Source organism: Choloepus didactylus, chromosome 12, assembly GCF_015220235.1.
Source record: "Choloepus didactylus isolate mChoDid1 chromosome 12, mChoDid1.pri, whole genome shotgun sequence".
In the NCBI taxonomy this organism is placed as follows: domain Eukaryota; kingdom Metazoa; phylum Chordata; class Mammalia; order Pilosa; family Megalonychidae; genus Choloepus; species Choloepus didactylus.
The window spans coordinates 63,134,598-64,288,030 of NC_051318.1; the positions used below are offsets into that span (position 1 = coordinate 63,134,598).

Here is a 1,153,433-nt window from a genome sequence, read left to right on the forward strand (position 1 = left end):
ATCTCTGTTTATTTCAGTCCTTTTTAATAACTCCCATTAAAGTTTTGTTGTGTTCGGTGCAGAAGCCTTGGTGTTATTTGATGCCACTATAAATAGTATGATTTGGAAATTTTATTTTCTATTTGTTACTGATATATAAAAATAAATTGACTTTTTATATTGACCTTGTATCCAGCAACCTTGCTAAATTATAAAGTTTGCATGTAAGTTCTTTTGAATTTTCTGTGTGCAAAATTACTTTGTCTGTTGAAGAAAAAAGAGACAGTCAGGGCATTATGTCTTGATTATTATGCCTTGGGGTTTTTGGTGACTTGCTTGTTTGTTTTTTACTTATTCCACTGGTTAAAACCTCCAGCACAATATAATAGTGGTTATCTTTGTTCTTAATCTGAGGGAAATGACTTTGAGGGGTAGTTTTTCTTAAATAAAAACTATATTACTTAATCCAATGAATGTTTATCTTCAAAGTGGTTTGGGAGGTAACATGTTAAATTCCTCACTCAAAATATTTTGGCCCTTTCTTTGGGGCTTGCCACCAGAATTTTTTTAATTATATTAAAAAATTGACACCATTGCAATAAACTTAATGCCTTGTTTTGAACCTCAGAATGAAAATGACTTCCTTTTTAAACCCTTATACGTCCCATAATTTCTCCCTAACAATTCTTTAGTTATTTCTCAATAAATATGTATTAGAAATCAATTCTGAATCCTCTTCTTCCTCTTTTCCAAAACCAAATTTGACACAATTATTTGAGTGTACTTTACTATAGTAAAGTACTATAGTACTTTTCTTTTTACTCTTTTAATGCTGAGATTCCAACATGAGACTCCCTCTTCTATATATAAAGTCCATCATCAGCTGTGAAAATTTTCTTCTTTGAAAATAAAAGATGTTGGTTTGACCCTTTGGCAAATATAACTCTTATCTCCCCCACACACACTCTCCACTGCCACCTTGTCTTTTGGAAGGTCTGGAGTTTCTGAGAAGTCTGGGGGCTTGGCTTGGTTACGTCTATCTACAATCTTTATTTGGTGAACTGTCAGTCTCACTCATGGTATTGTTACCTGCGGCAGAGTCTGCTAATTGTCCTTCAGTGTCCATTCCCTTTCTTGCTATTTGAAGTAGCATCCCCTCCTACCAGCTTTCATTAAATTAAGGATTATATTTCCCAGCCTCCTTTGCATCTAGGCATTTGGCTAAGTTCTGGCCATTGATATTTGAGAGGAAATGATGCTGGAACTTCTGAATCATGTCCTTTAAAAAGGAAGTTGTTTGCCTTTATGCTCCCTTTCCCACTTTCCACTGGCTGGGAAATGGTGATAGGTGAAATGGTCACCTTGGACCCAGAAATGCTTGCCAACTTGGGTCCCTTGATGGCCTGATTCTGTTCTGCCATGTAAACTATAATATGAAAGAGGAAGGAACTTCTGTTTTACTTAAGCTACCCTGGGTTTTCTTTGTTACAGAAGCTTAGCTTGTATTCTATATTTTATATTGTTGACTAGTCTAACCTGTTCTCCTCTCTCTTTCCCACACTTGTTAAGACATGGAACAGTTGCTATAACTTGATTTCACAAAAATGTCACTCAAACCAGGAAGTGGTAGAAGCTTATTAAAGATTTGAGGATAAGAGCAGGGATCTAGTAACACTCACCATAGAACAGCTCTGCAGAGAACCTAATACAGATTATTAGTAGAAGTTTCTCACTGGCCAACTCCTTTTTTCCTAAACTTCCCTAGTCTCCCACCAAGATGCCAGCTCTGTCTCTCCCAAAAATGTTCTCTCTCCCCAACTCCCCACATTTCTTATATTGCAACTGATAAAAAGAAGATTCAAGAATGCATTTCAGTTTGCGTAATTCTGAAAAAGAATTTCCAGAGTTTCATACTTATAAAAGTCTCCAACAACAACAATGAAAACATCAATTTTATCATAGCTGTGATTAAGAAAACATTTAGTTTCTCCAAAATATCCCACAGGAATTGGCCCAGTTTTTTTTGTTTGTTTGTTTTGTTTTGTTTTGTTTTTTTACTGGTAGTAAAATATTTTGCCAGTTTTTCCAAGTTCAAATGTGATATGTTTTCATACTCTAATGATGTAGTCATATACACATTTCATACTCTAAAATAAAACTAAGTTATTTTCAAAACCCAAGGTCTGGTTTGACTTTTGGCTTCCTAAGTAAATATGTTTCTTGAGTTGAATAGTGCTGAATTGGATTAATTGAATCTAATCGAATCAAATTGAATTGTGGAAGTATGCTGCGTTTATTTAGTGAAGGTTAGTTGTAGAATACAATAGAAAATGTAACTTTAAAAAACATTCTGTTTTTATCATGAGCACACTGATATTATTAAATGATCAATTCATTGCTAATTTGTTACTTTGTCATTTTTCTCTATTGGGTGTATCTTAGCTCCTGGATATAAATTTATGATTTTGTTCCTTGGTGATTGTTTTAGATTCCTAGCAGATACAATGAAATGGGCTGGGTTTTTTTATGATGGGAATTTATTAGCTTACAGTTTTAGGCTGAGAAAAATGTCCAAATCAAGGCAATCTTTGACATCTCCACCACATGGCAAGACACATGGCGGCATCTGTTGGCCTCTCCCTTCTCTTCCAGGTTTCATTGCTTTCAACTTCTTGCTTCTATGGCTTTCTCTCTGTGCATTCACCCTATTTAGGGAGAATTTCAGTGAGAGGATTAAGACCCATCCCAAATGAGTTGAGTCACACCTTAACAGAAGTAGCCTCATCAAAAATTTCTCCTTACAATGGGTCCATACCCACAGGAAAGGATTAATTTTAAAAATCTGCTTTTCCAGGGTACATACAGTTTCAAACCACCAAAGTGATTCCCTGAGTTAGATAATGAAATCAAAGTCAAGCAGGTTGCTCATTAGAATGAGGGTCAATGTCCTTAGATATTTTCTGATCCCCATTTTTGTTCATTTGAGCTAAAGTTATACAGCATCCCTGGGTTTTAAAGTGCTGATCGTGTCAAAGTCCTATCATCTTTGAACAAGTAAAACAAGAATATGGTAGATAGTTGTACTAGAAATGTATTTTAGTTATGCAAAGAACAAATGGATGCAATTTCTCCATACCAAAATGAATACTGGCAAAGCTGGGAGACTAACTTATCTTTTCTGTATTTCAGCTCCATTTTGATAGGTTTTTAAGGTAAATTCCTCTACTTGTAAACAAACATATGTAAATATATGTATATGTAAATTTAAATGTTGTTTACAATTCTCATGTCCCTGTTCCTATTTCTGATCATTCAAAATAACATTTTCTTATTTATAGAAAGATAACTGCCTTAGAGTAAAAAAATGCTACCAAAGTCATCCATAGACATAATTGCTCAGTAAAATAGATTAGTATTTTGCCCTCTCAGCTTCTTCTTTCCATATGTCCCTCTCCTTACCTATTTGTTCAAAACCATCTGCATTCCCTGTGACCACTCATTATCCCCAGGCTGCACTGATAACTCCACTCACCATCTTCCTTCATCACTTCACTTTCTCCCTGACAACTTATTTACTCCCTGCCCCATTTTCTTAGATTCTTAATTTTTAGCCTTCATACATTTTTCAAAAGTGTTGTCTATATGCACTTATATTTCCTGCATCTTCTACTAACACTCTAACCCCTTTCCAGTCTGATTGCCTCCCTGATCACTTTATCAGAATACCTTTTACTTCATTTATGACCTCCATTGCCAAGTATAAAGGACATTTTCAGTTCTTACCTTGGCTGACATCTTAGCCACATTCAACGTGATTGATTGTTCCCTCCTTCTTTCAGCAATCTCTTTCCTTGGCTTCCATGAACCAACTTGGCTTCCATGACCCCTGATTTTAGTGCCTCAGGTTCTTTTATTCTCAGTCTATACACTCTGCATGTGATCGTCCCACATGTGGCCTTCTGCTACATCTAAAATAATACATTCATATGATGAGAGGCTCCTTGATGGAAGGAACGTGCTATAGCTAGAGGCTGCTTGAGCAGAGGGGGTTGGGATTATAAAATCAGAAGTAGGGAATGGGACTCTAGGATGGTGAAAAATAAGAGTAAAAATTTTAGGGAATGATAAAGAATAGGAAGAACATCCAAGCTAGATAATGAGTAGGGAGACAGAAGAAGGGCTGAGAGGAAAAATTGCCAGGGAGGGTGGGCATAGGAATAGTGAGGTAGAAAAGTAGGACTTTATGTCATCTTTTCCCTCATCTTCTTGTTGCACCACAAACCTGACCACTAATGAGCTCTAAAAGGAAATGATAATTAGAAATGGGGCTCTAAACCAGAGGGGATAGATAAGAATAGAAAAGGAATTGGAAACTAAAGGAAAATGGTGTGAGCCAGGACCTATCACAAAAGAGAAGGAGCCAGAATTGCTATATGACAGCAGCATCAAGGATAAAAAAGGGAAATCTCTGTTGAGGGAACCAATCATATATAGGATAAATACATTGTATATTAATTAGGATAATGCTAGTAGTTGAAACAAATTAATCCTGAAAATGTGTAATGGCTTGTGCTCAATAAAAATGTATTTCTCACTTGTGCAAAGACCAAAACAAGAGTTTCTGATTAGTGGAAAGCTCCCTCCAAACAGACCCAGGCTTCTTTCATCTTTTTATTCCTCTGGCTTCCCAGTTCACTGTGCTCACATGCATCAAGCCAGCAGAAGGGTTAGAGCATGGAGGATCATTTGTGAGCTAGATCTGGGAATGGAACACATCCCTTCCACTGTCAGATATGAAGAATAAATCCGGAGTTGGCAAGGAGAGACTTTATTTGAAAGGATTATTGACTTTATTGGAAATGATTGTTGCAAAAGGAGGGAAAAGAACTATTGTAATAGGGTGAGAGGGACTACTGGAATAGGGAGAATGTTCTGACCATAAGATCTGCAGGTGACTCAAGGGTTAAGCAAAACGAGTTTTTCTTTATGAGAGGAGTAAACAAGACTAGAAAGAACTGGGTGTGAAGAAGTGGAGAAGTGGGAGAGTGTGATCAGAAATCAGATGAGAGAATGTTTTACCCAGAGGACAGCCTGTTCTCCAGAGGGGTTCCCCAAGGAGAAGCTGTATGCCTACTCGGGTTGAGGGTGGGCTGAAGTTCAGAGAACTGGAGGAAGGAGAGAAGTTTAACCAAAGTTTGGTTAACAAGCATTTTGTTGCAATTAATCAATTGATCGATGGGCACAAGCAGTTCAGCTCATCATTTACGAGATAAGAATGGGAATTTGGAAGGTCTGTGTCTGGCCTGGTCATAGATAAACAAGGGGAATATCCTCAAGTCTTATCTAAGTCATATGGGCAAGGGTGTTCCTTTACAATAAGCCATTTTCCCGAACACAAAGGGTAGGTAGGATTTCTTAACCTTCACTCTTCCAGGATCATGGGGCTTGATAAAGTTCAATGTTGTCACCACCCATATTTCATTTATCAAAACTCCATTACATGGCACACCTAACTGCAAGAGACACTGGGAAATATGTGTGCCCACTAGGGACAAGAAATAGGTTTATTGAACAGCTAGCAAGTTTCTGACGTCTATTGTAAAATGGAAATATATATGCCACTAAGAAAAGTGCAATTTAGGTATAATGTGTTCGTGTAATAGCTGGTCGTTTCTTTGTGACACAAGCACAATGTAAATCAAAGCAGTGGTAAGAAGGGATGTTGCAATGAAAATGAGCCGACTGAGCACATTGTATCTTCCTGAAATTGAGGCACCCCAGACTATTCTGTTTTATGCCTTGGTGCAAAACAGCATGTCAGGTTTGATATTTTCCTTATTACCCATCACACAGTCATTTTGTATACAGGAGTATTTGATAGTATGTTTTCCAATATGGAGCAAAAAAATAAAAGCTCTTTAACCTCTAAAAAACTGGTTTTCCATTCCCAAGACTCCCAAGACTCCTTTGACTCCTTTGACTCCCAAGACTCCTTTGCATCTCAGAGCCACATCGCCAATGGATTACTGAGAAACAAAGAAAGCACCAGGTATTCATTAAGGCTAGAAGGAAATTACCCTGCCACATCTGCAGTTGCAAATGCCATCATTCTCCTATGGTGATAGATGATCATTTGGAAACTAGTTTCTCACTAACTGAGATGACAATGAAAACGAGTTAGCTCTGCTGGCTAATTCTCTGTGTTATGTGTATTTTTGGCCAACAGGCATTTACCTCTCCCAGTAAACATGACTTTTACATCATTTTGAAAATATGTATGGTGAAAGCATAGAGCTATAGGAATGCACTTATGACAAGTGGCGTACATATGTTTTCAGAAAGAGCAATAGACTAATATTCCCTGCACGGAGAAGGTGCTGAAGAGCCATTAATTGAGTGGACTTGGATTTAGAGCAGTGCGGTATATCTTTCACTGGCCAGCAAATGGATTTTGAGGGTTTACTTTTCTGTATCTTTAAATGTAGTATGATTTATATGCAAACATATTTGATACCATTTTATATATGTATGAACTACATTAACTAAAATGAAGTTAATCTTAATATTAAAACATAGGAATAATGAAAGGAGGTAGGGAGTTCATCAAAGGCGCTAGGGAACCATGGCTTACACATTCCCAAAAAGGCATCCTCAGCTCTTAATTATTCAGTCAGTCGGTCAATAAACCTTTGGGGATCCCATAGGAATTTGTTACCCAAAGTACAGTTTGCAGAGCAGCAACGTGAGCATTGCTTGTACCTTGTTAGAAATGTGCCCTCTTAGGATCCAACTCAGATTCCCTGAGTCAGAATGTATTTTTCACAAGACCCCCAGGTGACTTGTATGTATATTAAAGTTCAAGAAGCCCTGCTACATGGAGTTTTTCACATCAACAATCGCTGGTCAAATAGCACCAAACAATTGGAACCTAAGCTGTAGAACCATATTTCTCAATTGGGGGTGATTTTGCTGCAACCCCTCCCCATGTTGGGAACATTTGGCAATATCTGGAGACATTTTTGATGGTTTCAAATGAGGGGATGCTACATCTAATGCGTAGAGGCGAGGGTTGCTGTTGAACATCCTATCGTGCACAGGACAGCCCCCCACAAAAATTATCCTGCCCAAAGGGTCAGTCGTGCCCCTGGTAGGAAGCCCTGCCATAGGACAGTGCTTCTCCAACTTGAGCATGCGTCAGAATTGCCTGGAGGGTTTGTTCAAACACAGCTTTTTGGGTTCCATCCATCCCTAGAGTTTCTGATCGTAGGCCTGGGGTGGGGCTTAGAATTTTCATTTCTATTAAATTCCTAGGTAATTCCTATGCTGTCAGTCCAGAAACCATACTCAGAATCACTGGTATAAAGTGACAGGAAATGCTAGTTAATCTATCGTGGCCTTGTGCTTTAGTTTCTTGAAGGCTTTGGAAACTCCCAGTCCCAGTTGCCTTGAACTTCCTATCCAGAGCCTCTCAGGTTAACTAGAACCTAAATGCCTTGGTGTTATGTGTTGATAAGGGAAGTTAAGCAGTGAAATCTTTTCCACCATTGCTAGGGTGGGGGTGGGGGGCACAGGCAGGGCTGAGTCAACAGAGAAGGTTCAGTGCCATTGTCATTTACAGATGATACCAGATGGCAGCTAAATTCAGAGTCCAGACTGCCCAAGGGGCTTGCTAATTATAAGAGCCTTCAGCTATAGGAAATACCCTAATCACTCCAGCGGCAGCTGGGCAGCCCCGGGGAGGGCCTTGTTGCCAGGAGAAATTTTTATTTGGTATAAAGTAGGACTTGAAGGGTAAAAATGACAAGTTCAGTTCGAACCATATTTAACATAGAGACCAAGGAAGATATTTATGATGGGAGTGGCAGGGGGTGATTAAGGGTGGACAGGTAGGTTTAGTGCCATGTGATCATAACAAGAATCAGAGCATGGAAAGTGATGATTAACTGGAGCCCACGCTGGTCCTGAGGGACCCTGGCTACCCCAGGCATCCCAGCAACCTGGGAGTGATGGTCGGCTTTACAAGGAAGACTTCAATGTGGAATTTGTGGTTTTCCTTACCACCTGCTGTCTGCCCTCTACTATTTGTTAGCCCGAAAATAAGGTATTGATTTAACACCTTTAGGAAGGAAGAAAGACATCTTCTGCTTTGTTTAATCAGCTAACTGCCTTTCTTTAGTTGGCAACCAGCGCTGAGATAATTTTGTTCTACGGGTGGCATTCAGCAAAACCCCAGGACCCTGTATAAGGGAAAAGCAGCAGGGAGGGGACCAACTTCCTGAGCAGCTGTTTCTAGGCTAAGCCCCAAGTCCAGGGATGTGAGCCAAATTCACAATATTTTCCTTTGCTGGAAATTTCATCAGAATTCCCTGCAAACTGGGAGTAAATCAGAAAAGCATCTAAGAGAAATTGCTTTTACAGTTTAATTTAGTGGGATGCAAGATTTTTTAAATGGATTTTCCCCTTTTGAAATTTCATTTTACCATGAAAAACTTAGTAGGAATGAAACCCCAAGTATGTTTACATTTCAAAATCATGTCAGACTTCATTTTGTTCCCCTCTGTTGTACCCTGTAATTTGGGGAAGGGTATAAAGGTACAATCCATTCCCAGAGAGAAAACATTTATTTATAGTCCTTCTCAAATGCACATTATTTTTCCTCTCTAGGTCTCTTTCACCAGATGTCTAATACACATATTTGGAAACCCCATTTTTCTTTCTCTTCCCCACCCCCCTTTTTTTTCTTACTTCCCTTTTCTACCTCTTTGCAATTGTGCCAAAATTCTGGCCACACCTTGGAAGGTGGAGAGCACTGTTCATCATCTAACAGATTCTTCACAAATTTTACTCTACCAACCAAGCTCATCTTTCTCTAGCTAACAGAGAGCAGTGAGTTCATAGCTCAGATAGACAAGTTTGTTCCTTTAATAAAAGTCCTCCTTCCCATCAGCATAAGGAGACATAATAGAGAAGGGACAGAGCTCCATTCTACCAGCATTTTATTTCATGATGCATTCTTTCATGACTTCCTCTCCCCGCTCTCCTCCCCTACTATGAATACACTGGGTGTTTTACTGAGTGTCCTGAAACTTTGAATTCATAATCTTTGGATCAATATTGAAGGGCGTTTTTTACAAGTACTTCAATGAATTTTTGCTTCTGTAAATCATTCCTATATACCCAGTTCTTCTATGGGAGCAAATTTTCTTCATTCAAGGTCAGACTTTGGTCATTGTCTGATGGAGAAAACAAAGTTCCCCCATCAAGCTCTTACAGGAAACTTAAGGGAGACCTCTGTTCAGTGTGCCAACAAACTCCATGTTCTTGCATTTTTTCACCTAAAAATCACACTATAGGTATGGAGAGCTTCCACCTCCTTGGGGGTACATGCATATTATGGGTATATACATTGTGGCTATGTCCAAGGAGCTGAAAAAACAGTAAGTACTGAATTTCAGCTGCTGCCATGCTCAACTTGCTTTGAAAGTTTAGTATTTTAAGATGAATACAGAGCTTCACGGTTATCCATGGTATTTAATTATAAACACATCACTCACACATATCAGTATAATAAACTTGGTACTTGAACTTAATTTTCCACTGATTGACAGTGCAATTTTTATGACAATTATAAAGACAATAAAGGGTAACTTCTGTGAGTTGCCACATCAACAATATAGTTAAAGAAAACTATTGGGCTGAGAGGCTACCAGTAAAGATGAAAATTTCAGGCTATGTATATGTTTCAATAAAGAGATCTGGAAGTAATATCTTGCCCTTGACTCTTATAAATTCCTTATTCCCTTTGCTAAAATGTTCACTTACCTGCAGCATGTTTAATGAGTCCTGGCTCTGTAGCATTCATATTTAAATATTTTATTATGAATCCATCTCTATATATTTTATCTCCCCACTAAATACTTCATACATCTCTCTCTAATAAGGGGGAAAACACATTAAGTTGTACGTAGTTCGAGGATGACATGGAAGGCATGATAGTGACTCTGAAGCAGCAGAAGGAAGTTATTAACAGGTGCCCAGCTGAGTGTAGAGTTCTAAGAATTTACTGTAGTTAAATAATGTTCAAGCACATGGGAACTTTTTTTTAGAATAAAACGTTTAAATCATTTTATAGTATCTCAAAAGATTGTGTCCTATTCATTCCCTTAAAATAGAAAAATTCTACCAGAAGACTAAAAGTCATAAAATGATTTCTATGAAAGAGAAACTTGTTTTAGAAACTATGGATGAAGAAAAAGTATTTATTGGAAGTATTGATGTCTCAATATTAACCAGTAACAGTTTGAAAGTATTTAAGAATTCTGAACAGTGGCACGGTACATAATCAAAATGAAAAATAATTTCTTAAGGCTAAGTGGGATAATGCAGAACCTCAGTATGCTAATTTTTCCCAGGAGGCTTAATTCTGGTGCCCTAGTGAATTCAAAAGTTTGTGGTAGTCCATATCCCTGGCTGTGTTTAATGTTTGAATCTTTGTGCCTAAGGATGATTGATCTTAAAAAAATGTAATAATTTTGTTGGTCATGCATGTGTGCACATGCACACTCACACACATACCCAACTTCTTAGCAACAGTGAGAAGTTATCAAAACTCTTTATATTGTCCATCAAGTTGTTAAGGGAAAAAAATAAATGAGGAGAGGTATGTTTTAAATTCAATTCACCCAACGGTAGTTCTAATTGTTTCTTTCCTAAGACATTCCTGTATTCCCTCAAAGGCCTCCTCTTACCTTCCTGCCCTGGAAGCAAGGTCAGTCTCACTTCTTCTCCTCAAATGGTTCCCTTTTCCCTGCTTTATTCTTTTGCCCTTGCCTTAAGCTCGGGTCATTTGTAATTTCATTCATATAGAGAAGGGGCACCGGGCAGAGGACAAATTGAATAGGAAGATGGCCAGGAGCTAGCTGGAGAGGGCTGGTCTTCAAGATTAGAGTCAATGCTATCTGAGCACTCAACATGTGCCAATCACTCCTGTAAGTTCTTTGTATTAGCTTATGCCCAGGGGGGTGGGTACTATTTGTATTCCTCTTTGACAGATGAGGAAACTGAGGCACAGGGGGTTTAAATTATGCTCAGTAACTAGAGGGTATGGCTAGGGATATCTGGAAGCTAGCAATAATAAGCTGAAAAGCAGTGAGATTTCTTTAACTGGGGCAAGAAAAATAAAGATTGGGGATTCACTAGTATAAATGAGTAAAAGGAGATGTAGCAAACAGAACATGTGTATTCCTTAAGGCAGGGCAAGAGTTTCAAACTCAGTTTAAGAACATCTGCCAAATAAATACAAAACAGGTGATTTTTATGACTGCTCATTTTTCTTCAGGATGTAGTTCAAATAAACCAATTACCTAATTCCCTGAAAAGCTATTGGTCAGTTAACTTAGGTTGCTTTCCACATCTATAAAATTAGCATACTGATAAATAATTCCTTCCTTGTATTTGTCTTAGAGTTGCTGGGAGAATCACATGAAATAAAGTGTGTAAAGCTCTGTGATCGCAGACAGTGTGGTATAAGCTACCCATCCACATTATTTATCATTTATTTATAGGAATTTCCGTATTCAGTATTTATACAGAGCACTAGCTGGATAAAATTCCTTAACTGAAATAATATAGCAAACAACTGTTGAACACTTGCTATACGTGATGGTTTGGAGGTTTTATGGACCCCAGAAAAGATGTTCTTAAAGCTAATCCATTCCTGTGGGTGTAGACCTATTGTGGGTGGGACCTTTTGATTAGGTTACTTCAGTTGAGGCATGCCCCAGGTGGGTCTTAACCCTCTTACTGGAGTCCTTTATATGAGGATGAAATTCAGAGAAACAGAAGAAATTGAGAGAGGACACAGAAGCTCAGAAGGAAGCCACAGATGGAGCAGCCAGAAGCTGAAAGCAATAAAACCCAGGCAAGAAGGACCAGCAGGTGCCGCCATGTGCCCTACCAAGTGACAGAGGAGTCCAGGATCCCCAGATACTTGTTGATACCTTGATTTGGACATTTTAACAGCCTCAGAATTGTAAGCTTGTAAACTAATAAATTCCCATTGTTAAAAGCCAGCCCATTTCTGATATATTGCATTTCAGCAGCTTTACCAAACTAAAACATCATATTTCAGTCACATTGATGTATATTAATTCATTTAAGGTCCCCAAATCCAATGAGGTAGGTGCTGTTGCATACCAACTTTATACATGGGAAAACTGAGACACAGAGAGGTTATTTTATCTAAGGTAAGTTTGCTAAGAAGAGTATGAGCTGGTATTTTAACACAGGAAGCATAGGAAATATAATCTCCAAGGATACCATCACAAAAGCATGATCAGAAGAAAAAAAATTGTATCTCTGTAAAAAGGGTTTCCAGTACAAGTAAATCATCCACATTCAAACATCGTAATCAAGATCTTGGCTGTGTGTAGTAATATTCAAAAGTCATTGATCGGCTTCTCACCAGCCCTGAATAATCATCAGACATTGATGGAGCACATACTATACATCCTGTGGAGGAAACAAAGAAATAGGACATGATTCCCCTAAGCAGTTAGAGTCTATCTGATAGAGATTTCTTGAATTCCTTAGTGCTTATTTAGTTTTTAAAAGTTACATTTCTACAACCTAGATTAGAAATGGAATAAAATGGGAATCTACTAAGCGAGAAACTGAGCTTCTAAGATTCTAGTGCTATTCAACAGACATTGTCCTATCTCTACCTAGGGCCAGGAATATAATTATGGGTTCCTGCCCTTGAGGAATTTAAAGTCTAGTGAGGATGATAGAATAATAAATAACTTATTTGAATAAAATATGACAACTTTATATGTAAGAACAAAGATGGAGTTATATACCTTGTGCTTAAGGAACACAAAAGAAATGTAAGCTCCTAAATTAGTTCTTAAAAGAATTAGGAACTCGCTTGTTTAACTAGAAGAATGTTGCTGGTGGAACTCTGAATAGAATACATCTGTGTATCTTTGAGGTTGGTATATGTAAAAAGATAAACTGATAGAGAGAGAGAGAGAATGTATAGACATAGACAGACCTTGAAGAAGAATAGTTTCTTTATCCAGGATCTTTTCCCCTACATATTAACCACCACACTAAAAATTCTTTCTTTTAATAAGAGCTCTATTGGGATATAATTTACATACCACAGAATTCACCCATTTAGAGTGTTCAAGTCAATGGTTTTAGTATATTCAGAGTTGTAAAACCATCATTATGATCAATCTTAGAACATTATCATCATCCCTAAATCAAAACTGTATTCATTAGCTCATTATGGACATTTCACCTAAGTGGAATCATATGTCAAGTGGTCTTTTGTAACTGACTTCTTTCACTTAGCATAATATTTAAAGATTTATCCCTGTGGTAGCATGTATCACTACTTCATTCCTTTTTATTGTTAAACATATTACCACAATTTGTTTCTCCAATCATCAGTTGTGATGTTGTTTCCATTTTTTAGCTATTATGAGCAATGCTGCTCTGAACTTTGGTGCACAGGTTTTTGTGTGGATGTCTGTTTTCAATTCTATTGGATATATACCTAGAGGGAAAATTGCTGAATCATATGGTAACTCAATGTGTAACATTTTTAGGAACTGCCAGGCTGTTTCCGAAGTGATTATGCTATTACATGCTGTCTGTATTTTTTTAATTTTAGCCATCCTAGTGAGTATAAAGTGGTATCTCATTGCAGTTTTGATTTGCATTTTCGTAAAAACCAATGATGTTGAACATCTTTTCACATGCTTATTGACCGTTTTATGATTCTTTGCAGAAATGTCTATTGAAAACCTTTGCCATATTTATAATTGGGTTATTTGCCTTTTTATTGTTGAGTTGTAAGAGTTCATTATATTTTCTGAATATCAAACCCTTATCAGATATATTTGCAAATATTTTCTCCCATTCCATGGGTTATCTAGTCATTTTCTTGGTGGTGCCCTTTGAAGCACAAAGGTTTTAATTTTAATTTCTTTAGAGAAAGTTTCATGTATCTATTTTTTCTTTTGTTGCTTGTGTTTTATCTAAGAAAACATTGTCTAATCCAAAGTCACAAAGATTTACCCCTATGTTTTCTTCTAAGAGTTTTATAGTTTTAGTTGTACGTTTAGGTGTTTTGATACATTTTTATTTAATTTTTGTGTATGGTGTGAGGGAGGGGTCTGAATTCATACTTTTGCATATGGATACTCAATTGTCGCAGTATCATTTGTTGAAAAGACTATTCTTTCCCCACTGAATTGTCTTGGTACCCTTTTTGAAAAACTATTGGCAATAAATGCAAGAGTTTATTTCTGGGCTCTCAATTGTATTCCACCTATCTATATGTCTATCCTTATGCTAGTACAACACTATCTTGATTACTGTGGCTTTGTAGTATTTTGAAATTGAGAAGTGTGCGTCTTCCAGCTTTGTTCTTCTTTTTCAATATTGTTTAGGTTATTCTGGGTTCCTTCGAATTCTATGTGAATTTTAAGATGTGCTTGTCAGTTTGCTCAAAGAAAATAGCTGAAATGTTGATAGGGATAGTAGTAAATCTATAGGTCAGTTTGGGTAGTATTGCCATCTTAACAATATTAAGTCTTCCAATACTTGGGTAGGAACAATTTGGGTGACTTTCCATTAACTTAGCTCCTCTTTAATTTCTTTCAGAAATGTTTTCTATGTTTCCATGTGCAAGACTTGTACTTCTTTTATTAATTTTCTTCTAAGTGTTTTATTGTTTTTGATGCTACTGTTAATGGCAATATTGTTTTCTTAATTTCATTTTGTGTGTGTTCATTGCTAGTGTGTAGAAATACAATTGATTTTTGTATATTGATCTTGTATCCTGCAACATTGCTGAATTGTTTATTAGCCCTAATAGTTTTTCTGTGAATTACTTAGGAATTTCTATACACAGGATCATTACATCTGCAAATAAAGGTAGGTTTGCTTCTTCATTTCCTATCTGGATGCCTTGTATTTCTTTTTCTTGCCTAATTGCCCTGGCCAGAAGCATCAGTACCATATTGAATCAAAGTGATGAGAATGAAAATTCTTTTCTTGTTCCTTATCATGGGAGAAGTATTTTCAGTCTTTCAATATTAACTATGATGCTAGGTATGGATTTTTCAAAGATGCTCTTTATCAGGTTGAGGAAGTTCCCTTCTGTTGCTACTTTTTGAGTGTTTTTATCATTAAAGCATATTGGGTTTTATAAAATTCTTTTTCTGCATCTATTGAGATGATCATGTGATTTTTGCCCTTTATTCTATTACTATGGTATATTACCTTAATTGATTTACGTATGTTGAACCAGCTTTGTATTCTTGAGATAAATCCCACTTGGTTGTAAAGTATAATTCTTTATATATGTTGCTGAATTAAGTGTGATAGAATTTTTTAAGAGGGCTCATTTATCATAACTGTTCCAAATTACAAAAATATACAGAAAATAATCACCCAACTCAAGTTCCCCACCCCTCCACCCCACCCCACCCCACCCCCCCCCATTTGATAGAATTTTGTTGAGGATTTTCATGTCTGTACACATATTGGTCTACAGTTTTCTTTTCATGTGGGCTTGCTTTGGTATCAGGGTAATATTGACTTCATAGAATGAGTTGGGAATTGTTCCCTTCTCTTCTATTCTTTGGGAGAATTTGTGAAGGATTGGTATTAATTCTGTTTTAAATACTTCGTAAAATTCACCAGTGAAACTATCTGGACCTGGGCTTTTCTTTGTTGTTTGTTCTTATTTTACTATTTTCTTAAGGTGGAAAGTTGGGTTATTGATTTATTTCTTCTTTTTTTAATATAGATGTTTATAGTAATAGAGTTCCCTCTAGACACTGCTTCAGTTACAATCCAGAAGTTTTGGTCTGTCATGTTTCTTTTTTTCTCATTCATATCAAAGTATTTTCTGATTTCCCTGTGATTTCTTCTTTGACCCATTGATCATTGAGCAGTGTGTTAATTTCCAAACATTTTTGTATTTCCCAAATTTCCTACTGTTATTGATTTCTAATTTCATTCCATTGGGTCTGGAGAACATACTTTGAATGATTTCAGTCCTTTTAAATTTATTATGGTTGTTTTACATTCTTAACATATGGATGATATTTTTTCAGCCCTTTTAATATGGCATTCCACCCTCTTCTGGCTTCCCTGCTTTCTGATGAGAAATTAACTGTTAATCTTATCTGGAATTCCTTATATATGAGACACTTCTTTCTTGCTGCTTTCAAGATTATTTTTTGTCCTAGTCTTTGGACAAGTTTAATTATGATTTGTCTCAAAGTGGATCTCTTTATTTATTCTACTTGGAGTTCACTGAGCCTTTTGGATGTGTAAATTAATATTTTTCATCAAATTTTGGAGGTCTTTGGCCAATATTTCTTCAAAAATTCTTCCTGCTTCTTTCTCTCTTTCCTTCTGGGACTCCCTTTATGTGTATTTTGGTATATACTTGATCATTTCCCACAGATCTCTGAAGTTCTGTTCATTTGTCTTCATTCTTCATTCTTTTCTGTTCCTCAGACTGGGTAATCTCAACTGACCAATATTCAAGTTCACTGATTCTTCTTCTTCCAGCTCATATCTACTATTGAACCTCTCTAGTGAAATTTTGATTCAGTTATTTATTGTACGTTCAAAACCAGAATTTCTGTTTAGTTCTTTTATATAATTTATATATAATTACTTATATTCTCTTTTTGATGAGATGTTATTTTGATAGTTTCCTTTATTTCTTTAAAATTGTTTCCTTTAGTTCTTTGACCATACTTATAATAGCTTATTTAAAATATTTGTCTAGTAAGTCAATGTTTAGACTTCCTCAGAAACAGTTTCTATTGATTGAGGCACTTTTTATTAATTGTTTTATTTTTTCTATGTATAGGCCATACTTTCCTGTTTCTTGGCATGTCTGTACATTTTTTGTTGAAAACTGGGCCTTTTGTTAACATAATGTAGAAACACTGGAAATGAGATTCTCCCTCTCCCCCCCAGGTTTTGTTGTTGTTACCATTTGTTGTTGTTTTTATTGTTGCTGTTTGTGTAGTTACTTTCCTGATTTAATTCTGTAACATTCATATTCTTTGACATGTGTGGCCACTGAAATCTCTGCTTGGTTATCTCAGTGGTCAGCTAATGTTTGGACAGAGTTCCCCAGCCTTTGCCAAGGCTTTGTGTGAATGTTGAGGCACGAGCATTCTAAAAATGCTCTCCCTACCTCCAATTCTGATAGTTTGATAACAGTACTTCCATTGAACCAATACTTAAGGAAGTACGTCTACACTGGAAGAATATGTTCCTGGGAATATAGAAGGGAGTAACCCCAGAAGCCTAGAAAGGATATGGGATGGGGCCTAGGCACCCAGTGAGTCAATATTGCCTAACCTTAAAGAGGGCATCTTATAGGAGCTACTCTCTATAAATTTGCTCATTTCTGTTTGGTACATTTACTCTTAGTTTCTAATAAAAGTTTATTGTTAATAATTTTTGTCTTATCTCTGTTAAATTAAGCAAAAAAGATATTTCTCTCCATCCCAGTCATAATAGTGAGGTGAGCAGTGGTCCAACACCAACCAAGTGCTGTAGTGATGGCCTGTAGGAAATTCCAGAAGCAATGGGGTACAGATGGACTATGGGAACCCAAGGAGGGCAGACGGGGCCAGCTGTGGGAGCTAGTTATTTGCTGTGTCCGTTTGTCACTACAGAATTTGTTGAAAGCATCCTCTCTTAGATGAGAAAAACAATCTATAACATTCCTAGAAATAAGTATAAAATGTTTTTCTCATAGAGGATATGAATTTCAATTCAAAACAGCAGATACTTTTCATTTTTTTCACAAGATCTGGAGTAAAAATATGAGAGGATTTTTGTTTTTAAATTTCTTTAAAGTTACCCATTGTACCTAAAATCAAAAATTTTAAATTTTCATAGGGGACACAGACTGTTTGAAGAGATTGGACACAGGAAAAGAAAAATAACAGTATGAGACACTATTCAAAAATAAATATAAGGTCAGAGGTCAGAAAGAGTTGTTTTAAAATGTTTATTAATCATCTTGCATGGGGTAAATCTTTGCTAGGTGCTTAAGATAGAAAGTTGAAAATGCCACAATTTTTCATTAAGGAGTTCACAGCCTAGCAGGGAAGTAAATTCATGAACAAATAATTAAAATACAATATGAATTGCTAACCGCAGTTGAATAAGCCTCTAGGGCAGCACAGAGGAGGAGGAAGGAGGTGCTCTGCTCATGGGCTTCGGGGAAGAACGCTTCGTAGAGACAAGCCTTCCCTTCTCTGTTTGGAGGACACAGTTTTCTTCACATGGATTTGCTGCTGGCACACAGGGCAAAATTTCAGTCTCTGTGGACCGTATCACTTTCAGAGAACTTCTTGAGGCTTCCACAGTACTTCTTTCTCAAGAAGAAAATTTGTATTAGAAGGGTTCAGATCAAAGTAAGATAGTCATTTAGTGTATTATAACCACCTTATCAGCCCTATTTCTTAGCAGTCCTGGCCATGTCTACTCCAGAAATATTTGGGTGATTGGCTATACACATGATTTTGAGAGGGAGAGAACACATCTCACTTCCCAAGAGAGGTATACAAAGGAGCATGCCCTCCATGTATGTCCCTTCTTCTAGGCCACCTATCAGATTTTCCAAAATAAAACATTAGGACTTTCAGGAACTTGAATATTACATTAATAGTTTCTTTACTTTGACCTTGTCCCGATGTGATTTTCTCACTTGGCCTTTAGGAAATGTTTTGATAATGATATGAGCACAATATGTTTTTCAATATTGAGTCATAAAATTATTTCATTCATTTAAAAATCTTTGTAGAACTCTAGTGTATGAATGCTATAGAATTTGCATAGTACCAACAACAAAGACTTTTGTCAGTTTTGTCTTTTGCTCTTGAACCCCATAATCTCCCCAGGATATTGAAATGTTTCACACACTGTGTCTTCATCACATGGTGGTGCTACCTCTCCATTCATCCAGTGTGCCTAAGGGGTGAGGTACACTCTAGCCCTGGGAGTGATAGACATGGTGTGCACAGGTGGAGCAGAGGCCCAGTTTGAGCCTAGGAACTCCTTTTTGGGAGTATGGAGGCTGTGGTAGTTTGAAGCTGTTCTGTACTCCAGAAAAGACCATGTTCTTTTAATCTACTGCTGTGGGTACAGACCTATTATAGGTGGCACCTTTTGATTAGGTTATTTCAGTTGACATGTGACCTACCCCATCCAAGGTGGGTATTAATCCCTTCCTGGAGTCCTTTATAAGATGATAAAGGACACACAGAAAAAGCCCAGAGAGTTTAGAGAAAAGCCCTGGAAAAGCTAAGAGGGGACCCAATAAGCTCAGAGAGGAAGTCCCTGGAACCAGAAGCTGAAAGCAACAAAACCCAGGAGCACAGGACCAGCAGACACTGGCCATGTGCCTTCCCATGTGACAGAGATGTCCCAGATGCCAGCAGCCTATCTTCAGAGTAGGTTTCATCTTTTTGATGCCTTATTGGGACATTTTCAAGGCCTTAGAACTGTATATTTGTAAGCTAATAAATCCCCATTAAAAAGCCAGTCCATTTCTGATAGATACATTGCATTCCGGCAACATTAGCAAACCAAAACAGAGGCAATTTTAGTAAAGTGGTCAAAGTTTTCTCTTGTCACTACAGAATTTGTTGAAAGCATCCTCTCTTTTTCCAGGTGTATAAATATGGGAAAGAATACAAGGCTTGTGGCTTATATTTTCCATTCCATTCTCAGTAGAGAGTATAAATTACATTCTGAGGAACAGGGATAACTTGAAAGTGGTATGGATCTCTAAGACAAGTAAATGGAGAGAGAATATCAGTGAAAATTGTTTTGGCCCAGAGTGTGAAAGGTGAGGAGGGGCAAGCCAAGTTCCATTGCCAAAAAAAGGGACATAGGATCTGAGTGAGGGGGACAAGAAAAGTAAATGTACAGAAGGAAATCCAGAAAAAAAGACACATAGAGCTTTGGATAATAGAGACACTTAAGTCTTTACCAGTTGTTTTTCTGAATCTGCCACATATAGCATGGATCTCTAAAGAGGTTTAAAATGTCCTCTGGCCCCCAACAATCAGCTAATGCCTACAAAGAAAGGTCAGCCTCCCTGTCTTGCTACTATTCCAGTGCTCATCAACAGTGGACCTGGCATTTTTCTTCTTGAATTCCTTAGGATTTTTTCTATAATTCTCTTATTTGAGTTTATCAATGGTAGTGTTTTAGTTTTTTTTCCCAAAGCTACTGAAAATTACTCTGGCTAAGGTACTCAAAATGTATTTATTGGAGGAATTTCAGAAAGCTCACAAATTCAAAAGGGAGGTTGGAGAACTAGGCTTTGAAAAAATGAAAGAAACCAGGGCAGCTTCAGGTGCCTTGTTTACCTGAATTAAGTGACAGTATCTTTAGGGCTCCACCACAGGAATAAATGAGCTCCAGTTACTTTTGTTCAGTTTTGTTTCTCTATCCTTGCCTCAGCCCACTTGTATTTAGAGTCCCAGAAGAGAGAGTGTAGGCAGCCTAGGTTAAAGGGTGATGCACATCCTTGCCCAGGGAAGGCAGGTAACCTTTAAAACCAACCTCACTAAGAGTGCACACAATGGGAAGAGGTCACCCCCTAAAGGAAATCATTACTAAAATAAGAGAATAGATGCTTGCAGACAAATGTCCACTGTAGAGCATAATAGCAACACTCTCTCAAATGGTGAATTAAATAGAGGATTATTCTGGCAGAGTCAGACTTACATGAGGGCAGTGGACAGTCAAGAATGAATTATTGATAACAGAACTATTGGAGTTAATGAAAGATGAGAATAAAATGTCAGGTTAGGTGAAATAGCCTGGAAAGCCAAGTGACATCCATATGGCCTCCAGTAGAGAAAGAGCAACATAACCTAAAGGAGGTAATAATTTGGCTGGAGGAGAGCTATTGGAGATAAAAGCTAATCCATATAAATAAACAGTGGAAGATGGATAACTCCTCCTTACAATAGTATTCCAATTAATAAAAATAGAAGAAGGATGGAAATAGAAAAATCACCATTTGGCAAATACCAACAAATTGTTGCAGACATATCACATCTATGAATGTGAAAATTAGTGGACAAAAGTAGGATGATGAACAGTAAACTTTCTTTCTGAAATTATCTTTCCACAAGGCACTTATTAATTACAAGAGGGAAAATGTAACCTCAGAGTGGATAAATCTAGCAGATACCACCTTAATCAAATTATCAAAGTTAATATCACTTTGGCAAAACATATCAAAAGCATAATTACTTCTGTGACATTCTTGCCCAAAATGCATAACTTCAATTCCAATCAAATTCTATGAAATAACTAGCCACTGCTCTTCAAAAGTGCCTGGTTTATGAAAGACAAAGACAAAGGAATTAACACAGACTGGAGAATAAGGAGACATGCCACCTAATGCAATGTGGCATCCGAGTTTGGGTCCTGAACCATGAAAGGGACACTAGTGGGACACTTGTTGAAATTCAAATAACGTCTGTAGATTATTTAGTAGTATTGTATCAATGTTAGTTTTTTCTTAAGTCTAAAATTATTTCAAAATAAAAAGTAAAAAGCAAAATTTCAGAAGAAAGAGAGAGCAAGCAAGCAAGAGAAAAAAAGGAAAGAAGGAAATGAAACTACACCAGCTTCATATCTCTTTGTTTTTTAGACCAATGTCCTTACTTTTCCCAGTTACACCCTGGGATTGTCCCTCAACAATCACCCCAGCTCTTAGTAATGCCCTGTTCCTATTTTTTAACTTCTGCCTTCCCAACCAGCTTAAGACAGACAAAACTGGTGGCAGGGCAAGATGGTGGCATGGAGAAGTGTGGAATTTAGTTAGTCCTCTAGAGCAACTAGTAAATAGCCAGGAACAACTAGTAAATAGTCTGGAAAAACTGTTGGGGGACATCCGTGACTAGACACACATCGTACACCAGCCTGGAAAGGGTGGAATGGCTGATATCACAGCATAGAACTGTAAGTAAACCCCCCCAAACTGCAGAGCATTGCCCCCCACCCACTGGCACAGCAGGCTGAGTTGTAACACTTCCCTGTGGAAAAAAGAAGTAGGCTACCTGGAGTGAGGCAAAGTAACTTAACCAAGCTCCAACTGCAGTTTTAATTAACAAATTTGGACTACTGAATATAAGCTACAAGCACAGATAAACCCAGAGCAAGCAGGAAAGGAACCCTGAGGTCTCTTTTGGTAGAGAGGAGGCAGGGCTGATGGAAAAAATGAAAACAGAGGCTTTTGGAGATGGCTGAGCTCAGAATACTGGAAAATGGCTGTGTCCCATGAGAACTGGGTACCAACACAGCTTGACTGGCAAAACTGGGGGGCTAGGGACTGGCTCTGAAAAGGGGCTTTCTCTCTTTTTCCTTTTCTTTTCTCTCATTCTAAGTAGCCTAATAGAGAAAGCCTCAGACATTTTCAATTGTCAGCACTAACCCAGGCAAGGGTGGAGTCAAGAGAGTCAAAGAGACAAAGGAGGAGTTCAAGTGTAGGAGATAACTCCCTGAAGGGTGTATCTTCCCTAAGAAAAGAGGGGCAGGACACAGATCAAGTAGCTGCTCTCCCTTAGGGAATTCAGACCCCAGGACCAAGGGTAGGGGACAAACAAACCAGAAACAACTTAAGCTTGGTTTCTGACACCCTTGGCCACTGGCCAGGACAGGATCCACTGAGAATTAAAGGGTCCACACCTCTTTACACCAGTGGGGAGCGATGGGCTGACAAGTGCTACCTGCTGGGCAGGATAGGAAAAGCACAGAATGCAGAGACCTCACAGTAAAGTCTGACAAATTTCTGGGTCTCATCATCAGGGAATATGATACTGATTACACCTTCCTCCTGAGACCTGGGCCCGTCTGGTCTGGGAAAATCTAATTGGGGTAATCAAGGAAACCAGATACCTAGTCAACAAAAAAATTACAAGTCACATTAGGAAAAATGAAGATATGGCCCAGTCAAAGGAACAAACTTACACTTCAAATGAGATACAGGAGTTGAAACAACTAATTAAAGCTCTTCAAACAAATATGCTGAATCAATTCAAAAATCAAATCAATGAGTTGAGGGAAGATATGGCAAAAGAGATGAAGGGTATAAAGAAGACATTGAGCAAACATAAGAAAGGACTCAAAAGTTTGAAAGAACAATTGGTATAACTTATGGGAATGAAAGGCACAATACAAGACATGAAAAACACAATGGAGACATACGACAGCAGATTTGAAGAGGCAGAAGAAAGGATTCATGAACTGGAGGACAGAACATCTGGAATCCTACACACAAAAGAACAGATAGGGAAAAGAATAGAAAAAAATATGAGCAGCATCACAGGGAATTGAGTGACAACATGAAGCACATGAATATACATGTCATGGGTGTCCCAGAAGGAGAAGAGAAGGGAAAGGGGGCAGAAACAATAATGGAGGAAATAATCATTGAAAATTTCCCATCTCTTAATGAAAGAAATAAAATTACAGATCCAAGAAATGCAGTGTACCCCAAAGAGAATAGATTCAAAGAAACCTATGCCAAGACACTTAATAATCAGATTATCAAATGTCAAGGACAAAGAGAGAATTCTAAAAGCAGCAAGGGAAAAGTGATCCATCACATACAATGGAAGCTTGAAAAGACTATGTGCAGATTTCTCAGTAGAAGCCATGGAGGCGAGAAGGCAGTGGTATGATATATTCAAGATACTGAAAGAGAAAAACTGCCAGCCAAGAATTCCATATCTGGCAAAACCATCCTTCAAAAATGAGGGAGAGTTTAAAATATTCTCAGAAAAACAGACACTGAGAGAGTTTGTGGACAAGATACTTGCTCTACAGGAAATACTAAAGAAAGCACTATAGGCAGATAGGAGAAGACAGGAGAGAGTTTTGGGGCACAATATTGGGTGATGGTAGCACAATATTGTAAGTACACTGAACAAAGATGAAAGAGGAAGGTTAGGGGCATGTAGGACACCCAAAGGAAAGATAGAAGATAGACTGGGACTGTATAACTTACTGAGACCTTGAGTGGTCAATGATTGTGATTAAAGTACAAATATAAGAATGTTTTTATATGAAGGAGAATAAATGAATGTCAGTTTTGCAAGGTGTTAAAAATGGAGTGGTATTGGGGAAAAACATTATCAATGCAAACTAGAGTCTATAGTTAACAGTAACATTGTAATATGCTTCCATTGATTGTAACAATGGCAATGTACCAAAGCTAAATGTCTATAAGGAAGGGAGGAGTATGTGATTCTTGGCATTGGTGTTGTTTTCTGACTTTTTATTGTATTTTATCTTAATTTTATTTTTTCTTTTGTTGATTTTTAGTTGTCATTTTTTTCTTTTTCTCTTTTCTTTTTTTGCCTCTTCCTCTTTCTTTGTGAAAGAAATAGAAATGTCCTTATATAGATAGTGGTGGTGAATGCATAACTATGTGATTATATAGGGAACCATTGATTGTTTACTTAGGATGGAATGTATGGTATGTGAATAAAACCATCTAAAAAATAAGCAGAGGTATACAGAGTCATAAATAATAAACTACGTACCAATCTCTATCTCGAGCACTTACATACAAGTGATGTCCCAGCACAATATGAAAATATACTGTATTTCTTTATGAAATCTTTCCCAAATATCACCTTCACAGGCACCATCAAAATATTATTAATTATATAATACACCAAAGCCAAGAGGAATGATTTTTTATTGCCCAAGAATTAAATGCAACACTTTTTCTTAACATGAACAACAAATCTGAATGGAAAGTTTTCAACAATATTTTGAATTTATTTTAGAAGTTTGATGAATTTGCTTTTGCTCAATGATTAAGTGTAAAACTATCGAATAGCACAGATAAGGGTAGAAGCTAGTGACAATTGTGGACTGATAGAAATTTGATGAGCTTTGAGCTTCAAAAACAAATTCCCAAGGCAATAAAATATCTTTGTTAATGCAGATCTGCATGTTAGGGCCTTACAGGTAGCAAGAACAAAGCCACCCTCTTATTACATCAAGGGATAGAGGTTTATTGTAAAGGATACATAAAGATGTAAGAGAGATTAGAAACAGCTGCATAGCCAGGCTTCCAAGAGACTACAGCTTTCACAATCCTTCCACAATCACAAAGTTTGTCCTAGTGGAGAAAAGATATGCCTTCAGCATATAGCATAGCTGTAAAGATCTTGCTATCATTTTATCCCCAAAGCAGCAGCAGGCTTCCTTTACACACTACTCCTCATGGTTATTCAGCTAGTCTCTGTCTCTACTTCCTGTGCTCTGGCTGCTACTGATGAAATAGTCTCTCCTTGACAATGTGCCGCATGATTTTTACTGGTTCACAACATCTGTTACCTCATAATTTCTACTGGATTATCACTTCACCTTGCTAGCTTCTTTCTGTGCATAGTTCCATTTCTGCATCACTCACAGGTTTATGTCACTTTCTGTGTGTTTCATAGTTCAAACTCTCTAAAGGAGAGGATCTTATCAGAATTCTACTTCATTTGGGTAGAAATGAATCATGGTGTATCCCCTCATTAAAGACACTGACCACTGAACAAGTGGTTGCATTGAAGTTGACATTCATTTCAGGTCTAGTTGAAGAATCTCAGTATTTGAGAGTAATGTGGTACACGCTATAACATCCTTTGTGCAGAAATCCCTAAGAAGGAGACAGTGGGCACAGCAGGTTCTCTATGGAATCTCAAAGAAGGGCTTTAAGCACACCATATGGTTTATCCATTAGAATTTTATTGGGTTTTACACCTTCTTGAATAAAATAAAGTAGCCTTAAGTTTTCCATGCCTACAGTTGGTTCAATTACTGGGATCATCAGTGGGGTATGAGACCACCATACAGAGTCTGACTCACAATCCATCAGCACTAAACAAAGCAGGAGACTACCTGGCCTTTAGAGCTAGAAAGCTTTTCCTGCTGCTCTAAATAGCACTGTGGCTAACCAGCTCAGCTAACCAGCCTATTGGTTATCATAAACACACCCTCATACCCAAACACAGCCGTCACCAGCCAAGTATTTCTATGATGAATGAGATTCAGTCAGCTTTCTGGCCTTCCAGGCTTAAGATAACATTTCTATATAACATCAATTTATAATTTAATTTCAGGACCTAGCTCTTAAGAGATAAGACTGTTTGCAGAGCTAAAATCTAATCCAGTAGGGGGTATCAGACAAAATTCCATAAATTCTGATGACCACAAGATAACATGATTTCCTTAGAATGCTGCTAGAATACATTTTATAAACCTGGATTTCTAAAAAGAGTGTTAATGAAAGAGATGTTACCAAATTTAACATTTGCTTATCCATTTACTCAGATATATACAAATTTACTAATCAGCCTGAATGGAATATTTGAAAAAAAGCAAGAAAGAACTCCTACATATGATATATTCAAAAGCACAGGCAAAACATGGTTTTCTTAGGGTATTCCTTGCAAATTGATCCCATATCCTTATGAGTATGTTTGCTTTTTATTTACAAAAGCAGCACATGCTTGTGAAAGTTGCAAACTACGCAGAATCGTAAACTGAGGTCATTTTATTAACGGTTATCTGGTTTCTGTTTTGAAGGTCTGCTTCCATCTCTTTATTTAAAAAGATCTGCCACTGTAAGTCTTTCCACCTTCACTCTCCTTGACCGCGGATGCCCCTTGCTGCTCCCTGATGGATGTAGGCATCCACTAAGTTATCAGGCAGCTCCTGACCCATCCAAGGAGGGTAATTTTACTGCGTGTCTGTTTAGCCTCGGTCTTGTGCTCTCTTGAAGGCATCAGTTCTCCCAGGTGAAGAACACAAAATTTAAGAAATTCTCCCTCAGGCTAAGAAGTTAGGAATCATGCCAAGATTTCTCTGAATGGAGTCACACTGCATACTTTCTCCCTCCCGCTCTGGCCGTCTCTCACAACCGCTCACACTGCTCTTTGATTAGAGACTTAAAGGCAACGTGCAGTCAGTTACCCAGGGGGTTGGTCACCAATTGTTTTCTTCCCTTCACCAGTTTCTGCTCTATGGGCTAATCTCAAAGTGATCTCCAGGTCCTCCCTTTCTTTGGCCATTTTTGCACATGTGTGTGTGTGTGTGTGCAGAAACCTGTGAAATAACAAGCAACCATAAACAATAAGCATCTCTTCTGTCATTCTTTTTACTGTACCACACCCACCTCCTCTCCTAACAAAGAACTTTTGAGAAACTGCCTTTTTCCCTTAGAGCAGAACAAAATCATTAAATAAAAATTATAGTGTGGTCTAGCCAATTTCTCCACTATACTGTGAATTCTTGAAAGCTGTTATCCCAAGAGGCTGCATGGATTCTTCTCCCTATTCTAAGCTTCTTCCGCTGAAGTATAAACAGTAGTGATTATATAAGAATCATCTCATCAAAATGGTCATCGTTACGGAATTTAGCCTTTGACATTCAGCCTCCATTCTCCCTTCTCAAGCCAAGTTTCATCTATATTAATCTTAAAGCATTATATTCTGAAATAATACAAATGTAAGCTCTTTGCAAAATAAATTTTACTTCTCTGAAAAACTGGGCAATGATTTTAAAAATGGAAACAATATCTATCCTATAAATGTAAATACTTTTAATATAATTCAGGAGTGTGTAAAGTAGTCATTATTAATTTTTAAACCCACTAAAATGATGGGGATTTAAAAAAAAACCTTTTACTAAGCCCAAACCTTGACTGTTTTTTTAAAGTTGCAGGTTCATTTTTTTCCCCGGATTGCTAAACTCTTTACAAAATATTATTGAGCTGACATTGAAGAAAATTGATCTCTAGTTCTAGCTTTGCTTCTACTTCATTGCGTGACCTTGGGCAATGTATTCCTCCTCTTTTTCTTTTCCATTAAATAAAAAGATTGGTGAGGTACCTCTAAGGCCCTTTCCCTGCCTTCATATCTCATGGGGTATTTAGGGCATAACATTCACCTCACCCTCTCTCATGTTTCCATATGAAAGAACTTCCAAAAAGGGTCACTCTGGGCATCTCTTTCACATCTCTTCTGATTAATGAATTTAGAAGCCCATTCCTTTTGGGGCATCAGCTTGACCCCAGGAAGAATACTTTTTCCACTCTTCCATGCCTTAAGTTTTCTGAGGCAGATGCCTATGGGGAAAGCCTGTGGTTTTTGAGCACAGACTATGACTGGGTGAGTAAATTTAATTGTGGAGCAGTATGAGCATATCTCAAGCCACATTCTTCCAAGAGCTTTATCAGTAATACAGTGGGTAACTTAATCCTCATTTGCCCAGCTACTCTGGTTATGTTGTCATTGGTTCTAATCTCAAGGAGGTATACATTATACATTTGACCCCCTAAAAACATCCCAAGAAGAGGAGCAAAGTCTTGATAGGAACAATTAGAATTGATGAAAGAGGAAATGAAGGGAAGAAGGAAGGAAAGTCAATAAATATTTTTTGGATGAGTGGCTAAATGGATCATCAAACAGATGAATGCCTGTTATTATTTGATAACAAGGCAATTATGTATAGATGCTGATTTAAGTGAAGCAGTCTAACATTTACTGGCCTGTTTCATGTGTGCGTGCTGTGTGCATACACGTGCACAAATAAACATGTTAGTCTGAGTAAATTCCATACATAAGGCACATTTTCAAATTATAGGTTGTGGTTGTACATCAAGGTTTATTTGGTGTTCCTTTTATTCACAGTAAACCCTAGATTGTAAATTCATGGAGTAGGAAACCTACTCCTTTTGGTTTTCTTGTCACTAAGATCTGGCTTAGCACTGTCTTTTATCTTTTGAAATACTCATGACAATGATTTGGAGCAGTATCCCCAAATCTCTCCTGATTGAGTGCTTCCTGGATGCAGGACACTGATAAAGCTGAAGTCTGAGTACTAATTCAATGCAACATTCAGGGAAGGAAGAAAACTTGTGCCCATTTGTGTTTGTTTATGAATGTCAATCATTTACTTACTGATTGAAATAACAAATACTGTACTTCTTTAAGGATTTATTTTTAGCTTTATTTTGAAAATTAAAAAACTTCTTTAAAGTAGAAATTGCTTTACACATTGGTGGTGGGAGTATAAATTGATACAACCATTTCTTAGGGTAATTTGGCAAGATTTATCAAAAACTTAAAAAATTCCCATCAACTCTCACTCCAAAACATCACTTTTATTTTCATCCTTACAAATCATCATATCTAGGCAAAAAAATTGTGTACAAAAATATTCTTTTAAGGACATTGTTTATAATAGTAAAAATTTAGAAAAATTTTAAATGCCTAAGAAGGATTTGTTATGGTAAATCTATTTTATGGAGTACTATATCCTAAAAAATTATGGAACAGAAATCACTCTTTAAAATAACCTTATTGTTAAGTTAAGGTTATATAGTAGTGTAGCTGAAAGTTTTCACTTTTTAAGTAAGTATATGTATATCTATATATATGCACCAATATATGAAATGTGTTTTTCTCTGGGGAGTTGGTTTATGTATGTTGGGAGACAATTTTCCATAGGTCTCTCACATTTCCGTTTGTCTTGTGAGCAGAGGCACTGACTTCTCTTTATTCCTATCTATCCAGAGATGTTTATATTGTGAACAGCCTTGGAAGATAGTGATGGTAACTCCATCCCCCTAGAGCAGAGGGTAGATTGCTTTACCATCCAGTATAATAGAGATAGTGTCTCTCTCCAAGTCAACAATCAGGTAGGCTTACTGCCCATTAGAAAAGATTTGGGTTCCCTGTAACATAACCCATTCCATGTGTAGGTGCCACCTGGCTGTCTTTGCATTATTCTGTGGGAACTGGGGCTCAGGAAACTCATGCAAAACATGTTGACATGTTTTGTCAGTAGCTCTGGCTACTGCTAACTCTGTAATAAAGTCATGTCTTCCACCAGTATCTATGAAGCTGGGGAAGGCTAACTTTTTATCTTGCTGTTCTTGACAATGGATATTTTTTCTTTGTGATCTTTTATGTATTTCTAATTTGCTACAATAAAATATGTATAGCTTTTATAGACCAGGTTTTTTAATGTTGTTTTTTAAAAGAATCTGAAATTCAGGTGCAGTGTCACAATAACATGCCAACATCAGTATCAGTGGATGCTGGTTCATCACAGCAAGATGACTAGAGATGGGTTAGCTAAAGATATTTTGTCTGTTGGCAAACTTGGGGCTTCCTGTGACTTCTTTTCACATATCAAGAGCTTTGTAGGGCTCTACTTTCAACTTAGAGCCTGATGAAATCTCAGGTAGCCCACTGACTATTCTTTATGTGGTTCATGGGGCAAGGAACTGTCCTAACAAAATGACCAGGTCACTTGGAAGAATGTCAGTGGCATTTTCTGACAGTGAACAGGTGTTTAGGGTGGAGCATTTGGAGTCAGGAGGCTGCTGCCTTTAAATATAGCTGTCAAGTGAACAGCGTCCGCTGGCAAATGGCACTGGGAACAGAGCCTTTCTTTATAGAACAGATGAGACTTTATAGTTGCTGGAGGTTATAAATGTTTGTGAATATGGCTGTGTGTACATATGTTCACTCATCAGCATCCACTGGAACATAGAAGCAAAGTGTTTATAAAAATGTACTTATCTGGTGGTAGTTTCATTTCTATAATTTGAAATGAGATGAAAAGAATGGAACGTAATTATCTAAAGATTTCTTTGGCGGTATCTCCGCTCTACCCTGGCACTCAGAGATGTGGTTTAAGACAAAGAAAACAAAGGAAAGGAAGGGAGATTCTTCCCTTGCCTCTGAGCCATTGTATTATATTCTGAGGAGCTGAAAGGAGAGGGCTGAGTCCATGTCTGATTGATTTCAGGGAATGCAGACTTAGAATAATTAAGTGGGGCCTGTCATTCATTCCTAAAAGAATTTTAAAGTAATTATTCCTATGTAAATCCAATCTATAAGAAGCCCTTTTAGGTAGAAGTTGACCCCCCAACAATTGTAAATGAATACAAATAGATCTATTCCATTCCCTAGCATATGGGTGCCTCCCATTTATTTTTTGCGTTTAGAGTAGATTTCCTAACCTGGGCTGGGATACCCAGTACTCTTTTTCAAGGTTTCCCACAAGTTTCTTTATGACACAGTGGCAGCAGCTAGTAGTTGTTTCCACTAACGTCTATTCTCAACTGTCCATCTTAGAAATTGAACTCCAGTTTTATTCATGAGGGCAAGGCATCCAGTTAAAAGACTCTGTTTCCCAGCATTCTTTGCAAGTAATGCAGCCATTAATTTCTGATCAATAAAAAAATCTGTGGATTTTCTAGGCAAGTTTTTTAAAAGGGGAGTACTCCATTTGTTTGTTTGTTTTATTTTTTTGTCCTTTTTTCTTGTCTTCCACCTTCTAGCACAGTGATGTAAATGGAACTCCAGCCATCTTACACAGTGAAGCTAATTTGCAGATTAGAATCAGATCAGAACAATTGAAGGTCCTGGGTCTCTGATGATTTTGTGCATTCCCCAGACTGTGTTGTCTGAAATCTTTGTAGTTGTTGTTTACGTAAAAGAATAAACCCTGTGTGTAGAATCTATTTAATAGATTATAAGTGAGGAACCTGGTTCCAGCTAATATAGATAGCCAGCCCTCCAATTAGATATTTTTCACAAACTGTCTTTGGATAATTTCTAAAATGAATTAGAAAATTTCAGGTTTTAAAAGAGTTGAAGAGATGATGGTGTAGGAGACACTAGAAAAAAAATCTGGGTACTAAATTAGTAGAGTAGACTAGATTATTTTCAAATAACAAAATTAAGAGGGATTTTGAATGTTCCGTATTAGAAACGAATGAATAAATACATAGTGTTCTAGTTTGCTAATGCTGCTGGGATGCAAACACCAGAAATTTTATAAAAGGGGGTTTATTTGGTTATACAGTTACAGTCTTAAGGCCATAAGGTGTCCAAGGTAACACATCAACAATCAGGTACCTTCAATGGAGGATGGCCAATGGCATCTGGAAAACTTCTGTTAGCTGGGAAGGCACGTGGCTGGCGTCTGCTCCAGAGTTCTGGTTTCAAAATGGCTTTCTCCCAAGACGTTCCTCTCTAGGCTTCAGTTTCTCTCCAAAATGTCACTCTCAGTTGCTCTTGGGGCATTTGTCCTCTCTTAACTTCTCCAGAGCAAAAGTGTGCCTCCAAAGGCCATCTCCAAAATGTCTCTGTAAACTGCAGCTCCTCTCTGAGCTCCTGTGCATTCTTCAAAGTGTCTGTCTCAGCTATAGCAAGCTTGCTCTTTCTGTCTGAGCTTATATAGTGCTCTGGTAAACACATCAAGGCCCATACTGAATGGCCGGAGCCACACCTCCATGGAAATTATCCAATCAGAGTCATCACCCACAGTTGGGTGGGGCGCATCTCCATGGAAACACTCAAAGAATTACAATCTAATCAACACTGATACATCTGCCCACACAAGATTACATCAAAGATAATGACATTTTGGGGGACATAATATATTCAGACCAGCACACATAGAAAAAGATTTTCTTCAATGCTTCCTTCAGTTTTTACTCGGCTCAGCTGTGATTTGAGGAAGATGCCTTGGGTTTGAAGTCTAGTCCCACCTCTTTCCAGTCATGTGATACTGGAAAAATTCCTTCTCCTCGTGTTTCTATTTTCTCATTTGAAAACAGCACCATCTTCACAGGTTGTTGTGAAAATTACATGATTTAAAACAGGTACATGGCCACAGACAGTGACTGACTAGTATTGTCACCTGTAATTATCTCTATATGTCCCCTATACTTTTACATATTTTTATAAAATTGTTAAAGTAATCTTTGTTTTGTGTCTAATCAAGTGATAAATCAGGCTCTATACCTCTGCAGAAAGAGAAAAATGAGATGTGTGGATTTGTGTGTGTTTATATGTATTGGAAGTGGGGAGATGAATATCAGAAATAGACTGATATTCATCATTCAAGGGCATGGAAAACACTCTTCTCACTTTCTCTTTGAACTTAACTATAACTTAGGTGCCACAAAATAAATGGTATTGTTATTCAAATACTGTTAAGAAATAGTCTACCTTAAGAGGCCCCAAAATTTTAATTCCTTTTCTGCATACAGATTCAAAATAATTGGATTTTATGTTCTACAGAAAATTTAATCTTATTTATCTTCTGCTACATTGTTTCAATTTAACGACAGACAGATTTAAATCTATAGTCTCAATCCTTAAGTATATATTGAAATTATCCCAGTTGTAAATAAACAAACTATGAATGCATTGCAAACAGCAGGATTAGATAGAGGTTCTAGAAAGCATTTTTTTTCACTTTATTAAAACATATGATTTTGACTGATATAATAAATTGATTCACTGTTACTAGAGATAGTACATAAAATATCCTTCCACCTTATTAAGAAATGTTTTTTCATTTTCTTTTTGGGAAAGTCTTACTCATTTCCAGTAATCTGTAGTTATATCACTCAAATCTTAAAAAAAGCAGTAAGTCATTTATTCATTGTATTTTGAAAACTGCTTGTCCACAGGAAATAAAATATTCTTTAGTATCTCTCAGTGTTCATATTGTCTTCATTGCTAACTTTTGTTCATATATGTTTTACTCAATGGGGACACATTTTTACGTCTCTTACTTATCTTTCCTTAGCTTTACTCATTCTTCCCCTTCCTGCTTTTATTATGTCACATTTCTTATTCTTCAATATTAATTTTTATTCTTGATTGCTTTATGGTATTTCTTATTCATCTACATTAGAGTTGTATGACCTCAGAATTTATTACTGGAATTTATCTACAGAAAGGAATTATCTCCTTATCACCCTTTTCATTAGTGCATAATTGAATATTACACAGTAATCCCTCTCTGGTCCTCATTATTATGAATGGCGATAATAACAATGATTATTTACCTTTTTACATTTCTTAATAAGGTGGAAGGATATTTTATGTACTATCTCTAGTAACAGTGAACCAATTTAGTATATCAGTCAAAATCGTATGTTTTAATAAAGTGACAAAAATGCTTTTTAGCACCTCTATCTAATCCTGCTATTTGAAATGCATTCACAGTTGATTTATTTGCAAATCCCCACCTAGTAACAGTCTTTGCATCATCATGTGACTGATGACCTTTAATCATGACTATTGGTCATATTGCTGATATAGCCAAAGACAACCCCAAACCTCTCAGTTTCAATAGATAATATCTTGGTAATGGAAAATCTTTTATCAGCCCTCAAAACCTGGGATATTTAAAATCCATCTTCTTATATATTATACCCAAATCAAACAAACAAGAATCATGTTCTGAAAGTGAAGAATCACTCAAAGAAGCATTTGAAATTATCCAAATAGTAGCCATCTCCCAATTATCCCCAGTCAGGCTAGACTAAAAATTTTGAGTTAGTGAACCCCAAAGGTGATTTCTTAACTTTCGGTTTCACTTGTATACCCCAATAAATATTTTAATACAATTGCTTATTTACAGCAGATCTGTATGTACCAAGCTTTACTAAATTTTGTTTTCTCTGCTTCCCTAATACCCTATTCTACTGTCCTAATTCTTCTCATAATTTTTATAATTGCCTCTGTTTCTCTCTCTCTGGACTGTACCATATTCACTGTAACCACACAATAGGAACAAAATAATGTTTCAGTAAATATTTATTCAAGGGAAGGAATGAATAACTAAAGCAGAAACTAATGAAAAAATGAGTATATTTTCAAGTAGATAAGTAGAAAGAAGAAGGGGAGAGATTATGATCATAAACAATTCCCTGCATAGTTGAGGTTATTAGGTAACTGCTGAATGCTTTATTTTTTTTTCTTCTTTTTTTTTAATTGAGATTTTTCAGATACCATACAACTATTCAGAGATCCAAAGTGTACAATCAATTGTCCATGGCACCACCATACAGCGTGCATCCATCAACAAAATTAATTTTTTTTTCAATTTTTAGAACATGTTCACTACTCCAGAAAAGAAATAAAGACAAAAAAAAAAGGAAGCTCAGATCCTCCCATACCCTAACCATGCCCCCCTCCATTACTGATTCATAGTTTTGGTATAGTATATTTGTTACTGTTGATGAAAGAATGTTAAAATACTACTAACTGTAGTATATAGTTTGCAATAGGTATATATTCTTTCCCTATATGCCTCTCTATTGTTAACTTCTAGTTATAGTGACATACATTTGTTCTAGACTGTGAGAGAGATTTCTAATATTTGTATAATAGACATTGTCCACCACAAGATTCACTATTTTATACATTCCCATCTTTAGCCTCCAACTTTCCTTTTGTTGACATGCATGACTCTGAACTTACTCCTTCCACCACATTCACACACCTTTCAGCACTGTTAGTTATTCTCATAACATTCTACCATCACCCCTGTCCATTTCCAAACATTTAAGTTCATCATAGTTGAACATTCTGCTCATAATAAGCAACCGCTCCCCATTCTTTAGCCTCATTTCTATATCTTGGTAACTTATATTTCATTTCTATGGGTTTACATATTATAATTAGATCATATCAGTGAGACCCTGCAATATTTGCCTTTATGTGTCTGTCTTATTTCACTCAATATAGCGCCCTCAAGGTTTCTTCATCAACCCATTTCTTTTAAGGTGGTTTTCTTCACACACTATACATTCCATCCTAAGTAAACAATCGTTGGTTCCCCATATAGTCACATATTTATGTATTGAGCACCATCGCCACTGTCTATATAAGGACATCTCCATTTCTTCCACAAAGATGGAGGAAAAGTCAAAGAAGGCAAAAGAAAAAGAAAAGAAAAAGAGAGAAAAACAAACAAAAAAAAGAACTTGATAGCTAGAAAGCAACAAAAGGAAAGATAGCATTAACCTAAAGTAGAATGAAGAGTCAGACAACAGCACCAATGCCAGGAGTCCCATACCCTTCCCCTATTCCCCACTCCCCATATGCATTTAGCTATGGTATGTTGCCTTTGTTACATTAAAGGAAGCATAATACAATGTTTCTGTTAATTCTAGCCTCTGGTTTGCATTGATTGTCTTTTCCCCCCAATCCCACCCTCTTTTGAACACCTTGCAATGTTGACATTCATTTGTTCTACCACATGTAAAAACACTATATTTGTACCTTTTATTACACTCCTTGAGCATCCTAGGTTTCCTTGAGTTACACTGTCCCAGTCTTATCATTTGTCTTTTGTTCTAGTGTCCCACATGGTCTCAGCCTTCCTCTTTCAACCATATTCACAGTCATCTTTGTTCAGTGTACTTACATTTCTGTGCTACTATCCCCCAAAATTGTTTTCCAAACCTCTCACTTCTGTGTTTTCCTTTCTGTCTATAGTGCTTCCTTTAGTGTTTCCTGTAGAGCACGTATCTTGTTCACAAACTGTCATTGTCTGTTTGTCAGAGAATATTTTAAGCTCTCCTTCATATCTGAAAGATGGTGTTGCCAGATACAGGATTCTTGGTTGGTGGTTTTTCTCTTTCAGTATCTTAAATATATCACACCACTTCCTTCTTGCCTCCATGGTTCCTATTGAGAAGTCTGCACATAGTCTTATCAAGCTTCTTTTGTATGTGATGAATTGCTTTTCTCTTGCTGCTTTCAGGATTCTCTCTTTATCTTTGACATTTGATAATGTGATTACTAAGTGTCTTGGCATGGGCCTATTCAGATCTATTCTGTTTGGAGTACACTGTGCTTCTTGGATCTGTAATTTTATGTCTTTCATAAGAGATGGGAAATTTTCATTCATTATTTCCTCTATTATTTCTTCTGCCCCTTTTCCCTTCTCTTCTCCTTCTGGGACACCAATGACACATAAATTCTTGCTTTTCATTTTGTCTTTAAGTTCCTGGAGACGTTGCTCATATTTTTCCATTCTTTTCTCTATCTGTTCTTTTGTGTGTAGGATTTCAGGTGCCTTGTTCTCCAGTTCCTGAGTGTTTTCTTCTGCTTCTTGAGATCTGCTGTTGTATGTTTCCATTGTGTTTTTCATCTCTTGTATAGTGCCTTTCATTTCCATAGTTTCTGCCAGTTTGTTTTTCGAACTTTCAATTTCTACCTTATGTATGTCCTGTGTTTTCATTATATGGTTCAGCTCTTTTGCCATGTCTTCCCTAAGCTTTTTGAATTGACTTATTATTAGTTGTTACAATTCCTGTATCACAGTTGAAGTGTAAGTCTGTTCCTTTGACTGGGCCATAATTTCATTTTTCTTAGTATAGGTTGTAAATTTCTGTTGTCTAGGCATGGTTTCCTGGGTTACCCCAATCAGGTTTTCCCAGACCAGAACAGGCTCAGGTCCCAGAGGGAAGAAATATTCAGTATCTGGTTTCCCTGAGGGTGTGTCTTAGGAAATTGGTACACCCTGTGATGCCTCAGGTTGCTGTGATTTTCTGCCCAGCAGGTGGTGCCTGTTAGCCTATAATTCTTGATGGTGTGAGGAGGTGTGGCTGTTTTTCCCCAGGCTCTGGGGTCTGGTTCTGAATGGAAGGTGGATAGTAGAGCTGGGCCCCACCTCTTTCCTCTTAGAGAAGATAGACCCCCTAGAGGGAGGTCATTAGCATTTCAATGATCCCTCTCTGCTTGTGCTATCTCCACCCTTCTCTGAGTCACAGCACTGGGAACTGAAAATGGATGAGGCTTTTTCCATTGAGCTGAAAAAGAAACAGATAGTCCCCTTCAGACCTAGTCCAAGGCGACCCTCTGGCTCTCCAAGGTCAGTTGTCACCCAAAGCCTCTGTCGGCTTTTTGGGGATTCGTACTTGTAGTGAGCAGTTCACACTCACTACTTAAAATCCCAGTTGGAGCTCAGCCGAGCTATAGTCACTTGCTGGGAGAGAGCTTCTCTCTGGCACCACGAGGCTTTGCAGCTCAGGCTATGGGGGAGAGAGGTCTTACGACTTGGATCTGCAGGTTTTACTTACAGATTTTATGCTGTGATCTCGGGCATTCCTCCCAATTCAGGTTGGTGTATGATGAATGGACAGTTTTGTTTGTCCCCTCACAGTTATTCTGGATTATTTACTAGTTGTTTCTGGTTTTTTTTTAGTTGTTCCAGGGGGACTATTAGCTTCCACTCCTCTCTATGCCGCCATCTTCCTGAATGCTTTATTTTAAAATAAAAATGAGGCACTGGTATCTGACTCTTGATAACTTTAAAGACGTTCTGCCATTCTTTGAGTACTTCCTGTGTCCTATTTTAATTGCTTAACATGTTAATTCTTGTCCCTGCCAAAGAAGTCATTTGAAATAGGAATATTAGTTCATCAGAGCAGAAGTAGTCAATATCACTCTAAAAGAAAAAGGCTATATTCCATAATTCCATATTCCACAATTTATATCCCCCCCCCACAAAGCCTCTATCATTTGGAGCATTTACTAGAATAACATTAAGGCTGCCAGTTTTTGAGGGCTTTCAGAGGTTCAGGCATATTTTAAATATATGATATTGTCCTTAGCCCTCACAACAACCGGGAGACAGCATTGCAAAGAAAAGATAAGACTGATGTCAAAGTAAGTGCAACAATATCTCTATTAGAAAATATACTTAATTAGGAGCAAATAGATCCACACTCTGGTTCCCATTCTACCACTAACTTCCTTGAAGAATTAATTCAAGTAACTCAATTCCTCTGGGATTTAATTTCTTCATCTATCAAATGAAGGACTTAGACTGCAAGGTTGAGCTCTAAAATCCTGCGCATATTTCAACAAAGAGAATACATTCTAGCCACTCATTTCAAATTCAGATTTCTTATGACCAGAGATAGAAATAACACGGGTGGCTTAAGGCATCATTCCAGAGGGATGAGCTATTTCCTCACTGCCTCTCAAAAGGACACTTCCCATTTTGCCCACACTTTGTGCCCAGGAAAAGTGCATTGTTTTTTAGCCCATTTTACTTTGGGAGCCTCTTGCTGCCTCCCTGCCCGTTTCCTAGGGTCTTGTAGTGCTAATGGCCAATACTTAACTTCCAGATAAGACACTGGAAAGGTACTGCCATGGAACCAACCTACAAAATGTAAAATTGAGGAAAGGGTGATAGAAAGTACAAAAGCTCTGGAAACTGGGAAGAGTGCCATGTAATACTAGAAACTTTGATACATTTGGGACTGGCTTAAAGGAGGCTCTGCTGGCTGATTAGCATGCCTGGAAAGGAAGTAGAGAAGACCCTGCAGAATATCCCTAAATCCTCTAAATCAGTGGAGTGAGGGCAGCCACCAGGCAGGTACAGAAAATACAAGCAGTTGAAGCTTCTCTCTGAGATCAAGGTCAGCAATACTGACAGTGGGGAAGGGTCTCCTCCAGAGAGGAATACTATCTAGAACCACTAGCACACCCAGCTTATTTGAAACTTGGGTAGAGCACTTTTTTTTTTTTAATTTTTATTGAGATCCTTCACATACCATACAATTATGCAAACATCCAAAGTGTATAATCAGTTGCCCCTGGTACCCTCATACAGCTGTGCATGCATCACCACACTTCATTTTTTGTTCAACTTTTAGAACGTTTTCATTACTCCAGACAAGAAATAAAGCAAAAGACGAAAGAAAAAAAAAAAAAAAGAAAGAAAGAAAGAAAGAAAAGGAAACTCGAATCCTCCTATATCCCTAAAACCAACCTCCTTCCATTGTTGACTTGTAGTATCGGTCTAGCACATTTGTTACTCTTTATGAAAGAACGTCGAAATACTACTAACTGTGGTATATAGTTTGCAATAGGTATATACTTTTTTCCCTATATGCCCCTCTATTATTAACTTCTAGTTGTATTGTCATACATTTGTTCTTGTTCATGGAAGAGATTTTTAATATTTGTACAGTTGATCATGGACATTGCCCACCATAGGATTCAGTTTTATACATTCCCATCTTTTGACCTCCAACTTTCCTTCTGGTGACATATGTGACTCTGAGCTTCCCCTTTCCACCACTTTCACTCACCATTCAGCACTGCTAGTTATTCTCACATCTTGCTACTGACACCTCTGTTCATTTCCAAACATTTAAGTTCATCCTAGTTGAACATTCTGCTTGTACTAAGCAACCTCTTCCCATTCTTTAGCCTTGTCCTATATCTTGGTACCTTATGTTTCATGTCTATGAGTTTACATATTATAATTAGTTCGTATCAGTAAGACCCTGCCATATTTGTCCTTATGTCTGACTTATTTCACTCAGTATGTTGCCCTCAAGGTTTCATCATCAACCCATTTTTTTTTAAGATAGTTTTGTTCACATGCCATACATTCCATCCTAAGTAAACAATCAGTGGTTCCCTGTAGAGTTGCATATTTATGAGTTTACCACCTTCACCACTATCTATATAATGGCATCTACATTTCTTCCACAAGGCAGGAGGGAGAGTCAAAAAAGATAGAGAGGCAAAAGAAAAAGAAAAAAGAAAGGGGGGGAAATGGCAGCTAGGAAGCAGCAAAAGGAAAGATAACTTAAATCAAAGTAGAATAAAGAGTCAGACAACACCACCAATGTCAAGGGTCTCACACCCCTCCCATGTCCCCCCCTCTTATCTGCATTTACCTTGGTATATCACCTTTGTTACATTAAAGGAAGCATAATGTAATGATTCTGTTAGTTACAGTCTCTAGTTTATGTTGATTGCATCTCTGCCCCAGTGCCTCCCCATTTTTAATACCTTGCAAGGTTGACAGTTGCTTGTTCTCCCTCATGAAAGAATGTATTTGTATGTTTTATCACAATTGTTGAACACTCTAGATTTCACCAAGTTACACAGTCCCAGTCTTTATCTTTACTCCTTTCTTCTGGTGTCTCACATGCTTCCAACCTTCCTCTCTCAACCATATTCATAGTTATCTTTGTTCAGTGTACTTACGCTGCTGTGCTACCATCTCCCAAAATTATGTTCCAAACCTCTCACTCCTGTCTTCTCCTACCACTCTGTAGTGCTCCCTTTAGTATTTCCTGTAGGGCAGGTGTCTTGTTCACAAAGTCTCTCATTGTCTGTTTGTTGGAAAATATTTTGAGCTCTCCCTCATATTTGAAGGACAGTTTTGCTGGATATAGGGTTCTTGATTGGTGGTTTTTCTCTTTCAGTACCTTAAATATATCATACCACTTCCTTCTTGCCTCCATGGTTTCTGCTGAGAGATTCGCACATAGTCTTACTAAGCTTCCTTTGTATGTGATGGATCATTTTTCTCTTGCTGCTTTCAGGATTCTCTCTTTGTCTTTGATGTTTGATAATCTGATTATTAAGTGTCTTGGTGTAGGCCTATTCAGATCTATTCTGTTTGGAGTACACTGTGCTTCTTGGATCTGTAATTTTATGTCTTTCATAAGAGATGGGGAATTTTCATTGATTATTTCCTCTATTGTTGCTTCTGCCCCTTTTCCCTTCTCTTCTCCTTCTGGGACACCAATAATACATACATTCTTGTATTTTGTTTCATCCTTAAGTTCCCAGAGATGTTGCTCATATTTTTTCATTCTTTTCTCCATCTGCTCCTTTGCATGTAGGCTTTCAGGTGTTTTGTTCTCCAGTTCCTGAGTGTCTTCTTCTGCCTCTTGAGATCTGCTGTTGTACATTTCCATTGTTTCTTTCGTCTCTTGTGTTGTGCCTTTCATTTCCATAGATTCTGCTAGTTGTTTTTTTTAACTTTCAATTTCTGCCTTATGTATGCCCAGTGTTTTCTTTATAGCCTTTATCTCTTTGGCCATATCTTCTCTAAACTTTTTGAATTGATTTAGCGTTAGTTGTTTAAATTCCTGTATCTCAGTTGAAGTGTAAGTTTGTTCTCCTGACTGGATCATAACTTTGTTTACCTTAGTGTAGGTTGTAGTTCTCAGTTGTCTAGGCATCTGACCTCCAAGGCCACCCCAATCAGGTTTTCCCAGACAAGAAGAGGCTCAGGTAACAGAAGGAGGAAATAGTCAGTATCCGGTTTCCCTGATGGTTTTTCTTAGAGGATTGACATACCCTGTGCTTTTCTGCCTGGCAGGTGTGCCTGTCAACCTGTCATGGGCTGGTGTAAGGGGGTGTGGCCCGCAGCTCTCCTCCCCCAGGCTCTGGGGTCTGGTTCTGAATGTAAGACAGGTAGTAGAAGAGCTGGGCCCCCCCTTTCCTCTTGGGAAGCTATGCCCCCTCCAGAGATGTCATTTGCATATCAATAAGTTCTTTGTTTCTCTGACTCTGCTGGTCAGAGTGCTGCGATTTTAAAATGGCTGAGGCTTTCTTTAATGCAAATCACTGTGGGCTGAAAATGTCTGAGGCTTTCTCCACTGAGCCACCCAGGTTGAGAGAGAGAGAGAGAAAGCCCCCAGATTCACTCCTCGGCCAGAGATTGCACCCGATCCTCTGGGCTCCCCGTCCTGAGACAGTTATGTCTCCTGACTGTCCCAAGGTCAGTTGTCACCAAAAGCCTCTGTCTGCTTGTTGTATTGAGCAGTTAACATTAAAACCCCAGTTGGATCTGGGCTGAGGTACACTCGATTGTTTGGAGAGTGCTGCTCTCTAGCTCCGTGAGGCTTCCATGAGGGAGGGGCTCTCGGCTCTCAGCGCAGGTCTGCAGTTTTTACTTACAGATTTTATGCTGCAATCTTGGGCAGTCCTCCCAATTTGGGCTGGTGTGTGATAAGTGGACAGTCACATTTGTCTCCCTGCAGTTATTCCAGGTTATTTACTAGTTTTTTGGGTTGTTCATGAGTTGTCCCAGTGGGACTAACAGTCTTCCACTCCTCTCTATGCCACCATCTTAGCTCCTCTCCCTAGAGCACTTTTTAACACCTCCTCTTCTAAGTGACAAAATTAATTTCAATAACAAACATTGCCTGAATCCAGGGATGACCACTCCTACTGCCCCACCCTTCCTAGCCCTCCACGTGCTGAAAGGCAACCCAGCCTCAGTAGTCAGCAGACACCAGTTCTGTTAGGGAAGGGGACCCTAGGGAACTTGGTATATGTTGCTCTTTCTTATCAAGGTGGCCCCAAGAAACAGGAAACAATTTTTCAAATATCTTGCTTGCAACAAAATTTTAAAAGGGTATTTCAGCTATATTGAGACACAAAGATGATGACAATAAAGATGTGACACCTTGAGGACCACTCTATGGAATAGAATGCAGACCCCAGGGCCTGACTTAGGAGATGTAAGAATTTAGTATATGATTAAAATGATACTGCAAGTTGTTGGGATGAGGAAGACTATTCAGTATGTGCTGGGGCAATTGGATAAATATATGTTAAAGAAACAAATTGATTCTTTCCTTATTCTACACACCAAAATAAATCTAGGTAGGCTAAAGAGTTAAGTGTGTAAAAATAACAACAACAAAAAAAAAACCACGTAAAACTAGAAGAAATATAGATGAAGTTTTATCTGCTTTTGAGTTAGGAGAGCAATTTCAAGGCATAAAATTAAATATGGAAACCATAAAGAAAAGGACTGACAGTTAATGGCATACAAATTAAGCTTCTGTACTTTAAAATAAGCCATAAACAAAATCAAAAGGCAAATGATCCTGGAAAAAGTACACTGTGTCATATATGACAGGTACAGAGATTTCCCAAATCAGAAAGAAAATAATAATAATCCTCAATGAAAAAGTGGTTGAAGAGCATGAAAAGGCAATTCATGAAAACAGAAATGTGAATATCCAATAAAACTTCAATATTATTTAAAATGGGAAAACTAGCAAATAAAATGAGAAAATTCTACTCCTCAGTTTGGAATTTGTTTTACTATTTATCCAATGCTGACAAGGGATCAATAAAATAAATACTATTACTTGAAATAGTGTAACATGTAAGTTGCCCTTTTGGTGTCGGAGGGATATATCTGCAGTAGGAATCAAAAGTTTCAAAAATGTAACTGATGGCTCTACTACTAGGAGTGTGAAAAGAGAAATAGAGATGCATCCAAGATTTATGTACAAAAATTTTCATTGCCCTGTTGCTTTAATATGAATATAGAAATAATCTAAATAACCAACAAGAGAGGAATAGTTAAATGATACCGTACCTGGTAACCAAATACCATGCAGTCATTTCAAAAAAATCATAGTCCACTGAAACACATTATCATGTTTCAAAATGTTCATAAATAATGTGAAATGGAAAAGGCAGGAAAACTGTTTTTACAAGATGATTTCAATTTTTAATAAAGAGGATGATTCAATTTTTAAATGTTAGTTATTTTAGGTAGTGGGATTATGGCTTTTTCCCCTCTCTTCCTCAATTCTCTTTATTTTCTGCATATTCTACAATGACCATATAGCACCTTCATAAACCAAAATAAGACAATCAGGTAATTAGAAAGAATATCAAGGACTAACCTTGGGATAACTCAGCTGCTGATGGTTTCCTTCCTCTCCCCACAGCTACAAGAACTTCTGCTTCTTTAGGAGAGGGAGGGGAGGTAGCTTCCCCCAGGTTCCCAAGCCAAGTGCACTAAAAGTTTGTCCCCTGGTGATTTGTCAATCAAGGCATTGTGTAAGATGACATGATTCACAGTCTCACCTCAAGTGGGTACTCCCAAGGATTTTTCACACTTTGACTAGGTGTCTCTTTCTCTGAAAATTGAAACCACATTGGCGGGCACTTATTTTTTGTTCAGGGGGGCAATCGCTTTATGATCTTTTAGCTTTGGCAAACGTAAAGCACAAATCCCACCCTGGCCCAAAATCAAGAAGCTAAAGCCCTCTGCAAAATAACATTAAGGTTGTCTTCACTATGAACCAAATTGTATATTTGTGGATATTTTTTACTGAGAGCAATGAATTTTCTCTTTGGAGGTTCAGTAATAGGATTTAAGGCCTATCCTAATTCAGTTGAGCCACACCTTAACTGAAGTAAAATCATCAAAATGTCATGTTTGCAGTGGGTTCACATCTACAGGAATGGGTTAAGATTAAGAACATGCTTTTCTGGGCTACAGAACTCCAAGCTCCACAGTTCTAGTCAAATTCATCATAATCTCTGATATAGAATCCCCACATCTTCTTTTATTCTCCTTCAATCCATTTTCCTTCCACCAGTTAAATTAACTAGAAATGTCATTTTAAGCTTGTAAAAGACTGTTTAAAATTCTTCAATAGAATCAAATTTGTCAGCCTGGCCTTGAAGACTTGGTGACCTTGTGCTGCCTGTATCTCCATCTGGTAAACCCCCAACCCTACCCCCTTAGCTTATTCCTAATTTTGCTTCAGGCCCTAAACTTAATATCACTTTATCAGAGAAGCCTTCACTTATCCTGAAATCCAAATCAACTACCTTGTAATTTCTCATCAGATTCTTTAATTTTCCTCAATTACAGCTTTGCATTCGCGCCTATTATTTCTCTAAGTTCTAATACAATTTTTGTTACATCATAGTTAATAAATACTTGTACAGTGTCTACTTGAAATTGAAGTTTCACAGAAACCTCAAATATCATCAATTATATTTTTTCAAACCCAAGATTTTTTTTTTAGCAGGAGATCTGTCTACATCCTTTAAAGAGACAAATAGAGCAGAACTACAATTTTTCACCTTCTCAGAAGCTAACCTGGCAATGCTTCTCAAGCCATCCACTATTTTGATGAACTAAGAATGCCTGGGAATCTTTTAATGGTGTACTTGACTGAAAGACACCAAGAATAGTTTTACTCTTCCACTGCTAACCCTCACTTGGACATGATTTCATAATTTGTGCTTCACAACTTGCTCTTGTATTTATTTTCTCCCTGAAAGAAAATATACTCTCTGGCCCTGGTTCTAACTGCAACTAGGTATATAACTTCAGGCCCCAGTTTTCTCATCTCACAATAGGAATAATACCTATTTCCTTACTGACTCAGAAGTTTTGAAGATCAAGTGATCAATTACTTTGAAAATGTCAAAACCGTTATCTCAAAACACACAGCACAATGTTAGGCACAAACTGTTCAATAAACACTCACTATTGATTTGCCTACCCAAAGGCTGCATTTCCAAATAGTTTCTCCAATGGTGTTTTACTGGTGTTTGTTCTTGTACACATATACCAGGAAGTTGCACAGTAAGATAATCACGTAGGAAGTCTGGGAATAAGGAAAAGAGGAAAAAGAAATCAACCCCAGTTTCATTAATAAAATAGAAGCATTAAATTTATTAAGGTACAAATAAATTACCAACTCTGGTTTTATGTATTTTTTCCTAAAGCTTATGCAAGTTCCCTTATAAACAGTCTTAGTTTTCAATTTTGACAATTTTATTAGTAATACTGAAAGATTTTAAACTATCACTACATTTAATCTTTTTCCTAAATCTCCTTCTTTCTTTGGCAGTAAAGATATAAATTGTCATTGCCTATTCCTATTGAACTTTGATGTATAAAATTCTTTTTGCTTAGCTAACCTAAATCAAGCATGTAATGTGGTCCCTTTGGGTAATAATTTTACCTGAATTATGCACCTGAGTAGAAGAAAGAAAAATATCTCAATTCCAGCTTCTTTTCATTTAATTTTATGTTAACTGATTTATGTATTTCTTGGGTCTCCTATAATTCAACAAGAATAAACCTCTCTACCTCCCAGGATATTTGCAAATATATGCCAATGAATTATCTAGCCCCCCCAATATGTTTTCTGATTTTTAATAAATTAATCTAAAGCACAAACTTCTTGTCACTGTTAATCACTAAATTTTTCTAATAAATCATAATAATTAATAAATCCACTTATAAAGAACAGTATTACTATTTAACAAACAATACTCTAAATGCTGTCAAGTGTTCTATATAAGCAATTTCACTTCATCAACTATGTCAAAAAAATTCTTTCTCTCAAAATATCAGTACTTGTTTTAATAAATTTTTCATATCAATAACCTAGAAAATTAATATTGATAAAGGCATTTTACACTTACTGGGAAAATAGTTCTCCACTGAGCCATAAAAAGAAACTAAGTCAGTTTCAAGGATCTTTTCCTTTTTTAATGAAAATATTAAAAGTATGAATCTTCTACAAAATGATGAAAAGATATTTTGTTTTTGCCCATAGATTTTATTTTTATCTTTTAATTTTTTTTCTAGGAAAAATTTCCCCTTTCAACCACATTCACATATTAATTCAGCACTATTAATTACACTCATGATAATGTGCCACCATCACCAGCATCCATATCCAAAACTTTACAATCAACCTAAATAGAAATTCTGTATAAATTCAGCATCAGCTCCTCATTCTCAACCCCCAGTCTATCCCCTGGTAACCTATATTCTAGATTCCAACTAACTCTATGAGTTTGCTTATTGTAATTAGTTCATATCAGTGAAATCATGCAATATTTGCCCTTTTGTGTGTGGCTTATTTCACTCAACATGATGTCTTCAAAGTTCATCCATGTTGTTCCTTGAAACAGAACTTCATTTCTTTTTAATGTTGAATAATATTCCAATGTGGGTATATACCATATTTTGTTTATCCATTTATCAGTTGCTGGACACTTGGGCATCTTCCATCTTTTGGAAATTGTGAATAATACCACTGTGAACATCAGTGTGCAAATATCTGTTTGACTCCCTGCTTTCAATTCTCCTGGGTGTACACCTAGTAGAGGGATTGCCAGATCATATGGTAATTCTATACTTAGTTTTCTGAGGAACTACCAAACTATCTTCCACAGTGGCTGTACCATTTTACATTCCCCACAACAATGAATGTTCCCATTTTTCCACATCCTCTTCAACACTTAGAATTTTGTTTTTCTAATAGTGATCTTTCTAGTGGCTATGAAAGGGCATTTCATTGTGGTTTTCATTTTCATTTCCCTAATAGCTAATGATGTGAGCATCTTTACATGTGATTTTTAGCCATTTGTATATCCCCTTTGGAGAAATGTCTATTCAAGTCTTTTGCCCATTTTTAAGGGTTATCTTTTTATTGTTGAGTTGTAGGATTTCTTTATATATTCTGGATATTAAACCCTTGTTGGATATGTTGTTTCCAAATATTTTCTCCCATTGAGTAAATTGTCTTTTCACTTTTTTTTAATAAAGTCAAAGGGCTTTGATGCACAAAAGTTTTTTTGTTCAGATGCGGTCCTATTTTTTTTTTCTTTTGTTGCTTGTGCTTTGGGGTAAAGTCTAAGAAACCACTGACTAACACAAGATACTGAAGATGTGTCCCTGTATTTTCTTCTAGGAGTTTTATAATCCTGGTTCTTATATTTAAGTCTTTGATCCATTTTGAGTTAATTTTTGTATATGGTGTGAGATAGAGGTCCTCCTTCATTCTTTTACATATGGATATCCAGTTCTCCTAGCACCATTTTTTAAAAAAAACTATTCTTTCCCAATTAATTGGACTTGACAGCCTCATGAAAAATCAATTGGTCATAGATGTGAGGGTCTATTTCTGAACTCTCAATTCAATTCCATTGGTTTATGTATCTATCCTTGTGCCAGTACCATGCTGTTTTGATCACAGTAACTTTATAATAAGCTAAAGTCAGAAAGTGTGACTCCTACAACTTCTTTTTCAAGATTGTTTTGGCTGTTTGGGGAACAAATTTGATAATTGGCTTTTCCATTTCTGCAAAGTAGGCTGATGGAATTTTGATTGGGATTACGTTGATTCTGTAAATCAATTTGGGTTGAATTCATATCTTAACAATATTTAGTCTTCCAATCCATGTGTATGAAATGTTCTTCCATTTATTAGGTCTTCTTTGTTTTTAGGAATGTTTTGTAGTTTTCTGTGTATAAGTCATTTGCATACTTATTCTTAGATATTTGATGGTTTTAGTTGCTGTTGCAAATGGATTTTTTTTCTTGATTTCCTCCTTAGATTGCTCATTACTAGTGTATAGAAACACTATTGATTTTTGCATGTTGATCTTGTACCCCACCACTTTGCTGAATTGGTTTATTAGCTAGTGGTTTTTTTTGTAGATTTTTTGAGACTCTCTCTATATAGGATCATGTCACCTGCAAATAATGAAAGTTTTACTTCTTCTTTTCCAATGTGGATGCCTTTTATTTCTTTTCCTTGCCTAACTGCTTTGGCTAGAACTTCCAGCACAATGGGGAATAACAGTGATGAAAATGAGTATCCTTGTCTTGTTTCACATCTTAGAAAGCTTTGTTTTTCACCATTCTGTATGATGTTGGCTGTGGGGTTTTCATATATGCCCTTTTTCTTGTTGAGGAAGTTTCCTTCTCTCCCCATTTTTCTGAGTGTTTTTATCAAGAAAGGATGCTGGATTTTGTCATGTGCCTTTTCTGCATCAATTGAAATGATCGTGTATTTTCCCAACGTTTTGTTACTGTGGTGTATTACATTAATTGATTTTCTTATGTTGAACCATCCTTGCATAAGTGAGATAAATCCCACTTGATCATGTTGTATAATTCTTCTAATGTGTTGTCGGATTTGATTTGCAAGACTTTTGTTAGGGATTTTTGCATCTATATTCATAAAAGAAATTGGTCTGTCATTTTCCTTCATTGTGGTATCTTTATCTGGCTTTGGCATTAGGTTGATGTTGGCTTCATAGAATGAGTTAGATAGTGTTCCCTCCTGTTCAACTTTTTGGAAGAGTTTGAGCAGGACTACTATTAATTCTTCTTGGAATGTTTGGTAGAATTCACCTTTAAAGCCATCTGGTTTAGGGATTTTCTTTGTTGGGAGGTTTTTGATGACTGATTCAATCTCTTTACATGTAATTCATCTATTGAGATCTTCTATTACTTCTAGAGGGTCAGTGTAGGTTGTCTGTGTTTCTAGGAATTTGTCTAATTTGTTGGCATGCAGTTGTTCATAGTATCTTCTGATATTTTTTATTGCTGGATCAGTAGTAAAGTTCTCCCTCTCATTTCTGATTTTATTTATTTGCAGCTTGTCTTTTTTTTAATTTGTCAGTCTAGCTAAGGGCTTGTCAAAGTATTGATCTTCTGAAATGATCAACTTTTGGTTTTGTTAATGCCCTCTAATGTTTTTTTTTTTACTTCTCTATTTCCTTTATTTCTGTTGTAATCTTTATTATTTCTTTCCTTCTGCTTGCTTTGGGTTTAGTTTGCTGTTCTTTTTCTAGTACCTCCAGGTGTGCAGTTATGTCTTTGATTTTAACTTTCTTCCATGATAGCAACAATGGTGAGGGTGGGGGTGGGGGTAGGAGGTGGGTGATCTTGTGTATTTGCCTATCAGGATCGTTGTGTTTTCTCTCTCTTTTTCTCTCCGCTTATTAATCAACTTGGATTACCTAACAGTCACAGTAATGAAAGTTTCTTTGCTATACCATAATTTCTTCCCCCATGTTGCTGGGCCGTGTGTGCACCCTGATTATTTCCATTATCCTTCTTGATTGCAAGAGACACCTTCGTGTGCACTCAAAGAAAGAGCAATGCTGTCCCTCGATGAAAGTCATCTGCTATGTATACAGACATGACCACAAATCTCTTTGTACCATCTGTGCACACTGTTTTTTTCTTTGCTTTAAAGCAAACCTAATACTTTTAGAACATGTCAGTGCTCATATTTATAATAGCTGTCCATTGTAAAAATTTATTGTGTAGCCCATTATACACAAAAGAGAGAATAGTCCCCTTAATCCTACTACCCAAAGACAAACAAATTTTGAAAATTTTCCTGATATATAGATGGTTAGTGCCAATATTCAGGATCCAAAGTCATTGCTTTGTTTTTTAGTGTTTTTTTTTTTTTTTTTAATCTCAAGATGCACATTTTATCTATTGGCAGGACCTTAATTTTATTTAATTCAGTATAAACTTATTCCAATCAGAATTTTTAGTCAAAGCAGTACTTTCTTAGACAAATTAGAATCTGTGTTAGGTGTTTCTGCCTCTCCTTTCTCACTGGAATCATATCCAGGTTTTGGTTCAGCTCATGCAGGACCACTACACTAAGCAGGATATGGGCCCTCGCCTGTATCATCTTTTCACCTTGCACTGTGATTCTTTGCATTTATTCTTGGTGATCCTTAGTGAGATCTCCTATATGCCATCTCATCGCCCTTCATTGGTCCATACACTTTACGTTCTTCTCTTTCCAATAACAAAGGCTTTTGATTCTCCAGCTTTTTCTCAGCTACATTCATATCCTATTGGAAGGATCTGGAAAACAATTGGCTATTCTCCTAAATCTTTGTGGGGCTGCCCTGAAACCTATCTGACTAGATACCTCATGTGTCTTTGCTACTCGACCTCTTTGGAATCATGCAGGCCATGGGACTTCTATAAACTCCCTAGTCACACCCTAAAACACAAGACACAGGTATCTTCTATATCCTGTACCTTTCTGCCCCAAGCTGATCCAAGGTTTTCTTAGGGAAATGACACTTTCTCATGGACTAAAGTAATTAAATTATAGTCACATTCTCTCCAGTTCATCTCCCCCAGCTTTAGCAACTCTTACCTAATCTTCAGGGATAAGCTACTATTGTATTTCCAAACTCTTATTTATAGCAGAAACTAGATGTCTTCGGTCTTAGCCTTTTGGAAATACAATATCCTGACCCTCACAGGTCAAAGCCCTGGTTTTCAAGAATATGTCACTGCTATGAGTCTCAAGAGCCTATTTTGGAACTCAAAAACCAAGGTATTGACACTTTGTCTTCTATATTCTATATAATCTTTCCCCAGAGACATTGCACATTAATGACTTAATAGGGGAAAGGTCACAGGCAACAAAGAGATAGATTGGATTGTGGAGAGAAGAACTTCAGTTAATATAATAGAATTCTATCTATCTATCTATCTATCTATCTATCTATCTATCTATCTATCATAGATCTATCCACCTGCTTACTTTACCTATCTTTCTTTCTATTGATTTATCCATCTATCCAGAAAGCTTTTCTTTTCTTTCTTTCTGCTCTAGAGAATGCAATAATAATAATAACAGTAATAATAATAAATAAAAGTCCATTGCTCTTGTTTCTCAGAATTCTACAATTTTTCCACTTTGCTTGAAACTCTTAATACATGTCCTCTACCCTCACTATTTGAAATCATTCCACTTTACCTGCCTTTCAGTTGCCTGGGTATCTTGTTTATTCCCCAAATCATAGAGGTCTACATTAAAGATCAGCATTGTTTCAAAGATAGTAAGTTATTATTTTCTAATAAATTAGAATATCAATGTAGATACTTTATTTTTCTTGCCAATAGTTTGGCAGTGCCTGTAGCTCACACTAGCCAAACTACTCAAAATATTAAATATAATATCTGAGGTAGATTTGGACATAAAAACCACCCAGACCTTTATCAGGAATCTGTAATAAAAACCCTTCCATGTCCTCCATAAACACTTCTTTCATTCTTACTGCTAACCCCTTAATTAGTCCTGGTCTCCATAATCATCATTTAGACCAGGGATACGCAGTCTTTTTTCTGTTACGTAAGCAAGGACAAGTGACCCACAGAAGTATGAAAGAAAAGCTTTTAGTACTCACAGGTCCTAGAATAGGGAGGAGCAGCAGGCCTCACAGGGTCACATGGGGAAACACATCAGGAGCACAGGCTCAACCAAGCTGGCAGGAAGCAGATGTTACAGTGCACCTGGGGACTTTACCCTTTATAGTGTTACATGGGTGGAGCTGCAGTGGTTGGTCAAGCAAGAGTGGGGATTGAGAGTTTGTATTTGACTTTCTTAGAGGCATGAACCCAGGTATGTTACTGGGAGGAGAGGTAGAAGCTGTTTATCTTGTATAAGCAGATGTCAGTGGTGGTCTCTGAGATGCTGAGGCAGCATGACGTATGAAAACCTCTGATTTAGATTAGCTGGTCCCACTCTAAAAATGTTTTCCCTTTCAATTCATTTTGCATTCTTTGCTCTGTTCATCTTTGGAAAGCGCAGCTTCCTCTTCCGACATGACACAGCTCAAGTATATACCTGTTCCTTGGCTTCGCATTTAAAGCCCTCTACAATGCAACCATTTGAAAAGGAAAGGAAACCAGGAGTAAGCAGAGGAGATTGTTGGGAAAACTGCCCTAAGCATGGGTGTTGGCATTGCTGAGGACAAGCAAACTGTCCAAGGAGCATTTTCAAAAGATACAGACAATTCAGAAATAAACCATATCAATATCAGTGCCCCTCACCCATATAGCAATACTGGACACCAGAGGAGCAGACCCAGATGGTTGTCAAACACTAGGTGGCCAGGCAGTCATCGTTCTTAATTTTTTCCATACATAAAAGGCCCTCCACCAGGATCTAGGGGGGGATGGAGGCACAGTCCATGAGACAGGCACTTGGCAGTTTATCTTCAACTTGCAGTCAAGCCAAAGCTTTGTTTCTAGTCATGTGGACACCATCCAGGTGGCCTGAGTTCATGGCAAACCAAGGGACTGGATACATAAGAAGCCAAGGAACTAGACTGAAGAGTTGGGAGCAAAGAGAAGTCCTATCCTATTTTAGAGCAGGCTGTAGAAATTTACTCTTAGGGATGAAATTTTATTGCAGCACCATAAAGGGAAGGTTGCTGGGCAAAGCATCCCTGGGAACTGCCTGAACCAAGTAAGCCCCTGCAGGTGATCTGCCTCTGTCAAAAAGATACAATCTTCCCTTCCTGCTAGTGGCCAGTGAAACAGTTAGGTGATGGAATGACCCTAACTAAAAGGCACCAAAGACTGGAGAAGACACGTAAATCCTGAAACTTGCGAATATTCAGTGAGAGGTATAACTGCCACATTGAGGAGAATGCTTTCAACAGCAAGTGTTCAGCTGCAGTCTGGCTTTAAGAGAAATCAAATAATATTGAAAGATCGCTTTATTAAGTCATCTTGAAAAATCACTGACACAGACACAAATGATTTTCATCATCTATGTGATGGTAAATGTTTGCCTGTAGAAAGAACTAAATAGAGAATCAAATCATAATTAGATAGTAACAAGGTAAACATGGAATCAATAACAGGGATGATCTGATATATAAACTGTTTAATGACAGTAGGTAAAGATGACATAAAACACATCCACTTCACCATAAAAATATTTTTGTTGTGAACAGATCCAGAAAACGCCATATTTATTGCCTACAATTCCTTGTATCTGTCTTCACAAGTGGGATAACTTCTGGGAAAGGGAGGCATTTAAGTTCCAAAGGGATACTTAGAGGTACACATTCCTTTGATGATTCTTGGATTAGCATTACCAACCATTTAGCTGCCTGCAATTCTCCTTTTTCTATATTTCTGTGACTGGCCAATGCTTATTTTGATGGATACAGTATTTATTTAAATGAATTAATATGGACAATTAAATTACAAACAAATTCTGTTAGTATGAAAACCATGCTCTGGTTAATTAACATTTTAACTCTCACAGGATATTCTATTTTATTTCATTTCCAAGATATTAAACATTTACATATCTTAACAGGGCATCCCAGAAAATGGAAATTATGTAGGCACACAAAGGTACACAGCAGATGCATTGATTCCTCACCTGGTTGGCAGAAATGGACACTTGGGGACCAGCTCTTGAGGGTTGGATCAGTAAATCTTGTTAAAGTAATTTAATTCCAAGGCTCTCCACACTGAAGTCTACTTCCTACTTCAATTAGTATTGTCAAGTAATGCACGTGGTACTAACCCTGTAGGGATAATTGGTGGGAAAGGGTAAGTAAGGATATGGGGTTGTAGGTCAAAAGATTCAGCTTCTGGGCAGTTGGTGAGAGGAGAGGTAGCAAGACACAGATGGTCAGTCATGAAGCGTAATAGAAGCTCCCACTGGGATGAAGGGGATGTGTAAAGGTTGGCCTGGATGAGGACAAGAGGAAATTAAATAACACTCTGGAGAGCTAAGAACTGGGAAATTGTGCTGAACACAGTTTGGAATATTATCTACATGGGGTGGAAAAACAGGAAAGGAGAATGGGAGTATGTAGCAATAAGTGCCTATGAACAGATTAGTTAGTACTCTGATGTCTTCAGTTTTGGATTGCTTAATCCTGGGCAAGTCACTGATGTTCACCATGTCATTTGGGAAAATGGGGACAATAAAACTTAATATACAAGGTTATTATAAAGATTAAATAATGTACATGTCAAGTATTTATAACATCTGAGACATGGAATATACTGATAAAAAGCTAGTTCCCTTTTCTCTAATGTAAGATTTCTTTATTTGGCATCCATGGCGGGAGGGGATCACAAATGGGTGAAAGAAAGTGTGAACCTCTTCAAATTGTTATAAAAATTTACGTGAGTGTATATGTGTGTGCTGTTTTTAAGAACACCATTTTATCTTTAATCCAAGTTTTAAAAATGTCTATGACTGGACGAAAAGTTGAGAAGCATTTTGCTGGTACACATTGGCAAGAGATGATTTCTAGATCCCACTTACTAATGGGGAAAATGTAATCCTAATATGTGAACAGGCCAGCTTTCCATTGATTTGGATTGGGTAGGATGAGGCCTCAGAAAGAGTCCTTTAATTCTGTCAGCTGGACATGGCCACGATGCCTGGGAATGACTAGTAACCACAGAACAAAGAATTCTTTGGAGGACTCAATTCCCCACTTAGACCTACCTAGTAATAGAATAACGTTTTCTCCCCCTTCTGCTTTTCCCTCCATCACTAACAAAATTGTCACCGTGAATTGAGCCTGTCATTCTATTCCAGGACAACAAAAACTACCATGTTTATTCTGACTCTAGCTGGTGAGAGACCACAAAGATGGTCATTGTTAGAAAAAAAGAGATTCCAGACAGCATTCTCCTCCTACTACTCAGATGATCCCTTTAGCCAATATCTATGAACTAGAACATATTTAGCACCTAAGTGTTGACAAAAGAATATGCTAATAAAATGGATGCTTTCATTTAGGATGGAAACAATGATGACAGAGAATATTCAATAAAATGGCAGTTACATCTGGATATACTTGACAGTGTGGAAGTAACATCTCAGTCTATTGAAGAAGAGATTTTGCATTAATATAAAATAAAGAGTAGATGTGGAAATAATAACCTGTCTACCATTTTTTGGAATGATAACATCATTAATTTTTCTGTATACACTGTGAAAATAGTAAGCTGAGACATAAAATATGACATTATAAAAATCTGTCAAATCACTATAAATTCTTTCCTTGTCAAAGTTAATCTTTCAAGATAAATAGGAAAACAATAAATTAATAAATATGCAAAGGCTTATAACTGTAGTATGCTTAACATATTCATGAGCCAATTAAGAAAATATGGCTGGCATTCCATTGTTGGTGGTTGAAGGGTTGGTTCAAAGAATAATAGGTCTGTTGGTGCATGAGATCATAGGCTGAATTCTTTCTCGTATATAACCTACAGATAATTAATGCCTATTTTACATCATTTAAAAAAAATAATTTTGGAGCCTATCTATAAAGCAGTAACAAAACACCTCTAAAGACAAAGGAGTATGTTCTTTATAGGTGATTCCCAGTCCATGAGTTAGTAGTGTATTTACAGAGCCACCAATTCCCTTCCAAAGTGGCTACCCTAATGTGGATTCAGGCATTTGCATTTACAATGGATTACGTGTCAATCAGTTTTATCCACTGAGCTTTAATGAAGCCAGACCAGGCACACAGACCAGAGGAAGGAAAGTGGCACTGATTCCCAGTGCATCCATATAGTGACTCAGAATGGTCTTGTTTTACCCAAAATGTTTATAAGTAACCTGTCCCGCTGCTAACTCTTTTTTCACCTTAAAAACTTTTTTTTTCAGATTTGATGTAAATATTATCAGTTTATAGATCTGTTATCAAAAGAAGGCCTGGTTAGGTTGGCAGCTGACAGTAATAGAAGGTAGATAAGATGAAAACTGATACCAAAAAGATAGATATTGGAGGGAGGTGAAATTTAGCATAATATAAAAAACTAGACTATAAAATCTACATGGCCAGAGACTGTGTATGTTTTATTCTCTGTTGTAGCTGCATTGCTTATGACTATGTGTGTCATATGCATATGACTATCAAGTAGGCGCTCGATAAAAATCACTTGAGGGAGTAAACTGGTGAATGCTACAACTCACTGATGATTGCTCACACTAACCCGTCACTGTAAGACTCCAGCAGAAATAAAACATGTTAGGGATGCTGTGTGGAGGACTCAAATTTCACTTAAGAACTTAGACTTAAGTGACCTTATTTATGGTTCTACTTAACTAAGAATGTCTGTGTCTTAACATGACGGAAGTGTGGTGAATAATAGCATTCCTTTCACCTCATTAAAAGAAAGCAAGTGTGTGTATTCATTTACAGAAGGTAAAAACTCAAATTTGTTTCTGAGCTCTTCTACAGAAGAGCCAGAATAAACTGGAAACACTTCCAAAACCAACTAACAAACAAGATGTCAGTTAAATAAACATTTTCCTACATATCAAATTTAATCACTAAAATTATTTTGACTGAGAATTTAAATAGGCTAAAACCAAATTGAAAGTAATTTTTCCAGTTTTTGGGTAAATTGGAGTACTTGGCACAATGTAATTAAGAGATGTCTAAGCTAGTTGTTATGGGTCAGTTGTCATTACTTATCAGAAACTCTAGAGTATATTTGTAGAATTTTTCTACCTCAGACTTGTATTGTGTTTCTTTCTCTTAAGAATAAAAATTGGGTTTTTTGTTGTTGTTGTTGTTGTTGTTCTTTGTTTGTTTGCAAAACAGTGTTTTTAACACCTCTTTAGATTTTCAAATAATTTGGGCTATGTTGTCAGTTTCAGTGATTGGCTTAAAGCAAGAATGTAAATATTCAACTTGACATCACAAAACATCTGCTCTTTGATTGCAAAATGCTACTTTTATGATTTTCTTTCAAGAACTCTGAGATTTATTTTCATGTACCAGATTACATCCTATAAAACTTGAAGTGACTGGTTAGCATTACAATTTACAAATAATAATAACAAGATATATGCTGATACATTTAGCTAATAGTTCCTCAGTAATTCCATAGAAAAGAGACAAGGACTCAGAGGCCTGGGAGTCCATTTCAAACCAGACTCAAATTTCATATGCATAAAAGGAGTTAATTATAATACAGTTTGTGGTTAAGGCCAAAATCAGGAAATATGCGGGGGGGGGTAGGGGGTGAGGGGTGGGGAGTGAGGGTGGAGAGAGATTTATCTCCTATGAATGTGGGGTGTCAACTCAAGAAAGATATATCACTCATTTGACTGACTTGAGTTGTCTTTATATAATAAGGATTAAATTATTTTCCACTTTTGTCTCTTTAATTTAGAGTTCACAGTTCCCTTGAGAAAAATGAGTCCGAGGTTTAACTTACAAAGTGCACTCTTCAAAGCTCTCAATTATTTGAAAAATCCCTGAATTCTCTAAATACTCCCCCAAATAGTACATTTATTTTAAAGGGATTTTGTGTGCACGCTTCATTCTTTACTCATAGATTGAGAAGTGCGTGAAAATATGAAATATTATTAGCTAAGATGATGTTTTAAGAACTTTACAACTGAGAAGGCTGAATAATAAAATCTGGATAAGTTGATAAAATAATGGAAGAGAAAAAGATAGTCACCATTTTTATCCATGGATGAAATTGGCTGTTCTCTTTACAAAACAGTTCTTGAAAATTGTGTTTTTTTATTTAGTCTGCTTGATGATGTTTCTAGTTCACTGGCATAACAAAGAAAATTACTGATATTTGAAAGCCTCTTGCAGGACAGGCTGGAAGCAGGAAGTGATGCCCAGCATTAGACCCAATAGATCACTCTGCCACCTCTGCCACTTCCAGGGTCAACCATCAAGTGTTGAGTTAGAAGTTCATAAATAAGACTCAAAGCCAGGAGATTTTTTTTTTTTTGTAGTCATTATTGAAATATTTTCGCATATCATATATTCCACCCAAAGTATACAATCAGTGTCTCACATTATCATCACCTAGCTGTGCAATCATCATCACACTCAATTTTAGACCATTTTCATTGCTCCAAAAAGGAAATTATCAGATAAACACACAAAAAAGAAAACCCCAAACACCCCATATCTCTTAGCTCCTCCTATTATTGACCCCTAGTATTGATGTGGTACACCACTTACCTTTGAAAGAATTTTAAGGTATTACTGTTAACTATACTGTATAGCTTGCAATAGGTATTTTTCCCCATTACCACTCTATTATTAACTCTTTGTACCAGTGTTGTACATCTTCATGCAAGAACTTATTTAAATTTGTAGTGTTAATCGGTGACATACATGACTCTAAACAACCCTTTCCAACCAAATTCACCTACAGTACAGCACTATTACTTACATACAAGGAGATATTTATAGGGCTATAGGCAGTTACAAATATTCTCCAAAGTTCTCCAAGTTTGCTTTTCTGACTGGTGGGAACACTGCTTCAGAGCTTATCCATACAATGGGTTGCCTGAGAATAGATCCAGGCTTTGGGGCCCGCCCTAACTGTTTCTGCGCATGCCTCATCCTGGGCAAGCACCTGTGGCCCTGGGAATTCCCCCATTTACAGGGTTACAAATGTCCCCTCTTCCCTGGGAAAGTTTCCTCCCAGTCGGGCACTGCACTGCATGTTTTATGCCCAGCAATCCCTTGCCCCAGGCAGCTAATTTGACTGCTCTCCCAGGGCGTTCTGTAGGCGAGTTCTGTGAGCCGCCTTCACACAGGGCAGGTTCTGGGATAGCTAGTCCCTCAGGCCACCACCAGACGATGCAGCCAGAGCTAGGTGTCCCCAGTGTGTGCCTGAGCGCCACTCGGACACTCTGGAACCAGGACCGGGGGCCCTCACTGGGAGCGCGTCCACTCGGCACCCAGGCAGGTGAGTGATGGGGGCGGGGGCAGCCAGGACACCGTGACGTCCCACTGCTCCTAAGTCTTTTTCTTGATTTGGCGCTTGCCCTGTTACTACAGTCCTTAAACTCTTTTCTGGAGTTTTGGGAGTTGTTTCTGCCAGTTCTTACTCCTTGTTTGAAGCTTCTGTGGGGGGATGGGGCCATGAAGTATCTCTATCCGCCATCTTGATCGAGGCACGGCCTTAACCAATCTTTTTAATTTCCAGAAGATATTAAGCAAAGAGACTCAACCAAGGCTGCTCTTAAAAACTGTTATTTTGAATATAATCTTAAATTGTTTTATAATCAGGGTTTCTTTTTCTATACCTGAAGTGAGATATTCCTCTTTCCGTCTTTGTAAAGGTGGTGTATCTTCTACAGTTCACTGGCACAGAGAGCTAACCTCATCAAATCACGGGAAAGATGAAATAAAACTATTACCACATGCCAAAATAATTTACCATCTCAGTTTTGGTATTTATCTTCATTGCCAGTTAAACCTGTTTTGGGGAAACATTAATTTGAGAATTTGTCTGTGCAGATAGTGTCGCCAGCGCTGGTTCCTCACCCGCATTCGTGCCCTGGGGAGCCGAGCATACTTCTCTTCCCCTTAACGTCAGAGGAAACCATCCCCTGATCACACTGCTAGGAACCTGATTCCAAGAAGCTTTGAGCTGTTTTACTTCAGTTTTTATCTGTCACTTCACCATTTCTTGTTCTTTCTCTTCCACCTGTGATCGGTGAGGTTGTGGCCCAGCTCTTCTGTTCCACTCCCTCCAGAAAACCTTTTTCCATCTGACTTCCTGAGGGCATTTCTCCTTGGGGTCATTCAACAGATTCAGGTTAAGTCTCCTGCTTCATGTCCATGCTTTCACTTGCTTCTGTAAACACCAGCCATTCACTCCATTCAAGGTCTTTTAAAGCTTTCTTCTAACTATGAAGGGAAAAAAAGAAAACAAAATATCATCTTCAGTTTGCTTTGAAATACATAAAATTCTATATAGCATAGAGAAGGACTGAAAGGAAGTAACAAGAAATGTCAATAGTTATTCTGATGGGTTTTTCCCTACTTTCCTGCATTCTTTATATTTTCTGTTAATGGGTATGTCCTACTTTCATAATGAAATATTATCATTATTTTAAAATAAAAAGAACTTCTTTAGAAAGTTTTTATAGTTTTCTTTTCAATTGATATGAGTAATATTTTAAAATAGAAAAACCAAGCCACTGATCACAAAATATGGCAATATTACATTTTCTATGACTTATATCAGTATTTCATTTAAAATACAGGTTGGAACCTATTATAAATACAAAAAATAAGGAGCACATGATAGACATTTTAAAAAATCTTTAATTAAAACCGTCTCATAAAATCAGTTTACTTTTTAAATGGAGGAAAAAAATGTATTTCTGATTTTAAAAGACAGAGATATATAATTATGAGTATGTACATATTTGTTTCTATGGGATATCAGTAAGATTTTGGTTCTTTCTGCTTGTATTCATACTTACTTTCCCAATATTTTGTCTCTCTCAATTTTTTCTGCTTTTATTATAAGATGCATTTGCTCTTTTTAAAAATGACTAGGCTTCCTTAGCCACAGCCAAGCAGAGAAGCAGAATCTAGCATATGTTAAAAGAGAATCTTAGTTCAGTCTATCCCCACATGAAAGATACCTCTGCCCAAAATAGCAGGGTTCTGGAGCTGTCTAAAAAATTCCCAAAGGTAGAATTATATATACTAGGAAGTTTCTATTCTTAGGCAGAAATTCGACCTTGTTATCCAAGTATTCATTCTAGGGGTGCCTTCTGTTGTGAAGTTACATAAGAAAGCAAAATTATCCTAACCTGAAAAAATTCACTAATGAACTGACTGCCTTCCTAACACCATTCTTCAGACGACTGTAATGTCTAGTGATTATCAGTAAGCATTGGTCTCTCTGTGATTTTGCGTCACTTGCAAAGGGAAATTGAAATTGGAAGATTGCTTGAAATAAAGCTTTTAACAAATTCATGTCTGGCAAAATTAGACTGGTCAACAACCAATCCAGAGGAAATGAATAGAATGATAAGGAAGAAGCAAGAATGTGATGACTAACAAAAGATTAAAATTAAAGGAGACATTTAGGACAATTGATCTTCAGGATAAATGGCTCTCATTATGGTTACCCTTCACAAACATGAAATAGAAGATAAGTTGTATGTTATTTTGTCTGAAAAATTACACCAATCAAAGTAATCCTTGATTCATTCTTGGTCATATTAAGATTCAGCATATAGATGGAATTATAGCTTAATGAGTAATATATAGCTTCATATTTTAAAGGCAGCATCACAATGAAACCTTTTTTGCCTGACCACCGTATGTTGGTCTGCTTTAAGAGGTCTTTTTGTTGAAGATAATTTTTCTTATTCTATTCAGACCAAGAGTTTCTTAGTTTACAATAGAAACCTTAACAAAAGATAAATTCCTCTTTTATGGAAGAGATTATGTGCTAAAAGTTCAAAATTTTATTTGGAAGAGAATTTGCTGTTATAATCACCTTGCACATATCTTCTGATCCCACTCACTCCCTATGAATGTAATGGGGTCAAGAACTTTTACAGTGGCAAGGCCATTAACACACCTAAAAATGCTTATTGGAGCTATACAGTTAAATAGTGGGAGAAGGAAAAAGATGGAAGTAAGACTCAAAGAGAAGAGGACTGATGGAAACAAGTGTGTGAAAGCTATATAAAACATGAATTATATAGACTGCCATTGAAATTATCTTAGCAGCCCCAGGACCACTACCTCTGAATTTGAAGCCAGTGAAAAAGACATAGCAAACCACCCACAGTGTATTTTGCTGTGCTCTGATCACGTTATATGTATCCTTTTTCTGCATTTTAATGTGTTCTAATCTTTCTTCCTCAAGTGGCCTCTGTCCTCCAACCTCCATTTATGCAAAGCCAACCCTTCCTGTAGAGTCTAAATTAAGCCTCACCTCCTCTGTGATTCCCATAGAGGATCAATAAATTTACAGTGGACTATTGCACTTATTTCTTAACTGTAGGTTCATATGGTCTTTTATTCTAGTTAAATGTTACGTTTTTGTGATTGTCCCCATAATTAGTCTGGGAGCTCCTTGTGGGCAGGGGCTGGGTCTCATTCATCTTTGCAACCAGAGTGACTTATATATACACTGTCTAACACATAAAAGGTAATAAATAAATGTTGGTTTTTGTTTTTGTTTTTGTTTTTAATGAATGAGCAGGATATAATTCAGAATCTGGAACACTGCTCTGCATTATTAGGTTGAAGGAATAGAGGAAGTCATTAATCAAATGATGCAACCTGAGGCACACTTGTGTTAAACCATCTATATTTGAATTTAGTAAATGTTTTTCAGAAGTCTTTATGTAGGGATTTGTTAAGTATAATTTTCTCTCTCTTAACTTTCCTTATTATTTTTCTCCTTTACTTATCACCAGGCAAACAAAAGAAAAAGGAAAAACTCAGAAGTGAATTTCTTCCACTCAATTTAGATGCACATGATTGGTCAGCTTTGCTGATTGCAAATCAACCCTTGAGCAGTCAGACTACTGGCAAGGTAATTATCAACTCTGAAGTAGTTTTACTTCTTTTTTTATTTCATCTTTATATAAATAATTTTTTGGAGTTGTAATGGAGTCAATATTGTTACCTAAATTAAATCTCTTATAAACTCCAAGAAAAGTCCACAAAACTCATAAGACAAAACTCATATTAAACACCAACTGTCAAGTCTTCCATAAAATTGTAACAGGAGAATATTTTCTTTACTAAAGATACTTATTTCTACGAATGTTTCTCTAATGATTAAATAAAATATTACTGAAATCCATTAAGATAAAGTATGTGGATGAATAAGCAAGGAATAATACAGAAAACTTTGTGGTTATATGGACTAGGATATATCATCTAAATCCAGTCCCCTGGATTGAAAAAGTGTTTTAGAGTTAAAGGCAGGGAGAACTTAGGTAGGAAATTTGACAGTATCTTAGGCCCATCCTCAAATCTGATTATCAAAGTTCCATTATATTTGAAAGTAAGTTATTTTTGTGATGTTTTTATAATGTAATACACCTCTTAATTTTGAACTCTTAAATTTTCCTTATGCAGTAAGTTTGTACAAACTGTGGTCATCTATGCAGCTGTGTCAAACAGACTTAGAAATATAATTCCCTCCTGTGCAAGCCATTAGGACAGTCTCCAGGGAAACAAATAGGGTAAATGTTTCAAGTCAATACTCAATTTTCCTCTAACTTGTAGACTAGTTATACTTTTTTTTTTAAATTTTTATTTTGAAATAATTTCAAATGTATAGGACAGTTGCAAATACAATACAAACCCCATACAGAGAACTTCAACACCCCTCCACCCCCAGATATCCATATCTACTAATTTTACATTTTGCTACCTTTGCAATACCTTTCTTTCTCTTTTCTTCCTTCCTTCCTTCCTTCCTTCCTCCCTCCCTCCCTCCCTCTCCCCCCCCTTTCTTTCAGCTATATCTATTATCTTTCTATTAATTAGCTGTCTACCCATTTATCATCTTCTGAACATTTGAGAGCAGGTTGCATATATCATATTCCTTGAACTCATAACACTTCCAAGTACATTTCCTATGAACAAGGATAATCACTTATGTCATTAACTTAACTGCAGTTAATTCAAGAAAATTAATATGGATATAAAGCTTAACTTCTTTGTTCCAATTTTTCGTTATGCCCCCTTTGAGCTTTTCTCCTCCATTCTTATATCCACTCCAGTATCATATATTACATTGATTGTCATTAACTCTTAATTAACTCTTTTTTTTTAAATTAACTATATCAAAAAAAATTTTTTTTAAAGATGTACAATAAAAAAACGTTTCAAACAAACCATAACAAGCGAGTAAGAAAAAGACAACTAACCTAAAATAACTACTTTACTTCCAACATATTCCTACTCTACCCCAAGAAAATAACCTAATATAGGAACATTTCTGTGAACTTGTTCCTACCATACCCGTCAGAAATTAACAAACCAAAGTCATTCCTGGGCATTCCCAGAACGTTAAATTTACCCATGATAGCTTATCTGTTCTTATTGGGTTATTGTTCCCCCTACATTAATTGCTCTCTATTGCTAGTTCCCCTACATTCTACATTATAAACCATTTATTTTAGGAGTGTATTGTTTAACCTCCCCGTGTTTGTGAATTTTCTAAGTCACTGATGGGTATTGACTTCTAAATGTATTCCATTGTTGTCAGAGAATGTGCTTTGAATAATTTGAATTTTTTAAATTTATTGAGGCTTGTTTTATGTCCCAGCATATGGTCTATTCTGGAAAAAGTTCCATGATCACTAGAGAAGAATGTGTATCCTGGTGATTTGGGATGTGATGTTCTATATATATCTGTTAAGTCAAATTCATTTATCAGATTGTTTAGGTTTTCAGTTTCCTTACTGGTCTTCCGTCTGGTTGATCTATCTATAGGAGAGAGTGATGTGTTGAAGTCTCCCACAATTATTGTGGAAACATTCATTGTATCCTTTAGTTTTGCCAGTGTTTGTCTCATGTATTTTGTGGCACCATGATTGGGTGCATAAACATTTATGACTGTTATTTCTTCTTGTTGAATTGCCCCTTTCATTAGTATGTAGTGGCCTTCTTTGTCTCTCATAACGTCCTTGCATTTAAAGTCTATTTTATCTGAGATTAATATTGCTACTCCTGCTTTCTTTTGGCTGTGTAGCTTGCGTGAAATATTTTTTCCATGCTTTCACTTTCAATTTCTTTGTGTCCCTGTGTCTAAGATGAGTCTCTTGTATGCAACATATTGATGGTTCATTTTTTTTGATCCATTCTGCCAATCTGTATCTTTTAATTGGGGAGTATAATCCATTTACATTCAACGTTATTACTGTGAAGGCATTTCTTGAATCAGCCATCCTATCCTTTGGTTTATGTTTGTCAGATATATTTTTTCCCTCTCTCTCTTAATGTCCTTTATTGAACCAATATCGAATCTCTTTAGTACTGAACCTTTCTCCATATCTCTCTCTCCCTTCTTTGTTTCTCTGTCTGTAGGGCTCCCTTAAGTATCTCAAGTAGGGCAGGTCTCCTGTTAGCAAAATCTCTCAGCATTTGTTTGTCTGTGAAAAATTCAAGCTCTCCCTCAAATTTGAAGGAGAGCTTTGCTGAATAAAGTATTCTTGGTTGGAAATTTTTCTCTCTCAGGATTTTAAATATGTCATGCCACTGCCTTCTTGCCTCCATGGTGGCCGCTTAGTAGTCACTACTTAGTCTTATGCTGTTTCCCTTGTATGTGGTGAGTTGCTTTTCTCTTGCTGCTTTCAGAACTTGCTCCTTCTCTTCAGTATTTGACAGTCTGATCAGGATATGTCTTGGAGTGGGTTTATTTGGATTTATTCTATTTGGAGTTCGTTGGGCATTTATGTTTTGTGCATTTATATTGTGTAGAAGGTTTGGGAAGTTTTCCCCAACAATTTCTTTGAATACTCTTTCTAGACCTTTACCCTTCTCTTCCCCTTCTGGGACACCAATGAGTCTTAAATTTGGATGTTTTATTTTATCTGTCATATCCCTGAGGGCCATTTCGATTTTTTCAATTCTTTCTTTTGTTCTTTCATTTTCTGTTCTGTGGCCCTTGAGGTTGCTGATTTGCTGTTCAGCTTCCTCTAGTCTTATGCTTCGAGTATCCAGAATCTGTTTAATTTGGTCAACAGTTTATTTTATTTCCATAAGATCATCTATTTTTTATTTACTCTTGCAATTTCTTCTTTATGCTCTTCTAGGGTCTTTTTCATGTCCTTTATATCCTGTGCCATGCTCTTGTTGATTGTCTTTAGTTCTTCGATTAATTGCTCCAAGTACTGTGTCTCCTCTGATCTTTTGATTTGGGTATTTGGGTTTGGGTTATCCATATCCTCTTGTTTTCTCATATGCTTTAAAATTTTCTGTTGTTTTTGGTCTCTTGGCATTTGCTTTACTTGATAGGGTTCTTTTAGGAGATGTAGGATTATCCAAAGATGAATCTCTAATTTGTCAGATCTACAGCTTGGTGGCATACACTTTCTCTAACTAAGCAGCAGATGGCGTCTGCTGCACCTATTCCCCTCAAGTCAGTTCTTCCCAACTTTGTCTTTCTGATGTGTGGGTGTCTGATTCTTGTGGAGTCCAATTGGTGCACCAAGTTTGGATGTGTTGTTGGTGCTGTCCGCCCTGAATGTGGGGTGTGTGTCTGAGCAGTTAGGGAGGGAAGGCAGCTTTAATAATCAAACCTCCCAGGTGTTCCTGGAGATTTAAGGCTGTTGCAAGAGTCTAAATCTTCATTTCAGTCTTGCCACAGATTGTCTCTGCTCCTGACCCACAAGTCTTTGGTACTGGCGTTTGGTCCCTGGGATTTCTGAGTGGGTACCTCTTCCAAGTCTTGCCCTTCTAGGGCCTCTGCTGAGGGAAGGTTGTGCTATGTCCCAAATGCACGCCATCCCTCAAGGGAAGTTCTGGGCCACTGGGCCTTGTAGGTGCGTTCCCAGCCTGCTGTAAGGATGACTGTATGGGGCGTGCCAATTTCCGCCTTTTCGCACAGCTCCACTTTCCCAGCTCCGGGACATATAGCTGTGGGTTCATGAAAGGCTATTGTCCACACCCAACACTGTGGCGTGTGCACATGCCACTGGAAACACCCCCCTCACACTGGGTTTCTTGGCACATCTCTGGGCTGAGGCCCTGGTGCTGGACAGGAGTGTTCCCAGCCCACTGGGAAGATGGCTGCAAGGGGTGTGGGTTTTTTTTCCCTTTAGGCTAACCTCTGCCTTCCGTACTCCATGACAATTAGCAGCGGGTGTGCTAAAGGCTATCTTCCATGCCAGATATTGTGTTATTTGCATAGTCTGTTCCTGCTGCACTTCACTGTGCGGTTCTCGCTGCCCTATCTGCAGCGACTTTTGGGTTTTTTTAAAAAAGAACTAGTTCGCCTCCAAACGCCACCCCTCAGTTTCCCCACACCGCAGCATGGCTGCTGTATATTCAGCGGCTTACTCACTCGTTTCAGAATGCAGACTCCTGGTTTCACCAAGTGCACGGTGCCTGTGGATTTAGCAGACCTTGTTAGCTGGTGCAGCACTGGAACTGGTGTTCTAGGTCACTTTCTGGCTTTTATCTAGTATTTTTCATGGAGGTATTTTTTTGCCCAGTCTCAGCTAGCTGCAATCTTAGGTCCAAAGTCCTGACTCGACTAGTTATGCTTTGAAAAAATAAAGAATATCAAGATTCTTTTTACTTTAAGCCAAATTTCGGTCTAACTAGGGTAATTATTTGATCAACCACAACATATAATTCCAATGGTATGATAAAAATAATAATAATCCTATATAGAGAAGTGTCGATAGTATTTTCAGACCTTACTTAATTATATTCCAAATCATGAGAATATGTTCCTATGAGTCTTTTGGTGTTATACTAGAAAGTATTTTAAACACAATTTTTAGATATGCCAGTGGGCATTAAATAATGCTTCCTATTTTTTTTCCATCAAAAGGGATTTTATTTTTAAGAAAGAATTCTTATATAAGCATAATATATTTTGACCTTTAGCTTATTCTGAACAATAACATCTGGCAATAATTAGCCATTCAAGTTATCAGCACAGAAAGGATTTTTAAATAAATTTGCTTAAATAAAAATATATTGAAAGACGCATACAAATTACATGTGTATCTACGCACTAAAAACACTTCTGTTCACAAAGGTCTGTTTTAGAAGTCAGTGTTTTAACTCTAAACCGGCATTTATCAAACATTTGGTTTCAAGACCCCTTTATGCACTTAAAAACAAGAAACAACTGAGGAATTCTTCCAAAGTGCAGGAGATCAGGGAGACATAATAACTAAATGTAATGTGGGATCTTGAAAAGGATCCCAGAACCAAAATACAAGATATTAGTGGAAGATCTTGTAAATTTTGGTTAATGGTATTTTACCAATGTTAATTTCCTGGTTCTGGTAATTGTACCATGGTTATATAAGATGTTCGTATTAGGGGAAGCTAGGTAAAGGATATTTGGAAATTTTGTACTATTTTTGTAACTTTTCCGTAAGTCCAAAAGATGTTCAATATAAAAAGATAATTGAAATTATAGAGTCTACCCAAGAGCTTTAGTTTATGTGGATTCCATCTGTCGATAGTATCATATTAGCAGTTAAAACTGAAATTATATTTTTCATTCATTTTTAAAACTATCCCATTACACTTTAACAAAAATAACTATCCCTTGACACTTTAACATAAATAACATTTTTATGAAAAATAATTATATTTTTGGCAATAAAAACATTTCTTGAGAGGGGTAACACTGTTTTACATTTTTGCAAGTCTCTTTAATGTCCAGCTTAATAATAGAAGGCGCTTGGATTCTCATGTCTATTTCTGCATTCAATTTTGTAGTAATTTTTTTGGTTGAAGTAAATGATAAAACAAAAACAAATATCCAGCCTCATACAGCTGTGTAGTTGGAAAAGGGAGGAGTCTTTTATTAGCCTTTTATGATAATTGTGGATATTCTTTCATACTGCACCAAAACTCAACAAGTGATGATTTCTTAAGGGTTAATTGTGGAATTTTAATGTGGAATCTGAAAGGTTAACATCCATTTGCATGTATTGCACTTTGAATGTATCTTTTACACACATATAATTTTGTAATATCATGTGTTGGAAATTTGGAAAATATTGATTCACTGAGTTATACAGCTCTTCTGAATGTTAAAACTTCTAATTAAATGTTATTTTAAAAAAGTTATATTTGTTAATATCAGCACCAATCTCATCAGAAGAATCTTTAGGTATTGGGAATCTTTCAAGTTTGTGGTGGCAAATACAAGTTTTTCAAAATTCTAATTTATACTTGGAAGGTTAAATTTTATTATTGGCCAGTTGTGTTCCTGGAAGTGACAGGTCCACTTCATTCATTTTCGAGAAAATATCTACCAGATAACCAAGTCTCATAAACCATAGTTTGTCAGACATTCTTTCAGATAAAAATAGTGTTCCATATAAAATCTGGTAATTCAGCTTCACAGCTCCAACAATGACAGAAATGCTTTCCTAGAGGCACCCATCATAATTCAATGTGCAGCAGAGGTGGTTTATGCACAGAATATCCAAAAAATATGTAGCATAGGGACAAGATTTAATTGAAGTAATACTTTTTACTGCTTTATCAAGGACATACTTAGGGAAAACTGGTTTGTTTTTTTGTACATGTGTGGGTCTGTGGCATTGAAAAACATGACTACTGCCACAGTTTGTGCCACTGCCTTTATCTGTGCTAGGGCATTGGTAGTTTTACTTACCATGGCTTTTGTACCATCAATGCAAATGACAACACAGTGAAAAAGGCAAATAATGTCTTCCTGTTATTAAAATAGTTTTTACTACACACACATCTAAAGGGTCTTAGGGACTCCCAGGCTTCCAGGACCACACTTTAGGAACCTCCACTCTAACAGAAAACCAAATTCCATTACAATAGCCAAATGTATTTTTCTACAAAATAATTTTGGAGAACCGTTTCACAGAGACAGATGTGAGTCCTTTTCCAAATAAGGAGAAACAGAGTATGTGGAGATGATTTCTAAATGAACACACACATCTTTCTGAGTTCTATAAACCACCTTCTGAGTAGCTAGTTTTAGAACACTAGACATTGCAAAGCCCACTCAGAATCAATAGGCAGATAAAAGAGCAGAATTCCGTTTTCTTTATTAAGCAGCAATAGGAAAGGTCAGTGATAGGGGAGGGAGAAACTAGAGCATGTGACCATTATTTTGTAATCAATAGAAAGATCATGGTCTTTGCTAAACTCTCTGCCTTGTTCACTATCCTAAGTGCTCCCTGAAAGCAGGAATTGCATTTTATTTTTTAATCCCTAGGCCAAATACAATGATTAGTATATAGTAGGGATTCAATAAGTGTTGAACAAATGAATGAGCAAATAACCCGCTCAATATTCTTGTGGCTACTGAACATTGTTTGACTTCAGGATAGGCCAGACAGGAATTGATAGTTAAATTGAAAAACAGAGTTGAGATCTAAAGAGACAGAAGTTTCAAGTAGGAAAATTCAGAGTCCTTGGGAATTTCCATTTTTCTTTTAATTCCTTTCTGCAAAACTTCTCAGCTTACCTTACAATTTTATGAAGAGCGCTTTGTAAAGATAAAGATAATAAGATTAATGATAAAATCCTAAAAAGACAAAGTATTTTTATTTTTGACTCTACCTAGTCGAGGGAAAATTTAGTTCACTGCTTGCAGGTGACAGAAGATAAAAGTCACACCTCCCTTCTACCTAGCTTAGGCAGAATAAAGATACCACAAACCTAAGCCCAGGGCTTTATTGCTGGTTTACTGCTGAGCTTTCTCTCTCCTACTCTGCTTGCCATCTTAGGCCAGAAATGCCATAAAAAGAATGCTATTAAAGAACTCAGACAAATCCCTCCACAAGAGGGAAGGATTTAGCAAAGGAGAGAGGATGGCATCTTACCCCACAAACCTCACCCTACTGCACACATATGCCCAGCCACCCACCCCCTTGTAGACCTTTCTCCAAAGGCTGAAGTGTTGGTGGCTGATGACTACTCTGCTTTTTTTTTTTTTTTTCTTTTACTGTGAGCAAAGGTAAGAATTGGTAGAGAGAAGAGGAATCTTTTTCCCCTGTACTCTTCATTCCATTTCATCTTATACAATGAATAGAAAACAAACATAGGAAGAGTGTACCTTAGAGAAATGGCATTTACCTCTTGCAAATACTGCCCAAATGTAAACATAATTAAAATGGTTATACACACTAATAGAGGGGACTACTCAGATCCCTTCCTAAGCTAGCTGTAAATAGCCTTAAACTATTGAATAATCAATCCCTAAATAAAAACTAATGAATTTAGAATGTTCGTCTTGGAATGAATAATAGAAAGGAGATTATTTTATAGCACACTAATATTTTCTTGAAAAAAATAAAAATAACTTCTAAAACTGTTGTGATACAATTGAACATAAAGTCATTTTATTTCTCTTCCTGATACCTGGCATTTAATCAAATAGCATAAATCCTCTTGATTTCTTACTCTTTCAAAAAACAAAAGTGTTAGGGATGATATTTGCTACTTGAAATGAAACATTTAACTAATTCATGCAAAAATGACATCTTAAATCCAACATTATAAAATTATGTAGATAAATATACTCTTTAGTATAAATTGGATGTGTGACCTAAACATTTTTTAACCATTAAAAATGTTTGTAGAGGTCCCATGATCTTATTTCTGAAACTGAAATCTTTTATTTGATACATAATACACAAAAGAGAGAAGATGGGGTGATACAAACTGGAAATCTGCCCCCAATCCCCAATACTTCATTTTCTACCAAAGACCTGCATTTCTGCTGGATATCAGTGCAAGAAGAGTGTCACCTCAATGGAAACTCGAAAGAAAAAAATAACTTAATTTCTGTCTGAGGTGATAGTAGCACATTGTGAGCTGCAATATTTTTATGAGTATTTATTGTAGTAGCTTTAAATATGCTACTGTTTGAATCCCTTTGACTTTTGTTTTCAAAGTTTAACATTGTCAATTACTCTTTCATTATCATAGAAGGCTTTAAATTCAATTCTTTTGGGGCTCAATAGTTAAACTTTACATCTCTTGCTAAAACTCAGATTTTCTATAGTAAAACATGAGTGCTATGGAGTTAGCAAACATTGATGTTCTGTACATGTGAGCTAGACATAGTACCACATTCTCAATGAAAGCCAAGGGCTTCTACTCCATTAGAAACAGTTCCCAAGAGACCAGTGCTCTCATTCTAACAACCAAAATGAGCCGAGAAGCTACAAAATCCATCTTGGAAAAAAAAAAAAAAAAACACAACTCATGAGAGAGTTGAGGACACAAAGAAACATGAATGAACTAAATTCCAGAAAGCAACAAACTTTTCATATGAGAGAAGACACCAGAGGCTGCTCTCATCCCTAGAAGAAAAGCAGAAGCAGGAGAAGGAGGCGATAACCAGCCAAACCTTTAATAATCATCTAATGGCAAAGTGTGGGCAAGACACAAAACAGGTCTACACCCACCTGAAAACTTTCCCAGAGGTCCTCCCTGAGTTTTACGCCAAAGGCTGGAGGCAGGCAGAGGAGCAGACAAAAATGACTACAAACCTCTGGAAAGAACAGGTGTAAGTCAGAAATAACAGAGCAACAGAGAATGCTGAAGGAAAACAGCCAGCAACCTAGATTTCTATATATAACAAAAATATCTTTTAAAAAAAAACGAAGGCAAAGACTTCATTTGATTAAGTGAGATTAACGTGAATATGAACAGCACAGGACCACGTTTTTTCAGGAGAGTAGAATGTTTCAGAGATTAGGTGACATTTGAGACTGCATTTTAACGAATGAGTAGGAATTAATAAAAGGGAGGCAGAGAAAGATAGTCCCAGAAAAGAGAATAGCAAATGGAAAGACAGTTTTAAAAGGCTCTGGTGTTCTGGTTAATTGTAAAAAAAAAAAAAAAAAAAAAAAAAAAAAATAGCAAAGCCATACATACATTTTTGGTGAATTGAATACTGAGGAAGAATGGTTAGAAATAAATCTGGAAAGGTAGTTGGAGGCAAATGGTTAAATGTATTTTAACAGTCTAGTAAGTATTTGGATTTTTTTAAACACAATTGTATTCACACATCATATAATCCATCCAAAGTGTACAGTCAGTGGCTCTCAGTATAATCAGAGAGCTGTGTTTTTATCACCACATTCAATTTTAGAACATTTTCATAGCTCCAGAAAGAAAAATCCCATGCCCTTCATCATCCCCTATTATTGACATTTAGCTTTGGTTTGGTACCTTTGTTACAACTGATGGAAGAATATTAAGGTATTACTATTACCTATAGTCCATAGTCTGCATTAGGTGCATGTTTTTCCATATACCATCCTATTATTAACACCTTGTGATTGTGATATACATTTGTTCTAATTCATGGAAGAACATTCTTGTATTTTTACTATCAACCACCATCATCATAACAGGTTTCCCTATGTTATGTAGTCCCTTGTTTCATCCTCCAGCTTTCCTTCTAGTGATATACAAGATCCTAAACTTGCCCTTTCAACCACAATCACACACACAATTCAGTGCTGTTATTTACACACACAATAATATGCCACCATCACCTCCATCCATTTCCAAACATTTACAATCTTATTTTTTAAAAATTCTGCACAAATTAAGCATGTCTTCCCAGTTCTCTGTCCTCATTCTGTCTTCTGGTAACCTATATACTAGATAATAACTCCATGAGTTTGCTCATTATATTTAGTTCACATTAGTGAGATCATACCGTATTTGTCCTTTTGTGTTTGGTTTATTTCACTCAGCGTAATGTCCTCCATGTTGTCACATGCATCAGGACTTCATTCCTTCTTATAGTTGAATAATATTCCATCATATGATATACAACATTTTATTTATCCATTCATCAGTTGGTGGAAATTTAGGTTGCCTACATCTTTTGGCAAATGTGAATAGTGCTGCTATGAACATTGGTGTGCAAATGCCTGTTTGTGTTTCTGCTTTCAGCTCTTCTGGATATATACCTAGTAGCAGGATTGCTGGATCATATTACACTTTTATACCTAGCTTCCTGAGCAACCATCAAAGTGTCCTCCACAGTGGCCATACCATTTTATATTCCCACCAGCAGTGAATGAGTGTTCTGTTTCTCTACATCCTCTCCGACACTTGTAGTTTTCTGTTTGTGTAATAGTGGCTATTCTAGTAGGTGTGAAATGATATCTCATTGTGGTTTTGGTTTCCATTTTCCTAATAGCTAGTGAAGCTGAGCATCTTTTCATGTATTTTTTAGCTATTTGTATTTCCTCTTTGGAAAAATGTCTATTCATGTCTTTTGCCCATTTTTAAAATTGGGTTGTTTGGCTTTTTATTGTTGAGTTGTAGGATTTCTTTATATCAGATATGGGATTTCCAAATATTTTCTCCCATTGAATAAGCTAAATTTTAACCTACTTGACAAAGTCCTTTGAAGCACAGAAGTATGCACTTTTGAGGAGGTCCCATTTATCTATGTTTAGGATTTTGATTTTGATCCTATAGTTTTGGCAATGGAAACCAACAGAGGTTTCTAGAGAAAGTGGCATGATCAGGTTTATAAGAGTCCAGTGATATGGAGCACATTGATTAGGGCAAAGGAAACCTAAAATAAGGCTGTAATAGTGAAGGGAAGATGAAGGGCCAGACCCAACGGAAAGATTTTTAGAGATGAAGGGAATTAAGGATGACAGGTTTATAGCTTTGGTAGCTTAAGTGGGCTGTGTTGCAATTTGATGGGTTTTCATACCTAAAGCAAGTGTTTTGGGAGGAAAAAAGAATGAATTCTACTCTATAGTTGTTGGTATCCCTGTGACAGTTATTAAAGGAAGTGGTGTTATTAGGATAGGATATAATCTAATCTGAGAAAAATGCCTGTGCCTGCTCACTCTAAGCCCAGCCAAAAACTGATAATGCGTGTTGATGTCATGTTGCATCAAAACTGCCTAAAATACTGCACATATGCATCTTGCTGAATAGGATTGGAAAGGTTTACTTAATTTTCCACAACTGTATTTTTCTTCATCATCCCTTGTACTTCCAAACTACTTTTTAAAGCATTTCTGAGAGTCGTTATCTTTTAATAGTGTAGGAAGAGTATAAACTATGTGTATTTATCGCAGTGACTGATACATATTTGCATATCTATATCTTGTTCTGTGCTACCCTTATTTATGTTTTCTTGTTATTTCCTTTATTTTTTCTTACTTGGACCAATGTGTACGGTATTTGCTTTTTTCTTCTCCAGTGATTTGAAATATATATATATATATATATATATATATATATATATATTTAATTTAATTCCCTGAATGGTAACCATTAAGTTTCTCCAGATCATTTTAGCTTGAATTTCTCTAATTATCAGAGTCACTAATGAATGAATTTTTCCAATATTCTGTATTAGGCTTCTCTGGAGAAAAAGAATCAACGAGATATTATACATACACATACACACACACACACAAGATTTATTATAGCAATTGACTCATGTGACCATGGGAATTGATAAGTCCAAATTCCATAGGGCAGGCTGCAGGCTGGAAGCTCCAATGTAGGTGATGATGAATCCCCAGAAGAAGCCAGATGGCTGAGGTAGAGGCAGAAATTCTTCTTTCTGACTTCTGAAATCCTCAGTTATGGCTTTTAAGACCTCCAATTGATTAGATAAGGAGGCTCCCCACATTCCTGAGGGCAATGGGATAGTCTTAGTTAATTGTAGATGTAGTTAGCCTTTGATGCAGTCAATTGATTAATGATTTAAATCCATCTGTGAAATACCCTCACAATAACAGTCAGGCTACTGCTTGCTTGACCAAGCAACTAGACACCATATCCTAATCAAGTTGACTTATCAACTTTACCATCACACTCCTTTATGTAAGAAAAGGATATGTCTTATGTTACGTAACTTCAGGTTTTAACTTCTCTATTGGACCAGCACAGTGCTTTTTATTCCAGTATTTAATAAAACATTTGATATATTGATACTCATTGGCAGGCAAATTGACATGAATACAAGAAAAAAGAGCTGTTTTGTTGTTAGGGGAACATTTGGGAGAAGTAAAAACCTGTTGCTTACAATAAAATCAGTTTAAATAATACTAAGTATTGCTTTTTGTGCCCTTTACTTTAACTAAGGGTATAGGGAAGCAGCGCTTTACTTTAATGGTAATATAAATTGAGGATACCAGTAGAGTGACTGCAGTTCAATATTCAGATAGCTGGGTTTTCCTGAAAAAAAGAAAAGGCTCAGGTTGTTTTAACAAATTCCATTTATTGAAGACACATTCCAAGCTTCATTTTCAGCTCAGACTCCAGAAACTGACTTAAATTAAATGAGACAATTAAGAATCATTGAGGGTATAATTGTCCCTTTCATTTGGCTTTTGGAGGAAAGAGTGATTTATCTCAGAAAACAAGAGCTGAAGGGCCAGCAAGGTAAGATAATGAGAATGTTTTGGTTAAAGAGGAATATGAGTGAAGATCTTTTGTAATCAACTCAATACAAGAGATGATAAAAAGCATTCAGCTTTTCTCTAGGACAATGGAAATTATAGAATGCCTGAAATCAGTTGTTCTAAAAAATCCCACAACCTAAGGTCTACTTTGGCAAAATGAAAAGATCTTGTCAGCCATCTACCCCAGTTGCTATTCTTGGTCAATGCTTAAAACGCACACACACATGCACACAAACACACACACTTTCATACATTCACCCACCAGAACAAATGGAAAAACTAGTGCTGGTTTTACTGCGATGACAATACTATTATCATTCAAATCAATAGTGTCTATAAAACTTCTAGACTCACAGACTATCTGGAGAACCTGCAGGATATTTTAAGCCACTGTTACAATCAGTTAACTGAACATATATCATGTATACAGATGACATTAATGTAATTTCATAGATCTAATAAAAAAAAGTCATGTTTGAATAATCTAGAGGCCTTGGCAATTGTGAATCAACAGCTTAATGTCATGATTCCATGGAGATATTTGAAAAGATGAACTTTAAATCCTTTATTTATGATTCTATTATTTGAACACATCATATATTGTTTATTTTTTAAAAATAGTTTTAGTCCCTTAAGTTTTCACAAGTGTGCTGACCTATAAATTCAGGAAAGATGAGGAATCCACTATAGAATCAGCCATCTTCTTTATTTGCTTTTTCTACCTGATACCAAAGGGCAAAATTTAGTCAGATGTTCCATTATTTTGTCTACACAAGGCCACCCAACTGGCTGTGGAGTCTGCCAGAATCACATTGTTCTTATTCTAAAGTGTTCTTGTTATAAAGAATATTTACCTGATTGAAATTAAAGATTATTTTCATCTTTCATTTTGAAAATATCTGAATCCCTTCTGGTCTTTCTGGGGGTATCAATTTCAATTTTATTTTAGAAAATCGTGAACCATAGGACTTAGGTTTGATACCATTTGACTGCTGGTTCATTTAACTAAATGAAAATTATTTAAATAAGAACCAAAAAGAAGTTTTCCTATGACTTTTCTGAGTATTCCATGCAAGTTATAAATTTGAAAACCCAGTATTAGCATTTAGGAAAAGCTACTATTTTGCATTTGATCAGAGCAGAAAAATGAGAGATGCCCTCTGTCAAAGTATGAAAAATGACCTGAGAAAGGAGCGAAAATTAGATCTATATTAACTATGAATTTTGAGGAAAGAAACGTGTGAAATTGGAAAAGGCAAAACTTCTGCAGGCCATCACTCCTGCCAAGTTTTATCTCCCAGGGAAAGGAGACCTTCCCGTGAACCCTTTGAGAGCCTACAGGCACATTTCTTAGTCTGTTCATGAGAGCCACTCATCTCCAGAGAAGGCCATACTTAAATTCCCAGATCGGTATTCAGTGAATGCTTGATGTGAAAAAATGAAAGTTTGCTGTTAAACTTTGGTCAGTTTGTCATAACTTTTCCTATAATTTAGACATCACTTGGAATTTAACAGGAACCAAAATTCTCAGCAAATTTGTTAGATATCCCTGTAGGCTCATGGCACTATGCCACAATTCTTTTACAAATGTTTCTTCCAAAAAATATTAATACAGACCCATTAGACTAACCAATTTGGTTCAACCTTTTCTCTTGCCAAAAAGGAATGCAGGGTTGATGATATAACCTATGGTTATGTAAAGTATGCAACTACCAGGAAGTGTAATTTGAGTGTCATTAAAAATCATAACTCTTGCAGAAGCTTAAAATGCTAGCCTTTTATGTTTTAGAAAACAATCATAGAGAAAATTTGTCTAAAAGCCTTAGCTAAAATACATGTATCACCAAAAAATCAGCTTTCTAGTCCTCACTCATTAACACTTCAGCTCAGCTTCATTTATCAGAAAATTGATTTGCATCTTGAACCCTGAATAAAAGAAGATGGAGAATGTGGCAGTTCCAGACTGATGGGAACTAAGTTCATTGGGGGAAAAGGATACACTGAGGGTGGTGGCTGAACAGGGCACATTTGGGATGACAGTGTGGTGGTTGAAAGAGGAGTGGGAAACAGTCAGGAAGAAGGGATTAAAACACCTACACCTCCTTCACAGGTTTGTCTATCATTTCCTAGCTCCAAATGGACCCCTCTCTCCCTAAAGTTCTAAAGGAACTTAAGGCAACCTGGAATGAAATTAAGTCCTCCATGCAGAGACTGCAGAATTTGGTTCTGCTTGTAGATTTAAAACAGCAGGCTCTTAATTACCTTTAAAGGCAAGATTTAGTGATGACTAAGTTTTTGAAAATAGCTTAGGCATGTATTCATGCCATTTCACTCAAGGTTTTGGAAAACCAACATGTTCCTAATTTTCATAAGAAAAATTAAACTTTGTGACAGCCTACCCTGATTTTAGTAGCTAGCTTTGAATTCTGCTAGGTTTTCAACTGCTTTTGAAGCATTAGTTACAAAGCAGCCTTAAAACTCATGTAGATTGTACATGTTAGCAGAGCTCCAAAATGAAGATATTGCCAAAGTTAAGTACTAAGCACCAAGTTAAGTCCTCTAAGAGTACTTAGACATGAACACTCTGCAGGAAAAATATTCCATTTTTAGCCTCCTGAAGAATAAAATAGCTTGTGCAAACACTGATTGTTATACCACAGGAGAGTGTAATCTTCCAGTGGTATATCGTCAGTTCCTAAGATCTCATTTTCTATTTCCACACAATTCTTCACTTATTCTTATCTACTGTTAAAGTTACTGTGATCTACAACAAAATTCTCTTTATTCTTCTGGTGAAAGATTAAGTTTTGCTTACCATAAAGACAAGTGTCTGCCTATCTGCGTTCACACAACATCTCAGAAATTCTCTAGACAATGAACTCATTGTATGATGTCATTTATACAAAATGAGGGAAATGGGGAGGATTTGTTGCATTAGATTATCTTGGTCTTTTATTTGAAGAAGAGTAACTTTTGCAAGCCCTTTAGTAACTGCAATTTCTGCACTATAGGATTTCAAACGATTTATTTTCAGTTGACATGCAACCGAAACTGACAGTTTGCAGCAGGAGTGGCCGTTAAAATTAAGTATATATCACAGAAGTTAAGTCCTCTTAAAGAAAGGGACCAACATTCTTGAATATCTGCTATGGGTCAAGTATTAAATTTGGCACTTTGCACATTCATCTTCATTAATCCTCACAACAGCCCTGTGAGATAGTATTAGCTTCCATTTTACAGGACAAGAAACTGAGGCTCAAAAGGTTTGAGGAGTTGGCTCAAGATCCTGCATCTAGTCAACAGTCATCAATAATATGGCGCGAGTTGTTTTGACCCTGAAGCCCTTGCTCTCTATATAACATAAGGATGTCTAAATAAATTGGATTAGGAACATGGGTTCTGATAAAGATAATATGTGATAGAATTTCTGAAGAGAAGAATCACATAGGAGATAAATTTTATCTAAATCATTTTAGTTGAATCTCTCTTAGGGCTTGTTTAGAAGTACTGTAACAACATAGGATGTTCAAAAGCTAAGACATGATATCAATTTATAGTTTTCTTTCTCCTGGGTCAAAATTTTAAACACTTTTCTATAAACATATATATATATATATATATATATATTATTTTAAATGTTCTGTTTTTAGTTGTGGAAAAATACTGGCTGGTTGTAGCTGAACCATTTCCCCTTTTCTACTAGGTGCTTAACTGGACTATAATTCGAAGCCACCCTTGTATTTAGATGTGGCCAAATGACTGTGTTCTTGCCAGTGGAATGTGGGTGGGCATGATTGCCTCATTTCCAGGCATGGTCCATAAATCTTGGGTAGCAACACCCAGGTTACTCTTAGAAGCCACATGTTGAAGATGAAAGAATCTCTGTAGCCTGGATCTGCATAAAATTGTGTGAGGCAGAGTTCAAAATGTACTACCCCACCAGCAAGCTCTTAATTTAAGTGAGAAATAGGCTTCTCTTGTATTCATTAGAGTGACTGTATGTCCCAGTAAGTCCAGAACACTTTACACTTCTTGTACCATGTATTCATTAAGAACCCCCCTTTCACTTTCAAAAGTGTGGATGATAAGTATGTTCTCTGTACTATTAGGCCACTGAAATTTATACATTTCTTATGCAATAGTATTACTTTAATTAAAACATTAGGTTTTGTTTGTTTTATACTGTATTTTCTTTAGCATATAATGGCTATGCAAGCCTATTTTCATTAAAAAAAAGTTTGGAAGGAAAGCAGAGGCATACAGTCTATTTGATTTATTATATATGTATTTAAGATTGCGGATCCATTTTGCTGATGTCTGTTTTAGTACACTCTCAATAAACAATGAATATACTTATGATGGAAAGGAAGCACATGTACAGCTAACCCCCAACAAATATAGGTGTAGGTTTAGTGCCTGTTGTATAGTAAGTACTCAGCTGTTTATTGTTAATGATATTAGTAGTAGTAGTAGCAGCAGCATTATTTCTATTATAGTTCTATTATTATTTCTCATGAACTGCTAATGAAAATATAAATTAATACAATTTTTTTAAAAGATTAAATTATTTAGTCAGGGTACATTACCTATGTCTAAGAAATCTAATTTCTAAGAATTTATCTTCTTAGACAAGTTGAAAATGAGACATCCACAATTCAAATTAATTTATGCAAAGAAGGAGGCATATTAGTCTAAGTAATTGAGAGTTCCAGAATACATCTGACTATGAACTACACAGCACAGGGGATCAACATTGTTTGTCTTTCTTTGCATCTGTTAGTCCTTCCTCCCTCTGTATGTTGACCTCATTCTGCGGAGATAGTCTATCCAGAAGGCCAGGGAGATGGCCACTAAGAATCTGGATTACATTCTCACAATTCATCAGTCTCAACAGAATAAAGCTATGTCCCCTGCTAGTTCTAGTAATGAAGTATCACAGAACCCTCCAAGTCAGTGGATTTGATCCATACCCATATCTTAATGCACTGAGTCGTTAGGATGGATGCTCAGGTTGGCTTTCTTCAATGGGTTTCCACTGTTGTGATGGTTAGGGTGACAGGTGGTAGTGCATTAGGCTGAATAGCCCCATCAGCATAATATGGAGTGGGGAAGAGGAGAAGCGTAGTTCCTGAGAGGAAACAAAGATGGACAGATGGACAACTCAACAACATCTCTACAAATGATAGTTTTATGTAATCAAACATATTTATACAAAGATGTTCATGATAATGTTATGCTGGTAAAAATTCACAACAGTTTAATATCCAGCAAAGGGATACTTTTAAATGATTAATGATACCTCCATAATACTTAAGATTATTCAGGCAATAAAATCATGGCTTTGATAAATATTTAATGATATGAGGAAATGTTCACAATCTACTGTTTTGTGAAAAACTCATAATTTAATAGGAACCTTTAAAAATACTTCACACATTTGTTTCATCCATTGTTTCAATAAGCTTAACTTACATAACTAAAAATAGTTATCTATTATATTCCTCTTTATGATGAAAAGTAAGATCCATATGCAATACTTGATTGAAAACTTTTAAAAGACAAAGTATTTTCTGGAGTTTGAGCAATACAAAGATAAATGAGAAATTGTGTACGTCTCCCAAACAGGAAATTAGAGCTGAGGTGTCCGTCTTTTTACCATACGAAAGTTCCATACACAAAATATTTGAGGTGAAAGGATAGAAATATAATAGGAGTGATGTTCAGTTTCAGTTTCCCCAATATTTACTGCATGCCTATCCTGTAGGAAGCACTGTGCTGGGCCTAAACATATGAGAATGATAATGGCATCGCCCCTGCACTTGAGGGACAGCCTTTGTCTACAGAGAAAATAAATACCTACAATAATAAGCCATGGTAAAGTTGATGAAAACGAGGTTTAAAGATGGTAAAGAAGCCCAGAGAGACTCATTGCTTAGGAAGGTTTGGGTATCCTTCCTGGAGGAGGGTATCTGAACTAAGTCTTGAGTACTAGGTGATGAAGAGGAGATAGCGAATAGAGAACATTTCAAGTGAGAAAAAGAGCATAAAGCCCCTGAAGAATAAAACAACCTATACTGTTTGAGGAGTTCATTCATTATCCTTGGACTTCAAATGTGAGCTAAAGTTGATGTAAACAGAAAAGCACAATCCAGGTAATTGCCTGCATTGTACAATTCACCAAGGAATTTGAGTGTTGTCCTATAAATTATGAAGAACTAATGAGATTCTGAGTACAGCAGCAGCTTGATTTAACATCACTTCTGACAGACCATCCTGGTAGCAGTAGGACGGGTGAATTCGAGAGGCAAACTTGGAGATGGGGATCTGGTTCGGAGTCTATTACCATATTCCAGGCGAAAGATCATGAGGGCATTACTACGTGGTGATAGCAGAGTTTGAGATTAGGTGACATAATCAAAGCACATTTGGTATATCAGTAGGATTTAGAGGTTGATTTTTAATAGAGGATGGGGGTGAGAGAAGGTAGAGAATGTTGAAAAACAAAGTATTTTAGGATGACTCCCAAGTTTCCATATTGATTGACTCAGTAGACAGTAATAATATTATATAGATTATTGGAGGAGCAAGATTGGGTTTGAGTATCAGGGTGTCTCTAAAGAAGGGAATGAGTTTAGTTTCAGGCATATCAAATCCAAGGGGACTACTGGTCTTCTAGTTGATTTGTGTGAAAGCTTCAAAACATATTTGAAGTTCTGAAGAGACTGGCTAGAGATGAAAATTTGTGAGCCGTCAGTGTAGAGATTTTAATTGAATCCGTAAGCATTCACATAGAGAGGACAGTATAGAGTGGAAATAGGAGGGCTCTGGCAAACAATAAATTGTGAGAGGAGGGACTAGAAAGAAGGTGCCACAAAGGCAATGCAGAAGAAATTGTCAGAGAAGAAGAAGAGAAGAAGAAGAAAAAAGCACTGTAAACATTGTGAATGTAATTAACAGAACTTAATTATATTGAATATATTGAATATAGTTAAAAGGGAAAATAATATAGGTTGTATATATGTTACTAGAATACTTTTTTTAAAAAACCATAGGGCTGTACAACACAAACAGGAAACCGTAATGTAAATCATGGACTATAGTTATAATAATATTCTTTAATCAGTTTTAACAAAGGTACCATACTAATGCAGGGTGTTAATAATAGATATTTGGGAACTCCATTGTTCTACATGATTCTTCTGTAAACCTACAACTTCTCTAATAAAAAAAAGTACTATAAAACAATCAAAAGGAGTAAACATTTTCAAGAACTAGATATTGGCAAGAATACTGTGACCAAACAGGTAATTTTCCATCAAAAATTTGTGTACCCCCTTCCTTAGTGGAAACCTGTCACTAGCTACCCAGCTAGGACTCTATTTCCCAGCCTCCTCTGCATCTTAATGGTGCCACATGACCAGTTTTCACCAAAGAATGTAAATGCCATGGAAATTAAAAAAGAATTTTCCTACTCCATCCTGTCATTCCACTTTCCATGAGCTGGAAGCAGAGGACTCCAGGGCCCTGGCTGATAGCAGAGCAACAAGGAAAAGAGCCAGGGTCCCTAAATTAGCACATGGAGGAAAGCCACCCCTGACAAAAAACACCCGCAACAGCTTATGATGTGAGCAAGAACTAAACTATTCCATTAAAGTACTGAAATGTGAGGGCCTTTTTGTTACTGTAGTTATTATAACTACATTAAGAACTGAAAAGTGTCCATTGAATTTAACCAACTATGAAATGATTGTAACACAAGAATGATTGGATAGTAGCTACACAGGAAGGTTTTGGTGCAGGGTTTGGATCAGAGGGAGATTTAATTGTTTTTATAACTGAGTAGAAGGATCTACCAGAGAGAGAGGATGAACCTATAGGACAGAGGGAAGCATTCATGGAGCAAGATTGTGGCAGAAAACCCAAGGCAGAAGGGGAGGAAGTGACTTTGACCACAAGGGTACACACCTCTTCCTCTGTAAAAGAAAGAAGGAAGTAAGAAAAGAGGGATTAATACAGAAGTAGGTAAGTTTTAAGGGACACGTAAGATTCTATTGAATGAATGTTATAACTTTAATATTTGCTGAACATCAATGTTTTATATATTTTGGCAATCATTGCTTCTTATAATACTTTAAAATATTCAAAACCCATAAGAAAACACACATATCTATATACTGTCATTTTCGACTTATTACTGAAAATGAGACCTTTCATATTTGGTTTTCTTCAACTTGCTCATTCTACTTAGTTCTCCTTTGAATGTGATATGCCAGATAAAGATCCCTTCCCCCAAAACAACATTATCGAAGTTCTAACATCAAATACTTTTCCTAGAAGAAAACTGCATATTAAGAGTAATTCTCTCTGTCTTTGAGATGCTTCTTTCCTTCTGAGGACAACATGACATGACAATCTGATTTTTAGTTTTGGTAGTTTTGTTGATATTCTGATTACAGATATATTTATCTCTACCCCAGGCTCTAATGCGAGACTGAATAGAAATAACCAAACTAAACTAAAAATGTCCCCAAGTGTGGGAATGATTGAATGAACAAGGAGACGGAGGACAGCGAGTGATGGGGGAGGGAAGGAGAAGGCAAGCAGTGCTTCTGTGTCTTTTTTAATCTGTATTTTCTTAAAGAAGTGGTCCCAGTTTAAAACTCCATTTTCATGCATTATTGCACAGTTTGCTTGTTCATTAAAATGCTTTTTGTAGCTTGTCATAGATACATTTGTGTGTGGTTTTTATGAAAATTGTGGTAAACGAACAAGATTCTTGATCATGAGGCAACTTTATCCTTTCTTCGGTGGTCCCTCTAAACCCTCTCTCTGGATTAGTTCTTTTGCCTCCTGGATAAAATCTCAGGCAGGTCCCACAGCTTTTCCATTCCTTCTTAGTCACTAGTAAAGTCTCATTTCAGATATGAAAATGTCCAGACCAATGAAATAAATACAGTTTTTAACATCCTGCAACTTAAAGCTTTCTCCTTTCCTCCAGCCCTAATTTGGGCATGGAAGCCTTCAGTAGCTGAGCATGATGTTTGCGTGTATACAGCTCACCCCTCTCCTGCCCCCAGCTCCCTTACCTTGGCCAGTCAGTATCAAACCAAGCAGGAAGGTGGCACTGAGGAAAGGCCATTAGAGGCAGATGGTCAGAACCTGCCATTGGTTCCTTCTAGATGGGTCTGCTGCTCTCTCTTCTGGGAGCACTCCTGCAGAGTGTTTTCTGAGTGGGGAGGGCCTCTGAGTACACCTCCCTGAGCAGGCTCTGCCACTCCTCCAACTGATTTTAGCTACCCTCCCTCAGCACTCTGGTATTCAATGGTCTACCTCACTCATTCCTTTTGCAGTCCCTTTGTAATTCAGGACATCCTCTTGGACTCCATTTCATATAGCGCTGGTCCCTCAGGGAAACTCAAGCTTCCTTATCTAGCACTTTAGCAGAAAGTGACCCTTCTCCCACTGCAGCCAATTTTCTCTTTGCTCTCAGAGAGGGGCACTCCATTTATAGTCTGTTGGCAGGGGTCAGACAGCAGTTTCCACCTCTAGGGCACATGTCAAACTCTCCACATGGTTCTCTTAAAGTCCCTGACAACCCTTTCCTTGGGAATTCCCACCTTCATTCTCCCATGTGCTCTCGCACTCTCCCACGTCTCCCTCCCTCCCCGTCTCTCTAATTCCCACTATTTAATAGGCTAGAGGTGGGTGGTATCTGGTACTGGCAGAAATGAGTTGTCCCTGGCATGTAATATTTTCTGCATGTGTGGTCTATCTCTTCCTTAAGAATAGGATATTACTTGGCTGTCATTGTGTCCTTCTTGCCTTTGAGAGCGGAAACATGGACACAAAGGGCCCCAATGAGCATCTGGATACGTTAGTTTACTATCCCCACTCCAGACTGGATGCTCCAAGGAAAGATAACTTGTCTATCTGTTCACTATTGTATTCCCAGCACCTGACAGAGTGATTAGGACATAGTAGGTGCTCCATAAATATTTGTTAGATGAATGAATTCTGTTCTATTCATTCATTTCTGAAAAAAAAAAAAATCCTCAAATTCCAGATAGTTCTCTTTACTCCCCCTTCTTAAAAAGACCACTCAAAGCCCAAATTAGCAACAGGAGAGTATGGTCTGGCCTTAAGAACAGAACATTTTATTTCTTTCTGCCACACGATAAACCTTTATATGGACTTGCACTGATTAGAGAAATCACCACTATCTTCATTATTAACATGTATATAAATAAAATTATATTAAATTACATAATTTAACTGACAAGGGAGGATTTATAGACAATCAGACTAGCCTTTCGATTTAAAGAAGAGAGACTGAGTGATTTGTGCAAGGTCTCAAGAACAGCTGGTTCTTGATAGGATTGCTCTCAGGCCATTATGGCAGCATGTTCCAATCATTAAACACTAGACGGCATCAATACTACCTTAAAGAGGATGTGCAAATGAGATCAAGTTAAGGTTTTTAGTTCGAAGATAATTAAAGGCTCTTTATTGACAGACATCTGAGACATCATTTTGTATTATTGGAATAGTGGAGATGTTTAAAAAAATTTTATTTTCTGCTACCACCTACAACCAGACTGGGCATATTGATTGTTTGACTAATCTGGCCTGAAACTTAAGAAAGGGATTTTTTTCTTTTACAATTTTTAAAGTAATTATTTAAGATATAAACCTGATCCTTGGAAACGATCTGATATTTCATTAACATTGCCACTGTTTGTTTCCTCAACAAAATTCATTTACTATAGATCTAATAGTATGGAGAGTTTCTCTTCTCCATTGAATTCCCATGGCAATTACTGCTGGCTTTAGAAACTTTCCAGTGATAGAACCTTTCTAGCAATAGGTTAGTATGAAGTTTTACATACTTTAGAACATAATTCTTATCCCCTCTATCAGTTTATAAGCAATGTGAGTACATTTCATAAAACTTTGTGTCTTCTTACAATATCTAGCACAGAATAGATTTTTGTTAATATGTTTATTGAATAAATACACCAAAATATAAAGTTTGTATAATTTCTCTCTTGGAACTGCTGCCTCATTTTCTTTAAGTATGTATCATCAGTATCTTAGAAAACCTAAATTTTTTTAAGTGACAGAACTCAAAATCTCTACTTCAGGATTTTTTTTATAAATAAATTATTTTATTCTCCTTCCAAACTTGACTTCTTTACCATTTGATGCTATTCCTAGTCTTACACTTGCGCCCACTAAAGGAATTGCTGTCCTTTTATTTTTACCTTTTTTTAAAATTTTGTGGAATATAACATATTTACATAGAAGTGATAACTTTCCAAGTACAATTTAACAGTTAGAGAGCAAATTTAAAAGAATGTTGCAGGTTACAGTTCCACCATTTCAGTTGTTTCCTTCTAGCTATTCTAATACCCTAGCCACTAAGAAAAAGATGATTATACAGGGATTCAGTATTCATAATCCTTTGTTAAAGTCTGTCTTGTCTGTTGCTACCAGTTCCTCTAGTTTAACCATTTCCCCAATCTTCAGGGATGTCTAGGCAGTGACCACCCTAACTAGTTCATGTTGAAAATGGGTGTCAGCATTATGGGAAAAGGGGACACATCTGGTTGATGTTCTTGAAGAGGCTGCTGCCTCAGGGTTTTGGGACTTAGCTGGCATAGGAGCCCTCTGGAGGATTTACGTTTCTGAAGAATGAACTTAGTGAGTGAAATGTTTATAGAGTCTCAAATAGGGATCTGGGTATTCTTTAGGGTTTGGGGGACTACTGTTGACTTGGGCTTATCGTACTGTGGCCATTTGGCATATCTAGCTGAAGCTTGCATAGGAGTAACCTCCAGGACAGCCTCTTGACTCTATTTGAAATCTCTTAGCCACTGAAACCTTATTTTGTTGCCTTTCTTTTCCCCCTCTTGGTCAAAAAGGTATTCTCAACCCATCAATGCCAGGGTCAGGCTCATTTCCAGAATCCATGTTCCCCAACACCAAGGAGACTCATTCATCTGGGGAGTCCTGTCCCACATCGAGGGGATGATGATGAATTTATTTGCAGAGATGGAATTAGAGAGAGAAAGTCCACATTTGAGCAACAGAAGAGGTTCTCTGGAGGTGACTCCTAGGCATGATTATAGGTGGCCTTAGTCTCCCTTTACATCCATAGGTTTTACCAGAGCAAGCCTCAATATCAAGGGCTTGACTTATAAAGTAGGGGGTTCCTAATTTCACATAGCATATGGTCTGTCCACGATAATCAATCAATATCTCACATTATCACCACTTAGTTGTACAATTCTCATCACTCTCCATTTTAAACAATTCTCGTGACCCAAAACACCCCCATAGCCCTTTTTTTTACTTGCAGTTTTATTGAGATACCATGCAGTCATCCAAAGTGTACAGTCACTTGTTCACAGTATCATCATATAGTTGTGCATTCATCACCAAAATCAATTTTTGAACATTTTCATTACTCCCCCCAAAAATAATAAAAATAAGAATAAAAATAAAAGTAAAAATAACACCCAAAACAACCCATCTCCCCCATCCCTTCCTCCTACTATTCATTTACTTTTTTGTCCCCATTTTTCTACTCATCTATCCATACACTGGATAATGGGAGTGTTAGTCCCAAGGTTTTCTACAATCACACAGTCACACCATATAAGCTATATACTTATGCACTCGTCTTCAAGAAGCAAGGCTACTGGGTTGCAGTTCAATAGTTTCAGTTATTTCCTTCTAGCTATTCTAATACACTAAAAACTAAAAAGGGATATCTATATAATGCATAGGAATAACCTCCAGAATGACCTCTTGACTCCATTTGAAATCTCTCAGACCCTGAAACTTTACTTTGTTTCATTTCTCTTTCCCACTTTGGTCAGGAAGGCTTTCTCAGTCCCATGATTCTGGGTCCAGGCTCATCCCTGGGAGTCATGTCCCATGTTGCCAGGAAGATTTATATCCCTGGGAGTCATGTCCCACGTAGGGGGGGAGGACAGCAAGTCCACCTGCCAAGTTGGCTTAGAGAGAGAGAGAGAGGCCACATCTGAGCAACAAAAGAAGTTCTCTGGGAGTAACTCTTAGGCACAGTTGTAAATAGGCTTAGCCTCTTCTTTGCAGTAACAGGCTTCATAAGGGCAAGCCCCAAGATCGAGGGCTTGTCCTACTAAATTGGTAGTCCCCAAAGTCTGCGAGAATATAAGGAATTCCCCAGGTGGATAAATTTAATATTTCCACATTTTCCCCAGTCCCTCGAGGGGGCTTTTCAAATGCTTCTTTTTTTTTTTTTTTTTTTTTCTGGTGCAAAATCTATATTTTCTTTTTTTTCTTTTTTTTTTTTATCTTCATTTTATTGAGATATATTCATATACCACGCAGTCATACAAAACAAATCGTACTTTCGATTGTTCACAGTACCATTACATAGTTGTACATTCATCACCCAAATCAATCCCTGACACCTTCATTAGCACACACACAAGAATAACAAGAATAATAATTAGAGTGAAAAAGAGCAATTGAAGTAAAAAAGAACACTGGGTACCTTTGTCTGTTTGTTTCCTTCCCCTATTTTTCTACTCATCCATCCATAAACTAGACAAAGTGGAGTGTGGTCCTTATGGCTTTCCCCATCCCCTTGTCACCCCTCATATGCTACGTTTTTATACAACTGTCTTTGAGATTCATGGGTTCTGGGTTGTAGTTTGATAGTTTCAGGTATCCACCACCAGCTACCCCAATTCTTTAGAACCTAAAAAGGGTTGTCTAAAGTGTGCGTAAGAGTGCCCACCAGAGTGACCTCTCGGCTCCTTTTGGATTCTCTCTGCCACTGAAGTTTATTTCATTTCCTTTCACATCCCGCTTTTGGTCAAGAAGATGTTCTCCGTCCCATGATGCCAGGTCTACATTCCTCCCTGGGAGTCATATTCCACGTTGCCAGGGAGATTCACTCCCCTGGGTGTCTGATCCCACGTATGTGGGAGGGCAGTGATTTCACCTTTCAAGTTGGCTTAGCTAGAGAGACAGGGCCACATCTGAGCAACAAAGAGGCATTCGGGAGGAGGCTCTTAGGCACAACCATAGGGAGGCCTAGCCTCTCCTTTGCAGCAACCGTCTTCCCAAGGGTAAAACCTGTGGTAGAGGGCCCAACCCATCAAACCACCAGTCCCCTATGTCTGTGGTCATGTTAGCAACCATGGAGGTGGGGTAGGCGAATACCCCTGCATTCTCCACAGTCTCCTCAAGGGGGCACTACATCTTTTTTTTTCCTTGTTTTTTTTTTTTTTTTTTAACTTTCCCTTCTTTTTAAAATCAACTGTATGAAAAAAAAGTTAAAAAGAAAACAAACATACAATAAAAGAACATTTCAAAGAGACCATAACAAGGGAGTAAGAAAAAGACAACTAACCTAAGATAACTGCTTAACTTCCAAAATGTTCCTACTTTACCCCAAGAAAGTTACCTAATATAGCAACATTTCTGTGAACTTGCTCCTACTATATCCATCAGAAATTAACAGACCATAGTCATTCCTGGCCATCCCCAGAACGTTAAATAGCTTATCTGTTCTTCTTGGATTATTGTTCCCCGTTCCTTAATTGCTCTCTATTGCTAGTTCCCCTACATTCTACATTATAAGCCATTTGTTTTACATTTTTCAAAGTTCACATTAGTGGTAGCATATAATATTTCTCTTTTTGTGCCTGGCTTATTTCGCTTAGCATTATGTCCTCAAGGTTCATCCATGTTGTCATATGTTTCACGAGATTGTTCCTTCTTACTGCCGCGTAGTATTCCATCGTGTGTATATACCACATTTTATTTATCCACTCATCTGTTGAAGGACATTTGGGTTCTTTCCATCTTTTGGCAATTGTGAATAATGCTGCTATGAACATTGGCGTGCAGATATCTGTTCGTGTCACTGCTTTCCGATCTTCCGGGTATATACCGAGAAGTGCAATCGCTGGGTCGAATGGTAACTCTATATCTAGTTTTCTAAGGAACTGCCAGACTGACTTCCAGAGTGGCGGAACCATTATACAGTCTCACCAACAGTGAATAAGAGCCCCAATTTCTCCACATCCCCTCCAGCATTTGTAGTTTCCTGTTTGTTTAATGGCAGCCATTCTAACCGGTGTTAGATGGTATCTCATTGTGGTCTTAATTTGCATCTCTCTAATAGCTAGTGAAGCTGAACATTTTTTCATGTGTTTCTTGGCCATTTGTATTTCCTCTTCAGAGAACTGTCTTTTCATATCTTTTTGCCCATTTTATAATTGGGCCGACTGTACTATTGTCATTGAGTTGTAGGATTTCTTTATATATGCAAGATATCAGTCTTTTGTCAGATACATGGTTTCCAAAAATTTTTTCCCATTGAGTTGGCTGCCTCTTTACCTTTTTGAGAAATTCCTTTGAGGTGCAGAAACTTCTAAGCTTGAGGAGTTCCCATTTATCTGTTTTCTCTTTTGTTGCTTGTGCTTTGGGTGTAAAGTCTAGGAAGTGCCGCCTAATACAAGGTCTTGAAGATGTTTTCCTACATTATCTTCTAGGAGTTTTATGGTACTTTCTTTTATATTGAGATCTTTGGTCCATTTTGAGTTAATTTTTGTGTAGGGGGTGAGGTAGGGGTCCTCTTTCATTCTTTTGGATATGGATATCCAACTCTCCCAGCCCCATTTGTTGAAAAGACCATTATGACTCAGTTCAGTGACTTTGGGGGCCTTATCAAAGATCAGTCGGCCATAGATCTGAGGGTCTGTCTCCGAATTCTCAATTCGATTCCATTGATCTATATGTCTATCTTTGTGCCAGTACCATGCTGTTTTGGCAACTGTGGCTTTATAATAAGCTTCAAAGTCAGGGAGTGTAAGTCCTCCCACTTCGTTTTTCTTTTTTAGAGTGTCTTTAGCAATTCGAGGCATCTTCCCTTTCCAAATAAATTTGATAACTAGCTTTTCCAAGTCTGCAAAGTAGGTTGTTGGAATTTTGATTGGGATTGCATTGAATCTGTAGATGAGTTTGGGTAGAATTGACATCTTAATGACATTTAGTCTTCCTATCCATGAACATGGAATATTTTTCCATCTTTTAAGGTCCCCTTCTATTTCTTTTAGTAGAGTTATGTAGTTTTCTTTGTATAGGTCTTTTACATCTTTGGTTAAGTTTATTCCTAGGTACTTGATTTTTTTTTAGTTGCTATTGAAAATGGTATCTTTTTCTTGAGTGTCTCTTCAGTTTGTTCATTTCTAGCATATAGAAACATTACTGACTTATGTGCATTAATCTTGTATCCCGCTACTTTTGCTAAATTTGTTTATTAGCTCTAGTAGCTGTATCGTCGATTTCTCAGGGTTTTCTAGATATAAGATCATATCATCTGCAAACAATGACAGTTTTACTTCTTCTTTTCCAATTTGGATGCCTTTTATTTCTTTGTCTTGCCGGATTGCCCTGGCTAGCACTTCCAGCACAATGTTGAATAACAGTGGTGATAGCGGACATCCTTGTCTTGTTCCTGATCTTAGAGGGAAGGCTTTCAGTCTCTCACCATTGAGTACTATGCTGGCTGTGGGTTTTTCATATATGCTCTTTATCATGTTGAGGAAGTTTCCTTCAATTCCTACCTTTTGAAGTGTTTTTATCAAAAAGGGATGTTGGATTTTGTCAAATGCTTTTTCAGCATCTATTGAGATGATCAATTGATTTTTCCCTTTTGACTTGTTAATGTGGTGTAATACATTGATTGATTTTCTTATGTTGAACCATCCTTGCATGCCTGGAATAAACCTCACTTGGTCATGGTGTATGATTTTTTTAATGTGTCTTTGGATTCGATTTGCAAGTATTTTGTTGAGGATTTTTGCATCTATATTCATTAGGGAGATTGGCCGGTAGTTTTCCTTTTTTCTAACATCTTTGCCTGGTTTTGGTATTAGATTGATGTTAGCTTCATAAAATGAGTTAGGTAGTGTTCCATTTTCTTCAATGTTTTGAAAGAGTTTGAGTAAGATTGGTGTCAGTTCTTTCTGGAAAGTTTGGTAGAATTCCCCTGTGAAGCCATCTGGCCCTGGGCATTTATTTGTGGGAAGATTTTTGATGACTGATTGGATCTCTTTGCTTGTGATGGGTTGGTTGAGGTCTTCTATTTCTTCTCTGGTCAGTCTAGGTTGTTCATATGTTTCCAGGAAATTGTCCATTTCTTCTACATTATCCAGTTTGTTGCCATACAGTTGTTCATAATATCCTCTTATAATTTTTTTAATTTCTTCAGGATCTGCAGTTATGTCACCTTTTTCATTCATTATTTTGTTTATATGGGTCTTCTCTCTTTTTTGATTTTGTCAGTCTAGCTAGGGGCTTGTCAATCTTGTTGATCTTCTCAAAGAACCAACTTTTGGTGATATTTATCCTTTCTATTGTTTTTTTGTTCTCTATGTCATTTATTTCTGCTTTAATCCTTGTTATTTCTTTTCTTGTACTTGGTTTAGGATTGGTTTTGCTGTTCATTTTCTAGCTTCTTCAGTTGATCCATTAGTTCTTTGATTTTGGCTCTTTCTTCGTTTTTAATATATGCGTTTAGTGCTATAAATTTCCCCCTTAGCACTGCTTTTGCTGCATCCCATAGGTTTTGGTATGTTGTGTTCTCATTTTCATTCGTCTCTATATATTTCGCAATTTCTCTTGCTATTTCTTCTTTAACCCACTGATTGTTTAGGAGTGTGTTGTTTAACCTCCAGGTATTTGTGAATTTTCTAAGTCTCTGATGGTTATTGACTTTTAATTGTATTCCATTGTGGTCAGAGAATGTGCTTTGAATAATTTCAATCTTTTTAAATTTATTGAGGCTTGTTTTATGTCCGAGCATATGATCTATTCTGGAGAAAGTTCCATGAGCACTAGAAAAGTATGTGTATCCTGGTGATTTGGGATGTAATGTCCTGTATATGTCTGTTAAATCTAATTCATTTATCAGATTGTTTAGGTTTTCAATTTCCTTATTGGTCTTCTGTCTGGTTGATCTATCTATAGGAGAGAGTGATGTGTTGAAGTCTCCCACAATTATTGTGGAAACATCAATTGCTTCCTTTAGTTTTGCCAGTGTTTCTCTCATGTATTTTGTGGCACCTTGGTTGGGTGCATAGACATTTACGATTGTTATTTCTTCTTGCTGAATTGCCCCTTTTATTAGTACGTAGTGGCCTTCTTTGTCTCTCAAAACATCCCTGCATTTGAAGTCTATTTTATCTGAGATTAATATTGCTACACCTGCTTTCTTTTGGCTGTAGCTTGCATGAAATATTTTTTTCCATCCTTTCACTTTCAGTTTCTTTGTGTCCCTGTGTCTAAGATGAGTCTCTTGTATGCAACATATTGATGGTTCATTTTTTTTTGATCCATTCTGCCAATCTATATCTTTTAATTGGGGAGTTTAATCCATTTACATTCAATGTTATAACCGTGAAGGCATTTCTTGAATCAGCCATCTTATCCTTTGGTTTATGTTTGTCGTATTTTTCCCCTCTGTCTGTTAATATCCTTTATTGTACCCATACAGAATCTCTTTAGTACTGAACCTTTCTCCAAGTCTCTCTGTCCTTTCTTTGTTTCTCTGTCTGTAGGGCTCCCTTGAGTATCTCCAGTAGGGCAGGTCTCTTGTTAGCAAATTCTCTCAGCATTTGTTTGTCTGTGAAAAATTTAAGCTCTCCCTCAAATTTGAAGGAGAGCTTTGCTGGATATAGTATTCTTGGCTGGAAATTTTTCTCACTCAGAATTTTAAATATATCGTGCCACTGCCTTCTTGCCTCCATGGTGGCTGCTGAGTAGTCACTACTTAGTCTTATGCTGTTTCCTTTGTATGTGGTGAATTGCTTTTCTCTTGCTGCTTTCAGAACTTGTTCCTTCTCTTCTGTGTTTGATAGTGTGATCAGCATATGTCTCGGAGTGGGTTTATTTGGATTTATTGTATTTGGAGTTCGCTGAGCATTTATGATTTGTGTATTTATGTTGTTTAGAAGATTTGGGAAGTTTTCCCCAACAATTTCTTTGAATACTCTTCCTAGACCTTTACCCTTTTCTTCCCCTTCTGGGACACCAATGAGTCTTATATTCGGACGTTTCATATTATCTATCATATCCCTGAGGTCCATTTCGATTTTTTCAATTTTTTTCCCCATTCTTTCTTTTATGCTTTCATTTTCCATTCTGTCATCTTCGAGGTCACTGATTCATTGTTCAACTTCCTCTAGTCTTGTACTATGAGTGTCCAGAATCTTTTTAATTTGGTCAACAGTTTCTTTAATTTCCATAAGATCATCCATTTTTTTATTTAGTCTTGCAATGTGTTCGTTATGCTCTTCTAGGGTCTTCTTGATTTCCTTTGTATCCCGTACTATGGTCTCATTGTTCATCTTTAGTTCTTTGAGTAGCTGCTCTAGGTGCTGTGTCTCTTCTGGTCTTTTGATTTGGGTGCTTGGGCTTGGGTTATCCATATCGTCTGGTTTTTTCATATGCTTTATAATTTTCTGTTGTTTTTGGCCTCGTGGCATTTGCTGAACTTGATAGGGTTCTTTTAGGATTTGTAGACCAGTTGAAGTCCTTATTTCTAATTTATCAGATCTACAGCTTCGTGGAGTAGACTTTCTCTAACTAACCAGCAGGTGGCGTCCACGAGCCACCTGTTCTCCACAAGCCAGTTCTCCCCTGCTTAGCCTTTTTAGTGAGTGGGGGAGTGAGTCTTGTGGGGTCCAGTTGGTGTACCAAGCTTGTGTGTGTAGTTGGTGTTGCCTGCCCTGTATATGGGGCATGTTTCTGGGAAGTCAGGGAGCGGGGGGTGGCTCTAACAATCAAATCTCCCTGGTGATCCTAGAGTTTTAAAGCTGCTGCAATAGTCTAATCCTTCAGTTCAGTCCTGCCACAGTTTGTCTCTGCCACTGACCCACAAGTCCTTGGTATTGGCGTATGGCTCCTGAGACTTGTAAGTGGGCCCCTCTTCCAGGCTGTGCACCCCGGGTCCTCTGTTGAGGGATGACTGTGCTATGTCACAGGTGAGTACCGTCCCCCCAGGGCAGTTCTGGGCTGCTGGGCTGTGTAGGGAGGCTCCCAGTCTGCTGAAATGATGGCTGAATGGGGCTTTGTTAATTCACACTGCTCTACCTTCCCAACTCTGGGACAAGCAGCTGAGGTTGCAGGGAAGGCTAATGTCCACGCCCAGTTTTGTGGTGTGTGGCTGTTATTTGAAGCACTTCCGTCACACTGGGTTGTCTGGGGCAGTTCTGGGCTATGGGGCTGGCGATGGGCAGGAGTGTTTCCTGTCCACCAGGATGATGGCTGTGAGCGGACATCCCCCTTTTCTTGGGAAGTTGTGGTGTTTAGTGAATTTTCTCAGCCACTGGATTATTGCGTTTTGTCTCAGAGCTCTCCTAGTTCTGCTCTTGACTTGACCTGCCCAAATAGCAAGTCTTTGAAGCATTCTGTATTGGGCTTCTTAGAGTAATTGTTTTAGAAAAAGAAAAAAGGATTAAAAAAAAAAAGAAAAAGCAAAAAACAAACAAACAAACAAAAAAAACGGGCCCTCCTCAGAGATCTAATGGTTTATTGAAATGCTAAGAGGCAAAGCAACCAGGGCCATTAAGGAAAGGTGCACAGGGCAGAGAGATCAGCTTTTTTTCAGGATTTGCATATGCGCCTCAGGGCCCTTCCCCTTTCTATGTTCACCAGAACTCCAAAAATCCTCCGCTTTTATTTTGGAGTTTTTCGTGTTGTTTTTTTTCTATGCCTGTCTCCTCTCTGCTGGGCTGGCTGCTCTCAGATTCTCTGGTGTCTGGTCTCAGTCTATCTATGGTTGGAGTTTGAATCAGTAGAATGAGTTTCCGATAAGGGCTGCCACTGCAGTTCTCCCTTCTCCTTCCCGGAGCTGACAGCCCCTCTTCCCCCGGGACTGAGCCTGGCAGGGAGGGGCGCGGGTCCCCTGGCCGCAAAAACTTACAGATTTCGCTGATCTCAGCAGTTCCACGTTTTCATGAGTGTTGTATGAAGTATGCCCAAAGTCAGATTGCTCTGTGGTGTCCAGTCCACAGAGTTCTTGGCTTTCTACCTACTTTCCTGGAGGAGTAACTAAAACATACAGCTCACCAGTCTGCCATCTTGCCCCGCCTCTTCAAATGCTTCTTTAACCTCTGCTCAGATTATTCTGGGATGTACTGGAGCTTCACACTAACCTGTACAAACAAACCAGATCTCACTTCCTATTCAGTGTTCCAAGTAAATATGGTATTTGAATAAACTGACCATACAAGTTAAATTATATAACATGCTACAGAAAATGAAGATATCCCACCAAATAAACATCTCTTCCTTTGGTCGTGCACAGAAGTTGAAGTTTTAAAATACAGTCAATATCATCTTCTACCCTTTAGTCTGATTTACCTTAGTCCTAACCAACCCATAGCTCTTTTCAGCCCTTAATTGTTAGTTCCTAGTATTTGTGTGGTGCTACTAAGGAATTCCTATTAATAATAGTCCCTAGTACGCAATAGGTAGATTTCTCCCATATATCACTCACTCTGTTGTCAACTCTCTTACCAGTGCCATACCTTAGAAGTATATCTAGCAAGCACCTATCTATATTTGTAGTGCTGGTCTGTGGGATACATGCCTATAAACAGCCCCTTTCAATCCTGTTCACCTTCGCTGCAGCTCTGATCTTTATAATCCTGTGATGGTTGGGTTCATGTGTCAACTTGGCTAGGTGGCCTAGCTGTCTGGTCAAGCGGGCACTGGCCTGACGATTGCTCTGAGGATATTTGAGGCTGATTAATAAACCAACAGGCTGGTTTGTCGAATCATCAGTCAATTGACTCCAGCTGACTGATGACTCATCAAGGGGCGTGCTTCCACAGTCAAAGAATGCAATTGGCTGGATTTGGTCTGGGTGATCAGCCGGTTTGTTGGATCATCAGTCAATTGACTGCGGCTGACTGATGACTCATCAAGGGGTGTGCCTTCCACAATGAGAGAATGCAATTGCCTGGATTTGGTCTGGGTGATCAGTTGGAGGCTTATAAGCTGGACGGTTAGAGAACCTTCACTTCTTCTTCGGCTGCTCAGTGAAGCATTTCCTGGGGAGCTCGTCGAAGTTGCTGGTTCGTTTCCTGAGGAGTTCGTCAAAGTTGTCGGTTCGTTTCCTGAGGAGTTCGTCGGACGTCTTCCTTGGAGTTGACAGCTTGTTGACGGCTCTGCAGAGTTTGGACTCGTGCACTCCCACAGTTGTGTGAGTCACTTTTACAATTTGATAATCAGAGACATCTCTCATTGATTCTGTTTCCAAGGAGAACCCTAACTAATACAAATCCCATTAACAAGCAATCATTGCCCCATTCATTTCCATAACTGTAAATTCACACTCATTAACAAATCTGAATACATTAGGTTATCATTCCCCCTCACCAGCTTCTGTCTATCACTAGGTCCCCAGTATTCCACATTAAAAGACATTGATTATACATTGTTCAGGGAGTTCATAGTAGTGGTAACATACAATATCTCTCCTTTTGTGTCTGACTTATTTCACTTATTTCACTCAGCATTATGTCTTTAGGGTTCATCCATGTTGCCATATGTTTCAGGACTTTGTTTCTTTTCTTCTTTTTTTTAATTGTGGAATATAACATATTTACATAGAATATGAAAGTGATGGCTTTCCAAGTACAATTTAACAAGTAGTTTGAGAGCAAATTTCAAAAAATGTTATGGGTTACACTAGTTCCGCAGTTTCAGTTATTTCCTTATTGTGAAATATAACATATGCAAAAAGGTGATACCCTTCAAAGTACAATTTAACAAGTAGTTATATAGGAAATTTCCAAGAATGTTATGGGTTACAGAGCCATAATTTCAGTTATTGTGACTGATATTCCCATTTATTAAAAGTGTCAATGCATGCAATTCTGATTTGTACTTTGAAACCCATACCAATTTATCAGCATATAATGACTTTCTGACCTCACACCACTTCTTGGAGTCTCTGAATCATTTAACATATTGTTGGAGGCATAGGTGTTTTTTCAGAAATAGCTAGGTTTGTGTTCCGGCTTTTCCTTTTACTATTTTATTGGTTAAATGGGGATAGCAGCAGAAACTTCCTCACAGGATTGTTATAAGGAATAATGATATGAGGCCCATAAAGTCTGACACCTACTAGGTGTTCAATAAATTTTGTTAAAATATTTGGTCTTGATGATCAAAATTTAAACATTTTTCATTGTACTAACTGTACCGTCTTGACCTAAAAGTCAACAAGTCACAAGAGATCATGTAAAAATAATTGCATAATGATTTTCTGAACACCATTGTATAGCAGAGATGATTTTAAGGGATATAGAGGTTACACAAGTATAGTTTCTTAAGAATGTGGAGTTTTGTAAGAAAACCCACATGTATAGTCCAAGTTCAGGAAGGACAGTTGTAGCAATAATTGTGAAAAATAGAAGTTCTTGGAAATGCTACTGCAGTTCAGAGGAGAAAGTGATCACTTCATAAGTATGAGATGTTTTAAAAGGGTTTTTAAAAGGGATGTTTTAAAAGGGCTTCAGTAAAGAGATAGTATAAGAGCTGGACCTTGAAGGGTAAGTAGGATTTAGGGAGGAAATAATAGGGAGAACATTGCCAACTGAGAGAATCATGCAAGGAGAGGCTTGAAGGAAGAAAAACAATGGGAGTTTGGAGTGTTCATGTAGTGGGGAATTTGAGAGTAGAAAGGTAGGTTGGTGGCAGTCAGAGTTCTGAATGTCTTACTAAAGGACCATGACCTTCATTCTGAGGGCAATAAGAATCTACTGTGGGTTTTAGAAGGATGATTTTAGTAGTAAAAGATAAATATGAGGAGAGAAAGAAAAATAATTTAGGCAAGGAAATGATAGAACTTATTGCAATAGTACAATTGAGGGGTTATGAGGGACTGAAGTAAGGTGTTGGCAGTGGAAATGGAGGGAAAGATTAGATGCAAACAGATTTGGCAACGCCCAAAAGTACAGATAACTGTGAGATATATGAGTAAGGTAAAAGAAATGTTATTGCTTAAATGATGAGTAAATTAATGGCAAAGCAAGAAATGAGGTAGGAAGCAGTAAAAGGAAAAAGGGTTTGGGTTTGGTGGGAGATGGTGGGGGTAAGAAGATGATATTGTTTTGGGGCATGCTGAGCTCAAAGTGCTTACAGAAAATTCAGCTGGAAATGTTCAGTTAACCGTTGGATATATATCAGTCTGGAATTCTAGAGTTAGTACAGGATTAGAGATGTAGATATTTAAGTCAGTGGTGTAGAGGTGACATCTGAAACCATGAGAGTGAATGAAATCATTTCAAAGGAGTATGGGGTTAAAAAGAGGCCTCAAATTGACTATTAGGAGATGGCAGCCTCTAGAGGCAAGTTTTTAAAAGAATAAGCAAAGAAAGCAAAATGACAACTGGGTGAGGCTGGTGTCATAAAATCAGAGATGAGAGAGTCTCAAAAATGAGCTGAAGAAAATCAATGTCTACAGTCACTACCATTGTTCAGTATCTCATATTTCTTGCATGAATTTCTGGTATGGCAGAGGGAATGCTATCATGAGCTTTTTTAAAAAATTTTTTTTGTCATATCGCTTCTTTGCTTAAAATTTTTAATAATTCTCTGTTACTTCAGGACACAGTATTTGAATACTAATAAAAATCCCTTTGAAATATGCTGCTTGCTTACAATTTTCATGTCATCTGCCACCATTCCTCTCTTTTGTATCCTGAGTTTTGCTTGGAGTTTTTAAAAATAGCTGCTCTCATTTGTGATTTGATCTTCAAACATCCTCCTTTGCCTGGAACATCCTTTCCTGACCCATCTCTTTAGGTGGATAAATCTACTCACTTTCAAGCCTTATTCAATGTCACTTTTTTTATCTAATCTTCTCCCAACTCCATTTCCATTCACTGTATCCAACACACACATATATACATATACACAGAGAGGATTAAGCATTCATTCTGTGTAGTCTCACAATACCCTTTAACATGTTTTTAGCATATTGAACTTAATTTTTATTATTGTAGCTGCTCTTACAATGTGAAGATATTGTATCAAACATTTTATGCAACTTAACATATTTCATGATCTCAATAAATCTGTAAGACACTATTTCTATCTCCATTTTTCAAAGAAGAAAGAAGTGCACTGGCAAAAATATAATGACATATACACAAGGCTATTCATTGTGACATATTTCCAATACCAAAAGATTGGAGAGAACCCAAACTTCCATTGATTGAAGGTTGGTTGAATAAATAATGTTTCATCCACACAATTAAATAGTATTCACTGTAAAAAGAAAAAGAGAAGAAGAAGAAAAAAGGAGAAATAAGGAAACTCTGTACACACTCATATGTGGTAATCTCTGAAATACATTATTAAGTGAAAAAAGGCTTTTGTGTACAGCAAGATTGCCTTTCAAAAATGAGGGAAGAGATTAAGACATTCCCAGGTAAACAATAGCTGAGGAAATTTGTTACCACTAAACTTGCCCTATGAGCAATGCTAAAAGGAGTTCCTCAGACAGAAAGGAAAGGACACTAGACAGTGGATCACAGCAGCAAAAGGAAATGAGGATCTCCAGTAAAGTACTATTGTATGGTATTTTTTTTTTTTTTTTTTTTTTGGTATGTAACTCCTTATTTCTTATAGGTGATAAAATTAAAATGCAAAAACATAAGGATAAATCTATGGTTTTAGACATCAAATGTACAAAGATATAATTTGGTAACAGTACAAAAAAGGTGGGGGAAGGAGGGTTTAGTAACAGTGTTGGTGCATGCTATTGAAGTTAAGTTGGTATCAAATTAAAAATGACTTATGTATTTAGGATGCTAAATTTTAGCCTCAAGGTAATGATGAAGAAAATGTGTGATAAATATATCCACAATGAAATGAGAAGGGACTCAATATGTTACAGTATAAAAAATCAAATAAATACCAAAATGGCAGAAGAAAGTCCTCCATTATCAGTAGTTACTTTAAATGTAAATGAATTAAACTCTCCACTTAAAATGCAGAGATTGGCAGAATGGATACAAGAGAGTAACCAAATCATATGCTGTATACAAGAGACTCACCTTAAATTCAAAGACAAAAGTAATTTGAAAGTGAGTAGTTTGAAAGGGGTAGTTATACTAATAGTAGATAAAATAGACTTTAACTCAAAAACTGTTAGACAAGGCAAGTTAGGAAACTATGCACTAATAAAGGGATCAATTCAATAAGAAGAAATAAAAATTATACATACATACACACCTAACAGTAGTACCCCAAAATAAAAGAGGAATTATTGACTAATTTGAAGGGAGATATAGACAGTTCTACATTAATAGTAGGAAACGTCAATACACAACTTTCAATAATGGATAGAACAGCTAGACAGAAGATCAATAAGGAAATAGATCTGAATGATACTATAAACCAACTAGCTCTAACGTACATGTATAGAACACCCCAACAGAAGCAGAATGTGTGTTTCTCTCTAGTGCATATGGGTCATTCTCCAGGATAGAACAAATGTCAGGACACAAAACAAGTGCCAATATTTTAAAATTTTGCAATCATACTATGTATCTTCCCCAAACACAATGAGATGAAACTAAAACCAATAAATAACAGAGGAAGAATTGAAAAATTTTTTAATATGAAGAAATTAAACAACAAACACTTGAACAACCCATGGGTCAAGAAGAAATCACAAGTAAAATTAGAAAATACCTTGAGGTGATTGGAAATGGAAAAAAAAAACACACTAAAATGTATGGGAGGCAGAAAAGGCAGTGCTGAGAGGGAAATGTATAGCTCTAAATGCTTACATTAAAAAGAAAAAAGATCTCAAATCAGAAACCTTACTTCACAATGAGATTATCTAGAAAACGAAGAGCAAACTAAACCCAAAGCGAAGAGAAGGAAATAAATAACGAAGAGTATAGTGGAGATAAGCGAAATAGAGGATAAAAACAATAGAGAGAATAAATGAAACCAAAAGCTGGTTCTTGGAAAAGATCAATAAAATCAACAAATTGTGAGCTAGACTAACAAAGAAAAAAAGAGAGATGACACAAATTACTAAAATCAGAAATGAAAAGGGGGACATTACTACCAATACCCAGAAATAAAAATGATTGTAATAGGATAGTATTAACAACCGTAAAACAACAAATTAGATAACCTAAATGACATAGACAAATTCCTAGAAACACACAAACTACCTACACTGACTTAGGAAGCAAAGAATAGCTGAGCAAAATAATAAAAAATAAAGAGATTGAATCAGTCACCAAAAACCTCCCAACATGTAAAAGCCCATAACTGAATGACTTCACAGGAGAATTTTACCAAAAATTAACACCAATCATGCTCAAAATCTTCCAAAAAATTGAAGAGTAAGGAACACTCCCTAAATCATTCTGTGAGGCCCCAACACCCTAATATCAGGGCCAGATAAATATACCACAAGAAAAGAAAACTACAGATTTTCTTTATGAATAAAGATGCCAAAATGCTCAACAAAATACTAGCAAACCAAATCCAATGGCACATTAAAAGAATTATATACCATGATCAAGTGTGTTTTATCCCAGGAATGCAAGAGTGGTTCAACAAAACAGCAACAACAACAACAACAAAAATCAATGTAATACATCACATTAGTAGAACAAAGGGAAAAAACACATGATCACTTCAATGGACACAGAAAAGTCATTTGCCAAAATGCAGCACCTCTTCTTGATTAAAACACTTAGAAAACTAGGAATAGAAGGAAACTTCCTCAACATGATAAAGGGCATATATGAAAAGCCCACAGCTAACATCCTACTTAATGGTGAGAGATGGAAAGTTTCCCCTCTGAGATGAGGAAGAAGAAAAGGATGCTCACCATCACTGTCATTCAACATTATATTGGAAGGTATAGCCAGAGAAATTAGGCAAAAAAAGAAATAAAAGGCATCCAAGTTGGAAAGGAAGAAGTAACACTTTCCCTATTTGCAGATGATATGATCCTATATACAGAAAATTCTAAAAAAAAAAAAAAAAAATCCACAACAAAGCTCCTAGAGCTAATAAATGAATTCAGCATATTGGCAGGGTACAAGATCAACACCCCAAAATTGGTAGCATTTCTATACACTAGTAATGAACAATCTAAAAAGGATATCAGGTAAAAAATTCCATTTACAATAGCAGCCAAAAGAATCAGATATCTAGGAATAAATTTAATCAAAAACATAAAGGACCTATATACAGAAAACTACAAAATATTGCTAAAAGAAATCAAGGAAGACCTAAATAAATAGAAGGACATACCATGTTCAGGGATTGGAAGAATAAATATAGTTAAGATGTCAATTCTACCCAAAATGAATTATAGATTCAGCACAAAACCAATCAAAATCCCAACATCTTACTTTGCAGAAATAGAAAAACCAATAATCAAATTTATTAGGAAGGTCAGGGTGCCCTTAATGGCCAAAAAAATCTTGAGAAAGAAAAATAAAGTAGGAGGTCTCATACTTCCTGACTTTAAAGCATATTACAAAACTACAGTGGTCAAAACAGCATGGTACTAGCATAGAGCTAGATATACCAACCAATAATGGAATTGAATTGAGAGTTCAGAAATAGACTATGGACAGTTGATTTTTGACAAGGTGGCCAAGTCCATTCAACTGGACAGAAAAGGCTCTGCAACAAATGGTTCTAGGAGAACTGGATATACATATCTAAAAGAATGAAAGAAGATCCCTATCTCACACCTTATACAAAAATTAACTCAAAATGGGTCAAAACCTAAATGTTAGAGCTAATACCATAAAACTCTTAGAAGAAAATGTAGGGAAATATCTTAAAGATCTTGTGGTAGGACTTGACTTCCTAGACTTTACACCCATAGTGCAAGCAATGAAAGAAGAAATAAATAACTGGAAGCTCCTCAAAACTGAATGCTTTTGGGGCGGGGCAAGATGGCAGACTGGTGAGCTGTATGTTTTAGTTACTCCTCCAGGAAAGTAGGCAAAAAGCCAGGAACTGCGTGGACTGGACACCACAGAGCAATCTGTCTTTGGGCATACTTCATACAACACTCATGAAAACGTGGAACTGCTGAGATCAGCGAAATCTGTAAGTTTTTGCGGCCAGGGGACCCGCGCCCCTCCCTGCCAGGCTCAGTCCCGGGGGAGGAGGGGCTGTCAGCTCCAGGAAGGAGAAGGGAGAATTGCAGTGGCTGCTCTTATCGGAAACTCATTCTACTGATTCAAACTCCAACCATAGATAGACTGAGACCAGACACCAGAGACTCTGAGAGCAGCCAGCCCAGCAGAGAGGAGACACGCATAGAAAAAAAACAACACGAAAAACTCCAAAATAAAAGCAGAGGATTTTTGGAGTTCTGGTGAACACAGAAAGGGGAAGGGCGGAGATCAGGCCTTGAGGCGCATATGCAAATCCCCAAGCAAGGCTGATCTCTCTGCCCTGTGCACCTTTCCTTAATGGCCCTGGTTGCTTTGTCTATTAGCATTTCAATAACCCATTAGATCTCTGAGGAGGGCCGTTTTTTTTTGTTTTTTTTTTTAAATCCTTTTTGCTTTTTCTAAAACAATTACTCTAAGAAGCTCAATACAGAAAGCTTCAAAGAATTAAAATTTGGGCACGTCAAGTCAAGAGCAGAACTAAGAGAGCTCTGAGACAAAAGGCAATAATCCAGTGGCTGAGAAAATTCACTAAACAACACAACTTCCCAAGAAAAGGGGGGTGTCCGCTCACAGCCACCATCCTGGTGGACAGGAAACACTCCTGCCCATCGCCAGCCCCATAGCCCAGAGCTGCCCCAGACAACCCAGTGTGACGGAAGTGCTTCAAATAACAGGCACACACCACAAAACTGGGCGTGGACATTAGCCTTCCCTGCAACCTCAGCTGAATGTCCCAGAGCTGGGAAGGGGGAGCAGTGTGAATTAACAGAGCCCCATTCAGCCATCATTTGAGCAGACTGGGAGCCTCCCAACACAGCCCAGCAGCCCAGAACTGCCCTGGGGGGACGGCACTCACCTGTGACATAGCACAGTCATCCCTCAACAGAGGACCCGGGGTGCACAGCCTGGAAGAGGGGCCCACTTGCAAGTCTCAGGAGCCATACGCCAATACCAAAGACTTGTGGGTCAGTAGCAGAGACAAACTGTGGCAGGACTGAACTGAAGGATTAGACTATTGCAGTAGCTTTAAAACTCTAGGATCATCAGGGAGATTTGATTGTTAGGGCCACCCCCCCTCCCCGACTGCCCAGAAACACGCCCCACATACAGGGCAGGCAACACCAACTACACACGAAAGCTTGGTACACCATATGGCCCCACAAGACTCACTCCCCCACTCACCAAAAAGGCTAAGCAGGGGAGATCTGGCTTGTGGAGAACAGGTGGCTCGTGGACGCCACCTGCTGGTTAGTTAGAGAAAGTGTACTCCACGAAGCTGTAGATCTGATAAATTAGAGATAAGGACTTCAACTGGTCTACAAACCCTAAAAGAACCCTATCAAGTTCAGCAAATGCCACGAGGCCAAAAACAACAGAAAATTATAAACCATATGAAAAAACCAGACGATATGGATAACCCAAGCCCAAGCACCCAAATCAAAAGACCAGAAGAGACACACCTAGAGCAGCTACTCAAAGAACTAAAGATGAACAATGAGACCATAGTATGGGATATGAAGGAAATCAAGAAGACCCTAGAAGAGCATAAAGAAGACATTGCAAGACTAAATAAAAAAATGGATGATCTTATGGAAATTAAAGAAACTGTTGACCAAATTAAAAAGATTCTGGACACTCATAGTACAAGACTAGACGAAGTTGAACAACGAATCAGTGACCTGGAAGATGACAGAATGGAAAATGAAAGCATAAAAGAAAGAATGGGGAAAAAAATTGAAAAACTCGAAATGGACCTCAGGGATATGATAGATAATATGAAACGTCCGAATATAAGACTCATTGGTGTCCCAGAAGGGGAAGAAAAGGGTAAAGGTCTAGGAAGAGTATTCAAAGAAATTGTTGGGGAAAACTTCCCAAATCTTCTAAACAACATAAATACACAAATCATAAATGCTCAGCGAACTCCAAATAGAATAAATCCAAAAAAACCCACTCCGAGACATATACTGATCACACTGTCAAACATAGAAGAGAAGGAGCAAGTTCTGAAAGCAGCAAGAGAAAAGCAATTCACCACATACAAAGGAAACAGCATAAGACTAAGTAGTGACTACTCAGCAGCCACCATGGAGGCGAGAAGGCAGTGGCACGATATATTTAAAATTCTGAGTGAGAGGAATTTCCAGCCAAGAATACTTTATCCAGCAAAGCTCTCCTTCAAATTTGAGGGAGAGCTTAAATTTTTCACAGACAAAGAAATGCTGAGAGAATTTGCTAACAAGAGACCTGCCCTACTGGAGATACTAAAGGGAGCCCTACAGACAGAGAAACAAAGACAGGACAGAGAGACTTGGAGAAAGGTTCAGTACTAAAGAGATTCGGTATGGGTACAATAAAGGATATTAATAGAGAGAGGGAAAAATATGGCAAACATAATCCAAAGGATAAGATGGCCGATTCAAGAAATGCCTTCACGGTTTTAACGTTGAATGTAAATGGATTAAACTCCCCAATTAAAAGACATAGATTCGCAGAATGGATCAAAAAAAATGAACCATCAATATGTTGCATACAAGAGACTCATCTTAGACACAGGGACACAAAGAAACTGAAAGTGAAAGGATGGAAAAAAATATTTCATGCAAGCTACAGCCAAAAGAAAGCAGGTGTAGCAATATTAATCTCAGATAAAATAGACTTCAAATGCAGGGATGTTTTGAGAGACAAAGAAGGCCACTACATACTAATAAAAGGGGCAATTCAGCAAGAAGAAATAACAATCGTAAATGTCTATGCACCCAATCAAGGTGCCACAGAATACATGAGAGAAACATTGGCAAAACTAAAGGAAGCAATTGATGTTTCCACAATAATTGTGGGAGACTTCAACACATCACTCTCTCCTATAGATAGATCAACCAGACAGAAGACCAATAAGGAAATTGAAAACCTAAACAATCTGATAAATGAATTAGATTTAACAGACATATACAGGACATTACATCCCAAATCACCAGGATACACATACTTTTCTAGTGCTCACGGAACTTTCTCCAGAATAGATCATATGCTGGGACATAAAACAAGCCTCAATAAATTTAAAAAGATTGAAATTATTCAAAGCACATTCTCTGACCACAATGGAATACAATTAGAAGTCAATAACCATCAGAGACTTAGAAAATTCACAAATACCTGGAGGTTAAACAACACACTCCTAAACAATCAGTGGGTTAAAGAAGAAATAGCAAGAGAAATTGCTAAATATATAGAGACGAATGAAAATGAGAACACAACATACCAAAACCTATGGGATGCAGCAAAAGCAGTGCTAAGGGGGAAATTTATAGCACTAAACGCATATATTAAAAACGAAGAAAGAGCCAAAATCAAAGAACTAATGGATCAACTGAAGAAGCTAGAAAATGAACAGCAAACCAATCCTAAACCAAGTACAAGAAAAGAAATAACAAGGATTAAAGCAGAAATAAATGACATAGAGAACAAAAAAACAATAGAAAGGATAAATATCACCAAAAGTTGGTTCTTTGAGAAGATCAACAAGATTGACAAGCCCCTAGCTAGACTGACAAAATCAAAAAGAGAGAAGACCCTTATAAACAAAATAATGAATGAAAAAGGTGACATAACTGCAGATCCTGAAGAAATTAAAAAAATTATAAGAGGATATTATGAACAACTGTATGGCAACAAACTGGATAATGTAGAAGAAATGGACAATTTCCTGGAAACATATGAACAACCTAGACTGACCAGAGAAGAAATAGAAGACCTCAACCAACCCATCACAAGCAAAGAGATCCAATCAGTCATCAAAAATCTTCCCACAAATAAATGCCCAGGGCCAGATGGCTTCACAGGGGAATTCTACCAAACTTTCCAGAAAGAACTGACACCAATCTTACTCAAACTCTTTCAAAACATTGAAAAAAATGGAACACTACCTAACTCATTTTATGAAGCTAACATCAATCTAATACCAAAACCAGGCAAAGATGCTACAAAAAAGGAAAACTACCGGCCAATCTCCCTAATGAATATAGATGCAAAAATCCTCAACAAAATACTTGCAAATCGAATCCAAAGACACATTAAAAAAATCATACACCATGACCAAGTGGGGTTCATTCCAGGCATGCAAGGATGGTTCAACATAAGAAAAACAATCAATGTATTACAACACATTAAAAAATCAAAAGGGAAAAATCAATTGATCATCTCAATAGATGCTGAAAAAGCATTTGACGAAATCCAACATCCCTTTTTGATAAAAACACTTCAAAAGGTAGGAATTGAAGGAAACTTCCTCAACATGATAAAGAGTATATATGAAAAACCCACAGCCAGCATAGTACTCAATGGTGAGAGACTGAAAGCCTTCCCTCTAAGATCAGGAACAAGACAAGGATGCCCGCTGTCACCACTGTTATTCAACATTGTGCTGGAAGTGCTAGCCAGGGCAATCCGGCAAGACAAAGAAATAAAAGGCATCCAAATTGGAAAAGAAGAAGTAAAACTGTCATTGTTTGCAGATGATATGATCTTATATCTAGAAAACCCTGAGAAATCAACGATACACCTACTAGAGCTAATAAACAAATTTAGCAAAGTAGCGGGATACAAGATTAATGCACATAAGTCAGTAATGTTTCTATATGCTAGAAATGAACAAACTGAAGAGACACTCAAGAAAAAGATACCATTTTCAATAGCAACTAAAAAAATCAAGTACCTAGGAATAAACTTAACCAAAGATGTAAAAGACCTATACAAAGAAAACTACATAACTCTACTAAAAGAAATAGAAGGGGACCTTAAAAGATGGAAAAATATTCCATGTTCATGGATAGGAAGGCTAAATGTCATTAAGATGTCAATTCTACCCAAACTCATCTACAGATTCAATGCAATCCCAATCAAAATTCCAACAACCTACTTTGCAGACTTGGAAAAGCTAGTTATCAAATTTATTTGGAAAGGGAAGATGCCTCGAATTGCTAAAGACACTCTAAAAAAGAAAAACGAAGTGGGAGGACTTACACTCCCTGACTTTGAAGCTTATTATAAAGCCACAGTTGCCAAAACAGTATGGTAGTGGCACAAAGATAGACATATAGATCAATGGAATCGAATTGAGAATTCAGAGATAGACCCTCAGATCTATGGCCGACTGATCTTTGATAAGGCCCCCAAAGTCACCGAACTGAGCCATAATGGTCTTTTCAACAAATGGGGCTGGGAGAGTTGGATATCCATATCCAAAAGAATGAAAGAGGACCCCTACCTCACCCCCTACACAAAAATTAACTCAAAATGGACCAAAGATCTCAATATAAAAGAAAGTACCATAAAACTCCTAGAAGATAATGTAGGAAAACATCTTCAAGACCTTGTATTAGGAGGCCACTTCCTAGACTTTACACCCAAAGCACAAGCAACAAAAGAGAAAATAGATAAATGGGAACTCCTCAAGCTTAGAAGTTTCTGCACCTCAAAGGAATTTCTCAAAAAGGTAAAGAGGCAGCCAACTCAATGGGAAAAAATTTTTGGAAACCATGTATCTGACAAAAGACTGATATCTTGCATATACAAAGAAATCCTACAACTCAATGACAATAGTACAGACAGCCCAATTATAAAATGGGCAAAAGATATGAAAAGACAGTTCTCTGAAGAGGAAATACAAATGGCCAAGAAACACATGAAAAAATGTTCAGCTTCACTAGCTATTAGAGAGATGCAAATTAAGACCACAATGAGATACCATCTAACACCGGTTAGAATGGCTGCCATTAAACAAACAGGAAACTAGAAATGCTGGAGGGGATGTGGAGAAATTGGAACTCTTATTCACTGTTGGTGGGACTGTATAATGGTTCAGCCACTCTGGAAGTCAGTCTGGCAGTTCCTTAGAAAACTAGATATAGAGCTACCATTCGATCCAGCGATTGCACTTCTCGGTATATACCCGGAAGATCGTAAAGCAGTGACACGAACAGATATCTGCACGCCAATGTTCATAGCAGCATTATTCACAATTGCCAAGAGATGGAAACAACCCAAATGTCCTTCAACAGATTAGTGGATAAATAAAATGTGGTATATACACACGATGGAATACTACGCGGCAGTAAGAAGGAACGATCTGGTGAAACATATGACAACATGGATGAACCTTGAAGACATAATGCTGAGCGAAATAAGCCATGCACAAAAAGAGAAATATTATATGCTACCACTAATGTGAACTTTGAAAAATGTAAAACAAATGGTTTATAATGTAGAATGTAGGGGAACTAGCAGTAGAGAGCAATTGAGGAAGGGGGAACAATAATCCAAGAAGAACAGATAAGCTATTTAACGTTCTGGGGATGCCCAGAAATGACTATGGTCTGTTAATTTCTGATGGATGTAGTAGGAACAAGTTCACTGAAATGTTGCTATATTATGTAACTTTCTTGGGGTAAAGTAGGAACATGTTGGAAGTTAAGCAGTTATCTTAGGTTAGTTGTCTTTTTCTTACTCCCTTGCTATGGTCTCTTTGAAATGTTCTTTTATTGTATGTTTGTTTTCTTTTTAACTTTTTTTTTTATACAGTTGATTTGAAAAAAGAAGGGAAAGTTAAAAAAAAAAAAAAAAAAAAAAAAGAAAAAAGACAAACAAGGAAAAAAAAAAAAGAAAAAAAGATGTAGTGCCCCCTTGAGGAGCCTGTGGAGAATGCAGGGGTATTCGCCTACCCCACCTCCATGGTTGCTAACATGACCACAGACATAGGGGACTGGTGGTTTGATGGGTTGAGCCCTCTACCATAAGTTTTACCCTTGGGAAGACGGTTGCTGCAAAGGAGAGGCTAGGCCTCCCTGTATTTGTGCCTAAGAGTCTCCTCCTGAATGCCTCTTTGTTGCTCAGATGTGGCCCTCTCTCTCTGGCTAAGCCAACTTGAAAGGTGAAATCACTGCCCTCCCCCCTACGTGGGATCAGACACCCAGGGAAGTGAATCTCCCTGGCAACGTGGAATATGACTCCCGGGGAGGAATGTAGACCCGGCATCGTGGGATGGAGAACATCTTCTTGACCAAAAGGGGGATGTGAAAGGAAATGAAATAAGCTTCAGTGGCAGAGAGATTCCAAAACGAGCCGAGAGATCACTCTGGTGGGCACTCTTACGCACACTTTAGACAACCTTTTTTAGGTTCTAAAGAATTGGGGTAGCTGATGGTGGATACCTGAAACTATTAAACTACAACCCAGAACCCATGAATCTCGAAGACAGTTGTATAAAAATGTAGCTTATGAGGGGTGACAGTGGGATTGGGAATGCCATAAGGACCAAACTCCACTTTGTCTAGTTTATGGATGGATGTGTAGAAAAGTAGGGGAAGCAAACAAACAGACAAAGGTACCTAGTGTTCTTTTTTACTTCAATTGCTCTTTTTCACTCTAATTATTATTCTTGTTATTTTTGTGTGTGTGCTAATGAAGGTGTCAGGGATTGATTTAGGTGATGAATGTACAACTATGTAATGGTACTGTAAACAATCGAAAGTACAATTTGTTTTGTATGACTGCGTGGTATGTGAATATATCTCAATAAAATGATGATTAAAAAAAAAAAAAAACTGAATTCTTTTATGCATTGAAGGACTTTGTCAAGAAAGTAAAAAGTTAGCTTATTCAATGGGGGAAAATATTTGGAAACCACATATCTGGTAAGGGTTTGATTTTTGACAAAGGTGCCAAGTCTACTCAATGGGGAAAGAATAGTCTTTTCAACAAATGGTGCTGGGAAAACTGAATATCCAAATGCAAAAGAATGAAGATGGAGCCCTACTTCACTCCTTATACAAAAATTGAGCTCAAATTGAATCAAAGACCTAAATATAAGAACCAAAATCATTAAACTCCTAGAGAAAACTTAGGGAAGCATCTTCAGGACCTTGTGTTCAGCACTGGTTTCTTAGACTTTACATCAAAAGCATGAACAACAAAAGAAAAATAGATAAATGGGACATCATCAAAATTAAATACTTGGCATCAAAAGACTTTATCATGAAAACAAAAGACTACCTACAGACTAGGAGAAAAAATTTGGAAAATACATGTCATATAATAGGTTAATATCCTTAATACTTAAAAAAAAACACCTATACCTCAACAACCAAAAGTCATATAATTCAATTTAAAAATGACTGAAAGATTTGTGTAGACATCACTCCAAAGAAAATATAAAAATGGACCAAAAAGGACATGAAAAGATGCTTAACATCATTAGCCATTAGGGAAATACAAAGCAAAACCATAATGAGATACCATTTCATACTCACTAGAATGACTACTATTAAAAAAAAAACCATAAAAAATGTTGGTAGGATGTGGAGAAATAGGAACACTATTGATGGTGGAAATGTAGCATGGTGCAGCTGCTGTGGAAAAGAGTTTTGCAGTTCCTTGGAAAGTTAAAATATGGAGTTACCATATGACCTGGCAATTCCATTTCTAGGAATATACCCAAAAGAATTTAAAGCATGTACTCAAAGAGGTATTTGCACACCAATGTTCATAGTGACATTATTCACAATTGACAAAAGGTGGAAGCATCCCAAGTGTCCATCAACAGATGACTGGATAAATAAGATGTAGTACACACATACAACTACATATTATTCAGCCACATAAAAGAGTTAAGTTCTGATACATGTTACAAGATTGTTGAACTTTGGAGATTCCATGTTGAGTGAAGTAAGCCAAACACAAAAAGACATATATTGTATGACCTCACTTATGTGAAATAATTAAAATTGAATCATATTCAGAAACTAGACTGCAGGTTACCAGAGGCCAGGGACGGGGTATGGAATGGGAGTTAATGCTTAGATTGGCAAAGAGTTTCTGTTTGGGGTGATGGAAAAGTTTTGGTAATGGATGATGTGCCAGTTTGGATGTATTATGTCCCCCAAAATGCCATGTTCTTTGGTGCAGTCTTGTGGGTGCAGACATATTAGTGTTGATTAGGTTGGAACCTTCTGATTGTTTCCATGGAAATGTGGCCCCACCCATTGAGGGTGGGTCTTAATTAGTTCATTGGAGTCCTATAAAAAGAGCTCACAAACACAGGAACCTCAGAGCACTGAGAGTGATATTTTGGAGAAGAGCTGCAGCTGAGAGACACATTTTGAAGAAGGTCGTTGAAAGCTGACATTTTGGAGAACACCATTTTGAAACGCAACCTGGGAGCAAGCAGATGCCAGCCACTTGCCTTCTCAGCTAACAAAGGTTTTCCGGATGCCAATGGCCTTTCTCCAGTGAAGGTACCCTTTATTGATGGACACTTTATGACCTAAAGACTGTAACTTTGTTAGCAGATAAAGTCCCTTTATAAAGGCCAATCCATTTCTGGTATTTTGCAAAACAGCAGCACTAGCAAACCGAAACAGATGGTGAGGATGGTATCACTGAATTGTATATTTGTAAGTGGTCAAAGTGGAAAATTTGAGGTTGTATGTATCTTACAGAATAAAAACTTTAAAAAATAGGATAGAACTGTACAACACAAACAGTGAACCCCAATGTAAATGATGGGCTACAGATAAAAATACAATTATAATAGTATTGTTTCATCTTTTGTAGCAAAAGTACCACAATAATGCAAAATGTTAATAATAGGGGAAACTGGGGATGAGTGGCAGGGTAGAGTAGATGGGAACTCTGTTCTTTCTGCATGAGTTTTCTTGGAAACCCATAATTTCTCTAATAAAAATAAAATCCATAAGTCCACACTGATATACATAAATGATTGAAAAAACATATAAACGGAGAATAGACAACCCTCCCATGCAGAAAAAAATCCAAATAATTTATGTGGATACTTCATTGTTAATTGTGGACTGCATATAATGACTTCTTTCCAAAAATACAGTATGAAGAGGTGGAAAAACAGTAATTTTCCTGTGGAGAAATATGACAAACGCTTCCTCAGTGAGATAATTGAAGTCAACATCAACAGCAATCAATCATGCTGGCTGTATGTACCCTCGATAAGATTATGAAAATGGCATTTTACATCTGTGTTCTTCCTCTCAAAATTCCATAACCTCTTTCTAATCATGAGGACTTCAGGTAAATCCCAAGTTGGGAAACATTCTACAAAATACCTGACCATTACTCCTCAATACTATCAAAGTCATGAAAAATTAGGAAAGTCTGAGAAATGGTCAAGACAAAAGGAATCTAAGGAAACATGAAAAACAACATGTGGTATCCTAGATGGGATCCTGGAACAGAAAAATAATATCAGATAAAAACTAAAGAAATATGAATAAAATATAGACTTCAATTTATAATTATAATCCTCTGTACTGCCAGAGGATGTTAGTAATAGGGCAAACTGGTGTGAGGTATATGGGAATTCTCTGTAGTATCTTCACAATTTTTCCATGAATTTGAAACCATTCTAGTATACCACTCCATTGTCAACTCTCTGTACCAGTGTCATACCTTAGAAGTATGTTGTACAAGCGTCTATCTATATTTGAAGTGCTGATCTATGGGATACATGCCTTTAAGCAACCCCTTTGAATCCTGTTCACCTTCACTGCAGCTCTGATATTTATAATCCCATTAACAAACAATCATCAACCCTATCCATTCCCATACCTTTGAATTCACTCTCAATTTGTGGTTGTAGTGGGAAGGCTAGTGGTATATAGGAGAAATCTACCTATTGCATACTAGGGACTATAATTAATAAGAATACCTTAGTAGTACCACACAAATACTTTGGCATACTAGGTTATCATTCCCCCTCACCAGTTTCTGTATCTCCAGGTCCCCAACTTTCTACATTATAAGACATTGATTTTACATTGTTCAGGGAGTTCATAGTAGTAGAAATATACAATATCTCTCCATTTTGTGTCTAACTTATTTCACTATGCCTTGTACCTTCAAGGTTCATCCATGTTGCCATATGTTTCAGGACCTTGTTCCTTCTTACTGCTGCATTGTATTCCATCATATGTATATATCACATTCTGTTAATCTACTCATCTGTTGAAGGACACTTGGATTATTCCCATCCCTTAGCAATTGTGAACAATGTTGCTATGAACATTGGTGTACAAATGTCTGTTCATATCACTGCTTTCAGATCATCTGGGTATATGCTGAGAAGTGGAATTGCCAGATCATAGGGTTATTCGATAACTAGCTTTCTGAGAAACCACCAAACTGTCTTCCACAGTGGCTGTACATTCCCACTGGCAATGAATAAGAGTTCCAATTTCTCTACATCCTCTCTAGTATTTGTTGTTTCTTGTTTGTTTAATGGGAGCCATTCTTATTGGTGTGAGATGGTCCTCATTGTGGTTTTGATTTTCATTTCCCTAATAGCTAGTGAACATGAACATTTTTTCATGTGTTTTTTAGCTGTTTGTATTTCCTCTTTGGAAAAATGCTTTTTCTTATCTTTTGCCCATTTTATAATTGGGCTGTCTGTACTATTGTTGTTGAGTTGTAGGATTCCTTTATATATGCAGGATATCAGTCTCTTATCATATATGTAGTTTCCAAATATTTTTTCCCATTGGCTTGGCTGCTTCTTCACCTTTTTGACAGTCTTTTGAGGCACAGAAGCTTTTGATTTTGAGGAGTTCCCATTTATTTATTTTTTCTTTCATTGCTTGTGCTTTGTGTGTAAGGTCTAAGAAGCTACATCCTATTACTAGGTCTTGAGGATGTTTCCCTATGTTATTTTCTAAGAGTTTTATTGTGCTGTGTCTTATATTGAAGTCTTTGATCCACTTTGAGTTAATTTTTGTATGGGGTGTGAGTTAGGGGTCCTCTTTCATTCTTTTGGATATGGATATCCAGTTCTCCCAGCCCCATTTGTTGAAGAGACTGTTGTTTCCCAGATCAGTGGATTTGGGGGCCTTATCAAGAATCAGTCAGCCATAGATCTGGGGTCAGTTTCCGAACTCTCAGTTTGATTCCATTGATCAATATGTCTACTTTGTGCCAATACCATGCTGTTGTGACCATTGTCGCTTTATTGTAGGCTTCAAAATCTGAAAGTGTAAGTTCTCCCACTTTGTTCTTCTTTTTTAGAATGTTTTTGGCAATTCAAGGCCCTTTCCCTTCCAAATAAATTTTATAGCTAGCTTTTCCAAGTCTGTAAAGTTGGTTGTTGGAATTTTGATTGGAATTGCATTGAATCTGTAGATCAGTTTGGGTAGAATTGGCATCTTAATGGCATTTAGCCTTCCTATCTATGAACATGGAATATCTTTCCATCTAAATAGGTCCCCTTTGATTTCTTGTGGTAACAATTTGTAATTTTCTGTGTAGAGGTCTTCTACATCCTTGGTTAACTAGATTCCTAGGTACTTGATTTTTTTAGTTGCTATTGCGAATAGAATTTTTTTTCTTGAGTGTCTCTTCAGTTAGGTCATTACTGGTGTATAGGATCATTACTTACTTATTTGCTTTAATCTTTTATCCTGCCACTCTGCTGAATTTATTAGCTCAAGTAACTTTCTCATTGATTTCTCAGGATTTGCCAAGTATAAGATCATATCATCTGCAAATAATGACAGTTTTACTTCTTCCTTTCCAATTTGGATACCTTTTATTTCTTTCTCTTGTGAATTAATCTGGCTAGAATGTCTAGCACAATGTTGAATAATGGTGGTAACACCGGGCTTCCTTGTCTCATTCCCAATCTATGCTAGCTGTGTATTTTTCATATATGGCCTTAATGATATTGAGGAAGTTTCCTTCAATTCCTACCTTTTGAAGTGTTTTTATCAAAAAGGGATGATAAATTTTGTGAAATGCTTTTTCAGCATCTGTTCTAGTTTGCTAATGCTGCTGGAATGCAAAACACCAGAAATGGATCAGCTTTTATAAAGGGGGTTTATTTGGTTACACAGTTACAGTCTTAAGGCCATAAAGTGTCCAAGGTAAGGCATCTACAGTCAGGTACCTTCACTGGAGGATGGCCAATGGTGTCTGGAAAACCTCTGTTAGCTGGGAAGGCATGTGGCTGGTGTCTGCTCCAGAGTTCTGGTTTCAAAATGGCTTTCTCCCAGGACATTCCTCTCTAGGAGTTCCTCAAAAATATTGCTCTTAGTTGCTCTTAGGGTGTTTGTCCTCTCTTAGCTTCTCTTGAGCAAGAGTCTGCTTTCAATGGCCATGTTCAAACTTTGTCTCATCTGTAGCTACTCTCTCAGCTTCTGTGCATTCTTCAAAGTGTCCCTCTTGGCTGTACCAGCTTTCTCCTTCTGTCTGATCTTATATAGTGCTCCAGTAATTTAATTCAGACCTGCCCTGAATGGGCGGGACAATACCTCCATGGAAAGTATCCAATCAGAGTCACCACCCACAGTTGGGTGGGGCGCATCTCCATGGAAACACTCAAAAAATTACAATCTAATTAATACTGATAGGTCTGCCCACACAAGATTACATCAAAGATAATGGCATTTGGGGGGACATAATACATTCAAACTGGCACAGAGTTTATTGAGATGATCATTTGATTTTTCTCTTTTGATTTGTTAATGTGTTGTGTTACATTTATTGCTTTTCTTATGTTGAACCACTCTTGCATAACAGGAATGAACCGTACTTGGTCGTGGTGTATAATTCTTTTAATGTGCCTTTGGATTTGATTTGCAATTATTTTATTGAGAACTTTTGCATCTATATTCATTAGGGAGATTGGCCCATAGTTTTCCCTTTTTTGTAGTATCTTTATCTGGTTTTGGTGTTAGAATGATATTCACTTCATAAAATGAATTAGGTAGTGTTCGTTTCTCTTCAATTTTTTGCAAGAGTTTGAGCAAGAATGATGTCAGTTCTTTTTTGGAAAGTTTGGTAAAATTCCCCTGTGAAGCCATCTGGCCCTGGACTTTTATTTGTAGGTAGATTTCTGATGATGGATTGGATCTCTTTGCTGTTATGCTTTTTCTGTACAAACTCTATTTCAGGGTAACCTTGTAGCCCTAAATGATATGAGAAAGTTACCTTTCATGATGATTTGTGGCTAACCCATATGGTAAAATAATGGAATTGGAAACCACCATTTTGCAATCCTTAATGAAATAATTTATTCAGGCTATAATCCCTTAGTGGATGAAACCATTAGATGAAAAGTAGATTGAAACTTTCCAGTGTAGGGTTCAGATTTTCCCACTAAAAGTAAAAAAAAAAAATGTTCACCCTCCTGATAGGATATAATATGAAGCCCACAACATCCTCTCTGGGCAACCTAGACAAAAAATATTGTACTTGAATCTATTCTAGCTTCGAGAGCTATTTTACATTTATAGAAATTATGGGAGCTAGAGGAACAGATTAAATGACTTCCAAAGTAAGCAAATAGAAAAATCCAAAATGTGAGAAATCCTACAATATAATGAATAAAATGAATCCAGTTTTTGCCAGAAGTCAACTGCATAAAAATGGGGTGGGGGGCTGGGGATGGGAAGGGGATCAAGGTAGGTTAAGAGGCAAAGAGAACTCACTGCCCTCCCCACTATGTGGGACATGACTCCCAGGGGTCTAAATCTCCCTGGAAAAACGGGACATGACTCCTAGGGATGAGCATGGACCCAGCATCATGGGATTGAAAAAATCTTGACCAAAAGGAAGAAGTGAAATGAAACAAAATAAAGTTTCAGTGGCTGAGAGATTTAAAATGGAGCCCAGAGGTCACTCTGAAGGGCATTCTTAAGCACTACGTAGATACCCCTTTTTAGTTCTTAGTGTATTGGAATAAATATAAGGAAATATCTGAAACTGTGGAAATGCAACCCAGTAGCCTTGATTCTTGGAGATGATTGCGTAATTGTGTCGCTTACATGGTGGGACTGTGTGATTGTGAAAACCTTGTGGCTCATACTCCCTTTATCCAGTGTATGGACAGATGAGTAGAAAAATGGGGACAAAAACTAAATGAAAAATAGGGTGGGATGTGGGGGAATAGAATGCTTTTGGTGTTCTTTTTTACTTTATTTTTATTCTTATTTTTATTCTTTTTGGAGTATGGAAAATGTTTAAAAATTGATTGGGGTGTTGAATGCACAACTATATGATGGTATTGTGAACAATTGATTGTACACTGTGAATGACTGTATGATATGTGAATATATCTCAGTAAAACTGGTTTTAATAAATAAATGAGACTAAGTGACCAGATGTGATTTGTGGACATTGTTTGGATACAAATTCAAGCAAATCCAATGCTAAAAGACATTTTTTGAGAAAGTCTAGGAAATTTGACTGTGGATTGTGTTCCAGTTTGCTAATGCTGCCGTTTTGCAAAACACCAGAAATGGATTGGCTTTTATAAAGGAGGTTTATTTAGTTACAAAGTTATGGTCTTAAGACTATTGAGTGTCCAAGGTAAGGCATCAACAATAGGGTACCTTCACTGGAGAATGCCCAATGGCGTCTGGAAACCTCTGTTAGCTGGGAAGGCATGTGACTGGCATCTGCTTCAGAGTTCTCTTTCAGAATGCCTTTCTCCCAGAACATTCTTCTCTAGGCATCTGGGGGTGTTCTCTTAGTTTCTCCCAGGCAAACTCCAGACTAGTAAGCATCTACTTTCAACAGCCATCTACAGAATGTCTGTCTCAGCTGCAGCTCTGAAGTCCTTCTGTTTGTGAGCCCCTTTATAAGATTCCAGTGAACTAATCAAGGCCCTTGCTGAATGGCGGGGGCACACTTCCATGGAAACATTCAATCAGAGGTTACACCGTAACCAAAGGTGTCACTCATAGTTGGGTGGTTCACATCTCCAGGGGAACAACCCAATGCCAGTTTCCCATGAGATTGGATTAAAAGATCATGGCTTTCAACTTGAAAGGTGAAATCACTGCCCTCCCTCCTACGTGGGATCAGACATCCAGGGGAGTGAATCTCCCTGGCAACGTGAAATATGACTCCCAGGGAGGAATGTAGACCCAGCATTGTGGGATGGAGAACATCTTCTTGACCAAAAGGGGGAAATGAAAGGAAATGAAATAAGTTTCAGTGGCAGAGAGATTCCAAAATGAGCTGAGAGTTCGCTCTGGTGGGCACTCTTACGCACAATATAGACAACCCTTTTTTAGGTTCTAATGAATTGGGGTAGCTGGTGGTAGATACCTGAAACTATCAAACTACAATCCAGAACCCATGAATCTTGAAGATGATTGTATAAAAATGTAGCTTATGAGGGGTGACAGTGGGATTGGGAAAGCCATAAGGACCACACTCCCCTTTGTCTAGTTTATGGATGGATGAGTAGAAAAATGGGGGAAGGGAACAAACAAACAAACAGACAAAGGCACCCAGTGTTCTTTTTTACTTTAATTGCTCTTTTTCACTTTAATTATTATTCTTGTTATTTTTGGGTGTGTAGTAATGAAGGTGTCAGGGATTGATTTTGGTGATAAATGCACAACTATGTAATGGTACTGTGAACAATCGAATGTATGATTTGTTTTGTATGACTGCAGGGTATGTGAATATATCTCAATAAAATGAATATATAAAACTAAGTAAAACGGAAAGAAAAAAAGATCATGGCTTTTTCTTGGGGGACATAATATATCCAAAGTGGCACAGATTGGTTATTACATGATACCAAGGAAGTTTATGTCTAAGTTCATTATAGGTGACAACAGGCACTTTGCATATATAAGAAAATGTTCACATTCTGTAGAAATGCATACTGAAGTATGTAGGTGTGAAATAGAGTGATATCTGGGATTTGCTTTAAAATCCTTCAGCAAAGGAAGAAAAGGAGGGAGGGAAGGAAGCTGGGAGGAAGAAAAGACAAAGGAAATCCAAATAGCAAAATCTCGATAATTTTGGAAACTGTTTGATGGCTATATTGAGGTTCATTGTATTTTCTTCTTTTGTGTATGTTTGACATTTTTTATATAAGAAGAACACACTTTTTGTTATGTTATAATTGGTACTTTAAGTTCCGTATCTAGACAAGCAGATGCTGATATTTTCATGGATCTTATTTTTCAGGATTTTTTCTCATTTTGGTGGTAGGTGGCACTCTATATTGAAATAATGTTTTAAGAAATGTTGCTTTAATGTTAGACAGATATGTCACTCAGCATATACAGACTCTCACTAAGGACAGAGAACTGTAGTAGAAATTATTAAAGCTAAGATAGAGGATACAAAAAATGTGTAAGTCTTAAAAATGTATCAGCATGGCTACTCCTATATTTACCAAATCCACATTGTATTGATTTTCATTTCATTAAAGCAAGAGATTTGGTTGTTACATTAGTAATGGATTTAGATACAAGAAAAAAATTACCAATTTTACTGCCTACATTTTAAAAACTACATTTGATTCCTCTGCTACTTGAGGTACTCAATCTATGGCCACAGTCTAGCATCTTTGAAATGATGGCAGGTTTTTTTGCTTTGATCTTGGCTAGTGTGTGTTTTTGATAAAGGACTGAAATGCTTTTTTTGGTATGTTCTCATTCATCTTAGTAATAAATATTCTCTCACAATTCACAAGTAGGAGATAACAGCTAAAGTACAAACTGGTTGTTTTTTCTTTAATATTAACATGAAATAAGCTGAAATTTCAAAGACAATGAATAAACCAAAAATTGAAATTTAAGTGTGAGACTTTAGCATAAGGTAGCATATGGCATCTCAGAGACAGTTTTCCCAAATGAATATTTTTTTTAAATGTATTCCAAATCAGGTACATGTAATTTTGAAAATACTTCTCAAATGCAAATTGCTAAATGCCCAAGGCAATGATGAAATTAGTCACTCACTCTGACATCAATCAATAAATCATTGTTGATTTATTAGTTTCATATTACCTTATAATTATGCGGCGCTTGACAGCTTACATAGCACTTATACATACATTAACTTGTTTTCATCTCACAACAAGTCTATGACAGCACTTGGATCATTGTGTTTGTTTTGCACATAAGGAAATGGTAGGAAGAAGGTGTAAGTGGATCTACTGCTATTGGGGAGGAGGGAGATTGGGGCCCAAATTTAGAACTTTCAACCTAAAGTTGGGTTAGTTGTTTTTTTACATTACCATGATGCTCAGTATAAGAAGCAGTCCTTGCACATCCTGGGCTATAACATAATCAGAGACATGGCCTTCCCATAATAGGCCTAATCTAATTTGTGGGTTACAGGCTAAACCAGTGAAATTCTTCATAATAATGCAAAATGATAATTAGAAGTTTGTCCCAAAACAGAGTATGATGCATTTTCACATTACTATGAGGAGAAATGCTTACTTACTTAACCTATTCTACTGTCAGTGTTCTTAACTCTACAACATGTCGTATGTGAAGTTGTTAAATTTCTGTACTTCTCATAAGATAAACTTTGAATTCCTAAGTGCTTTTAATAGTTACTATAATTGGAAATAAATGTACAAGTAATGAGCCATTCATTTTACATTATACTCATTGTATTCTCAAGGCAATCCTGAGAGTTAGTTGTTATTAATCCCATTTTACAGAGAAGGAAGCTGAGGTTTTGAGAAATTAAATATCTTTTCCATGCAAATGCAAGTAGTAAGTGGGACTGAAACCCAACACTGTTCCAAGAGTCCAAAGCCCACATTCAACACAAAATGATGTTCCTCCTCCCTTCTCCATCCCTCCCTAAATATAGCAGTAACAGCACCATTTCAAAAAGAATGCAATCCTTTTGTTTTTTGTAAATGGCAAAATTTTTCTTCAATTGGCATAACTCATTTATCTAATACATTCCTACTAAACCTCTTCCATGTGTATAGCAATGTAACACATGGTTTCTGCTGTAAAAGAATTAGCTCTCTATTTGATGAGACAATACATACACCACAGTACACTACAACTACTATTAACACTAATAATAATACTTGTTATTAGTCACTGAAATTCTAATATATTTCCAGCTGTTCTACAAGCATCCTTTGTGCTATTACATTTAATCCTCACATAAAGTATATTTTACATAGTTACATCATTCCATTGATCTGATTGAATATTATGTTGGCTTATGCTTCAGGTTAACACTAAGATCTTCTGATTTCTGAAGTGATATGAAAATAGCTCATTTTATAATAAATCTGAACCTTTAAATTGTAATTTTAAGAAGTCATTACAGATATTCTTATTTAAGTAATTCTCAACTCGTAGCTTTATCATTTCAATATTAAATAAGTCACTCATTCAATAAATGTTAATGAGTGTCCAAATGTTATTGAGTAGCCTTAGGCTAGATGCTATTAATGGGGAAGTGTGATAGACGCACCTTTGAGGAGTTCAGAATCTAGTGACATAAGGATATCACAATTTGTGTGTGAACCCTCGGAAATGATGCAATATGCCCTTCCCCACCTTGTTTCTACCTCTGCCTACCTCAGCTACTCACAGCTCTGTCAACTAACAACCCTACAAAGCAGATCTTGGCCTGTTCTGTTAACGAAAATAATCCTAACATAGATAAAATGACCAACCCATTTGGTGAATCTTGGTAATCATTTGCATCTTATATCTAAAATTTTGATGTCCATGTATAGATGTCTCTAGTATTTTGTTGAGCACCTGCTGTGGGCCAAGCCCAGTTCTAAGTCTTGGGAACATGGCATTGAATGAAACAACATCCCTGCTTTCCTGGAGTTTACATTCTTGTGGGGGGAAACAGAAAATGAACAAAGAAATACATAGTGTGTCAAGTATTAAAAAAAAAGTCTATGGAGATAAACAAAGACAGTGAGGGGAAAGAGAGTGAATCTTCTCCAGTCGGATGACATTTGAGCAGAGTCTTGAAGAAAGTGGGGGAAGTAGCAGGAAGAGCATTTCAGGCACAGATAATAAGTGCAAAACTCTTGATGTAAATATGTTTGGAGAGTTTCAAGCCTAGAGTTGGATGAGCAAGAGGGAGAGTGTTTGGATGAGAACAGGGCTGAGCAGGAGCAAGACTATACTTGGTATCTGATGTTTCCCCTTGCCCTCTAAAACCAAAGGACCCTGGATATGTATGCCAGGAAAGAACACTTGGTGCCCACATAGCCCCAAATGAATAATCACAAGATTTGGTTATGCCTGTTTGGATTTTACTTCTGCAGTTTGCCTGCTTTGCCTACTCATAATCCAGTCTCAGAATAATGACATGGACATGGGGAAGAGGCAGTTACATTCTTAAGGCATGCAAAAAAAAAAAAAAAAAAAAATCTGGTATTATTCTTAAACGGAGAACCTACTCTTCAAGTCTGCCTAGTTTCTTTGGGGCCCAAGTACCCTGCTAAGCTCTTGTCATTTCTCTTTTCCTGTCCCATAATCTCTAATAAAAAGTCTTGCTGTGTTGAATAAATCTCCCAGAAAAAGAACCCTTCTCCCCATTGTCTAGCTCCTGATTCCCATTTCCCATCCCCCACCCTTTTGGAGTCCCTATATTAATAAAATTTGAATTTAATTGTCAAAGTCTTGTTTCTCTGGGGCACTGAGTCTAGACTACCTGATTGCCCTCTGGGACTAATATTTGAAGTCAGTTTCATTTTGCCTCTGGCCCTAGGAGTAATTTTCCACTAGGTCCTGAGTCACTCCCCACTCTCCGTTGACCTTACAGTACCAAGGACTGAACATCCCCTTGCTGAGTCCTCCCATGTCAGGTAGAATAAGGCAAGTGGCAAATGGATGTAAACAAATTCTGTAAGTCATCACTCTAGCCTGGGTGATTGGTAAAGACTTTGTGGAGGAATTGGCATTAGAGCTGTCCTTGTGCCTTTACTATTTCCTCACTTTTGAGACAATTTATGCTCAGGCTTTCTCTCCTGACCTGTTAGATGAATCCTATTCGATTCCTGGTCCACAGTCAATCAAGGCAGGACACGAGTTAAAAGCCTCATAGCAAAATCCACTAATTGGTGGAATGAACCAATTAATCAATTAATCTCATCCCCTGAACTGGAATCTGAAGTCTTTTATTTTATCCCCATTCCCTCCACTCCTCACCCTCTGTCTCTAATCCCTAAAGGATTTTGCCAAACCATCCCATAAATTCAACAGAGGTATCAAACATTACCTAGACTGGAAATGTTTCTTTTTCTCTGTGTCCTCATTCTTACAATTTGTTAAATCAAGTTGCAAAAGGTAATAAAAAAGTAAAAATAGGTCAAGTAATTTTGTTCTACAGATGACATTAAAAAAAAAAATCTCTGCCTGATCAAGATGGTGGTGTGAGATGCTACAAGGCTTTGTCCCTGCACAGAAGCTTTGAATAATGAGCAAAAACTGGCAAAAATATCTTTCTCAGCACTCCAGAAAATTTAAAGGACTGGAGTACAGAATGTGAAACTAATCAAGATAAAAGCTACTGAAAAGCAGTAGGAGCTCCTGGTGCCCTGGTTGGCCCTCCCCCAACCTTTACACACTTGGTGCAGAGCCAGTCCATGCTTCTAGTGTAGGGCCCTGGTCCTGGTTCTGGAGAGAGCAGAGTAACCCTCATGTACATACTGGGAGCATGTATGTCTGGCCCAGTCTCTCTGGTGGTGGCCTGAAGGACTTACCATACCAGAGCTTGCCCTATTTATAGATGGCAGTTCAAAGAGCTCTCCTAAAGAACAGTGTGGGACAGCAGTCAAGTCACGTTGCTTGGGGTAGGCAATTGCTGGCTATATGATATACAGTACAGTGCCTAGGACCATGAGAAAATTGTTCCCTAGGGAAGAGGGGACATTCACACTATATAAATGGGTGAATTCCTGGGGCCATACAGGCATGGTCAAGATAAGATGCATGTGCAGAAAGGATAAGGCAGACCCCTACATTTTGACCTGGTGCTATTCTCTAAACTTATTGTATAGATAAGCACTTGAGCAGGTTAATCTACAAAGATTGGGAACAGTGTTTTCTTTTTTTTCTTCTTTCCCTTCTTTTATTTATTTGTTTTTTGTTTGCTCCTGGCAATGAAGGAAAATTTTGTCATAATATTAGATGGATACAAGCTTAAGGAACAGATGCTTCAGTCTAACTCCCAGTGATATTACATTAAAATATCAAAATGTCCAAATTTCAACAAAAGGTTGAAAAACATACAAAGAAACAGAAAGTAATATTCCAGACAAAGGGAAAGATAAAAGCGTTAGAAACCATCAATGAGGAGGACCAGACCTGGGAATACCAGACAAAGACTTTTAAAAAATGGTCCTAAATACGCTCAAAGATTTAAAGGAAAATGTGGACAAAGAACTAAAGGAAATAAGAAAAATGATAGATGAATACAAAGAGAGTATCAATAGAGAGATAGCAATTATGAGAAAAAGCTAAACAGACCTGAAGACCACAGTAATAGAAATTGAAAGTTCCCTAGAGTTGTTCAACAGATTGGAGTTGGTGGAAGAAAGAATCAGAGAACTTGAAGACAAGACCATTGAAACTATTTAGTCTGAGGAGCAGAAAGAGGAAAGAATAAAGAAAAATGAACAGACCCTGATGTACCTATGGGGCACCATCAAGCATGCAATATACACATTATGGGAGTTCCAAAAGGAGAAGAAAGAGAAAAAAGGGCAGAGAGAATATTCAAAGAAATAATGGCTGGAAACTTCCCAAATTTAATGAAAAATGTGAATATACACATTTAAGAAGTGTAAAACACTCCAAACAGGATAAACACAAATAGATCCACACCACACCAAGTTATAATCAAACTGTTGATGCCAAAGATAAAGAGAGAATTCTGAAAACTGTAAGAGAGAAGCAGCATGTTACGTACAGGGAACCTCAATAAGATTAAGTGATTATTTCTCATTGGAAACCATGGAGGCAAGAGGGCAATTTGATCAAATATTTAAAGTTCAGAAAGCAAAAAATTGCCAACCAAGACCTGGATTTATAAATAGAGATCAAGACAAAATGGCCAGAGGAATTACACAAAATAAATAATCATTAAAACCTTGACTTTGTAAAAATAATGACATCACTAACAAGAATAATTTTTTTCATAGCAGAGTCTGTTGAGATTTCTAAATTTGAAACATACAGATAAAAATGTCTCCAAACACTTTTTATATATATTTTAAATTTAGATATTTTAGAAAATAAAATCTCTGGTGATATAAAAACATGTTTCTAAAAGTTCAGCAATTCCTTCAGTTCCACTTAAGTTTCTTTTCCTTTTATCAAATTCAAATGGTTTTTAATTTAATAATTTTTTATTTAACAGTAGTGTGTGTTCTCATCTTAAATAAGATTGTGTATTTTATTTGAATAAATGCCTAAAAATAATAAAATAAAATAACATAAAATAAAATAAAATAAAATACCAACCAAGAATGCTATGTCTGGCAAACTGTCTTTCAAAAATGAGGGCGAGATTAAGAGATTCCCAGATATACAAAAGTTGAGGGAGTTCATCATCACTAAACTGGCCATACAAGAGATGATAAAGAAAGTTCTGCAGGTTGAAAGGAAAAGACAATAGACAGTAGAGCTAAACCTTGTGAAGAAAAAAAGCTCTCTACTGAGGGTAATGTCATGGGCAAATATAAATACCAGTACTATTGTATTTTGGCTTGTAACTCCACTTTTTATTTCTTACAGGATCTAAAAGGCAAATGCAGATAATGTAATGATGAATCAGTTGTTTGGATTCATAATGTATAAACATGTAATTTGTCATAAGAACTATATAAAAGTGAGGGGACAGTGGAGTATAAGGTTTGTGTACATTAGTGAAGTTAAGTTGGTATCAAAGCAAAAGAGATTGTTATAGATTTAGGATATTAAATTTAAACCCTATGGTAACTACAAAGAAAATATCAGCGAATATGCAAATTCATAGAGACAGAAATTAGAGCATAGATTGCCAGGGGCAAAGGGATGGGGAAATAGGGAGCTAATACCTATTGGTGTAGGATTTCTGTTTGGGGAGATGGGAAAGTTTTAGTAAAGGAAGGTGGTGAGGGTACCGCAGTATTGTGAATGACTAATCCCATTGAGTGGCATGTGTGGCGGTGTTTGAGATGCGAAAGTTTATGTCATGTATATATTCCCACAATTTAAAAAATAGAGGAATTAAAGAACAACTAAAGCAATGACAATTCAATGCAATACATGATCCTGGGTGGGATCTAGCAAGGGAGGAGAAAAGGCTAAAATGGACATTATTGGAACATATGAAGAAATTGGAATATCAACCATAAGCTTTATACCAATGTTAAATTTCTTGAACTTGCTAACTGCACTGAAGGTTGTTAGGAAAATGAATATCCTTGTTCTTAAGAAATGTGCAAGGCTACATTAAGTGTTCAAGGCACAAGATGTATACAACCTACAATCAAGTGTTCAGAAAATGTACTGATAGATAGATAGGTAGGTTGTAAGAAAGATAGATAGATAGACAGACAAAGAATCAGATGGGTAGATGTAGATGGATAGAAAATGATATGGTAAATGTGGCAAAATGTTAAAATTGGAGGATCTGGGTATCTAGAGTGGAAGGGGGTTAGATAGAAATATACTGGGAGTTCTCTGTTTGGGGTTTGTATTATTTGTGCAACTGTCCTGTAAATTTGAAAATATTTCAAAATAAAAAGTTAAAATTAGAGAAGAGGAGATTAGAAAGAGATTTCATCTTTTAGATGTGGCTGTCCAGATAGAGGTATAAAATAAGATAAGCTGTTTTGCTATTACTGTTTATTACTATTGTCTTACATCCTTAAGGTTTAGGAAAACCTGTGAGGAGTGAGAATATAATCCATAGAGATCCAAAATTGTTAGTCAGATAGTACCTTGGACTGGTGGCTTTTTATTTTTGGTTTTGTTTTGTTTTTTCATTAAAAAAAAATGGATCACTATCTGTGTATTAGTTTTCTATTGTTGTGTAAAAAATTACCACAATTTTAGCAACTTAAAACAAAACATACTTACTATCTCACAGCTTAGTTGGGTCTTCTGCAATCAAGGTGTTGACCTGGATATGTTTTCATCTGGAGGTTAGATTGGGGAAGAATTGTCTTCCAGGTTCATTCTGGTTGCTTGCAGAATTCATTTCCTTACAACTGTATGACTGAGGGCCCTGACATTTTACTGATTGCTGTCTAGAGACCACCTTCAGGTCCTAGAAGTCACCCTCATGTCCTAGAAGTCACCCTCACGTCCTAGAAGTCTTCCACAAGTCCTAGGCATCTAGGGGCTACCCTTAGGTTCCTGCCACGTGACTCTACATAGCAAACTTACGACAGGGCTGTTTCCTTCTTCAAGGCTTGCAGGAGAATCGTTCCCCAGAATCTGCTGATGAGGAGTCTAACATAATGTAACAAAATCATTAAAGTGACATCCCATCACCTTTGTCATATTCTGTGGGTTAAAGCAAGTCATCTTTTCCACCCCTGCTCAAGAGGAGGGGATTATGTAAGGGCATGACTCAGTAGTGGTCACCTTAGAGTATATCTGCCAAAATCAGAAATTATTTTGCACATTTTATTATCAATTATCTTATTTCTGCCCTAAAATATATGTCCCTTGAGATCAGGAACATTTTGTTAAAAAGATGTTGAAAAGAAAATCTCTTTCTTATGAATAAAATCTGGTACATAGAAACTTTTCAGATATTTGTTTTTAAAATTACTGATGAATAACTATAAAAGGGGATATTAGTTAATTTTGTATTTTATTAATTTGGCATATTTTTAGACCTATTAATTTCAATAACTTGCTCTTAGTTTTCTGATTTTATCAATTGTCTGGACCTTCTAATAACAAGTAGCAAAATAATTTATTTGATAATTGTATTAATTATAGTAAAAGCTAAGCAGATATAACAAAGAAGCAATAATAGAATAACTGAAGTAAGGCAGATGTTTATTTTTCTCTCACATAACAGATGGGCCAGTACAAGCTGTCAGGGCAGTTCTGTTCCATTAAAATCACTAGCAGACACACGTTCTTTCTATCTTCCTACAGTGTCATCCCTTAAGGTATTATCTTTGTCTGCTTGGACAAAACAGAGCCAATGTTATGTCTGTTTTCCAGAAAATGGAAAGAAGGAAAGAGCCACAATCCAGAGCAGTAACTTCTGCTCACACTTCATTGGCTCAGATGTAATCACAGGGTCGCACATAGTTGCAAGGAAGCAATACAGTCAAGTTTCTAATTGTACAGTCATGTGCCCACGAGGAAGGGAGAAACATTATGGTGACAACTTGCCATAACAGTAAAACAGTTTATCAAAGTTCCTGATTATGATGACAAATTCAACTTCTAATTACAGCAACTCTCTGATGACCTGGATCAATGTACACCACACCCAGGAAGCAACTGTGGGTTTCCTTTGATAGATTTAATATGGGTTTTCCTGTGTTTGCCTTACAAGGTTGTTGTGATGAATAATCAGAGAGTAGTGTTTTTTTGAATTTGCTCTCGAGTTTTGTAGCCTCTAATATGGTAGCACAAAGTCAATATAAAAATATAAATTTTTATTTTTGACAAATATGAGAATATTTTTCTTTAGAAAATAAAATTAAAATGTTAACAATCGTCACTTAATTATAAAACTGTAAGAAACTCTTTTTTGAATATTCATGACTTTTAATTTACAAATTCTTAATTTCCCAAATTGTACCTAATTATGATTTACCAAAGTACTATGCTGTTGCTTTTACAAATCTCATTTGGCCAAATTCTTTCTCTATTTGTAAAATGTTGTATGGAACAAATTGTCTCCTTTATACCACAAATTTTGGAAAGAACTAAACAACAGTACCCTTCAACCTACTCCAAACACAGAAAAATATTTTTGTTTTCAGCCTGAATATTTAACCTTCTGACATCACCTGTACATGTCTTACCTGATAATTATAATTGTAAAATATTGTCTATTCATGTAGTGTTTACATACCCTAAAGAATCCTGATTCTACATAAAGATTTTAAGGTATAAGAAGATGCAGAGTTACTAAGTTTATGATTATACATGAGGCATAGGTTACTGTACCTATACATTAACCACAAAAGGGCAAGTATGAGAAAGGAAAGAAAATTAAAATAGGAATCCCACCACATCAAACTTTAAACACTTTAAACATCAACACTAAACTGCTAATACATCTGCTCCCAATGTCCCCACCTGCCTATACTGTGCTGTTTCTCGTCTAGTTCTTTGCTCAAATGAGCTTCTCTACCTGGCTTGCCTTTGTGTTCCCTCTTTCCAAAACTGACTCCTACTCATTAACACTCAGTGCAGCTGTTTACTCTAGAAGTACTTTCCGAGCCCCTCAGAATGAGTTCGGTGCTCTTCCTTGCATATTCCTCAGACTATATGTCCATTAAGTGTTGTAATGATCTCATTTTGTATCTGCCTTCCCACTGGGCTGAGAACTCGAAGGCGGCAACATATTTTATTCCTCTTTGTATATAGATGCTTCACTCAGTGCCTGGTATGTAATGCATACCATGTGTTGAGTGAATAGCTATGTGTTGGGTGAATAAATTAGTGAATTAAAGAACATCAAAATATCTATGACAATATTAATGCCATACCACCAAATTGTAGGGGTACTAGTTTAGGGACCTGATTTATCCAGAATTATTGTCAACATTAATCAAAATAATTATTTCAATGTTTGTTTCATAAAAGGGGAAAGAGTACATTTCTCTGAGTTTAGCAGATGTTGTATGCAGACATTTTCCTGTCCAAAAATATGTTCTCTTCCATTCATTCATTCAACAACTATAAAGAGTATCTACTATGTGCCAGCAAAGGTTTTAGGCAGTAGAGATGCACAGTAAACAAAGCATGTAACAATTTCTGCCCTCCTAGAGTGGAGTAAACAAGACAGAAAGTAAAGAAGAAAAATATATTAAATGATGCTAATTGATAAGAAGATTATCACCAAAGATGGTCATAAATGTAGGAGTAGGGGGTTTAAATTTTAGATTCAATAGGTATAGAGGCTCTCACTGAGAAAATGAATTTGAGTACATACATAAATTGTGAAGATGATGGTCAGGTATCTATCTGGGGAATAAATGATAGGAATGGTAAGATAAGACCTGAGAAGGTGCTTTTAGATTTAGAAACAAGGAGGTCGTTGTGACCTTTCAGTAGAGTGCTGGAGGTGAAATCTGTTTGAAGTGGGTTCTAGAAAGAATGGGAGGATAGAATTTGGTAAAGGCAAGTCTAATTTATTCTTCTAAACAATCCTGTGTGGTAAGTAGTTTATTTCATTTATAGATAAAGAAACTGAAAATTAACCATTTTAAATAATTTAGTGCTCGTAAGGGGCAGAACTCGGATTCTAATCCAAGCCAAATCTGTACCCCCAGGAGCTTTCCAAATTAGCAAGTTGTTCTTCAGCTCTTTTGTCCACATTAATAACCTATTCCATGTCAGCTCTTCTGCACAGTAAGCAATTGTTTAATAATTGATATGTGACATCATTATGACAGCCAAAAATATGATTTAACTAGAAAGCTATAAAATGAGTGACTGCACGGAGATATGGTTACTGGTTCCAACACTTGGCAAGGCATATAATTTAAAACAGGATACATGTTCTCCACAGATGCTTACTCAACAAAACCAACAGATTAAAGGGTTTTCGTGCCCCCCCGCCCCTCCATGCAAAGCATTAAGCTAAGCTATATCCGCAAGATTAAAAGCTAGTAAGGCCCAGACCCTACTCCCTTTAGAGCTAATAGGTATTAGAAATGAGACTATTATATTTAGATGGTAGTGGGGATGTTTTTCATGTTCCCATTCATCAGAGGTATGTGAGTGTGTGTGTGCTTACTTTCCTGTAGAGTACTTTTCTGGTTTTATACACTTGTGGGGAGTCAAACAACAGTAGGAGAAATAGACCCCAATTGCACAAGGATGACAGATCATACACATAAAGCAGGAGGATGCTTTTTAAATTCTTTTATTATGGATAATTTCAAACATAAAAAATGTAGAGAGAATTGTATAATAAATTCCATATACCCACACCTTGACATCAACTCATGGCCAATTTTGTCTCATTTCTATACTCACCTACTCCCCTCTCTCACTTCCAGATTGTTTTGAAGCAAATACTAAGCATCATGTCATTTATATATATCTCAGTGTGAGGAGAATATTTAAAAGTAAGAAAGTCACCTGACCTGCTTACCTGATAAGTGGTTAAAAACATTTTAATTTCATCATCTTCACTTGGAAGTACCCAAGTTCCATAAGAATAATGGTATTTATTTTAGATGACCACATGTGCTAGGACAAATTGAATCTTGGAACATTCCTTGCTTCCTACTGCTTTTCAACTTGCATTTATAGGCCCTACAAATCCAAACTATTTTCACTGAGTCCTCTTGTCTGGTAAGTCCTCTCCTCACTGCCCTTTATTGGTACCAGTTCAAACCCTGTTTGTCTCTCTTATGTCTAAAATACTACCATCCTTCTCCTCCCACCATTCTTCTTCTCCTCCTATGCAACCTTTATGGTTCTGCTCAAATGCAGCCTCCTTCAAAAAGTCTTCCAGGGGTAGTATGAATCACGGAGACCTTTCCATTTCTTAAACCCTGTTGCTCTTAGAGTTTGACCTTCAACATGGAGCATTTTATTAATTACACTCTTACATCTTTGTTTTCCCAACTTGATTAAAAGCTCCTTCCTGTAGGGCAAGGAGTATAGTTTATAATGTATTTGTATTTTAAATTTCATAGCACCTGTCACAGAACTGGTTATGTAGCAACTGCTCATTAAATACATATTCATTTAAACATGAATTTAGTGGGGCCAAATATATACACAGGAATGGAAATGCTTTATTAATTACTATGTAATATATTTATTTTACATGGTAAATTGCTAAGCTTCTCTCAAAGAGAAATTTACTAATAACCTACAACCTCTTAGCTCATTTAAAAAATCAAGTCTCTAATTTTAACTCTTTAAGATTTGAGATTTACATAACCTGATAATAGTCCCAACATAGATTTTCTTTGGTATTTATTACTTGTGAAGTCCTTGAAAGCCATTTCCTTAAGAGTACCAGGAGTAATTGAATGAAGACTGAATGTTCTCTCTTGTTTCAAGAGTTCATCATAAATGCTGAGCAGGGGACAGCCTCGAAAATAGTACAACTCATTCTGTTTTCATTGATATTGTAAGCCATTTGAAAATTGAATATTTTTGTGTGCTGAACTGATTTGATTCTCTGTATGATTTACTATTCATATTTGTTTATTTTTCCACTCAAACTTGTGATTTTAATAGTGATTACATATAGTGACAAACATGTAAATGAAAATATGAATTTATGTCATTATTATTCTTGATAGAAACAGGATGCCACTATGAAAATTTGGTATTAAGAGTGACACCATAATAATATTAGGAAGAAAATAAGCCAGCTATCTTGACAATATTTATTAAAATATCTAGAGTAAGTGTTGACAACTTTTGGTGGTTATTTCCTAGACTAGATACCGCTATATTGCAAATTCACTTAGGATGTGTCAACTTTTGCTTAGCCGTGTATCCCCAGAAGGTAGCATAGTACCTGATGTGCTCCTTAAATACTTGTTGGAATGAATTATTGGAATTATGATGCTGATTGATGCTAATATCATGAAAGAGAAGGAAAGAAAGCATCTCTATAATGATATTTGGAAGAAAATATTACCCAAGTAAAGAGATCATACCCCAACCTTAATTTCAACCCCTAATTGGAGAATACCGATAGGAGAAAGAGGGAGTTGTAAGCTCCTCATTCTAAATCTCTTAAGAGACTGGAAGGTCTACGAACACTCAACAACCCATGTCTTAGCCAGGAGAAGAAGAAGAGAAATAGCTCTGTGGCTCAGAATCATTAAAATAAATGGTAATAGCTATAATGTATTGAGTGCTTAAAATGCATTAGTTTGCATGCACTATCTCATTTTAACTTTGTCACAAAACTATGAAATGGATACCACTTTATGTCCATTTTGCAGAAAAGGAGCTGAGACCTCATGGGCATTAACCAAGAGCCCTCTCACTTAGCTTTCCCTCATAGTGTCTCTATTGTGTTTTAAGTCTCTTCCCTAACATAATTCCTCTTGGTGGGACCTTAGCACTTATCCTCCATTGTACCTCATGTCCCAGATCCTAAACCCAGTGGCCAAGCTTTAAAAACATCTGCTACTGTAACTTATTGGCATATGCTTATTCATTTGCCCACAATCTTAATGCAACCAGGAGCTCTTTGTGTTACCCTTGCTAACTGCCTTCCCTTGTGCAACATTTATCTTTGGACAAATTCACATCACAGTGGCAATTACTTATAGCAGCTTCATGCTTTATCTTTCCTGAGGACAGCTATTTATTTAATGAGGACACTTGGAAAGCAAATGACATAAGCCTAAAGAATACATTTCTAGGGCTGGAGTCTCAGGAAATATGACAACAGATAAATTAGTTTAAGTATATTTTCCTTTTGCCTTTAAATAACATCAACTGAAAATAGACCTATTGTTGGCCTTGGAGTTATATTTCCAAATTCATATAAAGATACATCTGGTTTACGTAAGAGAAAATATTTCTTGAGAACTCACTCTATGCCTATATACAGTGAGTTTTGCATATACAATTTCATTGAAACACCATAATAGTTCCATGCAATAGGTATTATCTCACACTTTATAGTTAAGGAGATGGGGCCCAGCAAGATTAGATAACTCCTTAACTTCTTCTAGTTAAGTAATAGACCCAGGATTGGAACCCAGTAATGTCTACCTCCCAACCATGATCTTTAATCACACTGCTCAATTTAATATGGCCCATTGATGTATGTATTACCTACATGGTTGCTATGCATACCCACAGGTCTCTCAAGACCCTGGACTATCATGAATCTCCCAAAAATAAACCTCCGTGAGAGTAGGAACTTTGTATGCTTTTATATTCCTGTGCCCAGAATAAACTATAGGCAGTGTCATTATTCTGTAGACAGAATAATGGTCCCAAAGAGGTCCACACCATAATTCCCAGAACCTGTGAATATATTGCGTTACATGATAAAAGGACTTTGCAGAAATGATTAAGGTTAAGGATCTTGAGATGGGGAGACTCTCCTGGGTTATTTGGGTGAATCCAATCTCATCACATGAATCTTAAAAGTAGAGAACCTTCCCAGATTGTTGTAAGAGGAAAAGATTGGAAGGTGAAAGAAAGGTTAGGGAGAGATGCAGTGTTGCTGACTTTGAAGATAGAGGAAGAGACCACAAGCCAAATAATGTGGGTGGCCTTTAGAAGCTGGAAAAAGCAAACAGATTCTCCCATAGAGCCTCCAGAAAGGAATGCAGCCCTGCTGACTTCTTGATTTTACCCCAGTTGAGACCTGTTTTGATCTTCTGACCTCAAGAACTGTAAAATAATAAATTTATGTTGTTTTAAGTCACAAAGTTTGTGGTAATTTGTTACAGCAACAATAGAAAATGAATACAGTGGCTTAATAATATCTGTAGAAAAAAAAAAAAAACAACAAATGAATTAATCCACAGTTTCACCTTATTTCCATAAACTGGATACCCATGTCAAGGATCAAAAGTATAAAAATCTTACTTTTATTTGTGTTTTTGAGAGTAAACAGCCTTCCATTGATTCTGCTAAATCAGAATTTTATGACTCAATGAGATTTACATTTATTTAATTTAGGCCTATATTGTATATTTCAAACATTGCTTGAATACATTTGTCTTTGGATGCATCTAACAAAAGGCACCAAGACCCATGTACTTTGAACTTGATTATACTTGTGTTTGCTGTACATGATCTTAAGGCAAATTAAAATCAAGTGTCATATGAGGTCAATTACCTTTCTCCTAACAAGAGAAACACATATATTCTTTAATGACGTCTGAGGAGTCCAAACACTCATGAAGAGAATAAGCTTGAGAGATGTGAGTACTTAAGTTTCTAAATGGTATGCTCTAGTGAGAAAATGATCTTCAGATACAATAGACTAGTATATTACATGCCTTGCAAAAGAGAGCTCTTTCCTTACTGTAAAAGGGTAGTGTTTGCAGAACTTGGGAGACTCTAAGAAAACTTTATATTAGAGAGGTTGTAGGTTTAAGAAAAATCATATATAAAATGCATAGTTCCCATATACTACCTTATTATTAATACCTTACATTAGTGTGGCACATGCTATAATTGAGGAAAAAGCAATTTCCATAATTGTACTATTAACTATAGTCCATGGTTTCCTTTAGGGTTCACTGTTTTGTACAGTCCTATGGGGTTTTTTAAAAAATTTATTATGGTAACATATATATAACCTGAATTTTTTCCTTGTAATCACATTCAAACATTTAATTCAGTGGTGTTAATTACATTCAAAATGTTGTGCTCCCATCACCACTATCCATTACCAAAATATTGCCATCATCCCAAATAGAAACTCTGTATAATTTAAGCATCAATTGCCCTTTCCCTACATCCTCCCTGGCCCCTGGTAATCTATATTCTGGTTTTTGACTCTATGAATTGCATATTCTAATTATTTCATATTATTTTGATCATACAATATTTGACCTGTTATGTCAGGCGATGTCACTCAACGTGATGTCTTCAAGGTCCATCCAGGTTGTTGCATGTATCAGAACCTCATTCCTTTTTTACGGCTGAATATTCCATTGCGTATATATACCACATTTTGTTTATCCATTCATCAGTATGGGAATTTGGGTTGCTTCCATCTTTGGCAACAGTGAATAATGCCCCTATGAACATCAGTGTACAAAATATCTGTTCAAGTCCTTACTTAAATTTTTTGGGGGGTATATACCTAGAAGTGGGATTGCCGGTTCCTTTGGTAATTCTATATTTAACTTTTTGAGGAACCACTAAGCTGCCTGCAACAGTGGCTGGACCATTTTACATTCCTGCCAACAATGAAGAAGGGTTCCTATTTCTCCCTATCCTTTCCAACACTTGTAAATTTTCCATTTTTCTATTAGCATTCATTCAAGTGAGTGTGAAATGGTATCTCATTGTGGTTTTGATTTGTATTTCCCTTAATGGCTAATGAATAGTGAGTATCTTTTCATGTACTTTTTGTCCATTTGCATATCTTCTTTGGAGAAATTTCTATACAAGTCTTTTGCCTATTTTTTATTTGGGTTGTCTTTTTGTTGTTGAGCCGTAGGGTTTTTATATATATGCTAGATATTATATCGTTAACAGATACTTGGCTTCCAAATATTATCTCCAGTTCTTTAGGTTGTGTTTTTACTTTCACAATAAAGTCCTTTGATGAGCAAAAGTTTATAATTTTCATGAGGTCACCTTTATCTCTTTTTCTTTTGTTGCTTGTGCTTCATGTATAAACTCTAAATAACCATTACCTAAAATAAGGTCTTGAAAATGCTCCTGTATGTTTTCTTCTAGACGTTTAATGGTAGTGGTTCTCATGTTTAGGTCTTTGATCCATTTTGATTTTTGTGTATGGTATGAGGAAGGGGTCCACCTTCATTCTTTTGATTATGGATATCCAGTTTTCCCAGTGCCATTTGTTGAAGAGACTATTCTTTCCCAATTGAGAGGACTTGGTGACATTGTCAAAAATTAGTTAGGCAGAAATATGAGTGTTTATTTCTGAACCCTCAGTTTGATTCCATTGGGCTATATGTCTGTCCTTGTGCCAGGACCATGTTATTTTGATTACTGTGACTTTGTAATAAGGTTTAAGATCAGGAAGTGTGAATCCTCCAACTCTGTTCTTTTACAGGATTGTTTTATCTCATCAGGGCACCTTACCCTTCAATATAAATGTAATGTCTTGGTTTCCCATATCTGCAAAAAAAGCTTTTGGAATTTTGATTGTAATTGTGTTGAATCTGTATATTGCTTTGGGTAGAGTCAACATCTTAATGAGTATTCATCTTCCAATCCATGAACATGGAATATCCTTTCATTTATTTAGGTCTTCTTTAGTTTCTTGTAGTAATGTTTTGTAGTTTAATGTATACAATTCCTTTATATCCTTAGTTAGATTTATTTCTAGATATTTTATTCTTTTAGTTGCTATTGTAAATGGAAATTTTTCTTAATTTCTTCCTCAGATTGTACTTTAGTTGTGTATATAAACACTACTGATTTTTGGATGTTGATCTTGTACCCTGCCACTTTGCTGAATTCACATATTAGCTCTAGGAGCTTAGTTGTGGATTTTTTTTGTTTTTGTTTTTGTTTTTCGGGATTTTCTGTATATAGGATCATGTTTTCTGCAAATGGGAAAGTTTACTTCTTCCTTTCCAATTTTGATGCCTTTTTCTTTTCTTTTTTTGCCTAATTGCTTTGCCTAGAAATTTTAATACAATGTTGAATAACAGTGGTGACAGTGGGCCTCATTGTCTTGTTCCTGATCTTAGTGCAGAATCTTTCAGTCTTTTACCATTAAGTATGATGTTAGCAGTGGGTTTCTCATTTATACCCTTTATCATGTTGAGAAAGTTTCCTTCTATTCCTAATGTTCTAAGTGTTTATATCAAGAAGGGTGCAGGATTTTGTCAGGTGCTTTTTGCATCAATTAAAATGATCATGTGCTTTTTTTTATTCCTTCATTCTGTTAATTTGATGTATTACATTAATTGACTTTGTTTTGTTGAGCTACCCTTACACATCTGGGTTAAATCCCATTTGATCCTGTTGTATAATTCTTTTAATAGGCTGTTGGACTCAGTTTGCTAGTAATTTTTCAAAGAGTTTTACATCTATATTAATAAGGGATAAAGGTCTGTAATTTTCTTTTCTTGTGGTATTTTTGTCTGTTTTTGGTATGAGTGTGATATTTGCCTCATAGAATGACTTAATGAGTGGACTCTCTTCTCCAATTTTTTGGAAGAGTTTGAGCTGATTTGGTGTTAATTCTTTGTAGAATGTTCAAAAAAATTTCTCTGGGAAGCCATCTAGTCATGGGCTTTTTCTTTTGGGAAGTTTTTGATGAGTGATTCAATCTCTTTACTAGTGATTGGTTTGTTGAGATCTATTTCTTCTTGAGTCAATACAGGTAGTTTGTGTTTTCTGAGAACTTGTCCATTTCATCTAGTTTATCTAATTTGTTGGCCTATGCTTCTTCATAGTCTCCTTTTTTAATCATATTTTTATTGTAGAATATAACATATATACATAGTAAGTGATAACTTTCCAAGTACAATTTAATAAGTAGTTAGAAAATTTGAAAGAATGTTATGGGTTGCAGTTCCAGTTTCATTTATTTCCTTATTATGAAATATAACATATATGCAAAAAGGTGATATCTTTCAAAGTATGATTTAACAAGTAGTTATACATGAAATGTCCAAAAATGTTATGAGTTACAGTACCATAGTTTCAGTTATTTCCTTATTGTAAAATATAATGTATATACAAAAAGGTGATAACTTTCAAATTATAATTTAACAAGTAGCTATAGAACAAATTTCAAATGATGCTATGGGTTACAGTTCCACCATTTCAATTCTTTCCCTCTAGCTATTCTAAATACCCTAGCAACTAAGAAGAAGAAAGTTACATAGAGATTCAGTATTCATAATCTTTGTTAAATTCCATCTTGTCTGTTGCTACTCCTTCCTCTAGATTAATCCCTTTCCTGATCTTCAGAGATGTCTAGGCAGTGACCACCCTAACATGTTCATGTTGAAAAGGGATGTCGACATTATGGGTAAAGGGGACACATCTGGTTGATGTTCTTGAAGAGGCTATTGCCTCTGGAGTTTGGGACTTAGCTGGCATAGGAGCCCTCTGAAGGATTTAAGTTTCTGAAAAATAAGTTTAGTGAGTGAAACTTTTATGGAGTCTCAGATAGGGACCTGGGTATTCTTTATGGTTTTCAGGACTATTGACTTGGGCTTATCATACTGTGGTCATTTGGCATATCTAGGTGAAGCTTGCCTAGGAGTAACCTCCAGGATAGCCACTATTTGAATTCTCTTAGCCACTGAATCCTTATTTTGTTGCCTTTCTTTCCCCCTTTTGGTCAAAAAGGCATTCTCAACCCCTCAATGCCAGTGTCATGCTCATTCCCAGAATCTGTGTCCCGCATCCCCGGGGAGAATCATTAATCTCAGGGGTCCTGTTCCACATTGAAGGGAGGGTGATGAATTTATTTGCTGCATTAGGCTAGAGAGAGAAAGTCCACATTTGAGCAACAAAAGAGGTTCTCTGGAGGTGACTCCTAGGCATAATTATAGGTAGGCATGGCCTCAAACTGTGTTTTACTGTGGCTGCACCATTTTACATTGCCACTGGCAATGAATGAGTGTCCCTATTTCTCCATATCCTCTCCAATGCTTTTTATTTTTCAATTTTTTAATAGCAGCTACTCTAATGGGTGGAAATGGTATCAAATTGCAGTTTTGATTTGCTTTCCCTGATGGCTAATGACATTGGGCATCTTTTCATGTGCTTTCTGGCTATTTGGATATCTTCTTTGGAGACCTATTTATTTAAGTCTTTTATTGATTTTTTTAATTGTTCTGTTTGCCTTTTTGTTAAGTTGAAAGATTTCTTTATATATCCTGAATAATATACTTTTATCAGATATATGGTTTCCAAATATGTTCTTTCTTTGTGGGTTGTAGGTTGTCATTTTACTTTAAGGATAAGGTTCTTTGAGGCACAACAGTTTTTTTATTTTGATAAGGTCCCATTTATCTATTTTTTCTTTTGTTGCTTGTGTATTGTGTGTAAACACTAAGAAACCATTGTCTAACGCAAGGTGCTCAAGATGCTTCCCTATGTTTCTTCTAGTTTGATAGTTCTAGCTCTTATATTTAGGTCTTTGATCCATTTTGAGTTGATATTTGTATAAGGTTTGAGTAGGTTCCTCCTTTTTTTGTTTGCAAATGGAGATCCAGTTTTCCCAGAACCAGTTGTTAAATAGGCTATTCTTTCCCAATTTAGTGGTCTTTTCACACCTGTCAAAAATCAGTTGGCCAGAAATGTGAGGTTGATTTCTGAGCTCTCATTTCCACTCCATCGTCTAGATGTCTGTCCTTGTGCCAGTAACATACTATTTTGATTACTTGGCTTTGTTAAATGTTTTAAGATTGGGAAGTGTGTTATCCAACTTCATTCTTCTTTTTCAAATGGCTTTAGCTATTTGGGCCCCCTTAAGCTTCCATATAAATTTGATGATTGGCTTTTCCATTTCTACAAAGAAGGTTATTAGAACTTTGATTGGGATTGCATTGAAACTGTAAATCAGTTGGGTAGGACTGACATCTTAACGATATTAATCATCCTATCCAGGAATGCTGAATGTCCTTTTATTTGTTTAAGTCTTCTTTAATTTCTTTTGGCAATGTTTTGTAGGTTTTCTGTGTACAAGTCCTTGACATCTGCGGTTTGATTTACTCTGAGGTATTTGATTCTTTTAGTTGCTACTGTGAATGGAATTTTTTTTTTATTTCATCTTCTGATTGTTCATTGCTTGTGTATATAGATGCTACTGATTTTTGAGCATTGATCTTATACCCTGACACTTTGTTGAATTCATGTAATATCTCTAGGAGCTTTGTTGTGGGTTTTTCAGGATTTTCTGTATATAGAATCATGCCATCTGCAAATACAGAAAGTTTTACTTCTTCTTTTTCAATTTTCATGCCTTTTATTTCTTTTTCTTGCCTAATTTCTCTGCCAAGCACTTCCAGGACAATGTTGAATAAGAGCAGTGACAGCATATCTCTTTTCTTCCTGATTTGGGAGGATAGGCTTTTGATCTTTCACCATTGAGTACAATGTTAGCTGTGAGCTTTTCATATATGCCCTTTCTCAGGTTGGGGAACTGTCCTTCTGTTTCTTGTGTTCTTAGTATTTATATCAAGGAGTGCAGGATTTTGTCATATGCCTTTACTGCATCAATCGAGATGGTCATGTGTTTTTTTTTCCTTCATTCTGTTAATATAGTGTCTTACATTAGTTGATTTTCTTCTGTCAAACCAACCTTGCATACCAGGGATTTATTCCACTTGATCATGCTGTATAATTCTTTTAATAGGCTGTTGGATTCAGTTTGCTAGTATTTTGTTGAGAATTTTTGCATCTTGTATTCATAAGAGGTATTGGTATGTTGTTTTCTTTTCTTTTAGTATCTTTATGTGACTTTGGTAGGAGGGTGATGTTGGCTTTTGTTCTGGTTTGCTAATGCTGCTGGGATGCAAAATACCAGAAATGAATAGGCTTTTATAAAAGGGGGTTTATTTGGTTACACACTTACAGTCTTAAGGCCATAAAGTGTCCAAGGTAATGCATCAACAGTCTGGTACCTTCACTGGAGGATGGCCAATGTCATCTGGAAAACCTCTGTTAGATGGGAAGGCACATGGCTGGCATCTGCCCCAGAATTCTGGTTTTAAAATGGCTTTCTCCCATGGTGTTCCTCTCTAGGCTGCAGCTTCTCTTCAAAATGTCACTCTCAGTTGCTCTTGGAGTGTTTGTCCTCTCTATGCTTCTCTGTAGCAAAAGTCTGCTTTCAAAGGCCATCTCCAAAATGTCTCTGTAAATTGCAGCTCCTCTCTCAGCTTCTGTGCATTCTTCAAAGTGTCACTCCTGGCTGTAGAAAGCTTGCTCCTTCTGTCTGAGCTTATATAGTGCTCTGGTAAACTAATCAAGGCCCACACTGAATGGGCAGGGCCACATTCTATCACCTACAGTTGGGTGGGTTGCATCTCCATGGAAACAATCAAAGAATTGCAATCTAATCAACACTAATACATCTGCCCCCACAAGATTGCATCAAAGAACATGGCATTTTGGGGGACATAATACATCCAAACTGGCACATTCCACCCCCTGGACCCCAAAATGACATGATCTTTCCATATACAAAATACATTCATCCCAGTGGGAGGAACCTAAGATGGCGACTAGGTGAGACAGAGAAAAAAACACCTCCATGGAAAACAGTAGATAAAAAACCAGAAAGGACCCAGAACACAACTTCCAGAGTAGCACCAGCCAGACAAGTTCTGCTAAAGCCACAGGGAACGTGCATTTGATGAAACCAGGAGTCTGCATTCTGAAACGAGTGAGTGTGTCGGCTGAGTCCCTTGGCCATGCTGCGGTGTGGGGAAACAGTGGGTTGGCGTTTTTTTAAAAAAAAAGAAAAAAAGAAGCCCAGGAACAGCTGCAGATAAGATGGAAGCGGTCTGGACTAACGCCTCAGTGTCTGGGGTGGAGGATACCCCTTCCCACACCCACTGCTGATTGTCTCAGGTCCAGGGGAGCAAAGGGGAGATGCACAACTTGCAGCCGTGTCCCCAGCGGGCGGGGCTACTCCTGCCCCGGGCTGAACACACAGCACAGAACCGAGACAAGAAACCCAGCCTGACAGGGAGTCTATCCTGCAGCACTGCTCACACGACACAATATCAGCCATGGACAGTGGCCTTGAATACACCCATGGCTGGTTGTCCCAGAGCTGGGAGAGCAGAGCTGTGCGGAAAGGGGGAAGTTAACGCGTCCCATTCAACCATCTTTGAAGCAGGCTGGAAACGCTCCTACACAGCCCGGTGGCCCAGGGCTTCCCTGGAGGCCGGCGCTCACTTGTGACATGGCACGGCCCTACCCCCCTCAGCAGAGGTCCTGGAAAAGCACAGCAGGGAGGGGGGAACCACTTGGAAATCCCAGGGAACCTACGCCAATACCAAGGACTTTTGTGTCAGGGGCAGACAACAGCCTTAAATCTCCGGGAACACCTGGGAGGTTTGATTAACCTGCCCTTCCTCCCTAACCGCTCAGGCACACACCCCTCATTGAGGGCAGACAGCACCGACAACACACCCAAATTAAGTGCACCAATTGGATCCCAAAAGAATCAGATCCCCACACACCACAAAGTTGTTGTTGAGAACTGACTTGAGGGGTATAAGTGACTCACGGATGCCATCTGCTGGTTAGTTAGAGAAAGTGTATGTCACCAAGCTGCAATTCTAACAAATTAAATATCAAGTAAAGCAAATGCCAAGAGGCCAAAAACAACAGAAAATCTTAAAGCATATGATAAAACCAGACAACATGGAGAACCCAAACCCAAACACTCAAATCAAAAGATCCGAAGACACACAGTTCCTGGCAGAATTAATCAAAGAACTACAGACAGGCAATGAGAGCATGGCACAGGATATAAAAGACTTGAAGAAGAGCATGGCACAGAATATAAAAGACATAAAGAAGACCCTAGAAGAGCATAAAGAAGATATTGCAAGAGTAAATAAAAAAATAGAAGATCTTATGGAAATTAAAGAAACTGTAGGCCAAATTAAAAAGACTCTGGATACCCATAATACAAGATTAGAGGAAGGTGAACAACAACTCAACCTCCTCGAGGAGCACAGACAGAAAATGAAAGAACAAAAGAAAGAATGGGTAAAAAAATTGGAAAAATTGAAATGGATCTCAGGGATATGATAGATAAAATAAAACGTCCAAATTTAAGACTCATTGGTGTCCCAGAAAGGGAAGAGAAGGGTAAAGGTCTAGAAAGAGTATTCAAAGAAATTGTTGGGGAAAACTTCCCAAACCTTCTACACAATATAATTACACAAAGCATAAATGTCCAGCGAACTCCAAATAGAATAAATTCAAACAAACCCACTCCAAAACATATTCTGATCAGACTGTCAAATACTGAAGAGAAGGAGCAAGTTCTGAAAGCAGCAAGAGAAAAGCAATTCACCATGTACAAAGGAAACAACATAAGACTAAGTAATGACTTCTCAGCAGCCACCATGGAGGTGAGAAGGCAGTGGCATGACATATTTAAAATTCTGAGAGAGAAAAATTTCCAACCTAGAATACTTTATTCAGCAAAGCTCTCCTTCAAATTTGAGGGAGAGCTTGAATTTTTTACAGACAAACAAATGCTGAGAGATTTTGTTAACAGGAGACCTGCCCTACTTCAGATACTAAAGCAAGCCCTACCGACAGAGAAACAAAGAAATGAGAGAGAGATATAGAGACTTTTAACAGACATATATAGAATATTACATCCCAGGTCACTGGGACACACATTCTTCACTAGTGATCACGGATCTTTCTCCGGAATGGACTGTATGCTGGGACATAAAACAAGCCTCAATAAAATAAAAAATAAAAAAATGAATTTGTTCAAAGCACATTCTCTGACCACAATGGAATACAAATAGAAGTCAATAACCATCAAAGACGGAGAATTCACAAACACCTGAAGAATAAAAATGAGGGGGAGATTAAAACATTCCCGGATAATCAAAAGCTGAGGGACTTCTTCACCAGTAGATCAGTGCTAAGCAGGCTGAAAGGAAGGGACACTAAACAATTGACTGAAACCACATGAAGAAATAAAGATTTCTGGTAAAGATCACATGGTAAATATAAAGACCATTACTACTGTATTGTTGATTTATAACTCCACTATTTACTTCCTACAGGATCTAAAATACATAAACTGTAATGATAAATCGGTGGTTTTGGACTCAGTTTAAAATATGTAATTCTTGACAAGAACTACATAAAGGTGGGGGAATGGAGGAGTATAGGAACACAGCTTATGTGTCCTATTGAAGTTAAGTTGGTATCAAAGAAAAACAAGATTGTTATAGATTTAAGATGTTAAATTTAAGCCCCATGGTAAACCCAAAGAAAGTATCAGAGAATATGACCAAAGAGATGAAAAGTAGAGTAGGGGTTCCAAGAAGTGGGGGAAGGGGCAATGGGGAGTTAAGAAATGAGAGTAGGGTTTTTGTTTGGGGTGAAGGGAAACTTCTAGAAATGGATGGTCGGAAGGTGATAGCACTACAACATTCTAAATGTGATTAATCCCACTAATGGAATGCTTGGGAGGGGTGGAATAGGAAGATTTAGGCTATATATATATCTTTCCACAATTGAAAAAAATATATAAGACAGTCTAAATAGATAAAAATTAAATGCCAAGGATGATCCTGGATGGGATCTGAGGTCGGAGGAGAGGAGGCTCAAAGGGACACAGATGGGACACAAGGAAAAAAAAAAAAAAGGAAAGATAGAATGTAAGCTTTATATCAATGTTGAATTTCTTGAACTTCTTAGCTGTGTTTAATGAGATTGCATAAAATAATGTTCTTGCCCATGGGAAAGGTATATGTGAATTATATTGTTTGTTCAAAGATATGTGCAGCTTGCTCTCATGTTCAGAGGACAGAGCAATAGATGATGGGTGTTAGGGAGGGAGGGAGGGATGGAGAGAGGTAGGGAAAGAAAGAGACAGTGGTGTGATAGGATCTTAAAGGTGATGGATCAGGGTATCGGGGGAGGGGGGTTGGGGTATGATGGAGTTCTATGTATGGGGTTTGTACTGTTTTTACAACTGTTCCTGTAAGATTGAACTTATTTCAAAATAAAATTTATTATAAAAATACATTCATCCCATCACAATATCACAGAAACTTAACTCATTTGAGTTACAATAGTTAAGTACAAGATCCCATCAAAATCAGTTACAAACATGGTCTGTCCTAGGGCAAAATTCCCATCTAGCTGTGGACCTGTGAAACTCAGAACAAGTTATCTGCTTCCAATATACAAAGGAGGGACAGACATAGGAAAAACGTTCCCATTGCCATAAGGAGAAACTGAAAGGAAAACAGGGTTTAAGGGACCAAAACAGTGCCTAAAACCTGCACGGCAAACTCCATTAGATTCAAAGTCTGGGAGTCATTTATAGTCATTTATGATCCTTCCGCTTCATTTTTTTTGGAAAGAGTCTGAGGACAATTGGAGTTAAGTCTTCTTAGAATGTTTGGTAGAATTCCCCTGTGAAGCCATCTGGCCCTGGGCTTTTCTTTGTTGCAGGGTTTTTGATTACTGCTTCAATCTCTTTCCTAGTGGTTGGTTTGTTGAGATCTCCTATTTCTTCTTGAGTCAATATAGGTAGTTTGTGTGTTTCTAAGAACATATCTATTTCATCTAGGTTATCTAATTTATTGGCATACAGTTGTTCCTAGTAGCCTCTTATAATCCTTTTTCATTTCAGTGATGTCAGTATTAATGGCCCCCTTTCATTTCTGATTTTTGTTATTTGTATTCTCTCTCTTTTTGTCAGTCTAGTGAAAGGTTTGTCAATTTCATTGATCTTGTCAAAGAACCAGCTTTTGGTTTTCTTGATTCTCTATTGTTTTTTGTTTGTTTTCTGTTTCCTTTATCTCTGTTCTTATATTTGTTATTTCCTTCCTTCTGCTCACTTTAGGTTTACTTTGCTATTCTTTTCTATTTCTTCTAGTTTTGAGGTAGGTCTCTGATTTGAAATCTTCTGTTTAATGTAAGCATTTAGAGCTTTAAATTTCTCTCTCAGCACTGCCTTCCTGCATCCCATATTTTGGTATGTTGTATTTTCAATTTCATTAGTCTCAAGTATTTCCTAATTTCACTTGTGATTTCATCTTTAACGCATTGGCTGTTGAAGAATATGTTGCTTAATTTTCACATATTTGTGGATTTTCCATTTCCCCCTCTCTTATTGATTTCTAGTTTCAGTCCATTGTGGTACAAGCATATATATTGTATGATTTCAATATTTTTTAATTTATTGAGACTTGTTTTATGGTCTATCCTGGAGAATGATCCATGTACATTTGAGAAGAATGTGAATTTATTTTTGTTGCTTGAAGTGCTCTGTATATATATCTGTTAGATCTAGTTGGTTTACAGTATCGTTCAAGTCTTGTATTTCCTTAGTAGTCTTCTAACTAGACGTTCTATCTGGTATTGAAGTGGTATATAGAAGTCTCCTACTATTAATGTAGAATTGCCCATTCGTCCTTCAAAACTGTCATTATTTCCTTCATGTACTTTGTGACTTTGCTCTTAGGTGCATATATATTTATAATTCTTACATCTTCTTGTGGAATTGACCCCTTCATCTTTGTTCCTCCCAACTTTTTTTTTTTTTTACTTAAAGTCTATTTTATCTTCTATTAGTATAGTTACCACAGCTATCTTTTGGTTAGTACTTCATGGTTTATTTTTTTCCATTCTTTCACTTTCAGTCTACTTGTATTTTTAAGATGAGTCTTTTACAGTTGAACAGTGCTTTTCACTGATTTCACTGGTTCTTTTTCTGCTTTATGTACTCTTGAAACCTTTCTGGGAGTTTTTCATTTCAGTTACTGTGATCTTTAACCCCAATAGTTCTGTTTGGTTTCTTTTAAAAATTTCTATCTTTTTCCTTAGACTCTCATATTGCTCATTCATTGTCTTCGTGGTTCCTTTAGATTTTCTCAGTATTTTCCTTCATGTCCTTAAGCATTTTTAAGGTAATTTTTTTAAAGAGAAACAATGAAAGAAGAGAGAGATATGGAGAAAGGTTCAATACTAAAGAGATTCAATATGGGTACACTAAAGGACATTAAGAGAGAGAGGGAAAAAATATATCTGACAAACATAAACCAGAGGACAGGATGGCTGATTCAAGAAATGCCTTCACAGTAATAGTGTTGAATGTAAATGGATTAAACTCCCCAGTTAAAAGATATAGATTCGCAGAATGGATTAAAAAAATGAACCATCAATATGTTGCATGCAAGAGACTCATCTTAGACACAGGGACACAAAGAAATTGAAAGTGAAAGGATGGAAAAAAGTATTTCATGCAAGCTACAGCTGAAAGAAAGCGGGATTAGCAATATTAATCTCAGATAAAATAGACCTTAAATGCAAGGATGTTACGAGAGACAAAGAAAGCCACTACATACTAATAAAAGGGGCAATTCAGCAAGACGAAATAACAATCATAAATGTTTATGCACCCAATCAAGGTGCCACAAAATACATGAGAGAAACACTGGCAAAACTAAAGGAAACAATGGATTTTCCACAGTAATTGTGGGAGACTTCAACACATCACTCTCTCCTATAGATAGATCAACCAGACAGAAGACCAATGAGGAAACTGAAAACCTAAACAATCTGATAAATGAATTGGATTTAACAAACATATATAGAAAATTACATCCCAAATCACCAGGATACACATTCTTCACTAGTGCTCATGGAACCTTCCCCAGAATAGACCATATGCTGGGACATAAAACAAGCCTCAGTAAATTTTAAAAAATTGAAATTCTTCAGAGCACATTCTCTGACCACAACAGAATACAATTAGAAGCCAATAACTGTCAGAGGCTTAGAAAATTCACAAATACCTGGAGGTTAAACAACATGCTCCTAAACAATTAGTGGGTTAAAGAAGAAATAGCAAGAGAAATTGCTAAATATATAGAGATGAATGAAAATGAAAACACAACATATCAAAACCTATGGGACACAGCAAAAGTGATACTGAGGGGAAAATTTATAGCACTAAATGCATACATCAAAAAGGAAGAAAGACCAAAAATCAAAGAACTAATGGATCAACTGAAGAAGCTAGAAAACGAACGGCAAACCAATTCTAAACCAAGTAGAAGAAAATAAATAACAAGGATTAAAGCAGAAATGAATGACATGGAGAACAAAAAAACTATAGAATAACACCGAAAGTTGGTTCTTTGAGAAGATCACCCAGATTGACAAGCCCCTACCTCGCTGACAAATCAAAAAGAGAGAAGACCCATATAAACTAAATAATGAATGAGAAAGGTGACATTACTGTGGATCCTGAAGAAATTTAAAAAATTATAAGAGGATACTATGAACAACTGTATACCAACAAACTGGATAATGTAGAGGAAATGGACAATTTCCTGGAAACTTATGAACAACCTAGACTGACCAGAGAAGGAACAGAAGACCTCAACCAACCAATCACAAGCAAAGAGATCCAATCAGTCATCAAAAAGCTTCCCATAAATAAATGCCCAGGGCCTGATGGCTTCACAGGGGAATTCTACCAAACTTTCCAAAAAAGAAATGACACCAATCTTACTTAAACTCTTTCAAAACACTGAAGAAAATGGAACACTGTCTAACTCATTTTATGAAGATAACATCAACCTAATACCAAAACCAGGCAAAGCTGCTACAAAAAAGGAAAACTACAGGCCAATCTCCCTAATGAATATAAATGCAAAAATTCTCAATAAAATACTTGCAAATCGAATCCAAAGACAAATTAAAAAATCATACACCATGACCAAGTGGGGATCATTCCAGGCATGCAAGGATGGTTCAACATAAGAAAATCAATCAATGTATTACAACACATTAAAAACTCGAAAGGGAAAAATCAATTGATCATCTCAATAGATGCTGAAAAAGCATTTGACAAAATCCAACATCCCTTTTTGATAAAAACACTTCAAAAGGTAGGAATTGAAGGAAACTTCCTCAATATGATAAAAAGCATAAATGAAAAACCCACAGCCAGCATAGTATTCAATGGTGAGAGACTGAAAGCCTTCCCTCTAAGATCAGGACAAGACAAGGATCCCCCTGTCACCACTGTTATTCAACATTTTGCTAGAACTGCTAGCCAGCACAATCTGGCAAGACAAAGAAATAAAAGGAATCCAAATTGGAAAGGAAGAAGTAAAACTGTCATTATTTGCAGATGATATGATCTCATATCTGGAAAACCCTGATAAGTTGATGATACAGTTACTAGAGCTAATAAACAGATTTAGCAAATTAGTAGGATACAAGATTAATGCACATAAGTCAGTAATGTTTCTATATGCTAGAAATGAACAAACTGAAGGGACACTCCAAAAAAAAAAAAAAAAAAGATACCATTTTCAATAGCAACTAAAAAAATCAAGTACCTGGAATTAACTTAACTAAAGGTGTTAAAAACCTATACAAAGAAAACTGCATAACTCTACTAAAAGAAATAGAAGGGGACCTTAAAAGATGGAAAAATATTCCATGTTCATGGATAGGAAGACTAAATGTCATTAAGATGTCAATTCTACCCAAACTAATCTACAGATTCAATGCAATCCCAATCAAAATTCCAACAGCCTACTTTGCAGACTTGGAAAAGCCAGTTATGAAATTTATTTGGAAAGAGAAGATACCTCAGATTGCTAACAACACTCTAAAAGAAGAAAACTAAGTGGGAGGATTTATACTCCCTGACTTTGAAGCTTATTATAAAGCCACAGTAGTCAAAACAGCATGGTACTGGCACAAAGATACATATTGATCAGTGGAATCAAATTGAGAATTTGGAGATAGACCCCCAGATCTACAGCTGACTGATCTTTGATAAGGCCCCCAAAGCCACTGAACTGGGACACAACAGTCTTTTCAACAAATGGGGCTGGGAGATTTGGATATCCATATCCAAAAGAATGAAAGAGGACCCCTACCTCACACCCTACACAAAGATTAATTCAAAGTGAATCAAAGATCTCAATATAAAAGACAGTACCATAAAACTTCTAGAAGATAATGTAGGGAAATATCTTCAAGATCTTGTATTAGGTGGCCACTTCCAAGACCTTACACCCAAAGCAGAAGCAACAGAAGAAAAAACAGATAAATTGGAACTCCTCAAAGGAGTTTCTGTACCTCAAAGGAATTTGTCAAAAAGGTGAAGAGAGAGCCAACTCAATGGGAAAAAATTTTTGGAAATTGTGTATCTGACAAAAGACTGATAACTTGCATATATAAAGAAACCCTACAACTCAATGGCAATAGTACAGACAGCCCAATTATAAAATGGGCGAAAGATATGAAAAGACAGTTCTCTGAAGAGGATATACAAATGGCCAAGAAACACATGAAAAAATGTTCATCTTCACTAGCTATTAGAGAGATGCAAATTAAGACCACAATGAGATACCATCTCACACCAATTAGAATGGCTGCCATTAAACAAACAGGAAACTACAAATGCTGGAGAGGATGTGGAGAAATTGGAACTCTTATTCATTGTTGGTGGGACTGTATAATGGTTCAGCTACTCTGGAAGTCAATCTGGCAGTTCCTTAGAAAACCAGATATAGAATTACCCTTTGAGCCAGTGATTGCACTTCTCAGTATATTCCCAGAAGACCTGAAAGCAGTGGCACAAACAGATATCTGCACACCAGTGTTCATAGCAGCATTATGCAAAATTGCCAAGAGACAGAAACAACCCAAATGTCCTTCAACAGATGAGTGGATAAATAAAATGCGGTATATGTACATGATGGAATACTACACAGCAGTAAGAAGGAATGATGTTGTGAAACATATGACATCATGGATGAACCTTGAAGACATAATGCTGAGCGAAGTAAGCCAGGCACAAAAAGAGAGATATTATATGCTACCACTAATGTGAACATTGAAAAATGTAAAATAAATGGTTTATAATGTAGAATGTAGGGGAACTAGCAATAGAGAGCAATTAATGGAGGGGGAATGATAACCCAATAAGAACAGATAATCTATCGTGGGTAAATTTAACATTCTGGGAATGCCCAGAAATGACTATAGTTTGTTAATTTCTGATGGGTATGGTAGGAACAAGTTCACAGAAATATTGCTATATTAGGTTATTTTTGTGGGGTAGAGTAGGAACATGTTGGAAGTAGAGTAGCTATTTTAGGTTAGTTGTCTTTTTCTTACTCCCTTGTTATGTTTGTTTGAAATATTTTTTTAATGTATGTTTTTTGTTTTGTTTTGTTTTGCTTTTTTGATAGTTAATTTTAAAAAAAGAGTTAATTTAAAAAAATGAAAAAAAGAAAAAAAAATCTGTTCTGCCAATCTCTTCCCTTTAAGTGGAACATTTAATCCATTTATATTTAAGGTAACTAATGATAATTAGGACTTTCTTCTGCCATTTTGCTATTTAGTCTTTGTAAGTGTTATACCTTTTGTGATCCTCAATTCTTCCATTAATTCCTATTTTCATATTTATTCATTTTTTTTTTTTGTATTGTACTATATTGAGTCCCTTCTCATTTCTTTCTGGTTACTGTGGGGCTAAAATTCAGCATCCAAAACATATAACAATCATTTTTTATTTGATACAAATGTAACTTCATTTGCATACATTTATACTGTTCTTATACCCTTCCTTCCATCCAACCATGTTTCTGTGTACTTGTTCCAAATTATATCTTTGTATATTTGAGTTCACTCATTCTTTCTTCTGCCATCTCAAATTTCTGTTGAAACCCTCCTGGGAATTTTTCATTGCAGTTATTGTGGTCTTCCACTCCGGTAGTTCTGCTTGCTTCCTGTTTAAAATTTCTCTCTTTAATGAAATACTCATGTTGTTCATTCATCATTTTCCTGATATCCTTTAGTTCTTTCTCTATGTTTCATTCATCTCCTTGAGCATACTGAGTTACATTTTTTCAAGTCTTTGGTATGTCCATGGTGTGGTCTTCTTCACTGATGTTTTCTGGATTTTTATTCTCTTCCTTTGGATGGGCCATCATTTCCTATATCTTTGTTTGCCTTGTTATCTTTTGTTGCACACCGTAAATTTTAATATTTTAAAATGTTAACTCTTCATTTTAGTCTCTGAACTGCCTGTTTATTGAGTTTTTATCCAGCTAATATGATTGAGGATTTCTTGAATGCCAATAGCTAACAAAACCAAACCAATACAAATTGGCTTTGTGTTGGTTGGTGTTCTCCTTCAGAGTTCTACCCTGTTATCAAAAAGGTCAGCCCAAGGTGAATGCAAAGTGCAGGGTCCTTCCTGTCTTTTTTTGAGTCTGTCTTTTCCTGGGCTTTTGCTTGCTAGTGGCCTTATAAGTTCTTCTATTACAGGAATATGAATGAATGAATTCTCTACTTCTTAGGAAACAGACCTTCTGCCTCTTCTCCCAGAGGCTCCACCATGAGACTTCAAGTAGGTAATCCTTTGCCCCAGTCAGCCTTACTCAGTTCTTTCTTACACAGCTCTTGCTGTCCTAAGCTGAATTTATCTGGAGGGCAAATTCTAGGGGAGGGTGAGGTGACAGTGTGGGCAGCCAGGGTGGAGTTTAGATCAGTATTTCCCAGCCAGAAGGAGACCAGGAACCCACAAAGAGAATGCTATCTTTTTTCCACAATGCCCTGAGAGGAGATGAGGGAGGGTCCAGCAAGGGTGCCGGGAGCTTCTCTATGTCTCTTTGAAGCTGTTTTCTTGATTCAGCACTTGCCCAGTAAATGCAGCTCTTTAACTATTTTCCATAGTTTTGGGGAAGTGTGCTGTCTTTAAGGCTCCTCTGCTGCTTTTTCTCAAAGTGGGCTGTAACAACACCCACCCTCAGAGCTGGGTCCCCAGCAATTTGAAGTAGCTGATCCAAAGCAGTTATCAGCAGTTGGACTCCACATCCCCAGATCTTGGAGAACTAGGTCTTTATATCCTACCTTGGCACCAACAGGATGCACAAGGGGTTGGGGTTGAGGACTTCACTGCTTCCTGCCACAAGGCTAGGGGATAGGCAGTGGTAGCCAGTGCATGGAGGCCAAATTCAGTGTTATTTACCACAATTTATCAGCTCCTTCTTGTTGTTCTATTCTGGATGCTGCACAGTGTTCTACTAGATTCTGGAGTTTCAGAATATTTGATGCAGACAGCTCCTGCCTTCTTAACAGTTTTTCTGGTGGAGGGACTGATTCCTGGAGCTTCCCTCTCTGCCATCTTCCCATAGTCCCTTACCTCTATGGACACTTTGGCACATTTATTTCCATTTTAACCAGAACTTTTTTGAAGGGAAATTTTCATAAAATTTATTCCTGATATCTTTCTATAACTGAAAAAGTAAAAGCAAAACAAAAAGTCTCCGTTTTTTAAAGCAAAAGAAAACTTCATCTAGTGAGTGCAAAAGTAACTAAAAATGAAGGAGATGTTGTGTCAGTTCTCCAAGTCAGAGATCAGCAGAGAATAAGAATTCAAATAGAAGCCCTTAAAAGGTAAAGTAAAAACATCCAAGAGACATGTTAAGGGGTACTTCAAATCACTATATAACTGACAAAAGAGGTTCAAGAAAGTGTGTCTACTGGAATTCCAGGGTTGTAACGTTTGGAAAGAACAGAATGGAAGAAGGAAAGGAAGAAGAGTGGTAGAGGAAGGGAAGGGAAGAGAAGGGAAAGTAAGCAAAGGAATGGGAAGGGAAAGAAGGGAGGAAGAATTTGAATAGTTCTATCAAGTAAAGTGAATGATATTTACAATGTTCAAAAATATATCTTGGATGGTTTTCTTTGCAAGAATTGCTACAAAGCCTTTCAAGCCACTGTGCTACAGTGGATTTATTACTGGATATGAGTTTATTTTAAGGCCTAACACCTAAATTTTTGGTAATACTTTGGCAGTTGTTACTCTGTATCTGTGACACCCATGACAAAACTGTCTGTAACAATATTGGCTCCACTGAGGGGTGCTTTCCGTCTTTTGTCCCCAGGGTGTTGATGCCATGTATGAATTCTCTAAGGTGGTCAGAACAGAATGATTTAGGTCATTGAGGGTTCTTCTGATGGATATTGAAAGTTGTGCTGAATTTCAGGCTTAAGTTCATAAGTATAAAGTGGATATGTGAGGAAATGATTTATTTCTAGTTTATTTCCTTTTCTAGAAAAACCACTAAGATGTCAGGTTTTTTTTGTTGTTGCCACATAATAGCCTATTCTATCCCAATGAACAAGAATATTTAAGTTTACTTTTATTTTTTAACAATATATAGAAAAGGTAGACAATTTAAAGACTAATCCATGTTAAATAAATCACCTAAAATAAGTTTAACTTTATATTCATCCTACAAATTGTGATAAACTCTAAAACTACATTCAAATGTTACCTCCTAGAGCTGCATCATGTTTTATGTATGCCATATTTCATTAACTTAATTGAATGTAACCCATGCAAGTGACCATCTTAGGGAAAAAGTCATATTAACCAGCAACTACATATTTCTAAGTGAGAATAATAATATAATATCATAGAATAGTTGTTTTGTTAGCTCTTTAAGTTCCCTGAGATCATGAAAAGGCCTTTCTGCTTGAAAATGCAAATGAAGTTATAGGTCATGTTTATAAGCAGTCTCTGAATCAATCACATGCAGATAATTTTGGATCTTTCATTTCTTAATCAGAACAGATTCAGAATACAATATAAATACTATATAAATCTTGCCTGAACTCAGCTGAAAAAATAATGAAATTGACCATTTTTGGATGATCTTTTAAAGAAAATGGCAGCCAAAATCATTTACATTGAGGAAAAGGAAAACTTTTTCTTTCATCCTATGACAAATTTACTCTTACTTAATTGCGTCAAATGATACACATACACACATATCCTTATAAAAATTTAAATGGATTTTCTATCCCTAACAATTAAATTTTTGTGTTTATTTTTGTAGTGCTCTTTGACACTGTCTATAGCTTTTTTTAAAAAAAAATCATTTCTTGACTAGTTAGAAAACAGTTCCTTTTACCATTTTATCATCAGGATAGAGACAAACAGAATCAATGTTCAGTCATTACAACTCCTTTAGATTTTAAAAACAATTTCCATGTACAATATGAAGCTAGCAGAATCACACTGTAGGATTCTGTTTCTTTTTATAATTCCTATGGCCTTTGGCATGTCATAGTGTCTATTTGCAAATCTTTTGCTTTGTGCTAAGTTTCCCTGTACTTAGTCTATAGAAATTTTCCACTATGAAAACCGAAAGGCCACAAAGCCCCCATATTCTCTATGGGTGGGCAGCAATGTGAGCAGCAGACAGAGTGTGGAAGCTGAGTATGTTTTGAAAGGGAGCCACATAAAGAGACAGTTTTTCTCTATTTAGAGTTGCACTGTATTTATCTGTGATTGAATGATGTATAATTCAGGGACTCAGCAGAAGTGCTTGCAAACAGTAGTCACCTTGTAAAAATGAGTGATTCTATAGCTTTTATTTGGCATTGTTCTTATATAAGCATTATGACCAAACTCTGGTGAAAATACCAATTTAAAACACAGCTGTGAGACTTAATTTATGATCTTGGAAACATCACTGCATTGCTTATCTGACAAGTCACTTCCAAGATTTTTCTCTTTATTTTTCTTTCAAATTCCTCCTTCCTTTGTTTTGTCTTCTACCTTTAAAAATGGAGGTTTAATGGAGAGTAATAGTCTTCATTTCTCCCATGCATGAGATTATGTTTCTAAGTATATGAATGGTGATTATCATTATAATTACTATATTAATATAATATAGCAGATAGGAGCTTGAACTCTAGTGCCAAGGTGGTCTGTGATCCCATATTCTCCCCTACTCCCTAGTTGTGTGATGTTGCCAAGTATCTGCCTCATATCCTCATCTGTTCTTGTGAGGATAAAATTATTTAACATATGTAAAGATTTTAGAACAGTCTAGCACATAGTAACTTCTATTTATGTGTTTTCCATCATTACTCATAGAAAAAAAAAATAGCACCTTATTGTAGAGCATGTACTTCTAACACAGACATTTGCAAGAAAAGTTAATTATGGTGGCAAGGTTATACTGAGGATCCCCAAATTGTGCAGAATAAAAGACTCAGTTACAGACCACAAGCTGAGAAAGCCATCCTTCAACCAAAAAGCTAAACATCACTCCAGCCTTAGAAATCTTTCCCTATCTACCTAATAAATCCTGATATTTGATGCTCAGTTAAATTTTAACCAAAATCCTATGGAAGTTCATTGAAAGAAAGCCTCTATCTGCATAGCCCCATTTTGTAACAGTCCTCACAGAGTACGTGAAAGGAACATAATGACCATCTCTAAGAATCCATACACTCTTGGTAATGGAACAGCCCACAGAGTAAAATCAGCAGAGTCTCACTGAAGTAGAGTTACATGCAAAGTCATTAGTGCTGAGCCTCTGCAGTACAGTACAGTTAGAAGCAGAATAGTATTATCATCTTTTGTTCTGAAACTCACCTCATTTTATTTCATTCAATTATTCATTCATTAATATTCTTAACTATTACACTCCAAGAAATGATCTAATCAAAGACAAATTCCAAAACTTCCACTCTCAGTAATAAAGACTTAGTAGTAGTATCATCCCTCTCATTGAAGATAAGTAAAAATGGTGGCTAAATTTTTTTCTTTTAATTTCTTAAAAACAAAGGGCTAACAAGATACTGAAGAATTACTGAATCAAAAGCTAGAAAATGATAACCAAAAAGATGTCTGTCACTCAATACTTTTATAACCTAAGGACTTTTGTCAATTTGGGAAAAAAAAAATCATTAAACACTGCTGTGCATTTGCAGGCTACTGGAGCCACCAAAGTCCTGAATCCCAGATTTGGAACTCTGATAAACCAGCCTCCAATTTCAGCCCACAAAAACTGAAATTCATTACTCCTGGGTTAGATTTTACATAAGGCTAGACATAGCTGAAGAGAGAATTAGTAAACTGGAAAATAGATCAGAAAGAATTAACCAGAAAGCATCACGAATTGATAAAGAGGTGAACATATAGAATAAAAAGACATAGAGGTTATAGTGAGAAGAAGCATAGGTCAGAGATAATTAACTAGAAGCAACACTTAAAGATATCATTGTTTCCATAATTAAGGAGAAACATCAATTCACAGTTTCAAGGATATCGATGAATAACCAGCAGGATAAATAAAATGTAGTCCACAGCTAGACACATCATAGTAAAACTGAAGAAAAACAGATATTTAGCTTTGTCTTCTCACAAGAAGCTTACAATTTAAGGCTTTGTAGGTCAGAGCAAGGAAAAAAACAGACATGTACTGGACTTGTTTTGTTTTGTTTTTGTAATGTATTCAAATGATAAAGCTTTATGTACTCCTTCTCTGACTACTTAGGTACAAAAAAATCAGGTTAACTTTTTCCTTGCTCACCTGGTCTCCCTCAGGTCCACAAGGACACTTGCAGCAGCAATTGCAAATCAGAGAAATTTAAGGCCTATTCAGGTCTCAACAGTGCTAAAGTATTTCAGAACCCTATTTTCATATCAGCAGTCCTAGAGTTCTATAAAAATATATCCAACCATTTCTGAAAGTAAAACATAGTATTTATCTATTTAGCAGGTAACATCCAACACATTTTCCTTAACAGGACACATTCAACTTAACAAAAAGCACATTCAAAATGTTTTTAACATATTTCTATTTTCACCCCCAAATAGAAAACAAAAACTGTATCTCGTAATTCCTTATTCCTTAATATTCAGAAGAGTGTTTTACACACAGGAAGATCTCAAAATTTGGGGAGGATAATTGGGATATAATATACTTATCTCACCATAATATGAAGTTTATCATTATTCTTCCTCCCTTACTCTATGGAGTTCCCTCAGGTAATTAATGTTGTAGACTTTGGAGTAAGACTGCTTGGGTTAAAATCCTGGCTTTGAGACTTTCTATAGGATGGCGGGCATATTAGTTGAACTCTTTTTGCCTTAGTTTCCTCATCTATAAAGTCATGATAATTAACTTTTAGGGTTGTTGTAAAATTAAAAGGAGTAAATATGTGAAAAGTATTTAGAACAATCTTGGTATGTAGTAATCACTCAACTATTATTAATATTAGTTCCTATTATTAAATTAAATTATGAAAGTGACATTTTTGTACTAATCAAGTAGTGGCAATTTCATATAATTTGACCTAATTTTACATGATCCTGCCACAAGTCACAGTTTATTAGCCTACCTATGGGTACCTGGCCAAAACTGAGCCAATGATTCTCTTCCCAGAGATTTTTAGAGTTGGGACCAAGAGAATGGCAGTTGATGCCATTATCAGCAATGTTTTCAATTAATTAGAGAGAAACAGTGAGAAACAAGAAAGACAGAGAGAGTAAGTCCACAAACAGAGCAGAGATGAGAGTCAGTAACCTGGTGGCTTTTTGCAACTTCCATCCAGTTATCAGAAAGGCCTAACTGCTGTTTCAGAGCTTGGTTATTCTGAGATAACCCAGTATCTTTCAAAAAATTAAGCTTTTTGCTTAAACTTTTAAAAATTGGTTTTCTTTCTTTGGCAACCAAAAGAACTCCTACCAATATACTATATTTGTAAGATTAAAATAATCATACTAACCTTGAAGGATTACTGAGTATATTAAAGGAATGGATATATGATATATGAAACCTTTTTCAAAATATCTTACATCTAAGAGAAAACATGACTAAATGGTGACTCATTAATTCTACTATGGTCATCTAAGTGTTATCAGATATATATCTTGTATATCTGACAAAGAAAATATAGACAAAGAAGATATAGGGGTTAGATTGCATCATACCAGATTTAGGACAGTTGGGATAAAGCCTCAGGTTAGCCATTATTTGGCCTGACTTCCAAGAAAGCACATCTCCAAGTTCTGGATCTGGGGAAGCTTCCAAACTCCAACCACTCTTATATAGATTCATCAAGTCTTAATTATGAAATGAAATTTATCCAATCCCAAATCTGTCCTCACTTTTAGGTTTTTCCAACTTCTCTCATCTCCTTCCATTTTTTAAAAAAATATTTTTAATTTTTTTATTAACAAACTCTATATATCTACCAAGCAAAGACCCCCACTTCTTCCCATCCCTTTCCTCTGTTAACTTCTAATATACTTTCTGTCTGTCCAAATTTGCTAATCTTAGATATCTCATATGTGACATCATATTTGTCTTTATGTGCCTTGTTTATTTCACTCAGCATAATGTTTTCAAGGTTTGTCCAGGTTGCAGATGTCTCAGAACTTCATTCTTTCTTATGGCCGAATAATATTCCATTGTTTATAAGTGCCACATTTTGTTTGTCCATTTATTTGTTGATGGATGCTTGGATTGTTTCCATTTCTTGGCAATTGTGAATAATGCTGATATGTACAAGTATCTGTCTGGGACCCTACTTTCATGTTCTTTGGGTACATGCTTAGGAGTGGAATTGCTGGGACACATGGTAATTCTATATTTAACTTTTTGAGGACCCACCATATTCCTTTCTATAGTGGCTGCACGATATTACATTTCCACCAGAAATTCACTAGATGTTCAGTTTTTCTGCATCCTCTCCATATGTTATTTTCCTTTTTCTTTTTTTTTTAAAGTGATAGCCATCCTTGTGGAGTGTGAGGAAATCTCTGTGCTCTGCCCTCTGGTCTGTGAAGTGGTATCTCATTGTGATTTTGGTTTGTGTTTCCCTACTGATGAATGATGTTGAACATCTTTTCATATGCTTATGGGCTATTTGTAGATCCACTTTGGAAAAATGTCTATTAAAATCCTTTGCGTGTTTTTTAAGTGGGTTATCTTTTTGTTGTCACATTGTGAAAGCTTTTGATGTATTCTGGATATTAAGCCTTTATCCGACATATGGTTTGCGACTATTTTCTCCCATTCTGTAGGTTGATTTTTCACTCCTTTTTTAAGAGACTGCTTGAGACTCCTGATTAGTTTCTTACTTTTATTCTTTGTTCTCATATTTCAAGTTGGGCAGCCGTGTTTTAAGGCAGTGTTAAAAAACAACAAAAATGGAAGGTTATAGGGCTTACAATAAAGCTATAGTAATCAGTAGAATGTGGTATTGGTACAAGGATGGAGAAGGTCCAGAAGAGAAAGTCCAGAGACAGACCTATACATACAAGGACACTTGACTTAAAACAAAAATTGCAATGCAAAATAGTAGAAAAGGATAGATTTTTCAGTAACATTGCTGAGTCAATTGGATAATCATATGGAATAAAATGAATGTTGACTCCTAACTAACACCATGTAAAAAGCCAGTTTCAGATAGGCTATTGATCTAAATGTGAATGGTGAAAAATAAAGCTTCTAGAAAATAACACAAGAATATCTTCAAGACTTTGGAATACACAAGAATTTATTAAAGAGAACATAAAAAGCATTAATCTCAACTGAAAACTAAGAAATCTTATCAAAAGATGCCATAGAAATTTAAAAGATTAGCCTTAGACTGGGAGAAGATATCATCTGCAATGCTTTTAAACAACAAGTGACTCATGCCAAATATACTTTTAAAACTCTCCAATAGAAAAATGGGCAAAAACTTATGATACTTGATGAAAGAAACTGCCAATAAAGTAGGAGGATAGTCTATTCTCATTGCTCATCAAGGAAATGCAAATTAAAACTCAATGAGATAAATTACACACACAAAATTAAGAAGATTGACAAAACGAAGTGATAGCAAGGATATGGACGAACTGAACAGTCGGGAATGCAAATTGGAAAAAAAAAACATTTTGGGAAACATTTTGGCCATATCTACTAAAGTCAAACAGGCAGATACCTTATTACCCAGCAATTTACCTGAAACATAAACATGAATATATGTGTATATATATATATATATATATTTTTTTTTTAATTTTGAAGTCAATTTTATTGCAGCCAAGACAATGGAATAAACTGTACATTATACTACATACAAATACACACACTCACACTTTAAGTTATAGGGAATAAAATTTATCACGGCAGATAGTGTTAAACGAAATTAAAGTTGTATCCTTAACTTGGTATAAGTGTGAAACATTTTCTTGCTTTCAAAAGTCCTATGTTCTGCTAAACTACCATACCTAAATAGCTTTATGAAACTGATATGCTAAAATTTAACTTTACTGCTTTCATTTATGCTCTGATTTTAAACAAAACTTTTCATGGGTTTTCTTAACTTAATTTCTCAAAAAATTAAAAAAACAAACAATAAAAAAAAAAACAGTTCAAACAAAACCAAAACAAGGGAATAAGAAAAACAAATAACCTAAAGTAACTGTATTGCTTCCAATATGTTCCTACCCTACCCCAAGAAAGTAAACAAACTGTAACCAAACAAAGGAATAAGAAAAACAAATAACCTAAAATAACTACATTGCTTCCAACATGAGTTCCTACCATACTCCCCAACGTAAGTTTCTTCTATCTCTGGGACCAGTTTGTCTTCAATATCTTCCAAGTATTGATCATCAATCCCAATAAATCTTTTCCATTTTCTTCATAATCTGAAAAAAAGTCTTCTCTTTCAAGTAAATCTTGATATTTCTCTTGGTAATCTGGATCAGCTATAGTTAAAGGAACATCATCAGAGGTAGAAAATTTGGTTCATTCATAAAATTATTCCTAATACCTAAAAATTGTGGGGAAAGCAAAATATCCATCAACAGTACAATGAATGAGTTGTGTTATACTCATGTAATGAAATACTGTATACCAATGAAGTTGAGCAATGTATTGCTACATACAGAGCGCAACATCGATGATTCTCATTAACAAAACGTGGAGCAAAATAAGGCAGACAAAAAGGATACATTCTGCATGATTCTATTACATAAAGCTCAAAACTACAGCAAAAACTAAAACTAGAATTTTTTTTGGCAAGGGGATGGGGGAGGTGGAATACGGGAGAGTAGGTAGGAGGGGATTTTGAAGTGCTGGTTATGTTCTATTTGTTGGTCTATGTGTGATGGTTACTCATCAAGCTGTACCCTTATGATTGTGCAAGTATCAGTATGTATGTTATTGTTCAATTAGTAAGTTTTTTGCTTAGTTCTGTTTTTTACAAGCCAGGTTATTTTCATCTGTTGATTAGGTATTTGATGGTAAACTGATATGTTGATTTTCTTATTTTCAATGACAAAATAATTTCAGAGGTAGAAATTTTATCTTACATATTACTGCCAAATTAGAAAAACTACATATGCCAAATTTTAAAAATAGATAATGTTGCTGCCTTTTAGATTCAGAAATGCAATCATCCTCAGAAACCCACCTCTGCAGGAAACCTCTGGGTTTTTTGTTTGCTTGTTTGTTTGCTTTTGCTAGAAACCTCTGAAGGAAGGTAAAACAGGTTGACCAAACAAGCCCTTTGATCTCTACTAGTATATCAGTCAGTCAACAAATGTTTATCAGCCATTAACATTTATAAGAGGAGATACCATAGAGAGTTTTAAAAAGAATAGACATGATCTCTTCCCTTTAGGAGTTTAAAATCTGATGGGGGGGGGTCGAGGGAAGATGGCAGACTGGTGAGCTGTATGTTTTAGTTACTCCTCCAGGAAAGTAGGTAAAAAGCCAGGAACTGCGTGGACTGGACACCACAGAGCAATCTGTCTTTGGGCATACTTCATACAACACTCATGAAAACGTGGAACTGCTGAGATCAGCGAAATCTGTAAGTTTTTGCGGCCAGGGGACCCGCGCCCCTCCCTGCCAGGCTCAGTCCCGGGGGAGGAGGGGCTGTCAGCTCCAGGAAGGAGAAGGGAGAATTGCAGTGGCTGCTCTCATCGGAAACTCATTCTACTGATTCAAACTCCAACCATAGATAGACTGAGGCCAGACACCAGAGACTCTAAGAGCAGCCAGCCCAGCAGAGAGGAGACGGGCATAGAAGGAAAACAACACGAGAAGCTCCAAAGTAAAAGCAGAGGATTTTTGGAGTTCTGGTGAACACAGAAAGGGGAAGGGCGGAGATCAGGCCTTGAGGCGCATATGCAAATCCCGAAGCAAGGCTGATCTCTCTGCCCAGGGCACCTTTCCTTAATGGCCCTGGTTGCTTTGTCTATTAGCATTTCAATAACCCATTAGATCTCTGAGGAGGGCGGTTTTTTTTTTTTTTTTTTTTTAAATCCTTTTTGCTTTTTCTAAAACAATTACTCTAAGAAGCTCAATACAGAAAGCTTCAAAGAATTGAAATTTGGGCACGTCAAGTCAAGAGCAGAACTAAGAGAGCTCTGAGACAAAAGGCAATAATCCAGTGGCTGAGAAAATTCACTAAACAACACAACTTCCCAAGAAAAGGGGGGTGTCCGCTCACAGCCACCATCCTGGTGGACAGGAAACACTCCTGCCCATCGCCAGCCCCATAGCCCAGAGCTGCCCCAGACAACCCAGTGTGACGGAAGTGCTTCAAATAACAGGCACACACCACAAAACTGGGCGTGGACATTAGCCTTCCCTGCAACCTCAGCTGAATGTCCCAGAGCTGGGAAGGGGGAGCAGTGTGAATTAACAGAGCCCCATTCAGCCATCATTTGAGCAGACTGGGAGCCTCCCAACACAGCCCAGCAGCCCAGAACTGCCCTGGGGGGACGGCACTCACCTGTGACATAGCACAGTCATCCCTCAACAGAGGACCCGGGGTGCACAGCCTGGAAGAGGGGCCCACTTGCAAGTCTCAGGAGCCATACGCCAATACCAAAGACTTGTGGGTCAGTGGCAGAGACAAACTGTGGCAGGACTGAACTGAAGGATTAGACTATTGCAGTAGCTTTAAAACTCTAGGATCATCAGGGAGATTTGATTGTTAGGGCCACCCCCCCTCCCCGACTGCCCAGAAACACGCCCCACATACAGGGCAGGCAACACCAACTACACACGCAAGCTTGGTACACCAATTGGGCCCCACAAGACTCACTCCCCCACTCACCAAAAAGGCTAAGCAGGGGAGATCTGGCTTGTGGAGAACAGGTGGCTCGTGGACGCCACCTGCTGGTTAGTTAGAGAAAGTGTACTCCACGAAGCTGTAGATCTGATAAATTAGAGATAAGGACTTCAACTGGTCTACAAACCCTAAAAGAACCCTATCAAGGACAGCAAATGCCACGAGGCCAAAAACAACAGAAAATTATAAAGCATATGAAAAAACCAGACGATATGGATAACCCAAGCCCAAGCACCCAAATCAAAAGACCAGAAGAGACACACCTAGAGCAGCTACTCAAAGAACTAAAGATGAACAATGAGACCCTAGTACGGGATATGAAGGAAATCAAGAAGACCCTAGAAGAGCATAAAGAAGACATTGCAAGACTAAATAAAAAAATGGATGATCTTATGGAAATTAAAGAAACTGTTGACCAAATTAAAAAGATTCTGGACACTCATAGTACAAGACTAGAGGAAGTTGAACAACGAATCAGTGACCTGGAAGATGACAGAATGGAAAATGAAAGCATAAAAGAAAGAATGGGGAAAAAAATTGAAAAACTCGAAATGGACCTCAGGGATATGATAGATAATATGAAACGTCCGAATATAAGACTCATTGGTGTCCCAGAAGGGGAAGAAAAGGGTAAAGGTCTAGGAAGAGTATTCAAAGAAATTGTTGGGGAAAACTTCCCAAATCTTCTAAACAACATAAATACACAAATCATAAATGCTCAGCGAACTCCAAATAGAATAAATCCAAAAAAACCCACTCCGAGACATATACTGATCACACTGTCAAACATAGAAGAGAAGGAGCAAGTTCTGAAAGCAGCAAGAGAAAAGCAATTCACCACATACAAAGGAAACAGCATAAGACTAAGTAGTGACTACTCAGCAGCCACCATGGAGGCGAGAAGGCAATGGCACGATATATTTAAAATTCTGAGAGAGAGGAATTTCCAGCCAAGAATACTTTATCCAGCAAAGCTCTCCTTCAAATTTGAGGGAGAGCTTAAATTTTTCACAGACAAAGAAATGCTGAGAGAATTTGCTAACAAGAGACCTGCCCTACTGGAGATACTAAAGGGAGCCCTACAGACAGAGAAACAAAGACAGGACAGAGAGACTTGGAGAAAGGTTCAGTACTAAAGAGATTCGGTATGGGTACAATAAAGGATATTAATAGAGAGAGGGAAAAATATGGCAAACATAATCCAAAGGATAAGATGGCCGATTCAAGAAATGCCTTCACGGTTTTAACGTTGAATGTAAATGGATTAAACTCCCCAATTAAAAGATATAGATTCGCAGAATGGATCAAAAAAAATGAACCATCAATATGTTGCATACAAGAGACTCATCTTAGACACAGGGACACAAAGAAATTGAAAGTGAAAGGATGGAAAAAAATATTTCATGCAAGCTACAGCCAAAAGAAAGCAGGTGTAGCAATATTAATCTCAGATAAAATAGACTTCAAATGCAGGGATGTTTGAGAGACAAAGAAGGCCACTACATACTAATAAAAGGGGCAATTCAGCAAGAAGAAATAACAATCGTAAATGTCTATGCACCCAATCAAGGTGCCACAAAATACATGAGAGAAACATTGGCAAAACTAAAGGAAGCAATTGATGTTTCCACAATAATTGTGGGAGACTTCAACACATCACTCTCTCCTATAGATAGATCAACCAGACAGAAGACCAATAAGGAAACTGAAAACCTAAACAATCTGATAAATGAATTAGATTTAACAGACATCTACAGGACATTACATCCCAAATCACCAGGATACACATACTTTTCTAGTGCTCACGGAACTTTCTCCAGAATAGATCATATGCTGGGACATAAAACAAGCCTCAATAAATTTAAAAAGATTGAAATTATTCAAAGCACATTCTCTGACCACAATGGAATACAATTAGAAGTCAATAACCATCAGAGACTTAGAAAATTCACAAATACCTGGAGGTTAAACAACACACTCCTAAACAATCAGTGGGTTAAAGAAGAAATAGCAAGAGAAATTGCTAAACATATAGAGATGAATGAAAATGAGAACACAACATACCAAAACCTATGGGATGCATCAAAAGCAGTGCTAAAGGGGAAATTTATAGCACTAAATGCATATATTAAAAAGGAAGAAAGAGCCAAAATCAAAGAACTAATGGATCAACTGAAGAAGCTAGAAAATGAACAGCAAACCAATCCTAAACCAAGTAGAAGAAAAGAAATAACAAGGATTAAAGCAGAAATAAATGACATAGAGAACAAAAAAACAATAGAAAGGATAAATATCACCAAAAGTTGGTTCTTTGAGAAGATCAACAAGATTGACAAGCCCCTAGCTAGACTGACAAAATCAAAAAGAGAGAAGACCCATATAAACAAAATAATGAATGAAAAAGGTGACATAACTGCAGATCCTGAAGAAATTAAAAAAATTATAAGAGGATATTATGAACAACTGTATGGCAACAAACTGGATAATGTAGAAGAAATGGACAATTTCCTGGAAACATATGAACAACCTAGACTGACCAGAGAAGAAATAGAAGACCTCAACCAACCCATCACAAGCAAAGAGATCCAATCAGTCATCAAAAATCTTCCCACAAATAAATGCCCAGGGCCAGATGGCTTCACAGGGGAATTCTACCAAACTTTCCAGAAAGAACTGACACCAATCTTACTCAAACTCTTTCAAAACATTGAAAAAAATGGAACACTACCTAACTCATTTTATGAAGCTAACATCAATCTAATACCAAAACCAGGCAAAGATGCTACAAAAAAGGAAAACTACCGGCCAATCTCCCTAATGAATATAGATGCAAAAATCCTCAACAAAATACTTGCAAATCGAATCCAAAGACACATTAAAAAAATCATACACCATGACCAAGTGGGGTTCATTCCAGGCATGCAAGGATGGTTCAACATCAGAAAAACAATCAATGTATTACAACACATTAAAAACTCGAAAGGGAAAAATCAATTGATCATCTCAATAGATGCTGAAAAAGCATTTGACAAAATCCAACATCCCTTTTTGATAAAAACACTTCAAAAGGTAGGAATTGAAGGAAACTTCCTCAACATGATAAAGAGCATATATGAAAAACCCACAGCCAGCATAGTACTCAATGGTGAGAGACTGAAAGCCTTCCCTCTAAGATCAGGAACAAGACAAGGATGCCCGCTGTCACCACTGTTATTCAACATTGTGCTGGAAGTGCTAGCCAGGGCAATCCGGCAAGACAAAGAAATAAAAGGCATCCAAATTGGAAAAGAAGAAGTAAAACTGTCATTGTTTGCAGATGATATGATCTTATATCTAGAAAACCCTGAGAAATCAACGATACACCTACTAGAGCTAATAAACAAATTTAGCAAAGTAGCGGGATACAAGATTAATGCACATAAGTCAGTAATGTTTCTATATGCTAGAAATGAACAAACTGAAGAGACACTCAAGAAAAAGATACCATTTTCAATAGCAACTAAAAAAATCAAGTACCTAGGAATCAACTTAACCAAAGATGTAAAAGACCTATACAAAGAAAACTACATAACTCTACTAAAAGAAATAGAAGGGGACCTTAAAAGATGGAAAAATATTCCATGTTCATGGATAGGAAGGCTAAATGTCATTAAGATGTCAATTCTACCCAAACTCATCTACAGATTCAATGCAATCCCAATCAAAATTCCAACAACCTACTTTGCAGACTTGGAAAAGCTAGTTATCAAATTTATTTGGAAAGGGAAGATGCCTCGAATTGCTAAAGACACTCTAAAAAAGAAAAACGAAGTGGGAGGACTTACACTCCCTGACTTTGAAGCTTATTATAAAGCCACAGTTGCCAAGACAAGCATGGTACTGGCACAAAGATAGACATATAGATCAATGGAATCGAATTGAGAATTCAGAGATAGACCCTCAGATCTATGGCCGACTGATCTTTGATAAGGCCCCCAAAGTCACCGAACTGAGCCATAATGGTCTTTTCAACAAATGGGGCTGGGAGAGTTGGATATCCATATCCAAAAGAATGAAAGAGGACCCCTACCTCACCCCCTACACAAAAATTAACTCAAAATGGACCAAAGATCTCAATATAAAAGAAAGTACCATAAAACTCCTAGAAGATAATGTAGGAAAACATCTTCAAGACCTTGTATTAGGAGGCCACTTCCTAGACTTTACACCCAAAGCACAAGCAACAAAAGAGAAAATAGATAAATGGGAACTCCTCAAGCTTAGAAGTTTCTGCACCTCAAAGGAATTTCTCAAAAAGGTAAAGAGGCAGCCAACTCAATGGGAAAAAATTTTTGGAAACCATGTATCTGACAAAAGACTGATATCTTGCATATACAAAGAAATCCTACAACTCAATGACAATAGTACAGACAGCCCAATTATAAAATGGGCAAAAGATATGAAAAGACACTTCTCTGAAGAGGAAATACAAATGACCAAGAAACACATGAAAAAATGTTCAGCTTCACTAGCTATTAGAGAGATGCAAATTAAGACCACAATGAGATACCATCTAACACCGGTTAGAATGGCTGCCATTAAACAAACAGGAAACTACAAATGCTGGAGGGGATGTGGAGAAATTGGAACTCTTATTCATTGTTGGTGGGACTGTATAATGGTTCAGCCACTCTGGAAGTCAGTCTGGCAGTTCCTTAGAAAACTAGATATAGAGCTACCATTCGATCCAGCGATTGCACTCCTCGGTATATACCCGGAAGATCGGAAAGCAGTGACACGAACAGATATCTGCACGCCAATGTTCATAGCAGCATTATTCACAATTGCCAAGAGATGGAAACAACCCAAATGTCCTTCAACAGATTAGTGGATAAATAAAATGTGGTATATACACACGATGGAATACTACGCGGCAGTAAGAAGGAACGATCTGGTGAAACATATGACAACATGGATGAACCTTGAAGACATAATGCTGAGCGAAATAAGCCAGGCACAAAAAGAGAAATATTATATGCTACCACTAATGTGAACTTTGAAAAATGTAAAACAAATGGTTTATAATGTAGAATGTAGGGGAACTAGCAGTAGAGAGCAATTAAGGAAGGGGGAACAATAATCCAGGAAGAACAGATAAGCTATTTAACGTTCTGGGGATGCCCAGAAATGACTATGGTCTGTTAATTTCTGATGGTTGTAGTAGGAACAAGTTCACAGAAATGTTGCTATATTATGTAACTTTCTTGGGGTAAAGTAGGAACATGTTGGAAGTTAAGCAGTTATCTTAGGTTAGTTGTCTTTTTCTTACTCCCTTGCTATGGTCTCTTTGAAATGCTCTTTTATTGTATGTTTGTTTTCTTTTTAACTTTTTTTTTCATACAGGTGATTTGAAAAAAGAAGGGAAAGTTAAAAAAAAAAAAAAAAAAAAAAAAAAGAAAAAAGACAAACAAGGGGAAAAAAAAAAAAAAAAAAAAAAAAAAAAGATGTAGTGCCCCCTTGAGGAGCCTGTGGAGAATGCAGGGGTATTCGCCTACCCCACCTCCATGGTTGCTAACATGACCACAGACATAGGGGACTGGTGGTTTGATGGGTTGAGCCCTCTACCATAAGTTTTACCCTTGGGAAGACGGTTGCTGCAAAGGAGAGGCTAGGCCTCCCTGTATTTGTGCCTAAGAGTCTCCTCCTGAATGCCTCTTTGTTGCTCAGATGTGGCCCTCTCTCTCTGGCTAAGCCAACTTGAAAGGTGAAATCACTGCCCTCCCCCCTACGTGGGATCAGACACCCAGGGAAGTGAATCTCCCTGGCAACGTGGAATATGACTCCCAGGGAGGAATGTAGACCTGGCACCGTGGGACGGAGAACATCTTCTTGACCAAAAGGGGGATGTGAAAGGAAATGAAATAAGCTTCAGTGGCAGAGAGATTCCAAAAGGAGCCGAGAGGTCACTCTGGTGGGCACTCTTATGCACACTTTAGACAACCCTTTTTAGGTTCTAAAGAATTGGGGTAGCTGGTGGTGGATACCTGAAACTATCAAACTACAACCCAGAACCCATGAATCTCGAAGACAGTTGTATAAAAATGTAGCTTATGAGGGGTGACAATGGGATTGGGAAAGCCATAAGGACCAAACACCACTTTGTCTAGTTTATGGATGGATGTGTAGAAAAGTAGGGGAAGGAAACAAACAGACAAAGGTACCCAGTGTTCTTTTTTACTTCAATTGCTCTTTTTCACTCTAATTATTATTCTTGTTATTTTTGTGTGTGTGCTAATGAAGGTGTCAGGGATTGATTTAGGTGATGAATGTACAACTATGTAATGGTACTGTAAACAATCGAAAGTACAATTTGTTTTGTATGACTGCGTGGTATGTGAATATATCTCAATAAAATGATGATTAAAAAAAAAAAAAAAAAAAGAATACAAAAAAAAAAAAAAAAAAAAAAAATCTGATGGGGAGACTGCACTCTGGTACTCAAAAAAAGGGCATTTATCAATCCAGTGTAGCAAACAAAACTGAATTAATGGTGCAGATTGCAGAAGAGGCAGAGATGATCGTAGACAGGGTGTGGTCAAGACACACTTTCTGGAAACAAGATTATGAAGAATATATGTAGGGAACTTTGATCACTGAAGGTAATAGTTAAATAAGGTTGGAATGGTTAAAAATAGTTTACATCAAATAAATGACAGATTGTGTAAGGCTAAGAAGAGTGAAATCCACTGAAAGTTTTGAACAAAGAAATAATATGATTTTCTCCCTCAAGGAAAAATTAATCACCCTTTCCTCCCATAACATATAGCTTAATGCTAATTCTTGTTTCAATTCTCTTTTGTTCTTCATATGCTTGTCTGGTTAGTAACTAATATTCTTGATACCAGGCATCAGTTAACAGTTATCTCTATTTCTCCTACAACATCTAGATTAGAGCCTTACATGTGCTTAGCACTCAATACTTGCATGTTGAATGCGTGAATCAACAATCAGTGAGAAAAGATAGGTAAAAGACACAAAGATAGGTAAAAGACATTGACAACCATAAAATAAGTTGAGAGTTGAGGCAACAGGGAGATGATCACACTTCAATATATACATATTTATATTTTAGATAATTACATTTATGCTGTGTGTGGCTTTAATGAGTTAATTGTGAGATGATGAAACAGAAAAGAGAGGATTAGAAAAAACAGTACAGGTTCCTAGTAATCATGGGAAAAAAGAAGAACCTTAGTTGCTTGGGGATCTGCTGGAAAGTTTAGAGCTAGTAAAGAGAGAATATTTGAACAACTCCTGGCCTCTTAATTTATAATGGATATTAAATCCTTTGTATATCGAGGACTGGCTCCTTTAGGACCAAGTAACATGGCATTTATATACTCAGTTATAACTGTATTTACTTTCTTTTAGAAATTAATAGATAAATCTAGTACTGTAATTAGTTTGGGGAGTCATGAGATGAAACATACTCTGTAAGAAGCAAATTATGTATGTTCAACCCATTTAGCTATATTCAGCTTGTAATCATTACTACTGAAAATACTCAAAAATATGTAATAAAGAAGGAGGCATTCATTTTTCTTACAGCTTTTAACCAACTTAATGATCTTTAAAGTGGCTTTTGGTGTATTTTATTGAAGAGTAGTACAGTACAGATTTTATAAAACAATCCTAAGTAAATCCTGTCTTCTTGACCATAATCAAATTATATTTCTCCTTTACCTAACAATGTTGAGAAAGACATTAACTTCACTAAAGCACTGACACCACCCAGTATGAGATCCAACTCATATTAGCTATTCAATAAATATCCATTTTATTCTTTTCTTTCAGGTATACTAGACCAGGTAAAACATGTTAATATATTTATTATATAATACATTACCCAGCACATAAAGTTTTGTGATTTTCATACAAATGCTTTGTTTTAAAAGAACTCTGACCCTACTAAGCAAATATTATGTGCAATAATATTAAATTATTATAACTAAATTATATTTTATAAATAGATTAAATTATAATAATAATTAAATTATTGTGGTGATTCATTAAATTCCATAACTTGATATACAATCCTTCTCTCATCTTTATCATCTTCAACTACTTGTAATTCTGCACTTTATATATTCCAAACAGATATTCTCTTTTTAAGGGAATCAAATGCATAATCCCACATCACCATCATGAAAGCTACTACTGCAGAACTTTAATCATTCTGTAGAACTAAATTAGCAAGGAAGAACCATAGCTTTGTACCCTGGTTTAAAACTATGTTAAAGAGGAATCTCTATAAGAATACCTGGTATCTGTGTTACAACACAAGTATACACATATAGAATACTGAAGCAAATATGAAATTACTTATAGTGCAATAAAATCCCAGATGACTGGTTGTAGTTGTTAATTTCATGTGCCAACTTGGCTAGGTTATGGTGTCCAATTGTTTGGTCAAGCAATCACTGGCCTGATTGTTACTGTGATGATATTATACAAATTTGAATCATTAGTCAGTTGATTGCATCTATAGCTGATTACATCTACTATCAACCAAGGAGTCTGCCTTCAGCAATGAGAGATGTCTCATCTAATCAGTTAAAGGCCTTAAAGGGAGAATTGATGATTTCAGCAGTCAGAAGAAGCATTTCTATCTCTACTTCACCAGTCCACTTCTTTTAGGGAATTCGTTGAAACCTTCCTCAGTGTTCCCAACTTGTGTCCTACCCTACAGAATTCAGACCTGTCAATCCCCATGGTCATGTGAGCCAATTTCTATAATAAATCTCATAATATTTATACACATAGACACACACATATATATCATACTCTGTTTCTCTGGAAAACACTGACTAATACACTGAGTCACTGCTGCAACAAACATGTAACTACAATTATCAAAAAGGGAACTACAGAATACCTCTTGCATGAACACAAACCATATTTCCAGTTTTTGTGTGTGTGTTGGCTCTCATAGGATGCAGGGCGCTACCTATAGTCAGTAATCATAAAATAGTAATTGTCCTAGTTTCTGTATATTATAAGTCTAATCTTTTTCTCATCTAATTAGCCGTCATATTATAGCCATTTTTTTTTCCATTGGAGTTTTGGTATACATAAATAAGGAGTTATTAGGAAAATGAGCTAAATTCTGAGATACCTTATATGCTGTTTTTATTTCCAGGCCAAGCATTTTTAAACATAATTATTCATAATATTTTTAGCAAGAGCTCTGCTTCTTATGTTCAATAAACAAGGTGAGCCATAATTTACTTTAAAAAGTTTTAAATTATAGGTTATTTACATTATTAATAGGAATTCACAGTGTATGCACTACTCTTCCTGTCTGTTGTTGCTATAGTCCCTTCTAATACAACCATCTAAGGCAGGATGACCTTTGTCTGCATACTGTCATTTATGTGGCAGGTTTCTTTTCCCAACCCCTCTCTCATTCTTTCCTTGACTACTATTGTTTGATGGATGCTGTATGAGGAAGGCTGTGGTGTTTGGTGATGGGTAGTGGGTAAAGAAAGTACTGCATTCTCAAATAGATGATAAAAATTCCTTCCCAGTAGAAGAAGTGGACTTTAGAAGTGAACTCTCTGAATATAGTTGCAGTAGATAAACAGACCATAATTATCTAATTAATGCCTTGATTTCTCTATGACAAAAAGAGTCCATTAGACGCCAATGAGAGATAATCCCTTGGTAAGAACAAATCTCAATTTTATGTGCATCCCTGCTGCCACTCAAATTCAAACTGCAGAGGATATTTACCTCTCTCCCGGATGTTGGACCTGCAACTGAAAAATAAAATACATATATAGTTAACCATATCTGAAAGGCATAACTGGAACTTTATGTGGCAGAGTTGGGGAGGCAGGCAAGCTTTCTTGGAGAAAACCATGAATTCAGTTGGTGAAGAATAACTGCTTTGAAATTTTCACCCTAAAATTAAGCATCATAAAACTTTCTCTACAGAACATGAACACCAAGCCAGACTCACAGAGCAAATTTAAATTGCAGTGTTTTAAAGTCTTGAGTAATTTTGCATAATGCGTAGTGTGGAATTAATAACTTTATGCATTATATGACCCTGGAAAGGTTCAACAGTCATGCGTCTGATTCCAAGGTGAGGGAAAATTGCTGGAGAGATTGCAGAAGATAAGGAGCTGTTTGAAAATGAACTATGAAGGGTCTCAAGATCCAGCTTTCCCTGAATTCAATAGGAAAGCTCCTCATTCTCTCCTGCCCACCCCCACCCACAGATATTTCCCCAATTCATTCCACAGCAAATGAAACACTGTAAGAATTCAGTTATAGCCAATTTGGTGAATGATAATAATAATGATATTATTTAAATTTCCAAAATATGTTTTCTATTGGACAGGAATAGAAAAGTCAGGTAAGCACTCACTTTCACATATGCATACATGTGTAGGAAAGAAATGGAGGAAAGAATGGGTGGTGGCTGAAGAATTGGCATTCTATTCTTTGCTAGTCTGTGACCCTCGTTCAGAAGATACAATGGAAAGTAAAGTTGGCATACTCAATATCCAAAATCTTGAATGAGATTAATGACATTGAGAAAATCACTTTGCTTTTCAATAAAATTTTTTTGCAGCAAAGAGAGAAATATTTAAATTGATTTTTTAAACCCTAAGTCCTAAGGTTCTTTCTTTACTTTTTCCTAGATCCAGAATTTTAACTGAAATAGAATAAAGCTTCTAATTCTCTCTTATTGATTTACAATCTACCTTGTTTTGTTTTTTCCATTAAATAGAACTTGGTAATATGGATACCAACTTGAGTTGATATTTTTCTTCTTATTTTTTCCCATCTCTTTCTTTTAGGGCACTTAAGGCATCTATATACTTAGCTTAATGGAAAAGTTTGGGCTTAGAAATTGCCATAAACAGCATGCCTAAGAAATTATCTTTGAACTGCTCAATGTTAGTTATAGTTGGAGCCAAGAAACACTAATTACTAATGTGTTGTGAGTGTTTTACAATTTTTATAACCATGTTGCTTAGAATTTAGTTCAAAAATTTGAGGAGAACCTTATTTTTATATCATATTACCCTACTTCTGAGATACTGTCTAGTGATATGGTCTCCAACTTTGTTTGTTTATTCAAAGATCCTTTGGTATTTATTATATTTCAAACATCATTTTAATTTTTATAACTAAATTTTTCCTTCTGTTTTTACACAGTTAATGCTTCTACGACCTAAATTTTTCCACACTTAAAAAAATAGATTATTTTTGCCTGTTAGTTATTTCTCTTATTCTAATGAATTCTAATCACTTTTTAATTTTGGAAATAATTATTTGACTAATTAGTGTATTCTACTGCTTTCTCGTCTATGATATGTATGAATTACATAAAATACAATTAATTTTTTTTGAGAATTTTCACAATACCTTTTGTCTTACCCAGACATGCTCATACATAAAACCAGAATTACTACATCTAGTGCCAGCCATGCTGCATCATTGGTAGCATCTTCTGGAGTTAAGGATTAGAGTTGTATCAGAGTTGGCTCCCAAGTCATCCCTAGCATTCTTGGAAAGCAAAGATCATAAATGCACAGAAGTTTAGAGTGAGATGAGATTATCTGCACCAACCCCTCATGTTTCAGATGAGCTGACTGGGTCCTAGAAGTAAGCAGACTTGCCGAAGGTCTAGGTTTATAGGCCCAGGAACTAGTGATTTCTGTCAGAGTCCTTGCTCTTTTTCTCGGTTGAAGATGGACAAATTAGTTAGCTATATTGTACTACAGTCTCTTTAAAATGACAGCTTTGTGCCTCTTAGGGAAGATGTGTCTAATGATACAACTTTAAAACAACTTCATTTACTTAGTGAAAGAAACAATTAAATATGTGCCAACCTTAAAAGTACCAAAAAAAAAAATAGTAGCTAAACTCTTTCCTGCCAGTGTTTTGCTAATCTTTGGCTAATTATGTACTCCTCTTGTGCCTCAGTTTTCTATTCAGAGAAATAAGACTATCAGGTATTATCTGATTAAATTTCCTCTGGCATTTATAGGCTATAAAGATAAGTGCTGTATAAATGCATAGTAACACATCCTAAGCATGTATTGACCATTTAGAAAATTAAAATATTCTGTAGAAAAAATTTAGACTATTCCATGTGGATAAAAGACCATATTATGTGAATTTCTGTGAAATTTTCATGTTAGACTCTTCCATGGGAATTTCCATCTCAATTACATTTACCTACAAAAAACTTCTCAAGGGGCAAGAAAGAAAAACATTTTGTGTGTATAGACACATGCACATATGTATACACAGAAAAAGAGACTCTTCAACTTGACCTATAAACTGGGGAAAATATATTTTAATGTGAAATGCCTTAACTGAGCTTCATATAAGTTGCCAGTTTTATACTTAAATATAATTATACCACTCCTGGTGGCTGTCATTGTTCTATTAGTCTCATTTTGTAAATACAATGAAAACCCCACTGTAACATGACAAGTCCAAAATATTCAGTCACAAATAAGGGGGTTCACATTCTTGTGAGAGCAATAAATGCATATCCTAAACTCAGTAATCTTTACCCACTCTTTGTTTCAGCAATCTACTCTTCTGGCCACATTCTGCCATTTCAGGTATGACCTTTAAAACCCTAGAGTCCAAAATCTACTCTGATCACAGCAGCCTATCCTTCTAGCTCCCCACTTTTTACTCCCAACAACCTGCTCTTTAGCTCACTGAGATCTCCAATCCCTGAATCATTCAATTTCCTTCTCACATTAGTCTCTCTCTTCTGCTATCTCCAACTTATTCACGAAATATGTCAAATCAGTGGGAAGTTTATGTTTCTGCCAGATGATTGTTAGTATTATATGCCAGCATTAAATAAGTGTGGACCTGAAGACCCATCTCTTTTAAAAACTTCTTACTATTATCCTCAACTGATTACTCTGCTTAGTGTTTTACCCCATTTGCAACTGCCTTGCAAAACGCCACACCTGAATCAATACAACTATTTCATTTCCCAATTCTATAAGCTATTCCAAACACTGCTGGAGAAAATCAGACAAATTTAATTTGGTATCATCACAGATTCGTGTTGCCTGTGTTTCTGTTCAATTTCCTTTCCATTTCCCTCAATTTCAAGCATTCACTTCCTTTTTCAAACTCTGTACGCGTTATCACTGTCGTCCGGTTTCAGCAAATGACTTTGCCTCCTGCTTCACTGCAAAAATCCAGAGCTTCAGGAGACAGCTTCTTCCATTCCCTCTGCCTTTCCCGTCACGTTTGAAGGGGCAAACTGTTCTGTTCTTTCTTGCTTCCGAAGGTACATATTTCCAACAGTTATTCCCTCTGCCGTTTTGCTAACTTGATTGTATCCTGTCTCAAACAAGTTTTTTCCATTAACAAAACAAATAAACAACAAAACAACAATGACCCTTTATCCTGCGTCCGCTTCCAGCAACCATCCTAATTCTTTCCTTCCCTTCCAAGCCAGGTTTGCGGAGAACCTACACACTTGATCTTTTCACTTCTTCATCATGTATCACAACACCTTCCACTGTAACCTGGCATCAGCACTATCATTAGACCAACCAGGGGTCAGCAAACTTTTTCTGTAAAAGACCAGATAGTAAATATTTTAGAATTTGTGTGCCATACAGTCTCTGTTGCAACTAGTTAACTCTGCCATTGCAGCATGAAAATCATATGGACAAATGGTATTGGCTGTGTTCAAATGAAACTTTTTTAATGGATACTGACATTTGAGTTGCATATAATTTTAATATGTAGCAAAATATTGTTCTTTTGATATTTTCAACCATTTAAACATGTAAAAAATGTTAACTTGGCAGCCATACAAAAACAGAGAGCAGGCCAAATTTGACTGGTGGGCAGTTTCCTAACCCCTATACTAAATCTTTTCTTTCCAAAGTTACCAATGATCTCCATATGACATGCAAACTAATGGGTGTTTCTACTATCCTTACCTCACTTTACTTCTCTCCATATTGATCCTGTAGATCACTCCCTTCTTCTTGAAGCTCTTCTCTTCCTCATATTTTGTGACATTATTCTTCTCTATATTTCTTCTTCTTCTATCTCAATATTTATTCTCCATTTCCTTCCTGGGGCCCTCTACTTCAGCTGTCTCTTGAATGTCAATGTTTGGGCTCACACTTCAGCTCCCTTCTCATCACACTGTACATTCTCTTACTGGGTGATCTTATCCATATCCATGGTGTCAGCTACAATGTATGTGCTGATGTCTCCCAAATTTGCAGTCCTGTCTTTGATTCTTGTTTACTCTCTCGAGCTCTAGGCACAGATACAACTGGACATTTCTATCTAGATATTCAAAAACATTCAATATAACTCTTCCAAAATTGAACGTAGCATCTATCTACAAGCCCTTTTCTCCAATGAATGACACAACTCTTCATCTATTTGCCCAGGCTAAAAAACAACCCCCAAATTGTCCTAGATGGTTCCATTTTCTTCCATATTCTCCCCCTCTCCCTCCCTCCCCTCCCCCATACATACACACATGCACACACACACACACACAATCACCTGTACTGTTGAGTCTATTATCTTTAAAAATTCTCATATCGAAATTTGGGGGTGAGGAAAAGGAGGTTGCCTCCTGGGATATGGGAAGAACAGCAAGTGAGGAAATTTTGGACCTGATCTCTTTCTGCATGTCTTCAAGTTCATTTAACTTACCTTAATGCCTAGCTGTTCCAGAGAGCTAGTCTCTTGGCTATTCCAGCTTTCATTTTGTAACATTACTTGTAGCTGAATTACAATGGTTATCATCCCATTTGGCTGTCCCAACTTTCTACGTTGGTTTTTACATTCTAACCTATAAAAATAGCCTCCTTTTTATTATGAAAAATAATTTTATAAAATAAAGGAATAGTGGTAATTATGCTCAAAAAAAAAAAAAAAAAAAAAAAGTTTTCTCTTATCCATTCATTCTCCAGGCCCAGTGCTACTGCTTTAGATCAGGTCTTGTTTCTTTTCTGGATTACTGTACCATGGAGTACTGTGCTCGCCTGCTGTGCTGGTTATTCTTTATTTTCCATCATTTCCCCCACCTCCAGGTACATTCTTCATGTTCCTCTGCCCTTCTGTATGCCTCAAGGGGTTAACCTCTACTTATTTTAACACCACATTTCTTTCCTGGGGCTTTGTGTTTCTGGTAATAGGGTTAGGGTAGTAACGGTTTCCAACTGTTGTAAGTCCCTGGGTGCTTTCCCAAACTTTCTTGGTTCCCTTAACCCTGTTCACACCCCTGTAAATAGTCCTTTCATTAAACTCTCTGCAGTCAAACTCTTTGAAAGTGTCATCTGTTTCCTGAGAAAACTCTGAATTAGGCACAGCCTAACTAGTATCCCTGGTTCAAGTCTGTTCCCATCCATTCCACAATACAACTGGACTAATAAGTATTAGTCACAAATCTGATTATAGCCCCACAATGACCTCCAACAACTTTCAAGTTACAGTCCATATCCCTTGGCTTAGTCCATAAAACCCGTCCATGATTTGACCATATCTGTTGGTCTAGACTTATCTTCCACACCACTCTTTCTTTCGATAAACTAAAATTATTTGCCATTTCTCAAGCAAATCATGATATTCATTCCTCTTAATCTTTGTATTCTGTTTTCCCTTCATAGAATTCTTTACTTGCTGTCTCTTCAGCTAGCTAACCCTTACTTCTTCAAATGTCTCCCCTTCCAGGATCTTCCAGTCTCATTTAAATACCCACTAATACATATATATACACCTATCATATTTTTATCAGACTTGAATAATAATTATGGATCAATATCATCTCCTCCCCTAGTATGAAACATCTTGAGGGCAGGAAACTTGACATTTGACTTTGTAGATCCTAGCATGAAAGCAGAAAAATTTCCTTCCGGCTCTCTCAGTGGAGACAAAATGAGGAAGAGTTTGAAGAGTTTGAAGCGGCCAGTTTCCATCCCGTTTCTGATCAACTGTAGAAATCCTCCTGAATATCCTAGAACTCTAGTCTAGGACCCTGAATCTTCAGTATTACTTTACTTAGTGGAAAAGTGACCACTAGTTATTCTCCCCAGACCAGAATCTAAGAAACAGCAGTAACAGGTTTTCCCTGGAGGTCACATTCTCAGAGGCCACACCCTCTCTTCCACTGGATTGGCTTAGGCTGAGGAACTACAGGGTATTCACAACAGAGCTGAACGTGCACTAGACGTGATGCACAAGAAACATATTTCCCAATCTCGAGCCTTGGGAATTTTATAAGGTGTTTTAAGAGACTAAAGAGTCAAGTTCTTAGGAGAGAACAGGTACAGGGTACTTCAGAAGACACTGATTCAGTCACTCCCATCATCATCCTGGTCTTTCTCTGCATGCCTAAATTTAAGAGACAAAGAGAGAAAGATAGAGAGAGACACCATCACTAGTAATGTGGTATTATCATTTCCTGATTTGTCAATCTAATTGCTAAAATATTCTATTTTTTATGACACTGGCATTTTCTTCTGAGTTACATCAAGATGTTTTCTGCCCTTGGGGCAGTATAGATCGGTTCAGAGGCATGCAGAGCCTCTAACCACAGGCTCTGTCACTCTCACTTAGTCACCTATGTTAAAGCCCCTCATGCTCAAATTACACACATGGTAATGGTTTTGGTTTATAAATCGCCATGGTAATGAGCACTATATAAAAAACTTATAAAGTTCAATAGAAAAAAATCTAATAATAAAAATTAAAAATGAGGGAGTAAGGGCATTGTTTACTAGTTCTACTTAAACTGCTCAAAATAAATAAATACTCTTGTGCTTTCTTGAGTCTCCGAGTGTTGGTCCCATTTGCTGAGAGAGAATAAGGCTAGAATATGTAATGGAGAGTAAAGTAGATTTATGGATTCAAATATAGTTTAAAAATAAGAAAGATAGCCTGAAGGTTAACAAAGGAAGTAAGAGCCATTCACAAAGCAATACTATACTCCTTCAAGATAAACAAACTAAATGAAAAACAAATATTTTGTTAAACTTTTTTTTAAAGAAAAATTTCCCAACAGGTTAGAGTTAAAGATAACACTTGCGACTCAAGTCGAGAGAAGCATGCACAGTAAATGGTTAACAGTATTTTCTAGTTTAGGCATGAGAGTATTAAAGTAGGAAGAGTCTATCTTTCACTATTTTTCACTTAGCCTGATAAAGAACCTTCAGGGGTTTCCAAACAGCACCTTAAAAGCCTGTGTGATCCTTGGGGTTTCTGCAGCCAATGAAAGTTTGTCATGATGATGTAATGCTCCTGAGTTGTCTCAGCTCGGAGTATGTGGTCACCGGCTATCATGCCTGAGAGATAGGTAAGTTTTTGGATCAAATCTTTCTTTCCAGCCTGTTCTCCTGCTTAAACTAATTTCAGCAGAAAGGTCATTTGTTTCTAGTTTATTTTACTACCTCTGAACAGTTTTTTTTAATGTGGGCTAGGGTTATGATAGAATTGTGAAGACAGCTGGTAAACAAAATGATGAGATCTTAGAGTCAGTTTTCCTCTGTTATTAGTATAAAGGCTTTGGCTCCTGAGCAATTTATCATCACCTCAGAGGAAAAGACCAGCACACAGTGTTATGTGTTTGTTAAGGGAGCTCTAGGGATTTAACAGACAAGTTTTACTGCAAAGATATTTTCAGGATGATGGTAAAAAATTATTTTTATAGATTGACATGAATTTGACTGATATCATTAAATAAGCCCCCACTGTCCCATGGACAGTGGAATAAAGTTGCAATTGTTTATTATAAACAGAATTTATAGATCTTGCTCGAAAGCTATAGAGTTTAAAACATAAAAATATATGTATATAGAACACAATTTTTAAATTTTTTAATTAAGTTAAAAGCAATTAAAAAGAAAAAAGCTAAAGGTTTATTGACCTTCAGTAGCCTAATAGTTAAATGAAATTAAATGAAAGGGACAAAAGTTAAATATGAATGTAAAAGCCCATTCCAATAAAGGGATATGAAGACACTTTTATATGAAAACAATATTTTTAAATTTGGAGTATTATAAAAGTTTGAGGTAGTAACTAATACAATCAATGGAAATGTAGCTCTTTGCCCTCTACAATGGCCTCTGCAGATGTGGAAATTTTTAAAGAACATTTATTGATATCAGTCAACCTGTGTATAGTCAAGCAACATGAATTACAGAAAACAATTATCCAGGTAATTCAAGACTTTAAAAATTGCTATTAAGGAAAATGGAACGGGTATAGGGGGTTAATAGTTCACCTCTACTTCACTGATTGACTTATCCCCATGACTACCTGTTTGTACCTTAACTCAAATTGTATAGACACAGACCCTGAGAAGAGCACCTAAAATAAGAATGTGGAAAAGAAATATATTCAGCATGAGGAATGAACAGAAAATATTCAGTGCTTTAGAATTTCTAACAAGAAAAGTGTTTTTTCTTGTTTTGTAGAATGTTATATAGGTACCATTGCATGTTTTCTTTTATTTAAAAACTTCTCAACTTTCTGGCTTGAAAGCTCTTCCTCTCTATACTCAGCTGACTTTATCAATTTCATATCACTTGCCACAGCATTTTTATTCACTTTATATTCCAAATAACTAAGCCATCCTTCTACTATAACTTCTGAATGGTTAATAGACACTTAGCCTCTAACTTGAAATTCTCCTCTCTTTTTTTTCCATTGTTAACTCATTCTTCTCCCAAATTAATAACTGCAAAGACAAATAGTTTGTATTATAAAGTAAACCTTATTTAAACCAAAATTATTAGTCAACATAATGTAGACATGACTCATTATCCTTTTTTACCACCATTTTCCATTCATTGCTTTGATGCAATAATTGGTACTGAGGCTTAGTGCTCAGATAAAATTCCACATTTCAATAGCATCATATTCTGATGTTTCTGCACCATAAGTTCTGATTAGGGAGACAGGACAGTTACAGAAGAGGCATGAAGTCATGCTCTAGAATTGATTGAATGAGTGAGGAGTGCATTAGAATGACTGATGTAAAGAAAGAAAAAAAAAAAAAAAAAAACATTTCCAGGAAAGGGAAACAGTATGGATACAGGTGGAGAACACTGAGGAAGATGTGAGACTGGTTTCTTGTATGGAGTTTATTTTGCTTTGGGAAGTTGGTCTGTGTTGTAAGCCTGTGCCTTTATCACAGAGCTGTGCGACAGCCTGCTCCAGCTCATTAGGCTTGGGTTCCCAATTATCACAGCACCCAGCTGGAGGCAAAAAGGGCATCAGTGTGGAGTAAAGCATAACTCATTAGTCTGTGGAGTGGGCCTTTAGAGAGGCTAGGAGGAATCTGCTTGAGGTTCTGCTTGATCTGGGAAACCTCTTTGATCCTCACTCTGATATACAACTGTGCAGATAAATTCAGAAATTTTAAAACTCTGTATTATAAGAAGATAATGCTTAAATGAAGACCTTAAGACTTGAACTGCTTACTGACTGGGACCAATAACAATCTTGTGATTAATCCTGAGGACAGAGTGGGACTTGGAAAAGACAGTCTAGGTTAGATTTCTTTGTACTCATAAGGTTAGAAGGTTATAGTACAATTCCAGAATGCTTGAAACCAGGAGGATAAATCCCGAGAGGATTTGTAAGTTGAGAAAGTCTGTTAACCCAGAAAATAAGTTTTTTGGTTGGGAAAAATCTATTAGAGTACTCCACTATATATAATAAAATGGGTGTTCAGTAAAAGTCTTTCAATTTTAAGAACAATCCTTAAAAATACTTCACTTTCCATTTCTCAAAAAAAGTGTTTTTCATTCAGTAATGTCATCTTATTCAAGAAGAAATGCTCTAGGTTCATTAAGTTCTTTATCCTACCCATTTATATGATGGAGAGGTAGGCATGCTGGTGCCTCAGTTAGAGGGAGAGAATGATGGTGGGCCAGGATAAAAGGAGTTAACTATGTGTCCCCAACTTTTGAATACGGGGAGATAGTGTATTCCTAATTGCTTAGAGAATTTGAATGTGGGATGCATGTGAGGAGGGAGGATAGGAGTATAATAGTTATGCTTAATTATAATTCCATGGTGAAGGTTCATTTGGCACCTACCATATACCAGGCACTAGAGGAGATGCTGAGGATACAAAAGAAGAAGTAGCAGTTTCTATCCTCAAAGCGATTTCCATTTTCCTTGGTTGTTAAATCTTAAAGAATATGATAGGAATTTGTCAAGCATAGAAAGACAGAAGTGTGTAATAAAAGGACGATGGCCACACATCCCAGTTTGCCAAGGATGGTCCCAGTTTACGTTCGTCATCTTGGTATAATTATCAATAGCATTGAGGAGGCATTAAAAGTTTTAAAATTTGAGATAAGGGAGAAGGACCACTAGCCCAGGCAAAAAAATTATGAGAACCTGAACCAAACCAGTGGTCATGGTGATAGAAAATAGCAGACAGAGTTTGCTTTGCCTTTTTCTGGAGATAGCACCCCCACTCCTTTCAGATAATTTCTTTTTTTCTTTTGCAAGATGTGTCTGTAATTATGGGCCCTCTGCTTTCATCAAGGCAAGGGTTGGAGAAGTGACTAATGGACCAATGGGACACTCTCTCCTGGAGCTTTGCCCCTTAAGCAGAATGATAAGATGAGAGAAGAGGGGAGAGAAAATTCGGAGATCATTAGTCCACTGTAATTTATAAAGGGAGAGGAAGAACTACAGAAAAGTGAAGTGATACACTACTCAGCACTTCTTTTTTGCTCAGTATCTTAAACTATTGTTTTTGTAAGTGAACTTCACACTATAACCTCCCTTTATCACTCTTTATAATATAGTTCTTAAAATGCTGTATCTACTTCATTGCTTATTTTCCATTCGTCATGTATGATACATATGCACAGAAATAGGGTTGACTTTGTAAAAGGATAATTGTTGCTACTTAATGCGAAGGTCCTGCTTCTGCCGCCCAGAGTCCAATAGCCCAGGATTTGTGTTTCCTTACCTATTTTGATGGTTCTAGTGCTACGCTTGCGCTGCAAAAACAAACAGCTAAGATTTAATTTAAAACAAACAAAACGGAACAAAAACACAGGTAGACCTTTTCTGGGAGGTTATTTGTCAATGAAATTAATGTATGTAGGTGACCAGAACTAAGTTTTGATTTAGACATTGTTCTCCTTTAAACCAGTCAAGGCATAGAGCAATGCCTCAGCAGTTGTAATAAGGCTAAAGGGTTCTGAACAGTGAGCTCACACCAGCAGCACACTTGCTTCAGGTAGGGGAACAAATGAAAATTGGGGAGGGCAAGATTATACACCATGATTGGTTGAATTTTGATGCAGCCTCACTCCAGTGTCCTGAAATATGGTATGCAGAAAAGTCTCCACAGATGCACCCTGCTGCAGTTCTTGAAAGGCAGGAACAAATTTAAACTGGATTTTGTGAAAACAAATGACATCATTCCTGCATACTCTGAAAAGCTGCAGCCCCAATGGAACATTTTCCCATTTTCCCCCTGCTCTTTATGTGTCTGACTGCAGGGCTTCAGGTTTTTATACTGCACATTTAACTGGTTAAACCTTGCAAGGAATAACCTTTCATCACGTAACTCTAAAAATAACAAAATCCAAGGAGAAAATATAGAGGTATGCAAAAGTTCATTTAAAATCACATTTAATCTCCATGTAGCTGTTATCTGAAGACATGACAGCACATGGGAAGAATTCCAGTGATTTGAAGGAAACAATAACAAAATGCTGTATTGGGGACTGTCATCATGGAAATTATGGCACTGACTTATTTTTGGGTGGCCTTTATTGTACAGTGTGCAGTGCTTGTGATTGGGAGGATTAGGATTTCCATTTAGGGGTTTTTCTGAGTTCGCATTGTTAGCTGCAAAAGTAATCAAGGATCTGATATACTTAAGAAAGTCAGCTAAGGGCTGCATTGAGGTTCTGTTCTGGATGTACTGTTCCTTATTGTAAAATTCAACAGAAAAGAAAATTAAAAGATAGGTGAGTCAGAAATTTTTTTAAGACACAAGAGTTAGCTGACTTTCAGAACATTCTAGATACTGAGAAATGCAATAGTGAAACTTCAACCTACCAGGACCTGATGGAAATTTTTCCTTTAAGAAAACAGTTATTTAATCACTGTCTTAAGTCAATGAATATCCCAGGAAGTCACCAATTTGTCAACGTCATTCTTGTAGGAGCAACTAGATAAAGGGGCACCAAGAGAGGTGCTCCAAAGCCCACCTGGTTTTCTAAATCCCACCCCAGCAACCCAAGCCTAACTGTTCACCTTTCTGAAACCACTTTCCAGAGAAAATTCTGAAACTACTTTTCTTTACTGAAAATACTATTAAAATCTTTTTGGTTCAATTTCTTCATGAGTTTTACAGGACGATAAACAGCAAAATGAATTTCAAAGTACAGGGATTAATGTCATGTGAAAAACTACATGAGATGAATTCAAACTAAAGTATGGCTGAGCATGATACTGTATACTCCTTCAATTTCCAGTTATTCATATATGAACCAGAAGCAAGATGATGGTTGTCTTTCTCTCTAAAATAAAATAAGCCCAGGGAGAGTCTGAGAGAAGAATGAAGAAATAAATCCAAATGTCTACAACCCTGGCTTTGAAAATTAATTTTTTTGATTTTTGAGTCTATGTAGTCCTTTTGACTATTAAATCTTCGAGGTCATCTTTGCAAATCCCACTCTTGTTCTTGCCGTTTTAAATTAAACAATGGCTACCCTGTAGACCCAAAGCCATATACCAAAGAGAGAATAATCTAAATTAGAGATAATTTACTAATCAGGAAATGCAGTGGAGTGCTTGATTAAATAAACATTTCTTCATTTTCAAGGATGATAGTGTTTATTTTCATTACCCTCCTCTTAAAATTTCCTTTCCATGCTAAAAGAAAAAAAATTTTAATATTTTTGCTGCACAATTTTCCCCCTGCAATTACCTGAAATTATTTTCTATTTAAAAGAGGGCACCAAGTTATAGTTTTCTTATGGCACTAAAGCTGATTTCCCCTTGCTATAATCATTTTTTCTTTTCAATTAGGATTCCTTTTTACATCTAGAGGAATTCAACTTTATACTTCCCAGTTTAGGAAAAGGAGAAGTGAGAACTTTTCGTCATTTCTCTACTTCTTTCTGAACTTCTAGTAGCCTCTCTTCCTCTTTCTTATTTGACTGTCTTTTACTTCCCCTGAACTGTCAGCACAGAAGAAACAGAGCTGGAGCCTTGGAGCTGCAGTGTCTGTATCCCCCCCACCCTCCCCCTTGGCCCAGAGTTGTCTAAGCCTTAAAGTAAAAAGAAATTTAACAGACAAATAGGAACACTACCTGTCAATGTTTTAATGCAGTTTAATTGAGATATATTTACATACCATACAATCCATCCAAAGTGTACAATCAGTGACTCACAGTATTATCACATAGTTGTGCATTCATCATCATGATCAATTTTAAAGCATTTTCATCACTCCAAAAAATAAACAAAAAGAAAAAAGAAAATCCAAAACATCCCATGCCTATTATATTCCCCATTAGTGGCCCCAGTTATCAGTGTGGTACATTTGTTACTGTTGATGAATCAATATTAAGATATTACTGTTAACTATAGTCCATAGATTATAATTTTTTCCCATATACCACTCTATTATTAACTCCTTGTAATTGTGTAGGACCTTTATTATAGTTCATGAAAGAACATTTTTATATTTGTACAGTTAATCACAGTCATCATCTACCACAAGATTGACTGTATCATACATTCCCATGTTTTAACTTCCGACTTTCCTTCTGCTGAGATACATGACTCTAAACTTCCCCTTTCTACTGCATTCACCCACAATTCAGCACTGTTAATTATAAGCTCTAATTCCTCTGGTTTGAATTCATTCCCTGGCATGCTCATTTGAAGGTTTTACCTCAAAATTTTCTATGGCATTTTCTTTCAAGATATGTCGTATTAGCCGTTAAGACTGGTAGACTATGAAAAACAAGGGGGGGTGGTGGTGTTAGGACATGTAAGGAAACTTTAATTTGATTTTGCTGACAATCACTGTGTAACCTAGGACAAGTTGATGTTATTTAGAAAACACGCGAGGATTTCTACCCTTAATTAAATTTGCTCAAAATGTGATAGAAAAGAGCCCCTCGATACTGAGAAAATTCTGTGTATTCCCTCCAATTTAAGAGGCAAGGCAATCAAAAGGTGCTGTGAAAGGTACGTTTGGGATAGAAGGATAGAAAATCACCATCAAAAAGTTAGTAAGATCCCATTGCTTCTCTGATCAGAACACTCCAATGGTTTCCTGTCTCTTTCAAAGAAAGTCCGTTGCCCTCACCCTCCACTGCCTTCTGTGCTCATCTCCTCCTTCCTGTCTGACCACATTCTTATTCACTGAACTCCAGCCACACTAATCTCCTTGCTGTTTATCAGTATGTCCAAGCATGTGTCAGCCTCAGGACTTTTGCATAGAGTCATCTCCATGCCTAGAACAGTGTTCCTTCTGATAGCTCCATGCTAGCTCCCTCACTGCCTTCAGATCTCTGCTCAAATGCCATTTTGTCATCAAGGCCTTCCCTGGCCACGTTACATAAAATAGCAACTTTTGCTACTTGCTACTTCCAATATCCTCTTCCCCAGTAGCCGCCTTAATTTTCCCAGAGCACATATCACCATTGGATATTCTTTATCTTTGTAGATATTGTTGGTGTTGCCTGTCTTTCCCCACTATCAGGTAAGCTCCATGAGGGCCCAGTCTTGGCCTTGGACACTTCTATTATCACAGTATCTGCACCACCCAGCACAGAGAATGGACTCAGTAAATATTTGTTGAATAAGTGAATGAATGAATAAATGATGAAGAATGAATGAACTTGCAATTTTTAAATCCTAAGAAAATTTCATGTTTCTAAGATGTCTCTCTTATCTTCTCACAGAAAACTTTTTAAACTTTTTTTTGGATCTTAAATCAATGAAGTTGTCATCTGACACATTTAACAATAAAATATAAATCCATAGAGTTTTCTTCCTATTTATGATTATACATTGACACCATTTCAAATATGATACTTTTTTCTTCCTTAGCTGTCTTACAAACTACCTTTGCTCTTCTTTCCTTGCTTAGGAATTAAAGTAATGCTCACTCATCATTCAGAGAACTCTCACACAATAATTTCCTTGATTGGTTTTGATCTGTGTTTCATTTGGTTCCAGTACAGAAAGCTCTCCACCTTCTCTTCATTCTTAATGTTTTCCCCATTCCTGTTCATGACCCTGGAGCCCTTTAAACCATGGGCTGTTCTCTCTCAGTTGATTTCTCTACTTCGTGTTCCATGGGCCTACCTTACCCAGTACATTGCCTTCTCTTTCTCTGCTGGGAATTTTGCTCCTTGAGGTCACTCTAACTGTAATCTTTGGACAAATACAGCAGACTGGAGAGCCCTCATGGAAGTGAATTCTCATGGAAGCTGTTTGAGTACAGGAGTCCCTGGATTCAATGGATCATATGAAAGATGTACTTCAAAACAACTTACCTTGTTCCCTTCCTTAATAGAAGTAAGTTGAGAGGCAGAAATATGTTGAATACAGAGCTAAGGGTTAATCTATTTTTTCCCCTGTGTTTCTGCATTTTTTTCTATGTATTTTACCTGTATGTTAAAAACTATTTTTGTGGAGCTCTAAACTTGAAAAGGATTTTTAGGATACTATTCTTTTCCATCTCCTATAACTTCACTAACTGCCACTTGCTGATAAAATATTGTCACTTTGACTTCTCTTCTTTTTCTCTACTCCTAATTCCCACGAGTCTGAAATCTGCAGATAAAACACTACTGCAAAATAGAACTTTCTGCAGTGAGGAAGTTCTATATCTGTACTGTCCAGTACAGTAATCACTAGTCATATGTGACTGTTGAGCATTTGAAACATGGCTAGTGCAACTGAGGAGGTGAATTTTTAATTGTATTTAATTTTAATTAATTTAAATTTAAATGGCCACACATGACTAGTGGCTACCCTACTGTGTAGTACAGTCTATAATCTGTCAGTCTAGCAGCTTTGGACTTAAAATTCCAGAAGGGCATCTTTAATGGAGACAAATTTCCCCTACCAAATATGGAAAGAATAGGTGCCATCCAACCAATTCTGAAATTTATATCTCTATCCACATCCAAATTCATACCCTTTTCTTCTCTTGGTCACACAATTTGTTACTCCCAATGTTTTGCATGCAAGTTTCTTAGAAAATTATTTGGATACCTCAAAACTGCTTTGACAACCAATCCTCAAGTAGTTATAGTGAGACAGTACATGTTTATCAATAATAACATGAAACCAAGACTTCCTGACAATTTTTTGTTTATAATCTTCTACATTGACTCTGTTACTACCATAGTAAAATATCTTTAATTTCATCCTCTTGGTCACATTTTAGAGGTAGCTATAAGCCATGCTTTCCAGATGGTCAGCATCAGATGGGGAAGAGAAAGTGACCCAGAGACCTTGATAACTGACATCAGAAATACCACAAATGTTTGATTATATAAAAGTTAAAGTTCCTCACTTTTGTCAATGTATTATTATCAACTGTGATAATTTGACATTAGTTGAAAGTGAACAGTGTTCTTAGCAGTACCGTGGGGAAAAAATATAAAATTTCAAATGTGTCCAAATGAATTTCCTCAACTCAAAATGTATTTAAGATACAGTATCAGATTTATTTGACTCTTAAGTCTTCTATCTTTATAATTAGGGGTATTCCTTTATACCATGGATCATCCCAAATCTTTATCTATCTTTGCATTTCTAATAGCACTCTTTTTTTATGACTCTAGACATTGAGTATGCACAAAGTTGCTACAGTGTGGCACAGCAGTAAATGGGAAGGTTAGCCTACAACTAGACAAAATCTGTTGAAATCCCAGGAGGCAAAAAATGTTTGCCCACAGCTCGACAATGTCTATAGAAATGCTGCAGGTTCGTGATTCATGGTCTGCACATTACTATTTTTGAGACACTCCCTGAACAAAACAAACTGGAAAGACAGCAGCTGTACTGACCCAGGAGAGTCACAGTACGCATTGGCATATTAAAGGTTCTGAGAAGTCCAGTAACCAGGAAACCTGTTTATTTTTTTAACTCATTGTTTCTCAGTGCATTGGCTTCAAAGCACTTAAAGTTTTCACCTGACATCTCTTAATATCCCATGGAAGTAGCATTCCAGGGAGTATACTCTGAGAAAGCCTGTCTAGGTAATAAGCTAGTCCTAGGTGTCAATTCCCTGTTTCCATATATTCTGGTATATTTTAGACCTAAATACATTCATATACAGAAACCCTCAAGATCCAACAGAATCCCAGATAAGCCCAGGTTTGAGAGGTTTCCAAGAGATGGATAAGACATTTGCATGAATAAATGAATGAATGAATGACTTCCATTGTATATTCCTTGTCATAGTCCCCATTGAGAACTTTTCTAACAGCTTATAGTTGCTTTGTCAAGAAACTTCAAACATATTTAGGACTATAATTGCTCATCAAGCTACAAATTTGTCATTAATTGCATATGCAATTAGCTATATGTTTGTTCCTTCTATCAGAAGGCTCTTGTAGGCAGGATTTCCCTATTGAAAATACCTGGAGGATCTGTTCCAAATAGCAGTTCCCAGGAACTGAATAACACAGAGCAGTTTTCATTATTTGCCTCGGTTTCACCTTCATCTCTTTGAGACTACAGGAATGAGCTCTCCTATATGCTTTAGTTAAGGAAATTATCCGTGTAAGGATTGCCTATGAAACTGTGGTAAAAAATGGAAAGTATCTTTGAAAGTCAAAAAGGCACCACTAAAATGGTTCTCCCTCAGGAACAAGACTGCTTAATGGCTTCTTCAAAACAAATAATAAGTGACAATGAAAGGATTTACAAGATGTCCAGAATTTAGACTTTTACAGTTCTGAGTTACAGTTTATCTACCTAATAACTACTATCTACAAACCACTTACATATGTGCCTCTCATAGAGCCCCTTTATCTGCTTCACAGATTCTTCTCTAGTAAAGCTCTCTATCCATGCTTTTAATCTATATTTAAGAAGTTGTGAGAAGGCAATAAATGGAGCAGATTGCATTAGATACTACGACATGGAAGATAAATGTCAAGTCAGAAAGAAATAGGTTCATATCCCTACTCTAACAATTACGAATTATGTTAACCATGAGAGGCTATTTAACTTTTCTGAATGTCAGTTTCCCCTCTGTGAAATGGGTAGTATAGCCCCTACCACAAAGGATAGTCAAGAGAATCAGATGACATAGTATATGTAAAGCATTTAACATAGGGCCTGGAAAATAATAAAATGTGCTAAAAGATGGGGATTATTTCTCTTGGCTATTATTTTTGTCTAGGAAAACTTTCAGAATCATTTTTCTCTACATACATAGCTTCTAGAATATAATATTCAAGCATCCATTTATTGAATACCACATTCATTCCATTCCTTTTTTAAACAAATGCTTGAGCCACTAAGGATTAGGAGACTGACTGGTAAAAATCTCTGCTATTGAAGAGCTCACAGTCAAGTTGAGGAGACAGCCATGGTTGCATATCATAACAGCACATCATGGCCCGTGTACTACAAGAAAGGTGGGATCACAGTAGGGTGGGAAGAATAGAAGGGAGCAACAAATTCTGCCCAAGTTCTCAGTCTTCTTAGGGAAGAGAGTGAGGACCTATGGCTTGAAGGACCAGGGGTTTGTCAGTTGGAGGAAAGTGGAATGTACTGGGATGTGTTCAGCAAGTGTATTAGGAGATGAAATGGTCAGTGGGTCTGGAGAATGCATGTGTGTGGCTTGCAACGAGTGGAGGAAAGATAAGAAGAAAGAGATTCAAGATTGTCCATGTAAGAGGCTGGAAAAGAAAAGCAGAGGGGAAAGTAATTTAAATTCTTGAACGTGTTATATGGCTGGATTCTACTAGGTGCTTTACTACTCTCTTTGATCTAACTCTTATGAAAACACCATGGGATGAGAAAACACCATGAAAAGTGAGGAAAGTGTAGCTCTCGGAACTTAAATAGTTTGCCCAGAGTTACATAAAAAGAAATTGGACCCAGAAACCCTTCAATAGGTGAATGGTCAAACAAACTGGGATACATCCATATTATGGTCTACTACTTAGCAATGAAAAGCAACAATTTATTGTACATACAACAACTTGGATGCATATCTAGAGAATGATGCTGGGTGAAAAAAATGCAATCCCCAAAGTTTGCGTATTGTATGATTCCCTTTATATAATATTCTTGACATGAGAAAATTTTAGAAATAGAGAACAGATTAGTGGTTGCCAAGGCTTAAAAAGAGAGTGGGGACAAGAAGGAAGTAGATGTGACTGTAAAAGTGCAACATGAGGGATCCTTGTGGTGATGGAAATGTAAATCTTTACTGTATCAATGTCAGGATCCTGCTTGTAATACTGGATTCTAGTTTTGCAAAATGTTTTACCATTGGAGGAGACTGGGTAAAGGGAAGACAGAATCTCTCTGTATTATTTCTTAAAGCTGTATGTGAATTCACAGTTATCTCAATATAAAAAGTTTGCATTAATAATTTAAAAAAGAAAGAAATTAGAGGATTAGATTCTAGCCCAGGCTTATTGGATGACAGAGCCCTTGCTGACCTCTATTTTGAGCAAGGGGAACCAGTGGGGTCCTTAATCGGGGAAGTGACCTCATCAGAAGTCTCTTTTTTGTTTTTGAAAGGAAAATATGGTGACAAAATATAAGATGATGGATTGGAGGGAGGTAAGGCTGGGGATTGGGAAATAAGTTAAGAGGTTATTGCAGATTTGCAGGGAAAAGATGATGAAAGCCTTGGCCTAGACAGTTCCTGTGAGGATGGAAATGAGATGAGAGGAACATTTCTCAGACTCAAAAGGGCTTGGTTATGAACTGGATGTGATGTATCTCAGAATAAAATCTCTGAACTAGGTACAATAGACTGTGTGTGAGAGAGAATAGTAAACTACTTGATTTACTTTATGCTCATTGGAAACAGCGGAACCAAACTGGGACATTATGTCATCAAAGCCTTGATGCTCAAAGTATGGTCCAAAAACCAGCACATTGCTTTATTTGGGAGCTTATTGGAAGTGCAGAATCTTGTGTTCCACCCCAGACATTCTGATACAATCTGCATTTTAGCAAAATCCCTGGATGGTCGTATACGCATTAAAGTTTAGGAAGTACTGATCTAACAGAACCTAAACTGACTGTAGTGGAGTGGAGGAGGGAATCTAGTTTTGCAAAATGTTTTACCATTGGAGGAAACTGGGTAAAGGAAAGACAGAATCTCTCTGTATTACTTCTTATAGCTGTATGTGAATTCACAGTTATCTCAGTATAAAAAGTTTGCGTTAATAATTTAGGCAGTTCTCTTTAGAAGTGGGTTCCATGATCTGGGTGGAGGGTATGCTGGAGTTCTTGGTATGTGTTTTGTGTTATTTTTATAACTGTCCTATACCTTTATTTCAGAATTAAAAGTTTGAGAAAAAAATGGGCTCTACACCCTGAATTTGGACCATGAACTTATAAGCTTTCAAAAAAGCATTCTTGTGAGCAAAGATTTTTATTTTGCGTTACTTTTACCATGCTAAGAAATTTCTAGAACAAAAAGCGGCCAACAGGTGCTGACATAGCCAAGATATAAAAGGCAGATGCTCCTTCAAATTCAATAATTTATAAATGACTGCTAAATCCAAGCTGTAACTGAATGATTAGGAAGCATTTAAACTGCTCATTTGGAAAGTCAGCAGGGATAATGCTTACATAAGCTCTATGCCATTTCATATTGTCCTTCAGTTACTGGGAAAATAGAAACCTGAAAAAAAAGCAATTTTATCCTTATGATTGACTGAGAGAGTGACAGAGCATGGACACCATAGAATATTTTCTAAATGTTCAGTCAGTGGACTCAACACATGTGTATTAATATGTGCATATGTGTACAACATTGAGTACATCTTGAATGGCTTCTTGAATTTATTATTCTGCTCTCTATTGATAATTGTTATGGATCCATAAACCTTAAATTCTACCCAACAATCCATAATTGGAAGAGCTGGGAGGACAAAAAGAAAGTAGGCCCTCGGAAAGGTTAAAACAGCTAGAAATCCTCACACAGGACTTGTCCTGGGCCCCAGAGATTTGTACCGGCTTCCCTCCACCTCATCTTTCCTGATAAGCATTGGCATCCTTTGTGTAAGTGATACTGGGACTGTATGTTCTCATTGTCTTATAATTTGGATCTTTAGAGGTAATGGGAATATTGAAATATTTCCTCTTGGCTCAATATGAATCTTGTGTACACCTTAAACTTTGGTATGCACAGATGCCCTCTCGGGTCTCTGTGCACCCGCCTCCCTGTGGTGTTTGCTTGTCACTGCCGTCTTCATCATCGTCATCATTTGTTAACGGAGAGTTTGGGGAACTGGCTATGTCCAGACACTGCTGTCGGCTCTGGGACACAGAGGTTAACAAAGACCCTACTCACATGGCCCTGGCGATTCAAGTGAACAAAACAGAAAAAGAGCAAATTTTAAAAACACAGCTATAAAGTAATGTCTAGTATTGGTAAGTGGCAATGAAAAAACATAATGTGGTATAATGGGAAAGAGAGCAATAGGGATGCTGTTTTAGACATGGTGGTCAGCCAGATTTCTCCATGGGGTTGATATGTGAGACGAGACCTGAATAAAGTGAAGAAGCTAGATTTGAGGGGCCAAGAGGTCCAGGCATGGGAAAGTGCAAATGCAAAGTCCCTCAGGCAGAAGCACATTAGCCATGTTTGGGAAGCAGCAAGAAGTTCAGTATGACTGGGACAGAGTGACAGAAAAGAAGAGTGATACGAAATGGTTAGCCAGGGCAGATCATGCAGGTCCTTAAATGACCTTGAGGTTTATGGGAACAACAAAGCAAAAAACGTTCACTTACTAAGACAGCCACTATACTAATAATACAAGCATTCATTATTCAGTTTAATCCTCATGGTAATCCTAGACATGGTCATCATTATGATTCCAATTTTACAGTCAAGGAAACTGAGATTTAGAAAAGTTAATTAACCTCACTGCAGTCACACAGCCACTATGTATTGAAGCTGAGGTTTGAACCCAGGTCTGTCTGATGCCAAGGCCACATTCTTACTATAATATTGTTACTATAGACAGGTCTCTTCAATCAACATTTACATGCATCTTATTGCTAGAAAAACTGTGACATTCAAGTACAGTAGATATGGTCGTAGGTACTTTTAACTTTGATAGAAAGGGTAAGATTTTAATCTTTACTCCTTTCCAAAAATTTTATTTTGGTTCACATTTCTCATACTCTTAAGATAGTAAGATTTCCATTGAGTGTTCAAAGTCCATAAATAATTTTGTGCAAGTGTTTATTTAAGGTATAAAAATAATCAAATTTGGATAACGTAGCTAACCCACCACTGGGCTCTTCAGACAATAGCTCACGATGCACGGCTGTGAAGGCACTTTAATTTTTAAAATTATTTGATACTGGTTACTCAGTGTGAGATACAGATGTTCAAAATATTTGGAACTTTCTACTTCTTCCTAGTTTACATTGTCTTTGCTAATTTGTGCATCTGCTTTCCAAATTTATCTCATAATACATATATCTAGTAAGGGGTATCTATTCACTATGTTCTCATCCTTTTTTAGTCATTCTCCCCACCCTGTAAACCTTTACAGTCTCTCTCTCCCTTTTCAGATCTGGCTGTGGTTTTAATGCCCTGCCCTTCCATGCTTCTAGCTCTTCGCTGGAGCATTCAATATACTACTGCCTTGCCTATGTAATGGATTAACCTTCTCTGTTTATTCTGTGCTTCACCAAATGACTGTGGATGCCTTGATTTTGTTTTCTGTGCCTCTGAGAACGTTATTGCCCAGAGAGGCTATACCCAGGGCCTCACTAGCCACCATGAATTAAGAGACATTTTGAGCACCAACACTGATTTCTGACCTCCAAACCACACTTACTGCTCATGCTGACTAGAATATATCTTTGATTCTTCCAGTTGATTGAATAATTCCCACTCATCCACAACTGACTTATCTAACTCCCACCTTCATTATAAGGTAGTGTGGTTTTCAAACTTTTCACATGGGTTTCCTCAGGGAAGCCTTAAAATCTGTGTGACTTAAAGCACATGTTTTAATGACACAGGAACCTAATTGGTTTATAAATAAAACCTACTTAGTACAAAAATAAATCAGGGAGGTCTCCCTTCTGGCAGTGCCCTGTATCCTACAAATGAGTAAATTTTAGAGATTGTTCTTTCTAAAAAAGCCCTGTTCCATGGGGCAATAAATTGTTGTAGAATAAATGGAAAAATTTTATTTTCAGTTAGGCCAATGGTAACAATAGTAAGCTAAGCATGATCTTTCCTATGAACACTTGAATATAATTTCTGTTCAAGTGGATTTTTCTTGTCTTTCTTTTTTTTTTTTTTATAGAAGTCAGACTTTTCTTATGCTACTTTGCACTGTAAATGGATCTAGTATGAGAGGTCATGTAAATCAGGCATAAATTATAAAAGGCTTTTATTTGTTTTCAGGGCACCAGTGTTTAAAATATTCTGTATTCTCCAACAGTTAGTTGAAGTGCAGAAGCTGAAAAAAAAATCTAGGCTTGTGAAGAAACTGCAGTGCCTAAAACTCTCCAGAAGCATTTGGAAGGACAGGGCTCTTAACCAATAAAATGTGAGATTCAAGGAACACATTGTCACTACTCAGCAAATAACAAGAAGCAGGTGTAAGTATGACATCATTGAAAAACATTCTTATTGGCAGTTCTCTGTGTGGGGGTTTCTGTTCTATTTGTGGAAGCAGCAGCCTTATTCAAATTAACCTTTTCAGGCAGAGAGGAGGAGGGAGGTGGTGAGTAATATGCTGCAGTCTTTTCCCTAAAGGTGATGTGCTCTCAAATCGCTTTACATTGCATTTGAGCAGACAAAATAAAAATAAATTTAGCTGTAGCGGTGTTTCACAGGGATAATAGCTACTCCAATTAGATCAGATCAGTGAAAAAGGAATGGAAAAGAATTTCTGTTGCTAAGTTAAAATAAATTTCTGCATTTTCTTTTCTCTTTTCTTCTTTCCTCATTATTTCTCAGCGTCTCATTCCTGGTCCCAAATGGTGCAGAGACTAAACTTGATAAACCTCCAATCAGCCATTTGCAGGAGGAATTTCTTTGAATACTAATACCTCTAACCTGTGCTGTCTGGGGGGTCTAGCAAACAGGTCAGATTAACTGTTTTCTGGCATTGTAGGAATACTCAGGCGTATGAGGCTGATGAGATAATTTAATCACATTTACTGTAGTCTGAGGAACTGTCATTCTGTATCCTGTTACTGTTATATAATATAGGGCCTCCAGCTACATCAGTGATACATGGGGGAGCCCACTCAGTTTTTAACTCTTAATACTTTGCTTTAATTTATGGGTGCTCCTATGCAGAAAGCAGTCCTTTAATGATATATCTATTCCTCTTCTAGATTAGTTCCTAGTACTTTGCACAACTTTGTTTAAATAAAATGTGTTAGGTCTTTGGCCTTATTTTATTTTACCTCTTCAAACATCAGTTTCACTGTCACTTGTGATCTATGAAGATCATTGAGGATATGTCATGTAAACTTTTGAATCCCGCTTTTGAGTAAATTTGACCTAGTCGTTTCTTGTTTTCGACATTCATTTACATTTTTTCCTTTCTCTTTTCACTTCTTCTTTCCCATTTCAAAACTTCTCTACTTGTCAAAGATAATTTCTTTTTTAAATGTGAGTGACCAAAGTCTACAGAAAGTTGACCAAAAAAAAAAAAAAAAATGATTGCATTTCTGGTTAGGAGCGATTTATTACTTGAAAAGAACTTTCTTTGCTCCAAATTCAGGACTCCTTGCTGCACTATGGCATATCCTGAAAGAGGTGCTAACCTATGAAATCTTACTGCTGTCCTTACTACTCCATTAAGAGTGTTAAAAATCATGTCACCAAGCATTAATGACAGTGTCACCAGGATGACATTGCACATTACCATTTCATTCAGTCTCTCGATATTTCTTTTGCCTCTCTCCTTAGGTGTTGTAGCTATTGTTGGGTTCTGAACAAAACTATAAAGGTTCAGAAAATGGTAGCTTGTATGAGGATGGTTACAGCACCACATTTTCATCACTGCTATTTCTTTAAGTGAATAAATAATGCAAGAGCAGGTTGAGTACAGAGGAGCGCTGCAAAGCTGGAAGCTCGTTGGCCAGTGTGGAGCAGGTATTTACTGGGGAGATGTTCAGTACAGAGGCAGGAACGGATGAGGCACTGAATCTGTAAGTCACCGCCACTCTAGTGCAGCATGACTTGTCGTCCCTATCCCACCCTTCCAGACTTTGGTTGGAATCACCAAGAGCTGTTTGGCCCTTTCCTGGGTAGCTGCTGAAATCCCAAGATGTAGGTGTCTGGGACAGTTTTTTGCACAGCTCTCTGAATATTTCTGAAGCCCACTAGTCTTTACTGACCAGTTTCCATTTCTTAATGTTTTGCATCTCTCCCTGCCTAACCCCAGACTTTCCTTTGAAATCAGACTGTTTCATAGCCTACCTTGGCAAACCACCCTGTTGAGAGGCACTCAAAGGTTGCGGCTTTCACCCAGGGCACCACACATTTTCAGCTCATTATGCCTGAATGCTGCATTGTTCCTCTATTGAATGAAGTTTTGGAAAATGACTTTCAGATGTTAAAATGCCACTCTGGTCCTCTTTTACCCCCTTGCTTCTCTTTTCGTAGTTTATAATCCCATGAAATGGATCATTTTTGTTTGGCTCTGACCAAAACATGAAAGAGCCATAAATTGGCATTCTAGATGAGATGGACCGATATAAATTTGAAATGCTTCAGTTTAAGACCACTATCAAATAATTTGATTATTGGCCTTCCACTTTACTTATCTTTTTGTTTGTTTGTGTTCCTCTTGTGCTGTAACTCAAACCCATTGGGTTGTTTTAGTCAGTGCCCACAAATTACTGTAAACCTCTTTATCTGAATTCTAATCAGAAAGCCGTCTGGCTCTCCCCAGGTTTTTTTTTTTTTTTCCCTCACCCACCCCCCTCAAACCAGAAAAGTAGCTGCTGAAAGCTGAACAGTTGCCATGGCAACCTCTTGGCAGCTTCTTCAGCGAGTAACAGTGTTGATTTCCCGAGGCCTGGTGGGAGGGGATGGAGCTCTGCGGAGGTAAAGGAAGGTTACTGTGCACTTAGTTAATATGCAAAACCACTTACACAGTGCTTGGTGAGCGATGAATAAGTGCAAATAAAGCCATGCTTGATCAGCTAACATGGGCTTTACACACAAAGTTGGTCTGTCCGAAGATGCAGATGCTGGCTCAGAAAGAAATTTTGCAATTGGACAGTAAAGGACACAAGAGGTAATACTACAAGTGATTAAACACTATTTTTGTAATGGCTGGTGATTCTGGAAGAAATAAACAGAAGCTGGGGTGTAATTGCCTTGCTCTTCTTTACTTTGTTCAAAGAAAAACAGCTATCTAAATCACAGGGATGGTTTTCTCTGAAAATCTAACATACTGAAGTTCAAGTTTGCATCAATTAAACTCTATGTAAGATAAACCAATATGTTCAGATATAAGCAAGTATAACATAATTTGGTTTGTGCTTGAACAAAACATACGGCACAAGTAGCATCTTTCACCTCTGAGTTTTCAGACAAAGCAGCAACAGAATAACTTAGGTGGGGGTAGGGGTGTTGGCTCTCTCTCTCTCCCTACCACCCACCCCTCTCTTTTTCAACATTGACAGATCCCTGTTTGCTTCCTGGGGCCTGGATAGGTTGGAAATAAATCCCCAAGAGAATACTGGTGGGACTGGGGCACCGTTGTGCTGGTCGAGTTCCCCTACATGAAAAATGAGCAGACCCGCAGAGCTGAGAAGGTGGCAGGCAGCCCCTGACCACGTGGCCTGCAGCTTTGCATTTTAAAGTAGAGATAGGCTGTCGGAAAGCCAGTGAGCCAAGGTCTGCCCAGCAGGTGTCACTAGGGATTTAAAGCTTCCCAGACCTTTGGGACAAGGGCTAGGAAACAGCCATGTAATTACTAATGAATCTCCCCTTAAAATATTTTTGAGAGGCTGTATATGAAATAATTCTGAGGATTTTTCCTTCCAAGAGAAGTTAAAATGATAAATACAGCTCTTTTAAAATGATAACTGGACCATGCTCTCCAAGGTTCTATGTCCATTTCTGAGTCCCCATTCCTAAAATCAGACATGGACAAAAAAATTCACAGAAGGTACACTGTATCAAACAACAGTGGGAAAATACAGGACACAAAGCCAAAATGAGTATAGAAAATTATTATAATGATGGCAATTCCCATTTACAAAATCAACAGCTACATGTTAACATCCATCTTGATGTTGATTTTAAAAATAATCTCAAGATTAAGGTCAGAGTTCCAGGGGCCCCTGTATAAGTGAGGTAGGCTTGTATTTTATCATTTGTTAATATTTTAACAACATCATATGAAGACTACCTCTACTGTAAAAAATCTGCATGAAAGACATTGTCTTCTAATTAATACAGCTAGGAATATGCATATGATGATTTTTTTCTAAGAATTGGGTTATAGAAAATTTGTCTCCCCTGAATCCTTTATTAATGTTTCCCTTTTAGTCTTGTCTGCCTGGAAGCTCAATATTAAATTTCATCATGAATTTCAGTAGCTTCCGCAGCCTAGATTTTCTTGGATACTTTCCTCCTTCATCCATCTTATATTATTTGAATATTGGCTTCCTACCTTGATTTAATGATTTTATAGCTTTAAAATATCTGTACTTTTTTACTATGTATGTTTACTTACAACCTTTCTAGATGTGACATACCTGCTTAGAAGGAAGGGAAGGAAGAAAGGAAAGGAAAGGGAGAGAGAGAAAGAAGGGAGGGAGAGAGAAGGAAGATGTGGCATGACCTTGCTGTTAACATTCATCACCTTATGGTGTTTTAGTTTAGGACTTTATCTTCAGTTATCCTTTGGGTAGTAGAAAAAGGTACAGAGTGCCTACGAGGCCAACTTACTAAGTACTCTGGGTCTCTGAATGCTGTGGGAGCCACTGGTGGGAGAGGAGAAAGTGAGGGCCAAGCAATGACCACAACAAAGATCTGTACCTGCATCAGAGCTTGGCTGAGACTAGGTAGGGGAGTGCCCATGAAGCATCATTACATGCAGTTTCACCTTCCAGTCTCAACAAGAGTTCTGTCAAATATGATTCTTCCCATTTCACAGATGAAAGTAAGGCTCAGGGAAGTTGTCATTTGCCAATAGTCACACACTGATATTATACCAGAACCAGGCCTCCTGCTCACATTCCTGTTACTGATGCTAACTACAGTCTAAGAAGAATGAAAGAAAACCACAGGGGATATGGAGAAGTTATGTAAATAATCCTTTATTTTCTGTTCTTTCTCTTGGGGATGCCCCCTCACAAAATACCTCCATGGAAACTCTCCCACAAATGAAAACATCAGTCTGCAGTTACGCAAGTGTGGCATAATTTTAAGATCTTAGATGGTCATTTTGTCTGTAGGCCCATTTTCTAACAACAACTCTAACTATTTCTCTAATTCCTTAACGGATGTTGTTTTCATGAGAGCTATTATTATGCATTATTAATAAAGGACCACCATTACTATTAATATCACTTGAGAAAGATTCTGTAAAGAGCTTTGAGACTGCAAATGCAATTAACAAGAGGCCAAATTCTCCATGGTGTGAAAAAAAGCAGATAGGGCTAGGTACATGCATTTGATCATATAAAGCTGCATAAAGGGTCGTAAGTGGATTTCACATGCCCACAGGAAAAATACGAACCCATAAAGATTGATATGTGCAGTTACTTGTCCTCCTACACATATAGAGAAATTTGATGAGATGAGTTGAGAGACACTTTCAGAAGCCTCTGACCTTATGGCCATGACAACGGAATTCATTACTCACATTAAAGGGAACTCATGCTTACCCCAAAGGCCATATTCATAATGGGTGAAAACAAACATATTAACACTTTCAAGTAAGACACAAGATATTGAATAATTGGGTATGTTTTTGTAATTCTCATAGGTTTCATAGTATACTTGAGAGCTGAGAACTTGGGAAAGGGGCAGAGACCCCTTTTACATGTCCTGCCTCAATAATCATTCCCACTGAATGGATCTCTCCTCACCTCCAAAGCTGCCATTTCCTACCAAGCTTAGAGCCCTGGGATCACTTTGTCTCTTTATCCAGGAGGGATGAATTAGAAGCAGCTTGGGCACAGCCAGGAGGAACAGAGTCTTGGCTTCAGACTCTCCTACTCCATAAATGGCAAAGGAAGACTGGACTGTGTTCTCATTCCTTTCAAGGTGAGGATGAAGTTCTGCATTCTAGCAAAGGGATCCACCTTAGCAGAGTGGACCAATTACTCACCATCCTGGAGTGTCCTGTGTTCTACAAAAGCCATCATACAGCTTTGTATTTCTTTGAAAAAGGGGTCTTATTCTACAGAGCCTGATGCTTACATTTTGAATAACACTCTCAAATCCTTGTCCAAGACTTTTTTTTTTTTTCCCTGAGACTGTGTTAAGTATGTGTCTATTCATGATTTTTTACTTAAGTCCCCAGTAATAGTGGACTGGCATTTGGCCTCATTATAGGACAGAAAGGCATAGGTCAGTTGGATGACCTGAATGCATAAAGGGCAAATCCAACAGCTACATGAGCATGGGCATATCTGGAAATTGTTGAGAGCTTATAGAAACTTACAAGGCTTTTGCACACTTTTGAGGATGATATTTTTGCCAAAAGTCTCATAATAATCAGGTGTATTTTCTAGAAATGAATAAGCTACAGTAATTTTAAAGCCCTTAATTTTAATCTCACATTAGTAAGGTGAGTATCCTTAGCCCCATTATAATAGAAGTGGAAACAGAGGCACATAAATTAGAGTTGAGAAAATCATTGTGCTGCTTTGGAGCTGGAAAGCCATGTTCTTTGAATCCATTCTCATAGGTACAGACCTATTGTGGGTGGGACCTTTTGATGAGGTTGTTTCCATGGAGATGTGACCTAGCCTGTTTAAGGGGGGTTTTAATCCCCTTGCTGGAGTCCTTTATGGGAGGAGAAAAGACAGATGAAACTCAGAGAGCTCAGAGAAGCTAAGAGATAAAATCCAGAGAAAAGCCTCAGAAAGAGAGAGAGCGAGCCATTAAAACCAACTCAGGAGAGAAGGACCAGCAGACGTCCCCATGTGCCTTCCCATGTGACAGAGGAACCCCAGATGCCAGCAGCCTTTCCTCTGAGAAGGTAGCTTCCTCTTGATGCCTTAATGTGGACATTTTCATAGCCTTAGAACTGTTTTTGTAACCTAATAAATCCCCATTGAAAACTCATTCCTGGTATATTGCATTACAGCAGCTTTAGCAAACTGAAACAGTCATGGAGTATGAAATGGAAAAACCTGAAATAAAATCAGATTCCTCTGACTTACAGTCTAATGCTTGGTCTCCTCATTAATTTATGTTCTTATTGATTCATTAAGACTCAAAGAAACTGTGAAGGAATCTCTGCATGGATATATAGGATGACTCTTTAGTTCATGCCTTATCTGAATAGATTGATTTTTCTGTTTTATTAATGCAAAACTCTTAGGTTTTTCCATTGGACTTATTTGCATTTTTACTTGTTTTTCTCTTTTCCAAATTAAAGCTCAGCAGGTAATAACAATGAGGCTTTAACAGAGGTTTTGAATTAATCCAATAATATCTTCATAGTAGTATTAATAATAAAAGGAAAGCATCTTGTTTATATTATAATATTCATGAAGTAACCATTGAAAATATATAGTAATAATCAAAAACAATGTAGTCTTGAAATTTTGGAAAACATTTTCTAATTGGCTTAGGTGATTAGAGCAGAAAAGATTTTTTCTGTGCTGGTTGCAGTCTATGTTTCCTCTGGTATCTCCATTTGGAAGGGTTAAGAATTAATGTGCATATTGTTAGGTTTTTTTTTAATGGCTCAAGATTATTTTTTATTGCAAATTTGCTTACATGTTTGCTGCTTTTAGGTAGAGCTAAACATGAAACATTCAGTTAGTTGCTGCTATATTTCCATATTGTTAGTTTTTAAGAAAGAGGACTTTGTGAATTTTCGTTCAATCACTTTTTGATTAATATTCTTGCCAAATCATTATAGCATCAAGACACATTTGTGTTTGCTATAATAAAATCAATGAATAAATTGAAAATAAAAATGTTGAGTATAGAGAAAATAGAATACTAGGATGTTAGAATTATTTTTTTGGAAAACAAAACTTATGGAAAATTTAGACAAAATACTCCCAAGGGAGAAACTGAGGTGCAGAGAAGTTAAGTGGCTTACCCTTTGTCACACAGCATTCATTAGTAAAATTCAAAAAATAATGGAGATTCCTAACCTCTGACACCCATTCCTATTTTGTTATCTTCTCTATTCCTTCTTTCCACATTCTCCCTTTGGTTTGCTCTTTCCTCTCTCTGAAGTTATTATCCACATCTTTCCTTTTCTGCACATGCTTTTGCACAGCCACCCATGGATTTGAATTCCATCACACTGCCTCCCAGGAAGAGTGCCTCATCACACTAATGCCAGCTTGGTATGCAAAAATCTTAATGTCATCACCTTGTAGCCCTAGGGAACCTCAGACCATCCATACGTCACCCTCTCAGTTCCCATACCTGCAGAGTGAATCCCCGGAAAACACTGACCATAATGTGTGGTATTAAAATGGAGTGAATATATAGATCCAACTGCCAAGATTCATGAAGCATACATGTGGCAAAGAATTTAAAAGTCTTGTGACCGAGACCACATCTTAATCACATACTTCCTGCTGAAGTGTGCAGAATCTTAAGGCTGAATTTTCTACTAAGCTGTGAGCTCTGAGGACGAATATTAAAACAAGATTTGGGAAAGAAAAGCACTTTTATTTTAACATTATGAAGCTGCCCCATAAAGGAGCTTTGAGCTTGTTGCCATGAGAAACCGACTGATATTTGCTGGGGCTGTGGTCAAATTTTAGGTCCCTCCCCGACCTTCCTCCAACCTCCTCCAGTAATTGACTGACCTTACTAAGGTTGACTGAGCTGAACTTTGAGTTGGTCCCTGCTGTTCAGTGACTTAGCTGCATTTCTGAAGGTGTGTGCATAGAAAGGACATTGCTTTTTTAAGGTAGAAGGGAGCCCTTGCTGACAAGATTTTCCAGGAAATCTTTCAGATGCAGAAGCTAGCAATGATTAGTAGGAACAATTTTACCTCTACCTGAAGGAAATGTCAACAGAGATTCCATTTATTTCAACTCTTGTGAGAGATACTGAATTATTGTGTAGGAAAAAAATATTTTTACATACCCACCAAGAAGATTGCCAAATAGAGACTGTCTTGTAACCAAGCACATATATGAAAAATTGATTTATGTGAGCCATTGAGTTTGCACATATTTTGACACAATTCATTTTATAGCCTTATTCCGTTACCTTGACAGAGGAAAATCCCTGTCTGCTTCTAAACATAGACTCTGTAATTTTTGAAGTGTATTTAGAGTTTCTATAAATTTGAAAGCAATTAATGCTTTCACAATAAAATATAAATCCTAATGCTTATTTTATTCATCTTTATCCAAGACGAGAACTAATTCTCTTTGATTAAAGACTATATATCATATCCATGTTTTAAATTCCTTTCATCTCCAATTATCATGCCAAAATACTTTAACATTCTATAAGTCTTAATACTTTCGGAGTTGCCAGAGAAACTTTTTATTTTCTCCTCTAATGATAGTTGCTGAAAAACTACTTCAGTCTCCCAGCATGGAGGACAAATAGCATTCCTAGCAAGTGAAATTTCTACCAGAACATTTCATGAAATGTGGTGGCCACACAGTGTGTGGTCTTATCTTTTAAAAACAGAGAAGAACATATTAGAAATTGTCCTTGAAAAGTGGAAGTTTGAAAGAAAAAATAGCATAAACATAAAAGAAAATACAGTATGAACATTCAAGAGGAAATAGCAGTCAAGGAGAAGCATAGTGATCTCTTAGTAATGGATTACAGTAGATTTTACCTCACTGTAAGTTAGTAATGGGAATGTGGTATATGAAAACTAGTGGCTATCTGGCTGTGGTTTCAGAAAGAGCTAATGTATTTAATTTATTTTCACCTCTTCATCAGTTTATACAATACATGGTCAGAAAATGTGAGTGTGGTTTCTACCCACAGCTATATTTGTTTCAGAAGTCTATTAGGTTAAATAGTAGATAGAACAGTTTTTTCTCTGATTCTCATAAGGTGACTGTACACCAAAGGCTCTTTCACTGTCAGTTCCCATCCACTAGATCACTTTCTACCATCAGTTTGCAGAAAACTAGGGATTGTGACCAGAGAGCCCAATTTGATCCCACAGTACACTTCTCCACACATCTCTTTGCAGCCGTCTTCCCTCCCACGGCCGTGGTGGCTCAGTCACTTCACTACCACAGGATACAATCTGTGTACAGAATTGTAAACTTCCAGTGTGTATTTTTATATGGCTTAAATCAGGCAGTTATGCAAGCTCACTTCCATGACCATACCTTTTATCATAATCTATGAAACAGATTTAAGTTTAGCCTGTTTCCAACAGTTTCAAGATCTTCAGTACTGAGGGTAGCAGAGAGAAAGCTGGGCATCAGACTCTACCCAGAATGAACAGTAGACCACACCAGGTTGTGGTCATGGTTTGGAACCTCTTTAGCACCTATTGCCTCATCTATAAAGGAGTGGTATGACTGATAGAGTTGTTCTGAGGATTGTAATTATTTGTATGACCCATAGTAGGAATTCAATAAATGGTGACTATTATTCATAGGCTCACTGACATTCTGGAATAAATATAAAAAGGAAGACTTTCATCCCCATTTTCATCCTAAGGACATCCCTCAGTGACAGGTAATAAGAAACATTCCTGCTGGAATTCCTTCCTTGTCCCAATGTCCAGATTGAAGCCACTCAGCACTCCTCTTGATGTCCTGTGTTTGAGATAATATCCTTGTCCATCTCTCAGCTTTCAGAGATTTTCATCCACTCCCATATATTTGTCTAACCCTGCTTCCTCTTTACCCATGAGAATAGGTCCAAGCTTCTTAGCATGGAATTTAAAGGTCCTTAAAATCTCAGACCAAACTAGCTTAACAATACTTGGCAGTGTTCATTTTGTACTCTGCTCTTATTCTATTGAGCATACTGTAGAACAACCTCCTGATGTATTTTCATTTGCTACATGTTTTTGTTTCAGGTAAACTCTCAGATTGGAATGTCATCCACCCTTTTCTTCATTGGCAACAGACCCAATGCTCCCATCTCTGTGATTAACACTTTGATTATACTCCTAAAAGTCCACTTAAAACTAAATACAATGTCAACAAAATTTCCATTCGTTTCAGACTTTTGTGAGAGCTATTGTGTTATTGCATAGGAAAACATTTTTCTTACCTGACAAGAGTTAGACCATATTTTCCTAATATGAAGGGTTAGTTTGGGGGTGTTAATTACCATTTCTTTCATCCAGGCTTCTAGCCAAGAACAGGGTTCTTCCACTAAGAACACAGAAATGAGCTTGATGTATCACTTTAGATGGAGCTGTCTAGGATCAGCTAAACTAAAGTAATCACAGAACTTCATACCTTCATACTTTCATAAGGTCTAAGTTTGCAATCCTGGTGCTGTGATGAGAGAGATTCTTTCCCAGGGGATTTTAAGGACAGGTGTGTCCAGGTGGAAACGAGTGAATCTAGAACATATTTAGGTGGAATAACTTGACCCACTAGTGCACGGGGTGTGGTCCAAAGGATGTGGGTTTCCTTTAATTACACCAACCAGAATGGACACCACCAGAGCTCCTTGGGTAGGAGGGGGAAAATACATACTGCTCCTTCCTGGTGAGTGGAGCTGAAGTCATCTCCCAACCATGGAAATAAGTTGAGCTAGGTAATGAGCATTCCCCTTAACAATAACAATGTAGTATAATTATGTAATTGGATATCAAAACGAGGTTCTTCTGTCTCAGTTTAGGCTGAGGCATGAAAATTATAGATGCGGCATTTCAAAGAGAGATTTGCCAAAACAGAAAAAGATGGCAGAAAACGAATTTTTCACCCCGGGTTATGGATTGAATTGTGTCCCCCCAAAGGATATGTTCAAGTTCTAACCCCCAGTCTCATAAATGTGATTCTACTTGGAAATAGGATCATTAAAGATATCATTAACTGGATTACAGTGGGTGCCAATCCAACATGAGTTGTGTCCTGATAAGGAGAGAAAATTTGGACACAGAAGACAGCCATGTGATGGAGGCAGAGATTGAGTTATGCCACAAGCCACCTAGTTTGTGGCTCTAGGAAACTAAGACAACCCCTGAAATAAAATCATGCCTTTAAACAGGAAGTGGTAAGAAGAGTGAAAGTTGAGACTGAGGAAGGGTTTTTGAGGAGCTGTATTGGGAGGTGGGGGTGCTCACTGTCTGCCTCAAGCCAAAAGAGAGAGTTTTAAAGGACAACTAGGATTTAATATATGCCCTTGGTTATTTCGTGGGTACAGTCAACTGGTCCCTGATTCTTGCTGAGAAAAATCCAAAGTTTAAGAGGTGGGTTGGCATGTTTCTTTGTGGAGGAGTAAAAGAGAGTTGTTGCTGATTTGGGATCAGTATATACACCTAGAATTTGATAGGGTAGGGGGAGCAACACATGCATGAAAGCTTCCTATGGACCAGATGTAGCCAGATGAGTGAAAGCAATTGTTTGGGATCATCCGAGGTCCTGACCTAGAAAATTACCCAAAGTAGGCACAGACCCCAACAGAGAGAAACTGGTGGTATCACCAGAATCCTAGCGCTGAGGAAGCAGAAAATGACCAACCCAAATAGAGATTCTCAGCAATTGGTTGGGGCCTGGAAGGGATATTAGGAAGGCAGCCAAGTTGGAGGTGGGGAGAGGCTCCAAAGGACACACAAGTGCACCTTAATAGAAAGTGCCAACATTAAATATCTACCACAACCAGAGCACAGCACTACATGGCCACAAGAGTACCAAGGTGTAAGAAATATCTTGCCTGAACCTATCTCTCCTCCTATCCTTCCTGCCAGCTCTGAACCTGAAAGTAAAAGAAAATTCCATAAATAGGAGGAGGTGGAGGAGTGTATGTGCATGCCAAGGAAGGAGAAGGCTTCCAACCTGAGACAGCCTGATTGGGGGCAGGGAGAAGCCTCAACTTTGACAGCAAGAGTGAAGATGTGACATTCCATGGGACAGGGCATTCTCATTACGAAATTGAGAGAGTAGGTTGGGCACTAAGAGTGAATTTAAGAAGTCATAGGGCCTTTCTGAGTTTTTATCCAAGGGAATGGGAGGGAGTTAATTTTAAGGGACTCTGGGAGACAATATACAGTTATATGATTACTTACCCTGAAGCATGTTTCTTTGATTATAGTACTAACAGTTATTTTTACATGCTGGCCTCCTCACTTTGGTATCACTGATGGCAGCTTTGGTGTTTTTTTCATTTTTGTAACCCCAGTACCTACCTTAGTAAGTATCACATGGTTAGCATAAGTACTTCCTAGATAATACAAGGAAGAATACCACAACTTTCTGGGAAGAAGTAAACAGAATTACAAGAATGTGAATAAGGGAGGAACCATGTCATGTTGGATAGATTGAGAATGGCTTCACAGACATTGTCATCTCTAATATGGGCCATGTAAAAGTAGTGTCATTCCACCAGGTACAGATGTGGACAGTGGAACTCAGAAAAGGTGTAATCACAGGAGCAAAACAATAGAAGTAAAGAGATGTAGTTGGTGTCCAGAAATGAAAGAAGTGGCTGGACTGTGGATGGCAATGTGAAGACATGTATAATTATTTTATAGTACATGGGAATAGAAATCAAGAGGAGAACCATAATGAGATTCGAAAGGCTGATGCCATTAGGCCACTGCCAGTCCCTGAGACAAAAACGGATGACATTTATTGGAGGAGAGTAGGCTGGGAAACACACCAGAGGCCCATCAAGGGCATCATCCAGAGGGTGCTGCCAAATTAGGGTTCAGGTCCAGTGAGGAGAACAGTGTCTACAGACATTGTTAAGAGTGGGCTAATTTTCCAGACATAAAAGGGCTTTGCTTCTCCAATCATCAAATTTGCAAGCAAAAGAGAATTAGTTTATACAGATAGCAGGAGTTAAAGGTAAAATAGTAAAAACAAAAGACTAGTTATGGAGAAAGACCCAACTGAAAAAGAATGAAATGGAATAGCCTGACAGATGGGTTTTGGCTGCTTTAAGCCAACTGGGTTAAATAAGATTGATAGCTATCTATTCTGTAAATAGTTGATACTCCAAATTTTCTGACTCTGTTATGAATCTTGTTTTGTTCATTCAAGTGGTTGACTCTTTTACCTTACCAATGTGGATCCTACTTCAGATAACATGACAAAAGCAAGGCTGTTAATTCATGGGAGTGGAATCATTAGAGGAGAAATTTCCTCAGTTCTTCTAGTTAGTAGTAACAAAGTTATTTTGGTGAAATGAGGTGATAAGGAGCATTGGAATGCCTCTGTTTGGAGATTGCCTTCTGACACAGAAGGTTATTTCTCAGGATATTGCTTATTAACACTTTAGAATGATTTAGAGAGAATGAGTTTATATAAGCCTGAGAAAATGGAGAACAAAACGAAGACACAGGAGAGTCAAAAGATTTTAGGTACCAGGAAGGAACACCATCTACTTTTCATGTTGCACAGAATCTGCCATGGAAAGATTAAATATATACTGCAAGGTTAAGAGGAAAATATAAATTACTAGAAAGGTCAAGAAGTAAAAATGTATTAAAGACTATTTTCTGTATATCCTTCATAACTTACCTCATTTAATCTCCTTCAAAACCCCATGCAGGATTATTATAATTACGCAATTGAGAAAACTGAGACTCACACAGGATAAGTAAATTATTCAATGCAATATGTGTGGCAGAATCAAGATTCAAATCCAGATCAGTCAAAAATCAAAGACCTTGCTTTTTCCACAATTCCAAAGATATCTTTGTATATGAAGTACACACAGTAAAAAAAAAAAAAAAAAAAAAAAAAAAGAGAGAGAGAGAAACACACAGGCCATCCATAGGATGATTTATTAGGAAAAAAAATTACAGAATCAATACCATTTTATAACACTGAAATCAGGTTAAAATGACCACCAAGCTAAGTTAAAACTATGGAATTAACCAAACAAGAAATTTTCATGTGCTGAAGGTGTTAAATTACAAAACTTTACTAAAGGACTTTAAATAAACTTGAAATACTGGAAGACAGTATTTGTAAAGATTTCAATTTTTGCTCAAAATAATATAGTTTATTCAAACTACCGAAAGCCAATGAAATTTTTTAAAACTAGACCATAATATTAAAGCTTATATATAGGAAAAAATGCCCAAGAAGAAGCAAAAAATCTTTGAGAAAAAGAATCATTAAAAGGAACCTGTCCAACTATATTTTTTTTTAATCATCATTTTATTGAGATATATTCACATACCACGCAGTCATACAAAACAAATTGTACTTTCGATTGTTTACAGTACCATTACATAGTTGTACATTCATCACCTAAATCAATCCCTGACACCTTCATTAGCACACACACAAAAATAACAAGAATAATAATTAGAGTGAAAAAGAGCAATTGAAGTAAAAAAGAACACTGGGTACCTTTGTCTGTTTGTTTCCTTCCCCTACTTTTCTACACATCCATCCATAAACTAGACAAAGTGGAGTTTGGTCCTTATGGCATTCCCAATCCCACTGTCACCCCTCATAAGCTACATTTTTATACAACTGTCTTCGAGATTCATGGGTTCTGGGTTGTAGTTTAATAGTTTCAGGTATCCACCACCAGCTACCCCAATTCTTTAGAACCTAAAAAAGGTTGTCTAAAGTGTGCGTAAGAGTGCCCACCAGAGTGATCTCTCGGCTCGTTTTGGAATCTCTCTGCCACTGAAGCTTATTTCATTTCCTTTCACATCCCCCTTTTGGTCAAGAAGATGTTCTCCATCCCACGATGCCGGGTCTACATTCCTCCCCGGGACTCATATTCCGCGTTGCCAGGGAGATTCACTTCCTGGGTGTCTGATCCCACGTAGGGGGGAGGGCAGTGATTTCACCTTTCAAGTTGGCTTAGCCAGAGAGAGAGGGCCACATCTGAGCAACAAAGAGGCATTCAGGAGGAGACTCTTAGGCACAAATACAGGGAGGCCTAGCCTCTCCTTTGCAGCAACCGTCTTCCCAAGGGTAAAACCTGTGGTAGAGGGCTCAACCCATCAAACCACCAGTCCCCTATGTCTGTGGTCATGTTAGCAACCATGGAGGTGGGGTAGGCGAATACCCCTGCATTCTCCACAGGCTCCTCAAGGGGGCACTACATCTTTTTTTTTTTTTTCCTTGTTTGTCTTTTTTCTTTTTTTTTTTTTTAACTTTCCCTTCTTTTTTAAATCAACTGTATGAAAAAAAAAGTTAAAAAGAAAACAAACATACAATAAAAGAACATTTCAAAGAGACCATAACAAGGGAGTAAGAAAAAGACAACTAACCTAAGATAACTGCTTAACTTCCAACATGTTCCTACTTTACCCCAAGAAAGTTACATAATATAGCAACATTTCAGTGAACTTGTTCCTACTACATCCATCAGAAATTAACAGACCATAGTCATTTCTGGGCATCCCCAGAACGTTAAATAGCTTATCTGTTCTTCTTGGATTATTGTTCCCCCTTCCTTAATTGCTCTCTACTGCTAGTTCCCCTACATTCTACATTATAAACCATTTGTTTTACATTTTTCAAAGTTCACATTAGTGGTAGCATATAATATTTCTCTTTTTGTGCTTGGCTTATTTCGCTCAGCATTATGTCTTCAAGGTTCATCCATGTTGTCATATGTTTCACCAGATCGTTCCTTCTTACTGCCGCGTAGTATTCCATCGTGTGTATATACCACATTTTATTTATCCACTCATCTGTTGAAGGACATTTGGGTTGTTTCCATCTCTTGGCAATTGTGAATAATGCTGCTATGAACATTGGCGTGCAGATATCTGTTCGTGTCACTGCTTTCCGATCTTCCGGGTATATACCGAGAAGTGCAATCGCTGGATCGAATGGTAGCTCTATATCTAGTTTTCTAAGGAACTGCCAGACTGACTTCCAGAGTGGCTGAACCATTATACAGTCCCACCAACAATGAATAAGAGTTCCAATTTCTCCACATCCCCTCCAGCATTTGTAGTTTCCTGTTTGTTTAATGGCAGCCATTCTAACCGGTGTTAGATGGTATCTCATTGTGGTCTTAATTTGCATCTCTCTAATAGCTAGTGAAGCTGAACATTTTTTCATGTGTTTCTTGGCCATTTGTATTTCCTCTTCAGAGAACTGTCTTTTCATATCTTTTGCCCATTTTATAATTCGGCCGACTGTACTATTGTCATTGAGTTGTAGGATTTCTTTGTATATGCAAGATATCAGTTTTTTGTCAGATACATGGTTTCCAAAAATTTTTTCCCATTGAGTTGGCTGCCTCTTTACCTTTTTGAGAAATTCCTTTGAGGTGCAGAAACTTCTAAGCTTGAGGAGTTCCCATTTATCTATTTTCTCTTTTGTTGCTTGTGCTTTGGGTGTAAAGTCTAGGAAGTGGCCTCCTAATACAAGGTCTTGAAGATGTTTTCCTACATTATCTTCTAGGAATTTAATGGTACTTTCTTTTATATTGAGATCTTTGGTCCATTTTGAGTTAATTTTTGTGTAGGGGGTGAGGTAGGGGTCCTCTTTCATTCTTTTGGATATGGATATCCAACTCTCCCAGCCCCATTTGTTGAAAAGACCATTATGGCTCAGTTCGGTGACTTTGGGGGCCTTATCAAAGATCAGTCGGCCATAGATCTGAGGGTCTATCTCTGAATTCTCAATTCGATTCCATTGATCTATATGTCTATCTTTGTGCCAGTACCACGCTGTTTTGGCAACTGTGGCTTTATAATAAGCTTCAAAGTCAGGGAGTGTAAGTCCTCCCACTTCGTTTTTCTTTTTTAGAGTGTCTGTAGCAATTCGAGGCATCTTCCCTTTCCAAATAAATTTGATAACTAGCTTTTCCAAGTCTGCAAAGTAGGTTGTTGGAATTTTGATTGGGATTGCATTGAATCTGTAGATGAGTTTGGGTAGAATTGACATCTTAATGACATTTAGCCTTCCTATCCATGAACATGGAATATTTTTCCATCTTTTAAGGTCCCCTTCTATTTCTTTTAGTAGAGTTATGTAGTTTTCTTTGTATAGGTCTTTTACATCTTTGGTTAAGTTGATTCCTAGGTACTTGATTTTTTTAGTTGCTATTGAAAATGGTATCTTTTTCTTGAGTGTCTCTTCAGTTTGTTCATTTCTAGCATATAGAAACATTACTGACTTATGTGCATTAATCTTGTATCCCGCTACTTTGCTAAATTTGTTTATTAACTCTAGTAGGTGTATCGTTGATTTCTCAGGGTTTTCTAGATATAAGATCATATCATCTGCAAACAATGACAGTTTTACTTCTTCTTTTCCAATTTGGATGCCTTTTATTTCTTTGTCTTGCCGGATTGCCCTGGCTAGCACTTCCAGCACAATGTTGAATAACAGTGGTGACAGCGGGCATCCTTGTCTTGTTCCTGATCTTAGAGGGAAGGCTTTCAGTCTCTCACCATTGAGTACTATGCTGGCTGTGGGTTTTTCATATATGCTCTTTATGATGTTGAGGAAGTTTCCTTCAATTCCTACCTTTTGAAGTGTTTTTATCAAAAAGGGATGTTGGATTTTGTCAAATGCTCTTTCAGCATCTATTGAGATGATCAACTGATTTTTCCCTTTCGAGTTTTTAATGTGTTGTAATACATTGATTGTTTTTCTTATGTTGAACCATCCTTGCATGCCTGGAATGAACCCCACTTGGTCATGGTGTATGATTTTTTTAATGTGTCTTTGGATTCTATTTGCAAGTATTTTGTTGAGGATTTTTGCATCTATATTCATTAGGGAGATTGGCCAGTAGTTTTCCTTTTTTGTAGCATCTTTGCCTGGTTTTGGTATTAGATTGATGTCAGCTTCATAAAATGAGTTAGGTAGTGTTCCATTTTTTTCAGTGTTTTGAAAGAGTTTGAGTAAGATTGGTGTCAGTTCTTTCTGGAAAGTTTGGTAGAATTCCCCTGTGAAGCCATCTGGCCCTGGGCATTTATTTGTGGGAAGATTTTTGATGACTGATTGGATCTCTTTGCTTGTGATGGGTTGGTTGAGGTCTTCTATTTCTTCTCTGGTCAGTCTAGGTTGTTCATATGTTTCCAGGAAATTGTCCATTTCTTCTACATTATCCAGTTTGTTGCCATACAGTTGTTCATAATATCCTCTTATAATTTTTTTAATTTCTTCAGGATCTGCAGTTATGTCACCTTTTTCATTCATTATTTTGTTTATATGGGTCTTCTCTCTTTTTGATTTTGTCAGTCTAGCTAGGGGCTTGTCAATCTTGTTGATCTTCTCAAAGAACCAACTTTTGGTGATATTTATCCTTTCTATTGTTTTTTTGTTCTCTATGTCATTTATTTCTGCTTTAATCCTTGTTATTTCTTTTCTTCTACTTGGTTTAGGATTGGTTTGCTGTTCATTTTCTAGCTTCTTCAGTTGATCCATTAGTTCTTTGATTTTGGCTCTTTCTTCCTTTTTAATATATGCGTTTAGTGCTATAAATTTCCCCCTTAGCACTGCTTTTGCTGCATCCCATAGGTTTTGGTATGTTGTGTTCTCATTTTCATTCGTCTCTATATATTTAGCAATTTCTCTTGCTATTTCTTCTTTAACCCACTGATTGTTTAGGAGTGTGTTGTTTAACCTCCAGGTATTTGTGAATTTTCTAAGTCTCTGATGGTTATTGACTTCTAATTGTATTCCATTGTGGTCAGAGAATGTGCTTTGAATAATTTCAATCTTTTTAAATTTATTGAGGCTTGTTTTATGTCCCAGCATATGATCTATTCTGGAGAAAGTTCCGTGAGCAGTAGAAAAGTATGTGTATCCTGGTGATTTTGGATGTAATGTCCTGTATATGTCTGTTAAATCTAATTCATTTATCAGGTTGTTTAGGTTTTCAATTTCCTTATTGGTCTTCTGTCTGGTTGATCTATCTATAGGAGAGAGTGATGTGTTGAAGTCTCCCACAATTATTGTGGAAACATCAATTGCTTCCTTTAGTTTTGCCAGTGTTTCTCTCATGTATTTTGTGGCACCTTGGTTGGGTGCATAGACATTTACGATTGTTATTTCTTCTTGCTGAATTGCCCCTTTTATTAGTATGTAGTGGCCTTCTTTGTCTCTCAAAACATCCCTGCATTTGAAGTCTATTTTATCTGAGATTAATATTGCTACACCTGCTTTCTTTTGGCTGTAGCTTGCATGAAATATTTTTTTCCATCCTTTCACTTTCAGTTTCTTTGTGTCCCTGTGTCTAAGATGAGTCTCTTGTATGCAACATATTGATGGTTCATTTTTTTTGATCCATTCTGCGAATCTATATGTTTTAATTGGGGAGTTTAATCCATTTACATTCAACGTTAAAACCGTGAAGGCATTTCTTGAATCGGCCATCTTATCCTTTGGATTATGTTTGCCATATTTTTCCCTCTCTCTATTAATATCCTTTATTGTACCCATACCGAATCTCTTTAGTACTGAACCTTTCTCCAAGTCTCTCTGTCCTGTCTTTGTTTCTCTGTCTGTAGGGCTCCCTTTAGTATCTCCAGTAGGGCAGGTCTCTTGTTAGCAACTTCTCTCAGCATTTGTTTGTCTGTGAAAAATTTAAGCTCTCCCTCAAATTTGAAGGAGAGCTTTGCTGGATAAAGTATTCTTGGCTGGAAATTCCTCTCACTCCGAATTTTAAATATATCGTGCCACTGCCTTTTTGCCTCCATGGTGGCTGCTGAGTAGTCACTACTTAGTCTTATGCTGTTTCCTTTGTATGTGGTGAATTGCTTTTCTCTTGCTGCTTTCAGAACTTGCTCCTTCTCTTCTATGTTTGACAGTGTGATCAGTATATGTCTCGGAGTGGGTTTTTTTGGATTTATTCTATTTGGAGTTCGCTGAGCATTTATGATTTGTGTATTTATGTTGTTTAGAAGATTTGGGAAGTTTTCCCCAACAATTTGTTTGAATACTCTTCCTAGACCTTTACCCTTTTCTTCCCCTTCTGGGACACCAATGAGTCTTATATTCGGACGTTTCATATTATCTATCATATCCCTGAGGTCCATTTCGAGTTTTTCAATTTTTTTCCCCATTCTTTCTTTTATGCTTTCATTTTCCATTGTGTCATCTTCCAGGTCACTGATTCGTTGTTCAACTTCCTCTAGTCTTGTACTATGAGTGTCCAGAATCTTTTTAATTTGGTCAACAGTTTCTTTAATTTCCATAAGATCATCCATTTTTTTATTTAGTCTTGCAATGTCTTCTTTATGCTCTTCTAGGGTCTTCTTGATTTCCTTCATATCCCGTACTATGGTCTCATTGTTCATCTTTAGTTCTTTGAGTAGCTGCTCTAGGTGCTGTATCTCTTCTGGTCTTTTGATTTGGGTGCTTGGGCTTGGGTTATCCATATCGTCTGGTTTTTTCATATGCTATATAATTTTCTGTTGTTTTTGGCCTCGTGGCATTTGCTGAACTTGATAGGGTTCTTTTAGGGTTTGTAGACCTATTGAAGTCCTTATCTCTAATTTATCAGATCTACAGCTTCGTGGAGTACACTTTCTCTAACTAACCAGCAGGTGGCGTCCACGAGCCACCTGTTCTCCACAAGCCAGATCTCCCCTGCTTAGCCTTTTTGGTGAGTGGGGGAGTGAGTCTTGTGGGGCCCAATTGGTGTACCAAGCTTGCGTGTGTAGTTGGTGTTGCCTGCCCTGTATGTGGGGCGTGTTTCTGGGCAGTCGGGGAGGGGGGGTGGCCCTAACAATCAAATCTCCCTGATGATCCTAGAGTTTTAAAGCTGCTGCAATAGTCTACTCCTTCAGTTCAGTCCTGCCACAGTTTGTCTCTGCCACTGACCCACAAGTCTTTGGTATTGGCGTATGGCTCCTGAGACTTGCAAGTGGGCCCCTCTTCCAGGCTGTGCACCCCGGGTCCTCTGTTGAGGGATGACTGTGCTATGTCACAGGTGAGTGCCGTCCCCCCAGGGCAGTTCTGGGCTGCTGGGCTGTGTAGGGAGGCTCCCAGTCTGCTCAAATGATGGCTGAATGGGGCTTTGTTAATTCACACTGCTCCACCTTCCCAGCTCTGGGACATTCAGCTGAGGTTGCAGGGAAGGCTAATGTCCACGCCCAGTTTTGTGGTGTGTGCCTGTTATTTGAAGCACTTCCGTCACACTGGGTTGTCTGGGGCAGCTCTGGGCTATGGGGCTGGCGATGGGCAGGAGTGTTTCCTGTCCACCAGGATGGTGGCTGTGAGCGGACACCCCCCTTTTCTTGGGAAGTTGTGTTGTTTAGTGAATTTTCTCAGCCACTGGATTATTGCCTTTTGTCTCAGAGCTCTCTTAGTTCTGCTCTTGACTTGACGTGCCCAAATTGCAATTCTTTGAAGCTTTCTGTATTGAGCTTCTTAGAGTAATTGTTTTAGAAAAAGCAAAAAGGATTTAAAAAAAAAAAAAAAAAACGGCCCTCCTCAGAGATCTAATGGGTTATTGAAATGCTAATAGACAAAGCAACCAGGGCCATTAAGGAAAGGTGCACAAGGCAGAGAGATCAGCTTTGCTTCGGGATTTGCATATGCGCCTCAAGGCCTGAGCTCCGCCCTTCCCCTTTCTGTGTTCACCAGAACTCCAAAAATCCTCTGCTTTTATTTTGGAGTTTTTCGTGTTGTTTTTTTTCTATGCCTGTCTCCTCTCTGCTGGGCTGGCTGCTCTCAGAGTCTCTGGTGTCTGGTCTCAGTCTATCTATGGTTGGAGTTTGAATCAGTAGAATGAGTTTTCGATAAGAGCAGCCACTGCAGTTCTCCCTTCTCCTTCCTGGAGCTGACAGCCCCTCCTCCCCCGGGACTGAGCCTGGCAGGGAGGGGCGCGGGTCCCCTGGCCGCAAAAACTTACAGATTTCGCTGATCTCAGCAGTTCCACGTTTTCATGAGTGTTGTATGAAGTATGCCCAAAGACAGATTGCTCTGTGGTGTCCAGTCCACGCAGTTCCTGGCTTTTTACCCACTTTCCTGGAGGAGTAACTAAAACTTACAGCTCACCAGTCTGACATCTTGCCCCGCCTCCCCAACTATATTTTAAAGTGTACTTTTAAAGTACAATAATTAAAACAGTACAGCATTTATGCAAGAAAAATTCAAGAGTCTAAACAAAAAGAAATGAAATTAGAAGGGTATATTAAATCTAAGTATACAAGAGAATTTAATAATTTATACAAATTATATTAAAAACACTAGCTTCTATCTCTTGAAAAAAGTTATTCAATAAATAATTTGGAGGCAACTGATTAAACTATAAACAAATAGTGTTCCTGTTAAAATTGAAATAGGGTCACATGACTTCTTGCTTAAAACTTTCCAGTGGTTTCCCATCTTTCTGAGTCAAGGCCTTGAAATCCCCATAAAATGTGACCTATGTTTCTTCCCTGACTTCATTTCCTAATTCTCTTTCCTTCAATCACTGCTCCAAACACACTGGCCTCTTTCTGGTCCTCAAACAACACACAAAGCACAAATGCCCTTGGGATTCCTCTTCACTTCCTTCAGATCTTTACTCAAATGTCACCTTCTGTGTGATACCCTCCCCTGCTACCCTGAAATTATGAAAGTATTAGAAGAAAATATAGGTGAATGTTTACATAATCTTGGAGTATGAACAGACTTCTTAACCAAGACAGCAAAGCCAAATCCAGAAATTACTGACTAATAAATGGTACTACATAAATATTTAAAACAGCTGCTTCATCCAAACATGACAGAGTGAAAAAGCAAGGAAGTTGAAGAAGTATACTGACATGTGACAGGCAAAAGTTAACTTCTTTCCTACAGATTGCCAACATAAATGAAAAGTATTCAACCTCGTTGATAAGAAAATAAGTGAATTAAAAGAATGAGGCACTAGACTGGCAAAGATAAAACACAATATTGGCAAGAGAATAAATAAACTTTTCTTTCTATACAACCAGTAGATACCTAAGTAAGTACAATTTTTCTCAAGAGCAAGCTGGCAACATGAATAAAAAATATTTAAAATGTGCTTACCTTTTGACCCAGAGATTTTATTTCTTGAAATTGTTCATAAGGAAATAATTAGGAACAGGTGGAAAGATTTAACTACACAAATAAAATAAAATAGTAACATGCAACCTTCAAGTGAATAAGGAAGTAAGGATAGGCAATGCAATCTTTTTTTTTTTTTTTTTTTTTTGATGGGGATAGAGAAAGGGAATATATGGGCCAATTATATATAAATAAGCCTAAAGTCTATTTTTTTTTTAAGCACCACCTGGAAGTGGCAGCTGGAGTGCATCTTCACTAAGGCTAGAAGAGGAAGTAGTGAGTGTAATCTTCCACATAGTGATCTAGGTTAAATATGAGAATATACTTCCTTACAAGGAGATTTGTAAACATTGGTATTAGGTAAAGAGGAAGGTAATATAATCCCATTCCCTGGAGGACTTAATTGCAGAAATGGTTTTTTTATCAAATTAATATATTTGGTGCAAGCCTACAAGGAACAAGATATGCTGTCTGAAGTTCTTGTTCAGTCTTCTATTTTTCATTATTCTTTCAATGTTTGATCTCATGAAAATAATATTAGAATACTCTTTATAACCCAAATGAAATTGATTTCTCAGTAAAAACTGGGGACTCTCTCTTTGTTTGACTTGCCAGCTGTCATGCATCATATTACATAAATAACCAATAATATTGGAAATGTTTTGGGTGATCCTGGCTTTTCCCAGAAAATTCTGAGTCCGAAACTAATTTATCAATCCTCTGAAAGGCTAAAAATATTCCAGCTCTCCTTTTCAGTTACAATGGAGTAAGCTTTCTAGTTTGCATACCTCATTCAGGTTTATTATTGTTGTTACTGTTATAGTATTATTTACTGAGCAATGAAGGCTAAGATTATAATAAATTTTCGACATAATTCTACAGGAATATAACAGCACTGAACACAACTATAACCAAGTTCTGATCTAAAAGGAAAATTTCACAAATACGGAAAAAAAGATTTGTACATACTCAAGTAAAAAAGCTAGATATGAAAAATGTGTTACAGGAATATATTAAAACTAAGTCAATTCTAATCAGTTTTCAAGGTGGTGCAGATACACTTACCAAATGAAGAAAAATAAACTTGAGAAATGAATATAAATTGCTTATATGGAAGTAGAGGAGTATTCTGTATCATTTGCAGCTTAAAGAATCATTTTTTCATATTTAATAAACTTTAAATATTACTTATCAGACAAACAAAATCTGGCATACTTTTTCCAGTCACATCATAGCTATACACCACAAAATGAGGAATTCGGTAATGAGTACCTAGCGATTATTTCTGTCTGTAGGTTTTTCTAAGCATGAAAGAGAAAACTAAATAAGCACTACTTGAAGGAATATTAACAGTGCACAACCTTTCTGAAAAGAAGACTCTGCATTTGTCCTAATTTGCTTAATTTATTTTAGAGCAATATGTAGTTCCTCCTATTTTCCTTCTTTAAGTCCTAACTTTTATAGCTGGTCTGTCTTTTTAAAAATTCACTTTACTTTTTATTCCTTAGCTACAACCTGGTTTATCTTGCTCAGAAATCCGGGTGCCTGGCATATCAAGATCTTCTCTCTGTAAGTCACATCCATCTCTTGATTTCGGGGAAATTCACCTGAACTCCAAGCTAACAATATTCCTTGGATTCACTCACTCTCTCTTCTGGAAACATAGCCTAATTCTAAATATTTATGATTGTGTTTTTCAAAATATCCTCTAATGCTGGTTTCCAAGTGGATGAAGAATTCATTCTTGTTTCTTCCAATTCTTTACTCTCACCCTCTCTAATTGCTGTGAAGGAAGGGGAGCACACTCCATCCTCAGTGTTCATGCAAAAGAAAGTTTTATTCTACTCATTTCTACAGGTCTTTATAGCATACAAGATAGTTTCCTATGTGACTGTTTTCAGGTATCTCAGGGAGGGTACATTTTTCTAAAGCCATAAGGTGTATTTGCATATCTTTAGTCTCAAGGGACAATTTCTTTGGGGGCTAGACTGGAAACAGCAGGGGCAGGAGACAGGAGCACTGAAGGAGCCCAGCAGGAGCTCAGAGACTATTTATTCCCTTATCTAAATGGCAGTCCGCCTTCAGACATGCAAAGCTTTTGGCCTTTTCCTAGCCCAGTGCCTGCCTTCAGACATCTGGAGCTTGGGGAGGCCCTGCTGTATAGCTTGTTAAGCCAGGGGACCTTCTGTGTCTCCACAAATTGCTCCACAGCTTTCTACCTATATCCCTGCCTACACTGTCCCCCCAAATTTTTAAACTTTGTTCTCAAATGACAGTCCAGAAGAGTGACCAAAGGAACATAATGGAGAGTCTTAACATTATCCTTCACAAATATTTAGCCTTTATACTAATACTTACAAAATTTAGTATCCATTGATTATTCAGCTTTTAAATTGGTAGAAATATAAAATAAGCCCCAAATTGGACAGCACTTTAGTTGATAAGAGTTAGAAGTTTAAGAGAACACTGCATCAGCCTTCCTACACTGTATTTTTATTTGTGATGTCAATACATGCAGCAAAAATAAACTGTATTCCCAGACTCACTTGCAGCTAGGGCTGGTCAGGAAACACAGTGCTGGCCAAAAAGATATAAGTGAAAGTCACTGGAGAGACTTCCAGGAGTCCTTTTTGAAAAGGAGCTGACTCCACTGGCATGAGTTATTTTCCCCATTCCCTTCACCCTTCTTTCTGGCCAGAGTCTGGTTGTTGTGCCAACAGGAGCAGAAGCCATATGGCAATCATGGGGATGGGAGCCTCTATGCTGGGAGAAAGATAAAGGGAGCCTGGATCCCTGATGGCATTATGCACACATCCCTAACTAATATAGTTGATAAAAAGTTTGACGGGAAATTTTAAACAAAGATGTTTCAGGAAGTGGTATTCATCATTGGGAAAATGACTTTCCTTCTAAGAGTTAAATTATTATATGTGCTACTCATTAAGCTCTTCTACTTCTTGGGTAGCCATTCTCTACTATGTATGTCTACAAAATGATCCTGCTAATTTTTGCTCTTTTTATTGTATATATGTCATAAGTATGCTTAGGAAAGAAGAGAAAATGAGGTGATTAGAGACAGAGGATCAAAGCCCAAAGCTTACCCTCTGTTCCTACTGAAGATTTAGTATAGTTTCTAACTCTCCCTATACCAATCAGGGTGCTTGATAGCAAACAACACAAACTTACTCTAACTAGCCTAAGCAAAAATGAAATTTATTGGAATGGTATCAGCTGGCTCACAGAGTTGACAGGAAGGCTGGAGAACCAGGCTTAGAAAATTAGCAGGAACCAGAATCACAATCAAAGCCCCTGCACTGGAATAGTCTTATTAGGATCCAAATACCCTCGCTATAGACACCTGGAACTCCCTGCTGACATTGCCACACCCTTGTTAGGATCCAAATGTCCCCTCCATTGACCCCTAGAACTCCCTGCTGACATTGCACAGCCAGCACCATGCACCCTAGGCACCACAACAGCACTGATGCCACCCTCTACACCACTGGATATTGTCTAGCCTCTTTGCATCACTTGTTCTAGATTCAAAATTCCTGGGCATGGGCATCTCATTATCCAGATACTCATCATGTACACACACTCACACAGAGAAAGGGAAGTTTTATCATTTGTGAGCCTTTGAGGTAGAAGTCAAGATACTGCATTAAATAATGGAGGATTCCTCTAACATACAATCTTATGTCCCTATGAGGTAAAAACATAACAAAATATTCCTACACTATAGCTCTTTTACTAATTAAAATCCATATATACCTTTCTTGCCCCAAAAATCTGATTCTGCAAAATATGATACCATTTCTTATATAATTAAAATGGATGGTTCCACTCTTTCAACAGGGAGACTCCCCAAATTGCCATTATGTACAAATCCCACTACATATTTAGGATCTGTGGGTAATGTCCATTCCTTTCTAGTTTTGCCTCCATCTCAAATCAATATCATTCAGCCTCTGAACCAATATGGCCTCTATATAATAGTGGTATAAGTGAGCAGGGAATAAAAGGTAAATTGGCTATACACGTATACACGTGCAGATACAGAGCAAGTAAAATAATATAGTAGTGACCACATTATTTATTTATACAGCATCATGGAGACAAATATGCCTCCTTCTCCTCTCCCATTCCATGTTTTCTTTGCCATCAAGTAGCCCCAAAGCTGGTTGAGTCAGTTTACTCTATGGGATAATCCAAACCTTTATTCCTAAGAATTATGAGTCCTGGGTAGTCCCGCCGCATAGAACTGAAGTCTCAATTAATCAATTTATTATTATTGTTATTATTATTATTTACTATAAGACATGGCGAATGAAATGTCCACTCCCACCCTTGGGCTCACCCGGTTCTGTCCATTCTCCTTTCTTTCTCTAGTGAGAAGTGGCCCCTCCAGTTTTCCTTAAGTGTCAGGATTAATCACCCCAGAAAACATCATAATCACTCTTTTTAATATATTCAACCCTTGGTGAGTAGCCCAAAAGGCCAAGTGGCTGTCTCAGCTTCCAATTCAAAGGAACTTTGTTATGATGCCTGGTAGAAACATTCTTGCCTTGCTTACTCAATCCTCCAAGCCCCCAGAAAAGTGTGGAGTCAGCAAAACCTTCTAGAATACAGTATGAGATATAATCTTCAGAAGCACCAAACCCTCTATCATTTTTCTACCCCAGACTCATAGATTTTGTCTATGAGAGAAGTGGCTCCAAACATTGCTTTCCTGAATGTGCACTCCACTCTTACAGGGTGTGCCTCCTGACAAGGGCCATAAGTGATCCTCCAATATCATCCCAATACTCTGTAAGTGAGCAGCAGCACATTGCCAGACTTCACTCACTGAAAGCTAATTGCTTGGCCAGAGAAATGTGGTACAGAATATTTTGATGGAATAAAAGGCATCTGTTAAATCCGCAGTCAATGGTGCTTTCAGAAGAATAACAGACAGGAAAAGTAAATACATATCCTGAGTAGTTTTTTTTTATTCCCAGTCAGCCTAAATACTTGATGGAAGGCATTCAAAGTAATCAACCTATAACAAGTTCTGTCCAGGCCTTAGTGGGCCCAGAGTGGGCTAATTCTACTGGAAAATTGAGCTTTCAGCAATGGTGATAGCAAAATAAAGTCCTGATAGATAGATATATTAGTTTCCTGTGACTGCCATATAACTTACTACAAACTTGGTGACTTAAAACGTCAGAAATTTATTTTCTCAACAGTCTGGAGACCAGAGGTTGGGAATCAAAGTGTCAATAGGGTCATACTCCCTTTGAAAGTTCTAGGAGAGAATTCTTCCTTACTTCTAGCTTCTCGTGGCTCCAGGCATTCCTTAGCTTGTGTCTGCATAACTCCAATTTCTGCCTCTATTTTCACATGATCTTCTCTTCTGCGTGTATGTCTTCTCTTCTTCTGTCTTTTATAAGGACACTTGTCATTAGATTTAGACTTACCCGGATGATCCATGATGATCTCATCTTGAGATCTTTAATGTAATTACGTCTGCAAAGGCCCTTTCTCCAAATAAGGTCATATATACAGGTTCTTGGTGTTAGGAAGTGGATATATCTTTTGGGGAGACACCATCAAACTCACTACAGTAGCTTTCATCACTGTCATCATTGCCACATCATTAATAATACTTTCGAGCAAGCACTGAGACGATTGAGAGAGAAGGCTGACTGGTAACAGACAGTGGGTCATCTTATCTATCTTGACCATCATGAGCCTTTTGATAAGCATTTAAATAATACACTGATATTTACTCACTCTTGAGACTATTCCAAGAGGTTTATCCACATTCCTCTACCAAAATAGTCTTGTTACTTCCAAATTAACATGACCACATGCTCAAATTGTTAACCACTTACCCATTAATTTGTGTTATTGCTTAATTCAATCCATGACTTCCTCCAGGAAAATAGACAAGATATACCTCCCTTTCAGAACAACCACTGAGCTGAGTGGTACAGTAAGGTCGCATAAGTCCACCTAACACTGGAACCAAGAAATCAGGGGAAGCTTCTGTAAACTACACTTTATTTTTATTTATTTTTCTTTTTTGGCTTCTCAAGATACTATTTATGGAAGCCTCTCCATGAGACCATTCCTATGGTGTTGAAAGAAAACAGTGCAACAGGAATACACACATGGAGATGATTTGTATACCTCATTGTGCAGATGAATTTATGTCTTCAAGAGTGGCTTGGGCCCATTCCCATGTATACCACTTCCACTTGGTGATGGAGTACTGATGGGGAGGCCTCACATTGTGATTTTCTGGATGAGCTAATGATCAGCTCATACTGGGCAGCTAAAGTCACAAGGCCAGGCATTTAGTCTCTTCCAAAGTCCTGTAGCAATCCAAGAGCTGTTTCTCAAAAGAGCAATAGTATTTTCTGAATAGATCATAGCTTTTATTGCAAAAATAATATCAGGAGTCTTGACTGTGAATTTACTATTGGGGCTCCATAAAGCATCCCAATCTGCCACAAACTGTTTGAGCTTCATTAGATCTGCTGGATCATGTGGATTGCCTGGTAGGACTATGTTGATTTGAGTCAGTAAGGAGAAAACATCTGGAACAGCAGCTGCCCTTGGAGGAATCACCTAATTATGCTTATGATAATCCACCCTCCTTCTCCAAGACCCATCTGTCTTCCCCATCAGCTTATTTGGAGAGTGAAATGGAGCTGTGATAGAAATGAGCACCCCCTATCTTTCTGGGCATTTATGGTAGCACTAATCTCTTGGATTTCCTAGGATTGTGTTATTACTCTTGGTATACTCTTTTAGTAGAGAAGATGAGATTTAGAAACTTCCACCCAAAGTCCTTGCCATCATAATATCTCTTATTCATCAGTCAAGAAGCCAACATGAGCACTCTGCTAGTTGCCCAGGATATCTTTTCCCAGCATATACTCAAGAAGTTAAAGGGAAAAGGGGGGTGTGTCTTCTGATACCACTGTGTCTACTGTGAGATGGTCTTTGATTTAAAAAGTCCATTTATCATCTGCCCACCTCCCACTTCCACTGTGACCATTGGATGACTGTGCCATTCTTCTTTGCCAAGATAGGTTATTTTGGAACCATTACCACAAAGTAACTCAAATGTCTGTTTATATTCCTCTCCTAAGAATATATTTACCCCCAGAAAATGACTGCAGGTTTGGAAATAGGGATAACGACTGTCTTCCCTTTGGTGAGCTCTACTCCCAGACATGGAGGAACTTTGTAAGCTTCCCATAAATTTCAGACCTATATACAATATGAAGGACCTGAGTGTCTCTATTAGAGAAACCACAACCACATACCCTCTGGAGGTTAAGTGCCTTGCTTAGCTTATGCACCCTCCCTCTATACCATGGGGTCTTTCCATCTTCTCTGGAACCAATCAGACCATTTCAATATTAATGTCTCCCAACAATATCCCCAATATACAAAACAAAGTCCAATAGCACTTTAAGGTGTCAGTTTTTCCTTCTGAAATATTTCACATGGGCTTAGAAAGGAGAGGGTTTTCTGTGCCTATTTAGGTGACATGGTTAGGAAGAAGATGAGATTCCTATGATACAGTTTTTTTATTCCTTTCTGTAAATTATGATAAGTCATTTATAGCATCTTAACTGACTTTAGCATGACCATCATTCAATCTAGCTTCCTGTCAGCCAATCTAGCTATAAATTTAAACCACCCTGACTTTTCAGTGATTCCTAATAACTACACCTATGTTTAAAAAAAAAAACAAACTAATCTAAAACTATTTTTTCACTCTTTCATTGAACCTGTTCAGAACTGACTCCCACATATTTTCCCTACATATTTGATTATATAAATTAGTAAATATAGTTTAATTATTGTTACATAAATCTGTTACTGGGGTTCACATCATAATTTTTCAGAAATTCAACACTAGTGATAGATTTGAGATGAAGATGGGCAAAAGAGGTTAGGACCTGAAAATAACCAACTCAAGTAAGGGAGAGACAGCCCCTTAAGGCAAAGAAGAGGTGCTGCTCAAGCTACTTGGGATGCGTCACCTCACAAGGGAGGCATATGGATTTTGCTGTTTGTGGATATCCACTCTTCAATGTCCAGGGTCTCATTTCTGTCTATTTAGTACTTTAGTATTCACAGAAGAAACCTGGAGAGGGGATGTATTTTTAAAAGATGGTAACTAAATAACCCACCAACATTTTCATTTGTTTTTGGATATCTCAGTTTTACAGCTATAAGAGTCAAAGATTCTTTTAGCATCATCACATATTGTCCTATGGGGTTAGGTTAGTGACCTGAGTAGAGAATTTAGTATTTAACCTTGCCATTTTCTTTTTTAAGCCATATATTGTGACTTAAAGCAGACACTTCCACTTTCACTTGAATTCCTTCTTGGTGCTGTCCAATAGCAGCCAGTTTATTCCCCACAGCCTTATCTTCAATGTACACATGAATCCTAATGATTATAGGAAAATTAACAACCTATCATATTTCCATCTCTGACAACAGCTGCATTTTCACTACTTTTAGCCTCAATTAAGCCGTATTTTTCACTTTTCCCTGAGGTCTGGCAAGTATAATCTATACCTGGACCCAAGTTTCATATTAGTCAAGGCTTTTGGTTGCCCTAGTGAAAGACTCAGGCTATAAAGTGCAAAAAAAGCGTTAGTGGGAAGATACTGATCAGATATTCATGGACTCGGTAGAAGGGTTGAAGGACAGGTTCAGAAAATGGCCAAGAACCCATGGAGCATCACATAGATTGAGTTTAAGGTCATATGACCAGACCGGAGGTGATAGAACAGACGGATATCTGCCTGCCCATCCTCAACTCCCATCAGCTTTCTTAGAAGGAGGAGAGAGAATTAAACTCTGTGTTCCACAAGAAGTGTAGAGGAGGCTAGATACAAGTGAATATTTGTGTCAGAGCATTAGGTAGCACAGACTATATGCAACCTGACAAACGTTTATAAAGCAATGATTCCAAATCCAATTCTGTAAGCTCTTCCACATTTGAAATGTGTATTTACAGAGGTCAGGATGTATATCTTATAGTTTTTTAGTTGTCTTTTAATCTCTAATGCATATGGTAGCAACTTAAATGTGAAAAAAAAAACTCTTAAATTAATTTCTTTGGTTTCCCTGAGTTTTGTATGTGTTTGATCAAGTTACGTAAACTGTCACTGCTTTTACTCATGACTAGCCAGTAAAAAGATGTGTATGGAGGATTAATTTAATTTTTAAAGTAGCTTTATGAGTTATAAATGAAAACAATTTTAGTTATTAGCGTAAAGAACTTATTTTAGATGCCTATTCTCCTTCATAATTAAAAATGCCTTTGTCTTTTATAATCTTCATGAATTTTGTCCTTCCTTTCTCTTTATGTTGTGAACTATTGGATAGTCAATACTTAAAATTATTTGGGTCTTAGGCTGGTGTTTGGTATCTTTATACTGAATCTTATTTTATTTCCTGATTTTTTTAACCTTTAAAAATAATATAGTGATAGTAAAAATAATATGCATATTTGTCAACAATATTTGGGAGACTGTAGTGAAAATATTTTTTCAGACTGGATGCCTTCCTGGAATTGGGAATGTTAACTGAATCTTGATCATGCAATCTTTCTATGGAGATATTTCCTTAATATTTAAAATTGGCAGTTGCTCCTCTGTTCTCTTTAAATCCCGTGATGTTATGATGTGTCTCAGGCCCTAAGTTTCTCCAGCCACCATTCACACAATTTTGATTAATCCTCCTTAACTACAGCTACAATGATGTGAGTGATACCTTTCACAATGACAAGTACCAAAACCCTAATTGCCTATCCTTAGTTAAATTCTACTTCTTGATCATTTCTTTGAAGATATCTCATCAATATAAATTGCATTTCTGTGTCCACCATGATACTCTCACTGTACTTCCTTGCAACATGATTACTTGCACAGCTTATTTAAGCCACAATTGTCCAGAACTGTAGACCAAACCCCAAAATATATGCCCCAAAGAAAGACCCCAGTGCAGTGAGTAACACATACTGCAGAGTCCACTCAACTCAGAACAGCACAACAAAGTGTTCTCTCATGGTGAGAATTTGTAGCACAGTGGGGATTTTAAAAGTCTTCTGTGAGTTAATGATGTTTAAGCTAAATAGATAATAACTTCTTAATATTTAGCTGATAACTGGGAAGGGAATATGGACCAAAGGAACACTTAACTGGGTAGGAAAGACCATTAGGAAGATTAAAAACCCTAAGATGGTATGGAATTCAATCTAAAAAAAAATAATAAATAAATTAGCTATGTTCTATTTGAAATAGTTTGCATGCTAGATACGACATGGGTCACTGAAAATGACTGAGTAACATACTCCAACTGGAACTAAGTTAGCAAAGAATGGAAGGCACAATTATATGTGTGGATTGACTTGATCATAGAAGGGATGCTGCATTGATGAATAATGAGAAATGAAGTTGCACAGAGATGATCCAAGATGGTAGATCTAAGGAAGTAATGTTATAGAAGACAAATATAAAATGAGTAAGAGGAATTACATGCTAGAAGAGGAATTCTTGGAATGATACAAATATTATTGCCTGGGTCAGTTAGTGTGGCAGATGTTGGTGGTGCCTTGCCCATATCCCCTTGGCATACCCATTCCCACTTCATCCACACCACCTACCACAAGCACTTGTAACTCTCTGCACGAAGGTTTTCTCTAGCCATAGGTGCATGCTTGGCCTATGCAGGCACAGGCCAGAAGTTTGGGGAGTTAACACCCCTAACTAGTAAAGGATATAAATTAGTGTATTACTACCCCAGTCCCCTTGCCCCGGCAAAGGGGGACAGCTCTGGGGCATGTTCTACCCTGTCTTCTAGAGGTCCCTTGCAGGATAGAGCACATGTACCTTTATTAGCTTTCTTTCCTTCTCTGTACTACTTCTCTACTCCCTGTCAGTGAACCTGGGTTCACCTCCAAATAAACTGTTTATACCCAAATCCTTGTCTCAGGGTCTGCTTCTGGCAGAAACCAAACTGAGCAGCTAGTCACTGAGGAAATTAAGGAAGAATAAGGAGTACTTATGGATGGTGGTAAAAAGATATTCCTTTGTTAGGCATCCAACCTATGAATTAGCTGCCTGTCCCCCTAATATATAGCCAACTGTATTTTCCCCTGGTAACAAATACACATCTCCTAAATTATACTGTGACTATCTACTAAGTGTAGAGTTGTGGGCTGCCAATACTGACAGCGAGCAAGAGACATGACCTTACATTAACAAAAAGATAAGTTTTAATACTTTGCATTTTTGGGTCCCAAACACTAATCTTGGCCTGTTTTGGTTACCATCTCACAGTGAATGAGTATCTTTGGACTCAGGACGTCTCTGCATTAATAAGAACCTAAAAGATACCTAATCAGAACACTCGTTGTACAGGTAAGGTAAACTGAGGCTCAGGGAAAAGAAAAGACTTCAGCAAAGTCACATGGCTGGTGAAGGGAGGCTTGGAAATAAGATCTCGCTTCCCATCTCTCTGCCACATGTACCCTTCCCATGGTTACCTGTCAGCAGGCAAAAGAAAAAAAAATCTCTTCAAAAATAATAGGAAACTGTTGTTTTACCATATTTATGGTAATAGAGTAAACCCATTCTGAAGGCAGTTGACATTAGTTCCAAAAAAGAGCAGGTTTTAGACACAAAAATCATTGATTCATAAAATTCTAAAACTTGTCCTCTTGCCACATAGTTCATTTCTGGATTGAAAGATAATAGAAGTTAATGTGTAAGAGAAGCAGGTCAGAACCCTCTGGTAATGATAAGGTATGTATTTATGTGAACTTTGTTATTTAGTACAGACTAAACTATCCGACTAATACAGGGAATGGCTGTTAGTTATTTATCAGAAGACCATTCATCAGAATTCAGAAATGAAAAGACAAAAGGGAAAGAAGGGGTAGAGCTGAACACGTCTAGAAAAAGGCAACAAAGTTACCCATGGTTACCCCAGAATTTAGTGGCTGCAAATATAGTTGTGTAATGGAAACTAACTGTGATCCACAAAATCAGATTTTTGAATACATCCTTTTTATCAATCTATAGCTAAATTTAATTTCTGTATCAAGCTCACAGTCCCCCAGGTAGCAAGATTTAATCTCAGTCTAATCATGACTGTCCTTGAGGGTTGCCTCTAAGTTTCTGAGGCATCTTACAACATGTTGGAGCATCAGTGGAGGAGTGGGGAGGTGGGAAGATCTTGGTTATTAGTCCATACATTTCTCTCCCCCATTTGTCTCTCAGTGACCACCAGGCCACTTGCACTCTGTTGACTGGCTCTGCCACATTTGCCCCAGTCTTGGCAGCATGGAAAATGGTCTGCTTCTTTTTTTGCCAAGCTGGAAAGCGTGGAGATTCTGAGAAGCTGAGGCAGATCCACCTGCCTAGATACGACTCAGGACATTTCTTCTGCTGCTGTACCATGTAAAAACTCGGGGCTCTTGCTGCTTTCCCAAGCCCTACTCAGTAGCAGTCTCTACTATGTCTCAGATTTCAGATGGCCTCCAGATTCTGAGAGTCAGGCCACAGAGTGCAGGCTGAGGAGTTTCAGGGAACACCCAGCCCCTATCCTCTCCACCTCCCTGTGTACACTTAATCCAGACTCTATTATTGGGAAAACTAACCCTGACTGATTACAGATTCTTTCACATGATATCTTGTGTTTTGACCTTAATTTTTGAAAATCCAAAAGCCAAGGATTTTACTCTTTTAAATCTATGTTCTTTGATTCCTCATGATTAGCTTCCTAAATGGAGAAGGTGTCATGGAATAACAACTATTATCAACAAAAAAGCTGAAGATTAATCACTAATAACATATAAAAATATGTCACTTGGGTAACACAATACAAATTTTCATTATTATTCTGCCCTTTCATGTTTAACATAAGCCTAAAAATGTGATAAAAATTGAGACTGGTGAATGACAGTATATCTCTCACCAAACACCAGGCCATTTCTAAAACAGCTGGGAAACAGTTATGAAAATCTTGGAGAGAAGCACTACTCAGAATCTTCCACTGGTGAAAGAAAAACTTAATGTTGATGAACCCTCACCATTAATATCACCACTGTCATGAATGAGCTGAGGCTCCAGCACTACCTTGTCGATTCACTGGTAGGCTAAAAGCCTCAAGACCCCACCCCAGGGAATTTCCCTCTTGATATGAGTTTCTCTGCTGATCATTTCTTTATGATTGTTTGTATTGACCGGTCTTTAATACAGTCCTACCAGGATCCACATGGTACTCAACTTTGGATCTTCACAACAAAGGTGGGTGGGCAACTCTGTCTCTTGATTCATAATGTGCAGCAACCAGACACATGAAGCAAGACTGGCTGAGCTTGGCCTGCAATCAAGTTCTCTTTATTTAAGTCCTGTGTTTTTTTGTTTTTCTTCTTGATTTTACCCCCCAGGCCATGCTGATTCCGGTGTTAGCCATTATCAGACACATGAGCAAAGTGCACTTGAAACTTAGAGTAGTTCTTTCTTGACCTCTTCAAGAAAACTAAGTAACATTTCCATAGATGGTGGCATTAGATTGGAACCTAAAGAAACTTATTTGGATTTTATGGAAATACATTTCTCTCCTAGGTAAACAGCAGCAGTCAGTGGATAGAGCTAGTTTTCCTGTCTTGTTTAGCAAGAAATCATTTGTTAGAAAATAATTTCCAGGCTAGAGACACAATGTTAATTTAGTAGAAACCATTCAATGTAATAAGAGTTACATATAACTGTTTTTAGTTATCCTTTTCAGGTAAAAATATAATTTGGTAAAACACCTTCCTGAAATTATATCCATTTTAGGTCTCATTACATCAAGCAATTGAAAGCCCCAGTGAAATTCTGATTAGTAGCCTGCAGTTAAATGATACTACATAAAATGCTAAATGCCGTTTAATTGATAAGCAACTAAAAACTCAACTTAAGCAAACGAGAATACTTCAAAAACAATGATGGTATATCTCATCATTAAGCCCAAAATTAGACTCTGGAAGATGAAATAAACTGAGTGAAGTTTTAAAATTTATGCCCAAACACTCTTCCTTATCAACCAAGAGAGGGACTCCCTTGTTAATCCATATTTATTGATCACCTGCTTGGAATAAGTTGCCAGACTAGGCATTACGGGGCCTGAAGAGGGGTCATAAAAATTGCCCCTTCCCTTAGATAGTAGCTTACTAAATATCTGTTAAAGAAAATGTGTAAAAAAAACTGTCAAATTCCAGTCATTGGAAAGGGCATTGTGTTACAAGCTAAAGCAGCTTACTTTTGGAGGCACCAATCTTTTTGGCTATCATTCTCCTTCTCCTTGGCTGTCCTTGCATTCTGAGGATAGTCACTGCCATTCCGAATAAAGAAGAACTGTCCCTCCTTTAGCTCTGTGGTCCAGTAACAGGCACAGTATCTTTTCTTTAATTACTAACAGCACAACTGAGGCAAAACATGACTATTTAAACAGGGTTTATTAACAGCTAAAGGAACAAAATGGAAATAGCACACAAACACAAATATGACACAAAATAGTGTGGCTTACAACATATATTTATTCATCTTCAGCTTGGGGAGTTGACTCCCGGCTTAACTCCCAGTCTGATTCCACGTGGAAGAAGCCACCTTTTAATTTTACCACCTTGGGAGAAGACTTAAGGACTTCTAGATTGAAGGAGACAATGGAAAGAATGATTAAGATCATGAGCTTTGAGTTCAGATAGAAACAAGTTCAGATCCCATATTTGCTCCATATTATCTGTGTAGATTTAGGTCAATTAATATCTATAAACCTCTACAAAATAACATTAATACCTTCCTCATTGGGTTTTTTTCTGAATTAAAAAAAATAGCAAGTTCTTGGCACTCTAGAGAGCATGTAGTTAAGTGCACAATAAAGGATAATTAGTGTTATCATCATTATAACAATGATAATCTAAAAGCCATAAAAAATATCAAGAACCAAAGTGAATGGAGTTCCCTGTCTACTTATCTGGGGCGGGTTAGCTCAGTTTTCCTTTCCTGTCTCAGTACCTCCCTCTTCCTGATTGTCACCAGGAAAGTCCACTCCCATCCAGAGAAACCTATGCTCAGACTTAACAATAGTGTTACTAACAGACAAAGAACAATTTACTCAATAAAATAACACTAAACAAACAATCGTACATGACATATACATACACTAAGTGGAGATAATTTAGTTACAAATGCATAATGGTTTAATCAAGATATTTCAAGGTTTCACATGATTCTGATGACAAATTATATAGTCCAGGCTTAAGAGAGAGGGAGAAAGAGAGAGATGTTAAATGCAGTGCTTTTTTTTTTTTGAAATAAATTCCAACTTACAGGAACAGTTGCAAAAACAATACAAAACCTACACACAGAACTCCAGCATACCTCAACCCCCCTCCCCTGATACCCCGATCCACCAACTTTAACATCCTGTCACACCACCATTTCTTTCTTTCCCTCCATCCCTGCCTCCCTATCTATCATCCATCATCTATTGCTCTGTCTTCTGAACATATGAGAGCAAGCTGAAGTGCAGTGCTTTTAAAAGTCTCCGTAGTCAAATAAGTTTCAGAAATTCTGGTTTAAACAAAGCTTAAAAAATGGAAGATTCCTTGTAACCTTTAATAAGCTAATGTGCACTTTGGAGCTCAAATAGTGGGTACGTAGGTTGTAGTAAATCCCTAATTTATGTATGCTGGACTCCTGCGAATACTCCTTTGTGTGTGTGTGGTAAAGACTGCTCATGAACTATGTGAACTCTCAACATATTACACAAATGCTGATAAATTCAAAAAATGATTTTCATTGCAGAAGAGAGATAGTTCTATGGGTTCTAACAGGCTGGCAAGCTTCAATGATAAAGGGATTTGATCTCTGAAGAAATGGATGGGATAGAACATTCAAGGTAGGAAGTCAGAAGTAAATTAACATATGACTACTTAAAGATATTCTTACATATTCATTTATTTGTATCCTTCCATTTTTACTTCCTCATCATTTTTATATCCACAAGGGATTTGAGGTAGTTCCCAGTAGTATGCTTAACCCTGAGAACCACTTAGCTGCCATTTCAAAATAGTACTTTACATTCTTTGAGGCATCGTAGTTTTTCACATGCAGGGTTTTCTAAATCTAATGTGTATAACAATGATGGGGAGGAGTTCTTATAAATAATACTGCTTCACAGACCTGTACTCAGATTCCTGAACTTTTAGAAAGTTTCAGATGACTCCATGCAAGTAATGTGAGACTGCACTTTAAAAATATTGCTTTAGATTGATGTTATTTAGAAAAAATATCTAATCACAGACTTTAATATCACTTTACACTCTTGAAAGGTCAGATATTTCTCTAGATAGTCAGATGGACAGACAGATGATAGATCAGATAGATGAGGAGATAAGGAGATGGATCAATGGATGATGGATGGATAGATAGGTAGGTAGGTAGGTAGGTAGATAGATAGATAGATAGATAGATAGATAGATAGAAACAAAGAGTTTTAAAGACCTAAGTTATGAATAGAGATAATATAGATCAGGAATTTATAATTCTCTGCTGGAATATCTGTTCCAGCAAGGAGGTGACTCCAACTTCTAACATTTATTTCAAACCTAGAAATAAAGAAAGGAAGGGAAGAAGGGTAGTATTCCGGTTTGCTAATGCTACCATTATGCAAAATACTAGAAATGGATTGGCTTTTATAAAGGGGGTTTATTTGGTTACAGAGTTACAGTCTTAAGGCCATAATAGTGTCCAAGCTAAGTCATCAACAATAGGGTACATTCACTGAAGGATGGCCAATGGTGTCTGGAAAACCTCTGTTAGCTGTGAAGGCATGTGGCTGGCGTCTGCTTGCCCCCAGGTTGTGTTTCAAAATGGCATTCTCCAAAATGTCAGTGTCAGCTTTCAATGGCTGTCTTCAAAATGCCTCTGTAAGCTGCAGCTGCTCTGAAGTCCTTCTGTTTGTGAGCCCCTTTATAAGACTCCGGTGAACTAATCAAGGCCCACGCTGAATGGGCGGGGCCACACCTCCAGGGAAACATTCAATCAGAGGTTACACCCTAACCAAAGGTGTGGGTCACATCTCCATGGAAACAGCCTAATCCAAAGGTTCCAACCTAATCAAGACTAAATACATCTGCCTCCACAAGACTGCATCAAAGAACGTGGCATTTTGGGGGACATGATACATCCAAACCAGCACAGATAGGAAGTGAAGAAGTGAACCAGGAAGGGAGGGAGAAAGAGAACAGAGCTCGTAGTTGCTGTTAAATATTTCTGATCTTCATTGAGATGGTTTAAAAGGAAGAATTTTACCTTATATAATTATGGTTAATGATAATAAATCATTTGACTTAGACCCGCTGAATCTAATACCTGTAGATAGTACTAGTTGAATCCCAAAGAACCATGGATGCTTGGAAGGAACTTTAGGTATCCTTACTAGCCTCTCCCCCTCATTTTCCAAATGATGAAAATGGAAACCAGGTGCTGTGACATGCTGAAGGTTGGAGAGGCAGGTAATGGGGGTGATACAATCAGTCTTTCATTTTGACTGTTGTGTCCTGGCCAAAAGGTGCATGGGATGCTGAAACTAAGAACAATGGGGAAAGGGGATATGTCTGAAACAGAGCCAGGGGCAAGGCCTGCAGAGTGAGCCACAGCGCAAGCCACTACGATATCTAAAGAGCAGGAAAAATCAGCCAAGTGGGGCCGCAGCCCCATCGAAGGGGTCCACTGTATGGTGGAGCCCAGCAACAAGAACCATCCGGGGGTTGAGAAGGTTGGGTTAATATCTGTAAGTCTCTAGAAAATAGTATTAAGAATGCTGTTTTACAACATTATTTATGAACAGCTAAGGGACAACAAAGGGAAATTAACACACACAAACACAAACATGACACAGGATGGTGTCACTTGCAGGGTCCTTAGTGGGCAGGGTGAGGCTTCCTGGGTGCATCAGAACCACGGCTGGTGATTCCAGCTTGTCCCAGCCCCATTCCAACCTCCCTTAGCAATTACCTGCCATGTGTTCTCAGCCACACCCATCTGGGCACCAATGACTGACTCAGACTAACAGAATTAAAAGCTTTGTTCCCACCCACCTGTAAGTGGAAACTGTCCATAGTTGTCTTAAGTCAGAGAGCCTGGAGGTTGACAGAGTCCTCTGTGCCAGGAACATTTCAAGTTCCATAACCAGCCCTCACTGCCATGAGCAGTCTGCCAAAATGACCCCTGAGTTCTGGTTTGCTATAGTTGGTTTCTCTTGCCAGTGTCTTCCCCATGTTGAGGAAGCTGGAACCTAACACTGAATGGGGGAGCTGGACTTTTGTCATCAGGTGGGGAAGGGTAGGAAGATGGGAGATGATAGAATTCCAATTCTCAAGGAGAAGGAGGCTGCAAGGGAAAAGTAGTACATTGGGGATTTGGCCAAGCAGACTGCAGGTTAAGGCAAGGGCCAATCAAGATCTGGAAAGCAAAAGGCCATGCTGCAAAAGGAGGAAATTGGAAGAGCACAGATGAAGACTGTGGTGAAGGCCTGAGTTCAAGGAGCATATGATACCTGGATGATGTCAGACATCAGGCTCAGGGCTGGGATGATGAAGCTTTCATTAAACTTGTGGCCTAGGATCGAGTCAGATCAGGAACCAGATGTGGCTGAATTCAAGGGATGACAGTCCTGGGTACCCTTGAGAATAATTGGAGAAGACTGAGACTGACTTTCATTTATGGTTTTAAAACAGTAACACTTTTCATTAATTATTCTTTGAATGTTGAAATGTTTTCTCTACCACTTTTGACACGTCTGTCTTCTCAATGCTTTTGCAATGTGATGACTAAGGTGCATAATGGTTAGAAGAAAAAATAAAACTCTGCAAGGCTGGGTTCGTTTTTATGGCAGCCTGATATTTTTTGAAGTTAGATATGAAAAGACCATCAGTCACTGAAGTGTTAGACATAATGAGTGCCTGAGTGACACAGTACAGTAACTGAAGTGCCTAGTTTCTGTTCCCAGAAAAGGACTCAAAGCCTCTTCACCCAGAAGCCTGGTTCCTACCCCTTCCCTAAGGCTTCCTTCAGCATTTCCTCTAGCAGTCTCTTATGGTTCTAGTCTTTTTACTTGTCTACATCTGCTCCTTCTGTGTCCCTCCCTCCTCAGTTCTCCAGGGTTTGTTTTTCTACTCCTTCCTCCTTTCACTTGATGGTGATTCTTGTCAACATCCAATCTGCTTATGACCTCGCCGACTATCTCTGTGCCAACGACTTCAAGATCTCTTAGGAATAACTTGGCATTTCTATATCAAAATTTCTTACTACCTAAAGACTCAGCATAAAGAGAACAGATCCATTCCTTCTCCTGATCATTTAACTCTGTGTTTGTAGAACCCCATGTCTTCCAATGGACCAATCCGATCCTGAGCTCCTCAACATTCTCTCTCAAAGCATGACTTCTTTCACATACCCATCTTGATTTCCTATTTGGGCCTGACTATCTTTTGCTTTGGCTTGTATAATGACCTTTCATTCTTCTACCCTAACTGAACACCTCAGAGGTGTATCATAAATATGTCATTACTGAGTCCAAGATAGAGTGTATTCAGCAAGTCTATTGTGCTTATGGAGTTTGGAAACTGTGGAGTGACCTAATTACCAAAGAAAGAATTTGAAATTACAGCATGAGGGCAGAACAACCCCACCACCACCACCAACTTAACCCCACAATGCCATCCCCCAAACCCCTGTGCCAAGTGATGCATTCAGCCCCTGTGATCTTCCAGAAAATGTCTACTGACTCGATCTACCTAGCTGGTGAATAACTGAAGAAACTCTAGATTCTTTATGATTTTCATGTAAAAAAAAAAAAGAATTCTCCAAGGAACCCATAAAAGCATTTCCTAAATAAATACTGTTCAACCGAACAGCAGGGAATAAATTTTTTAAAGTATTACTTGTGTACTTTAAAAATCTGTTTATCAGAACTCTTAGATTCCATTTATTTTCCTCAACATAATTTTTGTTGATGAAAAACAAAATTAAGAAGGAAGAAAGCATGTTCTTCCCACATCTCACCTACTTTGTTCAAGCTCCTCCCACTACTCACCTAACCCCACCCAACCTAAATGCACCCCCAGTCCCAGCTGTTTGGGAAAATTCCTGAGAAGCTGCATGATTCAGACTCATTCACCTACACCCAATGAATCAGGACCCAGTTCTCTGCTCTCCTTCAGACAACGTTTATTGAATTGAACATGAACGTGTGAGGTTTGAGTGTGTATGTGTGTATGTGTGATGCTCTTGTTTTCAAGAAGTTCACTATGTAGTAGATATGCAGAAATTGGTATTTAGTGAAGTATCCAGTAGTTGCTATTCACTGTGCTAGGTCCTTTACATCCTTTACTGCACTTAAGCTTTACAGCTTTGCAATAAAGTAGGTATTATTATTCCCATGTTAGAAATAAAACAAACAAAAAGCAATAAAAAACTGAGGAACATCAACACTGTACTGCAAGTTCTAACCAGAGCAACTGGGCAAGAAAAATAAAAAATAAAAACATCCAAATTGGAAAGGAATAAGTAAAACTTTCCCTTTTTGTAGATGTGATCTTATATAGAGAGGAAATCTGAAAAATCCACAACAAAGCTACTAAAGCTAATAAATGAATTCAGCAAAGTGGCAGGGTACAGATCAACAGGCAAAAATCAGAATTGTTTCTATACATTAGTAATGAACAAGCTGAAGAGAAACTTTTTTTAAAATCCCGTTTACAATAGCAACTAAAAGAATCGAATATCTAGAAATAAATTTAACCAAGAATAGAAGGGACTTGTGCATGGAAAACTACAAAACATTGCTAAAAGAAATCAAATAAAAACTAAATAAGGAGAAGGACATTCCACTTTCATGGATTGGAAGACAAATACTAAGATGTCATTTCTACCCAAAGCAATTTATAGGTTCAACACAATCCCAATCAAAATTTCGATTGTCTCCTTTGAAGAAATGGAAGAGCCATTCATCAAATGTATATGGAAAGGTAAGGGGCCCTGAATAGCCAAAACCATCTTGAAAAAAGAAGAATGAAGTTGGAGGACTCAAACTTCCTGATTTTAAAACTTAATACAGTAATCAAAAAGCATGGACAGATATATAGACTGATGGACTCAAATGGAAAATTCAGAAATAAGCTTTCACTTCAATGGCCAATTGATTTTTTTGACAAGGGTGCCAAGTCCACTCAAAGGGGAAAGAATATTCTCTTCAGCAAATGGTTCTAGGAAAACTGGATGTCCATTTGCAAAAGAATGAAGGTGGCACCCTATCTCACACCATATTTAAAAATTAACTTAAAATGGATCAAAGACTTAAGTTTGAGAACCAGGACTATAAAGTTTCTAGAAGGAAATAAAGGACTTAGACTTCACACCCAAAGCATATGCTACAAAAGAAAAAAAAAAAAAAAAAAAAAAAAAAAACTAGACTCTGTTTTCTCCCATCTTAAAAAGCTTTCCCTAGAAATCACCCCACTCTTCCCACCAATTACTACCCCATTTCTTTGTTCCTCTTTGCAACAGATTTCCCCTAAATAGTGTGTCTGTTCTCTGCTACCAATCCCTCTCATCCCATTCTTTATTCAATCCATTCCAATTAGGCTTTTGTCTCTATAAATACAGTGAAACTGCTCACACTGGTGTCAAAGTCAACAACCACCACCTCCATTTTGCTAAATACAAGGTCCATTGCAGCATCACATGACTTGTTCTGTGTCCAGCATCTCTTGCTTTTACTGCAGGACATCAATATCTCCTGGTTTTCCCCCTTGCTCCTTGATTATATCTTCTCAGTCTCTTCACTGGATCCTCCTCTTGTCTCTGACCTCTTAGTAATGGAATGCCTAGGGACTTTTAGGGGCTCAACCTGAAACACCTTCTCTTCTCTTTTTCACATCCTGTCTGAGTAATCTCCTCCAATCTCATGGCTTTAAAGCATATCTATTTGCAGATGACTCCCAAATTTGTATCTCTACCATTGACTTCTTCTTTGATTTCCCATTTCATATGTTCAACTGCCTATTCCATACAGCCACTTGGATGTCTAATAGATATTTTAAACCATGTCCAAAATTAAACTCTTGATCTTCTCCCCAGAGCATGCTCTGCCTACGGTTTTCCCGTTGGTCTGTGTGCTCAGGTCAAAATATTTGAAGTCATTGTTGAAACCTCTCTTTTTCCCATATCGCAAATATTATTGGTTCTATAAAAATATATCCAAAAAAAAACCAGTCATTCTTACAGTGCCCATTACCTCTTGCTAAATTATTGCAATAGCTTCCTAATGGTTCTATCTGCTTCTACTCAAAATAAAGGATAATATCCTAAAATATCCAACTATCCTACAAAGATTTACATGATCTGGCCTTCTTTACTTCTGTGACCCCATCTTATATTACTTTTCTTCATATTCATTCAGCTTCACAACACTGGTCTTGTTTTACCCCAGGCACCCCATGAACTCTCCCATCTCTGAGCCTTCACCATTACTCCTTCTTTGCCTGAAACACTCTTCCTCCAAGGTCAGTGTAGCTGTTCTCTCACCCAATCCATGTCTTTGCTCATATGTTGTCTTCTCAGACTACCCCTGGCCATCCCTGATTAAGAGTGCCAATCTCCTTCCCTCCCTCCAGAACTCACCGTCCTCCCTTCTTGCTTTATTTTTCTCCATAGTACTTATAACCTTGTTATGTATTATTTAATTCATTTATTTATTTTGTTTATTCTCTTCTCTTCCCTCAGAATATAAATTCCATGAGAGCATGGTGTTATGTGTGCATCTGTGCGTCTCTGTTCCCAGCAACCAGGACCATGCCAGGCACATAGTAGGCAACTAATGCATATTTGCTGAATGAATCATTAAATGTTTTACTGCTGCTTTACAGCTATTTACTTACATATGTGATTATTGCAACATGTCTATAAAAAACTGACTATAACATAAAACAGAATTAAATAACTTTCCAAGTACTTTCCAAGTTAAAGTCTAGCTTATACATATGGATTACTAATCATTGGCTGAAATTGTATTCATACAAAACGACTGTTTCTCCTACATCTTTTTAAGCTCTCCTTGTTCTTTCTAGTAACATATGAACTTTACTTTTAGAACCAGTGTCTCACCTTTGCTGACAAAGAGAAAAATCAAGTGGTGTGAAGAATAGTCTTTATCTTGGTCATCAGTGATACATACAAGTGTCAGCAGAGGAAAAATAACTGGCTACCTTCAAGTATCCTCACAGCAATAACATTTTCACCCTAAGCCTCTCAGGCTCAAAAACCTAACTTTGTCAGGGCACCAAAAGCAAACACAAGCTCTCAGAATGAACTCATAGTGATCAAATTCACAAACAGGTATATAAAGCCAGAATGCCAGCTACAAACAGAACTATCATAAAGTCCCCAATATTTGAGTGGACATAATCGGTACATCCTCCCCTATGTGGTTAGCTAAATCATAAGCAGAAAGTTGACTGGTAAGCATATAAGAGAGGAAAAGAAATTACCTTAAATGAGTGTATAATGACATTAGTCTAAAGCAGCCTAAGGTATCCCGAGCCACAATAGGGATAGCCTTGCCAGGGGATCTGGAGGTCCAAAGTCTGTTGGTCCCCACTCTCTCTCCCTTACAGAATACTTGGATAAGCATTTGTGTATTGGCCTCTGTGATCCTCCTCACATAATATTAACAATATCTTTCTTTAACAGCATTGATTCATTCAATTTGGTTATTAAGTATGGTAGTCCTGAAAACCATTCTGTCTGCTTAAGATAACTTGACATACAGACTAATCGTATAATCATTGATTCCATAGGTAAATTCTCAGAGTGTAATTATATTCCATTTATTTACATATAGACATCACTGGGCATTTTAGAATAAGTATGAGAAAAGTGCAACCAGAGGTATCTTTCAGGAGAAAAGCAGAACTATGTAGGATTCTTACAGTACTTCATCTTCCTTCTTCATTTATGCACATGGCTGGTATATCTTGATATGTGTCAGAAAACTGATTACAGAGGAAAATTCAGTTAGTTGCAGCAAATATCCCCCAGACTGCCCATGCTTCTCTGGTACTTTTTCAATGAGTTATCATTACAGTGGTATGTTAGTATTTAATCCATGTCATCCCTGTGAACCATATAATATGTATCAACAAGGAAACAATTTTATATTATATTGTCTTTTTTGTTCTAAGCAATCTAAACTCATCTTCATCATCAAGAGCATTTGTGATGTTCATTTTACTGCACTACAAAGAGCAAGATATCAATAATATTGTTTTCTCTGCTCTTTTTTGCACCCTGAATTCATTTTCTTTGAAAGCTAGTCAAAAGATTGTAGCTTACTGCCTCTAAACTTATTATTTATACAATAAGATAATTTTCACAGAATGCAATAAGTATGGATGGAATTCAAACTACTGATGTCTATATTAAGATCATATTTTTCAACTAAAGTAGTCTCTTTTAAATTAATTGCAGAATACCAGTTAATTCTTTTGAGCCTTTAGATTTTATAGGATAAGCAATTAACTCCTCTGACCCTCCTTCATCTTTTTAACTCTGAGAACTACTGCTGTTAGTGTTCATTGTCAGATGGGCTTTCTCCTATTTGCCTCAGACAGATGCAGATCTCAGCCATGGTGCCCAAACTTCTAAACAGAGGTGAGCATTACCCTGCTGAGGCCCCTCCCATTGGAGGTGTCCTGCACGCGCACTCTGATGGAAACACCACCAAGGTGATCTTCCCCATCCGTTCAGCATTTCTTGGGAGGCACCGCAGATGGGGGAGTAAATGTTGGAGGGGGAATAGACTGTTTCCCCTCACATTGGTCTGTGCTAGATTTTCCACCCAAAAAGCCAGGAAGCTGCACAAATTCCTGGCAAGCGGCCACCTTCAGTTTTCTCAGGAGCAGATAGAGTGGTTCCCCTGTATTTTAAGGAGACAAATGCTGCCTTATTAAACCTAATCGTGACTTAGCGAATGATAGGAAAGAACTGAGCCTGAGAAATAAGGCTAGGGAGCATTCTAAATGCATCAACTTTTCTTTCCCAAAAGACAGAAAAATAGTTTACAAAATGTGCTCTTTTCAGGGGGAAGCCGCCCACCCTCTGACTCTGAGTACAAGAATATGCTATTTATATTTCATTCTGTAACTCCCAAACAGAATTTGATTAAACCCTAATACCAGGTGGCCCTCACATCAGTGCATTGAAAGGTACACAGTTGTCATCTATTTAAAGCAGCATGCAGCCACTTACAACAGAACCACGTCCAGAATTGCTGACCATTTCTTCTGATATCTGTAACTAGTGATCTAGGGGTGATATTGAAGTGTGAGCATCTGGAAAAGGCAAGCCTGGGAGTGGTGTTGAAGCAGGAGGCCTGAGGAACTGGCATGGAAGAAGGTTTGGGAAAGAGGCCTCTGGAAGTAAGAAAAAGAAGTTTCGGGGAGGTGAATGAATGCCAAAAAACACATTTCTACTTGGAAAGAGTGTCTCAGGAAAAGTTACTAAAAATTGCCTTTGCCATGCAACTTCGGTAATCAATTTATTTTTTCATTAATTCCCTAATATACAGTTGCTGTGACTTTTTAAATTCCACTATTTACATTTTAATTTGGTCTATTCAAAATAAAGTTGTTGTCCGCCTCTTTTTATTTCTAAGAGATAATTTGTTAGTTCATTTCTTTTTTAAAATATATATTGTTGAATATTCCTTGTGAAACACTTTGCAGTGTGCCACAGTGGATGTAAGATGAATAAAACCAAGAATTAGAAAAAGCAAGTTTCTCAGGGGAATCATTTGCTGTTTTTAAGCCTTGACTTCTTAATCTATTAAATGAGAAAATACGTTAGGAGAGCTCTAAATCTGTTTACAATGTTAACATTCCTTCATAGGTCTTACTTTATTCTTCCTTTCTAGTCTGCTTTCTTCAAGAACCTCTTTTTCTTTTATGTCACACTTTCTGATCCATATTACTTCCCTGGAAAATTTTATCTACTCCATGGCTTTAATTTCTATATATAAGTTTATAATTCCCAAATATAATGATGGTAGATAGATGAGAAATAGATAAGCAGATATAGATAGATTTATATCCTCATCTCCAAACCTCTATCCAACTTCCTTCTGACTATCTCCACCTTATGTCCCAAATTCATCTCAAGCTTTCATGTCCCAAATTTAAAACAAAACAAAATAAAACAAAAGCTTCTCTTGTTGTATCTTTCTCAATGTGCTTCTATCTAGTTGATTACCAAAACCAAGAACTGGGAATATTCCTCAGTAGCTTCTCTCACTAACCAACTGATAACGTAACCTGTTGATTCGTCCTCTTATATGCTTCCAGTAAATCCTCCAGGTCACCACCTGAATGGCTTGCCCAAATTACAATAATAGTATTTCATTACTTTTGTAATTTTGAAATAATTAAACATGTTTTTTGCTGCCACCAACTTCCTAAATTCCATCAGTGTTTCTCCATCACCCAGGTGTGCTTCTCAATCTGAAATACACTTTCCCCAGGAGTACTGGCGGTGTGCCAGGGGAATTGAAAACCCAGGATAACATCTAGGAAATTCAGTTTTTCTTGATGGCAAGCAATTTAAAGTATTATTTTAGCACTTGCACTAATGGGAAAATAACATGATAGATTGCAGAAATATGCAAGGTGAAATAAATTTTTCACTTGTGATAGCCCACATCAGGTTATGTCCCCTAAACCCACAGTGGTGGTGGTAATAGAGTTATTTGCTACCCTTTGGAGTACTTTGGACAAAATGTTGAGACATACTGTTAATGCAGAATAAAATCAAGATTTCTACTTTTTAGAACTGTCTTTAAAATCCTCCATCATCTGATCCATTCCTTTTCCTTGAGAGCCCCATCGTCTTGCCTGTCTTCCCTCTCACCTGATACTCCGATCATGGCAAGTCACCGGCATCTCTGAACATGCTATGTTGTTTCATGTATAAAGGCATGTGTTAGAAAAGGGTACAGAATAAGAGGGAACAGTGAGTAAGCTTAGAGGACCTAGTTGGAAGTAGAAAGAGTTGAGTTTGGGAAGAGGTGACAAAGGATTATTGGGGCTAGCTTATGAAGAACATCGTCTGCCACGGTAAGAAGGTTGGACTTAATTTTAGAGGCAGTGGGTAGTCCCTGAATGTTTTAAGTAGAAGAATGACAGGATCATTGGTCTTTTAGAAATAAATGCTCTAAGCTAAATTATGATACTTGTAAAGTGGCATGTGGATCAAAGGGAAAAGACTGGTGTGGAATCTCCAAACAGTGGTCCAAGTGAAAGATGAAATCCAGAACCATCACTGAAGAGTCAGCTCATGGAACTGTAAGTGACATTTTCACTATGGGTTTGAGGTTAAAAACAAAAAATTCAACCACTACAGGAACTGCAATAATGATTCATTTTGTAAACATCCTGTAGTAGATGTTTCAGGTACCCATTTTAGTGTAAGCACATTCAGTTTTACTAGTTGAAACCTCAATGTATATAAATGCAAAACAATGAGACAATTCACATATAAACTTCATGCCTCTTTGGTGTTGCATGTGCATTCTGTTCCCATTGCTTAGCATGCCCTTGTCACCCCAGACTCCATTCCGACTGTGGAACCCTTCACCATATTTCAAAACCAGGTAAAAGATACCTTCTTAGAGAATGCTCTGTTGCTGCAACCCATTGGTTGCCATCTGCATCAGGAGCTTCCATCCTTGTGTGCCCAGAAGCTCTGTGTACACATGGGTCTGATAACCTCATCTCACTGTAACCCATAGCTGTACCCTTAGGCCACCTCCATCCATTAGGAATCATGAATACTGCTGCCAGAAACATCGGTGTAGAAGTGTCTGTCCGAGCCCCTGCTTTCAGTTCCTCCGAGTATATACCTAGTAACAGGATTGTTTGGATCACATGGCAAACCTATACTTAGTTCCCGTGGAACTACCACACTGCCCTCCAGAGGGGCTGCACAATTCTACTTCCCTACCAACAGTGAATAGGTACATACCTCTTTCTCCATATCTTCTCCAGCACTTGTAATTTTCTGTTTAAAATAAACAGTTTCATTCACACACCATAGAATCCATCCTAAGTGTACATCCTAAGTTATTTTTAATTGAACATTGTCATGCTTTTCCAAACTAGAATACATAGTCAGAAAGAAGTGAATTGCATTTGATTATTACACATGATGAATCTGCATGGGTAAATATGCTTCTGAGAGAACTGGTAACAAAAAATACTTCTTTCCATTGCTTCCAAAACACTCATCCCAAAGCACTCTCATATTCTAGCTGTGGATACGTGGCCTATGCCTCTGCAGAGACTGTTGCCCACCACAGAAATGCTTTCCAGGGCATGCAGTAGATGGAGCAGGTCAGGGTGCTGGACTGTGTCAGAGAGTCCCTGCACAGGCTGTACTGTCTTGTGCACAAAGGTCTTGTCCCATTGCTGGCTGTAGCTATTCATGTAAAACCTGTGACTAGCAAAGGACTAGCTTCCTCAAGTGTAGAGCTTGTGGTTTATTTTGTTTGTTTAATGCAGGGCTCCCTTTTCGATAGCAAGGTTCACAGTGGTATCAGCAGGAATAGAGGAATCAGGGCTCCCTAATGCTAACCAAAGGAGCCCCATTGCCTTTGAAATGACCTTGGTGAGACTGTGTACTCCAGAAATAGGAAATGTGATTCTGTTCCGATTGTCATCTACCTATCTGGAATGGCACAAAGGAAAATTTCTGATGTCACACACAGGATGCTTATCACAAAAAAGAAGTTTGAAACTCTGTAAAATTGCTTTTGTTTATGTGGGTTCAATTTTCAGAGGCTAGAAACCCTTAAACCTAGACAAGGCACTCTAAGAATGTAAAGCACATTTCTCAAAAAATACTTATTGCTGACCTTTTTTAATTCAAAGAATTATTTAAGGGCTTGGAACCTTGAATGAGGATGAAGACAAAGTGAACAAGACAGTTTCTCATCACAGTCTAGTTGGAGAAGCAGGGCAAATACGAGAAGGAATAAACTTTCAAGGTCAAATTTATGTAAGAAACTGAGACTTCTAAGTGGATGAGTATTAGGGTCAATAACAAAGAATCATGAGTCTCCTTGGCCATGATTATCGGTTTGGAAAAGGAAAAGCCATCCCAAAACATAATTCTGTACCATAAGTAAACCTTCTGCTTTGTGTCTCCATATACTTTGGAAAGATAGAGTTTTCTTGTTATTCTTGTTACTTTTGTTTTTGTTATTTAATAATCAGTTGACTAGGAAGTACACAAAGAAATTAATGTTGACTCCTTCCCCCTTCTCAGACTTCCCCACAATCCCTTCCTCTTCTTAGCAATGTTCTGAAGGTGATTGTTCTAGTTTGCTAATGCTGCCAGAATGCAAAACACCAGAAATGGATTGGCTTTTATAAAAGGGGGTTTATTTGGTTACACAGTTACAGTCTTAAGGCCATAAGGTGTCCAAGGTAACGTATCAACAATTGGGTACCTTCACTGGAGGATGGCTACTGGAGTCCAGAATACCTCTGTTAGCTGGGAAGGCACGTGCTGGCGTCTGCTCCAAGTTCTGGTTTCAAAATAGCTTTCTCCCAGGACGTTCCTCTCTAGGCTTCAGCTCCTCAAATATGTCACTCTTAGTTGCTCTTGGGGCGTTTGTCCTCTCTTAGCTTCTCCGGAACAAAAGTCTGCTTTCAAAGGCCATCTCCAAAATGTCTCTGTAAGCTGAAGCTCCTCTCTCACTACCAGTGCCTTCTTCAGTGTCCCTTTTGGCTGTAGCTCCTCTTCAAAATGTCACTCTCAGCTGCACTCAGTTCCTTCTGTTGGTCAGCTCATTTATATGGCTCCAGTGATTTAATTTAGACCCACCCTAAATGGGTGGGGTAACACTTCCATGGAAATTATCCAATCGGAGTCATCACCCACAGTTGGGTGGGGTGCATCTCCATGGAAACACTCAAAGAATTACAGTCTAATCAACACTGATATGTCTGCCCACACAAGATTACATCAAAGAAAATGGCATTTTGGGGGACAGAATACATTCAAACCAGCACAATGATTATTCACATGGTAAGGCAAATTATTTTATAACACTCCCAGATATTGTAACAGCATTATTTCATCCAGTGAACACAGTTTTGGGGATTTTTTGATTCAATATTTCATATTGTCAATTCAGACAAAAATATTAAAGATATTTTGAATATTCAATTTTATAAAGTTGGATGCTTTCTGTCAATTTTTTTCCAGAGTGTACAGAGATCTGATGTAATAATGAAAACCAGTAAAAAATCAGATTTTTTAGATAGATTGTATTTCATTCCTGGATTTAAAAATTTTTGATTGAGACTTTGCTAATATATAGTAAAAATTCATGTTTTCAAGGTTCTGTATTGAATGATGCATACTCTGAAGCTGGTATATAGAAAAGAGGTTCTTAGGGGGATCCAACCTGGATGCCAAGCTTCTACATCCACTTTATGGATTTCTGTAATTTCAAATTTTGACCTTCATAGGAGATATTTCCAAAGAAGTATATATACTAAAGCCACACTTTGAGATAGACAAATCTGGAGAACCTCAAACTAGTATATAAAATATATCATAATAGGGAGAGCAAGCTATTTGAGGGAAGAAGGTTTAGTCCCAGCCCAAGCTTCTAATTTCACTGGCAATGTTACTTTGGGCATATCACTAACCTCTCTGCTCTAAGTTAACACATCTCCCCTATTGATAGTGGTTTTGTTCATGAAATAAAATGAACAAAATGTGAAGTTAAGAGCAAAATAAAGCATTGATAGAAATACTCAAGAGAGTATCATAGGATGCAGCAAGGGATTGGCATATTTCTTCTTTCTTATCCTCTTACCTTTTATTTGCTCAGCAAAATATTTATTAAGTGTGTGCCTGCTAAGTGTTGGTAAGCACTGGATAAACACAGATGAAAGTGACATGGACCCCCCTGACCTGAAGAAGCAATGAAATGACATGATCTGAATTAGGCTTTATAAGGATCATGCTAGCTGCCATGTTGAGAATGCACTAGAGGGTAGTAAAGGTAGAAGAAGAGATGCCTTATTTATAAACTATTGTATAATTTAGGTGAGAAATGAGGGTGGCTTAGTCAAGGAGAGTATTGTTGTAAGCAATGAGATGTCAACTATGGTGAGGACTGATGACTGAGTCTTGGATTTAGCATGGCAAAAAAAGAACTGGTGTCCTTGGTACAGAGGCAAAGCCCAATCAAAGCAAGGAGATGGAAAGAGGGTCCTATAAAGAGTCTGAATATGTGAGAGAGTTACTTATAAGATAATGAGAATTCCATGGGGCCTACTGGAAAGAGTTGGGATGTAGGTCAACAGTAGAGGGAAGAGTAAAAGGGGAAAAAGGACCAGGTTCAGAGAGGCTTACTTTGTGGGCAGTGGAAGAAGGCCTGAGTGCATGACTGCATGAATGTCCATGAGGTTGGAAAGACAGACAGAGGTGTGGTGCCTCAGCAGAGAACGCATCCTAAGTGTGTGGGGGAGAAAGTCGTCTGTCTCCACAGTTGTCCAATTCCATGCAAAATCAACTGTTATCTGTTTGGCTCAGGGACAAAGGTAAACATAGCAGAACTTAGTGCAGTGATAGAAGGCTAGCCCTTGAACAGATCGTTCATCAGGTACCTGTGGAGGAGTTGGATTACATATACTTATGCCAATTATATATATAATATATATATATATGTGTGTGTCTGCCACATATAATCCTCACAAAAAAAACCCGAAAAGTAGACATTACCATCACATTCTAAAGATGACAAAACTGAGGCTCTGAGAAGTTAAATAACTTACCCATCTTCACAGTCAGTAAGTGATAAAACAAGGATTCAGAGACTTCTATGGAATATGGCACAGTAGAGAGCTCCGGGACTCAATCCTCCCACCAGAACAACTATTAAACAGACAGGAACCATATGAAACAACTATACTGAAGCTCAAGAGGCCAGAGGAATACTGTACAACACCCTGAGAAAAGTGGGACGAAGAGGCAGACAAATCATAGTAAAGAACTGTTACTGGCATGCATCTTACACTCTTGCAGCAAGCCACTGTGGAGTCCAGTCACTGGCTAGCTGCTGGGGACAGAAAGGGAAGTAAAAACCCTCTTTCCCAAGAACAGGGGTGGGTACAGCCAATCGCTGATCATGGCTTTTGGTTGGCAAGTTCAGATCACTAGATCCTGGCTCTCGGGGCAGCTATTGTTTAAACCTGCCCTGGACAAAAGTGGCAGTGAATGTTTCAATTCCACCCTGACAAAAGCAGTGACAGACATTGTTTGTGCCCACCCAGACAAAAGTCCAGGAGAAGACAGAGACCCAGAGAGACATGGAAAGCCCTGCACACTGCCTTTGCCTTGGGCAGACCTTCCTGATAGCAGGGCTAAAGGTTAAAAAAAAAAAAAAAGAAAGAAAAAGAAAAGAAAAAAAAAAAAATCTCATCACTAGCTGGTTACCGAACCAAGAAACAGACTTCCCAGGGAATAAGTCTTAGAGATAACATTTAAATAAATGAAAATATATGGGTGCTCACTTCGGCAGCACATATACTAAAATTGGAATGACACAGAGAAGATTAGCATGGCCCCTGCGCAAAGGATGACACGCAATTCATGAAGTGTTCCATATTTTTCTTTGAGAAGATCAACAAGATTGACAAGCCCATAGCTAGACTAACAAAATCGAAAAGAGCGAAGACCCATATAAGCAAAATAATGAATCAGAAAGGTGACATTACTGTGGATCCAGAAGAAATTAAAAAAATTATAAGAGGATACTATGAACAATTGTATGGCAACAAACTGGATAATGTAGAGGAAATGGACAATTTCCTGGAAACATACGAACAACCTAGACTGACCAGAGAAGAAATAGAAGACCTCAACCAACCCATCACAAGCAAAGAGATCCAATCAGTGATAAAAAGCTTCCCACAAATAAATGCCCAAGGCCAGATGGCTTCACAGGGGAATTCTACCAAACTTTTCAAAAAGAACTGGCACCATTCTTACTTAAACTCTTTCAAAACATTGAAGAAAATGGAGTACTACCAAACTCATTTTATGAAGCTAACATCAATCTAATACCAAAACCAGGCAAAGATGCTACAAAAAAGGAAAACCACAGGCCTAGCTCCCTAATGAATATAGATGCAAAAATTCTCAACAAAATACTTGCAAATCGAATCCAAAGAGACATTTAAAAAATCATACACCATGACCAAGTGGGGTTCATTCCAGGCATGCAAGGATGGTTCAGCATAAGAAAATCAATCAATGTATTACAACATATTAACAAATTAAAAGAAAAAATCAAATGATCATCTCAATAGATGCTGAAAAAGCATTTGACAAAATCCAACTTCCCTTTTTGATAAAAACACTTCAAAAGGTAGGAATTGAAGGAAACTTCCTCAATATGATAAAAAGCATATATAAAAAATGCACAGCCAGCATAGCACTCAATGGTGAGAGACCAAAAGCCTTCCCTCTAAGATCAGGAACAAGACAAGGATGCCTGCTGTCACCACTGTTATTCAATATGTGCTAGAAGTGCTAGCCAGGGCAATCCAGCAAGACAAAGAAATAAAAGTCATCCAAATTGGAAAGGAAGAAGTAAAACTGTCATTGTTTGCAGATGATATGATCTTATATCTGGAAAACCCTGAGAAATCGATGATATAGCTACTAGAGCTAATAAACACATTTAGCAAAGTAGCGGGATACAAGATTAATGCACATAAGTCAGTCATGTTTCTATATGCTAGAAATGAACAAACTGAAGAGACACTCGAGAAAAACATACCATTTTCAATAGCAACTAAAAAAAACCAAGTACTTAGTAATAAACTTAACCAAAGATGTAAAAGACCTATACAAAGAAAGCTACATAACTCTACTAAAAGAAATAGAAGGGGACCTTAAAAGATGGAAAAATATTCCATGTACATGGATAGAAAGGCTAAATGTCATTAAGATGTCAATTCTACCCAAACTCATCTACAGATTCAATGCAATCCCAATCAAAATTCCAACAACCTAGTTTGCAGATTTGGAAAAGCTTGTTATCAAATTTATTTGGAAAGGGAAGATGCCTCGAATTGCTAAAGGCACTCTAAAAAAGAAAAACAAAGTGGGAGGACTTACACTCCCTGACTTTGAAGCTTATTATAAAGCCACAGTTGTCAAAACAGCATGGTACTGGCACAAAGATAGACATATTGATCAATGGAATCAAATTGATAATTCGGAGATAGACATTCAGATGTACAAACGACTGATCTTTGATAAGACCCCCAAGACCACTGAACTGGGACATAACAGTCTTTTCAACAAATGGGTCTGGGAGAGTTGGATATCCATATCGAAAAGAATGAAAGAGGAACCCTACCTCACAACCTACACAAAAATTAACTCAAAGTGTATCAAAGATCTCGATATAAAAGATGGTACCATAAAACTCCTAGAAGATAATGTAAGGAAACATCTTCAAGACCTTGCATTAGGTGGCCACTTCCTAGACTTTACACCCAAATCACAAGGAACAAAAGAAAAAATAGATAAATGGGAACTCCTCAATCTTAGAAGTTTCTGCACCTCAAAGGAATTTGTCAGAAAGGTGAAGAGGCAGCCAACTCAATGAGGAAAAATTTTTGGAAACCATGTATCTGACAAAAGACTGGTATCTTGCATATATGTAAAGGAATCCTACAACTCAATGACAAGAGTACAGACAGCCCAATTATAAAATGGGCAAAAGATATGAAAAGACAGTTCTCTGAAGAGGAAATACAAATGGACAAGAAACACAAGAAAAAATGTTCAGCTTCACTAGCTATTAGAGAGATGCAAATTAAGACCACAATGAGATACCATCTCATACCAATTAGAATGGCTGCCATTAAACAAACAGGAAACTACAAATGCTGGAAGGGATGTGGAGAAATTGGAACTCTTATTCATTGTTGGTGGGACTGTATAATGGTTCAGCCACTCTGGAAGTCAGTCTGGCAGTTCCTTAGAAAACTAGATATAAAGTTACCCTTTGATCCAGTGATTGCACTTCTCGATATATACCCGGAAGCTCTGAAAGCAGTGACACGAACAGATATCTGCACGCCAATGTTCATAGCAGCATTATTCACAATTGCCAAGGGATGGAAACAACCCAAATGTCCTTCAACAGATGAGTGGATAAATAAAATGTGGTATATACACACAATGGAATACTACGCAGGTGTAAGAAGGAACGATGTCGTGAAACATATGACAACATGGATGAAACTTGAAGACATAATGCTGTTAAACCATTAAAACAAATGGTTGATAATGTAGAATGCAGGGGAACTAGTGATAGAGAGCAGTTAAGGAAGGGGGAATGATAACCCAATAAGAGCAGATAAGCTATTGAGGGTAAATTTAACATTCTGGGATGCCCACGAACAACTATGGTCTGTTAATTCCTGATGGGTATGCTAGGAACAAGTTCACAGAAATGTTGCTATATTAGGTTACTTTCTTGGGGTAGAGTAGGAACATGTTGGAAGTCAAGTAGTTATTTTAGGTTAGTTGTCTTTTTCTTACTCCCTTGTTATGGTTTGTTTGAGATTTTTTTTATTGTATGTTTTTTTTAAATTTTTTTATATAGTTGATTTTAAAAAAAAGTTAATTAAAAAAAAAAAAAACAATGAAAAAAATATGCAGAGCCCCCTTGAGGAGCTGGTGGAGAATGCAGGGGTATTGGCCTGCCCCACCTTGATGGTTGCTGATATGCTCACAGACGTAGGGGACTGGTGGTTTGATGGGTTGAGCCCTCTAACACAGGACTTGCCCTTGGGAAGACTGTTGCTGCAATGGAAAGACTAGGCCTCCCTATAATTGTGCCTAAGAGCCTCCTCCCGAATGCCTCTTTGTTGCTCAGATGTGGCCCTCTCTCTCTAGCTAAGCCAACTTGGCAGGTGAAATCACTGCCCTCCCCCCTACATGGGATCAGACACCCAGGGGAATGAATCTCTCTGGCAAAATGGAATATGACTCCCGGGGAGGAATCTAGACCTGGCATCGTGGGATGGAGAACCTCTTCTTGACCAAAAAGGGGATGTGAAAGGAAATGAAATAAGCTTCAGTGGCAGAGAGATTCCAAAAGGAGCCAAGAGGTCACTCTGGTGGGCACTCTTATGCACAATATAGACAACCCTTTTTAGGTTCTAGTGAATTGGAGTAGCTAGCAGTAAATACCCAAAACTATCAAACTACAACCCAGAACCCATGAATCTTGAAGACGATTGTATAAAAATGTAGCTTATGAGGGGTGACAATGTGATTGGGAAAGCCATATGGACCACACTCCCCTTTGTCTAGTTTATGGATGGATGCGTAGAAAAATGGGGGAAGGAAAACAAACAAACAAAGGCACCCAGTGTTCTTTTTTACTTTAATTGTTCTTTTTCACTTAAATTTTTATTCTTGTTATTTTTGTGTGTGTGGTAATGAAGGTGTCAGGGATTGATTTTGGTGATGAATGCACAAGTATGTAATGGTACTGTGAACAATTGAATGTATGCTTTGTTTTGTATGACGGCATGGTATGTGAATATATCTTAATAAAATGAATTAAAAAAATTAATAAATGGCATGATTAGCCACAAAGAATCATGCAGAGACAAGAGACTAAGACAAGGGTTTTATAAGGACCCTGATATTATCTAACTTGTTAAAAAAAAGAAAAATATATATACGGCATGCAACAGAAGATTACAAGACAAAGAAACAGGAAATGATGGCCTATCCAAAGGAAGAGAATAAAAATACAGAAAACACAATGAAGAAGATGAGAATGTGGATACCAAAAAAAGTCTTTAAAAATGATCTTAAAAATGCTCAAGGATATGAGGGAAAGTACAGAGAAAGAACTACAGGTATCAGGAAAACAGTGAATGAACAACATGAGAGCCTGAGTAAACAGATAGAAATTTTGAAAAGGAACCAAACAGAACTACTAGAGTGAAAGACCACAATAACTGAAATGAAAACTGCCCTGCAAGATTTCAAGAGCAAATTGGAGCTGGCAGAAGAAAGAATCTGTGAACTCAAAGAGAAGACTCTTGAAATGAGTCAGGCTGAGGGGCAGAAAAAAAAAAGTATTAAAAGTGGAAATAGCCTAAGACAGCTATGAGACTTCATCAAGCGCACCAATATACACATTATAGGTATACCAGAAGGAGAAGAAAGAGAGAAAAGGGCAGAGGGAAGAATCAAAGAAATAATGACAGAGAACATCCCAAACTTAGCAAAAGGTGTGAATATGCACATCCAAGAGCTCAAAGAACACCAAACAGGATAAACATGAAGGAAAACACACCACATCATGTATTGTTTACATCATCAAATGCAAAGGACAAGGAGAGAGCTCTTAAAGCTCTAAGTGAAAAGCAATGTGGAATATACAAGGGAGTCAAAATTAGATTGTGGGCTGATTCCTCATAAGAAACCATGAAGCAGGAAGGCAGTGGGTTCAAATACTGTGTTGGAGGAAAACAAATGCCAGCCAAGAATTTTATATTCAGCAAGACTCTCTTTCAAAAATGAGGAAGATATTAAGACATTCTCAGATAAGCAAAAACTCAGGGAGTTCAACACCACTAGACCTGCCCTACAAGTAATGATAAAGGGAGTTCTTCAGACTGAGAGGAAAGGACACTAGATACTAGTTCAAAGCAGCATAAAGAAATAGAGGCCTGCGTTAAAGGTAACATTTGAATAATTACAAATTCCAGTACTCTTGTATTGCATTGGTTGGTATGTAGCTCCACTTCTTACTTCGCACAGGTGCTAAAATGCACATACCTAAAATGTAATAATAAATGTAAATTTTGGGACATACAATGTACAAAGATAAAAGTGGTAACAAGTACAACAAAAGGTCGGAGGACAGAGGGGTATAGAAAAAGTATATGTGCATGCTACCAAAGTTAAATTGTTATCAAACCAAATATAATTGTTATATATTTAGCCTGTTAAATTTTAATCCCATGATAAAACACAAGGAAAATTTATGAAAAAAAATATATCCAGATAAAGTGAAAAATCACTCAATATCATACAACACCCATAAGCAAATAAATATGCACCTAGGGCTTAACAGAATTGAGGGACCAAAAAAAGTTAAAACTTACAAAGGTTAAATAGGAAAACAGCAGAAGAAAGTCTGGTATTATCAGTAGTGACTTTAAATGTAATTGGATTAAACTCTCCAGTCAAATGGCAGAGATTGGCAGAATGGATAAAAAAGCATGGCCCAACTGTATTTTGTCTGCAAGAGACTCACCTTGAAGTCAAAGATACATGTAGGTTGAGGGTGAAAGGATGGAAAGAAATATACCATGCAAATAGTAACCAAAAGGGAGCTGGGGTGGCTACACTAATAGTGGATAAAATAAATTTTAAGTCAAAAGCCATTACAAGGGACATGTGGTTATTATATACTGATAAAGGGGACAATTCAAGAGGAAAATGTAACAATTATAAATATATATGCACCTAACAGCAGAGCCACAAAATTTGTAATAGAAATAATGACAGAATTGAAAGGAGAAATTGACAGCTCTTCATTAATAGTGGAGGACTTTAACACACTACTCTCAATAATGAATAGAACATCTAATCAGATCAATAAGGAAGTACAAGACTTGAGTGATATACTAAACCTACTAGACTTAACAGACATATATAGAACACTGCACCCAACAAAAACAGAATACACATTCTTCTTGAGTACAGATGGATCATTCTCCAAGATAGACCATATGTTGGTTCAGAAAACAAGTCTCAACAAATTCAAATATATTGAAATCGTATGATGTATATTCTCCAACCACAAGGGAACGAAGTTGGAAATCAATAACAAGGGAGAAATGGAAAATTCACAAATATGTGGAAATTAAACAACATACTCTTAGAAAACCAATGGGCTAAAGAGGAACTCAGAAGCAAAATTAAGGAAATATCTTGAGACAAATGAAAATGAAAATACAACATAACAAAACTTATGGAATGCAACAAAGGCAGTGCTGAGAGGGAAATTTATAGCTCTAAATGCTTATATTAAAGAAGAAGAAAGACTTCAAATCAGAGACCTAACCTCAAAAATGAAAGAACTACAAAACGAAGAGCACATTAAGCCCAAAGTAAGCAGAAGGAAGGAAATAAAAAAGATTAGAGTAGAAATAAATGAAATAGAAAAACAAAACAATAGGGAGAATCAACAAAACCAAATGTTGGTTCTTTGAAAAGATCAATAAAATCAATAGGTTTAGCTAGACTGACAAAGTAAAAGAGAGAGATACAAACAATGAAAATTAGAATTCGAAAAGTGGATATTACTACCAACCCTGCTGAAGGACTCTAAGAGAATACTATGAACAACTGTATGCCAATAAATTAGATAACCTCTATGAAATGGACAAATGCTTAGCAACACATAGACTACCTACATTGACTCAGGAAGAAATACAAGATCTCAACAAACCAATTACTAGTAAAGAGATGGAATCAGTAATCAAAAACCTCCCAACAAAGAAAAGCCCAGGACCAGATGGCTTCACAGGGGAATTCTACCTAACATTCCAAGAAGACTTAATTCCAGTTTTGCTCAAACTCTTCCAAAAAATTGAAGAGGAGGGAACACTCCCTAACTCATTCTACATCATCCCCGTACCAAAGCTGGATAAAGATACCACAAGAAAAGAAAACTAGAGACCAATATCTTTTATTAATATAGATTCAAAAATCCTCGACAAAATACTAGCAAACTGAATCCAACAACGTGTTAAAAGAATTATACACTATGATCAAGTGGGATTTATCCCTATCATGCAAGCTTGTTTCAACATCAGAAAATCAATTAATGTAATACAACACATTAACAGAATGGAGGAAAGAAGCCACATGATCATTTCAATTGATGCAGAAAAGGCATTTGATAAAATAGAGCAACTTTTTTTTGATAAAAACACTTAGAACACTAGGAATAGAAGGAAACTTTCTCAACATGATCAGGGGCGTATATGAAAGGCACATGCTAACATCATAACAGTGAAAGACAGAAAGCTTTCCCTGTGAGATCAGGAACAAGACAAGGATGCCCACTTTCACCACTGTTATTCAACATTATACTGGAAGTTCTTGCCAGAGCAGTTAAGTGAGAAAAAACCAAGGGCATTAAAATTGGAAAGAAAGAAGTAAAACTTTCCCTATTTGCAGATGATATGATTCTATATATCTGAAAAATCCACAACTAAACTCCTAGAACTAGTAAATTAATTCAGCAAAATGCTGGGGTACAAGATCAACAACCAAAAATTGGTAATGATTCTATACACAAAGCAGCGACCAAGTGGAAATAGAAATCAAGAAAAAAATACCATTCACAATAGCAACTAAAAGAATCAGATATCTAGAAATAAGTCTAACCAAGGATGTATAGAAAATTACAAAACATTGCTAAAAGAAATCTAAGATCTAAATAAATGGAATGCTATTTTGCGTTCATGAATTGGAAGACTAAATATTGTTTAGGTGTCAACCCTACCCAAAGCAATTTATAGATGCAATGCAATCCCAATCAAAATACCAACCACCTTCTTTGCAGAAATGGAAAGATCAATCATCAAATTTATATGGAAGGGTAAGGAGCCCCAAATAGCTAAAGCTGTCTTGAAAAAGAAGAATGAATTTGGAGGATTCATTCTTCCTGATCTTAAAATGTGTTACAAATCCACAATAATCTGAAAAGTTTGGTACTGGCACAACAACACACATAAACCAATGGAGTAGAATTGAGAGTTCAGAAATCAACTCATATTTATAGCCAACTGATTTGTGGATGGGGAGTTAATACATTTTTTATTGTGAAATCCAACATATATACATAACAGTGATGACTTTCGAAGTACAATTCAACAAGTAGCTAGAGAGCAAATTTCAAAGAATGCTATGGGTCACCGTTCCACAATTTCAGCTATTTCCCTGTTGTGAAATGTAACACATATGCAGAAAGGTGATAACTTTCAAAATGCAATCTAACAAGCAGTTATATAGGCAATCTCAAAAGAATCTTATGGGTTATAGTTACACAGCCTCAGTTCTTTCCTTACTGTGGATACAAGACGTATACAGAAAGGTGACAACTTTCAAAACCCAATCCAATGAGTAGCTATAGAGCAAATTCCAAAGAATGCCATGGGTTAGAGTTCCACCATTTCAGCCATCTGCCTCTAGCCATTCCTTTACCCCAGCATCCAAAAACAAATTTATATAAAGATTGAGTATTCGTAATCCTTTGTTAAATCCTATCTTGTCTTTTGCTACCCCTTCTTCTAGTTTAATCATTTTCTCAATCTTCAGGGTTGTCTAGACAGTGATCAGCCTAACTTGTTCATATTGAAAAGGGGTGTTGACATTATTGGGGAAGGGGGCTGCATCTGGTTGATGTTCTTAAAGAGGCTGTTGCCTCTGGGTTTTAGCACTTGTCTGGCATAGCAACACTCTGGTGCATTTAAGTTTCTGAGAGACAAACTTAGTGATTGAAACATTCATAGAATCTCGGATAGGGACCTATGTATTTTGGGACTACTGTTGGTTAGGGCATGATATACTGTGGCCTTTTGGGATATGTAGTTGGAGCTTGCATAAGAGTAATCTCCAGGATAGCCTCTTGACTATATTTGAAATCTCTTAGCCACTGTAACCTTATTTTGTTACCTTTCTTTTCCCCCTTTTGGTCAAAAAGGCAATTTCAATCCCTCAATGCCAGGTCCAGGCTCATTCCTAGGAGTTGGGTCCCATATTGCCAGGGTGATTCACTCCCCCTGGGAGTCATGTCCCACATGAGGGGAGGTTAATGAATTATTTGCCAAGTTGAGCTTAGAAGAGCAAGGCCATATCTGAGCAACAAAAGCGGTTCTCTGGAGGTGACTCTTAGGCATAATTATAGGTAGGCTTAGCCTCTCTTTACAGTCATATGTTTCACAAGAGTAAGCCTCAAGATCAAGAGCTTGACTTATTAAGTGGTGGGTTCCTAATTTCACATAGTATATATTCTAGAATATAGCCAAGTGATTTTTGACAAGGTGACAAAGACCATTAAATTGGGAAAGAATATTCTGTTCAACAAAAGGTGCTGGGAAAACTGGATCTCCATTTGCATAAAATAAAAAAGGAGGTCCCCTACCTCACACCATATACAAAAATCAATTCAAAATTGATCAAAGGCCTTAATATAAGAGATGTAAGAGCTAGAACTAATAAGCTCCTGGAAGAAAACATGGGGAAGCATCTTCAGCACCTTGTGGTAGGTAAAGGTTGCTTAGACTTTGCACCTAAATTATAAGCAACAAAAAGAAAAAATAGATAAATGAGACAGTAAATCATTATTACCAGAATATACAAATAAATCATTCAACTTAACAATAAAAAAGACAAACAACCCAATTTTAAAACGGGTCAAAGACTAAACAGAATCTCTCTAAAGCGCACATGAACTGATGCTTAAAATCAGTAGACCTAAGGGAAATGCAAATCAAAACCACCATGAGATACCATTTCGCACCCAGTAGAAGGGTTCCTATTAAAAATACAGAAATAACAAGTGTTGGAGAAGATGTGGCAAAATTGGAACACTTATTCATTACTGGTGGCAATGTGAAATGGTACAGTTGCTGTGGAAGACAGTTTGGCAGTTTCTCAGAAAGCTGAGTATAGAATTACCAAATGACCTGGCAATCCCAGTACTAGGTAAAAACTCAGAATAATTGAAAGCAGGGACTCAGACAGGTATTTCCACACTGATGTTCATAGTGGCATCAGTCACAATTGCTCAAAGATGGAAGAAACCCAAGTGTCCATTAACCAGTGAATGGATAAATAAAATGTAGTATATACATGCAATTGAATATTATTCAGCCATAAAAAGGAATGAAATCTCATATATGTGACAACATGGATGAACCTTGAATCTATCATGTTGAGTGAAATAAGTCAGACACAAAAGAACAAATATTGTATGATCTCACTGATTTGAAATTAGAATTAGTGTAACTCTAAGTAGAATTAGAATAAGCAAATTCATACATTCAGAATCTAGAATATAGGTTACCAGGAGACAGAGTGGAGATAGGGAATGGGAAGTTAAGGCTTAATACATACAGTGTCCTTGTTAGAGGATGGTGGTGATGGTTGCACAACATTATGAATGCAATTAACAGCACTGAAATATATATCTGAATAGATTAAAAGGGAAAATGTTAGATTGTATATATAACAGTAATTGTTTTAAAATCCACGGAACTACTGTATATGAACAGTGAACCCTAACTTAAACCTCGGACTTTAATTAATAGTACAATTATAAAAATGTGCTAACATCAATTGTAACAAATGTTCCACACCAATGTAAGTTTTTCTTGTTGGGGTGGTATATAAGAATCCTGTATTTTATGCATGATTGTTCTGTAAACCCACAAGTTATTAAATAGATAAATAAATAGAATTTTTAACCCCCCCCCCCCAAAAAAAAAACTGGGATTCAAATCCCATGTGCTTTCTATTATATTTTGAAGGGCCATGGAGACATCTCCATTTAGAGAATGAAGAGTAGGGATTAGCTTAAAAAACAATACTGAGGAGACAGAACTAAAATAGACCCATTAGGAGATGGAAGTGTATTGGGTTTAGCTTAGGTTTTAAATTTTCCAAACAATCCTTGCATCTTACCTACATTCAGCCAGTGATGGTTAGTGGCTCATAGGCTGTTGCCAGGGACTTATGAAAAATTGCAAAATAACAGATACCTTCTGAATTTTAGAATCTAAAAGAAGAAGTTATTATTGTAGATGCCTTTCCAAGTGTTAGTTTGAGTGAATAATTTTCTTTAATTAAGAATATCATCATAAGCTCTTACCTTTTCCAACTTCTCACCCTCTGAAGTCTGACAGGAATAAAAAATGTTACCACGCAGCACCTTCCGCCAGTACTTCCTCACTTTTACAAGCAGCTGTGCACACCATGGGGTTCAGGAAAGCACAGAATTCTTGCCAAGCACATTTTGGACCTGTGCACCTGAATATTCAAAGCCTGAATATGAATCCAGGAGTCAGAGGACTTTTTGTGTCCAGGATTTCACTCCTCAGAATGTAATTTTAAGAATGTTTAGATTATCTAGTGAATGGATAAACAAGATATGGCATGTCCTTACAAAGGGATATTATTCTGCCATAAATAGGAATGATTTACTAATGCATGCTGCTACTTGGTATCTTGGAAACATCATGTTATGTGAAAGAAACTAACTACAGAAGTCCACACATTGTAGGATTCCATTTATATGGCCTGTCCAGAATAGGCAAATCCATATCACTTAAAGCAGATCAGTAGCTGTCGGGCTGGGGAAAGTGTGACTGCTTGATGGGTAAAGGGTTCCTTTTGGGGGTTATGAAAGTGTTCTGTAATTAGATAGTGATGGTTGTACAACATTGAGAATATGCTGGAAGTCACTGAATTATACACTTTAAAATAGTTAAAATGGTGAATTTTACCTCAATAAAAAGAGGTTATTCTTAAAAAAAAAAATGTGTAGGGACATCAATGTATTGCATAGTATATATTCTTAGCTTGATTCAAAGCTTTTTGTTCCTAGAGGATACTACCCATATAATTTCACACAAAGATAATATAACTTTGATGATAAGTTCCAAGAATCCAAGAATCCAGAGAATATAGCCATTTTATTATTTTTGGTGAATACATAGCAATTATAAAGGGGTTTATTTGTTTCCTTGTTTGTTTTGTTTCGTAAGATGGTCTGCATTATTTTAGCATGTGAATCCTTTGAACATAATAGTCCATTATATTTAAGTTTGAATGGTCTCATCTGCTGAAGTTTCTTAATATTTGATGATGGATATGAAACAGTATTAGCAATTATTCACTAAGTGCAGAACACCAGCATTTGATTTCTTTTACTTTGCTGCTTTACCAATTTAAAGACCATAAAAATTGGTTAAACACTAGCATATACTGTCTACATTGCAAAAAATAACTATAGAGTGTTGTGTCTTAGTTACCAAATGTCTTAATTTGGGGGTCAGTTCTGATTTTAAATAATTTGTTCCATTATTTTCACTTAAGTAAAATCAGACTGTGGTAATATGCATCCTAGTTTTAAATTCAGACAATGTAAGAGCCATAGGATGAGTAAAAAGTGTTAGAGATTTGTAATCCTAGGAAAGTTTTCATTTAAGCTCTGTCACTAATTTCTGTGTGATCTTGGTCAGGGTAAATAACATTTCTATTTTATATTCCTTATCCATTAAGTGATACAAGTGGTCTAGTTCATCTCCAAATTTCTATACTATTCTCAAATCTTATGAACATGTAATATTTTATGGGATATAGCACATAAATACTATTTCCCACATTAAAGAAATGAACCCATTATTTTAGAACATCAGTCCAGCTTCTACTGGTTTGCTTTCCCAAATGATACTGTTTTCATTCCAGACCAATTTGTGACTCCTTTCCAGTTGAGTCTTGACTTGTTTCTGCTATATAACGTGGTTTCAAGTTTTTCAACATTTGGTACAAAAAGCATGACAAAATGATCTATAGCAAAATGTATAAGAGAAAGATAATATTCCTCAGACATGGATAGTTCTGAATCTTATCCAACGAGACAGGTAAAATAAACTTACAGAGAAGAAAACTGACATTTAAAATTGGTGGCGATACAAGTATTTTTGCAGAAATAACAGCTTATACTTCCACAGCAATCTGTTTCCTTTTCTTGCTTCCAAATACATGAAAAAGGCATTTTGAGTTACTGATTAACTTGAACATACTGATCTTTGGTTCTGTCTAAGGTCCATGAAAATTGACTAAAGATCTGTCTTCCAAAGAGAAAACTAAGAAATTGAACACCTTTTTACGTTCAGATTGAATCTTCTATTATACTGATATATCAATCCAGATCTCATTTGGTTGGACTATATTTTTATTTGTTCCTTTTCCCAAAGAAATCAGGAACTTTTAGAGGAGTTGATTATTTTCCTAAATATGAAACTATCTGTTCATTGTCAGAATAAGCTATTTCTTTTCTCCTTATATTTTCCTCTCTAGAACAAGAAGGTTTGTCTTGTGGAGAATTGATTCTATACCCACTGGGGTTCTTATTATTAGCTTTGGCTCTGGAATGAAATTAAAGTGAAAAACTTTAAACATGAAGTCTGCCTAAAATGAAAAAAAAAAAAACAATTTGGAGCAGGAAATTAAGGTGAATGAATATACCAAACAAAAATGATTCATGTGTGACTTCATAATTTTAAAGAGACAAACATATGAGGGGATGTAGATGATTTATCTACCATTTTTGTCTAATCACTCTGTAAGAGGCACCATAGTTTAATTTGAGGTGATACAAAAATGAACAAGGCAGCCTTTTTCCTCAGAAAGCTTATGTGATATATACCACAAAAATACTAATTAAGACATAAGGTGGTTTAGGGCTATGATGGAGGTACAAAACTGTAAGAGTGTAGATTCCCTTTATGAATGACTACAGCATGTTTTCTGGGGGTTGCTAATATTTGGACCATCTTGAGATTAAGAGTTTTGACAGGTATGGACAGAAGGGAAGGGCATTCCAGGCAGGGTAACCAAAAGAATAATTACAGGCAATGAAGAGAGCCATGTTTGAGAAAATGTAATTGAATCAAGGAGGATGCATGGGAAAGAAAAGAGTTAAGGAAAGAGGAACAGTGAGAAGGAAACGCTTAATTCTATATGCAATGGGAAGTGCTTTAAAAGATTTTTGAGCAAAAGGTTGATGAGTCATGTTTAGACAAGTGGTTAATTAGGACGAATAGTCTGACAGTAATGTGCGGAAAGCCTTGTAGTGGATAGGACTGGAGGCAAGGAGATCTGATAGGAGGCTATTTCACTGGGATTGTGAGTCTATTGCAAAACAAACAAATGCTTATTATTATTTCCAGTCCCTAGCAGCCCAGGAGAAGATTGTGTCTTTTATGTGTCAAGTGTGTTCCCAGGAATAGCATTTCCAGGAATAAATGTTAGCACACCTGCCTCCGTATGATTGGTGAGACAGATGAGAGAATAACCAATTATAATAAAGCAGATATCAGCTTTATGGCAAAAGTATGTACAGAGTCATAGAGGACTATGGAAAGAACACAAGGGAAAAATAATTAACAATTTGCTTTAAAGTATGTAGGAGGCAGGTAGGATATAAAACAGGATAACCACTGATTCATTTTTTATTGAAGCCATTGGCTTTCATCATTATGTATTTACTAACAACTTCCTAAACTCCATGCCTAGTCTTTCTGCTCAGCAGAGAATCATATTTTGCACTGCCCTATTAACATGTGCACATGAATGTCCCACAAACTTGCCAAGTGGACATATCCAAAATCAAATTTACATCTCTCTCTCTCTCTCTCTGCTAATCTACTTCTATATCATTCATGGTTCACTCAATGTCCCAAGCTAAAATTTCCAAAGACGTCTTCTATTTCTTTTACTCCTCGAATTCTATATCCAAAGCATTTGCAAGTCCTGTCAATCCTTCCTCAGAAACTTCTCTTGAAACTATTCCCTCCTCTCTTTCCCAAGCCACTGCCTGAAACTTGCTTCAGCTCTCCATCAACTCTCACCTGGATTGTTAAAATGGTTTTCTCTCTGATCTCATTGCAGTCCTCCACATAGCTCCCAAAGTTACCTTCCTAGAACTAAATCTATTCCCGTCATTCATCTGTTTTAAGTTCCAGATGTCTGCCTATTTCCTGGAATACAAAATCCAAACTTCTGAGTATGGCATGAAAGGACAGTTTAAATGTGGCCACAACCCAATTTTAAAACAGCTATTCCACTTACCCCAAGCCCCAGCCACATTGAACTTGTCACCATCGTCTATAGATAGCCACCGTAGATTATCCTTGGATGACCAATGCATATGCTTTGTGCCGTACCTCAAATGTCCTTTTTCTCTTCTGAACCTGCCCATCTCCTTTTCATCCTTCATGACCCATACCAAAAGTCAGTTTTTCTTTTTCTAACACTGCCTGACAAAATTAGTTTCTCTCTGTACCCATAGAGAACACTGTTTGCAGTTACTAACATTTTATTGTGACTTGACCTGTTTACATATCAGAGCTCTTCTAACAGACAACATAATTCTCAAGGGTAGAGACTGGATTTCACTCAGCATTTTGTCTCTTATGTCTGCCATTAGCTTGGAAAATGGCATGTGTTCATTAAACTTTTGTTGAATGAATGACTGATTATTACTGTTGGATACTGTACAAATAAATAGTTACTATTAGGATATGTAGACTAGTACTACATATGGTACTTCATGGAGAAGAATTAGGAAATCTCATGGAGATAAGAGATTTCTCTGCAAGGAATGTTTTTTAAAAAATAAACATAATTGTGTCCTTTTTAATTACATAGCTTTGATAGCAAGAAACCAACCAACATCCTTAGGTAGTGTGAAATCAAGACTCGGATCATAGAGGAGAAATTCAGGATACTCATTCTAGTCCTGAGTATCTTCTTTGTAAAGGTGGTAATTGAAGCTTTGGAATTGGATGAAGATATCAAGATATCAGGTGTAGGGAGAGAAGAGTACATACATAGTCCATGTTGACTCTCAAATTCTTCCTGGAAGGTGGCACAGTCAAAACATTTCTGCTTCTGAGTATGGTTCTAATGTTATGTTTTAGCTTCTGCTTAATTCTGTTATGTCATTGATATTCTCTAATTTGTATGCAATCAAGGAGAAAGCCATTTAATAATAAGAGTGCTTTCAGCTGATTAAAAGCCCCAATTTTCCTGGGTGTTCTGTTTAAATAAAATGAAAACTTGGAGGCAACATCAAAACGCTCCACCTTTCCTGTCTGTTTTATGCACTCCTCATTTCCCATTCACTTGAGCGTACAATAATGCAGATTCCAATTACCTGCCAATTCTTGAAATGGTTTTCCTGATAAAGTTAAACTGACATCTTTGCATGCTTCATAAAATTACAATGTTCACCTTAAATTCAACATGTTCTTCACAATATTTATTCATTGTACCAGTTTTGAAGAATTGGTTATAAGATAGTTTGAGAGAAAAAAAAATGCCAGAAACTCAGAAATGCTAAGCTCTTCTACACTCTAGTAGAGCTTTCCTTACTTTGTGTTCCCAGTTACCTAGTGAAGATTCTTATAAAGTCAATTCCAAGTAGTGATATGCTACAAAGTGCTGGCGCTGTGTCTTAGTTTACCTGGCTGCTATGACAAGTACCACACAATGGGTTGGCTTAAACAATGGGAATTTATTCTCTCATGGTTGCAGAGACTAGTTGGCTTCCTTCCTCCCAGCATCACTAGTGTGCCAGTGCTGGCTTTCCACAAGCCTTGGGGTTCCTTGGCCTGAATCCCCGCCTCATATCACATAGCTGTGTCTTCTTTCTCTTCTGGTTCCTGATGGCTTCCTGCCTCTGGCTTTTTATGAGGTCTTCAGTAATCCATATTAAGGCCCACCCTAGTTCAGTTGGGCCATAACTAAAATAAAACATCTTTGAGAGATCCTATTTACAATGGTTTCACAACCACAGGAATGCAAATTAAGATTAAGAACATGTCTAAATTTGGGTACATAATTCAATGAAAGAAAGAACATTTCTTCCTTATTATCTCCATTATTTAACATCAATTAATTACTTTGATATGATAAATAAGTTAATTGATTGACTTTTTAGTGCATTGATTCTTTACAGATGGAAAGTTAGAAGATCTTAGATTTTATGGATCTTACTAGCCCAGAGTTGAGAAATCCTGGGATCAGGGATTCAAGGATCTGGAAAACATGTCTGTTTTGTTCCTTGTTATACTCCCAACATATAGCCCAGGGCTTGCAATAATAGGTTATTTTTTGAAATGATCGAATTTCAGTTCATATTTTTGCAGGTGGTCAAAAGAAATATTGATTACATTGTCTGAGGCATCAAGTCTTTAGTGAATATATAAACTATATATAACTGTATAATTATGTATATATAAACTATATATATAACTGTATATATATTCTGAATTTTGGGAGTTGAATGAGATAAGGTTAGAGTATTTAGGGGAACATGATGCCACACCTATAAGGAATTCTTTATCTTGCATGATAGGGCAAAGTTATTGGGGAAGATTTTTCTTATTAGGGGAAATACACAAGAGGAGGAAGAGATAGGCAGGACAGCTAACATTTCAGTTCTTCATTACATAAAGTCCTCTTCTAGTAAATGAGTGGGTTTGCCAAAGAGCAAGATACTAGTTTTGGTGCATACCCCACAGGTGGCAAATATGGGAAAGGGAAAGCATAAGAAATGTACATTGCAAATGTGCAAATGTTGGTGTGCATAACCCAGAACTGGTGACTGCTGGCCAAACCCATGGGACTATAAAGGAGCCATAACAGCAGGGTCAGCAGCATAGAGGCAAAACTCCAAAGCTGAAAGAAAAACACAGAAAATTAATAGATATGTTATGTTTGAATGTATTGACATTTGATGCAGTTCAGCATTGATTGTCCAATACAGAAGTAATGGGAGTGATTGCTGTGAGCTTTCTTGGACCATAGGGAGGTTCATCTTCCATTTCTATTCCATTCAGTTCAGATATTTGAATCCCAGATAGAGTTCAGTGCAAGATCTTTAGTCACTAACATAACAGAGTGTCCCTCTCCATCTTGACCCGTCATATAGAAACTGTCCTGTGGTGCTGGAAAAGATCTAGGTTGGAGAGCCCAGTAGAATCTAAAGTGAATGAACACACAGGACTATTAAATAGGAATAAAGATTCTGGAAACAGACTCATACTTTTTGTAAAACATAGCATTTCACAAAAACCTACAAGAAATATAGGGAAAAGCTTGTAAACTTAGATTTGGAAATGATTTCTTAGACATGGCACCAAAATCATGAGCCACAAAAGAAAAAGTAGATAAAGTGGACTTCATCAAAATTAAAAGTTAAAAACTTCTGTACATCAATGGATATTATCAAGAAAGTGAAAAGACAACCTATACCATGGGAAAAAATAATTGCTTACCACGAATATGATAAGGATTTAATATCAAGAATATAGAAAGAACTGTTACTACTCAACAACAAAAAGACAACCCAATTAAAGGATGAACAAAGAACCTGATAGATATTTCTCAAAAGACGATATATAAATGGCCAAGAAGTACATATAAAGTTTGTCAATATCCTGGATATCAGAGAAATACAAATTAATACCACAATGAGATATCACCTCACACCTAGGATAGCTACTATTCTAAAAAGAAGGAAAGATCTTTAGTTTTGGCTAGGATGCAGAGAAATAGGAATCCTTATCCATTGTTGGTGGAGAAGTAAAATGGTGCACTCCCTGTGGAAATCAGCGTGGTGGTTCCTGAGAAAGTTGAAGATAGAATTATCATATCACCTGACAGTCTCACTTCTAGGTACATACCCCAAAGATCTGAAAGTAGAGATTTGAACAGATACTTTCACTGTAGCATTATTCACAATTGCCAAAAGGTGGAAGCAGCCCAAGTGCCCATGATGGATGGATGGGTAAGCAAAATGTGTTATATATACACACAATGGAATATTATTCAGCCATAGGAATGAATGAAGTTCTGATTCATGCTATGACATGAATGAACCTTGAAAATATTGTATGGAATGAAATAAGCCAGACATGAAAAAAACATAAATATTCCATGATCTTGCTTTAATGAAATATCTAGAATAAGCAAATTCAGAGAGACAGAATATAGATTACAGGTTACCAGATGTTAGAGGGTGAGGGGTAGGTGAAGTTATTGCTCAGTGGGTGCAGAGTTTCTGTTTGAACTGATGAAAATTTTGAGTCATAGATATGGTAGTAAAAACAAAAGTGGTTAAAATGGGCAATGTTGAGTTGCATATATGTTACTACCATAAAAAGTTTTTAAAAATTGAACATACAAAGAAACTTTCACTTAACTCAAAGATGATGCCCAAAGTTAATTAACTGTCCTCTAGATCTCAATCAAAATATACATTTCTCTAAAAGAAGATTAGAATTTCCCAAGGAGAAAACCATTTTTTTTATTGTAACTATAAGAACTGAGGTCAGGGTTGGGGAAGGTATCATGTGAGCCAAATTCTATGCTGCCAAATGGTGGGAGAGGTAAGAGGTTGACTAAAAAACCTATGTTGACAATCATATTTATTACCTCTCCTTCCCCAATTAACTTTAATATTACAGGAATAGTCTTCAGATATGGTGAGGAAGAGTTGAGAAAGGAACTGTATACAGAATTGATTGAGCAAGGATAAAATCACCAAATAAATGAACTGTCAGCTGTGGGGCTTCACTGTAGACCTACTAGTGGGATCTTTCCATCTCAAGGCGAGCACTCCTGAAGCTGAGGAACAATGGGTCCTAGCTGAGTACACTTTGGTAAGAAATTTTTATGAAACAATACACCCAAATTTAGGCTGCCACTTTCCCAAGATGATGCTCCCTTGAGTAAGTAAAGTCAGCAAATAAAACTGCCTCTTTTCAAATCTAATATTGACTCCACTTAAATATAGATCCAAGTCATTAAAATTAGGCCTGATAACCTGTTACAAAACAGAATGTGAATGTTACAAACTATAAGGATGTAAAAAAAATACAACAAACAAAAAATAGAGGCATTAGAATGTGTAAGGAAGTTTAATTGTGCTAATTGTAAAGCTTATACATTGAGGAAATATCTTATGCATCAAAGATTTAAGTAACTTAGTGCTACAGAAATAACATAAAGGTGTAAGTAACTTTAATAACAAAGGAACTTTAATAACAAAGGTTTAAGTAACTTAGTGCAATAGAAATAACATAAAGAATAAAATGTAGGTTACAGACCTTCAAGGTAACCCCAAAAAAGTGAAACCTAAAAAGAAAAAAAAAAAAACAAAAAAAAAACTAGAGAAACCAAATAGCAAAAATTAAAAAAAAAAGGAAGCATTAAAAACAAATTATGACCTTATTGAAAGAAAAACAATTAATAAGATTAAACATGATGTATAGGCTTCCAGTGATGGCAGGCTAGATAAATCAAAACAACTGAAAAACTGAGATGAAATATTTTAATAAATCTTCTCAAAAGCACTGGGGAGATAATAAGATAATGGCTTATTTTCTGGACAAAATCTGGAACATGAGAATCCAGAGAAGGAAGGAAACCACTCAAAGCCATAGTTCTATCAATGCAGAATTAATAACTCAAAGTATGAGTTTAATTACAGATGAGACATAGTTAATAAGAGAATTGCCAAGGCTGGAAGTTTCATCAGAAGAAATGATCAGATTAAGGCATAGAGACAAGAAGTTGGAAAATACTGAAGGAAAGTAAGAGACATTGAAGTTATAGTGAGTAGTTTCCAAAGCAGGAGAGAAATGAGGGAAGATGCAAAGTTTTAAGAGATTCTGGCTAACAAATTTCCAAAACTGATGAAATATATTCTATTTAAGAATCGAGTTCAGAGAGAGAGAGAGAGAAAGAGAGAGAGAGAGAGAAATGCACACTTGGATACATTAGAGTTTAACTGTAGCAAACCAAAGACAAAGAATTTTTAAAAGTAGCCAACCAAGAGAGATTAAAATAGATTACCTTCACAGAGCAACAGTTAGAAGGAGAGCTGACAACAGCAAGAATCTTACTCAGAAGACTGGAAATGTTTCCTTCAATGGGCAAATCTGGATTCTACACAAAGCAGAAATACCATTCAAGAATGAGCATTGAATAAAGGTATTTTTGGAGAAAGTTATACGAGGAGAACTTAAAGAAATTAAGTTTTTTGAAAATGTAAGATGTACATACCCATAGTTCCTGTAACTCCAATACGAGGAATTCAGCTCAAAGAAATAATAGGATGAACAAGAAAAGATGCATATAGGAGGTATTTATTATTATAAATTTGCTTTATTTATCAAAAGTTTGGAAACAAGTGAAATATACATCAATAGGGGATTATTGAAATTAAAAATGATGTTATTTAATTTACCTTAAAAAGATCTTTGTGTACTTACATGGAAATATAGTTCCAATATTACAATTTAAAAAAAAAAAAAAAAAGGAAAAGTATATTGTGGAGCAGCATGATCCAATCAAAATTACAAATCTCTATTTGTTATGTTTACATATACAGAAAAGTCTAGAAGAATATTCAGGGACTCCATTCCTTGGATGTGGAATAAGGGGAAAATTTCACATTCTTTGTTTTGTATTGCATTCTTTATATCATTTTCATTTGGGAGGGAAAACAGCTTTTCAAGAATATCCCATATTTACTAAAACCTTTAGTATAAAAATTACATTAATGCAGCTAACATTAGATGTTTCCGATCTAGACTTACCTCATTTGATTAGGCCTGGTGTTACTGAAGCCTACCCTGAAGTTTTGTTTCCTGTGTAGATCAGTTAGGTCTGCACACAGAACAAAATGAGTCTTGTGCATTATGTATTAGCCCAAGGTGCCACGCTTTCAAGACTTCATGTGAATCTCAAGGCATGGATGTTGCAGAGCATAGAAAATAGAAAAGACAACCCAAATGATGTGAACTTAGAGAACGGGGGCAGTTAGCATCACCTTCACCTACAAATTATGACTCAAATTTTTCCTTGAAAATCTGTCTCTGTTTTTCCCAGACCTCCATGGTTCCCTAGTAGCATTAGGTTGAAACAAAACAAAACTTATTTAACAAGATACCCATGTTTCTTGGTGCTCCCTTTCCATTTGCCTTATTCTTTTTCCCCACTTTCTCTGCTTAGAAGTATTTTCTCTTTTATCCCCCTATTCATTCTCGTAACCAAAAGAGGTTGACATACCACTACCTATTGCCATTCTGCCACGGAGAAAACCAAAGCATAGAAAGGGATTTGTAACTTTTTCACTTACGGTGAGGAACAGCAACGTTCTGGGATTCAAACCTCACAATTTCCAGACCTACAGTTTTACCCTTTAGCTTTGCAGCTAGTAAAAGCTGCTCACATTTCTCGAAGGCTTGTCTAATATGGAGCCTACCATATAAGCCTATAGCTTCATTCCAATCCGAATATATCACTATCAATTTATAACCGGAATCATGGAAGGAATTTGAGCAGCTTGTTGGATTGTTTATATTGAATATATGGAAGAGATGAGGTTGTACATTCCAGCACATCATCATAAATGATGTACTGTGTAAAATTCTAAACAAGTTATTTCAGAATTCTTGGTATTGTTTTTTGCACTGGTTAAGAATATCTAGCAAATAGATACATTGTAAGGAGAAATGAGATTTTATAACATTCTCCACATTTCTTTTGCAACATGTCCTAGGCCTTTGTGCTAGCAGCTAATATTTGTAAAGTTCTCTTTATTTTGTGAAAGGTATTTGTGCCGATTTAGATGTATGTATGTCCCCCAAAATGCCATGATCTTTGATGCAATCTTCTGAAGGCAGATATGTTAGTGTTGATTAGGTTGGAATCTTTTGATTGAGTGTTTCCATGGAGATGTAATTCAATCAGCTGTGGGTAGAAACAGTTGAGTAAATCATTTCCATGGAGATAGGGACCCCGCTCCATTCAAGGTGGGTCTTGACTTAATCACTGAAGTCCACAAACAGAAGGACTTCAGAGCAGCTGAGAGTGACATTTTGAAGACAGCTGCTGAAAGCAGACTTTTGCTGACACTTTGGGGATGCTAGCCCAGTGTTTGTTCTGGAGAAGCTAAGAGAGGACAAAACAGCCCAAGAGCAACATTTTAAAGAAAGCACAGGAGCTGAGAGAGGAACTGGAACACAACCCAGGATCAGCAGATGCCAGCCATGTGCCTTCCTTCCTTCCTCAACTAACAGGTTTTCCAGACGCCATTGGCCTTCCTTTGGTGAAGGTATACTTGTGTTGATGCCTTAATTTGAATTTTCATGGCCTTCAGACTGTAAATTTGTAACCAAATTAACCCCCTTTATAAAAGCCAATCCATTTCTGGCATTTTGCATAATGGCAGCATTAGCAAACCAGAACAGAACTTAATACTTTTAAAATAGTTTATGACAGTTGTGTTTGTAAGGAAATTTCCTCTTGAAAAATATTATATTCTCTAACCTTCAATATTCTGATGACAAGATGAAAAATAAATAAAATAATTCACCAGAAATGTATGATTTGGGTCCTTCTTTTGGAAATCCCTTGATATTCCCTGAATATTTGCTTTGGGGGAATATGGAAGAAATATACATGATAAATAATTCAATTTTCTCAGAATTCTTTTTCATATAGGCTATTAACTAGATAATTAATATAAAGCCATAACTTTCCATAGAAAACTACTTCAGAGATGTAAGTGCTGAGAGGGAATGCATTGTCAATCAGTCATTATTTATTTTTGAAACTTTCCATCTCTATTAAGGTTGTTTAAAACTTCTTGCATATATTCTAATTTCTGGAATAGTCCTGGTTATGTTAAGCCTTTTGTCCCTGCATAACTATTAACAGGATCTCTTTCAGATGTAGCCTTATTTTAAAAAAGAATTCTGTGATCACTCCAATTTTATTAGTTTGATGACTTTTTTTATTCATTTTCTCTTGATGTACGCTTCTCTGCGAAAGCAAGGGTCAACGAAGAATGCAACTGTACTATCTTATCTACTAAGGCTCGGGCAGGGCTGCCATGTTGCTCAGTTCCCATTCACATTGTAATCTGTATGGATGGCGCCTTCCACTCCTTTTCTGGTACTGATTCCTTTAGGGGGAATATGTATCTGCATGGATTTAGCTAAATTAAATAACTCAAATCTGTATCTGTTTCTTTTTTTTCTCATATGTGCTTCTGTGTTCACATCAACTACATTTCATGTGAACGCAGTTTATCATCTCTTTTTAACTAATTCTGTTTCCCAAATGATAAGTGTTTTCAAATTTCATATTACTGATTGAATGTGGTGTAATATGAAAAAGTATGGTGTTTATATTTGGCTATATTTTAATAATTTTCAGTGAAAACCAACACTGTTTTGTATACATCAATTATCTTCCTCCATTCTATTGATATTTACTAATTGTCTACTTATGCACAATACTATTTTAAATACATGTTGAATGTTGATTGAATTTCTCTGTATGAGCAAATATGTGTAACATACTTTTACATGTATAGTTTAACAAGCAGTGCTGAATTATGGTGTGTTCATTTTAGTGTATTTTCACATGTAGAATGGTATTTAAATATCCATATAATGCAATATACAATGTTCTTAATAACAATTGTCATGGATGCTTCTAAATTTATAATTTACAACTCATTAATATCTAAGCATTACCCACACACACACCAAAGGTGGAAACCAGGATAAAAAGGTTGATATGTTTGCCTAAATATAGTTTTTTACTTCCAGTTACATATGACCAGTGCATATATGTGTCTTATTACCAGTGAAATGAAATTAAAGGGATTCTTTTTTTCAGAGTAAATACATATACACACAAAGAAAATGTAAGGACTTAACAGTGGAAATTCAAAATTAGGGGAGAGACAAAGACTTTGAAAAAGCTTGTAAAGCTTAGGTTGAATGCCAAGTGGCTGCACAGGCTGCCTCGCAATCCCAGACAGTTCATTACCAGAAGATGTCATTTACCATGGTGATTGGAGAGGGAGGATGAGGGCGGTAAATAAAGTGTCAAGTACTGAAATCATATATGAGAAGCAGTTGGACTCCACATCCCCACATCCTGGAACAACCTAGTGATACCCCTTTCCTGTTCCAGCAGAAGATGCTCCAGATTCATGGACACAAGAACATGGAATGAAGGGAAGCAATGCTAGATTGGAAATAGAGGGATAATTAGAAAACTACATTTGGGACGATGAGACTTCCCCTCTCCCAACCATTTTATGTTTCTCAATTCCAAGAATACCAGCAGTAAGGCACACACTTTATACAAAGAGGATTGGTGGAAATCTTTTCTGGAAAATCTCTGGTCCAGAGAAATGACCCATAGATACTGACAGTGGAGAGAAGGAGAGCATTCTACAACAAAATGGCCAAGTCCCCAGGGGAAGTCTATCAGGTGACAAGCTCTAACCACACAGAGCTTCCAATCAGCATTTTCAAGGCTTTTGCCTTAAATATAAAGTTTCCCCAAAAAATCAGAGATTCAAGGAAAGCATCCAATTTCATAAAAGGCAGAGACCAAGCCAACAAAGAAAAAGGAATTCTGAGGAAACAAAGATATGACAGAGTACAAAAATAAAGGTTAAAAAATCCTACAATCATTATCCACAGAGGTTTCAGAGAAGATATTGTATCCATAATATAGTTACTGGATACAAAAAAAAAAAAAAAAAAGAAAAATTAAAAAATATATATTTAACTGGAAAATAAAAATAAGATTTCTAAAGTTAAAATCCATTGAAGTGAAGGAAGATAAAGTGAAGAAATTCGCCCAGAAAGCATAATTAAAAAAAGACAAAAATATGAACTGTCAGAGTAGAAAAATATGATAAATAAAAGAACAGTTCAGGAGATAGAACACTAAACAAATCAGAATTCCAGAAAGAATAAAGGGCAGGGGGAAAGACAGGAAGACATTATCAAAAATTTCTTCAAGAAATTTTCCCAAATTGAAGAATATGAGTTTGCAAAAGGACTCTCAGCAAAATAAATGAAAAAAAACCCATTTAATGCACATCTTCATGAAATTTCAGAATACAAGAGATTGGCAGAATACTATAAAGAGAGAAATAAATTGATTTTGAAAAAAGAACCTGAAATCAGAATATCACCAAACTACTCTACAACCACATTGCAGCTAGGAAATGGAGCAATATCTTTGAATTTCTGAGTGAAATTTTTAGTCAACCCAAAATTCTATTCTCAAACAAATTATCAATCAAATATGATGATATACTAAAACAATTTCAGAATGCAAGCCCTCAAAAAATAATTTTTCATGCGCATCTTCTCAAGAAGTTACTGTACAAAGTAGCCATGAAACAAAATAGAGGAAGACACTGAATCCTCAAAATAAAGACTCAGAGCAGGAGGGAGGAAAAGCCACAGAGTGATAGCTGTGCAGTAGCTCTGAAGAGAAACTGTTCCACATTGAAGCAGGTGGATGGAGGGCTACAGGTGGATGTTTCCAAGGGGGAACAGTGAAACTTATAAATACCACGTTTTTGACCATATGGAAACAAGGATTCATGGAGTTAATATAGTGGTTGCAATAAGTAAACCTAGGAAAACAAAAAAAAATTAATTACTAACTCAATGGAAAAAGAAAAATTGCACAAGATTGGGATTATAGTTATATTACTACTTGCCTCAGCTCTGAACAACATAGTCTTGGTAAAGTACCGATCATGAATGCAACAAAATTAATTCATAGTACTATATTGACATAATAGAGAGGAAACATAATATGAGTTGTATGCTAAATTTTCATAATAATATGGAGATATATAATAATTGGCAATTTAAGAAACAGCATTATAAAATGAAAGAAAGTAAATACCAAAAGAGATATCCCAGAGAGCTTGTGAAGGAGGACATAGGGAATAGCAAATTTGGGGCTCAGGGAACCATTCTTTAATATTAGCTTTGTAGTGGTATTTCACCATTTAAACTATGTAAATGTATTACTTGTAAAAAATGAAAATAATATTTCAAATAGAATAGAAATGAATTAAACTCAGAGGACAGAAGGATAAGGGAAACTCCATCCATGTATTTCACTACATCAACCAGTTAAAGGAGAGAACTTGTGTGGTCAATTCCATACATGCTGAAAAATTTGATAGAATTCTATATTCATTGCTGATACAATTAAAAAGAAAGAAAAAAGTCCCATAGCAAAGTAGAAATGAAAATAGACTTCTTTTACCTGTTAAAGGAAGCTTCCAGAAACCTACAGCAACCATTATGCTATTAAAGAAATAAATAAGTCAAGAACAGGAATGGTTGCCTTCAAAACTAAAATTCCACAGTGTTTACTATCATAGCCAATGCCATAAGACAAGAAAAAGAAATAAATCTGTTATCATGGAAAATAGCCACAATATATTGTTAAATGAAAAAAAAAGTTTTAGTATGCTCCCATTTTTATACATATAAATATATATGTATGCATATATATACATAATACAAAAAAAAAAGAGAGAAAACAAAAGTTAACATCGGTTATCTCCAGATTGGAGCATTATAGGTGACTTCTAGCTTTTATTTGCTAATATATTTATGCAGTTTCCTACAACTGCAGAACATACTAAATTTTCTACAGTGTTCTACATACAATTACATTAACATATAATTTAATATAATTAAATAAACAACTATAAAACTTTTCTGATTAGTACCACTCTTATTTTGATTATAGAAGTTGTGTATTGTAATCTTTTTCTTAGTTTCCTGAAAAATCAGTCCTTGCAACCCTTCTCCTTCATTTCTCTTCCTTCCCCATCTTGGTTAATGAATAAACTTATCACAATTGTTACTTAAATATGAATTTAAAAATTTACTTTCAGACCACTTCCATGTATTTTTCTGCTCTCCAGAGAAGGGCTAATCCTGGGGAAAAAAAAAATATGGATTTGATGAGTTTTTTTCTTCAATGGCTCCCTGACTCCCTTTTTGCCTTTCCTACCTGCCTTTCATTTTCCAGGGTTCTCTTGCACACCCTGCTTTTCTCTCCCTATCCCATCCTAAGCAGAACAGGTTCTTCTACAGATATTATCAACTCATTAGTGGCTATAAATCAGTCTGACACTGTATTCACTCATCCAGATAGTTTTTTAAGTCTCTCATGACAAAGTTGATGCCTACCATTGTTTTGACCTGAGCCCTACTTTATTTAATAAATCTTCAATCACTTTTAGACTGTGCTTCCATAACATCTAACTCATACCTCTGTTTTAGAATTGTAGAATTTCACTTAATAGAACTCCAGTTAATATGCTTAAACTAAATGATTGATAGTGCCCATTTCCTTTGTAAAAGTAATGGCTTATGCCCAAATCATGCTTAACTCCTCCAACTTTGTGCTCCTATCCAGTATAATGATGAACTTCTGTTCCTGCCAGCTGAGTTGTTTGTTTACCAAAAAGTTAGTAATGTTTCTTACCAAATCAGTTTTCCTTTCTGTTGTAATTACATAATTTAATTATACATTATAGATGTGGTAGGTTGAATTATGTGCCCCAACACATGTTCTTAATCTTAATCCTCCTCCCTGTGGTGTGAGCCCATTGTAAATAGCACCTCTTGAAGATGTCACTTTTAGTTAAGGTGTGGCCCAACTGAATGAGGGTATGTCTTAATCCAAATTACTGGAGGCCTTATAAAGAGAAAGCCATGGGAAGGAGTCAGAAGCAGGAAATCAGTGGGAACCTGGATGAGAAAGGAGAAGACATCACCGTGTGAGAGAGGACTGCTATCACGAGAAACCTACTGACTCCAGAAGAAAGCAAGCCTTGCCTATGCCTTGGAATTTCTGACCTCTAAAACCAGGGGCTACTAAGTTCCCATTAAGCCAACCAATTGTGCAGCATTTGTATTAGCAGCCTTGGCAAACTATGATAGTGGCTAATGAAATATGTGAAAAGAATTGTCTCTGTGAAAACATGTTTGAATGTTTTGGAAAGACTAGATAAAGGTGAGTTACTAAAAAACACTACTGTTGAACTAAGTGTTGGCAAGATAACTAAAATAGTAGTACAAAAAAACTAATACAACTCTAGAAAGAGTCTGCATTTGTATTACTTTTTAAGTTTATTTAATTTACACTTCACTTTTTAAAATTCTAAACAAAAAAATCATATACCATGCATTATAAGTGTATATATACATTATATTAGAAAAATGCTGCATAGATCTAAGCAGAAGATCCTTACTCAAAGAAAAGGCCATGATTTGATATCAAAAGATAAATGGAAAATGTTCAATTTTATATTTTAAATAAAAATATTAAAAGGTACAGAAACTCCCTCCTATAACCAAATTTTTATTTGGTTAACAAACCAACTTCTGAACCAACTTACATCAGATAAAAGAACTTCAACTGAACATAAACCCATTTATTTATGTATCTGCCTCTCCTGCTGGAGTGTTTGCTCCTCAAGAACAGATACCATAGCTTGGTCTTGTGACTCTTTGTTCCCAAGCATCAGTTAAATGCCTGGGACCTTAATAAATGTTTGCCACTCACAAACATCTTCAATGGCTCCCCTTGATTAAACAATATGAAGTCTAAATTCTTGATTTTCACTTTAACATTTGCCCTTGAAATTTCTAATAAACTCCATAAATCCAAATTGAAACCTTTAGTCAAACAGTTCTATTTTACTTTTATCAAAAAAAAAAAAAAAAAAAAAAATCTACTTAGCCTCTTCTCACATGGTTCTCCCACTTGGAATGCCCTCTTCCCCCCAATTTCAAAACTCTGTCCAACCATAGCCCTAATATAGACAGTCATCAGGGCTGAGGCATTCTGCCTCTGAAATGCTTTTCCTAACTCCCTCAAACTGACCTGTGGTTGACTATTTTCATATTTTGTTATTGAAGCAAAAATCATGGTAAGTCAGCTCCTGTGGGAAATTTTGGGACTGACTTGACCCAAACACTGGACTGTCCAGGACCTGGTGGAACCAACTGTGCTCAGGGCTAAATACAGAAGTTCAGAGAAGCCATTGAGTAGCTGAGACACAGCATGTGGTGGCATTATAATTTCAGGCTTGATTCAAGCAAGAGTCAGCCCAAGATTTCCAACAAGCCTGGAGTACAGGAAAGGCAATAATAAGCTAAGGAGCACAATTATGAATCTGGGTAGAAGGCTACTGGCATTCTTGTCATACGTTTCCAAGCTCAGAGACCCCAACAAGAACCCAGGCACAGCAGAGTCTACAGAATTATGCAACTGGTGTGATCTCCCTTCTTCCAATCTTGTCTGGGTAGGGTTACCAGGTCAACTATGGAATGGAGTGAGCAATGCAGAAATGAGATAGAGAACTTGGAGGTAATTAGACACATAAGGGAATCCCAAGGGAAAACTGAATCTCAGGTCTGAAGACCAACAGAAATAATTTATTAGAGGGGTTCAAGAAACCAACTGGGTCACCAAACAAAGTTCAGATCTGGAGTGGTGATTTAATTCTAAAGCATGATAAACAGGGAACTGAAAGAGTGACACTGAAGCTACAGATAATTCCTGCATTGAAGAGTGTTCAGGAACTGGTTGAAATGTGATTTTCTTGGAGTTTCGCAGTCCAGTAAGATTTTATGATCTTGGAAGAGACATAAATGGGGGAAATCGCATAAATTCACAATTTAAAATACTTAAATTTGGAAATTGGGCCAAGAATAATTTGTAGCATAACTAAACAAAAGTTCAATGGCTCAGTCTCTAAAGTAGATTCAAAAATACAACAGAATTCTGATTCTTTGAACAGGTTTTGGTGGTAAACAGTTGGGTGGAGGGATCAATAATTTTATAAGCTGAGCACCTCTTGAGAAGCTGCTTCTTTCACCATAATAATTTAGAAAAATTTGTCAGCTACCAGCATATCTTACAACCAGGCAACTGGATTTCTAGAAAATATAGTTTCCTGTGAATTGACAAAAACCTAAGTCAACTACTATTCAGATTCATTAGTTGTTAATTGAGGATCTGAACTCTTTCCAAACTTGTTGCAACATTCAATTGAGTTTTTTTCCTCCTCTATTTTAGAATAGTAATAATATGATAGTCCCCAAATAATGTTATAAAGTATAAATTTAGCACTATTTTTCCATTTATAACAAAAATCTATCTTCTTCCAGTAAAACACTTCCTTGTTTGGGGGGATATTTTGAAAAGCTACAATTCAATTTCACTTATTTGATGAAAGAAGAGGAAAAATTAAATGTCAAATTTATAGCCTGACTTTTATCTTTAAAGAAAAAAAAAATTATATCTGTGTTTTTAGTGTTAATTGCCTCCATGGGCAGGTACAAATATTATAGCTAATAGTTATTGAGCATTTACTATGCACAAGAACATATGTCAAGCACTTCTATATATTATTTAAGTTAATCTATACAAAACTATCAAGTATGTACTCTTATATTTGCTATTTTGCAGGTGAAGTAACTGAAATCCATATGGGTTAAGTAACTTCACCAACATCACACAGCTAGTCTGAGGTAGAACTAGGATTTTTAATCCAGGTCTCTCATTTTTAAATTGTGCATTTAACCAGTACAATGGTGTGTGTGTGTGTGTGTGTGTGTGTGTGCATGTATGTGCATGCACATGTGTGCACATATGTCAAAGATTCTAAAATGTTCTCTTTCATTCATTCCTTTATTTTCTTCTACAGAAGTGTACTGAATATTTAGTGCATTCACCAGTGTACGTGGTACTCTGTAGGAGTCAGAAATGGCTAAAAGTCAATTCTAGTGCTTAGAAGCTTATGGTAGATATTAAATATTTTCCCATGAAAATGACAAATCTTTAACTGGGGGAAAAAAAATAAAGACTGAATGTCTGACCCTCAAAGTTAGCCTACAAAATTCAGAGATTGCAGGAAGGAAATGAAGTGGTTCTCAGTGCTCTTTACAGAGAGTAACTTGAACATTGTGAAGAACAGAATCCGATATTTATTGAATACAAATGGGATTAGTGTCATTATCCTTGGCTGTGGAGCATATTTTTAATATGTTTGTCTATGTGATAAGATTGTAAGTTACTTAAGTGTGAAGATTCTTTTTATACTTCTGTACTGCCACAAAGCCTAGTGCGCCATGTCATTCAAGATTGTGTTTAATTGAATTGAGATGGGATCTTTTATCAGTTTTTAGTGCTTTTTCATAAAATACTTAGGAAATTTCTCATTTTTCTCTCTCACACAGTACTTGGACCTCTGCAAAGATAAACAGGCTACAGTTGGCCCACAATTCTCATTTTCAAAGCAAAATAAAAATCTGCCCCTTCTCTCTTTTTCTAGGAAGTGTTTCGTATGCTTATTGAAACTACTCTCCTTGGATTCTAAGAGGACCTCCCCATTACATTAAGAATTGTTAATCCAAAAGATTTTTTGATGTCCATTTTTAATAGGAAAGTAGAAATTTGAGAGATTATCTTTCGATAATCTTTTGAATTTGGGGGCCCTGCTTTTCAACAAAATGATATATAAGCTCTTTAATATTATAATATCACAAGCCAAAAATATTAATTTCAGCAAAATTCTTGAAGTATATGTCAGTTTTTAAAGTATACATTCGATTTTGTAGTACTATATATTCTTTCTTTGTCAACTATGCATAATCAACAATCCTCCAAAAGTTCAAGTCCTTGAAATACCACACTGCGTCACTCTGAATTGCCTATTTTTGTAAGATTGTGTTACAAGATTTGAGTCAGTTATCTGTCAAGATTTCAAAGATATCCTTTAGACAGACTTTATGGAAAGGAGACACTCTCTTCTGTGTGTTTGATTCTGTTAAGTGAACCTTGCAGGTTTACATAATTCATGTAAAAAATAAGATTTCAGTATTTCAGACCTTTTGACGTAACCAATAGGGGTCTTGAACATGAACATTCATAATATCAAAATAGAATTAGCTTCTTTGAATTTAAGCTAATTACTTCTTTTTTTTTTCCCCCTTTTCCTTCATTCTGTAAATTTTTCATCCTGTATTTTTGGTTCACTGGGGAGTAAGCTTTAAAAATGTCTAATTCAATGATGAGTCAAGATTTGTAAAATACTTCTGAGAAAGATACTTACAATTTACTTAACCACTTGTAGGGCAACAGAGTAGCATAGGAGGAGTTACATTTTCTATTTTTTCACACTGGGTTCAGGTGGTAAAGTGATCTTTCCCGAATTAAGAGATTGTGAAAGATAGGAAAGAAACAGTTAAATAAGCATATGCCATAGTAGTTTGAAACCTGAACAGACTCTCACTTGATTTAACAATGGATGGAATCCTTTTTCTATCACTTGCTGGGTGGCCTGGGATCTTTGATTGTCAGTCCTAGGGAATGAGGACCATCACACTTCTGTGTCCCATCCTGTGTGCTCCGTAAGACAATTTAGATTTGTAAGGCAGCACGAACATGTTAATTAGTAATATTATTATTAGCAAGGAGGCAGATGCTAAATGTTTGAAAACTCTTCAAGACTGACTTTAGATTCTCAACTCCTCTGGTATTTGTCCTAAGGCACAGGATTCCACAAATTGCCAGTGTGTTGTGTATTTTGTTTTGTTTTCCATAATCCTATGCATAGTGAGCATGCTGCCTCATCAAAAAAATGAAGTGCAGGTTAAACCACCTCTTCTTACTACAGGCTCATTTATTCTCATTCTATGAACAACATTTTGCATTTTCCTTGTTAGAAAATTAGCAATGCAGCTCATATCCCTTGGATCAGTGGATGAAGGGACCGAATAATTTGTATAGATTACCCAATTTCCTGTGGGTGAGTGGGAACACAAAGAGAAGGGAAAAATAGAGAAGAAGGAAAATACCAGAGTAGCCAGAGACAAATGGGCTACTCAAAAGTGGTTGCATGGAATGTGGGGAATGGAAGCCTGAGGCAATTGTTTGAAACTGAATGAGTCAATCATTTAATACTATTTTAAAGTATTTTAAAACTCCATAACCTCTAAGAAAAGTCAATGTTTTTATAACTAAGATAACCAGAGTAGTACACAGACATCACTCCTTCTAAAAACATTTGAAATGTAATTATTATAGTGTTACAAATTTTGTTATCTAAATAGGCTATTGCAGATATTTTAAGGTTCTCTAAAATAACAAGGATAATGAAAACAGATGACACATTCTTTCTTGACAATTAGCTTCTTAGATTTTATCATGGTTGAGTACCATGGTATAAATTTGAAGTTCTGGTTAATGAAATGGATCAAAACCAAGAACAGAAAAAAAGAAAAGGAGAGAGAAAAAACTCATTTCTCTGGTAATACTACTTAATTCAGATGTCACATTAATAAACTTACATCTCCTGTCATCTCAGTATCAGACCATTACCTACAAGGCTTTAGAACGCCCAGTATACCATATTTGGAAACTGCTAGTTACAGGTGTTTAAGTTTGAATTTGACAGTCCTCTCTCACTACTATAATCTGTAAATGTCTACAATCTGAAGGAAAGATTAATCTTTTTACAACTGTCCTGGCCATTCCCCTTTGGTGTAGTCTTCAAATTCAGCTAAGAATGTCTTTACCTTCTCTGCCCAGTAGTGAATTTCAGCCTCAGATGATTTAGTTTCAGTTTAATCTTTAGTTTTCTTATAAATGACATACACAAGTTCCAGCCTTTTGGCCTGTCCATTTGAGGGTCAGGAAGGTTACATGGGGCAGGCCAAAGAAAGTTAATCCTCAATCATATGTGCTTACCAAAGCTTTATGTGTCCTTATGGGTCCAAGAACATTTTTGCTAAGTAGGAATTTTAGATAATGTTTTTCTTTACTCTATATACTAGCATAGCAAGGTCACACACTTCCGTGCCCACATGCCTGGCTGGATCTCTTATAAACCTCTATCTAAATATTAGCTTCCCCTGAAAGCCTAGAAAATCTCTCTTTTTTAAGTTGTCTTAGAAGAATGAGTTACTTTTCATTTCACCCCAAGTTTAGTCATGAACTTCATCTGACATTTTTTGATGCAATAAAACTTTGCCAACCTGTTTTAATTATGAATTCATTAAGTTATTTTAATGCAACAAAACATGTCTAGTGATTACTCCTCTCTCTATTCTGAGGGAGTCTGCTATCAGTCTTTGCACTTACAGAATTGACCCTCTCACTGGTGTAGATGACCACTAGTGAAACAACTTTTAGAATATTTAAGAAGCAAAATGTAAACAAAGACCAAAAAATATAGAGAGGAGCTATTTCAAGTTTGAGGAAAGCTCTCTTTCTAAATACAACAATAAAAGGCAAGTGGGAGATAAATCTGCTGTCATTTTCTTCCATCAGCATATGCCCAGCTATTTGGATTTTAGACTGGCCTCTGGCTTCCTGAAAGCCCAGTACTCAAAGCGCTGAGGAGGCCTCCTGGAGTTTGCAGTAGTGGTGATAAACAAGAAAGATGTTGCTGGCAGAATGCTGCACAGCCCTAATTAGTCCCCAAATCCCAAATATGCAGTGATGGTGCTATCATCCACCCAACTGCAGATTCCTGAAGTTCCGCCAGATGCCATGCAGACCTGGGTTTCTGAATCATCCAAGTAATAGCCAGACTCATGCTCAAAATAGAATTTTCAGCATTTTTTTAACTTTTTATTTTGAAATAGTTTTAGACTTGCAGGAAAGTTACAAAAATAATACAAACTCCATACAGAGTACTCCAACATACTGCTACCCACGCCCCAGATACCCAGAGCCACCAATTTTAACATTTTGCCACATTTGCCATAGCATTTTATCTGTCTGTCTGTCTGTCTGTCTGTCTATCTATCTATCTATCTATCTTCTGAACACTTGAATGTAGGTTGTATACAACATGCTCCTTGAAAACTTAAACTGCCATGTATGTTTCTTAAGTACAAGGATATTCATTTATTTAACCACTCAAGTTCAAGAAATTTAACACTGATATAAAACTATGATCTACATTCTAATTTTTTCATATGTCCCAATAATGTCCCTTTGAGCCTTTTCCCTCCCTTGCTAGATCCTATTCAGGAGCATATATTACATTTAACTGTTAGTGTCTCTTTAGTTGCTCTTTTTTCTTTTTTAATTGTGGGAACATTTATGCAAATAAACTTTATCATCTCAACCACTCCCAAGCATACCATTAAATGAGATTAATCATATCATAAGACTGCAGTCCCCTCACCACCTTACATGACTAAAACTTAATCATCTCCCCAAACAGAAACCCTATACCCCTTATGTGTTATCTCTCCGTTCCCACTGCCCCTTGCCCCAGCAACCTGTACTCCACCTCTGTGAGCTTGCATATTTTCCCATATTTTCCTTGTTGCTATGGGGCTTAAATTTAATATTCTAAATATGTAACAATCATGTTTCTTTGATAACAACTTAACTTTAATAGTATACACAAACTATGTTCCTATATCCCTCTGTCCCCCCACCTTTATGTAGTTCTTGCCACAAATTACTTGAGTACACATTTTGAGTCCAAAACCACTGACTTATCATTCCTTTTGTGCATTTGCATTTTAGATAATGTAGAAAGTACCGAGTGGAGTCACAAACCAAAAATACAATAGTACTGGTATTTATATTTATCGACATCATTATCTTTATCAGAGATCTTTTTTCTTCATTCACTTGTCTAGTATCCTTTCCTTTCAACCTGCAGAACTCACTTTAGCATTTCTTGTAGAGCCAGTATAGTGGTGACCTAGTCCCTCAGCTTTTGTTTGTCTAGGAATGTATTAATACCTCCTTCATTTATGAAAGACAGTTTTGCCAAATACAGAATTCTTGGTTGGCAATATTTTGCTTTCAGCACTTTAAATATGTCTTCCCACTGCCTTCTTGCCTCTATGGTTCCTGATGAGAAATAGTCTCCCATAATATTTTTAAGGCTTCCTTGTATGTGATACATTGCTTCTCTCTTGTAGCTTTCAGGATTCTCTCTCTTTGGCATTTGATAATTTTATCATAACATGGCATAGTATGAGTCTATTTGGATTTATCCTGTTTGGAATTTGTTGAGCATCTTGGATATGTATATGCATGTCTTTCATTAAATTTGGGAAGTTTTCTGGCATTATGTATTTGAATATTCTTGCTGCTCCTTTTTCTTTCTTCTCCTTCTGGGACTTCCACAATGTGTATATTAGTAGGTGTCCCATAGGTTGTTCAGGCCCTGTTCACTTTTCTTCATTCTTTGCTCTTTCTGCTCTTTACACTAGATGATTGTCTTATCTTCAAGTTCTCTGATTCTTTCTTCTGCCAGCAACAATCTACTGTTGAACCCCTCTAAAGAACTTTTAAATTCTGTTATTGTGGTGTGATGGTCAGGTTCATGTGTCAACTTGGCCAGGTGATGGTGCCCGGTTGTTTGATCAAGCAAGCACTGACCTAACTGTTACTGCAAGACATTTATGTCTGGTAGAAGGCTGGTTTATTAAATCGTCAGTCAATTGATTGCATCTGTGTCTGATTACATCAACAAGGGGAGTGTCTTCCACAATGAGAGAATTCAATCAGCTAGACTTAATCCAACCAGTTGAAGACTTTTAAGGGAGAAGAGAGAGAACCTTCACTTTTTCAGCCAGCCAGCCTCTCCTGGGAAGTTCATCAAGGACCTTCATCAGTATTGTCAGCTTGCTACCTGCCCTATGGAATTTGGACTTGTGCATCCTGGCCTATGGAGTTTGGACTCATGCACCCTGCCCTATGCAATTTGGACTCATGTATCCTCACAGTTGCGTGAGACACTTATAAAATATCATTTTTACAGATACCTCTTGTTGGTTCTGTTTCTCTAGAGAACCCTGACTAATACATGTGGTCTTCAGCTCTGTTGCTCCCTTTTCATAATTTCCTTTCTCTATTGATATTGTCTTTGTGTTTATGTATTGTTTTTCTGATTTCCTTAGGTCTTTGTCCCTGATTTCCTTTAGGTTTCTGAGCGTATGTAGGACAATTTTTAAAAATTTTTTGTCTGGTATGTCCCAGGTCTGGTCCTCCTTATTGATAGCTTACAATGTTTTAAACTCCTCCTTTGCCTGCAACATTGCTTCCTGTTTCTTTGTATGTTTTCAAACACTTTGTTGATACCTGGACATTTTTATATGTTAATGTGTTATCACTGGAATTTAGACTCTCAGGTGTCTGTTCCATCAGCTTATGGATGTCCAGCTAGTGTTATGACAGAACTGTCCTTGATTGCCAGGAGCTAGCAAATAGATGGATAGATAGATAGATAGATAGATAGATAGATAAACTGAAAGGAAAAAAGAAAACCCCTTCCCCAGTCTTTGCACATTGACATGTGCAACTGCTCCTCTTCAGGGCTTATCCATGAAATGAGTTTAGAGAATAGCTCCAAACCAAAGCCTAGGTAGGCCTCCCTGACCCTTTCTGTACATGTGTCTTATCTTGGGCATGCATGTGTGGCCCTAGGAATTCCCCCATTTACATGGTTCGGAATGTCCCCTCTTCCATAGGAAAAGTGTCCTCATGGTCCTAGGCACTGCACTGTGTGTCCTACAGCCAGCAAACCTTTGCCCCAGGCAACAGACTTGACTGCTCTCCCACAGTGTTGTGTAGGAGAGTTCCATGAACTGCCTTCCACACACAGGGCAAATTCTGGGACAGCAAGTCCCTCCGGCCACCACAGGACACATTGGGCCAGACATACATGCTCCCAGTATGTGAGCAAAGGCTGCTCTGCTCCCTCTGGAATTGGGGTCAGGGATCTGCCCTGGGAGCATGGGCCAACTCCTTGCCAACCCCATGAGGGGTTGGGTAGGGGCCAGCCGGGGAACCGCAGGTTCGTTCTGCTTTTAAGTAGCCTTTTTCTTCTTTCAGTGCTTGCCCTGTTATTCCAGTACTTTAGGTGTCTTGTGGAGTTTCAAGAAAGATGCTTCTGCCAGTTCTTGCTGGCTGTTCAAAGCTTCTGTCGGGGAATGGAACCCTGAAGCATCTCACTCTACCATCTTGAATAGGGCAGAGAACAATGTTTTAAAATCTGAAAACTGCCTAAGATTTAGAGGAAGAGGAAGGCCATCCAATTTACCCCTCAAAACTGCATTAATTTCTCCTCAAATGGTAGGGTGAGATTCCTAAAAATCTAAATAATTTGGATAGGAAAGATTTGGTGATTGACAGACTTTCATATCAAAGGGAAAAAGAATTAAGACAAGTAATTTTATAAGGGAATATAAAGAGTTCTTACATGTATTCTTGAGTTTACCAAAAACCATTTTTAAAAATAATAGCAAATGTTTCAATTCTTTCTATGTGCCAGGCCCTTTGCATACATCATTATTTCAGTTTTTGCAGCACTAAACATCTCTAGTCTACAGATGAGGTTTGGCAACTTGCCCAAAATCACACATATAAATAATTAAACCAGGATTTGAAACCATAGTTGTATAATTACAAGCCTATTCTACAGCAGTCATGATGGTGGTGCTAGGAGAAAGGGAGTGAGGCATTACATAATTTCCCTTTATTTCTATAACAGCTCCATACTCTTCTGAGGTTCTGCCTTAAGCTTTGGAGAAACCATGCTTTTCATGTAATTTCCATGGTCTTCTCTTGAAAGTCTTTCTGCATGTAATCATTCATTCCTTGCTTCTTCTGAGCATCCACTTATGCATTGTTCAAAATAGAGTGTTTAGGGACTGAATATTTATAAAGTAGTTTTACAGAGTTTTTGTCTTTCTTCAGTATGCTCTGCAGATTGCCACCTGCTTGTTATATTGGTCAATGGGAATGGCTGGGTGATACTGTAGCTCACTGCCTCTGTAACCTGAGTGCTGATTCTGCCCTCTCCTTGGCAGCTATCTATTCCTGCCATAATTAGTCTCCTGCATACTGTGGCTAGGGGTAGGGCATTTTAAACCTTCTTTGTCAGGAAGAATCACTTCCTGCTTGTACTCTACAAAGCTGAATACAGATTTTTGCATTGCATAGAATCATAACATTTCTTGTTCTTCACCAGTATACATTTAAGTGGCAGGTGCAACTTATGGGCATTGTCTTTAATTACCTTATCCTAGTAGCCAGGTTGTTTGGGGATTCCTTCAGGAATCATGATGAATCATATTGGCCTTATTAAAACACTTTTTATTAGGGAAATGATGTTACAACATGAATTTTACTATTGGTGCAATTAATTTATAAATATGATGAGATGAAGTGTCTCTAAAAAGTTGTGTTCCCTCCAAAGCTCAATTTGCCATCATGTTCTTGCATCTGTTCATATCTTGGGTGGAGAGAGCAGAGGTTCTCAACAATAGATTGGGATCTGCAATCTATAAGCAATGACCCCCAAGTATGTTATTTCCAGCCAGATCTCTACCCTGGAGCTCTAGATTTGCAATAGTATTTGCAAAGAGGTATCACCTCGTAGATGCCCTCCCTACACATTGTTCCAACTATGTATTCCCAGAAATAAATTCCCAAACCAGTTATTCCTTTTGCATTCTTCGTCTCTCTTAATCCCCATCTAACCTATGCATCTAAGCCAGATATCTAGGAGTTTAATAATCAATCACTAAGTTATGTCCTTTCGAGCCACCTCCTAAATATCTTTCAAGCAAACCCTACCTTCTCATGCCATTTCTTTCATTGGTGCCATCATTATGGAAAGTGCCAGTCATGATGCCTGCCACATTCACCCAAACCTTCCCTACCCTGCCCCCTTTATGGGAGATATGTGAGTCTGTTTTTTGAACAAGGGCTGCCACTGAATGGACTAGAGAACTGCCTCCAGAATCTAGTCAGTGACTAATGAGGTCACTGAACACAGAAAACCCTGCTGGACAGAGGCAACAGCATCTAGTAGACTAATACCTTCCATAAGTTGAGTGTGGAATGTGGGGAGGATTAACCTGTCCTTGGAAAAAAAAGACAGCAGAACAGACACACTGAGGGAAACAAAGCATTTTGAGTGAGAAAAACAGAAACAAGTTGGTTCTTTGAGCTGCTGAAGCACAGACAGATTGACCATTGCAAATCTATCACAAAAGTATACTTAAAACGAACACTCGTTTTTATTAAAGTAATCAGTCTCCATGTCTTGAAACCAGAAGGGTGTGACTAACATAGATAGAGGGTACAGAGTGGCCTTGCAGGCACAGACCCTTAGAAGGATGTGAATTTGGTTGTAGGGTTGTAGAAGATTGGGGAACCAGAGACGGATCCCTCCCAGAATGGATAGCTAGCCATGCATGTCTGGCAAAGATAAAGTGGATACTGTGCTGGCCAAATCAAGGCTTTGGTGATCTTGGTTTGAAGGCATTCAGACGAAAGAGGAAACACAAGTAAAATTCTTCCTCCCTCTGTATCTTTCTCCCCTCACTGGCTGTCTTGGAAGGATAGGCATCAAATTGTTAAAAGTGATAATTTTTTGATGGTGGAAACACTAGTGACTTTTAAGATCTTTCAAATTACTTGTAGTTTCTTTACTTTTTTCAACAACGTACATGCATGGATTTGGGGGTAAGAAATAAGGAAGCAAAAATGAAAAGACCAAAAAAAAAAAAAAAAAAGAAAAGAAAAGAAAATTAGAAAATGCCAGAGTGGATTATGGCCTCTCATAAGATTAGATGGTCTGCAGTCGGGAGCACATGCTTTGGTCCCAGGTTACCTGGCTGAAAGCAGATAAGCAAACACAGGGCCACCATATGACTTGGCTTCAGGAAACCCTTTCTGTTTGTAACCAGTATTCTGAGACCACTTAAAATCAGATCCAAACCTAATAGTTTCCACTGCTGAATTGCAATGTCAAGCTGAATTGTCTGACTTGCCAAGTTTCTATGGTTAAAATTAATGCCCTGCTTGGCAAAGACTGCCATACTAGCAATTGGTGCCATCTGGGAGGAGCCAAAGGAACCTGTATTTCCTGACTCCTCGCATACTCTAAATCATGTCTCTACATTCATCTGCTTCCCCAAGAGTGGAAGAAGTTGCTGGCTAGTCATGAAGATTCAAAAGCAGCATTAGATCCCAGGAGCTTCCTAATCAAAGCATAGGGAAAAATAATTATTTCAAAAGAAATTATATCAAAAGAGTTGTCCCAGGAATATTGGGAAGAGCTTCATGAGAATGTGTACACATGGATTTTACATTTGCTTAACCAAGGAGTACAAAACATATTTTAAGAAGATCTAGCCTAATTCAGTCCAAACATGGAGTGAGAAAGAAAAAATGTGAGAGGGGAGGAGAGGCAAATGCTTTCACCTATGCAGACACATTCAGAGCTCTATAGTACCTTGTGTGACTAACACAGGTAGAGGACTGGAGTGGGCTTGCAGGAAACATATGCTTAGAAGGAATATGAATTTGGTTGTAGGATGGTGGACTATTGAGAAACTATGAGGACAACCCCTCCCAAACAATAAGTTGGTATCTGCAATCTATATGCCATCACTCCACAAGTTAAATATCTCCAGCCAGAACTCAGTCTCTACCATGAGCAGTCTTCTTCAGTTCCAGAGCTTTGCTGGAATCAGCTCTGACCCAACTTGTGCTGGTTTGAATCCATTATGTACCCCAGAGAAGCCATATTCTTTAAAATCAATCTTGTGGATGCAGACCTATTGAGAGTGGGATCCTTTGATTAGGTTGTTTCCATGGAGATGTGACCCTGAACATTCAAGATGGGTCTTAATTAGTTTACTGGTGTCCTCTATGAGGGGATAAATGGAAGAGAGATTTTGAAGAGAGCTTAAGAGAGAGATGCTTAAGAAAGAGATGCTTAGAGAGTCTATACACGACTCAGACATTTGGAGATGCTAAGCTAAGAGACGAAGCCCAGAGTTTGCCCTAGAGAAGCTAAGTGAGAACCCACAGATACTTAAAGAGAAGCCACTGGAATCAGAAGCTGAAAGCAACACAACCCGGGAGCAAAAGAACCAACAGACACTAGTCACATGCTTTACCAGCTGACAGAAGTGATCTGTACACCATCAGCCTTTTTTCAGTGAAGGTACCCTCTTGTTGATGCCTTTGTTTGGACACCTTTGTGGTCTTAGAACTGTAAATTTGTGAACTAATAAACCCCATTGTAAAAGCCAATCTATTTCTGGTATTTTGCATAATGGCAGCTTTAGCAAATGGGAACATCAGCCAATAACGATGAAGAGTCAGAACACCAATGATCAATTTGAAAAAAATTGTTTTACAAATGGTGCAGGAGATAGATGTGTGAGATCAGTACTTTATCCTTGTGTCCTATTCAATCGTTCCAAACTAGGAATGCTATTTGGGCTAGAAGATGCATCATTCTCTCTGATCATTAAAAATAGTCTAATAAGAGAAGCCATCTTGGGGATGAAAACTCTTTCCTGCCTGGGGTTTGTATATAATGTGAGGGGACGGCTATTAAGAAACAAATGGGTAGAGGAGAGGCGGGGCAAGATAGCGGACTGGTGAGCTGTATGTTTTAGTTACTCCTCCAAGAAAGTAGGTAGAAAGCCAGGAACTGCGTGGACTGGACACCACAGAGCAATATGACTTTGGGCATACTTCATACAACACTCATGAAAACGTGGAACTGCTGAGATCAGCGAAATCTGTAAGTTTTTGTGGCCAGGGGACCCGCACCGCTCGCTGCCAGGCTCAGTCCCGTGGGAGGAGGGGCTGTCAGCTCTGGGAAAGAGAAGGGAGAACTGCAGTGGCAGCCCTTATCAGAAACTCATTTTACTGAATCAAACTCCAACCATAGATAGACTGAGACCAGACACCAGAGAATCTGAGAGCAGTCAGCCCAACAGAGAGGAGACAGACATAGAAAAAAAACAGCACGAAAAACTCCAAAATAAAAGCGGAGGATTTTTGGAGTTCTGGTGAACACAGAAAGGGGAAGGGCAGAGCTCAGGCCCTCAGGCTCATATGCAAATCCCGAAGAAAAGCTGATCTCTCTGCCCTGTGGACCTTTCCTTAATGGCCCTAATTGCTTTGTCTCTTAGCATTTCAATAACCCATTGGATCTGTGAGGAGGGCCCTTTTTTTTTTTTTTAATCCTTTTTTCTTTTTCTAAAACAATTACTCTAAGAAGCCCAATACAGAAAGCCTCAAAGACTTGCAATTTGGGCAGGTCAAGACAAGAGCAGAACTAAGAGAGCTCTGAGACAAAAGGCAATAATCCAGTGGCTGAGAAAATTCACTAAACACCACAACTTCCCAAGAAAAGTGGGGTGTCCGCTCACAGCCATCATCCTGGTGGACAGGAAACACTCCTGCCCATCGCCAGCCCCATAGCCCAGAGCTGCCCCAGACAACCCAGTGTGATGGAAGTGCTTCAAATAACAGGCACACACCACAAAACTGGGCGTGGACATTAGTCTTCCCTGCAACCTCAGCTGATTGTCCCAGAGTTGGGAAGGTGGAGCAATGTGAATTAACAAAGCCCCATTCAGCCATCATTTCAGCAGACTGGGAGCCTCCCTACACAGCTCAGCAGCCCAGAACCGCCCTGGGGGGATGGCACTCACCTGTTACATAGCACAGTCATCCCTCAACAGAGGACCAGGGGTCCACGGCCTGGAAGAAGGACCCACTCGCAAGTCTCAGGAGCCATACACCAATACCAAGGACTTGTGGGTCAGTGGCAGAGACAAACTGTGGCAGGACAGAACTGAAGGATTAGACTATTGCAGCAGCTTTAAAACTCCAGGAACACCAGGGAGATTTGATTGTTAGAGCCACCCCCCTCCCTGACCACCCAGACACACGCCCCATATACAGGGTGGGCAACACCAACTATACACACAAGCTTCGTACACCAATTGGACCCCACAAGACTCACTCCCACACTCACCACAAAGGCAAAGCAGGGGAGAACTGGCTTGTGGAGAACAGGTGGCTTGTGGACGCCACCTGCTGGTTGGTTAGAGAAAGTGTACTCCATAAAGCTGTACATCTGATAAATTAGAGATAAGGACTTCAATTGGTCTACAAATCCTAAAAGAACCCTATCAAGTTCAGCAAATGCCGAGAGGCCAAAAACAACAGAAAATTATAAAGCATATGAAAAAACCAGACGATATGGATAACCCAAGTCCAAGCACCAAAATAAAAAGTTCAGAAAAGACACAGCACCTAGAACAGCTACTCAAAGAACTAAAGATGAACAATGAGACTATAGTACGGGATACAAAGGATATCAAGAAGACCCTAGAAGAGCATAAAGAAAACATTGCAAGACTAAATAAAAAAATAGATGATCTTATGGAAATTAAAGAAACTATTGACCAAATTAAAAAGATTCTGGACACTCATAGTACAAGACTAGAGGAAGTTGAACAACGAATCAGTGACCTGGAAGATGACAGAATGGAAAATGAAAGCATAAAAGAAAGAATGGGGAAAAAATTGAAAAAATCAAAACAGACCTCAGGGATATGATAGATAATATAAAACGTCTGAATATAAGACTCATTGGTGTCCCAGAAGGGGAAGAAAAGGGTAAAGGTCTAGGAAGATTATTCAAAGAAATTGTTGGGGAAAACTTCCCAAATCTTCTAAACAACATAAATACACAAAACATAAATGCCCAGCAAACTCCAACTAGAATAAATCCAAATAAACCCACTCCGAGACATATTCTGATCACACTGTCAAACACGGAAGAGAAGGAGCAAGTTCTGAAAGCACCAAGAGAAAAGCAATTCACCACATACAAAGGAAACAACATAAGACTAAGTAGTGACTACTCAGCAGCCACCATGGAGGCGAGAAGGCAGTGGCATGACATATTTAAAATTCTGAGAGAGGAAAATTTCCAACCAAGAATACTTTATCCAGCAAAGCTCTCCTTCAAATTTGAGGGAGAGCTTAAATTTTTCACAGACAAACAAATGCTGAGAGAAGTTGCTAACAAGAGACCTGCCCTACTGGAGATACTAAAGGGAGCCCTACAGACAGAGAAACAAAGAAAGGACAGAGGCACTTGTAGAAAGGTTCAGTACTAAAGAGACTCGGTATGGGTACAATAAAGGATATTAATAGAGAGAGGGGAAAAATATATATGACAAACATAAACCAAAGGATAAGATGGCTGATTCAAGAAATGCCTTCACGGTTATAACATTGAATGTAAATGGATTAAACTCCCCAATTAGAAGATAATAGATTCGCAGAATGGATCAAAAAAAATGAACCATCAATATATTGCATACAAGAGACTCATCTTAGACACAGGGACACAAAGAAATTGAAAGTGAAAGGATGGAAAAAAATATTTCATGCAAGCTACAGCCAAAAGAAAGCAGGTGTAGCAATATTAATCTCAGATAAAATAGACTTTAAATGCAGGGATGTTTTGAGAGACAAAGAAGGCCACTACATACTAATAAAAGGGGCAATTCAACAAGAAGAAATAACAATCATAAATGGCTACGCACCCAATCAAGGGGCCACAAAATACATGAGAGAAACACTGGCAAAACTAAAGGAAGCAATTGATGTTTCCATAATAATTGTGGGAGACTTCAACACATCACTTTCTCCTATAGATAGATCAACCAGACAGAAGACCAATAAGGAAATTGAAAACCTAAACAATCTGATAAATGAATTAGATTTAACAGACATATACAGAATATTACATCCCAAATCACCAGGATACACATACTTTTCTAGCGCTCACGGAACTTTCTCCAAAATAGATCATATGCTGGGACATAAAACAAGCCTCAATAAATTTAAAAAGATTGAAATTATTCAAAGCACATTCTCTGACCACAATGGAATACAATTAGAAGTCAATAACCATCAGAGACTTAGAAAATTCACAAGTACCTAGATGTTAAACAACACACTCCTAAATAATCAGTGGGTTAAAGAAGAAATAGCAAGAGAAATTGCTAAATATATAGAGACGAATGAAAATGAGAACACAACATAACAAAACCTATGGGATGCAGCAAAAGCAGTACTGAGGGGGAAATTTATAGCACTAAACGCATATATTAAAAAGGAAGAAAGAGCCAAAATCAAAGAACTAATGGATCAACTGAAGAAGCTAGAAAATGAACAGCAAACCAATCGTAAACCAAGTAGCAGAAAAGAAATAAGGATTAAAGCAGAAATAAATGACACAGAGAACAAAAAAACAATAGAGAGGATAAATATCACCAAAAGTTGGTTCTTTGAGAAGATCAACAAGATTGACAAGCCCCTAGCTAGACTGACAAAATCAAAAAGAGAGAAGACCCACATAAACAAAATAATGAATGAAAAAGGTGACATAACTGCAGATCCTGAAGAAATTAAAAAAATTATAAGAGGATACTATGAACAACTGTATGGCAACAAACTGGATAATGTAGAGGAAATGGACAATTTCCTGGAAACATATGAACAACCTAGACTGACCAGAGAAGAAATAGAAGACCTCAATCAACCCATCACAAGCAAAGAGATCCAATCAGTCATCAAAAATCTTCCCACAAATAAATGCCCAGGGCCAGATGGCTTCACAGGGGAATTCTACCAAACTTTCCAGAAAGAACTCACACCAATCTTACTTAAACTCTTTCAAAACATTGAAGAAAATGGAACACTACCTAACTCATTTTATGAAGCTGACATCAATCTAATACCAAAACCAGGCAAAGATGCTACAAAAAAGGAAAACTACCGGCCAATCTCCCTAATGAATATAGATGCAAAAATCCTCAACAAAATACTTGCAAATCGAATCCAAAGACACATTAAAAAAATCATACACCATGACCAAGTGGGGTTCATTCCAGGCATGCAAGGATGGTTCAACATAAGAAAATCAATCAATGTATTACAACACATTAAAAATTTGAAAGGGAAAAATCAAATGATCATCTCAATAGATGCTAAAAAAGCATTTGACAAAATCCAACATCCCTTTTTGATAAAAACACTTCAAAAGGTAGGAATTGAAGGAAACTTCCTCAATATAATAAAGAGCATATATGAAAAACCCACAGCCAGCATAGTACTCAATGGTGAGAGACTAAAAGCCTTCCTTCTAAGATCAAGAACAAGACAAGGATGCCCGCTGTCACCACTGTTATTCAACATTGTGCTGGAAGTGCTAGCCAGGGCAATCCGGCAAGACAAAGAAATAAAACGCATCCAAATTGGAAAAGAAGAAGTAAAACTGTCATTGTTTGCAGATGATATGATCTTATATCTGGAAAACCCTGAGAAATCGACGATACAGCTACTAGAGCTAATAAACAAATTTAGCAAATTAGTGGGATACAAGATTAATGCACATAAGTCAGTAATGTTTCTATATGCTAGAAATGAACAAACCGAAGACACACTCAAGAAAAAGATACCATTTTCAATAGCAACTAAAAACTCAAGTACCTAGGAATAAACTTAACCAAAGATGTAAAAGACCTATACAAAGAAAACTACATAGTTCTACTAAAAGAAATAGAAGAGGAACTTAAAAGATGGAAAAATATTCCATGTTCATGGATAGGAAGGCTAAATGTCATAAGATGTCAATTCTACCCAAACTCATCTACACATTCAATGCAATCCCAATCAAAATTCCAACAACCTACTTTGCAGACTTGGAAAAGCTAGTTATCAAATTTATTTGGAAAGGGAAGATGCCTCGAATTGCTAAAGACACTCTAAAAAAGAAAAACGAAGTGGGAGGACTTACACTCCCTGACTTTGAAGCTTATTATAAAGCCACAGTTGCCAAAACAGCATGGTACTGGCACAAAGATAGACATATAGATCAATGGAATCGAATTGAGAATTCGGAGATAGACCCCCAGATCTATGGCCGACTGATCTTTGATAAGGCCCCCAAAGTCACTGAACTGAGTCATAATGGTCTTTTCAACAAATGGGTCTGGGAGAGTTGGATATCCATATCCAAAAGAATGAAGGAGGACCCCTACCTCACACCCTACACAAAAATTAATTCAAAATGGACCAAAGATCTCAATATAAAAGAAAGTACCATAAAACTCCTACAAGATAATTTAGGAAAACATCTTCAAGACCTTGTATTAGGCGGCCACTTCCTAGACTTTACACCCAAAGCACAAGCAACCAAAGAAAAAATAGATAAATGGGAACTCCTCAAGCTTAGAAGTTTCTGCACCTCAAAGGAATTTCTCAACAAGGTAAAGAGGCAGCCAACTCAATGGGAAAAAATTTTTGGAAACCATGTATCTGAGAAGACTGATATAATGCATATATAAAGAAATCCTACAACTCAATGAGCATAGTACAGACAGCCCAATTATAAAATGGGCAAAAGATATGAAAAGACAGTTCTCTGAAGAGGAAATACAAATGGCCAAGAAACACATGAAAAAAATGTTCAGCTTCACTAGCTATTAGAGAGATGCAAATTAAGACCACAGTGAGATACCATCTCACACCGATTAGAATGGCTGACATTAAACAAACAGGAAACTACAAATGCTGGAGGGGATGTGGAGAAATTGGAACTCTTACTCATTGTTGGTGGGACTGTATAATGGTTCAGCCACTCTGGAAGTCAGTCTGGCAGTTCCTTAGAAAACTAGATATAGAGTTACCATTCGATCCAGTGATTGCACTTTTCGGTATATACCCGGAAGATCGGAAAGCAGTGACACGAACAGGTATCTGCACTCCACTGTTCATAGCGGCATTATTCACAATTGCCAAGAGATGGAAACAACCCAAATGTCCTTCAACAGATGAGTGGATAAATAAAATGTGGTATATACACACGATGGAATACTACGCGGCAGTAAGAAGGAACGATCTCGTGAAACATATGACAACATGGATGAACCTTGAAGACATAATGCTGAGCAAAATAAGCCAGGCACAAAAAGAGAAATATTGTATGTTACCACTAATGTGAACTTTGAAAAATGTAAAACAAATGGTTTACAATGTAGAATTTAGGGGAACTAGCAATAGAGAGCAATTAAGGAAGGGGAAACAATAATCCAAGAAGAACAGATAAGCTATTTAACATTCTGGGGATGCCCAGGAATGACTATGGTCTGTTAATTTCTGATGGATATACTAGGAACAAGTTCACAGAAATGTTGCTATATTAGGTAATTTTCTTGGGGTAAAGTAGGAACATGTTGGAAGTAAAGCAGTTATCTTAGGTTAGTTGTCTTTTTCTTACTCACTTGTTATGGTCTCTTCGAAATGTTCTTTTATTGTATGTTTTTTGTTTTTTTTTTTCATTTTTTTATACAGTTGATTTAAAGAAAAAAAAGTTTAAAAAAAAAAAACAAGGGAAAAAAATAGGTAGAGCCCCCTTGAGGAGCCTGTGGAGAATGCAGGGGTATTGGCCTACCCCACCTTGATGGTTGCTAACATGACCACAGACATAGGGGATTGGTGGTTTGATGGGTTGAGCCCTCTACCATAGGTTTTACCCTTCGGAAGATGGTTGCTGCAAAGGAGAGGCTAGGCCTCCCTATGGTTGTGCCTAAGAGCCTCCTCCCGAATGCCTCTTTGTTGCTCAGATGTGGCCCTCTCTCTCTGGCTAAGCCAACTTGAAAGGTGAAATCTCTGCCCTCCCCTCTACGTGGGATCAGACACCCAGGGGAGTGAATCTCCCTGGCAACGTGGAATATGACTCCCGGGGAGGAATGTAGACCTGGCATCGTGGGACGGAGAACATCTTCTTGACCAAAAAGGGGATGTGAAAGGAAATGAAATAAGCTTCAGTGGCAGAGAGATTCCAAAAGGATCCGAGAGGTCAGTCTGGTGGGCACTCCTACGCACAATTTAGACAACCCTTTTTAGGTTCTAAAGAATTGGGGTAGCTGGTGGTGGATACCTGAAACTATCAAACTACAACCCAGAACCCATGAATCTCGAAGACAATTATATAAAAATGTAGCTTATGAGTGGTGACAATGGGATTGGGAAAGCCATAAGGACCACACTCCACTTTGTCTAGTTTATGGATGGATGAGTAGAAAAATAGGGGAAGGAAACAAACAGACAAAGGTACCCAGTGTTCTTTTTTACTTCAATTGCTCTTTTTCACTTTAATTATTATTCTTGTTATTTTTGTGTGTGTGCTAATGAACGTGTCATGGGTTGATTTAGGTGATGAATGTACAACTATGTAATGGTACTGTGAACAATCGCATGTACAATTTTTTTTGTATGACTGCGTGGTATGTGAATATATCTAAATAAAATGAAGAGTAAAAAGAAAAAAAAAAAAGAAAAAGAAAGAAATGGGGGGGAGGAACCTAAGATGGCTACTAGGTGAGACAGAGAAAAAAACACCTCCATGGAAAACACTAGATAAAAAACCAGAAAGGACCCAGAACACCACTTCCAAAGTAGCACCAGCTGGACAAGTTCTGCTAAAGCCACAGGGAACGTGCATTTCGTGAAACCAGGCGTCTGCATTCTGAAATGAGTGAGTGAGTAGGCTGATCCGTTGGCCACGCTGCAGTGGGGGGAGACACTAGGCTGGTGTTTTTTTTCTTTTAAAAAAGGAGAGAAGCCTGGGAACAGCTCCAAATAAGACAGGAGCAGTCTGGACTAACGCCTCAGTGTCTGGGGTGGAGGATACCCCTTCCCACACCCACTACAGATTGTCTCGGGTCCAGGGAAACAAAGGGGAGAAACCCAGCCTAGCGGCCGTCACCCCAGCGGGCAGGGCTGCTCCTACCCAGGGCCAAGCACGTAGCGCACAGCTGAGCCTAGAGGCCCAGCCTCACAGCTGTCACCACAGCGGGCAGGGCTGCTCCTGCCCGGGACTGAGCACACAGCGTGGACCCTCGCTGAGAAGCCCAGTCTCGCGGCCGTCTCCACAGCAGGCGGGGCTGCTCCTGCCCGGGGCCGAGCACGCAGCACAGAACCGAGACAAGAAACTCAGCCTGACAGGGAGTCTTTCCTGCAGCACCGCTCACACGACACAATATCGGCCGTGGACACTGGTCTTGAATACACCCATGGCTGATTTTCCCGGAGCTGTGAGAGCAGAGCTGTGCAGAAAGGGGGAAGTTAATGCATCCCATTCAACCATCTTTGAAGTGGGCTGGGAATGCCCCTACACAGCCTGGCGGCCCAGGGCTTCCCTGGAGGCCGGCACTCACTTGTAACATGGCACAGCCCTCCCCCCCTTAACAGAGGTCCTGGAAAAGCACAGCAGGGAGCGGGGAACCGCTCGGAAATCCCAGGGAACCTTCACCAATACCAAGGACTTTTGTGTCAGCGGCAGAGAACAGCCTTAAATCTCTGGGAACACCTGGGAGGTTTGATTGTTAAACCTGCCCTTCCTCCCTAAACACTCAGGCACACGCCCCTCATTGAGGGCAGACAGCACCGACAACACACCCAAATTAAGTGCACCAATTGGACCCCAAAAGAATCAGATCCCCACATAACACAAAGTTGGGGAGAACTGACGTGAGGGGAATATGTGACTCACAGACGCCATCTGCTGGTTAGTTAAAGAAAGTGTATGTCACCAAGCTGCAATTCTAACAAATTAAAGATCAAGTAAAGCAAATGCCAAGAGGCCAAAAACAACAGAAAATCTTAAAGCATATCATAAAACCAGATGACATGGAGAACCGAAACCCAAACACTCAAATCAAAAGATCTGAAGACACACAGTTCCTGGCAGAATTAATCAAAGAACTACAGACAGGCAAAGAGAGCATGGCACAGGATATAAAAGACTTGAAGAAGAGCATGGCACAGAATATGAAAGACATACAAAAGACCCTAGAAGAGCATAAAGAAGATATTGCAAGAGTAAATAAAAAAATAGAAAATTTTATGGAAATTAAAGAAACTGTAGGCCAAATTAAAAAGAATCTGTATACTCATAATACAAGACTAGAGGAAGTTGAACAAGAACTCAACCTCCTCGAGGAGCACAGAATAGAAAATGAAAGAATAAAGGAAAGAATGGGGAAAAAAATTGAAAAAATTGAAATTGATCTCAGGGATATGACAGATACAATAAAACGTCCAAAGTTAAGACTCATTGGTGTCTCAGAAGGGGAAGAGAAGGGTAAAGGTCTAGAAAGAGTATTCAAAGAAATTGTTGGGGAAAACTTCCCAAACCTTCTACACAATATAATTACACAAAGCATGAATGCCCAGCGAACTCCAAATAGAATAAATTCAAAGAAACCCACTCCAAGACATATTCTGATCAGCCTGTCAAATACTGAAGAGAAGCAGCAAGTTCTGAAAGCAGCAAGAGAAAAGCAATTCACCACATACAAAGGAAACAACATAAGACTAAGTAATGACTACTCAGCGGCCACCATGGAGGCGAGAAGGCAGTGGCAAGAGATATTTAAAATTCTGAGAGAGGAAAATTTCCAACCAAGAATACTTTATCCAGCAAAACTCTCCTTCAAATTTGAGGGAGAGCTTAAATTTTTCACAGACAAACAAATGCTGAGAGAGTTTGCTAATAAAAGACCTGCCCTACTTCAGATACTAAAGTGAGCCCTACCAACAGAGAAACAAAGAAATGAAAGAGAGATATAGAGATTTTTAACAGACATATATAAAATATTACATCCCAGGTCACTGGGACACATGTTCTTCACTAGTGATCACGCATCTTTCTCCAGAGTGGACTGTATGTGGGGACATAAAAACAAGCCTCAATAAAATAAAAAATATAAAAATGAATTTGTTCAAAGAACATTCTCTGCCCACAATGGAATACAAATAGAAGTCAATAACCATCAAAGACTTGGAGAATTCACAAACACCTGAAAGATAAAAATGAGGGGGAGATGAAAACATTCGCAGACAATCAAAAGCTGAGGAACTTCATCACCAGTAGATCAGTCCTAAGCAGGCTGAAAGGAAGGGACACTAAACAATTGACTGAAACCACATGAAGAAATAAAGATTTCCAGTAAAGATCACATGGTAGATGTAAAGACCAATACTACTGTATGGTTGATTTTTAACTCCACTATTTACTTCCTACAGGATCTAAAATACATAAACTGTAATGATAAATCAGTAGTTTTGGACTCAATGTAAAATATGTAATTCTTGACAAGAACTACATAAAGGTGGGGGAATGGTGGAGTATAGGAACACAGTTTACATGTCCTATTGAAGTTAAGTTGGTTTCAAAGGAAAACAAGATTGTTACAGATTTAAGAGGTTAAATTTAAGCCCTATGGTAAACACAAAGTATCAAAGAATATGACCAAAAAGATGAAAAGTAGAGTAGGGGTTCCAAGAAGTGGGGGAAGGGGCAATGGGGAGTTAAGAAATGAGAGTAGGGGTTTTGGTTTGGGGTGAAGGGAAACTTCTAGAAATGGATGGTCGGAAGGTGATAGCATTGCAACATTCTAAATGTGATTAATCCCACTAAGGGAATGCTAGGGAGGGGTGGAATAGGAAGATTTAGGCTATATATATCTTTCCAAAACTGAAAAAAAAAAATGAGACAGTCTAAATAGACGACAATTAAATGCCAAGGATGATCCTGGACGGGATCTGAGGCCAGAGGAGAGGAGGCTCAAAGGGACACAGCTGGGACACAAGAAGAAAAAAAAAAAAAAACAGGAAATATAGAATGTAAGCTTTAGATCAATGTTGAATTTCTTGAACTTCTTAGCTGCGTTTAATGAGATTGCATAAAATAATGTTCTTGTCTATGGGAAAGTTATATGTGAATTATATTGCCTGTTCAAAGATATGTGCAGCTTGCTCCCATATGTTCAGAAGATAGAGCAATAGATGATGGGTGTTAGGGAGGGAGGGAGGGGGGAGAGAGGGAGGGAAAGAAAGAGTGGTGTGACAGGATCTTTTTTTTTTTTTAATTTCTATAGCTTTTTTTTAATCCTCATTTTATTGAGATATATTCACATACCACGCAGTCATACAAAACAAATCGTACTTTCGATTGTTTACAGTACCATTACATAGTTGTACATTCATCACCTAAATCAATCCCTGACACCTTCATTAGCACACACACAAAAATAACAAGAATAATAATTAGAGTGAAAAAGAGCAATTGAAGTAAAAAAGAACACTGGGTACCTTTGTCTGTTTGTTTCCTTCCCCTATTTTTCTACTCATCCATCCATAAACTAGACAAAGTGGAGTGTGGTCTTTATGGCTTTCGCAATCCCATTGTCACCCCTCATAAGCTACATTTTTATACAACTGTCTTCGAGATTCATGGGTTCTGGGTTGTAGTTTGATAGTTCCAGGTATCCACCACCAGCTACCCCAATTCTTTAGAACCTAAAAAGGGTTGTCTAAAGTGTGCGTAAGAGTGCCCACCAGAGTGACCTCTCGGCTCCTTTTGGAATCTCTCTGCCACTGAAGCTTATTTCATTTCCTTTCACATCCCCCTTTTGGTCAAGAAGATGTTCTCCGTCCCACGATGCCGGGTCTACATTCCTTCCCGGGAGTCATATTCCACATTGCCAGGGAGATTCACTCCCCTGGGTGTCTGATCCCACGTAGGGGGGAGGGCAGTGATTTCACCTTTCAAGTTGGCTTATCCAGAGAGAGAGGGCCACATCTGAGCAACAAAGAGGCATTCGGGAGGAGGCTCTTAGGCACAACCATAGGGAGGCCTAGCCTCTCCTTTGCAGCAACCGTCTTCCCAAGGATAAAACTTATGGTAGAGGTGACAGGATCTTAAAGGTGATGGATCACGGTATCAGGGGAGGGGGGTCAGAGTATGATGGAATTCTGTGTAGGGGGTTTGTACTGTTTTTACAACTGTTCCTGTAAGACTGAACTTATTTCAAAATAAAATTTATTATTAATTAAAAAAAAAGAAAAAAAAAAAAGAAATGAATAGGTCATCCTAGTACATCTGCATTAAATTAAATCGTGGCACCCAGGAAGGCATGGTATTTCTAGTGCTATAGAAAGAAGCCTAATACCCATTTATCTGTACTTTGGGCTACTGAGCTATATGATTTTAGGGAACCAAATTCATAGCCCAATAAAAATCATTTTGACAGGGATAATGCTAAAATGCAAAACACCTTTTAGGATTTAGAATAAAGAAAACCAACGGAATGGGTCATTCCATTAAGAAGAGTGATACATAACCACAGAGAGAAGCAGAACTCTACGAGACTGAATTCATGTCTCAAATAAAATGGAAGTAATGAGATGAGCCAGTCTTGATGATTTCCTCATCTGTCACAAGAACCCCTTTTTCTTAAAGAGGCTTAAGCTAGTCTGATTTAGGCAATCAGAAGACAGTGTCTTGCCAGGTCTTTTGCAGGCTGGTCTTCTTATGTTCATCTACCTTCTGCCTTACTCTACTCCAGACTACCTGCCATATCTTTTTTTTTTTTTAATTTTATTTTGAAGTAAATTGAAACTTACAGGAACAGTTGCAAAAACAATACAAACCCCATACACAGAACTCCAGCATACCCTGATCCCCCCTCTCCTGATAACCCAGTCCAGCAACTTTCACATCCTGTCACACCACCATTTCTTTCTTTCCCTCCCTCCCTCCCTCCCAACCTATCATCCATCATCTATTGCTCTGTCTTCTGAACATATGAGAGCAAGCTGCACACAACCTTGAACAAACAATATGTATTCACATACACATTTCCCATGAACAAGAACATTCTTTTATGCAATCACATTCAGCACAGCTAAGAAGTTCAAGAAATTCAATGTTGATACAAAGCTTACATTCTTTATTTCCTTTTTTTTCCTTATGTCCCAACTGTGTCCCTTTGAGCCTCCTCTCCTCCATCCTCAGATCCCATCCAGGATCATCCTTGGCATTTAATTTTAATTATCTATTTAGACTGTCTTTTTTTTTTTCAATTGTGGAAACATATATACAGCCTAAATCTTCCCATTCTAACCCCTCCCAAGAATTCCATTAGTAGGATTAATCACATTCAGAATGTCACAATGCCATCACCTTCCCACCATCCATTGCTAGAAATTTCCCTTCACCCTGAACAGAAACCCTACACTCATTTCTTAACTCCCCATTGCCTCTTTGCCTACTTCTCATAACCCATACTCTACTTTTCATCTCTATGGTCGTATTCTCTAATGCTTTCTTTGTGTTTACCATGGGCCTTAAATTTAACATCTTAAATCTATAACAATCTTGCTTTCCTTTGATACCAACTTAACTTCAAAAGGACACATAAACTATGTTTCTTTACTCCTCCATTCCCCCACCTTTATGTAGTTCTTGTCAAAAATTACCTATTTTACATTGAGTCCAAAACCACTGATTTATCATTACCGTTTATGTATTTTAGATCCTGTAGGAAGTAAACAGTGGCGTTACAAATCAAAAATACAGTAGTATTGGTCTTTATATTTACCATGTGATCTTTACTGGAAATCTTTATTTCTTCATGTGGTTTCAGTCAATTGTTTAGTGTCCCTTCCTTTCAGCCTGCACAATTCCCTTTAGAATTTCTTATAGGACTGATCTACTGTTGATGAAGTCCCTCAGCTTTTGATTATCTGGGAATGTTTTCATCTCCCCCTCATTTTTAACCTCCAGGTATTTGTGAATTTTCTAAGTCTCTGATGGTTATTGACTTCTATTTGTATTCCATTGTGGGCAGAGAATGTGCTTTGAATAAATTCAATTTTTTAAAAAATTTTTGAGGCTTGTTTTATGTCCCAGCATATGGTCTATTCTGGAGAAAGATTCATGATCACTAGAGAAGAATGTGTGTCCTCATGATTTGGGATGTAATGTTCTATATATGTCTGTTAAATTTCTCTATATCTCTCTCTCCTTTCTTTGTTTCTCTGTCGGTAGAGCTCCCTTTAGTATCTGAAGTAGAGCAGGTCTTTTATTAGCAAAATCTCTCAGCATTTGTTTGTCTGTGAAAAATTTAAGCTCTCCCTCAAATTTGAAGGAGAGTTTTGCTGGATAAAGTATTCTTGGTTGGAAACTTTTCTCTCTCAGAATTTTAAATATGTCATGCCACTGCCTTCTCGCCTCTGTGGTGGCCGCTGAGTAGTCACAACTTAGTCTTATGTTGTTTCCTTTGCATGTGGTGAATTGCTTTTCTCTTGCTGCTTTCAGAGCTTGGTCCTTCTCTTCAGTATTTGACAGTCTGATCAGAATATGTCTTGGAGTGGGTTTATTTGAATTTATTCTATTTGGAGTTCACTGGGCGTTTATGCTTTGTGTATCTATACTGTGTAGAAGGTTTGGGAAGTTTTCCCCAATGCTTTCTTTGAATACTCTTTCTATACCTTTACCCTTTTCTTCCCCTTCTGGAACACCAATGAGTGTTAAATTTGGATGTTTTATTTTATCTATCATATCCCTGAGATCCATTTTGATTTTTTCGTTTTTTTCCCCATTCTTTCTTTTGTTCTTTCATTTTCTGTTCTGTGGTCCTCAAGGACGCTGAGTTGTTGTTCCGCTTCCTCTAGTCTTGTACCTTGAGTATCCAGAAACTTTTTAATTTGGTCAACAGTTTCTTTTATTTCCATAAGTTCATCTACTTTTTGTTTACTCTTGCAAATTCTTCTTTATGCTCTTCTAGGGTCTTCTTCATGTCCTTTATATCCTGTGCCATGCTCTTCTTCATGTCCTTTATATCCCGTGCCATGCTCTCGTTGTTTGTCTTTAGTTCTTTGATTAATTGCTCCATGTACTGTGTCTCTTCTGATCGTTTCATTTGGGTGTTTAGGTTTGGGTTTTCCATATCATCTGGTTTTATCATATGCTTTAAATTTTTCTGTTGTTTTCAGCCTCTTGGCATTTGCTTTACTTGATAGGGTTTTTTCAGGATATGAAAAACACCAATCTCTAATTTGTCAGTTCTACAGCTTGGTGGTGTACACTTTCTCTAACTAACCAGCAGATGGCGTACGCAAGTCACCTGTTGCCCTCAAGTCAGTTCTCCCCAACTTTGTCTTTGTGGTGTGTGGGGGTCTGATTCTTGTGGGGTTCAACTGGTGCACCAAGTTTTGGTGTGTTGTTGGTGCTGTCTGCCCTGAATGTGGGGCATGTGTCTGAGTGGTTAGGGAGGCAGGGCAGCTTTAATAATCAAATCTCCCAGGTATTCCCAGAGATTTAAGGCTGCTGTAAAAGTCTAAACCTTCATTTCAGTCTTGCCACAGATTGTCTCTTGCTGCTGACCCACAAGTCCTTGGTATTGGCATAGGGTCCCTGGGATTTCCGAGCGGGTCCCCCTTCCCAGCCGTGCTCTTCCAGGACCTCTGCTGAGGGAAGGCTGTGCCACATCACCAGTGCGCGCTGGCCCTCCAGGGAAGCCCTGGGCAGCTGGGCCATGCAGGAGCGTTCCCAGCCTGCTGTCAAGATGGCTGAATGAGGTGTGTTAATTTCCCCGTTTTCGCACAGCTCCGCCTTCCCAGCTCCGGGACAATTAGCTGTGGGTGCACTAAAGGCCACTGTCCATGGCCGATATTGTGGCATGTGCATATGTTGCAGGAAACTCTCCCTGTCACACTGGGACCCTTGGTGTGGCTCTGGGCTTTGTCTCCAGCCCTGGGCAGGAGCATCCCCAGCCCAACAGGAAGAAGGCTGCAAGGAGCGTTGTTTCTTTCTCCTTTTGGCTTCCCTCTGCCCTCCTGGCTCCAAGACAATTAGCAGTGGGTGCAGGAAGGGCTATCTGCCATGCCAGATATTGAGGTGTTCACAAGGCCTGCTCCTGCCCCACCACTGCGCAGTTCTCACCACCATATCTGCAGCCACTCCTGGGGTTTTTTTTGTTTTTTGTTTTTTGTTTTTTCTAAAAACAACTAGTCCATCTCCAAATGCCAACCCATGGTTTCCCCATATCGCAGCTCAGCTGCCAGACTTTCAGCTGGCTCACTCACTTGTTTCACAACGTAGACTCCCAGTTTCACCAAATGCACGGTCCCTGTGGATTTAGCAGACCTTGTCCGGCTGGTGCATCACTGGAACTGGTGTTCTGGCTCACTTTCTGGCTTTTATCTAGTATTTTTCATGGAGGTGTTTTTTTGCCCTGTCTCACCTAGCCACCATCTTAGGTTCTCTGCCATATTAACTTCTAAAATAATATTTCTAAAACAAAAATCTGTTCAGGTTATTTTGCCTTCAAATCCTTACATGGCACACAAAAACAGGTCAAAGCTCATACTTTTTAGATCCTACATGATCCTACAGACTTTTCCAGTTCCAACTCTTAACTCCTGCACCCCCAACACATGCATGCAGATGCTCTGTGCTCTAGTCACAGAATAATTTCAAGTCCCTCAAGCATGTCAAGCTCTATTTCCTTGGTAAATTTATACATAGTTTTTACTCCCCTCATTGCTTCCTTCCCTGCCCACTACACTTGATGATCTCTGAGTTTTGCAAGACTCAGCCCAAAAGATCACTGCCTTCTTAGGGCACCCTTCACTGACTTGCCCTAGAAGAAGTTAGGTATTTCCCCAATTCTGTTCTTCTATAGCTCCTTGATGTCTTGATTATGGCACTGATTATATCATTGTGTCCCTGTTTACATTTCTGTTTCTCCCACTAGAACATGGATTCCTTAGGAGTAGAAAGAATCATCTTTATATCTGTAAATCATCTTTAATTTTCTTGGAATCCCCAGCACCTGGCACAGTTACTATGCTGCTATAAATGCTTAGTGAAAGAATGACTATGATCGCTACGTAATAGATGTCAAAAGTCAACATCTAAGTCACATCTAAGATGAAGTCTCTGTAGAGTGAAGGGGGAGGTTATCCCTGCCAACTTCATTCTGTCCTCTCTGGGAAGCCCAGCAATTCTAAAAAGTGGATTAAATTTTATTCCCTCCTCCAAGGCCTATCCCCATGATTCAGAAAACTTCCTCTCTGACTCCTTGCTCAGGACTTTATTGCTGAACAATGTCGGGTGGCTTTCTTATATAATATAATTCCTTTTTTTCACCTAAAATATTGGGCAATGGAGCTGAAGTGGTTGTGCAAACTTACATAACTAGAGAGAGCCTCAATTGGTCCTATGGTATTCCATAGGAAACAAATAGGTCATCTTATTTATAAAGAGTATAGTATATGCCAGGCATGATTTGTATTGTCACAATTTATTGGGTGTATGACAGGTTCGATAATTTGTGCAGTACCAATCAGGTGTGAAAGCAAATGTAGTTTATTCTTTCGATCTAATCTAGTTTGGCTGTCCAGCCAGCACGTTGCTGGGTAGTAGAGAAAACATGACTGTTCAATTACAGTATATAATCTGTAGTCATTTTGGAGTAAATCCTCCGTCCTTCAGTTTTTCTCCATCCCCATTCCCAAGATGGTAGTTACTAGGATTCAGGGAGCCCCAGGGCCATGCCCATAGCTTCCAAGAATGGATGAACTTGGGTCCTCACGGACCTCTCCAGGAATGCCCTGCCTACCCATCACTGAGTATTCTCCTGGCTTGTGCTGTTGAGGTCTGTTGGACTTGTGGGCTGTTTTCATGCTGGATGCAGCCCACCCAGGCTCTCACTGGTGCCGTAGGCCTTTCTGAGTATCAGTCAGCCAAGTACTTGCTCCAGCTCTGTCTTGGGCTGTCTACCCTGCACGTGGGGTAGGTACACTTTGCTCTTGTTCCCACAGCTGGCTCACTGATTCTCCATCCAGATACTTTTTGTGTCCCTCACTGGTAAAACACAGGTACTTCTGATTCCTTCCATGCAACATGAGATGTGTGTTGAGAGTTGGGGGAGAAGTGAGAAACATGACTTCTTATCTCTCTGTTTGACCCCTTACTCAGCCTTTAGGAAAGTGCTTCTCAGACTACCTATAGTGTTTCCCCCCAATCCACTGCAGACCAATATTTTCATAAAATATTGTAAAAAAATAATTAAAAGAAAATGAAATAACAAATAGGTGCAAAATACAATCTCAAGGATTTTTGTTTGTTTCATAAGTTATATAGTTTTATACTAGTTTGTTTATCAAATTGCTTAGACATTTCTAAATCCTCACTCTCCATTTCAAAACTTATCTCAGGACTCAGTAACAAATGATTGCAGGCTGGCTTCTCCCCGGGATTTGAGTAGCACCAGGCTAGGATGTGCCATATTGGACACAGCACTTGTCTGAATCAACTTCTAATCTTCCCCGGCAGTACCCAGGGAAGGGAAGCACAAGTCCCACTGCCCTGGGACACCACAGGGTCTCTCTGTTACATTTTGTTTAATAGCCCTCCAATGCCACACCCACCTATGCTTGCTGTCATGCCCCAGGGTTTCAGCCTGAGGGGTAAAGCCAGGACACTTCCTTTCCCCGGGGTCTCTCTCAGTACCTCTCTAACCAGAGGCCTCTCCGCTCTCTCCTTAGGTTCCCTTTCCCTCTCTTTGAGGGTCATAGACCCCTTCTTTGCTTTTGACATGTGAATAGGAGAGGGTTTTTCTTTACTTCTTTTGCTTTCTTTCTTTTTTTCATTCTTTTCATCACCATTTTAAACCCTTTTCACTCTCTAAAAGGCTCAACTCTCTTGCTAGGCATTTTTTTTCAGTTGGATTTGAAACTCAAAGCTGATCAATGCCATCTTTGTTCTAGATGGTATCCGCCCTCCTCCTGGAAGGACAACTGGCATTGACAAAATGGGTGGGGAGCCTCAGAGGAAAAAAAAAAAAAAAAAAGAAAAGAAAGAAATTACAGGATATGAAAATATTTCATAAAATCTGGCATCTGGGTGATACAAATAGTAATTACAAAAACTTTTAAAACTCTTCATTACCATTACATTATACTTCCTTGATAATTACTTAAAATGATGCTTTGGATGCAAATATTTATATATCCCTTTACTATACACTCTCTTCACAATGAGACAGTAAGGCTTTCCATGTTTTATATATAAATTCAAACATAATATCACTAGTGTAAACTAAAGTTAAAATTGTAACCATTATTCTATGTGTGTGTGTGTGTGTATATACAATTGGAGAGAAAATTAGTTTTTAACTGGGAGATCCTTGTGCACTCCTGGAATTTTAACTTCACATACCAATTAACCTTTGCTTTACACTCATGAAAATTGAATTGTCCAGAGAAAATTGGATGGTTCCTTCTCAATATTTTATATTTCAAAATTGCAATTTTACCTGCAAAATTTTATTATAGAATTCAAAATAACTAGCAAAAGAAACTAGAAAATCTAGGTAGTGTTTGTACATTTTTTTCTTCCTGTCATCAATTATTTATTATGACCACATGAATAATTCTAGCCACTATTTCTATTTCAATAGCTATTGTATACTTGAAGGTTGCTATAAAAAATAAATTCTAGTTTTCTGAGACCTCATCTCTTTAAAGCCTAAAACTGAAGGCATGCACTATGTCTTATTCATTTGGCATTTGAAATGCTTGCTTGGGGCCAAAAATATTGAAGAAATCTAATAAATGCTTGCCAAATTGATGAATTATTGGCAGTGAAATCTCACCTTCCTTAAACTACTGTCCCTACATGTTGTGCCCATTTTAAATTAAACTACATTAAAAAAGATAAAGAAAATGCAATTTTAAAAAATCCTAAATGAATATTGCTATCTGTACCTGCAGCATCTTTTAACAATGCATTCTCAGGCTATTAGCTGGGTCCAGATAGGAAAAAGGTGGTACAGTCAAATCGCATACTTTAGGGAGAATTTAATAATGGGATTATTTCCATAAGAGTATCAGAATATAGAGAAACCACAAAAGAAAGTGGTTATTTACAGGGCTGGTTACAAGGGGACACTGTTCGCACTCATAGTCTCAAGGAGCCAATGGAGGAGAAATTCAAAAAGGGGAAAGCTGGTTGGCCAGTCCTGCTCTACAGCATCTGACTCAAGGGATCCAGCCATTGCATAGTGACACCCTGCAAGAAGGGGTACTGGGAAATAAATTTTCTACCTTCAGTCTTCTCCCTCCCTCTGATCTCCTGCTGGTCTTCACCACTGGTAAAATCAGCCAGAGTCAGAGCCGAAAGAAGCCTCCTTGTATAGATCAGAGTCCTAGTTCTCAGAGCAGCATAGAGGAGAGTGAAGCATGAAGCTAGAGCGACAAACACAAGTCATCTAACATGTTCAGTGCTGTGATATGGGAAATGTTGTCTTGCATTGTGTGCTCTAATAGGTTCCCTGGTGTTCTGGTGTGCTTATACAAAATACCAGACATGTATTGACTTTCTATAAAGGGGATTTATTAGGTTACAAATTTACAGTTCTAAGGCCATAAAAGTGTCCAAACTAAGGCATCAACAAGAAGATATCTTCACTAAAGAAAGGCCAATGGCATCTGGAACACCTCTGTCAGCTGGGAGGGCACATGGCTGGCATCTGCTGGTCCTTTGCTCCTGGGCTCTGGTTTCAAAATGGCTTTCTCCAAAATGTCTCTGGAGAAGCTATGAGAGACAGAGCTTCTCTCTCTCAGCTCCTGTGCATCCTTGCTTGTTCTCCCAGGGTATTTTTCTCTAAGCATCTGGGAGTCCTCTCTTAGCTTCTCCAGGGGAAACTCTGTGCTTCATCTCTTAACTTAGCATCTCCAAACGTCTTTCTGTCTGCCTCTTCAAGCATCTGGATCTGTGTTGGCCCCTGAGCTCTCTTATGGACTCCTGTAAACTAATCAAGACCCACCTTGAATGGGTGGGGTCACAGCTCCATGGAAATAATCTAATCAAAAGGTATCACCTACAGTTGGGTGCATCACGTCTCTGAGGAAACAACCTAATCAAAAGATCCCACCCATGATAAGTCTGCACCCACAAGATTGGATTAAAAGAACATGGCCTTTGTAGGGGACATACTAGATTCAAACCAGCACACATGGTCACATGTGGGCTCTTGAAAGTGTTTCCACCTGATGTGTGCTTCAAAAGGACAAACAAGCTAATGATAGGATATGTATGTGTGCTCATCAAGAGTAAAGTGATTCATCTTATTTTCTTTTTATAATACCTTGTGATAGCAATAGTAAATGCATTGAATTTTCACTGTGTATCACTGTGACCACCACATAAAAGTCTCCTTAAATTTATAGAATTTCTCTCTCTGTGAGTCTTGCCCCTCACATCCCACCCCTCAGAATAGAAGCCAGGATTGAGTCCCCAACCTCAGGCATGTAGCCTAGGTTATGCCAATTAGATTCATCCAGCTAAAACTGGATTTGACAGAAAGCAGGTAAGGAAGGCAAGCTCACATGGACTCCCTTTTCCTGGCAGAGATAGTAAAGCATGGCATAGAGATGGTCAACTTTCTGAGACCAGAGTGGCCAGGTTCATAGCAGTGAATGTCCCAAGCTTAGTCCTGCAGTATGGATTGCAGTGTCCATGTGCAGCAAAGGTGGGAATTCAATATTTTCCTGGCTGTGAGCCATCATGTCTGATTTTCTGGCCCTCCCAGAGATTCTGTGAACCATCTTTAATAACTTTCTTTCCCACTCAATCTAGCTATATTAAGCTTTGCTGTTTGCAAATGTTTAAAAAAAATCTGGATGGCATACATTGTAATTAACATTTAACACAAACTGAGCTTGGAGACGTTAAGATTACACAATTAATAATTGGCAAACCATAAAGAGAGCTCTCTGGTGCTGCAGCCCATTCTCAATCCATGTTCCATTCCGGGATTGCATCTTCACCATCTGCTAGTTAATTCACCTAAAGGATCAACAATTCTCTTTAAAGGAAGTGAATCCTGAAGGAAACACTGAAGAAAGAGTTGAGGCAAGAAGATATCAGTTATCCATTGAGAGACTTTTTATAGACTCCACTGCTTCTCTGGGGTTACAAATAAATTTGAGGGAGTAGGAAAATTTGCATATACAGAATTGGTGAATAATGAGGATTAACTGTCTATCCAAATCCATCTAAATGTTCAGCAAAACAAAAGATCACTATCTACTTACAGAAACTCACCCTTCTCAAAAGGCTATATCAAAAAAATGAATGAACTAAGCTCAAAAAAAGAAAGCCATACATTTCTGTTACAATATACAAGTTCTCTTGGGGATTGAATCATGTACCCCACAAAAGCCATGTTCTTAATCTTAATCCACGATCCTGTGGGTGTGATCCCAGTTGTTAATAGGACCTTTTGAGGATGTTATTATTAGTTAAGTTGTAGCCAAATTAAATCAGGGTAGGTTGTAATCCATATTACTGGAGACCTAATAAGAGAGGAAATTCTGACATCACCAGAGAAGTGAGATGACACAGAAGCCAGAAGTCAGAGAAAGCCACATGGAATCCAAGGATATCGCAACGTAAAGGAGGCAGAGATGCCAGTCAAGGAACCGTGAGTACTGTGGCAAGCCAGCATGAGATGCTGTTGGCTCTGGAAGAAACCATGGTCTTGTGTATGCCTTGGTTTGGGACTTCTGGCCTCTAAAACCATGAGCCAATAAATTCTTGTTGTTTAAGCCAATTTATTGTGTGCCATTGTCATAGCAGCTCTAGCAAACTGAGACAAGTACCTTTGTAAATTATTTAATTAGGAGGCATTATCAGGATGATAATCAGGATTTTCCTCCTGACTGAAGCGGCCAGAAGAAAGAGAGAATAGGAATCCCAAGGGTATGAGGGACAAGAGAGGTAGTGTCTGGGTGTGTTGGTTTGGATCTGTTATGTAACCCATAAAAGACTATGTTCTTTTAATCCATTCTTGGGGGGGCAGACCTATTGTGGGTGGGACCTTTTGATTAGTTTATTTCCATGGAGATGTGATCCTGCCCATTCAAAGTGGGTCTTAATCCTTTACTGGAGTACTTTAAGAGAGCCCTCAGAGAGAGAGAGTTCAGAGAAGTTAAGAGAGACATTTTAGAAAGAAGCTAAGATAGTAATCCAGAGTTTGTCACCAGAAGAAGCTAAGACAGAAGCCCAGAGACATTTTGGAGAAAGCCACAGAAACCAGAAGCTAAACCCAGGAGAGGACTAGCAGACATCACCCTGTGCCTTCCCATGTGACAGAGGACCCGAGATGCCATCAGCCTTTCTTCAGAGAATGACTCTACCTCTTGTTGCCTTAATTTGGACATTTTTATGACCTTAGAACTGTAAATTTGCAGCATAATAAATCCCCATTGTTAAAAGCTAGTCCATTTCTGGTATATTGCATTTTGGCAGCTTTAGCAAACTGAAACACTGGGTGAGGGAGCAAGTGCCAGGCTTAAAATTCCAACTTCTTCCACATCTTTATTAGCTCTTTAAAAAGACACATCCCTTAAAACAAAGAATTTCCAAGCTGATTCTATGTAGAAATCTGTATAAGTTGTGTGGGGATCTGTGACTACAGACAATTTGAGAAGCAGCAGCCAAGTACTGAGAAAGAAGAATAAACTTTATGTCAACATAATCGGTTTTCTTGGAGAATCTGTGTATTTTAAGAATTTAAAAAATTGTTTTGATAAGGAGTGCATCGATATAACCAGACTGCCTGAAGTGCTCATGGCACAAAAGTAATATTTCTTTATGTAATATACCAAAATGCAGATAACAGTTTTGCCATTGAATTGGCAACTTACACCCATTTTATAAAATATGTGTGTCAAATTATAGATACATAAAGTAATGGAACTGATTTCTCATGCCACATACAAAACCCCATTTCATTACCTTGTAATCACATTTCACACTATGTGAAACCAAACCACAATAAATATTCATAAATTATATTACAAAGCCTCAACACCTTACAAATTCTTAATATCTTTTTAGATTCCTGGGAAATGAATTTTTTTTTTAAGTAAAACCAGAGATTGTAGTAATATCTGAAAGGAAAGACCAGAATTGTAGACTAGATTAAACTGTTATTTCTATTCCTAGGAGTTTAACAAATTGTGCCTTTTTAAATATGCAAAGCAGTATGCAAAGGAATTGAACTGGAGCAATCAGTTATAGGATTATTGTTTCATACGAACTAATAAACCCCTTGGTTTTCTTTTTTTGTAGGTCTAGTATTGGTAATTTCCTACTTTTTTTTTTTTTTAAAGAAAATTAAAATGTAGTCAATAGTCAATACACTCCTTTTTATTTGTTCTACTGCTCTTTGGGGAAGGACAAAATTCCTGAAGTGCTCATCAGTTTACTGCTTTTTGTTTAAAAGGTTTAGTTATCATGAACTTGAGTATGTCTATTGAGGTTTTAAAATGGATAATGAACCTAAAAATTATGATGCCCAGCAAATATAGGTCATTTGAATAGAAAGGAGAAGATCCCAAGCCTTCACAATTTCTTTCCAAAATAGGAATCGTAAAATTCTGAAAGACAGCATTTCCATCAATCCTGATTTTAAGGCAGAACTGGAGAAGGTAAAAATAATTATTGAATAAAAAGAAAGGTAAAATTTTACAGCTTATATATACCAAATTCCTCCCCCTATTTTAAGTCTAAACACTGAGGGCTGGACTGTGGACAGGTAGGATACAGAATTGGAGGTGGCATCTTGTAACATGAATGTAACCAGGAGGAAATTTATTTAGCGTGGAAATCACTTTTGTAAAAGGCCTCACAGTTTAACTTTTGCTATTATCTCCAATTTATATTTGTATGTTTGTGTGTTGAAAAGAATACATTTGATGAATAGAAACATTGAAATATATCATAATTCTTTTTAAGTCTGTATTATGGGTCCAATTGTATCTGCCAAGAAGAAATGTTGAAATCCTAATCTCTAGTATCTCAGAATGTGAATTTATTTGGAAATGGAGTCATTGCAGATGTTTATTGGTGGTTAACTTAAGGTCATACAGGAGTAGGATGAGCCCCTAACTCAATATGACTAGTGTCCTAATTAGAAGAGACAGACAAAACAGAGAGAGAGAGAGAGAGAGAGAGAGAGAGAGAGAGAGAGAGAGAGAGGGAGGGAGGGAGGGAGGGAGGGAGGGAGAGGGAGAGAAGGAGAAGATGGCAGGTGAAGATGGAGGCAGATATTGGAGTCAGGCTGCCACAACCATGGAACCCCAAGGATTAGCCACTGCCAAAACAAAGCAGAGAGAAGCGGGGAACAAATTTTTCCCTAGAGATTCCAGGGAAAGCATAGCCCTGCGGACACTTTGATTTCAGACTTCTAGCCTGCAGAACTGTGGGACAATAAAATTCTGCTTTTTTTTTTTAAGCCACCAAATTTGTGGTACTATTCTACGGCAGCTCTAGAAAACTAAAACAGTCCATTTAGCATTTCTTCATCTTTTGATATAGCAGAACTTCAAAATTAGAAACTCAAAATGGAAGTGAATAGGCCTGTCTTGCTTTGTAAGAAGTTTTGCTTTTCAAGGGAGTAAAGGGACAACCCATTTGTGCAAGTCAGAGGCTCTCCTCATCCTACTCTGCCTTCTCAACAGGCCTCTATGCTAGAGCTGTGCCATTTCCCACAGCGAATTTCTTCAGGGAAATCCCAGGAAAAATCTGAGACCACTTTGTTGTCACAGAGGAGCCTTCCGAATCCTGGGGTCTGAAGTATGTAGCTCTCCTTAATCTGGGAGAAACCTGGGTCTTCGTGAAACAGGCATCAGAAAAGTAATACATGAGGGGAAATGAGTGCCTCTCAGGACAGCATCGGAAGGCATATGCTGGGAGTCTGTTAAACATAGTGGGAAGAAAATGAAGTTCACTCAACAAAATAAACAGGATCTTTCAGAGCTTTGGGCATTTATATTCTATGGTGCTAATAGTGACCAAGAAAAGGCAAATCGTATCTTGTGATAAAGCAACAATAAAGAAACCTCAGATGTGGCTTAGCCAGATAGGAAATGATAAATCAGCCACCTGCATGCCATGGATGCCAAGCTCTTTGAATTTCCTTGCTAATTCAAGAACAGAATATACGGCTTGTCACATGTTTCACATAAAATCCTTTGAAAAGAGAATTCATTAGAGAGAGAGAGTTCACAATATAATGAAGCAGACATTTATTGCTAAAATGATTGCTAACCTGGCTTTTTTTGTTATTTTGATTCACATTAACACACTCCTAGCTTCTGGCTTCAAAAGCTGATTGAGTGTAGAGTTATGTGCTGAAGTGCCGTTATGTTTCCGGAGGTCACACATACAGTAACCCCAGACACCAAAAACACATCTGGGAATCCAAAAGTAAGTGAAGAACAAGGTCTTTGAACAGTGAGGAAAACAGTTGTCACAAAGCTCTTAACACTTTTTTTTTTTTTTTTTTTTTTGATAAGAGAAGAGAGTCGACATGGTCTTTGGAACATTGAATCCCAGCTCTCCTATTTATAAATTGTATGCTGCCTGGGTTACTTCATTGGTAATCTGCAAGTGATAATATCTACCAAACAAGGTCTCTATGAAGATTTAATAAGAAAATGTGTATTAGCATCTTCCTGAAATATAAAAGACACTTAATAAGTGGTATCTGTTATAATTATTATTTTGAAGATTCTTGGGGCCTCTTTCAGTCCCTTCCTCAGATGATAAAATATTAATTAAGGGAAAAATTTGAAGCTAAGAGGATAGCCACATAAGTAAAAAGTAACAACTGGAAGAAATTAAGTAGCCAGGAGAACAACAGAGCAATAATGGTCAGAAATTTGTCCCCACCCCATCCCAGGCAAAAATCCTCTCTCATCAGTACCCCTTAAATCTATCCCACATCATAGCACAAAATCAATGTCCAAGAAGGCATGTATGGTAGACTGAATCATGTACCCCAACAAAAGATGTGTTCTTGGTCCTAATCTGCATTCCTGCCATTTGTAAATGGGATCCTTTGAAGACGTATTATCAGTTAAGGTGTAAACTCATTTGTCGATAGGATCTTCTACCCTCCTGTTTACAGGTTACCAAACTGAATCACTGTGGGCTTTAATATGTTTTACTGAAGGCTTTACGAAGAGAATAACTTTGGACCCAGAAGTCAGGGAAAGACAGGAGGAGAACACAGGCATTGCCATGTGAGGAAAGGCAAAGCTGCAAGCCAGGGTTCCCTGAGGAATGTGGCAAGCCAGCTGCAGAACATTATGGATTTGGGCGAGAAAGCATGGCTTTGCTAATGCCTTAATTTTGGATTTCTAGCCTTCAAAACTATGAGACAACAGATGCCTGTGGCTAAGCCAACCATTGTGTGGTATCTGTCATATCAGCCTTGGAAAACTAAGACAGTGAGGGAAATATTCAATATATTATTGAATGAGTTCTATAAAAGTTTTTTCAATTAAAGAAAAAAAACTATTGCTTCTTCAAGAGCTAAGCTCAAAGTTTAAACTACACAAAGATATCTTTTTTTCACCTATTAGATTTGCAAAGATCAAAAAGTTTGGTGCATTGTGTTGGCCTGGGTGTGGTTGTAATGCCTGTAGAGGGTAATTTGGCAATATCTATGAAATTACTAAAGCACCTACCTTTGACCCAACAAGCCCACTTCAGGAATGCATACTAAAAATATATTCTTAAGCATGCTAGGTGATGTGGTTACTCTTTGTACCAATCTTTGCAATAATAAAAGATTGAGAATAATAATGTTCATTGATACTGTACTAGTTAAATAAATCATGATATATCATTCAATGAAATACTTTGCATATGTTAAAAAAAAAGAAAGTGTAAGGTCTTTCTGGACTGGTCTAAAATAGTTTCTAATAAACTTGTTAAGAAAAAAAGTGGGGATAAGTGGTATAATGTATAAAGGGTGGTGGGGAAAATATATACACATATGTTACTTGTATATGAATAAAATATCTCTGGAAGGAGATGCCAGAAATTAAAAACATTGGTTGAACTGGGTGGTTGCTGGACCAGGATGGACGGGAGATATTTCACTATAAGCCCTTTTTGTACCTCTTGAATTTTGATCTATGTGAATATATATCCTATGCAAAAAAGTGCAAGAGATAAGCCTAAGTTATCAATGAAACCAATCGCTTTATTCATTCTTTGTTTCAGCAAGCATTCACTGGGCATCTCCTGGGTCTGGGCCCAGGGTTGTGTGCTGTGGATGCGGAGAGGTATAGCCAGGATCCACGCTCTGAGGAAGTTACCCTGTAGTGCAGAAGTGAGTTTAGCACAGGACGTTTATTGTCCGCAGTGTGAACAAGGCCTGGAAGAGGATGAGGACTGAGGTGGGGATGCTCAGTGGGGTGGCTCCACAGACAAAGTCAGATATGTGAAGTAACTTTGGTAGGTGCAGATTTGTTGCTGCCATCAATAGAAAGAGTGAGATGTCTCTGTGGCCTCCTCGCTGTGAAGAAGAAAATGTGCCAGATATAGACATCATTTAGGAAGGAAAGTTATTGATCAAGGACACATTTCTCTTGCTTTGCTGCTCATCTTACAAAACAAGATGAAAAATTGTTTCTGATTTTTCTTACTAGCCTACCATTGTCTATAACTCCTTTTGCCCTATCTGCAAATAAATTATGGAGAAGGCTTAGCAAACATTTTTTTATTTAAAATCTATTCAATGAAACCGTTGTCCCATAAGACTTCTGTTTTCTAGAAAGGGATTTCCATGACAGACAGGTTTGGGAAATATGGAGTGTCATTCTTTGTGCTTAGAGATTCACCAGGCACAGAAGCATTTCCAAACTTATTTGAGGAGGGAAATAATTTTTTAAAAAAAGAAAAAACAAAACACTGAAATCAATTAACAGCCAATGCAAATAATATATAAAATGCTGGTTCAGAGGAATGGGCCCTGTTGAATTTTCCCAGGATTTACCATCATATTTTGCCAAGTATAATAATTGAGCCACAATTTAATAGCTATTGTTTAAAAAGAAGCAATAACATGTTTCAATTGTATTTATAACAGTAAAGATTAAGGAATTTAGAACCAGAGATATTTCAGTTATCAAATTTGATTATCACCTTCATGATATTTTCAGAAAACTATTATTACATTGAAGTAGTATAATTCTAGTGTAAATTTTCTATTGTACTGCCTGGATGATTGATATAATTTTGATTGGAATTCCTAGAACAGTGCCTGGCATATAGTAGGTAGTTAATGAATATTTGTTTGACAGCACAAACAGAATATACTAATTAATAGACTTAATAATATGCAAACTATCTAAGAATCAGGTATATAAAACAAGAAGACTATACTGAGCCACTTTTTCTCTTTTCCTTTTGGTTATTTCAAATGTAAACCCAGCCCATGTGCTGCCTCACAGAGACAGCACTGCAAACATTGTCTTCATTATGTAGACGTCCAAAAGAAAAAGAAAAAGAAAAATCATCATTCAGTTAGTATTGGTCAATAGAAAGTTAGATGTATTGCATTTGGTGAGCGATGTTAAATACCTGTATTTTCTTCTAATTATACGCAAGCTGCAACAACTCACAGCACCTTGGACTTACCTGGCTTGGGTTTGTCAGTGTCTAAAACCATGAAATGTATCAGAGTTGGGATTATGTCAGAGTCCCAGTGCCCAATCAGTGTAGCATATCACTGTCAAATGCCAGCACGAGGGTTTGCTGAGTCATCCTGGCATCCTTCAGGGTGCAGGAAAATATTATACAACCACTCTGGCCCCCAGTCATCCCCAAGGCAAATCAAATTTGGGCAAATTAATTAAGTCATGCATTCATTCAGTCATTCCTTAAATATTTACTTACTGTCTACGTTCCCAAAGGAAGCTGGGTATTCAGTCACTCCATATAGGCTCCCTGAAAACAACAACAAAATTTAGTGAGTGTTTACTGTGTACTGAGAATTGTACAAGAGCTTTACATGATACCTCATTCAACTTTCACAGCAACCCTCTGAGATAACTAATCTGGTTATCCACATTTTACAAATGAGGATACTCTAAGACATAGAGGTTATGCAGCTTGCCCATGGCCACACAGCTAGTAAGGGGTGGCAGGATTTTTTTAAAAAAGTTTTTGTTTTGAAATAATTTTAAATGTACAGAACAGTATAAAAAATAATACAAAACCCATATGGAGAACTCCAACATACCCCCACCCCCACTGCTGCCCAGTACCCAGATCCACCAGCTTTTATCATTTTGCCACATTTGCCATATTGTTCTATCTATTCATCTATCTATCCATACATCTATCTATCTTTATCTAACTAGGAAGGAATCTATCTTTATCTATCTATCTATCTATCTATCTATCTATATTTTCTAAATATTTGATTATAGATTGTAAACATCATGATCCTTGAACACTTAATACTTACATGTACATTTCCTGAAAACAAAGATATTCACTATGTAACCACCTAAAGTACAGTTTCCAAGTTCAAGAAATTTAACATTGATATGAAGCTTACAGTCTATATTACAGTTTTTTCATATGTCCTGGTAATGTCCTTTTTGGCCTTTTCTCCTCCATTATTAGCTCCAGTCCAGAGTATATATTGCATTTAATTGTTATAGTCTCTTTAGTTGCTCTTTTTTTTTCTAACTGTGCAAACATATTTACAACATAAACTTTCCTATCCCAACCACTCCCAAACATAACCATTCAGTGGGATAAAACATATTCACAGTGTTGCACTACCCTCATCAGGGATGGCAGGATTTTTAACCCATGTTGGTTAACTCCTAAGACTGCAATCTTAACCACTTAACTGTAATGGACTCTTTGTTCTCCCTATAAGTAAGCATACAAATCAGCATTTTTATGTAAGGGGAGGTAAGATCTATTGAACACCTTCTATGTGCAGGCACTATATATATATATATTTTTTTTTATATTGAAATAAATTCTAAGTTATAGGAACAGTTGCAAAAACAATACAAACCCCATATACAGAACTCCAGCATACACTGAACCCCCTCCCCCGATACCCCAATCCACCAACTTTAACATGCTGTCACACCGCTATTTCTTTCCCTCCCTCTGTCACTCCCTATCTGTCATCCATCATCTATTGCTCTGTCTTCTGAACATATGAGAGCTAGCTGCACACATCCTTGAACAAACACTATAATTCACATATAAATTCCCATGAACAAGAACATTCTTTTATTCAGTCCCATTAAATGCAGCTAAGAAGTGCAAGAGATTCAACATTGATATAAAGCTTACATTCTATATTTCCTTTTTTTTTTTTTTCCTGATGTCTCAACTGTGTCCCTTTGAGCCTCCTGTCCTCCATCCTCAGATCCCATCCAGGGTCATCCTTGGCATTCAGTTGTCATCTATTTAGACTTTTTTTTTTTTTTCCTCAATTGTGGAAACATATATACAGCCTAAATCTTCCCATTCCACCCCTTCCCTAGCATTCCATTACTGGGATTACTCACATTTAGAATGCTGTAATGCTATCTCCTTCCCACCATCCATTACTAGAAATTTCCCTTCACCTCAAACAGCAACCCTACACTCATTTCTTAACTCCCCATTACCCCTTCCCCCATTTCTCTTAATGCATACTCTACTTTTCATCTCTATGGTCATGTTCTCTGATAATTTCTTTGTGTTTACTGTGGTGCTTAAAATTAACCTCTTAAATCCATAACAATCTTGTTTTTCTTTGATACCAACTTAACTTCAATAGGACACATAAACTATGTTCCTACGCTCCTTCATTCCCCCACCTTTATATAGTTCTTGTCAAAAATTACGTATTTTACATTGAGTTCAAAACCACTGATTTGTCTTTAGAGTTTGTGTATTTTATATCATGTAGGAAGTAAATAGTGGAGTTACAAATCAAAAATTATTGACTTCTATTTGTATTCCATTGTGGTCAAAGAATGTGCTTTGAATATATTCAAATTTTTTTTTTTTTTTTTTTATTGAGGCTTATTTTATGTCCCAGCATATGGTCCATTCTGGAGAAAGATCTGTGATCACTAGAGAAAAATGAGTGTCCTGGTGATTTGGTATGTAAGGTTCTATATATGTCTGTTAAAATTCTCTATATCTCTTTCTCCTTTCTTTGTTTCTCTTGTCAGTAGGGCTCCCTTTAGTATCTGAAGTAGGGCAGGTCTTTTATTAGCAAACTCTTTCAACATTTGTTTGTCTGTGAAAATTTTAAGCTCTCCCGCAAAGTTGAAGGAGAGTTTTGCTGGATGAAGTATTCTTGGTTGGAAACTTTTCTCTCTCAGAATTTTAAATATGTCATGCCACTGCCTTCTCGCCTCCATGGTGGCCACTGAGTAGTCACAACTTAGTCTTATTGTTGTTTCCTTTGTATGAGGTGAATTGCTTTTCTCTTGCTGCTTTCAGAACTTGCTCCTTCTCTTCAGTATTTGAGAGTCTGATCAGAATATGTCTTGGAGTGGGTTTATTTGGATTTATTCTATTTGGAGTTCGCTGGGCATTTATGCTTTGTGTATTTCTATTGTGTAGAAGGTTTGGGAAGTTTTCTCCAACAGTTTCTTTGAATACTCTTTCTAGACTTTTACCCTTCTCTTCCCCTTCTGGGACGCCAATGAGTCTTAAATTTGGACGTTTTATCTGTCATATCCCTGAGATCCGTTTTGATTTTTTCGATTTTTTTCCCCATTCTTTCTTTTGTTCTTTCATTTTCTGTTCTGTGGACTTCTAGGACACTGAGTCGTTGTTCAGCTTCCTCTAATCTTGTATTATGAGTATCCAGAGTCTTTTTAATTTGGCCAACAGTTTCTTTTATTTCCATAAGATCTTCTATTTTTTTATTTACTCTTGCAATTTCTTCTTTATGCTCTTCTAGGGTCTTCTTTATGTCCCTTATATCCTGTGCCATGGTCTTCTTCATGTCCTTTATGTCCTTTGCCATGTTTTTGTTCCTCAATTGTAGTTCTTTGATTAATTGTGCCAAGTACTGTGTCTCTTCTGATATTTTGATTTGGGTGTTTGGAATTGCGTTCTCCATATCATCTGGTTTGATCATATGCATTAAGATTTTCTGTTGTTTTTGGCCTCTTGGCATTTGCTTTGCTTGATAGAGTTCTTTCAAGTTGTAAAAAAAAATACCAATCTAATTTTTCAGAAATACAAGTTGGTGGCATACACTTTCTCTAACTAACCAGCAGATGGCGTCTGCAAGTCACCTATACCCTTCAAGTCAGTTCTCTTCAACTTTGTCTTTGTAGTGTGTGGGGGAATGATTCTTGTGGGGTTCAGTTGGTGAACTCAGTTTGGGTATGTTGGTGCTGTCTGCCCTGAATGTGGGGCGTGTGTCTGGATGGTTAGGGAGGCAGGACCGCTTTAATATTCAAACCTCCCAGGTGTTCCCGGAGAGTCAAGGCTGTTGCATGAGTCTAAGCCTTCATTTCAGTTTTGCCCCAGATTTTCTCTGTCGTTGACCCACAAACCACCGGCATTGATGTAGCATCCCTGGGTTTTCCGAGCGGGCCTCCCTTCTCAGCTGTGATCTTCCAGGACCTCTGCTGAGGGAAGGCTGTGCTACATGACAAGTGTGTGCCGTCCCTCAAGGGAAGCCCCGGGCCGCCAGGCCGTGCAGGGGCGCTCTCAGCCTGATGCAAAGATGGCTGAACGGGACATCTCACCCCTCCCCCCCTTCACGCAGTTCCTCCTTTCCAGCTCCGGGACAACTGGTGCGGCTCTGGGCTGTGGGTATGGCCCCGGGCAGGAGTGTCTCCAGCCAGCTGGGGAGCCAGCTGCAAGCAGTGGGGTTTCTTTCTCCTTTTGGCTCCCCTCTTTGGCCCCCTAGCCTGAGGGTATCAGCAGCAGTCTATCCTCCACGCCAGACACCAAGAGGCTGGCTCAGCCCACTCCTGCCGTGCTTCACTGGGCAGTTCCCACCGTCGCAACTGCAGTCACTCCTGGGTTTTTCCCTTTTTTTTTTTAAAAGAACCAGACCATCTCCAAACGACAACCCCTGGCTTTCCCACACCACAGCACGGCCTCAGGTCTTTCAGCCGGCTTACTCACTCGTTTCCGAATGCAAACTCCTGGTTTCACCAAGTGTACGGGCCCTGTGGTTCTAGCAGACCTGCCCAGCTGGTGCATTGCTGAAACCGGTATTCTGGGTCACCTTCTGGTTTTTATCTAGTATTTTTCACGGAGGTGTTTTTTTGCCCTGTCTCACCTAGCCGCCATCTTAGGTTCTGCAGGCACTATGTTTTACATTTTTGTATGGTATCTCATTTAATAGAAATATAGACTGAAATAGTAGAGCACAATTGTTAGAAACAGGCCACCAGTTAGCTAAATGACCTGGGTTCACTGTGTCCCTATGCAAGTTGTAGCACCTCCGTGCCTCAGTTTCCTTATCTGTAAAATGGGGAAGGTACATACCTTATGGGATTATTATTATGAAATGGGTTAATACATAAATAAAACACCTAAATGAGTGCATAGTGCCTAGTAACCACTATGTCTTAATTTTTTTTTTCATCTAGGTAAAATGTAGTTTAAAGTTTTTTAAAGGCACAACTTTTTTTGTTGTTGTTTTAAATTGGAGGAAAATGGAGAGGTTGGAGGAAAGGTAGAAGAGGGCTTCCCCTGCCTTACATTCCCCCGTGGGATATTACGTAGCCAATATCCTCAGTTCCCGATAGTACCTAGATGTTGTGGTTCTGACTCTCAGGCAACTTTTGGTCTCTGTCAAATGCACCCCTCCACCACCCTTCTGAGAACTTCCAGGAACTTGGCCCCAAACTGTCTTGGGTGACAATCCAGAATCCTGAACAACTGTTTGGTTTTCTGGGGAGGACTCTGGCCCAGACCTCATCTATCTATTCTAATCACCTGAAAACTGGGCTTCATTTAGGTCTTCATGGCCTCATATAAACACCTGGGAATGGAAAGCTTACTGAGAACTACTAAATTTCAAGCAAAATACAATCACCATGGAATAAAACAAGAATATGCCAGCAAGAGAAGCTGTTACTAATCCTAAAGTATTATAATTTCTTAAACAAAAAAACTTTTAGAAAAGATGGTCATCAGGATGGTGTTTCTGACTTATTTGTTGTGTTCTTTTTCTGGAAGACTCCGGTGATTGTTATATGATTACACATGTAAAGGATATGATATCAACCAATGAGTATAAAAAATCCACTACTTTAAAGTATTTCATTAATTACTAGTCTCAGCAACACTCCTAGCCCACCACTGTTCTGACTACAGAATTGCCGATGACCTACTACAAAGTTAAGAGGTCTTTTGAGTCAAAGTTATTAGTCTGGCCAATGTTAGCACCATTCCAAGCAAAAAGTTCCAAGACTGCCTCTACTCGCCATTGTATGCACAGACCAAATTTCTTCTTCTGTATTAAGCATGTAGACACACAATGCATACTAATCTGCCAATGAAGTTGAAACTACAGCCCAAACTGTTACTGATCAAGTCGGAAAAAAATACTGTCGACTAGCTAAAATATTCACTTGTCAGCTACTTCCTGCACATGGCAGCCTCGCTCTATCCTCAGTCTTCAAGTCTTGCTTGTTGTTTTGGAGGCCTCCGTGAAGGTTATTGCTGTAAATTCTGAGACTATTCAAGAGGACCTGGGGATGACAGACAAGGACCTAATTAAGGAATCTCTTAGTGTATTATTGACTAACAGGAACAAATATTTATTTTTTATAGTTTATTTCTCAACGTAGCTTACAGGGAATGTGAACAGACATACAGATTCCATTATGATCCTCAACTCCATCTTGCTTCACCTAGAATAGGAAAGGTGAACCTTATCCATTCCAGTGGCTAGGGACCATGCCTGTCTGAATCAATTGTCTCTGGCTAAAGAGGCATTTAATGCATACTTTTTATTATGGTGACATGTTTGCACCAAATTACCATGAAAATCAGGGCCACCTTTGTATTTCAGTAGTGAAATGCCCAATCTGTAATACATATACTTAAGTAACAAATTATACTTTTTACAAATAACTGCAGTTTTTCTACATAAAAACTGATTGTAAAGTTGAATATTGCTTAAAAATAGGAACGATAAAAGTATTTTTATTCTGGTTAGGCCTACTGGTCAAGTAGAATTCGACTGATTTTTGGGTTACTGAAGATTCTGTCTCTCAGCTATAATGACTGGTCACAACCTACTATGCATACAAGCCATAGCCTATTGTGGATTGCACTGAGCTCACATGCATAATTATAAAGTCTCTGATAATTATGGTTTATAGGCACATGCTTTTGAACATTTTATAATGCAGAAAATATTTGCTGGAGGAAATTCTCAACAAAACATTATCTGCAAGAATGTTGCTTACACAGTTCTTTCTCAATACATATTACTGTGTTCCATAAATAATAGTGTTAAGTATTACAGCATCCTTAGGAGGTAGTCAACTGGGAACATTGAATTTTTTTTTTTTTTTTTTTTACAGTTTGGGAAAAGTAAAGTCTTTTTGTGGTTTTACATAGTAAGTTAGCTATACCCATCTGTGAACTCTTATAGAAGTTTGTCATTCCTACAAGAGTGCAAGCTCAAGTAGACTAAAACTATATTTTAGTGATATTTTGAAATAATATTTAATAAGAAATTTTCAGCAGAAAGCTTAGAAAGCACAACATAATAAAAATCTCTCAGCAATATTTTGCTGTTTTGGAGTTTAAAAGCCTTTTTATGCTCATATTTAGTGTTTTTCAAATTTTATAGTACATATGAATCACCTGGGGATCATTGTAAAGGCCTGAGAGTCTGTATTTCTATCAAGTTTCCAGGTGTTTTCTATCAAGCTTCCAGGTGATAAGGAGGCTGGTGGTCCATGGACCATATCTTGAGTAGCCTGGCCTGTATTTATACCTACTGCTGTAACTTAACAAGAATGCAATATAAATGGTCTTAAAATCTTTGACAATTTTTCCAAATATATTACTGGTGGAATTTTTATTTGTTTTTTAACTGTCCTGAAGGGAAAATTAGTGCATAGTTTGTTGTCATGATGGTATTCCCACAACCAGAAAAGTTTTATTTGTGATTCAGGAAAGAACATTGGCATTTCTTCTGAGCAGTGGTCAAGGATAGGAGTAACATGGCTGGTGAAGATAGTAGCATTTAGAAAAGATGTGTTAGAGAGATGCATTAGAGATGCATTTAGACATAAATCCATGACAAGTTGGGAATGGGGAAAAGATACAAGGCTTATCAGAAGGTTGGCCTTTTTAGCTACTGGGCACATTTAATGAAATTTAATGAAATATCTCCTGAAGCAAATTGCTCAAGGCATTTGATATTCTAGCTATCACACTGTATGCACTCAATATTTATCAAAGGGTCATGGTGCTCTAATAGGATCTGATAATACCTGCCTCTCTTCTACTTTATGTACAGATTCTTTATTTAATACAATTCATTTTATCACAGTGAGGAAAGTAGTATTAGTAAAGGTTGTCACCCAGAAATAGAAATAATTATTATTCAGCTCTAAACTTTGACATGGTAGTTTTCCTGAAAAGATTATTCTTGAATTCATGTGCTTTGTCTTTGAATGAGTACAAGAAATGTACTGAAGTCCATTTTACCCCAGAGCCAGTTATATATATCTGTGATATGTTAGAACAAAATGGAAAAATTATTTTGTGTTGCAACCATATAGATATTTTAGTTTTCAGTGTAAGAACTATAAATAAATTAATTCATTCTCTCCTTTATTTAACAAGATTTATTAAGTACACTAGGTACTGGGAAGGTGCTGAGACTATAAAGATGGAAAAATATGGTCTCTGTACATACCATCTATCAGGGGGAGATCATCAGAAATAAAGTAATAATGTAGTAGCTGTGAAGATACTATGGGCACAGAATATGGAGAGTGCTCAGTTCAAGAGAATCAAGAGAGGTGCCAAGATGACGTGACAAATGTTATGATTCTGCTATATCAGGCATTGTGCTAAGATCTGCAGAAGATGGGGTACAGTGTTAGAGTTGAATATTCATTCAACAAATATTTATAGAGCTCATCCTGCAGGGTACGATATTGGAAATGTAATGAATGAATGTCCCTATTTTGAAAAACTTTATAATCTAGTTTAGGAGACAAGATTTATACATAGCATGTGTGTGTGTGTGTGTGTGTATGTGTTTCACATAGCAGGATATATGTGCTAAATGAATATAGTACAAATAAGTGTTAAAGAAAGGAGAGAGCACTGTGGACTCAGCTGATCCAGAAGGAATACAGAGTGGCTGTAGAACTTGGGTATGACCTAGGTGAATGGAAAAGTGGCCATTTTAATCCAAGAGGACAAGGCAAAGGCATAGGCACAGGAATACATTGCTTGGGATGTTTCAGGTGCAAGAACAGAAAACTCAACACAAACCAGATTAAGCAATAGAAGGAATTTATTACTTGAAGAACTGAAAAGTGCAGAGGTAGGGTAGGCTTCAATGCACTTGAGCCAAAGGTCTTTGGCCCTTTTCCTTGTGATTCTCTCAGTTCTACCGTCCTCTGTATTCTACCGTGTTCTAGACTGCTTATTCTCAGAGTAGTAGAAATGGCTGTGGCATATCAGGAGGCAAATATCCAGGATTTCAACATCCCAGGCATAATTGCTGAGATTCATTCTAACTTGGACCATTCACGGCTCCTGGGTCATCCTTCTGCAGAGGGGTGAAAAGTGCTGGCTAGATAAGCTCTGATAGAGTCAGCTTCCCAGGAAATGCAAGAATGTCCAAACAAATAACACAACTGTTGGGAGATGAGGAATGGATGCCAGCTAGGACTCAACGAATGGCAACTGCAGCTTGGGCAGATGTTTCCCTGCCCTCAGAATAAAATTATTCTCACCCTTCTCTGTGTTGTCATAGCCCAGTTCTGTGCCCATGTGGCTTGTAAACATCTAACCAGGCCATTTGCATTGTGCCTTGTTCTTCTGGTAGAGCATGAACTGTTTGACATATGTGTCTTACTCATTTTTATATCCACAGCACCAAGTAGAGAGTAGGGACATAGTAGATAATCAATAAATAGATACTATTCGATAAGACAATGTACAAAGAAACTGTAATATGGCTATGGTAGGCATAAAAGGAAAGAGAGATTGAAAAGAGACCATTGTGCAGTTCAGACTTGAATTGAAAAGGGTTTGGCCAAGGGCAGTATTCCCCAAAGTGTATTCAAGAAATGTTGGTCTCACATGATGGTTCTGGAAAAAGAGATAATGATCAAAACAGTTTGGGCAATACTACATTCAGTGTGCCCCATACATGGTCCTAAGGAGATTTGTCGTGTGTATCAAACCTATCTGACACATTTCCTCCCCTCATGCTCCTTCATATAACATCTGTCAATGTTTTGGTTTCTATAAGGAAATTCTTTAATGATTCAAACATGAAATTGCCAAAAACACATTTCTCTGCCTATGTGTTCATAACAGAAAATGGAACTGCTCTTCCTTCTCACCCACACTGGCCTTAGCAATTGGAAGGCATCCCTATGTTCCCTCAGTAGCTGGTAAAGATGTGGGAAGGAATCTGGATCCCAGGCCTTACCTCTCCGCCCCAATCCTGTCAGTTTCCCCTCCCCAAGGAAGTAGCAGAAAGGTCAGTAAATCCTGGCATTTCCACTGAGATACATTGTAGTCTGGGACAGACCATCATATATGTGGTGTAAGTAGACTGTTTGGACTGATTGAAACCTAGTGCAACCGTTAGCTCATCCTCTAATTCTCTGCTCACTGTGGACAAATGGCTCAAGTGGGTGTGACTTGTCAGCCCTGGACAAAAGTGACTCTAGCTTTATGTGTGTGGCTCTAAAAGAGACTCATTTTTAAAGATGCCTAAAGTAATAACTAGTAAAAAGAAGCAACACAACATTGTGAATGTAATTAACAGCACTGGAAAAAAAAAAGGTTGTTTCTAATTTGTTTATTTGCTCATTTCTAAGGCATTGATTGGGAATATAACCTTTTTTAATGCAATTTTATTGAGATATATTCACACACCACATAATCCATCCAAAGTATACAATCAGTAGTTCACAGTATCATCATATAGTTGTGCATTCATGTCACAATCAATTTTAGAACATCTTCATTACTCCAAAATAAAGAAAAAAATAAAAATAAAAAAGGACACCCAAAACATTCCATACCCTTATCCCCCCCTATTATTTATATATATTTTGTCTTTATTTTATTACTCATCTGCTCATACACTGGGTAAAGGGAGTGTCAGTCACAAGTTTTTCACAATCACAGGGTCACACAATAAAAGCTATATAGCTAAACAATCATCATCAAGAATCAAGTCTATGGGATTATAGTTCAGCTGATTCAGGTATTTTCTTCTAGCTATTCTAATACACTAGAAACTAAAAAGGAATATCTAAATAATGCATAAGAATAACCTCCAGAATGACCTCTCAACTCTATTTGAAATCTCTCAGCCACTGAAACTTCATATTGTTTCATTTCTTTTTCTCCTTTTGGTCAAGAAGGCTTTCTCAATTCTGTGATGCCATGGCCAGGCTCATTCCTGGGAGTTATGTTTCACATAGGCGGGGGTGGGGGAGTAGTAGTGAGTTCATTTGCAGAGTTGGCTGAGAGAAAGAGGCCACATCTGAGCAACAAAAGAAGTTCTCTGGGGGTGACTCTTAGACAAAATTATAAGTATGCTTAGCTTCTCCTTTGCAGGAATAAGTTTCATATGGGCAAGATCCAAGATTGAGGGCTCTGCTTATTAAATTGGGATTCTCTAATGCTTGCGAGAATATCAAGAATTCCCCAGATGAGGAAGTTTAATGTTTCCACATTTTTCCCCAGGCCCTCAAGGGGACTTTGCAAGTACTTTTTATTTTCTGCCCAAAATACTCTGAGGTGCTTTGGGGTTTCACATTAGCCTGTACAGAATAATGCTATCTCTTTCCGCATTCTAGGTTCCATGCAACCATGTTGTTTAAATAAACTAACCATACAGGTTATATTAGAAAGTGTGCTACAGAGAATATAAATTGTGTACCAAATAAACATCTCTTAAATAATAGTCAAAACTCAAGAATAGATGTGACTGCTGTCAGAGTTTACAATCTATAAACCTTTACTATAAGCCTCATTGAACAATCCACACTCCTGCATTTTGTTGATTGCCCAATCTCTGCCCGAATTCTATCCCCTGCTAACTATGCTCTCAAATTCAATTCTCAGCATTTGCTTGTTATAGTAAGTTTATATTAGTGAGGCCTTAAAATATTTGTACTTAATTTCTGTCTTATTTCACTGAACATAATGTCCTCAGGGTTCATTTACCTAGTTGCATGCCTCACAACTTCATTCCTTCTTGCAGCCATTCAATATTACATTGAATGTACATACCACAGTTCACCTGTCAGTGTACCCTTAGGCCACCTCCATCCATTGCAAATTATGTGTCCTAGTTTGCTAATGCTGCAGAATGCAAAACACCAGAGATGGATAGGCTTTTATAAAACGGGGGTTTATTTCACTACACAATTACAGTCTTAAGGCCACAAAGCGTCCAGAAAACCTCTGTTAGCTGGGAAGGCAGCTGGCATCTGCTCCAAAGCTCCGGCCTCAAAACGGCTTTCTCCCAGGACGTTCCTTTCTAGCAAGCTTGCTTCTCTTCAAAACATCACTCCCAGCTGCACTCTCTTTCCTCTCTTTGAATCAGCTCATTTATATAGCTCCGCCGATCAAGGCCCACCCCGAATGGGTGGGGCCACACCTCCATGGGAACATCTCATCAAAATTATCTCCCACAGCTGGGTGGGGCACACTCCAAGCAAATCTAACCAGCACCAAAACTTCTGCCCCACACAACACCACAAAGATAATGGCATTTGGGGAACACAATACACTCAAACCGGCACATTATGAATACTGCTGACAGAAACACCGGTGTGCAAAGACCTATTCATGTCTTGCTTTCGGTTCTTCCAAGTAAATACCAAATAACAGGGTTGCAGGATCATATGGCAACCCTATACTTAGCCACTGTGGAACCACCACACTGTCATCCAGAGGGGCTGTACCATTCTACTTCCATACCAGTAGTGAATAGGTATATCTCTTGTATCTTTCTGTTGTTGTTGTTGTTGTTGTTTTTTAACAGTTTTGTTCACACGGCATGCAATCCATCCTAAGTGAACAATCACTAGTTGCCAATATAATCTCATAGTTATACCTTCACCACCACAATCTATATGAGAACATTTTCATTTTGGATATTTTTCTCTTTTTTCAATTCAGCATCTGTGGGGTTCCTCTCCAATCTATATCTTCCTCCAGACTTCTGAACAATTCGGAATTTTCCTTTTTTTTTCACTGAATCTCTGGAAAGAAGTTTTCATTTGCTGTTTATGTTAATGTATGTCACCATGTTGATGACATTACCTCGGGATTATAACTTTTAATGTGGAAAATTTTGAATTATATATAGAAGCAGGAAGAACAGTATTAAAAATACCTGTGTACCCATCACCCAACTTTAATGATTGACATTTGTCAATTTATTTTCTTTTATGCCCTCCCACAATTTTTATTTTTCTAGACAATTTTAAAGCAAATCCCAGACATTATATCATTTCCCCTATATCTCCATCTAATATTGCACATATATATACATCTCTAACATCGTTAACAGATAAGGCATATAAATATATTTCCACTGTACTATTATCAAACCTATCAGAATTAATAGTAATTCCTTAATATCATCTGATACCTAGTTTACATTCAAAATTCCCAGGTTGCTCAAAGGTACATTTATACAGTTGGTATAGGCAAATCAAATCAAGATCCAAACAAGTCCCTCAGACTTTTTTTTTTAATTGAGTTTGTTCACAAACCATACAATTATCCAAAGATCCAAAGGGTACAGTCAATTGCCTATGGTACCATCATACAGCTGTGCATCCATCACCACAATTAATTTTTTTTCAACTTTTAGAACATTTTCATTACCCCAGAAAAGAAATAAAGGTAAAAAAAGAAACCTCAAATCCTCCCATAACCCTAACCAACCCCCCTCCATTACTGATTCATTATATTGGTATAGTACATTTGTTACTGTTGATGAAAGAATGTTAATATACTACTAACTGTGGTATATAGTTTGCAATAGGTATATATTTTTTCCTATATGCCCCTTTTATTATTAACTTCTAGTTATAGTGTCATACATTTGCTCTGGTTCATGAGAGAGATTTCTAATATCTGTACAGTTAGTCATGGGCATTGTCCATCACAAGATTCACTGTTTTATACATTCCCATCTTTTAACCTCCAACTTTCTTTCTGGTGACATACCTGACTCTGAGCTTACCCTTTCCACCACATTCACAGACCATTCAGCACTGTTAGTCATTCTCACAATGTGCTGCCATCACCTCTGTCCCCTTCCAAATGTTCAAATTCACCCTAGTTGAACATTCTGCTCCTAATAAGCAACCATTCCCCATTCTTTAGCCCCATTCTGTATCCTGGTAACTTATATTTCATGTTTATGAGTTTACATATTATAACTAGTTCATATCAGTGTGACTGTGCAATATTTGTCCTTATGTGTCTGTCTTATTTCACTCAATATAGTACCCTCAAGGTTTCTTTATCAACCCATTTTTTAAAGACAGTTTTGTTCACACACCGTACATTCTGTCCTAAGTAAACAATTGTTGGTTCCCTGAATAGTCACTATTTATGTATTTACCACCATCACCACTATCTATATAAGGATATCTCCATTTCTTCCACAAAGAAGGAGGAAGAGTCAAAGAAGGTAGAGAGACAAGAGAGAAAAAAAGAAAGAGGAAAAAAACATGACAGCTAGGAAGCAACGAAAGGAAAGATAGCATTAAACTAAAGTAGAATAAAGAGTCAGACAACATCACCAATGCCAAGAGTCCCATACCCATTCCCTATGTCTCCCTCCACCCCACCATATGCATTTTGCTTTGGTATATTCCCTTTGTTACATTAAAGGAAGGATAATACCATGTTTCTGTTAATTATAGTCTTTAGTTTGCATTGATTATATTTTCCCCCAATCCCACCCTATTTTTAACACTTTGCAATGTTGACATTCATTTGTTCTACCTCATGTAAAAACATATTTGTACCGTTTATCACAATTGTTGAGCACCCTAGGTTTCACTGAGTTATACACTCCCAGTCTTTATTTTTCCTCTTTCCTTCTGGTGTCCCACATGCTCCTAACCTTCCTCTTTCAACCATACTCACAGTCATCTTTGTTCAGTGTACTTACATTGCTGTGCTACTATCTCCCAAAACCGTGTTCCAAACCTCTCACTCCTGTCTTTTCCTTTCTGTCTACAGTGCCCCCTTTAGTGTTTCCTGTAAAGCAGGTATCTTGTTCACAAACGGTTATCGTCTGTTTGTCAGAGAATATTTTAAGCTCTCCCTCATATTTGAAGGACAGTTTTGCCAGATATCGGATTCTTGATTGGTGGTTTTTCTCTTTCAGTATCTTAAGTATATCACACCACTTCCTTCTTGCCTCTGTGGTTTCTGCTGGGAAATCTGCACATAGTCTTATCAAGCTTCCTTTGTATGTGATGGATCACTTTTCCCTTGCTGCTTTCAGGATTCTCTCTTTATCTTTGACATTTGATAATCTGATTATTAAGTGTCTTGGTGTAGGCCTACTCAGATCTATTCTGTTTGGGGTATGCTGCGCTTCTTGGATCTTTAATTTTATGTCTTTCATAAGAGATGGGAAATTTTAATTGATTATTTCCTCTATTATTGCTTCTGCCCCTTTTCCCTTCTGTTCTCCTTCTGGAAAACCAATGACACATACATTCCTGTGTTTCCTGTTGTCATTCAATTCCCGGAGGCATTGCTCATATTTTTCCATTCTTTTCTCTATCTGTTCTTTTGTATATAGGCTTTCAGGTGTCTTGTTCTCCAGTTCCTGAGTGTTTTCTCTGCCTCTTGAGATCTGCTGTTGTATGTCTCCATTTTGTCTTTCAGCTCTTGTGTTGTGCCTTTCATTTCCATAGATTCTGCCAGTTGTTTTTTCGAACTTTCAATTTCTACCTTATGTACCCCCAGTGTTTTTATTATATGCTTCATCTCTTTTCCCATATCTTCCCTAAACTTTTTGGATTGATTTAGCATTAGTTGTTTCAATTCTTGTATCTCAGTTGAAGTGTTAGTTTGTTCTTTTGACTGGGCCATAACTTCGTTTCTCTTAGTGTAGTTTGTAGTTTTCTTTTGTCTAGGCATCTGGTTTCCTTGGTTACCCAATCAGGTTTTCCCGGACCAGAACTGGCTCAGATCTCAGAAGGGAGCAATATTCAGTATCAGGTCTCCCTGCGGGTGTGTCTTAGAAGATTGATACACCCTTTGAGGCTTCAAGTCACTGTGCTTTTCTGCTCAGCAGGTGGTGCCTGTCAGCCTGTCACTCCAGACTCATGGCTGTTTTCCCCCCAGGATTTGGGGTCTTGTTCTGAATGGAAGGTGGGTAGTAGAGCTTGGCACCACCTTTTTCCTCTTAGGGAAGATACACCCCTTGGGGAGATATCATTTGCATTCGAATAGTCTCTCTGCCTGTGCTGTCTCCACCCTTGTCTGGGTCAGAGGGCTGCAGACTGAAAATGGCTGAGGCTTTCTCCACTGAACCGAAAAAGGGACAGAAACCCCCCCTTCAGGGCCAGTCTGCACCCACCCTTAGTTTCACCCATCGGCCAGAGATAGCACCCAGTCCTCTTGGCTCCCCCTCCTTCCCAAAGAAGTCCTCCAGCTCTCCAAGGTCAGTTATCACCAAAAGCCTCTGTCTGCTTGTTGGGGATTCATAGCTTGTACTGAGCAGTCAACATTTGTTAATTAAAACCTCAGTTGGACTGGGCTGAGGTATATTCGCTTGTTCAGAGAGTGCTGCTCTCTAGCAGAGTGAGACTTTGCAGTTTGGGCTGCTGTGGGAGGGGCTCTCAGCTTGGGTCCACAGTTTTTACTTACAGAATTTATGCTGTGATCTTGGGCATTCCTCCCAATTCAGGTTAGTGTATGATGTATGGACAGTCATGTTTGTCCTCCAGCAGTTATTCCAGATTATTTACTAGTTGTTCCTGACTGTTTATTAGTTGTCCCAGTGGAACTAACTAGCTTCCATTCCTTTCTATGCTGCCGTCTTCTTCTGACCAGACATTTGGTTTTTATTTTTTATGTCTCATTTTTGATTTCAGTCTCCTTTTCCCTTTTTTCTCTTTTGTCTTTACATTCTACATTCTTTAATGCCAAATGTATTTTAGAGATTTTTTTCAGGACTTACTGTTCTAAAGTAATCAAAGAACATGAAAAGATCCAATAGTTAGGTTCTTTTAAAATTTGAGCATAGTATATACAAAATTATATGTACTTCATGTTATGAAGATCAGAATATTCTCAACATTTTCTTTGTAAGGAAAAAATGAGCAATAAGCTCAAGAAACATAGTTTCTGAGTAATAATTATATTTTCTAATTTTATATTCATAATTTATCATTCATATAAACCCGGCAGGAATCTGGCCCCAAAGGACCGGTTCCAGAGCATAACAATGACCATCCTTGGTGAAATCAATTAAACATTATGTGTGTTGATGTGTGCTTTTCAAAATGTTTGCCTATGTTCATCTAGACTTCTTAATGTATTTTAAATCATTAGAAGACATCATCCATGTATGTTTCATTTTACATTTGCCATTATTATAAGGAAACTTATACAACAAATCTGATAATTATTTTCAGAAACAGGATCTGGCCTTCTTAACAGTTTTGCTGGTTAGCCATCCATGTTCCAGAAAAGCTATATGCTAAGCAGGTCACTTCATTGGCAAAGGCAGTAATTTCTGAGTCTTTATGTGGAAATGAGAAAAGAAAGATAAATTGCAAAAAGAATTCGTAACACAATCTTTCAATTGCAGGTACTTCAATTGATTAACTGTCAGCCCAAGCATTTTCCTAAATTCAACAAACCAACTTAATCTGTCTTTTGACGTATTTGTTGCAATTCATTAAGGCTTTTATCCAATCAAGAAAACCAAAAACCTACTATTAGTTTAGGTTTGATTGGTAGGTTGGAATTATTTTTCCATAGATAAGTCTATATATTGCATGATAACTCAAAAACCCAGTTCATCAAACCTTTTATAATAGCCAGAGAATGTGTCAGAAAGTCTTAAATAGACACTCAAATGATATATAAAGATATCTTTATCATTCTCATCAAGATTTGTTACAAGCATGATATCTCTTCATTCTCTGAACTTTCATAAGATAATTCCCCTTAAAGTCATTTCTTTCCAACATGGGTAAGAAACTTCCTCCTTTTTTTAAGTACAACTTAATTATGTAATCATTCGACATTGCCAGAAACTAGTTTGAGCTACTATTTGGAAATGAGAGGCTGTACACTGCTCTCTCATTTCTTAAAGTTCATTCAAGTACTTATGAGTGAACAACTTCTTTCACTTGTTAAAACAAACAAAATGAATAAAGCTGTCGGTTTTCTAGCCACTAGGAATTTGCTGTTCCCAGCATTGATCTTGATAAGCAGCTTCGGTTTTGTAAACCACTAAAAAACTAGAATTTAACTGACTGGCAGAAAAACCATGGCATCAATATATCTTAAAATGGAGGCCAGGGAGAAGTTAAATTACTGACCAAATGGGTAAAAATCCTTCTCCTGACATCTAGTCTAATTTTTCAGTACATCTCCAGGCAGGATTGTGTAGTTATATACATTTAAATCATTTTCTTTCTACATTTTGCTTCATGCTAAAAGGAGGATGGGTAAGATGTGACACTGATGCTCAAAAAAGGCAGTAATATATAAGTAAGTGCATCTTCCTTGACACAGTACTATTGTTGGAGAAGCAATCTTCTCTCCTGCAGGATAGGTACAACCAATCATGTTCAACGTACATGAGTCAACCCACAGTTTTATTCATCTCACCTAACAGGTGTATGTATCAACCTCTGCAGTTGTAATGGCTTCTGTCTAAATGAGCTCTAACTACATGTGTGAGGCTTTCTTGCCTCTCTTTTTTTTCATAACCAATGATTTGTGGGTCATGGGATCCAAAGTCTTTAGTCAGAGGGGCCTAAGTTGTAGGTTTGACAGTCCAAGCTGGTAGCCCAAGTTTGGGCCATGCCCAACGAGCTAGAGATTTTATAGAACATGGAGTATGTTAGATACCCAATAAATATTTGTTTACTAGCCGTTAAGTATATATGGTATCTATAATCTCATTTTTTAAGGATAAGACAATGGTTATATTTTTAAAAGTTAAAAAGAAACTGGGTAACTAAAGAATAACAGCTTATAAATTATTAGTAATAGTGGGGGATAGGGGAGTGGGGCAGAAATGGGGAGACCTCTACTTCCTCTGGGTTGCTAGTGAAACAAGGTATAGCAAGAAAACTCTGGATCTGGAAAGGGTCAAATGGAAAAACACTCCCTGTCAAAAGGGATGTCCTGGGCTCATTCTCAGCCTATAGAGTGGAGTGCATATAGGAATAGGACAATTGTGTCTTCAAGAACTAAGGTGATGAACCAGCCCCTGTTCATAAATGAAAGAAACACTTTGACAGGGAGATTCTTCTGCTTCTATGACATGTCCAGTCAGTTTCCTCAAACTGTGTATCAGCCTGAACTCTCTCTTCTTGTGAGTACCACACAGAAGCACAGGAAAATTCTGACCTTACTATTACAGAGATTGTCAAATCAATCAGAGTAGCAGTATCATCTACCTTTTCTCTAGCGCTATGGCAGACACTGCTAATAGTTGCCTGCTCATATTCGTTTGGCCTTTCTTCTTTTTTCTTCTTTTTGAGGGAACCCCAATTTGAGTGGGAAGCTGTAAAAGGGAAAAGAATCAGCCCAAACACATTCTGTGCCCTTCAGCCATCTCTTTGTTCTTCATGGGATATGCACCCAACACTGGTTGGTGGCCATGAGGCAAAAAGTATACATTAAGAAAAATGGCAGAGGCAAAATCCAGAAGAAGCTGACTCCTGGTGGCATTGTGAGGTACTATTCCAGTTCTGGATAACCGACTCCAGAAACTTCTATGTAAGAAAATAAAACTCCTAATTTGTTTAAGCTTAGGTTGTAGGGGTTTCTGTTGCTCGCAAACATAATACCCAAGTGTAATCCATTTCACTAATATAATGTATTATATCCATTAGCTCATTAAGAATTGATGACACAAAACTCTCTGGGGTGGAAATTATTACAAGACCAATATGAATTACCTAGCATCAAATCTTTTAGTTATTTTGAATTTTCTCTGCCACCTAAATCATGAATCCAATTCTCCCTCAAGTCCTTCTGGCCTCTCTTCTCTACTTGTTCCACCATGGCCTTAGATCAGACTTTCCTCACCTGAACTGTTGCCAAAAAAGTGCTACTTTCCATTTCTTTGGTTAATTTATTCATTCAGCAACACAGTACTGAATGTCAAGACAAGTTGATACTGGGGAAAGAGTAATGAAATAGGTAGAAGTACCTTGTGCCCTTATGCAGCTTGGATTCACCCTACTTCTGTCATCGATGATCTTCCCAAAATGAAGATTAGATCGTGTCATTCCCCTATTTAAAATCCTAAAATGAATTCTCGTTACCTATATGTAAAACCAGGAACTATAAATTTAATGTAGCATGTTTTATAATCTGGTAATAAGCTAATTTTCCAACCTCATCTTGCCATCATCCATCACCTTCTTCTCCCAGGTTTCCTATTTTCAATTTCCCTGAACTGCTTGCTAGGTTATGTATATAAAGTACCTTCCACAGGGCTGGAAAAATAGACACTTACAAGTATGAGTTGCCTTCGCCAAACACAACATATATGTTCACACCACTCTGAGTTTGCATATAAATTTACCTGGAATTTCTGGTTCACCTTCCCTTCCAGAAGACCTTCTATTCAGAGTTCAAGACCTACTTAAATATTATGAGCTAAATAGGTGTTTCTGATGCTGTGGAGAATTAATTTCTATGCTTTGCACCTTCTTTACACATCCTAGTACCAAAGAGTAACAAAACATATTGAAAAGACTGACCTATAAGTGCATTTAATTCATTTAATACAAATTTAGTTTCTGGTAGCTGACCATTAATAATGCACTGCTACAGAGAACTTGATGAAGATTTTTTAGAACTTGCTCTAATAGGAAGCCAAGTTGAGGCAGATTCCAAGTAACCCAAAAGCAGCTAAAATGTTCTGCTATATGGTGATCAGAAGCAATAACATCTAATATGGCAAGTGCATCTAATTTAATTAATTAAATATTTATTAAGCAAGTAACTGTGAACATAGATAGAGGAGCTGAAGAAGCAGACAGTTAGATTGGTATAGAACAAGGGTTTTCCTGGGGAGCCGGGAGGGAGGAAAGAGTGTAGGTATGAGAGTTGAGATTGTAGATAAGAGTAAGTTATCAGGGCCCACAAGTTTAGATTAGATACAGAAGGAAACGAAACTCTGAAGAGAATGACAAAATTGGGAGAAAATAGATAAAGCAATTAAATGTCTTGATGTAGTCAGAGAATCAGTGCAATGGATTTAAAGAGTGAGGATGCTGGAAAAACTGGAGACCATGATCAGGAAATGGGGAATTTGAGTTGAAGGTTTCAGTGCTGAAGCAGTCCCTGGGGAAGAGAACATCTACTGAGCAGTCATAGTATGACGTAGAGTGAGGGTTGCAAATCATTGGAGCTGAGGAGGACAAAGCACCATGAGGCTAGAATGTTGGGCAGTCATCTACATTGACAGACAAGTCACCCAAAATAACAGCTCAATTTGGGATGAAGAGGAAGAATGTAAGTCAAATGAAAAATTCTGTGTATTTGTGGAATATTGTCTATGGGGAGGCATAGAGGATAGTGGAGCTAAATGGCATATGCCTGAGAGGAATAGGGGCATAATCGAGGCACCATGTTTTGGAAGCAATAGCAGGAATACAATGGCATAGTGGTATTCGCCGTTGCCCCTCCCCCTCCATATGGCTCACACACATACAACAAAGCCTCATGCTGAAAGGGAAGAATCATTTGTTTTACCTGAAAGGGCTAAGGGGAATTGTATTCTTTGGAGAAAACCAGGTTTAAATCAAATCAAGAAGGTATAATGAGTCTTCTGTGAAGATGATTAAGATGATGGAATTTTTCTTCATCATAAAATGAGATTTCTTGAAGACGTAAAATATTGCAAGAGAGTTGAGCAGTAGGAGGCTGGCCAGAAGAGAGGAAATGCAGAAAATTATTGATCTAAAATATGAGACTAGACCACAGGAGGAGTTTTCTTTTTGGCAGGGATCATGGCTTGCGAGGTATGGTAGAATAATCTGGCATCAAATTTTTAAAGAAATGGAGTCAAGTGGTTTCTGAGCTGGCTCAGGCTGAGCTGCAAGTATATTGGGGGACAGCTAGTGTTAGCTTTCTGCAGCCTTTGCTCTAGGTTCATATGTAAACGTTGTCAAGAGGTTGCTATAGTATCTCTGAAGAAATTCTAACCCAGGTGGATAGTGTTGAATACTCATCTCTTGGTGGAAACCTCCCAATGAGTGGGATGCCTTAAGCTTTTGAAGGAACTGGCAGTGACCTAGATTGGATCTCATCTTAGGGATGCCCCTTGGCAACATCAGGGGTGAGATCCAGAAAAAGAAGAGTCTCAGTCACAAAGGCATAAAAATCAATTAATTGTGTGTCTGACACATGGGAAGTACCAAAAAAAAAAAAAGGTAGTCAAATGAATCAATATGAATTGTGAATGTTAACTTCCTTTTAGAAAATAGAAGTTTTGCTAACACATTTTCACCTTGCTGAAAAGTAATGTAGGAAATGCTTGTTGCCCAGTCTGAACCATGTCTATATTTGGGGGAGTTCACATTTTATGAGTTAAAGTTAGAAACTAATGCCAGGTATTCTTTTTTCTAGTATCCCTTGTAGGTCAGGTGCATGCCCAAGACCTAGGTATGCAAGTGAGATGCAACTTCCTCAGGCTTTATGTTGGGATCTGGAGGGTGGAATGACAAAGACATATCTCTTGTGGCAGAAGCTATGGCAGCAACATTAATTTCTCTGAGCAGCAGCAGCAGCAGCGGCAGCAGCAGCACCAGGGCCCCCTGCTGGTAGGGCCAGCAGCATGAGCTGCAGGGCATCGTGCTTAATAGTGCAGTGGAATTCGTGCCCTTGCCCAGCCAGCTCTGCAGGTGACTTGCAGCCTTGGCCCTCACTGTGCATCCTCTGATCCTGGTTTTCCTTCCCCACATGATTCCTACCTAATATCCTTTCAGTGAATTCAATTTTTCCTTAAATCAGGTAGATTTTGTTTCTTATTCTTGCAACCCCAATGACACAAATGTTTGAATCAGAAGTGGAGTGCTGAAAGTAACAGTCTAAGATATGGAATTGGATAAATAGAGGACATAGGGAAATGGCAGTGAGGAATCTGGCTGGGAAGTTAATGACTCTTTGTGTGATTGTGAGACAATCGGTTAAACCATGTGTTCTTCAACACAGGCCATGGGCCTAAAGAGGCGTTTGTATTAGGAGAAATGGTAGGAACATCAAAGGATGCTGGCCGCTTCTTCGGGCTTTTCAGTGAGGCTCCATGGGAAAGAAATAAGTTACAACTAAGGATGGACCATCTTAAAGCAAAGAGGGGAGCGGGAGACTTAGCAGCAGCAGATAAGCTTGGGCCAAAAGAGAAGTTTAATCTCCCAGTCCTGTCTTAAACAATTCCTGCAAAGTTGTTTCTGCTTGACAAAGAGAAAAACCCAAGTGGCAAAGATTGGATTATGGATATTACCTTGCCATCCAGGGTTATTGTTTTAAATTACCTTAGGGCAGGGACCATTAATCTGAGGTCTAGGAGGACCAGTATCATGTAGAAGTCCCTGGCCTGGAGTCAGGAATGCTCAGGCTCACAGTCTATTTCTAGAAAAGACTGCTGGCTGTGATATTAGTCCATGGAATTGACTGGAAGCACCTGAAGCCTTCTGAGTTCTCAGAGGAATTGTATTACCAAACAAAGTCCAAGGTTAATAAACAATGGCCTATGACTATTCAGATACCAGGGCAATTCTCTGAACTCCTAAACTACCACCAAGATATGAAATACCAAGGGTGTGCAACCCCAGAAAGGGCATTTCTCCTGATGTCCATCTCAAATGTTGTTACAAAGGACCATTCTATTGGTCTGGGAAGGTAAATGCTATAGCAGATAGACGCAACATTTAAATGTCTCAAACACAATAGAAATTTATTTCCTATTCACATTAGAGGACTGAGCAAATGAAGAGGTAGGTGGGGCAGCCATCATCCATGCCATATTTCAGGGATCCAGGCTGAAAGACACCCTCTTGTATACAACACTTATCTTCTGAGAGAATCCTATCAGGTATCTCCATTCAGTGAGCTGCAAGGAGGGAAAACATAATCATGTGAGCACACATGCAGGTGGCTTTATGAGCCCAGCCTGGAAGTCTTACATGGCACTTCCACTAATATTCTGTGGGCTAGAACTCAGTCAACATGGCTACAACTAACTGAAAGGAAGGCTGGGAAAGTTGGCCTATCTGTGTGCCCAGGAAGACAAGTTCACAGGTTTTGGGAGCTGCTAGCCATCTCTGCCATGACAAAGAGAGACCCATCCTGAGAGTAGAACTGGGGCTGTGCAATGGGTGACTGTATGCTTCTTTCTAATGCCAAAACAGGGAGCCCTACTACTCTTATCCAACAGAGTGTAAGTGCTATGACCCAGTGACTGTTGTGAGTTGTTTTCTCTTGTCCCTTTTTAGAATCAGAGTTTATTCTGTTTTATTTTGGATATGCTAGTGGTGAAAAACTTGTTTTTGAGCCATGTGTCCACAGACCCTGATGGCATGAATATTCAAATTTTTTAAAATTTAAAAAAAACACAAGAAATCCCAGCTGTGGATTTAGGTACATTGACTGATAAGACTGTGGGTGGTCTGCTTTTAGAGAGGTGATGGGTATATTTTATATAAATGTGAGCATTTTTTAACATGTATGAATAGGGCAAAGGGTATATATTTATATGCTGAGTGGCCAAAGGGTGGACTAACACCAATCCCCCTGCTTTCTCCATTTGAACAGAATTAAAATTTTTTTTGATAACTCATTCTCTTCTTAACTTCATTTAGCTAATAATGGACATGGTCTTAGTTTGTCACAGCTGCTATAACAAGTACCACAGACTGGTTAGCTTAAGCAACAGGATTATTATTTCACAGTTTTAGAAGCTAGAAGTCCAAAATCAAGGTGTTGCCAGAACCGTGCTTTCTCTGAAGTCTCTACCATTCTGGGTGGTGACTTTTTGGCAATTCATAACTCAAGCTCTGCCTCTATCACGTGACCTTCTCTCTCCCCATCTGTCTCCTACTTATTCCTCCCTGTGTCCAAGTTTCCTCTGCTTATAAGGACTTCATTCATATTGGAGTAAGGTCCACCCTAATTCAGTTTGGCTTTATCTTAACTAAAATGATCCTTAAAGATCCTGTTTACAAATGAGTTCACGTCCAAAAGGCCAGGGATTAGGACTCGAACATGTCCTTGTCGGGGACATAAGTCAACCTACAAGTCATCTCATTCTTTGTTGCCTGTGGACATGTGATGCAATTCTGGCCAATGAAACATGAAAGGAAATCTGCTAGAGGGCTTCAGAAAAAGCTCTTGTTACTAATAAAGGAGACCCATAGGGAGTAAGTTATCTGTATTTCTATTTGACTTTGTTGTTCTGCATGCAATATCTGGAACTATGCCAATGTGTGACCACGAAGGGGGCTGGACTGAGGCCAATCAACAAGGCAAAAGATGAAAAGAAACTCAGTTACAATCATAATACCATTAAGCAAATGAATTAACTGGCCTTGGAGTCACACTCCTGGGTGAAGCCATCCAGAGTTCTTATTAGGTAAGATATTGCATTTTCATTAGTGCTTAAGATATTCTAAGTCAGATTTTCTGGTACTGTTAGCTGAAAGCCTCCTAAATGCAAAAAAAAAAAAAAATCCTTGGTGCTATCCAGTCCGAAGCCTTGATATTACACATGGGAAGCCTACAGTTTAGTTAATTTTCATAGAAAATATATTATTTATATCTGTTTTGAGTACAATATCTTTTGCAGATAAAGTTAGTTCTGGAACCACATGTCATTAGAGAATGTGTATGTGCATGTTTCACAAAGGTGATAATTTTGGATTGACTTACCAACATTTTCTCAACCAATACTCCTTTTAACTGAGAACATATACTTGATAGCCAGTTAGCTGGAGTCAGTGTTATGCTTGGCTATGCAATGGATTAAAGTTATGTCAAGGTAGAACCCATTAGCTTGACCTTGGGATGGTGGGCTAACTGTCTTAAATTACGCTCACTGTAATAGTAAGTAACTTCGTTACAAGCCCTGCAACCAGTAGGAATTGAGAATTCTCCTTCAAGTTCTATTATACACTAACTCTCCTGCTTTGGGCAAATAAATAAAGCTTTACAGATGTGGGTGGCTTACATGGTATTTTAAGATCTAGTGTTTCTGTGTTGTTTTGTTGGTTTTTTTAGCAGTTGAACATTTCCTATCAATGCTTCTGAAGTTACTGCAGATTATTTTCTCTCCATTCTATTATATTATACTCTACTTCTACCTTTCAATTATTGTGAATACATAATGATGAAAATAACTACTATAAATAATGCATTGACTTTTTATATTCTCTTTCCAACAAAGAGAAAAATTCATGCTGAGCTGCGGGAGAACTGGGTGGCAGCTGCTGCAATGTCTCAACAGGCGAAGATGTATGGACTACTTGGGAAGAAGCAGTTTTTCCTCTTATATAGGATGAGATGGGAGGGAATGTGCACAGTGGTCCTACTGATATTCCAGAGTCCCCTCAACCCGTCACCACATTCTAACATGACCAAGTCTCCTAACATAAATGTAAAGATATTACTGCATCTGTGAAGTGTCTGGGAATGCCAAGGGCAGTCTTCCTTTGTTTTTCTTATTTCTCAGGAGTTTAAGAATCCTCCAGAAGATAGTGAAACCAACAGTATAGATTTGCACAACTTGGGCAGAAAATATAATGGTATTACTACTAGAGCCAAAGCATTAATTCAGTAAAAATCTTAGCCCGCCATAATCTCAAGGGATGAATCATTCTGGAGACAAGATGGGATTTGAAGTCAAGAGACCTGGAATGAACCCTAGCTCTGTCATTTATGAGTTTTATTACATTGCTTGGATGGCTTCCCCTCTTTCTAAATTTAAGACAATAATAGCCAAATTATTCATTCATTTATTTTCTCATATGTACTCCCTTTTAAAACATTTAAAGCAGATTATTAAAAATTATATATGCAATAATCACCTAAGGTTGATGAAACAGAACTAAAAATTCAAAACAAAGAAAAGAGAGAAATCATTCTAACTATAAAGATTGGTATAATAGCCATAAATATTCATCACATTAGAATTGGAGGTTCCTAGAAGCCAGGGCATGGAGGGAAAAATGAGGTTACCTATATTTGGTTTTCATTAAGGAGAGTGAATATCAGTTCCTCTGAGGACATATGGCATTTTCCTGGCACTGTATTATCTAAGAAATTGAAAGCTTATAAAGATAATAATGCTCAATAACCAGGATTAAGTGCATTAAATATATATAATCATTTATAAAATGTAAAGTACTATATACAGACTACTTAAATATATTTCCAGAGCCTGAGGTTGAAAGCAGAGAGCAGAATTTTAACATATAACTCTTTTCAGTGGAAGCATTTCTCTACTATACTCCATGCTTTTCTGCTTTCTTGAATAGACCATACAGTGCATCATTTCATTTTAAAGGGATTTGAGAGTTCATCAGTATAAATATCAGTGGTTGTGGTATGCAGTGTCTATTGGTGCAAATGTGGATGTGAAAAAATTATGCGGTGTACAGGGATGAATGGGAAGGACTACGCCAATGGGTCTGACACTTGCTTTCTAGAAAAAAAGATCACCAATATTTGTTTGCTTTTAAACTATTTGACTCTTATAAAAGTGGAGTGAAAAATGTGCAGCTGTTGACCCCTTGGGCAGTGTAGCACAGCTGCTTTTCTGTAAAACTAATTAGCAAACCTAAAGTTGAAGCAAGTAGCCTTCTCCCAAGAGATTTTCTTGCCCTCCAGACAATTGTCACATTTACCACATCTCATCCTCCTCCACACCATTCTAAGCATTATCTTTTGTTTCTGCATCATAACTCAGTGGTCCAGGGGCATTCTCTTGTCACCTTACAGTTTCTCTTTTATCTCATTTACACAGTTTTGAGGATGGGATATATGTATACTTGAAGAGGTTGTCTAAGGGCAAAGTCAGTAGCTTATTCCAAAGCCTATTAACGATATCAATAATCAGCTAACAGTTGCATATTAATTTAAAAGCTTACAGAATACTTCCTTAGATACAGTTCCATTTAATCCTGTCAAATACTCTATGCTTTAGTTATTATTTTCTTCATTTTGCAGATGAAATAAGGCATATCTGAACTTGAATCTTGGCTCAGCTCCTTATTAGGTAGGGGAGTGCAAGTATATTATTTAATACCTTTATAAATCAGTATCCTCACCTATAAATCAGGAATAAAAGACATACATTATTGGGTTGTGGTAAAGACTGAATGAGATAATATCTGTGAAGCACCTTTCACAGTATCAGACATATAGTAGGTACATAATAATGATAATTATATTACCTGACCAGAACTCTGGCAGTCACAAATAACATTATGAATTGCAAATTAAAATGTTACAATGTCATTGAAAGTTATAGTCATGTTCCTTTCTGGGATAATATTGTATTCGTAATAGTACTTTGGTCCATAAATTGACTTAGTGGATAACATTGGTTTAAAAGAAAACCCCAAATACTAAGCCCACTTCCCCAGAATGAGACATAAAGTCATCATGGACCCTTCCTAGATGAAACCACCAAAAGATGTATGAATCAGTCCACAAACATTTTTCTCCATTTATGTGTGTTTTGTGCTCTGTACTCAATCAGTAAATGCAAAGCATCTACAATATTCTGGTTCTATGAATTTCTATCCCAAATATTTGCATATAATAGGAATCTACCATTAGTGCCCAAAACCTTTTCCTATTTGAGTAATCCCAGAGGCATCTGATTATCTTCTAGGTTTCTTGTGGATTAGAATTAGCCAGAATAGTACGGTTTCTTCAGGTTATTAAACTGCTCATATGTAATTTATCTGAACGTAAAATATAAAGTCTTCAGCACCCTCCTAATTTGCTGACTCCTTGTTACCAGTTATTTCCATTTCTAATAGCACATCTCAGTTTAAAATGCCAGCAACTGCCTTGAGAAAGCACATGCGCCACGTTTGCTGTATTTGCTGATGTAACCGAGCCTTTTCAGCCAGCACTAGGTTAGACTTGAAGAGCACTTTGATCTTTTTACCGCCAGGCAAATGGTCTCTGTGTCAAATATCACCAGTGACACTATTTCACAAGTTGTTGCATCCAGGTTGACATCAGGACTGGGCAGAACTTAAAACTCCGAGTTGGTGATAGGTGTACACAAGTGAACACTGAGAGCCAAGCACACCTGTGCCAAAAGAAAGTTGTAATACAGAGAAGGAGATAAGATAAGGGGCCAAAGTCCAGTCTGGGATCAGAGGACAGGAACAGTCCGCTTAGCCACTAAAACTGCTGTCCACTTGGTAAAGCTGTTCATTTTGGACCACCTGTGAATGGAGTAGCATTACAGCTGCCACTTAGCACAGTAACAGTGACTCAGGACACAAAGAATTTGAGCAGCCACATTTGAAAGCCTTGTTATGTTACAAGGTAAATATGCCTAAAACTTGCTGGCATACAATGAGTTCCTCCAGTGATGAAGTCACTTAAATTTGTATATAAAAAAAAATGCACTTCATTTTGGTGTGACCATTCCAACTAACTATGGAAAATTTTGGATTCTTATAAGTGTTTTTTTTTTTTTTTATCTTACCAGTTTTGAACAATTTAAGAATGTTTAGCCAATTTGGCTAAGCATTTTTCTACCTTAATTTCATATTTTTAAAACATGCTTATGATAACTTTATAGATATTCACTGAATATATCCTTTTTGAGTAGTCTTACATCTTTTAATGAGTATTTTTACAAATTATATAAATTTATTAAGTAAAGTAACAAATACCCTATGTTTGCTTCCATTTAATGAGGAACTACTATCTTGATAATAAAGAAAAGATCTGTTCTGATTTTATGATGTAGATGTTAGGAACAATGAAGTGCAATGGAGGATGGAATTCAATGGCAGATTAAATTAAACACAAGATTAAGTATGAAAGCACAGTACCTGGCATATGTTAGCTAGTCAGTAAATATTAGTTCCTTTTAGAGAAATGAGAAATACATTTTCACTAACAAATTGCCTTGTGGTTGATGTTTCATGTGCCTCAGACTCATCACATTTTTGCTGACTTTTCATTTCTCTTTGAATTCTACCAACCTTGCTTTTATGGTGTGGACAAGTGGGAATAGATAACGGAATATCACTCTTGAACCTATGAAGTTCCAGTTTATTTGTTTTCTTAACTCCAGTCTTAGAAACAACTTCTGAGAAAAGGAGTTATTCCACTTGACCCTATACTGGTTGCTGTATGCCTATTTCTAAAATCTATCCTCTCCTCTCCCTCTGGCCTCTGTAAGCAAAGGAGGGAGGTAAACCAGATGTTCCAAAGCTTGCTTCTCCCCCAGAAGACATGCTGTGAGTGAGAAAGCCAATTCAGTTATGCTCTAATGCATTCTTTGCTTGAGCACTGCTGGATGTGGTGGTTGGCCAGATAGAGAGGCAAAGAGTAAAGAGAAAAGAATAAACAAGATACTGGGTCAGAGTATGTGAATGTGGAAGAACAGCCTGGAATTTATTGGAATGAAAGAGTTCAAGGTGAGCAGAGAGAAAGATCAATACACAGTTCTAGTTTGGTGAAATAAGAAAATATGGTTTTGTTAGCCTACACTTGTTTCTGCATGTTTACATAGTCTGCAAATATTGATGGAGAGAAAGGATGGGGAGAATCAAGTGTGTGTTGGGGAGATGTGATGGAAGGGTGGGGGATATAAAACAGTGAGACAGCCTGGATTCAGTGGGAGGAAGCCAACTGTTTGAGTATATGTCTGAAAGAGGTTAAAGAAGGTGTGGGAGAATACCAATAGACTGTTATAAGTACCAAATGTGTGGTGCCATGTATTTATATGAAAAAAGTAGATGGCGAGACAGAGAGTCTCAATCAAGAGAAACAAAAATAAAAGGTAGACAAAGCAAAGCAGAAAATTTTAAAAATCAGTGCAACAATAGGATTAAAGATAAAATAAAGGAGGTAAAATAAAGGAAAGAAATGTAGAGAGGGGACAATATAGAAAAAATGATATAAGGAGGCTAAACTGTTGATTTTCTAACAGGAGTGAGCAACTTAAGTAGCCACTGAAGTAGGAGTGATCATTCTGCCCTTCACTATCCCTTCAGTATCTCCTTCTAGCAATTACTTTGTTAGTTGCAGGCCCACACATGATTTTACTGGGGGCTTTCAGTCTCTAAAGCATCCTCAGATGGAGGCTGTCCTAGTTTCCTAGGTCTGTGATACAGTACCACAAACAGAGTGGCTTGAAACAACAGAAATTTACTGTCTTGGAATTCTGGAGACTAGAAATCTGAAATCAAGGTGTTGGCAGGGCCCTGCTCCCTCTGCGACCTGTAGGGGAGAATCCTTCCTTGCCTTCTCTAACTCGTAATCCTTGGCATTCCTTAGTTTGTGACAGCATAACTCCAGCCGCTGCCTCTGTGTTCCCAAGGCCTTTTCACCTGTGATTGTGTCTGCTGCTCCCTTCCTCTCCCCTTCTTGTAGTCATATTGGATTAGGGCTCACCCTAATCCAGTGTGGCTTCATTTTATCTAGTCACATCTACAAAGAAAGACCCTATATCCAAATAAGATCACATTCACAGGACTAGGGGTTAGAACTTGAACATGTCTTTTGAGGAGAAAATTCAATCCAAACAAAGGCATTCAAGTTATCTTTTATGGTGTTTTTTAGTTCTTATATAGACTCTGTTCATACATTAGTTCAAAACCTTATCCAACTGATTCACCTTGAACTAACAACCACCAATTAAATACCTTCACTAAGTTTTACACATGTAGGTCTTCTTAGCTATAACCGGTCGTTCTGTTGGTTGCCCACCCTGTGGTCATTTTCCCTTTCTTCCCAGCTAATAGAAACGTGATTTTGCAGTGGAATGAGATCCTCTGATCTAGAGAGTTTAGGACCCTAACTTATTCCCAGGGACTGAGTCATGATTGGCCCAGGCCATTCATAATAATCTTATTCTCTTCTGTTAGTGATTGGTCCAGAGGTGGCATGTGAGCCAGTTCTAGCCAATGAGACATCAAGGAAAATCTGGCATTTCCCTTCCAGTGTATGAAGAGAAACCCTTAAAAGGAATACAAAGAAGCATGTCTCTTTCTGCTTATGATACTGGGGTGAGGACATAATACTTGGGTTTTGAAATTTATCTTGCAACCATGGGACAACAAGTATAAATATGCAAAGAATGGCAAAGTTGAAGGATGGAAAGAGCCAGGCTCCAGAAGATCCTATTTTATAGCCAAGCCTACTTCAGCAACAGCCAACTTCCAGACATTTTACAATAGTAACGTGAGAAAAATAAGCCCCATTTGTAAACCACTATGTAGCTGGATTTTCTGCTACTTGAACCCAAAAGCATTTAGTATCTCAATCACATCTGGACTGGACATTCAACCTATAATCTTGGGCCTTAAAAAGAACATATTATTTTGTAGTTCAGGAACATGTTTAAATGAAACATCTTGAACTAACATTTTTTCCTAATTTAACACACTCTCTGGGAGTCATAGATCCAGATATCTTAAGCATGACAAGTTGTTCTACCTATTTTCATGTGTCATCGCCTTCTACTGTGGATATAAAAAGAATATACAAGAAAATTAAAATATGAGTAAGTTGAGTAAAAACATAAGTACATAAATAAATACAGATATTTTTAAATAACTTCATTGCTGACTCCTGATTAATAATTTTAACTAAAATTTATTTAAGAAATGTATTAAGAAAGTAGTAGCATTTGAGAGAACAACAAAGCCATAAACCATTTACCTTGGGAACAAAACAGAGGGATTAAGTGACCTGTCAGTGATCATTTAACCATACAGTTACAGTCAGTACTAGAATACAGTCCTTCTTTCAGGCTAAAGCTCTTTCTATTCTATCATACTGACTTCCAAATAAAGACATTAAAAAAAAGCTGTCATAATTATTGGAATATGTTCAGTAGAAAGCAACGGCCAGATGTCGCCTTTCCCTGAAATGCACCTCTATGTCCATCTTCAGTTGTTCCTTTGTTATTTCTTGTTCTTCTTATGGATTGTACCAATATTTCTTCTTTTTTCATCTTTATTTGCTCACTATTTCATTTGGCTCCTCTCTGTTACCCATACTTTCTATTCCCTCTTCTAATTACCCATTCTTATTTTACTTTATTTATTTATCCTTCTCCCACCAAATCTAGCTTTGAGTCCCCTATCCACTCATCCATTTTTTCTTCTCAACATAAACTCCTAGGACTTTACTAACTCATATACTTTAGTTGGTTCTTTTTATTGCCTTTTTGCCTGTGTTTTCTTTGACACAAATTATCTATTTTTGTTGTTTAATCCCTTACAGTCTTTATTCAAATGCATGCTCTAGCTACTTATTTATGATTTTATTCAGTCTATTCTGCTATTTTCCAAAGTTAGTTGAGCAGTAATAGTCATAATGACCAGGCACTCTTGCCAGTACCTCTGCGTTCCAGCCAACCTGCAAACCAGTCCCAGTAGTGCCCAATAAAGACCATTAAAGATGCTAAAGAGGAGGGTCGTGACAAGCAAGCAGAATTCCAAGAGGTCGGAGAGCAATGCAAGAGAAAATTAGAACAAGGGAAATAAATACCTTTCAATCCTCCTAATACAGAGCCATATGATGTCATATACACAAACAGAAGAAAATGGGCAAGCTTTCATGTTGTTAGAATTGATGCTAAAGGACTGCCCAGGAAAGCACAGAATTAAACATCTGGGTTAATTAAAGATCAAACCTGAAGAGGTCAGTGGTAGGGCAGAAAGAGCCTGAGTGAAAGGTTGAAGATAGGGTTGGTCAAGGTCTCTTCTGTGTTTATCCATCTGCATTGCCAAACAAAAGGGTTCTTTTGTAGTGTCATTCATCCACTCTGCTTCAGGAAGAGGAGGACATTAGACAAACAGCAGGATGGAGGGAAATATTATTTGGGGGGGGATTTACAACTGACTTGAACATATACTTTATAAAGCCTCAGGCCCTAACTTTATTGTGACTATAGGTCTTGTTGGTTTGGGATTCTGTAGTAGCAATCTGTGTTGGAAACCTAAAATAATATCTTTTGCTGTCACTTTCCCAGTGTTCCACCCCACCATGAAATTTGTACACCTTATTAAAATGAACTCTGATAGTCCAAAATATTTTCTTCTTTGGAAGAATGCTTAAATTAATAGGAATTTTTAAAAATGGTCTAAAATAAGGTAATTAAATACCCCCTCTCTAGGTTAATCAGGGAATGAAAAGAACTACTTTAAATATTTCTTATGACTTCTCCTGATTCTTGAGTCTTTATTTATGAGTATATTTTGGCATATACTTTGCTTATGTACATGAAGTACTTCAGGAAGGAAGAAGTGAGGGGGAATGAAAATTAATTTCTATTTAATAGTTGAATAAATAAATATGCAGCCCACGTTTCCCCAGGTTTGGACCTAAAATTGAGGAATATGAGTTATAATAACAAGTTTTTAAAAATGTGGCTCAGCACAGACCAGCAAATTTGCTAAAATTCTGATTCAACCACCTTTCCCAAATCCTGCTAGTCCAGCTTATGAAGTCTAATCAGAAGACATCCAAAACATTCCTGAATATCCCATACTGACACTGCATTCCTTCTTAGGCACCATTCACGCACAAATGGCTTTGCCTCCTGGTGAAAAAGTTACCAAATGTTTCCATCATGGCTATTCCCCCACTCTGCTCTGATGGCTGTCTTGCAGAAGATTGGGAGAAAAAACTATTCCCTCTTCATGCCTATCAGAATTTTTTTAAATCCCACAAAACTGTGAGCCTTGTATACATGCACTTTAAGTTAATTGTAGCAGACCAAACCGGACTCAAATTCAAGCCTCCTGTGTCAAAAATTCTCTTGCGTCAGCTACCCAAAATGGTTCTTCCCTATTGACCTTTATCTGGTATACCCTAACCCTAATTCTCCATCCTCCCCACCCCCATAAGTGTTGTCCTTTCCAATACATATGTTTCTGGAAATCTAAGGAGTGACTTCTGAAGTTGGGGCTGTGAAGTGTCCTCTCACTATTGTTTATTTCCCCCAGGTTTATTTGGTACTTACATAAAGACAGTTTACTTGTTCTCTGTCCTCTGGAAATGTCTAGCTATGTACCTGACTTAGGCTGAGACCTTCCCTAAAAGCACAGAGACTTTACTGTAGATAACTTTCCTTGTTCCCTTCTCTCCTCAACAAAAATTGTAGATGGATTATATATATAATATATTTGTTACACAATGGTATAGATAAGATGGGTATAAGACCTGGTAGCTGGCTGTTGTAGACTGAGCTCCATTAGGTGTTAGTGAAATGGAAGAGAAATATTGCACATACAAAGAGTATGGAAACACACACCATTACACCAAAGCCCTATCCGAAAGAAGAAATTATATTCCTTACTTTTATAAGTTATGAAATTGGATTTTCATTCTCTCTGGGGAGCTAATTCACACTAACCAAATTGCAAAGCATTGCTAACCCAAAATGCTAATTTATTAATTTACCGTGAGGAATATAACTGCCAGGTGGACTGTAATGCTCATTTTGACTAGTCAGAATAATACCTTCTAAATAGACATGTCTGCTTGAGAAATTAAGTTAAAATTAGAGGATATGTTGATGAATACTGAATGAGAATAAAAGAAACTGAATGAGCTTAAGTCATACAGCAACTTCTCTACCTTGGGGTTAGACCTGCCAAGCAGACTAAAATATTTCTCAGTTGCCCCAGAGTGGGCTAAAGTAATAATGGAAAATATGTACTATCGAGTTCTCAATCTTCACTATTTCTTTATTCATGGACAACTGTTTCTGTGATTAAAATTGTAGTTGTGTTAGAATTTACATTATTGTCACATACCACCACCCTTTTTTTTCTGTGTATTTTTAGATTCATGTTTCCATGATGGCAATTTAGGAAAGTGTTGTTATCTTATAAGTGACACACTAATATGATTCCTCTTGGTATGAAGCTACATTTTTGGAAAAGTACTCTCCCGAAAAGGCTGGACTTACTCATTTGCTTTTTGAATTGCTATTATTTCAGTTGAATTGTAGAATTTGAATTGTTATTTCAGTAAGACTGAAGAGTATACCCTTTTGAAATCTGCAGCCCTGTGTATTCACCACATAACGTCTCAAGGGCACATGTGGACACAGGGGACTCCAGTGTACTTAATCCCAAGAAGGAACATGGCAGATTGTGGTGTGCAGAGGTCTAAGACTCAAGATATTTGGGTTCTAGTCTCAGCTCCGCCTCTAGAGCTCTAGATACCTGAGGTATGGGAAACCCATGCCTGTTTCCTTATACACATGGAGAACTGGAGTAGATAATTTTAAAATCTTTCTGACTAACACTGAGTCAGGTACTCATCCTTGTTGAATCAGTGGATCATCTCTAGGAGCTCCTTTAGCACTATAATTTTTTACAAATTCTCGGTGAATTAAAATCCAGATTGGTGAACAACTTTTGACAATTTAATTTTTTCTTTAAGAGTGGTTTTCCACTTATTGATTCAGCAAACAGTTGTTACACACTGCCTATTCCTGACCATAAAGCGATCATTTACCAAGACCCAAGAAAACCAAATCCCAGATTACTAAATTTTTTTTCTTCTTCATATTTGTATGTTCTTCACCCCTCATTATATCACCTTCACCTCCCCCCCAAATAAAATTTAATGTATCCCAAGATCCCTTCCCAGAAGTCAGGCATGAAATTAAATTACCATTTCTGGAAATCCCCCACCTCCCCATCCTCCAGGAATGTGCAGAAGTTTGGAGTTGGTAGGTAATCCAGGGCATTTGGGGAGGATCCTCTGACTTTGCCCACAGTGGTCAGAGCACATCACGTTTTTATTCTGATATTCTAATAATCTCTCTTTACCACTAACACCCTTTCCACATGGTTCCCTTTCTCATAATTGCACTAGGTTTATTTCTCTCTGGGACTCAATCGTCTTGAACTCTTTCTTCTCAAAATTTTTGTCTATTGCTTTATGTGTAATCCAAGTTCAGAAGTTCAGGAAAAGCAAATTCTAACAGAACAGCAAAAGTACAAGTGAAGGATCCCCATAGTCTTCTTATGTACTTGATTCCGGAATGTGAATTGCTCACATCTACAACCCTGGAGGGTCACTCTGACTTCTCCGTCCAGCTTACACCCCCGGCAAATCCCCCACAGGGTGGCTGGGAAGGAATCCAACAAAACATCCTGCAGCCACATGTGTCTACACTCACACTCCAGCCCCCGCAGCCTTTACAGGGTGCTGCCCTCACACAGACATGCCCGGACCACCCATGGGGCCCTCCCCAAAGTCCTGAACAGGCCTCCCTTGCTCTCTCATCTCTCAGTCATGCCCAAACGTGCTCTGTCCACAGCCCAAGCAATTACCTCCACCAGTGTCATTATGAAGGAAATTTTAAAGAGAAACATGATTTTAAATGCCATAACTTTTTAAATTTGAATGAGAACAAACCAACAAAAATGCAGCGAAATACAAGAATGAAAAGGAGAGCAGCCCAGGGAACTTTAAAAGGGGAGCTATAGCCATTGCATGGAGGGGTGTTGGTTGTACGTATACCTGCTGAGTGCCACCTGAGACAGCAGAATGTCAACAGGCACAGGAAGTATCTTATCTGGTCACAAATAGTCAAGACCCAAGAAAACTCAATTCCTTGTGTTCCACTGTTTTCACTGATCCAGTTAATCAGCCTATCCCAGCATGTTCATATTCTTTGTCCAGTATTTTAGGGCAGGATGGGGTTAATGACAGGTCTGGGGTACAGCTGAAGACTTTGTAGAGGATCCACAGGAAGCCTAAGGGGTCCGGCAAAGCAGGATCATAAACTGACCAGCTCCAGTTTCCCCTGGAGCACCTCTTCTTTTGCTGGGTGCTAGTATTTGTGTCCACCATGCTAGGAGCTGCTGCTTTATTCATGGTGGGTGAGCAGAATCAAGCCCTGTCCGTCCACCCACCCCAAATTAAATCACAGCTAGAGGCAAAAGTGTTTTTTTTAAAGAATAACAATTTTTAAAATGTAATTAATTCCTGATTGGTAGAACAATTTGATTTAACAGATGCCTTCAGTCTTGCTCTGGGATTCTTGAGAGTAGGTCGGCTGAACCGTAAGTTTTAACCAATGAACTTTACAAGTTCCATTTTAGAAATTTTCCATAAAGTGAAAATTGGAGAACAATAAAGGTATTTATAACAACATTTTATATATGTGCAAAACTTGATAAATAAACCACATATTTATGGATTGATAAAATGAATTATGTTACATCCATACACTAGATCACTGGGCAACCATTAAAAATGTATATTTTTATTCACTGATGTAGGAAGTCCCCTGTGATTTCTTACTAAATGTAAAAAGAAAATTTAAAAAAAATGTATGATCCATTTATGATGAATTTATGCTGGCAGTCCCACACACAGAAATACATAGAAAGACATTAACCAAAATGTTTAAAACTCCCTGTCAAATCCCCAAAGTGGAATTTTAGCTGATTTCAACTTCTTTGTTTTTATTTTTCTGTATTCTTTGAGAATGAATAGATGAAATGAATCATTTTTTAGAATTAGTGAAAAAGTCAATCAGCTATCTTTACTTTGAGTTTTGGAAAGGGAATAGCATGTGGGTGTTAGAATCAGACAGAGGTAGGTTCAAATACTAGCTCTCACCTACTAGTTATGTGACCATAGGCAAGTCATTTAACTATTCCGATCCTCAGGCGCCTCACCTATATCATTATCCCCAACCTACCACAAAGATTGCTTCAGGATCATATGAGATGAGAGTTGCAAAATACCCTCAGGAAAGAAAGGACATAGTAGAACACAGTGAGAAAAACTTAGTAGGATCAACCGCACATTTTTTGCCTTTAAATTCTAAAATAAACTACTGAAATTCCTAGAAGAGACAAGAGATTTCAAAATCAAAGGGCCATTTAAAAAGAGTCCCTTTATGCTTTTCTCATAAGTTTTCATATTGCAAGTATTATGCTTGAAATAAAATACCTTTAATTTTATAAGAGAATAGTTGAACTTCAAACTTCCAAACAAACTTCCAAGTAAATCAAGTTCAATTACTTGTCACACTTCAATAATTCATTCAACAAATACCTTTTTTCCAGGCACAGTGTCTAGAAAGACACTGGGAATGTAGCAGTGAGAAAAAACAACAAAAGTTTCTATTTAATATTAATTCTCTTTGTCTGCTGATAAATTTTCTTTTACGTGTTTTTCTTTCTTATAGTAGCTTTGTATTGTTGCTGCATCAATTCCTGGATGGGCTTTTTGCTGGAGGTTCCTGCCAGGGGATACCCCAGGGTAGCCTTCCAGACTTCAGGACTGAGGTAGAAAATTTTATGCTGTTACAGCTTATCTTTGTGACTCTTTTTTCAGCCCTGCCTCCTCTGCTTGTTTGAACCAAACAGATCTAGGGAACTTCTGCCACCAGCCCTGCTCACCCCAGTTCCTGACCCATTGTCATAGTGTTTGCATTTCAGGGAGAGACTTCCATCTTGAGGAGGCTGAAGCTGAGTTCTGCCGCTCTCTGGCCTCTGTCCACCTACCCCTCCACAATTTTGGAGTTGGTAGAATATATATGTTGATTTCATGAAAAGTAAAGTTTGCAAGGTTCTTTTAATTCTCCCTTAGGCTGTCTGCTTTTTCATAGGAGACAAGACAAAAAGCATATGTATGCAACCCCTTGCATGTCAAATATTTCAAAGTAATTTGGGTTTGCAAGAACTGGGCTTAATGAATAAGAAAATGATTTGTGGACTCCAAAGATCCAGAGAATAGATTTTACTGCATAAACTCTAGTAGGAAACCCTGCATGGTGGTTCAGAGCAGACATTCCAAAGGGAATAAGATAGCAATCAGATGGCTGGAAGGAGTTGATTTGGACAATACATGACTAGATCATACAGAGGCCTCTGAGACGTGCCCTGCATTTTTTCCCAATGTGGAGTAAAAGTTATGAATAGGGATAGTAGCATAAACCCAATACTTGGAGGAGATTCTAAGAGCAGAAAGATCTATGAGAAGTGTATTTTGGAGTAAGTCTCCAACACAGCACCTGAACAGTAGGAAAGAAGGGCTGAGGAAGTTGTCCATGCAGAATTTCCTGTAGGCCTAGAAGTAGCACAACCAGGAGAGGAGCAAGAATGTGTGGATCCTGAAACAAGAGGTTATGGAGGAACCAATCAGTGGCACACCGTATTGCACTACAACAGGGACCGGTCAGGATGGGCTATATACCTCAATGGAGTCCAATAATGTCAGAAGGCATTACATGGACCTAATACCCCTCCCCAGTGCCTGGATGACACAAAAACAAAAGCATTCCCCCTCCCCGCAACATACATTATCACAGAGGAGAAGCAGGGAGAGGGAGGAAATATGCAACTGACTGAATTTTTAACTTGAATTGATTACATGTAAGTTGCAAATGCTTAGTCACCTTGAATTGCATCTGGCGTCTTCAGAAGGGGAACCATAGAACTGAATTGTTTCTGGCATCTTCAAAAGAGGAACCACAGAACTGAGTTAATTTCAGTTTTAGAGAAATAAACAGTATTAGATTTTTGCGCACCTAGGATAATGACTGTAAAATCTTAAACTGGCTACATGTGGGGCCTTGCCTGAAATTCCAAGGACCATTCATGTAGGACATACCTGTACCATGAGCTAATTTAAACCTTAGACAAGAATTGGAGCAAGTCAGATCGAGATGAGAACTGTGATCCTCTGTCCTCTGAGGAAACGATGTGCAGAAAGTAGCCAAAGTTTGGACCCCCAAACTGTAATAATAAATTCACTGAGCAAATACTGATAGTCAACAGAGGAAGGAATAGCAGTAGCAAAGAAAGTTATATTTAAGGCCATTAACTCTGACTCTGAGTGCTTAAAGAAATGAACACTCTTCTCGTAGAGGAAAGGCTGATTCTAGGGGTACCAGTTTAGGCTATAAATGTGGTTGATGGCAGTAGATTTATTTGAAGAGTTTGACTTCGGAGGAAGAAACAAGACCCCATTTTCAAGCTTTGAGGAAAATCCATAGCTAGTGATGTAGAAGCTAAATAGGTAAGGCCTTGGGCCCTTGAGAGTGGAGCTACTGTGATTATGCAAGCACCAAGGAGTGGCCAGCACCCATCACTCTTGAACCAAACTTCCAGTGGCATCCCAGGGGATTTGGACTGGAGTTCTATACATCATTTCTACATCCCTAAGCAAAGCCACCTGCTCACCCTTAGTTATCTCAGCTTCAGGGAAACCCCTTCCATAGTAGAGACTGAATTCCCTAGGAAGGGATAGAGAGGAAAGAGAAATTCCTGGGAAAGCAGAGGTGTTTCTACAGGGAAACAAGTGAGAATGTCACCCATGACCCCTCTTAAACTCCACAATCTTAGAGACTCTAAGGTGTATATTTTGGATAAACAAAATTTGAACAGAGTCTTGGCTGCTACACTCTTGGAAGAATATATGTTTTTTTTTTTCTTGGGGATGTGAACATTTATTAGGGGGATAAAAGAAGCAGATAACATGTTTAAATTTTAACCAATGCAATTTTTGTTCTCAGTCATTCTTAAATTCTTAATGGTCTCAAAGATCTACCTACTGAAGAAATAGTATTCATTGCTTCAGGAGGAGGCCAGATCCAATCTAGAAAAAAAAAGTCACTGTCTCATTTTAAGATTGAAAGTAGAGGTTTAAATCTGGAACAGGCAGGTAGGTAAATTAATAGGGGACATTTCTAAAAACCCAGGACAGTTAGCAATAAGTTCAGAGGCATCCCCAGTAAGTTCAGAGCAGAAGCGTAATTGCTTGGCTTCCCCAGGTAAAACCCACAGCCCCACAAACATTCTAGAGAAGCTTGGCGCTAGCATAAAACCAAATAAGTGACAAAGGCTGAATAAGATTTCTGGGCTCCTGGTTCTCTGAGTGTAGTGTAGTGTAGGAAATCCCCTGGGGGCTTGCACTGAGAGAGCTGGTGGACCAAAAGAGACCTCAAGTTTGGGATCTGAGGAAATGTGTTGAGTACTCCTGCAGGCTATTTTCATCATGTTGTAGGATCCCAGGGGAGGGCTTTTTGCCATTAAAGGACTGTATCTCCAGAGCATCCAGGAAGAAGAAGAAAGGGCGGCTTGACAACTGGAGGCCATTGGAGAGTATGGACTCAGCAGTGGGTGTAGCAGATGCCAAAATCCAGGCAGGCCGTGCTACAAATTGCTGGACTGAATAAGTACAGAGGATAACACGTGAACCAGATGTCAGATGACGCCTCCTCAGTCCACGGAAGTAAGTTCATGAGTCCCTCCCTCAGCCCCTTTTCCACCCAGGTCATGGTTCAACCTTGGCTTCAAAGAGAAAATGAGGGCGAACCATGAACTGACAGATTTGAAATCTTCAGTAAACTTGAATTGGCAATACAAAAATGTCCACATTCAGAGATGCTGTGAGGTCTTCAGTTATAAGGGACAAAAGGCATTTTCATCATTAACACCCAAATTTTGTGACTATTTGGAAGTTAAACTCAATATATTTTTGAGTGATGGACACATAGCAAACATTTAAGAAATTACAGCTATTAATTATTTTAGTATTATATTTTTCCTTTTTTATCTTAATTTCATGCTTTGGTTCTATCAACTTTTAGGACTTAAGAGCCCAGTATTTAAAAGCAAACATCTTCCAAATGTCCTATAAGCTTATCAGGTGGCACCTAAGTATTGGCAAAAAAAATCTTTGGTTGTTAGGGAAGCAATACAGTTACGGGAATGTGGTAGAGTAGAGGACTGAAGGTTTGAAAGGGGAGCACACTCTAGAAAAATTTATCTCATTCACAGTTTTGCCTGCAAAGGAAAAACAAGCTCATCTGGCATCCAAGTCGTACATGAATTATTTGTACCAGGATGACACTTAAATAATTAATAATGAGAAACTTAGCCTAATATTCCTGCCAGCCTGCATTGAGAAACCACAGTTTAAAAAATTGCTTGGTAAATCTGGTATCTGAGTAAATCTGCTAGGTAGTTTGTAGGTTATTTTCATCATATTGTAGGAGCCCAATGAGGGGCTTTTCTCCATTAAAGAACTGTATCTCCAGAGCATCTATTTATATTCCAAAGTCAGGCCACCCTCTTGCTTTGAGAATACTGCCAAAGCATGCAACATTCTTACATTATTAATTGCCTCCTTTTATTATTTCTGAGTGCCACCACTTTAGTTTGTATTTGTCCACCTCATCCTTCTTCTTTTCAACACACATTTTTAATGCATTGTAAATTAATTACAGACTTTTTATTTTTAATAATTTGGTTATTTTCATCGGCAAATGAGCTATCCTTATTCATAATTTTTTTTACTGAAATGTCTTCAAATCCATTTGAGATAGGTTAGTTCTGTGAAATCTACTTCCTGATTCATGTATTTACAAGCTTCAATCATTTCCTATTCAGAATTTCTTACTGTTTCTTTTGAATTGCCCCTAGGTTTGGGGATTCTTCTTAGTGTGGGTCTTGTACAGCTTTGTCTATTGACTTTTTCTGTTGACTCTAAATTTTATAGAATTTAACAAAAATTTTATTTTTATCCACTTGGAATTACATTTTTAAGTTTACATGATGATACAAAAATGCCATCAAAATGACATTTTAATAATGCTATCTCAAGAACTATCCTTCATAACAATTAATCTCTAGTCTTTTGTCTTCTCTCAGTACCTAAACAAATAATCTATCCTTACTCCTCATTACCTAAGTGAGTTTATATTTATATAACTAATTACAGATAAACTTATCACTCATTATAAATCCTAAAATTAATAGTAAGAAACATAGCAGTACTATTTTATTAGATTACAGCTGATCAACATGAAACAGGAGTTTTGTTTCTTGATTCATGGAGAAGGAAAGCCCTCTTATTTAAAATACTAATGATCCATATATGGGTATTGGTCTTTAAATATATGATGATATTTGGGTGGAAAGAATTTCTTCAATGTATATTAGAGTGGATATTTATTCGATAATTAATTCAGTAAATATACATTGAATGGCAAACATGTTCCAGACACTCTCCTAGGAAATGTGGATACATCCATGAAGAAAACAGACAAAAGTTTTTTCTGTCCTTACTGAGATTACAATCTGCTGAGGGGACACAAAAACTAAAAATAAAAAGTAAACAAGTAAGTTATGTTTACTGTTGATGTTGACTTACGGAGAAAAATAAAGCAGGAAAGGGAGATGGGATGAAGTGGGGAAGAGGTTGCTATTTTTCAAAAGGTAGTCCCGGAAGGCCCCCTGATGGGCTGAGTCGACATCAGGCAAAGGGGAGGAAAATGCACCAGGTGCACATGGAGGGGAAGGGCACGCCAGGCAGAGGGCGTCGAGTGCACCGTCAGGGTGGCCTGGAGGAACGAGGAGGCCAGAGTGTGAGGAGGACTGTCAGGAAGAGGAAGAGGTTGATGGGACTAGAGAAGTAGCACAGTTACCAGATCACAACTGCCTTGTAAGCTTTGTATGGATTTCGCTTTAAAGAGTGGACTGTGTGAGCGTTCAGCAGAGGGGTAATAAGATATGCCTTATGTTTTAAAAGGTTACCCCTGACTGGTGTCTTGAAAGTCTGTAAGGAGGGGAGGATGGAAGCAGGGAATCCTTTAAGAGATTAGTACAATAATGCAGGTGAAAGATGAAAGGTAGTAACAATGGAGGAAGTGAGAATATCAAATTCTGGATGTAATTTGAAGGTAGTGCCAACAGGCTTTGCTAGCTGATCATATTAAGAGCTATGAGGGAAAGAGCCAGGATGATACTAACGGTTTTGTCCTAACAATGGGGGGAGGGGAAAGGAGTTGATACTGAGATGAAGAAACTTTAAGGAATGGGTTTACATTTGGGTGGTGGTGGTGGGATGTGGCAGCGAGATCTGGCTGGAGTTCAGTTTTAGACCAGTTAATGTTAGATTCCCAATACCTGTGAATGTGTAGATACAGAGTAGGCAGTAGAATATGTAAATCTGGATTTAAGGGCACTTTAAGATACCAATTTGGGAGTTTTCAGAGCATGTCACTGGCATCTTAGGCCATCAAGACTGGGTGGAATCACTAACGGAGTTTGTGGAGATGGTCAAGAGATCCAATAGGCCCCTAAATTGGAAAAAATCAGAAAAAAATACCAAGAGAATGAGGTGTTATGGAAGGCAAGGGAAGAAACTGTTTCCAGGAGGAGAGGGTAATAATCTATCACTTTAACTATCAGTTAGTGTTAATGTTAAACTTCATCTTCGTGACCTCTCGGGGCCAAATGCAGTTGCTAGGTCAAGATGATGAAGATTGAGCTTTTACCACTGGATTTAACCACTATATTTGTTGAACTTAACAAGCGCAGTTTTACTAGAATGGTAGGGGTGAAAGTCTTATTGCAATGGTTTCAAGAGAGGGTGGGAGAAGAGGGATTGAGCACAGAAGAGAAAATAGAACCCATTTTGGCAGACTTTTGTTTTAAGGAAGAACAGAGAAAAGAGGTAGGGGCTGGAGAATGTGTGAACAGGACAGCAGTTTTAAAATTTATTTTCTAAGAATCAGTAAACTATAATATGTTGTATGCTGAAGGGAATGATTCAGTGGAGAAGGAAAAACGCGTCATGTAGAAGGGAGGAAACACTTTACTGGAGCAATGTGTCTGAGTTGGTGAGCAGATAAGGAACCCAGCACCAGAAGTGGAGGAGTTGTTTTTAGGAGCATTGGCAGTTTGTCCATAGTATCAGGAGACAGAGCTGTAAGAAGATGGGTGGTTTTGGTGGCGAAAGCATCTATGTGCAAATTCACTCCTGAGTGCTTTTTTCTTCAGGGAAATAGGGATCAAGTTTATCAAGGAGAGCGATGATGGAAGAAGGGGTGTTGGAAGTCTGAGATGAGCCAGAAGGTGCAGAATAGTCAATGGGCTGGGGGAGTGTTGCAAGATTGCGGGGCAGCGCTTATGATCCCAAAGGAGCATTTCTGAACTAGGGCTCCTTGGGAAAATAGTACCAGAGTGTAGAAAGGTGTATTTGAAAAAACTGGGTGATTCAGTATTTTGGGGAACCATTGTATAGTATGTGGCCTTGTTTCCCCAAGTGACAACTAAACTAATGTAAGTTAACAACTATTGCAGCATCCTCTTCAAAGAAAACTTCTTAACATTGTGTATCCAACATCTTTCCGAATGTTTGAAAGAGCAGAATTCTTTGGGTACCATTACCTATTAGCATACTACAGGACAATGCTCCATGGACTCCAGTTTGTAAAATCACTGCTGCAACTGCAGCATTCCCAAGGGTGTCTACCAGTTCCCCAAAAGAGGAGGTTGCAAATGTTGCTCTCTCATCAGATGAAAAATGCAAAATTTACAGACTCTAGGTAAAAGATTAGGGAAGAGCTCACTAACCTTTTTCCGACGCTTCTCATTTATGAACCATAATAAAAAGCCTTCAATGATAAGTCAATCTAATGTGAAGAACAATGTGCTGGGATCCAGGAACCCAAACCTGATACACACAGGCTAGGCCATCTTGGCAAGCCATCAACAATTACAAGTCCAAATGTTCACTGACAAATTACCTCCATCAGTCTTGTCTGGAGCACATCCTAGGAGCACATCTCAACTCCATCTCTTACTAGCTGTGTTACCTTGGATGAGTTACTCAGTAAAAGAATATGTCATTGGCTATTGTGAGGATTAAATGAGAAAATACATATTAAAAAACTTAGCACATTGTTTTTTACATATATATTGTGATAATAGAATGCAATAACTGATGGGAAACAGTTTTCTAAATTAAAAACCCCATGAAATTGTAAAGCAGCATTACTTCTTTATTAATGTCTGAGCAAAGGAAATTAAATTAAGAATTTATTTTGAAACACAACTTATACCCTAAATATATTTGGTTCTTTAAAGTATGAAGCTATTCTATTGCTCTTTACCCTTTTAAAAGAATATCTTTCAATATTTTGGCAACAATCTGTAGCAGAGGTTTATCAAGCCTGTACTGTATTATTGCAGAAAGGAATGGCTTTTCTGTTGGGGATAATAATAGTAATAAAATAACATTGTTTTAGATCTGTGGTCTAGAATTTCCTTTACAAGCAGGTATTGCTCCTGATGGGAAAATAAAGGTTACAGAAGGGTTAACTGACTCAGTGAAGGTCAACAACATGGCAAAATCATTCTGCCCATCGAGCAGTGGGAAAGTCTGTATTTCTGACATGTTTATTACTAGGGGTAAGATGTTTCTTAATGTTTTTTTTTTATTCAAAGGTCCCTGACCATTTAAACCCTTTCGCCTCTCACTTAGATGTACTTTGCTAGCTATTAATGCCCTTTAAGTACCTGCTTTACGTTCACTTTAAGATCTGGACCTACCAATTTTCAAAGAGTTCTACTTTGACAAAAATTCCAAGATAATTACAGAAAATGTTTTTTTTAAAAACATGTTCAAGTTAAAAAATAAAGTCCTCCTTAAGATTTGAAATTTCAAGGAAACAAGTATGCTTGCTTGTTAAGTCTAAGATAATTCTTAGACTTTGTGCTACTAAGAGTAAGAAATACACTTCATTTTGCATATAGGTTTAAAATGTGTTGGACTAGATCTATTAACCTTGGAAACTGATCCAAGAGCTAGGTTCAGAAATAGTAGCTAAAAATCTGAATACCAGGTTTTATTGCCAAATCCACAGAGAATTATATAGCTCCTTTCTAACGTCAAAGCTTCCAGATTAAATGACAAAATATTTCTTTGTTGCTTGATTATATGTTATTATATAGAAGCAATATTTATAAGTATTGCTGGGGTTAAATTATACAAATATTTTTACTACCACATGATTGTAAGAAATACAGATCCCAAAAGTAGATGCATATGAATGGACACACAAGTCAATACATGTGCCCAAAAAGAGATAGAATTACCCATGGCGTGCGTCTAGATTTTCACAGCATATCTAGTCGTATATTTCTTGACTAGGCTACTGCCCAGCAAACTCATGCATGTGGATAACAGTTCTAGCAGGCAAGAAACCGTACTAATAATTTTGTATTGTTATAGAACACTACTCAACCAAACTTTTTTAATGAGTAATTTTGATAAATTAAATATAAATATGAAAGGTAATAAAATTTGATTGTGAACCACTGCATGGCATTTTGCACCATAAGATTTAACAGTCACTTTCTCTCAGCATTCCTCTACAATTAACATCGTTGTAAACTCTGTGGAGTCAGACAGGAGAGCAAGCACAATGCCTGATAAACAGAGGTTAAATTTATGAAATATATTGCTTATTTTTTTAAATTGCAATAGAAAAGAACTGCTCCTAACTTCAGTGGAATAAAGAATGGGATTTAAATTCTTTTTCTCTTTTCAAATACATGGGATGCATACTTTTTGCTTAGTGTGCCAATGGGATGAGTAGTAAAATACAACTATAGATATTCATTCATAAATATGAAAAGTAAGTCTCAGATTTCACCTGTTTTCTACTGAGAAAACACAGTCACTCTGCTTTATTCAATGAGCAACATATTTAAAAACTGATGAGTATTTGTGGAGTCGAAAATTGTACACAAGACAGAATTTCAGTACAACAGCTCTAAAATAACTTAAAAGACTTTCTCATTGTATTTATTTACCCTTTCCATAGCACCTATCATTTTTATACTTAGGTATAACTGAGATGTGGTCAGACACAGCTCTTACCCAGCCTCATAGAGCTTAGGGTCTTGTAGGAGGGTGTATAAAATGCCTTGTTAGTTGTCACATCCTTGCAAAGAAATGTCAACCCTGGTGTATGACGGAGGCAGGGTGGGGGGCAGGGACTGAAACTAAGAAAAATTGAGCAACCTGTCAAAATTCTCACAACCAAGTGGTGAACCTCAGAATCAGTGTGGGTCTTGCCTGTTCTCAGGCACAAGCTCTTACTCTACTGCCTCACTGATAACTGAATGTGGAATGCAAACATAGTTTATATTTGTGGGGTACAGATTTACCTTTCTAATGGTGATTGCTTGTTCCAACTTTTAAAAACTAATGTTCATTTTTCAAATACCTGTAAGTTGATGGAGTGGAAAGATGGGCCATAACTAGACCATATAACTGAGTGAGGCTATAAGCTGGGATTCAAATTTTGCCTTAGGTATATCACATATGGATTAATCTAAAGTTAATGACATTATAGTTTGTGTACTTTAATGACTTATTTACCCACATTGAAGGGAACATGTTAAAGAACATCATAAAATCCTTTTTTGTAGCTTTATGAATTGATGTCTTTAACGACGATAGGGACAATAATTTATAAGCCTACAGTATGTTTTTCCATTTTAGCTGTCTGCCAGCAAGAATTCAAGAGATCCTCAGTAATACAATGGCTTGTAATTTAAGACTAAAACGTTATACAAAATTATATAGCAGAAAGGCAGACGTTGCTAGCTGGCTGTTCCAAATTACACCTAAGATCCCATCTCCCCACTCACTTCCTGGATTGGTCTGGGGTAGCCACGTGACCCAGTTCTGTTCATGGAAATGTAAGCTGATGCCCCCAGAGAGGTTTCTGGGAAACTTTCTGAGCCAGACAGACTTGACCTTTGCCCTTAATTCTTTTCCTTCTTGGCATGGGGGTGGGTGGGGCTACACATTCAGAATGGGGAGCAGGAAAATAAAATGATCTCTGTGCCTTGGGGGTACCAAGTCTTGCTCAAGCACCAGCCTTGAACTGCTGCTGCTGATCTTCAAATTTCTTGTTTCACTGTGGAGTGGACAAAATAGTATTTTACTTAAGCCAGCATTAGTCAGGTTTTCCTTTTTTTTGCAGATGAATGCAATATTAATTAATAAATACAGTGCTCTCCCTCCCTCCTTTTCTTCCTCCTTCCCTTTCTCCTATCCTATTTTCATTTCATTTTATTTTATTCCAAGTTTCTGACCAGGTTTAAATTTATTCTATTTCCTATCAGCTATCTAATTTGTTATTTTGATTTCAAATATGGTAAAGCCAATTATCTATTTAGATGACACAAATTTATCAAATATATACTGAAAACAAGTTAACCTCCTGAATTCCATACTTTAAGACATTTCTTTTCTCCTATTGCCAAGACTTGAAATGTGAGATAGAGTTTCCTAGTCCCTTTCCCTTGTGTCTCCTCCCCCAAATAATAAGTTGCTGAGTTTTAGAGTCTGCATTTGTAATGTCTTTCACAGCTGTAGCAACCTTCATTTCCTATTGTAGCTGCCTGAGTTCAGACTCTCCCTCTTTCAGCCAGGCTATGGAAATAGCGGTTCTGTTCAGTCCAAGCGTCCCACCCACCAATGTCACATTTATATTCCTAGAATAGAGTTCAGACTCTAATAATCAAAGAATTAAAATTCTAACTATTCCTATTAAACAACTTAAGGGTTTTTATTTTAAAGCACTGACCAACACTGGCAAGATCAAAGGAAAAATGGCACTCTCATGTATGATGGTGTCATTGTAAACTGGTAAAATACTTTTGAAAAATGATTTGCCGGTATGTTTTAGAACAATAAAAAGTTTAAATTCATCTTCTTTGTCTCAGCAACACAACTTAGAGGAAACTATTACAAAAAAATTTTTTTTTTTTAGAAGCTAAGACGTGCAATATAAGGTAAGTATAATTGCAAAAATTTGGGAAACATTTTAATGTGGTGGAGATAATAAGTTAAATAAATAATGGCAATCCACTATCAGGAAAAATAATGATTATGAAGACTCTATGGCAAGATTAAAAACAATGACATGAAATTGCAATGAAAATATAAACCCCAAGTGAGAGAGTAGTTAGCCTTGTAAGGGACAGAAGAGGGACGCAATTGGGGAGGATCCCCCAGAGGTTTCCATAGTGTTCAATATGCTCTTTTTCTTCTGATAGGTGGAGGCCCATGAACATACCTTACATATACATGATACATATTATTTTATATGAAGACATCTCATAGTAATAAAAAAGTAAAACTCTTATTCATCTTTTGAAGATCCTTTTAAGTACAACTTTTCCCACAATGTTTCCAAACAGATGTAATGTCACCCAGAGTATTTTAATTGAACTTCATATTATAGTTATTCATGGGCTTTTCCAAGCCCATCTTCATATACTTACAATACATAGTACCTTGTATATAGCAGGAAATTAAAAGCGGTATTTTGTAATCTATGTACACTTTAACTAAATTTAGTTATTGTTATGGGGCTACTATTTTCATTTGTAAAATTAAAAAAATCAAAGATTGCTATAGTTCAAATCCCATATGCCTCAATTTGTTATATTTGAAAATGCAAATCGTCTCTATTTATTTCATCACAGCTCCAAAGTTTGCAACCTAAAAACTTGTAAAGTACCATTTCTTAAAATAACAAGTATGCTGTGAATTTCCCTTTATATTTTAAAAAATGAATTTTCACTTAATACAATAGAATTATATGTAATTCTAATTAAAAAAAAACAAGAATAAAGAACAGTATAACTGTTTTTTTTAAATGATTAAAATGATAGGGAAATAAAATAAAGTAAAAATGCTCCAAATCAGATACATTTACTTCATGTAAAACTTTTTAACCTCAGAAGAAAGTTGCTTGAGGAATGTTGCCAGAAATAATGTTCTAAAGGTAGTTATTGATACATTCCAGAGTTCTTGCTTGTTACTTTCAATATATGTACCTGCATAGAAACTCAATTTCTTCAAAATTGTGTTTTAACATGTATCACTCTAATTTTATATACTACAATTGTTTCACTGATTCAACATTCATTTATCATCCACCTTGTACAAAATAGAAGTGGGAGGGGTAATAGGAAGGCTAAATAGGTGATTAAGTACAGTTCTTGTTTTCAAAAGGTTACTTCTGGTAGGGGGAACCAAGATATACACAGTAACATAAACAATGAAAGGCAGAAAGGTGTAGATACATTAAGAACAATGAGGGAATTCACATTTGTTGGCCACCTACTGGGGCCAGTATATCTCACATTGGCCCAAGTAAGCATCTGACAAATGCCAATCCTTCCTTGTGAGGGATATATTATCTAAATATGTGAAAAAAAATGAGAGTCAAAAAATGATGAAGAATCAGCTAGTCAGTGGCCAAGGCACTTTCCATCATACCAACTTAAGATAAAAGGAGTTCTAAGAAAGGAGTGATTAATTTTTTAGTGAGGGGATGGGACATGTGAACATTTGTGTGAGGTGTCATGGAATAACTTTTGGAAGATTCAGCAGGAGGAAACGGAAGGGGCTCATCGAGTGGAATAGAGGCATCCATCAGGGATGGTTCACGGCAAGGTGCCCACATGCGCTGGAGGTGCAAGTGTGAGACAGGAAAATCTCAGCGGGGCCCTTGAGTGCCAGGGTATTGAACTAAAAGTAATGCGTATCCCTTTAGGTTTTTAAATGTAAATATGCTAAAATATGGGCTTTGCAGTGGGAGGGTTGGCTGGAATCTGAGGGGAGGAGGAGCCAGAGGTGCAGAGGTGAGGGGATGGGGCCTGTGCTAGTGGAGGCCAGGAAGGAGTAGTCTTGACTGCAAGTGACTGTGGAGGGACTTGGAAAAGACATTCCCCAGGGGATGTAATGAAGATATTTAAATGGGAAGGAACAAAAACTGTACTGATTGCAACAAAGATATAAAATGAATTTTTTTCCCCTTTCAGGCAGTCCCTCATCCAAATCAAAACATGTTTACCATGTAATCCCACAATATCACAGACTGTTTGCATTTGCTATGTCTTTTACATGCCTTTCTCATACTTAAACAGGAAAATTTCCCTTTGCTGACTATTATTGCCATATTATATCACATGAAAAATATAGACATTGGAAGCTTAACTGTACATAGTTACTCCTGGCCCTAGGAAACATCGGGACTTTATTTTTTAATTTTAGTTACAGCTTCAGGAAACATCTTTATTTTTGCTTCTAGTTAATTTTTATATTAACCTTTCCACAACCTTGCTTTTATTTCTGAAAATGGATGCTCCCCCCATCACCCCCACCCCTCCAAGGAATTTTATCAGTGTTAAGTCATTTATGCAATCTTGGGTATCATTAATCCAAAAGTTTAAGAACTTTGCATGTATATGAAAAGTCTTTACCTTTGAGAAATTAGGGTGTGAAATGGCTAATGTGCTTGATAAATACTGTAAAAGAAGTTTCTACCACTGACATTAATTTTTCAAAGAATGAGTATGACCACTGGTTAAGTATAGGAATGTCTTGCAAAAAAGTTTATGGGTAGGTAACCCCTTCTAGTTTTAAGTTTCACTCTATCTTTTACATTGAATTAGATATATTGTATGTTTTGGGAATATTTGTGCATACTCTTTTCTGGACAATGCTGTTAGGTAAAAGAAATCCAATGCATGTACCATGTTATAAGAAACGCAGAACACTAACCTTCATCTTCTTACATTGTTAATGCATCTTCTTTTGGTATTGGCAATAATAAAGACCACGATGATGAAGTATATAAAATCAGGGACATGGGTAGGTAAGAGATATCTCATCATCCTTGACCCAAATGATCTTGGTTTAAATAGAAGTGGAGTATTATATAAGGACTGGATTCCACAGATACTTTCAAACCTGATCTCTATGGTTCTGTAAATTCTCTCCCTAAGTTCTTTTACCTGGTCAGAATTAAACTTTCTAGGCAAAATAATTTTGTCATTTTTACATTTTCTGATTTTTGGGGTCACTCTAAACATGGAGATAGGGAGGACAAAGTTCTGAACATAAAGATAAGCATACATCTCTGGCAGGGTGTGTGTACGTTTTTCATACTTTCTCCCCTTCTGTTCACACTTGTTTAAATCTAACTTCCACAGAGACAGAACTGTATGAGCTCAAATGGAAATGTATGGTTGTGTGTAGGTGCAGCACACATGCCTCCCCCCACACATTCTCTAATGTCACCCCTCCCAATAAATACCCGTGCTTCTTTATTCTTTCACAGCCTTTCTCAGCTCACACAATGAAGAGATTCTCCCTTCTCAACCTGTATCTTTCTTTTTCTTTTCCCCCTTTTTAACTGGGGAGTTTCCTTACTCTAACATTTCCATTCCTTCTTACCTGTCAATATATTTTTTCTTATCCTGCAACATTTTTTCCCTAATACTTAATGTACTTCCTTCTTTTAACCACATTTTCCAGACTCTAGATAGTAACTTTGACCTATCCCTCATTTCAGTATCCCTCTGGAATGGATTCTTGCACTTTATTTTCTGTTTTCCATCATTCTAATAACATGCCCTAGCTGTTGCCAGAGGAACAGAGTGCAGATTTCCTTTCCACATGCAGAAAACTCGCTGTACAAGATACTTATGGTCTGTCCACCACTTGGCTCTAAGAAAGAACTGTTATTACAAGGACTGCCACGCTGACATAATTTCTTATAGTATCCTTCCACTCTTACAGTTAACTTGGCTTCACTCCCTGCTTCTCCTTGCCACACCTAAAGGGAAACTCTAGGCAAGTTTTTCATTTAAATATTGCGTATTTGTTGATATTCTCCCGGTTTCAAACTTGTCTTTTCATGTTTCCATGCAGATGTAGTGGAGGGTAAAGGGCTGTTCAGCCCACACCGAGGATCAGACCAGGGGCTGGGCCCGGAGCTCCTTTCAGCGCATCAGAGTCCCCACCCCTGGGACCTTCCCGTCAGGCTCCAGGTCCCATTTTCCTTCTGGGTTTCCGATTCCCTGGCAGCACCCAGCTTTGCTCTTGCATCGGCCTCTTGCTCTCTCTGCTTTCCCGGGCTAAGGATACTTCCTTGAGGAGTGGTACACAATATTCAGACACTTTAATACCTATTTCATTTGTTCTTCGAAACCCTAGGACCAAGACAGGCCCTTCCTCTTAATCCTGCTTTCCGCCTAAGAAAACGCAGGCCCATTGATTCATCCGTCAAGACTAGAAAAGAGATGTGGGAATTCTCCTCCAGGCTGGACCACCTTTCCCCTTTTCCTCACACACAAAATATGGCAGGAGGCAGAGAACGCACCGGGCAGTACGCTGCCTTTGTTTTCACTAATGACGCACACCAGGCCTTTATAAGTTTGAAAAATGCCACAATGGCATACAAATGTAGAACATGGGTTTTCCTGGCTTGAATTCGTTCCCTTCGCTCTCATTTCCTGTTTCTCGGCCTCTCCCTTGTTTCTCGTTCCACCCTACTTCGTGCCACATTACTGAAAGATCTTTCGCTCTTAACACAAACTTCCCTTTCCTGGCGTTCCCACCGCCAGGGCCTCCCCGCCTCGGGGGTGCGGGTCCCAGAGGCGGTTTCCCACGGAAGGCGGGCTCAGGGGCAACGTACAGGGGTGTCAGCAGGGCCAGGGAGTCACAGTGCGCTCACCTAGGTTTGCAAGAAAGTGGCACACGCAATCTCAAACAATCAATGACTGCTCCACCTCGCCCAGCCCCTCTCTCCAACCCCAGCCCGTCCGCTTCCGCTGGGTCTCCTCCCCGGCCCTGCCTACCCTCCAGCGCGGCGCTGACCCCGAGCCCTCCAAGCTGCGACGGGAACCTCCCGGGCAACGGCGGCCCCCTCCTCCCCCTCCCGCCCCAGAATCCCGCGGATCTGCTCCCCGGGGCGCGGAGGCGGGGCGGGAGGGGGACGCCGAGGCAGTCGTCAAGGACTCGGCTCCCCGCCGCCCGCCACTCGGGGCCCCTTCCACATCCCCTCACGCCCCTTGGCTGATCTGGAGCCTCCGGGCCTCCGCTAGGGGCTCGCAGCCCCTGCTTTTCTCCCCCCCTGCAAGTTTGTCTGCTTTCCTAAATAATTTGCTCGGGGAGGCACCCCCTTGGTCCTTGGTTCGGAAACGAAACAGGAGTCTCCGCTTCGTCCCCATTCATCCCACCAAGGTGAAGAACGGGGAGGGGGCTCTATAGAGGGCGCCCCGATTTGCGTGTCCGCTTCGGCAGCGAGCGTCCCGTAGAACCCAAACAATGATTCCCCTTCCTTCCTCGCTCAGCCCTCCGCGCCTCCCGCCTGCTCGGGATGCCCCCGCATCGACCCCATTGTTGCGATGTGCGGGCGATGCCCGGCGTCCGGGGGCGGTCCCTCGAGCGGCCGCGCGTATCTCCGCCTGCTGCCCCGCAGCTTCGCCGGGCCGCCTCGTCGGCTCCGCCCACACCTTTCCAAGTTAGCTCTCGGAGAGCCTCGGGGACTGCGTGGGCTCCGGGCCCCCTCCCTGCACGCCCCTATCCGTGCGGAAGTGGGGAGGGGGTGGGGTTGGGAGCCAGCTCAGGGCTTTATTTGTTTCCGAATTGTCTTCATAATGCTGTCTTGCGCGCTCTAACACAAAAGAGGGACTTTCTCCCAGCTCGGCGCAAGTCCTCGCGTTGCGAGTTGAAATCTGGGGGTTCCTTTTGCCGCGAGGTACCGCGGGCCCCTTCACTCAGGGGCTCACAAAGCTCCATTGGCCATGTGTACATTATTTTTGGTCTCGCGGCAAGGTGGTGCAGGTGAAAGGGAAGCGCAGCCGAGAAAGGAGGCCAGGGGAGGCGGGAGCAGGGGTGGGGCGGGGTGGGGCGGGGTGGGGCGGGCTGGAGGCTCTGCGGTCCAACCCCCCAGCCCGGCGGCCCGGGCGGCGAGGCGAGGGCTGGGCAGTGGGTGTTGCCTTCTACCTCTGCGAGCGGGGAGGGGTTAGTTTCCCACAGGGGATTTCAACCATCACACTCAGAGCCCGCCTCCTAATCCTCCGGCGGAGCGGCTCGCGGGCCCCATTTTATGGCAATAAAGCGATTTAGCGCCTGCTGAGCGAGCCCCTCCCTGCCGCCGCCCCCGCCCTCAGCCCCACCCCGGGGCTCGCCTGCAGCGGCGGGGCTTTGTTTCTGGGGAGGAGGACCCGGAGCTCTTTTGTTTGGGGGTTTGGTGTTTTCACCCCCCACCCCCACCCCCCGCGCCTCTCCGGTTTCCTGAGCTCCTTGCTGCAAGGCAGGAGAAGCGGCGTCTTGCAACCCCCTCGGCTGGGCCCCGGGGTAATTCGATGCGGGCCTGGAGAGGCTCCCCACGCTAAACCCGGGCTCGCGTCTCGGCAGCCTCCACCCACCTGCCCACCCTACATTTAGCGCATCATGTGATCCGGGTAAGTCATTTGCAAGTACAACAGTTCCCTGGGTTGCCCCCCATTCATTTCCTGAGAACTGCAGAGAGCAGCTGAGAGCTCTGCCTGTGCGTGTGCGAGTGTGCGTGTGAGTGTGCGCGGGTGACGCCGTGTGTGTGCGAGAGTGAGTGTGCGCGCGCGCGCGTGTGTGTGCGCGCGAGAGAGAGAGGGAGAGAAAGGGAGAGAGAGGGGGACTCTGTGAGGGAAAGAAAACAATTTCTCCTGCTCTGCAGCTTCAGTTCAGGTCTGTGTCGATTCCGTTTCTTATCAAAATAAACAACCCCCCCTCATTATTATTATTGTTTTTGCCATCCCAAATCAAACCGTATTCTCTTAACCTGTTTTATTTTCCTTCTGTCATCTGCTCAAGTTAAATCATTTTGGTTGGTCTGTGATCTTAAAAGGGGAAAGTGTTCGGAAGCGGGAGGGGTCGGGGGAAGGCGATGCTATTGCAAAGCAAGTAGCGTTGGTCGGCTTCGTGAAGATTTCTCCCCCCTCCCCATTTTTTTAAAAAAGAACTTAGCAAGTAACGTGTATTAAGCAAATATTCAAATGTTTTTCTACCCCTAGTGAAATTGTTGGTTGCAGTGTTTGCCTGACAGTTGCCAAAGATGAAAAATAAACACTAGGGCTGAATTGGGGGGCTTAAAGTAGTTTGCCCCCAGGAATCGAGCTTTGGATGAATAGCTGCCGCACCGCGGCTGTGTGGGCTGTGGACTGTGGGTGTGCGCTGGAGAGCGTGGAGGGGAAGGGGTTAACGCGGAGATGACACTGCTGGCATGAATAGTGGTCCTGGTGCTACATGCATTATTGTCTCTGGTCGTAATGATGTGTAACTGTCACTTGCTACAGTGCCTGGTCCATGGAAGTAGCCAGGGACTGGACCGTGGCTGTTATTTTCAATTACGGGAGACCCTGCCGGAGTTGACAAGGGGCAACTTTGCACGTCCACCCAGGCTGGGAAGCCCGCCGAGCCGGCCTGGGAGCCACTTCTTGGCTTGTAGAAGCTCCCTCCGAGGACTCGGACTTGACCTCCGCGACACTAATTGGTGTTCATGTTAGATGCTCCCTTACGAGAGAATCATTCCTGCTTTTTTTCGGGTAAAGAACTGCCTATTAGAAGTTTGAAAACTTTTATCTTTGGGGAAAAGGGTGGGGTGCACTCAACAGTTCCGTTTCGCAGTGCATTTGAGGCAAATGCTTGAAAAAAGTAGCAATTCCTTTGTTACATGCCCTGCAGCTTCCCAACCCCCTTCACCCTGCCCTTCGAGTTTTGCATACTTTAATAGTAATAGCCTTAATTCAGCTGATAAAGGCCAACTGTGTTGAGTTAAAGATTATTAGTACAACGGAATGAGTAATCTGTATAAACAGTTTGTGTGGTTAATATTGTCAGCTCTCTAACTGTACGGGTGGTTTAAGTATCATTCTACATGGATTGTTTTAAACAGTTCCACTGGCTAATAGAATTCTCGGCCATGCATTTGGATATTTTATTTTAAATCAGCTTTAATATTCTCTCAGCTTCCCTGGAACACCAGGGAGATGAGCAGCTCTATTTACATTTAGAGCATGTGCATCTGGTGGCTTCGGTAGACATCTGCCAATCAAATGCACGTCATTCTGTAATTCCACCTAGTCGCCTCCATTCCCTGTTCTTACTGGAGGATAGAGTTGTTGAGCTAAGTAAATGCTTTGAAATAAATTCATTGGCTTTTTGAGGCAGCATCTTGTGATGGGAATAGAAGTAGTCACTTTGAAGAGTGGGTATATACCATCTTCTAAGAAATGCTCTTTGGAATTGCATTTAATAAAAACAGTGACTCCAACCCCTCCCCCCCAAGCCTGTGCTATTTGCAGACCTCATTCACATTGATTTAAATTTTTTTGTCTACATTTTTTAAAGCCACATAGATATTGGTTATGTTAAAGGGGTATACTTTTACCCTAGAAAATTATGGGTAGAAGCTTAGTAGAAATAGGCTGTTGAAGGACAAACATTTCACTTTTGTAATATATCTTTATTGCTACAGCCTGGTCAATCTTGAGACTAGAATGAAGATATGAAGCTCCTTATGAGTTGGAGGTAAACTTTAGTATTCAGGAAAAATAACTATTGTTATGCCTTCTGATTCAAAGCTGTTATGGTAATATAATTAAAATGGAAAAACTTGGAATATTTTCACATACATTTTCTATAATTTATGAACTAAAACTGTGTCATTAATATAGATATGTTGGGTAAACAACATTCTTGAGGGGGTTCTCTTTATTTTTGAAATGCTGTAGTTATTTACTATTTAGTAATGCAGATTTGAAAGAAACTTGAGCTAAACTATATTTTGTATTACTGTTTATTAATGGAGATTGTGATGATGAGGCCCCTCCCTTTTTTTTTTCCTCAAAAAGTTCCTTTCTAAGAAATGCATGTCATTTGGGATGCAAACTGGTCCTGATTGAGCCTTTGAGACCTTGACCTTAGCAACTCTTGGCCTGTGGTTGTTTACTACAGCTGCAGCCTGTGTGTGTACAGAAGGGGAAGGGATTGCAAACACTGGTGCAGTCATTCTCCCCAGGCCAAGGAAATAACAAACCAGGGTGCTTGATGTTCATTCCAAAGAGCAGGCGGGGGCATCAGGCATATTATTAATAGTGTTCTGGTTATTAAAACACACACACACATACACATACACATGTTCCTAAGGGACTTCTTGGCAAATATGCCTTTAACAGCCTCAGTGAGTTTTAGTTGTTATCCTGAAGCAGGATGTTATCAACTTAATGAAATAATTTGGTGTTAAATATAGGTGTGTTTCATCCCAGCAAAGAAAACCCAAGTGTTTAGGCCTCTGGGCGAATAATGAGGGCATTCTGAATTCAAGCCAATGTTGGTTAACCTAAAGTATGGAGTAACCTTTCCCAGTGAGGTGATATGGTTAAATAGTTGAACATAGGAAGGTCCTGGACTTTTCATCCATTGTACAAAATGGAAAACATGGATTTTCCTATTTATGCGAATTCAATAACATTAGAATAATCATATTAAATTGGAGTGTCAAATGGTTTGTTTTCCTTATAAACAATCTTCCTAGTGTGTTAACATCCTAAATTTATTTGCAGATAGTCTGTGTATTAATACAAAATAATTTTGTACACAGCTAGAAATGGCACAAAATTATTTTAAAAGGTATTTTTTTCAATAAATAAGTTTCCCCGTTTGTGTTTCCATGTTGCATAACGAACAAGAGCTAAAAATACCACAACAGTTTTAGTCAAAATTGACATGATATATATCTTTTTTTTTTGGACGACAACTTTCATTTTGTAAATAATTACTAAAGTAAGTTGCAGTTGCTTACCTCAATTATTTACATTTTGAAATTACCATATGGCAGTAAAATGGAAATATCTGTATTTTTGCCCAATATTCATTTGTTTTCCTTTTTTACTTCAAATTTTTCGGCCTATAAATTATACGCAACTTACAACCTCAGATATGTACAAAATCTAAGGGTAAAAAAATTAAAATTAAATCCCTTGCAGCACTCCATAACCACAGCCTTAACTCATCCACACAGCCACCCCTCCCAAAAGTGAAATGCAAGTGAACAGCTGGGCCTTACCCTGTGCCCAGAAGGTCAACAGCCTTAGGCTTTGTTGGACCTGCTTAGTTTCTAGATCTCAACCTGTCCAGAGAGCCAGATTTCAACCCACTAGAATCCTTGCTCAGGACTTGGACTGGCCACACCCCATGTGATGTCAGTTATTGAGTTCTTGTGGTAGAGAACACATGCTGTAGATTACGTTCTCTGTATATTCTCAGTAATTATGTTGCAAAAGGATTTTTCAGTTTTGAGTGTTTGTTATCATCAAAGTGGCTACTTGAGTAGTCATATTGCTCCATAAAAATTTGTTTCAGTTTGGCAGTAGATTATAGAATATTCACCCAAAGAATTTTCCTCTGGTAAGGTCTTTCTTCCTTTTTTTTTTCCCAATGTACTGCCATATCTTTCTTTTGCTGCTAATCTCATGGATATATTTTTGAATGTTTATTAGCATAGTAGTAATTGAGCAGGTCCAGATAATGTTGCTTTCTAGGTACAGAAAGCCCTTTCTATTATAATCCTGCATGGAACAGAAAGGGGGAAAATTTGGAGAGCTTTGGGGGAGTCTTTTCACCCACATCAGAGACTATAGAAGCTGACAACTGATTCTACCATTGTCATATCTGCTAGTTTGACAGCAAGGAATTATCTTATATATACTGATCACTATGTGATTTTTTTCACAGTAATTCCTGGCCATGATGTTTATATGTATACTATATATGCATATATATTCAGTATTATATGTATATATGTAATTATTATATATGTACCCACAGACTATATACAGTTATGACCAAGAATTATAATAAAAAGCCCTCTCCCCAAATTTGAAATTGAAAAAGAGAACAATGCACAAAAGCCTGTTTTTTTTACCCCAAATTCTATGTTTATTAATAATATTCTCTTTATTTTGAGATTAACAAGCAGACTCATCACAAAATATAGAAACAGCCCTCTCCAATGAAGCAACAAACCTGAATGAAATAAAAAAATAACTGTAAAAAAAAATCCTTTGTTCATTTCATAATCAGATGTCCACCTAAGATTTTACATCTAGGGATCAGGACTGATTTAAGTGGCAGAAATATCTCAGTTTGAGTCAGGCTCTTATTTACTAACTTTGGGTGATCTTGGTCAAATTTCTTAACCTCTCAGAGTCTCAGTGTTTCATCTGTAAAATGGGAAAAATAATACGGAGTTTAAATGGCTGTGTTGAGGGTGAAATGAGATAATTTAGGTAAAAACCGCTTTGTAAGTTCTAAAGTACTGGTGTGGCAACTAATTTTACAGGAAAACCACTCCTGCTGAACTTCACACCCTCCCTGCTCCCCAAAAGGGATGAAGTTTCCAGTTTCTCAAAGTGATCATATAAATTACACATATAGAGAAGGAATTTTCGAGTGTGGGTAGAAAACTTCTGGTAGTCAAAGGTCATGAATTCCGTTCCTGTCTCACCAGAGACTTGCTCTATGACCTTGAGAAAGTCACTTTTAAAAAGTTTCTATGTAGCTGTTGTAAAAATGACTGATTATTAACATTTATATAATGTAGGTGAAGTATCTGAGTTTTACCAAAGAAAAAGTAAATAAAAAGAAACAGTTTACAGTATTTTCCATTTTCTGTTTATGATAAAGATCAACCATTATTATTTAGAGATTGTAAAGCTCCAGGCTACCTCTTTATTGCGTCAGCTGAAGCTTCTATCAACTGATCATTAAAAATGCACTTTTTTTTTTAATAGAATCATTAGATTTGTGATGTACTATAATTTAGAACATTCTATTGAACTGCAAATCCCTGGTTAAGCCAAGATTCTGTTGATTAAGCTATGTCTGATTTATGGCTCAAGTTGCTTGATTAGACTCAAAGATCGTTGCAACAGAACGTGTGTTGATCTTGATTAACATTATACAGAGTGCACAATAAAGAAAGGAAGATGGAGAGCTCAAATGGTCATTTGAAAAATTATTGAACACATTTTTTTTTAAATTTTATTTGAAATAAATTCAAACTTACAGGAACAGTTGCAAAAACAATACAAACCCCATACACAGAACTCCAGCATACTCTGACCCTGATCCACCAACTTTAACATCCTGTCACACCATCATTTCTTTCTTTCCCTCTCTCTCCCTCCCTCCCTATCATCCGTCATCTATTGCTGTCTTCTGAACATTGAACACATTTTATTTATAGTCACACATCTTTCCACCATGTACATTTCTTTACACACACAAATTTGAGAAAATAAGAACAATATTAATTTATTTACTTTCTCCCTAGTTATGTTATCTCCAATTAATAACAAAAAGATAATTTTTATCACAATCTGCGTAAACACTTTGCCAGATCAAAGAAATAGACTCAGACTAGTTTGTGAGTATAACTCATTTTACACTCTTCTTGTCACATGTGTACACATTAGTTACTTAGTTCCTATTTATGATTCAAGTATCAGTGTAAACATTACTTTCTGTGGGACTTTTTTTTTTTTTTAAGAATATTTCCATCACCCCAAAAAGTTCCTCATGCCCCTTTGTAGTCAATACCCTCAACCCCTAGCATCCACTGATCCGATCTGCTCCTTTTATCTATCACCCCTGCTTTAAGAATACACTAGGTTCCAGTCTATAGTCTATGGCCCCATAGCACAAGATACTCATTCTGATGTAATTGTTGCTTTATCTTTGTCTTCTGCACAATGATTTTTTTTTTTTTTTTTTTTTTTTACTGGCATCTAAAACAGAACTTAACATAATGGCCGATACATAGTAAGTATAAAATTATTTAGTGAAAGAATGAATTGTGGAATAGCCGTTATGCAGTCCATACTACCATCCTATCAGTAGCAAAATGCTGTTCTTGTAGTCTATTCCTATCTAAGTCTTTCTGTCTCTAGCTAAATATATTCAGTTCGGTTATTTGTTAATTCATCATACTTCCTAAATTAACTAGCTTTTTGCAAAAAGAAGCCTATGGTGGTAGAACTTGAGTCCTACAGTTCTGGATTTGAAACCTCAAACTACCCAGTTTTTAGCTGTCTAACTGGGTAAGTTACTCTTTCAAGTCTTAGTTTACTCATAAATAAAAACAAAAACAAGAGCCAATGTTAGCATTTTAAAATGTTTTTGAGGATTAAAATGTGGTAATGTCTTTAAAACATCCAGTTTAGAAACTTACACATATTTAATGCTCAACAAATATTAGTCTGTTCCAGTTTGTTGATGCCTCTCTTAAAATTAGCCTTCAGAATGAATAGTAGCAACTATAAAATAGCTATACTTTATTGTGCAGATACTATAATACAGAATAAGTTAGGTACCGTGCCTTATTTGGTGTTTTGGTTTGATAAAGCTGCCGGAATGCAATATACCAAAAATGGGTTGGCTTTTGCAATGGGGATTTATTAGTTTACAAATTCAGAGTTCTGAGGCCATGAAAATGTCCAAATTAAGGCATCAGGAGGAAGATACCTTCTCGGAGGAAAGGCTGCTGGCATCTGGGGTTCTTCTGTCGTATGGTAAGGCGCATGGTGACGTCTGTTGGTCCTTCTCTTCTGAGTTGGTTTCAATGGCTCGCTCTCTCCTCTGGAGGTTTTTCTCTGGATTTGATCTCTTAGCTTCTCTGAGCTCTCTGAGCTTCATCTGTCTTTTATCCTCCCATAAAGGACTCCAGCAAGGGGATTAAGACCCACCTTGAGTGGGCTGGGTCACATCTCCATGGAAACAACCTAATCAGAAGGTCCCACCCACAGTAAGACTGCACCCACAAGAATGGATTAAAAGAACATGGCTTTTCTGGGGGTACATAACAGCTCCAAACCAGCACACATGTGAAAGCTTTTATAATGCCTATTACTTAACAAACAGGTACTGGCAACCCTTGTCTTTTGTTTATTTTATTTTCATATAATTGACATTTTAAATTTTATGTGTGGAAACCACTAATATGCCATTTATGTACTGAAGTTTGACTTGTGAATATCAATTGATGAATGCATTTATTTAATTTTGTTTTTTTTAGCTATTGTATGATGGTGCTACCTGCCAAGTTAACAGCTCACTTCTGTCAAGGTGACTATACCACCTTTGGGAATTATTTGAAAATTTTATTGTTTCTCATGTTTCTCATTTTAACAAAATAAGCAGAAAAACAATTGGGGGGGTGGTGGAACAGAATGCTTCTAGTTTTGAGAAAGTAGGGCTTATTATGTTGGTATAAATTGAAACAGAGAAATCATTTGTGCTGAAAGTGGTGAATCTTTATTGAAAGTGCTTAATGGAATTATGCTGATGGACTATGAAAAATGGTAAGATCATAACATACAAAATACTGTATGTTTTTAATGACTAGCTAATAGATTGCATGTAAGTACACATTTTATAATTTTCCTTTTGTCTCTGGAAATGTATCTCCTTTAAAACAAAAGTCTGTTTCCTTTCCTTTTACATATTTGACTTTTGTACAAGTTTTCAGATGTGTATTTATAAAAATTTGAGATCCTTCATTTATTTATATATTTATTCAACAAATATTCATTGAGTACATACTTAGAAAGCCCTTGAACAATTTGCCCTGTGTTATCCTTATTTCCCTCCAGCATTGAATAATGATATTCCAGGTTTTTTCTTGTAGAGTAAAAATGGGAGTGTCATGCAATTAAATATTGTGTTTATAGAGGCAGTATTATTTTGTTGCAGATTGTATCAATATACTGCATTTATTGGAATTATGCTTTAGTGTAGTAGCCCGCTCTGTTTTTTGATAAATGCACTAAAACAAATTGAAACTTAATCCAAAAATTAATTTAGAAGGCAATTGCTACAGGATGTTTGATAGTGGTAATAGTACACTAATAAATTCTGGTCAATATGTTTTGTGCTATTTGGTAAAGCTATTAAAGTTAGAGACTTAATAAAAGTAATAAAAATATATTATCTTTACAAAAAACGCCTCCTTTATCCATATGACATATACTTATTTCGCTTCTACTATGTATATGGAACCATAGGACATGGCTGTCATCATTGAGCTGAAAATCAAATAGGAGCATGAAGACTTGTATAGACTATTATAATAACAAATTAATTTGTGGTAAGTGGGCCAAGTGCTTAAGCAGTGTGCACAGACAGCCAAATGTTTCATGGCAAAAATCTTTCATGGAAAAATTTAATTTTTATAGAAAAGAAAATGCGAAGCTGCAAATGCATGAAAGTGAATTAAAAGCATATTTTGGCCACTGTGGTGATTTTACCTCTAATTTTCTGTTATGTTTTAAAAGCTGATTGCTTTATGGTGTTTTGGCAAATTTCTGTCATTTGCTGTATCACCAGAAAATTTTCTTGTCCAAAAATAGATCCTGTGATGTAGTTAGCCAGGGGGGCCTATAGTGTTATAATGAGTTTAGAGAAGGTTTATTTGGGCTATGAAAGCAAAACAAAAACAATAATGACTAATTAATTAAAAAAAATAACACTTTATGTGATGCTCTCTAATGAAGTTCTTTCATATTGCTGAAGGCATTTGAGATACAATATTTTAGCTCCCAATGATGAGAATTTTAGCTTTGCCCAAAAAGGAAAAATTTTTTTTTATGAGAAAAATGAGTGGAAAAATTAAAAAACAGGTATATTTTACGGAAGGTCAGAGTCAATTGCAGTTTATGGGATATATTGCTTGAAGGGTTGTTTCAAGTGGGTGGATGTTTAAAGGGCAACATCTGGAATGTACATCAGCTCTTCTACTTCAAGTGTAGATATGGAACACTTCAGCAAATACACAAAATATTAATTTCATTTAAAGAGATTATATAACAAAAAGGAAATTAACTCTTAATGAGTCTATAAAGAGCATTAATGGAATTCTTATTTCATACCCAGCATGTTATTAGGTATAAATGGGACTATCCCAAAGCTCTAGGCTGAAGCAGTCACCTTGTGTTTTATTTATAAATGGCTTGGTAATTAAGTCACTTAGAAGACCTGAGGATTATGGGGCAACAAAAAACTTGCTTGGTGTTGGTGGTTTACAGAGTGCTTTTAGTTTCTTCCGGACAGTCCCCTAAAATAGGTGAGATACATGTTAACCTTTTTTATTGATGAGAATATAAAAATCAAGAGAAGGTCAAATAACTAGATGATTTCAAAGTCAGAACTAAATCTGTTTTTCAAAACCTGTAAAAGTGATTTCTCCATTTCATCCCACTGCTGCCTTCTTAATTTTCATTTAATCTTCACATGCCAGGAATTACACACTATACGACTAACTCCATCCCCCCTAAGGAAGTTTCAAATAAATGAAAAATTGAGGGAAAGTGCACATTGTACACAGGAGCTGCCATCTTTCTAGTGACTTACTCCTGAGAGATGTTCAGTGAATATTATTGGATGAATTCTTATCTCCTTCCAAAATGCACATTAAAAAGGCAGATATAAAGATCTAGAGAGACCAACCCAATCAACTCTAGAGCAGACTGCATTAGAGACATCTATACTCTCTGAAGAAAGTTGGGGAGATGGTTTATCACTTACTTGGTGCCAGGGCTTGTGCTAGATGCTGAGGATACAGAGGTAAGTTAGTTAGGGGCTTTGTCAGGAAACAAACAGTACCATTCATCACCAGAAAGGAAAGGATACAATGTGTGTTCTGGTTTACTTAATTTTCTTCATTTAGATCCTTAAGCTATTACGGCTAAAGAGGAAGTATCCTGGATACTTTAACATTTATGTTTTAACCTCATTTGAGTACTTTTCATCTTATCAGAAAAGTTTTTTTCCCTTTAAGCAGGTGATTTTGTAAATTTTTCTCTCCAAAAAAAAATGTAGACTGTCTCCCATTTATTACACATGTAATAATGTGTATAATACATTTTAAAGCCATTGTCTCATTGGATGTTTATAACCAATCCAGAGTTAGGTATTTATAGTGAATTTTGTATTCCTTTTGTGACTCTTCAGTTTTCAAAGAAAACAATTTAAGATCTTTAGGAAATAAGCTTTGTTGTTCAGAAACTCACTTGATGGGCAGTGTTTACAAATACTTCTTTCTTATAAAAGTAGGTACATTTGTATGTACACTTCTTAAGCTTCAGTTTTTAGTGAAATCCTTTCTCTCTTTTACTTAGCCCCCCGTTCTTCTAGCTATAACAGCATTCTCTGCCCATAACCCATGTCATGAGAGCTAGTGTGTATCCTTTTATAATTTTCTTTATGTTCTTAAGTGCTAGGAACACATACCGGGATTGTTTTATGGCAACTTTTTTTTCATCTTTCTTTTTCCATTCAGTATTGCCTGAGGACATTTCTTCTGTTTAAATGCTACAGCTGTAGTCCTTTTTCTCTTTTCTTTTTTTTTTCTTTTTTTTTTTTTTTGAATGTATTGCTTGTTATTCCAAGCTATAGTTATTCCATAGTCTCTTCAAGCATTCACATGTTGGTGGGCAGTACTTTGCTTCCAGTTTTTTGGGGCACTAAAAGCAGTGTTGCAGTAAACATCTTTATGTATATATACTCCCTGACAGACCTATGGGATAGATCCCAGGGGTGGGATTACTGATTTAAAAAACTATATAGGTTTTTCGTTTTCATAAATGTCAGATTGCTTTCAGAAGGCTACCGTATTTGACATTTCTACCAGCATTGTAGGCCAGTAGTAGTCTTCCTCTGAAACTTCATCAGCAATAGTCCTTAACACTTTTTCTAGTCTGATGGTCTTATTGTGATCTCATTGTTACTCTAATTAGCTTTTCTCAACTGCCAGGTTGGATTCCTTCCTCTCTTGAGTTAGACTTGAACAAATGCTGGTTCTTCAAATGTGACTTTGAACGTCTTTCCCTATATTTCTAGGTCAGTTGGAATTGCTCCTCTAAGAATTCCCCTTTCATATTCTTTGTCCAGTTTTCTATTTGGTTTGTCTTTCTTATTTATGGAAGTTCTTTATATATTAAAGTTATTAATCATTTGACTGACAGCTACATTGCAAATAATTTTTTCAAAAACTGACCTTTTACAACTTTCATAGGCACACAGGATCCCTGTGCCAAAATAGTGTGTGTTCCAGGTGCAGAGAGCAGACTGCTCTCAGCTTGCACAGCACCTTAGGGGAGGAGAGAATTCGTGGATAGGGAGTGGGGTGGAGAAGAAAGGACGGAAACATTGTATCCAGGTGGCTTTAGATTCTGGAGAGTAGCAGAGGGTACTGGAGTGGTCTGGATGGATCTGATTTGTGTAGTTGTCTGTAGATAAATTACTGATCCCTCAACTACTCTCTCCAGTGTGTAATGGTTGAATTAATATGTAATCTACTGCTCTGTATCAAAAGCTCTAGAACCAGTCAGGTGCTTCCTCCACCCAGTACCATTTCTTACTCTCTAATCCTACCTGATCTGTTATCTCTTGTTTTTGTTAAAATGTTTATCCAACATTTCAAACCTTTTATATATATTATATATTGCATTTAAATTTTTATCTAATCATATTGTCCCTGCCCCCATTGTTGTCTATGTTTGTCTTTTGTTTCCTGTTTTAAGGCTTTTCCATTGATAAAATAGACATGTATAATATAGACATGTAATCTTTTGTACCTAGATTTAAATTTTTTTCCCACTTTGATTTTATCTTTAATGCATTTGGAATTCATTGTACATGGTATGAGAGGTGGTTCATTTTTATTTACTTTCAGATGCATAGCCAGTTCATTGTATCAGCATCATTTTTTGAGTTAATCTATCCTTCTGTCAGTGAATATGAATTCCACATTTATCATATTTTTTTAATCTTCATTTTATTGAGATATATTCATATACCACGCAGTCATACAAAACAAATCGTACTTTCGATTGTTCACAGTACCATTACATAGTTGTACATTCATCACCCAAATCAATCCCTGACACCTTCATTAGCACACACACAAGAATAACAAGAATAATAATTAGAGTGAAAAAGAGCAATTGAAGTAAAAAAGAACACTGGGTACCTTTGTCTGTTTGTTTCCTTCCCCTATTTTTCTACTCATCCATCCATAAACTAGACAAAGTGGAGTGTGGTCCTTATGGCTTTCCCAATCCCCTTGTCACCCCTCATAAGCTACATTTTTATACAACTGTCTTCGAGATTCATGGGTTCTGGGTTGTAGTTTGATAGTTTCAGGTATCCACCACCAGCTACCCCAATTCTTTAGAAGCTAAAAAGGGTTGTCTAAAGTGTACGTAAGAGTGCCCACCAGAGTGACCTCTCGGCTCCTTTTGGATTCTCTCTGCCACTGAAGCTTATTTCATTTCCTTTCACATCCCCCTTTTGGTCAAGAAGATGTTCTCCGTCCCACGATGCCAGGTCTATATTCCTCCCCGGGAGTCATATTCCACGTTGCCAGGGAGATTCACTCCCCTGGGTGTCTGATCCCACATAGGGGGGAGGGCAGTGATTTCACCTTTCAAGTTGGCTTAGCTAGAGAGACAGGGCCACATCTGAGCAACAAAGAGGCATTCGGGAGGAGACTCTTAGGCACAACCATAGGGAGGCCTAGCCTCTCCTTTGCAGCAACCGTCTTCCCAAGGGTAAAACCTGTGGTAGAGGTCTCAACCCATCAAACCACCAGTCCCCTATGTCTGTGGTGATGTTAGCAACCATGGAGGTGGGGTAGGCGAATACCCCTGCATTCTCCACAGGCTCCTCAAGGGGGCACTGCATCTTTTTTTTTTTTTCCTTGTTTTTTTTTTTTTTTTTTTTTAACTTTCCCTTCTTTTTTAAATCAACTGTATGAAAAAAAAGTTAAAAAGAAAACAAACATACAATAAAAGAACATTTCAAAGAGACCATAACAAGGGAGTAAGAAAAAGACAACTAACCTAAGATAACTGCTTAACTTCCAACATGTTCCTACTTTACCCCAAGAAAGTTACCTAATATAGCAACATTTCTGTGAACTTGCTCCTACTATATCCATCAGAAATTAACAGACCATAGTCATTCCTGGGCATCCTCAGAACGTTAAATAGCTTATCTGTTCTTCTTGGATTGTTGTTCCCCCTTCCTTAATTGCTTTCTATTGCTAGTTCCCCTACATTCTACATTATAAGCCATTTGTTTTACATTTTTCAAAGTTCACATTAGTGGTAGCATATATTTCTCTTTTTGTGCCTGGCTTATTTCGCTTAGCATTATGTCTTCAAGGTTCATCCATGTTGTCATATGTTTCACGAGATCGTTCCTTCTTACTGCCGCGTAGTATTCCATTGTGTGTATATACCACATTTTATTTATCCACTCATCTGTTGAAGGACATTTGGGTTGTTTCCATCTCTTGGCAATTGTGAATAATGCTGCTATGAACATTGGCGTTCAGATATCTGTTCGTGTCACTGCTTTCCGATCTTCCGGGTATATACTGAGAAGTGCAATCGCTGGATCGAATGGTAACTCTATATCTAGTTTTCTAAGGAACTGCCAGACTGACTTCCAGAGTGCCTGAACCATTATACAGTCCCACCAACAGTGAATAAGAGTTCCAATTTCTCCACATCCCCTCCAGCATTTGTAGTTTCCTGTTTGTTTAATGGCAGCCATTCTAATCGGTGTTAGATGGTATCTCATTGTGGTCTTAATTTGCATCTCTCTAATAGCTAGTGAAGCTGAACATTTTTTCATGTGTTTCTCGGCCATTTGTATTTCCTCTTCAGAGAACTGTCTTTTCATATCTTTTGCCCATTTTATAATTGGGCCAACTGTACTATTGTCATTGAGTTGTAGGATTTCTTTATATATGCAAGATATCAGTCTTTTGTCAGATACATGGTTTCCAAAAATTTTTCCTCATTGAGTTGGCTGCCTCTTCACCTTTCTGACAAATTCCTTTGAGGTGCAGAAACTTCTAAGCTTGAGGAGTTCCCATTTATCTATTTTCTCTTTTGTTGCTTGTGCTTTGGGTGTAAAGTCTAGGAAGTGGCCACCTAATACAAGGTCTTGAAGATGTTTTCCTGCATTATCTTCTAGGAGTTTTATGGTACTTTCTTTTATATTGAGATCTTTGGTCCATTTTGAGTTAATTTTTGTGTAGGGGGTGAGGTAGGGGTTCTCTTTCATTCTTTTGGATATGGATATCCAACTCTCCCAGCCCCATTTGTTGAAAAGACCATTATGACTCAGTTCAGTGACTTTGGGGGCCTTATCAAAGATCAGTCGGCCATAGATCTGAGGGTCTATCTCCGAATTCTCAATTCGATTCCATTGATCTATATGTCTATCTTTGTGCCAGTACCATGCTGTTTTGGCAACTGTGGCTTTATAATAAGCTTCAAAGTCAGGGAGTGTAAGTCCTCCCACTTCATTTTTCTTTTTTAGAGTGTCTTTAGCAATTCGAGGCATCTTCCCTTTCCAAATAAATTTGATAACTAGCTTTTCCAAGTCTGCAAAGTAGGTTGTTGGAATTTTGATTGGGATTGCATTGAATCTGTAGATGAGTTTGGGTAGAATTGACATCTTAATGACATTTAGCCTTCCTATCCATGAACATGGAATATTTTTCCATCTTTTAAGGTCCCCTTCTATTTCTTTTAGTAGAGCTATGTAGTTTTCTTTGTATAGGTCTTTTACATCTTTGGTTAAGTTTATTCCTAGGTACTTGATTTTTTTAGTTGCTATTGAAAATGGTATCTTTTTCTTGAGTGTCTCTTCGGTTTGTTCATTTCTAGCATATAGAAACATTACTGACTTATGTGCATTAACCTTGTATCCTGCTACTTTGCTAAATTTGTTTATTAGCTCTAGTAGGTGTATCGTCGATTTCTCAGGGTTTTCTAGATATAAGATCATATCATCTGCAAACAATGACAGTTTTACTTCTTCTTTTCCAATTTGGATGCCTTTTATTTCTTTGTCTTGCCGGATTGCCCTGGCTAGCACTTCCAGCACAATGTTGAATAACAGTGGTGACAGCGGGCATCCTTGTCTTGTTCCTGATCTTAGTGGGAAGGCTTTCAGTCTCTCACCATTGAGTACTATGCTGGCTGTGGATTTCTCATATATGCTCTTTATCATGTTGAGGAAGTTTCCTTCAATTCCTACCTTTTGAAGTGTTTTTATCAAAAACAGATGTTGGATTTTGTCAAATGCTTTTTCAGCATCTATTGAGATGATCAATTGATTTTTCCCTTTTGACTTGTTAATGTGTTGTAATACATTGATTGATTTTCTTATGTTGAACCATCCTTGCATGCCTGGAATAAACCCCACTTGGTCATGGTGTATGATTTTTTTAATGTGTCTTTGGATTCGATTTGCAAGTATTTTGTTGAGGATTTTTGCATCTATATTCATTAGGGAGATTGGCCGGTAGTTTTCCTTTTTTGTAGCATCTTTGCCTGGTTTTGGTATTAGATTGATGTTAGCTTCATAAAATGAGTTAGGTAGTGTTCCATTTTCTTCAATGTTTTGAAAGAGTTTGAGTAAGATTGGTGTCAGTTCTTTCTGGAAAGTTTGGTAGAATTCCCCTGTGAAGCCATCTGGCCCTGGGCATTTATTTGTGGGAAGATTTTTGATGACCGATTGGATCTCTTTGCTTGTGATGGGTTGGTTGAGGTCTTCTATTTCTTCTCTGGTCAGTCTAGGTTGTTCATATGTTTCCAGGAAATTGTCCATTTCCTCTACATTATCCAGTTTGTTGCCATACAGTTGTTCATAGTATCCTCTTATAATTTTTTTAATTTCTTCAGGATCTGCAGTTATGTCACCTTTTTCATTCATTATTTTGTTTATATCGGTCTTCTCTCTTTTTGATTTTGTCAGTCTAGTGAGGGGCTTGTCAATCTTGTTGATCTTCTCAAAGAACCAACTTTTGGTGATATTTATCCTCTCTATTGTTTTTTTGTTCTCTATGTCATTTATTTCTGCTTTAATCCTTGTGATTTCTTTTCTTCTACTTGGTTTAGGATTGTTTTGCTGTTCATTTTCTAGCTTCTTCAGTTGATCCATTAGTTCTTTGATTTTGGCTCTTTCTTCCTTTTTAATATATGCGTTTAGTGCTATAAATTTCCCCCTTAGCACTGCTTTTGCTGCATCCCATAGGTTTTGGTATGTTGTGTTCTCATTTTCATTCGTCTCTATATATTTAGCAATTTCTCTTGCTATTTCTTCTTTAACCCACTGATTGTTTAGGAGTGTGTTGTTTAACCTCCAGGTATTTGTGAATTTTCTAAGTCTCTGATGGTTATTGACTTCTAATTGTATTCCATTGTGGTCAGAGAATGTGCTTTGAATAATTTCAATCTTTTTAAATTTATTGAGGCTTGTTTTTTGTCCCAGCATATGATCTATTCTGGAGAAAGTTCCATGAGCACTAGAAAAGTATGTGTATCCTGGTGATTTGGGATGTAATGTCCTGTATATGTCTGTTAAATCTAATTCATTTATCAGATTGTTTAGGTTTTCAATTTCCTTATTGGTCTTCTGTCTGGTTGATCTATCTATAGGAGAGAGTGATGTGTTGAAGTCTCCCACAATTATTGTGGAAACATCAATTGCTTCCTTTAGTTTTGCCAGTGTTTCTCTCATGTATTTTGTGGCACCTTGGTTGGGTGCATAGACATTTATGATTGTTATTTCTTCTTGCTGAATTGCCCCTTTTATTAGTACGTAGTGGCCTTCTTTGTCTCTCAAAACATCCCTGCATTTGAAGTCTATTTTATCTGAGATTAATATTGCTACACCTGCTTTCTTTTGGCTGTAGCTTGCATGAAATATTTTTTTCCATACTTTCACTTTCAGTTTCTTTGTGTCCCTGTGTCTAAGATGAGTCTCTTGTATGCAACATATTGATGGTTCATTTTTTTTGATCCATTCTGCGAATATATATCTTTTAATTGGGGAGTTTAATCCATTTACATTCAACGTTATAACCGTGAAGGCATTTCTTGAATCAGCCATCTTATCCTTTGGTTTATGTTTGTCATATTTTTCCCCTCTGTCTATTAATATCCTTTATTGTACCCATACCGAATCTCTTTAGTACTGAACCTTTCTCCAAGTCTCTCTGTCCTTTCTTTGTTTCTCTGTGTGTAGGGCTCCCTTTAGTATCTCCAGTAGGGCAGGTCTCTTGTTAGCAAATTCTCTCAGCCTTTGTTTGTCTGTGAAAAATTTAAGCTCTCCCTCAAATTTGAAGGAGAGCTTTGCTGGATAAAGTATTCTTGGCTGGAAATTTTTCTCACTCAGAATTTTAAATATATCGTGCCACTGCCTTCTTGCCTCCATGGTGGCTGCTGAGTAGTCACTAGTTAGTGTTATGCTGCTTCCTTTGTATGTGGTGAATTGCTTTTCTCTTGCTGCTTTCAGAACTTGCTCCTTCTCTTCTGTGTTTGATAGTGTGATCAGTATATGTCTCGGAGTGGGTTTATTTGGATTTATTCTATTTGGAGTTCGCTGAGCATTTATGATTTGTGTATTTATGTTGTTTAGAAGATTTGGGAAGTTTTCCCCAACAATTTCTTTGAATACTCTTCCTAGACCTTTACCCTTTTCTTCCCCTTCTGGGACACCAATGAGTCTTATATTTGAACGTTTCATATTATCTATCATAACCCTGAGGTCCATTTCGATTTTTTCAATTTTTTTCCCCATTCTTTCTTTTTCCATTCTGTCATCTTCGAGGTCACTGATTCGTTGTTCAACTTCCTCTAGTCTTGTACTATGAGTGTCCAGAATCTTTTCAATTTGGTCAACAGTTTCTTTAATTTCCATAAGATCATCCATTTTTTTATTTAGTCTTGCAATGTCTTCTTTATGCTCTTCTAGGGTCTTCTTGATTTGCTTTATCTCCCGTACTATTGTCTCATTGTTCATCTTTAGTTCTTTGAGTAGCTGCTCTAGGTGCTGTGTCTCTTCTGGTCTTTTGATTTGGGTGCTTGGGCTTGGGTTATCCATATCGTCTGGTTTTTTCATATGCTTTATAATTTTCTGTTGTTTTTGGCCTCGTGGCATTTGCTGAACTTGATAGGGTTCTTTTAGGATTTGTAGACCAATTGAAGTCCTTATCTCTAATTTATCAGATCTACAGCTTCGTGTAGTACACTTTCTCTAACTAACCAGCAGGTGGCGTCCACGAGCCACCTGTTCTCCACAAGCCAGTTCTCCCCTGCTTAGCCTTTTTGGTGAGTGGGGGAGTGAGTCTTGTGGGGTCCAATTGGTGTACCAAGCTTGCGTGTGTAGTTGGTGTTGCCTGCCCTGTATATGGGGCGTGTTTCTGGGTAGTCAGGGGGGAGGGTGGCTCTAACAGTCAAATCTCCCTGGTGATCCTAGAGTTTTAAAGCTGCTGCAATAGTCTAATCCTTTAGTTCAGTCCTGCGACAGTTTGTCTCTGCCAGTGACCCACAAGTCCTTGGTATTGGTGTATGGCTCCTGAGACTTGCAAGTGGGCCCCTCTTCCAAGCCGTGCACCCTGGGTCCTCTGTTGAGGGATGACTGTGCTATGTCAGAGGTGAGTGCCCTACCCCCAGGGCAGTTCTGGGCTGCTGGGCTGTGTAGGGAGGCTCCCAGTCTGCTGAAATGATGGCTGAATGGGGCTTTGTTAATTCACACTGCTCTACCTTCCCAACTCTGGGACAATCAGCTGAGGTTGCAGGGAAGGCTAATGTCCACACCCAGTTTTGTGGTGTGTGCCTGTTATTTGAAGCACTTCCGTCACACTGGGTTGTCTGGGGCAGTTCTGGGCTATGGGGCTGGCGATGTGCAGGAGTGTTTCCTGTCCACCAGGATGATGGCTGTGAGTGGACACCCCCCTTTTCTTGGGAAGTTGTGGTGTTTAGTGAATTTTCTCAGCCACTGGATTATTGCGTTTTGTCTCAGAGCTCTCCTAGTTCTGCTCTTGACTTGACCTGCCCAAATAGTAAGTCTTTGAAGCTTTCTGTATTGGGCTTCTTAGAATAATTGTTTTAGAAAAAGAAAAAAGGATTAAAAAAAAAAAAAACAAAAAACGGGCCCTCCTCATAGATCTAATGGGTTATTGAAATGCTAAGAGACAAACAACCAGGGCCATTAAGGAAAGGTCCACAGGGCAGAGAGATCAGCTTTTCTTCGGGATTTGCATATGCGCCTCAGGGCCCTTCCCCTTTCTATGTTCACCAGAACTCCATAAATCCTCCGGTTTTATTTTGGAGTTTTTCATGTTGTTTTTTTTCTATGCCTGTCTCCTCTCTGCTGGGCTGGCTGCTCTCAGATTCTCTGGTGTCTGGTCTCAGTCTATCTGTGGTTGGAGTTTGGAGCAGTAGAATGAGTTTCCGATAAGGGCTGCCACTTCAGTTCTCCCTTCTCCTTCCCGGAGCTGACAGCCCCTCCTCCCCCGGGACTGAGCCTGGTAGGGAGGGGCGCGGGTCCCCTGGCTGCAAAAACTTACAGATTTCGCTGATCTCAGCAATTCCACGTTTTCATGAGTATTGTATGAAGTATGCCCAAAGTCAGATTGCTCTGTGGTGTCCAGTCCACGCAGTTCCTGGCTTTCTACCTACTTTCCTGGAGGAGTAACTAAAACATACAGCTCACCAGTCTGCCATCTTGCCCCGCCTCATTTATCATATTTTATGTTCTCATTGATACCATGATAGTACCCCACTTTTTTTTTAATTTTTGGACATGTGCATAAAGTTCATGTGTAAGGAATATTTTATCCACTGCTTACCTCCCCTGGGGAAAAAATACACAAATACCCACCTGCAATAATAATTAGAATTGCATTAAATTATATATAATATTGGGATAATTAACATTTTAATGTTACATGCAGTGTATTATATCATCTGATTCACTAACATGGATTCTTTCTGTTTGTTCCCATCTTATTTTTTATACTTCAAAAATAATGTTTTATTTGTAATTGTTTCCTTTTTGATTAAATTTGTTTCTAATTTAAGATTTTAGTTATAACTTTTGAGATGTTATGTTTTTCTTTTTCTGCCTGTTAATATCATGAATTACATTGATTTTTGCATGTTGAACTAGACTTGCATTCTTTCTATATACCTTACTTGGTCCAGATGTATTATTACATAGAGCTGGATTTGATTTGCTAATATTTGGACATAGTGGTCAGTAGTTTTTTATTTTCTTTTAACCTCTTTGTCTGATTTGGGTTTCAGAGTATTCCTTGCCTCGTAAAATAAAATGACTTGAAAAGTGTTCCATTCTCTTTTACTGTCTGGAATACGTTCTGTAGAATTGTTATTATTTCTTCCGTAGACGTTTGGAAGAATCATCAGTGAATCCATCTGGTTTGGATTTTTTTTTTTGAATGAAGGTTGTTAATTATAAATTCAATTTGTTTAATAGTTATAGGGCAATTCAAATGATGTATTTCTTTTTGTGTCAGACTTGCTAGTTTGTGTCTTTGAAGGACACTAGATTTTTTCATCCAAGTTGAGAAATTTATTGGAATAGCATTCATGTTCCTTATTATTTTTTAAGGTTTGTAGGATCTATTATGATTTCTCTATTCTTAATGCTGGTAAATTGAGACTTTTCTCTTTTTGCCCTGATCAGTCTGACTAGAAGTTATCAGATTTATTGATCTTTTTAAAGAACCAGCTTTTGATTTCATGGATTTTTTTCCTATTTTTCTGTTTTCTAATTCATTGATTTCAGCTATTATCTTTATCTCCTTCTTTCTGCTCTTTGTTTAATTTTTTTCTTTTTCTAGTTTCTTAAGATGGAAGCTTAGAACATTGATTTGAGGCCTTTTCTGGTGGAAGGATACAATGCTATAAATTTAACTGAGTGCTATTTTTAATTTAATTCATAATATTGTCTAATACCCATTTTGGTTCCTTTGTTGACCCTGCATTATTTAGAATTGATGTTTAATATTGGATATTTGGGGGATTTTGCAGATATCTTTCTGTTACTGGTTTCCAGTTGAATTCTCTGCTTTTCAGTGAACATACCTTGTATTATTTCCGTTCTTTCAAAATCTGCTGAAATTTGTTTTGTGGCCCAGAATATAGTCTGTCTTGCCGAATGTTCCATGTACATTTGCAAATAATGTATCCTGCCATTATTGGGTGAAGCATTCTATAAATGTCAGTTAGGCCAAGTCAGTTGGTAATGTTGTTTGAGTCTTCTATATTGTTACTGATACTTTTTTTTTTTTGGTCTCCTTGTTCTGTCAATTATTGGGAAGGTGTATTTTGAAGTATTGAAATTTCCAAATAAAATTGTGAATTTGTCTATTTTTCTTTTCGGTTCTATCAGTTTTTTCTTTATGTATTTTGAAGTTCTGTTAGTAGGTGCTTTTATTTTGTTTTGATGAATTCACCTTTATCGTTATGTAGTAAACCTCTTTTCCCCTTGTGATAAGTCTTATTGTGATGTCTGCTCTGTCTTATATTAGTATAGCTATTATAACTTTCTTTCGATTCTTACTTTCATGGTCTATCTTGTTCCATCCTTATATGTGAAATGGCTTTTTTGTAGACAGTATACCATTGGGTCTTACCTTTTTTTACCCCAATCTTATCATCTCTTAACTTTTATTTCAAGTGTTTTGACCATTTACATTTAGTACAACTTTTATATTATTGGTTTCCATTTACTAACTTGCTATTTGTTTTTCATTTGTCTCATGTTCTTTTTCCTATTTTCCCTGTTTCTTGCCTTCTTTAAGAATGATGTTATTTTTTAGTATCCTATTTTATGTCCACTATTGGCTTGTTATATCTGTTTGTCGTATGTACTTAGTGGTTGCTCTAGGATTTCCAGTATATACCCTAACTTACCATAGTCTGTCTTCAAATAATAGTAGGCCACTTACTGTATAGTGTCAGAATCTCACAATATATACTTCCATTTTTTCTCTCCCATCTTTTGCGTTGTTTTCTTCGTACATTTTACTTTTATGTACAAACTGAATAATTCCTACTCTGTTTACTTTAAGCATTAAATTACCTTTAATTGAGGTTAAAAAATACAAAAAAATAAAAAGCCTTTATATGTACCTACATTTTTGTTAGTTTCAGAATACTTCATTTCTTTGCTTAGATCTAAATTTCTATTAGTATCATCATTTTTGCCTAAAGAAATTCCTTTACAATTTAAAATAGGGAAGATCTGCTAGCAATGACTTTTCTCACTCTTCCTGGTCTGAAATAGTCTATTTTTCTTTGTTTCTGAAATATTTTTCTGGGTATAGAACTCTGGTTTGACAGCTTCCCCATTACTTTAAAGATTTTCCTCCATTGTTAGCTGGCTTTAATAGGATCTAATTAGAAATCTGTTGTCATTCTTATCTTTGTTCTGTTGTACGTGATGTTTCTGTTTTTCCTCTTACTGCCTTCAGGATTTTCTCTTTATTGTTTGGTTTTCAGTAGTTGGATTGTGAAATGCCTAGGTGTATCATTGTAATTATTCTGCTTGAGGCTCTTTAAGCTTTTTTATCTGTAGTTCATTGTGTATCCCCATTTTTCATAATTTTCATCCTTTGTTTTTGGATATTTCTTCTGCCCCATTTTCTTCTACTCTGGATCACAGTGACAAATATATTAAACTGCTTGATACTGTGCCACGGTACTGGATGCTCTCCCTACACCCACATTCAGTTTTCAGTCTGGATAATTTGATCTTTCCTCTAGTTTACTGATTCTTCTGCCGTGTCCAGTCTCTTGTAAGCTCAGTGAAAGAATCCTTCATATTTGATATAAAGTCTTTCATTTCTAGAATATTCATGTAACTTTTTAAAAGTTGCCACTTTTTTGCTTAATTTTGCTGTCTGTTTCTGCATGTCATCTACCATTGTCTCTAGGTCCTTTGATATTTTAATTATAGTTATTTTAAAGTCTCTGATAGAGGCAACATTTTCTGCTATCGTGTGGTCTGGTTATATTGGTAGGTTTATCTGTTGACATTGGTTACATTTTCTTGCTTTTTTTACATGTGTCTTGTAATTTTTGATTATCTGGCATTATGTATAAAAGCACGGTAGAGCCTGAGGTAAATCTTATTTGTGCTAAGAAGTGGATGTGTCTTCCATTCTGTAAGGTGTCAGTATGGGTGTGTGTAGGGGGTGAGAGATGAGTCAATTTGGTAAGTAGATGTGCTGAGTTTGTGCTTTGTTTTTGCTATTGAACTGTCAGTTCATCAAAAATTCAAATTTCTCCAAGGATTCATTGCTTTTACCTTGAGTCTTTTGTGAGACCCAAATGCCACAGAGGTTTTTCTCAGTGTTTTTGCTTTATCTTTAACTTTCAGCCAAGTCTGAACTCACAGTGACACACGGGGAGCCTCTCTGAGTTTTTGCCTGTGTTCCATCAGTACTCTGGGGAGTTGGATGAGCAATCTCAGTTCTCTTCCAACTGTATTCTTAGGCAGGTCCTGTGTGTCTAAGCCTCAGTTGAGACTTTCTCAGCATCCCTGTCTCTTCCAGTGGTAGACTAACTCTGCCTTTGCCTCTGTCAGTGGGAGGCTTTTGTACAAGTGAATATTCTGTCCCTTCATGAGTATGACTGACTTTTTTCTTTTTCTTTTTCCATCAGTGCAGGATTCTGGGCCTAAGTTTCCTCCCTCAGTCACAGGAGCAGATAGATTTTGCCTAGTGTTAGTGCAGGTGGAGGTGTGTGTGTGTGTGTTTCTCTGTCTTCATCAGCAGCTGCTCTTCTTTGCTTGGTTGGGGTTGGGAGGGGTAGATAGGCAGAAGGTTTCCTGCCTTTCTACCACTGGCTGATGTCTTTTGCTTCTACCCCTTCAACAGCAGCCAGCCTTTGCCTGGAGGGTGGTGAAGGTATTTACTTTCTGTGTCCTTGGGGCAGATGGCTTTTTCTTCATCTGAGAGTAGAGCCTGGGATAAGGGCAAATTTTGTGCCTGTACCCTGCGTTCCTGATTCTTACCTGCATTCTTTCACCTTCCAGGGAGGCTGTCTTAGGTCTCCTGTCCTTTTCTCACTCTTTTGTCTCAGCACCTGGGGGTGGGGTGAGGTGGGGCTTGTGCAAAAGAGTGTATGAGTGGCTGTGGACAGTTTTTGCATCTGGGGCTCCTGGTTCAATAAATTGCTTTGCTAGCCCATATGAAGCCTTTAAGAATTTGTTAAAATTGTTGTGTTTTTCATACCTGCTTTTATATATGCTCACTGTTCTTTCATTATTTATCAAAGGCTGCCTTGTTTTTCTGTGGAGGGGCTTGTCACTCTTTGCAATCCAGTTCATCTGGTTGCCTTATGACTTAACACTTTGGGCTGAAAAAACATGATTTTGTGGATTATTTGTGTTTTCTCATTGTTGAGTGGGGTTAACATTTTCTTGCAGTTTTCTACCTCCTAACCAGTTGTTCCATATAGTTCTTCCATTTTTGACTGTTTAAATGGATTATTTTCCTCACTGTTCTTTCCATCTGTTTATTATTATAATAGAGAAAAACTATTAATAATTTTGTGTGTATGTATGTGTGTATATATGTGATTTTAGTGTGAGAATTTAGCATAACTTTTTTCTGAATGGCTTTTGGGAAATAGTCTTCATCATATTATAAGTATTTTCTTTCTTTACTGTTTAGCTTAAAATGCATTTTATCATAGGCATTTTTATGATTATGTTTTTCTTCTCAATTTGATGTTACAAAGCATTGTATGGAGGATGTATTAGTCTTGCACTATCCTTGTATTACGGAACAAATCCAGCTTCATAATGTATTAATTATGTCATATATCACTTGATTCAACTTGCTAAATGGGAATGGATTTCAGAATATATTCTACTTGCTAAATTGGAATGATATTTGGAATATATACATCCATATTCACAAGTGGGATTGATTAATAATATTCTTTCCTCATGTTATATCATATTTTTGTGTCAAAGTTTTGGTGGTTACATGAATTAATTGGGAAAATTTGTAACTGGAACTGTCCCGTCCTCAAAGGCTAGCATGCAGGTGTGAATACTTTGGATCATGGTTTTGTTTTTTAAAATTATTTTTTAGTGGTAGATATGTAATCGCTTTTCCAGTCTCTTTTGTATATTGATCTATTAAGATTTTCAACTTCTTTTTGAGTCACATTTTGCTAGGAAATTACCCATTTGCTTAAGTTTTTAAATTTGTTGCCTCAGGATAGCATGTTGTATCCCCTAGTAAATAACTATATTTCTACAGTAGCATATTATTTTTCCCCCTAATAATGTCTAGTTTTTATTCTCTTTTTTCCTTAAATATTTTCACAGGTTATTTTTATAATTTTTGTAACTTAAAAAAAAAAAAGCTGCTGGATTTATTTATAACTTCAACTCTTTTTTTTTCTCTCCTTGTTTTTTCTTTCATGACTTAGTGTCTATTTTTATTAAGTCTCTGCTCCCTCTTTTTTTTTTTTAACTTAGGTCTTTAAAAAATATATACTTTAACCATGAAAGTATTAAAGTTAGAAAAATTCTTCTGAGCATATCACTTGCTTTGTATGTTTCTTTTTTGGTGAAGTTATTCTTGTTTTCATTGTTCTGGATAACTTGTGATTATATTATTGATTTCTCCTTTGAATCAAGGATTTCTAGGAGTATGTTTCTTAATTTTTGAGTATTAAAAATTTTTAGGTCTTTCATTTTTTACTTTTACATTTTATTGACTTTTATTTTGCGATTGTAACTTGTAAACATTCTCATTTTTAAATCATTATGGTCCTCTTTGTAGGTTAGTGTATGATTGATTTTTATAAATGAGCCATAGAGATTTGACTATAGATGTCTTCTCTATTGAGGAATGTGAGATTCTAATTTTTATCCATTAAGTTGGGTTTATTGATTTATTATTCTAATGTACTAAAGTAACTACAGTGACTTTTCATCTTATTGTCTGCTGAAATCTATAGAAATGGTGGTGGTTATTCTTGCTCAGCATATGGGGGAATCAAATCTTGTTGCATTTTACCAAGGGGCAGCAGCTCTATGAATTTGAGTGATGGACTGGCACAATAGGGGTAGGCAGGCCGACAGCCCTCTCTCATGTTCCCGGAAGAGTTTTCCTGATTTCAGTTCACCTACACTCTCCAAGCTTTGGGTCAGAGAGGATTTCACCTATATGTCATTTGGCTCTTTGAATAAGCAGATACCTAGTCTGTATTAGATGTGTCCAAAGCATTAATGGGGGGAAAGTGCTTGTGAAGGATTAAGGAGAAGAGATCAGTATATGCAGGTAGAACCTTGAGACTATGATGCTGATCTCATACCTTTGAAAGGAGAGAGGGAGGGAAGGAGGTTGAGTATGAAGAGTTTCTGACTGCAGTGCATTTGTGAGAAATTCTCATCCAGGCCAAGGGGAGTTTCCCAAGCAGGTTGCCCATTAAAGGAGTCCTGTGCTGGGCAGAAATGCCCTGACCCTCGTTACCCTCATTGTGATCAGCTGCAGGCTGTGAGCTTCCTAGAAACGTAGCCTTGGAGTCATGAGTGCTGTGATGGAATTGAAGGTGTGACTAGAGGCTGTCAGTCTACTGTGTTTGCTATGTACAGGTTTTCTTGAAGAGAGATCTGAGTGGCAAAAGTTCATGGCCACTACATTAGTTTCCCAGGGCAGTGGTAAGAAATAACCACAAACTAGGAGACTTAAAACAACAAAAATCTATTCCTTCAGAGTTCTGAAGGCTGTAATTCCAAAATCAAGGTATCATCAGGACTATGCTCCCTTCAGAGGCTATATGAAAGTATCATCCATGCTTCTGGTGGTTGCTGGCAATACTTGGCTTTCCTTGGCTTGTTGCTGCATCACTCCAGTTTCTACCTCCATCGTCACATGACTGTTTTCCCTCTGTGTATACACGCAGCTTTCTTATAAGGACATCAGTTGTTGGATAGGGTCCAGTCTTAGGTTCTGTTTGGACATGAATTTTGGGGGCACACTGTTCAACCTGGTACAGCCACCATAAACCTACCTGTATAGAACTTCCCTGGCCTTTGATGGTGAAGGAGAGCAGACAAACTTCTGTGAGGCCCGTGCTGATGTATGCCAGAGGTCCACATATGTCTGTGGATTTCAGCAGACAGTAAGATGGAAAGTCACTGTAGTTACTTTAGTATGTTAGAATTATTTAATGAATCAATAAACCCAAAATTGACGGACTTTTTTAAACCATACCTAGAGATTTTAAAGCTAGTCTCTGGGCTCTGCCTAGCCCTCCTTTGAACAAGAGTCATATTAAGATGTAACTAAAAGGAAAAGCTGATTATTCTACCATTGTTGACCAACAAATGGCAGTTTCACATGGCTCAATATAATAGTTCTCTCGTTGGGATTCCCTCAGAGTCAAGGCTTCACTTTTGTTTGGCTGCCTTTGGTTCCCTGCATTTGTTTGGTTTGAGAAAGGCAGGAAGCTTGGATTTTGGAGTGGACACATAGAGTGTCAGTTGCTGGGTACCATCTTTCCAGAATCTTCTGTGTTAGCTACATTCTTCATGTATTTCTAGCACCATCTCTACTGCATATTGATTAATTCTAATCAGTTTGCTTTCATTTGGTTCCATAAATAAACCAAGATATGGATATAAACTTCAAAACTGCTCACAGAATCATCAACAAACAACATCTTGTGACATTCTCCAAGCAATAACTTGAGTAAGAAGATACTAGCTCATTGTGGCCAGCTATTTTAATTGAAACTCACACCTTCTTATAATAAAGGTCATTGGGAAAAGTCTATTTGTAAATTGTTGGAGGTGATAATGTATCATAGGGACTTGTTTTTTTCCATTTCCATATCCAATCTTGAAATTTTATATATATTTTTAATATATTCAAGATGGTGTTTGAGAATGTGTTTATTTTCTATTGCTCTAACTTACAAACCTCCACAGTTGGATTAGCCACTTCATCCTTCATTCTCTCATCTAGAAAGAAATGGATTAACTTCATGGACCATCAGTCACACTCTTCACAATAGAGAAGTTGAGTTGTTCTTTTTATTCAGAGAAGTACTGAGCTTTCTTCTGTAACTTAACTGATGAAGTTCTTATAGACAATCTTTATGTCTTTTTCTGTGACCTTTAAGAATCTTATTTAAACACACTTATATATATATATAGTATGTTCTCAAACTACTAAATTCATTAAGCATTACAAGAGACATGGCTTGTTTAAAAAACTTATTTAAATATGGCTAGATAAACCACAAATAGATATTTTTAATTCTTATTTTACATTTTTATTGTAAAATATTTAAAATATTTATAAAAGTAGAGAAAATACTATAACAAAACCAAATATACCCATATTCTACCTCCACAATTCCCAACCTTTTGCCATCTTGTTTCATAAATCACCTTTGCTGCCCCCCCCCTTTTTTTTTTACCATAAAGCTAATCTCAGACATCATATAATTTTAACCATAAATACTTCATTATGCCTCTCTAGCAGATAAATACATATCCCCTTTCCCACAATTCCTTTATGACACTTAATGTAATTACCTAGGTGTATTTGTCAAAGCCAAGAAACCAACACTGGTACATTACTACTACTTGGATTTCACCAGTTTTTCCATTAATTTCTTTTCTTTTCCGTGATACAAATCAGTTATCCCATTGCATAAGTTGTGATGTCTGCTTGGTTTCTTTTGTTCTGTGACAGTTCCTCAGTCTTTCTTTGTCATTACCTTAATTTGGAGGAGCACTGGTCAGGTATTTTGTAGGATGTTCTCAGTTTGGGTTGTTGTGATGTTTTTCTCATGGCTAGATTGTATTATAAATTGTAGGAAAAAAAAATACCAAGTTCCCTTTTCATTGTATCATATCAGGGGTCACATGTTACCCTCATGATGTCATTAGTGAAATCATTTGTGATGCTAATTGTTCCGGTTTGCTAATACTGCTGTTATGCAAAATACCAGAAATGGATTGGTTTTTATAAAGGGGGTTTATTTGGTTACAAAGTTACAGTCTTATGGCCATGCAAATGTCAAAACAAAGGCATCAGCAGTAGGGTACCTTCACTGAAGAACACTGATGGTGTCTGGAAAAACCTCTGTTAGCTGGGAAGGCACATGGTTGGTGTCCGCTTGCTCCTAGGTTGCATTTCAAAATAGTGTTCTCCAAAATGTCTCTTCAAAGCAGCAGCTCTCTGAGCTCCTTCTGTCTGAGCTCTTAGAGTGCTCAGGTAAACTAATCAAGACCCAGGCTGAATGGGCAGGGCCACACTTCCATGGAAACATTCAATTAAGAGATCACACCCTAATCAAATGCATCACTCACAGTTGGGTGGGTCACATCTCCATGGAAACAACCTAATCCCAATATCCTCCTAGATTGGATTAAAAGATCATGGCTTTTTCTTGGGGGACATAATGTATCCAAACTGGCACACAAACCTTTATCAACTTGGTTAAAGTAATGTTTGGCAGGTTTTGCATTGTATAGTTCCTTTTTTTTCCTTTCCATATTCTATTCTTTGTATGTCTTTAAGTCTTGCCTACTGGGAAGGTGGGTTGGGGGAGTGATTACACTCTACCTTTTGGAGGTGGGAGTAACTACAGGAAGTATGTCAAATTATCCAGATTTATCTCTTCTCCCTCATTTATTTATTTTATTATTTATATCAGTATACTTATTTTATTCCTTGGGCCATATTCTAAGACTCTTATTTTGCTGTTTATATTTTTCCATTTTTGGCCATTGGGCCCTCTTTCAGCTTGGCTCTTATGTCTCTGTGACATGCATACCCCTCCCCTCAATCTGTTTGTTGTTTTGAGCACTTCCTTATTTTCTGGTAGTAGAAGATTCTCCAGGCCCGTTTCTCCAAGAATCTCTGTTTTTTTTTTTTTTTTTGGAGAAGCCAAGATCTAGGTGCTGGGAGTTCTCCATGCTGTTAGGATGGATGCTGTTTTTAATTGTGAATTCCCCTTAAATCTTATTTTACAATAAACTAATAAATAAGGGAAATACCAAGAATTCTATTTGAAATGGAGACATTACTTTGGTTAGTTAATTGGAAATTTCATGTTGTGGTAAGTGTAGGGAAAATAGTTTTTTCAGCAAATCTTGGAGAATGTTCACTGCCATTTCCCTTTCATTATTTCCTTTGTGAATTTTCATCATCTTGGTGCCCTGATATGGGGTACAGGGGAGTCCACTAGTGATATTTTATTCTAGGAATATAAGTCTATGGACCCATTGGGCAGATGGCACAATTTCAAAATTTATTAATAAAGTAAACCTTTTATTTTGGACAAAAAATTTATTTAAGTCTTAATTGCAGTTTAAAGAAAACTTGAAATATTATACATGTGTGTATTTATCCATATACATATATATGTGAGTATATATCTGCATATATACATAAACATATACATACATACATTTGCTTATTTATGCACATACATACATTATGCAAAAGTGTAAATACACCTATCAGTTTTCAACAGTAACTTGGAGATCATATCAGTGTTTGATCATCATATGATTGAAACAGTTTATGAAAAGTCCTACTATGAAATCTTAAACTGTGTGTTAGGAATAATCACAATCATGGAAGTCAAACTAATTCTCATTGAGTGTTTACAATGTATGTGGTATTCTGTTTATATTCAAAACCTAAATTTTTATAAGATAAGGCTTTAAATGTGGCTAACTTTCCTGTTAGGGTTGGTTCTTAGTAGTTTGACTTTTCACCACCCAAGTAAAATTACTCATGTGGTGAAATATTCACAGTGATATTTAAAGAGTTGGAAACTTTGTCCAGAGTGTTGGAAACTTGGCTCAGTCTTGATTTTGGGAGGAAGGCTGTATGACTCCAGACTTTCGGGGAGCAAAGAAATGGTCTCCAGAGAACTATTGCAGGGCATTGTATAGAGTAATTCTTAGGGCTCAGGAAGAAAATGTTGTTTAAGCTTCTAAGTCTCAGTGGTTCTTTTTTAGAGTAGGGAATCAGCTTTGTCTCTAGTAGAGACTAGAAGGAAATAAGGGAAATACCTTATTTTTTTCCCCTTCTTTTTCTTTCATTTTTGGGTTAATGTATAGGGTAAGTATCTAAGCCATGAAAAATGAACACATATTGACTGAATGCCCACTGTCGTGGGTTAAATGGTGGCCCCTCAACAGTTGTGCCCACGTACAAGTACTTGGAACTTGTGGATCCAAGTATTAAGGATCTTGAGATCATCCTGTTTACCCGGGTGGGCACTAAATCTAATGACATGTGTGTTTATAAGAGACAGAAGAGGAGCAGACACTGTCAGATGGTCACACAGAGAAGGCCATGTGAAGATGGAGGCGGAGATTATAGTGATGTGGTCACAAAGAACACCAAGAAATGCCATCAGAAGCTGGGAGAGACAAGGAACAGATTCTCCCCTAGAGCCTTCAGTGAGTGCAGCCCTGCTGACACGTTGATTTCAGTCTTCTGGTCCCCAGAACTGTTGTTTTTTGCTGTCAAGTGTGTGGAAATTTGTTTCAACAGCCTCAGGAAACTATTATACCTACTGTGGGGGGGGGGGTGCAGTGGTGGGAAGGCATTGTGCTTTATGCTAGGGCTGTAGCATTGAGCCAAGACAAGTCCTTAGTATTCAGAAATTTATAATTTTTGGATGAGAAAAGTAAGCAAAACATAATGCATTACAATAAGTTGCATAATTAAGTTTGTACAGAATGTTCTGAAGCATTGAAGGGTGCAGTTAACTTTGTCCAGACGATTAGGAGGGTTAATTGAGGAAGAAACATTTGATCTGGGCTTGGTTGTGAAGTTAGAGTGTGCCTGGAAGGAAAGGCAGGGTGTCAGAGAGGAAGGGAAGGAGTAGAAAATAGCAGGTCCTGCTATTTTTAACCATCACCTGTGAGATGAGGATCACATCTTAAGGTTTGTTTTGAGAGTCAAGCGGTTTCTTGAAGCTATGTTGCCATTGTAAGCTACCATATGTCAGACTCTAGAAGTCTGTTTCAGTAGCACATACCATAAAAGATACTCAGAAATCACTCTCCATCCATACCTCATCACTTACTCTTCTGGGTCAGTTCTTTTGGCAGTTAAGATATAGTATGAAGCCAGGGACCTACACGTGACGCCATGGTTATAAAGAATTCTTTATACTTGTGACAGGGTTGTCACATTTTCTGTAATGAGCTAAACAGTAAATATTTTAGGCTTTGCAGTCCACATAAGGTCTATGTGTATATACATATATTTCTTCAACCTTTTAAAAATGTAAGAATCATTTTTTAGTTTCAGACCTTACAAAAAGCAGGCCATGCTTCATGATTTTTGACCCCTGTTCTATGGAAACTTATTAAATTAAGGGTCACTTTTTCTTTATGAAGGAGGGTCAAGTATATCTGCCATAAAATGTAGATTTCAAATATGGACAGTTTATAATCTGAGTCAGAATATGACTGGTTGAAATTTTGGCTTTCTAGCGTGCACAAATAAAAACTATTGAACAAGTTTTAGAAAATAGCCAGAAAAATGCTTAAACTTTCTTTGCTGTCTTTGCTACTTTTATAAACGGAACTTTTTAAAACTGATCTTTCAAAGGTCTGAAAAGAAGGAATAGCATCTTGACTGTTTCTCTTATAATAACACTTTAAAAGTCTCCATGTCTAGTTTAGTAACTAATAACACTTAAAGTACCATCGTTTTTTCATTGGCACAAAGGTTCCCCTATGTGTGATGTTCGACTGAATTTTTAAAGCCTCCTCAACAAAATTGTGTCCTTTAGGGTGAATGATTAACTGGACATTTCGAATCGTGTTGTGAAATTCTTTGTTCTTTGATTGTCTTCTCTTTTCTCAGTAAAAACATCTGCCTCAGAGTGCTTGGAGCCTTAGAAATTGACCAAAAAATTATATTACAGTTATTTAAAATTATCTCAAGATGAGTGTGGTGGTTTGAATCTGTTATGTACACCATAAAAGACTATGTTCTTTTAATCCGCTCTTGTGAGGGCAGACCTATTGTGGGTGGGACCTTTTGATTAGATTATTTCCATGGAAATATGACCCCGCCCATTCAAGGTGGGTCTTAGTTAGTTTACTGGAGCCCTTAAGAGAGCTTAGGGAGAGAGAGCTAGAGCTGACACAGACCCAGACGCTTGGAGATGCAGACACAAAGACATTTGGAGATGCTAAGCTAAGAGGTGAAGCCTGGAGTTTGCCCCCGGGAGAAGCTGAGAGAGACATTTTGGAGAGAAGCTAAGATATGTAAGCCAGAGTTTGCCCCTAGGAGAAGCAAGCAGGGACCCGCAAGGGCTGAGACAGAAGCCCAGAGATATTTTGGAGAAAGCCACAAAAACCAGAAGCTAAACCTGGGAGAGAAGGTTGAGCAGAGCCAGCCATGTGCCTTCCTATGTGACAGAGGAACTCCGGATGCCATTGGCCTTTCCTCAGAGAAGCTTTCTACCTCTTCATGACTTAATTTGGGCTTCTCCATGGCCTTCGAACTGTAACTTTGCAATCTAATAAATCTCAGTTGAAAAAGCCAGTCAAGCATTTCAGCAACTCTAGCAAACCGGAACAGTAAGCTAATGTAAATATCTCAAAGATTATTGAATTTTTACTTCCAACAAAACAATACAGGTTGGGTTTTACGAAAACTTTATACCGAGCTTAAAGTGAAGAGAATATTATAAAATGTTACAAAAAATATCTTAAAATTCAAAGTTTCTTTCAGACTACAGTGAAGTTCCCATCTGTTCTTTTCTCTCCTCAGTACACAGAGTTCAAGTAAATCAATAAAGTTAGTTAAGGCAAAAGGTAATTTTGAGAACAAATTATACTGTTGAAGTCAATCTCAAATGTAGAATTAGAGTGCTTACTCATTAGTCTCTTGTGTCTCAGGAAGTATTCATAGCCTGACCAGATTACAAGCCCCTGAGCCCTTACCCTGAGGCTCATTCTACTTATTTTTGTCACATCTCTCACCCACTGCTCTCTTTTCATAGCAAGATCCCAAGTAAATTCAGTTAAATTCTGACCAGCAGTGATATGAGTGGTGAAGTCAGACAAAAAGAATTAGGATCCTGTTTCTTCCAGGGCTTGTTTAGTTATTTAACCCTGCTGAGCTCTATATCATCTCTCAAATGGGGATATCTATTTTGCATTTGTTGAGAGGATTACAGAAGCTGGTGCAAAGCATCAACTCTGTGTTTGGCATTGAGGACGGTCAGTCGTTAGCAGCCTGCCCTTAATATTATTAGACAGTGCTTCTGCTCTCCACTCTAGAGGAAGAGACAGAAAGACAGATTTATTCTCATGTCAGTGAGAAATACTGTAATCCTTGCTGAAGAGGGAGAATAATCTTCACTGGTGGTTCTAAGAATGCTCTGTAAGGGTGAGGCCCATGAGCCCCTTTGATGGCTGTGTTGCATTTGAATGGGTGGAGCAGAGAGGAAAGGGCAGTCAGCAACAGGAGGCAACTTGAGCTCAGGGTGAGGCCGGAAGTGCTGGGTGTGTACAGTACAGAAGTCCACTGTGGCAGTGTAGCCTGGAAAAATGCTTTCTTTGGAAATATACAGTGCTTTTGAAGATTTTGCCAACATAGAGACATGGAACATTTCATTTGAAAGTCCAGATTTCCAGTCTTTATTGGAAAAATTAGATCTCACTATCACTGGTTGAACTTACCACCATTCTTTAGTCTCACATCATTTCAATATTTTAAAGACTTTTCAGTATGCTTCATTTCAAATCTTCTTTTGTTATTCTTTTTAAAAAATGTCTTGACTATATGGTCTATTTATTATTCCATATGATTTTATAGTTATTTTTGTTTCCCTAGGAGCATGGTGTCTATTTTTATTTTTTTTCATACTTTCTTTTGTGTTGTTTTTCAGAAAATTTGTTTCCATAATTTGAGTTCTATGAATATTTTATATTTATGGTTGTGTTTGTGAATGTCCCTGTCACTCCTTTATATTTTGTAACTCATAATTGTTTGTATGTTCTCATAGGAAATCTCCACTGGATTAAATTGATATTTTTATCATGCTAAGGAGGCATCTTTTTCTTTCTTTTCTTTTTTACTAAGAATTATAATCAGGAATAGAGTTGAATTTTATCAAATGCTTTTGAACATCTTATAGTATGTCTTTTCTCTTAGATATGTTGATGTTTTGGTACCATGATACCTTGCTTTTTAGTACTAAATTAGACATAGCACAAGCAACAAAAGAAAAAATAAGTAAATGGAACCTTATCAAAATTAACTTTTGTGCCTCAAAGGACTTTATTATGAAAGTAAAATGACAATGTACACAATGGGAAAAAATACTTGGAAACCACATATCTGTTAAAGGTTTAATATCCAGAATATGTAAAAAAATCCTTCAGGTTAACAACAAAAAGACAAACAACCCAACTTAACAATGGACAAAAGACTTGAGTAGACATCTCTCCAAAGAAGATATACAAATGGCCAGAAAGCACATGAAAAGATGCTCAACATCATTAGCTATCAGGGGAATGCAAATCAAAACTGCAGTAAGATACCATTTCACACCCATTAGGATGGCTGCTATTAAAAAAATGGAAAATTAAAAGTGTTGGTGAGGATGCTGAGAAATAAGAACACCCATTCATTGCTGATGGCAATGTAAAATGGTGCAGCTTATGTGGAAGACAGTTTGGCAGTTCCTCAGAAAGCTAAGTATAGAATTACTGTAGGACCCAGTAATCCCACTACTAAATATATACCCAAAAGAATTGAAAGCAGGGACTCGAACAGATACTTGCAACTGATGTTCATAGTGGCATTATTTACAGTTGCCAAAAGATGGAAGCACCCAAGCATCTGTTAACCAATGAATGTATAAACAAAATGTGGTGTATACATACAATGGAATATTATTCAGTCCTAAAAAGGAATGACATTCTGATATGTACAACATTCATAGGAATTTAAAATATATAGCATGTTTACATTTAAGCTACTGAAGACATCGTGTTGAGTGAAATAAGCCAGACACAAAAGGACAAATGTTGTGTGGTCTCATTGACATGAAATAATTAGAATAAGTAAACTTATGCAGTTAAAATCTAGACTGTAAGTTACCAGGGGACAGGATGGGGATAGGGTTTGAGAAGTTGAGGCTTAAAATACCCAGGGTAATGGATGGTGGTGATGGTAGCACAACATGGTGAAGATATTTAAGCACTGAAACATATCTGAATGGGTTAAAAGGGGAAATGTTAGATTGTATGTATATTAACAGAATAAAAATTAAAAATAAAAATCCATGGAACTGCACTACACAAACCTGCACTTATACAAACAGTGAACCCTTAAGTTAAACCATGCACTATAGTTAATAGTATGGTTATAGAAATATGCTTTTATCAGTTGTAACAAGTATTCCACACCAATGTATCGTGTTCATATTAGAGTGGTTTATATGGGAATCCTGTATTTTGTTCATGGTTTTTCTGTAAACCCACAACTTCTCTAATAAAGAAAAATAAAATCCAAAAATAATAAATTATGAAGTTCCCCATCTTTTTCTATGCTCCAGAATAGTTCATATAGCAAGTACCAGAATGATCTGTTCTTTTGAAAATTATTGTAAAGTTTTAATATAAATATTCTTTAAATTTTGGGAAAACTTATTTTTTTTTTTTTTTAATAACGAATTACTTTTTCTTGTTTCCCAATGTCCCATCAAATCTATTTTATAGTGATTGATCTGCTCAGGTTTCCTGTTTCTATTGAGTCAATATCAATATTCATGATTAACCCCAAATTAATTCTGTGGCTGTTTTCCTGTTCAGTAGCTTAAGTTTAAACTTGCTATGTATTTTAAATTCCCTTGGTGATTAAAAGCCCATTATCAGTTATTCTTCAAATATTTATGTTTATTCTGTTTTTTGTTTTCTATTGCATTTTCTGATTGGTTATTTCAAAGTAAATTTTACATTTAGTTATTAAAAATTGACATGCAATTTCTAATATCTGGAATTTATTGAATATTTTTTGTTATGTAGTATATAATTAGGTGAAATTTTCAAATGTATATTTGAAAACAGTATATTTACTTAGTATAAAATTTGATGTTAATCTTAACTTTTGTCTTTATCTCTTAAGGAGTTCTACTTAGCTTCTTAAAGAAAGATAATATGTAAATAAACATTTTATAATTCAAATTTTCTTCTTTAGAGTTTCTCAAAGTGTTGTGAAGAGTAATTGGAGTACTTAGGATATCTGATTTCCAAATAGTATTGAAAAAGTTGATGCAGAAAGAGTCTAAGAAGACCAGAGTGTCGTGGACATGGATAAATTTTATTGTTGAAGAAAACATCATATATTCAAGGAGATGAGGGACATTCTTTAAAATAATTTGGAATGAGTCTTTTCATCATCTCTATTGACTGTGAAGGTGCTATGCTGCATTCATCTTAGTTGCTAAGATGAATAATGCCATAAGCAAAGGAGTAAAGTGTTCTGGTTTTTTTTTCTTTCTTAAAAAAAAAAAAAGTGACCTAATAGTACATTGAAGACTTAGCCACCATTTTCACAGAATGGAAGTCAAAGGACCTTATGTACAACATATATAAACCTAAACTTTGTTACCAAGACAAATTGTCTAGCATCTTTTCTCATGGCTAAATATTTTGGCATTAGCAGTTGCTTATTTCTCTTTTGTAAGACTTTGTAAGATCATTTGTCCTGACCGCTCAGCACCAGAATCTAAGGGCCTATATTTGGCCATTTCCTACTTTGGTTCCTTCTTTCTGCTCCTTAACATCTCCTGCTCCAAGTTTAAGTTGCCGTCCTTCAAGTTCAGGGCGTGTCCTAATGGTTTGCTTGGCTTTCCATGATTTGTAGCCTCTCATGTAGTTTATTTCTCTAAGCAGCTTTTTGTTCTTTAAGTTGGTATATACACCTAGAGACCACACATATAAATAAGCAGAACACAAAATAATCTAAGAAAATGAGTTAACATTCCTTTTTCAATAGAGATATTATCTTGAAATTCAGCTTATTTCTTTATTTTAGTTGCTTGATACTGTGATTACAAATTTTGGTTCAAAAGCTAGGAGAAAAACTGATTACCCAGGGAACTACCTAGAATATTTGCTCTTAGAAACTGAAAGCTACATACATATGTGTCCCCTAGAGGCATTTTTATTCCTCTTTCCTTTGAGCGTTTTTGCATTGGAAGTAACTACTTTGCTAGGACTTTACTGTCATAATGCAGTAGAAGAGTCTCTGTTGAATTGTTTGGTTTGGACTGTGGAGAGCTAAATCTGAGCTGCTATACACCTAACTGTCTTTGTAGAGAGAGAAAAATACTGAGCACTGTTTATGTTGGAGCAGGCATTTAATAATTTTATCTGTTTAGCCTAATGCAATCTATTTTCTAGGAAATTATGTGTTGTAGAATGTGATCGAATTCATGGTCTTGAGAACTCAATGAAAACGCAGGTTCCTATGAGCACAGTTGTATAAGTATGCATTGACTTTCTCTTCAGCAAATGGCATTATTGCTTGTCAATAAGATGAACACACTGAAATTTTTTTAAACTATTTATCTTGAAATGTAATGTTGAGTAAAAGAAATGGAAATTCAGTTATAAAGTACCTAAATTGGTATTATAGTTTGCTAATGCTGCCGGAATGCAAAACACCAGAGATGAATTGGCTTTTATAAAAGGGAGTTTATTTGGTTACACAGTTACAGTCTTAAGGCCATGAGGTGTCCAATGTGATGCACTGACAATCGGGTACCTTCACTGGAGGATGGCCAATGGCATCCGGAAAACCTGTTAGCTGGGAAGGGACGTGGCTGACGTCTGCTCCAAGTTCTGGTTTCAAAATGCCTTTCTCTGAGGACGTTCCTTTCTAGGCTGCAGTTCCTCAAAAATGTCACTCTTAGTTGCTCTGGTGGCATTTTTCCTCTCTTAGTTCTCCAGAGCAAAAGTCTGTTTTCAATGGCTGTCTTCAAAATGTCTCTGTAAGCTGAAGCTCCTCTCCTAGGTCCTGTGCATTCTTCAAAGTGTCCCTCTTGGCTGTAGCTCCTCTTCAAAATGTCACTCTAAGCTGCACTGAGTTCCTTCTGTTTGTCAGCTCATTTGTATGGCTCCAGTCATTTAATTTAGGCCCACCGTGAATGGGTGGGGTGACACCTCCTTGGAAATTATCCAGTCAGAGTCATCATCCACATTTGGGTATCTCCATGGAAACACTCAGAGAATTACAGTCTAATCAACACTGATACGTCTGCCCACACAAGATTACATCAAAGATAATGGCATTTTGGGGGACATAATACATTCAAACTGGCACAATTGGCTTTAGTTTTATTATGCTAGAAACTATTAATTTCCTCTTGTAGTGAAGTATAGTAATCATGATTTCATCAGTTATTTAAAATAATAAATGTACTTTTCAAAAAACTAAATGAAATGTTTATATTAAATATTTGAAGTCATTTCTAATGTCTAGGATGTCCAATTAAAAAATTGGTACAGAGAGCTGTTGAAATTCCTATATTACCAAAATAGTCTTTAAATATCATTTTGGTTAGACACCTGTTTTGGATGGTTCCATTTTGAATAAGTACCTTTGCAAGCATTTCCTATCACAGATAAATATAGATGAGGCCTTAATAGCTTGTAAACATCAAACATGATTATGAAATATAATTGACTGTGGGTACCTTGAGGACAATGCTTTATAAATAGCCTTGAATTCCCAGTTACTGTGGTACAAGCCATATAGAGCATGGGACAATCAAGTTTGTGAAACTGGATTATAACATTTCTTTTAAAGCTGACAAGAAATTGCTATCTTGTAACTATCTTAATTTTATTTTAATAAGAATTGATACTGGGAGCATCAGTGGTTGGATCTTGCTTCTCTCTTTCTTACCCCTTCTGTACATTCTCACTTCCCTTACATGTGTTATGAAAAGCACTTTTTTCTTTCACTTTACAAAAGCTGTCTTCCCTTTCTCCTTGGGTGTAGTGTGTATTAATTTTTGTCTTTTTATTTTCAGTGCTTGAGCATTGACTTACTTGAACAAGCACTCCATCATTCCATTGAGAAGTCCTCCTTCGTAAGCCTCGTTTCTGTTAACATGTTCAGATTGGAAGCCAAGTAATGCTGTCCCCTCCACTTGAACACTTGGTGTGATAATCAAATAATTTAGCCCATGTGTTTCATTATATATGAATTTAATCTTTTAACAAAGTTCTTTGCCCTCTTTTCCCTACCCTTCTAGTTGCTTGATATCTCATTATTATTATTATTATTATTTTTGCTTTGTGGATACTTAAAATAATTCCAAACTGTGCATGTATGATGCTATTAACTAGACTATTTTAAATGTGATATGATTTTATGTTCTTAGTTTTGTTTTCCATTTTCCTTCATTAATCAAATTGTCATTTAAAAAAAATATACAAATAGCCCATGATCAAATTAAGGGAGAGTTAGGGACAAAATCCAATTATGTTTTGGGGATACAGTTGTATTTTTAGAAAATACTTCTATCTTAAGAATTCTGAAATTGCTAAATAAGTTAGTGTTTCCTTTGACAAAATATTTCCTGACCTTTCTTACTGGCGATCAGAACTGCATAATTATGTCTCCAACTTTCTTAAAATATTTATAAATACAGCCAACCAATACACTCTGTCTTACTTAGCAGAAGAGCTCTCTCTTCCGAGCAGCGAAATTCATTGACTGTTGCTGTACTAGACCCTGGGGGTGTAGTGTACACAATAGTGACCCTACCTGCTGTGGACTCATGCAGCTCACAAAGACAGACATTGGGCAATTAATTTCAGAAATTCATTAAATTAATATAAGTAAGCAAAGTACTTTTAGAGGAAAAATATACAGTGCTACTATGGAATCTAAAGGGTATAAATGGGGCCTAACCTACTTTAGTAATGTAATGCAAGTTTAAAATACGAGAACATATGCACCCTGTATTTCAGCTTGCAGTAATGACTGTCTACTTCTGTTGCTTTTTTTTTTTAATTAGAGAAGTTGTAGGCTTACAGAAAGTACAGAGTTCCCATGTGCCTCTCCTTCACCTACAATTTTCCTTGTTATTAATGGTTTTCATTAGAGTGGTACCTTTGTTATAAGTGATGAAACAAATTATTACAACTATACTATTAATTGTAGCCTATTGTTTACATTAGGGTTCACTGTTGTACAGTCTGGGTTTTTTTTAAACATTTTTATTAATTATAATACATATACAACCTAAGATTTCCCCCTTTAAAACAACTTTTTAATATATAATTCAGCAATGTTGATTACATTTACCACCATCTATCATCTGTGATCACCACCATCCATGACCAAAAGTTTTCCATCACCCAGAACAGACATAGTATTATTGCTTTTTAAGATAAATCTAATGAATTTAGAATTTGCCAGGTTTAATTAGAGCACTGTAAATGCTCATGAATATACTAACCTAGTAAAAAGTTTTCTTGATAGAATCTTTTTGACTCATGAAATTGTGTAGATCAATCTATTATATTTTTAGTCTACAAGACTGGGAAAATGTTGGTGCCATTAACAAAAATAAGAAAGCTGAATGGGAAGGTGGAGAAAAATATGATAAAAATCACATTTGACATGGTCAAGAAAGTGGCGTCCCAGTCATTCAAAACTTTGGATATATACATTCATGGAAATTGTGTGATATTGAATACCATTTCATCTGTAGTGATTCAGAGGGCACACAAAGTCAAGAAATTTTGGTACCTTATGCATCTTTTTGGATCTCAATATAGGACTGTGTGAAAATGTCAGGCTATAGATTTGTGGTTGAAAAAATATCAGATAACACAGAGCATGCGTTTAATCATTCACTGAATATCTCTACCTGTCCACAGAGTTATAATGATGTACTATTCAAAGCTGTCTAGAAACAAAATATATAAATCATTGAAATAGTGTACTAAAAATTTTTTCAAGCCCCCAAAATACCTCATTTGGAAAAGTTCCCAAATCCGTATATGCTTCTGTTTTTGTGGTGTGTGTGTGTGTGTGTGTGTGTGTGTGTGTTTATACATTTTGATAAAAAAGGATAAAATGAATTTAACACCTGTGATTTGAAAGGTAATTATTCCACTGATAAAATTCTCCCCACTTTTTAGTGTTCAGTATACTTTTTAGGATATGTTTCAAGGTGAGGTTTTAACTAATCCCATCTACCTCTAACAAAATTTCTATCATTTTGGTTTTTAAATGAATATGTAAATTGTGAATCTATGATAATGTAGGTCATGTGTTGTGATGATGAGTTATTACATATAATCTTTGTACTTTATTTAATAGCATTGTAGTAATCAAGCCTTTTGAAATGAAGGCATAAATGAATTATGGCTCATCAGTACATATTCAGTAGTGATTTTACAGTAGTCTTTTTAGTTTGGGATCATTGTAAGGAAAATGAAACATGTTTTTCCCTTAAAAAGATCTATAAAGTAAAATACAAATAGCACATTATAACCTAGCTAAATGCCTGTAATGGAAGATGTGGACTTTGTTTTTCAGAATTCTTGTGAGGGGTACTTAGACCACCAAAGAGATTGTCTGCCTGTTAACCACCACTGATAGGGACTGTGTATTCTTGCTTCTCTGACACTCTTTTTGATCTAGAGTACTATTTTAGATCTAGAGTACCCCTCAACCAGCATTTTTCGTGCTGTACTGTTGACGATATTTCTTAGCACCTCAACTAACATCTTTGAGCATGCACATTTTTAGGTTAAATTGTTGGTTTAATTTTACACCACAAAGAAAACATTAAATGGCCAGTTGAAAGGCTATTCAACAGGCTATCCTCCTCCCAGAGCCTGTAGCATTTATTTGGGTGTGGGCTTATTGCAATTCTTAGGGGTTCCTTGGCTTGCCTCTCTGCCTCTGATATATGGCAATCTCTCTCTCTCTCCTCCTGACTTCTGACTTCGGATTGACTGCATCCAAATTTCCTCTCTTTATAAAGCCTCTAGGCATATGGATTAAGGCTCACCCTGATTCAATTTGGCCTCATCTAAGTAGGATCTTTGAAGATCCTAGTCACAAATGAGTCCATTCCCTAACTGACAGCATATTCAAGTGTCCTATTTACAAATGGGTTCACACCGACAGAAATGTGGATTAAGGCTTGAACTTGCCTTTTGTGGGGTATGTGATTCAATCCCCATCACCAAGGTCTTATTTATATAATGGTTCTTTCCTGTGATATTTACTAAATATCTATGAAGTTTGCATTCCCGTATTGTGGCAAAAAAACCACATGAGCACAAAAAGACAAACAGCCCAGTTTAAAAAAGGGCAAAGGACTAGAATAGACATTTCTCTGAAAAAGATACACAAAAGGCCAATAAGTATATGAAAAGATGCTCAGCATCATTAGTCACTAGGGAAATGCAAATCAAAATCCCAAGATATTACTTTACATCTGCCAAGCTGGCTATTATTAAAAACAAAGCAAAATATAACAAGTATTGGTGAGGATACAGATACATTTTAACCTTTATACTTTGTTAGTGGGGACGTAAAATGGTGCAGCTACTGTGTAAAACAGTTTGGTGGTTCCTCAGAAAAGTTAAACATAGATTTGTCATATGTCCTGGCAATTCTACTTCTAGGCATTTACCCCCCAAAATTGAAACAGGGACTGCACCAGATATATTCATGCAGCATTATTCATTATAGCAGAAAAAGTAGAAGTAACCCAAGTGTCCATCAAGAGTTAAAATGATAAACAAATTGTAGAATATATATATAGTGGAATATTTATTCAGCTTTAAAAAGGAATGAAGTTTTGATATGTACTACAACATGAATGAACCTTAAAAACATGATGTTGAGTGAAATAAACCAGACATAAAGGTAAATATTGTATGATTCCAGTTATATGCAATATCTAGAGTAAGCAAATGTATAGAGATGGAGTAGATTAGAGGTTGCCAGGGACCAGGGGTAGTGGGGAATGGGGTGTTGGTAATGGATGGTGGTGAGAGCGGGACAATATTTTGGATATAATTAATACCATTGAATTACACATTTAAAAAAATGGTTAAAATGAATTTTGTGTTACACATTACCACAATAAAAATGTAAAAATTAGTTAAAAGAATGACTTATTATTATGTGTAACAACTCAGATGACTATCACAGATGTAGTGTTGACCAAAAAGAGAGAAAGGAAAGTAACAAAATAAGGTTACAATGGCTAAGAGATTTCAAATAGAGTCAAGAGGCTATCCTGGAGGTTACTCTTATGCAAACTCCAGCTAGATATTCCAAATGCCCACAGTATGCCAAGCCCGAATCCACTGTAGTCCCGAAAATACTATAAAGTAAATAAACAGGCAAAACTGAAAACCGAAATCCCCCCAAAACCTGTGTATAAGGTTTGACAAAGCTATTCAGTATTCAGTAGATAGATCACTGGGTCATTGACTAGATGCCTATGGAGTCATAGATGGTGGAAAGAACTTTAGAAATTGTGTATTGCTTATAGATCAAGGTAAAATGAATTCTACTAGTTCATAGAGTTTGAATGCAGTAGAGCCAGGAGCCCAGATAAGAATTTAGCTCTCCAGGTTCCAAAACTAAATCTGTACCCAAGACTTCAGAGTTTCAGGATTTGTTGGTGGTGGTTATAATTATCCTCACTTTTTATTATTATTTGATTAGCCTGACAGTTTACAATACCAAGGTTTTGCCAGAGGTAAGCAATACTGATGGTTAGTAATCATCAGTGTCATTACCTGGAATATTTTTTTATTAAATGTTATTTATTTTTTGTTTACATTTCTTATTGTGAAATGTAACATATATATATATACAGAAAAGTGAAAACTTACAAAGTATGATTCAACAAATAGTTTAAAAATTTCAAAGAATATTATGAGTTACAGTTCCACAATTTCAGTTATTTCCTTATTGTGAAATATATATGCAGAAATGTGATAACTTTCAAAGTGCAATTTAACAAGTAGCTGTAGAGCAAATTTCAAAGCATTTTATGGGTTACAGTTCCACCATGTCAGTTATTTCCTTAATAGCTTTTCTAATACTCTAGGAACTATATATATATATATATATATTTTTTTTTTTCAATATTCGTAATCCTTTGTTAAATCTTATCTTGTCTGTTTGATCATCTTTCTCTTGTTTGATCACTTTTTCAATCTAGGCAGTGACCACCCTAACCTGTTCATATTGAAAAGGGTGTGAACATTATAGGGAAAGGGACTACATCTGGTTGATGTTCTTGGAGAGGCTGTTGCTTCTGGGTTTTGGGACTTATCTGGCATAGGGGGATACTTTGGAGGATTTAAGTTTCTGAAGAGTTTTGGGACTTATCTGGCATAGGGGGATACTTTGGAGGATTTAAGTTTCTGAAGAGTAAACTCAGTGAGTAAAACTTTTATAGGGTTTCAGATGGGGACCTAGGTATTCTTTCGTATTTTCGGGACTACAGTGGATTCGGGCTTGGCATACTGTGGGCATTTGGAATATCTAGCTGGAGTTTGCATAAGAGTAACCTCCAGGATAGCCTCTTGACTCTATTTGAAATCTCTTAGCCATTGTAACCTTATTTTGTTACTTTCCTTTCTCTCTTTTTGGTCAAAAAGCATTCTCAATCCCTCGATGCCAGGGCCAGGTTCATTCCTGGGAGTTGTATCCCATGTTGCCAGGGAAATTCACTCCCCTGGGAGTCATGTGCCATGTAGGGGAATGGTAATGAATTTATTTCCTGAGGTGGGCTTATAGAGAGAAAGACCACATCTGAGCAACAAAAGAGGTTCTCTGGAGGTGACTCTTAGTCATAATTATAGGTGGGCTTAGCCTCCCATTTACAACCATAAGTTTCACTAGAGCAAGCCTTAAGATCGAGGGCTTGACTTACTAAGTAGGAGGTACTTGGACCATTTTTAATGCTCGGTAAAAATGGACACAGTGTCTGCTAGTTTGTGATTCAAGATTCAAAGCAGTGATTTCAGCTGTGTGTGATAAACTGAAAATCTGAATTGCCTTTATCATTATGCCTGAAATGGCTGCATTCCTGGATCAGGATTCCTGGGATTCTATGAGGAGATGAATGAAAATTAGAGCTGCTAAGTCTAAATATCTACTTGATGGTAGAGGCAAACTGTGACCTATAAAAAATAAGTTTAGCTGGTTGGTTGTTCCCATTTCTTAGTGTCTTTCTTTTTTTAACTAATATATTTTATAATAGAAGTTAAATAGAACGATTGAATTCTGAAGGTCTTCTTGGTAGGCTGGTAGGTGTGCCTGTAAATCAAAAGGAATATTTAAAAGAAGTATTAGGAGCAGCAATTTCTGGACCCTGTTGTATAGACAGGAATGAGTGCTAGTTTTAAAAAAAGTTGCTTTGCAATTGCAGACGTTTAAACCATAAATGCACATAAATACATGAATAATGTATTCACCTTTTAGATTATGTCATGAAGTTAAATGTTTGGGAAGATAGTTAAAACTTAAAAGGATTGGAATGTAGTGCCAGAGTCTTTTTAAGCAGCAAATCTCAGGAGTATCTGGAATATTTAGATCTTTGGAGCCAGGGTTTTGATACATTACAGGTTAGTGTGATTTAATAATGCTTTTTAGAATTTTGAAGCTGTATAAACAAACTCTGCAGACAGAGCACATGTGATTTGTGCTTCAATTTCCTCCAATATTTGGATTTTGATAAAAGAGAGTTGATCAGAGCAAACTTATGTACTGTGTTCCCAGAAAAGGTGGATAATATAAAATAATAATGTTCTCAGATTTAGAAGGTCATTTGCAGGTATTAGTAGAAAGGATACTTCATTATACTTTCTAAAAATGCTGTGTCTCCCTGTACATCCTCTAAGATGAGGATTCAGCAGTTAACCTTATTTTACGTTAGTCATAAAGTCCTTGAGAAGCTACTAATTTTGCTATCTTTGAATGTGGCTCTCAGAGACTCATTTGAGACACCACACAAAGTAACAACCGAGAGGGTAGGAAATTAGTTCTGAACTTGGTGTTTTATATTGATTTTTAACTGAATTCTTGTTGCCATGATAAGAGGTGGGTACTTTCCCTTTTTTAAGAGTTAGAAACTGAGGTTCAGAGCGGTGACATAACTTACCCAAGGAAAGAGAACTAGCAAATGATGGACCTGGAGTTTGAACTCAGAAAAGTCTGACTTAATGTTTCTAAAAAAACACACAAAAAAACAGATTTCTCTAACTTTTTGTCTCACCATTCACATAATGAATTAAGCTAAATGCCTTGCACTGTGCACATCATAGTTGTTTATGAACTACTTTTGATGCTTTCTGGGCAGTTCTTTATTCTGTTCCCCTGGAGAAGCAGTCTGAGAAAGGCAGCATTCTATCTCTTTTCTCATTTCATTGTGATTTTCAAGGATGCTTAGATGGTAATTTTTTCTTCTTCTAATAAGTAGTAACCACATGTGTGAGCCGAGGATAAAAGGAAAATGACACTGATAGAGTTTTCTTGCCCTTGGAATTGCCTACATGGTTTCCTAGGAAACAGAAACATGGTTTACAAATACTGATTTGAAAAAGCTTCAAGGGAATCCTAGGCCATTGTTTCTGACTTTAAAATAGTTGCTCTGAAGAGATCAGGTTAAATACTTGAATCCTGAATGACTGCATTCTATTTAGAATACCTCTTGATCCTAGATGATCCTGTGAATTGGTCCATCAGGGTTGCGGTCTTTGGTCCCCTGTGCAGGAGGAATAGGGAACTATTTTGTCCCCTGTTTTATCCTGTGGTCTAGTCAGTCACCTCTTGATTTTCTGAGCACTGTGCTAAAGGTTGAGGAAAGGGAGCGTGGACACAAAGGAAGGTAAACCTAACTCAAGACGAAGCTTAGAATTTAGTGAGAATGATAAACTCTTGTAGTTCATTTTATGTAAAACTTTTGGAATTGTTCCAGCTCAGCAACCTTTCAGTAACGACAATCTGGGTAGAAGCTTTCTGAGCTTTATAACTAAAAGAAGAACAGAACCTCCAGAAACATCTTCTTGGCACTTGTTAGCAAATAAACATGACTGGAAGGTATTGTTTGTGGAGTGTGTAAAAGTTGAGCCTCTTCACACCACAAGAGCTAGTTCAGGAAATGTTAGAAGACAGTAAGAATCTGGGTGGCAAAACCACTACCTCCACCAGAGGATTCCATGAGGTTGTAGGAGATACAGTGTTTGTATATATGACTGTGTGTTCTTGATGTTTTCAAAATACCATGCAGAAGACAACCCAGCACACCCAGTGCAATTTTGAAATTAGATATGTAGCTGGGGAGAGGTAGCTTTATAAAAAAAGGTTTATAAAAAATAACATGTGAGTCAAGAGGGACTTACTGAATCTCAAAATCTTATGCTAGAACTGTTTTCCCATGAAATTTAAAATATATTAAGTGAAAAACAAGTGAAAGGAAATACTTCACAGTGAATAGAATATTTGTAGAATATATTATATATACATGAGGTGTTGTATGCTGAAAATAGGTAGATTTCAGAAATGCTCCCAAAACATTGCTAAATCATTAGAATGACAGAACTATAAGCTTTTCTGGTTGTAGGAAAAAATACCTACTAAGAACCTACCAAGTGTCGGGCATTGTGCTTTGTTCTGGGAGGATTCCTGACCCTGAACTTTCCCCTTAGGAACCCACAGTCAGGTGAGAGGAGATAAGCTAGTAAGTAATCCCTGACATGTAAAGGAGAGGGCAGAATGCTATGGAAGCCCCCTTGCACTATAGACTATTTCTTTCCCTCCACAAAGACATGTGAATATGCTTTTTAATTATTAATAATTTTTTTTTTGGATTAGAAAAGTAGGTTTACAGAAATATCATGCATAAAATACAGAGTTCCCATAAGCCACTCTATTATTAACACCTTGTATTAGTGTGGTACATTTGTTATAATTTATGAAAAAACATTTTTATAATTGTATTATCACCTGTAGTCTGTCATTTACAGTAGGGTTTACTGTGTTGTATAGTCCTATTTTTAAAAAAAATTTTGTTCTTGTTAACATATATATGATGTAAAATTTCCCCTTTTAACCACATACATGTGTAATTCAGTGCTGTTAATTAGGTTCACAGTGTTGCTCTACCATCACCACCATCCATTACAAAAGCATTTCCATCATTCTAAATAGGAATTCTGGACATTTTAAGCTTTAACTTCCCATTCCCTATCCCCACCTTGTCCTCTGGTAACCTATATTCTAGATTTTAACTGTGTGAGTTTGTTTATTCTAATTATTTCATATCAGTGAGATCATACAATATTTGTCCTTTTGTGTCCAACTTATTTTACTCAACATGATGTATTCAAGGTTCATCCATGTTGTCGCATGTATCAGGACTTCATTCCTTTTTACAGCTGAGTAATAGTCCATTGTATATATACCACATTTTGTTTATCCATTCATCTGTTGATAGATAGTGGGGTTGTGTCCATCTTTTGGCACCTGTGACTAATACTGCTATGGACATTGATGTGTAAATATCTGTTCAAGTCCCTGCTTTCAGTTCTTTTGGGTACATAGCTAGTAGCGAGATTGCTGGGACCTGTGGTAATTCTATTCTTAACTTTCTGAAGAACTGCCAGACTGTCTTCCTCAAAGGCTGCAACATTTTATGTTACCACCAGCAATGAATGAGTGTTATTATTTCTCAGCATCCTCACCAACACTTTTAATTTTCTGATTTTTTAATAGCAGACATTCTAATGGATATGACCTGGTGTCTCATTGTGGTTTTGATTTTCATTTCCCTGATGGCTAATGATGTTGAACATCTTTGCATGTGCTTTCTGGCCACTTGTTTATCTTCTTTGGAGAGACGTCTACTCTTGTGCCCTTTTTAAAATTGAGTAGTCTGTCTTTTTGCTGTTAAGTTGTAAGATTTCTTTTTATATTCTGGATTTTAATTCTTTATTAGATATGTGGATTCCAAATATTTTTTTCCATTGTGTAGGTCATCGTTTTACTTTCATAAGTTCCTTTGAGGAACACAAATTTTTAGTTTTGATGAAGTCCCATTTATCTATTTTGTCTTTTTTTGCTTCTGCCTTGTGTATAAAGTCTAAGAAACCATTACCTAACACAAGGTCCTGAAGATGCTTCCCTACAATTTCTTCTAGCAATTATATAGTCTTGATCCGTTTTGTTTTAATTTTTATATATGGTGTGAGATAGGGATCCTTTTTCATTCTTTTGTACGTGGATACCCAGTTTTCCCAGTACCATTTGTTGAAGAGAATATTCTTTCCCAACTGAGTGGACTTGGTAGCCTTGTCAAAATCACATGGCCATAGATGTGAGGGAATGTACATATGCTTTGTAAAGCCAGGATCTGTAGTTTTCTAAATGCTTACCAAATGTAAATTTTATAGTTGTTAATAAAACCACTGTCCTTTGCTTTTTCAGTTGTAAGGGATTAAAGTATGGATAATTTGGATGAACAAGATTCTAAACTTTTTCTACTGCATGCGTGGGAGTCATATTTATGAGTATGGTATAAATATGAGATATATGTATAAAATTCTACACATAAGAATCTAAAATTATACTGATTTAAATTCTTGAATATATACTTGTGTAACTTAAATATAGAATACCTTTGAGTATTACATAGAATACCTAAAAGTATTCTTATAACTTTTTTTCATTATGTTTCACTTGTGAAATGTTAGCTTTGGAGTATTTGGGAAAAATAGTCCTTCTCTAAGTAAGGAATGTCTTTCAAATATTTTTAGTTAGTAACTTATGTTGATATCAGAGTGGTTGATTGCTATTTAAACCAAAGTAATTCTCATTTACATGAGTTTGTAGTTTTCGTTTTGACCTGAAGTGTAATGTGCTGGCTATCAGCGCCCCCTCTCTATATATAATTTTCAGAATTGATTCATCCTTCCTTCAAATTATTTACAAGGAAATGATAATGACTATGCCATGGTTATTTACAGTTTACAAAATTTCTTTTCGTTAATGGAACTCCAGCTTTGCCAATATCTGTGCCCTCTATGTTTTAATTTCTTTATTCCTTGTGCCGTGTTATCTTGGACAGTAGTGTCAGTAAAGACCACTAAAACAGGAGCAGTGGCATCTCCATGGCAACGGGGAGACTATTTTTAGACCTCTAAGTGTTCATGTCAAATATATTGATTAATGGATGAAAGTAATTATAAGAACTAAGTAAAGAGACATTGGATATGATTTCTTTAGACAGATGATAAAGGGAAGAGAAAAAGCATTTTGTTTTGACGAGGGAAGAGCTTGAGCATGAGGAAGAGTGAGGAGAGTAACTGAATGTTTTGTGTTAAGGAAAAATGAGAGACAAAGTATGTAACCCAGAAGTCACCTCTCTTTTCCAAGTCTTAGATGCACTGTCCCCAGTCTGTCCCTAGCCTATGTAGTATCCAGAAGGATCAGTCCGTAGTGCTTCTGGGACACACACAGGGATGTTCCTGGACAGAGTGGAACCTGTCCTGGGTTATGTTAAACACAGAACATGGTGCCTGGCTCCATATGCTCTTGTGGCTGTTGCCATGGGCACTGGAATAGTACCTCAGTTCTGGAAACTTCTACATAGGCATCATTGCTTCTATTAACACACCAGTCCCAGAACTTGGAATTGAGGTGGACTCAGCCGTTTCATACTTTCGGATTCCAGAGCATATCTTCACTTTGCATCTTTCCTCTGTCCATCTTGACCTTCTCCCCTTTCTTCCTCCCCTCCTTTTTAAACGCCAGTATCAAAGAAGCCTTACGGTGTCCTCTTTCCCTGATCATGGAGCTCTGCCTATCCTCTTGAGAGGCTGGAACAAATTCCCCCTGGGGGAACCTTATCTTTGTTCATTTAGCGGGAAGCCACTTTTAGTAGCTTTAGTGCACAAAGATGATTTACCTTCCTAAAAGTGTCAGAGGTATGACTTTTTAGTACCTCACTTACCAGAGCAAATGAGACAACCACTACTGCAGCCTCCAGTTTAATCTTTACCCGGCATTCAATTCAGGCTGGTATGCTAGATTATGGAGCATTCTTGTGTAGTCAGTGAGGGATCTAATGAAATTTTTTGAGTAGGACAGCAACATGGTAAAAATATTAATGTGAAGATTAGTTTTAATTGAGAGAGATTAGAATCAAGGAGACCAGGTAGAAGGTGAAAATTCTAAGTCTAAAATAAGGAGGTTTTGGGTTAGTATGGAATAGAAGAAATGGGTACAATTAAGAACATTTCAAGAAGAGCATGTTGATTCCTGAGAATACAAATGCAGCGGACATTATGAAGAGTCAAAGAGGATTCTGAAATTTCAGGACTGCATGGTTGTGAGAATGATGTTGCTATACACATAGGGATGTTGTAGGCGAGACTTGATTTGGGATAAGATTCTGAGCTTGTGTTTTTGTTTTTTTTTTTTTTTTAATTGGTGGTGGTTTTATGTTTGAGTTGATAGGACATCTGAGTAGATGTGTGCTCTCATTTGAATTTATGCAATTGGAGCCCAGGTAAGATATTTGAGCTGGAAAAAAATTTGAGCATAAAGTTCCAGGTGAAGCTTTGAGATATGGTTCAATACACTACGGAAAACATAATTTGCTTTTTTTCAAAAAATACCCGTTTCTACACTGTTGCCTCCAAGATTATATTTCTGATCCATTTATCCACTAGCGTTTCCTAACTATGTGATTCAGTGAGTTTTATACTTTTTTGTTGATGAGTAAAGAAAATCAGTTCAGGCTAGCTTAAATAATAAAGGGGGCTTTGGTTGCCTGTTAATAGAAAGTCCAGAGGTATGTCTTCAGGGTTAGTTTGGTTTCACATTTCCACAAGATCAAGAACAGATCCAGTTTCTTTCTGTCTGTCTGTAGTTGACTTTAATTTTAGTCTAGCTTCCCCTCTTGAGTGCAGGATAGATGCCAATTTGTAGAGTAAGAAGGAGGATACCTGGTTTTTCACTTGTAGGGTGAGAAGGAAAGTGGTTTCTGGCAGCTTTCTCAGGAGAGTGAAGAAGTTTCTTTCTCAGAAGCCACCTGTAAATGCAGAACCATATCATTGTTAAGTTGGGGTCCTGTGACAGTTCCTGACCCAGTAACTCTTGACAAGGGAATGGCGTTAAAGTGGCTGCTTTAGGCCTGAGGCACATGCCCCAGTCACAGAGGCAAAGCTGGAGCCAGCTTCAGGGAGCAGGTAGGCTGTCCTGGGGAAGTTTGGATGCATTAACAAAAATGGGGGTAATTACCAGTAGAGGGGCTGAGTATAGGAGAGGGGAGCCCAGTATCAACCACCAACTTTATGGTTGTCGTGATAGATACTAGATTCCCAACTAATAGTAATTATCCCAACTAATTATTAGTAATAGATACTGATTCCCAACTAATGCAAGACACAACCACCATGACTTTTGGTTGTGTTCTTGATTGTTTCTAAGTTTCAGCTCATCTCACTGTAATTCCTTTGATACTCTGGAGGCACTGAGTTGGATGAAGGTTAATTACTACACTGATATTCTGGCTGGAGCTGTAATAACTAACTCTAAGTAATTTCCTCTGATCATTTCACATCAAGAATGACTTGGAGACAATGATGGAATCACTCTGCAGATGAATTGATAATCCTTGGTAGCTATAAATCATTTGAGGGAACTGGAGGCTGGTTTCAGGCTGCAGTTGCAGCATTCCAGGAATTGGTGCATTGTTTTGGATTTTTATGCCCAGCACTTCAGGTAATTACACTAATAATTGTGCCCTGGCAACATGAGCACAAAGGAAAATTGGACTTTTCGGGGAGTCACTCAATATAGTGCTGTGACCTAATGATGACCTAAGACAAAGCTGAAGATTTACCAGAGATTAGCCACCGAGAACTGAAAGGTCTCTTGTAGCTCTGCTCCTTAGATGATACATGGGTGATCCTTAAAGATAGAGAAATAGAAATATTAAAATTAGTGAAGAGATTTGTAAAAGAAGTTTGGAATGAGAGTGGCAGAAATAGAACAAACATCACAACTCTGGAATGGTAACAGTGCCCAAATTTCTCTTGCTTTTTGAGGTATTACAGTATTCTAAAGATTTTTGCAAAGAATTCAATTTTAAATGCCTAGTTATTTGGATTATCTGTGCAATTTTCAACAGGTTATTTATAACTGATGTAAAATTTCTCTAATCGGCTTGTCTAAATAAAATGGCATAGGAATTAACTGTCACCTATATCATATTTGGAAGGTATCAGATTTTTGTTTAGGGTTGGAGAGAGAACATATAACATCTATTTTTAAAATGGGATGACAGGATCTGTCTTATACATGAATGTGGTGTGTCTTTTTTCCCCATTTAAAAAAAATTGATGAAAGAGTTTTCTGACTGTGTGTGCAGTTGGAGGCATGTGCCTGTTTATAGGTCTCATTTACCCCATTGTTTACCTGAAAAGCAGTGAACATATTACAATATAAATAAAGTATAAATGAATTTTATGGATGTTAAGCTTGGATTTGCATTTAGAATTTTATTACTTATTGTGATGATTAGAGCATAAAAGTTCTACAAATGGTAATTGTTAAAGTTCCACTAGAGATAATAGAATAATGTATTGCACAGATTTCTTATTTCTAAAGAGTTTTTTATATAAAGTGGTTTACAATACAGTCCAAAAAATTAAAACTTATTGTCTTGAAACATCCCATACATGTACAGAGTTTGAATCTGTAGTCATAATTCCTTGTGGGAGATTTTAACATTGTCAGGTGCTTCCTTCCACCTTCATATTCCATCTGGTCTTCATCAAAGCCCTATAAAGAAGGTAGAATTAATATTAGGATTTTCATTTGCCAGAAAAACAAAATCAGGCATTGACAAAGACATCAAGGTCATAGATCTCTTTAGTGGCAGAGGAAAGATAGTAACTCAGATGTTCAGACTCCCAGCCCTGTGCTCTTTTTGTAAATCATATTATTTCTATAAAAGTACCATCTGATAACCAGATTCTGATTTTGGGATGGCTTTACTCTTTCTTTTTGTCCATTGTTCTGTTAGGGTAGATAGCAGCAGCCAAAATTTTCACCAGTGCAATAGTTTCTATGGTGGGTAAATTCCTCTAAAGGAGGGTATTTACCCTTAGTGGAATTTTGAAGCAAAATGTTTGCTAGTAGTGAGAACTGTTTGACCTTTGGGCCTGAGTTCAACATCTTTGATGGAGTTGTTAGCAAACTCCTAGCTCTTAACATCCTCGATGCAGAGAGGGAGGACCATGCCTTGGTTCCCCATCTCTAGGATACCACTTCTTCCTTCAGTCACCCATCCTTTTGAAGTTCCCAGGAAAAAGAGTATGTTGTTGAAACTGGGTCATGCCCCTCTATAGTGCTCTCCGTCTTAAGAATGTACTTGGGTGCAGTAACTCACATTTCCTTCTTTTCTGCTTACTAACTGTTGGTGCATTCATTGTGGCTTCAGTGATATCCCAATTCTGTCTTCCTCCTCACAATGCATGGAAAAACACCAAATAATTGTATATTAATACCTTACACTTTACAGATATTATCTAATTTGATGCTAACAATGCTAACAGCTGTGGAAAACTTATTGTCTTGAGTTTATAGATTAAAAAACAACCAAGCAAACTTGGGGCTCAGGAACTTTTAAGTGACTTGCTTGAAATGACATGGCTGAATGCTTGCAGAAGCTGGGACAAGAAAACTGACCTTAAGCAGATTATTAACTCCCTGAGGACAGGAAGAATATCTTAAACACTGTTTTAACTCTAGCACTTGGCAGAGATCTTGACACATAGTTAAGAGCTCAGATATGTGTGAACTAAATATTGAGTCCTTTCTCTGGACTGTGCTGCTGACAAATGTGTGCTTTTTTGAGGTTATTTATTCAGAAGGTGCTACACTTTCTTTACTGTGAATTTAAGGCTCTTTTCTTAGGTACCATTGGGGCATCAGCTACTTTCAAGGGTGAGAAAATCCTCCCGAGATTTTTTTTTTTTTTGGAAATCATTCTCGGCTGTCTGGACTCAGATCTACATAACTTCTGGCCAAGGACCTGTGTCAACATTCACATCACATGTGCTTGCTGGTGGCAGAATTCATGTAAGCTGCTGTTTCATAGCTGAAAGCTGCTCCTTGGGCCGTACATTTTACTCCCTATTCAACAAGGTGTGTTCTCAGAATTAACCCCAAGTGAAATTATTGCCAAACAGTTTCTTCCTCAACATCTTTAGTGGCACGTAAATAAAATGTTGCGAACAGTGCATTTTGGCAGGTACAAGGAGAGAGGTAGTGTAGATTTCAGTCTTTGAAATGAAAATGTAACCAAGTCATTAACCCCTCCCCACAGTTAAAATATTAGCAATTTCTTTTGCTAATATGTTTTTTCATAAAAAATTAGTTTTGAAAACCACTTGCATATTTATATAAAATATTAAAAATCAAGTACATATTTCATAATTTTAATGCAGAAATAAAATAAATCAAGCTAGAAGTAAAATTTACCAGAAAATTTGCTGCAGTTTGTCCTCATTGAAGACAATCACTTGCTTAAATTTCAGCGACACCACATGCAGTGTTCGTTCCACTGGCAATTTGCACCAGACTGTGTGTTAAAATGCATAGTCTGTGTTAAAATGCATAGTGTGTGTTAAAATGCATTTTAACACCAGACTGTGTTAAAATGCATAGTATAGGTCCTAACCCCGTATTACCAAATCAGAACCTTTGATTGTGGGGCCCAGGAGTAGGCATTTTTAACAAGCACCCTATTGATTCTGGCAGACATTAAAGTTCGAATTTCATTGGATAGAAGATAGCAGCTCAGGTTCAGATTCACAAAGATCTAGACTTAATCCTTGTTGCAATAGGCTGCTAAACTTTGGGAAAATTATTAGATTGCTCTAAACCTTGATATTGGTATCTGGAAGTAGGGATGATAATAGCAGTGGCTACCTCAAGAAGGTGTGACAATTCAATGAATTATGTATAAACTAATTAGTGTAGTGTCTGGAATATAGCAAATGCTCAAGAAATGTTACTGGTTAGCAGGGGCAATCATTGTGGTGCTTATTGTTTCTGTTATTATTGCACCAAAGTATTATAGCTGATGGGACTCATAATCCCTCAAAATCAAGGATCTAGTAGAAAAAAGGGCTTTTGAGAGTTCCTAGATCTATACCAGATATTTGCAAACTACCGCCCACAGCTTGTTTCTGTGAAGTTTTGTTGGAACACGGCCACGCCCATTTAAGTATGACTGGCTGTTTTTGGCAATTTGACCTGCAAAGCTGCAAATATTTACTGTCTGGCCCTCTAGAGAAAAAGTTTGCTGACTCCTGTACTATACCAATGTGAATTTTTGGTGAAAGCTTGATACATGTTAATCCAAGGAATAGAGGCGGTCATGTCTAGGTAATAAAAGATAGCACTGGTAACAGTGGCCAGTCCCTGCTACTGCCCTTTTGGCTCCAGCACACCTACTATACTTGCTGCTTCAGGCTTTTAAGATGGGCCAGCCCTTTTTGGGCCTTTCCACTCATGACTTCTCACTGTAGCTAATAATGAGTTGCAGGGGGCCTTTCCTGGTTTAGCATCTCGGAAGTCAGTGGGGGTAGGGAATGCTTTGGAGGGCTCCCAGAACTAGTCCTCGCAATTAATAAAGTGAAAAGGGAAATAATACATGGAGTATATGTAGACCAAGCATGGTTGTCTGTCCTGGTAGTCTTCCTTAATGCAAAATTTGAATTCTTGAATTCTAGAAACATATTACAGTCATCCCCTCCCATTTCTAAATTAAAAACCAAAACTGTCAGATCAGAAAAAACCAAACCAGTGGTCACCAAAGGAAGCAACATAAAATTGCAGAAGGATCCTACAGTGTAAACAATTGCAGTCTGATTCAGTGTAATTTTGAACCTAAAACTAAATGAAGATAGGATTCTTGAACTTTTTACTTTTCATAAAGCAAGAAAAGGTCATCCCCCTAGAACTTCTGTCAGTAAGCATTGCATACTACATAGGCATATAAGCAACGTTAACATAAAACATTTTTGTCTTCTTCAACACTTACAATATTGCATTTTCCAGTAGTATTAGTTATGTCTTTCTTGTATTAGGCTTTAATGTTTTCATGGGCTTTAGTTGGGAAAGAACCTCTGGACTGTGGGATTTTATCTTCTGTCCATAACGTTATTTTATATGGCCCTTGTGGCAAGTGACGCGACACCCCCCATTTTTGCACATGTTTGTGAAAACACGACAGACATCCCAAAGGCAGTCTTCAGTAAAGTTGTTTTGAGAGATCAAGTACTGTAATTGGAATGCTGTTGTGTGGTTATGTGGGTTTGACTGTAGGTGCTTGTCTCTGTGTATTTTTTCTTTAGTATTTTGTTCCTTTTTCTGCCTGCCTGTTACATTCTCACTTTCCTTGGTCCCATAACTCCATTCATCCTCTTGCTCGTTTAACTAGTCATGATGTAGAGCCTTAGTATGTTCCTTGGCAACTAGCATAACACTTAACATTTAAAAACAAACTAGCAAACAAAAAAACACAACGAAATTGTCCATCAAAGCAAAATCTAAAAGACTCTTGATATATGTGCCATTGATTAATGTTTGTATTAGGCCACTGACTCACCAATAAGCGGGGTGGGGGGGAAGTCCCTGTCCCCTGTTTTTGGCTTCTTTGTGTTGCTGGCTCAGAGTGTTTTATTGTTTGATGGAGTAGATAAAATTCCCCTGATGTTTCCTACTCGCTCTAAATTTGGAATAACCTACAGTAGTCTTTTAGGCTTTATTGTTTCCTAAACCATCTATTTAAATACAGTCCTAAAGCTTCAGGTTTTGTTATTGTAGCTAAGAATAATAAGTGTAATGGAGCCGTAGGTTAGACTTCATTAACATCTCATAAGCATGTAAAAGCCAGAACAAAATTCATGCCGTGACTTAGGAAATCTGTTTATTGGTTCTGTGTTTCTACATGTTTTCTAACAGAAACAATATGAATGGTGATGGTTTACAGAGGGAGTGTGTGTGTGGGATTGTCCATCTTTCCATATTTTCTTATCTCTTTCACCTAGAATCTTCACAAATACAGATATCAGTGTTTTAAAAATTAAAGACGTTTTGTATTAATTTTGAATTTTGTCATGTCATGGAAAGAACACTGTCTGTGGAGTCAGACAGACCTGGGTTGGAAACTCAGCTTACAAACGTACAACCTCTGACCTAGTTATTCTCTCTGACACTAACTTTCCTTATGTATAAAATGCACAAACTGATACCTGTCTTCTGACTTTTGAAGGTTGTAATGCATTCCTACAAAGTAGACACTCAGGAAATGCTAGTGATTGTTAAATTTTGCCAACACTGTGATAAATGCCTAGTGGTTATTTCTAGTGACCTGTAAGTGCAGTGGTGGAAGAATGTGACCTTTTAAAATATTTTAGAGTATCAGGTATAAAAATGTTTTCATTCATGTAAATTTTTTTGCCCTTGAGACTGCAGTTTTTGCAACAGAGTACTTTTAATGTTTGTGGACAACACTCCCTTCCTCTGATAGGGGAAATCATTGCCCATCACAGTACAGAAAGGTAGGATCTAGTGCACGATCCTGTTACATCTGTAGAATAGTGAGGAGCTTTCTGTGCTTTATTCTATGTTGAAACTTCTGCGAAGTTGAGAAAGTTTGTAGCCTTGTTTTAGGGAATGGCTGAGTTGAGCCTTTTATTCCATTTTCCTTTTATTGTTTATTAGGAAATCTTTATTATTTTTTTGCTATCCTAGATTTCTATTGGATTATGAGACAAATATCAAATTCACCAACTGAATTGGATTTAAATTATTTTTGAATAATGAACTTCATGTAGTAGGTCTATAACATCAAAATAAGTGATTTTGCTATTTGAATTATTGTGTTACACTTTATGATATATCCTGTGCTTATGTGCTTGCTTTTCCCATTCAGAAATTCCCATTTCCCATTCTCCTAATTATCCTGTCTCTTAAAATCTGGTGCCTAAAGTTCATATACCACCTGCTCCAAGAAGCCATCCTGCTTTCTAAAGCCAAAATGAACGAATGCTTTTTCTGTATTCTTAAAGTTTATACTGTGGGACTTATTGCATAGGCTTCTACTTAGCAATTAGTTCATTAACTTTAAATGATAGGTATTACATATTAATTTGAACCATATGAAATTGCAACTTATTCAGCTATTCTTGAGCTACAAAACATGTCATGTTCCTATGCTTCAACGTATCATTTAATTGAATGTTAACTGGACAAACTTTTGAAAAAACAAACTGTGGTCTTTGTAATTTAAAATACATCTTGGCCTTGGATTTATGTATCTCTGTGTCTTAGAGCGCTTGAAAACTTGTACATGAGAATGTGTTCAATAAATGTTTGTTGAACAAATATTTGGTTTTGTTGGTTTGTTGAAATTATGATGACTCTTTATAAGACAGCTAATAGTTGATCTCAAAATGATGTTCTGCTGGCTACACCCTTCTAAAGCCGGGATATTTGAGTCCACTGTGTACTTTGCCCAACACATTTTGATATTGTTGTCAGATAACCAGAATTCTTGTTTTCCAAGTCACTATTCTAATGTTTTAGTTTATACTATATTACCTGTGATGAAACATTTTTTCTTTATATTTTGCCTCTAATTGTCTTGTTTTGCTTTACTTAATGCAAAAGTAGAAAAGCTGGTGTTTTCTACTTTTCCTCTCAAAATTTTTTACCAATCTTTACACTCTGCTGAAGGTCCCTCATGACTTTTCCCCCACTTTGGAAAATGCTCCCTGGCTTTCTTTGTGTAAATTGGGTGGGCAGTGAGGGGAGGGTGTCCTTCTTTTGAAGTTATATTCAGTGCTTGTTAAAGGTACAGTTAAATCATAGCAGATAAAAGTTGTACTGACAACCTTGGATGCTCCCTGCCCCTTTGCCAATAATAGCGAACTAGATACTCATCTTGTACAGAAGTATGTATATGTTTATCTTCATTAAAAACGTCTTTTATTTGGCTGTTCTTGGAAGAATAGAGACCTAAGCCAGCTCATGGCGTGGAACATGGGTGGGTGAAGCTCCAAGGTGAGATTAAAGGGACAAAATACTATGCTGAGAAAACTTGTTTTTTCTTTATTGACAAAATCATTGGTTTAATACTATATAACCGCTTTCTTATTTACTTATGATACAGTATAATTCCCTCAAGATATCTTTTTAAGCTCGCTTATTCTTTTTTTCCTATCTGGAAGATATTTACACGAGAAAAGGAGATTGCAGAAATAGGGAGAAAGCTCAATCTGTGAATATATTGAAGTATTTTATAGTGTCATGTATAAAAATGTTTCATTCATGTGAATTTCTTTTAGCCTTGAGTCAGCAATTTTTGCAACATAGTACTTTTAATTAGGTAAAAATTCAGATTGGCTCTTTTATAAGCTATTAGACATGTTTAGGATATTTTTCATTTTTAGACAGATCCATTGGCTGAGGATGCTGGAACATGAGACCATAAGTTGAAATGGGTAGTTTTAATAATTAAATAAGGTGACTTATTTTCTGACATTTTCTGGCAGAAGTAGAGTAGGAGAGCAGGTATTATAAATCTGTGGAAGGAGGCTTTCCAGACCTTTGTGTAATGACATTTGTTTCTGCCATTTCAATGAGTAACTCAGTAAAACAGATTTTATTGAGCATAAATCACATAGTAATAGGGGAAGAAATCACTGCGTCCCTGTGCCTAGGACTGTGCCTTGAACATGATAAATCCATAATTATCATCTGTTGAGTGAATGGTGGAGTTGATAAATAAAATATCACTAGGTGATTAGCACCCTGTGATGAGCTCCAAAGACTACGGAAAAAATATATAATATTAAACGTGATTCTTGAAGTTGTAAATTAGAGGTAGAGACAAAGATCAATACATATTATTAATTAGGGAATGATTGGTAATGAACTATATGGACTAAAGGTAATTTTTAATTAAAAGGGAGAGAGGTGAAAGAGGCAGCAGCTTACAGAATATCTATTTTGCACCATTTATTGTGACACAATTATTATTATTTCTGTTTTTTCTCAATGCAGTACTCAAGGTTCAGTTTCTTTGTCAAGGTTACCTAGTAACTGAGTGGCTGAGCTAGGTTATGAGATCTGTTTCTTTCTGCCTCTTCTACTATTTTGCTGTTTTACTGCTTTTCTAGTTTTCTAAGTTGTCAGGACCAGGGTTTGGTACAGGTTAGTACTTTGCTACCAGAGGTTCTCTGGTTACCTGCAGACCAGTGGACTTGGGCTCCTGCCCTAAACAGAAGTGTGACTTAGATACTACTGCAAAAGAACCTGGACTTGACCTTTATTGTAAATTCAGTAATGGGAAAAGGGAATATTTAGGGAGACTATACGGGGCTTGTTTCTCTGCCCTAGTTAGTGTCAATGTTAAAATCCACCCATGTTTTAGTAATTTCAATCTGACCAGTTTCCATAGGAAATACTTCAAGGTGCACCTATTTATAGTTTTTTAAAAACAAAACAGAAAACAAACCGAGTGTTAAACATGATTGACATTGTGTTTGAGTTACTTCCAATTTGGCAAAAGATATTATTGATAGATCCGTCAAGGCCCACTACCAGGGTTGCTTTTTACAAATACCAGTATGTTAACCCAATTCCCAGAAATTCTAAATCAGTTGATTTGGGATGGGGCTCTGGAAATCTTTTAAATTTAAATCTCACTGGTAATTCTGATGGCAGGCCAGGTTTGTGAACCTCTATTTCAGCAGACCTTTGTTCAGAGCCTGCAACAGTGCCAGCTTCAGGGATTGGTAAGAGAAAAGGAAAACTTTGCTTCCCATTCATTGACAGAAGACTCACTGTTCCCACAGATAGAAATTTCCAAGGAGAAATTACCTAGTCAAGTTAGCTAATTGGTTTGAGTTCAATTTAGGCCCTTGCCAGCTCAAGTTTTTTTTATTGTTTTGTGATTCTATTTTGCATACTTTTTTCCTGCGAAAATATTTTATGCACTTAGAAAAATGTTTACTTGATAAACATTTACTGAGTGTCTACTATGAGAGTAGAACATCACTTATCATCCAGTCTAGGATGCACATTCTCTCCCCCGGTCCCCAACACTTTTTAACATTTCTGAAGGTAATTTAACATTGCATAGTAGTTTAATTGGCTGGGTTTTTGTTACTTAGTTGTGCAGAAAATAACAGTGCATCTTACAATTGATGGAAACTTTTTATCAATGAAGGTAGTATTGGTGATTTTTGTCAGGGAAGAGGATTACCTAGAAGACATTCATTTAGGGATACCTTTGTGATTCCTAGATTGTAAATGTTTTAATTTAACTCAAGAACAGAAAAGCTATTTGATGTCATTAATCAGTGCATTTGAATCATTACTCTGAAAGATCATGCTTCATTTATTTTGTGTCAGCATGTTTTCCACACAATAATAGAGGATAAAAATGCATCATTAATTACAGTTGAGCAGCTCACACATATGTGGGTATATGTATTTCCATGTCATCACACAATGAGGGAAATTTAATATAACAAATGATTAACCCTTACAAAAGAGTCGAAGATTTAATTAAATAGCATTAAATTTATGACCATTTATAATTGTGCCTTATAATATTTAAAACAATATGTAGAAACATTTCCAGAAGCTAGTGTCTTCTGCTTCTAGGTGGAAAGCATATTTAATAATGAGTTTTTCTTGTGGGATAATAGTTATGTATTTTTGAGGTAAGTACAGCTATTTTTTGAAGTGGGATTACTTAATTTGTAGAACTTCGCAGTGACGGAATTTAAGAATGAGAAGACTGATTACTGTGAGCAGTTACAATTTGGGATTTGCTCCTTTGCTGTAAATATGAATTCCTGATAAGAACCACTGTGTTTTATTTGTCCTTCAAGTATACTAGCATCCCGTGCCTCCCATGATAACATTCCCCAAATCCCTTTCCTTTCCCCTGACTGTCTGGGACTCTTGTCAAAAGCCACAAAAGAAACTAATGAAATCCACTCTATATCATTGCGATAATATAAAAATATACTGTATCTTCTTAGATCTAAAAGACAGATGAAGGAAACCAGACTACCAGTTTGTTTCATCAGCTGTAGTTGTTTTCCAGAGTAAAGTAGATTACCTAATTTATAGTTTAATAACTTCTTAAAAGTCAAATATGTCCCTCTTTTATTGATGAGAAAATATGTAGACAAAAAAAATTAAGCAGTTTAATTGATCCTACAGAGAAAAGTGGTAGAGAACAAAATTTTAGACATCCTTGGAAAAAGTAATCGTTTCTGTGAATTCTGTCCTTGCTCTTTTTGTAATAGTCAGAATAATTGCAGCACTTTTTAAAAGTTTCCAAACAATTTTCAAATGGTTTTTAAAACATTGCTTCAGTTTTGTGATTTATAATTTTTATAGCAATCTTGAATAATTTGCCTGAGGATACTCATGAATGATGGAGTCAGAACTTGGAATCAGGGGTTCTGACTGTTTGGGCCATTTCATTTCTACCACATCATACTTAATGATTCACAGACTTAATTATATATCACCCCCCACATCCATTTATTTCAGTATTTCAGTGTTATTTTTATACATTCAAATTTTCACTACAAGTGGTGATTTTTAAAAGCTTTTGGAGCCAAAATTATTTTGGTATAGAATTTCTTTTTGATTTTAGAAAAAGATGAAAAAGAAAATGAGATTTAACTTGAAAAAAAGTTTTATATTAATATTTTGTGGAATATCCGTAATCTGTGTGCAATTATGAAAAACTCATATTATAGGTTGTGCTGGTTTGAATGTATTATGTCCCCCAGAAAAAGCCATATTCTTTGATGCAATCTTGTGGGGCAGACATATCAGTGGGGATTAAGTTGGAACCTTTGGATTAGGTTGTTTGCATGGAAATGTGCCCCACCCAACTGAAGGTGATAACTCTGATGAGATATTTCCATGGAGGTGTGGCCCCACCCATTCAGGGTGGGCCTTGATCAGTGGAGCCATATAAATGAGCTGACAAACAGAAAGAACTCAGTGCAGCTGAGAGTGACATTTTGAAGAGGAGCCACAGCCAAGAGGGACACTGAAGAACACCCAGGAGCTGAGAGAGGAGCTGCAGATGAGAGACAGTTTGAAGACAGTTGTTGAAGGCAGACTCTTGCTCTGGAGAAGCTAAGAGAGGACAAATGCCCCAAGGGCAACTAAGAATGACATTTTTGAGGAACTGCAGCCGAGAGAGGAACATCCTGGGAGAAGGCCATTTTGAAAACAGAACTTTGGAGCAGACATCAGCTACGTGCCTTCCCAGCTAACAGAGGTTTTCTGGACACCATTGGCCATCCTCCAGTGAAGGTACCCTTTGTTGATGGATGCTTATGGCCTTAAGACTGTAACTTCATAACCAAATAACCCCCCTTTTATAAAAGCAATCCATTTCTGGTGTTTTGCATTCTGGCAGCATTAGCAAACTAGAACGTGGGTATAGAGTTAAGAAATAAAGCTTTAAAAATTTATATATATAAAGCAGTTTTATTGAGATATAATTCACATACCATACAATTCACCCATTTAAACTATACAGTTCAGTGAGTGCTTCTTAGTATAGAGTTGTACAGCCATCACTGTAATCAATTTTAGAACATAAGAAAATCTTTTCTTAGAAGATAAGAAAGCTTTTTTTAACTTTTTATTTTGAAATAATTTCAGGCTTACAGGACAGTTGCAAAAACAATAAAAAAATAATACAAAGAATTTCAGTATACCCCCTACCCGATACCTAGAGATACCATCTTGCTGCCTAATTTTCTTCCATCCATCTATCTATATATCTAATAAACATTTGAGGGTAAGAAAACCTACTTTTAAAAGCATAGATATTCAAGGATATCTGTGTTGTGTTCAATTTTTGGCTATTATGAATAGGGATTGTTATTCATATATTATTTTAAAGAAAGTATAGGTCATTATAACAAAATACTTAGTCTTCAAATGAGTGTCAGCATCATGTGTTTGCAAACCTTTAATCATACTGTAATTATTTCTTAGATATTCAGAGACATTTTCAGCCAATGTGCTGGGCTGGAGAACTTTACTATATAAAAGACCTTTTTGTTTGTTTGTTTTTGTTTTAACATTGTAGTGTCTTGGTATTTCTCCACTCCTTTTTTGGGTAAGTTTTGATGAGAAATGTGAAGTGGATGATGTTTGTTTAAACAAATGAATATGCATTTCGTGTATTGTGGTGGGAACTGTAAACACACATGATTTAAATGGTAGCTTAGATTTGTCTTTTAGCTTATCAAGTTCATAGTGGATCACAGGCAGAAAACTTTACATAGTATTTTTTATTGTGTAGTGGTTTTCAATTGATGATGCACTTTACAATTATGAGTATTTAAAAATAGAGGTACCTTTACCTACTCCCCAGACATTGTAATTTAATTGGTAATTTAATCTGGCATGGGACCTAGGTGCTAGTAGCTGGTCTATTTAAGTTTTCTACATGAATCTAACGTGTAGCCAGAATTGAGAACCATTGTTTTAGATTCTTGCTATCAAAATTTTAATAACAGAGAACTACAGCTTAAATTTTTTTAGCTTGTTTACCTTTTGTCCATCTTCAAAAAAAGAACTGATTAATTCAGAGCATGATTACAAAATGCCGAAAGGAACCTTGTTTAAAATACCGACCAATACCTCCAAATCTTATTTACATTCTTGGTTCCTAACATATGCCTGTCCCTTAGAAATTTTACTCATTCATTCTTATTAGGTGCCCGTTGTCCCAGCACTGCTTTGTACCCTGATATTTAATTACAATTTGGAATCCTTAGATTTCAGTTGGCGAAAGATGTATGAGAAATATTTGTTGAATTGAAGAGAATCTCACCTGAGCCCTTTCGGCATACTGTTGCACTGTGTTTCAAATCCTTTGTAGGAATTACTAGTTTTTGATATCCAGGAACATTTCAAGCATTGTCTGTCATTTTTACATTCATCTGTCTCCTTGCCTTTTTTTTTTTTTTTTTTTTTTTACCTTTTTTTTTTTATCATCATTTTATTGAGATATATTCACATACCACGCAGTCATACAAAACAAATTGTACTTTCGATTGTTTACAGTACCATTACATAGTTGTACATTCATCACCTAAATCAATCCCTGACACCTTCATTAGCACACACACAAAAATAACAAGAATAATAATTAGAGTGAAAAAGAGCAATTGAAGTAAAAAAGAACACTAGGTACCTTTGTCTGTTTGTTTGCTTCCCCTACTTTTCTACACATCGATCCATAAACTAGACAAAGTGGAGTTTGGTCCTTATGGCATTCCCAATCCCACTGTCACCCCTCATAAGCTACATTTTTATACAACTGTCTTCGAGATTCATGGGTTCTGGGTTGTAGTTTAATAGTTTCAGGTATCCACCACCAGCTACCCCAATTCTTTAGAACCTAAAAAAGGTTGTCTAAAGTGTGCGTAAGAGTGCCCACCAGAGTGATCTCTCGGCTCGTTTTGGAATCTCTCTGCCACTGAAGCTTATTTCATTTCCTTTCACATCCGCCTTTTGGTCAAGAAGATGTTCTCCATCCCACGATGCCGGGTCTACATTCCTCCCCGGGAGTCATATTCCACGTTGCCAGGGAGATTCACTTCCCTGGGTGTCTGATCCCACGTAGGGGGGAGGGCAGTGATTTCACCTTTCAAGTTGGCTTAGCCAGAGAGAGAGGGCCACATCTGAGCAACAAAGAGGCATTCAGGAGGAGACTCTTAGGCACAAATACAGGGAGGCCTAGCCTCTCCTTTGCAGCAACCGTCTTCCCAAGGGTAAAACTTATGGTAGAGGGCTCAACCCATCAAACCACCAGTCCCCTATGTCTGTGGTCATGTTAGCAACCATGGAGGTGGGGTAGGCAAATACCCCTGCATTCTCCACAGGCTCCTCAAGGGGGCACTACATCTTTTTTTTTTTTTTTCCTTGTTTGTCTTTTTTCTTTTCTTTTTTTTTTTTTAACTTTCCCTTCTTTTTTAAATCAACTCTATGAAAAAAAAGTTAAGAAGAAAACAAACATACAATAAAAGAACATTTCAAAGAGACCATAACAAGGGAGTAAGAAAAAGACAACTAACCTAAGATAACTGCTTAACTTCCAACATGTTCCTACTTTACCCCAAGAAAGTTACATACTATAGCAACATTTCAGTGAACTTGTTCCTACTACATCCATCAGAAATTAACAGACCATAGTCATTTCTGGGCATCCCCAGAACGTTAAATAGCTTATCTGTTCTTCTTGGATTATTGTTCCCCCTTCCTTAATTGCTCTCTACTGCTAGATCCCCTACATTCTACATTATAAACCATTTGTTTTACATTTTTCAAAGTTCACATTAGTGGTAGCATATAATATTTCTCTTTTTGTGCCTGGCTTATTTCGCTCAGCATTATGTCTTCAAGGTTCATCCATGTTGTCATATGTTTCACCAGATCGTTCCTTCTTACTGCCGCGTAGTATTCCATCGTGTGTATATACCACATTTTATTTATCCACTCATCTGTTGAAGGACATTTGGGTTGTTTCCATCTCTTGGCAATTGTGAATAATGCTGCTATGAACATTGGCGTGCAGATATCTGTTCGTGTCACTGCTTTCCGATCTTCCGGGTATATCCCGAGAAGTGCAATCGCTGGATCGAATGGTAGCTCTATCTCTAGTTTTCTAAGGAACTGCCAGACTGACTTCCAGAGTGGCTGAACCATTATACAGTCCCACCAACAATGAATAAGAGTTCCAATTTCTCCACATCCCCTCCAGCATTTGTAGTTTCCTGTTTGTTTAATGGCAGCCATTCTAACCGGTGTTAGATGGTATCTCATTGTGGTCTTAATTTGCATCTCTCTAATAGCTAGTGAAGCTGAACATTTTTTCATGTGTTTCTTGGCCATTTGTATTTCCTCTTCAGAGAACTGTCTTTTCATATCTTTTGCCCATTTTATAATTGGGCTGTCTGTACTATTGTCATTGAGTTGTAGGATTTCTTTGTATATGCAAGATATCAGTCTTTTGTCAGATACATGGTTTCCAAAAATTTTTTCCCATTGAGTTGGCTGCCTCTTTACCTTTTTGAGAAATTCCTTTGAGGTGCAGAAACTTCTAAGCTTGAGGAGTTCCCATTTATCTATTTTCTCTTTTGTTGCTTGTGCTTTGGGTGTAAAGTCTAGGAAGTGGCCTCCTAATACAAGGTCTTGAAGATGTTTTCCTACATTATCTTCTAGGAGTTTAATGGTACTTTCTTTTATATTGAGATCTTTGGTCCATTTTGAGTTAATTTTTGTGTAGGGGGTGAGGTAGGGGTCCTCTTTCATTCTTTTGGATATGGATATCCAACTCTCCCAGCCCCATTTGTTGAAAAGACCATTATGGCTCAGTTCGGTGACTTTGGGGGCCTTATCAAATATCAGTCGGCCATAGATCTGAGGGTCTATCTCTGAATTCTCAATTCGATTCCATTGATCTATATGTCTATCTTTGTGCCAGTACCATGCTGTTTTGGCAACTGTGGCTTTATAATAAGCTTCAAATTCAGGGAGTGTAAGTCCTCCCACTTCGTTTTTCTTTTTTAAAGTGTCTTTAGCAATTCGAGGCATCTTCCCTTTCCAAATAAATTTGATAACTAGCTTTTCCAAGTCTGCAAAGTAGGTTGTTGGAATTTTGATTGGGATTGCATTGAATCTGTAGATGAGTTTGGGTAGAATTGACATCTTAATGACATTTAGCCTTCCTATCCATGAACATGGAATATTTTTCCATCTTTTAAGGTCCCCTTCTATTTCTTTTAGTAGAGTTATGTAGTTTTCTTTGTATAGGTCTTTTACATCTTTGGTTAAGTTTATTCCTAGGTACTTGATTTTTTTAGTTGCTATTGAAAATGGTATCTTTTTCTTGAGTGTCTCTTCAGTTTGTTCATTTCTAGCATATAGAAACATTACTGACTTATGTGCATTAATCTTGTATCCCGCTACTTTGCTAAATTTGTTTATTAGCTCTAGTAGGTGTATCGTTGATTTCTCAGGGTTTTCTAGATATAAGATCATATCATCTGCAAACAATGACAGTTTTACTTCTTCTTTTCCAATTTGGATGCCTTTTATTTCTTTGTCTTGCCGGATTGCCCTGGCTAGCACTTCCAGCACAATGTTGAATAACAGTGGTGACAGCGGGCATCCTTGTCTTGTTCCTGATCTTAGAGGGAAGGCTTTCAGTCTCTCACCATTGAGTACTATGCTGGCTGTGGGTTTTTCATATATGCTCTTTATCATGTTGAGGAAGTTTCCTTCAATTCCTACCTTTTGAAGTGTTTTTATCAAAAAGGGATGTTGGATTTTGTCAAATGCTTTTTCAGCATCTATTGAGATGATCAATTGATTTTTCCCTTTCGAGTTTTTAATGTGTTGTAATACATTGATTGTTTTTCTTATGTTGAACCATCCTTGCATGCCTGGAATGAACCCCACTTGGTCATGGTGTATGATTTTTTTAATGTGTCTTTGGATTCGATTTGCAAGTATTTTGTTGAGGATTTTTGCATCTATATTCATTAGGGAGATTGGCCGGTAGTTTTCCTTTTTTGTAGCATCTTTGCCTGGTTTTGGTATTAGATTGATGTTAGCTTCATAAAATGAGTTAGGTAGTGTTCCATTTTTTTCAATGTTTTGAAAGAGTTTGAGTAAGATTGGTGTCAGTTCTTTCTGGAAAGTTTGGTAGAATTCCCCTGTGAAGCCATCTGGCCCTGGGCATTTATTTGTGGGAAGATTTTTGATGACTGATTGGATCTCTTTGCTTGTGATGGGTTGGTTGAGGTCTTCTGTTTCTTCTCTGGTCAGTCTAGGTTGTTCATATGTTTCCAGGAAATTGTCCATTTCTTCTACATTATCCAGTTTGTTGCCATACAGTTGTTCATAGTATCCTCTTATAATTTTTTTAATTTCTTCAGGATCTGCAGTTATGTCACCTTTTTCATTCATTATTTTGTTTATATGGGTCTTCTCTCTTTTTGATTTTGTCAGTCTAGCTAGGGGCTTGTCAATCTTGTTGATCTTCTCAAAGAACCAACTTTTGGTGATATTTATCCTTTCTATTGTTTTTTTGTTCTCTATGTCATTTATTTCTGCTTTAATCCTTGTTATTTCTTTTCTTGTACTTGGTTTAGGATTGGTTTGCTGTTCATTTTCTAGCTTCTTCAGTTGATCCATTAGTTCTTTGATTTTGGCTCTTTCTTCCTTTTTAATATATGCGTTTAGTCCTATAGATTTCCCCCTTAGCACTGCTTTTGCTGCATCCCATAGGTTTTGGTATGTTGTGTTCTCATTTTCATTCGTCTCTATATATTTAGCAATTTCTCTTGCTATTTCTTCTTTAACCCACTGATTGTTTAGGAGTGTGTTGTTTAACCTCCAGGTATTTGTGAATTTTCTAAGTCTCTGATGGTTATTGACTTCTAATTGTATTCCATTGTGGTCAGAGAATGTGCTTTGAATAATTTCAATCTTTTTAAATTTATTGAGGCTTGTTTTATGTCCCAGCATATGATCTATTCTGGAGAAAGTTCCGTGAGCACTAGAAAAGTATGTGTATCCTGTTGATTTGGGATGTAATGTCCTGTAGATGTCTGTTAAATCTAATTCATTTATCAGATTGTTTAGGTTTTCAATTTCCTTATTGGTCTTCTGTCTGGTTGATCTATCTATAGGAGAGAGTGATGTGTTGAAGTCTCCCACAATTATTGTGGAAACATCAATTGCTTCCTTTAGTTTTGCCAATGTTTCTCTCATGTATTTTGTGGCACCTTGATTGGGTGCATAGACATTTACGATTGTTATTTCTTCTTGCTGAATTGCCCCTTTTATTAGTATGTAGTGGCCTTCTTTGTCTCTCAAAACATCCCTGCATTTGAAGTCTATTTTATCTGAGATTAATATTGCTACACCTGCTTTCTTTTGGCTGTAGCTTGCATGAAATATTTTTTTCCATCCTTTCACTTTCAGTTTCTTTGTGTCCCTGTGTCTAAGATGAGTCTCTTGTATGCAACATATTGATGGTTCATTTTTTTTGATCCATTCTGCGAATCTATATCTTTTAATTGGGGAGTTTATTCCATTTGCATTCAACGTTAAAACCGTGAAGGCATTTCTTGAATCGGCCATCTTATCCTTTGGATTATGTTTGCCATATTTTTCCCTCTCTCTATTAATATCCTTTATTGTACCCATACCGAATCTCTTTAGTACTGAACCTTTCTCCAAGTCTCTCTGTCCTGTCTTTGTTTCTCTGTCTGTAGGGCTCCCTTTAGTATCTCCAGTAGGGCAGGTCTCTTGTTAGCAAATTCTCTCAGCATTTCTTTGTCAGTGAAAAATTTAAGCTCTCCCTCAAATTTGAAGGAGAGCTTTGCTGGATAAAGTATTCTTGGCTGGAAATTCCTCTCACTCAGAATTTTAAATATATCGTGCCACTGCCTTCTCGCCTCCATGGTGGCTGCTGAGTAGTCACTACTTAGTCTTATGCTGTTTCCTTTGTATGTGGTGAATTGCTTTTCTCTTGCTGCTTTCAGAACTTGCTTCTTCTCTTCTATGTTTGACAGTGTGATCAGTATATGTCTCGGAGTGGGTTTTTTTGGATTTATTCTATTTGGAGTTCGCTGAGCATTTATGATTTGTGTACTTATGTTGTTTAGAAGATTTGGGAAGTTTTCCCCAACAATTTCTTTGAATACTCTTCCTAGACCTTTACCCTTTTCTTCCCCTTCTGGGACACCAATGAGTCTTATATTCGGACGTTTCATATTATCTATCATATCCCTGAGGTCCATTTCGAGTTTTTCAATTTTTTTCCCCATTCTTTCTTTTATGTTTTCATTTTCCATTCTGTCATCTTCCAGGTCACTGATTCATTGTTCAACTTCCTCTAGTCTTGTACTATGAGTGTCCAGAATCTTTTTAATTTGGTCAACAGTTTCTTTAATTTCCATAAGATCATCCATTTTTTTATTTAGTCTTGCAATGTCTTCTTTATGCTCTTCTAGGGTCTTCTTGATTTCCTTCATATCCCGTACTAGGGTCTCATTGTTCATCTTTAGTTCTTTGAGTAGCTGCTCTAGGTGTGTCTCTTCTGGTCTTTTGATTTGGGTGCTTGGGCTTGGGTTATCCATATCGTCTGGTTTTTTCATATGCTTTATAATTTTCTGTTGTTTTTGGCCTCGTGGCATTTGCTGACCTTGATAGGGTTCTTTTAGGGTTTGTAGACCAGTTGAAGTCCTTATCTCTAATTTATCAGATCTACAGCTTCGTGGAGTACACTTTCTCTAACTAACCAGCAGGTGGTGTCCACGAGCCACCTGTTCTCCACAAGCCAGATCTCCCCTGCTTAGCCTTTTTGGTGAGTGGGGGAGTGAGTCTTGTGGGGCCCAATTGGTGTCCCAAGCTTGCGTGTGTAGTTGGTGTTGCCTGCCCTGTATGTGGGGCGTGTTTCTGGGCAGTCGGGGAGGGGGGGTGGCCCTAACAATCAAATCTCCCTGATGATCCTAGAGTTTTAAAGCTACTGCAATAGTCTAATCCTTCAGTTCAGTCCTGCCACAGTTTGTCTCTGCCACTGACCTACAAGTCTTTGGTATTGGCGTATGGCTCCTGAGACTTGCAAGTGGGCCCCTCTTCCAGGCTGTGCACCCCGGGTCCTCTGTTGAGGGATGACTGTGCTATGTCACAGGTGAGTGCCGTCCCCCCAGGGCAGTTCTGGGCTGCTGGGCTGTGTTGGGAGGCTCCCAGTCTGCTCAAATGATGGCTGAATGGGGCTCTGTTAATTCACACTGCTCCCCCTTCCCAGCTCTGGGACATTCAGCTGAGGTTGCAGGGAAGGCTAATGTCCACGCCCAGTTTTGTGGTGTGTGCCTGTTATTTGAAGCACTTCCGTCACACTGGGTTGTCTGGGGCAGCTCTGGGCTATGGGGCTGGCGATGGGCAGGAGTGTTTCCTGTCCACCAGGATGGTGGCTGTGAGCGGACACCCCCCTTTTCTTGGGAAGTTGTGTTGTTTAGTGAATTTTCTCAGCCACTGGATTATTGCCTTTTGTCTCAGAGCTCTCTTAGTTCTGCTCTTGACTTGACGTGCCCAAATTTCAATTCTTTGAAGCTTTCTGTATTGAGCTTCTTAGAGTAATTGTTTTAGAAAAAGCAAAAAGGATTTAAAAAAAAAAAAAAACAAAAAAAAAAACGGCCCTCCTCAGAGATCTAATGGGTTATTGAAATGCTAATAGACAAAGCAACCAGGGCCATTAAGGAAAGGTGCCCAGGGCAGAGAGATCAGCCTTGCTTCGGGATTTGCATATGCGCCTCAAGGCCTGATCTCCGCCCTTCCCCTTTCTGTGTTCACCAGAACTCCAAAAATCCTCTGCTTTTATTTTGGAGTTTTTCGTGTTGTTTTTTTTCTATGCCTGTCTCCTCTCTGCTGGGCTGGCTGCTCTCAGAGTCTCTGGTGTCTGGCCTCAGTCTATCTATGGTTGGAGTTTGAATCAGTAGAATGAGTTTCCGGTAAGAGCAGCCACTGCAATTCTCCCTTCTCCTTCCTGGAGCTGACAGCCCCTCCTCCCCCGGGACTGAGCCTGGCAGGGAGGGGCGCGGGTCCCCTGGCCGCAAAAACTTACAGATTTCGCTGATCTCAGCAGTTCCACGTTTTCATGAGTGTTGTATGAAGTATGCCCAAAGACAGATTGTTCTGTGGTGTCCAGTCCACGCAGTTCCTGGCTTTTTACCTACTTTCCTGGAGGAGTAACTAAAACATACAGCTCACCAGTCTGCCATCTTGCCCCGCCTCTCCTTGCCTTTTATATTTAGCGCTATCCCACCAGTAGCCAGGCATAAACCACTGTGATGAATTAGGTTAGAACTGGGCTACCAGGGCAAAACGCCACCTTAGTAACTTAGGTCTTGTGCTTCATGACTCACAGACCCACTTGGGACCCACCCACTGCCTTCTCTAAGCTTTTAGGTAAGTTCGGAGTCAAGTCAGATGATAGGGAAAGGGGTACTCTGGCAGGCGGGTTATAAATAGGAGAAGGCTGTCACAGAGGACTGCTACAGCAGTGATGTGCAGGGCTTAGAACCCAGCTTTCTCTGCTGCCTTATGGGGGATCTTCCTCTCTGGGAGCAGGGTTGAAGGAGGCCTGGAGTGATCCTGTAGTGGTTTGTAAATTCTCCCTGTGTTTGATTATCTCTCTTGTGCTTCCCTCCAGTTTGCATGGGTATCTTAGAGTTGATTTTATTTGCCAGTATAGAGCGCCTAGAAGCAGCAAAGTGTTCATGTACGTGCACACACATACTTAAGAGTGAAAATAATAAAAGAGTAGCAGAAGTAAAGGGGCAAAACTTTATTTTTTTTTAAATCAGGGATTCCCTTATTTGGTTATTTCTTGCTTTTTCATAATCTCAGCATTCAGAAAAGTCTCTTCTGAATAACAGTGATGGGTATGTTTTGTTAGGTGATGCATCTTGCTGTCATGCTGTTATAGGAAATATAAAATGGAGAGGGGTTGTGGAGAAGGGTTGCAAGGTCTAACCAGGCATTCCTTACAGTTGAGTCTTTGATGTGACTATTGGCATTATTAAATTTATATATATGATGGTGATTGTCCAGAGTATGCCCCATGTTTTTAGGAAAATGCTTTAAGAAATGAGTTCTGCTTTTACTTTGTAAGTGAAGTAATTGAAGTTTAGTTGTTAAGGTTCTTCCATCACCCTACGTTCCCCTCTGAATTCTTACACTTTTTCTTGGGCAGTTCACCTTACTTACTCCATTTTGTAAATAATTTATCCTGTAGACATGCATGTATTTGTGGGCCTTTTAAAGGATTTTGTTAGTGAACTCTTTAAGTCTACCAAAGGAGCTTCTGTGTGACCACCATTAGAACAAAGCTTCCTAATTTCAGTGTCATTAAGTCAGCAGCTGGTGCAACTGAATGCAAAGGAACAAGCATAGTTATTGACTGTTCTCTGTAAAAACAGCCTGAACAGAGAATTTCCTTAAGCAACATTGAGCAGGATTTGGAACTTCCTATGCCTCAAAAAGTCTTAGAAAGATTTACAGAAGTGCAAAGGTCACCATTACTGCATGTGATGATAACCCCACCCCCAATCCATAGCAGTTGATGTCTTTAAAAAATGTTACATATAAAAATCATATGATTAGAAATCATAAGCAGAAAACAAATAATCAATAAAATGCATGGTCATATCAGTTACTCCTGGATTATCTTTAGTATTGTTAAAGGAGTTGTGCTGACACAAATGCTGGCTAATTTAAGAACAAGCAAGTTTAAAAATTATAGCTTACATTATAATGATTGCTGTTTTAACAAGTATCGTGTTTACTTTCTTGTAGGTAGTTAAAGAGAGGAATTTTTATATGAATTTTTATTTATTATTCCTATAAAAATCTTGGAAATAGTAGGTATTCAGTAATGGTATTGGCAAGAATTCACTTATGTATTTTTTCCACATTAATTATGGTTTCATTAATTTTTTTCTAAAGACGCTTATTCCATGTACTGGAGAGTGTATTAAGTACTAATAGGAATGCATGATAATATGCATACAAACAGTTAAATAGTAATGAAACTGGGTTCATGCATATGAAAGTAAGTGGTATAGATCTGTTTTCATCTGTTTTATTTCCAAGTAAAATTTCTTTCATGGAGAAGACTTGGGGGTTTCCATTTATACATGTCTGAACATTACCCCCACGTTCTGTAATCTGGAATCTTAAGTATCTATGGTATAATGTCAAATTGTTTCAGTGGGAAGGAAAATTTAGTCTAGGAGTTGCTGTTTATTAGATTAGTATGTTTTGTACTCTTTTGTTAATACATAAAGAGTTGCTCATACTTTTTCAGTGGTATGGATTCAAAATAGGAAAGGTCAGCATACAGGGTCTTGTTTCTGATAGCACGTTGACGTGGTTGACCTCTTTAACAATAGGCCACGACCATCATCATTTTTTAAAACTACTTGGTTTTGGTGAATCCATTGTTTTTGGTGAATCCATTTTATTTTGCTGTCCGTTAATTTTTTTTTAAGTTTATGGAACTTGAAAAAGAAATTTAGTGACACAGATTAAGGAATAATTGTTTGCAAATCTCCTCCCTGCACTATAAAGTAGTGTTTCCTTTTCTGTATCTTATTTTTATTTCTCTCAGGTTTTAAGGAGAACTTGTTTTTGGTGAATCCATTTTAGTTTGCTGTCCGTTAATTTTTTTTTAAGTTTATGGAACTTGAAAAAGAAATTTAGTGGCACAGATTAAGGAATAATTGTTTGCAAATCTACTCCCTGCAGTATAAAGCAGTGTTTCCTTTTCTGTATCTTATTTATATTTCTCTCAGGTTTTAAGGAGATACTTGGGTTTACTTGCTGCCAGAATTAGGTGGAAAAGTAGTGTTAGGAAATTCATGATGACTGTGATTTCATAGATTATTTGGCTTATATTTTTAGAGTTAAAATACATATTATTTCCATATACCTCTCCTCCATCTCATGATCATTAAATTGTAAATAGGTATCATCTTTAATGCATATTAATTATTAAGGTTTGGTAGTATTTTGAATAGCATTACAACCTTGTAAAGTTAATACTGTTTTATTTTCAGTTCTATTTGGGTACTGCCTTTTCAACAGAAGAGATGTCAATATTTGGTCAGTTAGTCAAAAAAGTTAAAGTAGGGGGGCATGAAAATGATGTATACATATCTTAAATGTTTTATTCAAACATAAAACATACAAATACACAATTTTTTGGCAAACCTTTGATGTAGGGACAAGATTTTTCTTTGAGAATGGAGTCCACTGTCATCTTTCTTACCAACATATCATACCCATAATGGATTATCTGTTATTTCTAGTTTGTTTCTTTAAGGCAAAAACTTACATAGTTTTGAAGATACTTGTGATTTATTTTCCCCCAGTATTGTGCAATTGTGTTCCCATATATTGTTCATCATCTGTTTTGTTGTTATTGAACTTATTTTGAAAAATGTAGTATTTAAAAGACCGTTAAAAAAATAATACAAAACCCATACAGAGAATTCCAACATACTACCACCCCCAGATACCCAGATCCCCCAAATTTAACATTTTGCCACATTTGCTATTCTTTCCTTCCTCCCACCCTCCCTCCCTTCCTTCGTTCCTTCGTTCCTTCCTTCCTTCCTTCCTTCCATTCATCCATCGATTTAACTATCTTTCTGAACATTTATTGGATTGCATACATTGTACCCCTGAACATGTAATATTTCCATGTATGTTTCTTAAGAACAAGGATATTCACTTATGTAACTGTCTTAAGTACAGTTATCAAATTCAAGAAATTTAAGATTGATATAAGCTTACAGTTTATATTCCAGTTTTTTCCTATGTCCCAATTGTGCCCTTTTGGGCTGGCCTTTTCTCTGTTATTAGTTCCAGTCCAGGATCATGGATTGCATTTAATTGCCATAGTCTCTTTAGTTGCTTTTTTTTTTTTTTTTTTTTAAGTAGTGGGAACCTATATACAATGTAAATTTTTCCATTGTACTTCCAAGTATATCATTCAGTGGGATTAATCATGTTCATAAGGTGGTACTACACTCACCACCACCATCCATTATCAGAACTTTCTTATAATCTCAAACAGAAACCCTGTGATATTATGTATTAACTTTTCATTTTCACCTGGTACCTGTACTGTATTTTCAGTCAATATGAGTTTGCACATTCTAGTTATTTTATATAAGTGAAATCATGCAATGTTTCTCATTTTATCTCTGACTTATTTCACTCAACTTGATGTCTTCAAGATTCATCCATGTAGTGGCATGTATCAGGTATCAGAACTTCATTCTTTTTTAAGGCTGAGTAATATTCCACTGTGTGTGTATACCACTGTTGTTTATCCATTCATCTGCTGATGGACTCTTGAGTTACTTTTGCTTTTTAGCGTTTGTGAATAATGTTGCTATGTACAAATTTAACATCAGGTTTTAAAATTATTTTGTAACCGATCTTTTAATGTTTTCAAATCATTCTGTTTATTTTTCATAGAAACAGATATTGTACTTCTTCTCATACTCCTGTTTTACTTGTTTAATTTATATATCATTTAGTGAAACCACATTATTACAATACATAGCTGCATAAACAAGTTTAGGATCAAAAACTACTCATAGTAAGAATATGGCTCGGCTGACGGGAGCAGAGTACTTGGGCTGCTCAGAGAGGAGAGTACTGGTTGGAGCATTTCCTCGTCATCCATCACTATGATTTACAAAGGGAATGGCGGTCATTGGTTAATCTGGACAGTTGGTTAAGTGGAAGTTGGTTAAAGGGATTCTACCATATTTGTCAGATTGATACTAAAAGGATGTTTATCTCTGTTACTTGGTGTTTCAGTAACTAGAAGAGCTTAATACAAATTTGCCTACTTTCCTGTATCCTGTCTCCTCCACATCATTTATAAAAATGTTAAATAGGACTACTTTGAGCACCTGTCTCCTGGAAGTCCTCCTGCGTATTCTTCTCTTTCTCTGTCATTTGTTTACTGCTTTAACCACAATGGAATGTAATTTTTAAAACTAGTCTGGTTTGTTACACTCTGTTGATTGCTATCAAGTAGAGTGAGTTCTCAGCCTACTATATCGTTAATTCCAGGTTGCTTTTACCCTCTCAATGTATTGTTTAATTCAGTCTTTAAAAGGCCTTCATTTTGAAATTTCTGTAGTTGGATACCATGTTAGCAACAGTATGGTGGCTGCTTGTAATTTTAATTTGAGCCAACAATGTACAGTTTCCACTTGAGTTTTTAACTCCTTGATAGTGCCAATCTGTTTTGTTTTTGTTTTTTTTTTAAACATCTAGTTTAATAATTAGGATTAGATTCTCTGCTAAGTTAACCGCTGTTTGATTTCAGTGCCTCCACCCTGTTTAAAAAGCTTAATTGGTATTGCAGTATTCTATATAAAGACCAAGGAGATAGTTATTCAATTTCACTTTTTGTTTTTCATCCTAAGTATGTGCTTTGCATTAAAATTTTCTATTTCCAAAGGGTTTTTTTTTTTTTAAAGTAATGTTTTTTTATTCACTTTGGAGTTTCCTTACAAGGTTACTCTCAGATTTTTTCTTGACAGTCCTGATTATTAATTTACACTTGACCTGTTAAACTTTGAGGGTTTTCCCTATATTCCTTGATATAGGGCTCTTATTCCAATTTTTGAAAGTTTTTTATTTTTTTATTTTTTTATTTTTTTTATCTTTTCCATTGCTAGTTAGCCATTTATGTCCATACAACCCCTGCTGCCTACCACCCCTCCAGCCCCTACACACAGGGCCTGGCTTGCCTGATCTTTTTGATCCTTGGCAGACCTTTATCTTGGGCTATGGATAAGGTCTTTAAAATTGTCTTCAAATTACTTAGGGTTTATTTTCTTAAAGCTGCATGTTTCCTTTTTAGCAATAATGACCTACTTTTTAAGAATTGACTAGTGACTTGCTATAGCCATCTTCCATCTTCCAAGGCAAGAGAGATGTTACTATCCAATTTGGCAGTGATCTTTTCCAGTGGGCAACTATCTTTGATTTTTAAATATGAAGTAAAACTCCCCTGTCCAACATTCAGAGGCATGCCCCTCCCCCTTATAATATGAGAAATGTATATTCACATTTTTCATTACCATTATCCTTGCTATTTTCTTTTCACTAACTTAATTAAAAATAAGAGAATATTGTTTAAAAGAAGCATAAAAGCAATACCCCATAGTTTGAATATACGTACTCTTTCAATATAATGCATATATGATTTGGTAATGGCTGTATTTATCAATGAAGGGAAATTATTTATAGATAAAGAAAAGTATGCTAGACTATTAGTGCAAGTAGCTTATGGCAGCAAATGTTCAAAATGTTCACTATCTGCTTCAATAGGCTTTTGAGAATAATGTAGAACAGTCTGAAACTGACAGACACATGCATCTGCATTTCTTCTTATTTCACCTTTTCATCATCACCTATATAGCTGCAGGCCTTACTAGACTGTGGTTGTGGCTAGGACCATGTGATCCACAGTGACCCACATTTTCTGTTTATGTGCCTACTTTCTGCTACAAGTTCTCTAGCCACCTTCAACCTCTCTCCCAGTCCTGTTGTCTCCAGGTCCCAAGAGGACATCTTAGTGTACTCCTATGAAGCAGTCCATCATCTAGTTACCACGGAGAGTCTTCAGCATCTCAGTATTCTGTTTGCTCATATTCTCTCTTCGTATGAGCTTTGAGAGGGTTTCAGGATTGCTAATTCTGAGTACTGCAAGAATCTTCATTTCATGTCTAGAGCGGTCCTTCGCAGAGCTCTCTAGGTTGTTAGCCTTTGACAGAGAGTGGAGAATGTCCCCTGAGGTCACTCCATACAGCTGTAATCTGCAAACATGTTGCTCATGTAGTTCTCTCATATTATTCCTGCCTGGTTTATGGGCTCAGAAACCAGGAATTTGTTGTGGAGCACAAAGACATAATGTCCTCTATCCCTGGTTTCTGTGCATATCCCATCCCCACCCCATCTTACAGAAAACAGTTCCACACAGACGCTCATGTCATCCTTGAACCAAGAAAAAAAATCCTGTGGGCTCAACAGATTTCCCATGTTATTATATACACCTAGGTAGTTTCATTTCCATTCTAGTCCTTAGGGCCTCCAATAGAGGTAAATGAAGGACCAGGTAAGTTGCCTCATAATATAAATAACAATTTATATTATGAAATGATCACATGGATAGAGTTTGTGTATGAATCACACCCAGAGTAGTATAGTGTTTATATGCATATGATGTATGTGTGTGTAATTCGGATGCACAGTAGTATCAGTGGGAAAAAAATAAAACAGCATTGATTTTGAAATAACTTAAAACCAATGTGACTGCACAAATCACATAACCTTTCTAGGCATTATTAGTAAAATGTGAGATTTTTGCAAGATCTAACAAAGGTCCTTTATGGTTCTGAAATTTGATGGCTAGTTCAGTCACAAAATCCTCAACCTGTTCTATCACTGTGTGAATTATTATATCTGTAATGACATTTACAACTGACCTTTTCACACTGAAAACCTCCATTGTATTTTTGTTTATTAGCCTCTGCAGGAGAAAGAATTCACAACTATTAATTTCATGGACATTTTTCTGAATTATGCCAGCAGTTCCTTGCATGTATCATCAAAGACAAATTTCCTGAATCACTGGATTAACAGAAAGAAAAAATTGCAGTCATCCATGTCTCTTTAAGGCTGCACTGCTATGTAATACCTAACTAAAAATGACTGAATGAGTTTGAAGGCAATATTGGTGACACTTTCCTCTCTTAGGTAGTACATACATAGTGTCTACCACTTACTAGATACTCAGTAGATGTTTATGGGATGAACAAATAATTGTGTAGTAAAATGCATTTTAAAAATCCATTTTGTATGTACCCATATATTCTCTGAAGATTCCTTTCTTACGTTTTGGTTGGGACTGGTGGAGAGAGGCAGTTTTTCACGACCAGGAGTGTAAGATGGTAGTGCTGTTTTTTAACTGTGACAGATGGAGGAATTGAGCAGTGAAGGGAGTAGGATGTTGGTGGTATTCTCTCTTTTGGGGACTTGATTGCACCCCTTTTAGAAGAACCGTTTTAAACCATTGAACCAAATTATTTCATTTGCTCCATGTCCATGGAATCATATGGAAGCTCTTTCCGGGCATAAATCTCGTGTCCATGGGGCACTGAAGCAGTTACTCCAAATGCTTTCATTTGGAATAAGAGTGCTGTGCAGACCTAGCACTGAGTTATGACACCAGAATATCAGACGGTCCTACTTTGCAAGTAGAATAATCTTCTTACTAGCATGTGGTAATTGTAAAAGGAAGTGAAAAACTCTGAGGAAAAATTATAAACTCTAAAAGAAAATCTGGTAATCAAATATATAAGAACACCCTTTTTATTGCAGTGATGCCTTACACATTTTTTGAAAAAAAAATTCAAAATCCATTTGAGTATTTAATTACTAAAGCTTGCTGTGATGGCAAAAAATGCTTTATAAAGCCCTCTATCATCTTATGCTGACTAGGTGTATTTAATTCTTACTCTGATACCTTGTGTTGACTCCCTTGTTGAAAAAGTGCTAATATGAGAAATATAACTTTAAAAATTTTGACTGATTATCAAGTATCACTAAAATTCTTCAGGAATGTATTTTGCCATACAATGAAAGAAATAAGAATCTGTTGTATAAGATTATATTATATAGCAAATTTGATGTCCTTGAAATTTAACCTGTAGAAATAATAATACAGACTCTGGATGTCTGGCGTTGGCTTTCAGTTGGCTCTTTTAGGTTCAAGCCTCTGAGAGCATTTTGAAATTTTTACATTAATTTGTGCTGAATTTGACCTCAGAAAGGAGACTTTTTCCAGATTCAAAACGAAACTAAATATTCATATTAGGGATTGGTAGGGGGAAAACAATCTATCTTCCACACAGGAGCAGACTGCGTAAGAGTTCTGCCAACTGGCCTGTTTGTGAGAACTAGTGAAGTCATCAAGCCGGTGCTATTTTAATACACTGACACAGTACACCCAGGCAGCTGGAGGTGCTGCACAGAGGAAGCTCAGAGAGAGAGGTTTTCAGAAGCAGAACATTTTCCTGATGACTGACAGCATCACCATTTCATACCAGCTGGGGCTCTGACATCTCAAGGAAGCATGAGGGGTTGTGTAAAGGCCAGGCAGAAGGAGGTTGAAGAGGACCCCTAGCCTGTACAGGTTATCTGAAGCGGTGTCTCACTGTCAAGTTAACCAAGACTATCCAACAGAATAGGTTACCACGGGTAAGGAAAATGGTGATAGTGAAAAGCTGGAGATGAAATCTTTGTTTATAGAGCAAGAGAGCTTTTAATTTTTTCTAAAACAGGTCATAAATGCAAAGGCTGCCCTTCTGCTGACACAATCCTGTAGAAGATTAGAGCAAAGTAAAGGAAGTGGGATACATATCATATATAATTTATCAACATAATTGAAAACAAATTGAATACGGTGATGGACAGTAATTTATTTCAGAACAACCCCAAAGTGGGAGAAAATATTGCTAAATTGCATTTTTCAAAATCCTTAAGCAAAAGACCTATCACTTGTAATTTTGTTGTTGTTGGTTATCTGAAATGCAATTTAATTTTCTGGTTGTGAACTCTGCCTGGTGGGCTCTGTCACTAATTCTTTAGAAAATCATAAATGAATATTTGATTGTAGAATCATGTACTGGAAGCCATTTTAACCACTTCTGAAATAATCTAAAAGTATACCCAAAGCCTCATTGCTTTATAGACTTATAAAAAGTCCAGAAACATCAACCAAATGGAGGTAAACTTAAAGATAATGAGATACTGAGTTTTGAGTGCTAAGAAATGAACTGTTTTTCAGCTTTGCTGAGGAAAGTGTTTTAGCTTCTAAAAGCAAGAAGTCTACTCAGATAAGTAGTTCCCTACAATAAGGAGTTAATCAAACCAGACATTCTAGCATGAGTGCACTTGGGGGTCATGACTGTGAAAGCTGCCATGATTCAACCCTGATTTAGCAGTGAAAACCCAGAGACAGGAAGCTGCCTTGTTTATTGGAAGTAGGGTAACCACAGTCTCAGACAGCTGAAGAAGATTCCGCTGGCACTTTCGTTCTGAATAGTAAGTCCTAGTTTAAAAAATAAAAAAGCCAAAGTATTTGTTATAGGTGTTCATGTATTTGCTAAAACTGAGAGTTATTTTTTGTTGTTGGCTTCTTAAAATTTACAGTTAAAAAGGCACAATATTTACATTACTTATTCAGTAACAATTACACATTTCACAAAGCAATCATATATATAAGTCAAGGTATGAAGGAGTGCCTGGCTCTGAGTTCCATATTATTTTATGAATTTGAAGTGATGTAATCTTTTTTTGGAAGACACTTCTTTCACTCTACCCCAAGCGACGTTTATTCAAAGATTTCTACCGTGTTTTAGCAGAAAAAAGACCAGAATAGCATTGGGATTACTGTGAGAGGGGATGGGCTTGCAGAACAGTTTTCTATTATTTGATAGAACTTGGGGCATCATTTGGAGCATCTTCATTTACAGATGAAGAAACTGTGGCCCCAAAGTATTTTTCTTACTTGAAGTGTCAAAATCTAAAGAGTATCATTGAAATTAGGTGTATGGATCTAATTGAGAGCTATTGTTATGTTCAACAGGCTTGCCACTTTTGAGGGAAATCAGGAAAAAATTTTCTAGAAAAGGGGTCCATCCAAGCAACGCTCAATAAAGGCAGCCATTTTATTTTACTTAATGGCCAGTAATATTGTTATTATATTTTACTCTGCAGTGATCCAAGGTGCGGATTTAAAAGACTATTTTCATATGGGCAGAAGTATTGGGCCACGCAAGTGAACACAGGGACCAAGGTCTTGATTTAACCCATGTAAGTGATACCTCTGCCTTCACCACAGTATATTAGAAAATCATTTCCCTTCTGGTTAGCTACAGTGTGCGCTCTATCAGGAGTATTGTTTGAGAAAGTAAAACCTTCCAAAATTCAAGATGTGGATAGAGGTCAATAAACATTTCCAAAAAAATAGATAATAAGAACAGCAGTCCAAAGTTCAGACAGTGTCTCTTTCACAATCATCTATTCAGATCTTCTCTTCCTTCCAACTTCCCATTCTACTTCTTACACTTTGCCACGTATATGCGATAACACATATTTATGTGTGTTACTTTTGAATATACACTTTAAATGACAAGAAAATTATGTGGTAAATGTCTTTGCTCCCATATTACAGATGAGGTAACTAAGTCTCTAAGAAATTTATAAAGATTACTTATCTAAAAAGTAGTTGAATTCTGCTTCAGTTTTTGTTCTCCTTCTCTGTCTCTTCATCTGGTTCTCCTTTTTGTAAGGTCTTGGCCCCCTTCTTTTCACACTTCTTTATCTTTCTCCTCTCCGTTTGCGTATAATACCTTTCCCCTGTTTTTATTTTTCCTTTTGTAATAGCAGAAGTAACTTTTAAGTGGTTACTATCTCTAATTTACTAATTAGAATTTTTGTACTACATTTTAAAAACGGGGGAAATTACATTTTATTTTCTTTTAAAATATTGAATTAAGTTGAGATTTGAGGCCATTGATTCAACTCACCTCTCCTATGTGTCAATGACTAGTGATAGAAAAAGTAATTTGTGACTCCAGTTTAAGAGATGAAGCTGACTCAATGATTTATCTTGAAAATTACCTTTCATTTATGGACATTTCATCTTGTACTAACTGACTACTCTGGTCGTAAAAGGCACCATATTAGCCACCATTTCAGTTGCTTTAAGTCTGTCTTCTCAGAGTACAAGATCTGCTGTAACCTGACCTATGGGAGCACAGTGAAATTAGTTAAATTCTTTTCAGAAGCGATGGGAGGAAGCCACAGTTCCCTCCCAGTCTCGGGGGATGGGGCCGAGCTTTGTGGTAGCCGACCTGTGGCCCCGCTTCTGTGGTACCATCTTGAACTGTCTGTCCCTATTCCATGCTGTACCTACCCACACACTAACATATGTTCTCTCCCTTGTTTTTTGACAAAGACCATGTAGAGTTAGCTTTATAAAGGGGAGACTGAAAAGTACTGGTACTGATGTTCAGCAACAGAAAAGCCTGAAATTAAATACTAGTCCATGTTTTTCAAAGTCCGTCATGAATATATAAGAGCTTGGGCCCTGGCCGTCCACCCTGGTCCTCAGCCTTACTCTCTCCCTCTCATTAATGGCTTCCTGCAACTTAAAGAACTCATTGCATCCTCTTCATTATGCAGAGTGCTACCGCTCTCCCTTCATGCCCTCAGACCCAGTGCTGGGCCTCTTTTTACCCACGAACAACTTAATAAGATTTTCTGCTCAGAAGTAGACTAACTCCAGGAGTCCTCCTTTCTCCTCCTTTCCCAGGTCCCATAAGGGAGGGGAAGATTGCAGATTTATTTTTCCACTGAGATGAATGTACCCCCTTCCCCTCTTCCAAAAAGACCAGCTTCTGAATATTTATCTACTTCTCTGTTACATATAGAAATAAAGCCAAAACAAATTATGATAATTTCAGCTCTTTGCTTGAGTGGATTTTGGATGAGTTGGCGTTTACTGTAACTTTGACATAATATTTTTTAGCTTGACAGTATGGTTGGGTAACACAATTTTCATTTTCACAGATTACTATTCTGAGCCTATTTGTATACCAGATCATGGCAAATACTTAAAAGTTTCACTTCTCTTCTCTGTGGAAGGAACTCTTTATGTTAAATAGGATTCTTGTAAATTCAAAGAGATATATTGCATAATTTTACACCTCTTGCCATCTAAGTTGAATATCTTACTCGTAACGCACCATATGCAGTGTTATTAATCTTTACTGTAAGTAGAATGACAAGTGAGCAATAAAAGTCAGGCCCTAAAAAAAACTACCAACAAACATACAGGGAAAAAAAATCCCCTAACAGATGCTTCAGAAAGAAGTGACAGTCAGTGAAATTTGGGTTACATGTATGTTGCGTAACTGATGAGCCCGTGTGGACGCTCAATATGGTCCTTGGTTTTCACTTCAGATCACAGCCTGGGCTCCCTTCTTACTCCCTTGCTTTCTTCTTCCTTCCCTATTGCCCTTCCCTGTCCATCTCCCAGATCCTGTGAAAAACGTCTTCTCTGGTTGGGAACTACTTGATTCCTTATCTCTTCTTTTCCACTCTGCAGGCAGGTCTCTGCATTGTCTGGACCTGAGGTCTTGCTCTGAACTGGGTTGAGTCAGCCTTTGAAGGTGGGTCAGCATTGTTCATGCTTGATGCTACCTGTGTGTCTTTATTGCCCACCTGTACACATCCATTGCCAACTTGGACTCACAGGGATGTTTTTGCTATTGTTATTTGTGCCTGCTCTGTTACCTGCACCTCTGAGTTGTTCCTGGTCCTTAGCATGCATCCATTTATTCTGGTCCCAGGCTTGATGCTTTATGCCCATTGCCTGCTGGCTTCCTGCTGCCTGGAACAGCTCGGTGTTCAGGGTAAAATGATGTTGTAGTTTTTCTTTCTAACTACAACGATTCCTTATCCATACCCTCTTAGATTACAAGGAAAATTTTCTGTGGACTTACTTTGACTGTTGTACGGCCTGAGTCATAGAACGCTCTGCTGACAGAGAAGCTAAGACCCGTCCCAAAGTCAAAAGGGTCTTGAAATATCATTGTGGAAAGTAGGTTAAAGGATGATGACTGTGCCTCCATGTGTTTCCATAACTCTTGGATAGATGCTGATGAGCATCTCATAAGCACAGTGATACATATATATAGACACCTGGCTCTCTGGGGCGAGCTGTGCTTTTTCTGTTGCATCTTGTAAAGAACCAAGAAAATACAATTTAGAAGTATCTTCACATATTCTGATGACAAAGTAAATGCTTTGTATTGATTTGTTATTTTGGCCTATCAGCACAGCATAATTTTTCTTATAATAAATTGTTTTACAGTCAGGGTTTTGCTTTTTAAAAACTTACAAGCGAATGGAATGGATTTTAGAAATAGAAGTCTAAATTTTCAACTCATTTGATGCAAGGCTCCAGGGCATATTGTGTGAGAGAATAAAAGGGCAAAATCTGATTTATTAAAACTTTGAGCTGGTTTTCTTTTGCTAGTTTTTCTTCAATCTGATTTTTCTGATGCTTTTTAAATATTTAGTTTTCTGCTCCCTGGTTATATAAAATATTTTACTTACCTGGTACTTAGTGAGATTTCTTCAAGATTTTGGAAAAATGAAAAAAAGAGTAGACAAAAAGAAGTAATGTTGCCAATGTTTGATATCCTGGGACTTGAGTAGGTTTTATTCTTGGTTGCACAACCTACTAGATGCTCTTGAACAAAACATTTAAGTTCTCTTTGTCTTAATTTCCCTGACCATAAGATGTTAATCATTATAATTGTTCTCTGCTTAGGGATGTTTTTCAGTGACTTTGGGTCTCTAGGTCCCTTCGTTGTGGCCAAATTACAGACATGCCAAAAGCTTCTCTGTTGTTCTTGCACCTCATCTTCCTACTCAACATTGTACTGATACACTCTTAAGCAATATTTTTAGCACATCTTCTAGTCCAAAGAGGTTCATGTGATAATTTAAGTTTGTAGCCGTTTATTTTACACTTACAAACATATGCTGTGTGCCAAGTCCCATATTCTAGGCACGTAACCCTCACTTTTTACAAATCATTGTTCTGGGTGTTTTGATAGGCAGTGGAGGCAGATGTCGAGTGGTCTACAGCTCCAGTGACTGACTGATGGGCTTTGCATCCTGGCTTCAGTGCTTGCTTACTATGTGTCTTCAGGCAGTCTTTTTGCTTCTCTGTATTTTAGCTTCCTCTTATGAAGTGGGTATGTTAATAGCACCTACCTCATAGGATTGTTGAGAGTATTACATGAATTAATACATGAAAAGGCCTTAGGACAGTACTTGACGCCTGATGAATCTTGCTGTTTTTATTAGTAGTAGTAGCAGTGGTGGTGACGGTGTTAGCAGTGGTAGTGGTAGTGATGATGGTACTAATGAGGATAAAGAAAACAGATGTTATTTCTTGCCATTGTGATTATAGGGAATGTGTGTAAAGTAAAATCGAGTGTGTTTAGAATACAGTCAATTTTTCACCATGGAAGGCAAGTGAATTTTTTTCTCTATGTAAAATATTGAGTGGAATTAGCTTGTGTAATATATTAAGTGTAAGTTGAACGTAGTCCATCCTTGATTATTTAGGTATTTCATTTTGCTGTAGCAAGTATCTGAAGATGGTAATTATAAATATTTGGCCAAATTGAAAAAAAATCTAGATAGTATAATTTTCTGATTGATAGAATGTTTTTTTCCTGTTTCTGTAAGTTTGATAGAATGACATTCTCCTGTTTATGTGTAAGTCAATATATATGTAAATGCTGAAGGGAATGCTGGTGTGGCTATGGTGGGTGTAGAGTATGAGTCAGCCAGGGAAGACTCCAAATGTGTTAGAGGGAAAGCAAGGCTATCAGTTGGCAGAGAGGAGAGGCTTAGCAGTGAGGAAGTAGAGTGTTTTGGAAGTTTATGAGGCAGGAATGGTGGATTATGTGCAGGGGAGAGAAAGCCAGTTGCCCTCCAACTCTTCATTTCAGCTATGGGAAATGCAAGGAAAGGACACACACCCAGAGGTGGCTGTGGTTGCAGGTTTTGCTTCTTTGGCGTTTTGACTTTATTTTTATTTATTTTTTATTTTTTGGCAAAGGAGATTTATTAATTCAGGATATGAGTCATTACAGGACAAAATTATGCTGATATTAAGCATCTTAGTTATTACTTGTTGGATAATGTTTGACAAATAACTGTAACACACAGATTGTAAACATTTTAAATCATAATAAATATGGTCAGTTAGCAGCAGACTCCAAACTTCTTCTAGTTCTTCTTGAAAAAAATGTTTGATGATTTATTATAATCCACTAAGAAAGGTCTTTAGAATTTCACCGGGAGCAGCATCTAGGGGCACAGGTTCCCCACAATGCTTGGAACATGCAGTTATGAAGACAGAGGCTCATCTAAACTTAACTCATGTGTTTTGACTTTAAAACTTAGGGAGCTGGAATAGGAACTTGCTTTAGGGGAAGAATTCTCCCTTTGAGTTATTGGTGATGTGATCTGGCCAAGACCATGGAGTGTGGTGTTGAGCAGGGTAGATAATCTGCTTCTCTAGCTTTTAACTTGATTCTCAGCTTTGATAAATGGACTTATTGTTATCACTTTTTCACAAAGTGTCAGAAAACTTGTTTTCAAGAGAAATAGTCTTCTGAAGAATGGGTCTAGTAGAAAATTAAACACACACACACAGCATTCCTAAAACGGGTTGATTCAAAAATGTGATCCCTGGTATTACCTAATGATTAGCAGATGGGCAAACATGAGAATTCCTGATTGCAGCACAGTTATCCTAGAGAGACATACTCAGTGTGCACCACATTATTGTTGCCAGATAAGGGGCACTTCCAATTTAGATCACTTTTTTCCGTTTCTGGGTGTAAGAAAAAAATATAACTGACATTTAAAGCATATTTTATAGTTTAATCCTTACAGTCACTCTTCAAAGACATTATTTGTATCTTCCTTTTTTTAAACATGAAGAAACTGAGGTACAGAAAGGTTAAAATGACTTGTCTTAAGTCATAAAACTAGAAAGCTTTGGAGTCACTCTTGAAATCCCTGTTTTATGATTCAAATCCCATTTCCTAGAATTTCTGTTTGATCACACTTCTGTTTCAAGAAGTGTGCTTGATCCCAGTTCTTTCTTTCTCTCACTTTCTCTTTTTGGGGGTAGGGGTGGTGGTGGGTGGTGATAATGTCATCCTCTGAGGTAGACAGTTGAGTCCATCATCTTTGCTCGGACTCCAGTTTATACACCACTACTCTTACTGGTCCCAGGAAGGTCCTTTCTTGTTTCACTCATTTTCACATCTTTTATCTTCAATCTCCACTAACAGATTTCAAGATGTCTTTATTTTACTTCTGCATTTGATTGATAGAGTGGAAATAATTTTCCTTTGGGGTTTTGAAGGCATTCTTCTACTCGAGCTTCCATTTTGATGCCATTATGATTCCTGATCCTTTTGTTGATGACCCTCCCTCACCCTTCTCTTTTCTCTCACTGAAAGCTTGTAGAAATATCTTCTTGTTCCAAGTGTTCTGTATTTCTCAATGATGCTTCCTTTCAGGAGAATTTTCTTCAAATACAGAAATCTCTTGTTATCCAAATGTATTTGGTTATTGAGTTCAGGTAGCAGGCAGTTACATCAGGAGACCAGAGCGTTGGGAAGGAATACTGTTTCCTCCAAAGAGGACTACTTAGAAAAAACATGGTGCAGCAGTACTTCCATATCAGCCCTGGAGTGCCTGGCTTTGCACTCTTTATGCAAGAGATATAAGCTTCAGTGGTGTACAATCAACCGTTCACAGTACCATATAGTTGTGCATTCATCACCCTAATCTATTTTTGAACATTTTCGCTCTACCAGAAAGAATCAGAATCGGAATAAAAAATAAAAGTAAAAAAGAACACCCAAATCATCCCCCACCCCATCCCACCCTACTGAATAGTCTTTTTAAATGGCCCCTTCATCTTGTTTGGTGAATGTGGTATCTTCTCTTACTGCTTCGAGAATGTGAATTGTTAATGGTAGCATTTCAGCTTTATTTGTCTTCTCCCTGCATGTCTGTTTCTTCAATTTCTTTTCCAGTTTGGTTTTACCTTTGTCCTTCACCTTAAGGCTTTCATCAAGTTTCTGGTAGTCTCTGGTATGGGCACTAAATCCTTCCTAGATGCACTGAGCTGGTAAGTGAGTTTTGCAGCAGGGTCACCTGTCTGGGCTGTGATTTGGAGAATTAATGCTGTCAGGAAGTATCGCTAGACTTGATTCATGGGCTGACCGGGCTCTCCATAGAAAGACCTTGCAGATTCCTGCCTACAGATATAGGCCAGGCTGCCGGCAGCTTGCGTATAAGTGGAGAAGAAAAGTGGATGTCTCAACACTCTGTTCCCTTAACCACTCTGTTCTCCATATTGTTCTCTCTCCCACCCTATGCCCATGGACCTTTTGTTGAGGCTCTATTTTAATTTTTTTTTTTTTTTTAACCTTATGCAGGGAATAAATTGTGGGTCTTTTATGCTGGGTGAGGGCAGTTATCTAGCTGTATTCATTCATGTTTGGTATCTGGAGATCTGATTCCTATTTGGATTTTCAACCAATCCTCCTTGTTTTTGGCTAAATTTTTACCCCCATTTCTAGAGTTGTATGAAGCTGGCAGTTTTCCAGATTCTGAGAGGTTTTGTTGATTAACTCAAGTTGCTTCTTAGTTTTCCTCACTATTGGCATTGGATCATTAACCTCTGCAGGCTGCTAAATCATTTATTTCTCTTCTATTTGCTTTTGCCTTCCCAAACTATTTTTTTTCCTGTTACTGTCTCTTCTCACATTCACATTTTATGCCCAAAGAAAAATTTATGCCTAAAGAAAAATGTATTAGAATTGGGGAGAGAGTGAAAGTCTATGTGATCAATCTGCTATCTTTATACAAAAGTCATTCTTTTTGGCTATTTGGATTTCCCTTTCTGTTAATATTGTATTCATTTGTTCTGCCAAGGTTTTATCTTGGGTTTCTTATCTTTTTCTTATTGATTTGTGGAAGTTCTTTGTATATTCTAGATTTTAATTCCTTAGTGAGTTTATATCCTTTTGTTAGCAACTTTGGACCACATGATAAAGTTGCTATGTTATAAAATGTGAAATTAGATGTTGACATTGCTGGCCTATATCTAAGTACATATAATTGTATTTTTCGTGGGATTTCTAAAACATAAATACTATAATTATTTAATGCCTTACTGGTCCTCATCTTTGTAAAAATAATAGAATCATTGAAAGAACACCTCTTATGTAGAATATGATTTATATTAGTTCTTATATTTTGAAATTATAGAAACCCAACTGTGACAGAGGCTGCTTGTCCCATAGTGTCTGTTCCTCTTTCCATGATGCATGCGTGCCAACCACAATAAAGATTACAATTCCTAGGCTCTAGATGTGGGCAAGTAGCCAGTGAGATGTCAGTGGATGGATAGTGTTGCAGCTTGTAGGAACCCACCTTTAAAGTCGTCTGGTGCATTTCCTTTATCCTACTTCTTCATTCTTCAGTTTTTTTTTTTTGTTTTTTTTTTTTAGTGTGGAATGTAGATGTGATGGCTGGATCTAGCTGCCAAATTGAGTCACTAGGATGGAGTCTAATCCTAGGAATTGTGGAGCTGTGAGCTGTAAGTCTTGGTGCAGCAGTACTTCCATATCAGCCCTGGAGTGCCTGGCTTTGCACTCTTTATGCAAGAGATATAAACTTCAGTTATGCCTAAGCCACTGTCCTGAGTTTCCTGACACTTGCAGCTAAACCTAATCCTGATATACCAACTCAACCTTGCTTAATTGAAAAAGGGAATTTATTGATTACTGGCACTGGGACATCCAAAAGGTGAAGCTGGTTTCCAACACTGCCTTATGTGGCAGTTTAAATAGCGTCAGTAGTATGCTATTTCTCTGTTCTCCTTTCAGCTTTATTGTCTCTGCTTTGCTTTATTCTCAGATAGGCTATCAAAATGTAGTAGCAGCATGGTGTATGGCTGCAGCAGCCTCAAATTTCTGTCATAAAGACATTTTATTAAAAAGCGAGTACTTTTTCTGATAGCTCTGGCAAAGTTTTGGGAAAGGCAACAGTTATATTGGTTACCCATTTCTTACACCAGTCAAGGTGACCAAAGGAGAATAATACTCAGACTAGTTAGGTGTGTGTCATATGCCCACTCCTGGTGTGGAAGGGACAGGACATATTTATGCAAATATATGGACCCAGCAGAATTACTATGGAATGGAGGAGATGCTGGGAAGATAAATATATATTCAATTGTATTATATATAATTAGACTTCATATTGCTATAGTTTTAAAAACCAATATATATGTTAATTTCTTAATTTTTCTGTGTTGTGTAGCAGTACTTTCCATCGGAAACACTGGATGTGCTTGTTGCTACTATATTGTTGCAAAGCCGGCATTTTTATTATCAAGTTTTATAGATGCAGAATTGGAGATGCCAAAGAATAATGCTCATAAAGATAGGGGATGGGGAAGGTGTGGTCAGAGAGTGGAATAAAGTGCCTTGTTTCTGGATAGTTTTTCTCCATTCCTCCGCAGTGTGGGAGCTGATGTATTTCTCTTTCTCACTGATGTCTTTGCTAGGTGGCTTATTTTCCTAGATACTCTTAACAAGTCATTAAGGGCAAAATGTAGGAAGGTTTTTATTAATACTCTGACTGGAGAAGTTGTTAATTGATTGACCACATCATTATTTTTGTTATTTTGTTTTGTTTTTGCCAAAAAGTCATAGAAATAAAACATCATCTCTTAAACAGTGTTGTATATTATTGATGACAAGAAGAGGTGTAAAATTCTCCATGAGATTGTAGGTAAAGAACACTTTTTAAGGGTGTTTAATGGATTTAATGTTCTCCCCCACCATTCAGCGATTGTTGTGAAGGCCTTACTATTTTGATGTAACTAGATCCATAGCCAAATTTTTACAATTTTAGTCTTTTTGAAAGTGTGAATATTACCTTGAGTATAGAAATGCAAGCTTTTCTCAAGGAACTCTTTTCAAAGAGAAAACCTAAACCCAATATATCTTTGTATAACATACACTACTATTGTCACTTTGCATTAATCAATCCTCTTTAGAAATAGGAATTTGGTAGCTTTTGCTGATTGTCATGGTTTAGGTCCAAAATATTTGCATAATCCTCTTTGCTATATTTTAGTAAAATGTTAAGAAACAATGAAACCATTATGAGAGCAGAGAATGTACGTATACACACACACACACAGTCACAGTAATTAATTTCTGTTTTTCCACTGGGACCTGTTAATATGTTTGTAGGGAAGTTGGAATGAGATTTGCCGATGTCTCAGTTTCATTGCTCCTTTGTTATCACAGACAGAATGGTCTTAGATCAGGTTACTGTGAATAATCCTTGTCCCACTTCCCCACACCCATATTTAGTCACCATTAAAAATATTCTATTCCTTTGAAGCATTTGAATGCATTAATTTTGTTGTTTGAGATGGTTTAATCTGCCAAAGGATGAGGGTTCTTAATTTTATTTTCCTTCTGGCCATTAGCAGCAGGATAATTAGAAAAGCTTAAGCAGTGCTAGACCCTTCTTTCATCCAATCTTTCAGATTTACATACTTAATGAAAAAATAATGCATCAGAAAGGCAATCTCAGTGTAACCTTGTGGAGAGGTTTCTCAATCAATTAGACCTTACTTATCACGTATGGGATCTTATTTACCTTTCTTTTTGTTACGAAATCTTATTTACTTTCCTTCCTTTTTTGTATTTGGATGGTCTCAAGAAAGATCCTGACTATTCTTTGCTGCTTTCTTGAATCTCCAATTCATGTTGTACTAGATTTATGTCTTCTCTTTCAGCATCTCTTGGGATATCTGAGTCTTCCTACCGATAGAGATTCAGTATGCTCTCTCAATTTTCATTTGTGCTTCAGTTAATGCTTTTCTCATGTTCATTTAAGTGCTTTATGAGTTCCTGTTCTCTGAAACATTGATCTAATCTGTTTGATTGAATAAAACATTGCAAATATTTAATGTTATGTATTTATGAGGACCTTCTGAATTATATTATTACCCCTTTGACAAACTTATCAGGTCTTGTTTAATTGATATTAAGACCGGCGATCCATTGTCCTCAATTCAAATTAGTCAATTCAAATTCAGACTGTTACAAGGATTTTTAAAGCTCTGCCTCCAAAATATTCAACACTGGTGAATAAAGTCTGAGATACTGTTCTGGGTTTGTTTCTTTTCAGCAGTCTTTGGTACCCTCTGGCCTTTTGATATTATTATTATAGTGAAAATATGGAATACTGCCTGGCAAGGGAGAACTGCTAGATTAGATAGATTTTAAGGACTGAGTCTTCAAGTTGCTAATTGCATGTGAGACCTTATGTAGTAAGAATTAGCCAGTAGGTAACCTCATTCTAAATATTTAAGTAAATTATGAATAAGCCATATATGTTACAGAAAATAATAGAAAATGCTTATAGAAATTATTTAGCATGTACATGTTTTATGTGAGGGAGTTACTATATTATTATCCTTAATTTGCAGATGATGGAACTAAGTTACATTTATATAACTTGAATCATTCTACAGATTTTGACAAATGGTGGAGGCAAGACTGAATTGAGGCAGTACGAATCAAGAGACTGCTTTAAAAAAAACTGCTATCCTGCCCTGAGGTTTTTCTCTTTCCTTTTGGTGTGTTCATGTGTGTGCGCGCATGTGTGTACGCATAAGTCAGTCAGATTGTCATATATTCAGTTTTGGATTCCTTTTTCATTAAGGTATGGATGTTAGTAATTTTGATAATGAGTTTTAAGACAGAACGATTGCTGTTAAAAATCGAGCTATTGAAGTCTCCACACTCCTTTTCATCACATTTTTAGCCCTACTTTCACAGTCCTTGCATTTGTGAATGCCACTATCTTAAAATGAATGTTCAAGGTTCAATTCCACTTGATAAATACTTATTATCACCTCCTGTGTACATTTTCCCATCTGAGGAAGACAAAAAGGCAAACAAGACACATCCTTGAACTTGGACAAGGCTAATCTTATTCTTACATAAATACTTCCACAATAAACTCTTACTTAAGTAGCTCTAGTATAAGGCACATAAACGTGACAAAATATTGTGGGGATTCAGAGATGGTTGAGATGACTTTAGGACGGAGAACCTGGACAATGATTTCTTTGAGAAAGTTGCCTTAGAGCTAGTCTGTGAAGGATATGAGATTTCCTTCAGAGAGGCTTTTGAACTGGAGGAAGCAACATGGATAAAGGGACTAAGAAAGCTGTGCACAAATAGTCTAGTGTGGTTGGGTAGATAGGTATGTGGTGAGGAATAATTTTGGAAATGAGATTATACTGTGGGTTTTATTTAATGTTACTCTGGACAGTTGTGGCAGTGCAAGTGGAAAAGAAACAGCCGATTTGGGAGTCATTCTCATTTAGAATGTATAGGACTTGGTAACAGAATGGGAAACGTTTGGTTGGAGGAGAGTTCAAGGATGATGTTGGGCTTTTAGGTCAAGGAGACTTTGAAGAGGGTAGAAGGAAATGAGAGGAAAGAGCTCGTTTTCATTCTGGCCTGCTTCACTGAAGCAAGATTTATTGTGATACTTGGTATAACGTGTTTTGAATACCTCGGCTATTGAAAAACTGGTCCTTGTGACTTAAAATTGTATATTGGGTATGTGATTAAGGAGAGGGGATGGCTTCCTAATGGAATCTCAGAGAAAATGCTTAGTATAAAAACAGCTTTGTTATGTACTACATTTGGTGTGTCTAGATGAAGTATTCTAAGAGCCTCTTGTTCAATCTTAAGTGGTTTGAAAATAGAAAGAGGGAGAAGTTGTAGGCATACAGATGTTGGCACTGAGTTTATAATACCAGAAGTCCATTTCATTCCTAAAACTTTTCTTGGTGTGTAGGAGGTACCCAGGGTCTCTGGGACCTCTTTGTCTGGGAGCCAGGATTGCATGTGTTCAGTGCCATCAATTTTTTTCCCCCTAGGAATAGTGTTTGGTCTTCATTATGTAGTACTGCATTAGGTATACAGATGGCATGGAGCCTACCTTTCTGTCATCCTTGTAGATGTGCTCCATGATGACGGGAATCTTGTCTACTCTGGGTGACTATTGAATCCATGGCACTTGGCGCTTTGGTACATGGTAGAATCAAAAAACTCTAAGTAAAGTGAAGATGAGTTGTGTCCTATAGGCTGTGGCTTCTACTTCTGTCCCACTTATTAATTACCCTCTAATAGGTGAATTTTGAACTGGTGGATACCATTTTGAAGTACATAGTGTACTGCTCACTTTTTGTTAGGGAAGGGTTCAATTAAGGAACCTTTATATCTAATTTACCATTTATACATCTTAATTCGTGATACCTGTAGTTGAACTCTTTCAACTAGAATGTTTAATGCCACAGTCTTTGACTTTTATGAATTTGAGTTTTGAACAAGCCACACTGTATACTTTATTGACAACTCTAAGGGATTTTTAAATTGCGTGGTTTTAGGTAATTGCTCATGAATGAAAGTTTTGAGGTATTACAAGGTATTACAAGGTGGTGCTGTTTGTCAGTCAGTAGTTTAGTGTAGTTAGAGTTGCCATCTTTGTCTTTGCCTTTAGAGTCCAGTGGTCATCCAAGCTGAGTCCAAGGATATATGCCAAATTTTCATCTTTTATCTTAATTTCTTCAGTTTTTTGAAACCTTTGTTTTTTAGTTTCCTCCATTTCCAAAAGTAATACTTTTTGTAATAAATTTGTAATAAGGCCCAAACACAATATGGTAATATCTCTTTGTTTATTATTATTTTTACAGGATTATATTTTTTAATGTAGCATTTTCCAGATACAATGGTAGAAGAGAACCGAGAGAACTGATTAGACCAATTTGGCAGAGTGACCAATAAATTAAAATAAAAGAAGACAAGATACTGTTAATTGAAAGTTAGTCAAAAGCAAAGAGAAAGAGTCTAAATAAAATATTGTAGTAAGCTAAAATGAGATTATTTGTTTTTACAAAACTTTCCTGGGTGAGCACATGTCAGGCAAAGTGAATCCAGAGCTGTATTTGAAAAATAGTAATGTCTGTTCCAGGTTACTGTTCTTTCATTAGTTAGAGATATTTAAATTATGATAATATACAGCAATTTGTTTTACTAGGAAGTGGGCATTCCATGGTTCTACGTTTTTTAAATTAAATTGTAAACATTCTGTATGGCAGGAATTTAGCTTTTGGATAATTTGTAACATTTCCAAAGATGTTCCTCAAAAAGCAATTTAAAAGAAATATTGAGCTTTTGAAGTTAAACACAACTCCCTTCCTATGTAATCAGTCAACTTATTTTAACAGAACACTTTTTTTGCCTTTAAGTTAGAAATAAGTAAGGGTAAAGGCTTCTTTCCAGAGATGTAATTTTGATGTTGTATGCTTTAGGTTAGTAGAGACATTTAGACTCGTCATTTCATAATCATTTATTTTGTGAATTGAATGGTGATTGGCAGATACATTTGCTGTAATGTAGAGCTTGAATGTGAACCACCTGCAGATCCTCACATGTCTTCTCCACAGATTGTACTTTCTCTTTCCTCCAAACCCTGATGTGGTGGTGGGTGATTAGGCTGTGAGTTCCTCAGGATCAACATCATTTTGTGTAGCCCCAGTTTGTAGAGCAATGCCAGGCAATAATGTGTGCTTAATTAAGAGTTGAATGAATACATGGCAGACTAAATGTATGTTTATGTGTATAGGAAACAGTGTTTGCAACTGATAGGTTTTCTTAATTTGTTTTAAATTTTGATAAAATTGTAATTTCATGGGAATTAAAAAAAAATACAGGGAAATACCATATCCCTCAACCCTGTTTACCCCAATGGTAACATCTTGTATAACTATAGTACAGTATCAGGACCAGACATTGATGCAATGCAGAGCACTTATTCAGATTTCACCAGTTTTGCATGTACACATTTGTGTATTTTTGTGTATATAATTCTGTGCAATTTTGATGTGTAGATTTATGTAACCACCACCACCACAGTTAGGATACAGAGGGGTTCCAACCCACAAGCTTCTTGTGCCATCTTTTTATAGCTACCCTTGCCCCTGCAACAACAGGTTTTTAATAGTGTTCACTTTGTGCTTTGCATTAGCTATGTGTTAATGGCATTTAGATTAATTATGCTTCTGTTCATGAAAATACAGCAGTAATGATTGAATTTTGGACCCTTCTCCAGTCCATAGATTGTTCTTCTCCCATAATCAGTTTCCACTTTTTCTGCTAAAACATATATATATATATATATATATATATATATATATATATATGTATATGTACACACATATATATAATCTAAAAGTTGGTTTCCCCCAGTTATGGATTATCAACATTATCATAATGGGAGTCCATTTCCATTAATCAGAATTCATTATATGCATTGTATTCATTATCCAGAAAGTGTGCGAACCTGCAAAACGTAAATAGAATGTTAAAAAATGGAGATCCACAGTACTAATGCGTTAAATATTGACAAGTACATCTTAGAAAATGATCTTATGAATAAAAAATTGATGGAGTCTCATGTTCAATGAAATGGTGTGTCCAGAGGGTTTAACTGGTGTGACTGTGGAAGTCTTGTGCATCATCGTGGCTGTGAAGATGGATGCATATGGTAGGCTCAGGAATGTCAAAACGTGCGTGTGTACTGAAAAGGAATCTATCCCTTGGGATGAATATAGAAACCTGGATGGCAGATATAACCACCCATGTTTACAAGCAAATCAGACTCTTGTGGAGGGGGTTTTCTTTAGGAAATAGTTCACATTTTTGAAAAAGAAAACCGTTTACTCTGAGGTCACAAAGATAAAAATAGCATGACAGTGCTCACAGTGGAGCTATATATTTGTCGAACAGAGGCCTGTCTTGTTGGCATGGGTGAGAAGGCACTGTCTCCCCTCATCTCTCACTTAGAGTTTGTGGGGAATGTCATCAGTGGGACTGAAAGGACCCCCCAACTTCCTCTGCTTCCCACTTCTCTTCATACTTTGCCCTACCCTGGAGCTCCAGGTAGAGCCAAAGCTAGCTTGAAAAACCCGTTTTGTCCAGAAAAGCCTTGGGCGACAGACACTTCCCATTTCTTGGGATAGGAAAAATATTGCCACTTCCTCAGGTTTATAAACGTCGGCTTTGGGAACCCTGTGTCCCCGTGGGTTGTGTTCAGGTGTACCTGTGAGCCTGTGCTCTGTGAGCCTGGGGGCGGGGATGGGCACACCAAGTTGGGGTTAGTGTCGGGCAAGGCCTTTAAAAAATAGCTTCTTGTTTTCTGTTTTTGGAATATAACTGCCCTGTTCCAGTTTATTAATAACCAATTTTTAACTCTTGCATTGGACACTATGGGAAGTTAAAGAAGCCTTTATCTTTGAAGAACTAACAATCTCTTCAGAGGATTTATTGCCAGTGAGAGCAAAGGTTTACCAGTAGGTGCAAAATAAGAGATCATTATTAATATAGAATACTCAAAACGTTAAAAATGGAATATTTAAATACTGAGAAAATGTGTTTTAAAAATTTTAGAGGGGGTCTTATGGATTGAGTCCTGTCCCCCAAAGAGACAAGTTCAAGTTGTATACCTCCCCCACTCCTGTGATTGTGAACTCATTTGTAAACAGGATTTTTGATGACGTTGTTAGTGAAGAGAAGGCCAGATTGAACTAAAGTGGGCCCTTATCCAGAATGATTTGTCCTTAAAAGGAGAGGAAATTTGGAAACAGTGATAGCCCTATGACAAAGGCAGAGGAGGAGTTACACTGCCACAAGCCAAGGAATGCCCTGGGGTGGCATCCACCCCCCAGGAGCCAGGAGAGAGGCCTGGGCCGGATTCCACCCTGTAAGAGGAAGCCTGGCCCTGCCCACACCTTGATTTCGGACTTCTAGTCTGCAGAACTGTGTGGTGATAAGTTTCTGTTGTTGAAGCCAACTAGTCTGTGGCACTTTGCTACAGCAGACCTGGCAAACTGAGACAGGTAGTCTGAGTACAGAGTATACACGTTGGTATGGTTTGTAAGGAGCTGATGAGTGCTGGGCAGAGGCAGGAGGTGGGGCTGCGGCTCTGGGCTTGAGTGGCAGGCAACCAGACGGGCTCAGAAGCCCTGTGTTCAAGTCCTTCCACTTACTAGATTTGTTAGTTCAGATTGAGTTTCATCCCTGACTGTAAAATCCCTGACCTACATTAAAGTTGTGGATAGCAACTGCAAAACCCTGTACAGATCTGGTTGATTACTCTTTGCTTACCTTTCTTAGAAATCTATGTGTTTTTTCCTTACGTATGATTTAAGGCAGAAGCATGTCTGAAAGCGTACTGCTACTTACTTATTTTTAAGGACATGGAATGATACTGAACTAACACATTGAGCAGATGATTTTAAGATGAAAGATGCTTGCCCCTTTGAACCCGTTAGAAATGAGTTTTTAGAATGCTTATGATTGTTTACAGTTTTTCTAGAGATTTTGACTGATTACTTCCAATTCAAAACTGTATACCAGCTTTAGGTTTGGCTTCAATCTGACTTTCTGTTGTTCTTAGAAAAACAACCCAAAGCAAAGGAACAAAATAAAAAACTTCCCCATGAACTTCTCTCCCTCCCTTTCTTTTAAGCCTATTTGTGGAGCATCTTTTTATCTACCACCTACTGCAATGGGATTAAAAAACAATCATTGTCTCTGTTATGGATTAAGTAATCATATTAAAATAAATACATGTATCACTACCAACCGAGAGATACTGTAGAATAAAAGGAAAAATTCTCTGAGCACTTGTGACAGGCACCAGGTGAGTCGTCTTCCCTGAGGAAGTGATGCTTGAGTACAGTGCGAAGTAAGCTGTGAGACAAAGAGAACTGAAGCTGAGAGGAGAGGTATATGGATTAGGATAAAAAAAAATTGCTGAAAATAGTGATGGTATTAAGCCACTGTATTTGCTGTGTCTTTTTTTTTTGGTATTCTACCTCGGAAACTTAAGATAAGGCCTCTTCAGTGCCATCCTTAATACCATGGTTTGGCTAGGCATTATGCTTTGTCTAACCTGAGATATTTTCAGAAATAATACTCTGTGATTTCAAATACATCTCCCTAATACTTTGCTTCATAAAAACGGAATCAAAGTAATGTACAGAAGGTACTAAAGTAAGATTTAGGTGAATATTTTTATATATGTGGTATGGAGAAGAAATTCCTAAACAGTGACACCAAATCCAGAAATCTCAAATTGGATGTAGTTTATATTTGACTATTTAAATGTATCTTTATAAAAAAAATTTATAAATATGTGACTAATATAAACTGGAAAAAAACTTTGTAATATATGAGAATGAAAGTTTACTATATTTAATGAAGAAAGTTTTTATCCAGAAAAAGGTAGCTCTCCTAACATAAAGATGGGAGAAGATTTGAACAGGGATTTCACAAAAAGGGACATATAAATGGCCATTAAATAGGTGAACTGATGTTTAATCACTGGCAATCCGAGAAATAAAAATTAAAACAAAATGGTGCCATTTTCCTGCTGTCAGATTGGGTAAGATAAAAAAGCTGTTATACCAAATGTGGGGGAGGGTATGGTGAATATGTATATATGTGCACTTACATAAGGTATGTGTAAATTTATACTTTTCTGCAGAAATATGTATAAACTTTTATCATGTGGGTACCCTTTGACTAAGAAATTTTACTTCTAGGAATTTATTCCAAAAAAGGTAATTGTGAATATGTGCAAAGATTTTGCTACACCACATTATTATTATTATAATTTAAAATTGTGACATAATCAAAATGTCTAGTAGGGAGATAATTAAATAAATTATAGTGTATTGATTGATATACTGACCAACTAGGCTGCCATTAAAATGAAGTATTTTCAGATTTATTGATGTGGAAGTCTATTTTATGAAATATTGTTAAGTGAAGGAAGCAAATTACAAAACAGCATTTATGTCTGAGGTATACAGTAACATATATTGAAAGTTTACTATATGTTAGATACTTAAAGTGCTTTACATTATTTATCTCATTTAATAATCACCACATTCTTCTAAGTAAATATTATTAGCCCATTTTACAGATTAGTAAATGGAAGCTTCATTGGGCTAAAGAGCTTGCCCAAGGCCACACCAAAGGTAAGTGTGGAGCCAGGATTTAACGTCCGGTCTCTGGAATTTGTAGATTTGTGTATGTGTATGTATATGTGATAGTACGTAAACTAAATGCAGTCACAGTGTTTATTATTTGTTAATAGTACTTCAGGTGATTTTAATTTTCTTACTTATACTTTTATACTTTTCTACATTGTCTGAAGGTTTTAAGATATACATGTAATACTTTTCTAATCAGATAAAGAAGCAAAGCTGTTTTTATTTTTAATATTTGTAATATATAAGAGCAATTTTCAGAAGGGCAAGCACCACTAGTTTTAATTTGTATACAGTGTTTGTCAAGTTTTACTTCAAGAGGAAGAATGAAGAAGTATGAGTGATTAGCATATATAGTTGGTATTTTTAATAACACCCATGGAGTATTGGATATTAGGAAATTAGTAAGTGATATTTTTGAGGTACTTTTTAGAGTAGATACAAAAATGGAGTTTTAAAGAATAAAAAGAATCGAGTGTGTTAAGTATATTTATTGGTTAAAAATTTAGATACTTTTTTGGAAAATCAAAAAAATCCAAATTCATATACAGGCAATTTTATTTTTACAATAAACCATCAGGTATTTATTGAATACCAAATCTTGCCAGGAATAAAGAGGTTGTCCAAGATGCAAAACTAGTAACAATCTAGTTGTGGAAACAAAACTTCTGAAAGAGGTATTCCATAGTTAGGACAGTATATAATCAGATGGTAAATTGTAAACATCAGATAAAAATACAGAAATAGACCTGGGTCATGAGGATAGGGTTGTATAGAAGATAGATAGGGTTGAATAATACTGGGTGAATTGAACTCACATGGAATAGGAAAGATACTTGGAGAAAGTGAGTGTTGAGTTGAACTGAAATCTGGGTAGATGATAGCTGAGGGTGGAGAGCCTTCGGTAGGCACAGGCATCAACTCAGTAGATGTGGGCTGGATCTGTGGGAAATAAAGTAAGATGAAGCCAGATTATAGAGTGCATCCATTGTGAGACATTTATGTAAAAAGATTTCCAGATGAATTAAAAGATACTTCAAGGCTGTCTGCAAGGCCTGATTATATTGGTTTTCTACAAGTTCCTCTTCAGTTTCTGTAGAAATTTGAAGGGAAGTACTGTAATCCAGAGGAGTCCATGTCTAACAGATTTGGAAGTTCCCATTATACATCATAGGTTTTATTTTCGATTTTCAAACTATATTTTATAGTGTATTAACAGCATTCCATGGTTTTACATGAGAAATAATGACTGATTAGTCTGATCAGGGCTCTACACATTTGTTCTTAATTAAGAAACTCTGGCTTGGAAGGGGCTTGAACGGGCTTTAGACTTCATTTAGTCTAATTTCTCACTCAGTAGAGGAATTTCTTTTTTAATAATCCCAAAGGGGATTATTCTGAATTATTTGCTTAAGAAAATAAATAGAAAGAGGAAGATGAAGACTGAGTTGCTTAGCCCAACATATGAAGTAGCCTTTTTCAGCTGTCCCAATATGTATTTTTAGCTGAATGAAAATTTAAAGCATACTTTTGTTTTTCAGATTTGTTCTTATTGTTGGAAAAAATCATATGGAATACTAAATTATCAGTTAAGTAATATAAATGATATTTAAAATAATTGTTTTTATTACAACATGGAAAATATCTTTAAAGCTCTTAATCTTGCAAATTGAATATTTTTTCCAATGATTTCATATATGTTTTAGTTAACTGTATAAGTAACATGTGTAAAATGCCATCAAATGTTTTTGTGTGACTGTAAAAAAAATATATTACGTAATGTCATGTTTATATTCTATCATGATACTAACTGTTCTGTTATTTCAGTAACTGTTTTAAAATGTACTCTTTATAAAGATGAAAGAAAGCTATATCTGTGACCTGGCAGGTAGCATATTAAGTATATGTGTGAAAAAATAATTATTTCTAGCTTGGTAAAAGAGCACAATATCTCTTTAATAGTAATGGGTAAATCAAATTGATTATCTTTTTAAGGTAATGAACACTGTGTCAAGAATGAGAATATTACCAGTAATATACACCTCCTGTAAATAAAATAAAGGGGACCTATGATGATAGCTTTGCATAAAGCTAGAATTAAGATTAATCCAATTATTTGCACCTGAGATTCCCCCAGTCAAACTTTGTATAACTACTCATACTTAATAATCAGGGTATTGTAGGTACAACCAATAAGTTACAACAAAGTAGAAGACACAATCTCTTTATTGGTTCAACGTAAATCTAACATATGAAACCATCCAAACAAAAGAAGATACAGGAATGAATTTTAAATCACATACAAAACCAATAACTGCTGGATTGATTGAGTAAATAAAGAGCATTAGTCAAGAAGAGCATCATGAAGAAAGCGAGCAAGCGTTTTAAAAGAGCATAGGGATGGATTTTCATGGAGCAAAGGAAGGTTTTCATCTAGAAGGAATGGCAAAAGGTTTGCGTCTATGAACCCACCAAAGCCTGGACTGTTCCCTGACAGTCCCTTACAGTGCTATGTCTTGGTCTTTGCAGTACCAGGACATAGCACAGCACTTTAGACATAATGGTATTCATTTAAAAAAAAATATATATATATATATATTGCCACTCAGATATTGAAAGGGATAGAAAGTAGACTTTTACCAGTTAACAATATTGTGTAGTGGTTCAAAACTCAATTTAGAATTAGAGAAATCATAATTTGAGACCTGGCTTCACCATTTGCTTCCATCTCTTTGATGTTAGGCCAGATCTTTACCTTCCAAGTTACAGTTTTCTCATCTATAAAGCGGTACATGGCAAGAGTACTGATTTCAAAACCTGTGATTTTGATGAGAAAAATCTTGCAGTCTTGAGCACTAACTGTGCTAGCTTAAATGTTACCCTTAAAGAAAAGAGACGTGGAAGATGGCAAGACACTCTTTTGTGGTTTATATTAACACATAAATGTATTCTTTATGGTCTGCTATAAGCTTTTAAAAAATAATGCCAAATAGCTTGAATAGTATCTGCGTAGTGTAATTATTTTTCACATTGTAGTGACTGTTAGGGTGGGGGAGTGTGGCAAGTGAGCAAAGAACAACAATATTTCGTTCTGGAACTGTTGCTTTCCAGATTTTTGGCCTCTGCCTCATCTAGGTGTTTTAAGTTTTAGTTAATGCCTATCTTCAGCTAGGGCAAGGTATTCTTGTTCTAATGAAAGAGGAATTGGACCAGAGATGGACATGAGGAAAGATACAGAGTGTGAGTCAGGGAGAGTGAAAGAGAGGCAATAACAAAAGAGAAAAAAGTATAATGCTATGCAAAGCCCTCTCTTTCTAAAGGCTTCTTTTCTGACTCTTCTGTTTGGCTTTATCTCACAGTGGTGACCCTTCTGTTCTCATTGGGTTCTGTTCTTGTTGATCTTATCTTTGATCTCTTCTAGTGAGCTCCTCTGCCATACTGGGTAAAACAAAACAAAGTCACCCCAATCCCATCCCAGTCTTGCCTCTGCTTCATTCTAGTGCCAGATTTCCAAATCTCTAAGGACATATGGACTTGTACATTAGATCATCAATTTACTCAAATAATTCAAGATGAAAAGTGACTTAAGACAATTTATATATAATATAAAAAGATCTGCTGTGGAGTTTTATGGAGAAAATTTACATATTTTTAAAGAAAATATGGAATTGCAAATAACGTAGCCATGTGTGGGTGAACCACGTGTACCTGCACCAGCCCCTTCTCCTTCCTTCCCAATTCTTCACGCCCCACTGCCATTTACGTGGCCCTGGTCCTGCCCTTCACCATGACCCAGCGGGAGAATTTGACCGCAGTGCTCTTAAGAGATTGTTCTGGAACTTTCACTCTGTAAAAGCAAAGTGCTTTTCAAAATCCAATGAAGATAAAGACCAATTTAACATCTTAAAACTTGAAGTCTTTTCCATGTAACAGCAATGTTTATTGTATTTGTCATAGTAAGACAATTTCTAGATGTTATCTTGTTCATCTTTATTGTGTTTTTTCAATAAACTTGCTATCTGGAATTGTATAGTTTAAAAATAATATTCAGAAATATAGTTACAAAATACATATAGAATATAGCTTAGAAAAACATTTCAAAATTATGACAGTAATATAAATTAAAATTAAAAAAACACACACTACACTTATTAAACAAATGTTTTCATGGTTTTTACTGATTCTTCTTCATATCTGGGTTATTTTTTCTTAATATGGCGTCCTAACTTTGTTTCCCTGATTTTTCCTCAGTGTAATTTTACATTAATAGTCCGTTATGTTGCTTTACCCTAATTAACTCAATCATTTTCTTGTGATACATTTTTTCCAGTTTTTAGGTTATAAATAGTGTTTCAGTGAGCATTTTTATACCTTAAGTTTTTCCTTCATTATTATTTTGTTTTGGGGGGATTAATTCAGGAATGTTATTACTGGGCACCAGAGGAAGAATGTTTTGTGACTTAAAACACAACTGCCTTTCAAGAGGGGTCTGATAGTTGTTATTACCAGAGGCACATTTGAATGGAGTTGTTTCTACCACTTGATAGCAATGGATATAATGGTTACTTAGTTTTAGATTGGCTAATTTAATGGATGTAAAGTGATAGCTCTTCTTTTTATATTTCTTTGGAATGGAGAGAAATAACTTTGTTGACATGTACTTAATTTCAGATTGAAGTACATAGTCATGTCTTGAAATATTCTAGAATTAGTACAGTTATTACAGTATAAAAAGTACACACTGTTAGAACTAAGTAAAAGAGAAACTTTTTAAGCAACTTGTTGACTTTTTATATGATGAATCTGTATGCTCACAGTTCAAATAATTTGTAGAAACAATTTTAAAACGTCTTTGAGGTGAAAAACAAACTTTAAAAATATATTTCCGGCTCATAGATTCAATTACTGATTAGTTGGCTTAATGTAACATTTACTTTAAACTATTACTATCTGAAGCCCCAGTCACTAAATGTAGAATTGGAAACTGCTGTTTTTGTTTTATGGGCATTTAAAAATAGCCTTAGGGGATCTTTATCTTGAGTTTTATTATTAAAGCCAGCTACACAAAGCCTTCCTCCTTAGCCTGCTCTCTTTGTCCTCTATTGTAAGACAGATCTTAGTATTTTTAAGTTACATATGCTCCTCCCCACCCCAAGTCAAAACATAGGAATATTGGATGAATAGGTGGGGTTTCCTTGAGATGTGCAATTAGATGATGAGAAACAAGAAAGGAAGTATAAGAACAAAGGGGAACAAAAGAAAATGAGATTAGGAGGAAGACATGGAAATACGAAAGTGAATAGATTCACTTTGGGTTTCATTGCCTTCGACTCTTAAATTCTTCTGCTGTCCTTTAGGTTTATTGATACGCACTGATGTGTAAATTTGGTAGACCTAATTCTGCATCCATTTGCCATTGGCCTTTTCTTTTCTGCTTTATTTTTTTAATTTTATTTTATTTTTAAGAAGAGCCCTGTAAATTGCTGATACTCTGCCCTGCCTTTGCTGCAGCTTCTGCCTTGAAGCTTCTTTACCGTGTGAATTTGCACTTCAGTGGCATCATTTCCTGTCAGAAACTGAAGGCAGGTTCTGAAGTGTTGATTCACATAAGAAAGGACCTGAGAAGCTTCAGAACACATGATTTTATTGTGGGACATGCTGATGAACGATAAACTTGGGGCACAAATGGATTCCTGGAACTCTTTCCACACCTTTTGCCCTTCCATGGGTACAAAACATTATAGTGGTTGGAAAAGTGAAAAGATTGATATAACCAGATTCCAGAACACAAATTATGGAAGATTAGAATTGTAGTGAATGGCATAGCCATTATGATTTTGAATCAAGTGATTTTTATTTACTATATACTTGAATCTTCAGGAGGCATTATATAAAATTTTATTAGAGAAGAATTAAAAAAGTCAGTTTGCAAATATTTCACTCTTTTTTTAAATTAAAATAACTAATTTTCCCTTCCCCTTTCTTCATTTTCTACACGTATTTTTTGGTAGTTGGAGTATTGCCAGACTCTCTTAAACCTGACTTTCCTCTAATGCAGAGATCTTTTTTTTTTTTTTCCCCAAGTTCTTGGAAGTCAAAGATAATTTTTTCTTGGAATGAATTTAGAATCCATGTGCACTTATTCTTAATAATAAAAATAGGAAATTGATAATTGGCATGAATTATGATTATTAAAGTCAGGTTTTGAGTAAGAGTACTCAAAATTCAACTGTTTTACTGGAAATTTTTTAACAAATCTGTATTATTTAAGGAAGTTAACATTTGCACTTTTCTAAATGTTTCAGTCCCATTAGGGGGATTCTAGAGGAATGACTATCTGGCAATAATCAAGTTTTAGAAAATTAGTTAACTGTTTTATCTTTATGGTTTCATAATTTAGTGATAGTTAACAATCATAGATATATTATCACATAGTTATCTGATCAGTCAAATGCATTTCATTTTGTTTTGTTGACATATGATATAATCTACATTATTTTGTATTTGTGACAGTGTCTGTTATGAACGAGGTAGAGAATCAATATGTTATTCTGCATTCCCTTGGGTATCTTTCTTGCTCAATGAATGTTAATAAATTATTATGAACTGGATAGGCCTATGGCAGGAAAGTGCCAAACCTATGTCTTCCTCCTAATCTCATTTTCTTTTGTTCCCCTGTGTTCTTATACTTCCTTTCTTCTTGTTTTTCATCATCTAATTGCACATCTCAAGGAAACCCCACCTATTCATCCAATATTCCTATGTTTTGACTTGGGGTGGGGAGGAGCATATGGGTTGAGCCGTCTACCACAGGATTTACCCTTGGGAAGACTGTTGCTGCAAAAGAGAGGCTAGGCCTCCCTATAATTGTGCTTAAGAGCCTCCTCCCGAATGCCTCTTTGTTGCTCAGATGTGGCCCTCTCTCTCTACCTAAGCCAACTTGAAAGGTGAAATCACTGCCCTCCCCACTACGTGGGATCAGACACCCAGGGGAGTGAATCTCCCTGGCAACGTGGAATATGACTCCTGGGGAGGAATGTAGACCCGGCATCGTGGGATGGAGAACACCTTCTTGACCAAAACGGGGATGTGAAAGGAAATGAAATAAGCTTCAATGGCAGAGAGATTCCAAAAGGAGCCAAGAGGGCACTCTGGTGGGCACTCTTAACGCACAATTTAGACAACACTTTTTAGGTTCTAATGAACTGGGGTAGCTGGTGGTAGATACCTGAAACTATCAAACTGCAACCCAGAACCAATGAATCTCGAAGACAATTGTATAAAAATGTAGCTTATGAGGGGTGACAATGGGATTGGGAAAGCCATAAGGACCACAATCCCCTTTGTCTAGTTTATGGATGAATGAGTAGAAAAATAGGGGAAGGAAACAAACAAACAAACAAACAGACAAAGGCACCCAGTGTTCTTTTTTACTTTAATTGCTCTTTTTCACTTTAATTATTATTATTATTATTTTTGTGTGTGTGCTAATGTAGGTGTCAGGGATTGATTTAGGTGATGAATGTACAACTATGTAATGGTACTGTGAACAATTGAATGTACGATTTGTTTTGTATGACTGCGTGGTATGTGAATATATCTCAATAAAATGAAGATTTAAAAAAAAAAAAAGGAAACCTTGTAGCTCTCACACCATTTATCCAGTGTATGGACAAATGAGTGGGAAAATGGGGACAAAAATTAGATGATGAATAGGGTGGGATGGAGGGGATGCAAAGATTTACTTGTACTTTTTTGCTTTTATTTTTATTTTGGAGTAAGAAAAAGGTTCAAAAATTGATTCTGGTGATGAACGCACAAATGTATGATGGTGCTGTGAATAATTGTACAACGTGATGACTATAGGGTGTGTGAATATATCTCAATTAAACTGTGCTTAAAAAAGTAAATGAGAGGCGGGGCAAGATAGCAGACTGGTGAGCTGTATGTTTTAGTTACTCCTCCAGGAAAGTAGGTAAAAAGCCAGGAACTGCGTGGACTGGACACCACAGAGCAATCTGTCTTTGGGCATACTTCATACAACACTCATGAAAACGTGGAACTGCTGAGATCAGCGAAATGTGTAAGTTTTTGCGGCCAGGGGACCCGCGCCCCTCCCTGCCAGGCTCAGTCCCGGGGGAGGAGGGGCTGTCAGCTCCAGGAAGGAGAAGGGAGAATTGCAGTGGCTGCTCTTATCGGAAACTCATTCTACTGATTCAAACTCCAACCATAGATAGACTGAGGCCAGACACCAGAGACTCTGAGAGCAGCCAGCCCAGCACAGAGGAGACAGGCATAGAAAAAAAACAACACGAAAAACTCCAAAATAAAAGCAGAGGATTTTTGGAGTTCTGGTGAACACAGAAAGGGGAAGGGCGGAGATCAGGCCTTGAGGCTCATATGCAAATCCCGAAGCAAGGCTGATCTCTCTGCCCTGGGCACCTTTCCTTAATGGCCCTGGTTGCTTTGTCTATTAGCATTTCAATAACCCATTAGATCTCTGAGGAGGGCCGTTTTTTTTTTTTTTTTTTTTTTTTTAAATCCTTTTTGCTTTTTCTAAAACAATTACTCTAAGAAGCTCAATACAGAAAGCTTCAAAGAATTGAAATTTGGGCACGTCAAGTCAAGAGCAGAACTAAGAGAGCTCTGAGACAAAAGGCAATAATCCAGTGGCTGAGAAATTCACTAAACAACACAACTTCCCAAGAAAAGGGGGGTGTCCGCTCACAGCCACCATCCTGGTGGACAGGAAACACTCCTGCCCATCGCCAGCCCCATAGCCCAGAGCTGCCCCAGACAACCCAGTGTGACGGAAGTGCTTCAAATAACAGGCACACACCACAAAACTGGGCGTGGACATTAGCCTTCCCTGCAACCTCAGCTGAATGTCCCAGAGCTGGGAAGGGGGAGCAGTGTGAATTAACAGAGCCCCATTCAGCCATCATTTGAGCAGACTGGGAGCCTCCCAACACAGCCCAGCAGCCCAGAACTGCCCTGGGGGGACGGCACTCACCTGTGACATAGCACAGTCATCCCTCAACAGAGGACCCGGGGTGCACAGCCTGGAAGAGGGGCCCACTTGCAAGTCTCAGGAGCCATACGCCAATACCAAAGACTTGTGGGTCAGTGGCAGAGACAAACTGTGGCAGGACTGAACTGAAGGATTAGACTATTGCAGTAGCTTTAAAACTCTAGGATCATCAGGGAGATTTGATTGTTAGGGCCACCCCCCCTCCCCGACTGCCCAGAAACACGCCCCACATACAGGGCAGGCAACACCAACTACACACGCAAGCTTGGGACACCAATTGGGCCCCACAAGACTCACTCCCCCACTCACCAAAAAGGCTGGGCAGGGGAGACCTGGCTTGTGGAGAGCGGGTGGCTCGTGGACGCCACCTGCTGGTTAGTTAGAGAAAGTGTACTCCACGAAGCTGTAGATCTGATAAATTAGAGATAAGGACTTCAACTGGTCTACAAACCCTAAAAGAACCCTATCAAGGTCAGCAAATGCCACGAGGCCAAAAACAACAGAAAATTATAAAGCATATGAAAAAAACAGACGATATGGATAACCCAAGCCCAAGCACCCAAATCAAAAGACCAGAAGAGACACACCTAGAGCAGCTACTCAAAGAACTAAAGATGAACAATGAGACCCTAGTACGGGATATGAAGGAAATCAAGAAGACCCTAGAAGAGCATAAAGAAGACATTGCAAGACTAAATAAAAAAATGGATGATCTTATGGAAATTAAAGAAACTGTTGACCAAATTAAAAAGATTCTGGACACTCATAGTACAAGACTAGAGGAAGTTGAACAACGAATCAGTGACCTGGAAGATGACAGAATGGAAAATGAAAGCATAAAAGAAAGAATGGGGAAAAAAATTGAAAAACTCGAAATGGACCTCAGGGATATGATAGATAATATGAAATGTCCGAATATAAGACTCATTGGTGTCCCAGAAGGGGAAGAAAAGGGTAAAGGTCTAGGAAGAGTATTCAAAGAAATTGTTGGGGAAAACTTCCCAAATCTTCTAAACAACATAAATACACAAATCATAAATGCTCAGCGAACTCCAAATAGAATAAATCCAAAAAAAACCCACTCCGAGACATATACTGATCACACTGTCAAACATAGAAGAGAAGGAGCAAGTTCTGAAAGCAGCAAGAGAAAAGCAATTCACCACATACAAAGGAAACAGCATAAGACTAAGTAGTGACTACTCAGCAGCCACCATGGAGGCGAGAAGGCAGTGGCACGATATATTTAAAATTCTGAGTGAGAGGAATTTCCAGCCAAGAATACTTTATCCAGCAAAGCTCTCCTTCAAATTTGAGGGAGAGCTTAAATTTTTCACAGACAAAGAAATGCTGAGAGAATTTGCTAACAAGAGACCTGCCCTACTGGAGATACTAAAGGGAGCCCTACAGACAGAGAAACAAAGACAGGACAGAGAGACTTGGAGAAAGGTTCAGTACTAAAGAGATTCGGTATGGGTACAATAAAGGATATTAATAGAGAGAGGGAAAAATATGGCAAACATAATCCAAAGGATAAGATGGCCGATTCAAGAAATGCCTTCACGGTTTTAATGTTGAATGTAAATGGATTAAACTCCCCAATTAAAAGATATAGATTCGCAGAATGGATCAAAAAAAATGAACCATCAATATGTTGCATACAAGAGACTCATCTTAGACACAGGGACACAAAGAAACTGAAAGTGAAAGGATGAAAAAAATATTTCATGCAAGCTACAGCCAAAAGAAAGCAGGTGTAGCAATATTAATCTCAGATAAAATAGACTTCAAATGCAGGGATGTTTCGAGAGACAAAGAAGGCCACTACGTACTAATAAAAGGGGCAATTCAGCAAGAAGAAATAACAATCGTAAATGTCTATGCACCCAATCAAGGTGCCACAAAATACATGAGAGAAACACTGGCAAAACTAAAGGAAGCAATTGATGTTTCCACAATAATTGTGGGAGACTTCAACACATCACTCTCTCCTATAGATAGATCAACCAGACAGAAGACCAATAAGGAAATTGAAAACCTAAACAATCTGATAAATGAATTAGATTTAACAGACATCTACAGGACATTACATCCCAAATCACCAGGATACACATACTTTTCTAGTGCTCACGGAACTTTCTCCAGAATAGATCATATGCTGGGACATAAAACAAGCCTCAATAAATTTAAAAAGATTGAAATTATTCAAAGCACATTCTCTGACCACAATGGAATACAATTAGAAGTCAATCACCATCAGAGACTTAGAAAATTCACAAATACCTGGAGGTTAAACAACACACTCCTAAACAATCAGTGGGTTAAAGAAGAAATAGCAAGAGAAATTGCTAAATATATAGAGACGAATGAAAATGAGAACACAACATACCAAAACCTATGGGATGCAGCAAAAGCAGTGCTAAGGGGGAAATTTATAGCACTAAACGCATATATTAAAAAGGAAGAAAGAGCCAAAATCAAAGAACTAATGGATCAACTGAAGAAGCTAGAAAATGAACAGCAAACCAATCCTAAACCAAGTACAAGAAAAGAAATAACAAGGATTAAAGCAGAAATAAATGACATAGAGAACAAAAAAACAATAGAAAGGATAAATATCACCAAAAGTTGGTTCTTTGAGAAGATCAACAAGATTGACAAGCCCCTAGCTAGACTGACAAAATCAAAAAGAGAGAAGACCCATATAAACAAAATAATGAATGAAAAAGGTGACATAACTGCAGATCCTGAAGAAATTAAAAAAATTATAAGAGGATATTATGAACAACTGTATGGCAACAAACTGGATAATGTAGAAGAAATGGACAATTTCCTGGAAACATATGAACAACCTAGACTGACCAGAGAAGAAATAGAAGACCTCAACCAACCCATCACAAGCAAAGAGATCCAATCAGTCATCAAAAATCTTCCCACAAATAAATGCCCAGGGCCAGATGGCTTCACAGGGGAATTCTACCAAACTTTCCAGAAAGAACTGACACCAATCTTACTCAAACTCTTTCAAAACATTGAAAAAAATGGAACACTACCTAACTCATTTTATGAAGCTAACATCAATGTAATACCAAAACCAGGCAAAGATGCTACAAAAAAGGAAAACTACCGGCCAATCTCCCTAATGAATATAGATGCAAAAATCCTCAACAAAATACTTGCAAATCGAATCCAAAGACACATTAAAAAAATCATACACCATGACCAAGTGGGGTTCATTCCAGGCATGCAAGGATGGTTCAACATAAGAAAAACAATCAATGTATTACAACACATTAAAAACTCGAAAGGGAAAAATCAATTGATCATCTTAATAGATGCTGAAAAAACATTTGACAAAATCCAACATCCGTTTTTGATAAAAACACTTCAAACGGTAGGAATTGAAGGAAACTTCCTCAACATGATAAAGAGCATATATGAAAAACCCACAGCCAGCATAGTACTCAATGGTGAGAGACTGAAAGCCTTCCCACTAAGATCAGGAACAAGACAAGGATGCCCGCTGTCACCACTGTTATTCAACATTGTGCTGGAAGTGCTAGCTAGGGCAATCCGGCAAGACAAAGAAATAAAAGGCATCCAAATTGGAAAAGAAGAAGTAAAACTGTCATTGTTTGCAGATGATATGATCTTATATCTAGAAAACCCTGAGAAATCGACGATACACCTACTAGAGCTAATAAACAAATTTAGCAAAGTAGCGGGATACAAGATTAATGCACATAAGTCAGTAATGTTTCTATATGCTAGAAATGAACAAACTGAAGAGACACTCAAGAAAAAGATACCATTTTCAATAGCAACTAAAAAAATCAAGTACCTAGGAATAAACTTAACCAAAGATGTAAAAGACCTATACAAAGAAAACTACATAACTCTACTAAAAGAAATAGAAGGGGACCTTAAAAGATGGAAAAATATTCCATGTTCATGGATAGGAAGGCTAAATGTCATTAAGATGTCAATTCTACCCAAACTCATCTACAGATTCAATGCAATCCCAATCAAAATTCCAACAACCTACTTTGCAGACTTGGAAAAGCTAGTTATCAAATTTATTTGGAAAGGGAAGATGCCTCGAATTGCTAAAGACACTCTAAAAAAGCAAAACGAAGTGGGAGGACTTACACTCCCTGACTTTGAAGCTTATTACAAAGCCACAGTTGCCAAAACAGCATGGTACTGGCACAAAGATAGACATATAGATCAATGGAATCGAATTGAGAATTCAGAGATAGACCCTCAGATCTATGGCCGACTGATCTTTGATAAGGCCCCCAAAGTCACCGAACTGAGCCATAATGGTCTTTTCAACAAATGGGGCTGGGAGAGTTGGATATCCATATCCAAAAGAATGAAAGAGGACCCCTACCTCACCCCCTACACAAAAATTAACTCAAAATGGACCAAAGATCTCAATATAAAAGAAAGTACCATAAAACTCCTAGAAGATAATGTAGGAAAACATCTTCAAGACCTTGTATTAGGAGGCCACTTCCTAGACTTTACACCCAAAGCACAAGCAACAAAAGAGAAAATAGATAAATGGGAACTCCTCAAGCTTAGAAGTTTCTGCACCTCAAAGGAATTTCTCAAAAAGGTAAAGAGGCAGCCAACTCAATGGAAAAAATTTTTGGAAACCATGTATCTGACAAAAGACTGATATCTTGCATATACAAAGAAATCCTACAACTCAATGACAATAGTACAGACAGCCCAATTATAAAATGGGCAAAAGATATGAAAAGACAGTTCTCTGAAGAGGAAATACAAATGGCCAAGAAACACATGAAAAAATGTTCAGCTTCACTGGCTATTAGAGAGATGCAAATTAAGACCACAATGAGATACCATCTAACACCGGTTAGAATGGCTGCCATTAAACAAACAGGAAACTACAAATGCTGGAGGGGATGTGGAGAAATTGGAACTCTTATTCATTGTTGGTGGGACTGTATAATGGTTCAGCCACTCTGGAAGTCAGTCTGGCAGTTCCTTAGAAAACTAGAGATAGAGCTACCATTCGATCCAGCGATTGCACTTCTCGGTATATACCCGGAAGATCGGAAAGCAGTGACACGAACAGATATCTGCACGCCAATGTTCATAGCAGCATTATTCACAATTGCCAAGAGATGGAAACAACCCAAATGTCCTTCAACAGATGAGTGGATAAATAAAATGTGGTATATACACACGATGGAATACTACGCGGCAGTAAGAAGGAACGATCTGGTGAAACATATGACAACATGGATGAACCTTGAAGACATAATGCTGAGCGAAATAAGCCAGGCACAAAAAGAGAAATATTATATGCTACCACTAATGTGAACTTTGAAAAATGTAAAACAAATGATTTATAATGTAGAATGTAGGGGAACTAGCAGTAGAGAGCAATTAAGGAAGGGGGAACAATAATCCAAGAAGAACAGATAAGCTATTTAACGTTCTGGGGATGCCCAGAAATGACTATGGTCTGTTAATTTCTGATGGATGTAGTAGGAACAAGTTCACTGAAATGTTGCTATAGTATGTAACTTTCTTGGGGTAAAGTAGGAACATGTTGGAAGTCAAGCAGTTATCTTAGGTTAGTTGTCTTTTTCTTACTCCCTTGCTATGGTCTCTTTGAAATGTTCTTTTATTGTATGTTTGTTTTCTTTTTAACTTTTTTTTTCATACAGTTGATTTGAAAAAAGAAGGGAAAGTTAAAAAAAAAAAAAGAAGAAAAAAGACAAACAAGGAAAAAAAAAAAAAAGATGTAGTGCCCCCTTGAGGAGCCTGTGGAGAATGCAGGGGTATTCGCCTACCCCACCTCCATGGTTGCTAACATGACCACAGACATAGGGGACTGGTGGTTTGATGGGTTGAGCCCTCTACCATAAGTTTTACCCTTGGGAAGACGGTTGCTGCAAAGGAGAGGCTAGGCCTCCCTGTATTTGTGCCTAAGAGTCTCCTCCTGAATGCCTCTTTGTTGCTCAGATGTGGCCCTCTCTCTCTGGCTAAGCCAACTTGAAAGGTGAAATCACTGCCCTCCCCCCTACGTGGGATCAGACACCCAGGGAAGTGAATCTCCCTGGCAACGTGGAATATGACTCCCGGGGAGGAATGTAGACCCGGCATCGTGGGATGGAGAACATCTTCTTGACCAAAAGGGGGATGTGAAAGGAAATGAAATAAGCTTCAGTGGCAGAGAGATTCCAAAACGAGCCGAGAGATCACTCTGGTGGGCACTCTTACGCACACTTTAGACAACCTTTTTTAGGTTCTAAAGAATTGGGGTAGCTGGTGGTGGATACCTGAAACTATTAAACTACAACCCAGAACCCATGAATCTCGAAGACAGTTGTATAAAAATGTAGCTTATGAGGGGTGACAGTGGGATTGGGAATGCCATAAGGACCACACTCCACTTTGTCTAGTTTATGGATCGATGTGTAGAAAAGTAGGGGAAGCAAACAAACAGACAAAGGTACCTAGTGTTCTTTTTTAGTTCAATTGCTCTTTTTCACTCTAATTATTATTCTTGTTATTTTTGTGTGTGTGCTAATGAAGGTGTCAGGGATTGATTTAGGTGATGAATGTACAACTATGTAATGGTACTGTAAACAATCGAAAGTACAATTTGTTTTGTATGACTGCGTGGTATGTGAATATATCTCAATAAAATGATGATTAAAAAAAAAAAAAGTAAATGAATGACGGGGAGGAGGGGAATGGGATATTTTGGATGTTCTTTTTATTTTAATTTTCATTTTATTCTTTGGAGTAATGAAAATGTTCAGAGTTTGATTTTGGTGATGAAAGCACAACTATATGACAATACTGTGAACAACTGATTGTACGCTTTGAATGATTGTATGTTATGTGATTATATCTCAATAAAATTGCGTTTAAAAAAAAACAAAAAAAAACTCTGAAAAAAATCCAAATGTCCAACATTTATAATTCACTTATGTTCATAAGCAATTAGTAGCAAAATTAAGGACCTTCAGAACGACCTTGAAGGGCAGTAGATGGCCTCCAATGTGTTGGGACATTTCACTTGAATGGATTGGCAACAGAGTTTTCTTCTTTTCAAAAATAGAAGTAGTTAAGAAGGTATGGCATTTGTATAAGGGTACTTTCTTTTGCCACCATTAGGTTTTTTCTTTTTTAGAAGTATGGTTTAATCTCACACCTGTTATTAAACTGCTTTAAGCTTCTTTCCGAGTATCACAGCCAAATTGAAGGATTTGTTTTCTTGCCTGTACTTTAAAACATTGCTGTCAAACAAAGTAAGCAAAAGCAGGCAATAGAGAAATTCATCCTCCTTGTATTTTCAGTTTATTTGCATATGTTCATGACTTCTAAGGTATTTTAAATTTACAACAGAATTTGCTTGCTTTAAACTTTATTATATATAAATTGTTTCCTTAAAGGGTCTGAAAGAGAACAAAGTAAGTGTCAACTTAATAAATAGAGTTTTTTTTTTTTTCCGTGCTGTGTTATAAAGGGAAATTTCTTTTGTCTTATTTATGTTTAGAACTTAACATAGTTAGGAAAGCAGTGGTTATTAAAAATTTGGAAAGTATTAGGGAGGAGGTGGGTACTATTTTCCTATATAGAGTTTCAAATATTTGAAATCTGTTGAAACTGAAATAATTTTATTGGTAAAAATCTATTTGATCATTCTGAATTTCTTATTTGCTATGTTTGTATGTTTTTTCCTGTCTATTTAAGTGTGTGTTCTAGTTTGCTAATGCTGCCGGAATGCAAAACACCAGAAATGGATTGGCTTTTATAAAAGGGGGTTTATTTGGTTACACAGTTACAGTCTTAAGGCTGTCAAGTGTCCATCAACGAAGGGTACCTTCACAGGAGAAAGGCCACTGGCATTCAGAAAACCTCTGTTAGCTGGGAAGGCACGTGGCTGGCATCTGCTTGCTCCCAGGTGGCGTTTCAAAATGGTGTTCTCCAAAATTTCCTAAGTGAATCTGAGAACCTGCAGGTAATCACTAGTGTGGAGCAAGAGGAAGAAAGGTCTAGAATGGTGGTTCTGAGCTCTGGCTGCGCATTGGAAGCACCTGGGGAGCTTTTTCAAACTACTGATGTCTTGTGATTGGTCAGAAATGGAGAACTTCTCAGAGGGATTTTTAAAAGCTTCTGGTGAATTCTTACATAGTGCCAAAGTTGAGAAATATTCATCTAAAAGTCTTTACATTCCAGTGACTAGCAGGGATACTTACATTTTGAGAATTTCTTTGGGGAGGGCACATGGATTAGGTTAATGTTAGTTTCAACAAGACAAAAGGAAGTCCATTATGTGATTCCTCCTATGTCACAGTGTCAGGCTTCTCTGGACAGCTTTGGAAAGGGAGCCAAGGGGTTATGTGGGAATCGAGTATGTGTGGGCAATTGGAGTGGTCTCTAGTGGTTGCATCTGGGTTGGGGTGGGCATAGATAAACTTTTTAGATTTACCCTTCTCTTTTTCTTTGTACAGTTGCCTGTTTTACTGTTAACCTGTCTTGGCCCCACATTAAGGACATGAGAATGAGAGTATGGGGCTGCAGAAGAATAGATGAGTGGATTCCACAGTGAGAGGGAATAGAGTAGGAAAAATGGCACTTGTAGGGAGGCAAAGAGGTACATCTATGGCCTTTTAAGTCTGAGTGTGGGAATGTCCGCTGAGTTGGTAGAGACGGGACTCAATGTGTGCATGTGTAGTTAGAGAATACTTTTCTTTTGTGACTTAGAAATATGTGGCTGTAAGAAATTACATTTTGTTTTGTTTCCTAAAATTCTGTTTGCCGTGACTGTTGCCATTGTATTGTGTGATGGTTTCTTAAAAGGTCATTGCTCCCTGTCTCACAGTACACCCGCGCTATGTAGACTAGACGTTTGGGCAGTGCCTATAGTGCCTTTGACTGCAGATATGTTCCTGTTCATTTCACTGATGTTGTCCTGGTGCCTCATTTCCAGTGTGCCATTACTGTCATTCTTTATGTAGTAGCAGCATATTTGAAATACCTAAGAAGACATGACATCAGATTTAATGCAACACCATTTCATATAGAAGGCTTTAAATGAGTGCCACCGTGTTGACTTTCATTTTGTTCTGGGTTTCTTGTCGAGTTCACGTGTTTTGCTAGCCTCCTGATGACCATAACTGTTTTTTTTTTTGTTTGTTTTAAATTCCGCTGCTGATTTAGCCACAATTGAAGGATGTGAAGTTTGTGGTCTAACTAGTGATACCATTCAAGAGACTCATCATTGGTGAAATTCTTTGATGTTGGTTTCTGTGATGTACAGTTGATGGCTAATTCTTGAAAGTAATAATAGCCATAGCTATCTGAAGTGGTTCTATGTCTACTAAGCACTCATATTATTGTATTTAATTTTCTTAACAATCTTTTGAGGTATATTATGCCACTTCCATTTTATTGGTAAGGAGACGGTCACTTAATCATTTTAATGTGTACCTAAACAGTAGTTAGGTACACAGTGAGCATCTGTTCGAACAAAAAGCCCTTATTTGTTCTATTTGCTGATTTCCTTGAAGTAAGTACTCTTGACTATAATGGGTCAGAATTCAAGCTACTGAAGTATAGTCAAGGGTTTGTGAAGAGGTATCAGTCAGTTCTCACATGCCTCTACTAGCTAGTCCAACACATCTCTGGATCTTATGCCAAAGCTAGTGTTCTTTATTATGTTATGTTGCTTCTCTTTCTGCCTTTCTATCCTTCCTCTCTCCTTCCTTCCTCCTTTACTCCCTCCCTCCCCTCTCTCCTTCCCTAGCCTCCCTCGCTCCCCTGGGTAGATAGCCCAAATGACTGTCTCAAGAACATCATGTCCTATCTGTAGCCTCTTCTACTAAGGGTTACGTACAGACGGAATTACAGTCATCTGTAGCTTCTGTGACACTTACTGACTTAAACTAGAGGTATAAAATAGGAGTAATATTAAGTCATCTATTATTTATTCTTGGTAAGAAAAGTGTGAGTATGCTATCAAGTCAAATGCCTGATCATTCCAGATGTGGGAAGCAATGTTATGAACCTAGTAGAAGTGAATCGAACTGATTTTACTCCATGCCTCCTTTTCCCCTGCATAACCTTTACCTGAAACCACCTTTTTTCCATGATGGGGTGTGCTTGATACAGCTGTGTAGTCATTGGCTTGGAAGAGGTCTGGATTTTGTTGATAATGAAAAATCACGAAAATTTCCACAATTTCTCTTCAGAGTTATGAAATAGCAGGTATTAAATCTCCTTGCGATTGCTTATTTTGATGGAAGAGTCTATAAACACTTGTTAATCTCCTTCCTCTTCTCTGTTTCTACCTGTTTGTAAATCTCAGAAAACATGTGTCTTAGAGAGTTTTCATATTTCCCGGTTTTGGCTATAACACTGACTTCCTTAAATATTGGTGTGCGTTCTAAATCATTGAGTGTGTCAGGTTTCCTGCCATGTTGGGACCTCGTGTGGGATGTATTCGGCATCGCGGAAGTGTCGCTGCCATCTTTGTGGGATTTGCCCTGTAGTGATTAGGGAGCTGTCTTCTCTCTTCAGCAGAGCTGTGATAGGCTGTGTGGGAGTAGCTTGAATCCATCGTGGCAGAGACCACTTGCTTTCTTCAGTGTTATTTGATGATGTAGAAGTTCCTTTTGTCCATGGTACTATGTAATGTTTTTAAAACCAAACTTTATGAAACACAATTTCTGAATTGCTTTCTTTTGGAATATATATGCATGAAAAGATATTCTGTTGAATATAAATATGAGGTTTGAAATTTTTCTTACCATTAAGCATCATGGCAGAAAGGTAGGCTGGATTTATCTTCTTTTCTCTCCCCTTGAAGGTATGCAAATGGGCCATGGTGTTTTCCACACAATAGAATGTCTGATCCCTAAACATGTTACGAATTTTGAGATTTTGGGTCAGCCTGCACTTAGCTTTTAGTGTGCGGGCCACAACATGGAACGATAAGAGTATATGGGACAGGAGCCTGGGTTGAGTTTATGTAATTGTGACTAAGGCAGCTGAGAGTAGAGACCAGAGGGTTTTGATGTGGTTTACAGTCTGGATAATTTATTTTACTTTTGCTGAGAAAATAAAGGAGTAGATTTTTAATTTCTTAAAATGCTAACATTGAAGAATTTTCCACAAGAAAAATAATTTTCCAAGAAAAGCAGAAATTTAATTCCTTAGTCTAATTACAAGAGGAGATGCAAAGTTATATTGCTCTGTTTCCTACTTTTGTTTAAACATTTGATGTCAGATCATTGATTGCAAGGGGCTTATAAGGTAAAAGACTATTATTATGGATAAATTTGACAGAGAAATCTGATTTTTCAACATGAACAACATCAATGGGAATTGGCTTCCGCTCTCTGATAGTTGTATTAATTGCACTGATTTATGATGAATATTCTTATCCTCCGAGGAGAGTTGTAATGAAATGGAATTAAATTCAATTACTTTGTGACCAAAAGCCTTTTCAATTTGAAGTGTTTTTATGACTGAATGGAATTAGAAATACATTTTTGAATGGAAAGTTTGAGACTGAATTCTATCTGGCAAACTATTTTAATTTAACTTCAATAGAAAAGGTCAATCTTCATTTCTATATATTTGTATTTGACATGTTGACATGTAATAATTTAAATATTAATTTAATTTACTTATACTTATAAACTACATATATTGCTTTAAGATTCCCAAAATAAGACTTTTAATTTTTCTCAGTTGTCAGTTCATGTTGAAGACCCCTTGGAACCAAATTATGTCATTATATAAGTTAAAATGCATCCTTTTCCTCTCCAGGAGTTGGAAAAACATTTTAAATCTATACTTGTAATTTCTCTTAAATGAATATAGGATGCCTGATATTGTTTATTTGTTTTGATCAGTAAGAAATAAGAACTTAAAAACATTGTTTGATTTTCAGAGTCATAGGTTTTGCTGAATCATCTGTAGCAAGGTTAGGATGGATGCCTAAATATACAGTGTCATGGAATTAAACGTAATTTCTAATGAAACAAATGAAATGTCTTTAAAAAGCGAAATATAGGAATGTTCTAAACAATGACCATTCCCAAAGGTGAATTTGCTTATTGGAATTGTATGTATGGATTTACTTTGTTTTTTTTTTTCTTTTTGGATTTACTTTTTATACCTTTTCAATAGTAGTGAGCACTCCGTTAGGGCATTTATGGATCTTAAGTCACTTTTGCAGGAGATAAATAACCAGGTATTATGCATAAGAAAGTAAAATAACAGGGTGGATGGGGAAGAAAGAGAGAGATCTGAAAATTTTCTAGTGAGCAGAAGATTTGAAAATGAGGAATTCATTGTGGAGAGTCATTACTAATTTAAAATTGGTAAAATGCCGTTGAGGTTCTCCTGATTGAATTTACCATTATTTATGTTTTATTTTAGTCAAAAAAAAAAAAAAAAGGAAAAGAAAGAAAAAAAGCAATACAGGGACTTCCAAAGGTCTTCTCACGGCCTTGGTTGATCCCACTCCGGCCTCTCACGTTATCTCCTGCTAAGGCTGTGTGCGGGAAGGGACCCTGGAGCTGGCAATCACACTGCGTGCTCTGTCCGTAGTGGAGTCAGTGGTGCACCTTGGCGACTGGCTCTGGAACTGTCTGACTGTCTGCTCTGCTCTGATGCTTTCTTACAACCTCTTTCCTTTCCCTGGGTGGGGGAATCACTGGTATGCCAGGTCCTCTGCTTTTACAGTGACTTTCACTGCTGTTTGCCCAATTACTTCCAACTGAGACCGTTTGTTTGAGAGAGCTGTGTATGTATAAATAAAAATACCTATATGTGTTTGTGTGTGTAATCTTTTCTATGTCTTCTGACATTTGCCAGCTTATCTCAAGGAAATTTCTTTCCTTTTTCTTCCATTTGGAAGAAAGTTAATGACTCTCTTTCTGCTGTGCAGTCACTTTTTATGGCAATGTTAAACCTGTGTATATGTAGTCTGTATTTACCAAAGAGATTAAAAGAGAATTTCCCAATAGAGAGAAGAGTTAAAAATATGATCAAGATGAGACCTCAAATAGAATCAAGTGAGTGACTAATAAGATTTAGATTTGTGAATCATCTACATTGAATTTTTTTTTTAGGTTGAAGGAATTTGTTTGCTTCTAGTTTACCTTTTTGATGAAGTACAATTCACATGCAGAAAAGACATATATTACAAATGTACACTTGAGTGAACTCCTGTAAAGCAAATGTATACATGCACCTACCATCCAGATGAAAACATAAAACATTACCAGCAGACACCCACACAGAAGTTGATCACCACCTCGCCTCCATTACCATAGCCTACCTGAATACCACACAAGAATGACATGTACTGTTTCGAGACTGGCCTTTACACTCAGTATTATGTTTTTGAGATTCATCCATGCTTTTTTATTTTCATGGCTGTATAATATTCCATTGCATGAATTTACCTAAAAGCTTCCAAAAACTTAATCAATTTTTTTGTTGGTTGACGTTTGGATTGCTTCCAGTTTTACAAGGTGTGCCAGTTTGAATGTATTGTGTCCCCCAAACTCCATTATCTTTGTTGTAGTCTTGTGGGGCAGACGTTTTGGTGCTGATTAGATTTGCTTGGAATGTGCCCCACCCAGCTGTGGGTAATGACTCTGATGAGATATTCGCATGGAGGCATGGCCCCACCCATTCAGGGTGGGCCTTGATCAGTGGAGCCATATAAATGAGCTGATTTAAAGAGAAGGAACTCAGTGCAGCTGTGAGTGACGTTTTGAAGAGGAGCAAGCTTGCTAGAGAGGAACGTCCTGGAAGAAAGCCATTTTGAAACCAGAGCTTTGGAGCAGACGCCAGCCACTTGCCTTCCCAGCTAACAGAGGTTTTCCGGCCACCATTGGCCATTTTCCAGTGAAGGTACCTGATTACTGATGTGTTACCTTGGACACTTCATGGCCTTAAGACTGTAACTGTGTAGCCAAATAAACCCCCTTTTTATAAAAGCCAATCCATCTCTGGTGTTTTGCATTCTTCAGCATTAGCAAACTAGAACATAAGGAATATTCTTGTAAATCCCTTTTAGTGCATATATGTACATATTGTTGTGTGACATATACTTAGAAATGGAATTGCTAAGTCTTAATATAGTCTCTCTTGAGTAGATACAGTTTTCCTGATTGTATCAGTTAGTTATTCATAGCAGTTCATTAGAGTTCCATATGTTCTGTATTTTCTTTATTCTCTCACTTAACCTTTCTCATCATTCTAATTTATGTATTGGTGTCTGTTGGTGGTTTTAGTTTGAATTTTGTACTGACTAATGATAATGCATGCCTTTCATGTTAATGGTCTTTTGATCATTTTTTTTAAGGAAGAACTTGTGCAAGTTTTTGTGTTTTTTTTTTGTACATGTAAAAAAATGGCTTATCTCTCTCTTTGCTTTTGTTCATTTTTAAAATTGAACCAAATCCTAAATCTGGTAGACATTTGTTGTGGAGAGAGAATCATGGGAAATTTTTCAGATAGAAATATTCATTTGCTGATTCATTTATCAAATATTTATTGAACATTTCCTGTCCTATACCTTTACAGAGGTAAAAAGATATAGTCTGTCTTAAGTAGTTTACAGCCCAGTAACATCAAGAATACTTTGTGTTAAACTCTTCAAGAATTACGGACAGGAAGGCAGTTCAATAAAGCACAAGCAGGGGCCCATAACATAGGCCCTGAGTTTAAGAAAAGTCTTCCCACAAGAGAAGGAGCCGGAACCAGAATGTTGGCCAGATGGGATTTGGGTGGGGAATAGTGTTTAAGGTAGAGGGAACAGCATACAAAAGGTCATGTCTGAGAGACCACAGTACCTGTGGGGAGACCGAGGGTGTGTGAGTGTACATGTGGGGGTATTGTTTAAAAAGGCTTGACAAATTTATTAATTTATTTAGCTACTGTTTACTGAATATTCCCCATGTGCCAGACCTTGTGCAAGTCCCGAGGATACTAGGGCAAATAGAAGTAATAATAACAATAACAATGATAATGATAATGATAACTAACGTTTACTGAGTGTTTCCTTTGTGCTGGGCACTTGGCTAAGCTCTTTACTTGCATTATGTCATTCAGTTCACACAACCTTCCATGGCTAAACCCTATTGCTGTCACTCTTTGGTATTTGAGAAACTGAGTCTTAGAGAGGCTAAGAAACTTTGATAGGCCCTAGATTTGCCTCTGTGCTTACTGAATTTTTAATTTTTAAGCCACAGGATCTGTGGGGAATTCAGAAGTAGCACAAAGAATTACACTTGCAACTTTTTTTAAATACATTTTTTATTGTGAATTTTGATATACATACATAACAGTGATACATACATACATACATACATAATAGGTTATAAAAAGAATCCATATTTTCCATCATAATTTAAAAATTATATATGCTGTATATTATAAAAAGTTTACTAATTCTGCTTATATTTTATGCACATATGTAATACTTCTATCCATTTATAATAAGGAAAAAGGCAATGAGCTATAGTAGTTAAGAGCACAGACTCTGGAGTCAGAATTCTTGTGTTTGATTTCTGGCTCTGCCATTTGTTACTTAAGCAAACTTGGCAAACTCTCAACCTCTCTCTACTTTACTTTGTTCATTTGTAAAATGTTTATAATAAATGTGTATGGTTGTTGAAAGGATTAAATGGGTCTAGATATGTATAATGCATGGAGTAGTATGTGGCACATACTAGTATTAGTTATTATTATAGAATATAGATTCAGATAAATCTTTATTTTTTAAGCCACAGGATCTTTGTTCTGCATCTGTTCCTTTACCAGATATTTCCTATATTTGGAAACCAGTTATGTCTACATCAAATATACTAGTAATCACACTTTATAGAAAAATATCACACTTTAAAAGAAGTACATAAATGAGACAAATTTTAAATTTTCACTTGACCCTTATTTAATTTACCAAAGTCCTGACTTTTGGTCCCCCAAAACAAGGATATTTGCAGATGTATGTGCTCAAAAGTCTACTTCCATGTGGAATTAGGAAACTGAATAAATATTGTCTTAAATCCCTTTCAAAATTTGGTGTCCTTTGAGGAAAAACACATTCCAATTTGTGTTTGATCTTTTTCCTGAAACTTTCAATGTTCTGAACACTTAACCAAAAAAAAAAAAGTCATTTTCTATAAGACTGAGACCTTATAAAGTACCTGATTTTTGGGCCTGCAGATAATTTTTGGATAGAACTGAAGACAAAATAGAAAATTGCAAGTGAAATGTCAGCACACATAACTTTGACAGTTCCAGTTGATGCTACTGGAATATTAAATATACCTGTTAAATACATTTTTTTCTTTTCAGCATATAAATTTTAATATGCATTCCATATCTCTCCAGCCATATTTCCTACATCAATAGTCCCTTGTGGCAACTTTATCTTAGAATACAAACTATTCTTGTCCAGTATTTGAGTAGTGATAATGGATTTTATTCTATAAATAACAGTCTTAGTACCCTAAACTACCAGCATAGCCAGCATAACTTTACCATTTATAAGAACTATGGTGCTTTATATTCCAAACGGCAATTTTATTGTTTTATTCATTACTAGTAAACAAAAGCAGAACACATGAAGAAAATTGTTTATTAGTGTAGCGTTGGCAAACCTATCCTTGTGTTAGGAGGTGCCCTCTATCCTTTGGGCTGGCATAACTGAATTGCTGAAAATATGCTCTGATAATACGTTATATTTGAATCAGCACTCTAAGTGACCTATAATTGACAAGATTCTCCAAATATGGGAAATTCCTTGAAAAAACACATTTTTTTTTCAGAGCCATTTTAAGAGGTTCTTGTCCCCTCTGAAGGTTGTCAATAGTAGCCTACTTCTCAAACTTTTTCTCAAAGTAATTCCAGGTGGTTGTTGAAAGTAGCCTTCTGCAGGCAGTGAATTTATTTTAACTCTCTGATTTTACTTTAAATCATGTGATTTTTAAGCTGTAATCCCAATATGCTGAGTTTTTTTTTTTTTTTGGAGCTTTTTAAAAAAATTGATTTTATTGTTAAACATCAAACATACAAAAAAGCATAGTAAGAATGACTGTCACTCAGTTTTAAAAGCCCAAACGTTTCTCACATTTGCTTATTTTTTAAACAAAATAACACATTACAAATACAATTGGAGCCTTCTGTGTGTATGTCTCAATCCCATTTATATCCTACCTCTCCAGAGATTAAGAACAAACCAGATTTTAGTGTTTATCATTTTCATGCATGTTCTTACACTTCTACTATGTTTATGCATCTGTTAACAACCTTGTTTTCCATGTTTTAAAACTATTTTATCTTATCTTACAACACAGATCATTGGGCCACTTTTAAAATTATCATTGTTTTTGAGATTTATCCAAGTTAGTAGACATAGTCCCTTTAATTCATTTTTAACAGCTATATACTGTGAATACCCCACAAGTTATCCATTCTTCTAATGGATATTAGTTCCAGGGTTTTGCAATTAAAAATACTTCAGTGAAGCTTGTGTACATCTCCTTGAATACACATGCAAGAATTCTTATATAATATAACACCTAGCGGCAGAATTGCTAGGTACAGTATAAGAATCTTTCATAAACTAGATGTTAACAAATCTCCAAAGAAATAATGTAAATTTCACTGTCATAAGCAAAGTATGAGTGGCCCAGAGCTACAGGCTCAGCAACATCTGATTGACAGTGAAATGGTATCTCAGTGGTGTTTTAATGTACAATTCTCTAATACTAGTAAGGTTAAGCGTCTTTTCATGTGAGTGACAGTATTCTGTCCTTTCCTCGTCTTTTTTGATTTGCATGGAGTCCTTTGTCAGTTTCATGGTATGGAAATCCTAGTTTGAAATTTTAGTGTACACAGATTTATCAGCCTTTCCTTTTTGTGCTTATGTACTTCAATGTGATACTCTGTGTTTTCTAGTTTTAATATTTAATCCAGTTTCCCTGAAAGGAGTCTGGGTAACAAAACTCATAAGGGAAAGAGTGTCCATTTCAGAAAGCAAATATTCCAACAGCTTCAGCCTTTGATGGAAATGATAGTCCAGTCCCATTTCCAAGTTATATTTAATACGCAAGGGGAACAGAGTACTGGAAATAGTGTACTTCATGAGGTTTAGTAGTTACTGTTGCCTGTAAAGTTGCATCTGGGGATGTTACTGTCTACCACAATGTCAAAACTTCTTAGAATAGACATGAGAAAGTTTTTGCGGAAACATATTTACAAAAGCAGCTTAGAGATGGCATAATGGAGAGAGAACATTGGGTTTCAAGCAGTAGTTGTACTGTACTTGAACACACATAAGTAACTTACTCGCTATTTGACACCTTGCTTTTAGCCAGAAATTGAGAATTTCAACAGAGAATTTCAACAGAAAAGCCTGGCACCTTGAAGACCTGTCATATTTCTTTTCATTTCTCAAATTGTTTAAACTCAACTGTTCAATGTCTTTACACAAACTAATTGTTCATGAATTGTGTATTCTCCATGAAGTGATTTTTCAAGGGCATTTGATTTCTTTTCTAAACTATGACAGCACAATTTGTGTTCATACATCATTAATACCATTTAGTTACTAAGTTACTTTCACCTTTCAAAAAACCACTTATGTCATTTGATTTAAAAATGTTCTTGTGTAGATAGTATAAATCCTCATATGAGTATTTCTGTGCCATATTTCTCTAAGAGTTTCAGATAGTAATTTTCCCTCCTATTATCTTTGAATCATAAAATTTTACCATCATCTACACTAAAACTGATTTGATACTTTTGTATTTGTTTTAATAGAACACTTAAATATCCAGTAAGATGATAAATAAAATGCTCACAATAAAGGTCTTCCTACCAGTAAACTTTTTTTTAATTGATTCCTCACATATGTAGGTTGTTTTTGATGATCATTTTTCATTGCCTCATAGAAGGATCAAGTCTTAATCAGATATTAAGAGTTTTCAGTAGATTCATGGGTATCCAAATAGTTTCATGTACCCATATATACATATTACATCAGAGCTTAAGTCCCAGTTTTTCCATCTAAATGTCTTGCTGAAACACAACTAAAATGGTTGCCATTCTCCAGGAATTGAAACAAAATCAGTGGAAGAATTCAGATCACTTTACTTCACATATGTTTTGAATATTTATTGTCGGTCAGGCATTAGGGATAAGAAAGGTATCCTGCTTTCGTGGAGCTTACAATCTAGGAGGAGATCTAAGAATGACAGAAGAAAAAGTATTTTATTTTTTCCTTTGCTGCCTCTTACATTTTTGCAAGTAGACTCTATAAGACCACTTCTAGTGAGAAATGTCAGCTTCCATCTTTAATGTGAAGAATCGCCTACATTCATGCATAAAAGAAAGAGGCAGTCATCATCAATTGTATATCTGAGACTTATACAGCACCCAAGAGTTTCAGACTGTGAAAGAAAACTTAGGTCTAGTTTTGGACTCTTGAAATTTCATTTCTCTGGTATCAAATGACCAGCTTCTGTCTAGAAATGAGCTGCATCATCTCTTTATAGTCCCATCAGCTTTTAACTGAGAAATGTCAAACTCCAAGCCCGCTTGATTTTTAGGCGGTATGCGGCAGATGTTACAGAGGTTTTCACATGTGCCACTTCATGGGCTACTGATGACCTAGGTGCTCCTCCTCAGTGGATTCCGTCTTCAGCCAGCCCACCAAAACGGAGAGAGCTGACTTTGTTTTAATGTAAATTCTCAAAAAGAGATCTATGAGTAAAATTGATGCTTTACTAGGAGGCGCCATGCTTTATACATGAATCTAAGTTCCTCTCGGAACACACTGGAAACACCCAGATATATCTTGGATCTCTGTACTGTGTGATTCCCTTGACCCCCTAGATATTTTCAGTGTGAAGTTTGGAGTTAGTGCAACACATGTCATGAACGGCTGATTTGTGGATGGTGTTTTTGTTTTTTTGGGGGGTCAGCATAGCAGTTGAAAGTAATTCAGCTAATATTTTAAAAACTGTGAATTTCAGAAACAGTTCTCATTTTACTTGAGTAGAATGATAAGGTGTCCACTGTTGGGAGTGAAATAGCAGCAGCCTTCTCCAGGGAGAGCATTGGTTGTACCTGCTGCTTTCAGTCTTTGCTTGGCTACACTACTCTCTTTCAAAGTCTTGGCTGCTGTTAGCGTTTGAGTGTGTAGCTCCCTAAAATCGTTTAGCTCCGTGCTTCCCAAATGATGTGCTGTGGGCTGGTTACAAGTAAGCTGGGATACTGATTTCTTTTTTTTTTTTTTTTTTTTAATCATCATTTTATTGAGATATATTCACATACCACGCAGTCATACAAAACAAATCGTACTTTCGATTGTTTACAGTACCATTACATAGTTGTACATTCATCACCTAAATCAATCCCTGACACCTTCATTAGCACACACACAAAAATAACAAGAATAATAATTAGAGTGAAAAAGAGCAATTGAAGTAAAAAAGAACACTGGGTACCTTTGTCTGTTTGTTTCCTTCCCCTACTTTTCTACACATCGATCCATAAACTAGACAAAGTGGAGTTTGGTCCTTATGGCTTTCCCAATCCCATTGTCACCCCTCATAAGCTACATTTTTATACAACTGTCTTCGAGATTCATGGGTTCTGGGTTGTAGTTTGATAGTTTCAGGTATCCACCACCAGCTACCCCAATTCTTTAGAACCTAAAAAGGGTTGTCTAAAGTGTGCGTAAGAGTGCCCACCAGAGTGATCTCTCGGCTCGTTTTGGAATCTCTCTGCCACTGAAGCTTATTTCATTTCCTTTCACATCCCCCTTTTGGTCAAGAAGATGTTCTCCGTCCCACGATGCCAGGTCTACATTCCTCCCCGGGAGTCATATTCCACGTTGCCAGGGAGATTCACTCCCCTGGGTGTCTGATCCCACGTAGGGGGGAGGGCAGTGATTTCACCTTTCAAGTTGGCTTTGCCGGAGAGAGAGGGCCACATCTGAGCAACAAAGAGGCATTCAGGAGGAGACTCTTAGGCAAAAATATAGGGAGGCCTAGCCTCTCCTTTGCAGCAACCGTCTTCCCAAGGGTAAAACTTATGGTAGAGGGCTCAATCCATCAAACCACCAGTCCCCTATGTCTGTGGTCATGTTAGCAACCATGGAGGTGGGGTAGGCGAATACCCCTGCATTCTCCACAGGCTCCTCAAGGGGGCACTACATCTTTTTTTTTTTTTCTCCTTGTTCTTGTTTTTCTTTTTTTTTTTTTTTTAAATTTACCTTCTTTTTTAAATCAACTGTATGAAAAAAAAAGTTAAAAAGAAAACAAACATACAATAAAAGAACATTTCAAAGAGACCATAACAAGGGGGTAAGAAAAAGACAACTAACCTAAGATAACTGTTTAACTTCCAACATGTTCCTACTTTACCCCAAGAAAGTTACATAATATAGCAACATTTCTGTGAACTTGTTCCTACTATATCCATCAGAAATTAACAGACCATAGTCATTCCTGGGCATCCCCAGAACGTTAAATAGTTTATCTGTTCTTCTTGGATTATTGTTCCCCCTTCCTTAATTGCTCTCTACTGCTAGTTCCCCTACATTCTACATTATAAACCATTTGTTTTACATTTTTCAAAGTTCACATTAGTGGTAGCATATAATATTTCTCTTTTTGTGCCTGGCTTATTTCGCTCAGCATTATGTCTTCAAGGTTCATCCATGTTGTCATATGTTTCACCAGATCATTCCTTCTTACTGCCGCGTAGTATTCCATCGTGTGTATATACCACATTTTATTTATCCACTCATCTGTTGAAGGACATTTGGGTTGTTTCCATCTCTTGGCAATTGTGAATAATGCTGCTATGAACATTGGCGTGCAGATATCTGTTCGTGTCACTGCTTTCCGATCTTCCGGGTATATACCGAGAAGTGCAATCGCTGGATCGAATGGTAGCTCTATATCTACTTTTCTAAGGAACTGCCAGACTGACTTCCAGAGTGGCTGAACCATTATACAGTCCCACCAACAATGAATAAGAGTTCCAATTTCTCCACATCCCCTCCAGCATTTGTAGTTTCCTGTTTGTTTAATGGCAGCCATTCTAACCGGTGTTAGATGGTATCTCATTGTGGTCTTAATTTGCATCTCTCTAATAGCTAGTGAAGCTGAACATTTTTTCATGTGTTTCTTGGCCATTTGTATATCCTCTTCAGAGAACTATCTTTTCATATCTTTTGCCCATTTTATAATTGGGCCGACTGTACTATTGTCATTGAGTTGTAGGATTTCTTTGTATATGCAAGATATCAGTTTTTTGTCAGATACATGGTTTCCAAAAATTGTTTCCCATTGAGTTGGCTGCCTCTTTACCTTTTTGAGAAATTCCTTTGAGGTGCAGAAACTTCTAAGCTTGAGGAGTTTCCATTTATCTATTTTCTCTTTTGTTGCTTGTGCTTTGGGTGTAAAGTCTAGGAAGTGGCCGCCTAATACAAGGTCTTGAAGATGTTTTCCTACATTATCTTCTAGGAGTTTTATGGTACTTTCTTTTATATTGAGATCTTTGGTCCATTTTGAGTTAATTTTTGTGTAGGGGGTGAGGTAGGGGTCCTCTTTCATTCTTTTGGATATGGATATCCAACTCTCCCAGCCCCATTTGTTGAAAAGACCATTATGGCTCAGTTCAGTGACTTTGGGGGCCTTATCAAAGATCAGTCGGCCATAGATCTGAGGGTCTATCTCTGAATTCTCAATTCAATTCCATTGATCTATATGTCTATCTTTGTGCCAGTACCATGCTGTTTTGGCAACTGTGGCTTTATAATAAGCTTCAAAGTCAGGGAGTGTAAGTCCTCCCACTTCGTTTTTCTTTTTTAGAGTGTCTTTAGCAATTCGAGGCATCTTCCCTTTCCAAATAAATTTGATAACTAGCTTTTCCAAGTCTGCAAAGTAGGTTGTTGGAATTTTGATTGGGATTGCATTGAATCTGTAGATGAGTTTGGGTAGAATTGACATCTTAATGACATTTAGCCTTCCTATCGATGAACATGGAATATTTTTCCATCTTTTAAGGTCCCCTTCTATTTCTTTTAGTAGAGTTATGTAGTTTTCTTTGTATAGGTCTTTTACATCTTTGGTTAAGTTGATTCCTAGGTACTTGATTTTTTTAGTTGCTATTGAAAATGGCATCTTTTTCTTGAGTGTCTCTTCAGTTTGTTCATTTCTAGCATATAGAAACATGAGTGACTTATGTGCATTAATCTTGTATCCTGCTACTTTGCTAAATTTGTTTATTAGCTCTAGTAGCTGTATCGTCAATTTCTCAGGGTTTTCTGGATATAAGATCATATCATCTGCAAACAATGACAGTTTTACTTCTTCTTTTCCAATTTGGATGCCTTTTATTTCTTTATCTTGCCGGATTGCCCTAGCTAGCACTTCCAGCACAATGTTGAATAACAGTGGTGACAGCGGGCATCCTTGTCTTGTTCCTGATCTTAGAGGGAAGGCTTTCAGTCTCTCACCATTGAGTACTATGCTGGCTGTGGATTTTTCATATATGCTCTTTATCATGTTGAGGAAGTTTCCTTCAATTCCTACCTTTTGAAGTGTTTTTATCACAAAGGGATGTTGGATTTTGTCAAATGCTTTTTCAGCATCTATTGAGATGATCAATTGATTTTTCCCTTTCGAGTTTTTAATGTGTTGTAATACATTGATTGTTTTTCTTATGTTGAACCATCCTTGCATGCCTGGAATGAACCCCACTTGGTCATGGTGTATGATTTTTTTAATGTGTCTTTGGATTCGATTTGCAAGTATTTTGTTGAGGATTTTTGCATCTATATTCATTAGGGAGATTGGCCGGTAGTTTTCCTTTTTTGTAGCATCTTTGCCTGGTTTTGGTATTAGATTGATGTTAGCTTCATAAAATGAGTTAGGTAGTGTTCCATTTTCTTCAATGTTTTGAAAGAGTTTGAGTAAGATTGGTGTCAGTTCTTTCTGGAAAGTTTGGTAGAATTCCCCTGTGAAGCCATCTGGCCCTGGGCATTTATTTGTGGGAAGATTTTTGATGACTGATTGGATCTCTTTGCTTGTGATGGGTTGGTTGAGGTCTTCTATTTCTTCTCTGGTCAGTCTAGGTTGTTCATATGTTTCCAGGAAATTGTCCATTTCTTCTACATTATCCAGTTTGTTGCCATACAATTGTTCATAATATCCTTTTATAATTTTTTTAATTTCTTCAGGATCTGCAGTTATGTCACCTCTTTGATTCATTATTTTGTTTATATGGGTCTTCTCTCTTTTTGATTTTGTCAGTCTAGCTAGTGGCTTGTCAATCTTGTTGATCTTCTCAAAGAACCAACTTTTGGTGATATTTATCCTCTCTATTGTTTTTTTGTTCTCTATGTCATTTATTTCTGCTTTAATCCTTGTTATTTCTTTTCTTCTACTTGGTTTAGGATTGGTTTGCTGTTCATTTTCTAGCTTCTTCAGTTGATCCATTAGTTCTTTGATTTGGCTCTTTCTTAGTTTTTAATAGATGCATTTAGTGCTATAAATTTCCCCCTTAGCACTGCTTTTGCTGCATCCCATAGGTTTTGGTATGTTGTGTTCTCATTTTCATTCGTCTCTATATATTTAGCAATTTCTCTTGCTATTTCTTCTTTAACCCACTGATTGTTTAGGAGTGTGTTGTTTAACCTCCAGGTATTTGTGAATTTTCTAAGTCTCTGATGGTTATTGACTTCTAATTGTATTCCATTGTGGTCAGAGAATGTGCTTTGAATAATTTCAATCTTTTTAAATTTATTGAGGCTTGTTTTATGTCCCAGCATATGATCTATTCTGGAGAAAGTTCCATGAGCACTAGAAAAGTATGTGTATCCTGGTGATTTGGGATGTAATGTCCTGTAGATGTCTGTTAAATCTAATTCATTTATCAGATTGTTTAGGTTTTCAGTTTCCTTATTGGTCTTCTGTCTGGTTGATCTATCTATAGGAGAGAGTGATGTGTTGAAGTCTCCCACAATTATTGTGGAAACATCAATTGCTTCCTTTAGTTTTGCCAGTGTTTCTCTCATGTATTTTGTGGCACCTTGATTGGGTGCATAGACATTTACGATTGTTATTTCTTCTTGCTGAATTGCCCCTTTTATTAGTATGTAGTGGCCTTCTTTGTCTCTCAAAACATCCCTGCATTTGAAGTCTATTTTATCTGAGATTAATATTGCTACACCTGCTTTCTTTTGGCTGTGGGTTGCATGAAATATTTTTTTCCATCCTTTCACTTTCAGTTTCTTTGTGTCCCTGTGTCTAAGATGAGTCTCTTGTATGCAACATATTGATGGTTCATTTTTTTTGATCCATTCTGCGAATCTATATCTTTTAATTGGGGAGTTTAATCCATTTACATTCAACGTTAAAACCGTGAAGGCATTTCTTGAATCGGCCATCTTATCCTTTGGTTTCTGTTTGCCATATTTTTCCCTCTCTCTATTAATATCCTTTATTGTACCCATACCAAATCTCTTTAGTACTGAACCTTTCTCCATGTCTCTCTGTCCTGTCTTTGTTTCTCTGTCTGTAGGGCTCCCTTTAGTATCTCCAGTAGGGCAGGTCTCTTGTTAGCAAATTCTCTCAGCATTTGTTTGTCTGTGAAAAATTTAAGCTCTCCCTCAAATTTGAAGGAGAGCTTTGCTGGATAAAGTATTCTTGGCTGGAAATTTTTCTCACTCAGAATTTTAAATATATCGTGCCACTGCCTTCTTGCGTCCATGGTGGCTGCTGAGTAGTCACTACTTAGTCTTATGCTGTTTCCTTTGTATGTGGTGAATTGCTTTTCTCTTGCTGCTTTCAGAACTTGCTCCTTCTCTTCTGTGTTTGACAGTGTGATCAGTATATGTCTCGGAGTGGGTTTATTTGGATTTATTCTATTTGGAGTTCGCTGAGCATTTATGATTTGTGTATTTATGTTGTTTTGAAGATTTGGGAAGTTTTCCCCAACAATTTCTTTGAATACTCTTTCTAGACCTTTACCCTTTTCTTCCCCTTCCGGGACACCAATGAGTCTTATATTTGGACGTTTCATATTATCTATCATATCTCTGAGGTCCATTTCGAGTTTTTCAATTTTTTTCCCCATTCTTTCTTTTATGCTTTCATTTTCCATTCTGTGATCTTCGAGGTCACTGATTCGTTGTTCAACTTCCTCTAGTCTTGTACTATGAGTGTCCAGAATCTTTTCAATTTGGTCAACAGTTTCTTTAATTTCCATAAGATCATCCATTTTTTTATTTAGTCTTGCAATGTCTTCTTTATGCTCTTCTAGGGTCTTCTTGATTTCCTTTATCTCCCGTACTATGGTCTCATTGTTCATCTTTAGTTCTTTGAGTAGCTGCTCTAGGTGCTGTGTCTCTTCTGGTATTTTGATTTGGGTGCTTGGGCTTGGGTTATCCATATCGTCTGGTTTTTTCATATGCTTTATAATTTTCTGTTGTTTTTGGCCTCGTGGCATTTGCTGAACTTGATAGGGTTCTTTTAGGGTTTGTAGACCTATTGAAGTCCTTATCTCTAATTTATCAGATCTACAGCTTCGTGGAGTACACTTTCTCTAACTAACCAGCAGGTGGCGTCCACGAGCCACCTGTTCTCCACACGCCAGCTCTCCCCTGCTTAGCCTTTTTTTTGGTGAGTGGGGGAGTGAGTCTTGTGGGGCTCAATTGGTGTACCAAGCTTGCGTGTGTAGTTGGTGTTGCCTGCCCTGTATGTGGGGCGTGTTTCTGGGCAGTCAGGGAGGGGGGGTGGCCCTAACAATCAAATCTCCCTGATGATCCTAGAGTTTTAAAGCTGCTGCAATAGTCTAATCCTTCAGTTCAGTCCTGCCACAGTTTGTCTCTGCCACTGACCCACAAGTCTTTGGTATTGGCGTATGGCTCCTGAGACTTGCAAGTGGGCTCCTCTTCCAGGCCGTGCACCCCGGGTCCTCTGTTGAGGGATGACTGTGCTATGTCACAGGTGAGTGCCGTCCCCCCAGGGCAGTTCTGGGCTGCTGGGCTGTGTAGGGAGGCTCCCAGTCTGCTGAAATGATGGCTGAATGGGGCTTTGTTAATTCAGACTGCTCCACCTTCCCAACTCTGGGACAATCAGCTGAGGTTGCAGGGAAGGCTAATGTCCACGCCCAGTTTTGTGGTGTGTGCCTGTTATTTGAAGCACTTCCGTCACACTGGGTTGTCTGGGGAAGCTCTGGGTTATGGGGCTGGCGATGGGCAGGAGTGTTTCCTGTCCACCAGGATGGTGGCTGTGAGCGGACACCCCCCTTTTCTTGGGAAGTTTTGGTGTTTAGTGAATTTTCTCAGCCACTGGATTATTGCCTTTTGTCTCAGAGCTCTCTTAGTTCTGCTCTTGACTTGACGTGCCCAAATTGCAATTCTTTGAAGCTTTCTGTATTGGGAGATTTCACTGATCTCAGCAGTTCGACATTTTCATGAGTGTTGTATGAAGTATGCCCAAAGACAGATTGCTCTGTGGTGTCCAGTCCACGCAGTTCCTGGCTTTTTACCTACTTTCCTGGAGGAGTAACTAAAACTTACAGCTCACCAGTCTGCCATCTTGCCCCGCCCCTGATTTCTTCAGAGTATTGGGGATGATGTAACCAAGATCGGGAAGCACTGTACTATGAAAACCAGGATGCCCCAAGGTTGTAGGTTCAGGGAATCCTTTTCACATGAGAGCCTTTCTTGTGTTTATACCAACCTGTAAATTTATCTTTTAATGGGGAAGAAGTAAATCAGTAGGAAAATATACTCTACCTGCGTTTTGCTTTCCTCAGTATTCTATCTATAATGTACCCTCACCTGTGTGAGGGAGAGCTGTCAACTCAACTCTTAACAGCCTTCTGCACATTAGAAGAAATGAATCCACGTGCTCTTTATCGAGTAGGTCCTTTATCTTGATGTCATAGGTTTGAAGTTGTCACAGAACCTACATCTGTTGAGCACAGTCTTGCTTACGTTATATAGTGGGGATGGTGCAGGGATATGATTGAAAACATTAAAAACATTAAAACATTGTCTTTACATGTGATCCACGAAGAGATGAATATTGATAACAGTTATAATATGTAAGTTAGGTACTGCTTACAAGCTCTTGTTTATACAAGAGTTGGAAAATTCCTTAAATGTACAATGAATTATTTTACCACTTTTAAACATTATGAAAATCATAAACTCTGTTAATCAAATTTATTTACTCAGTAGAATGCCCGATGAGAAAACAGAATAAGAGCTGTTAAGACACTCCAGAATAGATGAAAATGTTATTGTCAGTAGGTTTGACATTTAGATACATACGAGCATTGTTTGACCTGAGTTGTTTCCAAATGGAACTGTAACATAATAGCCATGTTCAGTTTAATGATGATTGTTGTCCAGTGAGTTTCCTATGAACAATAGAGTGGATATGTGATGCAGAGTGGGTTACATTTCATCTATTTAAGTACAGTTATGCTTCAGGACATAACAGTGGACTCAGGAAGGGGTGTGGGTTATACTTCTGGTCCCCTGGGAATCTTTTAGTTTTAATGGACTGTGAGGATTATGGAAAATCCTTGACACTTCCGTTCAGGCATGGCTATGCATGAGTGACTGTTCTTTGGAAGATACAACACTTTTGAAATCATTTTGCAGAGTTCTCAAAGAATTGAAAATTTTGATAATCTGGTGAGGTAAAGATCAGATACCAGCAAGCATCAAATACATTCTCCATAATTGTAGCTCCCCAAGGGCCTGAAAACTTTGCCAGATTGACAGTATATGTTATGATACATTTAATCTAGATATGTTAAATGCTAGATTAAACAAGAAAGCGTATCTTTAGGGAGTTTAGTGGACACAGAAGAAATGTCCTTAAAAGTCTATATAAAATAAAATTAGAGGCTAGGAGCATTCCCACTGTGTTGTATTGTGGGACCTGGACCAGTAAGTACAGTCTAGGAGAAATATAATGTAAGCCACTTATGCAGTTTTGGGGTTTTAATAGCCATATTAAAGAGTAAAATGAAACAATGAAATTAATTTTAACACTATGTTTTATTTAATCCAGTATGTCTAAAATCTTACTGTTTCAACATGTAATCAATATGAAAATGATTAATGAAATATTTTAAAAAATAATAATTTAAAAATAATTTAATAATTTAAATAATGAAAGTAATTTAAAAAATAAAAATATTTTTGTATAAGGGCCTCAAAATGGGGTGTGTATTTCACATTTGCAGACAACTTAATTTGGACAAGCCACATTTCAAATGCTCAGTGGCCACATGTGACTGGTGGCTGCTACAGTAAACACTAGCAGTTCTTGTTCTTCAAGCCTCATCAGAACTGTAAACAGATTTTATACTGTTCCAATTCATAGTTTCATAGCAAATTTCATTTTACTCTGAAATATGTGCTTTCTGAAATCTAGAGTGTTCCTTTACTTTTTAATTCAATTTTATTGAGATTATTTGCATACCATGCAGTTATCCAAAGATCTGAAGTACACAATCAGTTGCCCACAGTACCATCATACAGCTATGCATCCATCAACATAATTAATTTTTTTCCAATTTTTAGAACATTTTCATTACTCCAGAAAAGAACTAAAGACAAAAAAGAAAACTCAATTCCTTCCCTGCCCCTAACCACCCCCCCTCCATTATTGATTCATAGTATTGTTATAGTAAGTTTGTTACTATTGATGAAAGAATGTTAAAATACTGTTAACTGTAGTACATAGTTTGCAATAGGTATGTATTTTTCCCTACATACCCCCGTATTATTAGTTTCTAGTTATAGTATCATACATTTGTTCTAATTCGTGAAAGATTTTTAATATTTATACAGTTAATCACGGACATTGTCCACCACAAGATTCACTGTTTTATACATGGCCATCTTTTAACCTCCAGTTTTGCTTCTGGTTACCTATGTGACTCTAAGCTTCCCCTTTCCACGAAATTCACACACCATTCAGCGCTGTTAGTTATTCTCACAATATCGTGCTACCATCACCTCTGTCCACTTCCAAACACTTAGGTTCAACCTAGTTGAATATTCTGCTCATTATAAGCAACCGCTCCCCATTCTTTAGCCTCATTCTATATCCTGGAAACTTATATTTCATGTCTATGAGTTTACATATTGTAATTAGTTCATATCAGTGAGACCCTGCAATATTTGTCCTTATGTGCCTGGCTTATTTCACGCAGTGTGGTGCCCTCAAGGTTTCTTCATCAATCCTTTTTTTTTTTTTTTTTTTTTTTTTAATATTTATGTATTCACCACTGTCATCACTATCTGTATAAGGGCATCTACATTTCTTCCACAAAGAAGGAGGAAGAGTCAAAGAAGGTAAAGAAACAAAAGAAAAAGAAAGGGGGAAAAAAAAAACATGACAACTAAAAACCAACAAAAGGAAGAGTTAAACTAAAGTAAAATAAAAGAGTCAGACAATATCACCAGTGCCAAAAGTCCCATATCCCTCCCTTATGTCCCTCTCTTAAAGGCATTTAGCTTTGGTATATTGCCTTTGTTACATTATAGGAAGCATAATGCAGTGTTTCTGTTAACTATAATCTCTAGTTGGCATTGATTGTATTTTTCCCCCAATACCACCTGTGCCACTTTGAATGCATTATGTCCCCCAAAATGCCATTATCTTTGATGCAGTCTTGTGTGGGCAGAAAATGTATTGGTGTTGATTGGGTTGGAGACTTTTGATTGGATGTTTCTGTGGAGATGTGCTCACCCAACTGTGGGCGAGATCTTTCATTGGATAATTTCCATGGAGGTGTGGCCCCACCCATTCAGCATGGGCCTTGATTAGTTTACTGGACAACTATATAAGCTCAGACAAAAGGAGCAAGCTTGCTGCAGCCAAGAGGGACACTTCGAAGAATGCACAGGAGCTGAGAGAGGAGCTGCAGATGAGAGACAGTTTGAATCAGACAGCCGTTGAAAGCAGACTTTTGTTCTGGAGAAGCTAAGAGAGGAAAAATGCCCCAAGAGCAACTAAGAGTGACATTTTTGAGGAACTGCAGCCTAAAGAGAAATGTCCTGGAAGAGCCATTTTGAAACCAGAACTTTGGAGCAGATGCCAGCCACGTGCCTTCCCAGCTAACAGAGGTTTTCCGGATACCATTGGCTGTCCTCCAGTGAAGGTACCTGATTGTTGATTACTCACCTTGGACGCTTTGTGGCCTTAAGACTGTAGCTTTGTAACCAAATAAACCCCCTTTTATAAAAGCCAATCCATTTCTGGTGTTTTGCATTCTGGCAGCATTACCAAACTGGAACACCACCCTATTTTTAACATTCTTGCAAGGTTGACATTCATTTGTTCTCCCTCATGTAAAAACATATTTGTACATTTTATCACAATTGTTGAGCACTCTAGGTTTCACTGAATTATACAGTCCCAGTCTTAGTATCTTTCCTCTTTCCTTCTGGTGTCCCATATGCTCCTAACCTTCTTCTCTCAACCATACTCACAGTCATCTTTGTTCAGTGTACTTACATTGCTGTGCTACCATCACCCAAAATTGCATTCCAAACCTCTCACTCTTGTCTTTTCCCATTTGTCTGTAATGCTCCCTTAAGTATTTCCTGTAATGCAGGTATCTTGTTCACAAACTCGCTCATTGTCTGTCAGAGAATATTTTAAACTCTCCCTCATATTTGAAGGACGTTTTTGCTGAATATAGTTTTCTTGGTTGGCGGTTTTTCTCTTTCACTACCTTAAACATCACACCACTTCTTTCTTTCCTCCATGGTTTCTACTGAGAGATCCGCACATAGTCTTATCAAGCTTCCTTTGTATGTGATGGATCGCTTTTCTCTTGCTGCTTTCAGGATTCTCTCTTTGTCTTTGACATTTGATAATCTGATTATTAAGTGTCTTGGCGTAAGTATATTCAGATCTGTTCTGTTTGGGGTACACTGTACTTCTTGGATCTGTAATTTTATGTCTTTCGTAAGAGATGGGAAATTTTCATTGATTATTTCCTTTATTGCGTCTGCCCCTTTTCCCTTCTCTTCTTCTGGGACACCCGTGACACGTACATTCATACACTTCATGTTGTCATTAAGTTCCTTGAAACATTGCTCATATTTTTCCATTCTTTACTCTACTTGTTCTTTTGTGTGTAGGCTTTCAGGTGCCTTGTTCTCCAGTCCCTGAGTGTTTTCTTCTGCCTCTTGAAATCTGCTGTTGTATGTCTCCATTGTGTGTTTCATCTCTTTGTGTTGTGTCTTTCATTTCTATGGATTCTGACAGTAGTTTTTTCAAAATTTCAATTTTTACTTTACGTTCGCCCAATGTTTTCTTTATAGCCTTCATCTCTTTTGTTATATCTTCCCTGAATTTGGTCGATTTTGTTTTTGATATAGCATATTTATTTGAAAATCTTTAATAGATTGTTTCATTAAAACGAAACAATATCTCAAGTGTCTCTTGATTGAGGTGTAAGTTTGTTCCTTTGACTGGGCCATATCTTCATTTTTCCTGGTATAGATTGTAGTTTTCTATTGTCTAGGCATCTGGATTACCCCAGTCAGATTTTCCTAGACCTCAGTGGCTTCAGATCTCAGAATGGGGTTATATTCAAGGTGTATCTTAGAGGATTGACAGACTTTCCTGTGCTTTTCCTAACCTGCCCAGCAGGTGGTGCTTGTCAGCCTGTTGCTCCAGATTGGTGTAAGGAGGTGTGGCCTCCTTTGTTTTTTGTTTTGGCTGTTTAATCCCCAGGCTCTGGGTTCTGGTTCTGATGGGAAAGCTGGGCTCCACCTCCTTACTCTTAGGGAAGATACACCCACTAGGGATTTATCATCGGCATTTGAATAGTCTCTCTGTTATCTCCACGGCTGTCTGGGTTAGAGTGCTGGAACTGAAAATGGCTGCAGCTCTCTCCTCTGAGCCCCTCAGGTTGAGAGAGGGACAAAGGGACAGAAAGTCCCCTTTTGGAGCCAGTACATGACCCCCAGTTTCACTTGTCAGCCAGGGGTAACACCCGGTCTTCTGGGCTTCCCCTCCCGGGACAAGTAAGTCTTCTGGTTCTTTAAGGTCAGTCATCACTAAAAGCCTCTGTCTACTTGTTGGGGGTTTGTAGCTTGTATTCAGCAGTCCATGTTTGTTAATTAAAACCCCAGTTGTAGCTTGGTTGAGCTATATTCACTTGCTGGGAGAGTGCCGCTCTTTACCACAGTGAGGTTTTTCATCTTAGCCTCCCGTGGGGGGAGGGGGCCCTTGGTGTGGTTCTCCAGCTTTTACTTACAGATTCTGTGCTGTGATCTCAGGCATTCCTCCCAATGCAGGTTGGTGTATGATGTGTGGACAGTCATGGTTATCCCCCAGCAATTATTCCAAGTTATTTACTAGTTGTTCCTGGTTGTTTAATAGTTGTTCCAGGATACTGACTAAATTCCACTTATTTCTATGTTGCCATCTTGCCCCACCTCCTCCTTTTAACTATACTAGGGATTTAGTTAAAGGGTAAAAAGGAGGATAAGTGTTTATCATTTCAGTAAATAGTGATAAAATTTTACAATGAAAGAGATCAAGGTGTGGCTTTCCTAATAATTAAAGGAATGACTGATGACATTAATGAGGTGATAAAATGGGGAATTGCAGTAGTTATTGAAAATCAAAGTTTCTCTAATAATGAAATGTATATAATATTAAGTAATTTTTTAAAATAGGGCCCCAAAATTTCCATAAACAGGAATTTTGCATGGTGGCTTTTCAGGGTGAGCTTTACCTATCTGTGTCCTGGTTTATTTCAGTGATTTTTGTATGAAAAATTGTAACCCCGTTCTTCTATTGCCTTTCTTTCTTTTTAAAAGGAGAGTATGGCCATACTAATGTATATTTTCTGGAAACTTGGTTGTCTTTAGTAACTATGTTTTTGCTTTTTTAAATTACTGTAAGTAACAGGGTATCCAGGGTTTTTTTTCCTTGATCTCGTAGGACCCCAGTAGCTTCTATAGGCAGTAATAGTGTCTAGTTCTGTGTTTTAAAAACTGAAGTGATATTTATCAATATGAAAAGTAATACTCTGATAACTACTGTTTTTACTGAGTGCCTTCTACAGCTGCATTTCTTAGATTCTCAAAAAGAGCAAATGTATTGCAAGGTAGGTATTGGTTTAACCGTTTTGTGGATATGAAAATACCAAACTCCAAAGAGATTGTGACTAGGCAATGGCCCTGTACTTCAAAGTAGAAAAGCTGAGTATTTAACTCAGGGCTGGAGTATTCCAAAGCCCATCCAGCATCAGGAGGTGAATAAAGTGATTTAAAGAAACATAAGTGTCTCTGATGAACTGTGCTTTATTGTTTATAGTCTTATAAAAAACGAGAGAGGTGCTTTCCAGTAACTATGACTTTTTACTTGTGTGTGTGTGTGTGTGTTTGGTTTTGGGGAGATTGTACATAAAGTCTCTAGAAATCCTACCTTAGAAACAAAATGCACTGACAAAAAACAACTCTAACAACACTCTTAATTCAGGTCTGTTTCCGAATACAAGAAACACATGGTGACGTGCTGCCCAAATGGTAGCAGGATTCAGTCAGTGGCTCCTAGTCAGAATGTTAGAAGAACACCAGACTCTTCAAGCTGCTTGGAGCCACAAAACAAATGCTGCAGTGACTATTCATGCCATTTTGGTGCTTCATCTCATCCCTGAGATCTGACCGTATCTGTAACTAACTGTACAGATTTGTAATATGTATCTGTGGTGTCATACACACCTGCAGAATTCAGTAATTCACAATTATGCTGTTTCTGGAGTTCTTCAAAAGTTGTTACTTTACCTCTGGCTTTTCCCCTCTCTCATTCATTCTGCCTACTGCCCAAGATCAATCTGGCATACCACTTCCTTTAAGGTCATAGCTCAAAAGCTTTTAGGGAGAGGCACCGTGGTATGAGGAAAAGAGTATGGCTTTGGAGTCAGACAGAAGTATGTTCACATCCTGGCTGTGCAGTATGATTGCTGTGGAACTCTGTATTTCTTCACTTGTAAAGGGATGTTAATATACTTTCTTCACAAGGTTGCCGTGAGGGTTATCTAAGATAAAGTGTGTGAAGTACCTTGCACACTGCCTGGCACTTACCTGATTTATGGATTCTCTTTTTACTGCTGAGATACTATTGTAAATGATGCACTTCTTTAAATTATAGAAGACAAAGTGACGATACATTTCTGAGCATTCTCAGTGGCTGTGGTAAAACTGTAGGGAAAGAAATTATTTGCAGTCACAGGTATCCTTTGTTATAATGCAATGCTTTATTGAGCTGTGCTTAGGAGAGAAATCCTCTCTGCTCACCTTCAGAATTCCCCAAGGCAACAACTACATCCTTTGCCACCTCCAGAGTATCATTCAGCTACTGCTGTGTTCACAGGCCCATCTTTGCAAATAGTGAAAATATTTCACTCTATGGCCCCTGTTTTTATCGGAGAATTTCTGTTCAGAGAAGCAGGTAATAAAGATATGTGGAATGCTGTGTTACAAATGGTGTGATAGTGATCCATTTTTCTTCCTGCTCAAAGCTGGGTGGGAGCTACTGGGAATAAGTTTGCTTAAATTTCATGAGCTCACCAATTCAGATTTAGAACTCAGGCTATTAACTATTATTAATTTATTCCAGTTCATTACATGTGCCTTACAGACTTGCTTATTCTTTAGAAATAGGATTCATAGGAACCACAACTTCATAAAGGAGACTTATAGGTCTTTCAGTCCCTTAATTTCGTACATGAGGGTGGAGAGGCTCAGGTAGGTTAAATAACTTGTCACTAGCCACAAAGTCACTAATGGTAGCATTGGGAATATAGTTAAGGAAGAATGGCTGTATTTTTTTTTTTTCCGTCTAATCTGATGGAAGTCTTACAAATCTATCAAATAATATTTAGTAGTCAGGTACAAGAACTTAGCATATTACTAAGAACAATAGCGATCACACACAAAATCCATCACATAATTTGCTTGCATTAAGAACTGCTGGTAGGTATAAAGGGTTTTTCAAGAGACTTGTGTTTCAGAGTATTTGCCCTCCTGGGACCAAGGGTGGCTCAGGTGGCCCCCTTTTGATAGCTGATTGTTCTATAGTGCTAGCTAACTTTGGAGTGACCCATGCGTACACTGGTCATTGCCCTATAATTTGCATAATCTAAATTAAAAATATGATCTGGTCTGCACTTCCTGTCTCAAAGGAAAAATTTTTGGTTAGTTTTTTGCACATAAAGTGTGCAACAATTGCATAAACCATAGTGTGTGTGATAAATTTCCATAATTTGTCCATACTCGGAAGTCCTCCTTGTATCCCTTCTAGTCATTGCCACCTTCGAAATTTAACTACTACTTTGACTCTTATCTTCATCTATTAATATTGTTAGTTTTGTTTGTTTTTGAATCTTATGTAAATGGATTCATACTGTATTCATGCTTTTTGTGTCTGGTTTAATTTTATTCTGCGTTACATATATATTGATGCATTTCATTGATGTTTTTTCATGTAACTTTTGTTCTTTACTTTTGATTGCTCTATGACATTTCATTATATGAATATGCCATAATTTATTTATCCATTCTAGTATTGATGGGCATTTGGGTTTTGTACAGTTTGGGGCTATTACACATAGTGCTTCTATGATATTCTAGTATGTGTACTTACTCTGGTGAATATGTGTGCATATTTATTGTGGGGATATACCTAGAAATAGTGGAATTGCTGGGTAATAAGAATTTGCTTATGTTCAGCTTTCACAGACTGCCAGTTTTCCAAGTTAGTTGCATAGTTTACCCTTCCACCGTCAGTGTATGATTATTCCAGTTGCTCCACATCCTCACCAGAAATTGGTACTGTCAGTGTTATTAATTTTAGCCATTCCAATGGACCTGCAGTAATGGTATCTCATTGTGGTTGCAGTTACATTTCCATGCTTACTAATGATGTTGAGAACATTTTCATCCCTTTGTTTATTGGCCACTGTCTTTTGCATAGTGCCTTTTAAAATCTTTTGTTCATTTTTCTTTTATGTTTTCTGTGTTTATTTGTAGAAATTATTTATGTATTTTGTATTCTAGTCTTTTGTCACATATATGTATTGCAGATATCTTCTCTTTATATCTGGATTGCCTTTTCACTCTCAATACGATCTCTTTGATGAACAGAAGTTCTTGATTTTAATATTGTCCTTTTAGTAGTCTATCTTTTATAGTTAGTGCTTTTGGTGTCCTGTTTAAGAAATCTTTGCTTATCAGGAGGTCATAAAGATATTCTCCTTTATTTTTTCCTTAGAAAACCTTGGTTTTACCTTTCATATTTATATCTATATCCATCCAGAATCAATTTTGTATGTGGTATGAGGTAGGGGTCAAATGTACTTTTTCCCATAGGACTCAGCACCATTTATTGAAACGGCCATTTTTTTCCTAATTGCAAAGGAGTACCACCTTTATCATAAGACTAAATATGTGTGGGCCCATTGATTAGTTTATATAGACTTGTGTGTTAATTCTAAACTGTCTTAATTATTGGAACCTGTAATAGATCTTGACATATGGTAATATGTCTTCCAACTTTGTTCTTTTTCTTTAAGATCACCTAGGCTCTTCAAGATTCTTCACATTTGTATTTTAAATTTAGAATCAGTTTTCTAGTTTACACACAGACACACACACACACAGTCCTTGGACTTTGGGTTATTATTAAGTCCACAGATCAATTTAAAGAGAATTAATACGATTTACCCACCATGATCATGGTGTATCTTTCCATTTATTTAAGACTCCTTTAGTTACTCTCAGTAATACTTTGTTTTTCCAACATAGGTTTTGAACACCTTTTATTTTTTATTCTTGTGTTTAATTTATAATTTTATAAATTCTATTGGCTTTTAAATTTCTTGCTATGTAACTTTTTGTGGGTAAATAGAAATACATTGATTTTGCATGTTGACCTTGTATTCAGTGACCTTGCTAAATTCATGTAGTATAGATTCTCTTGGATTTTCTATTACATAATCATATTTTCTGTGACTAGGGACAGTTTGTTTATTTATTTATACCTTATGACACTGGATAGGGTCTCCAGCACAAGTTGAATTGAGGTAACAATAACAAACATCCTTGTCTTTTTCTTATCAGTGGGGAAAGCTTTTAGTAGTTCACTAATGTGATGTTTATGGTAGGTTATTTTAACATATTAGGGCAATTAGTTCCTTCTGTTTCTACGTTCTGTGGTTAATATTTTAAAAAATATTACTGTGTCTTGTATTCTTTCAATTGTGTTTTTACCTCTGTGTGAAAAGGTGATAATGCAGGAGGAATTTGGCTGGAGGCAGAGATGAAACTCTTCCCAGGGGGAGGAGAGGAAATCTCAGCTTCTTGTAATGACCTTGAAAATCAATAGAAATTTAGACTAATGGAAAGAAATTATAAATTTTTTAGCTGGGGAGTGTTCTGGTTTGCTAGAGCTGCCTTTATGCAAAATACCAAAAATGGCTTTTATAAAGGGTATTTATTAGGTTACAGATTTACAGTTCTAAGGCCATAGAAGTGTCCAAACTAAGGCATCAACAAGAGGATACCTTCACTGAAGAAAGGCCGATGGCATCGGGAACACCTCTGTCAGCTGGGAAGGCTATGGCTGGCTTCTGCTGGTTCTTTGCTCCCAGGTTCCATTGCTTTCAGCTTCTTAGTTCAGTGTCTTTCTCTTTATGCATCTGTGGGTTCTCACTTAGCTTCTCCAAGGCAAACATCATTTCCAAGTGTCTGGGTCTTTGTTGGCTCTGAGCTCTCTCTCCCTGAACTCTCTTAAGGACTCCAGTAAACTAATTAAGACCCACTTTGAGTAGGTGCGGTCACATCTCCATGGAAATAATCTAATCAAAAAGTCCTACCCACAATAGGTCTGCCCTCACAAGATTGGATTAAAAGAACGTAGTCTTTATGGGGTACATGACAGATTCAAACCAGAATACTGTTGTATAGTATTTGTTCTAGTACCTAGGATACTAAGACAGAGGCCTAATGGAGCTGAGGTGGAAGTGAACCTGAAGAGTTTTGGAAGGAATGAACAACAACATTTTTGTTGCATGTTGTTAAAGAAGGATGTATTGACTCCAAAGATACAGTTCAGAGACTGGGCATAGATGATTTCGTCTCATAGATTAAAATGGAAAGCTAGGAAAAGAATTTCTTTTTAAGGAAAAATCAAGGCTTTCATTTTGGATTTTTTGAAGTGAGGCCCTTTTCCCCAGGACAGGGTATCAGTCTCTAGCTTGCACACAAATCACAATTCTAGTCATGTGATAACCATGAGACATGTTTGTTATAAGTGATATCTATGTGGAGACAAAGTAGAGTGAGATTTAGGTGGGAAACTAGGCCTAGAGATATTTGGAAGTTACCTGTAGAAGTAATGATTGAAACTGTGATAGTTGAACTTTTTAAGAGATCAGAGCACGTAGGCAGAGAGAACATGTCAGTGTTAAGGACAGTCTGACAAGGTACCCCTTGGTAGGAAGGTGAAATTTTCAAAAGTGACCCAATGGCAATCAGAGAGAATGGAGAAAAGACTGGAAGTCACTGAAATGGGAGAATTTTCCTGTTGCACGTTATCTATAATGCTAAAATACATCAGTGACCAAAGAGACCATTGTAAAGGGAGGAGGGAATAAAAGTAGAGCTGTGATCACCTGTCTGAGGAAGAATAGTAATTGTTCTGGAACTACATGTAGTTATAGGGCCAACCAAAAGGTTGGTATTGGGATAAGGAATATCTGATCATTTTAATTCAGGAGAGAAGACTTGTATTTTGGAGAAGAGTGGGGAATGACAGCCCAACTATGGTGATGAAAGGGGTAGGATTGGCTCTGAACAAAATTAAAATCTTTAAAAAGGGAAAGCTGGACTAAGGCCATATGTCATGAGGAATTTTATGAACCTGAAGATTGAAGCACATTGGAATTTGGAGTATCTGATTGAAAATTAAGAAGAGTCATTATAGAGGTCAGAAACCAGCAGTCTTCCATGATGAAGGAAATGAATATATTTTGGACAGTTTGGCATCCAGAAAAACCTTTCAATAGTGTATGGTTTGCTCTTGTGTGGGACTTATGTTCATTTAGATGCTGGTTGAATGTGCCTCTGAAATTGAAGGTAAACAGATTCATGTACATACTTCTAGCTCCATTCCTGAGTACTAGCATGTTTTTATCTGTTGATTCTACTGAACTGAAATGAATTCTTTTCATCCTCCATAGCCTCCTTTTTTGAAGAAGTGAAGTATGTGTCAAAACACAATAGCTTTTATTACCAGTATCACATTAACCAGTGCTTTTCTAGCAGGCACAGTGGTTCCCCAAATTGCAGCTTGCTACCATCAGCCTCTTTTAATCTTAAAACATATGATATATGAGGTTTCATTTTTGAATTCCTGGTTATATGAATGAGAGAATTAATGAGTACATGTAACTAGAGATTTATTGTTCTTTTGTATTTCTTTATATTTTTAATGCCTTTCTAGAAAGATAACTATTTGAAAGTGTCAACTGTTTGTACTTAGTATTATTTATGAGATTCAAACTTTATTATTTGGTGAATTTATTGAGATTGTTTAATAGTATGTTCATGTGACTACCTTTAGAATCAGAAGAGAATCTAATGTCTTTCATTGCATTTGAAAAGTCTGAGTTGAAAGGAACACACTTTGCCTCAATTATGACACATTATTTTTCGAAATTATGTACTTTAATCGCTGTGTTTGGATAACAGATTCGTGCACAGGTCAGAAATACTCCTTTGAAATGTATTTTCAGAATTAACCATTTTATATTGAGTACATTATCAAAGGATGCAGTTTATTTCTGATGTGAAAAGTTAAGTTCCTTTTGTATCTCTGCATCTATTTGTGTATCATTAGGGAGGGAATGGAAGAGATGATTTTCATTGAATTCGTTTGTCTAGGGTTTCATGAAGAAGATGATATGAAAATTCTAAAACATCAGTACTTCTCTAAGAACTTAAGAATTTATTTAAGGAGAGCATTAATTTCTAATTAGGGAAAAGGCTTAAAAACATTGGTTTTATTGTAAGTTGGCAAGATTTCAAATGATCTCAGATTTGGAATGTATTTTTCTTTTCCTTTATTGGAGGAGTGTCTGAGATTAGGCCTTTAGTTTAAAAGTACTTATTTTACGTTAATCTGTTTGAGAGAAAAATACCAAAGCTATCTTGTCATTGACTGGGTTGTCTGTTTTTACAAATGAAGATGCCACACTGTTGTGCATTGTATGCAGAGGTTATATCGAGGTTATTTATAACAGTTACTATAAAATAGTGGTTAAAACCATGAAGAGTAGAGCCTGACTGCCAGTTTTGAAATCCTGGTTTGGCTGCTAAAACAAGTTACCTAACTTATCTATGTTTCCACATCTTTAAAATGGTAATAATAATACCACCTACCTCCTAGGGTTATGAGGAGTAATGTAAGTTAATATATCATGGAGTAATTAGAACAGTTCCTGGCACAGTTCCTTATATGCTTTTAGCCCTGCTATTTCTACTACATCTGCTGCAAATCCACATTTCACTTAGTGGACAATGTAAATTCGTTTGTGTGTGTGTGTGTGTGTGTGTGTGTGTGCGCGTGTGTGCCAGCAGTTGTATTAGTTTCCTAGTTGCTAAAACAAATACCATACAATGGGTTGATTTAATTACAGGAATTTTTATTGGCTCATGGTTTCAGAGGCTAGAAGGCTTACTTCCTTCTGGGGTAGGTATTTTCTGACTGACCAGCAATCTTTGTGGTTCCTTGGCTTTTCTGTCACATCACAGTGCACATGGTGCATCTTCTTTCTCTTCCAGGTTCCATTGTCTTCTAGCTTCTGGCTGTTCTCCGTGGCTGCTGCTTCTAGGTCCAATTTCCTTTGCTTATAAGGAGTTAGGTCATGTTGGATTAAGGCCCACCCTTCTTCAGTTTGGGCACACCTTACCTCCACATCTTAACTGATAAAATTTTCAAAGGTCTTGTTTACGAATGGGTTCACACCCATAGGACCAGGGGTGTATCTTTTATGGGGGACCTGGTTCAGTCCCCAATAGCCTGCCCTCTCGACCTCAAAAAAGTTCCTCCCGTACGCACTATACATTCATTCCATCACAACGTCCCAAAAGTCTTAAGTCAGTTTAGAACAATGGTGAATACAAAGTCTCATCAAAATCAGTTATGCGTGTGGTGCATCCTGGGGCAAAATTCCTTTGTCTCATGGACCTGTGAAACCTAGAAAACAGGTTATCTGCTTCCAATATACAACTGATGAACAGGCATAGGATAAAATTCCTATTCCAGAAGGGAGAAATTAGAAGGAAAACAGGGGTCACGGGTCCCAACAAGTCCAAAAGTCCAGCAGGGCAAACTCCATTAGACCTCAAGGTCTGTGTCAGTTATCGATAGATGTTCTGTCCTCTAGACCTGCTGGAGTGGCAGCCCCACCCTTTCCAAGTGCTTGGGCAGTAGCTATGCTCACCCTGAAGACTGGGGTGTAGGCCATACCTCCAAGCATTGAAATGGTGTCCATGCTCTCTCTGAATGCCAGAACAAAGGCCTCAACCTCTCTTGTCATTGAGGTGCTGGCACTCTCCCTCAACAATAAGGCTCAGTGCCCACCACCTCCAGGCACAGGGCTGGATGTGCCCTTTCCTGGTTGGTGGGCCTCCTCTCTTGGCTGGAGGAGATCTCTTTGGTCCAGACCTCAGCCTGCATGGTTTTGCTCTTGAAGTCCTTCTTACTTCAGATTTTCCCTTCTTTGTTCCTCTCAGGCATTGCTTCTGTTCATTCAGATTTCTCAAAAACTTTGTTGTCTTTGTTTGCAGTTCCACGGGGGCAAAGACTTCAGACAGTAGAACATTCCACAGGTCCTTCCTAGATAACTGTGCTTTCAACCCTGACTTACACTGAAATGGCTGCCTGGATCCATGTTTAGACACTGCCTTTTTAGCAAAGGGTTGTCCAAGTTAAACCCTCACGTGGAGTCCTGTTTTCTGGGGGTTCACTTCCCATATGCTCAGGGAGTGCCTCGATCGAGCTGCTTCTGGCCCTAGCCTTAGAGCACACTATCTGGCTATGCTCAGAATTTTCCAAATCATCAATTCCTGGTTCCTTTGTGCTTAAGAGTTTAATTCTCACTTTATCTCTCTCCTCTCTCATTTCACTATTAGCTGCAAGGAGAAGCCAGGTTGCACCTTCCACACTTAGCTGGGAACTCTGTTCAGGTAAATATTCAAATCCTCACTGCAAGTTCTACCTTCATCCAACATCAGAACACAATATTGCCAAGTTCTCTGCTATTTTATAACAAGGATCACCTTTCCCCCAGTTTCCAATAACACATTCATCATTTCCTTCTGAGATCTCATCAGAAGTACAATTAGTGTCCATGTATTTTTTTTTAAATAATTTTTTAAATTAAATTCAGTTTTATTGAGGTAAATTCACGTACCATACAATCAATCATCCATGATGTACAATCAGCTATTCATAGTATAGGGTCCATGTTTTTTACTGAGAGGCTGTTGAGAGTTTTCTGTCAAGTACCTCACAATTCTTCAGTCTCAACCCATTACCCTATTCCAAAGCTGTTTCCACATTTCCAGGTATTTGCCATAGCAGCATCCCATTTTCTGGTACCAGAAACTCTTAGTTTCTCGGCTGCTGAAACAAATACCATACAATGGGTTGGCTTAAAACAGGAATGTATTGGGTCATGGCTTCAGAGGCTAGAAGACTTGCTTCTTCCTGGGGTGGTTATCTTCTGGCTGGTGGCAGTCTTTCAGATTCCCTGGCTTTTCTGTCACATGGCAATGCTAATGGTGGTGTCTTTTTTCTCTTCTGGGTCCAGTTTCTTTTGCTTATCAGGACTTCAGCTATATAGGATTAAAGCCCATCCCCAGTTTGGGCACACTCAGGTAATAACATGATTTAATCCCCAACAGCAGTTTTCCTTTTTACATAAGAGAGGTGTATTTATACAGTTTTGGGAATGAAATTAGAGGACTTACCTTTAAATGAAACTTTTAAAGGATTGTCCTTTAAAAAACACATTTTTTGACTTGTACTTACTTTAAATTAAATATCACAAATAAATTCCCTATGCTTATTGGGGAAATACATGTGAGCACTTAGCCTGCTTACTCCAAATGAAGAGGAGCTACAGCCAAGAGGGACACTTTGAAGAAAGCACGGGAGCTGCAGATGAGAGACATTTTGAAGATGGCCGTTGGAAGCAGACTCTTGCTCCAGAGAAACTGAGAGAGGACAAACACCCCAAGTGCAACTAAGAGTGACATTTTTCAGAAACTGCAGCCTAGAGAGGAAAGTCCTGGGAGAAAGCCATTTTGAAACCAGAACTTCGGAGCAGACGCCAGCCACGTGCCTTCCCAGCTAACAGAGGTTTTCCGGACGCCATTGGCCATCCTCCAGTGAAGGTACCCAGTTACTGTGTTACCTTGGACACTTTATGGCCTTAAGACTGTAACTGTGTAACCAAATAAACCCTCTTTTATAAAAGCCAATCCATCTCTGGTGTTTTGCATTCTGGCAGCATTAGCAAACTACAACAGTATGTAAGATACTGGATTTTGGACTTTAAGGATTTTTATAATTATTTATTGGAAATGAATCTTCTGTCTGCATCACAGACTTCTTTTTCATATTAGAGCCCAACCTTAGGTGGCAAAGACTGATTGGTATAAATATGCTAACTTCTATATACTCATTGACTGGAATGTATATATATATACATATATACATTCTTATAAACAGTATATGTCTATTTGTATGTGTATGATTGTTCTTAAATGCAGATTTAAATTTACTAATCTACAATATATCCCATTTCCCTTAAATGTCTTTTCTTCCCCATTTTCAAGACTTAAGTTTTTAATGTCACCTCCTCTGTGAAGACTCTCTGGGTCCCCTTAAATTCTCACTGTTGTTTAGTATTCTTTCACCAGTAGTATCGTAATATTATTAAACATAACATCTTGATTTAGATTAAAGAACTGAATTTTAATCAGTTATTTCCATGATAAAATGTAGATATTAATTATAATTCACAGGGATAGCTATGCTTTGTGCATAGTTTTAGTTAAATAATATATGTACCCAGTGTTAAACATACAGTAAACTTTCAGTAGATGTTAGCAGTTATTGTTAAAATTATTTTACTTATTTATATATGGCTCAGCTTTGTTGCCTGTGAGCTTCCTTAGAGCAGGTATGGTGCATGATTCTCAGTGTCCTTACTGCCTGGCATTTAGGTGATTCAAGGATGAATTAATAACCGAAGATATATACTGTATAACATCTTTCACTGTTATAAGTCAGTGACCTTTACCTCACAGCAATTGCTTAGATTATATTTGTTGATCTCCAAATTAATTATTTTTGAGTTTTTAAAGGAGTCCTTTTTGGTTTTTAAAACAAGTCAACTCATGTCATTTGTCATTCTTAACAAATATTATTTTAGTTGTCTTAACATGTCGTATTTATGAGACATACAATTAAGCAATCCAATTGACAATTTACTAATTTGTCCATCATTGGGAAATACTAATTGACCATATATTTATTATGACAGCTAGTTATCTGTTGTAGACCAGATTATGAGCTACATAAAGGCAAAGATTATAGGGTCTAAATGCAAAAACTGGATTGATGATTTTAGCCAATCAGAACTATTATTTGATAAGGCACTCTGCAACCCATAAAATATTCATTAAAAATATCAAATCCTCTTGTTTCTGTATCACTATGTCAAAATGTCAGTAAAACAAATTTATGCAGTTCTTTGATCCATCTTGCAAATTATATTGTAACATATGCCTATTTTAAAGCTTCCTTGGGTTCAGATGTGTGAAAAGATTATACCTAAAAGTATCCTAAAAATACCTCACCTGATATTTTCTAATGATTATAAAATATTTTGAAAATGCAAATATCATTTAAATGTCAACTGTAATTAAGCTTGTGCCATTTGTTTTTCTACTCACGTTTTACAGTTTGATGGAATGTTTTTCCCACAATTTAATAAATATTTGTTTTATTTCACATGAATTAATTCAAAACTGGATAAAAGCAACATATTTTAAACAACTATTGTTGTGATGGACTAGAAAATACATTTACTCCCTAAGCAAACTGTTAACTATGTATTTGAATTGGATTTATCTTGCTTACTGCTGGCAGGCTAGATATACAAGGCAACAATTAATAGGAAGGTCAAATATGTATACTGCGTATTGAATAGTGCAGTTTATTTTTCTTGAATATATCATAGATCTTTAATATATAAAATTTGTAGTTATTTAACCCATAATGTTCTCAGCTATTTTCAGACAACACTGATTTAAGTGAAGTTAGTAGAGAAATTCTCAGGCTTTGTGAATTATGATTTTAAATTAGTACTAAATATATGTTTATAGTAGTTTAATTTTCAAATGCTTTCAAGATTTTAATTTTTCTCTATGTATCTAACACACAATGACACGTTACTTAAAGTGCTGGGAAGTGGACTGTAAACTGATACATGGCTGGATGCTCTCATCCTATTTGTAGTCTCCCCGCCCCCCAACAACTTAAAAACTTTGACGATTTTAAGATTTTTAGCATGAAGATTAAAAACACGTCCTGATAGAGGCGATTAAGAGAAGGATGTCAGTGTTCTTCAAAAGTGAATGTGAATTTGTGCTTGGCCAAGTTACTTTTGGCACAATGCAGTAGTACATGCTGTAGTTTTATGTGCAAGTACAGATGAACACAGACTTATATTTGTGTTACAATCCAAATCATATAAATAAAGTTTACAAAGTTAAAATTTAATCATCTTGTCAGCCTTTGCAGTACAAATCAGATTTTTGATTGTGTAGTTTCGATAAAATGACAATTACACTTGAATGTGAGTGTAGCATTAATTACTTTTCATACTGTTGTATTGAGCACAATATATGTAAAAGAAATGCTTAATTCATTTGCTATGGTTACTTTCCTTTTAAGGTTTATTTGTTCTCTGGATACATAGATGGATGGGGAGGAATGGAAGCTGAAAACCGATTAGATTAGTTGGTTAGAAAGCTTTTGCTTTCTCTCTTCCCTTTGTAAATGGGCTGCTTATTCAGTGAATTCTTTTCTTAAATGATCACTCTAGCTTCAGGGCATATCTTACTCCAAGTGGGACCTTAATTTTTAAAGTTTGCTCTTTGTGAATTGCTATCAGCTTTTTTAATAATAAAGAATTCCTGAATGAGAGCATGGTTCAGGGAATTTAAAACTGGAAATAGAAAAGAACAGTTTTATAAATTGAGAATTTTCAATGGATTTATATGTAACTAACAGATTTCTAACAGGGATCATTATTGAATGTGGGTTATCAATGACCTTTGAATTCTGTTTCTGCTATTTCTATTAGCCATTAAATCAGCAAATTCTCTTAATAGATGAAATATAGACATTCTACTGTGAGATCCTATGGTAGAGACACTATTGTTTGCATATTCCCAGGACGTTCCCTTAAGAAACACACACAGTTATAGTTGAAGGTGGTATTAAGGAAGAGTATAATTTCAGCTAGAATAGGTCACCGCTTGTTCCTGGTTTTCAGGAGATTTGAGTGGAAAGAGGAGTTCGGGCACTTGATCATGAACATGGAGAGTGGGGACGAGACTGACAGTTGTTGCATTTGTAATATATGGCAGGCAGTCTGGTATGCATATCATAATATTCTCTTTTTCAATATTCTTAGACATCCCCCCTCAAAAAAAAAAAAAAAAAAAAAAAAGACTTGATGCATCCAGTTTAAAAAATGAGGAAAAGGGGACATATAAAAGTTAAGCAGCTTTCCCCAAGTCACATTACCCCCAAGTGGTAAAGCTGATGTTCGTTCTATCTGATTTTCATGTTGGATCTTTTTCTTGATACTGCACATCCTTTCTCACAGTATGGAGTCCAGCATGCCATCCATTCATGTGAGATCCTGAAATTGTGGGTGTAAAGAAGCTCCTGAAAGTTTCCAGTTGTTACCTGGATTGCTTGATGTGGAGAGAACTTTGTGATTGGGTTTTTGTTTCGAAGAAGAGATGTGATGCTAGAAGAATGATGTGTAATTACTAGGAAATAATCTACATGGGAGTTTTTTGGCCCTTTTAATTAAAAAAAATTCATTAGTACTAATTTTAATAGGAATTTGCTTATTTATTATAAGAATAATATATTCTCTATGGACTACCTACCTTAGTATCTACTAAAACAGTTGGAAAATTCTTAAGTGTCATATGTATAAGTATTTTCACTTTTATCTTTAATCACATGAACTTACGTATATTGAAAGTTACATGTATTTCTTTTATAGATTTAGAATATAAAGTATGTATAACCAAAATGACAAGTAGATAAAGAACTATCCTCTCCTATTGTGAGAGGCGCCTTTAAATTCAGATATTCATGTGGACGTGGTTTTCTGACCATAAATGTCTTGTATTAGAAAATATCTGAACACTGATTGGCGTCTCTGTAGAGAATGATGTGTGTCCAATGGAAATCCATGTGTCTTCTTTCTGTAGTACTTGTCTCACGCTGTACAAGATCAGAACAGATATAGTATATGTCACCTGTCACCTAGCAACAAGCATACTGCTTTGTGCCTTTAGCTTCTCTTTTTATTTCAAGTCAAAGTAGCTATGAAAATGTAGCACTTAGATTTGCATCTGTCTCCAGAAATGTTTAGATTAGTTTACCTTTCTGAAGTTTTAGTTCCCAAGAGAAATCACTGGGACAGAAGAAACAGAAATAAATTTAAATGAAAAACAAAAAACAAAACAAACAAAAAAACAAAAAAAAATTTATATAGAAGAAACCCTGATGTAGCATGAGCTAAACCTGGATTTGCTACATAATACCCCAGAGTTACATACACAAAGCCTGCCTGTTTCCTAATTGGTTGTAAAAGTTAATGGTGACTGAATTGAATATATGTATAGAATTTTATTACTTGATTTTTTTTCATCAGTGCTAGAAAACACAAGATCATAACTAATGAAGCCGTGATTTTGTAAAGCTGAATCTAGAAGACAGAATTCCAAATGGGATTTCTGTACCAGCACCCGTTTTCATTTTACTTGAAACAGAGCAACTAAATTACCTTTGGGCGGAGAGTGAAATACCCTGCCTAGTCAGATGTCTGTAAACACCTTTAAAACTTATTTCCCTGTGTCTATTTAAAAATACGTAAAAGAATCCCAGAGGAACTTGCAACAAGTGTACTTATGGGTCTGGAAGTATTTAGAATGTATTAAACACTAACCTTTAAAGATTGAGAACATAATAGATCATTTAAGATGGGATGGAGAGGGAGCAACCTGGAACTGTATTGTAACATAATGTCTATAGTGTCTGTACTCTGTGGTAATTATTCTGAAATGATTCCATATTTGTTAAGGTGAATAGCCTGTGCTTTCATTAATGGCAAAGGTCATTTCTGTTGTCCAGGGCACTTGCTTTGGATTCTAAAGGAAGCTGGGTGAGGAAAATTTTAAAGGAGGGGAAAAAAAAGTGAAGAATTTGGAAAATCATTCTTTATTGCCTACAGCCATTGAAGAGAAGCAGTTGTAATTATCATTTCTAGATTCTCCACTAAAACATGAATGGTTTCCACTGCAGTATTTTTGTTTTAAAGTAAATCTAAAATTTCTTTCCAAATATATTATGCCTTTTGTCATGTTTTTCACCTTTGAAATAAGTGGCCAGTGCTTTACTTTTCTTCACCTAATGCCAATGGAGAATCATTTTGAAGCCAGGAAAGTGAGTACTGGACCATGTATAATGAGTTTTTCGATGAAGGCAATGTCCTTCAAAATTTGGGGGAAGTGCTTTAGGAAGATTTCCTGTATAATTTCAGAAATCTATTTGACAGATCTAAAGAATCTTATAATCAGGAAATTGAGCTGTTAGCTGTTACTGGGAATGTGTAGTTTTATTAATGTCAGGGCTAGTTTTGATAGGGATTTGGGGAGCAACCCAAAGTCCCCTATGTCGCATGAATAAAATAAGAGTCATCTATTTTATTATATGGTCTCTTTTAGGGCAATTCTTTTTTTCCTGTTAAATAGCTGGATCACTGATTAAGGAATGATACTATTTATGTGTATGGCAGTTATGTATTTGAAGGTTATTTCATTTGAATGGAAAGCAAAAGTAGTACTATACCAGGCGGTTCCTGGGTTTAAAATACACAGAAGTATACATTAGATTGAGATGGTTATAAAAATAAATGGCAACGTGGAATATGATTCCCGGGGAGGAATGTAGATCCGGCATCATGGGATGGAGAACGTCTTGTTGGCCAGAGGGGGGAAGTGAAAGGAAATGAAATGAGCTACAGTGGCAGAGAGATTCCAGAAGGAGCGGGGAGGTCACTCTGGTGGGCACTCCTACGCACAATGTAGACAGCCCTTTTTAGGTTCTAGTGAATTTGAGTAGCTAGCAGTAAATACCTGAAACTGTCAAACTGCAACCCAGAACGAATGAATCTTGAAGACGATTGTATAGAAATGTGGCTTGTGAGGGGTGACAGTGTGATTGGGAAAGCCATATGGACCACACTCCCCTTTGTCTAGTTTATGGATGGATGAGGAGAAAAATGGGGGAAGGAAACAAACAAACACACAAACAAACAAACAAAGGCACCTAGTGTTCTTTTTTACTTTAATTGCTCTTTTTCACTTTTAATTATTATTATTGTTATTTTTGTATGTGTGGTAATGAAGGTGTCGGAATGATTTTGGTGATGCATGCACTGTGAACAATCGAATGTATGCTTGGTTTTGTATGACTGCATGATATGTGAATATGTCTCAGTAAAATGAATTAAAAAAAAAATGGCATGATTAACCCCAAAGAATCATGCAGAGACAAGAAACAAGGGTTTTATAAGGACCCTGACATTATCTAACTTGTTACTTTAAGTATGTAGTAGTTTGCCTCTCCAAAGTCAGTTTCATCATTGTCAAACAGATCTTGGAATAGTTCATCTGCTCACCTCACTGACCTGTTAATGAGAACATTAGGATACCCTAAATCCCAAAATGCTTTAAAAATGTGTGACGATATATCATGTTATGTATAGTACATATAATTTAACATTTATTTTTGTTACAGACTAATTATATCCTAAAAATACAAATGTATGATTAAGGCCTAAGTTACTTGATTAAGAAATTTCCACATAAGTGATGTAAGGGGGAGAGGGGTTTCTTCCATTCTTCATTATTAGCTTCCCTTGTTCACTTGACGAACATTTACTGCTCTCCTAAAATTTGCTAGACCTGTGCAGTGTACGTATTGGGAAATAAAGATGAGAACGTCACTGTTAGCACTTGATTCTTCTCCTGGTGAAAATATAAATTGGTACAGCTTGTTTAGAAAAGAATATGGCAATATATTTCAAAAACCTGGAAAAGATCATACTCTTTTGATCCCGTGATTATACATCTGCAACTGTATTCTAAGGAAATAATTAAAGGTGCAGACTAGGGCTGCTGAGTAAAACAGTGTAAGATGAAGTTGCTTGGACTCAGGGGTGAGTGGGATGCTGAAATCTACAGCAGACTCCAGTTTCCAGGCTCTGCATCCCCTTCAGAGTCTGTGTTTGCCAGAAGGGGCATCCTTTCTGGATGTACAGAGGTATCATATGGGTAGCAGAGGCCCTGGTGTGTACAAGATTTACAAAGAAGGATGTTTAAGTATTTTCAGTAATAAATTATTAGAGGAGTAAAGAATGAATTTCAGATTAATAATTAATAAGTTTGTTATGTGAAAATGGTCATGATACATTAAAGTGTTTTTAAAAAAGAAAAAAAATTTTGAAAAGTAATCAGTCAGAATGTAAGACTGAAGCCAGGTTTTAAAGTGCATGGTACATTCTGCTAAGAAGTTGGAACTGTTTGGATTAGATATATTTTGAAGACTGTAGAAGGCAAGATGTGTTTGTTAAGAAACACAGTTTCTTAGCTGTTTTCTTAATTCTTTCAAGGGATACTATAGTATTGTTTCATAATGTAGAATAGAAAAACAATACTCTGAATTTCAAGAAAATATTTCTAGCTCTGTCATCATAATATTAAAATACTACCTTTAGATAATATTGCTTTCTTAGTAGCATTTCTAGTAGTAATAAAAGCTGTAGTATATAGTATATAGTTGGGATGTGTCTTGAGACATTATATATGTCTTTATATATGAATAAAATTAAAGGCCAGCTCCCTTCACAGGCCAGGGACATGAAAGTTGTGAATTCTGCTTCATTTTGTTTAAGGCCTTATAAGTGAGTGTGCTCTGTGCTGTTCAGAGGTGGTGGAACACAGGAAACCTGGCCCAGTGCTGCAGCACATCGACACTGGCAGGGAATGGGTACTGCTGTGAGCTCCAAGGCATGCCCCCTCCTGAGAGTATTCTGAAAGGAAAAAGAAAAAAGAAAAAAAATCAACTGCATTTAATAAGCTGGCTTATCCGAATGCCAAAGAAAATTTGTGTCATGAAATGGAAATTCTGAAGCAAGTTACATAATGCCAAGAGAATAAATAGGATGACTTTCCAAGATATTCAGAGTGGGGCAAATGGTCTGTCATAGTCACCACTCTCCAATCCAGCAATATTAAATTACATTTGGTGTGACTGATGGTCTTGGGGATTTGTAATCTTTATTATCTACCACATAGAGTTTTACTTTAATTCATATTTCTTTAATTTTTAAGAAGTTACTTAAGTTAACTTAGATCCATTGAAGTTTTTAAAACCTACTTGGGTGTTGACCAACATGAAGCCATTGAAAATTATTCCTATTAATTATGCACATTTGTATCAGCTGTAAAGGGTGTTACTGTAACGTAGCATTACTTTAAAATCTCTTGAATGCTAATGATAATAACTCAGTTCAGCCAGGTGCTCCAGTTTGAGTATTTGTGACTTCATTTTTAAATCAATTTCTGCCATTTTTCTCCTCAGACTTCTTTCTGTTGCATTCCTCTCTCTTTGCATTTTCTTTTTTTTCTTTTTCTAGTCTTCACTATTTTTTCCCAAGTCTTCAGTATCTTGTGCCCAGGATCTTCCATTGTATCATAGGTAGTGTTGCAACCTCCACTTTTGCTTTTTCATGGCCGCTCTTTAGAAGAGCAAGCAAAAGATAAAGAAAAAATAATTCTTCAGCTATCATTTTTATTATGTCACTCCACTAATCAAGAGCTTAAAGAACTGTAGAATTGTTCAGTGGAGGAATATCATCGACATATGGAACTTCTCATTTCTTCTTTTTGATTTTTTTTTTGCAGGATCAATGTGACTCTAGAAACAAATGGATGAATGAATGTCCATATGAAGAGGAAGTCAATAAAGGTTGGTTAGTCAAATTGTGTATGTGTGTCGAAAATACTTGAATTTTGAGCATTACTTTTGGGCAGTTATTAGAACACTTCCTTGTCTGATAGGAGCAGAGGTGACTAATTATACACACTCATCTATCTATAAAGTCTAATTTTAATTTTTAACCTCTTAAATATAAAGCAGTTTGTAGGGAGGTAATCAGCTTTTTTTGAAGATTTAGATGCCATGAGTTTCCATGTCTTAAATTGATATTTTAAGAATCAACTTTCAGATTAATATTAAAAAATGGAAACACTTTTTGCAACTGATCACTGGAATAAACAATGAAGAACCCCAGAGTTCGTTTAATGTACATCAGTTCCTATGAATGCGATCGTAATACCACCACCATATGGAGCATGATTGCTGTGAACTGCTGTCCTCTTTGCACCCACAGTCTCTGCTTTCCTAAAAGATATTAGAACACTATGAAAGGCTTTTACTTTGGCTTCTCACAGACAAGTACCAGTATGAATTTGAGGGGAAGAAAAAGCCCTATGAATTCCAACAGTAATCAAATGCTGGTCATCAATTTATTTGTGGTAGTCATTTGCGCTTTCCTTGTGCTACGTTTGAGATTTCCTTGTACCGTACACTGCTTATAATATAAAAATCATAGGTAATGCTAAGAAAATTCCAATATGTTAAATGATTCCCACTTCATAAATAAGGTTTTTATACTGAAAAGATCTGGTCTCAAGCATGGACCTCATCTACTCTCCATGAAGATGCACAACACAGATAATTTCAAAGTTTCCTTTCTGTCTTACCCTTGCTACTAACAAATAAATGTGTGCCATGTCATATCTTTTTTGCCACTCTTAGTTTCACAGTTACTTACAAATGATCTTCCATGTTATATCTTGTACTTGAAACTGTCTTCTTCCATCCTCCTTAACTAAAATTTCTCCTTTTTCATACTTGTATCTGGAAAGTTCTCAGACTTTTAGAGAGACTGTCGATTTAGGTTTTCTACAAGACAGACCCTGGGGGTACTGATAATGTTCTGTTTCTTGGCCTGAGTATTGGTTATATGGGTGTATTTACTTCATGATAATTCATTGTACTGTATAGCTCATGAGGTCAGGATAAGCTGGCTCCAGCACATCGCTGATAATTTGATTTAAAAAGAAAAGTTTTAAAAAAATGTATTTCTTAGGACTATTGGGGTAAAGGTAATACATAAAAATTTCATAGCTCATCTCAAAATGTATTTTTCCCTTTCCTCATGCATGATGTTGACATAAGAATTACTTTAATTTATGTTCTCATTCAATTGTCATTAAATTTTTATCTTTGAATGGATCAGTGTTAGCTTTGAAAGTTTATACATTTTGGTGGTATCATTTTTCTGTAACTAATTTGATGATGACAACTGAAGATGAGGGCAAAGGGAATCATTGTGTTACTGTGTACCCTAAGAATAAATTCTGAAAATATAATCATGAATGACTGTAATATATTATAAGTGATTGATTCTAAGTGGTTATGCCTCATAGCTTGTAATTCATGATTCAGAAGTCTTTATAGAGAAAAGAGCAGTGAGTATTTCACTTAAAGTGTTTGTCCATTGAATTATTCTTCTTATTTCTGTTTTTATATTTTCGGTCAGGTTTTCAGGTGTAGATGTCTTAGAGAATGCATTGATTTTCCGCATTCTGCATTGGCTTGCTTGTAACTCTGCTCGAATCAGGTATTATTAGTTTTAACAAAGTCAGATTCAGAGAGAGAATTGCAGAGTTTGAGATTTTATCTTCTCTATATTTCAAAGATATTGACAAGGTCAGTATGAAGATGAAGTTCTTAAAATGTCAGCAGTGGAAGTTAATGTTGCCACTGTCTACATAATTGAAAAGGGATTTAAATATGACTCTTAAAACTGTTTTGTATGTTTCCAGTTTGCCGGTGGTGACAGAACCTTGCCAAGAGCCACAGTATATCATGCTGTGCCTTTCTGCTAAGGCACTAATATTTAAACAGCCTCCTGGGGATTTGTAAATTTTCTGTTGTGGCCATATCAAAAGTCTGACTTGGAGGAACATTCTTTATCTGTCTTTTCCTTTAAAAAAAAAATTATATATATATATATATATATATATATATATATATATATATAAATTTCTTTCCTTTACTAATTTTCTTTGCATTTGAATTTGTCCCTTTACCACTTGCCATTAGAAAATGTCAAGTAAATCCTAAAAATATCCCAGTCATACATTACTTTCTGCTCACAAACATCAGCATAAAGTCTGTTCCCTATACCCTTTAAATATATTTTAGCCGTTGCTCTCATTGTGAATATGGTGGCTTCTTTATGGCTCTGGCTCATAGCTTTGGTCCTTTTATTTTCCTGCCATGTTTGTATGTTTACCGAGTGCTTCTCAGCAGCTGGCTTAGGGCAGGTGTCCAAAACATACACATGCATATACATTAGCCCAGCTTCTCAGAGTCCACATTAAAACTCATGCACTGGGACTACGTCTGATGAACAGCTGCTTGTACCACCCAGCATTAGCCAGGTGGTGACTTTTGGTGCACTGGGAAACCCAGAGGATAATAGCAAGCCTTTCTGAGAATGCTTTAATTCCATACAAAAATGGTTGTGTTTCATAGTGATGAGTATGTAAAATGTGGTTGCTTTTCTTTTCTATGAGTTTCTTTTCTATGGAGTCCCAAGGCTATTTTTCACACAGGATGGAGGAATTGTCAAAGCAGCAACCCAGCCTTCCTTCCATTTTGAACTAAGTAGCCATAGTTAGGAGAAACACAGTGGATGTGAGTGAAACATGCTGTCAACCCTGAGCTACTATCAGTGGATATAGGGTAGCTAGCTGCCTGGGCAGTAAACTTAGAATTAAGAAAGACAAGTCTTGGTCCTCCAATATCTGTGTATTTGGAGCAGTGACTAGCATCCTTTCTGAATTTTAATTTTCTCAAAGGCAAAGTGAAATTGATAACACCTGTCCTACCTATTGCAAGATTTGTGATGGGGTTGAAAAAATATGAGCCATTTTAAAGCTGTAGAGTTCTAAAGATGTGCATGGTGTTGCTGCTGTTACTTCTGTAGCATTAGACAGGGGTTCATGACATTGTTGTATGACTTCACATCGCAAAGCCAACATTTTTGGGGTTGGAAGGGCCCTTAGAGGTCTTTGATCCAACATTTGCATGTTGCATGGCTACTTTCTATAAAAGTTGGTTGGTTGCTTTAGCATCATGTTGGAATTTCCTGCTTCGTGTGGCCAATCGTCCTATGTTGAGGCATAGATAATTACATTAGAAGTTCTTCTTTTTATTGAACTAAATCAATAGATTTCATAATAGGAGAAAATTAGTAGAGATAATTTTTCCTTCTATTTTTATCATTTGAACTCTTATACTTTTAATATTTATTAAAATACCATTCTGAATTAGATCACGCTTCTATCAGGTCACTTCAACTTTGGATGTCACATTTATCTGGGAAATGGGAACAAAATATTATATTGGGATTTGAGAAAGGTTATACCATTATTGAACATAGAATAATGACTGGTGCATTGCTTGTTTTAAAAACATCAAAGCATCCAAAAGCCCCATCACCTCCCTGCCCCATAACTTCAATTAACATTTTGTGGGCATTATTTAGAGCATCTCTATATTTGTAAAGATACAAGTTTATAGAGACAGGTTTGCAAAAGGTAGACTCATATTTGCACTTGGTGTTTATGATGAAAATAGTAATTTTTTGGTTTGCTTCCAGTGTAATGAAGTATAAACAATTTAGGCTGAAGGAATTTATTAATTTCAGATCAGTGTTCCTTCATTAAAATAATGTTATTACTTAAAAAAACCTTTGAGTTTGAGTAACTTTGTTAAATGACCTAATTTAACTTTAAAAAGCATCTTATTGACTTTTCAGTATGGTAGATGGAGAAATTAATGATGTTGCTTCCTAACTTCCTTTTCCCTCTTCTTTTTTACTATCATTTTTAATAGCTAAGGCTAAGTTTAGTAAGTTCGTCTATATGTCTTGGTTTTTATCATTGTATATCAGTTTTTTTTGATCCTGCTCTTAAGCTCTGAGGTGTAGAGTCTGTTTTTATGTTAGGAAATTTTAAAATTGTAGTTAAAATATATTTTGTTTTTTATTTATTTTGTTCTTTTCTTTAAGAACTCCAATCATATGTGTAATATTTCTTTGTATTCCAAATCTGTGGTCTTCATCTTTAAATTTTTGTCTCTTAATCTTTATTTCATTTAATAGGCTTTCCTGTTCAACACATTTTCTTACTATATTTCCAGTCACATTCTTTTTTTGTTGTTGTTCCCAGAGTGACTTTCATCTTGGTAATATTTCATAGCTCTGTCAGCTTATTTTCATTTCTTTTAGTTATCTTCTATTTTATCCTTTGAACCCTTGTACTTTTTCCTTGAACTTTTCTTTTTAAGAGAGATCGTTTGTAATTTTTTTGCTGTGTGAGTCTGTGAAGTGTTACATGTCTAAATTCTTCATCTGTTTGCTTGGGTAATTCCTCCTGTGATGTTTGTTCTTCACTGACCTTTTGCTTACATTTCTTTCTTGCTTTTTATATTTGCTCCTTTTATGTATAGTTCCCTCGTGGCTTCCCTCTGATTAGTAACCATCTTTAAATGGGGCCAGTATTTGCCCAAGTGCAGTGTGGGGAGGGGCACAGATGGTTTGGGTATGAGCTAGATGAGTCTAAATCCTTGATTTGAATTTGTTATTTCAAATACCCTCTAAATAAAGATGTTATTTCCAGAGTCTCCCCTCTGTTCCCAAGTACAGCAAAGCCCCTTAAGACAAGGACTCCTGTCTCCTTCCTTCTGGCACTTTCCGCACACCCCCTTGACCAGGGAGCAAGCTCTGTAAAATGGTGGGTCAGTGTGTTTGCTCTTTTAGCACCACTTTCTTTGCTCTGAGGTACTGTTTTGTATCTCACAGCATTTGATCTTGCCCCTTTGGATGTTTTTGTTCTAATCAAACATTAGATAGGACTTTCGTAACTGTGATTTTTACTTTTAGAAAATTCTGATTCTTGCTCAGGGCTTCAGGAGGTGTGCGTCGGTTTTCAGTGTCCTCCCAGATTTCAGAGTATTTGGCAGGGACACTTTAATTGATAATTTGAGGTTAGGACTGTATTTTACCTTTTCTGAAGATGGAGTTTTTACTCTTTATTCTAAACTCACTTTAGAAATTTTCAATTGGTTTTGAAGAAAGGTATGAAAATGCCTTTACATCACCATCTTCAACCAGCAATCTTTTAAGTTTAAGGATCTTTTAAATGTAATGCATTCCAGGGACACATGGAGGGTACTGAACTTGCTGTAGTAGTTTCAGAGCATGACTCTGTACTCAGACTGTCTGGCTTTGAATCCTGGCTCTGCCAGGGCTTGTAATCTTGAATGCATTGCCTAACCTCCTGTCTGTGCTCAGGTGCTTCATCTGTGATTTGGGGAGAATAAAAGTGCGAATTCCATAAAGTCTTTTTGAAGGTAAATGTGAAAAAAATGTATAAGCATTAGTACATTGCCTGGCAGTTACTGAATACTCATTAAAATAGCCATTATTGTTATTTTATGCCATGTTAGTTGTGGTTAGAGTGTAGTCAGTTTGGCTTTAAGAAAATTTGTTTCTCAGGGCCAGTATCTGTATTTTTCCCTCGTTTGATGAATAATATGCTAGGGTGAGGGCAATAGGGTGTCCTACTTAAGTGTCAGCTTCTGGTTTTGGGGTCTGGCTAGAGACTTCTAATTGTTCCACTGTTTCTCTTGGAGGAAATAAAATCTTTAAAGACATGGGATATGCTGTGGTAGTTGGCAAACGTGTTATCCCATTCACTCACAGAATGTTGTCTACCTATCCTGTAGTGTGATTAAATTCAGCAATTATACCTTTAGGATATATTATTTTTAGACACCAGCCTACCAAAGGCAAATTATATTTTGACCCTGCCCTCAAGGCTTCATCTTCTTGGAGAGAAACAAGTAAGTTAATCTAATTTGATGTGATATAATAAATGCTGTAATGTAAGTGCTATCATAAATTTAATTAGGCCTAGGGAGTTGGAGTGTGTGTCATGGAAGGCTCCACACATGAAGTGACATTTGAACCGGGCCTTTTGGAATGATAGTTTCACATTGACTGGCAGAAATGGAAGCACTCAAGAAAAGTTATGATCTTTTGTTTAAAAAAAAAAAAAAAAAAAAATCCTAGTAAGTATAGAAGTACTCTGAAAAATTTCCTCCTGGAGTTAAGAAGAAAATGATATTCAGTAGTATCATTAAACATTTCAGCCAGAATCTGTTGAGGCCCATATGTGTTCAAATGACTCTCTCCCTTGCTCATACATTTTCAATCTATGACCACCCGATTAGAGTGAATGGTTCTTCAGCTAAGTTTTATGTCATCCTATTTAGAGTACATCATTAAAGTAGTTTATGTAATATATTTTACCAGGACATTTCAAGAGTGATCATAAAAATGGTATGAGCATCATTTAAACATAACCATTTTACTTAAACAATTGTGATTTAATGAGAACACTGTATTACTGGAACAACATAGTAACTGATTATTAAGAGCATTTATTGAAGTAAAACATTTTCTTATTAGTTTTATGTGATCAACATCTGGACATAAAGAAAAAAGGTTCCCCTCTCCCAAGCCTGATGTTAGCTACAGATTAATTCCTTACTTTTCTCTGAAGAGAATTTTATTTTGAAAAGTAAATAAAATAGTTATTGACTCAGTTACAGGTACAGTTCTTCAGTCGTATTCATAATTCAATCCTTCTTTATACCTTAAAGCTCAGTGGATTTCAAGCTTATAAATATTACAATTTAAGGGTGAACTTATTAATATTCAACACATTGCTTCATTTATATGTGCCTTCAGAGCTAGACAAAATTGAACTTATTTTTAGGGCAGGTTTTGTATTAGTTTTCTATGGCTGCTGTAACTACCACATACTTGGTGGCTAAAGACACAAATTTATTATCTTATACTTCTGTACAATCAAAGTCTGACACAGATCTCACTGGTTAAAATCAAGGTGGTGGCAATGTTACATCCTTCTGGAGGTTCTACAGGAGAATCAATCTCCTTGCCCATTCCACCTTCAGAGGCTGCCCACCTTGCTTGGCTTCTGGACCCTTCTTTCATCTTCAAAGCCAGCACTGTTGGGCCACCTGCTTCTCATCCTGCCAGCTCTGTGGTTTTCTCCTGCTACCCTCTTTCCCTTTTAAGGACCCTTTTATAATTACATTGGGCCCACTTGAATAATCCAGCGTAATTTCCCTATTTTCAGGTCAGCCTCAAAAAGTTGCTTTCTTTGGTAATTCCTAGTTTTAGCTTCCTGGAGAAGAGATCTTTTCCCATAAGCCGTCTTCATTTTTTTTGTAGAGTAGAGCTTTATTTCCAGGAAACAGCGTGTTGGTTGGAGACGGGTATTTTTTTAAAAACATCAAGGTAGATCTGATATGTTCAACAAAGTGGGAGGGCTCAGCCAGAGGTGATGTGGAAAGGTTCTCTAGTATTTGCTTATCATCTTGCTGCAGCCAGAAATCCACATGTGGAAATGGCATCCAGTAATACGGTCCTATACGGAGTTGTTCTGTCTTAGCATCATATATGCTAAGACAATGTTATTTCCGTTGGCAGTCCTAACTCCCATTTGACACGTAAGGTAACCTAGTCACTGGTTCCAGGGATTAGGAAAAGGGCAGTTTTGGGGGGTCCTTTACTCTGGCTACCACAAGTTTTAAAGAATATAAGTGACTGGTCACAGTTATATATTATCATCACTGTACACGTGAGGTTGAGAGTTTTGAGAGAGTTTTCACTTGCTATTTCATTCACTTGCTATTGCAATGATTCATGTCAAACTTGACTGAAAAATGATTTTTTCTTTTTCCTGTGAGGCATTTTGAAAAAAAAAAATCCATTGAAATCATTTGGACTCATAATTAAATTAAGCAAGTAATACTATTAAATGCTCACATTATAAAGACTTTTTTTCCTTTATACGAAATTTAAAGGCATATGTAGTTGAATAATTCAAAACCTAAACAACCTCCATATGGTAGATTGTTTGTTACCATGATTTCATATGGTGGTTGTGGTGTTTCTATGTGTCTTCAAAGTTGGATGAACTCCTTTTAGAATTCATCATATTTTTGGCCTAGAAAATTTTATTTCCATGTGCTGTGATATGTAGCACATATGATAAGCAAACTTAAAATCTAGTTTCAGAAAACAAGGTTGTTTATTTTGCTATTTTCTGTGGTGATAAGCATGCATTTACAATGGGAACACTTTGTAATACCTCAACACTTTGAGGTAACTCTTACATCTCACAGCAGTTGCTCAGAAGTCATATCTCACATTTAGGTAATACCCAGTCTGGAGCTACTGTTGGATATACTGTAGAGTACATCATTAAAGTAGTTTATGTAATATATTTTACCAGGAAATTTCAAGAGTGATCATAAAAATGGTATGAGCGTCATTTAAACATAACCATTTTACTTAAACAATTGTGATTTAATGAGAACATTGTATTACTGGATGGGGGCAATTGCTTCCTTCAGATCAGAAACAATATTTTCTGCAGATTTTTTTCTTTTTTTTCGGGGCGGGTAGTGGTGCATCAAATCAAATAAATGTTTTTCTCATTCATCTTCACAAAGCAGAGAAAGAATGTGTCTTGGAAGTGGCTAAGTTTGAAAGAAGGGACTTTGGTAATACATGGCATAGAAATGACTCTGATAGCTCAGATGTGGGGATTTTAAAGACCACGGGATAGAGAGAAGCAGGAAGATTGAAGGTACACTTCTAGAAAGTTGTCAGTGCCAGGATTACGTATTAATAATCTCATACCAATATGACATGAGTAGTAACAAGGAGAGGGTCTGCCGTCTGGTGCAACTGGGCCTTCTTTGAAGCTTGCTTCCCCCTAATACTGTACATAATGACAATCATGAATCCCTCCTCACTGATGTCTATTGTACTATCCTGCTGCATGCTAACTCTTCTTTCATGTTAGTCATTAAGCACCCAAATTGAAGGATGGGTAGCCCAGGTGCTCCTGAGCATCCTTTGCAACTGGTAGAGCTGAAATGTAGGGAACTCCTGATAACCACTCGTTCACCATTTGTTGCTGCAACATGTCACCCCAAAACTTAGTGGCTTTAAACAATAGTATTTATTTTGCTTGTGAAACTGCCATTTGGCTAGGAGTTGGAGGAGACGGCATCTCTTTGCTCCACTCCTGGGTGGCTGAGGTGGCATGAAGGCTGGCTGCTGGCTCTCTCACTGACTTGTGAGGCAGTTGATGCTGGCTGTGGGCGGGTCATCCATGTCTGCGGGCTGGGAAACTTTAGTGTGGCCTGGGTTCCCGTGGCAATGTGGTAGCTGGGCTCCAGGATGAAAGAGAGGGAGGGACAGAGGGAGGGCACAGTCACTAGGCATAAGCCTTATCACCCTAGGAAGTCATGCAACATTATTTCCACTGCATCCCTTTCATGCGAGCAATTACAAAGACCTGCCAAATTGCAAGGGGAGGGGAAATATACTCCACCCCCTGGATGAGAGGGTGGCAAGGTTCTGGAAGAACATGTGTTACTAGAAATATTACAGTAACCATTTTTGTAAAATAGTGTCAGCCACAGTCCAGCTTCACACTAGATGAATCGACAGGATTCTGTTCCTTTGGAAATAGTTCTGGTACCAAATACTATATCAGCCAGGATTTGATCAGAGAAACAGAACCTCAGGAATGATGTCCAGTATGGGATTTATTATAAGGATTTGACCTCGCGTAATTGCAGGTACTAGTTTGGTATATTATATATAGGTGTTGATTTTTATATTTGGGGCTAGTCCTGAAGTCACGGAAGGCAGTCAGGAAGGAAGGGTGGATGGAAAGTGCACAAGAGCAAGGACAGGATGAGCTAGCGACCCATGTAGATCTCTTCCTGCCTGCTTCACCTTCTGTGATGCTGGTGAACTGCAGGAGAAACTGGAGCCTTCGCTGAATAAAACACACCATGACCCCAGGAATGAGTAAGCTGATGAAAGAATGCAGTGGGACTTGAGGAGCTGTGGGAGCTATGGTGTGACCTGTTCCCTGCCACCCATAAGGTGAGCCGGCCCATCAGCAACAACCTGTGTGAGTGAGGCACGTCAGCACCTGGTGCCCGGTGATGACCTTCCCAGTAGTAAAGAAATACTGCTCCTGCTTCACTCTCGCCTCTGAGTCTTACCAAAATACCTCGTATGGCCCAAGGACTATGGAACCAGTCAGGGAAGGCAATTCTGGTAAATGTAGTTGGAGCTTTGCTAAGTTGACGCAGTACAGATGCACCACTGAGCTCCCACATTGCCTCTTCTCTCCGTACTCACTTGCTCTCCTTCCCCACTTGACTGCTCACCTGAGTTTCTTCAGTTATATACTTAGTTGTGATTCCTGCCTTCTTGCCTTGATCCTTCCATCCTGGCCTTAAAGCACTGCCCCTGGGACTCAGCCTAGTGGAGGGGACCTTGCTACTGCACAGCTGGATGTCTCCACATGGAGAAGAAGACTCTGCCCTTGAACCAGTTTTCCTTGAACACCACCTCCCTGGATTCTCTGTTGATGTGCTTTGCCCATCTCTTGGGATCCTGCAAGACTATTTGTGGCTCACTACTTCCTTCCTCACGTGATACCTGACTCAGTTCTTGGTGTCATTTGTAGCTGACCACTTTGCTTCACAGATTTTGTATATTGACAGTCCACGTATCATGCCGTAGACCATTCAAGCATTAGGCTCAGTCTAGGGCCACGTGGCTACAGGGGAGCTGTAATTGAGAGCATAGAAAAGACAAAAAAAATAGCATTGGGGAAAGGAAGAATTTGTAAATGATGGGCCTGGTGAAATCATGTAAGTAATCTGGACATTAGGGCATATCCAGGTAGCGAAGTTTAGAGCCAGATTATGAGCAGTGGTGATATGTATAGCTTTTTTGCTCGAGTATTAATGATTAATATCAGGGTTCCAGTAGGTGAGAGGCAAGGTAGACAGGCAGTAACTGGGGGAAAAGAAATGATGGAGAAATCTAATAAGGTGTGTATTAATTCAGACTAAGGAAAATTCAGACTAAGGAAAGCTTTTGAAAATAACCTCGCTTAAATTCCCAGACTTCTATTGATAATCATAGGACAGATTTTACCCTAATTTGAAATTTAGGGTAACTTCAGAAGTAGCATTCTAATCTGTTAGGGAATAAGAAAAAAAAGTAAAAAATTAGTCATTGGTGAAATAAATTGGTTTATATTTACACATGTATCCTTTAACAGTGTCTCTATATGTGAGGTTCTGGTTTGTGGGTATATTCTTGATTGGTTTTGAAATCTAGAGCATGTGTGAAATTTCCCTTTCTAGACCACCTAAATTTGTATACCAGGGGTTAAGAACCAAAAGGAATGATAAATTCCCCCTCACTGATTATGACTGAAATCTGTGCACTATCCAGTATCTTGTCACTGTCTAATTTCACTGTTGTTACCCAGTAGGGTTCGGAAGGGGATGGAGACTCCAGAAAAGGCAATGGCATAAGGGATCCATTATGGCTAATTAAGTTCCAGAAAGGAGCTTTAATTTTGAGGCATGATGGAAAAACAGTTGCAGAGATTTTTTGAGGAAAGACTGAGAGGAAATCTGTTATGATGTAGTTTCTTGGTATTTGAACCACTTTGTTGCTTGTTTTGCCAGGAGTTAGCTGATGCCAGATCAAGGCAAAGACAGAGGAAGGAAAATCAGGAAAGAAGGTAGAGAGGGAAAAGCCAAGTAGGAGGAAAATTGGGATGACAGGCATGTCTGAAGGAAGACAGTTCTTCAGAAGGTGAGTGACTGGTGCTTACTCTGGCAGGCAGGGCAAATAAAATAAGAGAGAATATTTTCATTAGATTTAGAGGCAAAGAGGTCTCTGGTGATCTCATAGAGATCAGTTTCACTGTTTCACTGGACAAGAGGAGTGTGGAAGGCACATTCCAGTGAATTGTGCCGTGAATGGACAGTAAGATAAATAAGAGCAAATTCCTGACACTGAGGATCTCAGAAGCAAGTTGGAAGAGACACACAAATAGAGAAATTATAAGCTACTCTTTCTGGCACCTGGAGAGAGTTTCAAGGAGTTTGGCTGAGAATAGGGGAAAGATACTAGAGTGGCCTCTGGAGAGGCAAGGTTACTATGTTTTACTTATTGCATATACTTATTGCTTGAAGTGAAGGAGACAAAAAGGGAGAGGTGGAAGGTAGAGTACAATGGATTATGGAAGAGGTCTCTAAGGGAGCTGGCCAGAAACTGAATTAGGAAGGTGGAGGGCATGGCCTTGGGGAAGGAGAGATATTGTTTCCTTAACACAAGGGAGTGAGAATGAATGTAGGTACACATAAGTTGAAAATTTAGGTAGTAGGAATTTACTAGTCTCTCCATCCCATGCCCCTCTTTAAGAAAAAAAATGATTGCTAGGTTTTACTGAGGTACTAAACATATATATTTTTTACTAATTACTTTTAAATTAAATCATAAATACAATTTGCATGCCTTAAACACCAGGAACACATGAATTAAAGACATTTTATTGGTGAATTTCATGTTAGACTTGGTTCTTTTAAGTACTTAATACTTCTCATGAGGATAAACTTTGCCAAATCATAGATATGAAGGACAGAAAATGTTGTCTGTAGACTTTGTCTTATTTATGTTTGTGAATTCCCCTCATCTCCATAATATACTCATTCTAAAATAGAGAAAATGGTAGAAATAGGTGGGGATCTAGCTGTTGGCCAGATCATCGTTTCCTTCTGTGCAACCCTTATCTGTCTCTGAAATACTGAGGGGCACACAAATACTAAGGTCACACAACAATTTGTAAAACACTGCATAAATCTTTCTCTGTTTTATAACATTTATTTGTACATCATTTCCTTTAAAGTGCCATTTAGAATGAAAATATCCCAACAGAGAAATTACAGTGGAAGTGGCACTTGTGAAGATGTGTGTGTGTGAGAGGGAGATTGCTTACAGGTAGAGGAGGAGTAAGCAAAAATGTAAATGTAAATTTATCATTTAATTGCTTAAAAATAGAATTTCTTTTGTTTCTACATTGGGTTTTAAATGACTCTTAAATAGTCATTCCTTTAACCAGGTAATTATTGCAGCCCCACCTTACCTCTCAACTCTTCTCATAGATTTTGAAGCAAGTCAAAGTATTAGATGTTCGTATGCAATTTGGCAGTTCCACAGCCCACTCCTTGCAAGCTTAATGCAAACAATGAAGGAGAGGCAAAAAGAGAAAAGGCAAAGAGATTTCTGTGTTGGAACTAAGAGTGAAAATTGACTCTCCTCTTCCCCTCTTGTAATTAGTTAGAAACGAGCTGCTTATTTTTGTTCTGGCAGAGACAATGTATGTTGTTATAAGAATTTAATTATAGTGAAATAGTCTCTAATGCTTTTTGAATGAGAAATGGTATCTCAACCTTAACTTTGCCTCTAACTGTGAAACTGAGATTATGTTAAAGCTCTGGCAAAAACTACTGGTAACAATAGTTGCTCTTTCCATGCTGAAATATGTGTGCTGGGTGAGGGGAAACTAATTGGGAAAAGTAAGTTAGCTAATTGTCATTCTTTTTATGCCAGTTCAGTCTTTTGAAGTAGTCCAGGACACAGAGCCTGCACTTCAAGGGGATGATGCCGGCGTTGGCACGAAAGGCTGGGCACTTCTAGATTTTATTCTCAGGTGATTCTCAGACGTGTAGAAATTTGGACCTGGACAATATTATAAGAACTATCTCATTTGTATGGCTAATGGAAAAAGGAGGAAAACAGTCACTAACAGTGATGTCACTTGCTCAAGGTTACAGATCCCATTTATAGATGGGGGGTTGGGGAGAAAGACAGACAGAAAAGAACATGGTTACTTGGAATTCACAGATAATTTTCAGAATCCAGTTGTAACAAGGAAGTTTAACTACTGCCTCTTTCTGAATTTATAGTGAGTATCAAGGCATTTGGTACTATCTTTTAAAATAGATGTTGAATAAATGGATGAATGAAGTGGAAGAGCAAAAGAAAGAATTAGAGAAGGAACATGAGAATGAATCTCTTACTTTTTTCCCTTCTCCTTTGAAAAGTGTTAAAGAGTGTGATCAAGTGAGACAGAAGAGGAAGAAAGATGAGATCTTTAAAAAATTGATAAATGGGTCACATAAAAATAGACTGAAAATTTTTTTCTTAAGGTTGACTTTTCTAGTAAGCAGTAGTTGAGGAGGAAGCTCCTGGGTTACAGGAGTTAACTATGTGGAAAATGGCAAGAGAGGGATTTTCCCAACAGTCACCTCTGCACAGCTATGCTGATATCGTGGTTAAAATGCTCTGAATTTACTGCTTAGGTTGTGACTAAATATCATATATGAAGATATGTGTTTATGATGATTATTCTGCACATTTGTGATAGCCCCAAATTTTATATCAAGAATCTGGCAACAGGGCTTTTTTTTGAGAACGATGTGCTTTTTGACAATTTTCTTTGCTTATTCATCTAGGTTTATAATTGCCCTAAGTCCAGGTGAAGCAAAACAATTTTTTTTTTCTAGTTTGGTAAGTTGATTACTCTGCGGATTCACTTCTACCCACTTTTCTTACAATTTCAGTATTGCAAATTAATTTTTATTCTCACCTTAAAAACAATAAAATAATTGCTTGTGTTTTGTGGTGAATGTTTAGTCTTAATAAAGTAATTCCTATTCAACTAACAATCCTTTCTTCAAAATCAGTATTTTGAAAATTTTTAGATTAACCAATTACAAGAATACATGACCCAAGTGGAAAAAGCAAGGGTAGCTGATTTCTTTAAATTATTATGGATTTGATAGATGCAAAAGAATGTATATGATGAGTATATATGTTATAGTATATAATAACTAATAGAAAACCTATGAACCTACCTCCCAAGTTAAGAAATGGCATGTTTCCAGTAATTTTAAAGTGCTCTCTCTTTTTTTTTTCTAAATTGTGGAATATAATATATTTACATAGATGCAATAACTTTCCAACTGCAATTTAACAAGCAGTTACAGAGCAAATTTCAAAGAATGTTATGGGTTAGAGTTCCATAGTTTCAGTTACTTCCTTATTGTGAAATATAACATATATGCAAAAAGGTGATAACTTTCAAAGTATGCTTTAACAAGTAGTTATGTAGGAAATTTACAAGAAAGTTATGGGTTACAGTACCATATTTTCAGTTATTGCCTTACTGTGAAATATAACATATATACAAAAAGATGATCACTTTCAAACTACAGTTTAATAAGCAGCTATATAGCAAATTTCAAAGAATATTACGAGTTACAGTTCCAACACTTCAGTTCTTGCCTTCTAGCTATTCTAATACCCTGGCAACTAAGAAAAAGGAAATTGCATAGAGATTCAGTATTAATAATCCATGGTTAAATTCTGTTTTGTCTGTTGCTCCCTCTTCCACTAGTTTAATCACTTGACTGATTTTCAGGGATATCTAGGCAGTGACCACCCGAACTTATTCATGTTGAAAAGGGGTGTCAACATTATGGGAAAAGGGGGCACAACTGGTTGATGTTCTTGAAGCTGTTGCCTCTGGGTTTTGGAACTTAGCTGGCATAGGAGCTCTTGGAGAATGTAAGTTTCTGAAGAATGAACTTAGTGAGTGAAACTTTTATAGAGTCTCAGATAGGGACCCAGGTATTGTGTAGGGTTTTGGGGATAACTGTTGGCTTGGGCTTATTATACTGCGTCCATTTGGGATATCTAGCTGAAGCTTGCATAGGCGTAACCTCCAGGACAGTCTCTCGACTCTATTTGAAATCTCTTAGCCACTGAAACCTTATTTTGTAGCCTTTCTTTTCCCTCTTTTGGTCCAAGAGGCATTCTTAACCCCTTAATGGTGGGGTCAGGTTCATTTCCAGAATCTGTGTTCCATGTCACCAGGGAGACTAACTCACCTGGGGGGCCCTGTTCCATGTCAGGGGGAGGGTGATAAATTTATTTGCAGAGTTGGGCTTAGAGAAAGTCCACATTTGAGCAACAAACAAGGTTCTCTGAAGGGGACTCCTAGGCATAATTATAGGTAGGCTTAGCCTCCCCTTTTTAGCCATAAGTTTCACAAGAGCAAGCCTCAAAGTCAAGGGCTTAACTTACAAAGTAGGGGGTTCCTAATTTCACATAGCATATGTTCTGTCCATGATAATCCATCTATATCTCACACTATCATTCCTTAGTTGTACAGTCTTCATCACTCTTCATTTTAAACAGTTCTCATAACCCAAAACATCCCATAGGTCTTTTCAGCCCTTAATTATTAGTCCCTAGAATTTGTATGGTACTAGTAAGGTATTTCTATTAATTGTAGTCCCTGGTATGCATTAGGTAGATTTTTCCCATGTACCACTCTCTTGTCAACTCTCTATACCAGTGTCATACCTTAGAAGTATTATCATGCAAGCACCTATCTATATTTGTAGTGCTGATCTGTGGGATACATGCCTTTAAACAGTCCCTTTCAATCCTTTTCACCTTTTATGCAGCTCTGATACTTATAATCCCATTAACAAACAATCATCACCCCAGCCACTCCCACCCCTTTAAATATCTGAAGATACTAGGTTATCATTCCCCCTTCACTAGCTCCTAGACCTGTATCTCTAGGTCACCAGTATTCCACATTATAAGACATTGATTTTAGATTGTTCAGGGAGTTCATAGAAGTGGTAACATACAATATCTCTTCTTTTGTGCCTGACTTATTTCACTCAGCATTATATCTTCAAGGTTCATCCGTGTTGCCATATGTTTCAGGATCTTGTTCCTTCTTACTGTTGCATAGTATTCCATTGTATGTATATACCACATTTTGTTTATCTACTCTTCAGTTGAAGGACACTTGGATTGTTCCCATCTCTTGGCAATTGTGAATAATGTGCTATGAACATTGGTGTGCAAATGTCTGTTTGTGCCACTGCTTTCAGATCTTCTGGATATATACCGAGCAGTGGAATTGCCAGATTGGTAATTCGATGTCTGGTTTTCTGAGAAACTGCCAAACTGTCTTATGCAGTGGCCGGACCCTTATAAATTTCCACCAGCAATGAATGAAAGTTACAATTTTTCCACATCCTCTTCAGCATTTGTTGTTTCCTGTTTGTTTAATGGTGGGCATTCTTTTTGGCATGAGATGGTGCCTCATTGTGGTTTTGATTTGCATTTTCCTAATAGCTAGTGAAGATGAACGTTTTTTCATGTGTTTTTTAGCCGTTTGTACTTCCTTGGAAAAATACCTTTCATATCTTTTGCCCATTTTATAATTGAGCTGTTTGTACTATTGGTTTTTAGTTGTAGGATTTTTTATGTATGCAGGATATCAGTCTCTTATCAGATACATGATTTCCAAATATTTTCTCCCATTGAGTTGGTTGCCTCTTCACCTTTTGACAAAGGCATAGAAGCTTTTGATTGTGAGGAGTTCCCATTTATTTATTTTTTTCTTTTGTTGCTTGGTCTTTGGGTGTCAGATCTAAGAAGCTACCTCCTATTACTAGGTCTTGAAGATGTTTCCCTCTTATTTTCTAAGAGTTTTATTGTGTATCTCTTATATTGAGGTCTTTGATCCACTTTGAGTTAATTTTTATATATGGTATGAGGTAGGGGTCCTGTTTCATTCTTTTGGATATGGATATCCTATTCTCCCAGCCCCATTTGTTGAAGAGTCTGTTCTGTTCCAGTTCATTAAATTTGGGAGCCTTATCAAAAATCAGTTGACCATAGATCTTGGGGTCTATTTCTGAACTCTCAGTGCAATTCCATTGATCAATATGTCTGTCTATTTTGCCAAAACCATGCTGTGTTGACCACTGTGGCTTTATTTTAGGCTTCAAATTCTGGAAGTCTTCCCACTTTGTCCTTCTTTTTAGAACATTTTTGGCGATTGGAGGTGATAAACCTCTCTTTTGGTCCCAGACATGACGTGAATTTTATTTTATGATTTTCTTGCTTTTTATATTCATGAACTGTATTGTTTACTTTTTCTTGTTTTTGGACATAATGTCATACTGTTTATGTTTTGTGATTTGCTTTCTGTACTCAAAGATTCCTTCTTTGTTATCCATATTGATGCATAGAGGTGATATAACTCATTTTTACAGCTGAATAGAATTCCATTTTATGACCATGCCACAATTTATTTATTCTCCAGCAATGGACATTTCTATTTTTTTTCCAATTTTTTTGCTGTTAAAAAAAAATGCTACTATATACAGTTATTTAAATGTCTCCTAATGCAGGTGTGGAAGAGTTTCTCTGGGATATATACCCAGGAGTGGAATTGCTGGATTGTAGGGTATGCACATTTTCAACTGTGTTGAATAATTCCCGGTTGTTTTCTCCACATCCTTACTATCTCATGATGTCTGCAGACCTTTTATGTTTTATTAGTCTGTGTGTGTTAGTGTCTCACTGTGGCCTCTATTACATTTTCCTGTTACTAACGATTCATGTATTACCTGGCTATTTAGGTTGCCTCTTCTGTGGAACTCCTTTTTGTGTCTTTTGCCAATTTTTCTATTGAATGTTGATTTAATTTTTAATCTTTATTTTTTTTGGATGGGGTAGATATTTATGATTGACTAAATGCAAGGGAAGTATTTTCTCTGAGATTTTGGACTTTCTTTTTAATTGTTAAGTATGTTGGTTTAATTTTCATCTTGTTGAATTGATACTTATGCTATGGTTAGTGCTTTTTCTGTCCAGCTTGTTCATGATAATACTTTTTGTCCTGAAATTAGTAGTATTTTATATAATAATTCTGCATCTATATTTACAAAAAAGATTGGCCTCTAATTTTGTTTTCTTATAATATTTTGACTGGGTTTTGGTATCAGTATTATCAGTGTTAGGATCTTTCTTCTTTTTCTGTTCTTTGAAAACATGAATAAAATTAGAAAACTTTAAATATTTGATTGCACTCCATTTTAAACTGTCTGGGACTAGCAATTTCTTTGTGGGGAAAATTTGAACTCAGGATTCAGTTCCTTTAATGGTAATAAGCCTGTTTAGGTTTTCAGTTTCTTCTTGAGTCCTGTTTTATTTTTTCTATAAATTTGTCCTTTTATTGTATGTTTTCAGATCTGTCAGCAAGACAGCCTGCCAGGGATTTGTCTTATTTATTGTACTTGTCAAAGAGCTCTCCTTTTCTTTGTTATTTTTTTTCTATTGCATCTTTGTTCTTTATTTTGTTCGTTTTTTAAATTTGTTTTTATTATATTCTTACAGTTTCTTTGAGTTTATTCTCATATGTTTTATTTTTTAAATTTAGGTGAACTACTTAAACTTTAATTTTTATTTTTTATATTCTAAGCATTTAAATATATAATTTCTCTCTACAACACAATTTTGATATAAAGCATTTTCTCTATCATTTAATCCTATTTATTTTCTATAGTCCATTATAATTTCTTTTGAGTTCTGAGTTATTTAGAAGTTTTTATTTCTAAACGTATTTTTATATTTTGTATTATCATGTTTTAACCTAATTTTGTTGTATTCAGAGCATGTGGTATGCCTGATACTAATTCTTTATGACCTTGCTGTATGGCATAGTTCAAGGGCAGTTTTTGCAAATGGTCTGCATGTGTTTGAAATAATGTATGTTCTTCCTTTTAATGTACATAGTTGAATATTTGTGCAGTAATGTTTTTTAATTATTTTGCTCAAAACCTCTGTAACATTCCTGATTTTTCGCTTAGCTGATCTACTGATGCATGAGAGAGTTGGTATTTCAGATTGTGACTTTTTCATTTTCTTCCTGTATTTCTGTAATTTGGCTTATATATTTTGAACTATGCTAGTGCATACTCATTTAGAATTTGTGAGTTCTCCAAGAAAATTTAACCTATGTCTTTTATAATGCATTTTGTCCATCTGTATCTTTTGTATAAATTTAATATACGTACTTCAGCTGCTCAGTTACTTTCTTAGCTGCTCAGTTACTTTCTTTCCATATTGTGAGTATTATTCCATTTCACTATAATGAAATCGTCATTGAAAGATTCTTATGTAGGAGGGTTACACATCAAAAATTTTCAAAAAATGGCATGAGTTTTTATATAGAAAATGTATTTGAAGGTAGCAAAAAGTTCAAGCCAGAGAGGCTGTTGTAGGTGCATCATGAGATGGTGGTAGACTTGGCTTGCAGTGGTAACATCTGAGACCCAGAGAAGGAGAATTCATTATCTGTTTGAGAGGAAGAATTGACAGATAATGGTGATGGAAAGTCAAGACTGATATGAGAGGGGGATGTGTGAATGATGAGGCTTCAATTTCTATCTTGAACGAGTGGTTCCTTAAAATTATTTACCAGGTTTGAAGTGTACTATCTTAAGTTCATTTTGTATGTTACCTTATTTATTTTTCTAGAATTTGAGAGTCTCCAAAGAAAAACTTTCATACTTGTTCTGTTAGAGAGGATAAAAATAAGCCATAGAATGCATGGGTCTCCTGTGAAAGGGCTTTCCATCCAAGCCCATTCATTAATTCTTTAATTAATTTATTTTTTTTTTTAATCATTCAACACATTCCATTAAATATGTGCTAATTTCTGGGCCTCTGACAGTGAATATGATGGGAATAGTGTGTGCCCTTACCAAGTTTACTAGTAAATGCAGACTAGTAAAAAGACATTTACCATGATACGGTGTGGGAATAGCTTTGAGAAAAGATGTATATGGTTCTGTGGTAGCACATAGCAGTAGCAGCCAGCCTAGATTTGGCAGAGTAAAGTATTGTAAAGATTTTCCCAAGATAATGATGCCTAAGCTGAAGGAATGAGTAGGGGTAAACCAGAGTGGGGGTTGGAAGCTATAGAGAGAGAACAGACAGGAGAGATCCTGGCACGGTTGAGGAACTGAGGAAAGGGTAATAGAGATTGAGAATAGAGTGCTAAGAGGAATGCAGCTGTTGGGCGGAAGGAGGAGCCAAATTATAAATAGCTTTATAATTTATCTTAAGAAGGTTCATATTTATTGTGTAACAAGTGAGGTGCTTTTGGAGGGCTGCATGGAAGAAATCGGCATGATGAGATTTTCATTTTGAAGAACTCTGACAGAAAAAGGATTGGAGTGTAAAATAAGGGAGAATAGTCACATTGATGATGATGGTGTCTTGAACTGGGTCTTGGATTGGCTATGGAGATAGAAAAAAATGGATTGATATGGAGACTATCTAGGAGATTAAGTAATGAACATTTAGTTCTTGAGTGGGTGTGTGATTGAAGAAAATAGGTGAGGCAGAAATTGTAGCCAAGCTATGGCTGGGGGCATTGGCTGATGGCATTATTATTCATCTGAGATAGGAAATGGGGAAGATCAGATTTGCTGATGAGGAGATATTTTAAACCTGTGGGATTTGAATTTCCTATGAAAAATCCAAGGGAGTTGTCCAGGAGGTATATATGGGTCCCTTGCTGTGAGAGTTCTGGTTAGACACTAGGGAGTCAGTAATAGATTGATGATACTTCAGGCTGTAGGAGTAAATGAGGTCACCCAAGTAATGTTTGTGGAATGAAAAGAGGAAAATATCTGATGGTCAAACATGGAGAAGAGCAGATATGCCTAGTATGCAAATGCCTGTAATAGAAAAATATAAAATGCACTGAGAGAGAGGAACTGTGCTAAGGGTTTTTAAAGAAGGGAGTAGTCTCTAGGGAGACTTAAGGGAACAGGAAAGTCTTTTTCAAGGAGATGATCACTGAAGAATGATGGTCAGTACTTGGATTTTGTAAGAGGATGATCCAAAAAGAAGAAACAATACAAGCAGTCACACAGAGGGGAAAAAGAATGGAATATCTTTAGAGACCAGTGAGTAATTGAGTTTGAGATAGGGCAGAAGGGTCAGCTGGAGCCATTTTACAAAATACTTAATGCGTTACAATATTTGAATAAGTTCACAATAATTAATTGCATTAACATACCATGTGAAAATTTATCTTTTATATATTTTATAAAGGCCACAGTTGACAGATGTTTTTTATTCCTGTATTTTCCCTTGATGCTCTTAATTGCACAGTCTTCTCAGATGCTTTCCAAAATCTTTTTTTGTTTGTTTTATTTTTTTGTTTTTTGTTTTTAAAGAAATATTCTGGTTGTATTTTAGGAAATTGATTAACTCTCTAATTTTGTTCATGTTATAGTAATCAGCGTGCATTATTTACTAAATTCTTACTAGCACTTAAGAGACAAAATTTGGGTTGAAATGATGAAATATATTTTAGACATGTGTTTACACTTGAAAGATCTTCAGTATTTTTTTAAAATGTCTTTCTAAGCTTTCTGTATGCATTTTTATTAGGGTAAGGAAACTTTGAGAATTATAAGGTGTTTTTGTTTTACATACTAGATATATGGTTGGTTAGAATTCAGGTTTTTAGATGAACGTTCATGTTTAATTAGGTGGAAGAATTTTTTTGTTGCTTTTTAAAGGAACATACAATCATAATGCTACGATGAAAAGTTCAGTACTTAAATTTCAAGTTTTCCTTTTACTAATATTTGAGAAATTAGGAAATATATTGGCTATCTGTTGGGTGTCTATACCCAGTCCTCTGGAGAAGTAAGGAAACTGCACTGTGTTCTAAGTGAGTTTATCAACTAGCCAATGAGAATAAGATATTTTTATATTTAAATCAATTCATTTTTCATTTCCAGTTCTTTTCCTTGACTTTTTTATTCTTATTTCTTTTAATTTATCTCTTGTTCAACCAGATTTCATTGTCAAGTAATTTAAGAAAATATGATATGTACTGCATTCCCTGAGATATTTTACACTTGAGAATGTTAGTCTGCTACTTTTATACTCTGTCAGATTGATGTAATAATCTAATTGGATTGTACTTTTCCTGAGAATTTTTTTAGAAATTTAGTGCTAAACTATCACGTGCTTGACTGGATTTTATTGTCAAATTGTTGTTTGTTTGTTTGTTTGTTTTTTGAAGCTCTCTTCTTGATACAAAATATCTATTTCTTTTATATGTAAAGCATATTTTGCCTTGTAAAATTCTTGGGTCACACTTAGAAATCTGTAGATGTTGCTTGTGCTTTTCTGCCTGAACACCTGATGAAGTTTTTTCTTTATTTTGAGGTTCAGTGACTTAAAGATGTAACTTCTTTTGGATCATTCTGTATCATTTTATTCTGGAACACTGTTGTTATTTCTATCTGTCCTTCCTTCATGTTAGGGAAAATTTGTACTATTATTACTTGAAATATTTTTCTTTCCAGATTTTGGGTTCTCAGGTTCAGCAAGTTTTAGGCTGTCTTTGTTCTTTATACCTCTTATCTTTTCTTCTGGAAAAAAAGAAAAAAAAAAAAGAAAAGTATTTGTCTTTTCCCCTTAATTTATCTAGAATTAAATTAGGCTTTTCCTTTCCATCGGTAATTCAGTTTTTAGCCATGTCTCCTCATTTCTTTACTTTTATTCATTTATTAGTAGCAAATTGATAAATTTTTTGGTTTCCAGTATGTTTTGAGGGCTCTGCAACATCTTTTAAATTTCTTACTATTATTTTATCATTTCATTTTGAGCTCCTGTTCATTGATTATTATTTTTTAAGTCCTCTGTAATGTAAAGCTTTCTGTTCCTTAGGTTGTATTTTATTTAGGAATGAGTGTTTATTTTCTCCTCTGCATGCTTGTTTCTTCCGTTTCCTATCTCTCTTTCATCCCTTTCTTATTTCCTTCCTTTTTATCCAGTGGTATGTTTACGTATTTGCCATGTTTCTTTTCATCTTGCCTTGTTTAATGGGGGCAGATCTTCTATTTGCTGTGATTCAGTGTTGGTTAATCTTACTTCCCGTCTTTCATGCCATAATTGAGACCTCTCTGTTTTCATTTGGGAGCTACAATTTGAGAATTAGTTGTTGTCTCTTCCGTTTTTCTGTAACTCAGGTTGAGGGTTGGAAGGGGCTTGTTCCAGAGCATGGAGGGAGGGGGAGGAGCTGGCCAGATTATGTGCAAGCTGTGTGGAAATGTTCTGCACCCCCTTTCCCCAATTTGGCCACATATGGACAATGATGCCCTTTCATGGGAACACTCTAGTGTAAACCTTACTTTTGATTGCGTGCAAACTACTTCTGTACTGCTTCAGGTGAGTTGGCATAAAGCCACTCCTTAGAGAACTTTGTGGTGTTACATGTCATTCTGTGGTTTCCCTCTTTACAAACATGAGCCCTGTGGCATAGATCTTTATTCATTAAAGAACTGAAATTTTCTCCACAATGTGATTATTTTAAGTACTTAAGATTACTTTGGGTACAGTAGCAGTATCTCCAGTGTTAAATAGCAAGGTCATTTTACATATTTTCTAGAGCAAAACATCTTCAGAAACCCTAAATGGGTTTTACATTTACCATATTTGTATATTGCTATTGCACCATTTCCTTTTGCAAACATAGAAACAACTTAATGTAAGGTGTGTTATCATTTTAATTAATTTTTCTCTCATTAGACTTTGCAGTTTTCTGTCATTCTTTGTGTTTCAGTTTACCATGATCAACTGTTTATGAAATAGGTTCATAAACTGCATGAAATCATAATGTCCAGCACCAGTGTAGAAAGATATCTTTACGTGGTAGTATTTGTCTCGTGGAAGGGAAGCAATTCTTTTCCAGAACTGATATAAATCCAGTTCTCACGTGGACAAAACATGCACAATCTTGGTTGCGCTCCTGGTGATTCATTAAGTCTTTAGAGTGCAGAAGGGCAGTGGCGGGTCACGCCAGGGCAGGATTTCAGCCGGGAGTCTGTCACCTTGTATCGATCCACCAGTTATTTGTTTCATTTATGTTTGAAGTTGCTCCACTGTGGCTGTGAATACTGCGGATTCCGTCTGAGACACATGAGATGGCAAAAGCAAACTGAAATCTATAAAGTTTACAGAGGAACTGGAAAGCAACCTTCCCAATCAGTTTATTATGTTTAGAACCTTCGCATCCAGTTTATTATGCTTATGTTTAAATGCAGTTGGTATCATACTCACTACCGTGGGGGACGGAGGTGACCCCTAAGAAAATTATTCATAGTATGAATCAAAGATGAGCCATCTGTGACTGAGGAACTACATCCTGTTCTAAATGATTATTATTACTCAGTTGTGTTGATAATCTTACTGATTGGGCTTACTGTATGGAGTCCATTTTGAAGACTATTTTAAAGACCACACATGATTCTTCAATAGAACATTCACAATGAAATTGTTTCAGGATAGTGGAAGAAGTTTCATTTATTGTCAATGTTTCTTTTCCCTGGTGAATCAAAACTGGCAATGTTAGGACAGTTTTCAAATGCTCATATAACAATTCTGTTATCTGTAGCAGGTTGCTTTGGTTTTGCATACTCATACGTATTTTTTTTTTCTTCCTTTTCTCAAAGTAAAACGCCCCAGAATTTTAAGAGATTCTTTGGCACTGGAACTTGGCATTTTTTTTTTCCTGAGTGTGGTTTTGTACCATTCATTTTGATTTAATAAACACTTACAGACTGTGTAACAGCGAAAATCTGATTGATATGGCTGGTTTAGTTGCATAGCCAGTCACTTTGTGAGTGGAGAATAAACAAGCAAATAAACAAACAAAAAAGCCTTTAAAAACCCCATTTTCCCCTCTTTGAACTATCTGGTCATTTCAGTTAAAATCTTATCTCTTTTTAATCATAGTTCACGTTAACACCATGAATGTTGTATTTTCATTGCCATAGGAAATATTCATAAACGCTATTGGAAGAATGGTGGTGATGGCCACTGTAAATTAAGAAGGGGGTTCCTAATTCTGAGACTCAGGAGAAGTGTTCACCATCTGTTTCCTAATCAGGGGCCGCAAAGGAATCAAACTAGAAATTACAGTTTGCAGTTTAGTGACTTTTCCTCTTTTGGAAATATTATCATGGATGCTGAACAAAACTGGAAATGGATGATACAGCCCATAGATATTATATATATATATATTATGTCATTGCCAGAGAACGAGGGTAAGAATTTTCCCAGTCTCCTACAGTATAGTGTTGCTCCTGCATGAAAGTCTGGCGACAAGTCAGAGAATCTGTCTGACATTTGGTTACAGAGCTTGTTTTGTTAAGGAAGTTCATATATTTGGATTGCATTAATGCCTCTTTCCCCAATTTTTAACCTCAGTATAAAAAACCCTTAAGTATGTTTGTGATCCCTGCTTGACGGCAACGTTTATTGTTTGTTTGTTTTGCGGGGGGGGTGGGACGGCAAGTATCTGTTTTTATTGATGTATTACATGTTTTTAAAAATAGCCAAAGTTTTTAAAAATACCTTGCCAATTTCTCTGATATATTTCTAATTTTGTGGTATTTATGTTTACAATTTTTAAGCATTTACAATTGGGGAAAAAAACACAACTTAGAAAACCGCAAACTTAAACCACACTTCTATTTCTTTCGAATGATGCCCTTCTTTAGTCACTGTTGACAGTTTCTGCAGCTTATGCAATTTTTTCTTAAAAAATATTCCACACCCTTTTCTTGCTTCCAAACCTTGATTTAACCCACTAAAAATGGGTGCTTTTGACAACATCTGCACTGAGAAATGCTTTCCAAATAAAACATTTGTTAGAACATGAACGATTTGTTTGGTATGTCCGAGAGCCTAAACATTTGATTCAACTGCCAGTATTTACTTTTCTGGCTCATGTTTCTACAGTTTTTCCACATTTTCATAGGCTAGCAGCCAAGTTGTCCAACAGTCGGATACCTCTTGGGAGTTGAAGTGGGGTGTGTGTGGAGAGTTGGTGGCATTAAAATGCTCCTGTATAGCCAAACTGGCATACATTATAACTGGTCGAAGTTAGCCCCACCAGCCTGAAAGCATATAGGTATGAAACCGCTCCCCATGCCTGCCCTAAATGGTTTGAGGAAGCCCATTCAGATCCCCTGTGACTCAAGAAAATCAGAACTCGTAGGGAAATTCATTCATTTATATACTGGATCCAACCATTCAATCATATGTTGGATCCAAGGTAATCAAGACACTTAGTACAATTGAGCTTTAATATGTTGTTATTGTACATAGATATCTTATGGTAGAAACTAACCATACTTGCGTAATGCTTTATAGTTTATAAAGTGCATCACCATGTCCCATTTGATCAATCATAATAAAAAATACTTGTAAGGTAAATGGTATCATCTACATTTTATAGTTGAGAAGTTAGTCATAATGGCTGGAAGTATTGACCCTGTGGTTTAAATCTTCATCATTTGATTCTACCTTCCACATTCTTTCCTTGTGCCGTGCTGGAAATAAGCCATGGACTATGGAAGACAAACTGACTTAGTGTAAACCAAAACTACATCAGATAGAGATCAAATTAAGAACCAAGAACTCTGTACAGTCAGCATCATGAGGTCAATCAGCAACAAACATTTGTTGACCCTAACTATGCACTATCGGATTCATAAAGTTTTGATTCGATAGGATCAGCAATCATAAGTAGCGTTATGGAATAAGAACAAAAGATAGATAAGTGAATATGCAAGTTTGTATCTATGTTTTGACAATAATAACATCTATACTGATGTAAATAATGTTTTCTCATTGTGTGTATACTGCATTAAAAGGGAGAATTTGATGGTAGCCAGATGCGGAAGATTGTGAGAATGTTGTATTGTTATATAACTGAGAGCTGTAGAAAAGTCTCTCTTCCACATATTCACTTGGGTTCTTTCTATAGATGTACTTGGTGTCAAATGGATAAAAAGATAGTGAATACACAGGACTCAGCTTTGAGAGGTTTATAATCTAGTAAAAAACCTGAACACAGTGGAGGAAGTGACTGCTGCTAGATTTGGTAGAGTAGAGAAATCTTCATAGTCCAATATTTGCCCCAGGGCTTAACGGTTGGGTAGGAGTTCCATCACCAAATAAGGAGGAAAGAGTATTCTCTCCAAGATGAACTAACTGTGGGCAAGTACTGAAGGGTAAAAGGGCATGTAAAAAAAATCTGGTGTTAGTAAATTGTTGCGGGGAATGGTGGAGAAGTTAGAAGCTAGTAGGGCCTGTTTGCTATCAGTGCTCTCCTTAGGGATGTAGGATAAATGGAAGAAAGTTACACATAATATCCATAATGGTTTTTTACCCATTTTCCCTTTCTGTTTCTTTATCCAGTCAACTTAAACTCCAGTCAGGATAAATTTTCATTATTTATAATATTTGTCTAGGATGTGCTTTTAGAATCTCTATGAAGATAGACTTTTTTTGTTATTGTTGTTCTGACCCCTCTCTACTACCAGTTCTGGTCCATTTTTCCTGGCTGTACTCTGCGCCCCCCTCTCCCTGCCCCCCCTACACACTGGGAGCCCTAACCCAGGAGCAGGCTAGTACTGCCTTGAGTTAGTATCCTCCATCTCCTATCTAGCAAAAACTTTGAGAGCCATTGCCATAAGCAGTATATATATTTTTTCAATCTAAATAGGGAAAGAGCATCAACTGCTGTGTTTTATAGAAATATAACTCATTGCTGATAACCAGATAGACTAGAAAGTAAATTGTTGGCAGCTGGAAAACCAGTTAGGGTCTGTTTAATATTCCAGTTAAGAGATGATTACCTGTATTTAGGCTGAAGCAGTAGAGATGGTGAAAGTGGGATGGACTAGAGTGCGTTACAAGAGGTAGCATCAGTGAGACTTGGCAATTGACTATGAGTGAGAACAATCAAGGAAGACTCCTTGATTCTCACTGGGGTGACTGGGCGAATGTTGGTATCATTAGTGAGTAGAGAATAATGGAGAAAATAAAGAAGTGGATGTTTTTAAAATGTGGGGTGGGAGAGAAATAAGGGAGACAAGACTATATAAACTTTCTTGGACACTTTTTTTTTTTTTTGAGAAAAACTGTAATGTTTACCTTAGACATTCAAAAGTTTTACAAAGAAATCTCTAAAGACTGTATCACTATAACAATCTTATTCTGTCATCCTGGAGGTTTATTTGTTCTCCAACTTCAAGATTCAAGAAAAGACAATTCTTTTTGGTAAACATCCTTAAGTTAATGTTTTTTGTTTTTTTTTTTTTTCTTTCTTGCAATTTTATTGAGGTAGAGTCACATACCACACAATTATCCAAAGTGTACAATCAGTTGTTCATAGTATCATCATATAGTTGTGCATTCATCACCACAATCAATTTTTGAACATTTTCATTACTCCAAAACAATAATAAAAATAAGACTAAAAGTAAAAAAGAACTCTCAAAACAACCCATTCCCCCCTCCCTCATCCTTCCCTATTATTCATTTACTTTTTTGTCCCCATTTTTCTACACATCTGTCCGTACACTGGATAAAGGGAGTGTGAACCACAAGGTTTTCACAATCACATGGTCACACTGTATAAGCTACATAGTTATACACTTGTCTTCAAGAATCAAGGCTACTGGGTTTGCAGTTCAACAGATTTAGGTATTTACTTTCAGCTATTCTAATACACTAAAAACAAAAGGGGATATCTATATAATGCGTAAAAATAATCTCCAGAATGACCTCTCAAGTCCATTTGAAATTTCTCAGCCCCTGCAACTTTATTTTGCTTCATTTCTCCTTACCCTTTTGGCCAAGAAGGCTTTCTCAGTCCACTATGTCAGGTCCAGACTCATCTTTGACACTTGTTAATTTATGGAAAATCCAAGTAGAGGATATATTAGGGTAAAGGGGTCTAGAATTCAGAAAAGAGGTGAGAACTGGAAATGGATTCTCTCTTAAGAGATTAAATTGAAGAGATGAGCATAAATCAGATTTCTCAGGGAAGACTGTGTAGAGGGAGAAAGATACTTACTGAGATGTGTGTTTTAGGCTCCTGATGATGATTTTAAATACCTCATAGAAGTCATGTGCTGGGACTGCAGAAAAATAGATGAATAAATTCCCTGCCCTTGAGAAATTTGCAGAAATGTTTTCTGCATTTACACGGTGCTTTCTGTTTTATTAAATCTTTTCACGTACATTACCTTTTAGAAAATGTCTTATATAGTTGTTTGATAAACATTTAATAAGGCAAGGAATGTCCCAAAATTAGAGTAGTCATTTTGCAACCAGTATGCTGACAGGCATAGGCAATGAGATGTACAGATTCTGCTCTTAGGTGGCCTGAAAGAGAGCAATATCAAATAATCATTTTGCATTGAGAATATTAGATAAAGTGGAAGCATACAGAAGAGGCATGATGGCATATAATTAACAGGAATTTCGTTATCCATCCACCTTAACTATCTGAGACTCCTTTGACAACTTGGAATTATACAAGTAAGGTCTCTGAGAAGCTAAATATATATCATAAGGTACATCCACTTTACTTACAAGAGAATATATTACAGTCTTAGGATCTATGTTATATGCTGTACAAAATTTAGCTGGCTTATTTTTCTGGTGTCAAAGTATACAATGAATGAGAAGCAGCAAATTTGAATTAACCGTTTTAGCAAATAAAAGGGCTTTAAGAATTAATTAGTTGATAAAAGAAAAAAAAAAAAAGGAAGAAAAAAAATTAATTAGTTGAACTTCCTCATCTTACTTAGGCCCAAGTATGTTGAGTGATTTATCCAAGGTCATCAGCTAGAAATAATAGTCTAAATCCACTTGAATCTTAGTCCAACAATTTTTCTATTCTACCCTAGGGCAGAAGGAACATCTGCAAAAAGAGCATGCCAACATTGAGAAATAACAGTCTAACAGACTATAAAATGCAGATACAAGAACTCATGAAGCACACCCGTTTCAGGTGATTTAGTATAGATACACTTCAGTGGGCCTTGAAGTTATTTCTGTACACAACATTGCACAGTCATTGATGTTCATAATTATTAGTCTGAGTCATCAAATCAAAGTTAACTTACGTCCCTTGCCTTCTATACAAAATATATTAGGAATATTTTCATTCCAAGTAGTTAGTATTTTTTCTTTTCAATTTGTAGTTAAAGGACAGAAATATTCACAATCCAGAAAGTAAAACCCTTCAGAACACACTATTCTCAAGAATAGTGTATAACAGACTTACTAATGTAGTTGCAGACCTCTCTTGCAACCTGTTTACTGTTTCACTAAAAAGACATTTGGTACAGAAAGTAATATGACCTATCTTAAAGGTTGTATTAACTTATTTAGAACAGAATTCCTCATGAGTGTTTAGAGGAGGGAGTGATCCGTATCAGATGCCTTGCCTTACCAAGCTGATTAAGTCTCATTCTTGGAAGATCATGCGAGAGGTTTTGTAGAAGTATTTTTTATCATTTGACTTTGTCTTGAAATTGGGTTACCTTAGACTCACATTTACACATTATCCATCTTACCCTTCTGGCTTTGAATACCACCATGCTTGATTTCTGCTTCCTGACTCTGTATTCATTTTTGTGGCTCTCTTTGTGCTCTGATTCAAACTCATTGTCTCAGTTTTGGTGACGGGGATAGCCCCATCCTAGCTGGATCCTAGCTCGTCATTCTTGGTTCAAACACTTTGGCTGTCAATCTCTCCATTTTCCACTCTTTATACCTAGGTCAGAAAAGCTGATTACCAAGTGAAGACTGTGTCTAATTATGGCCTTGAAAAATGTTACATTTATGTTCATAGGAAATGTAGCACAACAAAATAAGTGGCCTTTTGAAAGCAAAGGAACTTGTCAAAGTGAGCATTTTTATTTATCTCTAACCATATCCTGGCATTCATTTTGGCCACCATTTGTAACACTTTTAGCCCTAGGATTTATGGAATTAGTTTTTTTTTTATTTTTTTTTTTTTATTTTTTTTTTTTAACATGGCGAAATCAGATAGAAGTCAATTGTGTACTGCAGAATATTAACCAATATTTCACTGACTCTCCTGAGTAAATGCTGGCAAATTGCTGGGTATATAAATTCAAGGTCATTGGGTTTCAGTGCTGAACAGAGATGTTAGGTTCCTTTCTCGTGACTAGGGTAAAGGATTGTGGAGAATCGGGGCAATGTATGGAATTGACCACTTTGTGTGTCTGTGAGTGAAAGTTGTATTTTGGTCCAATCTTTTTGCACATGGTGCTGCAGGAGGCCACAGAGGTCAGGGCTGCATTCAAGCTTTCCTCAAATGAGAGTTGGCTGCCCTTTTCTTACAAATCCCCAAGGAAAAGAGATTTCGTGACCTCTGTTGACCGCACATTTCAGAGCATCACAATTGCACTTGTAAGGAGTTCTTCCTAAACCCTATTCCTAATCCTTCCTCTTTCACTTTCTTCTTTATGGCTTTTTTTTTTTTTTTTTTAAACTTTTACTGTTTTTCTTTTCTTTTTATTCATTCTTTATCAAAACATTATATACTCACTTGGAGAAATATCAGAAAATACAGAAAGAAACAAGAGGCAAGAAAAGTAAAGCTACCATAATTTTAACAACACTCAGAATAATGAGATAACTTCATACATGCTATTTGTGTTTTGATTTTTCTATTAAGAATATATAGTGAAAACCTCTACATGTCAGTGGGCACGTATGTACATCTTTTGAAATTACCCTTTGTAGTTTATTTTATGATTATGATCATGTATTTAACCATTATCCTGTTTTTGAATATTTAGTTCACTTCCAAGATTTAGTAATTACAAACAGCAGAGAAATTATTCTTTTGCGTATCCTTAATTATTACCTTAGGATAAATTCCAAGAGTTAGAATTGCTAGACCCAAAGGCATGTACATTTTTATGGCTTTTTTTTGCTATTTTCTGCCAAATTGCCCAGCAGTTTACGTTTCAGCACCACCCACTAGAGTATGAGAGTGGCCTGCTCTTAATTAATTTACATTGCCCCTACATTGTAAGACCTTGGAAAAGATGACTCACTGGCCATTTACTAGCTTGACGAGCATGTTCTAATTGGAGATTAATAACTGTGACCCTTTTCCTCTACCAAAATTCCAGTTATTTCATGCCTTTTGGTCACAGTGAGAAACTTTTATTTATTCTCTTTTGAAAATGAAAAGAATGGTTAAAAGAAAGAGAGAGAGAGAACTGGAGATTTGGAGCAATGTACAGTGTACACTGGTGTTTGTGATTGCCTTCTGCCATCTCCTGCCCTAACCATTGTACCCCCTATGTACAGTGCCCTACAGGGATACAGTCAACATCTGTATAGATAGAATAAAGTCTCTGAATGGGTGGCAACCAGTTTCCCCATCCATCAGTCAGTCTGGCCTACAAACCCCATTAGCCTCTCTCTAGGCTGTTCAGAGGTACTTGGAGGCCGCATTCCTTGTGTATGTCAGTTGCAAAAATCCAGCTAATACTTTTTCTTTGTTTTCTGGAAGAATGAAGAAATTGGGCCATCAAAAAAAGAAATTGTGCTTTTAAAATAAAATATTTCTTATAGGGTTTGATTCAGATATGTTCCCCTGAAGTGTCTTTCATTTGAAATAAAAATGAATACACAAGAAACTTATTTGTCTTGGGTAAATGTACTTTGAATGTTGGCTTCATTCTTCTATTAAAGTATAAAGATTATTATGATTATGATTAAGAATTGATTCACAGCACTTTTATTTTTTAAAACCTGAGCCATGTTGAAGGCATTTGATCCTAAGGCAAAGCCTTTCAAATGGTGTGGAATATGTCAAACTGATGTGGTATACACAGGTGGGTTACAAGTGTACCTGACCTAGCCATCCCTTCAGCCCTTAGGACTGCTTGCCAGGGCCAGTCTTGTCTGTTCTCCCCACCATGCAGTAATGCCATTACCTTTTCTATATGTTCTATAATGGGAAAACAGTTGAGAAGCACTGCTTGCAGAATTGTTTTCCCCTCGGTGTCCTTGGAATATTAATATTCTGGGTTCAGGTCATGTCTAATGTGTCAGAGCATCTTTACTCTGTTTCCTACAGTTTACTCTGATACCATTTGGGGAGAACTGGGAGATCCAGAAGGTTTGGGGATGTAGGCCAAAACAGGGTTTCCTAAGATTTCTCATAGAGTGCTTCTGCTATTCAAGGGTTTTATTCTAGCCAAACTTGGTTTTGAGCTCCTGTGGCCTGGGAGCTGTACCATACATAGTGGAGGATGCACAGGATTACCCATGCACCAGTTGTAGGTAAGAGCAATTAAGAGGCTCACTGTTGCATGGATCTGATCAATTGGTATTTGTGTTTCTTGCAGACTCCTTAGATCTTTGCATCCTTGGCTGAAATTCATGTAAGTATGGACAAGTCCTGGGTACCCAAGTTTCCTCTTAAAAATTATACCTCAGCACAGATCACTTTCTCATTGTCTCCTGTTTGGATGGAAGAATCTGAATGGTTAGACATAAAATTAGACGTTAGAAATTTGTACTTTAAGAAGGGTCTGTCAGCTCTTTCAAGTTAGTTTCCTTATTTGTTAGCTTCATTGGAAAATTGGAAAAATAGGCCGTGAGTTGAACTTCAGAAGGTGTTATTGTTTAGGTTCCACTTCATAACACAAGGGTGCTAGGTTTTCAGCCTGTCATTGAGGGGTGAAATCTTTTGTCCATTTCTCCCAGGTGTTCACATTCATCGACCAAAGAACCAGATTTTAATAACCAAGTTGTATATAGCTGTAGTGTAGTAAGAAATGTGGCCTGCAAAGAGAGGTCTCACCTTTGTCCTGGCTCTTGGTAGAGAACTTTTAAACCCTTGCAATTTCCTGAGTGATAGTAGTGTCTCTGATATTCATGAGGCCTCCCCCCAACTGGTAGTTTATGGTAATGAATGACTCAGGGTGGGGCTGGCTGCACTGGTAGTCTTAGGGAGGGGACTCACCGTGATGCAAAGACCAACTCTGTGATGAGAGGGTTGGGGCTTCCAGCCACCTGATACCAGCCAACCATCCAGAGAGGGGAGGGGGCTGGAGGTTGAGTTCAACTGAATGTCGCCAGTGACTTAATCACTCATGCCTCTACGATGGAAACCCAGTAAAAATTCTGGACACCAAAGCCCAGATGAGCTGCCTTGGCTGGCATTCTTTGAATATGGTCATACACCTTGTCTGGGAAAGTAACATGTCTAGACCTAATGCAGAGAGAACAAGGAAAGTGTCACGTTTGATATCCTCCCAAACTGCACCCTATGCATCACTTCTTATAGCTAGTTCTTATTTGTATTTTTTTTTTTTTTTTTTTTTTTTTTTTGCTATAATAAAAGTGTGGTTTAAAGTAGGGTGCTTACCTGAGTTCTGGGGGTCTTTATAGTAAATTACTGAACATTGAAGGGTTTGTGGGAACCTCTGAACTTGAAGCCAGTTGGTCAGTCATGAGGGGGGACCTGGAATCCCCAAACTTGCTGCTGGTGCTTGAGGGTGAGTGGTCTTGTGGAGAACTGTGGGTAGTTTAGTGACAGAACTCATTGCATCTTCTTATTTAAAAATTAATAGATTGAATAGATGTAAACATAGAATGCTGTACAAAGTGATTAGTTTGCATAAATATATTAGCATTTTAGCTTCTACTCGACAACTTAATTTCTGTGTCAGAATATTAAGGTTTGCTCAGTTCAGCATTTTAAAATGAAAAATACATCTATAGATATTGTTAGCATCATACAAAGTACTGACTTATCGTAAGGTTTTTCCATTTATAGAAATGGAATTACTTTGATGGACACTTTTTAGCTTTAAGAAAAATTGCCAGAAAGAGACGTTCCAAAAGCATTGTCAAATGACCTATTTCAAGTAATAGTAAAACTTACTACTTAAAACTCTTTTACACATTTATATAGTGCATTCTAAAATTATAAACAAATTAAAAAGTTAAGATTAGTCAAGGCACTGTCCTGTGATTTAAAACCTCCTATTCAGTTTTCCCCACTAGACATTTTCCAGAGACATGCAAATCAAAGTCTTTAAAATACACATTTCTCTATATGCAGACACATATATACACACTTACATAGGCATGTGCATATATATATGCATATGCAAATGTGCGCATATCCATATTCCTCTAATGTCTTCTCTTTTGGCCTAAAAATGAGTATTTTGTTGCTTTATTTAATCATATTTTAGTTTTATAAGTAGCAAATACACTGGGTGACAATTTCTTTACTGCCAGTAGAAAAATGATTAAATGCAGATGATGTATTTGCCCATGTTGCTTAGTATTTCAGATTATCATCCCTTCTATTGGTCTTGACAAAATGTTTATAAGTAATATAAAGCAATAGAATAACATTTGGATCTCTGTTATAAGTATATGTGAATAACATAAAATAGCATGGGAGAGTGGTCGATTTCTCTGTAAGTCTTGTGATAGCACTTTTGATTATTTGATAGACTTGGCAATGGTGTTTGCTCTTAGGAGTTGGTATTCTTGCTAAATATTATTTCCAGTATCCTCTGAATAAAGTAAGAAATACATTCTTAATTGTCATTTCTTGAGCTGCTTTTTTGGGGATCACTGTACAGAATATATTCTTTTTGTTTTGAATTCTTGAAAAATGAAATTTGTGGTTGCATTTAGAGCAGGGAATATTTTTAGTTCTTCCCAAAAATGCCTTGTTGATGAGAATCCAGTTCTTTTCCTTGTAACTCTCTAGGAATTTTCTCAAATAACATTTAAGAAATGTTTCCAATATTGTTATGTAATCAGAGAATGTGGCCTTAATGATTAAAGGCCCAGGGGAGTGTGAGAGCTGCACAAAGGGCTGAGAGTCTGATAGTCTGTGGTAATTATAAGATAGTGTATTTTTTAAAAAAAATCTGAAGAGTGCTGATCTTCAGTTCTGTGTGCTTTTCCAGACAAGAACATAAAAGATTGATTTTCTATAAAAGTGAAATCTTTTAAGATATGCTCACTGGCTGCTTGCTGTCTTGGAAAAAATAAAAGTATTTGGCAAATACTTTTCTTCAAGATGCAAAATACTTAGCACTAGATGTTGTCATGTATCCATTTGTGTATTGTCATGGCATTACTTGGAATATAAAAAAGATTATCGCATTTGCAGATGGAATAATATCGTAACAGATCTCTGGGTAATGAAAATATTTGCAAACATCAGCTGATAGCCCACCTCAAGCAGTATGACATAATTCAGTGCAGCAATAACAAATATAGCTTATTATTTTTGTTCATTTCAATTTCACCTGCTTAATTTTTAGGTTTTTATTAGTTACATTTTAGTGTAACGTATATAGACGTGAGAGTGTTTGTGTGTGTGTGCAGTCTTCTGGTTAGAGAACTGATGTGATGTACACTTCATATGTGCTAATGTGCATAATAGCTTTGACTTCTCTCCTGATTTTTTTTTTAAGCCAGCTTTCCTCTTCTTAACTTCAAATTTGAACTGCCAAGGATTTCTTTTAATTACATAAGTAATATATGAAATTCATAAACAGTAAGAAAATGTCAAATCAAAAATGAAAAATATCATTCCATGTTCTGTATCCTCTTAGTGTGTGCATATACTCTCTCTCTGTCATGTGTATTGTTTTTAAAGATAATGGGAGTATACTCTTCTGTCTTCTATTTTTCATTTAACTATGATCATTCATCTACATCAAGAAAAAGAGCTACATAGCATAGATATAATGGATAAATATTATTCAGCAGTTTGGATGTCTGAGTTCCATATTGTTTGACATTTTGATTGGTTCCAAATTTATTATTATTTTTATTTTTTTGTACTGTAAGCAGCACTGTGTTATATTCACTTAAGTCTGTATTTGTTCAGTCGTTTTCTTACGATACCATTGGCCGTGAACTTCATTATTTTTAGCAGGGTGCCAGCAGAACTTGATGTTTCCCATTCATTTGTATACCTCCAGCTTTTTTTCCGAGAGTTTAGTAGAGTTTCATTGATGTTGAAAGAAAATACTGCTTTTTGCAATATTTGGTGCTGCTGATTTTTGCAGTTTTATACATTCAATAGATGGTGATTGTCCACCATGGTCTAATCTGTAGGACTAAACCATTTATTTATGAGTAAAATAAAAGTTGAGCATGCTTTAACCTTTTTAAAATCTAGCAGTAGTATCTTTGTTTCTAAAGATAGCGTTTATCTAATATTGTGTTCAAAAATAATATTCCTAACATAAGTCTTTATATTTGCTTTAAATAACCACATATATTAATTATATAGTACGTAAATACATTACATATATCTGATTAAGATATACGTATGTAGAACGTAGCCATATGCATGTATTATTTATAACCAAATATATAATGATATCTAATATGTAACCATTTCTAATACTTTAACTCCTTTGTAAGTCACTTCTGACCCATATCTACTCATAGGCTTAATTTATGATTTTTCCATTATCTCATTCTTCTTGCCTAAAATACAGCCCCAGTTTTCTGGGGGCTAACTCATGACCTCAAATTTTACCTAGCATTACAGATCAAGGAGATTTCCCTTCTGATGCTGGCGAAATTAGTTAAGTCTTGTACATAGTTAGGGGAATAATTCTTTTCTGTCCCAAGACAACTGTGGTAGCAGGTGGAAGAAGTGATGGTAGCAGGACCATCACATCTGGGATGGAGACTAACGGGTGCAGTGGAAAGGCTGACTGCGACTGACCAAGGCTTTGGGGTTGGATTCCATGTGGGTGGCAAGGGAAAGGATTCTAGCCTGAGAAACAGAGTTGACAATGATGTCATTCCTTGAGGGACAATTCAGGAAGCAGAGCAAGATTTTCTTGTTTTCTTTCTTTCCTTTTCTTTTTAGTGTTTAAAATTTTGAAGTTGGGTGGAGGTCAGAGAAACTGAGTTTGATTTGGATTTGTTAATCATATCATGCTCATGGATGTTTAGTTGGAGTTGTCAAGTGGTCAGCTGAAATATACTTCTGGGCCTTGAGAGAGAAATGTCAGGGCTGAAAATACCAAGTCGGGTCTCAGCAGTTAGTTGCTGAAGTCAGTCTGGCAGATGAGCTCATCTGCCTCGTTTTCAATGGGGGCCAGACTGAACTAGTCAAATGGCAGTTCTTCGTTGTGTGGAACTGAATCATGCATTGAGGACTGTTAGCATCTCTGGCCCTTGAGCACCAGGGGCCAGTTGCACACCCCTTCACACGCACACGATTTTGTGACATTCACACCTTCCAGTTACTCACCCTCACCCCATTACCCAATTCACAGAAGGATTGGGTGAAGGCTGGAGAGAAGATCACTACAACTAATACAGGTTAAGATATACTCAAGTGTTAGCATTAAACAGCATTTGCAGTAGAAATATAATGCAGCCTGTATATGTAATTTTAAATGTTCTAGTATCCATGTTAGAAAAGTTTAAAAAAATTCAGTAAATTAACTTTAATAGTATATTATAGTTAATCCAGTATAACTGAACATTATCATTTCAAACATGCAAGCAAGTAAAAAATTACTAATGAGACATTTTACATTCTCTTTTTCTTAGTAAGTCTTCACAATCCAGGGTGCATTTTACACATAAAACACATCTGAATTTGGACTAGTACGTTTCACTTCTTGCTAGCCGCCTGTGGCTAGTGGCTACCTTGGACAGCATAGCAATAGACTGTGCAAAGAAGTATACATACTAATCAAAGTGTCCTTGTGGTTTGCCTTTCAAGCATTTTCCATCATCTTCTAAAAAGAATTCCTTCTTCTTTTACTCCTGTGAATCAGCAGTAAGACCCTCTAGGAACTGTGTTCCCAGAATTAAAAATAGTGTTTCTTTCCTTACCACCCTTTTCGTCTTTTAAGTTTTTTTGTGTGTGAAAAACACTCTCTCTTCTTTATTAAGGATATAATTACAATTTAAATTACATAACCTGTGGTGTTTTTATATTGTTCTTTTAATTCATAGCAACTAGAAGGAGCAACCACAAGGATATATTAAATTTTGTGTTACTTAAACATTACAGTTTGAACAAAATTAATAAAATATAAACAGGTTTCTATTCAATATAAATAATATTTCTCTTCATACAGTGAAATACTTTGTACTTGATAGAGAGGTCAGCCCTAGTTTCTATGAAGAAAAGTAAAATATAAAAGTCACTCAGCAAATCAGATGTAGAGCAAGAAAGAAAACTCTCTTATACTTTCTTGGTCAAAGTTGTCACCATACTTGTTTGGGTAGTTACTGTTTTTCACTTTGGGGATTTTTGTGGCTAATTTGGTAAATTCTCACTGGCCAGGCCTGAGTACAAGGCTAACCATCTCCTCTGAGTTAAGAGTCAAAATCCTTACAGGTCTCTTTCAGTTCCTCTGGTTTTAAGTTAAGGAGCAAATCCCCATCTCCTTTTTTGAATATTTGACCTTGTTTAATGGAAAATTTGGAAATTCAGAGAAGGGAGAAGAAATGCAAACAAAATAATGAGGAAGGGTTTTCAGGCACTTCATGATTGTCACTCGTGGGAAGTTGTGTTCCTGTGTAACTGGTGTGCATCCTCACAGCCTCAAACAGATAAATGGTGCATTGCAGCCAATTCATGAGAAATATATATTACTTGTGTGGATCAATCTTTCATCAAGTCCTGTCAGTATTTTTTTAACAAATCTTACATTTACATTCTAGGTATGTTATAGTTCGTATAGAATCTAACCCATGAAACTTAGTGGGTTCTGCAAAGAGTTAAAGAAAAATCAGATTAGGAAATCCATTTTTAAAAATCCATTTGGTAATAATGTGAGAAAGGTACTATTATTACTATTAATAATAATTCATTTTAAATTTCTGGTTAACATTCATAAAAGATTTATAATGTATCAAATACTTTATATGCATTATCTCATTGAATCCTTAAAACAATATTATAAAGTAGAAAGTTATCTGCATTTGACAGCTAAGGAAACTGAAACCATAAGAAGTTAATGCACCTAGCAGTCTTATCCTCAGGCCCATGTGCTTAGCCACTGTCACATTCTAGCTTACCTTTCTATACAGTTGTGAGAGTGAGTAAAACAAACCATAGACGTGGAAGAATGCTTTTAAAAAGTAAAAGACAAGGTAGTCAGAATTATAGTGGGTGATATGATTGGGGTAGAATAAAAAGATGTTTTGACTGTCTTGCTGTTTTCGGACTGGGGAGACTAGGTGACTGTTGTAATAGCTGGTCCTTTGAGAATGTTAAACTGATAATATGTGAAATGCAAAATAAAAAAAAAACAAAAAAATTTTATTGCCAGTAAAAATGTCAAATTAGTACAGGAATTGGATAATAGCTAAAATTTAATTATTACAATTAAAGACATCATTTGGGTATTCTGGAAAAATCATATCTATAAGTGGCTTATCCTTGGAAATCAACAGATTACATTTTGGGTCCCCTCCGTGCATTTGGCCTCTTGGCAGCCAACTAGTAATGTCTTCCTCCACTGCATTCCCAGAATCCAAAATGTTAGGGAGAAAAGAGAGAAGAAGGGTGTGGCCTTTCTTGGACTTGTCAAACATGGCTGTCAGGCAACACAAATTACTGCAGCAGCGCTGTTGATAAAACCTTTTCAACAAGTTTCCTTTGTAACTACCTTTTTACAACAAGACAAATGCTACAAAATGTTTTCACAAGCTTTGAGAACTCTTCTTGGACTAAATAAAGAGTGAAGATAATTTTTTCTACCTTTACTCTTTTTGAAGCAGTATCATACTCAGGGTTTTCAAGGGATGTCAAATTATGTGTTTGGTGCAGAATTACAACCAAATGTTGAAAATGTAAACAAGATAAGGGAATAAATAGGGATTCTCAGAGGAAAAGATAAAAGATAGTTTACTTGTTTAGCAGTTCACATTTTTTCTGGCTTCTGAGGAGAACCTTGAATTCCTTTCTCTCTCTCACATACACATTGGTCTAGTGATAAAAAAATAAAAGATTAATTTGAATTTTAATTTCTTTCCTAATTTATTTTACTTTCTCCCATCTCATCAGTACTATCTCTTAAGGCAGAGCAGGAGACACTCAACAACCAATGTTTTGAGAAGATAATCCATTTGGCTTTTGATAAGGAGCCACTTGACCTTATCTGTGGACTAAGAAACGTGAAAATGCAGGTCAATAATCATTTCCTTTTTTTCTACCTAAAATAAATGACTTAATATTTGATAGTAATCTTCATTTTCTCCAGGCACAGAAGGGCCAGTGATGTTATTTCATTTCATATTCCATTCCGTGTTCTGGATATATTTTTCATTATAATCTAAGTGACTTTTCATAAAGTAACATGACCGATGAATATGTTAATGTACAGTACTCATACTTCTCTGGCAACATCTGCTTTTATTTTAATTTTTTGAAGTTGTAACTATGATAGTTTGTTGAACTGATAAATCCAGGAGAAAAAAAAAAGTAGTAAAAGCAGAGTTAATTCTTTCCTTGAATATGTAGCTAATAAGATGATTCATTTATGTAATTTTGTTTTTCTATTTCAGCCAAGCCTGTGCTTTCCAAATTTGAATAAATTTGACTTTAACGTCTGTTACATGATTTGAATACTCAGTTTAAGAAAACTCTTCCCTGGTGTAACAGATTCTGAGTAAGCAGAAATCCATAGAAATTAAACAACCTATCCAAATACCCATGTATCCCATAGTGTAGTAGGTTCTTTAAGGGATATAGAATGTTATAACATGGTTTGCTTTTCTTACTGGTTTTCCTGCCTCAACCTTAATTGTACAAGCTAGAAAAATCAGTGCCATCCTTGTCATGCTTCTCCCACACTTACTCATCTGCCCTTCATCAGAGTTTCTCCATTCTTCCTGTAAAGTATCTCTCAGATAGTTTTTGTCTTCTTTATTCCCTTGTATTGCCTTAGGTGAGGTCCTTACCACATCTTCCCTGGGCTATTGTGGTGGCCTAAGAGCTGGTTGCTCTCCCTTCTGCATGAAATCTTGCATCCTTCTAAGTCATCTTCCAAATTCCAGGGCTGTCTTTCTAAACAGAAAGCTTAAACAGTTACTCTTTTTCTTATAAACCTTCAGGACACCTCGTGATCTCTTGGATGGTGCCCACACATATTTCTTCCTCACTTACCTTGAGCTGTCTTAAGGCAGGGAACTTTTCTGTCTGTTAGCACCTAGTACATAGGAGGCATTAAAGGGACATTTTGAATAAAGGGTGAATTATCATAACATATAAGACTGTTTGTGACCTGACCCCAAGATACCTTTCTTGTCCCATCTCCAGTTATTCCTCCAATGATTACTATGTTCCAGCTGTATCATATTCTCTGTTATTCTTCAGAAATGTGGGGAATTTCATTGCTCTAAGGTTTTGCTTTTGATTTTCTTCCTGTCAGCAACCAGTGTATCATCTCCGACCCCAGGGAAAATGAGCTCCTCTTATATCTGTCTATGTTTGCTCTTTCATTAGCCCGACAAATATGTACTGAGCACATTCTATGTGCTAGACACAATGCTGGGGATAGGGATACAGTTGTGAACAAAAAGATGAAGCTATGGCCCTCCTGTAGCTTGCATTCTAGTATAATAAACCAATAAAGGACTTATTGGTAGGTAGGTGTGAGCCCAGAAATGGAACAGGGCGTGCAGAGACCCAGAGAAGAGAGCATTTTTAACTTGTTTGGAGTTCATCTGGTAGCATGAATGAGTAGAAAATGGGGATTGTGGATAGCTGGCTAGAGACACCATGCCGTAAGGCAGAGTCAGGACTTTGGAAAGAGTTGAACATGACCTGCCTTGCCTTTGCCTTGCTGCTTCTGCCTCAACCTTGGTGCCTGGTGTTATACCAGGAGCCCAAAGCACACTAGACAGGGTGGATTGCACGGCTTTGCAGCCCTGCCTGAGCACCCTGCAGCTGCAGGTCTCTATCCCTAGTAACAATGGAGAGTGGTGGTTAGAGCATAGGTCTTCCAGTTTGCTAACGCTGCCAGGATGCAAAACACCAGAAATGGATTGGCTTTTATAAAGAGGGCTTATTTGGTTACAAAGTTACAGTCTTAAGGCCATAAAGTGTCCAAGGTAGTGCATCAACAATTGGGTACCTTCATGGGAGAATGGCCAGTGGTGTCTGGAAAACCTCTGTTAGCTGGGAAGGCTTGTGGCTGGCATCTGCTCCAGAGTTCTGGTTTCAAAACGGCTTTCTCCCAGGAGGTTACTCTCTAGGCTGCAGTTCCTCAAAAATGTCACTCTTAGTTGCTCTTGGGGCGTTTTTCCTCTCTTAGCTTCTCGGGAGCAAAAGTCTGCTTTCAACGGCTGTCTTCAAACTGTCTCTCATCTGCAGCTCCTCTCTTCTCAGCTCCTGTGCATTCTTCAAAGTGTCCCTCTTGGCTGTAGCAAGCTTGCTCCTTCTGTCTGAGCTTATATAGTGCTCCAGTAATTTAATTCAGACCCACCCTGAATGGGTGGGGCAACACCTCCATGGAAATTATCCAACCAAAGGTCTTGTCCACAGTTGATTGAATCACATCTCCATGGAAACACCCAAAGGATTCCAAAATCTATTCAACACTAGTATGTCTGCCCACACGAGATTGCATGAAAGATAATGGCATTTTGGGAGACATAATACACTGAACTGGCACAATAGGTTTTAGCCCCAGAGTTAGGGCTGCTTACCATTTGCATGACCTTGGGCAGATTATGTAATTTCTCTGAGCTTTAATTTTCCTGTCTAAAATGGACATAATAATACAAACGGGGCTTTTGGGGGGGATTAAATGACTAGAATGAAACTCCACAGGCCTTTCTCTCTTTTTGTTCAGGGATGTATTCTAAATACCTAAAACAGTGCTTAGTAATCAATAAGTAAGTTTTGAACGAATAAACAAAATGATGTAATGAGTGTAAAGCACATGAAATAATGCCTTGAATATAATTGCTCAGTAAATATTGGCTATTGTTATGATAATTAATATTATTTTTAATTGTGCAACCCTGTGGTCATATTGTGATTATGTTGCAAATACTCTTCCTAATTGTCAACATGGGGGGCCTATGTACTGCACTGGCTGTTCTGCCCAGGCTCTTGGTGCCTGGTTCCAAGTCCAGGCATGTGTCCGGGGAGGGAGGCTTGGAGTCATGGGCTGAGATCCCGGGGTAGCTTTCCTGATTTCTGCCTCTTTCTCATCCCTGGCTCTGGACTCTGGCTGGAGCAGGCCCTCAGAATCAGTTTCTGCTAGCCTTGTTTCATAGAGAGGATCTTGTTTCTGGTTTCCTTTTCCAGGAGTGAATTGAATTCTCTCAGAAAGCCTTTACCACACCTAAAGCCCATTTGTTAACCCATCCAGACACTGTGATACCTGCTCCCATGTACCGGGTCTCTCCTGGGAGTATGAATACCTGCCTGGCTGAATCGAAGCTTATCCTCTCTCGCTAGGGTTCGGTTGTTGGTGGGCTAGCACTTCTCTTCCCAGATTATTTTTCTGGTTTTTGGTCACTTCTGTTCCCCAGTCCTGGCATGCCCCTGTTTACTCCCTCAGGGACTCTAGTTCATGACCATGGTAAGGATGGGGTGAGATCACTTTGCAACAGTGACAGGAACTGTAGAGAAGAGACACTCATGGCATATCTATGGATAGATTTAGAAAACTCACAACTCCCAATTGTGTGCACCTCTGTACAGTATGAAGGCCAAAAGTAATTTTCTGTTACCATTTGTATTAATGCTAGGGTGAAAAGTATTATCAGGGAGCTCAGATGTCTTTTTAGTGATCCTCTATACAGTAAACAAAAGGAAGAAGGTGGTGTATCTGTTGTTATTTCTGAAAATGAATTAAGGCCCCTTGAAAATGCCATTAGTGATTTTGGCTCCCACTTTTGGTTGGGTTGGTTGCTCTTTTGACAAATATCTATCTGCAGCTTGAATAAGAACTGTCTGCTTTTCATGCCTAGCTTAGCAACTGTTATTTATAGGAAACATTTCTAAAATATTAGCTTAAACCATACATTGTTGTGGGAACTTAGCACTTTACCAGCATAGGAAACAGAATGATCGTTGATATCAGAAAAATATGAGTTGCTGCATTATATATATTGCGTGCTCCAGTCCTAATGAGAGACACTGTTCCATATGTTTCAATGTGAGACTCTTTATGGGAGGTTTTCTTTTTGAGATTGAGGACAAATACTTCTGAATAGTAAATATATGGATCATTGAAACCACTGAAGGGTAATTAAATTGAGGTCCCATTCGGTCTATGGTTTGGCTCTTGGTTCTGTCAATAAAATATGGTCATTAATGTGATACTGACACTCCGATTTTACAAAGGAATGATAGATGAAAGGTTGAGCTAAAATGGCAGCAAAATCTGTTTTTGAACTGATTTTTATTTTCTACCATTTCAGATACTTTGATTATCTGTTAACCCTCTCCAAGGTTATGGTCTCATTGTGAGACCATGCTTTTACATTTACTCCTTAAATTAAATGTGATGCCAAAACTTCCCTCTCCTGAGTAGAAAATGGAGAAGATGAAGTTGCAGTATCATCCAAATGGATAAAACTGTGAAAAGATTGAATGAGCCACCAAGGATATGAATATTTTCAAAACGCTAGATAGCAGGTGAGATTACCATAGATATCTGGATGTTGAAATCAGATGGACTGATTTGCTAAATTAATTATGAGTTATTTCTTGAATAAGAATGTATAATTTCATCAAGTCATGGAAATATATCAAAAGTTTCATTTAAAGAAAAAGAAGAGTGAATAGATTGGGAACTAAAGACTTCTTTGACTTCTTTAATTCTTATTCTCCAAAATGTCAATACTTACTAGTGACCAGAACTTGCACACTTTGTTCATTGACCAAGTCGGCTCAGCCCTGAGAGCAACTGCTGTTGAGATTACAGGGCTCCTCTGTTGGGATCCTCAATAAATAGGTCCTCATTTTTTCCCCCATCTTGATATATGTATGGTTAAGAGCTCAGCATAGGGTCAGACTCACTGGGTTTGGAACACAGCTGTATGGCTTACTAAGGATGGAACCTTGGGCAATTTAATTAACCTCCCTGTGTCTCAGATTCCTCATCTGAAGATAATATAAAATCTACCACTTGGTTGCTGTGAGGATAGAGTATCTATATGTACAGTTCTTAGCATTGGGTCTGGCACATAGTAAATATACCAACATTAGGTGGTCTTATGTTTGTTAACAAGGTAATGGTAAAACGATTATTGTTTTATGGCACTAATTTTTGGGATGGTTTGTTGCACAGCGTTGTATAACTAAAACCTTTCCCTAAGCACTTTTGCCTTTTACTTTAAAGAGAGGGAAGAATTAACTGATTGTCTTGCATGTCAGCCCAGGTTTTGGTGTTTGCGGAAAACATTTGTTTCCCCCGTAGAAATGACCTGCTAGTTGATTGAACCACCACATCTGTGGTAAGGGCTTTAAAACATTTGCTGCTGTTGTTGGTTTTGTTGTTCTGGTAGAAGTGAATCAGGTAGGGGGAGAGGTTGACTTTTCTATGAAGTCCTTTTGATGTGAAAGTCTAATTTTCCTATATTCTGATTCTGTTGCTTTTTCTGTAGGAAAAGGTACCAAAAGGATGACTTTTCACCAGTTAGCTTGCTGACATAAGAGAAACAGAACCAAAAAGATGTATTTATATATGTTATATTAATATAATATATAATTATAATATATAACCAAAATTAATTATATATAATAAAAGTTGAGTTTAATATATAATGTAAGTTAACTTATAACTATTAAGAGATTTACTATAGGAATTGGCTTATGTGACTGTGGGGCAGGCTACAAGCTGGGAACTTTGGAAAAGGGGATTCTGAAATCTGTCACATCCCAACTCTGTAGGGCAGACCTCCAGGTAGAAAGTCCCATGAAGGTGAATTTGTATTCCCCAGGAGAAGCTGGTTGGCTTAAGAAGAGGTAGAAATTCTTCATTCTACCTTCTGAAATCTTCAGTTCTCATTTTAAGACCTTATTGCTGAGGGAAATCTCTTGTTGATCGTTGATGTAATCAACCATTGATGCAAACAATTGAACGATGATGTAAATCCATGTGTGAAATGCCCTCAACTTAATCAGGCCAGTGCTTGCTTGTGCAAACAACTGGACACTATAAGCTAGCCAAGTTGACACATGAAATTAACCATCACAGTCCAGTACTTCAAGAGAGCAAAACAAATACCAGTAGATATTTTTGGCTTACCAAAGGAAGCCTTTTTTAAAAAATTGGGTCTATTGAATATTAACTGGCTGACTCTTTATTACTCTAATTTTGCATTCTGTATAACCCTTGGTCCAGTGGATGGAGAGGATGATATCCATGTTGTAGGTATAAGAAGGCAAATTGTAGTAGTTGACCTGAAAAGTCACCCCTGTTCTATGTTTTCATGAGTTATGATCATTCAGGATCAGTCCTTTCTCTATGCTGCACGTTCCACTCGGGATATTTTGAGATGTTGGAATCATTGACAGTTGTGCTTGTGTGGCCTTTAACTAGGGAAACTACTTTTGGCTGGACTACTGTGTTGCCAGATCTTACTTGGCAAATAGGAATATCCAGAGTACTGTTCTCATCTGGTGCCCATGGAATTAGTCAATAGCCCCCTAACAAAAATGATGGTATTATTTTGCTTTAATTGATAAATTTCACTCAATGAAGTAACCATACATGTGCACACATGTTTGGATGTGTGTGTACATGTATGTGTATATACATATATATGCATACAGACACACTCGTACACATTAATTAGAATTTTGATGGTTGTATAGTATCCACTATTACAACGTAAATATGCAAAGAGTACCTCAAGACTAAAATTGATGACTGTATAATTTTATGTACCTCTTGGGAATCAATTGAGCTATTGGTTCCACAGCAAATGTCTTTTGATTAAGATCACGGCAAGATATGTTTGACAGCAGTTCCAAATTATGTGAGCCTATTGCATATTTAAAAGTTTACAATCATCTGGGATTATATGTTTCTGATCTGAGCTTGGAGACATAAATCTATCAATATCAGTATTTTGTTCCAATGGACTGTATCTTCAATGCTGTGTAATTACGTGCTCTTTCCTGGATGGCTGAGAACATGCTGTGATGCTCCTTGTTTCTAAATAGGGTTAGAATCATGAATTCAGAGATTAATATATTTCACATATGTTAACAGTATAGCTTTCAGGTATATATACAAATTGAATTTGCACTAGTTGAAGGTTTAACTGTTAAGGCTTAGTTCCCTAGTTGTGAATATTGTTATTTATGGCATTTATGATGTTTGTGACTGTGAGTGATTGTGGAAAATCACAGAAAGAGAAATAGTTGCAGGGAAATATTGATCTGTTAAGGACAATTCAAGAATGTGTTCTTTTTATTTTAATCTCCTTTATGTGATGATGAAATGTACATCCTGACTTCAACACATGCAGAATTATTCAAGGAAAACAAAAAAACACCTTGAAAATACAGTGGTATTTGAATGTGCTAAATGGAACATGGGCTCAGTCAGGTTCTCATGACTTACCCATTTTTAACTTCAAAGACTCTGGTTAGCTTGCATCTTTTAAACTAATGAATTTATCACAGCCAGTGGGAAAACGGTTAAAGTATATCAGCTGTAAATTGGTACAAAGTACTAAAAGGGACATTAGGCTCTAATCAGATTCCAACAGTTCATTAAACCTGCCTTTCTAGAATCACTCTTTGTCTTTTCACCTCCTTTGCTTGGGTCCCCCTTATAAGGTAGCTTCTCTTTTACATCTGGGCAAGACCAGGAATCAATATCAACTCATCTTTCATTGTCTAGCAACCAAGCAGCCTAGGGGATGCTTTTTTAGGGTAGTTTCCTGGTGCTCCTGTGAAAGTCAGACTTGTGGCTGGCTGGCTGCAGGATGGTAGCAAGCCAAGCTGACTGCTTCTAAACCAGGGAAGCAAGTGACACGGTTAGGATTTGAGATCTATGCCCGGTGTGTAAACAACCCACCGGCCTGGATGAAAGGACTGCAAGTTTGGAACAAATTATCTGAGTTCACCGGTAATACCAGGGTTCCTTCTGCTGTAAGCAATCTATTAAGTTGTAAAATCCCTAAGAAAATATGGACAAGTCAAAAGCAAGCATTTTTTTTTTTTAAATTATCCTGCCAATTTTGATAATATTTCCAAGGAAAAAACATTAGAATAATTTGTTTTCTTCTTTTAATTACCTAATAGACTAGATAGCATGGAATTTTTAAATGCTCATTCATTAACTCTGGAGTTAAATTTTCTTTTTCTTATGATAGTTGGTTTTTCAGAGCAAGTATTTCTGATGAGCTGGCCCTACACATTTTATGTTTTAGAGTATTTTTCTTAAACAAAAAGAAGAGTTAGGATATATGAGAAAAAATTAGAGCTTCACTATACTGCACTCTGTTGGTATTATTTGGTAATAAAAACATTAAGTGTATTATTAGTTGAAATGGGAGTTGTTTTAAATTGTTGATTTGGTAGAAAAGTCACCATGCAAGGTGAAAACCTGAAGGTTTAGAAATATATTACCATTTGTCACCATGTAGGCAAAATACTTAGAAGCTGATTTTTTTTCACTTTGGTGTCATTTTGGTGTCATGTAGTTACATTGTAGAACTGAGCAAAAATAACCACCAATTAAAGATTAAAGTTTGCAGTGTAAGCATGCTTTAAGATATGGGTCTGATTTTGGCTTTAAGGAAACACTAACATAGACTTTCTGGCTCTCTTCATTGGTTATTGACTTCAGAAAATCCTCAAAGCAGGAAAAATTAGTAGAAAATAACCTTGAGTTAATCTTGTTATAAATGTGGTTAGAAATTCTATTGAGCCACAATAGAGAAAAGGTTTTCCTTTCAGGATGTAGTGCATTGAACCAAACATATACCAAAACAGAAAACAGATTTTTATTCATTCTTTGGTTATGGATTCAGCTTAAGAATTCATTCTTACTTCAAGACTTATGTGAATCATTTAAAAAATATTAGATGTTTGGGGGTTGATGCCTAGAATGTTCATTTCATTAGGATTGCCATGATACCAAAATTCAATATAGCTAGCATTATTTATCTTTAAGTTTTTTTTAATTTATGTAGACATTGACAATTACATGACAGTATATAAATTATTTGTATCATTGGATTTTCTCCTTTGTGGATTTCTGTAAACAATACAATCTCCAGAACTAAGGAAAAGAGAAAAACCTGACTTGACATTTCCTTCCACTGTTAAAAAAGTGTGATGAATTGTTCTAGCCCTATATAAATTAATGTATGGTTTTCATACTCCAGTTTATTACAGTCTGACCTCCAACCCAGAGGTCAGAGAATCAGACTGATTAATTCACCTTCCTGGTCATTACTTCAAATGAAAGTTCATATTAGTGGGATAATTGGTTATGGTGATACTCTCATTTAATTATATCTCATTGTTAAAAAATTAGGTTAGCAGTACTAAAAGTACTATAATGAAGGGTCTACCAGATGTCCTCTTTTGAATGTTTTATAGTTGAATTTCCCTCTCTTTTTTTATCCTCAGAATATCAATACCTTTGAGAACAGAATGTTAATGCTTGATGGGATGCCGGCAGTCAGAGTCAAAACAGAGCTGTTGGAATCTGAACAAGGGGTAAGCAGAGGTTTCCAAACTATGCTCCACATACCCCTTCTTTTCTTTTCTTTTCTTTTCTTTTCTTTTCTTTTCTTTTCTTTTCTTTTCTTTTCTTCTTTTTTTTAATCATAATGGCCATAATTTCCAGAGCATCCTGAGGTTTGCAGATCACTTCTGATTTTTCCCTTGCCTAAGTGTTTCTCTCTCAAGTAAAAAACATGTGAGTCTGTGGTTGATTCTCGCCCGTTTGCAATCTCAAATATTTCTCACTTGGATGGGGTAGCTTTCTGAAATTAAGAAGGCATGGTGACCATATAAGAATTATATGGCTATATTTAAATTGGTGAATGTTTTGAAAAGATAATAAAAATCCAAAGCAAAAAAGAAATATTAAAAAAAATAAGATGGAAATATTATCTCAATGTTAAAATAGCTTGGTTCCTTTTAAATCAGGAAATGACAACAAGTATGGGACTGTTATTGTTTATTGGATGGATTTCTGTTTTGACATTTGTATTTATCCTTTTTCATTCCATGAGGGCTAAGAGATAGTTGAATTTTAGATCAGTGAATGTGGAAAGTTCATAAAAGCATAAGAAAGGTTAATTCATGGCTACTAAAAAATATGAAGACTCAGAGCACAGAGAGATTTTTTTTAAAGTTCATAAAAGCACAAGAAAGGTTAATTCATGGCTACTAAAAAATATAAAGGCTCACAGTGCAGAGATTTTTTAAATGGATGTAGGGGATTTCATAATTGCTAACTTTTGTAGCATTCGTGAAATAAAAATAAGGGGAGCATGATTGCTTGCAGTATCTGCTGACGGCTTTATGTCTAAAGGGGGAGAAATCTGCTCATGTGCCAAATGCACTTTGGCTACCCATCTTACCAAACAACCTTCATCAAGGCAGCACAGGCAACTGAAAAAGGTTCATAAATCAAATAAATATGTAACAGTAACTTTATTACTATAGCTCTTATTTAAAAAATAAAATCACAGAATTACCAGTGTTTTGCAATTGAACAACCAAAATTAATTTTAAATGTGAATAAAGTCTCACAGCATAATAATCAGTGTGGGTGAGTTCATCTGTGATCTGTTCAAGGTGTTAGGGTACTGATGTATTATTGAAAGGTTCTTTATATGGGTAGTCTGTTGCAGCAGGGACAAGTGACAGCAGAGATGCAGGAAAGAAAAGTTTATTAGTGCTCTTAGGCCCTAGAACAGAGAGGAGCAGCAGGCCTCACAGGGCCACACGGGGAAACGCATCGGAAGCATAGGCTCATGCAAGCAGGTGGGAACAAGAGTTACAGTGGACCGAGGGACTCTGCCTTTATAGTGTTCTAGGGGTGGGGCTGTACAGGTGTTCAGGCAAGAGTGGGGACGGGGGCGGGGGTTGTATCTAACTTTCGCAGGTGCAAGAACCATAGTAGGACGTGGGGAGGAGAGAGAGAAGCTGTTTATCTTGTATAAACAGTTATCAGGGATGACCACTGAGAGACCTAAACAATAGGGTCTAAGATGCTGAGGCATCACGATGGTGTGGACAAGCCCCTATCCTATTGTAATTCACTACAACTGATGTGTCAACAGGATTTCATAATGGGGACATCTGAAGGCATAGATGTGGAGAGTAGCATTTAAATGAGGGTCTTTAATAACTTCCCTGTTCCTGTGAGTTCTGTATCAGGCTGTATAGCCTCTAAGTATATCTTTCTCCTCTTCATATAAATCTGTTTGAAACAGATCTCTGTCATGGTAAATGATGCCATGCCCTCTTTGTGTTCATTGTTGATTTTTCTAGCTCTGAAATGAACTTTGCTGAGTATGTCAGCCACATGTTCTGTGCACGACAGATGACTGACTCACATAGATTCAGCCCAGGGCTTAGGCAATAGAGGATCATGAAAGAAGAGACTGTGTGGTGATTAGTAATATTATTTGTTCAATGTGTGCAAACATTTAGAAAAAGTCATGTGCGCACCTAGATTTTCTAGCCTGGCCTTTTAAATTAAACTCTGTATATCCTTCCAACCATCTAGGGGCTTCTCCACACCATCGTGATGCCCTTATCCCCATGCTCCCCGGTAACCACTAATTGACTTTCTGTTTCTATGAATTTGCTTGTTCTAGATATTTCATGTAAGTGGAATCATACAATAGCTGTCCTTTTTTTGTCTTGCTTATTTTACTTAGCATAATGTTTGCAAGGTTCATCCATGTTGTCACATGTGTCAGAGTTTCATTCCTTTCTATGGCTGAATAATATTCCATTGCATGGATATATACCACATTTTGTTTATTCTTGTCGGTCGACACTTGGGTTATTTACATCCTTTAGCTATTGTGAATAATGCTGCAGTTAATGTCTGTGTGCAAGTACCTGTTTGAGTCCCTGTTTTCAGTTCTTTGGAGTGTATACTTAAGAGTGGAATTGCTGGGTCATATGGCAATTCTATGTTTAACGTTTTGATGAACTGCCACAGTTTCCCGTAGTGGTTTCACCACTTTACATTCCTACCTCCAATGTATGAGGGTTCCAATTCCTTCATATCCTTGTCAACATTGTCTTATTTTCCATTTTTAAAATAATAACCCTCCAAGTGAGTGTGAAGTGGTCATTTATCTTGATGCATTATCTTGAGGTTAATAAAATAAAATGTCTGCACAACCCATGTTTAACAAATCATATAGACCATATTATCTAATTCAGAGAGGGTATCTCTTTTTTCCATTGGTGATAGAAACAAAAAACTAGTCTGCATTTGACAGTGTTGCTTTTCTTTCACAATTCCTTATTGAGTTGAATAGCAATAAATCTCCTCAAACTGTATATGTAGGAAAAAGGAAAAAAAAAGTACAAAACCAGTCAGAAAATGTGACCTGGACCAATGGTCAGTGCCGGAATAATAATTGTTGTCAGCAGTCGTGGTATTCTTTAACAGCATTGACATGGTTCTTTCCCCTTCAGTATCATTTTTCAGTTTTAGGTAAGGTTTACATGAGAGATTTAGGTGCACACACACAAAAAAAGACAATATTCCAAGAGGTTTTACAGTGTGAATAAGAAACCCCTCATCACATTATTTGTAGAAAGTGTTTTTGCCTTTAACAATAAAGGAAAAATTTTATATTCGTGTGTTTTACTTAATGTCTGTTTGTTAAAATCAATTTGTGAATGGAGCTGATGTTGGTATTTTAACCCTAATTTAGATTGTGCATGTAGGAGGGAAATGAAAACTTTTTTTCTTTAGTTTATATGTGCTGCTTAAATATATGATGGTATAATTTCATTCTTTTTTACAGTAAAGCTTTTATAGTAGGAGACAGCAGTGCTTAATGAAAATGTAGTATGACCTCAGTCTTAATAGAATACAGCGATTTGTATTAACATTTTATAATACTTTAAATCAACTCTTCTTTAAAATTAGCACTAAATCTAGAACTTTAGTGCACTCCATTTTGGTCACTTCACTAGATTTTTCATTGGAGATGATGGAGTGGGTGGCATATACTGTCTAATTTCAGAATCTCAGAACTATTTCTAGATAAGGAGTACCAGAATTTTGAAGTTTTCTTGGCTTTAACCTTACATGACTCTTCCCTCATTTGGTATTAAAGGCTGACTGAAGTTTGATTTGTCGCAGGAAAATGTAAGCATATTGGTGAAATGAAAATAGTCACGTGATTATGGGCTTTTAATAAAGGTGAGATATTTTACAACGAACAAAAAGTTGTAGAAATGTGGGTATGTGTCACAGCAATGAATGAGAAAGCCTGAAGTTGGTACATTGGCTGCAATCTATGATCACACTGGAAAACCTACAATTTAGAATATCTTTAGGGCACAGACATTAATCTCAAGCCTTTGGGGGAAGAAAAATTAGTTTTTCAGGCTGCAGAGAGCATTTTAATGATATGCTACTTTGCTTGGAAATTCTCTTTCAGAGTATCATGAAGGCATATATTAGTTCTTTTCTGTTTGCTATAAATAGTCCATTAGGCCTTCATGTCAGCTGGTCTCTGCATGTCCATACATTCCCACCACCTTTCTCCCAAAGAATTCAGGTCTGGATGAGTACATTTCAGACCTTAAAGAAAGACTATGGAACAGGCCTAGGTTAACCACTTCACTTTCTTCTCTGAAAAAACTGGCTGCCTTGCCTCATTCTCTTTTAACAGCTTGAATGATGTGAGGGGTAGGGAGTGGGGGGTGGGGGGGGGGTCATGTGTCTTCAATCAGATTGTAAGTTCTTAGAGGGCAAATTTCTTGTCATTTTCTTCTAGTTTCTGGCACATGGCACGTGTTCAATGCCGTGATTTATTAAATTTGTCCATGTATTATAACTGTCATGATGAAAAACATAAAACCAGTCAACACCCAGCTGTATACCTGTGCTATCTGTATCATAGTGTTGTTGTGAACATAGAAATAAAAATTATAAATACTGCAAATATAGATTCTTGCTGGTGCTGGAGGACCTTATTTGACAGCCACATGAAGCAGGAAAGTATAGAAGCATCTTGACTCCAACACAGTGCGTCCTCTGTGTAGAGCTCTCTCTTAGTTACGTAACTCCTAAGTAGGCTACTGTTGTACTCTTCTGAAATGTAACTTCAGTTTTCTTCATTTTTGTCAGTAATACAGCACATGCTGCTAAGCAGTCCATAGGAGGGGTATGTGCTCTTGTGATACATTTCAGGGACACAGCAAGAAGCGTTTGAATGACTTTGTCTATGACTTTTGGTTCTTGTGTCCTGCTGTTAACAAGAGCTTCCCAAATACTGTCAGCCTTTGGATGTTCTAACATGTTATTAAGCAAAGGACGAAAGCAGGAAGAAGAGAACTAGAACTATTACACTGAGGGAGAAGGTGGTGTATAGAGAAAGAGTACTACTACAAGGCATAAAATGTGATTTTATTCCTGGCCCTGAAGTTTACTGGCTTGAATGAAGTTGGGAAGTTACTTCATGTCTCCAGGCCTCAGTATCCTCGTGTGTACAGTGGAGTTGTTGGAGACAAGGCTGTTCCAGGTTTAGTCTGGCATTTTATGATCCTTGTAAGGGCAAGGAGTGAGAGACAAGTTCAGCAGTCGTACTGTCATGAAACTACCTGTGTGTGGAAGTAGAAATGCATAGACTTTTAAAGTGAGAGAGAACCGGATTTGGATACTTGTTCAACCAGGTGCCGGCTGTGTGGGAGGTATTCAGTGTCTGTCTGCTGAGCTCGCCTGACCTGTGAGGTGGGATTAAACACCCATGCCTTCGAGGAGCCTGCCTGGCATGTGGTGTGTGCTGAATAAATGTCCTCCTTTTGGAGGAAAACAGGAGGAAGACAAGACACCATTTCTTTAGCTACTATTGCAGCAATTTCCAGAAGGTATTTAGTAGAGAATGCAACATCTACTTTAGTTTAAAATTTTGCAAGTGAATGTAAGATAAATCTCAAATTGGAACCCTTACTTTTTATTTGAATTTTTGTTTAAGCATATCTGGAGAAACATTTAAAATTCTGATTAGATTTCATAATGTGAGAAAGAATAACAAAGTCAGAAAACAATTATATTAAAATAAAAATGACAGTATTTTGGTGTGATGATGGTATTTGGGCACATTTAAAAAGGAGTTCTGAGTTCATATGCTCTAAAGATACTTACTAAAATATTTACAGATGAAATGATAAAATGTCTGGGTTTTGCTGCAAGGTAGTATAGGGGAGGAGAATGGATGGGAATAGAGATGAAACAAGAATGGTCGTGAGTCCATAATTATTGAAGCTGGGTTAGGGGTACATGGGGGTTTGTTTAACTATTCTGCCTACTTTTGTATATGTTTGACATTCTTTAAAATATAAAAGTTTGAAGAAGGACTCTCTAAGTAAAAATTTTACTTAAGTGCATAAGCTTTAGAGGGAGACATAAGAAACACATTCTTCACTAGTCCCATCACTCACTATTCTGAGGCCTGAGGAATCAACCATAGAGAAGGAGCTGACCTGAGACCCCACACTAGCCATTGCTGTATTGAAGACCTCTCCCCACCCTGTAGAAGCAGATGCAGTTCTGCACTGTGGGCCTGTTGATAGAGTACAGTGGCAGCAGTCTGGCAGAGAGGGAAAGAGATGGGTTGTTTTGCGAATGCTAAGAGCTCTATACAGTTAGTAATTGAATGGTGAAAGACCCTCTACATTCCCGTTGGAGGAGAGAGCCTAAAATCTCTTTACTACAAGCCATGCAGCTTGGAACAGTGCAGGTATAGCCTCAGACCATGTAGATTCAAATGTTTGTTCCGTGTCTTACTAGCAGAAAACGTCAGTGATGGTCAAACCAAACAGATCCCTGTGAATTTCTTAATTTCAGATGTAGGACAAAATAAAATAACACAGACTTGGTCTTTTCCCTTAAAGTAGTTTGCAGTAACTTTGGCAAACCATTTGCAGAACATTCATAACAAGGTGTTGAGAATATTTCTATACCATGAAGAACGTATGAGCACCATTAAGCCAGGTATATTATAAATTCCGTAAGAGGGCAACTTATGCTTTGTGTTTCCCATTATTTCTCATCAGCCCAATGTAAGAGCTTAGGAATAAGCCCGGTTCAATAAATATCGATGAATTTAGATGCTTTTTATTCTAAGTGAGGGCCAGTTTGCCACACTGTAGAATTGAGAAGATTTTGAGACAGGTGCTATTTTGGAAAAGACCTCAGTTTTTAGGCTTAATAAAAGAAGTATGGATGGATGCAAGTATTGTAGCCGTAAATGTGCTATATAATGTTTATTTAAGGTGGGTAATTACACTGGGAAAAACAATGACAAATCCAACTTTTTTTTCCCTCAGTGAACTATTATGTTTAATTTTACATAAAAGATGTAATGTAGATCTGTGTGCAAAGGCTTAATAAGACTGTTATTTTAATAACTTTATCAGAAGTGAAGAAAAGCATTATAAAAATGCCACTTGCATTACCCTTTAACAAGGTCTCATTATTACCTCCCCTACTGTGGAACAGGGCTCAGCATTCTTGATAAATTGGTAGAATTATCTTGGAAATATGAATTTGCTTATCATTTAATGTCCTCTGATGACCTGCTGTTTGAGATCTTTTGATCTGTGTGAAATCTTGGCATATCTGTACCTGGCTTCAAAGGAAAACATATGCAGGAGGTGTACTTTTGCTAATATGAGAAGACCATTTTTTTAAAGTGGAAAAAAAATCTTCCCTTGTAAAACTCATATTTTAGGGAAGAAATATTCTCCTCTAAAGAAGCAAAGAGTTGGACTGATTTTAATGATGTCAGAATGGCCAATAAATGTATTAATAGAAAGAATTGAAAATCAATGAGCTGTGATAGTAATTACAGATAGTACCCATGGGAAATATAAAAGGCAGACAAATCCTTTCCCCCAGGGCCTGCCCTGGGCAAAGCTCTGAAGTTTATAATTCTGCCCGCCTTCCTTCCCTTTAGCAATCTACTTTCTCCTCCAATTTTATTCTCCTGCCACCATAATCCAGGCACCTTGACTCTGATTGTGCTGTGATGGCTCACGGTACCAACAGCTGACCAGCTCTAACTGCAGTCTCATTAATTGATGAGGACATAAAATTCTGTCTTTCTAAGGGTTATTTGCATTTTTATAGGGTCAGTACTTTATAAAAAGGAATACTTCTTTAAAGGAATTTCATGCTCTGAATAATTTGGGGATTTTGATTTGAGGCAAATTAATGTTTCCCAAATATTTCAGCTTATACAATATTGTGTTCTACTCCATCTAGTAGACTTTGTGTTAGAATTTAAAAAAAAATTCTGGACCATGATGAATACATCTCTCTGTATCTAGATATATTTTCTTGTGCTAACATTTGCATACTGATTCACAGTTTATAAAGTACCTTGCAAAAATATATTATTTAACCCTTTGAGGTCTTTAACTTGTGACCATGAAGGAAAACTGCTATGGAAAATGACCTTTCAATATAAGCAGCTAGATAATCAGAAAAAAATACGTGAAATAAATTTCACATATTGGACAACACACAGTTAAGGACTCTTATCCTTGAGAGAGGGCAGAAAATGAGGTAAACCCTATTATTGCCACAGCTTACTGTGTGGAGAAAATTTCCAGGGTTCAAAGCAGGGAGGAGGAATCCAAACAGAGCCTGTAGTTACACTGAAGTAAGCAGAAAGTGATTGGAATGTGGAGAGGCTACGGCAAATAATTTTTAAGGGGAAGTATACCAGAGAGGAGGGAGTTGCACAAGGATAAAGCTCTAGGGCTTTGCAGAGGAGTTCTTTGATGGGTTTGGCTGAGTACTGATCTGCTTGTGGGAGAGAAGGCAGCAAGGAAAGAATAACTGGAAGGGAACAGGTTGAACAAGTCCCAGAGCTCCCATAGAGTTCACACAATCCAGAGCAGAGAGACCTCTTCATACATGGGGCATTGGGTAGCAGTCTCAGAAGAGTCACAGCATAGTAGTGATGCTAAATTAGTCCCAAAATAAAGTCTGGTCTGGACCTGTCATAATGAACTTTAAAAGCAAGCCTTGAGAGGATCAAACTGATCTTCAAGTCACTTAACTGTATGCCAGAAGAAAAACCAACACACTAAAAAATACAATAAAATCGAGTATTCAACAGTGTTAAAGGTACAATACCTGGCGTCCAATAGAAAATTACCAGACATACAAAGAAACAGGAAAGCATGACCCCTATCCAGATGAAAAAAATCAATCAATAGAAACAAATCTAGCAATGACAGAAATAATGTATTAGTAAGCAATGCCCTTAAAACAGCTGTTACATATCTTACATAAATATGTTGAAGAGTATGAATGGAAACATGAAAATGATAAGAGAAATAAAAGTTATAAAAGGATAAAAAGTGAAACTTCCAGAGATGAAAAATATATTGGAAATAAAAAGGTAAAAATATAAAGAGAACAGTCAGTGACTGTGAATATATAACAGTAGAAACTATCCAAAATAAAGCACAAAGAGAAAAAACAACAGAAAAAAAAACAAGCAGAGCCTTGGTGAGCTATGGAGCAATATCTGGTAATCTAACATATATGTACGTGGAGCCTCAGGAGGGGGGAGGGGCAAAAAAATTGAAATAAGAATGGCTGAAAATTGTCCAAATTTGTGAAAACTATAAAACCACAGATTCTAGAAGCTCAGAGACCCCCAACAAAGGATCAAAATTACTGAAATCTAGTGAAACTAGTGATGAATAGTTTAAAAGTGGCTGATGGGGAAAAAAGAAACATTGCATAGAGAGGGACAAAAATAAGGCTTCTTGTCAAAAACCATTCAGGACAGAAGAAAAGTTCTTCAGGCGAGAGGAATCCCCAATGAGAAATCTGGATCTACTCAAAGAAATGAAGAGAATTTGAAATGATAAATATGTGGGTAAATATAAAAGATTTAAAAATGAAAAACTTTTAAAGAGAATATTGAGTGCTTAAAGCAAAAAATAACAGTGCATTAAGGGGTTTATAAAATATATAGAATCAAAATGTGTAACAACAGAGAGCCAGGTAATGAAAAGGAGTTAGCATAATCTTCTATTATGTGTGTGTTATTTGATTTGTATTATAGTATTATTTGAGGGTAGACTGTAAAAAGTTAAAGATGTATATTATAAATTATAGAGCAAGCACACACATGGAAAATAAAACAACTGGTTTCGTTAATAAACCAATAGTGGAGGTAAACCAAAATCATTTTAAAAAAAAAAACAAACTTTATTTATCCCAAAGAGGAAAAATGAAAAAAGGACAAGAGAAATAGAAAATAAATAGCAAGATTTAAACCTAACTATTTTGATAATTACATCAAATGCAAATGGTTTAGGCACTCCCAGTAAAAAATTAGATTGTGAGATTAGAAATAAAAGCAAGACCCATCTATATGCTATCTGTAAGAAATCTTTAATGACACAGGTTAAAAAGGACAGAAAGCATATGTATTGTGCAAACACTAAACAAAGCACAACTGTAGGACCTATATTAATATCAAAGTAGACTTCAAAACAAGAAATATATATATCCAGGGATAAAATGGGACTTGTCATAAAGATAAGGGGGTTAGTTCATTAAAAGAACATAGCAGTCCTAAATGTTTATGTACACTATTAAACCCTTTGAGTAGATATAATTATCCTCATAAGTAAATAAAATTGCAGGGATATTGTGCATCTAAGATCATACAACCAGCAAATAACGGGAATATATCTGAAGCCCTTATCTTGTGAGTAAGAATCTTTTCACTATTTGAAGCTTTGTAGGTATCACATTGAAAATGATCAATATAAACTAATTCCCTCTAAAATTTTAATGCTTAAGAAATATTTAATGATTTTATGAAAAGGTTTAGTTCAGTACTCCAGTAAAAGCAAAAGATATCACAGAGTTTTAGAGGCCATCATACAAAGTATCCTGATTGAGAAAATTTTTTAAATCTTTTTTTCTAATATCATTAGATTTTAAAAATATTTTACTCCATGTTTATTTTAATATATAATAATGTTTTCAATTACTTAACAACAAATAAAAATGTGCAAAAAATTTTTGCCCAATAGTCACATGGGCAAAGCACTATTTCACTGTTAATTTCAGAAATCAATGGAATTGAGCAGTGCTGCCATCACATATTAGATGCAGTTTCTAGAAAACCTCACTGTCATATTTTTTTGAGAATCCAGAATTTCATACATATGTAGTGATATAAAGACGGTCAATATTTTTTCATTGCTTTACAAATTGTGTCAGAATCATCATACAGGAAAATGTACAATATGCGACCATGGTGCATTCTACTGGATGGAAATTTTGATCAGTTTAACATCTTGCCAAGTAATCTTATCTGTGGTATATGGAAGAATGAAATTCTCTGTGATCCTGTTTTCCTAGGGAATTATTGTCAAAATATTTTCTTAGTAAAGAAAAACATAATTCTCATCAATTATAAAAGAACTGTGATGTACAGATAACTGATAAGCACCATGATCAACTCTTCCCTTCAACTCTCAAACTTCAATTTCATTGCTACGTTCTTGTCATAAGTAATTACATCTTTTTCAGTTAAGCCATGCAGATAGGTAATCATTGAGATTTGTCAGTCTTAAAACCTGTATCTATTAGCCTTTTGGCTCTTGGAGAAGCACCGTGGCAGTTGGCAAGAACAAGCACCTTACAAAAAGTGGCAAAAAAGGAGCCAAGAAGAAAGTGGTTGATCCATTTTCTAAGAAAGAGTGATATGATGTGAAAGCACCAGCAATGTTTAATATAAGAATATTGGAAAAACACTAGTTACAAGGACTCAAGAAACCAAAATTTCATCTGATGGCCTTAAGGGTCATGTTTTTGAAGTGAGCCTTGCTGATCTGCAGAACAATGAAGTTGCATTTAGAAAATTCAAGCTAATTATTGAGGATGTGCAGGGCAAAAACTGCCTAACCAACTTCCATGGCATGGATCTTACCCATGACAAAGTGTGTTCCATGGTCAAAAAATGGCAGACCATGATTGAAGCTCATGTCGATGTCAAAACTACCGATGGTTATTTGCTTCGTCTGTTCTGTGTTGGTTTTACCAAAAAATGCAACAGTCAGATTTGGAAGACCTCTTATGCTCAGCACCAAATCTGGAAGAAGATGATGGAAATCATGACCTGAGAAGTGCAGACAAATGACTTGAAAGAAGTGGTCTACAAATTGATTCCAGACAGCATTGGTGAAGACATAGTAAAGGCTTGCCAGTCGATCTATCCTCTCCATGATGTGTTTGTGAGAAAAGTAAAAATGCTGAAGAAGCCCAAGTTTGAATTGGGAAAACTCATGGAGCTTCATGGTGAAGGTAGTAGTTCTGGAAAAGCAACTGGAGATGAGATGGGTGCTAAAGTGTAATGAGCTGATGGTTATGAGCCACCAGTCCAAGAATCTGTTTAAAATTCAGACAAAATAAAGTCTTATTTGTGAAACAAACAAAAAAACCTATATCTACTAAATGTGACAGTCTTTTTCTTTAAAATTAAGATAAACAATGGATTTATTTTTCTTAGATTTTTTTTTAACCCTTGGTTAATTTTTTTTTTATTTTTAATTTTTTATTTTTATTTGAAAGAAATTAATGCAACTGTTGGTTCAAAACTTCCTACCACCCTTGGCTGGGTCATCTATAATTGTGTAGTAGAACAAGTTTCCTGTGTCACTTCCAATTTTGTTGTAAATTTCATGTAACAGATGAGTATTAAGAATTTTAAAATGAATCATCAATATAGTATAGTGTATACTGAGAAAATAAAAAGGTAAAGTATTTAAGGTGAAGTATTTTCTATGAACAATGCAGTAAATACTGGTACATTTTAGGAACTTGACAGTCAGAATATTGTTTTAAGGCCCATATATGATATGACCTCCTCAGGTACAAGATCGTGTATTTCCCCTAGTCGGTAGTGTACTCGTTATAAACTTTGCATATATTGCTGAAAATTTCTTCAGTTTTTTGTCAGTAACTCTTGAAGAGCAACATAATTTTCATAGATATTAATATGGTATGCAAATAATATGGCAAAACCCTTAATGTCTTTTGTTTCATGAAGCCATAAAATAGATACAGTGATAGTTGACTATCCATTCACATTGTATGACCATATGCTGTTATTTCCTCTTTTTTCTCCCAAATCTTATTTGTCACAGTGGCTTCTGAGTTTCACATTGACATTTCCATAAAGATGTATAAGTGGAGATTTTTGCCTTAATCCTTTTTGGATTGTTGTTGTTGAGTATATTCACATTTTCGTGAAGTGTTTTTGAACTCTCAAAATATTTTTGAGAAGGATGTTGTTCCAGTTTGCTAATACTAAAACACCAGAAATGGATTGGCTTTTATACAGGGTGTTTATTTGGTTACAAATTTACAGTGTGAAGACCATGAAAATGTCCAAATTAAAGCATCAGCACTCTAGTATACCTTCATTGAAGAATGGCTGATGGTATCCAGAACACCTCTGTTGGCTGGGAAGGCATGTGACTGGCTTCTGATTCTTTGCTCCTGGGTTCTGGTTTCAAAATGGCTTTCTCCAAAATGTCTCTGGATTCCTCTTAGCTTAACATCTCTAAATATTCTTCTGTCTCATCTCCAAGACTCTCTAATCAGCAAGCAACGCCTGAAGCATTTTTTCCTCTCTTAGCTTCTCCAGAGCAAACTCTGGGCTACCATCTCAAAAGAGTCAGCAGCTCGGTCAGCTTCCAAGCGTCTAAACGTCTGTGTTTTCTGGCTTAGCATATCCCGGGGCATTTTCCTCTCTCTGCTCTCTGTGAGAGCTCCCTTTAAAGGACTCCAGTAAATTAATCAAGACCTACCCTGAATGGGCGGAATGGAATTTCATGGAAACATTCACTCGAGAGGTCACATCCTAATTAAAAAGATTAATCAATCTGACTCCACAGGACTGCATTAAGGAATATGGCTTTTGAGGGGGACATAATATATTCAAACTGGCACAGATACCAAATATTTTCTTTTATTTAAATTCACATACAGTAAAATGTTTAAAGGATTCAGCGAGGATAAATGACATTGTGTATATAATGCTTAGCAGAGTACCTATACAATGTATTAACTGATTAGTAAAAAGTAACTGCTTTTGCATTTGTTACTGTTATCTGCCTCTCTCCTTAATTTTATGATATAAAATATTTTGCATTTATAAATTAAAATACATGTCCAGTTTTTCAACATGATAGAAAAAAAAAAGATTTAACTTCAATGATGATCCAAAGTTATGCTTTTCCATAAAACCCCAGTATCAGGGAAAAAATGGCACTGCCAGTGTATATACTTACACAATAAAAATATTATATATTGATGGTGTGCTTTAAAAAAAAAACCTGCCTGTTACCCATAATTGTCATTTTATAATAGGCAGCTTTAATCCTGTATTCTTGGACTTTTGTCCACTACTCAGAAATACTGTCTTTCCTTAAATATAAAGAACTAAATATAATTGTTATAGTGGAAAGCATTTGGAATATTATTGAAAAACATATATGTTTAAGGATAGTCAATGCAGTAACAGTTTAAAATAGTTATAATAGCTAACAGAATAACTGTTGAAAAAAACTTTCTTGAAAGTTAAAAAATACCTTTTTTGTGCATATTTGTTTTATTTTAACCCTGTATTTTCACAAAAATAAAATTTTATTACTACCATTTAAATTTTAAAAATTTCATTGTCTTTGAAAATATTCCTTACAGATGTAAAAGAGAAGTATAATGCAGCGGGTTTCCTAAATTAATAGCTTTTTTTTCCTTAAGGGATAAATGAAGCATACTGTTACGCTATAACATTTGAAATAGTTGGAAAAAAAGTTACCAAGTAGCTGATATTTGCAATTTTTGAATTACATGAATCTTTACATTATGCTTGGGAAAATACCTAGCTATTAAAAGAGACCTGTGGCCTATGTTGGTGAGAGTAATATGCTGCCACATGAAGTAAGTTGCACCTACATGATCTAATCCTGCTTCATGTAGCTGACATTATTTCTCCAAACTTCTCAGGCTTCCTGACATCTTTTGTTAACATTTTCACATTTTGTTAGTTCTCATATTGTGATTCCCATCTTCCCAAGATAGGGTCTTAAAAAAAAAAAAAAAAAACTTCATTTCCAAGACCCCCTTGCAGCTAGGATATGGGCCAGTTGCCAAACAATTGCACGACCTACGAGAGGGTTGCCTGCACATGGAAAGATGGCTTTGTATAAGCTTGATGGTAGGGACTTCTGACTCTTCCTTGGAGGCTGTATCAGACTTTCAGGCATCAAATGGTAGAAGATGGTAGCACTGGAAGTGATCCATGGTGTGATCGGGCTTTGCCTGGTTCTCTGGCTCTCCAAGAGATTTTGTGAACTTTTTGATATTTTTTCAACATATCTCTTCACCTAAATTAGAGTCAATTTTATTGTTTGCAACTGATACACTGAAATATCTCACTTTTCTGCCTAAATATACTGGTTCTTACCTTAGTGATTGTTCAAGGTTAAATATGTGGGGGGCTCTGGAGCTACACTACCTGTATTTAATACTGGCTCTATCATTTTTTCTGTGACCTGAGCAAGGTGTCTAATCTCTGTCTCAGTTTCTTCATCTGTAAAATGGAGATTATAACAGTATTTATCTCATGGGGTTTCTGGGAAGTTAAAGATGTTAATACACTGTGGTAGTTCAAAGTTGTATATACCCCAGAAAAGATCATGTTCCATTCCTGTGGGTATGGACTTCTTGTAGGTGGGACCTTTTGAATTGGGTTATTTCAGTTAAGGTTATGCCCTAGGTGGATCTTAATCCTCTTACTGGAGTCCTTTATAAGAGATGAAGTTCTGAGATGCACACAGAGAAGCTGAGAGAGAGAACACACAAAAAACAGAGAAGCCACAGCAACAGAGAGGAAGCCACTGAAGCTAGAAGCTGAAAGCAGTGAAACCTGGGAGGGAAGGCAGAGACCACCAGATGCACCATGTGTCCTGCGATATGAAAGAGGGGGTCCAAGATTGCCAGCAGCTGGTCTTTGGGGAGAACTGTAAATTGTATGTTAATAAACCCCCATTGTAAAAACCTACCCATTTCTGGTGTATTGCATTTCGGCAACTTTAGCAAGCTAAAACGTACATAATCTTTATTAGCTGCTAGCGGTTGCTCCAACCTAAAATACCTTCTCTGTTCCCTTAGTTTATTTAGGTCATGGTTATCTTCCAAGTCTCCAGCATAAAGTCTCTCTCCTCTATAAAGCATCCCCATTAATTGCTTTCTCTTCTCTACACTTCTGTTTAATCTATTTATAGTCACTACCCACCCAATTTAGTACTTAATTGAGCTCAAATTGTATCTTGTGTCTTAAGTCCATTCTCAGCTTGATTTCAAGCATGTTCATTTGTTAATTCAGTCCCCAAACAATCATTTATGGTTCAGGTTGCTAGAGATCAGGGTAGGCCTGGAGTGACTTGAAGGAGCCCCATGGCTTATTTGGAGAATGATCCTGGTATTAAATTTCCCCAAAAGAATAGCTGTGGAGAATATCATTTATGGAGCACTTCTCTGTGCCTGTTTGTCTCATCTAACACTCCTAGCCATCCTGCAGGGATCATCTCACCTTGCCAATGAGAAAAGTTGGACTTAACAATGGTTAAAGTAGCTTCTCCAGGATCACACAACTTGTCAGTGTCAGAACCAGCTCTCTTTTACTCAAAAAACTATGCTTTTCTGTGATACTAAGCTGCTGTTGATCAAATGCTTAAAACATCATAGGCAAGACAATCATGTAAAATCATTGATTTTTGCAGATCTTGAATATTCTCATTTTATTATCATGTTTCATGAAAAATACTGACATAATGCTGTCTGTTGATTAACTGAAACTTTGATTTTGTTAATTTAGCCTTTTATATCCTTGGTGCTGCAAATATACTTCCTCTGACTTCTTTAGACTTACTCTGAAGAAAAATGATGGCAACAAGTGCTACTTTGTATCTGCATATATCCATTGGATCATTCAGAACACTCTCTTGTGCATTATCATTTATGTTTGCATAAATCAGTGAGACAATGGAATGGAGAAAGTATTGTGATCACTATTTTTCACAGGAGAAAACAGGAAAATAATAATGATGCACCTAAAGTCCAGAGATAATTCAGACAGTTCTGAAATTATAGCCCAAGGCCTCTAATGCTTAGCCTTTAGCGAATGGGTTTAACTGCCTGCGTATTTCAAGTGCCAATATATATAAAGTGTAGGGTTTTCAGCAGGTGCCCTGGACAGATAAGATGGAGTTGGGGAGGAGTCACTATGAGCTTAGGTGATATAGGTTGATATTGATTGGTGCACAGAAGTGCTGGCCTGATGATAGAGGTGGAAATGGAACGGAGTCTTGTTGGAGAGGCAGTAGAGAGGAGATGAAGGGACTTTCTTGGATAGGTTGAGATAATGTGGGGGAAAAAATAGGTGGGAATGAGGCTTATCTTTGTGCAGGCTGCCACCTGAGAGCCAGTATTTCATCCTGTTGTTCGGGCAACAGAATTCTCTTACTGTAAAAGGAGAATGTTGGCCTAGTACTGATTTTATTTACGGTGATCCACAATCTCTGCTGCTCTCCCCACTCTTAGATGACTTACACCTTTCTCTCCTCCTCTTCTGCACCTTTTCGTAATACCACTCTTCCCCACTTCTCCTGTGGCACTGAATTTTCAAGCCTATTCAGCTGTTCCAGAAGTCATTTAGATAAAATTGGAATTATCAGGATTTGTTCACATAAAAGCTGTGTTATAAATTGTTAGATATTTGAGTTTCATGCTTCACACTCTTTCAAATTCTTTATGCCATTTCACTCATCTAGTGTGATTTCATTATAATTTTGTGCAACAACTTTTGGAATAATCTATGGGCCCATTATTTTGAGAGCCAGGGAGTTATTTGAGTGCTGCTCTATCATATTCTCAGTTGACTCCTAAAATGGCATGAGTGTGATTCCTAAGCCCCTCCATTTCATGGAAATCGGTTGGTCCTACTGACGTGCGTTGCATTTAGCCTGATTCTGCATAGCCATTACTACTTGGGTAATTGAAGCAGAGACAGGACATGTGCTTAAAACTGAAGCATTTATTGTGCTTGCAGTCGTGAGTTAGAGAGATTTAGTCCACTTGGTTTTGCCAAATGAGTTCTCCATGTATGCTACCTTTGGTTCCCAGTTGTTTATGTATTTATTTTTTCAAAAAAAAAAAAAATTAGGGGCAGGCATTGAGCAGATACACATGGGAGCACCTTAAAAATACTTGAAGTTATGTGCATGATAATGTTTTTGGATATTATAATTTGTTATATTGGTTATTATTTTAAAAGGTGGCTATACTATACCTGAGTAGTACTTTGAATCTGTAAATATCCTTTACATGCTTCAGAACACTCAGCTTTACTATTTGATGTTTGTGTCTATTCAGTGAAAAGTTTGAATAAATAGAACAAGCGTTGTGATCATCATTGTTCACCTGAGAAATCTCATTTTTTACTCAGGAGTAGTATAGTTTGATAATTATTTTCCACGGATGCTGCCCCCCCCCCCAAAAAAAAAAAAGAAAAAAAGAAGATGCTCGTGGTATTGCATGATGATCAAATGTAAGCCAAGTTGTGAGGATGTGTCACTCTTCATACTTGGAAACCTGAGGCAGTGTTTTCAGTGTGGTTTGCAGACTCTGGTTTCAGTATCTCTTGGATTCAAAATCTCTGTGGATAGGGAAAGAAAACCTGTGTTTTCAACAAAATCCCCTGGTGGTTCTCATGCTTACATCATTTTGAGAACAGCTGATACTGAGTGAAATAATACTTGCCTCCGTCCATTAGGTCTGTAGTGACTTTTGAAGGGCTACTATCTGAATCACAGAATCTTCCTTCTGTAAGGGAAGAACGGAAGCTGTGAACCATTGGGAAGGCTGGCCCTTACTGATGGGCTGGGCCAGTCAGGTAGCCAATAGGTGCTGCAGTCTTAAGACATATTAGGAATTTTTAATACCTGCTATTGATTAGTAGATGCATTTAAATTCTGAATGGCAGAAAGGATTCCTTTAAAACTCGGTGGGAGTTGTGAGGAAATTGCATAATTGTGGTAATTGTAATGCTGATAGTCCCTGGGCCACTTTCTCCAGCAGCTTTTGAATTCCTGTGGAGCCCAGTGAATTCCCATTGTCATGTGTAGCATTGTATTTTCAAGTTCCAAGCCAGTTATCATTGAATGGTGAGAAATGTACTTAACTCTCTTTGAAGGAGTTCACATTTTAGTCATTGACATTTTATTTCATCTCTTCTCTAGTAAGAGAGTGAATGACTCATTTAGAAGTTAAAAAAATACTTGAACGGTTTAAAATATTGATGTTATAAGTGCCATAACTTAGAAGAGGAAGCATTGGAAATTGGCATTTAAATGATGCTTTGCAAGATTCCACATCTTTTGTACAGAATGAGACTGGCTATTAGAGCGAGCTTGGGATGTGGGCTTCGTCTCTGAATGCCTAGCAGCAGGGCTCAGTGCCTGCTGGGCATCGGGCAAAGCCCCCTCTGGAGTGGCCTGGGGGCTGATAGTCCCTCTCTGCTCTCCTGGCACAGCAGGAGCCCTGGAGCATGGTTCCTCTGGGGTAACTTGTTCTAATTACTCGCCCTTGAAGGGGTTCTTTTTCCAATTTTTTTTTTTTTTAATTTAAACAAAAGACTTTTTGGTTACCTGAATTCTTGCGCTGCACTTATGACCAGTGCATATGGTAGGTTCTCAGTAAATGTTTATTTCACTTTAGAAACCTGAGTTTTTATTCCTGTGATGCAGTGTCAAAGTGCTGCTACGTAGAATCCTACTTCTATCACCTTTGACATGGAATCTGAGCTTGGTTTGCTGTCAGAAGAGTCTGCCTCTCCTCCTGCTGTAAGAAACGCTGGGTCACCTCCACCCTCTTTCTAGCGCCCCTCTCTCCCCGCTCCCAGCAACCAAATCAAAGTAAAAGGAACAAATTGGAAGCCTCATAGACCAGCTGCATGTCACTATATACCTCTCTCCCAATGCCCCTCCAGTTTTGCAGAGCCCTATCTCACATTTAACTCTGGCAGTGAAGTTTCTCTAACTTCTTCGTAGTCAGAGATGAGTATCTGTGAAAGGTGAATGTTTACATAAGAATCAGTGTAAATAGTGGGATATCTTTTTTTTTAAATCATTGACATTTTATTAAGATGAATAAAAAATTTCCATCTCATAAATATGTAATGTGTGAGTGTGAAAGAAGTCCAGGACACCTTTCTTAAAGGAAGGAAAGTAACAACGTTTATTTACAACCTTGATTCTCTATGTACTTTTTCTTTGAACACCTGGCAAGTGGCGTTTTGTTTCGCCACAATAGAACAACCCTAACTTTAGTCACTCCTCTTCTTGTGGATGTTGTTTGGAGATATGGAATAACTAGTGAACTCTTTCCCTTGTTGGCAAGAAAACAATCATTGATAATTTCTATCACTTGTATTAAGTCTGGCAGAAGTCATTTTGAGGTCGGAATAATACTGCTATTATCCAGATATTTTAGAAAAATAAGAGTCATTGAGGAAAAAACTGGCATAAGCATTCGGTAAGGAAATATCTCAAAACTTTTTGTACAGTAGGCCAGCTTCTTGATTTTGCTTGTCTTTTCCATGGATACTGGGATGTTTAGCTCATCTTCTTTCTGTGTTGTAAATTAATGACACAGTAGAATATCTGTAGGATTCCTAGCATAGAATGTGGAAGGGGACGTGGAGGGGAGGCAAGGCAGACTTGGACCTTAAATTCAGATAAGGAAAGAATCGAGTAATTTTTGGCATATATAGAAAATGAAGCCTTAACCTCTTGGAGGAAAAAATATAAATGGGAAATAATTGATTTGAAGCTAAACAATAAATTAATTTACTTAAATGGAAACTAGGTGCCCCTAAAAATCAGCTCCATGAAATATTAAAAAAAACAAAATAAACTCTTAGTTTTTTTTCCCTGCCCAAAGCTTATGATTTCCCTGTGTAAAAGGAGGGGGTGGGGGTGGGGGTGGGGGTTGTGCAATTAAAGACGCAAAATTTATTGGTCCTGCAAGCATGTAATAAGAAATCCACAAATTGTGAAGCTCCTCTTTTATTATAATTCCTAGGCATGATAATAGAGATTTAATATTTCTTTTGATCTTTAACACATCAAGAGGATACTGCCTCCTGCCTGTGGGCAGGGTACAGAGGACAACTGGAATAACTGTGACAGGCATGGCATCCAGAAAGCTTTCAGCCTGTGTTTGCAATACGTGTATTATTTAGTCCTTACGGGAGGCACTTTGAAAATACTTGTGTTACCTTACAAATTATCTGGCTAAAAATATTAGATTTATGTTAGAAGATACTCTTGAATTTTTAGGACAGTTGAGACCAGAACTTATTAACATATGTTTGTTGCAATCTGTTAAGGTAGATGATTACATTTGATTTTTACAACAACCTTTTCAGTAAGGAAATTAACTGTGTCTGAGTGTGTAAGTGTCCATCTGATCTCAAAGCTTAGGAGTATTGTTTCCACTGTACATGGAGATGAAAAAATGCTATCTTAAGCACATTCTCTGATGGACACATAAGATAGGAAAAAAATATTAATGTGTAAGTGTCCACAGCCTTTCCTTTTTTGCCAGCTTCTTTGGGTGTGGACCTTTGTTATACAGAAACTGGATAATGGGAGAAATATAAAGTTTGAGGGTGGTGGAGGGGGTAGAAGTGAAAAGCAGGCAAACCAGTATGCTTTATTTATATTGGAAAGGGCAGAGAGCTGTTACCAAAGAGAGGATAATTGATTTTTTGAAAGGGTGTGTGGGGGATAGGATAGGAGGATTGAGTATAAGAGCCAAGATAGTTTTGGCCAATTTGGATAGAGAGGTAAAAAGTTCAGTGGGTGGGAGGGATGTATCTACTAAATGTTTCAGTTTGAATATGTGGGAAAGAGAATTTAGGAAGTTTGTACATTACAATAACATTATAATTTTTAATTTAGTTTTGAGAGACTTAACACCTAAATTGTTTCTGAGTAGCGGACTGTCATTTCCTTGAACGAGATGTTGTTATGCCCGGCCATAAGTCAGTTCACTTCTACTTAGGTTACAATATATTAAAACACATACACATGTATGTAGTTATAATATGTAAATATATGTAATTATACATAAATTTATACACATAACAAAGAACAAATAGAAAATATGTGTATATATTTATATATTATGTGTAATAAATATACACATGTACATATTTATACATTTATTTGCTCTTCTAATTTAAGATTTAGAGTCATCTTTTTTCCCTATGTCAAGATAAGCAAGCTCACCAGAGAAAACCCAGGTTCCTTTGTGTAGTGTAGAGAGACCACAAAGTGTGTCATTTTGGTATAGTGTTGGGTCTTGCTGTAGCAGCCAAAACTGTCACAGGAGTTAGCAGATTTTCTGGGGTATTGATCTGATTTGTGGGTAAGCATTCTAAATATTTTCTTGGTAATTCTCCGGAGGCCCTTTAGCTAGGAGCTTTCTGCATTATAATTCTTGAAGGCACACCAGAGATAAACTTTTGAGTCCTTTGTCAACCTTGAGGCTTCCTAAATATGATTCTTAGAGCATCTGGGGGGCCTCTTTCAACCCGGACTGCATTCTTGGGGTAGTGACAGGGACTCTCCTTGGCTCTCAGAAGCTCAAGGAAAGACTTTGATTACAGTGCAGCCGTTTAGTTTGTGGCAGTTGGCAGGTGTTCTCCAGAATCTGACTGATTTTCAGAGTTTGTCAAATCAAGCATCTATTCAGAGGTAATGGCGTGTTTCAGATATTCAGAACTTTGGCAGCACAACTCAAAACAGAGGAATTAAGAGTAAATCAAGCAGTATTAAAGAGTCTAATAGTGGAGTTTAGAGCACATCAGTTGAAAACCTTGCAATAGCAATTAGGGTTCCCTTAACAGTTCTGGGGTTCTGGCAGGGGAGATTGAGTGTCTAGCCAAGCTCAGGATCAGGTGGTAGGAAGCAGGTCCTTGTTGGATAATTCCCTTTACTGGCATTCTTTCTTTTTTCTGGCTTTGATTGTTCAATAGATGTCTAAATGTTGGCTTTGTATTGAGTAAAGATCTGGACTATCATCACACTTGAATCATCTGTTATTCACATCATGGTCTTTAGAATTTTTTTCAAGTTTCTTTCTTCTTCTTCTTCTTTTTAATGAAGTATTAAATGGTAGCTCAAATAGTCCTATAGAAGAACTCATTTTTTTATAGTGTTGGGGATGAGGGGAGAACTGCACCTTAAATTGGTAGGCATTTATGTAGTTCATTAACAACACGGAGGAGAGAATTGTATTTTTCTAGTGGCAGTTCAAAAGAGAGAGCAGTAGAAATAGCTGTAGTCTGAACGTAGACATTCCAGTGATGGAATTTCAAGGTGGAAACATATTGCCATGGAAACAAAGATTTGAGTAGGAGTAAGAAGACTGAAGACTTGCAAAGGGAATTAATTATACTTGGAAAAAATGAAGGAAGGGAAAATAAGTTTGTTTTATTCACTTATAATTGTGGTTGCCAAGTCAGCATTCACTTAAAAAAATTTTTTTTTCTTTTTCTTAAACTTTTATTAAAGTGTTCTTTAGCATATCAACAAAGTAAAGGTAGATTCACATTTTATTATGAATGTGGATTTTTTATATGCTTAGTGCAGAGATATGTGGCTCATCAGTAACATTTCAGAGTGCACTGTAAACGCATAATCTTTAGAATAACCAAAAAAAAAAAGGGATTTTAAACAAGGGGATTACGAACAAAACTAACCTACTTGAAAGAACTAATGCTAGCCATATCTTGTGGAATATGTGAACCCAAGATTATAGATTTTTATTAATACTGTCAGGTTTCAAGGTTGATAAAAGAATTACTTTAAATAATGGAAATTCTGTTGTGCCAACTATAGGGCAGAGCTATAATATTCTCAGATACAGGTTATTACAGATATTTGGCACCTTTTCAAAGTTCACCCCTGCCACCACTATGAGGGACAAAGAACTATTCTGTATATATTGATCTCACATTCAAATACCTCTTATCCACTTGAAATGCTGCCCTTGATTCTTTCAAGCAGCAGCCCTTAAAATTTTTCAGCACTTTGAATTTAGCAAAAACAGCCGTTAATGAACACCTCGCTCACTGGTGCCCACAAGCCACACACAACCAAACCAACTAGGGCAGCCTTGTGGGTTTATCTTGGTGGGCAGAAGTTAAGCATTCAAGGCCTTGTCCCCATCAGCAATCCCAGTTGTGCAGATTGTTTCCCAGGACAGAAAACCAAGACGAGCCTCACGCCTGAGTTGTGTGCTGCAGCTGAAAAGCCAGCATTCACTTTTGTAATGTTCCTTGGTCCTTTTCATTCACGAAGTCTTGTGAACTAGACTAAATTAGACTAAGCACATAAAGATTTAAAGTGCAGGAATGATGTGTTTTTCATCTCTTACTGTGCCTTCAAAAAGAAAAAGCTCAACAAAGTTTTGATTGATATTTTTCATATTCAATTACATTTAAAGTATACCTTCTAAGTACCTACTACTGAAAGTCATTGCCCTCGGTGCTACGGACACCAGATGCATCATACATAACCTCCAATCTAATGTGAGGACCATTTACACTTAGAAAGTAGGATGAGATTGAAGCAGTAATAATAAAATTAGCTGATGTATATTTATCACTTATTGGCTAAATTTAGCCCTTTGCACAACTTATTTCATTTAATTCCTATGGCAAGTCTAGGCAGTTAGATGATTATCCTCTTCTTCATTAAGGTACGTAAGTTTCAAGAAGGATAGGCCAATCAATGTGATAACACAAATAGATGGCAGAGTCCAAATGGGTACTTGGTATGAACCAAAGCCAAGCTCTTAAATATGTATTACCATGATATGCCAAGAAAATTAGGCAATAAATAGTATGAGCAGGTGGGTATTAAAATTAATACATTTCTGAACATGGGATGATTATATGTGGTTTAGAAGATCTGGAAGAGCTGAATTGGTGACAGTTGATATGGATCTTGAAAGGGTTAATATAGGGATGAAAGGAATCATGCTAGCACCAGAAAAAGTGTGGAGACATATTAGTAGAATAAGTTTTTGTCTCCTAGTTAATTATGCTATGTACTGACTATTTTCATAGCTCTTATAAAATGATTATTTTTATAGCAGATAAGTGAGACACTAAAAAATGAGAGGGCTGATTAGACACTCTGTATACAATCCATGCTAGACTTTGGATGGTATATTTTTTGTGGTACATGTTCAAATTTGGATAAGAGGTAGTTATGGAGTTAAAAGAGTCGACCATTCTCTGACCTAGTTGAGTGGAAAAGTGACCAAGAACTACCAGTGTAGATATTCTTACCTTCAAAATAATTGCTGCCAACAGTTTTCTGCTTTGAAAATTTGTTTTATACCGTTAATTGGGGCCAGGTGAAGTTAAAAACAATTATAGCATTGTGAAAACTCGGGCCAGTCCTTGTACTTATAGCCTAGAAAACTAATAGCGTGATACAGACATCCTGTTTCCTCATCTCCTCTTTCTTTGTTAAATATTAATATATTAATTTATATGGCGACAGTCTCTCACTGAATTTTCTGCTTCATAACCCCATAAGTCAAAGGTAAATGATGGTACTTAAGCCTTCATTTACAAAGTTACTTACAGACTCCAGCTAATTCATCCTCACTTCTTAGATGGTTCTTATTTAAACATTATGATTGCTATTTTATAGGCAAGCATAGGAGCAGAGAGACTGACAGTGTTTGTTTACACTGGCCACATATAAAACATTATATCTAGAGTGCCACATTCACCATAATGACATTAATTTCACTCACTTTTTTTTTTTTTTTTACCTTTTAGATTCTCATATATTGAAAGGTAGATTCTTACAGAGGTGATCTGTGTGGCTACTCTGCTGTAGTCAGAGGCACTTACTGGACGTTTGACATCCTCGGTCCTTGGGGTCCATGCCAGTTCTGGAATTCAGTACATCTATAGTGTATAGTTAGTTATTTTTGTGAATAATGATGCAAAATTTTAGTTGTATGAAATTAATTGTTAAAGCCTTTTTTTTTTTTTAATAAGCAATAGCTCTTCTCCAAATTGGAATACTGATTATAGGCCTGTTTCTCCCAGGATTTAGGCTGCTTAATAATGGCGGCTACTCATCTCCAACCATCATATAAAACTCTATGCAGATCAAAAAGAACAGATAAAACCATAAAACTCCATGCTTCAGGCATAATAGGAAGACAGTGGGTACTATACACTTCAGATTCTGTAAGTAGAAAGGAAGCAGGAATTTCCAGAAAAGATAGTTCTTAAGTTACATTTTCTCATGCATGCCTTGTGGAGAGCTGGATTTTTGGAAAAACTGCACACACACACAAAAAAGGTTGTAGAGCTAAAATGCCACCCACCCCCCACCCCCTCCAAAAAAAAGAGAGAGAAAGTTGGTTCTACGTGGAAAAGCTACTGAAAAAGCAATCTGGGTATATCAGAGGGCTGACTGTGGGGAAGGGATTTAAAAGCTGTGTGGAACTCGAAGGCAGTCTTGGAAAGGCAGCACTTCTGGGAAAATCAGGGTGTCATAGACTGAAGAATGGTCCCGCTCTCCCAAATTATCCCTGTTCTAATCCCTGGAACCTGGGAAGGGCACTTTTAGCAGCAGTTACGGCAATAGTGGCAGCTTCGTGATCTCTGCTTATAACCATGCTGGTGTGGTCTAGAGGCAGCCCTGACTTCCATTCCTCCTCTTCCACTGATTCTGTATCTAATTCTCTGTATAAATTTCTGTCTGCCTGAAATACCTAGAGCAGCTACTGTTTCCTGTACTGTACACTGACCTCATTGGTAAGAGGTTGGAAAAGAGTTAATGTGATTATCAATAAACATTAAGCAGGTAGGGAGTACAATGCATCCTCACCCAGCACTGAGCATATAAATTCTAGGTTCTGTAACACGGTGTGCATGGCACAGCACAGTCCCACACAAGCCTCGCTTGTCCCTCCACACTCCTGCCTCAAATGGCATGCGGTTTCTCTACATTCTGACAGTGCTGGGCCCTTCACACATTCCATTTCTGTTTCCTCTGTCTGCAGTTCTCTCCCAACCACTTTTTCTCCATCCCCAACTTTTTTCCTAATTCCTAGTCATCTTTAAGATGTAGTTCAGGTATCCCCTCTTCCAGGAGGTTTCCTCTGATACCCTAAGCTGCTTAGAGGCATTTCTCTGTAATCCTATAATACATTGTCCATCCAGTTATTCCACTTATTCTGTGCTGTATTAAAATGATCTGCCCATGTTTTCTGTGTCAGAAGATCGTGAGCTCCTTGCTGGTTGGACTGTCTTCAACAAATATTGCTGAATGAATAAATGAGAGAATGATTTTATATTTTTATTGCTCCACCTCTTGAAGAAATTAACTACATCAGCTTAAAAAAATGAATGTCCCCCAGTTGATATGATGTAATGTTACATTTTTGAATGGTTCATTTTTTAAAGGGAATGAGAAAATTTCCTGGAAAGTACCACTTTTAGTCTTGAGATAAAGCAAGATTTTCTAGAGAAACTTTGATTATCCTTGTGAGCTGTTTCCTTTAGTGTGGAAGACTACGAAGTACTTGGGTCCTGTACCCCATATTAAGGCAGGTGATTCTGACGTGTCCTATTCATGGTGAATGATGTGAGTTTTATTCTGGATTTCATTTCCATCTGGCCATTCATACTCCAAATATATTTCAAAATTTAATCTACACACACATATGTCAGTACCGCCTACCTTTCACCATGTAAACTGATTTAGTGGCTGAAGTTTCTCATTTAGGTTTTCAATTCCTTTCTAACATGAACGACACACATAAACATAAAAGTAGGAATTAAAAAAATAGGAACTCTCAGGTTTTTAGAGACTGTGAGTTCATGGATTTACCGAGACTCCTCAGTGCTTTACTTCAGGAGAGGGTGTAAGGTGTGGTGATCCCTCATGGAAAACTGGGAGTGGGGAGATGTGGTTGCATCCTGGTAGGAGATCACCTCTGTCCTCAAGGTAAAATAGGAAATGGGGTCAGACTCCATTAATTAGAGAGAAGTGGGGTGAGGGTGGTGATTAAATCTGAGAGCATCTAGGAAGCTACTGGTTGTGATTGAATCATGTGCTCTTGATTAGTGTAGAATCTCATTCTTTATGGCCAGAACCCATTCTGACTATTCGTTATTCTGCCTACTGCTAAATATTTTTTTACATTTCATTTGAGTAAGAAATCCTTGTTAAGTGGGTATGGGAGCAGTAAGTGGGGTGAGAATGGATGGCTGAAGTTTAATGTTTCCTGGCAATTTGGGGGATGTTCTGGAAAATAGGGTCAAGCTTTTAGGTGAGGAGCCCACTAGGCTCAGCTGTGGGAGCCATAGTTTCACGGCTTTAAGCTTAAAGCTAGGATCTTCATTATGTCAGATTTGTATGTGTGTGATAAATGTAGTTTGAATTACATTAAAATCAAGGGTGAGAAACTAATCACATAATCTTGTCTGAGCATTCTGAAGGCTTCAGTACCTGATCTAAATGGCCTTGGCCATTTGATAATGGCCTGTTAACCTAATCAATGATCAGTTTGATCAGGTTTGCTCTGTTTTTGCTCCCTTTAGGTGAAAAGTTGAAATCACTTTAGCAAACTTAATCTCTAAAAATAACAAAAGAAAGAAGAAGCATAAACATGAGATGCATCTAGAGAATTGTATGACTCCAGAAAAAGAGGCTTCTTGACAAAGCTTTATAGAAGATGGTCTTAGATTTCTATCATTTCATCGTTAACCTAATTTTTAATAGATGGCAGTTCTCAACATTCTATTTGTCAAATGTATTTTTGGTTTTAGTTTTGATGTGGTTGTTGTGGTTTTATTCTTTAGAAACTGTATGCATCTTATATATAACAGCTTAAAATCAACATTCATAGTAAAGCACTAACTGATCCAAATTATATTTTTATAATTAAAGCACTTAGAAAAATTATTAAAACCATGCTTCGTTATTCCTTCCCTATACCTATACTTATTTTTGTGGATTTTTCTAAAATCTCTATAAACGTTTGCTCAGCCTACATTCCGTAGTGAACTATTATATACATAAGTGTGTGTGTGTGTGTATATACACACACACACACAACTTTGAAAAACAGGTAAAAAGATCTGATAGGAAAAGATGTCCTATACTGCTCAAAGAGAAGTGAAGACATATGGTTGTAAAATGACAATAACATGCATTAACAATACATTTCAAAATATCTAAAAATAATTCACATTAGTGATGGTATCAAAAACCTTACTATAGTGTTTAAATTAAGAATGTGCTCAGAATTTACAATTTGAGTAATAAACATATGGTACCACTCAAAATAAGGCATTGTTGCAAATAATTCATTAAAGAGTAAATGAATAGAAGTAAACTTGGTTAGAAAAAGCAAGTCTGAAGACCAATGACTACTACGGTGGTGAAAAAAGGCAAGGTTAAGGAGGACTCTTCACTGGGGAGAATTCTGTTGAGGTCAAGTGCAGCCTTCTGAGCTGTGAACTACCTATTAAAGGAAGTAGCAGTTCTGAATTTTTATTCCTGAGTTTTGCTCATTGTGTGATGATTTCATATAAGATATTTATTAATTGTCTGAATATCTGACCTTGGGACTATGTTATGGACACTGGATATATTGCCTTTTATTGGGAAAATAGTTCTATAAAGGTTGATCATTCAGATTATTAAATCAAAAGAGAGTTGTGGGCGGGGTAGATTTCCTCCATGAAATATTTCATGCCTTTTCAATAAGATTGATCAATTATCCACTACAGTAAATTAGAATAGATTATAAGTAAATTAGTCAGACTTCCTGTGACCCATATACCCATATAAAATAAATGATTTGATGCCCTTTTCACAATACATTTAGCCCTGATAAATTCATTTACTTAGAAAAATGTTACTGTAGCTACATGAGTCTGTTCTAAATTACAGTCAGCCAAATATTGGTGGTTTATTTTCTTCACCTGAGAGCACTGACTTCATACCAAAGCATAGTAAGCACTTGTATACACTTGGGGAGCAAATAGCTGCTCCTGTTGTACCACCCGCCACCTTGGCAAAGAGCTACCCTTAAGTGAAACCATTAACTGCTACCAGTTCAAGTCATTGAAACTCAGAAATGTGGGATAACTATCACCTTGATTATTAAAGTATTTTATTTAGTATGAAATAAAATGTTAGCTCTACAGTTTTTTGTTTTTTTTTAATTTTTTTTTAAATTGGACTTCACAAAAATTCATTTGAATTAAATATTAACTTGAAAGAAATTTTAAGAATCATAGCTCCTTTTTCCTCTAAAATGGCAAATTTCTAGAACTATTGCTAAATACCATCATTTAAGTAGGCATTTCAATGGTGAGATATAGCATTAAAACATGATCAAAATCAGTTTATTATTTATTATTCTTTTTCAACAACATTGTCATCTAATTTTTTCATACTGTCAGCAAAATAAGACTTAAAGACAGCATAGTAATTATTGTCATTAGAAAGATCATTGACTGCTCAATATTTTAAAAAAACTTGAATAAATTTATTTTTGCAATATTTGACATATGCAAAAGAATGAAATTAATATAGTTAAGTTATGAAGCATAATAATAAAATGACCACTTAAGAACAGCCTTTCCTCTTCAAATACATGCATTTATTCCCTTTTCAGGCTATATATACCAGTTTTGCAGCATCCTACAAGTTTTGAAATATAGTATTTTTATTATCATACAGTTTTAAATACAAATTTTTTAAATTGGATTTTTGATTTCTTGTCTAATGGGTTATTTATAAAGATGTTAAATTACAAAATGTGTTATATATTTTCTATGTTATCAACTTCTAATTAAATACAGTAGTCAGAAAATATGGTCGGTGATAGTAATTAAAAAAAAAAAATCGTTTAGGCTTGCTTTAACAAATTTTGTGCTGAATGCTTTCAACTATTATATGTCCATGAGAAGAATACTTATTTTCCAATTGGTGGATGCAGAGATTTATATATGTTTATTCCATCTACCTTAGTAATTATGTTTCAAAATCATCATTATCTTTACTAGTTTTGTCTGCTTGACATATAATTAAAATAATTGACAAAGGTATATTGAAATCTCCCTCTACATGATGGTGGGTTTTTTCAGTGTTTTCTGTTAGGCACTTTTGCTTAATATATTTTCTTGGTACTTTTTTAGTTGCTTTCAAGTTTAGAATTGTTATAAGTTCCTGATAAATTATGTAGTAAACCTCTCTGTTCCTCCCTAATTATGCTTTCTGTTTTAATGTCTGAATGGCCTTAAATAAAACGGGTGTATTTCCATGGTAAAACTGTTATTCTTCTACTTTGTGTTTCTTTGATTTATGTGTAGGTTCCTTTACTGTAAACCTCATATAATTAGATGTTTAAATCTACTCTGACAATCTCTGTCTTCTGGCTTTTGTGTTTAGTCCATTGTATTTGTTTTCTATTACTGCGTAACAAATTACCAAATACAGTGGGCTAAAACAACATGAATTTGTTATTTCACAGCTTTTGAGGATCAGGAGTCCAACATGTTTTAGCTGGGTCCAATGCTCAGTGTCTTATAAGGCTAAAATCAAGGTGTCAGCTGGCTACGTCCTCATCTTGATGTTCAACTAGCAAATATTTACTTCCAATGTGTTGGCAGAATTCATTTCCTTGCAAGTGGAGTACTTAGGGCCCAGTCGTCTTCCTAGCTTCTGGCCAGGGCTGCTCTCAACTCTTAAGAGGCTTCGCTAAGGTCCTTATCACATGGCAGATCTCTCTGATTTACCCTAATTAGAACAACCTGAGAAAATGCTCTTCTTAAAAGGCTCATGTGACTAAGTCAGGTTCATGCAAATAATCTTCCTTCTTAAAATCAATTGGGCCATATAACAAAACCTAATCATGCAAATTCATAGTACCAGGGTTTATGCAGATCGTGCACCTTTTGCTGGGGCAGATGAGAAATCTTGGGGGCCATCTAGAATTCTCCCTACCGCATCCACTTACATTTGTTGTGATTACTGGGTTGGCTTTGTTTTTATCAATTTTTTTGCCTTCTATTTATCTTGCCCCTTTATGTTTATTTGTTCTCATTTCTGATCTTAGATAAAGAGAATTGCTTATGCGTTTTTTGTTTTCTTATTGTCTTATATACTTTTTTCCATTCTACTGGGTTTGAAAATTATGTATTCCACCTTTATTCTTTTTGTAGCTACCTTTGAATTTTTACCAAGCATAAGTAACAGTGTCATGGAGAAATCACGTAAGGACATTAGGAAACTAAATCCTAATTTCCTCCCCAAACTTAAATGTATTATAGTCCAGCAGTCCAGAATTCCCTTTACTTTGGGACTCTCAGTTTTCATTCACTTGAAAATGTACTTATTTCTGCTCATATTTGGGAAGATATTTCACAGAATTATAGTGAGTGATACCCAACCTTATGTTGGCATTTTCTTTCAGCACTTTGGAAATATTATCCTTCTGTCTTCTAGCTGCTACTGTTGATGTTGAAATGTGGGTTGTCAACCAATTTGTGTTTCCTCCTTGAAGTGAAGTCTTTTGCTATTTTTATGAACTTCTTTATCTTTGTCTTTTTTTTTTTTTCAGTTTTTACAGTGTAATTTAACCAATGCATTTTAAATTTATATATTTCTTAAAAGATTTTGTTTGGTTTTTGATCAAATAGGTCCTTTTTTTGAGAAACTTTGTGTTACCATCTTTTATTTCTTTAAACATTGTATACATATATAATTATATACTGATCTTTGAGTATATGAAGTCTTTGGCTAACTCAATCCGTTGTTTGTTTTTACTCCAGCTCTCACTCTTAATGGTCTGTACCCCAGTGTGTTTGGTGGTATTTGATATTGAGTTTATAGTTGATAGTTTTTTACTCAGTGGAGAAATAAGGGGCCTAAATTGAGGATACCTTTCTCTAAAAATGATTTGTGTTTGTTTCTCACCAAAACCTATGACTGTCTTGCCCTCTTCCTTAAGCTTAAGCTTAATCTGTGACCTGAGTTTTAGTCCTCACATTGCGGAGCCTACCTCAGCTCTAATACCCACATCGCTCCCAGGGTAACTCCAACTTATGCCCCTTGAGAAGGCTGGAAGGACCTGGAAATTTCTCTTTTATTATCCCTGCTCAACTTGTTTTTTAGTTGGATAACTCTTCAGAGTGTCTGGTCCTCTGTACTAGGATGGGTCTATAAAGAACAATTCGTAAAATCATTTTAATTAACTATCTTTTTAAAAAGTTGCATTCTTCTTTGTTCTTGAAGATTTTTTTTTATTTTATTTTCACAACTAGCACAGGAAAGAACACAGTTTCCCATAATGCCAAGTTATTTCTCTATATGTTGCATAATTACATATCCACTATAAAATCCAGTTGATCCAATGTACGAAGTCTTACCCACCTGATGGAGCTGGATAGCTCTTAGAGCAGTCCTTGCATACAATGTTAAAATGATTACAGTAGTTTTTTGTAGGCATAGATACATAATTCAGGCAACAAAATTAAAAAATAATTACTTCTTCATATTCAGTGGGGTATTGCTCAAGCACTATCTTCCAACAAATTCACCGTCATGCTTTATTATTTGATATATGGACAAACATAAGGAATCAATAAGCTCTCCATTAGGAATGACTAATAATCCTCCTGTATTTTTTCAGTTCTTCATGAACTTCTGGGCACTATATCACATGACCCAAAAAGGGGCAGAAAGTTAGGGAACATCAGATGGTACATATGTAACAAATTACTTAATATAAAATGGTACCTCTTTTCCTAGACTGGGAATATTTTCCCTTCTAACAGATGTTTATCTAGTTAATAAATCCTAATTACATGCAATGTCATTACTTCTTTCCTTAGTATTTTAGCTGTCATAAAGGGCTACATGATAAAATAGTAATAACTCCACTGGCATTTTATTTGACCTTCAAGTTTGAAATAGTGTTAATGGATAGCGCTCTTGAATCTTAGACTCTTAATGGATCATAAGAGTTACAATGACTTTATATTTGGTTTTGAAAAAAGCATGAACTCAAAGTAAAATTAATTAGATTACCTACTCTACACCCTTTGTTCACAATAGAAACTTATATTCTAAATGGATAATCATATAAATTTATACTGAGACTAATAAAAAAGAGAAATCTTTCTTTCCTTTTCCCATAAGGGTCAAACAGACATAAAATTTAACCTTAAAAATCTGATGTTTCTTACATAAAAATAGACTTTCTCATGTATTCCTGCTATGAAGCTGTTCTATGTAGGCAAAAATTAAAAAGGAAAATGAAGAAAAGTAAACAGGTAAAGTAAGTGCAAAATTCCTATTACTTACTTTAAAAAATTTCTACCTTGAATTATCTAGAAATTATTCTCTGCTGTACACTTCACGTAGTTCCTCAGTCTGTTCTTACATTCTCCTCATTTAGCCCATTGTCTTCAGCCACTTTTTGTTTCAGCCTCCACTGTGACATCAGATTTAGTTTTCTAAAACAGACTTTCTGACAAGAAACATGGCAGGATAAGGGGTCAGAAGGTGAGATAGAAAGAGGTGCTGTTTCAGTGGGGTGCTTATAAATGGGTGACCTCAGATGTGAGTAAAATAAGGGAGCTAAGCTTGTGAAGGGGGTTCCAGGCAGAGGAGCTGCGAGTACTGTGAGGAGGCAGTGGTCCGGGTGTGCTGAAGGATCCCAGTGAGTCCAGGGAAACCGAACAGAAATGGCGGCAGGAGTTGATCTCATGGAGGGGAGTGAGGAGCCAGCTCCTGTAGTGTCAATTAGGATTTATTTGAGAAGGGAAGCCTTTGAGCAGAAGTGTGACATCGTCTGATTTAGTTTTAAAAGGATCATTTTGGCTGTTTTAGGCTCCGCAGAAGAGCAAGAACATTCCACAGCTTACAAGAAAAATCCAAACTACTGAGAATGTCAATTAAGACACTTTAAAACAGAGCATAAACCTATATACTCCAGGTTTATTGATATTCTGGAATACTTGATGGTCAGCGAATATAGCATTACCTTTCACATCATTTTATTTCTGCTTATGTTATTCCTAATGTCCAAAATATCATTTCTTTTTTTCATTACTTGGCAACCCTACTTCTACCTCAGGAAACAGCTCTAATGTTAACTGCTGGTGACATTACAGCTCCAAGACTTCCATGACCCTGGGATTTTCAGTAGTTTTCTGATTTTCTTCCACCACACATTATGAACATGACATAAACTTGGGAAACAAGAAAAATATATACCAAAATATATGAAGGTACTTGGACACTGTAAGCAATTACTATATATAACTTTGTGCTAACAAATTTTAGCATCTCCATAATAGGAAGCACAGAGCAAATACTAAAACACATAGTAAATCTATAATATTTAAAACACAGAAGGAAAGTTATTAAAGGACAAGAGGTGCTATAGAAAAGTTCTCCACAGCTCTACCTACATTATGCCAAGCAGATCAGTCCTATGAAGGTATCAACAAAAGCAACAACAAAATTCTTCAAAATACTATATGATTATTGTTATTATTTATTATTATTATTATTATTGATGGTGCTGATTCAGCCTCTACACCAGGAGCCTACAAACTAGGGTATGTGGGTCAAATCCAGCCCACCAATTTTTGTAAATAATAGGTGTGGAACACAGCCACATCTGCTCATTCATGTATTGTCTGTAGCTGCTTTTGCACTACAGCAGTAGAGCTGAGGAGTTGGAATAGACTTACAGCTCCTATGGTGCACACAGTCTAAACTGTTTATTATTTGGTCCTTTTACAGAAAGAATTTGCTGATGCCTGCTCTACACCACTTCCCCATGAGCTCCCTCACTACTCTGAGTTCTCAGATATGTCCTGTTCCTTCGGTTCTCAGTGAATGTTACGCTAGTCTGGAGCACGGTTCTCTGTCTCCTCTGCCCAGCTAAGCTCACTCCTCTTTGAAGACTCGGCTCCAGGCTGAGTCTCTTAACAAAATTCTCCTCACGGCACACTATTCCCCCTTTCAGGTCCACATTGACACGTGTACCTGGACTGTGACACAGCCCACCAGATTTTAATTATTTATGTTCGTGCCGCCCTAATTAAACATCAGATCCCTGAGAACAGGAAATGTTTTGTGGAATTTGCATTTCTTCTCCAAATGAACAAGCATTAAGCATTTCAACTTTTGTAGTTGGCTTTAGACCCAGAGTTGAGAGACTTGAGTGAGTCAGAAGGGAATTCAAATTTAGTTTATTGCCTCATGCTACAAATCAACTTGCTAAAGTGATCCCAGGCAAGAGTTTATGGGGTGGGAGGGACATACAAAGGAATTTTCTTATTTAATGTGTATGTAGGGTCATTGGTCCTAATGAGGAATTGCCTCCACAAGTGTGATGGAGTTCCCTTTGTTAATTCCGGCTGCTTCCAGATGCCTCTAGCCATGACTCACTCATTCCCTTAATAATTTGCTGCTTTAAAACTATTCTAAGAGCTGGAAAACAAAACAAACGTGGTAAAACTAGTGTCTAAAATTAGAGTAAGTAGGCTTTTAAGGACCTATGGGATTTTTTTTCTTTCACAGGTGCGTAAACAGGGCTGCTATTCCAAAGAAAATTTTCTTAAATTCCAGTTTCTTGGCTGTGTTCTAAATGGGTGTTTTCCTTGAATCAGAAACCTAGTACAACTAAGTGAACTAATATGGAATGAAAAAACAACACCTTGACCTCATTAAAGAAAATAATCGATTATAGACCTTCTGCCTATGAAAAGAATATACTTGGTGTTATTAGGAAACAGAAGTTATATTACTACTTTACAAAATAAAGCATGCACCCAATTTTAAGCAAGTGTGATACCTAAAAATATACCTAGTTACAATCATTCTTTCCTGAATATGCTCTCTAGAGATTAAAAAAAAAAAAAAAAAAAAAAAAGTAACTGCCAAGTGAAAATTAAAGAAAAATTAAGGGTAGATAGTTTTGGAAATCAAAGGTAAATTTGGGAAAATGGTTTCATTTTTACAACTCAGGTTTATAAACCATTATTTACAAAGGGATCTGTGCTATTAAACAAGATACAGCTTTTCCAGAACTGTGTAAAGGTATAAGGGTATTTATGAATTTCATTTGTATCTCTCCCTTCTGGCATTCACATATAGAGTAATTGTATGTTATTTTCTATAGAAGATAGGAATATTTAAAATAACATTTTCTTTAAAATATTTTGAAAGCTTAAAGCAGTAAAATAATTGTTTTCATTTGTTTAGCAATGTACGTTTTTCCTTATATTTAATGTGAGACCTAAAAACATTTCAACCAAATTATTCACACTAAAACAATTAAAAACAAAGATCTCCTAATTCGTAAATCCTAAGGAAAAATCATTCAATATTTAAAAACCAGGATAATATAGTTTGGCAAAGTTAGGAGAATTTCGTATTACAATCTTTTATATAATATTGTCCCATATGAACAGTTTCTCAAACATTATTTCTTCCTGTGCCTTTTGCAAAGTGTTGTTGCTGTGTTAAATACTTTGTCTCCTTGGCATACATTCAATATATATTTTTTACATACCATGGTGCTTTTTCTTATCATTAAAAATACTGAAACTATGTTTTCCATCATCTAGCACTAGAAAGCACCTATTATATACAAGGCCTAAAAACAAACGTAAAACATTTTCCCACATTGGCTTTCCCATTTCTGTTTACTAATAAGATTAGTTATCTGGTCCTATTCCAAGGGCATGGATTTTCTTCTTCCATTTTTTTATTTATATTGCTAATGGAATGGTGGAATTAAATCTTAAATCTAGTAACATGGCGTTATGTTATCTATATGACATTAATAGAGCGTGTTATAAATTTAAAGTCTGGGAACTGGGTCTTTTTCATCAGTATAATCCCAAAGAAACAGTGTAATTTGTGGCTTTGCCCACAAATTGAATAGACCAGAAATTAAAAACTAAAGACTTGTGGACTGTTGAGTTGGCTCTGTGAGGATGGTTTTGCATTTGATTGTAACAGCAGCAGCTTAACACCTCTTGTCTTTTACCTGGTCAGCTCTTCTAATTTATGCTATGGACACATACCTCACAGGTATTTGAAATACTTACCTCTGCAGACAGACCCTGAATTTAAAACTCATGTTCTTTAGCATTTGAAGGAGATACCCTTTTTGGAGTTTGTAGAACTGTATCTTCCTCAATCATTCCCATTCTGGTTATTTTTCACTTTATATAAGTTATCATCTCATAGAATATTCCGACAGAAACAAATTTGTACTTTGATTTTATCACACCAAATGTATATGCATATAAAGATTAAGTACTTCTGAATTTCAAAACAAGTGCATAAATTTATAAATATATAAACCTGGAAATAGTTTTTAATCTAATAAAACTTTTGTTTTAAAAATAGTTTGTATGGAAAATGTCACGTGCAGAATTTGACTTTCATAAACCTTAAATTTTCATTTTACTGGAAAAAAAATACTAAGTAACCATACTGCATATTCAGTCTATATTTTACTGCTAAGCAGTGATATAAATTAAAATTACAGTATCTGAATCATAAGAGTTAATGCCAGAATCTAAATCATTGCTTCTAGTGTTTTGATATTTTATCTTATAACCATTTTAAGAACGTTGCAAATATTTTGAACCAGAAGCGGTACAAATTATTATACAGTAACAGAGTTCATCATTTACATGTTGTAAAGCAAATTCTGGGAAGAAACAAAATTAAGTTTGCACACGTACTGATTTAGGGAACCATCTGTTGCTCAGGCACAGTCTTTATGGAAGGAGTCATATTCTGTCTTAATTTTTCTTTTTATTGTATTGTTACATTAGTGTCTTTGTAAACTGTCTTCTTTGAAATGAAAGTAATCATTGCGAATGCAAAATTTATTAATCTGGTTGTTGTGGGGATGACTGCTAAATTGAGAATACCTTCTCCAAATAATTACTGTGGCTGACATCAACATTATATTGCCCCCACCTTTTTTTTTTCTTACGCATTCTGAGATTTGTTCATAGCTGAATAAAATAAAAGATTATGCCTTATTATTCTTTTTCAAACAAGTAACTTCAATGAGAGCCATGGCAAACTCATTAAAGACTAAAACAGTTATTTGCATGAGAAAAAATGAGTGATTCTATCAAAGTCTCAAAAGTTTCCCTTTGTAAGAAAAAAACAAAGCACTAAACCTTATCATGCAAGCCTTAGAAACGCATGGCATAGTTATTCTAGAAGACTGGCAGATAAATTTAAATGTCCTTGCCAAGTTGGTAACTCGTCTTACCTAAACAGGCACAACTGCAGGATAGTATAGTTAGGGATGTGTCTTTTTTTTTTTTTTAATTGAAGATATGTGACAGGGAAGGACACCATAAGATCAAATACAAAAGGAAAGTTGGTAGGGGATATTGCTGGCTCAATAGCAGTAACACAATTCTGCCCGAATTATAGTTATTAAACACCTAATGATTTGCAAAGCTTCATGCAGGGCACTCCACCATAAAGCAAAGATACACGCATTTTACTTCAAGATGCTTGTGAACCTCAATGTAAAAGGTTAATTCAGTTGTGAGACACAGTGTGGTAAAAGGTAGGACAGTTGCCTCTAATCAATTGTTGATAATTAATCCATTTATTTCAACAAAGTGTTAATTTTTGTTATAAAAGTCAAATTTACAGATAAACTGTTCCAACAATGAGTGGTTATTCTACTAGAAAGGACAAAGTCTGCTAAAATGGAGTGGCAGCCAATGTAATTACAGATACAAGTTATTTGGAGAAGGTTGCCAGCCTTTCTGGGTCACCTTCCTCAAATTTAATACAGTTGAAAAAAGCGAAGTCATTTCTGATCACTGTGTTAAGTCTCTAACTCCACTACTTGGTTTCCAAAGGTCTGCATAACGAAACCCCACTTTACCTATCAATATACAAGATGTAATTCTTTTCTCATTTGGAAATTGAATATGGTAATAGTATTTACCTCCTAAAGTTGTTCTGAGGATTAAATGAGTTGAAAGATTTAAAACACAACTGTGCCTGTATTGTTCTCTCCCCTCAGCTGAAGTACATACCCCCTCATGACTCTAAATCTTACCTACCTTTAGGCCACCCTTGGTACTTCTTACTGGATACAGTTTTCCTAGACCAACCAACCCCAGTATCCTTGACCCTCTTTAGGTGTCACTGCACAAAACAATTTAACATTTACAGTCCATAAAAGAAAGTGATAATCACTTTCTTTGTCTGCGAAGTCAGATTTGTCTATAGCCTGTTTTTCCTCCCTTACGTCTTCTGGACCTTTCAAATAATGCTTTCATCTTTACTACTCCTTGGGGTGGTATCACCTGTAGACCCAGGCCCTCCCTATGGGGTAAGGACCCTGGCAGGCCAGGGGAGATCGTGCCCTCTCAGAGCTGCTCCCTTCTGAAGCAGCACCATCCAATGGAACATTCTTCAAGGAGGAAGTGTTCTCTGTCTGTAGTGTCCAGCATGGTAGCCACTGGCTACAAGTAGTTATTGAACATTTGAAATGTGACTAGTGTGACTGAGGAATTTTTAATTTTATTTAATTTGAATTAATGTTGCTCTAAACATAAATAGCCACATATGGCTAGTGGCTAAAATATTGGCCACTAGGAATTCTCTTGTCAAGACCAACAGTGACTACCTTGTTGTCAATCCATTATTAGCTTCATTGTTTTCATCTTCCTTGATGTATCAGTAACCTTCAGCACAGTTCAACAATTGCTTCTTCATGATGTGATTCTTTCAACCTCTGGGACAACACTTTCCTGGTTTTCTGCCTGTATCCCTGGCCATCTGTTCAGTCTTCTTGGCTGGCTTCACCTCTTGTTCTCAAACTCTTTGTCTACACATTAGGAAATTTCATCCGGTCCAATATGTATTAATCACTATGAACTATTCAATTCCAAATACAGGTTCCAATACCCAATGGCATATTTGAAATTTTCACTTTGCTTCTTAATGTAACAAATCCAAGAGCAACACTCTTGAATTCTTTTCTGCAAAAAGCCATCTCCTCTTGCAGTCTTTCCCATGTCAGTAACGTCTACCTAGATGCTCAAGTCTAAACTATCTTTAATTCCTCTCTCTTACAAGATAAAGAGAATTTATGAGGATGCCTTTTTTTATTCAATCTAATTTTTCATTTTTCAAATAAAAATAATTAGTTAAAAGAGTGAATTTCTAGACATACTTTTTATGAGATTTCCTCCAAGTAATTAAGTGACTAAATTAGGAATATTGAGATATGATCATTTGATTTATCAGGCATATATTGACCTTACATATATTTGGAGTAGAGGAAACACAAGGGCAATGTCTTTAAACATGCCTCTGCTAGGATAGTATGTAGTCTTATTTATAGTTCATTATCAGATAAATAGTAGATTTCCTTTCTCTCATTTTCCAGCTATTAAATTCTATTTATTATCTTCTGCCTCATATAAATGTCAAGGGTCATGGATTTTATAAGCTTTTCTTTGGGCTGTACTTCAAAAAAAATTTCACCAAATGCCCCTTTATACCAGCAGTGAGAAATTAACCACATAAAGTTTCTATGTATTGGCTTAAATTTTCCTCCTAGAAACCGCAAAAAGTATTTCTGTAAAAATAGTTTGAAAAATACTATTTGATATCAGGATTTTCATGCAAAGGAAAATCCCCCTTAATATCCTCTTAATTGTTATTTTTAAAAGTCACTTTATATATTTGTAAGTGGAGTTGTGTTGGTATTATTTTTAGCAATGATGACTGAGGGGAAAAGGTTTTAACTTTCTAGTGAAAGCTTTAAACAGTAAAGGGACATCTACTTCAATTGATTTTATCATATACAATCCAGTGTTCTCGCCTCAAAGAAAGAATTCAAAAGAAACTAAAAATTTTATACTTTAAAAATAATGTATAAACTTTCAAGATGGAAGCATAAAACTTCTTTTGAAAGTACTTAATTAAAACTCTTGTAAATATCTCAGAAAAATCTGAATTCCAACTTTAAGCAAAACATGAAAATATGGAAAACATTTTCTTAGGCTATTCCAAAACTTCTTTGTACATAAATAAGGAAAAAAAATGGACAAAAACACGGAAACATTATTTTGAAAGTTGAAAGCAGGAAAAATTCTGCTTGGGTATTCCGGGTTTTAAAGATATGTGCATATATATAAAATCATTTTCATGAGTATGGATAAGTTGTGAAAGATCACTAGAATAAACATTGGTCAAAATTTTACATTTTTATGTTAAAAATGGGATGGGGATAGGGAATGTAAAGTTCAGGCTTAAAATGTATAGTAGTTCCTATTTGGAATGATGGAAATGTTTTGGTAATAGATAGTGGTGATGGTAGCACAACATTGTGAATGTAATTAACAGCATTGAAATATATACCTGAATATGGTTAAAATGGGAAATGCTAGGTTGTATATATGGTAACAGAATAAAAATTTAATTAAAAGTCCATGGAACTGCACTACACAGTGAACCCTAGGTTAATTCATGGACGATGGTTAAAAGTACAATTGTAAAAATGTGCCGTCATCAGTTGTAACAAATGTTCCACCCCAATGCTGGTGCTAATTTAGGGTGGTTATGGGAATCCTGTATTCTATGCATGATTGTCTGTAAACCACAACTTTTCTAGTAAAGAAAAAATGCTAGTTTTATATAAAATACATTTTCTTATGGTATTTCATTCATTATTTTGTTTATATGGGTCTTCTCTCTTTTTGATTTTGTCAGTCTAGCTAGGGGCTTGTCAATCTTGTTGATCTTCTCAAAGAACCAACTTTTGGTGATATTTATCCTCTCTATTGTTTTTTTGTTCTCTATGTCATTTATTTCTGCTTTAATCCTTGTTATTTCTTTTCTTCTTCTTGGTTTAGGATTGGTTTGCTGTTCCTTTTCTAGCTTCTTCAGTTGATCCATTAGTTCTTTGATTTTGGCTCTTTCTTCCTTTTTAATATATGCGTTTAGTGCTATAAATTTCCCCCTTAGCACTGCTTTTGCTGCATCCCATAGGTTTTGGTATGTTGTGTTCTCATTTTCATTCGTCTCTATATATTTAGCAATTTCTCTTGCTATTTCTTCTTTAACCCACTGATTGTTTAGGAGTGTGTTGTTTAACCTCCAGGTATTTGTGAATTTTCTAAGTCTCTGATGGTTATTGACTTCTAATTGTATTCCATTGTGGTCAGAGAATGTGCTTTGAATAATTTCAATCTTTTTAAATTTATTGAGGCTTGTTTTATGTCCCAGCATATGATCTATTCTGGAGAAAGTTCCATGAGCACTAGAAAAGTATGTGTATCGTGGTGATTTGGGATGTAATGTCCTGTATATGTCTGTTAAATCTAATTCATTTATCAGATTGTTTAGGTTTTCAATTTCCTTATTGGTCTTCTGTCTGGTTGATCTATCTATAGGAGAGAGTGATGTGTTGAAGTCTCCCACAATTATTGTGGAAACATCAATTGCTTCCTTTAGTTTTGCCAGTGTTTCTCTCATGTATTTTGTGGCACTTTGGTTGGGTGCATAGACATTTACGATTGTTATTTCTTCTTGCTGAATTGCCCCATTTATTAGTATGTAGTGGCCTTCTTTGTCTCTCAAAACATCCCTGCATTTGAAGTCTATTTTATCTGAGATTAATATTGCTACACCTGCTTTCTTTTGGCTGTAGCTTGCATGAATTTTTTTTTCCATCCTTTCACTTTCAGTTTCTTTGTGTCCCTGTGTCTAAGATGAGTGTCTTGTATGCAACATATTGATGGTTCATTTTTTTTGATCCATTCTGCGAATCTGTATCTTTTAATTGGGGAGTTTAATCCATTTACATTCAACGTTATAACCGTGAAGGCATTTCTTGAATCGGCCATCTTATCCTTTGGTTTATGTTTGTCGTATTTTTCCCCTCTGTCTATTAATATCCTTTATTGTACCCATACCGAATCTCTTTAGTACTGAACCTTTCTCCAAGTCTCTCTGTCCTGTCTTTGTTTCTCTGTCTGTAGGGCTCCCTTTAGTATCTCCAGTAGGGCAGGTCTCTTGTTAGCAACTTCTCTCAACATTTGTTTGTCTGTGAAAAATTTAAGCTCTCCCTCAAATTTGAAGGAGAGCTTTGCTGGATAAAGTATTCTTGGCTGGAAATTTTTCTCACTCAGAATTTTAAATATATCGTGCCACTGCCTTCTTGCCTCCATGGTGGCTGCTGAGTAGTCACTACTTAGTCTTATGCTGTTTCCTTTGTATGTGGTGAATTGCTTTTCTCTTGGTGCTTTCAGAACTTGCTCCTTCTCTTCCGTGTTTGACAGTGTGATCAGAATATGTCTCGGAGTGGGTTTATTTGGATTTATTCTATTTGGAGTTCGCTGAGCATTTATGATTTGTGTATTTATGTTGTTTAGAAGATTTGGGAAGTTTTCCCCAACAATTTCTTTGAATACTCTTCCTAGACCTTTACCCTTTTCTTCCCCTTCTGGAACACCAATGAGTCTTATATTCGGAAGTTTTATTTTATCTATCATATCCCTGAGGTCCATTTCGATTTTTTCAATTTTTTTCCCCATTCTTTCTTTTATGCTTTCATTTTCCATTCTGTCATCTTCCAGGTCACTGATTCGTTGTTCAACTTCCTCTAGTCTTGTACTATGAATGTCCAGAATCTTTTTAATTTGGTCAACAGTTTCTTTAATTTCCATAAGATCATCCATTTTTTTATTTAGTCTTGCAATGTCTTCTTTATGCTCTTCTAGGGTCTTCTTGATATCCTTTATATCCCGTACTATGGTCTCATTGTTCATCTTTAGTTCTTGGAGTAGCTGCTCTAGGTGCTGTGTCTCTGCTGATCTTTTGATTTGGGTGCTTGGGCTTGGGTTATCCATATCGTCTGGTTTTTTCATATGCTTTATAATTTTCTGTTGTTTTTGGCCTCTTGGCATTTGCTGAACTTGATAGGGTTCTTTTAGGATTTGTAGACCAATTGAAGTCCTTATCTCTAATTTATCAGATCTACAGCTTCGTGGAGTACACTTTCTCTAACTAACCAGCAGGTGGCGTCCACGAGCCACCTGTTCTCCACAAGCCAGTTCTCCCCTGCTTAGCCTTTTTGGTGAGTGGGGGAGTGTATCTTGTGGGGTCCAATTGGTGTACCAAGCTTGCGTGTGTAGTTGGTGTTGCCTGCCCTGTATATGGGGCGTGTTTCTGGGCAGTCAGGGAGGGGGGGTGGCCCTAACAATCAAATCTCCCTGGTGATCCTAGAGTTTTAAAGCTGCTGCAATAGTCTAATCCTTCAGTTCAGTCCTGCCACAGTTTGTCTCTGCCACTGACCCACAAGTCCTTGGTATTGGCGTATGGCTCCTGAGACTTGCAAGTGGGTCCCTCTTCCAGGCTGTGCACCCCAGGTCCTCTGTTGAGGGATGACTGTGCTATGTCACAGGTGAGTGCCATCCCCCCAGGGCTGTTCTGGGCTGCTGGTCTGTGTAGGGAGGCTCCCAGTCTGCTGAAATGATGGCTGAATGGGGCTTTGTTAATTCACACTGCTCCACCTTCCCAACTCTGGGACAATCAGCTGAGGTTGCAGGGAAGGCTAATGTCCACGCCCAGTTTTGTGGTGTGTGCCTGTTATTTGAAGCACTTCCATCACACTGGGTTGTCTGGGGCAGCTCTGGGCTATGGGGCTGGCGATGGGCAGGAGTGTTTCCTGTCCCCCAGGATGATGGCTGTGAGCGGACACCCCCCTTTTCTTGGGAAGTTGTGGTGTTTAGTGAATTTTCTCAGCCACTGGATTATTGCCTTTTGTCTCAGAGCTCTCTTAGTTCTGCTCTTGACTTGACCTGCCCAAATTGCAAGTCTTTGAAGCTTTCTGTATTGGGCTTCTTAGAGTACTTGTTTTAGAAAAAGAAAAAAGGATTAAAAAAAAAAAAGGGCCCTCCTCAGAGATCTAATGGGTTATTGAAATGCTAAGAGACAAAGCAACCAGGGCCATTAAGGAAAGGTCCACAGGGAAGAGAGATCAGCTTTTCTTTGGGATTTGCATATGCGCCTCAGGGCCTGAGCTCTGCCCTTCCCCTTTCTATGTTCACCAGAACTCCAAAAATCCTCCACTTTTATTTTGGAGTTTTTCGTGTTGTTTTTTTTCTATGCCTGTCTCCTCTCTGCTGGGCTGGCTGCTCTCAGATTCTCTGGTGTCTGGTCTCAGTCTATCTATGGTTGGAGTATGGATCAGTAGAATGAGTTTCCGATAAGGGCTCCACTGCAGTTCTCCCTTCTCCTTCCCGGAGCTGACAGCCCCTCCTCCCACGGGACTGAGCCTGGCAGGGAGGGGTGTGGGTCCCCTGGCCACAGAAACTTACAGATTTCGCTGATCTCAGCAGTTCCACGTTTTCATGAGTGTTGTATGAAGTATGCCCAAAGTCCAATTGCTCTGTGGTGTCCAGTCCACGCAGTTCCTGGCTTTCTACTTACTTTCCTGGAGGAGTAACTAAAACATACAGCTCACCAGTCCGCCATCTTGCCCCGCCTCCCCTCTTATGGTATTTCCGAAGATGCATATTGCTTTTCCACTCTGCTGCTATGTAAGGATAAAAATCCAACTTGCCTAGAATGACCTAGAATAAGAACAATCTCCTTTCTTTGGAGCAACTGAATGTATTAAAGATGGGACAAATAAAGGTTACTTCTTTAATATTTTTTTACATTAATACATGCGGTAACTTAATTACTTCTACCTTAAAAATGACATTTAAAAATGGAATGAAAATCCAGAAATACCGTTTTTAAGAACTGTGTGGAATAATATGTTCTGGACAGGTAGTTAAAGCTGTTTGGGGATGAAAAAATTTCTGAGATAATTATGCATTTTCTTACCTTCTTAACCAAAATGGAGAATCTATAATCTCTTCCTGATAAATAGTGCCAGCATTATATATATCATTGCGTACATCTGAAGATGTAGTTGTTGTTGCACATATAGATGATGGGAAAGATGGAAATTAGTCAACTCTACAAATTTTTAATAACTTTTTTTTTTTCAATGAAGTTTCTGTTAACAGTTTATAAGTTTGGATCATTTATTTCTTTCTTATGAGCAAGGTGGAGTACTTACGTATGAACTCCTGGGCAATGTAATATGTTTATCTTCTAACAAAAAGAACAGTGAATCAAAGGCCAAAGCAATGATTTCCCAAGTGTTCACTCACTCTTCTAGAGTACTACATCCCCACTAATGCTATATATGTCTAACTTGTCAATAAATTAATTCATAATACTTGATTTATGTGTTACTACAAGCAACTGCTTTATAGCAAGTATTTATCTATGGCCTAGTTTGATCATAGAGGGTGGTTTCTTTTAAAGGTATTACTTATGAATTCCAAGACTTTGGGCTTAGGATATTTTAGGAAGGTCTTATTTTAAAACTACAAATTCTTCTTATCAAACATATCTTCTGAACTATTTCATAATCCCAAGAGTACACTGAAATAACTCATGGAAACAAAGGGACAACAATGAAAGGCAAAGAGAGTAAAACTATCAAGAAATAGTGATCTTGTTTCTTCAAGAAGAACTCTAAAAATTTTACAGTCATGGAATAGTGTTTCTGTTCTCAAGTAATAAAGTTGATTTTGAAAAGAACCTTTAGTGTCAATTTAAAGGATACCAGAAACAAATGTCCATATTTATATTCAGGTATATTTGAAAGCTGTGGGATATAGAAATTTTATAGCCAGTAAGGTTTTTAATATCTACTCTCTGAGAGAGTATGTTTAAAATAGGAGCATTATGAAACTACGGGAAAAAACTCATTTTGTTTAAAGCTTTCATCTGCTAGGGAAGAAGCCTTTGTCAAAAATCCAATTCCCATCAGTGAGGAATCCAGCAAACGAGACTATATGCATACACTAGAGTACTATGCGACTATTAAAAAGCATGGCTTAGAGTAGTGGATTGCTAGAGAATGATGTCTAAGTTATTCTCTTTATTAAAAGAAAAGAAGTTGTAAAACAGTGTGCATAGGAGGATGCAATTTGCATAATCTTTCTGTATGCACAGACCATTGCAGCAGTTATAATGCATCATTTACTTATGGCGGATACGTGTGTGGGGAAGTAGGGGAATTAGTAACAAAGAAATCAGGTATTATGAACAAATATTATTGACAGGTTAGATGTACATAGCATTAGTGAGGACTCCCTAGCATTAGTGGGGATGCAGTCCTCTAGAAGATTGAGTGACCACTTGGGCAATTATTGCTTTGACCTTTGATTCACTATTCTTTTTGTTAGAAGATAATCATATTACATTGCCTAGCAGTTTATACATGAGCACTCCACCTTGCTCATAAGAAAGAGATAAATGATCCAAACATGTAAACTGTTAACAGAAACTACTTTTTATCCACAACCATGTTTGAAGTTTTCTTACCATGAGGATGTATTGCTTTTATTATAATAAAAATAATTCCGCAGTGGAGAAGAATTAAAATCAACCACTTTGACTGTCAATATAAATTTGTTCAGATAATATATTGCTCAGAAGAGAGATCTTTGAAAGTCAAAAAAACCAGTTCTTGTTGTTGGCTATTTTACTGACTGCTTAACAGACCCCAAAGCTCACTTTCTAACATTTTATATTTTTAAAAATCACTCTTCCAAAAATCTATGACGCACATGCCTACATTCCTCTTCCACTTAACACTGGATCACAGAGAGAGGCACCTTTGAATCTATTTTGTAATAACAATTAAACAGACACAATCCATGTGATTAAATTATTATGTTTATGGTGCAGATCTTCTCATAGGTTTAGTTAGCTGAGTATTGCAAGTAATTTGGTCATTTTTTTCTCAGCCTCTTTGTTTTAGAATGCATTCAATAAACAATATCGATTGTTTACTATGAACCAGATATTGTTCCATATAGTCCCCCAAAATAAAAGTAAATAGACATGAGAGTGTTCTTATATAAATCAGCGTCCCATCAAGAAACAGTTACCATTCTAGGAATTTCAAGTACATGAATTTTAAGAGGTAACACTGGAGTTGAGAAGCCAAAAGGAGGAATAGTGAAATTACCCAAATTAGCAACAGCAGAAAGCCAAAAAAGCCACTTATCCTTAGGGCTGGAAGGACAAAGGGAAGAGGTGATGTTATCAGAATCCAGGGCTGGCTACATCCAAAAGGAGCAAGAACCAAAGTGGGGGATGCCAGGAAGGAGCTGGTGACAGAGGAGACACAGCCACTGCCCCAAAGTGTTGCCTAAGTAAGAATGAGAGAGGAAAAAGTACCCTGGTTTTCTGCTTTCTTTAACCTTTGTGATTTGTACCAAAGGCTCCCATTGGCTGAACTGATTGAGAAGCCAGTGGGCAAGGGGACTTGGAAATAGTTTCCAGGGGAGGGGCAGGGAATGCATGATGCAAACAGACAATGAGTACTTTACTAATGATTAGCAAGCACTTCAAACTTCTCAAAATCCTTGAACTGTCTGCTGTTTTAAGATATCTACAAGCCTTACTCACACATGTGCACACACAAGTGCATATATGCACATATATATGTACAGGCACAGAATGAAATGATGCTGTAAGGAATATACAGAGTATAGTCTTTTGAGCCTTTGGGGATCTAAGAGATTCCCGACCCTCTAATATCATCACTTTTTAAATTCTTTTTAAATTTATTTTCAAATACCATAGTTTTTCTCTTGTGCGTTTGTTTTAGGTGATAGAACTTTCCAAATGAAATTGTATTTAAGACTTGAAACATTACAAAAGAGAAATAGGTGGTTTGGTCAATGCTTGCTGTCCTAGTAACCTTCATGGTGGATGGTTAGCAGTGCTGACAGTGACGAGAAAGGTTACCGAGAGAATTACCAGCCATGTCAAAATAATGAGTGGCTGGCAATATGTGAGGCTTGGGAGGTGTGCCAGGGATCCACCAGGGAGGAATAAATGACAGGGAACCATAAAAAGCTGGACTACTTGGAATGGCGGGAATAGACAACAAAGTAGTTTGATATCCCCTGGCACATTGTGATCACGTTTTTGCAAGCAAGTTTTATTAAAACTTTTTATTATTGAAAAACTTTTTTATTAGCAAGTTTTGCAACCTGAGAGCACAAGTTTGATCATAATGAATAGGTAAGTAAGATATTAAATAGGGTTCTCTAGATAGGAGAAATATTTTGAGGAATCATATCCCAAATATACTTCACATACAAAAGAAGTTAATAGCACAATTATTTGTTATAAGTTAAAACATGCTGGGTGCTTTATGTGCATTATAATTCAGATAGGAGGGTATTTTGAAAAAAGAGTTCTCACACCGAGAACTATATTTTTTCAAAAACAATGCAGACATGAGGGGGAGGAATTAGTACTTTTGGAATGTCCACTGCGTGCCAGCTGATACGCTGAGGGGGATAGGTGAATCCTGCCACAGCAAAGCATCAGATAGTTTCGCGGGTCTTGACCAGATATTGTAGAAAGTGGCAGAAAAAAATGTGACACATTTCAGCTTAAACTATGAGGGAGTGGTTAATATAAAATAATTATAGCAGCATAAATATATATATGAGTTTTCATCTCCAGTTATCTCTGATATTTAAAATGCTGTTGGATAGCTCCTTATTTTTGGCCCTCGAACACTACAGACTCAACTCCTTTGAAACAAAATCTGTCATTTTCCTTATCTAAATCAGGTTTTTCTTCTGTTTTCTGAACCTAGTATAAACCAATATCGAATTACCAGTGTCCCAGGACAGAAATTTGTGCCTCTTTTTTTTTTTTTTTCCTAATTTAGAATATTGTACTGTGTAACAACCTGAAACATTCAAAACAAATTAAATAGCTTAACTTATTTGACAGGCATATAAGCATTTCAAAATCATAATGAAATCCAATTATGTAATGCATAATGTAGAAAAGAATGGAGTCTACCATTATGCGGGCATTGTCTAAATAAAAGCTCCCTGTAGAACATCTATATATATAAACATGGGTAGGGTAAGTGCAGACTAGTTCTGTAGAAACTTTTTGAAATCAAGGGTCTGAAGCACAATCAACTTTTCAGGTTATCCTAATTATCCTAAAAAATTTTCATGTCAGTTATTTTCATCAGATACTCTACTCATGTCAACACTTCATGTGATTTGCTAAGGAAAGAAAAAAAAGTCCTCCAAAACCAAAAACACCATTTCAGATCCAGTACACTTAAATAAATCACTCTCGTTGGAAGTACTGTCAGCATAGTCTTTGTAACTAGCCCAAAGCTTATGTTTAAGAAGTTTTTATAAATTGTTTGTGATGTTCATATGTTTAATTCTTATGCCAAACTGTTTTCTGATGAAGACAGCATTGTGCTTTATGCAAGAATGGAAACCTCAAAATAATAACCATAAAGCTTCTAAGACTTATGGAAGAATAAACTAGGGTGGTCCACTTATATAAGATGAACTCCACAGTGTTGGAATTGTAAATGTTTAGAGCAGCCCAGACTAGAAGACAAGCCCAAACCACCATTAGAAGAGTGAAATACGATATGGTCCAAGATGTATCCTTAAAGTTTTGTCTCAACCCTCAGCCTGAATTGTGAGGATTTATCTTCAGTTCAGTCTAGCCAGCAGAAATTGAGTGTGCAGTTTTCTGTTGTATTTATTGTACAGACTATGTACATTCTAGAAGATTCCGTTAGTGTTACACTGTTGTACTTTTTGTCCCAGCAATTTGAGGGCCTGCAAATTCTACAGAGTCATCAATAAGAACAGGCCATGTTCCTTCTTCATCATAACTAGACATGTCATCAGCAATCATTATACTGAAGTCTAAAAGAAGATTCCAAATATCTTTTGGTATTTTTCATTTATGATGTTCCAGCAAAAATTTATTCCCGTAAGTTAAGAATTTAAATTTTCCATTAAGCATTAAATTCCAGTAGGCAGTGGCCATTTCTAGATGTAAGCCTTTTTGTCCTGAATTCTTTGCAAAATGAAAAGTAAACTGATAAAAATCCTTAAATAAATCATCCTGGTTCTTTCAATTCTTGTTCATCTTGGGTCTCTAGGCCTTTAGTTTTTCTGTGATGTCACATCCTAATTCTGTCATGCCATCCATGAACTCCTGTTTGGAGAACTCACACTGTGTTGCTGGTCTGAACATCCATGCAATGAGCAACACACTAATGCTAGCTGGATCGAGTGCCAGGTCATCTGAGAACTGCTGTATACCATCTATTCCAATTTTGTTTTCATGTTGAGGATCTTTGTATCTGTTGTATAGTTGTTCTAATTTCTTTCTGTCCAAAGATCCTTTTACACTCTCTCGTATGTAAAGTTCAGGATTTTGGGAAAAAAAATTGTCTGTTGCAACATCTAACTTCCAGTCATTTTGAGACAGACAACTTAATGGTGTGAAGATCATAAACTGACGAACTTCATCCTTCTGCGATGATTTCAACTTGTTCCTGCTCCGAGCGCAACTTCCTGGGAGATGTAAGAAGTGCTGGAGCCTGGTGCTGGGGAAAGAGAGAGGAGCTCCGGGAAAGTCTTTTGTTCCCGGGCTGGGCAGTGGGAGGCCCCCCACCTGTGCCTCATTCTTAACTCCCTTTCTTCAATCTCTGCATACCATCTGCTTAAAATGCTTACTCTCTCATATCCTAAATTGTTCTTAAATTTGTCTATTTCTCTTCACACCCACTACACTACCTTATTCTAAGCCACCTTCATATCCCACTTGGCTTATTGAGGTAGTTTCTTAAGTGATCTCTACCAACCTCTTGCTCTCTTCTATCTGTTGTCTCCCAGAATACAAATCACTTTATGTTATGCCCCAACTTAAAATGTTTCTGTAGTCCTTCGACTCTCTTAGGACAATTTTCATACTCCTATCATAATCTGGATTCTGTTAATTTCTCCAAAATCATTTAAAACCAATATTGTCAGCCCCTGCTTGTCCTAAAAGCTGCTGATATTCAGGACATTCAGTTCTTTAAGAGTTCCATGTTCTTTCTTCACTGTTGTCTATTGCCTGGAACACTCTTCTTGAGCAGACCAGCTCCTGGCCCAAACCCTGTACACGATTTCTCATTCCTGACCACTGGCAATGACAAAGGTTTTACCTGGCAGGCCTCACAGGGGAAAGCTCTGCTCCTCACGCAGATTTGGTGCAAATCCAGTGCATTGCAGTCTCAGTAGGGAGTTGCAGTCCAGGAATCAGTTGGCCTGGCTGGTCACGCTCTTGTGCATCTCTGGCTTCCTGTCCCAAGGCCTTCCCAGGCACCTCTGCTGAGTCCTCCTTACTGGAAGAAGAGTGGGAAACCTTGAAGACACATTTCTGCACTATCACTGAGTACTTTCCACTCTTTACATCCCCTCCTCCAGCTCTGACGGCCTTTTATTTGGAGCTCCCTTGACAATGAGATGTCCCCCATGCCTGAGCTGATCCATTTGACCCTCTCCCAATGGTGGTTCCATGGGGGAAAAGGAAACGGGCTGGTGGTAGTTTTCTTTGGGTCAGCACCTTGCTTATACCATCACAGTAAGTGATTAAAGGCTTGACTATTACTTTTTATTTTTGCCGATTGTCTTAATTGGCTACCAGTGCATCAGCTCAGCCCCTCAGCTAGTTCTTTCTACATCTTCTTTGTTCCTTTCACCTGTCTAGCTACTGCTTCTTTAGATATCTCCTTAGATTTCAGTTCCTCCAGGAGAGATTACTTGACCTTCAAAATCTGGGTCAAGTGACCTTCCTTGATCCTTAAATGACATCCATTAGAGCATTTCTCTTTCTCTTACTGTGCCTGGCACACAAAATACTCTTTTAAATGTTCAGTAAATAAACTGTCCAAAAAAGAGATCATCAGGGAATTAACTTTCAGATACAGAGGACAGCAATATATAATCTCGTCAAGTTAGAATAATGACTCTGAAACCACCGTCGTTTCTGATTTGTAAGAAAAACTAATGATATGTACTAGGAAATTTCTTTTTGCAAAACTGCAATTGAAGTCTCATTCTTGAAAAAAAAAAAGTAAGGAAAACTCAATTTTGCTGCAAAAATTAGTAAAATTTATAGAAGTTTTTCTGTTAGCAAGGACATGGTAGTGGCTTAAAAAATACGCTGTTCGTGTCTGTAAATGCAGGGATATAAAACACATACAGCCTAATCAGTGTGAGATTTTTGTTGGCCTATCTTCTTTAAATTTTATGCCAAGAACCAGGGAAGGTCTTGGAAGCTCTGAGTTCTAGTTGTAAAAAAGAGAAAGATAAATTCTGAATCATAAATTATAATCCCCGGACAAACAATCCAATGACAACTTGATTAATTCAAAGGCAGTCTTGATTGAAATGTCTTTTTCCCTAAAAGAAATAGTAGGTTTTTCTAAACAGCATAATTGCATACACTCTAAAATCATTTAACATAGACTGATTGCTGTTTTTCTTAAATTCAGTTTTAGTGCGATGTATTCACATACCGTACAATCATCCACAATATATAATCAGTTGTTCACAGCACCATCATATAGTTGTGCATTCATCACCACAGTCAATTTTTGAACATTTTCCTTACTCCTAAATAAATAAATAAACAAATAATAAATAAAAGTATAAGTAAAAAAGAACACCTAAAGCATTCCATCCTCCCATCCCACCCTATTTTTAATTTAATTGTCCCTATTTTTCTACTCATCTGTCCATGCATTGGATAAAGGGAGTGTGAGCCACAAGGTTTTCACAATCACATGGTCATTCTGTGTAAGCTACATGGTTATACCATAGACTGATCATTCTCAGTTGTGTTTTTGTGTTGCTGTTTATATTGTCTGTTCAAAAACTTAACTTGTGTTCAGCAAACATCCCATAATTAGCTATGGTTTCACCTACAAGTTAAGCACAGTGATTGTAGATTCTTAATACTGCTTTGAAATTTATTTCAATGCTGTGCGAAGCAAATCAGTCAGAAAGCTTCAGCCAAGGAGTCCACCCACGTGCAACAACCTTTCTCTACCTAATGATAATTACAGACTGTAGAACAGGCAGCCTCTAATAAACAGCATCAACTTTAGAAGGCAGATATCTCTAGGGCCTTTCTGTTGCCATAGAAATATCTTCAGGCCACCTTATCCTCAGCACTACACATTACCTTCACGTTAACCTGCTATTATAACGTGTCTCTGTGTGTGCATGCTGGGCAGGGTTGGGAGTATATATTAGGCCAAATTATAGAATAACTTGTCCTGTCCTGATGGTTATAAGTGATATGTGCTCCTTAGTTCTAAAACACTCCCCAAAATGGAAAACACAAATCTTCTCTGTGACAGCAGCCCCTGAATAATAGGTTCTTGCTCCCTTGGCTCCATTGAAAACTTTCTCTATGCAGCAAAGCAATAAAAATTATCAAAGAGTTCTCCACATCCCTTTTCTTCCTTCTGAATTCAGGGTTAACAGGCTTCCTAAGTAAAGGCTTCATCTACAGTTGTAAAACAGGAAAATAAATTTAATCATGTCAACCCAAAATGAAAAGCATTTTAAGATTCGTTCGTTAAGATTTGGCAAGGGGAGGAGAAAGCCCCAAATCCTGTTTTATTATTATTTTAAAAGTTGTTTTTAAAAGAATCAAATGAATTTCCCTCAAGGCATAACACTGGCTAAAAAATATAAATTCATTTTCATGGCTGTGAATACTTTTAGTGGGAATTCATAGTTATACAGTTTAAGCCTCTAGGTGCAAATTAGAACTTGGTCATCTGTAGTGCTTACACTGTAATGTGCTTATTCCTAAGCCCATTTAAATATGTAATCATAACTAGATATAAGGGACATCTAAAAAGTAGAATAACACAAATGCAATTACTTGCACTTTTATTATCCGTAACGCTTATATATCAGGGAGGGGGACAAAGAGGGAAGGATTGCAGAGGAGTATTAGAAGGGTAGGAGATTCAGAAACAGTAGAGAGAGCATAAAAATTGGTGATACTCAACTACTTTGAGGCAGGCATTGTGTTTCTTTGTCACTTTGCATGGCTAATTTATTTTATTCTAGATTACCAGGCATTATAATAAGTCCTTTTTATGTATGTTCTCTGAATTATTTCTTAAAACAAAAATAAAACAAACAAGAAAACATGGGAGGAGGTTGTATTAGAATATCAATTCCATTTTTACAAAGGTTTAGTGACTTACCCAGGTTCACAGACATGTTCACAGGCAAGTGAAGCAATTTTAACTCATTAATCTGTGCCCTTTCTGGGACTTTACTATCATTATTATGTTAGGTGCAAAAGAAAGGCTGTGTAGCTTTATTTAGCTTAATGGCCATACTTACACAAAACATTCTAAAATGTTATTTTAAACAATGAAGAAATTTTCTCAATATATAATACATTGTCAAGAATATTAGACTTTTTCTTTTCTTTTGATGTGATTCTCAATGATAATTTCTCATTGTGTAAGCACTAAAATTCATCAAGAGAGCCAGGTTACTTTCAGTGACATGATGATAATGAGGGTTGGTGAAAGTCTAACACAAGGAGAAACTACAAATAAGTACTATCCATCAATGTGACCCTGAATTTTTTTGTTGATGGTGGTGGTGGTAGTTTTTTTTAGCTGTTTCTTTAGCAGAATCCCTAAGGCATCCATCTGCACAGTCTTCATTAATTTATTCTAATAGAATACAGCTGCTTTATTCAGAGCAGTTCTCCTTCATGTGTCACTGACAAATTATCTTTGTAATTTTTTTTGACAAAAATGTTGACCCACAAGTGAAGATGTTACACTTTTTCATCTGTGCTAACAATTTTTATGTAACACCATCTAAAAGAACGCATCTCATTTGACTGATGTCTAATTGATACATTAATTTTTAAAGCAATATCATATTTTTTTAGGAGATGGAATCTGTGTGTGGCATTTGTGTCTGCCAGAACATGCTGAGAGAGCGATGAAGTGATCTTAACATCTAGAGCCGGGCAATAAAAACTAAAATTGACCACGGAGTCTAAAGTCCTTATTAATTATAGCATTCTACAAATACGCAATAAGTCTGTAAGTAGACCAGTACTGGGAAAATAAGAGAATGATAAATTTGACATAACATTTCAAAATAGACTAAAGGTATAAAACTCTGGCCATCCTTCTGAGATATTAATGTTAATATGAAATATAATAGGTTTCGTATCTAAAGTCCAATTCAAACATAGTACTGTATAATTATTTGTAAAGGTTTAACTAGCCACATAAAAACTCATACAATTCTCAAATAGATAGATCAGCTGAATTTTAACAGTTATGTGTGTGGGAAAGTTAGTGCCCCAGAAGTTTCAAAACCTCTGCTACCCTTGGGCTCAGGCTATAACAAAGTTAAGCTAAAGATGTTCCTCTAGTGAATGTAAGCAAGTGTTCCAAGTCAAAGATGACTACAATCAGGTATTTTTTTAATGACTACTGCTACATGAGTAGTCAGTCTTCAAGCAAAACATTGGAAGGCACCTACAGCCAAATTTAGGGCTTGAAATGCAGATCCAATAGACCTGAAATGAGCAGTCAAAATTATCCCAACCACTTTAGAAAAAAAAATCAAGACAAAACCAAAATCATATTTGTCAGTCCTGTTTAAAAATTGTGCATTTAATTATAGCCATTAAGGACCATTAATAAAACCCAGCACCCTACAGATTCTCCTAGCAGAAATGCAACAAATTTGTTTTCTGGGAGGTGCAGGTTGATTTACGTAAGAATCATTTCCCCCAGATCTCTGAAGTTCTCTGTTCTGGGATCTTTCCATATATAGAAAATTCATTGGAGAAAACAGAATAATGCACTATTTTTTATTCAATTTTATTGAGATAGATTCACATACCATACAATCATCCAAAGTGTACAATCAGTTGTTCACACATTACTATCATTCATCACCCCAATCTATTTTTTGAACATTTTCCTTGTACCAAAAAAAGTGAAAATAAGAATAAAAAAAATAAGAGTAAAAAAAGAATACCCAAATTGTCACCCCCGCCCTATTTTTCCGTTAGTTTTTTTGTCCCCATTTTCTACTCATCCATTCATACACTGGATAAAGGGGAGTGTGATCCACAAGGCTTTCACAATCACATTGTCAACCCTTGTAACTTCACTGTTATACAATCGTCTTCAAGAGTCTAGGCTACTAGGTTGCAGTTTGATAGTTCAGGTATTTACTTCTAGCTATTCCAGTATGTTAAAACCTAAAAAAGGTTATCTATATAGTGTGTAAGAATGCCCACCAGAGTGACCTCTTTACTCTATTTGGAATCTCTCAGCCACTGAAACTATTTCATTTGAATAATTCACTATTTACTTAAGGTTATCAACTCCACCAAGAGATGGAATGATAGTATCTCACTTGCATTTTTAAAATCTGTTTATTTAACTTTGATTCACTATGTGTGAAATTTGAGTCCAAAGAGTCCAAGGGACATAGTATCAGAAATCCTAGCTATCTCTAGGGAAAAAATTGTCAATTCATTTCTGTGATGATCTTAAAAATTAACATAATCACATTCTAGATCATTTTATTACAGGACTGTTATGTGATTTCAATGTCTCAGTTTGTAACTGTGTTGACCATTGTACAGGCAGCATGTTATGATACAACTTTAGCACCCAGGACTAATTGGAGAGGAAGGGAGTGGACTTAACAGTGAGGCAGGTGGGCCAAGCAAGCACAGGCTACATTTCAATTCTGGGAGCCATGATATCAGTTTCCCAGTTTTTTAAATAGAGGAAAGTATTGGAAATACACAGAACTCAGTAAACCAGCTTGCCAGATTCAAAAAACCTGTGCCCTTAGCAATCAGGAGTCTTCAAATTGACAGCAGTTTACAATCAGCGAAAAAACATCCATTACAGACATGATGTTGGTCATTTGAATCTTATAGATTTTTGAAACTTGACTATATTTAATTTGAATACTTCTTTAACCTGTAGTGCGCATTGTTTTTTTTGTTATTCAGAGTAACCTCTGACTTTCAAATTGTTATTGTTTCATTTGTTCGAAGTTTTCCCTTTTGGTCTGTTCTGCCTAGCTGAAACCTGAGGCAGTAATAAACTTTTCATTCTTGTGTTGCTTTGCTGAAATGCTGAATTTTTCCATTGCTAAATTAATAATCTAGATAGGTAACAATGTGATAGCTTTAAAAATCCATAATTCAGAGTAAACCCAACATGTTTGTGCCCAAGTTCAAGAATTTCTACAAGCATTAGTTTCTGTTCTCTTACCGTAGAGTTAATTTATGTTAACAAGAAGATTCCATTTCTAGAAATTTAATTCCCAATTAAATGTAATAACTGAACTTGTATTGTTCTCTTTTCATGGTATAATTGCAATACATTCATAAAAGTAAAATAACATACTGAAATAGTGCACTAAAACTGATCCTAACATTTTTAACTCTGGATATATAATAAAGCAATTAAAACTCTGTGATTTTGTAATATGTTTTTCTTCACATAAAGCATAAGAAAAGCTTTAAATGTTCCTAATGATGGGCTTTCTAACTGAAATTTTCATTTCAATATGCCACCATTCTCCTAGACTTAATTAACCTATCCAAAACCAAACATCTCTTTTCCCCACAAATTACTTCATCTCACTTTCTCTACTTTTCTCAATGCCTTTTGTTCTAGCTATAAAATTCAGAATGAAAGTCACAGTTTGGATTGTTTTTTTCCTTTATCATCATATCAGATCATTTGTTTTATCACATTGGATTTTGATTCAAAATTTATGTTAGCTGCCTCTTCATCATTACTACTATATCTTTACTTCAAGTTGTCATCTTACACCATAATTAGGGTACCCAAACTCTTAGCTGATGTCATCAACTCCAGGTTTTTAGTCTCCCAAATGGTTGAAAAAGAAAAAAAAAATTTCCAAAAGATGCTATTATATTCTTAGTTTTGTTTATCCTAATTAAGATATTTTATACATTCTGAATCCTTGAATTCATGTAATTATTCTGAAAATTCTCAGACAGTATGTTTGCAAGTATTGGCACTTCTCCATTCTCTATTCTTGGTCCTTTCAACCATTCACTTTATTTTTATGTTTCCATTTCCTTTTTCTGTCTGTGTTGCCTTCTGTGTAATTCTTACATATATTTTCCAATTCACTAATTCTCTCTTTAGCTGTGGCTCATTTTTATTTCAACAACATTTTTCATTTTTAGTGGTTCTCTTTGACTCTTTTTGAGATCTTTCTGTTCATTGCCAGTAGTCATTTGTTACTTGCTCGTTTTTGTGATTCATCTTTTATTTCTTTAGAATGTATATATAGCAGTTCTGTTTTCTCTATTTGATAACCCTGGTATCTGAAGTCTTTAAGTGCCTAAATGTTTGGTTTTATTGTTTTGGCTGATTCACACTAAGAATGACTTGTGATCAGTGAATCTTAATCTGTTAAAATCCAGCAAACCTATATTGAGGATGCATATTTGAGAGAGGGTTTCTCTCTGTGTACTTTTGCTGGTTGTCAAGGGTGCTACTAACCTGGAAACATGTTAGCCCATCTCAAAGATCCCAATTTAATGTGGGTGTCTCAGGTTCAGACTCCCTCCTTGTTTCTTGCCCATGTCTTGGTATCTGGATAGCAGTGATTATAAGCATTTGTTCTCAGAGCAATTCCAATTCCAATTCTCAGTTCGGTTTTTGGCTCATCACTTGTTCCATTTTGTTAAGGGGGATGGATGGGCCACAGGCTTTAGAGATTTTTCCCTATTTAGTGCCCACCATAGCACCAAAAATTGTGTTTATGAAGAATGACATTGGTCTGAAATTATATGTCGCTGGAAACAAAATTTCATATTATTGTCTTAAACAGCAACATCTGTTCTAAAATATTTGGTGGCTCATTGGAGCATTTTAATCTTTCCTGCCTGTTGTACACATCTCATATCCCCTACAGTTGCTACAGTTCCTCCAGTATCCCACTTCCATCCTAATTGAACCTGTCTCTTCATAGTTCCTTAAGTCCCTCATGCTTAATATGTTTTCGGCCTCCATTCATACGAAATTCTGCATATCTGGACTAGCCTATCATCTTTGATCTACCAGTCTGAATTATACCCAGTTTTAAAGCTTAGCTCAGACTCAGTTACTTTTTTGAGTCTTTTCTTATTCTATTATTTAGTTCTCTACTGTCCTCAGTTTCCATAGTCTTCAAAATTTAATACTTAAAACAGAATGATACTTAATGGTGGACTGGTAAGGAACCAGAGTGGTTAAGTAGCTTGATGAAAAACATTCAGCTGCTGAATTGCAAAGACCATACTAATAATCCGGTTCTTCATCTCCAGGACAGGGCTTTTTCCAGATCTCTGCATTCAGGGCTTCCCCTCAGAATGATCTGCCTCTCCTCTCCCTTTATCCACAGTCAACCTGTTTGGCCATATCATCTCTGCATCTCTCTCCCTGGGTTTTCTGCTTCATACACATTTGCCTCTTCACTATTCCTCAAACACAGAAAGCACCCTCCCTCTTCAGGTCTTTATACTTGCTGTCTGAGATCTGGAATGATCTGAGTCTAGAAGTCTGCTTAGATTACATCATTACATTCTCTGGGTCTTGACTTAAAGGCTCCTTATGAGATAGGCCATCAGCATCTTAATCTAAAATAGCACCTCTCCTGATCAATCGCTAACTCCCTTAAGTGTTTTCATTTTTCTTTAAAGCAGTTACTACCTGATATATATATTTACTTGTTGTTTCCTGTATAGTCTGCATACCCCGACCAAGAAAATAAGTTGATGACTGTTTTTATCACTGCGATGTCCACAGTCCCTAAAACAGTGCCTGGCACATAGTAGAAGCACACTAACTACGTATTTGCCCTATTTTGAAAGGTAGAACATTTAGTACAACTGAAGCAGATTTAAATCCTGCTGTTAGTCCCCATATGCTCTAATAGTCAAATCCTAAATATGTTTGGCAAATGAGAATTAGCATTATATAATAAATTAATGCCACAGTTGTTCTGCTACTTGTCTATATTATGATAACTTAATCCTAACCACAAAGTTAGGAATATTAAACTGTATAGTAATGAATTCAAACTTTTGACTCATAAAAAAAAAAAAAACACCTTTAAATTAAGCAGTTGCTAAGAAACAAGAAGATAAGATATGGTGTTAGATGAATGAGTGAGAATATCTTTTAAAATCTCTTGGCTAATTAAAATGGTAAAGTTATGTTAAGAAGTTTTTTAGCTTTTGTTTGTGGTGTCACAATAGTTGTGGAAGCAAGGGATTACCCTGGTTTAATAATCTAACTTTGGTGGAATTGCAGGATAATCTCTGAACAGCAATTTAGTACAATTCATGGCTTCAATACTGACCATGCATAGTAGGGGTTCACAGCCAAACACATTCCAACAGTCAGGGCCAGAGATACTTACAGAAGGGTCATTTTTAAAAAAAATCTACAGAAATGTTCTTGATTAATTGGAAATACAGTGAGTTTCTATAACCTGGACCATATTCATTCACTTCTTTAAATTGAACTATAGATTTTTAAAATATCCTGAGAATGTGATAAACAAGAAAAATAGATACTAAGAGCCACAAATATGTACTAAAGCTTATATTCCTTATGTTTTAACCACAGAAATGTGCATCATATCTTCATGCTATCACTCTATTTTAAAGCACCTATTTCCTTTTAAGTAGAACTCTGGTTTTATAAACCAGAGACCCTGCTATTTGCTCTAGGGTTTCTGTTCCTATTATGCTTCTATTATTTCTAAGGTATATTGATTTAAGGTCAGATGTGCCCAGGGCATTTTTTTTTTTTTTTGTCCCAGGAAAAGGGCAGGTTGAAGGCCTATTTCCTTTTTCACAGTAACTCCCCAAATGTAGTTTCTCAAATAGATTCTACACAGCTTCTCAAATAATGTTACCAGTTATCTACTTAATGAGGGCTACTAGAGCTGTTAATGTTTAGTGCTCTTTTGCTAAGTTCATTATGATGAAGTTTGCCTGTTTTTCTTCCATATGCCATTTTAAAAATCACCATGGTTTATCAGACCACAAGTATAGTTTCCACTTAGTGGTCTTCCTTTAAGCACCTCTCAGGGGAAAATATAAACTTAAACGCTCCTTTGTGGATACTAACACACACCACATTTATTTCTTAACACTTGATCTTTTTATGTCTTCAATGTTTTATCTTCCCCCTACAATGCCAAGCTATTTATAGCCCCCTCATATACAGCATACAGCTTTGTGCTGTTGCTTCTTTGCTTGTAATATTCTCTCTCTCTTGAATATCCTTCTCTGACTTCTTCACTTCATTAACTTATCTGTCAGACCTTGTCTCACGAGATACCTTCTCCAAGAATCCTTGCCCTAATCTCCTCCCAGTCTGGGGTTTGTGCTGAGCATCTGCTTTCTTCAAGCATAACATAACACTTCTTTGACATGTCTTTCTTCCCCACTATCCCGTGAACCCTTAAAGCACACTGACTATTTCTTATCATTTTACCCCTAGGACCTAAACTAAAGTGAGGCAAATGGTGTTGCATGGTTGAACTACTCCTGTCTTGCACTTTTGTGCACTTTCTTTTCTTCATATTGCTGCTTCTGTTTTTTTGCCCATGTTATCACTTAATCATCAGTTTAGAATTTAGCAATTAATTTTAGGTTTTTCTTCCTCTGATAAATTCCTCAGGTGTAATTCTAGCATAAACCAGCTGATGCAGCACTTGAGAGCTACAACCCAGCTCTAGGAACCTGGGCTGGTCCTCAGCTTTGCCATAATTTTAATCACCACCTGCAAATCACAGTCCACATTCCTTACAGCTTGGTGTCTGTCCAGGCCAGCAGGAGAAGCGTTCTGTGGGTCTAAGAGTGAATAAGAGAATCTTTTCCTACTGAAATAGGTGGCATGGAAAGAATTCTCACTCCTCTGTGACTCCAGAAGGTATGCTGCTGCGTCCACAGAGTGAGGAAGGGAAAAATGGACTGGATGTGTTAACAATAAAAGAAAGCATTATGTTGGCAATTACCAAAGTAGCAGATTTTAACTTGGTAAAAAACTGTAAGTTTTTCATGCCTTTGAACTAAAACACAGAATTAAAAAAAAATTCAGAAAGTACTCTTTATGTATAAATTAACATAACCTTTGGTAAATATATTTTCAGCTGTTGTTTTAACTACAGCATTTCTAAAACTACAATGATAGCAGCATATGTCAAATTTCTAAACATGGCATAACAAAATTATTATAATTGCATTTGAAACAGGTTTACTAACATTTTTCTTGTTAAAAGCAAAAAAGGAAGAGCACAATCAAGTGTTTTATAAGAAAATATTTACACATATATCTGTGAATTAAATGAATTTATGTATCTTTACCTATCCCTGGACAGACTAGCCCTGAGCCTTTAACCTAACTGACTTCTGCCAACATCCATTAAATGACCATGGCACCTTCACTTTCCCAGCTTAGACCCCAAACCTCTTTACTGTGATCTACTTGAGCCCCCGTTTTCTGACTTCTTTCTAATATCAGCTCCTTATCCCTTGAGTTTCCTATTTAAGGCCTTTTTCTTGCATCATTACCCCAATGGTTTTTCTAGGTCCCCCTGCTGACTTGGTATCTCAAACAGACCTACACTCTATGTGGATCATTTTGGGATGAGTCCCCAGGGGCACAGGGAAGATCAGCCTATCTGCCCTCAAGACCTTAACCCTCCTGCAGAATTCATGGCCCGAGGGTTTGCTTGGTGTATTCCAGCCCTGTGATTTTCATGGGAATGAGAAATTCTCACTCACTGCTATCTCTGCTGCACCCCCAATAGTGCAGAAAATTGTTGAATGAGCAAATGAATTTAGTTCCTCAGTAAGAAACCGGTATCTACAACATTACAAATATCCAAAAAAAACAAAAAAAAAGCTTAAGTCTGCATCTGGCTTCTGACATTAAATATGAGTCATGCTTTTGGCTCTTCTCCCTCATTTTTGAAGTTCCTTATGTATCAGGGTTATTAGCCCTTTGTGTGAGGTATGTATTAAAAATACTTTCTGCCAGTTTTTAACTTTATTTATGATAGTTTTTTGCCATATGAAAACACAATTCAATATACTCAAATTTTTGTCACTTTCTTTTTTACTGCCTTTGAGTTTTGAGTCTTCCGTGCAACCAAGTGTTAAAGAAATCTACCCAAATTTTCTTCTAGCATTTACCTGGTTTCGTTTTTTTATGTTTAGACCTCTGTTGCATTTGGAGTTTATTCTCATTTATAAGTGAACATGGACCTACACTTGCGTTTTTCCAAAGGGCTATCTAGTTGACCCCTACCATATTTGGCCCAGTTATTTGAAGTATCGTATCACCATACACTAAATTTCCATGGATCTGTCTATTGCTGAACATTCTGTTCTCTTCCAGTGGTCTCCCTGTCTATTCGTGTGTTACACTCACACTTTTAATTCAGATGTTTTAGAGAATAGTTAACTGTTTGGTCAGGCTAGTCACCTTTCTTTTTTTTTTTTTTTTTAATCTTCATTTTATTGAGATATATTCACATACCACGCAGTCATACAAAACAAATCGTACTTTCGATTGTTCACAGTACCATTACATAGTTATACATTCATCACCTAAATCAATCCCTGACACCTTCATTAGCACACACACAAAAATAACAAGAATAATAATTAGAGTGAAAAAGAACAATTGAAGTAAAAAAGAACACTGGGTACCTTTGTCTGTTTGTTTCCTTCCCCTATTTTTCTGCTCATCCATCCATAAACTAGACAAAGTGGAGTGTGGTCCTTATGGCTTTCCCAATCCCATTGTCACCCCTCATAAGCTACATTTTTATACAACTGTCTTCGAGATTCATGGGTTCTGGGTTGTAGTTTGATACTTTCAGGTATCCACCACCAGCTACCCCAATTCTTTAGAACCTAAAAAGGGTTGTCTAAAGTGTGCGTAAGAGTGCCCACCAGAGTGACCTCTCTGCTCCTTTTGGAATCTCTCTGCCACTGAAGCTTATTTCATTTCCTTTCACATCCCCCTTTTGGTCAAGAAGATGTTCTCCGTCCCACGATGCCGGGTCTACATTCCTCCCCGGGAGTCATATTCCACGTTGCCAGGGAGATTCACTCCCCTGGGTGTCTGATCCCACGTAGGGGGGAGGGCAGTGATTTCACCTTTCGAGTTGGCTTAGCCAGAGAGAGAGGGCCACATCTGAGCAACAAAGAGGCATTCGGGAGGAGGCTCTTAGGCACAACCATAGGGAGGCCTAGCCTCTCCTTTGCAGCAACCGTCTTCCCAAGGGTAAAACTTATGGTAGAGGGATCAACCCATCCAACCACCAGTCCCCTATGTCTGTGGTCATGTTAGCAACCATGGAGGTGGGGTAGGCTAATACCCCTGCATTCTCCACAGGCTCCTCAAGGGGGCACTACATCTTTTTTTCCTTGTTTTTCTTTTTTTTTTTTTAACTTTCCCTTCTTTTTTCAATCAACTGTATGAAAAAAAGTTAAAAAGAAAACAAACATACAATAAAAGAACATTTCAAAGAGACCATAACAAGGGAGTAAGTAAAAGACAACTAACCTAAGATAACTGCTTAACTTCCAACATGTTCCTACTTTACCCCAAGAAAGTTACATAATATAGCAACATTTCTGTGAACTTGTTCCTACTATATCCATCAGAAATTAACAGACCATAGTCATTCCTGGGCATCCCCAGAACGTTAAATAGCTTATCTGTTCTTCTTGGATTATTGTTCCCCCTTCCTTAATTGCTCTCTACTGCTAGTTCCCCTACATTCTACATTATAAACCATTTGTTTTACATTTTTCAAAGTTCACATTAGTGGTAGCATATAATATTTCTCTTTTTAGAGCCTGGCTTATTTCGCTCAGCATTATGTCTTCAAGGTTCATCCATGTTGTCATATGTTTCACGAGATCGTTCCTTCTTACTGCCATGTAGTATTCCATCGTGTGTATATACCACATTTTATTTATCCACTCATCTGCTGAAGGACATTTGGGTTGTTTCCATCTCTTGGCAATTGTGAATAATGCTGCTATGAACATTGGCGTGCAGATATCTGTTCGTGTCACTGCTTTCCAATCTTCCGGGTATATACCGAGAAGTGCAATCGCTGGATCGAATGGTAGCTCTATATCTAGTTTTCTAAGGAACTGCCAGACTGACTTCCAGAGTGGCTGAACCATTATACAGTCCCACCAACAATGAATAAGAGTTCCAGTTTCTCCACATCCCCTCCAGCATTTGTAGTTTCCTGTTTGTTTAATGGCAGCCATTCTAACCGGTGTTAGATGGTATCTCATTGTGGTCTTAATTTGCATCTCTCTAATAGCTAGTGAAGCTGAACATTTTTTCATGTGTTTCTTGGCCATTTGTATTTCCTCTTCAGAGAACTGTCTTTTCATATCTTTTGCCCATTTTCTAATTGGGCTGTCTGTACTATTGTCATTGAGTTGTAGGATTTCTTTATATATGCAAGATATCAGTCTTTTGTCAGATACAGGGTTTCCAAAAATTTTTTCCCATTGAGTTGGCTGCCTCTTTACCTTTTTGAGAAATTCCTTTGAGGTGCAGAAACTTCTAAGCTTGAGGAGTTCCCATTTATCTATTTTCTCTTTTGTTGCTTGTGCTTTGGGTGTAAAGTCTAGGAAGTGGCCGCCTAATACAAGGTCTTGAAGATGTTTTCCTACATTATCCTCTAGGAGTTTTATGGTACTTTCTTTTATATTGAGATCTTTGGTCCATTTTGAGTTAATTTTTGTGTAGGGGGTGAGGTAGGGGTCCTCTTTCATTCTTTTGGATATGGATATCCAACTCTCCCAGCCCCATTTGTTGAAAAGACCATTATGACTCAGTTCAGTGACTTTGGGGGCCTTATCAAAGATCAGTCGGCCGTAGATCTGAGGGTCTATCTCCGAATTCTCAATTCGATTCCATTGATCTATATGTCTATCTTTGTGCCAGTACCATGCTGTTTTGGCAACTGTGGCTTTATAATAAGCTTCAAACTCAGGGAGTGTAAGTCCTCCCACTTCGTTTTTCTTTTTTAGAGTGTCTTTAGCAATTCAAGGCATCTTCCCTTTCCAAATAAATTTGATAACTAGCTTTTCCAAGTCTGCAAAGTAGGTTGTTGGAATTTTGATTGGGATTGCATTGAATCTGTAGATGAGTTTCGGTAGAATTGACATCTTAATGACATTTAGTCTTCCTATCCATGAACATGAAATATTTTTCCATCTTTTAAGGTCTCCTTCTATTTCTTTCAGTAGAGTTATGTAGTTTTCTTTGTATAGGTCTTTTACATCTTTGGTTAAGTTTATTCCTAGGTACTTGATTTTTTTAGTTGCTATTGAAAATGGTATCTTTTTCTTGAGTGTCTCTTCAGTTTGTTCATTTCTAGCATATAGAAACATTACTGACTTATGTGCATTAATCTTGTAACCCGCTAATTTGCTAAATTTGTTTATTAGCTCTAGTAGGTGTATCGTTGATTTCTCAGGGTTTTCTAGATATAAGATCATATCATCTGCAAACAATGACAGTTTTACTTCTTCTTTTCCAATTTGGATGCCTTTTATTTCTTTGTCTTGCCGGATTGCCCTGGCTAGCACTTCCAGCACAATGTTGAATAACAGTGGTGACAGCGGGCATCCTTGTCTTGTTCCTGATCTTAGAGGGAAGGCTTTCAGTCTCTCACCATTGAGTACTATGCTGGCTGTGGGTTTTTCATATATGCTCTTTATCATGTTGAGGAAGTTTCCTTCAGTTCCTACCTTTTGAAGTGTTTTTATCACAAAGGGATGTTGGATTTTGTCAAATGCTTTTTCAGCATCTATTGAGATGATCAATTGATTTTTCCCTTTTGACTTGTTAATGTGTTGTAATACATTGATTGATTTTCTTATGTTGAACCATCCTTGCATGCCTGGAATGAACCCCACTTGGTCATGGTGTATGATTTTTTTAATGTGTCTTTGGATTCGATTTGCAAGTATTTTGTTGAGGATTTTTGCATCTATATTCATTAGGGAGATTGGCCGGTAGTTTTCCTTTTTTGTAGCATCTTTGCCTGGTTTTGGTATTAGATTGATGTTAGCTTCATAAAATGAGTTAGGTAGTGTTCCATTTTCTTCAATGTTTTGAAAGAGTTTGAGTAAGATTGGTGTCAGTTCTTTCTGGAAAGTTTGGTACAATGCCCCTGTGAAGCCATCTGGCCCTGGGCATTTATTTGTGGGAAGATTTTTGATGACTGATTGGATCTCTTTGCTTGTGATGGGTTGGTTGAGGTCTTCTATTTCTTCTCTGGTCAGTCTAGGTTGTTCATATGTTTCCAGGAAATTGTCCATTTCTTCTGCATTATCCAGTTTGTTGCCATACAGTTGTTCATAATATCCTCTATCGTTTTTTTAATTTCTTCAGGATCTGCAGTTATGTTACCTTTTTCATTCATTATTTTGTTTATTTGGGTCTTCTCTCTTTTTGATTTTGTCAGTCTAGCTAGGGGCTTGTCAATGTTGTTGATCTTCTCAAAGAACCAACTTTTGGTGATATTTATCCTCTCTATTGTTTTTTTGTTCTCTATGTCATTTATTTCTGCTTTAATCCTTGTTATATCTTTTCTTCTACTTGGTTTAGGATTGGTTTGCTGTTCATTTTCTAGCTTCTTCAGTTGATCCATTAGTTCTTTGATTTTGGCTCTTTCTTCCTTTTTAATATATGCGTTTAGTGCTATAAATTTCCCCCTTAGCACTGCTTTTGCTGCATCCCATAGGTTTTGGTATGTTGTGTTCTCATTTTCATTCGTCTCTATATATTTAGCAATTTCTCTTGCTATTTCTTCTTTAACCCACTGATTGTTTAGGAGTGTGTTGTTTAACCTCCAGATATTTGTGAATTTTCTAAGTCTCTGATGGTTATTGACTTCTAATTGTATTCCATTGTGGTCAGAGAATGTGCTTTGAATAATTTCAATCTTTTTAAATTTATTGAGGCTTGTTTTATGTCCCAGCATATGATCTATTCTGGAGAAAGTTCCATGAGCACTAGAAAAGTATGTGTATCCTGGTGATTTGGGATGTAATGTCCTGTATATGTCTGTTAAATCGAATTCATTTATCAGATTGTTTAGGTTTTCAATTTCCTTATTGGTCTTCTGTCTGGTTGATCTATCTATAGGAGAGAGTGATGTGTTGAAGTCTCCCACAATTATTGTGGAAACATCAATTGCTTCCTTTAGTTTTGCCAGTGTTTCTCTCATGTATTTTGTGGCACCTTGATTGGGTGCATAGACATTTACGATTGTTATTTCTTCTTGCTGAATTGCCCCTTTTATTAGTATGTAGTGGCCTTCTTTGTCTCTCAAAACATCCCTGCATTTGAAGTCTATTTTATCTGAGATTAATATTGCTACACCTGCTTTCTTTTGGCTGTAGCTTGCATGAAATATTTTTTTCCATCCTTTCACTTTCAGTTTCTTTGTGTCCCTGTGTCTAAGATGAGTCTCTTGTATGCAACATATTGATGGTTCATTTTTTTTGATCCATTTTGCGAATCTGTATCTTTTAATTGGGGAGTTTAATCCATTTACATTCAACGTTATAACCGTGAAGGCATTTCTTGAATCAGCCATCTTATCCTTTGGTTTATGTTTGTCATATTTTTCCCCTCTGTCTATTAATATCCTTTATTGTACCCATACCGAATCTCTTTAGTACTGAACCTTTCTCCAAGTCTCTCTGTCCTTTCTTTGTTTCTCTGTCTGTAGGGCTCCCTTGAGTATCTCCAGTAGGGCAGGTCTCTTGTTAGCAAATTCTCTCAGCATTTGTTTGTCTGTGAAAAATTTAAGCTCTCCCTCAAATTTGAAGGAGAGCTTTGCTGGATAAAGTATTCTTGGCTGGAAATTTTTCTCACTCAGAATTTTAAATATATCGTGCCACTGCCTTCTTGCCTCCATGGTGGCTGCTGAGTAGTCACTACTTAGTCTTATGCTGTTTCCTTTGTATGTGGTGAATTGCTTTTCTCTTGATGCTTTCAGAACTTGCTCCTTCTCTTCCGTGTTTGACAGTGTGATCAGTATATGTCTCGGAGTGGGTTTATTTGGATTTATTCTATTTGGAGTTCGCTGAGCATTTATGATTTGTGTATTTATATTGTTTAGAAGATTTGGGAAGTTTTCCCCAACAATTTCTTTGAATACTCTTCCTAGACCTTTACCCTTTTCTTCGCCTTCTGGGACACCAATGAGTCTTATATTCGGACGTTTCATATTATCTATCATATCCCTGAAGTCCATTTTGATTTTTTCAATTTTTTTCCCCATTCTTTCTTTTATGCTTTCATTTTCCATTGTGTCATCTTCCAGGTCACTGATTCGTTGTTCAACTTCCTCTAGTCTTGTACTATGAGTGTCCAGGATCTTTTTAATTTGGTCAGCAGTTTCTTTAATTTCCATAAGATCATCCATTTTTTTATTTAGTCTTGCAATGTCTTCTTTATGCTCTTCTAGGGTCTTCTTGATTTCCTTTGTATCCCGTACTATGGTCTCATTGTTCATCTTTAGTTCTTTGAGTAGCTGCTCTAGGTGCTGTGTGTCTTCTGATGTTTTGATTTGGGTGCTTGGGCTTGGGTTATCCATATCGTCTGGTTTTTTCATATGCTTTATAATTTTCTGTTGTTTTTGGCCTCGTGGCATTTGCTGAACTTGATAGGGTTCTTTTAGGATTTGTAAACCAATTGAAGTCCTTATCTCTAATTTATCAGATGTATAGCTTCGTGGGGTACACTTTCTCTAACTAACCAGCAGGTGGCGTCCACGAGCCACCTGTTCTCCACAAGCCAGTTCTCCCCTGCTTAGCCTTTTTGGTGAGTGGGGGAGTGAGTCTTGTGGGGTCCAATTGGTGTGCCAGGCTTGCGTGTGTAGTTGGTGTTGCCTGCCCTGTATATGGGGCATGTTTCTGGGCAGTCAGGGAGGAGGGGTGGCCCTAACAATCAAATCTGCCTGGTGATCCTAGAGTTTTAAAGCTGCTGCAATAGTCTACTCCTTCAGTTCAGTCCTGCCACAGTTTGTCTCTGCCACTGACCCACAAGTCCTTGGTATTGGCGTATGGCTCCTGAGACTTGTAAGTGGGCCCCTCTTCCAGGCTGTGCACCCCGGGTCCTCTGTTGAGGGATGACTGTGCTATGTCACAGGTGAGTGCCGTCCCCTCAGGGCAGTTCTGGGCTGCTGGGCTGTGTAGGGAGGCTCCCAGTCTGCTGAAATGATGGCTGAATTGGGCTTTGTTAATTCACACTGCTCCACCTTCCTAACTCTGGGACAATCAGCTGAGGTTGCAGGGAAGGCTAATGTCCATGCCCAGTTTTGTGTTGTGTGCCTGTTATTTGAAGCACTTCTGTCACACTGGGTTGTCTGGGGCAGCTCTGGGCTATGGGGCTGGCGATGGGCAGGAGTGTTTCCTGTCCCCCAGGATGATGGCTGTGAGCGGACACCCCCCTTTTCTTGGGAAGTTGTGGTGTTTAGTGAATTTTCTCAGCCACTGGATTATTGCCTTTTGTCTCAGAGCTCTCTTAGTTCTTCTCCTGACTTGACCTGCCCAAATTGCAAGTTTTGAAACGTTCTGTATTGGGCTTCTTAGAGTACTTGTTTTAGAAAAAGAAAAAAGGATTAAAGAAAAAAAAAAGGGCCCTCCTCAGAGATCTAATGGGTCATTGAAATGCTAAGAGACAAAGCAACCAGGGCCATTAAGGAAAGGTCCACAGGGCAGAGAGATCAGCTTTTCTTCAGGATTTGCATATGCGCCTCAGGGCCTGAGCTCTGCCCTTCCCCTTTCTATGTTCACCAGAACTCCAAAAATCCTCCGCTTTTATTTTGGAGTTTTTCGTGTTGTTTTTTTCTATGCCTGTCTCCTCTCTGCTGGGCTGCCTGCTCTCAGATTCTCTGGTGTCTAGTCTCAGTCTATCTATGTTTGGAATTTGGATCAGTAGAATGAGTTTCCAATAAGGGCTGCCACTGCAGTTCTCCCTTCTCCTTCCCGGAGCTGACAGCCCCTCCTCCCCCGGGACTGAGCCTGGCAGGGAGGGGCGCGGGTCCCCTGGCCGCAAAAACTTACAGATTTCGCTGATCTCAGCAGTTCCACGTTTTCATGAGTGTTGTATGAAGTATGCCCAAAGTCAGATTGCTCTGTGGTGTCCAGTCCACGCAGTTCCTGGCTTTCTACCTACTTTCCTGGAGGAGTAACTAAAACATACAGCTCACCAGTCCGCCATCTTGCCCTGCCTCCTAGTCACCTTTCTAAGCTTTCCTTTTAATGTTTCTTTATGCATACTTGCATTTTAGTTTTCTCTGTGAACCTTAGTATCAACTTGTCCATGTATACTTTTGAGTTTTTCAGGAATGTTTTAAATATTTCTTTATGTAACATTTACACACTTCTTTCAAGTTTATTGTGAAGTGTTTTCTACTCTTTTGCTACTGTAAATGTGTTTGTTTCTACCATGTTACCATATAACTGGTTAATATTATTATTCACATACATAAAGTTCTTTGAGTTTTATATGAATTCTTTTGTTTGAACATGTCATCGTTGATTCTCAAGGGTTTTCAAGGTGTCCATTGTACTATTTACAAATAGAGATAGTTTTACTCTTTTTCCAGTTTTTACTCCTCTGATTACTTTCTTTCGTCTAATAGTGTTCATTGGTAATGCCATTGACCAATACCTCTAGTTCTTGAAGAGAGAATGGAGATAAAGGGCATTTTTCTATTGATCCTCATCTTAGTAGAAATGCCTCACTGTTAACCCATCAGGATGTTGGTTTTAAGATTAAAGTGTGTGTATATGTGCACTTCTAATGGTAGGAAATTATTTAAAAATTCCAATTTTCTGGAGTGCTTTTTAGTCAGGAATGAGTGGTAAATTCTGTCAAAGTCTTTTTCAGCATCTCTGAAGATAATCATATGATACTTTTAAAATTTATTAATAAGGCAAATTTTTGGATTTTTAGTATTGAATCAACTTTGCATTCTTGGAAAAAATTCTACTCCGTAATTGTGTATTATTTTCTTAATAAGATGTTGGACTTTGCTCATTAATATTTTTTATCAATATCCTAAGTAATACTGATCTACAGATTTTGTACTATATCACATTTTAATATCATTGTTATACTTTATAAAAAAAATTGTGAGTTTTCCTTCATTTTCTGTGCTCTGAAACAGTTTATGGAGCATTGGGACCCTGTCTTAAGCATTTTATAGAATTATACTGTAAATTCTGGGCCCAGCACTTTTTTATGCAAAAGTTCCTTAATACCATTCTGTAGAAATTATACCGTTTAAGCTTTCTATCTCTAAATGAATAAATTTTTGTAAACCCTGTTTTCTGAGATTACCATTTCATCTAGGTTTTCAAGTTTATTTGCACAATTGTCAAATAGTTATTTTCTGAAGTCCTCTTTTTTAACATTTTTTATTGTGAAATATAACATAAACAGAAAGTGATAACATTCAAAGTACAGTTTAACAAGTGGTTATAGAGCAAATTTCAAAGTATACTATGGATTACAGTTGCACAATTTCAGTTATTTCCTTCTAGCTGTTCTAATACACTAGAGACTAAAAAAAATCTTTATAATGATTCAGTAGTCATAATCCTTTGTTAAATCCTATCCTGTCTGCTGCTACTCCTCCCTCTCATTTGATCACTGCCTCAATCTTCGGGGTTATCTGGGCAGTGTCCACTCTAACGTGTTCATATTGAAAAGGGGTGTTGACATTATGGGGAAGGGGGATGCAGCTGGTTGATGTTCTTGAAGAGATTGGTGCCTCTGGGTTTGGGGACTTATCTGGCGTAGGAAAAATCTTGAGGTTTTAAGTTTCTGAAAAGTAAAACTTACTGAGTGAAACTTTTATAGATTCTCAGATAGTGACCTGGATATTCTTTAGGATTTTCAGGAATACTGTTGGTTTGGGCTTGGCTTACTGTGGCCACGTGTAATATCTAGCTGAAGCTTGTGTAAGAGTAACCTCCAGGATATCCTCTCCAGTCTATTTGAAATCGCTTAGCCCCTGAAACCTTATTTTGCTACATTTCTTTTCCCCTTTTCAGTCAAGGAAGCATTCTCAATCCCTGATGCCTAATAGCTAATGAAAATGAACATTTTTTCATGTGCTTTTTAGACATTTATATTTCATCTTTGGAAAAATGTCTTTTTCTATCTTTTGCTCATTTTATAATTGAGCTGTTTGTACTACTGTCGTTGAGTTGTTGGATTTCTTTATATATGCTGGATATCAGTCCCTTATCAGATAAATGGTTTCCAAATATTTTCCCATTGAGTTGGCTGCCTCTTCACCTTTTTAACAAAGTCCTTTGAAGGGCAGAAGCTTTTGATTTTGAGGAGTTCTCATTTATCTATTTTTTTTCTTTCATTGCTTGTTCTTTGGGTGTAAGATCTAAGAAGCTGCCTACTAATAGCTACCTAGTAATACTAGGTCTTGAAGATGTTTCCATAAATTATCTTCTAGAAGTTTTGTGGTACTGGCTCTTATATTTAAGACTTTGATCAACTTTGAGTTAATTTTCATATAGGGTGTGAGGTACGGGTCCTCTTTCATTCTTTTAGATATGGATATCCAGTTCTCTCAGCCCCATTTGTTGAAGAGACTATTGTGTCACAGTTCAGTAGATTTGGGGACCTTGTCAAAAATCAATTGACCAGAGATGTGGTGGTCTATTTCTGATCTCTCAATTCAATTCTGTTGATCAATATTTCTGTCTTTATGCCAGTACAATGCTGTTCTGACCACCATGGCTTTATAGTAGACTTTTTTAATGCAATTTTATTGAGATATATTCACATAGCATACAGTCCTCCAAAGTGTACAGTTGTTCACAGTATCATCATATAGTTGTGCATTCATCACCACAGTCAATCTTTGAACATTTTCATTACTCCAAAAAATAAAAATTAAAATAAAGAACAACATCGAGAACATCCGATTCCTCTCCTCCCCCCATTGTTCATTTACTTTTTTAATACGGTTTTATTGAGATATATTCACACACCCTACAGTCAATCAGTTATTCACAGCACCATCCTATAGTTGTGCGTTTATCACCAGTATCAATTTTTGAACCTTTCCTTACTCCAAAGTAAAAATAAAAGCAAAAAAGAACACCCAGAACTTTCCATCCTCTCCATCCCACTCTATTCTTCATCTAATTTTTGTCCCCATTTTTGCTCTCATCTGTCCACACACTGGATAGAGGAAGACCGAGTTTTCAGAATCACACAGTCACACTGTGCAAGCTACATAGTTAAAAAATTGTCTTCAAGAATCACAGTCACTGGATTTTAGTTTGACAGTTTCAGGTATTTCCCTCTAGCCATTCCAATACACCAAAAACTAAAAAATGATATCTGTATAGCACATAAGAATACCCTCCAGATGACCTCTCGACTTCATTTGAAATCTCTCAGCCACTGGAACCTTATTTTGTTTTATCTCTCTTCCCCCTTTTGGTCAAGAAGATTTTCTCAATTCCTCAGTGCTGGGTCCAGCCTCATCCCCAGGAGTCATTTCCCGCATAGCCAGGGGGATTCACATCCCCGGGAGTCATGTCCAACTTAGTGGGGAGGGTAGTGAGTTCAACTGCCAAGTGGGCTTGCTGGGGGGGGGGGGGCACATCTGATCAACAAAGAGGCTCTCTGGGGGAGACACGTAAGCACAATTCTGAGTAGGCTTAGCCTCTCCTTTGCAGCAACAAGCCTCACAAGGGAAAGCCTCTAGATCAAGGGCTTGACCCACCAAATTGGCAGTCCTCAATGTTTGCGAGAAAATCAGCAATTCCAGCTTTTCTGCATTTCTCCCCAGTTCCTCAGGGGGCCCTGCAAATACACTTTTACTCTCTGCCAATTATCACTCTGGGATATATTGGGATTTCACCTCAGCCTGTACAAACTCACCAAATCCCACTTCCCATTCAAAGTTGTATGCACCTATGGCGTGTAAACAAACTGATCATTCAATTTAAATTATCTAGTGTGTTACAGGAAAATATAGATCCTGCATCAAATAAACATCTCTTCCCTTGGTCTCACACAAAAGTTGTAGTTTTAAAACCCAGTCAGTATCATCCTTTTACCCTTTGGCCTAATTTGCCTTAGTCCTAACCAAATCTGCTTTGTTCATATCTCTAATTAAAATCTGAATTCTTTTTAAGCTTTTTGAACAGTTGCTGTTTGGGGTAATACTGACATTCATAGCTACCAAGCTATAGCTCCAAGTCTCAGGTGTCACACAGGTATGCCAAGTTCCAGAGACCAACCAGGATATACATAAAGAGCTCAGCATCTCAGAAGTTAGAGATAACCATTACAACTCAGGAATAGATGTGGCTGCTGTGAGAGCTTACAATCTAGGGACCATTACAATAAGCATTTCCCTGATAAGCTGTGCTCTAAGATTCAGTTCTCTGAGTTTATACATTGTGGTTAGTCCATATTAGAGAGGCATTATAATGTTTGTCCTCTCGTTTCTGGTGAACTTCATTCAAAATCCTGTACTCGGGATCCATTCACCTAGTTGCATGTCTCAGCTTCATTCCTTCTTGTAGCCACTCAATATTCTATTGTATGTTGCAGTTATTTCAGGTTATTTGCTTTTCTTATTCCTTTGTTTTGTTTTGTTTGAATTGTTTTTTTTTAATTTTTTGATTTAAAAAAAAGCTATTGCATTAAGAAAATATTCTGTTTTAGGCATACAGCACAGTTCACCATTCATCGGTTGATGTACCCTTAGGCCACCTCCGTGCATTGCAAATCGTGAATACTACCACCATAAACAGCAGTGTGCAAATGTCCATTCATGTCCCTGCTCTCAGGTCTTGCAAGTACATACCCCATAATGAGGTTGTAGGACCTTATGACACCTACATACCTAGCTTCTTGTGGAACCACCACACTGTCCTCCAGATAGGCTATACCATTCTACTTCCCCACCAACAGTCAATGTATACATCTCTCTCCAAGTTCTCTGCAGCACTTGTGTACTTCTGTTTATTTTTTTCACTGCAATTTTATGGGATACATTCAAATACCATACAGTCATCCACAGTGTACAATCAGTTGTTTACAGTATCATTCTATAGTTGTGCATTCATCACCACAATTAGCACTTGCACATATTCATTACCCAAAAAAGAATTAAAACAAAATAGTAAAAAAGATAAAAGAAAAAGTACAAGTAAAATAAAATGCAGCAAGGTTAGACAACAGCATCACTACCAAGAATCCCATACGCCTCCTCTACACACCCCTCTCAGAGACATTTAGCTTTGGTATATTGCCTTTGTTATATTTCATGGGAGCATATTACAATGTTATTGTTTACCCCAGACTCCAGTTGCATTAATTATATTTTTCCCCAATACCATCCGTTTTTCAACACCTTGTAAGGTTAACATTCATTTGTTCTCCCACATGTAAAAACATTTTTACATTTGTATATTTAGTCACCATCACTGGCCACACTAGGTTTCACTAAGTTACATAGTCCAGTCTTTATCATCCATCCTTCCCTCTGGTATCATACATGCCCCAGCCCTTCTCTTGCAACTTTTCTCAGACATCCTTGCTCAGTGCACCTACAACACTGTGCTACCATCACACAGCACTATGCTACCATCACACAGCACTGCACTCTCCATTTCTGGATCTGCACAGTCAATCCTGTTGAACATTCTATAATCCTTTTGCATCAAATGCCTGATCTCTATCATCTTTCTATCTCCTGATAACCTGTGTTCTCAGCTTTAACTCTCAAAGTTTGTTCATTAATATTAGTTCATATTAGTAAGACCATACTGTATTTGTCCTTTTATTTTTGGCTAACTTTGCTGAACATTACATCCTCAAAAAAGAATTGAAACAAAATAGTAAAAAAGATAAAAGAAAAAGTAAAGTAAAATAAAATACAGCAATAAAGTCAGACAGCAGCACCACTACCAAGAATCCCATACACCTCCCATTATTCTATGTTCCCTGACTTTTTTCTTTCTTACAGCTGTGTAATATTCCATTGTGTGTATATAGCACAGTTTGTTTATCCACACATCTGTGGATGGACATTTGGGCTGTTTCCAAATTTGAAAATTTGGCATTTTTGAAAATTTGGGAATTTTAAACTCTCCCTCATTAAAAAAAAATTGTTTTTAATTCAGTTTTGTTGAGTTATATTCACAGATGATGCAGTTATCCATGGTGTACAATCAGCTGTTCACAGTACCATCATATAATTATGCATTCATCACCCCGATCTATTTTTTGAACATTTTCCTTATACCAGAAAAAATAAAGAATAAAAAATAAAAGTAAAAAAGCACACCCAAATCATCCCCTCCCACCCTATTTTTTTTTGTTTTTTTTTTTTATTAAATTCAGTTTTATTGAAATACATTCACACACCATACAATCATCCATGATATACAGTCCACTGTCCACAGTATGATAACATAGTTATGCGTTCATCACCACAGTCTATCTCTGAACATTTGCCTTACATCAGAAAAAACCAGAACAAGAATAAAAAATGAAAGTGAAAAAAAACACCCAAATCATCCCCCCATCCCACCCCATTTGTCCTTTAGTTTTTATCCCCATTCCTCCACTCATCCATACACTAGATAAAGGGGGTGTGATCCACAAGGTCTTCACAATCACACTGTCACCCCTTGTAATCTACATTATTATATAATTGTCTTCAGGAGTCCAAACTGCTGGGTTGGAGTTTGGTAGTTTCAGGTATTTACTTCTAGCTATTCCAATACATTAAAGCCTAAGAGGTGTTATCTATATAGTGCATAAGAATGTCCACCAGAGTGACCTCTCGACTCCATTTGGAATCTCTCAGCCACTGAAACCATTTCATCTCATTTTGCATCCCCCTTTTGGTCAAGAAGATACTCTCAGTCCCACGATGCTGGGTCCACATTCATCCCCGGGAGTCATACTCTGCGTTGCCAGGGAGATTTACACCCCTGGGAGTTGGGTCCCACGTAGAGGGGAGGGCAGCGAGTTCACCTGTCGAGATGGCTCAGTTAGAGAGAGAGAGGGCCAAATCTGAGCAACAAAGAGGTACTCAGGGGGAGACTCTTAGGCACCATTACATACAACTTTAGACTCTCCTTTGTGGTAATGAGCTTCATAAGGGCAAGTCCCATGCTTGAGGGCTCAGCACATCAAACTGCCAGTCCCAATGTTTGTGACAACATACGCTAGGGGATCAGCATCTTAAAGTTTAGAGGTAGGCCTTACAATTCAGGGATAGAGTTAACTGCTGTAAGAGCTTACAATCTAGGGACTATTACAATTATTGTGTCCACGTTAGGCTATGTTCTAAGATTCAATTCTGAGTTTACACATTGTAGTTAGTCCATATTAGTGAGGCATCATCCCTCTCACCATGTTTTCTCCAACACTTTTACTCCTATATATATATTTTCCTACAATTTTATAGAGTTATATTCACATACCATACATTTATCCACAGTGTACAATCAGTTGTTCATGGTATCATCATAAAGTTGTACATTTATCACCACAATCAGCATTTGAACATACTGATTACTACAAGAAAAATTGTTTTTTTTTTTTTTTAGCAATAAGAAAAAATGATAAAAAGAAAAATAACATGTCGTACAATACAATATACTACTAAGGACAGCAAATAACACCACTACCAAGAATCCCATATTCCTCCCCTATATCCCCCTCTCATACATTTAGCATTGGCGTATTGCCTTTGTTACATTTAATGGAGGTATATTACAATGCTACTGTTGACCATAGACTCCAGTTTGCTTTGATTATGTTTTTTCCTGAATACCATCCCTTTTTCAAATTTCTACATGGTTGACATTCATTTGCTTTCCCACATGCAAAAACATTTTCATATTTGTATATTTAGTAACAGTCATTGGCCACTCCAGTTTTTGCCGCGTTATACAGTCCCAGTCTTTATCATCTATCTTTACCTCTGGTGTCATACATTCTCCTATCCCACCTCTTTCAGCTTTATTCACAGACATCTTTGTTCAGTGTACTTACAATACTGTGCTACCATCACACAGTATTATGCTATCTATATCTGGATCTATGCAATCAATCCTAAACATTCTGTAGTCCTTCAGCATCATATGGCTGATCTCTGCCCTCTTTCTATCTCCTGGTCGCCTGTGTTGTCAGCTTTTAACTCCCAAAGTTTGTTCATTAATGTCTGTTCATATTAGTGAGACCATACAGAATCTGTCCTTTTGTTTCTGGCTAACTTCACTCAACATAATGTCCTCAAGGTTCATCCACATTATTACATGATCCATGTCTTTGTTCTGTCTTACAGCTGCATAATATTCCATCATGTGTATATACCACAGTTTGTTTATCCACTCGTCCTTTGATGGACATTTGGACTGTTTCCATCTCTTGGCAATTGTGACACAAACAGACATTTGTAAACCAATGTTTATTGCAGCATTATTCCCACCCTATTTTTGATTTAGTTTTTGCCCCCATTTTTCTACTCATCCACCCAAACACTGGACAAAGGGAGTGTGATCCACAAGGCTTTCACAATCACAGTCACCCCTTGTAAGCTACATTGGTATACAATCGTCTTAAAGAGTCAAGGCTACTGGGTTGCAGTTTGATAGTTTCAGGTATTTGCTTCTAGCTATTCCAATACATTAAAACCTAAAAATGGTTACCTACATAATGCATAAGAATGCCCACCAGAGTGACCTCTTGGCTCCGTCTGAGATCTCTCAGCCACTGAAACTTTATTTTGTTTCGTGTCAGTTCCACCCTGTGGTCAAGAAAATTTTCTCAATCCCATGATGTCAGGTCCACATTCATACTCAGGCATCATATCCTGCATTGCCAGGGAGATTTACACCCCCTGGTGTCAGGTCCCACATAGCAGGTAGGGCAGTGAGTTCACCTGTCTAGTTGGCTTAGCTAGAGAGAACTCTTCCTCATTTTTGAAGGACGAATTTGCTGGGTAAAGAATTCTTGACTGGCAGTTTTCTCTTTCAGAATCTCAAATATCTCATATCACTGCCTTCTCGCCACTTTGTTGCCGGTTGGATAGTCAGTTCTTAGTCTTATGTGGTTTCCCTTGTGTATGGTGAATCTCTTTTCTTTTGCTGCTTTCAAGACTTTCTTCTGTTCAGCATTTGACAGTCTGATTAGTATGTGTCTCAGTGTTGGTCTGTTTGTATTTATTCTATTTGGAGTTCTTTGGGCTTCTTTGATTTGCATATTTATGCCTTTCATAAGTTTTGGAATGTTTTCCTGTCTCCTCAAAACTCTTCCTAGCCCCTTACTCTACTCTTCTCCTTCTGAGACACCAGTGATTTTTATATTTGTGCACTTCATGTTGTCCATCATTTCCCTGAGGTCCATTTCAAATTTTTCTATCTTTGTCACTATTTGTTCTTTTGTGTGGGCTTTCAACTGCTGTCCTCTAGTTCACTCATTCTGTTTTCTGCTTCTTCAAATCTGTTTTTTTGTTTTTCTCATATTTTTTTAAATTTGATCAACAGTATCTTTTATTTCTATAAGATCTGCTATTTTAAAATTTAGTCTTTCAAGTTCTTCTTTATGCTCTTCTGGAGTCTTCTTGATGTCCTTTTTATCTTAAGCCAATCTGTTGAAGTAGTTTTGGAGATTTGTATTTACTTCTTTGGTTAGTTTTCCAAGTTCTTGGTCTCTTCTGGCTTTTTATTAGTCATTTGGCTTGGTCATATCTTCTTGGATCTTCATATGTTTTGTGGTTTTCTGTTGATTTTATGGCATTTGCTTATCTTAAGTTATGTTGGAAGATACAAGTCTGTTTGGACATCTGTATAAAATTTGGCAGAACCGCTATTTGCCAGGGTGCACTTTCCCTGTCTTCCCAGTAGTTGGTGCTCTTGAGTCACTTCTTCCCCTCTAGACCACTTTTTCATGACTGCAGCTGCATAGTGGGCATGGTCCAGTCCAGGTGGAAATACAATCAGCATAGCGGTTCTGTGTGTGTGCTGTAAAATGCCAGATCAGGGGTGGGCGCTTTGTAGTTTGGGGGAGAATCCACTTAAGTGCACAATGTTTCTGGTGCTTCCCAGGCCCCCGAATAGCTGAGTCTTGTGCTGCGGGGCTGTTAGTTTCACCTTCCCAAGCTCAGCTAGCTCAGAGCTGCTCTTTTAGTTGGCCCAGAAGATTCCTGCTCGCTGTGCACACACGGGCATCTGGGGTTAGTAAGGGGCTCCTGGTGCTTCTGTGTGGCACTGTCCATTGTCCCTGCTTCTCCGCTCGCGAATACCATGGGCTTCTGTGGAGGAAGAGTAAGGTCAGAAGCATGCAGACTGTGTCTCTCACCTGTTGATTGTTGGATCTGCTCTGGTCAGCTCTGCATCCCCTCTCCTGTCAGATTGGCTCTGGTCATTCTGCAGCTCCTCTCCTCCTGCGGTAAGGGCCCTGTTCTCCCCACAGCCAGGTCCATACAGCTGCCCACCTCAGGGCTGAGGGTTAGGCACTGAGTGCTGCACCAGTATAACTGTGAGTAGCCAACAGAAGTACCCTGGCTCCTGCGTTCCCTCATGGGAGCTCCTGACTGCCGGGTTGAGAAGGGTTATCTCCTCTGCTGGTTGCTGAGATGGGAGTGTGGGATTGCAGAGCTCCTGCCTGTCCTGCTCCAGCCAGCACACAGCTGCCAGCCCCAGCTGTGGTCATTTTAAATAAACTCAGCCCATCCTTTCAGTGGTAATCTCTCCACTTTTTCATCCAGGTTCCCCCTATATGTTATAGATGTCCATCTCTGGCCACATGTACCCTGAAACAGCTGTCCTGGTCATTTTCTGCTTTTCCTCTAGGTATTCTATGGGAGAGAAATTTGCTGTGCCTCTCTATTTCACCATCTTCCTAATATCGTCTTTTTAAAAGTTAATTCTGCCTTGACGTATTTTTCTTGAATATTTGTCTTTTTCCTTTTTTGTCTTGATTAAATTACATACTGTTTGTTTATTTTGCTTTTTTTCCATCCAGGATTTTGATGTATTAATTCAACTCTCTTTAAATTCCCTACCTCAGTATTTTTGTTTTATCTTTATTATTTACTTCCTTTCCTTTAAGTTGGTTTGTAAGGCTTTTTTCTAGGTGTTTGAGTTTGGAATTTAATGTGTTTATTTCCACTTTTCATTTTTTATCAGTAAATGTTAAAAGCTATGAGTTTTCCTCTGGTCATTACTTAACTGAGTTCCAATTTGTGTGTGTGTGTGTGTCATGATTATAAAGAAGGAATTCTTTAAATCTCCTTTGTCCTTTCACTTTCACCCAAAGGTTAATAAAATTTTTCTCTGAAATTTCCAGGTGGAGAGCCTTTCTTTAGAATTTTGTTATTAATATCTGGTTTTAATATATTGCTTTCAGTGCTTACTGATCTTTTCCTTGTTACCTTTTTGGGGATCAGTTTTTGTTCATGTTCTCTTTTTTTTGAGAAGAAAATGTAGTCTGTTTCTGTGGTGTAGAGTTTAACTTAAATCTCTAAGATTATGCCATAGATCTTCTGTTTCCTTATTTTTTTTCCATTGGATCCATCTTGTAGCAAGAATGGGTATGTGTGCCAGTTTGAATGTATTATGTCCCCCAGAAAAAGCCACATTCTTTGATGCAGTCTTGTGGGGCAGAGGTATTAGTGGAGATTAAGTTGGAACGTTTGGATTAGGTTGTTTGCATGGAAATGCACCCCACCCAACTATAGGTGATAACTCTGATGAGACAATTTCCATGGAGGTGTGGCCCCACCCATTCAGGGTGGGCCTTGATGAGTGGAGCCATATAAATGAGCTGACAAACAGAGGGAACTCATTGCAGCTGTGAGTGACATTTTGAAGAGGAGCCAGCCAAGAGGGACACTTGGAAGAAAGCACAGGAGCTGCAGATGAGAGACAGTTTGAAGATGGACATTGAAAGCAGACTCTTGCTCCGGAGAAGCTGAGAGAGGACAAATATCCCAAGTGCAACTAAGAGTGACATTTTTGAGGAACTGCAGCCTAGAGAGGAACATCCTGGGAGAAAGCCATTTTGAAACCAGAACTTTGGAGCAGACGCCAGCCACGTGCCTTCCCAGCTAACAGAGGTTTTCCGGACACCATTGGCCATCCTCCAGTGAAGGTACCCAATTGCTGATGTGTTACCTTGGACACTTTATGGCCTTAAGACTGTAACTGTGTAACCAAATAAACCCTCTTTTATAAAAGCCAGTCCATCTCTGGTGTTTTGCATTCTGGCAGCATTAGCAAACTAGAACAGTATGTTAAAGTGTCCCATTAATGGTCTGTTAAAGTTTCCTATTATTGTGTTTCTTCTTTCCTCTTCTGTGTTGTCTGCTGTATAAAGGTGGCTACTGTGTTATTTGGTACATAGATAGGTTTGACCGTTACAGATTCATTTAAAATTGTGGCTTTTAGCATTAAGTCACTTTTCCTTCTCATGTTTAATGCTCTTAGGCTTTAATATTAATTGAACACTGTGATCCATTCTTTCTTGTTGCTTCCATTTGTGTGGTATAACTTCACCCATCCCTTTGTTATAGTTGAGTCCCTTATATCCAGCAGATAGTTGGCTTTTGCTTTATAATCCATAATGGAAATCTTTAATAGGTGAGTTAAGCTCATTCATATTTATTAACAGGACCTATGTTATGCCTCAACTCTGTTATGTAATGTGTTTGCTGTGTTGCTTTCTTTATGTGATGTGATTTCCTTGCTTCTTTTTAGATTCCTATTTGCATTTAGGAAGGTTTGAATTTTTGTTCTGTTAGTTGCACTTGTAGTTTTACGTTTTCAAATGCCATTCATCTTCTGTTTTCTTCTTTAAAGTTTAACCTTCTGGTAGATCATTTTTTATTGGTATACTTACACTCCCTCATATTGCCTATACAACAATCAATGCACTTATTCTAATTTTCTTTTTCCCTTACCCTTCTCCCATTTTAGATCCTTTATTTCAATTTTGTTCAGGACATTTATAAATTATTCTTCCAAAATTGAACTCCTTTTAATGTCAGCCTTGGATCTGCAATTAAATATATTAAATACTATCAATCATTTTGCCAAAATTTTCCCACTCTTCTCTTTTTTTGGTTAAAATCATCCTCATAAAGTCTTTCAGAAGAGCTCATTGGTACAGTAGTCCTTGAGTTCTTGTGTGTTTAGAAACTGTTTTACTATAACTTTGATACATGAGAAACATGTTGGCTTGGTTATACAGTACTTAGTTCAGCTTTCTTTCCTTGAATTTCTTGAAAATGCTTCTCAACATGTTCCTTTTGAGAAGTGTAATGCCGAACTATTTACCTTTTCCTTATAAATATTTGTTCTTTTTTTCTGTAGGCTGGTGTCAGCAAGCATTGTCTGTGATGGGCCAGTCAACATTTTAGGCCCTTTGGGCCACATATGGTCTCTGTCAAATATTCTTCTTTGTTTTATAACTGTTTTAATACATAGAAACCATTCTTATATCTCAGGCTATACGAAAACAGGCCGTGAACTATAGTTTGTCAATCTTATAGGCCATGAGGATTTTTTCTTTATCTTTAAAGTCCATTAGCTTTATTAAGGTATTTATGGGAGTTGATAATTCTTTGTCAATTTTCCCAGATACTTGGAAATCCTTTTCAATATGTACTTTAGGTCTTCTTTTATTTAAAGAAAATTTTCATGGATTATAGTTTTTAATACTATTTCTGGTTCATTATTTTATTTTTATTCTTTAATGATTCCAATTATAAGTATACTGGATCTTCTTTGTCTTTTATTTTAAGAACTTTCTCTCAGAATATTTTTACAATTTTCTTTATCTTATTTTCATTCTCTTGGTTATTTACCTGTATTTCTTAAATGTACCATAATAAGTTTTCCCTCTAATCTACTCCCCCTTGAGCCCCTTGTAATTTTGTCTTTACTGCTGATGACTTGACCTTTTTCTCCATTTCTTTCCTAAGTTCATTTAAATCCGGCTTCATTTCTTCTTGTTTTTTTCTTTTTCTGATCTTAGATTTAAAGTTTTTATTCAAGATGTTTTTTGTTTCCATATTCCCAAATAATTTTTTAGAATCTTTAGTTCAATTGGCAGTATTGTGTTATAGTTTTCTCCTGCTCCATTGTTGATGTTTTAGGGGAATTTTCATCAGCTAACAGATTTTGATTCTCATCTCCTGTTTCCTTATAATAGCTTTGAAGACTATTAATGACTCCATTTAATGAATAAGGCTGGTGGTTTGGTGACTATACACAAATTTTACTTCAAGAGTGCCTCTGTCTGTTTAGCAAAAGGTAATTTCCTTAATGAATGGTATCAGAGGTAGGGTTTGCATGTTTCTCGGTTACTTTTTGGTCTTCTTCTGTCTTTTCAGGATCCTGAATTTTCCCTCTTGTTTCTTTTTGCTTTCACCACACAGTCCCTGAAGAAAAGTGTCCCAGTTTACCTTCTGTATCAATTTCCAATTACTGCTATAACAAATCACCACAATTTAGTAGCTTAAAACAATATAAATTTATTCTCTACAGTTTTGGAGACCAGAGTCCAAAGTGAATCTCTTGAGGCTTAGTAAATTTGTTGGGAGACTTGTTTCTTCTGGAGTCTAAGGGGAGGATCCATTCCTTGTCTGTTCCAGTTTTGGGGGGCTGTTGTTATGACTCCAATCTCTGTTCTGTTGTCACATTGCCTTCTCTTTTGGAGTCATAGCTCTCTGCCTCCCTTTTACAAGGTTACTTGTGATTACATTTAGGGCCCTCCCAATTAATCCCCATCTCAGGATCCTTAACTTGATCACATCTCCAAAGTCCCTGTGATACTGAATATTGTTGTCAGTATCCACACCAGCAAGAAGATGACCTTCATCTCACGTTGATCTTCTAATACTCCCATAAGGCGTATCACTGGCAGAATCGAAGAATCTTAATGTGAGAGCATTTTGTGTTCTACTCCCTGTGCTTAAGTAAGCAGTAGCAATAGATATGTCAGTAGGGTAAGTTTATTAATCTTGTGTGTTTTTTTTACATCTTCTGTATGCCTACTAATATTTTGTTTCCTTGTCTATCAGTTACTGAGAGAGCTGTGCTCAATTCTCATACTCTGTTGACTTGTCTATTTCTTGTAGTTCTTTAAGTTTTTCCTTTTTAAGGGTATTTTGATCAGGGATGCTGTTTCAGTTTGCTAATGCTGCCATTACGCAAAATACCAGAAATGGATTGGCTTTTATAAAGGGGGTTTACTTGGTTACAAATATACAGTCTGAAGGCCATGAAAATATCCAAATTAAGGCATCAACATGAGTATACCTTCAATGAAGGAAGGCCAGTGGCATTTGGAAAACCTCTATTAGCTGGGAAGGCACGTGGCTGGTGTCTGCTGATCCTGGGTTGTGTTCCAGCTCCTCTCTCAGCTCCTGTGCATTCTTCAAAATGTTGCTCTTGGGGCGTTTGTCCTCTCGTAGCTTCTCCGGAGCAAACTCTGGGCTAGCATCTCCAAAGTTCCAGCAAAAGTCTGCTTTCAGCATCCATCTCCAAAGTGTGCCTCTCAGCTGCTCTGAGCTCCTTCTGTTTGTGAACTCTTTTATAGAACTCCAGTGGTTAAATCAAGACCCACCCTGAATGGGCAAGGTCCATATCTCCATGGAAATAATTTAATCAAATGGTTCACCTGCAGTCGATTGAGTCATATCTCCATGGAAACACTCAGTCAAAGGATTTCAGCCTAATCACTAACACGTCTGTGCCCACAAGAATGCATTAAAGAACATGGCATTTGGGGGGACAGAATATATCCAAACCAGCACAGATGCAAATTGAGAATTAGTGTGTATATATATATTCTTATTGGAGTGTTATTTTTATCATTATGAAATATCCCTCTTTGTTCCTAGTAATTATTCTTGCCTTATAGTTCACTTTTTGTGGTGTCAGTATAGCTACTGGACTTCTTTTGAGTAGTTTTTGCCTAGTATTTTTCCATTCATTCACTTTCAACTTTGTATTCTTATTTCCTTCCTAGAAGCAGTATACAGTTGTTTTTTAAAAAAATCTAGAACACTTAATTGCAGAATGTAGTATATTTCATCTTTTTAAAATGTGCCATCTTACTGTTTTTTTTTTTCCCATTTCTTCCCTGTGTTCTATGTTCCTTTTTATTAGCCTTCCTTGCCTTCTCTTTTAATAGTCAGGAAATTTTCTTTTATCACATTTTCTTTACACTTTTATTAGCATTTTAATATAAAATTTTATTATTTTTTTATGGATTATCCTAGATATTTCATTACCCTTTTGGCTTATTAATGTCCATGACTTATTAGTAGTCTTACTTGTTTGTACATGATGCACCAGCTTTAGAACACTTTAACTCTGTATGGCCGTCCCCTTGTTTGTCCTATATTGTAAACCCTATACAATATAAGTATTACTGATTTATTCAGTCATTATTCATTTAGATTTAGCACATTTTTATGTTTTCCTTTTTTTTCGTGGCACTCTTTATTCCTTCCTGTTTTTCCATGTTTGTATGTTTATTTATTTTCCCTGAGCCACAAATTCATTTTAGTACTTCTTTTAGTATAGTTCTTCTGGTGATAAATTATCTCAACTTTTTATCTAAAAATTCTTTGTTTTGCCTTAATTTTTTATAAAAAGTACCCAAGTTGTCAGTTTTTAAATTTTTTTCCTTCAACAATTTAAAGATGTCATTCCATTGTCTTCTGGCTTTCATTATTTTCTTGTTGAAAAGTAACCTGTAAAAAAGAAAAAAAAGTATATGTCGGTCAACCTCTTTGACGGTCATATTTTCACTAACTAGTTTTGGGTAGTTCTCTTTGAATGTATGTTCCTTGGATCCATGGAGCTTCTTAAATTTACAGATTAATGTCTGTTATGTTTCTTTACTCTTTTAAGTATTTTCCTGTCCTCCCCAGCATTCCACCCCAGATTTCTTTGTGGCTAATTTGTAGTCTGACTAACATGAAACACAGATCAAATAAGAAATTTAATCAATCAAGTACATTAAACCTATTGAACGACTTTATTTTAGTCTGCATTCTCTATGTATATTTTTTAAATGTTAGTGTGAAAGTTTGTAAACTACTGTTCTCAGCCAACTGTATTCATAATTGCCATTGTTATGTCCTCTTGAAAATCCTTCTTACGGTCTTTCTTTTATATACCACTTTCATTGCATATATATTCTCTTATTCTGCTGTGATCTTCTTATGTCAAATTTTCCTGAAAATATACCACATCCTGTGTAATGAACTCTGTATTGATGTATGTCCTTGTTGAACAGAATTCTTAGCAAATTCTGCCTTGGCAGGAAGACTAACTTTTCTGAACTCCTTGGTAATTTGAAACCCTTCTGATTGGATATATTAGATTTGGAGTCACTAATTCTTCCTCCACAAATAACAAGAATATTTATGTGTCAGTGAATGGTACATGCCCTTTCCTTCAATCTTTTGAAAATATGTATCAAAATGTTATTTTTCCATTTCAGATTGGAAACTATTTATAATGTGATGTAACTTCTATGCACTTGGGGAAACATATGAATGTGCATCTATATTTTCCCTAACAACCCAGCCCATTTCCCTTCATATTGCTTTTATTCTTAATCATATACTGACCAATGAAGGTATCAAATATTTTAAGTCTTTTTAACTCAAAGCTAATAATTTATTTCAGCTCACTAGTAAAATATAACTATGAAAGAAATTAATTCCTACTTGAAAAACAAGGGGAAAGTTATACCATCTGTTTGTCAACTTTTTGGAAATCTGAATATCTGTTATATTCTTTATAGAAATTAAGGAGTGATTATTTAATCTTGAATTAGGGTTTACATATTCATGTATAGGAAATTACTTGAGAATATCTTATGTAAGTCCATAGAAGAATTTTTAATTCTCCACTTATCTAACTGTATAATTATCTGATATGTGCTATGCTATAAGTAAAGAAAACATTAGAATTTATATTAATGATATAATTCTATTTAATCAAGTTTCACACTTTCTTATCTGTAGTTCCAAAATCCCCAAAGGTTCTTAAAAATTAAAGTTAAAAAAAAAAATTTAGATTTAAATCTGAAAGATAGGGTCCCAAGGATTTAAAATAAGAGATTGTGCATCTCTATTATTTTCCAGTTAGTTTTCATAGTTATACATATGTCCAACTGTCCTCTACTATGGCAGATTATTAATATATTTCAACTATATAATTTATTTCAGTATTCTAAGATCATATCATTTTATGGAAGGTGAACTGATACATACCATCAGATATAATACTCCTGTCTTAACACTAGAGTAAAATAGGTAACATAATATCTGCAAAAGAAAAAAAGAAAAACAACCACCACAGCTAACTTTGTGTACTTCTATGCCAGGCACTCTCCTGAGGTTTCACACACTTTAAATAATTTAATCTTCAGAACACTTTTTTGAAGCAACTATTAATATTAGCACCAGAAGTGAGGAACTGAAAGTTGGAACGGTAAGGAACTCCTTATAGTTGCAGAGCCAGGACACTAACTGAAATCTGTGCGACTCTCTAGTCCAGGGTCTTAGAACTTCTGCTATAATGTTGTAATATATCATTTTTAAATAATCACATAAGACTTTTAATAAATGTGAAATGCAGTTTCACTATCAACTCTAGATTATCTTCATGTCTGTTATCTACAGGAAGAGTGCTAATAGCAAATCAGCTTCCTTTTGTCATCCAGTGTGTGTCTGGACACTCCCCTTGGCTGTCAGCTGGCTTGTCCTCAATAAATAAAAAGAATTTTAGTATGAGCCAGAGGAAAAAAAATGTCATTATGGTGGTAAATCTGCTGGAATCATATAATGAATTTAAAACCCAACATAAATGCTTTTGGATTATCTGTCATTTGGGATTAGTTATTCTGTGATCCCTTCTATGATTGTAGATCATTGAAGGTTGGCTATTTTACAATTGAATGTACTGATGCTAAGAAGAAAATGAACCATGTAAATATGAGTTTGCTTATTTATTTAAACACTGATTTGGGATTTCACCACAGGAATAATTTAAAACCAAAAAAGAGTAACTTTATCTCATGAGAACCAAACTTCTATTAGTTGAATCAAAGAAGTGTTTAATGTGTCTGACTCTTTTCTTTTTCTTATTTATTCCATAATAAATAATTGACTAATAAATAGATGTTTTTTTTTCTTAGAGATATTATAAGGAAAGCTAATAAAAGAAAACTCTGCTAATATATGTTTGTGATGTCCATCAAAGTGTCAACTTTTTTGACCCTGTCTTCTTTATTAAACATTAAGTCTTCTTTAAATTGCAGGAAGTAAAAGGAAAATGTTCTGTAGGAGTGTTTTCTCTCTGTCCTGATCTACTGTATGGAGGCATTATAGAATCAGATGTAGGAATCAGTACTGCATGGTAGTTAAGGCCATGAATTTTGTTCTCAGGGATCACAGAAGGCTCTGTTTTGTCACTGCCACCCCGACCTGTAGAACCAATGGAACGTATCTTTTTTAATACAGTTCTGTTGAGATATATTCATATACCCTGCAGTCATCCACAGTGTACAATCAGTTTTTTACAGTACCATCATATAGTTGTGCATTCATCACCCCAGTCAATTTCTGAACATATTCCTTACTCCAAAAAAATAGTAATAATAAATGTAAAATAGAACACCTAAAACATAACAGCCCCCCCCCATCACACCCTACTTTTCATTTAATTTTTGTCCCCATTTTTCTATTCATCTGTCTGTACACTGGATAAAGGGAGTGTGAGCCAGGAGGTTTTTCACAATCACACAGTCACATCATGTAAGCTACATAGTTATACAATTGTTTTCAATTGTAGGCTACTAGGTTGCAGTTCGATGGCTTCAGGTATTTCCCTCTAGCCATTTCAACACACTGAAAACTAAAAAGGGATATCTATACAGCACATAAGAATGCCCAGGAATACCCTCCAGAGTGACCTCTCAACTCCTTTTGAAATCTCTCAGCCACTGAAACAATTTTGTTTCATTTTGCACCCCCCTTTTGGTCAAGAAGATTTTCTCAATCCCACTATGCTGGGTCCAGACTCATCCCCAGGAGTCATGTCCTGCCTTGCCAGGGAGATTTATACCCCTGGGAGTCATGTCCCATGTAGGGGGTGGGCAGTGAGTTCACTTGCCGAGTGGGCTTAGAGAGAGAGTCCACATCTGAGCAACAAACAGGTTCTCTGGGAGAGACTCTTAGGCACAATTATAGGTAGACTTAGACTCTCCTTTGCAGTAATGAGCTTGATAAGGGCAAGCCCCAAGATCGAGAGCTCAGAATGGCACGTATCTTAACCTCTCCAAGTCTTGTTTCCTATCTGTAAAATCTACTAGTTTCCTATATTGAAATGTAGGGGGAATAAAGGATATACCATAATGCATATACATAATGCCTGTAAGTGTTATATATACATGTTATTATACATTTTTGTGTGGGGAAAGTGATTTAGGTTTGGGACGTAGGGTTAGCCACCAGTAGCCATCATGTGTATTGATACCCAGAATTCTTATGGAAAAGGCAGATGCTTAATGGAGTTGGGGATAATCAACTGCACTTGTAACTGAAGGTTTCTGACTTGACCCCCCTTAATTTTTACCAAAAAGCCCAAATATATCTGTACTCTTCTATTCAGGCACTTAAGCAAAAGTACAAAAATGACACAAAAAATCCTTGCAGTGTGAAGGCGTATAAATACGCACACACATATACACATTTGCATATGTAAGTCCTAAACTCCTCAGGTTAATTTTTTGCATATTCTCACTCCACACATATTCTTATGATTTTTTAAAGTGCACTAGTTGCCAAGAAGTCACAAGAATGCACATATGCTAACCGGCATTCATACCAGTAGATAAACCATATCCACAGAGATACGGTCATGTTTTGACTGTATATATGTGTATGTAAATATATTTATGTGATTAATGCATTTGAAAGTAGAAGTAGAGGCAAAAATGGAAGGAAGCATAGAATGCCCTTCCCATCACCATCACCCCAAAAAAAGAGAATGTTAGAGGAAAAGGGATGTCACCTAGTGCAGGGTTTCTCAGCCTTGGCACTGTTGACTGCTGGTCTTTGTTGTGGGGTCTGTCCTGTCACCTTTCCGTTTCATGATGATCAAAAATGTCTCCAGACATTGCTAAATGTCCCCTGGGGGATAGAATCACCCCTAGTTGAGGACCACTGGCTTAGTGTAAATAAGAAAGTAAGATACATGCATGAAATTGGAGACCATAGGAAAGGAGTAGGCAAAAATTCTAGAAGAATAGGTTAACACAAAGACATGAGAGAAATAAGTACAGGGAGAAGAGAAAGGAAAATAAGAGTAGAATATATGGAAAGTACGTAATAGAATTTGAAAGTGGTAAAGTCAGGTTTACTGGTACAGGTCATTCCCCCATGAAAAGGATTAGAGAAGCGTGTTTCATTTATTATCATGAAACGAAAAATTAACGGGGATCAGACACAGGTGTTTATCATCATATCTAGCTGTAGGATTTATAATCTCCCTCCCATGTAGTATCCCTTGATTGACAGAAAAAATACATACTTAATTGTAAATAACTTTGGGAAATTTCCTAGGTATTGAAACTAAATTTTGGAGCCAGTGAACACAATTTTTTAATTTTATCTCACTGTGACAGAGATTCTATGAGTTTTCTAGTTATAAAAAACAAGAGTAATATACTTGGAATTAACAAAATAGAAATGTAACTCACATACTAGGTTCAAACTTCCATTGGAAGTTCATGTCTTCCATCCTTTCTCTTAAAAATTATTTTGTAATACATTGCCAATAGTGGCTTAAAATTCTGTAATGAGGGGAATTAATAAAATGTCAATGATAATGTTTACCCTTTTATTTTGTTTTTTTTTTTTCAACAAAAGATGAGCCAATGGAAACTTACAACTCTAACTTTTTGTTATAATTAAATCAATAAGTATATTTACTGTTTACGTTTTAGACATGGAGTGATTACATAGATTATTGAATTTTAGAACTAATAATTGGTTTTGGAGAGCAACTTACTAGTGAGTTTTAATTGGGTGTGTACTTTGTGTCAGGAACTGTGATAGGTGCTAGGCTACAGAAAGCTCTAGTTATAAAACAAACAGTGTCTTTAATGGGCTCACAGTTTAGTTAGAATGAAACACACAAACCTCATGGTGCTTTGACATCTGATTCAGATTACATGGACCCTAGTTTGAGTGGAAAACATTACAGGCTGCCGAAATGTGCAAAAGCATAATCAGAGTCTTTCAATTAAAATGTCAAGGAGGAGAGACATGTGAACTGATCATATACTATAGAACCTAGACTAGAACTCAGGGAAGTACCCTTTTTTTCCTAAACTCCATTGCCTCTTACTTTGTATTGTTCCGTTTACAAAAGTTAAACTTGATAACACTGCCTTCATCAAGGACCATGCATCATTAATCAAAAATAAAGCTGTATATCTTTCTTCATCTTTGAGTTGAAAAGAAAAGGAACAAAATAAAATAGATGGTGAATTGATTTTTCCACTTAAATTTCTAATTGCACACCCATACAAATCTAGGTTAGGCTTTCTTCTTTTCCCCATTTCATTCTCCTATCTTATTACTTGTTTCTTTTAAACTTATATCACGTACAAGATGTCCTGTGCATGAAATATGTGGATGCTATTCCTAAATTAAGAATGTTTTTTTCTTAGTTGCTGTTATCCTAAAACCTAATTTGAGAACAAACAGACTAAATTAAAAATTGGCATTATGACATGAATCACTTATATCTGTCTCATGCCATTAAATAAAATGTGAGGTGTATTGGGTAAGGAGGTTGGTGCTTACCAGAAAGTTATCCAAGGAGTGTTCATTTTTATTCCCTTTTCAGTTGCATATTGCCAAGTACTAATTTCACGTGATCTGAACAAAAGAGTATCTCAAGGACATGAAGTCTCTCTCAGTTTCCCTTGTCCAGTGCCGATAAGGGCATTGTAGGGAAATGAGTTCGGTCTTAGGAATTACCCCTTCAGTTTAGATCACAGATCCATGTTTCATTGTTGCCATGGACAATTTTTTCAACTTCTTCTATAAAACGAGAGGAGAGCATTCTACCAGGCAGTGTTGTAATAAACGTTAAATATAAATGTATATTTGCTCTCCATTTTTTATAATCAGTAAAAAATATGATTTTAAGATCTCTAATACTTACTTGAATGTTTACTTTTTTTGTATGTATACTCTAAAGAAGTTGACTTAAAGAGCTCAACTTTGTTTCCCTAAAGTCATTTTTAATGCCCTTCATTTTTTATAAAACTTGGTTTTGCAGTATTCCCTATTTCATGTTTTACAAATATGGTTCTCTAAAAAGAAGTGATGGAACTGTCAATAAGTCTGTGGAAAAAAAAAAAAATGCTTCTCTGAGAGCAAGGGTTAAACTCCTTTTGTAATATCCTCAAATTTATCATAAAGCTAATTATATGGTAATGTTAACGAAATACTTGTTGACTGAGGGAAAGGTTTAAATAGAAAACTGAAAAAGCTTTGTGGTACCCATACACTGATATGTAATTGTTTCTTGAGTATGAATACTGTCTGGTTGACTGTGGTGCTACAGCTTGGAATTTCAGGGGAATACCATGGTTGGAACCCACCAGGATACTAGAATTGCATATCTTTAGTTATCAATTATATTTAGCCCTCTAGCTTAAATCCAAATGATAGATGAATACATTGATTTCTGTAGAATAACCAGGCCATCAGTCTAAAACCGATGGTAGTAACACCCTTGGCCAATAGAGCTTTTGATAAAATTTAGTATTTTCTTCTAATAACAGTATGGCGTCTCTTTTTGAAACATTGTGGTTCACCAGAAGACAGGAAAACAAAAGCCTCTTTAAATATTATAGAGGCCTCTACCTTTTGTAGACTTTTTTCCATAAAATATATTTTGTATGCTGCGTGCATTTTTGTTTCTGAAAATGTAACATTTCTTTTTGTTTTAAAAGTAGCACAGATTTACTGTAGAAACACTAGAAACAATATAATAAAAAATTATAGATTACCCACAAATCTCCTATGGAAAAACTATTGTTAGCATTCTGGAGTATATTTTCTAGACTTTTTCTTATTTTTGCATATAAATAAAAATGCTTTTGAATGACAAAATCAAGCTTATTCTTTATACAGTTTTAAATTCTGATATCTTTTCACTTGACATTATATGGAGAATATTTTCTCATGCTGTTAGTATTGTCTTAAAGCAGTTTTTCTCAAACTTGGCTGATGAGTGAAATCACATGTGCTGCTTTTAAAACTACCATACTCCAGACTTGCTGTGTCTCTGGCTCATGTACCTTTAAAATGTTCCAGAAATGATGCCAGTTCATAGCTAGGACTAGAAGCAATGGTCCAAATTTTATTCTGGTTTTCATGCCCCTTTCATTGTTTCTAATTTTTATTCCTACAAACAGGTGAGGTTAAATAAAAAGGTATTTATCTTTGTCAAAATCCCAAATTGCCATATATACCTAATTTAAGTCTCTGCATTAAGTTACTTGTTTTCTCATAAAGGAAGTTTTTAACCAACTTGAATATATGAATTCTTAGAAAATATTTTAAGTTGATACTTATAATATTTTAATATATTAAATTGGTTCCAAAACATATCCTAAATTCTATTTTACATAGAAAAGTATATTAATTTGGAAATATTTAAGTTTTCCAGCACCTCAAATGTTATTTTTTAATTCAGTATCTTAATTTATTCAGTATTTTCAGATGCAACTTCAACATCAGTGTTTGTATCCTCCCCTGAGCCACTTTTTAAGCCATCTTAATGGAATTTTCCAGAATATATCATCTTGACTCTTGTCTAGCTTGCTTGAGATACTGTTTAAGTCATTTTATGATGCTGTCCCTGGGATTTTCACCTAAAGCAACCACAAGCACTTATTTACAGGAAATTGAGATAGCTGGTATGTATGTAATCTCTACAACACAGTGGCCATCTTTAGAAGGCTTCCTCACAGGGCCAACACTTGAAATTGTGAAGTCTTTCCACAGAAGTCATGACTGAATCTGTGTTCAATTTCCTTGCTTTCTTTTTTTAAAAAAACATACTCTGTTGTTTTTTTCTGAAAGCCAACCTGAGTATTGTTAGATGATGTCATTTCCAAAGAGTAATTTGTTTTTCAAAGTAGAGTAATAATTTTGTGTGCCCTTCAATGGGATATGCTTTGATGGGACAAGGAATATCAAGTCACTCTCTCTCTGCCTAAGAGGGTGTGTGTGTGTGTCTGGACAAAGAGAAGAGAAAGAAAGGTTAGTGGAGAGGAAGAGGGATGGCAGTGCCCTAGATTGTTAAAAATGTAATTGTTGGCTCTAAGATATTTTAGGACTCTCAAGACATACAGACCAACAGAATTCTTGAAAGTGTGTGCCCATTTACACTCCTCTCCAGCAACATAATAAATTTCAGTTTTCTATATTACCAGAATTACTGTATTATCAGAATTACTATTACCATTTTTAAAAAGTGTGCCGGCCAAGATAAGAAGTCATGAAGAAGGCTGAGCTGAAACTTGCCCCATCATTGTAAGTCACATCAGCTTAGCATGGGTCCAGAGTGCCTGGCAAGTCCTCCTTTTCTGTAATATCGCTTGTTCTCTCTTCTTCCTTCATGTCATCTTTTATCATCTCTGAGGTCCAGCCTGTCCTTTCTCTTCTTTTGCTTACGTGGCTTTCTTGAAAGGCAACAGGGGCTTCATTTCTGAGATTCATTCTCCACTTAGGTAAATGTATTAATTGTGTACACCTGTGTGTGCCCCGTGGTGATTGTAGGCAAAAGGGGGACCTTAAAAGCCTTTAGACAGTTTTTCCCTCTGGGATCCTCAGAAAGGTCTGTGTGAGTCTGTAGTCCTTTTACCAGGAAAACAAAAGCCTAGGCTCAACTGCTGCTTTGCATGAAGGTATTTTGCTCATCCTGTAGTGGGCTGAGATGGAATTAAATCCAGCGCTCATGAAAAAATTATGAGGTATTTTAAAACTATTGCTTTTCTCTTTGTGGCGCTTTCCCACTGCTGTTTACCTGACTCCAGAGAGAGGTGGAAAAAGACAGATTCATCTCCAGGTTTATCATCGGGCTTGTCTTGGCTTGATAGAGAAGGGAAGCATATATAGGCTTTTCTTGACTACTCACTTGCCTTAATTATACAAAAATAAAATCCTTAGTTTGCAAAAAATACCTTCCTTTACATAACAAGTTCACATCATTGCTTTCTATGTTTGCAATGTGTTAGGCTTTCCAGATGTATCATTTGACTATCCCAACCACTCTGTGAGGTGAAGTTTAATTTTCTCTGAAATTTGTTGAGATGTTACGATAAAAATAACTATTTATGGTGAGTGTTTTGTAAAAACAAAAGCAGGGTCTGTCTGATGGTAGAGAAGATTAATCTATTTGAAAATGGTGAACATTATTGTATATTTTTGAAGTAAGTAACTAGCCCAAGACATTTGCCTCAAGCACCAGTGAAGGGCCTAGGATGAAGACTCAAATGACCCTTTTATCCTTAAAAGTCTTTAAGACATGTTTTCCTCTCATATATAGTGAAATTTGAATGTTCTAAATCGTCCACTAAATAACAATATTAATTTGAAACCAAAAGAACAAAAATATTCTAATCACATGGTAGAAAAGACATGTTTGTTTATTACTTTACCTCTTTATTTACAATGTCGTGATAATAATTTTGGATTATAAATATTGAAAAGAGTAGTAGATAAATTAATAGACCAAATAGGATCTAATCAATACCATTAATATTGAGCACAAGTTATTTTTAGTAAAATGCCTTTGTGTGCTTTGTGAAATTCAGTTTGAAATTAATCTTTCTTTGAAAGTAATTGTAAGAAAATAGGAACATAACTAACTCATGGTTTTCCTTTTTTGACCTTTGTTTTAATGATATTATTTCTTTATCTAATGTAGCAAGGTGAGTAGGATTTAGTGGCTTAATATCCAAAATATCTTGAGTACAGTATTCTCATCTAGTAAATTTGATGAGCATTCACAGAATAAATTATGTGGTAAAATAAAGTATTATTTCTTTGCTAAATATTTGAATATTTATATGTAACGCCATTATGTTCATGTCCAAACTTGCTTGTCAGTCTTTTCAATGCTTGGGATTGTCTGCCATTAATTTTTAAAGTGCATAAATAGAATTCCCTCTGTCCTCCATCATCTTAATGGTGAGCCTATTCAAATCACATCACCCCACGCTCACAATACGTGTGGGCCAAGCCAGAGTTTCAGAGTCACATTCAATTGTAAAAATAGTTACTAATTGCTTTGGGCAAATAATATAATTCATGGAAGTGCTGGAAAATAGTTCAGAAAAATATAATAACAAGGACATGAGGAAAAATTGGAATAAGTTTAAATGTGTTTAGAACCCTTTTTAAGTCTTGGCATTTTCAATTCAATTGTGGATGCATAAAAGCATAACTAAAAACCAAGCACAGAATGCAGTAATATGTTATGCACATGTTCTGAATTTTGTTAAGGAAGCAGTCATTTCTTTAACTAACTGGAGATACTGATATGATGCACTTGAATTTATTCTCTCAAATATCTTCCCTTCATGCAGTAGATAACTCTTTCACTATTTTTAGAACCAATTTCGAGGTTGTCACTTCAGGGTATTTCTGCTGTTTCCTTCCTTTCATTCTCTCATCTATATTTTTGGAGGAACTACCTATTTATTTGCCCTTTCTTTGGTATCTTTTGGTTTAGGTTTTTTTCATTTGTCCATTTTATAAATTCACACTTTTATAGCATTTGTGTTTAAGAGTTTGCACTTGAATGTTTGGAGTAAAGAAGAAAAATCACTGGGCTGAAAGTCAAGTAAATTATGACCATCAGTAAACATACAAAACAACTCTTGAAAAATAGGCTTTGCTCTTTAGTAAAATAAAACAACATTGAGAAAAGGGAAGGGTATTCCCCATTCACAGATATTTGGTGCCTTTTCACTTAGAGCAAAAGTAGTCAGTCCAGAGGCGGGGCAAGATGGCGGAGTGGTGAGGAGCAGAATTTCGTCTCTCCCCTAGAGCAGCTGGCAATTACCCAAGAACTATATGAAACAGTGTTTTCAGGGTCTCCAGTAACCAGTCACACATTGGACACAAGCTTGGAATTGGAGGAAAAGCTGAGATCGCAGCGAACATTGCTAACCAAGGATTCTACCTGGAGAGGCCCCAAAGAGGAAAGAGGAGAAGGGAATAGTGACCCTGAGAGACAACTGGAGTTCTGAGGATTGGGAGAGTGGAGGGAAGTCCAGCTCAACTGGCAGTCCTCCTGGGAAGTCAGACCCCAGGGGCTGGAATTCAGATTCCCGCTTCAGTCAGCCACGCCCCTGACAGGATCAGAGTCACCAGGAGAACTAAAGTCTCCATACTTCCTTACACTGGTGGGGGAGCTGCAGGCTGGCCAGCGCCACCTGCTGGACAAGAGTGGAAAAGCACCAATTCTAAAGGCCTCATAGGAGGGTCTCATTCTCAGGAAAACTCCATACCCTCCCAGTGAGACCTGGGCCTCACTAGACTGGGAAAATCTGACTAGGGTCGACCATATCTGAGGAGACCCACTCACAAAAAGGTTACATAGAGGCAGAGCAAGAAACAGAAAAAACAAGAGGGGAAAAATTCTGATCAACTAAATAGAACCTAAGTTAGAGGTCTAGAATAAGTTGAACTGAATAACAGAGGCCAGAGAACAAAGCCAACCAACAAGAAAACCACTAGGTAAAAGACAGAAAACAAGCTCCAAAATAAACTAATCAAGACAATCAGATGCCTAGACAACTTAAGATAACAAGCCATACCAGGAAACATGAAAACATGGACCAGCCAAAGGAACAAACTAATAGCTCAGCTGAGACACAGGAGTGGAGGCAACTAATGCTAAATAAATTTGATGAAATGAAGGAAGATATAGCAAAAGAGCTGAAGGATATAAAGAAGACACTGGCTGACCATAAAGAAGAATTCATAAACTTAAAAAAACAAATGGCAGAACTCATGGGAATGAAGGCCACAATGGAGGAGATGAAAAACACAATGGAGGGACACAACAGTAGATTTGAACAGGCAGAAGAAAGGATCAGTGAACTGGAAGACAGGTCATTCGAATTCATACACACAAAAGAACAGATGGTGAAAAAAATGGAAAAATATGAGCAGGGTCTTAGGGAGCTGAGTGACAACATGAAACGCACAAATATACGTGTTATGGGTATCCCAGAAAGAGAAGAGAGGGGAAAAGGGGCAGAAAGATTAATAGAAGACATATTCACTGAAAATTTCCCCTCTTATAAAAGACAGAAAATTAGAGATTCAAGAAGTACAACGTATCCCAAATAGAATAGATCCCAATAGACCTACTCCAAGACACTTACTGGTCAGATTGTCCAATGTCAAAGACAAAGAGAGAATTCTGAAAGCAGCAAGAGAAAAGCAATCCATCACATACAAGGAAAGGTAAATAAGACTATGTACAGATTTCTCTGCAGAAACCATGGAGGCAAGAAGACAGTGGCATGAGATATTTAAGATACTGAAAGAGAAAAACTGCCAACCAAGAATTCTATATCCAGCAAAACTTTCCTTCAAAAATGAGGGAGAGATTAAAACATTTTCAGACAAACAGACACTGAGAGAGTTTGTGAATAAGAGACCGGCACTACAAGAAATACTAAAGGGAGTGCTACAGGCTGATAGGAAAAGACAGGAGAGAGAGAGTTGGAGAAGAATGCAGAAATGAAGATTATCAGGAAAGGTAAAAGGAGAGGAAAAAATAAGATATGACATATAAATTCCAAAAAACAAAATGGTAGTAGAAAGTACTGCCCTTACAGTAATAACACTAAATGTAAATGGATTAAACTCCCCAATAAAAAGACACAGACTGGCAGAATGGATTAAGAAAACAGGACCCATCTATATGCTGTCTACAAGAAACTCACTTTAGACACAAGGACAAACATAGACTGAAAGTGAAAGGTTGGAAAAAGATATTTCATGCAAACAACAACCAGAAAAAAGCGGGAGTAGCTATATTAATATCAGACAAGTTAGACTTCAAAAGCAAAACAATTAAAAGAGACAGAGAAGGACACTGTATATTAATAAAAGGGTCAATTCATCAAGAAAACATAACAGTCATAAATATTTATGCACCAAGCCAGAATGCCCCGAAATTCATGAGGCAAACACTGCGATCACTGAAAGGAGAAATAGATACCTCTACAATAGTAGTTGGAGACTTCAATACACCACTCTCATTAATGGATAGAACATCTAGACAGAGGATCACTAAAGAAACAGAGATGTTGAATTGTATGATAAATGAACTAGACTTGACAGACATTTATAGAACACTACATCCAACAACAGCAGGATACACTTTTTTCTCAAGTGCTCATGGAACATTCTCTAGGATAGACCACATGTTGGGTCATAAAGCAAGTCTCAACAAATTTAAAAATATTGATATTATACAAAACACTTTCTCAGACCACAATGGAATGAAGTTGGAAATAAATAAAAGGCAGAAGGTCATAAAATTCACAAACATATGGAGGCTAAAAAAGTGGTCAGTCCATGTTGCAGTTTGCTTGCTTAGAGCCTGCTGCTTGCATCTTGAAATTTCATATACTAAGAGGAAATTCAAGGCATGTACTTACCAAGCATTTCATGTAAAAAAGAGGAATTTGGCTCTTTACTAAAAATGTATATGCATTTAAAATAATGTCTTGTAGTTTAAAATCTCAGAGCATAACAGAACGTGGAGTCTTAGGTTTAGCTTGATTCCTTTTTCACACAAAGTACATATGAGGTTTCTTTAAGTGCCCCCCATAAAAGGTACATGTTCAGTTAATCAGCAAGGGAGACAATGAACTTCATATAAACTAATTTCCTATTGAGAAACAAGAAACAAATATGCTCTGCTGTTTCTTCCCATGATGAGAATGTTGAAGAATGGCCAACATCCCCACACAATTATTTGAGTATTTTTATACATAATTGTCAAAATGGATACAGACTAAACTGTGGATTAATATTGGGTATTTGTATTGTTGGAATTAAGAAATCAGACTGATCAACTAAAATGTATTCCATCAATTGTTATATGATCATCCAGTGGGTCAATCTAAGCTAAAAAGTACAGAAAAAATTAAAGTGTCAAATGACTGCCTTCTATGTTTTAAGAAAAAGTGTATTTAAAGTTATAGATGAACCTTAAAAATGCTTACGAAATTCAGATTCGTCCAGCTACTTTTGTAACATATTTATTTGGTTATTTAGCAAATACTGTACCTTGGCAATGACTGTATTTATGCAATCCTGTGTCAGAACATATCTTATGTTGAGTTCAATGAGTTGCCTCTGAAATAGAATAATAGATGGGGTTCTGTTGGGGATTTTTAGTTTTAAGGAAGGGAATGCTCTGCTTATTGGCATGTCTCCTACACATTTCTCAGTCTTACAGTGAAAGCACTTAATTCCTTAATTCAGTCTTCACAACTGTGTTAGAATTAATATTAATATTGCATAGATGGATAAATTGAAACATAGAGAATTTTAATGATATAACAAGATTTCACAGCTAATATATAACTGGGGTAGATCATGGATTCAAGTCTTTTGTGTCCAAATCAAATTTTCTTTCTATAATACCACATAACAGAGCACAATACAAAACAATTAAGGCACAAGCTACGTAGAGTTAGTCAAGTCACTATAATCTTTTCTAAAACCTGTCATGAGATTATTTCTCAAAAAAATCTGTAAAGGTAAAATTAAAAATAGTTTATTTAAATGATTGCTAAAGAGATGAATGCAAAGTTGGGGCTATCCAGTGTGCATGTGAAGGTGCCACATCTCTCAAAATCCCTGGTGCCATAAAAGGGGAAATAAACTACATATAAATCTTGGAAAGCATTCAGCAGAATGTTATACAAGTGGTCCTCAAACCTGACCACACCTAAGAATCTTTGAAAGATACTAATTTAGTTTCTTCAGGTGGTGATTAGACTTTTCATTTTCTTTTTAAGATTACCAGGTGATTAAAATACACAGCCAGCATTAAAAATGCTATCTATCCGCTGACAGACAATGATTAAGGTCCAGCTGATGGTAATGGCTGATTGTAGGAAACACATTTGGTACTGTGGTTGCTAATACAGGAGGTTTAGATTCATTTTTACATTCATTCAATACAATGCATAAAGCTGAAGTTATGTTTTCAGTGTTTATTCAGGAAAAAATTATCTGATTAGAAAGGCTAAAATTTACTCCCAGATCACTTAAATGAAGAGGTGCTCTAGAATATTATGTGTAATACTTTTCAGTGGATTTATGAGTAAAATTGGCTTTCAGACTTACAGAGAAAATGATAATATATAACAATATAATCCTGTTTATATTTGTTATCTTTAGATTTTCACAGACCGTGTTTTTGTAAAGTATGTTGTTGCATGTACCTGGATGAGGTTTTGCATATATTCATGCAATTGTATCTTGACACGTTATTATTAAAAAAATTAAATATTATCGTGGATCCTTTCAAGGGGTATTTTATGATCTCTTGGAAAATGAAATTATTCATTACTTTCATCCTGCTTGACAAAAACTCAGTCTTTCTATCCAATCATCATGTCTTTAGAAGAAATATTGTTTTCATTTGATAATATGAATATAGTAAGTGTTTTATCTTTACATACTAGGGATGTCAACAGCAAACGACCATCTAAGGGCACCATTCCCAGGCAAAACTCTTAAAGGGCTCTTAAAGAAAGACACTTAATTGACATTTCTCTGAATAGTCTAGCAGTGTTGTATCAGGAATTGAGGGTAAAATCTGAGAATAGAATCCTTCATTCTTTTTACAGTGGTTCCTCTTCCTCCAGCTGCTTAAAAGTTATAATCTTTCTTTGTTATTTCTGGTCTTTTAAGTTTCCTTTTCCGTTAATGGCTGTTCTTTGGGTGGCATGCCCGTATCTTCTCTCACTTTCTCTAATACAGGTGGCTTTTCATTTAATTCCAAGCTGTTTTGAGTACCTCGCTTTTGGCATTTTCCTCTTTTTTCTCCTCAGTCTTCCTTATCCCTCTTGGCTCGCTCTCTGCTTCTGTCACTTCTCTACAGCTATGCGCTTATGGATGAAAGTGTCAGAACCAGTGCTTTTGATTTTCCACCTTCTAAAAGTAAAGAAATGAATTACTGACAGTGGTTTCAGGATCAAGCCATTCAATTTTTTTTTCTAAAAGGTGGGCCAAGAGTGTGCCGTCAACTGTTATGAAACCGTGTTTGTGCAGTGTTACTGGCTTGACAAATTTTTGTGTGAAGCCTGAAGCCAGAGTTATGCCTGGCTTCTCCTGCCACACTACCACAATATAAGAGATTAGTATGGGCTGTCAGGATATGATTTTATGGGATAATTATGTCAACACTGTGAACAGATGAATGGTACATAAGGATTTTGTCCACATTATACTGATGAAGCATTATTTTTGGACATGCTGGCTGTATTTCAACTGCTACATATAAAAAAGGAACCCAGCGTGTGTATCTGTGATGTTTGTGCTTATAAATTCATGCATAATCTGTCCAAGTTTCCAAATAAGATATGTCTTTGGTCCAAGGGTTTGGTTTATCCTCCTTTACTGTTTGTTATGAGCATTTTCTGTATTTAGGTTAGAGCTAAGGCAAAAGCTTTGCATTTCTCAAGTATTTGAAAGCATCTAGGAGAGAGGATTGTAGGAAGATGGAGGAGTAGTGAAGGAGCTACAGGACTTAGTCTTTCCACGAGAACAACTATTAAACAGGCAAGAACTGTATGAAACAACTAGTTTGGCATTCCAGAGGCCAGAAGAATGCTGCACAGCATCCAGAAAAGAGCAGGAGGAAGGGTTACAAATTATGGCATAGAACAGTAAATTGCTCTCTCTGCACATTGGCTACCACATGATCATCTCAATTGATGCAGAAAAGGCATTTGACAAAATCCAGCACCCTTCATGATAAAAACACTTACAACACTAGGAATAGAAGGAAACTTCCTCAACATGTTCAAGGGCATGTAGGAAAAGCTCACAGCTAACATCCTTCTTAATGGTGAAAGACTGAAAGCTTTCCCTCTAAGATCAGGAACAAGACAAGGATGCCCACTGTTACCACTGTTATTAAACATTGTTCTGAAAGCTCTTGCCAGAGCAATTAGACAAGACAAATGAAAGGCATCCAATTTGGAAAGGAAGAAGTAAAACTTACTCTGTTTGCAAATGACACGATCCTATATACAGAAGACCCTGAAAAATCCACAGGAAAGTTCCTAGAGCTAATAAATGAATTCAGCATAGTGATGAGGTACAGGATCCATATCCCCAATCAGTAGTGTTTCTATACACAAGCAGTTAGAAATTAGAAAAGGAAATCAGGAAAAGAATTCCAGCTACAATAGCAATTAAAAAAATCAAATATCTAGGAATAAATCTAAACAAGTATGCAAAGACTTGTACACAGAAGACTATAAAGCATTGCTAAAAGAAATCAAAGACCTAAGTAAATGGAAGGACATTCTGTGCTCATGAATTGGAAGACTTAAGTGTTGTTAAGATGTCTATCCTACCCAAAGCAATTTATAGATTCAGTGCAATCCCAATAAAAATTCCAACTACTTCTTTGCAAAAATGGAAAAGTGTGGAAGGGTTAGGGGCCCTGAATAGATGAAGCCATCTTCAGAAAGAATGAGGTTGGAGGACTCACACTTCCCAATCTTAAAACTTATTACGAAGTCACAGTAATCAAAACAGCATGGTACTGGCACAGAGACAGGTGTATAGACCAGTGGAATTGAATTGAGAGTTCAGAAATCAACCCTCATGTTTATGGCCAACTGATTTTTGACAAGGTGGCAGAGACCGCTCAGTTGGGAAAAAAATAGTATCTACAACGAAAGGTGCGGGGAAAATTGGATCTCCATTTGCAAAAATAAAAAAAGGACCCCTACCTCACACCATATACAAAAATCAGTTCATAATGAATCAGAAACCTTTATTATAAGAGCTAAAACCATCAAACTCCTTGAAGAAAACATAGGGAAGCATCTTCAGAAACTTGTGTTAGGCAAGACTTTACACCCAAAGCACAAGCAACAAAAGACAAAAATATATAAATGGGATCTCATCAAATTAAAAACTTCTGCAACTCGAAGGCCTTCATCATGAAATTAAGACAACAGCCTACACAGTTGGAGAAAATCTTTGCAAACCTCATGTCTGAAAAAGGTTTAGTAACCAGACTGTATAAAGAAATCCTTCAACTTAACAACAGAAGGACAAACAACATGTTTTAAAAATGTGCAAGAGACTTGAACAGACATCTCTCCACAGAGGATATACAGATGGCCAGAAGACACATGAAAAGATGCCCAACATCGTTAACCATCAGGGAAATGCAAATCAAAACCACAATGAGAATGGCTGCTATTTAAAAAATGGACAATAACAAGTGTTGGAGAGGATGCAGAGAAATAGGAACACTCATTTATTGTTAGTGGCCATATAAAATGGTACAGTCGCTGTAGTCTCCTACAGTTTGGTGATTCCTCCGAAAGCAAAATGTAGGACTGACATATGATCCAGCAATCCCACTACTGGCTACATACCCAAAAGAATTGAAAGCAGGGACTCGAACAGATATTTGCGCACTGATGTTCCTAGCAGCGTTATTCACGACTGCTAAAGGATGATAGCAACCCAAGTGTCCATTACCCAATGAATGGATAAATAAAATGTGGTATATACATACATTGGACTATAAAAAGGAATGAAGTCCCCATACATGCGACAACATGGATAGACCTTGAAGACATCATATTGAGTGAAATAAGCCAGACACTGAAGGACAAATATTGTATGATCTCAATGATTTGAAACAATTAGAATAAGCAAACTCAATAGAGTCAGAATCTAGTATATAGGTTACCAGGGGATGGGATAGGGGTAGGGAATGGGAAGTTAGGCTTAAAATGTACGGTGTTCCTATTTGGAATGGTGGAAATGTTTTGGTAATGGGTGGTAGTGATGGTAGCACAACATTGTGAACTCAATTAGCAGCACTGAAATATATATATCGGAATATGATTAAAAGGGGAGATGTTAGATTGCATATATGGTAACAGAAGAAATAAATAAATAAAAACCATGGAACTGCAGTATACAAACAGTGAACCCTAAGCTAACCCATGGACTTTATTTATTAGTACAAGTATAAAAATATGCTGTCAGCAATTGTAACAAATGTTCCACACCAAAGCAAGGTGTTGGTGGTGGAGTGGTGTATCAGAATCCTGTATTTTATGAATTATTGTTCTGTAAACCCACAGCTTCTCTAATAAAGAAAAAGAAAGAAATAAAGAAAGCACTTTGGGGGCCTTAATATTTGGTAGTCATATCTTTCTAGTACATACATCAGAATTGTGCAAGGAACACTCTTCATCTCCCATTTTTAGAAAATAGCTTAAGGAATAATTATTTTCCTCAGTGAGGGATTTAGCAGATACCTACAAAAGGTAGACTTGTGTTCATAATGTAGAAATGTCTAAGTAGTTTGCAAAGCTCAGTGAAACTTGATGTCTAGGATGTAATCTCTTTACAGATAGCTTCCATATTTACCAACAAGAGCATTGTCATAACCTGCCAAAGTAGTCTTTCTGTTGCATTATGGAATGCTTTTACAATAACGAATTACACCTCAGCCCCTGGTTTGTAAGTATATATTTAGGAACCTGTGTCTAAATAGAGGAGAGAAATTTATGGTGAAAATAATTAATATTTCCTAAATAAGAATTTTGGATATGACTAATAAGTGAAAAGAAGAAACTATTCAAGACTGTATTTAAAGTCAGGCAAACTGGGGGCATTTAATGATATGTGCTTAATGATATATTTTATTTGTATTTTTAATGACAAATCAGTATCTTTTATGAAAGCAGACTTAATGAATTTCCTTATGGGTATAACATATTTTTATTTAAAAGAAACATTTTATATTCTACAAAAAAATTAAATTATAATGCTGAGAATAGATAGAAATATTGTTTTAGTTTGGAGAGCAGATAATGATAACTTTTATAAAAGTTGTTAAATTTATGGTAATCAGTTTTTTTCTTCTGTTTCTTAATGTCTGTGAAAAGATTGAAAAACATTTTTTTCCCCTCAATTTCAGCATATAAAATAAAAATCTTGTCATTTAGAATGTCATGTGGTAGACATTTTGGATGGCTCATTTTAATTTTTCCAACTCAGGTGTTTATGGGAATAACCATGTTAGCTCAGAAGAAAAAAAAAGACAATAAAACATTGACTTTTTCCCTTTATATTTGATTTGGTACCATTATTGACATATCATTTTCCATCTTTTCTCATTGTTAGTAAATAAAATGCCCTTTCAGTACTGCCTATTGTGTATTCTGAATGGAAGTATAATGTATAATTTATAAAGAAAAGCTTTAAGAACATTCTTTGTTTTCTGTAAGTATGCTGAAGTTTTGGGAGGAGTAGCAAACTAAATCCTTTATTGAACAAATTATAAAATGAAACAGTTTAATAATAATTTTAGCCATTGTTCTGATACCATAATAAATCTGAAAAAAAAATTGGTCCTCATATAATAGAACAATAATGTCTGTGCTAGACTGATCAAATATAGATGTAACCAAAGTTGTATTTTATGGTCTCATTCTCCTCATTAAAGCTACTCTGACATATACTAGCTATTAGAACTCTTGAGCCATTTGGGCCTCAAAAGCCAGCATTCAATAAATATTTGTTGAATTTATGAGTCAATAAGTGCATGAATAAATTCATATTTATGCCCAACTAATACTCTGCACAGCACATTGGTCTGGGCAAAATCTTGGAATCTTCATTACTATTATTACACTCATTAAAATTTCAAAGAATAAAATGAAGGACAAAATTATCATTTTTGATTAGACAAAAGCAGCCATTGACAATTTAAATTTTCTGTGATTTTTTTCCCTGAAAGTATTATTACTATTTCCTAAAATGCCTGTTGTAATAGCTCTGTATATTATTTTTGAGCTTTATTTTGAGAACTATTTTGTCATATTTGGAAAGTAAATTATAATCCAATTATTAGAAATGCATGTGTTAAATGGTTTAGTCATCAGGCATGGGAGATTGGATAATTCTGTGGCTTTTTTGTAATGCTCATAATGGGGTGATACAGTAACCCTTGCACTAAATATGAAAGTAGAAATGTCTTAGTGAGTCCTCCCAGTATTGTTTCCAGGTAAAATTTTGTCTCCAGATTATGATTGTGTTGGGTGAGGGTAAGAATTATGAAATCTTAGAATTTTTTAGCTTATTGAGTATTTAAGGTTATCTAGTCAAAATTCCCATTCGTTTATAACTGAGGAAACTGAGACTCATAAATGCAGTGATGGTTCAAAATACCAATCAAATGAATGTTTTTAAATAAGTAGGTGGTATTTTCACAGTTTTAAATAGATTACACTTTGCTTACTGAACTTGACTCCTAGAAGATTTTATGCAAAATCACTTTCTTTTTACATTCCTATGGCTCCTTTTCTCCTCCATAGAACACTAATTTCACTTTTTATTAATGATTGTGTCTGTCTCTCCCAATAGAAGGAAAATATGTTTATGGCGGAGATTTTGTCTTACTCTTTTGTACGTTTGTACCCTCCATTTTAATCACAGTAACTATCACATAGAAATCTTCCAAATATTTGGTCAATGAATTAATGCCCATAAGCAATAAGAGAAAAAGGAATAAATACCCACATTAATGTATCTTGCATCTATTAAATTGTGTGATTACCAAAAATAAATATGTGTTCCATTTTTCTCCCCACAGTCTCCAAACGTCCACAACTACCCCGATATGGAAGCTGTCCCCCTGTTGCTAAACAATGTGAAAGGGGAGCCCCCAGAGGACTCGTTATCTGTAGATCACTTCCAAACACAAACTGAGCCAGTGGACTTGTCAATAAACAAAGCCAGGACATCCCCTACAGCTGTTTCATCCTCCCCAGTTTCCATGACAGCGTCTGCCTCCTCGCCTTCTTCTACTTCAACCTCTTCATCATCTTCTAGTCGTCCAGCCTCATCCCCAACTGTTATAACATCAGTATCTTCAGCATCATCCTCGTCAACAGTGTTAACTCCAGGGCCCCTTGTTGCCTCTGCATCTGGTGTGGGAGGCCAGCAGTTTTTGCACATTATCCATCCTGTCCCACCTTCCAGTCCCATGAATTTACAGTCTAACAAACTGAGTCACGTCCACCGCATCCCTGTGGTGGTACAGTCGGTGCCTGTCGTCTACACAGCTGTTCGGTCACCTGGCAATGTGAACAACACTATCGTCGTGCCGCTTTTGGAGGATGGGAGAAGCCATGGCAAAGGTAAGAGACCCGAGTGTAGTCTTGATTTATTTCTGCACTAGAGGTAATTATTAATTTTTTTCCGTGAGAGAAACCTACAGCATATGCAAGCATATTATATCCAAAGAAGTTCTGTTCAGAACAACACAGACACACCAGCTTGTCAGCCACTGAATGGGGCACGGTGTGGTAGGAACTGACCCTATGTTTATGTAGCTCTATGCTTTGGTTTTACTTAGTCTGTATTTTTGTTTATCAAGATTCAGTGTCAGAATTCAGATACCTAAATTTGTGAAATAATGCTTACCTTCAAGTGCTCAGATGGGAAAGATCTGTGGTTAAAGTGATTACTGGTGAAGCAAATTAAATCCAGTAAATGCATAAATCCATTACGAATTTTTTGAAAAGTGAACCATAATGTTTTTTTTCCTTTCAGTTGTTTAGATTAGAACTTATTTGATGACAATAATATAAAATGCTGTGATGTTACAGCTCCTGGAATCGGATCCTGCACTTTTGAGTGACTTGGAAATTAAGTTCCCATTAAAATAATTGTAAAGTTGAGTGGCTATAAAAGTATCATGTAGCTTGGGTTTACCTTCTTATAAGCCCAAATTATAACCTTAAATAATAGGATGACTTAGTGTGATGGAAATATCTCAAAATGCTATATTAATATTCCCTTCTACAGTTCAGAAGGCAGAAAGATACTTTGCCACATTACTGTGTTTAGTTAATAACCAGTTATTTAATTAAATTTTATAGTTATGCAGCTGATCATGAAGTTATTTCTCTCTTTCTAAGTCTTTGTTTTTCCTTTTTTTTTTTTTTTTTTCTTTCTTGTTTTCTTTTTTCTTTAGAAGGAACTTGTTATAGCATCTTACTGTCTGTTCTTTCTTCCCTTGCCATCACGGATCTGAAAAATAAGCCACCTCTCTATAGAAACTTGTAACATGCCCATAGCTGTTGACTCATTCCCAGGGTGTGTATTTTATCTTCAGAGCCTAGAAATGATGATGGATTAAACTTTGCAATATTACATTTTGCTTTTATAGCATATTAGTACTGATACCTATAATAAAAATATGATTGATGAATATATAAAATGCTGCCCTCTCATCAAATTATAGTAAACATCTTTGTTTTGTATTTTTGTATAAGGTAAGATTTAATACATAGAAATATCGTTTGATTGCGGCCTTAGAGAAAATTTTACAAATATGCACTATCAGCCAGTTACTGTTTTATTTTATCTTCAGTGAGCTTCTTCATAACACATGAAATAAATTTCACCTTCTTGGTTTCACGAAGATAAAAATCTCTGGATTCACAGCATCCAGGGATTTTAGACTGCAAACTTAACATGCAGACAATCACTGCTTACCTGACAACTTCTCTTCCTTCGTGCTGTTGTGGGCAGAGGCCAGAAACTAGTTCCATCACCCTCTCAGTGAACACGTGGAGCAAAAGGAAGGCTTAGGGAGCCTTCTCATAGATTTTACATGAGAGGAACCTTCTTTGATATTGCTAAGACTTCTAATATAAATAAGCAAATAATAGCACAATAGAAGGCCACAGTGGATTTTTTTTCTTCTATAATTCACAATTGTGTTTAAAACTTTTGGGGATAAGTCAAGAAATAGTGAAACATTTAATAACCTTTCATACCATGTTATGTGGGGAGAGGGGTTGATACTGTAGAATTCATTCTCTGTGTGATAACACTTCAGAGAAATGTTGCTTTTATTGTGAAATTAACTGATAAAAGATTTTCATGCTGCTTATGACTTTTTATACAATTTTGATTCGCTAATGAAAAAAGAGAGAGTCTTCTTTATTTGTCATTATTGTTTTTGTGAGAGAGGTTATTTTTATTGAAAAAGTATAATATATAAAGTATATGTTGCCATAATTTAATTTTCTGGAAAACATCTTGGAAGTATTTTGTTGAGATTCATGCTATAATTTGTTCTATACGTGAGTATACTTATGTTATTTTCGTGCAGTGTTTTTTAATTCAGTAGTTTCCTCATATCAAGAATGACGATTAATATAATCATAAATATGCTGGAGTGTGACATGCTTGTTAGGAACATGAGATTTGGGATCAAAGATATATGAATTAGAATCCTCACAACTTTAGACTTGGGAAAGTTATTTATTTTAATTTTATTTTATTTTAATGCTTAATCAGTTAATTAGATAACAGTAAAAGTGACCAATGAAGGAGGTCTGTCTACTTCATAGAATGAGTAAAGGAAAGAGCATTTCAGTAATTCTTTTTAGAGTTTGTTTTGCACATTTGCAGTGGGGCGCTGGGCCAGCAATGAAATGGATGATTCATAAAGGGAGTCCCTACTTCCATTTCCATTTAGACCTTGTTTGCCTGGTATGGATAAGCAAAAGAAAATACTGGTAGGGTAGTTGGACTTTCAGAATGCTAATAATAAAATAAAAATACAAAACATAAGTCATATAAATATAGATGAGTGTAGTAGCTAATAATTTTTAAAGTTGATGTATCTGGTCTAAGGTAGAGAAATAGATTCCTCTCTATGTCATAATATGTAATTTACTAAATGACTACATCCACATCTACAATACATCACGTGGGTTGAGTAGTTTGTCCATTCAGCTATTTACTGAGTACCTATCACGTGCCAGGCATTTTGTTGACACCAGGGATGTAGTGGTGAACAAAACAGATGGTATTTGTATCTTACATAGTTTATAGTTTACCGGAAGATATAGACATTAAACAAACAACAAAAAAATCATACAATTAAATAGTCTATAATTTTAGACAGAGGTGGATTATAACAGACCAGCCATGCAGCTGCCCAGGGAAGGAGGTTTAAATAGAAATGCAAAGAGAGAGTTTTATTTGCCAAAAATGTCCTAATGGAGGGTATTGTATATGTTTGTACTATGATGCTTAAAAGTGATGGCTAGAGTTTGGGGTAAGTGGTGGGGTGAAACTTCCCAAAGGTTATGTCTGACTAACAACAGAAAGATATGAAAATGTTATCTAATGAGAATAAAAACTCACCTGTTCCTTACACGACACTCAGTCTATCATCCAGGTATTTAAAGGGTATCAGTCCAAAGGAAGAGCAGGTTAGCAGCTAGTGCAGGGCACCCACAGGTCATAGTTGGGCCTTGAGTAACACATGATATGAGGAGAAATGGCAGGATGCTCTGCAAAGTCCAGTAAACAGACATAATTTAGAGGAGAGCTATGGGAAGTGAGGATAGCAGATCAGGTTTCCAGAGGAAGTCTCTTTTAAGCTTAGTACCTAAAAGACAAGTAGCAGTTAGCTCCCCACACTGCTGGGATTGCGAAGCAAGGAGCTCTACATGCAGGGACCAGCAAGAGGACTGGTTTGGCTGGAGCTTTGCTTCTGAGTAATCTGAGAGAAGTCCCTATAGGGATTATTTGACCTCTTTAAGGAATTTCAGGCTTGCTCAGGGATGTTTTTGGTAGATTTCCCAGGAGATTTTCATTCATTTTTACAGATACTTAGTAGGAGAAAAACATAGAAGGCCATAGCAAATCCCAAGCAAAGTTGTCTTTTGTTCATTCATTATTACATTACTGGAGGAGGAGGCATTTAGGACTCCCCCCTCCCCTCTCCTCTAGAGTTATGTAATCTGCCATATGCAGGTATAGTTATTGGTATTGAGGTACCGAGATCAGCATCTCCCTACTTCAATTGACCCTATACTCTGTGGGACAATAATAAATATATGTCAGGTAGTGTAAGTGCTGTGAAAAAAAATCAGGCAAGGTAAGGGGATGGCAAGTAATCAGAAAGGGGTACAATCTTAGATACAATCAAGGAAGGCTTCTCTGAGAAGTAAGCCATGCTAATAATGCCTGGTCGCAGACTTTCCAGAAACAGCTGCAGGTCTGAAGACCCGGGGCAGGAGTGAGCTTGGCCTGTGTGCAGAGGAGCTGCAAGGAGAGCAGTGGGATCAGAGGGGAGGCAGCAGGGAGAGAAAGGTGGAAAAGAGAGAAAGGGGGCAGGGAGGTAAGCGGGGCCACATCCTGCAGGGCCTCCAAGGCCTTGGTAAAAACCTTTTGGATTTTGTTCTAAATATGACATGAAGTCACTGGCACTGGAGCCTTTCAAGCAGGGATGTGATACAATCTGTTTGACTCCTGAAAAATGTCTCTGAGGCACTGTGTAAAGAAAACAATACAGGGGCAGGAGTAAAAGAGGAAGCCCGTCCTGTTAGGAGCTGTTGAGTCTGGATTGGATGTGGGTTATGAGAAAGGAGAGGAATCAAGGGTGACTTCCAGGTTTTTGGTATGAGCAAATGGTGGTACTATTTGCTAAAATGGGAAGAGCGGGATTGAAAAGGGATTCCCCTTGGACTTGTTAAATTTGACACACCTTGTTAAACATTTGAGGAGAGCCCTTGAGACAGAAGTTGTATGAGTAAGTCCAGAGTTCAGAGGAAAGAGGAGGCAAGTATGGAGATATAAATTTGGGAGGCATTCGGGTGCAGGAGGTATTTTAAAGATATGGACTGCACAGAAGCACCTAGGGAGAGAGCCAGAATAGAGAAGAGAAAGTATCGAAGACTGAGCCCTGGGACTCTTCTGCATTAGAGGTCAGGAAGAGAAGAAGGATCCAGCAAACAGCTAGAGACGGATCTGCTAGGAGGAAAGGAAGAGCGTGAAAGAGAATGCAAGGGAAGAATGTATTTCAGGAAGGAGGGAGTCAGTTGTATCAAATGCTGCTAAGAGGCTGAATAAAATGAGGACTGAGAATTGTGGATTTGGCAAGGTAGTTTCCATCAGTAACGCTAACAAGCAGTGTTTCAGTGGAGTGATGGGGCCCAAAGATTGACAGAAGTGACTTCATGTTCAGATGAGAGGTGAGGGAAGGGGAGACTAAAAGTCTAGAAGGCTCTTTGGACTAGTTTTGCTGCAAAGAGTTGTGGAGAAATGCATCGAGAGCTGGAAAAGCGTTTCTATTCTCAACAGAGAGATTTTAAAAGATGGAAATAGTATAGCATATTTGTATGCTGACAAGAGTAATTCAGGAGAGAGTTGAAAATGGATAATTCTGAAGAGGGAAATGTCCTTAATTGCACTTTAGTTGTTTATATGATACTGTTGAGGTAACCTGCATCTTGTAGTAATTAATTTGAATTCTGAAGTCAACTATTAGTTTGACAAGATAGGAAAATGATACATCATGGAAAATTAAAAGAAATACAAAAACAAAAGATAATGATCTATGATTGGCAATCAAAAGCAAACAAAAAATTTAGTGAAATTTGGGTTCCATTGAGATTTATAAAAACAATACTAGAATTAATATAAATATAAGATCAGAAATTTTTCAGTCATCACCTAGTGGAAAGAACAGAATAGTTCAAAACGAACATAAACCTCAAATAATTTTTATTTGTCTTTTAAAGGCATTTTTTTTTTGTATTTGGATATTAATAGGTATTAACATTTTAGAAATTCAAAATACTTTAAAGGGCAATACCATAACCAGTTTGGGACAAACCAGTTAAAGAGCTGAAAAAAAAAATGACTTATCTCCTCATTCAGTACCTGAGCTGGTCTTTCTCCATGTACCTGGAGGAACAGGTGCTATCACCTTGAGGCCCAAGAATGAGGTTGAGCAAAGGTGTGATTGAGCCATGGCTTTGAAACAGTCACAGACCGTAACAGTCTGGTTGTATATTTCACTGTTGCCCAGTTTTCTTCCCCGTCCACTTTCTTGTTCTTTATCAGCTTATGTAATCAGTTAGTTGTTTTTCTCCTTCCCCCATTAACGACTTCTCCTTAGCCACCCAAAAGTAATCAAATGTCCATATGACGGTAATAAAATAGACAGCCTAGAGGGAAAGTACTCAGCTCCAAGTACCTAGCAGCCACATTTTTACTCATGCAAATGCAGTACCAGTCGCCCAGTCTACCAGAATTTACAAAATATATTTATTGCATCAAGACATTTAGTGGTGTGATGTCATATTTGAAAAATAACATCATTCTTAAGTGCATTATCCCTCAGTTAAAGCAATTTTGTGATTGGATCCTTGAGGATAAAATACTTTTCCCCAAAATGTCTCAGTAGAGCCTGTTGGTACTGCTATTAGGAAATTGGGTATGCAATTTCTTTGGTCATCGCCTGTAAAGGAGTGTTATTCTTTTAGTAAATTTAGATATAGGCACACAGTGAAGAATCCTCCAAAAATATACCTTATTTTCATAGCACCCATTCAGGAGTTTTGAAGGGCTGTGGCCTGGGGCAAATTTGAAATAATAACACCCCATTTTCTTCCTACAGGATGTTGCTTTTCTCAGCAGCCTACAGGAAGAAGCCACAAGTGTATTTTTAGTCTTGTGCCGTTTATATTTGTGGAAGGAAGTATGGGCATTGCAGTGATTGCTGCAAAAGCTGGTTGGAGGGCATGACCCGAGTTCCTGTCCCATTGAATATGATTGTAATTCTCTTCCCATGAAACTTCCCATTTAAATCCCTGTTTCACTAATTTTCCCTGCTGTCAGCTTCCCCACGTGTTGATGTTGACAATGTCATGTTTTAAGTCCTGGTTCATTCTGTCCCAGCCTCACTCCTATCCATCTGTACACAACCCCTTTTAGTTATTACCATTTGGTGGAGTCCTGCTGTCATCTGACCATATGATCAGGATAGTGCAGGGCATTGACCTATGATGGTGTGTTCAGTTGACTTTGCTTGTTGAGGGATCCCACTTCCAAAACTTCCTTTGGTAAATTTATTCTTTTATTTGCTATTAAGTGTGATAATTATGAGATACAGGTGAATATTTTAATTCTGAATTTAATTTTTATCAGGAAACCGTTTAGTTAGTTATATTCTTTACTTGGTTTTTTAATGTTGCTAATTGGGAAGAGAGATTGGACTATTGCTGCTTTTTGGTTTAATTTTTTAAATATAGACTTTGATAGACTTGCGGGTTTCACTGAATTATCAGTATAAAGCAAAGGCAGAAACTTGTTAAATAATTAGAAAGGCAGACAGCCATATTTATGAAAAACTGATTTTAAAATAGGAGTTAAGGCTGTATTTTATGTAGATTACATAGATCATTTTACCTGATTTTCAACATTGAGTAGAATGTTGTCTAATTGTTCCATTTCTGGGCATGCACAAGAGCCTGATTCGATTCTACCAAAAATTTGGCTTCTTATACTCTTGTTACTGTTTATCTGAAGTACCTACAGTCTGTCAGTTCCACTGCTTCATCTGGCTTAGAGTGTGTTAGTTCTAAGATTTCATCATAATAACGGACTCAGAGGGGAGACAGAGCTGTCTGTATCGTTCTAAGGGAGTGAGGGGAAAAGAGAAAACTCGAGGTAAGAGAAAACGGCATTTTACAAGTCCAAGGAGTGAGTTTGACTGGCTTCTCTCCTCCCCCCACAGTTAAATAGTAAATAAAAGTAAAAGGGGACAAGTAAGAGAAAAGGAGAAAGTGTGGGTACCAGGGGAATCCACATTAAAAGGTTGATGTTACTTAAAGAATTAAAGATATAGACAAGAGATGAATCCATGTATTAGGTGAAGTAACTAAAGGAAGAGGTTAGTGAGATAGACTTTGTGTTCATTCTGTTCTAAGGTAGTGTTATGAGCTGTTGAATAAAATAGCCCAGCACACAATTTTAATTTGTTAGAGCAAGTTTCTCCTATAATAAAAGAACTAAAAGGTTAAATTTTATGAATATAATATTCTAATATTTTCTCCATATTCATTTTCTACCACGCCTATAAAGCTTTCTCTGGTAATATTTAATACATTTAACATAAAATAATGGATTTTGAAATATAACTTTCATTTTCTTGATGAATAGTTTTCTTTTAAAAAACAAACTTTTTTTCCTACTGGAATAATGTTCCGCTTAAACATAAAGCTTCTAATTTCACATACTACGGATGCTGTTATGCTACAGGAAAATTCTTATTTTGCATATTAGATTGCAAGTATTTTGATGATATTTAAACATATATGCTCATTGCAAGAAACCTTTGAGTAATATATATATACATGTATATATTTTATATTTAGCAAATGAGCTTTTTACCCAGTGACTCTTAAGACCTTGTATGAACAAATGAAAGAAGGAAGAATATAAGATCTGAGAGGGAAGCTTGGTCTTAGAATCATTGCCAGCACTGTCTTAAATTGGCTTTTAAATTATTTATAATTCTGTGGTTGTGGTTTCTGTTCCCTGTTTTTTCTTATTCCCTAATAATTCTTTTTTGTTGGAAACTGTTACTATTTTCTCAGCTCTTTCTCTCAATTTTCCATTGTAAATGGAGAATTTGATTAATGGGTATTCTGTTTTAAATTCCTTAGAGAAGAAATAATTGGTATTTGTCCATCTAATAAATAAAAGAAGAGCAACCAATTTACAGAGTAATAATCACATGCTTAATTCTTTCTCCAGCCACCTTTATGTGGGGAAAATATTACTTTGATCATTGGCCAGTTGTATGTGTTTTTCATCACCAGCTGGCTTTACCATCTTTTTTCTTCTTTTAATTAGTTCATTTACTCAACACATATTTTATGGACCATTTATATAGCCAGGAATGCACCCCCCTCAGCTATGACCTTTTAAATATAAGAAAAAAAATTTTTTTTTTTCAAAAAGAAAGTTCCTCTGGAAAGCCAGCTCTAGTTTAAAATACACTCAAAGAATGTTGTTTGCACTTCAGGCCTTTTCCTGTTGGCAAATATTGAAATCCATTTGGTAGCTCACAACCAGAAGTCTTAAAGAAATGAAATAGAAGGGAGCAGGATAAAAAAATCTGAATGCATTACCCAAATAAGTATTATTTCATGAAATTTAGTAAAAATTATCTATATACCTACATGCAAATGATGTGCCGTGAGTTTATGTTTGTGCTGGGTCGTGGTGAAGTATATATTCCTTACCGTGGTTGCTGTACAAAAAGTTTGGAAGAGGCTGCACTGCAGTTCTCCCCCCTTGAGCTCAGCCCTTTCCCCTTCCCTCTCCTTTCTGCACCACTCTTCCAAACAAAGCACGTTCTTTTCTCCACCCACTCACTCTCCCATCTTCCTTCTATTTCCCTGTCTGCTTACTTCTCCCAGTTGTCATTCCCTGTCTCCCTTCATCCATCACCATTCTACCCTTTTCTGTGACTCTTGACTCTACTTGCTATGCCATATGTAACTAATCACCTATTCCAGAATTCATTTATTGTGGAACCAAGTGAGCTATATTGAGAATGACAGTCTTTGTACTGCCATCTAGTGGTGGAATTTTTAAACAATGCGAACTGAAAGACTTAGAGGAACTCTACTGTGGTTATTTTATTTTCTGTGATTTCCCCCTGATTTTGCTATGTAGATTAGGATTGTAGGGGAGTACAATGAATGTGTCATCTTTAAGGAAAACCTGAACCAGTATTTGCAACCTAACTTACTCATTTTGTTTTGAGGGCACCCCATAAATGAAATATTTTTTCAAGAATATATTTAATTTGGGCCAGAAAGAAAAAATATACATTTTACCCATTCCTTCCCATTCCTCATTCTCTACATTTGTGACTTCTGTTTAGTAGGAAACAATGCAACTTTCTGTTTATCTGTGCTTAGTTGTTTTTAACTATGGGTTATGTTTGTTGGATTATTGGAAGCATATATGCCAACTTGTGTAATATTAATGAGTTTTGCTGATTCCACTGAGATCAAAGAGCCAGGGCTCTGGAATGGGTAGGGAAGAGAACACAAAAGAAAAGTAGAGAGTTGTGTCTTGCTTCTTTCTGAGCAAGAATCAGGAAAATTGCAAATAAAAGTATTTGGAGTAACTGTGAGTAGTTTTTGGAGAATTAGTCAGAAGATCTACCTTCTCGCTAACTAAGCCTTAGGAGAAGTTTAGTTGAAACAGAGTGGAATTAGAAAGATAACACTACAGCATATGTGTTTCTCAGTTACCTGGAGAGAGAAAAACCTAGTGGAACTCGGGTGACACAGTAAGAATAGGAACGATAGTTGCTTATATACAATGGTGTATACTGTTATAAATCCTCAATCCTAGGATAAAACAGGTTGGGGTCTCCCCAAATTCTTCACTTTAGTTTAAGCTCCGTGAAGTTGGTAGCACATAAGCTTCATTAGCTACTGCTTCCCCCACACATTGCATTGTGCCTGACACCAGTAAATGCTCAACAAATAGTTATTGAATGGAGTGGTGGATAAATAAATGAATGAACAGATGTAGCCTTCTGTAGAGATGGTATTTTACAGGAGCTGCTCAGGAATGCCGTGGCCAGTAATGGACGGTCTGTAGTTCTGAGCCCAAACCATAAAAGGACACTTCCCTTGTATGTTAAGGTAGAAGAAACAACAACATAAAATGATCAACAGCAGACACCTCATAGCCTCATGATCTGGCTCCTAATCTATGGCACCAGTATATCTAATGTCCCAGCAAACATTTCTGGGGTTTTTCATGATGACAGCCTGCCTTTATTCATATAGTTCCCTTCTCCTGGGAGGCTGGTTCTTTCCCTGGCAAAAGACCTGATCCAAATGCCTTCTTTTCTGGGCAGAAGCTTTCCCTTAATCCCTTCATTCAAATGATTTTAGGTTCTCTTTCAGAGCTTTTTACTCTTAGTTTAGACATACTTTTTATATTCTTTGTGAATATCATTTTCCATATACGTCTCTCCTTGACTCAGGGCAATTCTTGCCTTTGTGTATGCTAAACTACACACCAGATTATGACGATTCCTCAATGTGTACATTGTCTTCTCTCCTCCTCTTTACCTTATGCCTCGTCCAGTAACTGGCACACAGTAAACACTCTTGTTTGCTGAATGAATGAACACCATCCCCAAGGCTATTACTGCCTCATGTCAGTGGACTGTCGGTTGTTCCCTGGAATTCTGGAGTATATTGTTTCTGCTCTTTCCCCAAGTTTGCTTTATTTCATAGTACTTAATATTAAAGAGTAATGTTGTATAGAACATTATAGATGCTTTGTTTGATTTAGACTTTAATAGTTTCTGGAGTTGAGCCCCTGTGGGCTTCAGAAGCACTTCATATGAAATGTCTTGTGGTTTCTAAGCAGTCTTAATGAAAAGATATTGCTGTATGAAAATTATCTCCAGTTGTTATTTATCTTCTTACTCTCAGGTAAAATATTTTACCTGGGAAACTAGGATAAATAATGTCTTTAATTCGATCCAGGCAGTTAATAAAGTCTGCTAGATTTCTTATATAATAGTGATGCCAATTTCATTTCCCTGTCAGGGTGAAACAAAATTATGCCTCCTGCCCCACTGCAGTTAACTGTGTCAGCATCGTAGTACCATAAAATCTCAATAAAATCTGAAAACTGTGGAGTATAGATAATCCCACTACAAACTGTAATAAAAATTACCCCTTTAGAGTATATTTTCTCCATTAGGTTCATAGACACTTTTTGTACATAAAGTTTTATGAAATAAATCGACCAGTTCTGCTGTCCTTACCAGATAGCAAGCTGTTTTGATTGAAAAGCTGATAAAGGTGCAATCATTTTTTGGTGTTTGCAGTGCATTTTGAAAACATGAAGTTCATCTAAACTTAAGTAGAAGGAAAAATGCTGCTTTTATTTGCATTATGCAGCAAGTGTCTCTTTGAGTGAAAGAATAAATGACATGTTTACCACAGTGGGCTTATTTGTTGCTTCCATAAAACAAAGATTTGATTTTCCACCACAGATCTCTAAACTTAAAGGCATGTTAAGCAAACCCAAGCTTTATGTGGATTTCAAATCTTCTGTGTTTAAAAGGAATTGTCAGTTTCTTGGCTACATTTGTCTCATGTGTGCCAAATCCAAAGGCTCCCTAATCATTTCTGATGTGGCCTTTGTCGGGAGTGGATATTCTAAATCAGTCCTCCATAGACACGGAGGCCTTTTGGAGAGAGGGAACCTTTTAGAGATCTAAATTGTAGATCCCAAAGAATATTAATTAGGCTGTGGAGAAAGTCATATCTTATAATGAAGGTAGAGTAGGTTTCCTTTGAGTTGAAATCCAAGAAGTCTGTCTTTGATACTCAGGGTAGGTAGAAGTTTTCCGGAGGACAGAGAATGCAGAGTATATAAAGAATGAAGAATAGTTTGATTTTACCAAAATGTATTCTGACATATGCACAAACATGAATCTATTAAATATGACGTAATGTGACATAAAACCTCTATTACATACTTGATAAATGCTATACACTTCTTATAGGAGATGATTTTAGGTCCTCTTTCAGAGCTTTTTACTCTTAGTTTAGATATACTTTTTATTTTTTTGTGAATATCATTTTCCAGCTGTGCATACATGGAAAATAGCCAATAAAAGTGGCAAAAGAAAAATAGGGGAGAGGAATATTTCTCAGCCCTTATTTTTTTTACTCAAGTCCTGTAAAATGTTTTCTCTTTATCTTTTTTTTTTTTTTTTTTAATCATCATTTTATTGAGATATATTCACATACCACGCAGTCATACAAAACAAATTGTACTTTCGATTGTTTACAGTACCATTACATAGTTGTACATTCATCACCTAAATCAATCCCTGACACCTTCATTAGCACACACACAAAAATAACAAGAATAATAATTAGAGTGAAAAAGAGCAATTGAAGTAAAAAAGAACACTGGGTACCTTTGTCTGTTTGTTTGCTTCCCCTACTTTTCTACACATCCATCCATAAACTAGACAAAGTGGAGTTTGGTCCTTATGGCATTCCCAATCCCACTGTCACCCCTCATAAGCTACATTTTTATACAACTGTCTTCGAGATTCATGGGTTCTGGGTTGTAGTTTAATAGTTTCAGGTATCCACCACCAGCTACCCCAATTCTTTAGAACCTAAAAAAGGTTGTCTAAAGTGTGCGTAAGAGTGCCCACCAGAGTGATCTCTCGGCTCGTTTTGGAATCTCTCTGCCACTGAAGCTTATTTCATTTCCTTTCACATCCCCCTTTTGGTCAAGAAGATGTTCTCCATCCCACGATGCCGGGTCTACATTCCTCCCCGGGAGTCATATTCCACGTTGCCAGGGAGATTCACTTCCCTGGGTGTCTGATCCCACGTAGGGGGGAGGGCAGTGATTTCACCTTTCAAGTTGGCTTAGGCAGAGAGAGAGGGCCACATCTGAGCAAAAAAGAGGCATTCAGGAGGAGACTCTTAGGCACAAATACAGGGAGGCCTAGCCTCTCCTTTGCAGCAACCGTCTTCCCAAGGGTAAAACTTATGGTAGAGGGGTCAACCCATCAAACCACCAGTCCCCTATGTCTGTGGTCATGTTAGCAACCATGAAGGTGGGGTAGGCAAATACCCCTGCATTCTCCACAGGCTCCTCAAGGGGGCACTACATCTTTTTTTTTTTTTTTTCCTTGTTTGTCTTTTTTCTTTCTTTTTTTTTTTTTTTAACTTTCCCTTCTTTTTTAAATCAACTGTATGAAAAAAAAAGTTAAAAAGAAAACAAACATACAATAAAAGAACATTTCAAAGAGACCATAACAAGGGAGTAAGAAAAAGACAACTAACCTAAGATAACTGCTTAACTTCCAACATGTTCCTACTTTACCCCAAGAAAGTTACATAATATAGCAACATTTCTGTGAACTTGTTCCTACTATATCCATCAGAAATTAACAGACCATAGTCATTTCTGGGCATCCCCAGAACGTTAAATAGCTTATCTGTTCTTCTTGGATTATTGTTCCCCCTTCCTTAATTGCTCTCTACTGCTAGTTCCCCTACATTCTACATTATAAACCATTTGTTTTACATTTTTCAAAGTTCACATTAGTGGTAGCATATAATATTTCTCTTTTTGTGCCTGGCTTATTTCGCTCAGCATTATGTCTTCAAGGTTCATCCATGTTGTCATATGTTTCACGAGATCGTTCCTTCTTACTGCTGCGTAGTATTCCATCGTGTGTATATACCACATTTTATTTATCCACTCATCTGTTGAAGGACATTTGGGTTGTTTCCATCTCTTGGCAATTGTGAATAATGCTGCTATGAACATTGGCGTGCAGATATCTGTTCGTGTCACTGCTTTCCGATCTTCCGGGTATATACCGAGAAGTGCAATCGTTGGATCGAATGGTAGCTCTATATCTAGTTTTCTAAGGAACTGCCAGACTGACTTCCAGAGTGGCTGAACCATTATACAGTCCCACCAACAATGAATAAGAGTTCCAGTTTCTCCACATCCCCTCCAGCATTTGTAGTTTCCTGTTTGTTTAATGGCAGCCATTCTAACCGGTGTTAGATGGTATCTCATTGTGGTCTTAATTTGCATCTCTCTAATAGCTAGTGAAGCTGAACATTTTTTCATGTGTTTCTTGGCCATTTGTATTTCCTCTTCAGAGAACTGTCTTTTCATATCTTTTGCCCATTTTATAATTGGGCTGTCTGTACTATTGTCATTGAGTTGTAGGATTTCTTTGTATATGCAAGATATCAGTCTTTTGTCAGATACATGGTTTCCAAAAATTTTTTCCCATTGAGTTGGCTGCCTCTTTACCTTTTTGAGAAATTCCTTTGAGGTGCAGAAACTTCTAAGCTTGAGGAGTTCCCATTTATCTATTTTCTCTTTTGTTGCTTGTGCTTTGGGTGTAAAGTCTAGGAAGTGGCCTCCTAATACAAGGTCTTGAAGATGTTGTCCTACATTATCTTCTAGGAGTTTAATGGTACTTTCTTTTATATTGAGATCTTTGGTCCATTTTGAGTTAATTTTTGTGTAGGGGGTGAGGTAGGGGTCCTCTTTCATTCTTTTGGATATGGATATCCAACTCTCCCAGCCCCATTTGTTGAAAAGACCATTATGGCTCAGTTCGGTGACTTTGGGGGCCTTATCAAAGATCAGTCGGCCATAGATCTGAGGGTCTATCTCTGAATTCTCAATTCGATTCCATTGATCTATATGTCTATCTTTGTGCCAGTACCATGCTGTTTTGGCAACTGTGGCTTTATAATAAGCTTCAAAGTCAGGGAGTGTAAGTCCTCCCACTTCGTTTTTCTTTTTTAGAGTGTCTTTAGCAATTCGAGGCATCTTCCCTTTCCAAATAAATTTGATAACTAGCTTTTCCAAGTCTGCAAAGTAGGTTGTTGGAATTTTGATTGGGATTGCATTGAATCTGTAGATGAGTTTGGGTAGAATTGACATCTTAATGACATTTAGCCTTCCTATCGATGAACATGGAATATTTTTCCATCTTTTAAGGTCCCCTTCTATTTCTTTTAGTAGAGTTATGTAGTTTTCTTTGTATAGGTCTTTTACATCTTTGGTTAAGTTGATTCCTAGGTACTTGATTTTTTTAGTTGCTATTGAAAATGGTATCTTTTTCTTGAGTGTCTCTTCAGTTTGTTCATTTCTAGCATATAGAAACATTACTGACTTATGTGCATTAATCTTGTATCCCGCTACTTTGCTAAATTTGTTTATTAGCTCTAGTAGGTGTATCGTCGATTTCTCAGGGTTTTCTAGATATAAGATCATATCATCTGCAAACAATGACAGTTTTACTTCTTCTTTTCCAATTTGGATGCCTTTTATTTCTTTGTCTTGCCGGATTGCCCTGGCTAGCACTTCCAGCACAATGTTGAATAACAGTGGTGACAGCGGGCATCCTTGTCTTGTTCCTGATCTTAGAGGGAAGGCTTTCAGTCTCTCACCATTGAGTACTATGCTGGCTGTGGGTTTTTCATATATGCTCTTTATCATGTTGAGGAAGTTTCCTTCAATTCCTACCTTTTGAAGTGTTTTTATCAAAAAGGGATGTTGGATTTTGTCAAATGCTTTTTCAGCATCTATTGAGATGATCAATTGATTTTTCCCTTTCGAGTTTTTAATGTGTTGTAATACATTGATTGTTTTTCTTATGTTGAACCATCCTTGCATGCCTGGAATGAACCCCACTTGGTCATGGTGTATGATTTTTTTTAATGTGTCTTTGGATTCGATTTGCAAGTATTTTGTTGAGGATTTTTGCATCTATATTCATTAGGGAGATTGGCCGGTAGTTTTCCTTTTTTGTAGCATCTTTGCCTGGTTTTGGTATTAGATTGATGTTAGCTTCATAAAATGAGTTAGGTAGTGTTCCATTTTTTTCAATGTTTTGAAAGAGTTTGAGTAAGATTGGTGTCAGTTCTTTCTGGAAAGTTTGGTAGAATTCCCCTGTGAAGCCATCTGGCCCTGGGCATTTATTTGTGGGAAGATTTTTGATGACTGATTGGATCTCTTTGCTTGTGATGGGTTGGTTGAGGTCTTCTATTTCTTCTCTGGTCAGGCTAGGTTGTTCATATGTTTCCAGGAAATTGTCCATTTCTTCTACATTATCCAGTTTGTTGCCATACAGTTGTTCATAATATCCTCTTATAATTTTTTTAATTTCTTCAGGATCTGCAGTTATGTTACCTTTTTCATTCATTATTTTGTTTATATGGGTCTTCTCTCTTTTTGATTTTGTCAGTCTAGCTAGGGGCTTGTCAATCTTGTTGATCTTCTCAAAGAACCAACTTTTGGTGATATTTATCCTTTCTATTGTTTTTTTGTTCTCTATGTCATTTATTTCTGCTTTAATCCTTGTTATTTCTTTTCTTGTACTTGGTTTAGGATTGGTTTGCTGTTCATTTTCTAGCTTCTTCAGTTGATCCATTAGTTCTTTGATTTTGGCTCTTTCTTCCTTTTTAATATATGCATTTAGTGCTATAAATTTCCCCCTTAGCACTGCTTTTGCTGCATCCCATAGGTTTTGGTATGTTGTGTTCTCATTTTCATTCGTCTCTATATATTTAGCAATTTCTCTTGCTATTTCTTCTTTAACCCACTGATTGTTTAGGAGTGTGTTGTTTAACCTCCAGGTATTTGTGAATTTTCTAAGTCTCTGATGGTTATTGACTTCTAATTGTATTCCATTGTGGTCAGAGAATGTGCTTTGAATAATTTCAATCTTTTTAAATTTATTGAGGCTTGTTTTATGTCCCAGCATATGATCTATTCTGGAGAAAGTTCCGTGAGCACTAGAAAAGTATGTGTATCCTGGTGATTTGGGATGTAATGTCCTGTAGATGTCTGTTAAATCTAATTCATTTATCATATTGTTTAGGTTTTCAATTTCCTTATTGGTCTTCTGTCTGGTTGATCTATCTATAGGAGAGAGTGATGTGTTGAAGTCTCCCACAATTATTGTGGAAACATCAATTGCTTCCTTTAGTTTTTCCAGTGTTTCTCTCATGTATTTTGTGGCACCTTGATTGGGTGCATAGACATTTACGATTGTTATTTCTTCTTGCTGAATTGCCCCTTTTATTAGTATGTAGTGGCCTTCTTTGTCTCTCAAAACATCCCTGCATTTGAAGTCTATTTTATCTGAGATTAATATTGCTACACCTGCTTTCTTTTGGCTGTAGCTTGCATGAAATATTTTTTTCCATCCTTTCACTTTCAGTTTCTTTGTGTCCCTGTGTCTAAGATGAGTCTCTTGTATGCAACATATTGATGGTTCATTTTTTTTGATCCATTCTGCGAATCTATATCTTTTAATTGGGGAGTTTAATCCATTTACATTCAACGTTAAAACCGTGAAGGCATTTCTTGAATCGGCCATCTTATCCTTTGGATTATGTATGCCATATTTTTCCCTCTCTCTATTAATATCCTTTATTGTACCCATACCGAATCTCTTTAGTACTGAACCTTTCTCCAGGTCTCTCTGTCCTGTCTTTGTTTCTCTGTCTGTAGGGCTCCCTTTAGTATCTCCAGTAGGGCAGGTCTCTTGTTAGCAAATTCTCTCAGCATTTCTTTGTCTGTGAAAAATTTAAGCTCTCCCTCAAATTTGAAGGAGAGCTTTGCTGGATAAAGTATTCTTGGCTGGAAATTCCTCTCACTCAGAATTTTAAATATATCGTGCCACTGCCTTCTTGCCTCCATGGTGGCTGCTGAGTAGTCACTACTTAGTCTTATGCTGTTTCCTTTGTATGTGGTGAATTGCTTTTCTCTTGCTGCTTTCAGAACTTGCTCCTTCTCTTCTATGTTTGACAGTGTGATCAGTATATGTCTCGGAGTGGGTTTTTTAGGATTTATTCTATTTGGAGTTCGCTGAGCATTTATGATTTGTGTATTTATGTTGTTTAGAAGATTTGGGAAGTTTTCCCCAACAATTTCTTTGAATACTCTTCCTAGACCTTTACCCTTTTCTTCCCCTTCTGGGACACCAATGAGTCTTATATTCGGACGTTTCATATTATCTATCATATCCCTGAGGTCCATTTCGAGTTTTTCAATTTTTTTCCCCATTCTTTCTTTTATGCTTTCATTTTCCATTCTGTCATCTTCCAGGTCACTGATTCGTTGTTCAACTTCCTCTAGTCTTGTACTATGAGTGTCCAGAATCTTTTTAATTTGGTCAACAGTTTCTTTAATTTCCATAAGATCATCCATTTTTTTATTTAGTCTTGCAATGTCTTCTTTATGCTCTTCTAGGGTCTTCTTGATTTCCTTCATATCCCGTACTAGGGTCTCATTGTTCATCTTTAGTTCTTTGAGTAGCTGCTCTAGGTGGTGTGTCTCTTCTGGTCTTTTGATTTGGGTGCTTGGGCTTGGGTTATCCATATCGTCTGGTTTTTTCATATGCTTTATAATTTTCTGTTGTTTTTGGCCTCGTGGCATTTGCTGAACTTGATAGGGTTCTTTTAGGGTTTGTAGACCAGTTGAAGTCCTTATCTCTAATTTATCAGATCTACAGCTTCGTGGAGTACACTTTCTCTAACTAACCAGCAGGTGGCGTCCACGAGCCACCTGTTCTCCACAAGCCAGATCTCCCCTGCTTAGCCTTTTTGGTGAGTGGGGGAGTGAGTCTTGTGGGGCCCAATTGGTGTACCAAGCTTGCGTGTGTAGTTGGTGTTGCCTGCCCTGTATGTGGGGCGTGTTTCTGGGCAGTCGGGGAGGGGGGGTGGCCCTAACAATCAAATCTCCCTGATGATCCTAGAGTTTTAAAGCTGCTGCAATAGTCTAATCCTTCAGTTCAGTCCTGCCACAGTTTGTCTCTGCCACTGACCCACAAGTCTTTGGTATTGGCGTATGGCTCCTGAGACTTGCAAGTGGGCCCCTCTTCCAGGCTGTGCACCCCGGGTCCTCTGTTGAGGGATGACTGTGCTATGTCACAGGTGAGTGCCGTCCCCCCAGGGCAGTTCTGGGCTGCTGGGCTGTGTTGGGAGGCTCCCAGTCTGCTCAAATGATGGCTGAATGGGGCTCTGTTAATTCACACTGCTCCCCCTTCCCAGCTCTGGGACATTCAGCTGAGGTTGCAGGGAAGGCTAATGTCCACGCCCAGTTTTGTGGTGTTTGCCTGTTATTTGAAGCACTTCCGTCACACTCGGTTGTCTGGGGCAGCTCTGGGCTATGGGGCTGGCGATGGGCAGGAGTGTTTCCTGTCCACCAGGATGGTGGCTGTGAGCGGACACCCCCCTTTTCTTGGGAAGTTGTGTTGTTTAGTGAATTTTCTCAGCCACTGGAATATTGCCTTTTGTCTCAGAGCTCTCTTAGTTCTGCTCTTGACTTGACGTGCCCAAATTTCAATTCTTTGAAGCTTTCTGTATTGAGCTTCTTAGAGTAATTGTTTTAGAAAAAGCAAAAAGGATTTAAAAAAAAAAAAAAAAAAAAAAAACGGCCCTCCTCAGAGATCTAATGGGTTATTGAAATGCTAATAGACAAAGCAACCAGGGCCATTAAGGAAAGGTGTACAGGGCAGAGAGATCAGCTTTGCTTCGGGATTTGCATATGCGCCTCAAGGCCTGATCTCCGCCCTTCCCCTTTCTGTGTTCACCAGAACTCGAAAAATCCTCTGCTTTTATTTTGGAGTTTTTCGTGTTGTTTTTTTTTCTATGTCTGTCTCCTCTCTGCTGGGCTGGCTGCTCTCAGAGTCTCTGGTGTCTGGTCTCAGTCTATCTATGGTTGGAGTTTGAATCAGTAGAATGAGTTTCCCATAAGAGCAGCCACTGCAATTCTCCCTTCTCCTTCCCGGAGCTGACAGCCCCTCCTCCCCCGGGACTGAGCCTGGCAGGGAGGGGCGCGGGTCCCCTGGCCGCAAAAACTTACAGATTTCGCTGATCTCAGCAGTTCCACGTTTTCATGAGTGTTGTATGAAGTATGCCCAAAGACAGATTGCTCTGTGGTGTCCAGTCCACGCAGTTCCTGGCTTTTTACCTACTTTCCTGGAGGAGTAACTAAAACATACAGCTCACCAGTCTGCCATCTTGCCCCGCCCTCTCTTTAGCTTTTTTATGTATCCCCAGTAGGCACAAAATTTTTGTAGCACTTCACTTTCTGTAGTTTTTCTTAGTAAAAGAAGATAGATCTGATTTTGCACCATCAATCTTCAGATGTTCCATTCACCCTGAGATTCAATATGCCTGCCCTCTGCCCAAATTAAGAAACTCTTTTTATCTGTAGGTCGACTAATAGCAAAAAGGGACAGTAAACAACTCATCAATAAAAAGGGTGACAAAATTATTAAAACATGGACTCAAAAAATTACTCTAAGGTCTTTCAGGATGGGAGCAAATAAGCTTCCACATCTCTTTATTTAGTCCCTGGATAAAAGTCTTTATTACAGCATAAATAATTGCTGTTTGAAATAATGACCATTAGTCATGAATAGAGGTTAAATTATAGTCAGGCTATTTGAAGAAGGCAACAAAGGATGTAATAAATCTTCCAAAAATATTTATTAGAATCATTTAAATAATAATTAACTTTTATTGAATATTATATATCCTTTGTGCTTTATATATGTTATCTTTAAGCCCTACAATAACGACATGTAGGTATTATTGCCTATTATTTGCAGATAAGAAAACTGAAACTCATGTAACATCCTCAAGGTCCCAGCTTATAAGTGATAGAGCCTTAACTAAAATCAAAACTTAAATATTTCAAAGCCATTTAGCTGTACTTGAGCTCTATGCTTAAAGAGCCTTAGTTATCTAGAGAATTTGTCAGTATTAAATATCACGACTCTGTATTTCCTCAAATGAGACATCATATTTTTAAGCATCTTAATTTTTTGTCAAAGTTCAAAGTCTATTATACATGAAATTTATACATTAAGAATGTGTATGTGGAGTGTATGAAGTAATTCCTGTTGCTTATTATTAGCACTGGAGTATCATATTATGTATTTCCATTTCTCTAGCATTTTGCTACATTAAAAACAATAGCCCCAAGTTGTAGGTTAACATTTCTAGGTTTAAGGAAATTTTGTCAAAGTGTGGTCCACTGAGTTTCAGAGATTGACATTTGTGTCATTTTTAGACATATCTGGTCCCTACCTGGAGCTATTTTGAGCAGGGAATTTGGTTAGAAAGACATATACAGCAGACACATGGCTGTTCTCTCTTGTTTCATTCTGGTGGTGAATGGACATCTGAGAAACACAGGGGGAAACCACAAAATAAAAATACAGTGAGCATTTGATATTGCTGTTATATTTGTTTTTCCTAGATTAATGAGATCAATAAAATTCTCGGTATTAGCCAATAGCTAATAACCATTATAACGTTACAATTTGAGAATTATCCTAGTATAAATAGCAGATGTTCAGAAATGCCTTCTTCAAATGTGGAAAATAAATTCCTTGTGCTGTGTGGTTGGTTATAAAGAGTAGCTTCATAGTGAGATCAACATTTTCCACTTTGTGTTTCTATTTCTCCTCAGAGCCCCATATTTTATCATTTTCTGTGTTCTTGTAGCTCTCCTACTCCTCTTATTAGCTTGTCAAATGGTAAAATATCTTGTATGCTGTCTAAACTTTATTGGTAGATTTTCATGAGCTGTGGTAGCAGGTGTTTTCCAGCACATTCCTGAGGTCATGGCTCTCAGGGAGCACACTCCACGCATCCTCTAGCAAATCCGCGCTACCTGAGGGACACTGCCTCGTGGCATTATCATGCCCATTGCCATAATCTACAGTAATCAAGATAGTGTAGCTTCCAACTATGTGTTTTATTACCTCGTTATCCACCTTGCAACCAGTACAGCTATTAATAGGCCAGTTTTCTTCCTTAACTAAATGAGGTGATTTTTTATGTTAATCACCTCCTTAAATGTTAAGTTCCTTAAACATCATAAAAATAAACCCCTTGTCAACTATCACTTAAACTAGTTTTAACTATACAATTTTGTCTGAACTGATAAAAATGAAAGATTACAATTTTTTGTTTCCAAGTCTAAATAAGCCACTGAACGCTGTTTTACCCAGTGTTGTGCTTTGTGTTTTTAATTGTGGTGAAGATTGAGAATGGAATCAAGTTTAATAATAGTAGAGTATACCACCGCAGACTCAGACTCTTTTTGTTAACAGTATTTATTTATTCTATACCTTCTTCCAGAAATATCAGGAAATATCAGTCATGTGACTGCTACTCAACCAGTAGGTAGTTTATTTAGAGAGGCCTTGCATATTTGTCAGTTTGGGATGCAGTGGCCATCTGTTACCTGGGCATATTAGAATCTGCTCAAAGAAAAGCTTTAGTATGCCTTGTTTCTGCATGTATATATAAATACAAACACACATATCCATATATATATTTATATAAAAGTAATACCACTTAGAAACTGTGGCACTTTATAAACTAAATCAAATTGGTTGATTTGTTATGAACTTCTTGAATTTTATTTGCTGTTATACCATTTAAATGGGAAAAAGTCTTCATATTTATTAAACAAATATGGTGATTTTTGCCCCATTTATTTTCTTTCCTGCTCTCGTATTCATTTATCATATCTAAATAAAACTTGAACTGCCAGATTCAAAAATTAAGAATTCTTAAGAATTTTTTTAATTCCGCCCCCCATTTTTTTAACCTTTTTCCTTATCCAGGAATTATCCCATATATTCTTCCCCATTGACTTATTCATCTGATTAACATACTTTTTTACTTTCAATAAATGTGTAATACGCAGTTGGTGCCCCTAAGAAACTTACAGTCAGAGGATAAAACAGACAGAGAATCACAGTGGGACAAGTTCTCTAACGCAGGTAAAATGTCTCCACAGAGATTTATCACAAAGGAAGGAGCGCTAAATTCATTGGTTGGGGAGGGGGTAGTTATGTCAGAAGGGTGTTTCTTGGAGGAAGAATTAATTGAGTAGATAGATAGGTATGTATGGCTCAAATGAAGGTTGTTTATAAGAAACAGAAATGAGGCTCAAGAGGTAGTCGTGGATACAGTTATCACAGGCTGTGTATGCCAAGCTAAGGAGTTTGTATATTTACTGAATACTACAGGGACTCAGGAAAGCTTGTAAATAGGTGGGAGTGACATAGTGACATTCAGATCTGTGGATGAAGGACTGACTACATTGAAAATGGAGAAAGGGAGACAAGCAAGGAAGCTATTTCAGGAGGCTGCGTGAGAGCTCCTGAGGGTTGTACAGAAGCACTGTGAGTAAATCTTCAAGGCAGAACTTACTGCCCATTTGGATGTGGGGGATAAAGGAAAAGACAAATTTAGGATAACTCCAGAGTTTCTTGTTTTGGCAACTGTATCGTGTTGAGAAAGTTCAATGGGAGAAAAAATGAATTGTAAGACTTTACTGATGTTTTCACCCAGAAAATAACACAGAGTGAAAAAGTTGATGAAAACATGAAAGGAAGGTTGAGATACATGGATTAAGGTGCTCCAAAATATACCTAAAAGGGTTTTTATAAGATAAGAATAGGTATAATTAAATATTCAAATTAAATATTGACACAGTTTTCAAAGAGGAAATATCTGAGAATTTTGAAAAATTAAGGTAAGTCATGAATATTTGATTATAGAATAAGTAAAACTAAATCTACATCTAGACACATAGCAGTAAAATTGTCAATAAAAGAAATCTCAAAAGCCTGTCTACAAAGGAATTAAAGAATGACAAACTGTCAGCAACAACAAATGCCAGAAAGCAGTGCAGTAGTATTTTCAAAGGGCTGAGGAAATCCTAGAATTCTCCACAGCTAAAGTAAAATTCAATTTATGACCAAAAAAAATTTGCGACATATATTGACTAAAAGTTTACCTCCCACCCACATTTGCTGAAAGAACTACTAATGGATATATATTTGCAGGAAGAAAATGAACCTTAAAAGGATAAATGAGCTTAGAACTTGGTTTAAAAATATAGACAGATATCTGAATAGAGAGAGAAATTTTAATCAACTCTTGATAATAACACATGAACCAAAATTCTAGACAATATGGAAGAGAGAAGATAGTATTCAATGAGTGTTATTGCATGCTAAATCCTTATTATGTTTGGGAGGAGAATTGGTAGATTGAATAACTTGAAACTTTAAAAGATTTTAAATCTGGCAGTAAAATGTTTTATAACAAAATGGGGAAATAGAGATATTTATAGAGTGTAAATTGATTCAACATTTTGGGAGGTAGTTTGGCAATATCTAGTAAAATTGATGATATACATATCCTGTAATTTCCAGTGTATTTTAAGAAATTTCATCATCATTTGTAATAGTGGATATTGTGAATAAGTTAATTTTCCATTACTATGAGAACAGATAAATAATGGCAGACTATACAAAATGGAATACTGTACAGCAATTTAAATAAAAGATCACAAATCTCAAAAGTTTAATGTTAAGTGACAAAAGCAAATTTTAGAATATGATAGCATATGTACTGTTTTTAAAAGAACAAAATCATATAGATATTATTCATTGATACATGTGGTTAAAGCATAAAAACATGAATGGGAAGGAGATACCTTTTCAGGATACTGTGAAGAGAGGAATGAAGTAAGAATTTAAAAAATACAAGGAGGTTTCAAATATTTGTCATATTTTATTTTTTTAATGATATGAAGAAATATAGCAAAATATCAGTTTTTTAAATTTGAAATGAGGATAAATAGATGGTCATATGTATGCTTGAAATTTCTTAGAAGTGACTTTAAATAAAATCTATAAGTAATTTAACTTAAATTTATAAGCATGTTATTTGGAGAGCAAGTACTAGAATATAAGTTAAATAACTCTTCCCATTTTATCTTTTAGATCAAGAACAGTTGGATGTGAGAGACAAATGGGCAGAAACAATTTTCAGAACTTGGGGTGGTTGAAGGAGAAAGAGGAATACAAATATTATAGAATTGATTTGGCCCTTGACATCCTATTTAATTGATAGTCAAAATACAGTGGGCACATAGAAAGATTATCTACTCTTGGAATAGCCAGTAAACTCGGGTGAATTGTAATCATCCACTGTGCCTCGCTGATTTCATCTTGGCCTTAGGGACAGCAGATTCTTAGTGTTGAGGAGACTTGACAGCTTTAGTCAAAGAAATCAGGCTAGATGATGTTCAGAATGCACATACTGAATTTAGATGTCATTGGTTTTTACCAATCAAAAAATATGCATTTTTCTTACTATATTCAAAGAAAACCACATAAAACATGTAACACCTAAACATACCGACTTCAAGCACCACACAGTCTACCAGATTGTAATTGTTTGCATTTTGCAAATGAGGAAGGTAATTTTAGTCATACATGTTTAGAAAACTGAAATCCCTAGTAGCTGTTGTTATAATCTTCTTCAGAAACGATCTCTTCTCACAAAAACAAGATGGACTTCCACAAGAAGTTGACATAACCCCAGTTTAGACAGGAAAAAAAGAAGACCAATGAGTACCTTCTCTGCACTATTCTGGTTTAGTATATATCATAGCCGTGTTCTCAAAACACACTTGTGCCACCTGACCTCCTCTAGGCAAGATAACAGCTTTGACTTTGTTCTTCAAGAGTCCTTTCTGGAGGCAGCACCACACGGCTGGGTGGGTTCCTTTCCTAAACATGTATGTGACCTGAGTCATGGGGCTCAGGAAAGGGTCTGTCCAAACATGCCCCAATATAGTGGTCGTACCCAAGGCCAAGGAAGTCCGTAACTCCCTTGACAGATGACAAGGACCTTACCAGCTTTCTGAGACCAGATAATTTATGATCTCAAGGGGTCTATTAGCAAAGTATTAAAATAACTTTGCTTTTTAACAAGCAAATAAACCAACACCAACAACAAAAACAGAATATATGCTTCCTATGGATTGGTGGAAGCTAATAGAAATGTTCCTCCTAATAAAAGATTACCAAACATAGAATTGATGTGGAAAACACTTCTGATTCAGTTTTATGAAGCAAAATAATTTTTTTTTCTCTTTGGAGTTTACATAAAGTGAGAAAGTAAACAAAGCACATCCTTCAACCTACATTGAAGGAAAGGGAAAAAAATCTAACAGTGCCGCCTTTTTGGCTCAAGGACACGTACAAGTCATTTTTGGATAGCTGTGTACCCTAGGATCCAGAAAATGAACAGTCAGTGCTTACTTTGCCCTCAAAATGAAAAATCACTTTCAGTGATTTTAACACAGTAGAACTGGCATTTGCATATATAACTTTGAAGATTTCTACTTTTCACAAGTATCTTCAAAAGTCTGTTATTTAGTTCAGCAGGGCTGCTATGACAAATACCACACACATTGGCTTAAACAAAGGAAACTGATTGACTCATGGTTTGGAGGCTCCAAGTTCAACAAGAAGGTATCAGCAGAACATGTTTTTTCCAAAGTCAGTAGCATTCTGGTGGTGGCTCAGTCTCTGTCTCCACCACCTAGTAATCCATCTCTTTCTGTCTCTTTTTCTTGCTTTTCTACTTTTTTCAATTCAGCAATATTGGATTAAAGCCCACCCTCATTCACTTTGGCCTCACATTAACTAATAACATCATCGAATGTCCTATTTATAAATGGGTTCACACCCACAGGACTGGAAGTTAGGACCTGAACATGTCTCTTTGTGGGGAAAATGATCCAATCCCCCAACATTTGTGTATGTGTGTGTGTGTATTTATGTATTTATGTATATTTTGCCAAGTTGCAAGTTAGACTCATACACCCTGGGAGTTGTTCAATGAGTGAACCTGCACCACTGCAGCACTCTTTTCAATGGAGCCTTGTGTTCTCTGCTTATAGCCCACATGATAACTCTTGTGAAATGTTGGAGAGAGAGGGAGAGAGAGAGAAATAATTAGCAATCAAATGAAAAAGAAAACTTTCATAAAATTTAAAAAAATGTAATGTGAGGAAATGCACAAGAAATCTATAACTCTTGATGGAAAGTTACAGGAAGGAGGGACAACACAGGTATAAATAATTCACAAATTCAAGGATTTTTAATGGTTGTAGAATATTATCAAGGGTCTGATGTATTTCTAAGAGGACTACCTAAATCACTATTACATATCAGGACTTAATTTTAATCTAGCAGGTTTTAAATATAGTTGAAAGATGAGGCTCTGAGGAGACATTAATTGATGAAGGGTCGGGGGGGCAGCATGACTGATTCTGAATGTGCCACAATAGTTCTGAGTACCAACTTTTTCTTTTTTGACTTGTAAACTAATGAAGATCCTTTCCCAAGTAAGTCATTTACATGCCGACTGACTTTACATAGCATAGTTGATATAGAAGCTGAACTATTTAGTTCAAGGTAGATTTTCTCCCACTTCTAAGTATTTTTTATGCCTCAAGTACCTATTACCAGGACCATGATTCAATGGTACATAAAATTTGTTATAGCAGGTCTCAGTCTTTCTTGAAAGATTCAATTCTACCAGTCCATGAACCAGAAAAAGCAGAGAGAGCAAAAAAAATGAACTAAGTGAAATACAAATGGTTTAAAAAAAAAAAGTTCATGTATTAATCCCTAAAATCTCTGTGTGAATTACACATGAAAATGAGTTTGGTGATCTTACTATTCCCCGTATATACACTCCACAGAAATCACTTTATTATTAAGTATTTTAAATCTTCTCTGCTAAATGTAAATTCAGTTTTGAATAAATCAGTGGGAACTGGTTGGTTTGGGTTTTTTGGACTACACTGACAAAACGGAAAGGTAATGGGACATAGTGGTGCACTGATATCTCAGAATTCCCCTGGGGTTCAGGGCTTCTGGCAGACTCGAGAGTTATAGTGTAAAAGCCCACTTATTAATGGACGTTATGAACTCTTTTTAATCTCAAAAGTCCTTTGTACTCAAAGACATACTTTCAGTGAATATAAGACAGTTGTGAATCTGTGTTCATTTATATTTAATAGGAAAAATAGTTTGTCATTCTTTGGAAACATGAAACTCAATAGCTGTTATAATCTTGAACATATTAATTTTTAAAGTATATTTTAAATGATGAAAATCCTTCATTGCAAAGTTCAAGCAGTAACCCATGTGATACAAATGATAGGTATGTTGAGGTATTTAAAATGATTTCCTGAAAGGAAAGGAAAACCTGTTAGATGTAAATTAGCTAAAAAGTGAATAAATTAATGAGCATTTTCATTTCCCATGTTATACCATGGCATGTTCAAACCAAAAATATAATTATCTAAGACTTTACTGAGTAATAGAAATTTAATGATTGTTACATTCCCTCTACAAATGTTAATAATAGAATGTAAGTCACATTTTAAAGTGAAAATATGAAACTTTTATGATTTTTTTGAAGAATCTCGTGCCAACCAGGAACCACTGGGATCATTTTAATAGAGACCTGCCCTTATTACCACCATCGTTGTCAGTAAATGCTACATTTTACTATGTACAAGGGAGCATAATCAACATGGTTTGGGGGGATGTAAATAAATACATGCTTAAGTATAATTCAAGATGGAATGTGCAAAAGTCCCATAGAAATATGTATACATATATATATAGAGAGAAATATATGTATATATATGAAATCATATGGGTGCTTTTTTTAAAAAGGAGAGGTTGCATTTAGTTAGAGAATCAAGGGAAAGTTCATGAAGAAGGCATCATTCTGTAGGAAGGACAGATTTGTTATTGGCAGAGTTGTGAGTGGAAGGGAATAGCAAAAAACAGCTGGCTTAAGGGGGTGGGAGATAAGATGTGTAACAGTTTCACGTATACAGATGAGTTGTGGGGTGGTTGTAGAGGGTTGTCTGGTCAAGCTGAAATGGTTGAACCTTATTTGGTAGGTGGTAGGGAAAACTCAAGACTCAAGTAAGGGATGTTTGAGGAGCCCTGTGTTATTCATTGTCTGGGGAAATGGCTATGTGTGATTAATGTATATAGCAGTACTTTGAGGCAGTTCACTGACAGGCAGTGTGAAAAGAAAGGGCTCCAAAAAAATTCTGATTGTAAACACAATAGCATTCAGTAGCTGATTAACGACGGGGACAAATGAAATGAATAAGTTTTAAACCTGCATGACCAGGAAAATGATGAGCTTATCAGTAGAGACTTGAAAACTAGGAGGAAGAAGAGGACTTAACTTGGGAATGACTTTTGAACCTGCAGGTGGAGCAGTAGTAGGTAGAATGCTGGAAATACGTGATTGGAGTTTAATGGAGAGTTTAGAGTGGGAACATGGATTTGGTATGCATCCCCTCTGAGACAGTAATGGAAATTGTGGAAATTCTGGAATTGTATGGGATTGGTTATAAGCTCACCGATAAAGAGAGGCAGTAGGAAGAAGCAGACCGTGAAACCTAGGAAGAACTAGGATAGAGAAACTAACTTTTAGGTGGATGAGGAAAGAGGAGGTGAAAAAGAATACAGCAGTTTAGTTAATCAGAGAGATGGACCAAAGAGAATTCAGTCATATATAGCAGTCAGCAAAGGCTTTCTCTAAAGAGCCAGATAGTATTTTAGACTTGCTGAACCACTCACAATTGTCTGTGACGGTGACACAACTGTGCCGCTGTAGCGTAAAAGCAGCCAGAGACAACATGAATGGCCATGGGAGAATAAAACTTTATTTACACAAACAGTGGCAAGGCCCACAGCTAAGGGAGTAGAGGCTAAGGGAGTAGAGGCTGAAAAAGCAAAGGGATTACAACAGTCTTGAAAGCTGTAGAGAGGTCCGGTGGCATTATAACTGAGACCTGAACCTTGAACTAGCGAATTATAAGGACATTCGAAGGTTATTTTTTAACACAATAGAAGCAGAAGGCATTATGCTGTCAAGTGTGCATGTAGGAATTAGAAAAATGAATAAATTGCATATTTGCACAGTACCAAACATCCCAGAATTTAAATAATTGATTGAGTTCTAAAATCTTCATTTAGGGTTATACAGAGTTACTACTCTGTAGGGCAGACAGCCTCTTGAAAAGTAGCAAAAGTAAAGGAAGTAAGAAAGCAGGGCATAGTCCAGTCATCAGTAAGTAGACTAGAACCTTAGAGAGCCAGTGCTAATCTTGGAGTTCACTGTACTTTGATTCAAGCATATGCTTTATTTACTCACAGTGTTTTGCTTATGACATGCCTAGATATGCCTGCAAAATAAGCCAGAAAGAGATAACATTTAACAGGGATAAAGTAAGCTTCCTCATTTGGCTTCAGAATATCCGTTATACAAATAATATTACAAAGGGCATGCTTCATAGCTCTTTATGTAATAAAGTCTTGATTTTTAATTGATTACTACATGTGCAAACAGCATGAGGCAACTGAAGGAAAAAAAGCTAGTGCAGTTTTTTAGACAACATTAATATTAATGTCCTTGATGCTTCCCACATGTATCTCTCCAGCTGAATTTCTCCCTGTGCTCCAGGATCATATGGTCAGGGTGATCCTTATAAAATGACATAATTCAGATCATATCACTCAAAAGTTTCCAATGGCTCCCCACCTCCACCCCACTCCCAGCAAAAGTCAAAATGCTTACATTGGCCTCCCAAGACCTTCCATACTTTCCATGCCTTCCTCTCTTTGTCCTTATATCCTCCTGTCTGCCTCTCTCTGCTCTCATCCTCTTTTCTCTCCCTGTCTTAGCTCTGGCTGTCTTTGTCAGTTTGCAGGTCTTCAGGCACATTAAGCACATTCCCAACCTCTGGACTTTTTACTTAATATTTGCTCTGCCTGGAATGTCCCCCATCCCCCCAGAAATCTGCAAGTCGCCCTCACTCAATTCTGTCAGGTTCTTGCTCACATGTCATGTTCTCCATGAGGCCTTTCCTGGCCACCATCTCTAAAAGTGCCCCCCTGCCTCTCAGCAGCCCCTGCCCACCTTCCCTGCTTTATTTTTGCCCATAGCACCTATTATCTGATGTAGTGTATTTTTTTTTTTTTTTTTTTTTTTTGTATTTGTTTGTTTTATCTGTCTGTCCCCAATGCAAAAGCAGGAATTTTTATCTGTGTTGTTCACTGCTCTATCTCAGCACCCAGAAGAGTGCTTGGAACCTAGTAGGTACCTTACAAATATCTGTTGATTTAATACACCAGTGAATATTTGGATCAAGAGAAGTAACGGTTTTATATATTATCCAATATATATTCTGCCTCTATAGTGTTATCTTCAGGTTAGGTACATTTAAAAAGAAAACTACCTACTTTGAATAGTCTAAGAGATGGTGAAGGACATAGAAGCAATGTTGGGACAGTTAAAGAAGCTCTAAATTTACTCCTGGGGTAAAACATACTTGTCCTACTTGCCAGGGCTGCTGCTATGACAAATACCACACAATGGGTTGGCTTACACCACAGGAATTTATTTTCTCAGTTTCAAAGGCCAGAAGTCCCAGATCAAGGCCTCACAAAGTCTGCAGCATTCCCATACTGCCTTGCCGCAATCCTTGGGGTTCCTGGCTTTCCACTCTGTCTCCATCACATGACAATTTGTCTCATTCTCTGGCTTCTCTGGCTTCTGACCCCTACTGGCTTCTGACACGTGTCCACTTTCCTTTGCTTATGCTTACTTCAGCCATATTGGACTAGAATACGCCCTCATTTAGTTTGGCCACAACTTCATCAATAATAGCATCCTCAAAGGTCCCGTTTATAAATGGGTTCACACCTGCAGGGCTTGGGTTAGGACTTGAACAACATGCCTTTTGCTGGGAACTTGTCTCAATCCCTGACAATGAGTACTACTACTACTAATACTACCGAGTGCCAGTGCTTTGTATATGTTGTCTCATTTACTCCTCACAACAACTAGAGCAAGGGAGTAAACTGAGGATTAGTGGTGTGAAATCAACTGCCCAAGGTCAGAGAACAGCAAATAATGGAACCAGAATTCACACCCTTGCTCTCTTGAGTCAAGAGCTGAACATTTTTCTTAGCCCTTCAGAAACTCTGGTACTCCTTTTCAGAGTAGTCTTGCTGTTCCGGTTTGCTAATGCTGCTGTTTTGCAAAACACCAGAAATGGATTGGCTTTTATAAAGGGGGTTTATTTGCTTACAAAGTTACAGTCTTAAGGCCATAATAGTGTCCAAGCTAAGTCATCAACAGTAGTGTACTTTCACTGAAGGATGGCCAATGGCGTCTGGAAAACCTCTGTTAGCTGAGAAGGCATGTGGCTGGCGTCTGCTGATCCCAGGTTGTATTCCAGCTCCACGCTCAGCTCCTGTGTGTCCTTCAAAATATCTCTCTTGGCTGCAGCCCCTCCTTCTGTCTGTGAACACGTTTATAGGACTCCAGTAATTCAATTAAGACCCACCCTGAATGGGTGGGGTAACACCTCCATGGAAATTATCCAATCAAAAGTCTCACCCACAGTTGATTGCATCACATCTCCATGGAAACACTCAATCAAAGGGTTCCAACCTAATCAACACTAATACATCTTCCCCCACAAGATTGCATCAAAGAACATGGCATTTTGGGGGACATAATACATCTAAATTGGCACACTTGCATACAATGTATTGGAGGAGGACTTTTCTACTCTTTGATGCTAAGAATTTTCCCTCCCCTCCCACCCTAGTCATTCCCACATTGCTCTCCTTTCTAGTAAAAACAGCAGATCTCCTGGAAGCCCAGTTTTCTTTAACTGGGGCAGGTCTCAGTCTTGGAAGGGTGAACATTTAGGGCATCTGCAGGTCACCGGCAGCCTGTCACTGGTTGAGAGAGGGAGAAAAGAGCCCTCAGCACTGCTCCCCCTGGCCCGCCCAGCCACCTCTCCTCCCTTCCATGTGTGGGAGCCACTCTCCTCCAGGTCCCTGGGTGAGATGAAGGGGATTCAGTATCTCCTTCTGTGATCTATGCTTTTTAGGAAACATTAATTTGTATGTTTTAGCATATGTTCGTAGATTGTTGTATTGTACACATTGAATATGGTGACTTATGGAAAAACTTGCTTTAAGAGTAGCTGAATGGACCAGTTGATCTGTAAGGAAGTTAGAAGAACTTTTAATCTTTTGGCAGTGCTGAAGTGGGGGTGAGGTGAGAACAGGCATTGTTGTCACTGTGTCTTTCTGTCCACTATTATATGGTGGTTGTGGGTTGGGGAGGAGAAGGGAGAATGAAGTTTCAATTTCTCATCTGAGTTGAAGGAGAGCCAATGATATGAGATACAGCTTTGGGTAACCAGCTACCTGGGAGGACCCACCAATGTAAACTTTCTACCAAGTATGAGCTTGGAAGAAAGGATAGAAAAGCTTCATTCCCATGAGCAGTAATGCCAACCAAATGTCCCCTTCCAATGGAAGAACCTGCCTGAGAAGGAAGGGTGATGGATCCAAGGAAGATCCCTCTAAAGCCAAAATACCTGTAAAGACATTTTAGAATAATTTTGATTGAAAAGTTAATAATGTTGGATACTGTATATAGCTTTTATTTTCTGTTTTATATACTAATAATCCACTTAAATTTGTCGGTATTTATATGACTAAGGCAAGATTGCCTCCTGGGAGGAATAGGAAGGAATGTGATGAGTTGACTATAACTGTAGCTGTCCTTTGTCCACATCATTGCTAGGAAGTCTCAAGAAGGAGCTGGGGGGACAACGTGGTACAATGGTGATCTTATTGTTGCATAACACATTCCCCAAAACATGGTAGTTTAAAATAGCAACCATGTTATTTGTTCACACTTCTGTGGGTCAAAATTGGGGTGGGTTTAGCTGGGCAGTTCTCATGCTGGTCCACCTGAGGTCACAGTCATCTGGTGGCTGGAATGTGGCTGGTTGGTCTAAAACGGCGCACTCACATGCCTGGCAATTGGGGCTGGCTGCCAGCTTGAGCAGCAGGTTTCTTATACACTCTCTTGGACTTCTTCACATGGTGGCCAGGTTCCAAAAACAGCAAGAGAGAAGAAAACCCCAATGTGCAAGTGCTTTTCAAGCTTTTGCTTGCATCACTTTTGCTAATGTCATCCCACTGGTCACATCAAGTCATATAGTCAAGCCCAGTCATTGTCAGAAACAACCACACAGGGCCTGGATACAGGGAGGCATAATTCATCAGGGACGTTTACAGTAGCCCTCTACCATTGATGGGAATTTCAAAGTCAAAGAAAATTGGTTCAACTTCATGTAACGAGGTTCCACTCTTCCCAGGGATTTTTTTTAATTAAATTCAGTTTTATTGAGATATATTCACATACCATACAGTCATCCGTTGTGTACAGTCAGCTGTTCACAGTACCATCATATAGTTATGCATTCATCACCCCAATCTATTTTGAACATTTTCTGTATACCGGAAGAATCAGAATAAGAATAAAAAATAAAAGTAAAAAAGAACACCCAAATCATCCCTCCCATCTCACCCTATTTTTCATTTATTTTTTGTCCCCATTTTTCTACTCATCCATTCATACACTGGATAAAAGGGTGTATGATCCACAAGGTTTTCGCAGTCACACTGTCACCCCTTGTAAGCTACATTGTTATACAGTTGTTTTCAAAAGTTCAGGCTACTGGACTGGAGTTTGGTAGTTTCAGGTATTTACTTCTGGCTATTCCAGTACCATAAAACCCAAAAAGTGTTATCTGTATAGTGCATAAGAATATCCACCAGAGTGACCTCTCGACTCCATTTGAAATCTCTCAGCCACTGAAACTTCACTTCATTTCATTTCACATCCCCTCTTAGTCAAGAAGATGTTCTCAATCCCACACTTCTGGGTCCAGATTCATCCCCAGGAGCCATATCCTGCATTGCCGGGGAGATTTACACCTCTGGGAGTCAGGACCCACGTAGGGGGGAGGGCAGTTAGATCACCTGCTGAGGTGGCTTAGCTAGAGAGAGAGGGCCACATCTGAGCAACAAAGAGGCACTCAGGGGGAGACTGTTAGTCACAATTATAAGCAGGTTTAGCCTCTCCTTTGCAGTGATGAGCTTTATAATGCCAATACTTCCACATCCTCCCCCAACTCCTCAGGGGGGCCCTGCATGTATATTTTTATTCTCTGCCGAAGTTACTTTGGGGATGTGTTGCTATTTCTCTCTAACCTATACAAGCCTACCATCTCTCACTTCCTATTCAGAGTGCCATGTAATTGTGGTGTTTGACAAACTGACTGTAGAAGTTACACTGTTTAGAAAAGATAGATCCTGCTCCAAATGAACATTTCTTGCCTTGGTATCACATGGAAGTTGAAGTTTTAACACACAGTCAGTTTCAACCTTTCCCCTTTGGCCTGATTTGCCCTAGTCTTAACCAGATCTGCTTCATTCATATCTCTAATTGAAGTCTGGGCTTCTTTCAGCTTTTCTTTTTTTTTAACAGTTGCTGTATGCGCTAATACTGACATTTATATCTGCCGAGCTCTAGCTCCGAGTTTCAGGTGTCACACAGTTCCCGGGGATTTTGTCGCACCAGTGAAGCTCACACATTGCTCCAGAACACCCCTAACTCAGAGAAATGACACCTCTACCAGCAAGGAGCTGGGTTAAGCAAAACTGATCCCTTTTTCATTGCAAAGGAACAAATCTCACATGTTTATAAATCATTTACTGCTGTCATTTTTAGGGAAGTAGATATATTATTGGTCTAATGCTCAGGTAACTTTTCCATTGTCTGTGCATGGACACCCTAGAAAATCAGTTCTTCCTTTTTTAAATGAACTGAGAAACTCAAAGACTAATGGAGGTTAAGTAGGGTATACATCCCTATTCTGCATTTAATAAAAATAGATTAGAATTATGCAAGTATGTAGATAAGATAATCATCTGACCCAATCAGCAATGCAGATTTTTTAAAGCCTTTCTAATTACTTCCTCAGCTTGGCTGAAGGTATGGATAAAAAGTTTCCCAGTGTGATGGTAGCAGATGTATTTCATAATATTTATTGAAAATATTGGAAAGAAATCCTCAATTATGATGTTCCTGAAAAGTACATCAAAAAAGATACCATATTTAACATATTTTAAGCTTTCATTAAGATATAAACATCAGACATAATTTAAATGATCATATGACAACTCTCACATCAATTATTTGGAATCTTTCATAGAACTAGACTTTGACTTTCAGAGCCAGTTTGCTTATCGGTTAACTGCCTAAAACTTCCTTGAGTTGTATTACTTGCCTCTAAAAGCACTAGTTGTCTTGGACAAAATGGGACCACCGGAATATTCTCTTTTCTTTGCTTATTTGCTAAATTGGCATCTTGGCAAATGGGTCTTAGTGCATTATGTTTCAACATCTTTAAATGTTAAATTGTTGACATTTATAGGCATATGTAACACCACACAATATGTGACTTGGAAGCCTAAATATGTCTGATACTCATTTTCTTGGCTGAATTTAAGTAGTTATGAATGGTTGTTAAATGAATCATTGGCCAACAGCAGAGCCCAAAAAGAAACTATCTATGAATTCCTGGGTGAAATGCCTATATTCTTTCTCGGTCCTCTGCTACTTTGAGTGTTGGTTGTTCATCTTTCCCTTCTATTCTTTGAGCTGCTGAATAACTTTCAGTACATTCCTTTTATGTAGGTTAGCCAGAGCCAGCTTCTGATGCCCGTAGCCAAAATGAATCTTAAATGATGATTCCTTCAGGACCATTGGCGTGACTGAATCCTGTAGTAGCTCTCTGTTACCAGATATTGGTGAAACTGGTCATTTTGCCCTACAAAAAGTTTCTCCAACATCCCTTTTCTAGGGAATCTTCTCTAGAAATCAAAAAGAAAAGTCTTTTTGCCCATCCCCAGAAGTGTAGTACACAGAAAACATTAAGAACTATTAATGAATGTCATTGCATGATGCCTGACATTTGAGGAATGTATGCTGTAATTTAAGGAGTAATGAGTGCAGAGTCACATGAAAGTGAACAGTTTTATTTGATGACAAGAGCAGATGGATAATCCACTAGATGATTTAATTCCTTTGTTAGTGATTTCAAAACTAGACCATACTTATACAATTGAAAGTCATTAAGATGTCCCACCTCTGTATGTCCAAAGTCTTAAATCTCTAGATCAGAGTTTCTCAGTCTCATTAGTATTTACGTTTTTTATGAGTTAAATCTTTGTTATGCGGACTGCCCTGCATATTGTAGGATGTTGAGCAGTGTCCTTGGCCTCTACCTACTAGGTGCCAGTAGCCCTCCCACCCCAGTTGTGAAAAGCAAAAATGTCTCCAGACATTTCCAGGTGTCTTTTGAGGAGCAAGTTCCCTCAGTTGAGAACTGCTACTTAAGATTGTTTGGATTCTTTTCTCTTTAATTTAACTAACATTTCCTAGCACTTCCCATTGTGCAAAGCACATTCTGGTGTGTTTATATTTATAGGCAGAATGAATGTCAAAATACTAGCACATACTAGATTCAATAGATATAAGTTCCTTCCTACCCCAGTTTAGTTAGAAATATGTTGAGACTCTCTAGATATAGTGTTCCAGCCATTTAGTAAACATTAGATAGAATCATAAGAAATTTCCGTTTTGTGGGTTAAGGAATTCTCAAATATTAGCATTTCCATGTGGTTCTCTACCTAATATGTGATGCATAGTAACAAGAAAATGATTTGAGGAAAAAAAATGAAATTGTAGATGTACCCAAATATCATTGTAACCATAGTTTTAAGTGCATTTTACTTTCTTTGCAAGCAGTGGAGGTTCTAGAAATCTTCTACAGACAGATGTGAAGAACAGCAGTCTGGTTGGATCTGGGTGGACTTGAAGCCACATATTTTTAACAGTCCTGTTGCATAGCTAGTGCAGTACTTTTAATTTAGAAGGTGTGCTTATTTTGTGCTTGAATTGAGGCCTTTTGGAGTTTCTGAGCTGTGGTTGCTAAAGGTGTTCACCGAGAGGAGATATAGAGTGGAGGAGGCAGAAATGAAATCATAGTTCTTAAAAAGATGCGTTAACATATTAAATGTTGATGGTAATCTTCTCACGTGAAAGGATCTGATGCTCCCCGTCAGTAGGGGTCAGACCTTTGGACTGTTTCCTGCTTTGGCGAGTTTACAGTGGTAAGAGTATCATCTGGAAATGCCTTTTAAACAGCATAATTAGGTTGGAGAGGAAGAACGTTTTCTGGCACATATAAACAGATATTTAAAATTTTACTATTTCTGTCATTTTTATAAATGTGCTCAAATCTCCCCTTAGATGAGTGATGAACTGCAAGGCAATGATTCACTGAAGTATGAAAAGTACCTAAAACTTAATTTTCATCATTTAAACCTTATTCTTTTTAAAACTTAATGTGAGAGCTGTAAGTAAATAATCTCTCCTCTCCTTCATGCTATCTGCCATCCAAGGAAAGTGCTAACGAGCAATGAAATAGCCAGAGTTCTGGCAGCAGGAGCAAGGAGGAGGAGGAAGCCAGAGGGCTGAACAGTAATTCATGAGTGACATAATCAGTTTCTGACTACTCTGGAGTTGGTAATATTGTGGATTTTATAGTTTCTATTCTCTAATCATACCCTGAAACTCTTGAAGGCCAATGTAGGTTTTGTAAATCAAATGAACAAAGGAAAAACGTCAGTGTTACTAGTATATAAAATACATAGCTTTCACTAATTCCTGTGATTTCTAGAAAATTCGTCTGTGTGATTTACACAGAGATGTTCCGTACTTGATGTTGGTCCAGGACAAGGTTAACTTTCTGCACACTAATTTTAATTCATTATATATGCCTTTTTTCCCCAGCACAAATGGACCCCCGAGGCCTATCTCCCAGACAGAGTAAAAGTGACAGTGATGATGATGACCTGCCAAATGTGACCTTAGATAGCGTTAATGAAACTGGATCTACGGCCCTTTCCATAGCCAGAGCAGTACAAGAGTAAGTATCACATTTCAGGGTGAAATGAGAATTGCCAAGGTGTTCAATGGATAATGGAAGCAGCAGCATCTCTTGTTCCCCAGACGTGTCATCCTAGCTCTGACCTGGCTCACACATCAGCATCTTTCCATTTAGCTGCTCTTGGGGAGAAGACTAGGGAAGAGAATGGAGTGTTTTCAGTAGTTGGAAATCTGTGTTTTGATTAGAAACAAGACCTCTATACGTCTTTTCTAATAACTCCTGCACCTTTCTCCTTAACTGAAAAAAATACTGTTCTTTTGAATGTCAGTGTCCAGTTACCCATCATCATCATTGTTCTTCATATACAGCAGCCAAGCAAAATAAAATGTGCCAAGAGTCATTATCTTGTTTTGATGAGAAACTAAAGAATAGCTTTTTTGAAAATTAAAATTTGGAAGATAATATATTAACACTGAAATATAGGAAGGTATATACAGTTTATAAAGGGATCTTTTCTCTCACCTTGTATCTGGACTATGGGGTCAGTTTATGGCCCTTGTTCATTGAAATTGGCTGCTTGTCCATCATTGTTAACTGTGTATCTAAAATCGAACCTATGGCTAGTTCATGCATGTTTTTTCTCTGTAGTAATATTTAATAACATAATCTTAAAGAAGTAGAGGAGTTAAATAGCCATCATTGCTGGCATACATGCTAATTAATAGTTTGCTAAAAATGATCTTAGTTTCCTCCCATATATTAATTCCTTTTTCCCAAATACTGATTAAGTACCTACCTTGTTTCATGAATTAGGCCTTGAAATAAAATATATATATACACACATTGGTGTAAAGTATGTATATGTGTGTGTGTATATATAAAATGAATGTTATATAGATGTCTATGTATCTGTATATTTATGTACATATAAAGATAATTATATATATATATATATATATATATATAAATCAGAGGAAATAGAATATAGTTGATCTAAAATGAAAAATTTGGAGCCTGAGAGATCTGGGTTCAAATTCACATTCAAACTTAATAGCTGTGTGAGTTCTGGCAAGTTAACCACTCTCAGATGTTTCTTCATCCATAAAGAAGAAAATAAGGATGTTTACCTTACAGGACTATTATGAAGATTTGATGCAGTTGCAAGCTGTAAAAAAGCAAATTTCAGAGTTGTTGGCAAATAGAACGCATTTAGTTAATGATAGAATTAGTATTATTAGTTGTAGTGGTAATCGTATAATAGTATAAGCATATGACAACTAGAAAATACAAATATGGAAAATAGCTTTATTCTAATTTTACAAATGAAGACACTGAGGATCAAAGATGTTAAATGACTTGTCCAAAGTTATACAATAAACAGTAACAAGACATAAAGTTTAGGACTTCCAACTCCAAAAACAGATCTTTTTCTAAAAATGCACGTAATAGCTATTACCAATAATAGGCTTCCACTTGAACACTTATAAAAACATTTTTTTCTCTCATTTGCTCAAGTAACTGGCTTGTAGTGATGTATTTTCTCCAAAGTCATTGTTTAGTTGAGCCAGGATAGACAGTGAACCAAAGAGGTTGCTGAAGTTGTATTTAAAATGGCAGCATGTGAGTCGCTTCATCCTGATTCACATTGATCTGCACTGTGACCACAGTGTACTGTGGGCTTAAGATCTAGGATTCTATTTCCCCATCTGTAAAATTAGGCTAAATGATGATACATTTCAATTCTGAGATGAGTAAATAAGTTCCATAAAAACTTGAGTCACATTTTCCTGCATCATTATAATAAATATATCATTTTTGAACATGTGTTTATAGATACATGTATGTTTCAAGTTGATCTTTAAAGTTTGGGACTATGATTACTAAAATCTAAATTATGCTCTTTTTGGAGTTTATATAGAAAATGATGATATTGACTTCCTAAACAAACATAAACACTTGTGCTTTTAATATTATATGATTATAACATAATAGTGTGTTTTAACGTGATTCAATTCAGTAGCAACGTCAGAAATCGACGCTTCATTTGCAAAATACTTTTCTGTTTGCTTCACGTGCACATTTCAAACCACACCATATTGTATACGTGTGCCTATGCCTGTCTGTTACTATTACAAAAGTTGCATGTGCTTCTTGGGAAATGCCGGATTCATTATTCATGTAAGTGTTTTCATTAAACGATTAATAAAGAATACATTGAGCTGTCACCTAGGAAGTCCTAAAATGGCAGGGCCTATCAATAGTTAATAAACCATAACTCAAGACGAGGTGTGTGTGTAAGCATTGGGAAGTGCTGAGACACTGTTAGGTGAAGCATAAAGAATGTTCTTCAGAGACCTCTCAAATTTAGGTATATTTCAAAAACTAGATCAATATATTGAGGAAAATTTTATTCTGAGACATATAAAATATAATTCCTGTTAGAGAATTAAAAAAAAATCCTGTACCTATGTTTACACAAAGTTAATTTTCATTACTTGACTTTCTGCTCTTCTCTTACTTTCTCTTAATTCATATCGTTGTGTCACTATTAATTTTCTTTCCTCTTTTTCTGCTTGCCTTTATATCTTGATTGTTTCTTGTTAACTCAAAAGTTGTCAAAAAATAAACAAATATTCCAGTATAATAGTATCACTAAAATAATACTTTAAATAATAAAAGGATAAAACATCACCTTGGCATATAAAGGATGAGAGAATTCCAAGATTGCTCTCTGGTCCATCTCTTTATCTCTTGCACTTGCAGAGCCTTCCTAAGAGGGTTAGGTTGAGAAGGTGGTCTTCAGGGAGAGGGATGATGAAACATAAGGTTTATGTACAATAGAGGTAGCACATTTTAAAAGCCCTGGGCCACAAGTAAACATTTGTCTTTACAATCAAAGCCAAAAAGAGACATGTTCTAAGAACGGTTCAAAGGCTCACCTCTTATTTCATTGGCCACCAAGGGAATGTCAGTAAAAAGGAGGGTTCAGCTGAGAAAGGGAAAGGATATTAACAGAGATGAGGCTGGAGAGGGTCTCTCTTGTCTTAGGCCAGCTCTGTTTTCTGTGGACCTTTGATAACAGGATGCTGAGCAGTGGGATGAAGACTTCCATCTGAAGGTCTTATTTCTCCTGTCTTCAAGTTCCCAGCCCTGCCTCATGCAATAACCATCATAGTTTGGATTTTCAATTTGGTGACCTACTTTACTGACATTAGTATGTTTATTTAATATGCTGGCAAATATTAAATACCTAGTTGCATGAATTTTATTGGATTTTAAACTGGAAATTTTCTTTTTTACAATCTTGGATTTTAAAAAATGTTTCCTTAAGATGTGATATGCAGAAGTTGCCTGCCAAAATTGTATCCCCACCCCCAATTATTCAGATATACTTGTCTTTAAATAAAAAAAGAACAATGCCTGGTGACTGAAGTAGCATACCAAGCCACATCTATTTAAATAGATTTATCTAGTGAGCTACTGAAATATGTTTGAGCCAATCCAGGCAACCATTTCACTGATTCACTCAATTTCGAGCTTGGCTTCAGTGACTTGAGATAAATTGAAAGAACTGGTCACAGAGAGGCCCATAAACCCATGGGACTAATGCTCCCTTTTCTTATTTCAATTGTATAGGATCTGTCTGAGCCAGAAATCATGTATTCAGTAATTCTGACAAAGCCAACCTCTAACAATTCATAGAACATCTGTTTTATTTTGGTCTGTTGTTTTTTTTTTAATTCCCCTGATGGTAAAATAGGGTCATTACCCTTAATAACTTGACAAACATAATTATGAAATAAGTGTTCAGAGAAAAAGAGGTGAAGGCACATGATTAAAACAAATTATTATAATTAACTCCAGCCCTAGCCAAAATAATGATGTTTTTTAAATAGGTAAAGGTTGGTTTCCTTGCCCAGAGTCTTATTTCTGTTCCCCCTTCTCTTTTTTTCCCTCCAATTCCAAACATTCATAATCCTGATTTGTTGATGTGAGTAGAATAAAGTTCCTTCAAATTAAAGTGTAAATATATAATAATGTCTGAAGAGGGCCCTCACCCTATTTTACCAAGAGCAAACCTTCAGCTAAAGGAATAATGATCTAGATATTATGATTTCAGTAAGAGTGAAGTGGGGAAAGGGAGGGTAGAGAGTGGGGGAAGTGATGAAAATAGATGCTAAGGAGATATGCCTTGAGTTTCCAATGTCCTTTCAGAAGTGGTGAATGCTCATTCTTTTGAACTCACACCATATGTGAGTAATCTAATTTCTCTGAGCTTGATTGTAAGCAACATAAATTAGTAGCTTAGTAAATTTTTGCTCTGACAAGCATCTATGATATTTGCACCTGTTCAAATGATACTTTTTAAAAATGTTTCATTGACAATGACATTCAACTAATAAAAACACTTCACTGTCTTCCTCCCCGTTTTTATTATATGGCTCATGTGACCTGCCCCTCTTCTTAAAAACAATTTGTCAATTGCTGGAAATGAAGGATGTTATCTTTCATACATTTTCACTTCATTCCTCATTGAAAGAACATATATGGCAACAATTAGATATTCTGTTGCTTCCTTCAGATTTCTTTTGTTGCTAGCTCAAAAGTCATGGTTCTTAATTTAGAAAAGTGCATATAATGATAAAACAGAAATCTTGTGGGTTTTTTTTTTTAAACTTTTGTTGTTGTAAACTTCTTGAATAGTTAATACTTCTCCCTGTTCTTCTTAATCTCTTGAAGTACAGTTGTGTTCTCTTCTAAATTGCAGTAGAGAACAGTACTAGAGCTAAGGAGGAAAGGGAAAACGCAAGAACTGCTATGAAGTGTCTGCATTTTGGCAGTCTATGTCTAACACGTTCTGTGTAGTATCTACTTAGTTCTGCCTGTGATCCTATTTTTATTCTACAGATAAAGAAACTGAGGCCCCAGGAGAGGTTTACTCTATCCCTGGAGGTCCCACAGCTGGTAATTTGCAGAGCTCATATTCAAACCCAAGTATGTCCAATTACAAACCCACATTCCTTTATGAAGGCAGTTCCTATTTTTATGTTGTGGCTTTAAAATCTCTAAACCATAGCTATCTAAAATTAGCATAGTTATTTGAGTCTTGAACCCCAGCCTGAATACAGCTTGCTTGAAATAATTTCAAACTTTCTAATCTCCAAACCCACTGTTAATTTAAATATAATCTGATTTATGGGGAAATAATTCTCTCAGATACATTCTCAGAAATATAAAAAAGGGTATTCAGCTTTTGTAAATCACTTTATATTGAAATGGGAAGTAAAAAAATAAAGATATATTAGACTGCTGTTTAGATAAACTTTTGTATTATTTTATTTAAAGATATTGCTGGGCAAAATACGGTTTCAGGTATGTTTCAGTATAAAATATAAATATAAATATAAAAAGTATAAAATATATATATATACACATACATATAATCCTTTTTAGCATCGTTTTCTGTCTGTAAAAAGAAAAGTTTGTCCAAGGATTGAAGTGGGTCTGTGTCATTTTATTTTGTACCCTCTGACCCCTTGGCTGAAATGGGTGCTGCTGATGGATTAAATTTGGGAGCCATTCACTCTTGCCAGGTTGCTCATTTTGTGAAGAAGGGCAGAAAATGCTGCTGATTTACTGTAAATTAACACAGATAAAACCTGAAGTGTATGCTTAGTCTTCATTAGCTCTCTAGTCTTCCAAGCCTAAAAAAAAAGGAAAATCAAAATGTGGTGATCACTTAATAACTCAGTCTTTGGGTATCTAAGAGCAACATGGAGGCCATATGCCCACACGTTGTCCCTTTTATGTGCTTTGGTGGGACATTGTTGGCCATCCTTTAAATTAAAAGAAGCATGATAACCAAGTTTGGCCAATAATTTAAAATTTGTAATGCTTCTTGAATTAGCAAATTAAAGCATGTATTCATTCATCATTTAGTGCTGTGCTGTATGTATACTGGAGATAAAGTGTGAATGCCTTGTAGTTCCTGACCATGAGGAATTCAGAATTAGAGAATTATGGGACGATAGAGCATTATGGGATGGGGGTGCATAAATTCATAATGACCAGTGCATAAGTGAGTGAGAAGGGTATGTGGGAGATGCTGCTGCTTGGAGAGTTAGGTGGGGACTGATCAGGATAGACAATGGGGAATCATTGATGGGTTTTAAGCAGGAAATGCCATGAGCAACTTTGTGTTTTACAGATACCAATTTTGAAGGAAGCTGGTGTGGTTGTGCAGGTTGAGCACTCTGCATCCTGAGGGGTGCCATTTGCATCATCATGTATATGAATGTCCACAACCTCACATTTGGACACAGGAGCTTGTTGTACAAAGTGGGAGGTGGGGAGGGGTGAGCAGACAATAAAAAGCTATAATTGAAATATTAGTAAGGTTGAGAAGAGCAGTACCAAGAGAAATACAGATTGATTGTAAAAGATGACAGATAATCGAATGAGATTCTAATTTAGTGTTGCCTCTTAAAAGGGAACAGTCTATTTTCAGGGCTTCTCAAATGCTACTACCTCTGTAAAGCTGCTTCTCCAAGTCATTCCAACCCCAGACAAGACACTTAGTTGCTCCTGTAGCCTTTCCCACATATTTCTCTTCTCACCTGTCTCACTCTGTCTCAGTTAGGTAAATAAATAGAGTCAGGCACACACACACATACACACACACACATGACTCTACAATATGTTGAGCTACTCTGAGGGCAGATAACACATCCTAGCCTTCTTTGTATTTCTGGGGCTGGCGAGTGCTTAAACAGGCACTGTTCTTAAACACTAGAACAGCACTGAATAAAACAGACAAAAATCTCTCATCGTGAAGTGCCTATTTCTGGTGGGGGGAGACAGATAATAAACATAATTTTATAATTACATCTCTGAAGGAGGTAAGGGCTATGGAGGTAAGGGAAGCAGGAGGGTGGGGGCTGGGCAGTGAGGAGGTGGAAGGTAGGGGTTGCCATTGCATGTGAGACATCGAGAAAAAGAGCTCTCTGATAAATTAATGTTTGAGGAGAGACCTAAAGAGATGTGAAGTCAAGCCACAGGAATATTTGAAGGAAGAACATACCAGGCTAAAGGAATAACAGATGCAAAGGCCCTGACGCAGGAGCATTCTTGAATGAATGAATGAATGAATGAGAAAACTCACTGACCAACTAGAGAACATTTAAATGTATAATCCTTTAATTTTACAGAAGAAGCTGAACTCCGTAAAAGCCAGTTGATCATTCCAGCATCACATCCCTAGGGAGGGGAAGTCAGGACTGAATCTCTTCATTTACTGCTCATCCTTTTCCCCTCTATGCTATTATAAAAATTCTCTTTTTCCAAGTGAGTCAGCAAATATTTGTTTAACCCACCCGCCCCACCCCTGCCGCCAAATCATAAAAAACAATTTTTTTCTTTCAAAATGTTTGTCTACTTTGTGTGTCTTTTGGCCTGAGTACTTTAAATCTAGTATACATACAAGCATTTCTTCTTTTAAGAAATATTTGAAACATTAAAAAAAAAAAAAGCAGGGGTCCATATTAACGTGAATGTTATTATTGGTTGTGGTTACAATTTATGTTTCTTTCTAAGTGATTTAATAATGAATAAATTATCCCCCAGTGAGTCAAAAATATCTATTATCCTAGGATGTTTTATATATATTATTACTTTATCTTGCAATAGCTAAGTACTTTTTTCCCCAAAATGTTGCACATTTAGTTTCTATTGAGAGCTTATCCTCATAATATTATTTGCATGAATCTTTCTGATCATTAAAATTATCATCTGTGAAAGGCTACTATATAGATGTTGCTGTTTTGATTGCGATTTATATCTCTCATCTCTGTAATGAGCACTTTACATTCTATGCATAATGCTAAATGACCATCTAGGTTTTTTTTCTAACACCATTTTCTGACATAATATAGATATAAATAGATTTATGTTTAGCCCCCTTAACCATTTAGAAATTATTGTGTTAATTGAGTGTTGATTTATTTATTAAACTGTCATGCCTAATTCTGGGGTGAGTTTATTACTTCGATCAGTTTAAAAATAGATAGAAATCAGGCTTCTTAAAACCAAAGCTTTGTTTTTTATTTTTTAATATGGGATTCCAAAATTACATTATAGATACAATTGATACAATTGTATAGATACAGTTGATGAGCCACTTTTATTTGATAGTGGTTATATATTTTTGCAACTTGTAAATTATGTTTAAAATTTTTTTATATTAATTTTTTAAATGACTCAAATTTTAAAGTATAATGGTACTTCATGTAGTCATACAATATACTCCAAACCAATAGCAGGTATTAATTTACTTTCAGTTGCACAACGTACTTATCCATGTGAAAACTTCTCTTTTCTTGCTGTATGTTCTACCTATAATCACATTGCAAATTTATGTACACCATTTTTATTTCTCATATACTTAATAGGTGTAACCAATGAGTATTGGTAGTCATTTCTCATGCATTTTTGATGTGTGTTGACATAGATACTCAATGATAATGTTGAAATATTAATATTTCATAAAAGTTCCCATAACCATTCATCACTGTTTCATTTATTAATATAGTCAGTAAGTACACATAATATAGAAAAATACTGTAATGTATTTGAAAGTAACCAATTCATCAGAATATAATCTCCTCTAGTCTCAATCAAATGCTCCAAATACTTGCCTTTCTTATTGCTCTCCATGGGTTGTAGCCATCGTATTGTAATTTTCCTTTACTTTATGGCACTTTCCCACATGCTTGAATCTCATTAAATACATTTACTTACATGCATCAAATGAAAGTAAACAATTGACGGATATATTTTTATGGAGAACCTGCTGCTTTATAAAAGGTCTGATACAGGTAGAAAAGGTAACTTAGATAAGGATGAATCTTAACAAGTTGTCATTTTACCATAGCCATCTCTGATGATATTTGCCCTATACTTTCGTAGTCACAATCAGATACCTGAGGGTCATGACCCTGTTGAAAGCTACTAATGCGCCATGCACTATGGCTTATCCTAAAATTAAATCCCAAAGCATAGGCACTTAGTATACTAAAAACAACCAGCAAATTTTACTGATATCCCTGATGACTCCTTCTACAAAATGACTTGTGTAGGGAAAAGCATTCCAAACTTTAAATTTTAAAATAAAATAAATTTCTGACAGTTTTACTTAAAACTATATGATATCTGCATTAGCTCTTTTTTATCTCTACTTATGCAAAAGCAAGTCTAATTATAAAAACTTTTATGGTTTTTTTTTTTAATTTTTTAAATTTAACAACTGACCATGGTAAGTGTTCTAGGTAACTATTATTAGCATAGCATAAATTAAAGATCAAATGTACATATATATCAGAGGAGAAAAAAGACAAAAAATTACTGTTACTCTAAGTGCATTAGTAAGATGAACAATGAAGCTCTAACTTAAAGTAATTAATATTCCTGCCCAAAATGATCATTTTATTGATCTAATTTTTAAAAATATTAAACTAAGGCAAATATTTCTAATAAAATTCTGGATCTTTGTTGATAATGTGAATGAAATTCTGTTATCAATCTATCATCTGTCTATTTGTATATCATCTATCCATCCTTCCAAATATTGGTTAGTGTTACTTTTGGCTACAAATAGCAATAAAACTTACAACAGAGTTTAAATACAGAATTATTTTTCTAGTGTAACAAGTTATCTGGGCTAAGCAGGATAGGCTGGTGGAACTGCCCACAATGTTGTTAAGTTTCTTCTCTTCTCGTTCATTGTCCTTCACTTGTGGCTTTCTTTCAAATGGTTATATGAAGTCTGCTGTATCTCCAGGTATCCAGTCTAGAGAGTGGAGATACCCCCTCCCCCAAAAAGAAGCCAAAAAACTGGAAGTACATAAGGTACATACCAGTCAACTGTGCTACTTTTAAAAAATGTTCCCAGGAGTCCCACCCCAGTGACTTTTTATTTTATTGGCCAAAAGTGGTTTATGTGGCCCCAGTAATTGGAGTGAGGCTAAGGAAAAAGGACATATGAATGGAGACTAAGTCTGTTAACCAATATCTGCCACTAAGCTTACATTGAATTCAATACATACATACATACATACTTACATGCAACACAATTCTAATAATTTTTTTTAGTCACTCATCTATTACTATGATAATGCTGTGTAGAAAACCATCCAAAATGTAGTAGCAAACCACAATAAAATTTATTTCTCTTCCATATATCCACAGTTCAGCTGGGGCAGGTCTGCAAGTTTGGGGGCAGCACAGTTTGTGTCTGTTATTCTTTTTGGGACCAGCCGTCTTCTCAGGGCATGTTTTTCTCACAACAATGGCTAGAGCACAGGAGGGCAAGTCAGTCATGCACATTTCCAGGCTTTGCTCATGTCATCCATCTGCCAACATCCCATTGGCTGAAACAAATCATGTGACCAAATAAGTCATGTGACCAACAACAATAAGATGGGGAATTACATCCTCCCATGTAAATGGGGAGTTTTGGGGAGTGATGATGTGATGCACTAATATTTTAGAAAGAAAGACTTTTGTTTATAGAAGGGATTCAGATTAATGAATTTACCCATTTTTTCCATCTAATTTCCTAAGTTTTCGCAAATTTTAGTCATGTTCTCCTACATAGTTTCTAGGTGGTTCTGCTGGTTTCCATAAGCTCTTGTCCCTAGACTTGTTGAATGTTTTACTTTTAAAAATCAGTAATAGATATGGTAATTGCATTTGTTGTTTCTTAATACCTGGATTTCATACTGTAAATCCTTATCTCCAGGGTTTATACTCTCAGAAATGTTTGCTTTGTTTTTGCCATGTAGAATAGAATGATACTACTAGAATATAGCGCTTGACTGAAGGCTCATGCGAGCTGAATAAGCCAAATCTGTGAAATATGGTTATGCTCCATCTGTAAATTCACATTAACATTGGTTAACCTCTTTTAATGTACAAAATGGCAAAAAATAACTTCAGCTTTTGTGCTCCTTTTTTTTTTTTCATGATTTCTGGAATTATGTAGCTATGGGCTACCATAGTGACAATAAATATAAAATTGAAGCTCCTGTACAGATAATTGAAATTAAAATCTTTGAGATAAAATTTCATGACCCATCAGTTAAAAGCATTCTTGTCTCCAATTCTGCATCCGTTCTCCATTTTGTTGTGTATATGTAAGCACTATCACCATGAGACAAAATGTGAGATTGATTCTTGAAGTATGCGTTTTCTAATACGAATATAAAACTAATTTTAAATTGTGCTTTTAGAGAAACATTTCCAATATATGGCATATCAAATGCAAGCAAGAACATTGATTATGAAAAATAAATGACTTTTTTTTTAAATCAAGAGAGAGTATCTTCTTTTCATGTCATGTGGGGTAGATTACATTATGGGGTTAAATTACTAATTTTTCACTGCAGCTTTTCTAAATGACTTATCCAAGTAAAGTCAGTAAACTAATAAAAATTTTTAAAACATTAAGATTATTCAGCAAAATTAGAAATTGTTCAAAAAAAGTTAAAATAGTTACTAGATTAAAAGCATGTAATCCTTTTACATACCAAAATCAGCTTGATTTTATTTTTTCTTTGTTTGCTTGTTTGTTCTGTAAGCGTTTTAACTTTGGCTTTTTACTGCTATATTATTACCCAGGCTTCTAGGTTGACAACTACTTTAGAACAAATGTAGGGGGGTGGGAGGAGAGCCTTCAAAAGTCTTATCACATATCTTTAAAAGATCAAGATTATACTAGTGTTCTAAAAGGAACTATGTGGTAAATTATCAGTCATGAAAATGTGTAATAGATTGATCATGCACCCCCAAAAATATCGGGAGGAATATGTAGAAAGTTTTTGAAGTAATTCATACATGAGCAACTCTGTGCCTGGGCTCCAGTGGTGGCTTTTGAACAGTTATCAATAATAGTAACCCTAAGTGTTGTATTAAATCTGTATATAGATAATTGTGTACCAATGTTCATTATGGCATTATTCACCAAAGTTTAAATATGGAAACAACCCAAGTGCTCATCAACTGATGAACGGATAAAGAAAATGTGCTATATACATATAATGGCATATTATTCAGCCATAAAAGGAATGACGTTCTGGTGCATGCTATAAAGTTCATGAAACTTGCAAACATTATGCTGAGTGAAAGACACGAGACTCAAAAGGATAGATATTGTATGATTCCACTTATATGAAACATCTAGAATATTCAGATTTATAGAGACAGCAAGTCGACTGGAGATTACCCGGGGCTGGGAGCATAGAGAGTTACTGCATATAGAGTTTCTGTTTTGAGTGATGAAAAGGTTTTGGCAGTGGATGGTGGTGACAGCAGCACAACATTGTCAATGTAATTAATGCCACTAAATTGTGTACTTGAAAGTGGTAAAAAAGTGGCAAATAAAAATGCTTTAAAATAGGGCATAGTGCTTTATAATTATAAGTTTATTTTTATTTATATCTCACAATGGTCTTTGAGAAAGTAATTAAGAAGTTATCTCATTTTACAGATGAGATTTCTGTAAATTTCTGAACCAGAGACAGCACAGATCTAGTTGATTGGTAAAAGGACCCATAAACCAGGATGTAGCACCTTAATAGAGAGAATCTTGCATGGTGAAGGAGTAGAAACCTAGGATTTTGAAAAAGCAACTGAAGAAATTACTTGTCAGAGGGATGAGAAAAACCAAATGATTCCAAGTAGTAATGGTCATTTGTGTAGTCTAAAGAAACACCCACTTTGAAGAGACAGCCTGAGACAGATCTTCACATAATTGCATTTGAAAAACTCCTGAATTATAGCATGTTTTTTTATGTGTGTATACATAAAATGAACTTGCTTAGTTGGTAGTTATCTGGATAAATAATGTACAAGTATGAATTTAATCCATTCAAGATATATTTATTAACAGGCAAATATATGCCAGAGTCATTTTTGTCTCCCCCTCACCATTTAATTTTTATTGTAGGTGCAACATCTTTATCTTCTTATTCACATGAACTTTGAAATTTTCCTTTCTTCTTTTGACCCCTTATCTTCAAAAATGAATGCCTATTTGTAAACTGTGAACTCGAAGTGTAGGTTGGTTCTTGGCGCATTCTGATTCAAAAAATAAAGGAGTTTTTCTACTTGCTATCTCCATAATGTTTTATAGTTCCCTAACCTTCCCATTGCTTATCATTTAGAGATATGAGAGGCTCTTAAACTCTTTCCGTATTTCTGCACTTGTAAAGCACTTAGGTACTGCAGAACTTCTTTATATTGTGTAGAACTAAGATCATAAAATCGAAATTGAAGATAAATATTACTGATTCATCCACAGACTCCTATTAGATCACGTTGAGTGAACATTGTTCTACATAATGACATGACAAGCATCAAGCAATAACTTCATTCTGTGCTTGTTGAACATTTACCATATGCAAGACACTTTCCGGAGAAGATAAGTAAAAAATGTTGTCTTTAACATGCCAAGAGTGACTTTCTTTTCCAACCTCTATGATACCTATGGTATTTGTATTCAAAGAAAATTCTGGTGATTTGAAAAATTTACTTGCATTACAGTGATTTTGTCATCTTTCATGGAAGCACCCATTCATTGAGCATCCACTATATGCTATGAAATCACCAGCATATGGAAGGTCTGCATGGGTTAGGTAAAACCATCTTTATCATGAGAAAAAAGGATTCAACAAAGCCTCATATGTCTTTAATATTTGGCAAAAAAAAAAAGAAAGAAAAAAAGGCATGATGACTTTCTCTAACAAGTTTTGATGCTTATAAGACCCATATGTATTTTTTTTTTACTTTGAAACCAGTTTTAAACAGAGCAGAACAGTAGAACTTGGCCCAGAGTACAAGATGCGTAAGTAACCATTGTTCTTTGTAAGACTAGGGTCAGACATGCTGAGCAGTGCAAAGCACAGAGTTAATAAGCAATCTGATATAGTTTGCTGATATAATGGTTTCATAATTTTGCGGGCTAGTTAAAAAGAAGGTAAACCCTGCAGAGGAACAGGTTAATCTAAACATTCCTTCATGGCTCTTGCCCTCTATTCTTTAAAGAAGGATATGGGGAATAGAAGATGGTGCAAAGGTCAGAATGTGACTTGTTTCCATGGTTCTTGCCATATAAATTTCATTGATTTTTATGCAGTCCAATATGACTCTGAGAGAGGTCTCCCCCATTCTCAGATTCTACATAGGATCTCCATGTCTCTCTCTCTCTCTCTATCTGTCTATCTCTATCTCTATCTCTATCTCTATCTCTTTCATTTAAAACGTTAATCTTTCTGGAATGTAATCAGGAGATGAGGTATTTAAAGACATTTTCAAACTTATCTTTAAATGTGTTGAATAGTATCAGACAACAGGCAGGATTGAATTGTATTTCAACTGAGATACATGTAGAAAGAGGACTCCACATATAAACATTGTAATTTTCTTTAGGAAAATATATCCATATTTGTAATTTTTAAATAGGGTTACTCCAGTAAGTGATGCAGAATCATGTTTTTAAAAGGAGTTTGAGATGCTGGTCCTTCACCACCACAGTAGAACCTGACCTCTGTGGGCCTCCCTCCCTCCCACCCACCTACCAGAAAACGAGTGGTGTGAACTAAATTTCTCTCAGATCCTATTCAGGTCTATTTACGTAGTGAGTCAGTGATTTATCAACATACTTGAAAGACCTGAGCCCTCCTTAGTAATTACAGCTTACCCTAACCACCCAGAATCAATTGTCATTTAATCATGTGGTTTGAGGTTTGTGTACACCCTATTGTTATGATGCAGGGTAACTATGTCTAAAATGATAGCTTCACCTAGTAGAAGTGTACGTATTTTGTGGTTCTCATAGTTTGCTTTGCATTTATATGTGTATTCTTTACAATTTATTACTCCAGATAATCAAATAAAAATTTGGAATTTAGAGTTTCAGTAATAAAACCATTAAATAAGACTTAATTTAATGATAATTGATGTTTTGTAAGAGATATAAGAAAAAGTATCAAGGACTTTACATGCAAAAAATATTAATCATGAAGACTGCAGATGTTAAGGAAAGGAGCCCTGATCCAGGATATTCATTTAGGGGTCCAAGCGTATTACTGTTATAATGAACTATCAAAGGAGTTTGTCTGCCATAAACTCTCAGACTGAGAACTTAAGAGTCTAGGAACAGGAAAGTCGCCTCGACGATCCTTTTCAAAATGTTAACTATAGAAATCCTAGATTTTGTCAAAGTGCTTCAGAGGGTCCATTTTAATGTACTCTTATAAAATTTTTTAACCACAGTTATAACACAATTGAACATAATTGCATTGGCCACCAGCCAAATTGGAGCCAAAGTTTGTTAAACAAATGTGTTAACTTGTACTTGCAGATTATCTTATTTGGGGGCAGATCTCACAAGGCATCTCCCACCATCTCTTTTCCTATATTTAGAATTCCTGTAAATGGAATTCTTGAGATGCTTAATGCAAGAACGTAGCACAATGCCTGTATTGTAGTACAACTTCAATAAATGCTAGTTGTTGGTGCTTCTTGGTAGCACTCTTTTTATTATATGTCACTGATTAGAATGGTTGTTGCTTTGTACTAGTTTTTTTCAGATTCATGTCTGCAGATGTCCACTCACATAAGATTGCACATTTGAGCACTTTGCTAAAGCACACATGTGCCAGACTCAATTAACTGTCAGGCAGAGGCAAGCGCAGGTGTTCAGCATGTGCCCTCGCCACAGCCTAGCAGTCTTCTGTACAATAAGAAATGAATGTGTGGCCATGACTATATAAATAACTTTCTTATTTTTTATCTTTGATAATACTGATAAAGAATATTAACTGTTGTTAAAACTTTTATTAATTCAGTTTTGAAACAAAAATTTCCATTACCCTGTTATTCCTTTTTTAAGCTTTAGGGTCATTGTTTTCTTACTGAGGAATGGTATGCTTTGTTAAGTGTATAGTTCAATGAATGTTTAAATATTGTCTTAGTTTTTTAGTACCACACTAGTTGGCTTAAACAGCAAAAATATATTGTCTCATGGTTATGGAGGCTAAAAGTCCAAAATCAAGGTGTCAGCAGGCCTACTGTTCCTCTTAAAGGGGAGAATATATTTCATGCCTATCCCTTGGGTTCTGGCCAGCTTAACTTAATCTCTGCCCCTATTGCATGGCCATTTCTCTCCGTCTCCCGCTCACCTGCTGTGTCTAAATGTTCTCTGCTTATAGGACACTAATCATATTGGATTTTTCATATTGGCCTAATTCAGTTTGCCCTCATCTTAACCAATGACATCTTCAAAGATACCATTTACAAATAAATACACATTCAGAGCATTGGGGGTTGGGACTTGAGCATGACTTTTTTAGGGGACATAATTCAATCCATAGCACATATGAATGCACCCAGGTGACATTCATCCAGATCAATATATAGCATGTTTTGAGCACCTCAGAGGGTTCTCTTATACCCCTCCACCTAGTAATAATCTAGATTATTTTAGTTCTTTTCTGACCAGTGGTAATATAGATTATTTTAATGGAATAGGATTCTGAGATTATAAAATGACATTAAATAGTCTTACTGTTTCTAACGGTGAATCTCAGAGAATATATTCTTTTCCACTCACTGTTAGAAACAAAATAGAGGTTAAATTGGATGCCACCACTGATGTTGCAAAAACTGTCAGATTTTAGTACTTACGAAAACACATCATTGTGCTCTTCATATTTGCTTCATAGTAATTATTATTTTCATTCATAAAATAAATTTATTATACATAGATAGTGTTTTTGTCTTTTGTATACATCTGAGTTCTGTGTACAATTTCATTATAAAAAGGCTTCTGCTTTTTTACAGAAGTTTTCATCTGCAATGTTAGGTACACATGGATGAGTTAGGAGTTACTGGTAGTTAGCATCTGTTAAGAGGAGAAAGTGTAGTTGCAGATAATCAGCTGGCAATTTCATTGTACCTGTTGTCTGTGCCACAGCCATAGTGAGTGACCCTACAAACCTGGGCTTGTTCATGAAAATATTATATGTCTCTGAACATGTGAAACAGAAAACAGCTGATTTAGGTTGGAGCCTTGCCATGTTTTGTGCATTCTTCCAACTCAGGTAGCCTGTTGCCAGGAATAAATTTTGAAACTCCAGCATCATGCCAGTGTGATATATTCCTGTTTTGATTATTATATTGTCTGTACAAGGATCATTAGTATATGACCAATAACCATGACATTTGGTCTGACAACAAGACTGAATGTTATATTTCTTTATTCTGTTCCCATTCAAAAGAAACTTTGGGATAATTTGTATAAAGGCATCCTATGTAATATAACTTAAAAATAGCAACTAGGCAAAACACATGAAGGTTAAGGAGAAATAATATGAGAACAGTTAGATAAATCTAGGAAAATATTAATACCTAGATATGCAGAGAATAAGTTTCTGCACAATAAATGGAGGCAAGATGCTAATTTCATCCATGTATACCTAGAGTTCACTTCTCCAAGATTTTACTCTAGAAGAATAACTACAAAACATTACTCTAAAGAAGACAGCTTTGGTTTGACAGCTTATTTGGAATGACACATAGTTAATGTGGCAGAAAAATGTCAGTTCAATAAGGAGGTATGACAAATTGAATGGAAGTTCTGTTACTATATTACTTATTTCTATACAATAAAAATTGTTTAATTTCAACAGCAACATTGATTAGTGCAGTAATAAATTGTTTTCACTACATATGTATAGATATATGAATGTACAATTGCATAAATCTAGTAAATTTCTGTTCTCTGACTTTACAAAAAGTATAAATTATGCATGTCTGCTAACTAATTTCTATCACAATTTGTATCATTTAATTTTCAGAGAATTTCAGGAATACTAAATAAGTGAGAATGAGATTGTTTTAGGGGTCTTGAGAAGAATGAAAATGGAGTCAGAAAATTGATTTCTAGTTAATTTGAAATATGGAACATATTTTCCAAGGGACAGTTCCCCCTGTTCATCCAAAATTTCAAGATTAGGGAAGAAGAATTTTCCATTCAAGGCAATCTGTTATTATTCCCTGAAAGAACAGGAAGGATTTTCATGGAAGAGAGAATATGATTTAGTGGAAGCCCAGGGCTAGAAATCATTACTCCTGAATTCAGTTCCTCCTCTGTTTAACCAGCTCTGCTTGCAAGTCATCCAGTCTGAGCACCCACATCTGTAGAATGGAGATAGTCACATCTGGTCCTTCCTCTCTATCAAGCTGCAAGGAGGGAAACAACAGTTATCTGCGTTCTTCAGTTTCTTAGCAAAATTGGTCCTAAATGCACTGTGGGATTCCAGGGAGATTCTCTAGGGACCCTTTCTAGGCTGTGTTTGACCCCAGCACCACGCCCAACACTACACTCAGTAGATACAAATGCACTATAAAATTATATGTGTTTCTATTAGTTGGTTTTGAGTGCCACCCTACAGAGTACTGGCTTTTATTCCTGCAAAATAGTATTAGCATGGGTCACTTCACAAAATACTTGATAATTGGAAGGATTAACTTGCATCCTAATCACAAAACAGTGTGATTAAAGGAAGAAATTACAAAGATAAACTAAAGCTATAACACATGGATTTCCCAGAGTAGAATGATGTGTGTTTTGACTTACATTTTAAAACCTTAAATTATAATAAGACTTTCAAATAGTACTTCTTACTGTTTCAATCTAGTATTTTAATGAAAAGGAAAGTATGTTCTAAAACGATTGAGCAATTAATTAAAAGTAGTTTAAGTATTATCTCTAAAAGCCAGAAGCAACTAAAGTCACTTAAAACCTATTTTTGTAAGCAGCTGTTGATTGCTGAAGTATATTAGTTTATGAATTGAAATTTGAAAACTAGGTAGCATTATGTAAACAGTGAATTGGCAAGAACATAATCTATATTAAGCAGTGCTTATGGGCCAGGTACACCACATCCCTTATCTCTTTTCATCCCTGCATTTTTATAAGGTAAGTGTTAATATTTCCATTTCAGAGATGAGGAGCCTAAAATTGAACACATTTAGATTGAAATTGCCTAAGATCAGAAAGTGTGTATTTTAGTACAACGTCTGAGCCTAGCTCTCCGTGACTCTTTCTTCTTTCTGTTATACTCTAAAGGAACACGGAAGTTTAGTCCCTGTGTGGCCAGAATCTCACTCTATAACCCTGGGCAAATCATGCAGTCTTCTCAATCATGTTGGGTTGATGGAAGCATGGACCAATCTCCAAAATTGTTTTCGGGCTCTGAATTCTGTTAAGGTATTTTTTAATTCAGTGGAAAAAGAAACATGGTCTGAACTGATTCTCAGTTTTGTCTGCCTAGTGTTATTGAAGCACTCAACAAGACCCAGAACCCCTGGGAATCTTAGGGTGCTCATTTACAGATGGTGAATGTAGGGCTGTAGGGCTTTTGTGAGGATCAGATGAGATAATATGTATAAAGGTGCTTTGTGCACTCCAAAGTACTTCACAGATGTGGAGAATCATGACGATTCATTGGTCATATCCTCACTTAAAGTCCAGTGGTTGAAAATATTCATAGGAAAACAACAAAGGCTTTCAAACCTTCCAATCAATCATAAGATGCAATTTTTGAAGTTATTGTGTGTTAGGAAGAGCGTTTTATACTCGTAGCTCATCATAGTAAAATGAAAAGTCTTTCTTAGTAGTTTGAATTTCATTAATGACTCAAACTGCTACAATTTGAACAAAATGTAGTCTTAATAGCTTTCAGAAATAGCAACAGACTAATTTGAAATGTACACCAAGTGTGAAAGTTTCTGTAGAATGAATTCAGCAGAGTTGACACTGAGATTACATGATTCTGTTGACTATAAAAGTTAAGAAAATAGTTTTCACTAGAATATGACTTTTATTTGTATCTTAATTAGCAGAACGTGTAGGTGCAGGTTTCACAGTTTATAAGAAGATTAATTGCAGGGAATTTCCATTTCTGTACCTGGTTAATTTGAAATTTATTATTTAACATTGAGATGTTCTGAAACAAAACAGAATGACAAAAAAGCAGTTTTATGGAAGGAAAAAAAATCTTAAAAGGAAAAAAACTAGGAAGCAATATCTAGACAAAGGAACATGATGGGTATTTTTTTAATGCCATTTTATTGAGTTATATTCGCATGCCATATGATCCATCCAAAGTATACTTTGGCTCACAGTATCATCATATGGTTGGGCATTCATTGCCACAATCAATTTTAGAATATTTTCATTACTCCAAAATAAAGAAAAAAATAAAAATAAAAACACACAACACATCCCATACCCCATATCCCCACTATTATTTGTGTGTGTGTGTGTATATATATATATTTTTTTTAAAAAAAAAAAACCTTATTTTATTACTCTTCTGTCCATAAAGGGAGTGTCAGTCACAAAGCTTTCACAATCACATGGTCACTTGATAAAAGCTATATAGTTAAACAATCACGTGATGAGTATTTAATCCAAGGCCATGGACATGGCTTTGGCTTACCCAGTGGTACTGTTAACAGTTCCTGTGAACCACTCTGTATCATCACACTGAACTTCCAATCCCAAAAGACATTTGCCTACACATGCATTTGAAATGTGGCCTTTTTATAGGGCAACATTATCTGTTCATTGATTGCCTGTAAGGCATAAAGAATATGAAAAAGGGAACAAAAAGATCTTCAAAAGAGGATGACAAATTTGGAGTCAACTAGAGCTCACACCTCAGATTCCCTGCCATAACTTCTAGATCAATTGCTTTGAAGCCCAAGATTTGAAATATGTTTAGTTATATTAGAATTTCAAAAACAAATATAATTGTCTACATTTGCCAGATTTTCTACAGTGATAATTTCACAAGGGAAAATGTGTTACAAATGCCGATCAATAAACAACAAAACTGTACTTTTCCATATTAAAAATAATAGAGCAAGAATTAGTCTTATCCAACAAGCCTAAACATAAAACCCTGAGAGATTTAACCAGCAATTCTTTTTTTTTAATGACATACATGTGGACTAGTGTGAGGAGCACTGAAATGACAGTTGTCATCCTCTCTTTCCCATCGGCAGTATTTTTCCACAGGTTCCTCTTGTGTTTCCTGACTTCCCTTAAGATTTTCAGTTGTTCAGTTATTTCTACAACCTGCAAGCTAGAAATTTTAAAGTAGTCACAGTAATCATGATGACTTTTATATAAAGAAATGTACTTTGATGTGCCTTTTTATTCCCCTTGAAGATAAAATCATTTTAAAGAGTGAATGGTCTACCGTTCAACTCATCGTTACCTGTGAAAACAGAAGTGGTTGCTCCACTGCTCAGTGCTTGGGTTCAAATCCCAGAACTGACTGTTTGGATATCTGGTCTTGGCAAGTCACTTAATTTCTAGACATTTCAGTTGGTTTGCCTTTTTTTTTTTCATCTTTAAAATGTGTAAAGAAGCGAAATCATTCAGTGGTTGAGTGGTTCAAATGAACAATGCATGTGAAGTGCTAGGCAGAGAACAGGGAAAATAGTAAGTGCTCCTAAAACATTGATTTGAAAAATTAACTTGCTAATTATTTGATCAATAATTGGCTAAAATATCTATTGACCACCAACCTTGTGAAAGGGACTATATTTTACCCTGGGGGGAAAACAACCTGGGCTTCCATGTTAGATTTGAGTACAAATCCTGCTTCTCTCACTAATTGCATGGCCTTCAATAAGCTGTAAAATTTGAGCTTGTTTCATCATCTGTGAAATGAACCAATAATGTCACAAGGTTGTTTCAAGAATGAGAGATGAAATACATGACTGACAAGTAGTATGTGCTCAGTGAATTAGTTATATACTTATTCTAATGTTATAATTTATATTCCTTAAGAATTAAAATTAGATAAACAAGTAAATATATATTTACTTGTATATCTAAGTACTATATGCAAAGTAATAGTACTAAGAACACAAAACAAAATGAAAAATATATACTCTGACAATTCATCCAGCCTGTTTAGAGGATGTAAGAGAGAAAAAGGATGGCTTCGTGGCAGAGGTAGGGCTTGTTCCACTCTTTGCAAGATAGCTAGGATTTACATGCCAGAAGCAGAGAGAGAGGCATTTCCAATGGTGAAATGGTGTAAGCTGAATTCAGCCTTCTAGCAGAAAAATGCAAGCCAAAAGGGAAATGTTCTTATGGAGGAAAGATGTGAAATGGTACTAGAGGGGTAGGGCCAGAACATGAGGGTCTTTAATGTCATGTTGAGGAGGCAGGGCTTTATCCTGTAGACATCAGGGACCCCCTCAACAGTAACTGAACTTAGCGTTGATGGAAAGAGCAAAGTAGTTTAGGAAAGTGTCTTAGGGTTCTTAGTTGTCGGTAATACAGGCCCCTCTAGCAATTTATGGTGAAAGGGAATTATTAAATGATATTAGGTGCCAACAGAGTAGCCAGAGGTCAGCTGTGTTGAAACACCTCCACCACCACCATCACCCCACATTTGCACCCCTAAATTGGGATGGGATGCCAGAACCTCCTCCCAGCCTCTGGTGTCAAAGACCCAGCTTCTCCCATTGCTCACATCTGCCTTGCTTCTGCCTGGTTGAAGCTGGTTCACACACAGAGCCTTAGCTGTGATAGTCTCTGGGAAATGTAGTTTTTATCTTCCCAGCCTCTCCTCTTTAGAATATCAAAAAACAAGGGGGTATAATGGATGCCTAGTGAGCCGACATTCGGCATCTGCCTGGATGGCTCATCCATTGGTAGCGAGTAAGGTGAACTGGTAGGGACAGAGAGTGATATGTGGCCTGGCATCCAAGGGACACCAGTGTACTAAGTGTCAGGTGGTAATTCCATCATTTGGGGAGATTGCAAGGGCAGTAGAGACAGTTGAGACATTTGAGAAAGTGAATCAACAAGTGATATTGGCTGTAACATACAAGAGGGGCAGTAAGCAATAGTTATAGGACTCTGAAATCTGGTGACTTGAAAAATAATTCATTTTACTCATAGAAACATAGGTTGAAAATGGAAAGAAGATGAACTTGGTTTTAGACATATTGAGTTATACTGATGGTGAGATATTCAAGTTTGCTTAATTAGTAAAGACTTAGAAATGCAAAATTAGAACTTGGGCCAAGATTAGAGCTGAAGGTGTAACTTTGGGGTCACCAGCATGATGGACCTTAAATGAATGCTTGTGGAGACTAAGGGGAGGGGAGGGCGAGGAAGAGCTGAGGGAGGAATGGGTGGTCAACACTGCTAATTATTGTAATGAATTTATACAGAATTAAAGCCAAAACCAAACTAAACCAAAATCTAAAGTGGTAGAGGTAGACGGTTAAACAAAGGGCGGAAGAGGGTGTCAGAAGAGATTTATAAGGATTTGAATCAGACATAGACAACCCATTGCAGAAGTTAAGTTGTGAAAGAAGCAACAGACATTGTATCCTTACCACCCCCTTATTTTTATTTAAAAAGAAGCCTATTCTGTATATTTTTTGTAAACTTTTTTTAAATAATTTCAAACTTACAAGAGAGCTGCAAAAATAATGTAAAACCCATACAGAGAACTCCAACATACCCCCCACCCAGATAACCAGAATCACCAACTTTTAATGTTTTGCCACATGTGCTGTATCATTCTTTCTGTCTACCCATCTATCCATCCGTCTATTCATCTATTTTCTAAACATGTGAGTTAGTTGTATACATCATGCTGCTTGAACACTTAATATTGTCATGTACTTTTCCTAAGAACAAGGATATTCACTATATAACCACATTAAGTGAAGTTGTCAAATTCAGGAAATTTAACATTGATATAAAGTCCATTTCCTAATTTTTTCATATGTCCCAATAATGTACTTTTGGGCATTTTCTCCTCTATTATTGGATCCAGTGCAGGATCGTGTATGGCATTTAGTTGTTATTGTCTTTTTAGTCTCTCTCTCTCTTTTTTAAATTGGGAAGACATGTATACAAAATACTTTCCTGTCTCAGCCACTTCCCAGCATACCTACCATCACATACAATTTTGTGCTACCTACCCTCAATATCATTTATTACCAGAATCCTCCCCCACACCAAACAGAAACCCTGCACAAATTATGCATAAACTTCCCATTCTCACTATCCACCCCCAACCTGTACTTTACATTTCTTTTCTATGAATTTGTATGTTCTACCCATTTCATATAAGTAGAATCAAAAAATATCTGTCCCATTGTGTGTGACTTATTTCACTCAGCATGATGTCTTCAGGGTTCATCCTTGTAGTAGCATGTGTCAGAACATCATTCCTTTTTAGGGCTGAATAATAATCCATTGTATGGATGCACCACATTTTGTTTATCCATTCATCTGCTAATGGACATGTGGTTGACTTCCACCTTTTGGCTTTTGTGACTAATGCTATGAACTTTGGTGTACAAATATCTGGCCGAGTTCCTGCTTTCAGTTCTTTTGGATATATATTTATAGCAGAGATTGCCAGGTCATGTGGTAGATCTATGTTTAACTTTTTGAGTAACTGCCAAGTTATTTTCCAGAGCAGCTGCGCCATTTTACGATCCCACCAACAATGTACTAAGATTCCTATTTTTCCACATCCTTGTCAGCACTTATTGTCCTTTTTTAAAAAAATTTAAATAATAGCTATTCTAGTAGGTGTGAAGTGGTATCTCATTTTGGTTTGATTTGCATTTCCCTAATGATTATGGTGTTGAGCATCTTTTCATTTGCTTGTTGTTCATTTGTGTATCTTCTTTGAAGAAATCTCTATTCAAGTCCTTTTCCTATTTTTTAATTGGCCTGTTTGTCTTTTTGTTATTAAGTTTTAGGAGTCCTTTATGTATTCTGTATATTTAACTACTATCAAATATATGATTTCCAAATATTTTCTCCCATTCTGTTGGTTGTCTTTTCACTTTCTTGATAATAACCTTTGCACAAAAGCTTTTAATTTTGACCAAAGCCAATTTATTTTTTTTTTGGGGGGGGGGGGGGCTACTGCTCATGTTTTTGGCATGAATTCTCAGAGTCCACTGCCTAATACAGGTCCTGAAGATATTTCACCAGGTTTTCTTCTAAGAGTTTTATAGTTTTAGCTCTTATATTTATGTCATTGATCCTTTTAAATTTAATTTTTGTATATGGTATGAGGTAGGGGTCCACTCTCATTATTTTGCATGTGAATATCCAGTTTTCTCGGCAATATTTGTTGAAGAGACTTTTGATTCCCCACTGAGTAGGCTGAGTGTTCTTGTCAAAAATCATTTGGCCAGAGATGTGAGAGATTATTTCTGCACTCTCAATTTGATTCCATAGCTCTGTAAGTCCGTTGTTGTATAGTATGTATATTTCTGAGTGCCAGGAAAAGAAAGCTTATAAACAGAAGTGATTTAAATGAGGCATTTCCTATCAGAAATTAAAATGTTTGTGTCATTTTAAACATTGCTGTTGGAACTCTTTTAAGTAAGTTCAGCAGTGTTCTGTGAGCTTGTTACATTGGAGGTGGTTTGGAATTAAATACAATGTATATACATACAGATATTTAACATGTGATAGCCCATATTAAAGATGTGTCTGCTTTTGGTTTACAAGGCAAAGCCATAAAAGCTCAAGAAGATGTTAAAATTTTATAAAAGATAATAGGACGAACAGGATGGCATAATTTGAATTTAATATTGTGCATATATATTTCCAAATTGCACGCTTGTGGATTAATTCACAGTGCAGGTAAGCAGTTGAGGTATGTCCAGATGCTCACGAGACCACTGCATTCCACCATAAATCCATCAGTCAAATGGAAATATTCTGTTTTGAACCCTTGAACTCTTGTTGGTCATGCTGCTACCTAAAAGAGCCACAGTTTAATCCGATCATGATTTGCTTTGCATGGTGTAAATGATTCAAACAGGAGAGCAAGCGTGTTTTTAGCATAATGATACATGTGCGAGAGGAAAGGGATTTTATGGTCCCTGCTCTTCAGTACTGTGTTGTATTCAGAATACAGTAAATCAGTTCAGCCGGCAGCCCTGTTTTGCCCTGTCAGATTGACCACACTTTTGTAAACATAGTCCGCAATTAGGAGACAGCTTGGCAAATTAAAGCCCAGACATAAGTGCAGTAATCTTTCTTGATTCCCATGCAAGCCACTTGACTGATAGGCAATCAACACCAAATTTGAAAATGTGTAGACTCAAAATTAAAAAGAAACTAAAGTCACCTCATTACCACTGGGTCCTACTTCCTAACCAGCAGAGAATTTATATAGTCAGTTTAACATTTAGTTTCTAAAATGCTGGTTGAGCTGGGATTTTTGTAGAGTGAAGTCTGGTGCAGCTTCAATGAGTGAAGTTTGTCTTGCCCTTTAACAGGCTATCACAACACTTTGTTTACTTTTTATTCCAAAATTCAGCTTGTAAACATTTCTTCCTGATGAATTCCCCTAGTTACATGTAAATTGGGAGTTGGCAGTTTTGAGATTGTCTTTATTGGAGTCTCTCAGCTTTTAGCCTGTCAATACCAATACTAGAGACATGGAATCCTACTCGTCACTGCACTTACTTCTGCAGAGTTAGGCAGAGACCCACAGGGCATTGGGCAGCCATGAGCGGACGTTGCCGCAAGATGCAGACAGATAGGCAAGGACAGGAAATCGGACCGGAAATCGTGCGACTTGCCTAGCACCCACTGTGTTCCTGGCACTGAGGGGAGGCAGCCCTGTGGTTACTTGCCCTCTATGAAGACAGAAAAACAGAGTCATGGGAAGAGTAGGTGTCTTGCCTGAGGCCACACAGCCATAAGTCGTATACCCTGGATTTAAAACAGCTGCCTAGTCCAGATTCTGTACTTTTGAACCACAAAAATATTTCATCTCTTCAGCCTGTATAGTCCTTCAGGGCAGGGGCAATTTTTCATGCATTTTGTACATCACCAGTGCCTAACCTTGAGCCTGGGAAATACTAAAAACTAAGAAAATGTTTCAATTCATTAATTATGATAGTTCTGTTTTTTTTGCTCTTTTTTTTGCTTTTTTTGCCCCCCCACTCGCTCTAGGGTAAAGGACATGGGAATTAGGCCAGGTTAATGAATGTTAGCTTCTGCTATACTCAAAATTCACTCCATTTCTTATAATTCTTGATTATTGAATGGTGATTTTATCCCTTATATAACTAGGTGATTTGTACTTCTTTCTTTCTCATATCCTCTGGATACGAATTCGAGATTGAAACATCAATTGATCTAATGTAATTTTATCATTTCTATTTTTTTTTTTTTAAATCACAGTACTTCTTTTTTACTGTTTGGTAATATTTTACTGTTTGGTAGTATGCATGTTTTTGGCATATGCTTTGTGTGTTATCATTTAGTACATATATGGAATTTTTATTCTACTTCATTCTATATTGACTCTTCTTATTTCTGTAGATATCTTAGGGGCTCTGTGAAAATGCTTGCTTTCTTCAAAGCAAAAATAAAGCTATATAATAAGGATCTACTTATGGATAATTTCAAGTCCTAGCCTACTTTGCATAACATCTGTATTTAATCAGGGACTACAAATTTAAGCAAACTGCTCTAATCATATTTGATAAATTTCGTTTGTCTGGATTTTTTAAAGAGGGTGTCAGAATTGGTAGATTTAAATACAGGTAATTCTATCTTATGGCCATTCATCCCATCTACATTTTCTAGTAGTGATGATTGAAGGAGAATAATGCCAACAAAAAAATTTACAGAATCTTAAAGAGATAGTTTAACTTATATTCTTCAAAAGTAATGATCTCACTCATTGAATAATAGTATTATATATATTACACTCATGTTTGACCAGACCAGATAAGAAACAAGAGTATGGTGAAGGGCTCAAATAAAATAACTTGAATAATATATGCAGACTAATGGATGTATTATAAGCAATATTTTATATGCAAATTAGATGGTCATTAAAAGAGCTGAGACTACTTCATAACTGCTCGTACACGTAATTCTTATAGCCTACAGGACAATTGCAGGCAAGGTCATTGTTTAGTAAAGATGTAACTATAAGGAATTAAATTTTGCTATACACTACTGTTTTAGCTTATCTTCACTTAACATTTTAAAAAATATAGTTACTTCTTTGCTCATCAAATAAAGAGTAGGATATTGTTTGTGTGGCATGGGAGCCTCAGAGGCCTGGATTGGGTTTCAACTCTGGTGGGTGACTTCAGGCTAGGAATATAACCTCCCTAGTTTAGTTTTCTCATTTGCAAAGTGGGAATGATACAACGTCATAGGTTGTTGTGTGGTTAAGTGAGACAGCCTAATAAAACTCTTAAGCGAGTTAGAGAGTCCACAGTAAGCTCTCCCTTTTAAGAAACAGTTGTATAATTAAATGCTGAATGTTATTGAACGCTGCAGTGCCTACTCGGCTGCTCTAGGGTTTGTGACTATTTTCCCCTCTCTAGCGTTTTCAGATTCTCCTTTGCAGTTTACTCCTTCTACCTGCATAAAAGTATGGTTCCTATTTTTGTTTAAAAAAAAAAAGAAAAGAAAAATCAAATGACTTCTCTGACCCAAATGGCTATTCCAGGTCTCTCTCTTCTTTCATGGAATAGCTTCTCAAACAGATGTTCTGTTACAACTTCACTTCTTTTATCACCACCTTAACTCTACAACCTGACCACTAACTGACCCACATACTGGCCTTTTGTCAGTTCTCACTCTTTTTCCTTTTAGAAAACTTGACAAAGTAACTTCCTTTACTTCTGATGTGATCTTTTTGACTCCTAGTTTCCCTCTTATCTTGCTGATTTTTTCTTCAAATTCCTTGATTCCTCTTTTTCCTCTTAACCCAACTATAAGGCATGTCAGATTCAATACCCCCCTATTCCTCTGCTTATATAGTTTTCCTTTTAGAAATCCTGTCCACTTTTTCAGATATGGCTTTCCTCTTTATGTTTATGAAAATCAAATCCATTTCTATTTGCCCTCCCTTCCTCTTGAATTGCAGTGTTTTATTTCCAGCTGCCTAAAATCAAAACCATGTTTTCCACCACTCCTTTAGTCTCTCAAATGTTTTACTGTTCCCTTTATCTTGCTATATTCAGTGTCAACAAGTTTTGTCAATCCTTATCTCATCTATTCTTTTCTCTCCATTCCCTCAAGACCTCTTTGGTTTAGACTTTTGTTCCTTTACATCTGAACTATTGCAATAGCATCAAGATTCTCTAGCTATTAGTTGCCCTCACTTCCAGTCATTCTACACACCACTTGCAGACCAGTTCTGCTTTTATAACATTATTCCTTTCATCAGAACTCTTGCAGTGGCTTTTCACTTTCTGAAGAGAAAAGCTTCAAAACCATTTATCAGCAGCCACCAAAGACATTCTACCTTCTGGTTTGCACATGCTTGCATGAACTCCTTTTTTCCAACTAAGGGGTCACATGCTCTTCTATTCTTTCCCACTTCTTCCTTTTTGCTCAGTCTTTCCTCTTTTCCACATCTATTTTTTTCATGCCTGTGCAAAAGCTGTATTCTTTGAGACCCACCTCAAACCTCAACCCATTAACTTGGAGTGATTTTTCTGTCCTCTGAACTAAAGCAATCTGTGTTTCCAGTATTTCTTTATGTTTAGTTATCTGTTGTCTTGCAACAACTCTTCTGTTTGGATACTGGTTGTTCTTAATCTTATATTATTATCATTACAACTTTGCCATGCTGTTGTATACTCAACCAACTGGAGAGTCGTCTTCCTTAAGGTCAGAGGCCGTATCTTAGATTTCCTTTTTATTGCCTAAGGTAGTTGGCAGGTACATTGAACACAGTAGTGGTCAGTAAATTTTAATCAATTCTTTCCTCTTTATCTTCTGTTTTCAATAATAATAATAATAATAATAATAATTGTAGAGTGCTTCATAAACAATTAGAATGACAATGCAGGAATCCATATCAAATTCAAAAATAGCCAAAATAATGGAACCAGTTGTGCTTTGATTTGGCTTTTTTGTTAATGTAATAACAGCCAGTATATGTTTTGTACAGGCTAATCCTGTACACTGAACTGACCTGTGCTATATGAAGCAGTGGAAAGAGAATGCAGGTGGCTGGAAGTGGGGCAGAGAAGGGAATGATGAATTTGAACATGACTAGTGTAAATGACGTTGATCAGTTCTAGGAGGCTTGGTACGTTTTGGAAGTGCTTACAGGGTGGGTGTATCGCTATTTGATACCTTTGGTAGACTTGCATGTGATACTTCATATGCTCCTTGCCAGTTTCTACAAGTACATTTAGCCCTGCAGAACCTGATTGCTGTGTTTAGAAGCTGTTGGCTTGGGTCCATTTCAGGAGCAATGGAAAGGCACCAAAAGGACAATGGAGTGAAAAGAATCGTTTTGCCTTTTAAGAATATCACTGTGGCTTTAGTGGGGTAAATGGATTGGGGGAGGGGGTTATTGGAATGGGCTGGTAAGAGAGAGGAGTGGTTTAAAATAGGGTGGTGCTGCAGAAATGAAGAGAGTGAATAAAATGGAGACGCCTTAGTGGACACACCTTGATGAACAATTGGATATGGGGTGTGAGATTCAGTCAAGGATCACTCCTGGGTTTCTAGATTCTTTGACAGAAAGGGTGTTGGTGCCATTTACTGATCAGGACAACAGTAATGGAGAAACAGATTGTTTTGACTTTTCTGGCATCAAGGAAAAGATAGAAAAGATAATCTCTTTACTCTCTTAATATTAGTTATGAATCATATGAGTCTAAACTGAGTCATGAAACTCCAGCTTCTGTCAGTAAGTGAGGATCTCTCATGTCTCTGAATGAGTAGGAAGAGAGGTTTAAAATCACCCAAGATGTCATCTTTTTCCATGGGGTCCTGCCTTGAACTGCTGATCTTCTCACTTTAAAGTCTGCTTTGGTGACCCCAATAAACTCAGGGTCCTTATTTGCTAAGGACCCTCCAGTCTGCTGCTCTCTTCTCACAATTCTCTGCTGAACCTGAGACCTGTGTATGTATCTCATTGTGAGTATTTGTTTTAATCCTAAAACATAATCTTCTTTTACCCCCTTTATTGGCTTCTTTGGTCACCCAAGTCAGAACCCTAGGTGTCATCCAAAATTTATTACCTTAATTCTGCCTTACCTCCCCACACCCCACAAACCCTTACAGCAAGGCCCATGGATGACTCCTAATTTGTTTTTTTTTTTTTAATGTAATTTTATTGAGATATATTCATACACCATACAATCCATCCAGAGTATACAGTTAGTGATTCACAGTATCATCACATAGTTGTGCATTCATCACCGCGATCAATTTTAGGATATTTGCATTAGTCCAGAAAAAGGAAAATCTCAAACATCCCATATCCCTAATCCCCCCCACCCATACTGATCCCTAGTATTGCACTCTACCCAATTTTAACACTTACAATAAAAGTAGGTTAACTAAGACAGCGTAGTATTGTCAGAGATAGATACATAAATCAATGCAACAGAATAAAACATCCAAAAGTAAGTCCATACAAACACATAGAACTGACTTTATGTATATACACAATCATCAAAGATCAGAGCTACTGGACTATAGGTCAACAATTTCCAGTATTTCCTTCTAGCTATTCTAATACACTAGAAACTAAAAAGAAATAGCAAAATCCTCATTTGTTTTTATCTATCCTCCCTTCTCTCCTCCCAGCACCAACACCATTCCCTACTGCAGCTCCCTGAGACCCTGTTTTTCAGCATTAGTACTGTCGGCCTTCAGTGTTCCTTGTTATGTGATTTTGCATCCCCTTCAGTCTACCCTCTGAAGTATACAGTTCTGATTGTGCCAGTTCCAAGCTTAAAATCCTTTGGTGGTTGTCTTTGAACCCCCGAGAGGGTCCCTGATAAGGCATCTATTATTACGCAGTCTCTGGCCCCTCCTTGCCTGCCACATCCTTTTCTCCAATTATCCAGAACAATTTATAGTTTGGCTGTTAGCCATGTTTCATTCCTTCAGTGCCTTTCCATAGCTGAAATGCCCTTTCCTCTTCCACATCCAAGATGCCTAACTTTTAAAATTTACCTCATTTATCACCCTAGGAAAACACCCATGACCATTCCAAAGCTTAATTCAGATGCCCCTTTTTTATGTTCCCATGGCCATTTATCAAGTTGCACCATGAGGGACAGTTATTTGTCTAAATTCACACTGTCGTGCATGCTTCCTGATTGCAGGAACCATGTTTTAATTGACATATCCCTTCACCTAACAGTCCACAGTACATAAGAGCCCAGAAACTGCTTGGCACAGGTAGGTGTTCAAGTATATCTGAATTAATGAATAAGTGATAGGCATGCAATAAGTGTTGATTAAATAAAAGATACAAAAGTTATGTTTATGGCTCTGTCAATAGAGGAGAGCTTTATATTGTTGCACAGCTTCCTGCCCCAATTCCGAACTCTGTAGGCATTTATTTATTTATCTGTATTTTAACCCTATCTTAGCATTCCAGCTCATCTCCCCCTAATGTTCTAAGAAACCTTCCCCTTCAGCCTTACTATATTATTCACTTCACACACACAATTCACTTTTTTTTTACATTTTTTATTGTGAAATATATATACAGAAAAGTGATAATTTTCAAAGTATGATTTAACAAGTAGATAGCAAATTTCAAAGAGTATTATGGGTTACAGTTCCACCATTTGAGTTACTTTCTTCTGGCTATTCTAATACCCTGGCATCTAAAAAAAATTCATGTAAAGATTCAGTATTAATAATCCTTTGTTAAATCCTATCTTATCTGTTGCTATCCCTTCTTTTTGTTTAATCATTTTCTCGATGTTCAGTGATGTCTAGGCAGTAACCACCTTAACTTGGTCATATTGAAAGGGGTGTTGACGTTATGGGGAAGGGGACTGCATCTGGTTGATGTTCTTGAAACAGCTGTTACCTCTGGGTTTTGTGACTTATTTGGCATAGGAACACTCTAGAGGATTTGTTTCTGAAAAATAAACTTAGTGAGTGAAACTTTTATAGAGTCTCAGATAGGGACCTAGGTGTTTCGGGATTATTGTTGGTTAGGGCTTGGCATACTGTGGCCATTTGGGATATCTAGCTGGAGCTTGCATAAGAGTAACCTCCAAGATAGCCTTTCGACTCTATTTGAAATCTTTTAGCCACTGTGACCTTATTTTGTTACATTTGTTTTGCCCCTTTTGGTCAAGAAGGCATTCTAAATTCCTCAATGCCAGGGCCAGGCTCATTCCTGAAAGTCATGTCCCATGTCACCAGGGAGAGTCACTCCCCTGGGAGTCATGTCCCACAATGGGGAGAAGTTAATGAATTTGTTTGCAGATCTCTTGGGATTAGAGAGAGAAAGGCCACATCAGAGCAACAAAAGGGGTTCTCTGGAGGTGCCTCTTAGGCATAGTTACAGGTAGGCTTAGCCTCCCATTTACAGCCACAAGTTTCACAAGAATAAACTTCAAGATTGAGAACTAGACTTATTAAGTAGAGGTTTCCTATTTTCACATAGCATATATTCTGTCCAAAATAAACAATCATGTCTCACATTATCTTTACTTAGTTGTACAATCATCATCACTCTCAGTTTTAAACAATTATTATAACACAGAATACCCCAAAGCTCTTAACAGTTCCTGTTTATCCCTAGTATTAGTGTAGTACTGGTAAGGTATTCCTATTAATATAGTCTATATATGCAATGAGTAGTTTTCCCCATATACCACTCTGTTGTTAACTCTTTTTACCAGTGTCATACCTTAGAAGTATGTCGTGTAAACATTTGTATTTGTAGTGTTAATCTGTGGAATATATGCCTTTAAACAACCACTTTAAGTTATGTTTGCCTTCAATGTGCCACTGATACTTATAATCCCATTAACGAATAATCATCACTCCTGTTCATTCACATATCTTTAAGTTCACCCTCATTAACGTGTCTGAACATATTACCTTATCATTCCCCCTTCACTAGCTTCTGTCTCTCTCTAGGTCCTCTATATTCTACATTATAAGATACTGATTTTGCATTGTTTAGGGAGTTCACATTAGTGGTAACATATAATATCTCTCCTTTTGTGTCTGACTTACTTCACTCAGCATTATGTCTTCAAGGTTCATCCATGTTGTCATATGTTTCAGGACCTCGTTCCTTCTTACTGTTGCATAGTATTCCATCATATCTATATAACACATTTTGTTTATCCACCTGTCTGTTGAAGGACACTTGGGTTATTTCCATTTCTTTGCAGTTGCGAACAATGCTACTGTTAACATCTTTGTGCAAATATCTGTTCCTGTCACTGCTACCAAGAAGTAGAATCGCCAGGTCATAGGATAACTCGATATCTACTTTTCTGAGTAGTGGCCAAACTGTCTTCCACAGTGCCTGTATCATTATACATTCCCACCAGCAAAGAGTAAGAGTTCCAATTTCTCCACAACCTCACCGACATTTATTTTTTTACTGTTTGTTTAATGGCAACCATTCTTATTGATGTGAGATCCCACTGTGGTTTTGATTTGCATTTCCTTAATAGCTAGTGAAGATGAACATTTTTCTATGTGTTTTTTAGCCAGCTGTATTTCATCTTTGGGAAAATGTCTTCTCATATCTTTTGCCCATTTTATAATTGGGCTGTTTGTACTATTGTCATTGAGTTGTAGGATTTCTTTATATACGCTGGATATCAATCTCTTATCAGACATATGGTTTCCAAATTTTTCTCCCATTGAATTGGCTGCCTCTTCACTTTCTGACAAAAGTCCTTTGAGACAAAGAGCTTTTGATTTTGAGGAGTTCCCATTTATCTGGTTTTTTTGTTGTTGTTTGTCCTTTGGAGGTAAGGTCTAAGAAGCTACCACCTATTATTAGGTATTAAAGATGTTTCCCTATATTCTAGGATTTTTATGATACTGTCTCTTATATTGAGGTCTTCAATCTACTTTGAATTAATTTTTGTATAGGGTGTGAGTTAGGGTCCTCTTTCATTCTTTTGGATATACATATCCAGTTATCCCAGCCTCATTTGTTTAAGAGACTGCTGTGTCCCAATTCAGTGGATTTGGGGGCCTTATCAAAAAATCAGTCAACCATACACTGGGGTCTATTTCCAAACACCTGATTCGATTTCATCAATCAGTATGTCTGTTTTTGTGCCAGTAGCTTGCTTTTTTTGACCACTGTGGCTTTATAGTAGGGTTTAAAGTTAGAAAGTGCAAATCGTTCCACTTCATTCTTTTTTAGAATGTTTTTGGCAATTTGAGGCTCCTTTCCCTTCCATATACATTTTATAACTAGCTTTTCCAAGTCTGCAAAGTAGGCTGTTACAATTTTGATTGGAATTGCGTTGAATGTGTAGATCAGTTTGGGTAGAATTTAATGACATTTAGCTTTCCTATCCATGAAAACAGAATATCTTCCCACCTATTTAGGTCTTCTTTGATTTCTTTTAGTAAACTTTTGTAAGTTTCTGTGTAGAGGTCTTTTACGTCCTTGATTAAGTTTATTCCTAAGTACTTGATTTTTTTAGTTGCTATTGTGAATGGAAGTTTTTTCTTGAGTGTCCCTTCAGTTAGGTCCTTTCTAGTGTATAGGAATGTTACTAACTTTTGAGCATTAATCTTACAACCTGCCACTTTGCTGAATTTATTAGCTCTAGTAGCTTTGTCATCAATTTTTCAGGATTCCCCAAATATAAGATCATGTCATCTGCAAATAATGACAGTTTTACTTCTTCCTTTCCAGTTTGGATGCCTTATTTTTTTTTTTTTTTTTTTTTTCTTGCCAGATTGCTCTGGCTAGAACTTCTAGCACAATGTTGATTAATAATGGTGACAGCAAGCATCCTTGTCCCATTCCTGATCTTAAAGAGAAGGCTTTCAGTCTCTCATCATTGAGTACTATCCTGGCTGTGGGTTTTTCATCTGCGCCCTTTATCATATTGAGGAAGTTTCCTTCAGTTCCTATCTTTTGGAGTATTTCTATCAAAAAGGGATGCTGAATTTTGTCAAATGCTTTTTCAGGATCGTTTGATTTTTCTGTTTCAATTTGTTAATGTGTTGTTCTACATTGATTAATTTTCTTATGTTGAACCAACCTTGCAGGCCTCGGATGAACCCCACTTGATCGTGGTGTATAATTCTTTTAATGTGCCTTTGTTTTCAATTTGCAAGTATTTGGTTGAGATTTTTTGCATGTATATTCATTTGGGAGATTGGCCTGTAGTTTTCCTTTCTTGTAGCATCTTTATCTGGTTTTGGTATTAGAGTGATATTCGCTTCATACAATGATTTAGGCAGTGTTCCTTTTTCTTCAATGTTTTGAAAGAATTTGAGCAAGAATGGTGTCAGCTCTTTGGAAAGTTTGGTAAAATTCCCCTGTGAAACTATCTGGCCCTGGGCTTTTGTTTGTAGGAAGCTTTTTGATGACTCATTGAATCTCTTTACTTGTGATTGGTTTGTTGAGGTCTTCTATTTCTTCTCTGGTCAGTCTAGGTTGTTCTTGTGTTTCCAGGAAACTGTCATTTTCTCTAAGGTGTCTATTTTGTTTACTTATAGTTGTTCATAGTATCCTCTTATGAGTTTTTAAATTTCTTTGTGATCCCTAGTAATGGATTTTGTTTATTTGGTTCTTCTCTCTTTCTCACTTTGTCAGTCTGGCTAAGCATTTGTCAATCTTATTAATCTCAAAGAACCAACGTTTGGTTTTATTTATTCTCTTTATTGTTTTTTTGTTTTGTTTTGTTTTGTTTGTTCTCCTGCTCATTTAATTCTGCTTTAATCTTTGTTATTTCTTTTCTTCTACTTGCTTTAGGGTTAGTTTGCTTATCATTCTCTAGCCTCTTTAGTTGTGTAGTTAAGTCTTTAGTTTTAGCTCTTTTCTTCCTTTATGATTTATGCATTTAGAGTTATAAATTTCCCTCTCAGCACATATCAAAACCTATCGGATGCCTTTGCTGCATCCGGTAGGTTTTGATATGTATCTTCATTTTCCTTTGTCTCTAGACATTTGCCTATTTCTCTTGCAATTTCTTCTTGGACCCATTTGTTGTTTAGGACTGTGTTGTTTAACCCCATATATTTGTGAAAGATCTGGTTCTTTGGTCCTTATTGGTTTCTAGTTGCATTCTATTATGGTCAGAGAATGTTCTTTGAATAATTTAAATCTTTTTAAATTTATTAAGACTTGTTTTGTACCCCAGCATACAATCTGTCCTGGAGAACGTTCCATGAACACTAGAGAAGAATGTATATCCTGGTAATTTGGGATGTAATAGTCTATATATGTCTGTTAAGTCCAATTCGTTAGTCACATTGTTTAGGTTCTCAGTTTCCTTATTGGTCCTCTGTCTAGTTGTTCTATCTGTAGAAGAGAGTAGTGTGTTGAAGTCTCCCACTGTTGTAAAAATGACTGTTGCTCCCTTCAGTTTAGCCAGTGTTTGTTTCATGTACTTTGGAGCACCTTGATTCGGTACATAAACATTTATGATTATTTCTTCTTGGTGAGTTGTCCCTTATATTAATATATAGTGTCCTTCTTTGTCTCTTATGACATCTTTGAGTTTAAAGTCTGTTTTGTCTGATGTTAATATAGCTACCCCTGCTTTCTTTTTGTTGCAGCTTGCATGGAATCCATTCACATTCAAAGTTATTACTGTGAAGGCAGTTCTTGAACCAGCCATCTTATCCTTTGGTTTTTAGTTTTCAGATCTATTTCCCCCCTTTCTTTTTGCTTTTTTTTTTTTTTTCCTTTAAGTTACCCTTGCTAATACTCTTCAGTTCTGTGCCCTTCTCCAGCCCTCTGTCTCCTTTTTTTTTTTCCTCAGCCAGTAAGGCTCACTTAAGTATTTCTTGAAGGGCAGGTCTCTTTTTAACAAATTCTCTCAGTATTTGTTTATCTCTGAAAATTTTAAACACTCCCTCAATTTTGAAGGAGAGTTTTGCTGGATAAAGAATTTTTGGCTGACATTTTTTCTCTTTTAGAATCTTAAATATGTCATACCACTGCCTTTTCTCCTCCATGGTGCCTACTGAGTAGTCACTGTTTATTCTTATGTGGTTTCCCTTGTATGAAGTGAATTGCTTCTCTCTTGCTTTCAGGACTTTCTCCTTCTCTTCAGCATTTAAAGTCTGGTTAGTATATGTCTCAGAGATGATCTATTTGAATTTACTCTATTTGGTGTTCGTTGGGCTTTGATTTGCATATTTATGTCATTTATAACGGTTGGTATGTTTTTCCCAACTATGTCCTCAAATACTGTTCCTAGCCCTCTTTTCTTCTCCTCTAGAACACCAATAATTCTTGTATTTGTGCACTTCATGTTGTCTTTCATTTCCCTGACATCCATTTCAAATTTTTTAAGTTTATTTCACCATTTGTTCTTTTGTGCATTCGCATTCAGTTGCCCTCTTCTCTAGTTCACTTATTTTTTCCTCTGCCTCTTCAAATCTGCTGTTGTGTGTCTCTAGTATGTTTTTAAATTTGATCCACAGTATCTTTTCTTTCCATAAGATCTGCTCTTCTTTCAGTTACTATTTCAAATTTTTCTTTTATGGTCTTTTAAAGTCTTCTTGGTATCTTTTATGTCTCTATCCAACCCATTAAAATTTTTTTAGGAGATTTGTATATACTTATTTTTTTCATTGCTCCAGATTCTGTGTCTCTTCTGGCTTTTTAATTTAGTTGTTTGTCTTGTCCATATCTACCTGGGTCTTCATGTGCTGTATGATTTTCTGTTGGCTTTGGGGCATTTGCTTATTTCGATAAGGTTATTTTGGGATATGCAGGATTATTTGAACATTTATATGTAATTTGGCAGAGCCACAGCTTGCTGGAGTGCACTTTCCCTATTTCACCAGCAAATTGCACTCCTGAGCCACCTCTTACCCTCAAGTCAGCTTTACTCCAACTTTGCCTTTGTGCTGTGCAGGGTTCAAACCAGGCGGAAATCCAATCAGCACTCCGTTTCTCTGTGTGCACTGGGGACTGCTCCCACTGTGGGTGGGGTGCAGGCCCTGCACAGTTCAACAGGGAGATTACTCCAGGCCACAGTGTGTCCAGCAGGTCCCAGGCTCCAATTGGAACACTCTGGGTCTGTGAGGTTACACGACTGACCCTCCGGCTCAAATGCACTACAGTCCCTGTCTACCATATGCCCACAAGCCTCTGGGGTTGGGGAGGAGCTCCTGGCACTTCCTTGCGGCTCCTCTGCCTCTCCCCTCTCGCATTTGTGCGCCACTGGCTTCCATGGAGGAACAGTAAATGTGGTCACCAGAAGTTGCTAAATCCCGATTATTCTCATGGGAGCTCCTGGCTGTGGGGCTGTGAAGGGTTATCTCCCCCACCTACTGCTGAGATGGGTGCATGGGGTTTGGAAAGCTGCTCCCTCCCACACTTTGCCGGCTCCAGCCGCCAGTACCTAGCAGCGGTCCCAGCCGAACACTCGCCCCATTGTTTCAGGTGCAGTCTCGCTGCCTGTCCATCCAAGTCCCCGCTCTATTTTGTAGAGGTCTGTCTGGCCAGTTGCACCGTGGAACTGTTCTCAGTTCACTTTTATATCTGAAAAATGTACTTGCTCTTCAAGTCTCAGCCTAAAGTCTCTTCCTCTTTGAAACTTCCTTCATTACTCCACCATATCAATTAATTCTAGCCTCTGTTTTACTCCAATAAAACTTTTAAATGCCTGTGATTTTCTACCATACTTTCGTGGTTGTTCCCTGTTAATCTCAACTAGATTGTAAGCTGCCTGCAGGCAGAGAATCCTATCTTATTCCTCACTAAACCTCGTGCTTAGGAGCTATTGAATAAATGTTTGTTGGATTAGTTATTCAAGCTCCAGACATCTCTGGATGTATATAATATATCAGTGAAATACTTCAGATTCCCAAATCTAAAATTTTTATCCATTTCTACATTTCATTGGCTAATGTGTTCATTATATGCCTGTTGTGTGCTGTAAATTGTGCTAAGCACTGAGGATACATTGGTGACTTAGACATGGCTGCTGCTGTCCTAGAAGTTATAGTCTTGTAGGAAAAATAGGGCTGGTCATACAACAATCATTTATTGAGTGCCTATGTGCCAGGTTATGGGGATATGATGGTGAGCAAAAAGAAAAGCAGTTCCTTGTCCCCATGTTGCATATAGTCTAGTTAGGTGTGACAGACAAACTAAACAGACAAAAGATGTAATCTTCAGTTAACCAATTCTAAGTGCCCCATGCTCTGAGAACTGAGAGCCGGTTGACTTAGAGTCAGCGATGGCTTCTTTTGATTGAGCATCGGCTATCCAGGTCAGAAGGGAAGGAAAAGAATCTTCACTGTCACTGTCACAGAGAACACAGGTCAGGACAGAGAAGATGAAGCTGTGATTAATTAGTAAATTATAACTGTGCAAATCACATGCTCTCTTTTTAGAATTCTTCATTCTGTGGATAGCAGAAAATAAATATTATTCCCTTCAGAACCTGCTTTCTCTTTTTAAGTGTCTGTGACACTGGAATAACAAAGTTGTAGTAAATAGTGAAAAAAATTAGCACTGCTTTAATTCTATATGGTGTTCAAGGTCAGCCCACTTTTTTATCTGTGACATCAATGGCTTTTCATGAGAAACTTAAGTATAAGTATAGAGAGGAAAAAAGAACTTAAAAAATATCTGGCAGTCCTAGTGGTTATGTAATCACTGGCCTGATTTAAAAGCTGGCAGTAAGAAGGGCCACTTCATTTAAACACCAGAGTCATGTTCATATTTTTACCTGGTTAAGTAAAGTGTGTATATATTAAAATAAAAATACCCCAAACAAAGCTAAATAACCATGAGAACTTGTGTTCAGTACAACTATGTAAAAAAAGGAAGCAATATCAATAATTATTTTTAAATTATCTTCCTTTTGATTCTACATCAGGAAAATTCTGATATTTAAGAATATTTCAGAAATATTCCTAGATTAATCTTTTCTCCCACAAATGTAGTATACTGAGTTGTTAAAGTGCATGTTGTGTTGGACAATTTGAACAATTTGTGGCTTGAAAATATGAGCTAATAATTTCGTTATGTAATAGAGAAACAAAATGAATTTAAGGAAAGAAAATATTATTTGTACATAATAGTTTCTGAAAACCTTGATATAAAATCTCTGCTCTTACCGGATGAGTAATGCCCTACAGGAAAGATTTTATTGGTCTGTGAGAGTTTAGTTTATTCTGATTTTTATTGTATTAAGAATTAGCCTCTCTAACTTATGAAAGAGAGGACTCAAGTATTATTCCAAGGTTTTTGGCCTGAGAAGCTGGGTGAATGCTGTTGCCATTTTTGAGATTGGGTAGATATGGTAGGAAAAATTTTTTTTTTTAAAGGAAATGTTGGAATTGAGAAACCTAAGTCTGATTTCAAAGAAAATTTAGGGTGAAGATGGAAATTTTAATGCATCATTATATAGATGGTATGTCAGGCCTTTAGACATGATGATTGAACTAAGTAAGTGAAGATGCCATATCAGAGAATAGGGAGTGAATTTATGGGAATAGCAAGAGTCTTAGGAAGGTGATTGCTCGGCCACCTCAACATGAGAGGAGGAGGTTCAGTAAAGGAGAAAGAGAAGAGGGATGTCAGAAGAATGTCACTGATGCTGAGTGAAGGAAGCTACATCAAGGATGGAGTGATCAATTATGTCAGTTACTGCTGAGAATTTGAGAAAAGGTGAGGACTGAGCATTAATCGTTAGATTTGAAACCTGGAGGACATCAGTGACCATGATAAGAATGGGGTTTCATTGGAGGGGTGGGGACACACACCGGATTGGATTGAGTTCTAGAGAAAATGAGAAGTTGAGTAGGTGGATATGGATAGAGATAATTTCTACCATGTAAACCTTATATTTGTGCTACATTGTGTATTAAAATAGCAACACTAATAATGAGAAATTTTCATGAGCATTTAAAGGGAGAACAAAGTATATTACAATGACTGTATTTCTGTTGAGCACCAGCCTGCTCATTATTTAGTCCAATGACAGTTTTCAGCCAGGAAAACCAGAACTTTCACTTTCACTTTGTAGCCACTAACATTATGGAATGTTCAATTGGGCTTAAATAAATGCTGATTCTCTTATTTAAGCCCCTGGTACTAACTAATCTTATTGCATCCTCTGGGGTGAGGTGGAGGGAATGTATTTGAGTATATAAATGTTGAGCAGTAATCTGGATTAGGACAGATGAGACTTACCTGTGTGCAAGTTCTGACTTGGCTGTTCACTAGCTGTGTGAGCCTGACAATTTACCTAATTCTTGTAAGCCTTTTTTCTCAAAGATAAAATGTGGATGATAATGATATGTTAAAGACTTTCAGGTAGATTCACAAAAACATTGAAAAACAGTAATCAGATCCTCTTCATCAACTATAGATGCTAGTCATTAAAATAAAAAATTCAGGAGTCAGGTACTTTGGTGCTTGTACCCAAAGGAGGAAGAGTCATTTTTTGTATTAAGATGTCTAAAAAGTTCTCACATGCTTAGCAAGAAAGCTAAATTAAGCCTTGCATTGGGTAAAATTATAAACATGCTCTCTGATTCCGATGAGTAAGTGTCTATAAATAGAAGTGTTGGGAATGCATGGCCTCAATGCCATAGCTTCTCATTTCCTCTGTAAGGTAAATCACCAAATGTGATCATTTCCATCTGAAATAAACTGTCAGTCTCAGAAGAGCACATTGGAGCATTCGGTACCTGATGCACAACCACCAAGATTGCCCTTTTTTCTTCAGCATGGTGATTTTCCCCACTTTCCATATCCAGCAGTCAGTACTAAGGCCTGAAACCCTTAGTTACAGAACAAAGTGGCTTAGCAGTAATCGAGCTGTGTGCGACTAGAGAAGAATAATGAACATTCCCTACAAGCTTCCTGCTTAGATGCAGGTGCAGAAATCAGGATGTCATGAATAATGCATGACATGCAGATTAGGCAGTGGTTTCTCCTCCTGGGGTTTTGACTTTGCTACCTGCCTGGCTGCTAAAAACACAGGAAGCTATATGTAGAAAGAAAGTAGGCGATGGCAAAAAGTTTCACAATTTAAAGACTGAACTCACATGCAAAAAAACTGCATATCCTTTTGAAGAAATAAAAATTTGGGGGTGGCTGAAATGCAAACCAATTATTTATGGCCTACTTTCTCTGATGGAGTAAGTTCCAAGTTATCATTTTACTCATTTTGGGGAAGAAAAGAAACACTTTCTTGGTTTACCTTTTTAAAATTTATTTAAGAAAAATTAGAATTATTTGATCATAAAATATCACTCAGGAATTCTTTGTATATTATTTTGAATATGCTGAACCATTTAGAAACTGTCCACTTACACTATTTGATGTATGGGTCAATGAAATTATAGTAAAAGATACAAATACCTAGAGAGTGTTGTAATTAGGCATTTAAACAGTCCCATTTTTCTCCACTGATGAATCCAGGGAGAGCATTAGGAAAATACTTCCAGCATCAAACTTCACCTCATAGAATTACCATGATGAATAGAAATACAGTTTCTTTGTACTACTAGGGTTAAGGAGGGGGCAATGAAAGAGGGAGACATTTAAAGGATATAGAGCTACTTAAAGAAGAACCATGAGTATTGGGGGACTGATTACTCAAAATTTTATTTATGTTTTAGAACTCTGACACCCCAGTGGGGATGTAGGGAAGATTCAGGAGGATTTCCTGCATTTTCCCCTAGGTCCAGGCTTTAACTGGGAAGAAACTTTTAGAGGCTCAGATGTCCATTTTTAGGATTATATTACAAACAAGAAAGAGAAAAGGCAAGCAAGCAAACAAAGAAAAAGAAAATGAAATGTCTTATACAAAAAATACTTTTTGTTTAATTCTTAGGCATTTTTATGGCATGTTTTTTCTATCACTCCCTAATTTGGCTTTCATTTTTAGCTGAGTTTGTCATTTCCACTAGGCCCAGTCTGGCCAGATGCCAAGACCAACAGGTGATCCTTGTAGCTGCAGAACAGCAGGAAGTGGGCCGTACTTGAATGAGACAGTTCACCAGAGGGGCTGTCTGGCCTCCCTCCATCTTTCTGCATAATTAGCACCCCCTCCCCCATGCCGAGCAGAAAATCTGTGCTGAGCAGCTCAGCTGCAACAGCCATTGAGAAGCGCTGTGAGGAAAAGAATGTTAATAAGGGATGTTGGAAGAAATAAGCCTTCCGAGTGCAAAGTGCACTCTGACTCTGGCTCTACACAAAGGCTGAGGTTGGCTCTTCTGAGGAGCTGGAACTGTATTATCTGTTTTGAAATGGTTTTCACTTGCTCAACAGCTATGGAAAACTGAGCTTTGAGTGAACCTTGGAGCTGTTGGTTGTAACTTGACTTTAAGGGTGGTTTAAAATTCCTGTTTTCTTTCTTTCTGAACATAACACAGGCTAAAAGACTGCCTGGATCACACAAATGCTAGTGAAAATAAACCAAAGAGGGAAGTTGGCAACCAGGAAGCAGAAAGTAGGGCATATAGGTTCAGCAGCTAGCCGCTGATTGGAAGATACTAGCAGTTCCTGGAAGCCTTAAACGATTTCCAGTGGATGTCTCCAGCCCTAGAATCTTGTACAACAACATGTCCTTCGCTTCCCCATTATCTGGTTAAAGTTTTGAATCAGCTCAGCCTTTCTCAAAGCCCTGCAGCGGTAGAGTAGCATTTCTAAAAGTCCTTGCTGCTCAAAATAGCTACTCACCCATCCTTTCACCCCCATGACCTCAAATTCTGTTCCTGTACATTTGGACAAAGTTATTTTGTTTTCTAGGGTTTTAAATCTGGAGATTAGCTGGGTGGTTATACACGCAGACTTTCTCTTTGTGCCCCCTTCACACTGACCCTCTCACAGTGGGAGCAGCTACCAGAGAGAGTTCATTCAGGACAGACCTTACATATCTTACCCTCCTTTTTACTTGGCCGATTAGGTACTCAGTAACTTTCTGTTGGAGTGAATGAATGAATCAGTAAAAGCTGATGGTCCTGCTTCTGGGGGTCCTCACAGTGAAGATTGTGACAAATCTAAGTTGTCTTAGGGTAAAGAAGGAAAGAGAGACGCTTTCAGGCATAGGAACTTAATTGCATCCATTTACTAAGAGGTGATCAAATTCTTGGGTTTTATATTAAACAAGTCTAAAGGAGATTGATTTATAAAACTAGGTAACTTTTTGTCTTTTCATTTGCATTTGGGACTGTGCCTTTTTAATGACTGGATTACTTTCTTCTGCCTACAGGGTCCATCCATCCCCAGTGTCAAGGGTCCGGGGAACTAGAATGAATAATCAGAAGTTTGCTTGGTAAGTAAACAGTCTAAATTACAAGTATTTGAAAGTCTCGTGGGAAGTTTTAATAGGGCTGTGTTAAAACCAGGAGAATTATTACTGCTTTTCTGTAGAGAATGCACTGAGTATGCAGCCTCCCTTGCCTTTGGTCAATGTTGAATAAACACCGATAGAGTCACTTTCCAGACAAAACTCTTCACTCACCAAAAGCTGTCAGTGCAACAACGGATATGCTGTATTTCCCAGGATTATCAACTACTATTTGTCACCACCTTAGAGGATGTCCACTCCCCTTTTTTACTTAAGCTACTGTAGGCTTTTTAGTGAGATTTAGGCAGCAACCCAGATTTTTCTCAGGTGTCAATCCCAGTTTTTGAAGATTTTCTCAGCTAACTTAACTATTATATTAATTTAGTGATTACTATTTAGATGATTTTTTGTTCCTGACTCTAGCCTTAAATATCCTGGGATTTTTTTTTTTCTTTTACTCTAGTTCTTAAACAAGGAATATAAATGGAATTTATCAGAAACAACCTGAAAAGCTATTTCGACCACAAAATATTGATTACTGGTTCTTTGAAAGTGACATTTTAACAAATTTTTCACGTGAAACAACAACAAAAAAATGTAGGTTCAAAACCCTTATTTGTTTACGTTACTCCATTCCACAAACATTAACCTTTTGATACATAATGTATCTGCAAACAAACAAAAAAAATAGAACAGAAAGAAATATAAAAGAAAGAAAAAAACTTGGGCTGCCTACTGCATTACTGGAGAGAGAAATAAGAATGCACTTCATTTTTCCTCATTGAATTGTGCTTAGAATGGAATTTTGATTAAAAACTATGGCTTTGTTTTTAAGTATGGAAATATGATTTCCAGAGATGGAGCTTCCAAATTAATTTTATACCCAAGTCAGGATTATTTTTAGACACAAAATAATGATACTTTGAATTTGAATAGTGCCTAATCAGCTCACCTCCCTTCCGCCATTAAATCTAATTAACCCTCACAATAGCTCTGTGCTGTTGTTAAATATTATGCTTTTCTTTTTCACAGAGGGGGAAATGGAGCCCAGCACATACAGTCATTTGCTCCACACTGCTCAAAACCTGGGGCAGCCTTCCTGGGTTCTGCGAGGCACCAAAGCATATTGTCTGCTGTCAAACCTAGAAAGCTGAGGGAATAGTGGTGAGGATGGTAGTTACATGAAAAGAAAGGGAGAGATCAGGCCCATTCCTTGGCAGCATGGAATTTATATTCCTCTAAGTACTAGGCATCTTGTGCTAAAGAGACTTGATTACAGGTAGAGGATATGAAATGCTCAAGTGGACAACATAAACTAATGGAGAGAATATTAATTGTCAATCATAAGATCCAGTTTTTAAAACTTGTTTCTCAATGGCTTAATGTGAAACACCAAGTGTATAACAGATTTTCTTCTCTTCCCTTTTCCTTTCTGGTGTATTTGAATAACAATAATTTGTTCCTGCATAATTCATAGCACATTATTTGGTTAGTAAGTTTAAACCACTTTTAGCTCCAGAGAAGTGATCCATGAAAAACAAAAAGGGATTTTGCTACTTGCCTTGAGAAAATTCAACTTTTATTTATTTACAACATTTATTTACATTCCTAGGCACTGTAAAGAGCACTAGATTACAAAGATAAATAAACATGGTTTCTGTCCTCAAGGAACCTCGTGTCTTCTGGGGATGTATTTATGTGTATGTGTATGTCATCACGCACACATATAATTTATAATATATGTCATGCAAACACATATAATGAAGTGTGATTAATGATCTAAGGAGATATTTTTCTAGTATAATGTTCAGAGGGAGGAGTTATCAACTATTTAAGAGCAGTTTGAGTATGGGAATGTAGGGAACAGGGAAAGTATAAAGGAAGGAAATTGGGGGACTGTCAGAAAATCCATCCCAGAGAAGGTTTTTGAGTAGACATAGAAGTAGTAGTAGATCATGAAGCACGGGTGTGAGGTAGTACTTTTTTTGTAGACCAAAACATATATGCAAAGACATGGAGATACTTTAAATTATCTATAGTAGGAACATACATCAATTTAATATGTGTACTTTATTTGGTCATAAGTTAACTAAAATTTCCATTATGTATTCTAAGTTGAATCTTCCTTAAGTAAATACTATGAGACCAGTGTATGGAAATAAATCACCCGGGACTAGAAATAAGCCCAGTGAATCACACAGCATCTGCATCTAGTGAAATCATAAACACTTCTTTGTGAAACTAGGCCCTGAAAATTCAGAAAGTTCAGGTAATCGTTCTGGCAGTGGAGATGAAAGGAGACTGATAGTTGCTCTCCCTGAAATAGAAGCTTGGAATAATTTATTTTAGTAACATGTCAAGTTTGACACTGTCATGGCTCTTTGGCTTGAGTTAAATCTACAAACACTATACATGAGAATTAGGGATAGTGATTTTGTGAAGCTGGGTTAGCAAATGCTCCAACAAGTTACAAATATTGTTCATCAAGCAAGAGATTAGATCTCAGTAAAAGATGAAAATGCTTGAACTATTTAGTTATGTGTAGGAAATGCATGACAGTTGGTAGGCTGTGAAGTCAGTGGCTGTGGTAGAGCTACCGAACCAGTCTTTATTGTTGAGTAAAGATGGTTTAAAACTTTTAAGTAGTGCTTTTCTTTGCATCAGTTTAAAATGAGAGGGGGCATCAGCTGGCCTCACTCATGTGGCAGCATCTCCTCTGGAGTTGAAGAAACGTGTGGACACAATGTCTTCCATTCAGACAAAACCTGATACGGAAAGAAAATGTTGGAACAAATACACAAATTTAGGGTGTAAATGAGAGCACCTTGGGTTTAAGAGGACCAGTGACAAGTGACAGAGCCAGGTTTGCTGTAAACTATCTGCTAACTCCCAGGGATTAAAGAATGGCAAACAGAACTTCTTACAGGATATATTAGCAACCCAGTAGAGAACATCAGGTCATTGTATGGCTCATTTTATTTTTAAAGGTAGTGTATTTTTAAAGATAGTTTATCACTCAAGGTTCTCCAGAGAAATTGAACCAGATGGATGTGTGTGTGTGTGCACACATGTATGTTTGTTATAAGGAATTGGTTCATGCATTTATAGGGGTTGGCAAATCCCAATTCCGTAGGGTAGGCCAGGGGCTGGAAATTCCTCTAAGATTGATGTTGAAGTCTTGCATCCAAATTCCTTAGGAATTCAAGAAGGAGTGGAAGGGGTAGTCTTGAAGCAGAATTCCTTATGATTCCTGGAACCCTCAGTTCTCCCTCTTAAGATCTCCAACTGATTGGATGAAGCCCACCCACGTTATCCAGGGTAATCTCTTTTCCTTTAAGTCAACTATTATAGATGCTAATCCCACCTACCAAACATCTCCATGGAACAACTAAACCAGTGTTTGACCAGACAACTGAACCCCATAACCCAGCCATGTTGACACATGAAATTAACCATCACAGGTAGTAATCCAAGACAGACATGAACTCTAACCATTTAAATGCCTCTTCCTCACTGCTGCCACACTGTAGTAAGATTTGCAGATTTGAGAATTCATGTTACCTTTGCAGTTCTGCAAATTTTATTTTTTCTTTCCTTCATCATATCTTCCCTCCTTCCTTCATCATTGGCCCTAAGCAGAGGACACCTTCCTTTGTCCAATACCTATATAAACCTTCCTAGAGAACCTCCTTCTTGCATCTATAGCACACGAAAAAATACTTGGCTCCATTTAAGGGAAAATACCATATTAGAGACTTGAATATGAAGTCAGACCTTTGTTCTTTACAGTGCTTTCTGCTTGAAGCTGTTAAATTCTGGTATCAAATCCACAGAGTGGCTCTTTCCAAGTCATCTTCTTGACTGGGAAACCTAGTCTTCCATGTTGCCTGTGCCATATCTGGGGTGGTGGCTTGGAATGCTAAGCCGCAGGCCTGCATGGAACGCTATGCAGGCATGCCTTGTAAAGATATGTGTCTTGTGACGATGACGACGTTTACCATTGTCCTAAACCTAGATTGTTCCTTCTGATATGCAACAGGATGTAAACATAGGTATCTGGTAGGCTATCCCGTGCCTTAGGACAATTAGCATATACTCTCTTATCTTCTGAAATGAATAGCTGGAGCACAAGTGCATTATCGTCCACTTAGCACGAGATGCAGTGGGCCCCCTGCTCCCTTAATTCTTAACATTGTGTCTGTGTCTCATTCCTGTACTGCCCTGTCAGCAACACAGAGGAACACTGGAAACAGTGTATTTGTAGTCCTGGGGGAGGTGGAGCAGGGAGGGGTTTGGTGAAGATTATTTATGAACTGAGCACTGGAGTTGATTTAAAACTTCAAAAATTTCCAGAATCAGTGTGAGAATTCTGAAAACATACATAGTAGTGTATGGTTATCTTCAGCTTTTCACGTTTTTTTCTCGCCTCTCCTCTCCACTCCTCCGTCTACCCTGCACCATCCTCAGGTTTGGAAGGACTTGAGCATATGTTGTTGCTGTTGTTGATAGTAGTGGTAGCAGTTGTGCTGTGAACCCAAAACATCTGTTTAGGGCTATTATAAACAGTGATAGTGAGTGTTGTGTAACAGAGACTTTATGGACTATTTATATGATAGCATACAAAATAAAGCATTATTAATAGAAAGTGTCATCAGTAAAATAGAATAATTTCTCCAACCAATTGGTTGCTGCCACCACCAGTCACAGTTGTGATTTATTTCTTACCGATATGCCTGAGATTGTAGGTAGCTGCATAAAAGCAAAAGATTCAGTTTTAATAGCATCTGTTTAAATTATGATGTATTCTTATGTGAATCACATTTCACATTGGGATGTGAAAATTTTTTGTTGTACAAATTTTTGTGGAGGGCATGGAAGAGCCTTTTCCCACTTTGATGTTTTATTGTTGGATATATAGTGCCAAAATAAGCTTAATATATTTATATGCAAATGTTAGCTATGAATGCATGAAATATTTTTGGGGGATACAGCCAGTATAGAGTTTTGTCATAAAAATAAGAACATTCCTTCTTGCTTAAACATTTTGCTTTAGGAGACGAAGGCACTGAAGTTGTTGCTATTGGAAACTATCAGAAAGTTGATGTAGGACAAACCTGGACTGAGCATTTAAGGAGGAACAGAGCATTTCCAAATGGAGTAGTCATCAATTTCAGAGCCCTAAAGGATATTAAAGGATCTTTAAGTTTAGTTAAAATTCTTCATTTTAGAGTTGTAGAAATGAAGGCCCACAGACAAAAAATGGTACATGTCAGAGCTGGTCATAAACCCAGGACACTTGTCCAGTAGTCCTCAATACCTGCAGAGACCTGCCTTTGTGTAGAGCAAGAGAAATGCTAAAGTTTAGAGTTTCTCCCTGCCAAAATGTTCACTCATCACCATGCACATCCTTGCACACTCATTATCTGGAGATGATATTGATTATATTGTTCTAATTATCAGAGTGTGTCACTTGAAATTATGATACTGTGTGTGTGCTTTTTTTGTGTGAAACTTCAGTTCCCAGAATGCCTGACTTCCACAAATTTTTAAATCCATACATGTGATTAAAGCATATAGCTTGGGAAAAAAAAGGTAACAAGAAGTTGCCTTTAAGTTTTGTTTTGAAACATGTTCTCTCTAATGTTTGGTAACGAGATTCAGAAAATGGGCCGTAGTTTTAATCACGGACCAGTTTACACGTTCTCCGGATGCATACTGAATTCCAATGAAAAGAAGTGTGCCTCCAGTGTATTAATGTATTTTAAATACGTCCAAATTCAAATCTTTTTTTTTTTATGTTGTAATGTAGTGACTGCTTTTAACTTATTTCATTACTTCAGCCACCTCCTCAAATTTAGCTTGGTTACAATTATATATAATTTAAGCTGGTATACAATCTTTCAAATTGACCTTATTGTAGAACTTCAGACTAATTTTCTTAAATTCTTTATTAATTATCCTAAATTTCAGCAAGAAACCTCCACGATAAAAGTGCTTCACAGTCCTATAAGTATCAACTAATTTTGTCTGTGTATTGCTTCAGTTACAGTTAAGATGATTTGGGAGAAAAATCAAAGTAGGTTATTTTCTGCAATTATTTCCATAATTATAGGAGAATTAGGACTATAAGATCATACTGAGCTGTAAAGGTCACCACTTCTATAAGACATTTTTCTGTTACAAGTCCATGAGCATTTTGTTTTTACCAACTTGCTGCTTAGATCTGTATTAGTTCCTTGCTGAAAATCTGATATATGAATCTGTGAGACATGTCAGTATATTCTCTGTTGATTCTCAGCATCTTCCAGCACAGTAGCCAGATGTGGCACTATCATGTAATAAAATATCTGAGTTGTAGTAACTAATTTCAGCATGTCTGAAAAGATACTGACTCACTTTTCAAAATACTTCCTTAGTAATTTTGTGATTTGTAGCATATTTTTCACACGTGCTATTTTTTAGATTGGTTTGTTGGGCATAATGGTTTACTATGGGAAAGCTACTTAAACTGTAGCTTTTTATAAGGTTTTTAATTATGTAATGTAGGTCATTCTTCATTGCAATCCCCTCTCTAAACTTGTCAGGTTAGAACTTTAAAATAATGGTTGTCTTATAAAGAAATGTGAAGAGTAAGGGGATATGGAGAATCATTAAATGTGTCTTCTTCCATTTTTTCAAACAACCCCCAAAACATGTGAGGCATGCAGAAAGTAGTTTCTCTGGATTAATGGTGTTATTGAACAAATGCAGAAAAGCACTCTGTCCCAATATTGAAAAATATATTTCTGTAACAATACAAGTCATGTTATAATTAACATATCAAATTTAAATGAAGATCTTATATATGGAGAGAAGCCATATTCTCTCTTTTTTTCACTGAATATATTTTGGACTAAAAAGTTGGCGATCAATTTTAAACCACAGCCATCTTGTAATGTATATTTGAAAGAATAGTGAATAAATTTGGACCCAATCAAAAATCTTAATATTGTTTGCAAGTATACTAGGAATATTGTTCAGAATAATTCATTTTAAGGGAATTCCCTGCAAGAATACTAAGTGTGCCCACAGTTTTGTTTTGGTTTATTATTAATCAGTCATACTTACGATGTCCTCTTTCTAGTCAGGGAGATTTCTCTTTATAAACACGGACAAGAAACTAGCAATCTTAATATCAAGTATATTCTCACCTTACTATATATTTTTTTCAGTTCACCAGATTTTCATAAAATTTCTTAGTAATTTCCTTAAAATTGGATATTTATTACATTTTTCCTGTATCAGTAGGTTACCTAAGGTAGGACCAGTATTCTCAAAATTAATGTATTTCTTTTAGTCAGTTTTAAAAAAGTAGTAGATAATGTGTGGTGTATTTATTTAAAAGTTCAAACCAACCCAGTACCACACAGGTTTTGGTCACAGCCCCCCAGGAGCCCAGAACTAGTAACAGGAGGGCCAAGGACCCTGCCAGGAATCCTGTTTACTTGTGGCCGTTATTTCTGTCTAAATGTTCATTGCGTTTAGTCTCCTTTATCAGGTGGGATTCTTTTGTTGGAAGTAATGGAAACAGACCGACTCTGGCCGCTTAAGCAAAGGTAATTTATTCCAAGGGCGTGTGGTGGATCACAGAATCAAGGGAAAGTGGAGGCACTGGGTCTTAGGAGCCCGGGAACGGGAGCAGCACCCAGGGCCCAGGGAGCAGGGTTTAACAAGCAGCCTCTCCAGCACAGGGCCAGAGGGAGTCTCTCCAGCTCCTTTGTGTGTGTTGCTCAAATTCACATACAGGAAGTCAGAGTACCATCCATCCCAGCCTTTGCCAGGTGCCCAGCCCTTTGCCAAGGAAGGGAGGATGCCTTGGTGAGCAGTCCTACTATGCTGCCCGTAATGAGGAGGGCTTGTTTCCCCAAAAGAAAAGAAGATGTTGGTGTAACAAATGACGGGGAAGGCGCCAGGTAGACTAAAACGAGCTGCCACTAATCTTAATGCTAGCACCATTGTTCCTGTTTGCTAATGCTGCCTTTTTGCAAAACACCAGAAATGGATTGGCTTTTATAAAAGGGGGTTTATTTGGTTACACAGTTACACAGTTACAGTCTTAAGGCCATGAAGTGTCTTAAAATTGGATATTTTTTACACGTCAGCAATCAGGTACCTTCACTGGAGGATGGCCAATGGCATCTGGAAAACCTCTGTTAGCTGGGAAGGCACGTGGCTGGCGTCTGCTCCTGGGTTCTGGTTTCAGAATGGCTTTCTCCCAGGACGTTCTTCTCTAGGCTTCAGCTTTTCTCCAAAATGTCACTCTCAGTTGGTCTTGGGGCGTTTTGTCCTCTCTTAGCTGCAGCTCCTCTTCAAAATGTCACTCAGCTCCTGTGTGTTCTTCAAAGTGTCCTTCTTGGCTGTAGCAAGCTCACTCCTTCTGTCTGAGCTTTTATAGGGCTCCAGTGAACTAATCAAGGCCCATGCTGAATGGACGGGACCACACCTCCATGGAAATTATCTAATCAGAGTTGTCACCTACAGTTGAGTGGGCCCCATCTCCGTGGAAGCACTCAAAGAATTCCAGTGTAATCAACACTAATAGGTCTGCCCACATAAGATTGCATCAAAGATCATGGTGTTTGGGGGGACATAATACATTCAAACTGGCACAACCATCAATTTGCCCTACTATTCAGTGAACTGGAAGCTGTCATTGAAGGTAGGTACTTTTCTAGAATTATGTGCTTTAATGTTATTACTTTGAAGCCATAATTTCTCACTATATTTTGGATGCTGAAGGTGCTCTATCTTTAGTAACTAAAATATGTGTCTTCTCTCACGTATTCTTGGTAACAGCATAGGAAGTCTGTTTAGCCAAAATAGACCCCATTCTCCTCAAAACTGACAGTTTTTGATCCTAATCTCAAATCCTTCATTTCCCCAGGAGTCCTACTTCACATCATAGATTTTTAAATGCTGCATTTAAAGCCAAACACTTATAGTTATTGTGATAACACATATTAAATAGAAAGCAGAGGAACCTCCTGTGAAATGCATAAAGGTTTTGTTTACAAGATTGGGTTCTAGTATAAGTCTGTCACATGTACTCAATTAGTCTTTATCATTTCTATGCTTCTATTTTCTGTTAAATGAATGAATGGTGTCTGACCCAGACTATTCAAATTAGGTCATGTGAAGGGTGCAAAAGAGATAACACTCTGCATAGTATCATCTTGAAAGAAAATACATCTGAAGCCATGTTAGTCTACAATCAAATTTCAAAACTTTACGTCAAAGGAATCTTTTACTACCAACTAGGCCATTCTTTTCAATACCCGGTGTTTATTATAGACTCAAATGGGGCTGTAATTTACTTCAAATCTTTTGTGTCTTTCTTAACTAACAATTTAGAATCCTGAGCAGGGGGTAGATTTGAGTAGGACTGAGTTTTGATACATTGTATAAATATGTGTTCTAGAAGGGCCATATGTTATATCTGAGCAGAGATGGTAGATTTTTAGGACATAGATGCAGTCACTTTACTTCTGTTTCTAAGGCCAGTTAAACCAGAAGGATATCTCTGTATATTCTCAATTTTGTGTAATAATGAAATAATCTTCCCTTCCATCCTATAATGTATTTGAAACACCTTTGTAAATGGACACATCAGGTTATATCCTGTAGAAAAGCAGTGATTTATTTCACCCATAGGGTTAAATTAATGTTATTGTAAAATAGAAACATCTCCAATTCCATCTGTTGTTATATACCTCTCCTCACTGCCTTTTTCCCTCAGAGATCTGTAAAGAAAAAGAAACTGTTTTTCTTCGAGTTTACTGTGTACAGGTACTGAGAAAGAAAGAAAAAACCTTTCTATTATTTTTCACTTTAGATCTGAATTATTTTGTACTCTTTGAAGCACCTGTAGCTTAACTGCAAGAATGGACTGATTTCTGAGAGTGAACGTGACTTACAGTGATCTTCCCCAAACTGCACAGGTCTTGAAGTATTTATTTGGGAGAAGGAAGTAGGGAATTTTATTGGAGTTAAGAAACAAAGGCCAAAGGCAACTGTGTTGAGAATGGAAGAAAGTTGCTGCCACCTAGAGGTAGAGGTTGGTAACAAATTTTGAGAGTGGAGGGTCTAGTGTGAGTGAGAATGGTCATGAAATTCTCTTTATCACAGACACTGGTGTAATCTAATCTTAAAATTGAAATGCCGTCAGGTGCCTCCATCTCTACCTCAACGTGGTACTAGACTCACTCCATTCTATGAGAATATATTCCCCCATTCCCACTGGTAGTGTGCCAATATTCCCCATGACATTTTAATGACCCTAATGGGGGTCATTATTATTGACCACAGAAGCTTCAGTGACGTCATTGGAAGGCTTCATCCTGTACAATACAGTCTTGTTTTTTTGGCTAATAGCAAATATCTTTTTCACATTCCCAGCTCTCAAGAGCTCAGCGGAGGCTACATTTCTCATGAAATGACCTAGCAGACGGTCTTCTTTGATACAGGAGGAGGCAGGTGGTAGGGGAATTGTGTGTCGTAACAACAGAGCGTCCAGGGAACACCGCTGAAAGGACAGTGGTTACTTGACTGTAGGTAGCACTAACATTTTCTTATTGTCTTGTCAGGATGCTTTCTAATGGAAGAGTCTTCCCCCCCCCAAAGAAGTCTAGACAGTCAGAGATTTGGTGCTACTACATGTGGTTTGCTGTGCTCTTTTCAGGGCTGCCATATTGCACCTCTCGGGGAGGTACTATTCACATTTTACTTTCTGTGGTGGGTGCCTCATGGGGCACTGAAGGGAAACAGACTGACATGAAAAGGTGAGAAAATGTGAAGAGTGTGAGTGTGTGAGCTCACATTATGCTTCCCTCTCCTCTCCTGAATGGGATCCTTGATTGAATGTTGTTGATGATTTTGATGATGGTTTTCAGAGGGAAAAGAGTTTTCAAAAATATCAGGAGGTATCAGAAATACCTTTTTTTAAGGAAAAAATAAGGCTGGCAATCAGAGTGTTCCTTGTTTACTTTAAAGCCTACTGCTTCCTTAGAATGCATTAGCTGAATCTCTTCTCTGCCTGGCTGCCTCTGGTCTCCTACCTGCTTACCATTTTTATTCTTTCTCCTAGCATGTATTTAATTGACAATTTAAGTATTTAGATTCTATGTCATTTGCAATCCTGATCACTTTTGAAATTGCCAAGTCCCAAGAAAAGTTATGATTTTTCCTACTCAATAGCATCATCACTTTTCCAGAATATTTGTGTGTTCATTCATTTGTTCCTTCATTCAGTGAAGTGATGGAGCCTGCTGTGTTCCAGCTGCTTTGTCTACTCTGAGGCCCTGGCATTTTACAGGATAGGCAAGGCCTTGACTCTCACAGGCCTTACTGCATAGCAACGTAAAAGAGACAACTAGCTAATATCTGTAGTAAGAAGTGCTGTGATGAAAATATATCAGGGGTGGGATAGGAAATGGCTGGGAAACAATCCAAGGGAGTTGATCAGAGAAAGGAAGTGACATGGAAGCTGGGAGCTGAATGAGGAGAAGGAGCCACGGCCACGTGAGCATTTCGGGGAAATCATGCCAAGTGGTGGAAACCACTCACACAAAAGCCCTAAGACGGAAACAAACTTGGCTTGTTCAAAGAACAGAAAAATGTCAGAGAGGCTGGCAGGAACAGGAGGCTGAGTGTAAGCAGGGCCGTGATCAGATTTCTATTTCTAAGGCTGACTCTGACTCCTGCAAAGAAAGAACTATACAAGTGGAGCAGGGAAACGAGTCAGGAGGCTGTAGCAGTGGCTGAGGGAAGAGACGAGGGTGGCTTAGATTAGAGTGGTATTAGTGGAAAGAGAGAAATGGACCACACAGTATGTTTTGAAGAGAGTGTCCACAACATACTTGCTTTTGGGGGGAAATGAAGGAAAGAAGAATTAATGATGACTCCTACTTTTTGTCTTAGCAACTAGTGGGTGTGGTTGGGATCTTAAGGAGAAGGCGGGCTATAGATGTGAACGTGGGCACCACTGGCTTATGAATGACATTTACCAAGGGGGGTGTGTGAGCGTCCACAGGTGACCATAAGGGACATATCTCCCAAACCTGGTCTTTCTGTCCCCCATCCACACAATCACTCAAGCCAGAAACCTCATTGTAACCCTGACAATGTCAAAACCCATAACCATGTGATCACCCAAGTCTAGCAGTCTCCTAAATAATTCTTGGCAATGTTGCCTCTCACCCCACATGCCCTCACCATCTCTTGCCTGAAATACTACACTGAGCTCCTAACTGGTCTCCTTTGATTCTGCCTCTTTTTCACTCTTCCCCAGAAAATCCAAACTTTGCCATGACAATAGTGACCTTTGTAAAATGTGAATGGGATTGCCCCTCAAAGCCCTTAGAATAACTTAGGATGCCCTTTGCAAACTCTTTTCCTCTTTTCCCACCTCACTTTCCATAAATTTCCCCATCCTCCATGGACCCTAAGTTCAATCAACGAATTTATGTTCAGCAAAACATTCATTATGCTTCAAAATACCTTGATCATCAAAGAAGCTAATTTGGGAAGGTTCTGGTTAAGGATTCTCTTCTGTGCAAAGACTTACCTACCATCTCCCACACCCCTCAACTTCTTCTTCCTCTCCGATCCGCTACCACTATATGTACCAAATTATCCCTCCTCACGCGATTTATTGTACTCATTGGTTTTCCTGTGTGTAATTGTGGTCCCACCTTCTAGAACTCAAGAACAAGGCCCTTCACGTGAAGATCACCTTCTCCTGGCTTCAAGCACAGCACATGCTGCAGCATGCTCAGGGCGTATAGACAGAGAGAACGGGTATATTTCTTTCAAAGTCCTCATTTTGTAGGTGGGAAAACTGAGGCCCAGAGAGTTGGAATAATTTTATCCAAGTTTGCACAGCTAATAAGAGCTAGGATTAGAATCTGTGTCTCCCGACTTTGTGGTTTCCCCCCCACTTCTTCCCATCTGTTTCCCATCCCTTACTCCATGTGTGAAGAAAGGTAGAAATGTCAAAATTCAAAAGGCAATGATAATCTTTCCAGGTTAGAAACATCTTCTAAACATTGGTTACATCATCTCTTCCCTCTCTGGGATTGTAATTTTTATACTTGGCAAAATGGTTGAAGGATTGATTTTAAAATGCTGACTTCAACTTCAGCAGCTATGGAGTTTAGGCCCAATTCTGTCACTTGCTAATTATGTGATCTGGGCCTCATGGCTGTTCTTGCTTCGCTGTCTCCCAGGGATAATGTGAAAATAAATGGAAGGGAGTATGTAGGAAAGCACACTTTAAGCTATAAAAGTCAAGATGCTACGAAATGCCTCAGTGGTATTATTTATCACTGTTCACTTTTGTCTTTTCTCTTAAATTAACCTTTTTTATTGATGCTTTAAAAAAAAGTATTTGATAGCTTTCCTTTTCTCTTCTTGTTCCCACAGAACAAATAGTATTCTAAAGGATTAGGATTCCAATTCTAGCTTCCACCTGACTTTTACTTTTACTGCTTTCCCTCTGATCCACTTGATCTTGAATTTAATCATCAGGCTTACATTAACACCTTGTCTCTTTGCTTTCTTCCCTCCTTGCAGTTTTTCATGGCCAAGTGAAATGAGCGTGATTAATAAAAGCTTGCACTTTTTATATTTCCTTGTAATTAGTCCAATAAAAGGAGATCACCTCCTGGATGGGCTTTGTTAGTAATTTTTTTAAAAAAATTCTTTGTCCTTTGGGTGAGCTAATTCCATGGCTTTTTTTGGTTTTTGTCTATATTACTGGATTTGAAAATCAACCGTTTACATAGATTCTTAGTGCCATGCCTAAGACACAAACACCCTCAAACATCACACCCTGGAAATAGGATTTGGGACAAGATTTAAATGCTGCGTCTATGGTTTAATGAGATTAAGGCATATGGCATTCTCACATGAACAAAGAGTATCTTTTCCTTTTTAATCTATTATTTGGCTGTTATTACTAGATAATATAAAGACAGTTTATCAGATTAAACATAGATTTAAAAAAAGGTACCGTTAACTTTTCTATTAGGTATTTTAGAAATTAATCACAATGTCATATAAATTTAACAGTTTTTTATATCTTGAGTGAGCACTTGCCTAATACTGTGCTACTCAGGGTGGGGAACACAGTTCTGTGCTTCCCATCTTTAAAAAACTTGTAATATATCTGGGAAGGAAAAACTAGGCACCTGGGAGAGCAGCAAACAATAGAGAGCAATCCAAAGCAGCATCTTGATACTGAAAAGGCCAAGCTTGCAAGGCCTTAGGGAATCACAGAATTCCCAAATACCACTTCCTTTAAATGTGTTTGCAACCCTAAACAGAAAATAGCACATGTCCCAGGAGACGCAGGTGCTGGGTGGCAGGTGAGGCTAACTCACCATCCCAGTGACTTTGTCCTACACACCAGGTATGTGGCAACTCTACTCAAAGTCAAGCTTTTGAAATAATAATAATGTGAGTATTGTGTCATGCTCTACAGGGAAGGGGGAGATCATAAGACTGAGTCAAGGCAGGCTTTAAAGAGAAAGACACTTTTGAGCAGTGCCTTCTAAAGATGGCTAGATTTGCTTTGACAGCAGAGCAGGGACTTGGGGCGTTGGGGGAAGAGTGGGGGAACAAATGCAATAAAGGCTACAAGGTATGTGGAGAGTGTGACATGATTAGGAGGAAGAAGTCTGTGGAGTGAAATGGGATTTGAGAGTTGGGGTGAGATCAGTGGTGAATGCTGGAAGGAGAGGTAATATGATGTGGTAGATAATTTGGAGCCATTGAATCTTTCAAGCGGTGGGGGGGGTGGGGGGTGGATAACCAAGAAGAGCAGAACATATGTAACTTGGAGTGAGGAATGCTTGCTTCTGTAATCAGTCTAGAGCAGTGGTTGTCTACCGGGGGTGATTCGGCACCCCAGGGGACATCTGACAATTTCTGAAGACATTTCTGGTTGTCATGACTGGAGGGTGCTATCAGAATCTAGGAAGTAAAAACCAGGGATGCTGCTAAACATCCTACAATGCACAGGCCTTCCCACGAAAAAGAACTAGCTGACCCAAAATGTTTATAATTCCGCTGTTGAGAAACCCTGGAAATAATGAGAAAACTTAGAAATAATGGTATTCCAGTTGAGGAAATGGGTATACCAGATGTAAGAAACACTTTGAAGGACTTATTGGGAGATCTTGGTGATTGGTAGGATGTGAAGGATGAGAAATTAATGTAATTGATTAGGCAGAAATTTCCCCCAGAACTTCAAGCCTGGGACGATGGTAACCACAGAGAGAACTGGCAAGGAAGTGGCAACTGGTGCTAAACTTTGAGTGGCACTGTTCTGTAAAGTGTTGATCCTTGTTCATATGAAGGGTTAAATCATTTATTTTTCCAAAATCTAAGAAGCTGGGCCTCCCCAGATGCATAGCAAGCTATGTGCAGCTGGTCCCAGAACACACACTCAAAAGGACCTCCCTCGGCCTTCAAAAATAAAAATCACTATACATCTGGGAAAAGTGCTTTACATTGGGCTTTTTCAGTGACCACAGGAACCTTGATTTTTCTTATTAAACTGTTGCTAAACAATATATAAAAGAAGGGTTTCCTAGAAAATAGACTAAACTATAAATGAGAAACTTTTATACGTGTAGGTCAATTTAAGATAAAATAAAATGTTTAAGGACTACATTTTTTTCATTCAAAATGATAATACTTTTACTGAATTTTATGGAAAAAATGTATGTACAAACATACACAAATGTGTACATATAATGTGTGTGTGTATTCATAGAATGTAGATTCATTTGTCAAACAGAGGAACACCAGTGGGAAAAAAATGCACTGCTTTTTAACCACTAAAATCATGATTGGGGATATTTAACAGGTAGCAATGGAAAGGCTACTAATTTGATCTTGATTTATGACAAAGTCTAGCCTCAGCTGACTCATTACTGAACTAAGAAAAATAGGGAAGTCCAGTAAGTTAGTTCTCCTCATGCTTTGTTACTGGTGCTTATAGTTCAGGCCAAAACAGCAATTATAGAATGATAATGGTTAAAGTAGCTTTTTTTTCCTTTATTAGAGAAATGTGAGTTTACAGAACAATCATGCATAAAATACCAGATTCCCTTACACCACCCCACCCACCACGTAAGCATTGGTGTGAAACATCTGTTACAATTGAAGATAGCACATTTTTATAATTGCGCCATTAACTGAAGTCCATGGTTTAACTTAGGGTCCATTGTCATTGTAGTTCCATGAATTTTTTTTAATGTTACCAAATATACAACATTTCCGTGCTTTGTCATATTCAGATACATATTTCAGTGCTGTTAATTGTGTTCACCATGTTGTGCTACCATCACCACCATCCATTACCAAAAACAATTCTATCATTCCAAATAGGAACCCTGCACATTTTAAGCCTTAGCTTCCCATTCCCTATCCCCACCTGTCCCCTGGTAACCTATAGTATAGATTTGACTCAATGATTTGCTTATTCTAATTGTCCAATCAGTGAGATCATACAATATTCTTTTGTGTCTAACTTAGGTCACTCAACATGATGTTCTCAAGGTTCATCCATGTAGATGCATGTATCAGGACCTCATTCCTTTTTTTTTTTTTTTTTACAGCTGAATAATATTCCATCATATGCATACACCTCCTTTTGTTGATAATATTCATCAAGCTGACAGACACCTGGATTGTTTCCATCTTTTGTCAGTTTTGAATGATGCCACTATGACCGTCATGTACAAATATCTGTTCGAGTGCCTGCTTTCAATTCTTTTGGGAATATAGCTAGTAGTGGGATTGCCAGGTCATACGCTAGTTCTATCCTTAGTTTTCTGCGGAATCACCAAACTTCCTTCCATGGTTGCTGTACCATTTTACATCACCACCAGCAATGAATGAGTGTTCTATTTCTCTGCATCCCCTTCAACACTTGAAATTTTTTATTTTTTTTTTTAATAGCAGCCATTTTAATGGGTATACAATGGTATCTCGTGATTTTGATTTGCATTTACCAGATGGCTAATGATGTTGGGCATCTTTTCGTGTGCTTTCTTGCCATTTGTATATCTGTTTTAGAAAGATGTCTAGTCAAGTCTTTTGCCCGTTTTTTAATTGGATGTTTGTCTTTTTAAGTTGAAGGATTTCTTTATGTATTCTGGATATTAAATCTTTATCAGATATGCAGTTTCTGAGTACTTTTTCCCATTGTGTAGGTTGTCATTTTACTTTCATGATAAAGGCCTTTGAGTTGTAAAAAGTTTTAGTTTCGAAGAGGACCCATTTATCTATTTTTTTCTGTTACTGTTTGCAATTTGGATAAAGTCTAAGAAACCATTGCATAACACAGTGTCCTGAAGGCTTCCCTATGTTTTCTTCTAGAAATTTGAGAGTTCTAGCTCTTTAATTTAGGCCTTTGATCCGCTTTGAGTTGATTTTTGTATATGGTGCAAGGTGGGGGTTCTCCTCCTTTATTTGCAAATAGCAATCCAGTTTTCTCAGCACCATTTACTGTAGAAACGATTCTTACCCAATTGAGTGGTCTTTGCTACCTTGTCAAAAATCGGTTGGCCGTAAACGTGAAGGTTGATTTCTGAGCTTTCCATTGGTCTGTATGTCTGTCCTTGTGCCAGTACTGTGCTGTTTTTGATTACTGTGGCTTTGTAATAAGTTTTAAGACCAGGAAATGTGAGTCCTGCAACTTCATTCTTTTTAATATAAATTTGATGATTGACTTTTCCATTTCTACAAAGAAGATTGTTGAAATTTTTATTGGGATTGCATTGAATCTGTAAATTGCTTTGGGTAGGATTGTCATCTTAATAATATTTCATTTTATAATCCTTGAACACAGAATATCCTTCCATTTATTTAGGTCTTCTTTGATTTGTTTTAGCAATGATTTGTAGTTTTCTGCATACAGGTCCTTTATTTCCTTTGTTAGATTTATTCCTATATATTTTATTCTTTTTGTTGCTATTGCAAATAGAATTTTTTCTTCATTTCTTCTTCCAGTTGTTCATTGCTTGTGGTCATTGCCAAATCAAGTGACTGTAATCATTTTCCTTAATCACTCTAGAATCTATGCTATGTAGAAGATTATCTCATCCATTTAATATTCCTGTTATATACTCATCCAAGTGGAAATTTTCAGAATGTTGGCAGCTCTAATAACTAAAGTTTGTGATTATCAATCTTCAAATCAACATGTCGAGGCCTACTGGAAGAAATTTTGCACTTTTTATTATGATGCTTAAGCGGTCAGTTTCATGATACTAGTTTTCATCCTGCAATAGTATTTCTTAGCTATGCATATGTGGTTTAAAAAAGAAACAGTGTAAGACTCAGTAATTAAGAAAAAAAAGATAATCTGGATTAATAAAAAGCCTCAATTATAGTATATTTTAAAGATACATGATTTCTTTCTTTTAAGTAACTACAAAACTTAAAGCAATTATCAAAGTCTTTTCCAGTAACTTTACTGGTGACTTAATTAAATAAATTAAACAAGATTCCTTTTTACTCGGTAGCCTCCTATTTACATTCAGTGTGATAAAGTTCTCCCAGACGGTTTCTTCTATTAAATTGTTTAAACATCAACACTGTAAAGAATGAATTTGGCGCTCCTTCTTTCAGAATACTAGGAAGGTAAATTTCAGCCCAGACTCAGATGACCACCGCGCTAACAGAGCAGGATGTGAATAAACCGATGATAGTTTACTCTGTAGAAAATGACTGTCTAAGCAAATCCAGTGCTTCAATTGGCCACACAGGGAGATGTGGCCTCTGAAATACTGAATGTAAATTTTTATTCCCCAATAATTTTTAAGACCTTTAAAACTGACCTGGGATGAATAAATATAAAAAAAACAGAGTTAAGTCCAGGCAGCTCTGAAGAGAGCACAGGCTTTGCTGTCAGGCGTTACTGGTTCAAATCTTGGCTGCTGCATTGACGGTGATGCAGCCCAGAGAGAATCATCAAACACCTCACCTCCATTTTCTCCAGGGTAAACTCCAACAAAAATACCTTTTTCACAGGACTCAGCAGATTAAAATTTAAGTGTGTTAATTCAGGTCAAAGGCTGGACAGAACAGGAGCCTAAATGTTACTTACTATTTTTATTAAAATGCCAATGGAAAGCCAATCATTTAAACATCATCTGTGTATGGTTTGGCTTCTGCTTGAGTTATTTGATACCTGATGACAAAGGGAATCTGATATGGGATTAGGAATGGTTCCTGAAATCGATAACTTGCTCCAAGGCATGCCTGGTTTTAGATTGCTGGTAAATAATTCATCCTCTGGTGGTAGAGGTTAGGTCTCCACAGTGATTGTTTACAAACTCTTCATTTTCAACACCTCTTGAAGCAATTTTTGCATTTCTCTTCAAAGGGGAAGAATGAAGTTGATTTCACTGGAAAATGGACAGTGTGCTTTGTTAGAACCAGCATTCAATGATATTTTTACATTCTTCGGCTTTGTGTAGTTTTCACACAGGTTCATGTATATCATTTCATTTATTCCTCATAACCATTCTGTGAGCTGTCTTGAGAGAGATTATTATCTTAATTCTTAAAATGAGGAGAGGCAAAAATAGACTAACGATGAAGGAATCAGTCTACTTATTTTTGTATTCCAGTTACTACATATTGACTCTGTAACCTTAGCCATGCTATTTTTGTGCCTCAGTTTCCTAATCTATAAAATGGGGCTTGCTAATAATATCTGTCTCATGGATATTGTGAGGATTAAATGTGTTAATACTTATAAGCACTAAGGATAATGATTTCACAAACTCAATAAATGTTGACTATTATTATAAAAGGTGCGAAAGTACTTTATGTAAGATCATAGCTAAATATATAGCTAACATTAGTTATCTCATTTATTATCTAGAAAGTATTTTGACCCTTTTTCAGATGATGAAATTGAGCCTGAGGTTAAGTATGACATAACTAAGCTGATCTTTACATCTCTACTACATCCTTGCGTTCACTCCTCTTTCCCTACCCTTTAAATTTTTGTCTTCTCCAAAGTTCTGTCTTACTCTGTATAATCTCCCTTTTGATGAGATCCCTTTTCGTGGTTGAAGCCCCATCGCTTTACTGATGACAGCTTGGATTGATCATTCCCTCCTCTGGGTCCCCACCAAGTAGTCAAGCCTCGCTATTCACTGATTCCATGTTTGCAAATTTGCCTATTGCTAAAATTTATTTGTTACCCAAAATCAGTACTTGCAGTGCTTTCCTGACTTTTCATGGACATGCTCTGAGTGGTGAAAAATTTGAATCACCCAGTGTGCACACTCTCAGCTGAGGATGAACAGTGCAGTTCTTTACCTTCTTATTTCAGCTCTCAGACTATAAGCAAGGGTACTTAGCATCATGTTTTTCACATTTTTGTGCTTTTTGTTAGTGATTTCACTGTTTAAAATGGCCCCTAAGCATAGCCCTGAAGTGCTCTCTAGCATTCCTCACCACAAGAAGGATGTGATGTGTCCTACAGGAAAATACCTGTGTTAGGTAAACTTCATTCAGGCATGAGTTACAGTACTGTTGGCCAAGAGTTTAATGTTAGCAAATCAGCAATATATATTAAATATTATGTCTTTAAACAGAAACACACAGAAAATAAGGTTATGTATTGATTGGTTGATGACAAAATTGTGACTAAAGTCTTGCTGGAACCTAACTCTGTTTTCCCTGAAAACAATGATTCAGTATTCACTAATTCAGTGTTTGCGGCAACTTTATGGAATACAACTACCTATTGCAAATGAGAATCAGCTGTCTTTCTAGCATAATTCTTAAGTACATGTGTGAGTATGTATATGTACTTCTCTCCTTTAGACTGTATGTTCCTAGCACTTAGCATAGGGTCTAGTCCACAGTAGGTACTTAATAATTATTTGCAGAAGGAAGGAAGTGGTAGGCCATAGCTTCATACAAAAGTGTTCTAATTCTTCTAGCTCCACTTCTGCAGTTAAATTACTCTTAAGTTTTTGTAAAGATATTCAGAACTCAAATGAAATGGAATGTTTAAGAGTATTCCCAAAATTTGGTCAAGTAAAATAATTTTCTAATTGGAAGTGTGACATATTTTGAGCTAGGTACCATGCTAATACTGGAAATATAAAGATACCATCAAAGAACTTCTGGTTTTGGGGTGAAGAGTTCAAATGTTCATGAATGAATTAGCAAAATTATGTTACTGCTGTGTCGACAACCTTTTATAGAAATAATGTCATCTCTTTGTCATAGGTTGGTCTTTCTATGCCTCACCAATTTAACAAATTTAGATAATGTATCATGACTTGGTCCTGAGAGTCGGTGTTATTTGATATGGAATTCATTAGTACAAATTATTTACATTTTACAATTTCAACTGTTGTAAGTTAGAAGGAGCTGTCTGTGTTCATTGCCTTTACCGTTTTGGTGCTTCTCCTAATATAGTTTCCCATATGCAGAAAATGAAAGATAATCACGCTGATACCATTCTGTCATCTGCCTACATATAGATATACACATTCCTAATTGTGGCAGTGCAGTGTTTTCTTTTGTTGGTTTCATCTGCAGATCTTTACCGTCCTGATGCTACTCTTTTATCACGTGTCATTAGAGTGCTGATTTTTCTGCCAGAGACCCATTTGAAGGTCAGACATTCAGTAACAGTCTTTTGCCTGGTGCAGAGACAGCATGTCCTACCTACTTAACAGGACATGGCTATCCTTGAAATGTAAAAATGATGCATCATTTATCGCATAACCACTAATATTTTTCCACTGTTATTGATTCAGTTGTTAAGTGACATGCCCTTGGCTTCTGTGCTTTCAATCTGGTGGGCCTCTTAGAAACAGTGTTAAGTAAAAACAGAATTGTGGTGCTAATTTTCCTTGACATCATCTGAAACAGTGCCTTGCTTTTGCGAATTGGTGCTTATTAACAGGTTGGGAGGCTTATGCTTCCAGGAATTATATACATGCAGCACAATAGCAAGTGCTGACAAAGGAGCATTTCTTGTTTTCATTTTGCACTTTGTACTTTGATTTAGTTTGTGAAATATAGTATTGTATGCATGTGAAACTTTCACCAAATATGAAACCAGTCATTGTTACTATCTGGATATAACATGTCCTTTGCTAGATACATGTTAGCTTTAATAATTACATATATTATTTATAAATATGCATGATTGTAATTATATTGGTTAGAGCACAGAGAACCCCCATCCCAGTTGACTTAAATGTCAGATGATTTAGTGCACTAGAGGAGGACAGAGCCAGCTCCTTGGTCACTGATACAGCAGTTTCATAATTTTACTCACAACTGGGTAAAGGTAGTGTCACCTCTTTCCCACCTGAAACATAGCCTTTAATGAATATGCAATTGCAATATGCATGTTCTTACCAGGGGTCAAATAGCACCTGTTTAGAAAAACAATTCCATACTGCAGATTTTTGTGGTAATCAGTCATATTTTTGAAAATAAATACAAATCTATTAATCACAACTTCTCGTAAATAATAAATAAATAATGTATCCTAATAAATGAGTACTAGCTATAGTTTTAGGCACTCATAAAAGTGATTACCTTAGCAGGCCTTATTCCAAAGTGTTAACCCAAGAAGGTTTTGTAATCTCTAGGTGCAGCCATCACTATAAGATTTAACACCAGGATGCATAAATGTTGGTGTTCTTTTCTGAAACATGAGCCCTCATCAAAGATTAACCCAACCAGCCACATCTGAAATTAATGCATTCTTAATAAAGTAGCAGGACACACAGACACACTCACATATACAGATGTCACTCTGTGGTTTTATTTTTCAATATCTTGTTACAGGCTTTGCCAATGACGAGCATCATTTTGTCATGCTAGACCTAAGCAGCCCTTGCTCCTTTTCCTGCATTCCTTGCTTTTCTCTTTGGTGCTTACTTCCCTGCTCCTGTAGCCCTGGGGCCCCACAGCAGTTCTTTCTGTGCATCTCCCCCTGGCTGGGCTTACCACTGCTCTACCCACCCCTCCTCACACAAGACCAGCCCCACATAGCTGACCCAGGCCCCAGGATGTCCACCACCCAGACCCCCATCACCTCCTCTCCTCTCCTACCCCTCACCTGCCAAGAGTTTATAAAGACCTGTTTTGAAAAGAGTTCTATCACAGGGAACTACATTTATTCTTTTCAACTGCTTTTTCATCTATTTCTCTTAGGAACTTCAAAACCAACCTTTGGGACATTAACATTAGGTATTATTAACCCTATTTTGTCTCTGATTAAATTGAGGGTCCAAAAAAGAGATTCAGTGCCTTGTCCTGTGGAAGAAAGCCACTGTGCAACAGATCCACCCCATCTAGAGCTCCTCACTCCTGGTTCAGCCCTGGATCTATTAACCCATGCTGCCCAAGTCAGACTTTGAATTCTTATTTGTGGAAAGAGAATTTAAATACAGTTCAAACATGCCATAGATCTTTCTGAAGAATTATTCAGATTTGTTTGAAGCATGGAAAATATTTGTAGATGGGGGACTTTTATATAAAGAAGAGTTTTCAGATAAACTTGAGAACCTACTGAGGTTCTTGAAATTTCTTTTCAAAACCTTTTCAAGGTATACAGTAGTTTCCTTCATCTGGAATGCTTGAAATACAATCCTGCCTCAAAGAAATGGCGAATTACAAGAGCTCTCAATGTACTTTGTAGGCATATGATCTTTCTTCCTTTCTTAGAAGTCACAACTTTCTTGGAAACTAGCTTTCTTGGAAAATACAACTTTGATTTTCCTGATTTATACAGCAGGACTTTAAAAATAATGTGATTATTCTGCAGTTATTAGTGCTTCTGAAGCATCTGATACTGAAACAGATTTTTAAATTTTGCTTCTTGGATCAATCTTGTCCAGATACCTCTAAATACCCATAAACCTAAGCATATAACGTAGTATATACATACCATATCTTTTGGTAGGTTTTTCAGAAGCCATTTTGAAAGACATATTTATGTAACTTTACTTGAATAAGGGTCTTCCTTCTTGTACTTTTTATTATAAGTACTTTTTATTATAAGTAAAAAAATAGTAAAATGTCTAAATACATTCAATTTGTTAAATAATCATGCTGTAAAATTCTTTAGGCAAAGCTATATTCTGTAGAGCTTTTAGGATCTTAAAACAATACTGTATGTTATAGAGAATAGCACTGATCTGACAACATGGTTTTAGACTCTATAAGAAAAGTTGAACTTGAAGAGAGTAATGTTAAACCACTTCTGCCAATATTTTGTAAGAGTGAGTAATAGAAACAGCCCCTGGCACAGGCATCACTTCTGTAGTTCATAGATTGAATATGGCTAGCTCCTCACTCCCAATTTTCTCATATTCGAAGCCAAGATTTCGGAGACTGAGTGCAGCCCAGAGCTGAAGAAACAGGAATTTACTATAAAACACAATGTCCAGCAAGAACCTAAGATGGCAGCTAGGTGAGACAGGACAAAAAAAAATCTCCATGAAAAATACTAGAAAAAAAAACGGAAGGTGACCCAGAGTACCAGGTTCAGCGATGTGCCAGTTGGATGAGGCCTCCTAGCACCACAGGGGCCGTATACTTGGTGTAACCAGGAGTCTGCATTCCAAAACGAGTGAGTAAGCCAGCTGGAAAACCCGCAGCCATGCTGCGGTGTGGGGAAGCCGGGGATTGGCAGCTGGAGACAGACTGGTTCTTTAAAAAAAAAAAAAGGAAAAACCCAGGAGCGGCCGCAGTTGCCGATGGTGGAAACCATGTAGCGAAACACGACAGGAGTGAGCTGAGCCGGCTTCTTGGTGTCGGCCGTGGAGGATAGCTGACGGCAGATACCCTCGGGTCCGGGGAGTGCAGGGGAGAGCTGGAGGGAGGGAGAAGCCCTGCGGCTTGTAGCTGGATCCCCGGAGGGCTGGATAAACTCCTGCCCAGAGCCGTGACCACAGCCCAGAGCCCCACCAGTTGTCCCGGAGCTAGGAAGGAGGAACTGTGCAAAGAGAGGGGGTTGTAAAGATGCTCCATTCAACCATTTTTGCGTCGGGCTGAGAGCGTCCCAGCACGGCAGGGAGGCCCGGGGCTTCCCTTGAGGGACGGCACACAGTTGTGACGTAGCACAGCCCTCCCTCAGCAGAGGTCCTGGAAGATCACAGCTGAGAAAGGGGGCCCGCTCGGAAAACCCAGGGACACTGCACCAAGTCTGGTGGTTTGTGGGTCAGCGAGAGAGAGGGTCCGGGACGGATCCGAAATGAAGGCTTAGACTCTTGCGACGGCCTTGAATCTCCAGGAACACCTGGGGGGATTGAATATTAAGACTGCCCTGCCTCCCTGGCCACCCAGACACACGCCCCACATTCAGGGCGGACGGCTCTAGCAACACACCCAAACTGAGTTCACCGACTGAACCCCCATAAGAATCATTTCCCCACACACTGCGGGGACAAGGTTGGGGAGAGCTGACTTGAGGGGTGTAGGTGACTCACAGACGCCACCTGCTGGTTAGCTAGAGAAAGTGTACGCCACCAACCTGTGTGTCTGAAAAATTAGATTGGCTTTTTTTTTTTTAAACAACTCAAAAGAACCCTATTAAGCAAAGCAAATGCCAAGAGGCCAAAAACAACAGAAAATCTCAATGCATATTATAAAACCAGATGATATGGAGAACCTAAGTCCAAACACCCATATCAAAATATCAGAAGACACCCTGTACTTGGCTCAGTTAATCAAAGAACTACAATCGAGGAATGAAAACGTGGCAAAGGATTTAAAGGACATCAAGAAGACCATGGAACAGGATATAAGCGACATAAAGAAGACCCTAGAAGAGCATAAAGAAGACATTGCAAGAGTAAATAAAAAAATAGAAGATCTTATGGAAATAAAAGAAACTTTTGGCCAAATTAAAAAGATTCTGGATATTCACAATACAAGACTAGAGGAAGTTGAACAAAGACTCAAAGTCCTAGAAGTCCACAGAACAGAAGATGAAAAGAATGGAGAAAAAAATCAAAAAAATCGAAATGGATCTCAGGGATATGATAGATAAAATAAAACATCCAAACTTAAGACTCGTTGGTGTCCCAGAAGGGGAAGAGAAGGGTAAAAGTCTAGAAAGAGTATTCAAAGAAATTGTTGGGAAAAACTTCCCCAACCTTCTACACAATATAAATACACAAAGCATAAATGCCCAGCAAACTCCAAATAGAATAAATCCAAATAAACCCACTCTGAGACATATTCTGATCAGACTCTCAAGTACTGAAGAGAAGGAGCAAGTTCTGAAAGCAGCAAGAGAAAAGCAATTCACCACATACAAAGGAAACAACATAAGACTAAGTAGTGACTACTCAGCAGCCACCATGGAGGTGAGAAGGCAGTGGCACGACATATTTAAAATCCTGAGAGAGAAAAATTTCCAACCAAGAATACTTTATCCAGCAAAACTCTCCTTCACATTTGAGGGAGAGCTTCAATTTTTCACAGACAGACAAATGCTGAGAGAGTTTGCCAATAAAAGACCTGCCCTACTCCAGATACTAAAGAGAGCCCTACTGACAGAGAAACAAAGAAAGTAGAAAGAGATATAGAGAATTTTAACAGACATTTATAGAACCTTACATCCCAAATCACCAGGACACTCATTTTTCTCTGGGGATCACGGATCTTTCTCCAGAAGGGACCATAGGCTGGGACATAAAACAAGCCTCAATAAATTTAAGAAGAAAAAAGAAAATTGAATATATTCAAAGCACATTCTCCAACCACAATGGAATACAAATAGAAGTCAATGATTTTTTGAATTGTAACTCCATTATTTACTTCCTACATGATATAAAATACACAAACTCTAAGGACAAATCAGTGGTTTTGAACTCAACGTAAAGTATGTAATTTTTGACAAGAACTATATAAAGGTGGGGGTATGGAGCAGTATAGGAACATAGTCTGTATGTCCTGTAGAAATTAAGCTGGTATCAAAGAGAAATGGGGGAAGGGGCAATGGGGAGTTAAGAAATGAGTGTAAGGTTGCTGTTTGAGGTGAAGGGAAATTTCTAGCAGTGGAGGGTGGGAAGGTGATAGCATTACAGCATTCTAAATGTGATTAATCCCACTAATGGAATGCTAGGGAGGGGGTGGAATGGGAAGATTTAGGCTGTATAGATGTTTCCACAGTTGAGAAAAACAAAAGAACAAAAAAAAAAAAAACAGTCCAAATAGACAACAATTGAATGCCAAGGATGGCCCTGGATAGGATCGGACGATGGAGGACAAGAGGCTCAAAGGGACATAGTTGAGACATAAGGAAAAGGAAATATAGAATGTATGCTTTGTATCATTGTTGAATCTCTTGTGCTTCTTAGCTGCGCTTAATGGGATTGCATAAAAGAATGTTCTTGTTCATGGGAATTGTATATGAGAATTATAGTGTTTCTTCAAGGAGGTGTGCAGCTAGCTGTCATACGTTCAGAAGACAGAGCAATAGATGATGGATGATAGATAGGGAGAGAGGGAGGGAAGGAAGGAGGGAGGAAGGGAGGGAAAGAAATAGCAGTGGGACAACATGTTAAAGTTTGTGGATCAGGGGGTATTGGGGGGTATCGGGGGTCAGGGAATGCTGGAGTTCTGTGTATGGGGTTTGTATGGTTTTTGCAATTGTTCCTATAACTGAATTTATTCCAAAATAAAATGTTTAAAAAAAAAAAAAACACAATGTCCTCAGACCATCTGAAATGTTATGTTGCTTCAGCCCTCTTCTCTAGGAACTTTTTCTTCAAAGTGAAACTAATGGAAAGAGTGGGACTTTTTAAAATAAGGATAAGGAGAAGACCAGAGGAGGGGTGGGACTAAAAGGTAACCTTTTTTCCTTAAGCTGTGGCTCTCCCCGACTTAATAAGAGGGTGATGTAATAAAACGGAGAAACTGCCACCCCTTTGAGCAGCAGAGGGCTAAGCCATATCAAGTCCTAACCAGACTTAGATTATTATTGTCTCTTCTGGCCGAATGGTTTCTTAAAGGGAATATCAAATTGTAATTCTTAGCTTTCATTTGAAAGTATATGCTCTGCAGTTTTCATATGTGTACTCTGAGGGTTGAGGTGAATTTCTGCTGTTTGACCTCATTCTCTTTTAAAGTTTCTTAACCTGCCTAAGCTTTTACATCATCTGCAAAATAGGGATGATAATCCCATCATTTTAGAGTCTTGGAAGAATTAAATAAAATACCATGTAAAATATTTAACATAGTGTCTAGCAAGCATCAAATTGCTCTACAAATGTTAGCTATTATTATTTGAATACCAAAAAGTTCAGTGAAAGGAAAATTACTATTTGTAATTCTGCAAGTAAAGACCAAAATCCATGTATACGCTCTTTTGAGCTCAGGTTTGACTGAAGTTAAGCTGGCAAGTAATTTCAGAGATTTGGTTCAGTCCTTAAACTCTTCTGCTTTTCTAAGTGAAAAATTGTGCATGTTCCACAGAACATCTTAAATATTCAGGAATCTTCCCCAAGTCTAATGCTTATAGCAAGAATCTGAAATAGAAACACTGTCCTTTGCTTCTATCATTTTTTTCTTTGCTTATATCTCTATCTACTCTCAACGTTATTAAATGACTCAGCCCAACAGCCACTAAACACAAGAATCCTCAGCAGACTAGGCTTGAAACTTACCATGTTAACAGGCTTTCCAGCCTCCTTTTAAAGGTTGATATAAGCAGCTGTAGGAAGGTGAAAGTCTCGTGTCACTTGGTGGCAGGTGTTAGGCATGTAACGGTTGAGAGCAGAGACGGTCTGCCTCACTCACTGCTGCATCCCCAAGCTTAGTGCAGTGATCAGCACATAATAGGTGCTCAGTAAATGTTTGAGAAATGTGAAAGGAGTGGCCAACCTCAAGATGAGATTTTCTGAGGTATTTTTAAAGCAATAGATATTTAAAAATGAAACAAAACAGAAACCTAAACCTTATGTGGAACATTTAAAGAGAATAACAAGTGGCATTTTGTTAGGACAAATTTTTTATTAATTTATGTTTTTTGGTTTATTATTTTAAAGTCAACTGCTGAGAACCATGGAGCTATTGATAAACATGAAATTTCTAATTAAGGGTAAAGAGGAGAGTTGTAGAATTATATTAGCCTTAGACTACTTGAAATTGGAATTATTTGTGATAGAAACCCTGAAGCTCTGAAGATTCTATGGTACATGGTTTAAAAACTGCTGTCTGGAGAGAATGTGTTGTGGCCATGAGGAACATAGAATAATTGGGGTTCAGAGGAGAGCAATAGAAGTCTATAGTCTTCCTCTTCGTAAATCTGATGTCATGTCCCACTGAGACAGCAGCAGGACTCACCCCAAATGAGGAGATAGGGGAAGATCCAGCCAGAACTGCTCCAAACTAACAACATACCGCAGGGCTGGTTGCAATTCCAAAGAAAGAGGCCCTAAACGCCAGAGTGATCAGTCCAAAAGTGTTTATTAGGAGAATGCACTTAGAGCGAGCTGCAGGTGGTAGTTTCGCAGACAGACAGCAAGATGGCAAGAAGTTCACTAGGGTATATCTGCACCCATGGGACTACAGGTTATATATGGTTGAGGAACAAAGGTGACTAAGTGCCAGGGGCTTGTGTGCAAATACTGGGAAAATATTTTCATATGTGCTCTTTTCTCAAAAGAAAATGTGTTCGGGGCAGGCGGTACTCAAGATTGGAGCAGTCAAAGCTCAGTGTGTTTCCAGGGTGTTATGGGAGGGGATGTCTGAGGAGGAAAGCGGGGGTGAGGTCAGTTCTCAGTCAGGTAGGAAATGCAACATGTTTCACACATTCCTTCCTGTCCTGCAAGGAAATCGGAGTCTGGGACTTTGAAACCAAAGCTGTATCTAACCAATCCAAAGCTTTGTGGGTCTTGGGAGTCCTGATGCAGCTCACTCCCAGGGGCAGGGACTAAATCCCCAGGGAGTCTTCATGGGTTGCCACAGGAAAGCATGCAGGAACTTTTCAGTTGCTCTTCTTCTGTGCTTGGCATGTTGACTGCTTTCATCTGACTGGGCCTGGGTTTTCCTTTCCTGTGAGATGCAAGTAAGTTTCTTTCTGTTTCATGGGAACATTGTCAGGATGAATTGGAATTTTAAAAAATGAAAAACTTTAGAGGAATTTTAACTCCTCAGAGGAAAGATGCTATAGGAATGGAAGGAGTTAAAAACTGAAAAAAAAAAAAAAGAGATATAAAAACGCTTGTAGCACCTTGAGATGTGTCCTATTTTATGCCTCACATTTTGCTTTAGCTCCTGGAATTTTTAGGTCTCCTTAAGGGTGTGTAAATCGCATTAGTACTTCATATTTAAATTGTACTGTCTGTCAGAGCAGACTGCTCTTCTCTTTTTCCTGCATTTTCCTAAAATTCTACCCACACACTGATATGCTGCAGAGGCTCCCACACTTAGACCTTAAGTTAGAACAAGGAATAATTTCCCCACAGGACTCAGATCTGTTTAAAGAATGTGTTCCCCAATGCCTGCTTCTGAGATTAAAGAACATTTGGCAGAGGAAGTTTAAATAGTTGCTTAGAAAAAACTAAACCAAGAATTGAACTCATATATTAAATCTAAAGCATGGGTGACATAGCTAGTCATAAATCATCTTTTGTGATAAAGTTGAAGCAGGTTTGTCGTGCAGCTCTCAACAGTGATTCAGCCCCTTCGTGTTACACTCTGCGGGCTTGTAAATAGGTCACAGACTCTTGGTCACACAGTTCACAAAATGGAACAAATTTACAAGTTCTGTGCCCTTTGAGCCCACCAGATCAGCTCTGGACAAATAGTTGACTAAGCATTCCTATGCATTTTATCAGTTTTTAATTAACACACCTCAGAACATCTTATTTTTCTGCTGAAAGGAAAAATTATGATTCAGAGTTGGGTATTAGGCGATCTGTTTAAAAAAATAAGATTATCCAAGAATGTACTAATCCTAGATAAATTTAAAAATGTTTGCATCATTGGCAAAGCTAGTTTAATATGTCTTCTGGTTATTTATTATCTCTGTAAATACAAGAGTGGTTCATCATGTGTCATTTTTTTAACAGTTCTATGTACACACCATATAATCCATCCAAAGTGTATAATCAGTGGCTCTTGGCATAATCACATATTTATGCATTTACCACCACAGTCAATTTGAGAACAGTCTCATTGCTCCAGGAAAAAAAAAAAATTCCCATACCTCTTATACCCCTCTATTATTGATACTTAGTTTTGGTATAATGCCTTTGTTACAACGGATGAAAAAACATTACAATGTTACGGTTAACTGTAGTCCTTAGTTTGCATAATTGTGTTTTTCTGATATACCACCCTATTATTAACACCTTCTAATAGTGACATACATTAGTTCTAGTTCATGTAAGAACTTTATGTTTGTACAATTAACAGTCATCGTCCACAATAGGTTTTGATATTATACAGTCCCCATGATTTCTCCACTAGTTTTCCTTCTACTGACATACACGCCCCAGACTTCCCCTTTCAACTGTACTCACACTCAGCATTGTTAATTACACTTCAAGTATTGTGCTACCATCGGCTTTATCCATTTCCAGACATTTACAATCAACCTTATTAAGCATTCTGTATACCTTGGAAGCATCATCTGCCTGCTCTCTGCCCTCTTTCTGTCTCCTGGTAACCTATGCTCTAGATTTTAACTCCCAGAGTTTGCTCATTATAATTAGTTCATATTAGTGAGAACATAAGATATTTGTCCTTTTATGTCGGACTTATTTCGCTCAACATAATGTACTCAAGGTTCATCCATGTTGTTGCATGCATCAGGATTTCATTCCTTCTTACAGCTGCATAATATTCCATCATATGCATATGCTGCAGTTTGTTTATCCACTCATGAGTTGATGGACACTTGGGCTGTTGGCATCTTTTGCCAACTGTGAATAACGCCACTATGAACATTGGAGTGCACATGTCTGTTTGCATCCCTGCTTTCAGTTTCTTCTGAGTATATACCTAGTAACAAGATTGCTGGATCATATGGCAATTCTATATTTAGCTTCCTGAGGAACTGCCAAACTGTCTTCCACAGTGGCTGCACCATCTACGTTCCCACCAGCAGTGAATAAGTGTTCCTATTTTTACACATCCGCTCCAGCCCTTGTAGTTTTCTGGGTTTTTGTTTTTGTTTTTTTTTTGTTTTTTTTTTTAAATAATGACGATTCTAGTAGGTATGAAATGATACCTCATTGTGGTTTTGATTTGTATTCCCCTAACGGGTAGTGATGTTGAGTATCTTTTCATGTGTTTTTGAGCCATTTGTATTTCCTTTTTGGAAATGTGTCTATCTATGGCTTCTGTCCATTTTTAAATTGGGTTGTTTGTCTTTTTATTGTTGAGTTGTAGGATTTCTTTATATATTCTGGCTATTAAACCCTTATGAGATATGTGGTTTCCAAATACTTTCTCCTATTGAGTAGGCCCCCTCTTTACTTTCTTGACAAAGTCCTTTGAAGCACAAAAGTATTCAGTGTTGAGGAGATACCATTTATCTATTTCTTCTTTCACTGCTTGTACTTTAGGTGGAAGGTCTAAGAAACCGCCTCCTACCAAAAGATCTTTAAGATGGTTTCCTACATTTTCTTCTAGGAATTTTATGGCTCTGGCTTGCATATTTAGGTGTTTGATCCATTTTGAGTTAATTTTTGTATAAGGTGTAAAGATAAACGCCCTCTTTCATTCTTTTGCTTATGGATAACCAGAACTCCCAGCACCATTTGTTGAAGAGACTGCTGTGTTCCAGTTGGGTGGATGTGGTACCTTACCAAATATTAATTGATGATAGCTATGACGGTCTATTTCTGAACTATCAGTTCTATTCCATTGGTCAGTTTATCTATCTTTATGCCAATATCATCCTGTTTTTACTACTGTAGCTTTGTAATATGCTTAAAAGCAGGTCCTTTCTGGGGACCTACAAAGAGGGTATAGATCAGTTCTAAGTGCCCTAGGGAAGACATCTGTAAGGACACCAATCTTCTCCAGGATGTGTCCTGATTTTGAGTTTTCTTGTCCTGCCCAGCAGATGGCTGTCTTGGCCAACTGTTCCCCACAGTACTAAGGTGGTACTGTGCCTTTAATTCTCAGCTTGCTCTACTCCTGCTGGATGCATGACTGAGACAGAGGTTGGCAACCATTTTTTGTTGTGCTTTTGGTTTTCTTTTGCTAGGGTGGATTGAAACTGTTGCTCAGATCACAGACCCTGAATCTAGTCAACAACTGCAAAACTGCTCTTGGCCTTGCCCCTCCCCTGCCTTGTCTTGGGGAAGAGCTGCCCTTCTGCACCCTGTTCCCCGGTCTGAGAAGTTATGGTGTCTCAGTCAGCCCCACTTATGCTCCTGCCAGGTGTGTGGTTGAGACAGGCTGCCAGCTGCTTTTTGTTGGTATGGGTTGAAACTGCTGCTTGGGTCCCAGACCCTAGGATCAGAATTCCCTAAACAACAGCCATAAACTATGATGAACTATGCTGGGCCTTGTTCCATCCTTTTCTTGGGGAAGAGTCATCGTTCGGCAAACTGATCTCTGCCATCCCCGGAAGCCTCTGTGAGTCTCTATCTGTCCTGCTTCCTCCCCTGCTGGGAGCTCAGTTGAAACATAACCTGCAAGGTTCTTCCTGTCCTAGGTGAGTTGTAAATTTAGCTGTGCTTGGAGCTGGTACCTAGCAGTTCGAATTCAGTAATCAGAAGCTGCAATCGTGCCTGGCTGAGCCCCACCCACCCACCCCAGTTTCTAGGAGAGAGGGCTTCTATTTGCAGCCAGAGTGTGGCTCTGAGGCAGCCTGCCATGCCAGTGGGGGATGGCCACCTGCCTCCATCCACAGCATGAAGAGAGCTACTCACACATCTTTACCATGGTTTATCAGCCTCCTCCTTCCACTCATCCCTCGATGGTGTACAGTGTCCTTCTGGTCTCCAGAGCCCTCCGAACAGTTGTTTCAGACAGTTCTGGCTATTTATTAGCTGCCCTAGAGGATGGACTGAAACCTAGAACTCCCTACTTTGCCATCTTGGGTGGGAATCATAAGTTATTAATAGCCTACAGTGGCACAAAAGAATTTCTAGACAATATCAGATAATGGTAGATTTAAAAAAAGAGGCATAAATGGTCTGTTCATTCATCTTACTTTTGCCCCGGAACCATACCTTCCAAAACTCCTTAAATTTTGTATTGATTGTATACCTTCACTTCTATTTATTGCATGGGCTATTTTAACTGACGCGAAATAAAATTCATTTTATTTGGGCACTTTGCAGTTTCCCTTGAGGTAAACAATACCTTATTCTATTCCCAGTCCCTAATTGGGGGACAAGGTCAGGTAACATCTGTTGAGGCTTACTAAGTTCCAGGCACTGTCTCAAATGCTTTGTACATGTTAACTCAATCCTTACAATAACTCTGTAAGGGTGGGTACTTGCATTTGTCCCCTTTTATGGAAAGGAAAACCAAGTCATCAAGCCCTTAAATTACTTGTCCAGAGTTGCAGTTAGATGGATGGGACTGTGATCTGACTTTAGAACCAGAAACTTAATCACAGTCCTACTTCATACGCTCTCCCATAGTAGATAGTCCAGAGTCCCAAATAATAATAATAATAAATAGAAGCTGTTTAAAGATCAGCATGGCTATGTTTATCATAGCCTTTTTATCATTTTTCAGATATGCAGCTCTTGGGTAATCTAACATTGCTTTTGTATCCCTCAGCATTTATAAATTCTGTATGAATCACACAATAGTTGCTTGCACTTGGTCTTTGCATTATTTTTGTAATTACTCTTTTTTTTTTTCCACAAACATGGTGAGCATTTACTCACCCAGATTTTAAGTTTCTAAGGATTAGAAAAATCTTTTACAGCTTTTTCATTTTCCACAAAAAGACATTCAGATGAAATGGATTTAAGAAAGTTAAATAATCTCGATTTAAATCACTAAGATATTTCTCACATCTGCCAGATATTTTGGTATAATTGGTTTACAGTCACATATTAATGCGAAAGTACACCAGGTCAATCTGGTCATCTTCTGAGGGGCTCTGTCATAAATTTTTCCAAAGAAGCATAATGTACCTATTAGTTAAATAATATTCTTGCTATAAAAAAAATAGGTACACCATGTACAGAATTAGAAAATGTCAACGCTTTGTTATTTTACATTAAAGTATATTTAATTGCCTAGCAAACAAGGAAAAGTAAACTGGTAATTAGCATGTGATTTGCAGACACTTTCTGGTAATTTATACTTAATCCTTCAGTGTCTGTCTAAATAAAACATTTTGGTATTCTAATATCATGGATTTCTAGGGCTTTGAAGGTAGGAAAGAGTATTTTGTTCCACCTTTCATTTACAGATGAAGAAACTAGAATCCGGAGTTGATAAATGATTTGTCCAAGGTCACACAAGCGTAACACAGATCTTCTCACCCCCAATGCTTTTCCACTGAGTATACTCATTTGTAAGGGCTTTTGAAAAAATGTTGAGAACCGGTGACCTCAGCATCTAGTGAAGTGAATTTGAAGAGAAGGTAATTTCATGAAGAGTCAGATTTATTTTCAATTTGTGACTTAGAGAAAGGTTGCGGTTATAGTTGAAGAAAGGACAGAATATAAAAAATAACAGAATACTCCCATGTTGCCATTAAGTCCCACAACTTCATAGGTTTATGACCACATCAGCTTTTTGAAGTGCCTCCGAAGTTGCCCTCAGGTAATCTAGAGAGAAAACAAAAGGAAAATTCTTTATGTTGATTGGAAAATAGTGAAGGAAATCTTAGAAATCAGTGGCAATAATCTTTTTTATTCAAGCATCAATTTATTTTTAGAAGTTAGTATATAATGAACAGAAATATAGATCATACAGATGTTTCACTTATTACTCTCAAAAAAGTAAATGAAAGTTAGCTCTATGTAATGTATATTGCAGTATATTTATCTGTGTGTAATCTTCTATTGGGAAGCCCTCTTAGTCATTTCTCTATTTTTATTACATAATAAACACCACTAGTCATTTTTCTACCTTTCTTGCTTCTTGAATAACTTGTACTGCTACTATCAAACTTGTCTGAACAATTGATCACAACATCCCCCATTCATTCTGCATGGCAACAACCCACCTTCTAGTTTTAAGGATCCAGCTGAGACACATTCCTGAGAACTGAGCTCCATGGTGTTGTTTGGAAAACATAATGTACATCATGTGGGGATAAGCATAGCAAATGCCTGGTAATATGGAAAAATCCCTGCTTGGCATTATAACATTAATACACAAACATTTATATATACCTGATACTGTGCATACTTGTGGAAAGGATACATAATGGAGAAAAATCATACAACAGTAGTTTTTATGTGAATCATGTTACAGTTTCTTAGAGTCAGACAGTCTCATGACAGCTGGAAGAATCAAATATTTATTATGTTGATAATAAACACTGACTGGGGAAGAATTAATTGTAACTCACAGAAACTCTGGGCTTTCTGGAAGCAATATCCTTAATTAATTAATGCCTCTGGTCTATGAAATGGTTTCCAACTGCATAGGCATTTTCCCTATAAGTGAGTTACATTATATGACTCTTCTAATGGCTGGAAGATGGGTCCTTGAAAGGAGGAACAAAGAGATGTGTTAGGGGAAACTAAAGAATTTCAATTAGTGGGGCATAAGGGTGGCAGTCTAATTTAAATGGGCAGAGGCTAGGAGACTTGTCTTGAAGCGTGCTGGGTTTTTTCCATGTATGTGAAGTTTGAGATAGCTTTGGGATAGAGGTAGCGGACCGAGTTTTAGAGCCACACATGGGCAGCAGCAACTCAAGACAGGAATAGAACTTCAAGTCAGGGTTAAAAGAAAACAAAACAAAGAAAACCCTCAGTGCATCCAGGACTAAGACAAGTACTTTGCCACAGTATTCAAAATCTTTACCCTGTCTTCCTGTTCATTCTTATCTTTCACTATTTAAGCCCCTTTAGCCTCCATTTTCTCATATGTTAATTGGGGATAAAAGTATCTGTCTCATAGAGTTTGGCATGCAGCACAATGGACGGCACCACATATTAAGTGTTCAACATCAGCAAATATACCTTTTATTCTTCTATGCCTCCAAGGGTAGATTCTGAATTTCCAGCTGCTTTACCAACTGTTGGCCAAACCCCTCTCATTCAGTGTCCTTAGTGCAGTGCTCGGGATTCGCTGGGTCTGGCCTGTGGCCCTCTCCACCTTGCCCCACCCACCCATCTAATTCCTGTTCAGCAGTCAGGGCTCAGCTCCAACCCCACTTCCCAGGATGACTTCCCAACCACCACAGCCTTCCTCCCCTGAATTCCTCTGATGACAGTGAGAAGTAATGGGAGCACCAACTCTGTCCCTTGTATTGTGTCAGGTGCCTTTTAAATCAGGCGTATAAGTATGGGCACTGTCACACTAACTAAACAATATATTCCTCGAGGTAGCAGTGTGGGTTATTATCCTCTGGGGCCTCTGAATTGCTGAGTATGCTGTCCTGTGGCATGGATGGTGGAATAAGCAGTTAACTTTGATGTCAGGCAGTGCCTGTGGAATTCCTGGCTGGCCTCTTACTGGCCATGTGATCAGTTTACCTCTCCTGAGCCTTCGCTTTCTCATCTGTAAAGTACAAATACTTAAAAAATTTGGTGAAAATTAGAAATGTGTTTAGCACCTAGTGCTTCAGCTCAAGAAGATGCTTAATAATGTTATTGCTATTACTCAGTAACTATTTCTTTTTAAACTCATGAATAGATAATAGTAAAATCCCTGCCAAAAAGAAGGGAAAACATATATATATTTTTTAGTCCTTAGTCATCTCTGATGAAAATGACAAAATAAGTAGATTAAGATTCTATACCTTAAAAATCCAAGACTGTTAAGACTCTACGAACATCTAACTAAGCATTCCTTCAGTAATTAGTACCTACTATTTGCATGGCATGTTTTAGACATTTGGGATACAAAAGTGGTAAGAAAAAGTCCCTATTCCTATGGAACTTAAATTCTGATGAGAAAGATGACAAACAAAATGATACCATATAATGTGGAGGGTGAGTACTATGGAGGAAAATAAAGCAAACATCCAAAAAAGTGAGACGATTTGGGTACGGGGCATGGCGGGGAGGGGAGAGACTAGTTAGATAGTGCTGGGATGTCTTCTCTGAAGTGTCGTTTGAACCAAAACTCGAATTACATGAGGCAGGAAGCCATGTGCTCATGGTGAAAACTAGTTCCAGGTGGAAGTGAGTTTGCCCTGTACAAGGAACAGTTTAGAAAGCTGGTGTGGCTGGAGCAGAGTGAGCTAGAGGGAGAAAGATGGGGTCTGAGTGTTCCTATTTGGCCTTTTAAATGAGAGTAAGGACTTTGAGTTTTGTTCTAGGTAAAACTGGAAGCCATTGGCATTTTGATGGGACATCATTTGTTTAATTAAAAAAGGCTGGAGGGAGGTAAGGATGTGGAAGCAGTGATTCCAGTTAGAGGCTCTTAGCAGAAATCCAGATAAGAGATGAGTATGGTTGTGAAGATAGTAACAAGTATTGAAATACGAGATGCATTTTGAGTCATTAGGTCTTGTTGATAGATTGTAGAAGACAGTAAATACAAATCAAGCCTGTTTTGTTCTGAGCATCTAGGAGAATAGTGGTCATTTCCTGAGATAGAGAAAATTGGGAAAGGAGTAGATTTGGAGGAAAAAAGATCACACAAGTTCAGCTTTGGGCCTGTCAACTTAGAGCTCTTGTTAGAAAGGTCTGACCTTTAGAAAGGCCAAAAAATAAATGTCTGGCACTTAGGGCAACATGTGAAAATGTGGTTTAAGAAGTACACCATAAGGAACATGGGAATGAATAAGATTACCCAGAGAAAGAGTAGAAACAATAGAGAAGTGGCCAAAGGTTAAGAGAGGAGGGGGGCACAGATGCGAGATGCTTTCTATTTAAATTCAGCAAATATGAATTTAGCACCTCTTCTGCTAGCCACTCTTCTAGGTACTTGGGATAACAATTACTGAAAAGTCAGCACCCACCTCTTCATATCTGTGTAATCTTGAGCAAATTCCTTAGTTTCACTGCACCCTAGATTCCTCATCTGTAAGATGGAGTTAATCATTGAGGTTAGCACTAATACGAAACAACAGTAACATCCATCATTGGCTGAATATCCCATTTAATCACACAAGGTGTTTATTTTCGTAAATCCTAATCCTTTTTATAACCCCAAAAGGAGATAGTATTGTTTTAGGAAAAGGAAGCCAAAGCTTAGGAAAGCCAATAAAGTTTTCTAAGTCACAGCTAAAATTTGATCAGCAGGGTTCTTACCCTGGTAGTTGTGGACTCCCATCTTTCAGTCCATTCACTGTTTCAAGCTATTCTGGTGTGTAGACTACTCAGCAAGGTGCCTAAGTGCTCCAGTCCATGTTTCTTTCATTCCTTTGTCCTCCTCTCTACTTAAGTGATTCTTTTTAAGGTCCTGATAAAACAAACTTTTATAACTAAAACCAGTCAGTAAAGCAATCACCTAGGTCATCAAGTATGCAAACTGCCAACTATAAACTTAGTAATATCTCGAAAAGAATGTAATGAATGTTAATTGACTGAATAAACAAAAGCTATGCCTTTTTAGTCTAATTTTCTCTACAAAGTACCTGGCCTCTAGAATTACATATTGGACAGCATTTAATGAAATTTCATTACCATTAAATTTAATTTATTTTATGAACCGCCTTTTGTAAAATCCTTTCAAGTTATCCATGAAAATACTTACTTTATCTCGTTTCCACTACCATTTTAAATTTTTGCTTGTTTAGCAAATGAGAAGAAAGCAGCACTCTGTGGTCTTTTAAACATAAATCTATGGTTTACATATAGATGCATGTTACTCATCACCTTCTCCTATCTTGCCACTTCTCTTGTGTACTTGAGGTTGCTTAAGGACATTTTGATTACCCTGTTCACCCAGGCTGATCCATTAGGATCACTTTTCATCCCTCCTCTTCCCTTATTCCTCATTCACCAATCAGTCACCAAGAACTGACAGTTCTCCATCTAAAATGCCTGGGAATTGGTCCCCCTGATTCAGATTTAAAGACACTACTTTGTTTCAGACAGAATCTACTTGCTTAGATGACAGCAATAAATAGCCCACTAATTGATAAAGGTCTTGACTTTAATCACTTTGTTACCAATGACTCCTTCTTTTATAGGCCATAATTTTACTCTTAAAACTGGTAAGTAATCCTAACACTTACAGGTCCTACAAAATGTAGCCCCTTTAAAGGGACACTGAAAGTCCAGGGGACCCAGGCCTAGTCATCCTGCTGCCCTCTGTCCTTGTCCACCCACCCACCTGTTGGGAACACCACACTCCAGGCAATTTGGTATTAGGATTAAATTAATTTCTTTTTACATCCTCAGTCCTCCTTTAGCTTTCTCTTTACCACCCAAGTCTTTAAGACTCACTTCTTGGTGTTCTCCAAAGCACTTTATCATGCCTCTCTATCACATATCATTTTTATGTCTTATATAATTATAATTTGTATACATAATAAGTTGGAGAAAATTCTTATTACCTTAACAGCTGGCACCAAAATTTTTCCAGAACAAAGTCTTCTTGGGGCAAAGGGGCCGAGGGTAGAATGTGAGCTGAACCCTGCTCCCCATCTCCTAGCCAGAGGCTTGGAGGTAGCCTTACATCCAAGGCTGGTGGTAGGGAAAGCTGCTCTGTGGGTGCCAAGGGGAAAGAATTTGTATTTCTCCTAATGAGGTTGAGATGGGGGCAGGGGGAGAAACAGGAGAAGGGATGACGAGAGCGAAGCGGGCCTGGGGTTGACTGAGACCAGTGTGCAGCACGGGGGTACCAAACAGCCTTTTAAAGGGAGCACCAGGTGGCACCGAAGCTCCTCCACTGACACTCAGGTGGGTTGGTGTGATTAAACCTCCCAGGAATTTTCATACATCTTCAGAAGAGCTTAAATTTCCACACATCAATTTCCAATTGGCAAGGATTCAAGTCATTTGTCACCTGACAGTTGAGGTAAATGGATACCATTTCCTATACCTCACCCAGGTAATAAACTCTCCGAGGACACCTTTGCATGCCCACTTGCTTTCCTGTGGTAAACTCACAGAAAGTATTTATTTTATTTTACTGCATCAGTGGTGTAAAGATGAAAAATACCTATATAACTGACTAAGTAATTTAAACTCTCATCTTACTTAGCTTTTTCCTGCTGAAAAAAAATCAGTAAGAAGTGCCAATAGTGCAAATACTATTTAATCATCAGTAAATATGGTGCAGAAGATTTAATATTGTCATCTCAATATATATTTTCCATCTTTCCACAGGGAAAGATATGCTGTAGAAGGGAGAAGTATAGAGTACAGAGAGCTCTTAAGTCTATCGTTTCCTAGGAATTTAACCATTCAGAGCTACTCTTACCTCAGCTATATCTTATAAGACTGCCAATAACAACATGTGCCCTGCCTACTTTTATACAGTTTTCATGATGATCATCTAAGTTTATGTATGGTGAGATGTAAGCATTATTATGCCACCTGCAGTATTTTAACAGTAATATGCAACAATACTCTGATCCTGAGGATTGTGGACAGGATTTTACCAAAAAAGAAGAAGAAATTAGGATAGGGAAGTAAATAATAATGCTTTATCTGACCCTTCCTCTTAGGTGAACAGGGACAGCTAGTCCTAGGCTTTAGCAGTGTGAGAAGTTCTAGGTGAGAGTAGGGCCCATAGCAGATACACACCAGAAACATCAAGTCCAGAAAAGCAAACTGAGAATAAAACCGAGGTTTGGAACAAAGGGGAAATTTCAGCAAGTGGGAATAGTCAATGTAGTAAGGAATGGTTCTTAATGTAGACATGGCATCATGGAGTCTAAAGTCAAGGAGATCAGAACACTTTCCAACTTATTCTATGATGACAGTATTATTCTAATACAAAACCAGCCTAAGATTCACACAAATAGAAAAGTACACACCAAAATCCCTTATGATATAGACTCAAAAATCCTCAACCAAAGTTATAACAAACCAAATCCAGCAACATATAAACAGGATTGTACACCATGGCCAAGCAGGATTTAACCCAGGAGTGCAAAGTTGATTTAACATATGAAAAATCCATGTAATATACTAATAGAATAAAAAAAAAAACCACATGATCATCTCACTAGATGCAGAAAAGTATTTGACAGAATCCAAAATCCTTTCTGTTTTTAAAAGAAGCACTCAACAAACCAGAGTAGACTGCAACTTCCTCATCCCGATAATGTCTATGAAACACCCACCCACATCTAATATCATACTTAATGGTGAAACACTGAATGGTATAGTCATGAAAATGTTCAAAAATTAGTGAATGGTTATGGTTGCACAACTTTGAGGATATACTAAGAATCACTGAATTGTACACTTTAAAAGGGTATATTTTATATGTGAATTACTTCTAAATAAAGCTGTTATTAACAAAAAAGGAACGCAAGGTTTAGAAGTGTTGGGCTGTACTGCACATTGAGTCAGCTTTACATGATTCTAAGTTTAATCTTCACAACAGTTCCATTCAATGACCACTTTTGAAATACACATTTGAAGTATGAGAATCTGAAAGTCAAAGAAATTAAATGTCCATACCATGGCTTCAAAGTGTAGGAGCTGTAATGCAGATCTGGATTTTCAGAGTACAATTCCTATGCTTTTTCTTCAGAATCAGCAACAAAAATCAGGATGCTTGCTTTCTTTTTTTTTCTTTAAAGATAATAGTGATCACAAAACTTTAATATAGAAATCTTCAAATTAAAACTCTGATTTCACGTTTTTCTCCATTTTTAAGAGAAGCATGTTCTGTTTTTTGTTTCCTTGTTCATCATTAATACTTGACTTCAGAAGGGATTTCATGAGACATACCTGTAAAAAACTACTATATAAAATTAAAACCACTTGATTTTGGTTTGGGGATCTCTCTCATAATTAGAGTGGAAAATAAACATATCAAATTCTAGGCTATATATTAAGCTTGAGTTTTCTGACAGCCAAAGCAAAAAAGCAAATAGGATGGGTTTTGTAGCTCTAATTATCTGTTGAAAAAATATATATAAATTTTTCAAGGCAGATTTTCCTCCATACTAAACAAAAATAATCATACAATCTTTCCATAACCTCAGTGGGAAGCAGAAATGTCCGAACTCTAGAGGTCAGGAAACCCGGCTTCTAGAGCCGACTCTGCCACTGTTCAGCTGTGTGGCCTCGCAGCAGTAATTAGCGTAACCTTTCTGAGCTCAATTTCCTCATCTTCTAAACATCTTCCAAATATGAATTTGGGTCATATTAGTATGCCTCCTTACTTTTCCAACATTAATTGGGCAGAGTGGTCAAATATTAAGGAAAGTTTTCAGAAATGGAAATTAAAAGGGTAAAACATTTTCTCCTTCAGATGGCAGAGTTTTTCATTTTTCTCCAAAATTAAAATACATGAACATTTTATGATAAGAGAAATGCCTGTTGGTGGCACCCAGACAGCCATTTTAGGCAACAGAAATTGAAGTGGAACACTACTGACAAGTTCTTCTTGGTCTTGCTATTTATATATCCCCTTCCTAGCAATTAAAACCATTTCAATAATTTATGTAAGCTTAAGTATCAGATAGTTATATAATTTCAGTGCTCTTTAATAAAAATCTCTAGTGTAATATAGACCTGGTTAATGATCAGCATAAAATAGATGGAGGCCTATTTTGTCAGTCACTTCAAAAGTTTATTACATGGTTGTATTACAGTATCTCATTAGAACTGTATTTTGAACATTTTATGTATGTTTTAATATTTAAAACATAGACTCTCATTATTCTGTGTCCTTGTTTGGGATACAGTATTGGTGAATCTGCCTTATTATAAGATCCTCCTGATATTGCAAAAATTAACCCCTTATTCTGGTTTGCTAATGCTGCCATTATGCAAAATACCAGAAATGGATTGACTTTTATAAAGGGGGTTTATTTGGTTACAAATTTAAGTCCGAAGGCCATAAAAATATCCAAACTAAGTCATCAACAAGATGATACCTTCACTGAAGAACAGTCAATGGTGTCCTGAATACCTCTCTCAGCAGGGAAGGCACGTGGCTGGTGTCTGCTTCCCCAGGGCAGTCTCTGAGTTTCATCTCTTAGCTTAGCATCTCCAAACGTCTTTCTGTCCACAACTCAAGTCTCTCTAAGCGTCAGCTGCTCTTGGGGCATTTTGTCCTCTCTTGGCTTCTCTGGAGCAAACTCTGGGCTAGCATCTCTAAGCATCAGCAAGCATCTGGGTCCCCTGGCTTAGCATATCCTGGGGCATTTTCATTCCTCTGCTCTCTGTGTGAGCTCCCTTTCAATGACTCCAGTAAACTAATCAAGACCTACCCTGAAAGGGTGGGGTCATATCTCCATGGAAACATTCAATCAAGAGGTCACACCTTAATAAAAAAGATTAATAGGTCTGCCCCAAGATTGCATTAAAGAATATGGCTTTTGGGGGGACATAAATATCCAAACCAGCACACTTCCTTTTACCAAATTCTGCTCTCGAGTGGTGTTATAGTAAGGCTCCCAGTGCATGTACTTTGCTGATGGGGTAACATGCTCCCCAAGTTCCTTCTTCCCTTCCTTCTTCAAGCATCTAACGATATGTCAGTTTCTACAGAGCAATGTATAAGACAAGGTCTTTATTCTTCATGAGTTTATAGTTTACTTTTAATTAAATAAGGAGAACTTAGGCTAAGTTAGAAATGAGTTTAGAGGGTATAAAAATCAGGTGTGTTCAAGAACCACAGGGAAAGATAAATGCCAAGCACCACCCTTATACAGTAATAGGGAGTGACGGGCTCATGCCAAACTGAGCAGGAAAGGGCTTGTCTTAAAGGCATTTGGATTAACAAAATTAATCCTACTCTGACCCATTTTCTAAGGTTCAAATGATCCACCAAGCTAAAACTCCTGACATAAAACATAATTTAAGCCCCTATGTCTTCTGAAGAAATTCCAGGGAAAAGTTCATCTGAACTTTTAACTAAATTATGTGTCTTTTGTTCAATGGATATGGCCAGTGTAATTCACAAGACCACACATTTTGCAGAGCCCTTGTTACATCCTAGAATTTGACTTAATTTGGGGGTGAGGGTTAAGTCTTTACTTTGTATACCATGTTCCCCCAAAGTAACTATTTTGAATAGGTACTATATCTCAAGTTATCAAAAATTCCTCCCTTAAATCATTAAAGTTTGCTAATATAACCATTCATAGTTAATGACATTAATGATGCATTTTTTCTGTTTTGATTATCTTTAAGCCTTTTGCTTAATACAACCTATGATCTTACTTGCCAAAATATGATGAATCAAAAAAAACAGAAACCAGAAATTATTATGAACCTATCTATCCACAACACCATCCCATCCTCCCACTGGAAGAAAGTTCATCTGTAAACCCATTGTCTCTTAATTAGTTTTCTGGAGATTCTGGTTATTAAACTAAGGCACTGGTTAAAATATGTTTTAGAGAGGAGCCAAGATGGCTGATTAGGGAGAGGCTGGGCTTACTTCTCTTCCAGGAAAACAACTAGGGGTCAGGCAGAAGCTGTCAGCAACAACAAATCTGGGGCTCTGGAGATCAGGGAAAGTAATCTACAACACCCAGGAAAGTACAGGATGAAAAGGCATGGACACTGTGGTGAGATATCAGGAGTGACTCCCCTCAGCCTTGGCTTCTGGTGCCCATACCCCACTCTTGGGCAGAAAGCATCCAGTTCACCAGTCTCTGGAGGGGGGACAGCTCCACTGAAAGGACAGGGTGGGACATAATCTAACACTATGCCACCTTTAGACTTGCAAACTTGAACTGCTGGGACCACTGGTGGGTTAAAACTGCCCCACTCGGCTCGGTTCTGCCATTGTCTGGAGTCAGTAGGTTGCTTCTCAGCTTTCAGAGGGCTGAGGGGAATAGGTTTCTGAGAGCACCATCTGCCAGCAGTTGTGGAAAGTGCACCTGGGAAGACACCTTTGGGTGAATAGGTAAATATTTAAAGGTTTTTAGACATCTTTACCTGACCTTCTCCCTGGGGTGCTGTGGAGCTGGTGTTCACCCCATTTCTGGGTCCCTGGCCCAACTCAGGTTGAGAAATACTGATTAACCAAATGTCAAGGAAAAGCAATAACAAAAATTCAGTCAATAACAAAAGCTTTGACAGGAGAGAAAATCTGGACTTCAGAGTAAACTTACCAAGATAATCCAATGCCCAAACATCAGCAAAAATAGTAAGTCATATGAAGAAACAGGAAGATATGCCCAAGACTCTCCTAACTATTCAAAGATGTTCAAACAAATCTCCTAAACAGTGAGATGGCAAAAGAGATAAAGGTTATTAAGAAGACACTGGGTGGGCATAAGAAGGAATTTGAAAACGTACAAAGAAAAATAACAGATCTTGTGGGAATGAAAGGCACAATAGATGAAGTTAAAAATACACCAGAAAGAGGAGGGGCAAGATGGCGGCATAGAGAAGAGTGGAAGCTAAGTAGTCCCCCTGGAACAACTACAAAAAACCAGAAACAACTAGTAAATAATCCAGAATAACTGCAGGGGGACAAACGAGACCATCCACTCATCATACACCAACCTGAATTGGGAGTAATGCCCGAGAACACAGCATAAAATCTGTAAGTAAAACTTGCGGAACCAAGTCGTGAGACCCCCTCCCCCATAGGCCGAGCTGCAAAGCCTTGTGGTGCCAGAGAGAAGCTCTCTCCCAGCAAGCGAGTATAGCTCAGCTGAGCTCCAACTGGGGTTTTAAGTAGCGAGTGTGAAATGCTCACTACAGGTACGCAGCCCCAAAAAAACAGACAGAGGCTTTGGGTGACGACTGACCTGGGAGAGCCGGAGGGTTGTCTTGGACTGGGTCTGAAGGGGACTATCTGTTTCTTTTTTGGCTCAGTGGAGAAAGCCCCAGTCATTTTCAGTTTCCAGGGCTGTGAAGCGAAGGGTGGAGACAGCACAAGCAGAGAGAGAGAGACCATTGAAATGCTAATGACCTCCACCTGGGAGCTCTGTCTTCTCTAGGAGGAAAGGGGTGGGGCCCTTTCCATTCAGAACCAGACCCCAGAGCCTGGGGGAACACAGCCATACCTCCTCACACCAGTCAAGAATTATAGGCTAACAGGCATCACCTGCTGGGCAGAAAAGCACAGTGACCTGAGGCATCAAAGGGTGGAGCAATTTTCTAAGACACACTCTCAGGGAAACCAGATACTGAATGTTTCTTCCCTCTGGGACCTGAGCCTGTTCTGGTCTGGGAAAACCTGATTTGCATAACCAAGGAAACCATGCCTAGACAACAGAAAATTACAACCTACACTAAGAAAAACAAAGTTATGGCCCAGTCAAAGGAACAAACGTACCCTTCAACTGAGATACAGGAATTTAAACAACTAATGCTAAATCAAATCAAAAAGTTTAGAGAAGATATTGCAAAAGAGATAGAGGCTGTAAAGGAAGCACTGGGCATGTATACGGCAGAAATCAAAAGTTCAAAAAAACAACTAGTAGAATCTATGGAAATGAAAGGCACAACACAAGAGATGAAAGACAGTGGAAACACACAACAGCAGATCTCAAGAGGCAGAAGAAAACACTCAGGAACTGGAGAACAAAACAACCTGAAAGCCTACATGCAAAGGAGCAGATGGAGAAAAGAATGAAAAAATATGAGCAACGTCTCCGGAAACTCAAGGATGAAACAAAGTACAATAATGTACGTATCATTGGTGTCCCAGAAGGAGAAGAGAAGGGAAAGGGGGCAGAAGCAATAATAGAGGAAATAATTAATGAAAATTTCCCATCTCTTATGAAAGACATAAAATTACAGATCCAAGAAGCGCAGCGTACTCCAAACAGAAGAGATATGAATAGGCCTACACCAAGACACTTAATAATCAGATTATCAAATGTCAAAGACAAAGAGAGAATCCTGAAAGCAGCAAGAGAAAAGTGATCCATTACATACAAAGGAAGGTTAATAAGACTATGTGCGGATCTCTCAGCAGAAACCATGGAGGCAAGAAGGAAGTGGTGTAATATATTTAAGATACTGAAAGAGAAAAACCGCCAACCAAGAATCCTGTATCCAGCAAAGCTGTCCTTCGAATATGAGGGAGAGCTCAAAATATTTTCTGACAAACAGACAATGAGAGACTTTGTGAACAAGACACCTGTCCTACAGGAAATACTAAAGGGAGCACTACACGGTGATAGAAGACAGGAGTGCGTGGGTTGGAACACAGTTTTGGGAGATGGTAGCACAACAATGTAAGTACACTGAAAAAAGGTAACTATGAATATGGTTGAGAGAGGAAGGTGGGGAGCATGTGAGACACCACAAGAAATGAGGAAAGATGAAGACTGGGACTGTGTAACTTGGTGAAATCTAGAGTATTCAACAATTGTGATAAAATGTACAAATATGTTCTTTTACGAGGGAGCACAAGCAAATGTCAACCTTGCAAGGTGTTAAAAATGGGGAGGCACTGGGGGAGGGATGCAATCAGCATAAACTAGAGACTGTAACTAATAGAATCATTGTATTATGCTTCCTTTAATGTAACAAAGGTGCTATACCAGGGTGAATGCAGATAAGAGGGGGGGATAGGGGAGGCATGCTAGATACTTGACATTGGTGGTATTGTCTGACTCTTTATTCTACTTTGATTTAAGGTTATTTTTCCTTTTGCTGCTTCCTAGCTGTCTTTTTTTTTCCTCTTTCTTTTGCCTCTCTACCTTCTTTGACTCTCCCTCCTGCCTTGTGGAAGAAATGTAGATGCTCTTATATAGATAATGGTAAAGATGGTGAACACATAAATGTATGACCATGCAGAAAACCATCGATTATTTACTTGGGATGGAAAGTATGGTGAGTGAACAAAACCATATTAAAAAAAAAAATGGGTTGATGACAAAACCTTGAGGGCAATATACTGAGTGAAATAAGCCAGACACATTAGGACAATTATTGCATGGTCTCACTGATACGAACTAATTATAATATGTAAACTCATAGACATGAAATATAAGGTACCAAGATATAGGACGAGGCTTAAAAATGGGGAGTGGTTGCTTAGTATGAGCAGAATGTTCAATTAGGATGAACTTAAATGTTTGGAAATGAACAGGGGTGTTGGTAGCAAGATGTGAGAATAACTAACAGCGCCGAATGGTGTGTGAATGAGGTGGAAAGGGGAAGCTCAGAGTCATATATGTTACCAGAAGGAAAGTTGGAGGTCAAAAGATGGGAATGTATAAAACTGAATCCTGTGGTGGGCAATGTCCATGATCAACTGTACAAATACTAGAAATCGCTTCCATGAACCAGAACAAATGTATGACAATACAATTAGAAGTTAATAATAGAGGGGCATATAGGGAAGAACTATATACCTATTACAAACTATATACTACAGTTAGTAGTATTTCAACATTTTTTCATAAACAGTAACAAATGTACTATATCAATACTACAAGTCAACAATTGAGGGGAGCTGGTTAGGGATAGGGGAGGATTAGAGTTTCCTTTTCTTTTCTTTTTTTTTTTTTTTTTTTCATCTTTCACTTTATTTCTTGTCTGGAGTAATGAAAAGTTTCTAAAAATTGAACAAAAATTAAGTGTGATGGATGCACAGCTGTATGAGGGTACCCAGGGGCAAGTGATTGTACACTTTGGATCTTTGGATAATTGTATGGTATCTGAACAATCTCAATAAAAATGAAAAAAAAAAAAAAAAAAAAAAGACACCAGAAGCAGATTTGAACAGGCAGAAGGATCAGTGAGCTAGAAGACAGAGCATCTGAATTCCAACAGAAAAAAGAATGGGAAAAATTGAGCAAGGTATCTCAGAACTGATTGACAACATGAAGCACATGAACATTCATGTCATGGGTGTCTCAGAAAGAGAAGAGAAGGGACAAGGGGCAGGAGAAGTATTTGAGTTAATAATGGCCAAGAACTTCCCAGCTCTTATGGAAGGCTTGGATATCCAGGTCCAGGAAGCTCAACATACCCCAAACCAAACAAATCCAAATAGACATATTGCAGGACACATATTAATCAGAATGTCAAATGCCAAAAGAAAAAGAATTCTAAAGGCAGCAAGAAAAAAGTGAATCATCACATACAAGGGACAATTGATAAGAGTAAGTGCCAATTTCTCATCTGAAACCATGGAGGTGAGAAAGTGGTGGTATGATATAGTCAAGATGCTGAAAGAGAAAAAGTGCCAGCCAAGAATTCTCTATCCGGACAATGTGTATCTCTGAGACACCTGAAACTCAGAGCTAGAGCTTGGCAGATATTAATGTATTAGTGCATACAGCAACTGTTAAAAAAAAATATGATATGAATGCTGTATTAGTGCATACAGCAACTATTGAAGAAAAAAAAAAAAAGCTGAAAAAGAGCCCAGACTTCAATTGTGATATGAAGGAAGCAGATCTGGTTAAGACTAGGGCAAACCGGGCCAAAGAATAAAGGTTGAAACTGACTGTGTTTTAAAACGTCAACTTCCATGTGAGACCAAGGGAAGAGATGTCTGTTTGGTGCAGGATCTATATTTTCTAAACAATATAACGCTACAGTCGGTTTGTTCAAACACCACAATTACATGGAACTTTGAATAGGAAGTGAGAGATACGGTAAGTTAGTATAGGTTAGAGTGAAATAGTGACACATCCCAAAATAATTTGGGCAGAGAATAAAAAATATATTTACACCTTCCCCCTCCATCCTGAGGAGCTGGGGGAAGGTGCAGAAATGTTGGACTTCCTCACCTGGACTGGTGTTGATGTTGTCACAAACACTGGGACTGGTGGTTTGATGTGCTGAGCCCTCAATCATCGGACTTGCCCTTATGAAGCTCGTTACTGCAAAGGAGAGGCTAAACTTGCATATAATTGTGCCTAAGAGTCTCCTCCTGAGTACCTCTTTGTTGCTCAGATGTGGCCCTCTCTCTGTTTAACTGAGCCACCTCAGCAGGTGAACTCACTGCCCTCCCCCCTACATGGCACCCGACTCCCAGGGGTGTAAATCTCCCTGGCAATGCAGGATATGACTCCCGGGGATGATCTGGACCCGGCATGATGGGATTGAGAATATCTTCTTGACCAAAAGGGGGATGCAAAATGAGATGAAATAGTTTCAGTGGCTGAGACATTTCAAATGTAGTCGAGAGGTCACTCAGGTGGACATTCTTATGCACTACATAGATAACACCTCTTAAGTTTTAATGTATTGGAAAAGCTAGAAGTAAATACCTGAAACTACCAAACTCCAACCCAGCATCCTAGACTCCTGAAGATGATTATATAATAATGTAGGTTTGTGAAAACCTTGTGGATCATACTCCCTTTATCTAGTGTATGGATGGATGAGTAGAAAAATGGGGATAAAAACTAAATGACAAATAGGGTGGGATGGGGGGATGGTTTGGGTGTTCTTTTTTCACTTTAATTTTTTATTCTTATTCTGATTGTTTCTGATGTAAGGAAAGTGTTCAGAAATAGATTGTGGTGATGAATGCATAACTATATGAACAGTTGATTGTATACCATGGATGATCGTATGATATGTGAATATATTTCAATAAAACTCAATTTAAGGAAAAAAAAAAAAAGAATTCTCTATCTGGCAAAACTGTCTTTCAAAAGTGAGAGGGAGTTTAAGAGAGATAAACAGAAGCTGAGAAAGTTAGTTAAGAAGAGATCTGCCATACAAGAAATAACAAAGGGAGTCCTGCAGGCTGAAAGGAAAGGACAGGTGAGAAAAGCTTAGAGGAGATTGTAAAAATGAAGAGAATCACTAAGGGTAACTTAAAGGATAAAAAGAGACACAAATAAGATATGACACATACAAACCAAAGGGTAAAATGGTTGAAGTAAGTACTACCATTACAGTAATAACGTTGAATGTTAGTGGATTAAACTCCCCAATCAAAAGACACAGACTACAGAATGGATTAAAAAAAGATGAGCCATCTATATGCTGTCTACAAGAGACTCACCTCCAACCCAAGGATACAAACAGGTTGAAAGAGAAAGGCTGGAAAAAGATATTCCATGCAAACAGTATCCATAAAACAGCTGGGGTAGCTATCTTAATATCAACAGAACAAACCTTAAAGGAAAAGCTGTTCTAAGAGACAAAGAAGGACATTAATAAAAGGGGCAATTCACCAAGAATAACAAATATATATGCAGCTAACCACGGTGCCCCAAAATACATGAGGCAAATACTAGCAAAATTGAAAGGAGAAATAGACATATCTATGATAATAGTTGGAAACTTGAATACACCACTTACGTCAATAAATAGAACATCTAGACAGAGGATCAATAAGGAAACAGAGAACTTGAATAATATGATAAAATGAACTAGACCTAACAGAGCTATACAGAACGTTGCACCCCAAGAAAGCAGGATGTACATTTCTCATGTGCTCATGTATCATTCTCCAGGATAGACCATAACCTGGGTCACAAAACAGGTTTAACAAATTTTCAAACATTGACATTATAAAAGCACCTTCTTTGATCATAATGGAATGATGCTGGAAAAGTCAACAATAGGCAGAGGACTGGAAAATGCAAAAATCTGTGGAGGTTAAACACTTAAACAATCAGTGGGTCAAAGATGAAATAGCAAGAGAAATCAGTAAATATCTCAAAACAAATGAAAACAAGAACACAACATATCCAAACTTATGGAATGCAGCAAAGGCAGTGTTGAGAGAGAAATTTATAGTCCCACATCTATTCTGTTTGGAGTACGCTGTGCTTCTTGGATCTGTAATTTTATGTCTTTCATAAGAGATGGGAAATTTTCATTATTTCCTCTATTATTGCTTCATTGATTATTTCCTCTATTATTGCTTCTGTCCCTTTTCCCTTCTCTTCTCCTTCTGGGACACCAATGATATGTACATTCTTGTACTTTGTTTCATCCTTAAGTTCCCGGAGACGTTGCTCATATTTTTTCATTCTTTTCTCCATCTGCTCCTTCGCATGTAGGCTTTCAGGTATTCTGTTCTCCAGTTCCTGAGTGTTTTCTTCTGCCTCTTGAGATCTGCTGTTGTATGTTTCCCTTGTGTCTTTCATCTCTTGTGCTGTGCCTTTCATTTCCATGGATTCTACTAGTTGCTTTCTTGAACTTTCAATTTCTGCCTTATGTATGCCCAGTGTTTTCTTTACAGCCTCTTTCTCTCTTGTGAAATATTCTCTAAACTTTTTTAATTGATTTAGCATTAGTTGTTTAAATTCCTGTATCTCAGTTGAAGTGTACGTTTGTTCCTTTGACTGGGCCATAGCTTCAGTTTTCTTAGTTTAGGTTGTAGTTTTCTGTTGTCTAGGCATCTGACCTCCTAGGCCACCCCAGTCAGGTTTTCCCAGATGAGAACAGGCTCAAGTCACAGAAGGAGGAAATATTCAATATCTAGTTTCCCTGATGGTTTTTCTTAGAGGATTGATACACCTGTGCTTTTCTGCCCAGCAGGTGCACCTGTCAGCCTGTCACTGGCTGGTGTAAGAGGGTGTGACCTGTGACTCTCCTCCCCCAGGCTTTGGCAGTAGAGCTGGGCCCCTCCCTTTCCTCTTGGGAAGCTATGCCCCCCTCCAGAGAGATCACTGCATACCAATAAGTTCTTTGTTTCTCTGACTCTGCTGATCAAAGTGTTTTGGTTTTAAAATGGCTGAGGCTGTCTTTACTGCAAAGTGCTGTGGGCTGAAAACGGCTGAGGTTTTCTCCACAAGAGAGAGAAAGGGACAGAAAAGCTCCCAGTTTCACCCGTCAGCCAGAGATAGCACCTGATCCTCTGGGCTCCCCGTCCTGAGACAGATATGTCCCCTGACTCTACCAAGGTCAGTTGTCACCAAAAGCCTCTGTCTGCTTGTTGAGGATTTGCTGTCTGTATTGAGCAGTTAACATTAAAACCCCACTTGGAGCTGGGCTGAGAGAGTGCTGCTCTCTAGCATCGCAAATCTTCCGTGAGGGAGGGGCTCTCGGCTCTCAGTGCAGGTCCGCAGTTTTACTTACAGATTTTATGCTGCGATCTCGGGCATTCCTCCCAGTTCAGGTTGGTGGATGATGAGTAGACAGTCACGTTTGTCTCCCCACAGTTATTCCAGGTTATTTACTAGTTTTTTGGTCATTTATGGATTGTTCCGGGGGGGCCTAACAGTCTTCCACTCCTCTCTATGCCACCATCTTAGCTCCTCTGCTTATCTTGATAGATGCAAAAAAAGGCATTTGACAAAATCCAGCATCCTTTCCTGATAAAATCACTTCAAAATATAGGAATCAAAGGAAACTTCCTCAATATGATGAAGGGCCTCAACGAAAAACCCACAGCTAATATCATACTCAGTGGTTAAAGACTGAAAGCTTTCCTGTTGAGATCAAGAACAAGTCACGTTATACCCACTGTCACCACTGTTATTCCACATTGTACTAGAAATTCTAGCTAAAACAATTAGGCAAGCAAAAGAAATAAAAGGAAACCAAGTCAGAAAGGAAGAAGTAAAATGTAAATGATATCATACTGTACCTAGAAAATCCAAAAAAAAAAAAATCTGCAACAAAGCTACTAGAGCTAATAAATGAGTTCAGCAAAGTGGCAGGATACAAGATTGATAATGAGCAATCTGAGGAGGTAATCAGGAAAAAAATTCCATTTACAACAGCAACTAAAAGAATCAGATACCTAGGAATAAACTTAACCAAGGATGTAAAGGACTTACATTCACAAAACTACAAAACATTGGTAAAAGACATCAAGGAAGACCTAAATAAATGGAAAAACATTGTGTTCATGGGTGGGAAGATTAAATATTGCTAAGATGTCAACTCTGCCCAAATTGATTTACAGATTCAAGGCAATCCCCATCAAAATTCCAACAGCCTACTTCGCAGAATTGGAAAAGCCAATTACCAACTTTATTTGGAAGGCTAAGGGGCACTAAATGGCCAAAAACATCTTGAAAAAGAAAAATGAAGTTGGAGGACTCACACTTCCTAACTTTAATGCATATTGCAAGCTACAGTGGTCAAAACAGCATGGTCTTGGCATAAAGATAGACCTATTGACCAGTGGAATAGAATTGATAGTTCAGAAACAGACCTTCACATCTATTTTCAATTAATTTTTTTTATGCCTAGAGTTCAGCTATATTTTTTTTTAATTCAGTTTTATTGAGATATATTCACATACCATACAATCAACCGTTCATAGTACCATCATGTAGTTATGCATTCATCATCCCAATCTATTTTTGAACATTTTCCTTACACCAGAAAGAATCAGAATAAAAAATAAAAGAAAAAAGAACACCCAAATCATCCCCCCATTGCCACCCTATTTTTCATTTAGTTTTTGTCCCCATTTTTCTACTCATCCAGCCATACACTGGATACAGGGAGTGTGAGCCACAAGGCTTTCACAATCACACTATCACTCATTATAAGCTACATTGTTATACAAGCATCTTCAAGAGTCAGGGCTACTGGTTTGGAGTTTGATAGTTTCAGGTATTTACTTGTAGCTATATTTTCAATTGATTTTTGACAAAGCAGCAAAGTTCTCCCAACAGGGACAGAGCAGTTTCTTCAACAAACGGTGCTGGGAGGAGTGGATATCCATATACAAAAGAATGAAGGAGGACTCTTATCTTTATACCTCATACAAAAATTAATTCAAAATGGATCAAACACCTAAATATGAAAGCCAGGACCTTAAACCTCCTAGAATATGTCAGGAAGCATCTTAAAGATCTTTTGGTAGGAGGTGGTTTCTTAGACCTTATACCCAAAACACAAGCAATGAAAGAAAAAATAGACAAATGGGACCGCCTCAAAACTGAATACTTTTGTCCTTCAAAGAACTTTTTCAAGAGGGTGAAAAGGCAGCCAACTCAATGGAGAAAATATTTGGAAACCACATAGCCAATAAAAGTTTAATATCTAGGATATATATAGAAACCATACAGCTCAATGACAAGAGAAACAACCCAATTTAAAAATGAATAGACATGAATAGACACTTTTTTCCAAAGAGGATATACAAATTGCTAAAGAGCACTTGAAAAGATGTTCAACATCACTAGCTATTAGGGAAATGCAAATCGAAACTATGAGATAACATTCACACCCACTGGACTGGCCACTACTAACAAAATAGAAAACTTTAAGTGTTGGAGAGGATTTGGAGAAATAGGAATACTTGTTCACTATTGGTAGGAACGTAGAATGGTGCAGCTGCTTTGGAAGACAGTTTGGCGAACTTAGGAACCTAAGTATAGAACTGCCATATGATCCTGCCATCCCGCTGCTAGGTACATACTCAGAAGAACTGAAAGCAGGGATGCAAACAAACATCTGAACACTGATATTAATACCATTATTATTTACAATTGCCAAAGGTGGAAACAACCCAGGTGTCCTTCAGCTGATGAACAGATAAACAAAATGTGGTATATATAGACAATGGAATATTATGCAGCTATAAGAAGAAATAAAGTCATGACTCAAGTGACTGCATGGATGAACCTTGAGGAAATTATGTTAAGTGAAATAAGTCAAACCGAAAAGGATAAATATTGTACAGCCTCACTAATATGAAGTAAATATAGCTAGCAAACTCATGATGTTAATATCTAGAACATAGGTCACCAGAAAGTAGAATGAGGGCAGAGAATGGGGAGCTGATTCTTAATTTGTACAGAAGGTGTAATAAGGTTGATTGTACATGTTTGCAAATGGATGGAGGTAATGGGAGCATATTATCATGAGTGTAACCAACAGTAGTGATATGTAGGGTGATTGTGGTTGAAACGGAAAGGTTAGGGTCATGTATGTCACCAACAGGAAAGCCAGAGGATGAAACATGGGACTGTATAACATAGTGAACTCACTTCAGGGTGAAAATGTTCTACAATTGACTATGGTGATGAAAGCATGACTCTGAATATAATAGAAGACACTGTGCACTTCAGATGGATTGTATAATATGTGAATTTAACTCAATAAAAGTGCTTTTAAAAAATACATTTTAAACATATTTTGTTCATATGTAAAACAGTGCCAGACTCAATTTTGAATATATACTAAGATTGTGCTTTCTGATATATTTTAGCAAATGCATTGCTCTTAATTTATACATTTTCAGAAAACATTTGTTTTGAATCCATATTTGAATATTAAGTGGTATAATAGCTTAGTCATAGTTTCTGGAAAGGTTGGTAACTGCTAATCTTAAATTTTTAATCTGTTCAAACGTAGTTTTCAGTAAAACACTACAGACAGGAACAGAAGAGGAGCTCATGCCAGTAAATCTGCTCTGCCTAGGATTGTGGCTACTGGGTATTAGGTAGGACGTATTTCCAAATAGCACCTTTTCCCCAATTAATATCTTAGAAAAGACATTGACAGGTTTGATAGGAGCTAGAATCTGTTGTAGTGTGGAAGTAAACGTAAAGATCTGAGAGCCATCTGCTGGCTAAGAGAAAAAGCCTGCAAAGTAATGCACATGTGTGGCTAGTCTATGTGAATGGACTCTGGTTCACTGAAAGTCTCAACAACTTATTTTTTGGATTGTGGCTTCAATATTTCATGACCAATGTGGTATTTGATTTACTGTTAAGTGTTTCTCCTTACATATAATCTGTGGCAGAAGCTAATTCAGAATTTCTGTAGATTATATTTTTAAACTGAATTTTCCCACCTCTCTCAAATTAACTATCACGCAGCCCCTGCAAATGGTTTTTGGAACAATTGTAAATAAACTGGAATAGCAGGGAAGGAACTAATGGCAGTTAATGGTCAAGGAAGATATTGCATACTACTGAAAAACCCAGCCTTCTAAAAACATCTCCCTAGAAATAAGTGTATGTTTTACAACAACTTTAAGAAAATACTTTCTTAGGTAGATCAGTATTAAATAATGATACTGGGTACTTCTCTGACAGTATTTATAAATCAGATTACCTTAAAAGTCTCAAGAGAAAATTATATACCTTATATTTCTAGGCTACACTTAAGACGTTTAGAATATAAGGACGCTTTTTTTTAATATGTTGTTTTATATAATTGAGTTAGAGGGAAAATTTAAATAATACAGATTGCTTTGTAGCTTTTTCATAATTTTATATGTTTATTTTGGACTACCTTGTATCTTCATCTGAATCAGTGTAAAATAATAGTTAAGATTGAGGTCTGGAGTCAGCCACTTGGGTTCAAGTCCTGGTTTGATCACCTACTTTCAGCTTTGGCCTTAACCTTTCTGTGCCTCAGTTTTCTCATCTGTAAAACGGGGCACTAACAGTATTTACATCAGAGGATTACTTTGCGGCTTAATTCATCTAAAGCAGTGTCTGGCATTTAGAAAGCAGTCTGTAAATTTCAGCTCTCATTATTATCCTCAGCCATGCTCTTTGGACATTGTGTGTGGGAACTGGCTAAATCTCCTATTCCACTGTTTTTCTGTTCTTTTTAGACTTAGAATGTGTGTGTCCACCTCTTTCCAGCCTTAAAAGAATGTCCTAGCCTGTTTTTTGAACCTCCTATTTTTTTGATCTTGAATCCTAAACTCCAGTCTCAGCGAAGGGCATCTCATCACACTAAGGTCATACATGACAAATGGTCTTTTATTAGCTGCTGATTACAGTTAACCCTAATTTCTTTCATAGCAGCTGTGCAGTGCCTTCTATTTAAATAGAGCTGTTCCTAGATGTGACTTTTTGAGCCTCTCTGGATTTAATTCTAATTTAACTTGCCTTTCCAATTGGGACCATTGTGCAGCTGAAGTCATGATTCACTCATTTGTTCTCCTAAATCTAATTATTAGAACACGGTGCCTATAAGGCCCCTTTAGGCATTCATTCACCTCTCTAAATGGTCTAACTTTCTAGGGAAGGGAGTGAGCCTTAGTTCTTGTTCTTTAGAACTATACCAATTTTTTAGTATAGTATTTGGAAATATACTCACAAATATTTTGTCTTAACCTTTTCATCATAGCAAGTTTATTACTAAGAATCAGGAAGAATCCTATACTGGCAAATGCAATAAGTTTACTTGCTCATTTCCAGTCTACAGGAAAAGGCTGGTCTTTGGAGTATGAAAGTCAGATTGTATGCATTTGAGGATACCTCAAGTGCCTTCCAAACAAAGACTACATTGCTCTGAAAGCATAAGAGACAAGTAGAAATACTCAAAAGTGTCATAGCTGGTATGTTACCAGACGTCATGCTTATGGATGGCCCCAGAGTGGGATGTGACAGGATAATACTGCTGGGTGTAAAGACCATTCCTTTGCCCTTTCCTGCTTATCCCGATGTTTACTACGATCACAGGGAAGATTCTGCAATTACTGATCTCATTCACCAGCATCCTGCACATGTATCAAGAGATCTCGGTAGCCTCCCACTGAAAATTTTAATTGTAAGTAGTGCTTCAGTATGCCCTTCTCCTGAACTTAGAGCAAAGAACTGAGGCACTTGTATAATGCAGTTTTCTTGGTTACTCAGACTGCCTGAAATTCAGCAGCTACTTTGTGTAGCATTTAATATATAAACTTAGAGAAGTGGGAGTGGGAGTCAGGAACTGAGTACCCATTATCTGAAGACTTGTAATCAAAGGATCATAGTAAGGATAATTTAACCAATTAAGGATTAACTAAGCAACTGATTAAATTAAAAATTAGGCACACCTGACTTTTAACTCTCATTCATTTATCCATCCATTTGTTTGATTTAGCAAACATTTCTTGAATGCCTACAATGTCTTAGGCTTTAGAAGGACAAGATTACTTGGTACCAGCACCTTGGCTGTTGCCTTTACTGGCCATGAACCTGGCTTGGCCAAACTCCCAGCCCAGAGTAACCATCCCTGATGGTACCCACCAAGTATGAAATCATACTGGGGGCCCCAGTGGCCCTCCTTGGAGTCAGGTTATCTTCTTACCCTGCTTCATTTCCCCCTACTTTGGTCCCCGCTTCTACCCCAGCTCCACCTAGCTCCCTATCTTTCCAGGATTGAATAAGTCATTCTGAAAGGCAGAGCCTAGCAAAGGGTGCTTCAACATCTTCGGAGAGCGTATGTGCCATTTAAAATGGGAGAAGCAGAAATTTGTACCCACTGCGCCACATCAAAGACAGTTTTACTGAGTACAGCTATTTATTGCACATACCAGAAGCTACATCTAGGTGTTGGTTCTTCATAACAGTCCCAAAACAGTTTCACCTTCATCTTGTGAAAATCAGTGTATGAGGTTTTGTAGCATTAAGGCCGTCCACCTAACTTAAAAACTCAGAACATTTAGCCAAGTAATTTCAGGCTATTCTGAAGCTTTTGCATTTGTTTCTATGCCTGCCATACAGTTAAGTGGTTGATGAACTGTATAGCCAAATTACTCCATTGGTCTCTTGAGGATCATTTAGCAGTTTATTGGTTTTGATTTTAGATTTATTTTCTACTTCTCTCAGTATGCACAAATGCATAGGAAGATAAATAGCTAAAATCAGCTACAGGCAAAACTGTGTGTGTATGTTCATGCATAGTTACATTTAGACTTCCATATATTAATGTGTAGGAAGTATTATGGACAACAAAGTGTTCTTACTGCATACACTTTTTATATTTGGAAGAAGAAAACAAATATATCATTATATCCATTTTAAAAGATGTCAAACATTGTACAGAACAGTAGCTTCTATTTTTAGGTCCTGAGAGCCAAGTCCCATATTTATTTTCATGACTAGAAATGCAAGAAATGAATTCTGTATCATTGCACACACAGTCTTACCTGTTTACTTGAATCACACCCCTGTGACAGCATGTTCCTTGTCAGGTATGACTAAAGTTTTTCTTCTGTGGGGCAGGCCAAACTATTCTGACTCTTTGCACAATAGGTTCCAGTCCTTGCAACTGAGTCAAGTATATGGAAAACCACAAATCCACATTGATTGATAAGAAGGTCAAACAGGTGTTTTAGGAACACCATATGTTCTTTCATTGTACTAATATAGCTCTTACTTAAAACTGTTTAAGACACATAGATACATGTCATTTATATTTAATCTTACATAATAATATAAAGCTTTGGCTGTTGAATTCATTTGTACAAGGGAAAACATACATTAAAAACTTAAAAGGCACGTATGCAGAAGGAGATACTCAAAAGGAAGCTCACTGGAGCAATATAATTATGAAATATTGGGAAAAAAAATCTAATTCCATCTCTTGGGGAATGGATCTGAAAACTCTGGGGGGTATATTCCTTGAGCTGCTATCAAATTTCATTGAAGTCAGGGGTGGGCAAACTCATACCATGGACCAAAAGCAGCCCACCCTGTTTTTGTAGTTTTATTGGAATACAGCTACGCTTATTTGTTTCTGTATCATCTAGAGCTGCTTTTGCACTACAATGACAGAATTGCTTAGTAACAACAGAGACTGTAAGGCCCTCAAAGTATAAATAAACATTTACTATCTGGCCTTTTAAAGAAAAAGTTTGCTGACACCTGATCTAAGTTAAAATGCCATCTATTGTAAGAAGCAACCTTATTTTATGTACCACTAATAAAGAAAAAACTATGCAAATTAAACTATGATAGGCTATTGTGTAAGCAGCATCTGACTTTAGAGATGTTAAAATATGAAAAATACATTTTTAAATAAATGAAATGCAATATATAGCACTTCAGTAGGATGAACTACAGCCATTTGCATCAAAATGGATAGGTCTAAAATGTTTAATGTTGAATGAGAAAAAAAGAAAGTTGTAGAACAATTTATAGAATGATACAAAAGCTTGTTATTTATGTGACTCTTAAGCACCAAACAATATTATTAATTTCTATTAGTACACATAATGTATAGGTAAATGTATTTTAAACAAATTGGCAAGATCTAAGGAAAATAGGTAATAGATGTTTTTCTCTGGGAAGAGGAAAAAAAGCTTCAGAATAATGGTGGAAGAGAACAGGAAATTTATCTTTATCTGTAATACTCAATTTTTTTAGGAAATGATTTACTAATCAAATTTTTAAAAGCATCATAACAAAAATCGAAGAAAATATGTCAGTGTTAGCAGTGATAAATTTTCAATAATGACATTTTTTGGGTAATTGTTATTTTTATTGTTTGTCACTGTAATTTTAAACAATTTAAACTTAAATGTCTGTCATATTCTTCATTTCTATTTCAATGAAAAGAGACTAAGGTAAGAAGAAGTACAGGCTAATCAACTACCTGACATTAGAAACTAATCCTGTTTTTCTACTGGGGTGTTAAAATTTTTTTTTGTAATGGTAGTACAGCTAATCTTTAAATGCAATCTACTTTATTCCTCACCATGAAAAACCAGCAGCTGGAAACTTTAAATGTCAGATACATTTTACTCAAAAGAAATAGCTTGTCATGAGTCATGTTATTGATGTTCTGATGTCATTTCTTTCAGCCTGACCTCAGTTGTTTTAAAATGTACATTGTGATTTTACACTATTTTGTATGCTGTCACATGCAGTTCAGACTTGCCTGTTAAATACATTTATTTTATGATTTATCTATAGCAGCTTCCTAAAATGTTCTTTAAGAGTATTGAAAAGTTCAAAATTATTGGGTATAAATCTGACCAGATTATACTGATAAGGGACATTTATTTACCTACCATTGCTTTCACTTGGTTTTTATTGTTTCTTTTTTTAAGTATGCCTTTCTAAGTATTTCACCAGAAATGATGTCACACTGCCTGCCATAGAAATTAAGAAAGAAGATGTGTCAGCAGGACATGTAGACACAGTGGCTTTGAGGCTGTATGAAGCTGTAGATGATGAGACCAACTTCTCATGCCAGTAGAACTAAGATGGAGTCATACTGTTTCTCACCATTTAACTCCATTTTTTTTCTTTTTTCAGTTCAATTTCACCATTTAGTATTGAGAGCACAAGACGCCAGAGACGTTCTGAATCCCCAGATTCCAGAAAACGGCGTATCCACAGATGTGATTTTGAGGGATGCAACAAAGTGTACACAAAAAGTTCTCACCTGAAGGCTCATCGGAGGACACATACAGGTACAGCTCTGCGGGGCTTCTTACCTGAGGGTTAGTGAGAGTCCAAAAAGGGCAGCCACTCAGCTCCAGGCCACAAGCTTGCTATAATGGCATTTTGAACTCACTCATTGTGTTGAGTCAGGGTTCTCCAGAGAAACAGAACCAACAGGATGTATATATATATACACGTACATATTAAGAGAGTTAGTATAGGAATTGGCTCTGGTGACTTTGGGGGCTGGCTGGTCCAAATTCCATTAGGGCAGGCAGCAAGCTGGAAACTCCAATAAAGGTGAAGTTGAAATCCCAAGAAGAAGCTGGCTGGCTGAAGTAGAAGCAAAAATTCTTCTTTCTGATTGCTGAAATCCTCAGTTCTGGCTTTTAAGTCCAGCTGATTGGATGAGGAGACTGCCTTGATTGCTGAGGCAATCTTCCTTTGTTGATTCTAGATGCAAATCCATCCACAAAATGCCCCCACAGTAACAATCAGGCCAATGCTTGCTTGACCAAACAACTGGACACTATAACCTAGCCAAGATGACATGTGAAATTAACCATCACAGCCATTATGCACTTTGTTCCTTCCTCCTGGGTGGAACACATTCTCTCTGTGAGTTGAAAAGGGCTTAAGTCTTGGTGAATTTAGAAACCAATGAAGTATGTCTTCTATTTCTTAAGAGCTTTTGAGATGGTGTGAAAATGATCTAGTTTTTCTCATAATCACCATCACCACTTAATCACTGTGTAGTTTTTCAGGCTTAAAAATGTCCACATAGCATATTAAACAATAAGCTGAAACAAATTATTCTCTAATATTAAAGGAAGCATTTTAACAACTTTTACTGTTAGACCACATTTTTTTCTCCTCTCAATCCCCACCCCCCAACTAACCAAGTAAAGACACACGTGCACACACTTGCACATTACGTAGCACTTTGGGCAATTTTAAAACCATTTCCATTTAATTCCATTTGATTTTCCCTGGTACTTTTTTGTAGAAGGAGAGAATTTTTTAGTATTCACGGTTTCAGAGAAGGAAATTGAGACCACAAGTGAATCACTGATTATCCCACCATCCATCCATCCATCCATCCAGGAAATGAGCTAGTGATTCTTCCTGTAGTCCCTACACATCCCCATCCATCAGCTGCCCTTGTCTGCCCTGCTGTAGGCCTCTGAAGGCCCGGACCCTTGGCTGGCATGACCTGGCTTCCACTGCTTCTGGATCCCGTTGGGCACTACCAGTGGGAAGCACTGGCAAGAGACTGAAGGCAGGAGCAACTACAATAAGTTTTTTCGGAAAAATGGTAACTGGAATGAGTAAAACTTGAAGAGGCAAAAAGAACCAGGAAACTCATTCACACACACACATCCCTGGCAGCTACGTGCCACAGAATGAGCAAGCCCAGTGACTGTCCTCAGCAGGAACTCAGACTTCACCTGCCTCTACCTTGGAATTCCAATTGCAGCAGACTCTCATATCACTGAGTAAATAGTATTCCCTCTCAAATATTAGAAGACCACAGTACACTATTTCTCAGTTTAGGTAGCAAAGTAATTTAAATCAGTATTCTTCCCACTTATTTTGCCCACTTTAGTTCAGTGGACTGTTTTCAAAGCTGCTTTACAGAGACTGCTTCTTGACTCCAAATAGTGAGGCTAGGTGTGTGTGTGATGAAATTATGGCACAGGAAGTTTTCCTTAAGTCAAAAAAATATTATACATCTGCAGTTTACTTTTGTTCATCTAAGACTTCATCCTTCTAATGTTTCCAAGATAGTTAATTCAACACATTTTCAAACTGTTGGTTCCATTTTTCCTCCCTGTTCCCAATTCTTTTCCCTTGCCTACTTAATTCCAAATTCTTCCTTCTCCATTGATTTGAGCTTCCCCATAAGAGATTTCTTCTGTTTTATAGGCACTATTTTTTAATCACTTTATCATTGAGACAGAGGAATGAGTTCAGAGAAGACATGAAAATAGAATAAGCATGTTTCATCATGTCAGTGTATTGTGAACACAAATTGTAGCAGTAAGAGTGATCAGGTCATATTTACTGACTTTTTATGTGATCCGCTGCGATTAAAAATAATGATCCTCCTTTAATGAGTGCTTGCATATTTTGAGTTATACCTATTTTCTTTGAGTTTCTCAGAATATATATTAGCCTCATCCTCACACAAATGACTCTATTCCATTTATCTCAGTGATGAACAGTGAAACAGGAAAATTTTTAATTTGGTACTATTAAAGGATTTAACTCCATGGCACATTATAGGATTGCATCTTACAGGTTTTAACATATAATGCGCAAACCATGTCTTCTCTACTTTCATATTATAATTCTAAACAATATAAACCTTGAGTGCTGATGTGGAATATTTAGTTTAGCTTCTTAATAACATGAAATCATAGGCTCTTAGGATCAAAGTGGACTTTATGCATCACCATCTAGCTTGTTTCCTAATCAGGAGAATCCTTTGTATGCCATTCCTCTCAGAGAGCAAGTCAGTTCCATGCAGTTTTCTGCAAACTGACGGTTTTCTTTTATTTGAGCCTTAAAACAACCTGGTACAACAGGTATTATTCTTTCCTTAGTACATGTGTGACTCCTGGCCTAGTATTGTTCCCACAACAGTAATTTCTCCACCTCCCTTTTAGCACTTCAAGTCACAGAGAGCTTATTCTTCTACAGGGTAAGTTGGATAAAATGTGTGAGGGCAGTCTCGTGCCTTACAGTGTTGAACTGTGTTTGGCCCTGCTACATTGTGGCCTCTTTTTAATTTTTAATTTTTAATTTTTAATTTTTAATTTTCGCATAATTATAGGCCCTGGTGTTCTTCCGAACCTTCTCAAACCAGTGACATCTTCATGTCTCCAAATCGGACATCCCCAGTTGTCTCGACTGTGTCATTCTGAATACACTTCAATTTATAACTATGTCTTAAGTTTACATACCACACGTTGTAGGAAGACATCTTGGTAATGAACTTGTCCTAATATATGCAAGGAATAAGCTAAGTCTTTTTGCAGTTGATAGTCTTTGTTAGGACATCTAAATTAAGAACTGTTGACCTGATCCCTCTCCTGTACTTACTACTGATTTTCCAATTTCTTTTAAATGTCAGCATGCATACAGTGGGAGCTGTCCCTCATGTTTTGGCTTCCCTTGGGGAATAGTGCATTCCCAACCACTGAAAGCGTTTGGATGATCTCTTGTTGGAGATGTGGAACAAACAGAAGCATTATTCTGAAGGTTGGACATACCCTTTTGAGTCTGAGAAATTAGTAGTTTAATTCTCAGAATTAGACCCATTATTGATAGACCCATTATTCTACTAAATTGGAACCACTTAGAAGCCTTTCTCTGCTCACCTTTTAGTACTTTTAAGTTTCTCCTTTAGCTGTTCCATCTTTACCAGCAAATGGTGAATGTAGTAATTGGACAGATTCAAGGAAAAAGCCCTGAGACATGGTCCTAGAGACTTCTAAAAAGAAATAGAGAAATTCAGTAGATACGCTACAACTGGTTCAAAGTGAGCCGACGCTGGCTTCTATGCAAGACTTTATAGCATGATATTCAAAATGAAATCAACACGAGTTCTATAGGGATTCAGGTTGGCTTGCGTTGCTTTAAATAAATATCTTTATAGCCTTACCTTTGCTTCGGGCATATTGAGTAAGTTGTATTGTGTGACCAATAATAATTAATGGGGAGTTTGGGATTGTAACAGATGACTTATGAGAGTCTTGCACGCTATGGGAGGTGAACAAGCAGCAATGAGAATCTTTTCTTTGAGAAAGTCATGTTAATTTTGCCATTTAATACTTGATCTTTTGGGGCTTTATTAGTACCTGACAAGTCTTCTGTTTATTTAGGACTTAAGCAACAAATTAAACATATTTTTAAGAATGTGAAAGAGGAATATTTTCTAGATACTAGCAAGGAATTTAGAGAAAACAAATGCTGAAGAGTGCTATTTTAAATTTAAAAATAAATTAAGTACATTTTCATGAATTTGAAGTTTAGCTAATCTCATGAAGATTGGGCCAAATATTTTTAAATACCTTTACTAACATCTGCTTGTGGTAAATCTGTCTAGGCACTTATTTTAAAAGGAGGGAAAAAAATATATATATATATATCTCAGCAATCACATATATATTATTGTCAGCAGATACATTGTTCTTATTCACTGGCCTAAATTGTGTGTGCTTCTTCTACATGAAGCAGTGTATTTAAATAAATATGCAGCATATTTAAATTAATATAATCATTTAAACTTGTACTGTGCATAGCTATGTCCTGTGTATTTCCCTCATTTCATTTAAGAATTTTATTGCTTATTAAATTATTTAAATTTAATTTTAGAATGAAATAATTTTATGGGTTCAGTATTGCTGTTTGAAATTCTCATTTTCTGAAAATGTACATCATTGTAATTTCTAAAATGCAGTACATGCAACACTCAGGCATCAGTGATTCCTACAGCCACTAGATGGTGCACTAGAACCAGATGTTGTATCTTAGAAGAGGGTCAGAAAAAGATTCAACTAGACCCCTCTAGTGGTATGTATGACGACTTAAAAATTGAAAGGGATTTATCGGTGTTCTGCAGAATATTACGGTTTAACAATGAGTAAGGAAAAGACAAGATAATAAACTTAAAACCCAATTTTATAAGTAACTGCAACATTTAAAAATGTTCAGTTCCAAATAAATCTGGAAACATGAAACTCATTTAGCCAATCTTATCTAATATTCACTTTAATTCATACAAAAACTATAAACCTCTAGATCCAAAAAAATAGTAAACTTAAGGCACATTTCTTATCTACTCACTTTATGAAAAATAACTCATTAATTTTTTGCTTGGTGAGTATAGGGTGTTTGTAAATAAAAATTCTAATTAAAGCAAAAATTCATAACTGAATTTTATAATACTAGTTCACATTATATGTAAAAGTAAACATTTGATTAAAAAATTTTAAATGTCCTTCCTTTCTTCATAAATCAAGGAAGCTATGCGTTGTTTAATCCTTAATGACTAAAGCTTTTATAATTACTATCATGGGCTCTGATTATTACTATCAGGTATTGACACTATTTGAAGCAGACCCACACATATTGTTTCTAAATGCTTGCACATCCTATGCTTTTCCACTTCTTTCCCTTGCCTTATCACTTCTCACTGCTGTTCCTGTATTTCTTGCTTCTAATTTAGTGTCTTAATTTATTCAATGGGATTCTGGAGTGATTTAATGATATTCCTACAAAGCAAAATCATGGGCTTTATGACAGCTGTGTATCTTGGTGGCCTTTGGCTTTTCCTTCATGTTCACAGGTGTTTGTGGTTGCCAGCTCTGATCTTCAGATAATTGGGGTGCTACGGTTCATAATTCCACTATATTCATTAAGTAACTCTTTCTATGTTAAGCTCCATTTCAGATCCCCGTCTAGATAACTTAGATAAAGCTTAGGGCTTAGTGATGCCAAGATAACAAACATACTGACAATTTTCAGGGAAAAATCTAAGTTTTTTGGCCAAACTGCTGACAAATACGAGCAATACTGGCAATTTCTGGTAAATGGGAAAATACAGTAGAGGTAGCACTGAATTTTTGAGGTCAGGAGGCAAAAGGTTGACTCCATCTTTGGCCCCTAATTGGTTGGATGAACTGAGACAAGCTACTTAATGTCAGTGAATCTTAGGTTTTAACTTTGAACATAAACATAGCAGGTTGTTGCATATGTCCAACAGGGGATATCATTCCTCTTTATATCACCAGCAAATACAGTGAGTAACACACACAGGAACTCAGTTATTTGTTGAATTGAAATTTTATCTGTATAGATACAGATATATGTTATTATTGTGAACAGTAGGTTCAAAGCAAGAGAGTTAGGATAATTTAGTACACACTCATCACAATGAACTATAATAAAATCACTTCAGACTACTAAAATATATATAATTCATATAATTTGGCATTAACTGTCATTTAATACGTTCCTTTTGCCATCATTTTGATAAAACAATGACAAACAATCTTTTGAGTATATTTAAAATACTTAGTAAAACATAACAGTTCTACCTTTGAAAGGTCTTGTTCATAGACAAAGTCAAATAAATACTTGTTAAGCATTTTCTGGATCAGAGGCACTACAGAGGTTTGTGTTTTATTTTTAAGGCAGTAAGAATCATAGCTCCATCTTCAGAGAACTTGTCAACAAGTACAAAAGACTCACACGCGTTGTCATGACAAAGGTCAAGTGCACAAGCCCTCTACAGAAGGTACGAGCAAGTGACAAAGTGAAACATACTGAGAGCCAGGGCCTTTGGGGACATCTTCCTAAGCTGGGCATGCAGGACCCTTCCTGTTTGACTTCTGTTCACCTGTTTAGCCTCAGTTGCTGACCCTGTCCCACTCTTAGCCTATTTCTCAGCCATACAGATGAATGACTCTCCAAACGTGACTTTGTTCTCCCTGCTTGTGTGATCTGCCTAGCTGCCTCATTTCTTCCTATTTCTTTAGTTAGAAAACTCCTATTTTCCAAACTTGCCTCAGCCTCACCTGTCTTTTAAGTTCTTTGAGCAGACCCCCTTCCATTGTCCGTGACCTCAGAGCACTTCAAACATTTCCCTGTTGGACAGTTTGATGGTCAGTAAGGAAGAGTACATGGGAAATAGTAAAGCAGTAGAAACAACAAGACTTTTTATTGGTTGGGTATGAGGGTAGGGAGAGAAAGACTGAAGAATGTTCTCATCTCAGTCTCTTTGGTCAGGAGGAAGGAATGCTGTCAACAGAAATAGGGATCATAGGTAGAAGAGTGTTGATACTTAATGGGGACCTAAAACATCCCGGGCAGTGTGCTCAGCTCTGCTACTGCTTTACCTATGTTAATCACCTACAAAAATCCCTATAAACGATTGAGGTTAGAGCACTGACCCAGGGTCATGTAGTGGAAAAGTGTTGGAGCTGGAATCAAACTCCAGTTTCTCCAGCACCTCAGACAAGTTTGTGAATAATCTGCCAGTCTCTTCTGTTCACCAGAGCCTCGTTCCTATGCGTGTCCACCTGGGGGTGCCTACTTGCTTAAGGATGGTTTCTAAGGTATTTTGAAGTAATAAGATAAAGAACCACTTAGTTGATTTTTAAGAATTTTCATTAATTTAAACCAGTCTTTCTCCCTCATCTACTAAAATTTTACTTTGTTAGAAAGCCATTGAGAAGACACGGAACATAGGCATTAATAATTAAATAGCCAACTCTTGAGTGCTTCCTCAGCATACAGCTCTCTGAGAGGTAATGGAGGCAAAGCAAAGAGAAAGACAGCAAGAAGTTCTAGGTCTGGTGGGGGGCACAGCCACCTCTGCAAATATCCACTGTGTGAAGTGTGATGGGAAAGCCCTGAGCGAGCTCTTGCAAGTTGCCACAGCGGCACTGAGGGGGTAGTTGATCCTGTTAGCCTCCTGCCCATAACCGTCAGCCTAGGCAAGCAAGCACATTTTAGTACCACCTCTAAAAAGGATGCAGAAAAATCTAGTTTGGTAGCAAAATGTTAAGAAGTGTTGTGCTTATTTTCTTCAGTGGGGAGGAGGGAGGGAGTTATTTTAACTTACCTTAGAGAGTCACCCTTCAGAAACATATTGGACCTAATATAGAGAATTAGGTACAGTTATCTGAACGTAGGTACCAGTACTGTACGTAGTTGATTTACTTTTGTTTTTGAAGTTTTACCTTATTTAATTTAAAAATAAACAGACCTTCTTCATATACTTAGAAAAGTAAAGACTTCTAAAACAGCCTACCAATTATACCTCATTTAAATAAATGAATTAGTAAATGAGGTGTTTTTTTTTTCCCCCTGAATTCTGTTTGTATTGACATATAAATCACTCAGTAGCTTAAAAATACCACAGGATCCTACGATGGTGCTCCCCAAATTTCTTTCCTCTGTTTTTGGCTTTAGTTTAACTATCTCCATCAAAGCCACATGTAAGGAGTGGTGGGGTAACAATACCTCCAACCTTTATATATTCTTTTGTTCTGCTGAAAAAGAAGTATAGATTTAGGATTGTTAGTCATCTTATCCTGCAGGGTTAAATTAACTGCTACTACTATGCAATTTTTGGTTTCAATGGAAGTATTAAATATGAGGAGCTATATTTTTATAGAAAATATATTCACCATTAAAGAATATATAAAAGTTTATAATGCTTAGAATAATTCAATTAAAAGTCTTTATAACTAGGAATAAAAATTATTCAGTAAATATATTGTCTTAAAGATTAGAATAACAAATAATGCTCATTTGAGCAACAAAATAGAAGGCTCATTCACATATCTTTCCCAGCACTAGCAAGGAATGGCCAGTGTTTCCATATGACTGAAGACTGGGACACTTGTAGGGGCAAGGCAAAAGATGAAGCTGAAATCAGTGGGGACCTGATCACCAGGGCCATGTGTGATGAAATAGAGTTAGACTTCATCCCAAAGTAACTGGAGGATGTTAATCAGAGTGTGGCATGATCAAATTGTCTTTCAAATACATTATGAACAATATAGTGGGGTGGGGGGAGGGATAGAACATAAAACAGGGAAATAAAACCCTTAGAAATTGATCCTGATGAAAGGTGGCAAGAATCTAAAGAAAAGCTGACCACGACTATGGGGATAAACTGGGGAGGACAGCTGGACAGATATTTGGCAGGCAGACCCAACAGACATAACCATCGTGGAAGGTCAGGTGGAGAATATAACATATTATGACTCGATACCTGGTAGATGAGGTCGCTCCAGAGAGTAAAACAAGAAGGAGCATGTTTTGTTTAGGTGGTAAAAGATGGATCAAGTTCTGGTCGTGGTGAGGTTGCTTTGGGGGACTGCCCCTTGGGAATGTCCTATATCACCCTGGGGCTTAGGAGAGAGACTGCTGAGGTGGGTAGACAGGAATCTTTCCCTTATAAGTACAGTGGAAGCCATGGGAGCCAAGGAGAATATATGCATGGAAGAAGTCATCAAAGTCAAATCTTGGTAAAAAGTTATGTGACAGGTAAAAGAAACTGAGAAAAAGTAGCCAGAAATGGAGAAGAATGGTGTTTACAAAAACTACATGGAAATACGAACTCAGAACAGTCAGATAAAACATTGTCTTTAGATCTTGAACTTGTACATTCAGTAAAGTACATTTTTTTATTAGGATATTTAAATTCATTTATATTTGATTTGTAGATGAGCAGGGGCAAGACTTTGTATCATTATGTTGCTGTGTGTGCTGTAAGTAGTAATTGGTTGCACAGTATATTAAAATGTGGAGAGAAAATAGAGAGTAATGGTTAAGATCATGAACTTTGGCATGAGACACCTTAGTTTCAAATCCCACCTCCACCACATTCTTACTGAATGACTCTAAGTGGAAATAGTTATTGAAACTACTTCATTAGGAAGTTAAATGAGTTTGTATCCATAAAGTGCTTAGAGCAAAATGTGGTACATGGAAATTGCTATATGCTTTAACAAATATTAGTTTTATCAAAGATACCCATTATAGAATTGCATGGGAAAAAAAGGACAGCCACACTTGTTCTTGTTTACACATAATGAGAGACAGTCAATTAATTCAGTCCAGACAATTCACTAGCTTATCGATTACTTGTCTGATTGAATTGACAAGACCTAATGGATCCAACATGTTATCAAATTGGCCTGCTTGGCCTATACTAGGAAAATAAGGATGGGCATCCAGTTACTTTTGGAAACCTTTTCATTCCTTAAAAATAGCAAACAGGGATCCATTAAGTTCAAGTTATTTATAGTTTTAAACAAAAGTAAAAAAAAAATCTTGAATTCTATAAATAGAAAATTAAATATCCTTTGTTGAGCACCTGTCATTGGCCAGGCACTTGGCATGTGGAAGTACCAAGTTTCTTAGTAGTACTGCAGGGATAGATACTATGCCCATTTCACAGGTCGGGAAACTGTGCTTCTGAAAGCTTAACTCGGCCTGAGATCCAATTGCAAATCGGTTGACTGAGCTTGCACATAACATGTTGGGCCTGATTTCAAAGCCTGTGATATTTTTGCTACCTTAACACCCTGAAGACGCGGTCAGCCTGTTCTCTCCCTGGACCACTCAGGAGGCTTGTAACCTCAGCTTTTTCTTTGTCTCTAGGTTTCCATTTCCTCATCTTAAAAGTACCTTATTCCCTCCCAGTTCTAAAATTCTATGAACTTTTATGAACTAATGTAACAGAAACCAAAAGACAAGATAGGAATCTTGATTCTGGCTTTTTCCTCATATGCAAATACCATTCCTCAAGTGAAACAGGTTGTCACAGCAAATATGTTGAGCCTTGAATGTAATGAAGCTCATTTGTCAGTGTCTGGGGCCCTGTAACTTTATAAAAGTTAAACAGGGACACATTTCACAAATGCACTTCTGAACCTACGAAAATGCCTATGATTCCCATTGCAAAAGGTGTTCCTTTTCAGTTCCTTGAAAAAATAATAGAAAGGAGCTGATGAGAACACGGGTGTTTTGTTTAACGCAGGCTTTTTCAAACTGCACATTCCTCTTGTGTGCATTGCTCCTATGTCATTTTAACATGAAAGGGCACCTGGCTTTTGTCTCAGAACACATCTGCCTTTCAGCATTTCTTTTGGTGACATGGGAGGCACCTGAAAAAAGTTATTTCTGTTTAGTGGGTTTTGAGAATCTATTCAATGACTGGTGTTTTCATTAGACTTTATCATGCCTTCTGCTGGGTAAATGTCATGGAAATACATTTAGTGACTCTTAATCCTTTTCTTTAATCAAAATTGAAAGAAACAGGCATTCACAAACTAAATCAATTTGTTGGCTCTTTGAAGGAAAAAACCCTGATGTGAGTTTTCATTTTCCTGGGACACTTAATTAGAATTCTATTTAAATAATGCCTGTGAATGCGGGTGTGTATGTGTGTGTGTGTGTGTGTGTGTACACACCCCCAAATTGGCTACATAAAGCTGTATTCTGCATGAACCACAAATGTGAAGTTTAAAATAGTTTTTTAGAATGAAAAATAGCAAACCTTCTTTTTTTGCTGTGTTCTCTTTTTAATCTTAGGGGACTATTTCAATTTAAAAAAATAAAAGCTTTTGCTATTTGTTTTGGTTAACATGTTCCTTTTTCTGAAAATTTCATAGTTTAGTCCAGTTTTTTTACAGAACTGGAAGAGTACAGATTGTGCTGGGGGAAAAAAAGGTCAGAATCTTTTTTAAAAAAGGCAACAGATACAGATGGCTTAGGGCTTTGTCATGGGATATAGGGAACTTCACTTCAGAATTGAACACCTACAAGTTAATAAACTGCGTGCCAAGGCATGGTATTAAATCACCCAGACGCTGCCCTTTGATTCTTCCTGTATGTTAGTAACTTAATGTCTCAACTTTTCCAAAAATCTACTTACAAAGAATTATTGGTAAAGAAATGTACCATATCATTTTCCATAATTTCACTATTTCATGGGATTCATATAAGAAGAACATTAAAGATGATCTAGTGGTAGAGTCAAAACTTTTTTTTTTTTTTTAACAGATTTAAACTTTAGTCCATCTGTCAAACTCCAGTGAGTTTGGCAAAGGCAGGCAAACAACCCATAAGATTATTTTGAAGAATACTAAGTACATTTTCAAAGATTTTGCCACTATGGATTACATGTATACTGGTGAGTTAGACAAAAGGAGCAAAGGAGATAGGCATGTTTTTTTTTTTAGCTTGTTTCTAGGGAGAAATAGTTGTGAATAACACATTTGCTGAATTCTAATTCAAATTAATTTAAGGAAAATTCTCTATTCCTGGAGAAATTCATGGAAAATCGTCTTTTACAGTGGCCATTGCTCAGCCTGTTGCAGAGCAGTGGTGTACATTAGAAGCACAGTCCCTGAGAGGTGTCCGGCTCCTTTTGTGGTCCAGGCCAACTCTTTGCATAGGAAAATTTTCATGGAAAATTCAGCTACCACCCAGTCCCTATCACTGGTTTTTTAAAAATCAAATTTAGCTTTCTATTTTTCTAGTAAGTTATTAACGGAAAGAAAGATTGGAAGAAAGATGCTATTCTTCAATATATCCTCTCAGTACTTGTCACACACACTACCACTATGTATCTTAAAAACTTTTATCATCTGAATTAGTTTTTTAATCACATCATGAAGTCGGTTGTTACCTTAATTTGTTTATAAGATTACACCCTTTAAATTGCTTCAAAGCACAAGGGTTAGAAAACACAACAGAGTAGCTACTAAAATTATTTATATCCATTTATAAATCTTGGTTAGCCTCAAAAGGGCATTTATTGATTATTTTTTTAAATGACATGCTAGGCACTGAGTATAATCAAAACCTATGCCTCTCAAGTGAGGGGCCAAAGCCAATCTCTGCCTGATGAGAATAGCAACCTCTTGCCCACATAGCCTCTAATTTTGAAGAGAGATTTGAAGGTTTGTTTTTGTCTTTCCTTTTTTTTTTAAGTACATGGAGAGAAAATACTGAAACTGCAGGTCTATTAATTAGCCATTGGGGGCAGGAAATATTATGCATAAAATTTTCTCCTATAGTAAAAGTTTACATTTTTGTAAGAAACATTTCAAGGAAAATTCATCTTTCACTCAGATAATTAAATATTTCTGATATAATTCCTCCTTTTTTTCTCCAGTGGTGAAAGTTTGCATTCTTTCTTCTGTCTTCATAGCCCTCATAGCTTATAAGTATATCTATCATTTTCATTGGTTTTATTCATGAAGTAAATAAGTTTGTGCCTCTTGTATTTTGCACGCCCTGTTACGTTGCTTTCATAATACTTATTGCATGTGATTACAACTCACAGAATGCTGTTCAAATTTTGCACTAAGTTTCCCTGACCTTCATTTGTGGGCTTGCACATTATCAAGAAGATGTTCTCCGTCCCACGATGCCAGGTCTATCATATTCCACGTTGCCAGGGAGATTCACTCCCCTGGGTGTCTGATCCCACGTAGTGGGGAGGGCAGTGATTTCACCTTTCAAGTTGGCTTAGCTAGAGAGAGAGGGCCACATCTGAGCAACAAAGAGGCATTCGGGAGGAGGCTCTTAGGCACAACCATAGGGAGGCCTAGCCTCTCCTTTGCAGCAACCGTCTTCCCAAGGGTAAAACCTGTGGTAGAGGGCTCAACCCATCCAACCACCAGTCCCCTATGTCTGTGGTCATGTTAGCAACCATGGAGGTGGGGTAGGCCAATACCCCTGCATTCTCCACAGGCTCCTCAAGGGGGCACTACATCTTTTTTTTTCCTTGTTTTTCTTTTTTTTTTTTTTTTTTTTAACTTTCCCTTCTTTTTTAAATCAACTGTATGAAAAAAAAGTTAAAAAGAAAACAAACATACAATAAAAGAACATTTCAAAGAGACCATAACAAGGGAGTAAGAAAAAGACAACTAACCTAAGATAACTGCTTAACTTCCAACATGTTCCTACTTTACCCCAAGAAAGTTACCTAATATAGCAACATTTCTGTGAACTTGTTCCTACTATATCCATCAGAAATTAACAGACCATAGTCATTCCTGGGCATCCCCAGAACATTAAATAGCTTATCTGTTCTTCTTGGATTATTGTTCCCCCTTCCTTAATTGCTCTCTATTGCTAGTTCCCCTACATTCTACATTATAAACCATTTGTTTTACATTTTTCAAAGTTCACATTAGTGGCAGCATATAATATTTCTCTTTTTGTGCTGGCTTATTTCACTCAGCATTATGTCTTCAAGGTTCATCCATGTTGTCATATGTTTCACAAGATTGTTCCTTCTTACTGACGCGTAGTATTCCATCGTGTGTATATACCACATTTTATTTATCCACTCATCTGTTGAAGGACATTTGGGTTGTTTCCATCTCTTGGCAATTGTGAATAATGCTGCTATGAACATTGGCGTGCAGATATCTGTTCGTGTCACTGCTTTCCGACCTTCCGGGTATATACCGAGAAGTGCAATCGCTGGATCGAATGGTAACTCTGTATCTAGTTTTCTAAGGAACTGCCAGACTGACTTCCAGAGTGGCTGAACCATTATACAGTCCCACCAACAATGAATAAGAGTTCCGGTTTCTCCACATCCCCTCCAGCATTTGTAGTTTCCTGTTTGTTTAATGGCAGCCATTCTAACCGGTGTTAGATGGTATCTCATTGTGGTCTTAATTTGCATCTCTCTAATAGCTAGTGAAGCTGAACATTTTTTCATGTGTTTCTAGGCCATTTGTATTTCCTCTTCAGAGAACTGTCTTTTCATATCTTTTGCCCATTTTATAATTGGGCTGTCTGTACTATTGTCATTGAGTTCTAGGATTTCTTTATATATGCAAGATATCAGTCTTTTGTCAGATACATGGTTTCCAAAAATTTTTTCCCATTGAGTTGGCTGCCTCTTTACCTTTTTGAGAAATTCCTTTGAGGTGCAGAAACTTCTAAGCTTGAGGAGTTCCCATTTATCTATTTTCTCTTTTGTTGCTTGTGCTTTGGGTGTAAAGTCTAGGAAGTGGCCTCCTAATACAAGGTCTTGAAGATGTTTTCCTACATTATCTTCTAGGAGTTTTATGGTACTTTCTTTTATATTGAGATCTTTGGTCCATTTTGAGTTAATTTTTGTGTAGGGGGTGAGGGAGGGGTCCTCTTTCATTCTTTTGGATATGGATATCCAACTCTCCCAGCCCCATTTGTTGAAAAGACCATTATGACTCAGTTCAGTGACTTTGGGGGCCTTATCAAAGATCAGTCGGCCATAGATCTGAGGGTCTGTCTCCGAATTCTCAATTCGATTCCATTGATCTATGTGTCTATCTTTGTGCCAGTACCATGCTGTTTTGGCAACTGTGGCTTTATAATAAGCTTCAAAGTCAGGGAGTGTAAGTCCTCCCACTTCGTTTTTCTTTTTTAGAGTGTCTTTAGCAATTCGAGGCATCTTCCCTTTCCAAATGAATTTGATAACTAGCTTTTCCAAGTCTGCAAAGTAGGTTGTTGGAATTTTGATTGGGATTGCATTGAATCTGTAGATGAGTTTGGGTAGAATTGACATCTTAATGACATTTAGTCTTCCTATCCATGAACATGGAATATTTTTCCATCTTTTAAGGTCCCCTTCTATTTCTTTTAGTAGAGTTATGTAGTTTTCTTTGTATAGGTCTTTTACATCTTTGGTTAAGTTTATTCCTAGGTACTTGATTTTTTTAGTTGCTATTGAAAATGGTATCTTTTTCTTGAGTGTCTCTTCAGTTTGTTCATTTCTAGCATATAGAAACATTACTGACTTATGTGCATTAACCTTGTATCCCGCTACTTCGCTAAATTTGTTTATTAGCTCTAGTAGCTGTAACGTCGATTTCTCAGGGTTTTGTAGATATAAGATCATATCATCTGCAAACAATGACAGTTTTACTTCTTCTTTTCCAATTTGGATGCCTTTTATTTCTTTGTCTTGCCGGATTGCCCTGGCTAGCACTTCCAGCACAATGTTGAATAACAGTGGTGATAGCGGGCATCCTTGTCTTCTTCCTGATCTTAAGAGGGAAGGCTTTCAGTCTCTCACCATTGAGTACTATGCTGGCTGTGGGTTTTTCATATATGCTCTTTATCATGTTGAGGAAGTTTCCTTCAATTCCTACCTTTTGAAGTGTTTTTATCAAAAAGGGATGTTGGATTTTGTCAAATGCTTTTTCAGCATCTATTGAGATGATCAATTGATTTTTCCCTTTTGACTTGTTAATGTGTTGTAATACATTGATTGATTTTCTTATGTTGAACCATCCTTGCATGCCTGGAATAAACTCCACTTGGTCATGGTGTATGATTTTTTTAATGTGTCTTTGGATTCGATTTGCAAGTATTTTGTTGAGGATTTTTGCATCTATATTCATTAGGGAGATTGGCCGGTAGTTTTCCTTTTTTGTAACATCTTTGCCTGGTTTTGGTATTAGATTGATGTTAGCTTCATAAAATGAGTTAGGTAGTGTTCCATTTTCTTCAATGTTTTGAAAGAGTTTGAGTAAGATTGGTGTCAGTTCTTTCTGGAAAGTTTGGTAGAATTCTCCTGTGAAGCCATCTGGCCCTGGGCATTTATTTGTGGGAAGATTTTTGATGACTGATTGGATCTCTTTGCTTGTGATGGGTTGGTTGAGGTCTTCTATTTCTTCTCTGGTCAGTCTAGGTTGTTCATATGTTTCCAGGAAATTGTCCATTTCCTCTACATTATCCAGTTTGTTGCCATACAGTTGTTCATAGTATCCTCTTATAATTTTTTTAATTTCTTCAGGATCTGCAGTTATGTCACCTTTTTCATTCATTATTTTGTTTATATGGGTCTTCTCTCTTTTTGATTTTGTCAGTCTAGCTAGGGGCTTGTCAATCTTGTTGATCTTCTCAAAGAACCAACTTTTGGTGATATTTATCCTCTCTATTGTTTTTTTGTTCTCTATGTCATTTATTTCTGCTTTAATCCTTGTTATTTCTTTTCTTCTACTTGGTTTAGGATTGGTTTGCTGTTCATTTTCTAGCTTCTTCAGTTGATCCATTAGTTCTTTGATTTTGGTTCTTTCTTCTTTTTTAATATGTGCGTTTAGTGCTATAAATTTCCCCCTTAGCACTGCTTTTGCTGCATCCCATAGGTTTTGGTATGTTGTGTTCTCATTTTCATTCGTCTCTATATATTTAGCAATTTCTCTTGCTATTTCTTCTTTAACCCACTGATTGTTTAGGAGTGTGTTGTTTAACCTCCAGGTATTTGTGAATTTTCTAAGTCTCTGATGGTTATTGACTTCTAATTGTATTCCATTGTGGTCAGAGAATGTGCTTTGAATAATTTCAATCTTTTTAAATTTATTGAGGCTTGTTTTATGTCCCAGCATATGATCTATTCTGGAGAAAGTTCCATGAGCACTAGAAAAGTATGTGTATCCTGGTGATTTGGGATGTAATGTCCTGTATATGTCTGTTAAATCTAATTCATTTATCAGATTGTTTAGGTTTTCAATTTCCTTATTGGTCTTCTGTCTGGTTGATCTATCTATAGGAGAGAGTGATGTGTTGAAGTCTCCCACAATTATTGTGGAAACATCAATTGCTTCCTTTAGTTTTTCCAGTGTTTCTCTCATGTATTTTGTGGCCCCTTGATTGGGTGCATAGACATTTACGATTGTTATTTCTTCTTGCTGAATCGCCCCTTTTATTAGTACGTAGTGGCCTTCTTTGTCTCTCAAAACATCCCTGCATTTGAAGTCTATTTTATCTGAGATTAATATTGCTACACCTGCTTTCTTTTGGCTGTAGCTTGCATGAAATATTTTTTTCCATCCTTTCACTTTCAGTTTCTTTGTGTCCCTGTGTCTAAGATGAGTCTCTTGTATGCAACATATTGATGGTTCATATTTTTTGATCCATTCTGCGAATCTATATCTTTTAATTGGGGAGTTTAATCCATTTACATTCAACGTTATAACCGTGAAGGCATTTCTTGAATCAGCCATCTTATCCTCTGGTTTATGTTTGTCATATTTTCCCCCTCTGTCTATTAATATCCTTTATTGTACCTATACCGAATCTCTTTAGTACTGAACCTTTCTCCAAGTCTCTCTGTCCTTTCTTTGTTTCTCTGTCTGTAGGGCTCCCTTGAGTATCTCCAGTAGGGCAGGTCTCTTGTTAGCAAATTCTCTCAGCATTTGTTTGTCTGTGAAAAATTGAAGCTCTCCCTCAAATTTGAAGGAGAGCTTTGCTGGATAAAGTATTCTTGGCTGGAAATTTTTCTCACTCAGAATTTTAAATATATCGTGCCACTGCCTTCTCGCCTCCCTGATGGCTGCTGAGTAGTCACTACTTAGTCTTATGCTGTTTCCTTTGTATGTGGTGAATTGCTTTTCTCTTGCTGCTTTCAGAACTTGCTCCTTCTCTTCTGTGTTTGACAGTGTGATCAGTATATGTCTTGGAGTGGGTTTATTTGGATTTATTCTATTTGGAGTTCGCTGAGCATTTATGATTTGTGTATTTATGTTGTTTAGAAGATTTGGGAAGTTTTCCCCAACAATTTCTTTGAATACTCTTCCTAGACCTTTACCCTTTTCTTCCCCTTCTGGGACACCAATGAGTCTTATATTCGGACATTTCATATTATCTATCATATCCCTGAGGTCCATTTCGATGTTTTCAATTTTTTTCCCCATTCTTTGTTTTATGCTTTCATTTTCCATTCTGTCATCTTCCAGGTCACTGATTCATTGTTCAACTTCCTCTAGTCTTGTACTATGAGTGTCCAGAATCTTTTTAATTTGGTCAACAGTTTCTTTAATTTCCATAAGATCATCCATTTTTTTATTTAGTCTTGCAATGTCTTCTTTATGCTCTTCTAGGGTCTTCTTGATTTCCTTTGTCTCCCATACTATGGTCTCATTGTTCATCTTTAGTTCTTTGAGTAGCTGCTCTAGGTGCTGTGTCTCTTCTGGTCTTTTGATTTGAGTGCTTGGGCTTGGGTTATCCATATCGTCTGGTTTTTTCATATGCTTTATAATTTTCTGTTGTTTTTGGCCTCGTGGCATTTGCTGAACTTGATAGGGTTCTTTTAGGATTTGTAGACCAATTGAAGTCCTTATCTCTAATTTATCAGATCCACAGCTTCATGGAGTACACTTTCTCTAACTAACCAGCAGGTGGCGTCCACGAGCCACCTGTTCTCCACAAGCCAGTTCTCCCCTGCTTAGCCTTTTTGGTGAGTGGGGGAGTGAGTCTTGTGGGGTCCAATTGGTGTACCAAGCTTGCATGTGTAGTTGGTGTTGCCTACCCTGTATATGGGGCGTGTTTCTGGGCAGTCAGGGAGGGGGGGTGGCCCTAGCAATCAAATCTCCCTGGTGATCCTAGAGTTTTAAAGCTGCTGCAATAGTCTAACCCTTCAGTTCAGTCCTGCCACAGTTTGTCTCTGCCACTGACCCACAAGTCCTTGGTGTTGGCGTATGGCTCCTGAGATTTGCAAGTGGGCCACTCTTCCAGGCTGTGCACCCTGGGTCCTCTGTTGAGGGATGACTGTGCTATGTCACAGGTGAGTGCCGTCCCCCCAGGGCGGTTCTGGGCTGCTGGGCTGTGGAGGGAGGCTCCCAGTCTGCTCAAATGATGGCTGAATGGGGCTTTGTTAATTCACAGTGCTCCACCTTCCCAACTCTGGGACAATCAGCTGAGGTTGCAGGGAAGGCTAATGTCCACGCCCAGTTTTGTGGTGTGTGCCTGTTATTTGAAGCACTTCCGTCACACTGGGTTGTCTGGGGCAGCTCTGGGCTATGGGGCTGGCGATGGGCAGGAGTGTTTCCTGTCCACCAGGATGATGGCTGTGAGCGGACACCCCCGTTTTCTTGGGAAGTTGTGGTGTTTAGTGAATTTTCTCAGCCACTGGATTATTGCCTTTTGTCTCAGAGCTCTCTTAGTTCTGCTCTTGACTTGACCTGCCCAAATTGCAAGTCTTTGAAGCTTTCTGTATTGGGCTTCTTAGAGTAATTGTTTTAGAAAAAGAAAAAAGGATTAAAAAAAAAAAAAAAGGGCCCTCCTCAGAGATCTAATGGGCCATTGAAATGCTAAGAGACAAAGCATCCAGGGCCATTAAGGAAAGGTCCACAGGGCAGAGAGATCAGCTTTTCTTTGGGATTTGCATATGCATATGCGCCTCAGGGCCTGGGCTCTGCCCTTCCCCTTTCTATGTTCACCAGAACTCCAAAAATCCTCCGCTTTTATTTTGGAGTTTTTCGTGTTGTTTTTTTTTCTATGCCTGTCTCCTCTCTGCTGGGCTGGCTGCTCTCAGATTCTCCGGTGTCTGGTCTCAGTCTATCTATGGTTGAAGTTTGGATCAGTAGAATGAGTTTCCGATAAGGGCTGCCACTGCAGTTCTCCATTCTCCTTCCCAGAGCTGACAGCCCCTCCTCCCATGGGACCGAGCCTGGCAGGGAGGGGCGCGGGTCCCCTGGCCGCAAAAACTTACAGATTTCGCTGATCTCAGCAGTTCCGCGTTTTCATGAGTGTTGTATGAAGTATGCCCAAAGTCAGATTGCTCTGTGGTGTCCAGTCCACGCAGTTCCTGGCTTTCTACCTACTTTCCTGGAGGAGTAACTAAAACATACAGCTCACCAGTCCGCCATCTTGCCCCGCCTCCGGCGAGTCATTCATTTTGTATTGCCCAGAACTCTCCATTTAAAAGTATTTGATATGAAATATCATGTGTGCTTGTTACTGAGAGGACTGCTGAAATTTTAATTGAGGCTTCCGAGTAGATGATTATACTGTGGCCAAATCATCCCTTCACACGTACATGCGCACACAAACACACATACACACCCTGCACCTAACAGTGTGTGAAATACAACCCAATTCCGTAAGTTAACATATTCAAGAATCCAACAATAAGCGTAAGTGCCCATCCTTTTTATCAGAAGTCAGCAAACTTCTTTTGTAAAAAACCACTTAATAAATATTTTTGGCTTTGAGGGCCATACAGTCTCTGTTGTAACTACTTAACCCTTCCATCACTGGAAAGCACCCACAGACAGCATGTAAACAAATGAGCATGGCTGCTTTTGAAAAAAAACTTATTTGTGGACATGACAAACTTGAATTTAAAATAATTTTCCTATCACAAAGTATTCGTTTGATTTTTGCCAACCATTTAAAAAGGTGAAAACCATTCTTAGCTGCCATACTACACAAAAACCAGGCCACCAGCTTGATTTGCCTTGTGGAAAGGGACATAAATACCATTACTAAACAACCGAATAATGGTATTTTGGGACATTCCAGCCTCTAACATCCTTCCTGATGAGACTGGGGCTCCTTCCAATCTTGTAGCCCTTTCCTCTCACTCTCTCTGGCAAGAGCAGGGTCCAGCAGCTTTTCTGATCCCAGGGCATACGTCATGCTCATGTACGTATGATTGTTGTTCACCAAGAGAGAAACATACCTCTTCCTCCCACACAACTGAGAAATGCCTCTCAATTACGAAAGTCTTTTACTTTTTCCTTCTTAAGCCTTTCACTCTCTCTAGCTGGTTCCATGACAGCAAAGGATCTACTAGGAGATGCCTGTCCGTGACAAACAGCCAACTAGCTAAGTTCAGTACACCAAAGATGACTGTGTTCTTGGAGAGGATTTACATCAAGCTCAACTTATTAGAACCCATGTACATGATATAAATTCAAAAATAAATAGGAATGGCATGTAAATAAAAGCAGGTTAACAATTGTCATTAATATAATTCTATGTAGTAAGCCCCCAATCTTTTTTTTTTTTTTTAATTTCTGTTAAACTCATGGTCAGTAGACACCCCCCAAATGCAGCTTTTGCTTCCACAGGACATCTAGTATAAGTCAGAAGTTGAGGTTTGGGTTAGTCCAGGTTCCTATGTGAAAGATTCCCTTTCAGAGTTACCTGAGCCCTCCTATGGGCCACAATTAGTGCATCAATATGTCTAGACTGACTTATGACAGGTCTGCTCAATCCTAAAAGGATCCATATAAGACACACAGCATTGATTTACTAGTTGAATAGAAAATGCTTGGTTCCAATTTAGTCTGGTTCCGCCATGTAGGAAATATTTGGGCATCAGGTGTACAAGGCTTAGGAGTTTCCTGTGTGTATGTGTGTGTGTGTGTGTTTTACAGTTTTATTAATTCATACAAGCACTTGCTTGGTACTGCTTTACTGCTTCTAGGCCCCAGGGATAGTGAAATAAGTAGAGGTTTGATCCCTGACTGCCAGTTATTGAGGAAAGTGGTAGGAGAGAAAGGCATCTACACAAATTTTCATGACATATTGTGACAATTGATTTAATAGAAACATGAAGTGAACGATTCAGAAGTACCTAGGAGAGTGAAACTAACTGTGTCGGAGGATGTAACAAAGTTTATATGGGGAAAGAATTATCCGTGCCACTGTAGCATAGTGGGAAAGGACTGCATGTGGAGACAATCACAACTTTTTATTGGCCTTGGGCAAGTAACTTTACTACCTTAAGCCTCAGTTTTCCCATCTGTAAAACAAAATTAACAGTATTCACTTTGCAGTTCTCTACGAAGACGTCAGCAAATAGCTCCCTCCCTATCCGTTTTCACCAGAGGCCCTGTGTGGCTGTGGAAAGAAAGGGGCAGAAGGAGAGAACAGTTTTTGTGGGGTTGCCTGGGGACAGGGCTTCAATTCTGAACGAGAGCCAGGAAAACAGCACACCTGGGTCAACTATTGTCACATTCCCCCCCCGGGAGCGCATTTGGTCGGTTGATAGTGTATCTTTTCCCAGCAAAGCCTTTGCTTATTGTACTGTCCTTACAAGTCGACTGAGGGGCCTGGTCAAATTACATTCTTCTTCAGACTTCTTTAAACTGTAAGTTTCAAGACTTGGGCTAACTTGATGATTCCTCAGGGTTCGCCCTAATTCTTAAATCACTGAAAACTGTATTTCAGTTTTGCACTATTAAGATGTCTAGGAGTCTTTCCCAATGGCAAGCAAAATATAGGTGTTTATGAATATTGTGTACTTAGTTGCTAATTTCAGGGGGTGAGGACTGCCCTACCTTTTCATGAAATTTTGTTTATAGTTTCAGTGACTAATAGATGGACATTGTGTCCTAAAATATCCTAAAGTATCTAATTAATACACAGGTTTTTTGTTTTTTTTGGGGGGAGGGGTATTGAAATGAAACATATTAATTGCTCCTTATAACTTTTTGTGACTTTCAGCCTTAGAGCCAAATCAGACAAGGTAGAACTATAGTATTCCTTTTAAGTTCAGAGGTTAAGTGATTCCATTCAGCAGTAATCATTCTATAATGCCTTTCCTATTTTAACTGCAAAGTGATTTACCCCTAAATCAAGGATGCAAGTGTTAAACTTACTTGTCAGAGGTCCCAGTGGGGCAGATGAGATTGAAACCCTCACCTCTCTAGCCCCAAATCCTCTTATAAGCTGGTGAGGTTTCCTGACAAAAAGGATTATGAAATAGAAAATGCATTGAGAACAACGGTTACCCAAAATAGTGCGCTGGCTTGGCAATGATGGAAAAGTTATGGAACACCAAAACTATGTCCCTTTGTTTCTTCCAGGAGAGAAACCCTACAAGTGTACTTGGGAAGGCTGCACCTGGAAGTTTGCTCGTTCGGATGAACTGACGAGGCATTACCGCAAACACACGGGAGTGAAGCCATTCAAGTGTGCGGACTGTGATCGAAGCTTTTCCCGGTCAGATCACTTGGCACTGCACCGCCGGCGGCACATGCTGGTGTGAGGAATGCTACCTGTCCAGCCGAGCGTAAGAGCTGGATCTCTTAGCAGCACCCAATTCAGCAGGGCTGAATCCCCTTCACAGTGTTAACACAAAAGGGCATCACCATCCCATGATGTCTGAAACCAGAGCAGGAGAAAGCAGGAACGCTTCTCCTTTTTGGTCTGAAGGTAACCCCCATCACGACTACACGAGAAACGTCTTCACGCTGGCCTGGGAGATCAGTGACCTAAGTGCTGAAGAGACAGGCATTGTTTTCCATGCCGTGTCCTCTGCCATTGAAAGATGTTTGTAGCTTGTACGCTTTCCGAGCTGTCAGACGTTTTGTTATTGATACTTAAAGGTCAACTACCACAAATTGATGGCTAGAGCAAGACCTTCTAAACTGGGATCATTCTCCCACCTTCCCACCCCTTCACCCCTTTTTACAAAAATTTTAGTTCCTAGTTCCTATCTAAATTGGTAACACACCCAATCTGTTACCAGCAAGCAGCATGAAAGTAGAGAAGAAGCTGTTGGAGAGGTTCCATTACCTGCAAATAAAGGGGCTCTCAAGCAGCCCTTTGCAATAGCGATGGTGGAAAGCAGATATCACCTGCAACTTGTCATTATGCCATGCCCTGAAGAAAACCAACATTGAATCTCTCATTTGTTTGTTGTTGATTGTTTTTGTTTTGTTTTTATTCTGTTTTATTCATCTGTTCAAGCAGAGGGGCAGCGACATTTCAGTCGACTGGCACGGAGGTGTTCTGTAGTTGAATAGGAAGAGCCTGTCTAAAAAACTACTGCCCCACTTCAAATTGCAGTGTTCTGTCACCTAGGCATCATCTCTTCCAACCCCTAGTATTTGATTACAAGGAATCGAGGGGAAAAAAAACTTTCTTAGACACACTGGCACCAAGGTAAGAGGTGGGGCTGCCCAGGCAAAGTCAGTGAACATGAAAAATCAGACAAAGCAGAGATGGAAATAAGGCGCCTCTTGAGGAGAAAAGCAATAATGAATAAAAGGACTTTCCTACAATAACTTCACTGAGGACTCACGTTACCAATTTTCAATACTTACTAAAGGGATTGTAAAAAACACCCCAGCATTTTAGATGTCTTGGTTACATTTACAGCATCGAGGTAACCTTTCTGCTGTTTGTTGTCCTCCTTGGTTGGGTACCACAATTAAAGATTTATGCTCCCCTTCTCTTGTTTGAAAACAGTTATTTGGTGACTTGAAGGCAAGGGAGGCATAGCAGGGAATTAACTATTGGGTTAATGGGTCAGTTCTCCTTGGAACTGAGTCAGTAGAAAGGGAATGCTCCCCAAGAAAGACTGACATGGTGCTAGTTTCCTCTCCTGGAGAGTCAAGGGTAAGTGACTTTCCAATAGGTACTTCTATACAGATTCCATTTTCTAAACTGTATTGGGCCCAATGGTCCTCCATTGGCATCTGCAGGGATGTTGAACCCACTCATCCTGTGCTGGGGATGAAAGGAAATTATAGTTCCATCAACCCCCTAAAATTATGAGCCTTTTTGCAACTAGCAAAGTACACAGCAAACAAAGCAATACATCACCAACAAGCATTCTTTCAGAAAAAATAATCATCTTCCCCCACTAAAAGCTGTTTTTTCAGCTTTAAGTGGCTAAGGGGCTTGGTGAGGTTTTTTTCTTCTTGTTGTTGTCATCGTTAAGATTTTTTATAGCTCAGATATAAAAGGTCTCCAGCAAAGGCCTTTGCAATATATTTTAATTACAAACACTTGATTTTGGGAATTGCACAAATTAACCTCACATTATTACTAGCTCATTTTTAAATGTTGGAACATTCTGAAATAATTTCTTGTTGCAGATTTATCCTTTTTAGGATTATCTTCTAATTCAGATAATCTTGTTCTGATGAAGCAAGAACTATGAACATTGAAGCCAGGAAGATTTGTGTTGGATGTTATTAAAAGGCATTTTTAAAACTGTTCAAGCAACAGTATAATAATTTTCAGGCAAATTATGTCTTCAAAAATAAGTGCTCTAAATTTTCTGCCAGGTCTAAAAAAGTTATCAGGCAATTCCCCTACAACAAGGGCTGCAGTTCTATTGATAAGTAGCTTATTTAGCTGTACAATCTAATACCCACCAAGCACCAGGATTTTTTACCAACTGGAAAGTTTTTTTTGATCTGTACTGTATGCAACTCCTACTTTTCATTGCCTGTGACCATACAGAATAGTAAAAGGCTTCTCGAAGCATGCCAGCACGAACGGGTCAGTGGCAAAGAACACAGAGTGCTGGACACAGCCGTGAAGCGTCTGTGCCAACCTAGGAGCTTAGTAGGTAGTAGGTAAATCACTCAGGTCAAGTGTAGATTTGATTTAATTCTGCCTGCTTTTATAAGAAGGGTCAATCCATTTTTCTGCTGAGAGATGTATTGGGAACGTTACAGGTAGAAATGGTTTTTAGAATTCATAGAACTGACAGGCCGTGGGAGCCCCCTCAGTTACAACTTGATTTAAATTTAGCACAGAATGAAATGATCTGCTCCTCCCTAATAACATAGGAAAGATTCGGGGAAATGAGCTTTTCTCCACGCCCTCTAAAAGTGGAAAGCAGACTGAGATGGTAAGTTAAAGGATAAAATCGGTCAGCCATTTCCCCCTTTTAACATATCAGTACTTCTAAGGAGAGATCCAAGCACAAGTTAAGTGAATGAGCCATTGAACTGATATAGCAGAGATATCTAAATTAGGCCCGAAGACCTGAAACTCATTTGGGGCTTGTCTTGGGACATAACAAATTGTCCTTGGTGAATTTTCAGAAAAGTGTTTCCCCAAGGAAAGGCAAGTGGTTTTGGACAGAAGGAAAACAGATTTTTAAGTAGGAATACCTTCAGGCATGGAAAAGCCTCCATTTCTTCTTGTCAATTTCTAGCCTCTTTTTTAAAAGCACAGTACCTAATGAACAACGGGAAAAGGATAGAATGCTAGAAGACTCAATCATTCCCTAACTAGGAGGAGCATTCTTTGATTTTAAATTTGAAGCTATTCAATGTCAGCTGGAGTATGTGTATGTTTGTAAACGTATACATAAACTGTTGTAATGGCTTAAGAAGCTGCAGTAGACCTATTTGTTTGCATTGTAAAGTTTGATTTCAAGGGAGTCATGTTTTGGAAAACAGATGAGGTTGAGACTTCGAGGTTTTAGTAGATTCCCTTCTCACATTCTCATCTGAAGTTGTTTGGAAAAAGATTCACACTTCCCCAGCCCACCTCCAGCCCCATCCTGTCAATTGTGCATAAACTCTGGGAATCCCGCTTGATAAGTTGTTTTAAGTTCTGTTAAAGCATTCAGACTAAAATTCTGAATGGCTTTAGCATAAAGATTATATTATTGCCTGGCATTACTTTAAAAAACGCGATATGACATTGGTTTTCAAAAGCAGTGGAATGACAGTAATGTAAACCACATTTTTCTTTTAAACGTGGGCACTTTTTAGTCTTTAAAGTTTAAATAGGACATAATAACGTTATTGGCAGTTGAAAAAAAGACTTTAAAAATACTATAGTGTTTATAAGTGCCAGTTACAGATGATTAGAAAGACCATTTCCATTCTGATGGTAACTTGGAATAGCTTATGCAAAGATTATATTCTGTTTTATAAACCTTTTTTTAACTTCAAATTGCCATTTGTGTTTCAACATAAATATAATTCTGCACTTCGAATCAGTGTCAGATGTTATTAAATTCAAATGATAAGTATATGGATAAAGATGCATTATTCCTTATTGTGTAATTTATTACACTTACCAAAGCTGCAACTGAATAAACCTGGTGAGGTGAGACCTTCAAATATATTGATAAGCCTTTGTTGTTACAACTGCTAAGAAAGGTAGCTGTGATTTTGTTATAAAGGTATCTTAACATTTGTGGTAAGGATTGACAGAATTTAAAGCAGTGTTGAGTACCACTTCCATGTTACACTGAGTTCCAGTCTGTGTGGAAGGGACTGAAGGTGATATAACTCTTATGAATCATAATAGGCCAAGGAAGCCTTAATATCCATGGTCCATAATCCAATCTCAGATTTTGCTCTTTACTAATTCTTGCAAATTGAGCAGGTAAAATGTATTCTCTTACAACTTCATTGAGTCAATCTCTTCCTTTAGTTTCTCTGCGGTAGTGCATCCCATTAAAAATATCTTTTCAATTTAATGTTTTTATTTAGAAAAGGGGTTTGGTAAGTCATGTGTTCCATATTATATATTTTTTATCCCCATACTGCCCTCCACTTATCTATACAAACACCCCCAACACATGCACATCTGTATACACAACTGTATATGCAGCCAGTTGGCTAGACATACCTAATAAATATCAACCAAGACTTTTTTTAAAAGAAAGAATTTGTAATCCATGCTGTCTAGAAATGTAAGTTATTTACCGTATTAGGGAAGCAGCTTATAATGCTATATATGACTTTGCCTGCATTTTATAGTTAAGAAATGTACATAAAAATTAAAAATGCTATATTTTCAGAGTGTCATTATAGAGTAATGTCTGTTTAGCAACCCATGTCTGTTGGTACTTTAAATATGCTAAATACTGAGCAATTGCAATAGAATAGGAATTCAGATTTTCATATGAAGATGAAATAGGAGGATACTGCATCTCTAAAAGATAGATTGAAGATATTTTACTGTATTCGTAATGTGATAGTGGAAAGAATATTTTCAAACTCACAAATTTTACAGAGGTTGTAAATAGTTTGATGAAGTATGTTGGGAAAAAGAGCTTCTAGTTTTCATCACAATAAAAAAAAAAAAACTTGTTCAGATATGCCTTGTGTATCTTACACAACAATTAGTGATACTGCCATGGAAATGCAGTTGTTCCGCTTTGTCAGAGCACGTTCCTTGTCTACAAAATGGAGTGGCCACTTGTCTTGGTTTAAAACACAGTAAAACATTTTGAGTTGCAGACAAATGATTCCAAGCTCAAAATGTCTTTGTCTGAAAAGGGGAAAACATCTACACAGGATTTTATTGTGCTAGAGAGAAGCATCCAGCAACTGTTCTCTTTTCTCAAGTTCTCTTCCTCCCTCAACAAAGTGGTTCTTGATCCAAAAACCTATATAGAGGTTTATTCTTGCCTAATTCCAGAGAGAACATTTTTAGGTGTAGTTAGATGTTGACAAGAGTAAATGCTATGGATATGGCCACATGTTAAATGAATCTATACTGGCAATAGGAATAAGCTAATGCCCATTTTCAGAAATTAATTAAAAGCTGAAAGTGCCTGTCAAACACTATGACTGATGAGATATTCCTATATTTTTTACACAGCAATAATTCTTCATCAGACTGGGTTTTTTCCTCCACATTTGGAAAACATACACACAAAGTAAATATATGCACATAGTAAACTGAATCTTTCCACACACCCACCAAAAAATCATCTTGTCTTTTAAATATACCTAACCTTAACATTAGCATTTCTTAATTCTGTCTTTCTCACTTGCAGGATATCTGAACATTAAAGCTATCTTCAATGTGCACTGTGGCGCACATGGCAATTATAATTTTCTGATAAAAACTTTACTGTGATTTGTCCCAAATGTATGAAGCACTGTGTATGGCTCATAAAGTTTTGCTCGCTTAAAAAAAAAAATTATTTAGAGCAAACCACTGAGGGTTTTCTGTTTGTATTCGTGTTACTTTATTTTGTCCACTAATATCAAATGCACAAGTCCATTGTTAATGTTTTCTTTTCCTTTTTCTCTATTTTCTGTTAGCATCAAAGAACCCTTTTAGAAGGAATACTGACAAAATCATTTCTCCCCATAAAGTCTCCTGACATATCCCTGATACTTAGTAAACCTAGCTTTTAACTAAGGTTTGCAGTTCTGAAAATTACCAGATCTACATTCAGAAGTTCAGTTTTTTCCTATAATTACTTAACTGCTAAAAGTGGAGTCATGGACAGAAATATGTAATGAGATTATGTGAATAGACACGAACCCTGGAAATTCTCCAGCTCTACTGTCGCAGTGCACAAATTCATCCAAACAAGCTATTGAGGCTATCGGTAAAATTATACTCTTTCAGAGCCAAAAATTTTGTAAGGGCAATTAAAAAAGCATGACTGTGAGTAAATACTCAGGCTTTAGACTGTGAAGACTGCCACAATGGACAGTGTTCCCCTGAACCAGACCGCGTGCCTAGAAAAACCATCTACTATTTCCTCTTCCAAGTTTCAGATAGGAAGAAAGAGAGAAGGAAATTTGCCAGGAGAGAAGGAGGAAAATAACCAATGTGTCAAGGGAAAGCTGCTAGGTTCCTTAACCTCACTGAAGTCAGGTCTTCTGATTGGGTTTCTCTCTGCGTTGTCTGAAATTGCTAAAATAACTTGAAAAGTCAAAAATTCATCAAACCATGAAAATAAGAGCTATCCTTTATTGGACACTTACTACATGCCAAGCAGTGTGCTAGACACTTCTTACCCACGCGGCCACTAATCCATACAACACTTCAACATTTTATGGATGGGAAAACTGAGGCATGAGAGGGTGGCTATGCTGTCCACAAACACAGAAAATAGTAAACTTCCCAGTAGGAATGTGACGTTGCCTATCCCTGGCTTGGGAGCCTGTGTCCTTTCCACTGTATACACGTCTTGCATGCTCCCAGGATCCATCTCTACATATTTGTAACTAAGTAGTTTTATTATGGACATCACTCAAGTGTAGTCCTCATTTTTTCCAAGTAAAATATTGGAACCCAATATAACACATGATTTGATGATGGCACACAACATTTAAAATCAGAACTCTCCTGGCAAGTTGGGCATGAGAAATTCATTATAAGCAAGCAGCAACCACCCTATAATTCCCTGAACTTGTCACTTTCCTCCTAAATGTTAGTCCTGGAACTCTAAAATCAATCAAATCTTTTCCCTACATAATAGCATTTTAGCCTGACTGGGTTTTCTCATTTCTACATATTTCTTTGTATGTATAGTAAAAGTCATTCCACTAATTCAGAGCTGGTAGAGTCTTCTTACAGTGCATTTGAAAATTTCTCCTCCACGGAGGTAGTTATTAAAAGCAGAAGCCATTCGCATAGTTGTTAATGGGATGCTGATCACAGACATATTTGTACGTTGAGCAAAGAGAGAGAATAGAGAATGTCTTTTCAAATTTCTCACCTAAGAGTACCATCTTGGAATGTTTAAAACGTCTTATAAATAATTTGTTTATAGTATTGCTGTTAGCTTAATTAAATTTTATGTAAGAAGCTGCCCAACATCGGAGAAAGGAAATTCTCTCCCCACCTCCCCTTTTTCTGTGTAGAACAGGGTTTCTGACAGTATTGATTCATGGAAGTACTAATGGACCTAGAAAACATTAAGAGAATGTCATTTCTCATAGTATTTTTATTTCTGAAAATGAATCTCCTGAATTATGTTCTTGCTCCCTGTTACTTGGCTGGCAGAAGAGATAAAACCTGTATAAGCAAATTCCCTTCTGTGCTAAAAGCAAGTGTTCTGAAGACTGGGGCTCTTCTCAGTTAATTGGGTTTCACAAGCAGTAATTTCTCAACAACAAAACCACAACTTTGAGTTGATAGAGATGAAGAATGAAAGTAGTCATATAAGCACTTTTTCTTTCTGAATTTCATCTCTAGATTTAAAGTGCTTGAGACACTTTGTATAAAGAAAGAAACAATGACTTTTTGTGTTAGTTACTCTTTTTCCAAAGCATGTTAACCAAGACTATGACAGAGATACATTTTTGTTGAGGAACGAGGGTGAATAGGAAGATGGAATTTGTGTCCAAGTCTCGTAGTAACAGTGTCCACACAATCAAAAAGACAGATATTCTAGGGACATGCCAGCAGCTTCCCTTTCTGCTAATTTCATTCTCCAAAGATATAGCATAAAACATGATAGAAAACACCTTTGCCCTACTCATATTTCTAGTTTTCCCATAGAAGAATTTTGAAATTCCATCCAGATTAAGTATATATTTTGTTCCTCAAACTTTATTCTAACAGATGGGTATTGTTGAACTGGGGCACTGGTGCCTGTATCCAAGGCTCTTTCCTATCAACTTGTCTGTCCACAATTTGTTGTGTTTACAGATTCATTTTTTTAAGAAATCACTGCCACTCCACGGGACAGTGGCTTTGATTTGTTCATGTCTTTGTGGGACACACTGCATCACACGGCTAACCAACTCTCCGTGGACATACGATAACTACTTCAAAACCAGCTTGCAAACATTGTCTTATGTATTATGTCATCCTGCATCATAATGCAATTATGTGTATCATAACATGCTCATTTAAAAAGAGAAACCAGCAAATTCATGTTTGTCCATAGAAGAATGTACTCAGAACTTTCTGTGTTGTGAAATGATGAGAACAGACCACCTTTAAGATTCCCACCTACCACTTAAGATGGCTTAGTTATAATTAGTAGTAGTCTAGACGTTGCTCTTGGTGTGTGGGGGTCAATTCAAACGTCGTATTCTTTTGAGTAATTCTCTCAGTTGTATTTGAAAAAATACATGAGAATAAAGAAAAACATCATCTTTGGCCAAGTCAAGCAGGCATCTTTTTAATTTTCCTTAATATTTTGCTCATTATACATGGTTATTGGATCCCAAAATCTTTCTGTGTAAAAATACAAAAACATCCTTAGTTTACAAAACAGTTATTCTAGGCTTGAAGCCTCTCAACTGCAAATGGAATAGATGTGCTGCGTCTGATTCATTTTACAGATGTAATTTTAGGAAAAAAAAAAAAAACTCTTGTTCTGTGACCCCAGAGAGTTCAAATGTCAGAGGAGGTCCTGTGTGTCAAAGGATAAAACCCCCAACGATGCTGGCAAGCAAATGTGTTAATGTTTTCAATCTTCATTTTGTTTTCTGTTCAGAGTTTTAATTGCAAATGAATTTATTTCTCCGGCTTATCTAAAGATCTAATTTCCCAATAGTTTCCTCTGCATTTATATACTCTGTAGTGTTTAGGCAACCCCTGTTATAAGTTTATTAATATTCCGTAAGTGTTGTTCTTGTATTTATGTATAGTGTATGTACTGTAAATATACTCAGAGCTTTTTTCCTTTTACTGTAAAATGGTGATTTTTTTTTTTGCCCTATGATAATGTAAAGGGAGACCCTCCTAATGAGATTCTCTCAGAGGATGATTATACCAGTCTATTCTCAGAGATTTAAATGAACAAGTGTTATCGTTTTTAATGGTGTCTCAGACATATTCTGTTGGTGCATTGCTTTTCTGTATTCAACTTTCCTATGAATTGAGCTGTGAACCGAAATAGAGTTTAAACCTTTAACTGTATGCATTTGTATAATTACCTGAATGAAGGCATGAAGGTTAAATAAAGCATTTTGTATGGAACAAAACTCCCTAATTATTACTAAGGCTGACTCAGACACTTTGGAAATCATAGTTATTAACCATTCTAATTAAACCTTTGTTATGAAAAGTTTTACCATTCGTGTATAGTAATTTAACAAAAACAGAGCAAAATAGCAGCTGTACTAAAAAATGAACCAGGTTTTTATTTTGTAACAACCAGCATCCAAAGAGGGATTCCTAAGCTAATATTTTAATGAATATAAAAGTAGAAAGGGGTCCAGAAATATAAAGTAATATTAAAATATGCATCTTTCAAAGCCTAGAAATTCCCATGAATTACAATTTTTTTTACTTTGTCCATCATTTAAGTGAAGAATGACCCATCTGGCACATGCCAAGTCTAGCTGATCTCTGTACATTTTTAAGAAAACTGGATTTTGAAGCTTTTGAAAATACAAACATTGGTGAGTAGAATACTTTTTTAAAATAATTGCTTAAATAAACACTTGAAATATATGTTTATCTTATTATATAGTGTTCTTCAGTTAAAGATCTATTTTAAGAAATTTATTCCACAAAAGGAACTAACAGTAGTAATAGAATGGAAGTAGGGACAGGAAATAATTATGAAAGTACCTAGTATTTGAGGGAATGCTTACTAGATGCCAGGCAGTGTTCTAAGCATTGTATATTTTTTGTTTGCTGCAAAAATCCTATGGACCAGGTTCCTTTACTAACCTATTACGGATGAGAAATGGAGACACTGAGTTTGGGTAGCTTTCCTAGTCAGTCTGACTTCAAGATTGGTGTCCTTGGCCACCAAAGGAGTATGGAGTAAGAAAGTTAACAGGAGGTGGGTGGTGGGTAGGGGAGGTGGGGAGAGAGTTAATAGCAATGAGAATCAGAAACATTGAATAAGTGCCTTTTGATTAGGTGTGCACAAATAAATATAAATAAACCCAATGAAATAATATCCTTCATTTCATACTCGATCAGCCAGTGTATATAACTCATAAAAATCAGAGACTGAAATTGATTTTGACTCACTTCATTACTGACTCAAATCCACTCCCAAATGATTGCTGAGTTCTGTGAAATGGTTCTGCTCCACGCAAAGGGAAATGTGTACAGAGAGCCATGGGGGCTACAAGTCACTCCACTCCCATCAATGTCCACTCTCTGGCCATCAGCTGGGAGGCTGACTGCACTGTTGCTTTAACTTCCCCAAACTCCAGTGGCCCTTTGAACACTAGGAAGGGGACAGGGAGAGTCAGCTCCTCTCCCAATGAAAGCCTTCTGGGTACTTTTATGGTGATTACAACACCAACCTTATAAAAGAAATCACTCATTAAACAATTATAGGGCTTTTGGAAAATTGAGGCATTAGACCATAAGCACATTTTTACTATATTACTTTTAAAGATTTTAATTGTGCCATTTTAGAAATATTGAGTTAAGGCCAGGGCCAATAAATTTAAAAAGCCCTACTTGTTCTAAACTCTGGTGAAACATGGTAACAAAATGGTAAGTTGGATAGCATTAGATTTTAAATGACTTTGGCCAGGTTTTCTGAGCATTCTCTTTATTTCACACAAGCAGTCTAAACAGCTGTCCAGCTCTTTGGTTGTGTTTTGTCGGTATTCAGTTCTCTTCAGGGGGCTTTGTCATATGGATAGACCAATGAGACAAATGACATGGAATAAACTACATGATGTTGTTTTACTGTCAAGATAATTTATCATATTTTCTTCTACAAGGTGATTCCTGGACACTTCAACAATAGGTGAAATTATACCGGTACTCAATAATTCAGTAACTCCCTCAACCTCCCCTTTACCCTGGGTGTTTCTCCACAGCTATGGATTTTTCATCTGAACATTGATGGTTTCATTATTTCTTATTCTTTCCAATGTAATGACTTTAAAACAAAAGCACGAAATAGTTAAAAGTACAGAAACAACAATGTGCTTTAGATTAGAATTCCTTGAGGCTTTATCAAGGAAAGAAAAAAAAATTCCAGTGTTAGAACAAAATCATACTCTCTAAAAAAAAATATTTTAGTCCCAAGTGGCTACTGATAGTTTTCATACCATGTTGTGTTCCCACTAAAGTTGCGTGGTTGCCTTACACAATGAGCTCCTTGTACTTTGTCCATGCGCTGTCTGGATTTAATATATTTCTCTCCCAGCAGTGTAATAAGTATAATTTACATCACTTCCTGTTTAGTCTAAATTCACCAATGAACACCTACACAACCCATATGCTTGAGTGATTGTCTATTTCTGAAATAAATTGCATTTTCCTTTTGCAGGAACAACTTTTAAATTCATGTGTGTGTGAACAATGTGTGCATGTGCAGGTGCGTGAGTGCATGAAATCTAGTTTTATGAGGCCATGAAGACATCAGCAACATCAGACTTAGGCTGGTATGCTAAAAACAGGTTCATTCAGAAGAGTCCCCAGATTGCTTTAATACAGATATAGCTGTCATGATGCTCCTTTTTCTAATTGCACCTCCAGTTGACTTGTACATATTTTAATCCATCCTCTTGAAGAGGATTGCAAAGCTCCATAAGTCTGTGCCATGAGCTACTGTGATACCAAGGTCCCTTAGGGTTTGGGGTCTGTACCATGGTTACAGGTCATTTCTACCATCTAAATATTGGGCCCTGCCACAGCCCCAGATTCCTGTGTAGTCATAAACTTGACCATGGACCAGGTCACACTGAGGTCAATGTGGCCATGGGGGTTATGCATTACCAATCATCCTCAGGGCTCCTAAAGCTTTCATTAGAGTGGCCAGTGCATCCCTTGCTTCACCTTTCATTGTTGATTTAGAGCCATTGCTTTGCATTATGTTCAGCACGAATCTAAATAGCCACTTAGTCTTTGGCTCTTTTCTTCTGCAATATATGTATGAATGTTATATATCTCAGGTAGACATTTAAATTATATTTAATATGTCTAAAACATGGGGCAAATGGTTAGAAAATTTCATCAAGTTTACCTATTCAACCACTCCTAAGAAAACCATGTTATTATGGTTACTGATAACAATGTTGATATACATAAAATAAGGGAAAGCACATTTTTGAGTTATTATTCTGTGTAGGTATTATACTATTTGAGTTGGGGCATAAAACATTATACCTATTACACAATCCCAAACCGGAAGCAGGTTAGAGTCTATTAGTATAGGTTCATACATGATTCCTATAAATATAAAATATAAATGGATATGTGTTAAGGATGTTTAAAGATAGGGAGAATAGTTTCTGAAGCACAGGGCCTCCTGTAACACCGGGCCTCCATATCCCCTGAGATCTACAAGGCATGTAGACAGGCTCATATCCTAAATCCTATGTCTAACTCTCCCCATGATTTCTGTGAGCTGCCAGGGTTGAGGGTGTGTGTAGCACTGGGAAAGAAGGGAAGTAGCGGCACTTGCATTATTACAACTGCCTCACTCTCTTGGTTTATGGATCTCTGTTCCCCTCCCATCAGCCTCTTGCTGGATTTACCACACGCACATGCACATACCCATACGTGTGCACACATGTGCACAAAGTATGTATTCATTGTTTGCAAACTGCAGTTTTATGACCCTTAATGGCAGGAAAATCCATTTAGTGGCTCAAGACTAGTATTTCAAAAATGAAATAAAGAATGGAAGAGGGTGGTATAGGATAGGATGGAATGGAATGCAGTGGATTGGAACGTAAAAGAAAAGAAAAAGGAAGGGAAGGGAAGGGAAAAGAAGGGAAAACAAAATGAAAACAAAATGACACACAAACTTAACCATCACAGTCAGAAAATATTTTGCAGAAATTATTTTAAAAATAAATATATAATTAGTAAAGTAAAAAATCAAAGGCTTAGTTCTAACTTAAACTTTTATTTTAACTTACTAATATTGTTATGTTTGTGAATCTAGCAAGTTTAATGTGTATTTGTAGGGGGGCCATAACCATTAAATTCCCTTACACATTAAAAACCATATTTATAAATATTTGCTTTCTCTTTTAAGAATTTTAATGGATTAACAATAAATAGTCCCAAGAATTAAATACTTTTGTTAATCTTTTAAACTTTAAACATGGTGATTCTTAGGTCTGCACAGAAATTTCGTAAGATTTACATTTTAAAATTTTTAAAAATTCAAATCAATTCCTTAAATTATATATTTTAAATTGGATTTATCAGGCTAGTATATAAGCCAAGTTCTCTTAGTTATTACAAGTGTAAATCATACCAAATATGCACAACTTCCTTACACAAAAATATTAATATTATGATTTTTATTCTCAAATATTTCTGTACTTAATTATAAGTTATCTTGGGATCAAAAGAGAACAATTATTAAATCTCAGATAGTTGGGGGGCGGTATCTTCTCAGATGGCTGAAGTTACACAAGACCAAAGATCTCAGTGGAGATGCTGATATGTTTTTGTCAATACTGATGGGAAACCTGTAACACTCTAAACAGGGAACTATAACTTGCTAAGGGTGGTTGTGCATCCCACAGTCCTGGGCAGAATTATTTTATGGCCTAATTCTTCCATATCCTCAGGGAAATCTCTGCATATAAATATATATTCATATACACTCCCAACATAGGCTGCTATTCTATTTGACTGGATTTGTATTTAGTTGGCTCTTAATACACTTAGTATTCTGTACAGTTCAAAAGACTTTTGAACTTGATGGAATTTGTGGAGAGTTTTTTCCCTTATAACCCTTCCTATCTAGTAGGAACCCTTAGCAATATTAAAGTAATTATGTGGCTACATAGTTCTAAGTCAATGATTCTCAACTGAAGGTAATTCTGTTTCCCTAAGAGACATCTGGCAATGACTGGAGACATTTCTGATCATCACAACTGGGTAGAGGGGAGGTGCTACTGGCATCTAGTGGGTAGAGGCCAGGGATGTGGCTAAATATCCTACAATACACAGGACAGTCCCAAAACAAAGAATTAATTCAGTCAAAAATGTCACCAGTGTTGAAAATGAGAAACCCTGGTCTAAGGTCAAGCCAAACACATTGGGTTCCCATAAGCAACTAACATTAACCACTCTAATCTACAGAACAGGCAGAATGAACTACGAACAAGGGAATCAATGAAGTGACTGTACCAGAAGATGGTGAACCTTTGCAGTTCATGACCCAACAATGGCCAAGCATCTGTATTTGAACAGACTCACATTCCTGTCTCAAACTTTGTGCCCATACACATACTTTTCCTTTGTCTAGACCACCTTTTTCATGCATGTATACTGGGTGATTTGCCTCCCCTGTGAAATCTTCCCTGAATTCATTACCCCATCTGGCCAGACAATGGTCAGCACTTGCTCTGAAATTATAAAAAACACTATCTCAGATCATAATGGAATGAAGTTGGAAATAAATAACAGGCAGAAGATTGTAAAATACACAAACATATGGAGACTAAACAACACACTCTTAGAAAACCAGTGGGTAAAGGAAGAAATTACAAGAGAAATTAGTAAATACCTCGAGGCAAATGACAATGAAAACACAACATATCAAAACTTATGGGATGCAGCAAAGGTGGTGCTGAGAGGGAAATTTATTGCCATAAATGCCTATGTTAAAAGAGAAGAGAGAGCAAAAATTGAGGATTTAACTGTCCACCTGGAGGAACTAGAGAAAGAACAGCAAATAAACCCAAAGCAAACAGAAGAAAAGAAATAACAAAGATTAGAGCAGAAATACATGAAACTGAGAACAGAAAATCAATAGAGAGAATCAACACCAGAAGCTGGTTCTCTGAGAAAATCAACAAAGTTGATGGACCCCTAACTAGGCTAACACACACACACAAACACACACACACACAAACACACAGAGAAAATCAGCAAAGTTGATGGACCCCTAACTAGGCTAACACACACACACACACACATACACAAACACAGAGAGAGAGAGAGAGAGAGAGCAGATGCAAATAAATGCAATCAGAAACGGGAAAGGAAACGTAACTACTGACCTTGCAGAAATAAAGGAGATAATGAGAAGATACAATAAGCAACTATATGCTAATAAACTGGAAAACTTACACGAAATGGACAACTTCCTAGAAAAGCATAAACAACCAACATTGACCTGAGAAGATGTAGAGGACCTCAACAAACCAATCACAAGCAAAGAGATTGAGTCAGTCATCAAAAAGCTCCCAAAAAAGAATAGCCCAGGACCAGACGGCTTCACATGTGAATTCTACCAAGCATTCAAGAAAGAATTAATACCAATCCTGCTCAAACTCTCCAAAAAAAACTGAAGAGGAGAGAAAGCTACCCAACTCATTCTATGAAGCCAACATCACCCTAATACCAAAATCAGACCAAGATACTACAAAAAAAGAAAATTATAGACCAATCTCTTTAATCAATATAGATGCAAAAATCCTCAACAAAATACTCACAAATAGAATCAAGAAGCACCTTAAAAGAATTATACACCATGACCAGGTGGGATTTATACCAGGTGTGCAAGGCTGGTTCAACACAAGAAAGTCAATTAATGTAATATACCACAGCAGTCAATCAAAGCAAAAGAACCAGATGATCATCTCAATTGATGCACAAAAGGCATTTGACAAAATTCAGCATACTTTCTTGATGAAAACACTTCAAAGGATAGGACTAGAAGGGAATTTTCTCAATATGATAAAGGCAATATACAAAAAACCCACAGTTAACGTTGTAGTCAATGGGGAGAGATTGAAAGCTTTCCCTCTAAGATCAGGAACAAGACAGAGATGTGCACTGTCACCACTGTTATTCAACATTGTGCTGGAAGTTTCAGCTAGAGCAATTAGGCAAGAAAAAGAAATAAAAGGCATCCAAATTGGAGAGGAAGAAGTAAAACTTTTGAAGTGGCAGGCTACAAGATCAATACACAAAAATCTGTAGTGTTCTTATATACAAGCAATGTGCAACAAGAGGAAGAAATTAAAAAAAAATTCCATTTACATTAGCAACCAAAGAATTGAGTATTTAGGAATAAACTTAACGAAGGCCACAAAAGACCTATACAAAGAAAACTACAAGAAACTACTAAAAGAAATAGAACAGGACCTAATAAAATGGAAGAATATACCATGTTCATGGATTGGAAGACTAAATATAGTTAAGATGTCAACTCTACCTAAACTGATTTATAGAGTCAATGCAATACCAATTAAAATCCCAACAACTTACATTGCAGAAACAGAAAAACCAATAACCAAATTTATTTGGAAGGTTAAGGTGCCCCGAATAGTGAAAAATATATTGAGAAAGAGGAATGTAGTGGGAGGTCTCACGCTACCTGACTTTGAAGCATATTACAAAGCTACAGTTCTCAAAACATCATGGTACTGGCATAAGGACAGAGATACCGACCAATGGAATCGAATTGAGTGTTCAGAAATAAACTCTCGCATCTATGGACAACTGATTTTTGATAAGGCAGTGAAGCCAAAGCAACTGGGAGAGAGCAGCCTCTTCAATAAATAGTGCTTGGAGGACTGGATATCCATTTCCAAAAGAATGAAAGAGGACTCCTACCTCACACCTTTTACAAAATTTAACTCCAAGTATATCAAAGACTTAAACATAAGACTCTTAAAAGATAAAGTAGGGCACTATCTTAAAGATCTTGGGATAGGAGGTGGTTTCCTAGACGTTACACCCAAAGGACAAGCAACCAAAGAACAAATAGACAAATGGGATCTCCTCAAAATCAAACACTTTTGTACATCAAAGGATGTTGTTAAAAAAGTAAAAAGGCAGCCTACACAATGGGAGACAATATTTGGAAACCACATATCAGATAAGGGTTTAATATCCTGAATATACAAAGTGATCCTACAACTCAACAACAGAAAGACAACTCAATTAAAAAACAGGCAAAAGACATGGACAGACGCTTTTCTGAAGAGGAAATACAAATGGCTCAAAAACATATGAAAAAATGCTCAACTTCATTGGCTATTAGGAAAATGCAAATCAAAACCACGAGATATCATCTCACACTTACCAGAATGGCCATTATCCAAAAAAAAATAAAATAAAATTACAAGTGCTAGAGAGGATGTGGAGAAAGAGGCACACTTGTTCATTGCTGGTGGGAATGTAGAATGGTGCAACCACTCTGGAAGACAGTGTAAAGGTTCCTCAGGAAGCTAAGTATAGATCTACCACACGACCCAGCTATTCCACTGCTAGGTACATACTCAAAGGAAATGAAAGTTAAGACAAAAATGGACATTTGTAAACCAATGTTTATTGCAGCATTATTCATGATTGCCAAGAGACGGAAGCAGCCTAAATGTCCATCAACAGATGAGTGGATAAACAAACTGTGGTATATACACATGATGGAATATCATGCAGCTATAAGGCAGAACAAAGACATGGAACATATAATAACCCAGATGAACCTTGAGGACATTATGTTGTGTGAAGTTAGCCAGAAACAAAAGGACAAATACTGTATGGTCTCGCTAATACGAACTATAACATTAGTGAGCAAACTTTGAGAGTTAAAAGCTGATAACACAGGCTACCAGGAGACAGAAAGAGGGTAGAGGCATTTGGTGCTGAAGGACTACAGAATGTTCAGCAGGATTAATTGTATAGATCCAGAAATAGATAGCATAATACTGTGTGATGGTAGCACAATATTGTAAGTACACTGACCAAAGATGTCTGTGAGTAAGGCTGAAAGAAGTGGGACAGGGGAATGTATGACACCAGAGGTAAAGATTGATGGTGAAGACTGGGACTGTATAACTTGGCAAAAACTAGAGTGGCCAATGACTGTTACTAAATGTACAAATATAAAAATGTTCTCACATGTGGGAGAACAAATGAATGTCAACCATGTAGAGCATTGAAAAAGGGATGGTATTTGGGAAAAAAACAGTCAAAGCAAACTGGAGTCTATGGTCAACAGTAACATTATAATATGCTTCCATTAAATGTAACAAAGGCAATATACTAAAATTAAATGTGTATGAGAGGGGGATATAAAGGGAGGGATATGGGATTCTTGGTAGCGGTGTTGTTTTCTGTCCTTACTATAACATTGTATTGTATGGCACTTTATTTTTCTTTTTATTATTATCTTTTTTATTATTCACCAAAAAACAAAAAACAAAAAACAAAAAAAACTTTTTCATAGCAATCAGTATGTTCAAGTGCTCACTCTGGTGATAAATGTACAACTATATGATGATACCATGAATAACTGATTGTACACTGTGGATAATTGTAGGTTATGTGAATATATCTTTATAAAATTGTAGGAAAAATGTAAATGGGGGTAAAAGTGCTGGAGAAAACATGGAGAGAGGGATGTACCTATTTACTGTTGATGAGGCAGAATGGTGTAGCCTTTCTGGACGTCACCGTGGTGGTTCCATAAGAAGCTAAGTATGTGGGGACCATAAGGTCCTGCAACCTCATTAGGGGGTATGTGCTTGGAAGATCTGAGAGGAGAGACATGAATGGACATTTGCACATTGGTGTTTATGGAGGCAGTATTCATGATTTGCAGTGGATGGAGGTGGTGTAAGGGTACACTGAGGAACAGAATGGTGAACTGTGGTGTATGCATGCAATGGAATATTGAGCAACTATGAGAAGAAGTGAAGTTGTGAGACACACAAGGAGGTGAATGGATCCTGTAGACAGCATTCTGAGTGAAGTACACCAGAAACAAAGGCAAACACTATAATGCCTCACTGATATGGACTAACTATAATGTGTAAACTCAGAATTGAATCTTAGGGCACAGCCTAACAGAGAAATGGTTATTGTAATGGTCCCTAGATTATAAGCTCTTACAGTAGTCAAATCTATTCCTGAATTCTAATGGCTACCTCCAAACTCTGAGATGTTGATCCCTTCATGTATAACCTGATTGGTCCCTGGAACATTGGGTATCTGTGTGACACCTGAAACTCAGAGCTAGAGCTCAGCAGACATGATCATCAGTATTAACACACACAGCAACTTTTTAAAAAAAAAAAAAAAAAAAAAAAAAAGCTGAAAAAGAGCCCAGGCTTCAATTAGAGATATGAATGAAGCAGGTCTAGTTAAGACCAGGGCAAATTGGGCTGAAGGGTAAAGGCTGAAACTGACTGTGTGTTAAAACTTCAACTTCCATGTGAGACCAAGGGAAGAAATGTTTATTTGGTATAGGATCTATATTTTCTAAACAATGTAACTTCTACAGTCAGTTTGTTCAAACACCACAATTACATGGAACTTTGAATAGGAAGTTAGATATGGTAGGTCTGTATAGATTAGAGTGAAATAGCAACACATCCCAAAGTAATTTGGGTGGAGAATAAAAATATATATTCAGGGCCCCCATGAGGAGCTGGAGGAGGATGCAGAGATGTTGGACTTCCTCACCTGGATTGTTGCTGATGTTCTCACAAACATTGGGGACTGACGGCTTGACATGCTGAGCCCTCTGTCTTGGAGCTTGCCCCTGTGAAGCTTGTTACTGCAAAGGAGAGGCTAAACCTACTCATAATTGTGCCTAAGAGTCTCCCCCTGAGTGTCTTTTTGTTGCTCAGATGTGGCCCTCTCTCTCTAACTAAGCCACCTTGGCAGGTGATCTCACTGCCCTCCCCCTTATGTGGGACCTGACTCCCAGGGGTGCAAATCTCCCTGGCAATGCAGGATGACTCCCAAGGATGAATTTGGACCCAGCATCGTGGGATTGAGAATATTTTCTTGACCAAAAGAGGGATGCAAAATGAAACAAAATAAAGCTTCAGTGGTTGAGAGATTCCAAATGGAATCAAGAGGTCACTCTGGTGGACATTCTTAAGCACTATATATATAACAATTTTTAGGTTTTAATGTATTAGAATAGCTGGAAGTAGATGCCTGAAACTACCAAACTCCAACCCAGTAAGTAGCCTTGACTCTTAAAGATAATTGCACAACAATGTAGATTACAAGGGGTCACAGTGTGATTGTGAAAACCTTGTGGATAGCACTCCCTTTATCCAGTGTATGGATGGAAGAGTAGATAAATGGGGACAAAACCTAAATGAAAAATAGGGTGGGATGGGGGGGATGATTTGGGTGTTCTTTTTTGTTTTTATTTTTTATTCTTATTCTGACTCTTTCTGGTATAAGGAAAATGTTCAGAAGTAGACTGGGATGATGAATGCACCACTATATAATGGTACTATGAACAGTTGATTACACACCATGGATGACTGTATGGTATGTGAATATATCTCAATAAAACAAATTAAAAAAAAAACACTAGCAGCACACAACAAGAGATTTGAAGAGGCAAGAGAAAGGATCAGTGAGCTAGAAGTCAAAGCATCTGAATTTGGACAGTGACAAGAAACAGTAGAGAAAAGAATGGGAGAAATTGAACAGGATCTCAGGGAATTGATTTCAACACAAAGAGCAAAACAATGTGCATCATAGGTGCTCCAGAAAGAGAAGAGAAGGGAAAAGGACAGAAGGAATATTTGAGGAAATAATGGCTGAAAATATCCCATTTCTCATGAAAGACAGAGATATCCATGTCCAATAAGGGTAATGTACTCCAAACTGAATAAATTCAAAAAGAACTACTCCAAGACACACACAAATCAGAAATGCCAAAGATAAAGAGAGAATTCTGACAGCAGCAGGGGAAAAGCAATTCATTTCACATAAGGGATGCCTAATAAGAGTAAGTGCTGATTTCTCATCAGAAACCATGGAGGTGAGAAAGGTGGCCATATGATATATTTAAGACACTGAAAAAAAAAAAAAAAAAAAAAAAAAACTGCCAGCCAAGAATTCTCTATCTAGCAAATCTGTCCTTCAAAATGAGGGATATTCACAGATAAGCAGAAACTGAGAGGGTTCGTTAACAAGAAACCTGCCCTACAAGAAATACTAAAGGGAGTCCTGCAGGCTGAAAGGAAAAGACAGGAGAGAGAGGCTTGGAGGAGAGTGTTGAATTGAACTTTATCAGTAAAAGTAACTAAAAGGGTAAAAAGACAAAAATAAGGTATGACATATAAAAACCAAAGGATAAAATGGTTGAAGTAAGTACTGCCATTATAGTAAGAACATTGAATGTCAATGGATGAAACCCAATCAAAAGAGACAGCCTGGCAGAATGGATAAATATATATACATATATCATCTATATGCTATCTGCAAGAGACTCCCCATAGACAAAAAGATACAAATAGGTTTAAAGTGAAAGGCTAGAAAAAGACATTCCATGCAAATGGTATTAAAAAAAAGAAAGAATGAAAAAAGTTGAGGTAGCTATAATAATATCAGGCAAAATAGACTTTAAATGCAAAGCTGTTATAAAAGACAAATAAGGACATTGTATATTAATAAAAGGGACACTCCACCAAGAAGAAATAATCATAAATAAACATGCAACCTAACCAGGGTGTCCCAAAATTCATGAGGCAAACACTAGAAAAACTAAAGGGAGAAATAGATGTATCCAAAATAATACTTAAGAGACTTCAATACACCACTCACATCAACAGACAGAACATCTAGACAGAGGATCAATAAGGAAATAGAGAACTTGAATAATTTGATAAATGGACTAACCTAACAGACATATACAGAAGAATGCATCCCAAGACAGCAGGATATATATTCTTCTCAGTATTCATGGATCATTCTCCAGGAAAGACCATATGCTGGTTCACAAAACACTTCTCAATAAATTTTTAACAACTGAAATTACAGAAAGCAATTTCTCTGATAATAATAGAGTGAAACTGAAAATCAACATCAGGTGAAGGATGGGAAAGTGCACAAATTTATGGACATTAAGAAACACAATCTTAAAATATCAGTGAGCCAAAGAAGAAATTGCAAGATAAATCACTAAGCATCTCAAGACAGGTGAAAACAAGAATACCACATATCAAACTTATGGGATGCAGGGAAGGTAGTGATGAGAGGAAAATTTATAGCCCCAAATGCTGACATTAAAATGAAAGAAAGAGCTAAAATCAAAGACCTAACTACACACCTGAAAGAACTACGAAAAGAACAAAAAATTAATCCCAAAGCAAGCAGAAGGAAAGAAATAACAAAGATCAGAGCAAATATAAGTGAAATTGAGATTCCAGAGTGGAAGGAGGGTCAAGATGGTGGCATAGGGAAGTATGGGATTTAGTCCATCCTCTAGGGAAGCTAGTAAATATCCAGGAACTATCTGGAAAAATTGTTTGGGGGACTTTAGAGACCAGATATGCATCATACACCAGCCAGGAAGGATTGAGACTGATATATTGCAGCACGGAACTCCACACTGTGGAGGCTGATGCCCCTCCCACACTGGCATGCCAGGCTGACTCAGAGCCTCTCCCTGGTGGGAAACAGAAGCCTTCTGTACTAGGAGCAAGGAAAGAGGAGCTTAACCATGATCCAGTTGCAGATTTGATTAACAAATTCAGACTGCCAAATACCAGCTCTGAGCACAGTTAAATCTACAACACAAATAAGAAATAAACTGAGAGTTCTGGGATCTGGGAACCAGCTCTGTGAAACAGATTTTTTTAAGCAGTCCAATAAAGCAGAAGGCATTTGTTTTCAGCCTTGTCCCACGCAAGGGTGGGAACAGGGAGACTGACAGACAAGGTAACTAATCAGGTGGAGGAGATAGTTCCCTAACGGGCATATCTTTCCCACAAGGGGGTGGGGGATTCAGGGTCCAGCACAAGTGGTGGCTCTCATTCAGAGAATTTCGATCCTAGGGGTTGGGATATTAGCAGAAGTTTCAACCTGCAAAAAAGTGGAGCCCAGCCTGCCTCAAACATGCTCCTGACAAGGGGCAGGGGTTGTACTTGAGAGTCTGGTAATTTTTCCAACCTGCAGGAAACATGGGGCTAGAGAGTGGCTACACACACACACACACACACACACACACAGAGGGGAAGGGTAAGGCCCAGGACAGTGACTGTTATTTAGAAAATCCAAACCCCAGGAGCTGTAAAACAGAAATAGTTTAAGCCCCCCCTTCAGCCTCTGTCTGAACCACACCCCAGGCAGGGATAGGGTCTGCTGTGAATTAAAGGTACAGTACCACTTTAGGCCTGTGGAGAACAAGCAGCTGACAAGCAGGACAAAAAAAGTACAGAATTAAGAAGCTTCACAGGAAAGACTGGCACCCTTCTGGGTCTCATCACCAGGGAACCTTGATACTGATAACACCCACTTTGTGCATCCTAGGCCTGTCTCGTTTGGGAAACTAAGGTTGATGCTATCTGAGGTGACCCTACTCCAGAGCCAGACCTCCAGCAATAAGTTGCTAGAGGTCATGAAAGGAGTGTTAAAAACATATAGAAGCTAAAAAAAATAAAATAAAAAATAAAACAAACAGAAGATAAATATTAACTGAGGAAGAAGAGGGAAGAGAAGTCCTTTTCCTGGGGGTAATACAACTTCCAAAAAGGGGGGGGTGAGGGGGGTGGCAATCTCAAAAAACTTCCAAATAGGCAGGGCAGGAATCCAAAAAATAAGAGTTGGAAAATTCTGATTAGTTAAACAGAAGCTATGCTAGAGGTCTAGAATAAGTGGAACCAAATGTTAAAGAACATATAGAGAACAAAGTCAACCAACCAGAAAACCCCGGGCAAAAGAGAGAAAATTATCTCCAAAATAAACTAATCAAGAAATGCAGACACTTAGACACCAGCAAAATATCATAAGTCATACTAGGAAGGCCAAAGGTACAGCCCAGTCAAAGAAAAAACTAAAACTTCAGATGAGATACAGAAGTTGAAACAACTAATTAAAGATATTGAAACAAATCTTCTGAATTCATTCAGCAAGTGGAAGGAAAATGTATAAAAAGAGATGAAGGACATAAAGATGACACTGGGTGACCATAAAGAAGAACTCCAAAGCTTGGGGAAAAAAAAAAAGGCAGAACTTACGGGAATGAAAGGCACAATAGGAGAGATGAAAAGCATAATGGAGACATACAACAGCAGATTTAAAAGAGGCAGAAAAAAGGATTAGTGAGCTAGAGGACAGAACATCTGAAATCCTACACACAAAAGAAGATAAGGAAAAGAATGGATAAATATGAGAAAGGTCTCAGGGAACTGAATGACAACATGAAGTACATGAATATATGTGTTATGGGTGTACCAGAAAGAGAAGAGAAGGGAAAGGGGACAGAAAGAATAATTGAGGAAATAATCACTGAAAATTTCCCAGCTCTTGTGAAAGATTATAAATTATAAAATTACAGGTCCAAGAAGTACATCATACCCCAAACAGAATAGATCCAAATAGATCTACTCCAAGACACTTACTAATCAGATTGTCAAATGTCAAAGACAGAGAATTCTGAAAGCAACAAGAGAAGAGATCCATCACATGCAAGGGAAGCTCAGTAAGACTATGTATGGAGTTCTCAGCAGAAACCACACAGGTGAGAAGGCAGTGGTATGATATATTTAAGATACTGAAAGAGAAAAACTGACAACCAAAAATTGTATAACTGACAAAACTGTCCATCAAAAGTGGGGGAGAGTTTAAAATATTTACATATGGACACAGTTTCTGAACAAGAGATCTGCTCTACAAGAAATACTAAAGGGAATGCTACAGGCTGATAAGAAAGGACAGGAGAGAGAGGTTTGGAGAACAGTGTAGAAATGAGGAGTATCAGTAAGGGTAACTAAAAGGGTAAAGATGAGAGAGAAAATAGAATATGACATATAAAATCCAAAGGACAAAATGGTTGAAGAAAATACTGCCTATACAGTAGAAACATTAAATGTTAATGGATTAAAATCCACAATCAAAAGACATAGACTGGCAGACTGGATTTAAAGAAACAAACAAACAAAACAAACAAAAAAAACAGGACCCATGTATATGCTGTCTTCAAGAGACTCACTTTAGACTCAGGGGCAAAAATAGGTTGAAACTGAAAGGTTGGAAAAAGATATTTTACACAAACAACAAACAGAAAAGAGCAGGGGTAGCTATACTAATAGACATATTAGACTTCAAATGTAAAACAATTAAAAGAGACAAAGAAGGACACAATGTATTACTACAAAGTACAAATCATGAAGAAATAACAATCATAAATATTTATGCATTTAGCCAGAGTGCTCCAAAGTACATGAGGCAAACACTGAAAACACTGAAAGGAGAAGTAGACAGCTCTAGAATAATAGTTGGAGATTTCAATACACAACTCCCATCAATGGACAGATCATCTAGACAGAGGATCAGAAAGGAAATAGAGATCTTGAAGATAAATGAACTAGACTTAACACACATTTACAGAACATTGCACCCCACAATCATCAGGATATATTTTTCTCAACTGCTCATGGATCATTCTCCAGGGAGACCACATATTGGGTCACAAAGTAGCTCTCAAAAATTTTAAAAAGATTGAAATTATAAAAAACACATTCTCAGATCATAATGGAATGAAGTTGGAAATAAATAACAGGAGAAAACAGGAAAATTCACAAACATATGGAGGCTAAGCAATACACTCGTAAACAACCAGTGGGTCAAGGAAGACATTACAAGAGAAATCAGTAAATATCTTGAGGCAAATAAAAATGAGAATACAACATATCAAAACTTACGGGGTACAGCAAAGGCAATGCTGAGAGGGAAATTTATTACCCTAAACACTTATATTAAAAAAAAAGAAGGGCAAAAATTGAGGAATTAACTGTTCATCTGGAGTAACCAGAGAAACAGCAAACTACCCCAAAGCAAACAGAAGGAAAGAAACAACAAAGACTAGAGCAGAAATAAATGAAATTGAGAACATGAAAACAATACAGAGAATCAACAAAACCAGAAGTTGGTTCTTTGAGAAAAATCAATAAAACTGATGGACCTAGCTAAGTTGACAAAGAAAAAAGAGAGAGGATGCAAATAAATAAGATCAGAAATGGGAGGGGGGACATAACCATTGATGCCACAGGAAAAAAAGGAGATAATGAGAGGATGCTATGAGCAACTATGAGCTCACAAACTAGATAAATTAGATGAAATGGACAACCTCCTAGAAAAGCATGAACAACCAACAGTGACTCGAGAAGACACAGAAGATATCAACAAACCAATCACATAAAGAGACTGAATCAGTCATCAAAATCTCCCAAGAAAGAAAAGTCCAGGACGAGATGACTTCACATATGAATTCTACCAAGCATTCAATAAATAATTAGTACCAATATTGCTCAAACTCTTCAAAAAAATTGAAAGGGGAGGGATAGCTACCTAACTCGTTCTATGAAGCCAATATCACCCTAATATGAAAGCTAGACAAAGATACTATGAGAAAAGAAAATTACAGACCAATATCTTTAATGGATAAAGATGCAAAAATACTCAACAAAATACTTGCAAATCAAATCCAGCAGCACATTAAAGGAATTATACAAAATGACCAAGTGGGTTTTATTCCAGGTTTGCAAGGGTGGTTCAACGTAACAATATCAATTAATGTAATACACATGAATAAGTCAAAGGGGAAAAACCACATGATCATCTCGATTGATGAAGAAAAGGCATTTGACAAAATTCAGCATACTTTCTTGATGAAAACACTTCAAAGGATAGGAATATAGGGAAACTCCTCAACATGTTAAAGGGAATATATGAAAAGCCCACAGATATCATCATACTTAATGAGGAAAGGATGAAAGCTTTCCCTCTAAGATCAGGAACAAGACAGGATGCTCACTGCCACTACTGTTATGGAACATTTTGCTGGAAGTTCTAGCTAGAGCAATTAGGCAAGAAAAAGAAATAAAGGCATCCAAATTGGAAAAGAAGAAATAAAACTTTCACTGTTAGCTGATGATATGATGCTGTATGTAGAAATTCCTGAAAAATCTACAGCAAAGCTTCTAGGGCTAATAAACAAGTACAGCAAAGTGGCAGGATACAAGACCAACATGCAAAAATCAGCAGGATTTCTATCCACTAGTGATGAGCAATCTGAGGAGGAAATCAAGAAAATATTCCATTTACAATAGCAACCAAAAGAAGCAATATTTAGGAATAAATTTAACCAGAATATAAAAGATCTATACATAGAAAACTACAAAACATTGCTAAAAGGTATCAAGGAAGACCTAAATAAATGGAAGGACATACTGTGTTCATGAATTGGAAGACTAATTATAGTTAAGCTGTCCATTCTACCCAAATTGATTTACAGATTCAATGCAATACCAATCAAAATTCCAACAACTTACTTTGCAGAAATAGAAAAACCAATAATCAAATTTATTTGGAAGGTCAGAGGGCCCTGAATAGCTAAAAATTTCTTGAGAAAGAAAAATGAAGTGGGAGTTCTCAGACTACCTGACTTTAAAGACCACAAAGCTACAGTGGTAACAGCATGGTACCGGCATAAGGACAGATATACTGATCAATGGAATCAAGCTGAGAGTTCAGAATTAGACCCCACCATCTATGGACAATTGATTTTCAATAAAGCAGCCAAGTCCACTCAACTGGGCCAGAATAGCCTCTTCAACAAATGGTGCTGGGAGAACTGGATATCCATAACCAAAAGAATGAAAGAGGACCCCTATATCATACCTTATTCAAAAATTAACTCATAATGGATCAAGGACCTAAACATTAGAACTAAGACTATAAAACTTGTAGAGAAAATGTAAGGAAATATCTTAAAGATTTTCTGGTAGAGTTGGTTTCTTAGTCACCCAAAGCACAAGCAATGAAAGAAAAAATAGGTAAATGGGACCTCCTCAAAACTGAATACTTTTGTGCTTCAAAGGACTTTGTCAAGTGGGTGAAAAGGCAGCCTTCTCAATGGGAAACAATATTTGGAAACCACATATCAGACAAGGGTTTAATATCCAGAATATACAAAGAGAGCCTACAACTCAACAACAAAAAGACAAACAATCTAATTTTAAAATGGGGAAAAGACATGGATAGGCATTTTTCCAAAGAGGAAATACAAATGGCTCAAAAGCATATTAAAAGATGCTCAACTTCACTATTAGGGAAATGCAAATCAAAACTACAATGAAACATCATGTCACATATACTAGAATGGCCTTTATCAAGATAACAAAACTACTAGTGCTTGAGAGGATGTGGAGAAATAGCTACACTTATTCACTGTTCGTGGAAGTGCTGAATGGTGCAGCCACTCTGGAAGACAGTTGGGTCAGGAAGCTAAGTACAGAATTGCTGTATGATCCAGCAATCCCATTACTAGTTATATACTCAGAGGAACTGAAGGCAGGGACACGAATGGACATTTATACATTGATATTTATAGTGGCACTATTAACAATTGCCAATAGATGGAAACAGCCCAGATGCCCATCAACTGACGAATGGATAAACAAACTGTGGTATATACATACAATGGAATATTATGCAGGTGAAAGATGGAATAAAGTCATGACACATGCAACAACATGGATGGACCTTAAGGACATTATGTTGAGAGAAATTAGCCAGAAACAAAAGGACAAATACTGTATGGTCTCACTAATATGAACTAACTATAATAAGCAAACTCTGAGAGTTAAATTGGAGAGCACAGGTCATCAGGAGATAGAAAGCAATCAATGCTTAAGGAGTACAGAATGTTCAATAAGGTTGATTGTAAAGGTTCGGAAATGGGTAGCACAATACTGTATGATGGTAGCACAAAACTGTAAGTGTAATGAACAAAGCTCAGTGTGAGTATGGGTGAAAACAGTAAGGCTAGAGTCATGTATGTCACCAGAAAGCAAGCTAAAGGATAAAAACTGGGAATGTGTAACTTAGTGAAACCTAGAGTGGACAATGAAAGTTTTTACATGAATGAGAACAATGCATGTCACTATTACAAGGTGTTAAAAATGGGAAGGTATATGCAAAAATACAATTAACGCAAACTAAGTTCTATAGTTAACAGTAACACTGTAATATTCTTTCATCAACTGCAACAAAGGCAAGATACCAAAGCTAAATGCAAATAAGAAAGGAATACAAGAGAGGGGTATGGGGTTTGTTTTTCGTTTTTCTTTTTCACTTTTTTTCCTCTTTCTTTGCAGAAGAAATGGAAATGTTCTCATAGATTGTAGTGGTGAATACATAACTGTGTGATTATACAAGGAGTCACTGATTGTACATTTAGAATGGATTGTATGGTGTGTGAATAAAACTGTTCAAAAAAATAAACAGAAAACTACAAGTGCTGGAGGAGATGTGGAGAAAGAGGTATACCTGCTCACTGTTGGTGAGGAAGTGGAATTATGCAGCCCATCCGGAAGGTGGTGTGTTAGTTCCTCAGTAAGGTGGGTATGGAGTTGCCATGTTATCTGGCAATCCAGTTATTAGGTATATGCCTGGAAGAACTGAAGATAGGAACATGAATAGACATTTCCACACTGGTGTTATTTCAGCATTATTCATGATTGCCAATGGATGGAGGTGGCCCAAGGGTACATTGACTGAAGAGCGGAAGGGTGAATTGTGGTGTATACATATGATGGAATATTGTATGGCTACAGAAAGGAATGACCTCATGAGCCCTGCAATGAGGTGAAAGAAATTTGAGGACATTAAGTTTAGTGAAATAAGCCAGAAACAAAAGGACCAATACTGTATGGTATGTGATACTGTCTGTACATTAAAACCAACATCTGTGTGAAACCAAAGGAAGAGATCTTTATTTTGCCCAAAATTTAAATTCTCTGTAGCACGCTATCTAATTTAATCTCCCCAGTCAGTTCATTTAAACAAAAATCACATGGAACCTAAGATAGAGAATGAGATCTTGTTATTCTGCACAGATTAATGCAATACTCTTGATACATGCCAGAGTATTTTAGGCAGAAAAGAAAACAGTATTTGCAAAGGTCCCTTGATGCGTTGGAGAAAAAATTTGAAATTATTAAACCCTCCCTCCCCTTACCCTGGAAACACCTGATATTCTCTCAAGCTTTAGGGACTCCCAATTTAATAAGCCAAGCCCTCAATCTTGAGGCTTGCCCTTATGAAACTTATTTTTGTAATGGCAAAGCTAAGCCTATTTATAATTATGTCTAAGAGTCACCCCCAAAACACCTCTTTTGTTGCTCAGATGTGGCCTTTCTCACTAAGCCAAACTCTCAAAATAAACTCACTACCCTACCTACCATGTGAAACATGACTCCTAGGGGTGTAAATCTCCATAGCAACATGGGACATGGCTCCCAGGGATGAGCCTGGCCCTGGCATTGTGGCATTGAGAATGGCTTCTTGACCAAAAGGGGGAAAAGAAATGAAACAAAATAAAGTTTCAGTGGCTAAGAGATTTCAAATAGAGTCAAGAGGTCATTCTGGAGGTTACTCTTATGCAAGCTTTAGTCAGAGACTGACATAGTATGCCAAGTCCCAACCAACAGTATTCCAGAAAACCCTAAAGAATGCCCTGGGTCTATCTAAGACTCTGTAAAAGTTTTATTTATTAAGTTTACTTTTTCAGAAATTTAAAACCTCCATCTTATTCCTATGCCAGATAAGCCCTAAAAACCAGAAGTACCAGTGTCTCCAAGAACATAAACTAGTTTCATTCCTCTACCCCATTATGTTAACACCCTTTTTCAGCATGAAGAAGTTAGAATATCGTTGCCCAAATATCCCGAAGACTGAGAGAATCATCAAATGAGAAGGAGGAGCTGCAACAAAGAAGTTAGAATTTAACAAATGATTACAACTACTGACTCATTATATAGATATTTTTTTTTAGTTTCTCACATACTGGAGTAGTAAAAAGGAAATACCTGAAAATGTTGAACTGTAATCCAGTAGCCTTGATCTTTGATAATGACTGTATAACTATATAACTAATACTTTGTGACTGTGTGATTGTAAAAACCTTGGGACTGATACCCCCTTTATCCACTATATGGGTATATGAGTGATAAAGACATGCATGAAAAAAAAATAATAGGTTGGGAATATGGGGGAACTATCCTTACGTAAACTATGGACAATAGTTAATAGTACTACTTTAATAATCTTTCATCAATTTTAACAAATGTAACTGCTGTTAAAAAGATAGTAGAATCACAAAAAATTGCTATCATCAAGTGTAAGAAATTTTCCACACTGATGCAAGTGTTGATGGTGGAGTGGTGTATGGGAATCCTATAGTTTACGCATGATTGTTCTGTAAACCCACAACTTCTGTAATAAAAAAAAGAAAAAGAAAAAGAAATAAGTGAAATTGAGAAGAAAAAAACAATGGAGAATCAAGAAAACCAAAAGTTGGTTCTCTAAGATGATCAACAAAATTGACAAGCTCTTAGCTAGAATGACAAAGAAAAAAGGAGAAAAGATGCACATAAGTAAAATCTGAAATGACGGGGATATTACTACCGATCCCACAGAAATTAAAAAGATCATAAGAGGATACTATGAACAGCTGTATGCCAACAAACTAGTCAACTTAGATGAAATGTACAATTTTCTAGGAACAACAGGAACAACCTATACTGATTCCAGAAGAAATAGATCTCAACAAACCAATTACAAATAAAGGGATTGAAACAGTCATCAAAAACCTCCCAAGAAAGAAAAGCCTAGCACCAGATGGCATCACAGAATTCTACCAATCAACCCAAGAACAATTAATACCAATCCTGCTCAAACTGTTCCAGAAAAAATTGAAGAGGAGGGAATGCCACTGAGCTCATTCTATGAAGCCAACATCTCCATAATACCCAAACCAGACAAAGATACAAGAAAGGAAAATTACAGACCAATCTCTCTAATGAATATAGATGCAAAAATGTTCAACAAAATATTTGCAAATCGAAACCAACTGCATGTTAAAAGAATGATACACCATGATCAAGCAGGTTTTATCCCAGGTATACAAGGGTGGCTCAACCCAAGAAAATCGATGTAACACACCACATTAACAAATCAAAGGAGAAAAACCACTTGATCACCTTGACTGACTCAGAAAAGGCATTTTACAAAATCCAGCATCCCTTCTTAATAAAAACATTTTGAAAGATAGGAACAGAAGGAAACTTTCATAACATGATGAAGAGCCTATATGAAAAACACAGTAATAAAAACATCGTGGTTCTAGCATTGAGGATAGATATATTGACCAATGGAATCAAACCAAGAGTTCTGAAATAGACATTCACCTCCATGGTCAGTTAACTTTTGACAAGGCTGTCAAGATCTCCCAACTTGGACAGAGTAGTCTCTTCAATAAATGGTGCTGGGAGAACTGGATAGCCATATCCAAAAGAATGAAAGAGGACTCTTTTCTTTACACCTTATACAAAAATTAACTCAAAATGGATCAAAGACCTAAGTATAAAAGCGAGAACCATAAAACTCCCAGAAGAAAATGCAGGGAACCATCTTAAAGATCTTGTGGTAGAAGTTGGTTTCTTAGGCCTTACACCCAAAGCACAAGCAAAGAAAGAAAAAAACAAAATGGGAGACAATATTTGGAAATCATATATCTGATAAGGGTTTAATATCCAGGATATATAAAGAGATCCTAAAATTCAACGATAAAAAGACAAATAAACCAATTTTAAAATGGGGAAAAGACATAACAGACATTTTTCTAAAGAGGATATACAAATAGCTAAAAAGCACATGAGAAGATGTTCAATATCACTAGCTATTAGGTAAATGCAAATCAAAACTACAATGACATATCATTTCACACCTACTAGAATGGCTACTGTTAAAAAATGGCTACTGTTGGTGAGGATGTGGAGAAACAGGAACACTTATTCACTTGGTGAGAATGTAGAATGGTACAGCTCCTGTGGAAGACAGTTGGCAGTTCTTCAGGAAGCTAAAGAAAGAACTTCCATATGCTCTGGTAATTCCAATAGTAGGTATATACTCAGAAGAACTGACAGTAGGGACAAGAACAGGCATTTGCACACCAATGTTCTTAGCGGCATTTTCATAATTGCCAAAAGATAGACAACCCAGGTTTCCTTCAACCAATGAATGGATAGATAAAATGTGGCACACACATACAATAGAATATTATTGAGTGGTAAGAAGAAAAGAAGTTTTGAAGCTATGACAACATGGATGAACCTTAAGCACATTATGTTGAGTGAAATAAGCCAGATACAATAGGACAAATATTGTACAACCTAACCAAATATAACTAGCAAACTCATGGTGTTATATGTCTAGAATATAGGTGTGATGGTTGGGTTCATGTGTCAGCTTGGCCAGGTGATGGTGCCCAGTTGTCTGGTCAAGCAAGCACTGGCCTAACCATTACTGCAAGGACATATCATGGCTGGTTAATAAACCAGAAAGCTGGTTTATTAAATCATCAATTGATTGCATCTGTGGCTGATTACATCTACAATCAACTAAGGGACTATCTTCCACAATGAGAGAAAGCAATCAGTTGGGTTTAATTCAATCAGTTGAAGACTTTTAAGGGAGAAGAGAGAACCTTCACTTCTTCAGTCAGCCATCCTTTCCTGGGGAGTTCACTGAAGACCTTCATCCAAGTCCCCAGCTTACTGCCTGCCCTACAGAATTTGGACTTGTGTAGCCTGTCCTATGAAACTTGGACTGTGCATCCTGTCATAAGGAATTTGGCCTTGTGCATCCCCACAGTTACGTAAGACGCTTTTATATAATCTCATATTTACAGATATCTCCTGTTGGTTCTGTTTCTCTAGAGAACCCTAATACAATAGGTCACTAGAAGATAGAATGAGGGCAGAGAATGGGGAGATGATGTTTACTTTGTGCAGAATTTGTAATAAGATTGATTGTGTTTGGAAATGGATAGAGGTGATTTTAGCACATTATAGTGAGTGTAATTAACAGTGATGATATGTGGGTACAATTATGGTGAAAAGGGAAAGTTTAGGGTCAGGTAAATCCCTAGAAGTAAAGCCAGAGGATGAAACATGGGACTGTATAACATAGTGAACCCTCTTCAGGGTGAAAATATTCTAGAATTGACTGTGGTGATAAAAGCACAACTCTGTGAATTTACTAGAAGACACTGACTGTCCACATTAGATGGTTTATATGGCATATAAATTTATCTCAATAAAACTGCTTAAAAATGTATTCACATGTCAAATTTAAAATCAGTAGGAAGCTTATCAAATTGTACTCCATAATCTTTCACTGGAGTTTCCCCCATCTATACATTTTACAGTAAAGTACGAATTCCTTTATTAAAAATCAGGTCAATTGGATATATCAAAGCACTTCATGGAAAAAGAATGCTGTGAAAACCTCAAAACTTATTAGAATTACAAGATACCCTTTTACTTAAAAGTTCTGCTCAGACCGCTCAGTATGACTAGTGGCCATACTGATTATCATCTGATCAACTTTTTATGATTTCAATCCACAAAGTCCTATGCCAAAAAAATATTTCTTTTCCATTTCTGTGGCTTTTATGCTTTTGCATCTTTCAGAAGAAAGTCTTGACGACAATTCACATTTGGAAAGCCCCAAATTGATACCATACCTCACATATAACTCTCTATTTAGAAACAGCTTTCATTTGATCGTATGATTATGGCTTGATTTTAAAAGCATTATATGATAAAGAATATTGAAACTTGGAATGGCAGCTGGCATACAGAATTCACTGCAATCAGAAAATAAATTGTTTTCTTCAAGTAAAAAGAAAATGTGTTGACTATAGCTCTTGCTGAGTAGGTAGAACTGTAGACAAGAAACTTAATTTTCTAGTCAGAAACGTTGCTTTCCCTCAGGTGGGAGCGTTCACATCAGCAGCCTGCCTGGTGACAGGAGGCTTCAAGGATGCAAGAAGGCATAAGCTGACACAACACTTCCTCACAGCCAGGGCAAGCAGGAACAGGCCACCTCCTCACCCTGCAATTGAGGTTTCCTTTCTCCTGGTAATATTAATGTCTTTTATTCCAGAATTGTCATTTCCTGTTTTTTATGAAGGATTCTGTAATATTAGAATCACTCAGCCCAGATGGGGGCCCCAAAAGGAATTTTGCGTTTCCTTTGCAAAAAAAAAAAAAATCATTTCTTTCTTTTTTGCTTCTGCTACACTGATGTGGCTGTCTGTATTCACATAAAACCAAAACAATGGTGTTTCTTTCTAATGCAGTGATGCATTTATTCACCAATATGAAATATAAGGGCCTCGACCTCATCCCAAGCAGTATATGTGCAATTAACTTTTGTATGTGCCATCAACTGCTAATCATAGGCTAGTTGTTTTTCACCATAACCCTGGGGAACAGCCACTTTGATATTTTCTTGGCTTTTTTCTCCTTGTCTTTGGGCTGTGATTTGTAAAATGCTTGTCACTCATGGTGTGTGTGTGTTGCAGGTGGGGCAGGCATTTTCTGTGTGTATATCTATAACCAGTGGAAGGTGTGCCTCTCTATTAAACCTTTAAGATATCAAAGATGACACAGGAAACCCTTTGACTCCTTTTCAGTTTAATCGCTTGACTTTCTGCTTATATAAAGACTATCACTGAACAGAAACTAGCAATAAAGTCCTGAAGTAGATAAAAGCACATTGTGAAACCAAAGTATTTGTAAAGCTCTACAAATCTGTTAACCACAAGTTGCAGTTTAATCTTTACATACAGGTAAGTCTCAAGGTTAACTACTCTATAAAGCTCCATAGAAGTGCTTGTGTTCGGCATCTCTTCACTTCCTATATTTTCTTATATTCCTGCCTATTTTGACTGTTTTATTCACGAGAGATTATTCTTCTGCTTTAGATTTAGGGAAATGCCATCAGTCCATTGGCATCAATTCACAAATGTGACATGTCTGATGTATCTGTAAAGAGGACTGAGAGTGGCCTCAGTCATTAATTGATAAATGGTGAAATGGTGGCATTTTTTTATTCCATGATAGAAAAAAGATTTTCCACAAAATTGGAAATATTTTTTCCTCTTTCTGTGCCCAATTAGTTAGGTAGAAAGTAGTAACTATCAGGGTTTTGAGGACAAAGGTTAAGAAAGAAACTTTGTGGAAAAATATAGTGTTAAAAGCTACAACCTTGGTCTTTGTTACAGAAGGTGGAAGTTTGGTATTTAAAATGTTAGCTCGGTGGAAAGCTGCATTTGCTTTAAAGCCAGGTGAAAGAGGTTTTAGATACTGGTAGTTTGGTTCACTAGCAGAGTGAACCCTGCAAGGTCCTTGCCTGAGAACACTGAGGGCAATAACACTGCCTTCCCAGGGCAACGTGAGGTATCTATGGGCATCTGTGGGATAATGTACCTGAAGTGCACAGTGCAGAGCCAGGCACAAAGCTGGCCTTGGGAAGGGCTTTCTGGATTGTTCCCAGCTCCTCAAGTTCAAAGAAATTTCCATTTCACTCTTCAGGAGGGAATGCTGAGGAGGATTGGTTCCTACTACTCCCCACCTCTCCATATTCCATGAGGGAGACCGAGTAACTTGATTGGAGAATTTCAGAGAAGGAGCGAGCACATGGTGGCTTAGTCCCTCTACTTCTCTCAGAACATCCTGTCCTTAGGATTTGCATGTTCTCAATCAGAACTAAAGCAAAGATCCTTTTATCAGCATCATTGGCCTATAAGGGATTTGGGGCCAGTCTCCCCTGCAATTTCCTATTAAATTAAGGTGATATTGTTGCTTATGAGTCTGGGCTTCAGTATTGGGACAGAGGAGATCATGCCTACTTTAGAGGTAAGACCACAGCTGCCATAAGCATACATAGACTAGTAACTACTTTATTTTGGGATCAGTTAAAAGTAGCCCCTCAAGCCCACTTCCCCAGTAAATATATTCCCTATTTGTTCACTAGTGTTCGAAATCACACATTAGACTTTATTTATTTGCTTAAGGCTTCTTATTACTAAATAAGATTGGAAGGGCAAAAGAAGTAGTATTATCAGCAGTCACACCTTAGTATGAACCATTTTTATAAAAGTATTTAGAAGAGCAGCTTTGGATTAAGAGAAAGAATCAAGATAATACAAAACACCAGCTTCCTGTTAAAGCGCTCTTTTTGCGGTGGTGGAAGTAGTTGCTTGCTGTGGGGGGTGGGTGTTACAGAAATGGCAGGGGTTAGAGGCAGAAGGGTGCAAAGACACAGAAAGAGAGAAAGGAGCCCTGGAAGATAATCTTCACCCAATTTATGGTCTTCCAGAGACGTAAAGGGCTTATTACTCAACAAGGAGCACACAACTGAGTGCACTGAACTGTCACACTCAAGCACCACAGTCCACACAATCTAATACTCAGATAGACAATTCCATATAACACCCAGATGGACAAGTGTTTATAAAAAGTTTTGGACAAATTGTTTACTTTAGGCATATCCCTTATTTGAGAATTCTGGGCTGATCAGTCCTATTTAGTTCTTACCATCAGTCTGCTGTTAGGATGCAAACTACTATCAAATGCCAGATTTTGTTTTGTTTTGTTTTGAGCCAATGTAAAGACTAGAAGTACAAAATCATAGATTGGGGGAAAGGTAGAGTGATCTTTTTTTTCCTGTAAACATCTTTTTTTCTTCTAGAATTGAACCTCCCTATGGGATATTGTTATCTGGTCAAGGCAGCAGAATGATAAAGAAAAATAGTTTTGAAATTTTGCTAATGCTTTGCCAGGAATATTGACATTAGAAATGTTGCATCACAAGAGAGATTTCATGTGTATGTGTGTGTATCTATACGGATATCTGAATAAATAATTTTATATTTGAATCACTTTACTTAGTGTCTTTTGTAGCTTCCTAATCCACATGGTGTCTGTCATTTGGAAAGAAATATCTTTATCTGCCCTTGAACAGAATGTTATGTGTAATAATATTAATGAGCTGAAATTCAGTTGGATGAATTTTTGTACTTTGAAATTTCACAGACGATTTTTTTTTCAAGTATATAAAATACATGGTTTTTTTGGTATGCAAAAGCCAGTACCCCCAGTGTCTCTTTTCTGTATTAAACAAAAACCTAAGCTATATCTAAAAGAAAATTCCCTCCTTTTTCTGGCCAATTTCCTTAAGGTCAATAATCATGTCTTTTTCATCTTTGTATCCTCTACAAGCACCTGAGCATAAAAGGCACCTACAAACAACAACTAACATGTTTTGGGCATCTGTTAAATATCAAGCAGCTTGCTTAGGGCCTCATATTATTGTTTGTTTGTTTGTTTTTAATGTGTTTAACAATCTAGCTACTAATATTATTCCATTTTACAAGTAAGAAACTTGTAAAAGGTCCCAGGACTAGCAAATAGATGTAGAACTCAAGCTCATATTTTAACCATTACATGCTAAGGGATTCATCTGTTACCACCAGCATTGAGTTTACAATATATAAAGAACACAAGCCCCACCCACCCCTCTTTTTTTTTTCTGAAGAAACAAAGTATTCATATTGTTGAGGAAAAGCCCAAGATTCTATCAGTCAGCCAGCCCAGTGACTTACTAGCTATGTATCTTAGGCAAATAAATCAGCCTTGCTGATCCTCAGGTCTCTCATTTTTAAAATGGGGATAATGCTTAGTAACTACTTCATAGGCTGCTAGATCTTTTAAACATAGAAAAGTATCTGAAGTCTTGGGTTCTGCTTATTGCCCCCTCACTCTACTCCCTTTTGCCAGGATGTCCACACAATGTTACCTCTCTGTGGCCTAACGAAAGCAGAGGGCACTATTTGGGGAGATACTGTTTTTGTTGTGGTGGTTGTTTTCCTAATTGAAATATCTGGTCTATCATTTGCAATGTGAGAAAGCATTCTTTTAAAGAAAACAGTGAAATAAATTAATATACATTTGGCAAAACTTGTCATATGTCCCATGTTTTAGATGGGTTCCTGATTTTTACCAATGACCTTTCATTCAAAATAAGAGTGAATAAACCCTGGACTTTCCCAGATTAAAAATACACATAAACCTGGAAGCAGCCACCACAAAATATCACTGTGTAAATATGACAAAATGCAGAAGTAGATCATTTACATTCGATGAGTAACAAGGTATTTGCAGGAATTAGCTGCCCTTGACCAGCCCAATTCTGTTCCTACAGCCTATCCTCTCAGTTTATAGATGCCTATAAACAAACCGTTCTTGTCTTCTGGTGCCCTGGTTCAGCATTCAGCACACAAAGGGCTATATTTTATAGCTGTGGGCTCTAACTCACCCTCCAGGGAAACTGTGTGATTCCTTTCCTCTGCATGGTTTGCCTCTGCTGTGGAGACTGCATCCCTGGAACTTTCCATTAGAATCAATAATTTGTTGCTCATGCACAAGTTATCCAGAAGTTAGCCCTCCCATCCTTCTGTTCCTTCTGGCCATATTTTGGGGGTTTTCATTACTCTTTGAAAAGCAGCATTGTTCTGGAGAAAGAAGTGAAACTAACACATGAAAAAGCATAGGTTTATGTGACTGGCAGGGAAGAAGGAGGTGTGGAGTCAGTTTCTGGTTTTGCCTCTGGACAATCAGGAGTTAAGTATAAAATGCAAGGACTCTGAGGAGACCAAACTTGTATTTTTAAAATAAAATGACTGGCAAAGATGACAGCAAACTGTACTCACAAGTCTAAACGGAATTTGTAAATACTCTAATGGCATTTAGCACCCGCATATCGGATGTTACTATGTACCAGGTATTATGCTGTATGCCTGATAAATATCATCCCATTTAATACTAACATATCCCTGTGAGGCAGACGTTACTACTTTGATCTCAGAGGTAAGGCACTGAGGTTTGCAGAAGGGAAGAAGCAGCTGCCAAAGAATAAGCGGCAACGCTGGAATTGTCTGCCCCCCAAACCAGGCTATGCTATATATAGTCACCATAGTAATCCAGTCTTAATCAGAATCCACATCCTGGCTCCAGTGAAAAATAGCACAACTTACACAATGTGCTGCCTTTATTCAGCCGTAAACAGATGGCACTAACCAAGTTTACCTAGTTTTAGTTTTCCCCAACTTTTCTTCATCTACAGCATTTTCTAATCTTAATGTGGGGATAGGGTGGGGAAGGATTAAATTTAAAATTTAAATGTTAAATTTAAGAAGCAATGGTAGAAAGTTCAATAAGTATTTTTGAGGAACTATTACATTTTTTCAGACACTATGATAATCACCCAGGATGGATGGCACAATTTCGGTCCCAATGCATTTATTCAACACATATTTAATGAGCACCAATTTCTGTGCCAGGTCTGGTTTAGAAACAAACCAGGAAAGAACGTGTACAACTGATTTACTACTCTCAAGAAGACAATAATTCCATGAGGAAGACAGGGAAGAAGAAACAAAGTGGGCTGCAGTGTGGTCACAGCTCTGATGCACTTCATTCAACGTTGGCCAACAGGGACAACTTCCGGCAAGATTTGACACCTGAGCTGAGTTACAAAAGGTAAATGGGAAGGTGAAGGAAGGAAAGGTGAGAGGGGGAAAAAAGCAAGTGAGCTGATCTAGCAAAAGACAGAGAAAGCGTTGTGGTTTGGGGGAAACAGCATACAGTTCAGTACAACTGAAAATGAGAATCATCTGGGGAGGCTTGAAAATTCCCAATGCTCAGGTTGCACCCCATATCTGTTAAGTCAGAATTCTCTGGGGATGGGATGTAGACCTTAGTAGTCTTTAATGCTCTTGGGGTAATTACAATGTTCAGCCAAGTTTAGGAACCAGTGGTGTACAGCAGTGGTTCTCAAAGTGTGGTGACTACAGCAGTAGCATCAGCATCACCAAAATATACAAACCCTGTGCATGGCATTAGAGAAATGACAGAGCTATTAAAACACAGACTGTGGGACCCACTGCCAGAGTTTCTGATTTAGTAAGTCTGGGATGGGGCCTGAGCATTTGCGTTCTTCAAGTTCCTACGTGCTGCTGAGGCTGCTGGTCTGGGTGCCACATTTTGAGAACCACTGGTCAAGAGCAGTGCTTCCAAAACTCCCAGGTGCCTATGCTCACCTGGGGATCTTATTAAAATGCCAATTCAGAATCAGTAAGTCTGGGGTGGGATCTAAGTGTAAGACATAAGGCTGGAAAAGTAATTAGGGAATAAATCATGAGATGCCTTATAATATTTAGGATGATTTCAAATCAGCTTAAAAAAACATAAAGTAAGTTACAGCAGGTTTAGGGTTAGTTGGTTCCTTCCATCATTCTTTGCCATCCATAGCATCAATCTAAGCCAAGAGTAATCAAGACTACCTTCTTTTTTGGTTCCATCAATCTGGAAAGAGGGAGAACCCTCCTATTCATAGAATAAAACTTCCTCACTTCAGTCTCAGATTGGCTCAATTTAGGTCACCACATCCGCAGCTCCATTAATAAATGTCACAGGGCAAATGCTCAGCACAGACTGACTTAGACGTGGGTTTCCAAATCAATCATTGACAAAGAGGACGGGGTCAAAATTATTGGCAAGACTAAGCAGGACTTACCTCTGAAGCAAGGGTCAGTTTCTAAAACTACCTTACTGCTGTGTAGCAGGAGAAAAGGAGTGGAAAGGGTTGTGAGGGTTCAATCACAATGAGCAATACAATGTCAATGTCCTGTGCAAGAGAATTTCTTTTTCTGAGGACTTTCTGCAATCACTGATGGATTTTAAGGAAAAATGTGGCAATATCAGATGTGTTTTGAACAAGAACACAGGTTTGGGGATAAATAATAACCTGTGGTGGGACAAGAAAGCCACTGAGGAAGATACTGCATTTATCACAGAGTTAGTGGTGGCTTCCTCTTCAGCCATGGCAAATAAAAGCACCTATAAAGCTAGGTGATAATTTGATGTGGGCTTAGGGAAAGAGGGCCCTTGGATAGCATTCACATGTTTCTGGTTTTGATAAGGCACATAGAAGGAAGAGAAGATTTGGGCTAGGAGTGGTAGGAAAGGGTGGGGATGGTGGGGGAGTGGGATGGATGGAGGTGAATGAGTTCAGTTTGAAGCATGGAAAATCTGAAGTGCCCAGCTTCCAGGCAAAATTGTCCCAAAAGGGTTTCAACTATTTGTATAGGTCTGGATCTGAATAAGACGATCAGGGCTGAAGACTTAGAGTCGGGAGTCTTTACTTTATACATAGTATCATCGAGTATATAGACAGGCAAGGACAGGGCCCAGGGGAACCCCAGCATTTAGGGTGAGGGCAGAGAAAGGGACACTCATAAAGGAGACCCAGAAAGAGCAGATATCAGGCAGAACAAAGGAGAGTGGGCTGTTGCTAACGCCACCAGAAGGGAATTTCATGTAAGACAGAAGTTCACAGTATAGAATGCTGCACAGAGTACAGTAAGTATACTGGAAATTTAGCCTCTGCAATCTAACTAGATAATATATATTGGATTGAAAGGACTTACATTAGAGGTGAAGAATGAATGATTTGAGGCAGTGATATCAGCGGGTATAGCCATAACTTCCACAAACATCAGCAGTGAAGGGATGTAACTAAAGGGAGACATGGGATTTCAGATATATATATTTTTTGCAAAGAAATTTAAACCTATAATAATATGTTTCAAGTGGTGTGTAAGAGCTCTCTCCTACAAGCTCATGAAAGAGGATTGAGTTTCTCTCTTCCCAATTGCATGTTAAGAAATATCACATTGGTAGCTTGAAATCAGCCCTCATGGGAGAATTTTCGCCACAGAGATTGGCAAATCCTACAAATCAAGGGTTTTCCCCCCTCTTCAGGTGACAGTTGTTAAACATTTTTGAGCATATTGCCAATTAGTAGCATTTTCAAAGCTGCAGAGGATATTTCTCATGTTTTTGTCTGTCCCTCATTTGAACTCCCCTTCCTGTTTGAGAACTTCCTGATTTCAAAAGACCTGGTGAGGGAGAGAACCCATCTCACACTTCCAAAGTTGAAACTGTACATGCCCCTGGCAGCCAAGATTAGGACTCATGCTACTCCTGTGTGGGACTTTGAATCCTCAGAAAGTGACAAGAACAAAAAAGGACAGTGGAAGATTCCTTTTGCAAAGGAGGCAGCAATATGTGGTTTGAGAGGCAGCAGCCCCAGTGGGGCAAGGGAAGTACTCTGCCATGGCAAAGTCCCCACTGCATATTTCCTGTGGTTTCAGTTTGTCTGTGATCCTGCCAAGCCTCCTTTTATTTTTTTCTGCTTTTCCAATACTAGGTCTCTGGCTTTCCCTGCCATTTCTGAGCTATGTGATATCCCTTCAATATATTTCTTCCTTTGCAGGTGTATGTAAGGCATTTGTGAACAAAACTGATGAACATCCTGGTGTTTATGGCGCTTACATTCTGCCTCAACAATCCAGAGATGTTCTCTGTTGCTTGTAAGCCTAAACTCTGTGACTACTTCAGGGATAGTGAAGTATTTCCTGTAAAGTTCAAAGATGCCCCAAATCATTGGGATACAGGTGGGATACCCTGGGGCACAGACTCTGAGATGGAGTTTAGTGTACAGGATGCTTATTTAGAAATGACCTTGGCATCAACATCAATGACAGGGTAAGGAAGAAGGTAGGATAGGGCAGAAGGAAGAGCTGAGCTGTGAAAGAGCCCCAATAATGGCATGGCCAATCCCAGTGCAGTTATGGAGCTAGAATGGCCTTTCAGATTGGCCTCAAGTTGGTCCAAGGTCAATCATCCCTGGACGTAGGCCACCTGGGAAAAGGTGTGACCTTGGGCAAGGTAGCTGTCTGCAACGGAAGCAATCCCTAATAGGATTCCCAGCTGGTGGCTGCCTGCTCACAGTGCTCCCAGAGGTGGACCAACACATCCATCCTTGGAGGGGATCTGGTCTATACCTCACAATGCCCTTACATGTTGTTGCTATTCAGTATTGCAAACCGACAAAAAACCAGCCAAACAAAAAGAGCAAAAGGAAGTAAGGGATATAGGGATTAGAAATGTAAAAAGGAAAAGTGTAATTTTCAGACAATAAGATTGTGTACATAAAAATCCAAGATAATCTAGAGGTAATAAGACTATAAGGTTACTTGATAAATATCAACATATTAAAATCAATAGCATTCTTAAACATCAGTAATAACCAAGTAGAAGCCATAACAAAAAGATAAATCCATTTTACAACAGCAATAAAAGATAGAGACAGATACCAAGGAATAATTTTAAGATGATCCTAAGATGATTTGAAGGATTATTATGAAGTTCAAAAATATAATTGAAGGATGTGGAAAGAAGATAAATGGAGAGAGACTCATTTTCAAGAGAGGGAAGAATCATTATCTTACAGATGTCAATTAATCTACAAATTCAATGCAATTACAAACAGAATCCCAACATAGTATTTTGTATAAACAAATACTCAGATCCATATGACAGGGAAAAAAAAAAAAAATCTAAGAATGGCCCATTACAGATCTATGAAAGAGAACTTATCTCAAATATCAATATTATAAAATTATCTTAATGAAAACAATGGGGTATCAAATTAATCAGTGAAACATGACGAGATTACCCCCCAAAGACCCACACACATAGTGGGAACATGGAAAGTGACAGAGGTGGTATCACAAGTCACAGAAGGAAAATATGATACTAATAAAGTGTTAAAATATATCACTATCCATATGGTAGAAAAGCAAATTAAATTCTTATCTTGTATCATATGCAAAATCATTTACAGATTGATTAAAAATCTTCATATGAAAATTGAGATAACTAAACAGAAAAGAATATAGGAAAATATTCTTATGATATCAGGGAGAGAATTTCTTCAAAAAGACAGAAAACCAAAGATTATAAGGGTAAATACTAACATATTTACTATATCAGAAAAAATTCTATATGAGACAGATACTTTGAACATTAGTAATAGTTAACATTTATTGAGTACTAACTATGAACCATGCACTATTCTTAGTCCATCCCATGTAATAACTTAATCAATACAACCATTCTGTGAGATAAGTAGTACTAATATACCCATTTTAAAGATGAAGAAGCTGAAGACAGACAGAGATCAACAAATTTGCCTAAGGTTACAGAACTCACAAGGGGTAGACCTGAAAATTGGGCCTGGGTAGATACTCTCAAGAACCCACAAATTTAAAGACTAGCAACAGAATGGAAGAAGATACTTTGTACACATAGGACAAAATATTATTACATAGAATAATCAATAAGAAAATAAATCAATAAGAAAAAGACAAACACCAACAGAAAAATGGACAAGAGATGTGAACAGGCAATTTACAGAAGGAAAAACCAAATGGAAAAAAAAAATATATGAAAAGATGCTCCACCTTACAAGTAATTGTGGAATGCAAAAGGAAAAAAAAAAGAAATAAAATTTCAAACACAGATGGGAAAAAATGAAAAATTCTGACAATGCCAATGATACCAAGGAAGGAGAAAACAATCCTCTTACCAAGCCAATGGGAGAAAAAATAGGTACAAGTGCCTTGGGGAGTAATTGTGCAAAATCAAATAAAGTTGAAAACATTTATATACTCTGATCTAGATTTTCTCATCATTTACACTGAACCTATAGTTCTCAACTGAAGCTGCTCATTACAATTACCTGCAAAGCTTTTAAGAAACAGCCCTAGGATGATGTCATCAACATGGTGCATGAACAGCTACTGAAAATTTCTCTCCAGAGATTCAACAACAACAAAAAAGACAATTCTGAATTGTTTGAAACTCTGGAGGAGGATATAGAGAGGAGTAAGACCCTGCAAATGCCAAATGGAAGAAAGAGAAGAAATATCAGGTAGGAATCTTCCGTCCCAGACCAGCAGGTCCTCTCCCCTCCCCTCACTTGGTCTCCATGTGGAAAAGGTACAGAATCAGCAGAGGAATCCCTCCCACCAGGGACACATATTTTAAAATCTCAGAGCAGTGGAAAATACCCTCTCTGTTTGAAGACCTGTGGGCAGGGGAGGACATTTCATGGCCCAGATCAGTGAGGGACTGAGAAAATGCAGAGATGTGTTTCCAGGCTGGGTCTGAAAGCCCTTCCCACACCCTTGAAGAAAGCAACAGCCAGCCGTCCTTTCCTTGCTTGGGAGAAAGCTGGAGTGCTGGATCGGCTGAAGGCATACTTTGCCACAGAGAGGCAGCAGCCGGTGACCGTTTCCTTGCTTTGTGGACAGCTGGAGGGCTGGCTTGGCTGGGGGGAGTGTTGTGCTATGGACAGAGCTTCAATTTGACCTGGATTTTGGCCAGCTGAGCAAGGGCATAGGACTACCGCAGTTTCCGCCCAGCTGTGCTCTGAGGCAGAGCAGCCTCTGAGGATGATTACATTACCAAACAGCACCATCTGCTGGACAGTTCAGGAAGTACAAGAACCCTTTCTTAGGAACACAGGAGCTGGTCTACATGCCCTGTACGGAAACCCAGCCCTGTTATGGCTGAGAAATAGGGAAGACCCAACTCTTAAAGCAGGGACCCAAAACAAGCCCAAGTCTTGCTAGCTGGTGGGAAACAATGCACCACTGGAAGTCAGCAGATTTGTATTACCACACCAAGTGAACTTGCTGGGGTGCCCCATGCCTTCCTTCCATTCCTGTGGCAGGCCTTGGGAGGCACCTGATTTGGGGGAGAAGACTGAGGGGCAGAGACAATATGACAACTGGCCAGAGAAACAAAGAAAAGATAGAGATCAAAGTCAACCACCAAGAAAACCTTAGGCAAAAGAGAAAATCTCCAGAATAAACCAGTAAGAAAACCACATGCCAAGACAGGAGAAAATCTCGAGCCACATCAGGAAATGGGAAGATATGGCCCAGTTAAAGGAAGAAACTAACATTTCAACTGAGATTCAGGAGTTGAAACATCTAATTATAGATATTCAAACAAATCTTTTAAATTGAATCAATGAGGTGAGAGAGAATGTGACAAAAGAGATAAAGGATATAGAGATGACACTGGATGATCATAAGGAAGAATTTGTAAGCTTGAAAAAACAAATGGCAGAACTTATGGGAATGAAAGGCCATAAGAGATGAAAAATACAATGGTGACATACAATAGCAGACCTGGAGAGAAAGAGGAAAGGATCAGCAAGATGGAGGACAGGACATCTGAAATCCTGCACACAAGGGAACAGATAGGGAAAAGAAGGGAAAAATATGAGCAGGAACTCAGGGAACTGAATGACAACATGAAGTGCATGATATACATGTTGTAGGTGTCTCATAAGGAGAAGAGAGGAGAAAAGCAGCAGAAAGAATACTAGAGGAAATAATCAATGAAAATTTCCCAACTCTTATGAAAGACATAAAATTACAGGTCCAAGAAGCACAGCATACCCCAAAGAAAATTGATCCAATTAGACCTACTCCAAGACACTTACTAATCAGATTTTCAAATGTAAAAGAGAGAATTCTGAAAGCAGCAAGAGAAAAGCAATCCATCACATACAAGGGAAGCTTGATAAGACTAAGTGCAGACCTCTCAGCAGAAACCATGGCGGTGAGAAGGCAGTGGTATGACATAGTCAAGGTACTAAGAGAGAAAAACTGCCAACCAAGAATTCTATATCTGGCAACACTGTCCTTCAAAAATGAGGGAGAGTTTTAAATATTTACAGATAGACACTGAGCGAGTTTGTGAACAGGAGACCTCCTCTACAGGAAATACTAAAGGGAGTGCTACAGAGAGATAGGAAAAGACAGGAGAGAGAGAGGTTTGGAGAAGAGTGTAGAAATGAAGATATCAGGAGATAGAAAGAAGATAGAGATTGGATATTTGATGTTGAAGGAGTATAGAATGTTCTAGAGGATTGAAAATGTGTAGATCTCAAAATGGATAGCACAATACTTTGTGATGGTAGCACAATATTGTTAGTACATTGAAAAAAGATGACTGTGAATACGGTTGAAAGAGGAAGGTTAGGGGTCTGTATGACACCAGAAGGAAAGAGAGAAGATAAGGAATGGGACTGTATAACTTAGTGAAACTTAGAGTGGTCAATATGTGTGACTAAATGTACAAATATAAGAATGTTTTTGCGTGAGGGAGCAGCAAGAAGGAATGAAGTTATGAGGTATGCAACGAAGTGAATGGACCGTGAGGACAGCAGGTTGAGAGAAATAAACCAGAAATGAAAAGAAAAACATTATAATGCCTCACTAATATAGACTAATAACAATATGCAAACTCTGAGAATTGAATCTGGAAGTATGGGCTATTAGGCGAAGTCTTATATAAAGGTTTCTAGATTGTAAGCTGTTACAGCAATCACATTTATTCACGAGTTGTAACAGTTATTTCTAAATTTTGAGATTCTGAGCTGTTTGTGTGTGACATGGTCAGTCCCTGGAGCTTCGGGTATGTGTGTCACACCTGGGATTCAGTGCCAGAGTTTGGCAGCTGTGAGTACTGGCATTGCCCCATTAATCAACTGCTAAAGAGGCTGAAAAGGAGATCAGACTTCGATTGGAGATATAAACGAAATGGACTTGATTTGAGATTGGGGTAGTTCTGACTAAAGGGTACAGGATAAAACCAACCATGTTTTGAAACTTTGACTTCTGTGTGGGACCAAAGGAAGAGAAGGTTGTGTGGTGCAAAATCTATATTTTCTGTAGCACTTGATACAATTTGACTTGTATGGTCAGTTTACTGAAATGCCATAATTGCATGGAGCCTTGACTAGGGAGTGAGACCTCGTTGTTTGTGCAGGTTAGCATGAAGCCCCGATTCAACCCAGAGTGATTTGGTCAGAGAATAAAAAGTGTTTACAAAGCCCCCCTTGAGGGACTGTGGAAAATGTGGAAATATTAAACTTCCCCAACTGGGGAATTCCTGATATTCTTCCAAGCATTGGGGACCACCAGCTTGGTAGGCTGAGCCCTTGATCTTGAGGCTTGCCCTTACAAAGCTTGATACTGCAAAGGAGAGGCTAATCCTACTTATAATTGTGCCTAAGAGTCACCCTCAGAGGGCCTCTCCTGTTGCTCAGATGTGGCCTCTCTCTCTAAGCCAACTCGGCAGATGAACTCACCCCTCCCCCCCCACCACATGGGACATGACTCCCAGGGGTGTAAATCGTCCTGGCAATGTGGAATATGACTCCCAGGAATGAGCCCAGACCTGCATCGTGTGATTGAGAAAGGCTTTTGGAATAAAAGGGGGAGGAGAATTGAAACAAAATAAAGTTTCAAAGGCTGAGAGATTTCAAATGGAGTCAAGAGGTCATTCTGGAGGTAACTCTTATGCATTACATAGATATCCCTTTTTAGTTTTTAGTTTATTAGAATAGTTAGAAGGAAATATCAGCAACTGTTGAACTGCAATCCAGCAGCCTTGATTCTCAAAGGCAATCGTGTAACTACGTAGCTTATATGGTGTGACCATGTGATTATGAAAACCTTATGGCTCAAACTCCCTTTACCCAGTGTAAGGACAAATGAGTAGAGAAAATGGGGACAAAAAGTAAATGAATAATATAGAGGAGGGGGATATGGGACATTTTGAGTGTTCCTTTTACTTTGATTTTTATTTTTTGGAATAAAAAAATGAAAATGTTCAAAAATTAACTGTAGTGATGAATGCACAACTATATGATGATATCGTGAACAACTGTTTTACACTTGGATGATTGTATGGTATGTGAATATATTTCAATTAAAAAAACTAAATGGGGGGGAGGAGAGGTATGGGATGCTTTGAGTGTTCTCTTTTGTTTTTATTTTTATTCTTGTTTTCATTTTTATTTTTTGGAGTGACGAAAATGTTCAAAAATTGATTGTGGTCTTGAATATACAACTATATGATGAAACTGTGAACTGCTGTACACTTTGCATGACTGTATGGTATGTGAATATATTTCAATAAAATTACATTTAAAAAAAAAGAAACAGCTCTAGAGATTTTGTTTTAATAGGTCTGGGATAGAACCTTTGAGTACCAGCACCTTAGAGAAGTTGTCATACCTGTGTGCAAGGAGACAAGAACATGTTTATAAGGGCAAATGTGGAAACAAACAATAAGGGAATCCCTGTCAACAAGGAAATATCTAAGTAAACTGTGACATATGTGTAATAATATATATGAATGTATATGTGTGTATACAGACATACCTATTATACACACACATCTCAGAGGAAAGAGAGCTGAAGCATGTTTACTTAGTAACAGGAAAATGAATGAGCCAGGAGGGATGGAAGTTAAAAGAGAGAGGGACCGACTAGTGGAGACAGGTCCCTGATGACGGGATGATCCAAGAACTGCTTTGGAGGATGGTGCCAAAGCACAGGGTGAGGATGTGGCCTTCAGAAGGATAAATTAAGCAAGAGAAAGAGCATCTCTTCTCTTTGGCAAAAGTATAAGAATAAAAGTCAAGGACAGGGATCTTTTCTCATCCATCCATTCCTCTTTCAAGAGACATTTATGGAGCACCTGAAGTAAGTGTGGTGGAGTTTGAGAAGTGAGGTGGGTGGCTTCAAAAAAGCCGAGGAGATTCTGCCCGGGGTTGTTTTCTCAGTGCAGTAAGGTGAGGGGAAAAGGAGTAAGGCAGTTAACAACAGTGCGTCTTGAACTCAAAAGTGTTTTGAATTGCTATTACTGTTTTTTAATTTACTCAATTAGTCCAACAGAAGAGTTTTCATGTGTAAAATTAACCTTCTGTTTTAAATTTTTTTCAAGTCCAGAGCCAAGTTTGTCTTCTTGACTTAAGCAGCTAGCGTTTTGTAAATGACTGATGGGCTGATCCATTTGCAAAGGAATCTGCTTCTAGACGTGGCTCACAACATTAGATGCAGATGTACCTTTGAAAGAACGAGACTTCAGAGATCCTGATATGAGGACCTGAAAGTCATTTGTGGACAAAAATAATTTACGTTAGGAACACAATTGACATTTTCAGCTCTGTTGGCATTTAAAACTTGAACCAAAGCAATTGAACATAAGTCAGAGGCATAGCCAAGATGAGAAACTGCACTTCCTGACTCACACTGAGCTTCAACCATTTGGCCACACATCTTTTCCCAAGGGCAGTCACAAAGGTTTGCGCTCTCTGAATAAGCCAGCCACCAGCATATGGATGGATTGTATTGAACAAAAGACCCAATAACAAGACTGCAGGTTTTGAAAGCCCCCAAAAAGAACAACTGAACTAATTTTGGTTTCAGCAACTTGACAACAAAAGAAACTATGCGAAAAGGGAGATCTAAAAATGTTCTTTGACTAAAGACCTATTATCAATGGCACAAAGTTATTGAAGTTGCTCTTACACTCTACACCTGCAGCATTGTGCAAGATAATTATTTTATTCTTTGCTCATTAGAACAAACAGACCTCCCAGAGAGTAATGTGCTTTCTTAGTTTTGTTTGTTTTTGTTTTTTTTTAATGGATTTATGGACTCAAAGTATTGAATACGAAATTTTCTGTGGGTTACTGAAAAGGCACTGAGGGATTCTAGAACACAGTGTCAGAGTCCAGGCGCTTTGTATCCAAGGAAATGGACTTAATTTAATCCAGGTGACTGGCTACTCAACAAAATCTTTTCTTAATTAGTGGTACCTTGACCTCTTCTTGTGGAGTCTCCTTCATGAACTACATTTCTTACAACTAACTAGTCTTATTCTCCCACATGACTTCCCACAGTTTTATGATGATAAAAAAAAACCTACTTAAAAAACAAGTTCCTTCAATTTGAAGTATATCCAAGTGGTCAAGAAGAGGCAACCATGTCCTGTACTAGTTTTGTGAAGGTAATTTTTTCCTCAAAATGAAGATTGTGGAAGGCAATTCTTGCCTCAAGAATCACGACAACACCAGCAGCAACAAATATGAAAACAGAGGAATGTCTTCCATCCCAAGTGTGATAGGCAGAATTCTAAGATGGCCCCAAGATTCACGACCCCCAGCACAAAACAATATCCCAATTATTCAATCAAACAATAATCTATGTACTGCTGTGAAGGAATTTTCCAGATAACATTGAAATCCCTTATCAGTTGACTTTAAGTTCAGGAGATTATACTGGCTGGGTCTAACCTAAGCACATGAGCCCATAAAAGAAATCAGAGATTGAGGAAGCAAACCGCCATATTGTGGAGAAAGCCACGGGCAGGAAATGGCAAGCAGCCTCTCTTGCTGGAGATCCCACTCCTACAACTGCCAGGAAATGAATTTTTCCAATAGTCGGAGAGCTTAGAAAAGGACTTCAGGCCTCAGATAACATCATATTCATCACTTAACATCTTGATTTCAGCCTGGGGAGAACATGAACAGAGGATTCTGCTAACCCAAAACCAGATTCCTGACACACAATTTGGGTTGTTGTAAGGCCCTAAATTTGTGGTAACTTGTTACATAGTAATACAAAACTAATACCTGAGAGAGTGCTGATCTAGCTTCTTGAGCTGACTGTAGAATGTTAACTCTCTCTATGGTCTTTTGGTTCCCAGAATATGTGGATGCAGCCTAATACAAAACGCCGTTATTTTTTTCATCAGGTTCTCTGGAGATGACTTCTAGGCATAATTATCATAATTATTAGCCTCACCTTTACAACCATAAGTTTCCCCCAAGCAAGCCTCAAGATCAAGGGCTTGACTTATAAACCATGGGGTTCCTAAATTCACGTAGCGTATGTTATGTCCATGATAATCCATCCATATCTCACATTATCATCACTTCCAAAACACCCTTTTTAGAGAGAGTAACTTCCCACTGACATCACATGGTCGTGTCAAATGCCTGAATTTGACAAACGACAGAGAAGTTCATTGAAGACAGAAGTTCTCAACCTCTCCTCTATCCTGATGCACATGATTAATGAGGCTCACTCTTGTGATACTCTCCCATGACAGCATCCAGTTCAATTCCCACTAGCAGACTGCAACTACACCCCTTTCTCACCAACTTAAACTAAATGATTGAAAGTAACCTTGTAATAGGGATAATCTTGAATCTACTTTGATTTATTTTTTAAAAGGAGTTTGTTTTCAAATTTTGAAACTTCAGATACTATTAGTAATAATACTCTTGTGACAGACCTCAGAACTATTATTTCTCTATTAAAGCTGAAAGACCCTAATTCAGGAATCCATCCATCCATCCATCCTCCCTCCCTCCCTCCCATCCATCCATCCAGGTATTCTAAAGTCTATTTTTTAAATTTATTGAGATGAAACTCACAGATAAAATTAACCATTCTAAGGTGAACAATTCTCTACATTTAGAACAATTTAATACATTCACAATGTTGTACAACCACTACCTCTGTCTTGTTCCAAAACATGTCCATTGCTTCAAAATAAAGCCCATGCCCCTTAAGCAGTCTTCCCCATTTCTCTCTCCCCCAGACCCTGGCAACCACCAATCTACATTCTTTTCTATGGATTTCCCCATTCTAGATATTTCATATCAATGGAATCACACAAGATATGACCTTTTGTGTCTGGCTTCTTTCACTCAGCATAATGTATTTGAGGTTAATCAGTACTTCATTCCCTTTTGTGATATCCTATTGTATGTATATTCCACAATTTGTTTATCCATTCATTTATTGACGGACATTTTGGCTGTTTCTATCTTTGCTATTGTGAATAATGCTGCTATGAGCATGTCTGTACATGTATTTGCATGTGTATCTGTTTTCAGTTCTTTTGGGTATATATCTAAGAGTGGAATTGCCGGGTAATTGGTAATTTTATGTTTAACTTTCTGAAGAACTGCCAAATAATGTCCATTTTTTCTAACGCACTTCTATTGAGATATATTCACACACTTTTTTTGTATTTGATATTGAAAGTCTACACATTTGAAACAATAAGATCGCTTCCATATTTAATATAATTTGGCCCAGAGTTTACAGACAGACTGAGCTGTTCAATCATCTATATGAGGACTCTTTTGCATTTGCTGGGAATACTTCTGCCAAGGACAATTGTAGTTTTATTTAGTAAATATTTATTTAATGAATGACTTTCTGTGCCAGGAACTAGGGTCAATGCTAGAAACAAATGGATAAATTTCTCCAAGAAAATACGATGCGATCTATAGCATGGGTTTTGACAGAGGCACACCCAGGGTACCACGGATGACCTAATTTAGGCTGGGCACCTCAGAGATGCCTGAGCTGTCTTGAAGAACCAGTACTACCTGGGATGACTTGTGTGGGGGTGGGGAGTGAGAAATCATGTAGGGAACTGGGAGCACAGAGCACAAAAGCATAAAAGACAGTGGCAACTCAGGGACTGGCTAACAGGTCACTATGGCAGGAGAAGGGGAAAGCTAACAGTGAAGGGTGGGAAACAGAGTTGCAGACATGGATCATGGACTGTGATCTTGAAGATAATGAGATACTGAAAGATTTTATTGAGGATCTTGATAATCAAATTCCAATTATAGAAAGGTCACTCCTGCAGAAGTATGAAAATAGATAGGAGGGAGCAGGACTGGACTTGAGAAACTGGTTCTGACATGAGCCCAACAGTTTATATAGGAAATGATGAGAACCTGAACTAAAGCAGTAGTGAATGGTATAAAGAGAAGAGAGAGACATTTGGAGTTCCATGGTATCCTTCATTGTCTCATTTAGAAGAAAGTTCCAGAAAATAGCTTGTCTTCTCTCAGTTGGAAAGCATGGATTTTAGAGTCAGTCCTGATTTTAATTTTTAGTTCCTCACATATTAGCTGAATAGAGAAACATCTCAAGTCTCTGGTTTCCTTATCCATAAAAGGGGAATAATAATACCTAACTGACAAGGCTATAAAAATTAGCAGCAACATGTGTAAAGGTGCTTAGTATAGTGCCTGGAAGTTTGTGGTTGACCTGTCTTTATGTAACTCACATATTTTTTGTTTGTTTGTTTAGATTTTCAGGAAGTTTAGAATTAAATGTAATACCTGTCAACAGAAATCATATTAGACCCCATGACAAGCATGTGTGTTCTCTCCATCTTTTAGTATTTCTTTTATATTAACTTCATTGATAATTCAGTCCCTTGGTGTAAACAACCTCATTTTCTTCTGGGGAAAAAAAAAGGAGAATAAGAAACATGGTGGCTGGCGGCAGGTGAACTCACTGCCCTCCCCTCTACGTGGGATATGACTCCCAAGGGTGTAAATCTCCCTGGCAACGTGGGACATGACCCCCGGGGATGAGCCTGGACCCAGCATCGTGGGATTGAGAAAATCTTCTTGACCAAAAGAGGGAAGCAAAATGAAACAAAATAAAGTTTCAGTGGCTGAGAGATTTCTAACGGAGTCGAGAGGTCACTCTGGAGGGCATTCTTACGTGCTATATAGATATCCCTTTTTAGTTTTTAGTGTATTGGAATAGCTAGAAGGAAATACCTGAAACTGTCAAACTGCAACCCAGTAGCCTTGATTCTTGAAGATGATTTTATAACTATGTAGTTTACATGGTGTGACTGTGTGATTGTGAAAACCTCATGGCTCACGCTCCCTTTATCAAGCATATGGACAGATGAGTAGAAAAATGGGAGCAAAAACTAAATGAAAAATAGGTAGGGATGGGGGAGATAGAATGTTTTAGGTGTTCTTTTTTACCTTTTTTTTTTTTTGAAGGAAAACATTCAAAAATTAATTCTGGTGATGAATGCATGGCGAATATGATGGTACTATGAATAACTGTACACTGTGAATGACTGTAGGGTATGTGAATGTATCTCAATAAAACTATTTTAGAAAAAAACAAATATGGTGGTGGAATGGATGGATGGATGGCTGGATGTCAGTATAAGATGATAAACCAAGCCCAAAGTTAGTGGCTTAAAACAACAACCCTTTTTTAGCTCACAATTCAGTGGGCCAGCAATTTGTAGTGGTCTGGGCTCTATTAAGGCAGCTATTCTCTGTTCTTTGCATTGTGGACTGGACTCAAGTATACTCAGCTGGCAACCAATGTCCTCACTCACATTTTTGATGGTTGGTTGGCTGTTGGTAGGAACAAAGAAGGTAACTGGGCTAGCCCACTTTCACACTGTGGGGTTGCAGGGTTCCCAAGAGCAGCAAGAGAGGGCTGTTTCCACTGTGTAAGCACTTTTCAAGTCTCTTCATCACGTTTGTGAATGTGCCTGCAGCCCAAAGTAACATGGCCAATTCCAAATTCAAAGTTTAAAGAAAATAGATTCTATGTTTGATGGCAGGAGCTGCAAAATCATATTGCAAACAGATGGGAAGAATTTATGGTCAGAAGTCTACCACCCTCCAGGCTAGCTTAGACTCTTTGACATGGGAGTCGTCACAAAGTTCCCTAGAATCATCTTCCTGGCTCTTATAACCCTTTACCACTTACATTCCTGCTATTTGAGGAACTTCAAATCCCTGCCAAGTCCCCATTACCATCTTTGAGGGTCCCCAGAGAGTGTGTCATTCTGAAATGCTTACTACCTGAGGATGTTTTCCCTTTTGCATCAGCCTTCCTTCCCTTCATTGGGTACACCCAGATCTGCCAAATGCTGCTCTCCTCATGAGTCTTTAATCTCCTTCCTAACACCAGCTCCTTTACCACTGACTCTGCTTAATCGTCTTGGAGGCACTAATGCTGTCCCGAGTGTTGTGGCAATGTTGGGAGAAAGCCATTTTTGCCTTTTACATTACTCTCAGTTAGTGGAATACTAGTGCTGTTCATGTTTCATTGTCCCATAGCATTTTGAAAATATACTATCTTTCAGCTTTTATATCTAGTGTAAACTCCCCCTCCCCCCACCTCAGTCATAGGCTCATTGGCTATAGCTAGACAGTTGCGAGGGACACTGAATCCTAAATGAACCCAAATTGCAAAGACTAATTTATCTCCAGATCTCCCATGCAATGACCAAGTCTTGTTCCTCTGACTCATTTCTTATTATGAGATTTCTCTAGATTCTTCATGATAACATCATCAACTCACTAAATATAGTCCAACATGTCTGAATCCCAGGAAAGAAAAAGAGGTTCCAGCTGTACTCCTTACATCATCAGTTTTAAAAATAGTATTACCAGTACTGCTATTATTACTAGTACTAATAGCTGGGATTGAAACCTCCCTACAACCCTATGAGATAAGTGCTAATATCCCCATTTTATAGATAAGGAAACAGGCTTAGCAGGAAATTTAGAAAATTACCTTAAGTCTCATAGCAGGTACATGGCACAGCTGGGATATGAACCCAAGCATTCTGACTCCAAAGCTTATTCACTTAATAGTATTACTATACTCTGTCCCCTAAATGTAAACCGTTCCACAAGATATGTTTTCTATTCTTTGCTTTAAAATTCAGGTATTATGAATACTATGCTGATGAGCTATTATTCCTTTCTGCTAAATGAGGACAGCTGAAGTCAACCTTGAGTGAAGAAAGGAAAGTTTAATAGGAGAGGTTCTGAAGCGGCTGTTATAATAACATGGTACCCGTTTGGTTTTGTGGCTTTGCACTTTGTACTCGAGTACTGTGTAGTACTTTTGAGTATGCTACTCTGGATTGCCAAGGATGTGATAGCATTGACAGAGAAGAGAGGAAAGAGAAAGGAACCGTGATGCCCAACTACTTGGGGTCACCCTGCAAATTTCAAGGGTGTCATGAGGTATGACGGAAAAAGTAGGAGACATGGACTCAGGTTTTCCTGGGACCAAAACTTGATTTTCCCATTACAAGCTGTGGTATGAGCAAGTCATTTAAAACTTCAGTTTTCTCTACTGAAAAAGAAGGGTTACATCAGCTTCCTTAAAGGCTTCTGAAGATTTAATAAGTCAATGCATGCAAAGCATTTTAGCTCAGAATAAGTTCTGCTCAAGAAATTTCAGCTCTTATAAACCTTAAACCCTTTTGAAACAAGGTGGAAAAAATAAGTAATTATTCCAACACTAAATAAAACTAAAAAGTTTCAAGCCAACAGACAATATTTTCTTTTAATATTATAAAAGCCTGTTTCCTATTTTCTTCTTTTCCAATTCTCACTCCATCTTTCCATGGATTAGTTCTCTCTCAGTCATCTACCAAATCAGTTGATTTACTCTTTGTCCTTCCCTCCTTTCTTCCAACACTATCCCATAAACCCTCCTTTTGGTGATGACACTGCCCTGGTTCTAAAAGAATGTCAACAGGTAGAGAATACACAAAGATCTCAATATCTGTGATATTTTCAGAGAATGGTGAACAATTTGGTGTGTCTGGGACACAGGATATTACTGGGAGAGTTTTTTGTAAAGTAATTAGGGGCAAGGTGATATGGGATGATTAATTCCATACTAAGAAATGCAGATTTTACTGCAGACAGTGGAGGCTTTGAAGGATTCTGAAGAGGCAAATGAGATGACAGATGTGTACAACAGGAAGGTATCTTGGCATCAGTATAAAAATTAGATAAGAGTAAATAATGGATTTGAGTCCAGGGAAACTGGAAATGGGGAGACCGTTTAGGATCATTTGGAGTCATGGCAATTTTCCTGGCAAGATAACGGAGATGATGTGAGGCAGAGCAGTGGGAATGGAGAGGACAGAACAGATCCAAGAGGTATTTGCAGGTTGAATTCACATTTATTTCTTCAACAAATATTTATTGTGTCCACTCCATGCCAATAAATGTCCTAGGTACTAGAGACACAAAGTGAACACAGTTGCCAAAGGTCCTGTCTTGGGATAGATACCCGTGGTGAAACATTCAGCTAGGAAGAAGGGGAGGGGGCATCAGCTGGGTGCTCAGAGTGGACTTCTTTAAGGTAATGATGTTGAGAAGAGATGGTGAGGGGGTAGGCCAAGGGGACCCAGCAGGGACAAACTTGCAGGAAGAGAAGCCAGTAGGTGCTAAGCTAGGAGTCTGGGTGTGAATTCCTGGCTCAGCAAAACGGTTAGAGTCTCTGGAATAGGGACTGGAGGGCAAAAGCAGTCTGAGATAAGATCGGAAGGCTGCCCAGGTGCTAGTTCTTATAGGCCCCTGCAGGCCATTTGAGGGATTACTGGCCTTTTATTCTAAAGAAGATGAAAGCTGTTTTATACATCTCATGATTCATTTGTCACTAACTATCTTAGCCATGCAACCTAAACCTTCATGAGCCTCAATTATCTTCAAGATAGGTATAAAAATATAGATACCCTAAGTCTGTTTTGAGCATTAAATGACTGCTGAAAAACATGGGTGTTGACCGGGTGTGAGGACTGAAAGTGTGGCTGTGTGTGTGTATGTATGTGTGGGTGTGAGACAGTTTTCTGTTTCTGGCTCACACAACTAGGCAATGGTGATATTCTGGAAGGAACTATAGGAGGACAGCCAGACTGGAAAACAAGAAAGGGAAATAATTTGATGGCAATGGATTCCAAGGTGCTGTGTGACAGCCAGCCAGGTGGAGGTCTCTGATAAAAGCTGGTTCTGTTGGATGTGGTCTCAGGAAAGAGCTACTGCCTGAAGACATGGATTTCAGGAATTTAAAGGTGGAGAAGCGGGGCACTCACAATGTTTTTAATGCATTCAAAAATCTGTTGTCTGTTCTTACCACACAATTGTTCCAGGCTTCTTAGAGAAGTTCATTAAACTGTAAAACAATTCCATATTCCTCATTCCTAAACCTCCTTCTGACTGTTACCTCTTGCTACAGAGGACCATCAAACAGGGGTCCTGGCAGAAACCTGGGTGCAGAAAGAGCTTGATGGACTTTGCCCTCTCTTTGTAGATAACTTCCATGACCCCCCAGCATTAGGGTCTATCTCATTTGTTTATTTCTATTTCCCAGTTCTCTGTCTTCCTCCTCTTTAAAGTGCACACCCAGGAAGTATACACTCCTCCATTCTTCCACTTGTAATATTATTATCCCTCATGGATTTGCCTTGGGTTTGACTAATTCTTGACATCATGTTTCACTGTCGTTTAAATACACATCCGTATTTGTTTAAACATTACTCTAAGAATGACGACACCTGTTGTTCTAGTTTCCTAACTGCTAAAACAAATACCATACAAAGGGTTGGCTTCAACAGTGGAAATTTATTGGCTCACAGTTTTGAGTCCAGGAGAAGCCCAAAACTGAGGCATCACCAAGGCGATGCTTTCTCCCAGAGGACCATGCATTCCGGGCTGGCCACCGCGGTCCTTGGTCCTTGCCTTTTCTGTCACACAGCAATGCACATGACAGCTAATCTCATCCTTTTTCTTCAGGGTTCCATTAACTTCCAGTTTCTGGCTGCTACCCGTGGCTTCCCTCTCCATCTGACTTTTGCTCTGCTTATCAAGGACTCCAGTAATCCAGATTTAAGTACAATCTGATTCAGTTGGGCCACACCTTAACTGAAGTAACATCTTGAAGAGATCCTATTTACAATGGGTCCACACTCACCAGATGTGGACTAAGACAAAGGACATGTCCAAACCAGGGTACAAAGATGAAAGGGGCAGTGTCCACAGAAAAAAGTCCCTCTCCTTACCTTTCCCAGACAGTGGCCATGTAATATATAAACATCTGCTCTTTAATTTTCTCCATTGTTAATAAAGCTCAAACCACAAACACAAATATGCAAGTACAACTTTGTTTTCCTTAATTCTCATGCAAGTTCCTGGTGGAATAATGGCAGTCAGGAGTCTTGCACCTCACTCCACCCATTAGGTATCTTGTGACACAAGGGAGGTGCTGGCAGGGGTGATGGTTAGAAAAAGAGAAAAGGAGGGGAGTAGGAACAGAGAGATTGTTCATAAAATTTCTGAAGTCATCTCTGCCACCTCCTTTCTTTTCCCTTCCCATAAGGTGGAGAAATATTGATTTGGTTCTATCTGATTCAAAGGCATTGAGGGCAACTTATTTTCTAAGAGACAAGCATTGCTGAACACATCCTCACAGCCCTCTTCTCTCTCTTCTTGCCTGATCACTTATGGGAGGCTGGAAGGGCAGTCTCTGGTGACTGCCCTTTTGTTCTAGTTCTCTCTCCTTTGATGTCTGCTCTTCCTCCCATTTGGTAGCCAAGTCAAGGTCTTCTGCCCCTGCCTATTCTACACCAGCTTGGTCTTAGACACTAGGAAGAAACATGCTCTTTTTTATTCTACTTTCTTTGGGTTGTTGCTGTTTGTTTTCTTTCAGATTTCATTTTCCCCGATGTTGGCAGAATGGCATGATTCTAACGTTTCCTTTCATTACAGCAGTAGAGGTGAGTTCTGGCTTTGGGGTGGGGGGCAAGGTGAAGAAAACAAAATAGCCTTTGTGCCCTGCTTTAAACTGAAACTTTTATAAAAATATTTTTTATTGAGTTATAATTCACGTAGCAAAATTCACGATCTTGATGTGTACTATTAAGGGGTTTTTAGTATATTCAGTATGTTGTGGAATCATCACCACTATGTAATTCCAGAACATTTCCATTACCCCAAAAAGAAACCTTATAACTACTAGGACTCTGTCCCAATTCTCTCCTCTCCATATCTCCTACCCACTACTAATGTACTTTCTGTATCTATGGATTTGCCTGTTCTGGAAATTTCATATAAATGGAATCATATAATATGTGGCTGCCTTGTTTCACAAGGCATCATGTTTATGCCTTACTGGTTATGGGAAAGGAGTCTTCTGCCTGGTCCAGCCCAGATCATTAGAGGTTGGCATTGAAGTTCAGAGCCCAAGACTCAGCATATCAATGTACCTTTCATTGCTTTGTCTGCCATTGCTCTATAATCATCAGAGAGGATTTAAATGGAGGCTGGCTGGACCAACTGGGTATTTTGTGTTCTAGGACATTCTGGTCATGATACTGAACAAGAGCATACAAAACAAACCCCAATCTATTAAAACAAATTGCTTCACGTCTCTTGTGCATAAACCTTTATATATATGTATATCTTAACTCGCACTACTTGAAAGAGGAGTGAGAGTAACTGCCCTTGAAACATTTTCTTGCCAGGTATGTTATTTCATCCTTCTCTAATAGGATCTTCTCATCTTTCTAAATCAGTCAAGTCTCTCAGTGTTAAAAATAAATGACTTCAATTGCTTGTTTGGAAAGTTCAGTGTTTAGTACTTGATATTTTATATAACCTTGATTTTTTCCTGTACCTACATCTTTCCCACACTACTGGACTCCTTTTCCCATTAGTAGGTAGAATCTTGGAAGTTAGCATAAATGAAGTATGTGGGGGGAGGGGGAAGATGTTCCAGTTTGAACCTATGTTGTATATATTATCTTTGACTCTAGACATGCCTGATTGCATGTGGCAAACTGGTAGAAAAGCCATACAAGAAAGATATCTTCTTACATGGGAGCACTAGGTACATCTGGAGACAGATATTGGCCATGCACTTGCTCCAGTAAGAATGCCTCTGTGGCCAGCTGCAGGCTTGGTCATGCTTCTGGGCAGGGGGTCAGCTGGGTGCAGGGCACAGGAGCAGTCCCCATGGTGCTTGCAGCTCTGAGACCACCAGATGGTCATCTCTGCTTTCCCATTGGGCCAGATAGCAGTAGGAATTGTGGACCACATTCAGTCAGTGCTGCTGTTGGTGCTGAGAGGACCCATCAGCCAATATCTCCAGCAGCAGGAAAGGAAGAAAATGGTGATATCATATGGTAGCTGAGAAGTTACACTGGTGAGTCTACATGAGACACCCCTGGAGACTCCTTAACATACTTGGAAATGACCTTGAGGGGGCTTATAATACTATGTGATCATGCAAGTCAGCAAAAAAATTATTGATTACTCTATGACCTTCAGAAATACTGATTCATTTTATAAACAAAAGAGAAGGATTCAATCCCTCCTTATATATATAGCAATTATACCTACTTTTTAAAATTAATATGCCATGTTTTTGATAACTTCCAATCAGAGACCTAATCATACTACCCAAAAGATTACTAAAAGAACAGTAACTCAATAACTGGAGAGGTCCATGCTTATTAAAGAGTTCCCTATTCAGTCTGACTAGGTAGCACTGCTTCCTAGAATTCCCTGTTCTCCTTTCTCCCTCCCACCATTCCAAGAGGCAGTACCTGATGGAAAAAAAAAGTAAAAAACAAAACACCCAAAAAGAGTATCAGAGAGACTTGGTCAGTTTATTAAACATCTCTGAACCTCAGATAAAATAAGGAAGATAATACCACCTACCCCATAGGTTTTTGGAAGATTCAACTGAATTATAGCATCCATAAAGTGAATAGCAAAATGCCTTGCATTGTAGACACTTGATCAGTGTTAGTTCCCTACTTTTGCTCAGTATGTGGGCTGGGCCCCCGGAAGAGACCACCCTGAATGGTGTTGAAAAGGCAAGTCCCCAAGGAGAACTCAGAGGAAGCATGTGGAAGTCAGCCTCCATTAGCACAACTTCTCTCCGGGAACTCTGTCACTGCTGCCTATGATCACAAACTGCTGCTTTCCTGCCTCTTCTTTTTCTCAACACCAGTCATGCCGCTGCTGGCCAAATGTGCCATTTAACCTCTGACTTCTTCGCCCTGTACTGTAGTGAGGTCTCCCCAACCCCACACGGCCAGTTCCTTTCTAGCCACGCACCCTCTGCTTCATTCTCTTTGACATGATTCTCTGACCAGGTAGGTCTCAGCCTCCCTCCCAGCCCTGATTTCTAACTGGTGACACTTCCTGGACTGATGTTGAAAGACTAAGGATGGAGCACCAACATCTGATTTATTTCTTTCTCCTTTTACACATTCTTCCTTTTTCCTCCCTCCCTTCCTCCCTGCCACAGCTTATTCCTTTCTTCCATTTTCTAAGTTCTCTTTTGAGGTTGATGAGGGAGAAAATAAATCTCAAGACACAATGGATATCATTGTCTAAGTATTTCCAGAAATGACTGGTTCATATCAACTCTGCCAAACTGAAAACAATCACTTTTGTTGGCAGACAATTACCAGTTTATGTAGACAACACTAACCAATTTGGGTCTTGCGTGAGAAAAGATCCAAGGATAATTTCTAAGGGAAATTCTGACCTCCATTGCCGGCATCTCGTGACCCCTACCCCTGGACAGTATTGCACTCTTCATCTGAATATAGGAAGTCCAGCCAGCTTTATGGACTTGCTTACATACGTGCCCTTATTATATAGCTGGTACCCAAAACATAAGAGGTCAGCCAGGAGCCTGGCTTGGAATCTTTATCAAGTAGTAGTTAAAAGCCCAGCTCTGGCACCAGGCTACTGAGACTCAAAGCATTAGCTGATTGACCACAGGGAAATTTAATAAAATCTTGGTTTTCTAATGTATAAAATCAGCAGAACAGTAGGTTTTACTTCATAAGCTTGTATGATATTTGTGTGTTAAAATCAATTCTTGGAACATAGTGAGTATTCAAAAAAGCAATAGCTATTAGTATTTCTATTGTTGTTAATGTAATCATTATTAATATCTAAGCTGAAGCTAGAGGACTTAATCTTGGGCTGACTTAACCTAAGCTGACAGACATAATACATAAAGAATATTGCCTTAGACAGTGGCTCTCAAAAAACAGAATCACCTGGAAGGCTTGTTAGCACACAGATTTCTGGCCTCAGAGATTCTTACTCAGTAGTTCTGGGTGAGGACTGAGAATCTGCATTTCTAACCAGTTCCCAGACCATGGTGCTGCTGCTGCTTCTGGTCTGCAGACCATAATTTGAATAGCATGAATTCATGGTATTTCTATCCTTTTCTAGCTATTCAGAAAACTTCATTTGAAGTGTCAGATTCCTAGAAAAATACCTTTATTATAAGTGTGTTCTAGCATTAAAATTTTGGTTTTTATTTTGGTCAATACAAAACACAGCCAGATGTTTCTATAATTGCTTTCTAAGGAAATAGGTTGAGCTGTTGCTCCTCTGCTCTTAGTGCCCTGTAAGAAGACTCATGTTAGGCTGATGCTTTTCATTCGACAGGATTACAAATTGAGCATCTGTGATGTGCTAGGCACCCTACTAGGCTCTAGAAATATAGCGGTGGGCAAGACAGACATGCTCACTGTCCTTGGGATGCTGATGGCCTAATGGGGTGATGGGCATTAAGCAAATAATTACATTAATGCAAAATTACAAACTTTTGTGTAATATGACTCTAATTCTCATATCAATTCTGTGTGCTAGAAAATAATTACCCCTATTTCAGAGCTAAGAAAAGAGGAACAAAATCAAATAATTTTAAGGCTGGAAGAGCCCTTAGAAGCCAACTTTCTTAATACTCTTACTATAAGTGGAGTTAAAAGACTTCCTCAAAGTCACAGGAGTAATTGACATCAAATCTGAAATTAGACTCATATTTTAATTTCTTTCATGGAGTCAGGAAAGTAAAAACATGACCTTGGTGTTTTATAACATATATGTCAACTATGTCAACAACAACAAAACAACAACAAGGGAACTGGCCGGCAACATAACTAGACTTTCTGCCATACTGATTCAGAGCATTGTGTGGCATTTATAATATAACAACCTTTCTTCTTCTCTTGGTGGCCCAGAAGTCAGCCACTACTCTTTTATTATATTACTTTGGATGTTGTTCTCTCTGAATTTTGTAATACATTGTCAAAGTAGACTTTACCATGTCTCCTGGAGTTTTACTATCATTTATTTTTTTTACCAATCATTAATTTAGTTTTAAAATTTGAAACAAGTTAAGTACTCATTGACCTTGTAAAAATTTTTTCCCATTTCTAATAATAAGAAAACTAAAAAGTTCCTACAAAGTAGATAAGAAATATGGGTACCAAGTAGAATGCATTAAAAGCAAGTAATGAGAATTTATATATACTTGAAGTACACATTTTAAAGAACTAACCTTTTAAATTACGTCAGACAGATCCAAATTTTTAGCTCTGGGAATTAGACATTAGTTGCAACCAAGTGATTCTGAACCTGATTATAAGGAATCCTATTTCTAAATGCTGCAAGTAGATAGGAATGGGATGTAAATCAAGGAGCCCTATGTTACTTACCACGAAGAGGACAGGCAGGTAGATAGACAGACAGACAGACAGATAGATAGATAGAAAGATTCAGAAATTATCATAGAATTTTAAAGGCACCAAAGCTAGATTAAAAAGTTTCAAATTACCAGTTACAGTAGCATTTTTAGAGGCAAAAGTGAACATGGAGAATTGTCTGCTCTTACCACTTCATTATACGGCCCATGATCCCATGGGTAAACTCCAACATCCTGCCTCCCTGTCTAGTGCTTTTCCCTAGGGACAGAGTGGCATAGTAATTTGTAAGTTGTACCTCATACCCCTCCCCCCGCTCCTTGGCTGTTCCTTTAGCTCAAGCAAGATGGGAATTTCTTGTAAACAGCATCAAGGGAAGAAGTAATTGCAAAGTCAAAAACAAACAAACAAACAAAAAAAAACAATCCCTGGCTTTGGTGTTTCATAAGCCTAATCCTGGAATGAGACAAAAGATTTGGAACAATGCATAATGATTTAAGAGCTAGACTTCCTGCCCCAGAAGATAAAGATTATCTGGAAGGAGGAAGAAGTTCAAAAGGCAGACTCAGATTGCTTAGACACTGATGGTTTTGGGAGGAGGGCCTGGTCCCTGCTTCTCCTCAGCCAAACCCCTAGAAGAGAGGATTCCATGGAAACCTCAGTGAAGTTGAAGGGTCCAAGAGCAAAGTGGATCTGAGTCCCCGTCACTTGGAGAGGGAGTGAGACTGGCCTTCTCGGCCTTCAGCTTGGTGGGGAGCAGAGGCAGTATTAGGCAGACAGGCCCCAGACAGCCTCACCAAGTTCTTCATACTATTGCTTGGCACAGGGACAAGGGAATGACCTTGTGTTCCTGAAGAGGGTGGCCACGACAGGGGGACAAAAGAGGGCTGAGGCTCTGAATGAGGGATGCAGCGGGACCACAAGAGGCCCTGAAGCAAGATCGAGTTGAGGATGCCTCACAAATGCCCTGTGTATATCATCGCTCTCTCCAGCCCTCACTCATGCCTCAACACTGTGTAGGACCCCCAAAATATATTCCCCTAAATATGGACTTTAGCTGGGAAAAGCAGGGAGTAGGTGAAGGTGGGGAGGGAGACCCTGTATTCACTGAGCCAAATAGGGAATAAAAATAAACATCAACTCAGTCATAACAAACAGAGAAATTTCTGGTACAGAAGAAATTATGGATGAATTTCTTGCCCATTACAAATATTACTGCTTATTCGGCATTAATATAGTTTCCCCAAATGGCAAAATAGTTGCTTTTCTGAATTCATCTTAAAAAAAAAATTTAGTCTAATCCATTGGCATGTAAAACAGCCTTAAATAACATTTGAGGAAACATGGCAACTCCTTTTTTAAATGCAAAACTGTTGTGAAGAACAATTTATGTCTTTAAACATTTTAATGTAAAACTTGTGTTGGTATTACATTTTGGATTTGAAGACCAACTCAGCCCCCATACATTTCCTCTTACATCCTGTGTTCTGAAGCTGCCAGAAACCCTACTGCAGCGAAGGCCTCCAGAGAAGACCTCCCAGCTTCCTTTGGGACACCCCCCAGCTCACTGTCAGCACAGCACACGGTCTTTTTTCTTATTTTAATCCAAATTGTCCTCGCTATTTTCCAGTCTTACTGTTATTTATACACATTTTGGACATTCTTATATTTATTCCTGAAATGCATGCAATTAATTTTCAGATAACATTTATACACTTCCTTGTAGGTTACTTCTGGTATCCTGTCTTTTTCAAAAAGCACTGTGGGTCTAGATCCCCTCTGATGTATGGGAGGTGTCAGGAAGCAGCATGCCTGATAGTTAAAGCAGAGGCATTGGGGCCTGTCAGGCTCTATCACCTGACATTGGGTTTTTAAGCAAGTCACTTAACTTCTCTGTGCTTTAGTTTCATTGATTATGAAATGAAGATAATGATAATTCCTTACTTCATAGAATTGTGAGGATTAAATGAAGCAGCCCTTGCAGAATACTGAGCACAGCATCTGGCAAATGGTTAGCATTCAAGAAATGTCAGCTATTACAATTACGTGACCTGGAACCAAGGGGTTTGCCACATCTGCTCCCCTCCCCCAACTGTCTTCTCTTCCTTGTGCTATTTTATTCATTAATAAATTCTTGTTGAATGCATTCTGAATGAACCATTTGTTTTCAATTTTCAGTTCAGTAAATTTTAATTAACCCGATACAATACACCAGGCGCCATGATAAGAGACAACAAAATGAATAAAATGTAGCCTCCATTCTTCATATTAGGGTGTAGGAGAGACTTGTTAATTAATAATTTCACATATGCACATAGTGAACAGGAAGGGGTGCTAGAAAGTCATTGTGGGCTTCCAGGAGGAGGCAACCTCGGACCTACGTCTCACAGTGTGTGAAAGTTAGCCAGAAAAAGAATGGCGGGCAGGTCCCTCCAGAACAGAGAGGGAAACAATATGGAGACATGGTATGTGGGGAAAGACCGGCGCTAACGTTTGCAGGGATCAGGGCAACAGTACAAACGGAGACGGCAACCTTATGACAAAAGATTTCCAAGCCATACATCAAACTGACAAACTGCTAAATAAAATATGTCCTATCCTATTACGTTGACAAATATACCTTCATAACATTCTGGAAAACCAGGTTATGCTTTGGAATTCTCAGACTAATTGGGATTCCAGGCTAAGAATGTGTTGGTGCACTCTCCTCCCTCTGGAAGCAATGCTAACCTTTACCTAGTTATGCCCAGAGGCATGGTCTACTCTTCTGAGTATAAATTTGAGGAAGAGACCTATGTGCATCCTGGAAGGGGCTTTGGGCCATTTGCCCAGGGAATTCCAGGGCACCAGACGCCAGCAGCAGGGCCTACAAGGAAGAAGCAGGGACCCTGGATGAGCTCTTCCCCTTGGCCATATGGAGTCCTCACCTTTACTTAAGAGCATGGCTTCTTGGGGTATGGCAGGAACATGTTGGAAGAAATGTAGTTATTTTATGCTATTTGTTTTTCTTATTCCTTTGTTTTGTTTGAAACGTTGTTTTTTAATTTTTCGATAAAGTTAAAAAAAATTAAAAAAAAAAAAAAAAAAAAAGAGCATGGCCAGGGAATGCCAGACAGGGCCCTCTCAAGAGCAAAGCTCAGAAGAGATAACCTGCCTGCCTGGGTATAAGGGTGGCACTGAAGGTCAATTACCACGCCCAACTCAAGCGCATGAAGAGTCAGCAGAGAATAGCAGGGTAGGTGGCTGGAGCAGTAGTTAGGACCCATGCCGTGGAGGTCTCTGCATTCCAAGAAGGCTGAATTTGAATCTGTTGGTTATATGGGAACATTGATTTGTGCAGAGTTTTAGTTTCCTAGCTGCTAAAACAAGTACCTTACAATGGGTTGGATTGAACAATGGGGATTTATGGGCTAACGGTTTTGAGGCTAGAAGTCCAAAATTGAGATGTCAGCAAGACTTTCTCCCCAAGACTGTAGTGTTCTGGGGCTGGTTCCTGGTGATTCTTGGGTCCTTGGCTTTTTTGTCATGTGGCAATGCACATGGCAGCATCTTTGACTTCCACCTCGGGCTGCTCCCAGTGAGTGGCTCCCCTTTCTGTGTCCACTTTCCTTTGCTTCAGCCATCTTGGATTAGGGCTCACCCTCATTTAGTTTGGGCACACCTTAGCTAATGACATCTTAAGGTCCTATTTATAAATGATTCACACCCACAGGACTGGGACCAGAACATGCCTTTTTTGGGGAGACATGATTCAATTTCCAATAAGCTGTCATGATTATACTTTTTCTAGTAAATTGTTGGCTACAGTTTGGAGGACAGATTAACAGTCAAAGGTCAAAATCAGACAGGAGTAGGAGACCAATTTTAGAAAAATTCAGATGAGAGATGAGGTAGAATTCCGTGGAGATGAGAAGACAGGGCCAATAAATGTTTTGGAGATAAAATTGATAGGAATTATTAATTGCTTGGAGATAGAAGTGGGGAATTGTAAGGTGTTAAGACAGAGGATTAGAGGATGACTCCATGTTTTGGCTCAGAGGCTGTGTTAGTATTCGTTCACAGTGTTAACAATTTACCATAAATTGAGAAGCTTTACCACCACTCATTTATGATGTCCCAGTTCTGCAGGTCAGAAGTGTGGGTACAACCTCAGCTGAGTCCCCTGACAGAGTCCCGCAAAAGACAGAAATCAAGTTGTAAACAAGGCTGTCATCTCCTCTGGAGGCTCTAGGGATGAATTTGCTTCCCTCACTCAGATTGTTGGCTGAGTTTACTTTATGCGGTTATAGGACTGAAGTCTCCCTTTCCTTCATGGTTGTCAGGTGGGGCCCCTTCTTTGCTCCTGGAGGTTTTCCATGGTCCTTCTCATGCCTGCCAGGTAGACTCCTTTCAGGAAGGTGGGTTGAGTCCCTCTCACACTTCTAATCTCTCTGACTTCCCTTTCTGCTGCATCTCTCAGCTCTGCCTTCCTCCTTTCCTCTTCCGTAACCAGAAGAGAGCATTCTCTGCTTTTACAGACTTAAGTGATAAGAGTGGGTCCACCTGGATAATCTAGGATAACCGCTCCATCTCAAGGTCCTCATCCTTAATCACATCTACAAAATCCTGTTTGCCATGTAACATATATTCACAAGTCCCAGGGATGAGGGGATGGGCAAACTTGGGGGGAGGGGGCTTTTTACCTACCACAGACTGTAAAAAGCTTCTGGAATTACTTAGTCTACTCTGCTCATTCCACAGATGTCCCTTGTCTAAAGCCAATCAGTTGCCTGGTGGCAGAAATGGGGTGAGAATTCAGCTTTACTGGTTTCTGATCCAGGTCATCCATGACCATCATATCTAATAGCCCCCAATTACCTCCCTCAACCCCACCCAATTGCCCTCTATCGTCACCTTCTTTATTTCCTCCATTGAATCCAATGCACCCTAAAATAATGCTATTAGTTTACTCATTTATTGGCTGTCTTCCCTCACAAGAATTTAAGCTCTTAATTAAGCTAAGAAGCTATTTTATCTGGTTTGTTCACCATCGAATTCCCAGCACTGCAAATAGTATTTGGTAAGCCTAGGTAAGTTTCAATAAATAGTTGTTGAATGAATAAATGGAATGATGATAAGATTTGTCTTGAATTTGTGAGTCTTCAGAAAAAGAATCAACATTACAATCTGAACATTTTTCTATCTTCACATTGTTATTTAAATACAGAGCATGTTTAGTCATCCACTAATTCTTTTGGCAAACCCTCTTGATCTCGTGCATTTACAGCATACTCGCTCAAAAGATAATGTCAACATCTAAATCAGGTGAGACTGATTATAGTTAGATTTTCCATAATGTATGCATTAAATTGTGCAAGCAAAGCAGGCCATTTGAAATGTCTACAGTAATATATCTTCTGTGAGTGGTCATACTAAAATAAATCAGCTATAATAAGGCACAATTTTGTTTTATATTTAACATATTGAGAGGTGATACTAGGGCCAGCTGGACATTTGCATATGTTTATATTTTCTACAGTGTTTTGTTATAAATTTTACCTCTACTTAAACCTCACTTGTCTTATGGGGCTGGAAATAACATAAGAGGTCATCTTGTCCATCCTCTCCCTTAAATCATTAGTTTACAAAAACCATCCCCAAAGTCCACCGAGTAGCTATTTTTTAATTAGCTTCCAGAAAAAGAGGCTCCTTGACAGAGAGGCCCAAGTTTCGCAACTATTAAAGAAAGCACATTTTTTTCAGCCTTACCCTTTCTTCCTCCCACTAGTATTTAAAATGCATTGAATTCATTACCTTCTTGTATCTATCTCAGTGAACAGAGAGAGTAACAAAAATAATTTATAGCCTTCATTCTCCTTCAGGCTTCCATTGTAGATAATAGCTATGAAGTTAGTTTTTATTCACAGAGATTTTTTTCTAAAGGGATTATCTACACATTCTTTAAGTTACGTCTCATTTATGGGGTCTCAAAGTGAATATAGGAGTTTAATAAAGTCCTAATGAAGGATGTGTACAGTGAGTGGATACCCTCTCTCCCTTTAAGCTACATTCCTTGAGAATCACAAGCATTTCCTTTCTGATCTCTCGTTCTTGTGGGTCACTGTGGCTTATAAACTAAGAGTGCCCTGAAGTGAGTTTTGTGTGCATCTGGGTAGGAATTAACCTAAACTCCAGAAGCATTAGAATAATCAGCACTGTCAGTTCTTCAATAGCATCTTGAATGGCAGATCTCGATGATCCATCCTACTCCTTACTTACATACTAGTGTTTAACTCAAATTTTAAATATGGTTTTTGTACCTTTGGCATGCAATGTGTTTGTGATTCCCTTTTAGTGGGTGCGTGCTCAGACACTGAAACTCATTTTATAACAGAGATGTAAATAACTTCACATAGGGTGAGATCACACTGGTGAGCAGCTGCCAACATACAGCAACGATGGGGCCTTAACACTGGTGGTGTTCCCTGACACCTCCATGGTCGTAATGGAATTAAACCTTCTCTTTCTCCAAGGAGTGTTTCACAAGCAGACTTTAGGTTCATTTTCTTTCTTTTTAATTAGTTTTTTAAAAAACAATTTCAAGTCTGTCTAGTACAATAGTTCCTGGCTATAATCCTTTTTCCTTCTTCTAGTTTCAAGTTGTGCTTTTTCTTTTTTTAGCTTCTAATTCTATAGACGTGCCTTGTTGCTATATTTCATTAAAGATGGTACTAAAAAGTCAACAATGACAGGCTTGCCACAATAAGGAAATAGTTCACGAATCAATTCTCTTGTAACCCAGTTATGGAATAGCATGTAGAGGAAAAAGGAAATGAGTAGCACAACATTCATCTGCAACCTTATGATCCTATCACTAATTTTGTTTTTACTGCTATCTTTTCAGATGACTCCTTCATATGTATGGTGACCACAATATAGATATACTTTTTGCTTGATTCTCACTTTTCATATGCAAATCAGACTTCAACAGATTTCACAATAATTACAATATAAAATTTTATGACTTCTTCAATACCTGTTTTGATCATTTAAATGACAAGCTGCACTGAATATCATTAAATAAGAACCAAAGCATTATTTGACCCAAATAGAAACAAATAATAATTTTTTCCTGTACTGTATAAAAATCCTGGATTATCCATACTCTATTTTAATAGAAGTTTCTGATTCAAAAGACATTCAAAAGATGATATTAATTCATGTTAATATACTCTTTCTTTTACTAACCCCTTTAATTTTCTCTTCTGGAAAGTTAGTGAAGATTTGCCTACATTTTGTATATTTTTGAAAAGTTACTACTTGGAATCTTTACTTTTGTTCAATATTTACAGCTCAATGCAATTCATGCCAAGACCGACTTTCTTTTTATGCCTCTTCAGGGCTGAGTGCCCAGATCTGGAGTCATGCTTGTTATCAAAATACCTCATAGCAAAATTTAATACATGGTTTCTTTGTAAATAATATCATGCTCTTTAAAATCATGCTGGTTTCCATTGGAACATAAATGACAAAATGCATGTGCATTTTTTGCACCCACAATAGGCTAGTTTCCTTAATGTATAGTAAATCATCATACCTAACCTCCCCAAAATGCATCAAGAGACAAGATGGATAAACACATTATAAACACAGAACACATCACAGAAACTCCATGAAACACAATTTAGCATATTCACTGTTATATGTCACATCACTATTTCTCTCCTTGCTATACTTTTCTCTAGACCTCATGGCTTTCTTATACTCTCATCCCTTATCAGAAATTCCAGGAGAAAATTAGACTAGACAGAAAAAACTATCAAAAGATGGAGAGTTGGGTAATACAGTAAAATATTTTCTACCCTGTTGATAAAAAAATTTGTACAATACATCTCTTCCTGGATCAATTCCTAATCCTGGAGTGTTTTCAAATATCTAAACACGAAATAGTTCAATTATTATTAGGAAACAAACCCCATACAGTTACAGGAATTATTTTCCAAGGAGGACAAAATATGTATTGATACACATTGTATAAAAAAGAGTAATGCTGGATTTTAAGTAATTGCACTAAAACAAACAACTGAAAGAATCATACCTGCATCCTCTGCTCTCCTGAGTCCTGGAACTCTGAAAAGTTACATTTGAGAACAAGCTGCTTTAAAAGTGGAGGGGCCTGATACGAGACAAGTGTTGGGCTGCATCTTGGCAAATAGGGGTTTGCTGGGCTCTGTCTTCTGGTGATCGCTGAAAGCTGGGGCCAGTCAGGAGCTGAGATAATGAGAGAGAAATGGACACTGACACCTGGTTGTTTTACTTCTGTGGTCTTCAACACCTGGTCTGTGAGCCCTTCCTCTCCAAATCTCAAAATATTTCTGTCCTTCTGAAGGCATTTCACAGGCATCATATGCCAAGATACATAAGGCAAAGAACCAAATGGCACAATCCACATTGGCAACAACCACGTGGAAGGGTAAGGAGAGCAGTAAGACTGTGACTGCTTGTGTTTCTCTCATGTGAATATCGAGGTTACTGGTTTGTGTTCTGACATCGGTTTTCATTTGGGACACACAAGGCTAAAGCCTCACCTCTCTGAGTCAGCAGTACATCTCACGTAAGAGGTAAGAGAACTTTTCCTGGTCAGCACTAGGGAGAGATGGATCTCCAGCTGGGACAACTGAATGGAGAAGGTGGACATCAGTTAAATGAGAGAAGCCCAACTTTACGGGAATTTAGGAATCTGTGGCTGTCTTCCTACTAGTATTCCTACCCCTACCTTTAATTAACCAGGGCTCCTTGGGTCCTGGAGTAAAAATCAACAGAGATTCTCCTGGGTTGTACACCCAGGGTTGTATCAATTTCACCTGTGTGCCTCCTAGGACCAGGCCATGAATGTCTCAAAAATATTTCTAAAGGCTTCCTCTCCTCTCTCTCTATATTACCCTCTCCTCTCTTTCTCTCTCTCACATACATGTGGGTGTGCATGTGTGTGGACCAAAAAATAACCCTTTCTCTATATTACCATTCCCAAATTTACTCTCAGTTCCTCGCTCACCCCAGCACCATTACAACTTACAGCCCAAAATAAGCTGCATGTGTGCTATCAGCATAGTTAATGAGCCATTCACCACCAATCTGGCCTCAGAGAGCTTTCTTATCTTTTTTCTTGTGACCTCAGAGTATTACACAGAACACTAGTCTTTGAACATCGAAAATACAGCCTGATAAATCTCCACCTGAATATCTTTGTACTAAAGGTGTCTCCTGGATTCTGCCTTTGTGTTCCACATCAGTAGATGAGATGAATATCAAAATTATATTTATCTTCCATGCCAATTAGGGCAAAAGGTGAAGGCAAAGCATTCTAAGAAAAGAGGGAGTGCAGCTTATCACTGCTTGAAAGATAAAGGCAAGCAGGATGGAAGCCTGGCAGGTTGGTTGTTACAGGGCAGGATCTGAGCAACAAAAGGGAGAGAAACCAGTTCAGACCTCTTGCCTAAGGAGCAGAGCTCTTGTTGCAATAGAAGCCCACCCGCCGCCCCCCACCAGGGTGTGGAAGGAGGTGGACCACTGTGTCAGTGGGACTAGGAGCTCGGCGGGGAGGAGACTTTTCCCTTCTGGGGCCTCACACCCATGGAGGACGCAGCTTTCCCCTTAGGTAGGAGAGAGTACCTAGAGTCACGTGGCACTATCTGCTCATTTCCCTTGTTCTCGTTCCCTTGCCAAGCCTGAACATGCCAAGTGAGATGCCTTCTACACATTCAGAGACCTGGGCCCCACCACAGGCCTGTGACATACCATTTCCTAAAGAGTCTGAAATTAAATTCCATTTAAGCTTTATCTCTAGCCAACGTGGTCCAAACTAAGGAGAGATTTGTGATAAAGCACAGTCTACTTCCACAGAAAAAAAAAAAAAACAAAAAACAAAACTCCTAGAACACCACATCTATTACACCAGGAACATTTTCCTTCTTCTAATGTATAAAGTAAAATAAGAACACTGGGGAGCTGCTAAGGTGGGGTTTGGATCCCTCGGTGGTCTTGAATAAGCAGAATCTGAAGAGTCCTGGGTTTCTCTCCTGTTGCTTTTGTTTTCTAGCTAAGTATATTTGGGAAATGATTTACTTTCTTGGAGCCTTGGTCTTCCTGCCTAAAATTCTTCCCTCTAGATATTCTTTTGGTTTAAATTAAGCAATATGTGTGATGTGCCTGGCATTTAGTAGAACTCAAAACACGATAGTTTCTTTTCCCTCTGTTCTACCTTTCCTGTCAATGGAATTCAAAAAGCACTTAAAACATAAGTACTTGATGGTAACACAATATCATAAGTATAATGAACAAAGCTGAGTGTGAGTGGGGTTGAAAGAGGAAGGCTAGGAGCATGTGTGACACCAGATGTAAAGAGAGAGTATAAAAACTGGGACTGTATAACTTAGCAAAACCTAGAGTGGACAATGATGGTGATTAAATGTAGAAATATAAGAAAGTTTTTACATGAGGGAGAACAAGTGAATATCAACATTGCAAGGCATTGAAAATAGGAAGGTATTTGGGAAAAAATACAATCAATGCAAACTAGGGTCTCTAGTTAACATTGTAATATTCTTCCATTTATTGTAACAAAAGCAATATACCAAAGTTAAATGACAATGGGGGAAGTATAAGGGAGAGGTATGAGATATTTGTTGTTGTTGCTGTTTCTGTTTTTAATTTTTTTTATTCTTTATTCTTTTATTTTTTTTCCCTCCTCTTCTTTCTCTGCAGAAGAAATGGAAATGTCATATAGATTGTGGTAGTGAATGCATAACTATGTGATTATACTGGGAGCTAGAGATTGTTCACTTAGGATGGACTGTATGGTGTGTGAAAAAAAACTGTTTAAAATATAAACAGAAAGATAAAGTGCTGGAGAAGATGTGGAGAGAGACATGTATCTATTCACTGTTGGTAGGGGAGTAGAACAGTGCAGCCCCTCTGGAGGGCAGTGTGGTGGTTCCACAGGAGGCTAAATATAGGGTTGCCATATGATTCTGCCACCCCATAATTTAGTATATGCTTGGAAGAACTGAAAGCAGGGACATGAATAGGCATTTGCACACTGGGGTTTATAGTGGCAGTATTTGCCATGGATGGAAGTTGCCTAAGGTACATCGACAGGTGACTGGAAGGGCAAACTGTGGTGTATATAGACAATGGAGTACTGAGCAGCTGCAAGAAGGAATGAAGTTGTGAGGCATGCAACTAGGTGAATGAAACTTGAGGACATTATCTTGAGTGAAATAAGCCTGAAACAAAAGGACAAACATTGTAAGACCTCACTAACAAAAACGAACTATAATAAGCAAATGCTGAGAATTGAATTAGAGAGCTTAGGTTATCAGGGGATAGAACGTGGGCAGAGCTTGGGCAATTGGTGATGCAGGAGTGCAGAATATTCAGTAAGGCTTATTGTAAAGGTTCCTAGATTGTAAGTTCTTACAGCAGTCACATCTATTCCTGAGTTTTAACTGTTATTAAGAGATGTTCATTTGGTATAAAATTTACATTTGCTGTAGCACATCATCCAATTGAACCTGTGTGGTCAGTTTATTTTAACAACATAATTACATGGAACCTAGAATAGGCAATGAGATCTTGTTATTCTGTACCAGTTAAAGTAATACCCCAATACATCCCAGAGTATTTTCAGCAGAAAACAAAAAAGTATTTGCCAAGTCCCCTTGAGGAACTGGGGAAAATGTGGATCTATTAAACTTCCCCACTTGGGGAATTCCTGACATTCTCTCAAGCATTTGGGACTCCCAATTTAATAAGCCAACCTCTTGATCTTGAGGCTTGCTCTTATGAAACTTATTTCTGCAATGGCAAAGCTAGGCCTATTTATAATTATGCTAAGACTCACCCTCAGAGAACCTCTTTTGTTGTTCAAATATGGTGTCTCTCTCTAAGTCAACTCTGCAAATAAACTCACTACCCTCCCCACTATGGGGGACATGACTCCCAGGGGTGTAAGTCTCCCAGGCAATGTGGGATATGACTCCTAGGGATGATCCTGGCCCTGAATTGTGGGATTGACAATGCCTTCTTGACTGAAAGAGGGAAAAGAAATGAAACAAAGTTTCAGCAGCAAAGAGATTTCAAATAGAGTCGAGAGGACATTCTGGTGATTATTCTTATGCATTATATAGCTATTCCTTTTTGGTTTCTAGCGTATTAGAATAGCTAGAAGGAAATACCTAAAACTGTTGAACTGTAATCTAGTAGACTTGATTCTTGATGATGATTGTATAACTATGTAGCTTTTATTATGTGACCATGTGATTGTGAAAACCTTGTGACTGATACTCCCTTTATCCAGTGTATGGGCAGATGAGTAATAAAATAAAGACAAATATATATATAAATAATAGGGGGGGGATAAGGGATATGGGATGTTTTGGGTGTTCTTTCTCATTTTTGTTTTTTTTTTTTTTTCTTTACTTTGGAATAATGAAAATGTTCTAAAATTGATTGTGGCAATGAATGCACAACTATATAATGATACTGTGAGCCACTGACTGTATACTTTGGATGGATTATATCATGTGTGAATATACATCTCAATAAAACTACATTTTAAAAAAATAAAAAATAAAATAAAAACAAAAGTGCCTATATATGACTCAAATTCTTCATCTGTAAATGAGGATAATAACGGTACTCCCATTTTGTGGGATGGCTGGGAGGAAGCAATGAGTGATTACATGTAAAACATGCAGCACAAAAACTGTTAGTTAATATTATTGCTAGCATGGTCACAGAATCATTAGCTCCCCATGGGAACCACAGCTATCATTTAACTGCACAACCCATTGGGTGAGAATAAAAATCTCCTAATAAGTTGAGCAAATTAATGGTTATTACTCTAGTTGGTCTTAGTCTTTACCTATTCATTCAGAAAAACCTTTATTTTTCTGTGTCAGGCATGGAGCTCAGCACAGATTGCCTGTTTAAGATCAATGAGGGACCCATATCTCACCTTAGCAGCCTCCAGTGCCCTTTGTGCAAGTTCACTTTATACATAAGGAGAAAGAAAAAGTCCCCAATGTAATGGATGTGGGGATCTTGTGGAAGTAAACTTTGCCAATGATCACAAATTTCTCCTCGATTTCGCACCAAGTTGGCTACAGAGATAAAACTTAAATGGAATTTAATGTGTCTTGAGAGTCTAGGCACCAGTACCCAAAACAAGACCCTCAAAACTGGATATCAATTTAGATTTCAGGTAGCTCTCTAGAAAGAAAATAAATGTAAACACCATCTGTCAAAAGGCCAAAAGCTGCCAGTAAAATATTTTTCTTCTTCATGCTATTCTCTTAAACAGTGAGGTTAAGAAAGGTTCACATGATTATACTAATTTCCATAATAAAACTGTGGTGGACATGATAAAAAACAGTAATCTTCAATAAAGACATAACAGGGAAAAGAAGCATCCCAGCTTTAATCTCAGGTATAACTATGTATGCAGTTACCTGGCTGTGAAGAAATTCTCAAGAAGAAATGAAGAAAAGCCTTCTCACTTTTGATTCAAATAATCTAAATAGTAACCAGAATTGTTAGATAATTAACTCAATTTTCCATTTAATTTTCATAACTGTATAAAGATAGTTTATCTTTAGGTAGGCATCAATGAGTGGAAAAAAACTTTTCCTGGGTAAAGTAAAATATACGGCCTACACAATCATGAATAAGCATCATTGCCAAGGGATGAAAATCCCCCGTGGGCAGAGTTATTTAAGTAGTTTTATCACCATGGGGACATCAGAACGGAGAACAGTGGGCATCTTGTAAGGCAGCTCATGTGGGGGGAATGTACCTTGACGGCGCCTCTGTGTAAGAAAACATTTAGCATTCTACTTGCCCAGGTCAGTTTGGACAAAACAGAATGTTTTTTAAGTCTAAAGGCAGCTTCTATGTTTGAGATCTTCCATACATCACTCAGTAACTTCACCATAAACTCTACTTCCTCATGGAAACGTCTCCTCAGGTTACAAAGTACACGAAAAGGAGGAGGAGGGAGGTAAGGGGAAATTCCACTCTATAGTTGGTTTGCGTGTGTAATTTTAACAACAGTGACATTGATCAGATTAACTCCTATGGGAAAGTTACAGGAGGTGGAATTATTGCCCTGTGGTGTAGGTTGACTTCCACATCTCTATTTTGGGAATAAATACTCTTTAAGAAATCCTTGAGGTGAATGATTAACACACACAGAGAGCCAAACAACAAGCGAGATGATTTTTTGAGCTGGGCAGAGGGGCTGTGCCACTTCCTTCTCTGAGCTGGGGTTCAGAGGGGGCAGCACTGGGCCCCAAGTTCCAATAGGCATAATTTCCCGGAGCTACAGAGTGAGGCATTTCTGATTGACCTCAGACTTCTATCAGTACGTTAAAGAGAAATAACACTATTTGTTTGGATTTGTCTGTGATTTTTGAAAGGGCAATTTTGTTCCAGCTAAGAGAGCATTTACCAGCATATTTAACCAAAATGGGGACAAACTTGATATAAAATCTAGGAAGATCACATCTTATAAAATGGTACTGTGTGAGCTTCTTTATGCAATATTTTCTTTAACAAGATGGTTTTTTTTTTTCTGCAAAAGAACATACACCAAGGAACAAAATGTGAAAGAAACTAAGCTAAACCAAGAAAATGTAATTAAACCAATTTAAAAACAATATTTAAAATAAAAGTAAATCAATCTAGAGGGTCCCCTCGAGGCCTTCAAAGCTAGCCATCATCCTGTGCATCCTTCCGGTGGCATGGACAGGGGCTGGCTGTTGCACAGCAGGCTTTGGAGGCAGACAGCTGGAGCTGGCAACTCAGCTCCGTTACTCTAGGTGTGTGATGTTGGAGAAGTTATTTAACCTCTCAGGGCATCAGTTTCTTCAACTGTAAAATGGAAATCACAAAAGCATCTCCAACCTTGAGTTTCTGTTAAATAAGATGGTGTCTGGACAGCACTTAGTAAAGGGCCTGGTATATAGGAAGTGCTAAAAACAAATGTCAGCTACTAATATTATTCAGAAATATAGGAAACAGTCTATTGAGAATCTTATTGACTGTCTCATAGAAATGCGAAATGTAACTAACTGAGGATTAATTGCACTGGCCACTGATGCTGGGTGCCCATAGGATTCAGCAAATCTGGACATGTCTGCAGGATAACAGAGGTGAGCCTTTTAAGGGTGCATGAAGGACCAAGGGGGAGTCCTCGTAAAAGTCTAACCTAAGTGACAGAGAATGACTCAAGGACTCAGGGCTGATGTTGGAGAGAGAGAAGAAATTGTGAGAACCACATGATGTCTGCCACTCAAATATTTGGTCTCTCTCCTAAAAAACTCTTGGCTAAAAGGCATGATTTGGCAATAAAGGTGACAGAAAGACACAGAAAAAATGGGGGGAATTTACTAAAAATGGCCTGGAATATTAACAGTGCCAGCCAGTCGTGCTGGTCTAGCAGCATTGGCAGCAATGAAAGACATTTCTGGGCGTTCTGGAAGATGGGGCCAGTTTTGTGGAGAAATTAACATCCTGGACATTAGTAACTGTGGGAAAGACATTTTGGGCAGGAACAGCTGCAGTGAGGGTATCATCGGTGAGCACGGGCGAGGGAGCCTTCTGAGGGCATCAGCAGCATAAGTGGTGGTTGGTGGCATAAGCATTTGAAGGATCTCTCAATAAGGACTCAGAGCAAGAAAAGAGGGAAATAATGGATAGAACATGGCCAAAAAAAAAAAAAAAAGGAATGACTGAGCAAAGGAGAAACCATGAAACCACCCTTGGGTACTCAGAATTCTCTGTACTTATTGTATTGCTACCACAAACCCTAGGAGAGGCACTCTACCATCCAGGCAGATATCCCTGAGATTAGCATCTGAGGCTCCTCCAGCAGAACATTTGGATGTCTGCTCCCTTGGGAACTATCCAGCCTGCATACCTTGGAGGGAGCCCAAAGGTTGGGCCAGCCCTGGAAATCTGGAGGATCCCCCAGTGAAAATCAGATTCAATTTAAAATGGTCTCAGGGGCCTCCTCTGTCTCATGGAAGGGTTATTAATTGACAGCCTTTGGGAGTGTCAGTTTACTTAGACTCACCTAAGATGCTCATGACTTTGAGGTTCAGGTTTTTTTTGCATCTAGGACCTAGGAGAATTAGACGGGGTACTTAGAACAGGGCAGCTGGGCAGGTAATGCCGGAAATGTCATGAGCAGAAAACAAAACTACCCTTTATCTTGACACTGCTGACTTGGCAGTCCCATACTGTAGCATTCAAGGTGAAATAGTATGGGATAGTTGATAGAAATTAGGCTCAGGAGCTAGGCAGATCCACACTCACACCTCAGCAATGGCACTTAGTAGCTTGGGCTAGAATGCTTTATCTCTTCGGGTCTTTGTTTCCTCTTTCATGAAATAAGAATAGTAATATCTGTCTTGCTGAGTGTTTGGGAGGGTTAAATAAGCTTATGTACATGATGCAAAGTACCTGGCTGAGAACAGGAACTCAAAGAAAATTAGACTCATGAGTGGAATTGTTCTCCAGCTTGATACTCTGTGCACAGAAACAGTATAAGTATCCCTTTCCCTGGAAAATACTCCTTAAGATTCAGCCAAGTTGGCAGGACTTCTCGGTAGCCTTGGTTCTTTATACTCACTGGGTCAGAGGGGAGAGGAGATGGACCCAAATGAGCCCACGTGTCTCCTCTAAGCACATGGGACCTGTCCTACTTCACCAGATATTTGGTTCTCCTCGGACTGGACCTGAGCCCTGAGGTCCGCCAGGAACCTCCGGATCTCCTGCTATGGCTGTGGGCCAGCCTGGCCTTCCAAGGTAGCCTTGCCAGTAGTTAATGTCATTCTGTCCTTTGAAAAATTACTCCCTGAAGGTATTATTACGGAACTAGCTAAAGCAGAATGTCATAGTGAATATTAAAGAGCTGTTCAAAAGAGCAGAACTGAGACAAGGAAACATAACAGAACAGAGCAGTGATGAGTGCACCTCAGCATGCTGATGACTTGGCTCTCCCTTCAGGTGGATGAGGAACAAAGGAGCCCCCTTTCCAGGGAGGGGGGTGTTATGGTGGGGTGGAAAGCCATTTGAGGCTGGAACTTAGTTCAAACCTAATTCTGCAGGTTGCCCATCCATGTAACCTCAGGCAACCCTTAGCCCTCTGAACCTCAGTTTTCTAAAATAGGATAGCAAAAACTCCCAACTAAGGGGACTTGCTTTGAGGATCAAGCAAAACAATGCTTACTTTCCAGGGAGAGTTGTCTTTGCCGCTGTTTCTGAAGAGAGATGGCTTCCTCTGCATCCTTTCTAAACTCCCCGTTTCCACCAGATAATTAGAGCCCACCCCCCACCCCTAGTGTACATGCACTGTACTTCTGAGAACTAATTCCAGTTAGAAACATTCACATTTCTACAAAAAGCAAATACTTAAAGTAAAGCTTCTCATAGTGCTAAAAGAGAACCTTTCACTTAGAGCTAAAAATAGTTGCAGCCCTCACCTCAATGGGCCACAATCTTCCTGAAAGGAATAGGAAACACATATTTTTGTCTCAATTTCACATGTGGAAATACCCTGCCAAAAGAAGTAAGTGCTTATTCAAAGTCACTAAACTGAACAGTCTAATATCTGGGACAGAACTGCAAAATGCCTGTTGTTTGAATACACAGTTAATATGAAAATTTATGGCTTTATTTAATAAAGGTTTTGCATGCCTAAATTTTAAGCCTAAAGTTTTACTTAAAACAAAGTTGAAACTTGGAAGTAGTTCTTTCTTTCCTTTCTTGTTTTGTGAGTGTTGTGATTCCTAGGGTTTCCTTGTGTAAAGCCCCTCCACACACACATATAGTCTTCTCCATCTTGATGCCCCATTCTCATCACTGTGTGCTTGGCTATTTGGCCAAATTTCCTCTAGGACCTCTCCTTCCCAGTTCTTCTTTTATATTGTAACCTTCATGACAACAGCAAGAACCTTGCTGTCTGCCAAACCTTGTTCTCTACTGAGTATTGGAATAGCATGTGACACACAGGTGCTCACTAAATATTTGTTCAAGAAATGAAGGAAGTAATGGATTTTGCTGGAGAAATCAAACATCCTACAAATCCCACATTCTTGATGATCTCATTAAGAAAGGAGGTGAGACTAAATGAGAATCTAATTGGTTCTTACTAAATCTGGCACATGGCCCTGCTGCCCATGAACTCCCTATTTTCTCCTGAACTAAGTGTGAGCCTGTCTGCCAGTTAAAGCCTTCTATAATCAGAATGAACAACTCTGCCCATCTGCAACCTTGTGTCCAACAACTTCACGACCACTTCTTACCAGCTTCAGTGCTACTATGCTGATCAGAACCATCTTCATCTCTCATCTGAATTACTGTGACAGCCTCCAAACAGGTCCCACTTTGCTCAACTCCCTCCCCAAGGCTACTCTGAAAACAACAACAAGAGTTATCCTTTGAAAATGTAAGTCAGTTCATGCCACTCCAGTAATGAAACCCCACTGCACTCAATGGAAAAGGCCAAGTTCCTCCAACAGCCCTTGGGGCCCTGTGTGATAGCAGTCTCTACCCTTTTATCTCTCTGACCTCTTCTATTTGCTGTCACTCTGCTTTCTAGCTTCCCTACCAAAAACAGCAATCCCACCATCACTTTTTCTTCCCTTTCTCTGCCTTGATTTTCTTCATTACTCATCGCGACCCAACACAGCATACACCTAGCTGTTTTCTCTCCACTAAAATGTAAGTCCATGTCTCTCATATCCTCACCTGCCATCATTTCCAGTACCTAGAATAGAGCATAATGGGGATGAGAAGGTTATTTAGGTCTTGTCTTTGGAAAGCTTACAAAATCAGGGAGAAAAAAATTAACAGTCTGGGAAAAGTTAAAATTAAATTCTATACCATATGATACTGACCTTAGGCACAAAAGGGTTTCAAATAAAGGAAGAATGTCATGTTATAAGCCCATAAAGAGTTGGGGTTTTATTCAAAGAGGACACTAAGTCTTAAAAGAAGGTGGATATTTAGATAGCAGGATGAGAAGACTGAGTCTTTAAAGTTAAGTAACTTGCCCAAGTTGTTACAGCTTACAAGTAGGTAATTATGACTGACACCATAGTCCCTCAGAGTTCACAGTCAAAATCTTAAATGACAGACTGGAAAGCAAAGCAATGGAAGGAGTCTTTTTGGTGAAGGGACTCTCTTTCTGATAATGGGGTATTTGAATAGAGACCTGAAGGAAAGGAGAAAGCTACTTCTGTGGCTATGTGGGGAATGAGGGTGCACAATGGGAACAGCTATTGAAAAAGCTCCCAGGCAGGAGTGTGTTCAGTGTGTTTGAGAAACAGCAGGAAGGCAAGGTTGACTAGAGTAAGTAAGCAAGGGGAGAATGGTAGGAGATGGATCAGAGAGGTAACCTGATCAAGTAGGGCCCTGTAGGAATGGTGTGGACTTAGATTTCATTCTCACAGAGGCAGGATTCCATTGGATGGTTTGTATCAAAGGAATGGCATTTCAAAGGACTACTTGGCTACTGTGAGCATAAGAATCTCTAGGGAGAAAGAGTGGAAGAAGATAAGAACCTATTGCAGTTATCCATAGGAAAAATAATGGTAGTGAAGACTAGAGTGGGGGCAATGGTAATTGGTCAGGCATTGGACGTAATTTGAAGGAAGATGAGTAGACTTTCTGGTGGTTTGGATGTGGTGTGAAAATGAAAAAAGAAAATCAAAATGATATCTAGGCAGCTGTGAAAGTGGTTTTGCCATACATTGCCATAGGGAAGATTGGAGGAGGAACAGGTTAGGAAGGGTAGCTTCAAGAGTTCAGTTTTAGACATGTTAAATTTGAGATGCCCACCAGACTTCAAGTAGGAATACTGAGTAGGCAGTTTGATATACAAGTAAGGAATTCTAGGAAGAAGTCTAGGCTACAGATGTAAATTTGGGAGTAATCAGCATGCAATGGTATTTAAAATGATGAGACTGGATGAGATCACCTGGTGAGTGAATAGATAGAAGAGAAGATGATGGAGGAATCAGGCTGAGGCAAGCCAATGTTTAAAAGTCAAGATGATAAGCAGGTTCCAGCAATGGAGACTAAGAACAAGCAGTAGGAAGGAAGAAGAGAAAAAAAGTGAGAGGGGAGTATTTCGAGGGTCAACAAAACAAAGAACTTAAGGGAATGTCTGAGACTCGCTAGTTGTTCAAATAATTTTTCTTTCCTCCTTTTCACCAGCTAAACTCTATTTCCAAATCTTCCTTCTGGGAAGGTGTGGTCAAATGACTAAATTCTGGTCAACAGACTATGGGTAGAAGAGATATGCATTACCCCTTGCCCTGGCCCATAAAACCTCCAGTGAAATTCTCCATGCTCTCTTTCCTTACCCCCATCTTAAGGCTGAGTACAAAGGACCAATGGAGGTAATGTAGGAACTAGGAGATGAAGAAGGTTCTAAATGGAAAGAGTCCAGTCCCTGGATGACTGCATGGAGCAGACTCCCTGCCACTGCCCTCGAAAATCAACCGCCTCTATTGACTGTGACATGAGCAAGAAATAAGGCTTTACTGCATTAAGCCACTGAGATGTTGAATTGTTACAGCAGTTGGTATGTGCTGACTAAATGCAAAGAGGCAAGGTGTAATTGACTGAGGAAACTGCAGAGGTTTGAGTGACAATAAGAAAATACAAACTGAGAATTGACTTTTGGAATTGGCAGTGTGGAAATTATTGGTGGCTTTCAAAAAGCAACATTTTTGGAGGACTGGTTGAGATAAAATCTTGATTAGAATGGATTTAAGAGAGAATGGGAAGACAGGATGTGGAGACAGTATAAAATTCATGTGGGACATTTTTATATAAAAAGGATCAGAGAAATAGGGAGTTAGCTGGAGGAAAATGTGGGGTCAAAGGTGATGCATTCAGTTTTTATTGATACTGTAACAAATTACAACAATCTTAGTGGCTTCAAGCAACAAGAAAGTATTATTCCACAGTTTGGGTGGTCAGAAGTCTTAAAATGGGTGTTGGCAGGGCTGTGTTCCTTTTGGGGCTCTCAGGAAGAATCCATTTCCTTCCCTTTTTCAGCTTCTAGAAGCCATCCTCATTCCTTGGCTATGGGCCCCACATCACATAGCCTTTGCCCATCTGCTTCCATCATCAATCATCTTCTTTCTATGACTGCAACTCTACTGTCTCCCTCTTGTAAGGACCTGTGTGGTTACACTGTCCCCATCCAAATAACCCAGAATAATCTCCCCATCTCAGGATCTTAACTTAATCACATTGACAAAGCCCTTTTGCCATAAGGAAACATCCACAGGTCCAGTGATAAGGGTTTGGATATCTTTGGAGACCATTACTCAGCCTACCATGGGTGACTTAATTGGCAGGGAGGGATGAGGGGGATTCTACCATCTAGGCACAATTGATATTTAATTCATTCTCTCCCAACACTTTGCCCTTGTAAAACTTTCTTGCGTATGCTTTTGGGAAACATTTCCATTAATAAAATTCATCTGGTCTCTCATGTGTATAAACTATTTCTGAAACATACAACATTTGTTCTATGAGGATTTTTCTTTAAGGGATAACCTGATTTTAAAATGTCAGTAATCCATGAAGAAGGATGCAGAGAAAATATTCAGATAATATGAAAAGAAAAAGCAATCCTATCTCTGGTCCTTTGTATGGGCCCTTCTCATAGCAGTGTGTCCCATCTGTCTGTGAGGAGCACCATTCTACGATCTTAGAGAACACTAAGAAGGGAACATACCAACAACAGACATGCCAGTGCATGGGGCTGGGAATGATTGTAAATCCAGAGACCCAACTAGAGAGTCTGCCTTCTTCTTGATAATTTTAAAAAATATTATTACTATGCTTAAATTTTTTCTCAGGCATGATTCCTTTCTGTATGTATAGTAGCAAAAATATTGACTAAGGAGTAAGATTCTATCCCCAGCTCCTCCATCAGGACCAGTCTATACTCTTGAAGAAGTCACCCAATAACTTCCTTATTTATAACATAGGTTTAGAAATTCCTGCCTGGCTTTTCTCAAAAGATTGTTGTGTACCTCAGATTAGAATATGAAAATAAATATTTTTGAAAACAGTGAATTATTACATAAATATAGTATCATCCTTATAGAAATATTGCATGTTTGGGGGCTAAAGTGATTGAAATAAATGGACTTTGAAAGAAACAAATGATAGGTTCTCAGCATCAGAAGGGAACTTAGAGGTGTTTTAACCTCAAAGCAGGCTAAGATACATCATAATCAACTTCTTAAAATTAAAGCTAAGTTAAAAATCTTGAAGACAGCAAGAGAAAAGCAGCACATTGCTTCAAAATACATGAAGCAAAAAGCTGACAGAACTGAAAGGAGAAATAGACAAATGCACAATTATAGTTGAAGACTTCAACACTACTCTCTCAAAAATTTTTAGGACAAGCAGCTAGAAAATCAAGAAGGATATAAAAGAACTAAACAGCAACATCAACCAAATAGATCTAGTTGACATTTATAGAATACTGTAACCAAGACCATCAGAATGCACATTCTTTTCAAGTGTTCATGGAACATTCACCAAAATAGATGACCCTGTGGCCATAAAAGAAATCTTAACAGGTTTAAAAGATCTGAAATCATTAAAAGCATGTTCTCTGACAGTACTGGATTTATTCTAGAAATCAATAACATAAAGATAACATGAAAATTTCCAAACACTTGGAAATTAAGCACACTCTTAAATACGTCAAAGAGGAAGTCTCAACAGAAATTGGAAAATATTTTGAACTGAATGAAAATGAAAGTATAACATATCAAAAATTGTGAGATGCAGCTAAAGCAGTGCCTAAAAGAAAATTTATAGTACTGAATGCTAATATCATACAATAAGGACAGTCTCTCAAATCAATAACCTAAGCTTCCACCTTAAGAAGAGCCAAAATATCCAAAGCAAGCAGAATAAATGACATAATCAATGTAAGAGTAGGAATTACTGAAATGAAACACAGAAAAGTAATAGAGAAAATTAATTAACCTAAAAGTTTATTCTTTGACCACATCAATAAAATTGATAAATCTCTAATAAGACTGACAAAACAAAAGAGAGTAGACATAAATTACTGATATCTGGAATGAAAGATTCTACAAACATTAAAAGAATAAAAGAATATTATGAATAAATCTACACACATATATTAGACTACTTAGTTGAAAAGGATGAATCCTTAAAAACCATAAACTAGCCAAACTCACCCAGGATAAAATAGATTACCTGACTAGCCCTAAAACTTTTGAATTTATTGTTAGAAACTCTCCAAAGAAAGAAATCTCTAGACCCAGATAACTTTACCGGTGAATTCTACAAACAATTCGAGAATAAATAACACCAATTCTACACAATCTCTTCCAGAAAACAGAAGAGGAGGTAACACTTTCCAACTCATTGAATGAGATCAGAATTACCCTGATAGCAAAACCCAGACACAACCAGCACAAGAAAAGAATACCATCACCCATATCCCTCATGAATCACAGACATAAAAACTTCAATGAAATATTAGTAAATGCAATCCGGCAATGTATAAAAAGAACACACCACCACAATTAAGTGAGGTTTATCCCAGGAATGCAAAGCTGGATCAAAATGCAAGAATTATTCAATGTGATCCACCAGAATTAACAGTCTAATAAAGAAAAAAAAAACTACATAATCATATCAATTAAAACAGAAAAAACATTTGGCAAAATTTAATACCCATTCATAATAAAAGCTCTCAGCAAACATTTAAGAATAGAAGAGAACTTCCTCAACCTCTTAATGAACATCTTAAAGATAAAAAAACCTAAAGCTAACATCACACCAGTGGTGAAAGACAGTGCTTTCCTACTAAGATCGGGAACAAGACAAGGATTTCCATTCTCACCACCTATTCAACATTGCACTAGAAGTCCTAGCCAGTGCAAGAGGTTGTGTGTGTGTGTGTGTGTGTGTGTGTGTGTGTGTGTGTGGTGTGTGTTTTAAGACACAGAAATTGGAAACGAAGAAATAAAACCATCCCTATTCAAAGATGACATGACTATCATCTCTAGGAATCTACAAAAAAAAGTCCTAGAACAAATAAGAGAGTTTAGCAAATTTCCAAGAGTAAGGTCAGTACACAAAAATCAGCTATCTTTCCGATTCTAGCAACATAAACCTGACACCCTAAACTTAAAAACACTGTATATACAATAGCTATAAGAAGGAAATACTTTGGTATATATCTAATAAAATATGTATGGAATCTGTATGATTAAAGCCACACAGTATTGATGAATGCAAACAAAACAAACCCAATATTGGAGTGACATACCATGTTTATGAATTGAAAGATGCAACACAAAGATGAGAATTGTCCCCAAATTTATCTATGGATTTAATATAATTCTCATTAAAATCAATTTTTTGAAAATATAGATGAGCTGATTCTAAAATTTATTTGAAAGGCAAAGGAACTAGGAGAGTCAGAACAATTTTGAAAAGGAATAACAAAGTTGGAAGAATCATACAACCTGATTTTAAGACTTTATTATAAAGCTACACTAAGCAAGGAAGTATGATATTGGAAAGGATTGAGCACATAGATAAATGGAACTGGTTAGAGAATCTAGAAACAGACCAACACAACTACGGCCAATTGATTTTTGACATGGATGCAAAAGCAATTCAATGGAAAAGGACAATCTTTTCAAAAAATGGTATTGGAACTACTGGGCATCCATATCCAAGAAAAACATGAGGTTTGACCTAAACCTGATACTCATACAAGAATTTACTCAAGGTGGATCATAGACCTACATGTAATACATAAAACTATAAAACTTTCAGGTGGAAAAAAAGGAGAAAATCTGAATAGAGTGGGCCTTAATCTGACTTACTGGAGGCCTTGTAAAGAGAAAGACACAGAGAAGAGCAAGAAACAGGAAATCAGCAAGAATCTGGAAGGGAAAGGAAAGAACATACAATGTGGCATGAGACACAGATGCAAGCCAAAGAAACCCAAGGATTACAGCAAGCCACACCAGACACTACCAACCATGAGAGGAAGCCTTCTAAGCTTCCAAAACTAAGACAATAAATTTCCATTGTTTAAGCCAACACATTGTGTGGTATTTGTCATGGCAGCCAGGCAAACTAAGACACCAAATATCTGATAAGGATTTAATATCCAGAATATATAAAGAAATCCTCCAACTCAACAACAAAAGACAAAGTACCTAATTTAAAAATTAGGTTCATTCCAAAATGGCCAATAAGCACATGAAAAGATGCTCAACATTATTAGTCATTAGGGAAATGCAAATCAAAACCACATGATATACTGCTTCACATCCACTACAATGGCTATTATTTAAACAAACAAAAAAAAAATAAGTGATGGTGAGGATGTGGAGAAATAGGAACCCTCATGCATTTTTGGTGGCAATGTAAAATGGTGCAGCTACTGTGGAAAGTAATATGGCAGTTCCTAAAAAAGTTAAACATACAATTATCATATGACCCATCAATTCCACTTCTAAGCATATACCCCAAAGAACTGAAAGCAGGGTCCCAGATGCTCACAGCAGCACTATTCACAATAGCCAAAAGGTAGAAACAACACACAATGGAATATTATTCAACTGTAAAATGCAATGAAGTTCTGATGCATGCTACAACATGGATGAACCTTGAAAACACTATGCTAAGTGAAATAAGCCAGATACAAAATGACAAATATTGTATGATTCCACTTATATAAAGTATCTAGAATGGGCAGATTCATAAAGACAGAAATGGATTTGAGGTTACCAGGGCTACGGGGAAGGAGAAATGGGGAATTATTCCTTAATGGACACAGACTTTCTATTTGGGGTGATGGAAAAGATTGGGTAATGGATGTTGGTGATGGCAACACAAAATTGTAAATGTAATTAATGTCACTAAATTGTACAGTTAAACATGGTTAAAATTGTAAGTTTTATGTTATATATATGTCACCACAATAAAATTTTAATACAGTAGGAAAATTAATGTAGAGAAACTTCTACTTTTCATGATCTGTTAACATAGATCTCATCATATGAATTCTTTTAACTATACCATGGGATGGCAAAGAGGGCAAAACTGTCTATAAACCTTGGTTAAGAAAATCATTTTAATTTGAAAAACTACAAATAAATATTTTACTGTAAAAAAATGGGGCAATGGACTTAAATAGACATTTAAACAAAAAAGTATAATAGATGGCAAATAAGCATACGAAAATATTACAATTCTACAAGGGTCTCTCATATTTCTGCACTTCCTGCAAGCAGAGATACTAGTTGCCTTTGTTTTCAGCAATCTTTTCCAGGACATTTGCGTAGCAAACAGCCTTGGAAGACAGAGATAGTTTCTCCCTCTACAAAAGGGCCGACATGCTTATTGTCTATGGTGGTTTAGAGATATGTATCCCAGGAAAACATGTTCTTAAATTTAATCCATTCCTGTGAATCCATTGTAAGCAGGACATTTTGATAAGGTTCCTTCAATTAAGGTGTGGCCCACCTCAATAAGGATGGGTCTTAATCCTTACTCAAGTTCTTTGTGAGCAGAATGAAATTCTGACAAGGATCACCAGCAGCCAGCCCCAGAATGCCAGTCTTTGAGAAGAAAGCATCACCTTGATGAGGCCTTGTTTTGGGCTTCTCCTAGCCTCAAAACTGCGGGCCAATAAATTCCCACTGTTTAAGCCAATCCATTGCATGTTATTTGCTCAAGCAACCAAGGAAATGAAAACATTGCCCATTATAAAATATTTGGGTTTCCTAAGCCCCAAATTCCTCTCTTATAACTCAATTCTTTACATGTACTGCTGTCACTTGACCCTCTCAGATCACCCTGTGGAAATGAGTCTTAGGGTACAGATGCAAATGCTGATATTCCAGCTAACACTAAGTTAATTTTAGCCAGCCAAAAATGGATTTGGAGTCAGGAAAAAAGATAATTAAACAGCTAAGAAAAACATAAATGAACAGATTACCAAACTGTCATACAGCCACAATGAAATATTAGACCACAACAAAAAGTAATAAGTTATTAAGTTATAAAAAACCATAGAGGAACCTTAAATGCATATCGATAAGTGAAAGAAGCCAGTCTGAAAAGGTTACATACTGTATGATCCCAACCACATGACATTCTGGAAATGGCAAAACTATAGACAGTAAAAAGATCAGTGGTTGTCAAGGTGTTGGGTGGCGGTGGGAGAGATGAATAGGTAGAGCACAGGACATTTTTAGGGCACTGACACTATTCTGTATGATACTATCATAGTGGATACATGACATCATGCATTTGTGAAAACCCATAACACTGTATGACACAAACAGTGAACCCTAATGTAAACTATGGATTTTAGTTAATAATATCAATATTGTTCATCAACTGTCATGAATGTACCACACTAATGCAAGATGTTAATTATAGTAGAAACTGGAGGGGCAGGGAGGGAGAGGGGTTATATAGCAACTCTCCATACTTTCTGAATAATTTTTCAGTAAATCTAAAGCTACTCTAAAAAATTGTCTGTAATAAAAGAACATAATTGGTGTACAATAAATTTTATTAAAAGACAATGAAAACTAAATAGGAACCCATTCAAATAAGCACCACTGTTTTACAATTCTTTCACATTTTAACCCTGAAGAAATCCAGTGACAAGACCAAACCTGTTCTTTAACCGGTCAAGCAGGTAAAAATATGACGGATACTATAAAGAGAAAATCTAACCCCAGCAATTCTGGCCCTGAAAATGACTATGCTTCTTGAATAACAGGCAGGGGCACCTCTTTGATCAATGGCTTAACACTTCCCAACATCCATGTTAGCACTTTCTGAAAGCCTAGTGCTAACCTGAGCAGTTAACCTATTTGCCTGTTCTTCTTTCCAGATGCAGAATGGGCTGCAAAATAATGAGTGACTCAAGAATAACTGCTGACAGGCATTTCCAAAGGTGCATCCTCTCCTTAGTCTCCTGGGAATATAAGGGAATTTGGGTCCTCTTCCTACCTTTAATTTATCACCAAAATAGTTTATTGTGTATGTAAAATGGAGCATTCCTTATTCAATCACATTTGTAAAAGGTAGAGCTTTCCCGTTCTGCCATTTCACTCACCAGAACCCTGAAAGCACTTGTTAGGTGGGTGCAATTTAGGCTCTGAATTTAACAAAACAGCCCTTTATTTCAGGATTTTATAGATAGAACAAAATCAATTAGTTCAACTGAATAAACTATCCAATGTGTAGTGGGTTGAACTGTGCCCGCCCCCCTCCCCAAAAGATATGTCCACATCCAAATCCCCGGCATCTGTGAACAGGACCTTATTTGGAAAGCGGGTCTTTGCAGATGTAATTAAGTTAAGAATCTTGAGATGGGATCATCTGGATTACTCAGAAGGCCCTAAATGCAACAAGTGTCCCTATAAGAGACAAAAGAGAAGACAGACCCAGGAGGAGCTATGTGTAGACGAGTCAGAGATTGGAGTTTTGCTGCCATAAGCCAAGGAATGCCGGGAGCTACCAGAAGCTGGAAGCGGCCAGGAAGGTTCTCCCCTAGAGCCTTTGGAGGGAGTGCTGCCCTGGGGACACTTTGATTTTAGACTTCTGGCCTCCAGAACTATGAGACAATAAATTTCTGTTTTTTTAAGTCACCAAGTTTACGGTAATTTGTTATGCAGACCTAGGAAACTAATATACCTTGGGATCAACTCTGTGGTACACGAAGCAGTTAGCGTAAGCATTAGTATATTTAAAACAGCTTACAAAATGCATGCAGAGTTGTTCTTGTTTTAACTCGATCCCTCTTTACAAAGGAATTGGTGCAAGAGATACTTAGACAGGGGTGGCAAAGAGAAAAGCCTTTGTTGTATTCCTGACCAGATCCTCTTTGTTTTCAGCTACCCTGGTTTTATGATAATGATTAATCACCTTCTGAGGCCTATATTGTTTAATTTACCAAAGCGAACCTGATTGGGGCTTCCCTCCTAATGGCAGAGCAGTCTCAGGCTCTTTAATGGCACATAATCAAGGTTCAAACCTCAGAATATCTACTCACTAGTTTTGTGTCCATGGGAAAGACTCTTACCCTCTCTGCGCCTCAGTTTCCTCATCTGTAAAATGGACATATTATCTGCCATATAGATTTATTGAGAGGATTAAATGAATTGGTATATGTAACAGATTATAACAGAACCTGATACAGAGTGGGTATCACATAAGTGTTAACTATTATGTATTTACCAAATTAGGAACCACATAAAGCCTACTGATAACCTGTGGTATGGATAGCATGAACACATGGAAGAAAAATGTGAAGGAGAAAGGTATTGAACAGAACTCTATGGCACACGCCTTAACTACTATAGGATTTCTTTTCTGTGCAGAAATTCTTCTGTGGATGGAAAGATGTTTCTAGACTCTCCAATTTTGAGAGTGATTGAGATCGAACCAGCCGAAGGAAGGAGAGGGTCTTATTCATCTTTGTATTTTTAGTACCGAGAATAGGGTTGAATATATAATAAGATGTTCAATAGATGTTTCTTGAATGAATGTTTCTGACAGTAAGGGTGGGATGCTGGCCATAGACACTTACCCGAATCTTAGGTCAAGCTCTAATTTCTTTGTATAATCCAGGGAATATTAAACTCAATGGAAGAGATCAAACTGAAGTTTGGAGGACACTTTTTGAACAGTCTTGGAAGGGCAGGAGCCTGCAGGTAGAGATATAATTCCAACAAGTTGCAAATGAGAATGTCACAAGAAGCAATCAACACAGGACCCAGACTGAGAGGCTGTTGACATTCTGTGTAATTACTCCAAGTGCACCCTGAGTAATACACATTATTGTAAACTGCATTTCCAACACTGTGTGGCATTAAAAAAAAAAAAAAAAAAGAGCAATGAAGTTATAGCCATTAGCAAAGCTGAATTGGAACTCCTAGAAAATGTCAAGGAGATCTTAATTGTGCTTTATATAATGGTCTCCTAGGCTAATAAGATATGATCTAAAACCATTAGGTATGAGAAGGTAAACATTTTAAGAGCACTTTTTTTGCCAAAAGGCTCTTCATCTTTATTTGACAACTCTCGCTCAGACTTGAGGTAAAGCATTGCAGTGTTCTGAAATCACAGATATTGTTTGTGACAGAGTCAGTGAGGCCCTGTTGGTTGGTTGGTTGGGGGGTGGGGGGTGGGTAGAGTAGTCAAAGATAATGTATATGGATCAAGAATGTCTATAAATCTAGTTCTTTAGTCACACATCACGGCCCCGGCGCCCGAACCCCTGGCAGAGGGGTTGGCAGGTTTGCTCTAAAAGTTATTTCTCTGTCACGTAGCATTCAATTCCGAAATGCTGGGAAACACCCATTATTCTGACAAGCTTCAGAGCACATAAATCTATTTAACTTTATAAATGACTGAGATTCATTTTCTCAAGGTCAGAATCTCACCAACCAAGAGTCATATGTTCATGTCTTGTTTTTTCAATGAGCTTCTGAGCTAAAACAGTAGATCCTTGAAGCCCTGTGGCTACTGAAAGCTTCACAGAGTTCCTGTTCTCAATTATTGATGGAAGTCACCAGCAACCAAATACGTAGGTCAATGTTACTCTGTTCCATTACCTCCAAAGTCTTTTCTTCTATTTCTAGTTAAAGGAGTAACTTTTTACCTTATTTCTTATTTTGGATTGATTAAATGTTAAAATAACACAAAGAAATATCTATTCTTCAAAAAAATGTATGACTAAATGAGAGGTAAGATGTCCTTTCACCCTCTTCACCACTCAGTTAACAAAAGAGAGAAACTGTTGACTACCCTTAAGAGGCAAATATGTGAAAATACCACAAGTTAATGTATGTCTGAATTTTACAAGTGTGCTCAGTTAAAATTTATGAAACAGAAATACAATTTTCAAGGCAAAGATACTTAAATAGACACTCCAGTTAGAAAAGGTGAGTGGCTATCATTTGTAGTTTGGTTCTGTTTGTAAACACAGCTTAGAAAACATTGTTAAGACATGTGGGCTTGGGTTCCAGTTTTGTCTGTATCTTGTGTGTACTCTGGCAAGCAACCCAATGCTTCCTTGTACCTTTGTTTCTCTGTTTGTACAGAGGGGAACATTACCATTAAACGAAATTTGTATAGTGCTTTGGGACACCTGCACAAATTGTGCTGTTTCTGACAAATATTAAGAAGGTATTTGTTTAATCCACTGCAAAGTCAGAATAATACCTTCCTCAAAGCTGGTCGGGTAGTGTTTACCAAAGTGTGTTTGTTTCACTAAACATTAGCTCTTCAGGATTAGACGTTACATGAAACGGGCCTACTTTTGTCCAATAAATTTATGAACTCCTAAGGTAAACAAAGTTAAACAAAGTTCCTTGCTACAGGACTTCTCAGAGCCTTTAATATGCTAATGAGCATCATGAGTCTCTAAGATGGACATGGTATGTGGTGTTTCCCAGGCTTATTTAACCCTTTGCACTTTTTATTGTTCTTTTATTGGAACTCTTTTTTTTTTTTTTTCTTTTGGGGTCAGAGGAATACTTTTTGTGAAATGCTTGGCAGAAAAGTAAGTGCCATTAATAAAGGCAGTCCAAAAAACCTTCAAGAGGAAACACAGTATTGAAAAGTAGCTCTGGTTTTTTTTTTTTTTTTTTATCCTGTTCTTTTAATGTTATAATAGAAGCTGTCTTAGATGATCTGCACTTAACTAACTCACCAGACTTGCTTTTCATCACTTCTCTAAAACATACTGGTTGAACCATATGAAATTGCTGGTTTTGTATGTTTAAAAAAAAAAATTAAAAAGATGGAATATTAGCATTTTTATAACATACCCAAGGCCCCTGGTATATTAAACCCTTGCAGCTAGTAGACTAAATTCTAGTATTCTTGCAAACTTCTACTCCCTTGAATTAGACTGAATATTTACCAAGATCAGTTGTGTTTGTTCCCAAACATTTATAAAAGTTGTGCTTGTTCTTGTAATTACATAATTTAATTTGATATTATGTAAACCCAAGGAATATAAATACAAATATGAAAAGAAAGTTGTTGACTCATGAAGACTAGGTTGAATCCTTTGTAAAGACTCATAGTGAGATTTAAAAATTGCTGTTAAATGAGGTGGGTTATATAGACTGAGTGAGATTCTCTAAAAAATTGGGGAGGGAGCATCTTAAAAATGTATAAGTCCGAACTCTCACTTCTAATTCTCTTTACATACTAAAGAAACTAAAACTAGAAGTTAAGGATGATGTGTTGTGGGTGTTGTTTATGGAAGAGAGATTCAGAATTCCTATCAGGGAAACCATATTCAAAAAATGACCTAGATCCTATGTCAAAAGATTGATACAGGGGTTATATCCAAATACTTTAATAACTCAGATGGCTTTGACATTGACCAACCAGAACAAAAGGAGCTCAAATTTAAACACTTGCATAGCCATGCCAGTGCATGCTGGCTGAATGTCACTCTGCCTACAAATGTTTTAGGTTAAAATACAGCATTGATATATCTGCGTCATTTTTAAGTGAGTCATTGTTTTAAGCAAATGTCTGGATTATTTGATCAAAGTTACCCCTGATGTCCTCAGTGAAGAAGGCTGCTCTTGAGTTACCATGAACAAGAGGACCTGTCACCTGGCACAATACAGTTCACAGAGTACTTTCCACATGTATTATCCTCTTTAATGATCAGGAACAGAAGAAAAGAAGGTTGGTCCCTGTAAGCAAATGTCCTGACAGAAGCCCCTTCAAAGCTACCACAGAAGCAGGCAGGGGTTATAAAAATCAGAGTGTAATTACATAAATTGTTTCCTTGTTAATTAATCATTTGGAATGAAAGGAAAATGTCACTAAGATGGACGAAAATTTTAAAAATTTTGGAACCTGGATTCCAGGTCAGGGCAGAACAAACAGAATACCTGCTACCAGGAGGCAGTTTCCCACCACAGATGAGTACTTGGCTGGGGTGATTGGGGGCAGTAATTGTCCTAAGCATGTGACTGCCCAATGTCTTTTACATTCTAATTATTAACCCACAGGGGCATATATATTGGGCACTGAGCTATGTCTCTGAATCACAACCCAGCAGTTTAACCAATACAACAAAATACTCAAAACAGTAGCTCCAGACACAAAAGAGAAAAAATGTCACAATAAACTCTAACTGCCAAGTGACAAAAAATAATACGGCCTATTCACAACTGTCCATTTTTTTTATGGGCCGGAAATAATATAGTTAAGAGTAAGTCAAGTTTTCTTTGAGACAGATAAAAGCACACTAGTGTAAAGTAAATATGACAGTTGTGCCAAGGCTTTATTTTCCTTAGAGTTTACTTCTTCAAAGTCACTCATCCCTTCTTTCGTGAGGTCAGTTATGGTCATCAACACCGGGAGAAAGTCTTTTAGTTAGAAGATACCCTTGCCACCAGAAGAGACTACCAGCATTGGAGGCTTAGTACCTACCTTGAAATCACCTAGGGAGTCTAGAATAATACTGATGCCTGGTTGCCACCCCCCGAGATTCTAAATTAACTTGTCTGCCGTGCTTCCTGGGCATCTGGATTTTAAAAGAATCCTACCTCAGGTGTGGTCAGCAGACCACAGCATCCATCTCTGTAGGGAACCTGCTAGAAATGCCAGAATCTGCATTGTAACAAGACTCCCAGGTCAGTTGCAGGCACATTAAAATTTGAAAATCTAGAGAACTGTTTCTCAAAGGATTGTCAGAGAACATACATTAGAATTGCCTGAAGTATTTTGTTTAAAATATGTAAACTTCTTTGCTCCAATTTAGTGATTGAATGAGAATCTGGGAAGGGGGAATGAGCTTGAGGAATCAATACTTTCAAAAAGCAATGCAGTGGATCTTATGAGCATTTTCTTGGAGAACCACTGTTCTAAAAAATACATCTTGACTATTTCTGATATGGCTAAGGAGCAGATCTGAAAAGCCATGGAAGAAGCTGTGAGCGGGGAAGAGAGAACCCACTGTAGGAATTAGCAGATACAGTTAACTCAGTTATGATGCTTCCTAAGCCAAATTAATATAAACTTTCAAATTAATGCCATTTCAAAGATGCTCAGAGCAATTCATGTCCACTATCTTCTAAAAACAAGTTAGATTTATGGGTAGCATCTGAGCAGGTCACTTACCTTTCCTCAAGTGCTAAAAATTGAGTTTGAGACCAGTTCCAATGTTTTTATTCCTCATCAGAATTTGGACTATACATTCTCAGAAATAAAGTTCATTGATCAGGTCCAAAGAACCTCTCATAGAAATGATTGCTGTATACTTGTCTAAATTTTTTTTCTACTCATACTCTGATTGAGCAAGTGTGCGCATTTCTAAATATGGGAAGAGCACCCTTCTATGACAGCTGGCTATTATTATATAAACATGGAGATAACATAAATCAAACTATAGCCCTGGCAAAGAACAATTCTAGACAATACAAGTCTTAGATAGCATATTTGGCCTCTCACATGGATGCTGATATTGTCCCCCAATCCCAGAATTAAAAAAGGATTCCATGGTAGCCTTCCTCTTTTTCTTTCTTTCTTTTATTTATTTATTTTACAAATAGTAATATGATTTTATTCAAACACAGGAACAATGACCCTCAGAGCTGGGTAAAACAATAAGTTAAAAGCGTGGTTAGTATTTCAGACAATCAGATAAAATGTTTGAAGGAGGTGATTCCCTACCCTCTCCTATTTATTAATTCAACACAGCATAAAAATAATGTATATCATAAAATAACCTTATTCCCAAGCAAATGAACTAGAGATGATCCTAGAATTTCCTTGGCTGCACACAGTCCACAGATATACAGCCCCCACCACCCCAACTTTTAAGGTTAAAAGCATCCATCATCCTCAGGTGAAGGGTAGGCTCAGGTCAGCAGTTTGGCTGTCAAGGACACTGGGAGGAGATTCTCAGCAGAAGAAGCCTGCTTGGGTCCATGGGTCAGAAGAAGATTGGGCCACTTGGGTGTTGGAAACCATATTGGAAGAAGAATGGGCACTTGGGTGTTGGAATCCATATTGATTCTAGCCTTTGCCTCACCACAGAGGGAAAAAGCCAAAGTCCTGGTGGGTGGACACTGGGTTGGTTTGGGAAACTCCTCCAGTCTGGGCTGACTGGGTCTTAAGGCACCCATGGACTAGGTGGGTGGTGACTTCAGGAAGCAAAGGCAGGTAGGTCTTTCCCTCAGTCCCTTAGAAGACTGCATCCCTCTTTCTGGGAGTACTGAGATGAGAATATTGGTGTAATCCTACAAGTATCTTCCTCACCCTTTCTTTATTAATCCTAGTAACTCAGGTGCATCTTCTTCAGCTCATAGCCATTATCCTAGGTCTAAGTAAGACCTCTTTATTATTTATTTTATTATTTCATAATTTATTGTCCATCTACCCCCCATTCTCTTCCATGCCTATTGATAGCAACCTTAATAATGTTTCACATTTGTCCTTCTGTTCCCCTTTCCTTATCTTTATTTAGATAAATGTGCATTCTTGAAAATGCAGTGTTGTTTTGAAGCATTTTTAAATGGACATAAATGCTATTGTGCTATAAGCCTCATTCTGTTTCATATTTATTTCACTCAATATTTTATTTTTGTGATCCTTCATTGTTGGTATGTGTGCATTTAGTTGATTTCTTCTCACTGCCACATAACTAGCAAATACTACATTTTAGGCATTTATGCTCCTAGTGATGTACAACTCAGTTTAAGTTTTAACTCTCTGCTACCACATAGTATATCGCTATTGTCAATCTCATCCACATCTCCTGTGGACTTGTGCAGAATTCTCTGGGACGTACATCAGAAGCAGAATTCCACTGCTGTACCTTAGGGTATTAGTATATTTAGTTTCCTTGAGTTCAGACAGACTGCTGTGCAAAATGGCAGCACCAACCCACACTTTCACCAGCGTGGCTGAGAATTTCCATTTAACCACATATGTACAACATCTGATACTCTCCAACTTTCTAAATTATGCCCATCTATTTGTGAAGAGGAGTATCCCATGGTTGTTTTAATTTACAATTCTCAGTTACTAATAAGGTTAAAGCCATTTGGTGTTCTCTTCCCCTGAATTGCCGATTTTGTAGCCTTTCCTCATTTTAAAAATTGTTTCCTGCATTTCTCTTGCTCATTTTCATGAGTTCCTTACATATTCTAGACACAATCTCTTGTTTTTGACATGGTAACTGCCTACTCTGATTCCCCATTCATTAGTTTTGACTACAGGGTCTTTGAACAGAAAGTAATTTTTATTTTGAAGTAATCACACCCACCAGTTTGTTTCCTTTTGGTCCGGTCTTTTGAGATCTTGTTTAAGAACATCCTCCCTCCCCCATCTCTACCACCTCACCATTGGTACCATGAAGGTATTCTCATACATTAGTATTTTAAATATGAGTTTTCCATTCACATTTATATCTTTATATTTATACCAGATTTCAACTATTTAATACCCTTTGAGGACTTTCTTATTGCACAAAAAAGAGTTTTGAAAATCCTTATCATAGTGTATAAGGCTCCTCTTGAAAATACCCTGGCTGAATCATCTAGCTCATCTCTCAGCACTCTCCGTTTCTTCCCATCTTGAATTTCTGAATGGCTTACATTTCCCTAAGCTTGCCACACATTTTCTAATCCTCCATACTTTGAGTTTGTTCCTCCCTTTGCTGGCACACTATCCTCCCAGTTTGCGTGGCTGATTTCCACTAGTCCTTCAGGACTGGGCTTAGAGATCACCTCCTCTAGGAAGTCTTCCTGGACCCCAGAAATGGATTAGTTCCTCTTTGTGCTACCCTGATCCTGGTCATATTACAGCTCTATATATCACATTACAACCTGTCTACTTGTCTGTTTCTATCATTAAAATTATATGCTCTTGCACACTTATTCATTGTTGTTGGGAATGTAGAATGGTGCAACCACTCTGGAAGACAGTGTGGAGGTTCCTCAGGAAGCTAAATATAGATTTGCCATATGACCCAGCTATTCCATTGCTAGATATATACTCAGAGGAACTGAAACTTAAGACACAAACAGACATTTGTAAACCGAAGTTTATTGCAGCATTATTCACAATTGCCAAGAGATGGAAACAGCCCAAATGTCCATCAAAGGACGAGTGGATAAACAAACTGTGGTATATACACATGATGGACTATTATGCAGCTGTAAGACAGAACAAAGACATGGATCATGTAATAATGTGGATGAACCCTGAGGACATTATGTTGAGTGAAGTTAGCCAGAAACAAAAGGACAGATTCTGTATGGTCTCACTAATATGAACAGACATTAATGAACAAACCTTGGGAGTTAAAAGCTGACAACACAGGTGACCAGGAGATAGAAAGAGGGCAGAGACCAGCCATTTGATGCTGAAGGACTACAGAATGCTTAGGATTGATTGCATAGATCCAGAAATAGATCGCATAATACTGTGTGATGGTAGCACGGTATTGTAAGTACACTGAACAAAGATGTCTGTGAGTAAAGCTGAAGGAGGTGGGATAGGAGAATGTATGACACCAGAGGTAAAGGTAGATGATAAAGACTGGGACTGTATAACTTGGCAAAAACTGGAGTGGCCAATGACTGTTACTAAATATACAAATATAAAAATGTTTTTGCATGTGGGAAAGCAAAGGAATGTCAACCATGTAGAGAGTTGAAAAAGGGATGGTATTGAGGAAGAAACATAATCAAGCAAACTGGAGTCTATGGTCAACAGTAACATTGTAATATTCCTCCATTAAATGTAACAAAGGCAATATGCCAATGCTAAATGTATATGAGAGGGGGATATAGGGGAGGAACATGGGATTCTTGGTAGTGGTGTTATTTGCTGGCCTTACTATTACATTGTATTGTATGACATGTTATTTTTCTTTTTATCGTTTTTTTCTTATTGCTAAAAAAAAAAACAGTTTTTCTTGTAGTAATCAATATGTTCAAGTGCTGATTGTGGTGATAAATGTACAACTTTGTGATGATACCATGAACAACTGATTATACACTGTGGATAAATGTATGGTATGTGAATATAACTATAAAATTGTAGGAAAATATGTAGAGAGGAGTAAAAGTGTTGGAGAAAACATGGTGAGAGGGATGTACCTATGTACTGTTGATGAGCAGGTAGAATGGTGTAGCCTTTATGAAGGTCAGTGTGGTTGTTCCACAAAAAGTTAAGTATGTTGGGACCAAAAGGTCCTGCAACCTCATTATGGGGTATGTCATTTGAAGATCTGAGAGCAGAGACATGAATGGACATTTGCAAACTGGCATTCATAGAGGCAGTAATCATGATTTGCAAAGGGTGCAGATGACCTAAGGGTACATTGACTGAAGAGTGGAATGGTGTACTGTGGTGTACGCATACAGTGGAACATTGAGCAACTACAAGAAGGAGTGAAGCTGTGAGACACACAACGAGGTGAATGGATCCTGTACACAGTATTTGAGTGAAGTACACCAGAAATAAAGGCAAACACTTCAATGCCTCACCAATATGGACTAACTACAATGTGTAAACTCAGAATTGAATCTTAGAACATCGCCTAACGTGGACATAATTATTGTAATAGTCCCTAGATTGTAAGCTCTTACAGCAGTTAACTCTATCCCTGAATTGTAATGCCTCTCTCTAAACTTTGAGATGCTGATCCCTTAGCATATAACCTGATTGGTCTCTGGAACAATGCGTATCTCTGAGACACCTGAAACTCAGAGCTAGAGCTCGGCAGATATGAATGTCACTATTAGTGCATACAGCCACTGTTAAGAAAAAAAAAAAGCTGAAAAAGAGCCCAGACTTCAATTAGTGATATGAATGAAGCAGGTCTGGTTAAGACGAGGGCAAGCCAGGTCAAAGGGTAAAGGTCAAAACTGACTGTGTTTTAAAACTTCAACTTCCATATGAGACCAAGGGAAGAGATATCTATTTGGTACAGGATCTAAATTTTCTAAAAGGTACAACTCTACAGTCGATTTGTTCAAACACCACAATTGCATGGAACTTTGAACAGGAAGTGAGATACGGTAGGTTAGTATAGGCTGGAGTGAAATAGTGACACATCCCACAGTAATTTGGGCAGATAATAAAGAATATATTTACAGCCTCCCCCTCCCCAGCCCTGAGGATCTGGGGAAAGGTGCAGAAGTGTTGGACTTCCTCACCTGGAATGGTGTTGATGTTGTCACAAACATTGGGACTGGTGGTTTGATGTGCTGAGCCCTCAATCGTGGGACATGCCCTTATGAAGCTCGTTACTGCAAAGGAGAGGCTAAACTTGCATATAATTGTGCCTAAGAGTATCCCCCTGAGTACCTCTTTGTTGCTCAGATGTGGCCCTCTCTTTCTCTAACTGAGCCACCTCAACAGGTGAACTCACTGCCCTCCCCTCTACGTGGGACCTGACTCCCAGGGGTGTAAATCTCCCTGGCAATGCAGAATATGACTCCCGGGGATGAATCTGGACCTGGCATCGTGGGACTGAGAGTATCTTCTTGACCAAAAGGGGGATGCAAAATGAGACAAAATAGCTTCAGTGGCTGAGAGACTTCAAATGGAGTTGAGAGGTCACTCTGGTGGACATTCTTATGCACTATATAGATAACACATCTTAGGTTTTAATGTATTGGAATAGTTAGAAGTAAATACCTGAAACTACCAAACTCCAACCCAGTAGTCTGGACTCCTGAAGACAATTATGTAATAATGTAGGTTACAAGTGGTGACAGTGTGATTGTGAAGACCTTGTGGATCACACCCCCTTTATCTAGTGTATGGATGAGTAGAAAAATGGGGATAAAAACTAAAGGACAAATGGGGTGGGATGGGGGGGATGATTTGGGTGTTCTTTTTTCACTTTTATTTTTTATTCTTGTTCTGGTTCTTTCTGATGTAAGGAAAATGTTCAGAGATAGATTGTGGTGATGAACGCATAACTATGTTATCATACTGTGGACAGTTGATTGTATACCATGGATGATTGTATGGTGTGTGAATGTATTAAATAAAACTGAATTTAATAAAAAAAAAAAAATCATATGCTCTTTGAGGTAACTGACTAGGCCTTATTCATCACTGATTACCAGTGCTTAACCCATTACCTGGCAAATAGAAGGAATCAATAAATAATTATTGAAGAATGAATGAATAATTGTCTGAGTTAGACAAATTGGCTCATATTTTCCCTATGGGTAGAACTGCATTACCATTTTAATATGTTCATGGACAGATTAACATTTACCCTAATTTCCTGGTGTCATAAAGATAATATTTCAGGGCTCTTAAACAAGCCCCCCCCCCCGCCCACTTGCTAGTTGTGTTGCCCATATATCAAGAACTGTGTAGTTTCTGCCATAATGTGGGGAAGTTTTTCTTCCTACCTGTGGTAGCTTGGCCATGAGGCTCGCTGCCCTAGGGAAAAAAGGTTTGGGCATGAAAGGAGTTCAGAGCACTTAGGAAGAGGAAGTGGAACCCTCTCCCGCCCCAACACACATACATGAACATGTGAGCGCACAGGCACACACACACACAGCTGCCTCCTCTCTCCTAGGAGTAAACCAGAAAAAGGGGATAGAAGTAGGAGAAATAAACAATTACCAGTATTTACCCCTCAGAGCCAAAATCTCGCAGGGTGCATTAGTTACCTGAGCTGCGTAACAAATTACTCCAGGGCTTAGTGACTGAAACAGCCAACTCTTATTTCTGTGGGTTAGGAGTCTGGGCATTTCTTAGCTGGGTCCTCTGGCTCTAGGTCTCTCATAACATTGCAATCAAGATACTGGCCAAGGCTTCAGTCTCATGTGAAGGCTCAAATGAAGGAGGATCTACTTCAGAGCTCACTTGCATAGTTGTTGGCAGGATTTGGTTCCTCATAGTTTGCCTCTGTTCCTTGCTGGCCATTAGCCAGAAGTTGTCCTTTGTTCCTTGCCATTTGGGCCTTTCCACATGGTGCTTCACAACATGGCAGCTAGTTTCCATCAGGGTGAGCAAGTAAGAGAGCAAGACAGAGCCAGTTTTTTTGTAAACCTCATCTCAGAAGTGACATTCTATCATTTTTAGTAGATTCTACTCATTAGAAGAGAGTCACCAGGTCCACTCTGGGGGAGAGGATTACACAAGAGTGTGGCTACCAAGAGGTAGAGATCGCTGTGGGCCATCTTCTAGGCTGCCTGATACACCGGGGTTTGTGTTAAATAGAGAAGGAAACAAGCAATAGGGTTTTTGCCTTGCTACGTGGTTGGAATTCTGGAATTGGTCAGTTTCAGAGTAGGCTCCCTTTCCCTTCCATCCATGTGGAGTGGCCATCTGAGAGTAGAAACAATGATGCAGTATAGTTTGTCAGAGATTGGAGTTGGGACTCCTGAGGCACCCTCTGCTGCTGGTTGGGGTGGTCATGTATGGACCCACAAGTTCCTGCATTGTCAGCAGCTCTGCCAAAAGACCTCCAGGACAAGGGGTAAAGTGGCCCCTATTTCTCTGAGGCCACTGTGCTGACAGTCCATCTAGAGGCCAGAGGAGAATATGGGTATGACTCATAGGGATGGGCTTAACCATGCAGAATCAAGGTGGGGCCACATGGGAATAGACCAGACCCCGATCAAGCCAAATGGACAAACCAAGTTTCTCATCCAAATTTAAGCCTTGGATGCCAGCAGGACATCCAGTGGTCAGGCATGACACCCTGCCACAAACATCTGTGTGCTGAGATGCCAAGAGGTCTCCCCCCATTTAGCCAGGATCACCTTGAAAAAGAGCTGATGGAGATAGAGGACATCTGGAAGATTAATCTGAGTTACCCACGACAGCCTACATCAGAAGAGACCGAAGTAGTTCTCAAATTTAAGCATTTTTCTGCTGAACAGAAGGATGGAAAAAATCAGACTAGTTGAAGGTCATAAATATGCTACATTTTCTTGGTGCATTCAAGTGGTGGTTTCTATGTTTGCAACCCTTGCTGTATAAAAAACTAGGATTTTTCCATGCAGAATCTGTCACAAAATTAGTATTATATACTCAATAATTATGTCCAGCTATACAATAGATGTAATGGAAACAATTCTCAGCTTTTAAGAAATTGGTTTTGGCAATATAAATTTTTCTTGGTTTTTTCTTCCTTCCTCCTTTGGCCATTTGCTGCTCATTTTACCTCTTCCCAAAGGTACTGAACACATCATACACATCTGACAAATATAAACTTATTGAATTGAGGGATAAAACTTTAAACTCAATCAGTCCTGACACTTGCTAGTTTTATTAAAGATTTAATGAGGCAAGAGATAAAATTAAAAATAAGTGAGCATAAAGGTTCCACTAATAACTTAATTTATCCGTGCCTTTCATCTTCCCCCAAAGTAGCCATAATTAAGGGTTGATGATGTCACCATCTATAATAATAGCTCTATTTGTATATCCCTTTCAACTTTGTAAAGTGTGTATATTTTAAGGCCTGAAATTAAAATGTAATGTTAAAGTGCTGCCTTGGCATCTTTGAGCCTTGCAGGGCCCCAAAGGCCTAACCATGAGATCCACTGCTGCTTCCAGATATGCCCCCCACTCATCTGGGACACTTCCTCCCACCAGACTAGCTCTCCTATCAGCCAGGCCAGCTGCACCCCACCTGCTCCTCAACCTGATGGGTTTCAGTTCTCTGCCAGCCCCCAGAATTATTCAAACAAGCCAATTATGTTCTTTCAGGGAACAAAAGGGCACCCCCAACCCTTGTCATTGCAAAGCCTGCCTCTCATAGCGATTGCTGGTTCCATCTGCTCCTGTGTGCACCCCCATGGAGCGTGGGGTCTCCTTCCTCTGTCTGTGTGTATATGACACTGATAACTTCTGTTTATCTCATCTGTATTTGGCCATCTCATACGATGTAGGGTGGGGGATCCCTCCTTCACCAATGGGATGAGGTGATCAGAACAGCATGCTGTTTGTCATCTCACTTTGTATCCTTACAACTATCACATGAGGACAGCAAGGCAGCCATCACCCCCATTTTATAGATTAGTAAATGGGAACGCAGCAACGTTACGTGGGTTGTCTGAGATCTTCCGGTCCTGATAGTGACCCTGGAAACCACGTCTCCTAAGCCCCAGTCCTATGTTTTGCCCCCTTAGAATATAAAGATTACCTATAAAAGGAGAACATCCTTTCAAGCAAGAAAAAAACGTCTACCTTTTTATCTTTAACAGGGAGAAATTCAAATTGGCCATAATAATGTAATAAAAGCACAGTTTTCAAAAACAGTCTCATCTGCGTGTGTGCATGTCGATGTCCTATTCTGGATGCGAGAGTATTTGAGCCTTTGCTGTACACAGGGAGACTGTACAGGGATCAGCAACATTTTTCTTTAAATGGCGACATAGTAAATGTCTTAGGCTTTGTGGGCTTTGCTTACTCTTCTTCATTTTTTTCCAATCATTTAAATGTTGAAACCATTTTTAACTCCCAGGCAGCACAACAAGACCACAGACTGGCATGTCCCACTGGCCATGGTTTACCTGCCCCTGATTTAGGAACCCATTTTTCCTCAAGAAGGGGACCTGCTAGCTACCACACAAGTGATTATGCTGCAGCATAAATTTGTTTTTCCTGACTTCCTATAGGCATTCAGTCTGCCTTGGGTGGCATGTCTCTTTAATGTCACAAAGTACTCACTTTCACGTGACAATATGCCACCTTATTTTTTGCCCTGCCAGTTGATTACTGTTTCTCCCTTCCAGTGCATTTCTGGATCTGTGGCTTGGTTCTGTGAAATTTTGGAGCTCCTTTTGCAGTTGGGAGCCATGGGGTGTGATGCTCCAGTTTGTCTCCAGAAAGCTGCTCATCGTGGGCTTCTCCACGGTGCCCTACTCACTTCCTATATTCACATGTCCCTTTTTTCCTATCTTTTTCACTCTCTCTCATCAAAGTCCATGAGGGTAGAGGTTGGGCTATGTATGCAGAAGTTTAGTCTAGGCCTTGGATATAACCCAGGTGATGCTAACGGGCCAGGGAGCCTCCCAAGCCTCATTTGTTCCTTCACTCTTGGAGTCCCTCCTGGCTGTCACTATGGGAAAGAACAGAGCTAGAACTTTAGGAGGTCACTGTTCTTAGGAGGTCTAGGCAGGCCTGTCGTAGATGCATGAACTTGATTAACATTCAAATGCTCTGCAGTGTAAATCCATCACATTTTATGTCTATCCTACTGATTTTTATCATTTTTTTAATTTAGGCAAATATGATTTTTCTAGGCAGAACATGTTTTGTTAGGTTTGAAGATCATTCATCCACTGAACTGATATTTGCTAATCTGCCACGAGTCAGGCGCTGCATTAGCTGCTGGGGTACAAAAAGAATCAGCATGCAGCGCCTCCTGAAAGGAGACAGATATGTACATGGACTATTGAAATACAGAATGATGCATGCAAAATAGAGCTTTGCACAGGGGACCACAGGCACATGGATGAGATTCCTGATTCTTTAGGGAGAATGGTTAGAAAGGATGTCAGAAAGGGAGTGATGTCTGAGCTGAGTAGAAGAGAGAATGAGAAAAATAGTCAAGGCATTGGGGATGGTATGTGCACAGAGGTGTGATAGCATATGATGTGATAGGGAGATACCCAGAACATAATATGACATCCAAGTGTGGCGTGTAGCAAGGAGTGGTGAGTGGTATGGTTGCAAATGAAGAAATGTGCCAGACTATACTCCATGCTGAGCTGTAAAATTTGTTTGATAACCCTGGAGGCAATGGCCAGCAATCATGGCAGGCTAGTGGCATGATGAGGTTTGTGTTTGGGGAGGATATTTTGGGCTGGGAAGCGGAAGTTGGACTGATGAAATCTAAGACTAGTCACAGGAGGTTGTTACTGTTGTCCAGCAAAAGATGATAAATGCTGGAATTATGGCAATAACAAAGGGGGTAGCAAAAGAGAGCAGGTTTAAGAGATAATTGGGAAAAGGCAGGACTTGATGACTGATTGTGAGTGTGAAACAGGGAAATATCCAGAACAATTCCCAGGTTAGTGGCTTGGAAATTAGAGAAACAATGTTGGATCCAACAATGCTGGAAACAGTGAGACAGGAACAAGGAAGACAGCAGATAATTTTTTCCATTTTAGACATATTGCATCTCACAATCCTCTGGGATGTCCAAGTGAAGATGCACAGTGTATATTTGGGAAATTTGGCTTGAAATACAGGAACAATGACTGGGCGGGAGATAGTTGGGAAATATCGGTTTCCATTTGGTAGTCCTATGAGAAGATGGAGACTGGGAAATAAACAATAGCAAGGCCAAAACCCCAAGGAGCCCCATTTTTTTAAGGTACAAGAAGAAGAGCCTAAAATGGCAATAGAAGATCAAGAAGGAATAGTGTGAGAACTAGGAAATATCTGTAACTGTGTGTCATTTTGGAAGGTGAATCAGAAAGAGTTTGAGTTTTGTGAGATAGAATGAAAAAATATTCATTTTACATAGAAAATAGGAGGTCACTTAGTAAAAGCAGTTCTGTAGAGTAGTGGAAATAACTAGATTGGAGTGATTTGACAAGTGAATAATTAAAACAGATAATGTAACTTTTGGACAAAAGGCCTGTGAAAACACTGTATGCTGTACAGAGCTGTGCAGTAGACTTCTAGCTACATATAGTCTCAGATAAAGCCTCCAGACTTGGAACTATCCTTTGGAATAATTAATCCATCCATTATTAATTTCCATAGTTCGGTGATAACAGAATCACTGATCAATAGATTCATAATAGAATAATTAACAACTCCTTATCCGCAGCACAGATCCCCTCTACAAATCTACATATCCAAAAAGAGAACTCATTACCTTAAAAATGTTGGAACCCTGGTGCATTGCTAGTGGGAATGTAAACTGGTGCAGCTGTTGTGGAAAGCAGTTTGGTAGTTCCTCAAAAAGTTAAACATAGAATTATCAATGACCCAGCAATCCCACTTCTAGGTATATACCCCAAAGAATTGAAAGCAGGGTCTCAACAGATATTTACATGCCAATGTTCATAGCAGCATTATGCACAACAGCAAAAGGTAGAAGCAAACCAGGAGTCCATCAATAGAAGAATACATAAACAAAATGTGGTATATTCATACAAGGGAATATTACTCAGCCACAAAAAGAATGAAGTTGTGATACATGCTACAACATGGAAGAACCTTGAAAACATTATACTAAGTGAAATAAGCCAGACAAAAAGGATAAATATTGCTTTATTCCACTTATATTAAATATCTAGAATAAGCAAATTGATAGAGACAGAAAATAGATTACAGGTTACCAGGGGCTGTGGGGAAATGGGAATGTGGAGTTATTGCTTAATGGATACACAGTTTCTCTTTTGGGTGATAAAAAAAAATTTTGGTAATGGATGGTGGTGATGGTAGCACAAAATTGTAAATGTAATTAAATGGCATAAATTTTATGTTATATATATATGTTACAACAATTTAAAATAAATTTAAAAACCTAAAGATTCTTGTCCATTTACTGAATAACTCCAATTATTAGCGGCTCTTTCAGGCCTTTCTATCTTCATGCCTTGGGACCCCTTCCTATTAGACAGTCTCGGGCCCTACTTTCTTGCAGACAGACCTCAGATACTTGGTATCTGTCACCAGTTGCTTTTCCCTGGGATCTGCCCCCAAGTTTGAGAAGCAAGGAACCATATCCTAGGCTCTCTTTTACTTGTTCTTTTCAAAGGTTATCATGTAGGCCCTCTGTGTTCAAGGGTCTGGGGACTCTACCTGAGAATAGATTTTAGAGAAGTGACAAACATGGGGAAATTTCAAACTTCCGAAGTCTTACGGTTAAGATCCTTGGTTCATAATTATGAGCCTATGAGTGAGGTGGTAAGTGGCCCTACCCTTCTATGCCTACCTTGGGGTTCACCATATCACTTCTTCTGTACCTCCTCCTTCTGACCCCAGGTCCTCATATTCTTGATGGTTCTACCACCAGGATGGTTCAAAGAAGAAATCAGGACCAACAGATCTCCCTTTGTAATGCCTCTGAGAACCCACAGGCTAAGTGACCCCAATTCCATTGGCCTGTCTTTAAAGGAATGATCACCTTTACGCATCACCTCATAGTTGCTCCTTACATAGAGCTGAAAAACAATTCCTAATTCCGAAATACAAATGTATGCCATCCTGCCCAGTTCATTCTCATTTGTGAATTTGATAATCTTGTTATTTATGTTCTTATCTAAGTCATTGATTTAAATGTAGAACAGATCAGGACCAAGGAAAAAGTCCTGTGGCATGAAACTGCAGACCATGCTTCCATGTCATCATCATCCCACTAGTTAATGTTCTATAGGAAGAGCCATTTGATTAGCTATAGACCTACTTACTTGTTTAATTCAGTTCCCATGATATCTTTTCGCTCATGAAAATCTTATAAGAATTTTACTGAAATGCCTTGCTGAAATTCAAATACTCTCTGATGAGAGGGGTCTGGTACAGTGGTTAAGAGCATGGCCTCTGGACTCAGATATCTAGAGCTAGTTTTGAATTCCGGCTCTGAAATTTACTAGTTTTGAGACCTTATGCAAGTTACTTAATCTCTCTGTGCCTCAGACTTCTCATCTAAAATGGGGACAATATTAATCTCAGAGAGTCTTCTCATAGAGTTTTCATGAGAGTTACATAAGATAATGCAAATAAAGTTCTTCGAACAGTGTCTAATAAACAGTAAGTGTTCAAATAAATGTTAGCTTTTAACATTTATAGTGGAGGCTTTCAGCTGGGACAGAAGAGGATACTGAATAATCAAAATCTCCATGCAGGGGGTGGGGGCAAGAGGATGTAATTTGGAAAAATGTTCTGGTTGATTCCAATAAACTATCTTCCACCTTGGTTGAGAACCAGCAGTCTTAGTTTTCCTCTCTTTAGTTATATCATTAAAAATGAAAAAAAAAAAAAAAAACTGTGTATCTAATTGAAACACTGATTCCATTCTGTGAGTAGGTTATTTTTAAGAGTTTATAACTTATTTCTTTATTAATCCTGTCTAGAATTGTGTCTGGAATCAAAGGAAACTCAGGGTACGGTATGTGGTTCGCAAGATCTATTTTCTTTAAAAAGTGGGTATGTCCACAGATGCAGCTTTTCAACACCTATCTTGTCTTCCATAGATCATTAACACAAGTTCTTTTTGAACCCTGGGTTGTAATCTGTAAGGGTCATGAGATTCAAACTCATTGCGGTAATTATGTGTTCTCTTTTTATCCCCTAACCAATCTTAGGCTCCAGTTGCCTCCTTCAAGTATTCCCTCTTTCCCACCAATCATGTGACAGCGAATATAAAAGCAAATTAGAATGTACGTAAGTCCTTCTTTCTGTCATCCATCACATGCAGGGGACTTACGAAATTCTTGTTCCTGTTCTGAGTCTTTATCTGTAAAATGGAGATAAAAAAATACCCCATCTTACAAGCGAAGGCATTAAGGAATTATGATGAACTTACATAATATATGCAAAACCACTTTTTGTAAATTCTATTTTTTGGATATAGGCAAAACCTTCTTATTGTTATTACTGTTATTATTGGGCATAGCTTTTTAGTTCTAAGTTCTAAGACACCTTGTCAGTTTCTTCATTTACTTCTTTTAAGTTTTTATTTATTTATTTATTTAACAAATTCACATATAAAAAGGGGTAAATAATAAACCTCTCCTTCCTACTTCTAAGTTTCCCCACATTCAGTGCCCTTCTTTAGACTGCAACCAATATTTGCTTGTGAGTACTTCTAGAAATATTCTATGCCTATTTAAATACATCCTGTCTCTTCTCCCCTCTTTTTTTTACCCAAGTAGTAACACCACATCAATTCCTTTCTATACTATCATCTTTCCTTCCTCATGTTGCCACAGTTTCTTTACTGGGAATTTCCTTTTCCCACTGAGTCATCTCCCCATTTATATTCTTAGTTGCTGGGATCAGAACTTTCTTTTCTCTCAGTGTTTAAAACTATTTTAAAGTGCATATCTAATTTTGCAAAATACAGTGACAAATTGTTTTTCCCTCTAACCTTCAATGGAAGAAGAGAAGAAAACACCACCGATGAGAGCAAGAAACATTCTCTTCATGAAGATCGAATTAAGATCAGGTTTTGTATAGTGGTTGTGTTTTTTTTTTTTTTTTTTTTTTTTTTTAACTTTCAATGTATGATTTAACAAGCAGTTAGAGAGCAAATCTCAAAGAATGTCATGGGTCACAGTTGCACAACTTCAGCCACTTCCATTATTGTAAAATATAACATACATACAGAGAGGTGTCATCTCTTAATGTACAGCTCAACAAGCAGTCATATAGGTAATTTCAAAAATTGTTATGGGTTACAGTTCCACAATTTCAATTCTTTCCTTATTATGCAATACAAGGTATATACAGAAAGGTAAAGACCTTCAAGAGACAATTCAACGAGCAGCTATAGAGCAAATCCCAAGGGATGCTATAGGCTACCGTTCTACCATGTCATTTACCTCCTTCCAGCCATTCCAACACTCCAGCATCCAAAAATATTTATACGTAATTATATAAAGTTTCAGTATTGGTAGACCTTTGTTCAATTTTTTTTTTTTTTTTTTTTTTTTAAATCATCATTTTATTGAGATATATTCACATACCACGCAGTCATACAAAACAAATTGTACTTTCGATTGTTTACAGTACCATTACATAGTTGTACATTCATCACCTAAATCAATCCCTGACACCTTCATTAGCACACACACAAAAATAACAAGAATAATAATTAGAGTGAAAAAGAGCAATTGAAGTAAAAAAGAACACTGGGTACCTTTGTCTGTCTGTTTCCCTCCCCTACTTTTCTACACATCCATCCATAAACTAGACAAAGTGGTGTTTGGTCCTTATGGCTTTCCCAATCCCATTGTCACCCCTCATAAGCTACATTTTTATACAACTGTCTTCGAGATTCATGGGTTCTGGGTTGTAGTTTGATAGTTTCAGGTATCCACCACCAGCTACCCCAATTCTTTAGAACCTAAAAAGGGTTGTCTAAAGTGTGCATAAGAGTGCCCACCAGAGTGACCTCTCGGCTCCTTTTGGAATCTCTCTGCCACTGAAGCTTATTTCATTTCCTTTCACATCCCCCTTTTGGTCAAGAAGATGTTCTCCGTCCCACGGTGCCAGGTCTACATTCCTCCCTGGGAGTCATATTCCACGTTGCCAGGGAGATTCACTTCCCTGGGTGTCTGATCCCACGTAGGGGGGAGGGCAGTGATTTCACCTTTCAAGTTGGCTTAGCCAGAGAGAGAGGGCCACATCTGAGCAACAAAGAGGCATTCAGGAGGAGACTCTTAGGCACAAATACAGGGAGGCCTAGCCTCTCCTTTGCAGCAACCGTCTTCCCAAGGGTAAAACTTATGGTAGAGGGCTCAACCCATCAAACCACCAGTCCCCTATGTCTGTGGTCATGTTAGCAACCATGGTGGTGGGGTAGGCGAATACCCCTGCATTCTCCACAGGCTCCTCAAGGGGGCACTACATCTTTTTTTTTTTTTTTTCCCCTTGTTTGTCTTTTTTCTTTTTTTTTTTTTTTTTTTTTTTTTTTAAATTTCCCTTCTTTTTTAAAATAAAAAGTATTAAAAAAAAATTTAAAAGAAAAAAAACATACAATAAAAGAGCATTTCAAAGAGACCATAGCAAGGGAGTAAGAAAAAGACAACTAACCTAAGATAACTGCTTAACTTCCAACATGTTCCTACTTTACCCCAAGAAAGTTACATAATATAGCAACATTTCAGTGAACTTGTTCCTACTACAACCATCAGAAATTAACAGACCATAGTCATTTCTGGGCATCCCCAGAACGTTAAATAGCTTATCTGTTCTTCCTGGATTATTGTTCCCCCTTCCTTAATTGCTCTCTACTGCTAGTTCCCCTACATTCTACATTATAAACCATTTGTTTTACATTTTTCAAAGTTCACATTAGTGGTAGCATATAATATTTCTCTTTTTGTGCCTGGCTTATTTCACTCAGCATTATGTCTTCAAGGTTCATCCATGTTGTCATATGTTTCACCAGATCGTTCCTTCTTACTGCCGCGTAGTATTCCATCGTGTGTATATACCACATTTTATTTATCCACTCATCTGTTGAAGGACATTTGGGTTGTTTCCATCTCTTGGCAATTGTGAATAATGCTGCTATGAACATTGGCGTGCAGATATCTGTTCGTGTCACTGCTTTCCGATCTTCCGGGTATATACCGAGGAGTGCAATCGCTGGATCGAATGGTAGCTCTATATCTAGTTTTCTAAGGAACTGCCAGACTGACTTCCAGAGTGGCTGAACCATTATACAGTCCCACCAACAATGAATAAGAGTTCCAATTTCTCCACAACCCCTCCAGCATTTGTAGTTTCCTGTTTGTTTAATGGCAGCCATTCTAACCGGTGTTAGATGGTATCTCATTGTGGTCTTAATTTGCATCTCTCTAATAGCTAGTGAAGCTGAACATTTTTTCATGTGTTTCTTGGTCATTTGTATTTCCTCTTCAGAGAACTGTCTTTTCATATCTTTTGCCCATTTTATAATTGGGCTGTCTGTACTATTGTCATTGAGTTGTAGGATTTCTTTGTATATGCAAGATATCAGTCTTTTGTCAGATACATGGTTTCCAAAAATTTTTTCCCATTGAGTTGGCTGCCTCTTACCTTTTTGAGAAATTCCTTTGAGGTGCAGAAACTTCTAAGCTTGAGGAGTTCCCATTTATCTATTTTCTCTTTTGTTGCTTGTGCTTTGGGTGTAAAGTCTAGGAAGTGGCCTCCTAATACAAGGTCTTGAAGATGTTTTCCTACATTATCTTCTAGGAGTTTTATGGTACTTTCTTTTATATTGAGATCTTTGGTCCATTTTGAGTTAATTTTTGTATAGGGGGTGAGGTAGGGGTCCTCTTTCATTCTTTTGGATATGGATATCCAACTCTCCCAGCCCCATTTGTTGAAAAGACCATTATGGCTCAGTTCGGTGACTTTGGGGGCCTTATCAAAGATCAGTCGGCCATAGATCTGAGGGTCTATCTCTGAATTCTCAATTCGATTCCATTGATCTATATGTCTATCTTTGTGCCAGTACCATGCTGTCTTGGCAACTGTGGCTTTATAATAAGCTTCAAAGTCAGGGAGTGTAAGTCCTCCCACTTCGTTTTTCTTTTTTAGAGTGTCTTTAGCAATTCGAGGCATCTTCCCTTTCCAAATAAATTTGATAACTAGCTTTTCCAAGTCTGCAAAGTAGGTTGTTGGAATTTTGATTGGGATTGCATTGAATCTGTAGATGAGTTTGGGTAGAATTGACATCTTAATGACATTTAGCCTTCCTATCCATGAACATGGAATATTTTTCCATCTTTTAAGGTCCCCTTCTATTTCTTTTAGTAGAGTTATGTAGTTTTCTTTGTATAGGTCTTTTACATCTTTGGTTAAGTTTATTCCTAGGTACTTGATTTTTTTAGTTGCTATTGAAAATGGTATCTTTTTCTTGAGTGTCTCTTCAGTTTGTTCATTTCTAGCATATAGAAACATTACTGACTTATGTGCATTAATCTTGTATCCCGCTACTTTGCTAAATTTGTTTATTAGCTCTAGTAGGTGTATCGTTGATTTCTCAGGGTTTTCTAGATATAAGATCATATCATCTGCAAACAATGACAGTTTTACTTCTTCTTTTCCAATTTGGATGCCTTTTATTTCTTTGTCTTGCCGGATTGCCCTGGCTAGCACTTCCAGCACAATGTTGAATAACAGTGGTGACAGCGGGCATCCTTGTCTTGTTCCTGATCTTAGAGGGAAGGCTTTCAGTCTCTCACCATTGAGTACTATGCTGGCTGTGGGTTTTTCATATATGCTCTTTATCATGTTGAGGAAGTTTCCTTCAATTCCTACCTTTTGAAGTGTTTTTATCAAAAAGGGATGTTGGATTTTGTCAAATGCTTTTTCAGCATCTATTGAGATGATCAATTGATTTTTCCCTTTCGAGTTTTTAATGTGTTGTACTACATTGATTGTTTTTCTGATGTTGAACCATCCTTGCATGCCTGGAATGAACCCCACTTGGTCATGGTGTATGATTTTTTTAATGTGTCTTTGGATTCGATTTGCAAGTATTTTGTTGAGGATTTTTGCATCTATATTCATTAGGGAGATTGGCCGGTAGTTTTCCTTTTTTGTAGCATCTTTGCCTGGTTTTGGTATTAGATTGATGTTAGCTTCATAAAATGAGTTAGGTAGTGTTCCATTTTTTTTCAATGTTTTGAAAGAGTTTGAGTAAGATTGGTGTCAGTTCTTTCTGGAAAGTTTGGTAGAATTCCCCTGTGAAGCCATCTGGCCCTGGGCATTTATTTGTGGGAAGATTTTTGATGACTGATTGGATCTCTTTGCTTGTGATGGGTTGGTTGAGGTCTTCTATTTCTTCTCTGGTCAGTCTAGGTTGTTCATATGTTTCCAGGAAATTGTCCATTTCTTCTACATTATCCAGTTTGTTGCCATACAGTTGTTCATAATATCCTCTTATAATTTTTTTAATTTCTTCAGGATCTGCAGTTATGTCACCTTTTTCATTCATTATTTTGTTTATATGGGTCTTCTCTCTTTTTGATTTTGTCAGTCTAGCTAGGGGCTTGTCAATCTTGTTGATCTTCTCAAAGAACCAACTTTTGGTGATATTTATCCTTTCTATTGTTTTTTTGTTCTCTATGTCATTTATTTCTGCTTTAATCCTTGTTATTTCTTTTCTTCTACTTGGTTTAGGATTGGTTTGCTGTTCATTTTCTAGCTTCTTCAGTTGATCCATTAGTTCTTTGATTTTGGCTCTTTCTTCCTTTTTAATATATGCGTTTAGTGCTATAAATTTCCCCCTTAGCACTGCTTTTGCTGCATCCCATAGGTTTTGGTATGTTGTGTTCTCATTTTCATTCGTCTCTATATATTTAGCAATTTCTCTTGCTATTTCTTCTTTAACCCACTGATTGTTTAGGAGTGTGTTGTTTAACCTCCAGGTATTTGTGAATTTTCTAAGTCTCTGATGGTTATTGACTTCTAATTGTATTCCATTGTGGTCAGAGAATGTGCTTTGAATGATTTCAATCTTTTTAAATTTATTGAGGCTTGTTTTATGTCCCAGCATATGATCTATTCTGGAGAAAGTTCCGTGAGCACTAGAAAAGTATGTGTATCCTGGTGATTTGGGATGTAATGTCCTGTAGATGTCTGTTAAATCTAATTCATTTATCAGATTGTTTAGGTTTTCAATTTCCTTATTGGTCTTCTGTCTGGTTGATCTATCTATAGGAGAGAGTGATGTGTTGAAGTCTCCCACAATTATTGTGGAAACATCAATTGCTTCCTTTAGTTTTGCCAATGTTTCTCTCATGTATTTTGTGGCACCTTGATTGGGTGCATAGACATTTACGATTGTTATTTCTTCTTGCTGAATTGCCCCTTTTATTAGTATGTAGTGGCCTTCTTTGTCTCTCAAAACATCCCTGCATTTGAAGTCTATTTTATCTGAGATTAATATTGCTACACCTGCTTTCTTTTGGCTGTAGCTTGCATGAAATATTTTTTTCCATCCTTTCACTTTCAATTTCTTTGTGTCCCTGTGTCTAAGATGAGTCTCTTGTATGCAACATATTGATGGTTCATTTTTTTTGATCCATTCTGCGAATCTATATCTTTTAATTGGGGAGTTTAATCCATTTACATTCAACGTTAAAACCGTGAAGGCATTTCTTGAATCGGCCATCTTATCCTTTGGATTATGTTTGCCATATTTTTCCCTCTCTCTATTAATATCCTTTATTGTACCCATACCGAATCTCTTTAGTACTGAACCTTTCTCCAAGTCTCTCTGTCCTGTCTTTGTTTCTCTGTCTGTAGGGCTCCCTTTAGTATCTCCAGTAGGGCAGGTCTCTTGTTAGCAAATTCTCTCAGCATTTCTTTGTCTGTGAAAAATTTAAGCTCTCCCTCAAATTTGAAGGAGAGCTTTGCTGGATAAAGTATTCTTGGCTGGAAATTCCTCTCTCTCAGAATTTTAAATATATCGTGCCATTGCCTTCTCGCCTCCATGGTGGCTGCTGAGTAGTCACTACTTAGTCTTATGCTGTTTCCTTTGTATGTGGTGAATTGCTTTTCTCTTGCTGCTTTCAGAACTTGCTCCTTCTCTTCTATGTTTGACAGTGTGATCAGTATATGTCTCGGAGTGGGTTTTTTTGGATTTATTCTATTTGGAGTTCGCTGAGCATTTATGATTTGTGTATTTATGTTGTTTAGAAGATTTGGGAAGTTTTCCCCAACAATTTCTTTGAATACTCTTCCTAGACCTTTACCCTTTTCTTCCCCTTCTGGGACACCAATGAGTCTTATATTCGGACGTTTCATATTATCTATCATATCCCTGAGGTCCATTTCGAGTTTTTCAATTTTTTTCCCCATTCTTTCTTTTATGCTTTCATTTTCCATTCTGTCATCTTCCAGGTCACTGATTCGTTGTTCAACTTCCTCTAGTCTTGTACTATGAGTGTCCAGAATCTTTTTAATTTGGTCAACAGTTTCTTTAATTTCCATAAGATCATCCATTTTTTTATTTAGTCTTGCAATGTCTTCTTTATGCTCTTCTAGGGTCTTCTTGATTTCCTTCATATCCCGTACTAGGGTCTCATTGTTCATCTTTAGTTCTTTGAGTAGCTGCTCTAGGTGTGTCTCTTCTGGTCTTTTGATTTGGGTGCTTGGGCTTGGGTTATCCATATCGTCTGGTTTTTTCATATGCTTTATAATTTTCTGTTGTTTTTGGCCTCGTGGCATTTGCTGTCCTTGATAGGGTTCTTTTAGAGTTTGTAGACCAGTTGAAGTCCTTATCTCTAATTTATCAGATCTACAGCTTCGTGGAGTACACTTTCTCTAACTAACCAGCAGGTGGCGTCCACGAGCCACCTGTTCTCCACAAGCCAGATCTCCCCTGCTTAGCCTTTTTGGTGAGTGGGGGAGTGAGTCTTGTGGGGCCCAATTGGTGTCCCAAGCTTGCGTGTGTAGTTGGTGTTGCCTGCCCTGTATGTGGGGCGTGTTTCTGGGCAGTCGGGGAGGGGGGGTGGCCCTAACAATCAAATCTCCCTGATGATCCTAGAGTTTTAAAGCTACTGCAATAGTCTAATCCTTCAGTTCAGTCCTGCCACAGTTTGTCTCTGCCACTGACCCACAAGTCTTTGGTATTGGCGTATGGCTCCTGAGACTTGCAAGTGGGCCCCTCTTCCAGGCTGTGCACCCCGGGTCCTCTGTTGAGGGATGACTGTGCTATGTCACAGGTGAGTGCCGTCCCCCCAGGGCAGTTCTGGGCTGCTGGGCTGTGTTGGGAGGCTCCCAGTCTGCTCAAATGATGGCTGAATGGGGCTCTGTTAATTCACACTGCTCCCCCTTCCCAGCTCTGGGACATTCAGCTGAGGTTGCAGGGAAGGCTAATGTCCACGCCCAGTTTTGTGGTGTGTGCCTGTTATTTGAAGCACTTCCGTCACACTGGGTTGTCTGGGGCAGCTCTGGGCTATGGGGCTGGCGATGGGCAGGAGTGTTTCCTGTCCACCAGGATGGTGGCTGTGAGCGGACACCCCCCTTTTCTTGGGAAGTTGTGTTGTTTAGTGAATTTTCTCAGCCACTGGATTATTGCCTTTTGTCTCAGAGCTCTCTTATTTCTGCTCTTGACTTGACGTGCCCAAATTTCAATTCTTTGAAGCTTTCTGTATTGAGCTTCTTAGAGTAATTGTTTTAGAAAAAGCAAAAAGGATTTAAAAAAAAAAAACAAAAAAAAAAAAAAAAAAAAAACGGCCCTCCTCAGAGATCTAATGGGTTATTGAAATGCTAATAGACAAAGCAACCAGGGCCATTAAGGAAAGGTGCCCTGGGCAGAGAGATCAGCCTTGCTTCGGGATTTGCATATGCGCCTCAAGGCCTGATCTCCGCCCTTCCCCTTTCTGTGTTCACCAGAACTCCAAAAATCCTCTGCTTTTACTTTGGAGCTTCTCGTGTTGTTTTCCTTCTATGCCCGTCTCCTCTCTGCTGGGCTGGCTGCTCTCAGAGTCTCTGGTGTCTGGCCTCAGTCTATCTATGGTTGGAGTTTGAATCAGTAGAATGAGTTTCCGATGAGAGCAGCCACTGCAGTTCTCCCTTCTCCTTCCTGGAGCTGACAGCCCCTCCTCCCCCGGGACTGAGCCTGGCAGGGAGGGGCGCGGGTCCCCTGGCCGCAAAAACTTACAGATTTCGGTGATCTCAGCAGTTCCACGTTTTCATGAGTGTTGTATGAAGTATGCCCAAAGACAGATTGCTCTGTGGTGTCCAGTCCACGCAGTTCCTAGCTTTTTACCTACTTTCCTGGAGGAGTAACTAAAACATACAGCTCACCAGTCTGCCATCTTGCCCCGCCTCCCAGTGGTTGTGTTTTAATACTTTCATAAAAGGCATCGTGTCCCAGTGCAAAGAGTCATGCTTTGGAGTCAGCCAGACCTAACTTTGAGTCCTGGCTCTGCTGCTCTTAGGTTGTTTGGCTCTGGCCAAGTTCCAGAACCAAAGCTCACTGAACTTTCATTTCCACATACGAAAAGTAGAACTAATTAATAACTATCCCAAGGATTAAATTAGTATTAATAGCGCATGGGATATCAGATATACATAATAAATACTGTTTTTCTCTATTTTACATGTATTACATACAAATTTTCCCACATCTTTTTTTTTTTAAATTCAGTTTTATTGAAATATATTCACATACCATACAATCATCCATGGTATACAATCAGCTGTTCACAGTATGATCATATAGTTATGCATTCATCACCACAATCTATTTCTGAACATTTTCCTTACATCAGAAAGACTCATAATAAGAATAAAAAATAAAAGTAAAAAAAGAACACCCAAACCATCCCCCCCATACCACCCTATTTGTCACTTAGTTTTTGTCCCCACTTTTCTACCCATCCATCCACACACTAGACAAAGGGAATGTGATCCACAAGGCCTTCACAATCACACTGTCACCCCTTGTAATCTACATTTATTATACAATCGTCTTCAGGAGTCCAGACTACTGGGTTGGAGTTTGGTAGTTTCAGGTATTTACTTCTAGCTATTCCAATACATTAAAACCTAAGAGGTGTTATCTATATAGTGCATAAGAATGTCCACCAGAGTGACCTCTCAACTCCACTTGAAATCTCAGCCACTGAAAGTATTTTGTCTCATTTTGCATCCCCGTTTTGGTCAAGAAGATGTTCTCAATCCCACAATGCCAGGTCCAGATTCATCCCCAGGAGTCATATCCTGCATTGCCAGGGAGATTTACACCCCTGGGAGTCGGGTCCCACATAGGGTGGAGGGCAATGAGTTCACCTGCTGAGGTGGTTCAGTTAGAGAGAGAGAGGGCCACATCTGAGCAACAAAGGGGTACTCAGGGGGAGACTCTTAGACACAATTACATGCAAGTTTAGCCTCTCCTTCGCAGTAACCAGCTTCATAAGGACAAGTTCCACGATCGAGGGCTCAGCACATCAAACTGCCAGTCCCAATGTTTGTGACAACATCAATACCAGTCCAGGTGAGGAAGTCCAACACTTCTGCACCTTCCCCCAGCTCCTCGGGGGAGGGGAGGGGCTGTAAATATATTTTTTATTCTCTGCCCAAATTAATTTGGGATATGTCACTATTTCACTCTAACCTATACCAACCCACCACACCTCACTTCCTAGTCAAAGCTCCATGCAATCGTGGTGTTTGAACAAACCGACTGTAGAGTTATACTGTTTAGAAAATATAGATCCTGCACTAAATAGACATCTCTTCCCTTGGTCTCACACGGAAGCTGAAGTTTTAAAACATAGTTAGTTTCGACCTTTACCCTTTGGCCCGGTTTGCCCTGGTCTTAACAAGATCTGCTTCATTCATATCACTAATTGAAGTCTGGGCTCTTTTTCAGCTTTTTTTCAACAGTGGCTGTATGCACTAATACTGACATTCGTATCTGCCGAGCTCTAGCTCCGAGTTTCAGGTGTCTCAGAGATACACATTGTTCCAGAGACCAATAAGGTTATACACTAAGGGATCAGCATCTCGAAGTTTAGAGGCAGGCATTACCTCTAAATTCAGGAATAGAGTTGACTGCTGTAAGAGCTTACAATCCAGGGACTATTACAATAATCAAGTCCACGTTAGGCTGTGTTCTAAGATTCAATTCTGAGTTTACACATTGTAGTTAGTCCATATCGGCGAGGCATTATAGTGTTTGCCTTTATTTCTGGCGTACTTCACTCAAATACTGTGTACAGGATCCATTCACCTTGTTGTGTGTCTCACAGCCTCACTCCTTCTCGTAGTTGCTCAATATTCCATTGTATGCATAAGCCACAGTTCACCATTCTGTTCCTCAGTCTATGTACCCTTAGGTCACCTCCACCCATTGCAAATCATGATTGCTGCCTCCATGAACACCAGTTTGCAAAAGTCCATTCATGTCTCTGCTCTCAGATCTTCAAATGACATACCCCATAATGAGGTTGCAGCACCTTATGTCCCCACATACTTAACTTTTTGTGGAACCAACACACTGACCTTCAGAAAGGCTACACCATTCTACCTGCTCATCAACAGTAGATAGGTACATCCCTCTCACCATGTTTTCTCCAACACTTTTACTGCTATATATATTTTTTCCTACAATTTTATAGAGTTATATTCACATACCATACATTCATCCACAGTGCACAATCAGTTGTTCATGGTATCATCACAAAGTTGTACATTTATCACCACAATCAGCACTTGAACATATTGATTACTAAAAGAAAAAAAAATTTTTATCAATAATAAAAAAGATGATAAAAAGAAAAATAACATGTCATATAATACAATATAATAGTAAGGACAGAAAATAACACGACTACCAAGAATCCCATATTTCTCCCTATATCCTCCCCCCACATCTTTTTTACAATGTGTATTGAGCAAATTCTAGCATCCCAATCATAATCAACGAACATTTCTTGTTTACCTACTGAGTTTAGTTTAGAGAACTGAGCTAGATGGCAAAAACACAAAGAGGGAAAGATATGTCCCCCTTTCTGCAAGGAGATAACAATCTAATTGGTGAGGCAAAACATATTTAAAAAATCAATAAATTGCAAAATATGGCCATACTTAGAACAGGAATGAAATAATTCAGTGATAAAAACAGAAAGAAAAACTTTCACATGAATGAATGAGAGATAAAACTAAGCTGAACAAAGATTCTGTATTACAATATTTAGTGCTATTAGTCCAAAACTCTATCTCAACATTTACAGGAGAAGGCAATAAATAACAAATAAATGCAATGAAAAATAATTTATGCACATTTTCTCCTTTTTCTTGCATGAGAAATATGCTCTGAAGATTTGCCAAATTGGAACAAAAATTAATTTCCTTTCAAGAAGAATTTAAACTATTCCATTTTATTCTACTATATAGAATGTAGAAAGGCTTATTAAAGTTACAGCTTAAATTTAAAGTCTTTGTTCTTTCTCATCTGAATCCCATGTAATAAACACAAGACACATTTGGACTAGCAGTCAATGGAAACTCACATTTCTTGTTGATAGAGCTACATTTCTGTAAACTCTATCTCATTATTGAAGCTATTTGTCCAGGATCTTTAGAAAAAAAGAAAAACTCATGACTAAGAGTACTTACTAAAACAAGAACCAAATAAACCTTGTGCCTTGATCACATTCATGAAGTAATTCAATTGAACTATACTGCATGAAACCTGGAACACAATAGCCCAAATCTCTGAATGTAGTGGGATAATCAGGGTGGGGAATTTATTGTGGGGGCAATTAAAAATTGCATCAGAAAAATAATGATCTGTTCTTTAATTACTTTCCTTTGTAGTGAGCTTAGATCAATATCAACTGTTTGTTTTATTCAAGCTCTTTTATTTTTCCTTTTTTAAAGAAGACACTGCGTGACTGTGCGAGCACAAGAACTGAAAGAAACTTAAAAGCACTTGGCAGGTATGGTAGAAGGCATGGTAAAGTGACAAACATTTGATCTTTCTAAAGGAAGGTTTGTGCTGGGGCAAAAATCCAAGAGGTCCTCCAGAATGACAGTCAGAATCTTTTGTCTAATTTTTACTGAAGTAGATTGAAATTGTGATAAATACAGGAAAATGGAGAAGTTTGAGATTACGTATGAACTGACATTTTTCAGTAAATTTTCTGAGTGTCCCCTTAAATAAACCTATCCAGTGGAGTGACTTAATTAATTGTCACTTTCAGTCTTTCTCTGGGTTCTCATTGTCAGTGCCAAGTGTTCTCACTATTATTGTTGTTTTATTTTTTGCCAAGGAAAATGAGGAAATGATTATTAGCTTTTTTAAAACAAAGGATGCTCCAGGAGTAAACCCAAAGTGACCAGCCCATGCCAAATTGGAAATAGCATATGGAAGTGAAAGAAAACATCCTTTGAGGGTGGCCTGCATTGAGCGCACTTCTTGTGATCTGCTAGGGACATTTCTCCTGGTTCCCAGTACTGGTGCCACAGACAAATAAAGGTGCATACTTCAGGTAGGTGTAGTGTCATACTGAGACAGAGCTCCTTTAAATTAGATTCCTTTGAATGGAAAAATTTATGTGTGATTTGGAAGATAATCCAAAAACAGTCTAGTTGTTGCTGGTATAATGGACATACTTCTTCCTTGGGATGGTGGGAAGTGTCACAGACTTCTTTAAGACATTGCGTGTCTGCCATGAGGGAGTCAGTGGCAAGTTAGCTTTGAAACGAGTTATGCTGCCATTTGCTGGGTCACATTATCCTGCCTCATTCCAGCCAATGGTAAATTTACACAGGAGATTTCTCTTGTGGTTTTGCGGGCTCACATTTTTCAATCCACTGGTAGGTAGGGTAGTAAAGAGTTAGGAATCTGGCCTCTGGAGGCAGGCAGCTTGGCTTTGAATCCTGGCTTTGCAACTTACTGACTGTGTGACTTAACCACTCTGTGCCTCGGTTTCCTCATCACTACACCTCATCATAATTCCTCATTATGTTATTGTGAAAATTAAATAAGATAATCACATAAAGTGATGGAAAACTAATTGGCACATAGTAAGTGCTCAGTAAATACAAGTATGTATATATAACATTTATAAATGTTATAAAATCATATTCAATTGAAATGCTCAGAGATTGAGGTATTTTGTAAATGACCAAGAATTAAATGGAAACTTATTGCCAAAATTATTATAAATATTGCTCCAATCCTTGTAAAAATGTACTAATGACATTTCCTAAGACTAGTATGGTAAAAATAATGTAACTTCTGATAACTTTGCAATGTCTCAGGAATCCTTCTGACCATGACTGATCATTATTGAAAACTGAAAATGTATGGGCATTTAGAAAACTAGTTTTGAAAAAGAGCATTATTTTAGGAATGCAACGATAGTTCAACATTAAGCAATCTGTTAATATAGTTTACCACACTGTTAGGACAAAAGGAGGAAAAAAAACATTTATTGCAATAAATGTTAAAAATGCCTTTATAATATTAGTTTTTCCTTATAAGGAGAAATAAACTCTAAGTAAACTAGAAATGGATAATTCTATACCATGGCAAACCATATTTATCTCAAATCAAAGCAAGCATAATTATATTAATAGAGAAAAATAAAGAAATTTGCAATATATCCATGCTTCCTATTTTTTAATATTATTTTGGAGACCTACCCAGTGGAAAAAAATCAAGAAAAGAAATGAGGCATTTTCTTTTTAGGTGTACTAGTTATTATCACTTACAGAGAATAAGATTTGCTACCTGGAAAACCCAAGAGAATCAACTAAAAATGACCAGATCTAATAACCAAACTCAGGAAGGAAGTCAGATAAAAGAATTTAAAAAAGGGGGGGGGGGGGGGGCAGGGAAGCTCTGTGCCAGTAATAATCAATGAGCGGTCAACAAAAGTTTGAGTAGTTCTAACATTTGCAAGATGCAGCAGCACTTGAACCAAACAGCCAAAAAGAGTATGAAAAGAATGACCATCCATATTATTAATCAAAGAAATATAAATTGAAATGATAATTAAATAGCATTTTATTTTACAAATTAGCAAAGAGAAAAATATGATAATTATAGCTATACTGGTGAATGCAACAAAGCAAGCACTCTCATATATCATTGGTAGAAATGTAAATAAAAATAACTTTACTGGGTGGGGCTAATTCTAAAATAGATTTCAAAATCCTTAAAATTAGTCATATCTTTGACACAGATATCTTTCTAGAAACTTGTCCTAAGGAAATAACTGGAAAAGAGTGAGAAGCTATATGTATGAAAATGGTTGTCAAAGCAATGTTTCTAATGGTTAATACTCCAAATAACCTAAGTGTCCATCAGTAAAGAATTGCTTACATAAATTAAATACATTATTGTTCTCACTAATATGTATGTTGTAAGAGTATTTGGTGACTAGGAAAGATGTTCATGATATTGTAAATAAAAAGGTGCAGATTTTAAAACATTGCATTGTTTAATCTCCCATAGCTGTAAAATTACATGCACACATATTCTGAGCCTTGGTGACTACCTTTCCCTCCCTCCTCCTTGTATACTGGCTTTTATTGGTATGTGTGAGAAGTTTGAACTGGAGGAACAGAAGCAGATTAGTGCACAGGTATCTGAAAGATGAGAATAGAAGGGGTAGAAATGGCAGCATCTGGCCCTTTCCTGACTCTTCTGAACTGTCCTTGAGCCCCACTGGACAGGAGGATAGAGCTAGGTTTTAAAGGAGCTCATTTCTTGAGAAGCTTTGTGAGCATGGATGTTAGCATTGCAAATACATTCAGATCCTCCTTCCTTCTCATCTTTTCCACTGTTGCATCCCTGGTCCAACCCAATTAACCTCTCTCCTCAAAGCAATAGCCTCTTTAGTTTGCTCTGCATCAGCCATTGCCAACTACGGTCTATTTTTAGCACCGGTACCTGATGATCTTTTGAAAACCTAAGTCACTTCTCTGTTCACAACGTTACAATGGCTGCCCATTTTACTTAGAGTAAATACCACAGCCCTTATCATGCTATGGCAGATTGCATTTTCCAAAGATGGCCACCTAATAAAAAATCTCTCATCCCACATGCTTTTTTTTTTTTTTTTTTTTTTTTTTTTTTTTTTTATCATCATTTTATTGAGATATATTCACATACCACGCAGTCATACAAAACAAATTGTACTTTCGATTGTTTACAGTACCATTACATAGTTGTACATTCATCACCTAAATCAATCCTTGACACCTTCATTAGCACACACACAAAAATAACAAGAATAATAATTAGAGTGAAAAAGAGCAATTGAAGTAAAAAAGAACACTAGGTACCTTTGTCTGTTTGTTTGCTTCCCCTACTTTTCTACACATCGATCCATAAACTAGACAAAGTGGAGTTTGGTCCTTATGGCATTCCCAATCCCACTGTCACCCCTCATAAGCTACATTTTTATACAACTGTCTTCGAGATTCATGGGTTCTGGGTTGTAGTTTAATAGTTTCAGGTATCCACCACCAGCTACCCCAATTCTTTAGAACCTAAAAAAGGTTGTCTAAAGTGTGCGTAAGAGTGCCCACCAGAGTGATCTCTCGGCTCGTTTTGGAATCTCTCTGCCACTGAAGCTTATTTCATTTCCTTTCACATCCCCCTTTTGGTCAAGAAGATGTTCTCCATCCCACGATGCCGGGTCTACATTCCTCCCCGGGAGTCATATTCCACGTTGCCAGGGAGATTCACTTCCCTGGGTGTCTGATCCCACGTAGGGGGGAGGGCAGTGATTTCACCTTTCAAGTTGGCTTAGCCAGAGAGAGAGGGCCACATCTGAGCAACAAAGAGGCATTCAGGAGGAGACTCTTAGGCACAAATACAGGGAGGCCTAGCCTCTCCTTTGCAGCAACCGTCTTCCCAAGGGTAAAACTTATGGTAGAGGGCTCAACCCATCAAACCACCAGTCCCCTATGTCTGTGGTCATGTTAGCAACCATGGAGGTGGGGTAGGCGAATACCCCTGCATTCTCCACAGGCTCCTCAAGGGGGCACTACATCGTTTTTTTTTTTGTTTTTTTTGTTTTTTTCCTTGTTTGTCTTTTTTCTTTTCTTTTTTTTTTTTTAACTTTCCCTTCTTTTTTCAAATCAACTGTATGAAAAAAAAAGTTAAAAAGAAAACAAACATACAATAAAAGAACATTTCAAAGAGACCATAGCAAGGGAGTAAGAAAAAGACAACTAACCTAAGATAACTGCTTAACTTCCAACATGTTCCTACTTTACCCCAAGAAAGTTACATACTATAGCAACATTTCAGTGAACTTGTTCCTACTACATCCATCAGAAATTAACAGACCATAGTCATTTCTGGGCATCCCCAGAACGTTAAATAGCTTATCTGTTCTTCTTGGATTATTGTTCCCCCTTCCTTAATTGCTCTCTACTGCTAGTTCCCCTACATTCTACATTATAAACCATTTGTTTTACATTTTTCAAAGTTCACATTAGTGGTAGCATATAATATTTCTCTTTTTGTGCCTGGCTTATTTCACTCAGCATTATGTCTTCAAGGTTCATCCATGTTGTCATATGTTTCACCAGATCGTTCCTTCTTACTGCCGCGTAGTATTCCATCGTGTGTATATACCACATTTTATTTATCCACTCATCTGTTGATGGACATTTGGGTTGTTTCCATCTCTTGGCAATTGTGAATAATGCTGCTATGAACATTGGCGTGCAGATATCTGTTCGTGTCACTGCTTTCCGATCTTCCGGGTATATCCCTAGAATTGCAATCGCTGGATTGAATGGTAGCTCTATCTCTAGTTTTCTAAGGAACTGCCAGACTGACTTCCAGAGTGGCTGAACCATTATACAGTCCCACCAACAATGAATAAGAGTTCCAATTTCTCCACATCCCCTCCAGCATTTGTAGTTTCCTGTTTGTTTAATGGCAGCCATTCTAACCGGTGTTAGATGGTATCTCATTGTGGTCTTAATTTGCATCTCTCTAATAGCTAGTGAAGCTGAACATTTTTTCATGTGTTTCTTGGCCATTTGTATTTCCTCTTCAGAGAACTGTCTTTTCATATCTTTTGCCCATTTTATAATTGGGCTGTCTGTACTATTGTCATTGAGTTGTAGGATTTCTTTGTATATGCAAGATATCAGTCTTTTGTCAGATACATGGTTTCCAAAAATTTTTTCCCATTGAGTTGGCTTCCTCTTTACCTTTTTGAGAAATTCCTTTGAGGTGCAGAAACTTCTAAGCTTGAGGAGTTCCCATTTATCTATTTTCTCTTTTGTTGCTTGTGCTTTGGGTGTAAAGTCTAGGAAGTGGCCTCCTAATACAAGGTCTTGAAGATGTTTTCCTACATTATCTTCTAGGAGTTTAATGGTACTTTCTTTTATATTGAGATCTTTGGTCCATTTTGAGTTAATTTTTGTGTAGGGGGTGAGGTAGGGGTCCTCTTTCATTCTTTTGGATATGGATATCCAACTCTCCCAGCCCCATTTGTTGAAAAGACCATTATGGCTCAGTTCGGTGACTTTGGGGGCCTTATCAAAGATCAGTCGGCCATAGATCTGAGGGTCTATCTCTGAATTCTCAATTCGATTCCATTGATCTATATGTCTATCTTTGTGCCAGTACCATGCTGTTTTGGCAACTGTGGCTTTATAATAAGCTTCAAAGTCAGGGAGTGTAAGTCCTCCCACTTCGTTTTTCTTTTTTAAAGTGTCTTTAGCAATTCGAGGCATCTTCCCTTTCCAAATAAATTTGATAACTAGCTTTTCCAAGTCTGCAAAGTAGGTTGTTGGAATTTTGATTGGGATTGCATTGAATCTGTAGATGAGTTTGGGTAGAATTGACATCTTAATGACATTTAGCCTTCCTATCCATGAACATGGAATATTTTTCCATCTTTTAAGGTCCCCTTCTATTTCTTTTAGTAGAGTTATGTAGTTTTCTTTGTATAGGTCTTTTACATCTTTGGTTAAGTTTATTCCTAGGTACTTGATTTTTTTAGTTGCTATTGAAAATGGTATCTTTTTCTTGAGTGTCTCTTCAGTTTGTTCATTTCTAGCATATAGAAACATTACTGACTTATGTGCATTAATCTTGTATCCCGCTACTTTGCTAAATTTGTTTATTAGCTCTAGTAGGTGTATCGTTGATTTCTCAGGGTTTTCTAGATATAAGATCATATCATCTGCAAACAATGACAGTTTTACTTCTTCTTTTCCAATTTGGATGCCTTTTATTTCTTTGTCTTGCCGGATTGCCCTGGCTAGCACTTCCAGCACAATGTTGAATAACAGTGGTGACAGCGGGCATCCTTGTCTTGTTCCTGATCTTAGAGGGAAGGCTTTCAGTCTCTCACCATTGAGTACTATGCTGGCTGTGGGTTTTTCATATATGCTCTTTATCATGTTGAGGAAGTTTCCTTCAATTCCTACCTTTTGAAGTGTTTTTATCAAAAACGGATGTTGGATTTTGTCAAATGCTTTTTCAGCATCTATTGAGATGATCAATTGATTTTTCCCTTTCGAGTTTTTAATGTGTTGTAATACATTGATTGTTTTTCTTATGTTGAACCATCCTTGCATGCCTGGAATGAACCCCACTTGGTCGTGGTGTATGATTTTTTTAATGTGTCTTTGGATTCGATTTGCAAGTATTTTGTTGAGGATTTTTGCATCTATATTCATTAGGGAGATTGGCCGGTAGTTTTCCTTTTTTGTAGCATCTTTGCCTGGTTTTGGTATTAGATTGATGTTAGCTTCATAAAATGAGTTAGGTAGTGTTCCATTTTTTTCAATGTTTTGAAAGAGTTTGAGTAAGATTGGTGTCGGTTCTTTCTGGAAAGTTTGGTAGAATTCCCCTGTGAAGCCATCTGGCCCTGGGCATTTATTTGTGGGAAGATTTTTGATGACTGATTGGATCTCTTTGCTTGTGATGGGTTGGTTGAGGTCTTCTATTTCTTCTCTGGTCAGTCTAGGTTGTTCATATGTTTCCAGGAAATTGTCCATTTCTTCTACATTATCCAGTTTGTTGCCATACAGTTGTTCATAATATCCTCTTATAATTTTTTTAATTTCTTCAGGATCTGCAGTTATGTCACCTTTTTCATTCATTATTTTGTTTATATGGGTCTTCTCTCTTTTTGATTTTGTCAGTCTAGCTAGGGGCTTGTCAATCTTGTTGATCTTCTCAAAGAACCAACTTTTGGTGATATTTATCCTTTCTATTGTTTTTTTGTTCTCTATGTCATTTATTTCTGCTTTAATCCTTGTTATTTCTTTTCTTGTACTTGGTTTAGGATTGGTTTGCTGTTCATTTTCTAGCTTCTTCAGTTGATCCATTAGTTCTTTGATTTTGGCTCTTTCTTCCTTTTTAATATATGCGTTTAGTGCTATAAATTTCCCCCTTAGCACTGCTTTTGCTGCATCCCATAGGTTTTGGTATGTTGTGTTCTCATTTTCATTCGTCTCTATATATTTAGCAATTTCTCTTGCTATTTCTTCTTTAACCCACTGATTGTTTAGGAGTGTGTTGTTTAACCTCCAGGTATTTGTGAATTTTCTAAGTCTCTGATGGTTATTGACTTCTAATTGTATTCCATTGTGGTCAGAGAATGTGCTTTGAATAATTTCAATCTTTTTAAATTTATTGAGGCTTGTTTTATGTCCCAGCATATGATCTATTCTGGAGAAAGTTCCGTGAGCACTAGAAAAGTATGTGTATCCTGGTGATTTGGGATGTAATGTCCTGTAGATGTCTGTTAAATCTAATTCATTTATCAGATTGTTTAGGTTTTCAATTTCCTTATTGGTCTTCTGTCTGGTTGATCTATCTATAGGAGAGAGTGATGTGTTGAAGTCTCCCACAATTATTGTGGAAACATCAATTGCTTCCTTTAGTTTTGCCAATGTTTCTCTCATGTATTTTGTGGCACCTTGATTGGGTGCATAGACATTTACGATTGTTATTTCTTCTTGCTGAATTGCCCCTTTTATTAGTATGTAGTGGCCTTCTTTATCTCTCAAAACATCCCTGCATTTGAAGTCTATTTTATCTGAGATTAATATTGCTACACCTGCTTTCTTTTGGCTGTAGCTTGCATGAAATATTTTTTTCCATCCTTTCACTTTCAGTTTCTTTGTGTCCCTGTGTCTAAGATGAGTCTCTTGTATGCAACATATTGATGGTTCATTTTTTTTGATCCATTCTGCAAATCTATATCTTTTAATTGGGGAGTTTAATCCATTTACATTCAACGTTAAAACCGTGAAGGCATTTCTTGAATCGGCCATCTTATCCTTTGGATTATGTTTGCCATATTTTTCCCTCTCTCTATTAATATCCTTTATTGTACCCATACCGAATCTCTTTAGTACTGAACCTTTCTCCAAGTCTCTCTGTCCTGTCTTTGTTTCTCTGTCTGTAGGGCTCCCTTTAGTATCTCCAGTAGGGCAGGTCTCTTGTTAGCAAATTCTCTCAGCATTTCTTTGTCTGTGAAAAATTTAAGCTCTCCCTCAAATTTGAAGGAGAGCTTTGCTGGATAAAGTATTCTTGGCTGGAAATTCCTCTCACTCAGAGTTTTAAATATATCGTGCCACTGCCTTCTCGCCTCCATGGTGGCTGCTGAGTAGTCACTACTTAGTCTTATGCTGTTTCCTTTGTATGTGGTGAATTGCTTTTCTCTTGCTGCTTTCAGAACTTGCTCCTTCTCTTCTATGTTTGACAGTGTGATCAGTATATGTCTCGGAGTGGGTTTTTTTTGGATTTATTCTATTTGGAGTTCGCTGAGCATTTATGATTTGTGTATTTATGTTGTTTAGAAGATTTGGGAAGTTTTCCCCAACAATTTCTTTGAATACTCTTCCTAGACCTTTACCCTTTTCTTCCCCTTCTGGGACACCAATGAGTCTTATATTCGGACGTTTCATATTATCTATCATATCCCTGAGGTCCATTTCGAGTTTTTCAAATTTTTTCCCCATTCTTTCTTTTATGTTTTCATTTTCCATTCTGTCATCTTCCAGGTCACTGATTCGTTGTTCAACTTCCTCTAGTCTTGTACTATGAGTGTCCAGAATCTTTTTAATTTGGTCAACAGTTTCTTTAATTTCCATAAGATCATCCATTTTTTTATTTAGTCTTGCAATGTCTTCTTTATGCTCTTCTAGGGTCTTCTTGATTTCCTTCATATCCCGTACTAGGGTCTCATTGTTCATCTTTAGTTCTTTGAGTAGCTGCTCTAGGTGTGTCTCTTCTGGTCTTTTGATTTGGGTGCTTGGGCTTGGGTTATCCATATCGTCTGGTTTTTTCATATGCTTTATAATTTTCTGTTGTTTTTGGCCTCGTGGCATTTGCTGACCTTGATAGGGTTCTTTTAGGGTTTGTAGACCAGTTGAAGTCCTTATCTCTAATTTATCAGATCTACAGCTTCGTGGAGTACACTTTCTCTAACTAACCAGCAGGTGGCGTCCACGAGCCACCTGTTCTCCACAAGCCAGATCTAATGGGTTATTGAAATGCTAATAGACAAAGCAACCAGGGCCATTAAGGAAAGGTGCCCAGGGCAGAGAGATCAGCCTTGCTTCGGGATTTGCATATGCGCCTCAAGGCCTGATCTCAGCCCTTCCCCTTTCTGTGTTCACCAGAACTCCAAAAATCCTCTGCTTTTATTTTGGAGTTTTTCGTGTTGTTTTTTTTCTATGCCTGTCTCCTCTCTGCTGGGCTGGCTGCTCTCAGAGTCTCTGGTGTCTGGCCTCAGTCTATCTATGGTTGGAGTTTGAATCAGTAGAATGAGTTTCCGGTAAGAGCAGCCACTGCAATTCTCCCTTCTCCTTCCTGGAGCTGACAGCCCCTCCTCCCCCGGGACTGAGCCTGGCAGGGAGGGGCGCGGGTCCCCTGGCCGCAAAAACTTACATATTTCGCTGATCTCAGCAGTTCCACGTTTTCATGAGTGTTGTATGAAGTATGCCCAAAGACAGATTGCTCTGTGGTGTCCAGTCCACGCAGTTCCTGGCTTTTTACCTACTTTCCTGGAGGAGTAACTAAAACATACAGCTCACCAGTCTGCCATCTTGCCCCGCCCTCGCCCCCACATGCTTTTATAGAGCCTTATCATTCCCCCTGGAATGACAGTGTAAGTGATGTTCAGTGACATCCAAGGCTAGGTCACGTAAGTGTCATGTACTTTCTCCCTGCTCTCTGAGGAGGCTCATAATTGAACCTAGGCATCATGCTGTGAGGAAGCCCAAGACACCCATGGAGAGACCAAACAGAGAAGAAATTAGGCCCATGGCCCCCAGTTCTGGCTGAGCTCCCATATGACAGCTAACACCAACTTGCCAGGCACATGAATAAGCCATCATGTAACTGAACGCTCCAGCTCCCAGTCAACCTGCCCCAGTTGATGCCATGTGGAGCAGAGATGATCCGTTTCTCCAAAGCCCAGCCTAAACTGCAGATCTGTGGGTAAAATAAATGATTATTGATATGTTATGCCACTAGGTTTGGGGGTAGTCTATTGTGCAGAAATAAATAACTGATATACATGACCTATAAGATCCTTCAAAATATACCTCCCATGTACCTTTTTGACCTCATTTCTTCTACTTTCCCTGTCACTTATTCTACCCTGAACTGTTTGTTTGAATGCGCCAAGCATTCGTCTGCCGCAGGGCCTTTACACTTTTTCTTTTGTCTGCCTAGAATATTTTTCACCCATTTATTCCAGTGCCTTGTTCCCTCACCCCTGTCAAGAACTCAAATGCCAGGTTATCAGTGAAAAATTTTCTGACAGCTTTGCTTTTCTCCATAGCAGTTATCACCTACTTATTATATTACATATTTATTTATTTCGGTTGCTTGTCTTTCCCCATAAAATTATAAGCTTACATGAAGGAACAGATTTTTCTGAGTCCCAAGTACTTAGAACAGGCATATACTAGATAGTCAATAATTTTTTCTTTTTTGCACAAATAAATGAACTTACTTTTAATTTTGCTATTGAATATTTCAGTCACTCATCTCTTTTTAACTAGCACACTCATTAAATGGGTAGACTACCTACAGATACTAAGAATTCCTAAGAAATTTCAGTATGCAAAATTCATTCACCATTCCCCAAAATATTTCATTTATTTTCTCAAACAAACACATGACCTTGGGATACTTTTACTTCTGTGTTCAGCCTGCCAGTTTCCAAAGACCAGACTGCATCCACTAAGTCTTAGAAATGACCAGGGCCTTTCTTGAATCTCAATTTATATTAACCCTCTTCTCTTCAGTGGTGCTGCCCCTTTCTCCTTCCTTGCCAGTCCCACCCTGTGAGAGCTTCATTTCCTGCCTTTTAGGAAGGCATTGATTACCCAGTGGCTCTTGTCTATGTCAGCTACTTTCCACCTAAAATAGGTCTCGAAAATCACCAGAGTGAAGGAATGTAAATCCTTTCCCTATTGTTCTCCATATTCAAAAATTCCAAAATTTTCCATTTACTTTACTTTTCCTTTCTGTGCCAGAGTATTTCTTCCTGTTTCCAATGGATCCTAAAAGAGCCTTTCTATTTAAAACATTCCCTTCCAATATTACAACCACATTACATAGTGTTGGGACCATATATAATCAGCATAGATGAGTAATATTTTCAATTTCTCCCTTGAACCTTGAAAAGCGAAAAAATCAATAGAATCCATTTGACTGTATCAACTATACTTCCATTCTACACAAAATTCATTTATAGGTATGCAAAGAAAAAAAGGGAATTTGCATGAAAAATTGCTGAATCTGCTTACTGGCTCTTTTCTAAAGGAAACCTTCTAAAAAAACATCTCTCTTAAGGGCCAAGTTATGACGATCCCTATCTCTGAGACAAGAGGCAATACAATCACAGAATTGAACCACTCAACAAATCCCAGCATTAGAGTCCAAAAGAGCTGCCATTTCCTGTTTCTTTATTTTTTATAAAAATATGGACAGCAGTTTATTTCACTAAAGTGCTTCTGAAATAGAAGTAAAGAAATCTGTCAGGTTTCTTTGCTTACTCCATGATGAAGATACTCTAAAGAGATTTTGCTACTGTTTATAGATTTCTTTTTAAATCAGGTTGTCATTCTAAAACTAATCTGATGGGCCAAAAAATATTAAAGATAAAACCAACCAACAAACATTGTGGGAGACGTGCCAGGCAGACTGACTATCAAGCGGCAAAAGCCCTTAGCGTGAACACATCTTCTCAGACAATTATAAGCAAAGGTAGCAAGTGAAAAAAAAAGTATCTATTGAATGAATTTAGGGGTATAACTAACTTAAAAATGTGCAAGGGTCAAAATAGCAAAATGGATACAGTAGAGATCATAGATTCAGTGTAACTGGAAACTTATGGTTATACCTAAAAGCACAGATAGGGGATACAGGGAGTATGTCTGGCAGATGAATTTCATACCTTTTTAACCTTAGAAGTCAAATAAGACCTAACAGATTAACAGAAGACTCCTCACATATTTGCAGGTCTCTTTTTTCATGACTGTTGGGGCTCCTTAAGAGATTGGGCAATTTTGACTCAGGACTGACATTATTTTAAAAAAATTAGTTCCTAGATGCCAGCATTTTGTTCAAAATAAGCCCTTTCAAATGCATCAGTTTTCTAGTTCATACTTCAAATGGAGAAGAAAAGGACTGTTAACTGCAGTTCTGTTGATTGCAATATAAGGTTACAAGAGCAATCACTTCCCCCTAAGTATGTTCTATTTATTTAGCACTCTTTCCCTAAGCCCATTCTCAAGGCTGAGAAGCTGTGGGCAGAGTCTTTGTATTGACTTGCCCTAACTTGGAGTTTCTGAGCTTACAACACCACCAATTTCTGGACAGGAAACTTTGCTTGTTTCCCTCATACAGTGTCAAGTAAAAATGTGGATGACTTCCTTAAAGAATAAGAGTAACTCACCCTGAAAGAGCTACAGGGAAGTTCTCTCTAGTCCAACCCCTTTCTGTGGGTCTCATTAATTGTTCCCTTTGGCTCCCTCTTCTGGCTCCTGTGGTAGCCACTTCCCCTGTGTGGGTTCCTTTGAGTACCGGTTGATAATGGCCCTTCCCAACACTCCCAAGCTCCTCGAGGATCCCCATGTTTCTCACATCCTCAAGCCAGCAAGAATTGCCAGATCCCTCTGGGTATATGACAGCACTGCCTGAACAGAGCCATCCTTACTCTATAGAGCCCACCTGGACCTTATAGTTCTTATAAAGAATGTTCACAGTCTTATAAAGTTACCTTGGGGCAGCAAGTCTATGTGGCACTGCAAGTTATCTATCGCATTTTTAACAGCTTTTTAACACTTGCTTATTATTCCTAGAGGCAGCTCATAGACTCCCCAACTCTTTTAGCTCAGGGTGAGCATGTATACTTCCCAAGGCTACCCCTCCAAGGACAAAGAAGTCTAGAGCTCTTCACTTCCTCACAGGAGGGGTGGACCTCAGGTGACTAGAGTATTTGGCAAACAAGCCATAGTCCTCTTCAGACATTCCTCCATAGGGCACAGGAACAACAAGTACCTTAGACCTAAAAAAAAAAGTTCTCAGGAAACCCACAGTTCCAAAGGTATGCAAAATAAATCCTTTATGTTCTGTGACACAGCTTTATACACATACACACATGACCCTGCAATGCTTGCCTGTGAGTGTGTAAATACACATAAAATACTCTTCAGACCTATGTGAGTGTGTGTGTGTGTGTGTGTGTTCTGAAACACTCCTTGAAAACACCATTTACCCTTTCTCTCCCTCTCCCATTACAGTTTTATCTAGAGCCCAAAATTAAGTCCAAGATTTAAACCTGAGGTCAAAGGCACGAAAAGCAGGATACAGAATACAGGGACAGGAGGCAGCAGAGTCTACAGAAAAAGGACTATACTGAGCTTTAAAAGAAGTTTAGTTTCCATTGTGTCATGGAGACCATTTTGACTTTGATTATTTGGTTTGCTTATCTATAAAAGAAAAACCACTGTATATATCCAGTGGGGTCACAAACACACTCACACCATAGTCTAAAGAGAGAAAATGTGCTCTCTTTATTTTTCCTACAATTGATCTGACTTCCTTTGTTAAGTCCCTACAGTGCTAGGTAGTGGCAGGGGGAGGCATTATATTACAGACCAACTCAGTCTATGTTGTCCAATTCAGTACTTTACACAGTCTCTTTAGAGAAATTCTCATTCTAATTTGTATAAAAACGCATAAAATGACTTCTGTTTTTCTGACCTTCTCTCTTCTGCTCCTCTCTAGGGTAGTGTTTGGGCATGGGGTGGTGTGGTTCAAGTGATCTCGTGGTGGCAGAGGGGAGGCTGGGTCCTCAGCTGTTCTGACTACCCATGGACTGGAGATAGATGTTGCCTGACCAGCCCTGTCCCTGTGTCTCTATGTAGTATGCTGATATGTTCTGTTGGCATCTATTGTTGGTGTGACATATGGGCTAACCTTCCAGTTTGACTGGGCCTGGTCATACCATTGAAATGCATGGCCCTTCTCGCCTCTTTTACGGTATGACTGATTCCCTCATTGTCCCTGTCAATTCTGCAACTATTGGTTTGGTACCATGTTTCCCCACCTGGGGAAGTCGAACCATCCCAGCTCTCAGCTGTCTCTCACTCCCAGTTGGAGGACATGTAGGAACTTTGGGTTCTGTATATTCCATCTGAGACTTGATGGTATCTTGAATGTATACAAACCTGCTCCCTGCATAACCATACTACTCTGTGCTCTGGGTTGCAAACACCACCCGGGTCTTAATTTCCCAGGGCTTCTATAACAGATACTACAGACTGGTTGGCTTCAGCAAGAATTTATTGTCTCCCAGTTTGGGAGGCTTGAAGTCCAGAATCAAGGTGTCTGCAGACCATGGTTTCTCCGAAGTCAGTAGCATTCTCATGGTGACTTGCCCGCAGTCCATAGCTCAATCTCTGCCACAGTCTCATGGCCATCTCTTTCTTTCTGTCCCACCTTTCTCCTATGCTTGTGTCCAAATATCCTCTGCTTATAAGGACTCTAGTTATATTGGATTAAGACCTACCCTGAAGCAGTTTGGCCTCATCTTAATAGGATCTTCAAAGATTCTGTTTATAAATGAGTTCACATCCATGGGACCAGGGGTTAGGACTTGAACATGTCTTTTTGGGGAACATGATTCAATCCATAACAGCTTACAAGGGGATTTCCTCTCACAATCCTAGGTGGGAAGATGGGCATAAGCCCTTCTATACTGAGTGTTTTCCTCAGTGTATCTCAAGTGCTTTCCTTCACCTCCTGAACTTCTGTGTACAGGGTGAGATCAGTACAGTTTGCCTCTTACTCTGTCTTTTCTCACTTTTTTTGTACTTTTTTTAATAATACCTGGATTAGAAAAGGAAGGAAGGTATACCTCTCTCTCTTCCTATAATGACAAACTGAAATATGTAAGGGCCCAAAATAATAGAAACTTGACCCCCAGTTGACAAAGTTGACAACATAAGACATTCCAGAGTTCTCTTTTCTTCCACAGAATCTTTGAACAACTAACAAAAACTGGCAAAGCCTCTTGGTCAAAACTCCAGAAAATAGTTAAAGGTTTGCAATAACTTGGAAAGGGCTGAATCAAGAAAACGTAACTTTGAAAATGTTGGAAGCTTGTAGCACACTTGCTGAACCCTCCCCCACCCTCTCTGCTGTGCAGTATGGAGCCAGCCTGTGCCCCCATTGTGGGTCTCTGGCCCTGTTCCAAAGAGAGCAGAGTAACCCCTATGCACATACTGGGGTGCCTGTATGCCAGTGCCAATCTATCAGGTGGCAGTCTGAGGACAGAACCATCACGCTCATCTCTGGCTCACCCTCCCAGAAGCAGAAGCTTACTCCCAGCTAAAGCAGTGTAAGAAAAAATCAAATCAAAATGGCCTGTGGCAGAGGACTACTGGATTTATTAGATATAATAGAGCAGTTAGAAAGGGGAGAAAGTCTATTTCATAGGGAGTAGAGGGGGGCACTTGGATTCCTATAAATGGGGGAAATTCCTAATGCCAGGAGAGAACTCAAGCCCAGGATAAGACACAGGCTCAGAAAAGACAGAGAGGTCCCTGCATTTTTGCCTTGGGATGATATTGATAGGAGGGCTAAAATCTGAAGAAGAACATCAGCTAACACTGAGCCAATTTTCAAAGACCTTGAGAGATGTTTTTGCATTTTTTGTTTTTTTTTTGTTAAATCCTGGCTCTCAATGAAATCTCTGTCATATCACTATCTGGATACAAACTTAAGGAAAAGACAGCCCAAAGACTAAATCCCAGAATTAACACATAAAAAATATTAAAATGTGCGGTGTGCAACAAAAGACTGGAAGTCAAACAAGAAATAGAAAATGATGGTCCAACTAAAGCAATGAGATAGAAATTGGGAAACCACAAACAAAGAAGACCAGACTTTGGACATCCTGGACAAAGACTTTTAAAAAAGTGATCTTCAATATGCTCAGAGAGATAGAGAAAAACACAGAAGAAGAACTAAAGGAATATCAGGAAAATGATGAATGAACAAAATGAGAATCTCAATAAAGAGATAGAAATTATGAAAAGGAATTAAACAGAAATACTGGAGTTGAATACCACAATAACTGAAATAAAAAATTCCCTAAAGTGTTACAACAGCAGATGAGAGCTGGCAGAAGAAAAAATTAGTGAACTCAAAGATAACACAATTGAAATGATTGAGGTTGAGGAGCAGAAAGAAAACAGAATGAAAAAAAAGGGAACAGAGCTTAAGAAACCTGTGGGACACCATCAAGTGTACCAATAAATGATATGGAAGTACCAGAAGGAGAAGAAAGAAAGGGGCAGAAGGAATACTGAAAAAAATAATGGCAGAAAATTTCCTAAATTTAGCAAAAGAATATGAATATTTGCATTCAAGAAGCCCAATAAACCCCAAACAGTATAAACTCAAAGAGAACTATAACCAGGCATGCAGAGGTCAAAGTGTCAAATGCCAAGGACAAGGAAAGAATTCTGAAAGTTATAGGAGAAAAGCAACATGTTATGGACAAGGGAGCCTCAGTAAGGTTAAGGGCCAATTTTTCATCAGAATCCGTGGAAGCAAGAAGGCAGTGTGACGAAATATTAAAAGTGCTGAATAATTTCCAGCCAAGAATTTTATAGCCAGCAAGACTGTCTTTCAAAAATGAGGGAGAAATTAAGACATTCCCAAATAAACAAAAGCTGGTGGAGTCAGCAGTGATGCTAAAAGGAGTTGTTCCAACTGAAAGGAAAGGACACTAGACAGTAGATTAAAGTGGCATAAAGAATAGATACCTCATGTATATGTGACCATATGGGTAATTATAAATGCCAGTATTAGTGTATTGTATTTTTAGTATGTAAGTATACTTTTTATTTCTTATAGGTTCTAAAATGCAAATTCATAATAGGCATGATATCTGATTTAAGACATAGAGTGTATGAGATATAATTTGTAACAAGCACACTAAAAAGGGGGGAATAAAAGGTTATAGCAATAGTGTTTGCATATGCTATTGAAATTTACTTGGTATCAAATCAAACATGATTGTTATAGATTTAGAATGTCAAATTTTAGCCCCATAGTAACTACAAAAATTATCTAAAAATATGAATACAGAGGGAAATGAGAAGGAACTCAAAATGCCACATGACAAAAAGTCAAATAAATATGAAAGTAGGCATTAACAGAAGAATTGAAGGACAAAAAAGGTATAAGACTTACAAAGACCAGAAATCAAAATGGCAGAAGTCCTACATTATCAATAAATACTTTAAATGTAAATGGATTAAACTCTCCAGTCAAAAGGTAGAGATTGGCAGAATGGATAAAATAATGCATGACCCAACTTTTTGCTGTTTGTAAGAGGATCACCTTAAATTCAGATACAAGTAGTTTGAAAGTGAAAAGATGAGAGAAAAATATACTATGCAAGTAGTAACCAAAAGAGAGTTGGGGTAGCTATACTATTATCTGATAAAATAGACTTTAAAAACAGTTACAAGGGACAAAGAAGAACACCATATACCGATAAACAAGTCAATTCAACAAGAAGACATAACAGTTATAAATATAAATGCCTAATGGCAGAGCCCAAAAATATATGAAGCAAATATTGACAGATTATAAGCGAGAAATAGATGATTCTATATTAATAGTAGGGCACTTCAATACACCACATCCAATAATGGAGAGAACATCTACAGAGATGATCAATAAGGAAACAGAAGACTTGAATGATACTATAAACCAACTAGACCTAACAGACATATGCCGAACACTGCATCAGCAGAATACACATTCTTTTCTAGGGCACATAATTCATTCTCCAGGGTAGACCACATATTAGATCAGAAAACAAGTCTCAAAACATTTTAAAATATTGAAATCTTACAATGTATCTTTTCCAACCACTGTGGAAGGAAGCTAGAAATCAATAACAGAGGGAGAATTGGAAAATTCACAAATACGTGAAAATTAAATAGCATGCTCTTAAACAACCAATGGGTGAAAGAAGAAATCACAAGGGAAATTAGGAAATATCTATTAAGAAGTAGGATATCGTTTCAATTTTTTATTGATCCAGAACAAATTACCTCCTAAAATTTAAGCTTAAAATAACACTCAATGTATTATATTTCATGATGCAGGTTCAGAATTTGGGAAGGGCTCTTCTGCATAGTTCATCTCTGCTCTACATAGTTTTTACTGGGGCTAAAGGATATTCTTCCAGGATAACTTACGAATATGTTTGGCAAGTTGGTGCTGGTTTTTAGTGACCTCTCAACAGAGTGGTTTTGCTTCCTCATAGGCTGGTGGTTGAGTTCTAAAAGTGAGAGGTTTCAAGAAACTTAGGTGGGAGCTTTAAGACATTCTCAGAATGGCACTTCATTCTATTGAACAAGCAAGTCAATAAGGCTGGTCTAGATTTAAAGGGAGGGAAAGAATAGACTATCTCTTGATGGGGAAGAGCATATGTGTATAGCTAGGAAGGAACTGATGATGGCCATCTTGAAAGCAAGCTACCACAATGTCTGCTCCATACAGTCATTTGGAGGACTCAGTTTGCCCATTACAACATGTAAATTCCAAGGACATTCTAGGGGTTTCTTTCAACCCAGACATCTAGAAGAGGAAGGGAGCAAATGTGGGATGGTTTTGAAACTGGCCTGGAAATGGCACACAACATTTAAACTTATATTCCACTGGCTAGAACTTGGCCTCTTGTCACACCTGACAGGAAAGAAGGCTTGGTATATATATATAGTCACATTATGAACTCAGGAAAAAGAAGGGAGTTGGGTTATTGGAGGGCAGTGGTCCCACATACTCTGTAATCAGGTCAGCCCTGCCTATTGATAAAGCATACTGGTGTTAAGATAATGTAGAAAAGTTTGTCTTTCTGAACAGTGACTGACTTTTAAGCCCATTTTCTTACAAGTTAAAAAAAAAATCAATTTTGACATTCAAAGCTGAGCAATTACTTTATTGCCCTAGTGGTCCTCTAAAGCATTGAAGGAGCTGGCCACATGGGTGGGAAGTGCTACAGCAAGATTTAGAGGCTATGGAAATGCATCTGAAAATGGTCAGAATTTTCCTCTGAGGTTGTCTTTAAACTAAAATTACAGACCTTGTTTATGAGACAACTACACCCACCAAAATTGTGTTGGTTTGATAAAACCGTAAAATGAAATCTTTATTTTGAAAATTGATTTGATCTTGACTATCAGTTGTAGATCCATTTCTAAATGCTTCTCAGACCCCCTAAAAATAGAGAAGGCATCGTAGTCACTTTTGTATCCCTCTCTTCCTCTTTCACAGCATTACTCATGTATTCAACAAATATTAACTGAGCACCTACTACATTCTAGGCACCACTGTTAGGTGATAACAATCCATCAGGAATAACCAAATCCCTTTGTTCATGGAATCTACATTCTGGCAGCATTACATCCCAATATCTAGCCCAGTGTTTAAACTTTATACATACTTTCAGAATGGAAAGGAATTGATTATTATAAACTCTAAAATGTGAGGTAATTTTGGGCTCTTCAGTCCTCTAGAGAAAAAGAACATATTGAATCTGATAAGATAAAGCTTGTGAAGAAAACATGAAAACACATAGCACTTATTAATTACACTCAATGTATTGCTATGATTAGTAGCTATTAGAAATGTGAAAATACCCCTATATTGGACATTTTTCTTACTTATTCTCCCTCCTGTTCCATATCACAGCTGATTCACATTGACACCAATTTCCTTATTTAAGTTGAATACATTACCAGACTGTGTTTGTCATAAATTTCTATTAACTGCTAATGTGAGAGGTCTCCATTATACTCTTCCACAGAAGATACTGAATGTAGTAACCAAATCCAGTTGCTACACAATAGTAAATTATAACAGTTAATAAAAGGTGGAGTGTATCACTGAAATGAATACAGATTCCAGAAAAAATATTTTTTTAAAAATATTTTCTTTAATAAAGACAATGTAAAATATATTCTTTGAAATATTTTAGTAGTTTATATATTTTCCAGGGAAGGCTAAGTATTTAATTACACCTTGTGGCTGTAACTGCCTTTGTAATGGAGCAATTGTTTCAGTGAATCAGTATATAATTCTATAGAGCACTTTAACTCTATTCCGTACATTCACACACACTCTTCTTTTATTTAGCCATTCAATTATATGCAAGAACAGATATGCACTGGTAAATAAACTCAAATTCAGATAATACAAGGTTTTCAGATTGAACTGTAAAAAAATTAACAATTGGAAGGGACATTGGAAACACTCAGTATTATTCCATCTCTGAATTACCGTGCCACCTTGAGCAAGTTCTTTAACTGTCTGCTCCTTAATCATTTACCGTCTGTTTGATGGGAAAACTTCCTCCATGGTTTTATAAAGATTAGATAATAACTATAAAGTAGTTGCTGGAAAAAGGCTTTTGGCAGAGGTCTAGCAGGGATAGATAATAGTTTATTATTAACCGAGAAAATGGAATCAAACTATCCAAGTTATGGGAAGCAATAATGGCTGAGGGGTCCAGGGCATTAGTTGGTACATAATAGGCAGACCCAGTAAGAATTAGGAGGGAAAAAGAGAATGTGATGCATAACAGTGGCCGTGAACTTCATGCCACAGAGACCTACTGAAACCTGACACATCAGTGCTGTGGCAGTATAAAATAAGGGAAAAAAAATGTGACAATATGCTTTTCCAGCATAAGCACTTAAAGTTCTTTGGGAAACATTAATTAAATGCACTTGTAGGAAATACTTCTAGCTAGTATTTCCAAGGCCAATCAACAGTCTCAGAAGGAGGTGTTGAGAACAATGCACAACGGGGAATACTGTACTTCAGATCTGGAAACTCTGTTTTTTGTAATAGGTAAATCTCCAGCATGATTTTCCAATAGCAGCCCTTTCAAGGAAGAGTAGTTCTCTTGAAGGCGATGAGGTCACTTAATCAGAAACAAGCTGGGGATATCTGACCTGAAAGTGAACCTAGATTAGGGAGTGAGACTATAGATTAGATCTCCTTTCTGAGAGCCAACCAGGAAGTCTCCATCGGAAAAATGAAGATATGATATTATTATAGAGCCAGTATATTAATTGGCCTTAATATTTATTCCAAGAGGATCCCTGTGAAAACATGGTAATATCCCAAGAAGTCAAAATCCCAGCAAGGTTGATGGATACAGGTGTGTATTACAGGCATGTTTTACAAAAGTTCCATGTGATTGTGTTTTTATTTAAAGATACAGGCTCACTTCCCTGTTAAAGAAATCCCATTGCGAATTCTTTTGTTAAAAGAAGAAACTTTGGCAAGGGGTAACTTACCAATCAATTGATGCTTTTAAGTATAATATTTGCTTAAGGTGTGGTATATACTAGTAGGTAGAAAGAAGCTCTTTATCAAGGCAAATTCAGTCAATAAATATTTATATGAGCACCTACCATGTGTAAGCATTGTAAAGTATAAAAGAATGAGTAAGACATTACCTCTCTTTGAGCTCACAATTTAATGTGGAGAACAGACTATTTAATTACAACATGAAATGGGCCTAACACTATATGAGTATTTTTTTTTTTTTTAAATGTAGAATCAAGAAGAAAGATGAATGGGCTAACTGAGTAAAACTGAGAAATATTTCATGGAGTAACTGAAATTTGAGTGGACCTTAAAGGCTGAGTAGGATTCTTAACAAGTGAAAGAAGGAATGAAGAGTGTTCAAGGTAAAAGGAAAAACAGCACCAGCCAAGAAGCTGGTTCAAAGCCTACTGTATATTCAAATTGCAGGAGTGCTGTAGTGCAGTAGGATTACAAGGTTATATGGTAGGGAGTGGGAAGTCAGGGGTGTGTCCACCATGATGAGGAGTATTTCCCTTTATTATGTAGATAATGAAGGATCATTAAATGTTCTTGGGCAAAGGAACAGCATAATTAGATTTGTGTTTTAAAAAGAATTAAATGCTATGTGATGAAGGAGAAAAAGCAGAGAGTTTGTGGAGAAAGAAAATGAAGTACTTGTTAATTGGATAATGTACATAAAAACATCAAGTAAATTTATAAAAAACCAAACTAAAACAGAGAGTAAGTTACCATTATTATGATCGAGGAAAGAGATGATGAGCACCTAAACCATCTAAATGTCAAAGGCAATAGGGAACAGCAACTATTTGAGAGACATTTTAGAGGTAACAATAATGGTAATAAAACCAAGCATTTATTGAGTGGATACTATGTGCCAGGCACTGTTTTAAGTGCTTTGCATGTATTACTTCATTTAATCCTTATAATCCCTTAAAAGGGGTCAGCCATTTTAAAGATCTAGAAAGGGAGCAAGGAGAGATTAAGTAACTTGGCCAGGTCTCACAGCTGGTAAGTGGTGAAGTCAGGAAATGAATTCAAGCAGTCTGGCTCTAGGGCTTTTGCTTTTAGCTAAAAAGATGTAGTCTCAGACATAACTACACAGGAGGTGACATATTCATATAGCGGTTAGGGAATAGGAGGAGTCAAAAATGGTTTAGAGTGGCTGTTCTCAAAGCGTGTTTTGTAAACACTAGTCTTTGGGAATGTTAACAGATGCTTTACAAAAAAGGGACCTTATATCAAATAAGATATCGAGATAAAATAAAACTTGTTTTCTACTGCAGGATTCCTAAGAGCCTTTGATAGTTTAGTTTTCAGTATGAACCTCCAAGAAAGTATGATATGGTATACTGAATTTCCCAAACTTACTTGACCATAATCTCTTTTTAAATTTAAGCATTTTGGGGATTAGTGTTTCTGGAACACAATCTGATAAACAACTTGGGCACTAGATATAGCAGCAACAGACATGTAGATAAAAATGTCAAGTTTGGTTGGGGCATCTTAAGTGTCAGATGCCTGATGAGAAAATGCATAGTAGAATGTTGTAAATTTGAATCTTGAGAGATGGGCCAAAATTAAAAATGTAGATGTGCAGTCCCTCATGTGTGGTCACAATGAAGACTTTAGGATAGCAGGAATGGCTAAGCTTGCCTAGAGGAAGAGTGAAAGATAAGATCAGGGAATAAATTTTGGGTGCTGCCTACTTGCCCTGGCAGTTTCCACAGGACTCAGTTGATATTTAAAACTTGTAACGTTTTTCTAAATTATTTCTAATGACAACTTATTTGTTAAATTTCAGCACATCTATATGTAATTTAACCCACTTGTAATATCCATATTTCTTCAGTACAGCTGACCAAGAACAAGCATGAATTTCTTAATTCATAAAAACATTAACCTGGTTAATCCCTCTTTTCTTGTGAGATCCAGTCTCTAATATGAACACAGCATAACTCAACCTTAAGTGCAAAGACATGGCTCTATGGTTAGCTTTCCAAATGTCACTTTGTCCCCATGACTGCCTTGTTTAAATTGAAGGAAATACTGTTATTTCCCAAATTTGAGAATAGCCTTGAATTTCATACAAGCAATCTATTAATTTAATCCATGGCAACAAAGATTCTCTCAAACCAAATAGTTCCAGGACAATCTATTTTAGCAACAACATCTGTGAACCATTCTAACAGCTTGCAATAAAAAAATAAAATCATATAATATCTGACCAGAAATAACAAAAGCCAAATTGGATTCCTCCCTGGAAAATGAACTTCAAATTATGTTTTAAACCTACAGACTTTTTACAGGGAAAGTTTTTTAAAAATCATATTTAATTCATTTAAAAAACAAGTCATTTGAGGCAAATGCTCACACTATTGAATCCTAGATCTCGTTGAAGTTATATGCTTCCAGTGTCAAGGCCAACATTAACCCAAAAATAAATGATTTAAGGAAAGACAAGTTCAGCCAGTTTGTTTTCATTCTCCCAGCCCCTGCCCAATTTATTCCACACACTTTCACTGGGCGAAGGTACCTAAAGAACAGCTCTAGCTCCTGTAATTCTTCTGAGGCAAAATCTTATGGGATCCCCTCAGTGTAGATGATAACTTCCAAACCCCTTAGGCTGATATCAGGGCCCAGGAGCCCTGGCCCCTGTGTGGCTTTCTCTCATGAACTCCTTTGCTTGACTTCCTGCCCCAAAGATTCTAGCCAGCTCCACTGCTTGTTTACTGCAGTACCAAAGCACACAAACCCTGCTTTCCCTCTTTCTTCCCTTGTTCTTCCTTAGGTTACTTTTCTTACCTCATTAACTCCAGCCATAGGTCAATTTATTCTTCTCCTTTCTCCTGTATTATTTCATATAGAATTCTTAATGCACTTAACCACTTTCCAACTTGTATTTTTGCTGTATAGAAGGCGACATGGTTTGGTAGAAAGAGTCATGCACCCTTGGGAAACAGTCAGAAGCCAGTTTCAAATACCATCTGTGTGTCTCTTTTTAGCTACGTGGCCTTTGGCAATTCCTCTAACCTGGCTGAGCCTCAGTTTTATTATCTGTAAAATGGAGACAAAATGTCAAGTGTAAGATTCTTCAGCACACAGATATTAATATATATTAATCCCATTTTCAACAGATCTTAATCCCATTTCCCTTTCTAAGTGAGTATATGGTATCTCCACTAAAAGACTACAAACTTGGAGAAAAATTCCCTACTTCGTCGGGTTGGTAAAAGAATAAAAGAGAACTTATTTAAAGCACATAGTAAAGTTCCTGGCACTGAGTATAATTAATGGCAGCTCTATCATCATTATCGTTTTAGGGATATAAACTTCAGTAAGCAAGGGTTATAGGTTGAACTGTGTCTCTCCAAAAAAACATGTTCAAGTCCTAAATTCAGTCTTGTGAATGTGACCCAATCTGGAAATAGGGTCTTTGAAGATGTGATTGGCTAAGACGGGACCAAACTGGATTAGAGTGGGCCCTAATTCAGTATGACTGGGGTCCTTATAAGAGGAAATTTTGACACAACTGCAGATAGACATCAGAGAGAAGACCCATGTGAAGATGGAGGAGGCAGAGATTGCAGTGATGCATCTATGAGCCAAGGAACACCTAGGATTGCTGGCAAACACCAGATGCCAGAAATGGCAGGGAAGGAGTCTCCTCTACAGTCTCCAGATGGAGCCTGATCCTGCTGAAACCTTGGTTTCAGATTTTTAATCTCTAGAGCTGTGACACGATAAATTTCTGGTTTTATGTTTTGTTTTGTTTTTTGTTTTTTTGGTCACCCAGTTTCTCATACTTTGTTATGGCATCCCTAGAAAAACAAAGAGTTTGTGTGTAATTCACCTTTCCATCTTGCCAGTGCTTAGTAAATGCTCAATTAATATTTGCGGAATGAATACCTTCATGTTGTTGGGATTGAGTCTGTGAAATAAGAAATGATTTGGACAATTGCAAAGACGGATCCATTTGGAAGATTTTATTTCTAAGATAATCAAGTTTAGTAAATATTTGATTAAATTTGGCACCCAAATCAACACCTGAAAACCAAAAGAGCAGAACACATGAGAAAAGATTTTCAAAAGGGAAGGAAAGAGAGGAATTTTATCACAAGTATCTCACACATCGATTATCAGAACAAGTAGAAAAACAAAGAAAAATATTAAAACAAAGAGGTATCCCTAGCATAGAGAGCCCATCACATGCCGAGTCCATAAGACTGAACTCTGGAGCTGGCGCGTCCTTGGCTCAGGATCCAGAGATCAATCTCAAGTCCCGTCTGGGAAGCAACGGGTGGAAGAGGGCAGCAGGGCCAGAGTCAGTTCTGGGAGTCAGAACAGAGAAAGGCCATGAGCTAAATTAGGGGAGGTACCAGAAACATAGAAGACAGGGAGGAAATGGGGAAAAGGGAGAGGGAAGGGAAGGGCAATAAACTTAATTCCTGTGGGCTGGCCTGACTTTCTTGGGCATCTTTTAAAGAGCCAGACACAGGCCTCAGTGAGAAATGCGGCGGGGGCCCTCACAGCGTGCACCTAGGTGGCTGAGGCAGGCAGCAGGTGAGGGCAGGGCCTCCTTCCCATCTTTCTACCCTGACCAAATGGTGCTTTGAAGAAATGAGGCTCCTAAATCTGTCCACCGGATTTGACCAGGATAATAATATATTTGAAGGAGTAGGATAGAGGTGTTAGGGGAAAAAATTAAAAAAACAGCAGCATTTGTCTGGGTCCCACCTACTTTCAGATGGGTCTGCTGGGGAAAGACAGTGCTTAATGAAAACAAGGTTTTAAAAGACTTCTAAACTGACAAATTATGACTTTTTTCCAGCTCCACCCAGCCTTTTCATATATGACCTCTGGCTGGTCCTATTTACTGACCTTTGGCTCCCCTTTGGATCAATTTCCTTGTAATTTTCAAGGACTGTGTATATCAACTTGATTTACTGAATAAAGCTAGATATTTTCTTGCCTTTGTGTAGTGACCATTTGCATGTTTTGATTCTCAAAATTGTTCCATGATCATATTAAAATAAAATGAACTTTAATAAATGATTTAACTGATGAAAATAAAAGAATTCCTTGCTCACAAAACACTGAAGACAAACCTCCTGCTTTGCTCACATCTAGTATCCTTAGACTTCCATGGTAGATGGTGTGGGCTAGGAAGACAATAGAGGTAGAGGTCTTCCATCTGTTCAGAAGCAGATGGAAAATACCCCATTCGTATTGCAATGAATGATGAATAGACACACATTGCCTTTTGCTCATGGAACTTACAGTCTAATGTGGAATACAGAATTTGTATTCTAATGTGAAATAAATAAACAAGTAAACCAGAAAAGAAATAATATGGTGACATCTTATGAGAAGTTCCAGGAAGGTAATAAACAGTGACAACAATATAGAATAGAGAGGGATTCTAAGAAAAGAAATGTCCCAGAATAGTGAACCAAGATTATTTTAAAGTGAACAAACCTGGGTACATGACATTATATTTCAATGCACTGCTTCTGCTTTTTTGTCCATAGACAGCCAGTGTGATGCTTATGCGACATAGTCTCTGTAACAAGAAAGAGGAGGGGCTCGAGTCACCTTGCCACTGTTTGACACCTCTTCTTCCTCCATCCTTGCCTAGAGTTCTCACTTCTTGTCCCCCAGTGTCTTAGTTTCCACTGGCAGCTGTAACAAACGACCACAAACATAGTGGCTTAAAGCAACATAAGTTTATTTTACAGTTCTGTAGGACAGAAGTCCAACACAAGTCTTTCTGGGCTTAATCAAGATGTCATTGGAGCTGCAACCTTTTTGGAAGCTCTAGGGGCATATCTGTTTCCTTGCCTTTTCTAGCTTCTAGAGGCTGCCTGCATTTTTCAACTCATAGCCCCTTCCTCCACCTTCAAGGCCAGTAACGTGGCATTCTCTGACCCTGCTTCTGTTGTAACATCTCTTTCTTTGACCAAAGTTAAGGAAAGTTCTGCAATTTAAAGATTCACGTGACTAGTTTGTACCCACCTAGATAATACAGGATAATCTCCCCATCTCAAGGGTCATATCCTTAATCACACTTGCAAAGTCCTTTTTGCCATGGTACCTAACATATTTACAGGTTCTGGGGATCAGGAAGTGGACATCTTTGGGAGCCATTACTCTGTCCACCACGCCTGGGTAACCAGAGCTTCCACATCCCTTTCAGAAGTATTAAAGCCGGTCTCCAGTGGTGAAGCTCCCATTTTTTCAGCTGTTGGCTAAGGGAATTATTGGAAAATAACTGAAATAAACAAATTCACACTGAATCTGTAATGGCTGTTTGAGTTTCTGGTGGCACTGGATTATGAATCTTAAAAAAAAAAAATCTCTAAAAGGTAGAATTTCTGTTAGTATTAAGGATAGATAAATACTTCTTCATTTCAACCTGACTATTCTCTTTTCAGTAGAGTTATCTCATAATGGGGAAGGAAGAGGGAGCAAACAAACCATGGATTTTCCCCTCAGTTGCAGAGGGGAAGAATTACTTTGCTTTCTCTTCCTCATCCAGTCAATTTTGTTTAGAGCCGAGGTCCAAACAACCTTGGTAGGTTCCTAGCTTCAACATCTGAGTGACTGAAGCTAACTAACTTATCAGGGAAGGACTTTAAAATAAGGAAACTGTGCATGAAATGGAAATATGTTTCAACTTTGCCTGGGCTAAGGTTCTTCAATCTTACAGACCTACTGGGTGATAACCCATAGAAGAAGGAATATGCAGCTCTTTGGGATTTCATAATTGCCCTGTCAAGAAGATAAGATCAACTTCCTACTACATTCCATGTCTTTCACTTCAACTCTGGTTTCCACACCATCTTTCCCCCACATCAGGAATAATCTGTAATCCATTCCAGTAGTGTGGTCCATTGTATGTGCACATAATTATTGGTTGAATAAATGAGTGAGTTCTTGTCTAGGTGACTAAGTACCGATTACTGTGAGGCAGCTACCATTTATTGAACAGTACTCACTATACTGGCTTAACTTTCACATACTTTCTAGACCTTCACATATTTTACCTCTTTGATCTTTCCAACAATTCTATGAGTTTGATATTATCGCCTCCATTTTAAGGTTAGAGACTTTAAGAAACTTTCCCAGGATTACACAGCTAATAAGTAAAAGAGCCTATAAAGATCTCAAAGTGAGGTCTGTCTGAAACCTAAGCCCATTCTTCTTCACTTCTCTGTACTGATCCCAACCTCCAGCCATCCTGGTCCAGAGAGAAACCCATTATCAGTCCTAGTTAACAAATTTCCAGTCTCAGTCTCACAGTGGTGGTTTTATTTGCTCACTTGCTTTGCAGGTATCTGGCCTCATCATTTTTGTTCATTTGCATGATTTTCTGCCCAAAACACACAAAAAAATTTTTAGTAAGAACTTTATCAGGGAATCAATGGCCGAGCTGGTTGGCCTCTTAAAAGCTCTATGGCATCACCCTCTGCATATCCTCCAACTTCTGCCCTAAACTACAAAAGAAGAGAAGATGACAAAAAAATCTGATTCCTGGGTTGCCTATTTTGAAGTTCTTTTTGAAATATCAGTTTTTAAAAAATAATTTTTGTGCTTCTGCTTTGTGGGTTGTCCTCTCCACATGTGCTAACAGTGGACCCTAGGGAATCCAGCACTGGATTTTGCTGTTAGGTCTTCAGATATTTGAGGGAAATAAAAGACAGAAAGCTGGGTGGTCAAGTGAACTGAGCACACACAAAGAGACTTCTTGAGGTCACTTGGGGTTGCCTCAATATTTTTTCCCATTCAGCTACTTCTTTACATTCTTTCTTTAACCAGAAAAGTTAGGTTTGTATTGTATATCACAATAGAGTATTCTTCACTGATTTCTTTAGTATTTATTTACACTAGAGAGGAAAACTGCCCCATGTGAGGAACTCTGTACCTCTGTCTTCCTTAGGCCATCAGTAAATTTGTAAAAATCCTATTTCCATAGAGTTATTAAGATGAACAGCCAGTTCATGAAAACTACCAAGCAGCTTGCAATTGTAAACAATATTCAAATGCCAAGAAATAACTCAGTCATGCTAAATTTTTGTTATTTGTTGGAGGAGTGGAAATACATAGTCATATGAGACCCTCTCACTTATGTGTTTAGGGATCCCAGGAGGATATGTTCAATGGAAACCAATATTTGCTTCAACACACACTTACTGAGATTCTATTAGACACCAGGAACTGTGTTAAGGTACCAAGAATACAAAGATGAAAATCATTCTCCTAATCATCAACAAGGACATTGTATCCCTCTGAAATACAGACTCATCATGGACATTTTATTTCTTGAGGCACACATAAATAATTATAATTTTCATGAGTATACATGATTCCTGTTTAAACCAATATTTAACTATAAAATAATAAAAAAAACTCAGCAGTAAAAATTGAATTGGGTTAATTCATGATAATTAATCCATGGGATACTATCCAAAATGTTATCTGCCTACACACAAAAAAGAAAATAAACACTTTTGCCAAGAGAAGAGGAGGCTTGGAAGTAAACGGAGTGCAGACCCCTCATCTGAATGATTTTGTTTTGTAGCTGCATTGGGGTTGTGCTGTTTCTTCATGTCAGAATGATGGCCCACATATCACCATGAGGTGATAAGTAGACAAGTTTTAGAAGAGTGAATGCTAGAAGGGCTAGAAGGGCTAGAAAAATTGTAGGAGGCACAGGTATATACCCAGAACCTGGGGAAAAAGGGGGCAAGTAGAGGTAGTAGAGAATAGAAAAAGAGCAAATGGGAATAAGCAGGAAAGAAAAGAGACGAATAATGAAAGAAAATGAAAATGACAGGAAAGATGTTACACAGATAAGAATGAGAGAGAAAGATGTAGATAGAGGGCAAAGGAGAAAGAAAAGATGTTAAAAAGTAGGAGACAGAGGCTGGGTGCAATGAGGGAGACAGAGTAAAATGCCCACAACTCTCTTCTGCGGTGCTGGATTCTGGGATCAAATGTCTGTTGTTAACATTGTCAACCAATGGTACCAGTCATGGACCTGCTAATATGAGGCTACACCCGGATCTTGAGCAAAAAGACTGTCTCCCAGCTGATGTCTGTTAGCCAAGCAGAAAAGCTCGATTCCATCAGCTGCCCAGGAAGCCTATCTCTGCCCATGGCTTCATTTGGAATCTTCAGGGATGGGACAGGGTTCTCTAGGCCAATGGGGTTGAGGCTCAGGTGAGCCATGCCTGCCTAGAGGCTCCTATGCTCCTTGCCAGGTATAAAGCCAGCCCCACACAGAGAAGATAATCATTAGCTTCCATGAGCATGCAACACAGCAAACTAAAATGTGCCTCTACCTCATACTCTGACTTGGGGAGCAGAGGTGAAGTGGGTACTAGACAGATTAGAGTAGGACAGTGGGCAAAAGTAAAGGGAACTTTATAAACCTATTTAGCTGCCAAGACTCTTCCCTGATTAATAAAAATCCCCCAATAAAAACTTTTCCTAAAGAGTATTACATATTATCTTCAGGCTGTACATTTGTGAAATGATATCAGCAGTGTCATTTGTTGGGGGAAAAAAGTGCCCTCAATTTTTCAGTAACTACTTAAAAACTGACATAATTTGATTTGTAGCAGTGAAGGGCTTGACTTTTATGAATACCATTTTAAATATAAAATAGAACAAAGTAAGTGTTTGGCACATTCCTTGTTTACAATGTAATGGCTCAGAAAATGGACCCCACTTTCCTTAATAGTGTGATTGCATTATAAGAGAATCTACATCATTTTTAATATTGATTCTCCTACCTGTTTGGACGCAGTATCTCTCTTCATGTAGTCAGAGCTTCTTTAATATCTTTCAATAATTTTATAAGTATTTCTACAAAGGTCTTGTACAATGTTATATTTATTATATTTATTCTTGAGTTTCTTATATTTTTGTTGATATTGTTAATCTTACATTTTTAGAATTACATTTTCTGTTTATGGATAATATAAGGACAAGTTATTCTTTTTAAATAATGATCATTTGTTCCATGACTTCTCTGAACTTCCTTATTCATTCTAATTTTCTGCAGATTCTCTTGCTTCCTCTAGGTTGATAATCATATCATCTTTAAATCATGACAGACTTGTTGCTTCTTTTCTAACTTTCTTCTTTCTTCCTTCTCCTTTTCCTCCTCCTCCTCCTCCTTTTTCTTCTTTTGGTCTTATTGTGCTGGCTGGGACTTCCAGTTGAAATGGCAATAGCATATACTCTTTCTTGTTCCAGACTTTAGGGGAATGTTTTAAATTTTTCCTATAATGTATAATGTTTGTTAGAGGATTTTTGAAACACCTTTCTTATTGGGATGAAAAAATCACCCTTCTTCCTAGTTTGCTAAGAATATCAAAAGAGAAGTAGCTAAATATTGTCCAATTTTGTTCTACATGTAAGATAAGCATATGATTTTTCTATTTTACTCTCTTAATGTGCTAAGTTTTATTTAATTCATTCCTAGATTTTTGCTTACTCCATTTAAAAAAATGTTTACCTTTATGAAGATAAGTGAGATTGATATTTAATTTTTTTCTCATATTATACTTTTATGATTTAGTAATAAGGCTACATGCATTCATACAAAGATTTGGAGAGCTTTCTCTCTTTTTGTGTCCCCTGGAACAGTTGGATATGATAGGGATTATTTGATTTACGAATATTTAGTAGAATTTGTGAAATAGCCTGGGCTGAGTCTTTAGTGTTCATACAGACAAGTGTGTTGAGAGGTGTACTTCTCAGATGTATTATTTTTTCTTGAGTTAGTTTTGTTGAGTTATATTTTTTCCAAGAAAATGTCCATTCACTCAAGAATGCAAATTAATTAGCATAAAATTCTCAAAAGTATTTTATTATTTTCTATCCAGGATGCATCTGTTGATATGCCTTCCCCACCTTTTGTTTTGTTTGTTTTACTTCTGATATTGTTTATTGTTCCTTCATATTTTTTCTAGAAAAGTTTCATCAAAGTTTGTCTACTTTATTAGTTTTTCAAAGAAAAAGCAATTGATTTTGTTGTGCCTCTCTAATGCTTAACTTTTTTTCCTACTGATTTCAGCTCTTGATTGTTTCTTCTTTTTTGGGGGGAAGGGGCGGGGGTTACTCACAGTTGCATTTTTTCTAACTTCCTTAGTTGGACACAACTCTTTAATTTTCAGTCTTCTCTCTTTTTTTTTTTTTTACAAAATTTTATTGAGATATATGCACATACCTTATGATCATCCAAATTGTACAATCAGTTGTTCACAATAATATATGGTTGTGCATTTTTCACAATTTTTGAACACTTTCATTACTTCAAAAAAATAAAAATAAAAGCAAAAAAGAACACCCAAAACATCCCATACTGCCATCCCTATTATTCATTTACTTTTTGTCTCCATTTTTTCTACTCATTTGTCCATATACTGGATAAAGGGAGTGTGAGCCACACGGTTTTCCCAAACACATGGTCACACTGTGTAAGTTATGCAGTTATACAATTGTCTTCAAGAATCAAGGATACTGGGTACAGTTCAACAGTTTCAGGTATTTGCTTCTAGCTATCCAAATACACTAAAAACTAAAAAGGGATGTCTATATAATGAATAAGAATAACCCCCAGAATGACCTCTCGACTCCATTTGAGATCTCTCAGCCACTGAAACTTCATTTTGTTTCATTTCTCTTCCCCCTTTTGGTCAAGAAGGCTTTCTCAACCCTACAATGCCAAGTCCAGGTTCATCCCCAGGAGTCATGTCCCATGTTGTCAGGGAGATTTACACCCATGGGAGTCATGTCCCATGTAGGGAGGGGCAGTGAGTTCACCTGCCTAGATGGCTTAGAGAGAGAGAGAGGGTCACATCTGAGCAACAAAAGAAGATCTCTGAGAGTGACTCTTAGGCACAATTATAAGTAGGCTTAGTGTGTCTTTTGCAGTTACAGGCTTCATAAGGCAAGCCCCAAGATTGAGGGCTTGGCCTAGTAAACTGGTAGTCCCCAGTACTTGCAAGAATATCAGGAATTCCTCAGGTGGGGAAGTTGAAGATTTCCATATTTTTGCCTAGTCCCTCAAGGGGGCTTTGCAAATACTTTTTATTCTCTGCCCAAATTACTGTGGGATACATTAGGGCTTCACACTAACCTGTACAAACCAACCATATCTCACACCCCATTCAAGGTTCCATGTTATTATGGTGTTTAAATAAACTGACCATACAAGTTAAATTATATAGTGTGCTACACAAAATATAGATTTTACATCAAATAAACATCTCTTCCTTTGGTCTCACACAGAAGCTGAAGTTTTAAAACACAGTCAATATCATCCTTTACCCTTTAGTCTGATTTACCTTAGTCCTAACCAGTCCATTTCATTCATATCTCTAATTGAAGTCTGATCTCTTTTTTCCCTTCTTTAACAGTTGCTCTCTGGGGTAATACTGTCATTCATACCTGCCAAACTCTGGCTCTGAGTCTCAGGTGTCACCAGATACCTGAAGTTCCAGAGACCAATCAGGTTATACACAAAGAGCTCAGCATCTCAGAATTTAGAAATAACAGTTACAGCTTATGAATAGATGTGACTACTGTAAGAGCTTACAATCCAGGAACCTTTACCATAAGCCTTCCCCTGATAACCTATGCTCTCAGATTCAATTCTCAGAGTTTGCATATTAGAGTTATTCCATATTAGTGTTATTCCATATTAGTGAGACATTATGATGTTTGTCTTTTTATTTATGTCTTATTTCACTCAACATACTGTCCCTCAAGGTCCATTCACCTGCATACCTCACAACTTCATTCCTTTTTGCTGCCCCTCAATATTTCATTGTATGTATACACCACAGTTCACCATTCCATTTATCAGTTGATATACCCTTAGGCCATCTCTATCCATTGAAAATTGTGAATACTGCTGCCACAAACGCCAGCGTGCAAATGTCCATTCATGTCCCTGCTTTCAGTTCTTCCAAGTATATACCCAATAACAGCGTTGCAGGTCCATATGGCCACCCCATACTTAGCTTCCTGTGGAACCACCACACTGCCCTCCAGATGGGCTGTGTGTAGTACATTCTACTTCCCCACCAAAAGTGAACAGGTACATCCCTCTCTCCACATTTTCTCCAGCTCTTGTATCCTTCTGTTTATTTTTTAAAAAGTTTTATTCATGCACCATACAATTCTTCCTAAGTAAACAATCAATGATTCCTGGTATAATCACATAATTATGCATTCACCACCACAATCTGTATGAGGACATTTCCATTTCTTCCACAAAGAAAGAGGAAGAAAAGGAAAAAAAAAAATGAAGAAGAAATAAAATAAAAGAAGAAAAAATAAGAAAAAAATAAAATACAATGAAAGGATTATACAACAACAACATCAAGAATCCCATACCACTCCCTTATATCTTCCTCTTATAGGCATTTAGCTTTGGTATATTACCTCTGTTACAATTAATGGAAGTCTTCTCTTTTAATACAAAATTCAAAGCTAAAAATATCTCTCATTACTGCTTTGGTTGCATCCCCCAAATTTTGGTATATACTAATTTTTTATATTTCAGTTCTAAGCATGTTCTATTTTACATTATAATTTCACATATATAATATACATTAAGTTCAAAGTGTATGGTTTTTTTTTTTCCCAGTATCTTTTCATACCTGATTTATAATTTAATCTGCTGTAATAAAAGACCATAAGTCACCCAGAGCATGTCTTGATTTCTAATTTGAATGATGCTGAAATGCAGGCTATGCTTTCTGTTTGGTTTTACCCAAACATTATGTATATCTGATATGTTTCTGAAAGCAAAGAGAAGAAACCTGTATTCCTTTGAGGAAGTGCCAAAGGATCAAAGATGGTAAAGTGACAGGTTAAAACCCTTAATAGAAGAATCACTCCTTTTGGTTGCCTTCCATGCTTCCTTTCACTTCCCATCCTTGTCCTGGTGCCTTGCTCATCAGGACCAGCCATTAACCGGTTACAACATTTTTTAAATCCATATTTACATGCTGTTTTAGTCTGCTAAAGCTGCCAATATGCAATATACCAGAAATGGGTTGACTTTTACAATGGGGATTTATTAACTTACAAGTTTACAGTTCTGAGGCTGTGAAAATGTCCAAATCAAGGTACCAATAGGCAATGCTTTCTCCCTGAAGCCTGGCTACAGGCAATCCTCAGCTTCTCTGTCACACAGCCAGGGACACGGTGACGTCTGCCCTTCTCTGTCCTGGGTCTCTTGCTTCCAGCTTCTGGCTTCAGTGGCTTCCTCTCTGTTTTCTATGGTTTCTCTCTATTTTCTGTGTGTCCTCTCTCAGCTTCTCTGGCTTTTCTCTCTCAGCTTCTCTGGCTTTTTCAGTGTCTTCTTTTATCCTCTTATAAAGGATTCCAGAAACAGGATTAAGACCCACCCTGAATGAGGTGGGTCACATCTCAACTTAAATTGAGATCCTACTCACCAAAAGATTCTACCTACAATGGGTCCACATCCATGGGAATTAGCTTTAAGGACATGCTTTCTGGAGTACATACAGCTTCAAACTACCACATAGGCTAACTTCAGGGCAGCAAAAGCTCTAGGATACTTCTTACCCAGTAGAAACACTGATTTTCCTTTTTAAGCAAGCAGAAGACACTAGGGGCCATTTGTTTTTGAGTAATACAAAAGTCTTTTTTTCTTGCCCTCTCCCTCAAGGAAGCATTCTATAGCTATCAAGATTGGGCAGGAATTTGAAATAAAATTGTGAAAGTTTTGTGCTTGTTTTGTTTTAATGCTGGGAGTAATTTTAGATATCAGCCAAGCCTCTCTTTTAACAAATGCGGAAACAGTCCCAGAAAGATTTAGTAATTTGTCCATGATCACACTCCTTGTTCCTGGAAAAACTCGAAATGGAATCCAGTGCTTTGCCTCCCTCACCACACTGCCTTATTTGAATGCTGTTTGTAAAGCTTCTAACTAAAGACGTTAACATTTCTTTTTTCCACAGCTCAAAATTTAGCTTGTAAATATCCTGATGAGCTACAAAACTTGGCAGGGTTGTGAATCCTGCTAAAGAGTAGGAGGTGGGAATTTTCCATTCTTCTGTGGATTATCAAAGGCTGAAATTAATCACAGATGCTATTGCTAGAGATCTTCAGATCCTGGTAATGCAACGTTAAAGGTTTCCATTTTTTTTTTGTTGTTGTTGTTAGAACACAAAGCAGGCTTCTTTATTCAATGGGAGCAAATATCAGGGTGTGAGATCAACACATTGGCCTTTAATAACCATTATAGATAAGATTAAAGTCTATGAAAGGCACATCCAATAATGACAAAATTCAACAAAATTTACAAATTGTAATGTATGGTGATGGAGGCAGATGAAGTACTAAGCCTAAATACTCTCAGCCATTTAAGATCATTTTTCTTAGACATAAGGGACTACAGAATCCCCTGCTCCTGCTGTTCAGCTCATGACTTCTTTTACAGGGCTAGGACTGGAACACAGACTACGGTAGTGGGGAGAAGACAGAGGACAGGCTGCATCAGGCCTTACACATATGCTAAGGGCATTTGATGAGTAATGAGAGGCCGCTGAAAGGTTTTATTTTAAGTACAAGGGACAGTTAGGGAGATTTAGATTTTAAAGCAATCACCCTGGCTGAAACGTATATAATCAATTAGCAGTAGTACTCAAGAAGAGAGGCAGGAAAATCAGCTGCAATACTATTGTAATTCTCCCAAATAAAAAGGTCTGAGTCTGAACTGAGGCATAGAAATGATGACGGAATTGAGGAGACAGATTTGGGAAATGTTAAGGAGGTAAAAGTTTGAACATGATCAATAAAGGGGAAGGACAAGGAAGAAACCCAAGTTTGAGCCTGGATTACTTGGGGGATGAACATGTTATTCATCAAGCTAAGAAAGATGATGGTAGGAGCATGTTTGGAAGAAAAAATGAGGGATTATTTCAGACATTTTGAGTTTACTTACCTTGGTGGCCTGGAGGTGTGCATTTGATAGTGCTGAGTGCATAACTGTATCGATGCTGTGGCAAGGGTGAGATTACCCAGAAGAAGGTGGCCCAGGACAGAGCTCTGGCAAACAGGAACACGTAAGTGGAAGGTGGGGGAGGGAAGCCAACAAAGGAAACAGAAAAGTCAGAGAGGTAAGGGGAGAACAGAGAGTAATGTCCTAGAAAAAAAATAATGAGAGGGTTTCAGAAACAATGGCATTAAATGCTTCAAAGAGGTCAAGCAAAAGGCACTGAAGCCTTATATGCTAGGCTAAGGAAGTAGGAGTGTTCTCAGAGAGGACAGGTGGTTCAAGAGCAGAGGTAGCTTAATGATGAGGGTGACGAGGGTACTAAATTTTTATGATGAGCTAAAAAGGGGCAAGGAAAAAGATGGTCAGGGAACACTGAGGATCCAGTTGATGTTGAAGACCACGGATTTGTAATGGCAAGAGGAAATTAATACTATTGCTATTTAAAAAGGAAGGAAGGAAGGGAGGGAGGGAGGGAGAAAGAAAGGGAGGAAGAAAAAGGAAGAAAGAAAAGAAAGAGAGAGAGAGAGAGAGAGAAAGAAAGAAAGAGAAAGAAAGAAAGGGAGGGAGGGAGGGAGGAGAGAATCCTTGTTTCAAATACCACATTCACCCTTGTATTGCTTTGAATAACTGTTTTTGCCAGAGAGAGTGCTTCTTTCCCATCGAGTGGTCTGAATAACCACTAACAAATTACACTAACAAATTCTGAATGGTCCAATTACTTTTTTATTAGTTGCCCAAATCACTATGACCTCATGCAGAACATGTCACAATAAACGAAGAGATGTATTGATTAGACTGAGAAACTTGCTGCTCCTGTCAGCAACTCACTTACAAACCATTTCCCAGTATAAGTTACTTCTCAGACAACAATCTACATTACTGTTGATTTCAAGGGGTGAACTTTCCCTGACCTTGTCTTCAAATCTTGGGGTTCTACCTTGTCTAGAATTTCTAACCACACTGTCTGGGCAGGAACCTCTCTTGAGGGTGAGTGATGGAATGGAGCAGAAGGGCAGCTTATCCTACAAGCACTACTGAGTCACACTTCTGGGGTGGAGGGGAGAGGGTTGTACTTCTCTGCCCTTCCTATGGGTATCCACTTATTTTTCACTCATTCTTCCCTTCCAATTATATCTTTACCTTCCTGTGACATCTTTGTGTTGCAAAACCCCATGGGAGAAGCTCTGGACTTGTAGGCTAAATGAAGTCATGGAATCACTATGTTCTCTTTGGTGATGTTTTTTCTTCCTAAGATCTCATTGTGATTGACATCCTAGTGAGAAATGGGCATCTTCCGTTTCATGTAGAGCACATATATGGACGGCCTCCCCTCTTTACTGTTCTGCTCAGACAGGACTGGCCTCTCGTCACTTCACATATGACAACTTACCCTTTCATTCAGTGATCTCTCACCATTTAAAACATACAAAAGTGACATTCTATGTACACACAGTATTGCCACAGGAGAATCTATTTTGAGTTGGGCGGAGAGGGAGGGGGCAGATCTCCCGATGCTCATTACATCAAAAAGTAAATGCTGTCTTGTGAAAGGGAAACTGTCAAGTCATCAAGAAATATTTACCTTAAATTTAGAATCGTGGCTTACAAGTAGTTTTGGCACACAGAAGTCACTCACTAGATATCTGTGGGATGACTGAATAAAGCATGATTTTGAATTATTATTATTATAAAAACTAAATACATATTAAAAGCATTTTATAGAACATGTCAGGTCTCCAAAATATTTCTTTTAGCTTTTCATATACTCTTTAAGAAAGCTAGAGGCTCTGCGGGATTATTTGTTGCCTTTTGTCCACAGTTATTCTTATTAGAAATATGAAAGACATTAATTTGGTGCCTTAAAACATGTGTATAGTTCATGGACTTTTCTGCAATCTTTTGCCCAAATAGGGGTGTAGCCTGGAATTTCAGTTCATTACCCCAAGTCCTCGGCTGTGGCTCCCCTCTTACCTCTAACACACAACCCCGAAGTCACATAAACTCATCATTTATCCCCAGGACTCAACTTAGCATGTGTTTGTTTATGAATTGATCTGTAACAAGCCCACAGGAGCTCTGCAGTATAAAATTTGAAAAAATAACACCCGTGGCCAAGAGTTGTCCACAAAATGAACTTCACCCCACTATTTTCATCAACCTCCAACCCCCACCTGCTGACTGCAAATCTCTTTCAGCTTCAGGAGAGCCAGATGTTCTTTACCCTGTGTGCACAAAACCACCACGCTGAGTCCCGGGAAAGTGAATAGGGAACATACTTCAGTGTCCACTGCCAAGGGCGCTCCACCAGGAATCCAGAAGCCTGGGAATTCTACCCTGGGGAAAGAAAGCAGGAGTTTCCCAGCCAGATTCACCTCCCACCACGGGAGGTGGTTGTTAATCGTTCTTTGAAGAGCCTTTCCAAGTTTTTTAGAGTCTGGTCCGCCCACTCGGGGCAGGCTTTGGTGGACTCTGGGAACAGCCGTGCTTTCTTCCATCTCTCCGTCAAGGACACTGAAGCTTTGGGCAAAGCCTCTTTTTTTCCACTCTGTCTTCCAGTAACAGTACTCAACTGACTGCACATGTGGTGATGACAGCTGAGCTCTTTTCCATGGCAAGTTTCAGCTGAGAGTCACTTATCATTTTCAAAATATCCCCGGGGAATTGGTGTAAATAATGTCCTTAGTCCTTTGTATTAGTAGTGAGCAGACCATCAGCAGCTTTTGAATAAACATGCTTGTTTAAGTGGGTAAAATATCAACTAAAGAAGTAGCCATTCCAACAAAAAAGTGGCGACTGTCCCATGAAGCTATCCTTTCCCACCCTTTCATTTAAATTTGATTATAGGTCAAACACTTGAACCTTTACCTATCACTGTGTTAGGGCTTAACATGCATTGACTCCTTCAGTCCCACTACAATCACATGATGCCTTATTTATCCCCATTTCTCATATAGGGAAACTTGAGAGACACATAGGAGAAAAAAGGCAGGGCTGGGATTTAAAACCTGATCCATCCAAATCCAAGACCTGTGCGTCTTTACCTTTGTACTGGTTTGAAGCTGTATGCACCCCAGAAAAAACACATTCTTAAATTTAATCCATTCCTGTGGGTGTGAACCCATTGTAAGTAGCACCTTTTGATGAAGTTACTTTGGTTAAGGTGTGGTCCAGCCCAATCAGGATGGGTCTTAATCCTATTACTGGAGTCCTTTATAAGCAGAGTGAAATTCAGACAGACAGAGAGAGCCACAGGAAGCAAGAGGCTGGACATCAATAGAACCCAGAAGAGAAGGGAGGGACCAGGGGACACTGACATGTGCCTTGCCATGTGACACAGGAGCCAAGGATTGCCGGTAGCCAGTCCCAGAATGCCAAGCTTCAGGAAGAAAGCATTAAATTGATTTGGACTTTCTTTTAGCCTCAAAACTGTGAACAAATAAGTTCCCATTGTTTAACCTGATCCATTTCATGGTATTTGCTTGAGAAGCCCAGGAAACTAAAACATTCACCATACTCTGCAACTCCCCAGAAGTTTATGGTAGAACGTATAGGTGCTCCATAGGAGCATCAATGGGTTCATTCACTTAGCTATGCAATTGAGTTGAAGTTTGTGTAAATTGTTGTGGAAGATAAAATCAGTGCAGCTGCAGGAGAAAACCTACCTATCATCTGTTTATCTATCTCTATCATCTGTCACCTATCATCTATTTATTTTAACTTCTAATTTTGAAATAATTTCAGACATAAAAAACCGTAAAAACAATACACAGAAAAAACAAACAAACAATACACAGAGTTGCTGTATACCCTTTTACCCAGCTTTCCCAAATGTCAGCATCTTACATAACCATAATACAATCAGCAAAATCAGAAATTAACACTGACAACAATAATATTAACTTACCTACCGATCTTACTCAAATTCTACCAGTTGTCCCACTCATGTCACTTTTCAGGTCCAGAACCCAGGATTTCAAATTGAATATAGTGTCATGTTTCTTTAGTCTCCTCTAATCGCCACAGTTCTTCAGTCTTTTTTCTTGTCTTTTATGACCTTGACACTTTTGAATAATGCCGACCAATTATTTGGTAGAATGTCCCTCAATTTGGGCTCATCTGACATTTTCTCATGATTCAGGTTATGCATTCTTTGGGCAAGAATACTACAGAAGTGAAGCTGTGTCCCTGTCATGACATAATATCTAGGGGGATGTGATGTCAATTATCAGAGATGTTAACCTGGTCACCTGGTTAAACTAGTGTCTGCCAGGGTTCTCCACTGTAAAGTTTCTATTTTCCCATTTGCAATTAATAAGTCTATTCTTTAAATTGAACCTCTCCTCCACTCTTTAGTTTTATCATTTAATGTCTTTGGGCCTCAGTGTCCTGCATTATATGGTGTTAGTGATCACTGTTCTACATATCCATCCATGTTGTTTTGAGGCACAAATTAGATCACATATGTGAAAGTACTTTGTAAATTATGAAGAGCTACATAAATGTTCCAAACTAAGATACTGAATCAATTATATAATAAGAAGCCTCAGGTTGACAGATTACCCAGCATTCTATTATATTCTTTCCGACTTCTGTGGAAACGAGTTAAAGGGGAGATATAGGAATTAATTCATAGTCAGACATGCAAGGGAATTTCTGTGCTGTGACCCACCCTCATAGACCTCCTAGAAGGGACCAAAACTTCTTTGAGGTTTCTAGAGTTTGTGCTGGTATGATGTTCTCTGGACCTCCCATTTAAATTTAAAACATGAGGGAGAAATCACAGTATCAATTGTGATTTGGGATTCCCCTACACAATGTAACATTTGATTTCTCCTTAATTTTAGAAATGTAACAAGCATGTCCCAATTCATTAACCTTGGGCGTACAAAAGCAGTCATATTCTTTTATTTTTCCAAAGAGCATCCATATGACTTAGTGAAAAGTCCAGGATCTTATTCCTGAGACCTCCCCTGGAATGAATTCCCCTCCCACACAAAGACACTTCTTGAAAGTTTAAGAAGCCCAAGGCTTTCTCAGTCCCATGGGGAAATAATCTGATCCTTCGCTACTGCCCTGATTTTGCTACAGTGGAATGTCATTTTTTAAATACAGTGGCATGAAAGTGTGTCTATCTGCAATATCACTGCCTAAGCCAAAGAGCGCCCTACATTCGAATACTCAGCCTTTGTTCCCCAAACCACAGCAACGCACTGGGATACCTGGATCCTGAGGGGATTCCCATCTCAGCTACATTTTTGTGCTTTCTGTTTTTTTTTTTTTTTTTTTTCTCAAAATAGCCCTCCCTGGTGTAGACCAAGGAACGCCATCCCACATGCTCCATTCTTGTTGATATGCTTCCTTTTGAGAGCCTCGATGTCCTTCCTGCCACAGAACTTGAGTCTACCCATCCTGGTCCACCCTACTGGTGAGCAGGGGCTGAGGTCCCTTTATCTCAAGAATCCCTAGGTTCCTTACGTAAGTTTACCAGACTCCTCCCCAGCGACCAGCTGTGCTGATTCAAAGGCATGGTGAGGGGCTAGCCTTGGGCAGGCCACATTATACTCTTCCCCCAGGTAGGGGATTCCAGTTCTTTTATGCTTTTATTTAAATAAGGAAAACATTCCAGAGATTCTAGAAAATGGTCTGTTGCATGATAACTCACTACGTTCACCAGCAGGAAAGAAGGGAACCGTTTCTGCTACTTATGACACAAATATGTATAATTAAATGTTGAAGCCTCAGATACATTTGAGTATAAAATAAGTTCTTATTTCCTTTTAATGATCCCAGAATGATAGCTTGAATCCTACCTACTTGTTTGCCACAAATTCGTCACCCTCAAAGTGTCCTGTGCCTATTTCTGACAGGAGATAATTGTGCTGCCTGGCATGTGCCCAGTTCAGGTCCCTCGTATTCAACATTGTTCATCACACCGGCACTCTGCTGCTTTTAACCCTGCCTGATGACCCCTGTCAGATGCTGTCAGTACTGGGCACAACAACTCCTGCCGACAGCCACCGATACCACAGGCCCTGTGGCCTCTGAGAAGGTCCCCTGCTCTTTCCCTCCAGCAGAGCAGAGACCATTCACTAACATCTAATCAGGCTTTACTGAAAGTTTATGGTTAATAAAAGAGACTATTACGGTAGGGGGCAGTCCTAGCACAGCGTGTCACCTTTTTCCTTGGGACCCATATCCTGTGCTCAGGACCAGGTATGTCAGCCTGGATGGAAAAAACACAATCCAGTACTAGATAAGGGGACTGCAAGCATATGGAACTACTCAGTGGAGACAGTGTTATTCTGGTGGGCATGTTCTATGACATCCAGCTCATACCTCGCTTGTGGCATACCTGTCCCTGGCAAGGAGGGAGGCGGCTCTTCCACCCCAGCACACAAACACAAGAGAGGGGTGCTGTGCATAGAACACCTCCCTGAGCTGGCCACAGATTGAGACCCACTGGGGAACCGATGCCCCCTGGTGAAGGTGGCCTTGTTCTCTCTCTCCTCTATTTGAGTAAAAACATCTTTCCATCAGAGCCTCTGTGAGGCATGTTTTCGTTGGCGACCCCATTACTTGTCATACATCTCTCCTTCTGCAACTATCCACAAAGAATAAATTGTTACACGTGGATGTGCTAAGTGCCCTCAACCCCCAAACCAAGACAACATTCTTGAAAGAATCCCTAAAAGATGCTTCTCTACTTTCCTCCCAGCCTGCTGTCATCTGGAAAGCAACAAGCCACCACCCTTCAACAGGTATGCCCTTAAGCACATCCGCTTTACCTGGTTCCTGTGTGATTTTGGAAAAAGGAGAAAAGATCCCCAACCCTTCCCTCAAACCTAACAGTCTAAAGGCCCACAATCCTGAGTCCTCATTTGCAGTCCAAAGATTTGCTTCTTCCCAGAATGACTGACAGTAGATGATCTTCCACTTTCAGGGGAAGCCTTGAGGGGTGTGACCTGGCCCTATGGCCTCCAACCTAGCCTATATATAGCACTCTTATTTTAGTACCTTTCCCCAAATCCAGCTTATTCAGTTGTAAATAGACACCCAACTTTCAGTCCAAGTCACATACAATCAAACACTGAAGTTATTGTCTCTTCCAGGATCAGGTAAAGATCAAGTTCTCACTGAAATGACTCTAACTTTCCTGGAAAAATTAAAAAACCTCAGACAAGAAATCACACTTCAAGGCCACTCAATAATAAACTGGGTAGGAGAGTCAAATTTAACACAGGGAAAACACTTACCTCAAGGTAACAACTGCTAAAACATGCACTCAACTTACATTAAAAAACAGAGAACTTACCTTCTTGGTCTAAAACATCTGAATTTATTTTATTTCACTATATTCAAGATTCTGCCTAAGAACTATGATGAACTTCTGCTTTACCTTTCACAGAACAAAAAATGCATAGGATGGGGTTTCTCCCAGTTTGCTCTAACATAAATTGGAGCCTCTATCTCTAAGTATAGAACATGGCTTGTAACTTTTAAATGACAGTTTTCCCCACATCTGTATTCACTAAGATTTTTTTTAATTTAATTTTAATCAAAGCACTTAATTTCACTCAGAAAGGCAGTGTTCCAGTTTGCTAAAGCTGCCGTTATGCAAAATATCAGAAATGGATTGGCTTTTTTAAAGAGGATTTATTAGGTTACAAATGTACGGTTCTAAGGCCATAAAAGTGTCCAAACTAAGGCATCAACAAGAGGATACCTTCACTGAAGAATGGCCAATGGCATCCAGAACACCTCTGTTAGCTGGGAAGACACATGGCTGATGTCTACTGGTCCATTATTCCTGGGTTCTGGTTTCATATGGCTTTCTCCAAAATGCCTCTGGGCTTCTGTCCCTCTCAGATTCTCTCTCTCAACTCCATGCTTCTTGCTTGTTCTCTCAGCGTGTTTCTCTCTAAGTGTCTGGGGTTCCTCTCTTAGCTTCTCCAGTGCAAACTCTGGGCTTCATCTCTTAGCTTAGCATCTCCAAATATCTTTCTGTCTGCATCTCTGAATGTCTCCAAGCATCTGGGTCTGTGTTGGCGCTTAGCTTCTCCCAGGGGCTAACTCTGGATTACATATCTTAGCTTCTGTTGAAATGTCTCTCTCAGCTTCTCTGAGTGCCTTCTTGTGGAAAGCCGCCTCCCGAATCGGGCCTAGCGTATGCGCTGCAGCCTGCTCTAGAGTTACCCCCGCCCATCGAGTGAGCCAAGATGGCGCCTGCATCCTGTTTCCGCATAGTGACGCATGTATCCGCCACCCGCTCCTACCAATCGAAATCCTGTATACGCGATACTAGCCTAGAAGCTTATTGGTTGTTAATTGTGTATAAAAGGTCTTACCCGGACGGGGTAGGGTGAGACAGCCCACAAGGAGCCGTGCCTGACGGCCACATCGAGGCTGCTCTCCCACGAGGCGCCGTGCCCCGTGTGGGAACCAGTAACACAGAATGTTCATCTAGCTGTAGTAAAGGGCTTGCTTTCACAACTGCCGTGTGGTTCGAGTCGTGATTCATGACCAGGTTAGTTCGCGCAGTCTGCATCTCTCTCTCTCCTTCCCTGTTTCCCCTCGCCGGCCGGGAACCGGGGGACCGAGCGGGGCAGCGCCGGACAAGTGGTGGCCCGTACGGGGAAGCTCCTCCTCCTGCCTCGCTCTCGACGGTCCCTCTGTGAGGAGAGCAGCGCTGCGCGTCGAGCTTACGGCGGACTTCCCGCGCCTGATCAACGCGAGAAGGTGAGTGCGTCTTATTACATGATAGTTAGGGCCCGTGGGTTTTCAGGTGACCCCGGGGGACTCGGAAGAGCTCTCCGAGTGACTGAAGTATAGTGCCGACTGCAATCATGGGGCAGTCCGGAAGTTCACCTCTCTTAGCTCCCTTAAAGAACCTTTTGAAACAACGGGGTATCTCGGTCAGGAAAAGCTCCCTTCAGCGTTTTCTTAATGATGTTGATACTTTTGCCCCTTGGTTTGCCTGCACCGGCAGCCTTAGCCTACCCTCTTGGATGAAGCTCGGTCGCGACATAGACCGAGCGCGCCAGACGGGCGTGTGTATGGACCCGATTCTAGTACCCATATGGGAGACCGTCCGTGCGGTCCTTGAACTAGAATCGGCTACCGGCCTAAGCCCGTCCTCTGTCTTGCAAGAAGCACGGTGCGCGCTCCAAGAAACCCAGTCAGTTTCGTCAGCGGACGGCTCCTGTAAGGGCAAACCGCCGGAGTCCAGTGACTCTGACTCAGAGTCAGATAGCGATACTGACGAGAAGGCGGAAGCATCCCCGCTAATTGAGTGGGAGGAGCCTCCCGCCACACCCGTGCGGCCTTCCGCCCCGCCAATGTCTACCGCTGCACCCCCAGGGACACCCCAGCTCCCAACTGACGCCTTGGGCGGTCCCACCAAAGGACCTTGCCGAGAGCTCCCTCTAGTGGCCATGCCCAGTAAATGTAATTATCCTTTGCTGCCAGACCCGGAAACCCCGATGGGTCGGTCAGGGGAGGGGCAACCTTTGCCGTACCCCCCGCCCGAGTATACAGGCCCTCAGGACCCTTTGCCATTAGGTAGTGGTGGGAGACATTTCTGGAGATGGAACCCTTTCACAACATTTAGACCTTTTGGCATGCTGGGTGGCTACCAGCCACTTGAGCCGCAGCCAGTCTCAGAAATGTACCCGGTTATTATCAATCCCCAAGGTGGCAATCGGCACGAATCATATGATTACAAACTATTGAGGGAATTGAGGCAGGCCGTCCATCAGTATGGCCCCAATGCCCCTTATACCTTGAACATGATCGAGAACCTCTCTGCTCTAGATCATACACCCGCAGATATTTTTCAGCTAGCCCGTGCTTGCTTGCCGTCAGGCCGATTCATAGATTGGAAAGCATGGTTTGAGGAGTTAGCTGAAGAGCAGGCCGCAAGGAATGCGGCGGGGAGACGTGGCGGGTGGAATGCTGACATGCTGTTGGGGAGAGGCGCCCATGCCCAGAACCAAACGGGTTTCCCACAAGAGGTCTATGCCCAGATCTTCCGCTGTTTTGTGGGTGCCTGGAAAAAGCTAACAGGTGAGGGAGAGGCTCAGGCCTCACTCAGCAATATACACCAAGGCCCCACAGAACCATTTGCGGATTTTGTAGCCAGGATGCAAACCGCAGCTGAGAGAATCTTCTCAGATCCAGGAGTAGCAGAGACTGTGGTTAAGCAAATGATTTTTGAGCAGTGCAACAAGGAGTGCAAAGTTATCCTGGCACAAAACAGAGCAAAAAATTTGACAGAGTGGGTCAGGCTCTGTAGAGATGCTGGCAGCCCTTTAACTAATGCAGGTCTAGCTGCCATGCTAGCCAGCTCCCTACAGGTGGCTACAAAAAGCCCAAGAACCTTAGGGGCAAAGTCTAACGGGTGCTATGGCTGTGGCCAATCAGGGCACTTTAAGAGAGATTGTCCCAATAGACGTCAACCCCCTGCCACTCAACGGTTTGGCGAACCAGGTGCAGCAACCAGGCCGTGTGGCCGTTGCCACAAAGGCCCCCACCGCGCAGAAGACTGTAAATCGGTTTTCGATGCGCAGGGTAGACGCCTCTCTGGCCGCCCCGAGCAGATTCCAAAAAACGGGAAGAGGGGGTCCGCCCTTTCGACGGACCCCCTTGCATGCCATTCGACAACACAGGATCCGATCAAATTCGTGCGTCCCCCGGCTCAGCAGGACTGGACCTCTGTGCCACCTCCAGACTCGTACTAACCCCCTCCATGGGTGTCCAGTTAGTAGGGACCTCCTTCAAGGGGCCCTTACCGGCTGGTACTGTAGGGCTCATATTGGGAAGAGCATCCACGGCCCTGAAAGGATTAACAGTTATACCAGGACTTGTAGATTCAGATTTCACAGGCCGTGCCCAAGTTATGGTTCAATCTCAGCGGGGCACCTTAGTCATTGCAGAAGGTGATAAGCTGGCGCAGCTCCTGCTCTTACCCAGCTTACATGCAGTCTTTCCAAGCAGAATCAGACAGAGAGGGGAAAAAGGGTTCGGATCCAGTGGAGCGATTTTTGAGGGACTCCATATGTCCCTGGAGTCTCGACCTATGCTAACCATTAAGGTGCAAGGCAGATCTTTCTTGGGCCTGCTCGATACAGGGGCCGATCGGTCTATCATAAGACAACAAGAATGGCCCCCCACCTGGCCAACGAGCAGGGCGGAAGAGCCCATTAGAGGAATAGGCCAAATTTCAGCGCCCATGCTCAGTGCAGCTGCCCTTCATTGGGCCGATGAAGAAGGACACCAAGGCAGTTTCCAGCCTTATGTATTAGCCCTGCCTGTGTCTTTGTGGGGAAGAGACATTCTGACCCAAATGGACGTTACTTTAATTAGCGGCTACTCCCCAACCTCTAAGCGACTGCTAAAAGAAATGGGGTATACCCCCGGCAAGGGTTTAGGAGCTTCACTGCACGGACGTGCGGAGCCTATACAAGCTGCCCCCAAGTCTGACAGACGAGGCTTGGGTTTTTCATAGGGGCCACTGAGGAGAGATTCCCACCCACACCTATAAAACTAAAATGGAAAACCGAGGCTCCGGTGTGGGTGCCTCAGTGGCCCTTGCCACAGGAAAAACTTGCAGCGTTGCACGCCCTAGTATCAGAACAACTAGAAAAGGGCCATATCGCCCCTTCCACGTCACCGTGGAACACCCCTATATTCGTAATAAAAAAGAAATCTGGTAAATGGAGACTGCTACATGATCTAAGAGCTATTAACGATTGCATGGAGCCTTTAGGGCCCGTTCAGATGGGACTGCCCCTCCTCTCGGCATTACCGGAGCACTGGTCGATTTTCATCATAGATCTGAAAGATTGCTTCTTTTCTATTCCGCTCCACCCTGAAGACACCCCTAAGTTTGCCTTTACTGTGCCCTCTAGTAATCAAGAGGAGCCCTGTCAACGCTTTGAATGGACAGTCCTGCCCCAAGGCATGGCTAATAGTCCTACCATGTGCCAGCTGTATGTCGCTGCGAAGCTAGCTAGCACTCGGCAGCAGTTCCCTCAAGTGAAAATCATCCATTATATGGATGACATTCTCTTAGCCCATAGAGACACAGATCTTCTTAAAACAGTTTTGTCACATTTAGTCCTTAGTCTTAGAGAAGCTAACCTAGAGATTGCCCCTGAAAAAATCCAAATGACTGACATTACCACTTTCCTGGGGGCGAAAGTCGCACCCACTCATGTTTCCCCCCAAAAGGTGTCTCTCAGGCTAGACAATATACACACTCTCAATGATCTACAAAAACTCATGGGGGATATCAATTGGATCCGTCCATACCTAAAAATACCCAATGTCAAACTAACACCTTTGTTCGACCTGTTGAAGGGGGATTCTAATATAAACTCACCTCGAAGCTTCACTCCAGAGGCAAGGCGAGCACTATGCCAGGTGGAACAGGCGCTCAGTGGCGCTGCATTGAAGAGAATAGACCCTGATGAGCCTTTTGAAGCCTGCGTGCTGCCGACAGAATTACAGCCCACTGCGGTACTGTGGCAGCGGGGGCCGCTGCTCTGGGTCCACCCTGGAGTTTCCCCCAAAAAAGTCCTAGAGCACTATCCTACAGCGGTTGCAGACTTGGCCCTAGAATGCATTAAAAGGGCTGTGCAGCATTTCGGTCAGCAGCCCAAAAATCTCAGGGTGCCTTATTCTTCCCAGCAGCTTGAGATACTCACCGGATGCATAGATCAATGGGCCATTCTCCGGTGTACATTTCTTGGTCCCATTAACAATCAGTTCCCTAAGGCTCCTCTCTTGCAGTTTGTCACCCGGCACCCAGTGATTTTTCCCAAAGTAACCTCTCCTAGGCCACTAGCAGGCGCCCCCACCGTATACACGGACGGCTCCAGCTCTGGAACAGGGGCGTATTGTGTGGAGGGGGACACTCCTAAAACAGTGCTCTTCCAACCACAAAAGCCTCAATGGGTAGAACTGCAGGTTATCATTGCAGTCCTGGAAAGCCTTTCCGAGCCCTTAAATGTCGTCTCGGATTCTGCTTATGTTGTGAACTCTGTACAAATTTTAGAAACGGTGGGCATTGTTAAACATTCCTCTACAGTAAGGACGTTCTTTGCCAAACTACAGGAGGTTATATGGACCAGGCAACACCCTTTTTACATAACCCATATTAGAGCCCACACAGGTTTGCCTGGCCCTATGGCCCAGGGGAACCATAGCGCAGATGTAGCCACTCGACAGCTGCACATCTTTCCGACGCTGGTACCGTATCAACAAGCCCGAGAATTCCATGCCAAGTTTCACATCAATGCAGGTACCCTAGCTAAGCGGTTCAGCATACCACGTGCAGCTGCTCGAGATATTGTCCGAGCCTGCAACAATTGTGCAGAGCAGAGAGCAGTCCCCTCGGTTGGGGTCAACCCTAGGGGTCTCACCCCAGGGGATACTTGGCAGATGGATGTCACTCATCATTCAGAGTATGGTAAGATCAAGTACTTACATGTGTCGGTGGACACATGCTCCCAAGTTTTATTTGCCTCTGCTGAACCAGGAGAAAGAGTCTCCCACGTCATTGCACACTGCCTTGCTGCATGGGCAGCTTGGGGTAAGCCAAAGACGTTAAAGACGGATAACGGGCCTGCCTACACTAGTAAATCCTTCCAAAAATTTTGTGACAACATGGATGTCCAATTAAAACATGGCATCCCCTATAACCCTCAGGGGCAAGGAATCATTGAAAGAGCGCACAGATCTCTCAAAGACTTGCTTAAAAAACAGAAAGAGGGTATAGGCCACGGCCTGTCCCCAAAAGCTCGACTGTCTGTAGCCTTGCTCACATATAATTTTTTAAACGAAAATTCACAAGGAATGACACCTGCCCTGCAACACACCACCCCGAGTCCTCCGCATAGAGGTCTAGTCCGTTGGAAGGATGTCCTGTCGGGGCAGTGGAAAGGCCCTGACCCGGTGCTCAGCTGGGCCAGAGGCTCTGTTTGTGTTTTTCCCCAGGAACCAGGACGTCAACCAGTGTGGGTTCCGGAAAGACTGGTGAGAACCGTGACATCACCTGAAGAAGCCAAGGAACAGCTGTCAGAAACGCCAACGAATATACAACCTGAACCATTAGACCAAGCCTCCGACCCTGCTGATGATGGCGACGACCGACAAGACGATAATAGTAGGACTGACCACCCCGCGGTTGCCCAAAAAGAGGATCGGTAACTCTGTTCTTTGCTCTCCTATAGCAATCCTTCTAATCTGCCTTTTTCTTTTTAGTGGAACTATATTTCCTCCACAAGCTTCAACGAGTCCTTCCCCCTCACCAATGACACACTGATCCTCTTTTTTGCTAACCTCTCTGTCAAGGTTGTCAACACCACAGTTGCGGCGAATGCTACTTGTGAAACTGGTAATGGCGAGTTAAGTAAGGGAGTCTTGCTTGAATTTCTTAACGTTACAGGGAAGAGCCGCCAGTCTTGTGAAGGGATCTTGAGTAAAAAGGAGACTCAAAGGTGCCTTTTCCTTCCAGGGCTTGCTCCTACAGTCTGCAACCGTTCCAAAGACCCGGATGCCTCGCCGCCCCGCTATCCTAGTGTATCGCCCAAGTTATGTCTGGCTCCCCGTCAAGGCAACCGACTGGGTTGGCCCTGTTTCTCAAGTTGTTTCACTTAACAATATCCCCTTCTCTAAGTCTAGGCGTCCAAGAGGCATAAAAGAATGGCTATCGAATGCTGCCAGTGTAGCTTCCTCTTTGTTTGTCCCAACGATCGGGCAGGCTGTGCTACAAGCATGGACAGATCGGCAGCTCGCCATAACGATGGAAACGGTAAATGGCTTGGTCAACCTTACCCGAGACGTGCTACGCCGCCACAATCAGATGCTGAACTTAAATTTCCAGGCCATTCAGAAACTCCAAGCGGAGATAGATGAACTTGGACTGGAAACAGATGGACTCTGGAGAGTGCTTCAGCAAACATGTGACACCCGGTGGCTTACGGTTAAACTCTGTGTCACTCCTGTCAGGGCCAACGTGACCGGAAGCATTTCCAGAGTCTCTGATTGGCTGAAAAGGTCATATTTTCCTGAATTTGTTAATCTCTCCCAACAGGTGGAATCTAGTTTAGACACAATTGGGGGGGATCAAGTTAAAACCCGTTAAAGTCGATCTCTCCGGGTTAGGCGAGGTTCTACAGAAACTATTGCACAGTGTTTCTTCCTGGTTCTCTTGGCCCAATTTAACTAATTGGATCCTCATTGCAGTGGGATTATTGGTGGGATTAGTCGTTGTTAAATGTTTGCTAGAACGCCTGTTTCAAGCGCAGCAGCAATTGCGTGTTACCACTATGATGGCTATGACTCCCACCTCTGTTACCCCCGATAGTGACCGATTTATTAACCATACCCCTTCCTGGTCGCCTCAGGTGGGGCGCTTTGGAGCAAAATTTGTAGCGAATCGCATGGCTGTTTCTCGGGTGTAAAAGGCGACACCAGTAGTCATAATTTTGTCTCAGGTGGGTCTCTAGGGCAGAGTCCTAGTTGTGGCCAGACTGGACCCTAGCCATTGCACAGAGACACCTAGTGACACCCCCGACTCTGGTTACTGCTGTTCCTGCCCCCGTCGTTGTTCCCCAGTTGCCAGGCAAAGCACTGCAGGGAGAGTCACGTTGCTTCCAGCTTACGGACTCTCCGGTCTCCATATGACGTGAGCATTCTGGTTGGTGCTAGAGGCTCCGCCGCTGGATGGCTGAGGCCTAGTCCAGACTCCCCAAAGCACCAAAGAGGTTGTGAACCATTTGGGTTCACGGGAGCACGCTCATCACTGGAGACACTGGGTCAAAAATAAATAAGAAAGGGGGAGATGTGGAAAGCCGCCTCCCGAATCGGGCCTAGCGTATGCGCTGCAGCCTGCTCTAGAGTTACCCCCGCCCATCGAGTGAGCCAAGATGGCGCCTGCATCCTGTTTCCGCATAGTGACGCATGTATCCGCCACCCGCTCCTACCAATCGAAATCCTGTATACGCGATACTAGCCTAGAAGCTTATTGGTTGTTAATTGTGTATAAAAGGTCTTACCCGGACGGGGTAGGGTGAGACAGCCCACAAGGAGCCGTGCCTGACGGCCACATCGAGGCTGCTCTCCCACGAGGCGCCGTGCCCCGTGTGGGAACCAGTAACACAGAATGTTCATCTAGCTGTAGTAAAGGGCTTGCTTTCACAACTGCCGTGTGGTTCGAGTCGTGATTCATGACCAGGTTAGTTCGCGCAGTCTGCATCTCTCTCTCTCCTTCCCTGTTTCCCCTCGCCGGCCGGGAACCGGGGACCGAGCGGGGCAGTGCCGGACACCTTCTTAACATGGGCTCTCTTAATGAATTCCAGTGATATAATTAAGACCCACCCTGAATGAGCAGGTTCCACACCTCCATGGAAATGATCTAATCAAAATGTCTCACCTACAGTTAGGTGGGTCACATCTCTATGGAAACGACCCAATCAAAAAGTCCCACCCTCTAAGGCGAATCAGGCCAAAGGGTAAAGGACAATATTGACTGTGTTTTAAAATGTCAACTTCTGTGTGAGACCAAGAAGAGATGTTTATTTGGTGCAGGATCTATATTCTCTGCAGCACACTAAATAATTTAAGTTTTACAGTCAGTTTATTCAAACACCATAATTATATGGAACTTTAAATAGGAAGTGAGATCTGGTAGGTTTGTACAGATTAGTGTGAAATCCCGATATATCCCAAAGTAATTTGGGCAGAGAATAAAAATGTATTTGCAGGGTCCCCCTGAGGAACTGGGGGAAAATGTGGAAATGCTGGACTTCCCCACTGGGTTATTACTGATATTCTCACAAACATTGAGGACTAACAATTTAGTAGGCTGAGCCCCCGACCTTGGGGCTTGCCGTTATGAAGCTTCTTACTGCAAAGGAAAGGCTAAGCCTACTATAATTGTGCTTAAGAGTCTCCCCCAGAGAACCTCTTTTGTCGCTCAGATGTGGCCTGTCCCTCTCTAACCCAACACTACAGGTAAACTCACTGCACTCCCCTCTATGTGGGACATGACTCCCAGGGGTGTAAATCTCCCTGGCAACATGGGACATGACTACCAGGGATGACCCTGGACCTGGCATCATGGAACTGAGAAAGTCTTCTTCACTAAAAGGGGAAAGTAAAATGAAACAAAGTTTCAGTGGCTGAGAGATTTCAAATGAAGTTGAGAGGTCACTCTGGAGGGCATTATTATGCACTATTTAGATGTCCCTTCTTAGTTTTCAGCGTATTGGAATAGCTAGAAGGAAATACCTGAAATTGTAAAACTGCAACCCAGTAGCCTTGATTCTTGAAGATGACTGCATAACTATGCAGCTTACATGATTTGACTGTGTGATTGTAAAAACCTTGTGGCTCACACTCCCTTTATCCAGTGTATGAACAATGAATAGGAAAATGGGGACAAAAACTAAATGAAAAATAGGGTGGGGGGGGGGTGATGGAATGCTTTGGGTGTTCTTTTACTTTTATTTTTATTCTTATTTTAATTTTTTTTTGAGTAAGGAAAATGTTCAAAAATTGATTGTGGTGATGAATGCACAACTATATGATGGTACTGTGAACAGGCGATTGAACACTGTGGATGACTCTATGGTGTGTGAATATATTTCAATAAAACTGAATTTTAAAAAAAGTAAAAAAAAAAAAAGTTCCACCCTAATCAAGACTAATAAGTCTGTCCCACAAGACTGCATTAAAGAACATGGCTTTTCTGGGGGACATAATAGATCCAAACTGGCACAGGCAGTAAAGAAAGCTCTTCCTCTGGCCTCACACTCACACAGTCCACTTCACCTCATGCATGTAAGCTGCTCCTTCACTTGCTGACTACCTGGAAATGCTGTGAGCTACACTCTCTACCCAGGGTCATTAGGGATGAGATGGTTCCCAAGATCCCAGGGCTCCTACTGCACTTTGGCAAGATTCAGAAGCACTCCAAGCGATAGGATGCAGACCGAAGGATTTTGACAGTTGACAAGGTCCAAAATGGAGTCTGTATAGTTGGATTCTACAGCAAAGCAGAGATGAGGCAGTGCTTCCAATACAGCTTTACTCCATTCCCTGCAATCTCACGGGGTTGAATGATGACCTCTACAGTTCCTTCAAACTCTGACATGCAGATAGGCTAATGTGCAAATATGTCCTTAATGACATTTCACAGGACTTCTGCAATTGCAAAAAGGCTTTGGGAAACCAGCATTTTTTGTCTTTTTTGGGGAGTGGGAGTGAGTGTACTAGTCCTGGACAGAAGACTGGTTTCTGACCACAAGAAGGCAGGACTTGTTAACACGTAGGCATAGTAAGTGCTCTATGGACTCTGAGGCGAACTAGATATGAAATATATCCTAGTTATCTTCTTTGCATCTTTAGGTTCCTGAAAACCATAAGGTATTTTTTTAACGCAATTTTATTGAGATATACTCACACACCATATAATCCATCCAAAGTATACAACCAGTGGCTCACAGTATCATCATATAGTTGTGCATTCATCACCACAATCATAAGGTATTTTTAAAGATAGTTTATTTTGACATAATAATTAATGTCTTCCTTTTCTATCAATGTTTTTAAAGCATGGTGCAATAGTTAATTAGTCTTGAGTTCTGTTTAGTTGAGACCATACCCCCAAATCTGACTCTACTTAATAGAATTAAAAAGAAAGATCAGCTCTTTGATAAGGCCCCCAAAGTCACTGAACTGAGTCATAATGGTCTTTTCAACAAATGGGGCTGGGAGAGTTGGATATCCATATCCAAAAGAATGAAGGAGGACCCCTACCTCACCCCCTACACAAAAATTAACTCAAAATGGACCAAAGATCTCAATATAAAAGAAAGTACCATAAAACTCCTACAAGATAATGTAGGAAAACATCTTCAAGACCTTGTATTAGGCGGCCACTTCCTAGACTTTACACCCAAAGCACAAGCAACAAAAGAGAAAATAGATAAATGGGAACTCCTCAAGCTTAGAAGTTTCTGCACCTCAAAGGAATTTCTCAAAAAGGTAAAGAGGAAGCCAACTCAATGGGAAAAAATTTTTGGAAACCATGTATCTGACAAAAGACTGATATCTTGCATATATAAAGAAATCCTACAACTCAATGACAATAGTACAGACAGCCCAATTATAAAATGGGCAAAGGATATGAAAAGACAGTTCTCTGAAGAGGAAATACAAATGGCCAAGAAACACATGAAAAAATGTTCAGCTTCACTAGCTATTAGAGAGATGCAAATTAAGACCACAATGAGACACCATCTAACACCGATTAGATTGGCTGCCATTAAACAAACAGGGAACTACAAATGCTGGAGGGGGTGTGGAGAAATTGGAACTCTTATTCATTGTTGGTGGGACTGTATAATGGTTCAGCCACTCTGGAAGTCAGTCTGGCAGTTCCTTAGAAAACTAGATATAGAGTTACCGTTCGATCCAGCGATTGCACTTCTCGGTATATACCCGGAAGGTCGGAAAGCAGTGACACGAATAGATATCTGCACGCCAATGTTCATAGCAGCATTATTCACAATTGCCAAGAGATGGAAACAACACAAATGTCCTTCAACAGATGAGTGGATAAATAAAATGTGGTATATACACACGATGGAATACTACGCGGCAGTAAGAAGGAACGATCTCGTGAAACCTATGACAACATGGATGAACCTTGAAGACATAATGCTGAGCGAAATAAGCCAGGCACAAAAAGAGAAATATTATATGCTACCACTAATGTGAACTTTGAAAAATGTAAAACAAATGGTTAATAATGTAGAATGTAGGGGAGCTGGCAATAGAGAGCAATTAAAGAAGGGGGGACAATGATCCAAGAAGAACAGATAAGCTATTTGGCATTCTGGGGATGCCCAGGAATGACTGTGGTCTGTTGGTTTCTGGTGGATATGGTGGGAACAGGTTCACAGAGGTGTTGCTATATTGGGTAACTTTCTTGGGGTAGAGTAGGAACATGCTGGAAGTTGAGCAGTTATCTTAGCTTGGTTGTCTTTTTCTTACTCCCTTGTTATGGTCTCTTTGAAATGTTCTTTTATTGTATGTTTGTTTTCTTTTTAACTTTTTTTTCATACAGTTGATTTAAAAAAGAAGGGAAAGTTAAAAAAAAAAAAAAGAAAAACAAGGAAAAAAAGATGTAGTGCCCCCTTGAGGAGCCTGTGGAGAATGCAGGGGTATTCGCCTACCCCACCTCCATGGTTGCTAACATGACCACAGACATAGGGGACTGGTGGTTTGATGGGTTGAGCCCTCTACCATAGGTTTTACCCTTGGGAAGACGGTTGCTGCAAAGGAGAGGCTAGGCCTCCCTATGGTTGTGCCTAAGAGCCTCCTCCTGAATGCCTCTTTGTTGCTCAGATGTGGCCCTCTCTCTCTGGCTAAGCCAACTTGAAAGGTGAAATCACTGCCCTCCCCCCTACGTGGGATCAGACACCCAGGGGAGTGAATCTCCCTGGCAACGTGGAATATGACTCCCGGGGAGGAACACAGACCTGGCATCGTGGGACGGAGAACATCTTCTTGACCAAAAGGGGGATGTGAAAGGAAATGAAATAAGCTTCAGTGGCAGAGAGATTCCAAAAGGAACCGAGAGGTCACTCTGGTGGGCACTGTTATGCACACTTTAGACAACCCTTTTTAGGTTCTAAAGAATTGGGGTAGCTGGTGGTGGATACCTGAAACCATCAAACTACAACCCAGAACCCATGAATCTCGAAGACAGTTGTATAAAAATGTAGCTTATGAGGGGTGACAAGGGGATTGGGAAAGCCATAAGGACCACACTCCACTTCGTCTAGTTTATGGATGGATGAGTAGAAAAATAGGGAAGGAAACAAACAGACAAAGGTACCCAGTGTTCTTTTTTACTTCAATTGCTCTTTTTCACTCTAATTATTATTCTTGTTATTCTTGTGTGTGTGCTAATGAAGGTGTCAGGGATTGATTTGGGTGATGAATGTACAACTATGTAATGGTACTGTGAACAATCAAAAGTACGATTTGTTTTGTATGACTGCGTGGTATATGAATATATCTCAATAAAATGAAGATTAAAAAAAAAAAAGACATAATGCTGAGCAAAATAAGCCAGGCACAAAAAGAGAGATATTGTATGTTACCACTAATGTGAATTCTGTGAAAAATGTACAATGTTTTATACTGTAGAATGTAGGGGACCTAGAGATACCAATTAGTGGAGGGGGAATGATAATCTAATAAGAACAGATAAACTATGGAGGGTAATCTCAAGGTTATGGGAATACTCAGGAATGATTATGGTTTGTAAACTTTCTTGGATATAGTAAGATCATGTTGGAAGCAATAGAGTTATTTTAGGTTTTTTTTTTCTCTTATTCCATTGTTTTCTTAGGGGTTGTTAATTTTCTTGGGGTATGGTAGGAACATGTTGGAAGCAATGTAGTTATTTTAGATTATTTGTTTTTCTTACTCCCCTGTTTGGACATGGTTTATTAATTTTATTGGGGTATGGTAGGAACATATTGGAAGCAAAGTAGTTATTTTAGGTTATTTGTTTTCCTTAATCCATTGCTTTGTTTGAAATGTTGTGGGGTTTTTTTGGTTGTTGTTTGCCTGTTTGTTTTTAATTTTTTGATAAACAAAGTTAAAAAATTGAAAAAAAATCAGTAGAAAAATGGGAGTAAAAACTAAATGACAAATAGGGTGGGATGGGGGGATGGTTTGGGTATTCTCTTTTCACTTTTATTTTTTATTCTTATTCTGATTCTTTCTGATGTAAGGAAAATGTTCAGAAATAGATTGTGGTGATGAACGCATAACTATATGATCATACTGTGAACAGTTGATTGTATACAATGGATGACTGTATGGTTTATGAATATATTTCAATAAAACTGAATTAAAAAAAAAAAAAAAAAAAAAAAAACATTTGTGGAATCCAGAGGTCAGGCTGTGACCTGGTAGGCAAATGCAGAGGCATCAAACAGAAATAAAGGGATTTGGTAACCTTCTAGAATCTAGACCAAGGACAGAAGCTAAGTTTTGTCCTCAGATGGTATCTCCATATGAACAAGGGTGTACTTTAAGCATTGTTGATGTACCAAAACAATCTGGGAAATTATATATACCGGGAGCTCCATGTAAGGTACTAAAAGTCATGCAGATAATGAAGGTTGTATATCTCTATGATGAGTTTTCCAGTATTATCCAATATTTGAAAAATATCACATTAGGAGATGCTATGAAAAAATATGATTTGTCATAATTAGGTTGTAAGCCCATTCCTAAAATTATCACCATGAGCCCATGTTAATTTACCATATTACTGGCATCCTAAAGATATGAAACTTGAAAGTTATTTCAGCCATCCCCTTCATACAGGACTACTTTCTCTAAGATCATTTTAGTGTTTTCAATGTAAATGCTCAAATCAAAAAGAAATTTCTTTCAGAAGATTTCCATATAGCAATGGTAGCTTTTTCCTCCTCCTCTTTTACACTGGAGGCTGCTGTATAAAAAATTTTCTGCCAACTGAACATGTTCAATAGAAAGTTAAAGGCTTATTTTTCTTTAAAGAGAAACATATATGAGAGTCTTTATAAATAAATACGCAAATGCGTTTCCCATGGCCAAGATTTTCCAAAGTAAGTTTCAGTTTGCTTAAACAATAGGCTAGCTCCCAGATCTTCCAGCTACAGGAACTTGTGGTCTTTGGTAAATATTAGCAGAACAGTCCTGCTCACAAAGACTGCACACCTGATCACCTGATCTCACATAAAATGTACTCTCAGCTTCTGGGAAACACCAGGCTGACTTTTTTATATGTTGGATATTATTTAAATGAATACCAAGTTCCACTTGTAATTTCCCATATTTCCACCAGCAACTAGTTTAGCAAACTCCGTTCTTTAGCAGTCCTCTATGGGACACAGCTAATAAGAAAAGAAATCTAAAGTTTTTCTCCAATGCATTCTTAATGTAAGCAGGTACTTTTTACTGTAATCACTGATCGCATTAATTTTGCCATTAGTACCTCCCCCCAAAAGCTAAAATTTAAAAAAACTCTTTGGCCATGTATATATCAACCAGGGAGACGACTTGTTCCTTCTATATCTATGTGTCACAGACTGGTTAATGCATTTTTCTAACGTATACTAAAATCTTTGATATTCATCATCAAGAAAGAGCTAGAATATGTACCAATTGTCTTCCTGAGGACACATTGTTGTGATTTCAAAGATGTGACCATCTTTTTCTGCTCTACATTTTTATTACCTATGCTACCATTCCGGTAACAGTAAGGGTGATGACCAGCATTTCTTAAGCACCTACCTGGAGAAATGAGGACAAAGTGTTATACAGAACACATATAAATCCATGTCCATGCCTTCTATTAGATATCATGTGAATATTTTTATATTTTATTAATTCTCTTAGTCATATGTACTAGAACCCTCCACATTTACCATTTATAAATGAGTATATCTTTCTCCATTTTAAAATGAAATGGCATCCAGTAATGTCTCTGGCAAAGAAATAAACCCAGTGAATTTTGACAGGCAGGATCTTTCAATTAAATTCTTGTAGGTTACAGCTGCAAGTGACATTTTCTGCATATGTCCAACATTTGAGAGAGCCATAACATCCAGACTTAGGACTGATTTCTTTTTTTTTGATCTATTCAAATCAGAAAACAAGTAAGTATCCTCAGACAGTAAGGCTGAAGGCAGTGTAAAGAAGTATGATTCAGGTCAGTCATGACCTCATGATTCAGTTCATGAGGAAATGTCATGACAACCAAAATTAAGATGAGCAGCCACACATTTACATGACCAGCTACTTCTCAGGAAATCTTTCTGGCTGTTTTTTGTTCTTATTAGACAGGATAATGTGGCTGCAAATCATATCCAAGTGAAAGGGAAGTGGTTCACCCTCAGCAGGTATTGTAGGGGCAGACAAACCTGGAAGGACAACATTCAGAGTAATACCTAGAAGTAAGCAACACACACACACATGTGCACACATGTATATATATATATGTATATATATATATATATATACACACACAATTAATTTTTATGCCCCATTTCTGCTACAATAATGCCTGGAGATCATTTCAAAACTTTTTAAATCCAAAGTTCCTGTTAATTTCATACCACTCTAAGTTACCTCATGTCAATTTTTATATAGTACTGTGCAAAATGGTTCTGAAGACCAGGCTTCTTCGTACAGTGACTCAAAATTTTCCCCAGCAGGACAGAACTATGATCACAGGGTACCTTTCCTCTCTCAGGTTATGGACTTCCCAGTCTTGAAAAGTAGATGCATAGGAACCCTTCCTTGTGTCTGGAGTCCAGCTACCCTCTTGCTACTATAGACATGACACACAGAAATAGATATTGTGTCCTTCATCTCAACACCTGTCTCCCATGCTTCACAGATTTGGAGGCAGACTGCGGTGAGGTCTCTGAACCACTAGCCCCAGTGAGCTGAAAAATGGGGCTTCATCATCTAGAAAATGTCCATACAGAAGACTTTCTAGGTGAGCCTCTGGGGCTTGCAGTGATACGGGAATTGCTTTCTTCCATCAACCACTGGTATCTCCATTAACTGTGGCTATTCATCAGCTCTATACAAATTAAATTGTCACAAAGTTTCCTCCTTGTCTGTTGCTGTTGTTTAGCCAAGCAGCATACACTGGAATTTTAGCTGACTCGATAGCACAAAGCCCTACAAAACTGGAACAACTTCTCACCAGGGCAAAAATGTTCCAAAAGATATTCACTACACTTGCAAATTCATTCAAGAACAGTAAAGAAAATAAAAATACGTGCTCTAAATACAGGTAATCTCCCAATATTTTAAAAATGTAAGACAATGATTCCAAGTCATAAATGGCAAAATCACCTGCAAGTCCTAGAGAAAATTTGCTCTTAAGACCTCTATCTTGTTAAGTTACCATGGTAAGAAAATTCACAACCTACAAAGGTAACTTTCTAAATTGACCTTCAGGCCCTGGGTTACAAAATGGCTCCCAGCAAAGGGGGTGCATAAGTGGACAGCCTATAGAGACTCAGAGTTAAGGAAAGCACAGCTTGGAGAGAGAGAATTCCAGGAAATAGGACAAGTAAAAGAGGCCTAAACTCCGGCCAATCAGCTTCTGACAAGTTTCCTTCTGCATCGATGTTCCAATAAGTTGCTAGAACAGAACTCACCTGACAACTACCATTTCCCTTTGTTTTATTTTATTCTTTTTACTATAAATTCCCAGCACCCCCAAAAGCTTTAGAAACCCACTTTTGCTTGGTGTTACCCAATCTGCAAACTGTTGTCCTGTTAATAAAGATCTCTTCTTTCTATTTGCAACAGTACTTCTTTTGACAATTCTAGCATCAGAAGAGAGATCCAAAGACACTTTCTTTCAGCCACCAAAGTCTCTGCCAAACCCTTTAGTCTCTCCATCTCCTCAGTCTCTTCGAAGGCAAAGTTCTCTCCGATCTGAGCTCTGCTTCCTTGCCTTGCAGCTATTCAAACTTTTTTTTCAGTTTGTTACTCAAGTTTAGAGTTTAGGTAATTACCTTTGTTTACTGTCCTGGTAATGGGTGTCAGCAGTTCAAAAAAGGTTTCCAAATTCCCTTCAGGGACCCCAGCACACTACATGTTCAAACACTAAGGTGCTCATTCACAGTGAATGGCAAATGGCAAGCCATTTGGACCAATGGCAAAATTTCACCCAGGATAGTCTATCCAATCACTGACCAAATTAGGAATCCATTTCATTAGATAAACTTGGGTTTTTATGATTGCAACTGGAGAACTGCAGTTCTGAAATAAGACAAGTACAAGGGAGTACTTATTTTGACTGAAGTTTAGAAGCCTCATAATGGGTTCAAGATTCTAAACTCACATACTTAAAGGACACTCTCTCTAAATTATCTCAAGCTAATCAGGAACTAAAATCCCAAATGCATATCCCAAATCCCCGAGTCCATCTCTTCTGCTCTAGAATCTCTATATCCTCGTTTGCCAGCTTCCTCACATCTTCCTCTTCTTCACTATCTGAACTTCCTTTATACTCTGAATCCCATCTTCAAATTCTTTTCAAGATTTAAAGAAAACCTGCAGAAAACACCAACTCTGACAGCACCCAGAGGCCTGACCGAATTACTTTCACTCCATAGTCATAAGGCTGAACTCCAGGATCCTAGCCAAAGAACTCCCTTAGCCAAAGGAAGACCCACAAAAATTTACTGAAGAATTTTGCATCTTAACTCAAGCCTTCCAACCCAGCTTGCCTGACCCTTATCAACTCATATGTTTTTCAGGTCCAGAGAAGCCCAAAATTGGATTAGAATGACAAATTGGAAGGACCCAGAAAAAGATATGACCACTAAAGTGGCTCCCTTTGCTCTAGATTGAGCTAAAATCCTATCTCAGCTATTGTTAGATGCCATTCCTGAGGTTTCTTCCAAAAATTGATCAGGCTAAGGTCCCAGGCTGCAAGAAGGGTAAAGATGAAATTGTCTTTGATTTTCAAGGAAGACTAGCATACACGTTTGCCGAACACTCTGGACTACCCCTGGATGAATCCAGAGCCAGGATTGCTTTTAATGCTATGTCTGTTAGTGGAGTAAAGGCTGACCTTGCTACCTTGGTAAAAAGGCACAGACCTGACTGGGAAACAGTCTCCATTGTTGACCTGACAAATTTAACTAGACAGTTAGTTATCTCATATTCTAGAAACCGAAAAAGACCACTAAACAAGCCAAACTCCTTGCTTTACAATTACAATTTCAGCTCCCCCCCCCCCCTTAAATCATCCCATTCCCCAAGACTTCCTGGGATCTGTCATCATTGCGCTGGAAAAAAAGACTGCTTTAAATTATAAAGCAAACGTCATGACAATGCACCACTATGTAAGCCCACTGACTGCCCTCTGAGGGTATGTTTGGGTTGCTTCCAGCCTTCACACTTAACCAGCAAGGGGAAGCAAAGCTCAAAATTAATGGAGAAACTTACACTTTCTTAATTAAAACCAGTGCTACTCTTTCTACTATTAATCCCTCTTTATTGAAGCAGCCCATACTTCAGATTAAATATATTGTAGATATTGCAGGATCTCTAATCAATTTCAAACCACTTCCAAATTAGCCCCAATCTCAGTCACCCTAGGACCATTCATAGAAATGCCTTCTTTCCTATGTGATACCACCCCAGTTAACCTATTAGGATGAGATCTCCTAAGTAAATGGACCTGTGATCTCAAATTTAATGGAAAATTTTACTCCTACCTGACCCAGAATCTCCATTAGACCAAGAACTTCTATGTCACCTGCATACATTTAGCCTAGAAATGGATTCCAACCTAAAACAATCAATAGATAATAATTGCCTGTCCTCTATTCCTGAAAAGTTATGATCCCAATCTCCCACAGATATAGCAAAAATTAAAAATGTAGAACTGTTTCAGTCCAAACAGACCCCTTGAAACCCCTTCCCAAACTTTCCCAATATCCCCTGAAACCAGAAGCCATTAGAGGTGCAAATCCCATTACTAGAGACTTCATACAGAAGGGCTTCATAATCCCATGCACCAGCCCCTGCACCCACTCCCCTACTGCCTATAGGAAAACCCAATGGGAAAGGATGGAGATTAGTCTAAGACCTAAGAGCAATAAATAAGATTGTCATTCCTTACTTCCCCATAGTCCTGAATCTTTATCTATTCCTATCCCAGATTCCCTCTGGGTTTGCTCATTTCACTATAGTTGACCTCTGCAATGCATTCTTCAGCATACCAGTCCACCCCATAGCCAATCTGTATTCACGTTCACATGAAATGAATTACAATATATCTGGACTGTTATGCCTCAGGGATTCATGGAATTCTCCCAATTACTTTTATCCAACCCTTAAAAATGTCTTACAAGATGTAATCTTTTTCTCAAGTTCCACTCTTATACAATATATTGATGATCTCCTTGATGTTCCCCTAATGAACAAATATGTGAAGTTGACTCCTTACATTTACTACAACAGCTAGCCTTAAAGGGTCATTAAGCCTCTAGGGACAAACTCCAATTTGTGCAGCAAGAAGTCAAATATCTAGAGAACGTCCTTTCCAACCAGGGGACTCTATGAGATCCCAAAAGAATCTCTTCTATACAACTTTCCCAAACCCCAGACAAAAAAAGCAACTGAGAGGTTTTCTTAAGTCTTTGTAGATATTGACGAGACTGGGTACCAAATTACTCCCTTCTAGCTCAACTTCTCTAGGAGCTCCTAAAGCATACAATACTTGAGACTTGGAGTTGGAATCAAAACCAAATTGATCTTTTCATAATCTGAAGGAAGCCCTACAAGATATCCTGTCCTTGGTCTATCTAACTACAATCTCCCCTTCCAGCTGCATGTCCATGAAACAGAGGGAAATGCCCTAGAAGTTTTAACTCAAGAACAAGGAGGAATCAAGAGGCCGACTGGATATTGCAGCATACAATTAGATCCTGTAGCCTGAGCATAACATCCTTGTTTCTGATCAGTAGCTGAGCTGCAGCAGCCAAACTAGTTGAAGTTATTGCAGATATACTTACGTATAACTAACTTGATCTTTTTGCTCCTCATGATGTGGAATCCTTACTTAATTCTGCTTTAACTCAACATCTGTCTGCTGCATGACTCACAGCTTTTGAACTTATGCTTCTTTCTCCCTCTCATATGCGTATTCATAAGAGCTGTTCCCTAAACCCTGCCACTCTGCTGGTGCTTCTTGAGGAAGGAGCTCCCATTCATGACTGTGTAATTCTTCCTGACACCTGAGTTCCCCCTAGGCTCTACCTCAAGGCAATCTTGATAGACAACCCAGATAGAATCCTCTCTACTAATGGGTCACATTTAAAAACTGAAGCCCCAGATGGCAGATGGCAGGTTGGATATGCAGTAACTACCTTAACAGAGGCTTTTGAGAGCAGTCCCCTTCCTAAAGAAACTTCTGCCCAACAGGAAGAATTAATAGCCCTTACTCAAGCTTGCCAAATATCTAAGGTTAAGAGCAAACATTTACACTGATGGCAGACATGCCTTTGGTATGGTACATGATTTTGGTATGTTCTGGAAACAAAGAGGGTTTTTACTTCCTCTGGAACTGCCATTAAAATGGAAAACATGTAGCTAACCTATCAGAAGCTCTTCTGGTCTTCAAAGCTATTGCAATTATCAGAGTCAAGGCTCACACCTGTGAAACCCTCAATTCAGATGAACACAAAGGAAATGACTTGGCTGATCAGGCTGTTAAGGCAGCGGCCTGAACTCTCACAAAAACCAATCAAGCTTTATATACTGGACTGAGTCTCCCTTGCAAACCCTATGACTTAATAAAATATCAAGAATTGGCAACTTCCAAAGAGAAAAGCCTACGGAAGGAACCAGGCCATAAATTAGACCCTAACCAAACTATCTGGATGGGACCTAATGGTTACCCAGTACTACCAGATGCCCTAAAATCAACTTCCCAAGCACTTCATTCACTCACACACCTAGGAACAGTCAAACAATAGAAATTATGGAAAAATATTGGTGGGGATGCTTTTATAATATCGCTCACCAGGTGTATACTTCTTGTCAAACATGTCAACAATACAACCCAGGAAAGCCATTAAATTTTCCCATGGGACATTTTCCTTTACCTTCCAGGCCAATGCTAATCCGGCAAATGGACTTTATCCAGCTTCCCCCTTCTCGTAGACATAAATATATACTAGTAATGATCTATGTGTTCTCTCACTGGATAGAAACCTTCCCTTGTAGATAAGTGACTGCCTCTTTTGTAGCCAAGAAACCATTTGGAAACCTCATTCCAACTTGTGATGCCCCTGCCAAACTTCATAGTGATCAAGACACTCATTTTACAGAGCAAATAATTAAAGAAATATACAGAGTCTTCCCTGTATAGCAAAGGCTGCATTGCCCACCCAACACCTAATCTTCCAGCCTGGTGGACCAATGGGAGAATCAAACAGCAGTCAGCCAAGCCTTGTGACTCTTTAGAATTACCTATGCTTAAAATACTTCCACAAGTCCTTCTCAACCTCTGCTCAACCCCTTTCAGAAATCATAAACTGACACCCCATGAAATTGTCATTGGAAGACCTTTACTACTACCTCACATATTATTTACGGACCCTAATATTTCCCAACAAGACCTACTTAAATTTTGTCAGGTACTAATGAACTACTCTCAAGCTTGTGTTCACAGGTTGAAGAAGACTTTGAAGGAGTAGAATATTTCCTGACTCCAACTGACCTCCAAAATGTATACCCTGGAGAGTTTGTGTTCTGGAAAAGACATCAAGTAAAAAACTCTTTGGAACCTCAGTGGAAAGGACCTTATCAGGTTCTCCTGACCAACCAATGTGCTACTAATCTTGCTGGTGTAGGCCCTTGGATACACCTATCTCAACTTAAATGAGCACCACCTAACCATTGGATAAGTCCAGTCACTGGTTTCACTCCCAGTTTCAGGTCACCTGATCAGATGACAACTGATGTGGACAGCTTTCCCCGAGAGCCATGGATGAAAAAACATGTGTCCTTTCCTTTTCTTTCTCTTTCCCTTTCATTTCTTTCATTTGCCATCCTTTTTTCCCAGTCATACAAAGGGCTGCCAACCTGGGAAATCTGTCAAATTGCTGGGTCTGCACTAATTTGGACTCCACAGAAGAGCTCCAGTTATTGGCTATATCCATAAACATTAAGACCTGACGAGACATAAATGGCATATATTGCATACACCAGTATGGGACAAGAGATGGGCACTCAACAGATAATTATCAGAAATGGTTACCCCATTGGACTTGTCTTACTCTTGAAGAAAAGGACGCCCCCAAAGAACAAATTTCCCGTACTGTAATGAATTTCTCTCTTTGTATAAACAATGATAATGGCACTGGACCTTATCTAGGTATTATTCCAGCCAACCTCTGCTATCAGGCACATTGGTATGACCAAGAGGGAGGTAAATGGTATCTTCTCTACAACGACACAAAAATCAAACAGAACTCTGATTATGAGGTACTTGTCATGATTTTGAGCCTTTTATTTTTTATTTTTTATTTTTTGACATTGGAAAATTTTCAGGGCATTGGAAAGCCAATGTTGTCTTGCTTATAACTCTGACAATCATACTATCCATTTAGACCAATTCTCAGCTTTGCTTCAACACAAGTCCCTAACAGTACTTCACTCTTTATAACTAACCATTCCCACAGCCTATTATATCAACTACCTACAATGTCCATTGCTTACACTCCACTAGGCCTCATAATTTTTTTTATCTTCATTTTATTGAGATACATTCACATACCATGCAGTCATACAAAACAAATCGTACTTTCGATTGTTTACAGTACCATTACATAGTTGTACATTCATCACCTAAATCAATCCCTGACACCTTCATTAGCACACACACAAAAATAACAAGAATAATAATTAGAGTGAAAAAGAGCAATTGAAGTAAAAAAGAACACTGGGTACCTTTGTCTGTTTGTTTCCTTCCCCTATTTTTCTACTCATCCATCCATAAACTAGACAAAGTGGAGTGTGGTCCTTATGGCTTTCCCAATCCCATTGTCACCCCTCATAAGCTACATTTTTATACAACTGTCTTCGAGATTCATGGGTTCTGGGTTGTAGTTTGATAGTTTCAGGTATCCACCACCAGCTACCCCAATTCTTTGGAACCTAAAAAGGGTTGTCTAAAGTATGCGTAAGAGTGCCCACCAGAGTGACCTCTCGGCTCCTTTTGGAATCTCTCTGCCACTGAAGCTTATTTCATTTCCTTTCACATCCCCCTTTTGGTCAAGAAGATGTTCTCCGTCCCATGATGCCGGGTCTACACTCCTCCCCGGGAGTCATATTCCACGTTGCCAGGGAGATTCACTCCCCTGGGTGTCTGATCCCATGTAGGGGGGAGGGCAGTGATTTCACCTTTCAAAAGGTGTCTGATCCCATGTAGGGGGGAGGGCAGTGATTTCACCTTTCAAATTGGCTTAGCCAGAGAGAGAGGGCCACATCTGAGCAACAAAGAGGCATTCGGGAGGAGGCTCTTAGGCACAACCATAGGGAGGCCTAGCCTCTCCTTTGCAGCAACCGTCTTCCCAAGGGTAAAACTTATGGTAGAGGGCTCAACCCATCAAACCACCAGTCCCCTATGTCTGTGGTCATGTTAGCAACCATGGAGGTGGGGTATAGGCCTCGTAATTTTACAGAATTTGCCTATAACTATGCAAGCGCCTTCATAGTGCTTCAGGGTGGAGGTCGAGAGAGACATGAACAAAACTGCTGGATTATGGGTCGTACTTTAACTCTCAGTCTGGCCAGCACAGGCTGCTTCTTCCTATGTCTAAAGAAAGCCTCTCTAGCCTTCACATCAGCCTCGCGTGGGACTTGCACAGCAACAGCCTTCATCCCTGACCTAGAGAAGAGGAACCAATTAGAAACAAAACATGTAGTGAACCTGGGGTCTTGCATTTATCAACTCAAAACCCATTTTAGACCTAAGCAGGACACTATAGAATACAACTCACTGACTGAAAGGCCTGGTATAGGCTGAAAATTTCAGAGAAGTCTATTTTGATTTCATGGAATTCCTCAACTTGAAAAAGCCACACAAACCATGTGAAAAAGTATGCAGGGCACCTTTAATAGTATCTTCAAGGCACTAGAGAACTTACAAGTCAAGGCAGCTAGCCTAGCAAAGGTCATCTTGCACACATGTAGGGCACCTGACATCCTCACAGCTCCACAAGGAGGGACATGCACTCTCTAAGGGGAGCAATACTACTTTTATGTAAATCAATCTGGCAAAATTGAACAAAACATTAAGGACATCAAAGAAAAGATTCAGATATTGCAAGACTAGGGACTCCAAGGGTTTGGGATATATTTAGCTGGTTGAATCTTGGATCTTGGGGAGACCGATATACTATATAACTGCATTTATTACATAATAAAAATTATAATTTTTCCTCCTTATAATTATCATACTATCTTTAATTCATTGTTTTATTTCCAGAATAACAGCTATGGCTCAACAATCTCTCACTTCCAAAATCAAGCTGATAACTCAGGCTTTCAATCTCGAAGGCTGTACTTACGATGCATTACAGGACAATGTCTCTGATAACTTCCTTCATTTACCCCAAAATACTGTTGCCCCTGAATAATATTCCTCTAGTGCCTTTCAGAAATCTTGTCACTGACCTTTGCAGGAATCTATTTTCCCCTGTTGCCACAATTGGCCATAGTTGCGTAACATATTCCCTCTTCTGTGGGACTTGACCCTGGACCTTTCCAGCTAGGTGCCTAGGATATCCCCAGCACTGTGGGACAGCACAAAATCAGTTTTCATTAGCAATGCTTTCTACAAAAGATCTTGATGAAAAGCGCAAAATGTGGGAGGAACTCTAAATTGACCTTCAGGGTTAGAAATGACTCCCAGCAAAGGAGATGCACAAGGTGGACAGCTACACTGATGCAATCAGACTTTAGGAATGTGCAGCTTGGTGAATGAGACTTACAGGAAATAGGACAAGAAAGAGGCCTAATCAGTTTCCGACTAGTTTCCTTCTGCCTCAATGTTCCAATAAGCCGAAAGAACAGTCTTCTGATAACTATCCCTCCCCCTCTTTATTTTCTACTATAAATTCCCCATGCCCCAAACACTTTGAAACACTTTCTTTTACTTGGTGTTGCCCAATTCGAAAATTGTTATGCTGTTAATAAAGCTCTCTTCTTTCTATTTGCAGTAGCAGTTCTTTTAACACAGGTTGCAGCTTGAAATTCTATGTTGTAATCCTCTAAACACAAAGAAAAGCATGGGTTTATTAGAGTTCAAACTATGTAAATCTGACAGCTTTGAGGATTTTAAAAGATACTGAATCAACTGCTATAAAAGGAAAACACTCTGACAATTTTTTTTTATTAGAGAAGTTGTGGGTTTACAGAAAAATCACATATAAAATACAGGGTTCCCACATACCACCCTATTATTAACATCTTACATTAGTGTGGTACATTTGTTACAATTGATGAAAGCACTTCTTTATAATTGACTATTAGCTATAGTCCATGTCTGACCATTTTAATTCATACAATACTGCAACTGAAGAGACTATTTGGTGATTTATGAAGGGCATGTTTGTGGTCTGGGATTTGTGGAATTTTTACATGAAACATGAATTTGTGCTCAGAATGCCTGTACCTTCAAAGACCTATGAATTTGGCCATGGGTGCATTCAGCTTTTGGTTTGGAAACATATGAAAGAAACAGTGTTGTTCCTTAGGAATATGATTTAACTGTCGATTCACTTTGAAACAGTGATTTTAACGTCTTAAGATATTTTGTATGTGCTATTTACGTATGTCTGCATTGGAGGTGTTCACCTCAGGGTTTCAGACAATCCTGGAGACTTGAGGTTATCTTCATGTAACTGCCAGCAATTAGTAGACACTGAAGGCAACTTGACTTTTTCACTTTTTTAAATGCTGAGGTTGATAAATTCAATGAAATTTCGTAAATTCTACTTGATCACAAATGGACTGTGAACTGAATAAACAGAAGACTGAATGAACAAAGTAAATGTAGCATAGACAATGCTTCTGGAAATGGTTACTTAATTCATTCTATAGTCTTCAAAGAACAGGATACAAGAAAAGATAGAAAATGTAAAAGTGCAATCTAGTTGCAGAAGTGAGATACATACACATGATTTAGCTACAGACTAATTACAAAGCAGCATCTGAGCAAGAATGAGATTGTTTAGTAAATACTGAGCATACAGTCCCTGAAGAGATGATGAACAGATAACAATCATCCCTGGGCAAATTGGGGTCCCTCTCCTCTTCTTTAGGCTCCTCCTTCCATTTCAACTCTGTTCTCACTCTCTGGGAATGTGCTCTCCAGGGGCCCCATCACTTGCTGATCCTCTTCAAGGGAAGCCTTTGGGATCTAAGATGTTCTCTTATATCCCCTTTGAAACCAACATGTGTTTTATCCTCTCTTGGGATCAAAGTATCAACTATGCTGTAAAGTTTATGAAATAAAACAGAGGGAGATGACGAGTCTGACAGGTCAAGTGAGCTTTGGGGCCTGCTAATCATTCCATACAAACAACTTTCTTCCCTGCCTGCTGGTTCCATCTGAAACTGAGGAAGAGAAGAGTAAGAGGCTCCATGATAAAAGAACTGTTTTCATTTGTGAGGCAGAGGAGAAACCCTGAGTTTCCAAACTTCAAGGGTGTAGAAATCTTCAGGGCAGGGTTAGTTGGGACTAAGGTGAGTAAAGAAAGGCACTTGCTCCAGGCACAAAATTTAAGGGGGTGCCAAAAAACTCAGGAACTAAGATAAATTATATTTTAATGCGACATTTTAAAAAATAAAAATTAATGCAAAAATATCCATGATGAACAAATTATCAAAATTTTAAATAAAGACAGGACTGGTATTACTGACTTTTCCTTTTGCCACAGCTCTAATATAGGTGAGCATAGCAAGATTACTGATTACTGATTCCGTCTTTAAAAAAAATGTGTTCATTGTGGATTTTCCTACTGTGCCAGTTTAGATATATCATGTCCCCCAAAAGAGCCATGATCTTTTAACCCAGTCTTGTTGAGTGGAAACTTTTGATTGAGTGTTTCCATGGAGATGTGACTCAACTGTAGGTGAGAACTCTGATTAGATTATTTCCATGGAGGTGTGGGCCCCGCCCATTTAGGGTGGGGCTTGACTGGTTTGCTGGAGTATTTAAGAGAGCTGAGAGAGACCCCAATGCCCTGGGGAAATGCAGATGCTAGCCACATGCCTTCCCAGCTGACAGAGGTGTCTGGAGGCCCTTGACCATTCTTCAGTGAAGGTATCCTTTTGTTGATGCCTTAGTTTGGACACTTTCATGGTTGTAGAATTGTAAATTTGTAGCCAAATAAACCCCTTTATAAAAGCCAATCCATTTCTGATATTTTGCATAATGGCAGCATTAGCAAACTGAAACACTTACATTTGCTTTAACTTTTAAAAAATATTGCATTAAAATATTATTAACCCTATATTTTGGATATTGATGCCCCCTTTAATTTTGTACCTGAGGGAAGTGACTCATTGAGTCACTCTAGGCTGGGCCCTGATGCAGGACCATTGATGATAAAGGGGAAAAGAGGGAATAAAATGGGGGAGGCGGGCAAGATGATGAGTATTTTTCCAATAATGTCAAAGGTTGAGTTTGCCTGGAATGAAACAGTGATAAAAGGTCAGAAAGAAAATAATAGGTCAGAGATATAGCTATATATTCAACATATGCATTGAATCACCTGGAGGGCTTTTTGAAACACAGACTATTAGAGCATACCCCTAGAGATTCTATTTTAGTAGATTTGGGGTATATCCTGAGTATTTGCATGTCTAACAAGTTCCCAGGAGATGCTGATGCTTCTGTCCAAGGATCATACTTTGAGAATGACCGGACTAGAATAAATAGAATCTTTGCAACAGAGTGATTTTTTTAAAATGTTTATGTAGTAGAATACTCTATTTAGAAATAAAATTATATTGTTTCTTGCTACTGTAAACTCTTCAGGAAGAAAAAAAGTAAATATTTCATTACCCCTCTAAGTACACAAGTAATGGCAATGAAGGTAGCTACTTAGTGGAAGTAATACAGAGCAGTGCGGGTTGCAATCTGGAGATTACATGCCCTACCTAAAAATACTGAAGTTCAATTAGAACAAACTAAATCATTAAAAATCAATTTGCAGGACAATGTGTACTCCTACATTCTGGGCCCAACAAGAAAGTTAAACTGAATCACCTGAAAAACAAACAAACAAACAAACAAAGGGTTTGCAGGCTAGGTTATTTAAAATATCATAAGAAGAGCAGCCAGATCCTTGGGAAATTGGTTTGAACCTTGCAGCTGAGGAGGAAAAGAGGGTCTGTTTTCACAAGTGGCAGAGATCAAAGCCCATTAGGATGGGACACCCAACAACCGGAAGGACTGAAAACAAAGTCCTGTGACCTTGGGATCCTTTGCAAAGATTCCCAAATCACTTGTACCTGGAAAAACTGGAACTGCCTGAGAGCTGCCCATATGTGATCAAATCATTAAAACATGGGCTATCTCCCCCCTACGTGGGACCCGACTCTCAGGGGTGTAAATCTCCCTGGTAATAGAGGATATGACTCCCAGGGGTGAATCTGGACCTGGCATCATGGGATTGAGAATATCTTATTGATCAAAAGGGGGATGCAAAATGAGATGAAATAGTTTCAGTGGCTGAGAGATTTCAAATGGACTCGAGAGGTCACTCTGGTGGACATTCTTATGCACTATATAGATAACACCTCTTAGGTTTTAATGTATTAGAATAGCTAGAAGTAAATACCTGAAACTATCAAACTCCAACCCAGTAGTCTGGACTCATGAAGGCAATTGTATAACAATGTAGATTACAAGGGGTGACAGTGTGATTGTGAAAACTTTGTGGATCACACTCCCTTTATCTAGTGCATGGATGGATGAGTAGAAAAATGGGGACAAAAACTAACTGAAAAATAGGGTGGGATGGGGGGATGGTTTGAGTGTTCTTTTTTACTTTTATTTTTTATTCTTATTCTGATTCATTCTAATGTAGGGAAAATGTATAGAAATAGATTGTAGTGATGAATGCGTAACTATATTATTGTACTGTGAACAGTTGATTGTACACCATGGATGATTGTATGGTATGTGAATATATTTCAATAAAATGGAATTTAATTAAAAAACAAACAAAAAAAATGGGTTATGGCAGTCACATTCCACACACATGACTTTAGGAATGGTGTCATCCTCCATTTTCCATTTTCACATAAATCTTAAAGTTCTCATACAGCCCAAGGTTAGGGAAGAGAAGCATTGCAAATCACGGAGTTTCGATTGCTCATCAATCTTGGAAAATAGCTGTATTTAATGTGATTTAGCAAAATGGGGAAATGTGACATTTCTTGCATTCCAAGTGTTATGGAGCAACCCATACATTTTGCAGTTAGGGAAGACAATTTGATAAAAGGCCAGCCTAATCTGTGGCACTAGCTTGACAACTGTTAGTTTACAGAGTAATATATGGAACCCCATCTCACACTCCCCTACTCCAAGAATTTGCTGAGAAACCACGAATTTCTTTTCTCCTTCCTCCAATATGAGGTAGTACAACCTGTTTTCCACACCCCAATGGGTGAGTCAGCTGAGAATTATATAACAGTTTAGAACATGCCAAGCAAGTTACTAACAAGAGACATGCTTCACAGTCAGACACGGGTGCCTGCTTGAATCTCAGTGGGAAAAGGCTTCCAAACAGGCTGCCTGAGATCCATTTCTAGACTTACAGATTGTAGAACAGGGACAAATTCATGAGATAATAAACTGAATTAATTCAGCAGAAAGAAGCAGGAGATCAAAACTAGAGAAGCCATCTCCAAGCAAACTACGGCCCACAAGCCAAATCCAACCTGCTGCCTGCCTGTTTCTGTATATATAGTATTATTGAAACATAGTCATGCTTGTTCATTTACATATTGTCCATGGTTGCTTGAGTGCCTTGACAGCAGAATTCAGTAGTTCTGATAGACTGTATGGTCTGCAAAACTGAAAGTATTTACCACTTGGTCCTTTACAAAAAAAAGAAAAAAAAAAAATTGCTGACCCCTGCTCTAGGAAGGGAGAGAACTCAGAGACTCCCAATTCATTAAATTCACACGGAATATGGCCCAATTGAATTTCATTTACATTTCAAAAGGACAGAATACATCAGTACCATTTGGTCATGGTAATATCTGTGAGCAAGTTTGGCAGAAATAATTATCAATGCTATCAATGTCCCTGACCTGGTCTGGAGGACTCCGATTGTGCCCCTCAGCCTTTTCTTAGGCTCAGGCTTTCATGATTGGTTCCGAACTTCAGATGTTCCTATTCCTTTAGCTGATTCCATGCTGGCTGAATTAGGGCCGTGGTCTGCCCATAGTTGTCTCATGAAGTAAGACATTTCATTCTCTGCCTATCTGATTACTTGTATGGGTAAAATGAAGAAGCAGGCAAGTTTGTTTTCCCAGTTGTATGGCTCCTCTCCTTAGAAACTTCTCTGCCTTCAACTACATGCCCCAGTGTCTTCAAACTCTCTTCCTACCAAAAACCTGCCCTTACAAAAAGCATCTGAAACTCACAGCAAAGCACAAATAACAGCACATTGTACAATCGCCTCTCTCAGAGGTTTTGGATTTTAATAGAGATCAAAATCCTAGATGCTTCAACAAGCATCTCTCTCTCTCTTTGAGCTGGGTATATAAGGACACAGAAAAAAACCCCACCAAGTGGGCCCACAGCTTCCTCTCCTTACAGTCAGGCCTTCTGTACTTGATCTATGACTCAAGAATGCCTACATCAAAATCACCCAGAATGCTTAATAAAAATGTAGATCTCAGAGCCCCACCTGGATCTATTGAACCCGAATATCTGAAGATAAATCCTAGAATCTTTACTTTCAGCAAGCACAACCCCCTTTTCATGATTCTCATGACAAGTTTGAAAACCACTGCACTATCCTATGTGAAATCATCCACTGTCCTGCCTGCTGGACTTGTATCTTAATGAGCAGTGATTGTAGACTGGCCGTATTCGAGGCTCTGACTTCGATGAGTCTGATGGCAATTTAACGATCCCCTGACTTGGAGGTGGGCTGACAAATTTCTCACAATGCAAGGGGTCTCTTTCATGGAGACCTGTCTTACAGCCTTGCCTTTGTGTACTATTTCAGACTGTATCATGCAAATTTACACTTATTTTCACATTAACTGCACAGAACAGTGCCATGAGATAATTATTATTATGTTTCAAGATTTACACAGTTTCCTTAACTGTAAAATGGGGGTTTTAATGATACACACTTCATAAAGTTGTGAGAATCAGTTGATATAATGCATTTAAAGTGCCTAGCATGCAGAAAATGGTTAATAAATGGCAAGAATTCTGGTTAACAATATATCAGATGAGAAAATTGAGCCCAGAAGCTTTATTTAATAGATCAGTTATATTCTCTGTAAGATTCTGAAAGCAAGGTTTAGAACACAGTACTTTTTTTAATGAAGACCTGATCATTTTTGTTAGTCATCAAATCATCTACGGACCCACCTTTACATCATTGCATTGATTTACGCAGTACTTTTTGAAGTAAGTCTTTCCACCGAAAGTTGATTTACCATGAAACCAATATAATTCAAGGTTCAGAGCCCCTTACCTGCATGGACTCCTTCCAAGTCTCATAGAGGAACCCCAACAATATGTTCATACAACCAAAATCTTTATGGTAATTGCAAAAGTTATATAATTTAATCATAATTGGCATAGAACACTATCTCTTTCCATGCTTCCCCTCCTGGAGTGGCCACTGGCATTTTAGGGAAACTGAGGTGAGGACACATTTAGCTTGGATTTAGTCAGATATATTTTATGTGGGTTGCAATCACTTCTGTGTATTACATTATTACTAAGAGTCTCAGCGTAAGATTAGCTTCTAAGAATAATCCTACTGTCAATTTTCTCAACCCATGTGGTATCATGACACAAAGAGTTCATATTATATAAGGTATGCCATAGCAACCAGCACTGTAAGTAAGCAAAGTGGAAGTGAAACAAGTTATGAATTACAAAGAATTACAAGCGGGTCTGTGGCAAATTCTTATAGACAGCAAACAAGTAAAATCATAAGGAGACATTCAGTTCTCATTGATGGCTAGTCAAAACAGAAATTGTCTTTTGTCAGGAGTATACTCACTAATATAGCATATACAGTTATAAATGCTCCATGCTTTTTTTTTTCTTTTTTGATGAGAATTGGAGAACACAGAATTTAACAGAATTCCTCAGCCTGTAAATTAAAAAAAAAAAAAAATGTAGGAGTACTGAAATCAGTGAGTACAGACTATGTGTAAAGTTACATGTTTTATACATCCACTAAGAACAAAATAGCTGAATAAACCTATAACAAATTAAGAATTTGAACTGGTAATTTTTCCTTAAACAAAATTCCAAGTCCAGATGGCTTCACTTGTGAATTTTCTCAAATATATAAGGCAGAAAAAAAACCAACCTTACTCAAATTCATTTGGAAAACAGAGAAGGAGGGAATACTACCAACTCTTTCTATGAGGTCAGAATTGCCTGATATTAAAGTGAGACAAAGATATCACATGAAGCAAAACTACAGCACAACATCCCTCATGCAAATGGATGAACAAATCTTTAACAAAACATTAGCAAATTAAATCCAGCCACATAGAAAAAGAATTATACACAATTACCAAGAAATGCAAGGAATGCAATCCCAGCAATGCAAGGTTAGTTCAACATCTGAGAATCAATTAATATAATATACCAGATTAATAGAATAAAGGACAAAACTACATGATCATCTCAATAGATGTAGCAAAAGCACTTGACGAAATTCACTAACCATTTTTAGGCAAACTCAGTAAATTAGGAATAGAAGGGAAATTCCTCAACTTGTTAATGGACATCTAAAAACTGAACAAAAAACTAACATTAATATCATACTTTATCATGAAGGACTGGGTGCTTTCCCCCTAAAGTCAGGAACAAGTATGGATGTCCCTTCTTACCACTTTATTCAACATTTTACTGAAGGTTCTAGCCAGTGCAACAGGCAGTGCAAAGGCATGCAAACTGGAAAGGAAGAAATGTCTTTATTAGTAGACAATGTGATCCTGTTTGTAGACAATCATAAGGAATCTACATAAAAGAAAACCTACTAGAACTAATAAAGCAAGTTTAGCAAGTTTATAGGATATAAGCTCAACAAACAAGAAAACCCATTATATGTTTAAATACTAGCAAGAAACAATCAGAAAACAAAATTACGAAAATAATTCCATTCATGAGAATATCAAAAAGAATAAAACAATTAAGAAGGAATTTAACAAAAGAAGTGTAAGACCCATATAATGAAAACTACAAAACGTTGCTAAGAGAAATTAAAGATTTTTAAAATGGAAAGACACACCATCTTCATAGGAGAAAGGTTCAATATTGTTATATGACACTTCTCCCCAAATTGATCTATAGATTCAACACGTGTAATCCCTATCAAATTTCCAGTAGGATCTCATGCAGAAATTGACAAGCTGATTCTAAAATGCATGTGAGATTGCAAAAAACCTACAATAGCCAAAACAGTTTTTAAAAGACTGCCCGATTTCAAAACTTTCTATAAGTCTATAATCAAGATAATGGAGTACTGGTATAAGGATAGAATGCAGAACAGTGGAACCAAATAAAGAGTCCAGAAATAAATCCTTATATTTATCCTCATTGATTTTCAACAAAGGTGTGGAGGTAATTCAATAGCGGAAAGAATAATCTTTTCAATAAACAGGGCTGGACATTTGGATATCCACTTGAGAAAAAAAAAAAAGAGCTAAGATCCATACTACATTCCAAACACAAAAATTAACTCAACGTGAATCTAAGACATAAACATAAGAGCTAAAACTATAAAATTTCTAGAAGAAAATACTGGAGAAAATTGTTGTGACCTTGAGATATGACACTAAAAGCATATTCTGTAAAAGAAAAAAATTGATAAATCTGACTTCATAAAAACTTAGTACATTTACTCTTCAAAAGATACCATTAAGAAACTGAGAAGGCAAGCCACAGACTGGGAGAAAATAATTGTAAACCATATGCCTGATGATGGGCTTGTATATCAAGAAACACCTATGACTCAAAAATAAAAAAGATAAACACCCCAATTAAAAAAGAGGCAAAAGTTCTGAATATATATTTCACCAAAGAATATATAGGAATGGATGATAGGCACATAAAAAAGGCTCATCATTAGTCATTAAGGAAATGCAAATTAAAACTACCATGAAACATCACCACTCATTTACTAGAATGGCTATGCTCCAAAAGATTGACAATACCAACCAATTGTAAGAGTGCGAAGAAACTGGAACTCTACCACATTTATGGTTTGAATATATAATAATGTAGCCACAATGGAAAATAGCTTGAAAATTTCTTAAAAAGTTAAATATATACTTACCACTCAATACAGCAATTCTACTCTTAGGTATCTACTGAAGAGAATTACAAATATATGTCCACACAAAGACTTGCATGCAAACATTCATAGCAGCACTATTCCTAATATTCAAAAAGGTTAGAAACAATCCAAATGTCCATGAAAACCAACTATAGTATATCCATAAAATAGAATGATATTCAGCAATAAAAAGGCATGAGCTACTGATAAATGCAACAACATGGATGACTCAAATATATTACGCTAAGTGAAAGAAGCCAGATACAAAAGACTTTATATCATGTAATTCCACTTATAGAAATTTTCTAGAAAAGAGAAATCTAGAGACAAAAAGTTGATTAATGTTGGCTACAGCTAGGAGTGGAAGTGTAAACAGTCATGGGGGGAATTTTGAGTTGATGGAAATGTTTTAAAACTGAACTGAGGTCATGGTTGCACAACCATATAAATTTACTAAAAGCCACTGAACTGTGCCATTACAATGATAAATTTTATGGTATGTAAATTAAACCTCAATCTAATTAAAAATATAGAGAGAAAAAATGGAATTATCTTTCTAACAAAATAAAAAAGACATTACAAAATTATTGTTGTATGGCAAGGCAATCAAAGATTATGCAGAAAAAAATGTGGGGGGAAAAAGTTTAGAGAATTGTTAGGCAATTAACGAATTAAAATATTTTCTTTTCTCTGGAATTTATGATGTTAGTAGTATTTATCAACCTTAAACATGTTTTCTTTCTAAATCAATATTTGCCTTATTTTTCTTTTTAATTTCTACGTTTTTCTCAAAGAAAGCCCATAAAACTGGCTAAGTTTTAGTTTCCACAAAACTTACTTCTGCTCCCACTCCTGTGCCCTAGTCCCATTCCCTATGAGGGAACCACTTTTACTAGTATTATAGCCTTCCAGAGATAATCTAAATTAATATCATATTTATAATGTTACCTTGCTAAGCTCCAGGCAATGGTTTATGTGCTTTCCATTGATTAAACCACTTAATCCTTACAATGAACCTAATGAGATAGGTACTATTTTTAACACATTTTACAAATGAGAACACTGAGGCATGGAAAGGTATATTAACTCGCCCATGATAAGTTTCAAACCCAGGCAAGCTAGCAATCGAATTGCAGACTCTGTACTCTTTCCTACAGTACAAAATTTCCTCTCAATATATACACAGGGGTGTGTATGTGTGTGTAAAGTATGGGTAAATAGAGCTGTATTCTTTACACATACTCTGCACACATTTCTGCATTCCTTTTTTCTGTTCAACAATATACCTTTGAGACAGAACTGGCTACATAATTTGTAGGGCTTAGTGCAAAATGAAAATGTGACGTCTCTTGTCCAAAAATTATTAATACTTTCAAGATTGCAACAGCAGAACATTAAACCAAGAATAGGATCTTTTCAACTGTAGAACCTTGTGTGACTACACAGGTTGCATGCCCATAAAGCTGGCATTACATGGAGATCATTGAATCTAGTACTTTTGCCTCTAGTTCTTAATACAACCATAGCTACTTCCCACTGACTGATCATTAGCTGGTCATAGAACTAGATACCACTTTGGTGCCACGGTCTAGAGCATGTCAACTTTCCTGTTATGGTTGTCAGTGTATTGGGGGAGAGGCAATAAGCACACCCACACAGCTCCAATTGTTGACTAAGAAATGAATTCAGAGAAAATGAGAGTCTGGTTGCATAAATATATGGGAAGAGATCTGGAGATCAGAAATCTGTAGTCTATAGCTACCTTGCCTCTTATCTTTCTCCTTAATTTAGCAAGGTAATTTAGGTCACTAATATGGATGAAATCCACAAAACTTGCACTAAATTCTCTGCTAGTCCCTCTCCTCACCAAAACGAAAAGTATTTCCAACCACAACTGTACTGTACTTTAAATCAAAATTTATCAAGCTGCTTCACCCAAACAACACTGAAAAATAACATTGCTAGATTCTCTGCAACATTTCATATCATTTGGATTTTTTTATTGCCTTTGTAGGGGGAAAGAGGACCATGTTAAGAGGCCTACTGCCCCTGGTAAGATAAGGCGTGATCTGTGGGATGACCCTCCACATAATTTTCTTACCTGCTAATGGAAGACTTGTTTTGTTCCCATCTCTTCTGCATTTCCCAGCTGATGACCCATACTGGCTTAGGAAATTACTTGACACCATATTTACAAGGTGATTGAACAAATACGGAAAATAGGTTTAATTCTATAATTAGAGCACATACAGAGCATGAGACACTGGCGTAGCAAACAGAAAAGAAAATCCAATTCAGAGCCATCCAAAAGGTTACAGGCAAGAAAAAAATAATAAGCAGAGAGGAAAATTTCCAGAACACTTCCATTTAGAAGCACAAAGAAACTTGTTGACTAAGGTATCAACATTATCTAGGACATGCAGTTGACAATCTGGCACAGGTGACGAAACTGACAAACACATATGATAAACCAGCACAACATTATCTGTAAATTGGTTGTGATTGAACACTTCATGTCATCAAGAGAATAGAGGCAATGAAAGAAAAGCTTTATTTCTCTGCAAAGAAAAGAATTTCTGTCAGAAAGCGATGAGGAAATAAAAGAGGTAAATGTCTTGAGAGATCACTATGCATTCTGTAAAGTACATGCTGTAAAAGGAAAAGGAAAAAGCAGCTTGATTCTGAAACTCTATTCAGTGTAATTTTGTGTAAGCTGTTCTCTAAGGAAAGAGATTGAACCCTAATCAACCAGCATCTTCTTCCAGATGGCTCTAAGTGTGCCTTAATCTGTTTTTTAAGAGAGAATGAGGATGATTCCTTACTGAGGAAAGGCACATATTGAGACTTGATCAAAGGATTTTGCCAATACATATTTATAACTTAAAAAGCACTCTCAGAATGGTTTTTAAGGGTTTTCCCTTTACTCATGCATTGCCAGGCATTGTTGGCTCATGATTGTTGAAAGATGGCATGCTTCAGCTGAATTCTGGTTCCTGAGCAGCTAAATGACAAGTACAAGGCTTCTTCTTCTTCTATATTTTTGTTTACTTTTTTATTTTGCAAAAGAGCCTTCATCAATATTTGTTGAATTAATTAAAATAAAGAGGCTACATCCTCATATCCAATGTTGTACAGTTGACAAAGTAGGAACTGAATAAGGAAGGCTGGGTTGGCAGTCTTCAATGGAAAATAAGGAGCCAGAGTGCCCGACACTAACCAGAATGATGTGCATACAGGCTGCAAGATTTGCTCTGGTGGCACTTCAGTTTCATGAGTGCTGTGGGATGAATTGCACCCCCCACCCCCACCCCAAAGGAAAAAAGATATGCTGAATTCCTAATCCCCTGTATGTAAGAATGTGACCTTATTTGGAAATAGGATCACTACCGACGGAATTAGGCAAATTGAAATGAAGTCATACTAGAATATCCTTAGTCCAACATGACTAATGTCCTTAAAAAAAGGGAAGAAGAGACACAGAAAGACAGACAGACCAACACAAAGGAGAATGCCATGTGAAAACTAAGGCAGAGATCGAAGCCCAAGGATTGCCAGCAAACCAAAAGAGGCTAGGAAGAGGCAGGGAAGGAGTCTCCTCTACAGATTTCAGACACCTAGCCTCCAGAACTGTGAGACAATAAATTTCTGTTGTTTTAAGTCATCCAGTTTATGGTTTTTTTGTTACAACAGCCCAAGGAATCTAAGACAATGAACAATTTCAGCAATTTTTCTTTAAAACACAGTAACACAGGACTCTACCTAAAACAATGCCATCGTGCCAAGAACGAAGTTGTAATTGCTAAAGAGAAACTGGGATAAATGATTCCTGAGAAAAGATTCCTGGTTATTGCACTTATTCATTCATGCATTTGTTTATTCCAAGTATTTACTGGGCACCTACCAGGTCTCAGGCATTGTGCTAAATCCTGGGGATATCCAGGTGAAGAAAACACTTATCCTCTCTGCTCTCCCCAAGTTAAAATCTAATGGAAACAATTCAACTACAATAGTACTCCGTGAGGCTGCGATGTCACACTGTGCTATAAGGGGCACATTGAAGGATACTTAACTCAGACTTGGGGTGTTATAAATTATTTCCAGAGGAGAGGCACAAAAGCAATGATCTGAAACTATGACTTGAGCAGGCATATAGGTGGGGAAGGATATTCCAGTCCAAGGGAATAGGATTTGCAAAAGCTCAAAGGCAAATCCATGGAGACGCATACTGGGAACTAAAGGAAGTTCCTTATGACTGGAGGTGGAATTGGGTGGTGGGCATGGAAAATGGAGGGATGGGGTTGGGAAGGAGGCAAGGACAGAAAGAAGTCCCTATCCTCCTTTACACTTGGATAGGGATTGACATGTAATTGAATTAAATTCTGCAAACACAGACTATGCTAAATGCTGAGAGAAATACAAGGCTCTGCAGGACATTGCCTCTGACATCGAAGAGTGTGGGATCTATGTCAAATCACAGAGCATGGGAAGATGTCCCACAGTGATACTGAAAGTGCTAGCTTGTGAAGGGAAAGTAATTTCATTCTTTCATTTGTGGGTTTTAGCTGTGATTTCAGGGGTGTGTATGTGTTTATGTTCAAAACACAGAGAGAGATTCTTGAATTCCCTGCATTCTACCAACATTGAGAAACGAAGGCAATATAAAGCTATTATGGATCAAAACCATCTCTCTTGAATTCTAGAAACATTGAGAAGAGGAAAATTATATCACAGAATAAAATTACAATGTGGGCTTTGTGATGCAGTAGCAGCAGGTGGCACCTAAAAACATAGAGGAAGAATTCACTTCAAAGTTCTCTTTCCTTTGGTAGGAGTTTGAAAAATCTGAATGCTTTCTGATTTAGTAAAGTAATGACAGCTGATCACTGTCCCCCCAAAGTCCATATATTTGACTAATATATAAGCTAAAGAATCGTCTAGGACACTGTGAGAGTTCTCAGAGTGTGAAGAAATTCGTAATTTTGGAGATCAAAAATAAAGGCAGTGTATCAAAAAGTTAAACATAGAATTACCATATGGCTCTGCCTCAACATTCCACTTCTATATATATAAGCAAAATGAGTGAAAACAGTACTCAAACAAATACATGTGCATTCATGTTCACAGGCAGCACTATTCATGATTGCCAAAAGATGGAAACAGCCTAGATGCCCATCAGTGGTTGAGTGGATAAACAAATTGTGGCATATACACACAATGGAATATTATTCAGCCATAAAAAGGAATGAAGTATTATATTCTACAACATGGACAAACATTAAAAATACTATGCCAAGTTACAGAAAAAGGTCATATACTATATGGTTCCATTTATATGAAATATCCAGAATAGATAAATCCATAGAGACAGAAAGTAGATAAGTGGCTGCTAGGAGCCGGGGCGGGGGATGGGGGTGGAGGGAGAGGATAATGAGAAGAAAATGTTTAATGGGTACAGGGTTTCCTTCTGCGGTGATGAAAATATTTTGGAATTTGACAGAGGAGGTGGTTGTACAAACTTGTAAATGTACTAAACAACACTGAATTATTCATTTTAAATTGGGTAATTTCATGTTATGGGAATTTTAATTCAATTTTTTAATTTTAAAAAGATTTTATTATTTGTTATTTCAAAAAACAATTAAAACTGAATATTTTAAAGTCATAGATATTTCAACGGATATGCTGAAGCTAACATTAAGCGCCAAGTGCCTCATCATCATACTGGAAAACTGGTGATTTTTAATAAGATTTTTAAAATTTAATTTTAGTGGGATGATAATAGGAGTTTCTGCTTTTTGATAAGGCTCTTTCTGAACCTCTATAGAGGTAGATTCCAATTCCAACCTTCATCAGAGCTGTAATTTGCTGACCTTCCAAGTAAGACTTCTTTGAACAAAGGGTTACACAGCCCATCACAGCCAAACAAACAAACAAACAAATTACAAAAATAACTTTGAAAACCACTAACCTAGAATATAGGTTCCCAATCTCTGACCAGAAGACCCCTGGTGCTACTGCCAAGACATTGTAAATCCACGTGTTTACCATGCAATATCTCTCAACTAAAGAAGAAATGTTATGCAGATATTTGCAGAATCATTTAATAATATGTACAGATAGTGTTATGTTTTAATAAATAGAATAATTTATGGGTTACTCAATTTATGGTAGCTTTTTGTCATATATTCTCAAACAACATATTCTAAAAGTAAAATTGTTATATAGCTTGAAGTGTTTTTACCTTAAGTAAGAATCTTCATTCTGCATGGGACTGGGAAGGCCTATTTAATTCTTCCTGCAAGTGAGAGAGATTTTTTTGTTCATTAGTTTGTTCTAATTCAAAGGCCGTTTACAAGTATATTATATACAACCTTGAAAATAAATATTGAAAATATAATACACCCCAGCAGAATTTTAGCTGGTCTGAGAAATGTGTATATGTGCTATCCTCCACTGACAGACTGTCCCACAAAAATCCAAGGGCTGTTCAAAAAAAGAGAACATATAACTTTGTCTGCTGAGTGTGAAACTATCTTAATCTCAAATGCAGCAACTTTCCTTGGTCTAACATATCAGGTAACGTTATCACCTTTTTCCATTGCATGATGCGTTCATCCTGTTTTTCAAGATGCAATTATTCATGTGACTCATTGCAAGCTGTCTTGAATCCTTTTTGAAAGTAGGTGTGATATGAATAATAACAAATTAATTAACTTGCAATGTTTTAAAGAAATAGATTTTATTATAAAGCAAGAGTTCTTAAAAACTTCTGGATATTTTTCTGAATAATGTGTCCTACCGGGTCTACATCTCTGTCAGAAAGAGGAGCAAGTTTTTCAATGCCAGGCAAAAAAAAAAAATTAAAATTTATTCAACAAACATTTACTGCCTGTTTCAAATGTGCTGCTTGGTGCTAGGAAACAAACATAAATCCAAATCCATCTGCCATTAGCTCAGAAAATGGTAGGGATGGAGGGGTGGGAGATGTCGTCCATGGCCAAGTTCACAACTTAATTTGTGTTTTTGTTTGATGTGCTATAGAAGCACAGAAAAGAGAGCAGTGAAATTTTTATGGCACTTGGGAGAGAGGAGAATGAATCAAGGAGACATCTGAGATGTCTCGAAGGACTAGCTGTATTTTACCAAGCAAAGAAGAGAGGGAGGTCACTCCAGGGGAAAGGATCAGTAGGAACAAAGGTACACTCCCAATATTCCTCCAACTTCTCTGGCTGTTTATTAGCTCTTCTTCCTTCATCCATCTCTAAAAAATTGAGATTACTCAGGATTCTAGTGTGGGGCCTCTTATCATCTCACTCTACAAACAAGTCTTAAGCAATTGCATCCACACCCATGAATGGCTTGATTCCCATCTTTACATTGATGTCAACTAAGTATGTATCTCCAGCCTGGATCTCTCTGCTTAACTCCAGGAGGCTATAACCAATGCCTTTGCGGCATCTCTCTTTTGGTATCTCACAGATGCCTCAAACTCAACATGTTCAGAACTGAATCCATCTCCTTCTCATACTTATTCCTCCCTGAACTGCCCCATTTCAGTTACTGGCACTACAATCCCCCTGGTGATCACACCAAAACCTGGGAGTCACCCATTACTCCTCCCTTTTTGTCACCCTAGCCCCTACCCTATAAATTGCCAAGTTTTGTCAAGATAGTCTCTGAATTAGTGCATTAATTTCTTCATTTGTTCTGTCCCTACAGCTATCACCTTACCCTTAGCCACAATCTCTATGTCCTAGTTATAACTGGTTAATAACTCATCAGCTGAAGGTAAGGAGAGGATAAGTAGGATTGTGCGGCACAATGAAAGTGACACATGTTGCAAGTTGTGCAAAGAGGTCACAGAATGATAACAGGCATGACTTGGTGTGATGTGTTGCTGGCAGTTACAGTGAGTCTAGCTGTGTCAGAAAGATACAAGCAAAACAAGCACAGGAACAATATACTCTTCCGCAGGGAGGAGGTCTTAGCAGTTCTCGCAAGTCCATTTGTCTTGAGTTAGTGATGCTCTCTGTGGTCACAAGACCAGAACTATTGATGGAAGCTCCTAATGGAAGAAAGGGTCTTCCCCTTCTGGGTTTCCAACATTGACTGGTCTCATTTAAGGACTTGGTAAGAAACATGTGAGACTTTTGTCTCAAGGACTCAATCAAAATTTCATTAAGTGAATGAGTGAATGAACTGTTACTTAATCATTTGAGATCTGTTGCTTTATAGCTTTCTGTTTATCTTTGGGTGTTTAATGAACTTGTAAAGCTCATTTTATAATAAAGAAGATAACCTTTATGACACATTTGCTGCAAAAATATTCTCCCCAGTTTTTTTCCTTTAATTTATCTACATTAGAAAATTTGTCTACATGTTTCTTTGTTGTTTTCTCTCGCATCCAGACACAGGAATCTTTCTTGCTTCAGCATATGCCCAGAGAGCTTGGAATTCCCTAAATGGACCAGGACAAGAGAGAGCCAGCATAGGAGGGCATTCCAGATCAAAGGGAAGACATGCCTCAAAACTAAACTGTAGTTCAGACAGGGTTTTCACTTGAACATAAAACATTTCCACATGAAAAAATGTTTTTCAAACACTACCTACACTCAGTTAACTGAACTTTTGGAGTAAGTTTTCAGTATAACTCATTTCAGTTGAGTATGTCTATTTTCAGAATGATCATTGTGCCAAGGACAAGTTGAGTAAGTGACTTCCCCTAAATGTTTTGGCAATCCATCCTGATGATACACTGCCAGTTATCAAAGCACAATCAAGTTCAGTAGGACTGAAGCCTAAACAGACAGGGATGGGACCACTGTGCTTTGAAAACAGGCCCCCAGTGTGCTGAGCCCTGTCTTGGTATCAGGTTTGATTTTCCTTACTTGATTTAAAACAGATTTTTTGTTTTTTGTTTTTTAATTATTATTAAAGTTAGTCATGATAAAGAATGTAAATGGTACAGAAGGTGAGAATAAAAGCTCACTTCCTTCACCAGTCCCACGAATCACCCCATTTCCATTTTACAGAGGTAACCAATGATAAGTTTTTCAGTATTTCATCAGATACTTTCTACGCATACACAAATACATATTTTATATGCTTTTTATCCAAATAAGATTACAATATACATCTTGTTCTGCACCTTGGTTTTTTACTCATATATTTGTTTCATATAGTTATAAGATATATAACAATTTTTTATAGAGAGAGCTAATTTTTATATTGTTAAACACTACAACATATTGATAAGCCTCTAGCAAATATAATTTAGAAAGGAAGAAAGCAAAAAATCAAGGAAATTCATCAGCAAAGTAACTATAGATAGCAAATTTAAAGAATTACAATTTTATGGAGACTACCTCCATAAAAATAGAGTTGATAGCTGAAATTAGTGGATGATTTTCAAGAAAACTTTTAATTTGGTCTTGTAAGCTTGCCATGGGACCATGCATGTGAGGTAATTTTAAATTCAGGGTACAGTGAACCCAAGTAGATCCAGCTGACCCACTTAGTAGAGCTACTATGCTTGCCTAACAAGATATTACACCACCAATAAACTCAGTGTGCTGTTTCTAACACAAGCAGAGCACTCAATTATTATTTGCGGAATAAAGGAATCCACTATGCAGAGTGAGCCAGTAATTAACCTTGACAGCTCACTTTCCCAAACTCTCCACTCTACGAGACTATCACCAACGCCTCCTATGACAGCAGCCATCTGCAAGTTAAATGTTAAAAATTTCTTCTTTTTTTAACCCTACTGTCATCAGGATTGAGACAGGTTCTGATTTAGTAGGGGCTTATTTTTATAACTGTCCTTATTCTCTTATGCTCTCTTGCCTATGTTGGTCATGTTGGTTACATAAGAACTCCATTGGTTATCAATTTTCTCCCTGACAACTTATTTTAATATCTTTTTTTTTTCTTGAAGCTGGCTTGGATGAAGACAGTGAAGCCCTTGACTTAGATCTGTGGTCAGGTGCAGATGTCTAAGTCAGAAATGTTTATTTTTGCATAAACTTCCAATATTTCTGTTGTTAAGGTCTTAACTAAGTATTTAACAATAACAGTAGGTATTGCTTCTGCTTTTTTAAAGATGCTTAACTTCACCATTTAATCAGTTTGAGGCTTTGTTCATTAGGAAAGAGAGTAGGGAGCTATTCACATATCTAGCAATAGGACACTCGGCTAATTTCTTGTGTGAATAGACAAAAATGAAAACACAAATTAGATTTCACTGGGTGAGAAAGGGTTTCATTGGATGACACAGAAAAGAAATGGTCATTATGGCTGGTTAGAAATCCACCATCAGTCTGAGATAGAGGAAAACCACGGGCCTCTCACTAGTTCAAGGAGAGAAGTATCCCTTTTTGAGTTGTATGTGGCTTAAGTGAGAACTGGAAATGAAGACATTCTGGTTCTGTTCCCATGCTGTGAATGCTCTCACATTGCTCTTTCTGACTTTGGCTTTTTAAGACAATTGACTGTAACTTGATCAAAATATCGTCAGTGCGCAGCAGTTTAAGAGCACAGCTACATTGTAAGTACTTCTTAATTCAGAAATAACAGGAACTAAATGTAGGCAAGATATTTAAAAGTCTGTATCAGCTTAAACGAGGCTTCTGGAATTATGTTGTTAAAAAATCTGCAGTGTTCTGTAACTCAAAAGCCACTCATAAAATTGGAACGAACAGGCAGGCAAGAAAGGGCTGTTTTTCATTGCCCACAAATTGCTGCAGGTGGGGAAAGGATATGGAGATCCATTTTGCTAATTTTATTCTTATTGGAAGAGATATTATCACCCAATTCATTCTCTCATGCTTTTGCCTCAATGATTGGAGCATGTCAGAGAGGGAGGGCTCTCCAATTTCAGGTCATCAAATGCCTCCAGCTAAACCTTGACACCAACAGCTCCAGCTCACTTTGGTCTGCAATGTTTATAGCAGTGGTTCTCAGCTCTGACTGCACATCAGGGTCACTTGAGGCATTTAAGAAATCACTGATGCCCAGGCCCCAACCCAGACCATTTAAATCAGAATCTCCGGGGCCAGACTTTTGTACCAGAATTTTTTTTTTGAACTTTTAAAAATGAACTTTTATCACAGAATAAGAGACCAACTGATATTCAGCTGTGCTTATGTAAATGTCTTGAGCAACATACAATAGAGATGCAATTGACACATGCGCTACTACATTTTTTTCTGTTAATTACAGTCTCTAGTTTGCATTGATTGCATTTTCCCTCCAATCCCATCCTATTTTTAACACCTTGCAGTGTTGTTATTCATTTGTTCTACCTCATGTAAAAACACATTTGTACCTTTTATTACAATCATTGAGCACCCTAGGTTTCACTGCGTTACACAGTCCCAGTTTTTATCTTTCGTCTTTTGTTCTGGTGTTCCACATGGTCCTAACCTTCCTCTTTCAACCATACTCACAGTCATCTTTGTTCAGTGTACTTACACTGCCGTGCTACTATCTCCCAAAATTGTTTTCCAAACTTCTCACTCCTGTCTTTTCCTTTCTGTCTGTAGTGCTTCCTTTAGTGTTTCCTGCAGTCCAGGTATCTTGTTTACAAACTCTGTCATTATCTGTTTGTCAAAGAATATTTTAAGCACTCCCTCATAACTGAAGGACAGTTTTGCCAGTATAGGATTCTTGGCTGGTGGTTTTTCTCTTTCAGTATTTTAAATATATCACCCCACTTCCTTCTTGCCTCCAAGGTTTCTATTGAGAAAACCACACATAGTCTTAACAAGCTTCCTTTGTATGTGATGGATCACTTTTCTCTTGCTGCTTTCAGGATTCTCTTTTTATCTTTGATGCTTGATAATCTGATTAAGTGTCTTGGCATAGGCCTATTCAGATCTATTCTGTTTGGGGTACGCTGTGCTTCTTGGATCTGTAATTTTATGTCTTTCATAAGAGATTGGAAATTTTCATTGATTATTTCCTCTATTATTGCTTCTGCCCCTTTTCCCTTCTCTTTTCCTTCTGGGACACCAATGACACGTACATTCCTGAATTTCATGTTGTCCTTCAATTCCCAGAGACATTGCTCATATTTTTCCATTCTTTTCTCTATCTTTTCTTTTCTGTGTAGGCTTTCAAGTGCCTTGTTCTCCAGTTCCTGTGTGTTTTCTTCTGCCTCTTGAGATCTGCTACGGTATATTTCCATTGTGTCTTTCATCTCTGATGCTGTGCCTTTCATTTCCATAGATTCTGCTAGCTGTTTTTTTGAACTTTCAATTTCTACCTTAGGTACACACAGTGTTTCCATTATACACTTCTTCTCTTTTGCCATATCTTCCCTAAACTTTTTGAATTGATTTAGCAGTAGTTGTTTCTATTCCTGTATCTCAGTTGAAGTGTAAGTTTGTTCCTTTGACTGGGCCATAACTTTGTTTTTCTTAGTGTAGGTTTTAGTTTTCTGTTGTCTAGGCATCTGGTTTCCTTGGTTACCCCAATCAGATTTTCCCAGACCAGAATGGGATCAGGTCTTGGACGAAGGCAATAGTATCCAGTTTCCCTGAGAGTACCTTAGAAGACTGATACACTCTGTGAGGCCTCAAGTCACTGTTCTTTTCTGCCCAGCAGGTGGTGCCTGTCAGCCTGTAGCTCCAGACTGGTATAAGGAGGTGTGGCCTGCGGTTGTTTTCCCCCAGGCTCTGGGGTCTGGTTCTGAATGGAAGGTGGGTAGTAGAGCTTGGCACCACCTTCTTCCTCTTAGGGAAGATACACCCCCTAGGGAGAGGTCATTTACATTTGAATAGTCTCTCTGCCTGTGCTATCTCCACCCTTGTCTGGGTCAGAGCACTGGGAACCGAAAATGGCTAAGGCTTTCTTCACTGAGCCAGAAAAGGGACAGAAAGCCCCCTTCAGGGCCAGTCTGCAGCCACCCTCCAGCTCTCCAAGGTCAGTCATCACCAAAAGCCTCTGTCTGCTTGTTGGGGATTCACAGCTTCTATTAAGCAGTCCACGTTTGTTAATTAACACCCCAGTTGGAGCTCAGCTGAGCTATATTTGCTTGCTTGGAGAGTGCTGCTCTCTAGCACCACTAGGCTTTGCAGCTCAGGCCATGAGGGGAGGGGGCTCCCAGCCTGGATATGCAGTTTTTACTTACAGATTTTATGCTGCGATCTTGGGCATTCCTCCCAATCAGGTTGGTGTATGATGATTGGACAGTCACATTTGTCCCCCTACAATTATTCCAGATTATGTACTAGTTGTTCCTGGTTGTTTATTAGTTGTTCTAGGGGCTGTATCAGAATTTTTTAAATCTCCATATGAAATTCTAACGTGCAGCCAGGACAGAAACTGATCCTGGCAAAAGGGAACAAGGAGTATCCCTAAGATCTGATCTTGACCCAGGCTTTGCTTCTGAGACAGCAGGTCTCCAGGATAGTGGAATCAATCTCTGAAAGGATCCCTGACTCCCTGGGAAAGCCTCGATTCATATTACAAATTTTGGACCACACTTAATACAGAGGCAAGACCTACTTCATCCCTTTCTTACCCCCAAGACTGGAGTGCAAAGGAGTAATTACCTCGGGATTCCTCTAATCAAATTCAAAATCCTGGAGCAGGGCAGAAGACTTAGAAATAAATGTCTTAGAGAAACCACAGCCTAGCATCATCCATTTAGATTCAGACTTGTTCTTAGAGATGAGCTTTTCTGTGCTCAGCAGATTTCATATTTCATTTCATTTCTTTGAGCTTGAGTTAATAGCCCATTTTACAGATGAGGAAATAGAGGCAATTCAGAGTACTTACGTAATTGACAAAAAATCATTCATCTCAGAAGTGGCCAAACCAGGATTCAAACTCAAGCTTTCCCATTCCACGTCCATTACTCTCTATAAGATGGTAAACATCCTTATCATGTGTTTCTGTACCACCTTGCTGCCAGTAAGCATTCAAACAGCATCTGTAAGCAGGAGGCAAACTGGTTCATCTTGGTGCTATTATGACTACCATCTCCATTCTTGAGCATGGGGCTGAGCTTTCAGACATTTGGATGTGTTTAGCCCCAAAGTGAACCTCTCAAGACAATTTGATAAGGGATAAAAGAAGTACTTCTCCCCCAGCTCAGATTTAAGTTTTGAGAATTCTGCTACCTGTGCCAATACACACTCTCTCAAATTGATGGCTCTTTTCTTCCTGAACCTAGAAAAAAAAGGAGATATTCAAGAAGGAGGAGAGGGAGGTCGTGGGTTTCTTTGACATGAACTGTTTCCTATATTCTACTCCATGAAAAACAAGCTAAATATGGGGAGAGAGTCCCAGAGAACTTGTGAGGAAATCAAGAGCTTCCTGCTCCATTGTGTGTTTCAATAATTAAAGATTGATTTAAGGTCACAAATTCTTTTAAAGAGATGGAATTAAACTTTATTCTCATCTTAACAAAAATTAGTGTAATTATCAGAGAATAGAGGTTTAACTAGGGCCAAAAAAAGGAGTAATTTCTGAATGGAGGTAAGCCTGGGTAAGATATGTCGACAGCAGAATACAGATGAATAAGAAGTAAAAAGTAAAAATAATCCATTTTCATTTCTTTTACACATTTTTAAAATAAGCATAATTCCAGATATGCAACTACCAGATTTTAGTTTCATATCTTGACAAGCTCTGATCATTACAAAGAGAACATTTAAAATTCCAGTGAAATCATGTTTTAGAGTTTCGTTAACTATTTATGGCATGACATGAAATTCATCAGGATGAATAGAAAAGACACACTTTGCCTGCTTTGCCACCTGCCTCACCTGGGCTGCTGAACTAGTGTTTGGACTCCAGCCTCTGTGCTGTGAAATAAGGATGCTCTCAGTCCCCGGGCAGTCAGGTGGGTCCAGCATGGTTCACACCCAGGATCAAGTCTCTTGCAGCATGGAGGAACCGCCACCATGTTCCAAATACCCTTCAGTTTGTCCCAGTTTGTGGTCCAAATGTTTTTATTTTCTATGAGTAGCAGCATAAGAAAAATGTTGGGAAGCCTTCTGGATTCAAAGTACCAACTAATGTAAAATCAAACATTTATACTGTGGATGGCCCATGTAGGAGTTAGGATATCTAGATTTGTTAGGGCAGCGTAAACCCCAGCTTTCCCCCTCATGTAGTCCACGCTCTCTGACCAAAAGTGGAGGAAACCAGCCACTCTGTTCAATGAGGCATCCTCCAACAGGAGAAATATGTGTTTGTATGTCCAGCCCTTTCCCAATATTTCCATAGGCAGGCAAGAAAAAGCTGTCATACAGAATTCATTAAATCCCTATATTCAATATCATACTTGTGGAATATTCAATATTCATTAAATAGCTATATTTAACAGGTGAGTAACTATTAAATGTTATTGTATCTTATATTTGACATTTGAACCAAAATAAAGCACAGAAAAAAATGAGAAAACCTGTGTATTTGAAAGCAGAACATGTTGTTGAGGGAAAAAATATATACATTCACATATACACACATACATAAACACACACATATAGTTGGCAGTTAAGTACAAATACTTGAGATTTTCAAATGTCAGCTCTTTGAAGAAACAGAATGCCTTAGAATGTTCACCATATTACATACCCTGGCAATTAACATAAAGGCATCTATTTAAGAATGTACCTCAGGGTCTATGCTGAGGAGAAAGCATGGCATTCTAGGATTACAATTATAATTCTACTTTTACAAAATTGAACCATACAGCATTGTTAGCACTAAGTGCCTTTCCCCTGGAGGTTATATAAAAGAATGACGGTATATTGAATGACCTTTAATTACTCAGTTTCCTTCTAAGGATAGTGATCTGTATTCTAGATCCAACCGTGGGTCAGAGACTAGACAAGAGACATGGAGAATAGCTGCCAAGGAACAAATAAATTTAAAAATATAAGCACTTGATATATTTCCTTTGGACAATACCCCTTGATCTTTAGTGTACACACACACACAAACACACAGAGCTATGTATGTGTATGTGTATGTATATATATATATAATATCCATATAGACATAGATATATCTCTTTTTCCCCCTTTTAAATTAAATAAGCTTAGTAATACAGATGCGAATGGCTAATTTGAATTGTAAATTTTGAAGGGCTCCAAATGCTGCATGGAAGAAGCAGGCAGCAACTGGAAAGCAGAGTATCACCTTCTGAAAATGTTACCCACCTACTGCTCTGCAAACTTTGGGCCTTGGCAACAGGAGTCTGGCAACAAGAAAGCCCGGGAACTGCCTCAGCCACTGCTTTCTACACCGTGAGGAAATGGATGTGAGTGTGGTTTAATTCCAGAAACACAGCAGCCTGGCACAGTGAACACCGCACTGGGGCCTGGTTCTTGCCAAAGAACCAGAAGGTTTCTTAGTCCTCTGCATGCCTGTGAAGATGAAAGCTATAGACTCAACCAAGGATAACGAAGAACTTGACCACCAAGTGGCTGCCAAGGAGACCTTCAGTATGTCTCAACCAGCATTCTACCACACAACAGCCAGTTCAGCCTGCAGAAAACCACCCAGCATGCATAGGAGTTTGTCTGGCAGCTGGCTGCCCCTCTAATTCCACTCTTCATCTTCATACATTGGCATTTATATGTGAGGGGATTCTAACCACCCCCATCCCCCACTAAACAAAAAGGAAACATTCTTTAAAGTGGGAGGTGATGCATGAGGTGATGTTTCTAAGACCCTGGGCATATGGTAAAGAAAGGCAGGGTTGGAATTTACAGAGAGCCCATATTGGAACAATGTTTTCCAGTTCAACTGAAGGTCAATAGTTTGTTAGATATGAGAAACATGGAAATAAATGTTCTCTCTCTTTTCCAAGTGATTTGAGGAAAATATTCTCTCTGAGAAAGCACTTCCTTACGCTTCCCAAGATGAAAAGAAGGTTTCTATTTATGTAGCATCCAAATGTCCTGGTAAGAAGCAAAGCTTATTTGTCAAACACACGGAACCTACCCACCCATGTTGACTCATCCACCGTCTCAGATGCACTCTACAATCCAGAATCTTTAAAAAGGAAAATCACATATTTTGTTGCTGTTTCTTCCCAGATAGTTACTTATTCTGACTTTTGTAGCTTTGTGGGTTTTTTTTTTTTTTTCACTTCAATATGTTACTTTTAAAAGCTTTTATGTTTATTGCTAATTTCCCCCTTTGGGGGCTCAGATGTACAATATGGTATGTGTGTTGGCTTGTAATTTTGGAGCTGAATTTATGGGCCTGCTATAGTTCAAATGATATTCTATTTTTGCTTGTTTTATTTTTGCCTGGGCTTGATATGTTTTATGAGGTTTTTTTCCTATAGTGCTGGCATTCATAACTAGTGTAACTGAAATTCTGTGTCTTATTTTATACTCCTTCAAAGTTTCAAATGTACTTATTTTCTTTTCCTTTGTGTGATGTTGGAGCTTGCTGGAATTTTTCTTTCTTTTTTTTTTTTTTAAAATATCTGGAAACATTTCCTTAGACATCAGAAACTCAAAGTTTGCAAGAAATTCCTCTGAGAGTTTTTAAATGTTTATTTGTTGGAGAGGGTGGAGAGGCAGCCAACACTGGTTCTTCTGCCCACTGGGTCCCTGTGTACAGTGGCAGGGAAGGGGGTGGAACTGGAGTGGGGAGACAGAGGGTCTGATTCTCTCCCTTTACCCCCAAGCACTTACCTGCCTAGGTTTCCTTTTTCTGCTCTAGTGAGGCGCTGCCTCATTGCTCCCATTTGTAAACAGACTGCTCTTTCCCAGGCTTCTCACTTTCACAGCAAAAATGAGCCCAGCTGCTAGTGCCAGGATATCTTCTATAGGCTAATTGGAACATCCAAGGAAAATCCAAAAACAAGGGACAAACATGTAAAGTGGTTTGGGGAAACACAGGGCAATTCAGAGGGATGGGCGCCTGAACTGGCTCATGGAACAATAATTGTTACAAACCACCGGACCCAAAGGAAGCTATAAAAAGCTTAACGATTCCTCAGGAGACCCTAGATCCAGCCTAGCCTTCCCTCTAACTAGCTATTTGACTTTGCACACTTCTCCAGGATTGATTTTCAGATAAGCCAGAGATGAAAGAGACAATAGAATCCTTAAGCCCATTTCCTGTTTCCAGTGTGGCAATGGAAGGTTGGAGCAGTCGAGGGACCTGCCAAAGTCTTGATTAGTTGGAGGCAGGTGGTCTGACTCTCAATAAAATGTTGTTGTTGTTGTTGTTGTTGTTGTTGTTGTTGTTGTTTGGGACCACATTTTACAGTTATTCTCACCCGTAAAACTTGGGTGGCAGCAGGGCAGGGGGGTTATTGCTAAGGTTTCTTGAAGTTTGAATATTTACAAGTCCATGACTATAGGAAGCTCGGTTGGAGTATATCCAGGGTAGCCATTGCTTGTTCCTTTGTCCCTTCTTTCCCTGTCTCCTTCACCCTATCACTGCTTTCTTCTACTCCCTCCTCCCCCCATTTCCCTCCTGTTCTTCATGAGTCTAATTTGGAAATGCCTTATCAGAGGGTTAGTTTATAGTTTATTTTGCATAGTTTATTTCCTTTGGAGGAAAAGTGCTAGAGATAACCAACTGGTAAATAAAAAAATATGTTCCTTCAAAGAGAAAGGGTTTCCAAAAATAATTTTTAGAGAGATGGAATTGAGGAGAAAAAGATCTTATTTCACATTTTGGGTTTCAGAGTTTTAACCATTTCTATAAAAGAGGACAAGAAAGAAAAGTTAGGAGGCTTGTTTCTGGAATATGCAGCATTCTAATTCAACTGTTGTCTGAGAAGAAGATAAAGCAGTGAGTACTCGTGCTAATGTGAAAAAGATGAATGACACCTAAATGGGTTTTCTTTGCATCACAGACCATGGTTAAGTGTTTTACATGCATTTGTCACTGCTATTAATGTAATCACCTAAAACTTCTCTTGTTCTCAAGTGCTTTTAAAGAGAGCTATTTGAGCTTTTGATACTGTAGGTTTTCCTTCTCTTTCAAAATTAGCAAAGGTAATACAGAAGCCCTGAAACTTTTTTTTTTTTAATGTAAAAGCACAAGCGAAGAAAAGAATATGGTAGTTGCTTGGGTAAATTGAGAACTGCGGGTGTACCTTTCAAGGGCTGTTACCTATAACTGTAATAAAAATATCCTGCGAGGATCATAAGGCATGTTGCAAGTGTTTTCTGTATTATATAATATTAATGGCAGATCATCTATGCAGGCCTTCCACACAAGTATTCATGCCCTACTGTGGTTTCCCTCTGACACAGGAGCTCACAGCTACCTCAGAGAGAGGCCCCCACCCCACCCCAAATCCCTGCTGTACCCCACCTAGTAGGGGAATCTTGGGTTGGAAACAGGTTGGTGATGGACTTTGCTCTGATTACTAGTTTGGATATACTATGTCCCACCAAGAGCCATATTCTTTAATGCAATCTTGTGGGGGCAGATGTGTTAGTGTTGATTAGGTTGGAACTTTTGGATTAGGTTGTTTCCACAGAGATGTGACCCATCAAACTGTAGGTAAGGTGATAACTCTGATTAGATAATTTCCATGGAGGTGTGGCCCCACCCATAGAGCCTAGGCCTTGATTAGTTTACTAGAGCACTATATAAGCTCAGACAGAAGGAGCTTGAACTCCAGCTGAGACAGACATTTTGAAGACGGCCCTTGAAAGCTGATGCTTTGGAGAACATCGTTTTGAAACGCAACCTGGGAGCAAGCAGACGACAGCCACATGCCTTCCCGGCTAACAGAGGTTTTCCAGACACCAATGGCCTTTCTCTAGTGAAGGCACCCTATTGTTGATGCCTTACCATGGACAATTTATGGCCTTAAGACTGTAACTTTGTAATCAAATAAACCCCCTTTTATAAAAGCCAGTTCATTTCTGGTATTTTGCATAACGGCAGCATTAGCAAACCGCAACAATCTGTCACTGGTTTTTGGATCCCAAATGGTTGTAACCAGCGTGGGTTTTTGCAGGACAGTGAGAAGCTCTTCTTTCATCTTTAGTTGCACCCCTGCCCCAACTCCAAAGAGTGAAGAGGGCATCTGCCTCCTTTCTTCCTTCAACCATGAAGACCTGAATCTTGGTTCTACCATTTCCTGACCCTGTGGCTTCGGCAAATTAGTTAATCTTTCTAAGCCGCAATGCCTCATATTTAACCCAATTCATAGGGAGTCACTGAGATAATGCATGGACAGCACACAGCACAGAGTCTGGCACACAAAATGTGCTTATTAATAAATGCTCATTCTGTCTACCATCTTACTGATAGGCACAAAAGTGACCCTGAAAGCCCTTAAGACTTTTTTACCCTGTTATAGTTAAGAAGAAGCAAGCTCAATTTCAAAATGCCAAGAAATTCTTTTGGATGAAAGGGCACATTTCTTTTAGAAGTCACAAACATTTGCAAGTTTTTGTATTTTGTTTGTACCCTAATTTTGGAGTTATTAGAATTTCTAAAAGACTCAAACTTACATTCCAAGGGCTTCCCCTACATCTGAAAGTGATTTCTTCCCATCATAAAGATTAAAATGAGCCATGTGGGGAAAAACTTATTACAGGCATGATAAGGTCAAAAATTTATTTTTAAAATTAGATAGTTTTGTTTTAAAAACTGAAATCTAACATACACCAAACAATGGAAGGTCATTCAGAAAATGTGGGGACCATAAAACCTATGAAGAACAAAATATTTCAAAGAAAATGATGCTGCTATATGGGCCAAGTAAGGAGAAACCAAAAGGAAAAGGAAAATAGATGTTGTTTATGGAGCACAAGTTACATTTTACAGTACTTATTTGATTTATTTTAAGGTATGAGGTTATATGTTCATTATTGTATCCTCCTGTGACTCAAAACTAAAAATACACCATAAGAAAGGTCTAATTTTTCACAACCTTCTCATGAAGCAGGTTATGATATGGAGAGTTATAAAGGAAGGGAGAAGGAATTTAAATACTACTTGAGGATTTATCCTTAAAAGGAGGGCAAGGGTCTCTGAGAGATTTTTCCACAAGTTGGCTAAGAGTTGGTAGACTGTAGTAGAAAGGATTTGCCTAAAGTTCCATAGATCCTCATATGAAACTTTGGAGAAATCCCAATTTATAGATGGTAAAGGAAAAATAGGCAAGCTTTTTTATGAATGCCCAATTAACCAATAGATCTCTAATTTGGGAATTGTAAAGAACTGCTGTTTCAAAAAGGGATCAAGTCCCCTCTGAGTCACAGAGCAAATATGCTGACTTTCTGTGCTGTGAAACCAAAGGTATTGAGATAAAACTGGAAGTTGGAGCTATTGACACACCAGTGGGTGAAGCTGCCAGTACTTGGGGCACACTGTGGGAAAGAGATGCAAGGGCAGTGACAGCTAAGGTGAAGGTATGGCCACTATCCTGCCAGAGAAAAACAGCACGTCTTTCCCTCTGGTTCTCCATCTGCCCTTCCTCAACCCTTGCCTGCTCCCTACTGGCTTTTCCTAACTGGACAACGTCCTCTGACTTGAATGAGAAAAATGCCCCTTGTCCTGGGGAATGCCCAGAGGTGTCACCTGCCAGAGCACAGCCAGGGAAGACTGGTTGCCTGGAAGTTTAAGCAGAAGCAGATTTGACAAAGCAAAATATCTTGGGGCAAGCAGGAACACAGGATAAAAATCCAAGGAGGTCTAGATTTAAGAAGTCAGGGATAGGAAACTAGGAAGAAAAAGCCAGAAAAAAAACTAGTTGAGTGAAACCTGTTCACTACTAACAGACAATTAAAACAAAACAACCGGTGTCATTTTGTGTGTGTCTGTGTATAGTCTCAAAAGTATTGCAAATATAAATATTGACTGGAAAAACCTGAATTGCAAGTTTGTAACCCCTTTCTACCTAAGGTAATATTTCCAGGTAGGCAGAGAAAGAGAATAAAAATCATGCTGGGTGAAGTCTGTTCCCAGCTTTGGAACTTGGCAACTTTTTCCAAGTTTCACTCAAGTTCTCAGGTCAAAGCAATCAAGTGGAAGAGGTATTCATGTAAACATGCTGTGTTTTTCTGTGAGTAACAAACCTACTCCAGTTATTTATTTTAGATTTACAAAAATGTTCTCATCCCACTAGCTTCAGGGCATGTGACAATATAAAAACTGATTCATTAGAAAAACTCTGTGTATTTCATCCTTGTTCTATAGCTTCCTCCTGGACTTCCTGCAGTACAGTTTGCACTGTTCCCTAAAGGCCAATGCATTTAAAAATAAAAAAAGAGTTCTAGGATATATCTATAATTAAAGAATGGTCTCACCAGAATAGAATGGTAAATTTCTTTAATGATTCACTGTAGATTGTAAAATAGAATCTAAATATTTTCTCCTTCCACTTTTTTCCAACAACTTCTCAGAGGTTATAATGTCTCATTATCTTGATAGTTTTGGTGTTTTCTCAGCACGTAGGTACTGTTTCTACAAAGTTTATCATTCACTGCATTTATTAATAAGTTAGATCCAAGAAATCTAATCCAAGGCACTGGACTCTTAGGAGAGCCACATTTTGCTTTGCTTCATTTAGAAGGAGGGACCTCTGAGGTTAGTCATCTAGATACATTATGCATAGAAGACTTTGCTTTAGAACTCTGATGCTGCTTCTCTTTCAAATACTGAAATCTATGTGTGAAACAATGCATCATAAGTAAACTTTAGATGGTTAACATTTTGGCCTTTCCACATGTTGTCTCTGTCTTATTTTCTTTAAGTCAATAGTTTCCAAATACTTCTAGTATTATAAATTTGGAATTTTGATGACTCACTCAAGATGTGCTAGAGATAGTCAGCTCATATTCATGGGACACTGGTGTGCAAGTAATAGCACTGGGGCTATTTAGAGTAAAATATGGGGTAAAATATCTCATCCTTTTATTAAATAGCTTATTGTCTTTTTGGAGAAAAAGTACAAACAAACAAAGCAATTTAAGAATTATTGGAAAACAACATATGAACACATGCAGAATAATAATATTGCTGTCTCATGGCTGAGTAGAAGTGCTCAAAATAGAATTAAGAAGAAACCTGGACAGGTTAGGGTAAGTTGTGATGACTTCCTGGAATAGCTGAGTTTTCACCCAGATTTTGACAGTTAGGCAGAAAAGGGGAGACATTACAGGCAGAAGGAAAGGCATGTTAAGGCAAGAAGGACATCTAGCAAGTCTAAGACATGAAATTCCCAACTTAATTAGAGGGAAAGAGAAGATGCATGATACTTACAGGAAAAACTGACATAGCTAATGAAACTTCTACTTTAAATGTATTTGAAATTATGTTTCAGGATTAATTTTTCTTCTCGTATTAGTTAGGACTTTTGGATTCAAATAATACAATTCAACTTGAGATAACTAAAGTTATTAAAAAAAAAAGAGGAGGATTTATTTTATGGATATTGGGAATTCCACAGAATCCTAAGGGATCTAGGGAATCAAAGAAGCATGTATGGGCGTTCATTATAAACCAGAAATGGATAGTCATGAGGGACTATCCCCCACAAAACACCCTCATCCCTGCCAATGTTTTCTTCTTCCCCATCTCTTTTTCTCCTCCTCCTCCTCCTCCTCCTCCTCCTCCCCCTCCTCCTCCTCCTCCTCCTTCTCTCTCTCTCTCTCTCTCGATCCCTGATCTATATGACAGAAAACAGTCCAAGTGTCTACATCTTCCTCTTTCACCAACCTAGACTACGGTTGGAATCTCTTAGGTCCTATTCAAGTTTGTAGAGAAAGAGACCCTGATAGGATCAGCTGATTTCACATGTCCACCCCTGATCCAATAAACTGGAATCTGTCAGGCTGTCAGAAACCTGTCCCTGAGACCAAGTGGATTGCAGTAAACAGGGGTCCCAGAGAAGGGGCACTCAGGTAGATACCCCAATAAGTTTCTACTGTATTTATAGATCTAAATTCTCATTCTTTAGATACCCCAATAAGTGTCTACTACATTTTTAGATCTAAATTCTCATTCTTAATTCCATTGGATTCACATTAATGAGAGATTTGGAGATATTTTATAAATTAGACTGCTCTAATGAATTATTAGGAAGCCTGGAAATCTAGGCCCCAGTTTCATGATCATCTATTCTGTGACCCAGACATGGGGGGTAAGGCAGTGCTGAGGAAACCTGAGCTCTGGAATTGGAGAATGGGGGTTGGGGCTTGTGGTGGCCTTTCGCTGTGAGGGCTCCTCAGCAGTCAGCTACTACCTTTACTGAAGAACAAATTCGCCATTTGGATCAAGTTAAGCAGACTTTCAGCTGATCATTTTTTTCTTTTATTATAATTTCTGGATATAAAGGAGAAAATAAGGTCCACAACCAAAAAGGAAATGAAAAAAAAACCTCTTCTTCTGTGTCTCATGTTTGCTAAGGTTCAGAAGGTGCTAAACATTCCACTTATAGAAATTTTGCTCTGGAATTTGTTTTTGATTTACAAAAGAAACTATCCTTTTGTTAAAAAAGAGGATGAAAGTAAGATATAATTTTTCATTCCCATGAGTCTTTCTGTTGGCATGTCCACTGTTACTTAGAACATTTTTATGGACATTGTTAAGATTTTGGACCAATCTGACACAGTTACATGCAGGTTTCTTTTTGCTGTGAGAACTCCTTTGTTACTGATAATAGAAAATCCACTGATTGTACTAAATGATACATACTATCAATGAACACCACACAGTTGCATTTTCTCAATATGCCTGGCAGGCCATTGGAGAGGAACTAATATGTTTAGACTTGTGGATATCAGAAAAGTCAGTCCAAAATAAAACTGGTTTCTAAAAATCAAGCCAGCAATGAACAGAGCTCATAAGCTGTGAGTCACCTGCTCTGCTTTCAGCTCTGGATGCTATGGCTTTTAATAGCTTCTCCTGACTCCAAACACATAGCCCACTGATATTCCAGAATATGAGACCAAAGTCTTAAGATGGGTTCTATGGCATTGAGATCTATCTTGAACTAGTGCTATAGAGTATCAGATAAAAAAAAAAAAAAATCAGTATCTAGAAATAATTTAATTCTTCTCATGACAGAGAACATTAGGGTTTATTTTAATATTATTTGTTCCTCCTATGAAAGAGCAATAGAATGATAAAATCACACAGTGGAGCTATAGTTGCTGCTTTATTTCAACAAAGGAAAGAACATAAAAGAAGAGGCACTCGGTTAAGAGACTGCAAGAAAACTATGTGGAGCGTCATATTACATAAGCCATAAAAGACTCCTTCTATGTCTTACAATGGAATCTGTTCATCAATATCTTCTTTGCTGGTTTGTTCCAAGTGAAACATCTAATAAGGTGTTGGGCACGGGTCAACTTAGGAGGCTGAGACCAACTTGGGACTGTTCCTCATGCAAGGTAGGGATGTAGAAGCAGCAGCCCCCAAAGTCTAGGTCTGACCTGGAGTTCTTCAAGATGGTCCTACAGTAAGACAAGAGGAGGGAAGACAGGGAAGTGGAGGTTTCAAATTGAAGAAGTCTGGGTTGTTTATCGATCTGAAAGAGTGAGGATGGTCGGCAAGACTGGTGGCTCAAGGAGGCAGAGGGAGCAAGGTAAGGAACAAGCTATTGGCACTCCCTGGAAAGTTGCTTCAAGGAAGAAGATACTCATTGTCTCATTTGTCACTGTAGTCTCAGTGCTTAAAATAGCTCCTAGTACACTGTAGATGCTCAAAATCATTTGTTAAATAGTGAATGGGATGACTGAGAAAATGAATGAAAGGTGAATTTGTGCAATTCAGTACACAAAATAGATGCTCCTTTCATGTCAAGTTCAGTGTGTGCTGCATAAAATAACTATTTAAAGGACCTGACTTTTAGGTTGCATCTATGGTAACAGAATAAAATTAAAAAAAAAAAAAAAAAAGGCCATGAAACTGCACTACAGAAACAGTGAACCCTATGTTAAACCACGGACTATAGTTAATAGCACAATTATAAAAATGTGCTTTCATCAACTGTAACAAATTCACCACACCAATGCAAGGTGTTAACAACAGGATGGTATTTGGGAATCCTGTATTTGATGCATAATTGTTCTGTAAATCCACAATGTCTCTAATAAAAATTTTGTTTAGAAAAGAGCCTGACTATACCAGAATGGTGTGTGCTCCTTAGAGGGTTAAATGCATGCAGGAGAAGCTATGACCTGCAAAAGGCCTTTCCTTTCCCCTCATTTCATCATCATATTTATCTCCACTATATCATAGTAATTGAGTTCCCATTAAGTATAAGATCTGTCTCCAACTTTTTACTCTGCCTCTGACGTATACAATGTTTTCTCTTTTTTTATTAAAAGAAATTCCAGAAAAAATAGCAAATAAAAATGAATGTGTAATATTACCATAATAATGAATACAACTTCCCCTTGCAGGATATTTTCTAGAAGTATAGTATTTTCCATTTACTATTTCCTAGACTTGGAAAATGCCCTAGTGACAGAATCAAACTCCTCCCTTTAACTTTTGATTCTCCTTACCCTTATCTGACCCCACTCTATTAACTCTCTCTCATTTCCTTCCATGTATGCACCACTCAGTTTACACTACCCTTCTTATTTGTTTCCATCATAGGCCATTTTATTTCCTAGATCTGGGTTATGTTTATCCCTATACCTGGATACCATCCCCTTTTCCTATGAGTTGCTACTCCCACTATTCAAGTTCTAGTTCAAGTTGTACTGTTCTAAAAATTTTCTCTGTTCTGTCATTCCTCACAGGGTTTCTATTGCATTTACAGTTTTTAGAACAAAGCCAGTGTTTTAGGTACTTTCCATAGGTTCTTTCCTGGTAGGCATTTGATAAATATTTGTTGACTGATAGTTTTTCAGGCTGTGGTTTTGTGAATGAGCATTGATTTTCATAGTTGATTTTCAAGACAACTACACTCTAAAACACTAGATAGAGTACTGTGAGTAGGTGATGACACAATATAATTAAAATGTGCATGAGTATACACATTTTATTGTGATACAATGTTCCACATCCTTGTGAGGTAGTAGCACATGAGCATGATCTGGAGCCAATGAGTTTTTGTTCTTTCCAATGCAGACTATTTCTAAATTTCACAGGTCTTTTATTTTTCTTTGATTTCGCTTTCTGCAGAAGCATCAATCTGTTAGTCACACAAGGTTAGGACTAAAAGCCCTTGCTCTGAGTTTATGAACTTTACAATGACTTCTTCAGAAGTAACATCTGGCTATAAGAAGGACTTCACAGGCAGCTGCAGTGGACGCTGTGCAAGTGACAGCAGGTTATCGTGAGTTCAAACTGCTGTAGGGCTCTGCCTGAACGATGATTTTTCTATTCTGTAGTTGTCTCCTACTCTTTAATTGTCCTTCTGATAAGCACTAAGTCATTCTTCTAATGATGATAGCTTCTAAATATAAAGTACTTTCTATGGCTAGATGTGGTCCTGTGCCAAAAATTTAATGCTCATAGCACCTCTTGATAAAAAGATGATTAATATTTATAACATAATTTATTGAAGATGCATGCTTCTGGCTTTCCATAATGATAGAGTAGCATGTATCAGAACAATCCTCCTGCTATTAGCAATTTCAAACTGTACAAAATATTAAACACAACTGCTTGAAGTACTGAAGAACAACAAAAAGCAGGCAAAACATGGAGGTGATATGATTGCTGATACAAGGGAACCAAACTTGGTAAGATCCAAATTATTTGGCTTTTCCCCTTTGGGCAATCCCCAAGCCATGCAACACACAAGGTCTAGAGCTCTACCAGAGAGTAGAAGTCTGTGTGCTGAGAAGTCAGAAGACAGAGTACAGGTCTGCCAGACCTGCTGGGAATTGAGAGATGAAACTGCAGAAATGAAGCAGTAACAGAGAAAAGGAGATCGTCCAAATCTGCACAGAACCCCTCAAATTCTTAGGTAATTCCTGAACTGCACAGCTGAGAAGCAAGAATATAATATTTCCATTGCAAAGAGAACGTAGGTAGGTTAAAAGAGATGAGCAGAGATTTCAACATCTGCCTGGTGCTGGAGAGACAGCATTTGGCATTCACATCTTACTAAGTTAGAGGGGCTTGGTGAACATCTTGAATTTTCCATTAAAACAAAAGAGCTACAACATAGGAGTCAGACTCCTAGAGCTAAGAGCAAAACTTAAGTATTCCACTGAAACAAAGCTCAAAACTAAATTCAAACACTGACAGGATCAAGATGTTCCACAAGTAATGCCTGTTAAAAACAACAAACAAAACCCACAGCACTCTTCAGAGGAAGTTGTAGAATACAGAATCCTTACAATGTATCATCATGCATAGCGCCTAATGTAAATTTTAAATAAATTATTAAACACATAAAGATTCAGGAAAACGTGAGCCAAGAATGTGACTGGAGTATGTTTATATTGAAGCCCAGCAAAGTGATGGCAAGAAAAAAGATTTGGGGTCACATTTTTTTTTTTAGTAAAGAAAAAGATCAGTCTATAGAAATAGACCTATAGATCACCCAGATATTGAAATTAGTTGTCAAGAACTTCAAAATAACTATGAAAAATATATATAAGAATCTTGTAGGAAAATGGGTGAAGAGATAAGCAATTTCAGGAAAAAATGGATACTCTAAAAAAGAAACAAAAGGCCTAGAACTGGAAAATGCAGAATAAAGGATAGGAAACTTTAAGATAGGTCATAGGAATTATTAAAACTGAAGCACAAGGAGAAAAAAGGTTTAAAAACTAAACAGAACTTTAATGACTTATGTGAGATATCAAGTGGTCAAACATAATGTTGTTAGACTCCTAGAAAGAGAGGAGAGAATGAGAAAAAAATCTGAAGGCATATTAATTTGATTAAAAAACTTCCCAAATTTGATGAAAAATATTGACACACAGATCCATAAGGCTCATCAAACTCCAACAGTAAATTGCACAGCTAGGCAAATCATAGTCAAACTGCTGAAAACCAAAGATGAAGTCTTAAAAGCAGCCAGACCCTTCTCCCTGCCCCCTGCCCCCAAAAGACACATTACATACAGGTGAAAAACAATAAGAATTCCAACTGACTTGTCACCAGAAACAAAGGAGAATGGGTGACAATGTAATGATATCTTTAAAGTGCTGAAAGAAAGGAAAAAAACCTGTAAATTTGGAATTCTCTATTCAACAAAAATGACCTTCAAAAATCAAGGCAAAATGTTGTAGTTGCTGAATACTAAAAGACTATGCCTACCATTTTGGTGAGATGCTTTCTATTTTCTAGAATATTAAACTTAAGGTTTAAAGTGTGTTAGGCATCGACATGGCTTCATTCGATATTAATGCTATGTTCTTCATAATTCTTCCCATTCTTGCTAATTATGAAAGATGTTTTTCTGAGGCATTAGCTGTAGGGAGCATCTAAGCAAGGAAGCTAGACCCTCATCCCAGTTCTGTTGGCTTAATAGCTATGTGACCTGGGGCGAGTAACTCTTAGATCTTTTCCATATTTAAAATTTTTTATTCTTAGTGGGAAACCAGAATAGTGCTCCTGGGATGTCACAATCATTTCCACAACAGTAGACTGTGATTTTCAACATGTTGTATCTTTTCTGGGCATTACAGTGATAGGTTGAAGCCCAGCAAAGTGACGACAAGCCAAAACTGAAAAATCAGTAGACTATGACCACAGGGCGATTTGAGTTCTCCTTGGGTGTCCCCTCCTGGTGCTTTGAAGCCCCCCAGCTGCCTTCCGCCCCTGGCCATTCATTCTTTCTAATAAAAACTTAGTCTTATTAGCTCATTGACCATACCCATGAAGTAAAGTAAATGTATTTTTGCCTATATGATTTCTTATTTCTCCAGATTTGAATCATAATAAAACTGATACTTTTTGTATTAATTTCAAAAAAAAAAAAATGAAGGCAGAATAAAGACATTTCCAGATAAACAAAAGTTGAAAAAGATTTGTTGCCAGGAGATTCATTCCAGAAGAAAGACTAAAGGAGTTCTTCAGGCTGAAGGGATATGACACCAAACGGAAATTTAGAATTACAGCAAGGAACAAAGAGCACAGGAAATGTAAATATGTGAATAAAATATAAACCATTATTTTTCCTTCTTAATTTCTTTAAAGTCAATTGACTGTTAAAAGCAAAACTGATAACTATTTGGGGGGATATAATTTATTGAGAACTTATTCAGGCACTGTCGTGAGTCTCTTACAAATATTAACTCATACAATCCCCACAACAACACAACAAGATGCAGAGAGTGTAGGAACTTGCTCAGGTCACAGGTCTAGGCATTAAAGTGTGTAGAGGTTAAAAACATGAGTTTTATAATTAAACAGACCTGGATTCAAATCCTGATTTTCTGCTTAACAGCTTAGTCTCCTTGGCAAATTTACTCAGTGACTTAAACTTCAGTTTCCTTATCTGAAAAATATACTTAATATTGTTAATGGTGTGAACAGAATTGTATGAAATAATTCATGTAAACTGTTCCAAAGCTGGGCACCCACCAAACATTATCATGTGATCTGGGAATGAAAGTCAGTACTGTTTGACTGTAAAGTCCATGCCTTAACCACTGCGCATTTTACCCCTCTGTGTTAGAAGGCAACTCTAAGTCATGAAAAATGCAAGAAAAGAAACCTTCTCTGTCAGGGAACTGAAGATACAGAAAATACAAAAGTCCCTGCCAAGTTAAAGAAGAAAAAAAAATCTACTTTCTTTGATAGAAGACATCTGTTTTGAAAATTTCTAAACTCAAGGGTGGAAATATTTATTTTCAATACCTTTAGATACTCAAGATTCCATCTCACCCAGCCTGTTATGCTTTTGTTATAGCAGCACATTTTCTGTACCAACAAAAACAAACAAACCTCACCAAAGATGAGCATCTCAGAACATGAACAATGATATCAAGCATTTGGAATTGTTACAGGCAGAAGTATTTTTCTTGTTCTGGCTAGTTATGTTTAAAAAAATGTTTTTAATCAAATCAATCAATCTTCCGATATGATAAAATGAGCTATGATTTAGGGGTTATTATTTTGCTTTCTTTTTGGCCTTTTGAAAGGATCATAAGCAGCAAGGAAGCTTCTAGTCTACGAAAATGCCTATGTCTATTTAGAGTTACTAAAAATTTCCAATTTACTATTCATGGGATTTTAAAATGGCTTAATTCCAGGTCCTTATTAATGTATTCAGTCATTAATTAGATCATTCGTTTGTTTACTGAAATTTTTTAGTGAGCATCTACTATGTTCCAGACTCTGTGTAAGACATGCACAGAACAATATGGCATCTAAAAATGACAATCCAGCAGGGGAGCCAGAAGAGTCAGCAGGTGAGGATATACATCCCGTGTGGCAACTGTTATGAGAGAAGGATGAGGACAAAGTCAATAGGAGAACAGAGAAGAATTCCAGAATAGCTTTGTAGTGAACTGCATGTTGAAGGATGCAGAGGAGTTAATCAGATATTTGTTCAAAAAACAGTTAAGAAATACATGCTCTAAACACACCAAGATACTTAAGGAGCATAAATGGGATAATGTTTTAAAAGTAAAGCAGCATTATATTAGGTACTAAACATACTGATCTTGAAATTTAGCCTTTTCTGGGTTCATACTGTTTTTTGCTATAACTTTTTTTTAACAGATAAACCAAACACAAAAATAATAATTGTTTACTTTTGTATAATAATATGTCTAAAACCATATTTTTAGTCTGAATTTCCTTCAATATTAAAAAATAGAATACATCACAAAGTGGGTTTTGGCATCAGCTCAGTAACATACATTTTATAAGACCAGATTAAATCAAACTGCTTTAGACAAATAGAGATAATCTGAATTAATGATGTGGGGTTATTAGTAGAAAAACTTGTCACATATTTTTGTTTTCATTTGGCTGAACTTAGGAGGTAGTTTCTAGTTTAAACTTGGCAAAAATTTTAAATGGTCTCATGTCCTACTTACTTTGAATTTATTTCTCGCAGAGGACATGCTGCTAAAGAAAACAGGTGTTTCAGCACAATCCCTTGGAGGCATTACATTTAATGTGATTTGCTTAAAGAATCAAGTAAAGTCTGAACACCTTGTTTTGACACAGGTTAGTGGATGATATTTACTTAGATTTAAATAAATGATGATTTGTCACAGAAAAATACCCATGACTCTTACATGAATCTGTTTAAACCTGCTAACTCTTTGAAACCACTAGTGATGTCAAACATTATGCTTTGGGGTTTGGGGACTCTGATAATGTAGGATAAAATCTAAAGAAAATTATCTTAACACTTTCGTACATCACTGGGTCTCCTTAGTGAGTATAATTTATTTCTCACATATTAATAATGATAATAATTAAAATGGCATGGATAATCTGAATGTATTTTTTAAGGAAGAAGAAGAGGGGAAAAGAAAGCAACATCTTGGAAGTCATTGCTTTTGTCCCTTCCAAAGGGCCTGGAAAGCATCAATATTACTATAAGTGCAAGTCTGAATGTTCTACTTACTTCCTCTTGCTGTGAACAGACCTAGAAAACACAGAAACAATAAAAGTGTCATTAAAGGACACTTGATTATCCAGTCTGGAGTGTACTTCAGGGTGAAGCCTAAAGAATGAGTTATCCTTGCCAGTCCTTTTGTTTTGTTTTTGTTTTTTAACTAATAAGGAAAAAATAAGCAGCCTCCTAGAATTAAAGTTAAGAAATAGGCAAAAGTATAATAAAGGTTTGCAGATTTGGAAGCAGGACAATGGCAAGTTTGGACAGCTTATATCTCATACTATTTGCTTCTCAGGGCAGAGGAGGACTTGAAGGAGCACCTTCCTCCCTGGGCATCTTCTACCCATTGTGATTGCCCCCGAGACAGACCCTCTCGACTCCAGGACATGGACACCTTCCAGAACTCCTCCCCCTCCTCCTCCTCCCAGCCCCAATTTGGTGGTTTGAGGGGCTGCAGGAAGAAAGCTCTGTCTTAAAATGCCTTCATTTCTGACATGCCAAGCAACCTTTACAGTATGTGTAAATAGTTGTCTCACTAACTATCAAGCTCTACCCTCTTCTTTGGTTGGAAGTTTGCTAAAGCTGAGATCTTTAAAATATATATGTTCCAGTGCTTAGAAATGTATTAAGCAACTGGCTGCATTCTTACAAGAATAATGGGTAAGAGTAATAATGACAGGGCTGCAAAGGAAAATGTGGAACAATTTTATTTGCTCTGAGTATAACTGCCTGATGTTAGAATTTGGCATTTCCTTGTGGGAAACCTATTATGGGGTTGTTCTGCCAAGATAAAGGAAGGAGGAAATAAGTACCGCACCCCATAAAACTATATGGAGGTTTTAAAAAACATTTTTAAAAATAGCTGGTCTGATGATAGAATCAATTGACCTTAAGGAATATTTTCTAATCCTACTGCCATGATCTATTAGTTTCTGAAATTTATATAACAGTCATTCTGACAGTGGTTCCACCTCTCTCTTTTAGGATTTCCCAAAACCCACTCCTAGTTCCCATTTTGGGAGGGGGAACTGCTATGTATCCCCTGCTATGTATCAGAACATCATGTAAAGAACATCAGTCCTCACCTTGCCACGTCCTTCCCTAGAAGTCTCTCTTATTTGGGCCTTGTGCTTTTTCTTCAACACTTTATTAGTGCTATGACAAGAAGAGATTTTTCTTTCATAAGAAGCATGGCCTATGGTTTTGAGATGATCTGCCAAAGTCACAACTACTAGTCTCTGAATTGTCAGAGAAGTGATATCTTGAATCTCAATGGAGAATAACACATCCTCTACCATATGTAAATCACAGATAAAGGGCAAGAGAGGAATTGATTTCTGAACTTCCTGTTACTGGTTTCCCTGATTGATGTATATAAGCCAGTTATATTCTAGTAGGTCTTCAAGGCTCACTTTGCATTTTGCTATGCTCTGGCATACATCTTTATAACTGGTGTAAAATGTGGCAGTAATAGAGGGCAAGGCTAGAAAAGCAGACTAGGACCTTATAGGAGGATGTAGAATGAAAGACTATAAAGTTGGTTCTTAATTTAGCCTAAACTTTTAGCACTAGAAGTTTTTTTTTGTTTTCTTTTTAACATTTAAAGGCTTTATGATGGTAGCAGATCTACAGTTATAAACCCAAAGAAGATAAATCTCTTTTCATCAAGACTTGTTAGAATTCTACATGACTGGAGTGAGAAAAGAAATATCACACAATTTGGGTAAGATGGGAGAAGGAAGTGCAATAAATGGGTTAAATATTCCTCTCTTTTATAAGCAGAAATGAAGACTTTTTTTTATCTTTCAGGACTTGGTAGTGAGTTTTTAATCACAGAAGGACCTGTTTTACTCAAATAGGTCCAAAATCCAGGTTAGTACAGAGCCTTTCCTATGGTTGATTTATGTGTGTATTCACTTAACAGATACTCTGAATTCACATTATGTGTAAAGCAGTATGGTTTTTCTAGAACTAGGGAATGCAAAGATGAAAGAGAAAGGATCTCTGACCCTGATAATAACTTGAAGACCTATTCAAGTTGTACAGTACTTAACAATAATAAGATTTCTTTCACAACACAGTACCATGTCTGCAGTCCTGTGCCAACTTTCATAAGGTGAAAGTTCCATTGAAATACATTGACTATGTAATATTAGGCAATGTTGTTTAGGGGCAAACCATTATATAAATCATTTGTAAGAGAACATTTATTTTCCATGGGAAAAAAATTAGTTAATAAAGCATCAGGTGCACTGTAAGGGCTAAAAACATTTTAAAAGCAGGAGTGAATCTCAGATTTCTAAAACCTCTAAAGTAGCATAACAGTGAATTCATACACTAGTCTTCCAATAAAGTGAACAATACTTGAAAGATATCCCTTTGTTTCTAGTGACCTGAGAACAGAAGTCTGTGATTACGTTATATATTTGATGATGCTGATTATTCATGGGGAAACTTCATGTTGATATGACAATAGTTTTTCTGCTTATATGATGTGCCAGCATTATGCTAGGGGTTTCAGAGGATGCAAAGACACATGAGGCCTAGTCCAAAACACATAGTATGAGACAACCATAGGAAAGGATGATGTTGAAAGAGATTACAATAGTGAAAGACACTATATAGGAGGGGATTTTTGAAATAAAAGCTAAACCTTGGGTAGGATTTCTGCAGGTAAAGTTAAAGCCACAGGACAATGAGCTTTAGCAAAGGCTTGACGGCAGTATAGTGAGGGGAAAACAAATTGTCCAGAATTAAGACTGGAATTAAGAATTAATTAGACTAGAATTAAGACTTCCGAAATCCTAGGTCCACTTCTAATCATCAAAAATTTTGCCCCGCCCCCTCACATGATAGTAATTGTACTTTCAGTAATCTTCAAAGAAAAAAAATGCATGAGGACAAAAAGTTACTCTGAATTCAATAAAACTGGAACAAATTTATAAGAGCATCTATATACATTTGAATAATACAGAGCATAGAAGTAAAAGATATATTATTCAGCCTAGTGTTGAAGTATACATGGATTCAGTGATCTTGGCATGATAATTTGGTTCCCCAGAGGACCTTCAGCTTAAGGTAGCTAGGAACTTATTAGAGGAGGGTGTTGAATGAAGGACTATAAAGTTTATTCTTAATTTAGAAGAAGGCATTAAAAATTTTGGAGCACATACTGGCATGATCCAAAATGTGGTTTAGGAAGATTATTTCAGTTTAATGTTAGCTCCATAAAAGCAGAGAGCTCCTTTTCCTTGTTCATCACTGCACACACATACCTAGCACAGTAACTGAACCATAACAGGTACTCGATAAATAAATATTTATTGAATAAATGAGTAAACAGATCAGTGAAAGTAATTAGGAGGGTAAAGTTTTAAGAAATACAGGGAGGTAAAAAAAAAAAAAAAAAAATGTCAAGTGCTACCAAAAAACCCAGAGGATGAGGCTAGACAAAAGAACATTAGACTGTGAACAGGAAGGAGTCTGATATGACCCTCTACAGGAACTCTTCCCACTGAGATGCAAGAATAGAGAAAAAATCTTTCGAAGTTAAAGAATTGGAGTGAAGAGGATAGGGGCCACAGACTGTCAAAAAGTCTGACAACCACTTTCGAGCATAATGTGACTTTGTCTAGTAAAATTGAGATACACATATCCTTAGGCTCTGCAGTTCCAGTGGTAGAACCATGCATAAGGCAGTGTGGTTTGGCAGTATGAATACAGAGATGCAACATTGTTGAGGTCCCTGTCCCAAATAAAAAATATTTGGGAATGAAAGGGCACATCATGTCAGCAACTTACTCTCAAGTAGTTCAAGGGAAGGAAAAAAGTTCTAGCCTACTTGCACATTTGCTGTAAGGCAGGGATTGTTTCAAACTTTAAAAAACAATAAATCACTAAAAATGTTTTTAAATAAAAAAGGAAGTTAAAAAAGGATGACAACACCAATAAAAAAGACTAGAGGTAGGGCAAGAATCAAGTGGGAGTCAGTTGAAGAAATGTTGTTTTGTTTGTTTGTTTAGGATCTGGAGAATGTTGGTATGTTTACAGGCAGAGGGGAAGGAATATGTTAGAAAAAATAATACAACTTGAACCAGTTCTAATAAATGCTTCAATCCAGTATGCTAAATTTCATGGGATGGTGGAAAGTAATTGGCAAATAGACCAACACTCTCCACTTTTGCTTTCAGGAAGATGGATTGTGAAAGCCTCCAAGGACGAGAAATATCCTTTCACCTCAGAGTGATTCTAGAATGTAAAGGCAGGTGGATGGCAGGTCGGTCTTGTTGGGAATGGATGTAACAGTTGCTCAAATTTCCAGGGCCACTGTTCCCAATATTCCTGGACCTCAGCTCCTACAGGGCATTCTGATTTAGCCTTCCTTCCAGTTAGAAATACAAAGAGACGGGCTTCATTATTGAGGTTATCATTGCTGTGTATAATCAGTGGCACTGTACTTATGCTCATCAGTGTCATTACCACTCACCAGACTTGTGTTCCGGTGAACAGTGTCCACAGTAATCAAGAGGCCTGTTACTACTCGTTATCTAAATAGGGATCAGGAAGATGGAGACGCTGTGGCTGTGGGGTACAATAGACAGGGTATGTAAAAACTGGCTTAAACTGGCTACCCAAGGCAGATAGCCATTTGGGGAGACTAAATGGGAAGGGCTGTTAAGAAAAGTCCATTATAACCTCCAAAACTATTGTAGCAAAATGAGTAAATATCACTCCATTCTGGCATAGAACTGTCGGTTGCAGAGTTCTGTTCGGTTAAATATGTTAGCAAGGCAGGCCTAACAGGTATACCAGGAAACCCACTCCACAGACAGCATAAATAACATATTTATTTTTGCTGTAAAAAGATATATCGTATTGTATTGTAATTATAAGTCTTTCATCAACCTAGGAAAATTTTAAGATGATGATGGAGATTAGACAAGGGCAATCATAGGGTCTTTCTTAAGAGAGAAACCATGTATACAGTAAGGAGCATGGATTTTGGAGTCAGTGGTTCTGTTTCATCCTAACTTTGTGACCTTAAGCAAGCTAGTGAACCTCATTTTCCTTATCTGTAAAATGGGGTTAATGGCACCTTACAGAGTTTTTTTAAATAAGGATTAAAGATAATATGTGTAGCATGCTTACCTATTATTATTTCTGCTTACTCATATACTGGCATACTGCTCATTAACTATTACTGCTTTTTTAGATTTACTGTATGCAAACTACCTTCTAATCCAGTAAGTCCCTAACTAGAGGCTTACAAACATTCCACAATCATCAAAAACAAACAACACACAGATAAACAAACATAAACGCAGGCTTTAAAAGCCTTTTTTAGGTATAGGTCTCTTTCTGTGAGTCTTGCATGTTTTTCTTAGCTGTCCATTCCTCGACTTTATGGGAAAAAAACCAAAACTATATTTTATTGGGAATGGGGACTAGGAAACCTTAAATTAAATAAAAGGTAGTTAGATTTAAAGAGTTTGGCATTGCATCTATCATCTCCTCCTTCTTTAAGATATCAGCACATTTAAAAGGCACTTATCTAAACAAGCAATCTCTGAAAGTTTACATTCAGTTATGACAATATCCCTACATCAGTCTTTAACAGTGGTCTCTAAATAAGGTGATCCTAGGTCCTTGTTTGACTGGGACACTTCTGGTTTATCCTTGTTATTTCGACCTAATTATTAATAATCCCACCCACCCACCCCTGCGTTCTCAAAAGTGTCCTGGTTTGGACAATAAATTTAGTCATCCTACATAAAGCCTTTTACACTTAGATCTTTCTGAGTACCCAAGCCAGATGCAATACAATATAAGGTATTCAACATTTTACCTACAACTTAAATAAATTATGCATATGGGCTCCTGGACTGTGAAATGTTTTCACAGGAAATTCTCCAGTTAACATTTAATTAATGGGCCATAATGAAGCAAAAGAGATAAAGCAAGAAAGATTTACAAGAGCAAGAGATGACCAGAACTAGTGGAAACTTCTGCTGGGTCACTGGGCCCAGGGCAATGCAGAGAACCTGGGCATCAAGTGTGCCTGTGTCATGCCCTGGATATTCTGGAAGCTTTCTTTTTTTTTTTTTTTCAAACTAACCAAGCTCCATTTTTGAGCATTTTGCATTGCAATGTCCTATACTCCGGAAATGAGTTTGCCAAATAGAATTAAAGAATGATGTGGCATGGGAAATGTCCAGGGTCTAGAGTGCTATTTCATTTCTCTATCATTATGTCCCTCCTCTCCCCTCCTCTTTAGCATACCTACAAAATTTATAGTATTTCCAAGAAAGAGAAAGAAAGAGGGTTTATGATTTCTGCCTGTCAAAAACTAGAAAATTCAAAGCCATTGTCTTTTGTAACAAAAGTTATGGAAACAATAAACTAATTAAAACATTATTAATTTATGAAGTATAAATATACTGATTTGTGTTACGTCAACGTATCACTTTAAATAGACTTTAAAGCATTGTACTTCTCAATATTATTTATTTACTCAGCCTTACGTCTATTGAATTTATTACTCACCAGGAAAAACAAAATGGATATCTTGGCATGCAGTAAAGATAGCTAAAAAACAGAATAGATGGCCCAAATACCAGAATGAAGATGCTTCTAAGTCTAATGAGTTCTAGGAAATTTTAGTCACAAAGTAATTGTGAATCATAGATTTTATTTGTCTTTCATTGACTTGCCATAAGTAAATTCCCATGAGTAAAAATTCCTATGAATTCTATGCTTAAAAAATATTCAGCCTGAAATCCTCTAGTAATCCAGAGACCCCTCTGTCATTAATGTATTAATGTTTCCCATTACTGAGTATACATACAAGGAGGCTTGTGCATATTTATTTATTTAAAAAATTAGTTTAGAAGGCCTTTCTGAGCATAACACCCAAAGGCAGAAATCATTATGAAAAAAAGATTTATGGATTTGACTACATAAGAATGAAATCCTCTTCAGAGCAAAAACCCCCCAGAAGCAAAATTATGACAAAATATATAAAATACATAATAGACAAAGAGTTATTATGCTTAATACATGAGTTCTTACAAATCAATAAATAGATAATAATTGCCCCCCATTGAAAAATTTGCCAAGATATAAAAAGAAAATTCATACCATAAGATATACAAATAGCAAGTAGGGTAAGAAAAGATATCCACCCTCATAGATGACCAAAGAAAATTCAAATTACTATAATAAGGGGATAGAGTATTTTCAAATAATAGACAAAAGAAAGAATTTTTAGAGTGTTAATCCTATGTACTGGTGAGGATGATGGGAACAAGTCACTCTTGCACATTGTTGGAGAAAGTATAAATCAATAAAATTTTTCTGGATAGAAATTTGGCATTAATCACAGGGATTTTACTCTGATAAAAACTGGAAAATGTCTATTAATATTGAATTAGTTAAATAAATATGGTACATGTATATATAGAAGATTATGCATTTATTAAGGATGCAAATTTTTATTTATTGACACACAAAAAGTCCAATATGTATTTCATTGAAAAAAAAAACTAGTTACAAAAAGAATGTTTATAATAGGATTCCATTTTTAAAAGAAGAATATACACCAAAATTATATCAACATTTATTTCTCAGTGGTAAGATTATGTGGAATTTTTGCTTTATTCTTTATATTTTTCCAAACTTTCTGAATGAGATGCAATCAGAATAAAAGCAATAAAGATATTTCCATTATGAAGGGGGAAATGCACAATCAGTAATTTCTGGCTGCTTTCTATTAGGTGTGTGGGAACTTTAATTCTCTGTCCAGAACTAGGAAACAGCCATACTTATATCCAAGGAAAGCCCAAATGGAAAATACGATTTTATCTGAAGCTCCCAGTCAATAATGATGGGAAATTTCTACCTCAGAGGCTCCGTGGACCTCTGCAATGGAGGGCATTAGGGTGTAAAGCAGCCATGTGGGCAGGGTAGTCCATTTGGAGGCGAGATTTCTTAGTAACACATTGCTGTTTTTTCCTCAGCTCTGTTTCTTCTCACTCACCAGTACAAAGTGAACCAGATCTTGGGAACAAGGAGAAAAAGGATTTGGAGGGAACTGGAAAGATAAGGAAATAGTGACAACCACAAGAAAATCTTCTAGGCCCCAGCTTGGAGAACAATGCCATCAGGCCCAAAAATTTGGTGCTAATTTTGTCTGTGGAAAATCACAAAAATGAGCCTACATGCCTCTCTTCCTGCTCCACACACAAACATTTAAGTCAAAATTAAGCCCACAGGGAAAAACATGAACCAAATGAATACATGTAAGCTAGTTAAGTCCCTTACAAAGGGGCCTTCAGTGTTTCTACTCAACTTAAGAACATAACTCCTGGTCCTTCCACTGAAATGATTCATGAAAATAAAAAAATATATATATGCTTTCTTTAGAAGCAAGTCAATGTGTCAGAAAAAAATATGATTTTCCTAATCCAGTTTAACTTTTAACCTCAATAAAAAAGCAAGAGAAGTTTGCAAGCTGAACCTTCCTTAACAGTGAATGTTTCTCTTCCTTCTTGCTCCTAAAAAGTTTTTCTTTTTTATCCTGGAGATAAAGGGATATTACAATTCATCAAAATCCCTACAGGAATCTGGACACCCAGAAAATGAGCTAGCAAAAGAAACCAGGAAACCTATTTTCACAAATACATATTTATTTAAAGAGGCAGGCATGCATCTAGATACAACCTGGGATGAGAGCAAAAGATTAACGCAAGGTCCTCTGGATGACTTTCTCTCCCAGGACAAGGAACAAGTGACTGCAAGTCAGGACACGGTATTACAGCAGGGTCAAGCAGTTAGGCAATCCTGAGCAAGCCCCTGTACTGCTCCAGGACCCCAAAAGAAATGGTTAGACTAAGCAACCTCTCATTATAGTTCTAAGACTCACTTATTAATAATATACTTCTAAATGAGGAAAACAGTGCAAGCCAACATATACAGTATGATCCCATTTTTTGTTAAATTAAACAGAAACACAATAATAAAATGAAAACATGCATAAGGCAAAGACTGGGGAAAAAAACAACAAAAGTCATATTGATTGTACAAGATCTTTATGTTTTTAAGTCCTTTGTCAGTATTACATTGCAAATATCTTCTTCCATTCTATGGCTTGACTTTTCTCTTACTCTTGTAATGTTGTCTTTTGATGAAAAGTTCTTAATTCTAATGTCTATCAATTTATTATTTTGTTCCCTTTAAGTTAATACTTTTTCTGTCCTGTGTAAGAAATCTCTGCCTAGCCCAAGACATGAAGCTATCATGGTTTACTTTTATTTTTTATTTTTTGTATCAAGTACTTCAAACAGTGAAGAAAGGCAAGTTCTGTGTTCTAAGCAAGGTGTCACAAGGTGACATGCCCTGTGTTAAAATGGAACTTCCACGGAGGAAATGAAGGAGAAAGCCTTGAAGATTGGTGTTCATGTTTTCTCTGTAGATGTTACCTGTAAGTCCCCCTCGAAGGTGATTCTCTCTATCCTTCTAGTAGACAATCTGAATCTCACCATTGGCAATTTCCCCTGTATCATGAACCTTTTCTCTGAATGTTCTTTTTACTCTCTTAAATGAACTGAAACTATATGAGTCCTACCTCACCCCCTCCAAGCAAGGGTGGAGGCAGGTTTTGTGGGTCCTGGGGCTTATACAAACTTCAAAGAGCTCTTTTAAAGAAAAATAACATAAAATAACAAATACAAAATGCCTGAGGTGACACCAGTAAACATAACAAACATACAATGCCATGGCTCCCCTGGGAGGGGCTTGTGCAAGTGATGGGCTCTGTCCACAGGTCACAATTCCCTCTGCAGCCTCCTTGGGCAGAGGCTGTTTTGTTCTCTTCTGTCTCCATACACAAGGGCCATTGACCTCCATTGTCAATTACCTTCATTTTTTGAGGATTTTAGCTCACCTAGGACTGCTCTTCATCTACTCTCCAGAAGAATGATCTGTCCAACACCACTGTCCCCATCTAGTAAAACAACTCCTTAAATTCCACATCTCCCTCTAGTCACCACTTCATTTTCTAATCTCCTTCACGGCAAATCATCTCACAGGAGTTGTCTATAGTTACTGTCCTGACTTGCTCACCACCTATTCTATCTTCAACCCTCTTCAAAAAGAAGAAAATTATATTCTCAAGTCAACCTTGAGTCCCATGTTTCCAAAAGCAGTGATCCCTCTTTGTCTTCATCTTGGTTGTCCATCTTAGCTGTTTTCCACTCCCTCCTTTAAAAAAAAAAAAAAAAAAAAAAAATGTTTTCTTTTCTTGGCCTCCATGACACTCTCCTGGTTTTCCTACTACCTCCTGGCCACTTATTCCCTCACTCTCCTTTGCAGACTCCTCCTCTCCACTCAACCTCTAAATACTGACGGTCCCCAGGTCTCAGTCCTGTTTCCTGAACTGTACCTTCTTCTCCATCTGTCCTCACTAACGAGGTGATTTCCTCCAGTCGCATGGCTCTAAATACCACCTATATGTATCTGATTCCAAAGTGTCTCCACCATTTCCTCTCCCAGAACCTCCAGATGCATATCCATCTAACTGCCTACCTGGTACTCTTCTTGGACAGGAATGTCATACTTAACATGTACAAAACAGAAATCTTGATCGATGTTTCTACCAACCAAGTTTTCTTTGGTTTAGTTTTCTTAACAAGTGGTACCTCCATCTAATATCCTACATGTTATCCTTGATGACTCTCTTTCATCCTTGATGAGCCAATACCTCAGTAAACTATGTCAGCTCTGTTACACACTCTGAATCTCTCCACTTCCTTCTCTCTCTCTTCGCCACTACCACCTGGACCAAATCACTATCATCTCTCAGCTAGACCACTGAAACACCTCCTATTTCTATTCTTGCCCCTCTACAAGTCAATCCCCACCCTGCCTCAAGAAAGAAATTTTGCCTTTAATTTTATCTCTGCTCAGAGTAATATATACATACAATTATAAAAAAAAATGATAGTATTGAAAGTCTTTAGTGAAAAACAGCAGTTCTTTATCCTATCCCTTTGTACTCCATATTTTCTTTTTCTTCTGGTGTTTATCTCCACATTTCTAAATAATAAACTTAAACTGCTATTTCTAGATTTTTTTTTTAAATTCTAGAGCCAAGTTGCTCCCATTTTATACATTTGTTTTATTTGTGTTAATAATGCCTCATTTTTTCACTTGTAAGGTTTTTCCAAACTCCTATCCCTATTTTTTTTTTTTCCAAAACTTTTATCAGATATACCATACACCTATCATTTGTCCTCCTCTGCCCTAGGACTTTATCACATTAGATAATCTATCAATTTCCTTTTTCTCCCTGGACACCTTCTTCATGGGTCCCTCCATCTTCTGGCCCTAGTAATGACTGATGGTTTTTGGACTTTCTACACAGCTGTTGTCCATGAACTTCATTTGCCTCCTATCTCCTGGTCTCTTCTTTCCTGTATCCTATATCTTCTCTTACACGGTTCAAGCCCTCATTTTTCTAGAACTCATTCACAAAACTTCTATAAGAAGGTACATGTGAGTAATTTTTCAAGATCTTGCATTACTTAAATGCCTAAAATTAACTTTATTTTACCTTCATATTTGATGATAGTTTGGCTGGGCATAAAATTGTACATTGGAAATAATTTTTCTTGATAATTTGTGGACATTCCTCCACTGCCTGTGTCAATGGCAATATTACCATTGAGAAGTTGAATGGAATGCCTAATCTTATTCCTTTGTATGTAACCAGTTTTTTTCTCTGTGGAAACCTTTCTTTGCCTTGTTCTTATATTTCTTGATGGTGTGCCTTGAAACAGGTTTTTAAAATGTATTCTCCTGGGAGTTCTATCAACATTTTCATTCTAAATGAAATTCACACCCTCTATATGGAGGAAATGTTCTTATATTATTTATTTTATAATAAACTCCTCCTGTTTTGTTGTAGCCCTCTGAATACTTTCAGTTAAATGTTACACTGTTTCTCCAAGTCTTGTCTTTTCTCTTCTTTTCTCCATCACTTTGGTTTTTCTGTTCTATTTTTCTGGAACATTTCTTCAACTTATTTTCTAACACCTGTATTTTTTATTTCAGTTATAATTTTTTAATGGACTATTTTCTTTGTTGCTTCCTTTCCTGATCTTGTCTTAGATACACAATGCCTTATTTTTCTAATGATATTACAGATTTCTTTTTAAATTATTATTCTCTTCTTTGAATTACCTCTGTTTCCTCCAGGATTTTTTTTCTGTTTGCTTTAGTCTCCCTTTTTCATATTATAGGTTGCGGTGGTTAGTTCACATGTCAATCTGGCCAGGTGATGGTGCCGATTGGCTGGTCAAGTAAGCACTGGCCTATTTGTTGCTGCGAGGACATTTTGTGGATTTAAATCATCAGTACATTGATTGCAACTATGGCTGATTACATCTGCAGTCGGCTAAGGGGAGTGTCTTCTGCAATGAGAGATATTTAATCTAATCAATGGAAGGCTTTTAAGAGGGAGGTGATAGCTTCAGTGAACAGAAGAGAGAATTTTTGTCTCAACTTCAGCCAGTGAGCCTCTCCTGGGGAATTCATCAAAGACCTTCAATGGAGTGCCAACTTACAGCCTGTCCTATGGGATTTAGACTGGTGCATCCCCACAGTTATGTGAGACACCTTTATAAAATCTCATACTATTTACAGATATCTCCTGTTGGTTTTGTTTCCCTAGAGAACGCTGACAAATACGGAGGTTTTTCTCAAATATCTGATGATTTCTATCTACTTGTTTACATTTAATAGTGTTTTGAAACCAGATCTGTTACATGATCAGGACTGGTCAACTGGTGGGCTTCACTGTAGGCTGATTAGGTAGGGAAAGTATGTTCTTTGGGGCTTTTCAATTTCTTCTGAGAAGAATATTCCTGAGTCTCTTGACTGTGGAGATTATGCCAACATTTTTGCAACAAGCCATGTAAAAGGGCCTGGGAATTCTCCTATTCCATGTGCAGATTTTCAACTAATCTGTTTTTATCCTCAAGCAGCACACACCCACCCTTCACTCTGCTATGGGCACTTCTTTGAGTCCTTAGCCACCGTGGTTCAAAATCTCCACAGAACACGCTTCTTTTCTTGCCTTAGAGTACCTAATCTTGATGCATAGTTGGGCAAGGGCATCTGGACACTAACAGCTTCATATGCAAACCTTCATCTAATCCCTTGTTTTCAAGCCCTCGCCTCACCTCACTCTCTACAGCACTTAACACCTCCAAGTCCTAGGCAGTAAGAATTGGCTCCTCCTATTTGGTACGTAACTTACACATACGTTAGGTTATAACTGCTTGCTCCCATACAAATCAGTTACCACCCCCTCTGTCCGATTGTTTCCATTTTCCAAAAATATGTGGTAGCAATTTAGCTCCTGCTGCGTCCTCTCCTTTTCTCGCTGTTTTTAAAGATTATTCCTTTACTATTATTTCAGAAAAGCCTTAGGAATAAGAAGAAAACACATGTAATCATCCAGCTGTCTCTAACATCTTTAACCAGAATGATTATTTTAGAATGTAAAATAGACCATATTATTTACTGTCCAAAATTCTCCATGACCTACAAGGCCCCTGGGATGTAGTCCCATATATCTGTACAGCCCCACCACCTATCCCTCTCCCTTTCACTTACTATATTTCACCCACATTGGCATCCTTCCTGTTGCTTAAAGGCTTTGTCCTCAAATCTTCACATGGTTTGTTTCTTTTTCTTATTCCAATCTCGGCTCAAATATCATCTTCTTAGAGAAGCCTGCCTTTAATTTTCCATCCAAAAATAGTGCCCCCTCCAGGAATTCTCTACCATATCAATTTTTTTTCCCAGAGTATTTTTCACCAGCCATAATTATCTCATTTGCAGCAGCTTGTTGCCTGTAATAAACTGTATCCTTCCGGCTAGCAAAGGCTGTATCAAGCTTGCTCACTGTAGTGTACCCAGTTCATGGCACACCATAGACAATAAATACTGGATATCAGGTCTTCCTTACCAAAATATACTATCTCCTCTGATACAACAAAGTACCTTGGAACAAAGTACCTTGCAGGAAACTTGAATTGTTCATTCTAAAAAGTTTTATTCTAAAATGCAAGATATTGTGACTTTTAAGCATTTGCTTCTCCATTCAGTTTTAAGAGACTACTGTGTAGAGAACTAAGGGGATCTGAAACCCTTCTGAACCACCCCCTCACCCACCATTCCTACTACTTACAATGTATTCATTCACTCAGTAAGTATTTATTGTCCTCCTTCTGTGTGTCAGGCACTGTGCTAAATACGAATATAAAATTACTGACAGATGCCATGTCTGGGACTTCCCTGCTAATGAGATAGGCAGACAATGAATAATAAACAGTCAAAGAAAGAAAATAATTACAAATTTTAATGTCTTAGGAAGCACAAAAAGAAGTAGCTATCTGAGAGAGTTAACTGTGGGTAGGGATCTACTTTAGATAGAGTAGTCAAGGACTGTCTTTTTGGGAAGATGTTAAAGTTTCTTCCTATAATGGGAATAAAAAGAATCTCACTACTTACTGTCTCCAGGTCTTGGATATATTCATTTGTCTCCTAGTCTAGTCATATCCCCCTTTGATTTCTTGTAACTTAAAGACCAAATTGAAAAGTTCTACCTCCAACACACCTTTTATAACACAGTGGGTTGTAGGGGGTGGAAATTATCTTATATGTATATGTACACACACATAACAAAGCAGAAGAAAATGTGCATGGCAACAACAATCCTTATTTCAGCAGCTCATCATGGAGCCATATAGTTTCCTTCTTCTGAGATCCATTTCAGGTTCCCTTTGCACTCAGCCCACCCCATCAGCATCTCCTCTTTCTTTATTTGGAGAGATGACCCACACCTTCTTTCCCGAAGGTTCTAAGCTCTTCCTGTTCCTGACTGTTTTAAGTTGCTATCATCTTCCATTAACATTCACTGCCAAATAATAAAGTGCTAAGAAATGCCCTGAGAAACCCTGAGTTCCAAACATACACCTTTTTGCACCTATTGTATTGAAATGATCTTATTTTCCCTTTATACCAGGATCAATCACACCAGTCAAATAGCATAGTCTTCCAGTATTTGGAAGACAAACTAGGTTAGAGTGTCACAAAAACCAAGGGAAAGTGGACAGAGCTATCAAACACTGCTGAGGTATCAAGGACACAGGACTGAGAATAGATCTACAGTCGGTGACTTTCAAGAAAATTTCAGTGGATCAGCGAAGGCAGGAGTCAGACTTTGAAGAGTTAAGCATGTGAGCTAGATAGGAGGTAAAGGACCTGGGCAAGGGGGGTGGAGATTGTAAATTATTAGTCATTAAAAATGATTGGCAGTGAAGGGAAGGAAAGAGGGCACAGAGCAGGGTGAGAGACTGTAATCATGAATTTACATTGATACCAGTCTGCCCTATGCTGTGATTCTCTCTAGCACCACCCAGCTTCCCTGTCTAGATATTCTCCAGCCTGAAGGAAATTTTCCTTTCCATTGCAGCCTCCTTAACTACATACTGCTCCCCTCACTCCTTCTCTCTCCTCTCCCTCCACCCCTCCTTTCTACATTGTTGATTTCATTGTACTCCCTAGCTCTAGTTGTTATCTCTGAAGATGATTCTATAAACCAGTGGTTCTCAAAATATGGTTCCCCAGACCGGTACCATCCCCTGGGAACCTCTTTGAAATGTTGGCAGTGAGCCCCACCCCAAACCTACTGAATCAGAAACTTTGCGAGTGGGGCCCAGCAATCTGTGTGTTAACAAACTCTAAGGTGATTTTGATACATGTTAAAGTTTGATAACCACTTCTATAAACTACATCCTAATTTCTGACCCTTCTTCTAAGCTGAGTCTGGCCACCCAAGAGCCAGACATATTTCCAAGTACTTTTCAAGGCTCCCAACTCCTCTTTCCCCAGTAGGCTCACTGTTCACCATTTGAAATGGTCTCAAAACCCTTCATCATTCTAATTGGTTTTTCTAACAAATTTTTCTATATCCCTTTTATAATAAAATTATTTTAAAAAAATAATTTTAACACTCCATATGTGGCTTGAGAAGTACAGATTTATTTACCTATTATTTGCATTTCCTCTTGTGTGACTCTTCCCTCTGATTTAGTTATTTGAAATCTTTGTATTTTTACAAATAATTAAGCTCTTTATATGTTGGAGGTATGAATCTGTTAATCATATTTAATTGCAAATATTTTCTTGTTCTGCTGCTTTTTAAAAAAGTTTTATTTTATTATTTGCAATTGTAATGAAGTTTAAGTCAACACTATAAGAAGTAATAAATTGTAGACAAATGTGTGACTTTGTCCCTGTAATATTTTCTGTTGATCAATAATTATAAAATTATCATTCCTACAGAGTTGAGATAAATTCTATGTTATGGTTTCTAGTATGTTTTCACGATTTAAAAAATATGTAACACTTTCTTTGGTTCATTTCAGTTTATGGTATAAAATTCCATACTGCTAATTATACCCCAAATACTTATTAGTTAATGATTACCTTCCCAGCTGCGTTATTATACTTCATTTTCCAGAGGCAGTAGAGTGTAAAGGTTAAGATTTGTCTCTGGAACTCAACGGTCTGGATTTAATATTAGCTCCAGCTACTACTAGCTGTATGATGTTGAAGAAGTTATCTAAACTTTCAGTGGTTTCATCTCTAATGTTGTCCCTTGTCTGGTCATTGTGAGGATGAAATCAGTAATTTCAGTGTCAGCACATAGTAAGTGATCCATAAATGCTAGCTCAATTACATTTCAAAATTCATTAGATTCTCTTTCTGGTCTCTTTTACTGTGCCATCAACACATATGCCTATATTTGTATTATTGCCACATTATTTTAATTATTGCTATTTTCCAGGTATAGACTGTTTTAGAGAGTTTTCGTTTCCCTCCTTTCCTCAGAAAATCAGATATAAAATGCATATGTATTACTTGACTGACTTGGCTAAGTAGCAAAAGAGTCTCATAGGGTAGAACATAAGGCCACTCGAGAAGGGAAATAAGGAAGAGCTTGCAGGATGCCACTTCAGTTGGAGGGTGGTGGCCAACAGACAAGATAAAGATGATGCTTCCATAGAAGAAGCAAGCATTGGGACAGAGATAGGGTGTGAGATGGGAGGAGAGGGAAGACAGATGAGTGGAGTAGGTGTAATAGGAGAGTATCAGTGTGAGAAGTAGTAGAAGTAAGAATGCAAAAGAGAGAACAATAAGCCACATGAAAGAACTGCCCAGCTCAACCTACACAGCTCCAGTTATCCTGTAAAAGGAAACAGATCCAGCTATATCCCTCAGCACTCAAATAAGTAGACTTTGCTCACAGGCAGCCAATGATGTGAGAGCTAGACAGTAAAATGTGTATCTCTACTTTTAGTCCTAAGCTCTCCTCTCTTTTCCCTAAGTGTTTAAATGCAAAGTAACTGAATTTTTTTTTAATTGGCTGGATATGTAAGATATGTTTTGCTCTAAAACTTTGGAACCACTTTTTATTGGTGCCTCCAAATATTCCTCAACATATACTTACATGAATTTTTAAAATCATTTCTATCATTTCAAAGTTACCTAAAGCCCCTTGACCATTATTTCAGCACACTCAATCATTTTGGCCTTACTCCATACTTGAGATTATGATTTGTGTTTCCCAGTAGATTTCTGCTCAAATTACATCTTGACTCTTAACCTTTGTTTTATATTACCTAAGAGCACATAAATAGTGTTACCCTCAGAGAGAGTAGATAAAGATTGCATTGGAAAGCTATGCTGGGCCTGATCCGTGAGTTTGCCTGAAGACCGATTTATGCCACTTAAAGTAATCCAATGTGAGCTTTGGTAATTGAAGTCCTTCCATTACCCTCACTCTAGCCCATTTAAATATTTCCCTTTCAGATACAATTGCGTCAGGAGGTGAGCCAAATGGTTTAGGAAAGATATGGGCATTTCCAACAAGAAGGCTTTTGGCTGTCCACCAAAAAGCTGGATGGTGTTCACAATTCCCAGTTCTAACCCCTGACTTCAAGATTCCCACTCACAGAGTACTGTCGACCCTTCTTCTGGTTCTATAAGAAAACTCAGGACCTCTGTTGGCCAATGCTTGTGGTGGCAGCCACGGCGAGAAGGCTGCCTTAGTTTCCTCTTAGCTTAATGTTTTGCTCAGGAAAATAAAAAGTTCCTCAGCCCTAAATCAGAGCTTTTCACATCACATATAACAGTATCATATCTTTTTAAATATCTTAACCCTCACAGCTGCAATTTTAGCTTGCGTGCAAGCTCACCCAATAATCAAAAGTTTGAAAAGAAAGATTTTAAATATTAACAAAACCAGCAAATTTATAGGTAAGCCTCAATAATTCTTTTTTAATGCATGTAGACAGATGGTTATTCTTCTGTGTTTATTTATAAGAAATGCTGCTGAACCATAGTATGTGAACTAAATAATTCAACAGAATGCATAGAGAAAACTCTCGATTCTATATTCTAATAACTGTTTTATGAAAAGCTTTTCATTTAACTCTCAAAACTGACTCATAAATCGACACTTGGATAATGCAACAAAGTTATATTTAACTCTAGAATTCTCCTCACATGCCAGGTTTCAAATCTGCTTCTAAGTAAATGTCCTTTTTGGAACTCATTATCACTATTCTTGTCTTCCCTCAAAACAAACCTATTATGGATGTTCATTTCCCTCTTCTCTTGACTTCTGGCTGTCAGATATACACCTCTTCCAATCCATGTTATCTTGGCCTGCAGCAGCAATATCACAGCCAAGGACAAGGAGCCCAAACCTGACAGAAGTTGCCAGAGAGAACCTAACAAATGCTTATCTTATAGGAGCCACTCAAGAAATAGCCCAAAATGGTAATACAGGTGAGGTTTATAATGGGCTACTGGAAATATTATCAATAAATCACTACTGAAAGCCATGATTAATAATAGACCAACCTTACTGAAGCAAAGAAGGCAGCATAGCCAATTCATACAGACAGATACACCTCAGTGCAGCCCAAGGATTTGAGATTAAAGGGGCGAGGCTATGTTGCTCCTTGGCAAGGTGTAAAGGTTATGCAACACATGGGCTTGTCATACATGGAGATATTATTGCAGCAATCATCATCACCTCCGTAGCCAGGGACAGTCTAGTTTGAAAGCCTACTGAAAATGAATGGTTTTTTGGTCCCAATATCCACAAAGAAAGTACCGTTATTGAAACATATATCATCCCCCAAACAGAGAACTCCAAAATGCCTCAAGTGGCCTTGCCCTTCCCAGAAACATATATTCCAGCAGGAACTGAGTAGCTACTCCAGGTACAAGTGGAAGAAGGTGGCAGTGCCTCTTTTTACTTGATATCTTTCACGAGTGCTAACATCGATGTTAACACTACCCTTTAATCTTTAGGAAAAATAGAAGCGTAAATGCTCAATCTATGAGTTTTACATTCCTGAGGGCTCTGAAATTTAAAAACAAAAAAATCAGCATATTTTACTCAGCTTATAACAGATAACAAAACATATCCCAATGTGTACAATATCATGTGTGTATGTGGGTGTGAAGAGAGAGTGACAAAGGGAGGGAGATAGAGAAGTGCTTTTAATATTATATTCAACATCAATGGCACAGAAATCTGTCTAAAACTCTAAGGTAACCATTGACAAAGATTGATTTGGTGGCCTTAGGCAAGTTAGTTAATTTGGGGTCACTTCAGCAATAAGTTGGACATCCTAATACATACCTTTCAGAGTTCAGTTTTAAACATTTCTGAAAATAAGGCCTAATTAGACTTCTTCACAGCTTAACAGACTAGTGGTAGGTATAGCAGGAGACTTTAACTAAGATGCTAAAAAGAAGCAGTTGAGTCCAAGCAGTTGGGTCCAAGAGGATAATTTTCTGTGTAAATAGATCCCCTTTAATTTTAAAATCTGTATAAACTTGTGGTGTTGAGGGCCCAGAGCCCAAACAAGTGAGTTATAATAAAGTAGAAAATACTCCAATAAAACCGGATCCTTGGAAAAGAGGCCTTTGGGCCCTTTCCACACAAGACCCCAGCAGCAGCCATGTTCACAGGGCCTGGTGGGCAGCCCCATTCCAAGGATTCATGCCTGGGAGGCATGTGCTGGGCCTGGCTCCGCTCAGAGTTCAGAGATCCTGACCCAAATGGTTACCTGTTGATTTCTTTCATATTAGATTTGGCTAATCTAAATTAGTTTGGGGTGCCTTATTTGGGGAGATGTCTTTCCAAGGAAGTTCATTCCCAAAGTGATTATAATACATTATCAAAACGTAAAATTTTCGTAATTTTAGATGGATACTTATTCTGTAAACTATGGAATAATTTATATCATCTCAACTTCCAGAGCAGTGAAATACTCTCCTCTTCACTGTGGCAGCTTTAGGTAGAGAATGGTATACTGTGTTTAAACATTACATATAAGCGCAGTTTATGAAAAAAAAAAAACCCACAATATATTTTTATTTCTTCTGTCTTCTATTCCAGGGCTGAACCCTACCACTGCAGTGGAAATCCTGTAATCTCCCTCAAAAGAAATTGCTCCAGGGGAAATTTGAAAAATCATCAGGGAAATTGACGGTTTCTCAGAAAGCTGAAGTGAACTGAAAATATAAAGCT

At 37.5% G+C, this 1,153,433-nt stretch overlaps 1 protein-coding gene, 1 non-coding gene and 3 pseudogenes across 6 annotated transcripts; 3 read left to right on the top strand and 2 right to left on the bottom strand.

Annotated features, from left to right (window-relative positions):
- LOC119506866 overlaps nt 1-3,774 on the bottom strand; it is an 11,712-nt pseudogene extending 7,938 nt beyond the window's left edge.
- Nucleotides 3,775-258,697: 254,923 nt separating this feature from the next.
- On the top strand, nt 258,698-258,804 carry LOC119507507. The gene has a single exon (XR_005211265.1). It is a non-coding gene; the product is annotated as a U6 spliceosomal RNA (small nuclear RNA).
- Nucleotides 258,805-388,889: 130,085 nt separating this feature from the next.
- On the top strand, nt 388,890-901,209 carry KLF12 (Kruppel like factor 12). Of its 5 annotated transcripts, none has more exons than XM_037799597.1 (9): nt 388,890-389,263; nt 483,711-483,799; nt 556,849-556,912; nt 608,422-608,511; nt 720,352-720,898; nt 759,812-759,947; nt 805,203-805,265; nt 868,366-868,523; nt 891,630-901,209. In XM_037799597.1, the coding sequence occupies exons 3-9, from the start codon at nt 556,880-556,882 to the stop codon at nt 891,809-891,811; spliced, it is 1,209 nt and encodes a 402-aa protein (XP_037655525.1). In that variant the 5' UTR covers nt 388,890-389,263; nt 483,711-483,799; nt 556,849-556,879; the 3' UTR covers nt 891,812-901,209. The 5 variants fall into 5 exon arrangements, with proteins under 5 accessions (XP_037655525.1, XP_037655526.1, XP_037655523.1 ...); XM_037799598.1 differs by lacking the exon at nt 483,711-483,799 and adding an exon at nt 591,185-591,220; XM_037799595.1 differs by lacking the exon at nt 483,711-483,799.
- On the top strand, nt 614,727-620,446 carry LOC119507432 (annotated as a pseudogene).
- LOC119507433 lies at nt 659,929-661,703 on the bottom strand (annotated as a pseudogene).
- Nucleotides 901,210-1,153,433: the final 252,224 nt, after the last annotated feature.

Bases quoted from the DNA above. Each gene is read 5' to 3' on its own strand.
- KLF12 (XM_037799597.1), top strand. From the start codon at position 556,880: ATGAATGTCCATATGAAGAGGAAGTCAATAAAG. The intron at 720,899-759,811 runs GTAAGAGACCCG...TTTTTTCCCCAG, and splicing joins TGGGAGAAGCCATGGCAAAG to CACAAATGGACCCCCGAGGC. The intron at 759,948-805,202 runs GTAAGTATCACA...TTCTGCCTACAG, and splicing joins ATAGCCAGAGCAGTACAAGA to GGTCCATCCATCCCCAGTGT.